This window comes from Schistocerca gregaria, chromosome 2 (genome assembly GCF_023897955.1).
Source record: "Schistocerca gregaria isolate iqSchGreg1 chromosome 2, iqSchGreg1.2, whole genome shotgun sequence".
Taxonomy (NCBI): Eukaryota; Metazoa; Arthropoda; class Insecta; order Orthoptera; family Acrididae; genus Schistocerca; species Schistocerca gregaria.
The window spans coordinates 729,611,700-730,765,132 of NC_064921.1; the positions used below are offsets into that span (position 1 = coordinate 729,611,700).

The 1,153,433-nt window shown below is 42.8% G+C and overlaps 2 protein-coding genes, 1 non-coding gene and 1 pseudogene across 8 annotated transcripts; 2 read left to right on the forward strand and 2 right to left on the reverse strand.

Moving 5' to 3' along the window:
• The first annotated feature begins 352 nt into the window (after positions 1 to 352).
• Positions 353 to 122,207, forward strand: LOC126334866 (activating signal cointegrator 1 complex subunit 2). 3 transcript variants are annotated; one of them, XM_049997550.1, is made up of 15 exons: positions 353 to 453; positions 5,456 to 5,530; positions 30,093 to 30,253; positions 30,444 to 30,630; positions 34,316 to 34,513; positions 48,362 to 48,582; positions 50,358 to 50,543; positions 59,180 to 59,335; positions 62,906 to 63,029; positions 74,440 to 74,568; positions 79,580 to 79,699; positions 81,041 to 81,147; positions 110,738 to 110,926; positions 114,212 to 114,435; positions 121,884 to 122,207. In XM_049997550.1, the coding sequence occupies exons 1-15, from the start codon at positions 412 to 414 to the stop codon at positions 122,021 to 122,023; spliced, it is 2,259 nt and encodes a 752-aa protein (XP_049853507.1). In that variant the 5' UTR covers positions 353 to 411; the 3' UTR covers positions 122,024 to 122,207. The 3 variants fall into 3 exon arrangements, with proteins under 3 accessions (XP_049853507.1, XP_049853509.1, XP_049853508.1); XM_049997552.1 differs by having other exon boundaries at positions 402 to 534; XM_049997551.1 differs by lacking the exon at positions 353 to 453 and adding an exon at positions 500 to 607.
• A 70,972-nt stretch (positions 122,208 to 193,179) lies between these two features.
• LOC126334867 (ski oncogene-like) lies at positions 193,180 to 792,587 on the reverse strand. 4 transcript variants are annotated; one of them, XM_049997553.1, is made up of 7 exons: positions 791,490 to 792,587; positions 452,940 to 453,056; positions 241,045 to 241,283; positions 230,387 to 230,549; positions 211,507 to 211,657; positions 203,313 to 203,524; positions 193,180 to 197,199 (listed from the first exon to the last, which is right to left on the reverse strand). In XM_049997553.1, the coding sequence occupies exons 1-7, from the start codon at positions 792,438 to 792,440 to the stop codon at positions 197,017 to 197,019; spliced, it is 2,016 nt and encodes a 671-aa protein (XP_049853510.1). In that variant the 5' UTR covers positions 792,441 to 792,587; the 3' UTR covers positions 193,180 to 197,016. The 4 variants fall into 4 exon arrangements, with proteins under 4 accessions (XP_049853510.1, XP_049853512.1, XP_049853511.1 ...); XM_049997555.1 differs by lacking the exon at positions 203,313 to 203,524; XM_049997554.1 differs by lacking the exon at positions 452,940 to 453,056 and having other exon boundaries at positions 791,490 to 792,575.
• A 39,794-nt stretch (positions 792,588 to 832,381) lies between these two features.
• On the reverse strand, positions 832,382 to 832,499 carry LOC126337157 (5S ribosomal RNA; annotated as a pseudogene).
• Positions 832,500 to 914,613: 82,114 nt separating this feature from the next.
• Trnat-ugu (transfer RNA threonine (anticodon UGU)) lies at positions 914,614 to 914,688 on the forward strand. The gene has a single exon. It is a non-coding gene; the product is annotated as a tRNA-Thr (tRNA).
• The last annotated feature ends 238,745 nt before the right edge of the window (positions 914,689 to 1,153,433 follow it).

The following is a 1,153,433-nucleotide window of genomic DNA, read 5'->3' on the forward strand; positions in this document are numbered from 1 at the left end:
GTCCATGTCCTCGACGTGACAATATATCTATATTTTAATTTCGCGAAGATGCAGCTGCCAGAAGCAAAACATTCATTGCCAGAAGCAAAATGTTCGTTGCTACAACACAAGTAGACTCGTTTACGTATTATGTCACACATTGTGAAAATCAGTTATTAGCTAAGAGCACATAGGGCGTATATCATTTAATAAACTGAGTTAAGACCTGCACTACCACATAACGCCCACATGAACTACTTTAATTGGCACCATAATGAAAAATCGCCAGTGGGAATATAAATCGCACACGTGTAAACAAGTTTTACTGTCCCCCGAAAGTGTATTGGAGGTACAGCCGACTGCAGTGGGTTATTATGTTGAGTGATGCTTGTGTAAGTTTTCATTAACTGTGGGAACCTAGGTAACTGTCTTATGCGGTTCGGAGAACCAATTGTGATACTAGTTGTGGCGCAAGTACGTATCCACTTTGTTATATCCATGGACAGAGATCACTATCTCTGATACAAAATTGTTTTTCCCGTAGTTATGAACACAGTAAGTAAGGTGTTGACAGTTGTTTGTGATTTAGGTATAACTGACAAGAATGGTTCCAGTGAGGAAAGTGTTGGTATGGTGTTTCTTGAGGCCTGTCAATGTACACGTAATATTTAATTGTTGAAAACATTCAAACTTAAATCGGCGTGCCATTTCTGCTAGTTGACAGCCTGCAATTAGGAACATGTTAAATCCAGTGTTGCAAATATTGTTTATGATAGCGCTAAGTTAGATAGCCGCTGTTGCCGTAAAGCAATGAACAGAACATGTTATTTTTTCATTGACAGTCTTCTATAAGATCTGCACGACGCCGTCCTTAGCAGACACTGCACTTTTCGTATTGTGGCAATATATAAGTTAGTTTTGTTTCCTCCGTAAACACTGTTAACATATCGAGCTGCAGGAAACAGCATGCGTGACAAAACAGTTGATCTTGTGCGTCTTTAAAAGGTTGGACTATGCCTATGAATTGATACTCCGAGCAAAATGTTTATCAGATAAAAACTAAATCACTGATTCTAGTTACAGCGAATTGAATGTGTTGAAGTATTGGCACTGTTTTGGTCGTTTGAGACCTGATAATGCCTTTGTGCCAAAAAGTACTATTGTGATTGAACTGTTGCCTGACAGCAAACCATGAAAATTGCAAAAATGAACCACTGACAGTTTTATTTTAAAATACTTACTTCTAATACGATGTTTATTGGTGCAGCTATGTATTGAAATCTTATCACCTGTTATTTCTCAAAAGATTCGCAATAGCAATTCCACATTGGTTTACTTTGCTTGCACCCATTTGAGTGTTGTATTATATTACGCAACACCACATGGGCATCAAAGCAGTCAGTTGGTTCATACTTCTTACAACCGATTTCCAAAAGATTGGAAGTTGACAGTTACTCGTTGGAAAGCCCATTACATCTTACCCCACACCCCCACTTTGATTACCAGTTTGTCACTAATGAAGCCCCATCTTCAGATCACCTTGCTCAAATATGTGAAAATGGCAACAGTTGACTCAAGCCACTGTTGATTTGCTTTAATCCATGATCATAGCCTGGAAGAAATGTGTAACATCACCTCACCCACATCCACCCTTAACAGTGTTGATATCTCATTTTAACATTTATTATAGTGTTGTGTGTAAATAGCTTCTTGTTTAATATTTATCAATGCAAACTACCACTTCCTTATGCAGTCAAAACTATCCGAGATTTATTGGTAATTACTTTCCCCAAGGTAAGTTAATGAAGAGTACTGTACTCTCCTAAAGGATTGTCACATATTGACAAGAACACAGTTTTGTTGGCACCTTAGGGAGACTCATAATTGGTACACAAAAATGGTCAGAAGGAAATATAAGTTTAAAAGGCTATGCTGTGTTTGTGGATGTTGTTATAACCATTTATAATGGATGACTCAAAATTAATAACTTTTATGTTACACTTTATCTCCATTTTAGAGGTAAAAATACCCATGTGCTGAAGGCTGCATTTGCTATGGAGCTACTTAGATACACACCAGTGACAGGATATAATAATAAAAAGAACCTTTAATAGATATTACTCTATTATGCAGAACTGGAATACAAATGTGAAAGTAACAAAGTTCGGTTTTGTGTATAACAGTAGCGTCCCCCACACCCACCCGTGACAATGAATTGTGACTAGTGAACATTGCTGGACGTTGGAAAATAACAGTAGCATAATTTTTATACTGTGAAAAGGTAGAATGGAAATACCATTAAAATCAAAAACATCTAATTTACACATTGGGAGTGAATAATGCCAATATTTGTCTTGAGTGATGTGGGAAAACACAAATCGTGTAAACAAAACTGAATGCTCTTTAACTGAAATGTTGACAAAAAATATATATAACTTTAATTTTGAGTGGAACCAAGTTTTCACTTATCACATTTATTCTGTCACAGAAAGCAAGCCGTGTACATCTGTGGAGTTAGCTAACGCTATCTCTGAAAGTGTTGAAAGGCATAATGTAGCACCACTTCAACTTTGGCAATGACTGCTGTGCAGAAGATTTTGTAATGTAGTGAAATTAAGTTTAATTTGGACAGACGTGCAAGACTATATAAAGTTTATAACAGATAGGAAAAAAGAATCCCATTGATCTTTCGAACAGAGTTATTGTGAGTGAGGTGTGGGTGCAGAATGTCACCTCAAAAGTGAAAGCAATCGATAGAGTGGGTGGAAGGCACAAAAACAAGTGAAATCTGTTGTAAAAACCATGCTCGGGGATTGTTCTCATTGGTTACCTTGCACTTTTGCATACAATTCTTAATAATAATATGCAAATATTTTTGGGAAAATCGGTCTGTTGACTTGGTGTTGCAATTATTCTTCTGTTGTGGAACAATAGAAGGAATAGCTTTACACAACACACTGTAGAGGAAAATTTTAATTATTTCTTAAATACATTCGTGTAGCACTTTGAATCTCGTTTTTCCATAAAACAAGTAAGGGTAAAATAGAATTAAAGTAAGAACCATTGATGACCAAGTACTGGGATTAATGTATTTTCTACTGGTTTCTATGTAATTCATACAACAAACTGCAGGCTGTGCGGTGTAGCCGTGCGGTCAGAGGCGCCTTGCCACAGTTCGCGCAGCTCCCACCGTCGGATGTGTGAGTCCTCTCTTGGGCATGGGTGTGTGTGTTGTCCTTAGTGTAAGTTAGCTTAAGTAGTGTATAAACCTAGGGACTGATGACTTCAGCAGTTTGGTCCCATAGGAACTTCCTTGCAGGCAACACTTGAGGTATTGTAAAATCCTCTAGACTGTTAATAAGAAAGCAAAACACATACACTGTCCTATAGTCTTGTGCTGAATGGTGTAAGGACAAAAATAAGTAATTGCACTAAAAGGCAAAAACAGTTTAGAACAATATCAAACAAGAAACAAATAAAAAATAGCAAAACAGTTGCCGTTCAGCCCCAGAAAGCTCTGGCAGGAATGGTAACTCCAACAAATTATTGGCAACCAAATTTGACAATTACTTCCTCACATTGACAGCAAACATGCATAAACAAACAAATAATTACAAATGCCTCCTGAGTAGTCCCCTACTCGGAGATCCAAATAGGGGACTATTTTACCTCCAAAATATTTTACCCAGCAGGATGCCGTCATCATTTACCATACACAAAGCTGCATGTCCTCGGGAAAAATTAAGGCTGTAGTTTCCCCTTGCTTTCAGCCATTCGCGGCACCAGCACAGCATGGCCGTTTTGGTTGGTCTTACAAGGCCAGATCAGTTATTCATCCAGACTGTTGCCCCTGCAACTACATAAAAGGCTGTTTCCCCTCTTTAGGAACCACATGTTTGTCTGGCCTCTCAACAGATACCCATCTGTTGTGGTTGCACCTACGGTACAGCTATGTGTATCGCTGAGGCACGTAAGCCTCACCATCCATGGCAAGGTCCATGGTTCATGGGGGATTAAGTGTGAGATTGAGACTTAAAAATTGTTTTCTGCGAATCATGTATATGCCTGCTGAGCCTTTGCCATATCTGTGTTTAATACGGTTTATGACAATTAAACCAGCAGTGACATAAACAAAACTTGGGGTCATTCTCTTTCCATTTGTTATTACTACAAATGGGTGGGCATCATATGTTTGAAACTTTATGGCGTCAAAATCCATGACTCATTAGTAATCTCCCCATTTTTTGTATGCAACTGGCAAGTGACAGTTTTCTGTAATTGTTTGTCTCTCGTTTTATGTAGTGGGTGTATTATGATAGTTTTCACTCTTCTGGCATATTTTCTGTTTTCCAGATGTTCTCAGAAAACAAGTGTAGAGCACTTGTAGTAGTTATGACCATTTTGTTGATTATTTATTGCAGCCTGTTAGAATATTGGTAGGCATAATGACTTCCAGGCACAAGAACACAGTCAAATGAATGCCATTTTTTAATAATAGCTTTTCTCCCATTACTTGGGTTAACTTCATAAACAGTGCTGAAGATCCTTAGTTTGTTATCCATAAGGGAATGTTGGTTGATGTGAAAAATACCAAGTTGTGCCATGCCTCACAGTCTGTGTTAAACTGTAGGTCCTCCTGTAACTGGTTGGATAAGTCAGTTCCAAGGTTGAATGTTGTGCTACCTCCAACAGGTCCATGCTTAGTAACTATGGTGTTCAAACTAATCTTTGTATTGACAATGGCTTTACTTTTTTTAATGGAAGTTTTAGAATGGTCTTAGTTCAGATTTAGCCTTGATATTGTTGAAGTATAAGGCTGTCCCATCTTAGTATGTGAAGTTAAATCTCTTATCTCTAACCAGCACATGATTCAAAGGCCAAATTGCATTGATGTATTCAGGTGTTGACCCAACTAAAGCTGTTTTTATGTGTGTAGTCAGAAGTTCACTCCTCAGTTTTAGGAATGAGATAGTTACACTTTCCTCTTGAAGTCTCTATCCTATCTGATGGAAGGCTACACTTGTGCCTCGCCACCCCGCCGCCATTCCGACACCCCAAACCCAACTTTCCCCACCAGCCTGCTGCAACAGTGTTAAATTAAGTAAGCATCATATCTGTTCAAATTATTTCCATGTGGCTTCTTGACATATCCAAATCACTCTCACTATTTGATAGCACATTGGCCACATGCATGTCAGTGATGAATGCAACACTTCTACAATGTAGTGTTAGTTGTCTAAAATGTAGTGTTAGTTGTTATGAACAATTAAAGGAACTTATGAAGATTTTTTTTAATATCTCTGAAATACAATGACTCAGTCTGTTCAGTGTAAGATGTGAAATTATGAATGGATAGTGATTTGTCAGGCACAATATCATTATTTTGATAATTGTTGACCTTATGGCAGTTATGTAGGTTATGTATTTTACCAGTCTAACAACAGTTTTAATTTCTTTGTACTATTTGTGTTCACAGAATGATACTTTACCACTAGATGAATTGAAGATCCCTGTGTTTAAGGATGGGACCAAAAAAATGGTTCCAGCATTGGTAAGTACTTATATTAGTTTTATTTTTTGAGACCTACATCACACTTTAAAAGCCACCTACTGGTATGCGGCAGAGAGTATCTCTAACTGATCACCCTACCCTGTTCCACTACCGAATGGCATCTATGAAGAATGATTGTCGGTAGGCCTCTGTATTGGCTATAATTTCTCGAATTTTCATGGTTGTTACACAAAATGTATGTGGGAGAAAGCAGTATGTCATCAGACCATTCCTGGAAAGAGCTCTCTCAAAATTTCAGTAGTAAACCTCTCCAGGATCCTCAACACTTCTCTTGTAATGTCTGCCAATAGGGTGACGCTCCTCATTGAATCGTATCTATCTCTTCTATCAGTTCCTACCTAGTAAGGAACCCATATTGTTGAACAATACTCAAGAATCAGTCGAACAAGCAGCTCGTAAGCTGCTTCCTTCACGGATGAGTTTGTATGTATGTGCAATATGTTACATTTATTTACAATTAGGATCAACTGCTAGAGACTTCCTGACACACAAATCTATATTCGATGTTAACAAATTTCTCTTTTTGAGAAACGCTTTCCTTGCCATTGCCAGTCTACATTTTCTATCCTCTCTACTTCGACCATCATCAGTCATTTTGCTCCCCAAATAGCAAAACTCCTTTACTACTTTAAGTGTCTCATTTCCTAATCTAATTCCCTCAGCATCACCCGACTTAATTCGACTACCTTCCATTATCCTCGTTTTGCTTTTGTTGATGTTCATCTTATATCCTCCTTTCAAGGCACTGTCCATTCCGTTCAACTGCTCTTCCAAATCCTTTGTTGTCTCTGACAGAATTACAATGTCATCGGCGAACCTCAAAGATTTATTTCTTCTCCATGAATTTTAATACCTACTCCGAATTTTTCTTTTGTTTCCTTTACTGCTTGCTCAATATACAGATTGAATAACATCGGGGAGAGGCTACAACCCTGTCTCACACCCTTCCCAACCACTGCTTCCCTTTCATGCCCCTCGACTCTTATAACTGCCATCTGGTTTCTGTATAAATTGTAAATAGCCTTTCGCTCCCTGTATTTTACCCCTGCCACCTTCAGAATTTGAAAGAGGGTATTCCAATAAATATTGTCAAAAGCTTTCTCTAAGTCTACAAATGCTAGAAACGTAGGTTTGCCTTTTCTTAATCTTTCTTTTAAGATAATTCGTAAGGTTAGTATTGCCTCACGTGTTCCAACATTTCTACGGAATCCAAACTGATCTTCCCCGAGGTCTGCTTCTACCAGTTTTTCCATTTGTCTGTAAAGAATTCGCGTTAGTATTTTGCAGCTGTGACTTATTAGACTGATAGTTCGGTAATTTTCACATCTGTCAACACCTGCTTTCTTTGGGATTGGAATCATTATATTCTTCTTGAAGTCTGAGGGTATTTCGCCTGTCTCATACATCTTGCTCACCAGATGGTAGAGTTTTGTTATGACTGGCTCTCCCAAGGCTGTCAGTAGTTCTAAAGGAATGTTGTCTACTCCCGGGGCCTTGTTTCGACTCAGGTCTTTCAGTGCTCTGTCAAACTCTTCACGCAGTATCTTATCTCCCATTTCATCTTCATCTACATCCTCTTCCATTTCCATAATATTGTCCTCAAGTACATCGCCCTTGTATAAACCCTCTATATACTCTTTCCACCTTTCTGCCTTCCCTTCTTTGCTTAGAACTGGGTTTCCATCTGAGCTCTTGATATTCATACAAGTGGTTCTCTTCTCTCCAAAGGTCTCTTTGATTTTCCTGTAAACAGTATCTATCTTACCCCTCGTGAGATAAGCCTCTACATTCTTACATTTGTCTTCTAGCCATCCCTGCTTAGCCATTTTGCACTTCCTGTCGATCTCATTTTTGAGACGTTTGTATTCCTCTTTGCCTGCTTCATTTACTGCATTTTTATATTTTCTCCTTTCATCAATTAAATTCAATATTTCTTCTGTTACCCAAGGATTTCTAGCAACCCTCGTCTTTTTACCTACTTTATCGTCTGCTGCCTTCACTACTTCATCCCTCAAAGCTACCCATTCTTCTTCTACTGCATTTCTTTCCCCCATTCCTGTCAATTGTTCCCTTATGCTCTCCCTGAAACCCTCTACAACCTACCTCTGGTTTAGTCTGTTTATCCAGGTCCCATCTCCTGAAATTCCCACCTTTTCATAGTTTTTTCAGTTTTAATCTACAGTTCATAACCAATAGATTGTGGTCAGAGTCAACATCTGCCCCCTGGAAATGTCTTACAATTTAAGACCTGGTTCCTAAATCTCTGTCTTACCATTATATAATCTGATACCTTTTAGTATCTCCAGGATTCTTTCATGTATACAACCTTCTTTTATGATTCTTAAACCAAGTGTTAGCTATGATTAAGTTATGCTCTGTGCAAAATTCTACCAGATGGCTTCCTCTTTCATTTCTTCCCCCCAATCCATATTCACCTACTATGTTTCCTTATCTCCCTTTTCCTACTGGCGAATTCCAGTCACCCATGACTATTAAATTTTCGTCTCCCTTCACTACCTGAATAATTTCTTTTACTCATCATACACTTCATCAATTTCTTCATCATCTGCAGAGCTAGTTGGCATATAAACTTGTACTACTGTAGTAGGGGTGGGCTTCGTATCTATCTTGGCCACAATAATGCGTTCACTATGTTGTTTGTAGTAGCTTACCCGCACTCCTATTTTTTTTATTCATTATTAAACCTACTCCTGCATTACCCCTATTTGATTTTGTATTTATAACCCTGTATTCACCTGACCAAAAGTCTCGGTCCTCCTGCCACCGAACTTCACTAATTCCTACTATATCTAACTTTAACTTATCCATTTCCCTTTTTAAATTTTCTAACCTACCTGCCCGATTACGGGATCTGACATTCCACGCTCCGATCCGTAGAACGCCAGTTTTCTTTCTCCTGATAACGACGTCCTCAGGAGTAGTCCCCGCCCAGAGATCCAAATGGGGGACTATTTTACCTCCGGAATATTTTACCCAAGAGGACATCATCGTCATTTAATCATATAGTAAAACTGCATGCCCTCGGGAAAAATTACGGCTGTAGTTTCCCCTTGCTTTCAGCCGTTCGCAGTACCAAAACAGCAAGGCCGTTTTGGTTAGTGTTACAGGGCCAGATCAGTCAATCATGCAGACTGTTGCCCCTGCAACTACTGAAAAGGCTGCTGCCACTCTTCAGGAACCACATGTTTGTCTGGCCTCTCAACAGATACCCCTCCGTTGTGGTTGTACCTATGGTACGGCCATCTGTATCGCTGAGGCACGTAAGCCTCCCCACGAACGACAAGGTCCATGGTTCGTGGGGGGGGGGGGGGGGTGTTCGATTTCATATGATGATCTAAAGGAGGGGCTATGTCAAGATCTTTTCCAGCGAAACCGTTTCGGAAGACCAAATTCAGTATTTCTCTCTGTATCTTCTGTTTTGGTTCCAGTATGATCCCTGAGTGAATGAATAGGTGATTTCAAACCGATTATTGATAAGACCAAAACTTCTTAGGTTTTTTACTCAGATTGGTTGACAGAATTTTACTTTTCAAGTAATTGAAGGCTTCTCCCATTGCTCTCCTTATGCTCATTTTCACTTTGTTCAGCTTTCTTTGTCAGCCAGTTTTTGACTTTTCTTGAATGTGCGGTGAAGTTCTCTTTGTTTACAGAGCAGTTTGCTAACACAGCTATTAAACCTTGGTGGCCTTTCCCATCCTTTAAGACGTTGCTCGGAACATACTTGTCTCATGTATTGAACAATGCTTTTGAATTTTTTCTGTTTGTACTCAATATCTTTGTCCTCATCACTGAATATTTGATGCTGGCTACTCAGATACTCTGCAATCTATATCCCGTTACTCTTCCTAAGCACAAATATCTTATTACCTTTCTTAACATTCATTGTACAACCCATAGTCACAGTTACTATCACAGCCTTAACAGTGTGAGCATTACTAATGTGTAGAGAGCCCAGATATTTCATGAGATATGAACATGTAAAATTAAAATAGGTAAAAATATGTAGAAAATTAAGTAGAAGCACACCTTCCATAATCCAAATCAAAGTGCAATTAACCGCGTATTACAGCACTAGAACATGATTTTTACAGATTATTTAATTCCTGTCTTCATCTTTTATGTAGTTTGGATTAGAATATTTTCCAAAGGGAAAAGGCTACTGAGAGTTTGGGGAATTATAATTAAAGCTTTGTTCCCACTGAGTGATTTGTCGTATAGACTTGTGCCCGGTATGTGCAACCAGTGGGATCTGGCACAAGTTGCAGGTTCCTGCAACAAGTACCTATGACACCGACACTAAATTTCCAAGAAATACTCTGTTCTGCCACATGTGCCTGTATCCATTTGAGCTTTGAAAACACAGCACAGATCCTTGATACATTTTCTACTGAGCATTTGCTTTCAGTTCAGGGGCAGACCTCTGGTGTTGTGGACAAAAGTAATATTGTGAAACTAATCAAAGAATTTTGCAAAAGATGTTCATTATGGAATCCTACATTCCACAATTATAAAAACCCTAAATCAGATGCAGTTCACCAACTCATATCTTTATTTGGTTTTTTGAATAAAGAATTGGACAGTAAAAATCACAATCTAAGGTGATACTTTCTCTGTGAATTTTACAAATGTTTATCTCCGAAGACTTCAGGGTCACGTAGAGAAGAGCTGTATGTATTGAAGTGGTATGTCTGTGATTCACTGCTCATCCAGGAGAATGTAAGCTAACCGAGATTGAGTTTATCCACATTTGAGGTAAGCTTGAGCATATTTATTTTATATGATTATCACAAATGTTTACCTACATAACAGTGAAAGGCTGTGCATGGGAAAAAGCATTTTTTTTTTATGATTATGATACTTAATCACTGAACTACCTTTTGACACTAACACCCAAAACTCCATATTGCTTCCAAACGTTGTGTGTCAATAGAGCATCAACCAAAACACTGATTTAGTCCATACTGTGTTCTGTTGTCTAGTAGAACACGTGTAAATGGTAATTAAAAGTAACACCGGAACTGTGGAGTATAGAAAAAGCATATCTGCGAGCTCTGAATGTGAAGAACTCTGATACGTGAATTGGTAGAACATCAGGACGTCATACTAAAGATCCTGAGTTCGAAACCCACTGGTGGTGATTTCTTTTTTAATGGTTTACATGCAAAATTGTTATATGGGAGAACATTTAGAAGGGCATTTTGAAATTTGTAGCAGTGTTCTTTTGACAATTTGCTTTTGCTTCATTAGTTGAAAGTAGTAAACTTACAGCGTATATTTATAAAGATAACACCACACCTAACAATATTATGAAAAGGGAGGTTACTGCTCACCATATGGCTGAGATGCTGAGTTGCAGATAGGCACAACAAAAAGACTATCTTTTGGCCAGTAAGGCCTTTGTCAAAAATATAGGTTTGCTACTTTCATCTAACGAATTGAAAGCAGACTGCCAAAAGGACATTGCTAGGAACTCCGAAACATACTTTTACATGTTAGAAAAAATGTTCTCCCATATAATAATTTCATATGTGAACTGTTAAAAAATAATCGCCACCGGTGGGTTTCGGACTCGGGACCTTAAGTATGACAATCTGATGCTGTTCAAACTCACCTACCAGAGATCTTCACATTCAGTGCTCACAGGTGTGCTTTTCTTGTTCTCTGTAGTTCTGGTATTACTTTTAATTACCATTTACACATGTTCTACCAGACAACAGTACAAACTAAATCAGTATTTTAGTTGATACTCTGTCAACACAGAATGTTTGGCACAGATCTGAATGCCTGACGTCTCGAGGTTTGTGTGTAAGCAAACAAATACTGTCTTTTCACTTGTCCTTCAGCAGTCACAAAATATGCTGCAAACCCATCTCTCAATTGCTTATCATCTTTGGTAACATTTCTACTGATCCTGAATAGCGGGATGTAAGTGGGGGATGGTCTCCATCTCCCAGGATTTAAGGTCCCTCTTTGTAGGAATCAAAACTACCTGGTGGTGAATAAATTAGATGTCTTTTTAGGAAGTTGTGAAGACAAGCACAACACAAAGTCATAGTAGTTTCTTTATGGGGATCGATGTGAATAGGTTTTCTTAGAACGTGAAAAACAGACTACAGGATTCCAAGGGCATTCTCAGTGAATCGTTGGATTTCATGCCATGTTCTTGAAGTGCAAAGACTTCACCAACAATCATTGAATAGGGAATGGACAGAGCTCTTCCTGGCAGAGGCTCTGGTTGTGGTATGTACAGCTCACTTTCTTGAAGGACTGTGTTAAAGATTGTATGGTTAAACACACCTCCATCTAAAATACATTCTTACACTACCGCAGCTGTATTAAGAAACTGGTAATAGACATCCACTAATGCCTTTAACTCAATACTGAAAGTGTCTTTGTAGTTGTAGTAAGTGCTTCCAGCATGAGCAGGATTAATAATTTGCATGTGTTTTCCATCTAAGGCCCCTGTGTAGTGAGGAAAGTTCCGGTGAATCTCAGATTCTCATGAAATTTCCTTCCATTGTGCTTCAGAATATGGTGTCTGAAAAAAGGAAACAAAAAATCTGAGGAATATTTTTCCTCATTTTTAGGGTACATTGGAAGAGAGAGATGTGAGGAGACTGTCCTCAGTGTATCAATACCATTGGCAGACAAAGCAAGTACTTTGAGTACTCATTCAGAGTCCCCTTACATATCCACCACGCAAGAAGGCAAAAGTAATAAACAAATGTCTACTAATGATGTAATGGGAGTTTTGAGGTGCGCAAATGACTAAATCCTGAGGAACTTTTACCTTGTTTGTTGAGTGTGAGCTGATAAACTTTCACAAAAAAACCCTTGCTATTCTTCAGAAGAGGATAAAAGACTTGATTTTTTGAACAAGAGTTGAGGAACTTGAAGAATATGACAGTGAGTCTTCGGCAAATGCAAGTGCAATAGCAGAATTAGACTTTTCACTTGTAATTAATATAAATGAGGGCAGCCGGAAAATGTTTACATTTTCTTTGAAGCACCTTTATTATAGCCTGACAAACTTTTAGTAGTATTTTGTTGATTTTAGGTATGAACATCCTTTGCATGTGCATTAAGGAGCTGTAGGAATTTCCAATAGCTAAAAAGTGTAATATAATGGCAAGTTGTCACCAGGGGTTACAGCTTCTGGAAAATTGGTGTCTTGTAAGGTGTAGTATTGAATTGTCATATTTAATACTCCAAAGTCTGTCATATATTACAAACAAAATTTTTGAATTAACTTTTATGTCTTGAACTTTCAGGTCACTCATCACTGAACTGTAAGTTCCGAGACTGTACCGTTTCTAGTGAAAGTTATACACCCACTACCTACATTTTCCTTTCTCAGAGTATTCTCCCTTTTTACAATCATATTAACAGCACTAAAACACACACACACACACACACACACACACACACACACACACACACACACACACACACACACACAACTAGATACTTCTCTCCACAGGTTGTGGCAGGTAAAAATGTCCATGACAAATCCCTCAGTGTGAACATAGGTTAAGGCTAAAAAAAAGGCATTAATACATGTAATTTTGTGAACAAATATATCTAAAACACATAGAAACATAATTATAGGAATATATGTAATGATAAAATGAAATTAATCAATGCTAGCAACATAGTTCATGAACATTTACACTTTTCAAGTGCATAGGAGTAAAGAAAAGAATACTTAATAACATACAAATCTGGGCTGTACTGATGAATGAGTACAGATCAGTAGAATTGAGATGTATTACTGTGATGATTTCAGCATCATATCAAGCACTTCCCATTATGAATGTACTGACAGTTTACAGTTTTAAGAGTCAGTTTAAATATGTTGTATGAATTTAGAGATATTGATATTGTAGTTAACCTTTTGAAGGGTGTTCAGAGAGACCCTTTAAAAAAATGATGCATATTTCCTTAGCTAATTGGATAAAACTATCTAGTAGGCATTAAATAGTGCAGGAAGTAGTGAAATAGCATCTAGTTGAATATTTCTCCGTCCCTTACTGAAACTTGTAAAATTTTGATTTTTGTGGTTTGTGCACATAACAGTAGATCCTATATTGTGTAATGAATGTTTGAATGGCGTATTCTGAAATATGACGTCCAAATGACTGAAAATCTCATTTAAAATGCTTGATTGGAAGTAATAAATTATCAAAGCATGTAATTTTAACTTTTTTCCGTCATAATGAATGGTTACTGGGGCAATGAGTGAAAGAGAGAACTCTGTTAAACACAACCAATCAGTCACACAGTTACAAAATACACTCCTGGAAATGGAAAAAAGAACACATTGACCCCGGTGCGCCAGACCCACCATACTTGCTCCGGACACTGCGAGAGAGCTGTACAAGCAATGATCACACGCACGGCACAGCGGACACACCAGGAACCGCGGTGTTGGCCGTTGATGGCGCTAGCTGCGCAGCATTTGTGCACCGCCGCTGTCAGTGTCAGCCAGTTTGCCGTGGCATACGGAGCTCCATCGCAGTCTTTAACACTGGTAGCATGCCGCGACAGTGTGGACGTGAACCGTATGTGCAGTTGACGGACTTTAAGCGAGGGCATATAGTGGGCATGCGGGAGGCTGGGTGGACGTACCGCCAAATTGCTCAACACGTGGGGTGTGAGGTCTCCACAGTACATCGATGTTGTCGCCAGTGGTCGGCGGAAGGTGTACGTGCCCGTCGACCTGGGACCGGACGGCAGCGACGCACGGATGCATGCCAAGACCGTAGGATCCTACGCAGTGCCGTAGGGGACCGCACTGCCACTTCCCAGCAAATTAGGGACACTGTTGCTCCTGTTGTATCGGCGAGGACCATTCGCAACCGTCTCCATGAAGCTGGGCTACGGTCCCGCACACTGTTAGGCCGTCTTCCGCTCACGCCCTAACATCGTGCAGCCCGCCTCCAGTGGTGACGCGACAGGCGTGAATGGAGGGACGAATGGAGACGTGTCGTTTTCAGCGATGAGAGTCACTTCTGCCTTGGTGCTAATGATGGTCGTATGCGTGTTTGGCGCCGTGCAGGTGAGCGCCACAATCAAGACTGCATACGACCGAGGCACACAGGGCCAACACCCGGCATCATGGTGTGGGGAGCGATCTCCTACACTGGCCGTACACCTCTGGTGATCGTCGAGGGGACACTGAATAATGCACGGTACATCCAAAACGTCATCGAACCCATCGTTCTACCATTCCTAGACCGGAAAGGGAACTTGCTGTTCCAACAGGACAATGCACGTCCGCATGTATCCCGTGCCACCCAACATGCTCTAGAAGGTGTAAGTCAACTACCCTGGCCAGCAAGATCTCCGGATCTGTCCCCCATTGAGCATGTTTGGGACTGGATGAAGCATCGTCTCATGCGGTCTGCACGTCCAGCACGAACGCTGGTCCAACTGAGGCGCCAGGTGGAAATGGCATGGCAAGCCATTCCACAGGACTACATCCAGCATCTCTACGATCGTCTCCATGGGAGAATAGCAGCCTGCATTGCTGTGAAAGGTGGATATACACTGTACTAGTGCCGACATTGTGCATGCTCTGTTGCCTGTGTCTATGTGCCTGTGGTTCTGTCAGTGTGATCATGTGATGTATCTGACCCCAGGAATGTGTCAATAAAGTTTCCCCTTCCTGGGACAATGAATTCACGGTGTTCTTATTTCAATTTCCAGGAGTGTATTTTTATCTACTATTCACATTTCAAGAAATGTGGCCCCATTGTAATGTTGTGTGAGTAATTAAATAATAAATACAGTGCTATTCCAGTTTCTTTATACAATTTTCATGTCATCATGTGGGAAACAATGGTATACAGGTTGCAGGCAAATTTAATATCCCAGAAACCTGCAACAATATTGGTACAAGAATTTTAAGCGGTCTTCATGCAAGCAGCACTTTTAACAGAATCTTTTCATCCAAATTTGTTTTCCTATTAATCAAACCTCTGCAGGATAATTTCATTTGCAGATATGTATGGGACTAGGTTCAGTAGAAACTGTAGAAGATTGACAAAGCAATACAAAAGGAAATTGCAAAATTGCTTATAAAATGAGTGTGGAAAAGGAAATTCCTCAAACTGTGACACTGCTGTAATTATTTTACTTTTCAGTGAGGTCCGGGGGGGGGGGGATTTAGACCCTGAAACCAATATGTTTCATAGAGATGTCTGAGTATATCACGAAGATCATCTAAGCTAATGCGTTCAATAACTCAAAACCAGCTGTGGGCCATCAGTACCAATATTTAGGAGAGGTGCCTGCCCAATAGTGTTTGGTAAGACAATGTCTAACTGAGAAAGACAGCTCAATGTAGCCCATACATTTTATTTAGTCTTTTGGTCAGTGATGTGGCTCATTCTGAATCATACAGGAGTTGCTGCTTGAGAAGTGATTCCAGTACTGCTGTTCATACTAAATGGTGCACTGGCATTCAGGTTTGAAGTGGCGACTAGTGACAAAGACTTCTCAATCAGAGGAGGAACAAACTTTTTTGGTTTCATTGCTGCCAGGATCCTGCCAAAACAGTGTCTTGGTAATGACTGTTAACAATGTGTTGGCAATATTGTGTCCACATGTCTGACAGCCTGCTTGATCAGATGTGAGTTAACTGCTATAGAATTGGGAGTTTTGTTTTGTGGTCAAGAGGCATGCCAATTAATGTGCCTCAGGTAAGAATACAACAAAACATTCATTCAGACTTGAATCAGCACTACTTGGTTCTAGTCCACCGATAGTCACAGGCAACACACATGAAGAGCTTGTACAAGTATGAAATCATTATGGCCATATCTGTGTAGAGTGGTACAGCTTGAAGATGGTTCAGGACACAGGTCCCAATAAGACAGAAGTTCTTAACTAGACAGATATAGTGTGGTTGGCATGGTTCATATGGAGAGATGATCTCCATTTGATAGTCTGCAGACATGGTTGCCGTAATCTGGGTACACTCTGACAGGTCACAGGTGTTCTCAGCATTAAGCCCAGCACGGAGAACTTGGACGAGATGCAGAGTGAAGACTTGGATGCGGTGCAGAGGGAATGACTGTGCTGGGGAGAAGGATGCTGCTACAACAATCAACAGGCACATGGTGTGTGGAGGATTAATCAGTCCTCGCAGTAGTATCGCTGTTTGAAGCATAGCTGGTGCCACATGTTGCTGTGGTGTCAATGGGAGATGACGTTGACGATGATACTGTGTGCTTAAGTCAAACTCAGATTGTTATCCTGCCACTCCGATGGTGGTGTCGCCATTAGCCTGGAGAGCGTCAGCCTGCTATACATGCCTGTATTTATAAATTGTAGGTCCCATGTCAGTACCATTGATTACAACAAGAAGAGGTGGTGAAGCTGGCTTGGAGGCAATGCAGATGCCACTGGGAGGTGGTGCAGCAAGTGCAGTGGCCAATGAGAGGCGATGCCCGATTGACAGCAGCCACCCAAGATGCGACAATGCCAACAGGCCATATGATCCACTGATGTGGCCGGGAGGAAGGGCACAACAATCAGGGACCTGGAAACAAAAGATGGGCAAGGTCATCATTGAGGATGGCAATCCAGCACTGGGAGATGGCAATGGTGATGGGATTGAGAGTGGCACAGGGATTTGCAGTATGGCATGAGGTGAAAAAATAGAAATGGGAGCAGGAAGTGACACAGAAAATGAAACTGCAGGAATGGTGGATGTAATGGTGGTATCAAGAGCAGCTGTGGCCGTGGTGGGGAGGCTGTGCCAGTGACAGTGGAAGCCGTAGCAGAGGCAGTGGCTGGGGACTTGCTGGAACCCGGGCTGGAGACTCGTTGGAACCCATCAGGGGTGACAGAGGAGGAGTTGTCTCAGCTGCCATCCAAGCCGAGAGTGTCAGCCAGCTGTTGATTCGCAGGTCAGATGTCAGCCAGGTGCTGGTGAGCTAGGGTGGAAGAGATGGGCCAGTGGTACAGTGATGAGGAGCTGGTGTTCTTGACCAACTGGTGATGGGCTGGTGGGACGTCAGTAGGCTGCTGATGGGTACTGCTGGAAACTATGGCAGTGATGTTGCTCAGGAGATGCAAGCAGATTAGCTTCTGCAGAAATTTGTTGTTCCGTTGCAGCAGCAGCAGACCCCACTAAGTTCATAAAGGGTAGTGTTGGTGTGGCCGTACCTGTGGAGAGGGACAGAGCTCGAGGACAGACTAAGGAGGACACCCCACTGAGGCGGAAGCTCGTAATCGGTCGGAGTTAGCTTGGTTGGTGCAGACGATGTGGAGTGATTAGCTCTTTCAGATAGGTCATGTATGTGAAGTGATGGCAAGTTAAACATTGACAGTCTGCAGTGTGGCTGGCATCGGGCTCAGCTTCGAGAACTTGGACGAGATATGGATGGAAGACTTGGGTGCAGGTCAGAGCGAACGACTGTGCTGGGGCAGAGGGAGCTCTGATTGAGGGAGTGACAGAATGAGGTCAGCCCATGTCCTGGAGCAACTCCCAATGTGAACTGGTTCTGATTGGCTGGGTGGCGTCCTTTATACCCGGTGGTAGTATACTGCTACAACAATCAACAGGCATGTGACCTGTGAAAGAAAAATTGGTACCCATGAGTGTACTACTAGTCCGTACAGTCGCCATCGGGAAAATATGTCCCCTAGAACAGGAAAAGGGGCAGGTAAAATAAAAGTTTCTGTATGATTTTCAACCTCCTCTCTGTAATCAACAAGATATTCACTAAAATTATCATCTATTATGTAGAAAATTATTAGATTTTAATAAGGCAAAGGAACAAGCTGGCATTAGGAGTGAATGTAGCACAGTCAACAGTTTTCTATTCGTTAACAAAATTATAGAATTGAATAATGAATATGAAGTGACACAAGAGGATTCATGGATTTTGAGAGAGCTTTTGCCTCTATTTCAACAAAATTTATATTAACTGCCTCCGGAAAATAAGTCGCTGATTAAATTTGCTGTATCATACTAAGGTATATGCCAGTGCTAAAACACCAATTATGCAGTAATATGATAGTGTTGAATTCAGAAATGAAGTCATGCAAGGAGATTCAATACAATTCAAATTATCCTCAGTGACCCTAGAGGAAGTCTAGAGATCCCTAAAACAGGAATATGTCAAAGAAATAAGTCAAAGAAATACATGTTTTATACGACAGTGTGAACTGTGTACGTTACGGTGATAACATTGTACTGTTCGCATCTGGTACAGATAAACTTCAGTAATGAGTGTAGAACATCCTATATGAAGTATCCATCTCTCATGACCTCGTTGTCGACGGGACACTAAACACTAATCTCCTCCTCCTTATATGAAGTAGAAAGTAGACCTGAAGGGCACATATAATAAGACAAAAATGATGTAGTATGAACACATAAAGAGAAAATTGTACCATGTGACAGTGAAGTCATTGAATCAGTTGGTAATTTTAGTATTTAGAACCATTCTAAATGACGACCAGACGGACAACAGAAGAAATAAACAGAAAAGTAAAAACGACTGCAGGATCCTTTAATCAATTAAATAGGATTTTCGAAACAAATCTTCCAGTCTGCCTGAAATATGAAGTCCACAATCAATGTATATTACCAGTTCTTACTTAACAACTGTGAGACATGGGTTTCTTAACACAAACACCATTCAAAAACTGGAAGTTATATGGAAAGCTCTTCACAATGTGCCTTAAAGTGCGTGGTGCACAGTTCATTTACCTTTTCATGCCTTTCCTGTTCCAAACAAAATGGTGCATGAGTAAAATGACAGTAAGTTTGATGAAAATCTTTATCAAGTTCTCTTTGCTTACTAAATAAATCTATGATGAAATATACTCCTCCTCATTGGATTGACTCCTTCTTCTCTATTAATCCCACTTGGTGAGGTGTCATACTGCTAAGCAGTATTCAGGGATTGATCAAACAAGTGATTTGTAAGCCATTTCTTTTGTGGATGAATTACATTTCCTTGGGATCCTTCCCTTGATTGTCAGCTTGGTGTTGGGTTTTCGTACAACTTGTTGTATGTGCTGTCCTCATTTTAGGTCATTGAATATGGATACCCTAGATATTTTAAGATTGTCATCGTTTCCAGTGATATGTTGTCATTAGTGTAACTGAGCAGTAGTGGGTCCTTCTGCGAGAGTATGTGAAGTATGCTACACATGTTTATTTCGAAAGTCAAGCACCACTCCCTGCACCAAGTGTAAATCTGCAGCAGGTTTTCTTGGATATCTCAGCTTTTAGGTGTTTTGACTTTCAGAGAGATATATTGGTACATTATCCACCAGATTGTTTACATATGTAGTGAATAAAATGGTTCTGTGGCACGGTCTTGAGGTACTCCTTGAAGATAGTTTTTCATCAGATGATTTCAACCTGATGAGAACACGTGTGTTGAATTCTGTGTACTAGGAAGCTCTGAATACATTCACAAAGCTGGTCTGATATTATGTGATCCCGTATTTTGTCCACTAAGAGACAATATGATATATGATATTGCATTGTATACCTCCCAGAAGTCTGTCTTTGACTGCAGCCAGTAATTCATCACTGAACCTATGAAGGGCTTTCTGTAATATGGAAATACCCGTGCATGCACATATCAAGTACCCAGGTATGCAAGGAATCAATAACTCTGTGTAGCACACTCTTGACCTTTTAAAGAGGTGGGGGGGGGGGGGGGGGTGGATGCTGTAAAAGTCCACCTGTGACAGCAGATCTCAAGAAATCAAATCTAAGATTATCTTAGGATCTGGCTTAAGCTCTCTGCTTAGTTCCAAATTGGAAGAATGTGATTGATTCTGGATGTGTTGCTGCATGTTGTGAGCTGTTTACACTCAATATGCTTTTACCATATCAGGCAGCCATCTAAAGTGGTTGGATTAGTAAATATAACCAGCCACTGCAGAATGGAGAGGTTTAGCTGTGAATAGACATACAAAAAAGGATTGTAAAATAGCTCACCTTACAAATATGTATTCTTTGTTAGAAAACACACACACACACACACACACACACACACACACACACACACACACACACACGCGCGCGCGCGCACCCCCCCTCCCCCGCACACACACACACACACACACACACACACACACACACACACACACACACACACACAAAAGCATTATCTTGGTCTACGACACAGCTGAAGGTTATTTATCCCAGAGCTGTGGCACCTCTGAGTCTTAGTTGTAACTAGCCTTCTTCCTGCGACATTGCCCGCTTATGTATACAACATATCGTATTTTACGGACCAGAAGGAACACTTTTTTCTTTGAAAAATTGCCTCCAAAATTCAACTGTGGCATATACTCATAATTAATATAATAATGTCCAGTGTTTGATTTCAAATTCTCACCAGTCTAAAAAAATGGCCATATATTGATGCTACAGAAAATCTCTCTTTATCTGGCAACATTGGATTCAACTGGCAGCAGCAGTGCACTGATGCACCGAACATGAGTTGCGGGGATCCACAATCTTCCTAACATTGTGTCCCTCCCGCCCCACCATCACGAACTTAAGAACGCTGTCTAGCCTATGACGTATCATCACAGTCTACAGCGCCGGTGAACTTGAATTGAAAGTGATTTATGTTATTGGTAACAGGACAATATTTTTGTTAGTAGCAAATTCATAATGGAAAAAATAAAAGGTATTCATGTGATGCAGGGTATAAATTGAGAGTAATAACATAAGCAGAACAACAGGGAAGTAGAGCAGTTGAGCAGTAATTCGGCCTTCCACCAACAGAAAAAATCATTGTGATTGGTGGGCAGCTAAAGAAGAACTGAAAAAAATGAGGAAGAATAAATGTGCCACAGCAAAATGGCCAAAAATAGATGATGTATTGAAATGGATTCAAGGACATTGTCAAAATGGCCTTGGAATTGATACAAAAGTGATTCAAATACAGTCTTGTAAGCTAGCGCTACAGTGGAACTTAACAGACTTTAAGGGTTATAGGGTTATGAAGTGTCATGGACTGTGCATGCAAACAAAAAACAAAATATCTCAGAAAATTCCACAAGGGTACAAACAGAACATATTATTTTTTCTATCACTTTGTTATTCAAAATTGAAAGAAAACCTAGGTGGAACTAGGCCAGATAGCGAATATGGGTGAAACTCCTCTGACATTTGATGTGCTGAGTAACAGAACTGTTACCATGAAAGGTGCTAAAACTTAAACTACAAAAACAACTGGACATGAAAAAATTCACTACGCTGTTGTCCTTACTTGTTTTGTTGATGGTACTAAAGTCAGTAATCATTTTCAAAGCCAAAACGGCCAAAGCCTTGACAAGGGTTGGGTGGATAAGGCTGGTATGAAATTATGGATTAACAGAGTGTGTTAGGGAAGGAAAGGTACTTTGCTGAAGAAGAGCTCTCTCGTTGTGCTAGATCAGTTTAGTAGTGATTTGGAAAATTCTGTGAAAGGGACATCGAGACAGGAAAATACAGAGGTAGTTGTTATTCCGAGGGATCTTACTTCACAATTGCAACCTCTGGATGTCTTAATAAACAATCCATTTATAGTGTATGTGAGAGAGAGAGATGGAAAAAAATGGATGAGGGATGAAACCCAACATGAATTAATGCCGAGAGAGCTTTAAAAGGACCTAAAATCAAACAAGTGTGTCAGTGGATAAAACAGTTAGTAAAACGATGAAGAGGAAGAAGAAGAGAAGTGAGATGAGGATTTTCAGGGGTTTGAAAGGTCAGTTCAGCATTATAAAATAAGATTTTTTTTTAGTCTGGCTTTGCAATGTAATAATAAAAATGGTAAAAATGCGGTTTTTTCAAAAAAATTGCATAAAAATTAAGATATGTCTTATAGTCCAGAGTGTCTTATGGTTCGTCAAATATGGTATATTGCACTCATCTCCTAAACCCCTATATTGGTCCATCTTCTCCTCCCTCCTCTCTCTGACCATCTTCTCCACCCCCTTCTCTCTGGCCATCTTCTGCTCCCACTTCTCTCTATCCATCCTCTCCTTTTTCCCATCTCCAATTCTTCACCAATCTGCCTATTTTGTACTCCCCCCTCTCTGCGTCCCTCTTGCTCCCCCCTCTCTGCCTGTCTCTTGCTCCCCCTCTCTGCCCATCTCCCCTCCCCCCCACCTATCCCCCGTTTCCCCCCTGCCCATCTCCTGTACCACTCTCTGTTTTCGTATTCTCCTCCCCTGCTCCATTTCCACCTCCCCCCCCCCCCCCCCTTCTCTCTCGCCCTCAGGGGGCTCAGCATTTAGTTGCTGGGTACGGGCTTGGCGACTCCGGGGTCGCTGACTGGGGACTGGGAAGCACCACCGGTCCGCAATACTGTAAGCTCTGAGTGTGCTTCAATGACCACCGTAAGGCGCAACGGTGGAACGTTGTATGGTACAGAGCCCGGGCATCTTGGATGAACTGCCTGGGTTGCGAGGATGATATAAACCTCTAAAAAAAAAAACCTCAATCTCAAGAGGTGCTGCGCGCCGAGGAGATGCATGGCTGTTGAGGAACAGTTGCTAGCGGGCGACCTCTGGGGAACTTGCCGCCCGCCGGCTTTATTAGGCTTACCCAGGCAAGTGGGGCTCTGTCTGGGTGGACATTCCTTCCCCTAGCTGCTCGTGGGACCACCATGAAAAGAAATACGAATAGTGCGCAAGCACGAGTCTGTAAGAAAGGCAAATTCAATGCTTTACAGTATGACCCCCAATCCTTCCCTTCCCTCCCCTGCCCACACCAGGGGAGGAACAGCGGTCTAAATTACCTGGTGAGACGTATTCTCCTCGATTTCTGGTTTGCAGCCAAACAGATGGGGATTCATCTCTGACCACAGAGCCTCAGTTTTTTGTGGAAAATTTAGAGGACAAGTTTGGAGAAGTTCAGGGCTTGTCTAAACTTAGGTCTGGAGCAGTCCTCATACAGACAGCATACCCAGCATAGTCACAGGCATTGCTTGCTTGTGACAAGCTCGTTGATGTTGCAGTCTCCATTACATCTTATAAGAGCCTCAATATGGTTCAGGGGCTTATTTTTCATCGTGACCTGTTGTTGACGTCTGCTCCGTGCAAATCTGGAATGTCGCGGTGTCCACTTTGTACGATGTGTCTTCAGGGGACCTAAAGATAGTAGGGTTGCCACCGGCGCCTTCATCTTGGCTTTCGAGGGAGACACCCTGCCCAAGAAGGTCAAGGTGATGATATATCAATGTGATGTTAAGCCTTACATCCCTCCTCCCATGCGCTGCTTTAAGTGCTGGAGGTTTGGGCATATGTCATTGAGATGTGACGCCAACCCTATCTGTCGGGATTGTGGACGTGCCTCCCATCTCGACGACCCGTGTTCGCCGCCCCCTGTTTGTGTCAACTGCGGACATAAACATTCCTGTTGCTCGTCAGACTGCACGGTTTATCAACGGAAGATTATGGAGTATAAGATCTTGGACAGGCTCACAGAGACTAAATGCAAATACGACCGACTTCACCATGTGCGCATTTCATCGACGTTTGCTGCAGCAGCTTCGATGCCGCCATCTCTGGCGACGAGCCCCCAAGCTCAGCCACTTTTTGTGGGCTCTCCAGCCCGGCCGTCTATTCCTACCCTACCCCGCAGGTAGTTGGGGGAAGACCCTCTTCCATTGCTCCCCTGTTATCAACATCGGGAGTAACAACCTCTCCTCCTTTGGGGACTTCAGTCCCCACCTCTGCGCTGGAGAAGTGCCTGCCTCCTCCAGCTCCACTTGCGCAGAAGGGATCGCTTGGTGCCCTCCCTTCCATGGTTACTGCCCCTCCAGATGTCAGCCAGTGGCTGAAAAAGCCACCAACTGAGGCCCGTACACCCAGCCTGATAAACCGAAGGACAAACGGGACCCTACCAAAAAGACGAAAAAGGAAAAGGAGAAGGATATAGAGACAGAAAAGGAGCTAACCGCTGCACCGGAAGATGATGTGGAGCATCTAGCGTGCACTCAGGAACTCGATGTTGCTCGACCCGCAGTTGCTATGGAAGTTGATCTGGCAGCGAGCACTTCTAAGGCGTTACCTATCCCCACCCCCAGGTTTTTTCACGTCTTCACAGTCAGATACCATCATCCTACAATGGAATTACCGTGGTTTTTTCTACCACGTTGCTGAGTTGAAACAGCTTTTGTGTCGCTTCCCTGCCAATTGTCTGGCCCTACAGGAAACCTGGTTTCCTGTTCGCCGTTTCCCCTCCCTCTGTGGCTACCGGGGTTACTGTAAGAACCGCGCAGAATATGACAGGGTGTCTGGCGGTGTCTGTGTTTATGTTCTTGCCACTGTTCCTAGTGCCCCAGTGCCACTTAACACGGCTCTCGAGGATGTGGCTGTTGGAGTCAGGGCAGGAATGGAGCTTACCATCTGTTCCCTCTACCTTACCCCGGATGAGGTTGTCCCTCTTGCCAACCTAGTTGCCTTGTTCGCCCAGCTCCCCCCGCCATTTCTCCTTTTGAGGTTCTCAGTGTTCCCCTCTTGGTGGCGATTAATGGTGTTGCGGCTGCGGTGGCGTCATCGGTCTGTTCCTCTCTATATGCTGATGACTTTTGTTTTTATTACAGTTCCCCAAGCATCAGTGCTGCTGAACGGCAGCTGCAGGGAACTATCTGTAAGGTACATTTTTGGGCATCCAGCCATGGTTTTCAGTTCTCAACCTCTAAGACCCAAGTGATGCATTTCTGTTGTCATCGTACGGTCCACCTCCATCCAGAGCTCTACCTAGCCAATGAAATCCTTCTTATTGAGGAGACGCATCGCTTCCTTGGCATGCTGTTTGATGCTCAGGTCACTTGGACACCTCATCTTCGCGAGCTTAAACAACAGTGCTGGTGGCACCGCAACATCCTTCACTGCTTCAGCCACACCGTTTGGGGTGCTGCACGAACAACCCTCCTACAGCTCTATAAGGCCTTAGTCTAGTCCCGTCTCGACTACTGGAGCGTGGTGTACGACTCAGCTGCACCTTCAACATTGCAGACCCTCGTCCCGATTCTCGATTGTGGTGTCAGACTGGCAACAGGTGCCTTCTGCACTAGTCCGGTGACTAGCCTTCTTGTAGAAGCTGGAATCCCTCCCCTACGATTCCGCCGACAACAGTTGCTTGCGTCATACAGTGCCCGCGTCCATGCCTTGTGCGACCTCCCAAACCACAGGCTCCTTTTTCCATCCTCTGCACTCCCCTCCCCACGACAGCAGCCTAGGTCGGGTCTCCTGACCGCGGTCCGCATTCGTTCCCTTCTCTCGTCACTCGAGTCCTTTCCCCTTGCTCCATCCTTCTGGCCCTCTTCTTCTACCCCTCCTTGGTCCCTCCCTCGCTTGCAGCTTTGCTTGGATTTGTCCTGCAACTCCAAGTCCTCCATTCCACCTGCCTGTCTTCATCAACAATTCCTGGCTCTTCTTGCCTTGTTTCGTGATGCAGATGTAGTCTACACTGATGGTTCTGTGGTCGATGGATGCATTGGGCTTGCTTTCATCCACGGGGACTACGTTGAGCAGTATTCCCTGCATTGTGGGAACAATCTTTTCACTGCAGAGCTGGTTGCTCTTTATCGTGCACTTGCTCACCTTTCCTCCTACCCTGGGGAGTCATTTGTCTTACGCAGTGACTCCCTGAGTGGATTGCAAGCATTCGACCAGTGTTTTTCTCAGGACCCTTTGGTGCGCGGTATTCAAGATGCTGTTTTTGCTCTCGCCGAATGTGATCATTCAGCGACATTTGTGTGGACCACGAGCCAAATCGGCATTCCAGGAAACGAACGTGTCGATCGGTTGGCCAAGCATGCCAACCCTGGAGCTTGGTCTCGTGGAAAGAGACCTTCGGTCAGCCCTACATCGTAAGGTCCGCGATGTGTGGAGTTCTGAATGGTCTGTCATGAACACGCCAAATAAGCTCCTCATGGTAAAGTCGTCCACGGCCGTATGGAACTCATCCTTGAGGGACACACGTAGGGACTCAGTTGTTCTCTGTCGTCTCCGAATTAGACATACACGGTTGACCCACAGTTATCTCCTTCGTTGTGAGAACCTGCACAAGTGTCACTGTGATGCAGGGCTGACAGTGGTCCATCTTCTGATGGACTGCCCCCTTTTAGCCCCCTTGCGGCAGTCCTTTATTTTACCAGCTGCACTTCCTTTAAGTCTCGGTGATGATGCCTCTATAGCTGACTCAGTTTTACGTGTTATCCGTGCAGCTGGATTTTATCACTCTCTCTAGTGTGGGTGCTCTCGCATGATTTCTCAGGCTACACCCACTCCAGCAACTTTTAATTGTGACATGGATACCAAAATAGTGTCTTTTATGGTAACAAGTTGTGTTGGTACCTCTCTCAACGCTTTACAGCTGGAGGGTCTTCGTTTATAGTTGAGTGGTTGACCTTTTACCTGATCCATCAACCTCTGTAGTCCATTTTACTCTAGGCAACTATTTGCTCTGTTCCTTTTAAGTGTTTTCTATTTTTTGTTGCTGCGGTGTTCATTTTAGCTCTGTACCCCTTGGTGTTCTCTCCCTCTGGGTGCAGCAGTTACGCTTTTACTGTATAGGCCTTTTAAAAGTATGTCTGTTTGGAATTGGGGACTGATGATCTCAATGTTTAGCCGCCATCAAATCCCAAAACCAACCAACCCTTCTCTCTCTCTCCCCCTCCCTCTCCCTCTCTCTCTCTCTCTCTCTCTCTCTCTCTCTCTCTCTCTCTCTCTCTCTCTCTCTCTCTCTCACACACACACACACACACACACACACACACACACCGGCCCCCCTCCCCCAATCCCTTCTCCTGCCACCCTTCTTTCTGTCCACTGCCCATCTCCTCCTACTCTTGTCTCCCTATTTTTCTCTTCTTGCCTTATCTCCATCTCCTACTTATCCCATCTCCCTATTCATCTCTTCTTATCGTCTCTCTGTCTCCTCCTTGTCTTTCTTGCTATACATTTCTTCCTTCCCTCCTTTCCACACTCTCTGTCCCTCCTCTCCTCCCCTCCTATCTCTGCCCCTCTCCTTGCTCCTCCTCCCCCCCTTTCCCCCCTCTCTGCCCATCTTCTCCTTGACCCCCTTTCCTTCCCCCTCTCTCTGCTCATCCTCTCCTCCCCCCCTCTCCTTCCCACTCTCTCTGCCCATCCTCTCCTTCCTCCCCTCTCCTTCCCACTCTGTTTGCCCATTCTCTCCTTTCTCCCCTCTCCTTCCCACTCTCTCTGCCTATCCTCTCCTTCCTCCCCTCTCCTTCCCACTCTCTCTGCCTATCCTCTCCTTCCTCCCCTCTCCTTCCCACTCTCTCTGCCCCTTATCTTCTTCCCCCCCCCTCTCTGTCCATCCCCCCCTCTCTGTCCATCCTCTTATCTACTCAACCTTCACCCACCTGTGCCCATCTGCACATGTAGCTCCTCCCAAACAGATCGATAAAGCTCCAACATAACTGTCATGCTCAACATGCCTGTCATGCAGGGCAGCCTATATGCCAGGCCTGGAGCAAACGTGTCTTTGCCCTTATCCCCACTCCTTTTGGGGCTAGGTGGTTATAAACCCCCCTGTGCTGATACTCATGATGCTTGTTGTTTCTGTGCCAAATTTGATTGAAATTGGTCCAAGGTTTCGGGAGATCATGGACGTACATGCCTATATACACTCTACTTTTATATATAAACATTTGTTTCTCTCTTTATAAGGACATCCCATTCCAAATTTGACAAAGGATTATCATTTCATTTATCTTGGTCAATTTAGGAAAGCATCTCTACCTCTAACCAAACCAAAGTCCCTTATCCTGTTACTGTAATACTATTTAACCAATGGATCCAAATCTAATTGGTTGAACATGAAAATTCCCATTCTAGATGTCACACTTTCCACCACAAATATTTTAAAATCTACGGTTCCCATCAATTTTTTCATTAATGAGCTCCTGTAGGACCATGTGAGTGGAAGATGTTTTGTCCTTTGACAAGTCACTGCATTGAATGAAACGTTCTGTCTCCTTGCTGCATAAGATTTGGATAAAATCCCATGCTTTCAATGATTGCTCCTATCATTGTCACAGGGGCTAAGTCTGCCTTGTGAAATGGGTGAGGCTTCCACTTTTATGCCCAAAGAAGAAATCTGATTAACTGGATTACATTGTGGTAGTGGTGTATGCTGAAGTGGTGCCTTGTACATCCATAGATTATCCTCAAACTTACTGTTCAGCATCACTTGCAGCTCCATCACTTACGTCAGGTGGTAAACAATGGGAAGTTTTCCTCTGTGCTCTCTCTTTTTCAGATGCTCATTTCTGTGCATTTGTGAGTACAGAGGCAGTGTGCCTGTTAAAATTGTTATCGCATAGTCTGATTTCAACTGCTTTCCTGATCACGGAGACCCAATAGTTGAATGTGTTAGCAAGAATTCTTGTTTGATAAAACATAATCCTGTGTTTATATAACTGGCTGTGCTTGGCCACCACTGACTTCTAGAAAAATCAGCTGTGGCCGAGCACAGCCTGCTAAGTAAATACAAAATTATGTTTGAATAAACGAGAATTCCCACTTGCACATTGAGCTGTTGGGTCTCTTTGATTGGGAACATTCATCTTGTATCTTCCATTGTTTACTTTAGTTAATTGCATGTTCCATGGATTGTGATTGTGACCTCGCGCTATTGTGCAGGATGAGGCAGTTTTACAATTACAGCAGTCTCCACATTATCCAAGTGGGTATTATCTGGCACGTGGATTAACCACACATAGTTTTTCGATTTTTGAAAATTTGAAAAATATAGTGCGAAGTGTCTTTCTATAATTAGAATGAATATTTTTCATTTGGAATACAATTTTTTGGTTGTGAAGATGTATATGACAAAAACATCCACAAATGGTTAAATAGCGATACCCATGAACTATAATTGAAGTAGCTAAATGACACAAACATAGTGAAAAAAGTATGTTAGCTAAAGGGAGAGAGCAAAGACCGGCTGATCAAGGGATTTATTATCATGCATGCTGAGGCACTACAGTGCATTGATTTTTTATTAGAGCATACAGGGTAAAATTAGTTTGACCAATACCGATGTTTAGATTATCTGGAAAATGAGAATCATGATACCAAATACTGTGGGTTTCAGTTTAATTTTTAAACAATTTCAGTTTCCGGAGAGGAATGTGCAAGTAATGCAGTGAGCTTTCAAATGTGATATGTAGCATGTTTTGATAATATAGTACGTAAGTGTGTGTGGCAAAAACTTGTGTATTTTGGATTATCTAAGTTTTTCAGTTGTCCACATAGTCTCAGGTCTACATTAATCTGGATAATTGGGCTCTTGCCGTGTAGTATGGCAACATGCTGAATATGTGTTTGATTGCCATAAGTTGTATTATTATTACACATTGAGAAATTCTTCTGTGAATAGGAGGAGTTGAAAGTAAATGTGATTTCAGTTTATGTTTGAAGTTAATTGTATTATCTGTTGAATTCATTATATAATTCAGTCTTCCTGAAATTATAAACTTTTGGCTTTCTGTTTCTCTTTCATTAGCACAAGGGTTGGGCAGAAGAGAGAAAATTCATCCACTTTAAAACTCCACCACTTCCCGACTCAGATGGCAAGTATCTTCTTGGAGAAAAGGAATCCTGGCTGGATGTTGTAAAGCTCTACAATAGTGATATGGAATGGCTTCTCAACTTGAAGCAACACAGGTAGGTTGCTGCATCGCATAATTTATTGATCTAAAAGACCATGTTGCTTTTCTTTCTTTCTACAGATTTTGACTGTTCTATGATACTTCATTGAAGACAGTAGCTTACAATTGGCGACAAAGATAGCAGATTTCTAATGTATACTTATTTGATACAGAAATTGGTGATTCTAGTTATCTCTTGTCCACAGATTTTGGTCACAGATCATATATTATGATTCAACAATGCCAGCAATAGTATCATTCTTACAAGAAGCAGTTCCATTTTATGCACTGAAAAAGTACTTTCAGGATGATGACATGTGGAAAATGTATAAGAAAACATATGGCCTTATATATGCCATTGTTAATCGTTTAATTACGAATAGAGAATCTGAGGTATGTCAGGTTTTTTTTGTTTTGCTTGTTGATTTGTTAGATATGAGCATAGTGTAGAACTTTATATATATTTAGTAGTTTTTTTTAACTAGAATAAATATAGGTGACTGTGAACTGGTTAATTTTAACAAAAGGAGAATTGACTTGAGAAAACTATAAAGTTATGAGACATGTAGCTGCTGGCTCACTCCATGTAGTTGAAGCTGAGTCAGAACACTTCATGAGACCTGTTACCCAGTGTAACATCTGATGTATTTACCTTTTTCTTTTAATCCGGTTGCCGTAGTTTATTCTCTTTAAATAGAGGTCCTGCTAATGAGTGCCTCTGAAATCCTGTGTGTAGTTGGTAAAAGACTTGACTTCTTCATGTTCTGCAACTGTTACTGTTACTTGTACCACGAAAAGACACATCCACTACTTTCCTTTTACAGATATATATTTCCTTGAATGGGTCTACAGATCATTAGCATGACTCGTGAATCGTGAATTAGTGTAGGACACAACTTTTGTACAACATATGCTTCGAAGACTCAACATGACATTCCAGTTTCCAATAAATTTCATTTGTCATAAAAGGCAGACCGACAATGCACTGAGCGGGATCGTAGCTCTGTTAGTTCAGGAACAATGGCTTGCCAAACTTTACATTTCCAATTGACAAGAAAGTAGCCCCTGTGAAAATGGTTCTAGTACCTATACCAAATTGCAGATGGAGTTTGGCAGAAGTCAATTTAGATCACTTGTGTTCATTCTTCACAAATTTCCACAGAACTGAATGTCATTCAGCTGGACTCCCTAAGTCATTTGACATGGGAATGACTCAACTGTGAAAATCATGACTGTAGATTAGAGTGAAAGAAACTACAGAAATGACTAAGGCTGTATCGAATTGTGAGCACATGTATGAGGGGAGTTCAGTAAGTAATGCAACACATTTTTTTTTCTGAAAGCAGATTGGTTTTATTCAGGATTCCAATATACCATATTATTTCCCACTCATTTGGCTATAAAACCCTATTTTTCAACAGAATCTCTGTTCAATGTGACAGCATTATGCTACCTTACTGGAAGGGCCTGTGCGCCTTCATGGTGCCTCTCTTCCGGCTGACATCAAAGACATCTTGTTGCATCAGTAACCTTGCCACTATCTACGTAGTGCTTCCTGTGGAGTGCATCCTTCACTGAGCCAAACAGGTGGAAGGTCTTTATGGTCTTCTATTAGGTGCTGAGAAGCTCAGTGGGCACAAACCTTTGAAGACCCCAGCTCGTGGACAAGTGTGTCAGGACTGTCAACAGAGATGTCCAGTTGAGCAGCAAGGTGTTTCATTGTCATCCATCGATCACCTCGAATGAGAATGTGCACACGTTCCAACATTATGGGAGTCACACCTGTACGCAGCCAGTCGGCACATGGGAGATCAGACAAGTTTGCGCAAGCTTGTTACAATGATAACAGATGCCTCACGCAACAGTTCACCATGCTTTCGTTCACTGCTACATCTCCGTAATCATTGTACAAGTGTTTATGAATATCTGTGATGCCCTGGTTTACCATTAAAAGAAATTCAACGACAGCTCTCTGCTTGGAATGCACCTCCATTAAGACACCATTTTGAAGGCTGTGTATAGTACCATCACCTATCGAAACTTCGTGAAACTACACTCCTGGAAATGGAAAAAAGAACACATTGACACCGGTGTGTCAGACCCACCATACTTGCTCCGGACACTGCGAGAGGGCTGTACAAGCAATGATCACACGCACGGCACAGCGGACACACCAGGAACCGCGGTGTTGGCCGTCGAATGGCGCTAGCTGCGCAGCATTTGTGCACCGCCGCCGTCAGTGTCAGCCAGTTTGCCGTGGCATACGGAGCTCCATCGCAGTCTTTAACACTGGTAGCATGCCGCGACAGCGTGGACGTGAACCGTATGTGCAGTTGACGGACTTTGAGCGAGGGCGTATAGTGGGCATGCGGGAGGCCGGGTGGACGTACCGCCGAATTGCTCAACACGTGGGGTGTGAGGTCTCCACAGTACATCGATGTTGTCGTCAGTGGTCGGCGGAAGGTGCACGTGCCCGTCGACCTGGGACCGGACCGCAGTGCCGCACGGATGCACGCCAAGACGGTAGGATCCTACGCAGTGCCGTAGGGGACCGCACTGCCACTTCCCAGCAAATTAGGGACACTGTTGCTCCTGGGGTATCAGCGAGGACCATTCGCAACCGTCTCCATGAAGCTGGGCTACGATCCCGCACACCGTTAGGCCGTCTTCCGCTCACGCCCCAACATCGTGCAGCCCGCCTCCAGTGGTGTCGCGACAGGCGTGAATGGAGGGACGAATGAAGACTTGTCGTCTTCAGCGATGAGAGTCGCTTCTGCCTTGGTGCCAATGATGGCCGTATGCGTGTTTGGCGCCGTGCAGGTGAGCGCCACAATCAGGACTGCATACGACCGAGTCACACAGGGCCAACACCCGGCATCATGGTGTGGGGAGCGATCTCTACACTGGCCGTACACCTCTGGTGATCGTCGAGGGGACACTGAATAGTGCACGGTACATCCAAACCGTCATCGAACCCATCGTTCTACCATTCCTAGACCGGCAAGGGAACTTGCTGTTCCAACAGGACAATGCACGTCCGCATGTATCCCGTGCCACCCAACGTGCTCTAGAAGTTGTAAGTCAACTACCCTGGCCAGCAAGATCTCCGGATCTGTCCCCCATTGAGCATGTTTGGGACTGGATGAAGCGTCGTCTCACGCGGTCTGCACGTCCAGCACGAACGCTGGTCCAACTGAGGCGCCAGGTGGAAATGGCATGGTAAGCCGTTCCACAGGACTACATCCAGCATCTCTACGATCGTCTCCATGGGAGAATAGCAGCCTGCATTGCTGCGAAAGGTGGATATACACTGTACTAGTGCCGACATTATGCATGCTCTGTTGCCTGTGTCTATGTGCCTGTGGTTCTGTCAGTGTGATCATGTGATGTATCTGACCCCAGGAATGTGTCAATAAAGTTTCCCCTTCCTGGGACAATGAATTCACGGTGTTCTTATTTCAATTTCCAGGAGTGTATATGGACAGAAGCAGGAATATTCCACGATGTCCTACAACAAATTCGACACTTTATCAAAAATTAATTGAAAAAAAGTGTTGCATTACATATTGAATTCCCCTTGTATTTGTAGACTTTGTGACATCAAAGTGGTCTTCCAGGTAGAACATAACAAAGAATCAGTTTCAGCTAGAAAGAACAAAATGAAAGATGCAAATATAATTAAATACTGTAAATTAATCATGAATATATTTGTGTATCATGAATCTATCAGTTATTATTTCTAATAATTAAATACATATGCAACATCACATTATCTCATAGCTTTGCAGTACAACAAAATAATCAGCATCACCACCACCTGAAAAGAAAAAGAAGAAATCCTCTTCAGAAGGATCTGATACTGACCAAATTTTCAACTAATCAAATTTGATACACATGTAATATCGCAAGAAGATACTGTTTATATTACCTTGACAGATGCATTATATGCTTCTCAGTATCCAATGAAGGATATACATCATTTCTGTTACATTTTTGATCAACAGGAGAAATAAATCATGCTATGGTAGTTTATCTACATGACAAACATAATTCAATGTGTATTTGTTTCTTCTTGCAGGATGAATACATGTCTGAGAAACATCTGGGTAATCTCATTTATGATAATTACATATTCACTGTCTCCATGATGCTTGACCTTTGTTTAGTGTATGGTGAAAGTAACAGATCTGGTCTGCACAGTGTAATATCGAGAGTACTGAAAATACAGCCTCGTTATCTGGATGATTTGAAGGATACAGTTTCTGTCTGCTCAAAGGTGAGACGCAGTTTCTTTCAAATGGCATTCATGATCTTCTGATACTATTATACAGTTCTAGGATGATATTGTGTTAAGTTGTTGTTAAATAGTCTATTTTACTGTGTATCTCCCTCTCCCTCATACCAACTACTGTAGATACCAATATCCAGTTCATTCGTTCACTCCATGTGTCTTTTAGCACCCATATAGTAACAAACTTGTTGATTTTTGTATCTTCTGGGAACAGTTCGTCAACTGTAAACCAATCGCATCAAATGATGTACTATAGTCATGTAAAGTTGCAGTGACATTTAAATCATTTGACAAGCTCAGCTCACAATTGTGTGCTTCACTGTACGAATGCATGGAGTTCAATTTCTAGCTTATAGGTGGCTCTTCAAAGTTAATCTATTTCTGAAAGTGGTGGTGAAAGTGACAATAATGAAGAGTTTGCACAAGCCTGTTCAGAAACTGTTTGTACTAAAATGTGGATGAACCGAAGTAAATAGGACTGGGGAACATTTGATAATGACCCTGTTATCTTTACCTTCAATGTTTACAGTGTGGTTTGTGAAATAAAAACATGAATCACAGGCAACACAGAACTACACATATCTTCAAGATGTATGGGGCCATTGTTAAGACTGATTTGTGATGAGACCATTGCTTACATGAGAAAACAGTTGTACTGTAAAGACAGAAAAACTCTAAAAGATGATAAGTGCTTTGAAACCACTCTGGATGAAATTAGAGCAAATTTTTGTATTAGTTATTTGGATCTCAAAAGTGCAAAAATTTAGAATCCAATGAAACTGGAGCAAAAGATATGTTTGGAGACACCGGTTTTACTTGAAACAATTAATAGAGATAGGTTCACTCTTATTTCACATTTTTTGCATTTAATGTATGATGTAGATGGAAATGCAGTGTGTCTAGGGCCTCCCATCAAGTAGACCATTTGCCTGGTGCAAGTCTTTCGAGTTGACACCACTTCGGTGACTTGCATATCGATGGGAATGAGGACAACACAACACCCAGTCCCTGAGTGGAGCAAATTTCCGACCCAGCCGGGAATCAAGCCCGGGCCGTTTGGTACGGCATTCCGTCACGCTGACCAGTCAGCTACCAGCGGCAGACAATATATGATGAAAAGACAGATAAATCTGATAAACTGAAAAAAGTAGGCTCATCATGGAACATTTTTCTTCAGATTTTTTCCCAGTTGTAGTCTCCTTACCAGTGCAGAGCTCTAGATGAAGGTATGATGAAATTCATGAATCAGTCTTTCATATGTTCAGTGCAATAGAACTGAATGTGGAACATTTGGTGTAAAATTCTACAAAATTTTGAATCTAGTTCTGGCTGCTATCTCTCTTTCAAAATTTATGCTCGTGAGGATGCTATGGATACTACTGTTCTGGTCATTACAAATGCAGTGCTGTACATGTCTATCCTGTCACTTGTTGATCAGTCTGGTGTGGAAACAGAAGATAACAAAAAGAGAGCCGAAGTTTTAAATTTCATGCGTAAGAAATTGTTCACACAGGAGGGTTGAACAAACTAACTTTGTGGAGGACAAAATAATAGGCATCCCTGATTTACAGAAACAACTGAAAGAGTCGAAAACAAATAATTCACCAGGTCCGAATGGAATTCCAGTTTAGTTTTCCAGAGAGCACTCTACAGCATTGGTCTCTTATTTTGCTTGCCTTTATCATGAATCTTTCATCTGTCACAAAATCCCAAGCCACTGGAAAAATCATAGATGGACTCCTGTACATATGAAGGGTAAGAAAACAGACCCACAGAATTACAGACTAGTATCTTTGACATCAGTTTGCTGCAGAATTCTTGAGTATTTTCTCAGTTTCAATATAATGAATTTCCTTGAGAGGGGAAAGCTTCTGTCCACAAACTACCATGGTTTTAAAAGGCAACACTTGTGCAAAGCTCAGCTTACCCTTGTCTCAAATGATAGTGAGTGAACTGTGGATGAAGCCCAACAGGCAGATTCCATATTAAGCATTTGACACAGTGTCCCGAAGCAGAGGTTAACGAAGGTACAAGCAGACTGAACAGGTTACCATATAATTTAGTGGTTCAAAGACTTTTTAAGTAATAGGAGCCAGTTCACTGTCCTTGATAGCTTATCAGAGAGAAGGGTATTGCCAGGAGTGTCCCGGAGAAGTGTTATATGACCTCTGTTATTCTCTATATGCATAAGTAATCTGACACAGGGTGAGCAGCAATCTGTGGTTGTTTGCTGATGATGCTGTGATGTATGGAAAGTTGTCATCATTGAGTGACTGTATAAGGAAACAAGATGACTTTGCCAAAAATTTTAATTGGTGCGATGAATGATAGTTAGCTGTAAATATAGAAAAATGTAAGTTAATGCAGATGAGTAGAAAAAGCAGTCCCATAATGTTCAAATACACTAGTAGTATGCTACTTGACACAAACAGTTCAATCAAATATTTAGGTGTACCATTGCAAAACGATATGAAATGGAACAGCCATGTAGGGACTCTAGTGGGAAAGGCAAATAGTCGGCTTCAGTTTCTTGGTAGGTGTTTAGGAAAGTGGAACAGAAGTGATATCTGGCATTCCACAATTTAGTGTCATAGGCCCTCTACTGTTCCTGATTTACATAAATGATCTAGGTGATAATCTGAGCAGCCCCCTTAGATTGTTTGCAGATGACACTGTAATTTACCATCTAGTAAAATCATCAGACGATCAGTTGCAATTACAAAATGATGTAGAGAGAATTTCTGCATGGTGCGAAAAGTGGCAATTGGCACTACACAAAGAAAAGTGCAAAGTCAACCACATGGGTATGAAAAGTAATCTGAGAAATTTTGGTGCAGCGAGCTACGTTAATTTAAGTATTAACTGTATTTTTCTTACTCGTCACTTCTTCCATGTGTTTTTGCTTTTAGGAAGCTTTAATTGTTGAGTGTTAGTAATAGTGTTCCATAGATTTCGTGTTTGTTTCGAATACAGTCAGAGAGAGTCCCTTTAGTCAGCCACAATGCCAGTAGTGCTAGTGTTTGTTTTGAATACATTCCAGAGACAGTTAGTGCTGTTTTCATTGTTTTCTACAAGAAGTGTCTAGTAACCACAGTTTAGTCAGCTATCAGCCGCCTTTAGTGAATTAGCAGTCTAGTTAAAAGTTGATTAACTCTCTACAATAAATTGATTTTTTAGGATGGATAGGATGTGTGACTGCTGTGTACAGACACAGGAGGAGCTGGCCACTGTTCATGAACAAGCTGAGCGTGTTGATGGCCGCAGTCAGCCGTCTTCAGGCTGCTGCCTCGGAGTGTAGCGGCAGTGGGGAGTCTGGTGCGTCGCATGGTACACGGGGGGAGGGGTTTATTAGTTATTGGGAGCTCCAAGGTTAGGCGGGTGATGGAGCCCCTTAGGGAAATGGCGGAAAGGTCAGGGAAGAAGGCCAGTGTTCACTCTGTCTGCTTGCCAGGGGTCTCATCTGAGATGTGGAGAAGGCCCTGCCGCGGCAATAGAGAGCACTGGGTGCACCCGACTGCAAATTGTTGCTCATGTCGGCACCAATGACTCTTGCCATCTGGGTTCAGAGGTCATCCTCAGTTCATACAAGCGGTTGGTGAAGGCGGTAAGCCTTGCTCGCGGGGTGGAATACGAGGTAACTATTTGTAGTATCGTTTCCAGAATCGATTACGGTCCTCCAGTTTGGAGCCGAGTGGAAGGCTTAAACCAGAGGCTCAGACGATTCTCCGGAGATCTGGAGTGCAAATTTCTCAACCTCCGCTATCAGGTGGAGAAATGTAGGGTCCCCCTGAATAGGTCAGGTGTGCACTACACGCAGGAAGCGGCTACAAGGGTAGCGGAGTACGTGTGGAGTGCACATGTGGGTTTTTTAGGTTAGAGAATTCCCTCCCTAGGCCCGACAAGACGCCTCCTGAGACGCGGCAAGGTCAGAGTAGGCAAAACGCAACAGGGAATAACAATATTAATCTGCTAATAGTACTCTGCACGAGCGTCTATAGAAAGATCCCAGAACTGCTCTCATTAATAAACGGTCACAATGCCCACATAGTACTAGGGACAGTTGGCTGAAACCAGATGTAAACAGTAATGAAATTTTATTATAGCAATAAGAAGTGCAATCGTATCGAAGGAAATTGACAGAGATCCGAAATGTGAAATAATTTGGGTGAAGGTCACGGTTAAAGCAGGCTCAGACATGGTAATTGGATGTCTCTTAGGCCCCCAGGCTCAGCAGCTGTTGTGGCTCAGCACCTGAAGAATAATTTGGAAAATATTTCAAGTAGATTTCCCCACCATGTTATAGTTCTGGGTGGAGATTTTAATTTGCCGGATATAGACTGGGAGACTCAAACATTCATAACGGGTTGCATGGACAAAGAATCCAGTGAAATATTTTTAAGTGCTTTATCTGAAAACTACCTTGAGCAGTTAAACAGAGAACCGACTCGTGGCGATAACATATTAGACCTTCTGGTGACAAACAGACCCGAACTATTTGAAACAGTTAACGCAGAACAGGGAGTCAGCGATCATAAAGCGGTTACTGCATCGATGATTTCAGCTGAAAATAGAAATATTAAAAAAAGGTAGGAAGATTTTTCTGTTTAGCAAAAGTGACAAAAAGCAGATTTCAGAGTACCTGATGGCTCAACACAAAAGTTTTGTCTCAAGTACAGATAGTGTTGAGAATCAGTGGAAAAAGTTCAAAACCATTGTACAATATGTGTTAGATGAGTACGTCCCAAGCAAGATCGTAAGAGATAGAAAAGAGCCACCGTGATACAACAACCGAGTTAGAAAACTGCTGAGGAAGCAAAGGGAACTTCACAGCTAACATAAACATAGCCAAAGCCTTGCAGACAAACAAAAATTACGCTAAGCGAAATGTAGTGTGAGGAGGGCTATGCAAGGGGTGTTCAATGAATTCGAAAGTAAAGTTCTATGCACTGACTTGGCAGAAAATCCTAAGGAATTTTGGCCTTATGTCAAAGCGGTAGGTGAATCAAAACAAAATGTCCAGAAACTCTGTGACCAAAATGGTACTGAAACAGAGGATGACAGACTAAAGGCCGAAATACTAAATGTCTTTTTCCAAAGCTGTTTCACAGAGGAAGATATCTAAATAGACGACAGAGGGATAGAGAAACAATTAAAATCACTCAAAAGAGGAAAGGCCGCTGGACCTGATGAGATACCAGTTTGATTTTACACAGAGTACGCGAAGGAACTTGCCCCCCTTCTTGCAGCAGTGTACCATAGGTCTCTAGAAGAGCGTAGCGTTCCAAAAGATTGGAAAAGGGCACAGGTCATCCCCATTTTCAAGAAGGCTCATCGAACAGATGTGCAGAACTAAAGACCTTTATCTCTAACGTCTACCAGTTGTAGAATTTGGAACACATATTATGTTTGAGTATAATGACTTCTGGAGACTAGAAATCTACTCTGTAGGAATCAGCATGGGTTTCGAAAAAGACGATCATGTGAAACCCGGCTCGCGCTATTCGTCCACGAGACTCCGAGGGCCAGTTCCCCACAGTCACTTAATGAACAAAGTAAGAGCATATGGACTATCAGACCAATTGTGTGATTGGATTGAAGAGTTCCTAGATAACAGAACGCAGCATGTCATTCTGAATGCAGAGAAGTCTTCCGAAGTAAGAGTGATTTCAGCTGTGCCACAGGGGAGTGTCGTAGTACCGTTGCTATTCACAATTTACATAATTGATCTTGTGGATGACATCGCAAGTTCACTGAGGCTTTTTGCGGATGATGCTGTGGTATATCGAGAGGTTGTAACAATGGAAAATTGTACCAAAATGCAGGAGGATCTGCAGCGAATTGATGCATGGTGCAGGGAATGGCTATTGAATCTCAATGTAGATAAGTGTAATGTGCTGCGAATACATAGAAAGGAAGATCCCTTATCATTTAGCTACAATATAGCAGGTAAGCAACTGGAAGCAGTTAATTCCATAAATTATCTGGGAGTACGCATTAGGAGTGATTTAAAATGGAATGATCATAAAAAGTTGATCGTCGGTAAAGCAGATGCCAGACTGAGATTCATTGGAAGAATCCTAAGGAAATGCAGTCAGAAAACAAAGGAAGTAGGTTACAGTATGTTTGTTCGCCCACTTCTTGAATACTGCTCAGCTGTGTGGGATCCGTACGAGATAGGGTTGATAGAAGAGATAGAGAAGAGCCCATGGAGAGCAGCGCGCTTCGTTACAGGATCATTTAGTAATCGTGAAAGCGTTACGGAGATGATAGATAAACTCCAGTGGAAGACTCTGCAGGAGAGATGCTCAGTAGCTCGGTACGGGCTTTTGTTGAAGTTTAGAGAACATACCTTTACCGAGGAGTCAAGCAGTATATTGCTCCCTCCTACGTATATCTCACGAAGAGACCATGAGGATAAAATCAAAGAGATAAGAGCCCACACAGAGGCATACCGACAGTCCTTCTTTCCACGAACAATACGAGACTGGAATAGAAGGGAGAACCGTTATAGGTACTCAGTGTACCCTCCGCCACACACCATCAGGTGGTTTGCGGAGTATGGATGTATATGTATATTATGGATGTAGATGTAGATGTATATGATAAATCGCACAAATCTAAGGGCTGTCAATTAGACTCAATACCTAGGAATAACAATTACGATGATTTACCGTCTATCACTACGAACTGTGACCTCTCTGAGAGGAAATCACGAATCCAGTCACACAACTGAGACGATAATCCGTATGCACGCTATTTGATTAATTTTCGCTTGTGAGGAACTGTATCAAAATCCTTCTGGAAATCTAGGAATATGGAATTGATCTGAGATAATATTGTGGGCAAGGCAAAACAAAGGCTGCGCTTTGTTGGCAGAACACTTAGAAGATGCGACAAACCACCCACTAAAGAGACAGCCTACATTACACTTGTCCGTCCTCTGCTGGAATATTGCTGCACAGTGTGGGATCCTTACCAGGTAGGATTGATGGAGGACATTGAAAAAGTGCAAAGAAGGGCAGCCCGTTTCGTGTTATTGCGAAATAGGGATGAGTGTGTCACTGATGTGATACGCGAGTTGGGATGGCAGTCACTGAAACAAAGGCGGTTTTCTTTGCGGCGAGATCTATTTGCAAAATTTCATACACCAACTTTCTCTTCCGAATGCGAAAATATTTTGTTGACACCCACCTACATAGGGAGAAATGATCATAATAATAAAATAAAAAAAAACAGAGCTTGAACGGAAATATTTACGTGTTCCTTCTATCCCGCGCGCCATTCGGCTGTGGAATGGTAGAGAAGTAGTATGAAAATGTTTCGATGAACGCTCTGCCAGGCACAAGTGTGAATTGCAGAATAACGATGTAGATGTAGATGTAGAATCGGTATGATGAAGTTGGTCATACAAATCATTGTGTAGGGAGTACAGTGACATCATGCCAAATCTTACAGGCCAATTTCACTAAGCTCCTGCATCAGGAAAACTCAGGAACAAATTGTTTAAACACAACGTGTGTTTGATGCTTAGCATACAAAATAGCTTAGAAGAGCAGGGAACTTACTGTAATAATGCAATTTTAACAACTGGTAATAGATGCCTCTACTCAACTCAAAGGCCAGGTCTCTCCCCGGTATCTCCAAAAGATTGCATCATGCTGCCAGAATACTTGTCATTTGGCTAATAAAAATGGAAAAGAAGTGTGTATTACAAATCCAAACTTAGCTTGGTTGACTTGCAAACATGTACAGTACTTGGTTCTGAAGATGAGGTGGGCAGATCAAACAGTAGCAGTAATCTCACCTACACATTTTATAAAGATAATCTATAACTCATGAATTATTTGGTATACCTGCATCAGACATGTGCTTCAAAGTATAGAACAAGGAATAAATGTCCTCTTTCTGTTGGCACATACTTGGTGGGATGTACATGCTGCCATAATACTCACTTTGCACCAATCATTGTTGTGACAGTAAATCTGTGTGATCTTTTACCTCTGATCCATCAGGTTAGTATACAGTCCTACTGCATTAGACTCTTCGTCAAGAGTGGTGCCTTCAATAACGATTACTACTCCTCTCCATGAGCAGTGTAAATCCCTCTTTGTATTTGCATCAGTTTCTGGTGGATAAATTTATGCTGCATAGAATCCGATCTGTGTAACCCATAGTTGTCGAGAGAATTTCTTATCTATAAGAGCTCCTGTGAATCAGTCATCATTTCTCTATTGAAACAAAAATCCCTCAGATGAATAGTAACCACTTTTTGAAAGCAACACTTGGTGTAGCTAACCATTTCAACAAATGAACCAGCACTTTGAAACCCTGATTTCTTACTGACTCAGTGTCCATCGTGCACGCACTCCTGTTTGTCATTGTGCTTGGAGTGAACAAGACCATTATCATATCTGATTCTTGAAGTATAGTTTCACCTCTCAAAAGCCCAGAAATATGAAGGGTCAGCAACACTCATCAGATTCAGGCCGAATTAAAGCAGTACGGAACTTTAATGGACATTCTCTGGACATCAGTGCACCAAGTCTAACAAAATGAGTAGATGAACCACCTTGCAAAGGGCGCAATGCATCATGGGCACTTAATTATCCTTGATTTCAGTACACCTGACCATATCCCTGAACTTAAAGCAAAGATATATTATGTGGAAAGAAATGCACAATTAAACAGATGTTGACCATACTATTACCTTCACACTGCCCACACTCTCTCCCCCTTTCCCTTCAGAAGATCTTGGTTTGTGGTGTATATTTGAAGTAGATGGGACACACTGTCCATTATAAGAATCCGCTTGCATCACGAACTTCACCACTCACCTCCACAAGATAGCCATTAGGTAATTCCCAACTTGTTCATTAAATCAACACTAGAATGTAATTTAAAACACCTATGCTTCCATGTGAGTGTATGATGAGCAGCAATCCACTTTGTGCAAGAGACTAAGCAGTTGAAACACCAGTTTCCCATTAGTGTCACTAATATTCTCAATCAGGAAATACAACTTAGAGCATTATCAAGGACTTTTTAAGGGGCTGTAACCTAATTGAATGTATTCCATGGAGAGCTCTTGCAACATCCCATGTCTCCATCTTGCTTAATCTGTACTTTATGGAAGCTATTTTACAGCTGGAAGATTATACCACAATATTGATTTAAAAGAAATTATTATATTTTTACAAAATGAACACTATGTTTGTCCTTCGTGTTGCCTTCCAGAAGGAGACTAGTAGAAAATGGCCTTGGAAAGAATTGGCTGTAATTAAAAATGAAATTAACTACATTTTATGTAATAACAAGGAAATTTTGCTGGCTGTAGTGGTACTAAAACACGTTTCAACTGCAAACTTGTGAGATACAAGGCTAAAATGAATAACTAGCTAGGAGTTATTTGGGAAATACAGTCGTAGATGAAAGATGAATTATTTAACAAATGTAGGTAGGGCCTACTTACGCACACAACAAAAATTGTTGCAAATATGCAGAAATCTCAGATAGAAAGAGGTGGTGAGAACTGTTTGAAATGTTTTCAAGAGGACACAAAAAGATGCACTGAAAATTTGATGAGAGAAGCAGTTGCAGACAGTGTGAGTAAGAAGGAAACAAAACAGCAAATTACATTGGGTAGACACCATTTCACCAGTTAAGACAGCAGGTAACACAGTAACTAACAACATGAAGACTTTTTTTAAATTTTTGTATATTTTAAGATATATATCAGGAGCATAGATTGCTCTGATCGTAGTGATTAACACATCTGTTCATGAAAAGCTGGAAATCCAGTTTCTAGTCTTTGTCCTGTTACAATTTCTCATGTGTTTTGGCATATATTTGTGTAGGTTGTTACTTTTTTAATCCTGTTTTGTCTTTGTTAGGCATGAAACCAGCACGAGGGAGGGGGTCATGATATCCTTTCCCTTTCAAAACTCATTATATTTTTAAATATATCCATTTCCAAATTTCATTGCTAGCTTGTGGAGAATATAGTACTATGAAAATTTAAGTGTGTTAGAAATGGTGAGGAATTATATAAATTACAAGCTACAAGGTTCGCAGAAAAGCTTCTGTAAAGTTTGGAAGGTAGGAGACGAGGTATTGGCAGAAGGAAAGCTGTGAGGACGGGGCGTGAGTCGTGCTTGGGTAGCTCAGTTGGTAGAGTACTTGCCCGCGAAAGGCAAAGGTCCCAAGTTCGAGTCTCGGTCTGACACACAGTTTTAATGTGCCAGGAAGTTTCATATCAGTGCACACTCCTCTGCAGAGTGAAAATCTTATTCTGCCAGCATTTCCCTTCATTTACGTGCTCCTATAGCCGTAGTCTTCAGACCAATGTTCTCAGTTGTAAGTGAAATAGTGATGTTGGTGATTGCACACTTCACTTTTATATTGTTTAAATTATAATGTAATAAAAGTAGTGGGTGTTTGTTATTATTGTAGCTCTTCACTTACTTGGATGATCCATGTACTTTCAGACAAATGTTTTTCAAATGATTCTTTGATTGGCAATTTTTTGTATATTATGAAACACACACACACACACACACACCACACACACACACACACACACACACACCTATACATAATAATAAAACTCTTATGTCTGCTGTCTGAACACATTAATTTCCTAAACTACTTGACAAATTTGCATGGGATTTTTCACAGGAAAGAAGATATTGTAAATTAAAGTTTTATCTAAACTGTTATGTTTGTCTGTTTGAACCTGCTATCTCCAAACCTACTGGACAAATTTTCATGGAGTTTTCATAGGTAACTTAAGCACAACAACAAATAGGCTTTATTTCTTGGAAATCGAGTCACGGAAAGAAAGTTATCATAATTTGAAGTTTTAGGTGTCTGCTCAGCTTAGTATTTGTATTTCAGAAGCTTACCTTAGTGCCTAGTGACATCATCATGGCTAGTACCTGAAAGAACAGATAGATGGTTCTTCTTTTATCTTTGTAACAGAACTATATTTGGATGTTTACGTCAGGGACAGAATTACGCACCACAGTCTTACCTTTATGAGTACAAACTAATAATTGAATTTACTTTACTGGAATGTAAGGATATACTGATTTTGCTTTGTGTATTAAAAACTTAACAAAACCACTTCTCTTCTTTGGTAGATTTTATTTAATTTGGCTTCTTGGCGAAGAAAAACAAATTTATTGACAAAGTAACACTGTAAGAGTTTTGTTTTTACTGAGGAACAGAACCCTAGAAAGGGACAGCATGCAAAGGTCCTCCTTTAACTTCCATTGTGAAGCACAGGCATATTACTAGTCCAAGAATATGTTGTGATACGCTTAAATTTCTTTATCTGCTCTTATTTTGTTTGTTCCTTCTTAAGTATAATTTGAACATAAAGTAATCCCTATTTCCTTTTCTTCTCTGCCTTGAATGCCTTCAGCACCTTTCCTTCTGTTTAAAATGAGCATTTAAATCTAATAAAGACACACTGTCATAAACATTTTTAGAAGGTGACTGTCAACAGCTGTTAAGTAATGTATAAAATACATATTTGATTCATCAGCTGCTTTTATTTTAAACCCAAGTATTTACCAGTTTCGGTCTAGGACCATCTTCACGAATGAAGGGTTAAAATTGTTTAAGCCACCACATTGATTAGTCATTACTTAAAATGTGTAGTGCATGCCATAAATGTAAATATATGAGACAGGACTTTAAAAGCAAACATAGAACACTAAATGTATAAAGAGACAGTATCTGAACTGACAATCACTCTTGATTTTCCCATACTGAGTTTTTAGAATATCAGATGCCAGGTTGTTGCCAGATGTGTATATCGCCACCGCCGACACCAATCTCGAAGAAGGCAGTTTTGATACAGGCAGTCTGGCACTGATTCACAATGTGAGTGAAACTATGATCCATGATATTAAAAAAACAAAACAAAAAAAAAATAAAAATAAAAATAAAAAAATAAAAAAAAATAATTCAATTGGCTAGCAGTTCTGACTTGTCTAACAGTTTGTCAAAGTGGAAGCCTATGAAGATGTCTACATATGCAGAGCTGGATAAAGCCATGTTGGAATGGTTTCAGCAGAAAAGAGCAGAGGGCACACAAGTATCTGTTCCAAAATGTGCCGAACAGGCCCAGTTTTTCTTCAAAACCTTGGGAATTGAAGGAGATTTTAATGCACCTTCCAGTTGGCACAAAGTTTAAACTTTGTCAGAATATGCTGGAGATTGCTGTCCAAGGAGAAAACTTAAATGTAGATAATAGAACTGCTTCTGAATTTTGTAATGATTTCCAGGAGTTTATTGCACAAGAAAATTTAGAGCTGGTGCAAACATACAACATGGACAAAACCGGGCTGTTTTGGAAGTGTCTGCCAACAAAGATTTTACCTATCGAGGCAGAGCTTAGTGCGACTGGCTATAAATCAAGTAAGGAAATGATAACTCTGCTGTGTTGTGCTAATGGTATGGGCTCACATAAAGCTAAGCTTGGTATAATAGGTAAAGCTAAAAAACGGCACTATTTCAAAGGAAAAGAAATGCACAGCTTATCTATTCTTTATTTTCAGCAGAAAGGAGCCTGGATGGACTGCACAGTATTTCAAACATGGTTCCATAATTGCTTTGTGCCACAGGTGTGACAACATTTAACATTAAAAGGGTCTACCAGTAAGGGTTGTATTATCACTAGGCAATGCACCAGCACATCTAAATAAATTTGTTCTGAGATTGGATGATGTGATGATGTGTGTAAAATATTTATCCCCTACTGTGACAGCCGTAATTCAGCCAATGGATCAGGGTGTCATTGCTGCCGTGGAGAAAATTTATAGTGGAAATGTGCTGCAAAACTTATTGATAAGGGCAGCAGTCTTCAAACGTTTGGAGACAATAGACAGTGCATGGTGCCATTTATGAAGTGTCGAAGATGTGGCGTAAGATAAAACAACCAATCATAGCCAAGTCGTGGAAAAACAATACAAAAATTAATGAAATCGGTGATTCTGATGACGAAGAAGGCTGATCGTTAGCAGTGTTAGTTCCTGTTTTGAAAAGTTCTCCAGGATATGAAACTATTGACAAAGAAAATGTTTCTGAAGGGTTTGACATGCATGATGTTGAGGGACAGTGCTATTGTTCAGCGAGTACAACGGAAATCCAGGGCGGTGAATGACAGTGACCAATATGACAACAGTCCTCTAATTCCAGAAACAGTAATCAGTCATGCATCAGCAGTTCAGTGGGTTGAAGGGATATGGGACTACCTGGTGTTGGGTAAAATTCATAGTGCAATATGTAAAAGACTAACTACCTCACTTAGACCCAAATCAATTCAAGACTATTTTGTTTCACAGTAGTAGTAGTGCTATTAACATTAAACATTTTATATATTTTATTGTTACTATTACTAAAATATGTGGGTGACTGCATGTAATGTTTGTGTTTGTGGGCAGAGAAGAAAAAGACTGTAACATGAGATAGCCTCCCCCCCCCCCCCCTTTTCATTTAAAATACTAGAGTTTTGTTGTATTGACTTAAAATGATAAGTCTGAACAATACTTAATTCCATAGTGTAATTAGAACTACTAGAGAGAGTATTAGCTGCAAGTTTATTATGTTTGCTATTTAATTTATGTCACAGGATAAATGTTTTATGTCTGATTAACAAGGAAAACTGAAGTAATTTAAGTAGCGCAATCTCACTGTTATCACCTTTTCAAATCATATGCTGTTACAAGAATTATGTTATTCACTTTCTAAATTTTCCTCATTTATTATTTACCAGTTATGCATATGTTTTAATGGGCATTGCATATAGTTTATAGGCAATTGTTACAGGTGTTGAAATCTGTTGAAGCAAGTTTCGGTATACACCATGACACAGAAAATGAACCTATTAAACTGAGTGAAAAGAACAGACTGCAGCAACGAACAATGTCATTGAGTGTTTTTGAAGATATTGTCATTCATATATTGGATACAGCCATAAATTTAAGAATATTTCTGGACATCTGTAGTCCTGCATGTGTGGCATTCCATGAGCTTCAATTTGAAACACAGTACGTAAAATCTTGTTTTCCCATAAAATACTATTGTTTTAAAAAATCCCTGCAGCAAATGCACACTTAAAAGTATAAAATAGTAGCTATTTCATTTTCTTCATTTACTTATTTTTTTCTGTTGTACGATTTTTTAAATAATCGTGTATAAATTTGAGTGTGAACACTAGCCTAAACATTATCAAGATAGCAGTTGTCTTTCTAATACCTCCAGACTGAGTTAGTAATAGAACATAAGTACTGCATTGCCTGTGAATGAGAGATCAGCATCTGGTCCTGTTGCCTAGTAACTGCTTGAATTGAATGTGCTTTATCCCACTGCATTGATTGTTATTCCATGTAGCATCAGACTACATTTAAAGACAATGAAATCATTGTTATATCTCAAGTTTGAGTTGTTTTGTTTTTGTGACAGTGTGTGTCAATATGACAGTATAACTCGAACAGGTATGTTGCAATACAGGTGTACTGTGGTATTTTCATCGTTATGTCTGTGGCTATTCTTAAAAAAATATCAATATTAACAGTGTTATGCCCTTAGTTGTATGCTGATACAAATATCAGGAACAGAGATGTGAAGATACGTTAATTAACATCACTTCTTTATGGTTGTGATGTCTACAGTGTATTGTCTAAACAAGTACATGAAAGTAACAGATTTGGCAGCAAGAGAGAAGGCATTTTCTGTGATCTGTGAATTTAAGTTTCAAAAATGATAGTTCAGGATTTCAAATAATTTTTATTAAACTAGCTATCCATTTTGAACTAATGCACAAATTTTCTGATGACTGCACATTTTAACTGTTAAAATTGTTGAGCACTTTGGTAAAGGTCTCAGTGAAATTGCATCATAAAAAACACAGTTAGCTAACTCTGGCAAAGAAGAACATTTATGATGGTAGAATCGTGAAATCAAGTCAGTAATTGGAACTTTACATGTAAGTTTAGTGTTACATGGAAGTGTAGTGTCTTAGTTATCTTTTATGTTGTGTTTAGCAAGTCAGTTGGCAAAATAGTACTGTAACACTCGTGGGTGGGTGGGGGAGGGGTTATTAAGAGGACTGTATCCGAGGGAGAGTATTGGTTTTATTGTATTGTGTACTGACTATACCTGTAACATGAGCTGCTTGTATTTAATCTTGTAGTGAAAAGGAAAAATCTGTTTACTGAGTTCATTTAATGATGAAATATATGCCAAGAAAAATTAATATTGTACCTGGTTTTCCTTTATCCATATTGTCCATTAAAAGTTCCTCTCAAGATCTGTTGGCTTCTCTGTACTTAAGTTGGAATACTCAGTCCCATTCTGTTAAAATTAACAGCTCCTCCCATTGTCATCATTTTAAACACTTCACTTATAACTTTATGCGACTACATCAATGAAGTATCCCAAATGGAAACTCTACTGTATTTTATGAACACGTGTGTAATAGGATAATGTATATGACCCTACCAGATCATTGTTTCCAAATAATTCTTCAGAGGCACCCAGAATTTTTTGAACATTTGAATATTTGTTGCAAATTTAAACTATGCCTGCTATTGTACATGAGTTTGGAGGGATATTTTTATTTTAAAACTTACTCTCCTTTGTGGTACTGGCCTTGGTTCTGAGCCAATTGCACAGTACAGTTTGTTACGGTCAGTTACCAGGAATGTCAAAACAGTATTGGCACCCTACCAGTTTGCTGTTTTGAATCATATTTCTTGCTATATATATCCCTTGTGCGAAACATAACTGAAGGCAAAAAAATAATGTCTGTCTCAATTTTCAGGCTTGTAAAATTCTATGAGTATGCCATACCAGAAATGTATGAAAACTTGGAGATTTTGGTAAATAAAGAGGGCTGCAGTTCCAAGTATATGGAGCTAAAGACAAATTTGGATATAATTCGTACTGAATTGCTGAAATCATATAGGTATATTGTTTCTTCTACGATCAATACAGTCATGGAAGAAAGGTAAAGATTGTGTACTTTTTACTTTGGAACAAAATTGAATTACATTTAATAAATGATTTATATTTTTCTGTTCAAATTAATTGTTTTATTTGTTTTTGAAAGTTATGATTGGCTTAGACAGATTTACATGCTAGAATCACTACTCAATATTGCAGTAATCCAGAGTCTGTCGTGTTCACCACATAATTAAAATCATGTAACCATTGTAAAAACAAATGTAACATGTCATACACTTTAAGCTTTATGATTCATTGATTCCCTCATCAAGAGTTTCGGTCCTCTCATCGTGGGTGTTGGTCAGTGAAAGTGATCACGTCAATAAAGCAATATTCTTTTAATAGTATCTTTTTTGATAAAATGAGATACATTTGTAGAACACATATTTTGTCTGTTATTGTAAAAGCTATTTGCAACTTAAAATTGACTCCTATTTTCTACACAACTTTTTCCCTAATGATAATATTAACATTTATACTGTTCAAGTCAGTATGACCCTGTTGTTGTTGTGGTCTTCAGTCCTGAGACTGGTATGATGCAGCTCTCCGTGCTACTCTATCCTGTGCAAGCTTCTTCATCTCCCAGTACCTACTGCAACCTACATCCTTCTGAATCTGCTTAGTGTATTCATCTCTTGGTCCCCCTCTATGATTTTTACCCTCCACGCTGCCCTCCAATACTAAATTGATGATCCCAAGACACCTCAGAACATGTCCTACCAACCAATCCCTTCTTCTAGTCAAGTTGTGCCACAAACTTCTCTTCTCCCCAATCCTATTCAACACCTCCTCATTAGTTATGTGATCTACCCATCTAATCTTCAGCATTCTTCTGTAGCACCACATTTCGAAAGCTTCTATTCTCTTCTTGTCCAAACTATTTATCGTCCATGTTTCACTTCCATACATGAATACACTCCATCCAAATACTTTCAGAAACGACATCCTGACACTTATATCTATACTCGATGTTAACAAATTTCTCTTCCTCAGAAACACTTTCCTTGCCACAGCCAGTCTACATTTTACATCCCCTCTACTTCGACCATCATCAATTATTTTGCTCCCCAAATAGCAATACTCATTTACTACTTTAAGTGTCTCATTACATAATATAATTATCTCAGCATCACCCCACTTAATTTGACTACATTCCATTATCCTCGTTTTGCTTTTGTTGATGTTCATCTTATATCCTTCTTTTAAGACATTAACCATTCCGTTCAACTGCTCTTCCAGGTCCTTTACTGTCTCTGACAGAATTACAATGTCATCGACAAACCTCAAAGTTTTTATTTCTTCTCCATGGATTTTAATTCCTACTTCTCCCTTCCCAACCACTGCTTCCCTTTCATGTCCCTCGACTCTTATAACTGCCTTCTGGTTTCTGTACAAATTGTAAATAGCCTTTCACTCCCTGTATTTTACCCCTGCCACCTTAAGAATTTGAAAGAGAGTATTCCAGAACATTGTCAAAAGCTTTCCCTACGTCTACAAATGCTAGGAATGTAGGTTTGCCTTTCCTTAACCTTTCTTCTAAGATGAGTCGTAAGGTCAGTATTGCCTCACGTGTCCCAACATTTCTACGCAATCCAAACTGACCTTCCCCAAGGTCGGCTGCTTCTAGTTTTTCCATTCGTGTGTAAAAAATTCGTGTTAATATTTTGCAGCTGTGACTTATTAAACTGATAGTCCGGTAATTTTCACATCTGTCAACACCTGCTTTCTTTGGGATTGGAATTATTATATTCTTCTTGAAGTCTGAGGGTATTTCGCCTGTCTCATACATCTTGCTCACCAGATGGTAGGGTTTTGTCAGGACTGGCTCTCCAAAGGCTATCAGTAGTTCTAATGGAATGTTGTCTACTCCCGGGGCCTTGTTTTGACTTGGGTCTTTCAGTATCATATCTCCCATTTCATATTCATCTACGTCCTCTTCCATTTCCCTCTGACAACCATGCCTCCATCCTTGCTACCTTCCCTGTTTTCCTTTCCCTGTTGCTTTATAACCTGGGTTGTGAGTAACTAAATCCACTTTCCCTTCTTCCCTTTCTTTCCCCTCTCTCCTCCCTGATGAAGGAACATTTATTCCGAAAGCTAGGAACTTAAATTTTCGGTTGTTTTTTGTTTTTCTATCGGCTGTACTGAGCTGAGGTAAGTACTGGCCAGCCCCTCTATCTCTTTGTTAGTAATTGTTTTACATTTGTAATCCAACAAGTGAAGCAAAGGCTATATGGAGTGTTATAAAAAAAAAATTGGTGAAAACAGAGCATCGTGTAAAAATATGAAATCATCAAAAGAAATAAAAGGGCAGCAAACACTTTACAAACAGCCCACACATTTAACAAATGTTTCATAGTTGTTGCAGAGAATATGATCAAATCAGTCATAAATAAGCATACACCATCCAATAAATACTGTATAAAATAAGCACATGTAATAGGTCAGTGTACATCAGCACTGTTACACAAGATGAAGTAGCAAAAGCAATAGAAGGACTGAAGAAGTCGATCTCTGCAGAAATTGATGGCGTCCCTGCAACAATCTTAAAGAAGACTCCTGTAAACCTAGTTGAATTCTTGTTGCTGCTCACTTCAAGCAGGCCCTTTCGCTGAAGATCTGAAACCTTCTAATGTAATTTCAGAATACAAAAAAACTGAGAAAGACATTGCAAATAACTGCAGGCCCATAACAGTTTCCTCTTGCATTTCAAATACATTAGAAAAAGTTATAAATAAAATAGAAAGAAACTTCCACATGGGAAAAATATATTAAAAACAAAGATTCCAAGACTTACCAAGCGGGAAAGCGCCGGCAGACAGGCACATGAACAAAACACACAAACACACACACAAATTACTAGCTTTCGCAACCGATGGTTGCTTCTTCAGGAAGGAGAGGGAAAGACGAAAGGATGTGGGTTTTAAGGGAGAGGGTAAGGAGTCATTCCAATCCCGGAAGCGGAAAGACTTCCCTTAGGGGAAAAAAAGGACAGGTGTACAATCGCGCGCGCACACACACACACACACACACACACACACACACACACACACACACACACACACACACATATCCATCCGCACATACACAGACACAAGCAGACATATTTAAAGGCCTTTAAATATGTCTGCTTGTGTCTGTGTATGTGCGGATGGATATATGTGTGTGTGTGTGTGTGTGTGTGTGTGTGTGTGTGTGTGTGTGTGTGTGCGCGCGATTGTACACCTGTCCTTTTTTTCCCCTAAGGGAAGTCTTTCCGCTCCCGGGATTGGAATGACTCCTTACCCTCTCCCTTAAAACCCACATCCTTTCGTCTTTCCCTCTCCTTCCTGAAGAAGCAACCATCGGTTGCGAAAGCTAGTAATTTGTGTGTGTGTTTGTGTGTTTTGTTCATGTGCCTGTCTGCCGGCGCTTTCCCGCTTGCTAAGTCTTGGAATCTTTGTTTTAGAAAAAGTTATGTATGACAAACATATAAAAACAAAATCCTATGTAATAAACAATACAAATTCAGAAATGAAAAACAGTAATGCGCGTGTTCATAAATTTTATAGTGTCTGATGGACAAGAAAGAGGAATCAACGGGAGTATTTATTGATGAATATAATAGAGGGAAACATTCCACGTGGGAAAAATAAATCTAAAAACAAAGTTGATGTGACTTACCAAACAAAAGCGCTGGCATGTCGATAGACATACAAACATACACACAAGATCCAAGCTTTCCCAACCAACGGTTGCTTCTTCAGGAAAGAGGGAAGGAGAGGGAAAGACGAAAGGAGGTGGGTTTTAAGGGAGATGGTAGGGAGTCATTCCAACCCTGGGAGCGGAAAGACCTTAAGGGGAAATTTGTCTGCTTGTGTCTGTGTATGTGCGGATGGATTTGTGTGTGTATGCGAGTGTATACCTATCCTTTTTTCCCCTTAAGGTAAGTCTTCCCACTCCTGGGATTGGAATGACTCCTTACCCTCTCCCTTAAAACCCACCTCCTTTCGTCTTTCCCTCTCCTTCCCTCTCTCCTGAAGAAGCAACCGTTGGTTGCGAAAGCTTGAATCTTGTGTGTATGTTTGTGTTAGTTTGTGTGTCTATCGACATGCCAGCGCTTTTGTTTGGTAAGTCACATCAACTTTGTTTGTAGGAGTATTTATTGATGTTTTTAAAGCTGTGAAGATGGTGAATAATTATATTCTGCTGCCACAACATGAAAAGTATCGTATTCAAAGCCTGTCCAGCTCTATCTGTTCCTTTCCGAGCAGTCGTAAGCAGTAAAACATGAAACTCATTAATGTAATCTTAAAACTATTTTAGACCACTTGCTGGAGAACAATCAAACCAGTGGAAAAATGCTCCTGTCGGAGCACAGAAAAGGCAAGTATGTACCTCTTTAAAAGACTGTAACAGAAAAGTTGTGAACCAGCTGCCTCAATCCTAATTCTGTCTTTTTACCCAGTCTGTCTTCGTAGTTAAGCCTTTATACTTCCTGTCTCCTTCCAACTGCCACTGTCTGTATATGTCTCTATCCCACTGTTTCCTTTTACTCCCATTGTTTCACTGTATATCCCATGCCACTGTCTTCACCATACTGTGGCAGCTCAAAAATTCTTGGGAGAGGTACTAACGTACTTTTATACCCTACACCCAAACTCTTTTTGTCTGAAATGTGCTCTCCTGTATATCTATGTGTTGCAGTTTGCCAGTCTGGGTGGGTCCAGGTCCCTAAGCCTATGTACAGTCTCCACTGATCTTTCATTTTCATTTCCATTGTCTCCTATCTTTTGTTTCCACTGCTTCTCTGTGCATCCATCTCTTCTGGTTTTGTACTGCTGCTTTGTCTCACTGACCGTCAGTGTCTCCTCCCACTTGGGCTCCCACTGCTATGGTTTTCTTCCATCTCTCTTTTTCTTTCGTTGCCACCTTCTCTTTGACACCATCATTGTTTCCCCTCTCTCTTTCTCACCCTGACACTGTCTCTTCTCTTCTCCCCCCCCCCCCCCCCCCCTCCCGACATTCTCTCTTCCACTGTCACTGTCTCTCTGCTACTCTCTTTCAGCACAAAAAGGACATGAATGTGTTCGGGTTGCAAAATTTTTGGTGAGGAAGTCAGAATGAGGATTGAGGCAGCTGGTTCCCCATTTTCTTGTCAGAATCTTTCAAAAAGGAACTTATTCAACTTCTTTGTGCTCTGAGAGGAGCATTTTTCTAATGGTTCCCTTTTTTTCCTTGCTACAGCAGGGTGTGCTGATTATATAAAATGAATTCCACGAGTCAGTAAAGTTTTGACAGTTTTTTTAGAATATTTCAACATATTTATATACTTTGACACCTATAAACAACAAATGAGTACGTATAATGTAAGGTAAACACAAAATTGTTGGCTTTACTTTTGTTCTGGATGCTTTGCCCATCAATTGCAATTAATCAGAAATGCCTGGCTTATGATTGTGTCTTAAAAGACATAATGTCATTAGAAATATTTTACTGAATTTGCAGTCTTTTCAGTTTTACATAATTTTTTACAGTCATTTTAAGTTCTTTCCAGGCATGCTAAAACCTGCAGTGCCACATTGGGCATATTTGTATAGCCTTGAGGTGCCCATTGTAAAGACACAGTGTGTCATAAAGTTTTATTAGTGAAAAAATGCTGACTAAATCATAGTTTGGTGATCTCTGAATTCTTGCAATGAAAGTAGAACCTCTCACTATGTTATTTAAAACTAAAATTATGCCTCATACTGGATATTACATCCTTATTTTACATGCATATGTATGGTAACATTGGACCTTTTTATATCAGCAACAGATAATGATATTGAAAAAGTTTCAAAGTTGCCTCAGAACCTCATCTTAAGAACATATGGTAAAAATTTAGACATTTTGTCGTAAGCAGAAATTATGGTAGTGGCAATCCCCACAATTGGTACTTTTTGTGCCCAAAAGTCATGGTTTTTCGGAATTTTCTCAGGAACTGTGCTTTTATAATGTGCCTGAGGTTCATACTGGACCACACGTAAAGTAAGAGAGCCAACAGATTTACTCAATTTGCCAGGGTTGAAGTAAGTGTATAATTTTTAAATTTTGCTGTAGGATAGGTATACAAATGGTTTCTAGGCCAAGGGACATTCAAAACACTTGACACCTTATCTCTGTGTACAGTAGAACCTGAGGTATGACACCCTGAAAAATCAGATTTTTGCACGCACCTTTTTGGAACATATTAGTACCGTGCACAGACAAATCGAATATGATGACCCCTAAGGATCAATAATGAGGCCACTTTTTTTTTTTTTTTTTTTTTTTTTTTTTTTTTTTTTTTTTTTTTTTTTGCATTGGAGACTAAGCTTAAATGTGGATAATAAAAAAATCATATTTCCAGATGAAACCACAGTTCTATTAAAAGGGAGAAATAAGAATTGTAGCAGTCAGGAAATGCTGTTACATAACAACCTGGCATAGAACGAACCGTCTTTAATAAATAGTAAAAAAAACTGTTGCCCTAGACCTTCACAGTGCTCTGGACAAGGATATGTACCTCCAGTTCTCTCTATTAGCAATTGCTCATTGGATAACAGCACAGAAACCAAATTCTTAGGATTATGGCTGCAGCGTAATGTAAAATGGAATAAGCATATAGCATATTGTAATACAAAACTGAATCAGACCTGCTACCTTCTTCGCTCACTAAAACTGTGCTGTAGTGAGAAAACAGTGAAAAGTGCATATCGGACCTCTTTTCATTCTCACCTTAAATATAGGAAACACTAGAGCAGCTATCAGTACATTCAGGCTTCAGAGAAGGACCATTAAAAATTATGTTTTGATTCAAACTTAGAGACTAATTTAAAGCTCTGTTTAAGACTCGGGTATTTTTCCTTACCATCTATCTACATTACGGAAACTGTTATATTGTTTAAAATAAATGACATAGGTAAAACAGTCGATTTGTGATCATTTACCAGACACTCTGAAAACTTACAGACAGTTCAAATCAACACATCCCTGTGTCAAAGTGGTTTATAACAAATACCCCAAAACAAAAGAAATTACTGAAGTCAAAACCTTTGGAGAATCTTTAAATTCATATTTACACTGTCACGGCTTTTACTCCTTCAAAGAATGTTTAAAAAGTATGGAAAGTTCTAGTTGAGTATTATGGATTATTTAGAAATAAAGGAGATGACTCACCAAAAGACAGAAACACTGCATCATCGACAGGTGCACAAATAGAAGATACGAAGGTTGGCTAGCTTTTGGAATGCGCTTGCTTTTTCCAACTGTAGGAAAAACATGCGCGCGTGCACATGCACGCACCCACCTGTCTCCCTATCTTGTGCTCAGTCGACATGTTTGGGGACGGGTATGTACAGTGGAGTGTGTTTGTGTGCATGTTTTACCGACAGCCATAAAAAAGAAGTGCATTCCGAAAGCTAACCAAGCTCTTTTGTTTGTGTACCTATCAATGATGCAACACTTCTGCCTTTTGGTGAGTCATCTCCTTTATTCCAAAATAATGTTTAAATGTATTAAGCTTATTATTTCTAATTTTAGATATGTATGTGTGAAAATCACTTTCATTTGTATATTAATGTCATTTTTTTCTATGGTTATAACTATGGCTTCTACACCAACCTGTTCTCTGATTCATTTGTGTTTTCCTGTCTCCCTTGGCAGTTGTCACCAGGTGTCTCTCAATGCTCACGAAGCAGCACTGTTTTTGAATGACTTTCAGAAATCCATGTCTGACTGCAAGAAGTTAAAATTGGTGACACACATCATTGTAAATTTTCTCATTCAGACTCATAATATTTTGTCTGAACAGTGTATAGTACACACAGTGTATATAATAATAGCTTATGAAATTTGGAAGAATAATATGCTGGGTAGTAAATATAACCATAAATAGGAGAATATTCAGTAACAAGGTTCTGTGTGTTGAGTGGAGTTGCAGGATATAACGTAAAAAAATCACAAGTAAACCACATAATAATCGGACAACAAAGTGGTAAGGTAGGAATATGAAGGACTAACCAAAATGAAAGGAGTGGCAATGATCTGGGAAGTAAAGATGATAGAGGGGAGGGGGGCAGCAGCATTAGAAAGATTACTGTCAACAGTTTTTGACAGCTGAGGAAAGCTAAGAACACATTAGACAGAGAAAGTTTCAGCAACAAAATAGTAAAGTGCTGATGCCAAAAGAGAGGACCCACTTCTTTTTGTGTGTTTGAAGGGTAGACAATTTACTGTGTTTCAGCCTATGTTGTGCAGAGTGTGTAGCTTTTCAACATGTGCAACCTACCAGTGCCCATTCATTGTTACTGAAAGCTGTGTAGTCATTGTGTTAACATAAATGTCTTAAATGTTAAACTTTTCACTAAACAGCTCCTCCACCTAATTATCATTGTCATAGTCATCAACTGTTCTTAAAACTGCTTGCTATATCATTGGTGATAATTTTAGTGAATATCGTATGTTGTAGAGAGGAGGCTAAAGGTTTACAGATGTTTATGCCATTCCTTTCGTTCTTGTGGAGTAGAACATCAACACCATTCATGCAGAGGACATTGTGAAATTTTGTGTATAAGCATATAATATAGTCATATCAAATTTGCAGTATTCTTATGAATTAAAATTGAAACTATTTTGCAGAGAATTACATTCGGAAGAGGTTATAAAGAAAAAATTGGAAGAATATATTTCTGTATTAACTGATACTGCTTCAGAGAAGATTTTCATGAGAGATTATCATTCTACTTTCAAAGTAGATGCAGACATAGACATTTTGATACAGATATGTCCTGATATGTATCCTTTGATGGAATAATTTTAATATTTTTTAAGCATGAATTATCAATTTCTTATTTGCATTGGAAGTTTTGAATATTCAAAATATTATTATAAACATGTATATGTGCCTCTCACAGAAAGTGAAAATATTGTTTAGACTGACAGTAGCTTTCACCAAAAGTTATTAATTTTCCAACATCCATTTCAAATTAACATTTAAATGAGTTTTTTACAGAATAAAAATGAAGGAGAGATAAGTCTCGCAACTGTCTCAGGCATGTGGACTGTTATAAATAAGTAGTAAATAAACTTAAATGAAGTATCATCATATCAGTTGACATTACATAGACACAGTGCAGCTACGAGAAGTGTACTTGTGTTTAATGTGTTGAAATGTTAATTTGATTTGTGTTGATTGAGTTTTCTGCACCTGAAAATTCATTTGATTTTGTTATTATATCTTAATAAATGGTGAAGCAGTTTCTTAACAAAAGTGGCCAGTCCAGTAAGCAATAATGAAAAGAATAAGAAGGAAAATAGCTGGAAAAATGATTAGAGAATTTTTAAAGAAATAAAGTGCTTGTGATTGTACGTAGATAAGAAAGGGTCCAGTGTTCAAATTTCATACACAAAAGCTCTCCAGTGCTGTCATTCTAAATAGGACTCAGCTACGTATGTTCAGATGGCAGTATGTGGATTGTGTCAAAGAAATACTTGGCCCAGAGTTCCTTCTGACAAGAACATTTCCAGTAGTGATCCCCATCTTGTTACCAACAAATGTCATAGTAGAAATAACATTATCAAAATGAGAAAATTTGCCATAATCATAAATTTGATTAAATTCATAGGAAAAGTATTGGTCCGCAACTCGTGGTCGTGCGGTAGCGTTCTCGCTTCCTGCGCCCAGATTCCCGGGTTCGATTCCTAATGAGTAGAAGGAGTTGCTATTATGAAATTCTTTTAATTTCCTTTTAAATGCTATATGGCTATCTGTCAGACTTTTGATGCTATTAGGTAAGTGACCAAAGACTTTTGTGGCAGCATAATTTACCCCCTTCTAAGGCAAAGTTAGATTTAATCTTGAGTAGTGAAGATCGTCCTTTCTCCTAGTGTTGTAGCCATGTACACTGCTATTACTTTTGAATTCGTTTGGATTGTTAATAACAAATTTCATATACGAAAGCAGAAAATGAAAATAGGCATGGTAAGCTAATTTACTGAGATGTATATCACCAAAATTTGCAATGACCCTAATTGCGTAAGTAGCTGAACTCAAACGTTTCAGCAGATCTTCAGTGCATTTTTTCCAGTTCAACCCCTCATCAATGCATACACCTAGAAATTTTAAATATTCTACCTTAGCTACCGATTTCTGATCGAAGTCTATATTTATTAATGGTGTCATTCCATTTACTGTGTGGAACTGTATATACTGTGTTTTGTCAAAGTTTAATGAGAGCCCATTTGCAGAGAACCACTTAATGATTTTCTGAAAAACATCATTTACAATTTCACCAGTTAATTCTTGTGTGTTGGGTGTGATAGCTATATTTGTATCATTGGCAAAAAGTACTAGCTTTGCATCTTTGTGAATATAGAATGGCAAGTCATTAATATATATTAAGAACAGCAGAGGACCCAAGACTGAACCTTGCGGCACCCCAATCATGATCGTTCACCAGTTTGAGAAATCACCAGTTTTTTGCATATTATGTGAACTGCTTATTTCAACTTTCTGCACTCTTCCAGTTAGGTATGATTTAAACCATTTGAGCGCTGCCCCATTCATACCACAGTACTTCAGCTTATCTAGAAGTATTCCATGATTTAAACAATCAAAAGCCTTTGAGAGATCACAAAAAATCCTGATGGGTGACTTCTGGTTACCCAGAGTATTTAATATTTCATTAGTGAAAGTATATATAGCATTTTCCGTTGGAAAAATCTTTCTGGAAACTAAACTGACATTTTGTTAAAACTTTGTTCTTACAAAGGTGTGAAGCTACTCTACAATACATTACTTTTTCAAGAATTTTGGATAAGGCAGTCAGAATACAGATTGAGCGGTAGTTGTTGACATAAGACGTATCCCTTTTTTTATTCAGTGGTTTAACAATGGCATACTTCAGTCTATCTGGGAAAATACCCTGCTTCGGAGAGCTATTACATATGTGGCTAAGAATTCCACTTATTTCTTGGGAACAAGCTTTTATTATCCTGCTCGATATGTCATCAATTCCATGTGAACTTTTATTTTTGAGTGTGTTTATTATCTTCCTAATTTCAGAAGGAGAGGTGGGTGGAATTTCAATTGTATCAAATGGTGTGGGCAAGGCCTCTTCCATTAACTGCCTTGCTTCTTCTAATGAACGTTTACATCCTATTTTCCTACAATATTTAAAAACTGATTATTGAAAATGTTTTCGACTTCCGGCTTGTTGTTTATCAAGTTTCCATTCGATTCGATGGTAATACCGTCATCCTGAACTCTTGATTGCCCTGTCTCCCTTGTAAAAATATTCCGAATTGTTTTGATTTTGTTATCAGAGGTATTAATCTGAGAGATGATGCACATGCTTCTGGACTTTTTAATACCCTTTCTTAATGTAGCACAGTAGTTTTTATAATATTTGGCTGTTTCTGGGTCATTACTCTTTCTTGTTGCTACATACAGTTCCCTTTTGTGGTTGCAAGATATTTTTATTCCTTTAGTTAGCCAAGGTGTTTTGCATGGTTTCTTGTAATTATATTTAACTAATTTCTTGGGGAAAGAGTTTTCAAATTCTCTCACAAGTGTATCATGAAATGCTAAATTTCAAATTAGCATTGAGTTCCTTGTACACCTCATCCCAGTCTAACTGCTGAAGATTTTCTCTGAAGATTTTTTCGAGGTCGAGAAAGGCAAAGTGTAGATATTTTGACTTCTCGTGGTGCTTTTCGATAAGCGGGCGAGCTGCATGGATAGCATGTGTCGTCCCACAGCCCTTCACAAGACCACATTGATTGATGGAGAGACTGACAATTTTTTAGATCCTTTTATCGATGATGCGCTCGAATACTTCCGTTGTGTATGACAGGTGTATTAGGCAGTAGTTGTTACATTGAGCTGGACTTCCCTTCTGCTTCCAAATTGGAATTGTTGTGCTACATGTTCAGTCAGCGGGAATCGTTCCCTCCTCAATGATCTTATTAAAGTAATCCGTCAACCAGTCACCTGAATCCCAGTGTTTTGATTTCTACAAGTCTGCAGGAAGATCATTTGGCCCGATTGCCTTTCCATTTTTCATTTTCTGTAATGCTTCGGCAACCTCGTCCTTGGAGACTGGGGCAATGGGTCCCTCTACTGGAGTCCACACTGGAATTGGAGCATGTGGAACCTCCTCATTGCAAATATATAGCCAACAGTAATGAGGGGAAATAAGGTTGTTCTTATTCTCTGTTGTATTTAAAATTGCGCTATATGAGTGAATAATCATTGATTTAGAGCTTAACTTGTGAAATGTTTAGTTTTTGTAATGCACGTATACTGAAAGAACATTTACTACTGCATAAAATCAAATTTTATTGTTGTACTTAACTTGGATGCAGTGATACAATTAAATTTGATTTCTTGAAGGAATCTGTTCTGTCATGTTTTGATACACCGAGTTCACAGAAAAATAGCTTTTTTTCATCGGAGTTTTCAAAAACTACAGACACAAAGGACATCCAGGTCGGTATTACTTCTTAGTTATTTTATTTCTTTGTTGCTTTAGAGTGCATGCCTGGATTGTAGTTGGCAAAATTTAACGTTATTTCAAGTTTTCATTGTGTAAGCCAAGGGCGTACCTAGGATCTGAACTGGGGGGGGGGGGGGGGGGGGGGAGGGGGGGGGCAGGTAATACTAGTCTCAGGAAACAAGGACTTGAGACAACATACAGCACTTCTTACTAAATAAAACAGTAAACCAATGAAAACTGTTTTTAATAAACATTTTAAATACAAGAATGCACTTGTACAATCCGAGAAAACGAACAGTGGTAACGGTTTGCTGGCCTACGACATCTTGTGTCATACCTTTCGTATTGCTTCACAGGAATTTCACTCCGGATACTGACAAGGACATTAATGAGTCAGGTGTGGGAACGTGTACTGCCTGTATCTCTCAGATACAGCGCGCCTACTCGGGTAACGTTTTGTCGCCGCTAATGACAGTAGCTGTTGCATTGTTTGCAGCGTACGCAAGTCGGCAGACGAGTTGTTGTCTTCTAAATGAAGCAACGTTTCGTTGTAGCTACGTTTACTCTCTTCCAAAATGAGTAAACAATATGATCTAGAAAATCCTAAGGATTTGGAAGAAGTACATCGCCTTCTTCTTGACGATGAGGTATCCATTGAAGATGAAGATGATCTTGCAGAAACTGATTCAGAAACCGAAGATATACTCTAAACACGATCTGTAGACTCAGACACAGATCATGAATTTTATGAAGAGGAAAATAATGAAGTGCAGGAAACTGATGAACATTACTATTTTGGTGAGTAGAAAAGACAATAAATATACTTTCAGATGTAGTAATATCAATATCTAGTAATGGTGTAATGTACTTATTTCTTTATTTTAGGTAAGGATGGAACTAAATGGAGGAAAGTGCCTTGGAAAGCAACATAGACACGGCCTCATAATATGCTAACCAAACTGTCTGGGGTAGTTGGAGATGCAAAGAAAATGGTAACTGAAATTGACTGCTGGAGCCTATTCATCAGTAATGATATCCTAGATGTAATTGTGGTCAACACTAACAGGCATATAGCTGATCTAAAAGGAAACTTTGCTCACGAGAGTGACTGCAAGGACACAGACGCAATCAAAATAAAAGCCTTTCTTGGCTTGTTATACCTTGCTGGCGTGTTCCGTGGTGGGCGACAGAATGTTCACGACTTCTGGGCAGCAGATGACCTTGGTCTGAATATTTTTAGAATGACAATGTCCGAAAAACGTTTCCTGTTCCTAATAAGATGTGTTCGTTTTGATGATGGAGCCACAAGACAAGAACGGTGCAAGACAGGCAAATTAGCAGCCGTGAGGGAAATGTTCACCATGTGTTTGAATAACTGCAAGACACATTACTCCATCAGTCAGAGCGTCACAGTTGATGAGCAGCTACCAGCTTTTCGAGGCCGGTGTGGATTTCACCAGTTCATACCATCTAAATATGGCATCAAAATTTTCTGCCTTTGTGATACTTTATTATACTTACAACATGGAAATATATTGTGAATTACAACCAGAAGGACCCTTTCAGAATAACAACTCCGCCAAAGAAGTAGTTCTGAGACTTTCCGAACCAGTATATGGGACGAGTAGAAACATTACAGCAGATAACTGGTTCACTAGTTTGGAGTTAGTAAGAGAACTGCATAAAAGGAGACTGTCGTTTGTAGCACAATTAGAAAAAGCAAGAAGGAACTGCCATCGAATTTCGTAGCAGCAAAAAGTAGACAGCAATATGATAGCGTATTTGGCTACAGCAAGAATGAAACTCTTGTGTCGTATGTCTCGAAAAAAGGGAAAACTGTAGTCCTCCTTTCGAGTATGCATGTATCGTCAAGTGAGGTTTCGGAAGGTTTAGAGAAAAAACCAGCAATTATTCTACACTATAATGACACCAAATATGGAGTTGATGTAGTTGACAAACTCTGTGCAACCTACAATGTAGCTGGGTCAACAAGAAGATGGCATATGGTCATTTTTTTCCACCTGTTGAACATTGCAGGCATCAACTCAAGAGTAATTTTCTTGGGCAACAAGAATAAATACTCAAATCGGCGCGAGTACCTCAAAACTTTGGCTCTGACTCTACTGCAAGATCATCTCAAAAGAAGAGCTCTTATTATGACTCTACCTGATGATATAAAGTCAATGCTAGTAAAGTACAAACCTGAAGGAAAAGAGCAAGAAAATGCTGAACAATTCTTGGAATCAGAAAAGAAAAAGGTGCCAGTCGTGCTACAGGGAGACAAAAAAGACTTGCCTCAGCAATTATACATGTGAAAAATGCGGTACACATCTTTGTTTGCAAAAGCACGCAAAAATAATTTGTAAACAATGTCTTTCTGTAGAGGGCAATCAGTAAAAAGAGACATGCTTTGATTAGTCAATAATTTATTTGTATCTATAATAAAACCAATTTTTAAAAGAATTTCATGTACTTCTCCATTACAAAATGTCAAATATTTCTGTTAATTTGAAAGTGTAATGAGCCTGATGTTCACTTCTGTGTTTGTAAAATCTGTAACAACAAAGGTAACTGCAATTTAAAACAAAAACAAAAGAAAAAGAACCTGTAAACAAACAAAAAACCACAAAAATCGTCGCATGTATCCATGAGATACATCGCGACTAGTGGCGTCATGAAGGCTGACGTGCCTGCTGGAGGGTTAAATAAAACAGTAAACTAATAAAAAAACTGTGAATACCTTCTGGGGGGAGGGGGGCGCTGCTGCTCCCCCCTGCCCTTGCTGGGTACGCCCATGGTGTAAGCAAAGAAAAGTATGACGTGTGAATAATGATGTATCTTTATTGTACTCATAGTGTTTTCTTCTTTGTGCCAAAAAATAAATTTATTTAATCTTGTTGAGTTTGGGTCTTCTTCTGTACAGCTCATTCTCAATAAGTACCAGTTTATTTCTTATGCAAAGTAATTTTTCGTATTTCTCCACCACCATGGATCCTTGCTCCTTCCATCTGCGTCAATACAGAAAAGTTTCCTTATCCCTTGCCAGATACCAGTCTCTCATATTATTCATGCCTTGTTGCTTGGCTCATGGAGTACCTACCCTCTAATGGCCTTACCATCAAATTAACCTATCTCTGGCTGCCACCCCTCCTTCCACAATTACCTCCACCTGTTCAGGTTCTGCCAATCCTTAGCTCTCACTAACATAGTCCTGCAGAACCATATGAATCAAGCCCAAACCTCATTGCAGTACCTTCTCTCTACCCACAAAATTCTCCTGCTATGCAATCCCAAATTCCTGGAATCCATAACACACATTGAAACTCTTGCACTGCAAGAACTTGAGCAACATGCACAACTCCACTTCAAAAAGCTCTCCATCATGTTCACTTCCTACTCCCACCTTGAAGTGCCACTGTCCACCACCTCTACAACGACCTCCATATCAACACCACATCCCTTCATAGCTGGACAGACCGTCTTGTAGACCTTCTACACTTATCCCACCCTCCAAAACTCACTCCCACCACCACACAGAATCCGAAACCTGAACAGACCTGCCACACAGTCATGAACCTTTCCTCCAGAAGCCTTAGCCCCACAGAAATATCATTCCTTTCCAAAAGTCTTACCTTTTGCCCCACTCCCAAATTCAGTCATGTAGGACTTGTTAAAGACAGTCTCTCCTTCTCCCAGTCACTACAGTGAAACACTTTTTTGCCACTAACCCTACCAATCAGACTCAACCAGAGACCAATATTGAACCTTGCCTAACTCAGTTCACTCCTCTATACAACTGTGATCCACCCCCACTGCCTCCAAACCACCCCCTGTTAACTTTCCAGAATTTCTTAACCTCGAACCTTGCCTCACCATCATTCGCCAAATCCCTCGACGTGCAAACTAACCTTATATCTGCAGAAAGAACTGCAATCTACTATCTAAAAACTGATCCTGACCTTATTATCCTACCTGCGGACAAAGGCTCCACCACTGTTGTTTTGAACCTCAAGGATTTCCTGGTGGAAGGACTCCACTAGCTGTCAGATACCTCCACCTACAAACCTTTCCACAGTGACCCCATTCCAGTAATCCAGCAGGATCTCCAGTCACTACTCAAATCCATAGGCCTATCCCAGAACCCCTCTCTGCTTATCCCTGCCACTCCCCACACTCCTACCTTCTACGTGCTTCCTAAAGTCCATAAACCTACCAACGCCTTCAACCTCCTATATGAAAGATACCAACCATTTCCTCCACAGACTCTCCACAGTTCCTGCTCCTTTACCAAACGGTGCCCTGCTCATCACTATTGATGCCACCTCCCTGTACACCCATCCCTATTGCTCATGGCCTTACCGCTATTGAACACTACCTTTACCAATGCCCGATGGATTCCAAACCAACATTGTCCTTCCTAGTTGCCATGACCAACTATATCCTCATCCACAATTACTTCTCCTTTGATGGGATTACCTACAAATAAATCTGACATACGGCTATGGGCATCCACATGGCACCATCCTATGCCAACCTATTTATGGGCCATCTAGAGGAATCTTTTCTAAAACCCCAGAATCCTAAACCCCTCATCTGGTTCAGATTCATTGATGACATCTTTGTTACCTAGATCAAAGGTGAGGGCACCCTATCCACATTCCTCCAGAACCTCAACAACTTCTCCCTCATTTCCTTCACCTGGTCCTACTCAACCCAACAAGCCACTTTCCTGAATGTTGACCTCCACCTCAAAGATGGCTACATCAGTACCTCTATCAAACCTACTAACCACCATCAATACCTCCACTTATATAGCTGTCACCCGTTGCATACCAAGAAGTCCCTTCCATACAGCCTAGCCACCCGTGGCCACCACATCTGCAGTGATGAGCAGTCCCTCTCGAAATACACCAAGGGTCTCACTGAAGACTTCTCTGACCGTAATTATCCTCCCAACCTTGTACAAAAACAAATCTCCTGTGTCTTATCTTTCCAGTCTCCCACCACTTCCCAAAGTCCTACCATCCAGCCACAGAGGAGCATTCCCCTCGTAATTCTGTACCACCCAAGACTGTAGCAACTGAATTACATTCTCTGCCAGGGTTTCATTTACCTTTCTTTGTGCCCTGAAATGAGAAATGTCTTGCCCACTATCCTTTCCACCCCTCGCACAGTGGTATTCTGCCATCCACCAAACCTACACAATATATTCGTCCACCCTTACACAACCCGTGCTCCCAGTCCCTTACCTAACGGCTCATACCCCTGTAATAGACCTAGATGCAAGACATGTCCCATACATTCTCCTACCTCCACCTACTCCAGTCCAGTCACTAACATCACCTATCCCATCAAAGGTAGAGCTACCTGTGAAACCAGTCATGTGGTCTACAAGTTAAGCTGCAACCACTATGCTGCATTCTATGTAGGCGTGACAGCCAGCAAGCTGTCTGTCGCCATGAATGGCCATTGACAAACTGGTCAAGAAACAAGTGGACCACCCTGTTGCTGAACATGCTGCCGAACATAATATCGTGCATTTCAATGACTGCTTCACAGCCTGTGTCATATGGATCCTTCCCACCACCACCACCAGCTTATCTGAATTTTACAGGTGGGAACTTTCCCCACAATACATCTGTCACTCCCGTAACCCTCCTAGCTTCAACCTTCATTAGTCACTTTCCTCACCCATCCAGCCCATTCCCTGTTCCCATTCCAGCACTACACAGCCTTCATTCCACCACCACACCCAGTCTTTTTATTTCTCTCCTTTTCCGCTACTCCCCCCCCCCCCCTTTTCCCTCCCCACCACTCTCCTGCCCTCTGTGTAACCTGCAGCATTTTGCTGTTCGCCACCCCCACCATACTATCCCTCCCCCTCTCCACTCCAGCCTCCTCCTTACCCCCATCCATTCGCCACTCCTACCATGCACTGGTGCTGCTCCTCACAGCATGATTTAAGTTGCCTGAGCCTGCAGTCATGTATGTGAGTTGCATTTGTGTGTGTGTGTGTGTGTGTGTGTGTGTGTGTGTGTGTTGTTGTTGTTGTTGTTGTTGTTGACGAAGGCCTTAACGGCCAAAAGCTATGATAGTGAGAGTCTTTTGTTATGCCTATCTGCGTCTCAGCATCTCCGCTATATAGTGAGTAGCAACTTTCCTTCTCATAATATTGCCTTATACAACTAGCCTTCGTTAAACAGTTGTAAGATGAAAGTTGATCTTAAAAAGCCTAAACCGCTACTCTTTTGTTGTGCCTTAAATGGAAATGCAGTATGGTGTACTGCAACAATTTTGCATCTATTCAAACTCATTTCTAGACCAGGCAGCTAGACTTGCACCAATCTGCCGTTACTGTCTTCCTTGCAGTATCTTTCATGAGTGAAAGTGTCAACAGCAGACTGGTGCTAGATAGTGATTCAGCTGATAACCATGTGGTTTCCACAATCACTAAGCCAAATGGAACTTTACAACAAATGCATAGTGAAATAGACTTGTATTAATTTCAGTCAGAAATTGTTTCATTATCAATTTCTATCTGTAGTTGTTAAATAGATACAGGAAAGGCTTACCATAGAAAACAAATGAGTGGCTTTGAGAGGTGGCGTAGGGAAGGCAGCAGAAGATCACACAGGCTAAAGGACAAGACCTACTAGGAATCCTTGGATATCACAGGAAATATTTGATGAAAGGAGAAAATATAAAAACGCATCAAATGAAGTGGCGAAAGGAGTAAAAATGTCTAAAAAGTGAAATTGATAGAAATACAAAATGGCTAAGCAGGAATGGCTACAGAACAAATGTACGGTACAGAAGCATGTATAACTAAGGTAAAGATATTACATGTAGGAAAATTAGAGACCTTTGGAGAAAAGAGAAGCAGCTGTTTGAAAATAGAGAGCTCAGATGGGAAACCAGAAAAAGAAGGGACAGCTGACAGGTGGAAACATTATATTGAGAAGTTTCACAGGGAAATTAACTTTAAGACAGTGTTATAGAAAGGAAAAAGAACGTAGGTGGTGTTGGTGGTGGTGGTGGTGGTAGTGGCGGCGGCGACGATGACGATAAGATGGGAGATGTACTGGGCAAAGAATTTGACAGAGCACTCGAAGACCTAGACCACTAGAGGGCTCCGAATTGTAGCATTTAATACGATGGTATGTAATGTAACTATGTCGGTGCGTGACTAACAATGTGCTGTAATCAAGTTTCAAATTCAAGTTCTTTCATATGTGGAGCATCCTTTCCTTTAGGATGACAATACCACAACACACATGAGCACTGTGCCATCTTCAACTGTCCGACACATTGGCTTCATTGTCATTGATCATTCTCTGTGCAGTCCTGACTTGGCCCCATCTCCTTTCTATCTGTATCAAAAACTTCAAGAACACATTTGAGGATGTGACATTGTTATGAAGTGATGCGAGTCTCTCGTTGGAAGAAATGTGTTTGTTGCCACTGAGAAATAAATATGTAAACCTGAAGAATACAAGGTGTAGAATGTTAATAATGTTTGTTGTACTTAAAAACCTTGCAGAGTTTGCACTTTAAAAATTCAGAGACATTACTTTTCAGCACACCCTCGTATTTACAGGAAAAATGGAAAAGGCTGTCCTGGGGAAGATCAATTTGAGTTCCACAGAAATGTAGGAACACACAATGAAATTAAGACTTATCCTAGTAGATATATAAAGGAAGGCAAACCTACATTTATAGCATTTGTAGATTTAGGGAAAGGTTTTGATAGTACTGCGTGAACTATGCTCATTGAAATTTTAAAGGTAGCAGGGTTAAAAATACTGGCACGGAAGAGTAATTTACAACTTGTAAAGAAATCAGATTGCAGTTATAAGAGTTGAAAGACGTGAAAAGGAAACAGTGGTTACAAAGAGAATGCAACAGATTTGCAGCCTATCCCTACTGTTATTCAGTCTGTATTTTGAGCAAGCTGTGAAGGAAACCATGGAGAACTTAGTTAAGGGAAATAAAGTTTAGGGAGAGAAAATAAAACTTTGCAGTGTGCCAGTGACATTATAATTCTGAACATAATGGATAGTGTTTTGAAAACAGATTGTAAGATTGACATCAGTAAAATGGGGGTAATGCAATATAGCCAAAGTAAATCAGGCAGTACCAAGTGAATTAGATTAGAAATGAGACAAATAAAATAGTAGATTAGTTTTGTTATTTGGACAGTAAAATAAATGATGATGGCTGAAGCATGAAATATACAAAAATGCCGGTGGGCAGTAGCAAACAGAGCATTTCAGAAAAGGGGAATTGTTAACATCTAAATAAATATAAGTGCTTGGAAGTCTTTTCTGACGGTATTTTTGTGGAGAGTAGCCTTGTATGGAAGTGACAAAAGGGACAATAGGCAACTCTGACAAGAAACTTTCAGAATTGAGTCCCATAGAAGAATGCTGAAGGAGAGTAGACCGAATAAAAAATGAGGCATTGAATTGGATGTAAAAAATGAGGATTTGTATTTAGTTGGGGGAAAAAGAAATATGGCACAATTTGACTAAAAGAAGGAATTTGTTGATAGAGCACATCCTGTGGCACCAAGAAACTATCAGTTTGGTAATGGAAGGAGGTGTGGGGGTGTAAAAAGTGTAGACAGTGACCAATGCTTGAATACAATAAGTAGGTTCAGATGAATGTAAGTTTCAGTGCTTATGAAGAGATTTACACAGCATATACTAGCATAGAGAGTTGCATGGAAGTAGTCTTCGGGCTGAAGACAGTGGCAACATCTGGAACTAGAACTTATTCTAATTTCCACTGTGAATTGTTATTGATAAAATTCTCTCAAGCTTCCAGCCACATCAAGTGGTTTAAAATCCACAAGCTTTCAGCCAAGTACTACTTAGTCATTGTCATGTGTTCATTGTCTTCTGGTTGCTGCTACCATCCATATATGGCTGCATTGTCTTCTGTGATGTTCATGATGCCTGCCCCAGTGCTATATAAGGTAATGTTTTCATTGCTCACACTGCAGGGCGATTCAACCTTCTGATGGCCAGGTCCCAAGCTGTGCTTAGCTGAAGACCACCATCTTTATTGAGGATGTTGTCACAAAGTTTTATGTTGATTGCATCTTATATTATGCTGTCCTAGAAACTTCTAGTCTATGTAATAACAGATGTCTCTGCTTACACTAATTTCTCAGGGTACTGAAGATGAATGCACCTTGTGTTCTGCACAGCACTGTTCAATAGTGCGTGCAGTCTGTCCAATGTAAAACTGTCCATACCCATACAATATTTTATATACTCTTTGCATTCTGAGTCCTTCATCATCTTTCACAGGCTTCATGAGTTGTCAAATAGTTGTTGGGGCACTGAAGACCAAATTGATTTTATGCCTCTTTTGGAGCTGGCTAAGTTGTCCTTTTACTGAGCCACAGAACAGCAACAACACAAGCTGCTTACAGTTCTCCTCAGGGTCCTTCTGCTTCTCTGTTTTCAACAACATGGCCTGCAAAAAAATCTGGTGGTTGTTGTAGCCATCTTCCTGGAATACATTCTGTAAGTGGCTCAGTTGCTTTAGCAGGTTTTCAGCATCTGAGATGGCTTCCACTTGGTGCACCAAGATCTTCAGAATGTTTCTGCAATTGTCAATGATAGCTGTTAGCTTGCAAATATCGGCCCGTGTGGGTGGGTTTCAGTAAACATTGTGGCTGAGACACCGATTTGCTTTACGGCGATCAAGGACATTGAAGAATGACAAGGCGCCATCTGTCTCTACCTCCATTGTGATCTTGGTGTTGTCATGTATATTGTTGATGTGGTCCAAAAATTCTCCCAGCTTTCACATCCATGAGACCAGGCAACAAATGTATCGATGTAATGATAAAAGCAACTAGGCTTTGCAGGAGCTGTGTCCAGGGCATTGCCCTAAAAATGCTCCATAAGTAGGTTGGCTACAACTAGAGCTAATGGGGTCCCCACTGTGACACCATCTGTCTAATTAGAATATTCTTCGTCATGCTCTGTTGTTATTTGATTTCATGGACTAACAGAAAATTTTAATCTTTTGTTACAGAAGTTTTGCTTTCAGTAAAGTTTGTTGCCATTAAGTTGCAGGCTAACACAGAGATGTTCGGTTATCTACTTCTCTTAATATTCTTACACCATCCTTCTGTATAATAAATACTTTTTTACCGTAGTTGCGTTTCACCAGAAGATTAAGGCATCGGACTGTATTGAGCAGAAGTATGGTAGCAGGTCAACACAGTGAGAGAGATTTCTAAATGCAAAGTATTCATTAATGAGCTTTTTGGTTAATTTGTCTAGATGCTAGTGCCACCTCGGTTTGTTACCACTAATGGATGCCCCAGAACTTGGAGCGTCACTTGTTGTATGTGTGCCATTGATTGCTATTTCTGATACCTGTAAACTGTTTTTATTTGTTTGGCATATTATAGAATTGAGCATAAATAATATTATGGGTTAAGCTGTTACTTTGAATCAGTTGTAAGCCTATTCAATTATTATCCTGGCTTTGTCCAGTGTGGATATGAGTGGGCCCTTTCTCAGTATACTTGCCATTAGCTTGTCACAGCTTAAAGGTGAAAAAAGGTCCCTAGTTTTTATAACTATTAGTTCATTCCTCAGGGGAAAAAAAGGGACAGTTTGAGAAGTCAGAAAGGAGGGCAGGTCACTCTAGCTTCAGGATGAGAGGGACCTACCTGTAATGAGGACAAGTGGAAATGAAGATGAGGGGGAAGGTGTCAGGAGAGAGTAGGAGCTGCATTTACTACATATTTATAAATAACAGTCTTTGCAACTGAAAGCACATTTTGGCACACTAGTACCCATTGTTAGAATAGTATATTGCTCTGCTGCACATGAGAAACAAATTGGCAGCATATGACTTTTACATTGCAGCATGTCATATGGCACTTTAAGCTGTAAGGACTGTTGTTTATGAAAGTATGATGGAAATATGGCTCCTTTTAGTCTAGCTTGTGTGAAATTGAGTTTCGTAAAACTGAATTTACACTTAAGATTTAAAATTGCCAAATCAAATGATGAACATGTATTCTAATGCCAAATCATATTGATTGCAGTGCTGTTTTACAGTCAGAAGATAAGTTGTAACTTAGATATTAATTTGGATATGGCATCTCACATTTGAAGTTTTACATAATGTTAAAACATGCATAGAGATCAATCAGTAGTTAGCCCGTCAACTACTACCTTCACTGTACACCCTTGTTCTCCACTGCACTTTATTGAAACACACGGTGTTTTGTACCATTAACATATATTATCTGATTAACTTGTGTATTTTCCTATAAGCTGCCACTGTAAATAGCAAACCCGTAGTTGTTTTTAATTCTGCTGAATAATATGTATCAAATTATGTGACAGAGTGGTTATTGTTATATTCTAGCCAACTGCAAGTGGCCATGTGGAAGCCCCGAGTGAGAATAAGAAGAAAAAAGTAACGGGAGTTGAATTAGATTCTCTCATCACTGAAGTGCAAGACATCCTTCCTCACCTACAAGATGGATTTATAGAGGTAATTATTTGTCGTCAACACTCCATCCTTCATTGTTAAAAGTTTGTAACCCATCACACAATCTTCTTTACAGTCTGTATCAGTTTTTCTCTTCTGTCTTCTAGATCTTTGAGTAGCTGGCACCATGTTTGGTGTGTCTTTTCCTTTATCTGCTCCATCTACCATCTCGGTGGTCTTTCCTTCAATACCTTCCCACCAACTTTGCCTTGGATGATCACATTTTCTAAGTTATCCTTCTTTTGTCAAAATATTGGCCAAAGAACTGTCATAGTTGCTGAAAACAAATACTGGACAACCTATTCTCCACCCTGAGTTCTCGAAAGGTGGATTTGTTGGTCTCTTTGTCCATCCATGATATTCTCAGCAACCTCCTATATGTACACATCTCAAGAGCATCAATTCTTTTGCTGTACCTTTCAGTTAACGCCCGGATTTGAGAGCCATAAAGGAAAACTGAAAAAAAAATCAGAGATTTCAGCACATGTAGAATGTTTAAGGTTCCATTTTTACAAATCACTGTCGGCTTCAGTGTAGCACCTCTCCCTGGAAAAATTCTACATCATATTCCCTGTATAAAGCCACACTTTTTCTTAACCAGTGAGCCCAGGTACATCTACATCTACAGACATACATACTCTACAAGGCATCACATGGTGCATGGCGGAGGATATCCTGTACCGCTACTAGTAATTTCCTTTCCTGTCCCATTTGAAAATGGAAGTAAAACTCGGCTGTCGTTTTGCCTTCATATGAGACCTAATCTCTGTAATCTTATCTCAACATGCTAATTCCATTTCATATTGCTTTGTAATGTTACATCTTGATATTTTATCAACGTAACTGTCATGCAGCACAATGCTAATGATGTACTCAAACATTTTTGCTATTCATCTCTACTAACTTACATTTTTCTGTGTTTATCGGTAGTTGCCATTCATAAACAAAATGGTCAACTTCTTCATATACTGATAGAACCTGATTAGCTGTTAGTAAGTCACCTCTGTTACTTATCATGATCTTGGGCTGATATAACAATGAAAACAATCAATTATTGATAAAATTATTTAATTGGATGGATAAAAAATCTACTCACCAAGTGATGGCAAACCACACACGTAAGAGTGTTGTGATTTGCAAGCTTTCAGAGCCAGTGGCTCCTTCTTCAGGCAGAACCCTTCTGCCTAAAGAAGGAGCCACTGGCTCTGAAAGCTTGCCATTCACAACAGTCTTTCATGTGTGTGTTCTGCCGCCACTTGGTGAGTAAATTTTTTTATCTATCCAATTAAATAATTTTATCATGATCTTGGTCTTTTTTGTATAACTGACAATCCAAGTTTCTCATTCCCTTCCTTAACTCTATCCAGTAGCTCCTTCATTTCCACTTGTTATCCTGTGCACAGTGTGGTGTCATCAGCAAATCTTACAAATAGGAGTTGTGATAGAATGCACCAAATCTGACTCCCTTTAAATGTTTCAAAAGAATTTGAAATAGTCTTACTAAATCTGATTAATCCAGTGCTATCAGAGTAGAGATTTCTGATAAGTATAATAAGATGATCAGTAATGCCCATTTCTGCTAGCATGTTCCTCAGTTCTTTCCATCAAAAGTGTGGCTGTAGTCCAAGAGGCAAAGAACTAAAGGAGTATTGAAGTCTTTTTTTTTCAGTTATCTGTCCAACATTGTGAATCTGCTCATGTTCTTTATTATATAGAAACCCAGCTTGCTCGCCGGCCAGAGTGGCCAAGTGGTTCTAGGCACTACAGTCTGGAACCGTGCGACCGCTACGGTTGCAGGTTCGAATCCTGCCTCGGGCATGGATTTGTGTGATGTGCTTAGGTTAGTTAGGTTTAAGTAGTTCTAAGTTCTAGGGGACTGATGGCCACTGCAGTTAAGTCCCATAGTACTCAGAGCCATTTGAACCCAACTTGCTCTAGTGGTATATCTATATTTACGTAGGTTCTCAGGTGTTCATGAATGACATTTGGAAGAATATTGCTGGCAAGTGAAATTAATGAAATGGCTCTGTAGTTTGCAAAATGCTGTATGTTTCCTTTCTTATGAAACAGAATCATCGACATGGTCCAGTCTTCTGTCCACGTACCAATAGTCTATATGTACAAACTGCCTATTGGCTTCTGTCTCGGGTTGTCGGCCAACGTTCATCTAACGATTTTTCTGGCGTTTTGCCAGCACAAGTGGTGAAATGTCAGAAAAATCATTAGATGAACGTCAGCCGAAGAACCCGAGACAGAAGCCAATAGGCAGTTTGTCAACAAGTGGCCGTGAAAGCCTTAACAATTTTGTAGTGTATATGTAGTTACATATTTTGTACATGATTTCCAAACCCAAATCTCCAGATGCTTTGATCATTTCAGTAGTGTAAGGTCAGATCCAGGTGCTTTGTTATTTTTCCCAGATTAGCTAAAGCTTTTTGGACCACTTGTAAGATGTTAGTTTCCTTCTTTACTGGAATGTTTGCACAACTAAGTTTTGCACCTTTATCCATATGAAACTTGTTGCAGTATGTTCTCCAGTGATGAGTGGTTTGTACTATATTGGTTATGGTTAGACATGTGCCATCTTCCATGTTCTACAACCCATATTCATTGTTTCAAGGATCTTGTTAATTTCAGTTAACATACTTCTGGTCTCCTTGCAATCCCAGAATTTCACAGTTCTCTCACATGTTTCAGTGATGTAATTATTTGAGTGATCCCATCCCACAAGTCCGCAATTTCCAATCCCTGCTTTAAGCCTTAGGCCCTTCCCAGAACCTCCCCATTTCCCTCCTCACCTTTGTGACACACCACAGATCCATCTTTTACAGCCCCGTAATCCACATACCCAACAATCCTAGACACCCTATTGTAGCTGGATATTGTGCTCTGTGCTCCCCTCAAAGAATTTTGGCCCTCATTGACCAACACTTCCAACAAATAATCATAATCTACCATCTCACATCAAAGATACCCACAATTTCCTTCACCAACTCTCCTTATCCCCATCTGTAATTCACAACTACTTCTCCTTTGAAAGGAAGATATACAAACAAATCTGCAGCACAGCCCTGGGCCCTCATGGAATCCTCCTGTGCCAACCGATTTATAGGCTCTCGAGAGGAATCGTCTTACCCTCCCAAAACATGAAACTGCTGGTCTGGCTCAGGTTTATTGATGATATCTTCATGCCAAAGAGCAAAGTAGACCACCCTGCACCACAACATGCTGCTGGATACAACATAATTAATTCTAATGTCTGCTTCACAGCATGGGCCATATGGATCCTTCCTTCCACCACCAGCTTTTCTGAACTGCACAAGTGGGAGTTATCTTTACAACACATTGTCCACTCCCAAAGTTATCCTACCCTCAACCTATGTTAATTTAGTGCTTCCACATGTGCCATCCAACATTTTCCAGCCCCTCTGCCCTATTACATCCTCCCTATCCATGTCTCCTCACTCTGTGTGCCACACTGCCTACTGCCTTTTGCCAATGCACTCCCCTTTCTCCCCCTTTCCATCTTATATCCTTTTCTGCTCTCTGTTTCACTCCCATCCCTTGCTTCTTTCCATTCCTGCTTCTCATGTACTCCCCTTCCCACCTCCCTGCCCCAACAGCCTCCTGACACTGCACCTGGCAGAAGATTTGTCATACCTCCATCTGGTGCCTGCATGTTTTGTCAGTCAGCACTCCCCTTCCCCTTTCAGAGTGCTGCTTTCATTTAATGTGACAGTTGACAGTTGCAATCTGGTCCGAGTTGCCAGAAATTCCAATCATGTGTAAGTGAGGTGTGCTTGATTGTGTGAATTTGTGTGTGTGTGTGTGTGTGTGTGTGTGTGTGTGTGTGTGTGTGTTCGTGCCAAAAGCTAGATATGTAACAGTTCCCCCCCCCCCCCCCCCCCCCCAATTGTGCATGTTTGCAACTCAGCATGTTATCTTTATGGTGAGTAGAAATCCATCTTTTTTGCTATATTTTTGAGATTCCAGTCTGGAGTTCCGTTTAGTAAACTTATTTTTGTGTCAGAATTGAATCAGTTGATCTCTACAATCATGTCTTTTGGCCAAACCATGGCACTCAAGTACTTCATTTGAAGTTGGTCCATACACTTGTGTAACATTTAGTTTACAGGGTCTAGTGTTGAATTTCACTAGTATTATTCGGTTGCTGACAGACTTGTGTTCAGGCAGTGTGGCATTCCATCGCTTGTCTACAAACAAGGCAACATCATTAATGGAGTGGTCTAATGTATCAGAAAAATATACTGAATTACCATTAGCTGTTTTGAATTGTCCACTGCCTTTCCATTGAGTCTCTGCTAATACTTTTATTTTAGTTTTCTGATACTCTCTTTCTACAGTATGTAATTTACCAATGTGGCATAATACTTCTACATTCCAAGTCGCAATCTTGTGTATGTTCCTCTGGATACTCATAGTTTTGCATCTGGCTTATTTATAAACTAGCTGTATTGCAGCGAAAATATTACTGTTTTTCAAAACTGAAGATACAAGACCAATATGCTCTAACGTAATATACAGTTTTGAGTGTACAAGAGTGAGTACTAATTTTTTCTCGTATATTAGATGGCTTCTTTGATGTAATCCTTTCTGAAGAAAATTTCATTTGAATTCCTTATATTTTGCCTAAATGTTCAGTAGTTGTGGAAAGATAGTGTAATGCAGACCAAGTAATTTGACAGTTTGGAAGTTACAGCTTTGAATCCTCATCTGATCATCTGTTTTAGGTTTTCTTTATTTTTACTAAGTTTTGTGATTGTAGATGGATAGTATTTATGGTGTTCGTTACAAATGTGACATATGCTCTCCGTTTTTTATTTCTTCTTACCAACATTATCATATGTGCACAGTATATCTTTGGGTAAGAAATGGCAAAGGAAAAAGGAGGTTTCATTACACTTAGGTGAATCTTTTGTATGTTCTTACATTTATCAGTATACTTTGTGTTCTTTTTATAACAGTATTTGTGATACAGTACTCTTATTCCTAGAAATGCCTGGAATACTATGACTATGCCAGTGAGAGAGTAGTTAATGCAGTTCTGGAAAACCAACTTCCAGAAGAATTACAGAACATAGATACATCAATGCCTCGTATACCTCCAGAAAAGGTATGTACCAGAACTCAAATTGAGTAATGTATGTGTGTGCATGTAAATTGTGGATAACCAGTCATTTGTACCCCTTCTCTCCCCTTCCCCTCAATACAAAAGCTTGAATATAATATAAATGTTTGATAACAGCTTTAGAAGAAGCTTTAATATAATGTATTATATACATTATCAAAATGTATAATTTTTTATAAAATTAATCCCAAGCAGAGAAAATATTAAAGTACCCACCAGTCTTTGTGGCATCTCTAAACTGAACTGAATTCTTTAAAATAATTTTAAAAGATAATCACCTGCAGATTAGTCACATACCTTGTTAAAAAGAACATTTAGATCAAATTATTACTTGCTTTTAATTCAGAATAATGTACCACATATATAAAATAGAAAGAAACTTCCACATGGGAAAAATATATTAAGAACAAAGATTCCAAGACTTACCAAGCGGGAAAGCGCCGGCAGACAGGCACATGAACAAAACACACAAACACACACACACAGAATTACGAGCTTTCGCAACTGGCAGTTGCCTTCCCTCTTTCCTGACGAAGCAACTGCCAGTTGCGAAAGCTCGTAATTCTGTGTGTGTGTTTGTGTGTTTTGTTCATGTGCCTGTCTGCCGGCACTTTCCCGCTTGGTAAGTCTTGGAATCTTTGTTTTTAATATATTTTTCCCATGTGGAAGTTTCTATATATATATATATATATATATATATATATATATATATATATATATATATATATATATATATATAAGCGGGAAAGCACCAGTAGATAGGCACAATAGGTTTTATTTATTGTGCCTATCTACTGGCGCATTCCCGCTTGGTAAGTCTTGGAATCTTTGTTTATATATATTAGAAAGAAACTTCCACATGGGAAAAATATATTAAAAACAAATATTCCAAGACTTACCAAGTGGGAAAGCGCCGGTAGATAGGCACAATAAAATAACACACATACAAAATTTCTAGCTTTCGCAACCAACGGTTGCTTCTTCAGGAAAGAGGGAAGGAGAGGGAAGCTTCCTGAAGAAGCAACCGTTGGTTGAGAAAGCTAGAAATTTTGTGTGTGTGTTTGTGTGTTATTTTATTGTGCCTGTCTACCGGCGCTTTCCCGCTTGGTAAGTCTTGGAATCTTTGTTTTAATATGCCTCGTCTCCCATAACTTCCTTATTCTAGACATTTGTAGTCTATAAATTTGGATGAAGCCAACCATAACTCTTATCACTAAATTGAATTTATAATGTCCTGTTCAGTATACATAAAGAGCTAATTATTAGTCTTGCCTGGTTTCCTTTGGCTCTGACTGTCAGTTCTTTGTCTTTTTTCTTCTTTTTTAGGATGAGGAATCATATGTTTCTAGGAGATACAACATTTATGATAATGATGAATTTGATATAATGACTCAGGATGTCATGGACACTACAAGGATAATCAGAGGGAAAAGGTATGATAATGATTTGAACTTTAAAGCTGTTATAGACATCTTATCTGAAGAGAAGGAAAGGCTGTACTTCACTTTAATATGGTAGACCATCATATTTCAGACTTTCAATTAAAAGCTATTATTATTATTATTATTATTATTATTATTGCAATATATCCCTATCCACTATTTTTAAAGTGCTCCTTAACATACATACCTTGCTTTTCCATTTTATAAATTATAGTCATCTTGTTTTCTTCTATTTTTACCAACTACCATTATCAGGCATACGCTGAAAATTCTTGATACCAGTGATTTTACAAGTTTCTGCTTTCAGATTATTCTTTGCATGTCTAATTAGTGTTACAAAATAAGACATCTGTGAAATTGTGTGATTCTATTAACAATACTCAGTTTGGTCAAATGCAAACAGTATCTGCAAGGTTCGCAGGAGAGATTTTGTAAAGTTTGTAAGGTAGGAGATGAGATACTGGCAGAAGTGAAGCTGTGAGGACTGGGCATGAGTCGTGCTTCAGTAGCTCAGATGGTAGAGCACTTGCCTGCGAAAGACAAAGGTCCCCAGTTCGAGTCTCGGTCAGGTACACAGTTTTAATCTGCCAGGAAGTTTCTACAAACGGCATCGTCAAACGGGGTGATTTCGGACACCAGGGCGAATTCGGACAGTATGGCTTATTTGCTCTTTGTCACTGCATAGAAACAAAGAGTTACTTATTTTAACATCCGTGTGCCAGTTATTTTAAGTGCAAGATTGCATTTATCGCTTTCCACACCTTTTATTTTGAGTCAGTTGTTTCCTTAGGTGAATAATTGAGGAACAGTCAAAGTGTTAAAAATCCATGCATTATCGTAAAGTGGAAACTTTCTATTGTTGTGCCAAGCGGGAAGTTATTGTAACTATAATTGTCGATGCGCTCAGTAGCTAACAGCATTGAGACAATTTCTGTACAACTTTGTCGAGTTTCTCGTGCAAGGTTATAAAATAACAACAGTTTTTGTAAAACTGTGTACTGTGTGGGGTGATTCTGGACAATGCCAAGAACGTATAAGAGTAGGAGAGGTGCTACGGTAAGGTGTAACTATGACCCAGAACTTTTAGATACAGCGGTTCGTGATATTCAGAGTGGTAAATTATCGTACAGAAAAGCGTGTGATTTGTATGGTATACCTAAATCAACCTACAAAATAAAGTGCAGGAAACACATCCAAAAAAATGGGAGGACGGCCAGTGCTAAATGAAGAAGAAGAAGAAGAAGAAATGTTGAAGCCAGGTATATTGAGGGCTGCCCATTGGGGATTTCCCCTTCACCTAATTGGATATTAGATATTTACCAGGTGTCCTGGTATGAAGTGAGTGTTAAGATACAAATGTGTCAATAGGGAACATTTGTTGTGCAAAAGCCTTAATTTATTATTATTATTATTTAGTTTTTGTTTTGTTTGTTTGATTGGTATGACATCTGTCAAAGATATTTAGTATACATCAAGTCATGGAACAATCATCATCATATGTTTTCATCGTGTTAACAATCTCGAATTTTGTACCAGAAAGTGATGATTTGCGGAAAGTATTAATTTTTTTGTTTTCATTTGAAAGAAAGTGCTGCAGAATCGCATCGAATGCTTGTGGAGGCATATGGTGATCATGCTCTATCAGAAGCAATGTGCAAAAGATGGTATCAATGGTTCAGAAGTAATGATTTATATGTCAGAAATGAAGAACGTGGAAGGCAGCAAAAAAGTTCGAAGACCCCAAATTGCAAGCAATATTCGATAAAGATGATACTTTGAGTCAGAAGCAAATGGCAGAAATGTTAAATGTTCCACAACTAACAAATTCTGGCCGTTTGAAAGCTATGGGAAAGATCCAAAAGTGTGCAAATGGGTGCCAAATGAATTGAACAAAAGACAGATGGAAAACCGAAAAACCATTTGTCAACTTTTGCTTCAAAGACATGAAAGAAAATCAATTTTGCATCAAACTGTTACTGGCGATGAAAAATGGATTTATTTTAAGAATCCTAAACGGGAGAAATCATGGGTTAATCCGGGACAACCATCAACATCAACTGCAAAACCAGATTGATTCGGCAAGAAGACAATGCTCTGTGTTTGGTGGGATCAGAAAGGTGTGGTGTATCATGAGCTTCTAAAACCCGGTGAAACTGTGAATACTAATCACTACAGACAACAAATGGTCAATTTGAACTATGCATTGGTCGAAAAAATACCAGAATGGGCCAGAAGACATGGCAAAGTAATTTTTTTACACGACAATGCACCTACGCACAAAGCAAAAGTGGTTCAGGATACAATCAAAACACTTGGCTGGGAGCTGCTACCCCACCAGACTTGGCCCCTTCTGACTACCTTTTGTTTTCATCACTGGGCCATGCATTGACTGAGGAACACTTCAATTCCTATGAAGAAGTTGAAAATCGGGTGTCTAATTGGTTTGCTTCAAAAGGCGAACATTTCTATTAGCGTGGTGTCCACAAATTGCCAGAAAGGTGGTCAAAATGTATAGAAAACAATGGTCAGTACTTTGAATAAAATGTTTTTACTTTTCAATTCAAAATCAGTGTTTTATTTTCACAAAAAAAAAGCTCATTTCATACTGGTACACCAGGTAGTTAAAGGCTACCTTGATAAATCTGGCCAAAAAGAGAAGAAATTTCATAATAATTTGCAAGGAGAAGAATGGTTGCATTTATTCCTCAAACGACAGTCAGAAGATCTTTCCGTTCGCTTAAGCGAAAATATTAAATCATCTTGTGCAGAAGTGAACAAAGGGACTGTTAAGATGTTTTTCTCCAAAATCAAGGCAAAGCTGGAAAATCTCCAATCATGTGTAAAATGTCACCAAAATCAAATGAAAATCATGTAAAATTTAAAGAAAAAAAAGGCAGTAAATGTCCGAATTCACCCTCTATATACTGAAACTTTGGACAGAGATTTAAAAAACACACGTGTCCGAAATCACCCCAGTCCATGGGGTGACTTCAGAAACTTTATTTAACTGCCTCAGATAAATATACCTACACATACACTTTCTGGTTTTGGGGTATTTTATTCGTTACACATATACCCTACCACTTCCATAACAATAAATTTAATCTAACAATATATATGAAAGTTACAATCAAAATAACTATAAAACTGTCCGAAATCACCCCGTTTGATTGTATTTAAAACAAGGAAACCATATCCTTCGCACATCTGGACTAAGCAATGCACACTGGACTCCTATTGAAGAGGAGCATCTACATCTACACGACTAATTTGCAGTTCACACTTAAGTGCATGGCAGAGGGTTCATCAAACCGCCTTCAAACTATTCCTCTACATTTCCATGCCCAAGCGTGCGTTACAATAAATCTTTCTGTGCGAGCTTTGATTTCTCTTATTTTATTACAATTACCATTTCTCTCTATTTGTTTATTTGTTTGCCTCTTCATCCCAGGTTTGGTCCAAGCTCTGTAGCCTTCTGGGCCGCCAGTGACAGTCAAGTGTCCAGCGTCTTACCCTATAGGGTGCTCCTATATATAGACTGATTGATCAGTCCTTGCATAACATCGTGCAACACACTTTGCAACAGCATTACCATCCTCTTCCTGTTCTGCTACCTTTCTCTGGCAGAAACGACGAATTGAAGAAACCCCCCCACTCTTTCAAGCCCCGCCAAGCCTGTAATGAACCCTTCACCTCTTCACATAACTCAGCCACAAGCCTGGATTCCATCCACAACCAGATGATCCAACACTTGGATATTACCCAGAGGCAACATCTACACAGGGTCTTGAACCACTTTTGGCTCACAGGGGTCGTGCCCTTGCAGTGGAGGGACAGCATAGTTATCCCCATACTTAAGCCCGTGGAGAACCCAACGTCTCTCCTCGGCTACTGACTGATAAGCCTGGCCAACTTCCTTTGTAAACAGCTCGAGAGTATGATTAGCCTCCAATTATGCTGGGTACTCGCATCTCAGGGTTTTTTCTCCCCGTATCAGTGTGGCTTCCGGGAATGACAATCTACAACAGAAATGGAAACAGCAATCCAACAGGCTTTTGCCTGCTGCCAACACCTTGTCGTGGTGTTCTTTGACCTACACAAGGCTTATGACACGGCTTGGTGCTGTCACAGTGTAGTATCCTCCAAGACTGGTGCTTTCGGTGCCCCCTTCCGATTCATATCTGCAAGTTTTTATTCCGCCAGCTCTTCCACGTTAGACTTGGCACTTCACTCAGCACCTCTTAAGTCCAGGAGGACTGTATCCCACAGGGTTCTGTGTTACATGTCACGCACTTCCTCATTGCCATCAGTGGGCTTGTAACCTCTCCTTAGGTTACCCTGGAATTGTATGTCAATAAATTTTGCATCTGTTGCAGCTCTCACTCTGTAGCATCTGCTGAACCCCAGCTTCAAAGTGCCATCCAATGGGCCTCTGCGTGGGCCCTTTCCTATGGCTTCTAGTTTTCTTCTTCCAAAATTGGGTTTCGCATTTTTGCCATCAACCCACAGTACACTTGTAGCAGTTGTGCCTGCTTTATTTATTTCTTCGTTGATCGTTTGTTGTCCCTGAAGTCGACTGGCTGAAAAATGGGGTTTGTAATTCCGACACTTACTACTGTAAATAATGTAGCTGACAGGTGTGTTTCGCAGTACTTTAATTTCACTGTTCACAACCCCCTAATAATACACAGTTATTTTGCCAGTGCACTATTGTTTGACTTTCGATAAGCCTCATTAATAGTTTGCAGGCAAACCTCCACATACTGCTTCAATAGTTTACTATTACTGCTGCAAGATACTAACACGAATTCCTTACAGATGAATGGAAAAACTGGTCGAAGCCGACCTCGGAGAACTTGACTTATCTTAGAATAAAGACAAACCTACGTTTCTAGCATTTGTAGACTTAGAGAAAGCTTTTGACAATGTTGGCTGGAATACTCTCTTTCAAATTCTGAAGGTGGCAGGGGTAAAATACAGGGAGCGAAAGGCTATTTACAATTTTTACAGAAACCAGATGGCAGTTATAAGAATCGAGGGGAATGAAAGGGAAACAGTGGTTGGGAAGGGAATGAGACAGGGTTGTAGCCTCTCCCCGATGTTATTCAATCTGTATATTGAGCAAGCAGCAAAGGAAACAAAAGAAAAATTTGGAGTAGGAATTAAAATCCATGGAGAAGAAATAAAAACTTTGAGGTTTGCCGATGACATTGGAATTCTGTCAGAGACAGCAAATGACTTGGAAGAGCAGCTGAACAGAATGGACAGGGTCTTGAAAGGAGGATATAATATGAACATCAACAAAAGCAAAATGAGAATAATGGAAATTAGTTTAATTAAATCGGGTGATGCTGCGGGAATCAGAATTGGAAATGAGACACTTAAAGTAGTAAATGAGTTTTGCTATTTGGAAAGCAAAATAACTAGTGACAGTTGAACTAGGGAGGATATAAAATGTAGACTGGCAATGGCAAGAAAAGCATTTCTGAAGAAAAGAAATAGAGTACAGATTTAAGTGTCAGGAAGTCGTTTCTGAAAGTATTTGTGTGGAGTGTAGCCATGTATGGAAGTGAAACATGGACGATAAATAGTTTAGACAAGAAGAGAATAGAAGCTTTCGAAATGTGGTGCTAAAGAAGAATGTTGAAGAATAGATGGGCACATCACATAAATAATGAAGAGGTATTGAATAGAATTGGAGAGAAGAGAAATTTGTGGTACAACTTGACTAGAAAAAGGGATCGGTTGGTAGGGCATATTCTGAGGCATCAAGGGATCACCAATTTAGTATTGGAGGGTAGCGTGGAGACTAAAAATCGTAAAGGGAGACCAAGAGATGAATACATTATACAGATTCAGAAGGATATAGGTTGCAGTAGGTACTGGGAGATGATGAATCTTGCACAGGATAGAGTAGCATGGAGAGCTACATCAAACCAGTCTCTGGACTGAAGACCACAGCAGCAACAACAACGACAACAGTTATTATTGAACATCTACGAGCAGTAACAACCTAACCACAAAGTTCACTGTCTTTTAAATAAATTGAACAGTCACTGTCATTGCTTTAATACACGGCTTATTAGTGTAACACTTGTTTCACAGTTAAGTTGAAGCATTGTTGCTGTTCTAATCGACACAGGTTTCTCGTCTGAAACTTGGCCTGTGGACTGACTGTCTCATAACCAAAAATTGGGCTCTTATATATCATCACAATAATAGGCCCTGAAACTACACATTGTTTAAAGTTAAATTTTCAGAAATTACAATTAAAACTTAACTCATTAAATTAACTTAATACATCGAAAAATTGGTTCTTTTTAGCAGTATCTTCTACTACAAGGGTTAAACCGAATTATCTGTTTAAATCGTGAAATTAACAAATACAATTACTCGAACAATACTTTGACAAAACTGTTAATTACTTTGGAATTAATTAAGAGCTATCTTTGCTAACATGTTTTCGAATGGAGCCAAATAAATACTTTAAGATTAATAGCATTTTGTCCTCCAAATGTTTACAATTATTACAGAATTTATATTTGTTTATACATCAACAGCAGAATTTAAGTTACGAAACAATCACTGATATATCCCTACAATGAAAGATACTAACTAGGAACAGTCAAAATAAATTAGAAAATCAGTTACATACATAAAACTAAGCACAAAATTATATCTGGTGCTATATTTTTGAAAACTGAGGACCAACCTTTCTCTTTTATGAAAATGCAGATTATATTCACTTATGCCAATGGTATATAGTTAAAAGTAACAGAATGATTTTAAGGAGGCAGATGGCAAAACAAGAGGGGAATTAAAATTATCCCTGTCTGCTTCGTCACATCACTCTCCTTATTGGATTGACCAGAGAGATATTGCTAATAGCTAAATGGGCAGTTCAATGACAACAAGTGATGCAAGACGTTGGGTTCAGAATCTGCGCACAAAAATATATTACGTAAGAAATTTTATCAAAAACTACAGGAAATATATTTTTGAAATTCTAACTTATATGAACTGGCCATATGAAAATCCCCATACGAAATAAATTACATACAGTGTATTGTTGTACAATATCACAAAATAACTACAAGTTATACTTTTAACAAAAAATTACTCATCTTCACCATAAGTGATGTCCTTTTTGGGTAAGTGAAGTTTATATTTAAAGATACACATCATTTGACACAAGTCCTGTCTTGCTTCACAAAAAAAGTGAAATTACACTGCTCATTGCAGTTCATGATTACACAAAAAATTTCACTTGATCATCATCATCATCATCATCATCATTTAAGACTGATTATGCCTTTCAGCGTTCAGTCTGGAGCATAGCCCCCTTATAAAATTCCTACATGATCCCCTATTCAGTGGTAACATTGGTGCCTCTTCTGATGTTGAACCTATTACTTCAAAATCAACCTTAACCGAGTCCAGGTACCTTCTCCTTGGTCTGCCCCGATTCCTCCTACCCTCTACTGCTTCTCCCATGCGTGTAACATGACCCCACCATCTAAGCCTGTTCATCCTGACTGCTACATCTATAGAGTTCATTCCCAGTTTTTCTTTGATTTCCTCATTGTGGACACACTCCTGCCATTGTTCCCATCTACTAGTACCTGCAATCATCCTAGCTACTTTCATATCCGTAACCTCAACCTTGTTGATAAGGTAACCTGAATCCACCCAGCTTTCGCTCCCATACAACAAAGTTGGTCGAAAGATTGAACGGTGCACAGATAACTTAATCTTGGTACTGACTTCCTTCTTGCAGAAGAGAGTAGATCGTAGCTGCGCGCTCACTGCATTAGCTTTGCTACACCTCGCTTCCAGTTCTTTCACTATGTTGCCATCCTGTGAGAATATGCATCCTAAGTACTTGAAACCGTCCACCTGTTCTAACTTTGTTCCTCCTATTTGGCACTCAATCCGTTTATATTTCTTTCCCACTGACGTTACTTTCGTTTTGGAGATGCTAATCTTCATACCATAGTCCTTACATTTCTGATCTAGCACTGAAATATTACTTTGCAAACTTTCAATCGAATCTGCCATCACAACTAAGTCGTCCGCATATGCAAGGCTGCTTATTTTTTGTGTTCACATATCTTGATCTCACTAAGCCAGTCTATTGTTTTCAACATATGATCCACTTGCTCAGTGTTTAGTAATTTTCACAAGCACTTTCACTTTTTCAATGAGATTTTACACATTATCTCACCAAGCTGTCCACACCTTCAACAGATCCAAGTGGCAGTTCTCAATGAAATGCTCTGTGATCAGTATCCTTTGAGGTGGTTCTCCTCTGCCGCAGTACATGCAAAAAAAATCAGACAAAATTTTCTATTTTAGTACACTTAGTTTTTCTTCTAACTTAAGTCTAAAAAAGTATGTTTAACACTAATGGCAAATGATAGTCATTACATCATAAATATATACATTGCATACTTCTCATAACATTACAATAATCAGCACTAAAATTGACTATAGTATGTAAGGTGTGGACTAGTAAAATTTTAAAATCAAGTGCACATTACAACACAAAACATAATTCTAAGTCATAACTCTTTCTGAAACTGGTTAAAATTGAAAGACTTGGGCCTCTCTTCCATTTGCAAAATAGCAAAAACTCAAGATGTGCTTTACCTCTAGTAAAAACTCAAGATATACAGTAGCATAGATTTACAAATTATTATGAAAAAAAGAATAGAGTCAGGATGGATAGTGCATGTGTGTGTGTGTGTGTGTGTGTGTGTGTGTGTGTGTGTGTGTGCGTGCGCGTGCGCGTGCGCGTGCGCGAGTATATACCTATCCTTTTTTCCCCCTAAGGTAAGTCTTTCCGCTCCCGGGATTGGAATGACTCCTTACCCTCTCCCTTAAAACCCACATCCTTTCGTCTTTCCCTCTCCTTCCCTCTTTCCTGAAGAAGCAACTGTCGGTTGCGAAAGCTAGAAATTCTGTGTGTGTGTTTTATTCATTGTGCCTATCTACCGGCGCTTTCCCGCTTGGTAAGTCTTGGAATCTTTGTTTTTAATAAAGAATAGAGTCACCATCACGTAGCTTAATTACTATTCAAATCAAAATTAAGTGGTATGGAAGTTGTACCAAATCATTGCCCCATTTCTCATACTCAACTCTAAGCAGTATTCTAATCCAACACGAAATTAAATTCTCACAAAATGTTACCAAATAGATGACCTGTCAGAATATTCACATCAATTTTGCACTACAGTTATCAGTTAATCAGCAAACTTATTGTTCTTCATCCCAGTATTACCACTTTAGGCTCATAAGCTCATCACACACAGAAGGCTTCAGATAACCTATAGATTTCTTGATGCAGCATTATATTACTTGTAAATATTGCTCTTTTTGTTACGCTGTCATTCCCAGCTGCAGTGTCATGAATTGCACAATATAAACAGTAACCAATGTTGCCTAGTTCACAATTAGATACTCAATATATTTACACCACATTTGTTTGTACACAGTTATCTTTTGCATTAATCATTTCACTTACATGTCTTACCTTGTTAGCCAGTGGAGTGCATTCTCAAAAAATATCTCTACTGCACAGGCTCCCTAACCATCAAGATGCTAACATTATTCATTGTTTTATTATTCCATTAGTGCTTCATTATCTAATAAATGAACACCTGCTCTGCTTATGTAATGCACAAGTGATTCTACTGATAACCACTCCACAGTAACAGATCCTTGTGCTAAGGCAAACTTCACTCTCATTACTGATCAGACAAAATTATCTCTTAGATAAACTACTACTTCACTGTGTTCTAGCCTGAAGGGCAATATTCATACAAGAGTTGCTAATACATTCTACACACATTAATCCAGGCAACTATGTTTAAAGTTGTAAATTCTTAATCTTAAACAAAGGTGTACCATGACAAACTACTATAGGTAGACAGTTATCTCCATATACTGATTGCACTGAACACAAACTCTTCTATTATATCACAATTAATATTAAGGTCTAGTATTTAAGATGGTTTATAGTGCACATTGTCTATGCTGTTGGTTGACACATTTCCTTTTTACTTACCATGTGACCTTGTTCATACAACAAATCCTCAATCTTTGCCCTGGAAGAACTATCATCCTGCTTACCAAAATGATTATCTGACCCACTGTCACTTTCTCTATACTTTAGATCTTGTACCTCTTCTGCATTTATCTCCATTTCAGTCAATTTTGAATCTACATTTTCATTTACTTTTACCGGTTTTTCCTCCACCACTACTGCACACTTGATTTCTACATCCGTTTCAAAATCATTTTTAATCTGATCGATTTGGTTCTCAAGTTTAATCCTATTTTCAGCACATTGCTTCTCGAAAACCTCCACCATCTTACTATTGTTATCACAAACTTTCTCTCTCTCTTCTACACATTTACTACTCAGTGTTAATTACTTATTAGTATTACCACAATCTTGAACTACCGCATCAGTCGTCTTATTTAATTCTGAAATGTTTGCGCTAACTACCTTAAATACCTTTTTAATTTCTTTCTTCAGTTCATCTTTTAAGCTAATGTCAGTTCTAATGCTATCAGTTTACTTTTCCACCCTATTAATGTCTTCTTTCATACTACTTTCCACCCTACTAATGTCTTCTTTCATACACACATTAATCATAATACTCATAATTTGCCTTAACATCACTTCCACTTTTCTGTTAACACTATTGTCCTGCGACTCAGTCCCCATTAAGTCTTTCTGTGTATTTAACAACTTAACCTCTACAGCTTTGTTCTCCGTTACACTGTCATGTTCGTTAAGGCCACTCATTATGTATCACTTAAAACAAAACAGCTTTTGCTATGAAATTACCTTAGTCTCATTAACTCACCTTCTGTTGCTCTATTGCTGCTGTTGTGGTTGTCCTCTTGGTCCGTCGTCTGCACATCTGCAGCAAGTTGTAATTCTCTCGGCGAGATGTCTTGTTTATCACCGGTCAACTGTGCTGATTGGCTGCTCCTGTACTCAATGGCTGCTTCCATAGAACCTGCTCGCTGATTGGCTGCTGTCCTAATGTGGCCATGAAACCCCAGTCCCGATTGGCTGTATCATCTCTTCCATTTAAAACCACTCGAGTTCACACTTCCCTGTCAGTGTTCATGAGTTATAGTTTATTGTGCCCACATACAATATTCTTCATGTCGGGGCACCACATGTAGCAGTTCCGCCTGCTTTATTTATTTCTTTGTGAATCATTTGTTGTCCTTGGTGTTGACATACTGCGTTGCTACACTGGCTGGAAAATGGAGTTTGTAATTTCAACACTGGCTGCTGCAAATAACGTAGCCAAAAGGTGTACAGTTGTGTTTCACAGTACTTTAATTTACTCTTCACAACACCCCAATAATATACAGTTATTTGGACAGTGCACTGTTGTTTAACTTTCGATAAGCCTCATTAATAGTTCTCAGGCAAACCTCAACATACTGCTACAATAGTTTACTGTTGAACATCTATGAGCAGTAAAATCCTAACCACAAAGTTCACAGTCTTTCAAATAAATTGAACAGTCACTATAATTGCTTTAACACATGGCCTATTGGTGTAACACTTATTTCGCAGTTAAATTGAAGCATTGTTGTTGTTCTAATCAACAAGGGTTTCTCATCTGAAACTCGGCCGTGGAGTGATTGCCTCGTGATCAAAAATTGGGCCCTTACATATCATCACAATAATAGGCCCTGACACTACACATTGTTTAAAGTTAAATTTACAGAAATTACAATTAAAACTTAACTCATTAAATTAACTGAATACATCCAAAAATTGGTTCTTTTTAACTGTTTCTTCTACTACAAGGATTAAGCCTAATTATTTGTTTAAATTGTGAAATTAACAAATATTGTCACATAGAAGAAGGTGTAATTAGATGATATACGAACACGAACTTCACTTGTTGCTGTTGTGGTCTTCAGTCCAGAGACTGGTTTGATGCAGCTCTCTGTGCTACTCTATCCTGTGCAAGCGTTTTCATCACCCAGTACCTACTGCAACCTACATCCTTCTGAATCTGCTTAGTGTTAACTTCACTTAACGAAGGTTTATTCAGCACTTGCACATACAAGAGCGCGGACCAGCTGCCTCTGGCCAGAACACATATGGCATATATACAGTTACAGAACATTCCAGTACAATGATTCTTGACATTTATGGATACTTCTAGAATGTACTCGAACCGAATATAGAAATTAAAATTTTACAGTTCAGGTTAGTTTTGAACTCACAACCCTCCATGCAACAGTCTAGTATCACAGCCACTACATTACAGTGACTGTGCCACTCAGTTTCTTCTGCGACATTGCTTCCTCCTTAAGAGAACAGCGTCTTGGTGTTATGTCCTCCTAGTCCGGGAACGAGTCATCGGTCCTGCGTACTCTAACTACCGATGACTGATGTTCACCCTGATGGTAATCTTCTTAGAACTTCCTTGCCGCTACGCTCTTCATCACTTTTCCACTTGTTGCCTATTGCTGGAGCTTCGAATTTACCCTGGGTTGCAGGATCCTTATAGGGCTTCATTCAAAGGACATGGACTGTATCTCTGATCTTTCGTCGTCTTGTGTCAGGGTAGGAATCTTCAACTTCATAAGTAACATCAGACAACTGTCTTACAACCTTATAAGGTCCAGAGTAGCACCTGAGGAACTTCTCAGAGAGACCAACCTTCCAAACAGGAGTGAAGATCCAGATGAGGTCACTAAGCTGGTAGACAACAGGACTGTTGCTTGCATCATACCCTCGATGATCATTTTCTTGAGCCTGCAGTGTGCAAGGTCGAGCTAACTGCTGAGCTTCCTCAGCTCTGCTTAACACCAAGCTGATGTAGTCATCGTCCACGTCATCAGGATGTAACAGAAACACAGTGTCCATCGTAGTCGTCGCCTCACGCACATGCACCAGGAAAAATGCTATAAATCCTGCAGTATCTTGTTTGGCAGTGTTCTAAGCAAATGTCACGAAGGGTAGCACCTTGTCCCAGTTGCTCTGCTCAACAATGACAAGCGTTGACAGCATTTCGGCCACGGTCTTACCAAGGCGTTTAGTAAATCCGTTTGTTTGCGGATGGTAGGCAGTCATCATGTGATGAGTAACATTGCACCGACGGTTTATTTCTATCACAAGATTTGATTGAAAAACTTTCTCTCAATTGGTAATTAACGACCTTGGAGCACAGTGTTGTAATACCATGTCTTCCACGATGAATTTGGGTACCTCAAACGCTTCAGCTGTTTTCACTGCTTTTGTAATGGCATAGTGTGTCAGATAATCAGTGCAAACAATGATCCATCTATTGCCACTAACAGACGCTGGAAATCATCCGAGGAGGTCAATCCCAACATGCTGGAAAGGCGATTTGGCTGGTGGAATTGGTATGAGTCGGACAGGTGGTTTCTGAGGAACTGCCTTTCTCCTCTGGCACTCTCAACAGTGCGACACATAGTGACAACCTGGCCAGAAAAATCTCTTGCATATCCTATCATGTGTCTTCATAAATCCTAAATGTCTGGCCTCAGGTGTGTCATGGAATTTCTGTAGAACATCTAAGCCCATATGTTTATGAATCACTGGTAGCCACCTCTTTCCAAACGGATCAAAGTTTTTCTTGCAAAGTAATCCATTAACTACATTAAACTGTCCTTTCACATCCTCTGACCGATTTAAGGCAAGCATAATTTGAGATGTCTTGGCATCGTCCTTCTGCTCAGCGGAGAGATTCTGGAGTGCAGCGAGACAGTCACTATCTTCATCAAAGTCTTGATGGTCTTGCACAGTGTTTCTTGAGAGACAGTCGACATCTTGGTGTTTTCTTTGTTTTCTTCCACTTTTGTACTCTTTGGTGATGTCATACTCTTGAAGACATAGTGCCCACCTGGCGAGTTGTCCTGTTGGATTCTTAAGACCTGTCAGCCAACAGAGTAAGTGGTGGTCTGTAACAACTGTGAATGGTCTTCCATAGAGATCCTGTCGAAATTTGCACATGGCCCAGATCACAGCGCGACATTCTCTCGGCTTTTGTAAGTGTCCTAGAGGCCTAGGCCATAACCCTCTCTTTTCCATCCAAAATTTGCACCGGAACATGTGCACTCTCTCATCATACAGACCAAGTACAGGGTCAGTCGTCAGAGCTTTTTGCAGCACATTGAAAGAATCTTGTTGAGCACCACCCCAGATAAATTTAACATCTGCTTTTAACAACTCTTGGAGTGGTCTGACTTTGATATAAAAGCCTCTGATAAAATGAAGGTAATAGGAACATAATCTGAGGAAGCTTCTCACATCTCTAATACTTTTAGGAATAGGAAATTCCGTTGTAGATCTCACTTTTTCTGCTGGCCGCACACCTTCATTTGGCACAAGGTGTCCAAGTATTTTGATTTCTTTTGCTCCAAAGAGACACTTTCTTGGCTGAAGTTTCAGTCCGACTTGTTGAAGTTACTTAAGAACGGCCCTCAGTCTTTTTTTGTGTTCATCAAATGTCTCTGACAACACTATAATGCCATCTAAATAACAAAGACACATTGTCCGCTTCAGGTGACTTAGAAGATTATCCAGCATCCATTCAAAAGTTGCTGGTGCATTACACAAACCACACAACATTACCTTAAACTCATACAGGCCCTTGGGGGTGATGAATGCAGTTTTATCACGATCGGCCTTATCTACTTCGATCTGCCAGTATCCCGAGTACATGTCTATGGTTGAGAAAAACTTAACTGCCTTCAGACAATCTATGGTATCGTCAATTCGTGGAAGAGGTTAAACGTCCTTTATAGTTATTTTATTAAGCTTCCTGTAGTCAGCACAAAAGCACCAACTGCCATCGTTCTTCCTGACAAGAACCACTGGTGATGACCATGGGCTCTGCAATGGCTGTATGATGTCATTCATCATCATTTTCTCTACCTCATCGTGAATTATTCGACGTTCTGTTGCTGACACACAGTATGCTCTCTGGCTTGTTGGTTGATGGTCTCCAGTGCTAATCCGGTGTTTCAGTGTCAATTTGTCTAATTGGCTTTTCGCCTGTGGATTGAAGCATTGAGAACTCTTGAAGAACGGCAAGTAGCTTTTTCTGTTGTTCCTTAGTGGGATCTGATGATAGTCGAGCTAGAAGATCTTGTACACCCACACGAGTGACACATCTTCCTGTAGGTTTTACATATATCCCATTAGCCACCTTCATCAGAGATGCTTTGTTGTCGACGAATACGGTTTTCTGCAACTGGAGACTGTATTTCTCCGAAATGACTGAATACGATGCTCCAGAATCCACAAGAGCTTGGGCTGGTTGGCCATCCATGAGGATATCAACATAGTTTCCTATCATTTTTGTAGTGGTGTACGGCGGAGGATTTTTCTCTTCGGCGGCCTCACCTCCAAGGATGGTCGCACCCTTTAGTTTTCCAGGTTGCAGCGGCTAGGTGATTGGCTGGAGCTTCTAAACAGCGATGGAGACCTTGATCGGCGTGTTGGGGAGCTAGCTTGCAGTGATGGTGACCTATGTTGTCCTGCACCCACATCTTCTTGTTCATCTTCGTCATCCCAGAGTTGGCGTCAGCTAAGATCGGTCTACTGTCCTCTGGCACAGGCGTCATCAAATATCCGCCTCCTTTCTCGACAATAGCGCACCACATGTCCCAGTTGTCTGCAATGGAAACATTCTTGTTGGTTATCCTGGGTCCTCCAGATGTCAGTCTTCCTTGTTGCCCAAACAGGTTCCTCATGCGGCATTGTAGGAACGTAACTTCGCCTGGGTCTTGACTTTTTTACCGTTTTAAAGGGACGTGAAAGACGAGAGATTGGGTTCAATGACTGTTCCACTTACTCCCTTATGACCTCTTGAAGCGTCTTAGTTTTTTGCTTGTCACACAACCCAAGTGCCTTCTGAACTTCCTCTCTCACTATCTGATGAAGAAAACTTATGAAATCAGTTCCTTCCCCTATCACAGACATCAATATGACATTTGGAAGCCATTCAGACTTCTTGCGTGTAATTCTTTTTTGATGCATTGTCTCGATATACTGGCACCATTTTATGAAGTCGTCTGCTGTCGAAACTTCCTTCAGGAGTAGGGCTTGATACATGTCCTCAGCAACACCGCTCGTGAGATGTGCAACCTTATCTTCCTCCTTCATTCTAGGATCCACTATTTTACACGGGCATGGCTAGCACTTGAATGGCTAACTGTGCAGTCTGCTGATTGCTGTTAGCAAGCAGGGAGCACTAGGTCCATGTGAGGCAATGTGAGGAGCTACTTGATTGAGAAGTAGCAGCTCCAGTCATGAAAACTGACAATGGGTGGGAGAGCAGTGTGCTGACCTTACACCCCTTCTTATCTGCATCCAGTGACACCTATAGGCTGAGGATAACACGGCAGTTGATCAGTAATGTTTGGTCTTCCAAGACCTGTTTGGGCGTCATTTATTTTTGTGAGTAGAGTGTATATCAGTAAGGAGTTAGAGTGAAGAAAAAGAATGCAAGTACCACCAGTATTTATATCATGGAGATTCTTGTGTGTTGTTGCTCCATAGCTGTGATACATTGCAGGAAATGTGACTAATGGCTTCAGTTCCTCATCCAATGTTTGGATCGCTACTATGCCCTAACTCCACTTTGGAGAGGTTTGGAATTTAATCTTAAGACATTTGTGCAAAGTCTGGTTATCACAAATTTTATGCCACCACCCCTCCTCCACTTTGTCGCATCAAGGAAAAAATTGCCAACAGTGCATGACACATATGGGCAGTTACCAATCCGAGTTTTGACCATGCCCAGTATTGCTGACTTTGGTGATTTGATGGGAACCAGTGCAGTCACCAAGGCAAGACCATTAGCATTGAAACGTTTCATGGTAAAATACTCAGTAGGATACAGTCCACATATTCACCACTAATGTACTGATTGTACAGCAGACATCTGCAAAGACAGTGGTTATTACAAATAATTGCAGAATGAAACATAGTAGCCATCTTTACACTCAATTTGTCAGGAATAAACTATCCCCAATTAGTTCAAATTATTGGTAAGAGTATCTGTACAGTGATAAATATCTTATGTAACATACCAACATATTATTACTTCAGTCACTACATGTTCTTACTGTTTTGGTTGTAATGAGTTGTATTGTTCACTAAGCCAACAAGTTTCAGTACTTTCAGTATGTTAATAGGGTAACCCATTTTTAATTAAAGTTTGACATCCATTGATGGCTAGTACTTAAGTATCTTTTATGTAACATTTTTTGTTGCTGTGGAAGCCGTTAATTCTTGGGGCAGCATCTTGTCATTTGTAAGTGTGCCTACAGGTAACACAAATACAAAAACTAGCCACAATAATTGCTGTTGGTTGTTACACTTGAGCAAATTGTGAAATCTTTCACTGTTACATATGCTACTCAGAAGTCCACAGTTCACCACGTCTTGTCAGCACCTCAGCCATTTTACCCTAATTGGCATTACATTTTTCTAGTAGATATTTAAAGTGCACCACTTCTTTACTTTAAACTTGTATGAATCAGTTCAAAATTTGTGTTGTTGTTGTTGTTGTTGTTGTTGTTGTTGTGGTCTTCAGTCCTGAGACTGGTTTGATGCAGCTCTCCATGCTAATCTGTCCTGTGCAAGCTGCTTCATCTCCCAGTACCTATTGCAACCTACATCCTTCTGAATCTGCCTAGTGTATTCATCTCTTGGTCTCCCTCTACGATTATTACCCTCCACACTGCCCTCCAATGCTAAATTTGTGACCCCTTGATGCCTCAGGACATGTACTATCAACCGATCCCTTCTTCTAGTCAAGTTGTGCCACAAACTTTTCTTCTCCCCAATCTTATTCAATACCTCCTCATTAGTTATGTGATCTACCCACCTAATCTTCAACATTCTTCTGTAGCACCACATTTCGAAAGCTTCTATTCTCTTCTTGTCCAAACTATTTATTGTCCATGTGTCACTTCCATACATGGCTACACTCCATACAAATACTTTCAGAAATGACTTCCTGACACTTAAATCTATACTCAATGTTAACAGATTTCTCTTATTCATAAACGCTTTCCTTGCCATTGCCAGTCTACATTTTCTATCTTCTCTACTTCGACCATCATCAGTTATTTTGCTCCCCAAATAGCAAAACTCCTTTACTACTTTAAGTGTCTCAATTCCTAATCTAATTCCCTCAGCATCACCCGACTTAATTCGACTACATTCCATTATCCTCGTTTTACTTTTGTTGATGTTCATCTTATATCCTCCTTTCAAGACACTGTCCATTCCGTTCAACTGCTCTTCCAAGACATTTGCTGTTTCTGATAGAATTACAATGTCATCGGCGAACCTCGAAGTTTTTATTTCTTCTCCATGCATTTTAATACCTACTCCGAACTTTTCTTTTGTTTCCTTTACTGGTTGCTCAATATACAGATTGAACAACATCGGGGAGAGGCTACAACCCTGTCTCACTCCCTTCCCAACCATTGCTTCCCTTTCATGCCCCTCGACTCATATAACTGCCATCTGGTTTCTGTACAAATTGTAAATAGCCTTTCGCTCCCTGTATTTTTTCCCCTGCCACCTTTAGAATTTGAAAGAGAGTATTCCAGTCAACATTGTCAAAAGCTTTCTCTAATTATACAAAAGCTAGAAATGTAGGTTTGCTTTTCCTTAATATTTCTTCTAAGGTAAGTCGTAAGGTCAGTTTTGCCTCACGGGTTCCAACATTTCTACGGAATCCGAACTGATCATCCCCAAGGTCCGCTTCTACCAGTTTTTCCATTCGTCTGTAAATGATTCGAGTTAGTATTTTGCAGCTGTGGCTTATTAAACTGATACTTCGGTAATTTTCACATCTGTCAACACCTGCTTTTTTTGGGATTGGAATTATTATATTCTTCTTGAAATCTGAGGGTATTTCGCCTGTCTCGTACACCTTGCTCACACAGATGGTAGAATTTTGTCAGGGCTGGCTCTCCCAAGGCCGTCAGTAGTTCTAATGGAATGTTGTCTACTCCCGGGGCCTTGTTTCAACTCAGGTTTTTCAGTGCTCTGTCAAACTCTTCACACAGTACGGGTAGGTAAATGAATAAAGTCAAAGCGAAATTTTTAATCCAATAATTTTTAGCTGGTTGCGAAAGCTCGAAATTTTGTGTTGGTGTGTTATTTTATTGTGTCTTTCTACCGGCGCTTTCCCGCTTGGTAAGTCCTGGAATCTTTGTTTTTAATATATATAATAAAAAATCAGTCAATCTCTATGATAGGAACATTTTTTATTGTGATGTTTATTTATTTGGAATATTTCTTTATGTTGTTACACTACTTCTGTACATTCATCACCCTACCACCTTGATGACTTTCTTAATGATTAACAAAAAAGTTTAAGTTGCTGAGTAGTTTTTTTTTCTGTAGCTTCAGTTAAAAATTAACTAAGTTTCAGTAGTTCCTCTCTGTGTCATCTATTTTCTGTAGCTTTTCCGCCTTCTCGGTAATTTCCCTTTAGAACTTAAGCCATTGTGATTCCTCATATTCTGTTTTCGCGAGGGAATTATTATTGTTGTCTCCAAAAGGGAGAGAAGAAGATAAGGATTTGACATTTCATTGAGTGTATTCAGTGCAGATATGATAAGAGTAATATGTATGTGGATATGATCCGAGCGTAATTTGTGCACAATTACTTCCGAGGTGGCTTCTGTGGCAATTTATGAGTCACTGTCAGACTGTGTTTTGGCTGCTCTTTCTGCTCTTGCTCTTGTAAGGGGCACATCAATACAGTGATGAGTGTTTTTTCGTATAATGACTTTTCCCAATCTGACTTCTCTACTACAACCCCATACCGAGTGTTGAGATCATCTAATATTAATAATGATTGTCTGATCTGTGGCATTAATTTCATTATTTTTACAGTTGATTGATGTTGTATTGTCAGTGTAGCCAACTCTGTTTCTCTATAGTTTGTTGATATTGCCTCAGACTGAATGTTTTAAAAACTGAAGGCTAATTAAGTGCTAGTATCTTCAATTCCATTCTTTACAAACATTGCTGTACCACTGTATCCATCCTTCCAATCACTACTGACGGCTTGTTAATAGCAATATTTGAATTGGTGGTTTTACAGTTCTATAATTCCACTGTAACCTATTATGACTGCCATTACGGGAGCAGGGTATAATAGTCTATGGGTTGTGTATTAGTATCTTTGCTCTGTCAAGTAATGTGGTCATACTCATTTGTGGGTTTGTGCTATTTGTTTCAAAATTGTCATGGCAGTGTCGTATTATTATTCACCAAGTATTACTCAGTACATTGGGATTGATAGGTGATACATCACTGGCTACTGATTCTGAACAAGACCAGTTATTGGGAGTCTATTAGATAGTGGTTCCAATCAATAATCCTGTTCCACTCTATGAGTGGTGTTTCCAACAATAGCAATTGGCTCCTGTTGGTGATCGTTGAGTCCTTGTGATATCAATGGGCTTGTCTGTGTTACTGAAATTGAAGTTTTCCTCAAGGGCTCTGTCCAGTTATGTTTTATCCGTGATACATGTTTGGCAGAACAAATTCTGGTGCAGGTCTACCGTTGAAGAGGATGATAAATCACAAGTAACCAGCATATTTGTGTAGCTGGTGTTGCTGGAGTAGGATTCCTTACATTTCCTTGTATACAGTGGACGTGTTCTATGAACACAGTGAATGTATTCCTTGTATGCAGTGAATGTGTTCGCAAAAGTTCTGTTCTAAGTGCTGTAAAAACATTGGGTAATGTTTATTAGTGGTCATGTGTGGTTCCTTGGTGGCCCATCCTTAACTCGTGTCACTGTTGTGTAGACCTGCACTGTAGCAATGTTATGACTCACGTCTGCATTGTTTGCAAGGGTTCCAATACCATAGGCAGTTATAACAGTGCTCCATTGGCTCTACATTTGATTCTATGTGACATCTAACTCCATGAATATCTATTCAGTCAGGTCACCTCTGTGTTTCAAAACTAATGGTGAAACCAGAATTAGTCTTGCAGCAGTATTTCTATCTTCTATTAGTCTTTAGTAAATTGTATTACTTTCTCAACTCAGCATTGGCCATTCAATGACTGCCAACAATTGATATCCTTGTAGATCAATAACCTAATTTCTTACAATACCTTCTCTTGTGGCAGATGATACATGTATATAGGCTTCTGCGATTCACACTAACCTGTTGTCATTCAGAGCAGACTGTTTCAGATTTCATTTGCTTTCAGCCTGAAGCTGATAATTTTTGCCAATTACATGGAGTGTAGGCAATTAGTATAATTGATTTTACTTCCTGTGAAAAGAACATAAGCAGCTGCATTGTATCTTTCATTTTTGTTATGTATACACATTTCTGGCGTAATGTTAGTTGCTGCTGTACTCACATCAATTCCTCTTTCCCTCTGTGATATGATAGCCATCCCTCCTGTGTGTGCTTTTTTTAGTGGATGGGGTTGGGGAGGGGGGGGGGGGGCGACAGTTAGTTAGCTGTTATTCCCACATTAAAGGCTGTGGGAAAATTATGCAGAGTTGGTATGTAACATTACTCCTACCACAGGATTTGTGATGCCTTGCACCACTCATCCTTCCCACGTCAGCTGTCAGTTACAGTTCCACCATTCGTTTCTCCTTCCCACTTCCCTTTTCCTCTCACCTACTCTAATCATATCACTCCCTCACTCCATTAGGGCACTAGAGCTAAGACAACATAATCATCCTGGACAAAGTAGCTGCCTGTGTTGTGTGAGTAACTTTGTGTTATCCATTCTCTCTCTCTCTCTCTCTCTCTCTCTCTCTCTCTCTCTCTCTCTCTCTCTCTCTCTCTCTCCCCCCCCCCCCCACTCCCTCCCTCCCTCCCTCCCTCCCTCCCTCCCTCCCTCCCTCGCCTCGCCTCGCTCCTTTCTTCTTTGCAAGTATTACCATTCCACACTGTCACAACTATGCTGTACTTTTGTAGCTCCTTGTAGCATCACTTGTGGTTGCTTTGACTGCAGTGTATTTCACTCCTAACTGCCCAACCACTATTCAGCATCAATCCTACATTATTTAGTTATCAAAGCACATCATTTTATCCCCTTGATTTGATTTGATTTGATTTTAACAGGAGAGGTAAAACAGCTTAGGTCTAACCTGCCACTGCCCACACCGATACCAGGTTTATTGTGCGGTATCACTCCCTGTATATCTAGTAAAGCCAACCAGTGCCCTTAAATAGTGCAAGGAGTCCCTCTACCAGTATTTTGTTAGACACAATTGCTTCAGGTCTAGTTGTCCCAAAGATTCTGTATCTTTTACTCTCCAGTGCCATGCATTCAAAGATTAGGTGTGAAGCAGTTTCACCCTCATCACAGATCCTACATTTAGGGTCCTCTTCCATTATACCCATTGTGTGTAGGTGTGTTTTGAAGTTCCCATAGCTGGTCATCAGTCCAGTCATGAGTTTGATCTCTTTCCTGTTCAATCCCAGGATTACAGAGCTTCTTTTAAAACATGGCTTGGGCATCATTACCTCACCATGTTTTTGTTTATGGACCTTGGTCCAATATCCTACGTGCTGTTTCCTAAGCCACTTCCGTAGTTCTAATTTGATCATAGCCTTGGTGATTGTCAAGACAGTTTCCGTTCCAATAAATGGAGTTGTTGCCCCCATCCTAGCCAATCTATCGGCTTGTTCATTGCCACTGATCCCTGAGTGGCAAGGGACCCACACTAGGTACACCCTATTGCTTCTCCCTAGTTCCACCAGAGCCCTGTGGCAATCTGCAACAATCTTAGATCTTGTTGCAGGAGCTGCCAATGATTTCAGGGCTGCCTAGCTGTCTGAATAGATGTAGATGCTACGGTCATTGTAGCACCTACTCATATTCTCCTCCACACATGTCGTGATTGCAGCTATCTCGGCTTGGAATACAGAGGCCAGTTTCCCTAGAGAGATGCTGCTCTCCAGTCTGGGCTGAAACCCGTACAACCGTGCCCCAACGCCTTGGTCTGTTTTCGACCCATCGGTGAACCAAACGATGTCCCCCTTACAGTGTCGAACTGTTTTCTCCCACTGCTCCCTACTTCCAATTATTATGTTGTAAGGCTTGTCGAAGAAGTTCAGATTTATTATATAGTCAGCGGGCATTTCCCCAGCCATACCTATATTTACCTCACTCACTATGTTAGTGTGTGATTCTGGATATCCGAATGAGACCCAGTTTTAAGTCTGTATGCCCCAGCTGCTGCCTCCATCTTAACCCAAAGGTGAAGTGGAGGCATATCCAACATGGCTGCCATTCCAGCGGTTGGTGTGCTGATAATTCTGCCCGTTATGGCTAAGCAGGCTAATCTCTGCACCTTAGCAAGCTCTTTAGCAGCAACCTGCTGTTCTAACTTCTTCCACCACACTACAGCCCCATAGGAAATCCTAGGTCTAACCACTGTGGTGTATATCCAGTGCATACCCCTGGGGCTTAGGCCCCAGTTTTTGGCACAAGCCCTCCTAGTACTCACTAAAGTGCTTTTTGTCTTGGAGCAGATACTCTTAATATGAGAGATCCAAGTTAGCTTCTCATCCAAGGTTACCCCTAGATATTTCACTGTCCCCTTCACAGGTAGAGTTTCATCGAAGAGCTTTAGATTCCAGCCTGCATGCTGAATATGTCTCTTCGTAAATGGCACCACAACTGTCTTCTTAGGATTAACTCTCAGATCCTGCTTAATGCACCATTTTTGCACGATGTCCAACCCTCCTTGTGCCATATTCCTGACTGTGTCAGTGAATTTGCCAAGTATTTCTATGACAAGGTCATCTGCGTATCCTTGGCAGAAGCATTGTCTGGAATTTAGTTCCTCAGTGAGTTCGTTCACCACTAGATTCCACAATAGAGCAGTCAAAACTTCTTGTGGGCAGCCTCTAGTGATGTTAATTACCACTTTTCATTCATCATGGCAGCCTTTACCTTCCTTTCACTAAGCATGGCTCTGGTCCACCTACATATAGTGGTCCCCAGGTCATGCATCTCTGCTGCCCGTACCATGGAATCGAAGATCATGTTACTAAAGGCCCCCTTGATATCCAGGAAAATCCAAAGGGCTATTTCTTGGAAGTGAAGTGCTTTTTCCACCTTCCCTATGGTTTGGTGGAGAGCTGTCTCTCATGATTTACCTGGTTGGTATGCGTGTTGATTCAGGTCAGGTGTAGAGGGACCCTACATAGCCTCCTCTCCCCAACGTATTCATTAACCAGTTTTTCCAATGTTTCGAGAATGGAGGAGGACAGACTGATTGGTCTCATATTCTTGGCCTTGGTATGATCAATTCTCTCTGGCTTTGGAATGAAGACAACCTTCACTGCCCTCTAAACATTGGCAATGATTCTTACTGCTAAGCTAACCCTAAATAGCCTGCATAGGATTCTTATAAGCTGTCCTCCTGCCTGTTGCAGGAGAGCTGGAAAAATTCCATCTGGGCCAGGTGACTTGAACGGCTGGAATGTTCCCACCGCCCACTAGATTTTATTGAAGTTCACTCACTCCTTGGCCGATTCCTAGTCCTCTCTTCGAGTGTCTGAGTACCGTTGTCTCTCTGGGGTCACATATTGGTCTGTGTTAACTGGCAGAGCACATTGAGGAAAGTGAGTTTTGAGGAGCAATTCCAGTGTCTCATGTGCTGTCTTTGTATATTCCCCATCCTCCTTCCTCAACATACCTCCTGAATTCATTGGTACTCTAGTGAGAATCTTGTGAAATCTGGCTTGTGCAGCCATGCCCTCAACTTCCTCACAGAATGCCTTCGAGGATGCCTCCTTTGCTCATCTTATTGCAAGATTGTAATTGACAAGGGCCTTACGATATTTAGCCCATTGTCCTTTACGTCTCGCAATATTAAACAGTCTCCGTACCTGTTTTCTTTGCATTTCCAATTTGTTATTCCACCAAGGAACACTCCTGTTTGTGCACTTCCTGGTGATTGTGCAGTTGTCCTGATATGAGGTCAGTATGGCAGAGGTAACAGCCTCTGCTACCTCCTCAAATTCTACTGGCTTCCTTATCGTGGTTTTAATTTCCGATAAGCCTAAGTCAAGGTCCCTCCTATATGTCTCCCAGTCTGTTTTCCTGGGATTTCTATAAGTCATGGTCTGTCTGTTTCCCATTTCAACCTTGAATTTAATGTTAAATGTGGTCCGATGAGGATGGCTCCAACACCACTTGCCATAGTTAGACATAGCTACCCATTGTCATGGAACCAAATGTTAAGTCAATTAATTCTTCCCTTCTGCTGTACCTGAATGTAGGTTCATTGCCCCTATTCAGGACCTCTAAGTTGTTAGTGTCCTTACTAAGTTGTTGGTGTCCTTGCTGCTCCACACTAGGTTGTGGGCACTGGCCTCGCACCCCACCAGCAGTTGGTCACCTTGCCGATGTCAAGTCTCTACCAGTCTCCTCACCTCCAAGGGAGAGGGAGAACTGTCTTTGTAAGGAAGGTATGCTGAGGCCAAGACAACTTCCCTTGTGATACCTTCCTCACATTGCTGCATTTTGATGGTCACTAAGCCCCTAGAGCAGAAATCCATCATTGGCACGAAAGAAATGCCGTTTCTAACATAGAGGCAAGTTTTGAAGTTTCTTAGATTCCTAGCATAGATCAGCTTATCTCCAGTGCCTCCGAGGCCTGATACACCCCTTTGTATAAATAGGGTTCTTGTATCAGGGCCACATCCACTTCCTGTCTCCACAGGCATCGGCTCAGGGCAGCAGAGGCCCCTTTACTGTGCTGCAGATTAATCTGCAGCACCTCCAGGCTCCATCTTACTGCCATCTTTGATGTCTTTGAGAACCCTGACAGTGACTTGCCTGCGAGAACCCTAAAAACAGTTTCAGGTCCTGCTCTCGCATCGCCTTCAAGGACTTCTCACCAACCTCCACCACCAGGGTTCATCCTTCCGGAGCAACCTTCAGGTTAATCACTCTCCAGTCTTCTGTTGGGATTTTTGAGTTCTGAGCCCCTATTTTCCCAAACAGAGTCCTGGGAGAGACTTCCTTAAGGATCTTGGGTACCCATAATGATATCTTTGTGGTCTTAAGAAGCTCTGCTGCCGTCTTGACCAGCAGCTTCGCATCTTCCCACGGGGATATCATGGGTACCTTGTCCTTGACCCATTCTACTGTGTGCGCCACCTCAGACAAAAATGAGTGCACCACAGTCTAGATAGACCCTCCTGAAGTTGGGAGGGTGCAGTGCATCATCCAAGTAAATGGACATGCCGTGACAATGCTGAGTGACATCACAGCAGAACAAACGAAGACTAAAGAACTGTCGGGTACAGTCTCAAACTGTATGTCCTGTTACTAAATGTTTAAATACAGTAAGGGACTGTACAGTCAGATGCAATACAGATACTTGCTAAAGTGAACAGCACATTGTATTTCTTCGTAATAAGTTCAAATTGTTGGAAGATTCTAAGCTTTCAGCGCAAGGACTGCATAGGTTACAATGTGTGTCAACCTGTGCTGACACGGTCCATGAAGAAAGTTGTTTTATGGGTGCAACAGTTCAGAATTGCAAGATAACAAGAAAGTTGAATCTGAATGTATATACATTTTTGAAGGGGAAGTTCAGGATGGAATAACAACAGTATTACAAAAAGAACAGGTTGCTGCTCACCATGTAGAGGAGATGCTGAGTCCCAGCACGCGCGCGCACGCGCACGCACACACACACACACACACACACACACACACACACACACACACACACACACACACACACAGCCACTGTTGTCGTCGGATGGTGGACAGCAACTACACCAGTTTGCTGTTATGATCGTGCATTGAAAGTCTCTTTGGGTTTGCTGCTGGATCCTAAAATCAACTATCGGGCTATGGAGTTTGGACCATCTCCGGAGGTGTACGAAGAGGAACATAGATCTGTGGCCTTTCTTCCTTATGCTGGAGGCTTATCGTTTAAGATTGGACGAATTTTAAGGAATTTTAACATTAAGAGTGTTTTCCGTCCACCTTCTAAGATTAGGGCTCTGCTCGGCTCTGTGAAGGATGACTTGGGGCTTAGGAAACTCGGGGTGTACAAAATTCCATGTCAATGTGGGAAAGCTTACGTTGGCCGTTCTATTCGCACAGTGCAAGACAGATGTGTGGAACATCGCCGACATACGAGGCTACAACAGCCGGAAAAATCGGTGGTAGCAGAGCACTGCCTAAATGAGGGACACAAAATGAAATTTGTGGAAACTGTTGTGGCTGCCAACATTTCCGGTTTTTGGAACAGTGTGTATAAAGAGGCACTGAAATTAGGTTTACTGATAATTTAATCAACAGAGACAATGGGTTTCCTCTTAGCAAAACGTGGAATCCGGTATTATCTCGCATCAAAACTGAACGTTCTTTGGTGCGGCCTTGATTGCGATATATCATTGCCAGCAGTGTTTCACTAAGGGCGGTGCCACCTCCCTGTTTTGGAAGGTAGAAACTGTGATGGGCGGCACATGTGTTGTGTACTGAAGGGTGGCCTATATAGGACGTCGATTTGCAACCTGGTGTCAGTTCTCAGTGGGACTCATCAGCATAAACAGCATTTTCCTGAAGATGGTGAACAGTTGGATAGCCGAAATATCGAGTCAAGTTGATTTTAGGATCCGGCAGCAAACCCGAAGAGACTTTCAAGACTTATTACGCTGGGAAAGCCTATGCAATCACATGATCAGGCATTGTTACTACTGCCGCTCTATTTCAGATGAAGGCCATTTGGCCAAAAGCTTGATTGTATAGCAGTCTTTTCATTGTGCTTGTGTGCAACTCAACGTCTCCTGTACATACTGACTAGCAATCTATCCGTTTCATTATAGTAAAGGGGAACACTGCAAGACACATGGCCACCTGTGAAAGCAGTCATGTTACAGAGCAACTCTTATGTAGCTTTTATAAAGACTTCTATGTGGGAATGCAATGTTTGGTTCAGGGCAGAGTTAAGTAAATTGTCCTTAGAACACATACTTCAATTCTGCAATTTGTCTGGTCTTCGTCCCAGTTTTGAATACTGCATTTTACCCCATTAATCTGAATCCCCACGATCATCTCCACATATCTCCCACTTCCTCTGTCCACCAAACTCTTCTGCCAGAAGAAAGAGTGACTGGCTCTGAAAGTTTGTAAAAGTTAAATCATTTTATGTCTGTGAGTTCCCCTGCTGCTGCTGTTTGTTAGTAGATTTTTGCACATCAAACTGGACTCTCCAGTATCATATACTTTACATAGATCATGTTAACTTAAACTTTTGATGTTGTCTCGGCCTGACAAATATATTTTCCCACTTTGTCACATTCCCATCATTTTACTTACGAAATGAGTTGTGACATGACATTACATTCTGTACTATATACTTAATTGTCTGTGCATTTGTTTCCAAAAGTGGAAAGTGACACCGTTTGGTGTGGACTAGGAGTTACTGCACATTTATGAATCTTTGAAGGCCATGCAGAGTGCTGAATGTACAACCATACTCTTATGTGCTAGAAAAACACACACTCCTCTGCCACTGCAACATCAGCTACAAAGACGGTATGATGCATTTGTGTTTTGCCAAGATTGTAACATTGCCAGAAATGGAAAAGATGGCAAATCTCTTCATCATCCTTAACAGATTGCTTATATTGCTTTTGTATATTACATCACAAGTAGTATTCTGAACTACATAAAAGATCTGTTAAAGCTGTTGTAGTGTTTGGTTCTCTCTCTCTCTCTCTCTCTCTCTCTCTCTCTCTCTCTCTCTCTCTCTCTCTGACCAAGAAACTCATGGACTCACATTTAAGAGGAAAATGGTTTAAAGCCACATCCAGACTTCCTGATTTAGGTTTGCTGTAATTGCCGTAAATCGCTTAAGGCATGTGCTGGGGTGGTTCCTTTGAAAGGGCATGGCCAATTTCCTTCATTGATTGGGACTTGTACTCCATCTGTAATGATGTTGTTGTTGTCCCATGTTTTTGGCTGTGTATCACAAACTGTTGTTTCAGATATAGAACACTGTAGAATACAAACATGTATGATGCTATGAACAGTATGCCTCAAGGTTAGTGTTTTGTCTAACAAATCAAATTTATAGTTCTGCTCACCATAGTATCATGGTGTAATTTAATTATTTTAAAGATAAATTTATTGTATTGGCAGAAGGCAAGAAATTGAAAATAAATCCTTTTGGTACAGTTCAAAGTGAACTGCAGTGTTAACCTCCAAGAAGTAGGCCCCTTACATTGGACAGACATCTTTCACTGTTCCGTGCCTTCCTCCAGCATTTAAACTTGTCCGTCAAACACGTTCTTCAAATGACACAGTGGTGGAGGAGCTGGAGTGTTGACTTGGTGTGGTTGCTCTCACAAGGCCAGGCCTGATATATAGGTTCAAGGATAGCCATTTCTCATTTCTGATCTTTTATTCCTTTTAGACAGATTTTTAAATTGTTGTTCTCTATCTAGAAACCTATTCAATTTAGCATTTTCTGTTGCATGTACTGAATTACATTTAGTTCTTTTTTCTTTTAGGAAGCCAAAGTACAAAGATGTGAAAGAGTTGCTTGATGATAAAACACTGATAAAGCAGTACCAGAGCACATACGCAAAACTGGGACTTGTGGAAGAAGATGAGAGTCAGTTTAATTGTTATGACGACGAATATGATGACACCTGCGATGATCGTGAAATCTCGGTACCTGAAGTTGGGGATGATGAGAGGTATGTGTAGAAGTGCCTTGCTTTCTTTTGTCTGCAAAAAGAAGCAATACCTCGAGGATTCATGTTCAATAACAGAACTGTAATAGTTTGCTAAGATCACTCTAAAATTTACTCACCAGTCTCAGGACTGAAGACCACAACAACAACAACAATGTCATGTAGTAGTTAGTTAGCTCATTTTATTTGCCGTATCACCACATTCCCTATTGTCGCCCTACCTTAGCCAGAATACAGATGTAACTATCTAAGAATGTCTCATTTTTACAAAGCTATCATAGTAAACATTTCTTAAAGGCAAGCAACGCCTCAGGTAGCAGGACCTTGCCCTGGTGTATTTACAACAAGAGATAGACACAGGATGCTCCTCAGAAACAGTGCAAGCCAACTTAAGTCCATATTCCTAAGCGAAATCCAGTCCTTGCTGTATCAAAGTTCTGCCTGTGATTAAGTCCATGTTATTAGCACCTAAGCCAAACCTGCTGCACACTCACCACACATTCCACAGATTGCATCACACTTGACTCAGCCCAATCCAGGACCAGCTTATATGGGGGATTCTGGCATGGTCTTGTCATAGGGCACTCATCATGACTCATTGTCTCTGGGTAGTGGTGCCACAGCAGCCAACTGTAATATTGTCCCAGCTACTTGATTTCCATAATTGCATTGAGTGGCACCATTACATATCCCTCCCTCCCAGCAACAGCTGTGGGGGAGAACAATATAGGTGGTACATGCCCTGGAAGAGACACCACTGGGAAAGGCAGCATACTAGTATCCATTGGCATCACTGCAGAAGGCTGGGGCCAGACAACGTACCATAGAAGTTGCACGAGTTACCACAGGAGCATAGGGTCCATCAGAAAAGGAGAAACCAGATACAAGTTGTGTGCTGTTGAAACTCATGGGCCCATACCACCGTGACCACTCAAAAACAAGTAGTCTCAGGTGATGTACTCCAATAGTGTTGGAGTATGTCCAGGAGAGTGCGGTGATTGACAATCATAAAGTCAGTCTGCAAAGTAGTGTTCTTCACTTGCAGTGGCCCTGTAAGTAGCCAAAAGACCAGAGTGAGCATCAGGTGCAGTGTTAGACATCATTTTCTTATGTGTAATGACTGTGACATAATTCTTCATTGGTGCAAGTCCATTTGCTGCAGGTTTGAACCCAAAATATGTCAAGGGCGGTTACTCAAAAGAACACTTGTGCAAAACATGAAATCACTAAGGTAAGTGGCATAGTTTGGAATGCCATTTGGTAATTGTCCCATAAAACACTGCAATATGGCGGCACCCAAAAAGGTTACAAAAGTAACCAATTATTAACAGTAGAGGCCATATGGCATTAATTTTGCAAGAGTCCCATCTGTTATCAGTAGAGGATGAGTTTGTGCTTTTGTTTTGCATCATTTCGAAGTCACCACACAGTCTTAAGGTGCCACTGGGTTTGTGTACAGGTATGAGCAGAGTGACCCACTGAATGTGAGAGTTTATACAGTTCTGTTTTAAGAGAGGCCTTTAGAGCCTGGGGCATCAAGTGACCTTTGAAGAAGCATGAGGGTAGTCTTAAGAGTGATGCGAGTTTGAAATCGGGTCTCTTCCCAAATCCAAACAAGAAACAATAATGTTTTTTACCATTAATTAATTCTGTCTCCGAAATTATAGAAGCAGTTTCACAAAGATATATACGTATATACCTAATAAGGAAGAATATCTTGGTAATTTAAGATTTAGGAAGACAATTCAGCCATCAAAGACAGGAAGTGGGAGAAATTGGACTATATGGGAGTACAAGCTACTAATTATCTGGGCTAATGTTGACCCAAAACTGCATGAATAATGCAAAACACATATGTTTTTACCAGAAACTGCATTTAACTGTATTTTCAAAACATGCTAAAAGTTGCATTTGAAATCCCAGTGCATTACTTACACATCATCGCTAGAAACTGACAACTTACTTACAAAATCACACTTAAAACATGTTGTATTTCATATTACTTGCTTTCATTTCACTTTTCAGAACTTGTTCTACTTTCCCCTGCAACAGTTCTCATTTTCCGGAGAGTCATGACAGCAACACAATGAAATGATATTCTAATAACATATCAACATATTTTAGTGCAACAATGTGTGAGATAACAGATTTATCAATCAGTTTATCTTTGATCTCTTCCTTTACTGAATGCACTACATTCACTATATCCTTGTCACTTAGCTGCTCAAAGACCACTTCATAGGCATCAAAGTTTAACTACTCACAGATGTTTTTGTCATCAACACCTTCACAACCAAAAAACTAAAATCTTAACTCTAATTATTACAGAATACTTCATGTTTAATTTTTTTATTTTTTCAAAAGTCACCACAGTACGTGTGGTTAATCTGCAAACCAGACAATTCGAACCCTGATAATCGGATGCTTCTTGTGTTGGAAAGGGTGACTGGACATGATGCAGGAAGAGAAAAAATATGAAAGATGAGGCATGGAAAGGGGAAGAGGGGCTGTTTGATATGAGTAGCCTGAATTTGGGTTACAGGAATAAGGACAAATCTGTAATAATATCATCTTTTGTGGACAAAAGACGACAAACCTATGAATAAATGAACATCACAATTGATCATCATCTTGAAATGTTAGTGTAAGATTAAGAAAGACATTTCTGAAACATCTTGTTTGAATGAAGTATGAACAATCAGCCGAGTAAAAGGCTAGGAAGTAGAAATTGTTGTGACATAAGTTTTTAAAGATTTTCTTTGCTTTTAAATTAACAAACTAATGAACAGAATAAAGGAAGAAAGTAGTTAAAATGTTGAGGATAACATTTCCAAAGAAAAGAGAGACAAATTAAGTATAAAAATAGAGGCTATTTAATAACCAATACTCATAAGAAAAAGCAGAGTGAGATTGCAGAATATTAAGAAAATATTAGCCTAGGCTAAAGTAAATATTGACTCATATAGAAAAATGCAACTTTTGTGCTGTTTAGTTATTTGTAAAGTATTGATCATTGCTTCATCTCTCCCTCACTCACTCACTCTCCCTCCATCCCTCCCTCCCCTATCCACCTTTTCATCGTTTATGGTGCCATTCCCCCATTCTGTTCAGTTTTTCATGTTTTTCCTCGTGTCATTCATTACACCTTCTTTATTTTTGTGACAACCGTTTTAATAATAATGTTTTTTTGTGTGAGTTGTAGTGTAAATTAGATCTTCTATTACAAATGAAATTATCATGTTATGCATATTCCTTATTTCTGCATAATTAAAATATTCACTACTTTAGACGTCCTCTGGTCATTCCCCGTGTTCTGCGGACGAATGAAGATGTGAAATCAAGTGAAGAAGAAACCGGAAGTGAAGATGATACAGCAGCAGTTCCCTCTGATCAGTTCGTTCCAAATCCTGAAGAACTTCGAGCACAAGCTGAACACAGACGTCAAATGAAATTACAAAACAGGGGTCGTCGTCATCACAGTGGAGCAATGCCTCAGTCCAGAGATGTAGTTGGTACGTTTGAAAAATACCTTTGACTTTAACACTCCTTCAGGATATTTTATTCTTTGTGGTATTATTAATTCAAATATTATGAGTCTTTTGTGGGCTCACTAATACAGTATGAATCATATTTAAATGAATCAGTTCATACATTAGTGTGGTTTTATGATAGTCATTTGGAGACCATATTTACCACTGACAACTGGAATGACCTCAAGAAACCACCCAAGCTGCTACAATGTGTATTTATATATGAACAACCAATTTTGGTCAAACAGCCACCTTCTAGTCACTTACATTTTAACAAAAATGTATAAAAAAAACTTTTCACTTTGAAATAGTTAAACTGAAGCGCTGCATTTACAGCTACATACATACTCTGCAAGCCACCATATGGTGCATCGCAGAGGTTACCACTTACTACTACTACTACTAGAGATACTTCTTACTTGAAATGTACAGTGGCAGTAATAGAATTGCTCCGCAGTGGGTATCAAATGCCAGTTCTCTAAACTTCCACAATAGTGCCTCGCAAAAAGAAAGTCATCTTCCCTCCACTGATTGCTGTTTGAGCTTATGAAGCAACTTCGTAATAACTGCATGCTGATTGAACCTAATAGTAACAAATCTGGCCTCTAAATTGCTTCAATGTCTTCCCGTAATCCAATCTGGTGGGGATCCCAAACACTCAAATAGTACTAAAGAATGGTTCGCACTAGCATCTAGTATGCCACCTCCTTTATTGACAAGCTACACTTTCCCAAGATTCCCCCAATAAAATAAAAAATAAAATATTCGCCTTCCTGCTAACAGCCTGATGTGCTCGTTACATTTTGTATCTTTGTGCATTGTTATGCCTAGATACTTAATTAATGTAAATATTCCAAGCAGCACCCTGCTGATGCTGTATTTGAATGTTACAGGATTTTTTTTATTTTATTTATTTATTTATTTTTTTACTTATCTGTATAACTTAAATTTTACTACATTTAGAGCTAGGTGACATCAACTAGAAATTATATCCGAGTCATCTTGTATACCCCTACAGTCACTCAGTGACAACACTTTCCTGTGCACCACAGTATCATCAGCTAACAGCCATAAATTGCAGCTCATCTTTTCTGTAAGATGATTTCATTGTGTGACGATTAGAGTAACATAACTCCAGTTCAGTGATTTTACAGGAGAGATGGAAGAACATATTTTAACTTGCCAATCTAGTGTCTCAGTGATGTAATACAAACCGTATTGAAAACCTCTACACCACTAAAGAATACACTTAAAAAGCTGTCAAATGATAACATCTTTAAAGATAGTCCTTAGTGGTACACTGTTATTTATTGCGTAATATATTGCCTAGGAAGTATGTCATTATGATTCTATGTGAATCAGTATAAATAAAGGTCTTACACATTGGAGATATGCATTATACTGAGAAAATATAGTATAAAAAGTTAGTTTCTATACTCAAAACAGATCAATTCCAGTGGAGATAAAAGAATATTAGCGGATTTTTGTGCCAATGTCACCACTGAACATTCACTTTCCCACTAATTTCATTACAACCATTTCCACCGCAGTCGGAATCTCCAGCTTCTTCTTCTTGAAAACTTTTACAAAATTTGTGATACTGTTTCTTCATAATGCTTGTGTGGCAAAGATCCGTGTGGTCTTCTATTTTCTCTTCCTGGTATTTCGGTTCTGACTGGAAGACTGTATTGGAATTTTGGGATTTTCGGAGAAACTGGCAAACTTTTGAATTTTTGATCATGGAAATGTGTGAAAAAGATACGATTAACATCACTTTTGCAATTTTGAAGCCTTTTCACCTTAAACCAGTGTACTTCATTTACTGTCATTTCTGGTACTTTTCAACCTTTTCTTCTGCATAGCATCAAAATCCAGGAACTCGTTCTGATCCATTTCAACAACTTCATGCAGCCTTTGTTTTGTTCCTAAAATTCACAAACCCAAACATCTCGGCCGCCCCATTGTAGCTGGTTACCAAGCCCCCACAGAACGTATCTCTGCCTACGTAGATCAACACCTTCAACCCATTACATGCAGTCTCCCATCCTTCATCAAAGACACCAACCGCTTTCTCGAACGCCTGGAATCCTTACCCAGTCTGTTACCCCCGGAAACCAGCCTTGTAACCATTGATGCCACTTCCCTATACACACATATCCTGCACATCCAGGGCCTCGCTGCAATGGAGCACTTCCTTTCTCGCCGATCACCTGCCACCCTACCTAAAACCTCTTTCCTCATCACCTTAGCCAGCTTCATCGTGACCCACAACTTCTTCACTTTTGAAGGCCAGACATACCAACAATTAAAGGGAACAGCCATGGGTACCAGGATGGCCCCCTCGTATGCCAACCTATTTATGGGTCGCTTAGAGGAAGCCTTCTTGGTTACCCAAGCCTGCCAACCCAAAGTTTGGTACAGATTTATTGATGACATCTTCATGATCTGCACTCACAGTGAAGAAGAGCTCCAGAATTTCCTCTCCAACCTCAACTCCTTTGGTTCCTCAGATTCACCTGGTCCTACTCCAAATCCCATGCCACTTTCCTGGACGTTGACCTCCATCTGTCCAATGGCCAGCTTCACACATCCGTCCACATCAAACCCACCAACAAGCAACAGTACCTCCTTTATGACAGCTGCCACCCATTCCATATCAAACGGTCCCTTCCCTACAGCCTAGGCCTTCGTGGCAAACAAATCTGCTCCAGTCCTGAATCCCTGAACCATTACACCAACAACCTGAAAACAGCTTTCGCATCCCGCAACTACCCTCCCGACCTGGTACAGAAGCAAATAACCAGAGCCACTTCCTCACCCCCTCAAACCCAGAACCTCTCACAGAAGGACCCCAAAAGTGCCCCACTTGTGACAGGATACTTCCCGGGACTGGATCAGACTCTGAATGTGGCTCTCCAGCAGGGATACGACTTCCTAAAATCCTGCCCCGAAATGAGATCCATCCTTCATGAAATCCTCCCCACTCCATCAAGAGTGTCTTTCTGCCGTCCACCTAACCTTCGTAACCTCTTGGTTCGTCCCTATGAAATCCCCAAACCACCTTCCCTACCCTCTGGCTCCTACCCTTGTAACCGCCCGCGGTGTAAAACCTGTCCTATGCACCCTCCCACCACCACCTACTCCAGTCCTGTAACCCAGAAGGTGTACACGATCAAAGGCAGAGCCACGTGTGAAAGCACCCACGTGATTTACCAACTGACCTGCCTACACTGTGACGCTTTCTATGTGGGAATGACCAGCAACAAACTGTCCATTCGCATGAATGGACACAGGCAGCCAGTGTTTGTTAGTAATGAGGATCACCCTGTGGCTAAACATGCCTTGGTGCACGGCCAGCACATCTTGGCACAGTGTTACACCGTCAGAGTTATCTGGATACTTCCCACCAACACCAACCTATCTGAACTCCGGAGATGGGAACTTGCCCTTCAATATATCCTCTCTTCTCGGTATCCACCAGGCCTCAATCTCCGCCAATTTCAAGTTGCCGCCACTCATACCTCACCTGTCATTCAGCATCATCTTTGCCTCTGCACTTCCGCCTTGACTGACATCTCTGCCCAAACTCTTTGCCTTTAAATATGTCTGCTTGTGTCTGCACATGTATGGATGGATATGTGTGTGTGTGTGTGTGTGTGTGTGTGTGTGTGTGTGTGTGTGTGTGCGCGAGTATATAACTATCCTTTTTTCCCCCTAAGGTAAGTCTTTCCGCTCCTGGGATTGGAGTGGCTGCTTACCATCTCCCTTAAAACCCACATCCTTTCATCTTTCCTTCTCCTTCCATCTTTCCTGACGAAGCAAACCCCGGTTGCGAAAGCTCGTAATTTTGTGTGTGTGTGTGTGTGTGTGTGTGTGTTATTTTATTGTGCCTGTCTACCGGCGCTTTCCCGCTTGGTAAGTTTTGGAATCTTTGTTTTTAATATATTTTTCCCATGTGGAAGTTTCTTTCTATTTTATTTACATCATTAAAAGAAAACTTTAGTTACTCAAGACTATTATGACAACAGAGATGAGTTGAACCGCATTGCTGGCGATAAATTGTCTGCAACAGCGCCTGACTGTGGAATTAGAAGCACTGCCAATGCAGCTGCAGATGTGTTGACACTACGTGCACAATTCTTTCCACTCATGGACTTTTATTTGCTCCTTTAATGGAGTCACAGTTAAAAGATTTAACAACGTCCTCTCAACTAATTTACTTTTTGTAGAATTTATTTATTTGCAGCGCAAATAAAGTTTATACACTGCCACAAATCAGAGATGTTACTAAGGGTGATGACATTTTCCAATGAATTTTTTTTTAATACTTTATTCTCATTTTAAATCAAACTTATTTATTTTGCTCAGTTGAATCTTCTTATTCAGTGGCACAGACTTGTCTTGGCATCCTCTTTGAAAGGTGAATGGAATGAAATGCATTTGCCATTGTTTAGGTTTTTGTGATCATAGTTAATTATCTATGTTATCTGCCTGACTGTGTTGTTATATCTTGAAGCTGCTGACTCCTTTCTCAAAGACACAAGTCCCTATGAGCTGGAAATCTCAAACGCCAATTACGACATAATAAAGCCACACGCTGCTTCTTTATTGAGTGTGTACTTCATCTTCCCTATATACAGTCCATTTTATATTTTACCACAGCATGTGACTTGAACTAAGTTCACAATACAATCATTTGTGCTCTGTACATCCTTTCTGCGTTTTCCTTGACAACTGACATCATGACCATAGTGATGCTCGGTGAGGTTCTGTGGTCCACAGCAAATCTCTGAGGTGGGACAGTGTTTTCCAGGAACATCTGCATCAACGTGCAGGTGACTCAAAGCACAGGAATCCAGGGACCCGTAACCTCTGCCCCGAAGATATGCTGTATCCACTTTCACCCTCATGACACGTACGAAAGAAACAGAAACTTCCTGCACAAAATAGAGCCTAAAAGAAAACACTCACTTACTGAAAGAACACAGTGGTTGCTCAATGTCATGAGTATTCTATGTTGGTTAGAGAGATCGTGACAAAGCAAGCTTGGATCTTGTTACTTCCTCTTGTTTTACCATCTGCCTCCTTAAATTCATTTTCTCATATTAACTAATTACCATTAACAGACATGAATGTAATCTGCATGTTTGTGGTAGAAGAAACTGTTAAAAAGAAGGAATTTTTCTATATATTCAGTTAATGGAATGAGTTGTTTTAATTGTAATTTCTAGAACTTAAATGTCGAACACTGTATAGTTTCAGTACCTATTATTGTGAGGGTATATAAAGGCCCGATTTTTGGTCCCGAGTCAGTCAGTCAACAGCCGAGTTTCAGACGAGAATCCTGTGTCAGTTAGAACAACGGCAATGCATCAACTTAACCGTGAAATAAGTGCAAGACAGATAGTCCGTGTGTTAAAACAATGACCGTGTTTGTTCAATATGTACCGTATTATTCTGCAAGAACTGTGTGTTAAGGGTTTCACTGCTCTAGATATTCAAAAGTAAACTATTGTAGCACTATGCTGGTGTTGCCTGCTAACTATTAATAAGGCATATTAAAGGTTAACCCGTAGTGAAATGGCCATATTAGCTGTGTAATATTGGGGGATTGTGAACGGTGAAAGTAAAGAACTGTGAAACACAAATGTGCATTTGTCGGCTACATCATTTACAGTAGTCAGTGTTGAACTTCCACACCCCATTTTTCAGCCAGTATTACAATGCAGTACGTCGACACCGAGGATTATCAATAAAGAAATAAAGCAGGTGAATGTCACAAGATGGATGGAATGTCAAATCTCTGAAGTGATAGGTTATCCCTAACATACAGCACTGGTGTTTTTTGGAACAACAGACAGTTTTGGTTGATCTCCATAAGCTTCATCACTGTTGGATGCACAAGCATGACAAAATTCTGCAAACCAATTGTAAAGATTGTTGATCGTTAAAAGTTGAATGAAGTTATTTTAGTGATTGTTGTTTAGTTAGGTCTTTACAAAATTAATTTTAAAAAAAAGAAAAAAAATGCCGTGAAAACCTTCATGTGAAATTTACATTTTCTCACGACACAGTTTCTTTAAATGCTCACTGTAAAATGCTATGCAACCAATTTTGAAGTAGCTGTTGTTTTAGCAAAAATAAATGATAAATTTTAACACAAAATAGTAATGTCACATCTCCTAAATTCCATCTACTTCACCAAATCAATCCAGACATAGTTGGTCCAATAATCAAGGATAGCAGTATTGTAAAGGTTAACCATGCACTCACTCCCTGTAGCCTTTGTACTTAGAATTCTGCTGCACAGCACATAAAATCTCTGAGAAGTAAAATGGGCTAATAGAGTACACAGATGAAGAACCCTGAGATTTTAATTTCAGCATCTTGTTTATGATTTTACAAAGCGCTACAAAGATTTTTGTACGTGATTTCCAAATGACAGTGATGTGAAAAACAAGCAGTACTATTGCACACTTTGGCTCATCATCAGACAGACACCTTCTATAGTGGAGACTGTATTACCCACGCGTTTTTCATAAGTTAAATGTGTTGTACTTTATACATAGCAATGAGGGTCATACCCATGCCAAGAACTGGTGTTTTCAGAGTTTTGGAGCTATTTTCCTTGATTAAAGTATCACAGTGGCTACTATACCGGACTCATCTTAGTAATCCAATAGCTTTAAGTTTTCGATGATGCTTTCTGTCGCAAAGGTTTTCCTTTAACTATTTTTGGCATAATGGGTTTGCAGTAATCTTCAATTTAAAAATTAATTTGTTGTTTCTATCTAGTATTGAAGAACACTGAAAATAAATTTCAGTTACCGCTCATTTGGTTTTTTAACAAATGGAGTGCAAGTCACATCTCAGATACTTTATTCAGGCTCCTTCAGTACCCCAACCTGATGATTACTGTCCACTAACTGTTGAGATTTTTACATAATCGTATTACGGTCTCAAAGAAATTCTTACATGGTTATTTGCTATATGATGAAACTGAGACCATCTTCTCCAATCAAAGGAGGGTAGTAAGTGGTGGTCTCATTCCATATCAGTATACAGTGTGCAATATGGTGATACAGTTTTGCAAGTTGATTGGTAGATGCTGCTTATTTAAAGTGAATTAAGCAATAAACACTGAAGGCAATAAATGACACTTTTGTGTTAGCTTACAATGTTAGATTTCTTTACTTTAAACTAACAATTTTTCTTTCCACAGAATAGAATTTTCAGTCCAATCACTAAAATGAAAACTGTTAAAATCGGGTACAAATATCAGATCATGGTGTTCATCACTCATAGTCCAGTACTCCACATTTACTTCAACTTTGTACATGTTTGTACAAGATTATGCTGCCATTGTTACAAATCCAAAAACAACATTGAAATAAGTATTCATTTCTAATATTGTTTGTGTTGTATTACAGGACGACCAAAAGGACAAGGGCAAGACAAAACAGTAGTTGTAAATCGACAGAACAAGAGTGCACATAAGTCGTCATATGCAAATCACAATCGCCGAGCAGGGGCCCAGAGAAAGCGTCAGCAAGGAATGTTTCCTGCATAACATCTGCTTCGTACTTTATATAGAAAAAGTTCCTATCAATAAATCATAATGACCAATTTTTTGCACCCTTGTTTTTTGTTATCATCTCTCTGTGGAAGTTTGTAAACTAAAGAAATAATATATTTTTTTTTTCCTGGCTTTTGCAAGTGTAAAGGCAAAAATAAATTTATAATTAACTGAAGGACTAAGTTCTACAACATTTTATCATGCTTATACGTAAGCTTCCAGTAAATGTCCCCCATCATTTTATTGCTATTTATTTATTTATTATTCAGAGCTACCACAACAACTTTTAATCACACTGTAACATTGCTGCTTTGTAGTATCACTAACAAAAAGGCTACTGAGAGGGCACACCAGTGCAGTGGCCTTTTAGTGAATTGCAGATGGGAAGCAATCATTTGTGGTTAGGTGCAAAAATTCCTGGGCATGTGGAGCACCTAGGGATCGTATAACTGCAAAAGCTGGAAAGATGAATTATTCCATTGTGGAACATGACAAATATGGGTGTGTTAGTGTTGCCTCTACATTGTGAAAGGTTTGAGGTTGTATGAGTCAAATGTTTCACCATATGCAAAACTGTTACAAAAAAGTTAGTTGTTGTAACATTGTACAAATACTGTATCAGTATTCCTACCAAACAAGTTTTATTCCACTTGCACAAGAACAGACATACCAAACACTGAATGAAGTATGAAATGGTACAGTACCTCTTTAAGAGTAGAATACATTAAAAAACAGTATTAACAGATGAGCATACAGTCATCAGCAAATATCAGTTTGACCAAGGGCCCAGCACACCAGCTTACATAAGGCTGTTTTGCATACCATTGTGTCTTTGTAAGGCAACCTCTGTAGGCCAGCCAAGGAGTGTTTGCTGTTTGATGACACGTGCACACTCTATGTACAACACTCCTCCTCCCTTGGGAAAATGTGTTCCCTGTGAAGATGTTCATGTCTCCAATGGAAGGTGATGACTGCTGGAGCAGGTGTTATGCCATCAAAGAAGAATGTGGTTTGAAATGGTGAGAGGCTGTATCAGAGGGAGATGGGGGCACTGTATCGATTTCCATACGTGGGCAGGCACTCAGCGATGGAGGCAGCTGAGAAGATGGCGGCAGTGGGACAGGCTGGGGAGATGGAGGCAGCCCTGCACCGTCGACTCCATCCAGTGGCAGTGGCATCAAGAACAAAGATGGTGCAGCAGCCAGAGGGTTGTGGACCATACCCTGGGAGCTGGCACTGATGGTGAAAGTGTCTGCTGGGACCAAGGGCTCACCGGTGTGCGATCGGTCATGCATGGGCGGAGCTAGTTGTAGTGTCAGGACACCAAGCCACTGGAGATGACACAACACATTGTTGAAGGCCTCAGCAGCACTGGTCGACCACTTGTCCACTTATGGAGTTGGCCAAACCTGCCGGCCCAGACAGCGGAACACAGACGGGAAACACTGCAAGGCAGATGCCAGCAGGTGGAGATGCTATGAGGTGGGTGCCACTGGGTGGCTGAGCATCGGTTGCAGCAGATGAAGCAGTGTAGGGGGCTATTGGCCATGAAGCAGCTGCACCGGTCTACAGTTGCCATTGGGAGTGACCCCATATGAACACACTTGATCTTATTGTGAGTACCCAGCCAAAACATGTGGTGACATCAGGCCAGCCAATTTGTACGAGAAACACCCTAGTAGTCCAGGTGGAGAAGGTGCATGACTTGCTGCTGCATTGTGGACAGAATCACAACCCTGGTTGCCAATTCTTCAGTAGCAAAAAGTGACACACCTTTAAGAACTAAGAGGCGGTGGCAGAGGGCATACTAAATACACAAAGGATCCAATGCTCAACACAGTGGTTTATCTGGCCAGCCATGGTGGACAAATTGTACAACCTGGTGTAAGACAGGATCAGCCACTATAGCTGCCAAAATCCGAGAACTGCTGATGGGAAAATCATTCTCGGTATTTTGGGCTTAGATTTCTAAATGGAAACACAACGTTTCATCCTGATCAAATGATGGATTGGTGTCAATTGACAATCGAGGAAGAGCATCCACATTAGCACATTGTGCTGTTGATTGGAAATGTATTTCATAGTTACAGTATGACAAAAACAGAGCCAGGGTTGCAGGCAATTGGCCACTTTGTCCGATAATGATGCCAAAGGACTGAAAAGATAAACACAGGTTTATGATCTGTAAACAAATGAAAGATAGGACCATATAGGAAAGCATGAAACTTTTTTTGAGCACATATACAGTAGCAACAGCTTTTTTCACTATCTACGAGCAGCACTATTGTGCCCGATTCAGAGTTTTGGAAGCATACGCAGTAAGGTATTCACATATTTGTGTGTGAGAACTGTCCCAAGATCATACTCGGAAGCATCTGCGGCCATAAAAGATTTGGCTTGGTTTGAAGGTAACCAAGCAAGATGTAGAGTGTAATTTTGACCTTAGTTGGGTATAAGATCACTTGCAAGTGAGTGAATATGAAAAGACCGTTACATAAAGAGCATGAAGTGATTGGGCCACTGTGGCTGCACCAGAGGGAAATTTATGGTAGCACCCACTCTTTCCAAGAAAGGCTTGCAACTCTTTTACATTGGTAGGATGTGGTAAGCTGTAATGGCATCGACATGCTGGCATAAAGGTTTGACATGAGCACGCAAGACTTCAAAACCTAGATAGATGATAGATGGCTGAAAAATTGCAGCTTTGTCCAAGTTACAGTATAAACCAGTGGCTTGCAGCACCATGAACAAACTGTGAAGCAAATGTTCACCTGTTGAGGAACCTTACACCACAATACCAACCAGGTAGTTAATGCACCTGAACACAGAGGCCATGAGTTGCTTCAAAAATCATTGGGTAAAAGGAAGGGGTGATAACTAAGCCAAATGGCAGGCACTGGTATTAATATAACCCAAAAGGGGTATTCACTACAAAGTTGTTTGCAATCATGATCCAGAGACTTTGTAAGTAGGCTTCTAACAAGTCTTATTATGAAAAAATATGGCCCGCAGAAAGTCATGCTAAGAGTTTATCCTGATGATGTGGTAAGGGATAGGTATCAGTAACAGACTGTGAATTTACAGACTTTTTCAAATCACTACAGAGCCAAATGTCACTGTTAGGCTCTTTGACAATTATCAGTGGAATAGCCCATTGACCAGAAGAGACAAGCATGATAACACCCAAAGATATAAGTTGATGTAGTTTTGATTTGACTTTCTTGCATAAAGCTATGGGGATTAGGTGGGCACATAAAATGGGGTTTTTCCAGTGGTTTCATTGTGATACGAGACTTGAATTGGGTAGCACACTATAAATCTTCCAGAAACTAGGAATATTCGAAGCAGAGTGCATCCTGTTGGTGGTTCTGAACTTGCTCTGATACCAGGTGCACTTAATCACAAATAGATAACCAAAAATTTTGAAGGCATGTATCCCAAATAAGTTTTCAGTTTTGGCATCATCCACCACTAGAAAGGTCAAAGGTGGAACAACTGCTTTGTACACCACGGAAGTAGAAAACTGTCCTAATAAAGATATTTGTTGTAATCACCAACTGGTGAGAGGTGCAGGGCAGCACCTGTGATCCAAGCTCCACATCGAGATGAGAATTTAACACAGTCACTGGTGCACCCATGTCCACTTACATTTTTAACTTCTTGTCCATCACACGTACTTCAATATAGAGTTTATTAAGGGCTACCATCAATTGGGCATTTCGGAACACTGTTCACATCCATGTTAATGTCTACTGGATGGGGTTGAGAGTTGCAATATATCCCTTTTTTGTACAATGGTTCCACATCACTCAATGCTTTGGGCATGTAATCCGCTCATGTTGGACAAAACAATAAGGGCATGATGACAGAGGAGAATGTGGCCACTGTTGTGGTACTTGTTGCTGCTGCTTAGCAGCACTGCCCCATGCAATGTGGAGGCCACAGTTGCACAGCCACGACACTGTCTTGCCTCCATGATCTAACTGACAGTGGCCAAGGAGGAAAGAAAGCAACAGTGGCTACTTGACATCAAACTCTTGTCTGATTTCCTGCTTCCCTAGATACTTCAAAGGACTTTGCAGCGTTCAGGACCTCCATCAGAAAGGGATTCTCACATTTTAAAGCATGTTCAAGAACTTCCCTATCAGGGGCCAGGCATATTATAGCATCACAAACCATCGAATCACCAGTTTCAGTAACAAAGTGGCAGTGATAGCTAAGCCCATCAAGTTGTGTTGCCCAAGCTCTGTATAATAGTTGTGACCACTTTCTGTCGTAGAACTCAACACAAGCAGCAGTAACATGATATGTTTGCAGTGATAATTAAAGAGCAACTGACACATTTCATCAAGGGAGAGACTGGCAGGCTCCTGAAGAGGAGCTACCTGACACGAAAGGTGACAAAAATGTGGAGAAATCCATGACAGAAAGAAAACCTTACACACATTGGAGTTGGCAAGTTCAAAAGCTTGAAAATGCTGCCGATGGCGTTTTTCATACATGTCCCACTCTTCCGCAGAATAATCATATGGAAGAAACGGTGAGGGTTGTGTCAATGGCAGGGAACCCTGCCGTATCGACGATGATGCTAAATTGTTTGGTGCCAAGGAGCCAGCATGCTGCTGGTTGCTGAGAGCTTGCTGCAGTTCAGCAAGAGATTGAAGAATTTCTTCCACTGAATGTAGCAAACTAAGAAGCAAAACACCATGCTCATCACCAACTATAATGTAATATTGTACAAACATATCAGAAGTCCCACAAACCAAGTTTTATTCTGTTTCCACATGGAGGGACACACCAAGACACTGAATGAAGTATGAAATGGTACAATATCTCTTAACAATTGAATATATTAACACAAAGTCTGAGCATATAACAATCACGTTAACATTAATCTGACCAAGGGCCCAGCATACTGCCATGTATAAGGCTGTTTTAGAATGTATGGGCAACATTTACCAGAAGTTAGTAACTGTGATTTATGAGTAGACATTGATGACAAACATGTTAGCATGCTGTGGAGCTACAAGCATCTGCACACAGCTAGTCAGTTCGTTTCCCGACTTGTCAAAGTGGGTGTCACATGCCTAATTGGAGGCAGAGGTTTCACATCATTTCAGGCAGAGATTCCAATACCTTCCAGTCGGATATGAACTATGAGAAGTTCAAATAGGAGGATGAAACTGTCTACCTTCTGTTCCTGTCAAGTTTATGATGCATTTTGGTACAAAAATTTTCAGTAATTATAGTGTCTGTGTGTGCCTCAGGAGAACTGGGAACAGAGAGGAGAATACATAGTCTAAAACCTATTGTTATCTTTTAAGTACACACAAGGTTCCAAAACGTACTTTATTCCCAATGTCTAAGTGACATCATTGTAGTAACCACAATGCCAGCTCGAACTAACAACTGCAAGCAAAAGATGTACATTCAATCAGTCAATTGTGAGCAGGCAGTGTTGAGTAGTGGACATGTGGCTTTAGTGTGGCGATACTGAATTCGAGACATTCTCTGTAATGTTTTGGAAGAAGAATGTGTGTAAACTTTATTCTGTGGACCTTGACTCCCAAACAAAATGGCATGAACACCTGGTGTGATTTCATTGAAATGCAAAACATGGACAGTTCTTTTCTGGAAAAAATCGTCACGGATGCTGAAACTTGGTGTTATCAATATGAATCTACCACAAAATGACAAAGCGTACAAATGCACATGAAGGGTCAATGTTTTGGTAACACAACTGACGTGCAAGCCAATGTGGTGCAAGAGTTGCACACCATCCTAAAGGAGGGCTTTTCTGAGAGTTTAGCAAGATTGTATGAACATTATTTCTGTTGTACTCAGGGGGAGGGCTGTTTAGAACACGTGAAGCTCTAAGATCATCATCTTAACTTTTGCCTATTCTTTATTAATCCAGTCTCCCAGCTTTTTGAGTTGATAGGGCATGTGGGAATAAAGAGAAATGTGTATGACATTGGTTTGGTGTTTAGTAGCTTGTAAGTGCTTTTTGTTTCCTAAAATGATAGAACTGATAGAAGTGTGGAAAAGTTTGAGGGTAACCAAAAAAAAAAAAAAAAAAAAAAAAAAATACTGGTCTTAAAGTGCCAGTCATATTGTTAGCTTTAAAGCAAAAAGAACAAACAGTTTACTGACATTTACTAAACTTGCAGAGACTCAAAAATAATTTTTAAAAAAATCTGCACAGGAGGATTTTTAAAACATTGTTACACACTTAATCTTTATTTTGGTTTACAAAGGTATTGATATTCACCCCAAAAAAGAGGACCAATGTCGGGTTGAAACTTGTACCTTGTATTTATAGTCAAACATTTCCCACCAACCCACATTTTTTGATATAGCTAGACATAATTTATTTAGCTGGGAAAACCGTTACGCCCAGGTATGTATTTATTTAAATTCTAGTAGTTCATCTCCTCCTGCTCCTCTCTCTGTCTATCTGCTACTGCCTCCTCTCTCTGCCCCCCCCCCACCCCTTTCCCCCCCTCCCCCACCAATCTTTTGTAGGTACATTCAGCAGCACGTGTGGATACTGCCTGTGAAATGTTTTGAAAATACTTTTAGTAGCAAAGAAGCAATAAATTTAAATGTAATGCACAGTGCAGCAGTTTTTCAAACATCTCAGTGTTTATAATGTCATACCTCCTGAATTGTGTGTGGTATCCTGATATAATTTTGTAGGTACATTTAGTGGCATATGTGGATATTGTCTGTGAAATTTATTGTGATCAGAGTTAATAGCACAGAAGTAATAAATTTAAATGTCATGCATGATGCAGCATTTTTTCATGTTTATCACAGTTTATGACATCATGGTAGATAGGTGGTTCTTACACCACAGCAATAGTTGCCTGAGAGTAAGGGATATGTGTACCAAGTTTGGTTTAAATTAGTCCAGAGGATTAGGAGGAGATGTGGAACATGCACACATACATACATCCATTTTCATAATAGATAACAAAAATAATCACTTTTTGAAAGTAAAATGTAATTGGATAGATAAAAAACTACTCACCAGCCATTGGTAGGAGAACAAACACATAAAGGTATTGAAATTTGCAAGCTTTCGGAGCCAGTGGCTCGTCCATGTGGCAGAAGGGTTAAAGGGGAAGGAAGAGTGGTAAAGAAATTAACATAAAGTACAGCTAGGTGAGTGGTAAGAACCAAGGATGTTGCAGCACCAGCTCCTGCCTGCGGGATTCCGAGAAAATGGCACCAGGGGGAAGAATCCAGGATGATCTAAATGGGGTACTAGCAGTAATAAGCAGACCGGATGGCTGACTGATGGGATAAGGATGTCATGTAGACCAAAGTGAGAATTATATCAAAATTTAGAAGCAGTCACTATCAAGCTACAGTGGCCCATTACAAACAGTTTTGTAAGGTGCTTAAAAATGTTATTAGGAAAGCAAAGAGTATGTGGTATGCAAATCCACACAGGATAAATTCACAGGATAAAATTAAAACTATATGGTCATTTGTGAAGGAAGTGTCTGGTCAGCAGCACAAGGTCGACGATATAAAGTCAGCTCATAGTAAAAATATTTCTGTTACTGATAAATCAGATATATGTACAGTATTTAACAATCATTTCCTGAGCATTGCTGGTGAATTAAATACTAATTTAGTTTCTACAGGGAAGCATATAACTTTCTTGGCAAATGCCTTTTTAAGATTGGTGTCTGAAATACCCCTCCATGATGCAGACAAGGGGGAGATTCAGTCAATAATTAAATTCCTGAAGACTACAGACACTCATGGTTATGATGTCTAGCAGAATATTAAAGTACTGTGCTGCACATGTTAGCCCTGTGTTTAGCCATGTTTATAATTTTTCCTTTAGGAATGGTCAGTTACCTGAATGATTAAAGTACTCAGTAGTAAAGCCACATTATAAAAAGGGAGAAAGGGATAATGTACATAATTTTAGACATATTTCTATGCCATCAGTGTTTGCTAAAGTGAAAAGGCTGTGTATGTAAGGATAATTGATCATTTTATGTCACATGATTTGCTATAAAATTTACAGTTCGGCTGTAGAATTCATTTAACAACTGAAAATGCTATATTCTCTTTTCTCTGTGAGGTACTCGATGGGTTAAACAAAAGATTTCAGATGCTAGGCATATTTCTTGATTTAACTAAGGCGTTTGATTGTGTTGATCACAAAATATTGCTCCAGAAGTTGGACCATTACGGAATACGGAGAGTAGCTCACAATCGGTTCACCTCTTACTTTAACAACAGACAGCAAAAGGTGATTATTCACAATGTCGATAATAGCTGTGATGTGGGGTCTGAGTGAGGTACGGTCAAGTGGAGGGTGCCCCACAGATCACTCATGTTCCTTATTTATGTAAATGATATGCTTTCTAGTATTACGGGTAACTCTAATAAAATATTTCTGTTTGCTGATGACACTAGCTCGGTAGTAAAGGATGTTGTGTGCAACATTAGCTTGGTTGACCTAAGTTCATGGCTTGTAGAAAATAAACTAACTCTAAATCACAGTAAGACTCAGTTTTTACAGTTTCTATCACACAATTCAACAAAACCTGACATTTCAATTTCACAGGATGGGCATATGATTAGTGAAACTGAACAGTTCAAATTTCTAGGTGTTCAGATAGATAGTAAACTGTTGTGGAAAGGCAACATTCAGGATCTCGTTCAAAGACTTAATGCTGCAATTTTTACTATTCCAAACGTATCTGAAGTGAGTGATCGTTTGACACAAAAATTAGTCTACTTTGCTTATTTTCATTCACTTATGTCTTATAGTATTATATTTTGGGGTAACACTTCCCTTTCTAAAAGGATATTTTTGGCTCATAAATGGGCGGTTCGGGCAATAAGTGGTGTAAGTTCATCAACCTCTTGTCGACCCCTGTTCACGAGTCTGGATATTTTGACATTGACGTCTCAATATTTATATTCCTTACTGTCATTTCTTGTTACCAATATTAACTTATTCCCAAGAATAAGCAGCTTTCACTCCGTTAATAATCGGCAGAAATCAAACCTGCATTTGGATCGGACTTCCTTAAGTCTTGTGCAGAAAGGTGTGAAGTACACTGCTGCATCCATTTTCAATAAGCTACCATTTGAATTCAAAACTGTTAGCAGTAATCCACACACTTTCAAACCGAAACCGAAGAGTTTCCTCATGGGACGCTCCTTCTATTCTGTCGAGGAGTTCCTTGAAAACTAAGCTGATAAGTGTTGTATTATTGATTGCATTTACTTAAATGTATGGATTTTTTTTTCAGGATCATATACATTTTATTTTTGTCTGTTATTACCTTTATGCTGTAATTTTATGTACTGGCATGTTCCATGACCTTGGAGATTTGCTCCTCAATTTGGTCCTACAGAACTTGACATGAAAATAAATAAATAATAAAAGTGGTTTATCACTTGTCTGCTGGGAGGATAATGATGGAGTCATTAGTTTTTAGGGAAGAAAGAGCCTGTAGTTCTGCAGAGGACAGGTTAGGGTCATGCTGTAGAGAACTAAGGAAGGTTTGTGAAGTAACGCTGGTTGTTAGAAATGCTTGGAATGCTTATAAGGGATGATTTTGATGTAGTGGTGGTGGATGAAGTTGGGATTGTGATTGGAACTCTTCAAGGCAGAGTTGAATGTCAGGTTTGCTGTTGGAAAGGTTTTGGGATTAGATTGCGAACTGATATTTCCAGTTAACATTACCTGTGAAGGAAAGTAAATCCTTCGCCAAAGCAGCATGATTAAATGCAGGCTTAGGGCTAAAATTGAGACCCTTGGAAACATAGATAATTAAGGAGAGGTTGAGAACAGTGCACTGTTGTGACTGGTTCTTGTGATCAAGAGTCAACATTGCTCTGGGAGGCAGTGGTGAAGACTGAGGGTTGTTGAGAAGGTTGGCCAAGCTCAGTCCGTGGAAAAAGAGTGATAGTTGATAGTGTGGCTGTTTAGGGAAATGGAGAGGGACAGGAGGGGAAACACCTGTGTTGAGATAGTTTAGGAAAAAATGGGATAGGTTTTTGAGGTGATATCTAGCCTGCTGCAGGTGGAAGTTGGCTCAGCAGATGATACCATCCAAGGACAGATAAATGCATGATTTTGTTGAAGGAGAGAAATATGGCGGAGTGGAAACCGGCATTTAGAAGACATATAGGTCACAAATCAGCTGGGTAAGTGCAAGAGATTCCAGTATTTGAAACTGTAAAAGGGTCTGGTGTAAAGCAAGATTACACCCATAATCTTCCCTCCTGTACTAAAGACACCAACCATATTCTAGATTATCTGAAATCTGTGCCCAGTCCACTCCCTCCAAACACCTGGCTTGTCGCCATTGATGCCACCTTCTCCCATACTAACATCCTGTATGAATGTGGCCTGTCTGCTGCTGAATGTCTCCTCAATCACTGTCCCCCTGATTCCAAAACTATGACATCCTTCCTGTTCAGCTTAAACAACTTCATACTTACCAACTACTGCATTGGCTTTGAGGGGAGACATATAAATAGATCAGGGATGTGGCCATGGGAATCAGGATGGCTCCTTCCTATTTGAACCTTTTCATGGGTCACTTGGAGAGGGCTTTCCTGCAATCCATAAACCTTGATGAAGTTTAAATTTCATGTGGTTCTATTCCGAATCATATGCAACTTTCCTTGATGTCGACCTCATCCTCACTGAGGGTCAGTTTCACCGTTCTGTTCACATAAAACCCACAAAAATTAGTACTTACATTGTGATATTTTTCGTCCTTTCCATGTCAAATATTCCCTCCCATACAGCCACAGAATTCATGGCAAATATATTTGTTCAGGTCCATACTCTTGACAGCAGTACACCACCATTCTTATCTCAGCTTTCACTGAACATAATTACCACACCAGCCTTGCTAAAAACCGTATTTCCTGGGTCATCACATCCAATTCTGGTACTGCTGATCCCTCCAAAAAGCAACTTTAAGGAGTACACTTCTACCCTATGCACCCTCCTACCACCCCTGGCGAGGGTCTCACCGTCTTCATGCACACTCTGACCTTCATCTGATACAATTCCTTATGAAAATTGCTTTATACCAAGAAGAACTATTCAACTGTTCTGGAATATTATCTGGTTTTATTTGCCAGATTACAGACAGTCATGAATTCACAACTCAAGCCACAACTCATTATTAATACGAGCATAACTGAACTTATTCCAAGGCTGTTGGCAGTATCCTCCTTTGTTTCATTCAACACTATTAGATGCAATGATACGCATTCTCGTATGATGGTCTTTCTCCTCCGCATGACACTCCAACAAAAAATCCAAGCACAATGAGCCCCCAGTCAGTTTAATACTCTGACTAAACCTAATAACATAACTTACACTTGATTTCCTACAAACTAGCTATGATTTCTCAATTATATCCACTACTAAGGGAGCAGGTGTTTTTCAAACTTGTGAATAATTAATTCAAGTCATTGTACCCTCACATATGCCACTGCTATGACAGTAATTGTGGGCATTTGTGACTAAGTTACAGTAATTATATAGCATAATTACATTGTTGACCATACACCCTCAATAAATGTATCCGTCTTCAAATGAAATCTTTCAAGCGTCTCACATGACAGAGAAGTAACGTTTTATAAAATGATAACATATCACAAGTTTGTATCTCTTCACTCAACGCAATAAGTTCAGGTTTACTTCAGTCAGCAGTTGAACATTCTCAATCATGTCATGTAACAGCAATCCTCAACATACTGTCTTAACCACATCAAGTCTGGTGGGTTGTCTTATCACAACTCACTTCCCATCTGTACTTATAAGCAATTACACTCAAACATATCCTATTATTATTAGCACCAAATTTGTGCCAACTAATTGTGTGGCATCTATATCATATCTTTTCAGTTAATACTATACTATGCCATGTTATACCACATTACACTATCCTATCCTATCAACAGTCCGTCACTCGTGGTCTCGCAGTAGCGTTCTCGCTTCCCGAGCACAGCGTCCTAGGTTCAATTCCTGACAGGGTCAGGGATTTTCACCTGTCCTGAGATGACTGGATGTTTGTGTGTTGTCTTCATCATCATCATTCATCCCCATTCTGGTTGGAGGAAGGCAATGGCAAACCACCTCCATTAGGACCTTGCCTAGTACAGCGGTGCGGGTCTCCCACACCATTCCTCTATGCTCTGTCAAGAAGCATGGAACTCCATTTCCGTTTTCCATCCTGCCAATGTCAGAAGCTCCCTGGATCAACATACATTGGACTACCTGTGATAATGGTTTTGACAAACGGAAAAGGGAATTGCTCGCGTGATGGAGCTATTGAGTACTGGAAAGAGGAGAAGATATACTGGTACCCCAACAGGGGAAGTACAAAAAGAAAAGAAAATTAGGAATGCTAAGACTGAAGAAAAAGAAGACATTCCCAAAAGACATATACAATTCCTACCTTTGGGCTGTAGATCAATTCGTTCAGAAGAAAACTATTTACTCCACAATGGACCTTATTATTTGTTACTGAATATGGATATAACTTTAACTGTACATTTTTGTGATTGCTGGTTTAATTTAAATATTACGAGTGTTAATAAAAGAGAAACTATCCTGTTAAAAGACTGACATAGCAAGCAAACATCATAATATGGGTGTATGTGGGCAGTGTTATCGGATAGAGTTTTGTGTGTATCTTCGAAGTTTTTACTTTTACTTTTTGGCATATTTTACATGTCTTCTTTTTAACTGTTTCTAACATGTTTTTGAAATAATAATATTTCTTCATATGCCAGGCACACTTCTTCCACCCAAAATAAGCATAGTCTAGGTATCGTGTACCACATGAATAAGCTAACGCCATTGTGAGGGATGCACAATAACCATTTTTTTGTTAGGAATTTTGTATGAAATAAAACTTCTTTATGCAGTTTCTATTTGGTGTTAATGCTCATTGTATTTTATTCTAATATATATTCTATATACGTCATCGTGTCATTGGTCATGTCCTAAAGTATGACATAACGTTCTCAATTTCTTTTCATAGTTCTCGACATTCAAAAAATATATTGTAAAATTACCCCTATCTTTCACATCTTCATTTGGGTTTAATCATATTGGCAATCAATATACAGCATCTGATATTATTTGTCCTGTCCCTTTACGTGTTGAATTGAAAACTTGAACTCTCATAGGGCCATGCGCATCACATCAATCTAATATGTAATAGTTTACTCTTTAATAAGAATGTCAGTCCCCCATGAACCATCGACATTGCCATTGGTGAGGAGGCTTGAATGCCTCGATGATACAGGTAGCCATACCATAGGTGCAACAACAACAGAGGGGTATCTGTTGAGAGGCCAGACAAATGTGTGGTTCCTGAAGAGGGGCAACAGCCTTATCAGTAGTTTCAGGGGTAACAGTCTGGATGATTGACTGATCTGGCCTTGTAACATCAACCAAAATGGCTTCAGTGTGCTGGTACTGCTAACGGCTGAAACCAAGGGGAAGCTACAGCTGTAATTTTTCCTGAGGACATGCAGCTTTACTGTATGATCAAATTATGATGACGTCCTCTTGAGTAAAATATTCTGGAGGTAATATAGTCGCCCATTTGGATCTCCAGGCATTATCAGCAGGAACAAAACTGGCAGTCTATGGATCAGAGTGTGGAATGTCTGATCCCTTAATCGGGCTGGTAGGTTAGAAAATTTAAAAATGGAAATGGATAGGTTAAAGTTAGGTATAATTGGAGTAAGTGAAGTTCAGTGGTGGGAAGAACAAGACTTCTGGTCAGGTGAATACAAGGTTATACATACAAAATCAAATAAAGGTAATGAAGGAGTAGGTTTAATAATGAATAAAAACATAAGAACACGGATAAGCTACTACGAACAGCATAGTGAACACATTAATGTGCCAAGATGGACATGAAGCCCACACCTATCATGGTAGTAAAAGTTTATATGACAACTAGCTCTATGGATGACGAAGAGATTTAAGAAATGTATTATGTGATGAAAGAAATTATTCAGGTAGTTAAGGGAGATGAAAATTGAATAGTCATGGGGAACTGGAATTTGTTAGCAGGAAAATGAAGGGAAGGAAAAGTAGTAGGTGAATATGGACTGGGGTAAGGAACGAAAGAAGAAGCCACCTGGTAGAATTTTGCACAGAGCATAACTTAATCATAGCTAACACTTGGTTTTAGAACTATGAGAGAAGATGTATATGTGGAAGAGACCTGGAGACACGGGAAGGTTTCAGATAGATTATATAATGGTAGGACAGAGATTTAGGAACCAGGATTTAAATTGCAAGACATTTCCAGGAGCAAAAGTGGACTCTGACCACAATTTATTGGTTATGAACAGTAGACTAAAACTGAAGAAACTGCAAACAGGTAGGAATTTAAGGAGATGGGACCTGGATAAATTGAAAGAACCAGAGGCTGTAGAATGTTTCAGACAGAACATTAGGGAATGATTGACAAGAACAGGGGAGAAAGAGAGACAGTAGAAGAACAATGGGAAGCTTTCAGATATGAAATAGTGAAGACAGCAGAGGATCAAGTAGACAAAAAGACAAGGACTAGTAGAAATCCAGGGGTGACATAACAAACATTGAATTTATTTGATGAAAGGAGAAAATATAAAAATGCACTAAATGAAGCAGCAAAAAGGAATACAAACGTCTCAAAAATGTGATTGACAGGAAGTGCAAAATGGCTAAGCAGGGATGGCTAGAGGACAAATGTAAGAATGTAGAGGCTTATCTCACTAGGGGTAAGATAGATACTGCCTACAGGAAAATTAAAGATACCTTTGGAGAAAAGAGAAACACCAGTATGAATATCAAGAGCTCAGATGGAAAACCAATCCTAAGCAAGCAAGGAAAAACAGAAAGGTGGAAGGAGTATATAGAGGGTCTATACAAAGGCAATGTACTCGAAAGCAATATTATGGAAATGGAAGGGGATGTAGATGAAGATGAAATGGGAGATATGATACTGCGTGAAGAGTTTGACAGAGCACTGAAAGACCTAAGTTGAAACAAGGCCCTGGGAGTAGACAACCTTCCATTAGAACTACTGATAGCCTTGGGAGAGCCAGCCATGACAAAACTCTTTCATCTGGTGAGCAAGGCGTATGAGACAGGCGAAATACCCTCAGACTTAAAGAAGAATATAATAATTCCAGTCCCAAAGAAAGCAGGTCCTGACAGATGTGGAAATTACAGAACTATCAGTTTAATAAGTCGCAGTTGCAAAATACTAGCATGAATTCTTTACAGGGGAATGGAAAAACTCGTAGAAGACGACCTCAGGGAAGATCAGTTTGGATTCCGTAGAAATGTTGGAACACGTGGGACAATATTGAGCCAACAACTTATCTTAGAAGATAAGTTAAGGTAAGGAAAACCTACATTTCTAGCAATTGTAGACTTAGAGAAAACTGTTGACAATGTTGATTGGAATACTCTCAAATTCTGAAGGTGGCAGGGGTAAAATACAGGGAGCAAAAGGCTATTTATAATTTGTATAGAAACCATATGGCAGTTATAAGAGTAGAGCGCACAAAAGGGAAGCAATTGTTGAAAAGGGAGTAAGCCAGGGTTATTCTATCTGTACATTGAACAAGCAGTAAAAGAAACCAAAGAAAAATTTGGAGTAGGAATTAAAATCCATGGAGAAGAAATAAAAACTTTGAGGTTAGCCGATGACATTGTAATTCTGACAGAGACTGCAAAGGACCTGGAAGTGCAGCTGAATGGAATGGACAGTGTCCTGAAAGGAGGCTATAACAAGATCATCAACAAAAGCAAAACGAGCATAATGGAATGTAGTTGAATTAAATCAGGTGATGCTGAGGAAATCAGATTTGGAAATGAGACACTTAAAGTAGTAAAGGTGTTTTGCTATTTGGAAAGCAAAATAACTGATGACTGTTGAAGTAGGGAGGATATAAAATGTAGACTGGCTATGGAAAGGAAAGCTTTTCTGAAGAAGAGAAATTGATTAACATCAAGTACAGATTTAAGTGTCAGGAATTCGTTTCTGAAAGTATTTGTGTGGGCAGTAGCCATGTATGGAAGTTAAACATGGACAATAACTAATTTAGACAAGAAGAGAATGGAAGCTTTCAAAATGTGCTGCTACAAAAGAATGCTGAAGATTAGATGGGTATATCATTAACTAATGAGGAGGTACTGAATAGAATTGGGGAGAGGAGTAATATTTGCTACAACTTGACCAGAAGAAGGGATCTGTTGGTAGGGCACATTCTGGAGCATCAAGGGATCACCAATTTAGTATTGGAGGGAAGCACGTAGTGTAGAAATGAGAGAGGGATGCAAAGAGATGAATACATTAAGCAGATTCAGAAAGATGTAGGTTGCAGTAACTATTCAGAGATGAAGTGGCTTGCACAGGAAAGGGTAGCATGGAGAGCAGCATCAAACCAGTCTCTGGACTGATGACCACAACAATAACAACAACAAGAATGTCAGTGTGCTGTAGTCACTAATAAATATCTGAACTTCTTAAATGTCAATACTATCACTAATGCTTCTTTTTCTGTTACTCCATAATTCTGTTCTTGGTGTGTTAATGTGCAGCTTGCAGATGCTATTGGCAGTGTTCTATCCTATGTCCAGTATCCCCCTCCTTGTAAAAATGTCCTCCAACACTGTAGTCCTTGGCAACTGTGGCTAAACTGAAAGATAAAGTTAAATTTAGGATTTACCAATAAGTATGTCGTTGCTATGTGCTCTTTGATCTGTATGCATTCCTTATTGCACCCATCATCCATTTTCAAAGTGTATTAGTGTTTAGGTAGTTCATTAAATAAATGTGGTGTGACTAGGGCCTCCTGTCAGGTAGACCGTTCGCTGGGTGCAAGTCTTTTGATTTGACGCCACTTTGGTGACTTGCACATTGATGGGGATGAAATTATGGTGATTAGGGCAACACAACACCCAGTTCCTGAGTGGAGAAAATCTCTGACGCAGCTGGAGTTCACTATGTGTGGTGCATTAATAACTTTATTCAGTAGGGATTTTCTATGAAATCTTACTATTCCAGGGAATGACTTAAGATGTCTTTTATTTGTTGGTGTGGGACAATGTTTTATTGCATTTAACCAATTTGGATCAGATTTGGCTCCACTTATACACACAATGTGTCCTAGAAACTTTACTTGACTCCTCCCAAATTGAGATTTGCCCAGTTTTATAATTAAACCTTGTGAATATAATCTTTTGAAAAACTGATCTTAAGTCTCAAGGTCCATTGAAATGATGACTATATCATCCACGTAGACCAGAATATTTTGTCGTAGTGGGTCACCTATTGCTTTGTCGAAGGTTCTGATGAAAGCAAAGATAGACACATTCAGACTGGGCGGTGAGACTCTAAACTGAACACTGTATATTTCCTTGAATGCTTATGTAATGGTGTGTGTCAATATCCTTCTGTCATATCCATTGTACTGATATACCTAGTTCCTGTGAATTTTATCAGTAATTCCTCACTAAGTGGTGGTCTGTATCATTACAGCTCGACTATTCTGTTTAATGTGTGAGCATCCAGTACCAGTTGTACTGACAACAGCTATCTTGAAAATCATCCTGTTTCTTTCATTTTTTACTGACTCTTTGGCAGCTATTGGTGTTTGATGTGGTTTGAAGAAAAGGGTTTATGCAGTTGATCTTGATCTTGCACACGAAGTCATGTATTAGTCCAGGCCTGATGGAGGATACTTTTTATAGATTTCTTCAGTAGGGTTGTTATCTCTATTCTCTCTCTCTCTCTCTCTCTCTCTCACACACACACACTCACTCCTACTCCTGATGACATATTAATGTTGTTTTATTAAGCCATCTTCAGTCATACACATATCATAATCATATAAACACTGATATGATATGTGAGATTTATGTGATTCAGTTATATCAGATGGCAATGCTACCAGTTCTACACTTTTCCATAAGGGAAAGTTACCACCTACTTTCTAAAGACTAGTATAACTCCCTGTTCCAACAACCAGTCTATAACTAAAATCACAGGACTGTTTAATCCATAAATAACGAGTATTGGGAAAAAGTTATCACATCCTTTCTAAAATCTAGTATAACTCCCTGCTCACACAACCAATCTCTACCTAAAATAACAGTAATGTTTTATCCATAAATAATGAGTATTAGGTATTTGAACATAAAATCAGGAAGACTAAACTTTAGTAGCAGCTCTGATTGCATAGGTTTACTAGTTGTTCCTGTGACTACTCTTATTTTCACTCTACATACTGGAAACATTGGAAAAGTTGTAAAATATTTTGCTGGCCTAGGAAATATTGATTTATTGCCCAAGCATCACTTCCTGAATGTATATAAACTGCTATGTTTTCTATTTTTCCACTGAGTTTTGGTATAATATATTTCCTAATCGGTTGTTCTGGTTCTTCCAAAAAGTCCTCTGTTATACGAGCTCCATTTTATACATATTAGCATGTGCTTGTGGGGACCAAACCTCTACCCAGAAGCTTGCTAGTTTTCCATCTCCATATTATTAAAAGTAATAGCAAAAGTTCTATTAACAGTACACTCACTGTGGGCCAGGAAAGAGCTGGCAGTCGATTGAGCACAATATACGGAGACAGGCATGTGCATGTGTGTGTGTGTGTGTGTGTGTGTGTGTGTGTGTGTGTGTGTGTGTGTGTCTGTCTGTTTTTACGTGCATGTTTCTCCTACAGCCTGAGAGAGGAATCTTGTTCTAAAAGCTGGCAAAGCAAAGCTCTGTATGTTTTGTTTGTGTATCTGTTGACAAAGCAGCACTTCTGCCTTTCAGAGAGTCACCTCTTTATTCCTAAATAATTTATTTAGTCTGTTATCTATTTGATCAAGTCTTGTATCCATATTAGAATTTAACTGATTAAATTTGTCTGTTAAAGTCCCCATGTAGGCTTCAATTGCTAACTGATTTCCCATTTGAGCCATCTTTGCCACAAGACCAATTACTAAATAGTAATTATTAATATACACATTCAACTAAATATGAAACCTGTTAATCAAAATTATTTGTCACTTGTTACTAAATACTTCGAATGCTATTCCTTTGTGTCGTAAACCTTAAAGTTCTGAAATGAACAATGAGTTTATGGTATCTTACTGACAACACTATATGTGACACACTAATAAGCACTACCGTAAAGTACATTACTATTCATTATAAAACATTGTGCCACCCACTGGATAACTTAATACTATTGGTGGTCTCTGCTCTCGTGTATGACAGCCCCCTCATTGACGGCGTGACGGGTTGCTGTTCCGCCTGGCTTCATTTCACTGCAGATGTGCACTGCTGTTTCTGGGTTTGGTTGTGCTACCGCTGGTGAAGAGGTGGGCTGCCGTTACTGCATCCATCTGCTTTTCTCCTGTAAATCTGTACTTGATGTTAATCAATTTCTCCTGTAACACGTCAGTGTCCAGGTATAATCCTCAATACCCTTTGCTAGTCGTTGCCACTACAATTGCTTATTATAGTGGTGATCAGCCACAGTCTCCCTGAACACTGCAGTTACAATACATGTTGTTGAGGAAATAATCTCGTCAAAGATTTCTTGGATGTATCAAGTGAATTAATCTTGAATAAACTCTTCTTCATATGTCGTATCAGTGGTTTACCTATTCATTTATTTGCCCGGTAACACTGTTGACTATCATTGCCATGTGAAATATTCTGAATTTGGTGCCAAATCATGTTATGATCAACCCTGAATCAATAATAATGCAAATAATTCGCCTTACTACATGATATGCAGTCATTTTAACCACAACTCATAATGTTACTTGCTCATAATGTTATTTGCGAGATCATATCTTTTTGTTTACTTTTTATCACTTGTTCTGTTTTTATTAAATATTGTCATAGTTACCAATTCAATTACTAATGTGGTTGCCTCTCGGTCAGTTGCCACATATATCTTCCTGTACAATATTTGTGTCTCATGACATTATATTTGAGACTTCGTTTCCGTATTGCTGTTCGCTCTTTAACAAAGAAACATGGTCACCAGATGTGAGGGTTCTGTGGACTTGATGTATACTTTGACTTTCAGCTGGCATAACTCCCCACTTCTTCCAGAAGTCCTTATGAAAATTGCTTTTTGCAAAGAAGAACTATTCAACTGTTCTGGAAGATTATCAGGTTTTATTCGCCAGAATTCAGACACATTTGAATCCACAACTCAAGTTGCAATTCATTAGTAATACAATCATGGCTGAACTCTTCCAATGCTATTGGAAAAATCCTCCTTTACTTCATTCAACACTGTTAGATCAGTATTGACCATTGTCATGGAGATCATGGAGGGGCTATGTGGTGCAATACACAATATGCCATAGACTCTGAGGCTACTTGTGATGATATAGTTTCATCATAAGACAGTCATTGTCTGTTGCGCAACATCCCAGGAGCATATATAACAAAAAATCCAAACACAATGAACCCCGGGTGAGTTTGGTACCCTGACTAACCCTTATAAAATAACTTAGCTTGGTTGCTGACCAACTAGCCATGATTTCTCAATTATTTCAGCTACTGAAAGGGCAGGAGTTTTGCAAAATCGTGTAACTGGCAAAACATACTATCAAAGAGAGAGCCACCTATGACATGACATGTCTCATGTACCAGCTGTTATCTGAACACTGTTTGCCCTTTTAAATTGACATGACTACCACCAATTTATCAGTTAGGATGAATGGGCATGGATACAGGGTGTATAATGGCAACACACAATATTCTGTTGCACAGCATTCTCTGCAACATGACAGACATGGCCTCAGTGCCTGTTTCACCACACGCGCCATCTGGTTTCTTCTTCTCCAATTCCAGTCTCTCAGAACTCTGCAGGTGCAAGCTGGTGCTGCAACATCCTTGTTTCTCACCACACATCTGGCATTAATTTACATTAATTTCTTTAATCTCAGCACTTCTTTCCAGCAACTATTCCTTTCATCTCCCACTTGTAGTTTTCTATATCATTTTATGCTGGCATTCTCTTGGGTAAAATATTCTGAAGATTAAAGAGTGCCCCATTCGCATCTCCCTGTGGTGACTACTTAGGAGGATGTTGTCATGAGGAGAAACAAAACTGGCATATTATGGATCAGTTGAAGTTAGATATAGTGGAAATTAGCAAAGTTCAGTGGCAGGAGGAACAGGAGTTCTGGTCAGATGAATACAGGGTTGTTGTTGTTGTGGTCCTCAGTCCAGAGACTGGTTTGATGCAGCTCTCCAAGCTACTCTATCCTGTGTAAGATTCTTCACCTCCCAGTACCTACTGCAACCTACATCCTTCTGAATCTGCTTAGTGTATTCATCTCTTGGCCTCTCTCTATGATTTTTACCCTCACGCTGCCCTCCAATACTAAATTGGTGATCCCTTGAAGCCTCAGAACATGTCTTACCAAACTATCCCTTCTTATAGTTAAGTTGTGCCACAAATTTCTCTTCTCCCCAATTCTATTCAATACCTCCTAATTAGTTATGTGATCTACCCATCAATCTTCAGCATTTTTCTGTAGCACCACATTTCGAAAGCTTCTATTCTCTTCTTGTCCAAACTAGTTATCATCCATGTTTCACTTCCATACATGGCTACACTCTATACAAATACTTTCAGAAATGAATTCCTGACACTTAAATCTATACTCGATGTTAACAAATTTCTCTTCCTCAAAAACACTTTCCTTGCCACAGCCAGTCTACATTTTATATTTTCTCTACTTCAACCATCATCAATTATTTTGCTCCCCAACTAGAAAAACTACTTTAAGTGTCTCATTACATAATATAATTCCCTCAGCATCACCCTACTTAATTTGACTACATTCCATTATCCTCATTTGTTGACATTCATCTTATATCCTTCTTTCAAGACACTGTCCATTCCGTTCAACTGCTCTTCCAGGTCCTTTGCTGTCTCTGACAGAATTACAGTGTCATTGACAAACCTCAAAGTTTTTATTTCTTCTCCATGGATTTTAATTCCTACTCCTAATTTTTCTTTTTTTTCCTTTACTGGTTGCTCAAAATACAGATTGAATAACATCAGGGATAGGCTACAACACTGTCTCACTCCCTTCCCAACCACTGCTTCCCTTTCATTCCCTTCGATTCTTATAACTGCCATCTGGTTTCTGTACAAATTGTAAATAGCCTTTTTCTCCCTGTATTTGACATCTGCCACGCTCAGAACTTGAAAGAGAGTATTGCAGTCAACATTGTCAACAGCTTTCTCCAAGTCTACAAATGGTAGAAATGTAGGTTTGCCTTACCTTAATCTATCTTTTAAGATACGTCATAGGGTCAGTATTGCCTCAAGTGTTACAACATTTCTACAGAATCCAAATTGATCTTCCCCGAAGTTGGCTTCTACCAGTTTTTCCATTCGTCTGTAAAAAAAATCGCATTAGTATTTTGCAGCTGTGACTTACCACACTGATAGTTCAGTAATTTTCACATCTGTCAACACCTGCTTTCTTTGGGATTGGAATTAATATATTCTTCTTTAAGTCTGAGGGTATTTCGCCTGTCCTGTACATATTGCTCATCAGATGATAGAGTTTTGTCAGGGCTGGTTCTACTGAGGCTATCAGTAGTTCTGATGGAATGTTGTGTACTCCTGGGCCCTTGTTTCGACTTAGGTCTTTCAGTGCTCTGTCAAACTCTTTAGGTAGTATCATATCTCCATTTCATTTTCATCTACATCCTCTTCCATTTCCATAATATTGTCCTCAAGTACATCACCCTCGTATAGACCCTCTGTATACTCCTTCCACCTTTTTGCTTTCCCTTCTTTGTTTACAACTATGTTTCCATTTCAGCTCTTGATATTCATACAAGTGGTTCTCTTTTCTCCAAAAGTCTAATTTTACTGTAGACAATATCTATCTTACCCCTAGTGAGATATGCCTCTACATCTTTACATTTGTTCTCTAGCCATCCCTGCTTAGCCATTTTGCACTTCCTGTCAATCTCATTTTTGAGACGTTTGTATTCCTTTTTGCCTACTTGATTTACTGCATTTTTGTATTTCTTCCTTTCATCAATTAAATTCAATATATCTCCTGTTACCCTAGGATTTCTACTAGCCCTCATCTTTTTACCTATGCAATCCTCTGCTGCCTTCACTATTTCGTCCCTCAAAGCAACCCTTTTTTTTCTAATGTGTTTCTTTCCCCCATTCCTGTCAATCGTTCTCTAATACTCTCCCTGAAACTCTCTAGAATCTTTGGTTCTTTAAGTTTATCCAGGTCCCTTCTCCTTAAATTCCCACCTTTCTGCAGTTTCTTCAGTTTTAATCTACAGTTCATAGGCAACAAATTGTGGTCAGAGTCCACATCTGCCCCTGGAAATGTCTTACAATTTAAAACCTCGTTCCTAAATCTCTGTCTTACCATTATATAATCTATCTGAAACCTTCGAGTATCTCTAGGCCTCTTCCATGTATACAGCCTTCCTTCATGATTCTTGAACCAAGTGATAGCTATGATTAAGTTATGCTCTGTGCAAAATTCTACCAGGCAGCTTCCTCCTTCATTTTTTACCCCCATTCCATATTCACCTACTACATTTCCTTCTCTTCCTTTTCCTGCTATTGAATTCCAGTCACCCATGACTATTAAATTTTTGTCTCCCTTCTCTATCTAAATAACTTCTTTTACCTCATCACACATTTCATCAATCTCTTCATCATCTGCAGAGTTAGTTGGCATATAAACTTGTACTACTGTGTTAGGCATGGGCTTCATGTCTATCTTGGCCACAATAATGTGCTCACAATGCTGTTTTGTAGTAGTTTACCCGCACTCCTATTTTTTCATTCATTATTAAACCTACTCCTGCCTTATCGCTATTTGATTTTGTATTTATAACCCTGTATTCTCCTGACCAGAAGTCTTGTTCCTTCTGCCACCGAATTTCACTAATTCCCACTATATCTAACTTTAACCTATCCATTTCCCTTTTTTAAATTTTCTAACCTACCTGCCAAATTAAGGGATCTGACATTCCACACTCCGATCTGTAGAACGCTAGTTTTCTTTCTCCTGATAACGACGTCCTCCTGAGTAGTCCCCTTCCGGAGATCCGAATGGAGGGCTATTCTACCTCCGGAATATTTTATCCAAGAGGACGCCATCATCATATAACCATGCAGTAAAGCTGCATGCACTCGGGAAGAATTACAGCTGTAGTTTCCCCTTGCTTTCAACTGTTTGCAGTACCAGCACAGCAAGGCCGTTTCGGTTAGTGTTACAAGGCCAGATCAGTCAGTCATCCAGACTGTTGCCCCTGTAACTACTGGCTATCTGTGTTGCTGAGGCACGCAAGCCTCCCTACCAACGACAAGTTCCATGGTTCGTGCGATTGGGGGGAGGGAGGAGGGGAGGGGGAGGGGGGGGGGGGAATACCGGGTTATAAATACAAAATCAAATAGGCAGAATGCAGGTAAGCTACTATTAACAGGATAGTTAACAGATGTTTGTAGCCAAGATGGACTCGAAGTCCACATCCACCACAGTAGTACAAGTTTATATGATAACTGTCTCCTCAGATGATGAAGAGACTGAAGAAATATATGATGGGATAAAAGAAATTACTCACATTGTTAGGGGATATGAAAATTTAATAATGATTGGGGACTGGAATTTGATAGTTGGAAAAGGAATTGTAGGAAAAATAGTAGATGAATATGGAGTGGGGGAAAGAAATGAAAGAGGAAGCCGCCTGGTAGAGTTTTGCTCAGAGCATAATTTAATCATCGCTAATATTTGTTTTAAGAATTGCAAGAGAAGGTTGTTCACGTGGAAGAGACCTGTAGACACCGGAACCTTTCAGATTGATTATATAATGGTAAGAGAGACATTCCCGCACCAAATTTTAAATTGTAAGACATTTCCAGGGCAGATGTGGTCTCTGACCCACAATTTTTGAACTGTAGATTAAAACTGAAGAAGTTTCAAACAAAGGAAATGAAGGAGATGGACACGGATAAGTTGAAAGAATCAGAGGTTGCTGAGAGTTTTAGAGGGAGCAAGACAAGGCCTAGGAGAAATCTTTCAATAGCACAAGAGGTATTGAATTTAGCTGATGAATGGAGAAAATATAAAAATGAAGCAGACAAAAGGGACTATAAACGTTTAAAAGTGAGGCTGACAAGAAGTGCAAAATGGCTAAGCAGGAATGGCTAGAGAACAAATATAAGGATTTGAAAGCATATTTCATTCATGGAAACATAGATACAACATGCAGGAAAATTAGAGACCTTTGGGGAAAAGATAAGCAGCTGTATGAATATCAAAAGCTCAGATGAAAAACCAGTCCTAAGCAAATAAGGGAAAGCTAAAAGGTGGAAGGAGTAAGTGGAGGATCTATTCAGAGGAGAGAAACTTGAAGCCAATATTATAGAAAGGGAAGCAGATGTAGATGAAGATGAGATGGGAGGTATGATACTGTGAGAAAAGTTTAGCACAGGTCTGAAAGATTTAAGTCTAAACAAGGCCTCAGGAGTATAGAATATTCCATTGAACTCCTGGTAGCTTTGGGAGAGCCAGCCATGACAAAACTCTTTCGTATGGTATGCGACGTGTGTGAGACTAGTGAAATACCCTCAGATTTCAAGAAGAGTGTAATAATACCTGTTCTAAAGAAAGGTGTTGCTGAACGGTGTGAATATTACTGAACTATCAGTTTAATAAGTCATGGTTGCAAAGTACTAACACCAATTATTTACAGAAGAATGGAAAAAACTGGTAGAAACGGACCTTGAGGTAGGTAAATTTGGATTCGGGAGAAATGTAGGAACACGTGAGGCAGTAATGAACCGACACTTATCTTAGAAGATAGGTCAAGGAATGACAAATGTACAGTTATAGCATTTTAGACTTGCAGAAAGCTTTTGACAATGTTGACTGGAATACTCTCTTCGAAATTGTGAAGCTAGGAGGGGTAAAATACAGAGAGCAAAAGGCTATTTACAACGTGTACAGAAACTGAACAGCAGTTACAAGAGTCGAGAGGCATGAAAGGGAAGGAATGGTTGAGAAGAAAGTGAGACAGGGTTGTAGCCTATCACAAATGTTATTCAGTCTGTACATTGAGCAACTATTAAAGGAAACCAAAGAAAAATTTGGATAAAGAATTAAAATTCAGGGCAAAGAAATAAAAGCTTCTATATTTGCCAATAAAACTGTATAATTCTGTCAGAGAGGGTGAGCAGTTGGACAGAATGAACATTCTCTTGAAAGAAGGATGTAAGATGAACCTCAACAAAAAGAAAACAAGGATTATGGAATGTACTCAAATTAAATCAAGTGATACTGAGGTAATAAGATTAGGAAAAAAAACACTAAAAGTAGTAGGTGAGTTTTGCTATTTGGACCCAAGCAGAAAGATATAAAATGTAGATTGACCATGACAAGAAACACATTTCTGAATAAGAGAAATGTATTAACATCGAGTATAGATTTAAGTGTTAGGAAGTCTTTTCTGAAAGTATTTGTTTGGAGTTCAGCCATATGCAGAAGTGAAACATGGCCTATAAACAGATTAGACAAAAAGAGAATAAAAGCATTACAAATGTGGTGCTATGGAAGACTGTTGAAGATGATTTTGGGAGATCACTTACCTAATGAGGAGGTACTGAATAGAATTGGGGAAACAAGAAATTTGTGGCACAACCTGATGCAAAGAAGGGATTGATCGCTAGGACACATTTTGTGACATCGAGGAATCATCAGTTTAGATGGTTCAAAATGGTTCAAATGGCTCTGAGCACTATGGGACTTAGCTTCTGAGGTCATCAGTCCCCTAGAACTTAGAACTACTTAAACCTAACTAACCTAAGGACATCACACGTATCCATGCCCGAGGCAGGATTCGAACCTGCAACCATAGCGGTCGCGCGGTTCCAGACTGTAGCACCTAGAACCGCTTGGCAACCTCAGTCAGCCATTGACGGGAAGTGTGTGTATGGTGTAGGGGTTAAAAATCATAGAAGGAGACCAAGAGATGAATACAGTAAGCACATTCAGAAGTATGTAGAAGAAGAAGAGGCTCACACAGGATAGAGTATCTTAGAGAGGTCCATCAAACTAGTCTTTGGACTGAAGACAACAACACTCCCCATTTCATAAACCTCGCCAGTCCTTTGCCTTCACCCCTCTTCCTTCCCCTTTAACCCTTCTTCCAGAAGAAGAAGCCACTGGCTCCAAAAGCTTGCAGATTTCAATACCTTTATAAACACATCAAAATAAGTTTTGTGGATATTGTATCAAAGACACAGTCCCTTTGACTATTCAGAGATGTCACTAAACCCGCCCAAAGATGTAAACAACCATCCATGAGCAACGCCTATTACACTGAAGGGGTCCGACAACCAATCAGTTCCCGACATTCCACCAGGAAGGAGGTGCGCAGCTCATGTTGTCTGTAGTTCAACCATGCCTAGACCGTCAATACTGTGGTGTGATCATGTCCACATTGTTACCTTGTACCAGGAAGGGCTCTCAACAAGGGAAGTGTCCAGGCATCTCAGAGTGAACCAAAGCGATGTTAATCATCTTGGGGTTGAAGCTCTTTTTTCCCGTGTTTCCTTTAACAATATGTATGTTTTTGGATAGGGTCTGCCTTTAGCAAAACACAGTTGTGTTTTTCAACCCAAACATGTTTCACTGCAGTTGCAGCATCTTACCCCAAGACGCCCTACCAGGCATTTCCAAGCAAGCTCTACAACAAATTACGCAACACTACAGCAAAGTTATATCAAACTATTTTAAATACAAAATTCAATAGAATTTGTCTTTCACATAATGTAACGATCTAAAAACTAATAGCTACATGTATACAAACAGCAAAGAACACTCTTTATCTTTAACAGATGAAAAATAAAAGCCCTCTGAAGATGCTCCAACTGCAGTGAAACATGTTTGGGTTAAAAAACAAAATTGTGTTTTGCTAAAGGCGGACCCTATTCAAAAACATACACAAAGCAATATTGTTTGGGCATGGAGGAGATACAGAGAGACAGGAACTGTCAATGGCATGCCTCACTTAGGCCGCCCAAGGGCTACTACTGCAGTGGGTGACCGCTATCTATGGATTATGGCCAGAGGAACCCTGACATCAATGCCACCATGTTGAATAATGCTTTTCATGCAGCCACAGGACATCGTGTTTCAACTCAGACTGTGCACAATAGGCTGCATGATTCGCAACTTCACTCGCGACTTCCATGGCCAGGTCCATCTTTGCAACCATGACACCATGCAGCATGGTATTGATGGGCCCAACAACATGCCCTAATGGACCGCTCATGATTGGCATCACGTTCTCTTCACCGATGAGTGTCACATATGCCTTCAACCAGACAATTGTCAGAGACCTGTTTGGAGGCAACCTTGTCAGGCTGAATGCCTGAGATGCACCGTCCAGCAAGTGCTGTTTTGCGGTGGCATTTTGCGAGGCCAACGTATGCTGCTGCTGCTGGTCACGGAAGGTGCCGTAATGGCTGTACTATACATGAATGCCATTCTCCGACTGATATTGCAACTACATCAGCAGCATATTGGCGAGGCATTCATCTTGATGGATGACAATTCGCACCCCCATTGTGCACATCTTGTGAATGACTTCCTTCAAGATAATGATATCGCTCGACTAGTGGCCAGCATGTTCTCCAGACATGAACCCTATCAAACATGCCTGAGATAGACTGAAAAGGGCTGTTTATGGACAATGTGACCCACCAACCACTCTGAGGGATCTATGTCAAATTGTCATAGAAGAGTGGGACTATCTGGACCAACAGTGCCTTGATGAACTTGTGGATAGTATGTCTCTACGAATAAAGGCATGCATCAATGCAAGAGGACATGCCACTGGGTATTAGAGGTACCGGTCTGAAGGTCTCTCTGTATGGTGGTAAAACAAGCAATGTGTGATTTTCATGAGCAATAAAAAGGGCAGAAATGATGTTTATGTTGATCTCTATTCCAATTTTCTGTACAGGTTCTGCAACTCTCGGAAGCAAGGTGATTCAAAACTTTTTTTGATGTGTTACTGTTTGTTCTCCTGCTGAACTTGGTGAATAGTTTTTTTTAAATCTGTCCAGTTACCTTATATTTCCAAAAATTGATTATCTACATTGATACATTATGAAAATGGGTGTATGTGTGTGTGTGTGTGTGTGTGTGTGCTCCACACCTCCTAATCCACCAGACTAATTTCAGCCAAGCTTGGTACACATATCCCTTACATTCAGGAACTATTGCTGTGGGGTAAGAACTACCGACCTACCATGATGTCATAAACAGTGACATGTGTGAAAAAAATCACGCTTCATGCAAGCCATTTAAATTTATTATTTCTGTGCTACTAACTCTATTCACAATAAATTTCAGAGGCAGTATCCATGTATGCTGCTAAATATGCCTACAAAATTATATCACTGTAGCACATATAGTTCAAGAGGTATGACATCATGTACACTGCTATGTGTGAAAAACTGTTGCACTGTGCACTACATTTCGCTAGTAACTCTGTCCATAACACATTTGGCAGACAGTATCCGCATGTGCTACTGAACCCACGTGCAAAATTATATCACTGTTCGTCACACAGACAGTGGAGGAGGATATGTCAGGGAGAGGGGGTAGAAGAAGATAAACATTGAAAGAAAAGAGGAGTTGGAGAGAGAGGGGGGAGGGGGCGGAGATGGACAAAGAGGGGAAGGAGTAGCAGAGGACACTACCCCCACTGACATAAATTGCCATTTATGCAATGTCTATGGGCCACAGCGTATGGACATCAATAGCGTGGAAACTGGATCAGAGAGTTCAAGGATAGACGTACAGTGTCCATGGTGAACAGTGTTCTGGTTGGCCTACAGTTTCGGCCAAATCAATTGCAAAAATTGATAAAGAAATGCTTTAAGGTTGGTATGTGAGAGTTCCTAACCGCAAATGGATTCCTGCAGTCAGAAAGAGTATATTTGACAAGATTTTGTCTGAACATTTTCATTACTGCAATGTGTGTGTGAGGTGCTTCCCAAAATGCTCACTGAAGACCATAGCTGCAAAGTGTCAAAGCAGCCCATGGATTCCTGGAGCACTGTGCAGAAAAGGGCGAGGAATTTTTTGATTCAGTTGTCATTGGTGACAAAACCTGGGTATGCTACACGGCACCTGAAACTAAGGGAAAGTCTCATCATTGGCAGCATTCAGAATCGCCTAAGCTGCTAACTGAAGACTGAAGTTGAGTACTACTTGCACAACATGGCGTCAGAGTTCTGTGTCAGTGGTACACAAAAAATGCCACAGCATGTGCAAATATTCATCAATGCCAATGGTGATTACACTGCCAAATACCCAGAAGCCCAGCCTTTCCATCAATATAATATTCATTGCCATTTTACAGACAAATCTTGTAGCTAAAATTTGTCTGACTCTTCTGGTTAGATTTTTATATACTGTTCTGGCCAACACGACTTTAGTTTATCGCTCTCTGGACCATTCCTCCAGAATAATACTCCTTTGTAAACTTTATAATACTGTTGCACTTTTTCTTTTCCTTTCCTTCCCAAATAAGTTTTTACAAATTTCCAGTTTTATCATAGTTTTGGTTTCTCCTTACTTTTCAAAACCTCCTAATTTTTTTCATGTTTAGCTTCTTTAACTTACATAGTCCTGAAATCTCTCTCTCCTTGATTCCTGTTCTCTTCAATTTCAGACCCCACAGGTAATTCAGATAATGTATCTGATTAAGATTTTCCTTCCCTTTTATGTATTTTATTGAATAATCAAAAGGATCCAAGTAAAGTGTTCACCTTGTAATTCTACTGTGAAACAACTTGTACTACTGCAAATAACTTAAAGCCTTGTGATCAGAGTATATGAGAGTTCTATGTCTCAGTAACTTATGAACTTTCTCAAAGTACAATTTACTGTCAACAGTTCTGACATGGTGTAAAATGATGTTCTATTCTATCATTTACTACTCTCTCTTGGAATAAGTGAGTTCCCATTCCTCTATGACTACTATCTGTCACTAGGCAAATATGGTGTGTGCGAAATTCTGCCATCACATAACTCTCTCTTTATTTCTTCAAAAGCCTGCTGACACTCATTACTGCATGCTAATAATATATTCTGTCTTAAAAGATTGTTCAGATTGGGTGCATTCAAAGCCTGAGTCATTGTGTATTTTTTTATAAAAATTAGCTAGCACAAAGAATGATTTAAACTCCTTTTTTTATTTAGGGGCAGGAACTTTTGCTATGGCTAAAATCTCATCATGTCAGTGAAAAGAAAATCCAACTGTTTCACAGCAAATTTAACTTTCACAATTTTAGTGACATGCCCTCTGCTGTTAACTTTCTCCCTGCTTCTCTTAAACATTTCAAATGCTCTTCCCAACTTTTTGCTGTTTTCACCTACATAGAGACAATTTTGAAAGTAATTCCTTACCCAGAACAAAATCTAACCCTTGAATAACTCTGTAATAAAAATGTGTAATCCAAATGGTATAACACAGTATTGGTAAGATTTACCATAATATAGGAAAGCAGTGTATTTTCTGGAATTGGGTTTGTAGGGAATCGGCCTTCTGGCGCCATATAGAATTCATATGCATTCCATTGTGTGCCAGCCTAGTCCGCTGTAACTAGCTATGATGTCACGAATGTTGCACAATGCCTTAAAAGTAAAATAAATAATCTGAAAAGTTAATAGCATGTCAGGAGTGATGCTAAAGTAATAATGTATTAAGTTTCAGTGTAGTAACTTTAACAGTTTTCAAAATTTGGACGTTTTACGTAAAAAAATCATTGGTGCAACAGAATGGAGCTAGAAACTTCAAAATTTATATTCCTTTTTCATTGTAATTCAATGGAAACAGTATGCTAGATCTCACAAAGTAATATTTTGGTTGCAATTCATGATTTTCTGTTTTTGCGTCCTAAAAGTTCAGATTATTTAGTAACTTAGTAATTTGAAGTGGTGTTCTGCTAGCCCCAGATGCTAGTCAGTAAGGCAAATGATGTCAGCTATGCCTTCGGTGGTCTGCACCATGGCTATATAAACAAGAGCATGCGAGCTAGAGTAAGGCTCTCGCACTAACCCATAGCCATGCCGAGAAGTAGGAACGGAGGAAGAGGCAAGATTACTGCTGCTGTGGAGCTCCTACTAAACGCAGTTGGGAGCAACAGTTGCGGCAACAACAAGAAGAAGTGGAAGCCTGTGGCACAATTACAGTGCTATAAGTGTCAAAAGCTTGGACACATAGCCAGGGAATGCGACGGTGTGGTTGCGTGTGTTAAGTGTGTGAAACGCACGACACGCACGACTGCACCAAACCAAAGGGTACTGCAGTGGTGTGCATAAATTGCAGTGGCTTGCATGCTGCAAACGCGTGCAGCTGCAGTTACCTGAAGGCATGGAAGCATCGGAAGTTGGCCACCACACACGAGGAGGTGGCCCAACAAGAAGAAATGGTGGTCACCCCGCCCTCCTACCCTAGTAGGGGAAGTGGGCTGCATCACCAAGACAACGTGGACGCCTTCCACCAAGCACTGCGGGAAGCCAGCGAGGACACAATCACCACGCTCAAATCCACCATGGCGGAGGAGAGAGAGGCCCTGATAGCAGAACTCAAAGAGACGCACCAGGAGGTGACTCAACTAAGGGTCGCCTTGTACCTCGCGTCCCGCACGATGACGGATGTGGCACCGACCCCCACCAGTACGGGGGTAGACACAGCAACACAAATGACCGACTCCCTGCCTGATGCAGCAATGCAGGTTGCTAGGGAGGTGGTCATACAGTCAGAGAAAACCACTGACCACAAGGAGACGACACCCTCGGAAGCAGTCGTCACTCCTGTCTCTGCGGAAATGCAGACGATACAGGAAGTGCCAATGGAGAGCGAGGGAGAAGAAGAAGACGAGCCGTTCGAGTGCCGACCCCTCCCCAACAAGAACTGTGTGAGGGAGGTGCTCACCAAGATCACTGATTCCCTGCGCGACGGTAGCTACCCCCACCATGATCATCCTTACCCTTTCACGGTAGACAACATCCCTTCCCTTCCTCACAAACCTTATCCTTTCCACTGGGGGTGCAAACCCTTAAACCAGAAGCTGCATGGGAGGGAACTTGACAGGCGTGCAGATCTGGAGCTCATAAACAAGCACCCAATCTTCGCGGACGAGGACTGGAAATACATGATTGAGAAAGCAGTCAAGTACATCCAGACACAGACGCCACCAGTGGACTACTCCCGCCTGAAGAAAATAGAATTCGGGCAGCCAGGAAGCAGCAAGAAAAAGAAGAACAAGAAGCCACTGGAATCAGCTGGCAGGTAAGCTCCTGCATCCACAGAAACCAGAGGCCAGACCAACACGCAAAGAAAAACATTCCCAACAGAGAGGACTTCAGGAGGAAAAGCTCAAACAGCTTAAACTCCGCTACCTCAGGCCAAGGCAGGCCCGTCAATATAGTGAGTGAGTGAGTAGAGTAAGGCTCCAGTTCTCTTCTAGATTTGTATCAGCGTGCACTCCGTGTCGGAAGCAGCATCGTATTTGGGCAGTTGTAAGGAACAGCCTCGGATGCCGTGTTATGTAACTCGATATGCATTTAAAAATGAGTTCGCATTGGGGTAAAGTGTTAATTGAAGAACGGCTTCAGTGATTTATTCTCAGTTTGTGTATGTCATATATTCACATGTTGCTACAGGACAGACCTTCTATCATTACTAGCGTGGCATTTAATGAGTATTTACATCAAATTTTGGTGAGCATTCACTTGGAACATTTACATTGATAACAATTATTGATCAGTTTCATTACCTAGGGATAACAGGATCTGCGCAATAGACTCTGAACAGCTCTGACAATACAATAGCTGATATGGGTAATCATTTGTCTGGAGTCTTACGCTTTATCGTTTTCAGAATATAGTGAAAATTGTTATAGTAAACTGCATTTTCTATGAATCACAGACATCATCCTCTATCCTCAGAGTAATGAACATCAATAATCAATGACAAATTCTCCATCAGAGTGGGCACAGTGAACTCTAATTACAGGCATCACGTTATTGCTGATCAGTTTCTGGTTGCCATCATTGTAGTTAGAGAGCCGGTGTTGAGAATGGCAAACAAATTATATACATTATTTTCCACCTGCCGCCCCACATATGGTGCATCGGCCGGGAAAAACACTGTTAAACTGAGTGAAAGTGATTTTAATTATTCTGACTCGGGAGTGAAATGCGAAACGCAACTGAACAATAGGACAGTGATGAACAGTGTTACATGTTCTCATTGACGATGCAATTTGATTAACATTGCCTTGAATTACAATGCATCTGGACTGACAAAGCTGGCGCTGAATCTAGCAGTGCCACCGGCATCGCAAGAAGCCAGTCTCGCCCCACTGTAGTCGTCTGTTGTGGCGGAGCCGTGCCTGCTGTTGCGGGCCACGCACACACACACACACACACACACACACACACACGCACGCACACACACACACACACAGCAACTCTCAAGGTGACGTCTACAGTTCAAAGCACCGCACCGCATCAGTAATCCTGGTACACCGCACCGGCATTGCCATACGTTGTGCAGAAAGAACTAAGCTAAGTGAAAAGCTGTTCAACTTTTTACTAACCTTCGCTAAAAGGCTGTCAGTGAAGGAACCGCTAAAAGAATCTGAGGTTAAAATTAAATAACCACTAATGTCAGATGAAAAAAGTGCAAATCCAGACAATGGTTCAAATGTTAATCTGCTTGAAAATAGTCATGTTAAAAGTGAAATCCAAACCATTGTCTCCTGACAATAATGTGAAAAGAGGCAATGATTCAATAACAGAAACCCCTGTAGTAAACAGAAATCAGAGATTGTTAGTTTACTGGATGATAGTTTATCTCATGATTTAAAAATGAAACAGTCATCAAAGGTAGTAATGTTTAAAAAGAAGTTGGATATAACAGATCAATCAGATGTTTCATTTAGTTTTGATGATTCTGGTATTGGGTCTAGTTTTACATCACATGAGTGTGATAAGAAACCAGCTAATGAGAAACCCAAAGATACTGGGGCACTTGATTTCAATGTAATATTGCAGTCAATATCAGCCAGTAATGCTAAAATGACAGCTGAATTAAAATCTGATGTAACTGAGGGAAATAATAGGATTGTGTCCAGCCAAACTAATTTTAATAAACAGTTTGAAGTACTGGACAATAAATTAGTATCCACTAAAGCAGAATTAGAAACTTCCTTCGAGGCTGGCTGCAATAAGTTGAAAGAGGATTTAAAAGCTGAGCTCAAAGCAGATCTGGACCATTTAAATTATAAGATTGATTCCAGCCATGCTTACATTCATTTAAAGGGTGCTCAGCAATTATCTGAGATGCATAAAACGGTAAAGTCCGAAGTTGCTGAAGTTCACAAAGACTTCCAAAAGAAAGATGCAAAACTGGAGGAAAAGTTAACAGAAAACATAGAGGCGGAATCTGAGTTGTACTCAGATAGATTTAAAGATGTTAATGTAAAAGTGAACATATGTCAAGCAGATGTAGAAGCAATTAAAACTGATGCTACTCATGTTGTGCAAAGAGTAGGTAACATTGAAATGAAAGTAGAAACTATTAGCACTAACAATGCTAAAATTAATAGTAAAGTAGCTTCTGGTAATGGTAATGTACAACAAATTGTAGCTGCAAATGCCACTTTTATTGGGGGTCGGCAGTTCTTACAGTTTGATCCAGACAAAAGTAATTAAGTGAAACTTGAGCCAGACATTTTCATAATGTTACATGTTTATGTATTTGAGGCAATATGTATGCCAAATGGTTTCATTGTTTTTCGAAACTACTTAAAATTTTGAGTGATTTTCTAGGCAGTATCATGTTATATGTTTAATACTTGTTTCATTTACTATGAAAGCCATTAGTGCCATGAATTTTGCAGACTTGAAATTTATGCATGTTATAAATGTTCTCAAAGTTAAAGTTAGATATAGTGGGAATTAGTAAAGTTTGGTGGCAGGAGGAACTAGACTTCTGGTCAGCTGACTACAGGGTTATAAACTCAAAATCAAATAGGGGTAATGCAGGAGTAGGTTTAATAATGAATAGGAAAATAGGAATGCGGTTAAGCTACTACAAACAGCATAGTGAATGCATTATTGTGGCCAAGATAGATACGAAGCCCACACCTACTACAGTAGTACAAGTTTATATGCCAACTAGCTCTGCAGATGATGAAGAAATTGAAGAAATGTATGATGAAATAAAAGAAATTATTCAGATAGTGAAGGGAGACGAAAATTTAATAGTCATAGGTGACTGGAATTCGAGTGTAGGAAAAGGGAGAGAAGGAAACATAGTAGGTGAATATGGATTGGGGCTAAGAAATGAAAGAGGAAGCCGCCTGGTAGAAGTTTGCACAGAGCACAACTTAATCATAGCTAACACTTGGTTTCAGAATCATGAAAGGAGGTTGTATACATGGAAGAACCATAGAGATACTAAAAGGTATCAGATTATATAATGGTAAGACAGAGATTTAGGAACCAGGTTTTAAATTGTAAGACATTTCCAGGGGCAGATATGGACTCTGACCACAATCTATTGGTTATGACCTTTAGATTAAAACTGAATAAACTGCAAAAAGGTGGGAATTTAAGGAGATGGGACCTGGATAAACTGAAAGAACCAGAAGTTGTACAGAGTTTAAGGGAGAGCATAAGGGAACAATTGACAGAAATGGGGGAAAGAAATATCGTAGAAGAAGAATGGGTAGCTTTGAGGGACGAAGTAGTGAAGGCAGCAGAGGATCAACTAGGTAAAAAGACGAGGGCTAGTAAAAATCCTTGGGTAACAGAAGAAATATTGAATTTAATTGATGAAAGGAGAAAATATAAAAATGCAGTAAATGAAGCAGGCAAAAATGAATACAAACGTCTCAAAAATGAGATCAACAGGAAGTGCAAAATGGCTAAGCAGGGATGGCAAGAGGACAAATGTAAGGATGTAGAGTCTTATCTCACTAGGGGTAAGATAGATACTACCTACAGGAAAATTAAAGAGACCTTTGGAGAAAAGAGAACCACTTGTATGAATATCAAGAGCTCAGATGGAAACCCAGTTCTAAGCAAAGAAGGGAAAGCAGAAAGGTGGAAGGAGTATATAGAAGGTCTATACAAGGGCGATGTACTTGAGGACAATATTTTGGAAATGGAAGAGGATGTAGATGAAGATGAAATGGGAGATACGATACTGCGTGAAGAGTATGACAGAGCAGTGAAAGACCTAAGTCGAAACAAGGCCCCCGGAGTAGACAACATTCCATTGGAACTACTGACAGCCTTGGGAGAGCCAGTCCTGACAAAACTCTACCATCTGGTGAGCAAGATGTATGAAACAGGCAAAATACCCTCAGACTTCAAGAAGAATATAATAATTCCAATCCCAAAGAAAGCAGGTGTTGACAGATGTGAAAATTACCGAACAATCAGTTTAATAAGTCACAGCTGCAAAATACTAACACGAATTCTTTACAGACGAATGGAAAAACTAGTAGAAGCCGACCTCGGGGAAGATCAGTTTGGATTCCGTAGAAATACTGGAACACGTGAGGCAATACTGACCTTACGACTTATCTTGGAAGAAAGATTAAGGAAAGGCAAACCTATGCTTCTAGCATTTGTAGACTTAGAGAAAGCTTTTGACAATGTTGACTGGAATACTCTCTTTCAAATTCTGAAGGTGGCAGGGGTAAAATACAGGGAGCGAAAGGCTATTTACAATTTGTACAGAAACCAGATGGCAGTTATAAGAGTCGAGGGACATGAAAGGGAAGCAGTGGTTGGGAAGGGAGTAAGACAGGGTTGCAGCCTCTCCCCGATGTTATTCAATCTGTATATTGAGCAAGCAGTAAAGGAAACAAAAGAAAAATTCGGAGTAGGTATTAAAATCCATGGAGAAGAAATACACTCCTGGAAATTGAAATAAGAACACCGTGAATTCATTGTCCCAGGAAGGGGAAACTTTATTGACACATTCCTGGGGTCAGATACATCACATGATCACACTGACAGAACCACAGGCACATAGACACAGGCAACAGAGCATGCACAATGTCGGCACTAGTACAGTGTATATCCACCTTTCGCAGCAATGCAGGCTGCTATTCTCCCATGGAGACGATCATAGAGATGCTGGATGTAGTCCTGTGGAACGGCTTGCCATTCCATTTCCACCTGGCGCCTCAGTTGGACCAGCGTTCGTGCTCGACGTGCAGACCGCGTGAGACGACGCTTCATCCAGTCCCAAACATGCTCAATGGGGGACAGATCTGGAGATCTTGCTGGCCATGGTAGTTGACTTACACCTTCTAGAGCACGTTGGGTGGCACGGGATACATGCGGACGTGCATTGTCCTGTTGGAACAGGAAGTTCCCTTGCCGGTCTAGGAATGGTAGAACAATGGGTTCGATGACGGTTTGGATGTACCGTGCACTATTCAGTATCCCCTCGACGATCACCAGAGGTGTAAGGCCAGTGTAGGAGATCGCTCCCCACACCATGATGCCGGGTGTTGGCCCTGTGTGCCTCGGTCGTATGCAGTCCTGATTGTGGCGCTCACCTGCACGGCGCCAAACACGCATACGACCATCATTGGCACCAAGGCAGAAGCGACTCTCATCGCTCAAGACGACACGTCTCCATTCGTCCCTCCATTCACGCCTGTCACGACACCACTGGAGGCGGGCTGCACGATGTTGGGGCGTGAGCGGAAGACGGCCTAACAGTGTGCGGGACCGTAGCCCAGCTTCATGGAGACGGTTGCGAATGGTCCTCGCCGATACCCCAGGAGCAACAGTGTCCTTAATTTGCTGGGAAGTGGCGGTGCGATCCCCTACGGCACTGCGTAGGATCCTACGGTCTTGGCGTGCATCCGTGCGTCGCTGCGGTCCGGTCCCAGGTCGACGGGCACGTGCACCTTCCGCCAACCACTGGCGACAACATCGATGTACTGTGGAGACCTCACGCCCCACGTGTTGAGCAATTCGGCGGTACGTGTACCTGGCCTCCCGCATGCCCACTATACGCCCTCGCTCAAAGTCCGTCAACTGCACATACGGTTGACGTCCACGCTGTCGCGGCATGCTACCAGTGTTAAAGACTGCGATGGAGCTCCGTATGCCACGGCAAACTGGCTGACACTGACGGCGGCGGTGCACAAATGCTGCGCAGCTAGCGCCATTCTACGGCCAACACCGCAGTTCCTGGTGTGTCCGCTGTGCCGTGCGTGTGATCATTGCTTGTACAGCCCTCTCGCAGTGTCCGGAGCAAGTATGGTGGGTCTGACACACCAGTGTCAATGTGTTCTTTTTTCCATTTCCAGGAGTGTAAAAACTTGAGGTTCACCGATGACATTGTAATTCTGTCAGAGACAGCAAAGGACTTGGAAGAGCAGTTGAATGGAAAGGACAGTGTCTTGAAAGGAGGATATAAGATGAACATCAACAAAAGCAAAACAAGGATAATGGAATGTAGTTGATGCTGAGGGAATTAGATTAGGAAATGAGACACCTAAAGTAGTAAAGAAGTTTTGCTATTTGGGGAGCAAAATAACTGATGATGGTCGAAGTAGAGAGGATATAAAATCTAGACTGGCCATGGCAAGGAAAAAGTTTCTGAAGAAGAGAAATTTGTTAACATCGAGTACAGATTTAAGTGTCAGGAAGTCATTTCTGAAAGTATTTGTATGGAGTGTAGCCATGTATGGAAGTGAAACGTGGATGATAAATAGTTTGGACAAGAATAGAATAGAAGATTTCAAAATGTGGTGCTACAGAAGAATGCTGAAGGTTAGATGGGTAGAGCACATAACTAATGAGGAAGTATTGAATAGGATTGAGGAGAAGAGAAGTTTGTGGCACAACTTGACTAGAAAAAGGGATCGGTTGGTAGGACATGTTCTGAGGCATCAAGGGATCACCAGTTTAGTATTGGAGGGCAGCGTGGAGGATAAAAATCGTAGAGGGAGACCAAGAGATGAATACAGTAAGCAGATTCAGAAGGATGTAGGTTGCAGTAGGTACTGGGAGATGAAGAAGCTTGCACAGGATAGAGTAGCATGGAGAGCTGCATCAAACCAGTCTCAGGACTGAAGACGACAACAACAACAACAACAAACAACATAAATGTTCTGATCAGTTTTGCAATTTTGCTTAGGAGGTAGTGAACATGCCAGCAATCTAGATAATTGAAGTAAGTAATGAGTTTTCTTGTAATATTTCTAAATGTTTGAATTTCAATTTATTTTTATTTTTGTAAGAACTTAAGCTGTACTCTTGCTTCCCTTTTTGTAATTTTTTTTTTCATTTAGATGCAAAAAAAATAAGTATAGGGTGATATAGGGATGCAGCCTACTCACACCATATAGAATTCATATGCTTTCCATTGTGTGCCAGCCTAGTCCGCTGTAACTAGCTATGACATCACGAAAGTTACGCAATACCTTAAAAGTAAAATAAATAATCTGAAAAGTTAATAGCACATCAGGAGTGATGCTAAAGTAATAATGTATTAAGTTTCAGTTTAGTAACTTTAACAGTTTTCGAAATTTAGACATTTTACATTTAAAAAAATCATCGGCACAACAGAAAGGAGCTAGAAACTTCAAAATTTATATTCAGATTCCTTTTTCATTGCAATTTAATGGAAACAGTATGCTGGATCTCACAAAGTAATATTTTGGTTGAAATTGATGATTTTCTGTTTTTGCGTCCTAAAAGTTCAGAAGCAAGATATATAAAGTAAGTGATCAGATAAAGCTAGGATGTTTAGAGTTAGATAGAATGGAGATACACTATAATAACAAAAATGTGAGAAGTTTCAAAAAGGTAGCTATAAAACTATAGCTGTAGTGTCTCTCCAAAGGGCAAGTTCAGAGCTCATCTATTGCGTGCAGTACTACTAAAATAATTCTCTCACCAAATGTATTTAACCTAGCCACATTAGAATTTTATTATAGATACTTACCTATGTGCTGATAGCACAATTAAATCAAGAGCTTCATTGGCCTTCAGCGAGGGAAGCAATTAATTATTTAGTAACTTGAAGTGGTGTTCTGCTAGCCTCAGTGGCTAGTCACTAAGGCAAATGTTGTCGGCTGTGCCTTCGGCAATCTGCATCGCGGCTATATAAGAGCATGCGAGCTAGAGTAAGCCCTCATTTCTCAGGACAGACCTTCTATCATTACTAGCGTGGCATTTAATGAGTATTAACATCAAATTTTGGTGAGCATTCACTTGGAACATTTACATCGATAACAATTATTGATCAGTTTCGTTATCTAGGGATAATAGGATCCCCGCAATAGACCCTGAACAGCTCTGATAGTACAATAGCTGATATGGGTAATCATCTGCCTGGAGTTGTATGCTTTATCGTTTTCAGAATATAGTGAAAATTGTTATAGTAAACTGCATTTTCTATGAATCCCAGACATCATTCTCTATCCTCAGAGTAATAAACATCAATAATCAAAGACTTAAATTCTCTATCAGAGTGGGCATAGTGAACTCTAATTACAGGCATCATGTTTTTGCTAATCACTTTCTGGTTGCCAACATTGTAGTTAGAGAGCCTGTGTTGAGAACGGCAATACAAAAGAAAATAACCCACAGGTTCAAGTGGTGTCTGATGAAAGTCAGAGGTAAAATCAAGATGAGTAATGTATGTTACATCTCTAAATTTTTGCAATAGTCCTTTTATTTTTTCAAGAGTGTCAATTTCTCTCTCAGACGTATTGTTTAAGTGTCATGAATCCAGTAAAAGTCTTATCCATGGATTCTTTACAAACCACAACAAGCAGGTTATTGTATACACTGCAACTCCTTTCTATGAGTCCCCAACATTCCATCTTTTATAGATCTCTTTCTAGAGCCTCCCTTCTTAACATAAACTATGTGATCAAAAGTCTCCAGACACCCCCCAAAACACATATTTTTCACATTAGGTGCATTGTGCTGCTACCTACTGCCAGGTAATACATATCAGCAACCTCAGTAGCCATTAGACTTTGTGAGAGATCAGACGGGGATGCTCCGCGGAACTCACGGACTTAGAATGTGGTCAGGTGATTGGGTGTCACTTGTGTCATACGTCTGTACTCGAGATTTCTCCACTCCTAAACATCCCTAGGTCCATTATTTCCAATGTGATAGTGAAGTGGGAACATGAAGGGACATGTACAGCTCAAAAGCATATAGGCTGACCTCGTCTGTTGACTGACAGAGACTGCCGACAATCGAAGAGGGTCGTAATCTGCAATGGCAGTAATATATGCACACCATCACACAGGAATTTCAAACTGCATCAGGATCCACTGCAAGTACTATGACAGTTAGGTGAGAGGTGAGAAAACTTGGATTTCATGGTCAACCAGCTGTTCATAATCCACACATCATTATGGTAAATGCCAAATGACTCCTCGCTTGGTGTAAGGAGTGTGAACATTGAACAATTGAGCAGTGGAAAAACGTAGTGTGGAGTGATAATTCATGGTACACAATGTGGCAATCCGTTGGCAGGGTGTGGGGATGGCAAATGCCCAGTGAACGTCATCTGCCAGCGTGTGTATTGCCAACAGTAAAATTCGGAGGCGGTGATGTTATAGTGTGGTTATGTTTTTCATGGAGAGGGGTTGCACATCTTATTGTTTTGCATGACACTATCACATCACAGACCTATATTGATGTTTTTAAGCACCTTCTTGCTTCCCACTGTTGAAGAGCAATTCGGGAATGGCAACTGCATCTTTCAACACGATCAATCACCTGTTCATAATGCACAGCCTGTGGTGGAGTGGTTACATGACAATGACACCCCTGTAATGGACTGTGCTGCACAGAGACCTGCTCTGAATCCTATAGATAACCTTTGAGATGTTTTGGAATGCTGACTTCGTTCCAGGCTTCACGACAGACATCGATACCTCTCCTCAGTGCAGCACTCCATGAAGAATGGGCTGCCATTCCCCAAGAAACCTTCCAGCACATGATTGAATGTATTTCCGTGAGAGTGGAAGTTGTCACCAAGGCAGAGGGGGGTCAATACCATATTGAAGTCCAGAATTACCGATGGAAGGCCTACGAACTTGTAAGTCACTTTCAGCCAGATGTCCGACTACTTTTGATCACATAGTGTAGGTACTCCATAATGTGTAATAAAAATGGTTCAGTTACCCTTACTCCAGTAATTCTTCACTCTTCCTAGTTTCTCAATAAATAAATCACAGTACTCCTATAAAAATTACCTTAAATCGTGTTTCTACTCTGGTTAAGTTTCACGGCACCTTCTACTTTGCTTTAAACTGTATTATGGTAATATTCTAAATCTTCTCTCCCATTTGAACTAACTTCCTCCTCTTCAAAGTATCCTCTATCATCTATACACTTTACCCCTCTTACTTGATTATTACTAATCATGCTATTTACAATTATCAATTTTGTTTGAGAATAAATTCCAATTCTTGATTCTGTAAAGTATAGTTTCTCATTTCTCCAATAAAATCCTACTTTAGTTTTTAGAATCCAGTTCAAGTCCAAAACAACTTCCTTGCTCAAATTGGTTATCACAAAACAACTTTGAATAAATGGTATGTTATTAATTGACAGCAGTATTTCTTTACTCTCTATTTTACTATGTCTTCTCATAGCTCTTCTAATCTTAATCTGTGTCACAGGTAACTCGATGGTCTCTGGACTGGATTTTATTCCATCTCTCTTGTTTTTCAGACACAAGTTGGGCTCCCTGTACCAATTAGCCTTCTCCGTTATCAGTTTCACTACGAATGTACAGACTTCCGAGGGTACCACTTTTACTTTTGTCTTATACTTCATACAAAAGATCCTTCTCAATTTCTTTGAACCCCATAAATTTTATCTCATCTTTGTTCATGTGCTTTCTACTTTCTGTTGCATATTACTCACAGGCATATCAGTTTTTTTCCCAAGTTCTCTTCCCACCATTCTGGATGCAAACTTTCACAAACCTTTTTCCGTGTTCCGTGTGTCATTTATTCTATCATAATAGTCCCAAGCTATGCTTCAAATCTCATTACTTATACATTTTTTATACTCCCCTCTTACAACAGTTTACTATTTTACTGATATCAGCTGGTAAGATCTCACTTTCAGCTACCACCCAATTGCAGTTGTGGTTCCCTGAATACGTTCACTCCTGTTCTCATAAATACCTACCTCTAACACTTCATCTTTAACTTCTACATAAATCATGCCATCTATTCTCCATAAAAGTCAATTTGACTTCCTATTTTCTCTGCAGTATCTTCAATAAATTTTCACTATTCTCACTAGTATTAACCGTCACATCTTCTTCACTAATCTCACTATAACTATGTAAGATACTCTCTTCACTCTTCTTACTATTTTGGTGCCTTCCTAAATTCTAAAATTCCATGAGCCCACAGTCTGCCCTAGCAGACAACTCGCCCTTTGCACCCACGCCATAGTGGACACCTACTGACTGGAATGTCTTTCCTCCCACTACCACAATCTGCCTACCAGTGCTTCCACCCAGAATTCCCACCCATGTATGAGGCAAGCAGTCTTAAGCATGTGTGAGTGATGAATGGTCAATGGAACTTTTGTGCGAATACTCCTCTTTTTGTTGTGAATCAGTGCTGCTGTTTGTGAATCAGTGCTGCTGTTTGTGAACCAGTGCTTCTTTGGTGAAACAGCACTTTTGTTTTGGACCAGCACATTCAACAACCCAAGGACTGCTCCACAATGATTATTCAAGGACAGATCAGGTGAGTAGGCCTTGTGCATTGCTTTGGGCTGGTATCTTGGGAGTGCCATAGCTTCCAAGCAGAACCAGTCACAATTTAGCAATCTGTGTCTCACAAGCCATTTTCCCTTTAATTTTCCCCGAGATGCTTTGGGGAGCCACCTCCCAATTTATAAAGGCTGTAATTCCATGTACAGGGACACACATAAATGCCCTATATATGGTACTGCTTTCTTCAGGTGTCAAGCACTCTTATGGACCATTCCATTCAGTTATCATGCAGCTTTATATCTTCCTCCATGCACAACAGTGCCTCTCCTCAATTTCCCAATTACATGTATTTTTCATTAGCCACAGCATCATCTGCTAGAGATGAACTTTTAGTGTTTATAGTGGGTTTTGTAACTTTGTTGAAATATTAGTGAAGGCTCCTGCTTAGGTACTTTAAAAGTGTGGTTGCTCCTATACTGCCACTGACCTTTGCTGTGGAAATCACATCCAAACTGTGAACAGATCCCATATTACCCTTTTTGTTTTTGTTAAATTAAATTTAGTAGTGTCTACATTAATAAGCAGTTCATGTTGCTGAACATTTGCCTCTTGCTTTTTTGTTGCTTCACTGGAATTTGCTTTCCAAGTCATTTCTGCCTTCTCCTGTGCCCTCAGCCCTCTGTTATATTATGAGGCCCTTGCAAAAGCCAGTGCACTGACCCCATGTCGTCTCCATGATGCCATGGCAAGCACAAGACTGCCGTGCACTGTGACCTCACATCACCATTCACATAATGGTGCACATCGACACCTGCTAGCTCCCAATCCACCCACAATACTCAGGTCCTCACCTCATTTTACAACCAAAAGACAAAACATTTACCATGCATCTTCACAGTGCCCCTTCAGTTGAATCCACAGAGAGGTCAAAGCCAGCTTATGTGCTCACCCTCAACAACACCCATACATTGTCAATGGTCGAGTTTCACGTGCACACTGCCGAAGCCAGTGACGCCTCTGCCAAAGCTGATGATGAAGTTAGCCCTTGTGCTACCCTCGCCACCACTGCTGAACCACATAATCCAATGCCTGGGACCCAGCCATAGCCACCTCACACCCATTATTTCCACTCCAGCCCCCATTTCTCAGCACACAGAGCCCGACACAGAGCATCTCATGCCTGATGTTGAGCCCAATGCCTCACTGCTGCCACTAGGTGGGACTGGGTGCGATGCTCTTCCAGCACTCTGTATTCGATGCCATAACCTGCTGCTGCGCCAGCATCTTACTAGGTTGTCTGACAGATGACAGCACCAGCAGCACTCGCTGGTGCATTCTATGCCACAAGTGCTGGTGGCACAGTGCATTGCCATAATGTCACAAGTGCTGGTGGTACAGTGCATTGCCATATCTGCCCCACCTACCCAGGTGTCCACCCCCCACCCTGCAAATAACAAGACTGCACAGCATCACAGTTCCTTGTACTACCTGATGCCTCCTCCATGCCCGTCACTGTGTCATTTGGTTCCTCATTTCCTAAGTTGCGGAACCGGCCGTGTCGGACTTCACTAGGCATTGTTTTGGCAATGCAGTAAAGGCCACTCTCCTGCCAGTCATCTGTCACGTGTTCTAGACCATTGGCCGCTGCCACACACAGCACATCTCTGTTACGTGCTGTCATCACCACCGCACCACCCCAGCCGCTGGCACCAGCAAGTTGTTTTCCCTCACCATAAGCTGTGTTGCCACAACCCGCTCTCAATGTGACAGCTGTCAACACAGCACAGCAGACCTGGCCCATCACACACTCGTGCCACCACTGCCCACACTCACCACCATGCACCCACACTAGCATTTATTGTCCCAGAGCTGCATTCAGGGTCATTACCCCCAATGTCGTTCTCTTGCAGAGGTGACAACTGTGTGGTGTCTACCTAAATTCTTCAGTTTTGCAAGTCACTCAGTCTACCCTCACACTCACACCTACGCACTATCTGAAGCACCTACCAACTGGAAAGTTTTTCCTCTTTATACTCCAGTCTCCCTACCAGTGCTTCTGCCCAGAATTCGTGTCCACATGTGAGGCAAGCATTCTTCAGTGTGCATGAGTGAAGAACTGTCAATGCAGCCTCCATGTTAGTTCTCCTCTCGTTGTGACTAAGTGCTAGTGTTTGTGAACCAGTGCTTGTGTTTGTGAAACAGTGCTTTTGTTTTTGACCAGTGCTTTCAACAAGGACCCAACAACTGTGCATGATGACTATTCGAGTACAAATTGTGTGATAGCTCAGGGTTGATAGCTTGCGAGTGCCATAGTTCTTTAGCAGGACCAGTCACAATCCAGTGGTTTTTGGCACACGCACTGTTCTCCCTTTTAGTTTTCTCGAGATGCTTTCGAGCAGCCCCCTACCAATTTTTGCAGGCCTTAATTCCACATACAGCAAGAAACTTAAATCCCACATATGTTGTACTGTTTTGTGCCAGTGTTGAGCACCCACATGGGCTGCCCTGTTCAGTTATCACACAGCTTCGTATCTTCCTTTTGACAGTAAATCTAAAGCATTAAAAATGCATAATAAATAACAAAATTTCAGAATTAAGCCATGCATAATAATTAATGGTCTGCTGAAGTGGTCGTCAGTCTGAAGACTGGTTTGATGCAGCTCTGAGTGCTTGTCTAGCCTGTGCAAGCCTCTTCATTTCTGTGTAACTACTGCAACCTACATCTATTTAAACCTAGTTACTGTATTCAAGCCCTGGTTTCCTTCTACAGTTTTTATCCTCATGACTTCTTTTCACAACCAAATTTATGATTCCTTGATGCATGATTGTGTCCCCCCACCAACCATTTCCTTCCTTTGGTCACGTTGTGTCTCAATTTTTTTCCCTAATTTGATGCAGTACCTCCTCACTAGTTTTTCTAATTCACTTCTCTTCTTATCTAAACTGCTAATCAACCATGTTCCACTTCTGTACAAGGCTACACTCCATACATATATTTTCAGGAAAGACTTTCTATCACTTAAATTTATATTCGATGTATGAATGCCACTTGACAAAGACTGAGGAGAACTCAGTTGTAAGCTCATGGGATTTTAACCACGTGACGCGGGTGGAAGCACGAGAAAATTTTATATTCAATGTTAACAAATTTCTATCAGAATTGGACATTCTTGTCAGCAGGGAGATTCCATGATAATTGTTTGTAGGAAATAGATTTACTTACCATTGTTCAGTTGCTGTTTTTCATTATTTTAAACTGAGCAGTTGTGAGCAGTGTCACCCATCTTTACAGAGTAACCATTCTTAATGGAACTATCAGTTTCACTGTCATCTACTGTAGCAGATTTCATCATCATTATATTATATGACAGTGAAACCATTAAGATCATTTACTCTGGAGATATGAGAAATGAATTGGAAAGGGCAGCACCGGACAAAACCTGCTTTTTTGAGATAATAAAAAAGGAGCAACTGACAAATGGAAAATAGGTCTATTTTTAACAAATTTCTATTTTTCAGAAATGATTTTTTTGCTGATGCATCTGCATTTTATATCCTCTTTACTTAGACCGTTATTAGTTACCTAGTGGCTTGTTGTACATATGACAACTTCTGGTATCTCAATTCCTAATCTATAATTCTATCAGCATCAAATGACTTAATTGCAGATAACCCTGCCATTGTGCGCCCATAAACTACACACACACACACACACACACACACACACACACACACACACACACACACACACACACACACACACCTAATTCTTAATCTGACTATAACCCATTGCTCCTCTTTTACTTTTCTTGATATTAGAGTTATAATCCCTTTTCAAGACACTATCTAGTCCATTCACCTGCTCTTACTAAGTCCCTTGCCATCTCTGATAGAATTACTACATAATCAGCAAACCCCAAAGCTTTTATTTCTTCAGCTTGAGTGGTAATACCTTGCCTAAATTTCTCTTTGTTTTTCTTTATTGCTTGCTTTATGTGCAGATTCAATGCTGATGGGAATAGGCTACAAGCCGGTCTTACTCCCATCTCAAACATCTGCTTTTACTCACATCTGCTGCCTGGTTCCATACAAGTTGTAGATAACTTTTTGCTCTGTGTTTTACCCTTGCAACCCTCATAATTTGAAGGACTGTATTCCTGTCAACATTGTCAAATGCATTTTCTGGATCTACAAATGCTAAAAATGTGAGTTTGCCTTTTTCAGTCTATTTTCTAAGATAAGTCATAAGGGCAGTATGGTCTCACATGTTCCTACATTTTTTCTGGAACCCAAACTGATCTTTCCCATGGTTTCCCTGTACCAGATCTTCCAATATTCTGTAAACAATTCGGGTTAGTGCTTTGTAACCCTTATTTATTAACTAATGATTCAGTAATATTCACACCTGTCAACATATGCCTTCTTTGGAATTGAGATTACTACATTCTTCTTGAAGTCTGAGGATATTCCACCTGTTTGATCATCTACTAAATTGAAAGTAAAAATACGTGCATAGCACTGACTATATAAAAGTTCTCTTTACAAATATAAGCGTAGCACTGACTATATAAAAGCTCTCTTTTAATGCAGAGGCATACTACGTATTTTTTTAATTTGTAAACCTTTTCATTTTTGTCTCATCCTGCCTCCACTTTTATCTGTATTATGCCATAAAAACATACAAGAAGTGTAATTCCTGAAGAGCAACGATTTTTTTAAAAGTTTTCTAACACAAATGAGTACACAGAATAATATTCACAAATTTAATTTATTAAGTAATCTTTGATAACGTACTTACCATTCTATTTCCACTACATATTCTTTATTGGGAAAGTTAATGTGCACTACCGTGTAGGTTTTTTGGACAGAATTCTCATAACTTGATACCTGATTAACAAGACTTTTTTTTTCAAGGAGTATTGCTCAGTGTCATATAGTTCTTAACTGGTTCTTCCTCACTGTGTTGTGGCCATGGCATTTGTTATTAACTCTGTTCTAACTTTTCAGGTATTATCGTGAACTGTGCAGCTTGCATTGTGGCATAGCAGTTATCACTGGCCAGCATGCTGTGGGTCGGAATTTTAAACCCAACCATTTGCAGCCATTTGTTTTGTAGTATTTATCATTTCTGTAAGGTTCTCAAAAGTTCTTGTGTTTGTAATCCATGCATATTCTGGAATATTTTAGATTTAGACTCGATTGTAGTTACAATGTGACATCGTTTGGTGGAGGTGTTGGGTACTTTGAAACACCTACATCACCCTGACTTCAACTGGCTAATGTAAGAGCTGTCGCCTACATGAAAAGAAACTAGAGTCCTAGTAGTACATCATTCCCATGATCTGTATATTCAGCAAAGCAATGGATTCCAAGGTGACAAGAAGTCAGCTGCACATCAGGAGTCTAGAACATGTGTACTTTTACTCAAATGGCACAGCCGAACAGTTGTTCAAGAATAACAAAGAGAAGATCAATGGTGCGGATAAATTCCATGTCAAGCTGAAGAAAATATTTAGTAACAATTCAGCAGCAAGTGTGGATGGCGGAAGAACAATTGAAGTACTGGGTCCAAAGTCACAGGGATGCAACATAGTCTGTGATAGAACATGTTGTTCATCCAGAATAACATGCTTCACTTCTTGTAAGCGATGAAAGATATTTGTCTAAAACTTTTATTTAGGTAGTTAGTATGTAGAGAATTTCCCTCTGCGTGGGCTGGATTGAAGTATGAGCAGATTTGGAGAAAGACCTGTGAGCACAGAGCATCACCAAGGCACAGTGGTGACTGGGCATCTCCTCCTGTTGTGAAGGAGTTGCTTACACTTTGGTATCGCGGCTTGGCGGCATCCTGGAAATCAAAGAGCAGAAGGGCGGGTGATATTGTCAATGCCTGATAAACAGTTGAAGAGTGTACAAGTAAAACATCACTCCATTCTAAGATTCTATTTGGAGATGATGATCTGATCTATAAATCAGTGAGATCAAGACTGTGTAGAGACACTAGAACACTGGTTCCCAACCTTTCGTAGACCTTTACCCCTGAGTGATATCAGACATTAGCTAGTATCCCCTCACCCTCTCCTCCTCCTGCCCCCTCCCTCACATTATCACCAACTTTAGCACCTCCACTATACAATGAAATACTTTACTTGGAACATTTTTATTTGTAAAATGATGTGCATGTGTGTTTTACAATGAATTACGAAGGAATTTATGGTGCATCACAAGTGCTACCCACAACTCCTTCTCAAAAAAGAAAGCTAACTATCCACAGTAAGGGTACACATTTATTCCAAAAAAACACATCCCCTGCATCACTCCTCTCTATTGCAGCACTTGCTTGACCTGCACACTGCGACTCCATTTAACATCAAACCAGTTCATATGTGTGCACAACACTTACTGTTCATAAATTACTTCATTATTGCACTCTTTAATTCTGAACTAGCAGAAATTGGACTTCAGGCTTAATGCTTTGTGTCTAAACACTCTAATAATAATAATAATAATAATAATAATAATAATAAAACTGTGTACAGCACTACAGTAGCCCTTAATTAGTTACTGCTGTGTTGTGCTGTCAATTAATTCATTTATCTGTTTCGAAGCAAGTAATGAAGCAATTTCTGGGCTATTGCAGGTACTATCTACGACTTGGAGAAGACAGTTTCTTGACATTTTTAGCATTGTTACATGTGTGTCTCACTTTTATCATCAGCAATGTAGAGGACAAAGCACAATATATGTGTGTAGTGGGTGGACTATGTGAGGAACCTGTAACCCCACCGCTTTAATGCTACTCACTGAGAAAAAATAATTATTGATAAAATCAGTATTAGAGTCTTACAAAACTGTGATAATAGTAACAAACTGTAGAAAATAATTCAGTTTCATGACTTATACAGAACCAAATTTTTTACTTTTTACCCCTCGAAAAAATTTCATTTTATGCTCAGGGGTAATTACCCCAGGTTGGGAACCACAGCATTAGAACATGGTGAAGAATTGGTTGACACAATTAGTGAACCCAGTGCTTTGACTAGTTTGGAGAAATCTCTACAGCTATAAGTTGAACAAGAGGTACAAGAAAAAGTAGATTCTAGTAATGCTGCAAATAATTATTTTGATGATACTGTTGAAAACCAAAAATAAATTCCGAGTCTAAGCAAATATACTAGAATATGATAAATATTTCATTATTATTATTATTATTATTATTATTATTACTACTACTACTACTACTACTACTACTACTACACTACTGTCCATTAAAATTGCTACACCAAGAAGAAATGCAGATGATAAACGGGTATTCATTGGACAAATATATTATACTAGAACTGACATGTGATTTCATTTTCATGCAGTTAGGGTGCTTAGATCCTGAGAAATCAGTACCCAGTAGGTGTAAACAATGGCACCCCATACCATCACGTCGGGTGATACGCCAGTATGGCGATGACGAATACACGCTTCCAATGTGCATTCACTGCGATGTCGCCAAACACAGATACGACCATCATGATGCTGTAAACAGAACTTGGATTCATCCGAAAAAATGACATTTTGCCATTTGTGCACCCAGGTTCGTCATTGAGTACACCATCGCAGGCGCTCCTGTCTGTGATGCAGCGTCAAGGTTAATCGCAGCCATGGTCTCCGAGCTGATAGTCCCTGCTACTGCAAATGTCGTTGAACTGTTTGTGCAGATGGATGTTGTCTTGCAAATGTCCCCATCTGTTGACTCAGGGATCGAGACATGGCTGCACAACCCATTACAGCCATGCGGATATGATGCCTGTCATCTCGACTGCTAGCGATAGGAGGCCGTTGGGATCCAGCATGGCATTCCATATTACCCTCCTGAACCCACCGATACCATATTCTGCTAACAGTCATTGGATCTTGACCAACGCAAGCAGCAATGTTGCGATACGATAAACTGCAATCGCGATAGTCTACAATCCGACCTTTATCAAAGTCGGAAATGTGATGGTACACATTTCTCCTCCTTATATGAGGCATCACAACAATGTTTCACCAGGCAATGCTGGTCAACTGCTGTTTGTGTATGAGAAATCGGTTGGAAACTTTCCTCATGTCAGCACGCTGTAGGTGTCGCCACCGGTGCAAACCTTGTGTGAATTCTCTGAAAAGGTAATCATTTGCCTTTCACAGCATCTTCTTCCTGTCAGTTAAATTTTGTGTCTGTAGCATGTCATCTTCATGGTGTAGCAATTTTAATGGCTAGTGGTGTATTATTATTATTATTATTATTATTATTATTATTATTTTAAACTGCCGGACAAATACGAGTCAAGTAAGCAGTGCCTTTATCTTGTTATTAGTTAGCTACTAGGCTAAGTGGTGGAATTGCGAGCATGATGCATGAACACAGTGTAAACTCTGAAGTGTATATAGTCTGCATAGCATTATTATAATTTAAATACAAAGAAAGAGACTGGAAATTTTTTTCCAAAGTATTGAGTGACCATTTCAAATAATGGGTATTCCAGATCCAAAAGCAGTGTTTTTAGTACACCCTAAGAGGGGACAAGAAAAAGGATTATACAATATTGGTACAATAAAGAAATTTATAACTGAAGGAAAGTTTGCACCCTTTGGAAATTCAGCAGAGGAACTTCTGTTGGTTGTTCCAGTTAATTGTTGCGTTACTTAATCTTTAGTTTTCTATGAAGCAATTTCTTCCTCATCGAATATCCCATTATCTTTAACTGGCATCTCTTACTGTCCTGCTATAAGAATAAACAAGAAGGTAGTGAGAAATCTATGTTATCTGAAATCTAAGCATAAAAGATATATACACAATCAACTCACATTAATGTGACTACATGCAATAACAACTTACAGATGGCAGGTGGCAGCACTGGCAGTGTAGGTATATAAAGAGTCTTTCCTTCTCATCCCAAAAGGTGCTCATGCAATAAAATTATTTAGGTAGTTTGTATGTAGAGAATTTCTCACCTTGTGTGTGCGCTACATTGATTTATTTGCAGATTTGCAGAAAGATGTGCGAGTACAGTGTCGCCAAGGTGCAGCGGCAATTGAGTGTCTCCACCTGCCATAAAGAAGTCACTTACACTTTGGCATCACAGCTTGGCAGTGTCTTGGAAATCAAGAGGCAGACGGCTAGGTGATATTGTCAATGCCCAATAAACAGTTAAAAAGGAATAATATAAAATGTAGCACAGTTCTCAGATTCTATTCCGAACTGTAGTTCTGATCTATGAATTAATAAGAGAGCTGTTCAATCAGTGTTGTAAGTGTTATGTAAGAGCAACAAAATACACAAGAGTTATTTAGAAAGTGGTTATGTCATTTCTAAGCTTGTATATATCAGAGCTCCCTTACAGCCCTTGATCTTCTGCAGACAATGAAGAAGTCAAAGGCATGGATCAGTGGCACTACATAAAGAAAAATGCAAAGAAGGCGACACCATGAACATTGTTAAGGTGAAAATTATCGTGTTATCATCAGGGTGTGAGAGACCATTCGTATTGGCTTAGTCCAGCTACAGGAAATGGATGTTACAGTCAAAGTCTTACATACAGAATGTTTTTGCCCTGTGGCACCTTATGAATGTGAATGTGACAGAAGCTGACAAAATCTCACATTTGATGAAAGGAGTTGCGGAAGACATGTACCAAGTTCTTATGGCACAGGGTGTCTCAATAATGAGGAATTCGTCAAGTGGTAGAGGAGTGTAGAGGAACTGAAAAAGAGGTGAGTTGTATGAAAGAAGTATGACTGGCTCCTGAATGCTCTTCTTATCACAGTTGTGGAAGACCACCACAATCTCGCTTCTTCATATACCAAGTAGTAAGAGAAGAGATAAAGCAGTTTATGACAGCCAGAGCTGCTGGGCTGATTAAGCAAGAGATGGTAGCCATGAATGTCAACTCCACACATCAGGAAGTAATAGAGAATGCTGAAGAAGACATGTATAGCTCTTTAGCACCAGTCTCCATCCTCCCATTGAATGCGACAGGAGGAATGGACTCTGCCAACTCGGACTTATCCGTAGCTGTCAAATGTAAGCCTAGCATGTGACCAACACAGGTACAACCAACTCCTCCACCAAGTATAACACCTCACAGAAGAACAGAGATTTGGAGGCCAGAAGACAGGGTAATGTCGCGATCAATGCACAATAGCATTTTATTACAGTAAGCTGCTTTGCAGTATGGCTTGTAGCTTTAGAGCCGTTGGCGGTGATAGAAACAGCTGCTCGTATCTTAGCGTGACTCAATCACACCTGTCGCCTAGCCTATCCATGCGAACTGGTACCTGTGTCTATTCAAGCGACAGAATATTCGAGCCCCTAAGAATCTAAATAAACTATATTAAATATTATTAGATTTAGTTAAAAGTCAATATAATGCCCTTTGTTATTAAAAGGAAGATTGTGTAAAAATCTCAGCTATCTAGCTGGCATACTTTCAGAGTTAGGGAAAATTATCTAAAACACCCCAAACTGACACTTGCAGGATTTAAAGTCAATTAGGATTCATAACAGTTTGTCTTTTAGTATCATTTGGAATCATTCCTGAAGCTCACAAAATGTTAGGTCAATTTGTTTGAATTTTTATAATTAAAAATGTTAACTACTTTTCATTTTTTGTAATATAAAATTCAGAAAAGATCAGTATTTATTTAATGTGTTGTTGTGTGAGTAAATGAGAGTGAGTGAGAGTGTGTATGTGGGACATACATAAAGATTCAGTATTATCTGATGTTAAAAATTATTAACTGTGTCATGGGAAGGTGTGAAGCAAGCAGTTGCAATGAAAGCTGTAATTTACCTACCTTACTGATGACATATGTCCAAGGGTACGTGCTTTTGTAAGAAGGCAGCCGGAACAGCTATTTGCAGAGTAATATTTTCTAAAGGCATTTCAAGATTAGCTTTCTTTTTGTTTGGTTTTGTTCAACATTTTATAAATATTTGCATGATGGAGTGACATAAATGCACGTGTGAATAATGATTGGCATAGGACAGTTTTAGCACGGAAAAGATCTCGAAGGATTGTTTTCATTGGCTGGTCATTTTGAACAACCAATCAGAGTTAAGCATTTCCCGTGCATTGGAAGTAGTTATAGGCTCTGGAAGGAACGGCATTGGTCAGTCGCTAGTCAGCTATCGGACATGCAGGTCATGTTGAACACTTCCATCTTTATTATATGTAAAATGAAGAAATAATTGGCTTCTCGTGTCCAGATTGTGTGGCCATAATAGTTGCATTTATGGACAGTTTTGTGAAGTTTGGAAGTTTTTGGTTTGTTTTGTTGAAAAGAGAACCGCATGTGAACTTTCAGCCTTTGTAAAATTCCGATTGGCATGTTTCATATTCATCTATGGAATATTTGGCGAGCAATTTCTGTATTAGATATCCACTGAAAATGGACCGAATGTGAAACTCGTATATCGTAGCAGAGTAATGACTGTAATTGCATGATAATTCTGGTTGGACTTAAGTACATTCCTGGCTGCCTTGAGTATGTACTGGGTGTCTGAACTGTGAGCTGAGGACAGTGATATTATTCGTTAATTAAATATAGGCTGATGTCAAGTTTTATTTTGAACGTAAAGAAAAAAAAAAGAACTTGTTGCAGAATTTTGACATTTTTCTACAGAGATGAAGCAATTACCCTCCACCCAAAAACTATTATAAGATATTACAGGATAGTTTGCTACCAGAGTTTACGCAGACTTTGCAAGTGTAAGTATTCTACATCTACATCTACATTTATACTCCGCAAGCCACCCAACGGTGTGTGGCAGAGGGCACTTTACGTGCCACTGTCATTACCTTCCTTTCCTGTTCCAGTCGCGTACATCGTCGCGTATGGTTCGCGGGAAGAACGACTGTCTGAAAGCCTGCGTGCGCACTCGAATTTCTCTAATTTTACATTTGTGATCTCCTCGGGAGGTATAAGTAGGGGGAAGTAATATATTCGATACCTCATCCAGAAACGCACCCTCTCGAAACCTGGCGAGCAAGCTACACCGCGATGAAGAGCGCCTCTCTTGCAGAGTCTGCCACTTGAGTTTGCTAAACATCTCCGTAACGCTATCATGGTTACCAAATAATCCTGTGACGAAACGCGCCGCTCTTCTTTGGATCTTCTCTATCTCCTCCGTCAACCCGATCTGGTATGGATCCCACACTGATGAGCAATACTCAAGTATAGGTCGAACAAGTGTTTTGTAAGCCACCTCCTTTGTTGATGGACCACATTTTCTAAGGACTCTCCCAATGAATCTCAACCTGGTACCCGCCTTACCAACAATTAATTTTATATGATCATTCCACTTCAAATCGTTCCGCACGTATACTCCCAGATATTTTACATAAGTAACTTCTACCAGTGTTTGTTCCGCTATCATATAATCATACAATAAAGGATCCTTCCTTCTATGTATTCGCAATACATTACATTTGTCTAAGTTAAGGGTCAGTTGCCACTCCCTACACCAAGTGCCTATCCCCTGCAGATCTTCCTGCATTTCGCTACAATTCTCTAATGCTGCAACTTCTCTGTATACTACAGCATCATCCACGAAAAGCCGCATGGGACTTCAGACACTATCTACTAGGTCATTTATATATATTGTGAAAAGCAATGGCCCCATAACACTCCCCTGTGGCACACCAGAGGTTACTTTAACGTCTGTACACGACTCTCCATTGAGAACAACATGCTGTGTTCTGTTTGCTAAAAACTCTTCAATCCAGCCACAGAGCTGGTCTAATATTCCGTAGGCTTTTACTTGTTTATCAGGCGACAGTGCGGAACCATATCGAACGCCTTCCGGAAGTCAAGGAAAATAGCATCTACCTGGGAGCCTGTATCTAATATTTTCTGGGTCTCATGAACAAATAAAGCGAGTTGGGTCTCACACGATCGCTGTTTCCGGAATCCATGTTGATTCCTACATACACTCCTGGAAATTGAAATAAGAACACTGTGAATTCATTGTCCCAGGAAGGGGAAACTTTATTGACACATTCCTGGGGTCAGATACATCACATGATCACACTGACAGAACCACAGGCACATAGACACAGGCAACAGAGCATGCACAATGTCGGCACTACTACAGTGTATATCCACCTTTCGCAGCAATGCAGGCTGCTATTCTCCCATGGAGACGATCGCAGAGATGCTGGATGTAGTCCTGTGGAACGGCTTGCCATGCCATTTCCACCTGGCGCCTCAGTTGGACCAGCGTTCGTGCTGGACGTGCAGACCACGTGAGATGACACTTCATCCAGTCCCAAACATGCTCAATGGGGGACAGATCCGGAGATCTTGATGGCCAGGGTAGTTGACTTACACCTTCCAGAGCACGTTGGGTGGCACGGGATACATGCGGACGTGCATTGTCCTGATGGAACAGCAAGTTCCCTTGCCGGTCTAGGAATGGTAGAATGATGGGTTCGATGATGGTTTGGATGTACCGTACACTATTCAGTGTCCCCTCGACGATCACCAGAGGTGTACGGCCAGTGTAGGAGATCGCTCCCCACACCATGATGCCGGGTGTTGGCCCTGTGTGCCTCGGTCGTATGCATTCCTGATTGTGGCGCTCACCTGCATGGCGCCAAACACGCATACGACCATCATTGGCACCAAGGCAGAAGCGACTCTCATCGCTGAAGACGACACGTCTCCATTCGTCCCTCCATTCACGCCTGTCGCGACACCACTGGAGGCGGGCTGCACGATGTTGGGGCATGAGCGGAAGACGGCCTAACGGTGTGCGGGACCGTAGCCCAGCTTCATGGAGACGGTTGCGAATGGTCCTCGCCGATACCCCAGGAGCAACAGTGTCCCTAATTTGCTGGGAATTGGCGGTGCGGTCCCCTACGGCACTGCGTAGGATCCTACGGTCTTGGCATGCATCCGTGCGTCGCTGCGGTCCGGTCCCAGGTCGACGGGCATGTGCACCTTCCGCCGACCACTGGCGACAACATCGATGTACTGTGGAGACCTCACGCCCCACGTGTTGAGCAATTCGGCGGTACGTCCACCCGGCCTCCCGCATGACACACTATACGCCCTCGCTCAAAGACTATCAACTGCACATATGGTTCACGTCCACGCTGTCGCGGCATGCTACCAGTGTTAAAGACTGCAATGGAGCTCCGTATGCCACGGCAAACTGGCTGACACTGACGGTGGCGGTGCACAAATGCTGCGCAGCTAGCGCCATTCTACGGCCAACACCGCGGTTCCTGGTGTGTCCGCTGTGCCGTGCGTGTGATCATTGCTTGTACAGCCCTCTCGCAGTGTCCGGAGCAAGTATGGTGGGTCTGACACACCGGTGTCAATGTGTTTTTTTTTTCCATTTCCAGGAGTGTAGTAGATTCTGGGTTTCCAAAAACGACATGATATTCGAGCAAACAACATGTTCTAAAATTCTACAACAGATCAACGTCAGAGATATAGGTCTATAGTTTTGCGCATCTGCTCAACGACACTTCTTGAAGACCGGGACTACCTGTGCTCTTTTCCAATCATTTGGAACCCTCCGTTCCTCTAGAGACTTGCGGTACACGGCTTTTAGAAGGGGTATTTTTCTTCACTGTTGCTTTTAATGCTATCTGTACAGTATCTACGTATGCAGAAAAAATGGGCTGGTGTTCAGAAGCCGTACAGAGGTAGGTGGAACTTGTGTAGTACGCAGTATGACGAGAGACAGTGATCAAACAAATACGCCACAATTCTTAATCTGCCCCGCCGCAAGAGCACAACAGTGATTCTAATGTGGAGAACCCGGATACTTTTTATGCTACTGCAGAGTAAGAAGGTGACTATTCAAAAACAGTTATGCTTCCTGATGTCAACCATCACAACAGTTCTATTCACACCAGTTCACTGCATATGATTATAGCTGACCTGTAGGACCAAACACCTCACCGTACCCTGGACAAGGTCACTTCCCAAAATGCTGTAGCCATTCCCTATGTCCATAAAGAGGTACCAGATGCCTGCCTCACTGCCAAATTCAACAAAACAAAACTAAGGTGACTATCTGTTGAGGTGAGGCTGCCATCTCATTAACATTGCCATTGACAGCCAACCTCTGGGTGTTAGTCGACTCGTGCGCTTCCTTTCTGTAATGTCAAATGCTTATCATTGCCAGCTAAAGAAGCCTATGCTCCCTTATATGAATGCAATTGTGCTGAAAGTCACATATTGCAAGAATACTTATCAGATAATATAGCCCTTCAAATTCACTGTTTTATCAGAATGACAGGGCTTGTTGAAGGTATCAAATTAGTCATAGGCCATGGAAAATCCGAGCTCCCGACTGACGAAACTGTTTCAACAAGCACACATACCAAAGATAGCTCTGGGCAGTTGTTAGCTGCTGAAGACATTGTTATCCTCCATCATCAGTGAGCCAAGTCCCAGTTGTAATCAGTTGAACTGTGAAGCTTTCATTGACTGCAAATAGCTACTCAGACTCACAAAAGAAATCTAAATGGCAGTGGCGATCATTATCATTGTAGGTGATCAAGGAGAACCTGAACACTAATTGTCATGTGTAGCAACAATTCATCCATAAAAGTATGTTTGTAGGGACAGCTGAACCAGTTTTGGAAGAGCAACTTTATGTCATCAATGAGGAATCAAAGTACATTACTACTACAGATGACACTGGGGAGGAAGCTGCTGTCAGTCAATAGGGTCTGGGCTGACACAGGAACAATGATGGCAAGTGTTAGCTGTTCTGTGCCAATTTTTGGATGCTTTCAAATCCAGAGTGGACAAAAGACATACCACGTGACACATGGTAAAACACTGTTTCAGCACTGGGGAGCATCCACCCCAATTAGACAGCACTTGTTCGTCATGGAGGGGCACAATGTTCTGACTTTTGAGCCACTACCTCTCAACCACCCAGTCCTCAATTGGCTGCAAGAGACTGAGTGCACCCCAGTCTAGTCCTCCCCCAAGGAAAAATCCGGATCTGTAGCGTTGACCACTCTGCTATAGAGGCAGACATTTGAAAGGAACAACATGTCTCTCAACAACGGACATTGAGACAGGGTACCGGCAAATCGACCCTGACCCAGAAAAGAATGCTCTCATAACTCCTGACGCTCCCCGTGAATTCAAAGTTATGCCATTTCGCCTGTGTAAAAAATGGGCCACCTTCAAATGAATGAAGGACAACTTGCTTCAGCATCTCAAATGGATGATGTGTATTTCCTACTTAGATGACACTGGTTCTTTCTGCACATTTGAAGAACTTCTAAGCCACCTACAACTGTTGCTGAACTTTGTTTGGACAGCAAGCCTCTGGTTGAATTAAAAAAAGTGCCACTTTGCCGATCGTGAAATAAAAATTTTGGGGCACCTAGTGAGTGGAGGAGGAAGTTCATTCCAATCCAGAGAAAATAAGACCAGTTACAGATTTTTTGGCTCATCGCACATTCGTGACATGAGAAGTTTCATCAGAATTTCTTCGTACTACTGATGAATCATAAAGGGCTTCTGTACCAGGGCACAAGCCTTACAAGAACTTCTATAGGGAGATGCAAAATTCTCCCATAAAGATTTCACCTTGTCCTAAGGTTGTGTAAACTTCTCCAGTCCTAGCATTGTATGACAGGAATGCTGAGGCAGAAGTTCATGCTGCTTCTGGGGGTTACGGGAGAGGTGCCTTCTAGTACAAGTTCAGGAAGCTGCTGAAAACGTGATAACTTATGCTTCCAAGGTATTTTCCAAATTTAAGATGAACTACTGTAAAATCAAGAAAGAGTGCCTCGCAATTGTTTGGTCCATCAACAAGTACCAGCACTATTTACATGGCAAAACATTCACTGTTGTGACTAACCACCATTCTCTATTTTAGCTGACTAGCCTGAAGGACTCATTGTGTTAATTGCTGTGATGAGCACTGATGCTTCAGGAGTATGGCTTCACAGTGATGTACAGAACTGGACACAATACAAGGACACTGACTGCCTTTTAAGGAATCTTTTGGTGGAACACAACAATGTGGATGAAATCTCTAGTCACCACTGCCTTAAATGATATTGCTGCTAAACAGACAGATCATCAAGCATTGCTGAAGGCCATAGAAGCCTTGAAGAAGAAGGTACAAACCAAAGGAGAATTCTAATTAATACTTGGAACATTGTATAAGAGGATGAAGGCTTTCATGACTGGATGACATTGCTGCTGGTAAATCTTTCAGGATATAAGGTTTTGGTCCACGAAACTCTTCTGTTCCTTATGTTACATTCAGAACTGTGCTGGACATTCTAGTCAGTTTTAATGGGATGATGAATTTTATGAACAACCTGATGGTGTAGCAGTTGGTAACCCATTAGGCACAGCAACAGCTAATTTCTCTCTGGAGAAATTCGAACAGTCAGCTTCAGAATAAGCAAATTAGAAACCATCTCACTGGTATTGGTTTGTGGATGACACAGTTTTAGTCTGGCCATGTGGTAAAAAAGCTTTGGACAGATTATTTGATTTTCTAAATAATATAAATCCAAAAATCCAGTTCACTATGGAAATAGAAAATGACAGCAAAATACCTTCCTTTGATGTTTTAGTTACGACACAGACAGATGGAAGTTTGGAATCCACAATTTTTTGAAAAGTAACGCACACAGACAGATATTCATGTAAGATCTCTAATCAATATCCACAACAAAAGAGAGGTGTCTTATTGATAGAGCCAAACAGATTTGCACACTGGGACAACTGGATGTCAAATTGAAATAACTAAAGCAGGCTTTAGTTGTTTCATCAGACCAGCTTTTGGACCATCAAAGAAAATGGGTCAAGCACTCCAATCTGTAAAGGATGAATGTCCTCCTCTGTCAGCATGTAGCATTTGTAAAATTCTGCATACATGTGGTAAAGTTTGAAACATGGAACACCTTGTATGTTTATCTCTGACTATGGAAAAGTTTTCCAGTCAAGACTGATATAAGAGATAATTTCAAATTGCGATATCACTCACAAGATGAAACTGACTACCATCCATAGAAAAATAGCCTCACAGAATGCTTTAATAAGTTGGCAGACATGCTCTCGACTTACGTCTAAGTCAAAGAGATTTGGATACGCCCATAACAAAATTTGCATGTGACACAGGGAAGCAAGACATTATATGCTTCACACCACTCAGTTTGTTCCACAGTCACAAGGCTGAAACAACAATAGACACACTGTTCCTGTTCCAGCTGGATGACACTCAGGATAACTGTGTGAACGCCCAATCAACACAACCAAAGAAGCAAGACATCTAGCCTGCTTACAGATCCTAGATGCCAGGAGAAGGATCGAGAGCACTAGAACACTAAACACAGGCCAGTAAGATACAGCCTGGAGGGGGGACAATGACAATGACTTGATATGTATTTGCCTATGTGGAAAGTGGGATTAATGGAAAAGCTGCAAGAGTGACAATTTGGGCCAAATCATATCCTTCATCACTTGTCAGAAGCCATATATGAAGTCGAGGATTATGAATCTTCATCAACAAGAAAAAAGAGCAGAGATGCCACCCATGTCCTCCATATGAAGACGTACTACGATCCTGAGGTGCAGATTAATGGTGGGGGGGGGCTGCTCGTTCAAGGAAACTAAAGACTCACTCGATGATCACAAAGCTTCAATGGGAGGGCTTAGCTTCCATATTCATCAAAATGAAGAGTATGTCACAACACGACCAGAGTGTGAGGCTCTACCAGCACTCGAAAACTTCTGCAACAGTGCGGTCACGTTTCTCCAGCACAGGGAGTAATGCCACAAGGTTGTTAGCAGTTTCTGAGGAAAGTAATGAAAACAATGGGAAATAGGACAAATTCAGGTGATAATACATGAAACATTCTGATCTAATGTTTTGTTCAGCTGTGTACATTTCCTCACAAAAGATGTTCCAAACAGTCCACTGTCAACTGTAATGCAGTTTTGCAGCTCTCATAAACAGCTCCTGTGCTGCCGATATGGGCTCATTCCTATGTTCCTTTACTTGAGGACACGGGCATCAGTTGCATGTCCTTCTTCACCAACACTCGCATGCAAACAAAACCAGTGCGACAATAGGTTACATAGTGTTGTCTTTCTTGACCATTTCAGTGCACACTTCACTTGTACATGTGGCAACAGACACATGTAAAATAAAAGTGAGCAGTTCCTCCTTTGTGTCCTCTCTACGCTTGTAGAATTCTTCACTCTTTAGTCAACCCCACAAACAGTAATCTAATGGAGTAAGATTGAATGACCAAGGTAGCCAAAAAATGACTCCACAGCAACTGATATATTTCAGTGGGATACTGTGTCATGGGCCACAGATTTTGAAACATCTGTACATCTCATACAGTTAAGAAAAGGGCATACATTTATTTGAAGTTTTTATGTCCACGATCACCAATAGTATCACATCTCAAACCATGAACCTTTCCTCTTCACTCACCCTTTCTTTACCATTTCTGGAGGTTCTCAAAAGGTCTTGTGTTTATATTATGCACATATTCTGGAATATTAGATGTTTGTGTAAACAGCAGCTCTCTCCATCCAGAAGTTCTGGTCTATTCTGGCTGTATGTTGGTGTTTGTAATAAGGAGTGTAAAAAGTGTATTTCACTGACGATTCTGCTTTTGGATTTGGACTTGCATGACAGTGGGTGTTATTTTTTACCTATGTACAGAGATGTAAAGGTTAAGATACCTAGACTTTTGAAGCAGTTTATGCATGTTCCAGTTGGCCATTTTGTTAAACTGATAAAAAGAAACCTCAGAATGTAACCATGTGTTAATTTGTGATGCAAATGTAAAATGACTCATTCCACATCGTTACGATCTATTGAGGAAAGTGTTCCATGGAACATCCAACTCACTCATTTCTCTCTGCCACCACATTAAATCTGGCAGAAACTACTTATTTGGGAAAGTTATGACCTTGACACTACATTGCTATAAAATGCTATTAAAAATCATCATAATATCATCCATAATTTTGCTTGTTCAGTTGATGTAAAATCTGTCATTACCGGCACTCTGGAAATTTTCAGAAATGAAACTTTTTATTGGACTTCAAATAAGATATTTTAGAACAGATCTTTGGGAAAAAAATACTTACCCAGTAGTTGCTCTCTAAAGTACTGGAGGGGACTAGGAAATGCCATTAAGGTCCTAGACCCGATGAAGGGAAACTCCTGATCTACACCTCCAAGCGGTAGAGAGTGGGCAATATCACTTCATATGATGGCTAACGTAGACTGGGACCGAAGGATGACCGGGATAAGTCATCACCCCAGCATCTGCTGGACAGGGCACCCTCTTGCCCTGGAAATGAGAAATCATTTCCAAAGGCGGAAGAACCAGCTGATGGTCAACGGCATAGGATGTGGAAGGCAACGGGAAACCACCACATTAAAGAACTACGGTTATCCCAAGCATCAGCAGTAAACCATGTCAGTATCTTCTGTAAAATTTTCCGGAGATAAAATAGTCCCCCAATCGGATCTCCGGGTGGGGACTGCAAAAGATATAGACAACGTGAAGGAAATGAATCCCAATTTTAACATAGCCACTTGGAATGTGAGAACACTGCTTCAGTGTAGCAAGCTAGAAAATGTAAAACTTGAAATGGAGCGACTGGAAATCGATATCCTGGGCATATCGGAGATGAGATGGCCCGAACCAGGTGATTTCTGGTCTGGAGAATACAAAGTCATTCACACCGGAACTGACCAAGATAGACCGGGAATGGGAGGAGTTGGAATAATTTTGAGGAAAAACTATGGCTCACGTGTCAAGGGATATGTGCAATATAGCTCTCGAATAATACTAGTCAAACTTGAAACTAAACCAAAGGACACTGTGATAATACAAATATACATGCCAACATCCAAAGAAGAAGATGCAGTCATTGACGAAATATACGAAGAAATAAGTGATGCGATGAGAAATGTTAAGGGAGATGAAAACCTGATTGCCATGGGGGACTGGAACGCGATTGTGGGGGAAGACCCGGAGGAAGGAATTGTTGGCAAATATGGACTTGGAAGAAGAAATGAAAGAGGTGATCGACTGATCGAGTTCTGCTCAAAGCACCAATTAGTTGTTGCAAACACACTTTTCCAACACCACAAACGAAGAAGATATACATGGAAGGCCCCTGGAGACCTGAGGAGACAACAGATTGACTACATTCTAGTGAAAGCACGTTTTAGGAACCAGATAAAAGATTGCAGGAGCTATCCATCTGCAGACATAGGCAGTGATCATAACCTGGTCATGATGAAAAGTTCACTGAGATTCAAACGTTTGAAGAAGAAGCCAGTAAAACTTAAATGGGAACTAGAAAAACTGAAAACTGAGGGACTGGCAAAGCACTATGCTCATGAAACAGACAACCTAATTAAAAATTTTCAACATGGTGGAGTAAATGAAGACTGGAATCAGATTAAATCTGGTATACACAAAGCAGCAGAAAAGATAGTTGGAAGAATTGAACCCAAAAACAAGAGGAAATGGATTACAGCAGATATTATTGAGCTTATAGAAAACAGAAGATTATACAAAAATGCAACTGAGGAACAAGGAAAAGCTGAATACAGAAGACTAAGGAATTTAGTTAATAGAGAAGCTAGGAAAGCAAAAGAAAATTTTCTTGGAGAAATGTGCAGGAAAGTTGAAGAAAATATGCAAAACGGAAGAACTGATTTAGCCTACAGAACAGCAAATCAATTATTTTTTTAACAAACGTAAAACAGTACTCTCAGGCACAATAGAAAATAAAGAGGGGAAAATGCTGTTTGGTGAAGACATGCTGAAGAGATGGAAAGAATACATAGAGGAGTTGTATGCTGGAACACCTCTTTCGGAGGAAGTAATAGGAAGAGAAGAGGAAGTAGACGAAGATGACAAGGGAGATGACATTCTGCAAGAAGAATTTGACAGAGCTCTAAAAGAACTACAGGACAACAAAGCAACGGGTATTGATGACATCCCTGCAGAACTAATAAAGAATGCTGGTGACGGCATGAAAATGATGCTGCTTAAACTTATTAGGTCCATCTATAACACAGGAGAGATACCGACAGACTTCCAGAAATGTATCATTGTTCCTATACCAAAGAAGGCAGCAGCTACAAAATGTGAACAGCACTGAACTCTTAGCCTAATATCACATGCATCAAAAATTCTCATAAAAATAGTTCTGAAGAGAATTGAAGAGAAGGTGGAGGATATGCTGAGTGAAGATCAGTTTGGTTTCAGAAGGGGATTGGGAACAAGAGAGGCGATTCTGGCACTAAGACTCGTTATCGAAAAGCAATTACAGAAAAATAAACCAACTTATATTGCCTTTATAGACATGGAAAAGGCATTTGATAACGTTATCTGGCAAGAGATGTTCAGAGTGCTGAGGAAAATTGGAATAAAGTACAAAGACATCCGCGTGATACTCAGTTTCTATAAGAATGAGGTGGCAGTGATTAGGAACTGTCACCAGGAACAACAAGCAAATATTAGAAAAGGGGTAAGACAAGGATGTGCTCTCTCTCCTCTTATATTCAATGCTTATATCCAGGAAGCTATAGACCAAGTTCGAGAAACTACTGAGGTGGGGATCAAAATTAATGGGCAGAAGATAGACATGGTACGTTATGCAGATGATATTGCTATAGTCACGGAGACAGAAGAAGATCTAGAGGAAGTCCTCAGAACAACGGAAAAAATTCTATACAATCAGTATGGAATGAGAATAAACAAGAAAAAGACTAAAGTGATGGTATGCAGTACAGGAGCAGAATATGAACCTCCGAGAATTAGAATTGGAAGAGAGGAGCTGGAAGTGATACAGGAATTTACTTACCTGGGAAGCAAAATCACAAGGGATGGTAGAAGCCGGAAAGAAATTGCGACCAGAATACAAAAGGCCAAAATTGCATTTAATCGGAGAAGGAACTTACTCACCAGCAACAACATCAGTCTGAAAATAAGGAAACGCATCATGAAAGGTTTCGTTTGGAGTGTGGCCCTATATGTATGTGAAACTTGGACAGTTGGAAGAGCAGAGAGAAGATGGCTAGAGGCCCTGGAGATGCGGTGCTATAGAAGGATGATGAAGATCAGCTGGACAGACAAAGTAACAAATGAAGAGGTGCTTAGAAGAGTACAGGAAACCAGATCTCTGTGGAGGCACATCCAAACAAGAAGAGACAAACTTGTAGGGCACATCCTACGACACAACAATATCATTGGAACAATAGCAGAAGGAGTTATTGAGGGAAGGAATCGGCGGGGGCGACCAAGGATATCATACATGCAACAGATCATGAATGACGTTGGATGTAACACATATGTGGAAATGAAGAGGAAAACAGACAGAAGAGAGGAATGGCGCTCTGCTGCAAACCAACCTCAGGGTTGAACACTAAAAGAAGAAAGACCCAGTAGGCACAATCCCTTGTGCTGGTGACAAAAACACTAAGCAAACAGGGAGGCAAAAAATGTATGAATGGGCATGAAATCAAAGGAATCATCTAATAAAACACTCAAAATCACAAATTATCATGACTAGGTTCAGCCTTTATGCAGGTCAGATCTATGGCACTATAAACCTGTAAAATGGCACCAACAGAGGAAGTCAGAAAATAACAGAGTGCAAAACAGTGGAACTACATAACATATGGCTGAAGTTTCCAATGCACAGAACAGTTAGATGACGCCACAATCATTTACTGCTGCTGATGGCTAATCTGCCATTGGTTAAATAGAGTAGAAAATGCTTGTTTACACTGTATAATGACAGACTCACCCAATGGGCAATGATTTACATGAAAATCTGTTCAAAAGAATGGATAAAATAGAAAAGAAGACATGAAAATATTTATATAACATTATATAAGCAATAGCCTTTCAAATAACTATCAATGCATTGGTAACAACATCAGCTAAAACAAATTTAAATATAAATGCCAATGGTATAGGATGTATGGTAATAAACCAAACACCACCACGTGTCCATGGAAACAGCGACCATGAAAGTACCAGCCAGTACCACCACATGCTAGTCAATTACCAGATATCTTATCACATGGATTCTTGTATTGAAAGCTTTTTTAGCTTATTTTATCATCATTAATGAACTGATACAGATATTTGAAAGGCCATTGCTTGTATAATGTTACACAAATACTTTCAGGTCTTGTTTTATATTTTGTCTGTTCTTTTCAATGTCTTTTCGTGTAAGTCTGACATCGTGCAGTGGAAGCACACATTCCACTCTAACCTTTGAGAGACTGGCCATCAGCAGTAGTAAACGATCATGGCATCACACAATTGTTCTGTGCATCATTGACTCCAGCCATATTGGTAAATGCATTATACTCTATATTATTTTCTGACTTCCATATTTTGGCACTATTTGATATATTTGCAGTGCCATAGATCTGAAGATGACCAGCATAAATGCTGAAATCAGTCTTCATTTTAAAATAAATGATTATCTGTGATCATGACTGTTTCATTGAGAGATGATTTGTACAGATCACTATTGTACCTAAAAAATTACAAAGATAGTATAAAGTGACAAGTGGAAATAAAAAAATGCAGTAGTGAACCAATAAGTAAATAATGAAATCCTTCCATATGGGGAAAACAAGGGATGGTGCGTTTAAGGGGTTAAGTCCAAGCAGTTGACACATTGTGAGAATATGCTAAACAGCAAACTTTCATCTCTGGAGTACAGGTACACTAGTACTGGGTTGGAGGATGCAAATGCCCATGTGTAACTGAAACACTCAAATCTTTTAATTTACACTATGGAGCAAGTTTAGAAATGTATACTGGGACACACCCAAGGCAAACTGTTGTTGTGTGTCCAACCATGCATTCATAATACAACACTGAAGTGCCAAAGAAACTGGTATAGGCACGTGTATTCAAATACAGAGATATGTAAATGCACAATTCGGCACTGTGGTCAGCAACGCCTGTGTAAAGCGAGTGTTTGGCACAGTTGTTAGATGCCACAATGGCAGGTTATCAAGATTTAAGTGAGTTTGAATGTGGTGTTACAGTTGGTGCACGAGCGATGGGACACAGCGAGGGGTAGCGATGAAGTTGGCATTTTTCCGTATGACCAGTTAACGAGTGGTACCTCGAATATCAGGAAATCTCCTACATTGCTGTGGCTGTAGAAATATCCTGCAGGAACAGGACCAACAACGACCAAGGAGAATCGTTCAACATGACAAAAGTTCAACCCTTCCGCAAATTTCAATGCTGGGCCATCAACAAGTGTCAGCATGCAAACCGTTCAACAAAACATCATCAATATGGGCTTTTGGAGCCAAAGGTCCACTCATGTACCTTTGATGACTGCACAACACAAAGCTTTATGCCTCACCTGGGCCCATCAGCACTGACACTGGACTGTTGACTGGAAACATGTTGCCTGGTCAGACAAGTCTTTTCAAATTGTATCAAGCAGATGCATGTGTGCGGGTATGGAGACAACCTCATGAATATATGAACCCTGCATGTCAGCAGGAGACTGTTCAAGCTGGTGGAGGTTCTGTAATGGTGTGGGGCATGTGCAATGTGAGTGATACGAGACAGCTGATATGTCTAGATACGACTGATAGGTGACACGTATGCATCCTGTCCCATCACCTGCATCATTCATGTCCATTGTGAATTCCAATGGACTTGGGCGATTCCAGCAGGGCAATGTGACACCCCACACATCCAGAATTGCTACAGAGTGCCTCCAGAAACACTCTTCAGAGTTTAACCGCTTCCACTGGCTACCAAACTCCCCAGTCACAAACATTATTGAGCATATCTGGGATGCCTTGCAATGTGCTGTTCAGAAAGGATCTCCACCCCCTCATACTTTTTATGGATTTATGGACAGCCTTGCAGGATTCATGGTGTCAGTTCCCTCTAGCACTACTTCAGACATCAGTCGATTCCATGCCACGTCATGCTGCGGCACTTCTGCGTGCTCGCAGGGGCCCTACATGGTATTAGGCAGGTGCACCAGTTCCTTTGGCTCTTCAGTGTTGTATAGCAATGAATTCCTACATAAAAATCCATGCAGTGAACACCTCATTTACCTACCTGTGTGTTCCCAACAAACACTCAAGATTAGAAGTACAAAAAAGGTGTCTATCACATGTCAGTCATTTGTTTAAGGAATGGGCAGTATAAGACATTTAGTTACTAAAAAAATATTATGGTGCATATATCATTTGTAAGTGAAAACATTTTTATTTAATCTCCACAAAGCTGTAAAAATTATGTACAAAACATGATTCCAACATGGATTAAAATCAGTTCAATTATTCCTTACATTGAATAGCATGAAACAAGTAATGCTATTTCATGGTCACAATTAACCAGAAACAAGGATCAAAACAGAAAAGAGCATATATTAATTACATAACATCCATTTGTACATTAAGATCTCTGCATAAAAGAGTGTGTGTGCTGTGTCATCTCTTGAGAAGTTAGAATCATATTTAGTGGGGATAAGCACAGAGAGAAATATAATTGGAACATCTGAAAAAACCTGCTGCAATTGCTCTTGAGGCATAGGTGGAAGACTATTACACCACAGGAGTGGCAATGACACTTGTGATGTGATTACAAAAAGAGTGCATGGTTAAAGATATGCACATTGTGAAAAGAAAACCATGATGGAATTGTCTGTCTAGAAAGTTTTATTTCATAATGAATTATTCCAGTTCTCCTTCCATTTTAGTTACTGGTCTCCCATATATTCCTCATAGAAGCACACGTCTTTTGAATGGTTTTCTATCACAATCAATTTTTATTTTTGTCCTGGTATGATCTTTACATTTGGGGGAGGGGAGGGGTGAGTCTGTAGCTCACAGTTTATAGTAAATGGAATATGATGTTTATCATGAAACCTTGCATTATTTTGACTAGTTACTAACCATGATTATTTTGGGTAGGTGGGGGCAGAAATGTATATAACATGTTAAAAGTATTACAAGCCAAATACAGAAAGTGAATAGTTTCATTGAAAAGAAAGTAACTGCAATACTCAAAAGCCACATTAAAACATCAGCAAGGGTTTTGCTAATACAATTCTGAAATATTTAACAACAAGTATTTACACTAGTTGTTTAGCTGCCCTTACATGGAATGTGAATACTGTCCCATATTTTCACATTTCCACAGATCATATTCACAACAATTATTGGGGCACCTTACACATTCTTCTAAAACCAACTTATTTGGTTTAGCTGGGCTATTCTTTGATACTTTGTTTTCGTGATGATTTTAAGTGTTCCTTACTGTCAATGTTCTCCTGGTACTTAATAAAAGAATAAATAAGAAAACTGTAACAATATTAAAATACTGTCACTTGTTGCAAATTATTCTGGCAGTGGTGTTTCACGTTTCCCCATGTCTTTTGTATGACAACATGTATGTTTACAAGGAAATCTGAACTATGCTGATAAACATCTTTGTTTGTACAAGGTCAAAGGAAGTACTTTACATGTTTGAAAGCTAGCAAAAATTATCAAATAGTTGCCTAAGAGTATATAACATAAATCTGATGTACAACAGGATGTGTAAGTTTCTTGTATACCTTGGCCTTGTACAGATATTAAGGAGGTAACCTTATGCTTCCAAAGAGTATATAAGAAGTAATAAAAATGCTTTTCAATTTTTCCATATTCTTCATTGTTTGCATTCCACAAGCATCATGAATCTATACAAAGGAACTTAATTTTTGCCAATTCCATTGAATCACATACTGCAAGCAGTTCTTACAGACAAATTATCTTTTTAATCCAAGACAAGAGTAAAGAACTCAGTAATCCCAATGTCTTCTCTATTGCACTTGGCAGTAAACTGTACATAACAAACACGTAAGACAACATTAAGGCACAATGGGAGACAGCATACAAATTTTAATAGACCAACAAGGTGATGAAGGCTTTAAAACATTTTTAAATTAAGCATTTTCTTACATATAACAGCAAAACATATAATATTAAGTACACTTTCCTACACTTTGATTACTTTAATTTTTAAGCATTGACATTACAATCTGTGGTTTACTCAAATTCATGCATACAATGTGTTGGGTAATTTGACAACCAGACACTTTGTTTGGTCCATTGTACAATGTGTTTGTCCATTTCAGCAGAGAAGAATCAACATATTACAATCTGACATTTCATGAGCATACCTTGTGCAGTAAAATTAAGCTCCCTGCAGCACTTTAACAAGAAACATTTCCTTTTTATTTCATCAGAACTTTGAACTGTTGCTGGAATACCTTGTTATACAGAATTAAACACACAGATTTTTTTTTTTATTTTTATTTTTTTTACAGCAGTGTTACATTGTATCACCTCAGAACTAAGACTGAACGAATAATGAATCTACAGGTACCTTTTCAATATTGATTGTGTAAAAAAAAATCTAGCAACATATTACATGGCAGGAAATGCAAGGATATGAGTGAAAATAAATAAGTTATATGAGCAAAATAATTTTCAGTGTAAAATATCAAAAACTTAATAACTTACACACACACACACACACACACACACACACACACACACACACACACAGATACTGAGAGAGAGAGATATGTTTTCATACATCTTAATCTATATTTATTCTCTTTTTTTCCCATTTCATTTGATGTGCTTACCCAAAAATGAATGTGGTCAGAGTCTCTGAACAACATTCATTCATCTGGAAGTGCACATATCACATTTCACTTATTGTTTTCAACAAGCATAAGTGGTATCATGACAATTGTGCTGATGCACGTGGTTTGCTGATTAGTTTAGTGAGTAGCTACAATACAGCCACAATGACTAAAACATCTCAGTTTGGTTTTGAAATGAGTTACAAAATTATACGACTTACAAGACTGACTATCAAAGACAGGTACATTTGATACCAATTTACAGATTTGCAGAAACAAATTTGTCAAGTGTGCATCATTCACTGCTTAAATCAGGTCACACAAGGATCATATTACTTTTGTCCTGCATAATAATTTGTGGCAGTGATCGAGCATCAGAGGCCCAGTTTTTCTTGTGCTGCGAATGTTGTTAACATGATTTTGTTGTTGGTGGAGTCCTGGTAGTGGTCCGTTATGTGTGATTAAGAAGAAAACAGCAGAAGAAAAGTAAAGAAAAGACAAAGATTGGGGGAGTAATGTGAGCAGACTGTACGAACCCCCCTGTAAAAACATCAGAAATTTTAATAGTAAGAACTGTAAGCACTACTTGAATGGAAATATTTTACCTACATTTTGTACAGCTTTAATGAAGCAGGGAATGGCGCAGCTGCATGCTTATAAATAAATGTATGTAGCTACAAATTTATCAGCCCACAATGCGGGCAAAGTTGTGCCACTTTTAACTACCTGCTTGACAACAGCAGATAGTCTGAGATCACAAATGAAACTGCAAACAGTAGTGGACAGCATTACAAGTTGCTTTAGATAAAGATTCTAGTTTATTTTGAAACTACCTGCATTTACAGGATATAAAACTGTTGATACTCAATACTAGCACACGAATATACATTACTTACATTTGCAATAAAGAGAATACATGTATATATTTAATGGTGCTGAGAAAATACAGCACCTAAGTTTTGTACTTTCAAATTGATAAAAATATTTGCCAGTAGGTTTATTTCTCTCTTCACCTCTTTAAAAAATTTCTTAATATCTCCTCCTAGATTTAGCTACCGTGAGGACAAAGCTTATATCAAGAAAACAGGAAATAATATTAGGCACTGCATTGCTTTGCCACTCAATGCTCGGTGTGATGTCCTATTTCATCTACTTGGAGCAAAAACCTTTACTTGACATCCTGGCAGTACAAATTAAATATACAAAAGCCCTTCATTTTTCAATTATACATACAAAATATGACTGTCTTCACTTTCCACCTAGTTGCCCCACTATAGCATACTGGCTCGGCACACTGAATCCATAAACATTGATGAGCAATAAATGTAAACAGATATCCATTTTACAGTTTTGGAGGAAACTCCCTTCGATTCTCAATGGACTGGTTCAGTCAGATGTTTGTGGCTCAGACTTAATGATGAGTGGGGGAGAAGTTATGACTGACACAGGGCTGCCGCCACCAGTCTGGATTTTCTGTGGACGAAAGCCCAACCTCAGAATTTTGCTTCCAACCTCTGCCAACTCGTTCTCCAATTTTGATATCTCTTCCGTAGGACCATCTTGACCTTCCTGTAACAGATAATGTTTGGTAAAGATGATGAGTTCAGATTATTTAGTTACACTGCAGTATACCTTAGCTAATTACATTAATTCTTGAATTATTAATATGGTGTCATCTTCGTGGATGCAGTCTGGCTGAAACAACATACAACAGTGTGACCTTCAACATCCTTTGCTCAATGACTCAACAACTAATTCAATAAGCAGTTCTTTAAATATTAACTGAATTTTTCAACTGTGCTTGGTAGAACATGATAAATTTAATATTAATTCTACACAAAATTATAAAAATTATGTTCACAACTTGTTTTCTTTGACTGATCTACAGTGCTTTAGGGTGCCAATGACCTATGTACACTATTCAACCTGCAGCAATACAAATGTTACTTAATCCTCTCTGATCACATAAACAGACAAAACTGAGGTAGATGGAGTTTTCAAGAGTATGTTGATCTTCAGTTTTTAATGTACTGTCACCAGTTGCAGTTCCAATGCAATCACTTCTTAATCTCAAATAATTCCTGAAGAGTTTAAAATTAATGCAGTGCCTTTTCTGCCATTACCACCATATTAATCCTTTAAACATGTTTGTTTGCTTTCAAATGTACCACTATCAGTTTCATGCACAGAATTAAATGATTTGTTTTCAACCTTCACAATTTGTGTGTTGACACTTTACAACAGGAGAAACATACTAGATGTATAGTGACCTTTTAGCGAGGTTTTTAAAAACTTGGAAATAATGTCCAATGTCTCACAACAGATGTACAATATGTGACAAAGAGCAAACTAGCCTTTAACTTTTTGAGAAACAATGCACACTGTGTACAGAAATTAAAGTGGTAGCTGACATTTATCACTCTCATTTTCAACTAAGGGTCTAGACATACCACATACACCAAGAGAGCTACTACATAAATCACCTGTGCAAATGTAAATTACGTCCGAAAGAAGCCCTGTTTATAAACTGATGAGCGAGTTGCTGAATCTCCAGTCTCTCTACCCAACCATGTCACCAGAAACACATGCAGTCTGTTCCACAGCCCCTTGAGAGTTTTCATTTTTCACTGAATGTGTTAACACTATACAAAATAGAGAAATTAGTAACTAATATTGCTAACATGAGAAAGGCACACAAGGAGAACATACATTAATCACCACAAGCTACACTGCACAATGGCAAACTGATCCATAATCATCCTATAAGGCAGTTTTAACATTGTTCTGGGAAAGGCCTCTGCCCCATCAAAAGTGCTGCTCACTTTTTAGTTTATAAACAAACTATAGCAGTCATTTCTTTTCACTACTTGCTGCTTTTAAAGACAACGACATTCAACATACACTGAGTGTGGCAGAGCTTGGGACACTTTAGAATATTTTTGTAAGGATCAAAGATCTAATCACAGTAATAACAGTATTTACCATTTTAGAGAATTCACAGTGGACCGAGATGAGAAAAATTCTACTCCAATAAAAAAAAAATTCACAGATTATTGCTCTAGAGAGCGCTTCATGCATTGCTGTACACAAGTAATGGAGTTCCAAAGGATGCCCCATTGATAATGATGATGGGTATAAAGAGACTCTAGCTGTGTTTACAGTAATTCTCATGTTTTCTCAATGAAAGTACAGTGCATATCTGAGGTAGGATGTTGATACGATCCATATATTTACCTAGATGGATGAGGGAAGCTGTCTAGAAACCACATTAAGAGCAGTCAGATAATCAGCACTCATTATTAATCTGAAAGGCAGATTCGATCCAGTTCAGGCTTTCCACCCCATGTCCCGGAAAAAGGGAAGAGGAGAGTTAATGAGTGCCACTATATAGGTGGCCGACACCCCTTGGAATTCAGTACTATGAGGTAGAAGAGCACTTTATCCTTCCCTGCAACCCCCCAACCCTCCAAAAAACACTAATTAGATGTGCAAAGTGTTCTGCATGGCAATGGCCAATGATACAAATTTCGTTGGCACATGCCCTTGTTAACAGAATATTGCTCTATTACAAAGTCCCAACATTCTTTATTCAAGTTAACTACAGTAATTTTGCAATTCAACTTCTCAGAGGTTAATTTATGATCAAATAGTTCATGTGTAAACAGCCAGATGTCAGTGTCCAACAGGTACAATATTTTGCAAGCAACCATGCTGCCATCATGTGCCCTGATGACTGATTGCCTGAGAGTCGGTGGCAGAACTTTTATTTCCCTCTCCAAGCTCTGGTGTTCAGAATGCGGTCTCCACTCATGCATAGGCATGAGTTTATCATCTTGTCCCCTACCCCCCTCTCCTCTCACATCACCACCGAGTCATTCCATCCATGTTTCATGCCCCAGGATGTGCACTAGTGGCACCTCTACTGTTGCTTTGCCTGCCCCAAAGTCAGTTTGCTGCTCCCTTCCCCCTCTTGATAAGATTCAATGCAGGTTCACAATGTGGTCACTTGCCAAAATATTGTGCCCATCTGACAAAGGCATCTGGCCTTCCACCCATGAAGTATATTATTGCAATCTTTTCATATGTTTTTTATTTTTTATATATAGAAGTTAGATCTAGCCAAATCCTACCTCCTCTGAAAGAAATGTTATGGAATTCATTTAGTATTACTAAACTAAAGCATATGACAGAATTTTGATGTTAGTATACTGGAATTTCATTCTGTCCCTTGTGAACTGTGCCAACTGATGAATAACCTTTCCTTTTCTTTGTATCTCCAGACAAAATACTTCATTCTAATGTGGGTTGTCATTCAGATAAAACATGTAATACTTCAAGTATAAAATCTGTTTCTTTGTTTGTCCCAGAAGGTGCCAGGATGAAGAGAGTTTAGATTTTTAAATTTCTCTTTCTAATGGAAAAGTGAGCGGCATTGTCTTATTCAAAAAACTTAAGATTGATGATAAAAAGCAATATTTTTGCATCTTATTTTGTACATTACTTTACACGCTTCCCTCAGAGAATTGGGCTGTCTTGTCTGGAACACAATGAATTGATCAAGCAATTCGTCATTCATGAAGTATTTGCCTGTTTACATCTGTTGCACCTTCCAACATTTGTGGGAAAAATTTCAAACACAAGCTAGATTATCTGTTCCCACAGTAATTACACTATATTATATGCACATGGGAAAATTTTAATCGGAAGTACAGTAAAAACAGAGGTAAAATATGGCTCCTCACTCACTCAGCAGATGAAATGCTGACAGCAAACAGCAATCAAGGAAAATTTATATTTCACAGGCTTTGGAGTGCTTGCTCTTTGTTGCGAAAAAAAGAAAAGTTATGCTGTACATGGCGGTTTGTACCTCAAAGTGTCTTTATATCACAGGTATGTCAGAACAAGAGTCTATCACGAGTCATCACTACACAAGAACATTAAATTATTTGCCGACCAAAGCAAAGAGAGGGTGACTAATAACTACATTAAAACAAATGTCAAAGGATATAAAAATGTTTGCATGAGTAATATGTATTTAATAAAGTAGCATATTTTGAGAAACTATAAGTGCAACTTTTTGAAGGAACAGGATACAATTGTATAATGAACTACTAGATGGCTTATCAAACAGTAAGAACTAGCTTCAAAGCTTAAGAGAACAGAGGAAAGACTGAAGAAATGAATTAGATGTCTGTGTGGTTGATATATGATAGTGTGTACTAAACTGAAAAGAGTGATAACTTGCAACCTATTAATGTGTCTGCTGTTGTGTGTGCTTATGCACCACACATCAATCAGCTACACATGATTAATTTATGTAAGCGTTGTTTCCATTTTAAAATTTCCTGTGGTGAAGTACAGAAGTATCTTATACCCAGAAGATGTGAAGGAAGGATGTGCTATCTGATATTTGCAAAAGTGAGGCATCTTTAAGGCACTGAAAAATAAAAATTCATGGTCCCAACACCAATGAACTCAACTGCAGGTAATCTACAGCAATGCAAAGAAAAACTCGATATGAGGCTAAAATTATATAACCAACATAGTGTAAAAATCCAGCTGGATTTTGGTATTCAAGGGAGCTGAAGAAAACAACATTATGGAGAACGAGAGATACTGAGAAAAGAGTGAGGTCAGCAAAGAGTGGTTTTGGCAAGTTAAACAGCATTTCCAAACTGAAGATCCTAATGTGCCTTGAAGATTATCATCAACTGATTTACTGGTTTTAAATTCTGGCAGTGAGACAATGGCTTTTAATGTGAAATCAATTCAAAAACTGAAGGCTACTCAGAGAGCAATGGAGAGGTGAATGTTGGGAATTACTAGGAGAGACAATAAAACAAACAAATGGATTACTGAACCAACTTGAGCAAAGGACTGTAATGAAATTGAGACCTGAAGAAAAAAAACTGGAAACATTTGAAATGTGGTGATACACAGAATGTTATAAATTAAAAGAAAGGGCTTATCAGCGGAACATCTATAGCATCCAGGAATCAATCTGTTGCTTGGAAGACCCGTAGGGGGAAGGGGGACATATCAAGATTAAAATAGGGAAAGGGGATTATGTAATGATAAGATTAGCACAAGACAGGGAAATATGAATGTCAGTATACGAAATGTCAGAATCAAACTAGTGTAAACAGAGGTTGGTGAGACAAGTAGCAAGGATTCCAAGTAGTAAGAAGAGACTACGGTGATAACCCAATAGTGGGTAGGTATATGACAGAGGAATGTGACATACAGTTAACCGCTACACCACAGAAACATTTACAGAAAGCATTTATTGATCACAAGATGCCAAATGGTTGGTATCTTTACTTTTTTCAGCTTTTAGGTTATTTATTTGTGCACTTATAATTATTCATTTGCGAGAAATAAAAATGAATCGAATGAACAAAACAATAGAAATTAAAGGAAGAAATGGAAGACAGTTTCATGTACGAAGCATATAAAACAAAAATAGTATGTTGGTGAGAAATGATGGAATATCTCAGGGGTGCATATATGCAAGGCAGAATCATCAATAATTTAGTTTCTAGCTTGCTCACCAATGGCGTGTGGCATATAAATGCAAAATATGTATTTGACAAGGGCAAGTCATAGCAGACTGGCAGAGCAACAAGTAAAATGTAAGATTAGAGACAAGACATTTGTATTTAAAATACAAACTGTGGATAATCTGCAGGGTAACAAGTATGGTTCTCAAAAATTCCTATGAACAGTGTAATGTTGACAAGACAGAACAAGGGAGAAGAATTTACGTAAGACAGATAAATGACAACTGGGCGAGAGAGAGAGAGAGAGAGAGAGAGAGAGAGAGAGAGAGAGAGAGAGAGAGAGAGAGAGAGAGAGAGAGAGAGAAGCTATTTTTATTTATTTCCCATTAGTTCACATATGAGTTCGTGAGAGTCTTGTGGGAGACTGCATATTTCAGTTGAAGTCAGTGCATACAATATGGGAGACAATGGCTCCTCACTTACATACAAAAAACAAGCAAAAATGCATGAAAATGAGTGGTGTCCACATACATCACAATGCAAATGTATCCATCACTGTTTAGACACATTATTAAACAGTACTTACAATGTAACAAAACTGAAGAGCCAAGAAAAACAGTATAACAGATTATCTGTTCCATAATATTTTAGTTTGCATAATGTTGAAGGTTTCACATATAACAAAGATTCCTATAATGGGGTCACCCACCACAAGCAGAGTTTGATGGGGAACCAATACCCTGTAACTGATATGTCAAATGAATAATAGCAACTACTCAATGAACATGCATAAACATGCCTACACTTAAAGCTTAGAATGTCCATGACTATTATAAAAATATTTTATACCAGGACACATTATGGCACTATATGTCTTGGAAAAGCAAGGAATTAACAAGACAAAGAAGAAATATTGTACTAAAGGATGAAGAAACTGCAGGTGCTAAAGGAGTAAGCATTCTCCAGAGCTCATCAGTTTCCATTTTATTTTTATTTTCATGTGCTTTTCATTTTGTATTTACTCATCTCATCACTATACCATCTACTAGGTGAGAGAGGACAAAGTTTGTTTCCTTTGTACTTTGGATAGGCCATCAAAATTCTGAAACTGCAGTTTCAATAACTGTGGTAAAGTTCTCATAACACTCTTGTGACATGAGCAAAGACGAAAATGAGACTAACCGCGGGTGTGCTGTGCCTCTGCAGTATTCGGATCTGCTTCAGCAGCCCATTTTCCTTCTCCAGCAGTCGGTTGTGGGACCTCAGCCGCTCCATTGACTCAGCCATGCGACCCACAACCCTCGCAACACGACTGCGCTGGTCCTCTGTTAGGTCATCGGATACGGCTTCCAACGCCTCTGCCACACAATCCTTGTTTGCTCTGGCCAGTGAGGCTGTAAGCAAAAATACGCGGCATAGGACCAAACACGAAGCTTAACTTCCTTTCAACAAGTCTTTGTTCTGGTTGTGAGATGTGTAAGAGAGGAAAAGTACCTTGCCCTTGCATTCACTTCATTTGTACTTTCTTTCCAAGGAAAAAATGGTTTCCATTTCTGTATTTCTTCTGCCGATCAAGTAATGTAATAAACTTTATGGTTATTTTTCAAGATTAATTATATGATTCACACGAAATGTTAAGTATGTGTTCTCGCTTTTGAGTTTACAATGGTAATAAATGAACAGTGAAAAATAAGTGAAATGAAAGATACTTGCTTTCCACATTATGATTCAATTTGTCCCAGTGCCACGACAGCAACTAAGAATGTACTCATAACAATCCTGAAGGTTCCCATTATCTGTGATACATCTAGTGCCCTATGTGCCATTACAGCTTTAAGATACGAATTTAATGAAAAGCAAATCTATGCCTTTCTTGACAGCAAATATCTATTACATAAATCTACTTGTTTGTGCTCAAAATGATTTAAGATTAAAAATGGAAGCAAATTCTCTTGCATTATTCTTTTTAACAACAAGTAGCAGTTCACAGTTGTGAACAGTAAAACTGGTTCTACTTTCTCCGAGTTTTCTTATTTTTTGTCATGTTTTATAATTCTGAATAAATGACAGAGAGAAGCTTCTAGAGGTGGTTCCTTCTTCTAGATCTCAATTTAAAAATGATACTGACAAACACTAAAAATTTGCAATATTTGCTAATTTAACTTTGCACGACTTATTTTTAGAATGAAGGGTTCCTACTACCCCTTCTGAAGCACTTTGGTGTGGAAGAACAGAACTATTTTAGAAACACAGATTTTCTGTCATCAGTTTTTTGGCTGGGGCATCCCAGATACTGGAGTGCAAAATGAAACTAATACATTATCTGTGTGTAGTAAATATTGAAATCTACTTTAACTTCCCTGCTGCCCACTTTGCAAGAGTAAAGGAGATCAAAGTTCTCTTATTCAGTTACAACAAGCATTGTGTTTGCAAAATACAAAAACCATGGCTTTCTTTATCATTAATCAACTTTTCTTCTGACATAATAGTTTACAATCTGTCACACACTCATCCTTTTTGATAGGTAGCCCAAAGAGGCTTTATTTTCATGTGCATTCTGTAAAAAGAACAGGAGTTTAGTTTTAATTTGTGCAATATAAGTGTGTGAGTATTGCTTTGAAAGCAGGTTTGGTGTTAAATGATTTGTCAACATACCACTAACTAGTGTCAGATCAACTTCATTTACATCAAACATAGCTCTAAAGCTAATATTTTAAAATTTGACATTCCACAGAAGACAGACAAAAGATACTTGAATCTATTTGGTAATACTGAAGAAATTTTTAGAAATGTAAACGATGACATGTTTATGTTAACATTCCATGAATCCATTATTTAAAGGATAAATATTAATTTTTCATTCAATGAGATAAGAAAAGGAAGAACACTTCCACGTAAGTATGTGTTCTAACTCTACTACTTCAATTTTAATAATGTGTGTCTATCAAACCATGGCAGTCCAACTAGTTTACTGATCAACATGGTAATAGGGAAATACAGAAATGTGTTCCTGTGGAGATATTACGATTACAATAGCAGACTAATAAGCAGTGATGTGGGAAGCCATGAAATCTAAAAAAATGAAATTATGAGAAGTTGATGGCCAATACATTAGTCGCCAATCTGACATAGGTATTAACCCAAATATTAGCTTAAAAACTGAAGTGTCCACTGTGTTAAAAGAAGGAGATAAATTGTCTGCTCCTATACATTCTGAATTATATTAGTGTTTTCCTCAAAGAGATCTAACTGTTTGTAGATTACCCAAAATTATTGTGTACCACCACAGTCATGTTATATGGATAACTGAGGTTTTATGATTAAACATCAATGTCAGTTCTGTGGGTTAAGGCTACAGCCTTCAAAGTGTGCAGTCTGAGAAAGATTTTGGCTGTTCTGTACAGTAAAAATAGAGATCAGAAGAGTATAAAGGAACAAAGAGTGCTGAGGAGAGGAAAAAATATTGCAAATGTAGATTCTGCCTTTCAAATAACAGCAAAATTTTAAGCTCTAACAAAGTAAATAACAGCTCAAGAAAAGAACAAATTTATTTCTGTCCTGGATTTTTTTGTAAATAACAATATTACATGCAAAAAGTTTCTTCAGCTGCAACAATAGTTGAGAAAAACGTACAGATGATATCCTTACAAATAACCTGCCCATAGTAAATTAGTTTTTTCGTTATTATATTTTGTCTTCTTAGCATCAAATCAACCATAGTAAACAAGCTCTTACGAATTAGATTTTTTTGTTGTATAATGATGAGGACTACAGCTTTGAACACCAATAATTTGTTTAATTCTGTGATGTTCAGCACTTTTCAATGAATGGTGCATCTGCTCCCATCTGAGTGGATTCTTTAGCCTATAGGTTTTAATTCAATTTGCACATTATCTTAACCATAAACCATAAAACACTATCTTCCACATTCTCATGGCATGACAGATTATATTACAGAAGGGAGAAGTAAAAGACTAACTTGACAGTAAACAGGTCTGAGTCGGAATGACATAATCGCAAATTACCAATGTGAAAAGTAACAACAGCAAATTATGTATAACATAAAACTTTGAATACATGAAGGAGTACAGAAACTGGCTTCAAAATCACACACACACACAAATATAAATAAATTATAAAAAGCTGTAAGCAAGAAAATGAACACCAAATACAAAAGAAGACTTCAAGTAATGGAAACAACAGGAAAATTTATGTTACGAAAGAAGACAAGTGGAACAGAAAGATTGGTGGCTTCTTAAGAACAAAAAGAGAAAGCAAAACCATCATTATTCTTATGTGACAGACTTAGTTACAGTGGTGTTTCTATAACAAAAAATCAATCCAAACAAATATGCATGGAGTTTTCCATGGTCAAACAATGAAATAGTTTTTATTCTGGCTTGGGAGGTACATGATATTCGATGTAGTGTGGAACAAAACAGGTCACATGAAAACAATGCCAAATAAAGGTAAAAGATTCAAACAAATCCAAATTAGATCTAAATGCCACACATAAAATGTCATTCAATACAGAATATTACGAAAACAAAAATGATATTCTGAAATCCAGCTCTGAACACAAAGTGTAATCAAACTTACATATTTAGAAAATTTATCTTTGAAATGAGGATGAATGTGTAATTTAGTGTGCAAATCTGACCAAAAAAGTGAAATACTTATATAATTAACTCTGTATTAGATATGGAATGAAGGCTGTAACTATCTATATATTTTTTGCCCTGTGGAGAATATGTTTTGTTTTTTAGAAGTAATTAACTTTTTTATTCTTACAGAAGACACAACTTCCTCACACAACTCATGCAGTCTATAGATGGATAAAGCACTTTAAGTAATACAATGCACTCACTGGTCCAGCATCATGGCAACATAGCCAAGTTCAGTCATGGGTTCAGGACAATGCCACAAGTTAATGAATGGCTTCGCACTGCTTTCTACCTACCTTTGTAGCAGAATCAGAATTTGTCTCATAACATGAATGTTAAACTATTGACTTAGTTTACAGGCAACTCATCAACTTATGACTATTGAGTATACATCGAATACAATATTTATTATGACCACAAATTATGCATGTATTTTATCCTGCCCAAATGGTCAATATTAAAACAAATATCAACAGAGTATAGCATTTCTGAATCAGAGGGCTATATGCTTCTCTTTTTGACACAGTTTCAATTTTTTGAGTATTTGTGTTGTTTAGTTTACTCATATATTGTGAAGTCTGCTTGAAAAGACAGTGTGTGTAGGAGGCATGAAGCTCTTGTTTCGAGTTTAACACCTGACCCAGAAGTTATTAGGGGTGAACAGCTCATGATCATTACTTGTAAAAAAAATTGTTTCAAGTAAATACAATGGGGTAACACTTAGACTGTTTGGTATCTCAAAAGTGGCTGACAAAATTATCTTGGAATTACACTCTTACATTTTTTTCTGCAAAGTTAACAGTATTGTCAAGTTTCTAGCATTTTCTCAGAATTTGTGACTGGACTGAGGACTTTTTGACAGGCAGGGCGAAGCTTGCTATTTTGGAGAACCATTTTCAGATTAGAAGTAACTTCAGATGTGCCCTATCGAAATGTTTTGGATCCCTTAACGTTCACACTCATTTTAATAAGGTTTGAAGCTCCTCTTTTCATTCTTCTGTGTTTGCAATTTAAAAACTGGGTTGTTTTGGAAATCAGCCTTATGCAGACACAAATTAGTTTATTTTTATATTTGCCCAGACAATGTCGAAAGATGGCACATTTGTGTCGAAACAGGTATGGGTAAATATAAAAATAAACTAATTTGTGTTTGCATAAGGCTGATTGCCAAAATAACCCAGTTCTTAACGTTCATGTTGCGTATTCCTGGCTTACAGACAATATTACGAGTAATGTCACACTTTTTGTAGATAATGAAATTATCTATAATGAAAGAAGCTGAATAAATATTCAGTCAGATCTTGATAAGATTTCAAAGTGCTGCAAAGAGTGGCAATTTTGCTTTAAATATTCAAAAATATAAAACTGTGCACTTCACAAAATGAAAAAAAACTGTAGTATCCTATGATAAGTCACTGTTGGAATATACCAACTCACAAAAATACGAGGGTGTACCACTCTGTGGGGATATGAAACAGAACGATCACAAATGCTCAGTCATGGGTAAAGCAGGGTGGTAGACTGGTTTACTGGTAGAATATTGGGGAAGTACAATGAATCTACAAAGGAGACCCATTCTAGAATATTGCTCAAGTATGTGGGACCCATACCAAATAGGAGTAACTTGGGATATTGAACGTATACAGAGAAGGGCAGTATGAGTGCCACAGGTTTGTGTAATGCATGGGAAAGCATCCCATAGATACTGAAGAAACTGAACTGAACTGGCAGACTCTACGAAACTGTCATGAACATTCCTGAGAAAGTCTACCAACAAAGCTTCAAGAACCAGCTATAATGATGACTGTAGGAATATACAACAAACCCCTATGATCACTCACATTGGGATCATAAGGACAAGATTAGAAACACTACAGCACACACAGACACATTCAAATAATAATTGTTCATGCACTCCCCATATGGGAATGGAATGGAAAGAAACCCCAGTGACTAGTACAATGGGATGTATCCACTACCATACACACTTCACAGTGGTTTGCAGAGTTGTAGTAGTAGTTGTGGTCTTCAGTCCAAAGACCAGTCTGATGCAGCTGTTCATGATACTCTATCCTGTGTGAGCCTCTTCATCTCCAAATTACTACTGCAACCTACACCTTTCTGAATCTGCTTACTCAATTCATCTCTTGCACTTAGTCTCCCTATACAATTTTTTATCGCAAACGCTTCCCTCCTATACAAAATTGGTGATCCTTGAAGTCACAGAATGTGTCCTATCAGCAGATCCCTACTTTTGGTCAAGTTGTGCCACAAATTCCTTCTCTCCCCAATTCTATTCAGTACTACCTGATTAGTTCTGTGACCGACCCACCTTATCTTCAGCATTCTTCCGTAGCACTGCATTTCAAAAGCTGCTGTTCTCTTTTTATCTAAATTGTTTATCATCCATGTTTCACTTCCATACGAGGCTACACTTCAGACAAATACCTTCAGAAAATGCTTCCTAACACTTAAATCTATACTCAATGCTGACAAATTTCACTTCTTCAGAAATGCTTTTCTTGCCATTGCCAGTCTACATTTTATATCCTTCCTACTTCGACCATCATCGTTCATCTACTAATTTAAGTATTTCATTTCCTAATTAACTCCCTCAGCATCACCTGATTTAATTCAACTACATTCCATTATCCTTGTTTTATTTTTGTTGGTTTTCATCTTATATCTTCCTTTCAAGATACTGTCCATTCTGTTCAACTGCTCTTCCAAGCCCTTTGCTGTTTCTGACAGAAATATAATGTCATCAATAAACCTCAAAGTCTTTATTTCTTCTCACTGAAGAACAGATGTACACAAGTGTAACATACAGATATAGATGCAAAACATTACCCTATCTCACTTCTGCCTCAAGGTAACTACTGTACACTGTTTGTATCTTTATCAGTAACGTTGGCTAAGACTGCATTGCAAATGCCAGGCTATTTAGTTTCTTTTTTAGATAGTCTGTGTGAGAACCATGACATTTCCATCCAGTTGCATTCCTAAGAAATCAATAGGTACGGCTTTGTTTGGTTTCAGGGCATAATTTGAATAATTTATTTTAGACTTTTGTCTTAAATGCATCAGTTGCATTTTTGAAATGCATCTATGTATGGATGCGTGTGCGTGTGCGCGTGCGCGTGCGCGCGAGCGAGTGTATACCTATCCTTTTTTCCCCCTAAGGTAAGTCTTTCCACTCCCGGGATTGGAATGACTCCTTATCCTCTCCCTTAAAACCCACATCCTTTCATCTTTCCTTTTCCTTCCCTCTTCCTGACGAAGCAGGCGCCGGTTGCGAAAGCTTGAAATTCTGTGTGTGTTTTTTTCATTGTGCCTATCTACCGGCGCTTTCCCGCTTGGTAAGTCTTGGAATCTTTGTTTTTAATATATTTTTCCCATGTGGAAGTTTCTTTCTGTTTTATATATATATATATATATATATATATATATATATATATATATATATATATATATATATATATATATAAGAAAGGATTGGACACAGAGTTGAGCCTTGTGATACCCCCTCTGAAACAGTTCACCACTTCGAGCACTACTTTCTTTCTCTTCATGTTGTGAGAACTTTTTGCTTTCTCTCTGTCAAATATGACTCTCACCACTGTAAGGCACTACATAATTGTATTTTTTTGTTTTGTTTTTCATTTTATATACTAGTAAGGGGTGGTTCACACAGTCAAACATTTTGGGCAAGTCAGAAGTTCCTGCAGCATTTTGTTATTCATTACTTGCACAAACTGTACTTTTGTTTTTTGGAAGCCAAACTGATTTTTTGAGATTACATTAAATGTGTGCGAAATATTGAATTTGGATTGCTCCAATCATTCCAGAGAAGGCAGAAAAGACAGGAAGAAGGGAAACTGGATAGTAATTTCCTGTATCTTCTTCGCAGCCATTTTTAAAGAGTTGTTTCACTTCTGTACATGTCTATAAAAGTCTGGAAAATAAGCCTCTTCAAGTGATGATGACCACTCCAATTGGTTACTTGACAGTAACATACTGAGTGCTTGCAAAACATTTTGCAAATATACAATCCTATTTTTTATAATTTCATTAACTGTTTTTAACTTTCTCTTTTTAACAAAGCAGTGTTTTGATAGGTATGTTCAGATTTAATGTGAACATGGAAACACAAATATAAGGAGTGTCTAAAGTAAACCAGAATATGACAACTATCTCAAAATCTGAAAAATGCAGACAAATCCTAAAATTAATAACACTGCATATCAAGAGTAAACAAACAAGTGAAAGATGATACTGTATCTGGATATTTGACTAAAATGTTTCTTTTAATGGTAAATAGGATGAGGAAAACTAAGAGATGAAAATGAATAACTTTTCTATATCCCAGGCTAGTTAGGCAAATTGGTTGTCTCTCCCACACTTTATGATTTCGTTACCAACAGTCTCACAAGAAATGATGGTTTCTATCACTACTGCAGTTATATGGTTCTTCCCCCTTACACCTTTCTCCCAAACACTTGAGAAAGCCACCTTGTCACAAACCAGATTATCCCATTGGGTTTAAATTTTGGAGGAGTTTAAGTTTTATTTATTCATATAGATTTCATGTATTGTGGTGGCAAATTAAATTCTGTACAACAGATATAGAAGTAATTTCTTGAATTTGAAACAATGCCATGTAAACATGAAGCAGGACAGTTATAAAACATCAAATAAAAATCCATACACACCTGCATCAGATAAGCTATCATCTGTGTCAGTTGACAGTTCAATCTCAGGATTATAGTGTAGCTGCAGATTGTGGCCAGGCACAGGATTGGGTTGCACTATTATAGCAGATTGCTTTTCATGCAGCTCATCACTTACAGCTTCCATTTTCACCTAAACAAAAAGTTATTTGCATTTATTGGTCACCTTCTCTATAATTAATGAAACGTGTTTAGCATAAAATAGTAGCATATTTCTAACTTCACACCATTCAGTCTCATTACTGAGATGTGGTGAAATAATAATAACTGACTTAATTTTGTTTGTTAATTTGTCCAAAGACCATTCAGTACAGCAGCATACAACACACCAAGTGCATTGCAGTATTAATTAATACACTAAGGTGACAAATGTCATGGGATAGCGATACAAGCACATAAAGATGGAAAACAGTACCTGTATTGGGTACATAAGGTATAAAAGGGCAGTGCATTCGTGAAGTGGTCAGTTGTAATCTGGTGACTTGTGTCAAAAGGTTTTCAATGTGATCACAGCCACACAACAGGAATTAACAAAGTTTGAATGTGGAATAGTACTTGGAGCTAGATGCATGGGACATTCCATTTCAGAAATCATTAGTTAATTCAATATTCCAAGATCAATGGTGTCAAGAGAGCGCCACAAGTACCACATTTCATACATTACCTCTCACCGAGGACAATGTAGTGGCCGAAGATCTTCAGTCAATGACTGAGAGCAGCAGCATTTGCATAGAGTTGTCAGTGCTGACAGACAAACAACACTGCATGAAATAACCACAGAAATCAATGTAAGATATATGATGAACGTATATGTTAGGACAGTGCATTGAACGGGCAACAGAAGCAGACAACCGATGCAAGTGCCTTTGCTAACAGCACAACTTTGCATGCAGCATCTCTCCTGAACTTGTGATCATATTGGTTGGACTCTTGATGACTGAAAAACTGTGGCCTGGTCAGATGAGTCCCAATTTCAGTTGAGAAGAGCTGATGGTAAGGTTTAAGTGTGGTGCAGACTCCATGAAGACATGGAGCCAAGTTGTCAACAAGGCACTGTGTAAGCTATTACTGGCTGCATAATGGTGTGGGCTGTGTTTACAAGGAATGGAGTGGGTCCTCTAGTCCAGCTAAACTGACCATTAACTGTAAATGGTTATGTTTGGCTAATTTGAGACCATTTGCAGCCTTTCATGGGCTTCATGTTTTCAAACAATGATGTCATGTCACCAGACCACAATTGTTCACCATAGGTTTTTAAGAACATCCTGGACAATTCAAGTGACTTATTTGGTCTGAATGCCAGCGAACATTTATGAGACATAATTAAGGTCGGTCAGTGCACAAAATCCTCCACTGGTAACACTTCCGCGAGGCTATACAGGCAGCATAGCCCAATATTTCTGCAGGGAACTTCCAACAACTTTTTGAGTGCATGACATGTCGAACTGCTGCACTATGCCAGGAAAAAGGTGGTTTGACATGATATTGGGAGGAACCCATGATTTGTCGCATCAGAGTATATACCTGTATAAAACGTTAACAGGGAAGAAAAAGAAGGTAAGAATAGGGCAGGAAGTCAACAATGGCCTAATAAGAGAAACAATCTCAGCATTCACCTTAGCAATACCATACTACTGAAACACAAAGTCTTAACACCTCAATTTCTCCAAGTTTTAAGATGATAATCTTCAAAAAATCTTTTATTTACATTTTTCCTTCTCACAATAACTCAAGGTATTTCAAATAAATACCTATCATGCAAAGAGAGACAGCCAACTTTCTTCACTCTTTGATGTACAGCAACTGTAAATAAAATACAAATTAAGTTAACTGTAAAACCTTTAAATTGGCGGTAAATAGGTTAAAATGTTGAAAATTCTAATTACAATTTTTACAGCTTTTTATGGAAGTATTTTTCCCTCTATTTATATGTCTACTTGGGAAAAAAATTATACCATAAATACAAAGCCTGTATTTACAATGTAACTATTGCCTCGGCTTTTAATGTTGATAATACATGTAGCACCATCACCATCTTTTCTGTAATTAACATAAATTTACAGAACACGGGTCAACAATCATTGCGTAATGGTTAAAGTAATCTGTTCCTGATGGAAAAGTAGTTTCGTTTCAGGCTCTCTAGAGTCTGAATCTTTCATGTTAAAAGACTTAAAATATTTCTTATTAGCTTCCATTGTCACACTTCAGAAATTTAAATACATTTTATTATTACATTTAAGTGAATAAAAACAGATAGCAGCAGATCAAAACATATGCACAAAATGTCAGACTCAAGATTCAGAAACCAGTGGGTTCTTCATTTAGGGTAAGAGAGACATGGATCTGGGGAATGTACAAGTGTTGAATGGACACAGAAAAATCAAAATGGAAAAACTAAGGAATATCTGGGGGCAAGTTTTCTTCCCATTTATTCTTTCTTGATACCATTTATGAAATCTTAATCTCATCCCACCCCCATGTAACAAGTTTTATTCGTACCAGTTTTGGCTGAAACTGTTCTGAGTTCCAACATGCAAAAAGTTGACTTTCATGTCCAGAAATGTTGAACTTACTGAAACATTCTGGGTTGTTGTGTTGTGGTCAAATGAATTTCTTGGAGAAATATCGACTGTGGCACAACAGCCCAGACAAATGTGAAGTATTCCATAGTTTTCTTAACATGAGACCCATTTCTACAGCTTCTCCTATCCCTAGGAGTTAACAGTTATCTGCAGTGTTCCCACGGAGCCTAGAAACTCTAACTGTTGATTAGATACTAATATTGTTTGTTTTATTTTCGTATTTCATCCTCTTCTCCATCACAACTCACATAAGTGTGCCAGGAATAATACACTAATATGTTTTCCAGATATGGTAAATCAAGCAAATGCCTAGTTTTGTCAAAACTGCTATGGGTATTCCAAAGTCACTCTTATCACCCACACAAATAAGGATATTAAAGTGGTCTTCCCCAAATCATTTCTCCTCTACTATGACACATTTGTATCCAACATGGATGAAATTGTTACAGGTCTTCCAAAGCTATGATGCAAATACTGCCCTCCCCCCACCCCTACACCCTTCCAATCCTCACCCCATCAATACATACCTTTTTTCCTAAAATGTATATAAAGTTTCATGTCTAATAACGATCTGCAAGGGGTATGTTAAAATAGTGTATCCCCGAATTACATGTCCTTACGTGCCTCAAAACATTAATTGATCTAATGATTATTCCACGCTGTGCACTTGTTCAAAACACTGAGAAAGCAAACTTTAGATGGCTGTCGTCATGAAAAGAACAATAATCTTCATTGTGGTGTGTATTTGAAGTAAATTGGATATCTGTAAATGGTTTTATCTGACATTTTGATGGTTTAGTTGATCAATGATGACAGGTAGTACTGACAGATTCAATATTTACCTTCAGAAGCATGAAGTGTAATTTTCGGTAGCAATGTATTGCGAATTAGATGTATCTTCAATGTTGCAATAGTTTTAAGTACATCTTTTAGTAATCAGTGACATTAGGCAAGAATTCAAGTAACAATACAGATTGTATTGCAAAATTACAGGCAAGTGTTAAGAATAAGAAGCAACCCATCATCTTTGATAAGTGACACTGTAAATGACACAACTATTAGTTAGCACTACATTACTACTAAATGGTCACAAGTATTTTAAGTACAGTATTAGAACATCCAGGTAAACTGTGTTTCGGGCTTGAACATTCTTGTTACTGTTGTTTTTGTTGTTGTTGTCGTCTTCAGTCCAGAGACTGGTTTGATGCAGCTCTCCATGCTACTCTATCCTGTGCAATTTTCTTCATCTCCCAGTACCTACTGCAACCTACAACCTTCTGAGTCTGCTTGCTGTATTTATCTCTTGGTCTCCCCCTACGATTTTTACCCTTCACGCTGCTCTCCAATACTAAATTGGTGATCCCTTGATGCCTCAGAGCATGTCCTACCAACCGATCCCTTCTTTTAGTCAAGTTCATCTACATCTACATTTATACTACGCAAGCCACCCAATGGTGTGTGGTGGAGGGCACTTTACATGCCACTGTCATTACCTCCCTTTCCTGTTCCAGTCGCGTTTGTGCCACAAACTTCTCTTCTCCCCAATCCTATTCAGCACCTCCTCATTAGTTATGTGATCTACCCATCTAATCTTCAGCATTCTTCTGTAGCAGCACATTTCGAAAGCTTCTATTCTCTTCTTACATAAACTATATATCGTCCATGTTTCACTTCCATACATGGCTACAATCCATACAAATACTTTCAGAAACGACTTCCTGACACTTAAATCTATACTCGATGTTAACAAATTTCTCTTCTTCAGAAACGCTCAGCAGCACCCGACTTAATTCGACTACATTCCATTATCCTCGTTTTGCTTTTGTTGATTTTCATCTTAAAGCCTCCTTTCAAGACACTGTCCATACTGTTCAACTGCTCTTTCAAGTCCTTTGCTGTCTCTGACAGAATTACAATGTCATCAGCGAACCTCAAAGTTTTTATTTCTTCTCCTTGGATTTTAATACCTACTCTGAACTTTTCTTTTGTTTCCTTTACTGCTTGCTCAATATACAGATTGAATAACATTGGGGAGAGGCTACAACCCTGTCTCACTCCCTTCCCAACCACTGCTTCCCTTTCATGCCCCTCCACTCTTATAACTGCCATCTGGTTTCTGTACAAATTGTAAATAGCCTTCCGCTCCCTGTATTTTACCCCTGACACCTTCAGAATTTGAAAGAGAGTATTCCAGTCAACATTGTCAAAAGCTTACTCTAAGTCTACAAAAGCTAGAAACGTAGGTTTGCTTTTCCTTAACATTTCTTCTAAGGTAAGTCGTAAGGTCAGTATTGCCTCACGTGTTCCAACATTTCTACGGAATCCAAACTGATCTTCCCCAAGGTCGACTTCTATTAGTTTTTCCATTCGTCTGTAAAGAATTCGCGTTAGTATTTTGCATTCGTGACTTATTAAACTGATAGTTCGGTAATTTTCACATTTGTCAACACCTGCTTTCTTTGAGATTGGAATTATTATATTCTTCTTGAAGTCTGAGGGTATTTCACCTGTCTCATACATCTTGATCACCAGATGGTAGAGTTTTGTCAGGACTGGCTCTCCCAAGGCCTTCAGTAGTTCTAATGCAATGTTGTCTACTCCCGGGGCCTTGTTTCAACTCGGGTCTTTCAGTGCTCTTCACGCAGTATCATATCTCCCATTTCAGTTTCATCTACATCCTCTTCCATTTCCATAATATTGTCCTCAAGTACATCACCCTTGTATAGACCCTCTATATACTCCTTCCACCTTTCTCCTTTCCCTTCTTTGCTTAGAACTGGGTTTCCATATGAGCTCTTGATATTCATACAAGTGGTTCTCTTTTCTCCAAAGGTCTCTTTAATTTTCCTGTAGGCAGTATCTATCTTACCCCTAGTGAGATAAGCCTCTACATCCTTACATTTGTCCTCTAGCCATCCCTGCTTAGCCATTTGGCACTTCCTGTCGATATCTTTATTGAGACGACTGTATTCCTTTTTGCCTGCTTCATTTACAGCATTTTTTATATTTTCTCCTTTTATCAATTAAATTCAATATTTCTGCTGTTACCGAAGGGTTTCTACTAGTCCTCGTCTTTTTACCTATTTGATCCTCTGCTGCCTTCACTGTTTCATCCCTCAAAGCTACCCATTCGTCTTCTACTGTATTTCTTTCCCCCATTCCGGTCAATTATTCCCTTACGTTCTCCCTGATACTCTCTACAACCTCTGGTTCTTTCAGTTTTTCCAGGTCCCATCTCCTTAATTTCCCACATTTTTACAGTTTCTTCAGTTTTAATCTACAGGCCATAACCAATAGATTGTGGTCAGACTCCACATCTGCCCCTGGAAATGTCTTACAATTTAAAACCTGGTTCCTAAATCTCTGTCTTACCATTAAATAATCTATCACATACCTTTTAGTATCTCCAGACTTCTTCCATGTATGCAACCTTCTTTTATGATTCTTGAACCAAGTGTTAGCTATGATTAAGTTATGCTCTGTGCAAAATTCTACCAGGTGGCTTCCTCTTTCATTTCTTAGCCCCAATCCATTTTCACCTACTACATTTCCTTCTCTCCCTTTTCCTATTACTGAATTCCAGTCACCCACGACTATTAAATTTTCGTCTCCCTTCACTATCTGAATAATTTCTTTTATTTCATCATACATTTCTTCAATTTCTTCCTCATCTGCAGAGCTAGTTGGCATATAAACTTGTACTACTGTAGTAGGTGTGGGCTTCGTGTCTATCTTGTTATTAACACCACTGAAAGATTTTAAAAGCTTGGGTGCGTCAGTGAGAAAAACAGGGCTCCTCTGCAAAGCCACAAATATAGCTACAGATGTTAAATGTACAAAAACCTCAGTAACTTCAGCCACATTCTGCTAATGTGGCAATAGCAAACGTGTACACAACAAAATGAAATTTAAATTTTAATCTCACCTCCCCATATATTTTAATATTTATGTTTCTTTTCTTTTCCTTACTATTTCATTTCTTACCATTATAAACTTTCCTCAACTGCACACATAAATATACAGTCACAGTATTTGAAATTATTATTTCATGCTTAGCTTTACTCTTCCTTCAATATAATACCTTTGGAAACATCAAAATTTGTGTACTAAAGGTATTTGAAATATGTTCACATCCACATCATTATAGTTCTATTTTGAGAGATAATAAAATTTATTTTGTACAGAACCACAATTTCGCTTGAGATTAGCTTAGAAGGTTGAAACTAGACATGAATAAATAAAATTAATAAATAAAAAGTGGAAAACGCCACCTTCTTTTAATGAATTCATTGCTGAGGTACCCACTAAGAAGAAAATTGGGATGGGAAGGAGGTGGGGGTGGGGGCTTTGCCAGATCTCAACCAAATTATCAGCTTCCCACCTATCTTAAATCTGACCTTGGGCGATGCTTCAGGTCTGTCTACCATTATAACCAGTATATCAGGATTAAAGAGGGCAAAGCACTATCACATTAAGCCAATACTTGAAGTTCAGGAAAATTAGTGACTGTACAAATATCATCTACATCCTGTGGAAATGGGGCACTAGTGACAATACAACCCATCAGTTATATTCTTTGAATTGTGATGTAGTGTGTTACCTATGATGGTGTGTAGGATATTTTTCTTTGTATATATCAGTTGCAAATGTTGGTCATATATTTTGTTTACTATATTCTTTTTATTTCTTGTAGGTCATGATTTAGATTGTGTTTACTAGATTTTTTTGATACTATTATTTGGGGTAACTCAAATGGATAAGGGAGGGGACGGGGGCAGGGGGGACATGAGTATTAGCCAAATTGTGTTAATTGAAGCATTCAATATCACTTCACCAAGGGAGAGTCACAATATCACCTTTCGCCTCAGGCTACACCATTGACAAGTCCACCAATTTGCATTCCAAAAAATAATATAGAGGGAAATCAAATTTTATCAATGTCTTTCCAGCTAAACTTCACAAAGGGCTACCCACACACTGCATTTGTTCAAAGTACAGAGCAGATATTGGTAATGTGTCTCCATGTCAAATTTCAAGCAGCCAAGCTAGTATGTGGTAGCCAAAGAACAGTTATCAATTGTCTTTACGGCACAAAAATAAGAACTGATTGTATTTTTTGGATGGGCTTTCACAACATTCTGCTTTCGTGACTCACATTTCTGTGCTGGTAACTTTTGCATTAAGTTGGTGCCTAAGGCTAGTTTAGGTTGGACGGTAACATTTCATTGCAAGTTGGTGAAACAGACAAACAAATAATAAATCTATGACAGATTAATCTGAAGTGTAGCCCTAGTTCTAGGTTAGCTCTGATGTGATCATTTGGTTCACAGTTAGTGAAGTCAGCGATTGTGAATATGAAATCTTAGTTGTGGTAGCATACTTATCTGCAGGGTAGCCGACATACATGTTAAGCTTGAAGGTAACATTCTTGTTCTGAGTTTATGAAGTCCACATGTGTTAGTCTCATGTTCCATTGGTCTTTTGGATGATTAAGTGTAATGATATGGAATGAGTTACTAGACTCCTATATACTCCACAAGCCACCTAACAGTGTGGGGTGGAGGGTACTTCTGTTACCACTAACTGATTCCCTTGTATGTTCCACTCCCCAATTGCAAGCGAGGGGGTTATTTCTCAGATTTCCTCATCATGGTCACATGAAGAGATGTATGTGGGAGGAAGTAATATGTTTTCAGACTTCCTGAAAAGGGCTCTCTTGAAATATCGAACTCAAATCTCTCTGTTATGCACACCACCTCTCCTGTAATGTCTGCCACTGGAGGCTGAATGCACTTTTAATGCTCTAGCACCGATTACACGATTCCGTAATACAATGAACCTCTCCCCCCACCCCCCCCCCCTCTCTCTCTCTCTCTCTCTCTCTCTCTCTCTCTCTCTCTCTAACCCACTTCATGATGAGCTACATTTCCTTAAGATTGTTGCTATGAATCTAGGTCTAGTGTCTAATTTTCCTACCATTTGTTTTATGTGGTCATTCCACTTAAGGTCTCACTGAATAGTTACTCCTAGATATGTTATGGTACATACTGTTTCCAGCTATCTGTCATCAACACTGTAGCCGTCAAGTAGTGAATTTCTTTTGCTATGTATGCACAATACGTTACATTTACTTGCGATCAGAGTCAACTATCAAAGTCTACTGCCTTACTGCCAACTGCATCATCTGCAAACACACTAAGAGCTTCAGACAGTTTCTACTACATCATTAGATCACTGCCAACAGTAACAGTCCTATTACACTTCCTTTGGGTACTGTGGAAAGTACCTGTAGGCCTTACTTCTGTTGATTGGCCTACATGTTGGATTCTGTCTGCAAGGAAGTCTTGAATCCTGTCACAAATGTGATCTGATATTCTGCACACATTGCCCCTCCTCACATTTCACTGAATAGCAGTGCAGGATCATGAAAAATGCCTTCCTACATCAAGAAACCCTGGACTAGCCTGAGTGCCGATGTCTACTGTGTTATGAATATTGTGGTGGAACAGAACAAGCTAAGTTACACGTCTCTGTTTCCGAAACCTATGGTTTTTGAGATTTTCATTCTCCAAAGCCATCAGAATTCTTGAATATAAACCACATTTCACAATTTATTTATTTATTTATTTAAGCGCCAAGTTCTGTAGTACCAAATTGAGGAGCAAATCTCCAAGGTCATGGATTGTGTTAGTATATGAAATTACAATGTAAAAGAAATAACAGATAAAAATAAAATTTTTATGAACCCAAAAGAAGTCATACCGTAAGTTTAAGTAAAGGCAATCAACAATACAACAAGACACAGCTTAATTTTTCAAGGAAATCCTTGGCAAAATAGAGGAGTGACCCATGAGGAATCTCTTCAGTTTCGATTTGAAAATGTGTGGATTACTGCTAAGATTTTTGAATTTCAATGGTAGCTTATTGAAAATGGATGCAGCAGTGTACTTCACACCTTTCTGCAAAAGACTTAAGGAAGTCCGATCCAAATGCAGGTTTGATTTCTGCCGAGTATTAACCGAGTATGAGCTGCTTATTCTTGGGAATAAGCTAATATTGGTAACAAGAAATGACAGTAAGGAATATAAATATTGAGATGCCAATGTCAAAATACCTAGACTTGTGAACAGGGGTCGACACGAGGTTCATGAATTTACACCCCTTATTGCCTTAACCGCCCGTTTCTGAGCCAAAAATATCCTTTTAGAATGGGAAGAGTTACACCAAAATATAATACTATAAGACATAAGCGAATGAAAATAAGCAAAGTAGACAAATTTTTGTGTCAAACGATCACTCACTTCAGATACGTTAGGAATATTAAATATTGCAGCATTAAGTCTTTGAACGAGATCCTGAACGTTGGTTTTCCACAAAAGTTTACTATCTATCTGAACACCTAGAAATTTGAACTGTTCAGTTTCACTAATCATATGCCCATCCTGTGAAACTGAAATGCCAGGTTTTGTTGAATTGTGTGATAGAAACTGTAAATGCTGAGTCTCACTGTGATTTAGAGTTAGTTTATTTTCTACAAGCCATGAACTTATGTCATGAACTGCACTATTTGAAACCGAGCCAATGTTGCACACAACATCCTTCACTACCAAGCTAGTGTCATCAGCAAACAGAAATATTTTAGAGTTACCCATAATACTAGAGGGCATATCATTTATATAAATAAGGAACATGAGTGGCCACAACACTGATCCTTGGGGCACCCCTCACTTAACCTTATCCCACTCAGACCCCACATCACAGCCATTCTCAACACTGTGAGTAATGACCTTTTCCTGTCTGTTGCTAAAGTAAGAGGTAAACCAACTGTAACTGCCCGTATTCTGTAATTTTCTGGAGCAATATTTTGTGATCAACACAAACACCTTAGTTAGCTCAAAAACTATGCCTAGCATTCGAAATCTTTTGTTTAACCCATCCAGTACCTCAGAGAGAAAAGATAATATAATATTTTTAGTTGTTAAACGACTTCTAAAGTTGAACTGTACATTTGATAGCAAATTGTGTGGTCTAAAATGACCAATTATCCTTACATACACAGCCTTTTCAATAACTTTAGCAAACACTGATGGCATTGAAATAGCTCTAAAATTCCAGAATGAGATTTTCACTCTGCAGCAGAGTGTGCGCTGATATGAAACTTCCTGGCAGATTAAAACTGTGTGCCCGACCGAGACTCGAACTCGGGACCTTTGCCTTTTGGGGGCAAGTGCTCTACCACAGTTTTAATCTGCCAGGAAGTTTCATATCAGCACACACTCACTCCACTGCAGAGTGAAAATCTCATTCTGGAAACATCCCTCAGGCTGTGGCTAAGCCATGTCTCCGCAATATCCATTCTTTCAGGAGTGCTAGTTCTGCAAGGTTCGCAGGAGAGCTCCTGTAAAGTTTGGAAGGTAGGAGACGGATACTGGCAGAAGTAAAGCTGTGAGTACCTGGCGTGAAATGTGCTTCCGTAGCTCAGATGGTAGAGCACTTGCCCGCGAAAGGCAAAGGTCCCGAGTTCGAGTCTCGGTCGGGCACACAGTTTTAATCTGCCAGGAAGTTTCAGCTCTAAAATTGTCTACATTACCCCTTGCTCCCTTTTTATAATGTGGCTTTACTGCTGAGTACTTTAATCTTTCAGGAAACTGACCATTCCTAAAAGAAAAATTGTAAACATGGCTAAACACAGGGCTAACATGTGCAGCACAGTACTGTAATATTATGCTAGGCACTCCATCATAACCATGAGAGTCTGTAGTCTTCAGTGATTTAATTATTGACTAAATCTCCCCTTTGTCTGTATCACAGTGGAGTATTTCAGACATCAATCTCAGAAAGTCATTTGCCAAGAGAGTTATATGATTCCCTGTAGAAACTAGATTTGTATTTAATTCACCAGATATGTTCAGAAAATGATTGTTAAATACTGTACATATATCTGATTTATCAGTAACAGAAATATTTTTACTACGAACTGACTTTACATTGTCAACCTTGTGCTGCTGACCAGACACTTCCTTCACAACTGACCATATGGTTTTAATTTTATCCTGTGAATTAGCTATTCCATTTGCTTTCACATACTCTTTGCCTTGCTAATAACATTTTTAAGCACCTTACGGTACTGTTTGTAATGGGCTACTCTAGCTTGATTGTGACTACTTCTTACATTCCCCCTTTGTTCTACATGATATCCTTATCCCACTAGTCATCGACCCAGGTGGCCTTTTACTGCTAGTACCCCATTTGGAACATTCTAATGGAAAGCAACTCTCAATAAGCATGAGCAATGTGTTAAGGAAAACATTATATTTATCATCTATGTTATTGGCACTTGTCCCTTGGCGAAGTTTTAAAAACTCTCTATTGCTGTTGGATTAACTTTCCTACACAGTTTGTAATTATATGTGACATTTATTTTCTTGCACCATCATATACAAAATTAATATTGAAGTCTAATTTCTGGAATTTCCTAAAGTGAATCCAGAACTCTCTCTAGCTTGATCAGGAATGCTGTGAAGTCAGAGTTACAGGACCTATAAACAACAACAATTATAGGTTTAGTGTCACTAAATTCAACTTCCCCTGCACAGCATTCAAAAATCTCTTCAGTTTAGTGCCGTGATATGTCCATGGAATCAAATGGAATACTGTTTTCTATGTACACAGCCACTCCCCCACCCTGCTAGGAACTCCTTGAAAAACAGCCAGCTACTCTGTAACCTGGTAGCCTCTGGATTGCCAAATTATTTAAGTGGTGCTCTGACATACCAATAACTTCAGAGTGAACATCAATAAGCAGTTCACTAACTTTATCTCTAATACCTCTTATATTCTGATGAAATGTGATAACTCCTTCTCTACTTGGAAACATGATATCCGCTGAAGGTGATCCCTTAGTTAGAGAGACTTCCTTTAAGCAGGTATACCTATCAGCTGACTTTAATCTAAGAAAGATGCAGCTCTAACACCAACTACTACAGGAATTTTTCCATCAGTGATTCCACCACCACCCACTACATCGTCACCTATAAGCTTTGCCAGCCGCCCTTCCCATACCCACTGCAGTGCAGGCCATGCCTAGTGAAACCAGATCTACTGATATACACAACTGACCCACTGATACGTGACCAATGCCCTCTGACGTCTGTGCTTTCTCCAGCCCCATGTTAATAAGCCTAACAGCCGAATTAAGATGAGGCCAATCATGGCGCTGAAACAGTTGCACAAAATGCTCATTAGTGCCACCAGTTTGAGTAACTACCTTTACCAGGTCACCACCTACATCATATTCCCATTCTCCGTCCCTATCAAGACTATTCCCTGTTCCACACACTGTCACTATCTGATCCTCTTTCGTAAAATTCCTATATAACTCCCCTATGCTCTCAGTCACCTGAGCCAACCCTGCACTAGGCTTCACAAAGCTGGTAGCCTGGTACTCACTCCCCAACACTTCCTGCAACTGCTGGCCCACACCTCTATACTGTGTGAACTACCTAGCAGCAGAACCTTCTTCCTGTTAGACATTGCAACTGACCTAGACCTCCTAACTGCTGAGGACTGCTACAACACACTATCATTGCAGATATAGGCTTCTATCCTACGGACCTTCCTGAAAACGAGAATGGTTCTTTTCTAGTTGTTGCAAACCCTTCGTTGCTCCAGTGATCTATGACGAACTGCTGCTGCAAGGGGAGCATTTCTTGTGCATAATCTTTGTAGAATCTTACATATCTCATATGGCCCTGAAGCCTTTCCAATAATACACGATTGTAATTGCTTTTCTATTCCGTGATCGGGTGTCTCAGTGTTCGTTATTTGGACGTACGATGATTGAAAGGAGAGACTGTGTTACAATCTTCCACGGTAAAATAAGTTCAGAAAACCAAATTCAATTCTTCGACTTTCTTATCTTCCGTTTTGGTGTCGGTATGGTCACTAAGTGACATGCTTTTGAACTTCTTACTGATGTTACCTAAGATTGAAAGTCTCTTAGGATATTCAGTCAGTTCGGTTGACAAAAATTTACTTTCAGTCAGGGAGTGGCTCCTCTCATTTCTCTCTTTACGCCCATTTTCGCTTTATTCAGCTTTCATCTGTTAGGTTTTAACTTCTCTCGAGTCTGTGATAAAGCCCTCTCTCTATGAAGTAGGTTTCTAACACTGCTATTAGACCACGGTTAGTCTTTCCCATCTGTTAAAGAGTGGCTAATCAAACCTGTGGAGAGATGGGGGGCAGGGGGAATTTCCTTAGAATTGCAAGCGTGAGGAGGAAGAGGGCATTAGGGAGCTCCTGAAAAAATTGAGGTGAGCGGGCAGGTAGACCATTTATGACTTTTCTTTCCTCTCAGCTGTGCTATACTAGCCATAAGCAATAATTTAACTGCAGTTTTTAAACACTGACAATTTATATAGATTAAAATTCATGAAATTAAAACTTCGAAATTCAAAGTATTTTAAAATCTGATTTGTAAAATTAAAAATTAAACTTCAATGCTAGGTTAAAAACACGGAATTCCCTGAGATTACCCCGATTTTTTCCTAGTAAAATTTAATTATCTAAGAATTCCAGGTTTTCCATAAAAATCGCCACCCTACCTTAACACCTTGCTTGGAACATACTTGTCTAAGGCATATTGAACAAAGCGTTGAGGGTTTTTTTCCCCTCTGTGGCCCATATCATTGTCCTCAACACTGAATCACATTCATTTGGAAATATAGCTGTAAGCTGACCTTTACGAGGTTTTTTAAATGGAGCAGGTGTAATTTTGTCCGCTATCTTGTAAAATTACAAAAATAGAAAAACTTCAACGGAAAAGAATTAAGTTGTCCAGGACAAACATTTTCAATTTGTTTTCAAATTTACCTTCGCTGTCTTGTCAGACATTTTATACCAGGGGGTAAGTGATAAAAAATTTGAATACGAAAGGTAAATACGAAATTTTAGTTGTGTACATATACTGCGGATAACATTGGTTGAAATGGCTCTGAGCACTATGGGACTTAACATCTATGGTCATCAGTCCCCTAGAACTTAGAACTACTTAAACCTAACCAACCTAAGGACATCACACACATCCATGCCCGAGGCAGGATTCGAACCTGCGACCGTAGCAGTCGCGCGGCTCCGGACTGAGCGCCTAGAACCGCTAGACCGCCGCGTTCGGCGGATAACATTGACCTCCGACTACGCCACACATCAGTATGTGTGCACAACTAAAATTTCGTATTCATCTTTCGTATTCAAATGTATCACTTACCCCGCGGATGTCCCGTTAGTTTGATTGCTATTTTTGGATGGAGATATTTTCTTATTTATACGTATTTTCGTGTTTGTTGCTGTGTGTATGTAGTGATATCATAGGCGCCATATAGGAGACAGAATAGCCACTTCCGCCATATTGATGACGTTATGGGTCAAAGCAGACGGGTGGAATCGGACGCTTCCGTTGACCCTTATCCTGCAAGCTGACTGTTGTGCTTCCCGTTATTTTCTGTTTACTTTCATCCACAGTTCTGCAGTATACGTATTAATAACAGGAACATCAAAGTACAACAAAGCAGGAAACGAAAACTCAGCATTAATTCAGTTATTACCTGTTTCTGTGTATTTGCTCCTGCAGGCGAAGTGTATTTGATCGTGCTCCCGAGCCTACTATGTTAAGGTAGTTGCTGCGTTAAATACGAAAACATCGTTACGTCACTGGCTATACAAATCACATGACAGCTAGAAACAGGGCCCCTACACAGGCACTAATTTATCAGCCGACAGACGGACCGACCACATTCGTGGCAGACTACACAAGGGGGCTGCATTCAGCGATTACAGCGCCACCCTGTTTTTGTGATTTGTTTATTTTAAGTTCCCTGGGTTTAGATCCTCTTGGCTTTACACACAAACAATAACTGCAGTTTTCCTTAGGCCAAAAGAAGTCTACGGTAACGCTGTGGGCAGGGAATTGGCTAACGGAAAGAAATTCACCCACGCGCTCTTACTTAAAGGTCTGGGAAACAATGATTTTCTCAATTATTTAAGAACGGATGAAACACGCTTTTTGGAGATATTTAATATCGCAAACTGTTCTTATCGAAAAAGGATTCTGTCATATGAGGAGCTGTAAGCTGCGAGGAGAGGCTGTTAGTCACTTTACCGTTTCTAGCCACTGGCGTAAGTTAGAGGCCGTAAAAAAAAATAAAATAAATAAATAAATAAATAAATAAATAAATAAATAATAATCATTTAAGACTGATTATGCCTTTCAGCGTTCAGTCTGGAGCATAGTCCCCCTTATAAATTTCCTCCATGATCCCCTTTTCAGTGCTAACATTGGTGCCTCTTCTGATGTTAAGCCTATTACTTCAAAATCATTCTTAACCGAATCCAGGTACCTTCTCCTTGGTCTACCCCGACTCCTCCTACCCTCTACTGCTGAACCCATGAGTCTCTGGGGTTCCATTTCTTTCCTGATGTAAAGCCCTACACCCAATTGTGCTATTCCTGCTTTGGCTCCTGACAGGTAGACCTTGTATTCCCCCACTTCCTCTTCTTTCTCACCCCTTACCCGAATGTCACTAACAGCTAAAACGTCCAGCCCCATCTTACTTGCAGCCTCTGCCAGCTCTACCTTCTTCCCAGAGTAGCCCCCATTAATGTTAATAGCTCCCCATCTCATTACCATTTGTTTGCCAAGTCGTATATTAGAAGTCCCTGGTTTGTCAGTTAGAGGTGGGACTCCTTCACCTCCAAAGGTCCGAGGCATTTTGCTCTGATTGCTGTGGGAAAAAAAAAGGGCTCTGAGCGCTATGGGACTTAACTTCTGAGGTCATAAGTCCCCTTAAACTTAGAACTACTTAAACCTAACTAACATAATGACATCACACCCATCCATGGCCGAGGCAGGATTCGAACCTGCGACCGTAGCGGTCGCGCGGTTCCAGACTTTAGCACCTAGAACCGCTCGTCTACCACGGCCGGCTAGAGGTCGTCAAATTCAGTGCTGTTGTGTCCCCACAATTAATATCTGAGATAATTTCTGAAACTGTACCGTGATTTACAGTTGCCTGAGAAAATACATCATGGTAGAGCAAAATAAATAAAACAAAAGATGTTCACGTAAACTTTATTACGTTATTCATGTATGTAGGGTACAATACGCCGGTGTAAGTTTAAGAAACTCATTTCAAATACGAAGAAGAAAGACTACAAATGGTAGTGGCGCACATCATCTAAATACAGCAACAGATACAGAATAAGTGAAGTATTCAGCAAGTGTTTGAACCGTAATAAAATACCACACTTTGCTCCTTATGGCAGAAGGCTTGGATATAGGCTGGACCTTTGTTCTAAAGCTTGTAATAGTGAAGCAAGTACGTTTTATGAATAAGCGTCTGACTCCCTACATTTCGGTGTTTAGAATTTACTTCCGATACATATCGGAAGGCCGACGGACTTTTATTCAAAAAAAATTATACCTTTTACTCCATGTGCCACATAAACCATTAAAGATTCGTTAAACAGTGAAACAAATGCTTCATTTCTTGCAGTTCTATTGCAGTACCCCTAGCTCGACGTGTCCCACAAGCACTACCAGTCTTTAAATTTCTACCGAAACTGTCAAAGTTTCGTCCGCCTCACACACTGTAGCAGAGCATTTAATCCCGCGCGTAGTGACAAAAGACGAACTGTTGTCGGGTCGTAGGAACGGCAGCGCTACAAACGGCATAATTTGTTGGGTGATGTGCTGGATGGTGGTGGGGTGAGGGAGGGGGAGGTGGAGGGGGCGGGGTCCGCTGTCGTGTAGTCCTATCCACCCGATTTCCCGACAAGAAAACTTCATCGGTCGGCCAAAACGCCTACATATGTCCGGTATGGCGGTGGATTGGTCGGTCCATTGGTGCTTGTGTAGGGCCCTTTACTAACATACACACTAAGTGATCAAAAGTATCCGGACAACCCCAAAAACATACGTTTTTCATATTAGGTGCAATGTACTGCCACCTACTGCCAGATACTCCATATCAGCGACCTCAGTAGTCATTACACATCGTGAGAAAGCAGAATGGGACGCTCCGCAGAACTCACGGACTTCGAACGTGGTCAGGTGATTGGGTGCCATTTGTGATACACGTCTGTACGCGAGATTTCCACACTCACAAACATCCCTCGCTCAACCGTTTCCGATGCGATAGTGAAGTGGAAACGTGAAAGGACACGTACAGCACAAAAGCATACAGGCCTACCTCGTCTGTTGGCTGACAGAGACCGCCGACAAATGAAGGAGGTCGTAATGTGTATTAGGCAGACTTCTAGAAGTTTAAGGCAGACTTCTATCCAGGCCATCACACAGAAATTCCAAACTGCTTCAGGATCCACTGCAAGTACTACGACAGTTAGGCGCGAGGTGAGAAAACGTGGATTTCATGATCGAACGGCTGCCCATAAGCCACACATCACGCCCTCAGTAAATTCCAAACGACGCTTCGCTTGGTGTAAGGAGCGACACTGGACGACTGAACAGTGGAAAAACGTTGTGTGGAGTGACGAATCACGATACACTATGTAGCGATCCGATGGCAGGGTGTGGGTATGGCGAATGCCTTGTGAAAGTTATCTGCCAGAGCGTGTAGTGCCAACAGTAAAATTCGGAGGCAGTAGGGGGCTTGCACCCCTTGTTGTTCTGCGTGGCACTATCGCAGCACAGGCGTACATTGGCGTTTTAAGCACCTTCTTGCTTCCCACTGTTGAAGAGCAATTCAGGGATGGCGATTGTCTCTTTCAACACGATCGAGCACCTGTTCATAATGCACGGTCTGTGTCGGAGTGGTCACACGACAACAGCATCCCTGTAATGGACTGGCCAGAACAGACTCCTGACCTAAATTCTAAAGAACACCTTTGGGATGTTTTGGAACGCCGACTTCGTGCCAGGCATCGCCGACCGACATCGATACTTCTCCTCAGTGAAGCACTCCGTGAAGAATGAGCTGTCATTCCGCAAGAAACCTCCCAGCAACTGACTGGACGTTTGCCTGCGAGAGTGGAAGCTGTCATCAAGGCTAAGGGTGGGCCAACACCAGAATTGCAGTGTTAACGATCGAGGGCGCGACGAGCTTGTAAGTCATTTTCAGCCTGGTGTCCGGCTACTTTTGATCAGTGCGCGGAAGGCCTCTCTTGAAGTGTTACCGACTTTTCCCCTTCTGTTGCCGCACGTATCACGCCACACTAGACACAGAAAGCCAGCGTCCAGTACCGGTAGGTACAAGTGATTTACTTACGTCGGGCTTGGAGTCGTCGTGCCTGGGACGCACGACGGGCGCCAGGGCGACGTTGGGCTGGAAGCTGCGCTCGAAGCGCTCGCTGTCGGACAGTGGAACGACCCTCTCCGGGTGCAGCAGCACGGGCGGGCTGTGGCTCAGGTACGCGGGCACTGGCGGCAGGCTGCCAACACACACACACGTGCTAAACATTGCCCTATAGCTTTTCCACCATTTGCCTGACTAACGAGGGGCTGGTCATTGTGATGCTGTAGTGATGTAGAGAGTACCTGACTAGCGGCTTTTCGTGCGACGGCCCCTGGTTTCCGAGAAAATCGATGTTGAAGTTTAATGTGTTCCTTCTATAGCCTTAACTTTAGCCATGTTTCCAGTAAGTGAGCGTAGCGCAATGGGCCACGCTGCTGGCGCTACAATTTGTAATACTATCCGTGCATTTTTATTTATTTATGGATCTCTTGCATCGTTTGTTGCTAGGACAGAACTCCGGACGGTATTTGTTTAAGAAGCAACCGAAACACACATTCGCGGAGCACATGCACATTTAACAAAAGCTACAGCTTTGCGGGAATGCGGATTTTTCAAAACCAATACCGGAAAATACAGTCCGTTTAAATTCAAGATGATTGTTCTTTCCTCCATAAACTTCACTGCGAACCACGCGTATTTTATAATTCCTGTGATAGCAAAGCCGGCCGTTGGTGGCCGAGCGGTTCTAGGCGCAACAGTCTGGAACCGCGCGACCGCTACGGTCGCAGTTTCGAAACCTGTCTCGGGCACGGATGTGTGTGATGTCCTTAGGTTAGTTAGGTTTAAGTAGTTCTAAGTTCTAGGAGACTGATGACCTTAGATGTTAAGTCCCATAGTGCTCAGAGCCATTTGAACCATTTTGTGATAGCACGTGCATTCATTTTATACAGAATTGAAGAATACATTTTTATGGAATCTTCCTTCCAGGTTTATTCTGTGTTAGTCTTTAGCAACTTCGAAGCATTTTGAATTTTTATCGTACCTGTAAAATGAACGTCGCTCGGTTGGCAAAGCAGAGTACATTTGGATGGGATAAATTTTACGGTGCAAGTTCATTTTTTTCTTTCGTCTACAATGATTAGATCGTAATGTGTCTGATCAGTCTGCAAATGGTTCAAATGGCTCTGAGCACTATGGGACTTAACTACTGAGTTCATCAGTCCCCTAGAACTTAGAACTACTTAAACCTAACTAACCTAAGGACATCACACACATCCATGCCCGAGGCAGGGTTCGAACCTGCGACCGTAGCAGCAGTGCAGTTCCAGACTGAAGCGCCTAGAACCGCTCGGATCAGTCTGCCCTCCCCACGAATCAATAAAGCATACAAATTTTTCTTGACCCACATACGGGAGCATGATCTCTTTCGTCTGCATCTGGAATCATTCCGTAGCTGTTATTACTTTGTGTATCGCTGTGAACTCCGGTAGCTGCCCAAATATTTCTAATTTTTACTGCGGACAACTGGGACACCCATTTGAAGAAAGCGTTATGACTGATTTATTAATTGAATCAGTACTGCGAAAATGACTATTTCTGAATAGCTTTGCGTAGATATGCTATTTAATGATACTCCGAACGATGAAATTGGGGGAGGGGGGGGGGGGGGGGGGAACGAAGTTCGCAGTTTGAATCCGTACCGCCAGCGTGGTAGCACTGAACCTTAGTCCCTGCGCCTAGATAGCTAGTTCGAAACGTGATTAACGAGACAAATACAGCAGATACAGATATAACTTCAACATGGATTTTCTCGAAAACTAGGAGCCCTTGCATGAAAATCCGCTAGCCAGGTACGTAGGACAGACCCTCTACAACATACCTGAGACTCACAAAAATCAGTTGTTATAATATTTTAATAGGGAATTAATTGTAGTCAAGCAACTATCTCCAAGTTACAGATTATTTTACACCAAGTTCCTTCGACCACACAGAACGGTTAACACAATAACAAGCTGTTATTTGCACTCAGTGACTGGTGAAAAATGTGTAAGATAAGATACATGTATGTGACAGATGCTGCAACTAAAAACATTTAACACTTTGGCGCCAAGAAACGTTTCTTATGTTAGATATAGTATTAACCCGTAATTTTAAGACAACTGCTTGGTCGAAAGCAGCTTCCGTTCTTTAAGCCGTAACTGTAGTGGTGAAAAGTAGTAACGCTTCTATAGTCGTAGGTCCGCTGGGCACAGCTGTTTGGAAAAGATACCTTAATAAATATAAAAGTATGTTTTGAGTTTAAAATTACTGTATTAAACGTGGAACTTAAACATTAACAAAAGCACTATTTAGCAAATTCAACGTCAGCAACTTGACTTTTTTACTCTAAATGTGCACTTTCATAACTCAGTCTAAACTAGCAACATGCCACCGAAAATAGGATCAAAAACCGAACTAAATTCTTTCTTAAATTTTAAAATTGTCAAATTTTCTGCCACAAAAATTTTGACAATGGTCAAAATGAACCAAATTACATGTACGAATTGCACAGTGCTTTAGAACAAGTCATGCAAACAGGTATGTCGCACATAGCGCACAAGCTTAGCTTTGCTCTTTTATTATTTAAAAAAAAAAAGGTTCAAATTGCTCTAAGCACTATGGGACTTAACTACTGAGGTCATCAGTCCCCTAGACTCAGAACTACTTAAACCTAACCAACGTAAGGACATCACACACTTCCATACCCGAGGCAGGATTCGAACCTGCGACCGTAGCAGCCGCGTAGTTCCGGACTGAAGCACCTAGAACCGCTCGGCCACACGGCCGGCTCTTTTATTATCCTCCAATTTTATTTATCTCTAATTTGAGAGTGCTTGTACGTCAATCTGAACTCTGCTAGCGTTTTGTTTGTCCAACATATCATTTTGTTCTTGATAAACGCATCAAATATCTCGAAAGCTGTATTTGGATAAAATGGTTCAATAAGTGATGATACGGAAATAGTACAGGGAAATCTGATTTTATGGTTCCTGACACGAGTGTTTCTTGCAGGTTGTTTTCGTCCATGTGAAACTATTTTTTTTTTAACAATTCTTGGAACTACTCTCTTAATTCACTTCAGTTTAACCTTGACGAAGCTCTTTAGTATCAAAGAATTCTAAGTTTGAGTCGCGATCATTCGTTATCAAAAAACTCTTCGTGACTGTCTGAAAACCTATTTTCTGAATCTGAGGTCCGAAAATGATTACGCGCAAGTAGTGAATTTTGTCTTCATAGCTGCATAATAAGCTCTGATAAGTCATATCGTAGAGGGAGACCAAGAGATGAATACGTTAAGCAGATTCAGAAGGATGTAGGTTGCAGTAGGTACTGGGAGATGAAGAAGCTTGCACAAGATAGAGTCGCATGGAGAGCTGCATCAAACCAGTCTCAGGACTGAAGACCACAACAACAACAACAACAACAAGTGATATCGATTTCCAGAAACAGTATTTAGATTTACCGTTACAAATAACAGAACTAAAACACTGAAGCTACAGAAATGTCAAAAAGAAATAAACCGTTTATCTACAGATACTGATCTTAGGAGTAACGAGCGAACCACGTCTGTCACACTGCGCTGTCTTCGGCGTATTGCTGGAAGGTAGGTAGGAGTGGGTGGAGCTGTCTTTCCCTCTACGTCGTCTAACCACATCCAAAGACTGAACATGGGTCCGCTAGGTTAAGGGCTAGAGCAAGATAGAAAGTTCTTAGCTTGGCAGTAATGAGTTTTTTTTTTTTTGCTTGGTATTCGCAGATATAAAAAAACTTTTTAAAATGTATCATTGTTCCCTTTGACAATTCCAATTATTTATTTATAAAAGTGTGAATACGGGCAGTAGTTCGACTTCACTAATGAAAAGGACGCCAACAACCTTAAAAATTAAGCCCATGGATGTGGTGATAACACATACAGGAAGTAGCAGGAGGAATGGTCAATATCAAGGGATATGACAGGAACGAGAATTCGGAGCAAAAATGTCTTCTAGTAAACACGGACACTAAACTGCATATCTTAACAGCTATGAGCAATTCATCTTCGATACTTTATGCTTCTGCTGTAAGCTCTTTGCTTTTCTTATTCTTGGAGGTGGTAGTATGAATCCAAACGTGAAAAAAATGGTAGTAAAATGGGCTCTAAAGTGTATACCTTTCGAGCTATGAGCACTTGTTAATCTTCGCTACTGTGAAACACGTCTCTTCTACACTGAACAAGTGCTCATAGCTCTTAAGGTATGCTGGTGACCTGGTTCACTGCCCCTAAACTTTCCTGCAACTGAGGCCTACAGCTCGCCCATGACTACTACCTAGCAGCAGCACTTTCTTCTTCCTAACACTCTACCCATCCCCAAACTTCCTGACATCGGTCGAAGTGTGCTGCACATTTTCTCCTCCCTGTCCTGCTTACGACTCTTCTCCGCTTAATTCTAGCAAGGGTAGATACCTGTTTTTAATATTGATAATAAAACTATCAGTTCGCTTTCTCTTTCTCCCTGTCTTGCTCCCATCTTTCCTTGATCCTGAACGATTCCTTCCTTGGTTCTTCCAGTTGTGCCTGAAGGGCACAATTTTGCTGCCCTGTTTCTCTATCAAAATGTTCCTACTGCATACTCTGCAGTTCCAGGAGAGAGCCTCTTCTGTTTTCACAACGTGCTTCCCACTGCATCACCCCCCCCCCCCCCCCTCTTTAAAATATTTCCTCCCAAAGTACGGCACAGCGCCGAAGATGAAGTGCACATAACGCCTGAAGTATGCATTTTAGATCACATATTTACTAGTCTTCTTTTCTGAACGATTGTTCCTTTCATCTCCCTGAACACTGATCATTCCTCCTGGGGCAACCTGTATACGTTGTAACATAACCATTTCCTAGTTACCCACGTGTGTAAGCCCTGTTTACTATTGTAATGCTTGTGCCAGTTTTTCGTTGAAGGTGGAATGGAGTTTTTATTTGGCCTGAGGAAAATGTGCCGCACTTTCCTTAATCCTCCTAAATGGGTGGCAGCTAAAGCGAACTAGACTGACCTTAAGGGCGAGAAAATTCCCCCTGGCGGTTGATGTTTTTCGACATCAGCTGAAAAAAGTTTCTAGCAGTTCTGCGAGGAAGTAGCGCCTTACAGAAACTCTATTAGCGGGAGCTGGAAATAGCCAATGAAAATGTCTAGATTGTGCTCCTGACACGGAACGGCTGGAAAACCTGAACGATAAATAATTTCGTGGAGCGGTCTGGAGCTCCCGAAGTCAAGGTCTCGGCCTGCAGCCTTCATGGGATGTAGCTACCATGTGCCCCTCTAGGATGGAACTGGCTTTTTCGTAGTGTATTTCTGAAGTCAGGAAGCAGTGATCCTTCGTGTAAGCCAAGTTAGTTAGTGCAGTACCAAGGACTGAGAGAATCCAAAGTGCGTGTCGGGCGTAGAATACTGCCTCTCACTCCACCTTTTCTGTGAGTGCTGCAGATCGGTTAGTGTGAACTTATTCGGTAAAAAAAAGAGACGTCAGAGCAGAGCGCGGAGTCATTGCCGAGCTGGAGGTGGTGTTAGAGAAAAATGACGGCCTACGCTAGAACTAATTCATGCCAGTAAATTTCATTTGTTTTCGCAAAAAACTGGGAGTGACGTTTTTGTGCGACTCTATTCCTATTGACTTTGAACTGTATTGCTGTAGTTATAATTACTGATGGAAGCTGCTAAGAGCCAGTTGGGGGGCGATGTATGAACTGAAGTAGCGCTGTGCATATGCCAGTCCACTGGTCAGACCCCAGAAACTTCCTGAAGCTCTAACGGGGATTTTAATTAGTGATTTTGTAGTTGTGAGAAGTTAACCCTGTCTCGAGGATCAAAGCGAGGCTGGCGGCTCTTACTTAGATTGATTTGATAGCGTAACATAGCAGAGACATAACCTGGATCCGCCAATAAACGTTTCCGACTAAGTCTGCGGAACTGTGTGCCTCTCAGTTAGTCTCTTGTGCGGTGATAAGAGCGTATGACTTCTGGATGCGGCCGCCAAGTGGGACCGGTGCGACGATACGGAAGCTTCGAGGAACGGGCGAAGGAAACGTTTCAACGTATTTGATGTTTGAGCAACATGGCACGTCCTAAAACACACAAATTATTCTATATTGTACTTGAAAAGAGATAAACGGCAGAAACTGCAACAGCAAATCTGATAACTAAATAATCTTAACCATCAAAGGCAACTATAAATTCCTTGAATATACAACAATGAAATTTTGTTTTTGTTGTGTTGGTTAATGTTGAGAAACAACGTAGGCGTAACACTCCTAGTTTTGGATGGCTTCAGCAACAGAAATCCAACCACAACTGGTGACGGTTTAGAAGGAGTTTAATTTCCAACAGTTACGAAATGAATGAATTACATATTCTCGGACTTCTCTTGAGAATGACCCATCGTGACGGGCGTCCCAAACCTGCAACGTCAGATGAAATGACGGAGAAAGTGAATAACGTTGTTGTACAATAGAACATTGAAGGGGTATGGAAGACGTGACGCAATAGACATGTAATAAGAAAGTTACACAAAGAATCAACTATGAGAATGCTTCTGGTATTGTGGGATTGGGCGGGGGCGGCAGAACTTGTTGAATGCTGTTCGAGTCGTTAGAAAGTAGTCCTATCTATTTTTTGTACCATTATGCTACCGTGGATGAGAGAAGGGTCCGCAAATTCACGTCCGAAACAAAACAGCAGTCGAAGCACTGAACGGCAACCGGTGTACCTACACCAATAAAAAACGAAACTGATTTCATTTGTCGCTAAGGACTAGCGCGTTTTCTGGGATCAAAAGGGATTCTGCTCACTGTTTATCCTGCAAAGCGCAAAGTAATAATTAGCAATATTTCGCAAATATTCTGCATCAACTGGACGAAAAATACGTAATAAAGGATCTTGATCGTAAAACAAACAAATATGTTTGACCAGGACAATAACAGCATCACAAGTAATTAATTATGAACACTGGAGTTTTGAAGCACGAATTCGAACACATCCTGGACCGTGTCGTGAGTTATGTAGTATGCTGCCTACTGCAGGTCCATCCCTTCGTATGGAGAGTTTCTGAGGCCAATGTTTCCTGTCTTCAGCATCTTCCTTCTGCCCGCTGTATCTCCTATGTTTCATGTCATCCAGATGTTGAATTATTCTTGGTCCTCCTCCTGTAGCTCCCCTGACTTTCCCTTCGACGACATCCTCTATGAGGCCCTCGTGTCCTAAGTACGCGTATTGCTCCGATCCCGTTGGCCTTCTTCTGAAGAATTGTATTCAGAATAGTTTTCTTCTCTCCTCCTGTTCTCAGCACGTCGTTTTTTGTAACGTGATCTGTTCGTTGGATCTTCTCTATTCTTCTCCAGCACCACATTTCAAAACTTTCCTGGTATTTTACCCCATTTTCCTCACGGTCCAAACTTTCTGGTCTGCAGAGTCCTCTTCTTGCTGAAAGCAGATTAGGCCAATGCGATTCTTGCTCTTTGCGCAATGGGCATTGTATGTCAGTAAGCTTCCCAAATACTTGGCTGCATCACATCCTCCAGTTCTCATTGCCGACAGTTATCCTCAAAAGTTGCATCACTTTTGATTTCTCGATGTTGATTTCCATGCCCTATTTCCTTCCAGTTTTCACCAACCGATTCATCATGCATTGCAGTTGTCTTTGATTCTTGGCGAGCACTACCAGATCGTATGCATACTTGATGGTGTTGATGAGTCGTCCTCCTATCCTGACGTTTGCACATCCTTTCAAAGCTCTCGCCTGCCATTCTTCATACAGGTTGAAGAGACTCGGCAATAGAAAATATCGTTGTCTGACTCCTCTTCGTATTTCCACGCTGTTCGTTTCTCCGCAGTTCAGTCACATCCTTTGTCTTTGTCCCTGGTACAAGTTGAAAGTTAGTCTCCGCTATCTTCAGTTGACTACTGTCTCCTCAAGACGTTTCATCAATTTTGCCCAGTTGACTTCATCGAAGGGCTTCTGCCAGTCTATAAATCAAGTGCAAACTTCTTCGTTAACAGTCAAAACCCTGTCCGATACAATCCTCACCATGCCGATGACTTCTTCGTTAACAGTCAAAACCCTGTCCGATACAATCCTCACCATGCCGATGACGTCTGTTTTTTTTTTCCCTCCCTAAATCCAAATTCGTCCTCTCTTACACTTCAATTTTGTGTTCCAGCAGTCCGTTGAGTATTCTTGCAACTATCTTCGCCACGTATAAGACCAGACTGATTATTCTGTAATCAATACATTTCTCAGCTTGTTGTTTGTTCTCAAGAGTAACCATTGAGACGTACAAAACGTCCTTGCCTTGTCAAACGCCCATATTAATATGTTCTGAAACGAGTTCTCCTGGTCTGTTTTCAACAAACATTTCTGTCTTATTATAGAGGTTTATCAACACTTTTGCAAAACGCTCGGGAATCCCCGTCTGTCCATGATGTTTCATAGATTGTTCCTCACAATCTCTCACAGGCTTTGATACAGCCTATAAACACACAGTAGGTGCCGCGGTTCTCGGTCTTTTTTCCTCAGTCATCTGTTTCATGACGAAAACATCAGTACAAGATGTACCCTTGAGAAATCCAGCCTGCTCTTCTAGCAAGGTATTCGCAATATTGACTTGACCCAAACGACCTGTTACTTGTCTACCCTTAATAAACTTGTGGTTTATGTCCTTTTGTTTTTTATATTAAGTACTATTATTTGCTATGCAATATTGTTGTTGCCGCCTTTAATCCGTAAGAGTGATTTGATGCAGGCCCGACGCTAGACTATACCGTGCAAGCCTCATAATATCTGAACAACTACGGCAACCTACATCCATTCGGACTTGCTCAGAGTACTCGAGCCTTGATCTCCCTCTACATTTTTTTACCTCCCGCGCTTGCCTCTCTTACGACACTGATTATTCCTTGACACCTCGGGATTTTTCAGATCAACTGACCACAAATTCGTTTTTGTCCCAAAATTCGAATCAGAACCTCTTCATTAGCACCACTATTCAGCATCTTCCGTTCTCTTGTTGTCTACACTGTCTATCGACCACATTACCCTTTCATACAAGTCTAATCTTCAAATACCTTCACAAAGGCCTCCTACTATTTACATTTACACCCTCACAGCGTGTCGGACCTCTTTCTGCTCAGCGTTATGCAGTAACTGAAAGTGGCATGGACTCAACAAATCGTTGGAAGTTCACTGCAAAAATATTTACCCATGTGCCTCTATAGCCGTCCATAAATGCGAAAATGCTGCCAGTGCAGGATGTGGTGCCCAAATGACCTCTGGATTATGTCTCACATATGTTCGATGGCACATGTCAGACGATCTGTGTGGCCAAATCATTCGCTCGAATTGTACTGAATGTTCTTCAAACCAATCGCAAACAATTGAGGCCCAGTGACACGGTGCATTGTCATCCATAAAAATTTCGTCGTTTTTTGGGAACATGAAGTTCATGAATGGCTGCAAATGGTCTCCAGTAGCCGACATAACCATTTCCAGTCAAGGATCGGTTCAGTTGTACCACGGAACATTCCATGTAAACACAGCCTACACTATCATGGAAAATGCACAGTGCCTTGTTGGCAACTTGAGTCCACGTATTCGTGGGGTTTGCGTCACGCTCGAGCCCTACCATCAGCTCTTACTAATTGAAATCGGGACTCTTCTGACCAGGCCACGGTCTTCCAATCGTCTACGGTCCAACCGATACGGTCACGAGCCCAGGAGAGGCTCTGTGGGCGATGTCGTGCTGTTAGCAAAGGAACTCGCGTCCGTCATCTGCTGCCATGGCCCGGTAACGCCGAATTCTGCCGCACTGTCCGAACAGATGCGTTCGTCTTACGTCCCACATTGATTTCTGTAGTTCTCACGCACTGTTGCTTGTCTGTTAGCACTGACAACTCCACGCAAACGCCGCTGCTCTCGGTCGTGAAGTGAAAGCCGTCGGTCGCTATGATGTCCGTGGTGAGAGTTAATGCCTCAAATTTGGTATTCTCGGCACTCTCTTGACACTGCGGACCTCGCAATTTTGGAGCCCCTAACGATTTCCCATGCGTCTAGTTCCAACTACCATTTCGCGTTCAAAGTCTGTTGATTCCCTTCGTGCGGCCATAATCACGTAGGAAACCTTTTCACATTAGTCATCTATGGCAGCAGCTCCGCCAATGCACTGCAGTTTTACACCTCGTGTACGTGATACTACAGCCATCTGTATAAGGGCACATCGTTATCCCATGACTTTTAGCACCTCAGTGTACTTCGACCATTGTTAGTTACTTTGCTGCCTAAATAACAGTGTCTCATTTCCTAGTCTAATTCCTTTAGCATCTCCTGATTCGATTCGACTACACCCCATCATACTTGTTGATTTGTATCTTGTAACTACTTACCGACACACTATCCCTTCCATTCAACTGGCCTCCGAAGTCATTTGCCGTCTGAAAGATGTAAAATGTCATCGGCGAATGTTCAAGTTTCAATCTCCACCCCCCCCCCCCCCCCTCTTGCAGTTACTTCTAGGTTTCCTTCACAGTTTGCTCAAAGTATAGATTGAATAACATCGGGAGCAGGCTACGAACCCGCGTCTCTCCCTTCTCAACTGTTGCCCCCTTGTTGGTTTCAGTCAGAAGCTAGCTTACCTGTCGGCGAGGGCTGCGGCCTTGTGTTTGGCAGTGGCGGCAAGGGGCAGGGGCCAGGGCCGGAAGGCGATGCGCGGCCCCCAGGCGTCGCACCACAGCAGCTGCTCCGGGTAGACGGCGTAGACGGCGGGCGCCGCCGCCGCCGCCGCGGCCGCAGCGCCGCAGTCGGCCGGCTCCAGCCGCACGCGCTTCAGCGCCGCCTCCGACGGCTCCTTGCACGCGTCCAGCGCCGGCGCCTCCTGTCGACACACGTCACACGCCTGCCGTCAGCCGCTGTTGCACTTGGTGGCGTTTCTTAATCTCTTCTGTAAGTGGAACTTTCTTAATGTCCACTTATATGTTCAAAGATAAATTTAACGTATCCCCATCAAACAGAACCACCTGTGGTGGTAATTGCAACGGCACAGAATGGACGGTGGTCGGGTGTGTATTTACTCTGACCACCTCCCCTCTTCAGGGGTTTAATTTATCACTACAAACGTTGGGAGCGTCTTGGTGCGCTAATGTGACGCTGTTTTCACTTGAGGATGCTGTTGTAAAGCAGCGAAATCGGTTGTGAAGATAAAGAAATCACCAATTTCAGCTGTCTTGCGGTTCATTTTACTTCCATTCATTATGAGCTTTAACGGCTGTGGCTGCCCCTATTACAAAGTTCTATACTTAACATGCACTGTATGAATGAACGTTGAATTCTCAAGACAGTTTCTGTTGCAGTTTCTTTCTTTTTTTCTTTTTTTCCGCCCCCCCCCCCCCCCCCCCCCCCCCCCGACACATTAACTGAGAATCCTGTTTCGCATTTCGCTTATACACTAGCTGATCAAAGGTACAAGAAAAACTATCAGTGGACTTTCTCCTTTATGATGGTTTCAGCTCTGCTGGGGGCGCTCTCAGTGAGGCGTCTGAATGTATGGGGAGGAATGAGAGCCCTTTCTCAAAACCAGAAACCAGAGAAGGTACTGGCGGTAGACGCTGGCGTTTGGACGGAAGACAGCGTTTTGATTCATATAGACAGAAGTGATGACACTTTCTCCAGGTGCAAGCTGTTACTGATTTATTTCACTGAAGGGGGTTCCAAAGTGCTATTCCACCTACTGCACTCTCCTGACTTAAGCCCTCGTGAGTTCAACTCGATTTCTAAACTGAAGGAAACACTTCACGGCATTTGCTTCAGAACTGCTAAAAATTCGTCAGGCAATAGACCGCGCCACTCGAATTGCCAACACAACTGGCATTGCTGAGAGCATCCTACGACTTCCACATCGCTAGCAGCGGGTTATACACAATGCTGGTGACTACCTTGAAGGGCAATAAAACTTCGAAACACGTATCTATTTTGTACGAGCTGTAAATAAATAATTGCCACTGTTTAAGTTCCAACCCTCGTAGACGGGCATACGCTGACGGTATCGTATTTCTACGGACTATTGAAATTACTAATTGGTTGGAATTCAGAGAGCTAGTACACATATCAGCACAGCTCGCAACGCCTGCAGAAGACGACTCTGTCGGTCGTCGAATTATTGTGCATAAAATGGAAACAACTCGGCCGAACACCTGAAAGTACAAAATTAATCACGGGTAGTTGTCACAGACTTTCAAAATTTTAGAAGCATTAATATTTGTGTTTCCTAAGTCATTTTCTTGTACGTTATAAAAAAAAAGGTAGGCACGTAAGTTATGCAGAAACTATGACTGATCTCCACGGAAACCTAGGATTTGGCAGAACACAACTAAGAAAAAACGTTGCACTGTGGCACTGCAAACGCGTAGCTCTGCATTGTCACTTGACTGACAAATCCTAAAAATACAACCGGAGCTCGAGTTTTTGCGCTAATATGGAAGATCTGTGTTGTGGTCGTTTGAACGACGCAGTCCAGTGCTGGAAGAGCGTAGTATTGTCCGTAATAGATACCTAGAGAACACACTGATTGTGTTGAGGCGTTTCCGCTCTTTCTAGTTCGGCGCAGCCCTCCCACTAGCCTTACAATACCTAAGAGCCATATGTGGGTAGCAGTCATAATCTGATGATGTTCACCACGGCCGATCACTAAGAGATGTGCAGTATTTTGTCACACAACATCGCTTCTATGTTCGAATGACTTCGGTGTGTTGTACGCCAACTATGCGAGTAACTTGCCGTGCTGACAATCTTTCTTGCTGTAAAATGGCAACGTGCGCACGGACTAAGTCTGAAATGACCCAAGGCATATTGACACATTCAGCAGTCTGCAGAAGCAGCATTGTCCCGTTCATGGTTGGAAACACAGTGCACTCAGCTGCCCTGCGTTTATACTGTTTACTTCCGTTGCAACAGTCGCGATTTCTTCTGGTCAAAATGGTACACTGAAAGAGGTTTCCGATGGAAAGAAGCAGAAACTATACAAGTCATGAGGTACGGCACAAAACTGTGTGTATAACTTAAGTCTTCATTCAAAAGTAATCACCGGAGGCCTGAGCACAAGTACCCCACTGTTTCACGGCCCGAAGAATTCCCTGTTCCCAGAATTCCTGTGACTGTTTCAGGACAGAAGCCAGACCTGAACCGTGATCTTCAGTTGAGGCGCTTCCCTCAGAAATGTTTTTTAGAGGACCAAACATACGTATGTCTCGTGGCGATATGTCCGGGCTGTAAGACGGATGCTCAAACAGATCCCATTTAAAATTCGTGTGACCTTGGAGGCGTTTGGACGCCCGTTACCTTGGAGCAGAATCACCCTCTCCGCAGACCGTTTGTTCTTGATGGATTTGCGTAAGCCACAGTGTGTCTCACAGTACGTATCAACGGTAACTGTTTTTCCGTGCTCGAGTACTCGATGTGTATCGGGTCTGGGACGTCGAAAAAGACTGTCAGCATCAACATGGCTTCTGAGGACACAGCTTTGTACTTTTTAGGGGGCGGTTACGACAAGTGGTTTGGTTGTTACGACGTTTCGCACCTTTTCATTTGAGCACTCATAAATCTTACCATACGGGCTCTGATTTCTCTTGTTTTATTATGATGATTATTTGTTCCTATGAAGGTTGGCACCATAAAATATTTTCGCATTCCCAAGGAGAACGATGGCGATTGAAATTTCATGAAAAGATCACGCCGCAATGAAAAATACCTTTTTTTAATGACTGCCACCATAACTCGCTTATGACAGCCCCTATTTCCTGATAATGCAAAACGAGCTGTTCTCCTTCGGACTCTTTCGATATCCTCCGTGAATCCTATCTGGTAAGGATGTCACATCGCACAGCAGTACTCTAGCAGAGGGCGGACGAGCGTACTGTAGGCAGTCTCTGTAGTAGACTTGTTGTATCTTGCAAGTGTTCTGCCAATAAACGCACTCTTTGGTTTGCCTACTACACGACATTATCTATGTGGCCGTTGCAACTTACGTTGTTCGTAATTGCAATTCCCAGCCTTTAGATTTGTGTGATTTCTCGTGTAAACGACATTTAGCGGAATCCTTTGAGTAGTCGAGTGGAAGACCTCACACTTCGGCTTATTCAGAGACTTTTGCTTATTCAGAGACAACTGTCACTTTTCGCACCTTATAGATATCGAGTGTTAGTTGTTTCGGAATTGATTTTGGTCTTCTGATGACTTTACTACACGGTAAATGACAGCATTATCTGCAAACAATTTAAGAGGGTTGCATATATATTTTCCACATCGCTTATATACACTCCTGGAAATTGAAATAAGAACACCGTGAATTCATTGTCCCAAGAAGGGGAAACTTTATTGACACATTCCTGGTGTCAGATACATCACATGATCACACTGACAGAACCACAGGCACATAGACACAGGCAACAGAGCATGCACAATGTCGGCACTACTACAGTGTATATCCACCTTTCGCAGCAATGCAGGCTGCTATTCTCCCATGGAGACGATCGTAGAGATGCTGGATGTAGTCCTGTGGAACGGCTTGCCATGCCATTTCCACCTGGCGCCTCAGTTGGACCAGCGTTCGTGCTGGACGTGCAGACCGCGTGAGACGACGCTTCATCCAGTCCCAAACATGCTCAATGGGGGACAGATCCGGAGATCTTGCTGGCCAGGGTAGTTGACTTACACCTTCTAGAGCACGTTGGGTGGCACGGGATACATGCGGACGTGCATTGTCCTGTTGGAACAGCAAGTTCCCTTGCCGGTCTAGGAATGGTAGAACGATGGGTTCGATGACGGTTTGGATGTACCGTGCACTATTCAGTGTCCCCTCGTCGATCACCAGAGGTGTACGGCCAGTGTAGGAGATCGCTCCCCACACCATAATGCCGGGTGTTGGCCCTGTGTGCTTCGGTCGTATGCAGTCCTGATTGTGGCGCTCACCTGCACGGCGCCAAACACGCATACGACCATCATTGCCACCAAGGCAGAAGCGACTCTCATCGCTGAAGACGACACGTCTCCATTCGTCCCTCCATTCACGCCTGTCGCGACACCACTGGAGGCGGGCTGCACGATGTTGGGGCGTGAGCGGAAGACGGCCTAACGGTGTGCGGGACCGTAGCCCAGCTTCATGGAGACGGTTGCGAATGGTCCTCGCCGATACCCCAGGAGCAACAGTGTCCCTAATTTGCTGGGAAGTGGCGGTGCGGTCCCCTACGGCACTGCGTAGGATCCTACAGTCTTGGCGTGCATCCGTGCGTCGCTGTGGTCCGGTCCCAGGTCGACGGGCACGTGCACCTTCCGCCGACCACTGGCGACAACATCGATGTACTGTGGAGACCTCACGCCCCACGTGTTGAGCAATTCGGCGGTACGTCCACCCGGCCTCCCGCATGCCCACTATACGCCCTCGCTCAAAGTCCGTCAACTGCACATACGGTTGACGTCCACGCTGTCGCGGCATGCTACCAGTGTTAAAGACTGCGATGGAGCTCCGTATGCCACGGCAAACTGGCTGACACTGACGGCGGCGGTGCACAAATGCTGCGCAGCTAGCGCCATTCGACGGCCAACACCGCGGTTCCTGGTGTGTCCGCTGTGCCGTGCGTGTGATCATTGCTTGTACAGCCCTCTCGCAGTGTCCGGAGCAAGTATGGTGGGTCTGACACACCGGTGGCAATGTGTTCTTTTTTCCATTTCCAGGAGTGTACATTAGGGAATGCAGAGGACCTATAGCATTTCGTTGGGTAACGCCAGGTATCATTTGTGTTTTACTCGATGACTTTCAATCGATTATTAAGAGCTGTGAACTTTCTCACACAATCCAGTCGCACAGCTGAGACGATACTTAATAGGCACGCAATCTGATTATAAGCTGTCTGTGACAACCGTGACAAAAGCGCTCTGGATATCTATACACATGGAATCAATTTGAGATCTCCTGCCGATAGTAGTCACTTACCGTGGCACTTCCCCCCCCCCCCCCCTCTGTTCTAAACCGCTACCCCTCTAAAGCGCCTGTCTACTATATCGCAGGATAGTCCACATTAATGGATGACTGCAGTCAGACGCAAGGGCAACATCGCAGTTTTGCATTCTGTGAACTCACAACAGCAAACAAACCTTTTCGGAGACGTGACAGTAGAACGTCTTGTGACTGTCACATGATCAGTGCGGGCGTGGAGGGGCTCTACGTCTGTGTTGGGTGCAGAAGTAGCTGCCGGCAGCTGTCCTATCCAGTAGAGCCGGCGACCTTTCCGTCGATCAATAGGTTGGCGGCCGGCGGCGTGACATTCTCAACCCGGCTTTGTGCCTGCGAGCCTCGCCGCTTTTCCTGTCCTTTGTGCGGCCGCTCAGTCGTGAAAACGACAAAGGGGTACGTGACGTGACGCGACGCGACGCGACGCCGGGCGGGCGGCCGCAGGCGCGGCGCGACGGCGACCCGCGCGAAAAGAACCAGCCGCGTACTCAAATAGCCGCCTATAAATATGGGAATCCCCACACTGGGCGCTAAACCTTCCTCCTCATGCGCGCGAGTTTTGGGACCACCCCCTCTAGTCGTCAGCTTCTACCTTCGAAACTTCCACCTCACTATTTACGTAAGTCCTATCTGATTAACTAACACACTAAAATATTTCGGACTAACCGTCGAGCGTAAACGTACATGGAAAGCGCACCTGCTACCCATCCAACAAAAAATTGACAATAGATTTAAGTTGCTGCGACGCATTTTCTCTTTTGGCATTGTCGCCTCGATTCACGCTCCACCAAAATATTACCACTCCTCCCAAATCCTCGAACGCAGTGCACTCCCTCTCACTTTCTGCTTTTGTTTACAATTCCCCGCGACGTTCCTATATGAAAATTAATTTCTCCTCTATCCTCTCCCACATTGTCGACCTTTGGATATCCTACACCTGACAATAAACACCCTATCTTGTCAGTCCTAATTATTAACGCTTCAATTCTGCCGCGTTAGTATCGACACATCTCCGAATCTTAGACTTACTACCCACATCCTGTCTCAATGAAACTTTGTCTCCCCCCATCTGACTATGAAATGTACCCAGAGATCTATCTGTCTTTCCAACAGAATACTTCTCCATGCTACAATATTCTTCTTCATCGTCGTCCCTCTCCGCCATTTCAGCTTCCATCCGCTCCTTTCTAAACTCTTTCTTCTGGGTCCTCCTCCTCCCACTCTTCCATCCCACATTCATTTCGAAACATTCTCGCTCCATCAAACCTCTACACCTACTGTTTATTTCCTGTAATATCAACGAAGTGCTGTTTTTACAGAGACGATCGTTATTTGCTTGTATTTTAAAAAAGGCAATCATATTTTACTTGACTTCTTCAATTTATGACAATCTGCTTTAGTATTTTTTGAAAGCATGTACGTATTTTATATTTTCAAATTTTTTAGAAACTATGTACGCGTATTTTATACATTCTCTCAGCTGAAAATAAGCAATGCACTGCCTGCCCACCATCGCCTTAATTGGCGAAGGAATAACGTAACATAAAGAAAAGTCGAGTCGTCAATAGGTATTAATCGGAAGATTGTCTTAATTTTTTACGATTAATCAGTACTGTAGTGCAGCATACGCATTGGTAAATACGTTGTTTCGTTTCGTTGTTCGCAACTGAATCGAAGGCTGTTCTCATTTCGAAGCGCGAATTCAACAGCAAACACGTTTACCACGCGTAGACGTACTGCCTCTGACCTTCAAATTGTCTTCCACGTTCAGTTATACTGTTAACTGTAGAGTAACACCTTCACTCCGGTGCTGAGAATTGCGTTTCTCGCTGTGGGGCGGCGAGCGTTTTCATGCTTTCGTTCATCTGGCGCAATTGCTATTCCTGTTTCTCGCCGTGGGGCGGTGATCGTATTCAACGCCCTACGCAACTATTTTAATATATGTCTATATTTAATTTTGAAAGCCCCATATTCCAATTCTCTTAAATTTTAAAACAATCGGAGATAACATAAAATAATTTTACACTTATTAATCACAAATCATGTGATATATCATTTGTTCAGAAAGCTCTCGTTGAAGGGTCACACACAACAGTACTGACATCTGTTCGTTGCGCCTGGCTGACAGATAATACTTGTATATCATACGTTGGTGTATTGCTAGTAGCAAAGTTGGTAGAGTGGAGCGTGACTTAACGGTGGCGGGAGGAGTTAGCGCGGGGCAGGCCGGTGTGGACGTGAACTCCGAAGCAAGGCGAAACTTGGTACTTTTCATAGATAAAATCCTCGCCAGGCGTATATGAAGAGATAAGTGACAAAAATCCCTCGTGCCGACTCAGGACTGAATGTTTTCATGCGCTTGTGTCTCAGTCCCTATGTATAGCGGAAAATATTTTTATCATTTTTGTCCACTGTCTGACGCAAATCATGCTTCGTGGTACTCGTGCATGAAAATGAACATGCTCGAATAAATTTATGTACCATTTCGACGCTAATGTGGACTGTTACCTACGAAAGTGATGCGGGATGTCTTTTAACTTATTTGAGGTCATGGCAAGAACGTAGCACGTAGCTACGAGATACATGAATATGATGAGAATATAGAAACCAGTAGCAAATATTAAATTATTTTACTAGCGATGCTTCATGATTTTGAAATACGACCTTTTTTTTTCAAATGCTATAGAACAGCGGTTCGCCACCCGGACAAAATAAATCACATTTGTCCCAAAAAATGAAATTTCGTATTCATTGCCAGCAGAACATTTGAAGATAGAAAATGGAAAACGTTTTAAGCGCGGTGTTTTCACAAAACGCAATTTTCGGTACGCTCTTGCATGTTCCTAGATTTGATCAAGGTGCCAAACCATGGAGAAACTCTTTCAAACATGCGTTGTGCCAAGCTATGCTACCCTCTGCAGTTTCAAAATATAAAAGATAAGTGATTTTTGTTGATTACAGTTCTACTGGTTCTACTGGTTCGCAGTTCAATACTTGCATCATCACAAATAAAACGCAGTACCTTAGTGTTAATGGCAAGTGGAACAAAAACATTTTTCCCTGATGTTTTGTCAAAAACTGAAATTTTTGAGACAGTGTCTGTGTACAAAGTGGAAACTGACTCTTGCAAAGAAGTAAATAGCAATCAGCCACTGTTAGTAACGCTATTTGTTTACACAAATAGCGCCGTTACCGGTTTCTAACGGTTACTGATGGATTGTCAAAAGTATAAACAAACTGCACTAAACGTGACTGTGGTATTTACCTGCGATACATTCAGCCTCTCGCCTATGGTTCTGCAATATGCAGTGCTTTCTTCACGTCGACGATACTTCTACATTCTCATTATTTTAACAACGTGCGGTAATGATAAAACAATTTTTATAGAATTAATATTTCCTGGTCGTATACTACAACTTTCTACCTCGTCCGTTATTATTACAACTGTTACTAACTACCACTAATCTCTACTGTCTGTCCCTGCAATAAAACATTAACCACTACATTTTTCCCACCTGCGCAACCAAGAGAACATTTTGAGGAATCTGCGTCTGCTGTCATGAGAAACATGCGTCAAACAAGACATCTGACGTAAATGTGGATACTGTATCGCCAAACTGCCGTCCTTTGATATCCATTTTCTGCCGAAAATACGAAGGGGACGATTTTTGGCAGTGACATTCTTGTACTATGTACGCGTATAATCGCGCTGTGGTGTCTGGGTGCGTGAATTTTGGTTCAACCTGTGTGTTTCGAATGTATTTCTGTTTGCCTCTGATAAAATTTGAGGGAGAGAGAAAGGAGGGGTTGAAACATAAATTAATTTTTAAGTGCACCATTCTTATTTTTCTTAGTAGTTCGTACTGAAAGGAACTGTCAACAATTAAAAAGTGTGTAAATTACATCGTAGCGTTTACTTTACCGTTAGATGGCAGTTATTCAATTGTGGTGTTAACAAATATTACCTTGTATGAGATACATTCTTACCCACTCCAGTGTGAGTTAATTCGTTTAGGTACTTACTGGCAACGTCAAATTATACTAATCGTTAAAACTGCTTTAAAAAACAACTGACCTCTCAGCTTCCGTTATTGGTTCATGTTTGTGAGGTAAGTCACTTCTTTGGTAGACAAAATAATTTTACAAAAGGCACGAAGTCCTATAAATTACGATTTCTCTGAAACTTATTCATTTGCACCTCAAGCTGAAATTCAGTCCCAGCACAGGACCGTCCAGTCAAGAGAGACTGATTCCTTTTGCTGTGCAACTAGACTCAAATACTGAATTGAATCTTGGTTTCTGACTACTTAGAACACAAAATACAATCAATATAAATAAATACAAAATATCCAATACTATGAGGTTCGAACCTTTCGCTGATTTTTTGTGATCAGACCCAAGCCGATCAAGTTTTTGTCACCCATGAATAGGCACTTACTCATAGGGACGGCGGTTATCGCTGAAACAACCGGTTTTCAGTTACACCGCATGCCTTCATCTCTAATTTAACCTGACGGTTAAAACCGCCCAAAATAACCAGGTTCCGAAATAAGTGATTTTCGGTTTTTTTATTGCTATTATTTCCAACAATAAACGTAGACAAAGGTTGCAAAATTCTATGACTCCCGCAGACTTCTGGGTTATACATTTCAAGATACAAAGAATTAAAATATCAAATAAAATAGATAAATAAAAGAAAATTTGGTCCGTCCACCAGAAAGTAATGGGGGTTCTGTTAAAATATATATATATATATATATATATATATATATATATATATATATATATATATATATATATATATATATATCACATTGTGATCGAGAATCATACCACATTATTTAAACATTATGAGTACTCAATGCTGAGTGTAAACTACGATTGGAGAACTCTGTTGTTCGTGTTAAGTTGTCCGTTTCTGAGGGCCACAAGCAGATAATGACATATTATATAGACGCAGGCAACAGATCGACTGATTTCTAGTTTATTACTCATGGCATAAATCTCTTTTTTATTATTTCACAGAAATAGTAGCCAAACAATAAGCTTTTGTGTAAAAATTGTTGCGTTGTTTCTCTTTAACTATTTCGAATGAAAAAAACAGTTTTTTAGTCAAATATTAACATTCAGTTTTTAACGGGAAATTGAATACCACAGATTTTTTTGGTCACAAAACCAAAAATGCTCTTTCAAAAATTCATATTAATAACTTAGATAGTGGGCAAAGCAGGAACAGTTACATGACAATGATTGAAATTTCAATAATGAATTAATCCAATGGCGAATTTTTATTGTCCGATCTGTTCATAAATAATCGTTCTATAATGTGTTGATCTGTAAGTTGACTTCTTTCATCAGAACTGTACCATTCAAAGACGATATCAACCTTTGAAAAACGGTACAACCTTTCAGGAGCCACAAAGCACCTCACCAAACGCGTTTGTAAGAAAAAAAAAATTTATTTTGTCATATGATGACATGGTTGGAGACCGTGGCTGTTATTTTAAGACAAATGTTGATAATGTTGGGACAGTAACCAGCCACAAAAACTTAATTTGTGGCTGGTTGCTGTCCCAACACCATAAAAAAGTCTGAAACCAAAAATTTTAGCACCACTATTGTGGCAAATTGATATATTGGCTTTATCAGTAAAAGAGACAAATACCTGTTGTTACCGAGACCAAACAAATACCGAAAAATACGGGTTATTCAGAACTGAAATACCGGTATCGGTTTTAACCGGCCGGTTTTTCCCATCCCCACTATATAATATAGTGTTTTACGTTTCTTCTACCGACCCTGTGCTGCTGCCTGTGCGCTCGCGCTACGCGACGCGCCGCGACGCCAGCCGCCCACGCGACTGCGTCTGCGGCGGCCGACGCGACCTTGGCGCCACGTGGCACGCAGGCCGTCGACCCGCGCTGGCCACGCCCCCTCCGCCGTGGCGTCACGTCTGACGCGCGCCCATTGCCACGCCGTCTCGATTGCGCGCCATGTCGGGGCACAGTGAGTCAGGTACAGACCTCTTCCTGAACACGCGTCGTCACTCACCACATGCGCAACGCTACTTGCAAAGTTAACGGAGCAGTCTTCATTTGCCCAAACAGTGACATCCTTTTCTCACTAGCGGCCAGTCTGCAGATTTAATGTTCGCGGACGAGATCGCAAAGACCGAGAGCATTGATTCCAATCCTGTTGATGGAAGGAACTTTCGTCGCTGTAGACTGACATACTAGATAGTGCTCCAAATTCCTGGGTTAAATTCTATACCTCTCTCCAATTAACACAGTGAGAACATTGCGCACTGTGGACGTTCTGGATTAGTCGCCGCCTCCGCCCCGTCCCCTTCGGAGTGTGTATGTACTGATATGCTTACATGCATACTGCAGCTTTCACTTTCTCAACACCCAAACTCCACAACTAGCAGAAGACCTGTGGCTTTCTCTTGGCCGCTCCCCGCAACACGCCTGTAAGCCATCTTGTAGGAGTTTAGCAATGTACAACGAGCTGACAGAAGCCGTGGGATAACAGTAGTATCGCCCACACAAAGTACAGAAGGGCAGTGCACTGGCGGAACTGTCATTTGCACTCATGTGATTCGTGTAAAAATGTTTCCCGCGCGATTACGGCCGTACGACGAGAAATAACAGACACTGGACGCGGAATGGTAACTGGAGCTAGACGCAAGGGACATTCCATCTCGGAAATCGTTAGGGAGTTCAATATTCCGATATCGACAATGACAAGAGTGTGCCGTGAATAATCAGATTTCAACCATTACATCTCACCACAGACAACGGAGTGGCTGATGGCACTGACGTAAATACCACGAGCAGCGACGTTTGCGTAAAGTTGTCACGGCTAACAGACAAGCAACACTGCGTGAAATAACCACATAAATCAATGTGGGACGTACGTATTGTTTAGACCTCTGTGGTGAAATTTGGCGCTAATGAGCTGTGACAGCAGAGGACCGACGCGAATTCCTTTACCTACAGCACAACATCGTCTGCAGCGCCTCTCCTGTGCTCGTGACCATAATTGTAGGACTGGAGGTTTTAGTCCTCCCTCGGGCATGGGTGTGTGTGTGTTTCTCCTTAGGATAATTTAGATTAAGTAGTGTGTAAGCTTTGGGACTGATGCCCTTAGCAGTTAAGATCATAAGATTTCTCACACATTTGAACATTTTTTTAGGACTGGAAAACCGTGGTCTGGTCAGTTGAGTTCAGCTTTGCAGTCAGTAAGAGCTCATGGTAGCGCTCTCCCCACAAATCCACGGACCCAAGTTGTCAACAAGTCACTCTGCAAGCTGGTGGTGGCTCCATAATGGTGTGGGGCTGTGTTTACATGGAATGCACTGGGTCCTCTATCCATCTTAACCGATTATTGACTGGAAATGGTTATGGTCGGCTACTTGGGGACAATTTGTTGCCATTCATGGATTTTACGATACCAAACAATGCTACAATTTTTATGGGTGACAATGCGCCAAGGCACTGATCCACAATTATTCGCGATTAGTTTGAAGAACATTTAGATAAATTCGAGAGAATGATTTGACCATCCAGATCGCCTGACATGAATGCCATAGAACATTATGGGACATAATCAAGGGGTTAGTTCCTATACAAAATCCTGCACCGGCAACAATTCCGCAATTATGGATGGTAATAGGGGCAGCATGGCTCAATATTGCTGCAAGGGTCTTCCAACGACTTGCTGAGTCCATGCCAAGTCGAGTTTCTGCACTACGCCGGAGGCGAAAAGGAGGTCCGACAGTACGATATAACCGGGTACCCCATGACTTCCGTTCCCTCAGTGTAGTATTATATTTTTATTATAAAGATAAAAACGGTTACTTATTATCTTCAATACCGTAACTGACAAAAATATGATGAATAAATAAAGAAAAAAGTATATAGTATACCAGTGATCTCCATTTGCAAGTACCTTCACGCAGAGGATATTTCATGCTAAAAGTAACAGTAAAAAAACATTTCAGTCAGTTAAATCTGTCCATTTCACCATATTCTCGTTGCGCAATTTTGTTTTAGATAACATCTGTCTTTAGTTTTCTTGCCAGTCTTTCGGTACACCAGAACCGACATTAGTACTTAGCATTAAGCTGGTGTATGAGTCTGTTTGTACTCTTCCCAAGTTACAATAATGTAAATATTAGAGTGAGCCAGTTCAAACAGTCAAAACGAGAATGAAAACTGACTCAAGCAGTTTGTCGTTTTCCAGTTAGCAGATAAGTTTTCAGACCAACTACAAGTAGTGCTCTTCTGCCTGGTGTGTAATTTGTAGCATTCGGATACGATGATTAGTGGACCATTCCTCGATCTTTTCTGAATTGCGGATTTCTTATCCGCCGCGCAGACAACAGGTTATAACGTCTCCTCCCACCCCCAGTCCACATCCCAACCGTCATCAAAGCATAAACACTGCATTTTTCATTCATCATAGTTGCCAACAATAAGCACTTTAGAAATAACTATCACCTTAAAGCAAGATCATAACACGTCTGCCACAATCCTTCAGCAGTCCAGGTTTTTCCCATTTCCAAACTAATAGCAGAGACGTTAGAACACAGTCCGCCGAAAAATCTCTCGGGGAGGGATTTTGCGGTAATTAAGACAATGGACCCACATTCGGGAGGACGCCGGTTGAAACTCCCGTCCAGCTATCTTTGACTTCTCCAAATCGCTGAAAGCAAATGCCGCGACAGTTCCTTAGAAAAGGACACGACTGATTTTCTCCTTCATTCTTCCTCAATCACGTATGTCGGGTCTCCAACGGTCTCGCCGTCGACGGAACATGAAACGTTGATCTTATTCCAATCCTTTATTACTGTGGAGGAGCACTGTTGAAAATCAGTACGGACACCTCGATTTATTTATAATTTCATGAAAGGGGAATCTTGTTCTGACTCGGGAATACGCTTTTGCAGATTCGTGAATTTTGTGAAGGCCTTGAGGTGTGATCGACAGCAATACGAATGAGTACTTCTGTACCAGAAGAGTTGCATACAGAGAAGAGGTCATATATTCCATGATTTAGTGTATGTAATTCTTTGTTCCCGCCATATCTGGTTTAGCTTAGCTGAATTTCTCTGCAGACTCATTATACCACAGGCAAGGCGATTAGTATGAACTGGCAAAAATAAACTACGAAACGATACCAGTATAGTCATTTGAAGACGGGTGCTGACTCAAAGCTAGTTATGGTTTTCTTAGGAGATAGTTCATTATTCAAAAGAGTGAGAATTTTTGTAAAACCAAACCTTGCAACGTATCCGTAGTTATGGCATGTCGATAAGAAACAAAATCAAGATGCTTGACATGAAGTTAGTTCGGGAACATTTCTACTAGAAATGTCGTTAGTGGATTTCACTTTACAGGAACGTCATGAGCTGACGTAATTTAGGTTTGCAACAGATGTAGTAGCACTGTCCACAACACGCAAAGAACCGTGGTTCCTCTTTTTAATATACAGTGGTTGCAGCAAAACAAAAAAGTGGTACATAAAAATGGAAGTGGGGCAAGGAGAAGGAGCCAAAAAGAAATGTGGAAGTCGAGTAACAGCGAGACAACCAAAGTGTCCTCTGAAAGCGCAGGGAACACGCAGAGCTACTATTACTGCTACTATGAAAAAACGAAACGGTGAGTGCTGTCGGCGGTAGCCTAAAGGATTGCGATAGCGGCGATGAGTAATGGGCGAGACGTTAGTACACGGCAATATTAAAAGGAGCGGGCGCTCTCTGCGCAGGCTGTAAAATTTATGGGGTGCTGTAACGTGAGCGTTGGAGGTTTTGCTGCACAGTGCTCTCTTATCATCTGTTATTCTCCCGACAATTCTGTAACGAGTTTCGACACAATGTAAGGGTATGTATCTTCGGGGCATCGTTATTCCTGCGTCCTGCTTCCCTGGGCGCATGGCGGGACACGAACGCTACAAATCAGTGAAATCGAAATTACAAGTATGCAGCCTTACATGTTCTTACAATATGAGGCACACCGAACGTTTCCACCGCACCATCACAGGAACGCAGAAGAGAAATAACGAGAGTGATGGTAGCGTGCAGATCGTCCAGCAGTCGCTGACGTCTCCCTAGCACCATTCAGACCCACTGTCAAACGTGAACGTTTTAACTTCTATTACGATTACTGTAATCACTGTAAAGCTTAACCTGCCTGTTGTGGGCAAGGATTTTTAACTAGTTTTTCCGCTATTCTCGCGCCTGACATGCCTAAGAGAATCAGAGTAGTTCAGTGTACCGGTGATAACCTCGTCCTCTGCCATTCCACAGCAGATATTACTTTTGACAGTGTCAGTCTAACGTCCCTTACTTTGTCGCATTTAATTGCACTGCTGTGGGGAGCATCTTTGCTTGTTTCTTTCTTTTGTGTTGCATCTCGACTTAGACAAGTCGAGTTAGCCTTCGTCTCGTTCAAGAAACCATCTGAAATGTTCTGTAGAAACCACGTGCAACCTAAATCTGTCTTTATGCCGAGAATTTCAGTACAACTGTCTCGTGAGTACGAGTACATCGTCTTAAGAGCAATGTTGACTCGCTTGCCAAAACAACGTGAAATATCGGGATCCACACAGGTTATCCGTTAGAAGTGACATCCAGCACATTGACAATTACGGTCTTGAGGAGACATCCCAATGTTCGTACCTCTTTCGGTGCAAGTTGGATTCGATGTCAAATTACTCGTATTCCGTTCACAAATGTGCGTTATTAGTTTGAAAGTCGATGGAAAAATACATTATGATAATGAGCACAAATTCTAATTGTGAGACGTTAAACTGGGTATATGAGACAGAGGAGGAAACAAGTTTCCTGACAATGGTTATGCTTAATGACGGTCTAACACAATTGCGTCAGATTTTGGACAACATTTGTTGCATTCATATTTTATCATAGACAACTTTACTGTCAGAAGATAGAGGACGGAGGAAGAATATCTTGCACTGGCGTTAAGTTATCGCTTAACACAAAGATGGCGAAACATCAACGAAATTTTGTTTAATTGTGTTGGTGCGTGCTTGTTCAGGTGTAACGAAAGTACGGAGTAAGCTTGACTTTTGGAATATTTTCGTTTATGTGGCTTTTTGAGGTAATACACGTATTTCGTTTAAATGGAAAGAGTGAAATATAGTGCCGTCATAAAATACTTCATTTTGGACGCGTCATCGTAATCGTAAATTCATCTAAAGTTGTTGAAGTCCTGCAAGGTGTCCGTTCCTTCAGTTTCTCTAGGGTTAAGAAGCGGAGTACTAAATTTAAACATAGTCTTACTTTTTAATGACTCGAAAGATGTCCCGGAAATTGCAACCACCGAATGAAACATCGAGAAATTACATATAATAAGAAAGGACAGCACATTTTCATGACTGAACTGTGAAACGCTTTTGTACGACATAGACACGGAATTTGTTGAATTCAGGCTATAAACGAATGCGGAAACAAATTTCTCGGCAATAGTGGAACCAGTTAAAAAGTAGGCCACAGACTGTTTTGTGGAACAATATGCTAGTGCGGATAACACGTACCCCTTGAAGCCAGAAATGAAATAGCAATCAAAACGGAGAGTGGAAGACAGTCTGCCGGCAACAAAGAGCGTGAAGTCGATTTCATTCGTCGGTGTTTTCTAGGAGTCAAAGGGATTCTTCTTGCTGTTTAACTTGCAGCAGTTGGGGCAATGAGTATCCAGTTCTACTGTAGTCCTCTACCACTGGAAACGCAAGGAAGTAAAATTTTGGTTGAATATACCGACGGTGTCATTAAGTCTGGAGAAGGATATGTACGAAAATCGGCGATGTCCTTTACAAAGAAGCCGTACTGGCATTCGCCTTAAGCATATAACTAATTCTGAGTGGTCGGAGGGGGATCTACACCGCTGCCCCGAATGCGAGTCCAATGTGTTGCCACTCCACCACCTAGCTTCATGGGACCAACTGAATGATCGTAGAAACATGGGAGTAGACGGATCCCCTCTTACCTTTGCATTTACTTTCGTATTCAAGTCGACCCATGAAAAGGAAGCATAATTTTCGTACTTCGCCTTTTATTCTAAATGTGTAATTTTGCAAATTTGAAAAATACATAAGTAATCACTATCTTGCAATACTTCCGGTAAAGATATTTTTGTTTCTAATTAATCGAGATATCAATACATTTTTAGGTATATGCCCTGATAAAAACACCAAATCGAACCTGACATTGGAACGTCCCTAGGGCTGTATTAAAAAAGCAACACTGATTAGTTCTATACACACTTGTTTACAAAACAAAACCGACTGATGTCAAAGACTATTTGAAAATACTCCACATTCATCAAATTTGGCCGGCCGCTGTGGCCGAGCGGTTCTAGGCGCTTCAGTCCGGAACCGCGCTGTTGCTACGGTCGCAGGTTCGAATCCTGCCTCGACCATGGATGTGTGTGCTATCCTTAGGTTAGTTAGGTTTAAGCAGTTCTAAGTCTAGGGGACTGATGATCTCAAGTCCCACAGTGCTTAGAGCCATCTGAACCAACCATCAAATTTGGTTTCTTCAGATTCTTCCCAATTCCATCAGCTATAGAAATTTTGTAGCTGGAAAATAAGTTGATCCCAATGAACAGGTAACGTCAACCGTAATGGGTGTTTTGCACACCTTACAGTTTCGTACTCCTGGATTTGTATCTAACTATGGAAAACCATTGGGAAAAGTACATTGAGCTTAAATTGGTCTACGTCGAAAACTAAAATAGTTTTCACTAACAAACACAGTCTTTCGTTCCCAAGTCTGGAAACGTACATTCGCCCTCGTACGAATGTTTTTACTGTTTGTTCCAACCGGCAGAACAGCTCGATTCCAGTGTTCGCGGAGAAGGAGAGAGAGCAGTGTGCTCAAGCTGAAATGATACTCCACAGGAATCGCCATCGCTCGTCGATTGAGCTCTCACAACGGGAATGATATGAGGCGCAGTGCACGTGAGCGGCAGCGAGGCTCATCGGCAGTTTGCCTAGCCATTATACGGGTTATGGACGAAGCGAGGTTGGCCGAGCGCCGCGCCGCTTCGGCCCCAGCGCGTCGTGACCGCCAGGCGGAAGGCCGTGGATGCAGCCGCAGCAGCCTCACGTGAGTCAGCGACGTGGTCAAGGACGCGGCGCCCTTGGGGACATCCTGGCCAAAGCTATACTCTGTTCGCAATAACTTTACGATAGCCACATGGGCACTGACACATGGAGGTGCGGAGCAGACTTGCTAAATATCGCACAGAACACACGCGTATCCACTGATGAGCCCAAACATTATCATCACCTACTTAATAGCTTGTTTGTCCGTCTTTGGAACGAAATACATCACTGATTCTGCGTATCAGGGATCGCACAGTTTTTTGGTAGGTTTATGGAGGTACACTATGTGATCGAAAGTATCCGGTCACCCCCCAAAAACATAGTTTTTCATATTAGGTGCATTGTGCTGCCACCTACTGCCACGTACTCCATATCAGCGAGCTCAGTAGCCATTAGACATCGTGAGAGAGCAGAATGGGGCGCTCCGCGGAACTCACGGACTTCGAACTTTATCAGGTGATTGAGTGTCACTTGTGTCATACGTCTGTACGCGAGATTTCCACACTCACAAACATCCCTAGGTCCACTGTTTCCGATGTGATAGTGAAGTGGAAACGTGAAGGGACACGTACAGCACAAAAGCATACTGGCCGGCCTCGTCTGTTGACTGACAGAGACCGCTGACAGTTGAAGGAGGTCGTGATGTGTAATAGGCAGACTTCTATCCAGATCATCACACAGGAATTCCAAACTGCATCACGATCCACTGCAAGTACTGTGACAGTTACGCGGGTGATGAGAAAACTCGGATTTCATGGTCGAGCAGCTGCTCATAAGCCACACAACACGCCGCCGGTAAATGCCAAACGGCGCCTCGCGTAAACATTGGACGACTGAACAGTGGAAAAACGTCGTGTGGAATCACGAATCACGGTACACAATGTGGCGATCCGATGGCGGTGTAGGAATGGTGAATGCCCGGTGAACGTAATCTGCCAGCGTGTGTAGTGCCGACAGTAAAATTCGGAGGCGGTGGTGTTACGGTGTGGTCGTGTTTTTCATGGGGGGGGGGGGGGGGCTTGCACCCCTTGTTGTTTTGCGTGGCACTATCACAGCACAGGCCTACATTGGTGTTTTAAGTACCTTCTTGCTTCCCACTGTTGAAGAGCAATTCGGGGATGGCGATTGCATCTTTCAACACGATCGAGCACTTGTTCATAATGCACGGCCTGTGGCGGAGTGGTTACACGACAACAACATCCCTGTAATGGACTGGCCTGCGTGGAGTCCTGACCTGAATCCTGTAGAACACCTTTGGGATGTTTTGGAACGCCGACTTCGTGCCAGGCCTCACCGACCGACATCGAAACCTCTTCTCTAGTACAGCAGTCCGTGAAGAATGGGCTGTCACTCCCCAATAAACCTTCTAGCACCTGCACGTATTCCTGCAAGAGTGGAAGCTGTCATCAAGGCAAAGGGTGGGCCAACACCATACTGAATTCCAGCATTACCGATGGTAGGCGCCACGAACTTTTAAGTCATTTTCAGCCTGGTGTCCGGTTACTTTTGATCGCATAGTGTATGTGGCATTAGATGTCTATGCACAGGTCATGTAATTTGCTTAAATAACGGGCCGCTGACTGCGTACGCGGTGATGGCGCCCGATATCGACCCAGATGGTTTCCATAGGATTTACGTCAGGCGAATTTGGTCACCGAGACATCAACCATCAACGTCAGTACACTATAACGCTCCTCAAACCACTCTAGCACGGTTCTTGCCCCGAGACACGGAAAGTTACACAGCTGCAAGATAACATCGGCGCCTGGGAAGATACAAAACAAGAAGGGATGCAGGTGGTTCACAGCTGTCAGCGTGCCTTCGGTCACTAGCACAGGTCCCACGCAAGTGCAGGAGAATGTTGCCACACATAACATTGCTCCACCAGCCTGCGTCCGTGGCGCGATGCACGTTCCGAGACGCCGTTCACCTCGATGACGGCGTCTGTGGAGACGACCAGCGACCTAGTGTTGCAGAAATGTGATTCACCGGAAGGGCCGACACGTCGATCGAGTCCTGATGATCCCGTGCCCACTGCAATCGTAACTGACGATGTCGTTTGGCCAACATGTGGGGCAGGTTTGCAGTGGAGCTCCGTGTACGGTGAACGGTGTGCTCTGAAACACTTGTACGTGCACCAGCATTATGCTCTTTCGGCAGAGACGACACAGATAACCATCTATACAGAATAGACAAGTCTCCGAACCCACGTTCTGCGAAGAGTCGTGGACGTCCAATCATTTAGCGCCTAGTGGTAGTTTCACTGTTCCTCTACCTCTTTCCGTAGATACTCAAAACACAAGTTTTCGACCACCTTCGCCGCTTTCGAGATACTCGTTCACAGCCTCTGTGTAATAAGAATCTGCCCTTCATCAAAGTCAATCATCTCAATGGATTTCCCCAATCGCAGTCCTTATCTTCGCCAGGGTGTTCCCCGTCCGTATCTGATCCGCTTACATACTTTTGTTAGCGCGTCACGTGCCCGCAACGCTACCAGGCGACATTCACGTCATGGTGGGCAGCGGTCATAAAGTTTTGGCTGACCAATGTACACTGAACTCATTCAAACTATCAAACTATTCGATAAACGGAGTTAGTTCTATCTGCGGGAGCAAGCTTCTAAGACGACTCACTGGAAGTTTACAATAATGCAATTCCCGAAGAAGTTACTGAATTTTCTTCATGTGGGAAACTGCCTGTTATTGAATTTAGGTGAACATTATGCGAACAAATTCTTAGGAATACAACATATTTTCATTTTTTACCGACAGAACTCGGTCGGAGATTTCTGACAGAAGAGAATTTGAGTTAAATGTGAACCATGACGCTGAGCTCGTGCGTGCAAAACCTCAGGGGTCGCCCGATGCGTTTGATTTTCTACAACCTTCGTAGCTGTGAATCCTAAAGCAAATTTTAACAGACTACAGCCGCTTCGGGTCTAATTTTTAAGCAGGCCATGAGTCACATACATCACCGAATGAGATCGACTACTGCTTAACACTATGGACTCTTATTCGGAGGGGTAGAGATAAAATCCCCTCTCGGGCATCCTGATTTACATGAATGCTGGGACAGTTCTTGGTCATGTTCAAGCCATCCCTGATCATCGCCCAACTGAGCTCTTGCTCCGTCTCTAACGACCTCGATACCAACGCAATATTTTATTCTATCTTATCTTCCTTTACAGTAGTAATTCATCTTCTTGTCTAGTTTGTTAGTGCTACGCTTATACTAAGGGATGTAACATTTTTATAATATGTGTGGGTCGATTCTGTACGCGGTATTGATGCGAAAGTAAGAGATGACCACATACGTTAACACCTATACTCTGTAAACCAGAGTGTACTTCCCATTTTACCAGTTACAGGGCTTCTTCTTCCGTTTTTAACTAACGTATGGATCGCTGGAGGAATTACTGCTTAGATCCATCTGTGCGTTCTGTTATTAGTCTAATTGTCTTTGTGCGCGATACAGGGATGACGAATAGGGAGTTGTAGTATATTATTAGATTCCTAATTAAATATTGTTTCTTGAAACTTTCTAAATAGCTTTCACGAAAATGCCATCGACAAAAATTTTTTCAACAGCCGGGATTAGAACCCACTGCGTCAACGATGAGTGAACTGCGCATGGAGAGAGACATTATCGTTCTAAAGTTGACTGAAACCAGGAACAGCTGAAAAGCAAGTGGTGCTTGGAGGGCGCGGTAAGATGTGGCGTGTCCAACGGCCGGACGCTCATGATTGATGAGGCTGAACGCTCCAATTAGTGGCGAGCTCAATTGCGGGCGCCGGTGTCAGCTAATGCCCGTGCTGCGGCCGCGAATACGCCGATTTTTCTTACACATTCGTAATTCTGACTGCCATCCGAACGGCCAACGAAATTGGCCGCTGTTGCCGGACGAATTGCTGCAATTACGGCTAAACACGGCACTGGCGGCGCGGCTCGATCGCGGGCCGTTCTGCGTTCGTGTTGTGCTGCCTTTCACATCGTACTGCCAACTGCGAAAACCGGACGAGTTGCGTGACAACGGAGGGAGCGCGGTCCGTGCGCGCCAGAAAGCATTTTCCTCTAAACGCTTTAACCACAGAGCACTGTTACGGGTACCGCCCAGCTAGAGGACGATGTGGCGAAACAGTGAACCGTAACAGATGCACACGTGCCTTTCAAATGTACGTAACAACGTAAATTGTGCAGTATGTAAAATATTGTGGTCCCTGTCACGCGGTATTCATCGTGGCAGATGATCTGGCAAATACATACAAACCCTGCCGCTTTCAAATCCACGAATCATGTAACATTACTTTCTTGGTTAAAAAAGTTAAACCGGTGCGCACTGAGAAACTTCTTATTGATGATACAATATAGCCCAGTATTTACATCACCGGTGATTTTTGTCATATTAGCAACAGACCATGCTCTAAGGCACTTTTCTGTGCCTGGCGTTTCGTCTTCTAATGCTGTAGACATAATAAGAGCCTATGAAGACTTCGTCAGTTATTTTTAATCTCAAAGAAGCTCAGTGGGCCGAGAGTGCAGCGCGGATAAATCAGCAGTAGCATCTAGGAATCATCAAATCCGATTCTCTGATGCTGAGGCATTATCAAAGTCCAATCATTACAGAGAGTACGAAAGTTGTGGGCCTTGGTGATTAACAGCCCCAACCCTTCCGCAGTACAAGCTCCGTGACACACGCCGACACGACTCGGTGATGTTTAACATCAGTTCTATGACGTTACGGTTCGACTGTTTCGTGGTTACTATTAAACAGTATGACTTGTTGAAGTTTTCTGAGTTCGAAAAACAAACGAGGTTCTTTATTGCCTCTGAGGATGTCTCCAGTATTAGGAAATAAGATAAAACGATAGACACAGCACATGTTTTGAAACAACGCCTAGTGCTCACGTAACAAAATCAGTAGTTCCATCATATGCACTGCCTGACAAAAAAAGTTAAGCACCTAGAAGGGCAGGAAGGAAAGAAATGAAAACTTCACCGGTTGGCAGGGTATATGATGTTATTTCGGTCATTATAAAATCGAGTCAAATTTATGAAGACAGTGTGAGCCTGTTTATCAGTATGGTGTTGCGCCCCATCTGACGAAGATGCAGGCTCTGCTTCTGTTGGGAAGGATGTCTTAAAGCCGTTGTATCCTTCTCCTGACGCAAGTTGGCTCACAATTGTTGTAACTCGTCCTTGGTAACCTGGGCATGGCACTGGGACGGAGTTCACGTCCGACATGTTCTATCGAGGACAGATTTGGGGATCACGTTGACCAAGAGAGTAACTCAATATCACAGACAGTTCATAGAGACACGTGTCATGAGTGGACAAGCACTGTCCTTTTGAAAAATAGCATCATACGGTCACACGTGAGACACGTGATGACCAGGGATGTCCGTGACGTACCGTTACGCCGCCAACAGTTCTCTCAATCACTACCGGACATGACCTGAATTCATACCCGATGGCTCCCGACACCATGATGACAGGAGTAGCACCTCTGTACTTCCTAAAACGTTGGAAGAGAATGGGACCTCTCGCTAGGTCACCGCCACATTCGCCGACAACGGTCATCCAGCGTCATCGCTGAACACAACGGGATGCCATTCACCAGCAGTCCACCCTTCCCGTCACAGTACCACTCCAAATGTGGCCGTCTGAGTTGTGTTAACAGCACCCTGCGCATGGGACGCCAATTCCCTAGTCCGGCAGCTGCTACTCTCCGATTAATTGTCCGGGACGACACAGAATGTTGCAGAGAGTCCATTATTTCTTCTCGGATGTGAAGTGTTTATGATGTGTTGTTGCACAATACGGCAATCCTCCGTTGAGGAGATGAGACGCGGTCGTCGGGAACACTGACGACGAGTATGCCTGCCCTCATATGCCAATGCAGTCAGCATCAGGCCACTGTCACATCCGAACGTCCCACAAATATGGATATTACGCGATTCGACTAGCCGGCCAAATGGAGATCCACAATAAGGCCCCTTCAAACTCTGCCAGATGCTTACAACCCTGCCTCACACACGTACGCGACAACTCGTGTTCTCTGCAGTTCTTTACAGTGCTCACTCAACATTTGTGACTGTTCTCGCCCCGTGTGTACCCTACCAGGACTGGTAACAGCACTACACACGAACAACACTAATGCATTCTCTCGAATCGAAGAAAAATTTTAAGCATCTCGAGACTCCTTTCGTTGTTGTGCCGGCTACCTCATTTCCAAAAATACGCACAAGTCTGTGCACCCATCAACCCTTTCTTTTCTTGCTTCTGAGAGATTAGCATATTGTCAGGTTAGCCCTTTTTGGCTTTGTTAGGATTAAATATTTCGTTAGACAAATGGTTCTGAGCACTATGGGACTTAACATCTGAGGTCATCAGTCCCCTAGAACTTAGAACTACTTAAGCCTAACTCGACCAAGGACATCACACACATCCATGCCCGAGGCAGGATGCGAACCTACGACCGTAGCAGTCGCGCGGTTCCGGACTGAAGCGCCTAGAACCGCTCCCCCACCGCGGCCGGCTTCCTTAGACAGCGACGTCCTTTCACAGGAGCATTTCCGCGGTTCGTCAAGGATGAGTAAAATGGCTTTGACGAAGAAATAACATTTCCACGTGTCTCGAGAGAGCGATGAAGACAACCGAAGCTTGCATATAGGCGGATGCGAGTTTCTGCAGATGAGGAACACCTGACTTAATCGAGACAAAGTCGAGCAGTAAATTTCGAAAAGCGCAGCACGGGAAGACACATGATAAGCAGGAGCAGGTAGGAATGAAGGTGCGGCGAGAGAGCGGGCCACAAACCGGTGCCAGAAGTGGCGCCGCGGAGAGCCGGCTATTTTAAGCGCGGCGCAGGGAAAGGGGCCGAGCAAAGCGCGAGGAATGGAAAAGGGGAAAAAAGGAGCACCTCACCGCACCGAGCCGCGGCGCGCCGGCATAATGGGCGGCGCCGGGTTCGACGACCGGGCGCGCCACAATAGGCGCTCATTACGCGTCGGCGATCAATCTCGCGCTACCGCCGGCCCAGCGCCGTTTGCCGAGGAAAACGAAAAAACACTGGCTCGGCCGCCAAAATGATCCGGCCCCGCCATTCTTCTGGCCTGAGTAATGGCGGACGTGACACTATGTCTCCGCTCTCTTTCACTTCCACTTCCGCCTCTCTCGCTCTCTTTTACAGCGCAGCTTCCCAAACTTTAACAACATACTTTCCAGCGAGGAAAGGGGTGAGGGAGAGGGAGGCATCAGAAATGAGTCCATTCTCACATGCAAGAGACAGGCCGTTTCCCGATGTGTCAACCACCCAATGAAGTGCGACAGGTAGTGTCTATTACTTGTGAGATATTTGCTGAAAATTTGAGAAAATTTAATACACGCTTGGGTAAAGGAACCTTTCCTTAATTTTGACGACCAGTGTTTGCAGTATTATAGTAGTAGGAGCAGTAGCAGCATCAGTAGATTATTTAGTCATTGGTGGGTAACTTTTACTAGAATATTGCTCACGTTAAGGTAGAAAAAATTTTTAAAAAAATGATGTGCGTGTACAGGCATAGTTACAGGTCGCCGGCCGCTGTGGCCGAGCGGTTCTAGTCGCTTCAGTGCGGTACCGCCTAAGTCTAGGGGACTGATGATCTCAGATGTTAAGTCCCATAGTGCTTAGAGCCATTTGAACCATTTGAGAGTTACAGGTACAGATTGGGAAGTATGGGACAGTGCCATTATTTAGGAGCTAAATGATTTAAGGGAAGAATATGGAAAACACTAACAAGAAGAATAACCCCCACGGTATTAGACGCAGCCCTAGAGGAGAACAACTGTGGGAGGGGGGGGGGGGCGGGGGGGAGACAGTGACCGGAATACATCTAGCAAATAACGGAGAACTTAAAGGTGCAAATGCTACTCTGAGAAGAACAGGTTGGCACATGCGAGTAATTCGTGATGGGCCGCATTAAACCAGCCAGAAGACCGATTGCTAACAGCAGCGCAATCTAGTTAGATTTATACCTGGCGTACAGTGATGTTTTGTTTACACATTACTGCAACGAAGTTATTTCTTAATGTAAAAAGCTAATGCTACACTGATCACGCATTTCCCAACACCCACCACTGCATACCATGTTAGCTGATGTAAGAACCGGATGATGTTTGGTTATGCATTTTGTGTATTGCAAATTCCCATTTACTAGAAACTGAGTCAGCATCCCTCCATAATGAATGAGATGCTGAGCTCGGACGGGGGTACTACACTGAAGGGACGAGTCATCCCAGCGCAGTGCAGCAATTCCACGTGGCAATGACTCAACAAGTCGTTGGAAGTCTCCTGCAAAAATATTGAGCCAAGCTGCCTATGTGGCCGTCCATCATTGCGAAAACATTGCCGGTGCACGATTTTGTGCAAGAACTGACCCTTCGATTATGTCCCATAAATGTTCGACGGGATTCATGTTGGGAGATCTGGGTGGCCAAATAATTCGCTCGAACTGTCCAGAATGTTCTTGAAAGCAATAGCGGACAACTGTGGTCCGGTGATATGGCACATTGTCATCCATAAAAATTCCATCGTTGTTCGGAGTACATGAAGTCCATGAATGGGTGCAAATGGTCTCCAACTAGCCGAAAATAACAATTTCCAGTCAATAATCGACTCAGTTGGATGAGAGAACCCAGCCCACACCATGTAAACACAGTCCACACCGTTATGAAGCCACCACCAATTTGCACAGTGCCTTGTTGGACAAGTTGGGTGCATGGCTTCGTGGGGCTCGAGCTACACTCGAACCCTACTATTAGCATTTACCAATTGAAATCGGGACCCATCTCTCCAAGCCACGGTTTTCCCGACGTCTAGAGTCCAAGTGATATGGTCACGGGTCCAGGAGAGGCGCTGCAAAGGCACTCGCGTCGGTCATCTGCTGCCACGGCCATTAATGCCAAATTTCGCCACACTTTTCGAACGGATACATTCTGCGGTATTCAAAGTTGTGTTGCTTGTCTTTCAGCACTGCTGCCACGGCCATTAATGCCAAATTTCGCCACACTTTTCGAACGGATACATTCTGCGGTATTCAAAGTTGTGTTGCTTGTCTTTCAGCACACGCAAACGCCGTTGCTCTCGTTCTTTAAGTGAAGGCCGTCATCCAGCTGCATTGCCCGTGGTGAGAGGTAATGCCTAAAATTTGGTATTCTCAGCACACTCTTGATTCTGTGGACTTTCCGAAATGCAATATTTCATGCGTCTCAGCCCTAAGTATTATTCCCAGTTCAAAGTTTCTTGTTTCCCGACGTGCGATCATCACGTCCGAAACCATTTCACACGAATCACCTGAGTGCAGATGATGGCTCCGCCAATATACTGCCCTTTTATACCATGTGTACTGATTCTACCGCTATCTGTATATGGGCATAGCGCTATCCCAAGACTTTTCTCTCCTCAGTATATATTAGTATTATCATTACAGGTGACAATGGAAGATTTCCAGAAAAAAGAACATTGTATACAGAAAATTTTAGTGTGCAAACGTTCGTTGGTTTTCTTATTGCCATTCATCAAGCACTAATGCCACTTCGAGTTTTACAAAAGCGTCCCCATTCAAACGAAAGAAAATGCTAACAACAATCGAGGCGGTATGGAAATATTGTGCGACTGACGAAATTCGTACGACTACTGCCCTGTGCGCCGCTTTTCAATGTAAATTGTGTCATTGAGGCACCTGTTAAAAATGTCGACCGCCTTCACTACGACATAGAAACGTTGTAGGCGCTTGCATCTCCCTGACAAGAGTACACATGTGTACCGAGCCGCATCACGAGTCTGACTTTATTTTTCGTCAACAAAATCTCCAGTGACGTCTATAAACATAAAATTTCTGCCACCATCAGTATTCTAACTGGCTGCTACCAAGTCGTACACCACTGCACAACCGCGCATTTACGATTTCCGGTACGCCGACGTGTAGATTACCATTTACTACTTCAGTTCAAACTTGTAATTTTGTGTGATGAGTTACGTGCGCCTCTTCTATCCAAACGGTAACTATTACATGCGCTTATTAAGGCTGCTGTATAATTCTTTAAGGGTCCCACAATTAGGAAAAGATGTTCAAAATTTCTTGACATAATGAAACTGACGCGCTAACAATTATACAGAAACAAGCTAAAAATTTAGAACACTCGGAAAATGACTAATCTCTTTTTAAAGCTAGGCCCGCTTTATTTTTAGTTGTAACCAAAAACTGTAAATCGCTACGCGTATCAGCGCGTTTTTCATTTGGGTTCGCGCGGGGCTTGTAACCGTCGCCAGCGGCCTACCGCAACAGATCCACATCCGAATTAAATAGACTAGCGCTGCCTCTCCCCATCCTCCATCAACGCTCCAATAATCTCGTGTCAGAGCCTGCAACGCCCAGACAGCCCGCCCATCCGCGGTGTCCGCAGTCCAGGTGGTGCCGGACCACCAATGCTATCCACGAAGGATAGCTCAGTTGCTAAGAGCTTTGCCTGCGAAGGCCTAGTTGCGGGTTCGATTCACGATCCAGCACACAGTTTTACCCCGCCAGGAAGTTTTAGCTTATGACTCGTTAAATGTGTTGCAATTGTGTTTCACTTACGCGAATAGTGACCTGAAACTCGTGAAGGAATGACTAACGCATTTACGTACATTCATTAATCACTGAGAGACAGTCATCAATTTTTTATTTAATACAACAGTAGTAAATTATGAAATTCAGGTCCGCCTATTGTGAAACAATTGCTGTTGATAAATGCCCGAACATGTTTCAACTCGTTTGTGTCATCATCAATTAATATTATTATCAGTTATACGAAATTTAAAAAAAAAATGGTTCAAATGGCTCTGAGCACTATGCGACATAACTTCTGAGGTCATCAGTCGCCTAGAACTTAGAACTAATTAAACCTAACTTACCTAAGGACATCACATACATCCATGCGGTCGCTTGGTTCCAGACTGTAGCGCCTAGAACCGCACGGCCACTCCGGCCGGCTATACGAAATTCAAACTTGTGTTGAGTATTTATTATTGTACCGAAATGTAGGCCTAGAGCAGTTTAGAGCTGCTGGGGTTATTAACTGATTGTCTACACTGCTGGGTTCTGTAGGGCAGTGGTTTCCAAACTGTTCCTCTGACGGAATACTTTCAGAATGTTTGTTTGGTTTTTTTGTTTTGTTTTAGCGCGCAAAAACAACTAGGGTCGTACGCGTCCATATAAGAACTGTAGAACACGAAGACGAAAAAGGAGTTAAAAACGACTATACGTTAAGCCCAATCGACGGGAGTTAAGACATGTGAAAACAGGGACCTGGAGAAAGGTTCATAAAATACGCCACTGAGAAACGGACGCCATACTGCTACGACGGATAAAAAGTAAAACGCTGTCGACAGCCCGCGCATCGTTCGCTAAAACTGCCAACTCAGACGGCAAACATAAATGAGAACGTAAGTGGTTAAAAGATGCCCATTCCATCAGGAAATGGCGAACCGTCAAAGGTTGAGGTTAACGAGCACGAAGTGGTGGGGGAGCACCACTTAACAAATGACGATGGCTAAAAACACAGTGCCTAACACGCAACCTAGCTAAAATGATCTCCTCGCTGCTAGAGGGCCGAGAGGAGGTCGTTGAAGCCGCCCTGGAATTTGTTCCCATTAAGTGAGAACCAGTGATGATGACAAGTGATACCACCTGTTGACAGACGGCAACACAGTCATCGGAGGGAATGGAAGAACTAGCGGTCTGAGTAACGAGGACTGCAACCTTGGCAGCAGCGACAGCAGCCTCGTTGCCCTTCAGACCGATGTGACCTGGGACCCACAAAAACATCATAGTGTCTCCAGCAAAAGCGAAAAGCGAGCAAGTGGCAACATTCTTGGGCCCACTGCACTAAGAGATGGACGGTGTACAACACACAGAGGCTCTGAAGGGCACCGAGAGAGTAGGGGCAGATGATACAATTGAAAATGCTATGTCGTCTGATGTACTGCGTGGCAGGGCGAAGAGCTCCGCTGTAAATACTGAGCTGTGTGCCGGAAGCCGATACCGAAAAAAAAACGTCGGTCCAATGACGAAGGCACACCCGACTCCATGATCAGTCCGAGAACCACCTGTGCACACAAAGGTACTATCGCTTAGTTCCGTGCGAAGGTCGAGAAACTTATGGCGACAGAGCAAGGCTGGAGTAGTAGGAAGCGAGTGAAGGCCAAGGTGAACAAGGGCCGTCACACGAAACCAAAGTGGTGAAGGGTTCACATCCATTGGAAAAGTGGCAGGTTTGTTCAAATGGCTCTGAGCACTGTGGGACTTAACATCTGAGGTCATCAGTCCCCTAGACTTAGAACTACTTAAACCTAACTAACCTAAGGACATCACACACACCCATGCCCGAGGCAGGAATCAAACCTGCGACCGTAGCAGCAGCGCGGTAAGTGGCAGGTAGGGCAAAGTTCAGCTACCGGGCGCAATAGCGGAAATTGTGGTACTTTGATGGAACACCTTGTTTATTCTGAATGTTAATAAAGTTTTAAAAACGAGAAAAACTTGTTTTACTAGGTGATTACTTCACTTTTAAATCATATCTAATAACACAGAAATCATAATAAAATTACAAATGAAAATTAATATCGTCAAAGCCCGTGGAACAGAGTTTGGGATTTCCTACTATAGGGGCCCCTTTACATTGTTGTACACCGGTACCTCTTCATCAGCAACTAAATGTTGTTAGTGTGTTTACGACTGACGAGTTAAGCAATCACTTTACCTGCTAAGTTAACTTTGTTGCGCGAAAATAGTTCGCGACTATATTTTGCGAGTCAACATCATCAGGAACGGTGTATTTTGTGAAGTGCAAAAATGTAACTTGCGAATGGAGTTCCTCAAATATACCAAGTGATCAAAAAGTCAGTATAAATTTGAAAACTGACTAAATCACGGAATAATGTAGATGGAGAGGTACAAATTGACGCACATGCTTGGAATGATGGCGCTTCATCTGATCAGAATAGCAATAATTAGCACAACAAAGTAAGACAAAGCAGAGATGATGTTCTTTACAGGAAATGCTCAATATGTCTACCATCATTCCTCAACAATAGTTGTAGTCGAGGAATAATGTTGTGAACATCACTGTAAAGCATGTCCGGAGTTATGGTGTGGCATTGGCGTCGGATGTTGTCTTTCAGCATCCCTAGAGATGTCGGCCGATCACGATACACTTCCGACTTCAGGTAACACCAAAGCCAATAATCGCACGGACTGAGGTCTGGGGACTTGGGAGGCCAAGCATGACGAAAGTGGCGGCTGAGCACACGATTACCACCAAACGACGTGCGCAAGAGATCTTTCACACGTCTAGCAATATAGGTTTTTTTGTTATAATAAAAGAAACCATGTCATTCCACGCATGTGTGTCAATTTTTACCTCTCTATCTACATTATTCCGTGGTTTATTAAGTTTTCAAATTTATACTGAATTTTTGATCACCCGGTATGTATCGTGTTTCTGCGTAAATTTCTACACAGAAGAGCGTGCATCTGAAGGCTTATACATTTAAAATAAATGAGATTGTAAAATAATGTAGTGAGATATTTTCGCACATTCAAAATTCATTTACAGGTAAAGTGATTGGCTAACTTGCCAACCAAACTCACAGTAACACCATATACTTGCAGATGACAAGACACCGGTATAAGTATCGTAAAGAGTGTCCAACAGAACCCAGAAATGCACAAAATACGGTAATAACCATAACAGGCATGAACTAGGCCTAAATTTCGTTAGAATAATTAGTGCTTAAAGCACGTTTCCATTTTATAGAACTGAATAAATGTACCCGTTAATTATAACTCAAAGTTGCTGGAACGTGTTTGGGCGCTTATAAATAACAGTTTGCATAATCTGCTGACCTGAATTCCATAACAATACCAACAAGGGTGTCGCTAGAGGCTCAAAACCAAGATTTTTGTGCCACAATACCAAGGGCAGTAAATCTGATAAAAAAATTACGCAGTAAAAACCCACTGAATACGGGGATCTTCGTGAGTATGTTGTGGCCGTTAGAGTTGCGTGACACCCCAAGTTCAAAGCTCTCCAGGTAGCGTCGGCAGCAGCGTAAACTTCCGGGCGACGTGCCGTTCAAACAGCTGCGACGACAGTACGAATTTCAACATAATTCCTTGTCAGATCTGCAACAAAGGTATAGCGCTAAATTTGTCTCATGCTGTTCTGCGTTTGTGGCGCAAAAATACCAAGTTACTATTAAAACAAGATCACATCTGTATTCACGTAATTAATGAAGCTACAAAAACGCGTCGGGCATTATTTCATGAGCCACTGGTCAGTACCCGCCAAGGTGAAAAGATTTCTGTACTATCTTCAATGATTCAAAAGTTATTTGAGGTAAGAAGCTTAGCGCCACACCCCGGACAGCCTATGAAACGTAACATCCGATCGTGTCATTCTTCATTTTATTAAACTGAATTTTTTCAATATATTTACGTACGAAATATTTCACGTAATGCACTTACAAATCGCAAATATATGTTTAGTTTAAATGGATTTGGTGAAAATGTCCGTATATAAAATGAAGCTAACACCGATAACGCACTTTCTTCGTTAAACACGTGACATAAATGATTTCACTTCGACTCATTTTCAGCCAGTAATAAAGATGCGGCTCGTCAGTGTCTGTATGAAGCACGCTAAATTTGTTGGTTAGTTGTCAACAGAGTCGTACAATCTGATCATCCGGTTGGACTTGCTGACTGCCTCGTCACTAAATAAAGGAAAAGCATAAAGTGACCTTGAAATTAGTTAAGAGTTCATGTCGCGATAAAAGCTTTCACATGGCAGTAACAATGAAATTACGACTGAATTATAATTCACGAATTTGCAAAGAATTGCGAGTGATCCGGGATCCAATGATCTGTCTTAATCAGAATTCATATTTGACAAAGTCTATCTTCGACTTTGGATTTTGCACAAAAACACGAGAAGCTAATATGTTGAAGGAAAAATATTTGAACGGGAACAAAGTCCGGCTTCTGTCGTACAAATAGAGACTCTTGAAACAATAACAAATGAAACCGTTTTAAAATCCGACTGTCCCATGAACCAAGAATTCTTAAGTGACAAGAACGACGGAAGCGACTAGACTGTCAGGGCTAAATCTCCGAAATGGCCATTATGGTGTGATTTTACTGTGAGAAGTTGCTTATTCCGGGGCCGTCAATCGTTTGCTCCCATCAACAGCAAAGTTTCCGGTGGCCCTCTAGGTCTTGCACGCCTGCGGGCTTTGACGACAGTGAACTCGGAACGGGATATTATGAGTAGCAAACAGAACTCGCTCGTGTGGTCTCAGTCTGAGGACAGTATGTCTCGCGTCGAACGTAGGGACGACGGACTGTCTGTCCTCCACAGCACGAGTGGAACGCTGCCAGCTGCTGCCATCGCTGTTTCTTCACGGTCCATCCACGGCAGCACGAGACAAAGCGTGCTTCCCCGCGGATGCCAAATTCTTCGGAGCTGAGTCGCTTCTTTTCGGACTGCGACGACAGCAGGCCGGAGGGGCGGCCGGGATACTTGGCCGCCCACGCTCAAGGCTCCTGGCCAGAAAACCGCATACCGCAAGGCTGGCTAGCGATTCACGCCCGAGTCATCGCCACACAGAGTTTGCTTACCCCTCCGGGCAAGCATTCATGATATCCTCTTTTCCTCGAATGCGTTTCCATTTTTCGTCGTCCGTATTATCACCAAATTAGATGCTCATTTCAAAATAACTGTGTATCGTTATCAGGTTACCTTGCATTAGGAACGATGATGATGATGATCTTTGGATAGTGGGGCGCTCAACTGCGCGGTTATCAGCGCCCGTAAAAATTCCCAACCTTTTCTCTGTCCAATCTTGCCACTTACATGAATGATGATGAAATGATGAGGACAACACAAACACCCAGTCATCTCGGGGCAGGTGGAAATCCCTGACCCCGCCGGGAATCGAGCCCGGGACTCCGTGCTCATATTAGGAATGTGGATGCACTCAGTGACTGTGATATGATTTCCAAATGATAGAGCACAGCAATCAGTCGTCCTTTTTGCATGTTTCATTTGGCAAATATAGATTTCGGCTAGTGCTCAGCCATTATCAAAGCATTATTTCATAGTATCAAGGCATGTCAGTTCCCTGTTGTTCTCTTTCAAGACTCTTCGTATCGTTCTCGTGTTTTTGTTCCTCTCCCACTTCGTACCAACGATTTTTTTTTTTTTTTTTTGTTTTACATACTCGCGCGATTCCTTCCCGCCTATTTTCTTTTCTCCGTTAAATCTGCAGCCTGTTTATAATTGCTCCTTTGCTGATGGTTTGAATAGTTTCACGTTCACTAACGTGAGGAATTTTCAGTCTCTGAATATTTACAAAGACAGAAAACAGAGTTGATCCTCAACGTTTAGTTTCCCATGGTGCTCCACTAGTGCCCATCTGGTGTGCTGCCCCGATCGAGCACGGCGCTCACACACTGCACACATGTGGAAACAGTTTCACGTTTCCTCAATGTAGGCGGCACGACACTCAAACCATATCTCGTATACAACTGTAATTTTGAGGACTGTTACTGCATCCTTAGGTACCAAACTCTGGAATCTGCGGCCACTATCGAAAACTGGTCTGATCCATTGCGATTGTAGGCAGTTCAAGGAAACGCGAGTATTTACTATGTAGCTGTGCATACGCATACGGAAAATAAAAGAGGCTTTTGAAAGTCTGAAGCAGTTTAACATCATCAACAGCGAGGACGGCTCCACGCGCCCGACGTCCTGACTGTCAGCAATCCAGGTACGACTGACCGAGTGTGGTCGCAGGACAGCGGCCTCGCCGGACACTGCCCCGTCTGGCTAAACAAGCAGCGCATACAGACTGGCGTGGTTTCCGGCAATCACAAGCATGTCGTCTCCAATACGAGTGGAGGGGTGGAGGAAGATCAACCAATTATCAAAAAGCGGTGTCAGTTACGAATTGTCTGTTATGTCTGAGAGATGCTACACAAAATCCAGTGGCAGACGCTATAAGAGAAGCGTTGTGCATCACAGAGAGTATTATTACCGAAACTTCGAGAGAATACTTTTCGGGAAGAGTCGGACAACATTTCCTTCAATTGCCCACATCCTTCCACATACATCCCGCGAAATGACCACGCTGAAAAGATTCGAGAAATTAGAGCTAATACGTAGGCTTACCTATAACCATTCTTCCAACGCGCCATTCGCGAGTGGAACAGGGAAGGGAGGATCAGTTAGTACTACCATAAGTATCCAACGCCACACACGGTCACGTGGTTTGCGGAGTAATGATATAGACGTAGATATTTCCTCCCTCTCTCCTAACTCCGACCAGTGGCATCGCAGGTTCAATAAATTCTACGAATTTTGAGATCAGTGATCTTTAGAAACGCAATATATTGAACAAATTCCCAACTAGATAAGCCTACATCCTGAGGAAGGCCACTTCAACACGGCTAAAACGCCAGCTGATTGAATTACATGTTATAAGATACGGATTTATAGCCAGAAAGATTTTAATGAGATTGACAACGTCCGCTAAAGCATACGCATTTTTATATCATACATACGTAGCCTGTAAACCGACTCAGCCCATATTTTCTCGTACAAATAATTGCCGTTTTCCGCTGCGGGAAACACGAACTCTGGGAAAATGCGCGCTGCTGGGAACGTGATACGGCCGCCTACTAATTGGTATGGGAAAGGTGGGGGAGGGGGGAGGGGGGAAGGAAGCCACAAGCAGCATTTCATTTTAGTCTGCGCCACACTCTGCTGCAATGGGCGAGGGAAATACTCTCCTCAAAAAACACAATCGAATCTACTGCTGTGGACTTCAGGGGTTTCTGTCGAAATTCAGACTGGCCCCGTTAGAAAGTTGTCCCCGACCTATAGTGTTAACATTATAAAGGTAACAGAAGGTCTTAAGCTAAATATCGTTGAAAATGAACTTTTAGTTTCTTATTGACATAAAAACATACGTCACAGCTTAAGCTCGTAGTGACGACCGCTACTCTGAAGGTATTTGTTGCAATGGCCTAACATTTTTTGCCACACTATCTTTAAAAAATGGTCCAAATGGGTCTAAGCAGTATGGGACTTAACATCTGAGGTCATCAGTCCCCTAGACTTAGAACTACTTCAACCTAACTAACCTAAGGACATCACACACATCCATGTCCGAGGCAGGATTCGAACCTGCGACTGTAGCAGCAGGAGCGCGGTTCCGGACTGAAGCGCCTGGAAGCGTTCGGCACACACTATCTTCAACATCCCTGTTGTTGCTGTACAATGAGACAGACATGCAGGGCTCTTAACAGCCAGTTCCTCTTCAGTTTCTGCTCAGGTTCCATTAGAGATAGGATGAACTACAGCGTATCCGCTTCCAATCGGGTAACAGGTTCCAGAGTCTTATTAATGGTCCCACCTAGGCAGAAGTAAACTGAAACCAGCACTGAAATACATCGCATTATTGTAGTGCTCTGTCTATGAATTAACAAACTAATTATTCGATGCCTTCATCACATATGTTATCTAAGGTTCCTCATAGTCGTTTTGAAACATAATGCTTTACTACGATCAACACATTGTACTTTTTTGTTAATTTTGTCTCTTACACAAAAATATTCTCACAGATAAATATACAGGGTGTCCACAATGAGACTCCGACATTTTAATATCCTATATCTTTCTCATTTCAGATGGTGGACCTGTGAATCCTGAATGGGCAGACAGAGCAACTCAATAAGTTTGTGGTGTGCAAATTTGATACGCCAAGTGGCTGCAGTCAATTATTTTAGCAAAATGGAGGTTATGAAGGAGCGCGCACAAGTGGTCTGGTGGTATGCCGAAAAAAATCGGCGACCCAAGTGCAAAGAAACTTTCATCTTTCAAGACTATAAAGAAGTGGTGTGATCAGTTTTTGGCTACTGAGAGTGTTGCGAAAGGACATCGTGGTGGTAAGCCTGGGATCAACGAACATCATGTGGAACAAGTGCGGCGGTCATTCGAACAAAGTCCATTGAAGTCAGTGCGACAGGCAGCACGAGAACTTTGTATGAAACGTTCAACAGTGCACAAAGTGCTTCATCAGCGATTACGTTGGTACGCATATAAAGTGCAGGTTGTGCGAGAAATCAAACCTGATGATCCACCAAAGCGAGAAGAATTTGCATGTGTCATGTTAGGTCGCATTGCCGCGGACGAGACATTTTTATCACGCGTGAGTTTACTGACGAGGCAATCTTTCACGTGTTAGGGGCTGTCAATCGTCACAAAGTTCGCCCCAGCAGACCCACATTCTCAACTTATTCCACACACTACGAAAGTAGTGCTTCCTGCCCATTACTCTCAATGCTCATGGCAAGGCCTATTCCCGTATGAGTTCGAGTCTATGTGTGCATCCGCACAGAAATCATCCTTGGCTTGTGACGGGCGTAAGTATATCCACACCATGGTGGATCATGAGAACCGTGAAGCATGAAATTTCAATGAATTAGAAACATCAGCTGTGTACGGGACGTTGATAGATATCAACGGGCAGAGTTGAAAATGCATGCCCGACCGGGATTCGAACCCGGGATCTCCTCCTTACTACGCAGGTGCTCTAACCCCTAAGCCACAGAGGACTCGGGAATGTGACAAAGCACGAATAGTATTGATCTGATTAAAATTACCGAAATTTTAACAGCAAGAAGAAAAGCAATGTAACTAATACAAACACGATGGTCGTAAATTTTAATAGTGGCAACTATTTATTTACAGCTCGTACAAAATTGATACGTGTTTCAAAGTTTTACTGACCTTCAAAGTAGTCACCAGCATTGAGTATAAACCGCTGCCAGCGATGTGGAAGTCGTAGGATACTCTTAGCAGTGCCAGTTCTGTTGTCAGTTCGAGCGGTGTGGTCTATTACCCGACGAATTTGTAGCAGTTCTGAAGCGAATGCCGTGAAGTGTTTCCTTCAGATTAGAAACCGAGTTGAACTGACGAGGGCTTAAGTCAGGGGAGTGCAACCCCATAAGTCAAACAAATCAGTAGCAGCTTGCACTGTACGTGCTTGAGCATTGACCCGCAAAATAATGGTCAGGTCCTGCAGAAAGTGTCATCACTTCTGTCTCTAAGCTGGTCGTAGGTTGTGTTCCAAAACTGAACAGCATCCTACCTTGCAAACGTCATTGAAGTACTCCTGCAGAACTTGCGGGACTAGCACTCCTGGAAGAAGGGACACCATGGAGACAAGGCTTAGCCACATCCGGTGGGATGTATTCAGAATCTGACTAACTCTGCAGGTCAGTTGGTAGAGCACTTGCCCGCTACAGGTAAAGGTTCCAGTCCGGCACACAGCTTTTATCTGTAAGGAAGTTCAGTGTTCTGAAAGTTTGCGTAGCGTGTAACTCAGGCGAAATATGGGAATAAACCCGGTATTCACCTATTGGGAAATGAGAAACCGCCTAAAACCGACATCCCGACTGGTCGGCACACTGACTCGTCGTCGTTAATCCGCCGGGCGGATTCGATCCGGGGCAAGCACACCCCGCGTCCTAGAAGCGGTCGCATTAACAGCGCGGCTACCCAGGCGGTTGTTGGCAAGTCCTTTTGGTGAATATGAGCTGTCTCATTGTTAATGTGGTTGGTAGAGTGACACCGGGGCAGGCGACGCGGGCGCAGCCTCCGCTGTGGCCGACAAATCGCGGCGCAATGCCGGCGGCGCGGCCGTTATTAATAGCGCGCAGCACAGCCGGCGATTGATGGCGTCGCCGCCACCGCCGCCGTTGCCGCCTCCCACAATAGAAACCAATTTCCCGCCGCCAGATGAATGGGGAACCGCGAGTTATATTCGGCGGCGGCTGTCCGCCGGTCGCTGTCGGTAATTGCAGCCGCTTCCCTCCGCGATCACGCACATATTTTAACCGCGCAACCAGTAAATTTCGGGCAAAGCCTTGAGGATGCCAACGAGTGCTGAAGCCGACACATGCCTGCCAACGTGGGGACACCGTATTCGGCACCCCAATTCAAACTGATTTCAACTAAAAGCCATCATCTCTGTTGTTTCATCGTGGATACGGAACAATAGCTGGTCAGACATTTACCAAAATAAAAATCGCCAAACAGCCGTTTATTTTCAGAAGATATTTTATTTAGACAACCCGTAGCGACGCGCGCCACTTGCACCCAAGTGACGTAGGAAATTGGCGAGGGTTACCTACTCATGGACGGGGTAGTAAGTAGGTAGTCCAACCTAAACAACTAATGAGATTTGCGACCCTCAATATTGGTACATTGACCGGCCGACGTCGTGAACTCACAGAAATGCTAAAAAAACAGAGGTGTCAACATTGCCTGCATCCAGGACACCTAGTGGAAAGGTTCAAAGGCAAAAGAAATCGGAGATGGCTACAAACTCATCTATCATGGTACCAGTACACGAAACGGCGAAGCAATAGTCGTCGACCAGGACTTCCGTAACAATGTCACCAGTGTCAGCAGGGTGTCAGAAAGGCTTATGTCTATCAAGAGTGATTCAACAGCTATCACTGCCCACATTGTATCTTGCTGTGCACCTCAAATTGCATGGACTGAGGATGATAATGACAAGTTTTGGAACAGTCTGGACGCCCTCCTTCGGGCAATTCCCCAGGATGAGTGCATTGTTGGAAGAGAATTAAAAAGACATGTCAGAGCTCACAAAGAAGGATATATGCGATACCATGGAGGACATGGGTTCGGTGTGCGGGACGATGATGGATGTCGGATACTTGATTTTGCAGAAGCTTATGATCTTACTGTGACTAACACATTCTTTAAAATGAGGCCAGTACATCTGGCTACTTATATAAGTGGAGGTCATGCGACTCAGATCGATTATTGGCTAGTTCGTCAACAAGACGTGAAGCTGGTAACGGATACCAAAGCAATTCCGTATGACTGCATCGCCCCTCAACACCAATTGCTTGTCCTCGATATTCGTAAGTGTTATACAACCCAAACCTAAATCTAAGAGTGGGCCTGACCGAATTAAGTCGTGGCGAACGAACACCCAGCGAAACGAGTTGATGACAGCCTTTGAAAACTTCTCCGTGAAGACCGATCAGTCGGTTGAAGGTATGTAGAAAGATGCTGTGGAACAAATACATCAAGCAGCGACAATAACGCTGGGGAAAACCATACCTGGTGGTGGACAGATGAAGTCAAGCAAGCAATCACGGAGAAGAAGATGGAGTATAAGACTTGACACTGATCTCCAGAAATATCGCAACCTGAAATCAGCAGCAAAAAGAGCAGTAGCTTCAAAAAAAGACTAATATTACCAGACTGTATGACCAGCTTGACACACCATCGGGAGAAAACAACATCTACGGTCTTCTTCAGGTTACCTTCCATTCAGAAGACTGTTGCACTCAGCGACCGTTATATATTCAGCTGTCAGTCGTCCTTTTTAAATTTTATTGACAGATCTATATTACAGCTAGAAACCAGCCATTCTCAGTGCACTATCATCGTCTTACTAAGTCACGTCACCGTTCAACTCAGGGCATTGGACATGTCATGCACATCAAGGGAGCCGACGCCAAACTGCTGAGAGACAAACAATCTATTCTCCAGCGTTGGACAGACTACTTTCATAACATCAGCAACAAAGAGTTTACCCATCCATCAATTAGTAGTCTTGATACCACCTTAGGACTCGTCCCCTCAATTACACCTGAGGAAGTAATGCTTGCCATTAGCAAGATGAAAAATGGAAAAGCGACTGAACCAGACGACCTACCAGCGGAAATCTGGAAAATGCTCGGTCAGTCTGACTCAGAATTCCTTGCCTCACTTTTCAACCGAATCTTCGCCGAAAAGAAACTTCCACAAGCATGAACAACTAGCATAACAGTTGCAATCAGGAAGGGAAAAGGAGACGTGAACGTCTGAGCATAACAGTTGCAATCAGGAAGGGAAAAGGAGACGTGAACGTCTGCTCGACTCCTCTGTCATACTTTACGGGTACTTGATAGCATACTCAGAAGTATTGTCTCTGAAACACCAACCCAGTGTGGATTTATTAAGGGAACTATCCAGGTGCCCCGTCGTGTTGGACGTACATGTGGCGTCTTGTTTCCAGAGGAACATCTTCGAGAAGCTGCGGTAAGTCTTCTCGTAAAAATTTACCGTACATCTGACCATTTAAATTTCCCAGTAACTAAATGGTCACACACAATACCACACCAAACATTGACATTGAATCTGCGTTGAAATTGAGATACTACAGTGGCATAGGGATTTTCGTCTGCCCAGACACGCATGTTATGGATGTTGTTGACGCCATCTCTTGTAAAATTTGCCTCATCGCTGAACATTATGAAGCGATAGAACTGCCAATTTCCATTTAACCAGTTACAAAAGTGCATAGGTTGGGACAATCATGTCACTCTAAATGCTAAACTTCCTGCAAATGAAAAGGGTACAGTCCATTCTCATGAAGAATCCTACATACGTTAGATTGTGAAACGTTCAATAGGATAGCTAGGCGACTTGTATTTGAACGAGGACTGCGCTCTACAGAATTCAGAAAGTTTTCCTTTTCTTGAACGTCACTATGTCTTTTGGAGTGAATACGAGTACTGGGAAGAGTACCAGTTTCTAGCAATGTTCGATATGTTGCACGAAATGTTTTGGCACTCGGAATCCTACGATTAGGATACCGGCGGTGATATTCGGCAACAACAGCTTTCGCATTACCATCACAGAAGCCCAAAATGTACACCATCTCTCCATAGTCCTGCGATGAAAACTTGTACGGCATCGCAAACTATACTGTACACAGGAGACAATAACAGTAAACAGTGACTGCAGTATCAACAACGTAGTTGTTATGCAAACGTACCTGCACTTGTCTACCTAAGACTGATCGTGTGTCCTGAGAACACAAGCGGAGCGCTCCATACACCGTGGCATGCTTCGAAACTCTATTGTAGGTATTTAATTATGGATCTGATCACATTACTGTATTTACATTTTTTTGTTCCAAATAACCTAAGCAATAACCTCCAGCAACCTGCGGAAAACCTCGTATAAGGCCCGAGGTGCTGCCCCACAATATCAGATTGGCTCCTGAACAAAGAAGTTCGACGATCACTACTCTAACACTTGGAACCTGGGAATCTTCCACACAACACTTCTACACCACTTTGTTTCAAATTATCGCAACAAGAAAGCGGGTAGGAAATGGATGAAAGGACTTGCGACGCTTCCCCACAATTCATAACTGTGTCGCAGCATTGTAGGAACAGACTCTTCGACCACACTCTCAACGGGAGAAGGCCACGCATGTTTAGCAGAAAGCAGCGACTGCGGGGAGACACGGAGCGTGCCGCAGACACAGACACGTAGGAGGATACGGCGGGCCCGCGAGCGGAGTATCGCGTGCGGACGTCACGCCCCGACACCAGTAAAACGCCACACCGCGATTTATGTGATGTTTCCTCCTCGCGTCGCTTCCGGCGACGCGCGTGGAAACGGCAATAAATTAAACCCGCGCGTTCATGGATGCCCTTCGGAAAACTTCGTGCACAGATCTGTGGCTGTATCACATCTATGCGTCCGTGAAATGAAATATGCCGCACTGCATTCGACATACTTCAGAAGAGCCACTGGTGCTCCACTGAGAAGTTACTGAGAGCCAGTGAAGACAATACATAAACACGGACATGCTGACTTCACTGCCGCTAGATATGAACCCGTACTCACCTGTCCGGGCATAACGCACTGTTAATCATATCGAGTTATATACAGCAATTCGTTCTTTTAGAGATATCGAAATATCCAAAAACAGTTTACAAACTTGCTCGCAAACAAAATCGTTCGTATCGAAGATGTAGTTTCCTGTAGATAGTGAAATAAAGAATAATTTCCTTTTGTAAGAGAACACCTCATGTTCACATACGTTTGCATTCTATTCACGTATATTTTACCCGGAAGTTATTTTTATATGTTTAGCAGTTTTATGATAGCATCAGAACGGCAGTAAGCGACTTATGGTTTGCGGTGTGTTATGTGCTGTATCTGGAATTACACAATGAATCTGAGAGCTCGCTGTTAAGTGGAGTTATGCAGTGCACCTACAAAAGAATAGCCTACAGATAAGGAGGATATGCTTTTCATCTATGCAGGAAAGCGCACACGTGTTCAGATGGCAAAAGTATATATAATAACACTGACGATTGCTAATTTAACTTAATAGTAAAGAAACAAGTGACAAATCAGAAAGAACAATCCTATAACAAGAACAATCCTGCTGTCTCCCAGAATCAGTCTAGTACCTTTCATTACTTACATGAAGCGTCCATCACACCTTCAGCTCTGTTCTGCAACATCGTTTCTTTTTATTAGTAATATAAAGTAAATCTATTATCAACCCAAAGGCTTGTTTGAACACCACAATGCTTTACTAGGCACAGTCCTATTAGAGTTAGTATGCAGTTGCCTTTAACCGACCTTCGAACTCACTTCCCCAACCCAACATTCCCAGACATGAAAAAAGTAAAAAATCGCAGATAAAAGTCCTAGGACTGATCGAGGACTGAACTCGACATCTTTGGATCCGGACGGAGTCTCGCACTTTATTGCTGAGTCACCGCGACATGTAACCAGTAAAAGCCAGTGTAAGACTTTGGTCAATTTACGTAAAAAGGAGAGCGAAAAAATTTTTCCCTCGTCCATTAAGGATACTGCTTACACTGTATCTGTGAGGTAAATGGAGGATGATTTGATCAAGTACCAGCGGCCAGTGACGATTTCTGCTCGGATTACATTTTAAGTCTATAATATAAGGGGCGATCAAAAAGTTTCCGTTTGAGGGTGTTGGTGCAGCGTATGTATAACGTAGGGCGACTCCCAAACGGATACGTAAGTACCGACGTGTAGTCAAGGGATTAGTGTAACACCCGTGTCTTTCCGGCGTGTGTGCGGTAAATGCGGAAACTATGGTGACGTTATTGCCAAATGCGTTCAAACAGGACCGACGTGCTGTCATTCTTCTCTTGGGTGCCGAAGGACAAGCATTGGTAGACATCCACGGTGTCGTCAATGGTCCCCTCGTCCCAAGACGTTTAAGGGCCAGCCGTCTGCTGGTAAGGTCACGCTCACCCTTCTTTGATTTCCGGGGCCGACAGCTTATTGATTTCAAGGAAACTGGTGTCTCCATCACTGTGTAACGTACCTAAAACTCCGACAAGGGGTGCACGACCCCATATCGCTAATGTCGTAATGCAGGGAGGTGCTCGAGCACCAGCCCTGCAGTCGTGATCTCTCCCCACGCAATCATCATGCCTTCGGTCCCTTAAAAAAGGCCTTGAAGAGTAGACGACTCCTATCGGACGACGACGTGCAGCAGCCAGTTACGGACTTTTTCACGTAGCAAAGACACGGCGTTTAACCAAATGGGTATCTTCCAACGCGGTGCGTCGGTGTGACGATTGCCTCAATGCTCATGGCGATCGCTTATTATTGGCATACCGATTCTGGACTGTACGGCCTTCGAACAGAAACTGTTTGATCGCCCTTATAATTACAGTCCCAGCGCCTACCGTCGCATTGATGGGAGCACTGCAAAACGCATGCATGCGCAGCGTAGCCTATCTGTCGTGTTACAGGCGCTCGCCACTGTAACAGCACTCTGAATGTATTTACTCCCGTCGTAGACTAAAAACGTAATCAAACAGGGTACGTTTTTAACTGAGTACAGGGTGCACTTGGCGGGCAGAAAAGAAGCAGGAGCGGCACCCATGACGCGGGCAGGGCGCAGGAAACAAATGAACGCGCGATGACACTGGGCGTTTCCAGGCCTGATTAATGACCGCACCGGGTACGCTTCCATTTTATCGCGCGTTTTAACTGCATGTGTGCGCGCTTGTTTTGCTTTCATTTCGCTGCCGCCGGGCGCAAACAAATCAGTGCGGGGTTCACCGCCGTTACGCTATTAATACGATGAGTGACTGCCAGTGCGAGGTCAAAACGCGCAAATACTGACTGCACAGCCCTGCCTGATTTGATAAACAATCATGCTTTCCAGACTGACAGAGAATCACAACGAACTTCCTGAGGCTCTCCTCACTCGTGAACTTCCATACTATCGCTGATCCTTTTGGTACGAGTATTATCACCAACTATAAAACGACATCCACTTAGAAGTGTGGTTGTATTTCGAATTAAGGATACATTTTAATGACAGTTACCACGATAAGGATGTAATCTGCACTACGGTGTGCACCTATGTGGAATTAAAAACCATGGCTACTTCGAGTAGCACAATATATTTGAAATTTTTAAATGTCTTGAAGGTCGCTAAGTAAAGCGAAGTAGATAACAAACAAATTGCTTTTTTTTTTTTTTTTTTAAGAGAGAACATACGAAGATGCTTTATTTAAGGTCATCAACAGTTTGATCCTTAAATAAAGGCTCCCATAGACTTTTGTCATGCACTACGATCTTCGCGTACTGATTAAGTCGTTCTCTCGCTCTTTTCTCTCTCTTGGAATCGCACGGAGAATTTTTTCGGTCCATCTAGCAACAGTTCCCAAATTTCATTTCTATTCAAGTCTTAATTACGCCTTTACTCCAGTCTGCTCCCTGATCTCACCTAATAATTCCTAATATGCACCTTTTCATACCCAATCTGAGCAGACTTCAATTTTTGAATGGCTTTTACATTAATGTCCACATCTTACTGCCAAAAGCCAAAGCTGTTAACAAACAATGATCGCAAACTTCCAATTTCAAACGCATCGGAATCATCGTTCCTAAAACTATTCGGGAGACTAGTCCTCCCTCATGCCCATTATTATCTATTTTATTTTCCATACAGTAGCCGCCTTCAACTTCTGTAACTACAAAATATCATCAACTGGTTATATGGCTTCATTGTTAATTTTTGCTATTTTCTATTACATGTTTTGATAACACATGATCTGAATTGAACTGATATCATACCTAACCTGCACTAGCGACTAATACTACTAAGTCGTCAGCAACCCTAACGAAGTTTCGATGTTTTACTAACACGGTTTTTTCTGGAAGACGTGAAAACTTCATTGCAAGCTTTAGCATTGACGTGTGTATTCTTCAGCATACTAACATATACTGAATCAATGTCTCGTTTCGCAAGCTCTATTGGTACAGATTTTGTTGAGATTAAGTCAAAAGCTTTCTAAACAATCTACGACTCCGACATAAAAAGGGAATTCATTATCATGCTGACACATTACAAGAAAATAATCAACACGCCACACCATTTGGGTGTCGTACACAAAAATGGTTCAAATGGCTCTGAGCACTATGGGACTTAACATCTGAGGTCATCAGTCCCCTAGAACTTACGACTACTTAAACCTAACGAACCTAAGGACATCGCATACATCCATACCTGAGGCAGGATTCTAACCTGCGACCGTAGTGTCGTACACACATTTTAAAAGAGCAGCATCATTTCGCTGCTCGATAACAGGTTTTAGGAGCAGTTGTGAAATAAAGTTGAAGGAATTCAAGTACGTAGCCAACACTGAAACAGTACTAACGTTGTCCAAAGTATTTGCAGGGACCTACCATAAAGACATATTTTCTACTAGCTGTAAACCTCAACTACGCTCACATATCAGCAGGTTTGTTAAGATGAGTAATGATACGCAAGCAAGCTATTGTGCATGCTCTCATCTGTCTGCCCCCAACTACCTCGACACACACGACGACGTGCCACGCGTACAGCGTTGCTGCCGAGCGGTGCATGAGGATGTGCGTGGGGAGGAGCGCGCATCTATGTATCGTGCTACTGACGTAGCTATCGTTATACAGCGTGTACATTATGCAAAAAATGTATTATTTTTTAAACATGGTTTATGTACACTGGTGTAAATAAATTTGTTCCAGCCCCTACTTCACTCTTACAACGTCGATTAGCTTTCTTTCTTTCTAAAGAAACCTATATTCTTCCTCAGGGTCCAAACCATATCCATACCAAATTTCATCAAAATCGGTTCAGAGGTTTGGTGGTGAAAAGGTAACAGACAAATACACTTTCGCTTTCTAAATCATTAAATTACTATATCTTTCTTTTTCCTGAGAACCGATTTGGATTAAATACAGCCTGTATGTTGCTCCAAACTACGCTCAAGTTACCTGTGAAAATTTGTCTGATAGTTTTGAAGACAATCGAGTTCACACAGAGACAACGGTTTTACAGTTTTATTAATACTACAGAACAGACAGAGATAGAAGAGATTCAAATTTATTTTCACGCCACTCTCTACCTATCTCATCCAAAGTTTCATAGCGTGTATCTCTAACGACACAATTTATCAATATGACGTTAAGTCCAACCTCAGTGCTTTATACCTTATTGCCTTTATATCAATGATGCCATCCTAATTTGCAACTTGAGCGAAGACTAGGACATTGGCGCATTGATTAATCGAACAGAAAGTAACAAAATCTGACACAGCACAATAATTTTCTTGAATGATACCATGATACTTTCCAGGCGTTCACCCGTCTCAAACCCGTCTCGCGTACGCTGCTAAAATTGTTTTTCACTTTTGCAGCCCCTGGTTATGCTAACAAATTACGCTTAGCAGAGCTTCCAACAACAGCTCTGAAAGTCCGACACTGATGAATAACATCATTTGAATGGACGGAAGACAACTTTTCCAGCGTTTCGTCGCGTCACACATTTCAACGCCTACGACTTTTCGGCGAATCCTCTCAGCCACAGAAAGAGATTTTCTTTCCCTCGTCCTCATTCCTTCCGGGGGTGTCCTGTGTCCTGTCGGACCGCTCGCCAAATTAGAACCGGAGTGAAACTTCTTGAAACGTAGCAGATGGCGACCGCTATTCGACGCCACGGACCTCTTAGAACTTGAGTTAGCCCACCAGCAGTCATCACTTTTGGCTTTCAGCTTCTAAAAATTCCGACAGCCTGTTTATAGCGATATCAAAATGTAATTTGCTCTTCCTTACCTTCATTCTCTTCAATGTAGTTCTCTCTTCGTTTGAAACTGTGGAGTCAGTTTATTATGCCTTATCATTTAAGTATTGAACTTTCGTTGCAAATATATTTTAAATCGCTAAAAACATATTTTATACCTTGGCTGATATTCAGACGGCACTTTTTTAATAACAAAGCAAATGAACAGCAGTTATTTGTTCTGCGCTACGCTCATGTAGTCTGATTTTTATCAAATCGTCTTTTCTGGGAGAGGAGCAAATCAGAAATGGTAGCATTCTCAGTGCCATTCATGATGATGAACACGTAGTTAAGCAATATCTGATTCACGTTAGGAGGTGACTTGGGAGGGAACGATTACATTGCATGACGTCACAGTAAGTAACATTCTGAACAGAAACAACAGAGAAACTTATTTTAACGACAATTCCCGAAATACAATTATATGAAAGTAAATCAAAGATCACAATCACTTATGGAAGTGACAGGAACTGAAACTGAGAGTAGAAAAGCCAAAGCAGGAATGTTTAATTCTTGTTTTCGTATGTCCCTTTACAAAGGAAAACCCAGACGTAATGCCCCAATTTAATTCTCGCCTGAAAAGTGAGTGAAATAAATTTTAGTGTCAGTAGTGTTGAGAAACAGTTGAAATTGTTAAAACTGAACAAAGCCCAACTGCTCGAAGATATCCTTATCCGATTCTATACCCAATTGGCGGCTGTTCATGTTGTACATTAATGATCTTGTGGAAAATATTTACAGAAAACTCAGACCTCTCGCAGACGATGCAGTTGTCTATAACGAAGTACAGTGTAAACGAAGCTGCACATTCTGTCGGACCTTGATAAGTTTTGAAAGTATAGCAATGATTGGTAGCTCGGTTTAAATGTTACAAATTTAAAACAGTGCACTTAAAAAAAACTAAAAAATGTGATAGTATGTGAATATAATATTAGTGAGTCACAGTTGGAATCCGTAAACCCATATAAATACTTGTATGTAACATTTAGTAGGGACATGAAATGGGACCATCAGATAGACTCAATCTTGGGAAAAGCAGGTAACAGAGTCCGGTTTATTGGTAGAACACTAGTGAAGTGCAATCAGTCTACAAAGGAAATTACTAAATTGCTCGTGCGACCCATTCTAGAATACTGCTCAAGTGTGTGGGACCCATACCAAGTAGGACTGAAAGAAGGGCAGCATGAACGGTCACAGATTTCTCTGACTCGCGGGGGAGTGTAACTGGTATGTGAAAGAACTGAACAGGCTGACTCTTGAAGACAGACGGAGACTATCCCAAGGACCTACTGGCAGCGTTTCAATGACCAGTTATCAACGATGACTCTAGGAATATACAAGAAACCCTACACATCTGTCCTAGGAATATACTAGAACCCTACACATCTCTCCCATACGAATCCTGACGACATGATTAGATTAGTTAAAGCACGTGTCAGGCATTTAAACACTCACTTTTCCCAACTTCCATACGTAAATTGAACCAAAAAAACCCTTACCTTGCATTTCAAAGTGGTTCGCATAACGTAGATGCAGTTTTACATCTTGGAGATACGGTCCACTTTTGAAAGGCTGTCTGTTTCGTGCCATACGCGTGTCGCTTTTCTGTATTTATGGAGCATCTTCGGCGGCCTGTAATGCATGTTCTCTTCATGCACCCAATAATTGCGTTACATGAGGGCTATTCGGAAAGTAAGATCCGATCGGGGTCGGAATGGATAAAACAATGAAATCCCGATGAATTTTTGCATAGATGTGGTCAGTCTCTCTTGTATGCCGATCAATCGCATCACGTCGCACTTTCCAGTTCTGAGCGCACAGTGAGCACATAAAGATGCCCAGAACAAAGTATCTCACGCCAAGTATGACCACCTTGTGAGACATTTCGCCTGATGTCATGCAGTCCACATAACACAGCTGTAATGCGTTTCCTCCTCCGTGAGAATTCTCGGCCGTACTCTGCAGGGGCAATGAAGATCATGAATATCACGACAAACAACGTCTTTAATGCATCCCCAAAGAAAGAAGTCCAGAGGATTTAAATCAGGAGACCGAGCAGGCCAAGTAACTGTTCCTCCTCGACCAATCCATCTGGCAGGATACCTTCGGTTCAGAACACGACGTGCACGCAAGGCATTATGTGCTGGACATCCATCGTGTTGATACTACATAAGCATTCTGGTTCATAGCGGCACTTCATCCAGAAGTGGAGGAAGAATTCGTCTGAGAAAATTGGCATGCTTAGACTACCATTGATGAAATAAGGGCCAATAATTGTAGTACCAAGCATCGCACACCAGACGTCAACTCTCCTCTGACGATGATGTTCCACCTGTCTAAGCCATCGTGGGTTGTCGCTGAACCAATAATGCATGTTCCTTGTATTTACCTGCCCTTTGTTTGACAGGGAACATTCATCGGTAAATAGAACGTTTGAAGAAAAAGTTCGTGTTGGTGAGGATTTGCTCCTGTGCCCACTGACAGAACTGTACACGATTCTGGAAATCATTCCCATGCAATTCTTGATGTAGGTGTACATGGTAAGGATGGAACCGGTGACATGTAAGAATACGGAATGGCAATCTCGCCTTCAAGCTGTCGTGTGCTCATATGCGGATTCATAGCAACGGAAGCGAGAACATTAACTTCGGCAGCTTCGTCTGTGCGAGTGCTACGTCGATTGCGTTGTCGTGAGTTGAAACTTCCCGTTTCCTGAAGCGTCGCAACAAGACGAGAAAACATCCGTCGGGAAAGTGGGTTCTTGTCAGGATATCGATCTCTGTAGAGTTCCGCTGCCTGCGTAGCATTTCGCCTACCTTCAAAAACAACAACAACAACAAAAACAATAAAAGAAACGTTATGTCGACGCAGTTTGTGGGAAGGACAGCCTTTACTGTATGCCTACTCTATACAACAGTATTTCAAAGGACTAAACTACTGTACTAAATGTACCCGCACATAAGAAAACAGTGTTGCAATTACTATTCTGCTAACGTACAATCCCTACAGATGAATAGCCAATTAAAAAAGTCATGCCGCTCTTCATATCTGTGGAAAAAAACAAAGCTACAACGAAGGCAATCATGCTGACTGATGTCCCACTGATGGCTAAAGAACATTTACTTGCAACATTTTGTAATTTGCATCTGGACAAACAGTTATTTAGGATGGTCAAGATAAATGGGACACCCTGCATAACAAGATTACATATTTTCAATCTGTAGAGTATTTATAACGACCAGCTAAATGAAAATGGGGCAGACGGCAAAAATATGTGTAAACTGTTTAGTATTTCCAAAGTAATCGCCGTAACTGTTAATACCTTTATCCCACTGTGAGAAAAGACAGTCCATCCCCTCATGGAAAAATGCTTGCGGTTGCCTACGGAACTATGTTGTTACATGAATGTTTCCATATTTTTGGAGCCCCGAAGAAAGACATTCGTGGCGTCGATTTGTTTCGGACTAAGAGATGCAAGACTGGATACAATTATGATTCCGTAGGCAACCGTAAATATTTTCTGTGAAGTCACCGACCGGGTCTTGTCTAACAGTGGAATAAATATACACTCCTGGAAATTGAAATAAGAACACCGTGAATTCATTGTCCCAGGAAGGGGAAACTTTATTGACACATTCCTGGGGTCAGATACATCACATGATCACACTGACAGAACCACAGGCACACAGACATAGGCAACAGAGCATGCACAATGTCGGCACTAGTACAGTGTATATCCACCTTTCGCAGCAATGCAGGCTGCTATTCTCCCATGGAGACGATCGTAGAGATGCTGGATGTAGTCCTGTGCAACGGCTTGCCATGTCATTTCCACCTGCCGCCTCAGTTGGACCAGCGTTCGTGCTCGACGTGCAGACCGCGTGAGACGACGCTTCATCCAGTCCCAAACATGCTCAATGGGGGACAGATCCGGAGATCTTGCTGGCCAGGGTAGTTGACTTACGCCTTCTAGAGCACGTTGTGTGGCACGGGATACATGCGGACGTGCATTGTCCTGTTGGAACAGCAAGTTCCCTTGCCAGTCTAGGAATGGTAGAACGATGGGTTCGATGACGGTTTGGATGTACCGTGCACTATTCAGTGTCTCCTCGACGATCGTCAGAGGTGTACGGCCAGTGTAGGAGATCGCTCCCCACACCATAATGCCGGGTGTTGGCCCTGTGTGCCTCGGTCGTATGCAGTCCTGATTGTGGCGCTCACCTGCACGGCGCCAAACACGCATACGACCATCATTGGCACCAAGGCAGAAGCGACTCTCATCGCTGAAGACGACACGTCTCCATTCGTCCCTCCATTCACGCCTGTCGCGACACCACTGGAGGCGGGCTGCACGATGTTGGGGCGTGAGCGGAAGACGGCCGAACGGTGTGTGGGACCGTAGCCCAGCTTCATGGAGACGGTTGCGAATGGTCCTCGCCGATACCCCAGGACCAACAGTGTCCCTAATTTGCTGGGAATTGGTGGTACGGTCCCCTACGGCACTGCGTAGCATCCTACGGTCTTGGCGTGCATCCGTGCGTCGCTGCGGTCCGGTCCCAGGTCGACGGGCACGTGCACCTTCCGCCGACCACTGGCGACAACATCGATGTACTGTGGAGACCTCACGCCCCACGTGTTGAGCAATTCGGCGGTACGTCCACCCGGCCTCCCGCATGCCCACTATACGCCCTCGCTCAAAGTTCGTCAACTGCACATACGGTTCACGTCCACGCTGTCGCGGCATGCTACCAGTGTTAAAGACTGCGATGGAGCTCCGTATGTCACGGCAAACTGGCTGACACTGACGGCGGCGGTGCACAAATGCTGCGCAGCTCGCGCCATTCGACGGCCAACACCGCGGTTCCTGGTGTGTCCGCTGTGCCGTGCGTGTGATCATTGCTTGTACAGCCCTCTCGCAGTGTCCGGAGCAAGTATGGTGGGTCTGACACACTGGTGTCAATGTGTTCTTTTTCCCATTTCCAGGAGTGTATTAACAGTTATTGCGATTACTTTTAATGTAATAAACAGTTTACTTACTTTTTGGCATCTGTCTCATTTTAATTGTCCATTATAGAAGACACTCACATGCGAACATTCATTCTCTTCACGCTCAGTCTGTGAATGGCGCGAGAAGTAACCCTAACACACGATTCCACAAAAACTAAACACCAGCCGCACACTTCACAGAGAGCAGACTGTCGTACTGCGCTAGAAGCTGAAGGTGGGCACCGGCAGACTGCAGAGGGGATGCTGAGGATACTAGGCAGTGGACACAGATGTAGAAAGAGAACGATATGCAGACGGAGCCGGAGCCGGCCATCTCTCACGAGCTGGGCATAGTGCGACTGCTTTGAAAGTCAAATGTAATTCCCGGCCGGCGGACAGCCGAGGGGACGCTCGAAACAAAAGGAGGCCACGCTGGCCGCTCCAACTTTACGACTCTGCTCTGCTCCGCCGCACCGCGCTTTGCATAAAAATGTCATGCACAGTAGTTCCTCAACGGCGGCACCACTATCTGCTCGAGCGCCCGATAGCAGTTCGTCCAACTAGTTCTTATATCTCGCTTTTTAACAGACAACTGTTTTGGGACTTCTATCCGCGTTACGTTTCGTGAGCCTCTGATACGAAGTTCAGGATACTTTTCACAATTCTGAAAGAAAAAGATAAACTGAGCTACTTTTTTTAAACTTAATATTGTTATTAACAACTGAAGACAAGCTGCTTACGTGCCCGTTCGCTCCACCCCAGGCAGCGCGTAGGCAATGTTCATGTGAGATCAGTGATTTAACTAACATATGGCAACTGCGACAGATTATAGGCGCGTTCCCGGAAGGGGGGAGGGGGGGAGGAGAACACATGTGGAATTGGCTAAAAAATGAAGAAGGGCAAAAGACAGAATTGAGAAGGAGGAAAGGAAGGGAAAGGATTACAAGGCTCTAAAATAGCATCTGCATACATATTCAGTAATGCACCATACGGTGCTTGGCGGCGAATACCAGGTACCACTACTAGTCATTTCCATTCCTGTTCCACTCGCAAATAGAGAACGGGGAAAACGACTGTCTAAAAGTCTCCGTAAGAACCCTGATTTCTCGCATCTTATATGTTAGAATCGTTGGGTAGGCGGCCTCAAACGCCGGTCCTCTTAAATTTCCGCAGTAGTGCCTCGCGAAAAGAGCGTTCGTCTTCCCTCCAGGGATACTCATTTGAGTTCACAAATTCGCGCGCAGATCGAACTTACCGGTAACAAACCTAGCAGCACGCGCCTCAATTACATCGATGTCTTCCTTTAATTCGACCACGTGGAGGCCCCAAGCACTCGAGCAGTACTCAAGAATGGATCGCACTAGCGTTCTATACGCCATCTCCTTTATGGATGACCTACATTTCAATTCTTCCAATAAAACGAATATGAGCATTCGTCTTCCCTACTATCAACCTGGCGAACTCATTCCATTTGATATCGCTTTGCAACGTTACGCCAACATATTTTATCGATGTGAATAAGTCAAACAGCGCCCTACTAATGCTCTAACGTTCAAGACATTTTTCCTTCCTTTAATACCACAGCCGATTCCTTTTCCTAGCTAAGAAGCGTTACGATGTCAAAACCAATAAACAATGTTATTGCGGTTTCTGAGATTTTCATTGTGTAATTCTTATACGGTATATTTTTTGATGTGCAGTTTGATTGTTACTTTAATTTTTATGCACAGTGTTTCGAACAGAGTCGTTGTTGTCTTGCTAAGGTGCAGCGACAGATGTTGCAAAGTGTATTCCCTTACTAGACCCCAGCCACAAAGTAGACATATGTACATACTTCACTAGAACCATCTGACAAAGTAGACTAGGTCAGTGGTCGAAATAATATAGCCTAAGAGCCTGTGATTTTTAATGAACAGTAGGCCTACATCTCACCATCGAATTTACAGAAAAATTTCTGAACTGTTCACAGCGATTGGAACAAAATGCTAATGTGAATTGTTCAGTGCTTCCAAATACCCTATGAGAAGTCTACTTTGAGGAAGTGACAATGGAGGTGAATTACATAAGCGGCGGTGAACGCTCACCGCTATTTCGGAGACTGCCGAAGCGTAGCAGCGGCGGCGGCGCCAAAGGCACGGCGCGTCGGGATGGCGCGTGCTTACCTGTAACAGAGGAGAGGTGGTCTGTTAGCACGCGCGGCGCACGCCGCTACACGCGGCACACATTAATATCTCTGGCCCGGCAGCAGACGAGCCGTCCACTTTAATATCTCTGGCACCTTGCCAGCAAGCAGGGGCTACTGAACTACGTAGAACGCACGTGGCTACCAGAATTCTCGCACGAGACGCGGCGAACTTCGCGTCTCGCGTCCAAGCAAAACAGTGTGATGTAAGTCGTGAATCAAACGTAACACCCAATAAGAATAGTTCACTACAAATTGACAATAATTTTCGTAGTACTCCTTTCTTTCATCCCAAAAGCACAACACTGCACTGGACTAGCACTCGTCAGTCATACGACATAAATAAGCAAATTAAACTTCGTAACAATCTGGGCCAAGGTATCTGCAGTCACTAACATTGGTGTCTAGCCCAAGAGAGCATGCAGGACTCTCGCACAGTCCCAATATACGTTCCCTGCAGAACTGATTTTGACAAATGGTAAACTATATTTGATACCTTACTGAAAGGAAAAATATTGCAATACTATCAGTTTTCGATAAAACATACATACGCATACATGTAAGAGTAGGCTCCTTGTGCTTTGCCTCACTTGTAGATTCACCGAGCGACCGGACGCAAAGAAACTAGATATATATTGTAATATAATGAAATGCAACAGTGCACATTCAGTCACAACTATGGTTCAGATTTCCAATCGCTTTGTCAAAGCACACTTTCTTTCATTATTATTGGCCTCTAGTTTCATGACCATACACCCATTAGTGATACTATTACCTATAGTCAGTTTCGTGTGTTATCTACATACACTGTTATACATACAGTAATGACAACAGTACTGCAATTACAAGGGAAAAACATTGAATTCATTTACTAAACAAGTAGCATAACTTCATATACTTGTAGTAAAATTCGCAGTATGAATACACTCAATCTCTATGTCCATTCCGTATTATGTCGTTTTGAGCGTTTGGGAGTCTACAAGTGATTATCTTGTTTAGGTTGTTCTCCACTGCGAACTGCAATCCTCTTTATGTCGCCTAGTACTGCAGGTCTTCTCCGGCTCACTCCTGAGTCCAGTGTCACTTTTGCAACGTGTACAGCAGGAAAACGTTCTTACTCGTCGAATTTAAGTTTTCCACTGTCTTATTATATGGGAGCGCCTAATTACTTGTGACAACTGTGTGCAGAAGTTTACAAACTCTAATTTCCCTCGCTGTGGTAACGGATCAGGCACATTTTTAACTCACAGCACTGAATCTTTTTAGTATTTGAAATTCGCGGCCTTTTTTTCGGGACTTCCTAGTATTACCTGGTTTGTGTAAGAACAAGCGGGGCAAAATCACTCTACGACTTACTGTTCCACAAACGTATCCGCCACGGGAAGAAGTACTACTTCTTAGCGCCGTAATTAATCTTCTCTAAGTTTTGCAGTTTCTACCCCAGCAATGCCTACGGGACTGTACAGTGTTGGCCATTTAAATCGAAATGCCAGGAGTGATGACAAATAAAGAAATTCTAATTGATTGCTTCAGCTTCTATCCTTATCGAAGATAAAGTTGAGACTTTTATACTAAAAAAATGTAATTCCATCAGATCAACAGATCACCTATACCTGAGGCACAGGAAGGATTTTCCCCCTTTCGTACAAAGCTGGGGTGCTATTTCATCGTCGGATACCCTCGGCAATAGTGACGATATGAGAAACAAGAAAGTGGGCTGAAGGTTTGAACTGAAGTTTGTGTTCTGGAGTATGATGGACTTAAATTTGCGTGTGTAGAGGCGACTTGCGGCTCAAACGATGGCAGAGTGCACGTTCCACTTCGCACAAATTCCAACACTGTGTTTATATCTTTTATAGTTTGTCTGTAATAAACAGCTTGAATCTTGTTCTGAAACACCCGGCATCGTTACCGAGGTACGGAGGCAGCTGAAGGAAACTTGGAGACGAGTTCCAAACGGGAAACTCGAGAGATTGCAGGCCGCTGTAAGGAGGAAACACTAAGTATCATCCAGCAGAAAGGGAAAAAAGATTGAATGTGGTAGGCGGGGCGCGGTGTGAAAGGAAGCGGGTGAGGCGGTATAAGTGAGCAGCGGTCTGGAGAGCGGACAAAGCCGGGATTGCAACACGGCGGGCGGCCAAAAAAAGGAGCGCCGGCTGCGTGCCGTGCCGTGCCGTGCCGTGTCATGGGGGCTGGGCCGGCCAGAGACCCGCTCCTAAACGGCCGCGGCGACCGCCATCCTCCGCACTAAATCGCGGTATTTACGGCAACGGCAGGAGGGCGAGCGATGGCGGTTGCCGGCCTCGCAGGCGCCAGTCTCTCTGCAGTCGTAACCCGCAAACCACCGTGATGTACAAGGCAGACGGTACTCGCCAGTGCACTACGAACTAAGGATTCATACCCTTCCATTCGTGTATCCGGCGTGGGAAGAATTATTATATTATCGCGAGGTAATTAATCTAATCTAACTTTTGCAGTTTCTACCCGAGCAATACCTAAGGGGCTGTACAATGTTGGCCATTTAAATCTGAGATCCAGGAAGGATAGCAAATAAAGAAATTTTACTTAATGTCCGTGTACCGTATACACTGAGGCGACAAAAGTCATGGAATAGCGATATGCTCATCTACAGGTAGCAGTAGTACCGCGAACACAAAATTTAAAATGACCTGTATTGGCGGAACTGTCATATGTACTCAGGTAATTCGTGTGAAATGCTTTCCGACGTGATTACGATCGCACGACGGGAATTGACAGACTTTGAACGCGGAATGATAGTTGCATAGGGCATTCCATTTCAGAAATCGTTATGGAATTCAATGTTCCGAGATTTACATTCTCAAGAGTGTGGAGACAATACCAAATCTCAGGCATCATCTCTCACCACGAACAACGCAGTGGCCACGGCCTTCACTTAACGACCGAGATCAGCGGCGTTTCCATAAAATTGTCAGTGCAGACAAACAAGGAACACTGCATGAAATGACCGCAGAAATCAAAGTGGAACGTACGACGAACGTATCCATTAGGACAGTTAATGGGCTATGGCGGCAGACGGCCGAAGCGACTGCATTCACTGACTCTCTCTGTCTTAACTCAAGAGCGAGCAGCGCTTGTGGTGGGGGGAGTGGCCCTTCCTTGAAGAACGGTGCCACCGGCCTACAGGGGCACCCAAAATCAGTTACCCATTCGTTACCTGTCTAGCGGTGTAGATCGGCGTGCAGTGACATACGTCGTTTTTGTTCGTGGGATCTTAGTTGCCAGTGTCAGTCAGTTAACTTTGTATACTCACTGATATACTACGGTATCCGGAAGTGATGGATAATCGCCCTGCATTGCAAGAAAATGTGCGGAATACGAAGAAGAGTAGTTATTTGCGGAGTAACGAACGTCCGATGGTCTCTAATGTTACGGAGGCGACACAATAAGAACTATCGGTTAATATTACCAGTCCCAATCAAAGTGCTGCAATTTATGCAAACAACAGCCTCACCACAATAGGGCGCATAAGGAAGGAACGTGAAAATAAGCGTCATGGTTTACTGGAGTCGCCAAGGAAAACTGATAATTTTGGGAGTAAACCCATCGTTACAGACAGTTTCACAAAGTCGGTCATTCGACAAACGATGGAGGACTTTTACATAAATCAAAAAGTAGTGCCCACATTACAGGAATTACTTACTGCCGATAAACAAAAAATACAATTTCCTTGCCAGGACGTCGCCACAGATTTAAAGTTCGCGCCGCGGCGGGGATGGTACCACGTTGTGAAACAGCCTGTAGTACCGCTTTGTGACGTAGCTGGGTAGGCAGAACTCGGTCGCTCTTCAGTTTACCGACCGACTATAAGGGAACGACATCGCCTACAGCGCCGTTCCTGGACTCGTGGCCACATAGGTTGCACCCTACACGGCAGAAAAACCGTGGCCTGGTCGCATGAGTCCCGACTTCAGCTGGTAAGAGCTGATGATGATGATGACGATAATAATATTCGGTTTGTGGGGCGCTCAACTGTGCGGTTATCAGCGCCCGTACAAAGCTCCAATCTTGTCACAATCCAGACTCGCCACTTTCCCGAATTATGATGAAATGATGAGGACAACACAAGCACCCAGGTCCCGGGTGAACAAAATTTCTGAGCCGGCCGGGAACATAAGCCAGGACCACCTGACCCAGAGGCAGCAACGCTAGCCACTAGACGACTAGCTGCGGACGGTAAGAGCTGTTGCTTGAGTTCGAGTGCAGTGCAGGCAACAAGAAGTCATGGACCCAAGTTGTCAACAAGGCACTGTGCAAGCTCGTGTTGGCTCCATAATGGTTTAGGCTGTGCTTACCTGGAATGGACTGGGTCCTCTAGTCCAACTGAACCTGTAATTGATGGGAAACGGTTATGTTCTGATACTTGGAGACCATCTGCAGCCATTCATGGTAGTCTTGTTCCCTAACAACCATGGAATTTTTGTGGATGACAATGCGCCATGTCGCTGGGCCATAACTGTTAATGATTGGCTTGAAGAACATTCTGGACAGTTCGAGCGGATGATTTGGCCTTTTTGGGGCATATAGAGTCCTAAATTTAGTACACACAGCCTCCAGTTTTGACATCAAGAACGGGTCTAACAAGGTCGGGCGAACCGAGCTTGGATGACATGTATCTGTACGTCATTGTATGCTGCTTCAATACAATGGTAGAGTTCATCAATCGTAGTGGATGCCGAGCGGTGGCATGTCCGTCCGCCGGCAAATCATCACAATGGGTCAGGCATCTGGAGGACAAGCTGGCCAAAGCTAAAGCACTCTATAGGGAAAGTACGACCAACTTGTCAGAGGCCGCCATTTTGTGGCCACTGAGCCGCTGGTGATACATTGGCAAGTTGGCCGTACTTTCCCTACACAGAACTTTAGCCAGAGCGACAGTCGACAGCCCTCTGCATCGAGAGAGGGCAGGACAACGTGGGTAACATACGGCCTCGCAGTACATTGTTGAAAGATAACGACACGGGGACCACGAGGATAGGACAAAGCCACCGGTCCTAACACGTCAGAAATGTAATGACTACTGGCCAATTACCGGCTACGCGAACCAGAGGAGATGGTATTGTGTATGCAATTACATACGTAGCATTAGGCGAGGTGCTGAGCCCATAAAACAACGATGAATGTAAATCTGGTGCAACGTTTGTTCTCCTTGCGAGCCTCCATACACGGTTACGTCATTCATGATGCTGTAGGCAGAAACAGGACTCACTTGAAAAGACGAAATGGCGCCACTTCTGCGTCCAGAGTAATCAGAATGTCGGCACGCCTGTCTCTGCCGCCTCGTGAACGGATGGAGCACTGCTGCTTGTGTGTGGTCCCCACTGTCCGTATGGATACTTGTCTTCCTGTAGAGAAGGCCATTTCTTCACCCATCGTAGGTGACGTGGTTGTACATTGTTACACGGCTGAGAAAATGACGTCTTTCCTCTCGGGCGTTTGTCCCGCGGTGTTGGCTATCGGCTTCGTGAACCCAAGATTCCATATTCGCATAACGCCCCCATAGCTGAATGGTCAACGCGACAGGCCCTTATTCTGTACTACCAGGGAGGACTGGACCGGGTGTACTCAGCCTCGTTATGCCCGCTGAGCAGCTAGCTGACTGAAAGGTAGCGGCTCGAAGTTCGGAACGCTGACAACGGCCGGGAGTGCAGTGTGCTGACTCCATGCCTCTCCATCCGATGTCAAAAGACTGAGGATGACACGGCGTTCGGTCGACTATCGTGTGGTCTTCAAGGCCTGGTCGCGGGGTTTCTTGTCGCCCCCCCCCCCCCCAATTCCTATTAGGATCCCAAACAACGTGAGCAGGAACGATCCACCATCTGTCGAATAGCGACATGCGCTTGAAAGCGTTTCTCGTTCTTGCACGAGGCATAGCATCATCTCCTCACCAACAACCAACATTAACATGCCATTTCTGACAGAGAAACCTACATTATAATGTCTACTTGAACGCGGAAGCTAGATACCGTTACTCCCACCTACATTGTGTATATGCCTATAGTACTAATCAATTCCGAGCAAATTTCTCGTTACAGTTTTAAAGGTCAGCCGTGTACATCCCTCACTTAATACTGGATCTTGCAACTTTCTAAGTAGGCTTTCTTCAGTGTCTACCAGTTCAGGTTTTTCAGTATCTCCGTGAGGCTCGCCCTGAGTCGAACAAACCTGTGACCATTCATGCTACCTTTCTTTGTATAAGCGGAATATCCGCTGTTAATTCTTGTATGGTTCTCGCAAGATTGAGGAATATTCTAGGAAGAGCCGCATAAATGTTTTGTAAGCAGTCTCTGTAGACCGGCTGCATTTCCAGTGTACTACCAATGAAGCAAAGTTTTCCACCCAATTCGCCAATGATTAAACTATTGCGTCAATTCCAGTCAATCTTCACAAAACTATTAACTGGAGGTAGGACTGGTATTAATATTGTCTGCCAGGTCATTAATATACAACATGAACAGTAAAAGTTTTCTAGAACACTTCCATGGGGCACACCTGAAGTTATTCCCACATCTGTCGATGACGGTCCTCCAATTAACATTCCGCGTCCTTCTCTTCCCTGAAATCCTCAAATAAGACACAAATTTTGTTTTATAACCTAGTGTGTGGTAAAATGAGAATTTACCTCCCTCATGTACTTCACATTGGTTTCCGGAGTATGGATGTAGATTTAGCTGCAAACATAGATATAGATAACAAGCGTCAATATCTTTCTGCTCCCGACCATTGTGTGTCGCCCAGTTTCTATGACCCCAGATATTGTGATCTGTTTAGGAGGCGTTTCATTAAATATGATAGACATGGTACACAGGAAACAATTCATATCATACCAAAGACGACGTGAAAATATGTCGCACATCACGTTGTCAGCGTAAATGACTTGACTAAATTAATTACAAAACCGTGCACATTATAACATCTGCAATTAGTCTTGGATTTCCTTACTGGTTCTTCAGAAAGCACTGTAGCCTTTTCTTCAATTGATTGTTAGTACCATCTAGTGGTTAAGTCAGAGCAGAGTCTGGATACACAGGCGGAAAAAATTTCAGCACCGAGAAGGAGTTGTGCGACACAAACGAAAATCGGTAAGCTTTTTTCACCTCTGAAAGATGAAGTCTATTCAAATTTCGCGTCGGTCGCTTAAGAGGGGAGCTAATAGCGCCACTACGAGGATGCAATTCGTGCTTGCTTCAAATGCACGCTGTAACAATCGTGAGCGTTGGTTACCTTTAAGATTGGGAGTGGTGAGTTGATGTTAGTGAAGATTGCCTTTAAGGCGATAAAGACTCCAATCTCAACACCTCACAGACTTTGAACGAGGTTGTGTAACAGGCTACGAGCAGCTGGATGTTCCTTCTGCAATATTGCTGAAGTACTTGATCGATATGTAGTCACTATACATGATTCCTGGTAGCGCTGTTCACGGGAATGTATAGCTGCAACAAGTCCGGTCTCTGGATAGTCAAGTGGCACCGCCGAAAGGGAAAACCATCGTGTTCAACATACGGCTCTGGCGCATCGTAATGCGTCTGCAGCTGCATTTTGAACAGCAGTTGACACCACAGTGACGCAATGAACTATTAAAAATCGGTTACTTCATGGACTGCTCCGTGACAGGCACCCTATGCATTCCACTGACCTCAAACCACTGCCGATTCCGACTTCGGTTGTGTCAAGCGAGAGCTCATTAGAGAGCAGGGTGGAGGTCTGTTGTGTTTTCTGGTGAAAGATGGTTCTGTCTCAGAGAAAATGATGACCGTGTGTTGGTTAGGAGGCGGCCAGATGAGGGCCTGCAACCAACTTGTCTGCATGCGAGGCTCACTGGATCTACACCTGGAGTTTTAGCACGGGGTGCGATTTCGTATGACAGGAGAAGCACTGCTGTGTTTATGCCACGTATCCTGACTCCAAGTTTGTATGTCATTCTAGTTATTCGACTTCTTGCGTTGCATTCATGAACATCATCCCAGGGGATGTTTTCCAACAGGATAACGCTCGTCCACAAAACGCCGTTGAACCCAAGATGCTCTACAGAGTAACGGCGAAGTTTGCTCGTTCACCAGATTTGAATGCAATCGAGCAAATATGGGACATCATCGGACGACAGCTCTGGCGTCCTTCACGTGCAGTATTAAACGTCCCTATACTGACCGACCAAGTGTAACAGGCATGGAATCCATCCCACAAACTGGCATCCACCACCACTACAATACAACGTATGCACGTTTGCTTGCTTACATTCAACACACTCGCGGTTACGCCGCTTATTAATATAACAGCATTTCACATTTTCAATTGCTTATCTCGCGCTTACATTAACCTGTGATCTTGCAATATTAATCACTTAAATATGTTACCTATATAAATGTATTCCTTTTTTGCGTACGTGTAGACGTCATCACCGTCGCCACAGCGAAAATATCATGTACGATTCCATTTCCGAAAAACACGCGCTGTGTATTGATAATGTGTTTATCAAACTTCTCCCATTCAGTTGCGGTCAAAACATTCCCTCCCACTCTTTTTAATTCCTATCCCACAGCATTCAGTTAAAACATACAGAGAATTAACAGGAACATTCGGTCACCACTTACTTTTTTCAATTCATGAAAGCGAAATCCGGCTCATACGTGTATCTTATCAAGAATTTTAACGTTTACTATCAGTTACGCATCGACTGAGTCTTAGTCCCAGTGAATTATTGAGCGGGCAAATACGAACTAGACAGAACAAATAGCTACGAATACGTTTACTGCCTTACCGCGGTAGCTAAAACGTACGACAAATCAAGTAGTCATTGATTTAGGAGCTATTGTGACTACTCCATTGACCTGCTGAGATATTAAAAGATTTCTTTTCGTTAGCGGGCTGTGCAGACAGAAGCGTAACGCACGGTGATGGATACGATGGCTGTATATATGCGGTCCAATTAGACGCGCCGAAAGCCGCTGATGATAATAAACGAGCGCTCTGCGCACCACGTCACCACCCGAGAGCGCGCGGTGGAGAATCCACTCCGCCGAGCGTCTACCGGTCCCTGCTGCTCCCGAAGTGTCATACGGCCGTAAAAAGTTACAGGATGGATAAAAGCCGTGTTATTTTCAACAGAAGGGAAATGGAATAACTCCAAAAACAGTAAGCAGTACAAGATTTACACACAGAATCCTTCGCAGGATAGCTCGCATCACAACACATTACCGTTGACACCAATCATGATTATATAGACAAATACGATATTGCAGTGCCTGTTTTGTTAAGAAGTACATTCCAATGTTCCTTCGGACGCGCGTGCATGTTGCATCGTACTTACACGCATGTATGTCCGAAGGAACCTAGGAACGTACTTCTTAACAAAATAGGCACTGCAATATCGTATTTATCCGCCGATACCAGGCAACGACTTCTAGTTGGTATGTCCTCCCCTGTACGAGAATTACGTCATATGTGTGCCAACGCAGGCTGTGACACAGGAGCGACACACATGGAAGTTTGGGTCTCGCCCTGAATCTTGCACGAACAGCCAAAGCAGTTAAGGCGACCGCTCGCGTAAACAGGGAAGAGTCCCGGTCGGGCGGAAATTCTCACTGTCGCCATTCCATTACATAGCTGACTGTTGACCGCATTCGCAACTGCGAATACATTTCATGTAATAAACCGAGAAGCTAATAATCAAAGGCGAGCAAGCGAACACGGACCGAAAGAGGGGTTGCTACGTCTACATCAGTCCGCAACTACAGAATCCGACAATGCTGGCCAATAAAGTTGCGGCTACAGGAAGAACAGAAAATTAACAAAGTTTTATTTATTGTCCTCATAAAGCACAGTATGATTAAATTTATAGGTGACTTGGTGGTATACGAGATGGAAATTCAGTAAAAAAAAAAAAAAAAAGAGCACCCACCTCTGAGACTAACAGTGGCTCTTAACAGCCTGGCCTTCGAGTCGAGTTTCGATAATAGATTAGGGAAGCAAGACTGAAGAAAAATCAACACACGTTCACAGGATTTTTTCGAACGGGAAAAGCTATCGATAAAATCAAATGGTGCAAGATGTTCGAAACTCTGAGAAAAATAGGGATATGATACATGGAAAGACGGGCGATATATAATACGTTGACGAACGAAGAGAGAACAATATGAGGAACACTATGTCTCGAAGACCTAGAATGAAGTACTCAGCAAAAAAAGGATGTGAGGCAGGGATGTAGCCGGCCGGAGTGGACGAGCGGTTCCAGGCGCTACAGTCTGGAGCCACGCGACCGCGACGGTCGCAGGTTCGAATCCTGCCTCGGGCATGGATGTGTGTGATGTCCTTAGGTTAGTTAGGTTTACGTAGTTCTACGTTCTAGCGGACTGATGACCTCAGAAGTTAAGTCCCATAGTGCTCAGAGCCATTTGCACCCATTTTTTGCAGGGATGTACTCTTTCGCCCCTACTGTTGAATCTATACAGCGAAGAAGCAGTGACGGAACTAAAAGAAAGGATCCAGAGGGAATTGAAATTGAAGGTGAAAGGATATCAGTGATGAGATTCGCTGGTAACTTGCTACCCTCAGTGTAAGTGAAGAAGAATTACAGGATCTGTAGAAGGAAATGAGCAGTGCAAGAAGTACAAAATATTGAAGAATATCGAAGAAAGAAAACGTGTTGAGAAGTAGCAACATCTGAATTCGGGATCACGAAGCAGGCGAAGCTAAAGAATTCTGCTACCTAGGCAGCCACATAAACCACGATGCACAGAGCATGGAGGACATAAAAAGTAGACTAGCACAGGGAAATGGGGCATCTATGGACTACAGAAGGTTGCCAGTTCAAACGTAGGCCTTAATATTAGGAAGAAATTTCTCAGAATGTACGTTGGGACCACAGCACTGTGGGAAAACCGGGACACAATAGAGAGAAGCATTTGAGATATTTACAAACCGCCGCCACCTCCCGTTGCCCAATGTATTTAGTTTGTCAGTCCTAGACTGGTCTACGCCTGGTAACTTCCTCCCTAGGCGCGCTCTTGTATCGTTCCAATATGTCCATCGTGATGCTGTATGCAGAACTCGACCTGTCTGAAAAGACGACGTGTTTCCACCCCTGGGTCCACGGTTGTGCTGGGGGCACCCCTGTCGGCGCGCGCATGTCTGGTCGCCTCGCTCTGACAGTCCGTGGTGCTCCAGCCGTCCTTGTAATGTCCTTTCTCATAATTCAAAAGAGCGCATTTCCTGAGTCAAGGTAGATAATGTAGTTGTACGATCTTGCATCGCCGAACGAGCAATATATATATGTATATTTCCTCTACGGCACCAGACGCTTTGAGTTGCCCCCCCCCCCCCTCCACGATTCCATGGCCGTGCGATCCCAGCCACTATAAGCAGCAACATCGTGGGCGATAAGCCTCAAATCTCGATACGCCGCTAACCTCCCCCTCCGCTGTCGAACTTCCATATTTGCTGATAGATGCTTGTCCTTCTGACACGAGGCGTTTCTCGGTTTACATTTAGGTGCGAAACAACGCTTCGGAAATTAGGTGATTATACTGTTATCCAGCGGAAAGTGACACAGGCACGGAAACATCCGAATTACCGAAAATGTTATTAGTGTCGCATGACTGTATATGTGTAACATAAAGAAAGGTAATTTTTATTGAGTTGTAGTGTGCAGATATCAGTAATATGGTGTAGCAGCGTCTAACGAACGCGAGGCTTGTTGTTGTTGTGAAGGCCGCGTGGCCCGGCGCCTGCAGCCACGTCCCACCGAGGCGCGAGATGCGCCGCCGCGCTGCGGCTGCGGCTGCGGCTCCTGCGCATGCGCAGTGGCGAGCGGGGTCAACGCTCGGCGAGCAGCCGCGGTCGCCAAGGACGTGCTGCCTCCGTGGCAACGGCAGCCTCCGTCTCACCGACGGGCGCCTCTTCCGCTAGGCATCACCGCCACTACATTATTACTACTGTAAAGCTGCCACTGGCAAAGCAAATTCCAGCTAGCAGTCAGTACCACTTGTAAAACGACCTCGCCACGGCCATTGCCGGGAGTGGATGTATCGATGGATGTTTAGTATCCTACATTTTCAGTTAAGTCTGAAGAAAATCTTGTTACAAACTTTATCGTGTTGTTATTTCACTGTCATCGACGAATTACTGCGTCCGTTTTCTGGTTTCAACGTACAGCGGGTATGGCCGACACAATTGCTCACAACCAATCTTTGTGAAGCCAACAGTCTATCTATCATTACAGTGTATTCACTAACAATTTTTACTTCCTTCTTCAATAATTTCTGTGTGTCGTATCCTCCACTTTGTGTTTGTGGCTCAGGGGCGGATCCACGTTATTATTACTATTTTTATTGTCATCATTGGAGTGGGTGGAACCCCTTTAGTCTGTTGCTTCCTCCTCCTCAACATAATTTGCCGTCACCTCTACTTTTAACGTGCCACAGATGCCTGCGATTTTACTTCAGTAATTGTAATAATTACAACAAGAATGAAATATGTACATAAAATGTTGGTATATAATTACAGATAAATTATTTACGTTAGTGCTTAGTATATTGCTTGAATAAAACATGCACGAAATTGAGATTCAGAAAAAAAAGTAATTTCAAAATAACTTGCTCTTAAGACTTTCTTAAGTTCATGTGTCACGTAACTGGTTTAAGAACTGTAATAGTAACAAACTGTCGCAACTTTCAGAAGAATACAGTTTGCACGATACAAAACCAAAGTTTGTGCACGGGGAAAACGTTCTTTTTCAGTCGTTCGTTCAGGAAAGAAAGTCTGTCCTTCTGTTTATATTTTTCTAGTTACGAGTCTTTCCCTTTGTCTCTCCTTAGTTTTCTGTGGTTTGCCGGTTCCACGAATTCCCGAATCTTGTCGTATTTGTTGTTGGAACTAGGTATGTCGGCATGTGAATGTGTGTGTTTTACTGGCTGGAATGTTTTCTGCAGCACCCCTCCCCCGTCCGACAGATGACATGAGCCTATTGAAGCACATTGTTGCTCTGACCATCCTTTGGGTTGATGACAGCTTTCCTATATTAACGTAACTTAATTGCACGCTTATACTTACATAATTAGTTAGAAAGTTTTATGTTGTGAACGACCGCAGCTGAAGTAATCCATATTTGAAAAATAAACGCCGCGCGGTCTTAGGCGCCATGCACGGATTGGGCGGCCACTCCCGCAGGAGGTTCGAGCCTCCCTCGGGTATGGGTGTGTGTGTTGTTCTTAGAATAAGACAGTTTAAGTAGTGTGTAGGTCTAGAGACCGGTGACCGCAGCAGTTTGGTCCACCCGGCCGCTGTGACCGAGCGCTTCCAAGCGCTTCAGTCCGGAACCGAGCTGCTGCTGCGGTTACAGCGTCGAATCCTGCCTCGGGGAGGATGTGTGTGATGTCCTTAGGTTATTTAGGTTTAAGTAGTTCTAAGTCTAGGGGACTGATGACCTCAGATGTTCAGTGCCGTAGTGCTTAGAGCCATTTGAACTATTTGAAGTTTGGTCCCTTAGGAATTCACACACATTTGAACATTTTGAGGAATAAACCGATTCCATCTGTATTTAAACCTTTATTTACAAGAACATGTCATATTCTATTTGCGGAATCGAACAAAAGTGTACAAGCTTCATTATGTGTCACATAATTGTACATAATACGTAGGTAGCCATTCCATTAAGCTCAGCATGTAATCTAAATTTGTATCTGGTCAAAAGAAGCTTTGGCTACCATCAATAGGGAAAACATCTCCACTTAAAATTCCAAAACCCGGTTCTGAGGGCAGAAATTACGAACGTTCATAATAGCCACATACGCCAGTCGTCGAGATAGCGAGGATGGAATTAGTCTAATAACGGGGTGCACGTGGTTATCAAAGGAGACCACCTTACGATCGCAACGGGAGGGAGCAGTGTAAGAAGCAGAAATAAAAAGTAGTGTCTGATATTGGGAGCATCCGTTGCAAGTGTTAGCTTGACTGTACAGACATGACAATCACGGTAGTACGAAGTAGCCTGCTGCCGTCTCCTGCGAATGTGCGGCTACGCGGTATGAATGCTTTAACTTAAGCGGATCGTAAAAGTATCGGCTGGGCGCGCGCGCGCGGCGCGGCCTTGCGGCGGTCGGGACAGTCGGGAGGCAACAGGTGGCGTGGTGTGGCGAGGCGACGAGACGCGCCCCGCACACCGATCCTGCGCCGCGGGCCAACCTCCAGCTGTCTCCGTACTCGACCCTTGTTCAAAATTAAAACCACTAACACTGTTCAGAACTAACACATACGATTTAACTAATTTCCCCTGCGTCGAACGTTAACAGACTGCCGTGCATTTGATATATTGTTCACTGCAAGCAACCCATGTAGATGTGGAATTTGTGGAAAATACAATACGGATATGGTACGTACTTTATACGAAAATTAATATGCTTAGATTTATTGTTCATTCCCCAGATACTTAGCGATATTGAACTCTTCTTCTAAGCGTGTGTCCTGAGTCAAAAGATTCGCTTGTTATTGTGTCGGTTATTTCATGATTAGGTGGTGATTTATTTTTAACCTCATGGCCAGATACTTTTCACGTCACCAAATGGCTCTGAACACTATGGGGCTTAACATCTGAGGCCATCAGTCCCCTAGAACTTAGAACTACCTAAACCTAACTAACCTGAGGACATCACACACATCCATGCCCGAGGCATGATTCGAACCTGCGACCGTAGCGGCCGCGCGATACTAGACTGTAGCCACCACGGCCGGATCCCGTCACCAAACATCAGTTAACCTGGGAGAGCGGGGGGTCCTTGTGCGTCATTGGTTTGTCAATCGTGTTAGGCATTCTGCTTAAAAACCTGATTCATACTGAACCGTGTACCAGACCAACGATTCTTAATACGCAGTGCTGAACGAACCGGAAGTACGCCGTTGCGTCGTAAGCTATGTTAGCAGTTCATGTAGGACCTCAATGATACATGGGCATGTAACTCAAGTTTCATTTACAAATTTATTCATTACATATCAACAGACATGTAAAAATACATCAGTACAGTCTAATAGTTATAATAATTTCTACCTGATTGTAGACAAGCAAGGTCAAATGTCACGTATATTGTCAGCTGGGGACAGGGGACATCAGATGTTGTTCCCAATTGGGCATACGTAGCAAAGGCTACAGCCTTATAGTTTACTTTTGACAGGAGTATAGCTGCTGCAAATTATGCCTGTTCTTTCTAGCAACGTAATTTTACGATTTACTAACATTTATTCTGATGAAGACACTCGTCGAAACCTAGGTCAATGAACATATCGTTTATGTGCAACCGGTTGGCTGTTAATCCTTCGATGAAACCAGTATACGGTTAATGAAGTTATCTCTTTGAGAAACGTATGTTTTGCTCTAGCCAGTCTACATTTTACATTGTATGTCCTTCGGTCATCGTCAGGTACCTTGCTGCCCAAGTGGCAAATCAGTTACTTCTTTCCGTGTTTCATTTCTTAATACAATTCCGTCAGCATCGCAAGATTTAATTCGACATTAATTGTTTTTAGTTGGTACGCATCTTCTAACTATTCTTCCCAGTCCTTTGTCATCTCTGAGAGAATTACACTCTCATCGGCACCTGAAAGTCTTGATTTCTTCTCCCTTAACTTCAATCCCCTTTGCAAGTTAGTTCTTAGTTTCCTTCACAGCTTGTGCAGTTTACAGATTGAGTAACATCAGGGATAGGCTACATCCCGTCTGATCGCCTTCTCAACTACTGCCCCCCCCCCCCCCCCCCCACCCCGCTTCGATGTCCTTCGAGCCTTACAACTGCAGTCTGGTTTCTGTGCAGCTTGTTGGTAACTCTCACTGCCAGTATGTTATCCCTGTTACCTTCGAAATTTCAAAGAGTGTATTCCTGTCAAAAGCTATTTCTATCAATGGAGGTTTATCTTTCTTCTGTCTCTCCTAAGACAATTCGCAGAGTCAGTACTGACTCGAGTGACCCTACATTTTCCCAGAACACAAACTGACCTTTCCCGAGATTGGCTTCTACGTATCTGTCTTTCCACTGTTCTGTAAATAACTGCTAACACTGACATATGCCAGCACCTGCCAACTTTGGAAAAGGAATTACTTCTTTTTTCTTGAAGTACAAGGGTATTTCACCTGCCTCACACCTCTTGCAAACCAAGTGTAATAGTTTTGTCACGGTTGATTTCCCGAAGGATCTCAATAATTCTGAGGGAATGCCGTCTACTCCATGTGCCTCTATTCGAGTTATGTCATTCGGTGTCATGTCAAATTCTTTTCGCAGCGTACCAGCTCCTATCTCACTTTGATTACCAAAATTTAAATATATGTACGTAAGAACTCACTGTACGCAGCATGAGCCACAGTGTTTGGCAGCGAGCGCGCGCAGGCGCTGCCAGCAGTTGGAGGCGTGTCGCCGCGAGCCGGCAACCGCGCCGGCCGCCGTGTACGTGGCGGCTGGCGCTGGATGTGGGTCAGGGCCTGCACCGCGCGGAGCGGCCGTTGCGCCCGCCGCACGTCACAGCCCGACCACCGGCACAGCCGCCCGTGCCGCCGCGTGGCGACACCCCCTCACAATTAACTGAAACCTCCGATACCGCTTCTCCAACTCGTAACCACGCTGTCATCTTTCATCCTAGCCTGGGCCTAGGTCTACGCTACGGGTCAGTATTTCATCACAACTAAGTTTCGTTTCCACATTTGTTGGCCCCGCCAACTCACAACCGCACAGTCACCTTTCAACTGAATAGATTCCTCGGATTACGCTACTAATACACCCCTAGTCCATCACCATAGCTAATTTTCAAAAACAAAAACACTCCCAATGCCCTGTGATCTCTTCACGTTTTCTCATGTATGGCGCCAAACGCCACATCGTTACGTCACGGCCCGAAGCCCACATCCGGTACCTGTAGGTTCATTTTGGAAAATAACTGACTAGTGCATGTACAACTCTCGTAGCTGAGCTTTCAACTTCAGCGTGCCTCCACATTTTTATCGTCTGCAATCGTCCACCACAGACAGGTAAAATAGTTTCCATCGAGTGACATATTTATGAGAAGTGTCCAGACTCTCAGCTGTCTGATACTAATTTTTATTTCTTTCGCGTGTCTCTTTCAGTTAAACTGCAATTATCGAGTGACCTGGCGTACAATGTGGGTGACATGATTTACATTATACATATAGATGTCATGGAAGAATACAAAGCATGGATTGCTACTTACATATGTGTATAGGACGATTCAGGTGCGCCGGCCGGGGTGGCCGTTCGGTTCTAGGCGCTACAGTCTGGAACAGCGCGACCGCTACGGTCGCAGGTTCTAATCCTGCCTCGGCAATGGATGTGTGTGATGTCCTTAGGTTAGTTTGGTTTAAGAAGTTCTAAGTGTAGGGGACTGATGACCACAGATATTAAGTCCCATAGTGCTTAGAGCCATTTCAACCATTTAAGCGAAGAATAATAACGCGAAAAATCTTCCCATGAGGCGGTATTTTTCAGTGAAGTGCTATTAGCGACAGAAAGGGATTGACCAATGAGAATCCTAGCGTTTGAGTCGAAAGTCAACCATTATAGACTTCCTCGGTGATTTGACTGAAAGGTCCAACCGTTTTAAAAATTTTGTGAGTCTGAGGTTTCAGATCTGGGAGTCGATCGGCAGCCCTCCTGGCTGTAGAGTCAGGAGTAACGGATACAAAGCAACAAATTTTCCAGCACGAAAAGTTCACAATAATGCATGGAAATAATTGAAGGTGTCTTCTTTACTATCAGCGGTATAGAGTTCCATTCTGTTGTCGGATACACGTATATATATACAGGGCGCGGAAAAACGAATTGCACGAAAGTGTAGGGCAGAACGTTGGCATCAGACGGAGGAATTTGAAGACGGAAACCAGTGGTCTCAGTTGAATATTTACGGCGCTATGCCAGGGTGGAAACGATGGTCAGTTTGAACATTTTTTACGACATACTTATGTTAATTAAATGGTGCCAAGTCTGTGTATAAGAGCACAATCATTTTTCATTTACCTTGACCTTTTTAGGGCATATTGAAACATGAAGCATGGACAGACGATCGTATTGATTTATGAAGATGTGGATTGTACATCATCTAAGCACAATACACGTGTATGTGAGGCTGTAAAATTTTCTTGTTCTCGTCGTGACGATTGGTTAGTCTATACATTTTGTTTACGTACACATTTTCTGTGAATTTCGTTTAATTCTGAGTAAAGACGTCCATATATTATATTTCAATTACGTTCATGTAGCGCCGAAAATATGCACTTGCGACTCCTAGTTCGTATACTCCAATTCCTTTGTTTGATGCTGCATTTCTGCCCTACGCTTTTGGTCAACACTGTATGTATCTGGCGCGAGAAAAATGACACAGCTCAAAAACGCAGTACTTGAAAAAACCGAATTTACAGTATTAATTAGTGGGCCGGTGTGGCCGAGCTGTTCTAGGCGCTTCAGTCTGAAACCGCGCGACCACTACGGTCGCAGGTTCGAATCCTGCCTCGGGCATGCATGTGTGTGATGTCCTTAGGTCAGTTAGGTTTAAGTGGTTCTAAGTTCTAGGGGACTGATGACCTCAGATGTTAAGTCTTACAGTACTCAGAGCCATTTGAACCATCTGAACAGAATTAATTCTGTAATACTTACAATGAAATAGTATAAGGTGCCTTTAAATTTCAAAAAAGTATTGTTGGCAATAAATTCCACTATTTCTTAATGTTGGACCACTTAATGAATATTTTTCAGTGACATAAACTAAAAATTCCATTTTTCGAGTCGTGCCACTTTTCTTGCTGGGATACGATGTACTGATACGGGGCATCTGTCACAGGTATTCGAGTTGTGGCTATGAAATTTGGACCAACACAGAACATGCGGAAAGAAACGTTTCAATAAATCGCGAAACAGAGAGAGAGAGATTTTAGGGCCGCTGATTACGCGTGATTAATAAGAAAAGCGTAAAGAGTACTTCACAGAAGTAGGTCTTTAATCTACTCACAGTGACGCTAAGATGATAATAGCAACTTAGCAATGCTAAGGAACAGTAGCAATCATACAATATAAACAGATTTTCTGTGCTGGGCTGAACAGAAGTTGTCAACTAGCTGCGGCCGTCTTGTGTAAGTTGCGAAGGTACCACAGGCAACAGGTCGAGGTCAGCCGGCCGGCGGTGACCTGCAGACGTGACATGAGCGCCCCACTCGACATGACGCAAGAGACGGCGAGTCAACAGCCTGCGCGGTGTGCAGCGCGGCGTGGCCACGTGCGGCCTTGCAGCCGCCACGCGCCGTCGCCTAATGAGCCAGCGCCGTGACCTCACCACATGCACAACGCCCGTCCCAACACACTGACATCATACTCAATGCGTCGTTTGTTTCCCGTTTACACTGCGCCTGCACCCCGTTAAAAACAAATTTCCTGCACTGGTGCAGTTACCTGCATCTGTCACCAAACAAGGATAAATCTGTGTAAAGTTGCTACAAGATATAAAGGATGTCCGAGATAAATGTGCCCACGAACAATTCCTTATCACGAGAGAACGCTAAACATGCACTCAATAGAAACCTCTCCAAATCGTGATCTTCACCATTTCATAAACTGCGCTGAGTCGCATGGTGCATGCGCGCCAAAGATCTCGACATGCTAGCGAACAGTGCAGTTCCACAGGTACCTCTCGACGTCATTTTTCAACGGGGTGTGTCCTCCCCCGCCCCTCCACTATCATGGGAGTTATCACATTTTTTCTATGAGACATTTCCTGAGAGTTGGATCGGAAGGGGTGCTCCCATTGTCTGACCCCATTAGTCTCCCGAACTGACTCCGCTGGATTTCAGTGCATGGATGTTTATCAAGGACACTGTTTACGGACCAAGGTTTCGAGATCTGGTAGATTTGAGACAACGGATCTACGTCGCAGTAGAGACAACAACACCTGTCACGCCTGTGAACATGAGGCGAGAAGTGGTGTGCCATGTCGATATCTGTCAAGCTACAGACAGTATCCACTTTTAACTGTTACAACATGCATGAAAGGTTTGAGCTTCTGAGTAGAGTGTTGAACAAATAAAGTTAGCCGGCCGCGGTGGTCTAGCGGTTCTAGGCGCTCAGTCCTGAACCGCGCGACTGCTGCGGTCGCAGGTTCGAGTCCTGCCTCGGGCATGGATGTGTGTGATGTCCTTAGGTTAGTTAGGTTTAAGTAGTTCTAAGTTCTAGGGGACTGATGACCACAGATGTTAAGTCCCATAGTGCTCAGAGACATTTGAACCAGCCAAATAAAGTTATAAACCTTAACAGGCATAAAAAAAAACATGTTTCTGTATGCTTCTAGCCCGGACACCCTGTACTCCTTTAAACACTCAGCGTCTTTATCAGATATTGGTCATAGGGGGGAAAGTGGTGTTTCATCAGTATGTGAGTCAACAGTATGCATTAAGTACAGAAATTTTCCAATGCATCTAATCGGATGAAATAGTACAGTTAACGATTGTCCTTGTATTTACGACCGCATCGAAACTCTTTGAGGCAAATACGTGTCTCCCGACGCCAGGTTTCAGATTCGCTGAGATCTTTTACTGATATACACATTCATACTACAGTGCTTGAAAGACAGAAACCACTGGCACCTGTACTACGGAGCAACCTCCGCTTAAGTTTATGTCCGAAGGGCAGGGATGGTTCCTGCAATGTAACGACGCAAACATGTAAAATGGATTATTTATGTTCATGTGAATTTATCGATATTTAATCTCATTATGACGACTGGTTTTCTACTTCAGAACAAATTGTGCACACTCCATAGAAGATAAAGTCGATTACGATCACTACAATAATCCTGTTTATTGTTGATATTTACCCAAGTGGAACTCTGGCACACAATACCGCTGATGAGTCCAAAAAGGAACCCAAGAACAAGTGTTGTCCTTGGGGTGTCTTGTTACAAGGCACAAGTAATCTTTTGGTATACAGTGGTTAGAAATACTCACAGCATAGTTTCTACTGAGAAGTAAATGTTACAAAAAAATTGGTAACTTGCATAGTTTCCGAGTTAATTAGCATTGACGTTGGCCAATCTGTCGGTTGCAAATTCAAGCCGCCCGCCAGAGACGGTGTCGCCAAATGTTTTCTTCGTTTCTTCCGAACACGAGAGCGATACAAAAACTGGACATGAGACGGTAGTAAGGGGACCCAAAAGCTGAGCAGTCTCGCGCGCTATCATCTACGCTGCGAGAGCCATTGACACGAACTGTATCTAGCGGGCCGCTTTAATTTGTGCGTGCACAACGTCCTGGTTGGTAAACGTCAAAGCTAATTAACTCCGAGACGAAGTAATGTACTGAATTTTTTTCTTAAAATTATTTCTCAGCACAACCAATCCTGCAACACCCTTAGGAGCTTGTAAGACTGTTCTGATCACCCTGTGCATCCATTGCGGAATTGGTATTTCTAGTGTTGCTGTTTGTGAACTCTTTTCTATTGAGAGTCACTCCCCTTCGCCCTTGCTTGTTTTCTTTCGCGAAGAAAAAAGAAACAATAACTGTGAAATATGTATGTTAACAGCAGCTAAAGAGTTCACTAAGGGTAATGACTGAACTGACTGACTGAACAATCGACTTTCCGAAGAGTGAAGTGCATAAAGTTACTCGCTCAGTTCAGTTGCAGCGCCTTGCTAACGATCTCGATCTACTATAATAACTTTAAGTGAACATAGAGTTATTGAACTCTCGTCGGTGTTAGCGATATTGTGCCATCGAATTCAGTGCGATGTCAAAATTGGAGTCTCCACAAACGGCGTGGATAACAGTTTTTCCAATACAAAACTCTGTACAATAAGATATGCGTGTAAAAGTCAATGTTTTGGATTAAAAACGCTATCACATTCCAATATAAATGATTTACTTAAATTGCAGAACACGCTGTGTGAGTGACATTCACTTAAATTAAAATACGCGACGTGAACCTTTTCAAATTACAAACAACTTCATTTACTAGGCCTGTGATTCAAATACGCAGAAATTACCTACCATTCATTAAAATAAAACGAATATCACTTCACAGAATACGGAAAACAACACTAACACATGTATGCTGACCTACAGCAGTTTCTTCTTTCAAAACCGATTTTATTCCCCTGCTGTTATCTTACTGCGAACATTTTGTTCGTGCGCGGATCGATCATGTTGTCCACACAAGTACCTATGCGTATTGCTGCTCTACGTTGGTTTGGTCAGAATAAGAAACTTGCTGCAATAGTGGAGGATGCAGAAAGCATGAGCAATGCACCTTCAAAAATGACAAAACCGACGAACGGTTACGTCCTTATCACCGTATTCTCCTTACTTTGGAATTCTCTAATAATTCGGATCTTCTTTAAATGTTGGAACATTTAATAGAAGCGAAACAACTCGCATATTCTGATGTTACTAGCGAGCTTGCGAGGTTTGTTCCAAAAATCCCGGAACTTTATCCACAACATTTTTCTACGTTTACCTTTTACGTACTGTGCATGGTCTTCTCCGAAATACTCTCCTCCAAAATTGATACTTCGCTCCCACAGGAGTTTCCACTTCCGGAAGCAGTCTCAGACAGCCCGTCGCTGGATTGCGCGAAGCGCCGTCTACGCATTTTCTTTTGTCTCGTCTATTGTTGCACATCTTCGTCATTTCAACAGGGTTTGAACTTCAGAAATAGAAAAAAGTCCGCAGGGGTCAGATCTGGAGAGTACGGAGGATGGGGCAGCACATTTATTTTTTTATTTTATTTATTTATTTTTATTTTTTTTTGCAGTAGTCACGCACCAACAGGGATGAATGTGCGGATGCATTATCGGTTTGCGAGAGCCATGAATTGTTTCACCACACTTCAGGCCGTTTCCTTCTCATATTTTCTCGCAGACGTCGCAACACGTCTCGATAGTACCATCGATTAACAGCTTGTCCCTGTGGCAAGAATTTCTTTATGAACTAATCCTTCAAAGTCAAAGAAAACTGTCGGCATGGCTTTGATATTTGACCTTACGTGAGTAACTTTTTTTTATTCATGGAGAATCTTTCCCAACTCATTGTGAAGACTAAACCTTCGTCTCAACATCTCAGTCGTAGACCCACGTGTCATCACCAGTAATAATTCTCTTAAGGAAGATCTGATTCTCATTTGCGCGAACCGAAATCTCTTCACAGACGGCGAGGCGAAGGTCTTTCTGGTCCTGACTAATGAGTTGTGGTGCAAACTTGGCGGTAACACGACGCATTCCAAGATGCTGTTCCCAGGATTTCATGACATGATCCAACTGAAATCTTACAATCTTCTACAATCTCTTGGACAGTCAGTCTTCGATTGGCACGTTCCTGAAACGAGCGTCATCGGTAGACCGGTAGACCTTGACTGGCGCGAAATTACGAATGTTCTGGAATTTTTCGAAGAGATCTAGTACAGGGCTACAAATGACAACATTACGAAGAATGTAATGAATACGGTAAGGCGCGGTCACGCAACGATAACATTTTGGAGAGAAGATTTTATGGGCAAGACAGGTCTCGTGGCAGAACAATAACTTGAATCAGGAGCGTCGTTTTATCGAGCTCCCATGAATTAGTTTCCGTGCTTATACTAACTGTAAATATATAGGAAGAGAGTCGTGTGATTATAGTGTTCGCAAAAAAAAATTGAGGTGCACAACGAGTGGGCATGCCGGGTGGCTAAACTTCAAAATTGGAGAGAGACTCTTAAATTGGTGGACGAATTAGAAAGCGGAATAGCTGAGGTAGGAAGACGCAAAAAGCGCATTTTTAGGAACAATAGCACAAAGCAAAAGGATTCTCAAAAATGCAAAAGAAAATATTACTACTATCGCTAACATTCGAAAATACAGACCTTGATAATTGTATAATATTAATGAAAAACTATTTTTGGAACAGAACGCTGTATGAACGCCACAGATCAACAAACGGCAAGAGGAAACTGTAATGGTTAGAAGCGGCTGAAATGTGGAGTTACAGGAGAATGTTGAAGATGAAATGGACTGATCGAGAACGGAATAACGACGTACTGCAACGTGTCAATGAGAAATGAAGACGTACTGCAACGAGTCAATGAGGAAAAGTTCCTGATAAACAACAGAATGAATAGAAGAGGAAGAATGGTAGCGCATATTATTACGATGTGTGTCGTTGCTGCAAACTGTAGTAGAAGGTATGCTGTAAGGAAAGAACCGCATGTGTACGCCTAAACATGACTATGTTAGGGAGACCACTGATGATATAACGTATAGTAGTTATACTGAAGATAGGCGACAAGCGACAGAATTGAAGAACTGTATCAAATTCCCTTAAGGTTGATGACAGAACGGCGTTAATTGGAACTGTAAAACAGGCACAATACAAAAACTTTTGCAGTTGCTGACAGCTAACAGGTTACGAACTCGCTCTGCCCCCGACGAAATCGCTTCCAACACTGCGGAGGCGGGCGGATGATGGTTGTTTGTGTGAGGTAAAATGGCAGCTTTGACTATGTGAGGTACAATCCGGTGAACTGTGTAAGAATCTGAAAGAACAACGTGCGACTCGTGTGTCTACATGCGCGATTTTGTGTGTGTGTGTGTGTGTGTGTGTGTGTGTGTGTGTGTGTGTGTGTGAGAGAGAGAGAGAGAGAGAGAGAGAGAGAGAGAGAGAGAGAGAGAGAGAGCTGACTCGGTACCGGAGCGGGACTCAAACCCGCAGCATTTCTCTTTCGCAAGGAAAATGTTTTACGGGATGTGCTCTCCAGCCACGACCCATTACTCGTCCTCACAGCTTTACTTCCGCCATTCAAAACTCCGCAGACATGCTGCTGCACAGCTTGCTGTACTAGCATTTCTGGAAGAATGGATATTCAGGAGTAATAGATTATGGTCGCGACTCGCGCCAGGATAATTCAGTCTGTAAGAGCATTACACGCGCAAGGCCAGTTTCTGGTTTCGAGTCTCAAACCAGCGTACCGCTTTAATCTTCCAGGAAGTTTCCTATCAGCGCACACTTCGGTGCAGAGGGAAAACTTGCTCTGGAATATTTACGTTATTACTGGACACTGTTTATCTGCATGAGACGGGTATTTCCAGACAGAGACAACGACAAATCTTTTACTGCGCAGGACAGTTGACATCAATTTTACTACCCCGAGGGATCACGTTCTAACCAAAATTCCGCAATCTAAATTATTCTCTTCGTTTATTCCGGAATCCGTTATACTCGTACGCAGGCATGGGGAAAATTCCTTGCAGGGCACAATAAGTGATTTGTAGCTGACAGACATTCAAAACAGCGCGGAGCGGGGCGATGCGGGGGCGACGCGGTGGCGTCAGCAAGGTGAGGCGAGGAAAGCGTGCTGTCCCGGAGACCCAGATTCGAACCCCGGCGGCCACATTCCGCAGCTGGCGGGTCGCGGCTGCTGCCCTCTGGCCTCGGGGGCTCCCACGGACGGGCCAACGCGCTGGAATCTGGGTCACTGTGCGTCTTCCGTTTGCAGCCCACAGCCGGCTCCATATTCGCCACGATGTTGGAGATTCTGATGAAGCGTTACAATGTTCCCATGAGCCAAGCGAAGCGGTTCTGCGATTAAGACACGTGATCATGAGGAGCTGAGCTCTACTCCCCGCCTCATCATTTACATTTTGGGTATTTGTACACACGAATGCGTGAATTACTTCTTTGATACGGTCATGCCCGATTCCCTGCTCCACCCGCAGCATGCTGCGCTAGTGCGCTTTGTCTCTAACTACGTCGAAGTCGACGTAAAGTTAAACCCTGAACTTCTTTGTTTCCTGATTCCACAAGTCTTTGTAGGTTCATTATGGAATGGATATGTACTGTAATATGTTTTAATCGCCCTGTTCCTCCCATTCTCAACACTGCTATTATGTTATTATTTATCTGAAAGAAATTGTTTGTGCTAATTTCATTTTTATTCTCTTTCTTTATTGCCCCGTAACGCTGACGCCGAAAATTTAAGCCACAGTCTGCAGAGGGCACAGGACTTGCTGCACATAGCTTCCTAGCTGGGTCATAGCTCACATCTGCCATGTTGTCCGTAGTTCCAGCTGGGAATGATAGCAATAGAACCTCGAACACCCATCTGTAGCTCAGTATGTACGCTCCAGAATACAAATCCAGAGGTCCGGAGTGAGATGCGCAGATCTTTCGTTATCACTTCCTCTGTTGAATCGAAGTAGGCAATAAATGCTGTTGTTTCACTCAGCCTCTTAGAAACGAGCTTTAGTCTGACCCCAAATCGACAACGCTGTCCTGTTCTTACGGATCAGCGTCCGACCCCTTCCTCAAACGTCCTGACAGATACCAGTACAAGGGATTCGTATGCCTCTGGGAGCCTTATTTTCTATCCGGAAGAATATACTTTTCGTGTAAATTAATGAACCTCCAACTACCGATACGTCGTACTACACCAGAATGACATTTGCAGCAAAGCGCGGTTACAAGTAGAGTTTTTACTTTTGCGAGTCTATAATAAATTCAGATGTTCTAATTGTCTATCTTCGTACAACGTGTAGCTCCGCATGATCCCTCTGATAAATTTTGTATACTTATTGCTCAGAGCTCACCAGTGTTACAAAAAATACAAGAAAACTATTTGTGGCATAATACAGACCTATGAGTATACTAATAAAGGAAGTACTTGCCCTCAAACGCTCAGAACCGCACAAAAATGTGCACAGAGTATAAATCGCTCATTCCAACAGTGGTATGTGCCATTCGCATGCGCGACTTAAACGAAAGGCTTTGAATGATAATCTATTCAAGGTCTATGAGAGGAACGTGGGTAACACGAAGAAAGAAAATATCAACATAATAGGACTACACATATTTTTGCCAGCCCGGATAGACGCGCGGTCTAACGCGCCGTTTCCCGATCGCGAAAGCGTGCCGGTTCCCAGCACAAATCCGCCCGGCGGATTAGTATCGAGGTCCGGTGTGCCGGCCAGCCTGTGGATGATTTTTAAGGCGGTTTCCCATCTGCCTCGGCGAATGCGGGCTGGTTCCCCTTATTCCGCCTCAGTTACACTATGTCGGCAATTGCTGCGCACAATAACCCTAGCTTATCTGAACAACAGAGAGCCAAACTGACGGAGAGCTATTCAGCATTCCCAGTGGAAGTTTTGGACTTAATGAACTGGTCAAAGCAAAGTGGAAAATGGTTCAAAGGGCTCTGAGCACTATGGGACTTAACTGCTGAGGTCATCAGTCCCCTAGAACTTAGAACTACTTAAACCTAACTAACCTAAGGACATCACACACATCCGTGCCCGAGGCAGGATTTGAACCTGCGACCGTAGCGGTCGCACGGTTCCAGACTGTAAGCAAAGTAGAGCAGAACAATGTGCGTATCTGACTATATCTGACTAACCATACTTCTTAACTTTCAACAACACTTCTTCAATCAAGCAGTTCAATATCAACCGCCACTCTAATTATATTTTCAAACGATGATATTGCTGCGTCAATGTAGTAACCTGCTCTTGCAAAGCGAATTTTAACACAGGCTTGTACTTACGTGCATAACGACGATTGATTGTTCTGAGCGTACAGCGTCATGCACTTCCCTTGTAACTTGGGTGAGATACCAAACTGCAGAACACCTAATATGAGTCCTCTCTCCCAAATCAATCAACAACCTAATCTGAAGAGTATGCAATTGTGAATACTGTTCTCGAGATAACTTCGACGTGAATAATTTGTATCTATAAACTCAGAATGGTCGACAAAAACGCGGATCTTCACTAGCAGCAACATACATCAGCAAGATCCTGGTAAAAAGTAAGTCAAGAACGACACTGATTGTGCTGTCTATGAAAAAAATAGAAATCCGCTAACTAGCAATAGCGTTGTGGAATACATGGGCGCAAATTGGTCATTTGCGAATGAGTGTGCAAAAACAAAATAAATGGTTGGACATCTTCCCTGTTCTTGCGATTCTGAACTACAATTAATAAACCTGCTGACTTCCAGCAATGCTTGCAGTAAGTTACATAGAGGGCTGGAAAAAGATCGTGAGCGCCGCGGCTGCAGAAATAGACCTGGGGCTGTGACTCAGGTAGCGGCCCCCCAGGCCAGAACATGTTTGCCGGTAGACGCCGCCGGTAGCCAAACAAACGGTGCGCTGCTGTGTGCAGCGATGGCGCTAGGTCGCTGGAACTTTCCGTGCCCGCCACACGTGCAGTGAGGCGCCGGCCCGCGGTGACCCCGAAAAGTAACGCCGACGAATTGCCTGTTAAGAACAGCCTCGCGCCGGCCGTTCGCCTCGCGTCTGCTGACCATTGCTCTCCTCTTGAACAACACCATCTCAGTTCCAAGATGCGTGTGTTTTCAAACACGGGGCGTGTATTTGTAGCGCCACGGAAACCATCACCCCCCCCCCCCCCCCTCCCCAGAGGAGCACGAGTAAAGTTCTAAACTCTAAAACTTCCCGGCCAGACACAAATAAATGCATGAATGTGGCCAACCTATTACTATCCCTGGACAGTACTAGTCTTTAAATGACGCGCTACGACATTTCAGAGGCACAGGTTTCGTTATTCTAAATCTACGTCTACATACATAAGCCGCAAGCCGCCGTACGATACGTGGCGGAAGATACCTTGTACCACTACTGATGTCTTCTCCTTTCCTGTTCCGCTCACAAATGGAGCAACGGAGGAATGACACTCTTTATGTGTCCGTAACACTACTGATTTCTCTTCCTTGTCTTTACAGCTGCCATTAATTAAACTAAACATAAATTCTGCCAAAGTCATTCTATATCCTCCTACAGTCACTCAACGAGGATACCTTTCCGTACACTACACTGCCATTAGCGAACACTCGCAGATTTCTACTTACTCTATCAGATATTTTTGGTTCGTAGAGAACAAGAGAGGTCCTACCACACTTCCCTGAGACACTGCTGATGATACGCAAGCCTCTGATGAACACTTGATACGAAGACAACGTACTGAGTACTCACATACCTGGGAACCTATTCCGTACGCTCAGACCACCATTAACTGTCTGCAGTGGGGCACCGTGTCAAAAACTTTCCGAGAATCGAAGAAAATGGAATCCGCCTGTTGTTCTTCATCCATGGTTCCCACGATAGCATGTGAGAAAAGCGCAATATAGAATTTTACTGCCTTCGAAATTATTATTATGCTCAATAGCCCTGTAGAAAACCGATGTGAAGGATACTGGTCCGTGATTCTGTGGGTGTGTTCTTTTACCCTTCTTAAACTCAGGAGTCATCTGCGCTTTTTCCCATTCGCTTGGGACTTAGCGCTAGACTAGAGTTCAGTGATAAATGCAAGCTAAGTGAGGGGCCAGTGCCATAGAGTACTCTCCGTAAAACATACTTGGTGTTACATCCAGAACTGGTGTCTCATTTGAAGTCTTTCAGTTGTTTCTCCGCGGCAGGAATGCTTATTAATATGTCTTCGAAGCGGGAGACAGTGCGACGGTCAAAAGGCGATATGGCTGTCTGATCCCCCTGCGTGAATTATTTCTTAAACGCGAAATTTATAAATTCAGCTTTCCTCTCGCTGTCTTTTGCTGCCACATCAGACTGGCCAACGAGTGCCTTCGACCCGGTTCGGCAGGATCTTTCTCTAAGGTATGACGTTGAATCGGAAGTTTTGCGTGCTTCGCACATTGGTCTTTTCACAGTAGCAAGGATTTCTATTAACTTTTACCTGTTGACATTTCTGCGCCCTTCTTTGAAAGTGTGAAATCCGTTTAAACTTTGTCAATAATTCCTCTTCGTCCATCACATTGGAAGTAAATGATATCCATTCATTGTTTAAGTAGGATGCCAACAAACTGCTTATCTGCTCCTTCCAGCAGAAATACTACTTTCCTAGCCTTTTTGATGGATAAACTTTAGTAACCATCGTCGGTATGATAACATAATCACTTATCCCTGTCTGTATGTAACCACAAGGTCTAAAATCTTCTTGTTGTCTGCGGGTCTTCGAGCTACCTGCTCTGGAGAATTTTCGGAAAAAGTGTCCAGAACTATTACATAAGACTGTCTGCCCTACAACCAGCAATGATTCACAGACGTTCCAATCTATATTCGGTACGTCATAGTCGCCTTCAACTAATGTTGAATGAGAAGGTAAATGGTGATAGTTTATATTTCACACGATGAATTTGAAGAGTTAGATTCGACAATGAAAAATCATTCCCCTTCCTTTACGACGATTAAGAAACGGATGGCAGAGGTGAAACGAGGTCCTGACATATAGTGAGAATGACGGACGGAACAACCAGAAATCTGTACGGCCGACAAGATCATGGCAAAAATTCGTGTTATATTCAATGAGCACCGACTGAAAGTAGGCGAAATCGTTGACATTGCAAAGATATCAACGGGTCATGTCTACCACATTTTATATGATATTTCTGGAATGTCAAAGCCTTCCGCTCGATTGATGCCGCGTCTGTTAGCCATCAATAAATAATGCATTCCAATAAATATACCTCTACAGTGTAGGCTGAATTCTTTCTGAGTATCGCCAAGGTTTCATAACACTTGATTGAACAGAAAATTATCACCATACGGTAGAAACAAAGGAGCAGTCAATTACTGGTTGTCATTACGTGAAAGTGCACCAAAGACTGTAAAAACAGTTCCACATGCAACGAAAGTCGTGGATACAATCCTACCTCCAGGAGGGCAGAACCATTGTTGGGGAGTACTATGTCACTACTTGGCAAACTTAAGGGTAGTATTCAGAATAAATATTCTCATCTTTCAATGAAGAAAGTTCCCTTACAGCGCGATAACACGCACATCTGTGATCCCTATTGCAAACATTCATCACATCTTGCCATAAAAAAAATTCTCTTTTATCAAGTTGTCTGTCACTGTTAAAACTCCGCAGACTTCACATCAAAGTGTTTCCACGTCCACAGTATTCGCCAGATTTATATTAAAACCATTTGCTGCCGATTCTAAACGCAGAAACACATCACACGATCATTCTAAAACTTAGACAAGCACAATTTTGCGTAACTGAGCGGATCTTATTTTTCTTAGGGCATTACCGCAGAGAACACAATCACTATTCACGATGGTTCAGGAATTTTTCCTTTGTAGACGGATTGGTACGAGGTGCATATAGCTTCGTGAGGCAAAATGAGAAGCTACTTAATGAGAAGAAGTGGTTCCAAGGTAGGAAAGCTCATAAGACATGGGAGAGCGATGTATAACATCTTGCGATCTTGTATTTTCTTTCTCAGGCGAAGTTCTTAACGAAATCGTTCACTATTCCATATGCACTACTGCTATAATTTAATTCTTGTTTCAAATATAATCCGTCCAAGCAAAATATGTGCTTACTACTCCACGAAGCCACGCTGTGACGCAATACATCACAGCCGCCTTGATAGGTCGGGTCAAGCTGCCAAATCGTTATACAGGAGAAATGAAATTATTGTGTACTGATACTACGTGACGCTGTCTAGGTTTAGTTTGTAGTTCAATCAAGGAACCGGTCGAAAGTCGCAAGCACAAACTGTACTAAGAACCGTGAATGGCCCTCGTCAATATAACGTACCCGCCAAATACCGTAACGGTTTCCTATGCAAAGACGCTTTTTGAGTCTCCAGTGCAGTAACGCGCTCATGATGCCGCGACAGCAGGGCAGCATTGTGCACTGTGCCTCACAGAGAAACAGTGTGCCGCTTATCGAATAAATTTACTTCTATCGTAATGGAAGATGTGACGGCGGTTTGTAAAACAAACGCCGGCCGGAGTGGCTGAGCGGTTCTAGTCGCTACAGTCAGGAACCGCGCGATCACTACGGTCGCAGGTTCGAATCCTGCCTCACGCATGGATGTGTGTGATGTCCTTAGGTTACTTAAGTTTAAGTAGTTCTAAGTTCTAGGGGACTGATGACCTCAGAAATTAATTCCCATAGTGCTCAGAGCCATTTTTTTGTAAAACAAACTGGAACTTGGTTCAAATGGCTCTGAGCACTATGGTACTTACCATCTGAGGTCATCAGTCCCTAGAACTTAGAACTACTTAAACCTAACTAACCTAAGGACATCACACACATCCATGCCTGAAGCAGGACTCGAACCTGCGACCATAGCGGTCGCGTGGTTCCAGACTGTAGGTCCTAGAACCGCTTGTACCTTGTGTACGCGACACAAGGTACATATGCACACCGCTATCCCATAGCCGCGCGGGGTAACCGAGCGGTCTCAGGCGTCCTTTCACGGTCTGCGCGGCTCCCTCCGTCGGAGGTTCGGGTCCTTCCTCGGGTATGGGTGTGTGTGCTGTCCTTAGCGTAAGTTAGTTTAAGTTAGATTAAGTAATGTGCAATCTTAGAGACCGATGACCTCAGCAGCTTGGTACCGTAAGATCTTACCACAAATTTCCGCTATCCCATGACTTTCGTCACCTCCGTCTACATCTCCGTAATGACCGTGAAGGCAAGAGATATGAGAGCTAGTATGTAAGCATATAGACAGTCGTTTTCCCTTGCCCCATTTACGAGTAGAACAGGAAGGAATTAAACTTTCTTGGCAGATTACATCTGTATGCCAGACGGGAACTCGAACTTGTGGCCTTTGCCTTTCGAGAGCAAGTGCTGCACCGACTGTGCTACCCAAGCTCGCCTCAAGACCCGCTGTCACAATTGTAGTTCCGCCAGTGCCTCATCTCGTATCTTCCAATCGCCACAGTTCTCTTGCTTACCTTGCAATACTAACACTTCTATCTTCCAATCGCCACAGTTCTCTTGCTTACCTTGCAATACTAACACTTCTACACTTCTGGAAGATCGGGTACTGCGAAGACATGGCTTAGCCATAATGAATTCTAAAGGAATTATGTAGGAAAGGGAATGATTAGCAGGGGTACGGTATAAAACGTACTTGACAAGGTTTATATGGAAAATCCCTACGGGGTATCACGTTACTAAGATACCCGTGCCGCTTGAGATAAGAGTACCGTTTATCCTCTCATGCGAGAAGAGAAACGAAACTTTCGGCTGGCAGGCGAGGCATACCTTTCTTTACAACTGATGATAACATCAGGGCACGCTGGCCTGTCCCACGCATTCACCAGCGACTTGCGCGGCTTCCGGGTCCGCAGCGTAGCACTGCAGTGGCTGTTACGAGAAGTCATCCTGACAGCTGACGGCCGCTGGCCTTGGCAGCAGACGCCTGGAGCTGGGCCGGTTCCTCCTTTCTATATGATAATGCTGCAGCTCGGTCGCTGCCAAAATACTCTCGGCAGCAGATAACCTTTTATCTGCGAGTCGCTATTCGTGTCTTCTCTGCCCCACTCCCGCTCCCTGTTTTTATGCGCCTGGCAGCAGAACGGGCCAAAATTGGCTCGTAAACTGTCGGACGTGTACTTATCTGTCACATCTCTGGTGTTGTGCGTCCCACTGAAACCTGTTTTCTTTTCTTATTATTTTCCGTCCTTTCAAAATGAAAATAATGCTAATGTTTGGGGTGACAACGCCAGCATTTGACCTGGAGAATCTGGCATCGCATTAACAGGGACCAGTTCTTCAGTCGCCCTAAATATTTCATAAGAAGCTTGTGGGTGAATTGTAGACACTATCATCCATGCTCACAGTTTACGACCTTTCCGTGTTATACGATGCTTTATAAAATACATTGCGCCACAAAACGTTGAGTACAAGATAGATAAAATAACATAACATATTAACAAGTTGGTGGAAATGAATGAAAGTGCGGGAGCATGTTGCCAGAGATGTGCCAGTCGTGCTGGACGTCACATGGAGTGATGGCTGCGTGACTGTGGCGTCAAATGGGGCTGGTCCCGCAACACGAGACAGTTACAGGTACGGGAAAAGACAATGTGTGTGTCAGTCAGTGAATAGTTAACGGTGCATCCTGGTGGTGCTCTTCTCTACAACATGACAGCAGCAACACGACTCTAAGACCAACATTGGGAGTACCTTACACGGGGAAGGGTCATCGGCAAAATGGAAGGAGAACGAAGAGTGGTGAGTGTAGGCCAACTGTTCGGAAGGGAATATGACCCTGTAACTCATACAGCTTTTATTGATTGGCTGCCTCTTGAGCACTATGGGACTTAACAGCCGAGGTCATCAGTCTCCCAGAACTTAGAACTACTTAAAGCTAACCAACCTAAGGACATCACACACATCCATGCCCGAGGCAGGATTCGAACCTGCGACCGTAGCGGTCGCGCGGCTCCAGACCATAGCGCCTAGAACCGCTCGGTCACTCTGGCCGGCTTTTATTGATTACGAAAAAGAATTCAACCGAGTTAAGTATGGAAAAATTAAGGGAAATCACGACTCAAAGAAGATATTCCTAAATTTTTTTTCGTAAAAACTGTGTAGTCTCCTTCGCATTCCAGCATCTTTTAAAACCAAATCTCATAGACAGAATAATTGTTTCCTTACTAACTTTGAAGTCAAGACTTGTACAACAAAAGCAGTGAAGTTTTCGCAAACATGGTATTTTCTCTGTACTGTTCATAATATCGCAGAAATTGCTTCTTACTAACACATTTAACTACATCGTCAATGGTATGCCTATTGTGTACGCTTTGCTTCTATATACTTTAATCACTCTTCTACCAACGTCGTTCCCTTCTACTCTAATTTGCGCATAACCGGCTCACTTAAGTTTAAGATTTTGCTTCGACGCTACGTCGCCTTTTGCATCAGCATTGTCATTCATTTCTCCTTCTCACTGTAAACAAATTTAGTGACTTCAAGAGCAAACCGCTGCTGCTGTGCAGAATGGTACCTTTCGCGATTACTACCCATGCTTGCACTACGCGGTACTCTGAAGGGGAACATGGCTGCAACTACTCACGCGCCCGGTTGTGGTCGGGTCTACGGTTCGTTTTGCCGAGTAATGCTTGCCACGACCACCCGACGGAGCTTTTTATAGCGGTATTTAGGGCAAAGTGGAAAGGTTTGTAGCAGCGGGAATAAATAAATACAGTACAATACAATACAAGAAAATGAGTGCAGCACGTGGGAGTGAGGGTATGGCGAGGCGGGCCTTGTCGCCAATGGCGGGGAGCGGCGTGTACAGCGTGGCGCCGCCCGGAACCACAACAGAAGCAGCTGAAGAAACAGCGCTTATCGCCTGCCACAGGTGCCCGCCCGCCGCATCAAAGGCACCCCTTGTGCGCCTCGCTCCGGTCAAGTGGGCGACGCTGTTCGGAAAATACTGTCGCCGTGTAGGCGGGCTCTGGGCGCGTCGCTCGCAGACACTGAAGCACTCACAGCAAGAAAGTTCACAGCCACCCTGTCATAATAAATCAAAGTCGTCATGAAATAAGCGCTATTGACCTCTTCCGTCTCACAAGGGGACCGTGCCTACTCGTCACCCCCTGTTTCCACAGTTGGAGCACCAGATGGCCACGAGTTAACAAATATTGCAGTAAATACATTCCACTTTACATCACAAGCTGTTCTCTACAATATTTGGCGAAATGATGCAGTAAGTGTGCTTCACTGCAAACTGAGCGATGAGAGAAAACATTTTATAAATGTAAACCAAGCATGTTTCTGTGTAGAAACTTCGAAACAAACATGTAATTGTAAAAATGCTTCGTTTATAACGCGTCAAGATGCAAAGTTAATTAATGGTGCCCCTCTTTTTACCATGAATATTACCCAAGCACGTGTAAATCATCAACTGTAAATGATAAAAGTACCTACTTTTATGTAAGGAGTTACCACGTACGCTTTACAGTATCTTCCCCGAAATTTATTTGCCGTTTCAATTTTCCCCTTGCCTTTCTTTTCACGCCTATTATGAAAATATAAAAAATATACTGAGCACTATTTCGGTTTATTTGTTGTGTAAGTAACGCACGAATTAAAAATTTAAAAAAATCCGCAGAGGGACTCGATACGACGACTTGCAGTTCCGTATTCTTTCCGCTACGCCATTTGCTGCCTGAAAAACTACGCCCATGCCTCACCCGACCCTCGGCAAAAACGTTATTTTTTCCCCTCTAAACGCTTGGCTATCTTGAACTAACACTTCTGTTACTTTAATTTCCAACCAAGCTCTGTATATACTAGTACCATAAATCTGGACGATATCGGCGATGAGGAGTAGGTACGGCCCCCTTGTCAGAGTTGTTGACGCCGTCTTCTAAAAGGGTGGCCAATACTTTGTGTTCCTCTGTAATTATACTGCAAAGCAATCTTACCGAATCTATTGCACTCCATGTGATAGCATGGTCCCTCCACTGTATTCCGTGTTTCTTTTTTATAACAGTTGTTACTGTCTGTACATTCTATGCCTGTCTGATATAAACTTTCTCTTTATGATCCAGGAGCGAGTATCCCGATACATAGTGGAGAAATCTCATTTCAAACAATTCAGTTTATCTTGTTTGATCAGAAGTTAGAGTCCAGCTTTCGCATCGGTACAGTAATAGGTAAGAGCTATAACTTTGTACAGTTTGAGTAGGGTTTCCATTGGAACGTTAGATTTTAGTGCTGCCCGCAATGTGCCATGAAAATGCTCAAACCTTTGAAGTATCATTTCAACACCGCCTGATTTTCTATTTTGTCCAACAAAACAGATTAACTTCTGGAACAATTTCAAGAAAACGTGGTACACATGTGATTTACTGACTGGGGAAAAGAAATACAGCGAGGAACTGATACCGATAGCGCTCGTAGTGGAGGAACTGTGAAGGAGATCGCAACGACGGGTTTAGTGGTGTTCCCGGGCCGCTAAGCAGGCGACAGATCCAACAACATTTAAATCCAAGAGTAGTCGAATACTACGACTGCAACTGTGTAGGACATTCTAGAAAAACTAATCGTTGAATAAATCATTTTACCATGTGCCTACGTTCTGAGAAAGTGGGGTAAATAAGTTACTGAATTAAACGTTAACCAAGCTCAGCCACAAGATGATATCGCGAACACATAACTCTCATCACAGCCAGACGCTCTTTCTACGTAGAGATGTGCAATAAGTGATGTCAAATGCGAAGACGGCCATTACAATATTACTCTGAGGAAACGTAGGAATAGATACAGGTGTGAAATGGTCTTTCTTCTATGGTCATTTTTTTAATCACAAGTAAATGACTATAACAAGCGAATTTGATATAGAAATGTCATCAGGAACAGAGATCATTTACAAATGAACAATTGCTATTTCCATGTAAACAGATGAAAAAAAGGAAAGAATAAAAGAGAATAGTAAATACAAACTTTCATTATCCTATCCTTCGACGATACCCAGACCCGAAAATAGTTTTCAAACATTTTCAAACTTACGTAGACGTTCTTTACGTACAATGTCTACTGTTATGCCTACTAGAATAAGTATTTGAAGGGCGTCTTGAATGCGTTTTCGTGTACGGTTGCACAACACTTTCCCAAAACCCTTCAAATAAATCTCAATCTTCGTCTTCCATGATATTTGGACACCGTCGAGATATTAAACGCAAACTTCCCATCCTTTTCAGCTGTTATGGCAGTCGAAAATACATGTAGTAGGAAATGGAGTAAAATATTACTAGCATTGGTTTGGCTACCAGTACTGCTAAACGAAAGTAAACTGTAGGAAACTCAAGAGAAGGGAAAAGAAATACATATATTTTCGGGTAAGCATATAGACGTAGTCCTGGGCACAAAAGACTGATGGCGCTCGCAGTCCACAGCCGCCGTGTAATTGCCGAGCGGTGGGCAGCGGCGCATATCGCTAGTAATGACGCTGCCGACAGCTCCTAATGAACCATCCCGACTGAGGATGCGGCTTCAACAAGGTCCAGATCGAGGTTCGCAATTAAATGATACCTCGGGCCTCGTGTAAAAGTAATATTGTTGACTCCTGTCCATCTATGTGTCACATATTATTTTCGAGTTCGTCATGAGAAGCACGGCAGAAAGAAATACCAGCGGTGACAGTCGATGTGTTCAAATTGCCTCGTAAGTGCCCCTGCCTCTCTTGGCACTTGTACATTAATAATGCTCTGTGCTTAACCAAGAAATGCCCAGTAATAATAAATGACATGCACACACGAAATCAGTGCAAACATTAACTCGAAACACTCCAGTCTAGAACTATGAGCGCAATTCAGTAATTAAGGATTCCTTGAGGTTAATAAATTGATATAACATAAAATACATGTGACTTAAAAATCAGTTGCCCTTCTTTCTCTATACTATCATCCCTGGTATTTTTGCATTTGTCTTAACTGTTCATAAGCTTTAGATTTCATGTGTTGTCGACTGCTGCTTAGTCCATTAAACCAAATTTTCAGTGTATTCTTCACTTCGGCATCACTCCTAAACGTTTCCCACTCAGGAACACTGAGCTTCGTGAAAAAGTGAAATTCTCTGGTGCAAGGACCGGACTAAAAGATCTAAAACTTGCCCTTCAAACTGATCCAACAATCCTTTAATTGCAGCAGCAGTCACATGGCGGACCCTGTCGTGAACAGGCACAATACCGTAAAATACGATTCAATTTCTACGATCTTGAATTGCTCATCGTAGTTGTATTAGGGTGTGGCAATATAAATCTGCCTGAGCGCGGAGCCTCTTGAAAAGAAATCCACACAGAGAAAATCCTTAGTTCTCCATGAGTCTGAGTTGACAGATATTAAAATCTCGCTTTATTTGGGGGGGAGGGGGGGGGGGGAGGAGGCTGTTATGAAACATGATACCTTTTGAATGGTTGACGCTTGGTCTCTGGGATAAAGCCAGACACCCATGACTCGCAACCAGTAATAATTTGATCAAGTATGGTATTTCCATCTGCGTGACATCGCGTAAAAAATATGCTACAGCCATTCTGTTAGTTTTGTGTTGGTTACTCTGTTGCCAGGGAACGCACCAAGACTGAATTTTTACTACAAATATTCAAGCTTAATTTTACCAGTTAAAGAACTAGAAACATTTGGAAAAGTGGAAAAGAAACATGTAACTCGTCTCAGGTTACTAGTCCACCTTCTTTGCTCTCTTTCCATTTTTATACGATTCTTCAGATCGTCTGCGACGTACCGTCATGCTCAATTCGTAGGTCATTGTTGAAAATTCCACAACACTTTCTCCTATTTTTTCCGTTGATTTTGTTATCTCCACACACTCCCTTTATTTGTCGATCAATGTGTGCATGTTTAACTTCCGAGGATTCAAATGTATATAACACTCTGACCTCACAGCTCATTTTAGACAGCTACAGAGGGCGCACTCACAACTTGTTTCATTGGCACCTGTATAGCCCTGAGAAAAGACGCCGCGAAAAAGTTCCACCTCGAATAGCCGACTGATTTCAAGATGCTTGGCGGGAGTGCGCAACACGTCATGATTTTCTATATTATCCTCGTAATCAGCAACGTATAAGTAATATTCTACAATAACAAAGCAGTGTGTCATCTGAAAATAACGACACATGAGAATGCGGCGGGAGAGTGGGAAGTGGGCACATGCTACACGTCCGTGCCGTCGCGAAGGGGAGCGCAGAGCCGGCGGGATGCCAGCGCGCGTCCTTGGCGGCCCTTTGACGTTCTGCCGGTGCCATGCCGACACACACGCCGCCAGCGGCATTGTTCGTTACCACCGCTGGCTCCACGGAAGAGTACCCTACGCCGCGTTTCCCATACGCTTCTATGCAACGTGCAAGCAGCAAGCACGCGTTGCTAAAATATGCTTCCTCTTACTCGTTCTCAACTTTCGTGCTCCACGGACCGCCACGATACTGACACTGAATTGCACAGTAACAACTGACGCATCGGAATTTGTATGCAGATTGTGCAATACCCCGTAAATTGGCGCTAATGTAAATCAGCGTATTAATTTCTTTTATCGTGGCAAGGTTAGGGTCAGCAGGCTCTCTCTTAGACCTAATCATCATTATATACACACTGTCTGGAGAGAAAAAATAAAAAAAATTAAAGCACCCACAAGATATAGACGGTTGTCAATGAAACATCCGTACACGTACACACCGTAGACAGATTTGTAAATAGTTAGACTTGCAGTTCCTTTTGACAAGTAGAACGGCCACCAAAATGCATTAGTGTTGTTCGTTTTTACGGTTGTTATCAGACCGGTTGGGTATATCGCCTGTGCTTACCTTATTGTTATGTTGTTTCCTTCTACCATTTCTTGGATACCGGCCTCTGAGTATATTTAGTTTTTATTCTATTACCATATATTAATACCAGGTACCTTTCCTGTTTATAAGCTAGTTCTCACAGCGTAATATAATTGTTATACACGAGCTCCAACAACTCCCAGTTACTCCCACCCTACAGTCACCAAGGCAAATGGTGCAGTGGTTAGCACAGTGGACTCTCATTCGGGACATTCGGGAGAACGATTCAAATCGGCGTCCGGCCATCTAGATTTAGGTTTTCCGAGGTATCTCTAAATTGCTTCGGGCAAATGTCGGGGTGGTTCATTTGAAAGGGCACAGCCGATTTTCTTCCTCACCCTTGAAAGTTTCCGAGCCTGTACTCTTTCTCTAATAACCTCGATGTCGACGGGAAGTTAAAGCCCTAATCTTTCTTCCGTCATCCGCTACAAACCCTATGCTGCTGCTAAATCATTCCACCGAATCAAGGGTAATAAAGGAGTATGTCTAATAACGAATAATAAAGTTTGAGCCGGCCGGTGTGACCGTGCGGTTCTAGGCGCTTCAGTTTGGAACCGCGTGACCGCTACTGTCGCAAGTTCGAATCCTGCCTCGGGCATGGATGTGTGGGATGCCCTTAGGTTACTTAGGTTTAAGTAATTCTAAGTTCTAGGGGACTGATGAGCTAAGAAATTAAGTCCCATAGTGCTCAGAGCCATTTGAACCAATTTAACTTACGCTAAGGGCAACACACACACCCTTGCCCGAGCGAGTACTCGAACCTCTGACGGATGGAGCCGCGCGCTCGAAGGTTTTTTAAAATGTTTAAAGAGGGGAGAAAATCAATTTCAAAGGAAGGTGCTCCAGCTACTGCTCTTACGGAAGAAAACATCAACACTGCTGCTGTCATTGAGAGAGAGGATCGACGAATTATCTTAAGATCACTTTCTGAAGTACTGAACATTTCATTGGGGAACACCCACATGCTGGTGACAGAAAAATTGCACGTAAGACGTGTTTGTGCGCGATGGGTTCCAAGACTGTTGATTCCCAAACAAAAGGGCATTCGTGTGCACGTCTGCATGCAATTAAGGTTGATGTTAGAGGAAGATCCGGAGTTTCTTTGAACTGTAATCACTGCTGATGAAACATGGCTACATCATTTTGATCCTGAGAGCAAACAGCAAATCTCAGTGTGGAAATCTCCTTCATCACCAAAACCAAAAAAAGGATAAGTGGTTACTTATGCTGGGAAAGTTGTGGTCATCTCATTTCTTGATATTCATGGAATGGTTTATCAGCACGTTGTATTTGTACACACATCAGTAACTGGACAATACTACAGGAATGTCCCGAAAACATTGCAGGTCCGATCAGGTGCAAAAGACCACGTTTCCGTGAAGCAGGTTGGATGCTGTACCACGATAAGGCGCGGCAGCATATTGCCAATGTTTTTGCTGAATATCTTGCAAAAATCAACGTGAACGCATCCTTCACCCTCCCTATAGTCCGGGTATAGCCCCATGTGACTTTTTTTCCATTCGCTAACATGAAGAAACGCCTTCGTAGGAGGCATTATCAATCATCAGAAGTAGTGGTGAAGGCTGCAGAGGCGATTTTGGAGGACCTCTCAAAAATGGTTTCCATGTATTTGAAGACTGGCAGAAACGCTGGGACAGGTGCATCGCATTCATGGGAGGATACTTTGAGAAGGACCATCAAAACTATGAGGATGAGTGAAGGTATGTTGTCAAACAAAATTATGATCAGTCTTTATTGAACAGCCCTCGTACAATGACTGATGCTCAACGTGTGCTGGAGATGAAATTTTCGTGTTGACCGTTCAGGTAATCTGTTTCTTGTCGCTCTTGCTAAGCAGAAAGATCTTCCTACCTTTCGCTGTATTCCTATTTTCAGCCGTATTCGCTCATGCTTTAATGACCTTATTGATTCCCCGTTCCACACAAACAGCATCGGAATGTTCGGGTCTGTTTGGCAGCAGCAGATCGAAGACGATACCTCCACGAGTCCGTTGTCTAATTATCTGTTGAATTTTCTGATAAGCCATTTAAAACAATTTCACGCGATTCCCTGCCCATATGTCTCCTTATCACTTGAGTCTTCCTGTCTATAGCTGGTAATTTGGATGTCACCAACTAATACACTAGAACAGGGCCACGAAATGTATGTGAAATATTCTCCTAGTTTGCCGGTCGCGGTGACCGAGCGGTTCTAGGTGCTTCAGTTCGAAACCACGCAGCTGCTACGGTCGCAGGTTCGAATCCTGTCTCGGACATGGATATGCGTGATGTCTTTAGGTTAGTTAGGTTTAAGTAGTTATAAGTGTAAAGGACTGATGACCTCAGATGTTAAGTCCCACAGTGCTCAGAGCCATTTGAAACAATTTTTTATTCTCCTAGTTTCCCCTCAAATTTTCCGCCACTACTCAAGGCCGATAGACTGTTTCCAAAAAAACCAAATCTGTTCGTCCATTTTCACACGTCACTGACACGTTATGATCCAGCTCGCATGCGACGTGAAGTGTACAGCTGTTTTATAACAACGGCAATGAGTTGAGTAACGTCTGTTTAATAAAAAAAATCCTTGGATGATATAGCTTAACGACAGATGACGCCAGTTGATCAAACCGCAGCCTTATACGCACACGCAGTTGGTTCAAATGGCTCTGAGCACTATGGTACTTAACTTCTGAGGTCATCAGTGCCCTAGAAGTTAGAACTACTTAAACCTAACTAACCTAAGGACATCACACACATCTATGCTCGAGGCAGGATTCGAACCTGCGACCTTAGTGGATGCGCGGCTCCAGACTGTAGCGCCTAGAACCGCTCGGCCACTCCGGCCGGCCACACGCAGTTACAATGAATTACATATCTGGAAAGAAAATCTCTTGCGTGTTCCGCTCAATTCAGCTCCATACAAAGTAAGACCTGGAAATAATTCGTTGTAGGTAAATCATTAATATTTTTAATCATATAGCTATTACTAGTAATTTTTACAATAGTGAGGTAAGCCGTATCGAATTACAGGCGCTGGAACAAACGTTAACAACGTTGTTAATAATAGGAGTATCGGAACAAGAGAAGAAAGGAGCGCGTTGTAGCAGCACACTTACCACGCGGGAGGTGTAATTGTTTACGTGAGAGCGCGCCGATCTGGGTAATTGCGGCGTTAACGTGCGACCTAACGAGTTACCAGAGGGTGGCCGCCTCTCATCTTGATACGTCACGCTTCGGGAGTCCTGGCTACTGCAACACCCTTCTGGCCCAGCCTTGTCTCGGTTGCTTATCTCGCGAGGGTTTCTCAACTTCGCCCACAGGTTTGTTTTCGCCTTGGCCTGATCCTCCTACTCAATGCCCAAGGCTGTTCAACTACACGACATCGTCATCCGGTTGCCACAATGAGCTGGAGAACCCACTCCCACTCTCACTGGAGCAATATTTTTGTTTTACTTACAGATACTGTAACTGATATGAAGACAATGTAAAAGACAGAAATCTAAGGTGTTATTACATACGAATGTTGTATATAAAACATGTTAGCATCACGCACTACAAATTGTAAGCAAAATACTTCGTACGTGAAGACGGCAAAGATGATTCTGACACAAGAGTTTAAATTTCTCGATATTTTAAAGAGTTATATCTAGCCGTAAATTCTTTTCATGAGGCAATGACTCCTGCAGATGCATACAGACGTCGATGAGCATAGGACTCGGACTGGAGACAAGAAACTCATAGCCTCCTCCTAAATCTACAGCTATACTTTACAAGCTACATTATGCCGGCCGCGGTGGTCTCGCGGTTCTAGGCGCGCAGTCCGGAACCGTGCGACTGCTACGGTCGCAGGTTCGAATCCTGCCTCGGGCATGGATGTGTGTGATGTTCTTAGGTTAGTTAGGTTTAAGTAGTTCTAAGTTCTAGGGGACTAATGACCACAGCAGTTGAGTCCCATAGTGCTCAGAGCCATTTTTTGAACAAGCTACATTATGGTCTGTACCTGAGTGTACTTATGGTGCCGCCATTATCATTTCCCCCCTTAACTGTTCCATTCGCGAATGGTGTGAGGGAAAAACGACTGTCGACAAACTACCTCGTGAGCTGTAATTGCTCCCATTTTCCCGTTATGAAGTAGTATGTTGCCCGATTCTTCTTGGAAGGTACGCTCTCGGAATTTCTACAGTAGAACTCTATGCCTGCTTCACAGTGAGCTTGCCAATCACGAATGACAAGCATTCAACATCTGACTGACGTTTTTCTTGACTGTATCGCTGCGTGCAAATTTCGCAAATTCAACCCCGCAGGCATTATGTCGCTTACGCTTCAAAAATAAAATAGTGTGGACCATACATTACAGCAACTAATAGAATTCCGGTGTATGCGGCCACTTCTTAAACGAAAAAAAAGAAAAAAGGTCCACAGCCGGAGATGGAACTTCTAAAGTAAAAAGACGAAGACTCGAGATCATAAATTTATCTATGCACTGACGCAAAGAGAAAAAGAAAAGAAAGATTGGTGTAAAGATTTTAGTCAGCAGCAAATAAAAACACAAAAAACTAAGATATTAATTACCACATATTTAAGTTACTTATAAATGTCACATTGAACAGGATAGCTGTAGCAAATCCGGGATCTCTGTCGATGCAGATAAACGTTACAGGTCTTCTGTCTAACAATACTAAACCATTTCGAATGCGTATTTTTTAGTTTTAAGCTGTGCAGGGCGAGATGTGCTTCAAGATGGAGTCATCGGGCGACAGACGCTAACAGGATTTTCATGACAAGAGTCTACTACCTGAGAGGGCCGCCCTGAATACGATGAAATTTTGTGGAAAGATTTGTAAGGACATGGAGAACAGAAATAAAAGAATAAACCATTTAAAGAAACACATTTTAATTCCCATATGAGAGGTAACATTCATTGATTGCGTAACACGTTTGAGTTCCAGGTTACAAACGTTGCTCAATGTGACGACCATCTTAACTGGTGAGCAATGTGGAGTTGTTCGCAGCACTTTGCAAAGGGTGGACCACGGAATGTTCAGTTGTCGTGACACAGCTCGCGCACTGCTTGAAGGCGCACACTGATTCCGGCATTCTCAGCCCTTAAACAATTTGTAGCGCAAATGGCCGTCGGCCTCTCCTATTAGCAACTCCCAAATCGCCAGTTCATTCGAACTTCCGAAACATGCTCTGCAACCCCAGTGCGGAAAGAGCTCTCGACAGTCCCGCGTCGATTCCCGCGAAGAGCAGCAACACTATTACTGTTTCTGGGAATTTGTGGTAAGGTCTTACGGGACCAAACTACTGAAGTCATCGCTCCCTATGCTTACACACTATTTAATATAACTTAAACTAACTTACGCTAAGGACGACACACACACACACATACACACACACACACATGCCCGAGGGAGGACTCGAAGCTCCGACGGGGGGAGCCGCCTGGACCGTGACAAGACGCCTAGACCGCGCGGCTACTCCACACTACTGCTGTTGGTTTGATACAAAAATAATAACAATAAAAACAGCTTTACGAGTAAAGTCCTGCTAACTTAATCCACACCAATGTTGACTGTCTGCAACTGCAACGCACTTGCGTTTGAAGTGTTGCCTTACCGGTACCGACGCGTAAAGGCAAGTCACGGCACTAACAACACTAGTCCTGCAGCACACAGTCTGATCAATCATCCCGATAAAGTTGGACACCCATACGGTAAATAGATTTCCATGCACACTGTTTCAAGTGGCGGAATGTTAAATATAACCACCGTGAACAGACGAGAGGTCTCGGACATCCGCGCATAAGATGCGAATGACCCTGAAGCTAGTCCCTGGAGGAGCCGTCACAACAAGACGAAAGAAAAAACAAATGCGACGAGGAATTCCGCGGCCTCATCACCAGTCCTGCTCAGCGCGGCGCCTTTTTTTTCTCACTCTGCAAAAACTGATTCCAGGAAGGGAGTCAAGGCTGCCAGAGGATCGTACGCATAAAGAGACCAATAAAGTGATGTAGTCAGATAATCTCGCAGCGCCCAGACGACGCCAGATTCAATGAGTCTATCTATGAGTTGCTACGAACGAAGAGAGTAGGATCACCAACGTGCATATTATTGTGTAGTACACCTCCGGACATGATTTGTCTTTGAGGTATGTCTCATCGCGTGCAGTGAAGTCTGATGGTATCCTTATTGCAGTACATGTCAGAAGAAAAGACGACCAGTGTACAAAGAACCGTCGATGGTGAGATCATTAAAGGCGGAGTGGATAGAGCATGGATGTAAAAGAAAGCGGCCGTGTCCTTTTCAAAGGAGCCATCACAGCATTCGCCCAAATCGATTTATCGGGCACGGATGCGCATAAATATGAATGGCACGGCGGAAATTCGTAATTATCTGCTCCTAAATCGCAGTCACGTGCCTTAAACACTGCCTCAATTAGCTCGGATAAGGCCGTGCAATCCCAAGACAAATGCTACGGCGGACAAGGGCGTAGCCACGTCGAAATGCGATTCAGCATATACTTCTTATCGGACCATTAGTTTCATTACAGCGTATAGTACACTGTAGTACCTGTCTGCGGCATTTAGGGGTATATCGGTGAATTATTGGTTAGGTGCCAGATTACGAATCTAAAAATCTGTGATTCTATCCCCGATCAGTTATAAGATATAATCTGTCTCTTATCACATCTTTGACATTGGCAATATTTCTTGATATGAAAACTGACGAATCGCACGGATGCACGTTAAGCTGTACTCCCCCGTCTGACTGATTTAAGTCAGTTCAAAAAATCAGGGGAAGGTACAGACCACCTTCAACAAGGTCATGCATTGTGGTGTTCAAACCAACCTTCGAGTTGAACAAAGCTTTACCTTCTGTCATTACTTACTGAACAGGCTTTGTAGGTCAGGTGAGGTCAACCATTTCAACCAGGGTTCTCCCATAAGCCCAGCGTGGTTGTAAGAAGAAGATGGCTACACTGTAATAGATCCTTGCTAATTACTGAGTACACGCACCAACCTGTACGTGTGTTGATATATGCCATCTGTTGTTTTTCATCATGTGGCTAAAATGATAAACGAAAAAAAAAGGACTCGGAGCTTTAATTCCTTGGTCATTGAGAACATGAGGAAAGAAAGTAAAGCTGACATCAGTTCGAAGACTGAACACCATAGTGCTTTAGTAGACATGGTCCTGATGGAGTGAGTAAGCCTTTACCTTGCCCCGACCTTCCAACTGACTGACCGGAGGACGTAACCACGGAGCAACTTGGTATTTTTCACATTGACACATTGACAGATCACTGCCAGAGTTGAAACAAACGATTAGCGGGAAAAAAAAGTCCTAGGACCGACCGAGCGTCGAACTCCCGACGGCTGTGTTTTGATTGTGGGACTTACCCGCGGAGCCATCGAGGAGATAATTACCTTTTACATAAGAATGTGAGGTAGCGACGCGACCCACATGAACACGATGCCGGAAGCGGTGGCCCGGAGCGCCGCTGCTGACGGAAGGCCGCCTTCCTGACGCTGACGCGCTCTGCGCCGACAGACACCACGCCGCATTTCCTGCCGCCCGATCTGGACGACGCGTCGCGCCTCCCGTCGCCGTAACCTGTATATAAGGCACCTGACAGCGGCCCGTGGAGATCTACCGATCTGTGTCGTGCTGCACAGTACACGGTTTGCCGTGTTCTAAAATCGTTTCCAGAAAGTAGCGAAAATTACCATGATTCCGGTAAGCGAAAGGAACTGGCACGAACAATGGCTACATTGTTACTGCAGCAGTGCTGCAAGAAATAACACAAGCGATCTTCTTCTGTCACCTGTAAACGGCATTTGCTAGGAGGGACATTGACAGATTGGAAGTTTAATGAATGGCAGGTCTCTTTAATTATTGATGAACGCAGGGTAAATCTATTAAGAAAGAGAAAAAGCCCCATAGTATCTGATTACAATATTATTGGTGAACATCTCGAGGACTTCACCAAGTTTAAGTATTCAGGGGTAACACTACTTCGCGATATGAAAGAGGACCACCACGTAGGTCTATTAGTGAAGGAGAATATAAGACACGGATTAGTTGGAAAGTTGGCGGCAATGTGCACTGCATCTGTAAAGGAAATTGCATACAGGATGCCAGTGTGACCAATTCCAGAGCACTGGCGACCAGTTCCAGAGTACTGTTCCAATATTTGGAGTCTTTCTCAAGTGCGCGTGACAACAGGCAGCGAATGAATTCAAAGCTGGGCTGCTAGGATCGTGAAACGTTGTTACAACCCACATGAAAGTATAACAGAAAAATGCTTTACGAACATAAACGAAAATACTTCGAAGAAAGACGACACAGTTCTCACGAAATCCTGTTGAATAAATTTAGAGAACTTGTATTCGAAGAACGTTGTGCGACCATTATGCTGTAACCATAGCTTATTTCGCGTAGGATCAAAAGAATAACGTAAGCTAGATTTAGGCACGTACAGAGGCACATAAACATTCATGTTGATTTACCTGACGAGGTGTGTCAACCTCAGGTACAGGTTAATTGTGCGCATTTCTAATGCTTACAGTTGCTGGCAACTATTTATAGCTGCAACCCAACGTTCCGATGTTTCATGTTATGCTAAAATGGAATAATAGGATTAAACCTACATCCCGACTAGGATACTCCCTCCTAGAGCCTCCGTAAAAGTGACTTTACGAGCACAGTAAGTAGGATTCATAGAGGTGTACACCCACCCCCAATACAGACCACAAAGCGCTAAGGGCAGCTTCATATGACTGTGATTCTTCCGGTTTTGCAAAACACAATCTACTTTCAGTTTCATTATTCTGTCTTATACAAACAATCGAAACTCAGTTCTACAATATTTCTGAAAAAAAAGAAGAGTTTACTGTACTTTAAAGAGCATCACAAACCGCAGGATGAGTGCAGCTTTGTAAGAAGAGTGGTATCACTTCCTGTCAAGCTCGAAGATTTCGCCATGAACAGCATTGTACATTGCAGAATGTAACGCTTGAATGTATGAGGTTCCGTATTGACGTAGATTGTGTAAACCAAACTGACACATCCGATTTTTTTTTTCTAATTTCAACTCACTCTTTAACTATTCTTCCGTGTTTCATTATATCCTGTTGTTGTTTGTACACTTTGACAAAGTTATCATATTCGGCAGATAAGTTTTGGGTTATAGTTGCTTTCTTCGCGATATCTCCTTTCTGTTTATTTATTTATTTATTGTTTGTTTGTTTACTGAAGTCATTATTTTTTGTTCAAATGGCTCTAAGCACTATGGGGCTTAACTTCTGATGTCATCAGTCCCCTAGAACTTAGAACTACTTAAACCTAACTAACATCACACACATCCATGCCCGAGGAAGGATTCGAACCTGCGACCGTTGCGGTCGCGCGGTTCCAGACTGTAGCGCCTACAACCGGTCGGCCACTCTGGCCGGCTGTCACTATTTTTATCAGATGTTCTGTATTTCCGGAGTGGCTAAAGAGAATGATTCACTAATGTCAACATCAACGGTGCGATACTACTTCCATCTTCTTCCGAGCGAGATATCGCATTCTTAAGACATAGGCTGGGAGGACGGGAGCTATTAAATGAGTGCGACGAACCATTCTGAAGTTAAGCTTGGCTTCCCTCACCCGTTCAAGCCAAATACCGGAGTGGTCCATTCGAAAAAGACACCGCTGTTTTCCTTATCCATTCCGAATTTGTCCTCCGTATATAATAGCCTCGTCATAGGTGTCAGGTTATATTTTGATCTTTTTTCCTTTTCCCTTCTATTCTCGTGGGTCTCCAGCTCAAATACCATTTTTACGATTATTTTCAGATATATTCTCTTCAAATTGCCTGGCCATTCTTAAAAGAATGGCTATACCTGCAGCGGAACACAAGCCAAAACAGATGTAACAACTCTATACAGTTATTTGAAATGTTTTATCCAGCTTAAAAGTGGTTTATTTTCCTGCACCATCAGATATAATTTGGACAAGAAATGGTCGGTGTCTTCTAACTGTAATTATATGTGATTGTGTCCTAAACGAAAATCATTTTTAAAAGGCATATCAATAAAAACCGTCGTCTCCATCACGACCGAAATGTCGTTCTTTCTTTCGTTCTTCTTCTAGTTTGGCTATGGTTTCACCGAGAGAGAATACCCAAGACTACACATATAATTTGCGGAAATCCTTTCCCTCTGCTTGCAGTATTATCATGAACTGCTGAGACACACTGAGTTACTTTAGTTGTGACATCTGAACTGTCGTGATATCTAGCAATAAAGATGTTTCTTTCCTAAAACTTAGCTACTGTGGCAGCGATGGGGACAGCTGTTGTCAGCCAGGGAGTGCAACCGAAAGCATGGACACCTGGCTATCTGAGAAGACGGACGTGTCGATACGTACGTGCAACACTCAGCGGGGAGATACTGCATCGGTTTCGTTAGACGCTCGCCGAATTACTTATCAACGCAGACTTTACACTGCTGCACCTGACAGACGAGATGACATGGAGTAACTTTTATTTAAAACAAAAAACAGTTTATGCGAGAACCACGTTCTCCTTATGTCTCTTATACGTCTCCCTCCAGCGGCTGCAGGCTCTCAGCATATACTTTCTTTCCCATTCACAGAACATATAACAAACCGATGAACTGTGTAGTTAACAGAAGATTTTGGGTATTAAAAATCTAGAAAATACGAATATGGCGCGATTGTTATTGCATGCATTTTATCTTCGGAGTAACAAAGAATCACATAGTCAGTCAAATATAAAATTTCTGTATTACTCAAACTTAAAAATCTGTTAGATGCTCTGTTTACGTCGCTGAAATTTCGGCGATGCTCCGCCCAAAACTGCCACGTTTCAATACTAGTGGTGGACATAATTTTCAGCAGCACATTTTGCCCAGGAAGGGAAGGAGAGCTAGTAAGGTATAAACCTTGGTCAGAAAACGTGTTCCAATGTCCATCGTTCAATTCCAGATCCCCTCGCCGTATATTAACTTGTGAGTGGATACAGTATTCGTGGTTATGTTGTTTATCGCGCATCAGTTGCACGGTGACGTTGGCTCGGGTGGCTTTTTTGAGGATTTACAGCACCAGTTTGCTAGGTTGCATCGTCATTTTCCCCTTTATACCTTTTTTTCTTTCCACTGTCATCCACAACAATACAAAGGCAACATTATGAGGCATAGGCTTCCATCACAATCACTATACAATTAAATACCAAACAGTCGCAGGAGGTCAACGTCAAAGAAATCCTTGCCCATTACAGCGAAGCTGTATTCCTGAACACTCAGAATGTACAACTGTCTGGTCGTTCGCAGGGCGCCGTGGTCTGGATTCGAGACACAGGCCTGCCGCCCGCCGCCTTGCTGGTGCCGGTTGCCATATGGCGTCCCCCGACCCGGTCTGCGCCGGAAGTGCTGCAGGAGAGGCGCCGGCTAAGGGGCAATTCGCCAGCCTGCGTGCGCAAACCGCTCCCTCTTGTAGGCCCACCTCCCACTCTCCTCTCTGGGCACTTCTCAAGTGCACGCCTAAGCTCTTAGCGCGCACTTCACTGCCGAGCAAGGTTACACGTGCGTGACCGCTTTTTCGGTATCCGGCCGATAACGAAAGTAGCGTACACGGAACTACTGCAGTACGGGCGAAAAATTTACAAGTTTCCTCTATTCGCGTAAGACAACTTTAGTGACATTTCCTCCATGATCCTCAGTTAATCCTTTAGTTAAGTTCAGCCTCAGTTATGCAACGTTATGCCCAGTGAAATGCCTAAGTAAGGCATACAGTAAAACTGAAACTTATACTTTGCTTGTCTAGTCCCTACAACGAGAGTCGAAAAGAATAAGAGAAATAGATTCTTTGAAAACAATATTAACATTCAATTTTCAGAAGACGGATGATATATGTTCTCATTTACGTCATATACATAACTGAACTATAAAGTATAAACTGAGTTGCAAATATTAACAAATTAGATATCACTTCTTTAAAATATGAAACATAGCTAAATAAAGTTTATCTTGCGATGTTTCTCAAAAATTCCGTTCAGTCGGCCGACTAAAATCAATACAGCGTTATCCGACGTTGAAAACAGCATATGCAAAACCCCTCGGGCAATAATTTTGTGTTGTGCTACAGACTTCACTATTGGCCGAATTTTCTTTTGTCCTTGCGTGTCCAGGCTGTCCCAGGAGGGATGCTCAGTATTCATGGATATGATACAAATAATCAGCCGGAGCTGAAGGTGTATTTTTAGAGCCTTATTTTTACTAGACTTTTTTTTTTCGAATGATCGTTCCTGTCATATTCCAGAGTAAAGGCCATTCCTGTATACATCAGTACACTAATGAATCAATATGTCGTCGGCCAACTAAAAAACGCTCATGCGCGCCTAGCCTAAAGCACTTCACTCTGTGTAGCTCCAGGAAAAAAATCCTGTAGAACTAGGAATTGCGAGACAACTAAAACTGGAAAATGGGTGGAAAGATTTAAGACCGGTACAGTAGACGTCCGCCAAAGATACATCGATTTCTGGTTCAGCAGTACCGCTTAGATGTCACCCGACAAATTTTTTAGACTGACTGAATTATTCAGCTGATCAACAATGCACATTCTGACACACAATTTTATCGTCAGCCTTTCAACGTGTTATTTGAGACGTTCAAATGGCTCTGAGCACTATGGGACTTAACTTCTAAGGTCATCAGTCCCCTAGAACTTAGAACTACTTAAACCTAACTAACCTAAGGACATCACACACATCCATGCCCGAGGCAGGATTCGAACCTGCGACCGTAGCGGTCGCGCGGTAACAGACTGTAGCACGTAGAACCGCTCGGCCACCCCGGCCGGCTTTGAGACGTTCATTGCGATGTTTCCTCGTACATGAGATCGCGTTGTTCAGATAGTTTATTTTTATTTTTTTAAATCACATCTGCCTCTGTATCAATGGTGTGAAAGGAAGGAAGATCAGATGTTCTTCTTGCTGTTGAAGTCATTAGATACGGAGTGCAGTTAGCCGTGGTCTTGTATAAAGCAACCCAGTATCCATCTGAAATAACTCAAGGAAATAACGCTAAAAGCAAAGAACTGAAATTGATGCAACTGTTTCTAATAAGCCGTCTAAAGCTGCTAATCTGTATCACTTCCTTGTCCAGTTGTGTTAAGACGACGTTTGGCCACATACTCAATCGAAAAGAATTCGCAGTTTTCACACGTGAAATGTAATTGCTAGTGGGTAATTCAATGGCTTCTCGGTAATATTTCTTTTCTGTTCCTTCCTGAAAGAAATCGAAAATATATCTTGCCAGCAGAGGGACTGCAACCACAACAGTAGCGTCACAGGTCTACGCAATTGAGCAGCTGTCACGCATAAGAGGACGGAGAAACGAAAATGCCAGTGGCAAGGCGCAGGCAGGTAAACACGCCTCTGTAGTTACCATGCAAGATGTGCGGGCGGGCGGCCACGGTTTTACGACGGGCCTCCTCGTCGGAGCTGTGCTCCGCTGTGGCGAATATTAAACGGGCGCAGCGGATGTCATAAAACAACAGATGCATCCGGCGGGTTCACGTCTCGCAGCTGCTCGTGTGATCAAGGTCACGCGGAATCCGATCTAGCTGCGAGAGTGCAAACTGATTAACTGAACTATTAACGTTAACACGAGGCAACACAGATTTTCAAAGATTGTATATCGACAACTGATAATTATAATTTCCATAATCTTTCTTGAGTGGGAGATTGTCTCAGAGTGATAATATTCGTGGAGCAAAAGTCTAGCAGAAGTATTTAACCTATCACAACAGAAGTGATATCGGAAAGGGTACGGGTTTCGTGGCTTTACAGGCAAGGAAACCTCAAAAGCTGCTGATGCTCTTGAGTGTGAACCTTTCACGTTAAGCCTAATAGTGATTATTAGGAATAGCAATTGAGACGGACTGAAGTCTCGTGGAGCCTGATGTGTGTCCATCACTAAGCGTCAGAATACAAATCCAGAGGTCCGGGATGTAAACCACAGTTATTCGTACGATTGTTTCGCCTCTTTCGGTTCACGCAATGATTTGTATGTGTGATCACACCAAGTTCCATCGTGGTTCGGGGTATTTGTTAAACTGTAGGTTTCAGTATAACTGGCTATGTTACTTCGAACGTAAGGGAAGGCAATGCCATACCATCTTCAACACAACCATCTGCGTATATACTCTGCAAGCAACTAGGAAGTACTTGGCAGAATTTACTCTCCATTCTACAACATGTTTAGATTTATTCCTGTTCCATTCAAGTATGAAGTACGGAATGAATGGCTACTCTAATGGCTCCGAAGGCGCTGCAATAGTCTAGTCTTGGCTGTAGTATATTCCTAGACACCTTACTTAATACTGGTTATTGAAACATTGTAAATAAGTTTTGGCCTCACCTAGTTCAGGTTCTTCAGAATTTCCGTCACAATCTCCCGTATGATCATCTTACACAGGGTGAACAGAAATATTCTGAAAAGTTTGTAAGGGTGTTGCAGAATAGCTTGTGCTGAGAAACAATTGTTAAGAAAAAAAATCTATGCGTTGTGCCGTCTCCGAACGAATTTGCATTCAGGTTAGCCATCAGACTGTTGCGCGCGCAAATTCAAGCGTCACGCAAGAGATGGTGTTGCCAAACGTTTTCTTCTTTAGGTTTCCTCCTAACAAGACAGCGATACAAAAACCGTGCGCTATCATCTACGCTGTGAGAACAACTAACACTAATTGTACCTGGCGGGCCGCTCGAATTTCCGCGCGCAATATCCTGATTGACCTACTTCAGTGTTAATTAACTTGGAAACGGCGCAACTTATTTTTTTCTTAACAATTATTTCTCAGCACAAGCTACCCTGCAACAGCCTTACAAGCTTTTCCGACTGTTTCTGACCACCATGTGTATGTCCAGCATCACCTGTTAATCCTGTTTTTTTTTTTTATGTATTTCAACACACTTGAGAAATGTCCTAGGATGGGTTGTCTCGAGGGTATTGTAAGCGATCTCCTTTGTTAACTAGCTACATTTTCCCATTATACTACCAATGGAGCGAAGTTTGCCACCTGATTTAGCTATGACATGCTGTTGCCTACAGGAAAGTTACAGCGACAGAATTGTAGCGAAATGCAAGAAGAAGTGTTGACTAGAGGATCGACGACTAGAGCAGAGTCTTGCAGTTGATATAGACAGCAAATAAATGTACAATATTATATGTAACTAGGCGGAGAGGCTGAAACTGGAAACTACTGCCGTGTAACACCTAATAGTAACTGTCTGGAGCGAGTTAAGAGCGGAATGAGCACATAAAACCGATTGCATGAAAAGGAGATGCCTGGCTGAGATTCACTGTAAGTATAACACACCGTGAGGTGGTTAGCGGAATACAGGTGTAGATGTAAGCAAAGTTCTTGCGGTAGGCCAGCATGAGACATCAGTATGTCTTTTAGTCTGCGTATCACAGATTAACACACACTAATTAATATCAGACGTAATGTTAAACATTTTAGCCACACTCGTCTCAAATTAGTATAGTAATGACGCTTATGAACTTGATTTTGAGTGCTCTATACATAAATACAACCAACCGACCAACCAATCATTAACTAAAAACGGTTTTGTTAAGACGAACTGTGAAAAACCAAAATTCATGTCAGCTGTGCAAGGAAAGACAACAGATGTTACCATTTTAATAAAATGGGCATTGTTGGCTGGAGCGATAAAATGTATTAGTACGGCAGGTGATAAGATAATCTCTACCAAGCGGAGGCATCGTTGCTGGTTCATTACCCAAAGTCAGATGTTACTGGTCCCAGCGTAGTTCAGATTTCATCACTGATAGAAGTTCGCCACGGGGGACCAGCTGCCGACTGCCGAACTTGGACAATCACATTCCGGCTGAGCTCACTGTTAATAACTTGGGCGCTGAAACTCCTTAATAAAGTTCGCAACGGCGAGCTCTGTAATTGCTATTCCAGTTGCAGAAGTCATTACGTTTTCATGCCAACTACCGAACATTAAACTTCAGCAGTGTATGCATGTAAGTGACGTGAGGTTTTGATAGTCTTATCTGCTTACCAAAAGGCTTACGTACTCCTTTATGATTATCAATGGAGGTCATTACGAGTTTACAATACGCTAAATAGGAACGGCAAAGGTGGCTGCATAGAAATATTTCATAAAAAGCTACATTCGATATGGTATAACAGAGGCTCACGGAAGAAGTAGTAGTAGCCTTACTTCTCAACACATCTTTGAAGTTGTTAAATCCACAAACGTTTGAGAGATACATCGCAAAACCACTGCCATAAGGAATTATTTGCTATCAACTTTTGTCAAGTATTTTCGAATGACAATAATCTGCAGCACTGCCTGTCGTTACTAGCATTAGAATATCATTTTATTTTGACTTTTTTCACTACTGTTCAGAATAGGCTGGGTGGTCATTTTTAAGTGTACGGTATAATACGTCGAAGGGGCATCTTTGGATTAGAGTAAAAACTGTTTGAATTCAGCTGTATTACCCAACGCCCGGCGAGGTGTCCTTTCAGTCACAGAGCTGGTTTGATATTCCGTTGGCTCAAATTTTGCTTACTAGGTGACTGTTTCGAACGTCTCCCGGGGAAAGTTGGGGGAAGGGGGGGAGGGAGAGATGAGGAGGAGGAGGAGGAGGAGGAGGAGGAGGAGGAGGAGGCTCACGCCACGAAGCTGGACGCCGGTATCTACTGCCTCTTGTGTCTCGTGAAGAACAGCCCAATCTGTTTCATACCATTTTGCGGCACTCAAGTAGAATTCGACAGAAGAGATTCCCGGTCTCCAGGAAGGTCGCAACACGCGAGCAAAAAAGGCGTTACGAAATTCAACAACTGCTTGGAAAGAACCTCCGTTACAAACGCCATTTTCAAGGCTAATTATAGCGCCGCCCCTTGTCCGACCTTCATGGAACTACAGGGACTGAAGCGGGAATACCGCACGATTGCTCACAACAAATTCTGTTAAACCGAAACTGGCCGAGAAAAAATGTGTTGAATTGCTTATTACACGCCGAGAGGTTCTGGGCGCTACAGTCTGGAACCGCGCGACCGCTACGGTTGCAGGTTCGAATCCTGCCTCAGGCATGGATGTGTGTGATGTTCTTAGGTTAGTTAGGTTTAAGTAGTTCTAAGTTCTAGGGGTCTGATGACCTCAGCAGTTAAGTCCCATAGTGCTCATAGTCATTTGAACCATTTTTGAACTTGTTAAACGTCCCTTGTAGGGTTCACCCGCGTCGGGGTGAAAAGAGGGTGTCGGACTCCTGTCGAACATCTTCCCTTTCTGCGCCCTGCGTTCCGTGCCGCGCTGGTGTGAAGGACGAATAACCGAAAGGGAGCTAGTATCCGCGAAATCGAGCAGGGGCGGCGCAGTGGGCGTGGCGGGCCTGCGCGACCTGCCTGATGGGCGGCGCGTTAGGGCGGCGAGGGCCCGCGCCCGCTGCCGCGGCCCCATCGATCCCCGGCGCAGGCCCGTCCTGCCCTGGGGTCAGCGCTCGCCTCGCCTCGCCTCGCCCTGCCCTCCGCGGCCGACAGTTCGCCCCCACGCGTCCCCGCGTTCGCTCGACCGTTTTTCGGCAGCTGAATCACCAAGCACCGAGAACAAAGGACACGCAGTTCCCTACAATTTCCCCAGAGCTTCTAAATAAGCTTTGCGTATCTTTTTCACTCAATTTATTCTTTACACTTTTGAAAAAAGAAAATAAGTATTTAACGTCCCGTCGACGACGATTTAATTAGAAAAGACGAAGCACTAGCTCTGACTACGGAAGGAAATCGGCCATACTATTTTCATTTCGGAAAATCCTGGAACACCTCAACCTGGACAGCCAGACCGGGATTTGATGCACTGACCTCCGAATACGAATCGAATGTCTTACAACTGTGCCATCTACTGCCTTCTCCTGTCCTATTCTTTTACTGTAAAACGCGGTATTTGCCTCTCTAAGATACCTTAGAATGAGTCCGTTCACCGTGTATGTTATGTTACGTTTACTGGCATGCATTAAAATGATAAGGTTGTCTTCTCTCTCTCTCTCTCTCTCTCTCTCTCTCTCTCTCTCTGAGAAGAGAGCGCGAATAATCAACATCAAGTTTTTCGTCCAAATTTATGATGTATGTTGAGCTTGCCCAGGAATATAAGTGACAAAAGTGGTAGCTCCAGATCGCCGAGCGTTTGGAAAGAAAGCATTTCATTTCTGGTGCGGGTCGGTCTAGACACGAGCCATTTATATTAGTGTGATGTCTGGGCAATGTTTTGGTGCAGCTGAAAAAGAGTACAAACGGTAATCTGAGGGTCGTGTCCTTGAGCCTCTATTCTATAACTTTTTTTATTTTCAGCGTTTGAGTTATTTACACTGCAAATAGACCGAAAAAATGCCCAATACATTGCATTTATTAGTATTTTTCTTGTTTACTAACTTACAAAAAACATCTAGAAAACGTAAGCCAAAAGCTAAAGAGTCGCAACAACATCCTGAGAAAATTGGCTGGCTCGACTTGTGGAGCTGAAGCATCCACCTTACGTACTGCTGCAATAGTCCTGGTACATCCTGTTGCCGAATATTGCTCTGCTGTCTGGCATTTGAGCACTCATACTCAGAAAGTCGACGTCCCGTTGAACGAGTGTATGAGGATAATAATGGATACTATTAAATCCACCCCCGTCCCTTGGCTGCTTACTCTAAGCAATATCCCACCTCCATAATTGAGAAGGCGAGAAGCAGCAGCAAGAGAGTGGTCAAAAATTCAGGACTCACATTACCCACAGAATCTACCAATCCATGATGTTTTGAACGAAATACCATCGACCCGCTTGAAGTCACGGAAGCCTATGTGGGTTAATACACAAGAACATCAACCTGACATCAAGGAGCAATGGCGGCACTTTTGGAATGATCCTGGAATTAATGAACAAGGTATCCAAGATCCTACTCTGGAATTACCGGGCTTTGACCTGAAGAGATGTACCTGGACTAAATTAAACCGTATCAGAACGGGCCATGCAAGATGCAATGCATATAAGTACAAGTGGGGTCTATGCGACTCACCAGCCTGTGACTGTGGAACGCCAGAACAGAACCTCCGCCATATTATTGAGGAATGCCCCTTAAGAAGAAACGCCGGACCTGTCTCTGAGGTTATATGCGTGAAACCCTTTGCTTTGGATTGGCTGTGCAATCTAGATATTGAGCTTTAAATATATGGATGAGTTTCTAGTCAGGCTTGCCAACTTTTAACGTGTAGTTATTTTGTCTTGAATGTTTGTACTTTATCCTTTTGTGCTATTGCTTGTTTTTTTTTTTTTACACATGTACTATTTACACATTTTTTGTTTTATACATTTCGTCTACAAATTGTTGTACTTATATAAAATATTGTCGCTGTATTGTCATACGTAAAATAAATAAATAAAATAAATTAGTAATTTTATAAAACGCATGAAAAGGAAAGACAAAGGAAAATTAGGTAACGCAAATAAATTTCCGAAAAGGGATTGTACAAGGTACGTGAACTCCGTATATGAAATTGGACACTTTTATTATTTTACAGTTCATCACATATACGTGATGCGATGATATTCGTCGTAGATACAGGAGAAGCAATAATTTTCTCGGCATCTTGCACACGCTATAAGCGCCGCATTTTTATCTTTATATTGCCCTTTCAAGTTCCTATAAAAATATACGTAGTTTTTGTTCATAAAAGGTTCTCTTTCACTGGACACACTGAAAATAAACCATGCGTAATGAAGTCCTCTATTGAAATTACAATTTTGCAATTCCTAAGTTTCCGTTGTTTCCCTTTCATGCCTTTTACGAAAATATTAACAACTACAATACTTAAAACGTAAAAACTGAACATACGAGGGCGTGCTGAAAAGTAATGGTATCGATTTTTTTTTCTTTTCCATATCGGTTGAGGTATCACGTGTCTTGCATATTTCTCGGTGGACTTTGCCGCATCGGTGACGAAGCTGCAACCCTCCCCGCTAGAGGGCTCCGAATTGTAGCGTGTGGCATTGTGCAACGTAACTATGTACGTGCATGAGAAACAGCGGGCTGTAATCGATTTTCGAATTCGAAGAGTTCGTCCACACATGGGGCACTCTTCAGCACGACAATGCCGGATCTCACACAAGAGCTGCGACATCTGCAACACCCTCAATACACTGCCGACTATGGCCATCGTATTTTCATCTGTTGCCAAAAATTAAAAGCACACCTTCCTGGACTTCATTTTGATAGTGATGAATCGGTGCCAGCGGAGATGAGGCTGTGACCCTGTCAAAAGTTTCGAACGTTCTGCAGTGACGGTATCAACAAACAGGTCACTCTACGGAGAAGTCTATTCGTCACCGGGATGACTACGTTGAGAAACAAATATGTACACATGAAGAATGAAGATTTACAATGTTAACATCATTTGTTTTATTTAAAAAGTTTTCACCTGTGAAATTCGGAAGCATTACTTTTCAGTACGTCCTTGTAAAGAGAGAGAGAGAGAGAGAGAGAGAGAGAGAGAGAGAGAGAGAGAGAAGTATGTGGCCACCTAAGGAATCGTCCCTACGACCCGACCCTCAGATTATTGTCCTGTACTATTTCCCTTGCGCCAACAGCAACGTCGAAACTACGCTAACATAAATGGTTCGTGCCTCACCCGACGCGACAAAAATGCTATTTTATCTAAAAGCTTGGTCATCTGGCGTTCCATCATCTGTCGCTTTCATTTCTGGTCATGTGCTGAATATACCATAAATATGAGTGAAATCTTCGATGACGATGAAGCGAAGTCCGCTTGTGAGAATTAACGGGTAACATCGCTGGGTATCGACTGTAAACGTCAAAGCGCAGGCATAAGATGCGGAGGTAGTAGTTTTCCAGGATCTGCTGAAGGTAACCGTCGCTTGTGCGGTCACCATTAACAAAAGAACTTTACTGTCACGCCAACAAGACCACGCGATTCCGACAGACCACAGTGAGAGGCTTCTTCTGTCGTATGGATTCGTTTAGATGCGGTACGAAGGGGCATCGGCTCAGCACATAGGTCTCCCATCTCCTCATTCAAGTAGCTCCTCATTTGGCATCACGAGTGGACCCCGTTACAGTCCTCTCATTAAGGAAAAATCCTTGGCAGTACAGGCAGTTGAATCAGGCCCTCAGCATGGCTGTCATGCGCTGAGCACTCAACTACGCAATCAGATTTCACGGCAAACTGTCTTGTTCAATCCTCATGTAGTGTAGTCAATCACATGCAATGTGTTCAGCCGGCCGCTGTGGCCGAGCGGTTCTAGGCGCTTCAGTCCGGAACGGCGCACCTGCTGCAGTCGCAGGTTCGAATCCTGCCTCGGGCATGGATGTGTGTGATGTCCTTAGGTTAGTTCTAAGTCTAGGGGACTGATGACCTCAGCAGTTAAGTCCCATAGTGCTTAGTGCCATTTGAACTTTTTTTTTTTAAAGCAATGCGCTCGAAAATCCGTTATAGGCTTCTAGGACTTGTTGAGGGGAGTGAGTACATAACATTTTGAATAGGAACTCATGCCCGGAAACATGTCTGCCAGGTATTTTTGCAACAGGGTAATCATGGTGGGGGTGCTTTTGTCGGATTGGTTGATGTCCTTTGACGTCTACCCTACCTCTCTCACCTGGTTCGACAGTCATTCACGTATCAGTGAGTGTTAAGAGATAGTATGGAGTGATGGAGGTGGTATTGGTATGGACGTAGTTGTTGGTGACACACAATAATATATCAGACGGCGCTGGGAGTAGCATCCACTGCACGTACAACTGCTCCTGTACTCATTGACGGGTGAGTTCTAGAACTCTGTAACGGGAATTTCCGAATGCCCTGTAGTCTTGATACTTTCATTTTCCGAGTTTATTCAGCTTCTCCGTCGCGTATGTTCGTGAGCCAGCCGACAGCACTTTTTATCGTATTTGAAAGTGGAATTCCTGTGTGATATGGCTCGGCGATATACGTGGTGTAGCTGAGAACGTTTCTCGGCAAAAATAGTTACAACTCTCTTATCAGTAAATCATGAACAAACTGTACTATTCGGATCCTCTTAATTTTTTGTTTTTCAATTGTGTAGCGATAAGTACCAGTGCCGTCTGTTGAACTGTTAAAATTCCCAAAGTTCAGAAGAAGCGATTGCCGAAACACACCCGAGAGCAGGAGAAACAATGGAATTGGAAACGAAATCTAGAACCGCGGGTAAAACAGAAGAATCTGTGCTCTGCACAACATCTGCTGGGCGAAGGACTTACTGGAACCAAAGCAAGGGCAGCGAGCCACGGATGTCAGCAGAGTTGCTTGCTGTGTGTGCCCTGGCAGAGCTCACTGGCTGGCAGGACAGCGGGCACGACACGCAGCAGGCAGCGGCCGGCTGCGATCAGCTCATCGCGGCTGACAGCGCTAAATTGGGCGGCAGCTGGCAGCGCCGAGCCGAGCCGGGATCTCCCGCGGCTCCACGCATACAGCTGCTAGCACTCCGGCCGCACACCTTCAATCCACCACCACCGACAAGATTCACATTAACAGGGCTAGGTTGACCGCTGTTAACTCCTTTTCCCAGCGTATACTAGGCGATGTGCTGCCCGAAGAAAACCAATGGTGCGGCCCGAATCAAGTTTCCCAAGCTTCCCAAGAGTATAGTTTTCCTGTTCAGTTGAAGATGTAAGAGGGGGTATGTCTCATTGTTTGTCTCCTAGTACTGACAACTCACGGAAGTGCGCGATTCGTTCCGACCAGTTCCTATGGTGTATACAAAGGGCGTTCAAAAAGTTTTGCACAGTCGTCTCTAATCTTTTTATTTTTTTACAGGAGGAGAATGAATTTTTTTGTGAACATACTTGGAACATTTAGCTATAAGTTGGTATATAAAAGTTTTTTTTCTTTTATTTACAGGTGTCAGGTTGCGACAACGGTCAGTGATGGACTTCCTCTTCAAGACCGGCGATCACTCTGCCACAACGATTAGCAGGAAGTGCTCCCTGTTTATGGCGAGGTGTCATCCGGGTTCCCCTCGGAAGAAGAAACCAAGACTTTCACCAACAGCACGCCGAAAGGTGATGGCCTCCATCTTCTGGGATCAGTGTGGTGTTGACTTCTTGGAACCTAGCTCCACAATTAACCGGGACCGTTACTATATGTCATTGGACAAGCTGCGACGTGCCATCAAGACCCACAGATCACAGCTTCAGGGTCACCTCATTAGACTACACCATGACAATTCCAAACCCCATAAAGCTCTTATGACGCCGGACAAAATTAGGAAAATGGGTTGGAAAATTGTTCCTCGTCCTCCCTGTAGTCCGGACTTGGCTCCATCTGATTTTTACCTGTTTGGTCGTCTGAAGGCCCACCTGCGCGGTAAAACATTTGATAGTGAGGTAGACCTTATTTCCTGTGTCAAGCGATGGTGTAAAAGTCAATCCCCAGAATTTTACCAAAGTGCATTTATATAATGGAAAGAACGATGGGCCAGATGCGTCACAGCTGATGGAGGCTACACTGAGTAGGCTCAATGTATAGCTAAATGCTCCAAGTACAGGATGTTCACAAAAATTTCATTCTACTCCTGCAAAAAATTAAAAAAAAATTAGAGACGAGTGTGCAAAACTTCTTGAACGCCATTTCTAAAAATTACTTCAGTCAAACAGTCCGATTTTTTTTCGAACGCTGTGTTTTCCTAAGGGCAATGTTCCAAAAGTTCTTATTGCCACAGTATAAATTTTGACACAGCACTAGCATAGCTTCGTGACTGCTCATTAAAGAGGAGGCGATCTTCAAATGTTGTACTTATTTGTAACAATGAACACTGTTGTAATTCATCGTAATGAGTAGAAGAAACATAACATTCAAAACATTTACTAGACACTAGTGATCGTGTGAATCTGGATATATTATTTATTTAGCAAACACAGTCATGGACGCGTATAAGCTGTTACTTTTTATTCGTGTGCGACTGGTTTCGATCTACTACAGAGATTATCAGATCTACATTCCTTGGTGATAGTAGCAATCCCTGGCGTGAAGCAGGCCCCTCCGTGCTGGCGTTGAGAACACTGCGAAACCGCACATAAAAAGTAACATCTCATAAACAAACACGACTGTGTTTACTAAATAAATTTTAATATTATTTTATTATATCACTGTTTCCTGAAATAATGTTCAAAAAATTTTAATTTCAATACAAGTGCAATTAGAGTTATTAATCAGTCATCTGCCCACAAAGACAACACAAACACAACTTTGGGGTCGCTGAGGGTGGCAGCAATCTAAAACGCAGAACGTCACAAAGTCTTACGGATGAAGTCGATTTGGCGGCCGGCAGCCAACTTATCGCGATATTACTGTAGTTTTTCTACTGGTGTCTCACAACATACTAATTACGCAGGTCACCAATTACTATTAAGTTCGGCACGTGTGCGGCCCGAGCAACCAACCACAACGTCAGTATTGGCTCCTGAGCAGAAGTGTGTGACGACCACTAGTCTAAATCCAATCTGTCTACTCGTCGTACGCATGTGGGCTGCAGCTTCTTTGCCATATTATTCCCTTAGGAGTCACTGAGTTTACAAGAGGGGCCCATACTTGGATACTCAAAAAGTGTTTGTTGTGTTTAACAGTAATTTTTATTTGTAGGAGTTTCAATGGATCGTGCATTTATTTATGCCGTAAATTAGTCTACTTGCGGATCTAAACATACGAATATTTCAGTTTTTTTGTCAAGACAGCGAATGGTCAGGAATCTCGTCGAAAGAGGAGCAGCGACGATAACAATCGGCGTGTTGCACGAAAGAAAAATCACACAGGCAGAAAGCCAGATTGTTGGAAATACATAAATATTTGCCAATGAAATGTGGCCAGAGGTCTCCTAATGAATTCCGAAACTTTGTAAGGGTGTACGAATGGAGAACAAACACACTTTCGTGCTCTACAAGTAGGGTAAAAAATAATTTTTTCTTTAAAATAGCAGCTGTCCGTAATACGATCGCAGTCTGCAAATTTGGCTATGTACTCTCCGATCATATCACTTACTTCAATCCCTCTTTCATGTCGTGCATTATATTTTATGTCATGTTTTTCCTCCAGCAAACCAATCAAAAAATGCGTCAGGCGATGGCAGTACTCCGTCGCCTCGTTTTTGAAAGGGACCGTATCGAGTTATTTGTGTACTCAGGCCAGACGAATATGAAACACTTGGTACAATATGTTACACCTATTATCATTTCCACGAAACTGGATACAGAAGAATGTGAACTAATTCATCCTAGGCAAGGACGACACTCATTTGATCGACATCCTCTACAAAAATCTCATTCCTATAAACCAATTCGATATGACTCACATCTCGGAGAATGTTCTTAAACTAAAATGTTAATGACAGCAATGTATAAAGATCAGTTGCAGTGTGCAATGCTCGGGCAACTACATCTAAAACTGCAGAAGCTCAGTCTAGATTCCCAGATTTTTCCAACGCAACTACATCAATCTGGCGCAAATCTGATGAATAACATGTTCGTTTCTTACGAATAGTGAAACACTGGGTATAATATGTTACGCCTCCCACTATTTCCCCGAAATTAAACACAGACAAATGTGAATTAATTCATCCTAGGTGAGGTATAATAATAGCGCCTGTAGACTACACTAAAGAGACTGCCACTGTTGTGGTATGCATATCCTGTGGCTGCAAGGTTTGTCTACTAATTCACACAAACTCGCTAATTCACACAAATCTCGAACTTCAGACGCTGTAACTTGTCAAGGCGTTCTTTGGAAACAGAAGAAAGGAGTACTATGTAGCTGATCCAATCTAGTTAGAACCGATTACGAGTCCGGGAGTCAATGTCCTCTGGCTCAGCCCACTTTACCAGAACTCCATCTACGTTCGTCTGGTTTGGAATTTCCCTGGCTGGCCTTGGTGTGAGCTTGGATCTCGTTACCGGGGTGGGGCACACACGGACAGGAATAGAAAAGCAGATGCTGGCGCCGATCTGCCGTGCTGACCCCGCGGTCGTTTCCCACGCCACGACCACTTGCTGGTCTCGTACGAAAACGATACTTCCTGTTGACGACGTGCGCCGCCAAACGCAGCACAATAGTACTTGCCGTCGCGTCGCCATATGATCACACGAGCGGCGGACTCCAGTGGTGGTCAGAGAAGCTCGTCCCCATGTTGGAGACGACACCTTTGACAAGTTGCTATACAGCCGCCCGAGCTATGGAATAATTTAGACACCTAGGGGCCGATCCTCATCATGTATGGAAAAAATCTTGCCAAACCAAACAAATGACTCCACTATCAAAATCCATGCTAATCCAATGCAATTACAATGCCTCAAAATGAGTGTTAACTGTGTAAAACATAGAAACTGAGTTATACGATGCCACAAATATGTCTACCTCTACTAAATCTGCGTTCGAATTTCACACACATTTACAATTGTAACGTGATAAATGATTGACAAACATCTGCACGACGTCTCTTGGCGTCGTTTCAAAGGAGAATACGAAGCCTGAATTTATTAAACAGCAATGGCACATGAAGTTTTAAACTCTATGTCGCCACGTGTCTTCCTCATGACTAAATTCTGTTTACAAAAATTGAACCAACCTTGTTTTAACTATAGTATTGCTTCACTTATATCTTCTATGTTCAGCCACGAAAGTGTGTAGCAAACGGCTGTAGAACGAATGCACGTCTTACCTCTGCAGCACGTCTGGGAAATGCATATAAAATGACGGAGCGAGGAGGCGCAGTTTTAAGACACTGGACTCGTATTCGGACAGCTTATCAAATCCTGGTCCGACCATCCAGATTTAGGTTTTCCGTGATTTCACCTAGCCAACGGCCTTGCCGCAGTGTAACACAGGTTCCCGTCAGATCACAGAAGTTAAGCGCAGTCGGGCTCGGCTAGCACTTGGATGGGTGACAGTCCGGCCTGCCGAGCGCTGTTGGCCAGCGCGGTGCACTCAGCCCTTGTGAGGCAAACTGAGGAGCTACGTGATTGAGAAGTGGCGGCTCCGGTCTCGGAAACAGACATACGCCCGGGAGAGCGGTATGCTGACCATATGCCCCTCTGTATCCGCATCCAGTAACGCCTATGGGCTAAGAAAGATAGGGCCGCCGGTCGGTACCGTTGGGCCTTCATGGCCTGTTTGGGAGAAGTTTTTCTTTAGTTTTTAGAAGATTTCACCTAAATGGGTTAAGGGGAATTCTGGGACGGTTCCTTAGAAAGGGAACAGCCTATATCCTTCATGATTCCGAGTTTGCGCTCACTCTCTAATGATCTCGTCGTCGACGGGATGTTAAACTGTAAATCCCCCTTCCTACCTACACATAGAATCAGCTGCCTCGGTGCTAGCCGTGATTGCATTGCATGTTACGTACTATTTGTTGTTTCATCATCTATTCTAAAGTTCACTTCATGTTGTTATCCATTCCCGCCGCTTTCCTGCTGTCTATTCTGATCGTTCCTTCTACTATAGGTTTTAGCGAAGTCTCACATCGTAACACACACATCAGCCCGAGCATTATGACCACCGACCTACTATCGATACAAACCCGCCCAGGCGATAGCAGCGTCACCTGTCGAGGAATGAGTGCTAGTCACACACACGCACGGTTGCCTGTAGTATCAGTGAGCGTGCAGTCCGTGTGTAACATTGGGAAGACGCGCGATCTATCTGAGTTTGGCCGAGGACAGACCGAGCGAGATGGCGCAGTGGTTAGCACACTGGACTCGCATTCGGGAGGACGACGGTTCAATCCTGTCTCCGGCCATCCTGATTTAGGTTTTCCGTGATTTCTCTAAATCGTTTCAGGCAAATGCCGGGATGGTTCCTTTGAAAGGGCACGGCCGATTTCCTTTCCAATCCTTCCCTAACCCGAGCTTGCGCTCCGTCTCTAATGACCTCGTTGTCGACGAGACGTTAAACACTAACCACCACCACCACCGAGGGCAGACAGTGATGGCCCAGAGGCTCAGCACGAGCATTTCGGAAACTGCACGACTTGTCGGGCATACGAGGAGTGCTGTGATGAGTGTCTTCAACACGTGGCGAAACCAACGTAAAGCCACGCCCACACGTCGTGGGGTTGAGCGCCACCCCTCATTAGAGATGTCGGACGTCGTAGGCTGGGCAGAGTGGTAAATAGGACAGACGGCGAACTGTGGTGGAACTAACACCAGTCATTTAATGCACGGCTGAGCGCATGCGTGTCTAAACACACAGTGATTTGAACACTTCTAACGACGGTCCTTCGCAGCCGATGACCCAAGCATGTGCCAATGTTAACACCACAACATCAGTGACTACGACCGAAATGGACATGTGACTATTGGCACAGAGACAGATCGATGCATGCTCTGATGATTCCCAATACCTTCTTCATGGGAGGGCGCGAATCCGTCGTACAGTAGTAGTGGGGCAAGGGGAGCACCAGTGTATTTTGTTAGTGCGGGTTGCCTACATCAGGGGCAGGTATGCACTCAGGGGCGACTGCTTAGTCGCTAAAATGATTATGGTTATTTTCTCCCTAAATGAGGGCCGTCTCTGGCACTAACCAAGTTTTTTTTTTACCATGCATGTTTCGCTTTTATTTATTATGCATCTTTATTTGCGATTTTCTGCACTCCTTTCCTCACATTAGGGCCGTGGCAAGACAGTCAATTTTGTTTTTCTGTTTTTTTCTGCCCTTTTTTTTGTCAATTCGCATTTCACGTTGCAACAGGCAGAAAACAGGCTTTACAGATGTACAAACACAGAAAAATTTTAAAAATAAGCAGAAAAGAACATGTGTTACCTCGGTAAAAATATAGCGCCAAAAAGTCGCCACCACTGACGATGCTTCATGAAGAAAAGAAACGAAACGCGTATAGCAGACAAGCAAATGTCCTCTACTTAGTGGCGGTAAATGTTGTGATATACAAAGAAGATAATCATAGTCATGCTACAGATGTTGTTTAGTCTATTACCGATTTTAAAGGATAGGAGAGAGAAGAAGAATACAATTTACAGGAAATTCTAGCTGTGTGTTGTTTTGAGTGTAAGCACTGGTGGAGTCTGACCCTGACGCGAGAGCAGTGACGGAGAGTTTGCGAGCAGCGTGAACACGGGAATAGCGCGGCTGGGCGCGGCGCGTGTCGGCACCCAAACAAACAGAGGCCGCCCACGCAGCCAGAGCCCTGCCGTCGGCGCAGGGGATGTGATTCACGCGCGCGTGCCGTCTCAGCCGAACAAGTCGTATGTCCTCCTTCAAGGTTACAGTCGGAACCTCGCTATGCCCATTCCCTAAGGACGGTACAAACTCCCAGAGATGAGTGTCTTGTTAAATAGAGGAATTGGCACATACAGGTAGCCCTTTAGGACAAATGAAGCTCGTGAGAAATAATTGTACGACAGGCAATATCAGGAATTTGGAACGACCGCCGCCTTCTATGCCAATAACGACCGAGCCGACACAGAGTTTCCCACCTTTCATTACCTCATCACAGCCGTGAGAATGGGTGGTAGAGGATGAACTAAGGAAGTACTTTGCGGATTCCAAGAAATAGGAAAGCCCGCGGCGATGGCATAATGGAAACTGGACAGATGATATGAACGAGCAATATGGACACGTAATGGTGAAGATCGAAATTCAAGGAGAAGCATGCAAGAAGCCTTTATATAATATTTCCGCAGTGTGTGTTATACAGGTGACATGTAGATTACTCGTTTTTCGCACAAAGTAAAATTGACATTTCGTTACGTATGAACTGAAAAAAGTTGTCAATATAAAAATGTTACCATCTTTGTTGACTCCGGATTTTTTTATTTTGCCTAACACTCTAAATTACTCAATATTATCTCTCTTTGGCATCAACAGATGCATTCCTTGATTCGATATCGTTTTTGAGAACTGCAAACTGTGTTATTTCCTCACGGTTAGTACAACGTATGTTTACAGTAAACAGTAGACCGACGATAACTACTGTTTCAATTTATTCTTTCAGCCTCCGGCTTTCTGGCTGCCACAGTGTTTACATTTCATCTCTAAGTACCCTTCCTCAATTCAAGATCATTGCTGTTTTCCTAATGGCGTAGTTGCTTAAACGGCATTTCGCGATTTAAAGGATTAACGCTTCGTTCGATTCATATTCTTGTGCAATGTTAGATTTTCTAGATTTCTTCACTACTTACTTTTTTTATATCGGAAACAGCTTTGTTACTGCTGGGATGGTAATTTCATTAATGGGTCTTAACACTGCTAGAACAAAGTACGTAATTAAGATGAGAAATTAATTTTCTATGCAGATGGGAAATGTAGTGACTATAGTGGCTGTCACGGAAATAGGCACCTCAAGGTCACCTCACCGTCTTACAGCATTGCTAGTAACAGATAATTTCAAATGATAGTAAAAATTTGGATAAACATGTTAGACGTCTATATTTTTAGAATATGATGTAGTAATTTCTAAAAGGAAATGTTAGCCAAATGCTACGAATAAATAAATAAATAAGAACTAACATTGCAAGAAATTCTGAAGAAAAATAACTTTGAAGTTCAACCAGTAGATAAAATAGCGCCACTGACATATTTGGACTGAAAATAATAAATGAACATTCTCAAAGTATATAGATGCACGTGATACATATTTTATCGTGAAAACATGAGACTATTCACAGATAAAAAATAAAATACAGTAAGAGGTGTGAAACTGTTCCGCGTGTGTAACGACGGACGTCGTCGCTAATGAATCTGCGTTCTGTTGAACTTTGTAGAAACGTCCAGCGAGAAATTTGTTAAGCAAACTATACAATTAATTTTAGTAAAATCTGAGACATCATTATTGTATCACGTCACCTGTGAACGCATTTTATTTGCGACGAAGTGTTACATTTCCATACGTTTTCAAGCTCGGTGAAGAAATTTGTCCCCAGCGGTGCAGCAGTCAGGGCTCGTTTCAACACCGGTCACACGGCAGGCTTGTGTTACTGAGCCGCTGCCTGCGGTCCGGCTGGCATCAAAGCCGCGCAGAGCGCTCTCGGTATTGGTGACACCACTCCGCCCCCTCTCCAGGCGTGCACGCGGCCCACGTGGCGTGCCTCGGCGCGTAATGCTGTGCACCGAGCCTGAATATCCAATGACGCTCTGAGGGTCTTCTGCATATTTCTGCGTGTGCCTTCGCTTCCCTATTACAAACGGCATTCCCGAGAGAGAGAGAGAGAGAGAGAGAGAGAGAGAGAGAGAGAGAGAGAGAGGGGGGGGGGGGGGTGCAGACAACCAGTACGAACGAAACAGGTTCTCATCATTTCTCATCAACCATTTAGTTTTGTGTTTCTGCACATTCGCGAAAAGGCGTTGTGATGTGGGACGTGCCAGTACTTTCACAAAACAGATACATTATCTCGTTAAAACATGGCCGCATGCTGGCCATTTACGTAACTAAATTTACAGGAGAATTTGATAAACGTAAACTAATCATATACATACTACCTAGTCATAAATTTATCTATGGAGTAGGAGGAGGATGATTTCAGTTTGTTTTTTACGGTTTAATTACCTTTCAGTACCTTTATTTCACAAGGAAGGTGGTAAAATACTTTTATGGCTGTATAGTTTAGTGCTTTTGTGCACAAGTAAGATTAAACACCGAGCAGTGGACGCTGTTTTTGTTACTAGTCTTATATTTATAACTGCTATTGTTATTTTCAAACTGGGTCTTATTCTTCACAACTTCATACCTCAAAATGTATTTTGAAGCTAATTTTTTTAAACAGTTCGATTCTGAGCGTGGCATGCTGTCCTTACAGCACGTTTCTATGCAGTGAATATTTTGATTCTATGCGTAAAATTGACATAGAAAATTATTCCACATGACTTCAGTGAAATGATGTATGCAGAGTATGCTGATTTTCTAATACTTTCATCATTAAAATCAGTTATTCCACATAAAGCACATGTTGTTGAACTTAATCGCTTTAGAAGATCTGTAATATGTGACTTCCAATTCAAGTTGTCATCAAAATATACACATCCAGAAATTTTAAACAAAAAAAGATGGTTCGTCGAATATCAAAACAGCTAAATGACATGCATGTGAAAAGTTCGCAGTGACCGGTATCAGTGACGTGAATGCCTTGCTGGGAAACGTACTATTCAGCTCGATGCCCATATTGCTCTACACAAATGTCTAAGAACGACTTTAGGTTATGCTGAATGAGACAAACACGACAAACTTTATACAAAAGCGTAGAGACCAAAAAACGAGAAACTTACAATATAGTGCAACGGCGAAGCTCATATTAAGCTTTTCCGACAGAAAAGATGAAATACCCGACGATGGTACCTCTTGCACGAGGTGTACGTGTACGGCGCGTTATACATTTAACATCAGAGTACCTTCAAGTGGCCCCAGGTTTTACAATATACCAGCTAATAAGTGAGCATATGATGGAGTGTACGACTAAATGTCGTATAACAAGCAGTGCTGCTGTCCGACAGCATCGCTTCGTATCAGAAAGGGGACGTCAGTCTGGCTGGGGTTATGAGCTGTGAGAAGTATACTAAACGAGCCAAGACAATGGAGTCCAACGGCCCGCTGCCGTAATCAACACGTGGAGAACAAAGGCGGTGACCCAGCTGCACCTGGGATCGAAGCCCGGACGTTAGGCGGCGGCCCTTCTCTCCGTGGGAACATACGTACTGAAGGCTGCCGGTACGGTGTTCTTCAATAGCTCCCGGTCCCGGTGTATACACGTGCGCGCCTAACGATACCTGGTCCGTAAGTGAAAAGCGCGTGCAATCGATACATAGTGAGAAACAGTTTGCAGAATGAAATACACGTCTGTATTGTGGCGATATTATTAAAATATGACTTATTTCAACAGGCGCGGAATTTTACCTGCTTTACGTTGGTGCAATTATCATTAAGTAACATGGTACATAATTGTGATTTGGCTGGTACCGGTTAGTGATACAGATGTTCTTAACAGTCCTACACATCTTTTATGTGCAAGGTATTTCGATGTGCTACTATTTTGCGAGTTCTCCAACGAATAGTAGACGCTGTTCATCAAGAATATCGCTAATGATTTCCTAACTGAAATGTTTCGGGTTTAATAGCAAGTGGAACACAATCAACCTTGTCCTTCAAAAGTGACTAAAGTTGTGTTTTACACTTGACCATGATTTTCACGTGATTTTGTGTGCAGAGAGTATGTGCTGAAGCGAAAAGATGATAGTTCATCGTTTAAAGACTGCCGCAGACTAGTAACTCATTCTTCATTATGTTGCCTCAATACCGAGAGTTCAAATTGGGATTTGGCCTAGATTTTTAAGGCTCTTTTTGAGGTGTGGTAAAGTCCAACAGAACGCTAATGCAAGAATTTTTCTTGTGTGCCGTCACTTGGAGGAGGAAAGAAAGAACTAAGATTAGGAAGTAAAGTTCTGTCGACACTGAAATCATTTGCATCTACATATATAGTCTGCACGCCACTGTGCAGTGCACAGTGAAGAAGCAGCAGCTCAGAATCTTCGAGCTGCAAGTAGCAGTAGCAGTGAACTATAAACATGCTGACTCTTAGGACTATACCACAAATACAGGGTGAGCACAAAGTCTTACCCTGATTTAACAATTTATCACAGAATAACCGTTTGACATAATAATTTACATTTGAAGCCGTTACATAGGTTATTGTTACTAGTTTTTTTTTTAAGACCACTTCCGTTAGTAAACCTCAGCGTGTGTTCCCTTGTTAGCTCGGAGAATGTCGAGGCGATATTCCAGTTCGCGCCAGGTGTTTCGTAACACGTGTTCTGTCACAGTACCCACTGCAGTTTGTATCCTAACCTGCAGTTCGTCGACGTCAGCAACTGATGTGACGAAGACTCTGTCCTTGATATAGAAAAAAAAAGTCAAGGGGGCGTAATGTCTGGAGAGCGGGGTGGCCGGGGTGTTGGACCGTTGCTTCCAATCCACCAATCCCGACACTACGCCTGTATGGAGAACGGGGTGGCCAGGGTGTTGGACCGTGACCTTCCAATCCACCGATCCCAACATCCAACATAACGCCTCTTGACTTTTTTTTCTGGGGCTATGTCAAGGACAGTGTCTTCGTCACACCAGTTGCTAACGTGGACGAACTGAATGTTAGGATACAAGCTGCTGTGGGTACTGTGACAGAACACACGTTACGAAACAGCTGGCGGCAACTGGCAAACCGCCTCGACATTCTTCGAGCAACCAAGGGAGCACACGCTGAAGTTTACTAACGTAACACACGCTGAGGCTTACTAAGGTAAGTGGTTTTAAAAAAACTAGTAACACTAACCTATATAACGGCATCAAATGTAACTTTTAAGATTCAAAATAGCGCACACTCCGCTGCAGAATGGAACATTCATTCTGGAAACCCCCAGGACGTGGCTATACCATTTCTCCGTAATATCGTTTTTTTTTTTTTTTTCAGGAATGTTAGTCGAGCAAAGACTGCAAGAGAATTTCTGTAAGTTTGGAAATAGAAGAAAGGTACTGGCGTAGGTCATGCCTAAACAGCATAATTGCTAACAAGGGGATCGCGTCTACTAGTCATCACCGACTGCGTTCAAACTTATGGTACATCCGGGGCCTGGTCGGAGATCAAGGTGACAAGAGATGGTAATTGCAGATGGCCAAGCGTTTAGAACAAATAGATTTTTTGGCACGGAGAGGCAAGGCACGAGTCATTCATGTTGGCGATGTCTCCCAGCAGTAGTATTACTGTTATTTCCGCTGCGTAAACCGCTGCATGAAAACCTCGCTAAGGTAAATAACTCATACCACGCCCGATCCGCGCCACAAATCCAAATTTTTGTAAACGGTTTGCCATCTGGAGTGCTCACTTCCGTCCCTTCCATTTCTGGCAGTGCAGTTCACGGTTCGTGTCCCGGTTCGGCACAGTTTTAATCTGCCACAAGGTGAAAGACTACTTTGGACATTTGACTTTATATCACATTGAGGAAACTCTTATTGCAGCTCTTCTCAGCTTCTTAAGACATCATTTTAAATATAATGAAGACCTAATGGTCTGAGAGATTAATTTGTGTCTAGATGACTAATTTTGAGCTTCTTGGAGCATTAATAACCGCATGCAGTCCTCTACTTGGTGTAATAACGGTACTCTGGGGAGACGGGAGAAGACTGTCTCCTATACAAAAGCGTTTCTTCGCAAGGCTCATTTGTCAAAAGGAACGTTTAGGCTTGAGACGCATCTGCCGGTGGCAGCTGAAGCTAGAGCGGCGTGGGAACACGGTGAGCGCGGATTAGCCTAGTTCGCAGCTAGGCGCGCACACACCCGACAGACCGGTCCACCGCCGGTTTTTCTCCAGAAAAACCCCTTGTGTCCTCCTTTCTGGGCGGCTAGTGCTGGCGTAACGACCGTCGCCGCTGCGTAGCATTTCTGAAATGTAAAAATAACTGCGCGTCGCTCGGGTCCGCTGAATAGCAGACGCATAAAGAGATGCGGAGTGGTGGCCGCCGGTAGGGGACGGGTCCGCGGGGCACATGCAGAAACGCCGGGACAAAGGGGCGCCCGGCGAGGGAGGCGGGTACTGCTTCGCTTCCGGAAGACGCCGCCGGCCGCGGCTCGCAAATCTTACCCTCCTCACGCAGTCTCTGCTGCAGAGCACGACGATCCTCTCGGCGTTTATTTCGCTACCGAGTAAAATACACCGATCAACCACAAAAAATTACCACCCACTCTGTTGTGCGCATGACGCGCGCAAAATTGATTTCCGGTACGGTTTCGACACATTTCCGCACTGTCCCCTAATCGAAAAAACAGGAGCTTATGGAGGGAATTAGAACACGAAATGAGATACTAAAAGTAAAAGTATAAGGTGTATTCAGATGAAAAGGCACGAAACTGTCTTTTTCGACGTCCGAGGTTCGATACCCATCGAATTCCACGGACACGGAAAAACCATTACCAGCGACGTGTACTGTGAGACACTCTGTAGCCTACGCAAGTCCGTCTAGAGCAAACGGCCTGGCCTGCTCACGGAGACAGTAATTCTGCTCCACGATAACGCGCGTTCACAGGTCTCCAAGATCACACGAGCGCTCACGGCCAACTACAAGCGAGAGCAGCTCGTGCATCCGCCCCACAGCCCGAACACGCCGTCCTGCGACTTAGATGTGTTTGGTCCGCTAAAAAACATCTCAGAGGAAAGCTCTGTATACTGAGGAGGAATTCTGGGAACAAGAAATACTTCGGCTCATGGACCAGTGGGATAGTTGTGCTCACGCCTGTGCTGATTACCTTTGAATAAACACTTCAGTTACACACAAAATGTTGTTTCGTACGTTTTCTTTTGAACTCTCCTCATAACACTTGAGTTTTGCTATTTGAACAGCAAAATAAAACGCGATGGCCGAGCGAGAAGGATATAGAACACTTACTGAGTGGAGCAGCAAGAATACTAGTTCCATAAAAAAAAAAACGCTTAACATCAAATATGAATTTGTGTGTGTGTGGCAGTCTTTCAGGTTCGTGAACAATAAACATTTTAGACAAATGGTGAATAGCTTCTGAAATGTGGTGCTATCAAGACAGTTGGATGAGTAATCAGATAATTAATGAGGAGATACTGAATCGAATTGTAAAGCAAATCCTGAGGCAACCAGCAATCGTTAATTTGGTAATGGAGGGAAGAGTGTGTGTGTGTGTGTGTGTGTGTGTGTGTGTGTGTGTGTGTGTGTGTGTTTGAGTGGGTGGGTGGGTGGGGAGGAGGCGAGGGGGAGAGAGGGGAGGGGGAAGTGTAGAGGGAGACAAGGCTTGGTTACACGTTCTGCACAGATGACGAAGCTTGCACAGGACAGACTAACGTGGAGAGCTCCATCAAAGAAGTCTTTGAACTGAAGACGAGAACAACATCGAAAACAACAGCTTTGTGTTTGGATTCAGACTAAACGCATGGTTCTTGTCGGGTTGAAACTGTCAGCTATCAGAAAATGCTGGCGAAACGCAAGAAAACCTGCAGGGCCGCAAGAACTGACAGTTAGTTCCTAAAATAAGTAAATGTAATATAATGTGCATAAGTAAGCGGGCGCCTCCGTAACTGTTCGGTCACTCGACTGGCGATCAGTAACTAAAAATGGTAACATTCGGAAAGTATTTAGGAGGGTGCCTACGAAGCGACCTAAAGTGGAACTAACACCTAAAACTAGTCCAAGGAAAACAAAGTCCTAGACTGAGATTCATAGAAAGACAATACCGTAACAGACAGAACAAACACAACATTGCCCGATTTTTAGATAAGTAGCGAACATTTGGAATTCACTGCATCGTTTAAAAGAAATGTGCATGATATACACCAGGCTCTAGATACCGGCTTCCAGATTGATCCCACATTCCTCGACTTTCGAAAGGCGTTCGACTCAGTTCTGCACTGTTGTTTGCTCCAAAGGGTGCGCGCTTACGGTCTATCCGATGACATATGTGGTTGGATAGAAAGTTTTCTAACAGACAGAGAGCAGTATGTCGTCCTGAATGGGGAGACTACAACAGAAACAAGAGTAACATCAGGTGTGTCCCACAGCAGCGTAATAGGTTCGCTGCTTTTTACGATTTACATAAACGATCTGGTTGATGGTATTGACAGCGGCATTAGACTGTTTGCCGATGATGCTGTAATCTACACGAAAGTTGTGAACAAATCAAAGAGTATTTGCAGAAAATAAATGCGTGGTGTAATGACTGACAGTTATCTCTCAATATTAGTAAGTGTAACCTACAGCGTATAACAAAGCGAAAATCCCCATTAATGAACGAGTACAAAATAAATGGCCAGTCTTTGAAAGCGGCAACATCCGTCAAGTATCTGGTGTGACAATGATCTCAAATGGAACGATCAGATTACACCGTATGAGAGATGGAAATGTTCATCCAACTCCAGTAACAGTCGCTGCAAGAGTGACTTTGTGCTCAAGGGTGAGGTGTAGTGCTAAAATTCAAGAGGATTCATTCCAAGAAAAATTAAGCTACATATCGCTTCCTTCCACATCTTTCGCGAAGTAATCATTACGATAAAACCAGAAATTCTAGTTCGTATCAAGTGCCATTTTGGGTTCGAATAAGAAACATGGGGAGGGGTGATGAACTGTGTGCCATGTATCCTGTGCCACATTCCGTGTATGACTTGCTCAATATACACAAATGTTTTACTGGATATTTCCCTAACTGCGCTATCTCAGTTTGAAGATGGGGAAGGAAATGGCCCCAACTACTCCGGACAGTCGGATGGGCCGACTTAGAGAAACCATAGCAGACTTCATTCTTGACGGTAGAAGGGGGGATTGAAGCTACATCCTCCCGAATGTGCGTCCAGTTTCTTATCCAACGTGTCTCATCATCAGGTGAAAGCTGCACAAGTACTTTTCTGCAGACTGTGTACTGTCGCGGAAAACAGAGGTTATCACGAAACTTCCTGGCAGATTAAAACTGTGTGCCCGACCGAGACTCGAACTCGGTACCTTTGCCTTTCGCGGGCAAGTGCTCTACCAAGTGAGCTACCGAAGCACGACTCACGAAAGGCAAAGGTCCCGAGTTCGAGTCTCGGTCGGGCACACAGTTTTAATCTGCCAGGAAGTTTCATATCAGCGCACACTCCGCTGCAGAGTGAAAATCTCATTCTAGAGGTTATCACGTTTCCGAGCACTGTCCACGGACTGAATTAAGTCATGCATCGGGTGTCCCATGGACATCCTCGTATGCAGATGATAGCGAGTCAGTGTACGTCTGCTGCTGGTGAACGCCTGGGGGTCTTCTTAGGCCTACGCAGAAGCGAGCACGAACGCCCCCAGGGAGGGGGGGGGGGGGGGGGGCTGGCGCGGCGAACAATGGCGACCGACTGCCGAAGATAAGACACGGCCGCGCTTTTGGAGGCCAGGGACGCTGGGCGCTCGCTGCCCAACAGTGGAACTCTGTGTCTGGCGCTTAACGGCCGCAGTCTGGCGCTCGTGCCCACAGGGCGGCCGCGGATTCCGTAAGATACGTGAACGCTAACGTAAATAGATGCAACATATTGAGCATGTATAGGAAAAGAAATCCACTGTTGTACAGTTACCCTACTGATGACAAATTGCTGGAAACAGTAGCCACCGTAAGATCTCTGAGTATCTATCCGGAGTGACCTTAAATGGACACATGAAACAAACAGTAGGAAAAGTAGACTGAGATTCAAAGGAAGAATACTGAGGAAATTAACTCATTCACTAAAGACCGATTCTTGAGTAGTGCTCATAAATCCAGGGCCCTTACCAGGCATCACTGATAAAGAAGATCCAACGAAGAGCGGCGCGTTTCGTCACGGGATCAAACGGCGCGAGAATGTTAGAGATGTTAAAAAAACTTCAGTGGCGGACGCTACAAGAGAAGCGTTGTGTATCACGGAGAGGTTTAATACTGAAATTATCGAAACTCCCGAGAGAACAGTTTCCGGGAAGAATCGGACAACATATAACTTCATCCCACATACATCTCATGAAATGACCAGGTCCTGAAAATTCTAGAAATGAGAGTCAAATATAGAGGCTTCCAGGCAATCACTCTTTCCTCGCGCCATTCGCGAATGGAAGGGGAAGGAGGGATCAGTTAGCGGTAACAGACACACACTCCGCCACACCGTCAGGTCGCTTGCGGAGACCGAGCGAGGTGGTGCAGTGGCTAGCACACTGGACTCGCATTCTGGAGGATGACGGTTCAATCCCGCGTCCTGCCATCCTGGTTTAGGTTTTCCGTGATTTCCCTAAATCGCTTCGAGCAAGCTTTGAAAGGGCACGGCCGACTTCCCTCCCCGTCCTTCCCTAATCCGGCGAGACCAATGACCTCGCTGTCTGGTCTCCTTCCCCAACAACCCAACCCAACCCTCGCTTGCGGAGTACTGATGTAGACGTAGATGTACATTAAATACAGTATATCAGAAAACTGATAAGATTTCCTCGGCGAACAAATGTCGCAAAATTAGCTTTTAAGTTATGTGACGCCTTTCTACAGTCCATCGCTTCAAGTGAATCGCTGTCAACTGGTTATATTTCAGCTTTGTTCTCCATTCACATAAATGTTTATTTGCGTTAAGCAGACTAAGAACATGTCCCGCTCGAGTCTAGAGCAAATCGGTGTGATCACAAAGAGCATCCTAGAAACTACCTCGCCAGACGTTTCTCAACGTTTCACCCACACTGTCAGTCTTTACTGAATGAATAGCCACTGTCTCTTTTGTTGTTTCGATTAAACCGAATACTGATGAGTCCATAACTCCAGATTCGCAGTAAATCGAGGTACATGACATAACTGTCGTACATAAGCTCGACAGCAATGAAACATATTCATGTTGGTATATCTATTAAGCGTAGCATCGGATGTATTGTCCACGTCGAATCTGACTGGCAAATCCAGAGAAGTAGCTAGACGTAAATGCTAATATCAAGCGATTTGTATTCGGGATGCAATAACCGTCTGCCTAGATGATTTTACCTTTCCACGATCTTGTAATTCTGGGGCGGATCATCCACAATGACCAAGGCCGATATCATACCTAATAACTGTCCAGTTGAGACATTAAATTATCGACTAGACGTTAAAACCCATTTCTAAAGCATCGTTCTGCCCATAGACGCCAGTGGATGTCCGTGCACGTGTTTTCACAAAAGTATATATTGCGAGAGCTGATAGATGGTTGGCCCTGGAAGTTAATCGACTCGATATGTTCGTCACTGGGTTTCGATAGGAGTATTGTCGAGAGTGAACATAATCAGGATGGAAAGATAGAGCGCTTTGTACAAACACCAATGATTCCAATTATGAGTAGATCCAGCGCTTGAAACAGGTAATATCTCTATGATACGAGAGGTTGACGGAAAATTGCAGTAATTTAACTGCCATTAAAGTCATATATTAACATTTCCTCGTCGAATAACTCTCCTGTTGCACCTTTCAGTAACCAACGACAAACAGCAACGCTTCCAAGCGAAGTCGCAACGATGTTCCTTGTCACGGCTCGTGACCATCCAGCGAAAGGTAAACAGCAAGCTCTCACGCAAAAGGATATCCCAGAGAAACTGCTACCACTGTCTTCAATTAAATACTAATGGGTAGATCGCCGTTTACTTTTTGCCCCCTCCATCAGTTTCTGGCTGGTTTGATGCGGTCCACCATGACTTCCTCTCTAGTGTCATCTTCAACTCAGAGTAGCACTTATACCCATTATCACAATTATTTGTTGGGTATATTCCAATTTCTGTCTTTTCCTACAGCTCTTTTCTTCTACAGCTGCCTCATGTCCTATCATTATGTCCCTCGTTCCTGTCTGTGTTCCCCACGTATTCGTTTCCTTAACGATACTGCAGAGAATCTACGCCTTTCTTTTCTTATCTGTCAACCTAATAATCAACATTTCCCTACCGGGTTGTCATTTGATAGCTGAGATGTTCATATTTCACTCTTTGTCCGATGAGCATTATAAACAACATTCTGTGACCGTAAGAAAGACAAAACTCGAGTTCAACGTCTCTTTGACTTCAATGTCATTTGAGATCGAGGGTTTAGCTCAAAACTGTCAAAATTAAAGAGAAGGAATCCACAATAGTCTTGCTTTCCGATATTCTCCTACTGTCGTTTATGTAAACCACGGATAATGCAAGTAGTTCAACAATGATTCTGAACAACGACACCACACTACTCTTCTCAAAGTGACGCAACGAATATTCTCATTCATTAGCTTACTTCAGTACCCAACTGGAAAAAAAGAACAAAAATTAGACAGAGGCGGTGATCGTTGCTCTGGTTGCAGCGTTCGCTCACCGAGAAAAGCTTATCGATTGTCAGATACCCTACAGCCATTCCAGTGTCAGCAGACGCTTGCAGTGTGGCCTGACACAAGAAGAGAGGACGGCGTTGGCCTGCCGTCACCGGGACCCAAACCGCGGTTTAACATCCGGCACAGCTGTGCGCAGCCGACGCGAGGGTACGCATGTGTCGCTCGTTGTCTACAGCCACGCCATAAAACTAGTTGGCTTCCAGAACCTCGTGTCCTTTTATCTTTCGTCTTGTTTCTAGTAAAGAAATTTTTATTTATTTTTAAATTATGTCTCATTATCGAAATAATAATTCAAATGAAACATCGGTTGCAGTTATCTACATTGCGGCTTCATTCACGAAATAAATCAGTACGAAGCGTTTTAATATTTTCGAATGATTTTTTTTCGTACTTGCAGTATCTGATGTGTCGGTATACCTAAATTGCAGATAAGCGAAAGATGATCGTAGAATACTGTGGAATCGATAATATCACAAGTTCTATTCTGAAGACAGAGACAATTAAAATTAAGCCCTCTTCCGCGCCCTATTATAGCGGGTGTCCAGAAAGCAGCGACGAATATTGAAGTGCTACATTAAAGTGCTACAGAACATGCGAAACTTATTGAAAATGTAACTTTTTACAAAAAAAAGTAACTTCTGTCATTTACGTATGAAAAATTATATCCTCCATATGACCACCCAAGGCTGCACAGCAACGAACAATGCGTACATTCACGTTCTCGACGACGCGTTCACAAACATTTGGCGGGATGACGATAATAACACTTTTAATTTCATACTTCAATTGATATATTGTTTGTGGTTTATTCATGTACACTTCTGACTTCACAAATTCCCACAGAAAAAGTTACAAGGCGGATGTTCGCATGATCTGGCAGGTCATTCCTAGCTGCCACACAAAGAGATAATTTTTTGAGGACAATTTTCATTCAGCAGAGCAATCGTTTCACGGGATGTGTGACATGTCGCATCATCTTATTAAAACCAAAAATCGTCATTTTCATCAATAAAAGGGAAAACAATCACAAAGCATGTTTCGGTAACGGTCGCCATTCACAGTGACGGCAGCTCCCTCATCATTTCAAATAAAAGTATGGGCCAATCACTCCTCCTGTCCAGAACCCACACCACACCGTCATGCGTTGTGGGTGCATCTCATCTTCCACAGTCACTTGCGAATTTTCGTGAGCCCAAATTCTGCAGTTCTGCTTACTGACGTACCTACTGAGGTGGGAGTGCGCGTCACCTGAGAAAATTATTCTTTCTGTGAAGTTCTCGTTCTCCGCTGTCGAGCCAAGACCCATGATCCGCAGGCCTCAACTCTTGTGTAAGCTGAATATTGTACGCATGCATATTCAGATCTTTGAAAGGATTTCATGGAATCAACTTGGTGATAAATTCAATTGTTGAGTTAGTTTCTTGATTTCGAACAGAACGCAGTCATCCTATTCTCCTAACGATTGTAACAGAACCTATGGCCTCAATTTACGAAATGATGATTCGGCTGTAGCACCATTACGTCCAAGTGTCACACGCAATCCAAGAACGGTTGCCTTAGGGCATTCACTGTTTTTGTAATAACTTTTAATCACTTGAATCGTTGCTGTGTAGTCATCTGCTCCATCACGAAAATAAACATCAGACAACACACGAGAAAAGTGTCAAGATACTAATGGGAAGGATAGCAGATTAAAAACATGAAAAAAAAACCACGGCTACCAACCGTCATACGACAAAATGGCAAAGAATTCAAATTCGTCCTTACTTCCCGGACAACCATTATATTAAAAATACTATTACTCGTTATTTAAACTTCTGTGTCATACACTGTAGGGTCAGAGCTTCAGACTGTTCGTTAACTCTGAGCACTAGTGCATAACGCATTTCAAACTCAGCCTGAGAACACTGCTACTTTAGTCCACCGTTGTTATAAAAATTTAAGCACACATGAAAAGCGTCCAATTTTGGCACATCTTCCAAGTTACACAGCTCAGGAAGCTTTCCTACTCATCTATCACGTTTATTACAATTATGCAATTAACGCAATGTGTTGTTTAAATTAAGCTGTTGTAACTGGTGATATACTGTGCTATACGAGCTGTGAGCAAAAGGAAAGGGAGAGAATTTACGCAAGGGAGATATTTTCTTGCGACGAAAAGCAGTTACCCAAAATGAATAGACAAGGTTCGCAAGACCTTTTTCCTTGCAATAGCAATAATAGCGCAGACCACGATTCATCAGGACACTGCAAATTAATAACATACTAAAACAAATAACAATCGCTAGGAGAAAATGACTGTCACTGTATTGAGTTACATTATATGCACCGGTTGTACGACAACAATGCAACAGAGACATACCTGCTACATAAATATAAACAAACAAATTATGAGATCAGTTACACAGAGCTTACTTCTACATGTCCCTCGCGGATAAGCTTGAATTATTGTCGCTCCACATTCTCCACAACACGTGTGATAGCAGCATCCTTACCTGAAAAACAAAATCTCGATTATTTTACGTTGTCTTGTAAAATACTCTGAGATTAATAACCAATAGAGTTACAACAAATGTAATTTGAGGCTACACATCAGCTATTTGCACAGCTAAAACAAAGAATTGGTTTATTGATTCAGGTAAACACACCGACCGCATATTTATGTGCGTTAAACCCGCGGTCTAAGGACAAATTTCTAACGAACAGTCATGAGAACTTAGATGAAATATGCTTTTTCTTTTACGGAATTCATTCAAATGTGGTTGATGTTGTGTTCTTCAGTCAGAAGATTCGTTCGATGCAGCTCTCCATGCTACTCTATCCAGGTCAGTTGAACTAAGTTGGACGAGGGAGGGACTTTTTCACGGTTAAGGTTCCGGCTTTAACAAAGTGATCAGTTCAGTCTGGTCGACTCATTAAGTTACTTTCGGCATAATATTCAGTGGTATGTCGCTTTTGGTTAGTCGCTTATCTGAAGGTGAACGTCGGAACGATGAAAATTCACTGACTACAGCTCTTTAAGAAACCCGTGGCTCTTCAGCTGGGTTAGACTCACACGAACGAAAATACACGAACAGAACTACAAGAGATTATTTGGCCTAGTGATATTTTTTGTAAATATACTCTTTCGCTGATACGGCATAATGTACGTCCCAAATGGCACCAGGGGCAGCGGATACGACGACGCAGAAGAGCAGGACGCGCCGCGAGCGCAGACGTGGTTTCGCCTCCTGACGCCCACCTTAATAAACGAGGCGTCGGCGTCAGCGTCGCGCCGGGGACCCGTCAGTCATGAGTAAGTGAGCGTGGGAGTCAGGCCCCTCGCCCGCCTTGAGGGCACATGGCGCAGTAGGCAGGCGGAACGTAAACAAGGGATCTCTCCAGAATTACCTAAAACTAACGAAAAGCACACTATCTTGAAGTACCTTCATCGAATCTCGACATGGAAAAAATACCACGTCTTGTGAAATGACATAAACTATCCAAGAGCAAAAATTTTTCAGTTACTGTATTAATACACTCATCATAACTTCGTGAGAACATTTTTCAATAACGAACAGAAGCCTAAATGCGTAACAGTAAGAGACAACCACGTCACGCCACGTACCCGCTGCTGCGATGGCAGGAGAAACGTTATTGAGTTTGTCTCGTGTAGCCCTAATTAGAGACGAGGTACCAATTCATTTGCACAATAATGGGCGAGGAAGGAAGGGAGACTGGAGTTTAAAATCCCGTCGATATCGAGATCATTAGCGACAGGGTTCAAATGGCTCTGAGCACTATGCGACTTAACTTTTGAGGTCATTAGTCGCCTATAACTTAGAACTACTTAAACCTAACTAACCTAAGGACATCACACACATCCATGCTCGAGGCAGGATTCGAACCTGCGACCGTAGCGGGCGCTCGGCTCTAGACTGTAGCGCCTAGAACCGCACGGGCACTCCGGCCGGCTTAGTGACATGGCACAAACTAGGAGTTTCAAGGATGAGAAAGGAAATCGGCAGTAACTGTAATGTACCCTTTCACAGAAACCATCCCAGGTTTTGCCTGGAGGGACTTAGTAAAATCATGAAAAACCTTATGTGGATGGCTGCACGTGTATCCGAACAGTCGTCCTCCCGAAAGCGAGTCCAGTGTGCTTACCACTGCGTCACATCGCTCGGTATGCGGGAGGAAGTAAGAGCCCTCATGTGCCATCGTGGGAGTCAGGCCCCTCGCCCGCCTGAATCTTGAACTTCACATTTATTTTGAAACGAGTCTATATTAACGGCATCATTACTAGTCAATAATCGATACACAGTGGGCTGATGTAACATCTATTATTTACTCTACAATTCTGAACTTAAGATAAAAAGCAAGAAATCCATAACTAAGTTTTATTATTCGCCTATCTTCAGATGAATGCGGTTTGGACGTTTACCGCGGAGAAATGTTACTTCGGTCATCATCCTAACGTATTAAAAAAAAAAAACAAATTAGTCCATAGTTTTCATTAGATTCCTTTGTATTTGTCTAATGTATTCTACATCTATCTAAATTATTATGGTATGTACAATTCTCATTTGAGATTGTGGAAACAAAAGTTCCAACTTCAAAGAATACGATCTATGCTAAGGTTCAAAATGGTTCAAATGGCTCTGAGCAGTATGGGACTTGACATCTGAGGTCATCAGTCCCCTAGAACTTAGAACTACTTAAACGTAACTAACCTAAGAACACATTCATGCCCGAGGCAGGATTCGAACCTGCGACCGTAGAGGTCGCGCGGTTCCAGATCGAAGCGCCTAGAACCGCTCGTCCACAGCGGCCGAAGATCTGTGTTAAGGCTTTAAAACAGGATCAACACCAGCAGATCATCAGATTAGCTTGAAATCGTTAATGGAACATTAGCTAACAGCGAATAACCCAAGTTGCTTGGTTGCTATTTTCCTCAAAGCATACTACTTTGAAACAACACTCACCGATTCTCGACTTGGGAACAATAACACGTTTCGTAAAGTGACATCTGTGCTTGGTCATTCTGTAAACAAGATTCCATTCAGAACAAATCTGTCCGTACTAAAAGCTTTAAGATCCTTTGTGTGGATGAAATTTCTGTCGCGTAGAGGATTTCTATTGGAGTACTTTCATACACAAACAAGAACAGTTTTTTTCAACACTCACGGTCGCACACGAATAGCAAGAAATGTACGATTAAACATTTCCAACGGTATGTCCCAGTCGCCTGTTATGGCACAGCGAACACAATATCATGGAAGCGTTACTTCTGGTGCAACATTTGTATTTTTTTTTTTTTCAGTAGCGACAGAGCAAGTAAATAAGAGGCCCTAGCCCGCCCGGTTAGCCGTGCGGTCTAATGCACGGCTTTCCGGATTGGGAAGGAGCGCCTGGTCCCCGGCACGAATCCGCTCGGCTACCCCTGGTGAGCTGGCCAGTCAGTGGATGGTTTTTAGGCGGTTTTCCATCTGCCTTGGCGAATGCGTGCTGGTTCTCCTTATTTCGCCTCAGCTACATTATGTCGGCTAATGCTGAGCAAACAAGTTCTCCATGAAGACGTACACCACCATTAGTCTACCACGCAAACATAGGTGTTACTCCCGTTTGGTGTGAGACGTTCCCTGAGGAAGGACATAGGTGTTACACCCGTTTGGTGTGAGACGTTCCCTGAGGAAGGGGTGGGGATGTCCGGGGGCCGAACCGCAGCATAACCCTGAACGAGTGGACCACTGCGGCAGCGGCGGGGACGGAGCCTCTCCGTCGTTTCTAGGCCTCCGGATAACATACAATACAAATAAGAGGCCCTAATATTTTTTCTGCTCTTTGCCCTCCTTGCTGAAATCGTACGCTTACTATACCGTTACTTTCTCCTTCTTGCGCATAAGCCTGCCGCACCATGACTATGCTAGACGCAGATTCAACCACTGCGTGACGGGGTGAATTTACAATTTGCTCTGTGTTGGCAGGTGGGACTAGTCTACAAACAGCAGCCGAATATGTTCGGTAGTAGCTGTGCAGACGATAGATCCGTGATTTTTTGCTGTGGCTCGATGCGGCGTCAGCAGGCTGTTTCTCCCCCAGGCAGAGGGTAGTGGGGCAGTCTGTTGGGGTAGGTCGCGGCGCGGCTGCCCCTAATTAAAGGCTGCAGGGGAGAGGGGAGGCGACGCAACCCCACCAGGAAAATTCCATCCCCGCTATACGGCGCCCTGTCAACCACTGCTGAATACAAGCCCGCCCGCTTGCAGCCGACGACCATCTGACGTCGTTTCGTAATTCCCCAAGGGGTAAACGGCTGCCATGTGGAAACAGCGCCTGCATTCGCATTATCGATTCACTGGAAACCAGAAACAAAATGAAGAGTTCTACCGTATTTCGAAATATCACGTCTCAGGTGCAACGTACAATACATGCTTGTAATTTCGTTATTATGGGGATATACTCAGTACGGGAAACTCGCTCATATTTCAATGAGATAGTACAAACATGGCTATAATCAGCTGGCACATACACAGTTTCTGTATTGCCGTATTGATCGGCACAATCTTAAGTGTGCTGCTCATTAAAATTGTGTGTGTGTGTGTGTGTGTGTGTGTGTGTGTGTGTGTGTGTGTGTGTGTGTGCAGGGTGAGGAGGAGGAGATACTCAATACAATGCAGCAGTATACCACATGACGCGCCAGATAATTGTGCCATTACGTCGCATCTGTCCGTTGCGTGCGCTTCGTAGGGTGTGAAGAACACGATGTAGAATGTTACTTATCCATGATGTGAGAAATTAAGTAAATACAACCATTAACACGTTATAGCAATAGTTTTCCAAGTATTTATAATTTCGGAGAGTGAGTCGCCAGCAGAAGCAGTATTCTGATATGAAGCAAACCCAAACGATGACGGTTGGCACGGACGAGAACCGCTGGAACGTGTGGGGCAGAACAAGATGAAGACCAGAAACGCTTCAAAAGTCGAAACCTTGTCTCTGCAATCACAGCTTTCTCTCTTCAAAAGTCCTCCTCATCTTCATGAATGAATAATTTCCTTCTCACTGAGCAGACTATTGAAACAGAATGTTCTCGGTGGTCCCCTCGTTTTCTTGCCTTCGCAAATATTTTGTAAAAGAATATCAAGTCTTATTTAGTGTCCAAAGAGTTTTGCTTTGCGTTGGCGTATAACTTTTCTCCCATTTCTTGTAGAACCATGTCATTCGGTTTTCTATCAGTCCAGCTAGTTTTTGTAATTCACCTCCTGAACCACCTTTCACAGCTACGAGGCGAACTTTCTTTGCTAAACGTCCAGGTTTCACATCCGTATGTCAGGACACTGAACACAAAGTCTTTACAACGCTTTTCCTAGTGTGGAAGCCGATGTGCTTGTTGAGCAAATGGTTTACGTCCAAAAGCATGTTATTTAGTTCCTTCTCTGAATCTTCAAATCAACGGCAAATATGATGCAATGAATATGCATAGATTCCATTAATTTTGATTCTATTCGTATTTCTCTTCCATTATCGTTACTGACTCCTCGATTAACATATTAAACAAGTAAGATGATAGAAGCCACCCCTGTCTCACTCCCCATCTGATTTTTCCTTTTCTTTCTACCATTAACAATCACTTCAAAGTCCTACTCTGCGCATGGATTTAAATAATTTCTTCGGGACAACGATATCAAATGCCTTTTCTAGATCAATAACGCCAACATATGATTCCATGTTTACTTGTAATCTTCCTTCCAAATTTGACGTGGTTCAACATATCTTCCTTTGCCCCTTTCTCTCAAATGAACCTAAATTGGTAATTGTCTAATTTTCAATCTATTTTCTTTTTAACTCGCTCTTTTCAACTGACAGTAATGCAACTTCCTGACTAATATAAACTGTGAGCCGAATGGAAACTCGAAGCTGAGACCTTTCCTTTCGCAGGCAAGTGCTTACCGACTAACTGTAAGCTATCCAACCACGACCCACTACCCACCGTCACACCTTTACTTTCGAAAGTATCTCGTCACTTACCATCAAACGCAATATTTTTGAGCTATGTGAATACATGGGCTAAGTGTTACATAGTTCCTACAGTCCTTTTGCACTTGCCCTCACTCCGGCAGCGGTGGTCTAGTGGTTCTAGGCGCGCAGTAAGGAACCGCAGGACTGCTACGGTCGCAAGTTCGAATCCTGCCTCGGGCATGGATGTGTGTGATGTCCTTAGGTTAGTTAGGTTTAAGTAGTTCTAAGTTCTAGGGGACTGATGACCATAGATGTTAAGTCCCATAGTGCTCAGAGCCATTTGAACCATTTGCCCTCTTGGGTACCGCAATAGTTTTGGATTTTGTTATGTCAAGTGATATGATACACTCTTCAAACCATTTAGATACCACAGTAAACAATTTATTTTTGATCTTGTCACTAGTGTTTTGTAGGAGCTCTGCAGGTATATCTTCTTTATCTATTGCTTTTTTGATCTCTTCGGGGCAAATTCTGTTGTCATTAATTAGTTTTCCATCTTCAGTATGTTCACCTTAACTTCCGACTTTAGCTCCACTTTACGCGTCTTCAGTATACTCTTTCCATCGCTCAATTACGCGGAGGCGACACCGTATCAGACCTCCTTTTGGCTGGCGTAGTGCAGCAACTAGACATGGCGTACACTCAACAAGCCACTGGAAGTCCCTTGCATGCTGCATCTATACTCTTCCAGAATTGCGAAAGTGTCGCCGGTGCAGGATTTTGTGCACGAACTGACCTCTCGATTATGTTCCATAGATATTCAATGGGATTCGTGTCGGGCGATTTGGGTGGCTAAATCATTCACTCAGATTGTCCAGAACGTTCTTCAAACCAGTCGCGAACAATTGTGAGCCGGTGACACGTATGGGAAGATGAAGTCCATGTATGGCTACAAATGGCCTCCAAGTAGCCGACCATGGCCATTTCCAATCCATGATGGGTTCAGATGGACCAGAGGACCCGGTCCATCCCATGTAAACACAGCCTTCATCATCGTAGGGCCATAACTGGGTTTCACACTGCCTTGTTAGCAACTTGGATCCACGGCTTCGTGGGTTCTGCACCAAACTCGAACCCTACAATTAGCTGCTTCAAATGGCTCTGTGCACTATGGGACTTAACAGCTATGGTCATCAGTCCCCTAGAACTTAGAACAACTTAAACCTAACTAACATAAGGACAACACACAACACCCAGCTATCACGAGCCAGACAAAATCTCTGACCCCGCCGGGAATAGAACCCGGGAACCCGAGCGTGGGAAGCGAGAACGCTACCGCACGACCACGAGATGCGGGCTACCATTAGCTCTCACCAACTGAAATAGGGACTCGTCTGACTACGCCACGGTTTTCCATTCGTCTAGGGTCCAACAGATGTGGTCACGAGCCCAGGAAAAGGCGTTGCAGCCGATGTTGTGCTGTTAGCAAAGACACTCGCGTCGGTCGCCTGCTGCCACAGCCCATTAACGCCAATTTCGTCGCACTGTCCAAACGCATTCGTCCTGCATTGAATTCTGCAGTTCTCACGCAGTGTTGCTTGTCTGTTAGCACTGAAAACTCTACGGAAACGCCGCTGCTCTCGGTCGTTATGTGAATGCCGTCGGCCACTACGTTGTCCGTGGTGAGAGTTAATGCCTCAAATTGGTATTCTCGGCACACTCTTGACCCAGTGGATCTCGGAATTTTGAGTTCCCTAACGATCTCCGAAATGGAATCTCCCATGCGTCTAGTTCCAACTACTATTCCGCTTTTGAAGTCTCTTAATTCCCGTCGGGCGGCTATTATCACGTCGGACAACTTTTCACGTGAATCACCTGAGTACAAACGACGGCTCCACCAACGCACTGCTCTTTTGTACCTTGGTACGCGATACTTCCGCTGACTGTATAGCTACCCACCATAACTTTTGTCACCTCAGTGACTTCCGAGAGACGTTATCCGTGGACCAGAACCTTGGAGCGACGACTGAAAGAGCATGTTTTTTCTGGGAGGAGAACATGACTGTACCATGAAGATGTTTAAAAGTGTCCACTGATTAGTGGTTATTCTCTATTGAACAGCCAGAGTAGAATTTTTTTTCGTACGTCAAGAAGACTGAAACGTATTAGATGTTGAAAACAGTACCAAGTTTGCTCTCTGGTCTACGGAACAAGAGAGCTATCTGTGTGAGCCGTAAGCGCTGGTGTAAATAATGGAAGGCCGGAGACTGCGGGTGTAACGAGCAGCCAGCCTGTATCCGCGGAAGTTGGCGCTGGACCGGCGGCCAGTAATTGGGCCGCGAGATAAGGGCTACGCTGGCGGCCTGCGGGAAAAGTGCGTGCCGTATCTGGTGCGCGGCTCACGACGCGCCCCCGGTTATCTCGGCCGCGGCATTAGAGTAAGCTGCGCGGTTATTTCGGGTTCCGCTGACTGCGTACGTCCCTACGGCACTGCGTCACGCCGGGATAACACCGGCACGCACACCGCGCTACGCACAACTTCTGCCCGTGAGCGTTAGTAGAATACGCGTCAAGGAGCGAGCGGGAGATTCTTACACTCACGTGCCAATACACTTAGACCTACTCCGTAATGATATTTGTGGTTACTAACGAGAGTTAATTCAGGATGAACTGTAAAATTCACAACCACTGTAAATTAAGTGCGAGGCGTAGTAATAAAATTATAATTATCTCAAAAAATTAAATCAACTAATTAATTTTTTCGTTGTTCGCACGTACACACATTGAGGTGAACAGCCAAAAAAGTGGTTCAAATAGCTCTAACCACTATGAGACTTAACATCTGAGGTCCTCAGTCCCCTAAACATAGAACTACTTAAACCTAACTAAGCTAAGGACACCACACACATCCATGCCCGAGGCGAACAGTCATGGGATACCCATAAGCACGTATACAGACACCGGAAGAATCGTGTACACATGGTACAAAAGAGCAGTGCGTTGGTGAAGCTGTCATTTGTACTTAGGTGATTCATATGAAAAGATGTCTGGCGTGTTAGGGGACGCACGACAGGAATTAACAGACTTTGAACGCGAAATAGAAGTTGGAGCTAGACCAATGGGACATTTCATTTCGGAAATCGTTAGGGAATTCAAAATTTCGAGATCCAACGGGTCAGGAGCGTGCCGAGAACACCACATTTGCGGCATTAAAACTCACCACGGCCAACGCAGCGGACGACGGCTTTCACTTAACGATCGAGAGCAGCGGCGTCTGCGAAGAATTGTCAATGCTAAGAGACAAGCAACAATGCGTGAAAAATACAGAAATCAATGTGGGACGTATGACGAACGAATCCGTTAGGGCAGTGCGACGAAAAATTCCGTTAATGGGCTGTGGCAGCAGACGAATGATGCGAGTGCCTTTGCTAACAGCACGACGTCGCCTGCAGCACCTGTCCTGGACGCTTGACAATATCAATTGGACCCTAGACGACTTTTGATTTGATGCATGTCCTGAGAAAACAGAATTAATAACTGTGGAAAATTAAGAAAACTACGTGGATAGAATGTAAAGCAAAAACCCTGCTCATGAGTATTGTTTAGCGTGGGCGATGAAACTGCAGTCAAAGACGTGGATGAATTTCTTCGGGACAGAATAGGACTGCAAAGACGAGACTAACAACATTAAATTAACAGATGATACCCTCCCGATGGAAAGAAAAAAGAAAAAAAAGTAAGAAGACCTACATGTCGATTAAAGGACAGACAAAAACTGAAAAATGGGCTCAAAAGTAGAGGGAAGCAAGACTGAAGAAAAAAATGAGCTGATGAAAATAAAAAACAGGAACATGGCACATGAAAGCCGAAGCAAATTCAGAGTGTTCAAGCAAAATAAGGTACAATAATGGCATAACAAGCAGACTACAGCGAGTGAATGAGGCTTATCCTGCTGCCCTCAAACAAATGGTCTTACATACACGAAAAATACTTTTTCAGGATGAAAAAAACTAAAAGAAGGACGCACTCTATCAATTTAGCAACGACAGGTCGGTCAGCTTCATTAAGAGATTCGATGCTGCTTCTAGGAAGACGATAAATACTGTATTCATTCGCGGCTCGGATGCAGTAAGTTTGCATAAAATTCCTATCAGCTGCAGCTTTACTGCCTGACTTTAAACCCATTTCGTTTGCTTCTAATCCCATTCCTCAAAGTGAGCACACATAATCTTATCCATTTCGCCTTAACCTGTTAATATTACAAATAGGGACACCAACTCAACATGTTTCACGGTTTTCGATAATTTTGGACCAGGAAACGATCCTAAGAAGAGCATCAGCACGAGACCACGTGCCAGTATGGCCACTCCGAAGTTTATTGTTTAAGAGGGAGCACAATCGAAACAAAAAAAAGGCATTACCTGGACGAACGACTAACTTACTCAACACAACATAAACGAAATGGACATATGTGATTTAGTGTATACATACAACGAATTTTAATGCTAATGTAAGAAACTTATACTCTTTGTTTAGTAAAAAAAGCTGTCATCGACCCAAAGGAGGTGGTATACAGTTACCTCAAACTGGCTTCACTAAGGAACGCCCATTAATTACATGAGCTCAAAACGAGAGGGGGGGGGGGGGAGTTTCAACAAAATCTCACTAGCATCCTTTAAAGGGCGACACCGAAAATCTCACGTCAGCTATTCAGGGAATATACATTATTATAACTGATAATATTAAAGTGCCTACCAATCTGTATGGCCTATCTGAAATGAAGTGAATGCCTTACAGGTGTGCCTGCCTCGGATTCCTCGATGCTGCCCCAGGGTCGGATTTAATTCGGGGAGTTCTCTGCCGCGCTGGTCGACAGTAGTGCATGTCAGTCACTGAGTCAGTCATTATATTCTGCAACGAATATAAAGCTGATGTTATTGTGTTGTATCAGAAATTTTACAATGTGTATGTTAAACGGTATACCGACGAGTCTAAACACACATGAAAGCTAAGATGATGTTCACCGACAAGAATTCTCTTAGTGAACATGAAGGGCTTATTTCAATAGTGGTACAAGTCCACTTTTGTCTACTCTGAGATACAGAGTCCTGAAAAATCTGCAGCTGAGATACCAGAAATATTCAAGCATATGGCTTCTTGCTAGAGATGAACCTTTCTTTCCGTTAGTTTGGGCCATTAATGTCAGAAGCGTTATAGACAGAAAAGTGGAGGTAATGGACTTGTACCACTATTGAAATAAGCCCTACACATGCAAGGCAACAAATTCAAAAGCTACGATTCAAAGGAAGGTCCAGCAATGTTGCCTTTCACCTGCAAAGTAAGGAAAGGAACAGCGACATTAATATAATAGTAAAAAGTCAAACCGGTTAATACTATTTTCTTAGAGAGTTTTTGTCCTTCCGTCCGTCTGTCTCTCTGTCCGAATACTAGTCACGGTTGATATGTTTAAGACAGTGTCTTTAATGCCCTTGTAGAAAACAGTTTAATACACTTTCTAAATAAAACACGGTTTTATTGAAGTGACCTAATCAATTATTAAAACAAAAAAATCATTTTCATGTATTTTTACCCGACTACGGAGTAAATCTCGCATCAAGAGGAGGGTGTGGGTCCTACCACTCTCATTAGATCTTACCAAGAGGGAAGGGGATTTCAAATTTTCAGGAAAACCCCAAACATAATTAATGGTCGTGCTGTAACAGTTATGAGGAGATCTTCAGTTTAACGTGTACTGCTAAGCACGGGGCAATGTTTCTTCTACATTTGCAGTAATACTAAGTTATAGGCCATGAAACCACACAGCAATTAAAGAAAACTATTTTCCGCATCCCTACCGCTAACTTAATTTTACGAGCTGTGTGAGAAAATCAATGAGACCGACACCAATGCGAGCGATCTGGCAACGCTGTTTTGTTCTACTTGTGTAGACCGATGTGTTCATCGTTCATCCCTTCCAGATGCTGAGACCGAGTTTCAGCCATCACGTGGTTATCAAGAGTGTCATCAGTGACATGGTGTTTTTGTTGCGTGTTACGAAATTGGAACAGCGGAACTTAGTGACAACTTGGGGAGTCCGCGAGTGTGACGTTTGGAGAAGCTGAAACAGGCCTGTGGGGAATATACTTTACCACGAGTACAAGTTTTTCGCTGGCACTAATAAACTTTTCGGGAGGCCGAGAACACGTTGAATATCGCTCAGGGCGATGTTCACATGATTCAAATGGCTCTGAGCACTATGCGACTTAACTTCTGAGGTCATCAGTCGCCTAGAACTTAGAACTAATTAAACCTAACTAACCTAAGGCCATCACACACATCCATGCCCGAGGCAGGATTCGAACCTGCGACCGTAGACTGTAGCGCCTAGAACCGCACGGCCACTCCGGCTGGCTGGCGATGTTAAACTTCAAAAACCAACGGTACCGCAGAACGTGTGCGTGCCCTTGTGAGATGAAACAGACATTTAACAATAAGGATGATGTCTGACCTGTTAAAACACTTTCACCGTACATTAACTTTTGGCCGATGTTTTGCACATGCGGATGGTTTGTACCAAAATAGTGCCAAGAAACCTCATAACTCAGCAGAAGTGCAATCTAAGAAGCGAAAACGAGTGCGATGATCTTGTTCAGAGGATAGGCAATGAGGACGAATGATTGACGCGTGTGATCGAAAGCGAAAAAGTGAGTCATCTCCTCGACCCAAGAAAGCTCGAATGAGCAAATCAGAAATCAAAACAATGTTGATCTTATTTTTTCAGTAGACGTATCGCTGTTAAGGAATTTGTTCCTCCTGGACAAACTTTCAACTAAGTGTTTTACATAGATGTCCTTGAAAGGCTCAGGGAAAAGGATGAATCGAGTGAGATCGGACACTGCTGATAAGTGCATGCTGCATCATGGCAACGCCCCATATCATATCGATACTTTCATCAAGGAATTTTTCGGAATTTTTCACCTCAGCAGGCATTCCTGTTGTTCCACAGCCCACCCCCCCCCCCCCACCCCCAATTCCCAGCAATTCACGTGATCTGAGTCCTTGTGACTTTTTTCTATTCCCGGAACTGAAAATGTCTTAAAAGAACGTCATTTTGGGACCCTGTAGAACATTCAAAATAATGTGACCGACATGTTAAAGGCCACACTAGTTGAAGCCTTTCATCGCTGCTACCAAGCCACCGGTGTACAGCTGCTGAAGGAAACGAACGTCTTTGAAGGGGACAAACTGTTATTAAAAGGAAGTACAGACTTTGGTAGATAAAAAATTAACCACATTACTTTTCTCACTCACGTCGTACACTATGAGTTCTGAAGCAAGTTAACTGGGGATAAACACAGAGTTATTGTGTTTCACAGTAGGAATGGCCAGCAGACTGAGTGAACCGCCGAACAGGAGCGAGGGGGTAGGATGGGCTGCGAGGCGTGGCGTCGCGAGGCGCTGGGAGGCGGCAGCTGCGCCCGCAGCCAGCGGCGGCGCGTCATCAATCACGGCCGCTCTGAAAAGCAGGGGGGGGGGGGGGGGGCGTTAAGCCCGGCTCGATTACCGCGCAATGCTATATCCGTCTCTCTGGCAGCGCCCTTCCACTTGCTCAATGGCGGACCACCTCCCCGCGCCGACCTATCTGCGCTGCCTTTGAGTTGACACCAGTCTTCACGAGAACTACGTAGCCGTTTCCAAAGTACCACTTCATTGTTACTTCTACGAATGACGTCTCATTGTCTCTATTCATCATTAAACTTTCCAACCCAGTCGCACGCGACAGCGTGCGTACCTAATATGTTCCAAAACACCGTGCATAAAAAATGGACTTTCCGGTGCTCAAATCTCGGGTTGTATTAGCAATTAAAAGATACGGTCAGGTGCTTTCGACAGCCCTTGCGCTAGGAACCATTTGTATACCCAACAGAAGGATCGTCGTAATGTCACTGTCTCAAAGTACAAGGTCAAAGCACAAATATTGCACATTTCCTCCGGCTGAGGCAAATGGGGAAAACTGGTTGGTTCTTTTTGTATTTGATGTTGTCTACGGTGGACTTGATGACACGGCGGCGCTATTAAAGAAGGGTTCCTCGGAAAATTTCCACATTTTTTTTAAATATATTTTCGACGTCACAAGCGGACCAAAACCTAGCCGAGCATTCCAAGACAATCCGATCTGAGGCGAAAACTTAAATTCATAAAGTGACATAGGACGAAGAAGTAACCTGTAAAATGTCTAATTTGGCATCTCGGAACCCTAAGTTGTACTGCTGAAGAAGACGCATGTCAAATCCGGACTCAGGTGTAAAATTAGTTTTGGTTTATTTCAATGTCACGCAAGTAAACATTCTAAATTTTACCGTCTAATACATTTCTTTTGAGTTACATGCCCCGTTGCGGCAGGAAAACGAAGGGAACTACCGGAAAACTGCTCCTATAGGAGCACGAAAGCGAATATGTTCCTTTTTATTTAAAAGACTCTGGTTGAAAAGTGGAGTACCAGTTGCCCCATCGTCCTATTCTCAGCACCTTTAAAAAATTTCCCAAAATTTTTATGCTGTAGGAGAGAGCAGTAGGAAGACAATGACAGTGACAGGAGATTGTAGTAATAGGACAGGATGAAGGGGATTGTGGCTGCGACACAGGGGACAGCGAAAGTGAGACACAAAGAGATAATCACTATTAGCTGGGCTGAGTGAGTGGGTGAGAAAGGGCAACTAGGAGTGGATGGGTGTAAGCTACTTACAGCGATGGACTAGTGGGTGCGAGTGAGTTACAGTTAATGGAGCTTGTGGGAGCCTTTTTTTTTTTTTTTAAAAAAAAAAAAAAAGGGGCGAAAATGTTCTCATGCCAAACGTTTTTGGAAAATTTTTGAAGGTGCTGCAGAAGGTAGAATGAAGCAGCTGTTACCCCATTTTTAAGCCAGCTTTTTCAATAAACAGGAACATTCTGGCGTCTTTCGTGTTTCCGCAGGAGCATTTTGCCGCTTGAATTTATTACATACAAACAGACGCAACAGCGAGGAAAACATTTCTGAAAAATAGAAATTTAAAACCGCATATCAATTTTAGTGATGGAAAGTCTTCCCTGAAGAAATTTGTCTGGAAAGCAGCCTTATAACGGAGGTGAAACATGGGGTATGAACAGTCCAGGCAAGGAGAGAATATGAGTGATACTTCAAAAGACTACTAAAAGATTAGGTGGTAGATCGCAGCACAGTGGTACCGAGGTGCTGGCGAGAAAGGCACAGAGGATGCGCAAAAACTGACAAAAAAAAAAAATAAGAAAGAAAGAAAGAATGGCGGTTTAAGACTTACTCGGGGGAGGTACCCAGCGGGTTCCTGTCTTCTGCGCAGCGAGAGCAACCTTTCCCTTGCTCCGCGACTGCAAACGCACGCTGTTGTCAACGTGTTATTTCGTCCATGTAGTATCATAAAGAAAAGCTATACGTAAATGACATCTATCGCTACCCTGATTTTGTGTGGCAACAATGCGCTTGATACACATGGCTGGCGCATACAAAGTTCGTTGCCGTTCAACAGATGCAGTTCTCGATGCTACTTCGCTAGAGTACTGCAGGATCTCGAATGTAGGCGAGAGTGCGCTCGAACAAATATGCTATTAGGCCGAAGACATCACATTTTTGTCAATGTCTGAGGAGCAGAGCGAGTGGAGCGAGACGCAACGGTGTAGGAAGTAATGGAAAAAATAAAAAAAAATAATAAAAAAATAAAAAAGAAAGTGAAGGGGCAACGTCATTTACTTATTTACTTGCAACTCCGGCCAATACTTTCCCTGCTCATAAGTTTCCGTTGGTACCATGTGCCATGTAAATAACAACAATTGTTCGCAGCTCCTGGTCGTACGGTAGCGTTCTCGCTTCCCGCGCCCGGGTTCGATTCCCGGCGGGGTCAGGGATTTTCTCTGCCTCGTGATGACTGGGTGTTGTGTGCTGTCCTTAGGTTAGTTAGGTTTAAGTAGTTCTTCTAAGTTCTAGGGGACTGATGACCATAGATGTTAAGTCCCATAGTGCTCAGAGCCATTTGAACCATTTTTTTTAACAACAATTCAAGAATAAGTCTTGAGCATGGTAATAATGTTAGGGGACTGGTTACATGTACTCCATTCGTCCAAGTTGAATCCTCGTGTAAAAGGTATACTCTGCCACTGGTCATCGGCTGCATTGCCTAAGCATGTGCTGTCGTGAGACCACTGAAAGAAGATCTTACGTATTTATTAGCTATTATAGCACGAACGAAATTCTGACACATGCTAATTTGTGTGCCAATCATTTATCCTGTGTTTTTTCTTGTATGAAATCTCACTGGACAATCGGTTTCCCTGTAATTCACTTTTACTAAACCTAAATACAAAATCTGCTACATTTGCGTAGAAAAATTGTATAAACAATTTTTACTGGTGTCGGCGTCGCGGGTTGGCAGTTTCGCCAAGGGCGCGCAGGATCACGTCGGTGCGGGTCAACATCGGCGGGCTAGGTGAAGAGGAGAAAAGAAAACACAACTTCAAAGAAGATATGGAACCAAGGCTTGAATAATAAGCTGGGCAGCAGTAGTTGAGCGGCATCAAACCATTCTTCGGACTAAAGACTACATCATCAACAATGTCCCTCCTTGGAGAAAATGCTATTAGGGAAAAACATATGAGTTTGCCGAGTGTCGGAATAGGTCTGTGACAAGAATCGGGACTGCTAAGCAGACAGAACTGAACAGGTCCCTCTAGGCCGTGTGCCCAAATCTGATCTGCTCGATCATGTTTCCGCCTTCGTTATGTTGTGTGATTCCAAAAACGGTCGACGGTGTCTTACCCGTTGTTCACGGATTAATGGGAATAGTTTAATGATTCGTCTCAGCACACTTGATGATGGAAGCAACCCCTGGTAGCTGGTGAACATTCCTTTCACAGCTGCTTATTCTCGAGCTGTCGTGGTCGTCTTTATTCGATCTGATATCAATACGTAGCCTTCTGCAACCGCTCTCCAGCTCATTAAGAAACTGTACGTACTGCCGAGTCGTACACTACTAATAATGCTAAGATTTTAAGTATTATATAAGATGACGCGACAATACACCCAATATTTTAAGAGATTCACTTTATATTACGTTTATTAATTTGCCAAATCGTATACACTGTTGCTACTTTTCGAAGACTCAAATACTGAGACCGTGGCTGTGTAAAGATATAGAGTTTCTACAAAAAGTAAAAACAGCAACTAGCCAATGTTAATAATCCAATTTATTATATCTAATAGCGTTACCGGTCGAAAAAGGGTGGGTCCGTCGTCAGACAACTATTCACGTTTGTAATTTCATTTAGCTTATCCCGGACAGGAAATTCTCCAGTGTAGTGTACGCTGGGAGTCGGCAGGGTTGTGCGCTGTCTGTCAGGAGACTCCTCGGTTCTTCAGACCCCGCAGTACATGCGGAGTATACGGAAACTCGAATGCATCTGGCTTCACCTTACACTCGTTTGTTTTGCTGCTGCCACGTGCCCGCGGCAGTACTGCTGATCTCGGATGTGCAGTTGGGCTCTGAGCAGGGTAAGCATCCGGTACGTTCCCTCCGGAAGCAACAACAAACGCAAGCCAAGGAGACAACCGTGGAATACCTAAATCATGATGAACGAATTACTCAAGCACCTATCCTGGTCTCTACGATTCCCAATGCTTCGACCACTACTTCACCTCGCATGACCGATCGATCTTAACTGAACCTTTTCATAAATTTTCCGTCGTTTCGAAAATCGCTATAAAAACGGGAAAACAAAAAAAAGCTCTCCTGACGAAAGGTCACAGCCACTTCTTCCCACAAACACGTAACAACAGAAACGAAAAACATACTTTCTTACACAGTCTGAGCTTTTAGTCGTTCTTTGTGAAGACAGTCAGGAAACAGCATAAAAAGTACACACTTTACAACTGTGCATGAATCCTAACCACACATTGCGCTATACATCATACTGTAAAACCACTAAGTAACGGTTAACACGTTGCGCAAATGAAGAACGTCACTAGTCCGGTCACTTACAAATCATATTCCATATGCTGAAGAACTGCCTGGGAACTGATTGTCCAGTTCAGGATGCATCTCTCCAACAAAATAAAATTACTGACGCTTATAAAATACGAGAACACCGTTGAAGCAAACTGTACCTTGTAAACAACAAAATCGGAATGGTTCTTCCTCACTGATAGAAAAGTAAAATATCTTTATAGGTTCCATATTGTTATCATTAAACGATCAGACTGGTATGCCAACAGGAAATGTTACCACCATTTTGTGGCTTCCAATGAAACGAACATACATGTACATCGGAGGAAGTCTGCAAGGTATCAACGCCACACAATGTTCTTACTTTATTTAAAATACGCTCATTGAACTTTACTCGTAGCTAGCGAGTTACTAGTTATAAAAATTTCTTCAGCCGCCAGAACTCGAACTGATTACATCCGGGTCGAGTGGCATCGCATTAGTGTGCGTTAGCGATCTTGTCTGCTGAGGCACTTTCTGTCTTCGATGCCTATTTTTTTATGGTTGCTGTAAGAATCTTAAACTCCTTTAATGACTATCAAGGTGCTGTACACCGCTTGCTTCAGTAAGAGAAGTGGATGGAGAGATATACGGGCGACACGAGCAGCCCAAAGCAAACGGGGCTAGAGTGAGAACTTGACAGGTGTTCAGTACAGACGAGTCTCCGCAGTATACACGAAAAGCGCGAGGGTGATGTGGCAGCAGACGCAACGCCTGGTGCGGCCGCGAGACAGCGCGTCTACCCGAAATAGCCAGCTCGGTGCGCGCGAACCGTATTTCCATACGGTCCGCGACAGCTGCTGCCGCACAAAGCAGCATGGCGCGCAGGGCGGCCACACACATGCAGGTTTTCCGTGGTTCATCAAAATCCTTACGGGAAGAACATAGCCGATTTCCTTCTTCAGCCCTCCACATGTGCTTCGTTTCTATTGATTTCTTCGTCGACGGGACGTTAGGGCCCACTTTCCCTTCCTTTCATCAGAACAGCATTCTCTCAATTTTATTTCACCGCCACGCAGTCTCTGTAATCGTCGTCATTATTTTGGATGGGTACGCCACGACATAATTTCTTTTACACAGCATCCAAGCTTGAAAAGTTGTCCCATCAGTAGATTCTACAATTAAATGGTGCACAGAAGCGTGCAACCAAACAATTATAGAGATCTTTACACAAACATATAGTTATAAAGTCAAATAATAGCCACCAGCAAAATACACAGTAGAAGTGCTACCTTGGCGAGAAGTGCATGAGAATTTATATTTACTCACTATTAGTATCGTTAACAGGTGCTTGCTGCGATTTGTTCGATTCAGGGGCTGCTTTTAATCCGTGGTAAATTGCTGCGGAAAACTTTTGCACCATTAGACTAGGAACTCAGCATAGCATCGTCAGTAGTTACGTTTTGGTGACACCTAACGGGGTTCCTCATTTGCTTGCTTATTTTGACTGATGACCTCAGAAGTTAAGTCCCATAGCCCTCAGAGCCATTTGAACCATTTTGATGTTCTCCCTGCCCCTACAGTTGTCAATTAACGTAAGCATGGAAAGAAGTCTATCAGTGAAACTTGCAAACTTTGTTCTGTTCTCGTATGATTCTTCTTCATGGGTGGAAAGTTTGGAACGTTAAGCTGAATATAATTAATATACTGGTATCGGATAATCAATTCAGCTGTTTCAATGCGTTTCTGATTCACATAATCAGTTCCGAAATAATACAAAATTATCTTCAGACGTGCCTGTGGCGTACATAGTGATCCAAAACGTAACCATGTCAAATATCACTAGTGTTTCTGTAATCATAAAATTTGCCAGTCTTGGCTGGACACAATTGATGGCCAAACATACAGTAATTGAAGTTTCATGCCTGGACAACGAAACCTTTGTGTTCTGTATCTCACTAAACTTTAACTGTTCATGTATCGCTATTTTCTGAGGCGGAGATTGGAGATCAATGCGACATTTGCCCTAAGAGCATCGAAAACCGCTTGAAAACCTCATGCTGACCGGCGTACAGACGAACGCGTAATCTGGCTAGTGATTACAAATGGCTATCTTACCTAGACGACTGAATGTTCACTTGCTTTTTTTTCCTTTTATCTCGATTTACTCACACGGATCAATGAAGAATATTTATGCTCAGCAGTGATTAATTCTTGCAGTTAAAGTGCTCTTCACTTTTCGCATTCATTTGCTAATGCTGAATCGTGAGCACAACTTTAGATTTTATTACTTCACATAATTGCTTTACTATCAAATTTCAGCAGCACAAATAATCGGAATGATTTACCTGTCAAGTCTCAGACAAAATTTCCCTGAACGGACCACGCGCACTTTACAGTTTTTTCTGCTGTTAAACTAAACTACCGCCAACAATATCCACGCGCTGAGGACGCGAAGGACAAGAGGTGCTGTCTAAAGTTATCAGCTTCAAAGCTGCTCCAACACACACATCTTAATGAACCCTGCACGCAAAGTACCATACTGCCGGTTGCACCTTGCGACGTTTCAAACGGTCGTTAATTCGATTCGCTGATTCGAGTACCCTCGCAAGTTTGCGAGCGCTGTTTGATGTGCATGAGATATTTACTTTTCCGTTTGTGTGCCTTCTCCACAGCTTAAGAAGTTTTCCCCAGTGAACAGGAAGCAAAATAAACAAACTCTAATCCACGTGCTGCACTGCATGTAATTTTGGAGTATATTACTTGTAGCTACACCGAAGCAGTGTCTCCAATAGGAGAAACGCTGAAAAGCTCGAGTGGTGAAGCACAGTCAGTGGCTACGACGCAGCAGCGCCTCTGGAGCTACAGCTATAGGGTGGTAGCATACCGAGGGCCAAGGGCGGTTGTGGCCCATCAAAGGGCAGTGCAGGGCGGCGCGCCCGGAATGCCGGGGTCCCCGTTCGACGCTCGCTCGGCCCATTAGGCGGCACCTCCGCTAATGCGCTCCGTGCCGCGCAATTACACCGGCTCTGCGCCAAGTGCTGCTAGCCCTCGAGGCATTGTGCGAGCTCTTGGCCTACTATATTACACCAGTCAACCCCTTTCAGTCACCAGATCCTGGGTCTGGTTGTTAGTTTCAATACTAATAGCCCCACAGACCGCTCATGCTCCCTCTTTTAGCACCCGCCGTGGCTGCGGAGCGAATGAGTTTATTTATCTGTTAACGTACTTGCTTATCTCTGAGCCACAAACTGCAAATTCCAGTGCGACTTCTGTTTAACAACGGCTGGACAAGCTCTTCTAAGCTCCCACGCTTTAATCTCTACATCTACAGACATAGTCTGCAACCCATCACATGGCGCAAGGCGGAGACTACCCTACGCTGCTGCTAGCCATTTCGTCTCGTTTCACTCGCAAACAGAGCGAGGGGAAAACAACTGTCGAATAGCCTCCGTACGAGCCCCAATTTCTTTCATATTATTTTCATGGTCCTTACGCGAAATGTAATTCGGCAGCAGTAGAATCGTTGTTCAGTCGGACTCAAAATACCGGTTCTCTCAATTTCCGCGAATGTGCCTCGCGAAAAGAGCGTCGGCTTTCCTCCAGGGACTCCCATTTGAGTTCAGGGATCATCTCTGTAATACTCGCGCGCTGATCGAACCTTTCGGTAACAAATGTAGCGGCACGCATCTTAATTACTTCGATGTCTTCCTTTAATCCGACCTGGTAGGGACCCCTAACACTCGAACAGTACTCAAGATTGGATACCACTAGCGTTCTATACACGCTTCCCCTTCATGGCTGAACTACAATTACCCAAAATTTTCCCAATAAAATGGAGTCGAGCATTCGCCTTCCCTACTGCCAACCTGTCACTCTCATTCCACTTCTTATCGCTACGGAACTTTACACCTAGACATTTCATCGGAGTGAGTGTGTCGAGTTGCACCGTACTAATGCGTATTCGGAAGTTAAAGGACTATTTTTTCTACTCATCCGCATTAACCTGCATTTTCCTAGATTTATAACAAGTTGCCATTCACAAACGAACCAGATATTTTGTCTAAGTCATCTTGTATATTCCTATTGCCAATCTTCTGACTGGTTTGATGATTAGATACGAATTCCTACCGTGTGCCAATATCTTCATTTCGAAGTAGCATTTACTCCCAATGTCCTCAACTCAACGTAACAGAGCACAATAACTCTTCAACAACTTGCACGGGCCTACAATAGTCTCTCACGTTGCTCTTTGACGGAATAGGTCCTAACTGAAAACAATTGTACAACTGATATAAAGCGTTAGTTACTTCGTGTATCCGAGGATACTCTACAGCACTGAAATACAATACCGCTTCTTGAACTTCACCAATAATTAAGGCATTTTTAACGTCCTATAACCAAGGCTGAATATATACTTCTGGCCACTAACCAAGACTGAATATATACTCCTGGCCACTAACACTGCAACTCCACGGAGACAGTATACATTCAGTGCACTACATGCTTGGCTATGCAAATTATAAGCACCTGAGCACAAATGCAAAAAGTACGTAGGAGTAATGCCGTCAACATTCTGTATGTAAGGAAATATTATGCTGCAGGTTTCGCAACAGAAGTTGTATATGAAAGTTCGTTATTTGTGAGAAGATCGTGTTATGTCCGTGTAACAAAAACAAGCGTCTACCAGAACGTGTCGTAATTCGGTAGCGGTAGGATCGTGACCTACGGAGACTGAGGTTTAATACTGAGCGACTGTCATAATGTTTGCTCGGTCGTGCAGGATGTTACAGTTACGTGAGGACATGGGCTTGTTTGGAGCAATGCAACATCTGGAGCACCACGAACCGTGACTGCGGACACCAACGTTGCGGCTTGTCATGACGCCTCGTCGGCAATGGTGCGCCCAACGACAAAACAAGACACAGGGCTGGCAATAACTCGTCTTTTCAGGCGAGTCCTAGTTGTGCGTACAGCATCACGTTGGACGTATCTGTATGTGAAGACTCCGAGGATAGCTGACGCTTTCAGACTGTTTCCGTCGTCGCCATAGTGGCGCAACACCGGGCTTGATGGTACTGGGCACCACCGGATAGACAACGCGATCACCTCTGGTTCACACAGTGGGTAAGCTGGAAAGCAGCAACGTACATCAGGATAGCTCGAGCAACATGTGAATGTTGCTGCCAAAGTTAGCAGCTCTGTATATTAAATTTCGCACCCCATAAACCGCAAATCATCTGCAAATTTTATCATATACCTTTCCTACTATACTGTATACGTACAAATAGTCAAAATTTCTTGTTTACTATTGTTCCTTGTGATGTAATTTTCTGTTGCTGCGCACCTATATCTGTGGCACACCGTTCAGTGACTTTAGTGTCTTCGACGTCAGTGTGCAATAACCACTCACAGACGGGTGGCAGCGCTGGCAGTGGAGGATACACAAAGGAAGTCGAGGGAAACGGAAAACAGTGCAATCATTGTCAAAACGCGGAAACAGAACGATTTATCTGACGTCCAAAAGCGCATGATCTTTGGCTTTCGGGTGGCGGGTAGAAACATTTTCAAAAGGATTAAGCTTGTAAACTGTTGGCGTGCTGCCGTGGTTAAACTGTATCGTGCGTGGCAAAATGGTGCTATCCACAACCGGCGCCGAGGCAACTGCGGTTCATCACGGGCCATATATGACACGGGTTAACGATGGCTACAGAAATGTGTCCGGACGAATAGATTTGCAACTGTTAATTAACTGACCGCCCAGATGAACCAAGTGGTTACCAACAGCGTCTCTTCAGCGTAGTTGCGTATGGGCCTCCGCTGCAGGCGCCTAGTTCATGCACCCATGCTGACTACTGTTCATCGGCGACAGAGGCTAAAATTTGCACGAAAATATCGCAACTGGATGCTCACTGTGTGACGACAGCCATCCTTTTCAGATGAATCAGCTCCTATGCTCCACCGGACAGGTGGTCGTTGGCGAGTACGACGTGAAACATCTGAAAGCACACACCCTGCAACAATCGTCGGTAGTGTCCAAGCCGAAGGAGGGAGCGTTATGATCGTGGTATTCCCTGGGTCATTTCGTCAATCTGGAAGGCACAACGAATCAAAGGAAATATGCATTTACCCTTTGGAACCATGTCTCTCCCTACATGCAGCTCGTTTTTCCTTAGCAGAATGACATTTACCGGCAGAAGAATGCAACACGTCGCACAGGTCGTAGTGTACGTGCGTGGTACGAAAAGCACCAGGATGAGTTTCTCGTACTGCCGCGGCCACCAACCTTCCCGGATTTAAACCCAGTCGAGAATCTGCGAAACCACCTACATCGAGCTTTGCGCGTAATGGATCCTTAATCGACAAACCTAGCGCATCTGGCCACCGACATGGCTCCATATCCCTGTAGGTGCCGTTCAGAACCTCATTCACGTTCTTCTTGCACGTCTCGCAGCGGTCCGCGCTGCGAAAGGCGGTTATACAGGCTTTTTAAGAGATGGTCACATTAATGTGACTGGACAGTGTAGATGCAGATTGTGATCCTGATCTCAGTCCTTGTCAACTTCCTCTCTGGTGTTTTATAGCTCATTCCGCTCACCTACAAGTAGCAGCAGTTATCAAAGAATCCAGAAATAACTTTATGAAGTACCTCTCGCCGCCGGGAGTGATTGCTAAGGTCTGTAGCCACAGGGAGGAAACAGAGGAGAAATGGTGTATGTGATAATTGCGGTTGCCCACTTAGATGGAAGGACCGAAATCGTCTCAGAGGTGACCGGGCTGAGACTGTAGCATGGCGCTGAGGAACCTATTGCCGGTTTCAGGCGCCAGCACTACGGGCGCACACCACATTGCACTAGGTAAGCACTCTTCGCGTGGCGTGCTAATACCAGGGGCAACGCCCAGCGCTTCGCAGGCACCGCCCAGCCACAAATATTGACGCGACAGTCCGTCTACCGCGCGAAAATCCACTTTCCTCTGGTTGCCGCATTACTGTGCACCACAGCTGGGACAAGAAGGCCGAAAATAAAAACAAGAGATCCAAGTGTAGCACATTTCTCAGCTAAAATTTTGATTTTATTTCATTAAGTCTCTGATATGAAGCCACAAACTCGATTGTCTGTATCTGAATATTCACAGTCCTCCGATATTTTTTAAAATATTGTTTCACGGACGGAACAATTTTAAACACCGAGCGAGGTGGCGCTGTAGTAAGAAGGCGGACTCGCATTCGGAAGGTCGGCGGTTCAAGTACCCGTAACGGTCTTAAAAATTTAGGTTCCCAATAGTTCCCCTAACTAGCTTGAGGCAAATTTCAGGATGGTTCCTTCGAAAGGGAACGGGGATTCTTTTCACGGTTCTTTGACAATGCGAGCTTGTTCTCCATCTCTAATCTACATTTTCTTTTGTAATTAACATCCGAAACGGTGTGATCGTTAAGATACTGGGCTTCAAAATGGCGAAAGCGAGGTTCAAGTTCTCGTCTAGACAGACTAATTAATTTCTCGCTTCCACAAATCATTTCGTCTCTAATAGACTTGGATGCTGACAGAGTGTTATTAACTTTCCTTTACAAAGTGGCATCTGCAGAATGTCCATATCTTAATCATATGTAAGTCGTAATTTGGAGCCTCTCGTGGATCTACTGGGAACTTGTTACTTCGTTTGCACGCAAGCTGCTGAGTTTAAGAAGGAGAAATTGAACTATACAAAGGAACCCATTTTCATATGCTTTACAACAACGTTCACCAGCACCACAAATCAGTTAGCAGTGGACGATGGGATCCTCAGTGGAACAGATATGATTTTGTACCCTGAGAATGTAATTCGTCATACGGAGAGACCATTCGACAGAGAAAGGCGAAGTATTTCCCTGAAGTAATTCCCGATACGTTAAGAACGATATCGATGATGGTGCCGGAGCAACCATCACGTATAATCCGGCATGCAGCGTTGTATCGTAGGCAGTCTGGCTCTATACGATGTGGCAAACTCCCTTTAACAGTGTTTAGAATGTTTCAAAACTAGTAACTCATGTGTATTCTACATTAACGGAGATAGAAACTCAGTGATAATTTTAATTTAAGAAGCGAAACTAAAACGTACGCTGGTTCTAGTTGTACGTTATCGGTTCATGTGGATGCCTGTGAGAGACTCTTTGGTGCATCATACACTTTCGTTCCATCTCTCGGTTCCAGGAAATCACGTACATAGATATACTGGACGTCTATTTTTTTTTTTTTTTGTTTCCACTGACAGAACATGCCAAAATTTCATAGTTCGATAGGACGGAGAACCAGTGCCCTGGCACCTGCACTCAGGGCATTTCTTGACAAGGAGTTGCCTGGACGTTGGATCGGTCGTAAGGAGTGTATGGATCTTGTATTGAACCTTTGTCCTCCAGGCTAGCTTGATCGCACGGCATGTCATTTGATCCTGAACGTAATTGTAAAATATAGCTTAGGATTGTACGTGTATGCATGTAAAAGATAACGCCTTGTAAAATCGCACACTTGTTTGAAATCACAAACCTACAGTGCTACACGTAAGTAAGAATACACCACAAACTTCTATCTTCATTCGGTTAGAAGAAACAGACTAGTAAATCGGATGAATCTTTTTGAAACATACTGTAACTTTTAAATCACTTCAGTCAATGTATAAACTGTTACAGCTGCTAAGGCCGCTATTCCGAACACTACAGCATACACGCACAGGCTGTGTTTTGAATTTTCACGGCATTTGATTATATTTTCTAACTATTTCGTAATGGCGATCTTCATTCCGCCGGGAAATTAGATTGCCGACGACAAATGACTCCCTTTCGAGCCGCTGGCGGTGAATGCACTCTGAACGGAGCAAGCCTCGCTCGCGCGCGCCCCGTGGAAGCACGCTTCTCCCACTCGACGGCTGCTGGCTGTCACCGTAACTGTCGCCTGCGGCGACGAATGGCGGGGCGGCGCGGAGCACAGAAGCCGCGCTGCTTTGTGCAGCAGCCTCGGCGCTTCGCACGAATATTTAATAAGCACACTTTCCTGACAGCCGTCCCAACTCGATTATCATAAGCACCCGAGGCAGGAAGTTGTAAATTTCATAATTCCACGGCCCATCATCATTACACGCAAGGACTCGTGCTTCCTCCCGCCGACGAGGATTTTAATTTCAACTCACGGCGGCATTTAAGCCGCGCGTTTAACTTCCTATGGACGTTAAGAAGCCACGCCAGTAATTTTCTTCACACGAAAGTAGGCAGACACCGGTAGTTGGCTGATTTATGAGAAAAGAAGCTCTGCCCGGAGTACGTTGCAACGCCTCTCTTTTTTTAATTGGTACACAACTACAAAGCGTACGCATGTGTCTCATATATTTCACGTACACTTAACGTATCTTACACACACATGCACATATATTTCATTGTATCTTAGGCAAATTTTCCCTGCAGTTTAATCTGAATTCTGAGGAAAGTTGTAATTCTGCCAGTAACTGAAGGTCATTCCGAGGAAAAGGACTGTCACTGCCAACTACCCGATTCTCCACTATCACGAAACTCTAGAGAAGACGTTAAATGTATCTGTAATTTTGAACATTGTGCCATGATCATTGGCTCCAAAACACGCTTAAAAACTATTGGCTCGCTGCAGTGCTCATTTTCACCACCCCACGTGGTCTGTGGCGTCTTGTCACAGTTCGCGCATCTGCCCCCGTCGGAGGTTCGAGTCCTCCGTCGGGAATGTGTGTGTGTGTGTGTGTGTGTGTGTGTGTGTGTGTGTGTGTTGTCCTTAGCGTAAGTTAGATTAAGTAGTGTGTAAGCCTATGGATCGATGACCTCAGCAGTTTGGTTCCACAAGAACCAAACTGTTTACAAAAAGAATTCGTACCAACAAGTCGTTTTCGGAAGTTTCTACATGTCAACGCTTCTCACCGTCACCTCCACCTCCACCGATAGTAGGGGTATCTTACTCTCACAGTATACAAACAATGAGTCATATACATCAGAAATGTGGTTTACATCGTTCCAGGCATTACTGATGTGCGCTTTTATGTTACCCCTTTTCACCCCAAACCCTCAGCCATAGAGACGTCAGTGGTGTCTTACAGTCACAGTGAATTTTTCCAGGTAGTAAGTGACACGTGTGCAAATTTTAGTGGAAATTCCTTCAGGCACTACAGAGATATGTCTCAGTCTTTGCACTCGCACGGCCGGTCGGTGTGGACGAGCGATTCTGGTCGCAGGTTCGAATCCTGCCTCGGGCATGGATGGGTGTGGTGTCCTTAGGTTAGCTAGGTTTAAGTAGTTCTAAGTTCAAGGGGACTGATGACCTCAGATGTTAAGTCCCATAGCGCTCAGAGCCATTTGAACAATTTTTTGCACTCGCATCCTTCCTACCCACTACTCTAGGGGTGAAACGCCATCGTGACTGCCACCAGGATGTCTTGCAACACCGAAAACTATGGATTTGTTATTAAAATCGGTCGATATCGAATATTTTTTTATGTCACGTCGTCACACCGACACTCCCACCCTCCTCAGTGATTGGGATGTATTACGCCCCAATATTATTATACAGATGATGAGTCTAACAAAATTGACTGAAATTGCTCCAAAAATACTTCACAGAAATTTCACGAACGTGCGCACAACTCCCAAACTTTAGCGAGCCAGGCATTTGCCTGCAGAGAAAGAGGTACCGTCAGATATTAAAACAATAATAAAGTATGGCACTCGGTTACGTATTTTCTGAAGATAGTCGCGATGGTTGAGAGAAAAATTTAAAAATAAAGAAACAGTTACATGCGAATTATGACTGCTCTACAATTTTAATCACCAAAGTTTTATCGTATTCGTAAGACTGGTATACGAATGCATAGAAGACGAACAAAGAAATACTCTTTTTATACCTTAGGTTACGAGTGGCATAAACGGTCGCCTGACACAATCTCGCTGAGATACCTATTTGTTTGGTCACGATATAAGACTTGCAAGTCAACTACTTTTTCGCTCTTCTGTTGGTTAAGACCGTCATCAAAAAATGGTTCAAATGGCTCTGAGCACTATGGGACTTAACTTCTGAGGTCATCAGTCCCCTAGAACTTAGAACTACTTAAACCAAACTAACCTATGGACATCACACACAGCCATGCCCGAGGCAGGATTCGAACCTGCGACCGTAGCGGTCGCGCGGTTCCAGACTGAAGCGCCTAGAACCGTACGGCCACTCCGGCCGGCAAGACCGTCATCATTCACGAACAAAAGACAGAAAGTAACAATTTAGCTAACGCAGAGATCGAAGTATGAATACACAGTTCCGACAGTCAAAATCTGTAATAAACCTAAATGCTGCCGAAATTTCTGAGAAGAGTGATTAAAAATTGAAATACGTAAAGAGATAGCAGCACTACTGTAAGTATAGTACATATGTCACTAGAGAATATTTTAATATGATGTTGACATATAAAAAAGGTCATTTTTAAAGAACAGTAGGAGAGAAATATCGGATAACCCGTTTACATAATGCAAATACGCTTGGGCAGCTCCATTGGTGGACAAGCATTGGATACGTTCAGCGTTGTTGTTTTTGGCATTCTTTATGCTGCTTAAAGACAATTTTACTTCTAGCAATGCTTTTGTACGTGGAAGGTTTTAACGCATAGCGTGGTTCTGAGCCCACTTAAACGTGTATTAGTACCAAAAATTTAAGAGTACTGCCAATAAATGAGGTAAAAGAAACACCACTTCCAGAAAGACCATTTTTTGTTGCGATTATAGCATTCATAACGATTTCTGGGTAAGCAACTGCTTTACTCGGCATACGTGACATTGAGTTGGGGTTCTATTTCATAGAATACGGCACATCTTTGAGAAGGTTCTTTAACAACGATGTCATTTTTGTTTTATTTCATCGAAATTTATATTTGCACTACAAGAAGACTGACAATAGCAAGACAAGCGTTTCTGAAAAAGAAAAATTTATTAACATCTGTGTTAGGAAGTCTTTTCTTAAGATAATTCTCTGAAGTCTTTTCTTAAAGTAATTCTTTGTGGAGGTTACAGATCTTTGTGTGCTGGGAGTGATCTGTCGATTTAATGAAAAGAAAATTCTTCTGAAGCCAAGATCGCTAAATATTACTTATTTGACGATGACCATTTCCAACAAAAGCTTGATCTTTGGAAATTCAAAGAGAATTCATATTATGAATGGAATGTGTTAACGCTATGTGATTCATATGAATGCACTTTAAAATGCCGAAGATCAGAGGATGATAAGAAGCTCCTGTCAAAACCGGTCATAGTTACGTAATTAATATTTAGCGACCTTGGCTTCAGAAGAAATTTCTTTCCATTTCTCTGGAGTGTACCCCTGTACGGAAATAAATGATGGACGATTAGCTTTACAGACTAGAGGAGAATAGAAACTTTTGATATGTGAAGCTACAGAAAAGGAATGAAGATTAGAAGCACAAACAATGAAGAGGTACCGAATTCTGGGGAGAAAAGAAACATATTATGGGTCGTTTTTTAGGATACATCATGGGATCGTTAGTTTGTACGTGGAGGCAATTGGGGAGGGGGGGGGGGGGGGGTTGAAATTGTTGAGGAAGACCAAGGTTAGACCACAGTAGACGGGTTCAAATGGATATAGGTTACAGTAGTTAACGCACAGATGAAGAGGCTTGCTCTGGATAGACCAGTGTGGAGACCTGCGTCAACTCAGCCTTGAGACTACAAACAAAGAACGGAGTACGGTACTCTCTTCAGTGCGACACATCTTTCCCATCTTTAATTGTACCAGGGGCGTTCAATAAGTAATGCAACCCATTTATTTCCTCAGCCAGTTTCGGTAGAAAAAAAAATGCGGAACACTTTGTAGAGCATCGTAGAGTATGCCAGCTTCAGTCCCTATAGTTTCATAAAGTTCCGATAGGTGGCCTTCAAAACGGCGTCTGTAACGGAGACTTACAAGCAGAGAGCTGTCATTGATTTCCTTTCGCCGGAAAACCAAAGCATCACAGATATTCATAGGCTCTTGCATAATGTCTGCGGAGACCTAGCAGTGAACATAAACGCGGTGAGTCGTTGAGCAAGGCATCTGCCATCATCGCACCAAGGTCACGCAAACCCGTTCGCCCTCTCGCGTGCCGGGTGGACGCTCACAGCTGTGACTCCAGCAATGTTGGAACGTGCGGACACTCTCATTCGAGGTGATCGACGGATCACAAACAAACATATCGTTGCGCAACTGACAACTCGTTCACCAGGTGGGATTACCAAAAGTGTATGCCCGTTGGGTCCTCGCCGCGTAACAGAAGACCATAAAGAGCAACGAAGGGCCATACGGAATTTCATGCCAATTACGAGGCTGATGACTTCGAACCGAAAAAAAGTAATCCATGGAGTGGAGCCATACCAGCCCTCCTCCAAAGAAAATGTTCAAAGCCGCAACCTCATCCAGTAAAGTCATGGCGATGGCCTTCTGGGACTCTGAAAGAGTTATTCTGTTTGATGTTCTTCCTCATCGTGCAACGGTCAGTTCCGAAGTGTACCGTGCTAACCTCAGGAGACAAGAAACGACTTCAACGTGTTCGTCACCACAAAAATACAAACGAACTACTTCTTCTGCATCACAATGCAAGGTCTCAAACAAGTCTGCGCACCCAACAGGAGCTCACAAAACCCCACTGGACTATTCTTCCTCATCCACCATACAGCCCCGATATCGCACTTTCTGACTTCCATCTGTTTTCACCAATTAAAGATGCACTACACGGGAAGCAGTACGTGGAAGCTTTTTGCAGCAATACTCGGCTCCGACATCGCCCAATAGTGTTGTAAAATGCACGCATGCATGCCTTCTCGGTAAGGTGGCGTAAAGCCATCACATTTAACGGAGATTATGTTGAAAAATAGGGTTTTGTAAGCGAAAGAGTGAGAAATAATACGCTGTATTGGAGTCTTGAATGAAAGCAACCTCCGTTCAGAAAAAATGTGTGCTGAATTACGTACTGAACGCCCCTCCCACAATTCTGCATTTTGGCTCTTCAGGAAATGTTTCGTCTTTTCGCCATTCTGGTTGTGCGTGGGTCCGTGGGTGCCGTATCAGCGGAATACAAAGGGGGAGGGGGAAGGAGGGAGACAAAATTTTATACCCCAAACAAGCAGTATGTACTATAACGCTTTGCCACACTGTGGCAGTTGCGCTAAACATTCAGCATCACCTTGGCCGACGATACTTAGCTTTTCGCGTTTTTGGGGCGGAGTTGAATTGACAGGCTTCCACTGTTTCCCACGCTCTTTCTCTTGGGGTCATGGTTATACAACCAGCACTCGTCCATGATGATTAGACGACTAAAGAAGTCACCTGGATGAGGCTGAAACGGCTGCAACATTTCCGCTGGTGCTCGTTTCGGCGGACATTTAGAATGTGGGTGAGCAGTCGCAGAACCCAGGAAGCAGCTTTTCTCATATTCAGAATTTTATGAAAGAAGTTAAAACTGGTTTTCACTTTCTTCAATATCGCCTCGACTATGATGTGCTGGACACCGAGCGCGTCTCTTATGACTCCCCGTTCTTCACAGAGTGATGGTCTGCTATCTCGCCCCTTCCTCAGTCAGACTTTCCAGAGAGCGCGGGAAGCGTCTGCGGCACCTAACCACTGTGTTAGAGAATGGTGGACTGTTGTACACCCCACCAACACAGCATGGATTGTTGTATCGTTGTGGTCCTTCAGATCCAGGAAAAAATTATCGCTCCATACTCCGCTTTATAAATGGGCTGCGCCCTTTCGTTTTGACTCCCCCTGCGGCCTGGTGTGGCACTGTTAAACTGTACTAGGACTGCAGGTGTGAACCTGCAAACAAACAAAAAATTCGGGTAAGTATGAGGACTTGCGCACCGAGGGTATCGTACGAAGTTAATTGTGTGTGTAAATAGTTCATCGATCCCGGGAATCCAGAATTTCGACAATTTTAACGATACCGATCCTGGTATCAAAATAGGTGTCAATTGGGTGGAGCTTTTGATTGCATTGACTTAGAAGCTTAAATTTTTTAATACCGCCAAGGGACCGTAGACTTTAGTTTGTGACTTATAACTCGGTACATCTACCCGTTCCTGTGAGAAAGGGGTCTTAACAGGCCGACAGATAGCCCGATAACAAATGACATTTTCTTCGTGTGATGTAATTACAAATTAACAATTTCCGGACTTTTTCCGATGTTTGTACTGTGAAGCCTTGCTTCTTGCCAAATTTCACGATTCTAAGTCAACAGGTAGCGCCCTAAGGGTTTCGATGAGTGAGCTTGCGAGTATACAAATATGTGACATAAATGGCTACATTGACGTAGAAGCTTAAACTTTTTACAGACCAGGGAACCATACACCTTAGTATGCGACATACAAAGTGTTAACTTGATACCTCTAACCGTTCCTATGAGAAAGTGTTCTTAACAGTCGGGCGGACGGATGGACAGACAGACAACATGGTGTTTCTGTAAAGGTTCCGCTTTTACCAGCTGAGATACGAGGGCCAAAACATTGGGTAACTTTTTTTTCGAGGTGATAATTAAATTTGTTGGGATATTATAAATAAAAATTTCTATTAATCTAGCCTAACATCTATAGGAGCATAGAGCGAACTCCCTACCATATGGGGAAGATTAACGCCGTCATCAACAGTTGCACGGTCGCAGCTTGATTTTTTCGCCGTGATAATTAAGAGTTAACGATCACAGCTGCTGTAATGTGCTTACGCTATCATGATATACCTCGCCGAATGACAACGGCAAGGGCGAGGAAAGGGCCAAGCTGTCAACGTGCGCCGGATGCTAAAAGCTAACGACACAAGGGACGTGTTGGCAATCGACACGCGAGCTGCGAGCGGGCGCGTGCCGCGGGGCCCGTGTAAAGTGAGACACTGGGCCGTCTCGCCTGGCGGGGCGGACGTGCGCGCCGCCGTGTTTGGGTGGCAGTCGCCCGTCTGGAGAAGCCGCTCTGCGTGACGGGAGAGGCGAGTGCCTACGTGAGAAGCAGGCCATCTGGCTCTCGGGTCCTAGCACGCAACTCGTCACTAGCTATCTCACTATTCCCAGCTCGAGCTACGGATTCCCAAAAACTATTGCCGCAAGAGGCAGGGACCACTATTATCTCGTCCTGCGATCACCGTGCAATGTTATCGATAACTTGAGACACGCAGTTCACGATGAGTCCATCCGAGGCACAATAAAGCACCCGAATACCGATCAACGAAAATATCGGTCAACAGAAACTTTTCCATTTGGCAATTACAAGTTGGAACGCGCGCTATGTAGAAGTTCAGCTAGTGCTGAGCTGGCCATTCCGGAGTTTCCCCACGGTGAAAACCGTCATTTTGTTGCTGTTCTGTGATGATGTCTAAATCTTCGCTTGTGAGAGATGTTCAAATGTGTGTGAAATCTTATGGGACTTAACTGCTAAGATCATCAGTCCCTAAGCTTACACACTACTTAACCTAAATTATTCTAAGGACAAACACACACACACCCATGCCCGAGGGAGGACTCGAACCTCCGACGGGACCAGCCGCACAGTCCATGACTGCAGCGCCTTTAACCGCTCGGGGGCTAATCCCACGCGGCGCTTGCGACAGACTGAGTTGTTGTGCCGTTCGCAATAGCGACTAAATGTAAACGCGCAGGTCTTAGTGTTTTCAGATAAACTTAAAATAACAGACTAGTTGAAGAATGGAATGACCTGATCAATCATAGCTCTAAAATATAAATATGGAGCTCGAAATGCTGCACTATCGAACATTAAAAAGAACAGTAATGCCATTACAAGATTTGCAAGTGAATTTGATAGTGAAGATTAAAGCCTGCACAGAAACACGATTCAAATGGCTCTAAACCAGGATTTACTCACAGCACAAAGCCATGGTACTCAAGAGCTATCCTTACCTCGCAACATGCATTACCCAACTGGACTCTAATTAGTCACCCACAGAATGGAAAGCATCATCAGTATCACCAATGCAACACACAACAAAAATCTGGTATCTCGCCCTATGACTATCGGCAATCAACACTCGGAATAAGCTCTTTCCTTCACTGGAGTCTATCGTTGCAGCTAAAGAGCCACCAAGGAGCAAATTTATATCCAAACTGGCTGGGCTGATTTACTGGCGCTTCACAATTTGAAGAATGTGATCAGTACAATTGTTCTTGATTTCCTCCAATGAGACGTTGACATGTCTATCAAGGATTGACGAGCCACGAAATAATTGCCAGGGTCATTGATCCGGACACTTGTGACTAGGAGAAAGAGCTTAGTGATGGCGACCGTGCTAAAACAGGGACACTCAGTGAGGAAGCTTTTAGGTGCCTTGAGAAGGTTGTGAAGTAGCTAGAATAACAAAAGGTATATGACGTTGTACAATTTATGCCTTTAAGACGTTTGCAAGGTTCAGAGAAAAAAAAAATACTCTCTCCCCTGAAGTAACAACAAATTTTATACTTCTTTTTCCTCGACTGTAGCCCTAACTAAATGTGGACTCTGAGCTTTTCTGACTAGGCTCTATAGTCAGTTCTCTGCGTTATTAGTAAGTACGTATGATACAAAATACACACCAGTACGTACAATTTTGAGTTTAGCTTCGTGTTTCATATTCGTACGGACACTGGCAGAGTAATTTTTCGTAAATGATCGGTTATCTGAAAAATCACTTATCCGAAATCCAGTCCTCAAGTGATTCGGGAAATAATGCTCTACTGTATGAGGATTTTCTCTGGTTAAACGTCAATGTACAAACCTCATCATCAGAGTCTAGAGCCACACCTTTAATTCCGACGTGTTTCGCCGCCTGTGGCTGAGCGAGTGTGTTTGGCCTTGTCCGCTCTTTCAAGACCTGTGCCGCATCGACAGCTGGCTACTTTCTTTATTCCCCTACTATATAAATCACGATGGAACCGGATGCTCGCTAGAGAATTTTACTAGAAACGTGTATAAAAAAGAAGGAGGGAGGTAAAAAGTTGACTACCTCAGCTCTAAACGGTTAAACTCAAGCCACCCCGACCGCTCCACTCACTGCTGCAATCAGAGTCCTTGTCGCCACTTCTTTAGCCTCTCCGCACCGCACACCGTGAACTTATCACTTCTACCAAAATTTCCAATAACGCCTCCTCTTCACTGGTTACTCTGACAGTCGCCTTGGCTGGCTAAGATCTCCCATTCCTCGGCACCGTCGTAGTACCATTGGAGGTACAGCACTGGCTCAGTAGGCACTGGTATCGACCACGGCCCTGCTGAAGAAATTAACTGCGCATTCGTCAGAAGTGACCTAAGAAAACAATAGTCAAACTACATCTTGATTATTGTACATGGAACTTAATCACACTCATCTCGAACAAGTCCCAGTGTTTTAGTTACTGCGACGCGCTTTCTGTCATCGATAATCGTGCAGACAGACACGTTGATACAGGTGAGAAACATACACTATTTGTTCACGACGTCCTGAGGTAGGTCTCCCTAGTTCTGTATTGGTAGAAATCGCTCGGCTTCCAGCTGCAAAAGCTTTGTGTTCGGCCGCTGCCAACATTAGCAATTTGAAAAGACACTACTCTTGCGTATAGCAGTCATTATGAAATCACTGTCGTGTCATGCCGCGCCCAACCACTAAAAATGAGGGAGGAAAGCGCAACTTGATTCCCCCTCCCTCCCCAAAGCATCACTTTCCCCTTGGGTGCCTATGGGAGGAGTTCACTTCCCCCGTCTCCCGCAAAGAACTCTGCACACCGTGAACAAATAGTATAGTCGTGCTGGCACTGAGGGCGTTTTGATGTAGTATATGCACGAATTTTTGCTGAAAAATTTATTTCGCTTTGCGTTAAACGTAACTGCCTTTATCACTTGCTACTTCAACGGCAAATAAAATAAATATGGCGGAACGTTCATTAGAATCGAAAGTTAAAACGTAAAGCACACGTCGTTTGTGGAGTTTCAATATGCCCATCTCGATTTTCGACTCTAGTGCGGACAGCAGGCGCATGCCAACACGCGTCTGGCCCTTCGGACGACACGTGGGTCCCGGCAGAACCTGAGCCGTGCGAGGGTTAATTACGGCACGAGCACCCTCCCAGGCCAGCGAGCGTATTGTGTGCCACGCACTCTTGTGCGCAATCCCTCGGCGCCCTTCGAGGATCCGCCCCCGACTCGACTCAGAAGCCACACGCCCAACCAATCTGCTGCACCGACGCCCACATTTATCGCCGAACACGGTCAACTAAAATCTCACTTAGGGCTTCGGGATTAAATGCCAGGATACAAGTATTTGTCACGTTTGTACACTAACGTGGGATGTTGGTAACTAAATAGAGAGTATTCGGCGAAAGTCGCTCAGTTTCTCCGGATCTATTCAGGTGAACAGTGGTTCAGGGTAGACATGACTAATTCTTTCGTCCAACACTGTCCAACTCATACATGGCTTCATCTCAAATGATTTCCTTGTTGAGTGGACGCAGGACGAGCTGAAGTGGGAAAAGGAGTAGAAATAAAATACACAATCAGTAGAGTTGTAAATGGTTTTACGTACTCTATAAACGCTTCAATCAGGGTGCCCGATAACAGATGCTGATCCTCTGTCGTCAAACCATTGATAAGATAAGTAATCCCGAATGCGTTTTCGTACCCCACGGCTCTTCTGTTTTGTGTAACAGGTATTTCCACAATCTTTACGTGGCAGTTGCACATTGTGATTCTTCCTTTCAAACTTCACCTGTAAACAAAATTTTTATCATCACTGAATGGTTCCACGATTCGAACATAAACTATCAATTTCTCCTCTCTAGTTTTATAGCTGCCTATATTCTATTCCCCTAAATTGACGTCGCCAAACGTACAGCTTCAGAAATAGCTCTTGACATTATGTTTCAATGTTTGGAAACGCTGAACCAGTTACCTCCGTCAGTACAGCTGAGGTTTTTGCGTCTGATACGGCTCAGAAGACTTGTTTGATTTTGCTTCTTTAATGGCAGAGTAGCCAGCAGTTTTTCTCCTATCCACCATCCTCACCAAATTACGCTTTTGAACCGACTGTTAATCATCGTTTCTTCTGGGCGTCATTACTTCCTTAATTTTCCTGCTCAGCCTTGAAATGAAATTGTATCCGTGGTTTTTTGCTCAAGGTCTTCGCAAGTAAATTGGAATATATCTCCGGAAATAATTTATTCTCGCCAATAAATTTCCAATATGTTCACAACCAAGGTGGTAGCAGTGAATATATGAAGTGTTATAAACTGACATGAAAACATGCTGAGTAGTCGCAAGTCATAACAAATATGGACAGCAGTCATTATGTGGTTAAAATCAATTTAAACAAGAAGAAGAAAATGGTATTGTAAAACATGAAGCAAGTCATAATCCATGTTTTGACCCGGGGCTCTGACTCACGAGTTCCGCCAACATTGTTTTCTTGTGTTCGGCGTTGGCTCTACACAACGAGTAATTGTTTGCCATTTGTTTCGGAGGACACAGTGCCTCAAAGCGATGGCACCATGTTTCTTGTTATTCCTAGTCCACACTACAGTGAGTACTATTGTTCGCGGCTGCCCCGCAGCTTTGGCCACCATTCACTTTCGTCATGTGATCCCTGCGAAATAAATATCACAAACAGATGCCGAGGCCGCGGGGTCGTCGGCGTATTTATAGGGCCACATTGTGTTAAATCGGCGCTGCTCGTGCGTTCCAGCTATTACGCACGCGAATTCTTGAGCTTCGTCCCGCGGGCGACGAGCTTCAGTGTATAAATACTGTGGCCGGACCCGAATAAGACGCAAGAAGATGTGTTTATGCGCTATAAATACGCTTCCGCCGCCAGACATAGCACGCCGCGGGCTCCGACGTGGGAGCGCCACGTATTTCTGTCGACAGAGATGCTCCAACCATCCCACCGTGCCATCCATCCACCTCCGTCAGCCTTTCCGTTATCCAAGCTCTACAGTACACTGTACATCGACAGGTGATAGATTCAAGCTCACGATCAATACGACAAATCGTTGCCACATAACTGATATTTTCTTACGGTACCGGGAGATGGTTTTGGGTTCAATTTCAAACCTATTGATATCAAACCAGGAAGAGATTGGTGTGATTACGAGTTATTCCCTTACAGCATGTTTGATCAAAATCCAGAGGTCGCTGATGTGAGACTGCCAGCAAGTACCCAGCGACCGAAGAGCCTACACGAGCTGTCGGGAATACGTCTGACGAACAAGTTGTGTCAACAAATAAAACATGGACTTAAATGAGCCGTCCAGCATCCTTTTATCAAATTCTAACTTGGTGGATATTTTGATTGTCCTCTGGAAATTTTGCCGTCAGAGGGTGTCTTGTGCACCGAGCGGGACGCTATTTGGACTCGTGCGCTTTGCCGTGGGTTTCTCCTGAAAAGTAAGGCCTGCGTTTGTGAGATGGCTCCCCGCGAGGTGCTGCGGAATGCGATAGTAGGCACGAGGGCAGTCGGCCGTAGTGTGTCTTGGGGTGGCTGTTACTTGTGAGAAGCGTGGTCCGGTTTGCCACTCCCACCCTCGACTCTCTTGGTAAACGAAACGGCGGGAAATATTCTTTCCATATTCTTGCTTCTGACGAAGAATTGAATTAAAATAATGATACATTATTGTTTGAAATAAAATTGGTAGTCAACGGTTTACGCCACTGCTGACTCATCTCACCCTCCGCACTCGGAGAGAGCGACAGATCGGTAACAGGGGAACTGTGAACTGCTACCCCGTTCGCCGATTTGCTTTCGGATGTTAGCCCATTTAATACTGAGCAACGCTCTCGGTGCGACTTTGCAGTATGGAATAGCGATACAGACAGGAGGGGAGGGGACTGTGCAGCTGACGCGGCGGCGAAAGAGGGCAGGCAGTTTTCGCCAGTAAGTCCGGCGGTGCCGGCCGCGGCCGAGTCGCTGGCGCCCAAACTGTGACCAATGAGACTGCCGTGCTGCACAGTGTCCAGCAACTGGCTGCTGCACTCTGCGTGTCCGAAAACCACTGTTTACCCTACCAGTTTCTCCTACAAAATGCACAGCACACTAAGTCGTGTCAGGGTTTTCTAACACTTCACAGTTAATAAAATTTCATCCACATCTTAGGCACACCGTACATCAGCTCTCTCTCTCTCTCTCTCTCTCTCTCTCTCTCTCTCTCTCTCTCTCTCTCTCTCTCTTCCTCCCTCCACTACTTGAGAAAATAAGATCAGGAGTGCCAGAGTCGGGGAACACATTGATATCAAGATCCAGACCGCTGAAGGTAGTTTGAGAAAACTTACACATCTCGTATACATTAATAATGAATGAATTAAGCCTGACATACAATTCACATGCACTTATTGTAAATCACAAGTGTTTCTACTTTTATCCTTGTTATTCCCGACTCCATCGACGAATGCAAAATTTGAAATGAAACCTAATCATCAGTAAATCCTATTTTGATCCGCTCAGCTTTGGTTTTAATCGGAAACATTTCGCCAAAATGAAGGAGTATATAAAAACACACACACACACACACACACACACACACACACACACACACACACACACACACACACACACACACCCTCTCACAAAGGACACGACTAAGCTGCTTCTAAGGGAGAATATTCATTTTAAAGATACGCTTTGAATTGCATTCAACCAGTATACTGACGACACTTTTTAAATGATTTTATCGTCCCATTGTCGATTTTGAACATTTTGTGTATTATCAGATGGCTGCATTGCACTCTCAGGACAGTCTATTGAACAGTAGTTAAATATTTTGAGTGCTATGGTGCCTAGAGCGAAAAGCAACATTGACTTGCAAAATATTCGAAACGGAATGAAAGTGAAGGAGAGACACAAGTTAAAAACAGAGAGGGTGAATGGAACTGCATACATATTCTAATGCGTCCTATTCTACAACACTGCTTCAGGTTTTCGGAATATTATCAAGTGATCCTGGCGGAAGACGTTGAACGGATACAGATACATCCTGTTACATGCCAGAGTAGTGCACAGTAAAGGTGCCCAGCGAACAGAAGAAAGTCGACGCTGCTCTGCTAAAAAATTCTGTTGCTAAATTTAGGGAACTGGTTTTTTTCGTTTGATTCGTATCTCCATCATATATCTCGCATAGATATTATGAGACATCACGGCGCGAAAGGGCACTCGATTTTGTACTCGCTATACACTTGAACGGAGTGTCAGGGGATTCCTAATACTGCGACGAGGTATCCGTCTGTCAGGAAGCATAATGTGACCTTCCGAATGTACACATTATCTATAAGCACAAAGAACGACATTATTTCCACACGGCTCTTGGGTTAAAATGAGTCATTTTCAAGAGCACTAATGGATATGAACATATCCTACTAGTAAACATATACAATAGTCACATGTTATATACATTTGTACATGGCATGGTCGTCAACCGACACATTCCAAAATATAACAGGCACAGAATATATTATGTGGCGTCAGAAGAAATGATCCAGAAATTATAGAGACTATGTCCATCGCTCAACGAAATCTCCGTTCTGCGTGAGCACTAAGCACAGAACTATGCCGGTGTACATCAAAGTGTGCCCTCTGCAGCGATTGTATGGGACACTGCTGTCAGCATTCATCTCAAAGACTACGTTTCTATCTTCGCTGATGGAGAAGACCTGGTCTTCTGAAATAGGATTAACTTTTCTGAAACATGACTCAGCCACAACAGAAACTTTACCGTGACGGATAGCATCGTTATTAATCATAATGGTAGACGTCTTAACCCTTCATATACTAACCATAAGTCGTTAAAATTGTTTACCATGCACGGGTATTTTTTCGTAATATCCCCACATAGTAGTGTAGAAGATTACTCATATTAGATTCTTTGGACGTCTGAAACTATATTTAAATTAAATAAGCATTGTTGACCGGTTGCTTTATCGCCAAACCTGTTAAACTGAAAGATATGAGCAAATCGATTTCGAGACATAGCTGCAGTCAATACTGCACCTTATCTTTGGCTTTTGTTCATATTTCACAATTTTATTCCTTTCGGCAGCGAAGAGCTCCAGCAAACACTAGCACACCAAAAACACTCTCAGTTTGGCAGAAACTACCTCTAACGGCAGTCTCATTCTGTTTAGAGCAGCATTTGTATTGTAATGCCGAACAACACGCGATGCTTCAGCATTGGTGGACGTACATACAGCGTCCACAATTTGGTCGTCAAATATCATGTTGACAAATTTGGATATTGTGGGTGCACGATGATTTGCATTCGGTGGCCTGGAAGACTCTTTCACAACGTTATATTGACGACAGTGAGTCGCGGGAACCCTGAACTCTTCCATTTGCGTCCTGATTTGGCAATAAACTCATCGCCTTCATAATTTTCAGTGGCAATGTCACTTTCTTTTGGATTCACCTTCAGGTTAAAAAAACCTGAAGGTGAATCTAAAAGAAAGTGACATTGCCACTGAAAATTTCGCTCCAGACATCTTCTGGGTCACGGAGGTCACATTTATCCAGCAAGAGCAATGTCATCACCTAAGAAACTTCCTGGCAGATTAAAACTGTGTGCCGGACCGAGACTCGAACTCGGGACCTTTGCCTTTCGCTGGCAAGTGCTCTACCATCTCCGCTACCCAAGCACGACTCACGCCCCGTCATCACAGATTTACTTCTACCAGTACCTCGTCTTCTACCTTCCAAACTTCTCATTCTGGACACATCCCGTAGGCTGTGGCTAAGCCATGTCTATGCAATATCCTTTCTTTCGGGAGTGCTAGTTCTGCAAGGTTCGCAGGAGAGCTTCTGTAAAGTTTGGAAGGTAAGAGACGAGGTACTGGCAGAAGTAAAGCTGTGAGGACGGGGCGTGAGTCGTGCTCAGATGGTAGAGCACTTGCACGCGAAAGGCAAAGGTCCCGAATTAGAGTGTCGTTCCGGCACACAGTTTTAATCTGCCAGGAAATTTCATATCAGCTCACACTCCGCTGCAGAGTGAAAATCTCATTCTGGAATCATCATCTAAGATTTCAGAGTTTATGACGTTCACACAACGAAAAACAACAGAAAAATGAATCCTTAAAGCTACGTAACGTAGTATATTAAATAGGGTTCTGTCAGGACCTCCAAGTGTGTTTTTATTCTTTTTATATTTTTAATGAACGCGTCATGGATCCAGTTATGTGATATACATTTAAACAGATGCAGGTCACACATAAAAATCAAGAACAAATTGGTTCTTATAGCCTTATCACCAAAAATCACTTTCTCGGGTCCCTGCAGGACCCCGCTTGGTATTTTAAGGGCTACGCGGACGGAGTAGGTTGGATCAGAAACATATCAAAAACTAATTCAAGGAATTACACGCAGAAGAAGGAAATGTGACTACAATCGCCCCGAACAGAGACTGTAAAGGAGTGAGAGATTATGTTGTGCTGGAAGATCCGCGAACAACACACGTCCAGCAAGAAACATGGAGTTCTCTGAGTGAATCTGCTGGTCGCGAAGGGAAATCCTTCCGAGGCGGGACGGCTGAGTGAGTCGCTGTGATAACGAGCGGGCAGCCTGCGCTCAGCGATCTATTTTGAGGCGCCGAGCGTTTTTTTCTGGTCGCCTGCGTGAATGTTTTATGAGGTGAATTAACAGCGCGCCTCGGCCCGCTGCTTATCTTGCGACGTGAATAATAGAGGAGGCCGGCCGGCTGGCTGGTGGCCGTGGCTGGGTGCGGCGCGCTGGCGGAGGCGAGGCGCCGGGCCCGGCGGCCGGGCGCACACTTGGCGAATAATACGCCCGCGGCAGCGTAATGGCCGTAATGCCCGCCCCTTTGTCGGATGGCGCCGCTAAGAGGCTTACGGGTGTTCCGCCTCTGCTGCATCAATGATTCAGCCGCCGTCACAGCCAGCAATGCTACCGCGGGCGCCGCTTGGCGCAGCTAGGTATGCCGAGGAAGCGCTTGCTATGACAAATTTTACTTTGTGCACTATAGACAAACTAAGTCACCGTACTGTAAACCGATCAGTACATCGGCAAATACCGCCGAGGAAATATACGTAACGAATGACAATAGTGAAGAGCAGACCTAACAGTCATTACTGACTGTAAGAATATAAACGTAACATATACCTAAGCATTCGGTTTTATTTAGTGTAGATTGAATCAAGTTGTTTCAAGGTTAAAAATAATTTTGAAAAATGGCAAGTCAGAACAAGGCACGTAAAATAGGTAACATTTCCACAGCATTACTGAGACCCTTGGGAGAGCCAGTCATGACAATATTAGTCCTCCAGGTACACTGAAGGCAAAGTGCCCTTAGACTAGAAAGTACCCTTAGACTGCAAAAATAATATAATAATCCAAACTCCAAACAATGGAGAAGCCGACAAGTGTCAATATTACACAACCATCACTTTAGTAAGTCATTACTCACAGAACAACCGAAAGACTGGTAGGCAATGGTTTCGGAGAGAGTCAGTTTGAGTCCGGAAAAATGTTGAAATACACAAGGACTTACTTCAGACGACTGGTAGAAGAAAGGCCAACTTACTTTTGAAGTATTTTTGGCTTAGAGAAAGCTTTTGATAGCGTTGAAAGAAACAATGAAAAATTGAAGAACGCGGAAGATAAATAACTTGTATAGAAACGAGACGGCAGTTATGAGTTGAAGGATGTGAAAGCAGAGCAGCAGTTCAGAGGCACGTGAGGCAGGGTTGCCGCCCTTCCCTGACGTCATTCAATCCGTACACTGAGTAAGAAGTAAAGGAAATTAAGGATAAATTTGGAAAACTAATCGAAATTCAAGGCGAGGAAATTAAAACTTTGAAGTATGCTGATGTCACTTGCATAGACGACAGACGACTTGGAAGTACAACTGACGAATAAGAATTCTCTTTGCACATGAAACAAGTATTACTTTGAAAGAGGCGCTAGCTAATAGGGTAGTAACATTCGCACATGGCTCCCAGAGACCAGAGTAACACTTAATAGCAACAAATCGCAATGCATACAGTTTCTGACACGGAATTCCTGTTAAAGCAAAATTTTAATATGTGAAGGTGGCCACACAATCAGTGAACCCGATCATTTTTAATTTTTAGGGCTGAGGGTAGCTAGACGGCTGTCTTACAAGCATCACATTCTCTATCGTCGAGAAATTGAATGCTGCTATGTTCACTGTACGAATGATCTCCACTGTCTACAATACCGAAACGAGAAGACTTGTTTGCTTTCACTACATTATCTTGTACGATATTATATAATGAGGCAACTGTGCGCGCTCACCAAGAATATTCTTACCACAGAAAAGGGGCGTCAGATTGCGAATTTCGTGCAGGCCGTTGATCAAGTGTTTCGGTATTCTAACTCTGCCTGCCTATACATAAACAGTATTCCATCACGAGATCTGCCATTGACAATATTCACTTATTCAGGAGAAACTGCAGTGTTCATTCAGTGAACACTAAACGGTAACACGATATGCACTTGGATAACGCTTTCGTAGGCATTCTGCTAAAATGTGTGCACTATTCAGCAGGCTTCATTTTCAGTATTCTTCCAGCAGAGCAGAAGAAAAAAGAAACCCAAGTTCGATGGTTACCTTGTGGCACACTCGTGTTCTGTACAGGAGTTCCTTTCAGTAATTGCGAACTTTCTGTGTAATGTGGTATTGATTCGTAAGCTCTCTAATACTTCGTTTCGTGTCTTATTAATTCTTTTCAAATTTTCCAATCAGCATTCTGTAAACTAAGTACTGATTCGTTCCACGACCAAATAACTCTGGTGTGCCTGACCCCATTGAATATGATAAATAAGTAATGAGGACAATATTATAGAAATGGAAGAGGATGTAGATGAAGATGAAATGGGAGATACGATACTGCGTGAAGAATTTGACAGAGCACTGAAAGACCTGAGTCGAAACAAGGCCCCCGGAATAGACAACATTCCACTGGAACTATTGACGGTCAGTCATGACAAAACTCTACCATCTGGTGAGCAAGATGTATGAGACAGACGAAATACCCTCAGACTTCAAGAAGAATATAATAATTTTAATTCCAAAGAAAGCAGGTGTTGACAGATGTGAAAATTACCGAACTATATCAGTTTAATAAGTCACAGCTGCAAAATACTAACGCGAATTCTTTACAGACGAATGGAAAAACTGGTAGAAGCTGTCCTCGGGGAAGATCAGTTTTGATTCCGTAGAAATGTTGGAACACGTGAGGCAATACTGACCCTACGTCTTATCTTAGAAGCTAGATTAAGGAAGAGCAAACCTACGTTTCTAGCATTTGTAGACTTAGAGAAAGCTTTTGACAATGTTGACTGGAATACTGTCTTTCAAATTCTGAAGGTGGTAGGGGTAAAATACAGGGAGAAAGGTTATTAACAATTTGAACAGAAACCAGATGGCAGTTATAAGAGTCAAGGGGCATGAAAGGGAAGCAGTGGTTGGGAAGGGAGTGAGACAAGATTGTAGTCTCTCCCCGATGTTATTCAATCTGTATATTGAGCAAGCAGTAAAGGAAACAAAAGAAAAATTTGGAGTAGGTATTAAAATCCATGGAGAAGAAATAAAAACTTTGAGGTTCGCCGATGACATCGTAATTCTGTCAGAGACAGCAAAGGACTTGGAAGAGCAGTTGAATGGAATGGATAGTGTGTTGAAAGGAGGATATAAGTTGAACATCAACAAAAGCAAAAGGAGGATAATGGAATGTAGTCGAATTAAGTCGGGTGATGCTGAGGGAATTAGATTAGGAAATGAGACACTGAAAGTAGTACGGGGATTTTGCTATTTGGGAAGCAAAATAACTGAGGATGTTCGAAGTAAATAGGGTATAAAATGTAGACTGGCAATGGCAAGGAAAACGTTCCTGAAGAAGAAAAATTTGTTAACATCGAGTATAGATTTAAGTGTCAGGAAGACATTTCTGAAAGTATTTGTATGGAGTGTAGCCCATGTATGGAAGTGAAACACGGACGATAAATAGTTTGGACAAGAAGAGAATAGAAGCTTTAGAAATGTGGTTCTACAGAAGAATGCTGAAGATTAGATGGGTAGATCACATAACTAATGAGGAAGTATTGAATAGGTTTGGGGAGAAGAGAAGTTTGTGGCACAACTGACCAGAAGAAGGGATCGGTTGGTAGGACATGTTCTGAGGCATCAAGGGATCACCAATTTAGTATTGGAGGGCAGCGCGGAGGGTAAAAATCGTAGAGGGAGACCAAGAGATGACTACACTAAGCAGATTCAGGAGGATGTAGGTTGCGGTAGGTACTGGGAGGTGAAGAAGCTTGCACAGGAGAGAGTAGCACGGAGAGCTGCGTCAAACCAGTCTCAGGACTGAAGACCACAACAACAACAAGTAAATAAATAAGGTGAACATCAACACAAGTAAAACACGGATAATGAAATGTGTTCGACTTAAATAAGGCTATGCTGAGATGATTAGATTAGAAACATAGAATATAACTTGAAATTTTAGGAAGTACTTTCCGAAGGTACTTGTCTATAGAGTATAGCCTCGTACGAATTGAAATGTAGTCGATAAACAGTTGAGACAAGAAGAGATATAAGCTTTTGAAATATGGCCCTAGAGGTGAATGTTGAAAATTAGATGAGTAGATCAGATAAATAATGAGATGGTACTGAATCGAAATGGGAGGACATTTATGCCACAAGTTTACCAAACGACGGGATCGATTCATCACATTCCTGACACATCAAGGAAATCTAAATTTGACAATGGAGGAAGGAGTGGAGGGTAAAACATATAGTCAAGAAATATGTAGTGAAACTTCGTTTTTTAACACTTATGTCTGATATCGACTATGATTCCTTTTGTAACCTCTACGTTTGCTGTAGCCACATTAATATCTGTGTTATGTGTGTTTTTGACATGAAACGAAGAAAACAATTTTTAATGTTTTGTATCTATGTGTAACCAGAAATATATTTGCAAATGTTCATTTTCAAACTATGATATTTCATGGTATATATCTACTGAACTATTATGTGTGTAACTTGTTCACGCTAGGGAACGGTAGGGTTATATTTGATGTAAATGCTGGAGGGAAGTCCCTCTGCAACGAAAATACTTTGGTAGGAGTGTAAAAGGTGGGTTCGCGAAAAGTAGCACGAGAAGTCTTTATGGCACATAATTATAGTCTGTGGGTAGCAACCAGCGAGCTAACAGCCCGGATGCTTAGCGAGGCAAGCGTTGCAGTAGAAATGGAAGAGATATGCCTCGGATACTGATCTGCTTTGAAATGCGAAACTCCCGACGCCAAGGAGATATTTTACAGAGCATATTACATCACAAGCCATGATTGCAAAATATGGCTTTTTTCCGAAGAACAGAAACACTATGTCCTCCTTAGGGAAATATATATGTAATTTTAATATTTATAAGCATGGGCCAGAAATTTGCCAAAATCTTAAATAATAAGTGGTCCAGGTTTTAACTCTGTGAAATAAACTATGATTTTTCCTTGATCATTTACCAAGGAGGATCATGTTGGAATAGTGTGTGGAGCAGGGAACAGTATTGATTAGGGACCAGGGCTACAATATTGAGAGTGACCCGGTAAAAATAACATCAGCAATGAACCATACTAATGGTGAGTTTGTGCCTGTTCTCGATCGACCCCAGTTGAACAGCTCTGTGAAGAGGGTCAGTATGGAGTTGGATCGACTGCTTCGGGCGGCTGCTGGGTCAGGGAAGGATATACTGGCTAAGTTGATAGCAAATTCTTTAAGGGGGGACACTGCAACTCATGGAAGTGTTTTTTTTTTTTTTTTTTTTTTTTTTTTTTTTTTTTTTTTTTTTTTTTTTTTAAGGTTAAGCTCATTATCTACACACTCACTATTGAAACAAGATGTATCAGAAAATGTTAAGCATAATACTTGTGCAGACAAAAAAAAGTAAGAGTAAATTTACTACATCAAAATATCAGAGGTTTAAAAAACGAAACTAATGAATTTCAGATCTGTTTAGATGAGCTACAGCCTACAAATCCTGTTAATATTATTTGTATTTCTGAACATCATTTAGATAGTGAAACTGAAATGCTTAATATGGAGGGGTATACCTTAGCTTCAAAGTATTGCAGAAAAGAGATGGAGAAAGAAGTTGCCACTTACATTAGAAAGGGTCACAATTATAAAAACACTGACATTCTTAAATACTGTAGTGATCAGCATTTTGAAGGATGTGTCACACAAGTAGAAACACACAAAAGAAAAATAATTAGTCACAATATACAGGGCTCCAACTAGTAATTTCCAGCTATTCACTAAACAGCTTGATGCAGTATTAAATTTCTTAACTTCTAAAAAAAATGAACTCATACTAAGTGGAAATTAAATTTAAATTTTCTGGAGTATAGTTACTCAAGATCCATACTAGAGTCTCTTACCACTTCTTATAATCTCATTCCCTTAGTACAATTCCCAAATAGGGTTATGGGTTCCAGCAGCACGTCTACTGATAACATTTTCATAGATACTACCACACTAGCAAATCATAGCATAAATCCAATATTTAATGGCCTTTCAGATCATGATGCCCAGTTGCTTGCATTTAATATAGTGGGGTCTGATTCAAATAACAGGAACTGGGAAACTATTGGAATAATAAATGAAACAGGAATTGAAGGTAAAAAAAACTGTTTGAGGAATACAGACTGGAAAGGTGTATACAATTCACCCGAGATAAATGAAAAATATAAGTTTCTCTAATACTGTCATAGGTCACATTGAAAATTGCTGCCCTAAGAAAGAAATCAAAGCAAATAGATTAAATGTTTCAAAACCCTGGATTACAAATGGAATAAAAGTATCTAGCAAAACAAAAAGAAGACTGTGCTTAATGTCAAGGGAAAACGCTGACTATAGAGTTAAATCACATTACAAATTATATTGTAAAATTCTAAACAAAGTTATCAGAACCTCAAAATGGCTTTATTTTCAAGGAAAAATTAATGCCTCTAATAAAAAGATAAAAATTATATGAAACATAATAAAAAGTGAAACATAATAAAAAGTGGAACAATAAAAAATGAAAAAAGAGTGCTTCTTCCTGGAAGATCTTTATGAAGATCTTTAAGAAAACTGATATTACGATTACAATATGAATTCATTTGCTGCATCTAACTGACGAATTCAAACGCTACTTCCCCAGCTCGTGTGATAATAACATTTGCAGATTGGTAGCAGATCCTTTTCGCGCTGACATAGATCCGTTGTCGGAAACACTGCAAAAACAAGCTTTGGAAATTAAAAACGATTCTGCTCCCGAATATGACTTTAAGAAGATAAATAACACGTAATTTTGGATAAAATATCTGAAAGTTTATCCGAGCAAGCACTGCAACTGTATTTACCACTTCCAGGACTTATTAATGCGTGAGGGCGTTTTCAGCAGTTGCAGCAATGAAAACGAAATACAGAAGCAAACTCAATATTGTTACTGATTTACGCTGTGCATTTTCTTCTATTCAACCAAGAATTTAAAATCTTTACAAAAATATGCGTGCTCATCTCTCACATTGATTTATTTGGTTTTTGTTACCAAATATGGGTGCAAATGGTATATGTCTACAACAAAAAATTCATATCACATAGTTTATGATCTTTTTTGCGAGAGGCCGCAGTTGGGTCGCCCAATATCGCCCCCATTCGAAGCTCTTTCTGTGAGCTGTCTTCTGTTTCTGACTACTCGCAACTTCACCGATCTATCGGCATGTGTATGAAAATGTGCCTCTTGAACGAAGTAATATGCATGAACACGATGGAGAAAGCATTGCATGATGGTGTTAAAAAGTTAAAAATGCTTTTCTCAGATTATGTGGTAAATTTAGACTTTCCATTTTTTCCACTGTTTCGCACTTATTTTGTGCATCTGACTTACGAAATTCATAACCTAACATCAAACGTTTTCACGAAAGGAACATGCATTTCACCTCATTTAAGAGCAAAAATAAATCGTGTATTAAGACAACTTACACCTGAGGATGTATCCACAGCGTCCGAAATGCATCATGTATTTAATAAAACACGAAAATTTGTGACTGAAGGTTTTTTTTTAATTCATACTTCCAATGTATTGAATACAGATGCAAAATACAGATAAAATTAAATTAGAAAAACAAATGGCATTTACTGTGTGTGTGTTTTTATAATGAATGAATGACGAAGGAATTCGTGGTGCAATGTTACCCACAACTCCTCAGAAAATACAGCTAAATATCCACATTGACGGTTCACACTTGTTACAAAACATGCTTCCCCTGCATCACTCCTCTCCATTGCGGCACTTGCTTGTCCTGCATACTGCAACCTCATTTAAAATCAAACAACGTCAGATGTGAGCACTATATTTACTGTTCGTAAATCACTTCATTGCTGCATTCCTTACTTCTGAACTGGCAGAAATCTGACGACTTCAGGCTGTTAATGCTTTGTGTCTAACCACAATAATAATAATAATAATAATAATAACAATAATGAAACCGTGTACAGCACTACTGCAGCCCTTATGTAGTTATTGCTGAGGCTGTTAATGCTTTGTGTCTAACCACAATAATAATAATAATAATAATAATAATAATAACAATAATGAAACCGTGTACAGCACTACTGCAGCCCTTATGTAGTTATTGCTGTGTCGTGCTGTCGATTAATTAGCAATGATCTTTTGAAAATAATTTAGTTTCGTGACTGAAACAAAATCGTTGTTTTTACCCCTCACAAAATTTCATTTTACCCCTCAGGATTTAATTTCTCCAGGTTGGAACCACTGCTCTACGGTTAGCAGATTAGATACTAAGGAGGAACTGAAACTTCCCGACGGATTGTATTGGACCGGAACTCGAATCCGTTGCTATACTCTTACCAGCCGTGCTGTCCACCTTTGGCTTACGACCCACAGTCACAGCTTCGATTGTGCCAATTCGTTACAGATAATGACCGCGACAGGAAGCATCGTTATATACCGTACAGCAATACAGCAGCTGTAAGCGGGTGGAGCGAGTTGGACGGGAAACGGTATCAACTCCGTCTAGTAATTAGATTAGCAAAAGAGGAGAAAACTGGGATTAAAAAGGTTCCGAGCTGAACTGAGGTTGTAAGTGTGTGAAACCTTAGACTGTGACAGCTAGTCGAGATTAACGTTACAACCAGACGGACCAACGCACGTCCACACTCTAACGTTAAAAAAAAGTCATCATTTGAACAACCTGTCCGATTACTGTACCTCACGTATCTCGAATTTCTCCTGCGTCGGAATGACAAGTCAGCAGCGTAAGGAATTCCAGTCAAAAGTGAGAAGTCGCTGATGGCAGGATCACAACTGTTTGTCAGCAGAACACCGGGATCTCGCATTATTTCTAGGTGTGTAAGTAGTTCGTGGATGTCAACAAGTCTAGCAGTAATAGAATGGGAAGGACGTTCCTCGCGACATTCGTGTACAAGAAATCTTCCGTATTCTAACCGAGTGATACTGGAATGAATATCGAGTGTTTTATAGAAGTGAAGCAATGAGTATGTTAACGAATCGCACTTGCGGCTTTCGTGGTCTTTTTAGTCGGGTTAAATTACTCACAGATTATGAGTATTCATGCACACAAATCCAATAAATCTGATACAATATGGGTCACTTAGGATAGGTACGACCATATGGCGTATCGTTTAGGAGAATAGGTGTTCTAGGGTGTCGGTAGCGCACAGTTCTTAGCTAAACGGCCATGGAAAGAGAGCGATCTGTGCTATCAGTACCGTGAAACTTGGCAAGGGACAGTAAAAGCGTTGTGATCTAAGCCAATTGAATTTCACAAGTTTATTCTTCTCGGATACAAAATGCTAGCCGTGCCTGTAATAAAAGTATTTCATCACGGTGTTTCCAGCGCTTTAGCACGAATTCCTTGACACTGTTTGTAGTTCAGCATAAATTTACGGACACTGTTCGCGTTGTTCGTGCGCCAGTACGTTGCGCGTGCCTTGTTTTACGAGGTTGCTTATCAGAGCTGACATCTTTTTTGCGTGGCACGCGGACAGGAATATGGCAGGCCAAAAGCTGTCCGCTGTAGCCTAAGACTCAGCAACGAGAACTTAGCGTTACTCGTCCCAGTTTAGTGACGCCGCTAAGGCAGGTGATTAAGTGCACGGAGAGGCACCTACACTGTCTGTCAGCACTGCACTCTATCGTAAATGATTATGTACTACAATACGTGTCGTCTGGTTTTGTGGATCAGTGCAACAGGCAACAGGTGAATGTGAGGCCACAACTGCAATTGGGGAAGGAGGTGTGTGTGTGTGTGTGTGTGTGTGTGTGTGTGTGTGTGTGTGTGTGTGTGTGTGTTGATCCTGGTTGGCTCCAAAATTCTTCTTTCAAGGAGTATGCGATTCACCTATTTTCAAAAAATGGCTCTGAGCACTATGGGACTTAACATCTGTGGTCATCAGTCCCCTAGAACTTAGAACTACTTAAACCTAACTAACCTAAGGACATCACACACATCCATGCCCGAGGCAGGATTCGAGCCTGCGACCGTAGCAGTCACGCGGTTCCGGACTGAGCGCCTAGAACCGCGAGACCACCGCGACCGGCTCACCTGTTTTGTTCTGTCTAGGTTATTATTGTTATTATTATTTTATTATTTAACGTTTGATGGCCTTGGAGGGCCAATTTCTTTATTTTCTTTGACTGAAAACCTCCATTTTTAAATGTTCATTTCTCTCTGCACATCGCCATTTCTAGACCAATAGTCTCGTACAGTTTTTAATTAGAATGTCCCGAACACTGATATGTTTCGTATTCGTCATCCACGCCTGTGAGCCTTACATGGAAACTAGTGTAACCATTCATATACAAATCTCACTCTTTCCCTTTCATCGATAATGTTGAATGAAAGTCATTTTATTATGTCGACTGAAGTTGCATATTATTATTTATCTACTTTCTCGGACGAACTAATATTAGACATCGTATCGGACGAGGCAGGAGCCATATGTGTTAGCTGAGTATCCAAGCAGCGGTTGGCGCAATGAAAAGAGTACAAAACGATAATCCTCGTTGGGTCGAGTACCTATGTGGCCACATTTTATTTACGAAGATATGCTGAAAAATAATGCCTCCCAATTTTTCTGTAAAAAATCTTAAAGTTTTTAAATAAATAAGTTAGTAACATTCTGCATCGTTACTGTTCACGTCTACATATTTATTTCTCCACATAGTCAATCTGGCAACGAACACATTTCTCCCAATGGGAGACCAGTTTGTTGATAGCATCACTGCAGCATGTTTGCTACGAGGGTAATCCCAAAAGTAAGGTCTGCTATTTTTTTGTAAGTACAGAACTCTGTGTGGCAGTTGGTCACACTGTTATGAAGACTGCTTCACGCGCTGTGTGTAAACATGCGCACGCCGCGCTGAGGCGCTGTCTTGGCTTGGCACTCGTGATCAGTTATTCGGTTTTTGAACACAAAGGGCATTGCGTCAATTGAAATCCATCGCCAATGGACGGAAGTGTATGGTGAGTCGTGCATGGATGTCAGAAATGTTCGCAAATTGGTGTAGAGAGTTTGCAGCTGGTCGGACCGAAACTGACGACGAACAAAGGGGCGGGAGACCGTCAGTTTCTGAGGAGATAGTTTAAAGGTTGAGCAAACCATGCGTGAAGTTCGGCGGATCACCCTGGGTGATCTCTGCACGTTGGTTCCTGAGGTTTCCCAAAGCACCGCCCACAGAATTTTAACGTAAACACTGAACTACCGGAAGGTGTGCGCAAGATGGGTGCCACGCATGCTGACTGTGGACCACATGCGGCAACGAGTTGATGCTTCCCGCTCATTTCTTCACCGCCTTGCAGCCGAACAGGACAACTTTCTGGACTCAATTGTCACGGGTGACGAAACCTGGGAATACTAATTTGGCCGGAAAGCGATTCAGCTCCGACGACAAGGTGAAAGAAGAGGTTCATAACTTTCTGAACAGCATGGCGACGAGCTGGTATGACATGGGTACACAAAAACTGCCACAGCATCGATAGAAATAGTGATTATGTCGAAAAATAACTAAATGTTCAAGCTGTAAACTGATGTAAACCATTGTAGAAATAAACAGGTATATGTACTTATGAAAAAATAGGAGACCTTACTTTTGGGATCACCCTCGTACAACCTCATCTTTGCTTACGTCGCTTCATCACTATCAAAGTGAAGTTCTCGAAAGTGTTATTTAAGTTTTGGAAAGAAAGGAATATCGGATCGGGCCAAATCGGGACTGTATGGAGAATAACCGATGACAGTGAAGCCACGGCGTCTGACTGCTGCAGATCTCGCAGTGCTCGTGTGCGGTCTGGCATTGTGATGCTGGAGAAGAGGGTGTTCCATACGTGGACGAACTCTTCGAATTAGAAACTCGCTTACAGCGCTTGTTTCTAACGCACCGACATAGTTACGTTACACCGCAATGTTACACGTTACAATTTTGAGTCCTCTAGCAGCACAGGGCTGCAATACGTAGACATGAGGAATAAGTACGTAGAATGTTAATAACGTTTGTTTTATTTAAAAGGCTTTAAGAGTTCTCAAATAAAACCGAATACTGCATTTGACATGTAATACCCCAAACGATACTGAGAACAGAATAAAAAATTCGGAGGCATTACTTATCAACACGCCCTCGTACACAAGTGATCATTTTCCTACAAAAATACATGTGTTTAGAGCCACAACCACAAAAATGATCTCGTAAGAAAACTTGCAGCTTCAGTCGGTACTGTCATATCAACAATACCTTCCTTCAACTAATTTGAGCTCTACAACACTAGTGTTTTAATCTTCCTAGACGATATTAATCTTCCTAGATAATGTTTTTCAGGTTGTTCCACTAATATCCTGGGTCTTAGTCAATTTATGATAGATATTGTGAACTGGATATACACTGCACGTGCTGGGGGGGGGGGGGGGGGTCGTGTTTGGCAAGAATTAGGGAGGAGGGAAGATACCCATACAAACATCTGGCCGCCTCCAAATTATAGAGGCGGTTTATCTATCACTGGTAATAAAGTGTGTAACATACTGGTCTAATTTATGGTGGAGGGGGCGATTTGTTGGAGACATAACTTGGCATAAGGGCAAAGGCTGGCACGAGAAGAGACAAGGCGCCCAGTTGCTTGGAGCTTTCCCAGAAGCACGTGGCACGGTGTGGCCCGACGGGGGGGTTGGGTCCAGGTGGGGAGTGGCGCGACCCAGGGCGGGAAGGGAAGCGAAGGGAAGGGAAAGGGCCACGAGGCAGCGGCGGACGGCTTCCGGGAAGCGGGCAGGGGCTGCGCGTGGGAGCCGCTGCTACCTGCCGCCTTCCGGGAATGCGTTACAGATCTGGCAGCCTCCGCGCCTCCACATTCCTGCCTCAGCAAAACCACTCACCGTCCTGCGAGATTAGACGTCGGCGTTTCAGCTTATTCCTCAACTGCCGAGCATTACGTATGTGCGTCTTATCTCCAGCAGAGGAAACGCACTGCTGACTGCACCAGATATTTACACTGCTTCATGCTCTCTCGAGGTTATACTTGCAACGCCCCTTATTGTTGCCACATTACCGCTTCCTCAGAGCCATAAAACTGCATTGGCTTCCGTACGGACATGCATGTTACTGCATTCACATACAATACGCAAAAAAAGTTTTGACGTACATTTACATCCCACAAGCCACCTTATGGTGTGTGAAGAAGGGTACGTCGCGGGCCACTATCATTTTCCTCTTTCCTGTTCCATAAATGAATGTTACGAGGGAGAACGAGTGCCGGTAGGCCCCTTCACGCGCTCGAATTTCGCGATAAATCTGTGGGAGGAAGTTATAAATGCACTTCTTGGCACATACGCACAATGGATTTTGATACTGGAGTTCCTTGCGGAGTACAATGCCTCTCTAGGAGCGTCGGCCACTGGTGTCTGACGAGCTTCTCCTTGACGCTCTGGCGCTCACTAAATTTACTTGATCATCTCTGTTAACACTACCTGGTAAGGGCCTCGGACTGGCCAGTAACAGTCAAGAATCAATCAGAAAGGGTTTCGAAAGCTCTCTCTTTCGTGAGTGATTTCTACAATGACTCTGCTTCGCACTTTTTTTTTCTACAACTACAAATGTCCTCCGATTCGTAGGACTGGACCGGCGTTTGTAGCATGAAAGGGGGGAGGGGAGGGGATCAGGAGAGCCGGCCAACTCACACCCTCAGCCAGTTCGTCAGTAGCGCTCACCGTATCAGAGCAACATGCGCACTCCTCTACTGCGCAACATGTAACCATAAAATTTCCTGCTCGTGAAGCAGTTCAAGCGACGAAAATTTTTCGGATATTCCACAGTTCGAAGGCCAAACACTGTCAAGCATTAGTGTGTTTGCCTGGCATAAAGAGTTCAACGAAGGACGAGAACAAGTGGAAAACCAGGAACATAATTGCCGTCCTCGGACGAAAACGTTCGAGACATTCTTGAAGGAGATCAACGGGTCGAGTGAATCAGAAAGTGTAGAGAAGGTTGGAATATGTTCTGTTCGTTGTCAAACGATCATCATAGAAAACCTGAAGTTCTGTAAAATGTGAGCCTTTCGCTCGCAGATCAGAAGTTGAAACGTTTGTTTGTCAGAGCCTTACGGCAAAATTTGGAGAACAAGGTGATGCATTTCTAAGTCGAATCGTCCCCTGCACCGAAACGTGGGTCCATCACTCTCGACTCAAAACCAGTGTGGGGGAAAGAGGAGGCAGTCACCGTGAAAGCCAAGAATCGAATATCAGCTGGCAAGGTTCTTTCAACCCTTTTCTTCCACCGGCAACGCATTTTGTTCATTGATTTGTTGCACGCATGAGTGACGCACTATCAATGCTGCTGCCTACTTTACTACTGCGAGCTATTGAACCGGGTGACGGTCGCCGCAAAAGACAAGACCAACCGATTCCTGAGACCATCCTCCTGGATGACAACGCCATGTCCAATCTGCAGATCTAAAGTGTCGAACCTTGAAGAAAAGCACTCGACTCAACTTGATTATCCCCCCTACAGCTCGGACGTATCACCCTACGATTTTTACTTGTTTGGGCCGCTTAAAGGAGCTTCAGGAGGGCAGAGATTTGAAAATGGCGTCAGCGTGGGGAAATCCGAGCGCAACTGGCTCCTTGCCCAATCAGCTTCATTCTACGGTGATGGAATAAAGAAACCTTCCTTCTAGCCGGGAAAAATGTACTTCTAAAAAAACTGACTACGTAGAAAATAAACTATATTTGCCTTTTTTGTCAATAGATAATTAAAAAATAAAACAAAATCCCATTTATATTTGACGTACCCTCATAGTATTATGCTGTGCTTCCCGTTTAGGTCGTGCCGGGAGCACATTTCTAGATAACGTCTGGTTGTTTCCAGTGATTTATCGACAATGGAGAAATCGAACAATGATGACTAGTTCCGTCAATTTATGCACAATACGTTGCATTTATTGATGCTCAGTGACCAGTGCCAGTCCTTACACCAAACGCAGATCCTCTGCACGTCTTTTTACATTTCGCTACAATTTTCTGGCTACGTGAGTATCTCATATACACTAGTGCCCAAAAGTAAAGCATAAACACGAAAATGAAAAGAGTAAAGCTGAGCAGTCTCGGCAAATATTTGCCTACGAACCATACTTGTTTGTTCTGTATATAAGATGAACATTAATAAAACCGACAAACTGCTCTGAGCACTATGGGACTTAACATCTATTGTCATCAGTCCCCTAGAACTTGGAACTACTTAAACCTAACTAACCTAAGGACATCACACACATCTATGCCCGAGGCAGGATTCGAACCTGCGACCGTAGCGGTCGTGCCTCATAAATCATTTCGTAGGCAGCATGCCTTGTCGCTGTGCAGCGAGTGTGGGTGTTAGGGGTAACCATATCCCCTATTAACAGCTCCTTTTGTTGTGGAAGAAATTTCCCACTTGTGTAATTTGCTTAAAAATGTGTATGTGTACGCCAAATGTCTTGTGATTAAGCTGTAGGTTGTTCAGTAATCCTTCCAACATCCTGTCCTATTTTTGTGATTAGGATTAAAGTTTGGACAATAGTCTACATAACAGTATCATTATGGAATAACTGAGCTGCTCCGGGAACTTAAATGGGCACCTTTGGCAGACAACGAAGTGGTTCTAGTGAATCCTTGTCGGCATAAGTTAGAGAACCGTGCTCGAGAAAGAATTTACGTGAATGTTGCTTTCACCACTATGTATGTCGCGTAGAAATCATGAGAATAGGATAAGGGAGAGGGGGGAAGTACAGAGGCATATAGACAGTCTTTTCTTCTACGCTGAATACGCGAATGAAATAGGACAGAAAATCACTTATTTTGATATGAAATACCTTCCATCACAAACTGTATACTGGCTTGCAGAGTATAAATGTAGGTATCGCTGAGAGGGAGGGCCGGAGATAGAGAAGATGGAGAAGGGGATTATGACAATGGTGATGGCGATAAGGATGGTCTAGCGCCTAACTGCATAGTCATCAGCGACCCCATTGTACATTACACACACATCTCGTGGTTTGATCCTTGTTTGTTTTCACAAGCGAAAGTGCTTCGACAAATCACCAGGAACACACATTACCAGATTTCTTCAGAATGCCTGGCTTACTCGACGTAAATGTGTTGTGCATATGTTTTAAAATCCAACAACCGCTAGGAAAAAAAATTACAGATTCCTTGTTAGATTGCTGGCCGACTTTAAGAAAATAGGGTTCGAGCAATCCATGTTATACTCATGTGAGGATACCTACACAAGCAGTTATAATATTTTAAGCGAAAGTGGTGTTCTACAGGACTGACATATTGAGGATAATACAGCCGTAGGAGGACACTATGCGTCAATGAACAGCGTTCTGCTCTCAACACGGTGAGCATTCACTTCCTTCTATCGGTGCGACTGGCATCAGAATCGCTACGCCTGGGCGGTCGGGTTACATTCTATATCTACATGACTACTCTGCAATTCACATTTAAGTGCTTGGCAGAGGGTTCATCGAACCACAATCATACTATCTCTCTACCATTCCACTCCCTAACATTGATCGCAGTTCGTTGTCTACCACTTCGAGCCTCTCGTCTTACCACTGACACATGGTCCCTTCGCTGGACAATAAGTTGTTATCGCGCGGGCGGACAGCACATCGAATCAGAACGCCTCCTGTACACGAGTCTTCGGCTGCTTTGTCGGCTGTATTATTTACCCATGTTCCAATGTGTCCCGACAGCCAGCAGAAAGCCGCCTCTTCGTCTTGGACGGTCGGAATAATTTTTTATACTGATTAAAATTGCTGTACATGTTTCAGATCACTGAGAGAATAAGAGCCAATGAGAAACTTCATACTACGATGGCGGATGAGAATGCCTCCTGGTCCAGAAAAACGTGCCCGTCCAAGCCTTCGTCAAACTGTGGACTGTCAAGACAGCTGACATGTGAGTTGGTGTTAGTGAACGTAAGCCGGCAGGAAGCGGCAGACGCGACACGTGCGAGGAGTCACGACCGGGCGCTGAACCCGGTGCTGGCTGACGGCGCCTCTGCGGGCGGACTGGGTCACCGCCACAGCACGCCGCCGCCGCCGGCTGGCGATCAATGTGGCTGCCGCCCGTCTAGACGCGCTTCCCCTCCCCTGCCTCCGCCCCCTCCCCCTCCCCAACCGCGCCCCTCCAGCCGCCGCCGCCGCAGAGTATCGACCCGCCACGCCGCGCCGCGCCGCCTGGGTCACCGCGGCCTCCCACTACCGCCCCCGCCACACGCCTACCCGACTGCACCAGCTACATTCGCACTCACCCTTCTTCCCCCGCCTTTGTTGCCACTCGCACATTCTCTTGCACTCGTAACGAAAACAAGGGAAAGTTGACAAGTAGTGGCATACACAACACCCATCAATTGCAATCTTGTACCACAGACAATGTCCAGACACATATTCGGACGGCAGGTGGTAGTCCTAGCAGTGGAGGTTATCAAAAGCGTGTCGGGGGGACTCGGAAAACAGTGCAGTCGTTGTAATGCGTCCACAGGGGCCGATCACTGCTTTTCGGGAGAAGGGTGGAAGTATTTCCGAAACGGCTAAGTCTGTTAACTGTTAGCATGCTGCGGTGGTTTCGGTACACCGTGCATGGCAAAATGGCGCTACCAAATGGTGCACCACGGCCCATAGACGACAGGGATGAACTACGGCTGCGGAGAAGTGTGTGGGCGAACGGACGAGCAATTGTTGAGCACAACTGACCGCCCAGATGAAGCGTGGGGCTACCAAGAGTGTCTCCTCAACGGCCGTTCAGCGAACATTGCTGCTTATGGGCCTCTGCAGCAGGCGCCTGGTTCACATACCCATGCTGACTGCCCCTTTTCGGCGACGAAAGATGGTATTAACACGCCAATACTGCAACTGGGCGTCCACTGAGTGGCGACAGGAGATCTTTTCAGACACCCTACGACAATCGTCGGAAGTGTTACGCCATGGGGAATGTTTTCGTGGAATTCCCTGTGTGATCCCGTCATTCTCGAAGGCACAATGGATCAACATTTTGGGGACCATCTCCATCTCATTTTTCGCGTCATGTAAGAAGGCGGCCCAATTTTCAACCGTTCTGCGCATCTCCCTCTACTAGCCACTGGCGGTCAATAATATTCATTCTCTATCCGAGCGGCTAGCAGAGAGTTACAGCTACAGGCCGAGAATTTCGCTCCTACATGTTGCACTGTTGCCGCAGTTCGCGACTACCAAATTATTCATTCAACTATCAATTAAGAGCGAATTAAAAAAAAAGACAGGTGACAGCAATAAACGTGAAGTTCTTCACAAGCAGGCGAGGCGGATTATTTACCGCATTTATAACTTTTTCAAACGTGAATTTAAAAGCAGGTCTACTACTGTTGACATTGGAAAACACAAGAACGGACTCGTGTCGACCAACTGTAAAGATAATTGTGAAGGTAAGTGTGAGCTGTAGGAACCGTAGAAACAGTTGGTTTCGTGTCGCCTGGAAAGCATCGAAATCGCAAAGAACCTTAACAAAAATGAATAGCTTTAACAATGATGATTTAAAGTGCTCCATGTGAATGATGAATGCCCGACACAACAAAAACGTGTTACAGTTATTCAGGCTTCAATCGTAAGCGGTTCGCCAAGTTAAAGAATTTTAGAAGACGTTACTATATCCCATATAAAGATTAACGATAAGAGCAGGAGGAAGTTCAATAGTGTATTAACTTGATGGAACATGGGTTAATTAGAATCATTCAAAGATGATCTGCTGGAAAATGAGTGATGATACTGGCCTTTTTAAAGAGTGATGGTACTGGCCTTTTTAAAGTTCTCATAGGGATAGGTTCTCGGATAATTATTCTGCATGCTGACTCTTCTTCTGGTTTTATTTCTGAGAATAAATTGGTATGTACGTGCAAGAAAAACAGAAGTGATTACCATTCGGCAATGAACGCTATCAGTTTCGTGAAGTGATTCACTATTCTATCATACCTTGCTACAAAGTCGGTCGCTGCCAGTTATAATTCAACTCTTGTAGAGGAAAAATCAAGTACAAACACCAAAAAAGCGAATATTTTTCCCCGGCTTAAAAATAAAAATATTGAGCACCGTATAAACCAGACTCGTGCCGATCTTTTGCAGGTCGTTAATTTATACTGTACAAGTCACGTAACACAACATACAAATTTGATTTCCCTGCACGCGAATGGGATCACACAGTTTTGCATTTTACCCACGTGTCACTGCCATCGTAGCCCCATGGAATTAATTTGACAAAGAGTGTTGAGGCTCTGTAGCAGATAACATACAGTGAATCGCTTGTGCACGAGGCAACAGACAACATCCCACCTCTGGCGTGGGCACAGACTGTGTGTGTGTGTGTGGCACGCTGAAAAGCTTCAGAAAGAAGAACAGGGAAGTGATGTTGGATATAAGCCTTTAATCTATCAGAAGTTACGGTGGATATAAGCATTTAACCTATCATCGTAAATTTAAAATCAGATTGTTCAGAAATAGACTCAGATAAGAAGTGACAATGGCATTACAATGTAGATTTTGGAAGAAAGTAATAATATTTCTTAGTTTTAAAGGCTCGTGGCTCCAACATATCAGTTGCATACACAATAATGAGAACTTGCTAGCCTTTTTAATTAGGGCTTTGTAACCTTTTAATTATGCAGACTATAATGTTCAACATACTTCCCAAAGAGAAGTTAAGCTTGTCCCACCACGTTTTAAACCTCGTCACTTTCAAGGCGCGAACTGGAAAGACCCTAAAATGACAGTCACTGTTACTTGTCGAGATATCTGTGGTTTTCGATGTTATCGGTGAGATTCCCTGGGGTTATTCGCAGATGACGGTTAATTGTTTGCTTATTCAATGGATTATAAATGCGGTCTCACACTGCAATATCGAGCACGTGTTAGTTTACACTCACAATGCCCGTTAACAACGAAAAATACGACCACTTACTGATCATTTTTATGATAGTCTTTTACATTAGTGTTTTCTACCGCTAATTCTTTTTTACACGCACTAATTACACTTAACTATGGTCAAACACACACACACACATCTTACACATTTTTAAAAATAATATTGAGCAGAAGCAGCTGTCAAGCAAATATAATGATTTCGGTTTGTGCTTGAAGTTAATCTGTTGTGTATTAAATTTTTACAAGCAGTTTCAACGTCGTTTTGAGAAAAATTGTACTTCACGTTGAGTAAATGTGTGCCACAGTGCACGTGAATTATTTCCCTCATGACGATTGATCGAAATTGGTTTTAATATTAATTCCCCTCATAGATGTGAAGGTACAGTACGCAAACGAGCCTCACTATTATCCGCAGCAATGCAGTTCGGCAACGTGGACTTCGTTTGCCCGCTCTCTGCTGCCGCACAAGCGCACTTCTCATCTTCCCCCCTCCCCACGTTGCACAGCTCTCACTGTCCGCACGTGGTGCGAAGAGCACAAAAATGAATTTACCATACTCCCTTGGCTACCAGACTCCCCGGATTTAAACCCAAAGGAGAATCTATAGGACCACCCCGATCGGGCTGTATACGCCACGCGTCCTTAAGCGGGAAACCTAGCGCACTGGAGTCAGCATGGCTCAAATCCCTGTCCGTACCTTCCAGAACCTCACTGACTCCTTTCCTGCACGTCACGCAGCGGACGGCGCTGCGAAAGGTGGTTATTCGAGCCTCTAACATTCACATTAATGTGACTGGACAGTGTAGTATACAAGCACCAGTACCATGTAGAATGTAGAATTAAGAAGACTAGCATGTTAACAAACCTTAATAAGTTACCTGGGGAGGCACAGCACACGAATGCTGAACTCGAGGTCACATTCCGAGACCTTCTTCCACGGCAGCCCAAGTGAATGAACATCTATAACTCAATCTACTCCATCTTCTTTTACCGATCTTCTTATTCAATTTTTTTCTTATATCATTTCCTATTTTCAGTTTCATGTACAAACGTTTTATACGTATAACACAGCTGCCATTTACACAATGACGCAAGACAACTCCACGTGGTACTGCAAGGACAATGGAGCCCGCAGCGTCAGCTAGGTGCAGTGAGATATACGTAGTTGGAGTCTTTGGTTCCGGAACATTACGGCCCACACAAAACTTATTAGACAGCTGACCCTAGTAGTCCAAATGCAGCGTGAAAAACAAAATGTAACATACTCTTGTATCGCCGAGCCACACTACCACATAGATCTTAATTTGAGGGTGAAGTTTCTGAGAATGTGCGTTTGGAGCACAGCATTGTTTAGTAGTGAAGCTTGGATTGTGGGAACACCGGAAAGAAGAGAACTGAAGCGTTTGAGACGTGGTGGTACAGAAGGATGTTGAAAATTCAGTGGAATGATAATATAAGGAATGAGGAGGTTCTCCACAGAATCGGTACAGAAAGAAAGATACAGAAAACACTGACAACAAGAAGGAACAGGATGATAGGATATGTGTTAACAAATTAGATAGTAACTTCCATTATACTAGAGGGGGCTACAGAGGGTAAAGATAGCAGGAGAAGACAGCGATTAGAATACGAGCAATAAATACTTGAGAATGATGGATGCAACTGCAACACTCAGATGAAGAGGTTGGTATTAATGGGCAGTTCGTGGCGGATCGCGTCAATCCAATGAGGAGACTGATGGAGGGGGAAAAAAAGAGAGGGAGACGGTAACAGACAGTTGGGAAGTAGTTTCGAAATAATTCTGACAAGTATATGCACGCATTTCGTACACAGCTCTCAAAGGCATACGTAAAGATTTATCCGCTTTCTAAAAAGGTAATCACCAGCCTTCAGTGATTGCAGTTCTCCGCGGATAAGACAGTGAGATCCGCACACGCAAGTGCCTTGCCCCTTCCGCAAGCCTTTTACCCTCTTCGTTATCCCTGAGCTCAGAGGGTGGAATACTACGACTGACCCTGGTCTAAATTTTCGGCTGCTGAAGTTGGAACTGCAAAGGGAAATGTCAGTCACGATAGCCGTGGAATATCGATCCGTACAAATGAATTACAGGGTAGCCAGGCATACTAATGTGTCTTGTGAAATTGAGAATGCCAGCTTAGCAAAAGCGATTCTGAGATGTTTGATGGATAGTCCATCTAATGTCGTTCTCGCTGCACGACGTACGTCAACAGTACAATGCTGAAGTACGTCTAGAATTTACAGAATATATAACAGGTTACGCAGAGAGTAAAACACGTACGAAGCTATGTTTGGCTTACTAATAACTGTGTCATTTAACCGAGGAACAATGCAGACAGCACATCAAACTAAACCTTTTTTGCCTCTAAACAACATTATTCATCTTTTGAAATTGTACTGCCATTTAAAATAATACACGTAAGCATGTTGATTCTCTGGTATTTATTAGATACGCCACACTGCAAAAATATCTTGTAATTTTCAGGATCCAGAAGAAGTCACGTCACTGACTACCTTTCTAAATTATCTACTGCTACTCAATTATTTATTGTTAATGAAAATGCGGCTAAAATAAAAGCGAAAAGAACTCTCAGAGACGGGATGACTGAAGGATAAGTAAAAGCATCTTTCTTTAATAGGAAACAGGAATCCATCTCACAGAATAGCAGATATTAAAAGATTATGTATCCGTCTGCTGTTTTTCTTTACAAACGTTCAGCATACACAAACAACTGAGAAAAAAATATCCATGATTCCTTCACTGCAAATAAAGTTTTGTTTAGACAACAATATTTCAGGCGTGTAGGGGGTTGTTCTACTAGCATTATAACTGCAATTTAACTCGATGTGAACGATGAAGAAATAGATATCGTGCAGATTTAAATTTTATACTAATCAGTAAATAAGATACCATTATTATACTATGCATTCCTAATATAATTTTCTTCTTCTTCTTCTTATTATTATTATCATTAAATTAATTTCATTAAGAAAAAGGAATTGAACTGAAGAGGCATCAAGGAGTAACGAATTTGGTAATGAAAGGAAGTACAACGAGGTAAAAGTTGTAGAAGGAGAATCGGAAATGAATATAGCAAACAGGTTCAAATATATGTAGGTTGCAGTAGTTATTCAGAGATTACAAGGCTTGCTCAGGATAGACAACGTACTGAGTACTAAATATCTGCATATTTATATAGGATGTTTCGAGGTCCATAGGGAACAACTTTTGGTAGAGAAAAAATGTTCGCTCACGTTTCCCACCATCGCCAGGGTTCCATTGGTATTTGGCGACTCTGGGATGACAAGGTTTTACCGAAGCACGTCGCTCTCTTCAGACGCACAGAGTGCGCATGTTAAGATGCCCAGAACTACAGTCTTCCGCCAAGTACGGATGGCCGCTGTGAGGTTTCGCCTGATTTCATGCAACCCCACGTAACATATCTGTCATGCGTCTTCTTCTTCACTACAATTCTCAGCCGCACACGGCAAGGACAATGAGGACCCACCTGCAACGTTTGCGATAGGAAGTGTTTGCTCACCGACCTTACAGCCCAGACTTGGCTCTCTCTGTTGAGAGTCCGCATTTCGCGATCGAGAAGTCTTTCCCCATCGACGGGTGACTCTGTGGTGTGCAATGTCCAGCCACAGAATAATCGGTGCAATATTCCTTGATGGTACAGTGACTACTGAACGCTACGTGAAAGTTTTGGAAGATGATTTCATCTTCATTATCCATAGTGACCCTTATTTTGACAAGATGTGGTTCATGCGAGATGGAACTCGACCCCATTGAAGCAGGAGGGAGGAACACTTTGGCGACCGCATTCTGGCTCTGAGGATTGGCCGGCATATTCTCCGGATCTGAACACATGCGAATCCTTTTTGTGGAGGCTACATTAAAGACAAGGTGTAGAGCAATGACCCCAAAACCACTGCTGAGTTGAAAACAGGCACTGAGGAGGTCATCGACAGCATCGATGTTCCGACACCTCAGCGGGTCATGCAGAATTTCTCAATTCGTCTGCGCCACATCATCGCCAATGATGGCAGGCGTATTGAAAATGTCATAACATAAATCCCAATATCTGAAGTGACGTTTATATCTTGAATAAAGTGTGTACACTCGTAGTTTGTAATTAATTATCCATTTTTTCCCTAACAGTTCAATAATTGGAGCAGTTGACTGGATGATAGGCAACATATGATGCATACGAACGCACACCGCGCCTTCGCTCTGCCGCCTTTCAGGTGCATTACAAGTCTTAACAGGCGCCTAATGTTGCTGGGAAGCGTCAGCGAACATTTTGCCTCCAACAAGTTGTCCTCTATGACGAGATCTGTCAGTCATAGGCGTTTGTTGCAAAGGCTATGCAAGATTCTGTATGTCTCTATAGGTATAGGTTTACTTTATTCCTCAATAGAAGGAACAGTCGAGTTCCGTGGGTAAATAGGAATTACGGGCTCTACACAAAAGAAATAAACCTGCTGCTGCGAATTTTTATACATACTGACTTCAGAGTAGGATCCATTTGAGCCCATTTACGTCTGCTTTTTACGTTCCACGTTTCTGCGAATTGTTTTCCGGGAGGCTGCGCAAGAGCTTATGATATCAGCGCCCTGGAGGGGTCGTGAGGTAGTCAGCCTAGTTTCACGTCATTAACGTTTTTGTGCTTTCTTCTTGTATCAGTCTATAAGGTCAAAGATCGCAAAATACTTTTGTTCCTAAAAAATTAAGCAACAAACAAGTCGTTTCTGTTCTGTCTGTGTTCCTGCATGGACGTAAAAACGATATTACAGGAATAAAATAATTTGGAGAGTTGTATAACTGATGCGGCTGTTTTTGTTGTATTATTACATGTATTTAAGAATACTTGCAGCTGCCACCGCATTTGGAGAACTTTTTAACATTCCGCCACTATAAAGTAACGTAAAAGGTTTCATATTGTTTTGGAGTGGCGAGTTGGAGTGTTGTAAGCTATGCCGTTTTTGTGTTCCAGTGGAACGGAAGGACATGGCTGTAGTAAGCTGCTCGTCCACTGACACTGACTTGATCGAGCAGGACGAAATTTGTCACAGTGGAAGGCCACATCTTAAGATTATGCTAAATAGCTCCTTAATAATGTGGGCAGTCTCTCTGTCGCTTTTTTTTGTGGGGGGGGGGGGGGTGTGATGCGGGTGACCAAACAGCTGAGTTCATCGGTCCCTAGCGTTACACACTACTTAATCTAACTACGCTAAAGACAACTCTCACACACACACATGCCCGCGAGGAAGGACTCGAACCTCTGACGGAGGGAGCCGCGCGAACCGTGACAAGACGCCTTGGACAACGCGGCTCTCTCTCTGATCTGGTATACCTGTGACGACTGGCGGTAAGGAAAGTGCACCGTATTCCCCTCAGCCTACTTTTATTTCAAAATAATGACATGAGATCCAGGCAGGAGAGCTGTCTTTATCTTTGAGTCAGGTCGGTAATGTAAATTTCGTCGTCAATTCGTGTACGTTCGTCACCAATTGCTGTATGGTGTATAGACTCCAGGTGAAGGAGTGATACCCATAAAGCGCACGTTTACAGACTTATGTATGAGCTATTAGAGAAGGCCCACAAATTAATCACCAGTGCGAATGGAGCGTGCTGGTACGGACAACTGGCGTCGTACTTGAAGACAACGTATTTTCATCGGTTCTCACTGTTGCTAGACAACTTAATCTTAAAGGGAAGATATTGAATCATATTATCGTAAGAAAATGCTCTCATATCAAGTCCCTGACGACTATAGAGATCTTCACAACGCTTCAGCCGCACACTGTTGAAATTAGCGGACGCTGTTTCCTCGGGGATATGGAACAGTGACAAAAGACCAAACCAAAATCGCGCTGATATCGTTCAGAAAAACTCTCGCGCAAATACTCATCAAGATGGACTAAAGAAAGGACGAAATCTTGTCTGGTGGTCACGGGGTAAAAGTTGTCTCGCTATGTTCAGGAAGCGGCAAGTAAAGGATACGTAGCGAACTGCGAGTGCGACGTAAAGTTTTCCGCCCAGCCCCCCCGGATGCACCATTTTCTCCGGCTGAATATCGACTGCTTTCACCGCTCCACCCGCAGCTGCAGGCCCGGGCCACGCTTTCTCCTCATCTGCACCCAAACCTGTTCTACGGTGGGGAGAGCAGCCTATCGAAAACTGCAACGTCCTGGCTCGCACTAACGCAGCAGCCTCGAAAACGCTCTGTGAGCCTCATAAACGCCACAGGATGACGTCAAGTATCAATTTTCGTTCTAACTTTCAAATATACAACAGCTACGCACACAGAAACAAGTAAGGTGGGCTAGGCATAGTTTTTAGGCAGTTTCGCTTATCGCAGTAACTTCCCTTATCTTATGTCACGAGGGTTGCCCAGAAAGTGATGCACCGCATTTTTCTTTTCTCAGCCGAAAACAACGCACGAAAGCGAAACATTGCGTATGTATTATTTGAAGTAAGCGCTCCAGTGTCTGCAGTTGATGTACATAACAAGCACCGTGCCATCATTGAATTTCTCACTGCACAGAAAGAAACTGTCGAGAATATTCGTAAACGCTTGTGCAAAGTCTATGGAGCATCTGCTGTCGACAGAAATACAGTTAGTCGCTGGGCACGGAGGGTGAGGTCGTCAGAAGGCGGTTCGGCAGAACTCCACGATTTGCAGCAGTCAGGGAGACCATCCACGGCTGTCACACCTGACACACCTAACCTAGCCTCCTCGGACTTGCACTTCTATTAAAGAATGCCATTTGTGGAAGACATTTTGAAGACGATAAGGAGGTGATTCACACAGTAAAGCACTGGCTCCGCCACCAGGACAAGATTGGTACCGACACGGCATACGAAGCCTTGTTTCGCGCTGGAGGAAGGCCATAGAACGGGATGGAGATTACGTGGAAAAATAGGATGTGTAGATAAAACACGATTCTTTTGTGTGTGTAATTCTCATTATGTTCAGTAAAGAATTGTTGAAGAAAAAAATGCAGTGCATTGCTTTCTGGGCAGCCGTCGTAATATACTGTTGAATATACTATTCAATGCTACCGTCGTCATTAAGATTTGATCAGTGGAGTAAAAATTCATAACTGGAAGAGGAATCCACCAACGAGATTCAGCATCACCTAAACTGTTCTCAACAGTCGTAGAGAAACACCACGAACGCTTCCGCGGCCGGTATTTACTTCTGTTAAAATGTCAGGACTGAGAGGTCGTGGTCGATGTTGTTGTTGTGGTCTTCAGTACTGAGACTGGTTTGATGCAGCTCTCCATGCTGCTCTATCCTGTGCAAGCTTCTTCATCTCCCAGTACCTACTGCTATCGACCTAGTGGTCGATATATAAAACTATTCACTGAAGGTTTGTCCCTGTCTGTCGAGGACATCTTCAGCGATGAACACTGGCAAGTGCGTAGAATGCGCAAGCGACGCCGAATATAAGAGGCATGTTCTGAAAGTAAGTACCGTTTTGAAATTCCGCCGCGGTCGGCATTTGGCGCATGCGCGCTGTATACCGCATTCCGTTGGCAAGGCACAGACGCAATTAGAGTAATTTGGTGTGTTTACGTCTGTATCTGAAATGCCTCCTCAGACTGACAATCCCGGCGATTGCGAAATACGCATTGTGGTTCCTTTTATTAATGCTAAATGCGTGAAAGCGGCTGAAACTCATCGACAGATCAATGAAAACATTGTGAGCGATGGGATGTATAGAAATGGGTGAGAGCTTTTAAAGATGGTCGTGCGAATGTGCGTAGTGAGAAACGAAGAGGGTGACTTTCAGTCATTATTGACATGTGTTACAGAACATTGATGAAAAAGTGAGAGAGAACAGACACTACGATTTCGACGTTGTGTGATGAATTTCCTAAAGTGCCAAGAATATTGTTGTCTAATCACGCGTCAGATTTCTGCGAGGATGGTATTCGAAATTTGGTTGTAAAACATGGTGCCTTAATATTGGTGGTATTTATGTAGAAAAATAGATTAAAGTACAGGTTTTCATGTAAAAATAAAATTGCTAAGAACAGTCTAGCTGTTTTACTTTTATTTCAATACAGTACTTACTTAAAACAAACAGGCCTCGTACATGGACACTGTGAGCTGGATAGAGGGCACACAATTCGTCACATGATGCAGAATGCGTTAATTGTTTCAACAGTTAATTCCACTCATTGTGAAAAGTCGATGTACGTATTTTATTTCCTCTTCCATCCTGTTAAAATAATTATAGTCTTTACAAATTTCTGCACCATCTCTAAGTAATGGCAATGTACTGTCTTGGCTGAGACTAGTCTCATGACATTCTATTACATGGGCCTCACACTATGAAATATGTTTAGCTGTGGTCGACTTATCAATTTGACCAAAATAACAGTGGCTCTCGTGTTCAATTAAACGAATAAAGGCGATTTACATAATCGATCCAAACAAAGGTCAAAGTTATTATGTAAGGTAAGGACGTAGAATGAAAGTTAAGAGTTGTTGCACTTGTTACAGGTGTGAGTTTGCATAAGAAAAATTAAACGTCAACCACAAAAAATTAAAATAAATTAAAAGAAACAATACGGTTAGTATATGCAAATAACTTGCACTCAATAGAAAACAAAACAAATTAAAACTATAACGAAAAATAAGCAGTGTTGTTCACCTTGTACTTGTAGTGATGCAGCGGCTCATACCAGAATGGTTTGTGTCTTTTACCAAGCCTGCCACTAGCAGCGAGCACGGGATCGAATCCATACTCCGTCGCAGAAGTGGGTTTAAACTGCGAAATAAATAAACAAAATTCTTATAATCCAAACAAAACAACATACAGAATATTTGATGCGATTTCAAATAATTTAAAGAATTAACTCCGGCCGACTATCCATGCTACGTATGCTCCTGGGGGAGGACAGGATTTGGTACATCATTTCGTTCCCCTTTGCTTTTGTTTTTCCTCTGTAATCTTCGTACTTTCAAGTAGCACAACGGAACACATAACAGAAGCAGATTAATAAACCAGAGTTGAAATTAACTATCAACTTCAACTACAGTTTGGTGCTTTATGGCGCGCCCTGAGAGGCAGTAGAAGTGTGACATTACATGAAGACGACTCGTGGACCGATTGGCAATCGTGAGAGAGGGCTCCGACAGCTCGCCGCGGTCAGCCGACCGACTAGGCTCGTGGCCGGACGCCGGATGCAGGGATTTGCCCGGGACCGAGCGTGGGCGGTGGGATGAATGGCGGCGGCGGCTCAGTATGGCAGCTAACGCTGAAGAAATGAAAGACGAATCAAAGAGACAAATTGGTCTGGAGGGCAAAAGCGTTTATTTTTACAATACTTTTTCTGCATTTCAACATAATTCCATTGAACATTCATGCACTTGTTCCAACGGGCTACAAGCTCTTTTATTCCGGCTTCAAAGAACTCTTTACCTTGATGTTTGAACCAATTTCCCACAAACGCTTTCACGTCCTCGTTGTCCTGGAATCTCTTCCCACGTAATGCCTCCTTCAGTGCACCAAACAAATGGAAATCACTAGGTGCTGTATCAGGACTGTAAGGGGGATGAGCCAGTACTTCTCAAGCCCATTTTGTCGATGGTTTCACAGGTTAGTTGAGCAATATGAGAACGTGCGTTGTCTTCCTGGAGAATCACACTTCTACTCTGAGATACACGTCGTCTCTCTCTCACGGCTGGCTTCACCTTGTTTAAAAGCAAATCCGAATCGTATTGACTGTTCATTGTCCGCTGCTCTTCGAGATAATCACAAAAAACTGTACCTTCAGAATCCCAGAACACCGCCAACATGACTTTTCCTGCTGATGCTTGGGTTTTGAATTTTTTCTTTACAAGTGAGTTGGTGTGGTTCCACTCCACATGCTTGGTATTTTTGATTCTGCCTCTTAATAGTGAACCCAAGTTCCATCACAAGTTAAAATTTTGTTGGGGAAGTGCTCACCTTCTCTTTCATAACGTTCCTTTAGCACTGTGCACACTCTCAACCTTGTTTCCTTGTGCAGCCATACTTTGGGTCCCATCTTTCACATGTTTTTGCGGTACTTCAGCTTGTTACAGATAATGTTATGAACTGTACCAGTACTAACTTGAACCTTATCAAATACCATTTTCACAGTCACACGGCGGTCGGCACGAATAACGTCATACATTCGACTTTCAAATGAGGGAGCTGAAACTGCAACTGGTCGGCCAGAACAGTGTTCGTCAGTCACTAAGTCGCGACCATTTTTGAACTGCTTTACACACTCAGATGCATACAACTTTCACCATAAATGTCCGGCAGTTCGTGGACTAGTGGTTAGCGTTGTAGCCTCTGAATCACGGGGTGTTGGGTTCGATTCCCGGCCGGTTTGGGGATTTTCTCTGCCCGGGGACTGGGCGTATGTGCTGTCCTCATCATTTCATCATCATTCTCATCATTCGTGACAGTGGCTCGATTGGACTGTGTAAAGAATTGGACTGTGTACAAATTGGGACTTTGTACGGGCGCTGATGACAGCGCAGTTGAGCGCTCCACAAACCAAACATCATCATTCACCATAAATTTTATAGACATTCTGCAGCATATATTCACTGGTTTCTCGCCTTCAGCAAGTAAAAGACGAATAACAGAACGTTGTTCAACTAATGTGGACGTTTCAAGCGGACTCACCATCTTGAAAAGTATGTTTGAGGTTATAAGCAAAACAATATTGACACATCAGCTGATCAGCCATAAAAGTACCAAACTTGCCCTACTAACAGTTTTTACCCCAGGCCAATTTGTCTCTTTAATTACTGAATGAACATCGTACAAATGTGATACTGTTTTAGACAGTGGTGTGCGTGCGTGCGTGCGTGTGTGTGTGTGTGTGTGTGTGTGTGTGTGTGTGTGTGTGTGTGTGTGTGTGTGTGTCGTGACATTTATTAAAACAAACGAATGTGGATAAGAACTAAAACTGTCGTACACGCATTCACTCAAAAGGCAGTGGTTATTCAGGAGAATGAACTGTAGTTTACATCATGCACTTTCGGACCTGGACCGTTTGCAGTTGACTGTCGTGAACTAATGTGCAGCTAAGTTACCTTTGTTCGCACTTTTTCTGTAGTATTTAATCGTTTTTCATTTGAGTGCGTAATTTACGTGAGACCACCATACGCATACTTGTGAATATTATTGAATGGATATTTATTTGGTTTAAACTATGTTATTAAGTCAACAGAATTTACGAGGGCGTGCTGATAAGTAATGCTTCTGAATTTTTATGTAAACACACATAACGATTTTTTTAAATAAAACGAATCTTTATTAACGTTCTACGTCTTTATTATTTATGCCTACATACATATTTCTCAACATAGTCACCCTGCGATAAACGCATGTCGCCGAACGGGGGAACAGTTAGCTTATATCGTCAGTGTAAATGTTTGACATTGTCGAAGGAGATACAACGTCGCTTCTGCTTGCACCGCTTCATCACTATGAAAGTGAAGTTCTTGAAGGTGTTCTTTAACTTTTGGACACAGAGAAAATGCAAACATTGGAACTGCATGAAGGATGATCGATGACAGTGAACCCAAGGCGTCCGATTTTTGCAGATGTGGTAGCGCTAGTGTGTGGTCTGGCATTGTCACGCTGATATATTATGAAACGGCTAATTCTGAGCACAGCACAGTTACAGTCGAAGGTTGACTATCCAACGTCTTTCAGGAGCAACAAAAATTTGATTTTCAATATTTCATACAGTTTTTGACCAAATTTAAAATTATGTCGTAATCTAATCATTAATATGTATTATCTTATGTTAAAGGTTTAACGCAGTATTAAATTTAGAAGCTGTGTCTACGGCGCGCGAAATTCCAACAAATTTTACAGATTATTTCAAACCTTTACGAAATATATTCTCACTTACAGTCTCCAAAAAATTATGAAAGGAAAAATAAATTTATCGCTTACTACATTTTCGCTGTTCATGCAATGAAACTGCAGCTTCACTCATTCGTAACGCATTTTGCAGAACGTATCCACATGTACTACTGAATGTACTTGCAATACTGTACGACAAATACTTCAAGAGATATGACGCCACAAACACTGAGCTTCGTGAAAAACTAGCTTTTGCTTAAAACGGAGCCTAAATTATCTATACTGTAATCATTCATTGTTTGATACCGATTGTGAGAGCTCTCAGCTAATGCTAACAAACTTTAAACATAATTTCAAATCTTTTCTACACTTTCTTCTCTCTTACATGCTTAGCTCCGAATGTTTAACACATTAATTCATTTGTAAAGTAATCTGGCGTTTGAAATGAAAGTTCGGTTCTTCAATGAATCAAGGGTGGGAGGTTTACCGGGAAACGTACTAACCGCTCACGTAAAGGTGGCCCTTTTGTAGAGACTGCTGGGAGCAAAACCATGCGATCGGCTCGTAATACATTCTCTGCTGGAACAAGCTCCTCTTCTTATTCCTCTTACGACAGTCAGCTTTTATAAAAGAAACGAACAGGTAAAGGGTTAATACGTCGCATAAATGACACTTAAGTTGATGGTGAGTCGCTCGATGGACCAGGTACAGCCACTTCGTTCGTTTTCTTGAATAATAACTACTGTGCACAAACACCGCACACGAACCAACACTATTTTCCCAATGGCTACTTTATTTTATGTTGTTAGGTAGCTAAGGCTGACAATGAGCGTAAACACGCCGTAGCAGCCAGAAGCCATACGAACCTAATCGATCTGTAAAGGGACAACCTTAAAGTGTGCGATTAGTAACCTTGGATATTAACAGTGTTGTGACACCGGCATGTCTGCAGTTGTGCAAATATCGGACCTATGATTATTCTGATTATTTGCTTGTTTCTTTGTTCTCCACTCGCCCCTTTTGTCTGTACCTTAGTAGTCAAACACTGTGTATACATTGCAAGTGGATATAAAGCAACTACAGAACATTATGTAAGATCTGTCGATATACAGGCCTGCCTCCGTAGCTCAGTGGACGCCGGCACGGTAGGTTAGCGCGTTCGGTCAGAGAGCTAGTCGCCTTCTGTAATTAAAAACCGAGTAATGTTTTAAACGTTAGGCTTTCATAGACGCCATGTGACGTCCGCAGAGAACCGTTGTCCTTGTAGAAGAAAGACAACGAAAAAAAGAAGGAAGAAAGAAAAACTGGTAGCGTGTGGTGTAGCTGCTATGTGGAGATCCCAGATTCGATTCCGGGTATTGCCAAGATTCTTTCCTTGATGGGAGGACTGTAAGGGGTGCACTCAGCCTCGTGGTCCCAACTGTATAGCACTTGAATGAGAAGTAGCAGCTCCAAGGTCTAGAAAGCCGACAACGGCCGAGACAGCGGTGTGCTAACCGTCATACCCCTCCACACTGCTTCCAAATGTGTGTAGCTTACAGACACCAATCATCTCAGTAACAAAACTATTTTCTCTTGGAATGCCACCTCTCGTTATCCTATATCACCAATTGCGAATTTCGAGGTGCACGTACTAAATCATTTATTGCAAGTTATGAAAAGTTGCACTCTCACATCACTGCCTCCCGCGATACCTGACACACCTTTGTCTCCCATTACGAGTGTAAATTACTACCAGCAGAGGTATTCCTACTGCAGGGCGAGATATTTTGCGTAAAACCGTATACGATATCTTGTGCTGATTGCCCCCAAGGTACGAAAAAATAAAATATAGATTTGCACACCACAGTACTGTGGATAGTCATTAATTAAACGACAATGAAGAAGAAAAATGAAGTGAAAAAGACAGATTGGGAGTTAAGTACGAATGCTTGCTACTGATCCAAATAACAAGAAGCTGGAGGCTTCTGAGAGCAGTAATCTGAGGGAGGCCGCAGTGAATCTTAGTTCACATCTTTGGCATCGCTGTGCTGCCTGGATAATGGGGATCCGCTAGTGTCGGCGCGCATCGCGTATGTTTTATTCACGACGGAAGTGCGGTTTCTTATCCGTCATTTTTTTATGTTTCCTCCGCAGTCGGCAGAGGCGCAGCAAACTGCGGCACATGGAGCGTCCGTGGAAGAAATGGCTTCTCGTCTGTATTGTTGTGCTCATGGAATGGAAACACATCTTTTCCTCCCATTACCGAACAGTTATGTGTTTTCACCAGTGTTGCTCTATCCTTTTGCATTGGGTCAAGAAGAAGGTGCACTGAGGTACACCAAGGGTTTACTCAGATTGTAACATCCATAAGGTTGTAAAATAATGTACAGGAATAGTTACAGCAAATTTATCAGAAAAATTCACAATTTCTACCTTTGTGTTAATTCCCTACAGATTCACGTTTCAGTTTGAAATATTTTTGGTATCTCACAATAAGTGAAAAATTCCCTCTCCACAAAATTCGTCGCCCAAGAGTTTTGGAACATAATTACAAAAAACAACTTATGACATTCTACTTATTTAGACATTACCTTCCACAAAACATACTCTAAGACAAAAGAACCGACACACTCCGAAGAAATTATCTGAATGAAATGGAAATTAGTAGTTGTCATGTACATGCACAGACAAATATATGATTAAATTTTCAGAAAAATTGGATGATTTATTCAAGATAAAGAGCTTTACAAATCTAATAATCAGTAACGTTTTGATCCACCTCTGGCCCTTATGCGAGCAGATATTTGGTTTGACACTGATTGATACAGTTTTAGATTTCCTCCTGAGGGATATCGCGTCACATTCTGTCCAACTGCTGTGATAAATCGTCAAAACCCCGAGATGGTTGGAGGGCCCTGTCTATAAAGCTTCAAACATTCTCAGTTGGGTAGAGATCCGGCGACCTTTCTGGCCAAGGTGGGGTTTGGCAAGCAAGAAGACAAGCAGTAGGAAACTTGCGCCGTGTGCGTGCGGGCATTATCTTGCTGAAATGTAATCCCAGAACCGCTTGCCGTGACGGGCAACTGAACACGGCGTAAAGTATCGTCGACATACCGCTGTGCTGTAAGGGTGTCGCAAATTACAACCAAAGACGACCTGTTATGAAAAGAAATGGCACCCTCGACCAGCACTCCTGCCTCTCGGCCCTTATGACGGGCAACAGTAAGGTTGGCATCCCACCGCTATCCAGAGCATCCCCACACGGTGTGCGGACATTTGCCACGGTTTTACCTGCTCCGGAGGGTTGGGTCTCTTGTCTCCCCCTCTTCCTCCTTCTCATCACCAGCCTCCCGACCCACAGTAGAGGTACTTACTGAGCCTTTCCCCTGGTTTACTTAACATAGGACCAGTATCTCTATGTATTTTCCGCAACATTTCTAGAGAGAGTTTCATTGTGGAAACTATTAAATGCATCTCGCATTGAAATCCGCATCAAATTTCGAGCCTCAGTAGTAAAACTTCGCCAATCTTGGAGATTTTGCACTCGTCTAAATTATACGTGCCTTTTTCGGTGCTCCTGCAGCAGCCTTCTGTCGTGTTTTGTGTACCATGGGGAATCAGTTCCGTATGTTATTAATTTATTTGGTATGAATCTCTCGAGTGCTGTTGATACTATTTATTTGAACTTAAGCCACATATGGTCTTCATTTACATAGTTTGAAAGGATTGGAGACTGTCCCTTAGAAAGTAGTCAACCGAATTTACAGTTGCTTTTATAAATAGATATATTTCGCGTTTAGTTTTGGTGAATTTCTCTGTTACTGAATTGAACCTCGCTACGACTTTGTGTTCACGAATCCCTGTATCCGTCGTGATGCTCAGGATTATTTGTGGCTAAGAGGTCAAGTGTGTTTTCGTAACCATTTACAATTTGAATGGCCTCGTGAATTAATTGTTAAAAATACTTTTTAGAAACGCATTTAGAACAATTACTGAAGTTGTTTTCTATCTACAATAGGGTCTGAAAACGTATTTTTGTCAACATACGGAAGGTAGATTCAAGTCGCTGCCAACTATAATTGTATGAGTAGGGTACCTATTTGTGATGAGACTCGAGTTTTGTTTGAAATGTTCAGCAACTGTTTTATCTGAGACCGGAGGTCGGTAAAAGGAGCCAGTTATTAATTTATTCCGGTTGTCTAATATAACCCCTGCCCATACTAAGTCACAGGAAGTACTTGCTTCAATGTCGCTTGTGAGCTGGAACACACATTACATTATTTTTTCTTAAGTTGTGCTTCTTGTTTCTGTTGTTGTGGAGATCATTACAATTACGGCTTTTCCCTCCAAAACCTAGGATGCTTTCTCTGTGACCCTATAAATACCAGAGCTGGACAATGTAGAATAACAACGTACATTACAAGCATAGCATTCTGTATTATTTCCTTTCCTTATTTCTAACATTTTAAAACTGTATGTCGAATTTAGATGACATGTCAATCATAGATGTTATTAATTCTGTTTATGAACGTACTTTCAGTCACGTTTTGAACATTGTCCCGCTACGCTTTATTAACTAACGTTTCGTCGGAAGGGATATCGCATTTTAGAGAGTAAATTAATATGGAGTATGTCGTTCTTCTTTTCGAACATTCACATACCCATTTCTTCTTTCCTTATCGTTTTTTGAGCATTCAGTTGCAGTAATTAAAGTAGGCACAAATGCAGTGATCAGTAAGCGTGAAAGGAAGCTACCGTACAGAGAGAGGGATCTGTATTTATTCTTGGCAAAACTAATTAAATACTGACATAATCGTCGGAATTGCTTTCGTTTCCCAATAGTTATAAATATTTCGATTTCGGAGAAGAAGCTCTGTATTTCGCCAAGATGTCGAAGAAGATGGTCCCTTGCGTACTGGTTGTATCGAGTAAGGTGTGGGGACGACGGTTTGAAAGCGGACAGTAGAAGGGCGTCCCTTACCTGAGCGATCGCTACTCAAGCTACCTGGAGAAGGGGGAAATGTGGCAAATGACCGGCGTGACAAAAGTCCGGCATTCTCCCCACACACGTCTTCCCTGGTCATCGGGGCTCAATTCGAGGCGAGAGTCCTCAACGAAGACAATTCCACTCTAATCAACGAGATTCCAGACTGAAAACGCGTGAAGGTTTAACAGATTTATATTTTTGAACATTTAAAGCAAGTTGCCAACTTTGCAGCACTCTGAAGTCTTATCAAGATGCGATACTCCAATTTTGAATGGACTGAGCTATATCGTTTCGGCTCTTCAGGGGCGTGCTACGGTACAGTGACCCAAGACTTCAGTGTGTAGCAGTTCTGCAGGCACGACCCAACAAACACAAACAAAAAAAGAAGAAAACACTTTGCAGTATTTGGACGGAGCACCTGTTAGTAGCCTTCAGAGAAAATTCGACTTCATAGACGGACTATGAAAAGCAACTACTCCATGTTTAGAACGTACCGTTTCTTTCACACCACCCGACGCAAGCACAGCGAGCCTCTGCAACAATAAATGTCCTATTCATGACCTTTTTACGGACACTTCCTGTGACCAGGGCGTGACTGCATCCGCGCATTACTTCGCAGCGCGCTCTTCCCCCTCGACGCTACACGCGGCGCCTCGGGAACAAAGCACACGGCAGTGTCGGAGTGGCCGGCGCGCATGCGCGGCGCGGCGCGACGCGGGCTGCGGCGGCAGCCCCGGGCAGGGCTGGGTGCACGCAGGTGCCGGCGCTGGCTGTGCAAGTGGGTCACCGGGTGCCGCCTCCCCACCCTATCGACCAGCAGCGCAGCGCCGCGACGCCCGTATTGATTGCGGAGGGCGACGCCTGCCGCCGACGCAGACGCCGCTGCATCTTAGGTCGCGGTTGCCGGGCGCAGCAGCCCACGCACGCGCCCCGTGCCTCGGCGCCGCGGAACGGGTAGCACCGTGTCAACCGCTCGCTTGTAAGTTGAGCCCCAGCAAGACTACAGGTCTCAGCGGAACTTCTACTACGTTTTACACAGGATGTGCTGCATAACTAAGCCTCCCATAAAATATAATTATAGTTGGTGTCCGCCCCCGGTAGCAGAATGGTCAGCGCGACAGAATGTCAATCCTAAGGGCCCGCGTTCGATTCCCGGCTGGGTCGGAGATTTTCTCCGCTCACGGACTTGGGGGTTGTGTTATCATCATCATTTCATCCCCATCGACGCGCAAGTCGCCGAAGTGGCATCAAATCGAAAGACTTGCACCCAGCGAATGGTCTACCCGAAGGGAGGCCGTAGTCACACGACATTTACATTTGATCAAGGTAAAGCTGTCATCATCCCGAAGTTTGGTTTGGTCACCACAAGGCATGGTTCTATTGGAGGTGGTATGCCGTTACCATCCTCTGACCGCCGAACCGACATACCCAGCCAGTTATAGCGGGACGTACAGTTTAGTGTGGAATCCGGAACACGGCGCTACTCGGGATTTTTCACATTAACAAACAATGCCAAAAATGAAAAAAACTGACATACAAAAAACCTTAGAACGACACATATTTATCTAGAATCGGCCGCGCTACGAATAATCCGTGTGAGTGAAAGAACACGCCTATAAGAAGACACACAGAGGAACTATTTTTATGTTTCAGGTCCATTATGCAGCTTTTAAGTTCGGGAGCTACGACATAAAAGCAAAGTAAAGTTGTCATAACCCCAAACATTCCTTTGAACACTGTTGTTGTTGTTGTGGTCTTCAGTCCTGAGACTGGTTTGATGCAGCTCTACATGCTACTCTATCCTCTGCAAGCTTCTTCATCTCCCAGTACCTACTGCAACCTACATCGTTCTGAATCTGCTTACTGTATTCATCTCTTGGTCTCCCTCTACGATTTTTACCCTCCAAGCTGCCCTTCAATACTAAATTGGTGATCCCCCGATGCCTCAGAACATGTCCTACCAACCGATCCCTTCTTCTGGTCAAGTTGTGCCACAAACTTCTCTTCTTCCCAACCCTATTCAATACTTCCTCATTAGTTATGTGATCTACCCACCTAATCTTCAGCATTCTTCTGTAGCACCACATTTCGAAAGCTTCTATTCTCTTCTTGTCCAAACTATTTATTGTCCTCGTTTCACTTCCGTACATGGCTACACTCCATACAAATACTTTCAGAAACGACTTCCTGACACTTAAATCTATACTCGATGTTAACAAATTTCTCTTCTTCAGAAACGCTTTCCTTGCCATTGCCGGTCTACATTTTATATCTTCTCTACTTCGATCATCATCAGTTATTTTGCTCCCCAAATACCAAAACTCCTTTACTACTTTAAGAGTCTCATTTCCTAATCTAATTCCCTCAGCATCTCCCGACTTAGTTCGACTACAGTCCATTATCCTCCTTTTGCTTTTGTTGATGTTCATCTTATATCCTCGTTTCAAGACACTGTCCATTCCATTCAACTGCTCTTCCAAGTCCTTTGCTGTCTCTGACAGAATTACAATGTCATCGGCGAACCTCAAAGTTTTTATTTCTTCTCCATGGATTTTAATACCTACTCCGAATTTTTCTTTTGTTTCCTTTACTGCTTGCTCAATATACAGATTGAATAACATCGGGGATAGGCTACAACCCTGTCTCACTCCCTTCCCAACCACTGCTTCCCTTTCATGCCCCTTGACTCTTATAACTTCCATCTGGTTTCTGTTCAAATTGTTAATAACCTTTCGCTCCCTGTATTTTACCCCTACCACCTTCAGAATTTGAAAGACAGTATTCCAGTCAACATTGTCAAAAGCTTTCTGTAAGTCTACAAATGCTAGAAACGTAGGTTTGCCTTTCCTTAATCTATTTTCTAAGATAAGTCGTAAAGTCAGTATTGCCTCACGTGTTCCAGTATTTCTACGGAATCCAAACTGATCTTCCCCGAGGTCGGCTTCTACTAGTTCTTCCATTCGTCTGTAAAGAACTCGTGTTAGTATTTTGCAGCTGTGACTTATTAAACTGATTGTTCGGTAATTTTCACACCTGTCAACACCTGCTTTCTTTGGGATTGGAATTATTATATTCTTCTTGAAGTCTGAGGGTATTTCGCCTGTTTCATACATCTTGCTCACCAGATTGTTGAGTTTTGTCAGGACTGGCTCTCCCAAGGCTGTCAGTAGTTCTAATGGAATGTTGTTTACTCTCGGAGCTTTGTTTCGAATCAGGTCTTTCAGTGCTCTGTCAAACTCTTCACGCAGTATCGTATCTCCCATTTGATCTTCATCTACATCCTCTACCATTTCCATAATATTGTCCTCAAGTACATCGCCCTTGTATAGATAGACCCTCTATATACTCCTTCCACCTTTCTGCTTTCCCTTCTTTGCTTAGAACTGGGTTTCCATCTGAGCTCTTGATGTTCATATAAGTGGTTCTCTTATCTCCAAAGGTCTCTCTAATACTGTAGGCAGTATCTATCTATCTTACCCCTAGTGAGATAAGCCTCTACATCCTTAGATTTGTCCTCTAGCCATCCCTGCTTAGCCATTTTGCACTTCCTGTCGATCTCATTTTTGAGACGTTTGTATTCATTTTTGCCTGATTCATTTACTGCATTTTTATATTTTCTCCTTTCATCAATTAAATTCAATATTTCTTCTGTTACCCAAGGATTTCTACTGGCCCTCGTCTTTTTACCTACTTGATCCTCTGCTGCCTTCACTACTTCATCCCTCAAAACTACCCATTCTTCTTCTACTGTATTTCTTTCCCCCATTCCTGTCAATTGTTCCCTTATGCTCTCCCTGAAACTCTGTACAACCTCTGGTTCTTTCAGTTTATCCAGGTCCCATCTCCTTAAATCCCCACCTTTTTGCAGTTTCTTCAGTTTTAATCTACAGTTTATAACCAATAGATTGTGGTCAGAGTCCACATCTGCCCCTGAAAATGTCGTACAATTTAAAACCTGGTTCCTAAATCTCTGTCTTACCATTATATAATCTATCTGATACCTTTTAGTATCTCCAGAGTTCTTCCATGTATACAACCTTCTTTCATGATTCTTAAACTAAGTGTTAGCTATGATTAAGTTGTGCTCTGTGCAATATTCTACCAGGCGGCTTCCTCTTTCATTTCTTAGCCCCAATCCATATTCACCTACTACGTTTCCTTCTCTCCTTTTTCCCACACTCGAATTCCAGTCACCCATGACTACTAAATTTTCGTCTCCCTTCACTATCTGAATAATTTCTTTTATTTCATCATACACTTCTTCAATTTCTTCGTCACCTGCAGAGCTAGTTGGCATATAAACTTGTACTACTGTAGTAGGTGTGGGCTTCGTATCTATCTTGGCCACAATAATGCGTTCACTATGCTGTTTGTAGTAGCTTACCCGCATTCCTAATTTCCTATTCATTATTAAGCCTACTCCTGCATTACCCCTATTTGATTTTGTGTCTATAACCCTGTAGTCACCTGACCAGAAGACTTGTTCCTCCGTTGAACACTATACTTGTAAATTACGCATGGTTCTTTTGGAGGTTGTATGCGTTTACCTGCCACCGATCTCTGAACAGTCACAGAGTGGCGTATAGTTGAAGTAGACTCCATACGACTCGGCATTTTGGCGGCCGCGGTGGCCGTGCGGTTCTAGACGTTTCAGTCCGGAACCGCGAGACTGCTACGGTCGCAGGTTCGAATCCTGCCTCGGGCATGGATGTATGCGATGTCCTTAGGTTCGTTAGGTTTAAGTAGTCCTAAGTTCTAGGGGTCTGATGACCTCAGATGCTAAGTCCCTTAGCGCTCAGAGCCATATGAACCATTTTGACTCGGCATTTTGTACATAAACAAACGACATTCCTGGAGAAAAAGAAACTTCTTTGAAAGAGTCAGAAAAAGGCTCAGGGCCGCTGTTATGACTGTGTTTGCTTGTTTTTCTCTACACGTGGTATACGGTTAACTGTATTAGGTCGAAACACTTTTTTCGGCGACGATTCTGCTGCATGCACGAAATCAACGATCCTCTAAAATGTATTGTAATGACGTAAACATTATTTCGACTTGTGAAATTGGAAATTTTTCCGGCGAATTAAATTTTGAAAGAGATTTCGGTGCCCCACCAGAAGATGACTAGCAGGTGTCTAGTTGAAATACCGTGGAATGAAGTTTACGACGACCGGCTGCACTCCCGGAATCTCTTCGAACAAAATTTCGACTTGTTACAGCTTCCTTTAATTGTTGATAAATATAAAAGGACATAGAAAGAATAAATAGTGGTAAACATCTGAATCATGCGTCATGCCTACGAGTTATAATACGAAGCGCTATTTTTTTCAGTGTACGCGAAACCAACGGTAGGAATGGAGACATATGTATGTGATGGTTTTGGGGTAACGCTGGGCAACCGTTAAGGGAACGCATACAAGAATAGAGGGCCCTATTCTAAAGAACTGCTCTATTGTTCTGGTATTTATCAAATCTGCCCGATAAAATACACCGAAGAAATTCCCAGCCGCATTGCTACGATCGTAGCAGTTCGGTGTACGAAGGTGTAACACAAACGCTTAAGTAACTTAAATGGTAATGGTTAGAAGAAAACCAAAGTTATTCTCACAAAATTATGCGAGAATGACCTTGATTGTCCTCTAAACATAGACATTTGAGCTAACTAAGCGTCTGTGTCACACCTTCGTTCACCGAACTGCTACGATCGTAGCAATGCGGCTGGGAATTCCTTCGGCGTATTTCATCAGGCAGACTTGAGAAAAACCGGTACACTAGAGCAATGGGATTAGCTAGCCGAGCGGTCTAGGGCGCTGCAGTCGTGGACTGTGTGGCTGGTCCCGGCGGAGGTTCGAGTCCTCCCTCGGGCATGGTTTTGCTTGTTTGTCCTTAGGATAATTTAGGTTAAGTAGTGTGTAAGCTTAGGGACTGATGACCTTAGCAGTTAAGTCACACACACACACACACACACACACACACACACACACACACACACACACTAGAACAGTTCTACTAAATGTAGAAATATAGTATTCGAGGAAGACAGTGCAACAATTCTACTGCTCCATAATATACGTCGTTCACGCAACCAGCCTGAAAATACTAAGAACGATTACGGCTGGTCCTAAGGCAGGCATGGAGACCGACTGTTGGATGACCAACTTATTCTTCGTCCTTCAAATATCATCTTCGGTAAATAAGTTGTCATGTACGTATTACTATAGCAAAAAAGAAGAAAATATCAGCTACGTTATCAGATTAATTCACGAAAGTTTCAAAGTAAACCACGAATCCGCGCAAAAATTGAGTCACATATGGCACAGAGCCACGGAAGAGGTCAGAAGTTAGACTAATTAGTGTGTTTGGCCACGTAGAATAAAATGGTTTGCTGTAATTAGAGAAGAGATAATTACAATTTTTAGTATAAATTAAACAAAAGTGGACAAGGGTTCATTATGTAGTAAATCCATAGGAATATACTTAAGTTCTTTTGTGTGCTATTCCATTACATTTTGGGAAGCTCTGACAATCAATACAGTATTTACGCTAGCTTGTTGTTCGGGAATGTTAGAATTAGGATACTGATATGGTTCTATTCGGAAGGCATTTCGACCTTCATTCAATAAACGCAGTGTTAGTAGCTAAAGACTGGTTTCATATCGAGCCAAAAAATAGAACACACATTCAATTTTTAATTGAGGAATTCTACTACAATTCTACTTGCGTCACAAACCACCACCCCTTGAAGGAATTCCCCACACCAATTCAGAGCTGCTCATTAAAGTTAATTAAGGAAATGTTTGATGAACGATAATATCCGCTCCGCAATGACTTTTAAAAACAAACGCGTAATGTTAATGTGTAACTGGTAACAAAATTGAGAGCTCCACAAATGTTCGTTTTTAAGACATATTTGGTACTCTTCTCCAAAATACATTTTTCGTTTGAAATTGTGCTGTTGCATATTGCGTCGCCCGTGATATTGCTATAGAAATGAAACAAGTATGAGAGGCAAAAGATGCCTAGAGACACAGCAAACCGAGCGCGGAAATGGAACGGCGGAATTGCTGAACTCGGAAAGAGCATTGTCGTGTCGACGCGGCTACGTGCAGCGTTCACCTTACCAAGGGGTGATAATTTCTTATCGTACTTTTCCTTATTAGTATCCTTCACTAAGGATGAGAATTTCTTATCGTACGTTTCCTTCACTAAGGATACTAACAAGGAAAAGTACGGTAAGAACTTCTCACCCCTTGGTAAGGTGAACGCTGCACGTAGCCGCGTCGACACGACAATGCTCTTTCCGAGTTCAACAATTCCGCCGTTCCATTTCCGCGCTCGGTTTGCTGTGTCTCTTGCGGAATCGAGAGGCCTCGGCTCGTCTTATTTATAGGGGCACCGTTCCAATCTAGGCATCAGGACTCCATGAATATTAATGCAGCGTGCCACGGGCTCAGCATCTGCTCGTCTCCTGAATCGATCACGGGGCGCTTAAGGATTACGTGAGTGGAGCTAGGGGGCATGCCAATCGCACAGCGTCTCGTCAACAACCACAAGCATTAAATTACTATCAGCGACATTCTTTCGTTGTCCAAAAGTAGTGTACAGCGCCCTAAATGTACCAGCACAATTAACCGTTTTACGTTTCGTATCTTTCGGATACAGGGGCGTGAAGGAATATGAAAATGAACTATGTTCCAGTGTATAAAACGCACTATTTTTTAAAACATCTGGAGTCTAAAACCTGCAGGTGAGTCTTGCAGTAGTAGTAGATGTTTTCTTCTATTTTAAGCTTGCTTCGCGTTCATTATTTCACGATTATTACTGATATATCAGGTCACGTTAACCTGGAATTGGTTCAGAAAATATTTTCGTTCAGTGCTAAATACAACTTAAAAGTGATCCAGTGCTAAAAAAATGAACGGATATCGTGCTGCTGAAGGTAACTTTCCCCTTCCTCCAACTGAGAGGCTGACTGTGGGAAGAAGATACCCTGCTGAAAACCATGAGAGGCAATTTAGCAAAATGGTCCGGTCTACAGAGCGAATAAAAATATGTGTTGAAAAGCGAAAGGCAACTGGAACACAGGGATCTTTCAAAGTGAGGGAAAACGAATTCGTATGGAAAAAGGATTACTGATTTCAAAGAAGCACATCGTCGATGGTTCAGTTTCACGAAACGGAATACTCGTATACTAAGCACGCGTGAAATGTAGATTGTCACAGATGTCAAATTATCTAAGAGGTGTGGTATTATAAATATTACAGGTGGAACCAAGTGATTTAACAACTGACACACATGAAGGCACGCAAATTTGGAGTTTTGACAGTCAAAAAGAGCTATGTTAATTTTATCGTGAATTAAACTTGAGTTAAATAACTTCATAAATTGCAGCGTCTTTTTTTCTGAATTTGGCCAACTATGGACTGCGCAGAACTTACGGTTTCTTCGCCTTTCTTTTCCTCTCGTCCTACAACCTCTTCATTCTTTTATTTTCTTCCTTTCTTTCCTGCCGGCCGCGGTGGTCTAGCGGTTAAGGCGCTCAGTCAGGAACCGCGCGACTGCTACGGTCGCAGGTTCGAATCCTGCCTCGGGCATGGATGTGTGTGATGTCCTTAGGTTAGTTAGGTTTAAGTAGTTCTAAGTTCTAGGGGACTGATGACCAAAGCAGTTAAGTCCCATAGTGCTCAGAGCCATTTGAACCATTTTAACCTTTCTTTCCTCCTCGGAAATGAAATGTATTGCCCTCCTTTTTGGTGGTTTCTCCTTAAATGATTTTATGTTGTTCACTTTGCTTCTGAATTTTTCTCTGTTTTGGATCATCTCTGTCGTAATATCAGTTTCTTGTGCATATATTTTGGCCTCTTCTACCCACTTAGAGGTGGACATTGATGTAACTGAAGACCATTTTATTCAGTCGGTTTTCGCCTGTTCGTCCGCCGTTTCCGCAATGTAAGCGTGAGGTTGCCGGAGTGCTTGTAGAGCTCCTCGTTGTTGTTATTCTTCAATCATCTTCTGGGGAAATAGTACAACCATTTTATCAGTAAATGACTTCTTGTGGGTACGGTGACTGCTTGGTAATACATGCTGTTAACATGTACCCAACAACTAAATTGACAACATGTTTAAATCATTTATTGTTTTTTTGATATTATGGGTTTCCGAGAAAACAGTAGTCGTAAGATGGCTGCAGTAAATTAATTACACAATGTACCAACCGTTTTAGAGTTCCGTGATTTCATATATATGGCGTCAGGGTACTAAAAAAGGGGGGGGGGCAGATGACCAGTAATTCGTATTATTAATGTGCAAAGCCATTCGGCATTGGCCTTGACAGATGGTTTGTTCGGTATGGCTATCGTAAGAAAGAGTACCTAAATTGTGGTCCTTCTCCGCAACTGGCTGATGCATTCGGAAGTTGGCGGCAAAATGATAATCTTCTGTTATTAGACAAGCTAAACATCGTATTTACCCGCATTCCACATTAAAGCATCTGTCAATAACGTGCTATCATTCGATTATTTCACAAGTATTAATAAGCAGTAGAATAACAAAGAACTGCTAAACGAAAAGGCAGACGAAGCATCTCGGTGAACTTCTGATCGCGCCTAACTCGGATGACCCGAAAATAACGAATCATACTTCACACTCAAATGGACTTGTGGGGCGAAGTGGTTCGGCTGTAAGATCATAGCTGGTTCGCATTACGGAGGACAGACATGTTGTCTGCCGCGGTATCAGTTAAGACTTAATTTGCAATGTTTAATTTGTAAATATTAGAGCTGTAATTACGGAGATACACAGTTCATTAATTTCTTGAAGAATAGATATTATTTGTGAGTCTAAAGTGGAATGTAATTGTGCAGTTTCTCGTGTTCTGCCAATAAAAAGCGAGAGGCATCCCGTATAAACAAACTGATATGAAATTTAATTATTTCTAAAATATCAGTTCCTCGCTACGAATTTCTTACGGCATCAAGGTAACTGATTCACGACGTACGTGCTTTTTTCTGCGCAGAGGACAACAACTATAGAACGCTACCTGTTGGTGTATATTTAATAGAACTTATGCATTCCATTCAGGATTGTGGAAGTAAATAGGCATCTCGCGTGTACTGCAATCTTAGTTCAAATGATATCAGTGACACGTCATCTGTGGTAACGCAGAGGAGGTATAAAAGAGAGAAATATTTTTAAGGTAAGGGGTTTATCATGCGCACGTATATATCACCCCATCTCCCCCCCCCCTGTGACTCTTTTCCTACTTACCGTAGTTGCCTGATCCAAATTTTCCAGGCTGTGTGAGGAAACCACTAGAAGAGAATAGAAGTAGCGATGCAAATGATTTCGGAGATGAAAATGACCCTCCATACAACAGCGAACATGAAAAGTGCTTCAGACTGAAGTAGTGACTAGTGAATCATATAATGAAGAGAGAAAAGAATATAGACAGAAGGCATCTAGTTTCTATGGAAGAAATAGATATTAGTGGGGGCTATTGACTCTCAAGGGAGTGCGAGAACACCAAATTACAACTTGATCATTAAAGCCTACACTGAAAGGCCCTAAAAGCAGACTGGGAGACGGGTGCAGTCCACTGGAAGCCTGGTAGTGCTTTTTACCTCATGTACGTCAGAAGAAACGTATTTTGTTCAGTGATGTCTAAAGTCAGGAGAGGAGAACCTGGATGAATTTTGAACCTTTGTGTAAAATTATGTATTAATTTATATGTGAAGTTAATTATATGCTGCTAGTTTCACTCACATTATATGATCATCTTACAGCAATCTATTGCTGTTTAATGTTATTTCTAATCCAACAAACTAGACAAACTAGTTCGAAGTTTTTAAGTCTTATTTCTCTTCACTGTTATGCAGGATTACATGTATTTGTTTCCCTTTTCTGATTTTTTTATGATTTTTTTGTTCAACTGATGTTTTGTATCACAATACACGCAAATAAGAAATTCATTGAAGCCAAGACTATTTTCAATGCACGCCGCGAATATGAGTAACGAGAGGAACGAGGTGCGGTTGGCAACCCGACCATCCGCAGCTGGTGGTGGCGCTGAACCACAAACAGTTGCTGTCCGCTAGAGCATGGGGGTAGCGGGAGGGGGCGGTAACCATGGTGCGGGCTGGGCGGCTTTAATTATGAGGAGGTGGCGGAGGGAGCTGAATAATTCATGCCGGCCTGCGCAGCACTCGGTCTCTGGGGCAGCCCCCTCCCCCCCTCTGTCGTCCACGGCGTAGCAGAGAGATCACTCACACCCCTGCTGCCCAAGGCCAGCAGATGACACTCGTCACCGAGGGATGAGGGGTAGTGGTAAGACACTGGACTCTCGATCGGCAGGAATGCTCATCTAGATTCAGCTTTTCCGGCTCAGAAACTTCCTTTGAAATGTCGTCGTTGGTTTTTCTTCCGTATTTTCGTCCATTCAAGCTTGAGCTCCTTTGGCAACGACCTCGTCTTCGAAAGGCTGTTAACCCCTAATCTATTTCCATAACTGACACTATTTCGTCACATGTCCAGGAGTACGTCAAAGCCGCGCGGGATTAGCCGCGCGGTCTGAGGTGCTGCAGTTATGGACTGTACGGCTGATCCCGGGGGAGGTTCGAGTCCTCCCTTGGGCATGGGTGTGGGTGTTTGTCCTTAGGATAATTTAGGTTAAGTAGTGTGTAAGCTTAGGGACTGATGACCTTAGCAGTTAAGTCCCATATGATTTCACATACAGCAGTACGACAAAATTTGTTTCCAGTTACCCCCAATTGCAACTACGGTGGCTTGTTTATGCTTTTGTCCATTTAATCCATTACTCCAAGGTTCTGACATAAATGCAAGTGCTATTATAGGATAAGGACGTTGGCTCAGGACGGAGAGGAAGTTGTGGCAGGCCGCATCGAACTAGTCAGAAGACGCGTTACGACAGTGCCTTAATACCCTGATCGTTGTTTATGCTACTCCTACATGTTTACGTTCTCTTTTTAGACTTATGTAGTTACAATACTGCAGTGCTGTGTTGTTAACAGAGTGATGCAGGAACAGGTGCTGCAGCGACTACAGCAGTTATGAAATACAGGGTGATCAAAAAGTCAGTATAATATTTGAAAATGGAATAAATCACGGAATAATTTGATAGAGAGGTACAAATTGACATGCTTGGAATGACATGGGGTTTTATTAGAACCAAAAAAATACAAAAGTTCAAAAAATGCCCGACAGATGGCGCTTCATCTGTTCAGAATAGCAGTAATTAACATAACGAAGTAAGACAAAGCAAAGGTGATGTTCTTTACACGAAATGGTCAATATGTCCACCATCATTCCTCAACAATAGCTGTAGTCGAGGAATAATGTTGTGAACAGCACTGTAATGCATGTCCGGAGTTATGGTGAGGCATTGGCGTCGGATGTTGTCTTTCAGCATCCCTAGAGATGTCGGTCGATCACGATACACTTTGCGAGTTCAGGTAACCCCAAAGCCAATAATTGCACGGACTGAGATCTGGAGACCTGGGAGGCCAAGAGTGACGAACGTGGCGGCTGATCACACGATCATCACCAAACGACACGCGCACGAGATCTTTCACGCGTCTAGCAATACTTTGTTTTTTTTTTTCCCTAATAAAACCCCATGTCATTCCAAGCATGTGTGTCAATTTTTACCTCTCTATCTACATTATTCCGTGGTTTATTAAGTTTTCAAATTTATACTGTTTTTTTATATTGTCCGGTATATCAAATGCATTCGCAGTTGCGAATACGAACAACCGAGATATTCAGACTCCAGTCCGCGTCCGGCACAGATTTTTCTCGTCACCTCATTACATTTTTTTTTGAAATTTGTGGTAAGGTCTGTGTGCTGAGGTCGTCGATCCCTAAGCCTACACACTACTTAACGTAAACTAACTTACGCTGTGGACAACACAAACCCATGTCCGAGGGTGAACCCGAACCTCCGACGAGGGAAGCCGCACGGTCCGTGACAAGGCGCCTTAGACGGCGCGGCACCTCATTACAGATATAAATGTATTTATGTCCCAAGGAACAGAGAATCGTTCTTCTTAAACAACACTGTAATACCGTATTTATCCGTCGATACTAGGCAGCGACTTTCAATTAAAACATCCTCCCCTGTACGGGAATTACATAATGTGTGCACGAGTACAGGTTGTGGGGATAACGACATATGGAAGTCTTGTGTCTGGTCGTGAGTCGCGTCAAGCGTGAAATCCGGGTTCGAGTCACAGTCCAGCACATAGTTTCATGTCGTCATTCCTTTGTACAGCTGATAATTGCTCGTATCCGCAACTGCGAATATGTTTCGTGTACTTACGCAACTGTTCCGTGCACCCGTATGCGGCAAGTGAGCTATAAAGATTTCATCTTACGCACAGCACTGTTGCAAGACAGAATATGGCGTACGACAAAAGAAAAAGCTATCATCTAAACAAAATTTAATTTATAGGTACCTCACGCAGCCTTGGAAACAAGTAGTGCCGATCAGTTATACTGATCATTGCGTTACCGCAGTAGGTGCCTGATAGAGTGCACAGGAATCGTTAAGTGGTAGACATTAGACATTCTGATTTCTTAAACAGTCTACAGGTTGTAGAGATAAGAACATCCATTTGTTCTTCCGTGGTGTCAACCACCCTCTCGGTTTCGTGGAAAACGAAATTTGTGAGCAATGATTCCCTTCGCTAGGACCATCAGGGCATCCTACGGCTTTAAATCCCAATACATTTACGATTGAGAAAACATACGAAACTGGTGTAACATTCCTCAACTTTTATTATTTTACAAAACGGTTTTGGAATGTTACTCCCTCGGGGGATACCTCTTTGGCTGAGGAAAAGGCTTGAATGGCTAATGGCGTAAAAAGTGGAGAGTAAATGTGATGCACAAAAGAAGCGAAAAGCTACTTTAGTAGTAGTCCAGACGGGTTCTACAATTAAATTCTGACATAAGTGGTGCGTTAGTAAGTCTAGCAACTTTCAGAAATCCATTTCAATTTTATACATCTAATAGCCCACAAATTACCAAAACCAATGAATATTTTTAATATAAGACATGCTGTCGAAAATTTTTTTATCATAATAATTGATGCAGGTCTAAAGCAGAGCTGAAAAGTAGGTAAATTCAAGATGTCAGTATCTACTTGGAGATTATCACCTTGACGCATATTTAAAAAGGCAAATTTGGACATTTAGTGGATCGACACTGTGTAAAACATGGATACAGTTGTAAATGTTATAGTAGTGTTTTGTGTTGCTGATACTTGTATGTTTCAGAAGCTGCATACCGCTTTGAAAGTAATGCTGTTACAGATTCGCTTTGTAAAGACCGAGCGAGATAGCGCAGCGGTCATCTCGCTGGACTGGCATTGGGGAAGGCGACGGTTCAAATCCGGGTCCGCCCATCCTGATTTAGGTTTTCCGCGATTTCTCTAAATCGCTTACGGCAAATTCCGGAATGGTTCTTTTCAAAGGGCATGGCCGATTTCCTTACCCATCATTCCCTAATACGACCTTGTGCTTCGTCTCTAATGACGTAGCTGCCGACGATATGTTAAACATTAATCTCCCCCTCCGTCCCTTCGCCAGTTAAAACCGGTTAAGTTCATTTCTCGGGAAACCTCCACCCACGGAGTTCTTTGACAGTCAGTGTCCATTACTTCGGTCTCACAACGACCACCGTTCATAAATTAAGCGTACAACCGTTTTCAGTTTCCATCTCACGCAACAGGCGGGTCGTACGACTCCGCTGCGCAAGTCACAGCAGGATGGGAACCAGTCGCTGGTTGCATGCATCTGTCGTACGACACATTGGTTTACTTCACTTTAGTTCGCTCTAAGGTAACATTCCGGATGCTTCATTAACTCTCGTGTGCACAACATGAGGCCTGCCAGTCAATTCATGTCAAGTATGTCTGAGAGTTAACAGTTTACAATGACTCTTTCGCAGCGACCAAAGCACATGGTGTGCGGAAATAAATCCCGAAACGTGGTACATGTCACTTGTTGACAATGACATTTGACAGGAAGAGAGATTGCGCTGTCTGGACAAAGGCGTCGCAGATAACCAGCCGTCAAAGTTGTCGAGATCGCGGCGGCAGGCGTGCGCCACTATGCGGCCCTGAAAGAGGTCGGCCGGGAGGCGGCGACGGCCGCCGCCCGGGTGAGTCAGGCAGGTGGGCGGCGTGGGCGCTACCGGCAATCGATAGAAAGCCGCCGGCCGGACAGAGGTCGCCCCGCAGGTGAGTGCCCGCCGCCCACGCTAAGGTCACCCGAGAGAGCTCCGCCCCCCTCGTCGTCGTCTGTACGTTTATAAATTTGTCCACGTGTTATCGTCACGGTCATAACGCGGTACATAAGCTATTTCAAATACGACACAAAAGATAATGATATTGAAAAAAGTATTCGACAGTTGATTCGTTACACACTCAAGTATAACTCCTTTATCGGCTGAGATACAGAAACAACTAGCACATCGCTATTTCACATCCAATACTATCTCGATACCAAATAACGAAGCTCCGACTAATGCTTTAGTACTTACTCTTAGTAATTTTACTGGTTCTTTTTGCAGGAATTTTCAGTGGCAGCTATCAAGCTTTATCATCCAGAGGCCTAGACAAAAGGCGGTGAGGCTTTTTTTCGCTAGATCTTTGGAATGCCGTTAATGTTAGCCACAGGTTTGTTAAGAAGCTGCTTCAGTAGAAAGACTATGTCTTATGAATAATGTAAAATATGTGTCGCTGTACTAACATACCGAAATCCTTTTATTCGATATCACGGCCTGCGTCTGTATGACGTGCGACACCCTGTATGTTCTTCCTCTCGTCTCCAAGAATGGCCCTCTGAATTTCAAAAATACCTTTCCTCGACATGCAAGCAAATACTATATCCACACGCAGCCCCCATAAGGATCGAGTTAATGACAGGCGAACATGCGTACGGAACTCGCAGGCGCGATAGTGTATACGACTCACTACTGCTGCCGAAGAGAAAAAAAGCTTAACACGATCGAGACGAAGATGCAAAAAAAAAAAAAATAAATAAATAAATAAAAAATAAAAAAAATAAAAAAATAAAAAAGGAAATGTTCCTCGTACCAGAGTGAGTAAAAATGTCTAGTAGACATGAGGTCTAAAATGCATACCTTAAAGAGCTATGAGCATTTTTTTAGTAGACGAGATGTGTTTCACACTAGCGAAGATGAACAAGTGCTCAGAGCTCTTAAGGTGTGCGTTTTAGATCCTATGTTTACTAGATATTCTTTCTTGTTTTGGTGTGAGGAGATTGTCCCTAAGGTTTGTCAGTTTTTCTTTCTTTTGATGTGTGTGTGTGTGTGTGTGTGTGTGTCTGTGAGAGAGAGAGAGAGAGAGAGAGAGAGAGAGAGAGAGAGGGAGGGGGGGGGGTGCACCCTGAAAACGTCTCCTGATGTAATCAGGAGCTGTAACAAAATCATCAACGCTCGTATCAAATGAACTGGGTTTGGATCTGACTGGGCACTCTGGATTTGATTCAACATGACTTTGAAAAAAGGGATGGCGGTATCATTCGCTTAAACTGAGGTTTCGGAAGAGCTGCCTTCATCTTTTGTTACAGATTATAAAGCAGTACGAAAGAGTTGCATTATCAACAACTCCAGGGAGAGACGCAGCAAGGAAGACATACACTATCATTTCATAGGGGGGCAATGCCCCAACCTTGTGCTGCTATTGTTTACTTGAATGGATACTGTCAGGTACCGACAGTTTTGGATCGGTCGGCAACGATGAGCCATCAAACGGCGTTCGTTCCACCCGGACACAAAACCCGTTTTTTTCTCCCTTGTTCCTATTTTATTATATGAATTTTGAATTTTCTGCAATTAAGCTTCCAATAATTTTAAGATCACAATCGATAGTACATAACACCCCGAGTGCAACAATTTTAACTAGTTCCACTTATATACAAACTTACAACATTTTAAATCAGCCCGCATCTCGTGGTCGTGCGGTAGCATTCTCGCTTCCTACGCCCGGATTCCCGGGTTCGATTCCCGGCGGGATCAGGGATTTTCTCTGCCTCGTGGTGGCTGGGTGTTGTGTGACGTCCTTAGGTTAGTTAGGTTTAAGTAGTTCTAAGTTCTAGGGGACTGATGACCACAGCTGTTAAGTCCCATAGTGCTCAGAGCCATTTTTAAATCACACCGGTCTTATTTCCCATACTGAAAATATTGTGCCTAGAAGACACAAGTAGCTTCGCATTCACTTTTTCCAGGACACAACCGCCACCTTGCGGTACTATCACTTTTATATACTCATTAAGATTACGCTAATATAAAGTTCCCAACCTTCTGCGTCCATTACCCCTGAGTGCAAAAGGTCGAACACAAAAAAAAGGTAACTGTCCACACTGAGGGTAGACACTTTTTCCTCTACATCACTCATCTCTCTGCCAACACATGCTTTACTCACACCCTGCACCCATATTTAAAATTAACCAAATTATTTAAAAAAATATTGGCCTACTGTTTAGAAATCACTTGACTGCTGGACTCCTTATTTTTGAAATGCCAGGAATTGTACTGTTGAGCTTTCAGTTAGCACATTGTTGCAAAGTGCATAACGAGTTAAAAAAAATTACATTTTATCCGTCAGGGGTAATTACCCCCAGGTTGGCAAACAGTGCGCCTTAGTTCAGCTGACGACCGCAACAGTTGCTGTGCTGAGCTTTTACGTAAACAGGTACATTCACTTAGAGTCTATTTTACTTGCTTTGTGACCAACGTATCTATTGATGTGGCATACAGCTAACTTTAATTTTTAATGTTAATTTGTAGATCTAAAGAAGGTCTACACTGGCTGAAACTGGAGATCAAAAATAAATAATATTAAGACCTAGGTTGTTTTATTCAGACAGTATGAATAAAAAGATTGTCTGGAGTCTCCGTGACAGCGTAATACTGTCTTACCGTACATTACTTCTACTCTGGCGTTTCTGTCAGCACATGCGGCATTGACTAACAGGGTACGGAGATGGCACGTAGTCCAGCAATGCCTCTGGCAATCATGTGACAATAATAAATGGCAGACAAAAGCTCAGTCAAGCGGTCGACGTCTCCCTGAACCCGTACGAAGATGTATAAAAACTCTTGCAGTAGTTAGTGATGGCTTCACAAAATAGGGATAATTTATCAGTGACGTGTTTCGACGGTACAGAGAAGGAAGTGGCAGCCTGACCTGGCAGAGCAGCGCGCTATCTTTAGCAGCGCGTGGTGGCGGTTTGTTAATATCTGTGACGTATGCGGATCTCTGCCGACAGGTGCCGCGCCACGGGCCCTCTTCATAATAAGGTAGTCCGAAATAGATGCCTGCTCCCCAGGCCCGCCCCCTTTGTCAGGCTATACGACTCACCGAACACAGGATCACACGGAGGTACGATCCAAGAGTTAGCCAGCCTTCCAGCTGAGACCAGGTTCATGTTACGACAGGCTCTTCATACCGTTAAGAATATGGGCACACACTCATCCGTTACGCTCAGTTAATAACGGTTATATATTCCTCAGCAGGCCAATAGTGAAACCAGTACCTAACACAAATCTTCGTACTCGAAGTACAGGGTGACAAAAAGTCCGTAAACATTTGAAAATGCACTAATTCACGGAATAATGCAGGTAGATAGATAAAACTTGACACATACGACTAAAAGAGGTTTATGGAAACAAAAAACAAGTGCAAAAACCGGCCGACAGCTAGCGCTGGACAGCAACACATCAGTGACACCAAATGAGAACAACCATACGTGCAGATCTGTGGCTACCGACAATCCAAATACAATCTTTAAAACACCATTACGTGACGAGAAAGTCACAGTGTGATATGGATTTATCACATCAATCGTGATCGGACCCTTTTTCTTCGTGAAAATGCGGGTTACTCCTTATCAAACTGTCAGCGTGGCGAGTGCGAGGTAGGCCGATATGTTAAAGAATCCCATGATCCCTAGTCTGCCTGATAAACACCTGCTACAAGGTATGACTTTAACAAGGAAGGCGCTACACCCCATACTGCAACACATGTGAAAGATCTCTTGGACATATCGTTTCGTGAGAATTGCGTGCTGAGCCACTTTGGTCATGGTTGGTCCCAGACCTCAAATTGGGTGATTATTGGTTGTGGGGGTTACCCAAAGCCGCAACTCTACAGCGATCGTCAGACTTCATTAGATCGAACGACGAGGCGCAGTGGTTAGCACACTGGATTAGCATCCGGGAGGACGACAGTTCAAACCCGCGTCCGCCCATCCTAATTTCTCTAAATCGCTTCAGGTAAATGCGGGGATATTTCCTTCGAAAGGGCACAGCCGACTTCCTTCCTAATCCGATGGGACCGATGGCTGTACCCCTCCCCCAAATCAACCAACCAACCAACCAACTTCATTAGGGATGCTAAGACACAAAATCCGACGGCAATTTCTCGTCATATCTACTGATATAAACTACAGAGCAGTCCACAAATGTCTCTCTACTACAGGTATTGTAGATGAATGACGGTCCACATGATGAACATTTGTTATAAAGACCATCCATTGTCTAAGCTAAAAAGTCAATTGCTATGCTAATTACTGATTTGGTATCATACGAAACGCCATCTGTTCATCATTTTGTGCACTTTTTTGGCTTCAGTAAAACCTCATCTCATTTCAAGCATGTGGTGTCACTCTGTGTACATTATCTCGTGAAGTATTTAATTTTCAAATGTTAACGAACGTTGGGGTCACCCTGTGCTTCAACCATTAGAGATTATGACAATTTCGTCTATCCTCTTATATAGCGTGGTGAGAAACAGTTGGAAAATCTTGTCAGTGAGTGTTGCAGGGTAGGTTGTGCTGAGAAATAACCGTTATGAAAAAAAAAATTCGATACGTTGCGCCGTTTCCGAGTTAATTATCATTGAAGTTATCCAAACTAGCCGCTGCGCACGCGAATTCAAGCGTCCCGCCAGATACAATTAGTGTCAGGCTAGGTGTTAGCCCACGAGACTGTTCAGCCTTTGGCTCCTTACCAGCGTTTCACGTCCAATTTTTGTATCGCTCTCTTGTTCAGTTTGAGAAAACTGAACGGAAAACGCGCTTGGCTACACCGTCTCTGGCGGGGCGCTTGAATCTGTGCTCGCAACGCTTTGATGGGCTAATTTCAATGCTAATTAACTCGGATACGGCACAACGTACAGATTTTTTTCCTTAAGAATTATTTCTCAATACAACCTACCCTGCAACACCCTTACAAACTTTTAGAACGTTTATGACCACTCTGTACAAAACAAATCGCAGGTGGTACGCAGCTGCCTTCCTTCAACCTGTTCCGACTGATCCAGCCAATTATAGGTGGGCTAACAGTGTAATGTAGACTTCGAACGAGTTCGAACTCTGTATTTTTCAAATAAACAAATCATGAAATTATTCCCAAGGCGGAAGAAGGGGCAAGTGACCTTTGAATTTTCAGCCCGGCACTTAAAACAAGTTGACCTTATATTTGTTTAATTATTTGAATTTGTTCTACTCTTCGCCATTCCTTTAACTACATCTGCATATCAAGATTGCGCAGATTGATATCAACACAAAACCTCCACAGTATTTAATTGTTTGTGGATGTTCCGGAAGTACAGTAGCAGAGCTACAGCTACACACAGGTTACAATCTCGTAAAAAGCTGATTGCGATTTTGTCAGTTATATTTTCCGATACTAGAGCAGTGGTGTTACTGTTGGTAAACTGATCTTTTACTTGTTTAGTTTGTTGCACATAGGGAGTGCAGGAGACTGAGAAGTTTCCGTGATGGTGAACGTTACGTATCACACAGGTTACAATCTCGTAAAAAGCTGATTGCGATTTTGTCAGTTATATTTTCCGATACTAGAGTAGTGGTGTTACTGTTGGTAAACTGATCTTTTACTTCTTTAGTTTGTTGCACATAGGGAGTGCAGGAGACTGAGAAGTTTCCGTGATGGTGAACGTTACGTATCACCTACCGCATGCCCATTTCGTATACGAACACCAACTAGCAGGAAGGTGTGGCGATGGGGAAGGGAAAGCTGGTGAATGTAATATTAAAAGCGCTGTTAGCAGCTAATGAAATGGATAAAAGTACAATATTTTCAAATAATTTCTAGCCTTTTTCCACGGAATCGCTGCTTCTGATGAACGTCTGCAGATAGAATTTATTCAATGGCATTGCAATTTTCCTGACGGTAATATCTTTGAATCCTAGAATGTGATCAAGGGGAGTATGCTTCGTTTCTGTGAACCGTGAATTTTAACTTTTTTTCAGCTCGTTAATAAGAATTAAGCCGTGAAAAGTAAGTACAACGGAATCCCAATTGTGAAAACGGTTGTACAATCATCCCATATGCGTATAAACAGTCACTAAGCCCGTAACTCCGTGAAGTGTGAGCAGCAGCTGCGGAGTGGCTAGTTGGTTGACAACGGGGCACCTGCGGTTCCGAGAACGCCTGGTACGCCGATGTTTATCATCGGTTTGATCTGACCACGCCGGCAGACTGCAAGCCGCGAGGACAGGAAATGGAGACGACAGAACGTAACGAAAATTTCTTCGAAGCGCCTTCAGGAAGGAATAGGACTACAATAGCATCGTTGATAACTCCACATCGACGTTTTTTTGTACCTGTGCTGAGAGTGCAAAGGAAGCCGCCAAAAACATTTCTACAACAGATTAAAAATTTGGCCTGAAGAATAAGCAATTCGCACTGAGATTTCAGTTCATCAAAATACTAATACACATGTTACTATCAAATCTGAACCCGCTTCCGTAGCTGACTGATCAGCGTGACTGAATGCCACGCGAGGTGCCCAGGTTCGAATCCTGACAAAATCGGAGATTTTCTCCGTCCTGGGACAAGGTGTTGTGTGCTCATCATCATCATCATCATCATCATCGTCGTCGTCGTCGTCATCGACACGCAAGTCGCCCAAGTGGCGCCAAATGAAAACACTTGAACCATGCGGCTGAACCCCCCGAAAGGGGTCTCCGGCCAAATATGCCGTACGTACATTTCATTTAATCAGTTTTGAATGTCGACGTATGTAACAAGCTACGGCTTATTGTCCGCCGAAGTACCTGATAAGCTACGGCTTACTGTCTGTTTAGTTCCAACTTTTCATCATACAACGAACGTTAAAGGCGCGGTCACTGTAAAACAGCAACTATACCAAATTTTATTTGTAGTGACGGAAGAAATCTGAGCAGACCTATGGAAAGATAGGACGCCGTGGCTATGATTCGAATCCGCTGCTCCTGAATAACGTATTGGTACGCTAATCTTTGTACATATTTATAACCCTCAACAGGGTTACAATCTGCCCTTTGTCAAAGTCGCTTGTGTCAATGTACTTCCGCGTTTGCAGCTCGTATCATCGTTAGAATGATTTCCCAATTCGTATCTGCTCTGTTCATATAGTTTCCTTACCGTGTGATGTATCCTAGCACCACTATGCAGTATTAAATCTCGTGATGGCCAATGGTCACAATGTTTTGCCTCGTTAGTGTACTCTCCTAACCAAATCCACATTAAACTTATTCTTCTTGTAGAACTTTCTATAGAATTTTTCACTTTCTATTCTGTTCTCTGATAGTAAGACGGCAACCTTCCTTTGAATGTTAAGTATAGACGGCACATAATGGTACCAGCAGAGGCGTGGGTTTGTTGAAGATATACAAAGGCATAGAAGGGACAATCAGAACAGCGAGTAGGTTGAACATTTGAGTAACTGCAACTATCGAGCGTCTGGCTAAAAGAATACCGCCTGATTTATATCTATAAATGATATTAGAAAGCGGAAGCACTAGTGATACGATAAATGTGTAGGAACATACGACCGTCCAGGGGACAGTTTAACAATATTATTAATGAGGTAATTAACTGTGGTAGAAAGCACACGAAAGAAGTTATTGTATACACACTAATCGAGGAAACGAAACCAAGCAGTTTGTATTTATACTGTTGCGGACTGTAGAAAGAAATACGAACTACAAATTTTAGCTATCGTAGCTTTTACACCGCTGTTAAAATGACAAGGAATATATTACATCGCTATTCACACGCACGAATCGTCTGTTATCAGCACCAGAGGAGGAATAACGGCTATAGCGAAGAGATCGTGTTAACAGCACGGGTGTGACGCCCCGTACAATTGTGTAGTAATCTCTTTGTTACAAGGCTCGGCAAGCGAGAAATTAAGCCACAGGGGTGAGCCCTGTCAATGGTACGGACACCTCTGTTCCCGGTAAAATCGCTTCTGAAAGGCGGTTTTAGGGCAATTGGATTAAACAGCAGGCCTATGGACAATGTTACAAAGACCATGCATTAGACAGGGCAGGACAAGAGACTGCTTCGATAACCACGCGGAGTCTGGCGTCCACGGAGAACTGAAGCCCTGGGATATGGTGATAGTAATATGGCTGACAGTAAACATGGATACGGGGAGACAATCATTAAAAATTGCAGTTTAGCTAAACCACGTTTAACTAGATTAACACGACGTTATTTATGATAATCAGTGCGTAAAAGCACATTTGTCCATTATAATAACAGTTGCACAAAAGAGACTAATTCAACTTTACTCGTGTCAATTAATTTAGACATCATACAGTGGTTTTGAAAAAGCGTCGCGTGCGTTTAGTTCTAAGAGTTCCGAGTCGGACGAGAAAAATCACCGTGGCTCGGTGAACACACAAAAATAACACTACACACGCCCAGTACTCCCAAACAACACACCATCTGTCTTTGGTAGAAACATCGTGGCAGCACTGGATCACACATCTTCTGACCATGTGTTGTCCGTTCAAGAGGTTGCTCTGTATGCTTGGCGATCTATCAGATGCACGTTCCTCACACAAGGCACCGCGTGGTTTCGTGAATATGTTGTATTGCCCACCGTAAGTGACCCCGGGTACAGCGAGAAAGTGCGCTGTTCATCTGGAAAGTGCTTCTCGCCGTCGGTTCGTCTGTCAGGGTTCTAGGACGACCTACTACCTTCCGGAATTACGGAAAAACCTCCATATGGAGGTGCAGCGCTCTCCTCTGATGTGGCATTATCTACATCTACATCCATACTCCGCAAGCCACCTGACGGTGTGTGGCGGAGGGTACCCTGAGTACCTCTATCGGTTCTCCCTTCTATTCCAGTCTCGTATTGTACGTGGAAAGAAGGATTGTCGGTATGCTTATGTGTGGGCTCTAATCTCTCTGATTTTATCCTCATGGTCTCTTCGCGAGATATACGTAGGAGGGAGCAATATACTGCTTGACTCTTCGGTGAAGGTATGTTCTCGAAACTTTAACAAAAGCCCGTACCGAGCTACTGAGCGTCTCTCCTGCAGAGTCTTCCACTGGAGTTTATCTATCATCTCCGTAACGCTTTCGCAATTACTAAATGATCCTGTAACGAAGCGCGCTGCTCTCCGTTGGATCTTCTCTATCTCTTCTATCAACCCTACCTGGTGCGGATCCCACACTGCTGAGCAGTATTCAAGCATTGGGCGAACAAGCGTACTGTAACTTACTTCCTTTGTTGTCGGATTGCATTTCCTTAGGATTCTTCCAATGAATCTCAGTCTGGCATCTGCTTTACCGACGATCAACTTTATATGTTCATTCCATTTTAAATCACTCCTAATGCGTACTCGCAGATAATTTATGGAATTAACTGCTTCCAGTTGCTGACCTGCTATTTTATAGCTAAATGATAAGGGACCTATCTTTCTATGTATTCGCATCACATTACACTTGTCTACGTTGAGATTCAATTGCCATTCCGTGCACCATGCGTCAATTCGCTGTAGATCCTCCTGCATTTCAGTACAATTTTCCATTGTTGCAACCTCTCGATACACCACAGCATCATCTGCAAAAAGCCTCAGTGAACTTCGGATGTCATCCACCAGGTCATTCATGTATATTGTGAATAGCAACGGTCCTATGACACTCCCCTGCGGCACACCTGAAATCACTCTTACTTCGGAAGACTTCTCTCCACTGAGAATGACATGCTGCGTTCTGTTATCTAGGAACTCCTCAATCCAATCACACAATTGATCTGATAGTCCGTATGCTCTTACTTTGTTCTTTAAACGACTGTGGGGAACTGTGTCAAATGCCTTGCGGAAGTCAAGAAACACGGCATCTACCTGTGAACCCGTGTCTAAGGCCCTCTGAGTCTCGTGGACGAATAGCGCGAGCTGGGTTTCACACGACCGTCTTTTTCGAAACCCATGCTGATTCCTACAGAGTAGATTTCTAGTCTCCAGAAAAGACATTATACTCGAACATAATACGTGTTCCAAAATTCTACAACTTATCGACGTTAGAGATATAGGTCTATAGTTCTGCACATCTGTTCGACGTCCCTTCTTGAAAACGGGGATGACCTGTGCCCTTTCCCAATCCTTTGGAACGCTTCGCTCTTCTAGAGACCTACGGTACACCGCTGCAAGAAGGGGGGCAAGTTCCTTCGCGTACTCTGTGTAAAATCGAACTGGTATCCCATCAGGACCAGCGGCCTTTCCTCTTTTGAGCGATTTTAATTGTTTCTCTATCCCTCTGTCGTCTACTTCGATATCTACCATTTTGTCAACTGTGCGACAATCTAGAGAAGGAAGCACAGTGCAGTCTTCCTCTGTGAAACAGCTTTGGAAGAAGACATTTAGTATTTCGGCCTTTAGTCTGTCATTATCTTTGGAATACGTAAAGCGATTTCATTCTTTTCTTGGGGGAACAGTGGCGACTGCTGTCTGTAAAGATCTACATCCCAGAACGGTATGTACCCGTTTTTGTAATGATTAAGAATCTGTGTTCCATCCGATGGATGAAAATGGTCGAGGAGATTGGGTGACACGTACAACATGAGGAAATCAGGCGTTTAGAGGGTCAGATCGCTCAAGGCAAGGTTGCTCATGCAGCAATGGAAAGAATTACCCCACAGTATGGAACAGTTACGCTTCCTGGTGTGCTGTGGGAGGGCAATCACATCGCATACTGATGTACTGTGAGTTACCGGCGGAGGGACACCCCATACTGTGTCACCCATGGCCCGTTAACTACAGTACCTTCACTGGGTCTGCTTTTAGAGCATACATTATCGCCGTGTCTCATGTTTCGTGAATCTCGAACACCCTTCAACTAACGTTTATGTGCATGTGTTTACTTCTATAACGAAAAATTCGTTAATAGAAATTATAAAATCAGGCTGGTAATATGAGAACAAAGCTGTGTGTTCATAATCGCGTCGATATAGAAAGCATCAGACGTGAAACGCTTTGGCTCAATTGTACGAGAAACACGGAGAAAATCATAATTAAAGCGCTAAAGCAAAACATGTTCTGCACTTAGCCGAAGGAGGGCACGATGAAATAAAACTCTACAATTCCCTAGTTTTTCTGGTACTCCTTCTCTCTTATCTGGCGATTCTTCCCCTCCTTTTATTTTCTTAATTTCGCCTGGTACATGATGTCCAGATCTCTTCCTATACTGAGTGTCACGAAGTTCAAATCCCCGAACGGTAAATTTAATCAGGATTTCCGTGGTTCGTAACCCTTCCTTATTCAATTGTTACCTAGTCGTCCCCGGAAGGTTAAATCCTAATCTCACTGTGTTCTCTGGCCTTAAATTAATTGCAAATAAAATGTAGGTGATACATTGGTCGATAGGTACGAACTTGTGACTCACAGCACTGGGTTCAGATTGTTTAAGTGACTGACTGCTCATGATTGAACATTGAAAATTTCGTTTTACAAAGACAAACCGAGTATTACTTTATGTTATGTGCATTTTATTTTTAGGTTTCGAGCCTAAGCTCATCAACAGGCGACCATTTACAATAAAATTACTACTCTAAGCAAACCTGAATTACGAGGCGTTAGCAATGTGACATTTCGCTTCTGGCAAACGTGCAGGGGAAGTTACCTAATAGATAATGAATTACTGCCTACTCCTCATTACTGTTGGTAAAAATTCATGTGCTGCGTTATGTCAGCACCAATTACAACTCTACAGTTATATATACAGTTTCTTCAAGTAACCCAAAAAGAGTGTAGCACGGCTGTTAAGTATTTGGTAGTTTTAATGCAGTTCAGTTACAACAATTGCCTTGTGTTATCTCGATTTATCGGTGTTTTGACGATTTGTCACTAGTTTATGTCATCATCAAACATCTGACATCCACTTTAAGATAAAGAGCTTCTATAGACCTTTCCGTGCATTACAGACGTCTGGTATAAGCATTCAAGATGCCGCTGCACGTTTATTAGTCATCTAGCCACCTTACATTAGGTCGTCTTCTTGGTCTTTTATTATCTCTTGAAACCTACTTGATCCAACTACAATGAATTCACCTTGCTCCAGGTCTCCAAACTTACATTTTATTTTAATTACAGTCATAATTACGTTTTCTACTAACCCGCCAGTGTAGCCGAGATGGCTACTGCGCTGCTTCCCGGACTCGGAGTGGCGCGCCGGCCCCGGATCGAATCCGCCCGACGGGTTAACGACGAGGGCCGGTATGCCGGCCAGCCTGGATGTAGTTTTAGGCGGTTCTCCACATCCTGCTAAGTGAATACCGGGCTGGTCCCCACGTTCCGGCTCGGATACACGACTCACAGACATTTGAAGACGTTCGCATTATTTCATGGCTTATGCTCGACGCAGACAGCTGGGGTACACTACTTATGTCCCAGGGGGTTCGGGGTGACGGCAGGAAGGGCCACCCTCTGCAATTAACACCGCCAAATCCGTAATAACAAGGCCGAGCCCGCGTTGAAGAAAGAAAGAAATAAAATTACGTTTTCCACTCTAGTCTGTTCTCTGATCCACTTGATTGTATACCTGCAGTTCTCAAAATTTTACAGCACGCATCTCTCCACCGTTCGCTGAGAAACCCTCAGTTTCTGAAAGCTTTTCGCGTTAAAACACTTAATAGGTGACACTTCACGCTATTCTGACTCTTCTGTTTATTTCTGATCTAACGTTTCTCTTCAGCTGCCCTAAATGCAGTAATTCATCAACTGGTTGTATAAATTCATTGTTAATTTGTACTGCTTACTTGCTTATGAGGTTCTTATGCATTATTTTGCTCCTCAAACAATCGATTTTCGGACACACATTCAAATTTGCTATATCAAGGTACTTCACGGTATTTTGAACCTCTTATTTATTTCTTTCGTTGCCTAAATACAGGAACCCTTCAAATGGTTCTATGAATTCAATCTAAAATTGTTGCATATCCCCTTTATCAGGTGATTGTACAAATTCTGCTCTTGCTATAATTTTGAAATTTGCTCTATTAAGTTGTGCCTTTAGTCGTTGTAGCCTATCCGCACTAGAGGTAAAAAGTAACGTGTTAGCTAACCTGAGGAATTTTCAGGTGTGTTTTATTAACTCGTATTGCTTTTTATTTTTTTCCAGTTTAGAGATGTTAAAATTCCCTCTGGGACTGCTGAGAAAACATCCTGCCACACGACATCTCCTTCTCGCTGCTGACATCTAATGGGAGCTGCTGCTGCAGCAGCAGAAAAAAAAGGTTCAAATTGCTCCAAGCACTATGGTACCTAACACCTGAGGTCATCAGTCCCCTAGAACTTAGAACTAATTAACCTAAGGACATCACACACATCCATGCCCGAGGCAGGATTCGAACGTGCAACCGTAACGGTCGCGCGGTTCCAGACTGAAGCGCCTAGAACCGCTCGGCCACAGAGGCCGGCGCGGCAGCAGCACGTCTCGTTGTAACGCATACTAAAATAAAGGGATAAAGTGGAACTGAACAGCATTCTAAGAAATTATGTGTATTAATTTGATCATTAAATTATTTTATTTTGATATTTTTATTTATGACATCCTTTAAAAGTTTTAAATTTAGTTTTCTCATAAAGTTATTTTTACGAAGCGAATACAGATTTTCTTTCCCGACCTGCAAGCGCCCACTGAGCTAAAGGCACTAAAAAAAAAGAGATGCTTGCGCTACTTGATTAAAATCCAATGCTTTTTTGTGTGCGCTTGGAGCTAATTTTGATGAATGTCTTGCGCATTACTAAAAATTTAGTTTATGCGGCATGTTGTACAGGACAAACAGTTTTTTGTGGAGACTTAGAATCAGTCTGGATATTTTCGTGTAAGCCTGCGCAAGACAGAGGAAGCATCTGCAGCTTTTAGCGAGGCCCTCGCGGTAGGCAAAGTGGAAGGCCCTGTCTCGCCGGCGCCCCGCTGCGGCCGCTGATGGCGCAGCGCGCGCCACCGCTGTTAAGCGCATTATGAATCCTGTCCGTTCAAGCCTCCCAAGTGTAGCTGAACCTATTAAAAAGAACGTAAAAGCTCGTTACGGTGCACTTGTGTCCCTCAACACGGGCCGAGTCGTGTCCTCGCAGCCGTACGGCGCCACTGACGCAAGCACGCAGCGGCCCTCACCTACAGCGCACGCGCTTTTCTCGGACGACTGCGTTCAGGAACCGTACGAAAGAACGACTTGAACGCCACTTCACAGACTGCGATGTCTTCGACCACTGAGCGCCTGCTATCGTCAGCGACGACATACAGCAGTGCTGTGTTGAGAGGGTAAAGTGTCCTAGTAACGAGCAAAGGCAGGCATTCGTGGCGAAATTAACAGGCGTTGCGTCCTCAGACTCCGTGATTACGATAAGAAAACTCGTTGAAACGTTGCATAAGCGTTAAAACAGCACATTAATACTCCTTTCTCGCAATCGGTGGAAGGTGTTCGGACACCACATGGAATAACACCGTCTTCGTGTACCCAACGAAGCGACCACAAGTAGTTATTAAGGCACTGGACTAGTATTCGGCGGGACATGGATTTAGTTCCCTGTTCGACCACGTAGATTAAGGTTTTTCGTGGTTCAACAAATGGTTCAAATGGCTCTGAGCACTATGGAACTTAACATCTTAGGTCATCAGTCCCCTAGAACTTAGAACTACTTAAACCTAACTAACCTAAGGACATCACACAACACCCAGCCATCACGAGGCAGAGAAAATCCCTGACCCCGCCGGGAATCGAACCCGGGCATGGGAAGCGAGAACGCTACCACACGACCACGAGATGCGGGCTTTTCGTGGTTTCACTAACGCACTTAGGCCAAATGGTTTCTTTGAAATATCACGGCTGACTTCCTTCACCATTCCGTGCTTGTGCTCCGTCTCTAAAGCCCCCGTCGCCGGCGGGACATCAGCCCATAATCCTCCTCTTTTGTCTAAAATAAGGGGGCAAGTCCCTAGGCAGTCTGAACGCTGTTCTCTAGTCTGCATATGAAATCACATCCAATCACGTGAAGACGCCCTTATACTTGAGGCACGATCAACGGTGTCTCTCCCAGCTACAGAAGGAAATGTTTCGCAACTTGGAGAACCCCTGTCGCGTGCACTCTAGACGCCTTCCTCAGGAGTGGGGAATATGTTATCACTGACAGCAATTTACTATTTCTCGCTTTTACAGGCGACTGATGTCTGACTCAGTCGATCCATCCTTGTCCCCAAAAATAACTGATGTTTGTGGCATTATGAATATAATTATACAGTGTGAGTCAAAAAGGACTTAACAGCTTTGAAGTGGTACAGAAATATATTGATGTAGGTTACAGAATCGGTATATGTGTCATTTTGTAATAAACAACCTCAAGTTTCACATAAAAGTATCAAGTGACATTTTGGTTCGATGTGACAACCATTTGTGACGCTGCAAACATCCCACCGGTCATACATTTCTCCCCACACTCGTTGCAGCAAATCGGGTGTGACTTGTGCAACGGCAGCCTTGATTCGATTTTTCAGGTCGGTTAAACTTTTTGGTAGGGGACGAACGTACACACTGTCTGTAATGAAACCTCGGAGAAAGAAATCCAGTGGTGTCACGTCTATGGAGCGAGATGACTATGCGATTGACCTTCACGGCAAGCCCACTGAAACTGGCCACTATAACGCCTGCCCAGCAGGCGACGTGGGACGTACGACGAACGTGTGTCAGGAACAGTGTGGTGAAATTTCGCATTAATGGGCTACGGCAGCAGACGAGCGATGTGTGTGCCTTTGCCAACAGCACGACATCGCCTGTAACGCCTCCCTGGGCACGTCACCATATCGGTTGGACGCTAGACGACTGGAAAATCGTGCCCTGATCAGATATCCGATTTCAATTGCTAACAGCTGACGGTAGGGTTCAAGTGTGTAGCAGACCCCACAAAGCAATGGACTGTAGTTGTGTGGGCTCTGCGTGCGTGAAATGGACTGGATCACTGGTACAACTGAACCGATCATTGACTGAAAATGGCTATTTTCGGCTACCTCGAGACCATTTGCAGCCATTCATGGACTTAATGTTCCCGAACAACAGTGTCGTGTCACTGGGACACAATTGTTCGCGATTGGTTTGATGAAGAACATTCTGGATAATTCGAGCCCCCCCCCCCCCCCCAGGTCGCCCGACCTCAGTCCCATCGAACATTTATGGGACATAATAGAGAGGACATTTCGTGCACAAAACCTGCTGCGGCAACACGTTCGCAATGATTGGTGGCTATACACGCACCATGCCTCAATGTTTCTGCGGCGGACTTCCACCTACGTTTTCAAATGAGGTCGGACCCGATATTAGGAGGTATTCCATGACTTTTGTCAGTGTACAGCACAATGGATTAGCACACGCGTGTGTTTCCAGTTCCTGCCGGCTGGCTGGTAGTCGTGACTTCGAGGCGAGCGCCGAATTCGTCCGACAACGCAGGCTGGCGTTAATCACTGCTGACAGACGGCCTGGCAGCTAAAAGCCGTTCACGGAAATGCAGTGATTAATCAGAACCGCTAACGACTGTCTGCGAATCATGATGTGGCACGACCATTAAGAGTGGAATGACGCTTGGAGAGGTCCTCGTGAGAAGCTCAATCGATAGCTTTACTCTCACTGCCGTACTGCATTACTCCACCACATTTCTGGTAGTCTACGCCTGTGCCTTTCCAAACTATGGGCTGCTTAAGGAAACAAGCTGAAGGACCGGTGATAACATCATAAAAAAAATTCTCATCAGCAATACACAGATGAAGACAATGTGACAAGTGTAGCAAATACCAGTATTGTTTGCCGAAATTACCGTTTGTCTATTCAGGCTATATGGTACGTTGGGATAAGTTTGAGTGGGAGTTCACTCTACACGGCCGTCAGCCGCCAAGAAGACAGCGTAAAGCGCGAAGTGAGGACAATATCGCAGCAGTAGTGCCCAGTTTTGAAGAAGAGCCGAATGTGTCAGTTTCAAGACCATATCAACGGTTGCGAAAATCTTAGACATCAACTTCACGCACCTTGCGAAAAGATTTGGGCATGACGCATACAAGGCTGAAGCCAAACGATCACAGATCGCGTCGTGAGTTCGCTGATTGGGCCGTACAGCAGTTGGAAGCTGGTCCTGATTTCAGTACGAAGATCATCTTTTCCGATAAGGCGGTTTTGTTTAAAGGCTTCATCAATAAGCAAAACTGCTTTACTGGTGCGAGGAGAAACCTCAAGAGCTCCAAAAAACTCACTGTGTGACGCTTTTTATGGCGTGGGGCCTCAATGAACCCTATTTCTTTCGAGATGATAAGAGAAGAACCGTTATCATCAACGGCAGCCTCTACAGATCCATATTACGTGATTTTCTGCGGCCAGAACTAGAGACCTCAGATATCGAAAACATTTTGTCCCAGCATGATGGTACTAAGTACCTCGCAGCTAATGCTACGCTTAATTTGCTGAGTGAGGAAGAAGTTCGGCGAGCGGATTGTCTCGTGACGTGGATCCGTGAATTGGATGCCACGATCGTGTGATTTAACACGCATGGATTCTTTTTTCTTCAGGGCTACATCAAACCCAGGTCTATGCGGACACAAGTCACAAACTTCGGAACATTTGGAGGCCAACATTCCTCAGGCTGTTGTCGACATAACGCCACTAATGTTGGACAGAGTGATTAATAATTGAAGCCATAGTTTGCATCAGTGATTTAGTTATGGCTCATTACTTTCGTTCTTGCTTCTAAATTCTCAAGGTTCTTCTCTGATTATTTAATCAATAATCTCTCTAGGAACTTGACAAGTGATCATTATTTATGTGTTTCTGTGTCTTTTCATGGACATTTGACTTGACTCACATCAAGCCTGCGGATCTCCGTACAACACAGAATTGTGATCTAGCAAATTATGACTTTACGTAACGAGACTACCTCGCTTTTCTGTTCCGGTAATAATATATCAAATGTAATTACCAATGCCCGTCTGTTATTGTTCTGTAGTCTATCCTTGTTCCGTTCATTAATCAATTTATATATTTATCTCAGCAACTGAATTCGCTGCAGTAAGAGAAGAGCGCAGCTGCTTCCATGGCCCTGGGAGCAGAAGATTATCAGATGCGGTCGATTTAATCAGATGGCTGGGGAAGAACTCCTTCATTTCTTGCAATTCAATGCCACCAAGTTCTCACCGTCAACAAACTGACAATTACAATCGTCTGGTTATATAATGCTTATTTATCATTCAGCTATCCCTGGAAGCGACTCCACTGAGCGTGGCCCCGGCTCCGCGCGCGAGCTTGAAGGGAGGGGTGGTGACAGAGGTGTGCTGTTTGTAATGGACCACAATGAGGAAGAGGGGACGGCGATACCGCTCGTGCTGCCGCGCCGCGCCGCACAGCCTGCACCTCTGCGCCGATGTGGGCACACTCACAATAAAAATCCTGCGTCTATTCAAGATATTACACAGAGTGTTTCCACGCGGCAACGACGTGTTCGACTGTCCTACCGTTGGCAGCACTATATCCGCGAAAACTTTTTTTTCGTGTCTTCAGTCTTCCGAATGCTTAACGCTGTCCTTCGTCTTCCCTTGTCGTGTGCTAATTTTTTCATCTCTGCGTGACTACTATACCGAACAGCTTCTACAGGATGAATCCGAACTTCACTGACAAAGTTTCGAAAGTTTTTCGGTGATAATTTCTTAGTATTTCGGTATGCGACAACCGTGGTGCCCAGTGGCTCGTTTCAGATTAGTAACGTAATGATGATTTATTCGCTTTGCTATCCTAATTACCTTTATTTCGGTTAAAATAACCTTCACCAGGTGAGAACTCAAGCAATACACAATAATAATAAGCGTAAAACAAAGATTCTCGTAAGCACCAGCGTACAGATACAAAAAATACTGTGACACTGCCGGAAAAACAAACCGGAGACAGAACCAAGCAGTACTGAAAGCAATCTTGAGTGCTAATAGTAAAGTGTTCGTTACTGTTGTCAACAGCAAGTGCAATGAGTGTAGGATCAAGTTTTTTTTTTTTTTAACTGTTGTGCACATATTTTCACAGTAATGCACATAGATATACGTAGGTGAGAATTAAACGAAATGCAATTATCCTACAACGAGCCACCGGGAATCACGGGTACCAATATTAAAATACTGAGAAAATATCTCTGAACGATCTCTGAAACTTTGCCGGCGGAATTCCAGGGTTCACCTTATTAATTTATTTTACTTCGCTTCGACTTTCTTCCTCTCAGCGCCATCTTCCATAGCTTTCTTTTCTTCACCTATTCTTTCCATTACTTTACTTTTTCGAGTCATACTTTATTAATCGACTTATTTTTGCGTTGTTCCATAGAAGCACGTTTCAAAAGCTTCCAATTTCTTAATCTCTGAGTTTTCGAAGATCCAACCGTCACTTCCGTGCAATGCTGTGCTTCAGGCGTACACTTCCAGCAGTGCCTTCCTTGGTTCCATATCAGCACCTGATATCGGTAGAGCTCTCAGCTTTCATCACTTGTTTCTTTCACTTCTTCTACCACTGTCGTTTTCAATTTCTGTGTTAACAAGTGGTTATTCTTCTCTTTGCTTTACCCTTCCGTATTCCATGCTAACTATGCTATCCATTCCTGTCGACAGGACTTCTAAGTCCTCCTTATATCCAAGGAGAAGGGGTATGTTGTCAACGAACCTTAGCACTGCGTTCCCAGTTCACTGTTATTGCTCTTTCAAAATTCTCTTTTTCTTCCTTCACTGCTTCTTCGGTGTGTATGTTAGGGATAACCTACAACCCTACCTTTTACATTACTAAAAGTAACTTGTTCTTAAGCTTAAATTACTAGGTTATTCGTAGATGTAAATTATTCGCTTGTTTCTATACTTCATTCATAATATTCAAAGATTTCTCATAGTTATTAGAATAAAAGGTGGTACAATGTTCCTGATGATTTAATGCTACGTCTCGAAGACTTAAGAGATGATTTTGGGTCAAAGCTGGGAAAACATTTCCGGAAACCTTCCAACTTTTGGAATAAACTTACGAAGGTTCTATTCTTGTTCGAAAAAAATGTAACGAATGGTTCTCTTGATTTAAAACTGGTCGTCAATCAATTGAAGATGATCATCGACCAGGAGCGCCTCTACTTTCAACTGGCATCACTCACATTCAGAAAAAAAGAAAGAAAAAAGGTTCAAATGGCTCTTAGGTCATCAGTCCCCTAAAACTTAGAACTACTCAAACCTAACTAACCTAAGGACATCACACACATCGATGCCCGAGGCAGGATTCAAACCTGCGATTGTAGCGGTCGCGCGGTTCAAGACTGAAGCGCCTAGAACCCCGCTCGGCCACACCGGACGACTACAGAAAATCAACGATCTGTTATACTGCCCACCAACAATCGTCTGTCAGAGAACCTGTGGAAGTGGTTCGGTCGCAATAGGCTTGTACAACGAGATATTTAACCGCAAATGAACACACGTCGAGTTGCAGCAAAGCTTTCTGGTGGAAGACCAGAAGGAACACAGTGAACGTTTGCTACAAACTCCTTAAACAGTCTAACAATGGCGAAACATTCTTACAAAGGATCAGCAGAAAAGACGAGTGATGAATTTGAGCTACGATGTGACGGAAATCCAGCCATCACAGTGGATTGCCAAGGATCTCCACGCGTCCTGAGCATTACAGCTCGATCTTACGTCAAAAATGACGGTCACAGTTTTTTCGACGTCAATGGGATTGTAAACCTTGAATTTCCGCAACAAGGTTAAACAGTCAACCGCCATTAGCATACATATGGCTCGAAAAGTTCGGGTGATGAAAACTACAAAAGGTACCTACTCATCCCAACGCTCGGATAATTGTCCTCCTCCAGCTACCTCGCTCTCCAGACACCGCTCCATGTAACTTAAGATTAAGCTCACAGCTGAAAGAACACCAGTTCGGCTCCTTCAAAAGTAATATGAAGGGTAAATCGCCACCAGCACTGAAGAACATTCTAAAAAACGACCTTTCCAGGATAGTACGAAGAAGTAGCAACACCCCTGGAACAAGTGCGCGGATAGAATAGGACAGTAGTCACAAGCAGTAAACATGCTTTTTCAACAGACTGTTTTATAACGCCATTCATGAAACTTTTAATGAATCGTGAAAACCATGGGAATGACTATGTGGAAAATGCTTCATGAACGACGTGTCACAGAGCATCAACAATGAAGTAATTTTCTAAATTGAAGCATCTATGAAATTGTCTCAGTCCGTCCTCGTCGGTAAGTATTTTACCCTTTCGGGTATAACAGATCCATTGCAGTGCTTTCGCACGAACGAAAACTAACGGTAAGCTTTGGTTCACTTTGAGAAAGCATTTGCAACTGACGGATCTAGTAAAAAGCAGATTTCGACGAATAAGAACGTACTCAGAGGAATGGCAGTCCGTACGTGCTTCTCTGACGAAGACTAGATCTCCACTGTAAATTCAAATATCTCGTTCTCGGAAAGGTAGGGGCACAATAAACAGAACGCTGACCCGCCTGGAGAGAACATTTCGATGCTAATCGCCCGCATGGCGCCGGTTCGTGACCCAGCCGGCCGGCTGGCGATGGATTCACAGGGTGACCCCGCTGCCGACGGCTGTGGGGCCCTAATAGGAACCGCTGCAGATACCCATCTGCTCGTGTCTACAGTCCCACTCTGCCGGCTGTCAGTCACCACCTTTGTGCGCAGAGATACGATCCGATTATGTTAATGTGTCGCCCTTCACACGTCGCTGAGCCCCTGCTATGGCTGCCGCCGGGGTGGATGTGCCACACCTGGAAGGCTACCTAAATAACGGCATAGGCACACCAACAAACGCTGTTCGCGGAGGTGACGGTAGCAACCGAGGGATGAAGGACATAGTGTAAATGACAACAATTTAAGGTTAAACGTAGAGGCTTAAGCTATCTGAACCTCAATTTTTAACTCTGCTTCAAACACAATAGCGCTCTCTTCCTCCTGCTCGATAACGCAAATAACTCTTTAGTATTTTAACTTGCTTCCGCTCTTTTTTCTCCCTTTCCTTGTCCTTGGGTCATTTCACTGGTTAAATCTTGTATCTTCGCAGCCACTAGGCCCGGCTTCGTCAACCTGTGAGAGATATTCCCTCAACGCAGCCCTACTCCTGGAACGAGAAAGTACCTTTCCATATTTCAATAACGTACTTCCTCTTCTTTTGTATCAACCTCTAAAAACTACGTACAATCACCGTTTAAATAATTTCGATGTTGCACTCCACTGCCGGAAGTGAATGCCTAAAATCGGCGTGGAAGATTAAGAAAACATTCTCATTAGTTTGCCCTGTTGTTATTTTTACAATAGCAGCAATTAGCTTCCATTAATAGCCGAAGTCAACTGAGAAACTGAACCGAAACAATTACCCCTACCTCAAAAACAAGTGAAAAATAATGTCTCGCTGAAAATATCTCAGGGACGTAAATGCGAATGTCAGATTAAAATTAAGTATTCTGTTGAGAGTTTTCATTAAAGATCTTTCTGGAATAAATATGAATATTCAGAAAACATGTGTGTAAAATCATCATTGATAATCTCCGCAAATAAAACTAGAAGAGATGCTTACAGTGCTCAATTTTTAACGTACCAATACATTTATCTGGGGAAAACTTTTAACGATGGGTAACGGACATCAAGCTTTGAATTGAACACCTAGTATGTAAATGATGCTAAGGTATTGTCGATGATATTGCATGTAAAACATGGAAGTGATATGCTTTATTCATATTAGATGATAGTTCCACAATAAATCGAAAGATGTCATCTCTACTCAAATTGTGGAGCGTCGCTGATGGTAACTTTGTCAGAATGTGATCATGTGAACATTCGTGCCTGGAAAATGCTTTCCAGGGACGATTTGAACTTACCTGAGGATGATGTGGATACCTATGACTCAGATAAAGATCCCGAATAGGTTCGTGAACGCAAATGCGATTCAACAGGTGTTGTCAGTCATGTGAAAGTACTTACTTAAGCAACACAACAATGATGTCTCCCATACCACAGTTTATATAAATTTATGTGCTAGGGTGCTGATAGAAATGCTAGGGACTAACCTTAACATTATTTACATGCTTTAGTAAGGTGCTTGCTAACATTAATTTTATATCGTGAAGATCGAAAGATTAATCTTTGATATTGTTATACTTTATTGTTACAAAATTTGTTAATGCAGATGTTAGTATCCAACACTAAAACAATTCGAAATTTTTACTTTTGTACTTTTTGAGAGGTTTCGCAGTAAATCATATTTGATTCACTCAGCAAGTAGATAGTGGTAAGTCAGTGGTAACACAAATGTAGTGGACTATTCGCAAATAGACAATGTTAAGTACCAGTTTACGAAATTAAAAAAAAAATTTTAGTAGGTTGACCATTTTAAAAATATAGTTCCTCTAAAATACGTGAAAACAATTACTTATCTGGACTAAAAAAAAAACACATTGCATTTACTTTAAATATCTTATTTATGAGATTTTATCGAATTTCACAAAGCAATGCCTGAAAATAACCAACCTGTCCATCCATTACCATTGTTTACAAACGAGGCCTTCATTTGCTGTTTGAACAGTACAAAATATAATACTACTCGTGGTTATATATGCAACATCTATGATAAAAACCATATCATTAATAAAATTCACGATCTCTCGGAATGGTGTAGTTAATTTTGTCTTCTCTACTAGTCTCTTGAGATTCTTTTCCTCTTCCTCCCGTCCCTTCCACCCATGAGCCAAACGAAATAAGAATACCTCTACCCGACGAAATGGTTCAAATGGCTCTGAGCACTATGGGACTTACCTTCTGAGGTCATCAGTCCAATAGAACTTAGAACAACTTAAACCTAACTAACCTAAGGACATCACACACATCCATGCCCGAGGCAGGATTCGAACCTGCCACCGTACCGGTCGCGCGATTCTAGACTGTAGCGCCTAGCGGTCGCAGGTTCGAATCCTGCCTCGGGCATGGATGTGTGTGATGTCCTTAGCTTAGTTAGGTTTAAGTAGTTCTAAGTTCTAGGGGGACTGATGGCCTCAGATGTTAAGTCCCATAGTGCTCAGAGCCATTTGAACCATTTGTAGCGCCTAGAACCGCTCGGCCACTCTAGCCGGCAACCTCTACCTGACAGAAAAAGATCAGATGTCATATGGGAAATTGAGTAAAGTATTCATATCAAGTTATATTTTCATCATTACGAATGGCAAGTTATATGAGAAAGGAAGAAGTGGATGAGACATTCGTTGAGACGGAAGTGCTTGCTAACAGACGCTTATGAAGGACTATTTTGAGAACAAGATCGAGAGGAAGAAGGAAATATAAGATGGCCGACGACATAAAAGGAAGCGGAAGTTACGCGGACCTAAATAGAGCGGCAGAACACAGGGGAGAATGGAGAGTTACTTTGCACCACGTAAAAACCTGCGTTAGGGCACAACACTTAACGATGATGATGAATGTCGGCCTACCAAATCTGCATGAGGCACTAGAGAGGGTATGAAAGAAATGAAATGTTACGTCGTCACATGATACGACAGGACACAAGTTTCAGTAGCAGAAATTAACTGTGCGAATTCCGACAGCATTTATTGAGCTCTGAGGTTGATAGGGACAACCACTATACAGTTACGCTAATCACTGCAGAAGTTCAGAAACAACAAATTATGAAATTATTTTCATGCGGTAAACTAAGAGTAGCAAATAATGTTAACACATAACTCACCACAAAACAGTCATTTGTCTTTTCTTGAAATATACCAGTACTCGTACCTGAAAAAGAAAATACAGTCTCATTCTATTGTAAGATAAATAATCCACATTAATGTCACACAGATAATTTTACTAATAACAGATGTTTCATAAATACAATATAAGGAATTGTACACAAATATAAGTTTCTCTGCCTGCTAGCTATGACAGAGTTACGATACTGTAGTCCAAAAAGTTTACTTATATGTTGGAAAATACTGGAAATAACTGAATACCATAGAGTTATCTAACTCCCAGTCAACATTTGGAGTAACAGCTAACCCTAGGCATAACTGAAAATTTACTAACGAAAAAGCACTTTCTCAGAAACACTCGATAAATATATTAGAACACAATATAATCAAATTAGCAAAAAGGTTTCAATACAGTCGGTGCTGTGTACTAAAGCAACTGAATTTCAAACATTCATAATCTATGTTGAACCACATCGCAACAAAATCAAATTCAGTTTGAGAGTAAGTCACTAACTATTCCGGGAAGAAAGCCGGGATATTCCTCAGGCTTCATTACAGCAAACACACTGATAAAGGAACAATTTATACGAGGCCTTACGACTGCTGGCAACTGGGGAAAAAAGAAATTTTTGGCACAAGGTGACCAAAAGAACACGTTCCGAGACATCAAAGGATCACCAATTCAGCATCGGAGGGAAGTGGGTTGTGTGTGTCTGGGGGGGGGGGGGGGGGGGGTAAAAATCGTAGAGGGAGACCTGGCACAGGATGTAGTAATGTAGTAGCATGGACAGCTGCATCAAACCAGTCTTCGGACTGAAGACCACAACTTATATGGCAAAAAGGGACAGGACAGCACAAAACACTTCACTTTACACACATCAGCACTATAGATGGGTCGTTCGCGAGCTAACGGGTCCAAAGGAACAGTTCATCAAGATGAAGGAACGAGCGAGGAACGAATTCTAAGGAACGGCCTTCATAGTTCACTTCAGTCGCGGCTGTCTACTTACAGTTCCCGGGAACGGGGAAACGGTCGGTCTCGTTCTCGCACAGCACGTCGGCCGGTCTCGTTCCTGCCAACTGCTTCTAGCTAGTTCAGTATCGAGTTGTTCGTTTCGTTCGCTGCTCACGCCCAATCTAGATCTGTTTCAAACCTTTTTGAACTCTGAACTTCTGGTTCTTTTCGTATTCTATTCAGCGTCCATGACCGGTAGTTAAAATGTATTTTATAATTACGTAAATTACACAAAAATTACGTCGTGTGTAATACATACATCTTTTCAGGTAACAAAACGGCATATAAGCTTACCTCACAATTTCGATAAACAGCACAAAAAATACTTGTAAAAAGGCAAGACTTTTTTGCTACTGCACATCCAAAGGAAGTCGTTACAGCACACACGTGTGGCCATTTTCCGTCTTTATTTTATCCAAGGTAAAAGAGCATGTTCATTGTTACGGAAGCCCGAGCTCCATAATCGAGTGTCTGGTGTCACATTTTGCAAAAAGAATATGATAGCTTCTACAGCATTATTTCGGTGGTACAGAGCGGCGCACGAAAAATCGTCCTGGAGTATTAGACTGCTCACTGTCGCCTACCAATTGTCATTTATTGTTTCGAAATAGTTGTTTACAAAAATGGCTCCAAGCACTATGGGACTTAACATCTGAGGTCATTAGTCCCCTAGAACTTACAACTACTTAAACCTAATTAACCTAACGACATCACACACATCCATGCTCGAGGCAGGATTCGAACCTGCGACCGAAGCAGCAGCGCAGTTCCAGACTGAAGCGCCTAGAACCGCTCGGCCACAGCGGCCGCCAGTTGTTGTTTGCATTAGCTTGTTTGTTATTTCTTCGCTCCCTAATTATTACACGTTTATCTATTCTGCTAGTACCGGCCAACAAATCGTACGTAATCGGTGAGCTGTACTCGGGCACGGTATTTCGTGCGCCACCTTATATTCTTTCACTGCGATCAGTCACATGACGTTACAGTTGGCTAAACGAAAGGTTTTGCAGAATCACGAGAATTACAAGTGTGTGAGAATTCTGTTATGAATAAAAACTCTGTACTCCAGGGGGGAGGCAAGTACCCCTCTTGGCGTCTTCTATCTTCAGACACCTATGCTACTAATTTTCAGTTTTTCATACGAATCATATACCAAGCACAAATGAACGGTGAACGAATAAAAATGAACGGTTCCCAAAAAAGAACTATGACCAGTGAACTAGTACCCACGGATGAACGAGTTTGCCCATCTCTAATCAGCGCACTAGCAGACATACTGGGATTGTTCACTAACGAAGCAAACACCTCCACGTAGACTAGAGTGTTGACGGAGAAATATCTGGGAGGTAAGGCGGCAGGCTGGGGAGCGGAAAGTAAACGCGACCCCGTGCCGGTAAACAGAGGTACAGAGCGTGAGGGCGGCCAGCCTGCGCGTCTACCGCTGTTTGATGTTTGCCGCCGCCGCGTGGCGATGGTGCTAATTAGGCCCGCGCACTGATCGTCTCAGTCTCGGCTCCCAAATATTGGTCGCCCAGCACACTGTCGACAAATATTTGACCCCGCCGGTACTCCGAAGGCAAGTAGCGGGCACACACAGGGCTGTCGCTGAGTTCGTATCTCCATATCTATATATACAACTGGCAACCTGTGACAACGCAAGTAACTAACCGTTCTCATGAATGCGGCGAGGTTATTACATACTAATAATCTGGACATCAAGCAGTGAGTCACAACTGGAATACCTTTGGTGTAACGATTTGTAGGAATATTAAACAGAATGATCACGGCGCTCAGTCGTAGATAACGCGGAAAGCAGATAACTTACAAAACACTCGAGTGACTCATCCTATAATAATCCTCAGGTGTGAGCGAACCATATTAAATAGGAGTAACAGGGGATGTTGAACATAAACGAAGTAGACCCGAAAACTTACTTACGAAGTTTGAAGAACCATCGTGGTGCGAGGAATCTAGGAATACATTACAACCCCTTTCCACGGACGGGACCCTGCCTACTTGGCCGGTCTGACGTTGGGCATCTTTAAAGTAAGCACAGCAATAAAGCTTTACATGCGGCTTTTTCAGTCAGTTGGTTATTATAAACAGTCTCGAAATTTTGTGAACTTTAGAATTTTTAACACACGTTTTTGGATGAGGTTACCTACATAGACTGTCGTCTCAGGGCTCTTTTAGTTACATTTTCCCCACTTATTTTATGTTGCTTCCTAATCTAATATGTATATTGGGTTTTCCGAAACTACCCATTCAAATTAATACCTAAAAACAAATAAATTTAACTGTGGTACATATGGTTTCCACGGCAGTTTCTGATGCTACGTAGTTTAACATGCTAATTACACCAGTAGCATTCACAGGATCTGCTCGAATGTGCGGCTTGTATGCACGCACTACCTCGTTGGACCGCTGACTATCGGGTCCGTTGGAAGATTCCTGACATGTCCGCAATGGTACCAGCAGCGAAGGGAAATTCCAACGGCGGCAATTTCAGCGTTGGTGGCAATTCCAGCGACGAGGTCGTCTTCGCTTTCCAGGCGGTTTCATCCACAGCTGCTTCATATGCCCCCAGAGGAAGAAACCCAGTTATAAGACGTCAGTGACCTGGAAGGCCAGGCAACAGGACCACACCACGACGGCTCATTCCATTGATTAGCGAAAGTGATTTCTCACAGGAAAGATGAAATGGGCTGGCGACCCATCATGCTGCAAACACATCAGTTGTCTAACACTAAGGGGTACATCATTCAGCAGTTCTGGCAACATGTGTTCGACGAAGACGTGGTGCCTCCATTCGTTGAGGCGGTATGGAAGTCCAATCAAACGATCACCCAGAATGCCGGCCTATAAATCAATACCGAATCATTGTTGATGAGCGCGAGGTCGAGTTCCTGGTGGATTCATATGTGCCCGAACATGCAAACTGTGGATAAACAAAAGCCTCGCCGGTGTACAGGATCTGGGCAAAAAATAAGGGATGCTGGGCAGCCTATTGTAAAAAAATAAAAAATAAATAAAATGAGAAAAGCGCGAAGAACATTGGGGAAGATCTTCTGGTGCTGGTGCTGCCACGCGCTGAAGGTGGACAGGGTGAATCTGTTGGTCATGTAACACTTTCCACACAAGGAAATAACTCATGCCAAGGACGAAAGCAATACGTCGTGTATTTGTAGATACAGTGTCTTCAACATGTCTTCCATTTCGGGAGTCTGCCCTGTTCGATTGCTACCTGTGCCATGCATTCTTGCACGTGAAGTGCCCGTTTCACGTAGCAACGCAGACGTCCGAATGTTTGGTTTTGTGGAACCCGTCGGTTGGAAAAAACGCTGTCGGTGATCTCTCACTGCAGCTCGTCAATTTCCATTCACAGACCCGTATACCAAATTCATGTCACCCATTGCAGTATCCATAAATAGCTCCATGCTCACACTGTTGTCACAGGGCGGTAATGACTGCGACTGCTCATTCAGTGCTACTGGATGTGACTTTCGACTACCAGTGTTTGGTAAGCCGAATGTCTAGTGGCGTCGCTGTAACGTACGGCGAAGGTCCGACCGTCAGTATAACCATCACACACGAGCAGGAGCGCTGTAAAGGGGGCACGCGGATGACCTAGATGGCTGAGCGTGGCGATCACTGAACCGGCGTCAGCCTATATTTATATCGGTGCCTGCCACACTGGACGCTATACAGGCCCCGTCACTGTCCTGATACAAAGCCCTAGCTCTCTCTTCCACCAACGCTCAACGATCACACACAGACTGAAACTATCACAAGGCATATTGAACGCAAAATACTCCGAAACACATTATTTAGCAAATCGCTACTTATATTCTTTTCTTTTTACATAGTCGAACGGAAATCATCCTGCTCAGAGCTCATTTCATGATCCAAATGCCTGACCGTGTAGAGCCCTACTGAATACGGATGCGATTCTTTTTCACGATGTACTGTACTACAGCTAGGGCTTGCGAGAGCTCTTCTTGGGGGTGATAAAAGTTTGTTTTAGGAACTCATCACCACATTATTTAACAAATAGCTACTTATATTCTTTTCTTTTTACACAGGCGAACGGAAATCATCCTGCTCAGAGCTCATTTCATGATCCAAATGCCTGACCGTGTAGAGCCCTACTGAATACGGGTGCGATTCTTTTTCACGATGTACTGTACTACAGCTAGGGCTTGCGAGGGCTCTTCTTGGGGGTGATAACGTTTGTTTAAGGAACCCACCAACCACCTCGCTGAATCCCCGTCAGGCAGGTGCAAAGGAATGTTTGCTGCTCGTAGCAAGAACACAACGAATTTAATCGACAGATGCGACGGTTGTTTGGTCTCGATCCATCTGTACCCAAAAATTTGCCTTCTACATGTGGTATCAGAATACGTAAAATCTTATTTTCTTACACTGATGGAAAAAATCGAAACATCAAGAAAGAGCTGTGCGACACAAAGGAAAGTGTGTAGCCATGTTTCTACATCTGAAAGACGAAGTCTGTTCAAATTTCGCGTCACTCACATAATAGTGGCATCAGTAGTGCCACTATGACGAAGCAAATAAGCTTTGCTTTAAATATACTCTGTAACGGTCGTGAGAGTTAGTCAATTTTGAGAATGGACGTGGTGAGTTGATGTAAGTCAAAAATATCTTTAAGGCGACACATCGCTGAGTTAGAACGAGGTCGTGTAATAAGGCTACGAGACGCTGGATGTCCCTTCAGAAAGATCTGAGAGGAATGTAGGCTCTGTACACGATTGCTGGCAGCGGTGGTGAGGAGAATGCACAAGACGACCGCGTTCTGGTCGGCCACGTAGCACTACCATCGTGTTCGGGGTGTGGCTCTGGCCTACCGTACTGCATCTGCAGCAGTAATTTGAGCAGCAGTTGGCACCATAGTGACACAACGGCCTCCTCCATTCGGTTACTTCAAGGAAATCTTCGAGCCCGACGTCGTGTAGCTTACATTCCACTGAACCTAAACTATCACCATTTGCGACTTCAGTGGTGCCAAGCGAGACCTCACTGGAGGACAGGGTGGAGGTTTGTTGTGTATTCTGACGAAAGCTGGTTCCGTCTCGGTGCCGTGATGGCCATGTTTTGGTTAGGGGGCCAATTCAGGGCCGGCAACCAACTTGTCTGCGTGCTAGACACACTGAGTGTACACCTGGAGTTACGGTCTGGGATGCGATTTCGTGTGACAGCAGGAGCACTCTCGTGGTTATCCCACGCACCCCGACTGCACATTCGAACGTCGGTCTGGTGATTCGACCTGTTGTGCTGCCATTCATGAAATTATTCCAATAGGTATTTACAACAGGATAAGGCTCGTCCACATACAGCTGTGTTAACCCAATATGCTCTACAGAGCGACGATACATTGTCTTGACCTGTTCGATCACCTGATCTACCTCCAGCCGAGCACATATGGGACATCATCGGACAACTCCAGCGTCGTCGACAACCAACATTAACCGTCCCTGTATTGACCGACAAAGTGCAACAGACAATGAACTCCATCCCACAAACCAAACATTGTGGTGGTTGCACCGGTTATTAATGTGACAGCATTTCATATCTGCAATGGTTTATGTCGCGTTTACATTAATCTGTGATATTGCAATGTTAGTCACTCAAATGTGTATCTAGACAAATGTATTCCCAAATTTTCATTACTCTACATTCATTACTTTTTGATGTTATCGTTTTTCTGTCATTGTATAATTTGAGATGTTGTGTTAATTGTTTCGACTAGCCTACAGTCTTGTCAAAAGCTGTCAACTCCTTGCGAAGAAGTCACGTATGGAATAGGAGTGTGCTGCACGGCAAAACTTTAACTTAGGTTTGGAGTTTATCACTCTCCTTTTTTCAGTTTACTTTTGATCGAGGTAAAATGTTCATTGAATGAATTTTGCAGTTTCTTCCGAACTAGTCAATACTGTCAATGACAAATCAATTTTGGTCGAGGTATAGTGCTCGCTGAATGAATATTGTAGTTCCTTATGAAAGAGCCGGCCGTTATGACCGAGCGGTTCTAGGCGCTTCACTCCGAAATTGCACTGCTGCTACGGTCACAGGTTCGAATCCTGCCTCGAGCATTCGGGAGGACGACGGTTCAATCCCGCCTCCAGCCATCCTGATTTAGGTTTTCCCTGATTTCCCTAAATCGTTACAGGCAAATGCCGGGATGATTCCTTTGAATGGGCACGGCCGATTTCCTTCCCCATCCTTCCCTAACCCGAGCTTGCGCTCCGTCTCTAGTGACCTCGTTGTCTACGGGACGTTAAACAACACTAACCTAACCTAAACCTGCCTCGAGCATGGATGTGTGTGATGTCCTTAGGTTAGTTACGTTTAAGTAGTTCTAAGTCTAGAGGACTGATGACCTCAGATGTTAAGTCCCACAGTGCCCAGAGCTGTTTGAACCTTATGAAAGAGTCGGTGCTGTCGACAACAAATCTATTTGGTTCGAGATACCCTGCTCGCTGAATGAGTGTTGCGGTTTCTTCTGAACGATTCAGTGCTGCCAACAACAAATCAAATGATTTGTACAGCAATGACAGACTCAGAACACCGAGACACCTGAATAATGCAAATGAATGTTTGCATTGATGTGACGTGGTAAAAAACAATGTAAATATATCTTTTATCTTGTTTTTCGTATTTTATTTCTTAAGTTTCTTTTCTTTTTTCTAATCAGCATTATACCAAATGTGCACTGACTCGTCTCAGCTTTGGCTATCATGGTAACTTTGAGTAGTTGGTTTTCTTTTCCTCATCCAGACAACCAGTGCCGAAGATAAAAAAACACCGAACGCTGTTATTTACAAGAGCAGAAAGCTTGTCTTATACGTGGTCTGAAAAGTGCATCAGTGGTTGTGCCGGGTGCCGCGGCAGGAAAACTGCGCTCAATAAAAACTTACGAGCATCAGCATGAAGAGAGCAGGGAAACCTGACACGCGAACTGGGAGACTAGGCGGTGTAAACACGAGTGTTTATGTGGCTCTTCTCTGTGCTTTGCCCCGGCTGTTAGTTTACACGACGGCGAGACACGTGCGCCCTTCCTCGGTCAATGCTGCGCCCGGAGCCAAGGTCGGGGCTGCGCGGCCTGCGAGTGCCGGCACCCTCCCTGCCTCAAGGCGTCGAGGCTCGCCTGCAAACCAAGTCCCCCTTACTTACTATCCGCTACCTCGTCTACACTGATAGGCTGCAAACCGTACAGTTTGCACTCGTGATTTCGTTGGGCCCCCGATCTGCATTAAGTTAGATAACTCGAGTCACCAACGGATGGGAGGTCTTAACGAGGAATTTTATAATGAGTCGTGTCGAGTGCGCAGTTCACGGTATTAGTAGACGCCTTCATCACATAAATTAATTTTACACTGTGTTAATACCAAACAGTATGACTGAGCCATTGTTTCATATTCTCGATGAAGGTTATCGGAGGCTGGATTATTCCTACTTCCTGAGGTCATTCATTATCTCACTAAATATATTTTTGCTTTCAAATCTGCTCAGGAATGTCTGTGAATGCATTTCGTGTAATCGTAACAGTACACTGTCGAAACACATTATTACGAAAATTTCCTAGAGTTGACGCCTACGACGAGTATGGTATATCAAAGAGAAGAAACGCCTTGCGTTCTCCCACTTTCCTGAAACCTAAGAAATATTGAGCAATCTTCATATACGAAAGCTTCATTTCCATCAATCTTTAGCTTTACACAAAGACAGTAATTTATTCGATTTGTAAAAGAGGATGGTCTTAGGCTTTTAGACCAGAGGGTGCTTCAAAAACAACAAACGTACTACAAAGTACACTAAGAAAAAAAGACAGAAATGAAAATAACGTTGCACCACAAAGGAACTACCCGAATAGATCGGAAATCGGTATATGTGATGTACATGTGCAGACAAGCAAATGAGGAAAATTCCAGCAAAAAAATTGGATGTTTTATGCAAGAGAGACAGCTTCACAACGTGAGCAAGTCAATAACGCCTTTGTCCATCTCTGGCCATTATGGAAGCAATTATTCAATTTGGCATTAACGGACGGAATTGTTGGGTGTCCTGGTGGATATCGCACCAACTTCTTTGCAGTTGGCGCGTTAGATCGTCAAAATCCCGACACGGTTGGAGGGCACTGCCCGTATTGGCGGGCGACAGTGAGTTTGGTATTCCACCGGTGTCAGGGGCGTCGCCAGACACGGCTTCGCTAGTCATCTAGCAGGTCATCTTACTAATATGAGTGAAACGTTCAGAAATATAAAATTATGCACTTCAGATAATTCACAGAAATAACTGGGTGTAACAATCTGTATGGATATGAAATGCAATGATCACACCGACTCGGTCTACAAAGGAGACTGTTTATGAAACACTCGTGCGCCCGAGCTTAGAATATTACTCAAGTGGATAGAGCCCATACAAACAGTATAGAATAATGACCGCATACAAAGAAGGACAGCACGAATAGTCACCGGTTCGTTTTCCCCAAGGTAGAGTTTCACTGAAGTGCTGAAAAACTTGAACCGGCAGATGAGAGTGTTTCAATAACCAGCATTAAGTGAGCAATTTGGGAATATATTACAGGTCTGAGCATAGCACCAGTGGCGACCCCAAAGTTAAGATTTGAGTATTTACTGCGCGCAGATGCATCTAATCAGTCCCCGCGTTTCATACAGGAACGAAACGGGAAGCAGTCCTGATAGTTATACGGTGAGAAGTATCTTCTGCCATGAACTTTACAGTGGTTCGCAGAGCACGGATGTTGATGAAAAATGTATAAGGGGTGTTAAAAAGAAAAGGTACGACAACACTATCGGTATATCTGAAGTGTTTATTCAAAAGTGATCACCAGAGGTCTGAGCACAACTATCCCACTGCTAGTTCAAATGGCTCTGAGCACTATGGGCTTAACATCTGAGGTCAGCAGTCCCCTAGAACTTGGAACTACTTAAACCTACCTAACCTAAGGACATCACACACATCCATGCCCGAGGCAGGATTCGAACCTGCGACTGTAGTGGTCATGCAGTTCCAGACTGAAGAGCCTAGAACCGCTCGGCCACAACGGCTGGCCTATCCCACTGCGTCACGAGCCGTGGAGTTCCCTGTTCCCAAAATTTCTGTGGCTGACAGGAGCCAATCCTCCACTGTGACCTTCAGTTCGTCGTCAGAGTTAAAGAGCTTCCCTTTGAGATGCTTTTTTAGCGAACGAAATACATGGAAATCGCAGGGCGACGGTCCGAACTCTAGGGCGAGTTCTCAAGCTGCTCCCACTTCGAATCTGTCCAGTACACTTTGCGTGATCTTGGAGACGTGCAGACGCGCCCTCCGTGAGCAGACCGGCCACTTTGCCCTTGATGGTCTTGGCGTAGGCTACTGAGTGTCTCACACTAATGGTTTTTCCTATATCGCGGGATTCGATAAGTATCGGACCTCGGACGTGGACAAAGACGGTGAGCATCACTTTGCCTGCTGAGGGCACAGCTTTGAATTTTTTTGAGGGGAGGTGATTCATTACATTATCCCAAAGCGGCATATGCAAATGTCAACTGGTATGGTTGCTAGACGTTCCGAAGCTTTTCACTTGAACACTCCTTAAATGTATGCAAATATATTATCACGTCCTCTTTGAATGTTAATTTTTTATGACTTCCTATTAGCCACTGACTGTACATTAATTACAATATACGCTTCTGCAATTTACAAGTGCTTAAAAGTACAGAGAACAGAACTGTAACCACTTGAAGATGACGAAAAGATCGAATGCGCAACAGTGTATACCGTAATAAACGTGCAGTCAATGACGAATATGAAATCATTTAAAAAACTTCTACTAGATTGTGCACTGACAAAAACTTCTACTAGACTGTGAACTGACAACAAATATAACTGTGTTACAAAGTTAAAAATAAATAAATAAATAAATCACTTCACTCCTCCGGGGTCCCACAATTCTAATAAAGAGTAGAATGTGTAAAGATGAAACACACACTGCACACTGCTTGTACAAAGTGTAGCGGCTCCCAGGTGGTGGCATTCCCCAGAGACGGGGTCCTGGCGAGCACCGCGGTTGGAGACAGGACGCCGGCTGTCAGCGCGGCGTGGGGTTATTTACGTCCGTCTACCGGCCGGCGGCGGCGGTGGCGGCGGCACGTGCGCCTCTGCCCAGCCACCTACCGCATTCCCCGCCCCACTGGCTGCAATAATAAGCACAGCGGCCGTTCGGTCAACAGCACTGCTTACTTTCAATACTTTTGGCGTCCAGCACCACTTCGAAGCACACGCATCAATTCCACGGCAGCTGCTGCGGCACTCACTAGAGTCTTTGTAGGTCACTGAAAGTGCTCAACTTGAACAATACGACGGTCGCGAAAATTACCTCCACTCGCAGCCGTCACCTGGCGTTTGTACGTACACTCATGCTCATAAATTAAGGATTATGCTGACACATGGTGAAACAACGCTCTGGTGGGTGATTTGCGGATTTAAATCACCTGTTATGACCATGCGGTGGATTTGACCTGCGGTCGTCGCACGGTGGCTCTGGCAGCAGTCCACATACGCAGAGGTGTGTTGGTGCATGTCAGAGTACGGTGCAGCGAGTAAGTGTGCAGACGTTTTCAGACGTGCTAATGGTGACTGTGTGTTGAAAATAGCTCAAAGAACACATATTGATGACGTTATGAGGGGTAGAATACTAGGGCGACTGGAGGCTGGTCAAACACAGCAGGTCATAGCACGGGCCCTCCGTGTGCCACAAAGTGTGATCTCACGATCATGGCAACGATTCCAGCAGACAGGGAACGTGTCCAGGCGCTACAGTACGGGACGTCCACAGTGTACAAAACCACAAGAAGACCGATATCTCACCATAAGTTCCCGTAGACGGCCACGGAGTATTGAAGGTATCCTTGCTCGTGACCTTACCGCAGCCACTGGAACGGTTGTCTCCAGACACACAGTCTACAGACGACTGAACAGACATGGATTATTCGCCCGGAGACCTGCAAGGTAAAGCCTGGTGTCAAGAACACAGTACATGGTCATTAGTACAGTGGTCCTAGGTTACGTTCACGGACGAGTCCTGGTATAGTCTGAACAGTGATTCTCGTCGGGCTTTCATCTGGCGTGACCCAGGAACCAGATACCAACATCTTAATGTCCTTGAAAGGGACCTGCATGGAGGTTGTGGTTTGATCGTGGGAGGTGGGATTATGACTGGTGCACGTACACCCCTGCATGTCTTTGCCAGAGGAACTGTAACAGGTCAAGAGGTTCAGGATGTCATTTTGCACCAGTATGTTCGCCTTTTCAGGGGTGCAGTGGGTCCCACCTTCCTCCTAATAGACGAAAACGCACGGCCCCACTGAGCTGCCATCGTGGAGGAGTACCTTGAAACAGAAGATATCAGGCGAATGGAGTGGCCTGCCTGTTCTCCAGACCTAAACCCCATCGAGCACGTCTGGGATGCTCTCGGTCGACGTACTGCTGCAAGTCTTCAAACCCCTACGGCACTTCAGGAGCTCCGAGAGGCACTGGTGCAAGAATGGGAGGCTATACCCCAGCAGCTGCTCGACCATCTGATCCAGAGCATGTCAACCCGTTGTGCGGCCTGTGTACGTCTGCATGGTGATCATATCCCATAGTGATGTCGGGGTACATGCGCAGGAAACAGTAGCGTTTTGTAGCACATGTGTTTTGGGACGGTTTTCTCAACTTATCACCAATACCGTGGACTTACAGATCTGTGCCGTGTGTGTTCCCTATGTGCCTATGCTATTAGCGCCAGTTTTGTGTAGTGCCACGCTGTGTGGCACCACATTATGCAATTATCCTTAGTTTATTAGCATTAGTGTAGTTCAATGTAATCAGATACCATCAAGTGTGCACAAATACTCAATGATGGCCGTTTTGTGGAAACTGTAGAGCTTCTGAACGTTTCGTGTATACGAGTCAATCTGTTTACAGGACGGCGATCTCGGGTTCATGTTATGCTGTCATTCCTCCACAGATATTCAGCCGTGTCTTTGAAAGCGTCTTCAGAAATGTTCAAGCCGCCATATGAGCGAAGGCTGGTCAAAGCTTGTATTAATGCCCACTAATAGGTGTCCAGATATTTTTGATCTGACAGTGTACAAAGAGAAAGAAGAAAATGTTGAAACTGATTCAAATAATACAAAATTATCTTACGACTGGAGTTGTGGGTCTTAGTTATGAGAGGCGATTCTGATATCCACGAGACACCCCAAGACATAAGCACTTGAGAGACAGCGACACCTACGCATACACTGAGGTGACAATATTCAGGGGACACCTCGTAATATCGTGCCGGGCCTCGTTTTTGCCCGGCGTAGTGAGGCAATTCGACGTGATATACACTCAGCAAGTCGTTGTTGACTCACACTTCCTCTATAGCGAAAGTGTTGCCAGTGCAGGATTTTGTGCATGAACTGACCTTGCGATTATATCCCGTAAATGTTCGATGGGATTCATGTCAGACGCTCGAATTATCCATGATGTTCTCCAAACCAAGTGCCAACAATTGTGTCCCGGTGACACAGTACTTTCGACCATAAAAATACCACCGTTGTTTGAAAACATGAAGTGGTGGTGGTAAGTTCCTATGGGACCAAACTCGTGAGTTCATCGGTCCCTAGGCTTACACACTACTTAAACTAACTTACACTAAGGACAACACACACACCCATGCCCGAGGGAGGACTCGAACCTCCGACGGGGGAAACCACCCGAACCGTTCCAAGGTGCCCCTAGACCGCACGGCCACCCCGCGCGGCTAGAACACGAAGTCCATGAATGGCTGCAAATGGTTTCCAAGTAACCGAACGTAACCATTTCCAGTGAATGATCGGCTCTGTTGGACCAGAGGACCTAGTCCACTCCATGTAAACGCAGCCAACACTGTTATGGAACCACCACCAGATTACACAGTGCCATGGTTTCGTGGGGCCTGCGTCACACTCGAACCCTATCGCCAGCTCTTACCAACTGAAATCGGAACCAGGCCACGGTTTTCCACTCGTTTAGGGTCCGACCTATACGGTCTACAGGCCAGGAGATGCGCTGTAGGCGATGTTGTGTTGTTAGCAAAGGCACTCGCGTTCGTCTTCTGCTACCATAGCCCCTTAACGCCAAATTTCGCCGCACTGTCCTGATGGGATACATTCGTCTTCCGACCCACAGTGATTTCTGCGGTTATTTCACGCAGTGTTGCTAATCTGTTAGCACTGATAACTGTACGTAATCGCCGCTGCTCTAAGTCATTAAGTGAAGGCCGCCGACCACTGCGTGCTCCGTGGTTAGACGTATGTCTGAAATTTAGTATTCTCAGCACGTTCTTGACACTGTGGATTACTGAATATTGAATTCCCAAACGATTTCGAAAATGGAATGTCCCAGGCGTCTATTTCCAAGTCTGTTCATTCCCGTCGTGCGGCCGAAATCACTTCGGAAACCCTTTCACATGATCCCTGAGTATATATGATAGCTCCACAAATGCACTTCGCTTTTATAACTTCTGCGCATGATACTGGCGTCAAATGTAAATGTCCATATCGATATCCCACGACTTTTGCCATCTCGGTGTATAACATTAAGAATGCTATGGAACAATTCAGGATATTCGAACATCTAAGCTATTGCTCTGAAATAAGAATGATAAAGGAAAGTACATGCTTGCACAAAACGTGGCTGCGAAATTAAAATGATCTTTTACTATCTTTCTGAGGTTTTTATCCCGTACTCTCATGTACATCTCCATCAGTATGTACCCCATGCAGACAAGTACTGAATGTCGCCGATGCAGACAAGTACTGAATGTCATAACACCTAAGACGCATCTTAATGTCATAACACCTAAGACGCATCTTCAGTAGTATGGTCGAGATACATACATTTTTGAGTGGCGTCAAGGACAGATTTAGGAGTCTCCGCTTGTCTTGGCGCATCTCGGCTACGCAAGCTTGGACCGTAGACACGTTTGCGAGTGAACAGCAAGCAATTACACCAACTCCATAAGTGTCTCCTGGTCTAGTGTCGCTGCACTTTCTAGTCATTATTTCTTCGTTTCGCAGAGCTTTCACCCGATTTTGAAATTAAACAACTCCTTGAGGTTTGGAGTATCTTAGTCAATGCAGTGCTCTCCAATAATTAGGAATGAGGGGAAGGATGGAAGATTGGTTTAACGTCCTGTCAACGACGAAATCAAGAAGAGGAGGACCACAAGCTCAGATTGTGGTAATTATAGGGAACTAAATCCGTTGTGCCCTTTCAAACTCTGGTTATGCTTCTGAAGTTGTAATCAAAACTCTTACTTCTAATGTTAAATAAATACATTAACTTCGCTGTAACATTAACTTTCGCACGACCTGAACTCAGTACATCTTGGTGCAGAGAAACACGGAAGTGTTACCTCTCACCATTGCACCGACCACAAAGTAATAACGAACATTTCACTGGGCCTCATAATCCGTCTGAGATTATGTACATTGATTCTATTTGAGGTATGTTGTATATAATGGATTAAACAACTAGCGTTTTCGTCGATAACACGGTTATAATGGTGAAGGCAGCAGATCAGCTTTGGGAGGCGATAGAAATTGACAATCAGCGTACCTGATACTGGCTTTCCTTGTTTTCCCCATTCTTATCCAGTCTGAGCTTGTGATGTGTGTCTAACAGTCTTAATGCTGAGGATCGTTATCTGTAGTTCCTTTCCGCGTAAAAATAGCAAAAGCATGCGAAATACTAAATTCTGCCACTTATAGTAGACTGCACGACAATGAATGGCCGCTCTGTAAATTATCAATAGAAATGTCATATAAAGGTACAAAGAGTAACGGTAAAAAAACACCGGCCGAAGTGACGTGTTTGCGGGAAGAAGCATAGAAAAAACAACCAACACACTGAAGTGTGTACATGCTATGGTACCAATGATCACAATGTCAGGACTTATACCCCTAACACACTGTATTGCTGTCCCCAATGGATGAAAAGTTCTCGATCAACTTGCCGCGTCGAATTAGGATATAGTCTGAGGATTTCGATATCTGCCTCCATCATTGTAGCCAAGCGCTAAGTCAAATTTAACTCCTGATTACGATGATGGAGGCAAACCGAGAACTTTTTATCCACGCAAATACTTCGCAGCCATACTGAGCCTATTGTTTTTATAGTATGAATTATGCATGCTAAAACATAACCCCCACTCCAACGAGGTCAAGTATGTTTGGGTCCTTCTTACAACGGAACCACAGCCACTGTTAAGATTTTAAAATAGGTTAGTTTGATGTTTAGGTAGTTCTTTTATTTTGAATTACTTCTTTTATGATTAGCATTTAACTTGTTTTGCCCCATGAGGTATTATCATGCCACATCTCACCATGGACACTTCTCTATGCGGATGATGGCATGTTGGCTGTGGAGAATTAATTTGATCTCCAGCACCAAACACGGGAGTGGAATCACCAACTTGCGCGATATGGCCTGCGGCTCAACAAAAAGAAAACTGAGTGCATGACAACAGATTCAAAATAATTTAGGACCATCTGCATTGACGAGAAGGTCTACCATGACTATCAAAATTTGAGTATCTCGGTTCTACAATCCAGCGATGGACAACTTACTGACGAGGTCAACGCAACGGCGCGGGCAGCGTGGATTAAGGATTACACGAAGTCATAGATCTACCAGACTGTCATCCGTTCTGTTGCTCTCTATGTCACCGAGTGCTGGCCAGCTACAAAAGAGACAGCACGGCGATTGGAGGTCAAGGAGACTAAGACGCGCAGACGAACACGTGGCATGTTCGACTGGATCACGTTTCGAACAACAAAATCAGGCAACGTTTCGGGGTCGCAAGGATTCAGAAGAAAATGTGAGAAAGCCGTCTGGGATTGTTTGGCAGCCAACACAGTGGAAGTAATGGGAAAGAGACCCAAGGGTCGACCACTATCCAGACATGGCCCACGATTGAACAAAATGGAAACAGCGAATCCACTTAGCGGACCTTGTCACCAGGCAGGACAGCCGCCAAAGAAAAAGAAGAAGCTGCGATCTTCTGAAAGCATCTGTTAGAATTCGATGCAACCAATGTTCGTGCCTGTGTTGTCACTGAAGTCTCATGGCCAAGTTACAGCGAATGCTTCGCTGTCTTCCAGTTTGGATGAGGTAAATGGGTTTCGGCGATTGGCCATCGCAATACTGTTCTGAATGACAAATGTGGTTAGTTTGACCCCTACGTGAGTATATTTTAGATCTAAAATTGTGAAGTAAAATGGTAAATAAATATAAAGGGACCAAACAAGAAACAATTTAATAGTAAACCTCGGAAAAAGTGCTCTCTCTCTCTCTATCTATCTATCTATCTCTCTCTCTCTCTCTCTCTCTCTCTCTCTCTCTCTCTCTCTCTCTCTCTCTCTGTGTGTGTGTGTGTGTGGTGGAAGCGAAGAGGATAACATTAGCAAAGAATTAAGCTCAAGAGTAGAGAGGATGTACAACGGTAAATCAAACTAATAGCCTATATAAAAATTTAAATTGAATTAACGACCACAGTGAAATAAAATTAATGCAAGAGTACTAAAGACAAGCTTGAACAGAAACTGCGTACGGAAGGTGATGCAGAAACATACTGACAGCTTCAAATACGTTATCATTGCACTGCCAAAGATGACATTTACTATGTGTATGTAGCTCATTCTCACAAGTGTAACAAGTTTTTCAATATTGTTCAATATAGTGCACCTTCTTTGACGACGACAGACAGTTAAAGTTTAATGTTGGCCTTGTAAACCAAAAACCGGTTAACGAAATAAGTTTATGCTGTACAACTTCTCTAATACTGTGCTTTTCATTTATAATTATAAAGTTGTTCCGCCCAGAAATGAAGGAAGAATCAGGTAATATGGGTATATTTTAGCCTAATCACCAGCTGACACTAGCAACAATGTTAGGCACGAGTAGAAGCTAAATAAAGGCGGCACGTGTGCAGAAGAGACTCTTCTGCAAAGTATCAGACCCTCGCCAGTTCCACGGGCGCCAGCCAACCTGTTACGACTGTTAGGCCCGATTCCTGCGACTCTCATTGGACGAGCACTTGGCCCTCGTCCGACATGCTGCCACGATAAAAATCGAGGACAGGTGACAACGGTGCGACCGCGCTGGCGAAGCTCGCCGGTCGCGAGCCACTAATTAGACACAGCAGGTCTCTCTCACAACGCACCTGCCTGCCAGAATTTTCTCCCAGTCTACTATGTAACCACACTCTTGGAACAGACACTAATCCCACACAAGACTTCCCAGCTGACGACGGCAAAACAATGTTCGCCGTATATTGAGCGACAATGTAGAAATTTATGTGGGACAGTGTGCTTGTTATAGAATGAACAGTGCCTTGTACTTAACCCCCATTTTGTTTAAATTCAGAATAAATCTGAGTTCTGATAAGTGCATGAGGTGCCTCACTACGTGAGTAAGGAATCGTAAGTCCGGTTCTCAGCGACTGAAAAATTATCTACGGTGTTCTTCGCAGGCACCAGAACACTTTTTTATGAACTCTATAACTAAATGAAAGTGGGGTGCAGTACGGCACCTAAGGTCATGGAGGACTTTTTACAATTAAATGGCGCAAATTCAAGGACACTTCATTACACCGAAGTGTGAAACTTTTAGCTGGTAAGTTAATAATTACTGGATTCAAAATTTAACATGACGATTTTCTATGTGCTCCCGTGACAAGGGAACGATTTAAATTACCTCACGTTAATCGTTAATGTGTAAGTACTTCGGATGATTTTAACTTTGACGTGATTTCACTAAATTTATAATTTTCATCAAACAGCTAGACTACATTTTATACCCTCTTTATTTCTGCCGCCATCACTTATTTTCCTACCAATATAATAAAACTAGTCTACTACTGCCACGTTTCAAAATGCAATGCGCTGTTCCTCACCGACTGTTACATCCACAGTTTCTCTGAACAGTTGACTGGCATGTATAGCTTAGTTCCCTGAACTGAGCCGCGTCTAATTTTGAGTGCAACTTTCTCAGATCCAAATTCGTGCTCCATCCAAAATTTTCTTTGTTGTAATTTCATCGGTGACATGTAAAAATACTTGCTGTCGATGACAATGCTACTAGCACACTCATATTAGCCCAACCGTTTTTTTGTAAACTTGTGCCATGAAGATTTTTTCCTTCCTTGATTTACCATCTCCTTATTAATAATCCGATCTACCATGTAAGGTGCAGCATTCTGCTGTAAAACCACAATTCAAGCGGTTCTATTCTCCTCTTGTCTGCACCATTCATCATCCAATTTTCACTTCCGTACATGGTTACACTTCACTCAAATATCTTCAGAAAAGACATCCTAACACTTAAATTTACGAAGACGTGCTGAAAAGAAATATGTCTGCATAATTTATGTGAAAACTCTTAAAGCTTTTTAAATAGAATAAACCACGTTAACAACTTCTTGCTTAACATTTTGAAAGAAATTTCCGCCGTTTGAGTATAAGTAGTTCATTTATTTTACACAGTCATCATTTCGGCTTTGTACTCATCCTCAAGTACTTGTTGCACTGAAAATCAATAAAGCTTACATATCGTATAGTGCACGGCATAGGAACAGGAAGTCATTACATACTTAAGAAAATTAATTAAGGTAAGGAGGTACAATTGCGATCATTTCGGACAAATGTTATTGTAACTGGAAATATATTGAGAAAAGAAATAATTTTAACTATGGCACTTGTTCTTGGATGTTTAATAAACATGTAACACAAATATAGGATAATTACAAATGTTGGTATAAACACAAAAAAAGGTTATAGAATTGAGAAAAGTCGGTCGAAACTGTACCACACTAGGTACAATTGTGATCACTTCCCGCGTACAATTTTGATCACTGGCATCTTCCACATAAAAAGCACTTTTCCCCTCGTGCACCAAAGCATACTTCATGGTACCAAACATTGCATTTCTGGCAACGAATACAGTCACCCTTGGCTACTGATTCTGCACTATAATAATTCAATCAACAAAATCCACAATTATTCTCGTTGTTTGCTGTCGATTTGAAGCTTGGTACACTTCTTTCATCATTACTCGCAGACGTATATTTCTGTTTATTGTTCTTGTTGCATTTGTTCATTGCTTTCCTTGTGTCCTGTCGAAAAAGTTTTCTCTTGCAGCGGAGGTTTTCCAGCTTTTCATCTTAAGTGAGTCTAGCTCATGTCTGTGTTTTCCTCTTCCGAGACGATAATTTTTTCTCAAGACTTGGCAAAATGTCCTTGACAGTATCATGCTGACAAATGGTACTGGACCCTGGCGTTACGGATTTGTCGTGTTCTTCAGTTACATCTTTTGAAGAGAAGGGTTCTTCTCCCATAATGTCCACTCATTACACTCTTCATTGCCTCATCTAATGCAGCTGGACTCCATTTATTGTAGGTTTTCTTTTCTGATCTTTTCGTGGCATCTAGGAAATAAGAGGTGGCTTTAAAAAATCGTGTAGGAAAATGTTTAAATATACAGAATTTATTTGCAATAATTGTGTATAATATGTCGATGGTAACCAATTGTGACGGACTAAACTAAAAAACTGCATTGATCGGAATTTTACTAGGGTATAAATTATGGCATTTTTCTGATCGAAAATGTACTATTGGCGTTGAGTGAAATCATGAGTAAATAGTAGTGAATTGTGCCAAGAGATGGTAGAACGTGTCACAGAGGCTTTCTTTGTAGGTGCCTCAGAACAAGCCCGAACGGAAAACAAGTTAGTAATCTTACTAATATAGAATTTGCAAGCGCATGGAAACTCGAAAATTTATAAGAGCGTGTTTAAGTAGCTTCACTTACTTCTTAACAGGACAAAGTGGTGTATTCTTGGAAAAGACAGGAGGAGTTGTAGAAACCTGCTACACTACAACGCCACACAAAGGCAAGTGCTACCAACACTACGAGACTGACAAATTGCACGAAACCTTATGTTGATCGGAATTGTACCTATATCGAAATTGTACCACTTTGCCCTACATTTTACAATATATCTGACCTGTTTAAGTGACATTTCATCGTCGAAAAAACGTATCTCTGGTCTTATAGACAAATTGTCATATTACAGGATATGAGCACCTACCGAAGATACATAATGCGGCTGACATTGTGCACATTCTGCGACTTTATTCTTCATGTCTATATCCTACTTGTCAACATAAGTCACCCTGGCGATGAGCAGTTTGTTGATAAGGGCAGTGTACAATGTTTGACATTGTTGACGGAGCCAGAACGTCACCTGCACCGTTTCACCATTAACAAAGTGTGGTAACAGATGAAAATCGGATAGGGCCAATTCAGGACTGTATGGAGGATGATTGAGGACAGTGAACCTAAAGTGTTGAATTCTGGAGTCCTCTAGCGGCAGAAGATGGCAACTTGCGTCAGCAGAGTGGGAAAGTCGACCGAGTAATATGCATGATATGTATACCTAAATCGACAAGAGAAGAGAAAAAAAAAAATCGGAGGCATTACTACTTTTCAGCTCGCCCTCGTAAATTCGATGTTAACCAGCTCCTCTTCTTCAGAAATGCTTTCCTTACTATTGCCAGTTTGTATCATCTCTACTTCTGCCATCGCCAGTTACTTTAGAGCCCAAAGAGCGAAAGTCATCAATCACTTTTTAGCGTCTTGTTCCCTAAACCTGATTCCCTCAGGACTGATGATCTCCTAGTTCGATCCCTTTAATTATTAAATCAACCCACCTTCATTCCCTCAGGATAGCCCCATCTAATTTGAGTACATTCCATTATCATTGTGCTACTTCTGTTGATAGTCAGCTAATAACATATTCTCAAGACGCTGTCAGTTCGGTTCAACTGGTTCAGATCCTTCTCCGTCTTTGTCAGAATTGCAATGCCATTGACATGGTTGTTCTCCCTGAACTACACTGATGTGACAAAAGCCATGGGATACCTCCTATATCGTGTCGGACGTCTTTTTGCCCGACCTGGTGCAGCAGTCCCCGTGGTATTGACAGCGCAAATACTGATGCATCCTGCATTAATAGCCGTCGATAATCGCGAAACCTTTGGATCCGTAGCCTCACACTTTAACTCACGTATTTTGCGCACGAAATGACTTCTCGATTATGTTCCGCAACTGTTCGGTGGGAGTAATGCCGGCGATCTGGGCGGCCAAATCATTCGCTGCAAATAATCTCGAAGTAGCCGAATTAGTCATTTCCAGTCAATGACCGGTTCAGTTGACCATTGGACCCAGTCTATTCCATGTAAACACAGTCCAAGTCCTTATGGGAGCCACAGCTTGCAAAGTGCCTTGTTAACAACCTGAGACTATTGCATCGTCGGGTCTGCGCAACACTCGAACCCTATCATCAGCTCTCACCAACACTTATCGGGACTACTCTGATCAAGCCACGGTTTGAAAAGTAGTCTGGGGTCACGAGCCCAGTAGAGGCACTGCACGCGGTGTCGTGCTGTAAGCAAAGCACTCACTGCCACAGTCCGTTAAGCCAAATCCTAACGGATACGTTCGTCGTACGTCCCACATTGATTTATGCGGTTATTTCACGCAGTGTTGCTTGTCTATTAGCACTGACAACTCTAGGCAAACGCCGCTGCTCTCGGTCGTTAAGTGAAGGTCGTCATCGACTATGTTGTCCGTGATAAGAGATAATGCCTGAAATTTGATATTCTCGGCACACTCTTGACTCTGTGGATCTCGGCATGTTGAATTACCAAACGCTTTCCGAAATGGTATGTCCAGTGCGTCTAGCTCTAAATACTATTCCACGTTCAGAGTCTGTTAATTCCCATTGTGCGGCCATAATCATGTCGGAAACATTTTCACATTAATCACTTGGGTACAAATGACAACTCATCTCAATGTACTGCACTTTTATACCTTTTGTACACGATACTAACATCATATGTATATGTGCATACAGCTATAACATGGCACTTGTCACTTCAATGTATTTCCAAGTTTGCTACGCTTAATTTTTAAAACGAAAGTGTCCATACAAGCCGCTTCGTGAGACATTTGCCGTTAGTCGTGAAACGCGCTGTACATTAGGGCAAAAAGAGGGACTGCTAAATGCAGTTGTGCAAGTGAACGTTAGTGCGGTGATTACAGAATCTGGCGCAGCTACCGAGGCCACGCCGCATCCTTTAGGGTCGGCCTGTGCGTCCTTGGCAGTGGCCGCGCTGCACACACACACACACACACACACACACACACACACCTCGTATTTATAAAGACGGCCGGGCCTGGTCGTAGCACGTGGCGGCCGAGGCCGCTGCTGCCAGTACAATTGTCCACACCACAGCCGCTTTCAATCAACCGTACCGAACTCTATTCCGTACAAATGGAAGAGCTGGCGCAGTGATTGAAGACACCCGCCTAGTATACGATGAACTGTGTACCGGTTATCCAACGTAAGTAACGTCAGGTGGGCTTGAACATCACAGTGCTTTACTAAGGACTTTTGTATTTGGAGATGGCATGGAGATGCCTTTCTTCAACCTTTGAACTGACTTATCAGCCAGTTATAGGCGGGCAGATACTTAACTTGGACCCAAAGGTGCAACTCGGCATTCTCCACATAGACAAACATTGCCGAAGATGAAAACAGCGATACGTTGCACACCTTACCGCTCAGCGGTCCAACAATACAGCAGAAAAGTTTACCCACGACGTACAAACTTAAACTGAGACGCAAAATTGTAAACATCCTTAAAGTGAAACTGGCATTATCGAAATGGAGCAAGCGACCCATTCTGAACATAATAAGTTTTTACCCACAACGTCGTGCTCACATTTGGCAGATTTATTTTAGCCGCGAGACTGGTAGTTTTACCCCACTGATGACTGCGACAGGAATCCTGCTCAGTACGAGAGGAGCCGGAGTTTCAGATATTTGCTTCACGCACTCGGGCGGGCGACCGGCCGGTGATGGCGTGGTTAAGCCTTAACGCCCCTAAGACCGAACGCCGACTAGCCATAATTTTAGAACAAGATGTAAAGAACATATCAGAAGTTGACAGTATGACACTATTCACTCTACATTTAAAATAACAAATTTCGCATCCCATAAATATGAAGCAACTCCTGGAAATTATCAGGATAAATAATGAGAACAATTACCTCATGCCAATGCAAGAGAACTACATATCCATAGAGCCACAGTAGAGAACAAGCAACTAATAAATGACCTAATACACAGAACAGCAATTCACTACTAAGACTAGCCAAAGATATTTACGTTCTTCCTCTTTACGCTTCATGTCCACATATTTATATCTCAACATAATTAGTTTGATGACCAACACTTTCTCCCAACGAGACACCAAGTTGTTGATACCTCTGATGGGGCTAATTGGGACTGTGTTGAAGATACCGATGACAGTGAAACAAAGGTGTCCGATTGCTGCAGATGTCGCAGTGGTCGTTATGTGGTCTGGCACTGTCATCCTGAAGAAGATACTACGTGTGTGAAAGAATTCTACGAATTCATGCTTTCACTTTCTGAATGTCTGTTACGCATCGACCTACAAGGTGGTTGTTACTGTGAACTATATAAAAAAAGTAAATTAGTTATAAACTACGGCGCGCGCACACTTTATCCTGAACGGCTGTCTTCAGTTCAGCAATGGATTTGGGGTTATTACTGTACACAATGTCTTTAATATAGCCCAACAAAAATGAGTCACATGTGTTCAGATCCAGAGGATACGACGGCCAACCGAGGCCCATGCCAATGGTCTCTGGGTATCCCAGAGCCAGAATGCGGTCCCCGAAGTGCTCCTCCACAACATCAAACACTATCCTGCATCGATTGGGTCAAACTGCGTCTTGCATGAACCACATCTTGTCGAAATCAGGGTCACTGTGGATAATGGGGATGAAATCATCTTGCAAAACGTTCACGTACTGTTCAGTAGTCACCGTGCCATCAAGAAATATCGCACCCATTCCGTGGCTGGACATCGCACACCACACAGTAACTCATTGAGGGTGAAGAGTCTTCTCGACCGCGAAGTGCGGACTCTCAGTCCACCAAATGCGCCAGTCACATCAACGTCCTGTTCCTCAGTTCTGTGGGCAGTAGTGCTGGCGAAACACAACCATTGTTCCATGGCCCTGGGGCTTAATGGCTGATGGGTTTGAGTTTCGTATGGGAAGAGATGAGGTCTTCAGCAACAGGTCGTCGCAGTGTCTCCTGGTTGATTTCCACCTGTGGTGCAGCTCGTCTGATCGATTTTCTGGGGTTGGTTTGAAGCACAGCGCGTGTTTTCTCTATGTTTTCAGACGTTTTCACGCTTTTTGGACGACCGAAATTGCCAACATTGTCATCACGAACACTATCCGTTCTCTCAAACTTGGTGGTTGTTAGCACACTTGGATCGGTTGTCTTCAGTTTGAACTGCATCGCAAGCCTCGTTTGAGCCGTAAATGGCTGTTATTGGTCGCATAGTAGGCCTTCACTCGCCTTATTAGTTCAGGCATGCTGCAACGTGACATTTTCGAAGTGCAAAATGGCTGACAACGACAAGGCGCCTGCTCGTGCGCACACTAATTCCCATCATGCCCCGCGGCCAACCGTACAGTTTGAACGTCCTAACGCAATCTGTTCAGAAGTTAGGACGGTTTTATTTCACATAATTTTGTCACCATATAGTTACGATACACACCGTGACGTTAGAGGCTACAATTCGGGACCCCTTTAGTGACAGAGGGCTGCAAACGTTTGTTTTACTGAAAGAGCTTCAAGAGTTTTCATATCAAAAATTCGGAGGCATTACTTTTCGCCACGACTTCGTAGATACAAGACACAGACACACAACTTTTGATCGAGTGGAGGAGTCTTCCAGTTGGACGGCTGGTCTGATGCAGTTCTCCACTTCGTCTACCCAGCGCAAACCTCTTCATCTCTCCGTTTCAACTGTGTATCCATATGAACCCACTTAGTGGAGACAGTACTATGACTGTTTCCCCTCCCCTCCTTGCCGAAGCGAATTCTAGATCCAGGTTTGCAACAGGCACAATTATTATGAAACGAACGAAAGCACAGTGGCAAAAAATGGAACTCGCATTCGGGAGAACGGCGGCCCAAATTCCCGCCCGGCCACTGATATGTAGCTTTTCCGTGATTCCACTTTGAGAAGGACACTGCAAATTTCCTCCCCTCTCCTTTCCGAATACTAGTTTTGTCTATGCTCTACTGACGTTAAAGCATAACATAACCACTAATAGTTTAATATATTTAAAGGATTTATCGGATTTGCTCAGCGGCACTATCAGTTTGTTCGCTGACAATGCGTTTGTCTATAGGAAAGTATCATTACTGGATGATCATAAGGGAGCGCAGAGAAACATGTACATAATTTACTCTTCGTCCAATGAAAGGCCAGACTTTCTGAATATAGATAAATGGAAGGTAATGCCAGTAATATAGGAAAAAAAACGCGTAGTGTCCGATTACAAGATTAGTGGCACACATCTGGGGTACGTCACATAACACTAAGATGTGACATGGAATGAAACGAATATACAAAATCAGTATTTGCTAAGGATGAAGACTTATAATTATTGTAAGGGTTCTATGAAAGCGTAGCGCATCTGTGAACGAAATAGAATATAAGATGTTAGTGCGAGAAATTTTGGAGTATTGTTGCAACATCTGGACAGGGATAAGACATCAAACGAATTCAGAGGCTCGTTGCTAGAATCGTGTGAGGCCAGTATAGCTCATGGGAAGGTGTAAAATAAATGCTCGGTGAATTTGCACGTGAATTTTTGGGAAAATACGACGTCGTGCTAGTGAAACCCCGCTGAGCAAGCCAGAGGGCAGCGCAGCTAACTGCATTGTGGAGGACCAGGGTTCCCACTAGTACGGCATGGATTTTTCCTTGGTGGGAGGATTGGAACATGGTGCACTCAGATTTGTGATGTCAGGTAAGGAGTTACTTCACCGATTAGTAGCGGCTCCAAGTCACAAAAACTGATAACGCCAGGAGAGCAGAGTTCTGACCAACGTCCATCCATACAGCATCCAATGACGCCATTGGCAGAGGATGAGACGGCAGTCGGCATATGCTGATAGGTTCGCTAGGGCCTGTGGACGGAGTTTACGCTTATCGAATTTTAGAGAGCAAACAAAGGAATATAAACAGTCATTTTGCCCGGCCCCTCATTCAAAATGTGAATAGCAGAACAGAAATCGTTATTGTTGGTACTAACTACTCTCCGCACGCTTGCGGAGTATACCCGTATATGAAGACGAGAATGTGTAAGCTTCCTTCCTTCCCTATTACTGTAATCAAACAACGCCTCTCGACATGTGAATGTTACACCAGGTTCAACCTGAGTGGGATTGCTCGTAACTGACAAGGAAACAATGGTCCAATTTCGAGTGCAGAGTCTTGCACACTTTACTCGATATACACGAGTAGGCGCCGTACGAGCCAGCCACATGTGGCGGTACGCGGAGGCTAGCTCCCGCCCCTCTGCAACGTAGCCACTTCACACTCCGGAGCGGCGAGCGCTCAAGAGCCCGCAAAGACCACGCAGGCCTCACAGCTAGGTTGCGGCTTTCAGGCGCGGGACCGCTGCACTCGCAGTGCACGGTTCCAGTGGCTTCCCCCCTTCATCACCAGCGCACTTCACACACACACACACACACACACACACACACACACACACACACACACACCGCATCGCTGCCTGGCATCGCACACCGTGTCTGCCTGCTTCCATCCCCCTCCGCAGGCCACAATGAAATAATCCAGGGAATGCAGCCACGTAGGCTCCTAATTCCGTCCAGATGTCGCCGTCGCGGGTGGTTCTCCGATATAAAAGGCTTTTTCCTAAGCGATATGCCGCCTTTTACGGCGCTCCGTGTGTATTCAGACGGCAGAGTCTGAAAGCCGACGCGTGGCTGTGGGGAAGCAGGTTGCCGACGTCATTACCAGTGACGCAGGTAACTTCCACAGAAACGATTGCGTTAGGTGTAGCACAAGAAGAACATCGTCTGCCTTACACAGCTGGGAATGGGCCGGCTGATATCATAACAATTTAGAAGTGGTATGGTAGAAGATTGCAGTAGCTGTATTAAGGAGGACAAGTGGCAGAAAACGGTGGGAGGAGACATTACAGTGGAATGAAAAGGAGGTAATGGGAGGGACGAGCAAGCCTTCAGACTGTGGTTCCGAGAAAGGACCGAATTCGCAAAAGAGGCGTATAAGAAAAGGGAGCAAATACGACAATGACTCATGAGAGACAAAGGTGTGTGGAAGAATGGACAAAAACGATGGAGGAAGATAACAGAGGAAGTAAGAAAGTGGTGTGTGGAATGGTCAAAAACAAGAAGAGATGTTACAGAGGATGCGATGTGTAGGAATGGGAGAGAGGATAATAACAAAGAGAGACTGACGATAAAGTGGAGGGAGTACTTTGGACACTTTCTAAATCCGAACAGACTTGAAGATAAGGATAATAGACTAAAGGAGGTAAAAGTAAAGTAAACTCTGAGAGGGGGGGGGGGGGAGGGAGGGAGGACCTGACATGGAGAGAAATAGAAATAGCACATAACAAGACGACAGGAGGAAAGGCACCAGATATGGGCGAAGTAAGTGTCGAAATGGTGAAGGCAGTAAGGATGGTTGGAAAGCAGTGGCTATATCGTGTGATTAGGGTGGTGTGGAATGAGAAGAAGACTCCAGAAGATTGGAAGAAGGTAGTAATTGCACCTATATTCTAGGTAGGGAGGGGAAAGCATTACAGGGACTACAGGGGAGTCACACCCAAGGTGTATGACAAGATCCTGGGGACCATAATCTAAACAGGGGTTAAGAACTCAGAGAGTAACAGCATGGCTTCAGGCCTCGGAGGTCAACTGTTGACCTCATCCTTGCAGTGAGGCAGCTCCAGGAGCACCACTATGGATTTGGGGAAGACCTTGTGATGGACTTTCTCGATATAGAAAAGCCATCTGATAGCGTCTGTAGAAGAAATGTCAAGAAGCACTGGAAAAGCATGGAGCGAAAAAAAGGGACAACAAGCAGAGTGGAGGAGATATTCAGTGGGCGTCTGAGTTGCGTGAAAATGGGAAATGAAGGACGGACTGGTTCCAACAAACAAGAGAAAAAACTGGAGAAGACAAGATGAAAAGAATGGTGTTCGTAAATGACTTGATCAACTGAGGAAATAGGGAGGAGGAGACTCAGGAACAGCTGGATGCTTGGTAAGAAACTGAGACACAGTACGGAATGAAATTTTGATGTAAACAAATGTGAGATCCTAGTTACATCTAGAAAGAACGATGGGCCTACTAAAAGAATAACGATTAAGGTGAACAACTGAAGAAAGTGGAAAGTGTCAAATACTTGAAAATGTGATGGAGGGAAAAGAATGAAATGAAAAAGAGAGCAGTGAACGTGGCAGACAGGAAGAAGCACGCCTGCGAAGTGATGGGCGCCTGGTTTGGAACAACGACGCCCCATAAAAAAGCAAATTAGTAATATATAGAAGTTACTACGTCCCAATACTGACCTACGCATTTGAAACATGGGTAATGGAGAAACCACACGTGAGTAGATCACAGGTATGTGAAATGAAGTTCCGCTGACTTACGATATGAGTAACAAGGAGAGTTAAGTCGGGGAATCAAAGGTTAAGCGAAATAGTGAAAGAGGAATACTTGAACAAAAGGTTGTTTGTAACTCTGCTGTAATCTGCCGTAATGTGTCGCTAAATTATTATGGCAAAAATATTAAACTATATTTTCAAACGTGACCTGTATATGACAGTCATACACTGATCATCAACCTAAAATCGGTGACATTAACGTTATATGGTTTTATTCTTACAAAACACTGGACAGCTATTTAAGATCGTCTCTACTCTCCAGCTTGTGGTATTAGTTCCTGGCAATGGGATGTCTCAGTTGTCCAGCTGTAAGCATTTTGAAACAATGGTAACAAACATCATGAAGCTTTTTCTCGTTACCACGCATTTCAGCCCGATGACAACAGAATAGTGACGTAAGAGACAAGCTACTATTTATTTATTCGAGTCAGAAAACAAATGAAAAAAGATACCAAGCTATACTACTATTGACCAACACAATTCAATGGCGAATAAAAAACGCCCCTTTTCAAAGCCAACACTAACCATCACCCCAATCAATATTAAAGGTCTAAACCCAACAAGGAGGAATTACTAAAATATGTAATGACCAGAATTGATTTAATTTACATTCAGTAAACACACAGCAGAGGTCTGGAACACGAAATGCACAGTTATAAGAACAAATGTCAGAATGAAGAACTAAATCTTTTTTCGGAGCGGCAAGCGTGGTGGCTCTTAACGAAGAGACTGCATTTTTACGGTGGACGTTTCTCGGACACAGAGAGTTGGGGCGTAAAGAAGCGAGGAGACGCTGGCAGATTCAGTTAGCGACACGGCTATGCTCGGTTCACAATGGACTTGTCAGCCAGTTCAGTGACCGGCGGCGGCGCCATCTGAATAACAAATGCTCGCTCCGCGCCTATCTCATCTCGGCAATTTCCGGCTTCCGGCTCGGGTGCTCTCGGCGGAGGCCGCAGGGAGCACCGAGGCGTGTGACGTCACGGCTCCGGTGTGTACTTGGCGGACTCCTCCGGAATACTGGGAACGCGTTAAGCACACCACGGGTTCTCAGACTGCGAAGCAGAGTGGATCCCACACGCAGAAGTGTTAATCACAACTTCACACTGTTTATTCACGGGGGCTGCAGGGATAAGAACCAGTGCCCGCGTCTCGAAATCAACAGCTACAGATCTAATGGTAGTCATAATAGCTATTCTCGCTTTTTAATAGTGCTTTTACTTTGTCAATCTACATTTCGAAGTCACACCGTCATCATTACAACTTCCCGCCACCTTGCAGAAGTTGAGGTTCAGTTGTTATGTACGGACTTCCACTGCGATGTCAACACATCAGAAACTCATATCTGCAAATTTCGCTGATATTGCCACTACACTGCTCTGCAAAACTTATGGACGAGTTAGATAAGGTAACAGAACACATTAACTATAAGAACCTGGTGGAAATGAATGAAAGTGCGAGAGCAAGTTGTCTGAGGTCTCCCAATCGTGCTCAGCAAGTTGGACGCGCTTAGTGTGACATCAGCGTAACTACTGCACCAAATGGGTTGAAGGAACTGGGAAAGGACACTGTGCGTCAATTAACGAGCACTTACGTTGCGCTGCGGTGTGTTCTTCGTTACAATAGGGACCGGAGACAACATCTGAATGGCTTAACAACGGAAAGAATCATCGGGAAACTGGAAGAAGGACGAAGTGGGACGAGTGTAACTCAAGAGATCCGAATTTCTCACAGCACTGTTTCATGTGCATCGAGAGCGCTCCGATCCACACACTGTTGCCCGAAGAAGAGAAGATGGTCGACTATGGTCAGCTACAGCGGAGACGGCATGGGGCTGGTCTATTTGCCCGAAGATCAGTACATTGTATTCCTCTGACACCCGCACATCAGCGGCACCATCTGCGATGGTGCCAAGAGAACAGGGACTGGACCAACGAGGAGTGGGATTGTGGGATTGCGTGCTGTTCTCGGATGAGAGCAGATTCAGTCTGAGCAGTGATTTTGGACGTACCCTCATATGACGAGATGTGGGGAAACATAATGTTCCTAGGAATATTGTCGAATACGATCGCTTTGGTGACCCAGGTGTTCTGGCGGGAGGAGGCATAATGTTCCGTGGGCGTACTGATCTCTGAACGCTGTGCTCTCACCGGTCAACGTCACTGTAACACTACTTCTTACATGTGCGTCTTTTCAGGGGTGCATTAGGCCCTGACTTTATTTATATGGTTACAAAGCGAACGACCGCATCGAACAACGCATGTGGAGGAGCTCTTGGAATGAAAAGATATTTGGCGAATGGACTGATTGCTAGTTCCCCGACTAAAACCTTATCAAGCACCTGTGAGACGCGTTGGTCGGGGGGAGACGGACGTATTGCAGAACATCCACATGCACCGTTTGTCAACCGCGCTGGTGGAGAAATGGAACGCCCCAGCACAAGGACTCCTCACCACCCTTGGGGGCCAGGATGGGAGCACGTTGCAGAAAATGCACTGTGTGTTGATCACGCAGCCTATTATGAACCACGTCCCGCCTTTTGTAATATCCAGAGGACCATTATAAATCAGAGTAACTTCAATGTAATTATTGTCTTTTAATAAAAAGGTCATTCCTGTTCGTTTCATTGCACATTCTTTTCAGTTGCCTTCTGTACTATACTGTCTCAGTTCTTTGCGTGTATTGTCCAACCATCACATCACGCGAAAGTTGCTTTCGTGCTTAGGTTTTGTACGCTAGTGTATTTATACATCTTCACTGAGATATTTACATGCTAGAAACGCGTATCTACGAAATTTGCTGATTTTTGTCACAAATTACATCACAATGAAGTAACTACCACATGTAGTTTACACAGTTTTGAACTACCGTCTCATAAAACTTCGTTGTGATGCCATATACGGCATAAATCAGGTAAATTCGCAGATATATGTTCTGGTGTGACCAGTTTGCACTGATGGTTCTTACATAATAACTGAAGCCCTGATGGTGAAGCTTCGACTTCGAAGGTATATAGCATGTCCCCTATAGACTGATTTCAGTCTAATTTTATGTCGATAATAAACTACAGTTCATTTCTTCGCAAGGCTGAATATGAAGATCTTCTGAAATCTTCATATTCTAAAAATTATCTCGTTAAATTCTACAGATTATCTATGGTCAATCACGCTAGAAACAGGACAGATTAGTCTTTTGTTCTCCGACCTGAAGACTTCCCGGTCCCAAATGGCTTAAGGCAGTACTTGTTGCATCCGAATTCGGGAGAAAGAAAACCAGACTTACGTGTGTAACACAACACTCGATAAGAATGGCACACACTGAAGTCACAAAGCTAGAGTCATAATTTTAGTTTCCAGCTTAAACCCAAATACGTCATTTTCGAAGCTTTTTCTTCGTTCCTACGCATACAAAAAGTCTAAATGTCCACGCATTACGGTGCCAGTGTTGATATATTTCGTTTTATCGTTACATGTACCTACAGATTTCAGTATAATTGCAAGTGTTTAGATATTTAAACGTTCTACTAGATAATATTGCATATTATTTCTCTTTTTGCTCTTATTCATATTTCCTCAATTCCTCAGTGGGCTAAATCCGTAGGAATATATCCGAATGCGATCTGCCGTAAAAGTTCAGGAGAAGAAGAAGTAACTATGTCTAAAAATAAGTTCTAGTACAATGAAACATTCTTAATTGCACTTTGAGTTGGATTACGAGGGTCGCTCTTCTTTTTAATTTTCTAAGATCCGGAATTTCAGTTTTCAGAGTGAAAGAAGCTGAAATAACAGCAATGTGTGTACTTGCAGTAGTCATTTTCGATTCCAGACTGTAGCGCCTAGAACCGTTCGGCCACTCTGGCCGGCAATCAAAATTATAATATAAATTAAGATCTTGGGTTACGATGGACGACGCTTTCGCTACTGACGGAGTGATGGTTCCATGTCAAGCGTGCATGTTGAAGTTTCAGTTTCAACATCATATATGTAGCGATGCGCATACAAAGAGTAAAACAGTCTCAGATACAAATATTATTGACGCCGATGTAAAAAGACTTCAAACTTCACAAATGAATTTTTCCATGATGTGTTCTACGGTTACTGCGAACATTCCATGGTACAAACTTCACGTGGCTGAACGGATAAACAGATTTTGCTATCAGGAGGCTCTGAAAAAGACTGCGGTGTGATTTAAGTAAGTACTACATACGGATAGCCACCGACGAAACAACGGACGTCTGTGGAACCTTCACTGCTAGTTCATCGCTGGCAAATTTTACTGGAAGAACTCTAAAATTGTTGATGGTGAACAGCAGCAACCAGCCACAGGTTCCTGCTGTTCACCGTCAACCATTTGTATCAAGCAACAGTCACGGTCTCCAATCATGTCTTTACTTGACAAAATAGCACAACGAATCCTCAAAGCCATTATTGTTTTCTTGTAAAGTGAAGGCACGCACAATTTATTAGTTTTGCGAGCGGAAGTCTTAAAGCGCTGTGGCCATCGGGAATGCAGCAAGAAAAAGTCTTTGTTTTGTATTCGGATGCTGCGGCCTAAAAGCTAAAGGCGGCAATTCTATCCGCATTTAATCCACTTCACCTCTCTGGCTCATGCACGGCAAACTATCGCGAAGATAGTGTGTGGCAGTTACTCAAAAGACTCCGTCCGAACAGGCCCTGGAAGGCCCAACGGTACTGACCAGCCGCAGTGTCAGCCTCAGCCCACCGGCGTCACGAGCATTCCGCCGTACGTCCGTGCTCCGGAGTGCCTGCTCCTCCACAGGCACATTCGTTTGTTTCTTTCCTTTTGATTCGGTGCGAGTGCCTGGCACAAGACAAGCAGACCAGCGCGGTGTGTTTGAGCACGCGGCAGGCGCGCATGTGTAGCGTCCGACGGACAGAGCGTCCCTTGTCCTTCTCCGAGGTGGAACCGCGCGCAGGGTCAGCTCCGACCTCACCTCACCTCGCCTCACCTCACCTCAGCACACCACACCACACACAGATCCGGGACATGAGGCCCACGCCAGCACTCCCGCCCAGCATAACTCCTTTTTTCCTTGCACCCGCGCAGCAGCATTCGCCATGAGGCAGCGGCTCGTGCTGTGAGAACTACTCGCTTCATACACGTACAATGAGGAATACTTAACTTACAGCTAGCAACAGAGCACGGCTATCACTCACCGAGCGACGTGGCGCAGTGGTTAGCACACTGGACTCGCATTCGGGAGGACGACGGTTCAATCCCGTCTCCGGCCATCCTGATTTAAGTTTTCCGTGATTTCCCTAAATCGCTTCAGGCAAATGCCGGGATGGTTCCTTTGAAAGGACACGGCCCATTTACTTCCCGATCCTTCCCTCACCCGAGCTTGCGCTCCGTCTCTAATGACCTCGTTGTCGACGAGACGTTAAACACTAATCTCCTCCTCCTCCTCCTCCTACGGCTATCACTCCACGAAATAGCGCTAGCTTTTAGATTATGATACCAGGGAGGAACAGCGAACATTAAGTATAGGAGCAAATTTTCGCTTTGCCCTGCAACTGTGTAGCAAGTAGGAATATTGTCCAAAGCAGGGGAAAGATGGCTACAACCCGCTACACGGGTCAAACCGATTATCTCTAGATCTCTCTGAACAGCGTTGACTCGCTGAAGTGCTACCAGTCGCCATTTCGGGCAGTCGTAGATAAACGTCATTCGTTGATGCCTGTTCTTTTTATTTCTAGACTATTTCATTACTTTTGTTGAAATTTTCTCCGACGTTGGTGCTTCTTGGAGCGGCATTTTGAAGAGAAACATGTAAATAATTGATTATATTACGCATGTTTCCCAGCGTATTTCAATGTTTGTATGATGAACATAATGTCAATGCTAACGTGTCAAGATGACGCCTCTTACGCCATTGTGGTCCAAAACAAAGTTTCTCAATCATCTACAACGGAAAAGTTTCCAGAACCACAAAATGAATTGCTTGAAGTTGCTGGGAACTTCCGTTACGCCATCTTCATTCTTTGCGTCACCGAAGCTCTTAGTGCTTCCTTGACAGGTTTAGGCGAAATAAGTATATTTTTGAATAGATTATATTGAGACTCTTTACAGAAGGATGGACGGATCTAGTGTCAATCTTGTCGTGGATGGGCTCATGAACTCTGTCCAGGTGCCGAGGATGAGGACAATTATTTCGTCGGCGATTTCTGTTCATAACAACGTATGTTCCTGTTTTTATTAAGGCCAGTTCTGTAGAGTTCTGCCCATATTTCTGTAATATTTTGAAAATCTGAAGTTCTTTACCAAATAACAGTTTTGGTGCTTTAAATAGATTTAGGATTCTCCTTGGCAATATTTTTAACGATTTCTGCATCTTTCCATGTATTTTCTGAAGCAGAACAAAACTTTTTTATTGTTTTAAAATATTTTCCATTCATTTAAATGGGTACCACATTTTACCCCAAGGATGGGGCAAAACAGGATATTTTGCACCTAACGAAATAAGTACTTTTTATGCTGGGGTGGTTTATTTTAAGCTGAAGCCGAACTAGTACTAGAGATCTGAATAGTCTTACTTTGGAAACTTATTCATTACTGAAAATAATTTACATGAATTAAAGTTTAGGCACCAGGTCTTCCACTACCTCCAGTGACAGCACAAACTACATTTTAAAAAAGCGCCGAGTACTCGTACTCTATAATCGTGTGGCATTGCCCTACAGCGCATTATTCTCTCAGCCGCAGCCTTCGCCTGAAGAGACTCAAAGAAATCACAGAAAACTTAAACCAGCAAGTCGAAAAGCAGACTCGATCCTCACTTTTCCTGACTATAAGAATCCAATGCGTAGAACACAGCGCCATCTAGATCGATGAGGCGGTTGTGTTTTATGTCAGTTTCACACTATTCTTTTTGAGAATAATGTTCAATCCTCATGCAAACATTCAACTACAATAACAAAACAGCAAAGTGAAGTAACAGCTGTAGTTTGGAACATCTATTGGTAAGTTCCCATGCAGCGACACATACGGAGTGACTTGGTAAAGGTGAGTTACACATGTCGCCCCACGCTAAAACCAATGCGCCTAAAGAGTGAAGCATTCTCAGAAGAGAGTAAATGTTCCATGTTTCCAGACGACACAGTTCTGCTGCGGTACGGATAGCATGCGCATCACAGCGTGCGAATGAATGGCACGGCAACTGAAAATGTGCTCCAATGTGAAACTACTTGGTCTGCCAAACTAACTTTTATGCCCTCGTAATTAATGGATAGAAGGATCCTCACAGTACTGGAACCCGCAATTAAGCTGTGCGTAGATCCTACTTACGAAAAAATTGAGAAATTTTTGCCGTGCTTATTTACGGTAGAGGATTTAGAGCTGGAATACATTAAAAAATAAGTCCACCTTGTGAAAAGACGTTGTGATTGTGATACGAAGTTTAATCGTACCTGATCGGAAATCACAATTTCGACATCACAAAATGCGGCCATCGTCACCACCCCACCCCCTCTTTTTTAAAATTTTGTAATAGTGTTATTTTTACGTTCTTCTGTCGTTCTTCCTTTTTCTTTGGTACAACGTACAGCACAATCACAACCATCCGCCTCCTTTTGTTATCTTCCCGTCCAGTCAAAGTCCTGTCGTAAACTGACTCATATAGTCTTCCAGTTTCATGACCTCGAAATTATGTAACGAATGAAGAAATACAGACAAGAAAAAATGTGATGACGCAAAACACGAATGGATTAGGAGTAGATGGAGCAAGGACAGCTGCCGGGTGGCGGGAGAACTGATGCAGTAACGGGAATGCATAACAGTATCGGATTCAAGGGTGGTTAAGTACATATGACTCCGCAGGAAGATTCCACACACTTAGGCATTTCGTTCCCGAACAGTACCACCCATTACCAAAATGCCCACTTTAGGCAGAGGAGTTTCAAAATATCGTTTTCTCTTCAAGAGTTCGTGTCACTCGATAGCCATCTACAAAACTTTAATCATACCATCGTCGACAGTGTCGTGTCATGTTTCTATAGATCACTGAAAACTAAAAAAATTACTTATTAGACCTCTTGCACAAGTGTAATTTTGATGAGCACCTTGCTTAAGTATGTCAACTAAATCAGTGGTAAAATTCTGGACCTATCAAACTGCGTAATTAACCATCAGTTACAGGGATGGTCGGGACGAAAGCCTACAATATCTCACGAAACCTTGTTGGATAATTTTAAACAATTCGGAGAAGACTAGTGACAACTCTGCTGCCTCCATCGTACGACGCACTTGGTAACAGTAAGAATGCGATATAAGACAGGACGCGTGCTATTTCTAATATTTAAAAGTTAACATAAAACTTAATTTCCAGTTTCTAATCTGCAAGACCAATACCTCAACACACTATAACTAATCTATGCTTAGAACAATGTTGCCCAGAGTAAGAAAGTACAATACTCAAAATCAGCATTTAAACTAATATTATGATAATTGAAACGAAGAAAAAACTACAGTGATGAAGAGTCGCATCTGGAAGCCTTTTCTCCTGATTTTAAGGTTTTTTCCACGCTGCGGATTTTGAATTTGTAATAAGTTTGTTTATATTTTGCTTGTATTATGTGAGACGAAAATAAAGTGGGATAAACAATAATATCGACACAAATACGCAACATCACCTCTAGCGCCTTAGCTCTGAATTCACAATATTCAAAAAGACAGATACAAACTGTGCTAAGGAACTTAGCCCTCTACTATTCCTGAACGAACATGTACAAAGTAAATATCAGCGCGGTTCTCAGATGAACCACTCAGCGTTTTCTTTTCACCTATTGTGTGACGGAAAGAGGAACAGAGATGTGGTTTCCAATACAGAGTGAGATCGTCCCGAGGTTGAAGGAAAATGGATGAAACACGTAAGAAAGAAATGAATGCGATCGCCACTAACACGCATCCTCACTTCCAACGCCTTAGCTCTTTGAGATTGGTAAGATTGAAATAGATAGATCGGTACAATACAATGCAAGCTATTTTACCTGGCCCTCTGCTATTCCAGAACGAACGGTTAGGAAATCAGCGCGATTCTCAAATGAACAACTAAGCTTTTTTATCCTCGCCTGTTGTGTGATTGGCGAGAGTAAGAGAGAAGTGGTTTGCAGTACAGGAGAGGCATCGTCACGTGGTTGAAGGCAAACGGAGGAAGCTGTAACAAGGTAACCAACGACCAGTTGCCCTGGCAGTTCAGCCGAGATTAATGGATGCTCTCGGGACAGTACCGCAAGGGCACACCTGGCCAGACAGAGGGCGCCGGAGGGACCGGTTAGCTCATCACAGGCCTCTTTCAAGGTGAAACGGGATTTCAGCGCCTCCACAAGGGTGAGAGTCAGGACGTTTAAAAATAAATAAATGAAACGGGCACGAATGGAAGTATAGTCGGTAACGACTTGATGAAGGATTGAAGAAGCGTGACGCAGCAGACGTGGATTAACTGTCGGAGCATCAGTAATCTACTTTTTTCCTTCTTGGGGCAGGCTCCATCGAAGAGGCCTTAAAACGCTGCACTTGCTCTTGTAGCTGGTGCGTCGGGCGTATTACAGTGTCAACTGCACCGGTTTCCAGTCTTTGTCCTGCAAGAGCCGAACACGGCAGCAAAATTGTGGTGCTCTATAGGATTCGGCTGTGTCCCGTGTGATAGGTCAGTACCCAGTAATACAGCACAACCGAGCAAAAGTGGTATGAATCTGCGACGATATCAAAACTATAAAAAAATTGCACTGAACGTCATACACATTAAATGTTTTCCATACAGAAATATGGTTATGCAAATAAAAATTTTTAGTCATCATCTGTGGCTGTTTCGTGTTCATTAGTGTCAATATTACGAGAAACAGGAACGAAGAGTCGAGTTAAACATCACGGCGAGCCCGAGGTAAGTCTAGTCGGAGCAAAAGCAAGAATTAGACCCTAGTAAAGAAGGGAAAGAAAGTGGATATGACCTTTCCAAACGAACCCTTCTGACATTTTTCTTGAGCCATTCAGAGGAACCAGAGCAGTCTTATACATAACTCACACGTGGAGTTGAGTTAAATCTGCGGCAGTTTTCAGGATCATACAGGACAGTACAGTTCGTACGTTTCAGCTTATGACCACTTTTTAAAATTATTGTTGCTCACTCTTATTAAACTCGTTTGTACGGTATCTTCATCATGTTGGATATACTATTTACAGTCTCCCATAAAGAGATACCATGTCACAAAAATTATTCTCAGCGGTTCTAGAAGAAGTTTTCAGATAGTTACATTGAGCGACAAATCAGGGAACACTTGTTAATTGGACGCATCTTCTTCGTGTGACAATGTATTGTTTGCCTTTGATACAAATACATTTACACGACAAATGGAAGGATTGAATAGAGAAACTCTGACAGCAGACCTGAAAATCGGTTACTATAAGGCTAAACAGTGATCAGTTCGAAAAGAAAACAGTACACTTCACAATGAAGTGACAGACATAGTTGATATGTATTTTTTTTTGTTGAGGGCAGCAAAATAGCGGTTGTATGGACAGCAAAAGAAATAAACAAAAGAGTGAAAATGACCTGGAGTATTTTTGTTAAGCGCACAGCGTTTTCAGGACAAAGATTTCGACAAGTCTGAAAACGATGTCTTACAATTAGCAAGTAATATTGTTTTTAATTGGCAAGGTCTGTAAACTTCAGATTGGTCAGCTGACAAAGGAATAATGGCTGTCAGAAATTGCTAGGAGAGACAGGAAAACCAACAAATGAATCAGCACCTGAAAGGTGTAGTGGTGACCGTAACGAAAATGAGATGGAGGTGGACACGGCGTATAACAACGAGAATGGAACGTAGATTGACTCTGAAACTTCGTTGTTCGATTTCAGGCGATAGAAGAAGACCGAGATGACCACATAACTGAAGCTGGGAAGATGGCGTCAGAAAATACTCAGGAGCAGCAAGGATACGTAAGACCATACAAAGCGCTAACGTAAATAATTCATACGTTTTCAAGGCTCTATTCGTTCCTTACATTTGTAGCAACATCATGTCAATGGTCACTGCAGCACCATTGATGCGTTCTCTGAGATATTCCAGTGTTGTTGGTAGTGGGCGTACGTAAACACGGTCTGTAATGTATTCCCAACGGTAAGCGTCACGACGCGTAAGGTCAGGCGACCTGAAAGGTTGCTTTGTCGTTGAACGTCGGCTCGGAGGCGAGGTGTTTATCTTCAAGTGCTTCCTGCACTATGATGCAGCCGCGCGGTCTAGGGCGTCTTGTCACAGTTCCCGCGGCTCCCCCCGCCGGAAGTTCGGCTCCTCCCTCGGGCGCGCGCGCGCGCGTAGTGTGTGTGTGTGTGTGTGTGTGTGTGTGTGTGTGTGTGTGTGTGTGTGTGTGTTGTCCTTTGCGTAAGTTAGTTCAAGATACAATTAGTGTGCAAGCCTAGGGTCCGATGACCTCAGCAGTTTGGTCCCATAGAACCTTACCACAAATTTCCAACTTTCCACTATGATGCAGAACTGAAGGCGCCGCCCATAATCTTCAGGTTTTAATCATTGCGGGAGCTGCACACGGCAGGGGTGATATGTAACCGCCTTCACAAAATCTTTCAGACAGTCTGGTGCGGTATTCCAAGTTTGTGGCTTGCGCAGGCCGATGATTTTTTTGCACTGTGTATGAATCTTTTTCTCACCCACTCCACAGTTGCATCCTGCCATACTCGGTTCACCAGTACTTTTCTGTTTACAGAGACGACCAGTCGATACGAACACACAATGCTCTGTTTAAATGGCAGTGCTTTTCCACATTTCCTTCTGAAAGCAGGGTGCACTGTTGTAAACATCATCGTCTCGCATATTCTACCATACAAATAATCTTTCCTTGCTTTTTCGCCATTTTATCAGGATACTGCACTCGTAACGCGAAATAGTGGGCAGAATGCAAACTCTATGAGTTTATGGTTCTATTCATGCGTCATCCATACTTGCACAGGTAATATTTTGGAAAATATAGAACTCTGGAAACGAATAAATCATTTACAGTAGCCGTATATACTGTATTTATGAAAATATGATTCTGCCTCAAGCAAACTCTGATTCTTCTATAACAACCAAACAAGATATTGACGTTTAGGTGGGTTTCTAACACGCACTTTGTACCTAGAGGAGTGGAAAAGAGGAAACGGCAGAAAATGACAAACTAGAGAAAAATGTCATCCGTAGTGCCACACAAACACCAATATGTGATATGAAGAAATTAAATGAACCCACCGACAAGCGTGAAACTTTACCAAAATATGTTGGTTGTCAAAGATGAAAAATTTGAGATTGCTTAAGCCAGAATCATAGTTCAATAATAATATATTTCAAAGCGCACAAGGGCAAAAAGTGAGCTTCAACCACAAGGTGAATCTCTCAATAGTAACTTTTGACAACTGTTTGTTAAAATATAGTTTACCAATTAAATATTATATACATTGTGAATCGAAAAATTAACGGTTGAATTTCACGCACTAACGTCAAGAACTCATAATCAACTAACCAGAAAAAGACATACATGGAGTATGGTGGTATAGTTCCTTATCAATGGCCACTGTAACATACTCACTTTATCTTTCTAGAACAGAGGTTCCCAGACTTTTTGTCACTGCGTACCACTTGACATTTTTAGAATTTTGGGCTTAATACTACAGCTTATCCACTTTTTAACGACCTCTGAGATGCAGGTGGGGGGATTGGCTTCGGTAGGTTGAGCGATGACTGGCGCAGTAGTGAGAAATGGTACGATAGAATAATTTTCGCAACGGCGACTGGCGCAGTCGTGAGAAATGGTACGAGAGAATAATTTTCGCCATCTCGTTCATTGCTGACAACTCACACACAGTTTTTGCGTCTTGCCGATCAGCTACTATGTACGTTAGAAATGTGACACACACAAGTAATATGATTTTGTGGAAGCACATTTTTACAGAGTCGTTCCTGTTCAGATACAAACAACATGAAATTAAGTTAACCCAGTTCTGATACACATATTCAAAGAGTAAGAAGGAATTATGTTTAAAATATTTATTAAACTTTACGTTACAAATAAAATAAACCAGTCGTGCTAGGGAATAAAATAAACTGAACGCGAAGAATACTAAATTATAGTAAAATTTTCAGAATCCAATCCAACTTTGACAGTAAATTAGAATTCAAAATCAGTAATTACTCAGTTTTCAAATTTAGATTCTGATGAAAGAACATCTAAATGTTTCAGTTGTAAGCATGTTGCTGTTTATCTTTAATCACAGCTTCAAAGTCTGGCTCGACTGAGCTCAAGTTAATTCCCAAGTTTATTTCAACACTAAGTCTGTTTCTGTATTCATTTTTGATATACAACTCAGAAAACCCACTCGCACATGTAAGTGGCAACTAACGGCACCAAAAATCGGACTGATTGAAAAGAGAAGGGCATTCTGTGTCTGTTCCCATCCAAAAACGAAGCACATTTTTCTTTTTGAAAGCATCTTCATTGAAATGTCGCTAATCATGTTGATGAAAATTTCATTCGTCATTACTTCTTCCGGTACTTTCCTGAAAATGAATTTCCTATCCAGCGATATTTTGTGTAGTCTTCGGGAAAGTACTTTTCAAACATTTTTTTTGAAGGACCTCTAAATGAGTAATAATTCCTCGAACTGAGTCGCCCATGAGAGCTAGTTCACAGTCTTCCAAAAAGATCTAAAACTAGCTAATTCGAAAAAGTTATTGTAGAGTACTTGGTAACTAAAACGAGTCAACGTTCCTTCGAATGACGATATTCTGACATTTGAAGAAAGCTGTTGTGCCTCGTCGTTGTAGGCCCATACTTAAAATGTGGAACCTGTCAAAGATATCAGGTAAATATGCTAATCTTCATAACCACCAATCATCAGATGCAAAACTCTTCATGTCATTCGGTTTAAAATCTTGCCGCGAGACAGCCATCCTACTTCACGTCCTTCACCTTCACACAATAGCGTGAACAGCAAGCCCTTGCCTTGTTGAAGTTTATAGCATTTACAGTGTCTGATAAAATCATACAAAGTCTCGGGGATATTCTCAGAAGTGTATTATACAATACATATTTCGACAACCAGGTACCAGTTTCTACACTTTTGCATCATTCACTATTAAGTAAACATACAATGCCTTGACCCTGTCTATACACCTATCAACATACTTTTGCCAAAGATTTTCTGAGCCTTTCGCGGATAGCTCATAGTAAATTGTTTTTGCGATGAACTTAGCTGTTCCTTCTACCTCCTTGATTGGTTCGGCTGTTCTCTCGAAAATTCCCGTCAGATAGTTTCTTGTGCATAGGGCGCGTGCGCGTTGCCTTGGAGAGTCTTGGACGCAACGCCAGGTGCCGGCTCGCTCTGAGCACTATGGGACTTAACATCTATGGTCATCAGTCCCCTAGAACTTAGAACTACTTAAACCTAACTAACCTAAGGACAGCACACAACACCCAGCCATCACGAAGCAGAGAAAATCCCTGACCCCGCCGGGAATCGAACCCGGGAACCCGGGCGTGGGAAGCGAGAACGCTACCGCACGACCACGAGACCATCTGCCGGAGTGTGGTGACTGGAGCCGGAGCAGTGGGCTGTGGCGTGTACAATGTGGCTGTCACCTGGGCAACAGCGCGGGCCGTTTTGTGATCGCTAGAGGTACGTGTGTCTCGGAGGGCTCTGACAGCATTCTGAAGAACAAGTTAAGGTGCTGCGTGGTATTCTGGAATTCCGTGGTGTGGAGTCTTGTGGAGCAATGAGTTGCTGACGTTGTGGTGGAGCCTTGTTAATTCTCCTACACTGTGGTAACCCGTGGCCACGACGTTATTTCTAGTTGGTCTTGAGAGCTAAGGTACGGTGCCGTGGCTCTCTTCGTCCGGTTTCTCCTGCATCCGGTGCGAATTACTGGGCTTTTTATACTGTTCCCATTCTCTGGTTACATCTCAAATTCGAGTAATGTATTTACCATCCTGTCAAGTTTGGTACGGTGTCGTGACCCCAAGTTGGCTGCATTTTGTTAAATTTTAAATCAGCACCCATGTTGTGTAACAGATATCAGTAATTTTGTCTCGCATATAAGTGCCTTCCCTTATGTTTTATGTATGTTGGTTACTTGTGTTTCAGGTATTCTCCTCTGTTTAATGCATTGTAAAGGCCACAGTGATGAGTGATGCTTTAAAACGCACAGACTAGCCATCTGGCAGTGGGGCTTGTACCTGTGAGTTGTTATTTGGAGCCAGGCTCTAGAGTAATTTAGTTTTGTAATTCATCATCCTGCTGTAAGTTAGTCGTTTCTAATTATCTGAACTCAATGCCTTGTAATACAGTACATCGGCTCGTGTAGGAAGATACCATTTTGAAAAGGCTGTGCGCCCGTGATTAATGTTATTTCTTATTTGTGAACTCATGCTTTAAATTTTAATATTTGTTCACTAATTGCAGTTATGTAATTACTGTCGTGTTTCTCCAATCTGTTCACTCTGGTATAACGTCATTTACAAGGTTATATGGTTTATATTATACATACAATTTCATATTCGCTTGATCAGGCGTAACCATTGTAACTGGATTACGTCAAAATTTCGTATGCACAGTTACGTTGTCCAACTCAGGATTCAACTTGTATATTAAGTGGATCTCTTATTTTACAGCTGTTATCTAAAATCTTTGAGAATCGTTTAAGTCAATGTGTAAATGGGTAAAGTTGTGATTACAGCTTCGTTTCATGTGTTACAGAAAGGTACGGCCAAACTTTCAGGATACATTCCTCACACACAAATGAAGAAAAGATGTTATGTGGACATGTGTCCGGAAACGCTTAATTTCCATATTAGAGCTCAGTTTAGTTTCGTCAGTATGTACTGTACTTCCTCGATTCACCGCCATGATTTCATACGGGATACTCTACCTGTGCTTCTAGAACATGTTCCTTTACAAATTTCAAGTCTCAGTGTTCGTACGCTTCTCAACAACAGATTCGGTGACCGATGGACTGGAAGAAAAGGAATGGACAAGGTACAGGGACACAGTATTAGAAGTGGCTAAAGAACGTCTTGGAACAGTTGTGTGTAAAAGTAGGATGAAGCGAACAGCTTGGTGGAATGACACAATCAAGGCAGCCTGTAAAAGGAAAAAGGAGGCGTATCAAAAATGGCTACATACTAGAACTCAGGTAGACAGAGAAAGTTATGTTGAAGAAAGAAACAAAGCCAAACAGATAATTGCAGCATCCAAGAAGAAATCTTGGGAAGACTTTGGAAATCTTCTCAGGTATTGTTGAAAGAAAAGTGCGAGTATTAGTTGAGGACCAAATGGAAACAGGTTGGAGACTATGGGTCAGGCTGCTGGAAAACCATTCTGGAGTGTAATTAGCAGTCTTCGAAAGGGAGGTAAGAAGGAAATGGCAAGTATTTTGGGCAGATCAGGAAAACTGCTGGTGAATCATGTGGATGCCTTGCGCAGATGGAGGGAATATTTTGAAGAGTTGCTCAATGTAGGTGAAAACACGATCAGTAATGTTTCAGATTTCGAGGTAGAATGGGATAGGAATGATGATGGAAATAGGATCACATTTGAGGAAGTGGAGAAAATGGTCAATAGATTGCAGTGCCAAATAGGAGGAACAAAGTTAGAACAGGTAGACGGTTTCAAGTACTTAGGATGCATATTCTCACAGGATGGCAACATAGTGAAAGAACTGGAAGCGAGGTGTAGCAAAGGTAATGCAGTGAGCGCTCAGCTACGATCTACTCTCTTCTGCAAGAAGGAAGTCAGTACCAAGACTAAGTTATCTAAGCACCGTTCAATCTTCCGACCAACTTTGTTTTATGGGAGCGAAAGCTGGGTGGATTCTGGTTACCTTATCAACAAGGTTGAGGTTACGGATATGAAAGTAGCTAGGGTGATTGCAGGTACTAGTGGATGGGAACAATGGCAGGAGGGTGTCCACAACGAGGAAATCAAAGAAAAACTGGGAATTAACTCTATAGATGTAGCAGTCAGGGCGAACAGGCTTAGATGGTGGGATCATGTTACACGCATGGGAGAAGCAAGGTTACCCAAGAGAATTGTGGGCTCAGCAGTAGAGGGTAGGAGGAGTCGGGGCAGACCAAGGAGAAGCTACCTGGATTCGGTTAAGAATGATTTTGAAGTAATAGGTTTAACATCAGAAGAGGCACTAATGTTAGCACTAAATAGAGGATCGTGGAGGAATTTTATAAGGGGGCTATGCTCCAGACTGAACGCTGAAAGGCATAAACAGTCTTAAATGATGATGATGATGATGGATTGGCAGAGGCGGACCAATTCAATGGCCTCCACGCTCTACTGCCCTTAACCCTCTTGACTTTCATTTACGGGGGCATTTGAAAGCTCTTGTCCACGCAACCCCGGTACCAAATGTAGAGACTCTTCGTGCTCGTATTGTGGACGGCTGTGATACAATACGCCATTCTCCAGAGCTGCATCAGCGCATCAGGGATTCCATGCGACGGAGGGTGGATGCATGTATCCTCGCTAACGGAGGACATTTTGAACATTTCCTGTAACACAGTGTTTGAAGTCACGCTGGTACGTTCTGTTGCTGTGTGTTTCCATTCCATGATTAATGTGATTTGAAGAGAAGTAATAAAATGAACTCTAACATGGAAAGTAAGCGTTTCCGGACACATGTCCACATAACATATTTTCTTTCTTTGTGTGTGAGGAATGTTTCCTGAAAGTTTGCCGTACCTTTTTGTAACACCCTGTATATATATTACTTTGGTTTGCAGATGACATTGTAACAAAGGAAGATAAGCAATTCAGACAAGAAGAGAACAGAATTTTTGGAATGTGGTGCAATAGAATAATCCTGCAAGTAAGCTGGTCACATAGAATAACTGATAGAGAGATACTGAACAAAATTAGGGAAAAAAGAAATTTATGGCTCAACTTGACTGAAAGAAGGGATCGGTTCATAGGACACACCACGAGACATCAGTGAATAGACAGTTTGGTAACGGAGGGAAGAATGGGTAGTGAAAATTGTAGAGAGATACCAAAGGATGAATACAATAAGCAAGTTCAAATGGATGTCGGTTGCAACAGTTATGCAGAGACGTAGAGGCTTCCTCCTCACAACAAACTAGCGTGGAGTGCTACATCAAAGAGTCTTCAGAGTGAAGACCGCAACAACTAATTCAGAATTTCGAAGAGTGTGTTGCAAACGGTAATCGTGTAAGGCAGACTAATGACTCAGTGGAAGAAGGGTCAAAAATAATAAAAAAAGAAGAAAAGAGAAAAAAAGAATGGGGGGTCAATATCTCGAGGTATTTTCCGGGTACTATATGTGCCTTTTACCGCATGATATCCTCAGACGAACTGGTTGCCAGCGGTAGGCGTCGTGACTTCTTAATTTTCTGCTCCGTGTTCGAAACACGATTATTACTTTTATTTTTGTCTTTTCAGTCTGTAGAAGATTAGCAGACGAACGTTTTCCAGGGTATATTGAAATAACGTTGTCCTTATTCATCTACTAATTGCATGGCAGAAGAATGAAATGAAAAAACGTGAGCGAAAATTATTTGAAAATGTTTATGATGAAATTCCTGTAGTATATTTGATTCATAAATGAACTGCAAGCGCAGTTCGTAAAATCGATTCGTTAAGCATGGTTTGCCAGGAAATTATTGCCAGAGCGCGAAATCACCAGTGCTAAAGACACTTCTTCCCCGAGTGGGAGTCATACTAAGAAATGTCACTGTGGCAAACCCGACTTTTCGCGATGCTCGTGGTGTTCGGAATATCCGTATTTCGAATGTTTCCACGATCAGTATCATCCAAGAGAACGCACCAAATTTTCCTGAAGAATAAACATACGAATAAAATATAAGAAATAATATAAAAATTGATGTTGTTGTTGTGGTCTTCAGTCCTGAGACTGGTTTGATGCAGCTCTCCATGCTACTCTATCCTGTGCAAGATTCTTCATCTCCCAGTACCTACTGCAGCCTACATAGTTCTGAATCTGCTAATGAATTCATCTCTTGGTCTCCCTCTACGATTTTTACCCTCCACGCTGCCCTTCAGTACTAAACTGGTTATCCCTTGATGCCTCAGCACATGTCCTACCAACCGATCCCTTCTTCTAGTCAAGATGTGACGCAAACTCCTCTTATCCCCAATTCTATTCAATACCTCCTCATTAGTTATGTGGTCTACCCATCTAATCTTTATCATTCTTCTGAAGCACCACATTTCGAAAGCTTCTATTCTCTTCTTGTCCAAACTATTTATCGTCCATGTTTCACTTCCATACATGGCTACACTCCATACAAATACTTTCAGAAATGACTTCCTGACACTTAAATCAATACTTGATGTTAACAAATTTCTCTTCTTCGGAAACGCTTTCCTTGCCATTGCCAGTCTACATTTTATATCCTCTCTACTTCGATCATCATCATCATTTATGAGAGTGAAATATCAGATAATGAGAAATTAAAAAGTTTGTAACCACTCAACATACCACAAGCACATACATTACATAATAAATGTGACACTTACTGTGAAATCCAGTTGTAATTTTACAATTAGATCTACTATAAAGCCTCGGTATCTATTAATTTGATAAGAAACATTCGTGTAGTAACCTTCTGCGGCCGTAGGTAAATAAATGAAAGCAATAAAACTAAAACAAATAAAAACAATAATCGGGTTTCGAACACGGAGCGCAAAATTAAGAAGCCGCAAGCTAACTATGTGCCAGCACCTCGTCTGACGATATCACGAGGTAAAAGGCACATAAAGTACCTCGAAAACTTTGACGTGGTGTTTTCTCTGAAACAGTCAAGTACCTACGGATAAGCTGAGACAAGTGTTCATTTGTTTTGACTCCTCTTCCAAGGGACGAAGTTCCTTGCTAATCGTCTGAGTGGACTTGCTGTGTTCTCGGCAGGCGCCTTTTCCCGCGGCCCTGTAGCGCGCGTCAAATTTGCCCGAGGCTTGGTGTCCGGCCATTGTGATTGTAATGGGCGGCCGGCAGTGCCCGCCACTCCAGTCCGCACGAGCGCCGCCCTTATTTGCCCCGCGCGCCTTTGTCGTGTTTTTGTTGTTGCACTCCTCTCCCCGAGACGCGCGGACCTTTTTTCCCCCCACAGCGTCTGCGCCGTGTTGCGGCGTTGTCGAACCCTGTGTGGAGGCGGCATCTGGAGAATTAGGCGGCCGCCCGAAAGACACTACTACTGGGGGCAGCGACCTGCCCGATGGCGGCGTCTTTCTCCACCTTCGCCATCTGCTGTGTCCGGGACTCGATCGAGAAAACTGAAGCTAAATTTTACATGAAAATAATGTAAATACCATCACACTATCCAGTAAGACGAAATTACAAACACAAAACATTACTTTTCAAACATTAATATTCATTTTTCCATGAGATCGTAGTCTTTTGCGACGGCGCTGTTGTATATAAATTTCTCACACTTCTTACCAGTCAAATCTTAAGGTGAAATGTGAAAATGTTGAACTTTCACATGATGAGCCACCGAATGTTTCCTTGTTTTCTGTGGCGCAACATCCAGCAAAATAGGCAGAGTCTTGGGAAGAACGAAGTATAATAATACCTATTTTCCGATTTCCTAAGAAGCTAAAGGACATGTTACGCCCTATAAGGGACAGTCTCCGCCTCTGATTCCCACGAGTTTATAACGTCCTTCGTGAGTGCGGAATCAACTACACCGGTTAGTCCATCTGCACAGTTTCCGATTGCTGTGCAGAACATCAACGGCATATAAAAAAATCGAGACCTGGAGAAATCTGCAGTTGCTGAGCACAGCCTCCCAAACAAATACGAAGGTCGTTCCGAAAGTAATACCTCCTATTTTTTCTAGTGACTGTGTGTCTGTGTCAGATGATGGTGCAGTGCTAATGCCTGAACCTTCCTGTTTCATTTGCAGGTGGTTCTGTTGTTCTGCGGTAGTCGGCGCCAGCAGAGAAGTGTTATAAAATGGAGTCCGATATGGACGCGCATGTAAAACAGCGACGTGTGATTGAATTCCCCACTGTTGCAGAAATTGCGCCGATTGAAATCCATCGACGCTTGAGACGACACAATACACGTGAGAATGTGAGGCAATGGGTTCTTCATTTTCAAGTTGGTGAAAAGGGTGTGCATGACAAGTCACGGTCCCGTCGACCCTGCACAGCTGTCATCCCTCGCAATGAAGAGCATCTTGAGCAATTCTTCGGTGCTGATCGAAGGATAACGACCAGAGAATTCGGTGCAAAGCTGAGTGTCGGCTGCAATGCCTTGGAAACAATGTTGGAACATCTTAGTTATCGCAAAGTCTGTGCAAGCTTACAGAAGAACAAAAGGCTCATCGAATGGAGATTTGTCGGTACGTACTGGACCAATATGAAGATGAAGGTGACAATTTTCTGACTAACATCGTCACCACTACGAGCCGAAATCCAAAAGATAGTCCATAGAATGACGATATGCGAATTCTCCGTCACAGACGAAATTCAGACGCAGTCGTCTGCAGGCAAAGTAATGTGCACAGTCTTCTGGGATAGCCAGGATGTGATTCTTTCGGACGCCCTAGGGCCTGGAGAAACCGCCAATTCAGCACGCTACAAGACGATACTAAGCTGAAAGCCCGAATTTCCAGGGTAAGGCCAGAGAAGACCATCTTTCACCTGCAACATGATAACGCCAGGCTTCACACCAGTTCTGCGATCAAGCAACCCACTGTAAAATTCGGTTAGCCTGTCTTACCACATCTACCGTACAGTCCCGACTTAGCGCCTTCAGATTTCAATCTCTTCGGGCCTCTGAAAGATGGATTACGTGGCGAACATTTTCAAGACTCGGATGCTGTTCTCAAAGCTGTAAGGAAATGATTAGCCTCAGCTGATTACCATTTTTACAAGCGCGGCATGCAGGCTCTGGTTCGTTGGCAAAAGTGCATAACGAATGGTGGTGACAATGTGGAAAAATGACAGTCTGAAGCTTAAACACTGCTCTATTTAGCTGTGCTGTTCTGATTCATGTATTTCCTGTAGTTTACATGAATAAAAATAGGAGGCATTACTTTCGAAACGATCCTCGTACAAAATACTGTTTGACGAAACAAAAGTTTTGTCCGAGGCTCTTAGTTCCTATGGTTCTGTAATTGACCGTAACAGCGGATATCTTACCGATGCAGAGCTATTCGTCGTAGTGCTTACGCTACAACGGGAGCGGTTTCGCCGCCAGCGCAGACGTTGATACCATCTGGAACAGCATTACGTAATAACCGACCTATCAGAAGCCGCCTGTGGGCTATATAAGGCCATCACAGCAGCAGTTTCGACAGTCAGTTACTCCTTAGGAAGACGATGGAGGTAATTGTCGAAAGTTGGACGTTTTACCCTCCACTGACGCGGCAATAAGTCCGAGAATGGTGCTCCCATTCAGTTGTACAATGAAGGGGAGAGGAATTTACCACGATGTTGTCGCACGAGCCGCTTTAGCATCCGTATGAGGCGATGTGAAGAAGAAATCTGGATCAACTGAGGCCGATAGTCCTGTGCTACATCTACAAACATACTGCGGAAGCCACTATACGGTACATGGCGGATACTATTCATTTATGTGTTGGCTCACGACTAATGAAGGAAAAATGGCAGTCAACATGCTTACTTACAGACCCTGATTTGTCTCTTCTTCGCACGCATCAGGTGATACGTATGTCAGCGGCAGCAACACCGTACTGCAGTCTTTCTAAATATTCTCAAGGGTGTTCAGCGAAAAGGGCGTGTTTTCCCTACAGGGCTTCCCACTTTAATTCAGGCTGCGTTTCTGTAACACTTGCTTGTTGACAGAACCGACGGGTAACAAATCTAGCGGATCCCAAACAGTGGAGCACAACTCATAAACGGGTATAAACCGAGGTCGACCATCCGCCTTTCCTACAGCCCAATCTGTGTGTTCGTTCCATTTCATGTAGATTTGCACCATTACACCCAGACATTTAATCCCACAAGACTACATCGTATGCGGTGCAACAGTGATGTACACAATAGGGGAATGTATCATACAGTTCGAAACTTAATTTTCATTAGTTATCTACGAAAAATGTTCAAACTGAAAGCGACTAAGCTAAACATTGGGAGCAATTTCTACTTGTCAACAAAGGTTTGACATTCCTTCCGTCTACAAACGAAATAATTTGAAGTTTTAGTACACAAGCGTTGAAGCTACAGTATAACGTGTGGATCGGTAGTTTTCGTAACAGGGTGGTACAGACACAAATCGATTCTGTGCGCTTGTTTAACTTTCACTGGAGTGGTCGCGTGCTAATCTTAGTGTTTCACACAAATGGGAAACAACAAGGAACATTGACAATCAGTATGTAAACCGCCCAAGTTACTTAGAGACAAGTAACAGTGAGCTGTTAAAGAGAGCCTCAATGACCAGAAAGAAAAACGGCAAATCTGTCATATATATTTTGATGCACATAGCAAAATTAAGAAAACCGCCAAAGGACAAGAACTGAAAAAAGTGCTACTACTGTTATTCCCGTTGTCACATCAACAGTTAGATTAACTACTCCCGTCATCAGTTCTCTGATTTTGAACTCGTATGAAGTACATGGGTGTACTAGTACTCTACAGGAAACTGGTCGGAAGTTACTCTATGGATTCGATGTAAATACGTACAATTTGATTGCGAAATACTTACGAATGTTAACTATGCAAATTTACACTGGATACTACAAGTCTGTAGCGGGACTTTGAATTTCGCCGTGCTATACTCGTTCCCTCAGATAAAAATTATACCGTCGCAGCGGTATGAGAGCTCGACGGCAGAGGGTAACTCTTTTTTGTTTTCTATCCGTTTCTTTTTTCTCCCATGAAACATGGACCTTGTCGTTGGTGGGGAGGCTTGCGTGCCTCAGTGACACAGATAGCCGTACCGTAGGTACAACCACAACGGAGGGGTATCTGTTGAGAGGCCAGACAAACGTGTGGTTCCTGAAGAGGGGCAGCAGGCTTTTCAGTAGTTGCAAGGGCAACATTCTGGATGATTGACTGATCTGGCCTTGTAACAATAACCAAAACGGCCTCGCTGTGTTGGTACTGCGAACGGCTGAAAGCAATGGGAAACTACGGCCGTGATTTTTCCCGAGGGCATGCAGCTTTACTGTATGATGAAATGATGATGGTGTCCTCTTGGGTAAAATATTCCGGAGGTAAAATAGTCCCCCATGCGGATCTCCGGGCGGGGACTACTCAACAGGATGTTATCAGGAGAAAGAAAACTGGCGTTCTACGGATCGGAGCGTGGAATGTCAGATCCCTTAATCGGGCAGGTAGGTTAGAAAATTTAAAAAGAGAAATGGATAGGTTAAGGTTAGATATAGTGGGAATTAGTGAAGTTCGGTGACAGGAGGAACAAGACTTCTGGTCAGGTGAGTACAGGGTTATAAGCACAAAATCAAATAGGGGTAATGCAGGAGTAGGTTTAATAATGAATAGGAAAATAGGAATGCGGGTAAGCTACTACAAACAGCATAGTGAACGCATTATTGTGGCCAAGATAGATACGAAGCCCACACCTACTACAGTAGTACAAGTTTATATGCCAACTAGCTCTGCAGGTGACGAAGAAATTGAAGAAGTGTATGATGAAATAAAAGAAATTATTCAGATAGTGAAGGGAGACGAAAATTTAATAGTCATGGGTGACTGGAATTCGAGTGTAGGAAAAGGGAGAGAAGGAAACGTAGTAGGTGACTACGGATTGGGGCTAAGAAATGAAAGAGGAAGCCGCCTGGTAGAATTTTGCACAGAGCACAACTTAATCATAGCTAACACTTGGTTCAAGAATCATAAAAGAAGGCTGTATACATGGAAGAAGCCTGGAGATACTGCCAGGTTTCACATAGATTATATAATGGTAAGACAGAGATTTAGGAACCAGGTTTTTAATTGTAAGACGTTTCCAGGGGTTGATGTGGACTCTGGCCACAATCTATTGGTTATGACCTGTAGATTAAAACTAAAGAAACTGCAAAAAGGTGGGAATTTAAGGAGATTGGACCTGGATAAACTAAAAGAACCAGAGGTTGTACAGAGTTTCAGGGAGAGCATAAGGGAGCAATTGACAAGAATGGGGGAAACAAATACGGTGTAAGAAGAATGGGTAGCTTTGAGGGATGAAGTAGTGAAGACAGCAGACGATCAAGTAGGTAAGAAGACGAGGGCTAGTAGAAATCCTTGGGTAACAGAAAAAATATTGAATTTAATTGATGAAAGGAGAAAATACAAAAATGCAGTAAATGAAACAGGCAGAAAGGAATACAAACGACTCAAAAATGAGATCGACAGGAACTGCAAAATTGCTAAGCAGGGATGGCTAGAGGACAAATGTAAGGATGTAGAGGCTTATCTCACTAGGAGTAAGATAGATACTGCCTACAGGAAAATTAAAGAGACCTTTGGAGATAAGAGAACCACTTGTATGAACGTCAAGAGCTCAGATGGAAACCCAGTTCTAAGCAAAGAAGGGAAAGCAGAAAGGTGGAAGGAGTATATAGAGGACCTATACAAGGGCGATGAACTTGAGGACAATATTATGGAAATGGAAGAGGATGTAGATGAAGATGAAATGGGAGATACGATACTGCGTGAAGAGTTTGACAGAGCACTGAAAGACCTGAGTCGAAACAAGGCCCCCGGAGTAGACAACGTTCCATTGGAACTACTGATGGCCTTGGGAGAGCCAGTCCTGACAAAACTCTACCATCTGGTGTTCTAGTCTCTCCCCGATGTTATTCAATCTGTATACTGAGCAAGCAGTAAAGGAAACAAAAGAAAAATTTGGAGTAGGTATTAAAATCCATGGAGAAGAAATAAAAACTTTGAGGTTCGCCGATGATATCGTAATTCTGTCAGAGACAGCAAAGGTCTTGAAAGAGCAGTTGAATGGAATGGACAGTGTCTTGAAAGGAGGATATAAGATGAACATCAACAAAATCAAAACGAGGATAATGGAATGTAGTCGAATTAAGTCGGGTGATGCTGAGGGAATTAGATAAGGAAATGAGACTCTTAAAGTAGTAAAGGGGTTTTGCTATTTGGGAGCAAAATAACTGATGATGGTCGAAGTAGAGAGGATATAAAATGTAGACTGGCAATGGCAAGGAAAGCGTTTCTGAAGAAGAGAAATTTGGTAACATCGAGTATAGATTTAAGTGTCAGGAAGTCGTTTCTGAAAGTATTTGTATGGAGTGTAGCCATGTATGGAAGTTAAACGTGGACGATAAATAGTTTGGACAAGAAGAGAATATTAGCTTTCGAAATGTGGTGCTACAGAAGAATGCTGAAGATTAGATGGGTAGATCACATAACTAATGAGGAGGTATTGAATAGGATTGGGGAGAAGAGAAGTTTGTGGCACAACTTGACCAGAAGAAGGGATCGGTTGGTAGGACATGTTCTGAGGCATCAAGGGATCACCAATTTAGCATTGGAGGGTAGCGTGGAGGGTAAAAATCGTAGAGGGAGACCAAGAGATGAATACACTAAGCAGATTCAGAAGGATGTAGGTTGCAGTAGGTACTGTGAGATGAAGAAGCTTGCGCAAGATAGAGTAGCATGGAGAGCTGCATCAAACCAGTTTCAGGACTGAAGACCACAACAACAACAACATCTGTTTCTTTATTGTCTCTTGACAGCCGAAGCTTAAGGCAGACGTGATCTGATGAAGACGTTAAAAAATTTATTAGCTAGTCTTGATCTGATTTTAATGTGTAGACATATTGTGGAAGTTGTTAAGAAATTCGGAGGATGGAAGTAGCAAAGTAAATTAAATTGCATACAGTATCAAGATGATTTTAATTGGTATCAATTAGTGATTCCTGGACCATTGCAAGATTTCGAAGCAGGCTTTTTACGCAGAAATGAAGGAGATTTTTCTAGACCTGGACGCTGCAGAAAAGAAGACATGTTAACCTGGTAAAGAATGAACTCTAAGCTACGCCATTTCCCCCTGTCAGTTATATTTTGTTATTCACTGTTCTTATTCAATAATTTTTGAGGTGGAAATTGGTTTAACTTTTGCTCAAAAACGCCCCAAGGACCACCCCAACAATAGCTTTTCCGAATCACGAAGTCCGATAACTTTTCTGTAATACGAAGTCCGATTTGCTTTTCATTCTTTCCCTTTTTCACGGTCATTTACGATTTTAAAACCCCCTTTTATATTCATCATTTCTTCCCACATTTTCAACTTTTTTCATTTTTCTTCTCTTCTATTTTTCTTTTTTATTAACCACTACAAGTCCATGTGGTTCAAGTAATGTTATTGAGTCACCGAGTTAGAATAATGCGTTGTACTTTCGTTTTTTTAATATGAAGACACAACTTATTGTTCCTCTGTATACTTTTTATATTAAGACTTGTGTGTGTATATGTAGATTCAAAGTATCTGGAATAAGACATCCCACATTAAGTCATTGTAAGATTAGACTTTCACGTACTGTAATCTCTTCAGTATATTGTATGTCCACAAGGCTAAAATTACACTGTCATTTTACTTTATCTCCAAGATTTCTGTTAATTCTGTACAGTTATAACTATTGCTGTCTGTATGTTCAGTGTTACGTAATGCCAAAATAAAAAAATTGTACCCCAGTACGGATGTTTCCTTTCTCCGGAAGAGGCGAATCCTTAATACCTAAACTGGCATTCAACTCAGCGTTTTTATACGGTAAAACCCGGCTAGAACTTGCGAAGTATGTCAGTGCAGTGCTGTTAGGAACTCACATTAAGCGAAAGACTTCAGTAATGGCACCGTGTGTCACATTCATAAATAGAGGCAACAAAGTCCGTAGCAATGGCTACAAACACAGCATGACCACAACACATGTCACCCTGTATTATTATAATGCGGATACCAATAAGAATAGCTCTGACGAAACCTTACAAATTTTGTGCTTTACAAAATTACTGTCATTTCAGCACTCTTACAAAAAAATTTTGAATATTTTCATCACGTTTATTAGGCGCTGATTCTCTAAAGAAAGCAATTCTTTTAGTTTGTGTTACAGCCCGGTCACTAGTTACATACTACTTGCTGCAGAGTAACGAGGATAGAGAAAGAAATCTAACATGTCATTGCCTAGGAATCACTGTCAGTATTCATCTATGACTGCTTGACATGTCAACAATATGTGCTTCTTTCTACTGACTCTAACGGAAATTTATTCCTACACTTAAATTGAAATAGTCGAGGAATCATGTACAATTGATGACGATTTTTGTTCTAAAGCCTTATTTAAATGTTAAGCAAGTAAAACAGATTCCTTCTTTTGTCTTCTCAAAAGGAGAAAGTTCAACCTCATTTAAAAATATTTGTTGATTCATTGTGGACATGGGACAGCGGCTGGTCCAGTATTTGACAAAGAAATTCGCCAAACAGCCGTGCACATTGAGAAGTTATTTTATTTTATTTCGCTATCAGTTTCGGCAAGGGACTGAAGATGGCATATTGAATTGCCGAAACTGGTAGCTCAAATGAAATAACTTCTCAATTCGCACGGCAATTTGACGAATTTCTTTGTTAAAAAATGTTAAAAGTTATTTAAGTATACCTCTAATTAAATGGTGCCTCTGCTGTCACAATTGTGTTCACAGACCAGTCAGCTGACAGTGTCAAACATTAAAAAAATAAAAATGTACCTTGTAATGAAGGCATCTTCGCCAAATGAGTCGTGAGTTTGTGTTGTTGCATCATTCTGCACGTGCACCACCTGACATCGATTCTGAACTCACCTGCAACACACAAAATGAAAAACAAAGTTAACAACTGCAGCTTATGTTTGTAATACACTAACGTTAGATATCTTTTGATTTATAGAAGATGAGTGAACGTATCCTTCGCAGTAGGCTGTTGTGGCCGCCGCACAGTGAGTGCTGGCAGGAGGAAGGAGCTATCCTAGACTGTTCCTGGTGGCCGTAAGGGTAACATGAATTTTTCCTAAGCCACATGTTATAATAAAACAGTTCAGTATGAGTGAGAGTTCATTTGACTTATAGCGACAGTTTATCACCTCCAACTTTAAACTATTTACCATTTAAAACTGTGGAATAACATCATATGATCATGATAATTTCTTATAATGTCAGCTTGACCACCGAGGTAGGCGCCAAGTTTAAATAAAATTATGTAATTTCTTGGATACTGAAAGCGGTTGGAGATCCAAGGGCTCACGATGATCTTCGATATCGATAAATAATTTCAGTCATAAAGTCTGCATGTCAGTGTGCCGCCAGAGACCACCTATGAAACTGTGTTGATACATCTATTATTTGCGGTGGCTTTTTGACATGTGATCATTCAGATTTTCTTCGCGTGATTAATTAATGGGGTGCTTCTGGATGTTAAGTCGAATCGTGATTTATTAAGGGGGTGCATCTGGATGTTAAGTCGAATCGTGATTAATTAATGGGGTGCTTCCGGATGTTAAGTGGAATCGTTGGATCCATTCAATGTGTACCTGACAGAAACAGCTCAAGAGTTTCAAGTATTCTTTCTTTGTTTGTTTCTTCTCTTTGTTTCAATGCGCTGTTTTACGGTAGGTGCATTTCCGTTTGGCGAAGATCGAGGCGGACGTGACCGTACTCGAAACAGCGCAAGACGTGGGCAGAGTTATCTTCATCACTAGACCCTCGGCTCAAGATTACGGAGGAGAAGCGGCGGTCCTGCTGCCACTAAGGAAGTAACACACAAATCACCCAAATGGCCTCGACGAAACAGGCTTGCACCGACCAACGAACAAAATTTATGAAAAACATAAAAAATTTAAAAAATCGGAAGCTACTGAAGTCTGCCTTGAGATGGAGAATCCTCACTCCCGTGAACTGCGAAGAACCTATGATAGAAATTATGAAGATGGAAATGGCCCGATTTATTACACACAAAGTAATAACTACAAAATAATCACCGACACAGTAAAGAGTATTTGTAACGGTTACAGACTTCTGAGCGCCAAACGGAGTACGTAATTATTCTGAGTTATGTACATCTTTTGTCAAGACATCGTCAGTATAGCGCCACACAAGCGACAATACTATAAAAAAGAAACGGCAATATTAATGAGCCTTATAACCCTAACACTGAAAGCTGCAGCGCCTGACATAGTTCCCAATTTCAGAACAGTGAGGACGGCATTTATTCGCAACCGAAGCATATTCTAACGATAGTGTAGTTTATTATGAACAAAGAGGCTTTCTCATCCAAGTAAACCCAGTTGTTGTTGTTGTTGTTGTGGTCTTCAGTCCTGAGACTGGTTTGCTGTAGCTCTCCATGCTAATCTATCCTGTGCAAACTCCTTCATCTCCCAGTACCTACTGCAACCTCCATCCTTCTGAATCTGCTTAGTGTATTCATCTCTTAGTCTCCCTCTACGATTTTTACCCTCCACGTTGCCCTCCAATGCTAAATTTGTGATCCCTTGATGCCTCAGGACATGTCCTACCAACCGATCCCTTCTTATAGTCAAGTAGTGCCACAAACTTCTCTTCTCCCCAATCCTATTCAATACTTCCTCATTAGTTATGTGATCTACCCATCTAATCTTCAGCATTCTTCTGTAGAACCACATTGCGAAAGCTTCTATTTTCTTCTTGTCCAAACTATTTATTGCCCATGTTTCACTTCCATACGCGGCTACACTCCATACAAATACGTTCAGAAACACCTTCCTGACACTTAAATTTATACTCGATGTTAACAAATTTCTCTTCTTCAGAAACACTTTCCTTGCCATTGCCAGTCTACATTTTATATCTTCTCTACTTCGACCATTATCAGTTATTTTACTCCCTAAATAGCAAAACTCCTTTACTACTTTAAGTGTCTCATTTCCTAATCTAATTCCCTCAGCATCACCCGACTTAATTAGACTACATTTCATTACCCTCGTTTTGCTTTTGTTGATGTTCATCTTATATCCTCCTTTCAAGACACTGTCCATTCCGTTAAACTGCTCTTGCAAGTCCTTTGCTGTCTCTGACAGAATTACAGTGTCATCGGCGTACCTCAAAGTTTTTATTTCTTCTCCCTGGATTTTAATACCTACTCCAAATTTTTCTTTTGTTTCCTTTACTGCTTGCTCAATATACAGATTGAATAACATCGGGGAGAGACTACAATCTTGTCTCACTCCCTTCCCAACCACTGCTTCCCTTTCATGCCCCTTGACTCTTATAACTGCCATCTGGTTTCTGTACAAATTGTAAATAGCCTTTCGCTCCCTGTATTTTACCCCTGTCACCTTCAGAATTTGAAAGAGAGTATTCCAGTCAAAATTGTCAAAAGCTTTCTCTAAGTCTACAAATGCTAGAAACGTAGGTTTGCCTTTCCTTAATCTTTCTTCTAAGATAAGTCGTAAGGTCAATATTGCCTCACGTGTTCCAACATTTCTAATCCAAACTGATCTTGCCCGAGGTCGGCTTCTACCAGTTTTTCCATTCGTCTGTAAAGAATTCGTGTTAGTATTTTGCAGCTGTGGCTTATTAAACTGATTGTTCGGTAATTTTCACATTTGTCAACACCTTCTTTCTTTGGTGTTGGAATTATTATATTCTTCTTGAAGTCTGAGGGTATTTCGCCTGTCTCATACATCTTTCTCACCAGATGGTAGAGTTTTGTCAGGCCTGGCTCTCCCAAGGCCGTCAGTAGTTCTAATGGAATGTTGTCTACTCCCGGGGCCTTGTATAGACTCAGGTCTTTCAGTGCTCTGTCAAACTCTTCAAGCAGTATCATATCTCCCATTTCATCTTCATCTACATCCTCTTCCATTTCCATAATATTGACCTCAAGTACATCGCCCTTGTATACTCCTCCCACCTTTCTGCTTTTCCCTCTTTGCTTAGAACTGGGTTTCCACCTCAGCTCTTGATATTCATACAAGTGGTCCTCTTTTCTCCAAAGGTCTTTAATTTTCCTGTAGGCTGTATCTATCTTACCCCTAGTGAGATAAGCATCTACATCCTTACATTTGTCCTTTAGCCATGCCTGCTTAGCCATTTTGCACTTCCTGTCGATCTCATTTTTGAGACGTTATGTTTACGATTTGTCCACATGGAAGCACTCCACAATCATAAACATCGTAAACAGTGAAGCAGCTCATAATATGCAGTAACAAAAACGTACAAAACGCAACACAAGAGTAATGCAACAACCCTCAGACGGAATACGTACAAAGTGTGTTCAATCCATTCTGTTAAGTGTACAGTACAACAAGTAACAACTGCAGAAGCGTTCCCTTGCATGTACTGTTCACAATGTCGACCACCATGATCACGGCACCACTGACGACTTACACGCTGAAGAATTGAACGAGTTTGACGTGCTACTTTCGCGGCTGCGATAATTGTATCAACCAAGACGGTGCGATTATCGACCGGAGACTTGTACACTAGGCTCTTCACATACACCCCGAAGAAAAAAAATCCATTGATGGCATGTCTAATGAACTACCTGGCCACTGAGCAGGATCACCAGAAAAAATCCATTATCGTAAAAACCGTACTTCAGTATGTCGTTGTCATCGATGCGCGGGCAGCTCAGCTTAGCGTCATTTTACCGCTCTTCCATTGCGTTCAGTGAACCCAAACATGACGTGCAAATCGGCCGATTCTTCATCAGTAAACCTATCCAAAATACTAATGTGTTATCACTGACGTACAACTAACAGAGCCGGAAAACAAAACCAAGGGCAGAATCGAGAAATACTGTACGTAAACTTGAAGGTTCAAAACGTCTACCGTCAGGTCTAATAGAATCATGGATTGTCTTACTTGCTCCCATATTCAACGCGTCTGTTGTATCTGCTGAAATTATTTTTGAACGTGCTTGCGTAGGTCAATATTCTTGAATAGACTATGACCTTTAAACGTCGCCCCCACCCCCTACACACACACACACACACACACACACACACACACACACACACACAAATCCAACGAATAGGGAACGGGAGATCGAGCAGGCCAAGATGTTGCTGCCCCACGACCTATCGTTTATTCGATGAAAACTGATTTAAAAGTTTTGTTGCATGCAAAGCAAAATGAGGTATAGTGGAACATCTTCCAGAAAAACAGTTAAATGTTCCGTTAATAATTCACTGTATGATGTTCCAGTCTAGTTAATCTGTCTCTAATTATGTCAACCCATGCATTAATGTTAAACTGTTGTTGATGTAATGTTTCCAAAACTGTAAAGGGATTCTCATGCGAACTTACATCAGTGTTACGAAAATGGTGCACGCTACTATTTCTAGTAATCTTTGCTTCGTCAGTGAATGGACAAAAAGTGTTGGTCCTGAGCACACATCCCCAGTGACCAAGCACAAAAAGCTTTGCTGGACTGAAAATCTGTTTCAGTGAGGCCTTGCACTCCATGCGACGACGGTATGGATACACGAGTTGCTCTTGTAACACTACACACTCTCACATGATTCTCATACTCAGTTTCTATTTCTCTAGTACTGCTGCCATTATTGTTCCCAATATGATGAAGTACGTGAGTTCCTAAATCAGGTTTTCTAACACTATGTGATTTTCCACAATGGAACCACATTTTCTGAAACGAGCCTGTCTCCACATAACGTTCATGTATTCTTTGAAAGGTCTTATTGTTCAATAAATGTATATTAGGTAATTTTTCAACATACAAACGTCTGGCTTTAGACCCACTGCAATTTGCAAGTCGATACATCAGCTGTATATCTGCCATGTGCTGATTAGAATACAATGTAGCCAGAAATGTACAGTACATAACACGGCCGAGCAGGTCACGCCCGTGGTTGTAGGATAAGTTTCCACTGCTGATTGTGTTCTCAGTACTAAAATATTTCTTTATCTAATATAAATATAAGAAGTCTTTGAGGTAACACTTCGCAAAACAAACATTTAAAAAGAAAAACTACCTACTGAATAAAGCAGCAAATTTGATAAAAAAAAAACAGAATCGAAGCAAATATGTAACAACAAAAAATTGTCTGTGACTAAGGAAATAAGACCATATATCAACATAGACATCAACTTTTTTGCTTGTTTTTAAGTCCTCTATCTAATCATCTGAGGTTTCCCACAATTAACACCCTGACACGAAAGTGCTTTTATATGGAATCTGAAAGCACAACGTGAAAAAGAGAGGGGCATAGTTAATTTTTGGTCTGAGATGCCATACCCATACACACGATTCCTATTTCTTTCTCATAAAAGAATGGGATAAGTAAGTAATCGAGAAATGTCAGACGACCCGGTAGAGATATAAAATACAGAAATAACCACCACGACTGTGAGTTCTTTGGAATAAATTCCATGAAATGCGGGAACCACTAACGACAAGTGCAAGGGGGAAGTGATATGCTACTATCACAAGACGGTCCGGTTCACTAACCATGACGGTTCGCGTCCATCGAGGCACCGACAAGGACTTTGCATTGTTGCCATTTCCAAGCGACAGTTACAGCACATGCATACATGTGCTTTGCGTTTGAACAAAGTGTGTATCCTGTAAATTATGTTTCTCGTTTCCTTATATAAAAGTTTTCGCTTACTACCACCGTAAGCGATGACAACTCGCAACAAACGGATTAAAAATTCACAAAGTAACTCGTTACGATCACTTTTAATGTTCGCATTTTCTGCGACATTCACGGCAGAGCGCTCAGAGCACGATAGAACGTTCATTGGCTGTTGGAGAATGCGTGACGTAGGTGCGCAGAATAAGCCTAAATCGCCCGCCATTGTTCGTGCCTCCAGCTATAGCAATTGTTTCCGTAACAAGCTGGCCTTCAGTAAAAGCCCTACTCACACCGAACCTATTTATATCATTTGCTGGTGAAAATTAACTTAAACTATTGCTGTTAGACATAACACGGACATCTAGCAGAGACTATAATAGCACTGTGTGTGTGTGTGTGTGTGTGTGTGTGTGTGGGGAGTGATTATGTTTTGTGAGGTAGACGGGAACAGCACAAAAGCCGAAAAGGTAGAAGTGAGTGCGACAGTTTGTCGAACAAAACACTTCGGAGTTGGCCGCATAGTCGGGCTGACCGGAAAGATACGATGAAACAGGCCGGTCACGACATTCTCACAGAGCGGGCATCGTAAATCAGTTCCCTTCCTGCCCACCTACTCCCATTCTTTCTCTCTTTCTTTCTTTCTTCGTCCTCACGCAGCGGACGCAATCACGAGCTCGGTTTTTACGACTGGCCGGCCTATAACACGACGCGTCTGCCCTCCGCTAAATAAGGCGCCTGTCGTAAACGTCATAAGGTGGTTTTCAAAATTCGGAGAGAAAGGATTAGAAAAAGAGACGTAAATTCAGGTAATAAAGGAGTTCGGAACTGCGGTACATGCTCGTTCCGTAGTTTGTGTTCGGCGAGACTTTTCTGCCATTCAGACGGAATCATTGTTTCTTCTTTCTCAATCACTGTTTCATCTTTCTCTTGTCCATTTCCTTCAATCCCGAGCGAGAAAAATCAGGCGCACGCAGATAATTCGGATGCCCCAAATCAGGTGTAACATTTCCTTAGTGTCTATCAACAGAGTGAACAGTGTGGTTTAATTTCGAGCGGCAAGTCAACTGCTTTCCTACGAGTCAAACATTCTAATGAACCTAGTGTACTTCCTACACATTTCATTTGTCGTAATTCCACCGCAACACAGATAATTATCTGACCGGTCACACTTAACACCCTCTTTCCCTTTCTTGGGGACCTCACATTAATCTGAACCCTTTTAGATCACACTGTTGTCCGTCTGTCTGTCTGTTCGTCTCTTAAGAACTTTTTTCCTCGGGTACGGGTAGAGGTATCAATTTGAAATTTATGTCACATACTAACTTCTAATGTACCTTGGCTGCGTGAATAATTAAGTACATGTAAAACAACAATCTGAAGTTTGTTAATCTGTGCTTATATCACATAAAAACATTTTTCTGTCATTTGTTGCCCATCTTTCTGTCTATCCGTCTGTTAAGACACATTTTCCTCAGGAACAAATAGAGCCATAAAGTTGAAATTTATGTCAAACACTATGGTTTACGGTCCCTTGGCGGTGTAAGTAATTTAAGTTTCTAAGACAATGCTATGAAAAGGTACGGTCACGTATGTCAGTTATTCATCAGTTGGTTACGAAAACTGTTTAATCTAACAACTATATAGTTTTAGCAAATCCTTCCTTCTTCGGCGGCGGCGGCGGGGGGTAGGGTGGGAGGGATGTAGCATTTTGTGTTCTCTGAAATCTTAATAAAATGATGTTATTTTGACTGGTACGTTTGGGTCTTCACACTGTCTATCGCACATGCCGCTGCTATATTTTGATTTCACACTCACCTCCTCAAAAATACGTCATTTAGAGTAAGAAATACACCTTACCTGTGGATTCTTTATTCTTGCTATATGACACTGACGCTGTGCCTAACATTCCATGGAAACTGGACGAGCAGCAGACTGAGGCGAGTGGGGAGTCGCGATATTGCCTCTTTTTTTATGGTGTCCTGTGCAGTGACGACCCTCGAGGAGTTTAATCCTCAGTGTGTGGTCATGTATATCAGGGCGCAGGTTGTTCACTAATGTTTTGGTAATTTTTTGTGTCATGTCACCATAAACACGAACTATAATGTCTATTTCATCATTCTTCGGTGGGAACTGTTGTTCTTTCTTCAACAGCTTTAAGATAAATAGCTATGGAAACTACTTGTCTTCCAAAATAATGGCAATCTTGTTCATAGGGCTGTATGCATACATTCCTAGTTTGACCACCACTCACGCACTCTATCGCACCTCGTTTGGCCCGCTTAATCCCACAGAAAATGTTTGGGACTATTTGCAACAGCAGGTGAAATCCGATCTTAATCCCAGAGAAAATGTCTCTGACTATTTGGAACAGTCGGTGAAACGAAACAATTTGCACCCCTGCAATCTGATGCATCTGTACCTACAGGATCTAGTCACCAATGAGCATGTCTTCAGCCGGATTTGGCATAAACTTGTGGACTCTATTCGTCGCCGAACTGAGGTCATTATCAAGCCTGGGGGCTGGGGTATTGGAGTGATGACTCGTATGGGTGACGTGGGCGCCGGGAATTAGCAGAATAAAAAGCAAACAGACGGCCGACAGGGCGGCGGTGATGCGGCGGCTGGCGGCAGTAGGAAGCCGTCCATCAGCGGCGCGTCTCAGCGGGAGCCCGCAGCCCGGCAAGTGCCGGTGGGCTCGGGTTGCCTGGGTCGCTGCCGTTGCCGCTCCACGGCCGGGCTCGAGTTTCCGGCGCGCCGGCTGACGTCACGCTTTGTCCGCAGACACACTGGCTGCGCCGCGCCGCGTTGGCTCGCTGCCTGCTCCTCAGTATCACTGCAGCCGACGACGCTCAGATTCATCGTCTGTGAGGCAAATGCTCACATCTATCAAATACCTCCTGAACGGCGCTATAGCCTCATTTCACAGCTTGTTCCTTGACTTATAAGGGGTGATCAACAAGTTTCTGTTCAAAGGTCGCACTGTCCAGAATCGTATTCCAATCAGGCAAACTCACCGTGAGCGTTGAGGCAACACTCAACCGTTCCACCAAGTTGAAGATACCAGCTTGGAGAAACGCCAAGTCCTACTGCGTGAAGATGTCCGTAAATGCCTGCTGTACATCTCGCCCGAAAGCAATAGTCGGCCCTTCGAGGCCTTTATTAGGGGACCGATGGCGTGACAATCGCATGGGGAGGCGTCAGAACTAGAGGGTGGGTGTCGAGTGTCTCCCACTTGACTTGCGCGCTACGACATTTGCCACATGGGGACGTGCGGTATCAAGAAGCAGCAGCATACTTGTCGCAGTTTGCCGAAAGTTTCGCCGCAATTGCACCCCACACACAACTCATCCAGCGTAGCTCAGTACCGATCGCCAGTGACGGAGACAACTGTTTCTTCGAAATCAATACGCGATGGGCCCCGGGAATCATAGAACAGGTAGAGGATTACCTTTCCAGCAGATCGCTGGTTCCTGAACTTCCTGGGGCGGTGCATGGGACCACTGCATCGTCTACGCTTTCCACTATGGTTCCCAGTGGTGGCCTGCAAAAATATGCTCAAAGAACGTGTTGCCTTCAACATAGGAAAAGCATAAGGTGCTTCAGGCAAACAGCCATATGGTTTGCATTTTGTTCGGCATTCAACGCCCGGGGTATCCACTGGATACAGACCTTACGATAGCCTAGCTCCTGCTGGATAATGTGTTGCACGCCACCGAAACTGACGCCGAGACCCTTTGCTATCACAGGAAAGGTTATGCGCAGGTCCGCCCTAATCGCATCATCAATCGCCAGCAAGTTGTTGTCCGTAATGGAAGAGCCTGGGCCGGCCGTTGTGACCGAACGTTTCTAGGCCCTTCAGTCCGGAAACGCTCTGCTGCTACGGTCGCAGGTTCGAATCCTGCCTCGGGCATGGATGTGTGTGATGTCCTTAGGTTAGTTAGGTTTAATAAGTTCTGAGTCTAGGGGACTGATGACCTCAGATGTTAAGTCCCAAAGTGCTTAGAGCCATATGAACCATTTTTAAAGAGCCTGGCCTCTCTGATCAACCGGTGTCTTGTGTCGAATCGCGACCAGTGCACCATTCCACAACGGTGGTTTTCGACAGACACGCTGCCCCATACACATTCTTCATTCTCCGATGGATGTCTACCAGTGTGTGTCCTTCGACCGCCAAGAAAAGAATGACAGCACATTGGTCCTGATCGGACACATTTTGTAATAACGTCGCCATAGTCCAAGTCTTCGCAATTACCGCACGTACTTCGAAAATCCAGAGATACCATACTAGTCCCTTGCCTACATTTCGGTACTTATATACTCGCATCGGAGTCGCGCTACGTTGAATATACGCTGCAGCAGCGACCTCAAACGGAAACTTTTTGATCGCTCTCAAACTTGTGATGTACTAAAGTGGACTCCTGTTTTCCCTTTGTACTAAAACAAATTTCGACGACACTTCTTAAGTTTTCCCCGCGATGAATTGACGATTCATATGATTATTGTTTTACGGCACCAAACAACGTGGTCGTCGGTCCCCCCGTCAGTATCATGCTCAACAAATGGCTCTGAGCACTATGGGACTTAACTTCTGAGGTCATCAGTCCCTTAGACTTAGAACTACTTAAACCTAACTAGCCTAAGGACATCACACACATCCATGGCCGAGGCAGGATTCGAACCTGCGACCGTAGCCGTCGCGCGGTTCCATACTGTAGCTCCTAGAACCGCTCGGCCTCTTCGGCCGGCAATGCTCAACAACTATCGATGACGCACTGGAAAATCAATAGCTCTTTTCCATTCAAGGAAACTGCTATTGTCCGCTGTTAGAGGGGCGAGGGACACCGAAACGGGAAAGTGCCCTGTGTGCATGCGCAACACTACTATCAAACACTTCACTGTCAGACTGATGTGTGGCGCAACGTTGGCGGTTCGGACTGTAGCGTCAGCGCCAGTTGCGTAAGGCTATGTACAACTGCGACTTCTGGTGTGCAGATAGTAGAATGGTATGCATGTAAGAAGGCCGGTGGTAGGTGCAGCAGCAAGGGGCCGTGCACCACGTGACGCTTCAGCCGGTAGTATCATTCTGCCGCGCCTGTCGCGCAAGAGACGGCGTTAAACCACATTATTTGTTACGTCTTAAATTGTGGGTGGTTATTTTGGATTGCCATTCTTCTTCCCATATTTTCAAAAAAAACAAAAAAAAACGGTGCCTTAGTTGAGATAGCACATCGGCGGCAGGTGTTCCGTTGTCTAGCAGGTCTTTTGCAGTAACTTCCTAAGCGTTTTATCATCATGCTCTTTTCCTGGAATGCCCACGTGGTTTCGTGTTCAAAAGACACGCGAAGACGCCGCCATCGCGTGTCTCTGTTAAGAAGTGGTAACATTTGTCGATGGTTTTTAGGCAGCTCACCGAATCACAGCATAAAAGAGAGCTCAACTCTTTTGATTTCTTAGTTACGCACAGCTGGGAGGTGGTTAGAAAATCAGCAGTAAACTCGTAACATATAACCGGTGCTATTAGTGTAAACAAAAGCAAAGTCAACTCGTCTGTTGATTCGGGAGCCGTTACTGCAAATAGTTTTCGAGTTGAGGTAGTCACCCAGAACTGAACAATTCAGTGCGTCAGGAGCATCTGATGATGACGTCAAGGTACGTCGCCCAAATATTGTACCGGTTGGACACTAACATCTGAGCGAAGACGGGTGATGCCTTTAGTCAATATCTGGACGTGGTCTTGCATCGGCGTCGCGTTGTCTTGATCTACCAATACATTGGACTTAAGAGAATTACGAGGAAACACTGGTGGCATCGCTTAGCTGGCGCATCCGTGATAGTTGGGTGTGTCTAATGCTACGGTGTCATTTAACTTCATGGAGGAAATTTCTTATGTTAAACTCAACTAATACAAGAAGGCCTATGAAGGCCATTACTTTGATGAAAGTAACTAAGCAGCGTGGTAGCTTTCTTGAGAACGCCGTCTCAGCGCAGCTGGTGAGAAAGGAAGCTTAAACAAAGCATACACGGTACAGCTGCTACAACTGCCAAAAGAAAACACATGTTCTAAGGTTCATGAAACCATTTGATCACGCTGTTCAGTGGCGTCACGATGAAAATCCTCCCCCCCCCCCCCCCCCCCCACATGGTTGGAGATTTCCTAGTTCGAGTAACGTCTCCTGTCGTGGGTGCACAATCGCACCTAATTTTTGAAATGACATCATGTTGCCTTTTAAAATATTAATTTATTCATTCACAATTCCAGTTTCAGGTTTCGTGACACCATCAAGTAATAATTTAGTGGACCAGCAAATAGCTGATATGTGTAGTACTTGTAGTGGCACTGGCGTATACGCACACAGTGAAGCATGCTTCCTACGATTTTTGCTTGGATTTCAAATAGGTATGTTGCCTATAGCTTACCGGCGACGTCGGCCTCTTATTTCTGACATGTGTTGATGCAGTTCATTACGACCGAGAATGGCACAAAGGCTGAAACTGAAATTGCTATTATGGATAAACAAAATAGTATAACCAAAGACGACAGCGCGATGTTACAATTAAGTCCATATCTCAATCCTCCAACAATTCTCGAGGAATTGTTAAGTTTCTTTCCGATGAATGTTGGTAAACGAAGGACACCGTGAAAAATGTCAAAAAAAAAAAAAAATCGAATCGTTATTGTGTAGGTACTCGTGTACTTCAGCACAAGGCAAAGACGTTTTAAAAAGTGTTCAACAACGTTCGTCAGAGAAACCGTTTTCCTTTTCAGTCTCATAGAAACTCACAAGTTACCGCAGGTGTGTACAACCTTTCGAAACGAATACAACATACGGATTAAAATACCAGAAGTCGGCAAATTCTGCCACACATCGTTCAGTATAACGGGCGGCGCTTGTGTCTATGCAGTTGTTGTCGCGAGCCTTTCGGTTCCCATGGGAAGGCTGGCGAGCCGCGCCGAATACAGATTACACTGCAGCCGGCCGCGCGGTCCAACGGGGGACCTTTTTTATGCGGCGAAAGGCGGAGAGAGGGGGCGGGGCTCAGCCCACCAAAAACACATACGCGAGGCTGTCCCTCTCGCTCTCTCTTCCTCTGGAGAAGTGACGACCTGCGAAGGGCACGCTTTTCCTAATTGCGTCAAAGAAGCATAAGCCTATGATTTAGTGCCAGTGGATACGTACATTCTTTCTTTGCACATCAAGCATTTAGCTTGTGCCTGTTACGGTGCCCGTCTCCTTCTTGACCTTCCAAGACTTCTAGGCGGCACTTGTAATTTCTGACTTTGTAAGTTAGTCTAACACTGTTCATTCTGTCGAGGAGTTTAGTCTACTTTCATTTTTTCTGTGGTCTTCAGTTTTGTTCCTTCAATTAATACATTTCAGTACTGGAACTGTGTCAAATGGTACGTTGATAACCAGTCGGTCGACAACAGAATCCACGAAGCCACCCAGACGCCGCATGTTGTTCTCTTCTTGTATAACGTGTCATTTCACATCCCTCCGACATTCGGAGTTAGTTCCAGTACGTCTGGCAACTTAACAGTCCTGTTATTTCTCGAGGCAAACCCCTTAACCTGGCTCCAGATCAATTCTGTTGGGTTCATATTGTAAAGGTACAGAGGCAAACGTAAAAATGCAGAATTTACATGCTGTGTGTCTCATGCTGTGAAAATGATTGTTTTTATGTTTCTACGATAATATCTACATCTGTGGTATAAAACAATGGACAGAGTCCAAATAAAGAGTATTTAGTTCTTCATTTTTGCCTTAAAAATTAAGTTGTTATGTTTTCTTAATTTAAGCAACAGTCTTTCATAAAATATCGATAACTGAGAATTTATATTTCAAATGAAAACAGGAATTTTGAGTGCAATATGTAATTAAACAAGGAGACGTGCATTATTCATAAAAATGATGATTAATTTTACAATTACGAGACATTGGTATTTCGAATTGAACGAGAAAAAAATTGACTTAACGTGAGACTTGAACCAGCGTACCATATACTTGACATTTTAAGATACTACGCTACCGACTCCGATACACACGAATGTTTAATTCTGTTTCAACTATACGTAAAACAGCCCCTAGGAAAACTTGAAAGCATATTACCTCTTTAAATTTAATGACAAACGTTAGGAACAACCTATTTCTCGGCACTTTTTTACCGTGTTCAAAAAAATGTTCAAATGTGTGTGAATTCCTAAGGGACCAAACTGCTGAGGTCATCGGTTCCCTAGACTTTCACACTGCTTGAACTAACGTATGCTAAGAACAACACACACACCCGTGCCCGAGGAACGACTCGAACCTCCGGCGGGAGCGGCCGCCCAATTCGTGAAATGGCGCCTCTAAAAGCACGGCAGTGTTTCACTAAAGAATAGGAAGCAGCCCCGGCCACTTTCAGACTGCGTATTAACAGCACGACAATCAGAGCACAACAGTGCAGAGGCTGTGACTATACACGATTTCTGAAATAAAAACTACATACGTAAAGCGTGATTAAGAATAACGTTGATGACTATTAATACTTTAGAATATCTTAAAGTTTCATTTAACGTAACTTAGTTATAATACAGGGTGATTATAAAAGAATGACGTCAAATTGCTACGGAATATTATCGGAGAAGGGGAAAAACGTATGGCAGAAGAAAAAAATAGTGTGAAAATTGATCAAGGGATGGCGCTGTATGTGTAAGAATACGTAAATGAAAAGACCTGTCATGCGCACGACCCACTGAAGTTGGTATAAAGACGCCGGATACACAGCTTTTCCTCCTTTCGCGTCTGCGACGTTCGCCATAACTGTCTCAATATAGGATCGCGCTCTGCTTGTAAAGCTGTATTACAAGAATGATGACTGTGTACACTTCGCTCTGCAGAAGTTCCTGACACTGGAGGGTTCGAAAAAGGCGATGGTCCGATGACTGCCGTGGGTTTGGAGAAAATGAATCGGATGTTCGAAAATACGGGTTCTTTTGTATGACCTGGTAGAGGGAGAAAACGAACTGATTCGACGTCAGTGGAAGAAGTGGCCACAGTAATGCAGCAGGAGATTAGTGGTGGTGGGCAAACGTGTAGCGCACGGAGAACTGCCCGAACATTGGACATATCCTTTAGCACGGTGCGTAAAATCCTACGAAACATCGTTCTTTGCTTTTCATTCAAAATTACCCATGTGCACGAGTTGCTTCCTGTTGACCTGCCAGCAAGAGAGACCTTTGCACTAGAATTTCTTGCTCGCAAGGAAGTGGGCAATGGTTGGCCGTAGAAGATTTTGTGGGCAGACGAAGCCCACTTCCATCTGACAGGACATGTCAATACACAGAATTGTCAAATATGGGCAACGGAAAATCCACACGCAAATCAACCAGTACCACTTCATCCCGAAAAGGTCACTGTGTGGTGCGGATTTACTGCATCATTTATGATACGGCCATATTTTTTCGAAGAGCCAGGTGCTTCCGGTCCTGTTACCTGTTTCGTCACTGGTAAGCGCTTTAGTGTCTTTCGCACAAACACTTCATTTCATTCCAGCTCTCCAACAGCGTGTATGTGGATGGGATCATTTTTACGGAAGATGGCGCGCCTCTGCACATTGCAAATCCAGTTAAGCAACTGCTGAAGCGCCATTTCGGAAATGCCAGAATTATCAACCACTATTTCTCTACAGCCTGGCCGTGCCGACCATCTGATCTTAATCCGTGTGACTTCTGGCTGTGGGGCTATCTGAAAGACGTTGTGTTCAGTGTTCTGATTGCTAATTTAGCTGCACTGAAGGCACGCATTGCGCAACACATTCTGAACGTAATCACGGAAACACTTCGATCAGTTGTGGAAAATGCTGTTTCTCGATTTTAACTTGCTGCAGAAAAAGGTGGACAGCATATGGAACATGTTTTCGCCAGTGACAAGGAAATTAATAATCGGATTTGATTTTGATTGATGCTTTTTATGCGGTTTTTGGCCTCAGGACAACTAAAAACCGATTTTTCCCATCCGATCTGATATGACCTTGCCGTGGTGGATGGGCTTACGTAACTAACAGTGTCACACCTGTGTACCCATGCACACTGAGTAGTACAGTTTGTTTAACGTGAAACGTACACCTTAGCACTGTTGTATGATTCATTCGTCATTTGTGGTCGACCACAGTTAAATTACGATCTTTACAGCGCCATCTATTGCTAAATTTTGTAACTATTTATTTTTCTTCTGCCGTACGTTTTCCCCCTTCTCCGATAATATTCCGTTGTAATTTGACGTCATTCTGATTAGGTGTTATTTCTACAGCGGTTTGAAAGTTTAACTCTAATCACCCTGTATATCAAATACTTAAAAAGGACCTACTTTTTAAGAGCGTAACAACACCAGTGTATGTGTGTGCTACGGCTCCTGACCAATCATCGCGTTTGTGTTTGTTTACATCAGGTTTATTTTTATGATGAACCGAGTATAGTTGCGAATTTCGAATACTGGCTGTAAGGGTAGTTTTGGGCAAGTTAAGGAGTTGATGTGAGCCTGCCCAACTCTCATTGTCCGGTATTTACATTAGACATACGGGCGTAGCGCGACAGTTGCAGTCGCCGTCCTAATTAAAAGGGGGCGCGCCGGTGCCGTGTGCTGCCGCCGTTAGGCGCCGGCTCCAGCGCCGGCTCGTATATCAGGCCGCAAGCTCAGTGACACGCCGGCCGGCCCATCCGTCTTGCCTGCCGTGCGCGCCGCCCATTACTCAGCGGGCGGCGGGCGTGGGCGGCCACTCTGCCAATTCCCAATTTCCACTCCACATCTGAGCCTCTGCGGATGTTCTGCGACGGGACCCCTTGCGGAGACACGGGAGGCACACCTAGTGATCCACAGCTCACACCAAACGTGGAAGCAGTGCCACTGGTAATTGGTTTCAGTGAGCGGAAAAAAGTACTTTTTTTCTTTTACAATACAAATTTATTCACCGACGTGAATCAGTAAACGTAAACAGCACACGGATTAGATCTTAGGTCCGTTCCGACAGAGCTACTGTTGCCTACAATGCAGTACGAGAAGCGATCTACGATCGTGGGACATGTGATCAGCATGTCGCCAATCCCTCCAGCCATTATTGCCAGTAGGTGAATCCTCATGATGCCGCTACTTCTGTACGCAGACACCTCCTGACTTGGCCTCACTAGACTTCTGCACCGAAGGCAGCGAAGCTTTCAATTTTTTTCCCATTTTCTGTCGATCTGCTTTTTCGTCGTTTTTCGTCAGCGGTTGTTTACATCTTTCATATTCTTTCCGTGACAGCCGGCACCATTCGGCGACCCGAAGTAAATCAGTTAAGGCACGGATATGGGTTGTGACGTAGTGCAAAAGGCGACTGCACCAAATAAAGACGACTCTGAGAGGTAAAGAGAGGCGGGACAACTTCGAGGAGGACGAAACATACCAAGAAAGGAACTGACGCATGTTGACCTTCCAGATACATTCTACCCAGTCTGTTGAAACACTCCCTGACGATAATGACGTAGCTCAGTTCAAAGCCTAGTGTACTTCCACTTCAGCAACTGAGACGTGCAACTCATAGTACGTATAAGGTTGTCGTTGTTGGACTCATCTGACCGAAGACTGGTTTAATGCATCTTTTCGAAGTGTTGTCAATATCTGTTGCTGAACCCTATATCGATCTGAACCTGTCTTCTGAAGCTGTCATTACGGGCCCAGTATTTAGGCGGCATTCATGCGTTGCTCCGTGTCTACGAGCGCCGTAGTTTGCCGGCGTCCACGCGATGCTCTGTATGTACGAGTGCCGTATTTAGCCTACATCCACGCGCTGGTGTGTTTGTACGAGTAACGTATATAGACGCCGTCAGCATAAATCTTTCTTCAAACATTACAGGACATTGGAAAACTGCTATTAATTTTTTCAAGATTCGTAACATTCATTTGAAAATTGCATTTGTAGCTATGTTTAATTTGTTTTATAAAATATTTTACCTCCCTTTCAGAATGCTAGAGATAAGTTCAAAAATAATTCTGTTCACTAACGGACTCACTGATTCAGATAATGGAAATCAACATATTGTTACATCACCTACAAAAAATAAGAAAAGAAGAGCTGTATGTAGTACTTCAGAATCAGAAGCGGAGAATATTGAACGCATTAGTAGTGACCATGAAATACGGACGTCAAAAATATTCGTGCCTAAAATACATAAATTTGCGTCAGAAGGGTCAGGGATTGAAGTAAACATAACTAGATCAGCGAAAATCTTAGATTAATTTTTGCTTTTCGTCTCTGAAGATCTTGTAGAGTTAACCTTCCGGTGGGCGCGTGCAGCACAGACTGCTGCCTCCAAAAAATCGACTTTTCCGCTCATGTAACAGCCCTTTTTCCGATGTGAGGTAGGTAAAATCATTAGAAACAAATCGCCATATCGAACTGAATTATATATTTGATTCTTGAACATGATTCAAACACCCTCACTACCACTTATCACATACACATCAACGTGGCAGCACGGAGTGCTGCCTTGCGCCCACCGGAAGGTTAATTGCAAATGAAACAAATCATTATTGGTCTCGGAAAGATAATAGTAACAAACAATTCAAAAGGAACTGTAGTAGCCGAACTATACTGTTTTTTTGCCATATCATTTTTAATGACCCGCAACAAGAAATTATCTTTAGTAGAGTGTTGGCATGAAGAGAAGCTTCTGTGTAACATTTTTGGAGGCGTAATGTACCGCTACTTCAAATTATTACGAATGCTACATTTCAACCATGATATCGGTTCTACCAATGATCGTTTATACAAAATACGGAACTTCATTGATTTATTACGAAAAAAATTTAGTCAGTCATTTCAACCATTCCAAAAGCTGTGGATAGACGAAAGTTCACTGTTATATAAAGGGCAGCTGTCTTTCAAACAATACCTCCCGTCAAAAAGAAATGGATTTGGAATAAAATCTATTGTTCTCTGTGACTGTCAGACAGGATTTGTACAAGATTTAATTGTTTACGACGGATCATCTACCCTGGTGGATACCAAAAATAAGAATTTTATAAAGTCGGGAGCTGTAGTTGAAGCACTTATGAAGCCCTATTTAGGAAAGGGCCTTATCGTTTACGTAGATAATTGGTATTCCGGTCCAGCTTTATTTAGAATTTTGCACAATGATTGCACATATACGTGCGGGACCGTAAGAGAGAGAAGGAAAGGAATGCCTAAAATTGATGAAAGAGTAGAAAGAGGACAGGCAACCACACGATCACGCAAATATTTAATGCTCATAAAGAAGATGGATAAAAAAGTCTATATCACTATATGCTTTCTACCATGCATCGGATGAATTTGATGTAGTAATCAAGCTCGATGGGAAAAAAGTTATCCAAAAACCTCTATACACATTGGATTATAATAATTGAATGGTTGCATTTGATAAAGCTGACATGGTTATAAACACTGTGGAATCTCTGAAACGGTATCGCAAATATTTCTTTCGCGTGTTGGACATTTGTGTGTGCCTATTGCCTTTATAAACACAAGAGGAAAGAACCGGTATCCACAGCAAAATTTCAATTGCAATTAGGAAAATACTGGAAAAATATCATCGAAGTATATAATACGTCAACATTCAACAGGCAATAATAATCCACTGAAATTAACAGAAAGACATTTTCCTTCGGTTTACAAATCGGTAGGAAAAAACCGAAATAGAAGGTATGTTATTTGCAGTGCAAACGACGGAAGACGATAATCTAAGTATGAGTGAAAAAACTGTAATGTGGGTTTGTGTGCTGACCCTTATTTTCAAATTTAATATAATGAATTGCATTACTAAAAATCTTTTGAATGATCCTAAATTGCTTTTCTTATAATACTTGTAAACTCTCCAAATATATTGTTATGTAACATTTCAATAAGGTAACCTGCACATCAGCCTATTGAAGTGCAATGTGCACAGTTCGCGGCACGCTGAAACCGTGCAGCGTCAGTGCAGCGTTCAGTGGCGCCACTGCAGCGGAGCACACTGACGTAACGAAAGGGTTAATCTCCTTCCTCTATTATCAAATTTACTATTCCATTATGATCCCCGATATGTCCTATCAACCCATTCCTTAGGAAAAGTTGACCCATAAAGATCTTTTGTCCCCGATTTGATTCACTACTGTTTCATTAGATACGCGCTCTACCCTATAATCCTCTGCAAAATTACATTTCAAACGCTTCTATTCTCCTCTTATCTGTATTGTTAATCGTCCACGTTTAGCTTCTGCATAAAATTACACTCCTAACACTTAAATTTATTTCAGGTGTTAAATACTTCCTTTTTCACAAAAGCTTTCCTGCTACTGTCTGCCTGCTTTTATCATCTTCTACCATACTCTGCCATTTTGTTGGCCAAATAGTAGAATACGTCTACGGCTTTCAGCTTACCATTTCCTAATCTCAATACCTCAGTATTATCCGACTAAATTTGACGACACATCATTAACCTTACCCTGCCCGAATTATTCTTTTCTTCTGCCGTCAGCCAGCGTAATATATTTGAGTAAAAACCGGCGAAAGATCCAGACCCGAAACTATTCCATCTGACGGTAGAATTACTTGTCCAGCCATTTTTTTACCAGTTCTAATTCTTTGGAAATTTGTGGTAAGTTCTATGAGAGACAAACTGCTCAGCTCATAGGTCCCTAAGCTTACACACTACTTAATCCAACTTACGCTAAGGACAACACACACACCCATATGCCCGAGGCAGGATTCGAACCTCCAAGGCCGGCCAGAGTGGCCGAGCGGTTCTAGGGGCTACAGTCTGGAGCCGCGCGACCGCTATGGTCGCAGGTTCGAATCCTGCCTCGGGCATGGGTATGTGTTCTGTCCTTATGTTAGTTCGGTTTAAGTAGTTCCAAGTTCTAGGGGACTGATAACCTCAGAAGTTACATCCCATAGTGCTCACAGCCATTTGAACCATTTTTGAACCTCCAACGGGGGGAGCCGCGCGAAGCGTGAAAAGACGCCTCAGACCAAATCACATCGTATAATACGTGCAATGCCGTTAAAATAAAGTTCGACCCACAAGCCGGAAACACGACTTTATCCTTTTGCGAAAAAAAAGTTATCTAAGCCTCCAAAAATGGTTTTCACTACATTTAAAGCTGCACAACATAGTGAAAATTTTTGAATCAGTTTGGTATCCACAAAAAAGGAAAAAAAAGAAAGAAGAAGGAATAAACAATAAACACTTCTAACTACTTTTGGTATGGTGGCTGTACTGTGGGAGAAAATACGTTTTTTCGATAAAGGTCATTGTGCAGCTGTCGGCCGCTTACGTTGACCACATTAACCTTTCTGAGTTCAACTGAAATTGTACCGCTGGGTTTGCAAGTGAGTAAAGTCGGAGAAAAGATTTTGCTGGCTACGGTGATGGCAGGAAACGCGAAACTATTACACTACCGTTATATTTCTTCAACGTACGGAACTTCAGCTTCTGAATACTGGACATGACACCTGTGCTCGACCGACCCATCAGAATCCGCTTGCTGATGCCGATGACACAATTAAATTAGACAACAACAATGGAAGACAGACGTGCCGGAGCAAACCTTTTCACCACTCAGGCATTTGTCGGTTCCCCGAAATGAGTTATCGTGCATCGTCAGCCAAGTAGTTGGCTTTAGAGCAGCAGTGCGGCACGGGCTGTGAGCGGAACAGAAGAGGCAGTGTCTGCCTCTGCACCACGTGGGCGGGCTGTGCTATTCCGCCTGCGTGGACAGGTATGGGTCGGCGCGCGCGCGTTGCGGGCGCTATGTCTGGTGAACGACCCAGCAACATCCAGCTCCAGCTCCTCGTACAAATCGTGGCTATGTACCACGTTCTCCAGAATACGAAACACGGTCATAAACAGAGAGGTTACCATAGGGCAATCCAGCCGCCAGAGAGGCGCAACATAGTAACATTCAGAAGACAGAGGGCGCACACAACACGAATTACTTACGGGTACTCAAAAGTTCCTGGCTTTGTTGCCTTATAGTTGAAATTTAAAAAAAAAAATTGGGTTGATTTGAAAGTTTGGAATCTTAATACGTAACAGTCTAAATATCAGGTGTTCCTTATTCGTACAATTGGTTCTATTGCAGGATATAGCCGAGATGGCAGATTCACAAGCAAGTTTCTCGTCATTAGAATTATGAGCCGCAAACGACATCCACACGGAGATGTCACAAACACTGGGACAGAAGCGCGCTTCCTACAGTAGTATCAAAACCTGAGTATCTCGTTTCAAGACTGGCCATTTTACTACTGAACACGAGCCCCGCAGTGGTCGTTCTCAAACCGTAACATAAACTGCAACATCCGATTCTGTCCATGAGCTGATTCTTCAGAAAAGATAAATATCCGTCTACGAGATAGTTGAGATACTGAACATCTCCCTGGAGCGCGTTTATTTCATTGTCACAATACTAGACATTCGAAAGCTTTCAGAGAAATGGGGGCAGAAATGTCTGAACTGTAAGCAGCGAAAGAACGCGTTGAGACATCGAAAGACATTTTGCGCCATTCTGGAGTTCCAGAGACCTTTCTGGTGAGCTTAATGACCAGCACGAAACTTGGCTTCACATTTATGATCCTGAAACCAAAGGAACAATTAAAAAATGGCGCCACACTGGGTCTCCGTGTCCGGAGGACTTCCGCAACCGGAAACACGTCAGTTTTCTGGGGAAAAGACAACATTATGTAGGTGGATTATTTACCTCAGGGATCTGCTATAACCTGACAACGGAGAATAAACGGCGAGGAAAGTTCACCAAACGAATACTTTTGTTCCACGACATCACACCTACGCACACGTCTAACGTTATAGCTGCGAAATTGACGACCCCGTGCTTCCAACTTGTCAACCATGCTCCGTACTCGCCAGACCTAACCCCTCGAATTTTTATCCATTTTCGAACTCTAAGAAGCACCTGAAGGGAAACCGATTCCAGGGCACTGAAGATGTCAAAGAGGCTGCGGGAAGCTGCTTTCGCGACCAACCACGACTTTTATTTGCACGGCCTAAAAAAGCTACGACAACTGCATCAGTCTCTGGGAAGAATATATTGAATAAATGCGTAATTTGAAAACTCTAGCTTTATTCTTCCTAGGTACCCAATGTGTATCAACAGCTAGTCGACGGTATCGGCACCTTACCTCCAGGCAGCACCATCGGTCTTTTGACTGGTTTCATTCAGACCGGAACAAATTCCTCTCCTGCGCAAACTTCTTAATTTCAGAGTAGCACTTGCAACCAAAGTCCTCGATTAAGTGTTTGATATATTCGAATCTCTGTCTAATTTAGCCACAGTTTTTACCGCCTGCATCTCCCTCTAGTACAACGTAAGTTGTTACCAAACGACATATTATCCTGTATTTCTTTTACCAAAGGTTTCCACATGTTCCTCTCCTTGCTGATTCTCCGGAAAATCTCTGCACTTCTTATTTTATAAGTCCACCTAAGTTTCAAGATTCGACTAATGGCATTATTAACATGCTGAAAAATTAGAACCGTATTTCAAGTATTGAAGAGAAAAAAATTTATTCCGGCAGCTACACTTGTGTAACGACTTTTATTCAGTTATTAAAAGTTATTAGGAGGTTTTCTAAATGCTGTCGAAGCAATTACCACATCCAAGGAAAAAAAGGCCAACAAATTCAGTATTTGAAAGTGATACACATATGTACGCGTGTGTCCAATAAGATGTTTAAAACATACGGAGGCTTGTTGGTTACCTCGTGTGTACTGGATAAAGATATTTATTCGTTTATTTTTGGTTTCTACGAATGCACATGTATTCGCAAATAACACACCGCAACTCCACTAACGACATTACTTCTGGAGGACACGGCGTTGAGACGCGTCTCGCATTCTCCCACAGTCACTACAGCTTCATAAGGGAACAGATAAACAGAGGACTCTGTCTGGAGGAAGACGGCAACACACTGACCTTGTAGCTACTAAGGCGTGACTCAATGTACCAGCAACCAAGAGACAGTTACAAACAGTAAAGCAAACGTAACTGTGAAAATTGTCAAATACTGACACGATTAAGGCAGATTCAGTAACGGAAAAAATTACCATGCAGTAATACTAAACCAACAAATTTTATACGTAATAACTCATTATTTAACGCAATAATTTCGTACGAGTTACAAGGCTTAGCACGTCACCTTCGAAGTACATGTCTTTCACATATTCTGTTTTGTTGGAAGATGTTATTGTAGTATTCTCACAAAAAGTATTAATTTTTAAAAAAATTATTTAAGATAGGAGCAGAGACTATTTTGTCATAGCGCAAACAACTCCGTCTGATTGCTTGTGTTCTTCGATGGCTAACCATAAAATCTCCCTGTGACTCTCCGCGGCAGATCTCGTACAAGCCGTTAGCGCCATGGACCGAGTTGTTATTGATCGTCTGTGTGATAGTACCATGACAGCTTGTGTAAGGCTTCTAAGTGCTTCCGCCTAGAAATTAGCTTAAAAAAGGAAACGTGTAACTGTGGTTAATTTATTCCCGGAAATGCTCAAAAATTTTTTACATCGGCTTTATCAACTCTACAGTAGTTTCTTCTCTTTCTCACTACTCTTTCAATCACAGGAAATTAATTTAAAGTGACTCGCTAACTATAAACTGTGGCTATTAGCTAAGCCGACGAGAATGCAACCGAACTTTTGGAGGCAACTGGGAGGGCTGAGTCGACCCAGACAGTACGCAATTATCTCCACACGATCAGATCAATATCTAGACGTCCATTGCGACAAACAGTACACACCTCATCAGCAGAGTCGTTACAGAAGAAAGTGTGCAATGTAGCACATGGAACGGAACCTACATCAAAGGCTGAGGGTTCTCTTCGGCGACAATAGCAGGAGTTGTCGGACGCTGATGATCGTAGATGCGACCAGATATCAGACACTCAGCCCACAAGTTTAGCATGGAGTCAGACATACATTGTGGGCCGGTGTCATGAATGGATGTCGGACGCCTCTCATCGCTAACGATGCAGATAGGGTATCGAGACACGAGAATGTCCCGTACGGCCATACAGTCAAGATTCCAGCGATGGGTTTGTCTTTAAAGACAACGGTGCACCAGCCCATCTGCCCGTGTTAAAGCGACCGCTTCCGGAACGGGGAGGTGTGCTGGCCACAGATCGAAACCTTTAACGACGAGGGATCGTTGTGTTGGCCAGCCTGGATGTGGTTTATACCGCTTGAGATACAGGCTAACCAACCATTTAGAATAGTTTCTCACACATTATACGCAGACAGACACATTTGGTACACTGCTGATGTCTTTGGGGAGGAGGGGGGGGGGGATGAATAAGAGAGTGATAACCTCAACTATTTGGTCTTCGTTGATCCATTATGGACCATGGGACAACGGCTGGCATGTATTTCTTGATGCAATAATTTACCAACAGCCGTATGTATTGCAGAAATTTATTTTATGAACTTCTTAATGTGCTACCAGTTTTAGCATTACATTGATGCCATCTTCGGGCCCCTGTACAATGAGTAGAACAAATGTACTAGTATAAAAAATATAGAACATACGTTAACAATTGACAGGTATCATGTTAACTATGTTCGGCGCAAAGAGACATATTGTAAATCATTAAAACTATATGTAACATTAGGGCAAATATGCTTCTGCCTGTGTCATGCTATTGTTAATAGTTTTCACTGTTTTACCCGAATATAGCATAATAGATGAACATATGTATACGCTATTATTCATAAATCCGTATTAAACAGTTGTAATAGGTCATGCAACACAACAATAAAATGTACTGCATACAATCAATCATATGCCCGGTGGAAGAATATAGTTTTTTAATTTTTTTAAATAATTAACTAATGAAATAAATTAAAATACAAGGAAATGTGCCATAGCCATGTCAGAATACGTAAGTTATATATGTGTAACCTAGGTTGTGTTATGTGTGGTACGACAAATAGCTGCCGCAATATTAACGATAAAAAACATTAAAAAAGTTTGTCTTAAAACCCAATTGCATTCACGAATTAAACCAATGCAATAGTACTATAAAAATCATCAAACATCTGGTCCCATAGGCACTTCATTAGAACCCCTGTGCTGAGTGGATTAATGCAACGACAGTATTTTGTGTCCGCAACACATACTCCGCATCAGCACGACACACTATGCTCACCTCGTGAACACCATTCTCGCAGGTGGCAAAAATCAACCGAATGGAACGGCGTGCGGTATCTGCAGACATGAACCAGGTTGAATATGCTAGGAACCAGCCGAAATTTCCATTGCTTTGTAGCAGGAACCTTGCTGACAAACTGGAAGATCTCAGGACTGGCGTCGAAGAATGGCATACCGCTGAAGAGCAACAGGTCAAACACATTGGGGCCAGCGTGCAATGAAGGATCAAAGCCTGTTACAGTGCTCGGAGTGTAGCAACAGGACCGGATATTGCCGAAGAGAAGATTCTTATTTCACAGCTGTGATTTTTTTAACAGAATGCCTTTATTTTGGGTATCGTTTTCCTTTTATTTCACAGCAACGTTATTTCTTATTTTCATAAAGCTTATTCTTTCACTCGCTACTCCCCTTGAATCTATTCTTAACCGTTGCGTACCCGAAGACCGTGCGATGCCAGCTGGCTTCTGTGTCATTCTCTCCCAACGCGTCATCTGAATGGAGTATGGAGTAGCAGGGAGTCAGCAAACCTCTCTCTCTGCTGTTATCGGCTTTCCAGACTACTTGTCCCTCAAGCAGCACCTCATTTAGCATCAGCAGGCTGTGAGCTCAGGCTCAGAGTTCCCGTCAAGGAAATATCCCTGATTGCAGAGTACTTAACCCTGGTCCTCTGCATGGCTGTCAGACAAAGCGACTTCTCAGCTTGTCAAAACACGCCGAATCTGCGACGAGTACTTTTATATATATTGATGTTTAGTAGAGACCTGACACTGAACATTTAAAAAAAGAGAAGAACCGGCGGCTCTATCAATGAACAGGCACGGCAGGGAAGTCACACAAGCATATCTGTAGTACGAATAAAGCCGGGAAGGAGTCACAAATGAGCTCAGATATAAGCTACAGCGGAGGCGACAACTGGCGAAAACGGCGCGTCATAAAACAAACGGGAAAGGGGCTGTGTTATTAGTCTGCCCGCGAGTCAGATAAAGACTGAGTAATGGCGGGAGGTTTCGGAGCGAGGCCCACCGCCTAACGGAGGCCACTTGTCACGGCGGCCTCCCGCGCGCCGGAATGTGGCTCGCGTGCCGCGCCGGGACTCTGAGCACTTAGTGCACCCAGCTGTCCAGCTAAATGACAGCCGTTTTAGAGTAGCTGCCTCCTTCTCCTGAGGCGCTAGATTCTACATGTATAATCGGCGATCTTCTCCACACTGCACGGCATTCACTCACTGTCAGCCATAGAGGTTACCCGTTCGACTGCTGCTGGCGAAATCATCTACATCTATATGGATACTCGACAAATCTCACTTATGTGCCTGGCAGGGCGTTCGTCGAAGCAGCTTCACAACAATTCTCTTTTGTTCCAGTCTCAAACAGCGCGTGGAAGAAACGAACAGCTTATTTTATTATAATGATCGTTTCTTCCTATGTAGGTCGCCGTCAACAAAATATTTTCGCGTTCGGAGGATAAAGTTGGTGATTGAAATTTCGTGAGAATTCCCGTCGCGGTGACATCCACACCAAATCCTGTATCACGTCTGTGACACTCTCTTCCCTAGTTCTCGATAAAACAAAACATCCTGCTCTTCTTTACCTCGATGTACTCTGTTAATCCTATCCGGTAAGGATTCCACACCGCGCAGCAGCACTCCGAAAGAGGACGGACAAGTGTAGTTTAGTCTCTTTAGGAGATCTGTTGCATTTTCCAATCGTTCTGTCAGTAAACCACAGTTTTTGTTTTGCCTTCCCCACAACATTTTCCATATGTTCTTCCTATTTTAGTTGCCCGTAATTGTGATTCCAAGGTATTTACCTGAATTTATAGCCTTTAGATTTGATCGATTTATCGTGTAACTGAAGTTTAACGCATTCCTTTTAGCACCCGTGTGGATGGCTCACACTTTTTATTATTTAAGATCAATTGCTATATTATGCACCATACACATGTCTTATAGATAATTGTCTTGCAGTTGGCTTTGATCTTCTGATGATTTTACTATGCGATAAACGACCGGACAGTATCATCTGCCGCGCGACCGCTACCGTCGCAGGTACGAATCCTGCCGCGGGCATGGATGTGTGTGAAGTCCTTAGGTTAGTTAGGTTTAAGCAGTTCAAAGTTCTAGGGGACTGATCACCTCAGAAGTTAAGTTCTATAGTGCTCAGAGCCATGCTTTTAGTATCATCTGCAAACAACCTAAGACGGCTGCTCTGATTGTCACTTAAATCGTTTATACAGATAAGGAACAGCAGAGGGCCCATAACATTACCTTGGGGAACGCCATAAATCACTTGTTTTATTCGATGACTTTCCGTGAATTACTACAAACTGTGAACTCTCTGATGGGAAACCAAGAATCCAGTCGCATGATTGAGACGGTATTCCATAAGCACCCAATTTGATAACAAGTCACTTGTGAGGTATGGTGTCAAAAGGAATCAATTAGAGATCCCTTGTCAATAGAACTAAACATTTCATGTGAGTAAAGAGCTAGTTGTGTTTCACAAGAACGATGTTTTCTAAATCCATGTTGACTGTGTGCCAATAGATGATTCCCTTCGATGTAATTCATAACGTTCGAATACAATATATGTTCCAAAATCCTGCTGCCCATCGAAGTTAATGATATGGACTAGTAATTTAGTGTACTAATCCTATTGCCTTTTTTTGAAAAAAAATGTTCAAATGTGTGTGAAATTTTATGGGACTTATCTGCTAAGGTCATCAGTCCCTAAGCTTACACACTAGCTAACCTAGATTATCCTAAGAACACACACACACACACACACACACACACACACACACACACACACACACACACACACACACATGCCCGAGGGAGGACTCGAACCTCCGCCGGGACCAGCCGCCTTTCTTGTGTATTGGCGTGGCCTGTGCAACTTCCCAGTCTCTGGGTACGAATCTTCCTCGACCGAGTGTTTGTATAATTATGATTGTTAAGTGCGGAGCTATTGCATCAGCATACCCTGAAAGGGAGCAAACTGGCACACAACCTGGACCGGAAGACTTGCTTTTCTTAAGCAATTTAAGTTGTTCCACTACTCCGAGGATATCCACTTTTGCTATTCCAAAAATGGTTCAAATGGCTCTGAGCACTATGGGACTTAACATCTGAGGTCATCAGTTTCCTAGAACTTAGAAGTGAAGGAATTTCGGAAGGCTGTGTTTAGTAACGCTGCTTTGACAGCACTGTCATCGACAGGATTTCCGCTGCCATCACGCAGAGAAGGTATTGATTGTGTCTTGCCGCCAGCATAATTCACATACGACCAGAATCTCTTTGGATTTTCTACCAGGTTTCGAGACAAAGTTTCGTTGTGGAAACTATTATGAGCATCCCGCACTGAAATCCGCGCTAAGTTTTGATCTTCTGCAAAAGATCGCCAATGTTGGGGATTTTGCGTTCGTTTGAATTTGGCAGGTTTTTTCTTTGCTTTCAACAGTGTTCTGACCTGTTTTGTGTACCAAGCGGGATCAGCTCCGTAGTTTTTTAATTTATTTGGTATAAATCTCTTAGCTGCCGTCGGTACTACTACTTTGAATTCGAGCCACATCTGGTCTACGCTTACACTGTTAATTTGAAACGAGTAGAGATTGTCTCTCAGGAAGGCGTTAAGCGAATTTTTATCTGCTTTTTTGAATAGGTACATTTTTCGTTTATTTTTTTACTATTTGGGGGTTACGGTATTCAGTCTCGCTACGACAACCCTGTGTTCACTAATACCAATATCCGTTTTGGTGCTCGTTATTAGCTCAGGATTACTTGTTGCCAAGACGTCAAGTGCGTTTCCACAGCCGTTAACTATTAGAGTGGGCTCAAAAAAGTTTTCAGAGAATTCGTTTGGCACAATTTCGGATGATGTTTTATGCGCACCTGCGGATTTGAACATGTACTCTCGCCAACATACTGAGGGTAAATTGAAGCCACCACCAACTGTAATAGTATGAGTTAGGTACGTGTTTGATATCAGACTCCAGTTTTCTTCGAAACTTTCAGCAACTGTGTCATCGATCCGAGTTGGGAGGTCGGTAAGAAGCTCCAATTATTACTTTATTCTGATTGCTAAGAATGACCTCTACCCATACTAACTCACGGGAGCTATCTACTTCAATTTCGATACAAGATAAACTACTTCTAACAGGAAAAAACATGCCACCGGCAACTTTATTTAACCTGTCCTTCGCAAAAATTTCGGCTGAAGTTATTTCCGGCTTCAGCCAGCTTTCAATGCCTGTAACGATTTGAGCACCAGTGCTTTTTACTAGCGATTGGAGCTCTGTTACTTTCCCAATACAGCTACGACAATTTACAACTGTTATACCGATGTTCCTAGATCTACGTTCTTCCTGTGTTCGGCCTGCATCATTTGTGACTGAAGCCCTTCTTGTGTTTCCCCGAGATCCTCGATGCCCTCCCCCCCACCCCTAAAAAAAAAATATTCAATGTGATATACGAAGTAATAATTTGCTTGTACGATTTGATTTGGCAACTTTTCACCTTACATGATTAGGTCCTTAAGGTGTGCGTGTTTTTTACGGCGGTCCATCACGTAGATCTCTAAATGAACGATATTTTTAGTTATATTTTTGTAATAAGTTGCACAAAAAGATATGCACCTTAATTGTTATTTCACTTACGATCTCGTTCATGAACGGAATTACATCTTTCGAGAGTCCGCTTTTACGATTAGATATGCATCATATTAATATTACAGTGTAATGATGATGGGCTACTTTGTCAGTTTACACGATATTTAGAAAATCAGCTAGTAGAACTGCTATTTTCTTATTGTTATGCCAATACGCAATAGAATGCTTTTATAAAATGGTTATTAAATCGACTTGAACGCCACGGAGTACAATGTAGTATCATATTTAATCCGTTAACTAGACCAATATGATCCTTAGTATCTTATTTTACAAACTTGTTTCGTATTCAGGAGAGATGAATAGTATATAACGACGTTGTCCTCAACAACTAAGAAACACAGTCTTCACCAACAAAAACAGCCGACTGACCTAGTCTGCCAAAAATTAGCTTAACTGCCCTTCGCTCTTCCTCCATTCCACCGTAAACTAGTAAAAATAATGAGATGTGCACCTATCAGTTTTAATGACGGTATCTACTGCAGACTCTCTTTAGCCTTTCTGGGTACGTTTCCTTTGTCTTGGGTTCTCCCTTTCATAGATGATCAGCTTCTCAGGTTCATCAATTGCACAGAGATATCCATTATATACTCAACAGCACTTATTTGACGTACTGTTCCGTCACTGTAATGGCGCAATGATCGTTGCTCACGTCGATTTCATTACTTCCTATTTAGTTCCCATGGTGGGAATACGAGAAAAATAAACTGATAAATACTTTCAAAAAGTCTAGATACGAACGAAAATTACAGCAGGGAGACAAATAATTAAATCATTTCTTTCCTACCATTTATCCGGCTAGTACGGGGTCCGTTTTTCGGGCGTTGGAAAATTTTATTCTATTAATCTTTTTTGCTGGATGTCCCTCTTACGCCATAGAGTGTGAATCGTGTAAGCGTTGCTTTGTGTTTTATAGTAATTTTACTATTTGTGTACCGTATTCTCTGAGACGGAATTTTGGAACCAGCCCAGCATTTGCAAAAATGATCGACAAATAACTAAAACATTAATGAACCTAAACATGTTTAATGCTTTGTTTTCCGCATCCCATAAAAAATAGTTTAATGGTTCAGGCACGACGTATTGAAAGAGCATTCTAAAGACGCACTTCTTACTTTTTCGAAGTTCCCTTTCCTTGAATGCTAAAAACGTTTAAGGCTTTAAGCAGTGAGGATACAGGAAATAACACTAGTTTTGTTCAGGAATATGTTTTGCAGTCATGGCAGTGTCTTGGCATAAAATCTTCCTAATACACAGTCCAGAGGGATCCTTAGCGACGGAATTGTGTTGGGATTGGACTGGAATGAATGTGAAAACGGAGCCGATTCCTTTTCAACAGAACCATCATTCACACTAATCGACTTAGGAAAACTACGAAAACCTAAAATTTGATTGCCGGACCCTTACCGAATTCCAGTCAGGTGTTATTATTTTAGTGGCCCGCCAGTCAGCGAGATATAATCGACACCTTCGTACCTTTATGTTCAGAAGATGCAACCATAGGAGTTCACAAATGTATAGTTATTTGTAGAATTCGCAATATTGTTTTTCCGTTGGGAATAGCACATTAACTAGAGAACATCATCCACGAGGAAAATCATGGTGTGTTATAGAATCAAATATCCTGGACATTAAACTGTGCATCGGTTGGCTTGCAAGAAAAACAATGGGAAACGTGAATGCTGGAACCTTGAGTCGCGACCGGGGTCTCCGGCTAAACAATTCAGTAGAGCAGCAATAATGCAGGAGGTTTCCAGAATTGGCGGGGCGGCGCAGGCTATCCGAGGCCCGATCGGCCGCCGCGGGTCACGGGTCAACCGGAGCACGGTGGCTGATGAATGCTGAGGAGCTGCATAGATCAGCAGCCGCGCCGGCCTGCTGATAACCCCCACAGCTGCACCGTCGCCGCTGAACCCTGGCAGAAGCACGTCACTCAACACAGGGCAAGGGCGAGGTCGCGAAATAGTGTGTACACAGCCATGGATAACCGCATTTGGCTTAATCACATACTTTCACTGTCTCATTAATTCACAACAAGCCAAACGCAACCCTACCCATCACAAGCACCAGTTAAAAGTACTACACTACACACTTATCTAAAACATCACCTGCACTTCGAACACCATTTAGCTGTTCCTACAGTTTCGACACGTTCAGTGACTACGCTCACTGATTCTGTTCAGACCTGTGATGTCGTACCCTTCAAGGATAGCGACAAAACGAGGAAAATTGTAAACATATAGATTAAAGAAAATGAAGCACTTGAAGCTAAAAATTAATCCACAAACACTGATCATTAACGAGACCTGGAGATGATAAATATATAATGATGACACACAGAAATGTTTTTAAGGGTCAAAACTTTTGAAATGGTCCTCGTAGGATGGCCGTAAAAGTAACGCCACTTTGGTCCGTCGAACTGTTCTGCTTGGGAGCAGAGACATTAAATAGCACCCGAGGCGAGCAATTGTTCTCACGTTTTGGGCAATCTTGGGAAGATCAACGCGCTTTTGATACGTACAGTCAGCCTGCGGATAACACAGACCCACAGTTTAGCAAAGCTCCTCAGTGCTGACGTCTAAGAAGTTAATGTTCCCGACGAGAAAACCGTATGTTATTCTCCAATAGCAAAAATTTTATAACATTAATAAGATATTTCGGTGATGGATTGAAAGTACGACCGCAATCGAGATGTGAAGTCATTCATGATCCACTTTAGCTAAAGTTTGCTACCATCATATCATCATTTGACTCTACGTTATGTAAACATATTGCTAGGCAGACTCAAACAAACTAGTATACTGAATACAGCCCTCAATTACAGATACAAGCTCATTTACTCCATTAATATGGTAGCGCCCAAATGAGCAACAAGGCGTGAAGCTGCTCAACCTTTACAGGTGATTGGACCGACAGTCACTGTTCGCTAAACAGGAGAAAACCTGACTCCTTGCTAAACTTTTGGGACCGAACGTCTGAGACATGGCCGCCTCTCCGATCATCAGGCATCATACAAAGTATCTTGAGAGTACGTGGGGCAGATCCTTGTACATTTGAAATAATGAGACGATTTAGGGAAAGTACAAACCATTCATTACTTTTCAATGTTTCCTCCATTTATTTAGCGAAGCCTATTACATGTTCGCCGCGAAGAGATGGGCGGAAAATATCCGAAAACTACGTCAATAACCTGCACCCGTCACCTCGGCATATACAGCCAAAAGTGTAGCTCAATACTGGGCCAAAAATCACATGGAGCGTGTTATCCCCTCTATATGGTGAAGATGTTTACCCGTAGGGGAAGGCATCAGACCGAGATGAAATACAGGTACCTACAAAGAATACGCGGAAAGCCTTGCTCCCCTTATAGCAGCGGTTTACTGTAGGTCGCTGGAGCAACGACGAGAACCTAGGAACTGGAAAAGGCGCGGGCCATTCCCGTTTCCAAGAATGATCGTAGAACAGACTTACATAATTATAGGCCTAAATCGTTGATGTCAATCTGTTGTAGAATTTCGGAACATGTTTCATGCTCAAGAATTATGACTTTTCTGAAGAACGAAAATCTCCTCGATAAAAATCAACACGGACTGCGCAAAAAGAGACCTTTCGAAACTCGGCTTCCACTGTTCCTCCATGGGATCCATAGCGCTGTAGGCAAAGGCGCTCAGGTTGAGGCCGTTTTCCTTGACGTCAGGAAGGCATCTGTAATTGTTTCGCACACCGGTTAGTGAAAAAAAATACGAACTTATGGGTACCGAACCAGACTTGCGACTGAATTCAAGACCTCCTTGCGGACAGAACTCAACACGTAGCTCGTAACGGAAAAAAAACCTACAGATATAAATATAATTTCCGGAGTACCCCAATGGCAGTGGGATAGGACGGTCACTGTTTACAATGCATGTTGTTGTTGTCTTCAGTCCTGAGACTGGTTTGATGCAGCTCTCCATGCTACTCTCTCCTGTGCAAGCTTCTTCATCTCCCAGTACCTACTGCAACCTACATCCTTCTGAATCTGCTTGGTGTATTCATCTCTTAGTCTCCCTCTACGATTTTTACCCTCCACGTTGCCCTCCAATGCTAAATTTGTGATCCCTTGATGCCTCAGAACATGTCCTACCAACCGATCCCTTCTTCTGGTCAAGTTGTGCCACAAACTTCTCTTCTCCCCAATCCTATTCAATACTTTCTCATTAGTTATGTTATCTACCCATCTAATCTTCAGCATTCTTCTGTAGCACCACATTTCGAAAGCTTCTATTCTCTTCTTGTCCAAACTATTTATCGCCCATGTTTCACTTCCATACATGGCTACACTCCATACAAATACTTTCAGAAACGACTTCCTGACGCTTAAATCTATACTCGATGTTAACAAATTTCGCTTCTTCAGAAACGCTTTCCTTGCCACTGCCAGTCTACATTTTATATCCTCTCTACTTCGACCATCATCAGTTATTTTACTCCCTAAATAGGAATACTCCTTTACTACTTTAAGTGTCTCATTTCCTAATCTAATTCCCTCAGCATCACCCGATTTAATTTGACTACATTCCATTATCCTCGTTTTGCTTTTGTTGATGTTCATCTTATATCCTCCTTTCAAGACACTGTCCATTCCGTTCAACTGCTCTTCCAAGTCCTTTGCTGTCTCTGACAGAATTACAATGTCATCGGCGAACCTCAAAGTTTTTATTTCTTCTCCATGGATTTTAATACCTACTCCAAATTTTTCTTTTGTTTCCTTTACTGCTTGCTCAATATACAGATTGAATAACATCGGGGAGAGGCTACAACCCTGTCTCACTCCCTTCCCAACCGCTGCTTCCCTTTCATGTCACTCGACTCTTATAACTGCCATCTGGTTTCTGTACAAATTGTAAATAGCCTTTCGCTCCCTGTATTTTACCCCTGCCACCTTTAGAATTTGAAAGAGAGTATTCCACTCAACATTGTCAAAAGCTTTCTCTAAGTTTACAAAACGCTAGAAACGTAGGTTTGCCTTTCCTTAATCTTTCTTCTAGGATAAGTCGTAAGGTCAGTATTGCCTCACGTGTTCCAGTATTTCCGCGGAATCCAAACTGATCTTCCCCGAGGTCGGCTTCTACTAGTTTTTCCATTCGTCTGTAAAGAATTCAAGTTAGTATTTTGCAGCTGTGGCTTATTAAACTGATAGTTCGGTAATTTTCACATCTGTCAACACCTGCTTTCTTTGGGATTGGAATTATTATATTCTTCTTGAAGTCTGAGGGTATTTCGCCTGTTTCATACATCTTGCTCACCAGATGGTACAGTTTCGTCAGCACTGGCTCTCCCAAGGCCGTCAGTAGTTCCAATGGAATATTGTCTACTCCGGGGGCCTTGTTTCGACTCAGGTCTTTCAGTGCTCTGTCAAACTCTTCACGCAGTATCATATCTCCCATTTCATCTTCATCCTCTTCCATTTCCATAATACTGTCCTGAAGTACATCGCCCTTGTATAGACCCTCCATATACTCCTTCCACCTTTCTGCTTTCCCTTCTTTGCTTAGAACTGGGTTTCCATCTGAGCTATTGATATTCATACAGGTGGTCCTCTTTTCTCCAAAGGTCTGTTTAATTTTCCTGTGGGCAGTATCTATCTTACCCCTAGTGAGATAAGCCTCTACATCTTTACATTTGTCCTCTAGCCATCCCTGCTTAGCCATTTTGCACTTCCTGTCGATCTCATTTTTGAGACGTCTGTATTCCTTTCTGCCTGCTTCATTTACTACATTTTTATATTTACTCCTTTCATCAATTAAATTCAATATTTATTCTGTTACCCAAGGATTTCTACTAGCCCTCTTCTTTTTAACCTACTTGATCCTCTGCTGCCTTCACTACTTCCTCCCTCAAAGCTACCCATTCTTCTTCTACTGCATTTCTTTCCCCTGTTTCTGTCAATTGTTCCCTTATGCTCTCCATGAAACTCTGTACAACCTCTGGTTCTTTCAGTTTATCCAGGTCCCATCTCCTTAAATTCCCACCTTTTTGCAGTTTCTTCAGTTTTAATCTACTTGCAATGCATATAAACGATCTAGTAGAAAATTTTGGAAGCTCTTTATGAATATTCGGATATGATGCGGTTGACCATAAGAAAGTCGAACCACAAGATAGGATCGATTTGCAAAATGATCTACACAGGACTGATGAATAGTGCAGGATTCGAAAGTTGACCCTGAGCGTTAAATTGAGCATATATTGAGAAAAGAAATCAACTACTGCACAAGTACAACGTTGATTACAAATTGCTGGAAACAGTACCTAACGTAAAATATCTAGGAGTAATTATCCACAGCGATCTTAATTGGAATGGTTACATAAAAAAAGACAGTAGGAAAAGCAGGTGCCAGACTGAGAAAATAAGCCATCCACGCAAGAAATAACTTACAAGACGTTTGTTTGACCGATTCTTGAGTACTGTTCATCTATGTGGGACCCTTACCAGGTAGAACTGATGGAAGACATACAGAAAATCCAACAAAGAGCTGCGGCTTCGTTAAGGGATCGTTTAGTCGGCGCGAGAACTTTACAGAGATGTTCCAGTACAGCACTCGTGGCTGTCGCATCGCGGTCGCGAAGTGGGGCCGAGGCAGTTCCAGATAAGTTTTATAGTCTGGCGATAATTTATGGATTTGAAGTTTTAGCTTGACGATGACCACTATGGAAAGACGGTAGTTACTGTTATTCTGAAGAAGGTTGGGTTATCCCGACTGAAACCTAGGTAAATTCTAGGCAAACAGTGCAACTGAGGCTGTTAATTATTAAAATTAAAATTAATATTTACAGAGATGCTCAACAAACTCCAGTAACAGACGCTACAAGAGAGGCGTAGTGTATCACGCAGAGGTTTACTAATGAAATTTCGAGAGAGCACTTTCCAGGAAGAGGCAGACAACATATTACAACCTCCCACATACCTCTCCCGAAATGACCAAGATGAGAAAATTTGATACATTGAAGCTACTACAAAGTTTTACCGAGAACCATTCTTCACAAGCGCCAGTCGTGTGTTGAACAGGGAAGGGAGGGATCAGTTAGCGGTGCCAGAAGTGCTCTCCATCACACACCGTCAGGTGGCTTGCGGAGTAATGATGTAGACACAGTGTAACCGACGTTCAAATCTACAGACGATTTCCTCTACCGCACAGCTTACACAATCTTGCCTGAATATAGGTAGGACTTGGCCTCCACGAAACACATAGCAAACTTATTCTTCGTCCCTATCGTACGCATCAAAACAAAAAGTTTTTCTTAGTTCCCGATGAACTTAGCACAAATGTTATTCACAATACCACTTATTGTCACTACCTCTTAACTACTGAAGCACATGTCGCCAGATAGCTGCCGAGCAGCCTGCAGATCCCTGTCCCCCGCTGAGCGTTCGATATCCTGGCAGACGTCTTAAACTGCTGAACTGCGGTATTCGCCACATGTTCGCGGCTAAGCACCTCATAAACTTGTGTCCACCCGGTAGGAACCATTCTGTTTACAGAGCGCTCCCCTTCCACGCTATATTCTCTCCTGCCGTTCTACCCGCGGATCTGTAAATTATGGCTGCCTGTAAATATCGACGCCGTATATTTCGCTAAAAATAGGCAGCAGGGCACTGGCGATGTGTCCGAGATTAGCCGTCGACAACGTCCATACGATATGGGGTGCGCCCCTATCCTTTCGCTGGGCCCTTATTTCTATTACTTTTTGGTCTTGTTTTCTTGGCCTGTGTGGCCGCTAGCGGACCTGTTCGGCCATCTCGTTTGCATCACAAATACGTGGAACGCGCCGTGTTCCGCGCAACCCGGCGACCACCGCTCCCAGCCGGGCCTTTCTTTGCAAATGTATTGAGTAATTAGTGTCTCGAGGGGCGGGACGCGCGATACGTCAGCGCCGCATCTGCGAGCTAGGAATGCCGCACCGATGCCAGATAGCGGCCGTCTGCCGTTACTGTGTCTCTACCCCAATTATGCGACTCCGCTACTCCCTGCTACTTCTCTCTCTCTCTCTCTCTCTCTCCCTCCACACACACACACACACACACACACACACACACACACACACACACACTTGCCCACGCTACCATATCAATGGCACAGGATGCAAACCAAAATGCGAAAACTACATTAAATGAAAATGTGAAGCTAACGAAAGAGATGGAACTGCAAGTACATCCGTAAAAGAAAAATTACAGACCCCTATCAGACATCACACCGTCTCTGGCCTTGACAATGGCCGGGAAACAGAGCCCGCAAGTTTCCACAGGTACGCCATATCGACCTGAAGTCACTCATTGATGACATGATACCACAGATCTGCAACATTTCACCTGTAGTTCAAATTAGTCTAAGACATCATCTACAGTTTAAATTTGGGAATTTAGTGAGCAATACGTGGTGCGTTAGATCTTCTGAATGTTCGTCAAACCATGAGCTGACGCGTGGAGTCCTGTGAACACAAATGTCCTCATCTTCGTAGACTGAAAAGTCCAAAGAATACTCATCATGAACACTGATTTCATGCAGCTCTGTAAGCTAATCAGTCCTTTTAAAGCCTCTTACCCCCGACGCCTTTCTCTATTACCAAATTAACTATTCTGTGATGCCTCGGGACGTGTCCTGAGAATCGATCCTTTAGTAAAACTGAGCCACACATTTCCCACCCTCCCCAATTACATTCAATACCTCTTCATTAGTTACCCTATCCACCCATCTAATTTTCAGCATTCTTCCGCAACACCACGTTTCGAAAGTCTATTCTCTAATATTTTTATGTTTCCATAGCCATCTGCCGCAGCAGCCTTTGAAGTCGGGTATTATTAGTTTCTCCACCTTAAGCTTACTGGAATTTAATTAAAGAGAGTTTTACAACTGACGCGTTTAGCTTTTATTTATAGAGCATGTTCTGTAGTTATTCTGCAATTTGGCTACATGTGTCTTGACATTTTTGGTTGTTTTGCATTAAGAACAGCATTTTGGTTTACAAAGTTGGCGTGCACTTTACTCGTAATGTTTCTGCCTCTTGTTTACATGGTTCAAATGGCTCTGAGCACTATGGGACTTAACTGCTGAGGTCATTAGTCCCCTAGAACTTAAAACTACTTAAACCTAACTAACCTAAGGACATCACACACATCCATGCCCGAGGCAGGATTTGAACCTGTGACCGTAGCAGACGCGCGGTTCCGGACTGAGCGCCTAGAACCGCTAGACCACCGCGGCCGGCTTGTTTACATGTTTAGAGAATATGTAGAAAAGAGACAGAAACACCGCAAGTAAAGTGCCCTTTAACTTTATAAACACAAATGCTGTTTTTAATCAAAAACTACCAAAAATGTACAAACACAGCTATCCAATTTGCAGAATAACCACAGAAGATGTTTTATAAATAAAAGCGAAACGCGTCTCGTGTAAAACTATCTTGTCTGAGCTGTTTATGGACTATGATTCACTTCCCTGCAAGGCTACACTCCAGATGCTTACCTTGAGAATAGATTTCCTAGCAAAAAATACCCATGCGAAAATTTACCAAAGTCATACGAGCGATGATGAAGTGTTTAAACATCGCTTATACAACATACGAACCGAATAGCACTCGCATAATAAATAAAAAGACAGACTTTTTAAAAACAACGAGAAAACGCATTCATGGAAGTGGAGGACTCAGCAATGAGCAATTCTTGGTTGGTAGGAAGCAGGATCCGATGACACGAGCATCGATAGTGATATATTCCACTCGAATAAAATCAATATTTACGACGACTCTGGACAGTGACATGGTGTTTGCGCACGGCCCTCTATTTGTACAGGTTAATGATCTCTTGCTGTTGGAACATCGATGCCTGCACGCCAGGTAATTCGTTAACTAATGACATCCCGTTTACTGTCCCCAGGATTTTATTTGCTTACCCTAGACAGCAGATTACACACGGGCGAGAGTCCGCACTTAATTGCAGGACACTGCGTGGGCCGTACGCGCTCGGCCGCTCTCGAAATACTCTCAGAATTTATGTAGGAAACACACGCGGGATTCCGGAGATGCCGGCCGAGACGGAGGCGCCAATACGGGAGCGACGGTCGCTCCTAATTTACTGTTGGGCCCGAGGCGGCCGAGCGGCTCGCCGACGTTTTAAGGCCACGCGCGAACTGATTAATGCGGGGAGCTGTTATGAGAGGTTCCCTCGCGTGCGTTATTTTCCTCACTCGCGGCCCGACCCGTGTTACGCAAGCTGGAAGCCCTCCAAGCACCGGCGGTCGGAGCAGCGACCAGGCACCACGCGGCCGGCCTTCATCACAGCGCAGATCAAGTGCCGCCTTCCCGAGACCGCTCTGGACTATTCTTGGCAGAAGAGTGGTTTAGTGCACGTCAAGTTCGGCAAACATACAGAGGATAGCACATAAATAAAACGATTATACGAGCTATACTGAATCCCGACTGTCCTTCATGATCAAGCTATAGACTTCGAAATTCATTGTATTCAGTAATCGGAATAAAAGTGGGACTGAACGTTGATTTATTAACTTGAAATGTTCCTTTCTCCCGTTCTCGGAGTTGCCGTAGTGTCGCACGAAGTCTCAGACGTGGCTGCGGCAGAAGCCACTTGCGGCGCGCAATACAAATTGTGCGATGTATTGCTCCGTAGAATTATTCGCAATCTAACATTAACTGGATTTTCCGTCGATGCTTGGCAGTACACCATAATAATATTAAAAAGAAAAACACTTTCTAATGTTCTGTAAAATTATATTCATTTGCTCACGAACTGGTTTTCGGCTTCTCAGGCCATCTTCAAGTATCAACTGAATGTCGCAAACAAAGATAAACATGATGTGCGACTTACACAGATATTATATGTGAACTGAAGGTGGAGACGGGAAGAAGGGAAAGTGAGGGGATCACTACTGTCAGCTGTATCGGTACATTACGCGGAATAAGCGGGGGCAAGTGAAAATGTGTACCGCACGGAGGTTCAAACCCGGGATCTCCTGTTTACTAGGCAGGCGTGTTAACCATTGCGCTACCCAGACTATCTCGGCATGCCCTACGGCCAATCCACATTCCCATCGAGCGCCACCTATCCACAGTCCCTGTCCATTTTCTCCATATTCGCGCTCACGCTCCCGCAGGAGGTCGGACGTATTTGTGCATCCGCGCTGAAGAAGGTGGATCCATCGGAAATGTCCGAAAGAACAGGCATCAAGCAGAATCTGTAGCTGGGATACATTATATGTAAATTGAAGGTGGAGGCGAGAAGAAATGCCCCGATGCAGCTGATAGCAGTGATCCCCTTCCATTCCTTTCCTTTCCTTTATTCCCGTCTCCATCTTCAATTTACACTTACGCACTCACTCATATAATTACACAAATATTATTTGTACAGAAGATACAAAACTGACAGTCTTTACAAAGAAAAATATTACAAATAAACAATTACATTAAGTAAAAAAAGAGGTAAAAATGAAATGAGCCGAGAGGCCCCATCCGGGGAAGTTGGGCCGGCAAGTGCAAGTTTTATTTCAGTCGACACCGCATTGGGCGACTTGCGCGCCGGTGATGATAAAATGATGAGGAGGACAACACAACACCCAGTCCCAGAGCGGAGAAAATCTCCAACACCGCCGGGAATCGAAGCCGGGCCCCCTTGCAGGGGAGGCGAGCACATTATCGCCCAGCTAAACAATCGGATAACGGGGTAAACACCTTTTTCAGTTAATGGAATTATTTTCACGTGACAAACAAACTAGTTTCCTGTGCAAGAACTCGTCATTTTTGTATCTGCTGTAATGTTTATCTGTGTTTGATACATTGTCACCCCAAGATGGCCTGAGAAGCAAAAGGGCAGTTTGTGGTTAAATAAATATAATTTAATTGAACGTTAGGAAGTGTTTGCTTTTTAATATTACTCGCAATCGTCTAGTGGAGGTCCCACACTAACCTTCTGTATGGATACATTATTGAATCAGTCTTAATAAGGCTCGCCAGGCTCCCTTCCACCGGCGAGACAGGTTCGAAATTAAAAGACCTGCAGCAGTCTTAACTACTCTCAGAAAAAAAAAAAAATCTGATAGCCGACAAATGGACGGCTCCAACTACTCTCAGAAAAAAAATCTGATAGCCGACAAATGGACGGCTCCACATTCCAGAGCGTGCTAGGATAGTTTAACTCAACACTCGCCGAGAAAACCGGAATATTAAGCAGAGCTGCACCCCTGTACAGGAACACACCTGTGAACTCTTTCGAAGATTTCTTCACCGGCACAACAATAACTTTAAGGTTACGGGTATATAAACTAATAATACTCCGTCCTTGGTCACAAATTTTTATTTTTTGGTCATTGTCAATCGCATTTCAGATACTGTGTAGGTGCAATGGACTTTACATTTGCTTCAGTTTTTCATCTAACATAGCGGAACGACACAGTTGTTAGATTTAATGAGAAAACTGTATCTCAGACGAGATTAGAGAGAATGCTGTAGATATGAGAGAAATAAACTTCTTAAAATATTACCTGCGTTCGAGCACATAGCAATTGTCTTCTGCTTTTGGAGAAGAACTTCCATATTTGCACTTAAATTCTGAAATGATTTAATATGTTTATGACAGTATTGCATGACTCAAATGATGCAAATTTAAACTATGCAGCAGTGATGTGATGGAGTATTTAATTTTCTGTTCTTTCCATGTACAGAGAGAGATTAACGAAATTAAAAAAAATTACTAGGAGGAGTGACAGTTAACAACTTCATGTTTTCATTCTTACATATTCAAGGTGAGAAATAACATCTATATCTACTGCAATACTCCGCAAGGCACCTCACAGACGGTAGTTCTGGTACCGCTGTTTGATCCCTCCTCCCGTTTTCCATTCGCGAAAAGCTCGTGGAAGAAAGACTGTCAGCAAACCTCTGTATTAATTTCTCGAATTACCTCACTGTGGTCACGCTTATCAACATGCAGCGTATGTAATTTTTATTTGTTGCAATTGTAATGTAGTAATACCCTCATACTTTCTTAGTTATGCTTACGAATGAAATGAAACTACCTACACGGTACCAGTGAGAAGGATCTGAAGGTTATTGCGGGGGAAAGGACACACACACACACACACACACACACACACACACACACACACAGAGAGAGAGAGAGAGAGAGAGAGAGAGAGAGAGAGAGAGAGAGAGAGACCAGCGTAGGGAGAACGAAATGGAAATGATATGCTACATTTATTTTTGAGCAGGGATAAGACAATTGTGTTCATTGGTTTTTAGACTGTTGAAATATGAGACAGACATTACTGAATACAGAAAGCAATCTGTTGTATCCTCTACCTCCAACTTTTGGTAGGAATAGCTGGCAATAACATTAGACAGTTGGCAACACCACCCAGAACATAACAACAATGCGGGTGTACAACTCCTTGTGCTGTATAGTGTGAAAACTAAATCTGAAATGGCAATAAGACGAAGGAACAAGAACACATGCGGATCAGCATACACGAAATCTGTAAGTAGAACTTTGAATTATTACTACATTATAGAAAAGCAAAAAGTGCCAGAACTATTTATAATGGTATGTACTATTGGGTTTATATTTAGCACGTTTTAACGTCCTAAAGCTAAACTAAATAGTACACACAAAAATATGTTCATATTCCTGGCCACTGAAGATGCCTTGCAAACAACAAAGGCGAAATGAGTATGGCACAAAAATTATGTGGATCTCAAAGTAATAATTATTAACATACCGTAATTCCCTGTCTGTGTTCATTCACCATGCCAGTAGACTGCAAAATCTGTTGTCTGTGTATCTCAAGTGCCCCTAGTTTACCGAGTTTTGTGTCTGAAGGTTGTCTATGACAGATTGTGAGATTAAGCTTATCCATTACGGATATTTTAGAACCCGTGACTGTTAATTGAATGGAAATATATAAAACTGCAACCAGTCACTTCTTTGAATAGATATTTATTATTCCGTGAACCGGTTTTCGAACATTTGCAGGTTCATCTTCAGATGGTTTTCCGGAAGTTGCATATCTCTAGCATGATGCTGGGTGTTGGTCTGTGACACGAACCTGGAACATGCTTTAATGTATCGCGACGAGTATCGTTCTTCTGTCGGTCTGGCATCCACATCACATTGACAGATAAACAATACCCATGGCGATTCATTAAAGCATGTTCTTTCTTCTTGTCACAGAGCCAGCACTCAGCATCTTGCTAGAAATAGATATGTAACTTCCGGAAAACCATCTGGAGATGAACCTAAAACCGCTTCATGGAAAATTTCAAAAAAGTGGTTAGTTGCAGTTTTACATATTTATATTAGATTGTGAGATATTTATTAATGTCCAGAAGACTACATTTGCTGTCATAAAAGTGAGTTGCCATTGCAGATTTATGATGTACATTAAAACTAAGGCCTGACCTGTGTTCTTTACATACATATGACAAATGATCTGCTTGTTGACATAAACAGAATCTGCGTCAGACTGGCCATGTGATCTGGTTGTTTATGTTTGTCAAGTTCGTTGCAACTGCGAAGCAGGACATGCTTTATTTTATTAGTTCTGAATAGCTCATCTTAATGTATTTCCTTTTGAACTGATTGGCAACACCACCCAAACATAACACCAAAGCGAGTGTTCAACTGTACTGCAAATTCCAATGAATGGAATACAGAAATATTTTATGATTTTAGTGTCTATTGGTGATAAGTGTGTTGGTTCATTTGTATTTTCTGTCTTTTTCATGAGATCCCAATCTGATATTCGCAACACTCTTTCTACATCGTCTCCGCCCTCACTAGGCGCACGACTTGCCAGTACGGTCAAGGGGTATGCTGGCCACCTCCTTCGTATCACTAGCTCCAAGCCACTACACAAAACTGTTGCAAATTCAGGCTGAGGAACATAATGCGGGCATTTTCATCGGCCTGCTCCTGATAACAGTACTCAACGGAAAATTGCAGCTTCCTCCATCGTAAAGACACTGAGCCAAAATTTTAAAACGGATAGATGATTCGTCTTGTTGAAATCCTCATAAACAGCACAATTACTGCACACAGATTCAACAAATGTTCCACCGCTTACGAAGAATAACTTAAATAAAATGGAGAACACAGAGATATGGATGTGTGAATGAATATGGTCACACGTGCCTGACAGAAAAGAAATATACAGAGCGATTCGAATGAATGGCTCTGAGCACTATGGGACTTAACATCTGTGGTCATCAGTCCCCTAGAACTTAGAACTACTTAAACCTAACTAACCTAAGGACATCACACACATCCATGCCCGAGGCAGGATTCGAACCTGCGGCCGTAGCAGTCGCGCGGCTCCGGACTGAGCGCCTAGAACCACTAGACCACCGCGGCCAGCAGAGCGATTCTTATTAACGTTTAACAACCTCCGAAGCGACCTAGATGACGCTGAGATTGGTTATTTAATATAAGACACAGGGGATGCAGGCGTCGGGAAACACTCCAAAAGTGGATGACAAACGTTGAATATGTAACGTCACCAGATGTCGTACCTCGTCGCAGATGGAGCGGCTGAGCCTGTCGGTCTGTCGCACCTGATCATCCCAACCCTAATATTGAAGTCGGTGTGGCTCCGCGCCTACGTGCGCGACTTTACCACGTGAGGTTCAGGGTTCGAGTCGGGCGCCTAGCAGGCAATAGTTTTTGCACTGCGTGATACAATTGTATTTTTTAATTGAGATATTAATTTATTTACCGGTCTCGCTGTTTTCACTGGTTTATTGCAAATTACAGTACAACAAGAACCTACCGTATTGCGCCGCAAGTAAATGAATATAAGTTACAGAATTGCGTCATTACTAGTAAATGACCAACGTTCTCTTTGCTACATAAAATCTGTACACAAGGAAAGGAAAGAAACACAAAATAAGAACAGCTTTTCCTTGGTTACAGCGAGGACAATAATTTTACAATTTTTACATTTACAACAGATCACGTTTACAAAAGACGTTCGAAATTTTCACCGTCTGCTTCAATGCAAGTAGTGATTTTTACATTTACAACAGATCACGTTTACAAAAGACGTTCGAAATTTTCACCGTCTGCTTCAATGCAAGTAGTGCATCGCTGAATTATCCCTTCACGTACGCGCACGAAAATATCCTCCGTATTTTGGATATGACATAACATGTTTGACATTTGTCATCCACTTCTGTGGTATTTCCCGACATTTGCGGCCCCATGTGTATGACATTAAATTAATTGTCTCAACCCTCATCTACGTCGCTACGGGGCTTCTTTAAACGTTAATGCGTAGAAGGAAATTCGACATGAGAACCACCACTATATTCTGGAAATAAAAACTAGGGCTGACTTCGATTTCTTTATGGTACCTGTATTTCCTACATCAGTCACGACCTTGAGCTGGCATTGTACGCCGCCATGGCTACGGTTTGTGATGACTCTTTTCCGTCCGGGTGTTTTTTCAGGCAAGCGCACGGCCGTGTATTTATTTTGCTCCGTCATCTGAAGGTTTGCCAACTGAATCTCGCGAGGCGAGCAGACAGCACTGGCGGGAGGCGACTCGCACAAAAAAGGTGCGTCGCGCGTCCAACAGGCCCGGCCGGTTCCAGCTACAGCTGCGCCGAAATACGCTGCCACCCAGTCGCACCACCCTCCCTACTCCACGGCCATGGACGTGCCTGCGACAGGGTACCCGAGTCACCTACATTTGTCGGCAATCCACTGACAGGGATGCGTAACGCACAACGGGTCATCACTTTTTCTCTTCTTTCGCACGATTTTAGTACGTACGTACATGCAACACATGCACCATGAGCTTCTGAAGCGTCTGCGGGAATCGGAGGTTCCAGGTTTACGAGCGCCCGCCGTCGAGCAGTGGCAGTGCAAATGTCTAACGCGACAGACTAGAAGTCCGCCCTTACTGTTTTACACTGACGTGACAAAAGTCATGGGATTGCGTTTTGCACACCTATATATGGCCTTTTGTACACAAGGTATAAACGGGTAGTGTATAGGATGAGCTGTCATTTGTACTCAAGTTATTCGTGTGAAAACGCTTCCAACGTGATGAAGGGCGCGCGATGAGAGTTAGCAAACTTTGAATGAGGAATAATAGTTGGAGCTCGACGCAGGGACTTTCCATTTCGGATATCTTCAGGGAATGCAATGTAGGCGAGTGTCCTTGCTAACAGCACGACAGCGCCTGCAACGCCTCTACTGGGCTCGTGATATCGGTCGGACCCTAGACGACTGGACAATCGTGCCCTGGTCAAACGAGTCTCGATTTCAAATGTTAAAACCTGATAGTAGACTTCGAGTGTGGCGCACACGCCACGAAGCCATGGACCTAAGTTGTCAACAAGGCACTGTGTAAGCTGGCGGTGTTTCCATAATGGTGTGAGTTGTGTTTACATGGAATGGATCGTCTGGTCCAACTGAAGCGGTCACCGGTTGGAAATGGTTACGTCTGGCTACATGGAGACCATTTTAAGCCATTCGTGGACTTATGTTAGCAAAGAACGACGGCACTTTTATGGATGACGATACTCCACGTCACCGGGTGCAGTTGTTCGCGATTGGTTTGAAGAACATTCTGGACAGTTGGAGCGAAATACCTGACCACAAAAATCGTCCGACGTGAATCCCATCGAACACTAATGGGAGACAACCGAGAGGTCAGCTCGTGCACAAACCACTGCACCAGCAACACTTTCGCAATCAAGGACGGCTAAAGAGGCAGCATGGTTCGTTATTTCTGGAGGGGACTTTCAGCGACTTGTTGAGTCCATGTCAGACAGACCGAGTTGCTGCACTACATCAGGCGAAAGGAGGTCCGACACGATGTTAGGAGGCATCCCATGACTTTTGTCACATCGGCCGCCATTAGGCGAGGAGGAGAGGTCACAAGTTTCTACACGTACGAGTATGTCACATCCAGATGAGGCCACAAATTGATGACTACACCCCTAGAGCACCAAACTGTGGTGATGTTGACTGCTACGTTTCACCCACTGCTCCTAATAGTCCTGTAGGTTTACTATGCGGTTAAAATCAAATGATGTATCGAGTCGCTCAAAGTACGGTAAGGTGTATAAGTTTTCCTCAAACCAGGATTTATGGTGGAGCTCGGTATTCACGGCTATGACATGAGTGTGCACTTCATACTTACCTTTAAGATGCAAAACGAAGGGCAATAACTGATCATCGAACATGCTGATATAAACATTCTGATTTACAATCAGGGTAACTTGGACGAGTGCGTTAAAGTCTCCAAACACTATGGGTTAAACGTTTCACTGGATCGTTGGTGCACTCGACGACACGCACCACTTGGAAAGAGGCAAAATCGCGACTGAACAGACCACACTATACGCTTACAGACAGCTTCTATCCACTTTCTGTGCTATAAGTAATCCCATCGACGCAATGTAAGCAATGGCCTTTTACGACGTATCCGATTCCAAAAGTCAACTGCACGCAATTCCCTCTGCAGTGCTTGCTCGGAACCTACACCTAATGACACCAGCAATGCCTTGTCGTGGTAGAAACCCAACTGCTGTTAACATGGCGTGACATTCGTCTCCAGTTCCAGTCGGTTAGGATCATTTTACCCCCATAGTTCTCACACCGTGTTACATGGCTGCGGGTGACAAGCAATTCCTAAAAGATACGTTGAAGAGTCCACGTTGATATACAAACATATTTGTCAACTTCATTCACGGTGGATCACGGGCAGGCCCAAACACGATAGCTCCTTTCTGCCATCCTGTCACGTCTCTACGACGATTCATCTTACTGCGCTGATTTCACGCAAACGACTGGTACATATACAGCACTTCAATACCACGATAAATCAAACTTTCCTTGTACCTCAATCCCTGGGCACTTGGTATAATACCATGTGACGGATAGCTAGGCTCGGTGGTCAGGTTTGTTCTTTTTACACTGGCAGCAGCGTCATGGCGGGTGTCAGGAAAGGCAATACTTGGCGTATGAAATTTACACAGTGTGTTCCAGTTTCGCAAGGAATGAGACAATGAAAAATAAAAGTCATGGATAATGTTCACAAAATCACTGTATTTATTCAAAATACTCTTCTCCTGAATCAGTACACAGCTGAAATCGTTTTAGAATTGTTTTAAAAAGCGCCATTACAGTTCTCTCTTGGAACTGCATTTAGTACTGCAGTACAATGTTGTTGGATGTCCTTAATTGCGTCTTAGCGGTGTTCTTTCATTCCCAGGTTCAATTTGGGGGACAACCAGATACAGGCTGGGGTCAAATCCAAGCCAATATGACGGATGATCCAGGAGTGCGATCTGTTTGCTGGCCAAAAACTTGCGCACGATCTTCGCTTTGTTGGCTAAGGCACTGTCGTGGGGCAGCGATCACGGACCTGCCTTTCGGTAATCGGACAGAAATCGACAAATTCTCGCCCAGAAGCACAAAACTTAACACAAAACTTGATGGTGCCTCGCTGCTCTACCGCCGTTTTGCGAGAAATGTGCACTGTTACATTCGCGGCCAGAACGCCTTCTGCAGCGAAGCTAGCTCTTAGGCGTTCTACACGGCTGTTGTTGAAACTTCTCGGATTGTAACGCCGCAACTCGCCATGAGACATCATTGCAATTTGGAGTGTCACACAAGCAGTCATAATGGAGCTGGGACACACTCATTTAATTTGACCTGTTACCTAGAGACTAAGATGCGTATTCACAATATTAAATTCTCCGTGTAGTTACCTCCAAATGGTAGGAGACTAAGTAAGAAGAGAGACAGGGAAAGAGGTATTGGCAACAATAAAAAAAGAAGAAAGATTAAGAAATCAACCGTCGGGACCATCTAAAGACAGAGGAGCATCTTACTGTGGGGGTATCGCCTCCTAGCAGTGGTGGCGACAGCCCAGTCAATGGGCGGCGGCAGCGCCCAAGACGAATTCGGGAGGCTGTGCGCGTTGCGGTTTCGCAAACCGATGTCAGGGCCGCCGCCTTTGTCTCCGCGGACAAAGAAAGGAGGGAGGAACAGGTAGCGCCTAGCGGGCAGCGAGAGGAGCGCGCGGCGCGGCGCGGCGCGCGCGGGGCAGAAACCGAAGCCCGGCATTGTGCCTCTCTTCTCCGCGCCGTCAGGTGGCCGCCGGGCTCATCTCGCGTGCCAGACGATACACTGCGGCTTACCTGTGTCGTCACCCGAGACGCCCCGGCCTTCGCAGTCAGCGATACTTTTTGTGCTCCAACGCTCCGGCCGCTCGTATCCATCTCCACGGCGGTCAGCCCCGAGACAGCAAAGTAGGGCATCTCAGGGAACTGATCCTCCAGCGGAACTAATCGCTTGCTAACGTTTCTGGATGACTGACAGCTTTCGGAATGTCAATCAGGAATTATTCTTCTATTTCTTTAGTTAATTCGTGTTTCACAATGAACAGAGCACCTAACACTATTTTGTTTGCGAATGAAACACAGCAAAACTGATAATGTGCAAAATCAGCTGGTCTGTAACTATACAGGATGTCCCAATAATGTTGGGACAAACTTCGAGGGGTTGTAGAGTATCTCTTGAGTAAAAAATCGAGAATACGAACCCCTGTTCGGAAACGCCATCCAACGACGCTACAGGCGTCGAAATTATAGGCGCCAGTACCTGCTAATGGGCAACTCCTTTCGGAGCAACGTGACTTTGTACACTGAGGGACTGTAGGGGGAACGTCTCGAATGTCGCTTATTATTAGTTGATAGCGGGCGACAGCCACGATCGCCAATGGAGAAAATGGTGCTACCTGCCGGAAAGAGGGCCTTGTTTACTGTGAATGCGATGCTCTGTTGTCTCGGTAGATGACGGTTTCGGACATGGGTTTCCATTCACAGTTTATTTTTCTATTGGCTCTGAGCACTATGGGACTTAACTTCTGAGGTCATCAGTCCCCTAGAACTTAGAACTACTTAAACCTAACTAAGCTAAGGACATCCATGCCCGAGGCAGGATTCGAGCCTGCGACCGTAGCGGTCGTACGGCTCCAGACTGTAGCGCCTAGAGCCGCTCGCCCACCCCGGCCGGCCTTTTCTAGTAGAATCTTCTAAAATCAATATTTTTCGGTATACTGAAGAAACATAGCACGTGGAAACCCGTATTCCAAAGCGTTATCCACCTACGCAACAGAGCATCGCATTCATAGGAGACAAGACCTGTCTACTCAGCAGTTAGCTCCATCTCCTCCAATGGCGGTCGTGGCCATCAGTTGCGATCACTGAATAACAGACAGACTGCGAGACGTTCCGCCTACGTTCTGTCAGCATACAAAGTCGCGTTTGCTGCTTAAGGGGTGGCATAATGGAGGGAGCCGGCGCCTACAACTCTTCAACGCTCAGTAGCGTTGTTGGAAGGCGTTTTACACGCGGGTTCCTATCCTCTATCTGCCTGTCTACAGCCTATCAAAGTTTGTCGGAACATTTGTGGAACACCCTGTATCAGCGAAGCTGACTTAAACCCAGAAGTTGGTTTAAAGATCACACTGCTTTAGTAGGCATGGAGCTATTGAACCTTATGTCTGACTTATCCAGCCAGATGCCATACGTGACAGGAAAACCTCAGATTTTAAGTCCCAAAGTGCTCAAAGCCATTTGATCCAGACCTGACTGACGATTGAAATCTGGACCTTGGGTTTTGTTCACTGTAAATAAAAATCCTCATAAATTGTTGCCGAAGACTCGCAGCATATAGAATTACACTTGTTCTGCCATACGTCTTGTCAAAGAGGTCGCAGGAGCGGGCAGAGTTTCATTGCAACCTCTTGCCCTTCGATTGGGAAACTACTCCCAAAAGACGGAAGAATCAGCATTGGTCAAAAAATCACTGCATTAAAGACACACAATGTGTATCCACTGGGCTTGAAGAAGTGTCATACGACCTCTCCATTGACGAAAGATCCCAGTTTAGTTCCCATTCGGAGTGGGGGGTAACAATGAGAAAAAGAATAGCTAACGAAAAGGTAACATACTAGGCACCGGAGCATGAAGCAGAAAACGAAAATGACAGCGCTCAGTCTAGATAAAGTGGGGGTCGTGAAGTAAATTGGAAAGAAGATAATGATTTCTTGTCAAATGAGTGTAGAGTAATACATGCCAACGTCACAAGCCGAAGATGAAGAGACAGATAAAGTACATGAGGGGCAGGGGTGTTGCGTGCAATGGATAAGTACGCACTATCCTCTGTGCACTCGGTGGCTCAGATGGATAGAGCGTCTGCCATGTAAGCAAGAGATCCCAGGTTCGACTTCCGGTCGGGGCACACGTTTTCAACCGTCCCCGTTGATGTATATAAAAAAATGTTCAAATGTGTGTGATATCTTATGGAACTTAACTGCTAAGGTCGTCAGTCCGTAAGCTTACACACTACTTAATCTAAATTATCCTAAGGACAAACACACACACCCATGCCCGAGGGATGACTCGAACCTCCGCCGGGACCAGCCGCACAGTCCATGACTGTTGCGCTTGAGACCGCTCGGCTAATCCCGCGCGGCTGATGTATATGAACGCCTGTCATTTCACTTGGCTTTCATGTACCAGTTATTATCAAAATAATGACACGCCTTTTTAGGCAGCAATCGAGATAACTTTACAATGCGATGACTGTGGAAAAAGACCACACGGAAGACATAGCACCGTTTCCATCATTTCTGGAGATGGGTGGGCCGTAAGTAATGCTGGTAGATTTAAATGTGAATTCGAGATTAAATAACAGAAACAAATGCAACGTTGTATCTTAATGCACAAATATCTTACTTGAAGAAGCTCCAGAATTCGCCTAGCTCCAATATAGACTGGGATGATGCAATCGGCTGCATGTGACGGAGATAAAAACTCGCAACTCGTAGCCCAGTTCTGGGAATTTCCACTGCATTCTGTTGAACGTCCAAACAGGAAGTTTTCACAGCGCAGCGTTATACTTGCAGATAGAACTTGTTTCTTCGCGAGCTGGACGTCACGAAGGCCACGCTGGCAGAGCTCTGCCAGCTAGTTACAGGCAGGGTGTACTTCGTATTTGTCTAAGGCAGAATACAATTCATATTTGCCTGAGCTCAAGTGGAGAAATATAACTCGCTAACCGCGGAACCTCTACACCAGATTGGCGTGGGACAAAATTACAAAAGAAGAGATTAGTCTCAATATGCGATTATTAACAGATGTCCACGGTAGCTACTGGCTAGATGCCACAGAACAACCAATTAAAGTTTCTGTTTTATTTCAAGAACAGCTTATTCTCAGGTGAGCATGTAGAAATTAAGTTCAGAATCCGCCACCAGATAGCATTAAACTGAAAAACTGAACCTCCCGTCTGGGAAGTAGTGTGAACAAAGTGATTATGTGTATTTGTTGTATGTAGCGGAAAAACTCACTCCAACGAATTTGATTTTTTTTCTAAAATAGATTGCTTTGAGAACACACATCTTTAAGATTGCTATACTTCCCTTACTTAAAATCAAAAACTTTACTCCACTCTGTGTAAACAGCAACATTATGTCTGCCATTCAAACCAAATCTGAAGAAAAGGATCAGGATAAGTTTAAGAGTGGGGCACGGGAAATTGGATTATGTTGGGTTGGTATGTAAATATGACTAGTGTTGAAAAACAATTAAAATAGCCAGGACTCTAGCCAGAACTAGAATTGGGGGGGGGGGGGGAGAGAGAAAAATGTTAGTGTCGCGTTTAAACATGGTATAATTTTGAGATTTTGCGACAGCTGTCTCTACATATACTTGCTACTATTCCACTACATGTTCTTTCTTTTTTAAAACTAATACTGAATTAATACGTCTGTATGCCTGACGCTGTAGAGCAGGATGCGAGTTCTGTTTACGATGACTTTTTGCATTAAGTGTGAGTGGAGGAGCTGGCTTTCCCTGCCACTGGGTACGCCCTTTAAAATAGCTTTCAACAAAAATGTGTCATATTCGACACGGGATAACGAATGAAGAATAGTGGAGCATTTCGTCACGGGATCATTAGTCGATGCGAGAGCGTTACGGAGATTTTCGACAAACTGAAAAACTCCAATGGCAGACGCTGAACGACATGCGTTGTGTACAATGGAGATTTACTGTTAGCATTGCGAGAACGTACGTTCCAGTTACGTATTATTTTGTCCAAAATACGTTTCACGAAATGGCGGCGACGAGAAAAACAGGGAAATTCGAGCTTACACGGAGGTTAACCGAAAATCATTATTGTGCGTTCCCCGAATCCAACAGTAATACACTCGCCAGTTTCCGTCCCTCCCAGTGCCAGTCACTTTGCCTGCATATGGTCTAGGAAACTCGCGACGCAGTGGTATTTCCGTCGGAGCAGGTTCTCGCAGTGCGTTGAGAATGCGAAAGGCAGGTGGTGTGAAGCGGTCGCGGCGCCTTTTGCAACCGACTTGTCCTCGCCCCACATGACGGCGGTGGGCGACCTCTGGGGCGCGGCGCGGCAAACAAAAAGTGAGCGGAAACGGCGGTTTGTTGGGCAGCGCGGCGTCAGACGCAGGTCAGGCTGGCACTGCTCGCGCGGTCACGCAACGTGGCAACTTTCCCTCCAGCGCGCCTGTCTCCGTCTGGCGCCCGTCTAGCCGGCAGGACGCGACGGACCCGTCAACACTCCGCGCCAGCTCTCTCCACTAACAACACACATGCCCATCACCACGTTCACGTGCTACACGACTTGCAGGAAGACAAAAATAAAATTTTGTAAACCGATTCTACAGATTCGGATTTTTAATGAACCCTTAATGGTTTTGTGTGGCACACAGAAACAAGTGTAAGATATTTACTGTATGAATCTAACTTCTCAACTGTCCGTATTTCGATTTTTGTTTCCGATATATAATTCAGAGGGAAAGAAGCTTTATAGTCAGGATTAGCTAAGCAGTCGCATCATCCGATATGAACGCTAATACAAAACAAACCGCGGCGCACTGTACAGGTGCTTTATGACACTGTAATTTCTCTTTTAGTAGTGCCCGTAAGCTCTGCTGTTTATATAATAACGTAACCTCCCCACAGGTGCGTCTGCTTCGCCGTTTCATGATGAAAAATTTCGGCTGAATTTGGTAAACCTCAAGACGATTGAGCTTTCGCTCTGCAACACGTATCGAAAATAAAAACCTAAAAAACTGAAAAACAGGCAAGAAAGGAAGATTTGGGTTTAAAGTTCCGTCGACACTTAAGTCATTAGAACACAAGCACGGAAATGTTTCAAGGGAGGGAAAGGAACTCTGCCGTGTCTTTTAAAGGAATCATGCCGGTATTTTGCTGGAGCGATCTAGGGAAATGACGGAAAGCTAAATGTGGGTGACCGGACGCGGATCTGAACCGTCATGCAGCGCGAGTGGCCGCGCGGGTTGAGGCGGCTTGTCACGGACTGCACGACCCCTCCCGCCGGAGGTTCGAGTCCTCCCTCGGGCATGGGTGTGCGTGTTGTTCTTAGCATAAGTTAGTTTACGTAATGTGTAAGTCTAGGGACCGATGACCTCAGCAACTTGGTCCCGTAAGAATTCACACACACATTTGAACATTTTGAACCGTCATCTTCCCGAAAACGAATCTAGTGAACTAACCGTTGCGTTAGTTCAATCGGTGAAATACCGGTACAGTCGACAGACTTTCATTTGTAGAATATATCAATCTATTTAGTTACACCAGTCAAATATTGGTTGCCAAGAGTCACTTGTTGTATCTGAATGGTCACAGTAAATCAAATGTTCCGATTTTGCCAGAATGATGAAATGACGTTATCAGTAGCACCGTAAACTTTTGTTACGGATGTCCGGAGGTTGGGGCAATTGTTCAAGAAAAAAATATTAAAATGTCATCCACGCAACTGAAGAGAGCTAAACCCATTTTTTACATTCGTCTAGACGAAGTGAGAAAAGTTTTGGAGACTTGGAATGGCTAGAAATGAATACAAATACATTCCCGCGCAGAGAACATACAATTGTTTTGTCATCAGCCACTGATTGTGTACGAGATGCTTTACAACTAAAAGAGACGGTGGTTACATCAGGCCGGCCGTTGTGACCGAGCGGTTCTAGGCGCTTCAGATCGGAACCGCGCTGCTGCTGCTACGGTCGCAGGTTCGAATCCTACCTCGGGCATGGATGCGTGTGATGTCCTTAGGTTAGTTAAGTTTAAGTAGTTCTAAGCCTAGGTGACTGATGACTTCAGATGTTAAGTCCCATAGTTCTTAGAGTCATTTGAACCATTTGCAGTTCGAATTTTTAACTTAAGGAACATATCTGGAGCAATTTATCTCTTTTCAACTACTAAATTAAACAAATTAAAGGAAATGGATAACTTCATAGCAAGTTGAAAATTTCTTTTTCTTCACTGTAATTATTTCACCTCGTCCACATTAAGTAACATGTTAAAAAACAAATAGCGACCTGCTGACGGTTCAAATGCCACAGAGCGTTTACACGGAGAGGAAATCGATTATGGGAACTGATATCTGGCAGCCAATCCCGCATTTCGAGAATCGATATTGGAGTGTTTACAGACCAACCAGGAGCGTTACTGGAAAATCGGTTTACAAATATCCGGATTTGAGAGCTCGTGTAAACGTAGTGAATAAAAGGAAGGCTGTCCGGTTCACACGTAGCCTACACGTTTCCGAGATATCTTTCGGGAAACTAGACCCTATGCATATCTGATAGGGGGACGAAACCTATATACTTGTACAACGCACTGATATGTGTACGCTAAACTCGGCGCCATTCAACGCTTAACAGGCGAAATACATTGACCTAGCGAATGCCTCCGTCACTAAAATTTACACCATAATCATGATCTTCATTTTCTTGGACAGTTTTGCAGTTTTGTGGGAGCGGTGACCGTTAACAACATATTTCTGCCCAGGTAGATATCTTCGTCCACAATGTGCCGAAAATTCACACTTCGCCCTAATAGAACATATTTTCTAACGTGACCGGTGGTACCTTCGAGCTTCGTATCAGATCACACATTTTGAGAATCTTTTCCTTAGTGTTGACCAAACCATTTCGGCCTGACTTCAACATAAATCTTACTACGCGGCTGTTTCACTTGGATAAGACTGAGTACCTTGCAGTTAATTTTGTTCCTTCTCGGTTTTTGTCTCACTGTTTTACGAACTTCAACTTCCCTTCTTGTAATCTGTTGATATTCCTGTTACACACCAAAACAAAATTTCTTAAATATATAATTTCAGTTGTTGAACTTTTATTGCTTTCAGCTTCACATTTACCTCATATCACAGCATCGTCTGCTTAGGAAAGAGCCTTCAACTCAGAGTGCAGCTGAGACTTGCTTGCTCCATTATAGTATCCATTACAGTGACGAACAAAACTGAGAGAAGAGCGTTAGTATGTCCTGCTTAGCCTCCAGCCACACTGAATCGCCATCATCGATGTTATCAAACTCTGTCACTGTTCGTACAAATTTTTGATTTAAGTTTAATTAATAATTTGAATCCAAAATATCCCATAAATGCATTTTCCACGGTTTGGCAAAGTACTGTCAAGATAACTGTCTGAAATGCAATTTTTCCCTGAAAAAGTACAAGGAGTGGTCATAAAGTTTTAAGTTACACATAGAAGCAGTCCTGGTACACATACGAGCTACACTAAAATGGCCCAGCCGTTTGATGAAGTGGAGACGGATAGCGGATGAAAGCATCAGCTCTTGGAAGCCTGGGACGTCCTGTACGGTCGCAGGTTCGAATCCTGCCTCGGGCATGGATGTGTGTGATGTCCTTAGGTTAGTTTAGTTTAAGTAGTTCTAAGTTCTAGGGGACTGATGATCTTAGAAGTTAAGTCCCATAGTGCTCAGAGCCATCTGAACCATTTTAGAAGCCTGGAATTAATCATTCATTTCAATGTAAATGAGTCCAGTAGATACGTATTCTACGGTTTCGGCGATTAATAACAAAATGAATACTAACTCAAAAGAAGTTCTGCAATGTAACTTCGTTTTGCAGTAGATGACAAGGCAAATGGGTGAAGATAACAAACGCACTGTCGGCCGTTGTGACCGAGCAGTTCTAGGCGCTTCATTCTGGAACTGCGCGACTACTACGGTCGCAAGTTCGAATCCTGCCTCGGGCATAGATGTGTGTGATGTCTTTAGGTTAGTTATGTTTAAGTAGTTCTAAGTTCTAGGGAACTGATGAGCTCAGATGTCAAGTCCCATAGTGCTCCTAGCCATTTGAACAAACGCACGGGCCCGTAAGAATTTTGGCGTTAACTCTCTGTCAGAGCGATATTGATTAAGATTCTAACTACAATGGCACGGAAACCGCGCACTCGACGAAAGAGATAAAAGAGAGGCAGGAAGACGGATGAGGAAGTCGCCATAGGATTAAGCCGAGTTGGGGCAAATGGAAAAGGGCTGGCGGGCTCGTGTGTGAAACTGCCTCTCGCCGGTGCCGCTACCCCTTGCTGACAAAGACCGGCTTCCCTCCCGCGCTGAGCGATCGCTCACGGCGTGATGGGGCGGACAAAGCGGCTCCCCGGGGATGGCCCGCCCCCGCAGGCAGACAAAGACAGCTGCAGGTAGTGGTGGACCTCCGCAGCTGGAGGGGTGCGAGGCCAGACGGAAAGGCGCGACCCCTGCGGCGCGCCGGCGACGGCGCCAAGAATTCGCGAGCCCGTCCCGTCTGGCCTCCGCAGGTAGGAAGGTCGCTGCAGCTTCCGCCGTCTGGCGCCAGTCTAGCCGGCCAATGCCCTTACGGACCGCACAACAAAACTGTATCCCCTGTTCCGACAGGGCATACATGCAAGAGATATCTCCAAACTCTTATTTTTGAGATCATTTTGACAAATTCTGTGTTTCCTTGTCACTGTATTGAGAGAACACTCAGTTGGTCAATTTGAATAACGTGCATAAACGGCCGTGGTGGAACGTGAAGGACATGACAGATTGCACTGTAAAAGGACGCAGGAATACTCAGCTCTTGTCTTACAATATTGTTTACGTTGTTTTGATTTATTGTTAGGTCCACCCAGTTACAGAAAAGCAGTACTTTTTCTTACGTCATTTTTCACTGTCCATGCCCCTTACAGATCCTACCAAGAACACTAAACACGAACGACAGTAATGCAGTCTGGCGGCCATTCTCCCAATCACAGCGAACTGCAACGCTAAATCATTTAGTTTGTCTGGCAGCATATTGTGGCCCCTCCATCTGCGTTGACGTGAGAAGGGAAACGGCAGAGACGCGGCGGCCGCCTCGGCCGTCTGCACGATTGGCGCTGCTGCTTGCGGGACGGGTCTACGGCGCCGCCCACGCGCTGCCCCGTTCGTCGACCCTGGCAGCCCTGGCGAGCTGCAGGCGAGCAGGTCACGGCACGTGCAAGCGATCCGTTCAATACCACTACGTCACCTCGGTCGGCGCGGCACAAGGTACTCCTCATCTTCCGTGGCTAATCCTGCTTCTGAGACCAATCCCTGCCCAACCAACAACCTTACTCTTTCCAACTGTAATAGACTTCATACCTTAAGCGAGAAAGTATACTTTTCAATACATGCCCTCGTCTACAAGAAGGTGACTTATACTAACAAATATGTCAGTCGAAGGTCAGCCAGTCAGCTAGTAAAGGAATGAATGAAAGCAAGACGGACGATAACGTCATTAGAAATGGAGAGAATCGGCGGTGCCGTATTCGATGAAACGATTTCCCCTTTCGCTTTAAGATGTCTACGGAAACTGCGTGACACACAAAAAATGGCTCTGAGCACTATGGGACTTAACATCTATGGCCATCAGTCCCCTAGAACTTCCAACTACTTAAACCTAACTAACCTAAGGACATCACACAACACCCAGTCATCACGAGGCAGAGAAAATCCCTGACCCCGCCGGGAATCGAACCCGGGTACCCGGGTGTGGGAAGCGAGAACGCTACCGCACGACCACGAGCTGCGGACCGTGACACAAATTTACATGTACATGTTTACTCTGAAATTCATACTTAAAAGTCTAGCAAAGGTTCCACTTTCACACTATTTCTCCCCCATTAATTGGGCGGCCGAAGTGGCCCTGCGGTTCTAGGCGCTGCAGTCTGGAATCGCGAGACCGCTACGGTCGCAGGTTCGAATCCTGCCTCGGGCATGGATGTGTGTGATGTCCTTAGGTTAGTTAGGTTTAAGTAGTTCTAAGTTCTAGAGGACTGATGACCACAGCAGTTGAGTCCCATAGTGCTCAGAGCCATTCCCCCCGCCTTCCCCCCCCCCCCCCCCCCCCCATTAATTCTAGAATAGCGTGCGAGAAAAACGTACGCTTAAATCTCTCCGTGCGAGCTCTCATTTCTTATACCCAATTTCTTACATATTTAGCAATTACGAACTTTCCCGAATTCGCTGGTTTTATTACAGTGATCATTTTTCCCTATGTTGGTGGGCGCCAACAAAATATTTTCTCATTCGGCGGAGAAAGCTGAAGATTGTAATTTCGTGAAGAGATCTCGCCGCAAAGAAGGACGGTATCCGTGACACTCTCTCCCTTACTTCACGATAGTACAAAACGAACTGCTCTTTTTTCAACTTCTACGATGTCCTCCGTAGTGTACGTAGTCTCTTTAGTGGATCTATTGCCTCTTTTAAGTTTTCTGCCAATAAAAGGCAGTCTTCTGTTCGCGCGTTCCCCACATTATCTACGTGGTCGTTCCAGTTAAAGTTTTTCGTAATCATTATACCTACGTATTTAGTTAAATTGACAACTTTTATATCTGTGTGATTTATCGTGAAGCCGACATTTAACAAATTCCTTTTAGTATAGTTGCCACTTTTCGCAACATACAGATATCCTTTCTACATCATTTTACAATTGGTTTCCATCTTATGTTGATTTTACAAGGCGGTAAATGACAGCATCGTCTGCAAAACATCTAAGACGACTGTTCAAATTGTCTCCCAAATCATTTATATAGATTACGATCAGCAGAGGGCATGTTTTTAACACTCACGTTTTACTCGACGACTTTCCATCTATAGCTAAGATCTGACAGAAATCACGAATCCATGCACACAAGTGAGATGATATTCCATAGGAAAGCAATCTGATTAGAAGCAGGTAGTGAAGAACGGTATCAAAAGACCTCTGAAAATCCAGAAATACAGAATCAGTCTAAGATCCCTTTGTCACTGGCGTTACCAACAACTATAACTGTACGAGTGGGGTACCTGTTTGAAATGATACTCAAGTTTTGGAAATTTGTGGTAAGGTTTTAACGGACCAAACTGCTGAGGTCATAGCTCCAGAGCCTTATGCTAAGCACAGCACACACCCATGCCCAAGGGAGGGCTCCAAACTCCTACGGGGAGAGGGGGGATGGGGGGACGACGACCGTGACAAAGCGCCTCAGACCGCGCGGCTCTCAAGTTTTCTTTGAACCTGACCAACTGTGTCATCTGAGTCAGGGGAGCAACTGTTCATACAGCTGGCCGAACTTTGGAACGAATTTACAAAGTCCTCACGCCTGACTGAGTTGTTAGCAGATGCCAGCCTGATCGCGGACATAGCTGGCCACCCACGTCGTGCGATTACTATGTGTGAAGAACCCTCGAGTCTTAAGCTGTATTGCAACAACCCACATGGTCTTCAAGAACTGCAGACGAACATTTCGGATGAGATTGCAGCAATTCCAACAGTCTGGCTAGCTTCAACCCGCCTTCAGTGTCTTGCTGACCATGGACCAAAAGTGCAAAGAGGTGAATGGTGGTCACTTTCAACAGTCAGGTTAGTATCGTATTTTCTTTCTTTTGCTGTGCTTCTTAGTACACTGGATCTCTGTTCACCGCGCCACTTTTATCTGCCCTTACCCGTACATTACAGGAAGCCACAGACTAAATAAAAACATAGTTGTACAACCTTTGTACAATACAGGGGTAGTAAAGCAACATAACGGTAAGTCAAATCATCATTACCACTTGCCTATACAAACAGCCGTTACTAAACTATCGGCCGACCGTGGTGGCCATGCGGTTCTAGGCTCTGCAGTCCGGAACCGCGCGACTGGTACGGTTGCAGGTTCGAATCCTACCTCGGGCATGAATGTGTGTGATGTCCTTAGGTTGGTTAGGTTTAAGTAGTTCTAAGTTCTAGGGGACTGATGACCGCAGATGCTAAGTCCCATAGTGCTCAGAGCCATTTGAACCATTTGTTGAACTAAACTATCTGTCTCAGGATTTTAGTTGACACTGAGGCCGCTGCTTACAATTATTACACAGCTAATCTCGGCGTATGTCAGCACGGTGTGCAGAGCTTGTTAGTGACTGACTGCTTTACATTTCTAAATTTTAATAAATAAAGTCGCTGGGCACATCCGTTCCGTATGGAAGCGAACTTGAACTCTTGATGGAGCGTCGTCCATGTGATCGTACCATTTCATATCCTTACAAATTAATACACCAGGCGTATGTACGAGCTGCTTTATTACAATTTTGCCGAGCTGATTTTACGCTCGTAGGATACCATGTTACTGCGTTTTGTGAAGTGCACAGTTGTAGTTTTCTGAAGATTCAAAACAAGTTGCCTTGTTGGCACCACTTCAGTATTTGATCAAGATCTGAGTATCTGTACAGCTCTCTTCACGCCGTACTTCACAATAGACATATCTACACCATCCACGCACGTCAGACTATCGTCGTATCTTCAATGCAGGCGATGGCCCCAGTGCGGCGACGGCCCCCCTGCAGCATGCGACGACGCAACCGGCTGCACGCGAGACGGAGGGGCCGGGCCGGGTTCATTTACACAGGAGAACGCGCAGCGCAGCGCGGTGCGGTGCGGCCTTCCGCGCCAAGGTCGTCTCTAACGACACCACAATACCCTGCGCGGCTGTTAACACCCGCATGTTCACCGGCTGTTGCTAATAGGTGATCGGTTCGTCTTCCCCTTCCTGCACAGGGCTTCGATACTCCTCAACGAAGTTATCGCATCGTTAATGCTGAAGATACGTTACTGCCGCACCAGATGCTAAAGACGGAAAACAGTTGTCTTTTATAATCATCGACGTTAATTTCTCTCACGAGCTGGTAGGTCCTCCACCGTAATTTGCCAGATAAGGAAGAGACCACACCCTAATCACCCTAGCGTGTCGGAATAGCGACCGCTGGTTTAGTAAATCGTCCAACTTGAGCGTAGTGTCGTCAGTTTCCACATCCATGTGTCTTCTTATTTCCACCTGACGTAAGCTCACCATAATATTAGGGCCACCTCCTCGTAAGAGCACACTGATCACTTCAGAGCGCTGTAGGTGGTGTAGAACTGATATCAGGCTCTCTTGTGGCTCCCTACCTCTGACGTTAAGTCATGGCACTGAACTAGAAAGTACAGGGTATTTATTTTAACTCGAGACAGCTACTTCGAAAATGGTGTATCCTATGAAAAAAAGAAATCCAGATGAAAAGTTAGTATTAGTAAATGGGACAGCTGTCTATGCCACAACTGGCCACCTGCCAACCACCATTCCAGAGTAGGTGGCGTCAACTTTGCATTTTTAAATCGGAACTCTACATTCTTATTGCATTTTCGGGTCCTACGCAAAAAGACTGTACGGTTTACTTAAATCGTTATTTTCCATTGGTGGTAGTGGCGCTGTAGTAGAAAAATGTCGAGAGTACCTGCTTTTGCCATTAAGAACCGGCGCATTTGATTTTTCCATTTCATTTACGACGCAAACCGTTTGCGTTCTAACGGTCGATATTTATTTTCGAAATTTACTTTTGTGTTGCAAATTTGATTATACAGCACAACAGGGTAGCCGTTTCAATGTCGGGTTAGAAACTACGTTTAGCTTTAGCTAGAAAGAACAACGTGTATAATAGTTTGCTGTTCCCATCGGGATGCTTTACCTCTCTCAGCTTTGGGGCGCTTGATTACAACACCATCTGCCACGAATGGAAAACAACTATTCGAGTAAACTATTCGTATTTTTGACGTAAAACCGAATATTCAATAAAAATGGCGGGGGGGGGGGGGGGGGCGGTGGTCCCCATTTGAAAATACAAAGTGACCCTGCCCATGCAGGAGAAGTGGTTAAGAGATGGCCCGTTGTACCACAGATACAAGTCTAACTTTTCACCAAGAACATTTTTTTCGTGCGATGCGTCGTTTTCGTGATGTTTAGTAGTCTCAAGTTAAAACAAACACGCTGTATGTGACAATCACTTGTATGGAATCAGGGCAGTGAGATGGGTCGACATGAAAGAATGACGAGTTTGAACGTGCTCATGACCACAGAATGAAGTTTCCCAACTTGATGTTTAAACGCGGACTGCCCAACGTTTATACAAGGACGTAAGGTCGTAAAAAAAGATCCTAAGCGACAGGGACTAGTGATGACTGTCACACCTTATGACAATCTGTTCAAACCCGACAGGCGATGCTGTTTTAGAGAGAACATTGCAAAGGGAACTGCATGTAATGTACATCGCGAAAGGTTTTTGCCACAGTGAGCACAAAGTTGTGCTCCGTGACTGGACCAAACAATACATATCTGGACAATAGCATTGTAGGAAGAGTGCAGTTCAGGCCGGAAGTGGTTATGTGATGTTTTAGGCGAGTTTCTGTACCAAGAATAGTGCGCACCTAGTCTAGTTACCCAGTACACGAAACAGAATGCTTATTTCAATCATACGCCACGATCCTGCCGCTGTCGCGTTCCAATATGTGCTGGAGGGCGTGCCCCTTCTCACACGATATTCTCACAACCAAACAACATCCAAATGAAATTCCTAAATTAGATAACCGCTGCACAATCTTTTCTTTTATACAGAATGTAGATGACGTTACTTGTATCTACTTTGTGCGGCTGAGCTGATAGTTTTCATACAAATGAGGTACATTTCACGCTAATTTTACATTTGTTCACAGCGTATCAATTTTAACGTCTAGCAACATATTCGCCGGGTAAATTGCAAAAATCAGGGTATCTGTGATTGTACTTAAACAAATGGATAATACAGTGAAGCAGAGTGTACGACAGGAGGAGGAGATACGGGTTGCAGGCATGAGAAAAAAAGAGCTGCCATTAGAGCGGCTACGGAAAATATAGCGACCCAGATAACATGGGACGTGGCCGCCTTACGTGTCCAGCGTACAGAGAGAGCAATCTCTCCGTACTCTGGTGGCATTCAGGGGGGAGAAACACAAGCTTCCTACGTTGAACTCGTCTGCAACTAATTTGTAATCTATATTACTTACAAGGTTGGCAGGCGCTACGAAAAATATACACTTTTCTGGCCTGAATTATTAATTTACAGCGCTTTTATTAGCATTAACGAGTTGACCTTCAGCTCAAAATGTCTTACTGATTCACGTACCTACTTGAGAATTTTACGTAGCGTTGGCACGAAAAATGGATTCCATATGAATTCAGAGTAGAATTAATAGATAATCAAGATATTTGCTCTGCATTTTCTCGGTATTCGTTATTTAATTAAGGCGAAGGTCGGAATAGCTCCTCCAACAAGACCACGGTGATTCTTTCCCCATTCTTGTCTAATTCGATCCAATGGTCCGCAGCACCGAACGTCTAGTGGCAGAAGGTAAACAATGGACAACATTCGATTTCACTTCAATACTCTCTGCATATTCCGAATATAACTCTTGTCTGGTTTAAGAATGTAATATTTTGTTAGTAAGTTTCTCCGCGATATACACCTTTCCCACAGCCTCTACCCTGCAACTGGTTGACCACTTCTGTAACACCTCTTAAGCTAGTCCAACGAATCCGTGACGATGCCCGAAGTTCTTCTCTGAACATTCTCTATCAGTCTCTTCCGTTAATCCAACTTGATTTGCGACCCGGACCACCTATAAAAAACAATAAATAATTAGAACGACGTTTTTTGAGTGACTTCTTTCGTCTGTGATTTACATTTCTTTAGAATTTCCCCAACAAATATGAGTCTTGCATCTGCCTTCCCCACGGCTTGACACACGTGGATGTTCCACCATCAATTGAGAAAGAAAGGCAGGAAATGTAGGATTGACATCCCGTCAACAACGAGATCATTAGAGACAGAGAATAAGCTCGGACTGAGAACGGATGAGGACAGAAGTCGGTCGTGCCCGTTCAAAGGAATCACCCCGGCATTCGCCTTAAGCGATTTAGGGCTAATTAAAGCTAATCTAAATCTGGATGGCCGGACGGGGACTGAACTGCCGCCGTCCTGAATACGAGTCCATTATCTTAGCTATGTGCAACATCGCTCAGTCTCTTTAATTGTTCCGGACACGTTATTTTCCACATACCTGGCGACTGTAACTTAGTCCACCTACTGATCACAAAACACGTGTTATTATTTACGCGCGTTACCTTACATTTATTTACGCTGAGGGTCAGCTGCCAGCCTTTGGATCATTTTATGGCCTCTCTGCATCTTATTACGATTTCCTAAGACGTCACTTTTTTATAGTTAAACTACATCATCTACAAACGTTATCTGCAGTTTATGATACACAGGGTGAACATTACTAAAACAGACATATTGCAGGGACGGACTCCTGACTGGAAATTGAGGAAAAGATCTCCCATAAAATGTGTCCAGAAATGGATGGTGTGCGTGTAACGACGACGAATCGTACCGGAGGACAGTACAGAGCTATATCGCATTCGTGTCACAACAAATCTTCAACGTGACCTCCATGGGACTGAAAAAAAAATGGCTCTGAGCACTATGGGACTCAACTGCTGTGGTCATTAGTCCCCTAGAACTTAGAACTACTTAAACCTAACTAACCTAAGGACATCACACACATCCATGCCCGAGGCAGGATTCGAACCTGCGACCGTAGCAGTCCCACGGTTCCGGACTGCGCGCCTAGAACCGCGAGACCACCGCGGCCGGCTCCATGGGACTGAAGATAATAGGTATAGTAGCGGATGTCATGCAGGATACAGATAATTGTACTTCGGCTTACACAATGTTGATGGGCCACTTACTTTGAGCTTGTACTAGGGTTCGAATAAATATCCTGTAGAGCCCTGTCCTCCAAATCTGGTGTACGCACAGTCCGCCGCCTCCCTGCACGTTCGTCTGTCTGAAAGGACCCATGATGACACAAACGCCCAAAAAGGCAAAAAGGGCTTGAAATGCTGTGTGATGTGGTTGGTGTCTGTCACGGTGAGGGTACTTGTTGTGGTATTGCAGTACTGCCTCTCGACACAACCGCCCACAAACACCATCTCGGCTTGATCCCAACTCGAATACCACACCATTCTGCTGCTTACAGTACGCTGCGTTAATCACACAGTCTGTAACATACAAGGAACACACGACAAGTGGTCAGAGGAGCTCTTCAGTGAGACATCTGTCCCTGCAGCTTGTCGGTTATAATGATGTTCGTCCAGTATAATCAACCACTAACTACTAATACGGCAATTCTCTTGCATCAAATTGTTGCATTACTTTTAAAAAGTATTGTAATTTTTTTTTCAATTAAATGAAACTTACCTCAACTTATCTCTATAAAGTAGGACCTACTTGAAAATTCCTAAATATTAAGAGAGGGCTGTACGTCATGCAGACCGAAAACCACTATAACACACCAGTTAAGATGAGGTCGCTAGAGAACGAAACAAAACGTTTCTTGTCACACGAATCAACGCAGCAACTTCTGTAAGCGCAGCAAGTAGCTGACGGCTGAACAATCCACAGGGCTTGAACGTGGCGTACTTTTGTCAGGAGGAGTTCTGGTCATAGGGGCGGGTGCCTCCACCGTGGGCAGGTAAGGCTGCTGGTCTGGGGCAGATTAATCGCAGCAGTCCGGGTGTCGGTCATTAATAAGCGGTTTGTGCGCCCGCTGTGGCTGACGCTTCGCTATTTATAACCGCCGTACCGCGCTGCGCCACGCCGGGACCCACAGGCCAAACTCGCCGACCCTGCACCCGTTAATTTCAGCGTACCGCTGGTCTACTGCTGCGTCTGTGTTCTGGGAACCACGCAGTCCCACTGCCGTCTCCCACGTGATTCTGTTTCTGATCACACACATCACCCTCTGCTCTCCTTACCCTCTTCGCAATTCATAGTATATTCAAAATGGGCAAAAATCACTATGCAATATACCACTTTTTGACCACGCCACGCTATAGCCGATCCAGGGGAAGTGTGCTATGTTCATCCTGTAATAATTTTCCTGTGATGGTCTGTGTTTGGCAGCATTCGGCGAAAATCAATTTCTGCAGGTCCTGCCACGGTACAGCACCTATAAGGCAGTTTTTATTAGAGGAAGCAGGAACTGACCAATGGATGTGCCTGGAAACTAACTAGCTGAAAGGTTTGAATGTTATAACAATTTAGTTGTACGGTTTGAAGCTCGCAAAATGAAGGAGTGGGGGGAGGAGGGATAACCTCGTGGGGCTGAGGTGGCAAGTCGAGGGACCTGTAGAACGTAGTTGCATGTCTCCAAGTTGTTAGCTGAAGTAAAGACTTAGTGACCCTCAGTGACCTAGAAAATTACTTTTCACGTACGGGACGACTCCAAGGATCGAGAATGCGTTTGCGCAGACTTGTGTTTAGTCTTTTCTCATTTTCCAGGTGACTGTTGCCTTTCAGTGAGCGTGCAAGTGCCCGACAGGAAGATGCAGCTTATATAAAAACGTGGAGCCATTACCTGTCTGGAAGCTGTGTTCACTGAATGAAGTGGGCTTTATAAGATTTAACTGAAGCAAATAAATTCCATTTGCTCCCGAGGAAATTTGAATGCGGTGGTTTTACGCAGCTTTTGACCCCTGACGATGAACTGCTTTTCTGTTTTGCTGTTGTGGAGATTATCGGCAGAAATGCTAGGGAGCAGTTGGATGTAGTGTATGGGCTGTTAGCTATGTACATGTTCCAAGCCAGTGGTCAGATTTAGGTACCGGTTACACGGAATTTAATTGTTGATTGCGGAGTAACCATAGATCGTTGGCCAAAGTGAGGCTGGCGATCGTGTGCAAATGAGACTTCGAAGCACGGAGGCTTCGAAAACGGACGAAAGGTACGTTTCAATTACGGCTGTACCAAAGGGAACGAGGGGAGAGTAACTTTTATCGAAAGCTGCACTATACTTAAAACGGACACAAACACATGACACTATTTTTCATCATAGTCATCAAGTCTCTGTAAACTATAGTCGGAACATTCTACCAATTGCCGGCCGCTGTGGCCGAGCGGTTCTAGGCGCTACAGTCTGGAATGGCGCGACCGCTACGGTCGCAGGTTCGAATCCTGCCTCGGGAATGGACGTGTGTGATGTCCTTAGGTTAGTTATGTTTAAGTAGTTCTAAGTCCTAGGGGACTGATGACCTCAGATGTTGAGTCCCATAGTGCTCAGAGCCATTTGAACCATTCTACTCTTCGTGAAATCGAACTGGGATTCCACCCGGACCTGGTGATTTATTTCTTTCGAATCTTTCAGTTGCTTCTCTACACCAGGGATACTTATAACTATACCATCGATACGGGAGTCTGTACGATGGTCAAATGACGGTTTTTTTGTGCATTTCTCCAGCGTGAACGATTTCTCGAACGTGGCAGTTGCTATATGGTTCGTGCAAAGATCTTTTCACAGACGCACGAATCTCTATTAATCTTCGCTTGTCGTCATTTGTGCATTCCCTTTTGAACCGAGAGTGAAACAAGACTGATTCCTCAGCACATTCCGAATTTCGTTAGTAAGCCATGGTCGGTCTTTTCCACCTTTTCTCCGCTTAACAGGGACATAACTGCCCACATTTACATTCTGCTTAAAGTTTGCCCATAATTCCTCTACATTCATCTTATTGAAACTAAGTGATGTCAATTCACTGTGTAAGGCAGATGACAAAAACTGCTGATCTGCTCTACCTAGCAGAAACACTCTTCTAGCCTTCTTGACTTTTATCAACTTTCGTAATCATAGTTGCTTAGTTGTTAATTCCTGTTCCTGTACTGACATTGTCGTCCGACCCAGGTAGCTGAGTGGTTAGCGCAACAGAATGTCAATCCTAAGGGCCCGGGTTCGATTCGCGGCGGGGTCGGAGATTTTCTGTGTTCAGGGACTGGTTGTTGTGTTGTGTTGTCCTAATCAACATCATCTCATCCCCATCGACGCGCAAGTCGCCGAAGTGGCGTCAAATCGAAAGACTTGCATCCGGTGAACGGTCTACCCGACGGGAGGCCCTAGTCACACGACATTTACATTTTTACTGACTTTGTCGATAAGGTCCTGCCTATTTGTGGCTACAAGGTCTAAGATATTTTCATTGTGCGTGGGTTGCCGGGCTAGCTGTTCAAGACAATTTTCAGAAAACGTGTTCAAAAGTACGTCGCACGACTGTCTGTACGTACCCCCCGCAATGACTTCACAGAAATCCCAGTTTATACTCGGTTGGTTAGTCGCCTCTGATCCATATTGCATGATCTGGGTATTTACGCGCTACTGACCATAGACTTTCTTTTAATGACTCGAGAACTGTCGGCGGAATCGGGTGTCCGGTAAAAGTTTCCAACAATTAACAGTGTTTCACCTACACCTGTTGTAAGCGATCACTTAACTTCACTGTCATACTCAACTTCGATCTCAAGAGAGACATATTTTTGTAAACTGCAATGAACACTCCCCCTCGTATGGCATCTAATCTGTCTTTCCGATATACGTTCCACGACCCGTTAAATATCTCAGAGCTTTCCACTCCAGGTTTCAGCCAGCTCTCGGTCCCACGAATAATTTGAGCGCAAGAATTTTCCTGGAGGGCACTAAATTCTGGAACTTTATTAGGCATACTCCTGAAGTTTACTAACAAAAACTGACAGTCGAAGTGTGTTTATTCTGAACGCCGTTTGACTTGCTTTGCTGCGTATCAACTGGCGCCATGTTCATGAGGGCACCTCAAACAACCGTCTAGCTAAAAAGAAAACAAAGAAAACAAGTGCTTTGCTCCCTGAGAAGCTGTTTTTGTGTAGTGCACCCTTGACCTATCATGGGGAGAGCTACAAATCCTCACATGATCATTGTTATCCGTGCTGCAGGATAACGGTGTCTGCAGGAAAGCCGGAACATGTACTCTCTTCTAACAATGCGTCACTCCTGTTGCACATAGGTCTTACAGTGGGATGACTGTGTACAAATGATCTACCATAAAATATCAAAAGAAACACAAATAGTTCTTTTGACTGACGATGCAAATATTATAATCAAGCCGAATGGAGTAACCTCAACACTTGAAAATTCAAAAATTTCCTGAAAACCAACAACATTTTCTCTGCAAATGGACTGTCACTGAACTTAGATAAAACAAAATTTATGTATACAACAACACAATTATAAATTGTACTTGATGCTAAATGAATAAATGTTTATATTCTTAAGTGTTAATATTGATAAAAACATTATCTGGAAGTCACTTGTTACCATGCTCAGAATTAGCGTGACAAAGAGATGAGTGTGGAACTCAGCCACAAAATACTTTAATCATTTACACAATGACATCGAGATTCTTTTCAGTTTTTTTTTTTTTTTTTTTTTGAGGTCATCAAAATACTGACTGGTTTGATGTGGCACACCAACAATTCCTCTCCTGCGCTAACTACTTCATCTCAGAGTAGCTCTTATACCCTACGCCCTCAAGATATTTGTTGGATGTATTCAAGTCTCTGTCGCCCCCTTACAGTACCAAGAAAGTTGTTACGTGACGTCTTAACAAAAGCCCAATCATCCTGTCCCTTCCTCTCGTTAGTGTTCTCCATACGTTCAGTACCTAGCTGACTCTGTGAAGAACCTACTGTTTCCTTACCTTAACAGTCCACCTATTTTTTAACACACGGCTGTTGCACAATATCTCAAATGCTTCGATTCTCTTCTGTTCCGGTTTTCCCACAGTCCACGTTTTACTACCATATAATGCTGTGTTTCAAACGTACATTCTCAGAAATTTCTTCCTAGAATTAAGGCCAATATTTAGTACTAATAGGCTTTCGTTGGCCAGAAATTCTCTTTCGCCTGTAGTAGTCTGCTTCTACATCCTACTTCAAATTAAGTTCAAAGAAAAGCTGAATTCATTACTGCTTCACATCTACAACTGCACTCCGCAGGCCTTCTTATGGTGTGTAACGGAGGGTATTACGTGCGCCACTATTACTTTCTCCCTTCCCCGTTCCAATCTGGAATGGTCCACGCTAACTATTTTTGATAACCCTCTATGTGAGTTCGAATATCTCTATTTTTTCCTTCATGGTCTTTTCGCGAGATATACATAGGAAGGAACAAATATTCAAATGTGTGTGAATTCCTAAGGGACCAAACTGCTGATGTCATCGTTCCCTAGACTTACACACTACTTAAACTAACTTACACCAAGAACAACACACACACCCATGCCCGAGGGAGGACACGAACGTCCGGCGGGAGGGGCCGCGCAATCCGCGACATGGCGCCTCTAACCGAGAAAACTGATTCTACTAGAAACGTACGCTCTCCAAATTTAATAGCAAACTACACCGTGATGCAGAACGACTCTCTTGCATCGTCTGCTACTGGAGTTGTCTAAGCATCTCCATGAAGCTTTCGCGCTTACTAAATGTTTCTGTAACAAAACGCGCTTCTCTTCTTAGTAACTTATCTGGTACAGACCGCAGACTGGCGAGCAATACTGAAGTATTAGTCACTATGAATATATCACACTTGCTGAAGATTATTCCAATTGATGTAAGTCTGGCAGCTTTATGACATTGTTCCTTTTCATTCGTTCTACCAATAACTTCCAGATATTTAATGGATGCGTTTCGTTCCAATGATTGTTCTGCAGTCTTGTAATTGTATAGTAACGGGCCTTTTTGACCATTTAGCCGCAATATATGACTTTGGTTTATGTTGTGGTCAATTGTCAACCACCGTACCAAACGGAAGATCCTTTGCAGGTCTTCCTGCATTTCACTACAATTTTCTAGCGTTGTTACTTCTGTATACTGCAGCATCATCCGGAAAAGCTTCACGTAAGTTCCGAAGTTATCCACAATGTCATTTACATATATTGTGAAAACTAATGGACAAATCACTCTACAGAATATTGCTTCTATTTCACATATCATCCTGCGTTACATTCTGCCCTCCGGACAAATCTTTTCATACATCAGTTGCAGAAGCAGCAGTGACTTCGCGGAGACGCTGTTGTACAGGACTTACAATCATTTGGCAGTGTGTGTTGGGTTGATTTACGACGTCTATCTCACTTACAAAACTTACAAGATATTACTGAAATTTCGGTGTACGGTGATCGTATTTTGTGAACATATTCCATCACAGAGACTCGGTTAAAAAAAAAAAAATCTGTTGAAAGGATTTGTCTGAAAGCATGAAAGCAGAACTAACACAACCGTTACGGTTGGCTCGTGCTATATAAAATAAAAGCATAAACTACAATCTCCGTTAAATATTAATCAATCTTTCAACATGGCAATGTGGTCAACGATTTTAGCACGTATAAAAATAATCCAATAGCGCACAATGTGTTTATTCCCAGTAACTAAAGCCGGCAGGTTGTGTGACGTTCGAACAGCTCAAAGGAGCGGGAAGTTAATACCCGAACCGGTTCTGCATTATCTCGGCCACGCAAAAATTATGTTAATCCTGTCAGGAAACGCAGCGGTCGGCGACCGCTAACTGGATTAGCATTACTGGTGCTGCACTGCGGCACCAAGGTCAGATAGCTGCCGTAAATACGTTGAATTGCGATTTAGAGTCTTAGCGGTTATGAGCTCCTTCCCTTATGTAGAACTTGTAGCTAATTGAATTTAAGAGAGTGTTTTCTTTTTCCTCTTCTGCTTTTAAGTAAGGGTTCGGCCAGTAGGTCGGATATTCTTAGCAAATGACACCAGTATATTACAAGGTGGATCACTTTTAAACGTTTCAGCGCAAGTATCTATGGAACAAATAGTTATTGAAAATTGACTCACTTTCGTGAGCCTGCCTTACATTCATAAATGTAAGGCAGGCTCACGAAGTGACTACTACAAGATATTCTAAAACGTAAGCAAATATTATTTTCAACAGAAACTTATGTTTTATATGGACAGTCCATACTATTTCTTATACGATCCGTAAATAAAAAATCGAAAAATAATTGTAGTGGTTGCGTCGCAATATGTCAATTACACCCCAAGAAATTGCAAAGCGAAGTTGACGTTTGAAATAAACGAAACGCGCCGCTATTGCACATGCCGGGATGCAAGCGTGAACCCCATGTTGCGCGTAATCACGTATGAAGATGCAGCAAACGCTGTATTTATTGCGGTTAACGCTGTTGTTAAGTAGATCGGAAACAATAACGATGTCCAGTCACACACAATGAAAATTAAGGAAAGGGTTTGCTCGTCTGTGCTGACGTATTGTGATGTAACCAACACAATTCTTTTTGTGGTTTTTTCATGTTACTGATTGCGTAAGAAATAATACGGGATATTCATTAAAAAAAAAGTTTACCTTGAGAACAATATTTCCTTACGTTTTAGAATGTCTCACAATATTTACTTTCACGAGTCCCTGTCTTGTCGTTCTTCAATATCTACTGTTGTTTCACAGATACTTGCGCTGAAACGTTAAGTGAACCACTGTGCATACGGAAATACAGGGTGTTTCAAAAATGACCGGTATATTTGAAACGGCAATAAAAACTAAACGAGCACCGATAGAAATACACCGTTTGTTGCAATATGCTTGGGACAACAGTACATTTTCAGGCGGACAAACTTTCGAAATTACAGTAGTTACAATTTTCAACAACAGATGGCGCTGCAAGTGATGTGAAAGATATAGAAGACAACGCAGTCTGTGGGTGCGCCATTCTGTACGTCGTCTTTCTGCTGTAAGCGTGTGCTGTTCACAACGTGCAAGTGTGCTGTGGACAACATGGTTTATTCCTTAGAACAGAGGATTTTTCTGGTGTTGGAATTCCACCGCCTAGAACACAGTGTTGTTGCAACAAGACGAAGTTTTCAACGGAGGTTTAATGTAACCAAAGGACCGAAAAGCGATACAATAAAGGATCTGTTTGAAAAATTTCAACGGACTGGGAACGTGACGGATGAACGTGCTGGAAAGGTAGGGCGACCGCGTACGGCAACCACAGAGGGCAACGCGCAGCTAGTGCAGCAGCAAATGACGCCAACGTCCATGTATCGTCTCATGCGCCAGAGTTTACACCTCTATCCATACAAAATTCAAACGCGGCAACCCCTCAGCGCCGAGACCATTGCTACCATTCGCTAACGATATAGTGCACAGGATTGATGACGGCGATATGCATGTGGGCAGCATTTGGTTTACTGACGAAGCTTATTTTTACCTGGACGGCTTCGTCAATAAACAGAACTGGCGCATATGGGGAACCGAAAAGCCCCATGTTGCAGTCCCATCGTCCCTGCATCCTCAAAAAGTACTGGTCTGGGCCGCCATCTCTTCCAAAGGAATCATTGGCCCATTTTTCAGATCCGAAACGATTACTGCATCACGCTATCTGGACATTCTTCGTGAATTTGTGGCGGTACAAACTGCCTTAGACGACACTGCGAACACCTCGTGGTTTATGCAAGATGGTGCCCGGCCACATCGCACGGCCGACGTCTTTAATTTCCTGAATGCATATTTCGATGATCGTGTGATTGCTTTGGGCTATCCGAAACATACAGGAGGCGGCGTGGATTGGTCTCCCTATTCGCCAGACCTGAACCCCTGTAACTTCTTTCTGTGGGGACACTTGAAAGACCAGATGTACCGCCAGAATCCAGAAACAATTGAACAGCTGAAGCAGTACATCTCATCTGCATGTGAAGCCATTCCGCCAGACACGTTGTCAAAGGTTTCGGGTAATTTCATTCAGAGACTACGCCATATTATTGCTACGCATGGTGGATATGTGGAAAATATCGTACTATAGAGTTTCCCAGACCGCAGCGCCATCTGTTGTTGGCAATTGTAACTACTGTAATTTCGAAAGTTTGTCTGCCTGAAAATGTACTGTTGTCCCAAGCATACTGCAACAAACGGTGTATTTCTATCGCTGCTCGTTTAGTTTGTATTGCCGTTTCAAATATGCCGGTCATTTTTGAAACACCCTGTAGGTTCTAGGCTATGAGGCTTCTTGAAGAACCTGAAATATTTTCGCCGCGTTGAATCTTGTGCAATATATGTTTTTTAAGCAGGGAACTGGTTAGTGGAAATACGATAATCCGTTCTTAAAACCTCTTATAAAGCACAAATTCGAGAGATGCACGACGCCTTTCTTGTAATGCTTACCAATGGATTTCATGGAGTGAATCCGTTACGCTATCAGAGAAAATAAACCACCCAGTAGTGAATGACGTATGATTTCTTTGAACATCTGCATTATCTTCGGCCATTAAGACAAGATATCTGAAACCTGACATTACTCGGTGATAGGCCTATATCGTAAATGCGTTTTATAATATAATCAAAACCTCATTAGAATTCTTATAACTAACTGTAATTTAATGTCTGATTTCTGCAGAATAAGAGCCAAGTGTAATTTCCATTCAAGGTGTACGAGAGTTGTCACTGTATTACAATTTATTTCCGATGTATTATTTCAGGAAAATGCGTACATTATATATATATATACTGAACTCAATAGCCAATAAAGATAGAATATTCAGATCACAAAAAGCATATAAGCTCACTTGGAATCACTATAATAAGAACTCTATTTTTGTCAATGCAAAACTAAGGCATTACAACGCCTAGGAGGCGAGGTACTGGCGAAGTGAAGCTGCGAGGGTGGGGCGTGAGTCGTGCTTGGGTAGCTCTGTTGGTAGAGCTTTTGCTCGCGAAAAGCAAAGGTGCCGAGTTCCAGTCTCGGTCCGGCACACAGTTTTAATCTGCCAGGAAGTTTCATATCAGCGCACACTCCGCTGCAGAATGAAAATCTCATCGTAAATTGCACTTCTCCATATTTTATTCAAAGAAATTCATAATCTGTATATGAATGCATGGTGACATGTGCGAAAGAACAGATACCACGCAGAATCCAGAGCTGTGAAACATTACATGTAAATTGAAGGGGGGTCACTGCTGTCAGATGCAGAGGGACTGCAGATATGTGGCGCTCGGCGGGAGTGTGGATCGGCCGTGAGGAGTGCCGAGATAGTCCGCGCAGTCGCGATAACGTTGTGTCCTGGATGGCGCAATGGTTACCACACCTGCCTAGTAAGCAGGAGATCTCGGCTTCGAATCCTGGTCCGTACGTATTTTCGCTCGCCGCCGCTGATTCCGTTTAGTGTCCCGCTGCAGCTGACAGCAGTGATCCCCTTCAATTTACATATATCATAGTCTATAGTTTATGCACTACTTAATTACAAGTTCTCCAAATGTCCTGTTTTAAGCCTATACTAATAATACCAGATTGGTGGGAACTACGTATTTATAAGTTTTACAAAGGTTTAGTAGTCTAGGGTTAAGTACGTTCCTAGTGATGATTCGACTAAGAATGACAAACTAGGGAGTTAATTGAGGTTCTAATTCCAGTCCAGTCATCCGGATTCATAATCCCATGGCTTAAATTAATCGACTACGCCAAAGCTGAGATGCTTTCTTTGAAAACAACACTTCTGACTTTCTTCTCGGTCATTGTTCCGCGCGAGTTTAAACCCTTATCTTCTCCTTCCGTCTCTAATGAATTCAGTTTCAACGAATCGTGAAATTCTTCCTTCTTTTTTTAATGGAAAAATTATAGGAGACAGTTGCTTATAAGCGGCTTCTTTTCAGAAGCTCTTGGGACCAACCCCAAGAACCGTTATAGTACGGTGAAGATAATGATGTAGAAAAATGGAACTCGTACAGTAGTTTAAGAGCCTTGACTTGTGAATTGTTTAATCGTGATCCCAATTACATCCTGGTTTATAAGATATGAAATGACACTCAATTTATCATAGTTTCATATCGAGATTACAAGAGCAAAGATATCAATATGTGTTCTTCGTACCTGTTGGTAAGTTTTCCGATACGACATACGTCGCATGCAATACCAGCAGGTCTCATACAACCACGAGACGGTGAGCTACGACGATAGAGAGAGAGAGAGAGAGAGAGAGAGAGAGAGAGAGAGAGAGAGAGAGAGAGGACTCGTCCTTCCGGAGGCCGTGTCGCGTCTAGGCGGCGGCTAACGGAGCACGCTCGCTGCTGGTGACGTAATGGCGCACTCAGGTCAGGGACCTTTCCGCGGCGGGAGTGCCTCCGCTGCGTTGTCTGCTTACGAGCTGGCTTGTCCTTGCTCACGTGACCGCGATTGATGTCGTGATGCTGGCAGGCGCACGACATCAATCGCCTCCGAATTCTCATACTTATTGTCTCCTCTTTGTTTGACCAACAGGTATCAATGTTTACCACTTCGTTCTTTCGTTCACAGGGCGACTTCCACGGAATGTTTTCTACGTAAACTTCGGCTGCTCGCTTAAATTCTGTAGTTTTGTGGAAATGGTGTTCGCGACGGTGGATCGCTTACAACAGACGCCTATCTCTCCACTGCTTGCTGAATCACTCTTAATTGTCCGCATAAAATGCCCATTTCTCACTGATATAAGTCAAAACCGCTAATGCCGGCCGGAGTGGCCGTGAGGTTCTAGGCGCTACAGTCTGGAGCCAAGCGACCGCTACGGTCGCAGGTTCGAATCCTGCCTCGGGCACGGACGTGTGTGGTGTCCCTAGGTTAGTTAGGTTTAATTAGTTCTAAGTTCTAGGCGACTGATGACCTCAGAAGTCGCATAGTGCTCAGAGCCATTAGCCAAAACCGCTAATACATAATAGCTGTAAACTTTCCTGTCTCGGTACATCGAACGCTAATTTTGGAACCACTGGACTGTAGCAGTCGCGCGGTTCCAGACTGAAGCGCCTAGAACCGCTCGGTAGAAGTGGCCGGCAAAACAGAAGTGATTCAGCTATGTTCGAGTGTAACACATATTCCTTTTTCCCGTTGTTGGATCTATAACCTTCTAAGGCTGCTATGGTTTTGGTAATGTGGAATCTACGAGCCCAGCTCCTCCTTTATCAGGATAGCCGGATATTCAGACGTGTTATATAATTTGTGGCCTTCAAACATAATTCACTCAGTCAGCCTTTGATATACACATAACACTCCGCCATCAGGCCACAAGTGGCCCATCGGGACCATTCGATCCCCGCATCACCCTCATCAGGACGAGAGTGCGGTCAGCACACCGCTCTCCCGGTCATTACGATGGTTTTCTTTGACCGGAGCCGCTACTATTAGGTCGAGTAGCTCCTCAATTGGCATCACGAGGCTAAGTGCACCGCGAAAAATGGCAGTAGAGCATGGCGGCCCGGATGGTCACCCATCCAAGTGCCAGCCACACCCAACAGCGCTTAAACTTCGGTGATCTGACGGGAACCGGTGTATCCACTGCGACAAGGCCGTTGACTTGTTTGGAAATGAATTCCACACAATACACAGACACACCCACGACTGATTTAGAATACTTACATTGGTTGTAAAAATTCTGATTATATCACGTGTTGAGCCGCTAAAGCGTTGTATAAATGTTGACACAGAGACACATAATGTGTAGTGAATAGTGACTTCATTTTGGTGGGACTCTGTTGTCCACGAAGCCATAGTCCAGGAAATGGTTTGTCACGTGGTATTGCAGGAGGCTTCCGAAAATGATGTGGTCGATGTCCTCCTCTGCGCCAAAATCGCATAAGATTGAATCAATCTCTTGAAGCCATAGAGGTGCATTCCACGTATCACGTAAGATATAGCATTCACGTATACATTCTTTAGCATATTAACATAGACTGAACCATTAACTTGCTCCTAAATGGCTCTCAGAGCATATTTTGTTAGCACTGAGCCGAAAGCTTTTTTTTAAAAAATCAGTCAATCCCAAGCGAAGCGATAATTCACTGTAATTTCGTCTGCGATTTCGCAGATTATCCATTGTGCTGAACCCACTTCAATATCAACTTGTGCGTTTGCTTTTCTGTATGTGTATTTCTTATACAGTTCGATACACCAGAACAAGACAGGCGGCAGGATGTGTTATATAAAGCAACGAATATTCGGATATACTGTTGGTACTCTCGATGTTTTTCCCACTGTGGTCTAAAACAAGCAAAAAACACCATTTTATGTCTTTCGAGAGCTCTTAAATATGGAAGTAGAGCGATGTAAAGTTCGTTGATGATTACAGCGAAACGCTTCTTTACAATAGGCGGGAAATGTTTCCACATAAGGACAACGTAAGCACGCATTGTTTCAAGACAATAGAGTCGTCTGAGTGTGTTGTGCTGCCAGTCTAATCCGTTATGATAGTTCTCAATGAAGTGTTAAAAAACATCTAGCTCACACATCACTGAACTGATACTTATTATTTAGCTTTATTTGACTAAGTAATTATACATTTGTCTCCCACCATCTAAAGAAGCTGCTTAACTAAGAATTCCCCACGCGACGTCACGCTGATAAACGTGTTTGTAATCGTTGAAATATGCCAAAAGCAGAAGAATGAATTTGGCACACCCAATAATCAGCACCTCGCTTGCTCGACATATGAAAATGGGCACGTGCGGCCTTAACGAAGATAAAGTGCGGCGGAATATCTTAAGCCAGGAGAAGCAGCCGGCTGTGCTTGGCAATTGCGCCTATATCACTTTGTATTACGCGGAATTTCGCGTCGCGCACCTCTGAAAATTTTGTAAAGTGGGCATCTCTGCTGGCAGCTGGCAACATTTTAGATTCGTTCCCAGCCAGCAGCGAAGGTTTGGCAACTTCGCCGATGACTGAGATTAGGATCCAAAACACTTCTCCAAGAGCACAATGCAGTCGTAAGAGTCCTTAGGGCACTTGTACTTTGTCCAAAGTCCAATGACACTAATTACATGACACAACTGTTCAACATCTTGCGATATTCTGATTGATGGTAGCAGACTAACAGGTTCCACAATGGGCTATACAAACACGTTACACGTTACTTATTGCTCAAAAATGGGCGAAAACACTGTTGTTCGAGTACACGACTGGCGATCAATCAATACGAAGCAACAAAATGGATCGCAAAATGACAGCAACTGTGGTGATTCAAATGAATGTATGTAAAGATACAGGTTACAGTTACAGTATCATTTGAATCCATCTCGAGGTGCTTCTGTTCTTGAGACATCTCTGTGTGTCTTATACATTTATTAGAAACTTTGTAGCTAATTAAACTAGCTGCACCAACAGATAAAATAGTATAAAGCATCACAACACATAACTTTAGTACGACAGACAATACGGACACTACAGATCAAGCTTAGTAACATCAGTAGTCGCCGGCCGCGGTGGTCTCGCGGTTCTAGGCGCGCACTCCGGAACAGTGCGACTGCTACGGTCGCAGGTTCGAATCCTGCCTCGGGCATGGATGTGTGTGATGTCCTTAGGTTCGTTAGGTTTAAGTAGTTCTAAGTTCTAGGGGAGTTATGACCACAGCAGTTGAGTCCCATAGTGCTCAGAGCCATTAGAACCATTTGAACCATCAGTAGTCGAAGATGCGAATTTATCAATTTCGTGAATCAACAGTAGAATGTCTTCTGCGAATCTTAGGATGTTAAGCTGGTTCGTTGGATGATTAAAGGGACAAGACTGATGTTGCAACCCTTGTTCACAGTACGAGCAGCCCTTAGCGACTCGCCATGTCACAACTATTCATGACGTCGCCTTTCCGGCTTAGATCTTTTTTAATATGTGACTTGTAAGTACTGCATCTTTTTCCAGTCAGTGCAAACTTTAATTTTATTCAAAAAATGGTTCAAATGGCTCTGAGCACTATGGGACTTAACATCTACGGTCATCAGTCCCCTAGAACTTAGAATTACTTAAACCTAACTAACCTAAGGACATTACACAACACCCAGCCATCACGAGGCAGAGAAAATCCCTGACCCCGCCGCTAACCCGGGCGTGGGAAGCGAGAACGCTACAGCACGACCACGAGATGCGGGCTTAATTTTATTAAGGTATTAATATGTTTTAGAACAGTTAGTCTAAATCTGAAGACGCTCATAGTAGCGAAGAAACCTGGTCAATTTTGACTTAATATTTGTGACCGAGGGCTTATTTGTTCTAATACCTTTCAACAATGTTTTATGGACAAGGATACCCAAAAACGTATTTGTTGGCTCGAAAACAATGAAGACTGGGGTCAATCATGCTGTGATTACCTTTAATCATGGACATGCAGGCAGAATAAAGATTGTGAAGGAATTTGGAATAAAGCCTGGCCGTAATACAGAAGCCAGCCTACAAGGACTGAATAGACAGCGAGTCTCCAAGACAGAAATTACAGTCAAAAAATACAACACAAGCAGCAAGATCCCTCAGACGGAAAAAGAGACTGCATTGATTGACTATCAACAAGATTACAAATCTGCGGAGTTTTAGGCGTCTCTTCATTCAGCAGTGAGTTTTCCTTTACTACAACCTACCAGTGCGATTTCTCAAAAATGTTTCCCATAATCTCAGAAGCCACTTTAGCTAAAGCTCTGAAATTTTTACCTTTATTTTCTTTAAATTACATAATTTTTAAAATCTTCGTTAAAAATTAAAAAGACCTTTATTAAAAATTCATATCTTGATTGCTAACAAAGTTAGATACTTAATAGTATATCACTGAATGTATAAGACATGTCTCTTCATCCTGGAAAAGTTTTGTTTCATTCCCTTTGAACAGTTCCTTAGAATACGGGATATAAATATGTTACATCTAACATTATAAGGACATGGCATTGACATTCCCCTTAAATAATATGATGAAGTCAAAGACTGCAACGGAATAATTCGTATCACTGAGTACCTCCGGTTTGATAGTTCAGGCACGGATTTGTCTTGTTCAGGCTGTAGCCCAGTGGCAGAACGCCTGGCTAAATAAGCAAACAGGTAAGACGCTCGCAACCTCACGTGAGGCGGGGCGCTGCGCGTCGCGGAAGGCTGCGCGGTGTTTACTCCGTTACACGTGGTTAGCGAGTGGGGCCTGGCCCGGCCCAGGAGCTAATGAAGGCAAACACGGCACTGCACTGCCGTGGGGCAGGTCGCAGCGCCGCGCCCGCGTACCCAGGCTGAGATCTGAACAAGGCGGACATGCGAGGCAATCGTCGGGCTAGATCAAACCCGGTGATTGAGTCACGCCGTTTCGAAGCTTCCTGACAGATCAAAGAGTCTGGTTCGAATGTAGGTCCCGAATACGTATGGCTTTGATCAGTCAGGAAGTTTCCAGAAATGTGTGGTCTTTCCTCTTAATTATGCTGATGTCGTCGTTAGAAAAGTACTGTAAGTTATATGATCAAGGGCTAATTGTAGAGCAAGAGAGATATTATTTCAGTAAGGATTATATAAGAGTTTTCTATTTGACATCTTTTTTCTAATGACAATCGAATATACTGCGCAAACATCGTGCTATTCCATCTAAGTCCTGAAAAGCATGCATCAAGACTTTAATGAGAATGGAAACCTTAAAAATCGTAATCGTATCACTCACTCCTCTAGATGTAATTATTAAAGTCAAATTCCTTGTGCAATAAAATACCCAATTAAATGGAAAGTGCACATTTTTACATAAAAAAGCCTGATTAACTATTACGAGATCACACGAAAATTAATTTTCCCGGACTGATTTCTCGTTCTTGAAGTTTTTATCTGTGTTATGTAATACTATAAGTCTCTTTCAGCAATGTTAGTCGGCACGAATGCGGTGCGTATGACACCTTTTAATTATAGCGTACACTTTCTTTTTTCGTCAGTTCTAGAACTGAGCTATCTATGGTTTTCTTCTCTCTCTCTCTCTCTCTCTCTCTCTCTCTCTCTCTCTCTCTCTCTCTCTCTCTCTCTTTGTTGCTGTTTTGGGTTACCATTTGATGTTTTATTCATTTTCTAGGAATTGGGTTATGCGCCAGCACTAAGCTATTTTCTCCGCATTTACTAACATCTTTGATCTGAGGACCACTGCATGTACCTCTTTTAGTTATCGTAATTTGATGGACGAAATATAGAACTGTGCATCAATTACCTTCAAGTTATGCATGCATCATACAGTACAAAATAGTTCTGAATATTGTTCACTGTGTCCGCTGGTATGAGCACGGTTTTCACAATCTAAACCAGACATGGGCACCCTCTGGCGACCTGCGCGTCTGAGTGACATACTTAATAAACTTGCAGGCCGCCTCGTCACACGACGCGGCAGCAGCGGTTCTAGCGCGTGTCAGACACGTTAATGTTAATGGAGTTAACCAACGTTATGAATAACACACACTTACCGACACGCCAAACCAACAAATTACGCCTCAAAACAAGAAAGAGTACATTCATTTTGTGTTCACCTCATTTTCAAATGGTTATTTATTTGCGCCTCGTTAACAGTATTTACTTACGGCGATTTACAATAGCTGTCTTAAAAACTTCCGTTGCAAAATTGGCCATTAAAATTGCTACACCACGAAGAGGACGCGCTACAGACGCGAAATTTAACAGACAGGAAGAAGATGCTGTGATATGCAAATGATTAGCTTTTCACAGCATTCACACAAGGTTGGCGCCGGTGGCTACACCTACAACGTACTGACATGAGGGAAAGTTTCCAACCGATTTCTCATACACGGACAGCAGTTCACTGGCGTTGCCATGTGAAACGTTGTTGTGATGCCTCGTGTAAGGACGAGACATGCGTACCAAAATGTTTCCGACTTTGATAAAGGTCGCATTGTAGTCTATCACGATTGCGGTTTATCGTAACGCAACATTGCTCCTCGCGTTGGTCGATATCCAATGACTGTTAGTGGAATATGGAATCGGTGCGTTCAGGAGGGTAATACGGAATGCCGTGCTGGATCCCATGGGCCTCGTATCACTCGCAGTCGAGATGACAGGCACCTTATCCGCATGGCTGTAACGGATCGTGCAGCCACGTCTCGATCAAAAATGGTTCAAATGGCTCTGAGCACTATGGGACTCAACTGCTGTGGTCATCAGTCCCCTAAAACTTAGAACTACTTAAACCTAACTAACCTAAGGACGTCACATGCATCCATGCCCGAGGCAGGATTCGAGCAGTCACACGGTTCCGGACTGCGCGCCTAGAACTGCGAGACCACCGCGGCCGGCACGTCTCGATCCCTGAGTCAACAGATGGGGACGTTTGCAAGAGACAACCATCTGCACGAACAGTTCGACGACGTTTGCAGCAGCTTGGACTATCAGCTCGGAGACCATGGCTGCAGTTACCCTTGACGCTGCATCACAGACAGGAGCGCCTGCGATGGTGTACTCAACAACGAACCTGGGTGCACGAATGGCAAAACGTCATTTTTTCGGATGAATCCAGGTTCTGTTTACAGCATCATGATGGTCGCATCCGTGTTTAGCGACATCGCGGTGAATGCACATTGGAAGCGTGTATTCGTCATGGCCATACTGGCGATCACCCGGCGTGATGGTATGGGGTGCCACTGGTTACACGTCTCGGTCACCTCTTGTTCGCATTGACGGCACTTTTAACAGTGGACGTTACATTTCAGATGTGTTACGACCCGTGGCTCTACCCTTCATTCGATCCCTGCAAAATCCAATATTTCAGCAGGATAATGCACGACCGCATGTTGCAGGGCCTGTAGGGTCCTTTCTGGAAACAGAAAATATTCGGCTGGTGCCCTGGCCAGCACATTCTTCAGATCTCTCACCAACTGAAAACGTCTGGTCAATGGTGGCCGAGCAGCTGGCTCGTCACAATACGCCAGTCACTACTCTTGATTAAATGTGGTATCGTGTTGAAGCTGCTTGGGTAGCTGTACGAGTACACGCCATCCACGCTCTGTTTCACTCAATGCCCAGGCGTATCAAGGCCGTTATTACGGCCAGAGGAAGTTGTTCTGGGTACTGATTTCTCAGGGTCTATGTACCCAAATTGCGTGAAGATAAATCACATGTCAGTTCTAGTATAATATATTTGTCCAATGAATACCCGTTTATCATCTGCATTTCTTCTTGGTGTAGCAATTTTAATGGCCAGTAGTGTATATTCACGACACATACACACACTTATAAAAACAACTAGTTGCAGCTAATCATTTTCAAATTACCTTCCGTTATAACAGTTGCAGTCTTCTAATACGCCAACAACGGACAAGAATTATAAATGTTATTACGAGAAAGAACAGAAAAATAAAATATGGCAATGAAATACACAATCTCAGTCGATAAACAATCCGGAGTAACTTGCGAATTTCTTCCGCGGGCCAAATTGAATCCTATCGCGGATCGGATCCGTTCTGCAGGCCACCCGTTACCCACTCGTGCCCTAAACGGTCAAAAAACGATCACGACCTTTTTGCTGAGCAGTGCTTACAATTCGCAAAATCTCCAGTTTCACAGCCGAATCGCTTCCTTTGCTCGCCCCCATTAATTAAAACTACATTTAACAACATCAGTTAGCATTAAAAGCGTCACCCCAAATACACTTCGATACCTCGTTCCATTCCATCAACCACGGAAAACTACATAAGTCTAAGAGCTGTACAGCAATTCGCGCGTGCTGAGGAACAATAAATCCCCTGCTCCTCTTATTTCCAGCACTGCTAGTCGTTTAAAACTTTTGCTTCCAAAACAGAAACCAGCCTGAGGAGCAGCATTGTCTGAAGGTTCATTCAGCGTTTTCGTCGCTACAAGGCCGCCAGTTAACTGGCAAAGTCTGAGACGTACTGTGATTCACCATTCCTAGCAATACATTACGTCTCAAGAATACAAAAGTAGTTTTCTCCTTTGTTCTCCCTTCTCCTTTCAACCCCTACAACCCCGCTTCCGTGTTCTGCTCCTTTCGCGCCGTGCAGCATTCACAACAGGTTCTTCTCCCCACTTGCATTCCGGATACATTTCAGATGTAAGGAATGTTGTTCATGACTCGTTATCTTACATCTATGACCTTTGTATGTTCTTGCAGAAAAGTCTCTTAAAACGAAGCATGGGTGTTGTTTTCCCTGAGTTATCGCCCAGTGTACAGGTAGGTCTTTGTAAGAATAACATTCATAGAAGAGGCTCCAGAACACACCCCTTCTCAGTTACTTTGAAGGTATTATGAGAAAGCCAAGGTGCACTACCCGAAGACAACCAAACATCGCCGTGCGTCAAGGAAACACACAAAAATTGAATCACGAAATTGGTGAAACTCATACACGACACTTCCTCAAAGTATAACCGATAAGCCGCCTGTTTATTTCGAAATAACTTTTCTTAATTATGATTAAAAATGGTTCAAATGGCGCTGAGCACTATATGACTTAACATCTGTGGTCATCAGTCCCCTACAACTTAACTACTTAAACCTAACTAACCTAAGGACATCACGAACATCCATGCCCGAGGCAGGATTCGAACCTGCGACCGTAGCGGTGGCGCGGTTCCAGACTGAAGCGCCTAGAACCGCTCGGCCACAACGGCCGGCGTCTTAATTTTGGCTCTTGAAAATTCGAAACTGAACTACGATTTTTGTGAGTGAACGAATTGTCTATGTGTATGTCCTCGTAACAACACGGATGAAATATTCATGCACAGTTCCCACTCTTCTTCAGGTACCTGCCGATCTATAGATCAAAAAATTCTATATCCTCGTTCAAGTGCAGATGCAAAAATCCATTATCTCAATTAATATAGCAGAATTCCACAACCTCAAACAAACTTGAAGAGCTTCTAGGTAGGATTTAGCAGATAACCAGATAACATTTAGCTCGAAAACATTTTAAAAGAACTCAGCATTTTCCTCTTTTGACGCACTAACACAGCAAACATGGAAAATGCCACATTTTTTAAATAAATTCATTGCTGTGGTGCCCGCTATGAATGAAATCACAAACATAATCTCTGGAATCGGTCTATTTTACAATTACAAAGGCAAAAAAGTACATTAAAATTACTAGCGCTCGCGCTTATGTTCATGTTTATTATGTAGGTTTCCAGTGCGGTAGGTCATTTAGCGTAGTACCATCACCGGATGTCACATCACGTCGTGTTTTACAAGCTGCCTCTCCAATTCGATCGTCGCAGTCAACAGGACAAAGTGTGGTGCCGCAACGAGTTGAAGTGGCGACTTTAAAATCTCCCCGATCCCATATACTCCTGTGGATTTTATTACATCTTCAAACCTATGTAGTGGCAGGTATCAATTTGTGGTTCTATTGACCGGTAGATGCTCCCTCCCCGCGTAAGAGAATTAGAGGATTTTCCGGCAGAAAGTATTTGTGGAATTTTTGGAAGACATATCAACGAACACTAGTGAAGCAATGTAGCCTCATTGGAAAGGCATAAGTTTGACTCGTGCAAATTGTTGTGAAGATTCGTGATAATGAGAACCTTAGACAGTGAACAGGCAAAAGTAAATGTACAAGTGATGCGTGCTCCCATAATCAATCGTCATATGCCAGGTATTTCTTTTGCAGTATGTAACAAGTTACTCGACAGTCTGTGCAACGCACTGTGTTGTCAAATCGAACAGTTTTAGTCTATAACCACTTAAGTAGCCTTATTAGTATGAGATTTAGGAACATGAGTCGCTTTTGATTTCCCCAGGAAATGACAATCGATCGCTTCTAGACATACGTTCCAGCGTATTAATCAAGGAATTAAAAGATATGGCCAACGTTCAGGATAATTTACTCATGCATGGAAAAAAATGTGTTGTGTGGAAATGGGTCCAAAAACTCTTTATTTGCATGCAAGAATTGTTTTTCTAGTAATTTCCGTCGGGAAATACAAGAGACAGATTGTACCAGTAGGCCTATAGCATATGAAATATTTTTTGACGTGAAATGTTCCAAGTGCCCTCTTGGTTACGTTCAGTTAAATTGTAATTCTTAGTTTCATCGCCAATGTTCTGTCATCCAATTCACGGGTCGTAGTCTTGACACGCGACTCAATTCATTGCCTTCTTACACGTAGCTTCTTTACAGACTTGGAGAGCACGTACTTGTTCATAGTGGCCTTGCAATGCAAGTACACAAAAATGCGGAGCCTGCAGATGACCATGTGACGTAAGGATTTAATGGCAGTGCAGCTTAACGTTTATGGTCAGGAAATATTTCCAGAGTTCAGGTATCCTCATAGGATTGTCGTCTTAGGGAACTGGGTATTTAAGCCTATTACCTGCGTCTAGGGTAGGCCTAGAAGGGTGAACAAACTGCAACTGAAAAACCACACGCAATACTCCAACGCATCTGGGGTTCAACGGGGTGCACTCAACCTCGTGAGGGCAACTGAGGAGCTACTTGAATGGGCAGTAACGGGTCCACGTTCCAGAAAAGAATAACGGCCGGGAGAGCGGTGAGCTGACTCCATGCCCCTTCGTACAGCAGCCGAATGACGCCGAAGGGCAAAGAATGACACGGCGGGCGGTCGTGTGGTCCTCTGGTCTGAGACTTACAAGTTACATTTAAAGTCGAAGAAGAACGCAAGAAGAATACAGCAAATCATATAGATTACCGGGTAGCTCGTAAGTTTGCAAGACTGTGATACGTCCAGTTTTGAATCCACGGGGCAGATAACGATAGCTAGCCTGGTACACCGGCGAGCCTGGGTATAGGCAGTTTTCCACACTCCTTTAGACGAACTCTGCGCTGATCCTCAATCTCCAACTCAAAAAATACGATATAAAAACAACTAAACTACTTTAAAACACATAATAAGATTTACAAATGGTTCAAATGGCTCTAAGCACTATGGGACTTAACATCTGAGGTCATCAGTCCCCTAGACTTAGAACTACATCCATGCCCGAGGTAGGATTCGAACCTGTGACCGTAGCAGCAGCGCGGTTCCGGACTGAAGCGCCTAGAACCGCTCGGCCACAGCGGCCGGCAAAATTTACACATTTCACGAACACGACTTCCTCTCTTAGTTTAAATGACGACTGTCGCTACAGGTAGCATAAAGTTAAATAAACAATTGCTAAATCACAAAATACTCCTACAACGGGATAATGCTAGGAAAGAGGAAGAAGGACGCTGAGGCAGATGTAAAGGAAAAGATAGGGGTGGGAAACGGCTCTGGCCTTGTTGAGAAACATACCAGTACATCAAATCAAGTTGTCGGACAGGGACTTCGAACGCAACTCTTCGCGAACTTACTACTACTGCGACTCTCCACTATATTTCACTCACATCTACCTGTAAGGAATGCCATGCTAATGTACTGCAACTCACAGAGATGTGAGGTGAGGTGCAGGACAGAGGTTTGAGAGTGTTAACTAGAAGATGAGGAAGTCGCCACATACCATGCAGCGCCGTGATGTTGATGTATATGTATAGGAAATAAGCCAAAGAGAACATAGTCACACGGGACAACTAAATGGACTGCTTACTGTAGCCAGCCGTCCGCTGTGACCGAGCGGTTCTAGGCGCTACAGTCTGGAACCACGCGACCGCTACGGTCTCAGGTTCGAATCCTGCCTCGGACATGGATGTGTGTGATGTCCTTAGGTTAGTTAGGTTTAAGTAGTTCTAAGTCTAGGGGTCTGATGACCTCAGATGTTAAGTCCCATAGTGCTTAGAGCTATTGGAACTTTTGTAGCCGGTGTCGTCGCAGAGTAAGCAACAGTCCAAGCAGCCGGAATTCCTGCACGCCTGTAGCACACGTCCCGAAGCCTCTGCGAGGAGCACGACGGCGTTCGACGGCTCGGGAAGGCGAGCCATAAACGGCGACAACCGGATCCAGAGACGCATGGGCCGCTTTTCTAACTCCTCTCTCTCTCTTTTTTTTCGCTATTCCGAGAAACCTCTATCCCTCTAAAAGCGACCGAACGGCGAGGAGCTTGACGCTCGGTCGTAACTTATAATTGGCCCGAAATTTAGCGCACCGCCGCTGCTGCCTGCTGCGCCCCGCGAATTCCGGAGCAGCAATTTTCCGTAAGGGACAATAGGGCCATCAGCACGCGTGGCCCTCATTCCAACATCGACTCGGCTGCTCGCTCTTTGTTGTGGATCGGCCCGCGCCAGAAAAAGTCGCTTCTTTTTGTACCATGCGCTGTCCAGTCTTATTATTATCATCATCACCTCTTGGACGGGACACCGACAGCAAATAGTTCATGACATATCTTATTTACAACAAATGTAGGCAGCTGGGAATCACACACTCAGCTCGCTGCCATTAATGACTAAAGTAGGCGTTTTATCCGAACGGTAGAAAGGAATGATTACCGGCTCTTGGAAAGCACAGTAAGTTACTAAAAGAGTCATCTGATTCCATAAGACTGTACCTTTAACACGAGCGAAGATAAAAATTTAGGGTAAATTTTAACTTACGTGTACCACTACAAAGTTTTTAACAGGAAAAAATTATACAAGAGTATAGCTTTTACATGCATTCACATACTACTGCCTTGTGGTACCTTTTACAATTATTTTTAGGATCAAAATTTTCATTTACCTATCACAAATGTCCACTGTGCCCTCCACCGAACACACCACAGACATGCAGACGATACTTCGACAGACATGCAGACGATACTCAAACTCGTTCCATACCTTACTGAGCATGTCTAGACTTATTTCATTTACTGTTGTTGCTGCATAGCGACGCAGTGCACTCGGAAGTTTTGGAAGAGAAGGCACATAGCTGGAGTTTTTGTAAAAGCACGGCAGTCACGCACATGTAAAATGGAGATGACGGTTACATACCTGCCAATTTCCAAAAAGCAAGAATGGAGAAACCCAGTTTTAAAAATCGGGAAATACGAATTACCAAAGCCGCTGCTGATTTTCAGTATCATATCGAGATAATTCCCAAGGACGTCAAAAATTTATACAGCGTCCACAAACACGCAAATTAAAACTTTTTGTTCTTGCACAGCTATATTTTTCCATCCGGGGACATTTCCCTGAAAAGGTGATTCGTAGGCCTATACTCAGCGCAACTGATTGGCAAATTGTGTTCTAAAATAAACTATGTGAATAAGCATTCAGTTCGGTCACTACAACTTTTAACACAGAATTCCAATTTTTTGTGCTTATTCATACGGACGTAACATATCCTCAATCCTTTTTGGTTTCCACATGTTTTGAAACATCGTTTTTCCAACATGTGAGGTACAAATGTCACGTCGGCAAAGACAAAATGCAAACGTCGGACTTTTCCTACACTCGATAATGCGAGCAAACTGTTCCGAATAAAGCATAAAGAAAACAGCGTTTGTTTCATTTTTTTTTTTGCTGTAATGAGAAACAAAACACCGAATCAAAGTACTGTGAATATGATGAACATACACGTGAAATAAACGCGTCCACAAAAATAAAACCTTCAGGTAAGAAAATAACACATCCCTAATCATCCACTCTAAACATTTATACCTATTACAAAACCTTTGAAAAATACGCGACTTCACTTAAGAGCAATACAACTTACAATCAGAAGAAGAAGAGTCGGTCAAAGATCAAGGTGATGTTGGTTGCGTTTTTTGACTACGAAGGCATCATCCACGATGAATCTATGCCACATGGTCATATGATAAGGAATGAAATCTACCAGGGAATCCTAATGCGCATGGGGGATGTTGTGCGCAGGAACAGACCTGAATTGTGGAAAAACCATAGTTGGATGTTGCGTCATGGCAATAAGCGAGGAACGGTGTATTGGCAGTGGAGGGGCTGTTTTGAAGGGGTCAGAGCTTAAAATGTTGTACAGTAAGCAATAAAGCTGATACAAACAAGCTCAGTTTCTTTTTGAACAGAATTCCGTTTATCGTTTAAAAATGACTAGTGAGGAAAAGACTTCCGACCATTGGTCAAAAAACAGAAATGGCGAGTTCTCAAAACAAATTTATTAGATTTTATGATAATTAGTTGAAAATGGAGAGAAATAATGAAATCATCTGAATGTGGGGAAAAAACGAAAAATCGAGGGTCTCCCGCCTAAATTGGGAGAGTTGGCTAGTACGCCATCAATGTATAAACCTGTTCAAGGTTATACATTTCGGGTAAAGCTGTCTCCAAAGAGAAGGTTTATTTGAACGCCACGGTGATTTACTAGGCATGGTCCTAAAAGAAGTGACATATTAATGCTTATCTCCGGCCTTTGAACTGATTTACCCAGTCAGTTATCGAAGAAGGGTGGCGGGATGGGGGCTGGGAGGGAAGACACCAACAGTTAAAGGTCGACAGCCAACCACGGTGCAATTTGACATTTTTTACACAACAAATACCGTCACAGGTGAAAGGAGAGATAAGTGATAAACATCCTAGGATTGATAAACTTGTACTTTATTGAGAGACAGCGATCGGCCATTTAAGTAAAATTAGTAAAAAAGAGTCTCAATCGCCCAGTCATTTATTAAAAAGGTAACCGTTATCTACTTATCGCAATAAGCCATCATCAGACAAATTGACGATGATGACGTTAGGAACGGCTGAGTTGACCCCAACTGCAAAACTGCTCAGTTTTCTGCGACTAGGGTCAGCAGAGCTGTTCCAAGCGTCACCATCGTCATCCATTTTATATTCTGAATATTAATGCTATAACAAAACATTTCTTTAATATAATCAACAGATTATTAACGTTTGCGTCGGCACCTTATCATCACGTCCCGTAGTAAAAGTACGTGTTTTATCACTTAAAATAACTGTAAAAATAGACAACCACATTTTCCTTATCAGAAACCACGCGTCCCACGTATCCAAACATCCAGCCAGGAGTGGACAAGTGAGAAACCGTGTCGGGGGAGTTGGCTCGAGGAGCTCAGTTTTACGCTAGCGGCTGCGCAGATCAAAGCCGCGCGCATCGCCGCCAGCTGCGGGCTACCGCGAAACCCGCGTGGCGTGTCCCACTTGCAGGACGAGAAAGTAAACGGCGAGGCGAGGCGCCGTGTGGGGCCGCTGGCCTTCCTGGAAGTCCAGGCCGGTCCGCGTTCCAGGCACCGCCGCCGCGGTCCAGCGCCGCCCAAATCGGGCCACGCCTACGCTCACTCTCAGCGCAACCAGGTTGGGTAATATTTGTAAACCTCCGTGTACACAAGGTCTACGGCGGTCATCAACCCCGAGGTTGATTTGGACACTGTATTGCCTTGGAAGATCCTACGTACATCCATCTGCCTACGTTCTACTAGCAGTAGCATATACTTTTAGAACGTTTCGTGCGGGATTCATATATTTTACATCTCTACGTAAATGTTACAGTTGTTTCCACTGTTGGATGTACGCAGCACTGACGACCTGCAATACATACCAGTTGTATTATATTCTGTGATGATGTCTGCTATTTTTTTACGCGTATTATGTTACTGGAGTGTTTCTTTATAATTTGATCAACATGCTCCATTACATAGTGTAATACTGCGTGGAATAGTTTACTTAATTACGATCATTGTTGCTGATAAAAAATGAATATTTTGAATATGGCATAGTTTCTCTTACAGTTGCTACTTTCTATAAAAATGGTTCAAATGGCTCTGAGCACTATGGGACTTAACATCTATGATCATCAGTCCCCTAGAACTTAGAAGAACTACTTAAACCTAACTAACCTAAGGACAGCACACAACACCCAGCCACCACGAGGCAGAGAAAATCCCTGACCCCGCCGGGAATCGAACCCGGGCGTGGGAAGCAAGAACGCTACCGCACGACCACGAGCTGCGGGCTACTTTCTATAAAATTAGTTTATGGCTTGTTTTACAACTGGTAACACAAATACTTACATCTGACAATTCTAATAAATTACAACATTTGTAGAAGCCTTATTGGATTGTTTGGGGGAAGAGACCAAACAGCGAGGTCATCAGTCTCATCGGATTAGGGAAGGACGGGGAAGGAAGTCGGCCGTGCCCTTTCAAAGGAACCATCCCGGCATTTGCCTGACGCGATTTAGGGAAATCACGAAAAACCTAAATCAGGATGGTCAGACGCGGAATTGAACCGTAGTCCTCACGAATGCGAGTAGAAGCCTTACAAAAAGAGTTGTATCCATTCACTCTTGCTTGCTGGCTAGTTTCCGCCTTTCATTATGCCTCTGTGCCTCCTACATTCCAGTAGCAGGTGGCAAACACGCTGATTCTAATGCATGGACATATAAGATCATTGGTTATTGTGAATCGAGAACAGTAAGGTTTCAGTTATGCCGTTAGCATTGCTGTGTGGTTAGAATGGTCGATAATTTAATCGCAGAGTCTTTGGTCCAAATTTGGAATATATTTATTTGTAATATTTTGGTCGTATGTCAGCATATTTTATACACGTGTGCTCGTACAAGTGGCTGCGTACATCTTTAATCTTTTCGTTATTTTTATGTCTCGTATGTGCGAAATGAGCACCACTCTCCCTTTCTTGATTCCGGATAGTTTGCATCAGTTCTTTATGGGGCTAACGCGGCAATGGTAGTCATTCAAGCACAATCGCACTTCGAAGTCCAGATATCCAGGTTACCTCCGATCATCAGAAGTCTAGGCTACAGGAGAGGAGGGAGGAGAGGAGGGAAGTTCCTATGTTTCTAGCAATGTTTAATCCCACTATTTTCTCAGCTGCACCCACTGTCCCACTCCCACAGATATGGGTACATGCGGGAAGGCAACGCCTGTTCTTGACTGCAAGTTATTGCAGTGGCTAACTACCCCGCTCAATATACGGTATTCAAGACACATCTAAACATTCGCCAACGGCTATACTAAATGTCAGAGGGGAGAAAAGTGCATCCTACACCGCAGCCCCCATCCGCTGGCAAACCGCTCCAGCGTTGCCCGTGGCACGCGAAGACGGGGCGTGCGCGGGATGTGTGGGGCCCCGCGAGATTGGCGGGTCACGGCGGGCCGTTAACCTCGTCTGTGACAGGTCGCGGGTCGCCACTCTCACACAGCGCTCACTTGAAAGGACAGCACCTCGGCCTAGGGCGCACGATTCCAAACCCGAACATCATCACCTTCACTTCTCAAAGTCTGTCGGTGTATCCGTACTCTCTCAAACCTTGCTCCAAAGCAAAATCGTTAACAATGGATAATATAAATCTAATTACATTCAAATAATTCCTATTTTAACGACTACTAACTAGCAAAAAAGAAAAAAGAAAATTAAAGAAAGACCTAAGATAATAATATAACATTTCAGTAAAAGTTGATCGTCATCATTACCAACATTATCACCAGCAATTTGATATTTACTACTGAACAAAGGCCTACCCTACACTTCTCTAAGCATTACGGCATTTTGCTATATGTGTATACCCTGTGCTAGAAGCATGTTACCGGCCAATATGGAGTGACAGAAGAATCTGTCAATGCTTAATGATTCTTTTATCGTTGCTTTGCAGAAAATTTTTATCAATTATATAGCGCGGTCAAATGAAAAAAAACAAAGGGTAAAAAGAAAGTAACCTGTTTGTTGTTTCAGGAATTACCTCTATAATTGTTAATCGTTTGTCCCCTCTGCGGGACTGTGTGTGTGTGTGTGTGTGTGTGTGTGTGTGTGTGTGTTGTTCTTAGCATATGTTAGTTTAAGTAGTGTGTAAGTCTATGGACCGATTACCTCTGCAGTTTGTTGGTCCCTTAGGAATTCACACACATTTTCTACGAGACAAGACGGACTATGCCTGCATAGAAAAATGTTTGTGATTGACTACGGAATCATGATTGTTACCAAAGGGGTGCACCCCTTAGACCGAACTAAATGTATTTCTTCTGGGGTCCAAAAATATGGAAATCGCATGAGGAGAGATCCGGACAGTGTGGAGGATGTGTAAGGGTTTTCCAGCGAAACACCTGCAACATGGTCGAAACAACCGTAGCAACACGTGGATCTGCATTATCCTGCAAATGAATGATGCCGATCGTTAACATTTCTGGACGTTTGGACTTAATGGCGCACTTTAATTTTTGCAAAGTCTCCACGTACCGATGAGCGTTAATTAGAAAGTCAATGAGCAGCAGTTTGACGGACGGCATCGTTCTTCTGCACGATTAATGCCCGCCCACGTGTCGGCAAGGCTCTTCCGACTACGCTGCAGGCGTATCGCTGGGAAGCTCTTACACATCCTCTTTACAATCGTTATCCCTTCACATACGATAGCCAAAAATTCTGGAGCCCTGAAGAAAGGCATTTGAGGGCGTCGATTTGCATCAGAGGATGAGGAGCACGTCTGGGTACAATCAAGATATGGCAGAAAACCACAAACATTTCTCCATGAAGAAAAAAATGCGTGTGTGTGAATTCCTAACGGACCAAACTGCTGACGTCATCGATCCCTAGACTTACACACTACTTAAATTAACTTATGCTAAGAACAACGCACACACCCATGCCCGAGGGAGGACTCGAACCTCCGGCGGGAGGCGCCGCGCAATCCGTGCACGGCGCCTCTAACCGCGCGGCCACTGCGGCTCCATGAAGACATTTTAACCGTCTGATGTCACAAAGGCATAAACATATTAACAGTTACAGCGACTTCTTTTAAAATAATGAAGAGTTTACTCGCTTTTTCATCGTCTGACACGTTTACAAGATAAACACATACTAGAAAATCCACAGTTTATTTCTTAATCGATAAATAACAATCACTTACTGCGAAACGTGTGTAATTGCACGCCAGTAGCATACATGCTCGCAGCTACAAATAATATTTGCAATTTGGCCTTGTTGAAAAAAAAAATTAAAATTAAAGAACCGTTTTACTATTGACTTGTAATATTCAAGAACATCTAATCACACAATTTTTGACGTAGCATTTAAATACTGTTTGTCGCGCTGAAAAGAGTCAAGTTACACTGTAACGATTCACTTCACACTCGTCAGCTACGGGTGAAATAGTGTTGAAAAAATAATTGTGGTACGGCGCGTTCGAACCATGTATCGAACGGCAGGTGGGCCGTCTTCCTTGTTTCTAAGAAAACTTTGTACGCCTGTCGCTGAGCATATTCAACGATATCGCTCCATCTACACAAGTTGCGCGCCAGACAAGCGTTCAGCTGGAATCAGTAAGAATCATTACGCGAGTCGCTGACTGTCTGGCACTGACATTCGTTAATGGGTACAAGAGTACAATAGCAAATACGCACGAATTTGTAACTGGTTGTGTAAATGGAAGGAACAACTGCAGGGACGAGCACTATTTCGTGGCGACGAAGTTAAAGATTCAATGATAAGGTAACTCATACGTATGGACCATCGGTTTCATTGCCGGGTAATTCGTTCGGAAAATAATGAGCGATCAGAAAAAATGGAGCTGAAATTTTGTATTCAGGGGCAGGACCAATGTGTGAGGCGTAATGCGTTAATGAAGTTCACTGCTATAGCTTGACAGAAGTATTTAGTCGTCGTTTTCCACTGGTCTTTCGGGATACTAAATCGTCCGTACGTCGCATCTCGACCTACATCAGATGCCCATTTGGCATGACAGCTCCTCGCAATAACGGACGATACTGAATAGGCTCTCTGTCCTGCGGTCTTCGACCTCAGGCGGCTAGAGAGCGCCTCTTGTCGGCACGTAACACACAGAGGACCATTCCACTTCCGGCCTGCAACGAAAAAGGACTGCTGCTGCTCTTTACTGCATGAAACTAAAAATACACGCCAAGACAAAAAAAAAGAGACACCCCGAAGGAATTATCCGAATGGAACGGAAATCGGTAGATGTGATGTACAAATACAGACAAACAAATGATAAAAATCTCATAAAAATTGGGTGCTTTACTGAAGAGAAAGAACTTCACAAATTGAGCAAGTCAATAACACGTTGGTCCACGACTCGCAAAATTACAGACCAATATCCCTAACGTGAGTTTGCTGCAGAATCCTTCAACACATTCTCAGTTCGAATATAATAAATTTTCTTGAGACCGTGACTCTTATGTCAACGAATAAGTATGGTTTTAAAAAGCAACGCTCATGCGGAACTCAGATTGTTCTTTACTCGCATGTTATACTGTGAACTATGGACGAAGGGCCACAAGCAGATTCCATATTTCTCGATTTCCGGAAAGAGTTTGACTCGGTGCCCCATTGCAGGACATTAAATTAGGTAAGAGCATAAGGAATAGGTTCACAGATACGTGCGTGACTCGAAGACTTCTGTAGTTACAGAACCCAGTATGTTGTGCTTGACGGAAAGTGTTCATCAGAGGGAAGGAGGCTATCGTTGCACTGTCCCGGTGAAGTGTGATAGGATCGCTGTTGTTCTCTATATAAATAAATGATTTGGCGGACAGGGTGGGCAGCAATTTGCGGTTGTCTGTTGATGATGCTCTGGTCTACGGGAAGGTGTCGTATTTGAGTGACTGTAGGAAGATACAATATGACTTAGACAAAACGTGTAGTTGGTGTGATGAATGGCACCTAGCTCTAAATGTGGAAAAATTTAAGTTAATGCGGATGAGTAGGAAGAACAAACACGTAATGTTCGGCACAGTATAAGTTCAAAATGGCTCTGAGCACTATGGGACTTAACTTCTGAGGTCATCAGTCCTCTAGAACTTAGAACTACTTAAACTTAACTAACTTAAGGACATCACACACACCCATGCCCGAGGCAGGATTCGAACCTGTGACCGTAGCGGTCCCGCGGTTCCAGACTGTAGCGCCTAGAACCGCTCGGCCACAGCATTAGTAGTGTCATGCTTGGGGCAGTAATGTGAAGATTGTGGTAGGGAAAGCGAATGGTCGACTTCGGTTAACTGGAAGAATTCTAGGAAAGTGTGGTTCATCTGTAAAGGAGACCGCATGTAGGATGCTAGTACGACTTATTCTTGAGTACTTCTCGAGTGTTTGGGATCCGTACCAGGTCGGATTAGAGGAAGACATCGAGCCAATACAGATGCGGGCTTCCTGATTTGTTACCGGTAGATTCGATCGACACGCGAGTATTACGGAAATGCTTCATGAACTCAAATGGGAATCCTTGAAGGGAAGGCGACGTTATTTTCGCGAAACACTATTGAGAGGCATTTGAAGCTGGCTGCATAACGATTCTACTGCCTCCAACATAAATTGCGCGTAAGGATCGCGAACATAAAATAGGGCTCACACGGAGGCATATAGACAGTCGTTCTTCCCTCGTTCTGTTTGTAAGTGGAACAGGAAAGTAAATAATGACCAGTAGTGGTACAGGGTATCCTCCGCCACGCGCCGAATAATGGATTGCGGAGAATCTATTCAGATGCATGTGTAAATCTTGTGCCGTGAACTGGTGGTTGGGGGAAAAGTCTAATAGGCGCTTCTGTGTGGCCCATGGGAGCTGGGCAGACAGCCGAGTTGCGAAACTCGGGCAGAGTCGGGAAAAGATTTCGTAAGGTGCCGTTAGGCGGCTGTAATGAGGGGAACTCGTGTGTGACTGACGGGTACTAGAGACAGAGGAGGACGGAAGTTGGGTGAGACCCGTGACTGCCGCCGGCGGCGGATTTTCCCAGAAGACGTGGGCGCGGAATGTCTTCTATCTGGCGGCACGCCTATTAGTGGGCCACCCCGAGCCGCCCTTGCCCGCTGGCACGACCACCAGTCGTTCCGAGAATCGTCGCGGATTGCTCAGCCCAGTCTGTGCCGTGCCGAGCAGACGGACACCTCCCGCTTCTCTTCTGCGTGAACGCTTCCCACCAGCAAGTAACTCGTCCGGAAACCGTTGTCATCACATACAAAGTATTAGAGTACTCCCACTGCCTTCTCGTTACGCGTTGAATTTTTCCTCTATTCTTTTCATTTCCCATCATGTTGTCTTTCAACACCAGTACCGACAACCAATGAAGTTTCCAGAATGTACAAGATTGAAACGATTTCACAAATTCACAGTATCTACTGTAATTGACATGTTCTCATAAATTTCAATAATCATATAGAAAAACTCGAAACTTTTTGTACTGTTCCATGTGCACTTCAGTTTTCTGCCACGAGAACACAACAGTGGGCACATACGCAAGTTGGCGACAGGCGCCGAGAAAGCATATGTTTTGCTTGAAATGTTTTCACATTGTTCTGCTGTAACAGTGCAACGACATTGTAGAACAAACAAGAAGATCCACAACTGCCAACTCTATTCGGCGATGGCACGCGCAGTTTAAAGCTCCAGGATGCCTCTCCAAGCGAAAATCAACGACAGGTTAGCCTGCAGTGACTGAAGAAACGCTTGCCGGCGGGCGGGCGAGTTCGGACGTAGCCCAGAGAAGTCGACGACCAGCGCAAGCAGAGAGCTGATGTTCATGAAACAGGAAATTGAGAAACAAATGGATCTGTTGTGGTGGGATTTGAAGTTCGGCATTCATGTCATGACTCCACGCTCTCCCGATGCATTTGTGTGTGTGTGTGTGTGTGTGTGTGTGTGTGTGTGTGTGTGTGTGTGTGTGTGTGTGCAGTTATGTGAAAGACTTGATTTCTGCAGCACTGGTAGTGTGGCATATATGGAATACATGCAATATGTAAAAAAAACTACGTTCTGAGTTTGTGTGTGTGTGTGTGTGTGTGCAAAGCCCTGTGATAATATGTCAAATCATACAGCTACAGCAAATCCATGAATACAGTCATTTATAATAACCTTTATGTTTCACTGTAATGCAGTTGTTATGAACCACTCCCGGGAAGCAAAGCTATGAGGACGTGTAATGAGTCGTGCATCGACAGCTTTGTCAGTAAGATCTTTGTGCAAGAACTGTGAAGTGTCACTTTATTTCTACAATCTGGCCCAGCGGGTACGTCCGCCAAAACGACAAAAGCGGTGTCTAATGGATTCGATTTCCCCGGCATATGTGGAAGATGGCTAACAGAATCTTAGTTGATATGCGGATGTTGTTGTTGTTGTTGTCTTCAGTCCTGAGACTGGTTTGATGCAGCTCTCCATGCTACTCTATCCTGTGCAAGCTGCTTCATCTCCCAGTACCTACTGCAACCTACATCCTTCTGAATCTGCTTAGTGTACTCATCTCTCGGTCTCCCTCTACGATTTTTACCCTCCACGCTGCCCTCCAATGCTAAATTTGTGATCCCTTGATGCCTCAAAACATGTCCTACCAACCGATTCCTTCTTCTAGTCAAGTTGTGCCACAAACTTCTCTTCTCCCCAATCCTATTCAATACCTCCTCATTAGTTACGTGATCTATCCACCTTATCTTCAGTATTCTTCTGTAGCACCACATTTCGAAAGCTTCTATTCTCTTCTTGTCCAAACTAGTTATCGTCCATGTTTCACTTCCATGCATGGCTACACTCCATACAAATACTTTCAGAAACGACTTCCTGATACATAAATCTATATTCGATGTTAACAAATTTCTCTTCTTCAGAAACGCTTTCCTTGCCATTGCCAGTCTACATTTTATATCCTCTCTACTTCGACCATCATCAGTTATTTTACTTCCTAAATAGCAAAACTCCTTTACTACTTCAAGTGTCTCATTTCCTAATCTAATTCCCTCAGCATCACCCGATTTAATTTGACTACATTCCATTATCCTCGTTTTGCTTTTGTTAATGTTCATCTTATATCCTGTCCATTCCGTTCAACTGCTCTTCCAAGTCCTTTGCTGTCTCTGACAGAATTACAATGTCATCGGCGAACCTCAAAGTTTTTACTTCGTCTCCATGAATTTTAATACCTACTCCAAATTTTTCTTTTGTTTCCTTTACTGCTTGCTCAATATACAGATTGAATAACATCGGGGAGAGGCTACAACCCTGTCTCACTCCTTTCCCAACCACTGCTTCCCTTTCATGCCCCTCGACTCTTATTACTGCCATCTGGTTTCTGTACAAATTATAAATAGCCTTTCGCTCCCTGTATTTTACCCCTGCCACCTTTAGAATTTGAAAGAGAGTATTCCAGTCAACATTGTCAAAAGCTTTCTCTAAGTCTACAAATGCTAGAAACGTAGGTTTGCCTTTCCTTAATCTTTCTTCTAAGATAAGTCGTAAGGTCAGTATTGCCTCACGTGTTCCAACATTTCGACGGAATCCAAACTGATCCTCCCCGAGGTCTGCATCTACCAGTTTTTCCATTCGTCTGTAAAGAATTCGCGTTAGTATTTTGCAGCCGTGGCTTATTAAACTGATAGTTCGGTAATTTTCACATCTGTCAGCACCTGCTTTCTTTGGGATTGGAATTATTATATTCTTCTTGAAGTCTGAGGGTATTTCGCCTGTCTCATACATCTTGCTCACCAGCTGGTAGAGTTTTGTCATGACTGGCTCTCCCAAGGCCGTCAGTAGTTCTAATGGAATGTTGTCTACTCCGGGGGCCTTGTTTCGACTCAGGTCTTTCAGTGCTCTGTCAAACTCTTCACGCAGTATCGTATCTCCCATTTCGTCTTCATCTACATCCTCTTCTATTTCCATAATATTGTCCTCAAGTACATCGCCCTTGTATAAACTTTCTATATACTCCTTCCACCTTTCTGCCTTCCCTTCTTTGCTTAGAACTGGGCTGCCATCTGAGCTCTTGATATTCATACACGTGGTTCTCTTCTCTCCAAAGGTCTCTTTAATTTTCCTGTAGGCAGTATCTATCTTACCCCTAGTGAGATAAGCTTCTACATCCTTACATTTGTCCTCTAGCCATCCCTGTTTAGCCATTTTGCACTTCCTGTCGATCTCATTTTTGAGACGTTTGTATTCCTTTTTGCCTGCTTCATTTACTCCATTTTTATATTTTCTCCTTTCATCAATTAAATTCAATATTTCTTCTGTTACCCAAGGATTTCTAGCAGCCCTCGTCTTTGTACCTACTTTATCCTCTGCTGCCTTCACTACTACATCCCTCAGAGCTACCCATTCTTCTTCTACTGTATTTCTTTCCCCTATTCCTGTCAATTGTTCCCTTATGCTCTCTTTGAAACTCTGTACAACCTCTGGTTCTTTCAGTTTATCCGGGTCCCATCTCCTTAATTTCCCACATTTTTGCAGTTTCTTCAGTTTTAATCTACAGGTCATAACCAATAGATTGTGGTCAGAGTCCACATCTGCCCCTGGAAATGTCTTACAACTTAAAACCTGGTTCCTAAATCTCTGTCTTACCATTATATAATCTATCTGATACCTTTTAGTATCTCCAGGGTTCTTCCACATATACAACCTTCTTTCATGATTCTTAAACCAAGTGTTAGCTATGATTAAGTTGTGCTCTGTGCAAAATTCTACTAGGCGGCTTCCTCTTTCATTTCTTAGCCCCAATCCATATTCACCTACTATGTTTCCTTCTCTCCCTTTTCCTACACTCGAATTCCAGTCACCCATTACTATTAAATTTTCGTCTCCCTTCACTATCTGAATAATTTCTTTTATTTCATCGTACATTTCTTCAATTTCTTCATCATCTGCAGAGCTAGTTGGCACATAAACTTGTACTACAGTAGTAGGTGTGGGCTTCGTATCTATCTTGGCCACAATAATGCGTTCACTATGCTGTTTGTAGTAGCTTACCCGCATTCCTATTTTCCTATTCATTATTAAACCTACTCCTGCATTACCCCTATTTGATTTTGTGTTTATAACCCTGTAGTCACCTGACCAGAAGTCTTGTTCCTCCTGCCACCGAACTTCACTAATTCCCACTATATCTAACTTTAACCTATCCATTTCCCTTTTTAAATTTTCTAACCTACCTGCCCGATTAAGGGATCTGACATTCCACGCTCCGATCCGTAGAACGCCAGTTTTCTTTCTCCTGATAACGACATCCTCCTGAGTAGTCCCCGCCCGGAGATCCGAATGGGGGACTATTTTACCTCCGGAATATTTTACCCAAGAGGATGCCATCATCATTTAATCATACAGTAAAGCTGCATGTCCTCGGGAAAAATTACGGCTGTAGTTTCCCCTTGCTTTCAGCCGTTCACAGTACCAGCACAGCAAGGCCGTTTTGGTTAATGTTGCAAGGCCAGATCAGTCAATCATCCAGACTGTTGCCCCTGCAACTACTGAAAAGGCTGCTGCCCCTCTTCAGGAACCACACGTTTGTCTGGCCTCTCAACAGATACCCCTCCGTTGTGGTTGCACCTACGGTACGGCCATCTGTATCGCTGAGGCACGCAAGCCTCCCCACCAACGGCAAGGTCCATGGTTCATGGGGGGAGGGATATGCGGATATGCTACACAAATGCTATAAGTTTTCTCCATCCGAATGGGATTGGCGATATGTAAACCACACTATAAACGATATAGTGCACATTGCAAAATTAATTAATATCCAGAAGACAACAGATTTCATCTTTTCCTGTCTGACGCTGTCAACTAAATCAGTAACCCCGACAGATAAACAGTCACGCGATTAACATAATCAGTAAATGCTATTTCGTCAAAAATTTACTTAATAGTGCTGTGGGTGTATGAAGATACTGGTGGACTCGTACAGAAAGCAAAAATAAATAAAAATTGGTCAAAAGGCTTTCATAAGGTTGATTTCTTACTGTCCTAGTGTAAAGCTGTATTTCATACATACAAGTTGACTTCCCTATTCTTGCATCGATGTTTGGAACGAGTTCGCATTTGACACACACCGCCTTTTCTGCTGTATATTTCTAAATTCCGCTTCTTAGTAGGTAGCCATTCAGATAAAAACAGCGAGAGTGCTGAAGAGAGAAAGGAAACACTTGTAACTTTTGAAGTCGCCTTTATTATATTAGAAAGACTTCTAACATTGACTGAATGGTTTGACAGAATGGCTACATAGCAAAACAGTGTGTTAATCGGTGACTATTATTCAGACTTCTGAAAGTGTGCCAAACATTATGAAAAATTCACAAAAAGTCCTTAATGCAAAATTTTATAATATCTGTCATATGCACATGGCAAAATACAAATGATAGAGGTTTTCATTTATGAATTGGCGGAGGTATCGGTTCGTATGTATCGGTTTGCATCATCCCTCGTAACCAGCACACGTAGAAAAACTGATAAATCTTTCATTATTTATTGGTTTCACTATTTCTGATAATTCACTTATCTAATATTTTCGATGTTTTGTCATTTCTTTTCGTGTATTACGTTCTGAAATGCAAACAAAATATTTTAAAGTGGGTAATTTCATGATGTGTTGAATCGAGAAAACATTTACATGAAAGTAAAGCTAATTACATAACCAACCAATTTTGCTTATTACGGTACATTGTGTTTATAAAGTGCAAAGAAACCTAACTATAACAAAACATTGCACAGCTTGTAAACGTCATCCTTAAAAACACTGAGAAGCTAAGAATTTCCTTTAAACACTTAATCTGTAGAATTGTCCCGTAAATAAGAAATTAAGTACGATACATAACAAATTAGCAACAATCAAGGCTACTAAAATGATATTTAGTTTTTGCTCTTACCCTGATTCCTTGCTTTTCAGTTATAGTGCACACACTGCTACAACTAATGGCTCTTGCGGCGAACGACACCATACTAACTTTTTTCTCTCTCGATTAGCCCTTGCAGCTATCTCAACAATATCGTGTGCTGCCAATAATGCCGTCACAACGGGTACGGTCGCAGAGAATTAACAACAACAAAAAAAATACACGGTATTACCTGTATCACGAAAATACCTCCCTTTACCTTATAATCACTAATTATGCCCACCGAAATAAGAAGTTAGTTCGCAAGTTGCTGTAACGATGGTCCATATGCATCACCTGCTGCATCGCTTCAGTAACAAATGAATCTTTCGTGCATACAATCTTTCCCCGTTAGCTTCCTTTTAAGCGAGATTACACAGCAAACAGCACTAAAATATTTCAGAATTTGTCAAGGGGAATTATAACATAGGATTTTAGAATTTTTGGTTTATTTCGCTTTCTAAGTAGTGCGCGATGTCAGGTGACTGACTTAAGTCGTAGATTACTAGCTAGCGTAAGGAGGGCAATCTTACGCACTATCAGTCAACAGTATTCTTAAATCTTAAGCGAGGTTGCAAGTGTCTGGTCTCGAGTGCACAACGCGGAAGATTCACACACGAAGACTTCATTCACACTACTATCAGGATCCCTGTGCACTGATCACAGTCTATAATAGGCATGTCCAACCTTTTAGCTTACGTGGACCACATTGGAAAAGGATGAGTATTTTTGACGGCCCAATTAGAGAATAGCATCGTGTAGCTGGAAATTCGTATCGAAAATAGTCAATTTAAAATTGACCCCAATTTTATATAAACGGATTTTTTCCTTCTTTTTATCGATCGCGTAAACTTGGTCCGCTTTGATACACCTTTTAGACCGCACGCGGACTGCGGGCCGCGGTTTGGACACCCCCTAATCTTACAGCACCTCAAATGTGACGTAGCAGTCGATTCCGTTCACCTGTATCTTCTTTCATTTCCGATATATAACTGAGTTCTATCGTTTTTATTGACGAAGTCAGCAACAGCTACTTAATTCTTGCGCTTATTTAGGAGTGGCAGCTAGGATTTCTTTTAATGGTAGATGAAATCACGCAGGATAGAACCCCTCATCAACGCTGTTACTCCTTAATTACAGTTCACACAATTTCCGTCTTACATCCACGTTACTTGTAATTAGCTAGTTACTTCAACTGCATGGAATGATTAATAGCGAGCCTACCGCGCTGGTTTCAGTAATCCATGACTATGACCACATATTTGACATACTGTTTGGAGTACTAACGTTAAGTCCTTCACATAAAATGCGAAGTTGCTACACCAAGTTATCTTTCAACTCAGTTTTTTCTTCCTCGGCGCCGGGAATTCGAATACATAAAGACGAGACAGATCTGCGACATTCCGGCCGACGACCCATGATCAAAATATCGGAGCTGAAGCCAGGAGATCAACTACGAAACTGCAGAAGGCAATCAACTTAAGAGCCTCAGATAAAACCCTGACGCAAGGGGAAATATTTCCGCGACCAAAGTTTCCACAGATAATCTCCAAGACTGAACCTAACTTACTGGATTTCGTTGGACGGGACCCTTGAGATATCTTCTGTTCATTCTCTCTTCTATATTCCGCCTTGGATGAGCACGAACAAGCGAAACCGAACTATGTATGAGACACGAAATAAACATGAAACTACCTTTAAGAAGCTTAATAACGCTCTGAGGTATTAATAACTGCGCATTTAGTCCATTTCGATGTCTTATCAAGTGACAATAACGATGTTTATAAGGGCATTTTACTCCTCACGAATTCCCATTCTGTACAGTTCTGACAAAAATTTAGCGTCTCTGCAGCTTCTAGCGAGCAGCATATGGCAAGAGTTTCAGACACTGAACATATAATATGGAGGATAGTGTTGACAACCCCGCCCGCCACCCAGATTGCTTCCCATGATACCCATACATCCTTAGCATAGAAGACGGTCGACTTCCCGTCCCAACCGGGCGGAAGCCGTGGTTTTCCGTGATCTCTACTAACCTATTGTTCGTCGTCTATGGGACGGTTAATACCGTTAAGCCCTAATCTTCTTCTTCTTTTTTGGTGGCGCTTCTCCTAATGAAGAGAGCCTGAATTTTCACTACTATCCAACACTCAACACCTCAATATTAATTTCTCTGCAGAGCCCTTTCCTACTTTTTAAAAACCCAAGTATTCCTCTTTTCCCTATTATCATCTCTCAGCAGACCCCGATCCTCACTTGTAAGTCTGTTTTGTCCAAATACAACATCCAATTCACTGATATAAACAATAGCAGCTCTACTTCTTTGATAGCCGAAACATCAATACAGCTGCTAATGTTATGTGATTATGTTGTGCTGCCATTACAATAACGCTGATATAAAAATAGTGAGGTGAACGTGTCATTAAAAACAGTGCAAAAAGCTCGAATATATATATGACTGGCTGTCATTTACCATGAGCTGCTGGATAAAGGTCTTATGTACATTCCCAAGCAAGACGACCTTCAGCTATTGGCATGTTGCTGCATGTTTAACAGTATCACAGCGTTTCTCACACTTTCAGTATTCACGCACCAATTTTCAATCATAATTTTAACTGCCCCCACCCCCATTTTCCTCATACGATAACAATATATATTTTGACGCTAATGCTGCAAAGTTAAAAACGTTACAAATTACCAAGAATAAATAAATTTACTGCTATTTCGCAACAGCGATCCGCCACATTGACAAAACCAGAAACGATGGCTATGGGTAGCACGCGAAAATACGCCCGGAGATCTCTCAATGGCAGAAGAAGAAATCTTGATAGAGTTAACGGCAAGTGGCACCGAGAACGAGCGATTCGCATACGATAATCATTGTCAACATCCCATCTTTGCGAAATTGGATTTTCTGCGTTGGATGCTTTGAGGATAAAACATAGGTGTCAACTAAACATTGAAAAAGAACTTAAAGAGCTTCTAATATTAACGTCTCCTTCGAAAAACTTTGCTCTGAAAGCCAGTTCCTAGGGAGCCTCCAGTAATTACTACATTTGTCTTTAAGGTAGTACTGAAAAGTTAATTATTAAATGCATTGTGCAGTACTGATCGAGTCCAATTTGCAAGCGCATTATAACAGTGTAAACTTGATTTTTAATATTTTATTATGTCAGCATGTATTTTGCTTTGAGTAAATTAATTCATTTTTGAATTCATATTTTTGTCTTTTCGATAAGCTTGCGGCCTCCATCGGGGTGCACCCACAGACTGAGAATCGCTATCATATACCCACCTTCCATAATATCATCTCCTCTGTCTTATCTTATTTCATCGAATCCAGCAAATAAGTTCCTTGTTCCCTGGCTACACTCACGACCACCTGAAATTCCCTATCAACACAGCCATAATTTCGTCGAAATTTGCAATTATTTTTCTGACCCATTTGGTGGTGTTCCTGTCCCAATTAAAAATTAACTATGTGCATCTCTCCGTTGCTCACTGATTATGAATGGTTACCACATTAAAAATTCATGCGCCGCCGCTATTCAATCGAAAATGGAATACACAAAACTGTACTTCGTGTATGAAAAACAGTCCACATTATTTTTACTCTCCTGTTTTTTTTTATTCAGCCGTTGTCTCCAGTTCCCTGAATATCAACGACATCAATTCGTTCTATGACTTTTAAGTGTTAATTAGAACCCTTCTCTTTCCTGTTGCCGCGCGGGATTATCCGAGTGGTCTTAGGCCTGCAGTCATGGACTGTGCGGCTGGTCCCGGTGGATGTTCGAGTCCTCCCTCGGGCATGGGTGTGTGTGTTCGTCCTTAGGATAATTTAGGTTACGTAGCGTGTAAGCATAGGGACTGATGACCTTCGCAGTTAAGTCCCATAAGATTTCACACATATGGGACATTTTTTTTCGTTTCTGTTTTTTGGTTATACATCATTTTAGTTTCGTTGTGATTGATTTTTAGGCCTACTTTCAAACTTGTTGTTTTAAGTTCTTCCGTTCGTGATCACTCGAAGCGAACAGTATAAGGTCACTGGCAAATCTAAGTGTTTACGATCGTATATATATTTTTTTCCCAATTTAGCGATCTGTAAAGTTGTTCTAGGGTCGCTCAGAACAGATTTTCAGATTTTCTGGTAGTATGCCATCTTACCTGACCCCCCTTTTCATTCTGAATTTGCCACTGTGCTAATTATATCTACATCTATACTCTACCAATTCGTCATCTGGCAGCCGTTCCCACACTTTTTATCTGACAGAACACTTTGAGAACCTTGGTACTTTGGTGGAACATCTTGGTCATTTTTAAGGTTAGTAAAATTTTAAAAAATGAGAAAAACTTGGATTATTCAGTGGCTACTTCAATTTTAAATGATAACCAATAACATTGAAATTACTATAAGGTGTGTTGCGGAAGGTTCTTTGTCTATCAGTGGAACTTCCTACTTTTCATGTCCAGGAACAGTCATCTGAAGCTAAATAATTTATATGGACGCTTGTCTTATTCCGAATGGTTTCCGAAATAGAACACAATTAATGTACATTTGTTTTTATGCTAGTGGGGCCAAGAGTGCAAAAATGCACTGAAAGTTGACGCTGCGATATTCGAACACTTGTTGTGAACTGTACAGCAACTCTAATGTGAAGTATCCGATAATGCTTGGAGGTGAATGTATTAAAAAAGTCGTATTTTTCAAATGCTACTCTGTAAAACGAATGTTGTAATCAGATGAACTATTTGGTTCCAAAGAGCGTTTCAAGTCTCAAACGTCTATCCCGCTAACCACTACGCTACTCTGGCGCAGTAGCTAGACACAACTGCACAGACTACACTAGCACGCCTCCCTCCTCAATCTAGATTCCCATTCACGCCTCAGCCCGGCCATTTGTGGTTAGCACATCTGCTATTGAGCTGGACACCTGGGTTCGCATCCTGGCCTTGGTGCATATTTTCACTTGAAGCTTCAGTCTGCATATATACCGTGGGTTGTGATGTTTACAGACTGTTGAATGTTGAACATTTGTTTTGGTTCGGATATCTCTGATACTGCCAGTCCTCCTAGGTCAAACTGAATATTATGATCATTAGTGGCCCTATAGCATTCCCTTGGGGTACGCCGGAAGTTACTTTTACAGCTAAATACTTGTCTCCGTTGAGTGTTATAACTGCTCTGGATTCTTCAATGCAGTCATAAAGCTGGTCTGATATCATGTACGGATATATTTAGTTCATTACGCGACAGTGCCGAACTGTATCGAACACCATCCTGCACTCAAGGTAGCCTATCAAGGTGCTGGAATCTACTGCCTTCTGGATCTCGTGATAAGGAATATCAACCAATATGACTATTCCGATGCTACTAGTTCCAGGATATTTTATGGATTCTTGTGACACGGCAGAGATGGGGATATTGACAACGACATTCGGCTAGTTTTCAGTGCAGGGACACAGCCGGTGGACAGGGCGGGGTGATTAATCACGTGAGCGGGCAGGAGCACGGGCGGCGCGCGTGTGAGGTAGGGCAGAGCAGCCGGCGCGGCGCGGTCACAACAAGGGACGGCTGCCCGCCAGCGCGGCTCTGGGTCTGCCTGCTGCCTGGCCTGCTCGCCAAGGACAGCCGCAGCAGCCGGCGGGCGGCGTTGCCGGCTCAGCGCGCAGCCGCGGACCGGGCCACTGCCTATGTTACGGAGCTGCGAAAAGGGGTTGCACCGATGTTCAGTGCTGTCCCTCGCCTCCTAACATCGACGTAACGCACTGTTCATGTTTTTGGATGGGGTCTGCCTTTAGCAAAACACAATTTTGTTTTTATACCAAATACGTTTCACTGCAGTTGCAGCATTAACAATGGGCTTTTATTTTATGGCTCTGAAACATAAAGAATGTTCTTTATTGTTTTTATACACGTAAATGTTAGTTTTTAAAATAGTGATTCTCGAATTTCGAAGAAACACGTAACATTATGACTTCGTACCTTTTCACCACATGGTTGGATTTTCCTGATGTGTTATGTTTTTACAGTGACTGATTTATTTCACAGTTTGTCATCTGCACCCATATACAACTTAATGTAGACAAATTATTATGTTCAGGGATCTGTATTGGCTATGCTTGAAATTAATTAATTCTATGTGGAAGGGTGTGTGTGTGTGTGTGTGTGTGTGTGTGTGTGTGTGTGTGTGTGTTTACATTATGTTTCACTTACGTTTTCTGTTTTCCTCATCTTCCTCACTGTGACGTGTTATATACTGAGCTGTCACTGCCATTGTTTCACTGGTTACTGTCCTCAAACCTCTCTCTCTCTCTCTCTCTCTCTCTCTCTCTCTCTCTCTCTCTCTCACACACACACACACACACACACTTACTTACAAAACAGAAAATGCGCAGACACTTCTGAAAGATTCTGAACTGCCAGGAACACCTTCAACTGTTCCACTGTCCGCCATCTTGCTTTTACAGCTGGTAAATAGTGAAACAACAGTGACAGCTCAATATATAAAACGTCACAGAGATGAAGATAAGGAAAACAGAAAATCTAAGTGAAACATAATGTAAAGAGAGATGAGAATCTGTGAAAACTGAAACTGAGAAACTGTAAAAACATAACACATTAGGAAAACCACACCAAGTGGTAAAAACGTATGAATACATAATATTATATTTCTTCGAAAATCTAATCACAATATTAAAAACTAATATCTATATGTAGACAAACAGTAAAGAACATTCCTTAAGCCGGCTGGAGTCGCCGAGCGGTTCTAGGCGCTACAGTCTGGAGCTGCGCGGCCGCTACGGTCGCAGGTTCGAATCCGGCCTCGGGCATCGATGTGTGTGTCCTTAGGTTAGTTGGGTTTAAGTAGTCTAAGTTCTAGGGGACTGATGACCTCAGAACTTAAATCCCATAGTGCTCAGAGCCATTTGAGCCATTCCTTAAGTTTAACAGCCATAAAATAAACACCCACTGATGATAATGCAACTGCAGTGAAACACATTTGGGATAAAAAACAAAAATTGTGTTTTCCTAAAGGCGGACCCCATGCAAAAACATATATTGTTAAAGCATACACGGAGAGCAGAGCTTCAACCCCAAGATGATTAACGCACTGTTGTTTACAGAAAAAAATGATAACAGAGTATCTCCTTAGCTTTGTGAACGAATTCAGAACTTTCTTACAGAAGGAACGCAACACCTCACTGTTAACGGAACAAAATTGGCAGATGTAAAGATAATTTTGTAAGTATCACAAGGAAGCGTAATAGAACCGTCACTGTTTCAACATGCAGGGTGATTATTATTAATGTTTAAAAAACGCCGATGCGACGTAGATGACGCTGACGACTATTTAAATATTAGACACTTGGAGGCACAAACGTCAGGAACAACTTAAAAGTGGATGACACAAAGATGTTGAAGATGTGACATCGCCAGATTGCGTACGTTGCCGCACGGGCAGCGGTCTGTCGCAGCGGACCATCCCAACCCAAGTCAAGTCAAGTCAAATCAAGTACTCGCGTTGTTGTGGTTCCGGGCCTAAGAGCGCAACTTTAGCGCCTTTGGCTCAAGATTCGAGGCACGCAGTGTTGTTTTTTTTTTTTTTTTTGCATTGGATAGTTATGTGTTTACACTGGGGTAAGATTTATTATTTCATTTACAGATCTCGTGGTCTCCGCTGGTTTATTGCAAAATACAGTTCAAAACAACCTATCGATTTGCGTCACAAGTAAATCAGTTTAAGCTTCCGAATTTCGTTGTTGCTAGGGAATGACCTACGTTTTCTTTACTAAATAATGCCTCTAAACAAGAAATAAGTGACAAAAGGAAAGAAACACAAAATAAGAACAGCTTTTGCTTGGTTACAACAAGAAAAGTAATGTTATAACTTCTACGTTTACAACAGAACACGTTTACAAAACGTGTTCGAAATTTCCATCGTTGTGCAGCTGTGTCTCGGCATTCCCCGACATCTGCGACCCTGTGTGTCTCATATTAAATAATTGCGCAGTGGCGTCTACGTCGCCTCGGGTGTTTTTTAAACGTTAAAAAGAATAATCCTTTACATACACACATCAGAAAAAGTTTTCATCACCCCGGTTCCCAGAACTTCTGAAGATAAGACGTTGACGGTGTATATTGTATCACGGACGCAGTCCCTTTGACTGTTCAGTGATGTCACTAAACCTCCCACAGATGTAAACAACCACGCATGAGCAGCGGGTAGTAGACGGAGGGAGGAAGGAAGTACACGGCTCGTGTTGTCTGTAGATCAATCACGCCTAGACGGTCAATACCGCGGTTCGATCGCGTCCGCATTGTTACTTTGTGCCAGGAAGAGCTCTCAACAAGATAAGTGTCCAGGCGTCTCGGAGTGAACCAAAGCGATGTTGTTCGGACATGGAGGAGATACAAAGAGGCAGAACTGTCAATGATATGCCTCGTTCAGGCCGCCCAAGGGCTACTACTGCAGTGGATGACTGCTACCTATGGATTATGGCTCGGAGGAACCCTGACAGCAACGCCACCATGTTGAATAATTCTTTTCTTGCAACCACATGACACCGTGTTACTACTCAAACTGTGCGCAATAGGCTACATGATGCGCAGCTTCAGCCCCCGACGTCCATCTTTGCAAGCACGACAGCATGCAGCGCGGTACAGATGGACTCAACAACATGCCGAATGGACCGCTCAGGAATAGTATCACGTTCTCTTCATCGATGAGTGTCGCATACGCCTTCGACCAGACAATCGTCGGAGACGTGTTTAGAAGCAACTCGGTCAGGCTGAATGCCTTAGACACACTGTCCAGCGAATGCAGCAAGGTGGAGGTTCCCTGATGTTTTGGGGTGGCATTATGTGGGGCCGACTTACGCCGCTGGTGGTCATGGAAGGCGCCGTAACGGCTGTACGATACGCGAAAGCCAACCTCCGACCGGTAGTGCAACCATATCGACAGCATATTGGCGAGGCATTCGTCTTCATGGACCACAATTCGCGCCCCCATCGTGCACAGCTTGTGAATGACGTCCTTAAGGATAACGACATTGCTCGACTAGAATGGCCAGCATGTTCATCAGACATGAACCACATCGAACATGCCTGGGGTAGATTTAAAAGAGCTGTTTATGGACGACGTGACCCACCAAACACTTTTGAGGGATCTACGCCGAATCGCCGTTGTGGCGTGCGACAATCTTGACCAACAGTGCCTTGATGAACTGGTGGATAGTATGCCACGACGAATACTAGCATGCACCAATGCAGTTTGAAATCTTACTACTTAGTCACGCCTTTTCAGGGGTTCATTCGGCCCAACTTCAATTTAATGGATGCCAACGCGCGACGGCATCAAACTACAGATGGAGGAGCTCTCGGAACGAGAGAATATTCGGCGAATGGACTGGCCTGTCACTTTCAACTACTTAAATCCCACCCATCAACGACCATCCCGCAGTCATCAATCGCGATGATGGAGGAACGGAACACTCTACCACAAGACCTCCTTATTAACCTGGTGGCCAATAGTGGAGCATATTGCAGAACAGGCACAGCCGTCCGTGGTGATTACACGCCCTCTTAAGATCCACCTGCTGCCTTTTGTTATGCCCAGGGAAACATCATAAATCGCAGTGACTTCAGTGTAATTTTTGTTCGTCTCACTGGGTATTTCTTTAAGTTACCTTACCTACTATTCTGTAGCAGTTCTGTGTATGGTCCAGTTTTCCTCGTTACTTGGCAAGGCACATCACGCGAAAGTTACTTTCATCCTAAGTTTTTCAGATCCGTATAGCAGGATGGAGTGTAATTAGCCGTCTTTCCTCTGTCCGCCACAAAATGTACGACATAACAATATACACTACAGCTATCATCATCATCATCATCATCATCATCATCATCATCATCAATTATTTTCATAACTGCAGTAAATGGTCGGAATGTATGCAATCTCTCTATTCAGTGACGTATTTTAGCGAATTGATATTTAAAAATGACTCCATTATTTTACTGCACACGTGCCTCAGAGTGCGTACGTTTGCGTCATTGGGGACTGTTAACTGTCTCATGCCTCACCCAAATCGCGCCAAAGATGTTATTTTTTTAAACTGCTGGCCATCTGGAGCTCCCACTTTCGTCACCTTTCATTTCTGGGGAAGCTGCATACACCATAAGATTGGACGAATCCGGTAATAACAATTAGGCATCTTTAAAACTGGCGCAAACTGTGTCCTTCCATTCCTTGAGCCCTGTCTTTCAATATGAGTGATGAAGTACCTCGATGACGACGTCACGTTAAATTTAAACTTTCTGTTGGGTTGGGGTTGGGTTGTTTGGGGAAGGAGACCAGACAGCGAGGTCATCGGTCTCATCGGATTAGGGGACGATGGGGAAGGAAGTCGGCTGTGCCCTTTCAAAGGAACCATCCCGGCATTTGCCTGGAGCGATTAAGGGAAATCACGGAAAACCTAAATCAGGATTGCCGGACATGGGATGGAACCGTCGTCCTCCCGAATGCGAGTCTAACCACTGCGCCACCTCGCTCGGTCAAAACTTTCTGTCTTTGAAGACATACTAACTAAATACGTTCAGTTCTCACGCATGATAAACGTAACATGAAAGCAACCCCACTATATACGATAACTGACTATTTGATTTTGAACTCACTTCCGCAGCTTGCCCATGTAATCACTTGTTAGTCCTCCTTTTAGTTTCAAGCTTCTAGAATAAAACACAAAGGTGAGAAAATGACAGGTACGTAAATGATCTATGCGAACACTTTGACCTCCCAGAGACACAAGCTGTGCATCAAATGTTAGGTGAATGGTATTGTACAACAATGAGTACAGAAAATACGGATTCCTATATTCCCCGACAAAGTATCTTCCTTTGGCCATAAATACTTTTGGATATATTTGTAAAACTGATGGAAACTACCAGACACGCTTCTTTTGGAGTTGATCGAAGCACTGTCACATCCTTTATAAGTGTGTCGCGAGCGTGGCGATGTTAACTGGTAACACTAGGTTTGGACCTTGTCGTGGAGGCTTGGAGGAAAGGTGGATCTTCTCTACACGCATCAAACAAATCTCCAGCAGTTTCCAACAGTGTTGGTTTCCGATCGAAATACAATTTGGGCCACACAGGTTGGAAACGCGTCTACTGCTAACCAAAACCCCTGTGAATGCAGCATTGATAACTTGTTTCTCCAATATCAAAGAGAGTCGTCATTTCTGTTAAAAATATCTGTTGGACATCAAGTGTAAATACAGATAACCGTAAATGGTCATAATTAATCATCTTCCCGCTACGCACGTCGGACGCTTATACCTCCATCAAGTGGATTTATTTAAATTAATAAGATATATACAGTTTCCACAAACTACTTTTATGGACAAGCTATAGTGTCGTCGTTCAGTTATCACCGGCTGCTTTTCGAATCGTATTTACATTACATGCATTTTAAATTGACACAATATTCAACAGAGGTTATAGACGTACTTCCAAAGCCCCTTTGCCACTAGCTAATTTCTCGTCTCAATCTACTACTCGCGGCCAGTGAGGAGTCTCTGCAGCGCTCCTGGCGTGTTGTTCGTCTACTGAATCACGCCTGTCGCGAGTGGTCGGTTTTGTTTATTCGTCAGCGAAAGAACTGCTTGTTTTGTGAGAGCTGTCCAGTCCACAGTCTGGCACCCTAACGGTGTAACCGAGTTTGTTAAAAATCGGATTAAGGAACTAACAACGATTAAAGTTTATGAAAGATTCATAGAGGGTGTTCCCAACACTGCTGAAAACTGAAATAAGCGAAAAGTGTCGCCTAAATATTTGAACCCCCCCCCCCCACCCACCGAGTCCTTTTGTATACCCATCCTCTGCCTTTCCCCACTCCCTGTCGCGTCTGCCCAGCACCCGCCCCCCCCCCCTCCCCCTCTTTTGGGTCCTCGTCCTCCATCGGCTCCTTTCTCCCTTCCCTCCCTTCGTTTTTCCTCTCCTTCCCCCCTTTTCCTTTCCTGTCATATGTCCAGGTCCCCCCCATCTGCCCTCGGCTGTGGTATATCATATTTGTGCCAATTTTTTAGTGCAGTGTTCAAGTGAATGTTCAATGTTGTTCGCCTTTCCAAAGTGTTGCGAACAGAAACCGTGCTGTCGCTGGGTGTAAATTTTATATCTCTTGCGAAGAGAAACCAGACTGTCGACGTATTTTTTTAAACTGTATGTCTATTCTTTTACCTGTCTGCTTCATATGTATTTTATTAGCATCATCAACCCTTTGTTTTATGTTTTAAGTTCCACAATTTTCCGCCATTTTACCCTTGAAGTCACCGATTTTATCGCCTGCTTTTATTATTTATTATCTTTTTAAAACAAATTCTGTAGGCTGAAGAGCGGCGTACTAAGCTGCTGCTGCCAGCCCGCCCTTCGGGAGGAATTAAAAAATAAATAAATAAAAAATAAAATGAAAACACCGTTATTTATTTGCTCGTGACAACACTTGCAAAGAAAAAACACGTCAAACAATGTTCAATAGCCTTCTTACTTTGCCCTTCGTATCTTGTTTTCCTTCTAAATATTAAATAAATCGAAATAATTTTTTCTTGTGCAAAAGTTCAGCATTTTTTACTTGTGAGACAAGTTTAATAAAAGGTGTTTTTAATTTTACGTTCTTATTTACGCACAGTGCAGGCTTTTGGTTTGTCCTCTCATTGTAAAACCTGACTACTGGTACCTCTTTGCTTTCAGAAAAATATCGAGTCCTTGTGCAACCTATGCAATGTGCCACGAAAACAAAACAAACAATAAAATAAGGATCTACAAGAGACAAAATCCATTACTACAAAATGAGTGAACGCAGCAAAAATTGATTAACTTCGATTGTTATGAGATGACGCTACAGTCCCTCGCTCCTGCGCATGCGGAATCTGCAGCAGGCTCAGAATTTTTGTAACTCTACACTCGGCACAGTCAGTTGGTCACTGCGACACTTGTACACTCGCTTCGTGGCTGGGGGCTTATTTACACGCACTCACCACGAGTACGCAATTTCGAGCAGCAAGTCACTCGCTTAACACGGGCTGTTTGTTGGCGCTGGCTGGCGGGGCGCCCCGGACCGCGCGCACCGCCGCGACCTCGCTTCGCCAGACGGCAAGCTCGCGGCCGGCGAGTTCCCGGAAGCTGTGGCGGCACCTGCGGCCTGAAGGTGACACGCCGCTTCGTTTACGCCGCCGCGCCTTCTGACTCAACGCCGTAAGCCGTCTCCTGCTGACGTCACGCGCCGCTGCGCACAGTAGCTGGGCGCTCGCCGCCACGCTGCCAACGTCGCCTTTACGCCTCCCGCACTAAAGAACGCGCTGTTTATGGCGAGTAGCTCCACATTTTACGGGTACGACAGCAAAACGTTTCTGGCAACAGGGCGCAGTTTTCTTCCACGTACTGCGAGAGAGTTTCTCTCGCAGAGTGTTGCTGTGTGTAAACCTCAAAACGAAACACCCAAAGATACAAACAAAACTAGAACAGAGAATTCAAAACATCATATTTCTACGGAAAGAGTTGAGTAGTCTTAGCGACGTCTCCATAGTCTTCCCTTTAGTTCACACAAAGTAACCTTTAACAGTGAAAAATGTAAACAACTTACAGAAATGTTTGATACAGCACGGAATTATTTCCGTTTAATAATGTGAGCTTCCGACGTTCCCGCTAGGTGGCATGCACGAATCAGTTATTCCAACAGTCATGGAGTCGTATAACGAGGCAGAGCGTGCACTGTTGTTTATAGTTTAATGAATCCAAATTTGCTACTATAGTCCAGAGACAATACAAGACTCAATATCGAAAGCAATCAACTCAAAGACAAACTGCTATTAATATGTACAATCGTTTCACTGAAAATGGCTGTCTACCACACAGACACCAGGTCAGGGTCAGCCAGCAGTCTCTGTCGCAGCAGTTGAACAAGTTCAGCTGTCTTACATTCGTAGTCCAGATAAATCAAGGAGACGCGCCGGCTCAGAACTGAATATGCCTAGACTTACAGTGTAGAAGGTAAGACTGCCAAGTTCAATTGCTGCATCAGACACTGACCCAACGTCCTATGTGATACACAGCAGATTTGGGTGAAACGATTGTACCAATTAATAACGGTTTTTCTTTGAGGTGGTGGCTTCCAATATTTAGCCCTGAATTATCTCTGATTTGGATTCATGAAACCGTAGGCAACACTGCGCACGCCCTGCGCTGTTATACGACTCCATGATGACTTTTGGAATAACGCATTCGCACAAAACCACCTAGCGGGAACTATGGAACGCGCAGTGTTTGGCGGGAATAAAATTTGAAGATATACTGCAGTCAGTGCTTATCAAACATTACTGTAAGTCATTTAGCCTTTTCACAATTAAAGCTTACTTTGTTAACTAGTTTACGAACAGTCGGCATACTGAGCGGACAAAAGTCCCGGGAAGCACTGTATGTGTCTCCCTACAGTCTTCGTGCAAATGGGTTTTTGGCGCCCAGCACTCAAACCGGCGGTGGCCTCCCTTACAGATGATAGCCGTTGGCTCGGAAGGCTCCCCGTAGGCTATGTGATGACTCTGCTGTACATTTGTGGCCATCCTGTGCATCGTTTTATGCGCGTGGAAACACTTTCTATGCGATACTGCAGATCATCCTAAACATTGTTGACGTGGGAAACTGAATTCATGTGCAATCTCCGACAAGCTATGAGCTGTGCGTCTTGCATCACTTATCATCCCCCACAGAAAGTCGGGAACTCGCGACGTACTGCCAATATCGCTACACGCTAAAGACGCCCCTTACGCAGGGTTGCTGGGGCGCGAGCACTGCCTTGGCACATCCAGCTGGTGTTGAAATTCGGCTGACTAGCTCATCCAGCTCTACTACTCAGAAATTTATGTGGATATTAATACTGTGTTATGAATTTCATAAAACATATTTTACTGTCCAATACTAAGAATAAGATTAAAACATTATTCACTGCATGTGGAAAATAAGACTTTTCAACAGAAAATCTACGTTCAGACTTGTAGTATTTGCAAAATTCTTAACAAAGTCACCAACTTCAATTCAGCTTGAAGGAGGAGCCAATTAAACACGTGTGTCACGTTTTCAAGCCTGTCACTAATATAAACGGACATGTTTCCAATGTCTAGATGTAAATTAAAATTAGTAACGTAGCAGCTTTGAGCACAAATTTCTATTCATCTTGCTGTTGGATTGCACGTTCGTTGCTCTCGGATACTGTGCGCCTCCTGCCACCTCCGGATATTGGCTGCCTATAAACTTGTCTTTGATAAATTGTTCACATGCCTGTCAACACACCACCACACACAATATCTTGTCGCGTCATTACCGCATCATTTACAGCACATCTTCAAATGGGGTAACCATTCCCTAAATTATGAAAAAAGGTTGCATTTTCTACTTTTGCCATATTAATTTTTTTTTAGTTCACAACTAGTTTCAGCCTTCTACGAAATTCTCAAGTGATTTTGTAACTGTTGGAGACTCAGTTTCTATTGGCCAAACGCCTCGGGATACAGCGGGCAATAGCCGCCGTGGGACCGAAGCCGGAGCCCACACCCACCCACCCCCTCTCAACGATCTGGTGCAAAGTCTTTCAACTGCGTGTCCCCAAATACCTCATTACTCCCACCAGGGAACGGTACCTATGGTTTAACGTGGAATTGAACGACGTGTCGCTGCCGTCGAATCTACACATTGTTGATTGGTGATCCCGAGGCCTTCCCATTACGCCCGACATCTGGCAAAGTGGGCGGCAATATAGAAAATGTTTAGCTCAAGACGAACCAAAGACTGCGTGTTATTGGAAGAACCCTTAGAAGATGCAACAAATGTGCTAGACAGACAGCCTATACCACTACGTTTGTCCGTCTTTTTCTGGAGTACTGCTGGAAACTACGGGATCGTTACCAGACACGATTTACGGTTTTCCCATGTGCTATTCGAGAGTGGAAGGGTTGAGAAATAATCTGTAAGCGGTTCTATGAATCCTCAACCAACTACTTGCGTGTATTACAGACTATGCGTATAAATGTTCATGTAGGCTAAACTTGAGGCTTGGATGCATAGGAGAAAGCATAGCTCGCGATAACGAAGGAATTGTAGTGAGAGTGATAGCCAGTACCCGTCCCAGCATCGTCCAACATCGACCGCACCCATAAAACGCTCACGAGCTGCTGTTACCCGAGAATACCGACAAGTGCGCACAGCCACCAGTCTCACTTCAGTTCTCTGCCAAACACCACCTGGTAAATGACATGCGCTTAAGCACTCCCATCAACGTCAGCCTGCAAATATTGCTTTGCCTCAGAGTGACAATAACTGAAAATCTAGGAAACGGCCGATGGAGATTTTCGTTAACATAACGGATATGTTTATGATTTTCTTATTTTAATAGTAGTGGCTGAAATACAATAATTATTTTGCAATTGTGCTTTGTAAAAGACAATAGAAATTAAGTATTAATTATCTGTGAGTCAAACAACATTTCATGCAAATAAAACTATTGTTATATACCCTTTTGACATTCTACATGTAGGTCTATACTCTTCAAACAAGGATGACGTGCATGGCAGAAGGAACGTCTCACTGTTACGATTTATTGCCGTTCCATTCACGTGTGGAGCGCGGGAGAATGACAGTTTGAATGCCTCTGTGCGTACTGTAATTTATCTAATCTTGTCATCACCATCCATATGTGAGAGATACATAGAGGATTTTAGTGTATTGCTAGTCATCATTTAAAGCCGGTACTCGAAACTTTGTAAGTAGGCTTTCCCGAGATAGTTTACGTCTGTCTTCGAAAGTCTTGCCAGTTCAGTTTGTTCGGCATCTCTGTGACACTCTCCCATGTGTCAAACAAACCTGTGATCATTCGTGCTGCACTCCTGTATACGTTCAATATACTCTGTCAGTCCTATTTGGTTTGGGTCGCTCACACTTCAGCAGTATTCTAGGATGGGTCGCACTAGTGATTTGTATGCAATCTACTCTGAAGACAGACTGCCAACAAACCGAAGCCTACCACCTGCTTTACTCACGTCTGAGCCAATGTCACCATTCCATTTCATATCCCTACAAAGTGTTACAACCGGGTATTCGCATGAGTTGGTTGATTCCAGCTGTGACTCATTGTATTATAGTCATAAGATACTACGTTTTTTCATTCTGTGAAATTAACAGCTAACTAAACTGTTTTTTTTTTTCCCTCAGAATGTCGGCATCAAATGCTGCTATACTTCCTCCAGAAGACAAAGTGATTATTTCCATTATACTCAGCAGATGAAATAATGCTTCGTCTATAGTGCCCTCGCTGGGGTTTTTAAACGCTAGTAAAAATCTGTAAAATAATATAGAGAAGATTAGGAAGTGAGCTGATAAAGAGTTACGTGCGGCAATCCCGCACCGGCGAAATATTATCCCCATGAAAAACGCATACTTCGTTCTGAGAGAGGATGCTAGGCCACAGTCTTCACAGCAGGCCTACACACGAGGGAAAAGGTGAACAGGAACTCAACGTGCAACAAGGCCGCAGTGGGCAACGTTTGTTTTTTTTAGAGTCCTCGATATATGGAACTATGCACGGACTCCGCATGACCAGTCAGCTATGTTGCTTCTGACGTTGAAAGCTGCAATGCTGCTTATAGGAATGCCTTATCTAGTATTGTTTCCGGACTGTATGAGCTATCTGACTATTTAGCTGACATCTTTTTCCTTTAAAACAATTTGTAAACTGTCTTCTACTAGGTGTTAGAAATTTATCCTAAGTACTCGTTAATAAAAACCGGAATGCACTGACAATTTGCTGAACTGATTAACAACACCATACTGATTTTCTTCCTGTCCAAACATAAATTGGATATGAAACATCTCCTCCGCCCCCCCCCCCCTCCCTCGCACTGAGACAGAGGAATATATGTAAGTCCTGACCCATTATCACCTGATTCGCATTGATAGTAACGCACCACGTTGAAAGGTGTAAAAACGAAGGACGAGAGACGGGTCAATGTACACGAATCGACGTCAAGCGTGTACAAAACCAAGACCTGGAATACTCAAGGGCAAATTCATCATGGTAAACAAACGTGCACAATCGTGAAACCAGAGTGGAATACGAGTCTTTTAAGTTACATTGTTGGGCAATATGACATGACGTTCAAACAGATCCAACTCTGTGACATGAATGCAACAGTTCAATAACACAGTTGTTGTGTCATTTCCACGTTAAATTTTAGCGGCCCTCCTGTTGAGTGTCGTAGCAACAGCCTAATTAGCTTCCGAGCTCTTGCGCACATCCACAATTCTTGTTAAGAGTAGTGCTCCGAGAGCGAGGGACGCGTAAACAATTCCCAGAATCGCCGAAGAGGACCACCACCTCCCCGAAAGCAGCTCCTCCTCGTGTGCTCCCATTCGCAACAAAGCTTCTGCTCCTGTAGCTTCCGAGCAGACTTGTTACCAGAAGTACTTAGCGAGAATCTTCCTCCACTGTTCCCAAGTGATTCTCACCACAGTCAGCCTAAAAAAGCCTACATCCGGGTATCCCCCGGAACAAGTGCCTTCAACGCCTTGTGGAAATTGGTCCCAATTTGTGACACATTGCGCTGAATCAAGAATGGAAGTAACACTGGGGTTCAATCCCGTCAATGACGAGGCCATTAGGAACGATGCTCACGCTTACACAAGACAAGGTCGGAGAAGAAAACTGGACATGTCTCTTTCAGAGGAAGTACCCCTGCATCAGCCGCAACGAATAATTGGAAACCAAGGACTGATTAATTAGGATGGCCTGAAGGGACTTTAAATACCACTTCTCCCCTTTGCGGGTTCAGTGTCTTAAGCCCTGCGCCATCTTTCTCGTTCGAGATTACCTTTGGCAATGTAATCCCAGCCTAACGTTTCCAGAGAATTCTTCTACTGTAACACTATTCTGTTGCCTGTTCTCTTACACAATGGGCGTAACATATAGGATCTTTCCCCTTATGTTTGTTACCAGTAATTTCACACTCACATTAATTAACTGAAAAGCTAATAACACGCCAACAGCAATGCTATGCATAGTCAAATATGAGCAACATTAGTAATACTATACTTTGGGAACTGTTATCATTAATTAAAACAGCAAAAATGTTTTCCTTTGACTCAAGTAGATAATGTAATTGGCAGCAATGTTTAAAACCATTCTATTCCCTTAAAATTTATAAATTTCTGCCAGCGTCATTATCGATAACTTATTAAAAACAGAATTAATTTGGAAGTAATAAAAATCAGAAAAATTCAGTTAAAAAAAGAACGGAATCTATTTAAAATACGAGTGTAGCTATGAGGTTACAAAACATATCCTGTCTGCCACACTCAGTTTTGAAAAGATTGTTGTACTAAAATGTAGTGCATTTATATCAAAACTACGAAACATGCTAGTAGGAATTTATATTCTGTATTTTAAGAATAATCCAATAAAATGAAATATTTATTGTTAGAATTACGCATTTGACTATTTTCATTCTTAATGAGACTGCTTTATAAAGTATTTCACATACCGCGAGGTTATAATTAAAATTTGCCTATTTAACACATTATAACGCGGAAACAAATTACCGTACGAGTACCAAACTTGGTAGCATTAATGTCCAGAGTATGGGGTGCATGATTTCCATGTGCCACAGCGCCACCAGGTGTCGTGATCAGTTATCGTGATTCATGGTGTCACACACGTGACCTATCGCAGTGCACTTGTTGACGTATCAATATGAGTTTGGACAAAGGGAGCAAGGCATTATTGCTCAAGCTCTGTTATCAAAGCAACAGTAATGCTGCAAGCGTACTTCGATAATATCGCCGGCTGAAAGGATTACGGAAGGGTCCGCATCAACTGGAGAACAGGGCGTCGCTCCGGGAAGAGGCCGACGACTGGTTGCACCACAGGTGGTTGATGAAGTCGCAGTTGCTATGGCAGACAACGCTGCACCCAGTTCCCGCGCTGTGTCACGACAGTTGAACATCCTGTGGCCCACTGTAAGGAAGACGCTTCGAACCACTCTCAAATGGTATTCGTACCAGATCCATATCGTAGAGCTGCTTGCACCACAGGACGTACAACGACGTCTTGACTTCGTTCTCAGCTTTCTCGCAAAGACTGAAGTTAACGAGGGCTGGCCCTGGACCGTCCGATGGACAGACGCATCTCATTTTCCTCTGACGGGTAAGGTGAACACACAGAACTGTTAAGTGTGGGGATCTTCACCTCCAGTCACTGTACATGAAGTTCCTCTGTATGGTGAACGTGTCACCGTATGGCGAGGAATCACGGCTGATTTCATCATTGACTCATTCTTTTTTGAACAGGTTGGTTCTCAAGGACCAAATACATGCAATGTAGCTGTCTAGTGTTACTGCGACATGCTTCGCCAGCATGTCATGCCCGCCCTACAGAAGAGAGACACTTTGAACTCAACAGTTTTCTTACAAGATGGGTCTCCATCGCACATCGCTCATTAAGTTCACCTGATTCTCGGAAACACATTTGGAAATGATCGAATTATCAGCCGATCGTTTCCAAACGCTTGGCCAGCACGATCACCTGATCTCGCTCCCTGTGATTCCTGGTTGTGGGGCTACCTGGAGGACAGGGTTTACCGCGGGAACATTTACACACGTGCTGACGTGAAGCACAGCGTATCAAGAGAGGTAGCCAGCATACATAAGGACATGCTTTTATCTGCTGTGCAGAAGGTAATCCTGCGCTTTCAGACTATTCTGGACACTGACTGAGTCCCTTTTGTAGCAGTAATGGTACGGTATACAATGGTATGATTTACCGTAGCAACACATCAAAAGTGTTCCAGTTGAATTGATTTGCGTTATTTCTCTTCTCCATGACCTCGACATTAAAGCTACCAAGTTTGGTCCTCCTACGGTAATTAGTTTCCCTGTTACAAAGTGTTAAAAAGGGAAAGTTTAATTATAACCAACCGGTAATTTTGTTTTACGCTTTATTCAGTGTTACTGTTATCTGTTATCTGTCAAAATTCATTGTAATTCTTTAAATTTCTGTTTTTAGCAATTACGCCATTGTAGCAAAATCTGCGTATCGCCGACTGTTGTATCCCCAGTTTTGCTTGAAGTATCTATGCGGCGCATGGCCGATCAGTTAACATGTAATTGATTCTAAACGGCACACGCTGTGCTAACTTTGTACACTTGTACTCTGAAATAAACAAAACTGAAGCCCAAAACAGAGTGTCACGAATTAATGTGGGCATTCAGCCACTTGGTCATTATTTGATCCTCCCGGACGTCGATGTATTCTTATTTTCCACAGCAACTCCAGCAAGATCAAATGTTCGAAGCTGACAACACAGGTTAAGTAATTGATCCCAGCCGAAAAACAGCCCTCTTCTTATTTGGAAACTCCTCACAACAATCAGATGCCACTGGAAGTTCACAGCGTGTACGAAATCTCAAAACCTCTCCTCGAACAGCTAACTCTATTTTGGTTTCTACAGAACTAATAAGCGGCGACTTATGATCCTCACTATGATACACGTTGAAGGGCTCATTGGTGATTCCGTGTTAGTTTCAGATAATGCCTTGAGGTGACAATGTACACGTTCCTGGTGTGCAGGTCAGTAGGTACATACGTAACTACTGCCTTCACGCAATCGCGAATATGTTTCGACAAAGATGACAGCATTAAACGTCAACCATAAACGCAATTATTTTGCGCGACTGTGTGATACCTTGTATACGCAGTTCGAATACTAATAAGCTAAAATAAATGGCACTCTTTATAGACGTTTAGTAGATGGAAACGAAACCCGTGTTCACAATGAATATGACAGTTTGGATGGGTAAGAAAAGGGTTTGACATCCCGTCGACAAAGGGATTATTAGATACACGGCCCAAGCTCAGAAGGACATGAATAGAGGTGGAAATCGGAGGACTTTTTGTTGGAAGAATTCCGACCTGAGTGGGTGGGAAACGGCGGAGATTGCACGTCATGTATTTGATTACCCGTCCCTCTGGAATCCTAGCCCGCTATATCAGGAAATTCCGCAAATTTTTCTCTGTTTGAAAAGTACAGGTTTAGTTCTATGTCGGCGATTGCTACGCAAACACTGTCTCCACGTACGCGTACACCATCATTACTCTACCACACAAACATTTGGGGTTAAACTCCTCTGGTATAAGACGTTCCCGGGGTTGGTGGTGCTGCTGCTGGTGCTGAGGGGAATTTGTCCACTGGGGTGTGGGAGGGCGTGGGGGCGAATGAACTGTGACCTGCTGTGGGGTTGTGACCCACTGAGGGCTACGGCGGGACGAAGTCTCTCCGTCATTTCTAGGTCTCCGGTTCAATACACACACAAAGGTTTAGTTGGTAATTCGCTACTTGTATAGCGTGCTTTCTTAGCCTGTCATTGCTACATAAATCAGTACGCTATTAACAATCCCGAACCAGTAAATCTGATACATGACTCCCCGAATCACTTTAAATAAGGAAAATTATATCTGGTAGCTTACAGTAATAATCACAGAATTACAATGCTATAAAAACGACTGCAGACTTGTTCGTATGAACACTCACGTTACACAGAACACCGTAGGGCAAGGCGTATTTTTTACTTTCTTCTGTAGCAGACATTTGACGCTTGAGGCCTACCTGAAACACAAAAAAATTATAGTTGAAAATACGCTGCTAATACATTATTAATACATATAATGTTGCAAACAAATAATGTTGAGTAATATTTGAAAATAACGCCTGCAACTAGAAGGTGCCTCTGAACAGCACAGGGCTTTCCTCTTTCCTGAGAGCCAGAAACGCCAACCGAAGATGCGACCAGTGGGCAACATAGTTCTGTAAGCGGTTACAATAACTCGAAGGTGTACAGTATACAAATACAAGAAATACAATTAAGTTAGGCAGAGTAGGGTGACGAAATATCAACGGACTAATAGCTACGGGAGATCTGTATTTAAGTCTTTGTCTGACTGCTGACAGTTTAAATTCTTCTGCTGATTTCCTTTCCTATCTTGGCCCAATCAATCTTGTGCTCCGCCTCCAATAAACATGTTGTCGATGGATAATGGTCGCATCACTTTTAGAATATGACATAGGAAGTCACTGGCTACAGTGCAGATCGTTTATAGCTCCAGCGAACATGTGTATTAATTTAAATGGACTAGAAGTTACATAAAATAAAAGCAGAGGTTATGCAGCAACGAAATATACGAATTTTAAATTTGCGAATACTGCATCGCAGCATAATCTCCTTCTACTTCAGCTCTTTAATGAGATCTATTAGACTAAGCAGGAATTCAACAAGGTCGGTGACAGTGCGTGTGTACACGGGTTACTTGGTAACACCACAAAGTGTGCAACATCATCAACATACATAAACGAAAATAGCTACAAGAAAGGTGTTCTGCGAAAAGTTGCTCAACCAGCTTTTTTATAATTTCAGAAGGTATTTTCGGAACATACGTTTCCGACATACATATGATGGCGGAATCATAATCGTAAAAAGTCAGAATTTACGGCGCGTCGTGTGGAAGAGTTGGTTGTTACTGAAGTTTCCGGTGTCTTTACCGTTACAGGTCTTTTTGGTACACATTGTTTGGCTTCTTGTGGTGTAAGAAGGCCGGACCGCGAAAGTACTGCACTGCTAGGTGTCTCGCTGTACCCGCAGCAATTGGGACAGGCGTAGGGCACGGTCTTTGGCCCATGGCTGAGCCACCAATTTTCTCTGCCCGATGCTTTCGAAGGTCGACCGCCTCCAGTTGGAATTTTCCACCAACGCAGACAGCTAACCGCGCGAAAGCTGCTCGCGACTGTTCCCATTTCTGGCTCTCCTCTGCGTGTACAGTCGTTTCATTTTACCTGCCTGTTTGATTAACTAATATTAAATGTACAAAATTCGCGAAAAAGAACCATATAAGCTTTAGAGAGTAACCGGATCCATCATTTCAATATACAAGATTTATTACAGCATTTAAAAAAGTAAGAACGCGTTTCACGTGACAAACTAATCCGCATTTAGAAACAAAATACCTAAAAATTATTTAAAATAAGCACTTTTTTTGTTATTTACCACTACGTTCACAAAATATAATAGCAGAGAATACCTGCGTTTTTGAGGAAGGTAGAAGTGTGAATAAAAATTGCCTTTAATTTTAGGGAAAACACTGTGGCTCTCCGTGATGGGCAACAAAGCACCAATATATCTTAATTCTACAGCCAGGATGAGCCAGTCTGAACCGCTAAGAAGCTAGAAAAACGAAGCCAGAAAAACAAATTAAAGGATGCTTGTTGCTTTCTTTTGTGACTAGATTATTTGATAGACAAATGATTTTCAATCATGTAATTACAATTGACTGTCTAGTCAATTGTCGCCTAACTCTGCATCTTATTTTACCCAAACTTAATTTCGAAGGGCGCCTCCATCCCCCGAAGATTCTGTTTTCTACTTTAAAAGCGGACACTGGGTCAACGCCACGGGTATTCCACCAATATATCATCCCATTAACTGCATGGCACTTACAACTTACTCCGTAAAAATAACATGTCAAATACTACTGTATCTTTACGATAAATGTGAAGTTTGTGAATGTGAAACACGTCAGTTGCTTCCAGATTCTGATGCTCGATTTCGGAAAACTGCACCTGGATGGCACGATGAGATCTACAAGTAGTACAGCATTTTCTCACTATATATTTCTCACTATATATGTGTGTGTGAGTGTAAAATGATTGCAGGAGAAATGACTAATATAAGTGTCGTGATTTGCCCCTCGATTTACATTTTACATTATTTTTGCACCTTGCTAAACTTCCTATAAACGACAAATATAAGATACAAGCTTATATGAATCCCTTATTGAACAACCTACCCATCAGAACTGAATATGCACACTAGGTGACTGTTCATAGAAAAGGCATTGCATAACAAAGCTCTTCGATTTGGTCTGGTGTCTATACATACTTTCTTCATCCTGATGATAAACCCTTCTGTTGGTCACCGATTAGCGCAATAGAAACGATGGTTGGCTAATCACACCATTCTCACGCACATACGAGTTCCTCTCTGCTTCTACTCACTGTGATTGAAATCACATCAACACGGTGCCAAGTGTTCCTGATTATGCTACATCGCTTTCCACTGAATATTGCTACAAACAAAAAGATTATGTTCCGCGTGAGGGCGACGTAAAAACGGAAAGCGGAACAGAAATACAAGTTGCAGTTCTGTGTTTACATACGCACTCCACAATCCACCAGGAGGTGCACGATGGTGGGTACAATGTACCCACTACCTGTCATTTCCTTTCCTATTCTACTCGCAAATGGAGCGACGGAAAAACGACGGTATATACATCTTCGTAGTAGACCTAATTTCTCTGACCTTCGCGGTCTTTACTTGAAAGTACGTCGGCGGCAGTAGAACCCTTTCGCAGTCAGCTGCAAACACCTGTTCCCTAAATTATGGCGATAGTGTTTCTCCAAAAGAACGGTTTCCTTCCACGGATTACCACTGACTTTACGAAGTATTTCCGAAACACTCGCGTGTTGATCAAATCTACCGGTAGCAAATATCTCCCAATAAACCAAAGTTGACCACTTGCCTCTACTATTACCGTCCTTAAGCGCTCGTTTCATTTCATCGCGTTGCAACGTTCCCCTGGATCAAAGTGACTGTGTCAAGCAGCACACCACTAATAATGTATTCGTACATTACAGGGTGGTTTTTCCTACTCGTCAGCATTAACTTACATTTTTCTACATTTACAGCAATAGAAATTCTGGTTAAGTTACCCTGTATCTTTCTACCCTCATCCAAGGACGTCACTTTCCCATATACTACAGCAAACACAAGCAGATTGCTGCTCACCTTATCCACATGCTATGTTGTCTGCAATTATAAGACAAAGCAGAATGACTTAGAAAATCTTCCTCTGACGGCAATGAATGGCACCTCTTTTTACATGTTGATAAATGCATAATGCCCGCAACAGAGAAAAAGATCTCGACAGAATACAAGATTACTGGAATACATTTAGCGAAGGAGTACTACTACGAAGCGATTGAAAATGGGGACTAGCACGTAGTCCTGAAGTTGAACAGAACAGAAAAATTATGTTTGTCGAATGGCTGTGGGAAAATGCAATACGTCTATAAATGAAACCGTATACCTGCGCGCTTAATTCTAGAGAATTCCTCCAGAATTTGGAATCCTTGTCACCTTGTCAAACAGGCACGACAGCAGACACTGAACGCATTCATAGGAGCTCTGGCGGAATAGTAACATGGACAACTTAAATGGGAATTATAAAAAGAACGGTAATACTGATCTCGTAAAATCCGACTTAAGACATTAGTATACGAGACAGACTATGTCAATTCTGCTGCTTCCATCCCGTATCTTACATAGAGGCCGGCCCCTGTGACTGAGAGTTTCTAGGCACTTCAGTTCGGAACCGCGCTGCTGCTACGGTCGCAGTTTCGAATCCTACCTCGGGCATGGATGTGTGTGATGTAGCTTAAGTCTAGGGGACTGATAACCTCAGATGTTAAGTCCCAAAGTGTTTAGAGCCATGTAAACCATTTTTCTTACATAGAGACATTGAAATAAAATAAGTACATCAGGGCATATGGACATTACTCCTTCGCTCAACAAGCGCAGGATAGAACAGGACTCGTACGGTTGTCCTAAAAATGTGACACACCATGTCATTCTTAACGGAGAAAATCTTCAGCACCAAAGATAACTTCAAGTGTTCCCATTGTCTTTTCAAACAATCTTCATTTATTCATCAACATTCACTTTGTCCCCTTTCAAGTAATCCCCCCCACAGATACAACACACTTGTGAAAACGCTTTTTCCAATCTTGGAAGCACTTCTGGAACTCACTTTTCGTTAAGGTGTTCAGTTTCTCATCAATAGTGGCAAAACGAGGTCCTTTCACGGTTCTCTTCAGCCTCGAGAATAGATCGAAATCGCAGGGGCCATGTTCGGCGAATACGGTGGCTGAGACAACATAATGGTTTCGTTTTTTTCCGCCAAAAAAATCACGAACAAGCATTGAGGTGCGCAGTTTCCACGAGTGGTTTTGCCACAATTCTGGTCGTTTTTCAGATTGCTTCATGTAAACGGCACATAAGTTCCAGGCAGTATTCCTTACTGACCGTACGACCATAAGGCAAGAACTCAACTCATGATGCACTACCCATCGTAATCAAAGAAAACCGTAACAAGAACCATGACATGTGATTGAACGTGTGGAATTTTTTTCATTCTTGTCTTTTGAGGCAGTCTCCATTTGGACGTTTTGGCCTTAGTTTCGACGTCATATCAGTAAATTTCGACTTTATACCCGTACAACCAAGTTTGGTCACTTGTTATAACCTTCTTTATACGTTCTGGATTTTTGTCGACTTCATTCATCAATTCCTGAGTGATGTCTACACGACGTCGTTTTTGGTCGAAATTCAACACTTTCGGAACAAACTTTGTCGCTACACGTTTCATGCCCAAAACATGGCAGCATCAGAAACACACGTACCGATAAGAAAAAAAGAAAATTTTGAAAATCGGATGTATTAAGAACGCGAAATTAAAAAAAAATCCCGTTATCTTTTTGATCACACCCGTATATATAAATGATATAAAGGATATCGTCGAAAGCAACATGAGTCTTTCGTGGATGATAATGCTGTATGTAGAGAAGTGGCAACGCTAGAAAGTTGTAACGCAGGAAAGCCAGTATAGCATCGTTGCTTGCGACTGAGGTTAGCACTTGACCCGCAACATAACGAAATGAAACGTGTTGCGAATAAATAGGGAAAAAGATGCGTTGTTTTATGACTACATGATTATCGAACAAACACCGAAAACCGTTACATTCATTAAATATGTAGGAGTATGCGACCGGAACGACTTTGAAATGGAACGCCCACATAAAACAAATAGCACTAACTGTAGATGCCAGACTGTTATTTATTGGAAGATCCCTCAGGCAGTGTTGTCCACTCAAGACACTGGAAACTTACGCAAGTGTCGTTCGGCCTGCACTTGAGTATTGCTCGTCAGCTTAGAACCTTACCAGACAGGACTGGTAAAGGAAATACAGCAGATCCGAAGTAGAGCCGCGAGTTTCGTCACAGGTTAGTTCAGTATGCTCACCAGGCTCAGATAGAGAAGTCTTGTGCATCTCTGTGTGGTTTGCTGTTAAAAATTCAGAGACTGAACTTTTCAAGAGTCGATCAATATATACGTGGCGAAAAGACCACCAAGATACAATTAGTGAGATTCGAGCTTACAAAGTGGCTTACAAAAAACCGTTCTTCTCACCCAAAATTCACGACTGGGAAACGAAAGGGGAGAGCTGACAGCGGTACATGAGGTACCCTGCCACAGGCCGCATGGGGTAGCATTGTGGGCTTGCAGGCTATACTGCGTACATGCGGTCGGCAGAGCGAGGCGAGGAGAGCCACGGCCAGGGAGGACGTGGATGCTGCGACTGCTGCTGCAACGGTCATTGCCCCCGCGGGCCCAAATTCCTGCTCGTTTTTTAGGCGAGCCGCCGCGCAGGTTCCAGGCCCGCTACCCCGCCTTGGAAGGTAACCCAAGGACGCCGCCGCCGACAGCATGCGGCTGCTCCGACATCGATACAGCAGATGCACTTCTTAAATATAGCGCTGCCGCGTCGCCACACCTGACGTGTTCTGTGAGGGATCTAACAAAAAGATGGTACTCCCTCATTGTTAACACTTCTTGCCGTTGTATTCACGTAAGGAGCGTGGGAATGATTTCGTACATGTCTTTGTGCGCGGTATAATAACTGAAACCTAGTCTTCGTAGTCCTTACGCGGGAGATACATGCGAATTGTTGTATATTTTTACGTTCCTCACTTACTGTTGATTCTTGAAACTTTAGCGCGATAACTGCCTGTCTTAAGTGTCTGCTACTCCAAATTTCCAGCATTTACGTGAGGCTCTTCCAAATTCAAACAACCCTTTGATCATTCGTGACACCCTTCTTTGCACACGTTCAGTATTTTCTGTTGGTCCTGCCTGGTATGAAACCCACATACTTGTGCGACTCAACCTGCAATATTGTCCGTTGTTTTATGAACAATCTCCTTCGTAAGCTAATTGCATATTACCAGGTAATTCCTTAATAAATTCATTACAACATTCTCTAATACGAGTTTCGGTAAAGTCCGAATCAGTATTGTAACTTCACAGTCACAAAAGTAATTCCACAGTAGTCTGACAATATATAACTTTCATCAACAATCAGTTTTGAAATAGCCGTATCAATAAGATTGTCACAGTATCTACGTCTACGTGATTACTCTGCTATTCGCAATAAAGTGCCTGGCAGAGGGTTCAATAAACCATCTTCATGCTTTTTCTATATCGTTCCACTCTCGAACGGCACGCGGGAAAAACGAGCACTTAAATTTTTCTGTGCGAGCCCTGATTTTTTTATTTTATTTTATCGTGATGATAATTTCTCCCTATGTAGGCAACAGAATGTTTTCGCAATCGAAGGAGACAACTGGTGATTGAAATTTCATGAGAAGATCCCGTCGCAATGAAAAACGCCTTTGTTTTAATGATTGCCACTCCAATTCACGTATCATGTCTGTGACACTATCTCCCCTATTTCGCGATAATGCAAAACGAGCTGCCCTTCTTTGTACTTTTTGATGTCATCCGTCAGTCCCACCTGATGCGGATCCCACACCGCATAGCAATACTCCAGAATAGGGCGGACAAGCGTGGTGGTAAGCAGTCTCTTTAGTAGATCTGTTGCACCTTGTAAGTGTTATGCCAATGAATCGCAGTCTTTGGTTTGCTCTACCCACAATATTGTCTATGTGATCGTTCCAATTTAGGTTATTTGTAATTGTAATCCCTCAGTATTTAGTTGAATTTGCAGCCTTCTGATTTGTGTGACTTACCGCCAAATCGAAATTTATCTGATTTCTTTTAATACTCATGTGAATAACTTCACACTTTTCCTTATTCAGGGTCAACTGCCGCTTTTCGCACCACACAGATCTCTTATCTAAATCATTTTGCAAGTCATTTTGATCATCTGATGACTTTACAAGACGGTAAATGACAGCATCATCTGCAAACAATCTAAGACGGCTACTCAGATTGCCTCCTATGTCGTTAATATGGATCAGGAACAATAGAGGGCCAATAACACTTCCTTGGGGTACGCCGGGTATTACTTCTGTTTTACTCGATGACTTTCCGTCTATTACTACGAACTGTGACCTTTCTGACAGGAAATCACGAATCCAGTCGCACAACTGAGGCGATACTCCGTAGGCAAGCAGTTTGGTTAGAAGACGCTTTTGTGGATCGGTGTCGAAAGCCTTCTGGAAATCTAAAAATATGGAATCAATTTGACATCCCGTGTCGATAGCACTTATTACTTAATGAATGTAAAGAGCTAGTTGTGCTTTACATGAAGGATATTTTCTGAAACCGTGCTATGTGTCAATAAATCGTTTTCTTCGAGGTACTTCATAATGTTCGAATATAGTATATGTTCCAAAACCCTACTGCATGTCGACGCTAGTGATATAGGCCTGTAATTCAGCGGATTACTCCTACTTCCCTTTTTGGGTATTGGTGTGACTTGAGTAATTTTCCAGTCTTTAGGTACGGATCCTTCTGTGAGCGAGTGGTTGTATACAACTGCTAAATATGGAGCTATTTTATCAGCATACTCTGAGAGGAAATTGACTGGTATACAATCTGGACCGGAGGCCTTGCCTTTATTAAGTGATATAAGCTGCTTCGTTACTCCGAGGATATCTGCTTCTATGTTTCTCATCTTGGCAGTTGCTCTTGATTGGAATTCAGGAATATTTACTTCGTCTTCTTTGGTGTAGGAGTTTCGGAAAAGAGTGTTTAATAACTCTGCGCCGGCCGGTGTGGCCGAGCGGTACTGGACGGTTCAGGCTGGAACCGCGCGACCGCTACGGTTGCAGGTTCGAATCCTATCTCGGGCATTGTTGTTTGTGAGGTCCTTAGTTTAGTTAGGTTTAAGTAGTTCTAAGTTCTAGGGGATTGATGTCCTCAGTTGTTAAGCCCCATAGTGCTCAGAGCCATCTGAAGTAACAATAACTCTGCTTTAGTGGCACTGTCATCACTGACTTCACCGTTGTTATCGCGCAGTGAAGATACTGATGCGTCTTGCCACTGGTGTGCTTTATGTATGACCAGAATCTCTTTCGGTTTTCTGCCAGATTTCGAGACAGAATTTCGTTGTGGAAATTATTAAAAGCATCTCGCATTGAAGTACGCGCCATATTTCGAACTTCTGTAAAACTTTGCCAATCTTGATACATAAAGCTGCTTGTCAACAATGTTAAACTGGTCAGTAGCTTAGCAGGACCACTGACCAGCTAAGTGCGGTCCAACAAGTTGCATCTCTTCAATTGTGACATCATGCATCGATACCACCCCACTGGCGTCGCAATAACAGAATCACAAATTTCCGTTAGGTGCCGATCGCGCTCGTGCTAGATCTGGCAAACCCTACAGTGCGCGCCCACTGAGCCAAGCCTCCAGAGGCCCCTACCGCTGCGATGTACGCTGGACGGCTGCAGCCGCACATATACTAGCGCTCAGGGCCTTTTTGCTACGTGACGCAATGCAGACGCCGCCTCTGACCTCATCGTTCAAGCTTTAGTACAGAAAACTTATTTCTTGTTGACATTTAGAGTTGGACTCTGTTTCCTGCTGCACTACTTGTAATGAGTCCTCGTACACTTCGAGAAATAAAAGATAAGTAAATCTTCTGTTTCTTGCGTTAACTTGTTCGCTAATCATTTCTGCACTTGTCCAGCTATCCTGCGACATTTTCCACACCACTCTCTAACTCACCTATCCTAACTGTTGTGTTCGAAGTCGTACACAACACAAATGATGCAAGGTGTCGAGTATACCGAAGGCTCTATGAGACTTTTAACCCGCACTGGGTGGAGGGTGTAGTAATTCAGGGCAGAGGAGGTTCCCTGAGGGAGTGTTTTTCGAACGACGACTTGGGCTCTCTAATTTAAGTAACAGTGAGAATGAACCAGGATGTTAATTTCAGCATTCAGTGTTGCCCTTTCTTCTAGATCTTTACGACGAGTGAACTATGTGTGAACACTGTCGTCTTACAAGCACGGGCGCCCATACCTATGGGCAAGTGGAGTCGACACCCAACTCTCACGGAAAGGAAAAAAAAAAATATATTAAGGTGTTCCTATTTCTAGAAAACGATTTAAACGTCAGCATTACACAGGTTTTTAACACGGTCACATCTGAATTTTTTTATGGCTGCTTAAAAGTTGCCATACGTCTTCCAAAATATTAAAAATATACCATACCCCATGTCTAGCACACACCACTACAAACTTTTATATTGGCACCCTTGCTTAGAAGATATCATCCGGCGTGTTCACAGGGCTGCAAACATACGTTCATAGTTCATCCATCACGCAGGCGGCCTGTCACACCAAGATTTCCCCCTAAATGGCCCAAAAAACGTCTGGGAATATTTGGAACAGCCAATGAATCGTTGCAATCAACATCCCCGCAGTGTGGTAGCATTACGGCACCCAGTCACTGATGAGAGGCTTCAGGTGGATATGGCAGACTAGTGGACTCTCTCCACGATGTAAAGCCGTTATCGGGCTAGAGGCGGTATTAGAACGATGAGAAATATTTTTTGCCCGGTGTGAATATCACGTTCGAATGGGAGTCGGGGGGCGAGGCAGAGAAGAGGAGCGGAGTGGAGTGGAGTGGCTGACACGACACGCGAGGAGAAACGAGCGGGGCCGGTAGGCGGGCCCGGAATGCGGCCCCACCCTGGCCCGCTCAACTGCGCGGCGGGTCAGCGCCCGCGCAACCCGCGCCGCCTTGCTGCATTTACGTTGCCTGCCGGCGCTCGGCTGCTCACTATCTGGCCGCACACGCCACCCGTCTAGGATGAGAGAACAGTTTCTCCGAAACATTAGTTGCACTCAGCAATCTGCAACTTTCGTGCCACATTTATACCGACCGTATTCGAACCCCGATCTTCGCCGTTGGCGAACAACTGTCTACCCACTTGCATTGCGCCGCCGGCGGAATGGAAGTTTCATTGTGGAACCAACCGGCAGAGCGTGATCGAGACAACAGCCTTCACGCCCTTGCCCTATGAAGTCCTATCGTAACAAGAAATGCAAGAAAGTTGTTACTTCTTGGAGTGTCGCTCTGCACTCGCCGGTGAAACATGCTCGAATGTCTCACACATATTGGAGAATAAGCAACCCATATTTCAGAGTTACGTCTCCCAGAATAAAAAGACACAATAGGAGGCCTCACACAGCGCGTCTGAATGTGGCAGATCTACAGGCCTGCCTGAACACGAACGCAACCATGGTGCTTATGTACGTGGAGTGCAGTTTAGGCACACATTCTCACCCGCGTACAGAATCTACGCGCTCAACACTCTGTATATGAACAGGTAGAACTGCGCGTAAGTGCGCTACAGCGTGGCGTGTGGAGCTTTCATCACTTGAAGTTTTGCGTAGTATATTGCCCCCACATTATACACTACTGGCCATTAAAATTGCTACACCAAGAAGAAATGCACATGATAAACGGGTATTCATTGGACAAATATATTATACTGGAACTGGCATGATTACATTTTCGTGCAATTTGGGTGCATAGATCCTGAGAAATCAGTACCCAGAACTGGCCGTAATAACGGCCTTGATACGCCTGGGCATTGAGTCAGAGCTTGGATGACGTGTACAGGTACAGCTGCCCATGCAGCTTCAACACGATACCACAGTTCATCAAGAGTAGTGACTGGCGTATTGTGACGAGCCAGTTGCTCGGCCATCACTGACCATATGTTTTCAGTTGGTGAAAGATTTAGAGAATGTGCTGGCCAGGGCACCAGTCGAACATTTTATGTATCCAGAAAGGCCCGTACAGGACCTGCAACATTAGGTCGTGCATTATTATCCTGCTGAAATGTAGGGTTTCACAGGGATCGAATCAAGGGTAGAGCCACGGGTCGTAACACATCTGAAATGTAACGTCCACTGTTCAAAGTGCCGTCAATGCGTACAAGAGCCGGCCGAGACGTGTTACCAATGGCACCCCATACCATCTCGTCGGGTGATACGCCACTATGGCGATGACGAATACAGGCTTCCAATGTGCGTTCACTGCGATGTCGACAAACACGGATGCGACCATCATGATGCTGTAAACAGAACCTGGATTCATCCGAAAAAAATGACGTTTTGCCATTCGTGCACCCAGTTTCGTCGTTGAGTACACCATCGCAGGCGCTCCTGTCTGTGATGCTGCGTCAAGGGTAACCGCAGCCATGGTCTCCGAGCTGGATAGTCCATGCTGCTGCAAACGTCGTCGAACTGTTCGTGCAGATGGTTGCTGTCAAACGTCCACATCTGTCGACTCAGGGATCGAGACGTGGCTGCACGATCCGTTACAGCCATACGGATAAGATGTCTGTCATCTCGACTGCTAGTGATACGAGGCCGATGGGATCCAGCACTGTGTTCCGTATTATCCTCCTGAACCCACCGATTCCATATTCTGCTAACAGTCATTGGATCTCGACCACCGCGAGCAGCAATGTCGCGATACGATAATCTGCAATCGCGACAGGCTACAATCCGACCTCTCTCAAAGTCGGAAACGTGATGGTACGCATTTCTCCTCCTTACACGAGGCATCACAACAACGTTTCACCAGGCAACGCCGGTCACTGCTGTTTGTGTATGAGAAATCGGGGCGGCCGCAGTGACCGAGCAGTTCTAGGCGCTACAGACTGGAACAGCGCGTACGTAACGGTCGCAGGTTCGAATCCTGCCTAGGGCATGGATGTGTGTGATATCCTTAGGTTAGTTAGGTTTAAGTAGTTTTAAGTTCTAGGAGACTCATGAGCTCAGAAGTTAAGTTCCATAGTGCTCAGAGCCATTTGAACCATTTTTGAGAAATCGGTTGGAAACTTTCCTCATGTCAGCACGTTGTAGGTGTCGCTACCGACGCCAGCCTTGTGTGAATGCTCTGAAAAGCTACTCATTTCCATACCACAGCATCTTCTTCCTGTCGGTTAAATTTCACGTCTGTAGGACATCATCTTCGTGGTGTAGCAATATTAATGGCCAGTAGTGTATGTTCAGTAAGTCAAAAGGTTGCTATATTCAAATATTTCTTTTATTAATGCAATAAATGTATTCGCAGTTGCGAATAAGGACAATCATCAGCTGTATAATGAAATGACAGCACTTGCCCGTTAAAGACAAAGGTCCAGAGTTTGAGTCTCGGTCCGACACACAGTTTTAATCTGCCAGGAAGTTTCATATCAGCGCACACTCCACTGCAGAGTTAAAATCTCATTCTAAAATAACTTGTAGAAAATCGTAGCACCCCCAAGTCAGTACGCAAATATCATCTTGAGACCCCTGACTATGTCCACAGTCAAAAATTCTCATTTCCATCTGAATGTGCCTCAGAGACATTTTTTTCCAACAAAATAACAGTTGGTTTCTGGGACAGCTCGTTTAAAAAATGTTACTAGCTTATCATAAACCTGCCTAAAAATTTTTATTTGGAGGCTCTTCGGATTTCATTTTTTACAACTGTTACCCAATGTATGTTTTCATGAACTTCGGCATAAAGTATTTGGTCCAGCAACGGGAATCCGCCATGGTCGCGTAACGTAAGTCTAAATCCATTGCGTGCAGGTGCTAGGCGCATCTAACTCTTTTTCTGTCTTACAAATCTGCCTACTTTATGAGGGTACGTTCACGTGGACATTTTTGCGCGCTCCTGAGTAGCTCGAAATAAAACACGCGGTTAGGGGAGGGGGGGGGGGGGAAGGAGTGATAGGAATGAAAGTCTGACTAAATATTGCCAAATTATCTTTAACACCGAAAATCTAAAACAGTATAACGTTACAAACGGATGTCGCCAATTGTGGGCAGCTAATCTGAATAAAAGTTTTTCAAACTCTCCTTCCTAAAAAGGAAATAAAACAAATACTTTGGCTTCTGACTCAACATAAAATCGATGTGTATGTTTTGTGAACACCCTAAGTAGTAATGACTAATGACTTGTCGAGCCGATTAAGTATAGCAGTGTGGGATACGTTCGTTCTGCGGTATTTTTTAATATTTCATTGTACACTAAACATGAGTCAAAACAATACGACCCTCCTCCTACTAGCTTAGTTATTCCGTCTTTGGAACGAAATACATCACTGATTCTGCGTATCAGAGATCCATCAGTTTGCTACTAGGTTTGTGGAGGTATGCGGCATTAGACGTTTACGCACAGGTCACGTAATTCACGTAAATAGCGGGCCGCTGATTTGAGCACGCGGTGGAAGTATATAAGGCGAATTTGGTCGCCGAGACATCAACGTGAGTTCACTATAATGCCCTCAAACCACAGTAGCACACTTATGGCTCCGAGACATGGACTACTACCCTGTTGAAAGATGACATCGCTGTCGGGGAAGACATCAAGCATGAAGGGATACAGGTGGTTTGCAGCTGTCAGCGTGTCTTCGATTACTACCGCAGGTCCCATTCATGCGCACGAGAATGTCTCCCACAGCATAATATTGCTCCCACCAGCCTGCGTCAGTAGCGTACTGCACGTTTCAAGCCGCCGATGACGGCGTTTGTGGGGACGAACATCGACCTAATTCAGCAAAAATGTGATTCACCCGGAGGCAGGTTTCCAGTGATCGACGGTCGAATCTTGATGATTCTGTGACTACCGCAATCGTAATTGATGATGTCGTTGGGTCAACATGTAAAAACGTAGGGGTTTTCTGCTGCGGAGCTCCATGTTCAACAATGTACGATGAACGGTGTGCTTCGAAACATTTGTGCATGCACCAGCATTGTGCTCTTTCGGCAGAGATGCCACAAATCACTATCTATCCTACTTTGCAGAGCAGACAAGCCTCCGAACCCTACGTTCTGTGACGAGTCGTGGACGTCCAACCGATTAGCGCCTAGTGAGACACTCACTGTCCTACTTCTTTCAGTAGGTGCTCACGACAGTAGCACATAAACATTCGATGAGCTCCGTCGTTTTCGAGATACTCGTTCACAGGCTCTGTTTACTAATAACCTTCCCTTTGTCAAAGTCGGTTATCTCGGTGTATTTCCCCCTTTGCTGTCCCTATCTTCGCTAGGGTGATCCCCCGTTCGCGTCCGTTCCGGTTATATACTTGTTTCCCCGCGTCTTGTGCCCGCAACGGCATCAGGCGGCATCCACCGTCGTGGTGGGCAGTGGTCACGATGTTTTGGCTTATCAATGTATTCTGAGTAATAGAAGCTCGTCAGAATCGGGAGGTGGACATAAACCCAAGACCGTAAATTTGTAGCATGACACATTCAGCTCTGGCTTCTCAAGTGTTTCGAGTCATTAGGAGTCAAAAATTACAGATAACTTACACATGTCGACTGTTGATGCAAAAGCTGAAATATATGTAGATTTTTTAAATGAGGAAGACTTGTGCAACATACCATACGAACCCGGGACCTAAAACTTGTAGTCTCCCTTTGTTAGATTGAGCGATTGTTCAGTCACACTTGGGACAGCTAGCACAAATAAACAATCGGCAGAAAAAATTAAAGACAGGAATTGACAACGTTATATATGAGGCAGTTGAAGGAATGGGAAAAGACAATGGCTCTCGATCAGCGATCAGTCACGGTGCACAGTGATCGTGTTCTTCATTACAACATGGCCCGGAAACAACATCTGGAAGACATCACACAGGGAAGAACCATCGGGAACCTGGAAAAAGGACGAAAAGTGACGAGAAGTTTGGTCTTGCTCACATCATTGTTTCACATGTATGCGGCGCTTTCCGAACCACAATCACTGCTGCCCGATGGAGAGAAGTGGCCGACCACGGCCAGCTATAGCAGCAGATGATCACTACATTGTGCGACGCGAAAGAATGGACCCACATCAAACAACGGGCGCAATTACAACCACATTTAACAGGACTGAAAGACACGCAATCTCAAGCTGCACAGTGACACAGCGTATGCGGGTGCTCGACAACCAGCACATTGTCTTCCGATGAGAAAATCACATCGACGGCAACCTTTGCGTTGGTGCCAAGAGCAAAGGAACTGAATCAGTGAGGCGTGGGGTAGCATGATGCTCTTCTCGGATGAGAGCAGATTCTGCCTGAGTAGTGATCTGGACGCAACCTCGTATGGCGAGAGGTGGGAATACGTAAAGAATCCACGAACATCGTCGAACATTATCGTTTTGGTGGTCCAGACGATATGGTGAGGGGAAACAACATCTCTCTTTTCTGGGATGCGGTCTGCGATGACTCCATTTGTATGGATGACAATGCGCGACCGCATCGAACGACGAATGGATTGGCCTGGCACTTCGCTCGAATAGAGTCCAGTCGAGCATGAGTGGGATGCATCGGGGAACGCATTGCAGCACGTTCAAATGCGCCAACACTATCCAGCAACTGTAAACAGCCCAGGCTGAGGAGTGGAACGTCCTACCACAAGGACTCCTTCTCAACCTTGTGGTCTGGGAACACGTTGCACAACATGCATTGCTGTCCATAGTGATCACACATCCTATTAAGAACCACGTCCGGCCTTGCGGTGAATTCCATGAAATTACTGTCTTTGAATAAAAGTGTCATTTCTGTTCGTCTCATAGCATATTTTCTCCAGTTACATTTCTATAGCCGGCCGTGTGGCCGAGCGGTTCTGGGCGCTACAGTCTGGAGCCGCGCAACCGCTACGGTCGCATGTTCGAATCCTGACTTGGGCATGGATGTGTGTGATGTCCTTAGGTTAGTTAGGTTTAAGTAGTTCTAAGTTCTAGGGGACTGATGACCTGTGCAGTTAAGTCCCATAGTGCTCAGAGCCATTTGAACCATTTTTTTTTAATTTTACATTTCTATACTATACCATACTGTAACTATTGTTTCTATGTATGGTCCAAGTTTCATTGAGACGTGTTACTAAGCAGTCACACATGATGCGAAAGTTACTTTCATCCTTATGTTTTTCACACTAGTATATATGGCGTGGTCAGAAACAGTCTGAAAAGCTGGTAAGGCTGTCGCGCTGAGAAATAACTGTTACGAAAAAAATTCGATACTCTGCGCCCGGCCCGGCAGGTAGAGTTAATTTCAGCTGATCTCATAACGTAGGTCGTAGATGATAGCGCACTAGGCTGCTCAGCCTTTGACTAGGGTTCGATCATTAGTGCCGTCCCATGTTCCAATTTTTGTATCGCTGTCTTGTTCGATTTTAGGAACGCTTGCGGGGCACTGCCTCCTGCGGGTTGCTTAAATATGCGTGCGTAATGGCCTAATTGACGAGTTTCACTTCTAATTAACCCGGAAACTGCGCAACGTACAGAATTTTTTCTTAACAATTACTTCTCAACACAACCTATCCTAAACGTCCGTACAAGCTTTTCGAACTGTTTCTGAGCACCTTGTATAGATAATCTGATCAGAAGTGCCAGGACACTCCTGTGTAATGCGGAATTGAACACTAGGTACGTATCACGCCAGACAAACTAGCCAGGATAAAAGGAGGCGGGAAATATTGTGTTTTCAGTGGAGAAACAGTAACAGCAGAATGGGTCGTTGAGGAAAGCTCAGTGACTTCGAACGTAAACAATTCACTGAATGCCACCTGAGTAACAAATCCATCAGGAACATTTCAACCCTTGTAAAGTGTCGGTGATATGATTCTGAAGTAGAACTCGAAGAAACAACCACACCTATACCAGCACCAGGCACACCTTTTATACTGGCATCGACAGAGGCTGTCGAGCATTAGGGAGGGTCGTTGTAATAATAAAACAAAAAAATAAAATTAAAAAAGAATGGGTTACAATGGTCGAGCGACTCCTAATAAGCCACACATTTCGATAAGCAGTGGTAAGTGACGCTTGAGGTGGTGTAAAGGATGACGCCACAGGACAGTGGCTGACTGGCTGGTTTAAATGGCTCTGAGCACTATGGGACTTAACATCTGAGGTCATCAGTCCCCTAGAACTTAGAACTACTTCAACCTAACTAACCTAAGGACATCACACACATCCATGCCCGACGCAGGATTCGAACCTGCGACCGTAGCGGTCGCACAGTACCAGACTGAAGCGCCTAGAACCGCTCGGCCATCAGTATTAGGTGTCCGGATACTTTTGATCAGATAATATATACAAAGCGAAGCGCATTCAGTTATTAGGACGAAAGGAGGAATTCAGTTACGGCTAATTTTCATAAAACGGTCCTACCATTCGACTTAAGCGATTTGGGGAATCCGCGAAACCTGCACCTGTTTCTGGAATTATCTGCTTTGGATTGCGTGTCCGGTGTGTTGCAGAGCCACGGCGTCGACGTCGGATTAAATGACGCGTCATTTATTTTTAAGCTAAGTCGCCCTGCATCTTCTCACATCCCCGGTCAAACCAGTCTAGTTAGTTCTGCTTTTATTGAAAGAGCTCGTGTGTCCAAACTCGTAGTTCGTTTAAGCAGTAGAACATCCGGAAAATTACTGAGAGATATTCAGGAAAGGCTGAGGAGAAGCGCGGATGGATAATTTCCGTTAGACAGCGACGGTGGAACAACGCGGTAAATACTTAACGAGTGGAGCTCGCTGCAGTTCGATAGCGGAATACGAGCAGCTCCCACGCTCGAGCGGAGGTAGAGACGGCAAAAAGCGACGGGAACTTGCCGTCCGGCTAGTGTCAAGAGAGCGGCAGCAAGCACGGGCCTGCGGTACCGGTTCTGGATAGGCCGCGACCGCTAATATGGACACACATGCCGCCTCCTTAGCTCATGCGCGTAATTTACGGAGAGCGGTGGTTGGCCCATGTTTACCACCAGCCAGCAATGAGTTCACTGGCCGACAACGCGGAACCGCCTCAAGGGCAACTGGCCGCTTACAATGCCCTAACTCACAAGGGGACCAGAAGGCAATTGGTTTTTCGTAATTTTTTATACTTATCGCAGGTGACGATCAGAACTCAAACATCAGTCTCCCAAAGCAAGAAGACGCAAATCTCAAAAATTCTCGAGAAAATCGACTTTGAATATTTCCGAGAACTTCTAAGTAAAATAAAGCGATTTTCGCGGCGGGTCATGTGGATCACTCGGTAGTGCATCATTCCGTAGTGACGGCGAATGGTAATCTGGCAATCAATGGATATCTAGTTAAAACCCTGTTACATCATTTAAAAAATCATCAAAATATACGTTAATTAACACTCAACTAATCATACTTTTTATGAAAAGTGCACTTCTTTTTGTTCGTAACTTTATTTTGCTCGTATTGCAAATGTAACTTAATTATCTATTCTAATACAAGATTAATAAAAGGATTGTTTGAATTTAAAAAAATATAAAAATCTTCTATAAAATCTCAATAATTAAAAATTTATATTTAGTATGAAAACAGGAATTTGTGTGCGGGGTGTGCAATTAGCAACAAGAAGATGTGCGTTTTTCATTAAAAAAATTGGCTAAAAGTGATTAGGTCTCGTAATCTAAGGGTTTTGTCAAACTTAATTATGTACATAAATACTTCATTCATCCCGGAAATCGGGAATCTCGACGATTTTTGCCTGTTTCGATATCGATACTCAACAGACGGACTGACAGACAATTGGATGACAAAGACATTATTTTTCGTGTGACATAATTACAGTTCAACGATTTTCGGGTTTTTATCCTTTCCTTGTACTGTGAAATCTTGCTTCTTATCAAATTTCACGATTCTAGGTCAACGGGATGCACCCTACAGGTTTTTATGAGTGAATTTTCGGATATAAAATTACATGATGTAAACGGCCGTGTCTTCTGATTGCACTGACTTGAAAGTTTAAATCTTGTACACCGCCAAGGGACCATGTATTTTAGTACGTGACATAAACTTTGACTTAATAAGTCCAACTGTTTCTGAGAAAATGGGATCTTAACAGACTGGCGGACAGAGACAGACGGAGGATAACAACTGTGAAAAAAATATTTTTTCGTGTGATACAAATTAGCAATTTTCGGACTTTTTTCCTTTACTTGTATTGTGAAACCTTGCTTCTTGCCAAATTTTATGATTCTAGGTCAACGAGAACTCTAAGGGCTCTGATGAGTGAATTTGCGAGTTTCAAAACATGTGAACATAAATGGCTGTATCTTTAGTCTGCACTGATACGATCGAAATATGTTCTGAGCGCCATTTACCATACTTAGACCACTGATCAAAGCTCAAGTGTCCCCAATCCCAACACTTAAGGTCAAAATTTTACACACAGCATAGAATGCTAAACTGAGTACTTCGAGGTCATGCAGTAATGGTTGGGTGTGAATGTCAAGCTTCTTACACATCTAAATAACTTCACCCTTCCTGTAACAACCAAAGGCTATACCAATTGTCTCAATGCACTCGTTAAATATAGTATGAAACGACATTTTATCCATGGAGAAATGTGGCGGCCATCCACTTTCAGTTCTTTTTATTTCTGCAAACACAAGTTTCTTAATTATGAGACACTGGCCCCCTACAGAAACCTTAAATCTGTTTACTGTTTCCCCGGTTATCCACACTTAAAATCGCTTTGCATATATTTTATAGTGCTGTATTTAAGAGTGAGGTGTCACAAATGGTAGCCCAACGGTATTAATCTAAGCTAGGTAAAAACCTTCCATCTTCCTTTCTCGTGTTTTTCTGTCTGTTTGAACATTCACTGTCATCGACAGTAACGTGAAACAAAAATGCTATTTATGCAAGACAGTTAATGATTGCTGTTTCGAAATGCTCCATAAAATAGAAATCCGGTAGGTTAACCTCGTGTTTCTTAACCTTAATCGAAGAAAATTCGGGGCACACCCCTACGTTGGATTTTTTTCCTAGATACAGAAACGCAAACACATAAAGTATACAGAATACTTTTTTACTGTGGGAATTTTACAAATTTATTATTCCAAGAAAAAGTTTGGCGTAAATTTTTTATGATTTAGATATTTTATCAGGGGATGATTAGCCGACATCGAAATCTCGCGACACACCTGACATGCATTCGCGACACACACATTCCGCGCTTGTGATAAACCGAGCCCGCATCTCGTGGTCGTGCGGTAGCGTTCTCGCTTCCCACGCCCGGGTTCCCGGGTTCGATTCCCGGCGGGGTCAGGGATTTTCTATGCCTCGTGATGGCTGGGTGTTGTGTGATGCCCTTAGGTTAGTTAGGTTTAAGTAGTTCTAAGTTCTAGGGGACTGATGACCATAGATGTTAAGTCCCATAGTGCTCAGAGCCATATGAACCATTTTTTTGATAAACCGATTGGGGAACGTCCTTGAAATCAAACTTCTATCTTGAACGGTTGAGTACAGAACAGTGCTTCGGGCATTCACAACTCTTAGAGACTATTTCTCAGAGCTCTGGTTCATCAGCGCTGGGAAAAAATTGTATTGCAAAATTACTCAACAAACTTTTATTGTTTTGTTAGCTAAAGCATAACTGAGGGTAAATACCTCTAGCCACTAATCACACCCCATGTATGGGCCGATGTAAATTAAATATGCTCCAAAGCAAGTACTTTCCCATATTTAGCCTTCCGTAGTTAAAGATAGAAAAATCAAATACACATACATATGTGTAAATTTCGCATGAGGTACATTAGGCAAACTCAAGGGAATGTGAAATTAACAGAGGGAGAAACACGTTTCCCCACTACAGTCAAGACCCGTACCTGGAAGTTGAATTTCAGCAATAAGCTCACGTAATGACAAGAGTAAAGAGCGCCTTTCGTGAGTGACAATTAACGCTGCAAAAAGTCTTATAGGTAATTGTGACGTCTCATCAACTAATGAGCTACAACATGCATAAAAATTCTTCCTAAATAAAAAAAAAACTATCGGGCACTGTCACGCTTTCTAGTATCATTATAGGCTTCCTTATTTAGTTTACAATATCCTCTGCAATAAACTATCATCATGCAATATTCTTGTACCTTACTTTTATTTGCGCGTTATGGAGGTGTATAATTGGGCTGCTCGCAGTTTAAACAGGCTGATCTGAGTTTAAACAGTGAATTTGTTCCACATAACCAAAGCAAGTGTCTACATTCCATGCAGTTCTGAGCAATTCAGATTTAGGTGAGACATTTTTACAAATTCCGGCAAACTGACTTTCTTATCCGAGAAACAAGTTTGTTTTTCGTATTCCGTGTCCCCCTACACATTTCGGTAATTTCAGCCCCGGCAAACCGACTTTCCGGTTGACGACGGATGCCTACTATGTTAAAAAATCGAAATAATATTAGGGATAAAATCTAAAATACGCATGGACTGTGTGTGTTTAGCAGCCGAAATGCGTGCCCATGCATTGTTTACAGTCCTTTCCGCTGTAGCCGCTAATGTTGTTTCTCTCGTCGCAGTTTTTTTAATATTTTTTTTTACCTTCCAATTCTACTAGCCTTTTCCAACCATTAGATCAAGAAACGCAGGCGTTTTGGAAACAAACCGTATCGGCGTAAGCTGTTGCAATCACTTTTGCACTCTACAGAAAATTAGACCCAATTCATGTCAAAGCTGTCCTGAAAAGAATTAATTTGAAGGATGCTTCCTACTAGATTGCAGAAGCTTGGTGTCATTTACAATCAGGATCACTAAAAAAGTCTTGGGAAAGTCATTTAGAGAAACATAATGAAGACGAAAAAATAATTAAAGCAACAATGACATTCGATCAGAAGAAAGGAAAAGTGAACGGCCGTTAGATCTCTTTTGACTTTTTTCTGGGAGTGAAAATGCAGAGGCACTGAAGTGCAAATGTGGTTGAACTAAGACAATCTCTATAAAGTGACCTACAGTGTTATTGTGGAAATAGAAACAAAGGAACAGGGATTCTAGTGACGACGAGGAAGAGGAGGATGTTGGTGACAAAAAAGTGAGACATTGTGACGAAACGACATGAAAATGAGCACTGCGGTATGTGAATCGACAGAATGTGCCTCAACTGTTGACGTTATGCTTCTACGAAGATGGCGTGACTACACTGCTAAGAACAAACGCCCTTAAAAAAAAAAAAAAAAAAAAAAAAAAAAAAAAAAAAAAAAAAAAAAAACCACATAGATTCTTTTTCCGGAAATAAAATATATACGGCAGTAAGTTGTACATTAGTTTATGTAATATGTATGTGTTTACAATAAATCGAGTTTCTACTGGAACATTACTTCTAAAACAAAACCCAGAGTAATAACTTAACTGACGATATAACTTTGTTTACTGTACTAATACTGTGAACATCAAGAACTGAATCAATTTTTAAATAAAATGTCTTTTAAACCGTCACTCTTCGTGCAATTCGAGCTTTCGTATTTCTCGAATTAGTAGTTAACATGCAACACATGAACTGCTTTCTTCACATATCTCTTTATTCTTATACATTCTGTGTCCCATGAAGTTTGAACCGGTGCCCTATAGATTCAGCTCCTCTGCACCGGAAAACATGACCACGAAGAAGTTCTGATATAATGCATCTGTACACCGGATCTGGAGTCATTCGAGCACACGACACGGTCTGACTGATAGCTGGTGAGAGGAGTTGCCTGCAAGAGGAAAAGGACCGTGATCGATCGTCGCCCACCTCAGAGTTTCAATCTGTCTGAGAATTTCATCACAGACTACACTCTGTAGCAAAATAAGACACTGTAAGTTGGTTTAGTTAGTTTCGAAGGTACCCAGTTTTTCAAAGTCAATAACTGAGCTTCATATGCCCATTTTGACCTCAGTATAAAAAAAAAGTAAAATAAATCTTAAGCTTTTCATATCTATCAAGAATACAAGTACAATCCAGTAGAAAGACTGCTACAGAGAGAGAGCCTTCCTTTTGCAGTGCTGATACACCATATGTGCTTTGTGTTTCATACAGAATAACTATGAAAGTACTGGTGGAACAAATTTTAAAGCTTCTTGTAACTCTCCTTCCGGAGAAGAAGTAAATAGCGCTCGAGCCAGGGATAGAATTGTGTGGAATTCATTTCCAAACAAGGCAACGGCCTTGCCGCAGTGGATACACTGTTTCCCGTCAATCACCGAAATTTAAGCGCTATCGGGGGTGGCACTTGGATGGCTGACTATCCTTGCCGCCATGCTCTACTGCCATTTTTCGGGGTGCTCTCGACCTCATGATGCCAATTGAGGAGCTACACGACCGAATAGTAGTGGCTCCGGTCAAAGAAAACCATCATAACGAACGGGAGAGCGGTGTGCTGACCACATGCCCCCACTTACGACCTGAAGACTGAGAGTGCATTTCCAAACAAGGCAACCAATTATATACGGCATTCACCAATTAAATTCCATTATAATGCTACATACAAATTGTTACTGGTAAAAATTTGGCAGTGATAAGACACAAAACAACAGGCGCTTGAAGAGTTCCAACTTTTTTCCGATTCAGAACCAGCGAATCCAGCGATCGATAAACATTCAACTCATCTACGTAATTACTCTGCTATGTACAATAGAGTGCCTGGCAGAGGATTCAATGAACCAACTTCAAGCTGTCTCTCTACCGTTCCACTATCGAACGGCGCGCGCGAAAAACGGCCAATTAAATTTTTCTGTGCGAGCCCTGATTTCTCTCATTTTATCGTGATGATCATTTCTTCGTATGTAGGTGGGTGTCAACAGATTGTTTTCGCAATACAGAACCTACAAAAAATCTGAGCAGTAACTTAACAAGATTGCTCTAAAGTCGACGGCGAATAATATTATCTGATGGCAGATATCCGACAGCAATAATTATAAGACGTGCAGTGTTAGACATGTTTTAATAAATAGCTACGGTGTGACAAATATAAATTATGTTTCACATTTAAGGTCATAAAGCTGAAATTGACCTGTTACATCAGCCCATATAAATGAACAGTAAATAGGGAAACTTGATTTGATTTGATTATGGAGTAAATCGTCTGCTGTAATGCGGGAGCAACAACCCACAAACCTGCAAAGAACCTTATCCTAAACATAATGCAGGAGAGACTGAAGAAGAGAAATGGCAACACTGAGGATCTGAATCTAATGAGCACTGGCGTTTCGAGTCTTTACTGTCCTTCGTGCACAGAGTTCTCGAAAACTGTTGATGTGTAAAAGATCCTGCGAGGCAATTATGTGAAGAACAGAAATTTACGTCTTTCTCGATGCAACATGGAGGGAAGGGTCTAGAGCAGTAGCCCACGAGCCGCATCCCGTCCGATTCAAGTATTCGTGCGGCTCGCGGTTCTCAGTCGTATTTTATAATATCCACTTAGCAAATAACAGCAAAATACAATAACATCGACTATCGTTAAGAGCATCTTGAGAGTGTAGTTTTCCTGCTTAGTAACAAATAAAAATACTTACACAGACAATTGCATTTCTAAGAAGTGCTTAATTTTAATTGACGTTGGTGAATTTGGCCGTGAACTAAGTATTGTTTACCGGTTAACACAGGGATAAAGGCGAAACCAGAGCGGTTACTGCGAAAGGGACAATGTTTTGTTGTTAGTCTTCGGTACTGACTACTCACGCGAGTGCGCGTCTCCATCACCTGCTATAGTATAAGTTTCAAACGGTAGTACCATAGATTCATCACTGTGCATTGTAGGGACGGTCATCTCAATTGCGGTGCATATTTGTAGCAAATAATATGAAATTGATGCTGTTGTAATACAAAGCAATGATTAGAAGAAAAATGACACTGAAAACATTTAATAAAAATTTGTGATCGTGTTTCACATTGCGAAAGACATTTAAATGTAAGTACAATTACTACTATTAATCAGTTAATCATACGCCCACGTGGACATCACAACTAGGCAAGTTCAATGTCTACTCTGGGGTCGCTGTGGGTGGCAGCAAGCTGAAAAATGGTTCAAATGGCTCTGAGCACTATGGGACTTAACATCTGTGGTCATCAGTCCCCTAGAACTTAGAACTACTTAAACCTAAGGATATCACACACATCCATGCCCGAGGCAGGAATCGAACCTGCGACCGTAGCAGTCGCGCGGTTCCGGACTGAGCGCCTGAACCGCTAGACCACCGCGGCCGGCAGCAAGCTGAAAGACAGAGCAGTCGACACGAAGTGTTCTGAATCGTGCCGACTTTCCAGGACCAGTACCTAGTATCCGACAGCCAGCTTGTCGCGTCCTTAGTGTAGCGGGCTCTTAACATCTATCTACGTACGCTACTAATCATAAGGACGGTGGATATGCGGCCCGCGTGCCGCCCCAAAATGTCAGTATTGGCTCTTGAGCAAAAAGGTTTGACGACCACTGATCTACAGTATGAAAATGGGGCAAAGTAGGATGCGTGCAATTCGTAGTCAGCTGAGAGCTAATGGTAGTAGATATCTTGACAGCGGTTGGGGTTCGCTATTATTACGACGTGTGAGTGCAACTTGAGAAATGTAATGCATCGTCCGCCGGCCGACAGAACAGGGGCAGGGGGTCAGTGTAGAAGCGATTGGCCAACCGCCGAAAATAATGTCTGCCGTGGCATGGTTTCTGTGGCGGCAGCAAGGCCTCGGGCCAGCCAGCAGCTGCCCCGAGCGTTGCGTCACCACCAGACGTCTCTCCTCCTGTGACGCGTCCCTGGGGCGGACGCGTAACTGCAGTCTACACCCCATCCACAAACGTAAACACAGCACCTGATTTTGCTGTGTCACTGTATACAGTGTCCACCCGTTTCAGTTCCTTGGGGTGAACATTTACAAGGAGTCATCAATATGGGCAAAAGGCATCAAAGGTCGCCCACACTAAATGAATAAATAATATGCATCGGAAAGGAAATATCTACATGAAGCTACGTGGATATAAAAGAAAAACAAATTTACAGTATAAAATATAATTGGCAAAAGGTTTACGGTCCTAACTGCAGTCATTCATTTATTTGGCTCAAATGGCTCTGAGCACTATGGGACTTAACTTCTGAGGTCATCGGTCCCCGCCGGCCGGAGTGGCCGATCGGTTCTAGGCGCTACAGTCTCGAACCGCGCGACCGCTACGGTCGCAGGTTCGAATCCTGCCTCGGGCATGGATGTGTGTGTTGTCCTTAGGTTAGTTAGGTTTAAGTAATTCCAAGTTATAGGGGACTTACGACCTCAGAAGTTGAGTCCCACAGTGCTCAGAGCCATTTGAACCATTTTTTTTTTCATCAGTCCCCCAGAACTGCGGAACCAGACTGTAGCGCCTAGAACCGCTCGGCCACCTCGGCCGGCATTCATTTATTTATAGAGACTTTCGTCAATACAGAGATTTCTCTTCACAGAATGCACTCGGGATTGCACAAGTATTCAAACACAATTTCTTCAAGATGTTCCTCAAGGTATTTCGGTCTTGTATATCCTCTTCTGCAGTGCCGTATCTTCTCATTGACATCTTTACATCTTGCAGCCAGGATGTCATGGGAGGTCGTCTTCTTCTTCCCTTAATTTCCCATCCCAGTATCAACTAAAGTATTCTTGTTTCCTCCATTCTTCTCACATGTCCGCGCCATCGTAATTTTCTTCGATCCCTCACATCGCACATTTCTTCTTCCACTTTCATTATCTTTATCACATCGGTGTTTCTTTCGTGGTCTTTTCTGGGAATTCTTGGTGATCTCCATAAATCCATCTCTAACACTTATTTATACGATTCTGATTTACGACTAATTTAGGAGCCTTTGCTCAGATAGCCGCTATCACTTTGCCCACACAGAATGCTTCTCGATGATTAGTAAGAAGAAATTTTGTACGACTGATGTGGCATACCTGCGTTCATGTGCATCTTCATTATGGACTCTTCTCGAGAGCACAGCCTTTCAGTTTTACATCGTCACTGTTTACAAACTTTAGCAGAGGTGTTAAAAATATGTCTCCTAGCTTACATAGATGATGAAATTTTTTTCTCTTCTTATAATGTGCAAACATTATTATTAATACAGATATTCATCAATGGATACTCTATCTACGCTTTTCTACATAATTATGTAGAAAAAGAAAGAAACATCCCTGAATTGCATTATGACAGAACCCAAACCTTTGGAGTCCGACTCTTGTCGATTCAGCTACTGGGCTACACTTCCAGGGCGTAGAAGTAGAAAATGGTAAGGGAAACAGACTTGCAGACGATCAGAACAGCACAAAAGTAATCTGATGACAAATGTAACATTGCAGTTGTACAAACTGGTATGTTCAAACTTCCTTATATCTCCTCAAGTCGAATAACCTACATAACTTCCCTTCGCTTCTTGATTTATTCGTGCACTTAGTTTGTAGCAGTTTTTCGTAGTAGGTCGTCTGTTTCAATTGCTCCAAAAGTAGTTCCCGGAAATTTCATCTTTCAATTTCCAGATGTATTATTCTAGTAAACTTCTTATTGTCTGTATTGGCCTCCTCCTATTGGCATCAATCGTGATTTTTTTTTCTTACAGTACCTTACCAATTTCGATAAGTTCATATTCTCCTTCCCAATGCTCCGCATTCCTCTCTTCTATTTATCCACAATGTAGGAGACATGAAGTGTACATGGGACACATTAAAATTAGAAGCAACAGCTCACACGATCTTCCAGGTAGGCAGAATCGAAGGTGTCTAATGTGACACAGCAGTGATCCACTGCTGCCGAAGCGGCTTTCGCGAAGTTCACAGTGCAGGCAAAACGTGCTTTCTGTAGAACACAAATTCAGACGGGGTCCATTAAAAAAACAGTTCACCGCATCCCGCTTTAAATAACAACCACGTAATATCTGACATCGTAACGTGAAATGCCACCTGATTATAGCCGGCCCACATGTTAAAAAAGATCGCCGCATTATATTGCTCAAACGCCCTTCAGAGCTGCCTGGTTTTACAGCCCGTGTCTGCCGAGGAATTTTTGCAGAGCGGGGACGGCGTCCTTATTATTGAGGCAGCTGCTGTTAACAAAAAGGTAAAATTCAAAGAAAATCGGACCTGCAATCGTAAATCCCTTCTCCCCCAACCAATCCTACTGTCGAACCCAACCCACGTCGTCATGCTTCGCACTGATCCGCATAAATCACTGACAATGAAATTGAGTACCTTTACTGAATGTAGTATGGGTCTTTTGCGAAGTGCTCCCGTAAATTACGTACTGAAGAACGTCTATAACTTCGCATATAGCAGGAACGCTAAGCTTCCTTCTTACGAAATTTCACGCGCGTCTTCGGTGAATTTTGTCACTGCAAAACGACGAATGTAGAGCCATGATTTCATTTAGAGAATAATAGTTAAATGAGCGCCTGTATATACGAACTACTTTACTGGGGGATTTAAGCTTCTAAGATAGCGTTATCAGCCACAAATTCAATACTCACACTGAAAACACGACACCTCAGTCAGTAAAAATTTAGAGAACAGCAAGTAACTCTCCGTACCAGCAAGTCAGACGAATTTTTGTTTACGTAAGTTCATTTGTTAATTGGTTCCTACACATCAGTCACATCTGCCTTAAGTACTATCCACGATGTAGAATAGTAACTGTTAAATTCTCCTCATTGTTCGAGCACTGCAGGATCACCAAACAAGAAATTGAAATTTCCTAATGTTTCAACGATTTCACGTATATAACACATTCATCCCATGAAGGAAATTATACGCGGCGACAGATTGATCGGAAACTTGATCAAAACGACAAGAGTATTATGCCGGTGTAAGATCTGAATTAACACAAGTAACAGAAATAAGTTGTAGCAATAAGTTCAGAATGCAAATCCACTCAAATTATTTAGTGTCTCTCTGGTGTTTTGAGTTGTAGCTGTAACGAGGAGTACGATTATCACAGAGGGCTAGAAAATACAATTCACAAGCAACTGGTTGATTTTGAATGTAAATATTGGCCAAAGCAAAAAGAAACTCCAAAAGCTCCTCGGTTACGAAGAAAAATCAAAACTAACAACTAGCAAAACGTGGACTGAGGCGCGTAAGGATAAGCTTAGGAAATGATTAATGGCTTGTGGCAAAAAGCTGAAGTCCAGGCACAAGGAACAGGAAAACCACATTTGAAATAGCGTTATCCTTAAACGGACGAAACGACAAGACGAACAGTCGGAGTAAATTACAGTAAAATCCCGGCTAACCGAACACGGGTAAACCGAAACCTGGGTTATACGAAAGGTCTCCAGAATTCCCAAGCCCGAGAAACAATACAGTACTGCATGGAAATAATTCGAGGGCGATAGTGTGCTGCCAGCGAGGAGAGGTAAATGACCGACCTTGAGTTACTTCCACAGCCACCGACTCACCAGTGTAAATGTAGCTACGCTGCCAACAAAAACGCATTCAAATGGTTGTTTATTTCCGTTGCGTGGCCGTTTTCGTGCTTTGGCTTCTAAGAAGAAGCTTTCGATGATAAATTACCTGCTAGCAAAGAAGTCGAATAACAAGGTTACTGAAAACTGTTCCGACTAATTATGGAATTATTATTTCTAATCATTTCAGTGTGGGAGAAGTCTCAATCTACATTTTTAGAGACAGCTGTGAACAATCTTCTTAGGAAAAAACTGAAAATATTCGACTTTAAAAAAAGTAGACGAAGTTCTTTATCTTTGGTTCACTAAACAACGAGAAAGAGGCATGCCTCTTCCTGGCCGACAGTGCAAGAAAAAGCTAAAAATGTTCACTGAAGGATTTTTTCAAACTCTGGGTGATTAGACAACTTTAAAATAGATACTACATTCGGTAGTTGAATGTATGTGGACAAAAGTACGTGCAGTCCCAGACCAGGGTGATGTTTTCTAAACAGAGTTTGAAGATTACACCCAGGCTACACTAAGGACCAAGTCTACAATGCCTATTAAACGGGTGTTAATTTCAATACAATGACTACAAAATTCTTGGCTTCCTCAAAATAAACGCCTGTCCCAAGACAATAAATGCGTCTGGCCCACGACAAAAAAAAAGAACGAATAAGTGTCAAACGCTTCTAGCACATAATAGACTGTCCCCAATATGTATAGAGAAGTCGAAAAAATATTGAGTCTTGAAAGATGATGTGTGAAATGTGATTCCTGTTTTTTGTACAGTCTAAAAAAGGTCTTGGATGAGATTTTTGAATTCGTTTGCAATTGCAATGTAAAATACGGCAGTCCTATTAGATGTTCATAGCTTAATCAGAAATCGGCCTCTCCCTCTTTAGGTCCGTTAACTGGGGCCATACTTTACTCTTGTTTGTCTGCGACAGCGAATCTGAAAATGTTCCAGTAAACATTTTGTTACCATATAACAGTAATTTACAGTGACTGTACGTGAAGAGTTTTCGGCGAATTTAAGATTTCGCGCTGAAAATTATAGAATTCTATTTGAATGAGCGGTCGGCCATTGAAATTGGTGGAAATAATTAGATTTATAGAGTCGGCGTTAGGTATACTTACACGATGAATGTTTGTCTGTCCAAGGGTGTAAATGTTTTTCAGAAACTTTACATTCTATTATATTGTTAACAGCCAGATTCGGGCTTAGAACGTATTTTTAGATGAGAAATAGTTACTCGAGTGCACGTGCACTTGCGTCAAATACCTTCCAGAACCTAGACAAAAAAAGCAAGTAACACGGTTAGGGCATGCCTTATTTTGGAAATACTCCTGAATCGCGCTTCTAGTCCACATCAATATGTTAACTTTTTTTACGCGTTCACCATTTCAGTACTGTAATATTGAGATTCATATATGCTGATGCTCCAGTTCTTAGTACGTTAATACATACAAAGACAGATGATGTGTACCAAGATTTTCAATTAGATTGTTAATAAATGAAATAGCGTAAAATTAACCGTGACTCTTTCTTGACACTTAAAATCCATACATCATACAAAAATGGATGTGTGTCATCTCCTAAACCATTGGACCGATGTTCAAAAATGGTTCAAATGGCTCTGAGCACTATGGGACTCAACTGCTGTGGTCATTAGTCTCCTAGAACTTAGAAATACTTAAACCTAACTAACCTAAGGACATCACACACATCCATGCCCGAGGCAGGATTCGAACCTGCGACCGCAGCAGTCGCACGGTTCCGGATTGCGCGCCTAGAACCGCGGGACCACCGCGGCCGGCTGGACCGATGTTAATGAAACTTGGTACACATATTCCTTACTGTCAGGCAACAATCGCTTTGGGAGTAAGTCTAGGAGATATGACGTCATAAATAATGATATGTGTGAAAAAATGCCGCAGCATGCATGATGTTTAAATTTATTACTTCTGTTATACTAACTCTAATCATAATAAATTTTGCAGACAGGATTCACTTATGCTGCTGAACGCACCTACGAAATTACATTGTGGTATCACACATAGATCAAGAGATATGACGTCATAAAATATGAGATGCGTGAAAAACTGCTGCTTTGTGCATTGCACTTAAATTTATGGCTTATTTGCAACTAACTGTATTTGCAACGTATTTCGCAGACAGTGTCTACATAAACGCTAAATGTACAGGGTGTTTCAAAAATGACCGGTATATTTGAAACGGCAATAAAAACTAAACGAGCACCGATAGAAATACACCGTTTGTTGCTATATGCTTGGGACAACAGTACATTTTCACGCGGACAAACTTTCGAAATTACAGTAGTTACAATTTTCAACAACAGATGGCGCTGCAAGTGATGTGAAAGATATAGAAGACAACGCAGTCTGTGGGTGCGCCATTCTGTACGTCGTCTTTCTGCTGTAAGCGTGTGCTGTTCACAACGTGCAAGTGTGCTGTGGACAACATGGTTTATTCCTTAGAACAGAGGATTTTTCTGGTGTTGGAATTCCACCGCCTAGAACACAGTGTTGTTTCAACAAGACGAAGTATTCAACGGAGGTTTAATGTAACCAAAGGACCGAAAAGCGATACAATAAAGGATCTGTTTGAAAAATTTCAACGGACTGGGAGCGTGACGGATGAACGTGCTGGAAAGGTAGGGCGACCGCGTACGGCAACCACAGAGGGCAACGCGCAGCTAGTGCAGCAGGTGATCCAACAGGGCCCCGGGTTTCCGTTCGCCGTGTTGCAGCTGCGGTCCAAATGACGCCAACGTCCATGTATCGTCTCATGCGCCAGAGTTTACACCTCTATCCATACAAAATTCAAACGCAGCAACCCCTCAGTGCCGCTACCATTGCTGCACGAGAGACATTCGCTAACGATATAGTGCACAGGATTGATGGCGGCGATATGCATGTGGGCAGCATTTGGTTTACTAACGAAGCTTATTTTTACCTGGACAGCTTCGTCAATAAACAGAACTGGCGCATGTGGGGAACCGAAAAGCCCCATGTTGCAGTCCCATCGTCACTGCATCCTCAAAAAGTACTGGTCTGGGCCGTCATTTCTTCCAAAGGAATCATTGGCCCATTTTTCAGATCCGAAACGATTACTGCATCACGCTATCTGGATATTCTTCGTGAATTTGTGGCGGTACAAATTGCCTTAGACGACACTGCGAACACCTCGTGGTTTATGGAAGATGGTGCCCGGCCACATTGCACGGTCGACGTCTTTAATTTCCTGAATGAATATTTCGATGATCGTGTGATTGCTTTGGGCTATCCGAAACATACAGGAGGCGGCGTGGATTGGCCTCTCTATTCGCCAGACATGAACCCCTGTGACTTCTTTCTGTGGGGACACTTGAAAGACTAGGTGTACCGCCAGAATCCAGAAACAATTGAACAGCTGAAGCAGTACATCTCATCTGCATGTGAAGCCATTCCACCAGACACGTTGTCGAAGCTTTCGGGTAATTTCATTCAGAGACTACGCCATATTATTGCTACGCATGGTGGATATGTGGAAAATATCGTACTATAGAGTTTCCCAGACCGCAGCGCCATCTGTTGTTGACAATTGTAATTACTGTAATTTCGAAAGTTTGTCTACCTGAAAATGTACTGTTGTCCCAAGCATATTGCAACAAACGGTGTATTTCTATCGCTGCTCGTTTAGTTTGTATTGCCGTTTCAAATATACCGGTCATTTTTGAAACACCCTGTAGCTACATAAATATATCATTGTACGACACATAGTTCAAGAGATACGATGTCACAAACAACGAGATGTGTGAGAAAATTCCGCAATATGCGTGAAGCTTCAATACAGTTGTTCTTTACTACGAAGACACTCCTACAGTCGACTTAACCGTAGAAAATTCCTGACAGTTTTTAGCACTTTTGACAACTGTGAACTGCAAACGGTTGTAGGCAAAATCAATAGCCGTCTGTAGAGCTATGAAGAGGCGTTGCCATAGAGACGTTTACAAAATCGCGTTACAGACTCGAGAAGCAGCTACGCCCAGAGTACCGAAATTATCCGAAATATTACACTACACATACAGTTAAATTTTTGTTTTCGTTTCTAATAGAAAATAGGCAAAATGAATACCCGGTCAATGCCGGGCTTGTCATCTTGTTATACAAGATAAATATGAACTCCACCCACATAATATCGCATTTTGTTGTACGATATTTTCTGAGTGTTTTCGTATAAATTCGGGAATTTTATCGGAGGTGTTCGGATTTATCCTGCACTTACAACAGAATTAGCATATCGTCCACCCACTTGCGTAATATTGCGCAACATTATTCGTGTACTTTTCCGATCACTCTGGAACACTCTTAACATTAGTTCATCTAACCAAAGCCTGCGAATATGCGCATAACAAAGGAGACGCCGGCAACTACGGCATGTCCTGCACTCTGGTCTTCAATGTACTCTAAAGAACGGTAGGGAGTGTTGAAGAAGCGTTGCTTTAGTTTAAAATTAAGTTATTTACTACATATACGCCCAGCATAATGTAATAATATCTGAACATGTATTCCTTAATGTGATGAGTGTATACGTAATAACTATACAGATACTGGGCCCTGCTACGCCGCAGAATTAACGCGTCTTTAACGCGGCACAAAACCCAAAAATAGCAATTTGCAAGCATAATGTGCCTTCGGGTGCTCGTGGGCGGCCCTCGGATCGCGCCGGCAGTCAGGTGGGCCGCGGCGCGGCGCCTGTCCTAGGGCAACACGGCTGGCGGGGGCGGCGTCGGCGACGCGTCCCGCCGTATTGATTCCGCCTGCAGCGCCTGCGGTCTCCGACGCCGCCCGTCTGCCTGCAGCGGCCACAACGATCCCTACCTGACCGAGCGCAGTTCTGGCCAAAATGAACTGATCCCCCCCTCCCACACCATCTTTACATACAGACCAATCTTCAGGTAATACAGCTTCTTCTGAATCGATGTGTCCGGATTACACTCAAGAGCGCCCATGTGGTCCCGTAACCGTCATTTACATGAAGAACTCAGTGTTTTAACGATCGCACAACAAATTCGAAATCGAACGCAAAAGCTGTTCGACGCTGCAATGCCAAACTAGAATACGCCACAGACGATGACAAAGATCGTGTCCTACGTGCGATTGTCACCAATCGCTGACGACTAAAACAAGGGAGTGTACGGCACAAGGACCCATGTGATCCTCACGTCCTGCCACAGTAGGAAAATCATTTAACTATACTAGAGAGACAAAATGATTAAAAAACAATACTAAGAACTAACAGTGATAAGAAAGATAAAAATGCTACACTCACTCAATGCTTTTGACAAGGATGTGCTCATCCCTTTTCAACATCTACATAGAAAACGCAATAAAAATGTTCAAATGTGCGTGAAATCTTATGGAACTTAACTGCTAAGTTCATCAGTCCCTAAGCTTACAAACTACTTAACCTAAATTATCCTAAAGACAAACACACACCCATGCCCGAGGGAGGAATCTAACCTCCGCCGGGACCAATCGCACAGTCCATGACTGCAGTGCCTCAGACCGCTCGGCTAATCCCGTGAGGCCAAAACGCAATAAATGCGGAATGAATTCTCTACAGGTAATATAATAAATGGTGAAAGATTACAAATTCTTAAGTTTACGGATGAGATAGCTCTAATAGTTCCACATGAAATAAACGTCAATCTTCAATTAACTGGCTGCCAGTGGGCGCACATTATATCTGGGATGGCAGGTCGAGCGAGTATCCGTTCCCACATGGTAGCCGGTTGCGTCCTGCTCTACACATATTTGCATCCATATCTCCGTTGCCCATCACACAATCTCTGCAAAGCAGTTTCCTCTATTGCGCATAGACGGCAGTTCAGCGTGCCCTAGCTGTTACTTGTGGCTTCTCTAATACACTGAAGAGCAAAACCTAAGCACGAAAGTAACTTTCGAATGATATGTCAGTACCAAGTAACATAGCTCGATAGAAATTGGGCCATGCATAGAAAGAAGAGCTACAATGCAGTACAGTGCAGAACGTAACTGTACGAAAATGCAAGGTGACGAACAGAAATGATTCTTTTCAGACAATTACACGTAAGTCACCGCGATATGTGATGGTCCTCTCGACGTTACAAAAGATGGGACATGATTCTTTATATGGCGTATGGTCACTACGGTTGGCAATGCATGTTCTGTAACGTGGTCCCATGTTGGCCACAACGTTGGTAAGGAGTTCTTGCGGTTGGGCGTTCAGTTCCTCCTTTAACGCGGTTGACAGTGCTAGGTGATCATTGGTGCATATGGACGTGCTGCAAAACATCTCCCCAACGCATCCCACACGTGATCGATCGGGGAAACTGGGAGGCCTGTCCATTCGCCGAATGTCCTCTAATTGCTCCACCTGCGCACTCTGAAGCGGTCCCGCACAGTCATCCATAAAAATTAAAGCGCAGAATGCTCCCCTGCAAAGACAAACATGGCAAAGGAGTACGGTGTCTTAATAACACTCACAGGCGAGTGAACCATGTTAAAAATTTGGATTTCAGTACGCGCGCGCATCATTATGCCTACCACCATGTGACACCTGGACGCACCACACCCATCGTGTCCCACAATGTTGGTCGTACCCTGTACCCTCATATGGAGAGCGGTCGGGACACGTAACACTGTTGAACGTGATCATTTTGCTGGTCCTCGTGTTATGCTGGGGGTGTGTATAATATTGCATGGACGCACTAACCTCCAAATATTTGAACACGGTGCACTACCGCTCAACGTCATTATGACATTCCTTCCCCAAGTGTGTCTTTTCAAGGGTACATTCGACCCTGTCTTCATGGATATGCGCGACCGCGTCGAACAAAGCAGGTGGAGGAGCTCCCGGAACGAGAGGATATTCGAAGAATGGATCCTGCCAATTACTCCGACTTAAATCCCATTGAACAGCTGTGGGATGCGCTAGCGAGACATTATTGCAGCATGTCCACATACACCAATGACCATCCAGCAAAAATCGCTGTGACTTCAGTGTAATTATTGTCTCTGAATAAAAGTGTCATTTCTGTTTGTCTCATTGCGTAATGTAGTAACAGTTATGTGGATTACTCTTCAAATAATAAACAGTTTACTTCCTTTTTTCCCATGTATCTCGTTTTTATTTGACTTCCCCTTATATCTGTTAATATTAACTAACATTGTATTTGTACACACGTGTGACGTTTTAAAACTGTACACACGTTATTTTGTGTGTTTAAATGCTCTTTGGTTTTTCAACTAATCATGGACGGAACTGTGGGGGGAATCCTCTCTTTATAACTCGTAACATCCCTATGCTAGCTGCCAGCTAACAGCAGGTGTCTCCTAGCACCTTCAAAACTCCCCACATCGGCTACATGCGTCAAAAAAATCTTTCTCGGCCATCCACATGGGAGCATTCTTTTACTTCCCAAAATCATTTAGAACTTCTAGTGGTACTGTTCCATTGATGATGGAAGAAAAAAACAACCCCTTCCTTGTTCAACAGAAGCTAATATTTAATCTGTAACAATTTCGTAGCAGATGGGGCGCTAAACCTTAATCTTTGTATAGTTGAAGGAAATACGTATGTCACTTGTCCGAATGTTGCGAGATTGTTATTTGTTTGGTTTCTTCGTCTGCCTGTCTGCTCTCATTTAAAGCGAAAATGTGAAGTATTCCTACGTAGTAAAACTGTCTAAAACTGACGTTTCTGGGAGACGTACTATTCGTCAGCCTGACAAATGGGACCGGCTTGCCATATCCTGTCCTCTACTTCTCCACCAACATCGCAATTAATGTAATTGGGCACGTGTATTACGAAATTCACATATTATGGGGCAATGCAAAATCCGACGTGTGTTTGAAAGTTCTAAGAGACCATGGTTTACCACTAGCTTCCTCAGAGTAGTCCACGATGTTCTCTATTTTTTTCATACGAGCCACATTAGGACTGGAAACAACGTGCATGAGCGTCAGTAACCAAACATGCCAAATGAAAAAAAAAAAACCTCGGATAGAACACAGACTGGAATAAGAAGATAGGGAGAACATGAGTTTCTACGTCTGGCAAGGAAGGCTACAGTGCTGGGACTGAGTTCCTGTCGTAATGTCTCCCGTAAGCGGCAACACGTTCTGAGACACTTGGCACTGGTCGCCTTATTATAGACTGCTTGCAGAAAGAGGTTCGCCGTGAGAAACGTATTTCTTATTCTCTCCACCAAGTACGTTCTTCGACTTTTTGTCGATCGTCAGTAGCGATGAGTCATGCCTTAATAAACGACTGCTGAAAAGGGCCACGTGAGAAGTGAGAGTGTTTGGCAGTGGCACGACCTTGACCTCGGCGTCAATGAGAAGCCATTAAGGTTCATAAGCACCGCCAGAGGAGCAGCACCGCTTATGCAGTGCGAAAGCTACCGCCTCGGTAAGCCTGCCCCGTTTCTTGAATATCTTTTTATTGGGCGCATCGACCTTTGGCGAGTGTGTTGCATGAATGCTGCAAAGTAAAGAGCCCAAAAGAGCTTACTGGTAGCTGTCCTGAAATGCGACGACATTTATTACATTTTTTTCAGTACAGATTACAACGATGCCCACTTTACAACTATGGTGTTTGGCGTGGCCTTCTCTAAAAGTCATCAATGGAAGTTTTGACTATACTAGGAAAAATGCTAGTGAGATTGCGGCAACGATAAACTAACCACAGTTACATTCCAAAATGCCAGTGAAACTGGACCTATGCCCAGTCTTCATTCAGGGTACTATAAACACGAACGTAAAAATATGTGCTCGTAACATTATCTGCAAGCTGGTGCGGTGCTGAGCCGCAAGTGATCCCGACGCCTGTAATAACGCTGAACATCTACGCAGCGGAATACCCAAGCGTACTGTGGAGGAACCACCTGCGCGTCGGCAGGTCCACTTCGTCATCGTTGTAGGAAATCATGTTAGCATCAGGTACTGAATCGAAAACTGTATTGAAAAAGGTATTATTCCAACAGAACAAATTAACGTAAAATAAACTCGCTCCTGGCAATCAACGCCCCATATATTTGTAATGATATTAAGGAACATTCACCAGAAACTACGCAGTTCGTATGGGCACAGTAAGCCCGAGTTAGAATGCTCCAAAACGAAACTGAATGCTACAGTTCTGCCAGGAATACACTCTTCACACGACTTTCTTTATTTCCTTTGGCGCCATACTTTCCCTGCGCTCAAAGTGGCCATCTGGGTTTGAACTGAGGATATTTTCTGCGGTTCATTCCGTCCGATCGATCACTACAGGCTAGTGAGTGCAAGGTCGATCTGTACGTCTTTTACGCAACATATTGCACTGTACGTTGGCGGATGTAATGCCCGGAGTAATCTATAGCAGGGTTGCCCTGGGTTGTTTACCTCGCAGTTCGTATTCGCTTCGTATGCACTGTTGACTGAAGGATGCTGTAGCTGGTTAATCGAGGAGACATTTTATGCAAGTGTCATTGTTCGAGCTTTAACCTCGTCAACAACAGGCATCCCTTTGCGGTACAGCGTCTTGTAAATATAAACACAAAAGGTATCTCCCAAAGGAATACTATGCTTGTTTTTCAACCAGTGAAGCACTCTGATATCTCGCTCTCACAATATTCAAGAGGCTATGAAAACACTTTTGTTTCGTGTATTAAACACACGCGTCACAAATTTTAGCCATACTAAACAGTCATTTAAGTTATGCACGTCAAAACTAAAACAAATATGTTTTTCACTGCATTTATTTCCACAGTTTCTTTCCTTTCACCTTGTCCTTATTATGCTATATACTCCGCTGAAAGGAGCACCGTACACAGTACAATGGTTACAGTAACGGATTAATCACAAAACTGCCGTCTACAGAAAATCAATAATGAAAGATATCAGTTAAGTAAATTTGTGGTTGGAAACTTGGTTCGTCTGAGAGACAATTATGAAATGAGTGTATATCTTGTGATGGTGAAAAATGGCAATTCGACTTGTCCAACAAATGTGGCAGCCACGTTTTTCAGTGACTACGTCCTTATCTCCCAATAGCTGCCGGAGGAGAGGACAACACTAGGTGTGCACTGCGTGGTTGGAAAACTTGTGTCGCACACGGAAAGGTCAAAGCACTCGGGCGAATCATCACGCAGTTCCGAGAAAGAAGCGTGTAGCTTTTTGTCGATGTGCTTTGAGAACGCGTCCCCCTAATGGGACGCAGCTTCGTGACGAAACTCGTTTAGCAGTGAACTGTCTTTTAACATGTCATCATCCTGCCATCCTTACATTCACACACAGGTGGCAAAGAGTGTGGGACTTTAAACATTAAGGGCAGCGACCTCACAGAGTGAATAATAACGGACATGATAACCTATGGTTTCCTAAGCGTGTTTTTTGTAAAAATAGCTAAGCACTTGGAAACAACACTGCGAACATCATAGCTTCGAACAAAATACACTATAAGACGTAATGTTAGGGTATACGGACGCAGCAGGTGCTTAAAGGAAAAATTAAACGGCATTATCTTACGAAACGATAATGCCGGCCGGAGTGGCCGTGAGGTTCTGGGCGCTACAGTCTGGAACCGAGCGACCGCTACGGTCGCAGGTTCAAATCCTGCCTCGGGCATGGATGTGTGTGCTGTCCTTAGGTTAGTTAGGTTTAATTAGTTCTAAGTTCTAGGCGACTGATGACCTCAGAAGTTAAGTCGCATAGTGCTCAGAGCCATTTTTGAAACGATAATACCGACAAAAACAATGCAAAAACAAGAAATTCCAAAATGCACTACAGAAAACTACGTGTCGCCCATCGAAGTACCATGACGAAAAAATTAAATCTAAGGAGCTCATAGGAGTGAGGACTCGTTTATCAAATGTGTCTACCCGTGAACGAAATATGGATCATAACAAAGAGCCGGTTTCGCATTTTCAACATTTCACGTCAATTTACAGAACAGAACGTCGATTTATGACATTTTCTGGTAAGCGTGATTTGGTTAATAACGAGTGATTCGACAGGCAACGTCATCGGAACTAAATTTGAAGCGGGACTCTCACTGAAGACAATTCTACTCCTGTCAATGAGATTCCGGGCCGAAGACGTCTGGGGACGCCCCGCGCATCAGTGGAATACTAACCTGACTGTCGACCGCGATTATGGCCGCCAACCCGTAGCGATGATCTGGGGTTCCATTTCTTTTCATAGCATCCTTACAGCACAGCGGTACGTCCGCAATATTCTACCCCCAGTTTTGTTGCCCTTCATGGCAAAATATGCTAGGTTTACATTTCAGCAAGATAATGCCCGTCCGCACACGGCGAGAGTTTCTACTGCTTATCTTTGTGCTTGCCAAACCCTACCTTGGCCAACATGGTCGCCGGAGCTCTCCCCAATTGAGAACGTCTGGAGGATTTTGGCAGAGCCCTCCAACCATCTCAGGAATTTGATGATAACGCGCCAACTTGACAGAATTTGGCACGATATCCCTCGACATCCGACATCTATGTCAAAGAATTCCAACGCGAATAACTGTTTACATAAGACACACATGTGGACCAAAGCTTTATTGACTTGCTCATTTTGTGCTCTTTCTCTTGAATGAATCCTCAACTTTTTCTGGTATTGTAATTATTTGTTTGTCTCTATCTGTACATCACATCTAACATTTTCCGTCCCATTCGGATAATTTCCTCGTGGTGCGTCGTATTTTTTCCCCTCTTAGGGTCTATTACCTTGTATTACCCCTCATAGTGAAAGGTATTGGGCCAATACCGTGGAGTATATAGTGTGCTTGCGTGACCTATGAGCATGTCCACGGAGACTGATTTATAACATACAAATTACGTCTTTCAGGACCGTTCACAGTATTAGTCTTGAAGTCGCCTTGATTTAATACGGAAACTTCCAGTAAGTGTAATGGATATAGACTTTTCAGAAAACACGCCGCTGACAAACCTAGCGAATTGAGGCATGGCTTTAAAAAAGGCCACGAAACTGAAATTGGAAAAAAAAAAAAATATTGAGGAAGATGAATGACTCCACCATCAGAATGATTCGGTTAATTGTTCTTCTAGTAATAACACTTAGTCACGAAAATTATACGTTTTGCCAAGGGATGTGGTTTCATTGCCCAACTACCAACCTTATCGTTCACATATGCGTCCAAGCGACCATGTTGTTCGTTTCACAACCTGAACAAATGTCAACGACGGCAACGCTTCCGTAAGACAATACAGTCAACGATAAAGATGCAACTGTTTTCCGCAGTCAAGGCGTTTCCTTCTACACTGACGGAAAAATATATTCCACCACCAAGAAGGAGTTGTGTGAGATAAACGAAAGTTGGTACGCGTGCTTCTACATCTGAAAGATGACATCTATTAGAATTGGTAGCGCCACAAAGTGGATCCCAATCAGATTTGCTCTAAAAGGCGCTTTAACCATCCTGAGCGTTGGTTACCTTTGAGACTGGACGTAGTGAGTTAATGTTGGCCAAGAATACCTGTGAGATGACGAAGACGCCATTATCAACAGCTCACTGAGTTTGAACGAGGTAGTGTAAGATGGCTACGAGAAGCTAGATGTTCCTCATGCGATACTGCAGGAAGACTTGGGTATCGGCGATAGTCACAAGAATGTACGATCGCAAGAAGACCCAGCTCCGAACGGCCATGTGGCACAACCGAGAGGAAAGACAGTCGTCTTCGGCATATGGCTCTGGTGCGTCGTTCTGCAACTGCAGCAGCAATTTCAGCAGTTGCTGGCACCACAGTGAGACAACGAACCGTTATAAATCGGTTACTTCAAGGACACCTCCGAGCCAGACGCCTTGTAGCATGCATTTCACTGACCCCCAAACCACCACCGTCTGAGACTTCAGTGATGTCAAGCGAGAGCTCACTGGAGGGCGCAGAAGAGGTCTGTCGTGTTTTCCAATGAAAGCCGATTCTGCCTCTATGCCAGTGATGGCCGTGTGGTGGTTATAATGAGACCAGGTGAGCGACTGCTAACATCCTGCCCTCATGCTAGACACACTGGGGTGCGATTTCGTACGACAGCAGGAGGACTCTCATGGTTATCCCACGCATCCTGAGTGCAAATCTGTACGTCAATCTGGTGATTCGTCTTGTTGTGCTACCATACATGTATAGTATTTCAGGGGGTGTTTTACAACAGGATAACACTCGCCCACATGCCGCTGTTGTAACCCAACATGCTCCACAGAGCGTCGAACTGTTTTCCTGGCCTGCATTAACACCATATCAGTCTCCAATCATAAATGGGACATCATCGGACGACAACTCCAGCGTTATCCGCAAATAGCATTAACTGTCTCTGTAATGACCAAGTACAGCAGGCATGGAACTCAGTCCCACAAACAGGCATCAGGCACCTGGACGACATTATTCATGCACGTTTGCAACGGCTTAGCTCGCGCTTACATCAACCTGTCATCTTGCAACGTTAATCACTGAAGTATGTTACCTAGACAAATGCATTCCTGAAATTTCATTGCTGTGGAGTAACTTTTACTTGGTGTTAGGACTTTTTTGTCAATGTATCTGTGGCATTTAGCGACTGGTGGCGAAGAGAAACCAAGCACAAACAAGACGGGGGAATTCCAGCTCTGCCGGCTCGGTCGGAGGCGCCTGCGGCGCGGTGCGGAGGTCAGCCGCGAATCCCGAGCTGAGGACAGGAGGCGAGCCTTGGCGACGCGGCCGGTGAAAGTCCAGCGCGAGGTGAGGCAACCAGACGCGCCACTGCGGCGCCGGCCGTGCGCGAAATTGGCTGCGCTGTGCAGGCCGCGACGCCATCGCGTCAGCACACGGCAGCTCCTATAGGCGCCGCCGCACACGCATCTTCAAGCGCATCGACGTCACAGCCTACTGGCCCTATAGTAACCAGACGCTTTGCCTGTATTTCAAGTGAGAGCCAAGTCAGTTCCAGACTTACACATCCTCTATACCGACATAAATATACAGAGCTACCAGTTAACAACTTTGCACATTTCGAGTGGCACCGTACAGAATTCTAATTCTAGGCTATATTTTCTTTTTATTATACAGTGTGTTTATAAATTAGTTATACAAAAGTTACCTTTCACTGAGAAAAAGGTAAATAATTTACAGAAATGTTTGATACAACACACTGCTGTAAATCTTCAAGTCTTATTCATAAATGTTTAATGTGGCTACCTTTTTTAACACGACAGATATTCCACCTGTCATCAATTTCTTGCACACCCTGTGAAGTCAGTCTTGATGTACGGTAGCAGCTGTTTGTGTTATCCATCCCGGATGCGGAAGAACAGTGTCTTTAGTGTAACCTCTTACACAGAAGTCTATTGGGATTAAACCAGGTGATCGTGGTGGCTAGGATATTGTACCACCAAGTCCAATCAAAATCGGCACATTCCTACGGAGATACGCGACAATTCACGATGATAATGTGATAGCGCGCCATCTTGCTGGAAAATAAATTCTAATCCTACATCCTGTTGCAACTGGGGCACTAGATAATGTTCAAGTACGTTCAGGTACGATATGATTCGGCAAGATGGCTTCGTCACTAAACAAAATTTTATTAAGAAACCCCGTATTCGGTCTGCATTTTGCTAAGCAGTTCTACAGAAAACTAAGCTCGTTTTTCTTTCTCACTTTCTCGCAAAAATTACAAAAGTTCCAATATATAGGGTTTGAATGACATGAGTTTCCGTAAACCTCAACACCGTAACATTTGGCATATTCAATTCTAAGCTGGCGCGTTTGCTTGACTACAAATGTAAGAAGGCCGAAGGTGTTCAATTACTGTTCCGAGATTGCTGGCCGACCCTGGCGCCGGCCGGAGTGGCCGTGCGGTTCTAGGCGCTACAGTCTGGAACCGAGAGACCGCTGCGGTCGCAGGTTCGAATCCTGCCTCGGGCATGGATGTGTGCGGTGTCCTTAGGTTAGTTAGGTTTAAGTAGTTCTAAGTTCTAGGGGACTGATGACCTTAGAAGTTAAGTCCCATAGTGCTCAGAGCCATTTGAACCATATGAACCGACCCTGGCCCGGCGACTAGGTAACACATACCTAGTGTAGGTGAAAGCACATAGCTAGTGTAGGTGAAACGATTTTATCAGTTAATACCAGTTTGTCTTGGAGGTGCTCACTTCCGATATTTAGTCTTGAATTGTCGCTGACCTGTAGTAGCGGATTTGAGTTCATGAATTTATAAACAACATTGTACACACTCTGCAACATTATACGACTTCATATGACTGTTGGAATAGTTCATTCGCGCATGCCACCTAGAGGGTACATTGTTAAATGGGAATAAAACTTGAAGTTACACTCCATTCAGAGCTGTTACAAACATGTATGTAAGACACTTACCCTTTTCACAATTCAAGATTATTTTTGTATAACGAATTTGTAAACACCCAGTACTTAACGCCACGCTGACAGAGGCCATTAGATATTCAATAAACTGACGCAAATTGAAAGTGTTACACTGTGAACACCTTGACCGAACGCTACTAAAATTCAGTATTTCCATGACGATGAGACATGTTGACTAAATTTCATTCTTATCCAAGCTTGTTTTTCCGTATGGGTAAAGGCTATTCCTATACATGAAGAATAGCGCAGCTATGTGCTGGATATTGGGTGCTCCTAGCGATACTGTAACTTTTCAGGTGGAGAATCGAACGCAGCAAGGCTACAAGACGTGCACGTGCAGCTTATCGCTTCTTTAGAACTTCAAACGGCCGAATCATTGGCACGATTGATATGGTAGTATCATACCGACGGAGCGCACTCACAGTTGGTGGTAGTACAATAACTGCAGAACACGTGACGACGACAAGATCGTATGATTGTTACAGATGCATGACAACAGCTGAAATCTGGGGAAAGGTTACAGGCAGTGCTACCACGTACATTTGGGAACTGATGACTAGCAGATGGGTTGAGATCATGTGGTGCCAAGCGTCGTTTACCGCTTATACCATACCACAGAAAAGAATGGGAAGCCCTGTTCTCATACCCGTCTTGACTAGGGTACCTATCAGCATATTCCAGCAGGATAATGCAAAACCCACACTAGTTCACGCCACAAATGCCTTGGGGGAATATGGGATAGTTTAATGGCCAGCTCGTTCCCCTGATTTGTCACTCATCGAGCATGCCTAGGATGTTATGGTAAGACGTAAACTTTCATACCAGCCAGCAATATCGCGAACTGACAGCATGGCAAGAACTGCCTCAAGACCGTCCGCTTCCAAGCCTCAACGAATACAGAAGAAGGGATTCGAACCTGCGACCGTAGCGGTCGCGCGGTTCCAGACTGAAGCGCCTAGAACCGCACGGACACACCGGCCCGCTTGAAGACAGGGCTATTGTCAGTATAAAGATTAGAGTCACGTCTCGCCACGCATAGTGGCATAACACAACACAATTTCTCATTTCGATGCAGAAGAAATGAAACATTTGGTCGCCGAAAATATACTAGAATAAATAATCATTGTGGTTCATGTAACGACACCCTGAATTGGTAGGCCCAAATCATAGCATCAAAAACACTCAAGAATCACTTAACCATCTCCGGCCTGAACTAAAGAATCCACACAGCGCAGGGTGAATGCCTCAGTGGGTCGTCGGTGTTCTTGACGCCCTGTATTATTTGAAAACTTAATAACAAAACGCCTTCAGTCATCTACTCTTCGGTTACTGGGTTTTTCGGCTCACTGAAGCCGTGCAGCCCTATGTGCTGCTGTGATTAATGGTATTCTGGTAGGTATGCAGTGGCTGAGATGTTTTTTTTAATTTTTTTAATTCATTGGCTGACGTGCCATACAGACATCTCAACTGTGGAATGTCAATTATGACGATACGAGCGTAAGGACAACACAATATCCAGTCCCTGACAAGAGAAAATCTGTGGCCGGGCCTGTAATCGAAATCGGACCCCATCCGATGAGGTGAACAGGTTGAGATGTACGTGTCTTCACACACGGCAGCAGTTCCCGTCCGGTATGAACCCGACTGTCAGTCTTCCCCGGTGCACGTCGGTTGAGACGCCCGCCGCGCGGAGAGGCCGCGCAGTTTGAGGCGCTGTGTCACGGACTGCGCGGCCGCTACCGCCGGAGGTTCGAGTCCTCCCTCGGGCATGGGAGTGTGTGTGCTTCTTATCATAAGTTAATGTGTAAGTCTAGGGACCGGTGACCTCAGCAGTTTGGTCCCTTAGGAATTCTCGCACATTTGAAATTTTGAGATGACCACTGTTCTTACGACGTATTACGTAGCTGCAAGTGGTGCCCCATTTCTTGTAGATACGTCGGACAGTTCTGCTCTGATACACCAATAAAGCGGGCAACTTCATTCATAGTATCTCTTGAGGTTTTCCCGACTGCCATGACTGAGTCAGCAGTGGAGGATTACATGACCACCTAGTACCAGTTCTGCAACATATGCAGCGCTCTCAAACGAACAGTGCGTTCTTTTAAGAGGGTGGGAAATATTTTGTCCGTTGAGGTAACGTACTACACTGTAAAAGCTTCAAACGAGCGGGAACGAGTAAACGAAACGTAGTATGATCAGCGAAAAGAGCAGTGCTGGAGCAGAATGCGTGACTAGGCTGGGTTAGATCCGGAAGCAGCGCGGCACGAGTGTGTGGACGGCCGCAGGTGCAGCTGGCGCAGCCAGGCGTGACTGCGGACCTCGGTGCGGTGAAAGCCCCTGTGTACCCCCCTCCCCTCCCCCCCTCGAGGAGGCTGTCTCGCCGGGTTAGTGAACACGGAGCAGCCGCTGCCAGGAATGTCCTGGCCGTCGGCCACAACGCTGCGCTGCGAATAGCTCGCCGCGAGGCCCCAATATTCTCATATCGCTATTTTTACGTTGCTCGATTTGAAACACAAACAGCCCAATCCTGTTTTTTAACGGGAACCAGCAGGCCTTCGCTACTGGCGTTTCTGCGGTTCCTTCAGCGACTCGACCAGGTATAAACGGAGAGGAGAATATTCTTTCAACACTGCGTGTTTTTAAGCTGCTGTTTACTTCTCGTCCGTCTCGATACTGTTTAGAAAGGATCTCCATTAAACTGCGACGAATCATGAATGCTAATATTGCGATATCGATTAGGCATCTGCTTAAGCAGAGAACAGAATCTTACATAATTGTTGAATCTCAGTTTTGGATAGGGTGAATGGCTCTGAGCACTATGGGACTTGAAATCTGTGGTCATCAGTCCCCTAGAACTTAGAACTACTTAAAGCTAACTAACCTAAGAACATCACACACATCAATGTCCGAGGCAGGATTCGAACCTGCGACCGTAGCGGTCACGCGGTTCCAGACTGTAGCGCCTAGAACCGCACGGCCACGCACACCGGCAGATAGGGTGAGTTTCGTCCATTAGTCTTACCAAGTGGAATTGATAAAAGGCATACACTCAAACAAATTCCAATATTAAAGGACAGGAATATCAAAAGTCTCATGTTTTAAATCCCCAGAAATGTTCCAAGATGAGTCAAGAACCATTTCACATTCTACCACACATATTTCGCATAAAGAATATATTTAAAATTCCCAGAAATTTCCCAAGATGAATCAAGAACCATTTCGCGTTCTCCCACACATACATCGCGCAAGATTATGAACATAACATGAGAGAAATTTCTGTTTGCAAATATGTGTACCGACAGTGTTGGTCCTTGTGTAATACCGAGAACGAGAGAGAGAGAGAGAGAGAGAGAGAGAGAGAGAGAGAGACATAAAAACTCAGAGCAGTATCTAACATAACTTGTGAAGCTAAAAGTTAACGTGTAAGTATGCAGGCACTCTGTAAAACTATCGACATAAAACTGGCCTCGTTCGCTTTTGAGTAACGAGAAACCATAATAAGTCAAAATATGGCCATCCAAGATCAAGTTTTCTCCTAAACACTAGATCTCTGCGTCACCTAATACAGTATCTCTGCAACGTGTTACGCAAATCTGTTCTTGCGTTGTAATCATCAGTCCTTGAACTAAATAAATAGGGGATACCTTTTATTTTTGTTTTGATTAATACTATCACTTTTGGCAACGAAGTTGATTTTCCACTGGTTACACTGAGGATGGACAAAAATACGGAATCACCAGAAATAATATGCTATCATGCCTAATATGAAGGAGGAATACCGCTGGCATTCAAAACAGCTTCCAGTCCTCTTGGAATACATAAATAAAGGTCCTGTATGGTTTTCAGGCAATCTTATATTATTCTACCTTAAGAATAGTGGAAGAACAAGTAACGATGATGGAGGTGGGTAGCGACCAGGTGGACTCCTCTCCAAAGCAGACTTTTAGGCTCAATAATATCGAGATATGGTGCAGTGGTGGCCAGGAGAGATGCGGCAGTTCATCCTTGTGCTCACAAACCAGTCCTGGACTACGCGTGCTGTGCGAACGGCGGCCCTGTAGTCTTCGAACACAGAATTACCACTGGGGAAAGACACTGAACCATGGGATGGACCTGGTCAGCCAAAAAAGTCACACAACTCTTGGCAATAATGTGACTTTGCAGAGTAAACCAGGGGCGCAAGGAATACCACGACATGGCAACCCAAATCATCACCGAACCCTCGCCATGTTTCATTCTTGGGACGTGAACCCGGCCAGAAGTTGGAAACAGTGTGAAAGGAGACTCAGTCCGATCAAATGATATTCAGCCATTGCTTCATAGTCGAGGTTTTATGACTCCGGCACTAAGTTTTCCTGCTATCGGGATTTGCATCACTGATAAGCTGTTTGGAGGTTCCAGCTCGCATTGCCGTTGCCTGCTCCTAGAGATCCCTTCATTTGTTTTGTTGCTCACAGAGTTCGCGAGTGCCACACTCAGTTCTGCAGTGACTTTCGAAGCTATCGTCCTCTTATTTTTCGTCACAATCCTCCCCTCAATGATCGTCCGTCACGATCACCCAGCGCACACTTTCGTCCGCGTTATGCCTTACGGATGATGTTTCCCCGCTTCCCCCATCTGCCGTATAAACACTTGAAACACCGAACACCTCTGCTATCTTGGTTACGAGAGCATCCACCATACGAGCACCAACGATTTTCCTACCTTCGAATTCACTTGTTCACCAACGTATTGACAACATTGCACAGGTGCCGTTCGTGGCCAAATACAACAGCACAACCTGCATGCTTGGCTAGCATCTGCATTTACGTTCACGCAAGCATTTCTTGTGGTCAGCATGAGATTTTTACTCTGCAGCAGAGTGTGCGCTGATATGAAACTTCCTGGCACATTAGAACTGAGTCCCGGCCCGTGACTCTAAATCGGGAGAGCTCCTGTGAAGTTTGGATGGTATATGACGAGGTCCTGGCAGAAGTGAGGAGAGGGCATGTGCTTGAGTAGCTCAGGTGGGAGAGCATTTGTCCGAGAAAACAAAGGTCCCGACTTCGAGTCTCGGTCCGGCACACAGTTTTAATCTACCAGGAAGTTTCATTTCTTGTCTAACCCAGTCTATCTGTGTTTTTACACGACAATACACTTATGGAAAATGGACTTGGAGGCTAAAACCGCTCGTGGTAATTAAATACACTACCGGCCATTAAAATTGCTATACCACGAAGATGATGTGCTACAGACGCTAAATTTAACGGACAGTAAGAAGATGCTGTGATATGCAAATGATTAGCTTTTCAGAGCATTCACACAAGGCTGGCGCCGGTGGCGTCAACTACAACGTGCTGACATGATGAAAGTTTCCAACCGATTTCTCATGTACAAACAGCAGTTGACCACGTTGCCTGCAGGATCGTTGCTGTGATGCCTCGTTTCCGACTTTGATAACGGTCGTATTGTAGCCTATCGCGAATGCGGTTTATCGTATCGCGACATTGCTGCTCGCGTTGGTCGAGATACAATGACTGTTAGCAGAATATGGAATCGGTGGGTTCAGGAGGGTACTACGGAACGCCGTGCTGGATCCCATTGGCCTCGTATCACTAGTAGTCGAGATAACAGACATCTTATCCGCATGGCTGTAACGGATCGTCCAGCCATGTCTCGATCCCTGAGTCAACAGATGGGGACGTTTGCAAGACAACAACCATTTCCAAGAACAGTTCGACGACGTTTGCAGCAGCATGGACTATCAGCTCGGAGACCATGGCTGCACTTACCCTTGACCCTGCATCACGGACAGGAGCGCCTGCGATGATGTACTCAACAACGAACCTAGGTGCACGAATGGGAAAACGTCATTTTTCGGATGAATCCTGGTTCTGTTTACAGCATTAAGATGGTCGCATCCGTGTTTGGCGACATCACGGTGAACGCACATTGGAAGCCTGTATTCGTCATCGCCATACTGGCGTATCACCCAGCGTGATGGCATGGGGTGCCATTGGTTACACGTCTCGGTCACCCCTTGTTCGCATTGACGGCACTTTGAATAGTGGACGTTACATTTCAGATGTGTTACGACCCGTGGCTCTACCTTTCATCGATCCATCGAAACCCTACATTTCAGCAGGATAATGCTCTACCGCGTGTTACAGATCCTGTACGGGCCTTTCTGGATACAGAAAATGTTCGACTGGTGCCCTGGCCAACACATTCTTCAGATCTCTCACCAACTGAAAACGTCTGGTCAATGGTGGCCGAGCAGCTGGCTCGTCACAATACGCCAGTCACTGCTCTTGATGAACTGTGGTATCGTGTTGAAGCTGCATGGGCAGCTGTACTTGTACACGCCATCCAAGCTCTGATTCAATGCCCAGGCGTATCAAGGCCGTTATTACGGCCAGAGGTGGTTGTAATGGGTACTGGTTTCTCAGGATCTATGCACCCAAATTGCGTGAAAATGTAATCACATGTCAGTTCTAGTATAATATATTTGTCCAATGTGTACCCGTTTATCATCTGCATTTCTTCTCGGTGTAGCAGTTTTAATGGCCAGTAGTGTACGAAATTGAAAGTGCAACTGGTGCTTTCATTTGAGCCCAAGTAATACTACAGTTGCAGAACTTGCACCACCATGTTCCATAGACTGGTCAAAACGCTGGAATAAACAGGGCCAGAGTCAACGTCATTTTAAAACACCCTGGTATACTTCGCATACCTCCAAAATTCAAATGTGTATCTTCGAAAGCCGCTGCACACTCTTTGCTTATCTGAGCTACACAGATACAGTGACAGTGCGATGCGACAAACATTGACAGCACACCCAACTACCCTCCTTCAAATGCGGCTCTCCAGCAAGCATTTGTCAACAGAAGAAAGATGCCTCGATAAAAGCGATGCCTATGGGCTTAACGGGCCGTAGCAGAACAGAACGCCTCTGCTAGACGCTTCGAAAATGGCGTTGTCTCCTTGGCACGAGTTATAAACACACACACTGAGAGCTCCCATTTCTGGACCCACTTCCCCCTATTTTCGTGAGCGAGCGACGCTATCGGAAGTATTTGTACACATTTCTGGAAAACCCTGGTGATGGTTAGGTCCTACCCTCAGCCTACAACTCTCTTCTGGGCGACAAGTGCGGCGTTTTTCTCTCTTCGCATGTCTGGCCGCCTCTCGTCTCGGACAGTCCAAATGGCAGGCCGTCCGCCGGCCGTTTCATTTTATTCGAGTGAACGACGCCAGAGGGAAAACTGCAGTCGCCTCGCCTGTGCCGTATGGCGCCCTTACACATTCTCTGGAGGACACTTCGGGCATACTCTCAAATGGAAAGGAAAACAGAAATTTTTATGCGTCAGGGAAACACGTATAATATAATTCCAATGCTGCAGCGCTTACAGTTGTTAAATTGCATAAGTTTAGATAGCTTACGACAACAAAAACAGTACTTAGGTACAGGTTTCGTGTTAACACTACCTGAATATCGACTCTCATAGAGCAAGGCGTTCCAAAGTGACACAAACGTCACTGAAAAGAGCTCACTCTTTCACCAAACTCTATGAAGCCTTAGCGAATTATAATACATACGTATTGTTATTGCAAATATTAATCACATGGCAAACAAGCAGATGCCACTCTACCCAACATACGCTCCTTGTTTTTTTATGTGGAGGGTCTTCAGTGCCTTAGCGAATTATAATACATACGTATTGTTATTGCAAATATTAATCACATGGCAAACAAGCAGATGCCGCTCTACCCAACATACGCTCCTTGTTTTTTTTATGTGGAGGGTCTTCAACTTCTAACTGGTCTGATGCGGCCTGTTACGGCTTTCCCCCTGGAGTTAATCTCCCGCCCACATTCACATGTCATGAAAAGGTACCAAGTGCAAGTGATTTACAGCCGTCTGCATCTAACCAACAGAAAATTTGACACTGAGTTTGCTGCTAAAGACCATCGTTGTTATTATCGTGATCTTCAATCCGAAGACTTGTTTGATTGAGCTCTCCACGACAGTTCATTCTCTGCATTAATACCAACTACGACCGTTTGGACTTGCCTGCTGTTGTCAAGTCCTGGTTTCCGTCTGCAGTGTTCACGACCACTCTCCCCTGCATTACCAAATTGACAATTTCTTCATGCCTCTTGAGTGTCCTATTAACCGATTCCTTCTTGTACTCAAGTTGCGCCACAAATTTATTTCTTTCCCGATTCAGTTCAGTGTTTCCCTAATTAGTTTCCTGATTTATTCATCTAATAGCCTGCGTTTCTTTGTTGCGCCATATTTCAAAAACTTCTGTTCGCTTATCTGAACTGTTTATCGCCCACATTTCACTTCCGTACAAGGCTACCATTGTTCGAGTGTTCGAAACCCCTACCTGGAGGATACACACTGGACTCATGTAAGATGCTTCATCCACAAGGAGAGGACAGACTGAGCTTGATGAGTCATTATTCCAGAATACTTTGAATTGTCCGAAGTCTTCAGTCGTTATTCCCTGTTTTCAGTAGGACACGAGAAATGGGGAAAACAGACGAGGAAGAAGTCATGTTCGTACGATGTGCGTCAGTGAGAGCGCTCCCGCTGTGACCGCGAGAATGCACTCCGAGCTGATAAAAGCCGCCTACGGTACAATGAACCCAGAGATATCCCACTTTTACGTAACGAAGTACAGCGCGACACAGTGATACACACGGTCAAGAATCAGCTTGAAATTCTGCGAAATGCAGATGGAGTGCTTATCTCAGTGCACTGATGTCTACAGCTGCTGCCAGTATTCATGACGTTGCCACCATATTCAGACTCCGTTTCGTACCAGTATTCATGACGTTGCCACCATATTCAGACTCCGTTTCGTAACCGATTCCCGACTTCTTTCCCAGCGTTCTTCCTGGAAGCGACACACAGCCAGAGTTCCCCCAAGGACGTAGCGCGTAGTGAGTAAAATCAACACAACGGCCGCACCAGTGTATCGAGAACGGAAAATATTGATCAGTAACCGAACTGATATACCCACATTGCAGACACTGATACGCTGCCTTGAATGTTTTATAACATCGGTATAGTATTTGCATTACAATTAGTGACACTTTTGAATCCATTTTCCCACAAGGGTTATGATAACGCCAACTTGCCCGATGCTTGTACATACTGACACATCGATAACAACAGTAGATATAGTAAATGTTAGACTGTTATATTAAACCGAACAAAATAGGAAATTTGCTATTTGCTTAAAAAGTTAGCCCTATACCACCCGTTCATTCTACGAAGTCACGGCGCAATAGCTGTCAGGGTTAGATATTTGAATGGATGTAAAATGGTCTTGGACGCTACCGACATTTTACTCGACGCAGCTAACCTAGTTAAGTTTAGCTAGCAGACAACACTATATTCAGTGCGTCTACGTACTTGAAAACTAAACTATATCATTAATTCCAGAAACTGGGGAGTGGTCATCCCCTGGATATGATGATAATCATAGGGCGTGGTTCACACATAACCAATATAGCTACAAGAACGCTGGTGTATTAGGAAACCGTATTGAAAGTTAACGTCAGTAGCGACTGGAAACAAGTGAATGTTGGTCCCAAATCTTACACGATCTCTAGACCTCTAGCAATACAGCCATTCCTGGCAGCCAAAGCTCCCAGTCTTCATACAGTAACGATTAATACGGTTGTAAATTCTGTAGCTCAGACGACTCAAACTAGCGACAGCTCAAGAAATTACGAGGAACTTGGCTCAGTCCGGTTTAGTTAAATATTAGGGGAGAATTAACGGGAATACTTGAAGTATAATTTCATTTTTGAAATTACCTATTTGCCTACTTCACATTTTCTGTGTCCTTACTTAATTAAGTAATTCAGTTTCTACCACAGTGATACTGCAACAAGATACTAGATTTAGCTATAAAGTAAACGCCTGCCAAACAATAGTAGACTGCCTGTCCAAATACTGAATGCGAGTTTTGTCACAGTAAGAAAGTAGAGTGCAATTATGTGTCAAAAACTCCTCTAAAAGACAAAGGATTGTTCACGTCTACTTCGCTCATTTTCTGTCTGACATCTCATATGTTACATTTCGGACAACTCTGTGTGTTCAAAAGTAATATTCTTAGAAAAAAAGAAAAACTAGGAGGGCGAAGAAAAAAATAAGATGATGTGATGATCAGAGTTAGCCGTGGAGATACTTTGTCAATTTCGTGCACGCTGTTAGTAAAATCCCGTGAATTATAACTCTAGTGTACCAAACATATATTCGCTCCTAATAAAACAGACTCATTTTAAACGACACTGTGCCATCCAATAGTCAACGCTGACGACGTTGCAGAGCAAGTGAGACAAAGATTTATGAGCACTTCTACACAATAGGCCCGGCGTGCTTCTCTAGAGCTGGTGCCCCACGAATGAGTGTTTGGCTAGTGTTAACTAAACTGTTGCATCTCCGACATCTGGGATTTCCTAAATGTCCCCTTTCCAGCTAAATGGATGGGTCGACGTGCGCCAATTGCATGGCCTCCACATTCACCGGAGCTGACACCTCTTGACTTTTTCTCAGGAGGATTCTCATCATGGACAGTGTTTGTTCTACCCGTACCGCCTCCTCTACCACCACTCAGAGCCACCATTTACCTCGTAACTGTCAAGTCACACCTGACATTGTGCAGTTAGTTTGGTAAGAAACTGACTTCAGATACCAAAGGAAGTCACACTGATGTATTTTTTTATCGAATGATACCAAAACTCCGATGTAACCAAATGAATAAATCAACATACATTTTCAAAGTTGTAAAGTCCTTTTTGATACATACTATACAGTTGCGCTTAGAGCACAAGAATCAAATGGAAGGTGCCAGGATGGTACAGTATTGACAAATTCCAAATTAAACTACATCTACATCTACATGACTACTCTGCAATTCACATTTAAGTGCTTGGCAGAGGGTTCATCGAACCACAATCATACTATCTCTCTACTATTCCACTCCCGAACAGCGAGCGGGAAAAACGAACACCTAAACCTTTCTGTTCGAGCTCTGATTTCTCTTATTTTATTTTGATGATCATTCCTACCTATGTAGGTTGGGCTCAACAAAATATTTTCGCATTCGGAAGAGAAAGTTGGTGACTGAAATTTCGTAAAAAGGTCTCGCCGCGACGAAACACGTCTATGCTGTAATGACTTCCATCCCAACTCGTGTATCATATCTGCCACACTCTCTCCCCTATAACGCGATAATACAAAACGAGCTGCCCTTTTTTGCACCCTTTCGATGTCCTCCGTCAATCCCACCTGGTAAGGATCCCACACCGCGCAGCAATATTCTAACAGAGGACGAACGAGTGTAGTGTAAGCTGTCTCTTTAGTGGACTTGTTGCATCTTCTAAGTGTCCTGCCAATGAAACGCAACCTTTGGCTCGCCTTTCCGACAATATTATCTATGTGGTCCTTCCAACTGAAGTTGTTCGTAATTTTAACACCCAGGTACTTAGTTGAATTGACAGCCTTGAGATTTGTACTATTTATCGAGTAATCGAATTCCAACGGATTTCTTTTGGAACTCATGTGGATCATCTCACACTTTTCGTTATTTAGCGTCAACTGCCACCTGACACACCATACAGCAATCTTTTCTAAATCGCTTTGCAGCTGATACTGGTCTTCGGATGACCTTACTAGACGGTAAATTACAGCATCATCTGCGAACAGTCTAAGAGAACTGCTCAGATTGTCACCCAGGTCATTTATATAGATCAGGAACAGTAGAGGTCCCAGGACGCTTCCCTGGGGAACACCTGATATCACTTCAGTTTTACTCGATGATTTGCCGTCTATTACTACGAACTGCGACCTTTCTGACAGGAAATCACGAATCCAGTCGCACAACTGAGACGATACCCCATAGCGCCGCAGCTTGATTAGAAGTCGCTTGTGAGGAACAGTGTCAAAAGCTTTCCGGAAATCTAGAAATACGGAATCAACTTGAGATCCCCTGTCGATAGCGGCCATTACTTCGTGCGAATAAAGAGCTAGCTGCGTTGCACAAGAGCGATGTTTTCTGAAGCCATGCTGATTACGTGTCAATAGATCGTTCCCTTCGGGGTGATTCATAATGTTTGAATACAGTATATGCTCCAAAACCCTACTGAAAACCGACGTCAATGATATAGGTCTGTAGTTAAAAACTACTGAAAAATATTCCATAAAACTGTAAAATAAGAAAACTTATCCACAACGCAGCCCCGTGCACGCTTTAATACTTATGCTCTATTTGTTGCGTGCATCACATCCGTTTCCAGAAAGAAGTCGAAGCACAAATTCTCGAAGGTGACGTTGGTGCCGGCGGGAGCAACAAGGTGTTCCGGCGATAACGACTGTGGGCGAGGTAAACACACGATTCAAAACACCTTTATCACGGTCGCCAGGCTGGAAGTGGGCGCCCTCGCCAGACTCGACCGCTGCCCACGGCTTAGCCAGTAATGGCTTTAGAGCTGATCTGAGTCACAGTTAGCGGGCCGTAAACCTCGTGACACGCGCAGACGTGGCGCTGGCTGCAGCAACACAATGGATGCCTTCCTAGCGTTACTACATCAGGAACGCAAACTGCTCGTGGCTGTTAACGTGAGTTTTCTGAAGCCAGTCAACTCCCTTTATCAGCCGTTTGGGCGCAAGAGCTAAAACTGCATCTTCTGACAAAAATTGTCGTATCTATCACAACCCAGAGAACCTGTCTCAGAACAGTTCTGCTAGATTACAACTACGGATAGCATTTTAAGATGTGTAGATTATCACTACGCAATAAAATAATTAATCCCGTAAATGTGGTTTCTCATAAACAGTCTGCCGAATTTCGTGGGCTACGAAGCTACATGTGTGGTATGTGTTATGATATTTTTTATTTTGTAATTCTCTAGCAGTGGAGTTTTCTCGACTTTCAGTTATTACAAATAAGGCTTATGAGTACTTTTGCAAAGAGACGCCCATAATGCTTCCGTTCTTTAGAAAACGCACGGCAAAGCGGAACTGTATCGAATGTCTTTCTGCAGTCAAGGAATACGAATCCTACCTTCTTTCTTTTTCAAAGATCTATTCTTCCTTTACATCTATGTGAAGTTGTACTCTAACCTTAATGCCTTTCTAGCGAAGAAAGATTAAACAGATGAAAAAAAGTTAGGACTAGCAGAATATACAAATACTGATGGTAACGTACAGGAACCACGTAGATAACTAAGAACGGACCTTCTGAACTGACCCTCTTCGATTTTTTCATACTTACATAATTTTAAGGTAGGTGCCCGAATATAAGTTTCCTATAGCCAGCAAGACATAATAATATATATCAAAGATTGGAAGATTTTGAAGCATTTAGCAGTCTCTGCTAGCTAAGTGCGTAGCGCTAAAATATTGTATTCGTGAAACCCCTGACCCGATTCCCTCTATTATACTTTTTCCTGGAAAGCAAGGAATGGTCGGTTGCTAAATGGAGACCACAGTGAAAATCAAACTGTTTTATTTGCAACAGTTAGCTACACTTTCCAGCTACCACGCTACACAGTCGCCGCTCCGATGTAGACTTCTGTCGTAGCGTTGTATAAGCTTCCCAATACTCTCATCATAGAAGGCAGTTTCCCGTGCATTCCTGCTATTTTCTACGCTGGGCTACAATTAGTTTGTCTGTGCCTAAATGTTGTCTTTATAGCCAGCGGTTCATTTGAGCAGAGATGAAAATCGGAGGAGCCAAGTCCGGTGCTGTAAGATGAGTGATCAAACACTTCCCATCGAAAATGCCACAGGGGCGTCTTCATTGCCCATGCACTGTGCTACCGAGAACTGCCATGAAGAAGGAATTGCATGACGGCTGCGTTATGTGGGGTTGCAAGAAATCAGGCGGAATCTCTCCGCAGGCACCCATACTTGGCGAGAGACACCATTTTCGAGGCATCTTTACGCGCTCGCTGAGCGCTCTGATCTGAGACGAACGACGTGACGCTATCTACGGGCATACTAGAGACACTGCCCAGCACGTCTGTGAAAAGCTTCATCACATTTTCACTGTGATTTCCATTTCGCAACCGATCGTTCCTTACTTACCGAATGCACCTAGATTACATATTTACCAAATAACATAAGCATTCGTATTAAATTAAAAAAAATGTAAAAATGCGACAAATAATACTGAAAATAAAGTACTTTTTATGTCTAGAGAATATATTTTGCTTGTCGATATGAAATTTTAATGTACTTTCATGCTAGGCGCAAATTGAGAAGCGTATAGCGCGTGTGGCGTGGCGCAGGGGAGCGCAGCGTACGTTTTTGTAACTTCGCAGGGTCAAATGGAACCGTGCAAATCGCGACGCGACTGGGACGCGACACGCGCCTGCGCCAGGTCGCGCGGCTTTGTGGTTGCGGCACAGTTCCTCGGTGTTAGTTCATAATAGTTTTCAGTTACATATATCTGTATACATCTTAGTTTTGTTTATTCATTTGTCAAAAACAATGCACAGTTCAATAACTGGTGAGCCATTAGCCACTGGAAATATATCTTCTGCCTCCACAATGTTTTCAGATCGTAAGATGGGACAGACGATTCGTCGTGAAGGTAGTGAATGAGGAAGTAAGGAATCATGTGATCTACAAGCAAGGCAGGAAAGTAAAACAAGATTATCTACTTGCTGCCGGATTCTAGGCGCTACAGTCTGGAATCGCACGACCGCTACGGTCGCAGGTTCGAATCCTGCCTCGGGCATGGATGTGTGTGATGTCCTTAGGTTAGTTAGGTTTAAGTAGTTCTAAGTTATAGGGGACTGATGACCTCAGATGTTAAGTCCCATAGTGATCAGGGCCATTTGAACCAACAGGCTACATAAAGGAAGCAGTGATCGGTATTATTCTAAAAGCGTGAATATCCCGAAAGAGTGTGGTTATTTGATATATTTATTTTGTTGAAGTGTATTTCTGAAAAAGGCACATCTACTTTCATGACAATATTTTTCGAACGACGTGAACTCTTCCTCTCACAAAACGCACTTGGCTAGCTTCAGCATTCCAGTCGCGCGTATTATTCTCAGCTACTGACGATACACTGACTATTGTGTTGTGCCAAGTATCAGCTGTTTACTTTTATCAATAACAACTACTTTATTCGTGAATAACGCATTGTCAGTTTGGCAAGGCGTAGGTGAGTAACCAACATCAGGGATGTGCGTGTCATTCCGCCTGAAGGGTACACCCGTCATTACTTTGATGCTGCTCAGACGAAGAAAAAGAATAATTCTTAGAAGCATCATCATTTACGAGTAACGGCCACATTTCTCTTATTGACAGTTTGAGAGTACTTATTTTGCCAAAACACTATATAATTTGCACAAACTCAGTATTGCAGCAGCTATTGTGACAATTCTAAAACAGAGTCTCTCATTAAACAAGTAATTGGCGATCAGTGAGCTCAACAGCTTACGAAAAACCTCATTGTGACGGTTTGTGATAACATAAGAGAAGACATTTCATGTTACTTTCATACTAGGAAACTCGTGTTTCACTAGCTGCCGATAACTCTTAAAAAATTACAGTCATTGGAATGAAAAAAAAATAAAAAGGGAAGTGTAACTACTGATATATCGTCACTGATAAGAAAGTTCAGTGTGTTTACGAACTGCCAAAGTACCCTCCTCCTCGTGTGCCATCATTCGCCAAAATCACGTTTCGATGTCTCGAGCGGTTTAGGAGATACAAGGGATGTAAGAATATTTCTTTCCCGTGGGCGTGAGTTCGGGAGTGAATGCGCTACATAGGGCCCATTTCTCGAGATCGGAGACAGATGGAGACCTCCTCCATGTTAGCTGAACTTCATACGCAGCAACATAATAGTGCAATACCCCCCCCCCCCCCCCCCAAACGCAAAATCATAGCGACCCGTATTTCTCATTGCAAACTTGTTGAGTATTGCGTAGTGTCGTCCTAAAATGTGTATATCACAATAAGCATGACCATTAGACAATAAGCCTGACCATTAGCGGGACGAAGCTGACACATAACGCTACAAGAAAGGCAAAAAACAAATATTTTCAGTGAATAGTTTCTGTAAAAGCGTTTGAGAACGGTAACAGGGTGCGCGCGCTTTGGTTCTGTCAGCGCAGAGCGTCGCCAATCGGCGCGTGCGAAGTATGTGTACGCGTCGCAATATGCGTTGGACCAGCGCGACATGTGCGGAAGGAGCGCGTCGCGCTGTAGTGTCGTGTCACGTCACACAGGCTTCACGCGTCTCAATTTGCGCTAGCCTCAGAGAAGAGTGAGAGGGAGGCGGCGGGGCGCAGGTCTTTGTGCTGAGCCCCGGCGGGGCTCGTGCGTCACGCCGCGATCGATGTGCCTGCGGCCTGCTTGCGGGCCAGCCACCAGTCTTAATATGCGTCCGCGTCCAGCCGGGCGACGCGGCCGTAGCACGTCTCTCACTAGGCGATTAGTGTTCAAGCCTGCAGGTGGCAATAGTGTTAAGGGCGTGAAGCGAAACTGCCCCCCCCCCCCCCCATTGCGAGCTGTGCAAAACTTCTACGTCTACATACATACTCTGCAAACCAATGTAGGGTACGTGGTACTGTACCACATGTTAGGATTTCATGTTCCTCACGAGAATGGGGAGGGGGAACAATGCTTAAATGCATTGCGGGCTAATGCGTCTTCATTTTTCCCCATTTCCGTGGCGCTTTTCCATGGGCCAAACATATCTGTGACCTTTCGTGCTGCCCTGCACTTGTCTACGTTCAATGTCCTCTGTTATTCTTTTTAGTACGGGCCCCACAAGTGGTTTATAAGCTATCTCCATTATATACAGATTGTATTTTTCAGTATCCCATCAATGAACCGTAGTCTACAATCTGCCTTACCTTTGACTGAGCCTATGTGATCATTCCACTTCATATGCCTGCAAATTGTTACACCCAGGTATTAGTGTGACTTGGCCGATCCTATTGTAGTCACAGGACACTACGTGTTATCGTTTTGTGAAGTTCACAGTTTTACACTTCTGTACGTTTAAAGCAAGTTGCCAGCCTTTGCACCTCTTGAAAATCTTATCAAGCTCTCACTGAATATATGGTTCAAATGGCTCTGAGCACTATTGGACTTGAACTTCTGAGGTCATTAGTCCTTTAGAACTTAGAACTACTTAAACCTAACTAACCTAAGGACATCACACACATCCATGCTCGAGGCAGGATTCGAACCTGCGACCGCAGCGGTCTCGCGGTTCCAGACTGTAGCGTCTAGAACCGCTCGGCCACTCCGGCTGGCGCCACTGAATGTATGTGCAGCTTTTTTAGACATTACAGGTAACCGTATAGTGTCATGAACAGTTCCAATACACTTTTGCCCTTCAGCAAGCCTAAAGTTACTTACTTCTATCGATGACTCTCCATCCCAGATAACTAGCAGCGGCCTCTCTATCAAGAATCCTCAAATCTAGTTTGATACCCCATACAATCACAGTTCTGTTAATAAACGTTGGTTTGGTACCAAGTAAAACACTTTTAGGCAACATAGCCGTTATCACTTGCAGCACAAAAAACGTAAACGTTGCGGTTACAACAAAAAAGGTCACAATAATCAGCTCTTTCTGGATCAACGTTATCAGTGCCAATACAATGAACTAAGACCGCAACGTTTTTATCAACTTAACATCTCTCTTTTACTAGCACTAACATATGATTAAAATCAGTATCGTCAACATCAGACTCACAATCTGGATTGGAGTTCTTAACAACACAGGAAATTATCTTGTGTACCGTACCTTAGAAGAAGCACAAGAATTTTCAGCCAAAAATAAACCCTTCATAACGATCTGAGTTATGGGCCATATCGGAATCACAAGTTAATGAAAAAAAAAAAAAATAGATGCCTGAGTAAGGGAAGCACTGTGCTCTGCAACAATGAACTACCACAAGCCTTATGGCTTGCTATGTAGCATCACGACCAGAACAAGGAATCAGAGATTTGGCGAGCTGCACTTGTCAGTCGAAAGTGGGGGAAGACTTGTGGCAAAATTAATTGGAACAGAGGTTTCCAGGTGACAATATCGTGCCTAATTTTAACAACGGGAAATTCCGCAAACATCTATGTCAACTCGGCATAGTCCCATCTCATTCTAGTTCATGACATTTTTACATACCAGTAACTATGCCCGTGGAATCAATCAAATGTAGATTGGGGAAATTACTGACAAATCAGAACAAATAGCACACAAATACACTAATCGTTAAATTACAGCAAAAGTGATGTAATGTACTGTTATGGTAAAATGTAGGAACTAATTGCAGGCACTTTACTAGGAAAGCAATGCATGTGCACTATAGTTGAGTAGAGTGTATTACATTTTTTCGTGCTTCGTTACAGAAATTTTGTCAAACGCGTGCACTGCATTATACACACGCGAAATTCTTTTTCTGGGGTGTCTAGGACACGTGACAAGTAATGAGATGCGAGGCACGCAAGTGCTATTTGTCTTGCTGGAGTGATAAGCCTCAGTATAAGAAACCCACCTGTACGAGGGCAGCAGATAACCATGAGATACCGTCTGCATGGTTCAACTGTTATGTCGCCCTCGGAAACGACAAATAACATTGTACAATTTCCTGGAATAAAAACAGTTTAAGAATCATGAAGATAAAAGCATGCAAATTAAAAACAGGTGAGAGACAGAGAGAGAGAGAGAGAGAGAGAGAGAGAGAGAGAGAGAGAGAGAGAGAGAGCGTCGTTCCTTTTTATACTATTCACTGCTGACAAGCCGGAGTATGACTACTACAGAAAAGAGTTGAATATGTTGAAAAATTAAGCTAAACAACGAGTAGATGCAGTAAAAGAACGAACACCCAGAGAAAAGATATCCATGGTACAAAGAAACACAACAGAGTACTAGCTTGACTATAGCAGATGCCTAAAATGAGCACCATTCATCTCTTGGCACTTTTGAGCTCTGGTCAGCAAGTTGCTGAAGACGGATCGAAGCTGGCTGTATTGCCGGAAACGCTGCAGTCTGATCGGAAATGTTCTGCTGCAGTTCTTGAACACTAAGGGTGTTGTTATGAGACACCTTAAATTTGGGGGCTTTCCACACGAAGTAATCGCACGCTGACAGAACACGTAACCTTGGTGGACTACTAGGGCCGCGACCAGAGTCACCTCTGCTAGCAACTCTTTCAGGCGGGAAGATTGTGTAAATGGGCTCCACGATTCGTTCGGCTATATTAGCAGTTGCTCCATCCTGTCGCGTGACGGGGTGTGTTATACGCAAATATTCACTCGTCCGGGCCACTGTTATTTGCTCCACCATGTATTAAAAATACTGTATTGGATGAAATTAATCAGATATTAAGAAGCTGAGATAATGAGTGAGGATTAAAGAATCGTGAGGAAGTGAAGCACCACGAGGTATGAGCAACAGCTGAAGAACTACATTACTACATAGCATAATATCATATTGTACACACACTTTCCAACAAATTACCGTATCTTTAATTGGCACGGTAAAAATTTTATAGCGGAGACAGTGAAAAATAGATTAAGTGCGTAATTTCGGCGTAGAAAATTCAACTATTATGAAAGCGACAAGGCTCTGGTTACACTACTTACTGCATAAGAAAGTAAATAATTCATCGATCTGAAGGCTAAACTGAACACCATAATTACACTAAGGGTGCTAAGCACTTGCCTCCCTGCAATCAGTGAACTGTCTCACTTATGCGAGTCCCACAGTTTAACAAGGAACACGAACCACGGCGATGCTTGGTACTTTTTTACGTACACAACCACTACCAAACGCACATGCAATTTTCAACTCTAGGAAAAATTGCTAGTGCTAACTTTTAACTGAACCTTGTGTCCTCGCTAATGTACTCGATTTATCGCCGTCAGCTACTAACGTCTGAATTTTCACTAGTAATGTAGTAAATGACAACATTTTTACATTTCCCATGAAACAAAACTAAGGTAAAATTACAAGTGTGTTTAAATATGGCACACTAGGCTTCAGATTTTCCCAGTCACAAAACGAGAGAAATTTTCAAACAGAAAGGCGAATAGATAATGCTGCAGGAAACCGAATCAATAGAATCAGAGAACAACATGTAAACACACGCGAAAGGATTTACCCCCGATGTCTGAGTCTGGGGCCCATTATCATTCCTTTCGTATTGTCATAATTTACTTAAATACGGAACTGAAGTCGTGTTGGGGAACAATTTCTTTTTGTAATTATGAATCACCCTGTCATTTAACTGAAAGGGTGTGACCATCCGCCAGCCCCTGCAACTAATCATGTAAGGGTAACTATCTACTGTGCGAAATCCATGCTGAGTTGTGTAATGGAATTTAATCAGCCAAGGCTAAGGGAATTAGATTGTGAAATGTGAGCCGGCCGGGGTGACCGAGCGGTTCTAGGCGCTACAGTCTGGAACCGCGCGACTGCTACAGTCGCAGGTTCGAATCCTACCTCGGACATGGATGTGTATGATGTCCTTAGGTTAGTTAGATTTAAGTAGTTCTAAGTTCTAGGAGATTGATGACCTCAGAAGTTAAGTCCCATAGTGCTCAGAGCCATTTTAACCTTTTTTTTTGTGAAATGTGACACTGAAAGTAGTAGACGAATTTTGCTGTTTCTGCAGCAAAATAACTGACGATGGCAGAAGCAGGTTGGATATTAAATGCACACTATCAATATTACAAGCATTTCTGAAAAAGAGAGATATTCGTTAACTTCGACTTTTCCTGAAGGTTTTTGTCTGGAATCTGGCCTTGTACGGATGTGAAATCAGGTCGATAAACAGTTCAGATGTGAAGAGAATAAAAGCTTCTGAAATGATGTGCTACAGAAGAATGCTGAAGATTAGTTGGTGGATCGAATACTAACAAAAAAGCACAGAACTGAACTGAAGAGAGAAAAAAAGAAAAGAAATTTATGGCACAACTTGGCTAAAGGGAGGAATCGGTTGAAAGGATACATCCTGATATCAAGTAAATATCAATACGTAAATGGAGCGAAGTGGAAACCAAGGCTTGACTTCAAGCAAGCAGTTCAAATGTTAATAAACACTGAAGAGCCAGAGAAACTGATACACCTGCCTAATATCGTGTAGGATGCTCCGCACGCAAACAGAAGAGCCGCAACACGACGTGTCGTGGGTTCGACTAATGTGCGAAGTAATGCTAGAGAGAACTAACAACCGTGAATCCTGCAGGGCTGTCCATAAATCCTTAACTCTACAAGGGGGTGGAGATCTCTTCTGAACAGTACGCTGCAAGACGTCTCAGATATGCTCAATAATGTTCATGTCTAGGGAGTTTGGTGGCCAGTGGAAGTGTTTAAGCTGAGAAGAGCGTTCCTGGAGCCACTATGTAGCAATTCTGGACTTGTGGGGTGTCACATTGTCCTGCTGAAGTTTCCCAAGTCCGTCGGAATGCACAATGGACACGAATGGATGCAGGTGATCAGACAGGATGCTTACGTACGTGTCACTTGCCAGAATCGTATCTAGGCGTATCAGGGGTCCCATATCACTTCAACTGCACACGCCCCACACCATTACACAGCCTCCACCAGCTTGAACAGTCCCCTGCTGACATGCAGGGTCCATGAAATCATGAGGTTCTCTCCATACACGTACACGTCCATCCGCTCTATATAATTTGAAACGAGACTCGTCCGACCAGGCAACTTGTTTCCAGTCATCAACAGCCCAATGTCGGAACTGATGTGCCCAGGTGAGGCGTAAAGCTTTGTGTCGTGCAATCATCAAGGGTACACGTGCTCTGAAAGCTCTATCGATGATGTTTCGTTGAACGGTTCGCACACTGACACTTGTTGATGGCCCAGCATTGAAATCGGCAGCAATTTGCGGAAGGGCTGCAATTGTGTCACGCTGAACGTTTCTCTTCAGTCTTCGTTGGTCCCGTTCTTGCAGGATCTTTTTCCGGCCGCAGCGAAGTCGAAGATTTGATGTTTTACGAATTCCTGATATTCACTACACTCGTGAAATAGTCGTACGGGAAAATCCCCATTTCATCGCTACCCCGGAGATGCTGTGTCCCTTCGCTCGTGCGCCGACTATAACAAATCACTTAAATCTTGATAAGCTGTCATTGTAGCAGCTGTAACCGATCTAACAATTGCGCGAGACAATTGTCTTCCATAGGCGCTGCCGACCGCAGCGTCGTATTCTGCCTGTTTACATATCTCTGTATTTGAATACAGAGATATGGTCTCTGTATCTGAAGACGACAACGTGTCTAGTAAGCTTTATTACTCGGGTGGTTCGCGGCGTGGTGCCAGCGACGAGGCCTGCGCCACCTTTGGTGCTACTCGAATCCCCTGGTGACCCGGACGTCCCTGCAGACAGTGGTGGGTTCGCGTGTCACAGGGCGTTCGCATAGGGGGAGGGGGGGGGGGGCTGGCTCCCTACGTCTTAGCAACAGGAACAAGGTGCTACTCAGTGTTGATCATAACACTCTGAGCCAGCACGGAATGCCTCCCCTGTTGGGCCAGCGGTCGATTTTCCTGCCCAGTCCGGACAAGTACAGAGGGTGGGTAAGCTTGACATTGGGAGCTCCAATGTTAAGCGAGTGATGGAGTCCCTCTGGGAGATACAGGCAAGGCGGGAAGGAATTCCAGTGTGCAGTAGGCATGTTTTCCTGGAGGTCTCATTCGTGATGTGGAGGAGACCCTGTAGGCGGCTATCGAGCGCACTGGGTGCAACCGGCTGCATGTAGTGACACATGTCGGCACGAATGACGCCTAGCGCTTGGGTTCTAAAGCCATCTTCGGCTCCTTTCAGCGGCTGGCTGATATGGTGAAAGCAAATAGCAACGCACGCGGGGTACAGGCTAAACTGTCTATTTGTAGCATACTGCCCGGGGTTGATCGCGGTCCTCTGGTTTGAAGCAGAGTGGAAGGTCTAAACCAGAGGCTCAGAATCTGCGACGGTACCGGATACGAATTTCTCGACCTCCGAAATTGTAGGGTTCCCCTTAATAGGTCAGGCGTCCACTATACGCAGGGAGCGGCTACTAGTGTAGCGGAGTACGTGTGGCGTGCACATGGGGCTTTTCTTAGGTTAGACAATCTCTCCCTTAGAATCAAAGACGATTTGCCTGTTAAATCAGCCACAATGACCTGAGATAATCTTGGTCCTCTCAGATCAAAGATAGAAAAGAGTAATATGATTTTAGTAAACTGCAGGAGCATCCGTAGAAAGGTCCCAGAATTAATATTGCTAACTGAAGGTTATAATACACAGATAGTATTGTGAACAGAAAAATTGTTGAAAGAGGTCAATGACAACGAAATCCTAAGTTCAGATTGGAATGTTTACCGTAAGGATACGTTAGTCGCCAATGGTGGCGGCGTGTTTATTGCAGTAAAAATTCGACAAAATGAAGGATGTTATCACAGATTCCGAATGTGAGTTAATCTGGGTGAAACTATCGAAGAACGGGCAAAAATGGTGATAGGATGCTTTTACTGACCACCTATGTCAGTATCTGTGGTTGTAGAGCGCCTGAGACAGAATTTGCACAATATCGTTAGTAATTTTCCTGATCATGCCGTTGTAATAGCCGGCCGAGTGGTTCTAGGCGCTTCAGTCTGGAACCGCGCGACCGCTACGGTCGCAGGTTCGAATCCTGCCTCGGTCATGGATGTGTTTGATATCCTAAGGTTAGTTAGGTTTAAGTAGTTCTAAGTTCTAGGGGACTGATGACCTCAGATGTTAAGTCCCATAGTGCTCAGAGCCATTTGAAACGTTGTAATAGGGGTGACTTCAGCTTGGCAAGTATACATTGGGAGCGTTATGCTACCGAAACTGGTGCCAGAGACAGGTATTCGTGTGACATTGTTCTGGATGTCTGTTCGCAAATTACCTTGAGCAGACTGAGAGCCAACTCGTGAAGGTAACGTCTTACACCTCCTGGCAATAAACAGACCTAAAAATTATCGAATCAGTCTACGTAGAGGAAGGTATCAGTGACCATAAGGCTGTGACAGCATCTATGACGAAGGGTCCTATAAGGAATGTTATGAAAGGTAGGAAGATATATTTGTTTAGCAAGGGTGACAGGATAAAAGTTTCAGAATATCTCAAAGTCAGAGCTGAGGACGAAGATGTGGGGAACAAATGGCAAAAATTCAACGGCATCGTTCAATACGCGCTAGGCAAGTACGTTTTAAGGGATGGGAAAGATCCACCATGGTTTAATAGCCGTGTTATAAAAGCACTACGTAAACACAGAGCACCTCATCTCAGATTCAAAAGAAGTAAAAACCTAGCTGACAAACAAAAGCTGAACGAAGGCGAAAGTGGGCGTAAGAAGAGCAATGAGAGAAGCGTTCTATGGTTTTGAAAGTAAGACGTTATCAATCGACCTGAGTAAAAACCCTTAGAGATTTTGGTCGTATGTAAAATCGAAAGTGGGTCAAAATCATCTATTCATTCTCTCAGCGAACACACCGGCACCGAAACGGAAGATAACAGAGAGAAGGCCAAATACTAAATTCGGTCTTCCGAAGTTGTTTCACCGCGGAACATCGTGTCCCTCCTTTCAGTCGTAGTACGAATTGAGATAACAGATCGCGGAACTGAAAAGCAGCTACGATTGCTTAGTAGTGGAATGGCGTCAGGACCAGATGAGATGCCTATAAGGTTCTATGTAGATTAAGCCAAAGAACTTGTTCCCCTTATAGCAGTAATTTATCGTAGATCGCTTGAGCGACGAAAGCTACCTAACGACTGGAAAAAAAGCCTTTTTAAGAAAGGCCGTAAGATAGAGCCACACAATTATAGACCTAGATCGTTGACGTCAATCTGTTGTAGCATTATGGAACATATTTTATGCTCAAGAATGGAAAATGAACATCTCCCCTATAAAAATCAACGTGGATTCCGCAAACAAGGATCCTGCGAAACTCAGCTCGCTCTGTTCCTCCACGAGGTCCACAGCGCGCAGTGGGCAACGGCGCTCAGATTGATGCCGTGATCCTTGATTTCGGTAAGGCATTTGACACCGTCCCGCATTGCCGTTTAATGAAAAAAGTACAAGCTTACCGAGTATCGGAGCAGACTTGCTATTGAATTCAAGACTTCGTTGCAGATAGAAGTCAACACGTAACTCTTAAGGGAACTAAATCGACATGTGTAAAGGTAATATCCGGAGTACAACAGGGAAGTGTGATAGGACCGTTGCTGTTTACAGTATATGTAAATGATGTAGCAGAAAGCGCCGGATGCTCTTTAAGGTTACTCGCAGACGATGCAGTTGTCTACACAGAAGTAGCAACGCCAGAAGATAGAATTTGGTAACGACCTGCAGAAAATTGATAACTGGTGCAGGCTCTGACAGTTGACTCTGAACATTAAATTAATGTAACATATTGCGCATACATAGGAAAAGAAATCTACTACTGTACAGCTACACTATTGATGACAAACAGCTGGAAACAGCGTCTGCCGTAAAATAGATAGGCGTAACTATCCGGAGCGAATGACCACATAAAACAGATAGTGGGAAAAGCTGACGCCAGACTCAGATTCACCGGAAGAATCTTTAAGGAAATGTAACTCACTCACGAAAGAAGGGCTTATAAGGCGCTTGTTCATCCGATTCTTGAGAACTGTTCATCTATCTGGAATCCCGATCAGGTAGAACTGATACAGGAGATAGAGAAGATCCAGCGAAGAGCGGCGCGTTTCGTCACGGAAACGTTTGGCTGGCAAGAAAGCGTTACGGAGATGCTAAACAAACTCCACTGGCAAACGTTACAAGAGAGGCGTGCTGCACCACGGAGAGATTTACTATTGAAATTTGGGGACAGCATTTTTCAGGAGGAGTCGGACAACATACTACTTCCCCCGACATACATCTGGCGTATTGACCGCGAGGAGAAAACGAGAAATTAGAGCCAATACAGAAACTTACCGACAATCATTCTTCCCACGCACTATTCACGAACAGGATTGGAGGGATCAGACAGGGATACCGAAAGTACCCTCCGCCACACACCATTAGGTGGCTTGCAGCGTATGATGTACATGTAGATGTTTATCTGATGCAACGTAAGCAGCTTGCGAGTCAAGTGCTTTGACTGCAATTGTCTCTAACTGGTGACTGTTATGCATACATGACAGCGCAGTGTAGTTTTTGTGGAGGTGAAAGAAGAAGATGAAAGAATGCACAGGTGAAATCTATTGCTGCTGCGTAATAGCCTAGGCATCTTGGATAGCGTCAAAGAAACTCGTCTTCATGTGATGGACAGACCATCGGTACCTCGTTTGCTCAATGTGATACTGTGGAAATATTTGGAATTTAACGCAAAACTTTTATGTAAAATCTCATGATTTTTGTGACTCGTTACGTTTGATCTGAGTCACGTTCGTGAACATTCGCGTTCCTGGCCAACAGATAACACGATTACCCGGAAATTTAAATTTCACTACACAAGGAAGGATTGCGTATCAGAGAGGTCGGATGACTCAGCCCACGAGTCAAGGTATGGTATGCGTGGTGTGGGTAACAAGACGGGCAGAAGCGCCGCGACGCGACATCGATCGGCGTCGATTGCTGTGCGGACGCGGGGCACCGGCAGGCCGCCGTTGCCACGTCGCCCCTCGCCCCCATTCCTCGGCCCTCTCCGCCCACGCATGCATACGCCCGGGCTGCGAAGCGTCTTCAGCGCACAGGCCGTTGCTAGCAGCGTGCCTCCAACGTGTGTGGCACCCTGTCTGTCACTCGTAGAGCATCTCTGCAATGACGCAAGTTATTTCCCCCCATAAACCGGTGCCAGAGCAAAAGGACTACTACGTGTCAATCGTTGCTGAAACTCAACCCATGACATAAAAACAACGGAAAATGAAGTATATGTCGTAGGAGGTAGAGCACTCGGTCCTGCTTTTTCGGGGATCTTGGCATGCCATCACGGTACATTTCCTACGTCATTTTAAGCTATTAGTGGGAGGCGCACCCACAAACAATATCAAACTAACTTTCCGTCCGTTAACGTCTAAATGAGCTACTATTGAGTTTCCCGTCACATTCCACTGGATACTAAGCTGTAACAGATATTTGTAAGTGAATGCAAAAGTTTCTTTCCTGTTTGTACCCGCAGCATCTCTGTAGGCCGGCCGCGGTGACCGAGCGGTTCTAGGCGCTTCAGTCCGGAACCGCGCGACTGCTACGCCGCAGGTTCGAATCCTGCCTCGGGTATGGATGTGTGTGATGTCCTTAGGTTAGTTAGGTTTAAGTAGCTCTAAGTTCAAGGGGACTGATGACCTCAGATGTGAAGTCCCACAGTGCTCAGAGCCATTTGAGCCATATGTCCTGAATTTCTCCAGTTTCTGATGCACACTGATTTGTAACTCAAGTTTCCGTAATCGTTTGATATGGTTTACGTTGACCGGCGAGATGGTTTTGACACCATAGTAATGCTCGATACCTAATTTTCTCCGTGTCCAAAAAGGGGGAGGGTCTTGTATCTCGAATGATATGTCACTTGGCGAAACATAAAATCTTTGGTAGAAATGGAACGAAGAACGAATTACATATATTAGCCCTTTTCTGATCTTTCGCCAATTTTAACACCTTTCTCCATGTCTTACCTGCTTTTCACCAACATTCCCACCAAAGACAATGTTTTCTCTTTCCAGCTCCTCTTCAAATGAACTTCTACTTCGAGTATATAGCTTTCTTGCACGACCTAGTTTATGTTATACACTCATTTGTCCTATCTGCACATTTATCTCTTTAACACACTGGTCGCATTACATTTCCATCACTCTTTCGACCCTCTCGTTACCTCCCAAGGTCACGACTACAGCCTCCCACATTTTTGTGATAATGATGATTCTGCATTTGTTGATGGTTAAGGATTACTGTATCGTCGACAATACCTATTTTATAAAAGTACACTGTTTCATATTTACCCAGAATGGCTACGGAAAAAGTCTCCAGTTTTCTAGAAGATTGCAGCTCGACTAGATTTTTGGAAGGTGTGGTAAATTTAAGTAAAGATGCAAATGGGTATCTGAACCTCTCCCATCATGAGACAGTAGAGATGGGTCACCTCGGACGTCAATATTTTTCTTTCCTTTCTGGCCAGCACGTAACTATGCTGGGAATAGAATTGTGCCTTTTCGTCGTATTTATGATTATATGCTAGTAAACGGCAACGAAATGGCGTATTCACTCTTCTTGTTTGTGCTCGTAAGTGGTTTTATCATTATATTGCCCGATAACTGACATAAGCACTGGAAGTTGCTACAGTCCATCCGTACGAACTGAAGTTTGAACTTTTATTTATTCCTGAGAAAATGATTAAATAGTACAAAAAAGTCTATTATACTGTCATGACAAGATACATACATATAAATGACCGATCGGACGATATCATTGTATTCAAAAGAGGTAAGTCCATGGCAGATGTGGTATTACCCATGTTTATCAGTTGCAAAACAGAAAGACGTATTGACGATGTTGACCGCACAGAGAGTTTAGTATAAGAAACAGAAGTTGAATTCTGAGGGATACTTCTTTATGCATTTAATGTTGGTACCTCTTCCAGGAAAAGAGAAAGCGAGAGAGAGAGAGAGAGAGAGAGAGAGAGAGAGAGAGAGAGAGAGAGAGAGAGAAATAAAGCGTAGTTAAAATATTACTGCAGTATTTCAGTAGTTGTATTATCACAAATAAAACGTAGTGCCCCTGTATTAACGGCACTTGGAACAAAACGTTTCTTATTGGCACTAACAGTTTCCTAGTATAGCACTTAGAACGTTCTTAAAAAAATTATTTATTTTCTAATTTACGTAATTATTTTTTTCATTGATGAGGTGTTCAGTGTAATTCCGTGGTTTCGGATTTGAGCTTACCGGTGGAACGTTGTCAGCCAGGAGCACTTCTTTGAGTGGACGACTTAAGGGGACAGAGACTACGGTTCAAATGGCTCTGAGCACTGTGGGACTTAAAAAACATCTGAGGTCATCAGTCCCCTACAACTTAGAACTACTTAAACCTAACTAAGCTAAGGACATCACACACATCCATGCCCGAAGCAGGATTCGAACCTGCGACCGTAGTGGTCGCGCGGTTTCAGACTGAAGCAACTAGAAACGCTCGGCCACACTGGCCGACAGACTACGGTCTTCTTGTAGTTAGCCGATTATTTGAGATTTAGATCTAACATAATAGTAGTGATAGAAATGAAACAGGTATTTCAAAGGGTATTGTTCTGGGCTTTTGGTAGAGTTTCTCTTGTTTGCACACCGAATGATATTTTCGTGGTTCGCTACGCAGCCTGTGGCACGTATTGACGCATGTGGTTACGCTGCACCACGCGCTGCGCGCTGTGGTGATGTAGGCACGTCGAATGTTCTCTCCGAAGTTATCGCGCGGCATGCAATTACCACGCTTATCTGCACCCGGCTCCGGCCGTGAAGGACGATGTCGATATCGCTCACTCGTCACCGAGCGACCGATTGCACAGGTGCAGATCCCCCAGTGCTGGCGCTCGCTCACGCACTGCTTGTGTCTGGAAAATGCGGCTTGTCAAACACACCGAAACTCACACACTCAGCTTAGCGGCGGGTGGTTGGCAACCTTGGGTAAGACCAGTGTCTTCTGTGTGATGTGTTATGCTTCCTCTGAGAAATGATGGGCACTATCGCCTCAGTACCATCTACGCGATTCTCAGGCGATTAGCATGAGCGTGTAAGAAATCACTAGGGCACGATTATTACATCTACATACATATTCTGCAAGCCATCTTCGGTACTAGGTGTCGGGTACCACTGTCATTTCTTCCCTTTTGCTTTCCATAATGACGGGAGGGGGGGGGGGGGAGAGAAGCAAGAAACTGCAAAACATTGTAAAGTCAAAAGGAGATTAAAGATATGGTTCAAATGGCTCTGAGCACTATGCGACTTAACTTCTGAGGTCATCAGTCGCCTAGAACTTAGAACTACTCAAACCTAGCTAACCTAAGGACATCACACACATCCAGGCCCGAGGCAGGATTCGAAACTGCGACCGTAGCGGTCGCTCGGCTCCAGACTGTAGCACCCAGAACCGCACGGCCACTCCGGCCGGCAGATTAAAGATATGTTAATTAATAATTTGTGTAATTGTTTTCAAAATAACAGGCTTCTGCGCCCACTTCAACTGGATAACTATTATTTAGTGACAATTATCAGTTTCGTCGAGATTGCAAAGGTTAAAAAGTATTAGTTGATAAGCAGCGGCTACTTAATATTACCTAGGAGGCTCCACATTTTCAAATGAGCAGCTTTCAAATTAATTATAATATTTTAGTTAACAGCTTTTGTTGACGACAAACAAACACAACCTTTGGATGACACTGAAAAAAAAGTTGAAGCTGCCATCAGTCCGAAGATTGGTTTGAACAGCACAGTGTGTTACTAGGTATGGCCCTACTGGAGATGATGTGCTCTTTGGAGATGGTATACTCTTGTCTTCCTCCGACCTTTGAACTTGCTGACTCAAACAGTTACAGTTTAACAGGGGCTCCGAACGATGGCGGAACTCGACATTTTTCACATCAACTAAAGTAACAGGATGAAAATGGCCTGGAGTACTTTTGGTCAAAAGCTAAGCCTCCCATGTGAACGACCATGAAATTTTACAATCACTGTATTACTAGTTTTTACTTATGGCAGTGAGATGTATGAAAGAGTCTAAAACTGAGGGATCAGGGTCACACGAATAAATGGAGAGATAAATGTTGAGAATTACTAGAAGAGAAAGGAAAAGAAACTAATAGATCAAAGAACACACTGGAGTGGAAGATGTAAATTATGACAGCCATGAAACTGTAATGTAAGCGTGCGGGTATGTAGCTGAGGAAACGGATAACAGGGTCAAAGAAGTTGCGGATAACAGGATCAAGGATGTTCTCTGCAGGCTTTCAATAGACAAGACAAGATCGAATCCAGGGACAAGACAAGATAGAGTTCATGGCTTATTGGAAAATTGTAAGATAGTATCATGCAGCAGCACGATAGTGTATAGCTATATGGTTCAAATGGCTCTGAGCACTATGGAACTTAACATCGGAGGTCATCAGTCCCTTAGAACTTAGAACTACTCAAACCTAACTAACCTAAGGACATCACACACAACCATGCCCGAGGCAGGATTCGAACCTGCAGCCGTAGCGGTCGCTCGGTTCCAGACTGAAACGCCTAGAACCGCTCGGACCGCGGCAGGCGTTTAGCTATAGATCGCAATGCATGGTGAAGTGTGACGGCCTTTATCTAGCAACGGATATCGAAACACAGCCGATAATGACAATAAATTGCAAATAGAGAAACAGTAATCGACAGTTTGGTTAACGTAAGCGTTTAGTCGTCCCCAAGTTCTTCGTGCTCGTATTTGGTGTGCTCTACGGAAGAAGTAATGTAAAAAAGTGCTTGGGCGGAGTTACACAATAGTACCAATGGATTCTTATTTGGAATAAGAAAGATCAGTCCTACTTGTATTTATTTGATGTGATTTGGCATAAGTAGCTGTCTGAGCGCCCAACAACGCTATGTGCAAGCATTTCTCCCATTTTTTGCACCCCTTCGCTGCAGCTCCCTTCTTTTCTAGCCACCTCAAACGCGTGAAAACTAATTTCTAACTATATTACTATAACGAGGAAGCCAAATATAACATATGGCATTAACATTTCTAAGATTATCAAAACCAGTTTGTTAAGAAACGTCTAATAAAGGCAACGATCGAAGTTGAAATAACGAACAATACGCTGACAAGGCGGAACCAAGAATGAACAACGGAATTACTCGTAGTTTATGAAACAAATATTTACCAGTTTTGTGTCTCAGTGAAGGCACGATCATAATGCCCCAAAGTTTATTTGTGAAGCAAGGGGGTTGGAACTAGTGATGAAAAAACAACCCGTATACGCAAGTAGTAATTCAGCAATAAGCGCGAAGAAAGTGAAACAACACGGCCGGGCCGAGATACAAACTCTATGGAGTCCGGCGTTTAACAAGTGCATAAGGTGGAGGAGAGAAATAACAGCTGCAGCTTTCAGGGCGCTCTTATCTGTGGGTCACGCTAAGCTGCGAGGGAGAGATGCCAGCCGAGGCGGCTCCGAGGGGTTCCAACAGGATTAGATGCCGGTCGATCTCAGGGTTGCGTGACACAGGAGGATAACAGGGTCTGGGAATGGAACAGGAGCTTCTGAAACTCCAGCATCTCTGCGCAGTATGCAGGACTCCGAGTATAGGTCGAAGCGACTGCTACATAGTTAACTCTTTTAGCGACAGCTGCAAATTCTACTGGCAGCATAGGGGGGGGAGGGCAATCTTCTGCACTGCAGACCGAGGCCTGTCGGCCTCTCAAGTCTCTGCTATCTGCTTAGGAAGTTTCAGAGGATTGCGAAATTAGGAAGGGGCATAACGCCAAGAAAATAATGTACCTCTTTTAGTCGGGAGTCCGTTGCCTTTTCCATATATTTACCTACTGTTCAAGTTCAATTTACTAGAGGTCAAAAGAAAATTACATTGTGCAAAACGGGCAGATCGTGCTGTTAAAATACCAAGAGCACATCCTCCAAACTGAGTCACGCATCGTGTTACTTCCGCCCACCTTGGCTTCCGGAAGGCCTTTGATACAGTCTTACGGTGTCGTTAAGAGAACAAAATTTGATGTTACGGAAAATCTGACCTCCTTTGTGACTGGATTCAGGGCTTCCTAGGAACTAGAAATTAATACGTTTTCTTAACGTGTCGAATGTAACCTCGGAGTTACTCGAAGACAGTGTTACGTTACACTTCATGATATACACAAATGATCTGATGGATAACCTGAGGCTTTTCACGGATGCTGCTGCTGTGCATAGTTGCGACAGCAGAAAACTGCAGCGAAAAAACTGCAGAGAATAAACGCTTGAGACAGGGACCGGCAACTGATCGTCAAAGTAAGTAAATGTAAATACCGCGCATAAATCGACGGCAAGACCCGTCACTGTTCGATTACGTTTTTGGCGATAGATCACTGGATACATGACAACCGTAAAATATCTGAGAGTAACCGCCTAAAGCGACCTAAATGGTCACATTAAAATCAGGATTTTAATCCAGGCTGAGGGTAACAGGGAGAATCCGAAGGAAATGAAACTAATCGATAGAATAAGTGGTTTACAAGTCTGTCTGAACGCTTACCACGTTGGGTCAGTGGAGTAAATGGAGAACATCGAAAGAACAGAGATGCGTTTTGCCATGGGTTCGTTTGGCAAATGTGAAAGCATTATGAGCACGTACAGGTTTTCTGTTAAAAATTACAAAGGGTATCGCCCAAGAAGAGTCATGCATAATATTATTTCCCCTTGGGTGTTCACAAAATTACGACTATGGGGAAATCAGAGATCAAACGGAGGCTTAATAGCAGCCGATCTCGCCGCGCGCCATCCGCGAGTGGAACGGAAAAAACGAAAAAAAATAGTGATACCAGAGGTGTCCCACGCCAGATGCCCTAGGCTCAAGCCTATTATAAATATAATTATAAATATAGATTAATGTTTTCCACACAACACCACAAGTAACTCCACGAACAACGACAGCAATGTTTCAATATGGGCTTTAACTGCAGAATGATTCGTAGTGGTTACTGTAACAAGAAAACGTCATCATGGCTTTTGGTGAGCAACTGAAGGAAATAATAAACAGGTAAGTAGCCAGTTTCATAACAGAGACAACCCAGTCCACATCCTATTGGTGCAATCATATACACAAAGCGTTCACTGGGCGAATTAAGTTCTACTTTTATACTGTTCCAGTTGAGAGATATTCAGCAAGTTTGACTGATCGGAATACTAGCTGAGTTACAATATGTACACTTCGAAAACCCTGGCCTCGTAGGAAAGGGCAAAAAATTTGAATTGTCAGTTAGGAATAAAGCGTCAACTCGTTTTGCGTGCATGAAACCATGTGTCCTTTTTTTGTTGCCTATACGAGATTCCTAAACAGCACAAGCCCCGGCTCATACAGCAATGGGTAGAGCTAGCAAAATGATCAATTTCTAACCTCAAAAACTCCGTTTCTTCTTTCGTGAGCGGTGCGTTCAACGAATTTTCTTTTGTGACTAAGCAGCATGATAAAGTCGAATCCGAACCAGAGATTCAATAGGAGATGCAAAAGGTAATCGTCCCTATTCAGAAAAACGTTATGCTGACTAAATGTATGTCTTTTAAAACATGTGATGGTCACGAAAGAGCAATTTTCCAACACATATTTTGCTGAACAAATCAGCCCACTGCCTAAACTCGATTTCCGATGGAAGTTCCCACGTTAGTGACACTGTTTTTGAATTTACGACCGCATAGCCCTTTGTTAGTATGACACAACAGAGGCGAGTGACCGTAAAATTACTGCATGGAAAGCTTAAAATAAATCAAAAACTAATTACTGTTCCGAAAGAAATAAGAACAACACAAGAAAGGCAGAAGCAGGCTAATGAGCACGAGAGTAAAATCGACAAAGTACTGTTTTGAACGTAATTCGAATCTACTGATGAGGACAATAGTTAACTAAAAAATTCAACATATTAGGTATCTGCATACCCAAATGAAGTAGGTCCAAGATACGTTTGCCATATTTACCTGGAACCTCGTCGGGACACTCTGAGATGGGGGTATAGAAGTGAAGCAAAACATTTATTTAATATAATTACTTCTTAATTAGGACACAATTATATGGAACTTATTGCGACGGAAGTAGTTGGTATGCCACCTTTTTTGGAAGATATCCCCTTTTTCAGCAAGTCTTTTTTTCCTTTTACGTATTTCTAAAACTGCATGCTAGTCAGCTTGTATTTAATTTGGCACGGTAAGACTGGTTCCACAGCACTTGCGCCAGGATCGTAACAGTATTTTGCAAAATTGGGTCTTGTCGGGATGTCGAGACAGGAAGGTGTATAACGGTGACGGTCCCGACACATAGAGACGGATGGTGACCCTAGTCTAAGAGAAAGGTGAATGAAAATCAAATTCCAAAAACAGAAGTCGAGTATGCGAGGAATAATCGTTAGCTCACATTATTTGTGAAGGAAATAGTCTTTCATGTTTCACCTTAGGCAGGCATCATGGCCATCAGAATCCTAGAGGTAAGTTCGATAGAATCAACGCCATCTGTTAGTCAAACTCCTTCGAGATCTAAACACTTACGAATGCAGCAACAAGAAGCTTATAGGAGGACTCGCGTGTCGAACAACTTGATGAACTCTCTGAAGACGGACATCACCGTGGTGATGATTCTAACTCAAACACATATTGGGGAATGATACTGTTAATACTCGTATGGTTCATTTTTGTGAGGAGTGGATAGAAGAAAAGGATAGGCTTGGAAAGGGAACAACATAAAAAAAAAACATCAAGGCGAACGAGAATGTGCCTCGCCTACCACACACATTAAATACCAAAGGAATGGTGATAGTCATAGCCTTCAAGATGATGTGATACTGATGAACAGCAGGAAAGAATCTAGATTATGACATACACTTGGTGTGACACCTTCGTCTGTCCGGTACGTAAATAAAAACTGCACATTCTTAAAACTGAAGAGTTGAGTGACTTAATATGGTTACAGCGCTTCAGTAGTATCGATACACTGTTTACCGTGGCTCCAAAAAGCTTAACGCAGTTAAGAGTTAGATTTAAAACAGAACCCTTTACAAAGGACTGTCTGAACGGGTAACTTGGGTATACAAAATGTTTTCGATGTTCACACGAAATTAGCTACAATTAGTTCTGGAAGGCAGCATATTTTTATTAAATCAATAATACTATCGCACTAAATTAATGCATTAAAACCTAGAGAAATTGCATACATACGTAACCAAAAACAACAAAATCTGATGTAAACATATTCCTAACCTACATAAAATTACTATATGTGTATTATAGAAACAATTAAACGAAACTCAGATGCCACAACTGTGGTGAAACATGGTTGGGGATTGAACAAAACAAATACTGTTCTTGCAAGAAGGCGGGTGCTCTTTAATTCACTACAATATATTCCAGTTACAAGTAGGAACGTGCCTACGGATTACGAATTACACTTGAGCTGTCGCAACTGTATTGTAGCATTATTTTCAGAGTAAAACGTTCGGTGAAGTGGTTTGTTAGACTTACACAACATTACAGACTACCTACCTTCTTTCGGCAGTCTGGTAAATGTTTAAAGTTCAAATGCACATGGAGAAGTGGTTACGGTTAAAACATTTCTATAAGATGACCTGTCAATTAGGATCATTTAAGAGTTTTTCTCTATACAATATTACTAAACCCGTATTAAAAAACATTAATCATACAATGTCCCATCTAGTATGCTTTAACAGAAAGAAGGAAAAAATATTATGGAAGTGTTGGGAATAATAATAATAATAATAATAAAAGTTCATAAAGACAAAATTTTCATGAAAGAGATGTTTTTCACTGCTGTTACTGTGATAACGAAAAAAGTTATATTCAGCAGATGGATGGAGTCAGTGTCAGTGGTATTAAAAATAGCTGATCGTTAAAATTGGCCGCGCGGTCTAAGGCGCCTTACCACGGATCGCACAGCCCCCCCTCCCCCCCCCCCCCCCCCACCCACCACCAGACGCAGGTTCAAGTCGTCCCTCGGGCGTGGTGTGTGTGTGTGTCGCCCTTATTGTGAGTTTAAGTAATATTAAGTAATGTGTAAAGCCTAGGGACCGATGACCCCAGCAGTTTGGTCCCATAGCCACTTACCACATCCCACCATACGTTAACATTGAACAGAACTCCAGTATCTGACGAAATTACTATCAGAGTCACACTGAATTTTCGGCTGGGTTGTCTCCTCTTTTAACTATAACCTATCGTAGATCTCTCGAACAGAAAACCGTACACAGTTCTTGGAAAACTGCACTGTTCACAGCCGTCTACAAGAAGAGTGGGTGGTACAAGTGACCCACACAACTACCGTCCAATATCATTAACATCTATTTGTTGTAGAGTCTTAGAATGTATTCTGAGCGCAAACATGATGAGGTACCTGGTACCTCCGTGCCAACCAGCAAGGATTCCGAAAACATCGGTGTGTAAAACACAACTCGCACTTTTCTCACGTAACATAGTGAAAGCCTTAGATCAAGATTACAGGGCAGGCGCAATCAATTTCCTAAAAGCATTTGACTCAGTACCACACCTACGCTCAGTGTCAGAACTATGATCATATGGAGTATCTGGATTGCGCACTTTTCGGTAAGGAGGACACGGTATGTTATCTTGGATGGAGTCATCGTCAGATGTAAAAGTAACTTCCAATGTGCCCCGTGTGTTGGGACCCTTGCTATTCATGTTGTATATTAATGACCTTGCAGATAATATTAATAGAAACTTCAGATTTCTGCAGATGATGCAGCTACCTATAGTGAAGTACTGTCTGAAAGAAGCTGCATAAATATTCAGTCAGACCTAGATAAGATTTGAAAGTGGTGCAAAGATTGGCAACTTGCTCTATATGTTCAAACATGTAAAACTGTGCACTTCACAAATCAAAAATATGTAGTATACTGTGACTGTAATATTAATGAAACACTGTTGGAATCGGTGAACTCATACCAATACCTGGGTGTAACACTTTGTACGGATATGAAATGGAATGATCGCATAGACTCAGTCGTGGGTAAAGAAGGTGAAATGGAAATATCACATAGGTTCAGTAGCGGGTGAAGAAGATGGTAGGTTTTGGTTTATTGGTAGAATACTGGGGAAGTGTAACCAGTCTACAAAGGAGATTGTTTACAAATCACTCGTGCGACCGATTACAGAAATTTGCTCAAGTGTGTGAGATCCAAACCAAATACGACTAACAGTGGATATTCAATGTACACACGGAAGGGCAGCACGAATGGTCACAGGTTTGACTGACCCGTGGGATAGTGTCACTAAGATGTTGAAAGAACTGAACTGGCAAACTCTTCAAGATAGTCTATCCCGCGAAGGTCAACGAACAAAGTTTCAAGAACGGCTTTAAATGATCATTCTTCTAGCGCTCCATACGTGAACGGAACGTTTAACAAATGTAATAACTAGAGCAATGGGACGTACCATCTGCCAATGCACTTCACGCTGGATTGCCGAGTATAGATGTAGCTGCAGATGTAGGTGTAGGTGTAGAGTCGCTCTAACATTGCGAATTTAGAGAACGTTGCGAGTCTGACAAAAATAAATAAAATTAGGAAATGCTCAGTGGAATGGATAGATATTATTAACATAATCTGAATAAAGGATTCAATACAAACAAGTGACAAAGAAACTATTAAACTGCTCATTTTCATATGGTTCAAATGGCTCTGAGCACTATAGGACTTAACATCTGAGGTCATCAGTCCCCTAGAACTTAAACCTAATTAACCTAAGGACATCACACACATTCATGCCCGAGGCAGGATTCGAACCTGCGACCGTAGCGGTCGCGCGGTTCCAGACTGAAGCGCCTAGAACCGCTCGGCCACATCAGCCGGCTGCTCATTTTGAACACTGCACAGCATATATGGAGTTGTTCTATAGGGAAAATATTAGCACAAGATTGAAAGAAATAGAGTACAAAATCAAACCAGTCGAGAGTCAGGAGGCTTCTCAGAGACCGGTTTTGACCTGGCAATCAGAGCACAGTAACTTTCCACACTGTGTGCTGCATAGCTGTTGTTTTTGAAGCAGTTTTTGTTGTGACATACGTCTAGTGACTGGATGAAATGCAGTCAACCTGATATAAGCATTTCACTAGAATCATCACTGCCTGCTTTATTCTAGAAGGATAATTAAGAATGACAAAGACACTGCTTTTTCGAGATGATCAGTGCACTGTCGGAAAACGCCTACAAAACTTTTAACTTTTCTTACTCCAGTCCTAAAATCAGGCCTTCTTACTGGAATATGTGTTACCCCAAAACGAAGTGTAAAGGTTAAATAAACCTGCAACTGATCAAAAGGAAAATTCACTATTAGCAGCTCGACTAGAGTGAAATGCATATATCGGAATAAGTGTCGTGAAGATGCGATGAACTTTGAATCTTAGAATGGTATATCCTCTATGTCAAAATGAATAAAAACTCTGGGAAGCGCACACGTAGTTTGTTCATTTTAAGTCCAAGGCAGCACATGCTGTATCGAAGAAATATAGAACAAGAGAGAAGTTCGTTTCTACAGCAACAGAAATTAGACTTAGACGACATTTGTTTCGAATGAGGAACCCTACTTTGTTTATCGATCAAGTTGAAAATATTGTAGTAGTGTATGCCATTCAGAAGTTTTCATCCCATTCCCAACATCAGGTGACTGACAGCTGGGGCTACCATCCGAAGAAAACAAGAGATACGTGGCAGGGTGTTACAGAGTCTAGAAGGCAGAAATGCAAGAAACGCTGTCAAATAGGCCCCAATACTGACATCAGTAGAGTCAATGTCTGCAACCTACAGACAGAGCACATCAAACAGCAGATACTGCACACATCACGAGCCACATGGTGTTGGCAGTAAGGGAGGCCAGTTAGGACAGGAGCAGGAAACTACATGAAAGCGCAGCCGACTGCGAGATACCGCACCAAGGTCACCCGGCGCGCAACGCGGCCGTTACGTAACCGCACAGACTCGAGCCTGCGCGCCATACAACTTCCCACCAGCCAAGACGTTCTACACCGACATGACGAGTCATTGTCAGCAAGAATAACGTTCCTCTGACACTACTACTAGCATTGTTGCTGACGACAAGTTGGAAAGTTACTACATAGAGACAAAGATTCGTTGTAATAATAACTACTAATCTACGTAAAAGTGCCCTCTTGCGCTGGTAATAGCTCGTAGTAGCTCTGACTTGCCTCACGTTTTAAACCAAATTCAGGTTGCCTTTGTTTCGTGGGTCCGTTACCGATGCCTGTTTTCATCATTATCAGGAACATGACCTTTAAAATGTTTCGAGGCTCTCATCTGCTGTTCACACTACTTCCCAACTTGTTTTAATTTTTCTTTACATTTTCCATACACAACTCTCCAAGGAAAATGCAAGGCGAATCCCGTTTTCGTGCGCTTTATAACCATTATGTTAATGTAGCCATAAACTTGCGTATCGGGTGTCTCGCACTATGGTGTTGGGTGCCCTACATTTTTCTAGTACAGGCAAAAACTATGGAAAATATAAATCAGAGAAAGGCAAAATATGATATGAAACGATCTTCGAATTCCTGTTATCTGGCATTTTCATGAATACTGACCAAGGACTTGGCACCACTAAACTCCAACTACGAGAAAACTTTCGTTCTATTTAGCATCCGATGCGTAATTACATACACAGTCGAGCAGTCTGACTGGAAACCCCAGGAGTGGCGGGATCGTACCACGGTCGAATACGGAAATTTTTCATTCTGCTTTTAACCTCTCAAAGAACGACGGTGGTTCGCATTCAACGTTCGACTGTAGGACCTGCTTTCCGGCCGGATTAGTAAGGTGAGTTATGGTCACACAAGTTGCCGAGGTGGCGTCCAATTGAAAAACTTGCACTAGGTCGTTAACCCACACGAAATTATTATTATTATTATTATTATTATTATTATTATTCAAAAGCACTTTCACCCAAGGACCGTGTTTCGTAGTTTCCGGCGAGTGTCAGGTGAGCTAACTTCGGTAAGTAAATACCTGAAATCATAAACCAACGAGAATACCGATTATACTTCGGCTATATTGTTGTCTTTTCCTAAAATTGTCGATGTTGTTTTATTTGGAGAGAGAGATACTAGTTATTTTGTTTTGCACCAAAATTTATTATGAAGGAACACACGTCAGTACAGTCACATCTAAGGGGAAAAAAGAAAGTTTTGTTTCACACAAAAGCAACGTGTGAAGAACAATTTTTAACTTTGTTTAAAGCGGTAATTCTCATTAAACAATTGAGTAATTGAATTTCACCAACACCTGCGTCTATAATCAGTTTATGGCATGTATTACAGGCGTTCCTAACGCGTGCCGCTCGACATTCGCATGGAGAAGTTCATTTATGCATTAAGTACGAATATTTGCACATACACAATTGAAGGTTACAGAAGACATCACGGTATGTTCATAACACATAAGGGTTATGTTCACAAGCTATAGCCGTCCGTTACAGCTTACTCACATGGTCTGCCAGAATCTGATAGGCGTCGCCGTCGCTTATTGCGATCGCATGCTGCGAACAGGGGAGCGCCCTGACATTGCATGTTAGCCGGATGAATTAGGGGAATCTTATCAACGCCATCATGACAGCTACCGTGTGTCTGGGGATCACGCAAACTCAGCTGCCAAAACTTGATACCCTTTACTGCAAATTTAAAAATATGCTTCACTTTTTAAGCAGTCGTGCTTTATAGTATGGTTATATAGTTCAGTGTAACGAATGGAGTGTATTGCTGGTGGTGAACGCTTCTACACTACTCTAAACATTACTCTGTGATGGGAATTTTGCTATCGTAGTTACAGCATGATCGCAACTAATTCAGTACCCTAGTACTGGACAAGGAGTGGTCTACACTTAGCTACTGAAATCATTGTTCATATCATTCATATCTGAATGCCGGAAGATTCATACACTCAAACGTGGCAGTGTATTTCAGTACCAGACAGAATTATCAGACAGGCTTATAATCACTACTGTACTGCCATTTCTTAGTTTATCTTCAGTATCAAAACAGCTTTGAGAGATAACACAGAAAGGATTCACAGGCAGTCTGGTATTGAAGATGGGGAGAAAAACCTTCGCAATATTCATTTTAACCGTTTGAACCGCCAGAGTATTGCATCACAGATGGTTCTTACAGCGCGCAGTGTTGAAAATGAATAAAGCATTCAACAATTTACTCCCAACGCTGGTGAGAAAAAGATTAAGTCTGCAATATCACGTAAGGGTCTTCATGGTCCCTGAAACGTTTATCACCCTGTTTATAGATAGGTCGGGTAAGTTAAACCAGTATTGGTTATGCAATTTAGTGCAGCACTCTTATTTTCTTGTACGCAAAGTAGTGTGGTTAGAATTTTCGAATTCATCTGTAAACTAGCTGCAGGCAGAACGCCCATACCTGAAAGGCAAGGGGGGGGGGGGGGGGGCGTCCCCCCCTTCTCTCAGGAAAAGGAAATAACATAGGGTAGTTTGTTGCTTCTCTTCCACGGAAATTATTTAAAAGTCGGGATTATGCAGGTTTTTAACAGGGACGGGAGTGGAACATTTTTATGGAATATTACAAATACTTCATACCCAGAGCTAACCCCCCCCCCCCCCCCCCCCAACAATCTATCTTGTGGCAGCCCTTGGCCTGGATGGTCTCGTTCTTCGATTGGAGGATGCAAAGACATACCGTCTTCATACGTCTACAGTCTAATAATGTACAATGGAATTCAACAGACAACAAAAACCTCTTTCACGTATCATGGAGATTCGTGATCACTGCTCTGGATGTCAAAGTGAATAAATCACCGCAAGTTTGATAAACTGCCAGAATGCTATGATTCTCTTATCGTTACTAATCCTTGAAGATGAGCTCTCACAGCATAGGGAATGGGGTATATTTTGTGTAAATCTAATGTTGGTACATGGGTGTAAAGGGAAAGATGAAAACTTTTTAAAGTTTTCTATAATTATTAAGGCAAGAAGCATGTCTTCCGGCCAAAAGCCTCTTCGTCTACTCAGTGACGTACGTGAATGGAGTCCCAGAATTACTACCTGATGTGGTTTTTCATTTCTAATTGTACTCGCCATGTAGAGCTTACGTTAGCAAATCTTCCACTCTCCTACGTGGAACTAAAGTTGACAAAGCTTCCACTCTCCTACTTCTAACCCCACAGCCTGAAACGTATGTAGTCATTTGCCTTAATGTTAGTTTTGATTCTGGCAGGAGAATCGTCTCACACCACAAATATAGCAGCCTACTGTCAACGGGAGACTCGAAATATGAAACAATTTCATATTTTTCAGATACCCAATACGATGCCAAAACTGAAAGTCATGTTGTACGGCACAAGATCCAACAAGTTATACAACTCCGAACCTTTAGATTTGAAATCTGACACCCACAGAGCCATCAAAAGCACGCTACAAGAAGCAAGCAACATAGTTCTGCAGCAAAAATAAATCAATCAAACGCTGTACAGTTACAGCTTAAAGTCATTCTTGAAAAAACAGAAATAAGGCGAATAGGTAAAAGTCTAATTTATTGTCTCCTCATATACAACGCTGGCGCTGCTTCACCTTCCCTTGAGTAGATCACCGAAAAATTCTTACAGACCTTTTGTTTGAATAAATTCATGTGAGAAGCTTAAGCAGGTTATACGTGGTTCACAAGGAACTATATTAGCAACACATAACGGGTCAAGCTGTATCTCTAAATTCACGTGTCTGCCATGGACTTAAATTGGAGTCTTATCAGACGAAGTCTTGGAAGATTACAGATAAGATGCAAGCAACCGACACAACAACTCTTCACTGACACAGCGCAACTAAACAAAACATTTATAGTTTTTTGGGGTAAACGATGTAAAATTTCTCAGCAACTCTGGCTGGAGTGGGAATAGTTAAGTGCCCGTCGATGCGGTAGCCAAAAGGTAGACATAATGCAGATATTATGGGAATATCATTTATATGACTATTTACTTCTTGATTATCTCATTAACCCTGCTGATTCTAGCAATTTCTAAACGGAAAAAATTGAAATATGGCGATACTTTTGTAGAACAGAGTTTACCTTATGGGTAAATAAGAGGCAGTCGTTAGTTCTTTCCTTCAATTTGTTGGAAAACAAGCGTTTGCGAGTCCCACATATTATGATGACAAATGCTCAGTTTTTCAATTTCCTATTGATCTGGTAATTTTGAGTCGATTACGCGACATGAACTTTAGGGATGGTTTTCTCCAAAACAGTGTGTGTGTGTGTGTGTGTGTGTGTGTGTGTGTGTGAGTGTGAGTGAGTGAGTGGAGGTGTTAACCTAAAGTATCTTGGACTTTCACTTTAGGCTGTAGGCAAGCGACCTGCCAAATATATGAGCCCAATCGGCGGTTGACCATGTCTGAGGTCTTCCTCTTGTTCTGCAAGCTTGTGCTCGTCTCATTGATCGTGGCACATCACAATAACACAACTAACACAAGCAAACAGGGCCAGTTAATGAATTCACCGATAGCAATAAGTTATCCTTAACATGAAACGAGAAAAAGTGTAAGGGTGAAATAACAGAAAGACGAAAGATGTTAAGGGTGCGAGAAACAGCTGTCGTCGACAAAACAGTCTACAGCAGCAGTCGCACAAAATCTTGCCAGATGCTACACTTAATTCACAAATGAGACAATTTCACTCAAATTCATGGTTACTTGTTTAACACTACAAAGGACTGTTGATTATATCATCAAGGAAAGAACATACCCTAAACATGTGTTGAAGGCCGGCATGTAGGCCTATATGTGAGCTTGACGAAACTCTGTTCCCTTCTGAAGATGCTTTGGCGTTCTATGTGAACGTTTCTTGTTAGTTTAGCAACTCTATAAAATGCAAGAAATCTGTGTCCAAATTGGGGACATCCTAAATGTAGTGGCACTCTGTCAAAATAGCTTTCATCCGGAAATCACACAACAGAACATATTGTCTTTAAGCCCAAGTAGTTGTTTTATCAACCGCGAAACTGACAATGAAAATATGAAATGAAGGAAATTACGTTCATCCATTCTGCATATCTGTTTCTATGGCATTTAAAATTTCATCTTTAGCAGTATGGTTGTATTAACGATCGATTATAAACAAAGACATTGGTTTCACACAATTATTGTATTTCATTTACTACAGTCAGTCGGGGTAACTCTGAACCACTTTTTAAAATTTTAAAAAAAAAATACTGGACACCACGTCGCAACAGAGATACTGGGTGCTTGGAAAAGTGAAAATGTATACTACCTATGCCCCCCTACTGGAGCACAACTTCAATTTTAATGCTGGTACAAAATCACTGCCGCCAGAAGCTCTTAGCCAAAGCATTTAAACGTAATCACAAGCCTAAGAGCTTGTAGGAAGTTGGAAAGACAAATGAGAAACTAACTAGAAATCACAGAGGTAATAAAACTGTTAACTTTAATACAAAATAATGCAAGTAAGTGGAGCAGCAACCATCTGAAACAAAAAAAGTGCTACAATGATACCCTGAATGGCACATAGTTATCCTGATTGACCGTAAGCAATTGTACATCGTGCTGTTCACATCAGAACCTAAAGTTCCTAGAATGAACCACGATTAACAGTTCATAGTATAAAGGTAGGATGGATCTTACTTATTTTGTCAGTTTCTTGCTCACTGATAACAGTTTTTAGTATCGTATAAATGTAATAGCCTACGAGGAAATAAATTTACTGTAAAAGCAACAAAATAGTTATAAAAATTCATTTACTTATTTTTCCGTTTCGCGGTTAACCATTTCGGTATTACGACGTTTGTTTTTGCCTGCATGTAGATAAACTACACTTGTTAACTGAAACGCGATACATCTGAGAGACAGTACGAAATTTTACATCTTAAGTTCAAGCTTTTCAGGTGGATGCTAAATTACTGTTTTCTAAAAACTCACAGTGTTATGTGCATCCGTTGAAGTTTTGTAACGTTCGCCGTCATGCGCATGTATTTATTTTATTTTATTTATTTATTTATGCATTTATTTTACCTGGCAAGATTAGGGCCTTCAGGCCCTCTCTTACACCTAACCAGGCATACTCAGATTGGACGAGTTACAGTTACTAAATAACATTAAGAACATTTAACGTATTATGCAGTATTGATGTCAAACGAAAAAAATTTGAGATTATAACAGTAGTACAATGATAGTTATAACAATAAAAATAATTATAACAATCAACGATAATAATGATAATAATAATGATAATAGTAATAATAATAATAATAATAATAGTGACTAAGTATATGAAAGTAAACATACATTTCTTTTGTGAATGTCAGTTAGTTGGGAATTTTCTCGTTATATTCTTGCAGCTTGTGAGTTATTCTCATCGAGCAGAGACATAAGACGATAGAATGGGGTGAAAGAGATATATAAGAGGTAGGTAGGTTTGAGGAAGAGAAAAAGAATGGTAAAATTCGAAGCTGGACAATTCCCACCGCGTACATTTCTCTCTCTTCGATTCTTCACCTCGAAATTTGTATGAAGAGCCGTAATTTGCAAGCACTGTTTCTCACTATTAACATTTTTAGCTACTGTTAAGTGCCCGTTAAACAACTACTGGGATATCCGCAGGAATTAAGATGGCGGTAAAAAACTAACTTGTGCTTCTATCGATCGATCTGCGTGTATCGATATGAAGTTGTGAACTACACAGGGAATATATCTATGGAATCGTTCACATGCGATGAACAGAATTTTTGTCGTCACAGCATGTTATCAACCAAGACCAAGTGACTGCATTGCTGCAGATATCTTGCCCACAAGCTTTCTCCTCCCTTAACGTATTTCAGTTTGCATGCGCAGCGCCAACAAATATTCAACCCTGCTATTAACAATGAGGAAAGACAGGGGAAATAGAATAATATTTAAGTTAAAATCTCGGCGCAAATCATAAATAATAACACTATACTAAATTCACGTGACAATTCCCGTTTGATGTTTGTGACATGGGCTATAAGCTCTGCTCACTCTATACATGTTCGTATTCAATGTAACTCAAAAGCTATCACGAATTATTTTACTCTCTGCTTATTCCATCTAAGTCTCCATATTTCTTTCACTAATTTTTGTTTGTGTCACTCTGTAGATCATAAAAATTTGTGGCGTAGGTCATCAGAGCGATAGTGTAAACTCTATGAGGACATGTCTAATAATGATCTTGATCCACTTACAACATGTTCATTTGAAACTGATAAAGTTGCAAATCTAGACTGAAACAACTGCACTGTGTGACAGTTGAAGAGGGCTTTGCGCGGCTGTTTCGCGCGCCTACAACCACCAAGCACGTATGGCGATTTTGTTTACGTTACTATAGCACTATCTAATGGTTCCCGCAGTTACATGCGGTTACGGCTCGGGCACTACCGACAGCCTTTTCTACCTAGTAACTGAAAGCCGGCAACAGCGCTGCCCACTGTCAGAGATCTTCTTTCACCGTAATGTATACAGTACCAATATCTTCCTCGTCACAAATCTGAAGTCTCGGTTCGACGCGGACATTCAAAACTAAATTCATTTCAAATACGAATTAATTCAGAAATTCAAAACGCCTAGCACAAGGTGCACTTGCTAAAGGTAATAACAGCTCACACATTCCATTGAGGGTTTATTAACGTATGTATGGCTCACTTCAAGGAAAAAGTCTTCAATGAGAATTTTGAAAAGTGTGTCAATCCACTCATTTGAGTACGTTCAAAAGATTTTATGATCTGAGAGAAAGAAGAGTATACAAATAACAATTTAGTTATTATACTTACGGAATGCATAATCTGTGATAATGGAAAATGAACAGTACAGGCTTTCACAGATAATGTTCAAGCGTAGACATTTGCAATATCGATAGTGGCGTTATGCTGGCCATACTACTTCCTTCAGCATCTTTATGTTAGTACTGGGCACGGCTAATGATACACACTCATCTTTAGTTAGTGCAAATCTCGGATCACAATGCGACCAACACGATTGGGATCGTTCAAGGTACCGCATCACGTATTTTGGTTGAATGAGGCGTTATTCAACGTCGTAACTACACGATGGATGGCGTCCTGAACCCCAAATCACGAAAGACGATGGACATACAGTTCATCCAAAGTTGAGCGTCGTTATCCAACAGAACTAACGATAGACCCGCCCCGCATTATTTATTAGGCATCGGTAAAGACACAGACATTAATGGTAGGTTTAGGTGATACCGCTTTCAGCATTCCGTCGAGCCACAGCAGCTGTGCCAGCAAGAGACAGTCTACTAGGGCAGTTGTCCGCTGGTATGACTATTTTTGACGCTGTATGGCAGCATGTTTCTCCAAGGTTCTCATTACTTATTGTAGCTGTTATGCACATGAAACTGATATCACGCTACGCGTTTGACTTTTCCACATCACTGACACTGAGCTGCATGAATTCTGAAACAGCTAGTAGATAAGTTTTCAAACACGTTTCACACAGTATGTGTGCACAAAACAGGGTATGAAGTTTTCCACGATAGAAAGTCTGAAGGCAACACGTTCTACAGTTTAAACTGTTTTACATCATGTCCGATACGCCTAATGACAGTCGAGAAAATGGGATCAGTATTAAAATTCGACAATAATAAAATTAACTTTTGCTGGAAACGTGCTTCTGGGGAAAGAAGAGGAAAGAAACAACCATTGTTTGTCGGCAAAAATCTCAGAAAATGGGAGTTCTCAGTTCAGACAAGAATGCGGAGGATGGGGAAGCGCAGATCAGCAGGCGGTGAAACCTCAATACCGGGGGCCACACAAGACCCCTGGAGACGACGTATATTAGCCAGCATTCATATTGGCTCCGACAGCTTTCGAATTCACTTCGCCCGCCATGAAAACGCCAGTGAAGGGCTCATCGAGTGAGAATTGGAGTCTGATACCACTTTGGTCGGATGAATCCGTATGTGAAACTTTCCGAAGCATTAGCGGCTGTTAGATAAGGGACGGTCCTTATTTGGAACGCCCCGGGAACGTTGCCAGCCGCGCCTCATTTAATATTCTTCCTCGCCGCTACAAAAACTCGTTTCCAAGTGAGGAGTAGAAAGAGCTTGGACAAGGGCGTACGCAGCGTCTGAGGCAATGGAGGGACGGGGAACTCGTTAGTATCGCGATGAATAACGAAATACACTGCCTGACAAATAGCGATGCACCCATACGACATGGTCGGATGTCAATGTGACTTCGTACACGTACATAATAACGGCGGGTGTGTAAAAATTAAAATTCCCCGTGACAGGTTGAACGGCCGCGAGAGCTCAGTAGCGTAGTTCGTATTTGGTAAATAATGAAGAACTTTCTAGGTTATTAGTGACGGAGCACAAGTTCGAACTGTTTCAAGGATGGATAAGGAAATTGGCTGGTTTAGGGAAATAAAGGAAAACCTATATCTGGACAATCGTGTCGCTAACAGGCCTGGCAGGGATTATAATTGGCGTGAACAACATTAGATGTGATCACTGTGCAGGGCACGGAGACGCCGCGTACCCGTGTGAAACAGTGTTATCAGCACGTGACAAGAATTACAAAGGGGCCTCATTGTGCGGCTTTTCTTGGCCGGCTGTTCGAATCGTGCAGTACGCAGATTTGTGGGACATCCAGATTTGGCAATGGTCCGATGTTTGCACTGCCTGTGAAAGTGAGGGTAGCCACACTCGTCCTCAAGGTTCAAAATGGTTCAAATGGCTCTGAGCAATATGGGACTTGACTTCTGAGGTCATCAGTCCCCTAGAACAGGCTGTTCCATCCGAGCTCCAGGGAGCCGGAGCGCTCATTCCGGCAACTCGGAGCCCGCGTGGAGGGGGAAAGCGAACTCACTGCCCGCAGGCCGCATGCATCCGCAACTGACGCAATAATCGGTTATGACTAGCCGCGGGAGCCCTCTACCTCTATCGGAGGATACCTTTCTATTCATTGAGAGGGATGGTCGTCTGCAGTGTCTTGTATGCCATAAAGTATTTAATTCTGCGAAGGGTACAACATACAACGACATTATACTCGTTTTCAAGCAGCGCACTACGATCATGTGGAATGTGTTGCACTCAGAGAACTGGTAGCTAGGCTTAAGAACGACATACCAGGAGACGTAAGTTTAAAAACGCCTTCGTAATATGGAGGGTATCAAAACATGCAACATAGTTCGTGTTCTGTAATGCGTTTATAATTCTGAGGTGAATGAGAGCGGAGGAAACACTACTGAATCTGCAATTCGAGCAAGCGACAGGGTCGCTCACATCATTGCGACGAGTGACAAGCCGTTTTCGCTGGGACCACTCGTAAAATCGTGCATGGTAGCAGTTGCAGAATGTTTGTTTCCAAGGGAGATGCAGGTAATTGAAGGGGTTTGCCTGTCGAAGCAAACAATTTCTCGTCGAATCCTGGACATGGCAGCGAATTTAGACACACAGCTCAGGAAAAAGGCGGAGAGCTTTGTTGTATTTTCGCTAGCGCTTGACGAAAGCACCGACATATCGGACTGTGCTCAGCTTGTAGTCTTTATGTGTGGTGTCGACATGGAGCTGCAGGTAACTGGAGAACTCTTGGATATGGTACCACTCGATTACACCGCAACAGTACGTGACATTTTTGCTACTGTTTGTGAATCAGTGAATAATATGAATTTGCCGTGGGATAAGATCCATTCTGTAGCGACAGATGGTGCACCACAAATGATCGGGCGTCACCAAGGTTTTGCTTCTCATTTGAAAAATAAACTCAGGGACAAATGGAAAGACATTTTGACTCTTCATTGTTTTATTCGCCAAGAGGCACTGTGTGCTGAAACAGTACAGCTAGGTGGCGTAGTGAAAGATGTCGTGAAGTGTGTGAATTTTGTGCGGCTTCACGGTATAAATCATCGCCAGCTCAAAGGACTCCTGAAAGATATGGAAGCGGAGGTATGGGGATATACCTTAGTACAGTACAGTTCGTTGGGAAATACTTGATGTTTTCTTTGCCATTCGTGAGCAAATATCAAATTTTCTCGAAATGAAAGGGGAAGAAATGCGTTGTCTGAAAGATATAAAATGTATATCAGACCAGGCGTTCCTAGCTGACATAACTATGCATCTGAATAATTTAAATCTGTCATTGCAGGGCAAAGGGCAGCTAATCGTTGACATGCACGACCAGATGAAATCGTTCATGGAAAAGTTACGTTTATTTGAGAGGCAGGTGAGTAATGGACATTTTTTCTTCAATCGTCTTGCTTCTTTAAAACTACCTGAAGGTACTACTTTCGGCGATTACCAAGCAAAGTTAAAGCAGCTCATCACGTCGTTTGAAGCACGATTCCGAGGCATCACTAGTTTGGAAATGGAACTTAAGGAGTTCAGCACTCCTTTTTCAGTTTCCCCCGATGACTTGTCATCTTCACTTGAATTGGAAATTATTGATTTGCAAAATTCAATTTTGTTGAAAGAGAGGTACTACAACACGTTGGATTTGTCACGATGGTACCGTTCATTACAGCAAGAAACATTTCCCAAGTTTCACAACAATGTCGCTCAGATCATGTGCATGTTTGGATCTACGTATTGTTGTGAGCAGCTTTTCTCAGCAATGAAAAGAGTAAAAAGTAAGGAACGATCGTTTCTTCAGGGTGTAAGAATGAAGGCCATCCTCCGCATTAACGCTGCGAACACTTTGACGCCTGATATTTCCGATCTTGTAATGAAAAGGAAATGTCAAGCTACAGAGGCTCAATAAATTTAGTACGCAATTTCTTGTAAAACAGTTGTTTTTTATTTATTTCCTGAACATCGTATTTCCTGGTGTAGCATGTCACCACGTCTTAGCAGCTAAGAGTACGAGGTTGTCGCTCTTGCAAGACGCAGCTGGCACATCAAAACGCTTGCCGCCTGCCTCAGCCAGCCGTGCCACGTTCCGGCCCACTTGAATGGTCACAGCGAGCGTCACGGCTCCCTGGAGCAGGGACCGCTCCGCGGCTCACAACGGAGCCGACGAGCTGGAACAGCCTGCCCTAGAAATTAGAACTACTTAAACCTAACTAACCTAAGGACATCACACACATCCATGCCCGAGGCAGGATTCGAAACTGCGACCGTAGCAGTCGCGCAGCTCCAGACTGTAACCTCTCGGCCACGCCGGCCGGCCGTCCTCAAGGCTCAGGACGACCAAGTCTGACCGCCGTAGAGTGGGCCTAGTGCACCATAAACCCCTTCCCATCTGCGGCTGCCATCCGAGAACATTCCGTGTCATCCCACACCTTGGTCAGAGGCTAGGAGCAGCCGGAGTAAGGGTCCCTTGCGTAGGCTGCCGACGACACTACAGTACTTCCGAGCGGTGCCATGGCGAGAAGCGGGGATTGCTGATGAATGGCATCGTACTGTGTCCAGCGATGAATCTCGGTTCTGCATTACCCTGATGATCATCGTCGCTGAATGTTGGCGAACTGGGGACAGGTCACATTCTTCCAGTGTTTTGGAGAGCTATGCGGGAGCTGAGAGGTATCTAAGACAGCAAAATGATAAATCACCGACATCTTGCGTCCTGCTCTGTTACCTTTCGTGTAACAGAGTCGTTGTGCCCGTTCCCAACAGGACAATACGACACGGCACGTGTCTGTGAACTGTTTGCATGCTGTCGACGTGCTCCCGCGGCTAACAATATCAGCAGACCTGTCCCCTGTGGAACATGTGTGGGCCAAATTCTAAAGTTAAATTCGTGTTAGTGCCTGTATACAGGATATCAGGTCAAGTTACAACAGTTGCGGGCTAGCTTGCTTCAGGAAAGTATACGGCGGTTTTAAGTCTTCCCGACAGAAGCATCCAAGCCAGCGGAGAAGCAATACCATACTCATAAGAGGGTTCATACGCCAAATTATTTGTATATTTATCTCGAATCAATGACGTAACAATTCGTACCCTGTCAAACACTGAAATCTAATTTCGTTTCTTTCTCCCCTTTTGGGTGCTTCACTTTTTCTGTCAAACACTACTCTAGTGACTCCACGAGAAATGGCGCTATACACTTTGGATCTACATGGATACTCTGCATATCACATTTAAGTGCGTGGCAGAGGGTACACTTGCTTCTGATCAATCCTTTCTTCAAAGCGATACGTTTGCTTGTTTGGCGGGACAGGGTGTGAGTTCAGCGTGCCATTATTTTTTTTCCTACGGCCTCCTCGCCCCTGCCCGTCACTGGGTACTGACGAAAGATTACATACATAACTTGTTTCCATAGAGGAAAATGGCTCGAACGACAGAAGCACTATCCCGAAATGCAAATGATACCTCGCCTTCGTCACGCTTCTATTCACCACAACCTGCAAGTTTTCCCATATGTGGGAAGATAAGAAAGCGCCCTCCTCAATAAACGTGGACGAAATAATAGACACTCGATTAGCTGCAGAAAGTAATCTACAAGCACTGAATATCCGGCGGCAGGACGACTTTGCTAAAAAGATTTACAGTAGATCCCGTTGCGAGACATAATCTTATCAACATGACACATTGATTTGTAAACAAAAATGTACGGTAAAAACTGAAAATGGGTCATCGAAGCGCTATGTATGCGTTAGTCCGTCAGGTATTAGCAACACTGAACACTGCTCATCATGCAATCTGGTTTTGTTGCTGTTATGTTTGCAAGTCCGAAGACTAGTTTGTTGCAGCTTTGCTCAGTAATCAGTCCTGTGCAAGCCTCTTACTAACTATTGGAACCTACATCCACTTGAACATGCTTACTATAGTCAAGCCTAGGTCTCACTAGTGGTATCATTCTACACACAACTCCCTGCATTACCAAACTTATGGTTCCTTTACGTCTCTGAATGCATTCTGTCAACCGACACCATCTTTTACTCAAATTGTGCCACAAATTTACTTCCTCCCCAGTTCCATTCAGTAGCGTCTCATTTTTATCTAATCTACCTATCTAATCTTAAGCATTCTGCTGCAGCGCCACATTCCAAAAGCTTCTATTCGCTTGTCTCAACTGTTTATCGTCCAAGTTTCACAAGGCTACACCACAGACAAACACTTTCAGCAAAGACATCCAAACGCTTACATTGATACTGAATGCCAGCCAATTTCTCGTTTTTAGAATGCTTTCCTTGCAAACACCAGTCTGCAATTTACATGCTCTCGACCAAAGAGAAAAACTCTTCAGATTCCTTTAGTATCGCCTAGTTCCACTACACCCAATATTCTTCGTGATGAATGGGTGTTGTGTGATGTCCTTAGGTTAGTTAGGTTTTAGTAGTTCTAAGTTCTAGGGGACTGATGACAATAGATGTTAAGTCCCATAGTGCTCAGAGCCATTATCCTTGTTTCATTTTCGTAGATGTTCATACTATAATTTATATTCAAGACACTATCCATTTCGTCCAACTGATCTTCCAAGCCCTTTTGCCGTCTATGACAGAATTACAACATCATCAGCGAACTTGAAAGTCCCTACTGCTTCACCCTGAAATTTAATTAGCTCCAAATTTCTCTTTGGTTCCTTTACTGCGTCCTCAATGAACAGAATGAATAATTAGTTGGAAAGGCTACAACCCTCTACGACTCCCCTCCACAATTTGCCTCTTTTCTATGTCCTTCGACTGAAGTCTGGTTTTTAAGCAAACTGTAGATCAACTTCCGTTTTCTGTATTTTATCACTGCTACCTACAAAATTTCAAAGATTGTGTTGCAATCAACATACCAAAAGCTTTCTCTGAACCTGCAAATGCTACAAATGTAGATTTGTCTCTTTTTGAATCTCTCCTAATATTAGTCGTAGATACAGTATTTCCTCGCGTGTTCCAACATTTCTTCGGAACCTACACTGATCTTCCCTGAGGTCGGCTTCTGGTGGTTTTCCCATTCTTCTGTAAATTATTCCTGTTAGTATTATGCGACAATGATTTATTAAGCTGATAGTTCGATAATGGTCCCATGTATCAGTACTAGTATTTTTTTTTTGTTTTTTTTGAAACTGGTCCTCTTCCGTTACTCTTGAAATCTGATAGTTCGATGATAGTCACATGTGTCAGCACTAGTTTTCTTTGAAACTGGGACCCTTCCGTTCTTCCTGAAATCTGGGCCTATTTCATCTGCCAGTACATAGCCCGTAAGCTCCTAACACCGAATAAGGTGGATGTAGCCGAGCAATTATGTCAGAAACTATTGAAGCATTGCTCATAACAAGTGTTTGAAACACCGAACCAACAGTTACAAGTCTTTCTGTGCGACGGGCGTAGCCGACAACAATGAGGTGGCTTCGTTCGTGAGGAAGCTGTTACGTTGTAGCCCAGATGGCGTGATGTGGGCTGACACTGGCGCCACACCAAGAGACGCTGGAGCTGGAATGACAATGTACCAACACAGAGAGGCTTCATACCTCTTGGCATCGGTTTTCTTCCATTATTTAGTACATAAAATTTCTATTAGAACCTCGTAATTATAGAATGTATAAAATGTAAAGAACTTTTGTCGTGAGACACTCTGTATAACAATAACCATGCAATAGTAATACACTTCTGTGGCGGCACAAGTTCAAAGACGTAACAACAAGACAAACCGATCTGTGTATTATTGCAAACAACATATAAAAAAAGGCGAACATAACGTAAATGCTAGGGGACAGAGGTCACTCACCTTCCTGATACAGAGGAAGTACAGCAGCGGACAAGATAATGAACCGCTATTAGAGAAATGTCAGGTTCAAATCTTTACCTAGCCATCCTGAGCTATGTTGCGGATTCCTAATTTAATTGTAGCAAGTAGGTCCGGTTCGGAATGCTTTTTTTTCGGTTGGCGGAAAACTTGATATTATCTAATTTATTATGTTAAGTAAAATATTTTCTCCTGCTGTAAATATTATTAAGGCTATGAACAGAGAAATGAAAGTTTTTGCATATGTGCAATGAACGAACTATTGACAGGGCTACTGATATTATAGCAATTGAAAAAAAAAACCCGGAACGGTTCTATCCCATATCCAACCACCCGTGCTGGTGCTGAGTCAAATATTCTAAGTCGATGGGACGTTGTACGATTCTTTCTGAAAAATAGCACTTGAACCATAGAAATAAACGAACCTGTCCGTAGCTTGCCTAAGGTGGACCATAACATTAAGAGAAATATTACAGGCGAGCAATGCAATTAACAGTGCAGTCTACTGGGTAAAAGTCATAGAATGCGTTAGTTAAAAGACTTAAATATAGGTCAACGGTTATGACATGTGCCCACACTAATAGCTGTACATTTAACTTAATGGGAAAATACAGCTGAGGAAGCATCGAAAGTAAGAAAAGCCATTAGTTACTAGAGTATACGGCATCAACGCGCATTAATACTAGCAGTACTTGCTAAATAGCATAAGTCTTGGCTACTAGTCACCGTTTCAGCTGCACTAACAACATAAAACACGCAATTATTAGCTAATAAATAGTATATTCATTATAAGCAAGACCAAGAGATGAATACACTAAGCAGATTCAGAAGGATGTAGGTTGCAGTAGTTACTGGGAGATGAAGAAGCTTGCACAGGATGAGTAGCATGGAGAGCTGCATCAAACCAGTCTCAGGACTGAAGACCACAACAACAACAACATTCGTTCTATTCACAGATGATGAAAAACCCACCGATAAATACTAATATGACGTTGCACAACAAGAAAATCACAAACAAAAAGAAGTACGCACAGAGGACAATTAAGCGTTTACATCGTAACTGGAGGAAGGTGCAAGCATATCTGAAGGCATTACATACTTAATTTACTTTACGGTATGCGTTTCGTTTTATTCATTTGGAACATCGTCAGTGGTATATAATTAAACATTATTTACAATTCTGGCTAGCCTTCAAGAAAGTATTTGGCTTAATTTCATATCGGTTTGCAGCAGCGGCATGTTTCGCGCAAAGAAATGTGTATTGCTGCAAGACTACGTGAAATTAGCCCCAAAACATTTGTCCCAAAAGCAGAAACACCTAGGATATGTACACGCAGACGACACCAGGTGTGCGTACAAAATTACACAAAAAGACTGTACGTAAAAATTACACTTCAATCTGTTTTGTAACGAACTGATTTTAAATGAAGAAAGCAAACAAAAATTGCAAATAGTGTTCCATCCAGACCACGCATTGCGTTTAATAAACAAAACGAATCACGTATGGTAAAGTATGAGCAGTTGCGAAGACGGATTTTAAACACGAGTGTAAACTGTGATGCAGTTACAGCCGGCGATACGCGTGTCTCATTCCACAGCGACGGCCGCCAAACAAAAACAAGCGAACTCGACGTAACACGTGCCGGGCGGGCGGGCAGCTTACCTGTTTGCGCTTGAGGGAGGCGGGCGGCGGTCCGCTGGACGCCTGCTCCTTGAAGGCGTCCAGCAGCTTGGAGAGGCGCTCGTGCTCGGCCTGGTCTTCGGCCGCGTGCAGGTAGCGCGTCCAGTTGCTGGAGTCGAAGCCCCAGTGGCAGGTGCGGTTCTCGAGGGCGCGGTGCGCGTGGCACACGAAGTGCTGCGGCGAGAACATGCCGTGGCACTCTGCGCACTCGATGCAGTAGGCGTTGCCGCGCGCGTACAGTTCGGGCGTGCAGATGCCGCTGCACTTGCCGAAGCACTCGTGGTACACCTTGATGGACAGCAGGTCGGGCATGCAGGGCGGCGGCGGCAGGCCGGCGCGGTGCAGCAGCGCCGAGCACAGCCGCTCCGCGTCCGTCTTGGTGATGAGGCCGCACGACGGCGCCGTCGCGGGCAGCACGCCGCTCTCCTTCAGCTCCGTCAGCTGGTCCTGCGTGCAGCGCGAGCAGAAGATGAGCAGCTCGTCGCACACCTGGTTGATCTGCTGCAGGGAGAAGTCGCGCAGCACCGAGTTGAGCACTTGCGGCAGGCACAGCCGCTTCTCGCCGCCCACGGCGAAGCAGGCGATCGTCTCCCCCTCGAGCACCGTCTCGGACCGCTCGCTGCACGACTGGTCGGGCGCCGTGAGCAGCGGCGGCTGCTGGATGGGCAGCGGTGGCGGCGCCCGGAATCCGCCGGCGTCCGAGGAGGACGTCGACGCCGCCTCTTCGTCGCCCCTGCGCCGGTGGCGGTCGTCGTCCTCGTCGTCGTCGTCGTCGCCCACGGTGGCCGCCGCCGCCGACGCCAGCACCGTGCTCGGTCCGTGTAGGCTCTTGACGGCGCTCAACTGGTACGTCTTCAGCACTTTCTTCAGGTGCGGGGAGCAGGGCGCGGGCGACGACGACGACGCCGCCGCCGCCGCGGCTGCGGCCTCCATGGCGCGCGGGAGCACTCACTGGCAGGCCTCGCTGCTACTGTCGCTACTCATCGCCGTGCGAGAGACGCAGTCGCGCATTGCGTCGCGGGCGCGGTCGCAAACATGTCTGAGAGGCGCGGCGGCAGACCGGCGTCTGGTCTCGCCACTCCCCCCTCCAGCTGCGCCCGACGGTTGCGCGCGCAGCTCTCCCCTCCACGGAGACGCCTGGGCCGGCGGTGCCAGACGGGTGGCGGGGGACGGCAGACCGGGCGCGCCGTCGTGACCTTCCCGTCAAAATAGCCCGTGCTGCGCTCGCGGCGCTGCCGTTTGGCGGGGAAGGGGAGGGGAAGAGCCGGGCGGCGGGGGAGTCGGACGTCTCGCAGCGCCGCGCCCGTCTGCCGGCGCCGACTTCCCTTTCCCCTTCCGTCGTAGCAACACCTGCTGCCCACTAGCGCGATACCGATACACCTACGTGTCACGCAATGCGGCGTTACGCAACTTCGCTGTTGGAGCTATTTTTCAATAGCGCACAATTCTTCCCGTGCATTTTTTGTTAGATTCACATTTATTGGAGAACCGACTCGTGGAGATAAGATCTTGGACCTACTAATAACAAACACACCTGAACTTTTCCGACTCTGTAAGCGCAGAACAGGGAATCAGTGACCATAAGGCCGTTGCAGCGTCCCTGAATATGGAAGTAAACAGGATTATAATAAAGGGAGGAAGGTTTATCTGTTTAGAAAGAGTAATAGGAGGTAGATTTCAGACGACCTATCAGATCAAAACGAAACTTTCTGTTCCGAGACTGACAATGTTGAGTGTTTATGGAAATGTCAAGGCGATCGTAAAATGCGTTTTAGGTAGGTACGTGCAGATTAAAACTGTGAGGGACGGGAAAAAGCCACCGTGGTTCGACAACAAAGTTAGGAAACTACTGCGCAAGCAAATAAAGCTTCACTGCAAGTTTAAACGCAGCCAAAACCACTCAGACAAACAGAAGCTAAACGATGTCAAAGTTAGCGTAAGGAGGGCTATGAAAAAAGCGTTCAGTGAATTCGAAAGTAAAATCCTATGTACCGACTTGACAGTAAATCCTAGGAAGTTCCGGTCTTACGTTAAATCAGTAAGTGCATCGAAACAGCATATCCAGACACCCTGGGTTGATGATGGCATTGAAACAGAGGATGACACGCGTAAATCTGAAATACTTAACACTTTTTTCCAAAGCTGTTTCACAGAGGAAGACCGCCTTGCAGTTCGTTCTCTAAATCACCGCACGAACGAAAAAATGGCTGACATCGAAATAAGTATCAAAGGAATAGAAAAGCAACTGAAATCACTCAACAGAGGAAAGACCACTGGACCTGACGGGATACCAATTCAATTCTACACAGAGTACACGAAAGAACTTTCCCACCCCCCCCCCCCCCCCCTTCTAACAGCCGTGTACAGCAAGTCTCTAGAGCAACAGTAGGTGCCAATTGTTGGGAAAAGAGCACAGGTAGTCCCAGTTTTCAAGAAGGGTCGTCGAGCAGATGCGCAAAACTATAGGCCTATATATCTCTGACATCGATCTGTTGAAGAATTTTAGAACATGTTTTTTGCTCGCGTATCATGTCATTTCTGGAAACCCAGAATCTACTCTGTAGCAATCAACATGGATTCCGGAAACAGCGATCGTGTGAGACCCAAGTCGCTTTATTTGTTCATGAGACTCAGAAAATGTTAGATACAGGCTTCCAGGTAGATGCCATTTTCCTTGACTTCCTGAAGGCGTTCGCTACAATTCCACACTGTCGCCTGATAAACAAAGTAAGAACCTACGGAATATCAGACCAGCTCTGTGGCTGAAGAGTTTTTAGCAAACAGGACTCAGCATGTTGTTCTCAATGGAGAGACGTCTACAGCCGTTAAAGTTACCTCTAGCGTGCCACAGGGAAGTGTTATGGGACCATTGCTTTTCACAATATATATAAATGACCTAGTAGATTGTGTCGGAAGTTCCATGCGGCTTTTCGAGGATGATGCTGTAGTATACAGATAAGTTTCAGCATTAGAAAGTTGCAGCGAAGTGCAGGAAGATCTGCAGCGGATAGGCTCTTGGTGCAGGGAGTGGCAACTGACCCTAACATAGGCAAATGTAATGTATTGCGAATACATAGAAAGAAGGATCCTTTATTGTATGATTATATGATAGCCGAACAAACACTGGTAGCAGTTACTTCTGTAAAATATCTGGGAGTATGCGTGCGGAACGATTTGAAGTGGAATGATCATATAAAATTAATTGTTGGTAAGGCGGGTACCAGGTTGAGTTTCATTGGGAGAGTCCTTAGAAAATGTAGTCAACAAAGGAGGTTGCTTACAAAACACTCGTTTACCTGTATTTGAATATTGCTCATCAGTGTGGGATCCGTACCAGGTCGGGTTGACAGAGGAGATAGAGAAGATCCAAAGAAGAGCGGCGCGTTTCGCCACAAGGTTATTTGGTAACCGTGATAGCGTTACGGAGATGTTTAGTAAACTCAAGTGGCAGACTCTGCAAGAGAGGCGCTCTGCATCGCGGTGTAGCTTGCTCGCCAGGTTTCGAGAGGGGGCGTTTCTGGACGAGATATCGAATATATTGCTTCCCCCTACTTATACCTCCCGTGGAGGTCACGAATGTAAAATTAGAGAGATTCGAGCGGGCACGGAGGCTTTCCGCCAGTCGTTCTTCCCGCGAACCATACGCGACTGGAACAGAAAAGGGAGGTAATGACAGTGGCACGTAAAGTGCCCTCCGTCACACACCGTTGGGTGGCTTGCGGAGTATAAATGTAGTATAGACGTAGATGTATTTACTGAGCGACGTGAATCGTGAACCTGGATGTAGCGGGAAATATCTTAGCCATTTGACAGGGTTCAGTCACGCTACAATTCAAAGTACTGTGCGTTGTCATCTCGTATCCCACGCGCGGCAACTGATGTCTAAAAAATTATTATTTTTGGATGTATTGTGGGAGTGAACAGTGATCAATGTTGTTACAAATTATTTATTGCGGCGGTAAATTTACCACCAGAGGGAGGTTCTTACTCTTTGGCCTGAAGATGACCACAGTTGTGGTCGAAACCGGTCACCGGAATAAATAACTTGCGATCAAGACTGTTTTTGATAGTAAAAACTAAAAATTTACCTGCCTTGGTCTGACTTTACCAGATATAACGTGCCTGTACGATAATTTGCTGCATTCCTAGAAGACCTTAATTTTGTACCATTTCTATCAATGTTAAGCAAATGTGTTGAACTGTGTATTTGTCATCCTGCACAACGCACTGCAAAACGATGTTAATGGTCAAGGACGCTGTACTCGGTAATGACGTGATAGCCAAAATCTAGACTCTACACAAGAAAAATACAGAAATATACAGTTTAGTAGCGGTGTTTTCTTTCAAAAAAATACTCTTTGACTGCCTCAGAACTATCAAAACATCTGTGATATAACTGTTTTGATTATGAAAACGATTGTTGTCTTATGAGGGTCGTGCTGTACTAATGATGGTGCGCTACAGCTCACGGCAGCTAAGAGGGTCTATTTACATAAAAGGAATAACGGAGAAAAGTTTGATTTAAATCTCATACTAGTCATCCTTGGCCACATGTGGTTGGGCCGATACTCTAACTGCTAGGCATAGGACGTGGCATCTAAGTTGGGTTGGGTTGTTTGGGGAAGGAGACCAGACAGCGAGGACATCGGTCTCACCAGTTTAGGGAAGGACGGGGAAGGAAGTGGGCCGTGCACTTTCAAAGGAACCATCCCGGCATTTGCCTGGAGTGTGGCATCTAAGGATGATTCAAAAGTTACCTACGGAAACAGTTCTGCTCCTGTTTCTGCCAGAGCATTGAAAGACGCACGTAAAAAATTGAATTAATTTATACAACAGGAAGTCGAGGTCTAGGGATTATTAAAAAAATGACTCCTTCTTATGTCTTACACTGCAAAATAACATCAGCGATAGTAACAAAAAGGGAATACCAGAAGTATGTGGTATAAACACTTCCTTAAAATTCCATTCTTGTCATCAAGTTTTCGACATGCTTATCGTCTAGTGCAACACGCGTATGCACTCACTGGTACAAGGATTTCAAGCACAGACAGAAGAGATTCCTTCCACATCATTGCACATGCTGCAACAAAGCGATGTTTTAAATACGCTTGGATGGTCGCAACTTGTGCGTAAACTTCATCTATGAGTCTACTCTAGAGAAGGAAGCCAGTAGCGTCAAAGCTGGCGAAAGCGCAAGACGACTGATAGCACAGTCACACCCTATCCAGCGCCTGACCAGAAAAGAGTTGGATGAGCGCTTCGATAGTGAGTCGGGCCTCCGGCACCATGTGCACCGAGGTGACCAAAGTCATCGGTTACCGATACGTCCGTACAGGACCTATCTATCGCTGTAGCATCGCATACACGAGGTATAAAGAGCAGTGCATTGGCGCAGCTATCGTCTGTTCTTAGACGATTTTGTGATTATATGTGTTAATAAGAACCTTCTAATGCATACCCTCCTGACCCACTGCATGGATGCCCTCCTCCTGAACGAAACCTTTCTCCAGCCCCAACATCCCGTACACATGTCGCCCTACCTCCTTCACCGCTCTGATAATCCCCTCCCGATAGCGCGTGGTGAGGTAGTCATTGGCAGATCCCTGTTTGGCTCCAACCGTTCCTTCTGGAACCTATAGGATCCTCAGTCTCTTCTACCCCGGCCTTACCGTTACCTGCGCCACCATCTATGTCCACCCCTCTGACCCTATTCCCTTCGACATCCTTTCCCAAATCGACCGTACCTTCTCCTCCTGCGTGATTGCCGCCGACCTCAACATCCATAGTGTTTCCACCACCCAGCTACGGCGGTGCCATCGGTTCCTCACCACACTCCAAGGTGACCTCCTTCCCCTTCCCCAACACACCCGCCCCACATCCATACCACTCCCGATGTCATGTGATTATGGCCTCGAAACGGGAATTAACGGACTTTGAACGTGGAATGGTAGTTGGAGCTAGACTCTTGGGACATTCTATTTAGGAAATCGTTAGGGAATTCAGCATTCCGTGATCCACAAAGTTTACTGAGAATACCAAATTTCAGGCATTACCTCTCACCACACACAATGTCCGATGGTTTCACTTAACGATCGAGAACAGAGACGTTTGTGCAGAGTTGTCAGTGCTAACAGACAAGCAACACTATTTCAAACAACCGCAGAAGTCCGTGTGGGACATACGACATTTTTATCCGTTAGGACAGTGGTGTGAAATTTGGGGTTAATGGGCTGTGGCAGTAGGCGATCGACCAGAGTGCCTCCGCTACAAGCACGACATAGCCTGCTGCGCCTCTCCTGGGCTCGTGACCATATCAGTTGGACTCCAGACGACTGAAAAACCGTGGCCTGGTCAGATGAGTCTCGATTTCAGTTGGTAAGATCTGACGCTAAGGTTCGACTGTGGTGCAGGCCCCATGGACCTAAGTTGTCAATAAGGCTCTGCGCTAGCTGGATGGTGGCTTTATCATAATACGCACTGTGTTTACATCGAATGGGTATGTCCTAATGTCCAACTGAACCGATCATTGACCAGAAATTGTTATTTTCGACTGATTGGAGACCATTTGCAGCCTTAGACTTCAAACAACGATGGAATTTTTATGGACGACAATATGCCATGTCACAATTGACCGCGATTCCTTTGAAGAACATTCTGGACAATTCGAGCCAATAATTTGGTCACCCAGATCGCCCGACATGAATCCCATAGAACATTTATGGAACATAATCGAGAGGAGAGTTCGTGCACAATATCCTGCTCCGGTAACAGTTCTTCAGTTATGAACGGCTATAGAGGCAGCATTCCTCAGTATTTCTTCAGGTACTTGTTAAGTCCACGCTACGTCGAGTGGCTGCATTATGCTGGCCAGAAGGAGGTTCAATACCATATTAGTAGGTATCCCATGACTTTTGTCACCTCGATGTATATCTACGAACTATAAGTGGTACTTCCTCTAGGAGAACAGGTAGTACTTTAGTAAGAAATCGTGCATTTGTGCAAGAGGTCGCTTGCTTTACCTTAAATATATTTCCAAGTGATGTTAAATGTTATTATCTTTACATATAGAAAAGAATTATCTTCTCAACAGTCTTCAGATCGTGAGCTACACCCTTTTGTATACACACGATATGTCCACCACAAGTTGCATACCACAAGTCCTACCCACTAGGGGAAGGCCTGAAATTCTCCATCGGGGAAGGTCCAGAATACGATGAAGGTAAAGAATCACAATCACTTTCTACCAAGCCATGTACAGGAGCCGAATTGGCAGCAAAACTCGGTTTCACGTTGTACAAACCAACTGAACTATCCTCCACTCATTGAATCTCCCCTCTTGGCTGTTCTGCTGGCCTAGCAGCCAATCCAGACACAGCACCAGGGTTCCCAAGCTGGGGGGGAACAAGCCTCTGCTTTGCATACTCTAAGGGGAGCCAATCAGCATTTCAAAATCTCTCTCATCTGAAAATACAAGATTTTAGACTAGGAAGGTGTCGTTCTCAGGGTAAGCATGTCGACGTCTACCTAGATGGGACCACGGCCCCTCATTTATGAAGAGAGCTAATCTTTCCAGGCTGACCATTTCCAATTTCTAATGGAAGGCTCCGAAATGTATGTCTTTTTCTGCTCTCTAAATGAACCTGGCGACTTCGTGGTGTCAGAGGAGTGACAGTCTGGCCTCCACTAAACATGTGCACCAGCTGCTCTGATCGGATCGTTCCAGCTTCTAACATGAGAATGCTTATAGTTTTATGACCATCCCACCGTTTGCACAAAAGCTCAGATTACAGGAGTCCCTCCACCCACTCTCCACCATCTGGCCGCCTTTACACCGGACTGTCAGCTGGCCCAGATAAAATGTTTTGCAAGCCGGCGGCCTCCTGTCCTGACCCTAAGTGGGAAGAGTGGACTGCCACTGCCCGAGTTTACTCCTCTGGTACAATTCACAGAGCGCTGCTTCTCTGAGTCATCTGCACGGTCAGGTCGCTGGACACACCATTTATGGGCCACAATCCATCTTTCTCCCTGTTCTCCATCGCCTCCTCTATAGCTCCTTGGGTACAAGTTATCTACAGGCTACACATGCAGTTATAAGAACATTCTGCTCCTAGTTTTCTCGTGTAACAAAGTTATAAGCCACACATACTTAATGTAATACTGGGCAACACGGAGACCACTATCTAAAATATGAATATTAATCTGACCAACAAAGTGAGAGAGTGGCTTGCCACCTTTCATGTCTTTTATGCGTTAAGTTTCTCAAGTGAGGTACGGACCATTTACGTAATCTCCAATAATTCTATGCAAGACGTAGACTCGAGATCACGAACCTTTTATGGCTTTTGTGATCTGTTACAGCCAGCCTTACCGAGAGACAGATCGCTCCCTATGAACTCAGACACGTAACTGAATTTGTTGCACACCGGTCGCATAATGAGAAAAGTGAGTTGTGGGTGTCGGTTCTTGCAAAATTTCTGATGATTAACAGCTGGGTAGTTTATCTATCTACTCAGTTGATAACATTGGTCCAAATTAAGCACAATCTAATTCGCTCTTTGCGAACACACACACACACACACACACACACACACACACACACACACACACACACAAAAGAAACATACACTGACGAGATTAATAAAACTTAAACATAGAAGTATATACAAAGAGTGAACACTGGGGCAAGGTAACTTGTGTTCAGAACTGTTGGACAAAAGCCACAAGGAATGGATAAGCAAGCAGTGCCGATCATTTCAATAAGGTGCCCCCCAGAAATGCATAATCACTCTTGGGTGTGTAATCATTTCAAGGTATATTTTCCACATGCAAATCTCTAAACCTGCTCGGCCATGGATGTGCCCTCTGCTGCAAGACGAATTCTTAAATCGTGACGTCTAATCACGTTTAAGACAAACAAATCTCCTACAAATTTTAGAAACTGAACTCTAAAGAAATTTTTAGCCTCCCAGTTAGTTCCTTTCCCGCATTAGGAGAGAGAAATTTGTCGTTTATGTGGTTTTGCGACCTTATGGCGCCATTCTTCTCTCACAAAAAAGGAAGAAAAACTTTAGTAGTAACTGCCACATTACTTTCCCTCGTGAAAACAATTACATTGTTATCTTCTGCTCAGAGTCCTTCTTCCTAGTTTTTCAGAAAGCCCCGCGACCAGAACGTACACCAAGAGGTGGTTTTGAACAGGGATAGCGGCTCGTAGGAGTAGGTTTAATAATGATTAAGAGAATAGGGATGCGGGTAAGTTACTATGGACAGCATAGTGAACGCATTATCGTAGCCAAGATAGACTCAAACAAACAACCACAACAGTAGCACAAATTTATATGTCAACTAGCTCTGCAGATGACGAAGAGGTTGATGAAATGTATGATGATAAAAGAAATTATTCAGATAGTTAAGAGAGGCGAAAATTTACTTGTGGTGGAGGACTGGAATTCAATAGTAGGAAAAGGAAGAGAAGGAAAAATTGTAAGTGAATGTGGACTAGGGAAAGGAAAAAAGAGGAAGCCGCCTGTTAGAATTTAGCACAGCACATATTTAAATCATGGCCAACACATGGTTTAAGAATCATGAAAGAAGGTTGTATGTGCGGAAGAGGCCTGGAGACGCCGGAAGGTTTCAGATTGTTTACACAGGTTGTTCGGAAATTCCCATTACAAACGTCTAGGACTTTCAGAGGGGAGTGAATATATAATATACGTACTGTTTCCGTCCTACGACGGTTTCAGTTCAGACTGGAGATTGTTCCCGAAGACCAGCCAAAGACAGCATTTTCGGTACCATGGGAGCACTATTAGTTCATGAGAATGTTGTTTGGTTTGAAAAATGTACCTGCAACATTTCAGAGCTTTTGGACGGTGTGCTGACTGAGGTTGCACCAGTTTCTAGTTTACCTAGATGATATCATCATATTCTCAAAAGACACAGAGAAGGATAGACAACATCTGAAGGAGGTGTTTAAGAGACTGAGAGCTGCATCTCTCGAGCGCAGAGAAGTATCATTTTGCATTGGAGGAGGTAGCTTATTTACACTGTATAGTTTGTAAAGGCAGACTAAAGACAGACCAAGGCTAATGCAATCTATACAATTAAGAAACTAAATTCCTTTTTGATGATTCCAGATTACTACAGAAAATTCTTGAAACGGTTTGCTGACGTGGCGTGACTACTCATGATCTAAGGAAAGGTGTGAAATTCGTGTGGAGAGAGCAGTGTGAGGGTGAGCTTGACAATTTAACGAGAAGTTTGACATGAAGCTTGGTTCTAGTATTTCCAGAGTTTATCTTTTTATGTGTGACACACCTGATCATACTTTGCAGTGTGTTTTACACCAAGAGATTAATTGATGAAGAGCATCCTGTAGTCTACGTGTCGAGGTAACTGAATGTGGCAAAGAACAACTATTCATTGACGGGGAAAGAGATACTGAGCCTTCTCTATGGCGTCAGGTATTTTGAATGTTATGTTGTTGTTGTTGTTGTGGTCTTCAGTCCAGAGACTGGTTTGATGCAGCTCTACATGCTACTCTATCCTGTGCGAGTTTCTTCATCACCCAGTACCTACTGTAACCTACATCCTTCTGAATCTGTTTAGTGTATTCATCTCTTGGTCTCCCTCTACAATTTGTACCCTACACACTGCCCTCCAATACTAAATTAGTAATCCCTTGATGCATCAGGATATGTCCTACCAACCGATCCCTTCTTCTAGTCAAGTTGTGCCACAAATTTCTCTTCTCTCAAAATGGTTCAAATGGCTCTGAGCACTATGAGGCTTAACTTCTGAGGTCATCAGTACCCTAGAATTTAGAACTACTTAAACCTAACTAACATAAGGACATTACACACATACATGCCCAAGCCAGGATTCGAACCTGCGACCTTAGCGGTCGCTCGGTTTCAGACTATAGCGCCTAGAACCGCTCGGCCACACCGGCCGGCTCTCTTCTCTCCAATTTTATTCAGTAGCTCCTCATCAATTACGTGATCTACCCACCTAATCTTCAGCAGTTTTCAGTAGCACCACATTTCGAAAGCTTCTATTCTCTTCTTGTCTAAACTGTTTATCGGCCATGTTTCACTTCCATACATGGCTACGTTCCATACGTGGCTACGCTCCATACAAATACTTTCAGAAAAGACATCCTGAGGCTTAAATCTATAATCGATGTTAACAAATTTCTCTTCTTCAGAAACGCTTTCCTTTCCATTGCCGGTCTACATTTTATTTCCTCTCTACTTCGACCATCATCAGTTATTTTGCTCCCCAAATAGCAAAACTCATTTAGTACTTTAAGCGTCTCATTTCCTGATCTAATTCTCACAACATCACCCGATTTAATTCGACTACATTCCATTATCTTCGTTTTGATTTTGTTGATGTTCATCTTATATCCTCCTTTCAAGACACTGTCCATTCCGTTCAGCTGCTCTTTCAGGTCCTTTGCTGTCTCTGACACCCGGCCTTGGTGGCCGTGCGGTTCTAGGCGCTCCAGTCCATAACCGCGCGACTGCTACGGTCGCAGGTTCGAATCCCGCCTCGGGCATGGATGTGTGTGATGTCCTTAGGTTAGTTGGGTTTAAGTAGTTCTAAGCTCTAGGGGACTGATAACCACAGCAGTTGAGTCCCATAGTGCTCAGAGCCATTTGAACCATTTTTTTTTGTCTCTGACAGAATTACAATGTCATCGGCGAACCTCAAAGTTTTTATTTCTTCTCCATCGATTTTAATACCTACTCCGAACTTTTCTTTTGTTTCCTTTATTGCTTGCTCAATATACATCGGGGATAGGCTACAAGTCTGTCACACTCCCTTCCTAACCACTGCTTCCCTTTCATACTCCTCGACTCTTATAACTGCCATCTGGTTTCTGTACAAGTTGTAAATAGCCGTTCAGTCCCTTTTTTTACCCCTGCCACCTTCAGAATTTGAAAGAGAGTATTCCAGCTAACGTTGTCAAAAGCTTCCTCTAAGTCTATAAATGCTAGAAACGTAGGTTTGCCTTTCCTTAATCTATTTTATAAGATTAGTCGTAGGGTCAGTATTGCCTCACATGTTCCAACATTTCTACGGAATCCAAACTGATCTTCCCCGAGGTTGGCCTCTACCTGTTTTTCCATTCGTCTGTAAAGAATTCGTGTTAGTATTTTGCAGCCGTCGCTTATTAAACTGATAGTTCGGTAATTTTCACATCTGTCAACAACTGCTTTCTTTGAGATTGCAATTAATATATTCTTCTCGAAGTGCGAGGGTATTTCTACGGTCTCATACATGTTGCTCAGTAGATGGTAGAATTTTGTTAGGCCTGGCTCTCCCAAGGCTGTCAGTAGTTCTAATGGAATGTTGTCTACTTGTCTACTCCCGGGGCCTTGTTTCGACTCAGGTCTTTCAGTTCTTTGTCAAACTCTTCACGCAGTATCATATCTCCTATTTCATCTTCATCTACATTCTCTTCCATTTCTATAATATTGTCCTCAATAACAATGCCCTTGTATTGACCCTCTATATACATATGAAAACTTTCGAATAGTGGCGGACCATGCTGCTTTGAAGTGGTTACTGCGGCTGAATGACCTGCCTAGCACGTTGACAAGATGGACCATGAGATTTTGCCCCTCAGTGTAGTACATGTGACACAATGTTGTGCAAGGAAATGAGGCTAGGGATGCAAGTAGTAGAACCAGCGAAGCGAGGTGGTTCTAAAGGTAGCGTATGAACACGCGTTATCTGATAGTGGAGGGTGCAGGGCAGCTAACTGGAGAATGACCGGGAGATATTGACGGAGAGGAAAGAAAGTGGATGTGTAGCAATACTTGAGGAATTGTGCACTGATGTGAGTGTACTGATTCATATTAATTACAATAGATCAGTCTTCTTGGTACATGGAGATCATTACTGTGAGAAACCAGCAGGCAATGACTTCCGAACAAGCAATGGTTAACAAGTGGATGTTGTAATTTTCAGTGCCACATGCGATAATTACGGGCCAGAGTATGAATTTCATATTGGACTTATTGAAGGAGCTGGGTTGATTGTTGCATGTGAAGAAGTTAATAACTAGTCTTCTTCGTCCATAGGCCAACTGTAGAACGGAGTGGTACATAGGACAATTCGGAAAATGTTAAGTTACTGTGTGAACGTATATGACAAAGATTGGGATTTGCATCTTAAGTATGTCGTGTCAGCGTGTAATTGGCTGGCTCTGAGCGCTATGGAACTTAACATCTATGGTCATCAGTCCCCTAGAACGTCTACTTAAACCTAACTAACCTACAACACCCAGTCATCACGAGGCAGAGAAAATCCCTGACCGGGAATCGAACCAGGGAACCCGGGCGGGTGAAGCGAGAACGCTACCGCACGACCACGAGCTGCGAACAGCGTGTAATTCAGAGTACACACGAATACTGGGCTGTCCTAATACGAAGTGATGATATGGTGTATGGTCAAAGAATGCCATCGTTATTCGATTTGATAAAGCCAGAGAAAAGTAAAGATGGGAGTCGGTCTGTGAGTTTGCGAGAGCAGTACTAGAAGTATGGAAACGTGTGAAAAAGGTACTAACGAAGGCGTTACGGAAGCAAGAGGAATCAGGGAAACGTGTGGAAAGTTTACAGCTGTGTAAAGTAGGGAAATCGGCGATGTTACCCTTTCCTTGTACGCCGAAGGGGAAGGCGAAGTGCATCACGTGGTATCAAGGTCGCCATTAGGTGGTGGGGACCACTTCGCCGGTCAACGTGACGCTTCTGTTGCCAAAAAGAATGGCAATCGTGCATATTGGGCATCTGCGGCGTTCTAGAGGTAGTGCGGAGTCGGTTTCAGTAGTTTAAAGGGTGGAGCCAGTGGAGAAAGCGAGGAGAAGGAAGGGGAGACAAGAAGATGTAGTTGAGCACCGTATGAGTTAAGCTCAAGAAAATTATGTTTGTCAAGGATTATTTTCATATATTTCCTTGTGGATAGGATTATAATGAGTAAGTTACGTTAGCGTAAAACAATTTCTGTTATTTTGTTGTATGTGAATAGTCACAGCAACCTTATGGGAGATAGGGGAGGAGGAAGGGTGACATTAATCCCTGTACTCAGATTGCAATACTTGAAGGGCAGGAATGGCAGTCATAGTGGTATTGTATTTCGTTGCCTGGATTGAGGTGAAGGCGTTGCAGAATCAGCACACTTGGCAGGAGTGCTGTTCTTGAGACTAGGGGATGTGATAGTTATCAGCCGTCAGTGGGCGCTAAAAGCACTTTTTAACGCATGGGAAATGCGGAATGAGGCGAGGAGGTTAGAAGAAGTATTCGACGAACTGTGGCAAAGTGCTAAGAGAAAAGAGGGTGCTCAAAGGAGTGTCAGGCCTGTGTGATAAACTGCATAGATCCTAGCAGCCACTACGAGAACAAATGAGACAGGCAGTGGAAGTTGTGCCACATACACGATGGAAGAGAAAGTGATTAGATGATGGAGAAAAAAAATGATGACAGTATTTGGAATGGCAGATGAGAGTGATGTTACAGAATTAAACGAAGCTGTAGAAGCAATAAAGAAGTTGCCAGAGGGTAGTAAGACGGCAGAAGTGTGGTACGCAACACAGGTGGTGAACTGGGAGAGTGAAGTACTTAACGATGCACGGTTGTTATTGAAATTTACGGGTAGGGTAATGGTCTACGGTAGGGCACTAGAGGACGTGATTAATCAGAGAGTATTGCAAGCAAGAGAAGAAGTATAGAAGTATTGGAAAAGGGGATTGCAGCGACGAGGCTGTTACAAGCATTAGCGGATAACCTATGAGGAGTGATGTCAAATTTGCAAGAAGCCATACATCACGCCTTGCATGGATAACTGAGTGCCAATCTTCTGTTGCCTGAGCCATAGTTGTTGGGGTTACAGAAAGCGTGGAGCGAGCCACTGCCTGAGTTACACCTAATTACAGAATTTAAGGAACTCCTTTATAGCCAATATAGCGTTCAAAGTTGTTTTTTATTGACCGGTTTCGACAGGTAAGACTGTCACCTTCAGATCTTTAAAAACTTTTTTGATTGTACGTCATATACCATTGTGCGTTCATTACTCGTGCTATGTTAACATTTTAGTGGAGAGTATATTACAGATTCCACACAGGTTCCTCAAAAATATTAAAAACAGGTTTGTCACACGTAAAAAGATACACAGCTACAATGCTCCTTGTGGAACTTGGCATGTCTACCATGTAAGGTGGATTTCAACTGTGTGTATTTTTACTTGCGACTAACCTGTTTGTAATTTCATTTTTGCGAAATCTATGTGAAATCTGCAATATACTGTCCACTAAAATACTAAAATGGCATGCGTAATGAGCATATAATGAAACATGCCATACAAGCAACAAAGTTTTTAAAGATCTCAAGATGAGAGCCTAATGTGTCAAAATTGGTCAAAAAAAATCAGTTTTGAACACAATTTTGGCTATAAAAAACTTCTTTAAAATATATTCCAGAACCCAGTGGACAAAACCTACCCGTCAACTAACACATAGCACAGTAGAAGTTAGATCTGACTGAGCACGATTGTACACTCCTGGAAATTGAAATAAGAACACCGTGAATTCATTGTCCCAGGAAGGGGAAACTTTATTGACACATTCCTGGGGTCAGATACATCACATGATCACACTGACAGAACCACAGGCACATAGACACAGGCAACAGAGCATGCACAATGTCGGCACTAGTACAGTGTACATCCACCTTTCGCAGCAATGCAGGCTGCTATTCTCCCATGGAGACGATCGTAGAGATGCTGGATGTAGTCCTGTGGAACGGCTTGCCATGTCATTTCCACCTGGCGCCTCAGTTGGACCAGCGTTCGTGCTGGACGTGCAGACCGCGTGAGACGACGCTTCATCCAGTCCCAAACATGCTCAATGGAGGACAGATCCGGAGATCTTGCTGGCCAGGGTAGTTGACTTACACCTTCTAGAGCAAGTTGGGTGGCACGGGATACATGCGGACGTGCATTGTCCTGTTGGAACAGCAGGTTCCCTTGCCGGTCTAGGAATGGTAGAACGATGGGTTCGATGACGGTTTGGATGTACAGTGCACTATTCAGTGTCCCCTCGACGATCACCAGAGGTGTACGGCCAGTGTAGGAGATCGCTCCCCACACAATGATGCCGGGTGTTGGCCCTTTGTGCCTCGGTCGTATGCAGTCCTGATTGTGGCGCTCACCTGCACTGCGCCAAACACGCATACGACCATCATTGGCACCAAGGCAGAAGCGACTCTCATCGCTGAAGACGACACGTCTCCATTCGTCCCTCCATTCACACCTGTCGCGACACCACTGGAGGCGGGCTGCACGATGTTGGGGCGTGAGCGGAAGACGGCCTAACGGTGTGCGGGACCGTAGCCCAGCTTCATGGAGACGGTTGCGAATGGTCCTCGCCGATACCCCAGGAGCAACAGTGTCCCTAATTTGCTGGGAAGTGGCGGTGCGGTCCCCTACGGCACTGCGTAGGATCCTACGGTCTTGGCGTGCATCCGTGCGTCGCTGCGGTCCGGTCCCAGGTCGACGGGCACGTGCACCTTGCGCCGACCACTGGCGACAACATCGATGTACTGTGGAGACCTCACGCCCCACGTGTTGAGCAATTCGGCGGTACGTCCACCCGGCCTCCCGCATGCCCACTATACGCCCTCGCTCAAAGTCCGTCAACTGCACATAATGTTCACGTCCACGCTGTCGCGGCATGCTACCAGTGTTAAAGACTGCGATGGAGCTCCGTATGCCACGGCAAACTGGCTGACACTGACGGCGGCGGTGCACAAATGCTGCGCAGCTAGCGCCATTCGACGGCCAACGCCGCGGTTCCTGGTGTGTCCGCTGTGCCGTGCGTGTGATCATTGCTTGTACAGCCCTCTCGCAGTGTCCGGAGCAAGTATGGTGGGTCTGACACACCGGTGTCAATGTGTTCTTTTTTCCATTTCCAGGAGTGTATATTCTAATTCGATTCCCAGTACCAGGAAGACGAGCTCAGTTTAAGTATTATGTCATTCACATGTAGCCAGTGAAGTGGGGAGGTTTTGGGAAGTTCGTGCAGATGAAGATCTGCGGGATTTCATTACTTTCGGAAGATGGTAGAAGGGGGAAGGGTTACGACACTGTCAAAGGGGAGGAAGGTCTGAAGGGTTCAACCACGAAAATACAAACCAGCGCAGGCACATGCGCGGTAAATTTGTTCTTAGCCAGACACAAGGGACCAATTGTTCAAGGAATATCGTGGAACCCAGACTGGTTTACCAGCAAGCAGGTTTTTATTGGATTTCCTCCAGTAGCGAGGACATGATAGTGGTGGTGAGTTATTACTAGCAGGGGAATCTCAAAGAGGCCAGATGGACTGACCTTAAGGGAAGTCGGTTACTAATCAATGGGATTACGTGCGACCTTCCATCTACCGACCACGATTACCAAAATCACATAGCTAAACGTAGATGTATTGGTCAGATGTACTTTTGAAGTTATTGCCAGCGCCGAATATAACATATCTTGATCAAACTTGAGAACCTGACATAGTTCATCCCTGAATTGATTCACTGCTGCGCAAGAATAGCGCATTTCAACTGTGCAGTTAATACAACATGACAGTGATTTTGAGCGCCGGAGTACAAAGTCCAGGATAGTTGTATCTCTGCTGAGCATAGCTTCTATCCTTCTGAAGCAGAGAACAAACCGTCAGCATAAATAACCCATAGTCCAGATTCCAATTGACTGGATCCCTAGAGCATAGGCCGGCGGGTGTGGCCGAGCGGTTCTAGGCGCTTGAGTCTGGAACCGCGTGTCTGCTACGGTCGCAGGTTCGAATCCTGCCTTGGACATGGATGTGTGTGATGTCCTTAGGTTAGTTAGGTTTAAGTAGTTCTACGTTCTAGGGGACTGATGACCTCAGATGTTAAATGCCAGTGCTCAGAGCCATTTGAACCATTTGAACCCTAGAGCATGAGAGAGATTGAGAGTATAGCTTTGTAGCCTGAATGCTGAAAAAGATTTAAATTTCAGATTACGAGGAAAGGTGGCAACCGGACCAGCTGTGAAAATTGAAATTGCCATATGCGCAAATCAGGTGTGTTAAATCGACTCGGGAGTAAAGTAGCAATAAGCAGCATAGTGAGAAAGATTGGATGCAGTTTCTAATCCAAGTGGGAAGTCATCAGTCAGTTGGGATATAAAACATGAAGTATAATATGAAACTCGTTTTTAGAGTGACCCAAGGGAACGGGATTTCTTCGTAGGAAAGGGTAATGCAGTGCATCAACCGTATGTGGACATAACATTTGTAAGGTATCAAACAAATAACACACCTTGCATTGAATTTCTGAAACAATTCCGGTTAACTCGATATATCACACGACATAGTTATGCAAAGCGAAGCGAATAAACAAACCGACATTTTGTGAATATAAAACACTAACACTCACACTGGTAATTGCATGCAAGTAATTTCCCCCGACCCGAATTTTACGACGGCACGCCGTCTCGTGTGGCTGAAACCCTCGCCACAGGACGCCTAGCAATGAGACGGCGCAGCCAATGCGTAGGCCGGCGGCAAAAACAGCCCTTGTCCCTGCTTTTAACGATGAACCCTTCGGAAAGACTTTCTGCACGAACACGGCCTGAGACCGCAATAAGCGTCCGGAGAAACTCAAAGCACTGGTGACTCACTGAAGCCACCTGCATTAAAACTCGCATGAAAGAGAAAACTGTTTATCTCAGTATTATGTAGCAGAACAGAAAGAAACGATGCCTGTGATAGGCTACAAAAAACTGTAGTGGGTGGACATATAACAAGTATGAACGCCCTGATTGGCCAAAAAGAAAACGCGTGGCCACCAAATATGATTAAGCAAATTGCAGACAGAGTAATTGGCTCCTTCTCTTGCAGAAAATCGTCCAGTGTTTGGGCAAGGCCACTCGCGCCATGCTGAGACGATTGCGAGAGTCATAATGTGGCCACTTGTTCACAGACTCGTCTTAACTCGTACGGAGTTAAACTGCAGTTTCCTAGTACGGAGAATCACGCTGAGCACTGATAGTTGACGCTTGCATGTGATTTGAGGGCAACGATGTATGTGCTATTCCAGCCAAATAGCGTGTATTGGGCCAATTAACTTAGCTAGGGAATGAACAGGAAAGAGTCTTGGCTTCACTGAAGAGGACGGAAATGTATCAGACTGATGTTTAACAGCCGAGAGAGATTTCGAATAGATTCTCAGATTCACAGCTCGCGCCAACAGCCGCCACTGTCGCCCCCGACGCAAGGTAATCAAACACGCTCGCACTACAACAGCAGGTAATATTCAATTGGCACCTAGAACTGCGGTCGTCTCCATCTCTTCTAATTTTCGTACATTCGACCATGACGTATAGTTAAACATATTCACGATTGTCGAGCTTAATTGAAGCATACGCGTGAGTCGCCCGAGCTAGCGGAAAGGATTCATCAGCCACTGCAGAGTTATGAATTGTTTTAATTGTGTACTTCTTTCTGACTGCACTTTACCGACCCCCATTCATTTTTGGATACTTTCATTGTGCATTTTAGCGTAATTGACATCTCTGGCCCCAATTGTATTTAATGTTTTTGTATTTTTATCGACCCCCAGACATGGTCAACAACCATCTTACCATTGAAGAACCTTATAACAGTTAGGAATTCCGCTTTACAGATGTGAACACCCAATGTCAATATTATACCACCATGTATGTAATTTTGCTAACATTGGTATGTCATGAAGTCATTACGCCTGAACCCGTACACTAATTTCTGTTAGTGATAACGTTTCCTTTACAGGGAGTGTAGTGGAACTGACATTGAGATCGTTGTCGTAATCACTGTCTGTACTGTTGCACTCTTCTGAACTGTGCACGCGTGAGATGGTATCTTCCTACCTCGCAGGCCTTAGGTTCAACACCAAATCCCTAAAACACTCACAGGGCATCCTTGCGTAACTGTGGAAGGAAGATAGATCACATGTTAGGCAGTGTGAGCCTGAGTGGTGTACTGTAGCCATGCCGACAGCAGGCGAGACCGGGATGTTGTCACTGTAATAATTCACCGAGGCTGTCGCACTGTTGCGAAGCAAGTTAGCTTACTGAAACAGCGGACTCAGCACTATGGCACCAAACTGTATAACAAGAGGCAAGGCATATGTACTAAGTGGAAGTGGCGTTGGTGTTTTAGGATACGTGATCGGTAGTGGCGCGAATAAACAACAAGTGTGAGGCTGCCGGCTATAAGTACTGGCCATTTTGTAGCGAAATTATTCCGTCTCGAGCTCTACCAGGACGAAGGGGCTGTGTTCAGGTGAGGTCGCCACATGGAAATGCGAGAAGGAGTGACACGTTCAGGGCCACGGCTGGGTCAACAGCTGTATGCGCTAAATCATTCCCAGCCATCCCACGTCTACTCCAGCAGCACGACAGATTCGTATCAGGGGGGGAGGAAGTGTGTCGCTCGTCTTACATCGCTGCCATCGTAGCACTGCCGCCTCATCACACAGCGAGCTGTGACGCAGCTAAAGCACCTCGTAGGTCCGCAGCAGATACGGACACATTGACAAGCCAAAACGTTATAACCCTCCGATTAATAGACTGTCGGGCCATCTCTGGAACGCAATACATTGCCAGTTCTGCGTATCGTGGTTTCGACAGTTTATTGGTAGGTTTGTGGAGGTATGTGGTCCCAGATGTCTATGCAAAAGTCATGTAATTGTCGTAAATAATGGGCTGCTGATTTGCGTATGTATTGAAGGCGCGCGACAGCGACGCAGATGTGTTACATAGGATTTCACATAACGTGAATTTGGTGGCCAGGACATCAACATAAGTTCACTATGATGCTTCTCGAACCACTGCAGCATGTTTCGGACTTAGAGATACTGACATACTTCTGAAAGGTGACGTCGCCATACGGAAAGACATCAAGCATGAAGGGTTGCAGGTTGTTAGCGGCTGTCGGTGCGTCTTCGCTTACCATCACAGAGCAGGAGAATGTCCCCATAGCACAGTACTACCTCCATCGGCCTGTGCTCGTGACGCGATGTACGATTCGAGCCGCCGGTTACCTCGATGATGAAGGTTATGGAGATGGACATCGACCGGGTGTAATAAGAAACATGATTCATCTGCCCAGGTGACGAGCTCCCATTAATCCACGGTCCAATCTCGCTGCAACCATAACCGACGAAGTCGTTGCGTGAACATGAGGTCATCTGCTGCGGAGCTTAATGTTCAACAATGTACCCTGAATGGTGCGTTCGAAAACACATGTGCGTGCAACAGTATTGTTCTCTTTCACCAGAGATGCCATATATTGCCGCCTACCTTACCTTTCGGAGCGGGCAAGCCTCCGAACTCCACGTTCTGTGTAGTCGTGGACGTTGAACCATTTAGTTCCTAGTGGTAGCTTCGATGCCCTTCTGTCACTTTCCATAGATGCTCACGACAGTAGCACGTGATCATTCGACCAGCTTCCCCATTTCACAGATACTCGTTCACGGGCTACAGGTAATAATAAATTGCCAGTTGGCAAAGCCGCTAACTTCAGTGGATTTTCCCATTTACGGCCCATGTGGCCGTCGTGGCCGTCGTGTCCCACTTATATACACTATTGGTCAATAAAATTGCTACACCAAGAAGAAATGCAGAGGATAAACGGGTATTCATTGGACAAATATTTTACACCTGAACTGACATGTGGTTACATTTTCACACAATTTGGGTGCATAGATCCTGAGAAATCAGCACCCGGAACAACCACCTCGGGCCGTAATAACGGCCTTGATACGCCTGGGCATTGAGTCAAACAAAGCTTGGATGGCGTGAACACGTACAGCTGCCCATGCAGCTTCAACACGATACCACAGATCATCAGAGTTGTGACTGCCCTATTGTAACGAGCCAGTTGCTCGGCCACCATTGACCAGACGTTTTCAATTGGTGAGAGGTCTGAAGAATGTGCTGGCCAGGGCAGCAGTCGAACATTTTCTGTATCCAGAAAGGCGCGTACAGAACCTGCAACATTCGGTCGTGCATTATTATCGTGCTGAAATGTAGGGTTTCGCAGGGATCGAATGAAAGGTAGAGCCACGCGTTGTAACACATCTGAAATGTAGCGTCCACTGTTCAAAGTGCCGTCAATGAGAACAACAGGTGACCGAGACGTGTAACCAATGGCACCCCATACCATCACGCCGGGTGATGCGCCAGTATGGCGAAGACGAATACACGCTTCCAATGTACTTTCACCGCGATGTCGCCAAACACGGATGCGACCATCATGATGCTGTAAACAGAACCTGGATTCATCCGAAAAAATGACGTTTTGCCATTCGTGCCCCCAGTTCCGTCGTTGAGTACACCATCGCAGGCGCTCCTATCTGTGATGCAGCGTCAAGGGTATCCGCAGCTATGGTGTCCGAGCTGACAGTCCATTCTGCTGCAAGCGTCGTCGAACTGTTCGTGCAGATGTTGTCTTGGAAACGTCACCATTTGTTGACTCAGGTATCGAGACGTGGCTGCACGATCCGTTACAGCCTTGCGGATAAGATGCCTGTCATCTCGACTGCTAGTGATAAAGGGCCATAGGGATCCAGTACGTCGTTCGGTATTACCAGCCTGAACCCACCGATTCCATATTCTGCTAACAGTCATTGGATCTCGACCAACGCGAGCAGCATTGTCACGATACGATAAACCGCAATCGCCATAGGCTACAATCCGACCTTTATCAAAGTCGGAAACGTGATGGTACGCATTTCTCCTCCTTACACGAGGCACACAACGTTTCAGCAGGCAACGCCGGTCAACTGCTGTTTGTGTATGAGAAATCGGTTGTAAACTTTCCTCATGTCAGCACGTTGTAGGGGTCGCCTTGTGTGAATGCTCTGCAAAGCTAATCATTTGCATATCACAGCATCTTCTTCCTGTCGGTTAAATTTCGCGTCTGTAGCACGTCACCTTTGTGGAGTAGCAATTTTAATGGCCACTAGTGTAGTTTTCTTACTGCGTCAAGTTCCCTCAACGCCACCAGGCGGCGCCTGACCTCACTGTGGGCAGTGGTGGCAATGTTCTGACTGATCAACGTACACGCCGCTGGCGCGGAATCCTCGCTGCCAGCTTACGTAAGGAGACTGCCGGCGCATGGCGCAGACAGCGTCAGCTCTGCGGGGCGCGCAGCAGTACTCAGCGGCTTGTCGGCCACTGACCGGGTGTGCTACACGGTGCAGATGCTTCAGGCGCCTTTCTGTGCAGCAAACTGCCCGTAAGCTTCTGTCTCGGGTTCTTCGGCCGATATTTGTTTGATGATTTTTATGACGGTTTTTCTTTTTCCGGTGTGTCACTCGCCGAGTGTTTGACACTAAGGTCATTGGTCCCCAGATTTACACACTAATTAAGCTGACTAGGAACTGAGAACAACACGCACACCCATGCCCGAGGGAGACCCATTTCTCCTCAAAACGCTTTCCAGGTGTTTCATCTCGCGTCTGACGTACTGCGACTCACATATTCGTCTTGCTCGCTTTACCAGCGTATTAATCGTGCCTCTCTTCTGGCTCGGGTGGTGATCTGACAGCCTGTGCAGGGAAACGAAATGTCGAGTACGGCCTTCCTGCCATACATTCCCAGACTGAGGAAGGAATCGGCCGTATACTGCGCATACACGGCATAATGACTATTTATGAACCGACAAAGAAGATCAAAGAGTGTCTCCGATTGACGAAGGAGACGAGTGACCGACGAGCAATGTCAGAATACACTATGTGCCACGTACATGCGGAAAAGTCTGTGTTAGAATGACTGGACGATCAACCAGCATCCGGATTACAGAACGTAAGCGGCATTGCTTGTTGGATCAACTGGAGAACTTGGTCTTGGCAAAACGCGCTGTGTGAGACCGACCACACAATAAAATTCGCCTACGCGGAAGTTCTTACTGTAGAGAAGAGCACCAGCTTGTTCAGGGAAGCTATAGAAATACACAACCTTAACAACAGCTTCAACAAGAAAGAAGGAATCCTCAAGGTAAATGGATTAAGAATTCCCTTGCAGTCAGCAAGGGAAGAACCGCACCAGAAATGACCACAGACAAGCGCTTGGACGTTGGCGCGCTAGCTACATATAATCTACGGCCGCGTGCTCGACTCCAGTCAACCACCAGCAATGGGGGGTGAAGCTTTGACAGTACCAGCCACCTGTGCTGGTGAATTGTCAGAAAAATCGTCAGACAAACGTCGGCCGAAGTACCCGAGGCAGTTTGCCAGCTAATGGACAGAAGTGAAGTAGCTGCATGGTCAGTGATTTGAATATACTAAATTTTGTAGTGGGTTTTTCTACCCAAGTTTGCAAAAGACATTACTTATTCATTATTTTGTGGCAAATATGTTATTTGATTTGATTTACACAATGAGGTAAAACAACAATGGTTCCAGCCCACTGTTGCCCACACCGAAACTGTGTTCGTCGTGCAGTTTCTCTCCCTCTGATTCTACCAAGGCCAGCCAGTACCTTTAAAATGCAGTAGACTATCTTTTACTAGGTCTTTGTTAGCCAAAATTTCTTATGGAATTAATCACCCAAATACTCTGTGTCAAGATTAAATGTGGTGCCGTTTTATACCCCGCAACACATAGTCTACAGTTCTTTCTCCGTATCCATCAAGCGTGGGTATTTCCTGAAGTTCACATGGCCAGTCATTAGTTGTCTCATCAGTTTAATAAGTCTCTTTTCAAGTCCAGAACGGAAGAGTGTCTCTTAAAATATGGTTTCAGCATCACTACCTCGCTATGTTTTTGTTGCTGGATCTAAGTCCAATATTCAGTGTGCTGTGTCCCGATCCCAATGTATAGTTTTAAATTTGCCATCGCCTTAGTGATAGTAAAGACAATTTTTAGGCAACGAATGGGGTTGTCGCTCTTGTGTTGTTCATCTTGTTCATTACCACTGATTCCTGAGTGGCCAGACACTCACAGGGGATTTGCCTTGTTAGTTTTCTTCAGCTTCACAGGAGAATCATAGAGTTTTACGATAATCTTTGACCTTCTCACAACAAAAACAGTGTCGATTGCGAGATTATTTGGAGTCAATCACGCGTTTCGCCCTTTTGTGGCATCATTAGGTTGTCTACAAAAGTAAGAAACCAACAGTTAGTTACAATGGAGGAAAAGGGCATGGTTCTATCTTGCACGGCTACGCAGGCAAGGTGAACTAAAAGTAATAAAAACTTACGTAAAAGTAGCTGTATATGGGAGCCATCAGTCATAAAACCACGTATAATATAAAATAGTAAAAGTAGCTGTATAAGTTACCCTTCAGTCATAAAACCACATATAATGTAAAATAGTAAAAGTAACTGTATAGGTTACCCATCAGTCATAAAACCACATATAATGTAAAATAGACGTGTAAGCCATGAAGTGGACCTAGTGGAAGGAGAGAAACAGCTTGAATAACACCGAGAAAGCAGAAATATGTGGCGGAAAAATTTTCCATGGTTATCGTAAGCTTGCGCACACCAGCCGGTTGCTCTGCGGTAGTACAAGATAGGGCCACACTTACAAAACCCCGGTACAAGCCGCATGCGGCACCGTCTGTATTGGGGCGCACACAAATATTGCTATGACAAACTGAGATACAGTGCAGTGAGACAAGAAGTACGGAGGTGGCGCACATGACCGGCTTAAGGAACATTTTCGAAAAACAAAAGAGCGTAAAGCTAGTAATTAAAATGTATACAAGCAAACCAATGCAGATACATAAATCGCAACATAATATAAAAATCAAATTACCCCCATATGAAGAATGCGTAAAATATTTCCGTGAAAAAATATGTCATTAAAACTCCGTCACAGGGAATAAAACAGCTAAATTTTGGAGTAGATTCATAGTGTACGCATTCTGAATCGATAAAACTTCAAGATACGAGGATCGAGGACAGTTTTAAGCATCGTAAAGAAGAGACGAGAATATTCTTAGTGGTTAAAATAAAGAAACGAAAGTTCTAAAATGTTGTTGTTGTGGTCTTCAGTCCTGAGACTGGTTTGATGCAGCTCTCCATGCTACCCTATCCTGTGCAAGTTTCTTCATCTCCCAATACCTACTGCAACCTACATCCTTCTGAATCTGCTTAGTGTATTCATCTCTTGGTCTCCCTCTACGATTTTTACCCTCCACGCTACTTTCCAATACTAACTTGGTGACCCCTTGATGCCACAGAACATGTCCTACCAACCGATCCCTTCTTCTGGTCAAGTTGTGCCACAAACTTCTCTTCTCCCCAATCCTATTCAATACCTCCTCATTAGTTATGTGATCTACCCATCTAATCTTCAGCATTTTTCTGTAGCACCACATTTCGAAAGCTTCTATTCTCTTTTTGTCCAAACTATTTATCGTCCATGTTTCACTTCCATACATGGCTACACTCCATACAAATACTTTCAGAAACGACTTCCTGACATTTAAATCTAAACTCGATGTTAACAAATTTCTCTTCTTCAGAAACGCTTTCCTTGCCATTGCCAGTCTACATTTTATATCTTCTCTACTTCGACCATCATCAGTTATTTTGCTCCCCAAATAGCAAAACTCCTTTACTACTTTAAGTGTCTCATTTCCTAATCTAATTCCCTCAGAATCACCCGAATTAATTCGACTACATTCCATTATCCTCGTTTTGCTTTTGTTGATGATCATCATATAACCTCCTTTCAAGACTGTGTCCATTCCGTACAACTGCTCTTCTAAGTCGTTTGCTGTCTCTGACAGAATTACAATATCATCGGCGAACCTCAAAGTTTTTATTCCTTTTCCATGGATTTTAATACCTACTCCGAATTTTTCTTTTGTTTCCTTCACTGCTTGCTCAATATACAGATTGAATAACATTGGAGAGAGGCTACAACCCTGTCTTACTCCCTTCCCGACCACTGCTTCCCTTTCATGACCCTCAACTCTAATAACTGCCTTCTGGTTTCTGTACAAATTGTAAATAGCCTTTCGCTCCCTGTATTTTACCCGTGCTACCTTTAGAATTTGGAAGAGAGTATTCCAGTGAACATTGTCAAAAGCTTTCTCTAAGTCTACAAATGCTAGAAAAGTAGGTTTGCCTTTCCTTAATCTTTCTTCTAAGATAAATCGTAAGGTCTGTATTGCCTCACGTGTTCCAATATTTCTACGTAATCCAAACTGATCTTCCCCTGTGTCGGCTTCTACTAGTTTTTCCATTCGTCTGTAAAGAATTCGCGTTAGTATTTTGCAGCTGTGACTTATCAAACTGATAGTTCGGTAATTTCCACATCTGTCAACACCTGCTTTCTTTGGGATTGGAATTATTATATTCTTCTTGAAGTCGGAGGGTATTTCGCCTGTTTCATACATCTTGCTCACCAGATTGTAGAGTTTTGTCAGGGCTGGCTCTCCCAAGGCCGTCAGTAGTTCTAATGGAATGTTGTCTACTTGTCTACTCCCGGGGCCTTGTTTCGGCTAAGGTCTTTCAGTGCTCTTTCAAACACTTCACGCAGTATCGTATCTTCCATTTCATCTTCATCTACATTCTCTTCCATTTCTATAATATTGTCCTAAAATATAAGGTGAAGCCATCTACGACAAAAAGTCACTGAAAGTTCCGCTTTAAAATATTGTTTCCCCCAACTTCGCACACAAAAAACCAGCAATATGAGGGTGATGCTGGCGAAATAAATTAGTCCTTGAAGCAGCATTCGCAACACTGATAACATTGTATCATAATATATTGCTCGTTCAGCAAGCTGTCAACACTGAGGTGTTTAACAATTTCCGGGTGCTCTAGTAGATTCAACTTCTTCCCCTTTTGAGCAAGGTATAGTTTCCTCGGGTTTTCTTGTGTGAGGGTCTGGAGCCTGCTGGACTTTAGATTCTCAGCAAATGCGGACAGTTTGTTTAATCCTTTCTTAGTTAACAAGTTCTCCCTGAACCTGGTGTTGAAAATTCTGCCAGTCTGGCCTATATATGACTTTTCGCAGTCACTACACTCCAATATATATACGTTCGACCATTCATACCTATCTCCTGGAGGGCGTTCATTATGATTGTAATTATACTGAAGCTTATTACCAGCAGTGTAAACAACACGCAAATCCGGGTTTTTAAGAAGTTTAGCTAAATCATGAAATAGACTCTCCACGAACGGGGTCTTCACAAATTTGGACCTCGAAAACCGTGAGAAGGGGAGACCTCTGTGCTCTGTTACTGATGTTTTTTCTTGTTAAAGTTTTTATTACTTTTAGTTCAGGTCGTCTGCGAAGCCGTGCAAGACAGGACCCTGCCCTTTTCCACCATTTGCATCTGACTGTTGGTTTCTTATTTTTGTTGACAATCTGATGATTTCCCAAGAGGGCGAAACGCGTCATTGACCCTTAAGTAATTTCGCAACCGAGACTATTTTTGTTCTGAAACGCTTTTAAATCGGCTGCTGTTAACAGCCTGCTACTATGGAATGGGATCATTTTTACAGTTTTTAATCTCGTTGCAGGGGCGGATAGAGATTTCAGGGCTGCTTGGCTGAAAGGATGTAGATACGATGATCCTTGTAGCACCTGCGTAGACTGTCCTCCACGCACGCTAAGATTGAAAACATCTCCGCCTGCAATACCACGGCCAGCTTCCCTACTGAGATGTGCTCTCTAGTTTAGGCTTTACACCGCAGTCCTCGGCTGCATCACCTCGTCTGTTTTCGAACAGCCAATAATTTTATAATGCACTACACAGAGAGGGATTTCAGAGAAAACAATAAGTCGCCGAAAATAACAAGAGGACGACAACAAACTGTGCACAGATCCACAAAGACAAACCGTGAGGAATTCAAGTGTGGAGCTAAGAAGCGTCAAATGGTGCAAACTAAACCTGAATAATGAACCAAGAGAAATAGCTAATAACAAGTGTCCCCTGTATGTAAGCAGTAACGTCAGTGACTGTAACGCTTTGGATGCACTAACAGAAAGGACCGAGTACTGCCCTTGCACATCCCTCCTTGCCTAAACCTCCAGTCTTTCCAACTCACATGGCATGGTAGCTGTGCTGCCCACGATGCGGGCAAGAAACAACACTACTATGGACGGCCAACACTGATGTGTTTATCTCGACATCGATGTCTGAATCTGGTGACGGTATTAAATACCTCCCCCATTTAATAGGCGCGTGGGGTCGAAAATGGCCAAACCTGTGTTTCGTCTACCGGAGCAAGGAGATAGTCGTGCAGGTAGCCTTGACGGCGGCTCCAACGGCACCTCAGTATTCGGGGTTTCCATCCCCGTAGCGTCTTGTTCATTCGCTGCCGGCCCACTTGAGGCTGTGGTTTCTGCTAAAGCCCGTCTCACACGGAGTAAGATTCGCTGTACTTGCCAGCCTATGCGACAGCTCCCTTGAGGGCTCTGTCGTTTTCTAGCCGACAGTCCTGCAGCGATCTGTGCGTATTTCCTACGATAGGTCCAGTGCTATTTTTCTTGTGAGGCCTAGCCGGGTTCCCTGGATGCTACCTGCGCTGGCCAATCAGGAGTCCATTTTGGCGACTGCCGTCTCAGCCTACGGGATGTGAGCTCTGAGACAACGCCAGTTAATCCTCGCGAGCATACAGAACGCCACGCACCCGCCGGCCGAACTGCGAACTTCCTCAAACGACTGTAGAGAAATCATTCGGTAAAAGAATTTCTTATAGCTTTACTTGTCAGCTTCATCATGAACTGCCTATCATTTCATTAATGGTCATATTTGCTGTGGTATATTAGGATTAAGTAAACTCCTGCAAGAATTTCGGAAATTTGGCAGTGAATAATAGAGGTCGCTATGAATTTGAGTTTGGTGCGTGTTGCTGTGCATAGAATGTAGCTAAAATATTGAATCTTTCTTTAAACTTTGAAGGCTATTGCTATCTATCATGAATCGGATGTAAACCACTTTGTCTTGCGGTCGCACACCAGCGAAAAAGCTAGAATGAAATATTCACAGAATTTCTCGTATCTCGTAAATGATTTCAGATATCAGTTTTGGTAAATGACACTGTGCAGGGAAGAGAGTATTTCGCCGGATGATTAATATGGAAAATATCTATATTCAGCACAATAATCAAGCGACTGCAGATTTTTGCAATTTAATGATGTTAATATTCAAGCGCCATCGATAGTTGGTGAAATGAGAATTACTGTGGGTATGGAACAATATACACAGGGAAATTACAGTTTATTTTGTACTGAGAATGGGCTTTTTCATGAACTATTAACATGTCTTTACATCAGTTGTTTTATGATTCTGTCGCAATTTGAACTGCATTAGGATGCCCACACATCCTGGTGTTCACGGAATCTAGCTTCCTCACCGAATCACACACCGTGTTCGAGGTTCAGCATGTGATGTAGCTGTCACCCTCACCTACTCGCCAGCACCCATGCGCACCATCTAGAAAACTTGTGGAGAACCTTATTCCGTGCGAGATGAGCTTAAGGCAATGAGGCTGTTGGCAATTGCAGGGTTGGAGAAAGTGACTCAGTCTCCATTGGTTGCTTCTCCTACACTGGTTCAGTAGAGAGATGCTGCTGGTGGTAATATGACAGGAGCGCAGGATGTGGCTGTGTCTAGGGTGTGAACCTAGGAGAACTGGCAGTCAGCGGGAAAGGCCTGAAACCACAGTCGATTTGAGTAATGATGCAGGAAGTCCGCTGCACTGGCTCAAGGATTGGGTGTGATGGGTCAACCATCTTCCTTTTGTTGTGACTGGTCGTCATTATTCTGTTAACTAAACTGGGGTTCCAACACTCTATCCACTGATACATTGTATGACTTTTTTATTTTGTTGTGGGTTAAGGGTTTAGTGGGATGCCAACAAGAATTCTAAAACTGTCACAATTCTTCATAGTACGTGACCACATTATCAAAATGTAAAATTCCCTGGCGTTTCAGAACTGTTGCAAATGACTCTCCTCAGTGTTTTGCTTACTTGTCTTGACAATGCAGTCACATACCCTGAAGTGTTCTGTTTATATTCTGAGCGCAGGAGCAGTACTGAAGAGTTACCTTTATTTTGTCCTCCACAGCAATAGCCCTGTCACGTAGTTCACCCTTCTGTCATAATGATGTGGCAGTGTAGCCTACATCTAGGAGACGCGGTGATCACAGAGGTCGCTAGCGGCGGCCACACTGCTTTGCCACATCTCGTCACATGTGCCAGTCGGAAAGGCAATACCACCACTCTGCCTGCGGGGGCAATGAGCGGGACGTGGGTTATCGCCAGTGACCTCAGCCAGTGACGCGGATTAGTCGTATCAGTCTGTGCGCTTTATAACTCGCAACCTAGCAGTTCTTTGCTGAGAGGTGATAAGAACTGCTGCAGTTCTTTGTGCAGCGATGTTGGTAATGGACTTAATCTCTTGACAGGTGTTTGCTTCTGGATGTGACTGTTTGTTACGGGACTTATTTCTCAGCCTGGACAGTGTGTCTAACCTGAAGTAGATGTTATGGTTTATGTGTGTATCGTAATAAACAGCTGTTCCATTACACTGTACTAATTAATTGTGTAGTAGTGTCTTAGAACTCGATGAAGACAGAGACATTACAGTGAGGCGTCGCTATTTTGTGATTTAGTAGCACCGATTTACTCAAAAAGGTGGCAGTTGGCATCGGACTACCCGACACAGTGCTGCAACTAAATTTCAAGTACATAGAAGATACTGTTTCTTGCACAATTACTGACAATTTTGGAATCAGTAATAAATAAAATTTCGACAGCATTGGAGCTCTGGCGATAGTCTCGGAACGATATTGCTTATGTACCTTTGGGGTTGTGTTGTGTTTGGGGAGGAGACCAAACTGCGAGGTCATCGGTCTCATCGGATTAGGGAAGGAAGTCGGCCGTGCCCTCTACACAGGAACCATCCCGGCATTTGCCTGAAGAGATTTAGGGAAATCACGGAAAACCTAAATCAGGATGGCCGGACGCGGGATTGAACCGTCGTCCTCCCGAATGCGAGTCCAGTGTGCTAACCACTGTGCCACCTCGCTCGGTGTCCCTTTGGACTACACAGTAATTTACAGTCATAGTACTCACAATATTCATTCACACTGCCACACATACAACTAAACTACTAATTATGAATTAAGCAAGATAATTATTTATACAAAGAATACGAGGCAGCTTTTGATTCTATCAGTTTACCGCAACGAGAAAACAATGCGTTATATTTGATTAAATGCCAAATGTTATGAAAATGGATTAGAATGAACAATAAAGTAACACAAAAGTCGCTCTACTGATTTTACTGAACGGTACTGCCTACACCGCTAGTAAAAATTTCCTATTCCTTGGGCAACTGCACTCCACAAAGAGAAGGATCACTTAGCTGGGTAATTTTCGTCGTGGTCATATTTTAGTGGCAGATAATCTTCATGTCCTTCATTGTTCGTTTCATGGCAATGTCACATTAATGATTCCACAGCGTCCTATTTCTTCTTCTTATATTCATGTATATTGCCATGTTCCAGATAAATTTCCCTTGTGCATTCTTTTGTCATCACAAACACGTGCTGCTGCTGTATTTGAAGCACAATACACAACAACCATCTGCCACAGACTACAACTGTACTCAAAGCTACTACAAAATAAAGTTTCTGCCTAGCGACTGCAGCTCACGTACAGCTAAGCTAATTTGTTATAAATGCTGAATTTGCTTTTGCTACGTATTTGATGGTTTCTACGTTATTAAGCTTTTGAAAGAATTAATCACGAGAATAATAAAATTAACATTCACGAGGTTCTTCATGCGGGAAAATGACAACATTTGTGCAAGTAGTTCTTTACGCTTCTAACAGATAGCGTACTTGTTACATTCACAGAATATTGGCACCTAGTGCAGATATCTCAAACTCCACTATGAACTGAAATTTACAGATATAGAAATAAAATTAACGCTTTGTCTTCACATTCTAAACGTGATTGTACTTAAATATGTGTTACTGTCTTTATTTAGTAGTGTCATTAGTGTCCACCCACACACAGTGGGTAAATTGATTGGGTCACACAGCGATGCATTGCTTTGTCAGCAGGCTTGGCGACCAAGTCTGGATCGTCACGCAACTCGTGGCTGGACGCCATTTCCGCCTCTGAAATGTTGCTCTCCCGTAGTGCGACCCTGGTTAGCGTATTCCTTTCGCCTCGTTCTCATAGCATAAGCGGCCTGTTCTACACTGCTTATGATGTGCACAGTCAGTAGAGATGTTAGAGCAGGGGCTGAGCTTACTTCTTTCCTGAGCGCCGACGTCGCTGCATCATTAATCGTTCTCCCTGTAAGGTTGATCAATTTTCTCTTGGGTGGGTCTTGCGTGGGTTTATGTCGTGCCAGAAGACGTCTATACTTCAGCGTTTGTTTAGTTGTAGATATCCTTCTTCCTCTGTTCTCCTGTGCCCATGTGATACATCTTGACGTCGTGGTGAATTGGAAACCAAATGGGAAGCTGGAGCACACTGTGTATAGAAAGCCTGCATACACTAATCCATATCTACACGCCTCGAGTAGTCACCAGTCCCAACGTGAAGAAATTTCACAAACACTTGTTCACAAGTTGCGATTCGAAGCGACGAAGATACAATTGCAAATGAGTTGAAGCACACGAAGACAACATTCAGAAGGAATGCATAAGCAGCAAGCAAATAAGGCATGCCTTTAAATAAGTTAGACAACAGAGAAAGATAAAGAGGAGCACAAATCACTAGCGTGCATCCAGTTTGTCTTCAATATGGCCAGAAAAATTGGCAGAATCTTGGAGCCACACAACGTGAAATGTGTATTTCCCCTTCAGTAAGCATGATCTAGGCCATCACGAATTAAGAGTCTATCAAATCCTCACTAGGAGTCTACCAAATCCTGTGCCAATGCGACGAGGCATACGATGGAAAAACTGCACGCATGGCAGAAGAAAGATGGCGTGAACATGGATATCACGCTGAATTACAAATCAGGCGTGGCGAACCGTAGTATAAAAGCCGACCATGCCGTAGATTAACAACAAAACCGAGATACGTGGGCAGTCATCCTTCTTCTGGGACTGCGTAATTAAAGAGGCTATTGAAATTAGGGTTCGAGAAGGTCTAATTAACAAAGATAGTGGCCTACGATTGAATCCAGCTTGGGAGCCTCACTGATTCAAGAAAAAATCAAAATGTCCGCAAAAAATGAGGCCCGCATCCGACGGCGATAGCATGGAGACTGGAGATAGCATTTCGTAGCCGGGCGGCACCACCACCGCCACCGCCACCTACCGCGGCAGCTGCCCGGATAGGGAGCAGCAGGGTGATACACAGGTAACGGCCATTGTGTAAAGAACGCCGACCCGAACACAGCAGCAGTCATCAGGGTCTACCTGAAGATGGCAACGAGTCTGCTTTCAGAAATATCGTAGAGATCTTACGACACGACCCGGCTGGACACTCGAGAATTCTACAAGCCAAGGAAACACCAGATCGCTTAACGTGTAGTTATTGTCCTGGTCCACGTCTTCATTTGATGTTTGAGATGATCGTTTAGATTGAAAAACAAACAAATTTTATTTAATACGTGCTTATTAATAATACAACAACGTAAAATTATGTATGTGCTCCAGTTCAATATGATAGTTATCAGTGTTGCAACTGTACTAACTCTGAAAAGGATGCAGACAGTGTCATCTGAAGCCCTGCAAGTAACTGCCATAACTCACTGAAAACTACCCATCTTCAGATGAGGTACTTTCGTTTTTTTTATTTTGGTGGCTTATGCTGAAATATCAACCAAGCCATACGTCAGAACTACGAAGTGTGTTCTCCATTAAACCGAAGTCAGTTCTGAGTAGAATTCAGTGAATCATATAAACTTCAAATACCCATGCAGATTGCCAGTCCATTCCTGCAAATCACTTTTAAAATACTGTAGTGACTGAACCACATTCATGTAGAATTAAAGGGCTAAAAACATAGTAGGACAATTCACTACATAAATGCTTGAATAAACTCGAATGGAATGTAGTTTATGTACAGCGTGTTTTAGAAATGATTTTACAAACTTTGGGGACATGTTGATTACAGTAAAACAAGAAACATATGTCTACTATAAAATGGTTCTGAAGTATGTACCTTAAGAACTATGATCACTCTCTCAGTTTCGATAATGTGAAACGCATCTCTTCCTCTGCGAGCTCTTTGCTCATCAAGATTTGTGATTAGATATTATGGGGAAAGACATAGGCTTTAAAATACACATCTTAAAAGCTATGAGCACTTGTTCAATAGAAGAGAAGTTTTTCACACTAGCGAAGATAAGAAAGTTTTCATAGCTCTTAAGATAAGCATTTTAGAGGCTATGTTTACTAGAATTTTTTTTCTTGCTTTGGTCCACACTACCTCCCCCCAAAATACGGAAAGCAAAGAGCTTACAGTAGAAGAGATCTGTCTCACAGTACGAAGATGAACGAGTCTGTAAAATTATTTTTGAAACATACTGCTGCAAACAATGATTGCGTTTGATTAGTACATTACAAATTCGAAATTCGATTTTTTCGTAGCAAAGTATTTCGAAAATTATTGATTAATTTTTTTCGATAGTCACTTGGATAAAACATTTTAAATGTATCTTGGTTTTTTTACTTTATATTTCGGCTGTGACGCCTAAGTTGCTTCAAAATGGTTTTGAAAGAAGTGTAAAGAAGCTGATAGATCCTTTCGTATCAGGCTTCATAGCATTAATTACCCACCATGAAAGCTATGTCACCATGATAAGAGGCGATTCTGACTTCCAATAAATGTTACCAGTTTTGTCAATAATTTCAAAAAAGGTAATTATATGCAAAAACTTCACTCACGTGATAAAAGCCGATAAAGTAAAGTGACAGATAATTCGAAGAAATTTTGTGTTGTAACGGAAACGCTCATGTATGTTAAAACAAGACGAACTCCTATTCTCGAAAATTTAGCTTACGATGAACAATAATCCTTACGCCTAAAAGCAATGAATTGGATACAGTGTTCGCATTCGATAAAATTAAAAATAATTACATCATAAACTGCAGTGCTGATTATTCATGTGGTTAAATGCTGCACAGTTTTCTGAAACTGCTTGGGATTAAAACAGTAGATAAATAGGGTGTAGAATTTTCCGACTTAGAGAGAGAGAGAGGGAAGCGTCGGTGTTCTGCTGGGCGAAGAGAAGAGATTATAGCTTTCCGAGAGTTTCGTACGTGGTCCCCAGGGACGAACGGAGTTAATTATTTAAATGCGAAGAGGGAGCAGGGAGTTGCTGTTTCGATTCCTCTCACGAGCTGCGAACGTAGAAAACTTCGCTGGAGTGGACGGTCTGAGATTTAATTAAGGAGTTCTCTCCTAACACTAACATCTCACGTGGGAAGTTCATGACCTTTTGGTTGTGGAGCTCTGCCAAACTTAAATGCAAAGAGGAAGTCGAACAGATATTTGGTTTGCGATACGAACTTGGCGAAGGTTTTAAGATACGGATTACCTATGTTGTTGCTGTTGACAGGAACGTATTTGGATTGTATTTTTGGCCGACCTACGAACTTAAGTGGGTTATATTCTGGCCTATTTAACACCTATTTAGGCGCAAGTGTAGAGACTAATCCTGTCCCACGTACCATAGCGCGACTTTTACGAAAGTGGTGGTCAAAGAGGATGCCACAAAATTGTTTCGGTTGCCGCGTAATGTGAAAATGTGTGCATCACATCATATCTCAGCTGTGTGGAGTATTGCAGCGAACGACTGTCTAACATGCATAAGGAGAAAATGTTACAACTGAAATCTAAAATTGTGATAACACCGTCTTCAGTCACAACTGCGTTTTATCAAAATTTCCTACCTATTCGGGTTTCTAGGACTGGTTAAACTCTATGAAAATCCAGAATTACCTGTTGTAACATAATAATCCAATCAATTGGTAGTTTTACCCGGAAAGTTTTTCGGGCTTTTGAAAATTGATATTATTGTAGATTTCGACGTGCTCCTTTCCCATTTCTACTTTGCCACCTCGTATCTTCACCACTTGCGCCGCCGTAAGGGAAAAATGACACCCGAAAACAGTTTTATGACATCAACTTCCCCACTCATTTTACTATGAAAATAATTATGTAATGAACTAAAATATAGGAGTTGTGCTTTCAGAGGTTTTATGTGTGGACGGTAATCGCCTTCAATTTTGGCCATCAGTTCATCCAGAGAAAACAGACTTTTCAGAATTCTGCTCGAGAGAGAAGTAAATGTATTGCATTGCAGTATCGATCTCGTTTGCGTACGGACAATTTTTTTAAATTTCTCCAGTCGGTGGTGCTTGGTACAGTTTTTTTCATCCACAAGTTGCGATATTATGCATCGACTGTGAACAGATCACTGACGTGCTCAAAGCGCTCAACAACCGCCAGACTCAAGTCTTCATTACGAACTGTAGTAAGATCTGATTTTCTGTTTTTCGTCGATATTTTACGCACGCTGTACACGGTATCACGATTGCACAAGCGTGCTGGTATTGTTTCGCAGCAGCGCACATAAAACAGTGATCTTTCATTGAGAGTGTTGAAGTAATGGATCCCGCTGGCAAAGATGCATAGATTAATTTCTCATTATTGAAGTATCGATCTCTGCCTTCCATGCCCTTCTTGTCCTTTCTTTGAACACTTGACTTACGATATGTCTCCAATCATTTTTCCTTCACTGCAGTCATCTCAGTTCCTCGCAATCGATTTTAAGAAATAAAACAATTATCTACCTTAGAAGCCATGGCTCTAAAAATGCGGACGACACTGTAGAACGATAGACTCGTACTGATTTGCAGGCAGAACGTTAGAGCTCTGTCGGCAGATGTGCCGTAGACGGGGTGGCGCAGCAACGCCAATGTGGCACGTCGCTGTACACATGGTGCCCTTCCCATTATACCTGCGTCAAAGAAGGTTACGACATAAACCGTAGAAAATTTTCTCTAGTTCAATTTATTACATAACTATCTTCCTAGTAAAACGAGTCGGAAAGGAGATATTGTTAAAAAACTGTTTTTTTGACCCGTTATTCCAATATGGAGGCTATTATGGCTTGGGGGTGTTTCGGTGTTTCTCACAGCATGACATGGGACAACTCATTCAGTTTACCGTGAACATGAAGCAGGATGTTTATTTCAACGGCAAAGTGAAAATTGAAAAAAAAACAACATCGGAATGTATAAAAACACCAATTTTCAAAACTCGCGGAAAACTTGCCAGGTAACCATCGTTTTGAGCTCACCGGACAAAGTAATAGTCACCTCTTCTAAGAGCGCAGTGGTCGCTTCAGAGCGCTATTGATGGTGTTGCACTGGTTCCAGGCATTCATGTTACCCCCCTGCTGCTGACGTAAGTCACAGCGTTGAAGTGGTATGTTTGTGTCAGCTGGTTGATTGGTATCAGCACTGTGAGATGAGACGATGTGGAGCTGTGACAGATTGGCAGAAAGAAGCTATCGTGTCTGGCTGTGTCCATGACCATACTGTGTGCTCAGTTGTCCGAATTGTTGGTGTTCCAGCGCGGACTGTCATTGCTACAAAGAATCGTGTACCAGACGCACCCTTGTAACATCACGTAAGGACAAACGTTACAGAAAGATTCTAAACCACGGGGCCCACTGACGGTTTTCACCCTTTGTCATTGAAAATCTGGTTCAGAACCGACAGCCATTGTTGTTGTCAAACAAAATGGCAGGTCCATCTCAACCAAGTACCGTGCTAACTTTGCGAAAGGAACTGCGTGATTTCGGGAACTGGGAGTCAGGTACCCGGCAAAAGGGAATAGCTCAAAAATGGTTCAAATGGCTCTCAGCACTATGGGACGTAACTTCTAAGGTCATCAGTCCCCTAGAACTTAGAACTACTTAAACATAACTAACCTAAGGACATCACAAGCATCCATGGCCGAGGCAGGATTCGAACCTGCGACCGTAGCGGTCACGCGGTTCCAGGCTGTAGCGCCTAGAACCGCACGGCCACCCCGGCAGGTGGAACCATAAACTATGGCGAAGTTGTCACCAAATAGGTCCAGACAGGACCAACATGCTATTATTTTTTTCTTGGTTGCCGAAGGACAAACACTTGTAGACATCCATCGAAGAATGTTTTGTTTTTGTTTTTTGTGTGAATACCTGTGGGACGAAACTGCTGAGGTCATCGGTCCATAGACTTAGACACTACTTAAACTAACTTGTGCTAAGAACAACACACACCCATGCCCGAGGGAGGACTCGAACCTTCCGCGGGAGGGGCCGCGCAATCCGTGACATGGCGCCTCAAAATGGTTCTGAGCACTATGGGACTTAACATCTGAGGTCATCAGTCCCCTAGAACTTAGAACTACTTAAACCTAACTAACCTAAGGACATCACACAACATCCAGTCATCACGAGGCAGAGAAAATCCATGACCCCGCCGGGAATCGAACCCGGGAACCCGGGCGCGGGAAGCGAGAACGCTACCGCACGACCACGAGCTCATGGTGCGCGGCGTCGGAGACTGCAGAGTGGTTTGGGGCAGCATACTTGCTGCGAACCACTGTTATGGAATGGTGCACGAATAGGTGCTGCTACTTCATGTTAATTCATGTCCCCGTACCGCAAATATCGTAATGAAGAAGTTACTCCAATTCAAGCGGAAGATACTCGAGCACCCGCCCTACAGTCTTGTGATTACCCCCCCCCCCCCCTACCCCATCACTACTGTCATGCCCTCGGTCCTTAAAAAAGCCCTTGAAAGATTCGTGATTTCCGTTCGACGAGTATGTGTAGCGGGCAGTTACGGGCTTCTTCATGCAGCAGGACACAGCGTTTTAGCCTGGGATGACGCTTAATGCACACGACAATTTTTTCTTGACTAGCATACCGATTCTGGACTGTACGGTCTTCGATTGGAAACTTTTGATCGCCCCTTATACATTCGTATACAGAGGAGTACATTGATAGTGACCGAAATAAGCGTCAAACGAAACAACTACAAAGAACGAAACTCGTCTAGCTTGAAGGGGGAAAGTAGATGGCGCTATGGTTGGCTCGCTAGATGGCGCTGCCATAGGTCAAACGGATATCAACCGTGTTTTTTTTAAGTAGGATCCCCCATTTTTTATTACATATTCGTGTAGTACGTAAAGAAATATGAATGTTTTAGTTGGACCACTTTTTTCGCTTTGTGATAGATGGCGCTGAAATAGTCACCAACATATGGCTCACAATTTTAGACGAGCAGTTGGTAACAGATAGGGTTTTTAAATTAAAATACAGAACGTAAGTACTTTTGAACATTTTATTTCTTGCTGCTCTGCTCACCTTCATAATATTCATGTGAACGCAAATAATGAATCTCACTTTCCCTGCCTGCCTCGCAAGTGAACTTCTCATCATACACCAGGCTTTACCAGAGCTCCGCCCATGCTCTGGTATTGTTTTTTTTAGGAAGAACTCGCAAACAGCTTTATTTTGAACCAAATTTATCAAGGCACTACATGTTTTGTGTCGTATAGTCACATATAAAAATGAAAACATGGTAAAGAACAAGACGAAGAATATAGAACGCCCAACTTTCGAACTTAACACCATAATAAACTAAAAACTAAACTCCTCCCGAACAGGCCACGAATGTCCAACGGTACTGACCGGCCGCCGTGTCATCCTCAGCTCATAGGCGTCACTAGATGCGGAGACGGAGCGGCATATGGTCAGCACACTGCGCTCCGGCCCTATGTCAGTTTCCGAGACCGGAGCCGCTACTTCTCAATCAAGTAGCTCCTCAGTTTGCCTCACAAGGGCTGAGTGCACCCCGCTTGCCAACAGCGCTCGGCAGATCGGATGGTCACCCATCCAAGTGCTAGCCCAGCCCGACAGCGCTTAACTTCGTTGATCTGACGGGAACCGGTGTTACCACTGAGGCAAGGCCGTTGGCCTTGAAACCATAATGCCTTAGCAAAATTTGTTTAAAAAGCAGCCGTCTATGGAGTTCTTGCTACACCACAGCTGCGGATGCCTCGAACACATAATTATTTCTTTCGTATTATTGCTTTGCCTTTACCCAATCATAGTTATTCTGTGGCTCGTATTTCTTGTGGCTGTTCGCTTAACATGTTATATTTGCAATACAGATATTTGTAGAGACAGTAATACTTGTTGAAGATTCCATGTATCCAGATGTACTATTTGAGGTTTGCCATCAGCGAGCGGTAGTCAAAGTTTTAATCGTCACCTAGAAACAATCAAGCTGTGACCACAGCACTCGGTAATGGTGTCAGTCTTTCTTTACATATTGACACTTCATTGCACCAAATTTTTAAGAGGCTGCATGACTTCTTCTACCAGACATTGGTTTCTTCATCCCAAAAAATAGGAAGAAACCTCTGGCCGCCATGTCAGGAGAACAACGCGGTATGAGGCAAAATGTGATCCCTCTAAGTCTGATTGCGTCAGAACAAGCTGCTGGATTGTCGTGGAGCAGAATACCCATTTGATACTTCCCGGTGAAGAGCAATTTTCGCCGTCCCCTTGCATGTGTGTAATTGCTGTTCCCTTCTTGGTCATTATTTTGCTACACTCTAACACGTGATTAACGACGTTACTTTGACGACGGCGTGGCGGCGCGCTATTTCATTTCCTGTCATTGGTTAACGAACTCAGGTGACAGTTGCGTCTGCGGGAAGCGCTCACTAACAACTAACAGCTGGGCACTCCCACATAGAGGAGAGCCTTTCGTAATGAACTCGACAAAACACAATAACACTGCCGTGTGGTAGCACTAAAAATCACGCACCAGCTATTTGGGCGTCATGGTTTGCTTATTGCCTTTGGATTCGATTATCGGTTTACTCCTATACTTCATTTTTATGGAAACATAAGTCGCTCGTCGCTGAGTATATTTCGCTTCAGCCGCCTCTCGTAGAAGTAATCGACTGCGCCGTTTCTTGCAGACTAGGTATGTTAAACAAACTATTGTCATTAATGAGAAGCAAGATAAAAGAGCCATCTGTTAGGTGGCCACTTTTGTTACTGTTTCTGTCCAGAACCGTATCCAACACATACGAGGGAATAGTTCCTATCATCGATCTAATTCTCTACCTAATTCGTAATTGATGTTGTTGAAACCTTCATTTCTAAGACTGGCTCGATGCAAGGTTTGAGGCAGCTCTCCATGCTATGTATCCTATTGTAGACCTCTTCATTTTCATTGCGTACATCCACTTGAGCCTCCTTACTACAGTATAGCATTAGTCTTCCTCTGGATTTCCCAACGTTATCACATCGTCAAGTCCTTAACGCTATAGAGCGTGTCCTACCAAACGATCCCTTCTTCCTTTGAAATTGTACTTTTGTGCTTTAATTTTATTCGTTCGATTCAGTACCTCTTCTTTATTTACTCTACCTACTGATCTCCAACATTATTCTGTAACCCCACATTTCAAAAATTTCCATTCTGTTTTTGCTGAATTGTTTGTCGACCAGATTTCACTCCCGTACAAGGCTACACTCCATACAAATTCCGTAAGAAATGACTTCGTACCACTCAAAGATTAATATTAGATGTTCCAATTTTATTTTCAAAAACGCTTTTCTTATTGTTGCCAGTCTTTATTTTATATACTACTTCGGCTTGATTACATTAAGCACTTTCAAATGGATGGAAATTGGAGTCGTTATGTGAAGATGCTTGCAGTGGATATATTAACGTGAGAGATGCATCAAAACAGTCTTGAGAATGAAGACGGGAACAACAGCAACAACAACAACAACAATAGCTGGTACTACTACAGGGCGCGGCGCGGGAACTTCCTTACTTGAAACGCGCGCCACACAATGACTGTTGCTCGTTGCTGCGTAGGTTTCAGTGCAGCCAAAAGTGCGAGGCTTCACTTTTTTAAGGTTAGGTTAGCAGCGGTTATGGTGTGGGCAAGAGAGGAGCGCGCGTTCGCCGTTGCGCCCTACTTTTCGATTGTACGTGCATTTAGGAAACAGTTCAACGTGGCGCCTGTAGGTCGTGTCCCTGATGGGAAATCGATTGATATGTGGGTAGACACCTTTCTGGATACTGGAAGCGTGCAGAAAAAGAAACCAGGACCTTCAAGCACCAACAGAACGCCTGAAAACATCGGGAGGGTATGGATGTCGATTTTGAATTCCCCCAAGTTATGTGCAAGCAAACATGCAGCTGCCCTTGCAATTTCTGAACACCAGTCACGCGAATTCTTCATGAAGAGTTGAAATTTCATCCGTATAAACTGTCAGTGGTGCATACACTTCATCCAAGTGATTTTGTTTCACGAAAAAATGCGTGTGAAGCCTTGATTGATGAACTGCCTCATGACGCCTTAGTGTTCTTCAGCGACGAGAAACATTTTCATTTGTCTTTCTGCGTGAATAAACAAAAAAATTAGAATGGGACGAGCCCCAGAGAACTTCATCTGCATCTCCTGCATACAGAACGCCTGACTATTTGGTGTGCGCTATCTGAAGTTGGCATTATTGACGCATGGCTTTTCGAAGAGAACGTTAAGGCAGTGACGGTCATTTCTAAGCGTTTTTGATAACTGAGCAGTCTTTTCTTATATAACTTGAAGAAATGGATATGGGTGATGTCTGGTTCCAACAAGACTGCTCCACAGCTCACACGGCACGAACATAGATGACCACGTTGCGCGAACACTTCCCCGATCGTCTCATCTCTTTGAGGGGCGATCTCCAGTGGCCAGCACGCTCGCCAGATTTAGCCCCATGCGACTTTTTTTTATGAGACAAATCCTTGGTGTATACCATTCGTCTGCAGAACCTGGCTGAGCTACGGAACAGGATCAGTGTTGCTATTGCCAACATCGACAGAGACATGTTGGAAAAGGTGGACCGAAAGTTCCGATTTCGACTCTCCAAATGTATTGAGCAGAACGGAGGCCACCTTCAAGATATCGTTTTCGAAACTTAATGGAACAAAACTTTAGATGTTACTCTTCCTAAAGAAAAAAGAATTAAATTGATATCTCCAGTACTTTCTGATTTATGATTTTTTTAAATAAGGAAGTTTCAGCGCCACACCTTGTACTACTACTGCTACTGCTTCCGTTATTGTCAGTTATTGTGCTGCCCGAATAGCAAAACTCAAGAAAGTTTAGTGCCTCGTAATCTGATTCTCTCAGCACCACCGAATTTAATTTCGACTGCAATTCATTAGCCTTGTTTTCGTTTTTTTACCTTTTAGTTGATGTCCAGAGATTCCAGTTAGAGACTACTTTACCTCTGCGAAGTTTTACCCAAGGGACAGCATCATAATTAAACCGTAGGTAGTGCTACTTGGCTCCGGGAAGTGTAACGACTCTAGTTTGCCCAGCCGTTTTCAGTTTCAACATAGCAACGCCAAACGGGTTACATGTTTCGAGGCCAAATCAGGCAGTCATCCAGACTGCTCCCCTTGCAGCTACTGAGAGGCTGTTGCCCCTCTTTAGGAACTACAGATTTATTTAATCTTTCCACAGGTAACCCTCCGAAATGGTTGTACCTAAAGTATGGGTGTCTTTATCGTTGAGAGAACGCAAGACACCCCACCACAGCAGGATGTAAGGTTCATGGAGGGAATTCTCACTACAGTGTAATGAAACTTTATTGGAGGTATAGTGAGAACATAAAATATCGCTGGTGGTGGACAATGGTGATTAACTGGGGCTTCTTGTATCAGCAGTGATTATTTTTTAATTGCAGCTCACAGTGGTCTGATATTGTTTCCGTCGACAATCATAAGGCTCAGTTCTCCAATCCGTTCGCAAACCAGCTATTATCTTCATTTCAGCACAACTGCTACATTTCACGTTATCGACGACCTGCTCTATTTACTTATATCTAGGCCTGTAGCTGTGGTTCTATCCTTCCAGTGTCGTCATAAACGCTCCTGTACTAAGATGTGGCCGACAGTTCTACCTGTTCTATTTGTTGTCTTCTTTATTAGGCTCGTTGGTTCTTTATCCCTTACTCGACAAATCTATCTGATGCTGAACTGACTCCAAACTGTTACCAGATTTCTGATGACATCAGTGATGACATTTTGCACTGTTTCCAGACGGCACCTTACCTCTACCCTCAACCTCCCACTTTCCGTTCCGTCTCTGCAGTCACATCGGATTCAAACCAATTGCCCTACGTATAAAATGCCACGAAATTAGAAAAAAGTCGGAAATTCAAAATTCAAAATGGCGGATATAGCTCAGCTAATCAAAGTATAGAATCCAAGATGTCAGGCCTGGGAATAATGTGCCACATTTCTTGGTCCCCAGACCAGTAGTTCTAAGAATGGAATCCAAGACTGCGATCCAAGGTTGTGGACATAGTCGTCTGTGTTTCCCATGACGTCAGTATCAAAGATGACGATTCACAATGGTGGACATATGCCATTTGCCCTACTGGGTGGCCCCAAAAACACAGTCCAATGACCTCACAATCCAAGATGGTGGACCTAAGGATATTGAGTCAGCCTGAATGGTTGCTATCTCATTTGGGCTAGGTATAAACTCCAAGACTGAAGACCTGGGGTGACCGAGCCAGACTACATAGCTGCCCAGTCACTTGTCCTATGTATAGAATTCAGGAACTCACTGTGAAATGATGGGAAATCCACTTGTCCTAAGCTTAAATCCATTGCAATTTCGCTCATCCCATTTGCCAGTCACATGTACTGTTTAAACAATTGACGCCACTGGTGTGATATGATAGGAATTGTTTTAATAGTTTATTTAAACGTGCTATGCTGGAAGGGTCTACTACATGCCATAGACGGTTTCTGCTGTCTGTGCTGGCACCTCCCCACCCTGTCTCTAAATCCGTCTGCACCAGAGAGGTTCCGCATCTGGTATCAAACAGCTGCCACCGCACTGGTCGTGCGTGCTCTGCCACCAAGCAGGTAAGCAGCACACCTCCCCAGCACTGGGGCTGCTGTGCCGAGTCCACATGACTGTATGGGGACAGCGCTTGGCGCTCTCCAGCACCGCTGCAGGAATGTAACGTAATGTTTGTACAAACATTTCAAATTTGACACAGCCTGCATGCTTGCCATGAAATCATGCAATAGAACAGTTGTCAGGTTAAGACCACTTGGAATACTGCACCAAGTCATTTGTGCTAACATACAAGTGTACAATACAGATGTTACTGCACGTGGTATTGCTTAGCAGTCTTTCTTCAAGTATTGTAAACAGTTATTTGAAGGGGATAATGTAGAAACAAATCGCATCTCTAGAGTTTCATGAAGTGGATTTATTTGTAATTTTTTTCCAAAATAGTCTTTACACTTTACGAATATGCTGTACTCGTAAACGTACACAAGATGGACCAGTTCATGCTATTTACAGCTTAGATAATATGCTTTTTACGGGAAATAAGCTACAAAACTGTACACAATATATACAAAACAGTTAACTATATTTAAAAAATGGTTTAGCTATGTACAAAAAAGTAACTGATATTGATGTGCACTACTGGCGTAAGGTTGCCTGTGAGTGGAAGAATCGGAAAAATAAGGGGTGAACATCATTCATATCAAGATTTTTATTAACACCACTCACGAAAAGTAACTTAAACAATTAAGGCAACGGGACCTTGACATGTTAAGACAAAACAATCAAATAAGATAGAACAATTGAAGAACAATTTCTGATAATCTATAAACAATCTCGGTGTACAAAACTCAATAACTCCTCAAATAACAGTGTTTTCTAACAAGTATAACATGACAGGAAGACAATCTTCAAAAGTAGGCAATAAACAACTTTAAAATGTGTTTGACTAAAATACAACAAATAATTCCGATTTACCTAAAAGGAGTTCATCGAAGTGAAACAAAAACAATTAAAGATGCTTGATAAGAAACCATCAAGCATCGTTGAGTGCCGTCTGGACGAACGGCAACGGAATTACTTTGGTACTTAAGTCAGGCCCGACCAGCTGCTCAGCACACTCCTCGTTTCTAAGCAGCCAGCGAGAACACGCCCCAAGGGACAACATACAATGACAACCTTATGAAGAGAGAAGTAACTATTAAGTAAAACCAGTAAAAACTTAAGTCATCAGATTACACGTTGGCAGTGTGGACAAAACAGATGTGATAAGTTGCCTAAAGATAATAAGGTGACTGGCCAAGACAACGGCCAAGGCAACCGCCCCCGCTTACACCTGACGGTAAGGAAGTTCAGCTTCGAATCAAGCCAAGAGGTGGTATACCGATGCCTTTTCTAGTCTTTTTCTTCTTCTTGTGTATCCCGGCTTCTTGAGAAGAGAGACGATACAACAAGTTCCGTAGAGATATAGGACAATCAGTGAAGTTACGCAACAGTTAATAATGTAACTTTTGAAACTGCCGGTTTATTGGCGTTTATGAAAAGAAAAACACTCGCATTCTCTCATGCGAACATTGCGGGACCAACAGAGGCAACAGACAGCACAAGAAATATATATATCATAAAGACAGAGAAATTAACCGACGAACAGGAAGAAAGTGATTGAGAAAAATATTATATTGGATGATAATGTAGTAATACTACGTATTGTGGAAGCAAAAATATGTGGGCGTAAAACAGTGTCCTTAATTGCTATGGGGAGCTAGTTATATACGAATGCAAGTAATGCATATAATTACTACTGAGGCTGAGAGCTGAAGTACAGAGTCTACCATTCAACGGATACCGCCAGTACCTCGTCTCCTACTTTCCAAACTTCACAGAAGCTCTCCTGCGAGCCTTGCAGAACTAGAACTTCTTTCTTCCAGGAATGCACCTTTTTGAGTGACGCAGCTTAGAATGAGTACTTCCGTAAGTGTCAGTTTCTGTCTCTCTTTCTCTCTCTCTCTCCCGGTCTCTCTCCCCTCCTTGTGTGATACGGGCCATTATGTTATTTTCTTCAGAAATGATAAAGCCAGGATAACCTTTGCACTGTTAGGACACGAGGAAAAACAGCCACCAATTCAAGGAGGAAACTTCTGAAACATGAGACCACAACTCGAAATGCGCCATTAACCAGAAAGAAAGAATGAAAACGGGGAAAAGGAGACGAAGGATGCAGCAGCTGTGGTTGCAGATACAGCAAAGAACAAGGAACCGCAGACGTGAACAAGAAGAACACGGCTGGCGAGAAGACAGATACGAGAGGTGGCAGCCGAGAAATGGCTCGGAGCCTGTAGTCAATGAGGGCGTAGGCAATGAACAATAGTTTCTGGATTGGTCCGCCTTCAAACGAATGACTGTGTGGATGATGTGGCCTGTTCTACACCTTATTTTAAATCCATGTGACGATGCTGTGCTGATTATATTTATATGTTTTGATGATGCCATTATGGCCTTATCACTTTAGGACCTGGATTAGAAAAGATCTGAGAATGGTCATTATGGACTGAAATCGGCCATCGTCAAAAGAATTGATATTGTGATCAAAGTCTGGAATAAAAAACATTTGACAATATTGGATCACTGTTCGTACACTCGACTATGTCGCAGCTGGTGAAAAACTATAGTATTCTTTAAATATACATTCACACACAAAAACAAGAGTACTCGATGATTATACATGCACAAACACATAGAGAAATATGTTACTTACCATCATCATCATCATCGTCACTGGAATCATCATCATCACCTGAATCCAGAGACAATGTGGACGTAAGAACCACATCAATAGGGCTTGCTCACAAATCGTCATTATTTAATAATTCTTGAAACAAAAGGTCAGTTGATAAGTATACATGCACACGCACACACACACACCACACAACACACACACACACACACACACACACACACACACACACACACACACACACACACACACCCTGCCACGACACTTACCCTCTGACTGTGCAGTCAAATGATTGTCATGAATGCGAACTGAAGTTTGCTACCACTGCTGCCACCACTGCAAACCATTGCTTTTGGAGCAGCTCGTAAAGACGTTACTGATGAACAAAACGCTGCTACAAACAGAGTGGAATGAAGTACAGGATGCTGGACCATCTTATAAAGATGCATTTGGAGGAGCACTGGTAGTGGCAGTGAGTTGGCAAGATTCGGTTGCTTGCAAACCGACTTCCACTGGAGATAGATGTGGGCCACTGGAGCTCTGAGATGTGAGTGTGAGCAATGGGGGTGCCAATTAGAACTAACTTATTAAGGTGCCTTGGACTGAGCAAACACCCCTCTTTCTCTTCATCCTCATAGTGTTCTGGACAAAACTTTGCACATGTTCTGAACGACAGGTTGTTGACCAGTCTCGCAGACCAATCTGTAGACCAACCTTGTTGTAAACAGTCTTATGAGTAGGACTCTGAATTAAAGCATACTTCGGCATTCGTTAAATTACAGTTATTAAAATTACCCGAATCAGGTTTCAAGTCCACTTTCCTACGTCTTTGTAATGCACGTATTATAAATCGAGTTGGGTCTAACTGAAATGATCTTTTAATAATCCATAATTGTTGTATGCACTCTGAAATAGAGGACAGTCAAACGGTTCTCATGATCTGAAATTTGATGGCAACTGGATGCTAGTGCCAGACGCTTTTAAAAGTTTTAAGCACTCCTCATTGGTTACACAGACATGCCGCATTTTTCAAATTAATTTGTCAAGCACGATCTTATTCCCTTCAGGATTGCCACATCCTCCCTGAATCCGTTACTGTACATTCCACTTAATACTGAAATGAGATGTTGCTTTATACTGATGGCAGCTGTTTTTTTTTTTTTTTGACTCACCCACATAGCCATGCATGCCAAAGTGCTGCATCTTAGAAGCATCAGCCTCGGCTCGAGAATGAAACCGGTGGATAAATGATGCGGATCGGTGAGCCACTCAGCCTGGATGTGGCTTTTAGGTGATTTCCCACGTACCACTAGCTCAGTACTGGGCTGGTAACCAAGAAATGGTCGCTCGCCTCTCTTGACTAACACTAAAGGAGACAGTTGAGGTACATGTATACCCTTCTGGTAGTAATGGGATGACAAAAAAGAAGAAGAAGAATTCTTTTCGTGTCCTTGAAATACTCCATCAGCATCCTGAGAGATATATATGCACTAATCGTTTGTATTCATCTGTTGATTTCAGCTTCTCCAAAAACCATCGAGCATTTTGTAAACCGTTGGTGTCTGATTATGACGTAGAAAAGATTGATGTGATATTTACAGTCTCAGTGTGGTCAATTTCTACCCCATTCAACTATTGTCTTATTTCCTTAAATAATAATATGAATGCATTACGAATAAAGTAAGTTTCTGTTGTAAGGTTTCCATCCACTGTCTGAACAAATTCCTCGTCCAAGTATAGGAAACTGTCGCTTGGAACGCCTAAAGCATCACAATCCTGATTTCATCATCATTATCGAACATAGCTGAAGTGAAAGATCCGTGCTAGGACTATTTCTGATTGATGTCTTGTTCATCATATTCAAATGAGGTGATTATATAAAGTGATGACGTTGTTCTTGTGTGGTTCCAAGTCTAGTTTTTTAAGAAGTGATGTCTGCTTGGTGTTAACACTTTGTGTTTCCCTTGTGAAGTGGCGAGTGTTGGTTGCGTACTGCTGATTTCTTAGTGTACACCCATCCTGCTTCAAATGTAGTCCTGTTATGATTTCTTCACTGCATAATTAAAGACATGTCTGTCTTAGTTCACGATATGCAACTCAAGGTGATATAATATCTGAACAGTCATAGGGAATAAATGGAATGACTAGCGCCTCTACAATCTTATATCCTGGGCGACTGTAGGGAGGAATCCATAGAGTGTGTGAATCAATCTGTCACTGAGATGTAAATTCATTGCAATATTGCACTCTACATGAATTTTGGTAGTCGGTAGTAATCCACTGACTGATGGAGCCGATTCTTAAAATTTATTCTCCCTGTAAAGTCTATTACCGCCTTTGTCATTCTTATTTCTGCTTTAAGCATATTGGCTTTTGCACATATCTCGACAACTGGTACGGCTTGTTTTAAGTATACATTGAAAGCATCACTGTCATGTGTGTCGTGGGGAATTTACACAACCCTGTCACCTACTAGATGCATTTTGCAATGTGATGCTGTGTTATTAGGATTACTGTTATACGTTTCTAATCATATCAGTGCAACAGTCCCATCTCCTTTGCTTGGTTCTATTGGCATAAAGTTGTTTACGTATAGTACCGACGATCGCTCGTTTGAAGTCTAAGTGTATGACGTCGCTCCTGAAGCTCAAGTGAAAAGTGATATGCTTGATTATTATTTTTATATCTTCTTCCTAGCTATCAACACGAAGCTGAAGTTTTGGTAGTGTCGATAATTGTAGAAGGCATGGTTTTTGTTGCTGCAATGTAACGGCGTAACTATTCTGCTGGCCGTAAGTCTCCAAATGGATCAAAGTAACAGATGCTATTTCAGTTTCGTCTTTTAAGGTATGCCACCCAGCGTGTTACATGCCTTCCCTCAATACCTAAATTTACAAGTCTGCATTTATTAAATTTCCACATAGTTTAGATAGTTTATTTGCTATAAACACCCCACGAAATCTTTGAATGGAGAATTTTTGACGAATTTGAGCAGATCGATGCTTGTACATGGTCTACCGGGCAGTACAGTTAGTAGCCTTTTTTCAGTGAACAAACCAACTCTTTCCTGTGCAGTTTTAAATATAATCTTTTCCTACTAGCCATAGATTTCACAAACCTAGTACGTATTTTTGCTTCATCAAACTCCTTTTGTATTTTTCTATTTTTCACTGTTCTGGCGATAGCTAAAGAGCATATTCAGTGCTGGAGTTATGACTGGAAGAAATCACCTGACGTTCTACGTAGCACCATGACTCTAGACGTTTTCCTTCTGAGATATTTCTAGCTCCCTTCAAATATAACAATGTTTTTTAAAAGCCCTGATGTGGCTTTCTTGTTTTTTTATTCTTCAGTGGGAAACAAGCTACACTCATAACTTCGCTGAAATTTTATCCTAAACCCAATTTATGTTTTGCGCTCATTACTCCACCAACTACAAGTGCGGCAATAAGCTAACGTATACCGATATCCGTTTTTGCACTATTTTATTAGCTCTGTCAGCTGAAATTCGATCTGCAATAGATCATCCCGTAAGTTCTTTATTTGCCGCGTATGCATCATGTTGTGTAGTGGACTGATTCCTTTGTCACCATGCACGAGTCTTTTTCAAGCTTTGCTCCTGGTCAGTTTTCGCTGCGAAATTAGTGTTGCACCAAATGTTCAAATGTGTGTAAATTTCTAAGGAACCAAACTGCCTCGGTCAGCGGTCCCTGGACTTACACACTACTTAGACTAACGTACGCTAAGAACAACACCCACAACCATGCTGGAGGGAGGACTCGAACCACCGGTGGCAGTCAGCGACATGGCGCCTCTAACCGCGGGGCCACCCCCCGTGCCAGTGTGCCACCATTTAGTTGAGATCATTCCGTGTGCTGGTATCGGGACGCTTACTTCCACACAGTGGAGTAGGAGATCATAGGTTGCTAACACGTCCCTGTTTGGAAGCTGTTTATTGCATTTCACATAAATTATTGCAAACTCTCTCCTGAAGTATGAACATTAGTCTTTGATTCATTAATAAGCATGCGTTACGAGAACGACGTTTCTTCTGTTTGTAAATTAAACTCTTGGAAATGTACGTTGAAATGTTCCTACGGTGCTGTAAAGTTATCTTCTTGTATTTAAGGATAGTACACTGCTTATTAATTTATTTCTGTCTGCTTTGCATTCATTCAATTAAGTGTTCCACATTGCTTGGGCGCCATCCTGTTATTATGTATTCTATCTACACATGGATAGGCTTTCATCATCTACTGAGATACCAGTAAGTAATATTTGTGATAAGTAATTATTCTCTGCGCCATTAGATTTCAGGTGGTGATGAAGATAGGTCGATGTATGCTGCTACATCTACACATTTAATTGCCTGGCAGAGGGTTCATCGAACCAGCTTTACAATTCTCTATTATTCCAATCTCGTATAGCACGTGGAAAGAATGAACACCTATATCTTTCCGTACGAGCTCTTATTTCCCTTTTTTTATCGTGGTGATCGGTCCGCCCTATGTAGGTCGGTGTCAACAAAATATTTTCGCATTCTGAGGAGAAAGTTGTTGATTGGAATTTCGTGAGAAGATTCCGTCGCAACGAAAAACGCCTTTCTTTTAATGATTTCCAGCCCAAATCCTGTATCATTTCTGTGACACTCTCTCCCATATTTCGCGATTATACAAAACGTGCTGCCTTTCTTCGAAATTTTTCGATGTACTGCGTCAGTCCTATCGGGTAAAGATCCCACACCGCGCAGCAGTATTCTAAAAGAGGACGGAGAAGCGTAGTGTAGGCAATCTCCTTAGTAGGTCTGTTACGTTTCCTAAGTTTCCTGCCAGTAAAACGCAGCCTTTGGTTAGCCTTCCCCACAACATTTTCTATGTGTTCTTTCCAATTTAAGTTGTTCGTAATTGTAATACCTAGGTAGTTAGTTGAAAATTACGGCTTTTAGATTAGACTGATTTATCGTGTAACCGAAGTTTAACGCGTTCTTTTTAGCACTCATGTAGATGACCTCACACTTTTCGTTATTTACGGTCAACTGCCACTTTTCGCACCATTCAGATATTTTTTCTAATTCATTTTGCAGTTTGTTTTGATCTTCAGATAACTTCATTAGTCGATAAACGACAGTGTCATCTGCAAACAACCGAAGACGGCTGCTCAGATAGTCTCCCAAATCGTTTTTATAGATAAGGAACAGCAAAGGGCCTATAACACTACCTTGGGGAACGCCTGAAATTACTTCTGTTTTACTCGATGACTTTCCGTCAATTACTATGAACTGTGACCTCTCTGACAGGAAATCGCAAATCCAGTCACATAACTGAGACGATATTCCATAAGCACGCAATTTCACTACGAGCCGCTAGTGTGGTACGGTGTAAAAAGCCTTCCGGAAATCCAGGAATACGGAATCGATCTGAAATCCTTTGTCAATCTCGCTCAGCACTTCATGTGAATAAAGAGCTAATTGTGTTTGACAGGAACGATGTTTTCTAACCCATGTTGACTGTGTGTCAATAGACCGTTTACTTCGAGGTAATTCGTAATGTTCGAACACGATATTTGTTCTAAAATCCTGCTGCATATCGACGTTAACGTTATGGGCCTGTAATATAGTGGATTACTCATACTACCTTCCTTGAATATTGGTGCGACATGTGCAACTTGCCAGTCTTTACGTACGGATCTTTCGTCGAGCGAACGGTTGTATATGATTGCTAAGTATGGAGCTAATGCATCAGCATACTCCGAAAGGAACCTAATTGGTATACAGTCTGGACCAGAAGACTTGCTTTTATTAAGTGATTTGAGTTGCTTCACTACTCTGAGGATATTTACTTTACGTTACTCATGTTGGCAGGTGTTCTCGATTCGAATTCTGGAATATTCACTTTGTCTTCTTTTGTGAAGGCATTTCGGAAGGCAGTGTTTAGTAACTCTGCTTTGGCAGCACTGTCTTCGATAGTATCTCCATTGATATTGTGCAGAGAAGGCATTGATTGTTTCTTGCCGCTAACATACTTTACATACGACCAGAATTTCTTTGGTTTTTCTGCCAGGTTTCGAGACAAAGTTTGGTCTTGGAAGCTGTTATAGGCGTCTCGCATTGAACTCCGCGCTAAATTTCGAGCTTCTGTAAAGGATCGCCAATCTTGGGGATTTTGCGTCTGTTTAAATTTGGCGTGTTTGTTTCGTTTTTCTGCAACAGTGCTCTAACCCTTTTTGTGTACCACGGAGGATTAACTCTGTCGTTTGTTAGTTTATTTGGTATAAATCTGTCAATTGTTGCCGATACTATTTCTTTGAATGTAAGCCACATCTGGTCTACACTTATATTATTAATTTGGAATGAATGGAAATTGTCTCTCAGGAAGGCGTCAAGTGAATTTTTATCTACTTTTTTGAATAGGTATATTTTTCGCTTATTTGGGGATTGCAATGTTCAATCTCGCTACGACAACTCTGTGTTCACTAATTCCTGAATCTGTTTTGATGCTCGTTTTGATGCTCGTTATTAACTCAGAATTTTTTGTTGCTAAGAGGTCAAGTGTGTTTTCACAACCGTTTGCTATTCGCGTAGGATCATGAACTATCTGCTCGAAATAATTTTCAGAGAATGCGGTTAGCACAATTTCGGATGATATTTTATGGGTACCTCCGGAATTAAACATGTGTTTTCGCCAACATATCGAGGGTACATTAAGGTCACCACCAACTATTATAGTATGATTCGGGTACGTGTTTGAAATTAAACTCAAGTTTTCTTTGAACTTTTCAGCAAATCTATCATCTGAACTGGGAGGTCGGTAAAAGGACCCAATTATTATTTTATTCCGGTTGCCAACAATGACCTCTGCCTATACTAACTCACAGGAAGTGTCTACTTCAATTTCGCGACAAATTAAACTACTTCTGAAAGCAACAAACACGCCACCGCCAACCGTGTGTAGTCTTTTCGGAACACTGTTACGTTCTTCACGAAGATTTCGGCTGAGCTTATATCCGGCTTTAGCCAACTTTCAGTGCTATAACGATTTGAGCATCAGCTCTTTCTATTAGCGCTTAGAGCTCTGGTACTTTCCCAACACAGCTACGATAATTTACAACTGTTGTACCAATGGTTCCTGTATCTATGTTCTTCCTGTGTTCGGCCTGCACCCTTTGTGTCTGAAGCCCTTCTTGTGTTTTTCCGAGACCCTCTAACCTAACAAACCGCCCAGTCTACGCCACACAGCCTCTGCTACCCGTTTAGCCGCCTCCTGTGTATAGTGGACACCTGACCTATTCAGCGGAACCCGAAACCCAACGCTCCTTTGGCGCAAGTCGAGGAATCGGCAACATACACGGTCGCAGAACCGTCTGAGCCTCTGATTCAGACCCTCCACTCGACGCTGTACCAGAGGCCCGCAATCGGTCCTGCCGACTATGCTGCAAATGCTAAGCTCTGCTTTCATCTTGCAAGCAAGACTGGCAGCCTTTACCACTTCTGTTAGCCGCTCGAAACCAGAGAGAATCTCTTCTGATCCAAAGCGACACACATCATTGGTGCCGACGTGAGCAACCACCTGCAGTTGGCTGCACCGTGTGCTCTTCATAGCATCCGGGAGGACCCTTTCCACACCTGGAATGACTTCACCATGTATGCACACGGAGTGCACATTGATTTTCTTACCCTCCTTGTCAGCCAAGTCCCTAAGAGTCCCCATAACGCGCCTAACGTTGGAGCTCCAACTACCAATAATCCCACCCTCTGTGATTGCCCGGATCTTGCAGGCTGAGTAGTTTCCTCTGAAACAGGACTGGCGACAGCATACGGCCCAGCGACAGTGTCAGCCACAGACAGCACCTGGAATTTGTTTGTCAGACAAACCGGGGAGGCCGCCTGGGAAGTCTTTGGCTGCCTGCTTCGCTCCGGGGCGACCTCCCACTCGACCACAGGTGAAAGGTCAGACTCAGTGCGAGCAGTAACTGGGATGGGCACCTATGAGGACCGATCGGAGGATCGCTGGACGTCCTTTGGATCCCCACGGCCGGCCCACTGCAGTGGTGCCCATCCACTGCAGCCTCGAGCGGTGTAACCGAAGCCATCACAGCCTGTAGCTGAGAGCCAAGTGTCACTAACTCAGCTCGTATCCGCACACAGCAACCGCAGTCCCTGTCCATACTAAAGACCGTGGAAAAGTAAACTATGCCGATAAACGAACTATTGGCACGTGCTGCGCAACTCTGGTGTAGACCCTGACGAAAACGCACGAACTGTGTCTAGTAATACGCAGATATTCAAAAATCTAACTACCGAAGCACTCAGGTGGAACAAAATAATTTGCCCCTGATAAGAAAATTGTAATATGTCACAAAATCGATTTACTTTCTGATGCAAACGAAAACGCGAGAACTGTGGCTATTAGATTTTAAATTTACATGCAGAAACTCAAGAAAAAAAACTATTAAAGCACCCAGATAATACAATAAAATTCGGTCCTGGTTAGAAACTCGTAAATGTCACAAAAGCGGTTTACTTGTCTGTTGCTGCGTCTGTCGCGGTCGGCTACTGCTGCCTGACTAACGCCAACAAGCGGTCACACTGCTATCCTGATTGTTGTTCATAAAACTCTCTGCTAGGTAATATCACTCACATTTACGATGTTATGTGGGAAGGCCCTTGCTCTGAGAAGACGCACACTAGCAGAGTGTACAGAGTGAGCCAGAAGTTACGCAGTCCGAAATCTTTATTAATGTACGTCTAATGTATTCGCTCATAATACGTATTTTCTCATAACAGATTATGGAAATGTCTTCCATGGTGCTGCAATACATGCCTCAACCCGTTTCTGAATGTTAGCTGTTACGTTTTCATTGTCGCTATATTTATGGTGGAAGTTTCGTGTTTGATGTTGTGTTTCAGTTGGGGCTGGTAAGGGTTGTTCCCACTGACGTTATGCTTAAGATGTCACCGACCCCTCTTCTCCCCCCTCCCCTAAAAAAAAAACTCAGGAGGAGATAAATCTGCGAGTCTAGGTCACCTCAGGTCATGTGACATCAAATGTACCCCAAAGAATTCACGTAGGTGCTATTTGCCGCAAGCGTTCTTGTACCATCTTGTTGCAGCAAGCAGTATAGTACGTCAGCGTCTAACGACGCTACGAATTGCATGATGATATCCTGCTAATGTTCAGCTGTTATCGTTTCCGGGAAAGAAATTGGCCCCACAATTCTTTAGAGGAAACTCCAACCTTTAGGGAATGTAATAGTAACGTGAGTGCTTAGTGAACTGCAGCATCTGTCGTTCTGGCTGTTTACATAGCCTCTTACATGAAATTTTGCTTCATCAGAACAGAAAACATAATCCAACACCCGAACACTACTGCGAATAAAACACAAAAACCGTTTACAGTAATGTAGTTTGTACCTCTATCAGTTTCTCGAAGTCATGCACAACGTGAATGCGACACGGACAGAGTTTCAGCTTCTTTGTGGCTCTGTGAACACTCTCGTAAAACATTCCAGTATGCTGACACAGCTCTCGTATAAACTTCCTTGGTGAACGTGCTAAGTATATGCGGATATTTTCCGATGAGGAATCACTTAACATGGAAGGTCAACAGGAACGTTCACATTCATTCACACCCCTAGTTTTTTCTGATACGACCGACTATGCGTGAAATAGTTGATTTGTTAGGCACTCTTGTATCAGGAAAAGCTATCCTAAAATTACAAGAATGAACACAGGTTCAGCCTGCGAAAAAAGCATGCTCGTTCGCATTCAACTTTGTCATCGAAAAGGCTGGAATTTGCTTGGATATCTCGTGCTATGCTTGTCTCACAAGGCCTTCCATTCTAAACACAAACATTCCCGCCCGTAAGGAACTCAGTTTCCCATCACACTATTTTTTTAAAATTTAGGGTTGAGTAAATTTACTCTGAGACATTATAGCTACACATTTTGTGTATCTTGGAAGGGTCAGGGCTATATTATCGCTGCTTTTAGGAGTAGTATATATATATATATATATATATATATATATATATATATATATATATATATATATATATATATATTCCAAAGTGCTGACATGAAGAGGTTGGCGCAAGAGAGGAATTCGTGGTGTGCCGCATTGAACCAGTTGAAAGACTGAAGGGGAAAAAATCAAGCATTATTTGACGTACATGAGAATAAGCCACCAAACTGTCCTGCCACTAAGTATTCATGCGTAACATTGATATAAAAACATTTCGAAATCCGTAGTAGAAACGAAAATAGTGCCCGGTGCGAGATAATCCATGATAAATTGATATAGCACCAGCAATCTCCACACACCTGGTAACGGCAGAAGCTAAGTGCACGTTGAGACGTTGTTCCCGTTCTCATCAGTTTCACGCAACAGTAATTCTTATGGTTCTTATTTGCCCGCCTCATACTGACGGCTGGGCAGCTTAACGCTCTGTCCTTGAGCACATCAACTACCACTTCAAAATGCTGCCGTAGCCGACATTTTCCTATAGTGATTAGTAGGCAATAATTACAGTCAATGGTGCAATTTTTATCATTTCAGAAATTTCATGCAAACGAATCTATGGGAACTGTATTGCATTTATCTCTGATTCTCGTTTTCCGTGGTTTCCTTACCAGGATCACGGCTGATTCATTTTCTGCTCCACATTCAGCTGGATTTAAAAGTTCCGACTCTTAACGACCTCCGTGACGAGGTGACGTCAGACAGTAACTTTGCTTTTGTCAGCACTGAAACACTAGAGCCATTGTTGTGCGATCGTGCAAGCGACAGACTCGCGCAATTACTCGTCAGCTAGCTGACAACGTGACAGCCTCCTCGACCTCCTCATCAGGCTAAAAAGAAAATATCGGTAAAACGTCAGCGTATCTGCGTGACAACCGCACGGCGTAAGATGGTTTCAGAGTGGCAGTGCTTCTCTAGATTTATCACACTGGACCCCATATTGTCGTCTTAACTCGAGAATTCCCCGAGTTAGTGTCACATTTTTCATTTGTCTGGGGAACGTGTAGGGCACGTAATAACGTTTCATGTTTCGGCCAGCTCTTGTTTGGTAAAGTGTGTACTATCTTATGGAACTTAAGGTCCACGTATTGTGCAGGCAACTGTTCTTTCTAATGCCCAAACATGTCTGGGCACCTTAGCGCCATCATTATTTTATTAACATATTTTAAGTAATTATTGTTATAACATTACGCCTAAAAGAGTTTGTCTGTTATGACTGTTACCTTTTTCTCTAGATGTTAGGTTATGAACGAGCTTCTTTGTGTTAATGTACAGTTTGCTATGTGCAACTAAATAATTAACGTCACTGGTCAGAATATACCATATTCAACAAATATTTCTTTCCATGCACATATCTAGTTGAAGTTTTTCTAGTTTTGTAAAGCACTGCACCCTGTAGGAATACGAGACACTTTAACACCATCTATAAGAATCCTAGGCGATGAAAACATCCATGCAGATTGTATGTAATTGTAGTGTAACTAATGTGAATCGCGTCTGCAAATTTGCCAAGAATTGACAATTACTAATGATTTTTATATTAGTCGTTTCTTATACCAATGATGGATCAATATAAATGCATTATGACATCAACATAGTGCGAGACTCAAGAATTAAGAAAAACAGTACAAATGGAGCTCTTTTGTTCCACAACAGGTCGAGTGCGAAGAACTGAAAGTGTATAACAAAGCTGCTGAAGGCGGCCATTAAAATTAAGAAGGCGACAATACCTACGGTTGAAATAAAGTGCAATTTTGATAGTCGATAAGATTACGAAAAATTAAAAAACGCATAAGAGAGGTAAACAAGCACATGAACGTTACTTGAAATACTTGTTGATCGCGTCATGGACGAATAACTGTAACGACACGTAATGGTCGAAAATGCAGGTTCCGTTGTACCAACAGTTTAAAGTGGCTGTCTCTGAAGATAACCAGTACAGATACCACGAATTTACAACGACGTTTTGACGTTACGAGGAAATGTGTAATTTTACGTGGCGCACTGTTGTTGCAATAAAAAATGAGATATCAAAGCACAAGCTTCACGACTGAATAAATCCTTCGAGTACACATTGAGAATTATCTAAAAGAAATATTAATGTTAGTAATCGAGTAAAACGAAGATGCAGAAGTAACATTTGAAGAATATCAAAACACGTTTAGGAAAAGCTGAGTCATCATAGGTTCTACAGTTTTACCCCCTGCGGCAGAGGAAATGAAATGAATTTTTAATGCTCTTTTTGTCATTCAGGTTAGGAAAAAAACGTTAGTGAGAAAGGTTTGCTGAGAATGTTAACAGCCATGTGTTTTGGATTTCTGCACGCTACTAAATTTAGTCTTTAGAAAGCTGAGGGAGAAACTACTGTGATTTACAACCATAATTTGTAGATGTTTCGCAATTCGAATCGGCTTGTTTCGGAACCGATGCCTAATTTCCAGTCAATTCAGGAGCCCAATCACACGGTCTAGTAATTTGCCGATCGAGCCAAAGGGTTTGCTTTACAACCTGAATGTTTAATTTGACAATTGATTTTCTTCTAGCGGTGCAAGGCCTAGTTGAAAAACATTACGCTTTATCCAGTAGCGAATAAGGGGAGAATACTTTATCTTTCTGTATTGCATAAATGCACTTGCGCGAATATACTTATACCTAAATATTATCTTTCTTGGATATAGCGGAAATGAATAAAATCGGAGAGCCTCTGAGGCAGACAAAGTAAACGAAGCTGGTGTGTATTCAGGACTAAATTTCTCCCTTTGTTGCTAAGGTGACGTACAGGTTTTGTTAAAAAAGTAAACAGAATTTTGTAGTTTCGTGTGTTGTATTGGTCAAATCAGCGTGATGTTCTCTCAGTGCTGGTAAACATTTCTGAAAAGTACCCGTATAGTCTTCGCCATATCGTGTATTTAGTCAACTGTCACCTGTCAAAAAAGTTGCATGTGTTTTCGCAGTTCAACGATTATTTATCTTATATCAATGTATGAAAGGCATGTGCGTGTACGTAGTGACGGACTTTTCTTCATGACAGCCCACTGCTACCTGCTGGTGGTTGTGGTGGCAGATAGCCCATGCTAACGTGTTGTTAGTAAGGCAGGTTGCCCGCGGTGCGTGGCAGTGGGTGAGTGTGGCGAGCAAAACTCCACAAAATATGGAACGATAAATACTCTTGGGAAAAGCCATATACTATCTGACTCACGAATGTTACCGCACACGTGAAAATGCGAGTGTTCTTCCATTCGTTCATTGTAACGCGATACATATTCGGTTTCGTTACTCAGACTTTAATAACGACATGTAATATCAAATAGACCAGTTTTTAATCTCTCAGCGCGTTTTCGTCCGTCACCCATTACCTTGGATCAACAGACACAAAGAAAAATTCCAGGTGGCAGTGAATGGTCGTGGTGAAAAGTCTGTCAGTATGTACACACACAAGCCTTTTATACAATGATATAGATAAATAATCGTTGAACTATGAAAACTCGTAACTAACAAATGAATGATGAACGGTACACTACAGCGATCTAGGATAAGCTTTTCGCTTGTTCTTCGTGAGTATATTCCTTTCCGTAATTCAGGGCGTTTTCATGAATCATTGCAAATGTAGTCTATAAACAAGGATTGTGAAAATAATATATTATACTTACGTATATGCAATGAAAAGTAAATGCCTAATGAAATAAAGTAACTTCCATACAACTAACAGTGGCACCGTGGTGTTACCCGGACTTAAATTATGTCTGCGTAATGTAATGTTAATGACGGTATGGTTGGAAGAGGGCAAGGATCGTATAAATGAGTATATTCACTAATACAGTAAATTTCAAAAGTCGTGGGGAATACAGCTTTTTGTATTAGAGCTAAGTGTTCAACATCGCGCATTATAATGAAATACCTGCCAACCCCAATTACCCACTTCCACTAATCACAGTATGAATGAAACACATTGTGGACTCTTATCACCATTACATTGCATCGTGAATGAAACAATAAAAACATTTTCATGCATACGATTAAATTCGTAAGCCATATATTATTTAGCTTTACCTAAGAGTATTTATTGCTCCATATTTCGCAGATTTTTGCCCAGCACACTAACCCACTGCTGCCATTCACCGCGAGCAAACTACCTTAGGAACAGGATAACTGCATTCACAGTATCCTTAATGGGATATGAGTCTGTATTCTTCTCATATCTGGTATGGTACTCATGCTTTCTCCCATACCATACATTCTGATCGGATCAACGACGAGTTTCTCAGAGTATTTGTATTAAATTTTGCTATAAGAACCGAAAAACTGCAGTAAAGGCTTAGGAACGTTAAATTGCTTTTGGTGAGTCTGCTGAGAATAAAATAAAGCGTTTCACAGAAGGACGTGAAGACGTTAAAAATGACGAGCGTCTTGGACGTCCCATCACATCACCAAAAAATGAAATTGTGGAAAAAGTGAATTAAATGACTATGAACGATGGCCGAATCACGTTTAAAGAAGTAGCCGATGATGTTGACATATCAATTGGTTAGCGGTACACATTTTTTTCGGATGTTTTGGATACGAAACGTATGGCAGCAGAATTTGTTCCAAAACTGTTGAATTTATAGCAAAAACGGAGGCGAATTGCAGGTTGCTCAGGAGTCGATGAACGAAGTCAACAACGATATAGAATCACTAAACAGGTGGTGAAACATTGGTTTATAGTTATGACTTTTTAACTAAGGTTGTATGGTCCCAGTGGAAGGATTTTGAATCACCAAGATAAAAAGAATTCGGCGAGTGCAGTCAAATGTGATGGTTGCGCTCACTGTGTTATCCGGTTTCGACGGTATAGAGCACCTTGAGTTTTTGCCAAAGGGTTCAACTTTCAATAAAGAGCATCAATTCGAGGTCAAAATTGTTCGCGTGAAGCGAACCAATTCACAGTTCTGCGCCACGATAGTGCACCTGCTCACACTTCGTTGCTTTTTCGTGTATTTTCGACCAAAAACAATACTTTAATGACGCCCCAGCCTCCATAACAGGCAGACATGCCTCCAATTTTTCCTGTTCTGTCAAGTACACGAAACCTTAGAGCGCCGTCTTTTGCAAGCGAATATGAAACTAAAAAAGTATTGCTGAGAAAGATGAAAGCTATCCGAAAAATCGAGTTCCAGAAGATTTTTGGGGATTGGAAAAAGCGCTGCCGTATGTGTATATGTAATGAGCATTATTTTGAAGGGGATTACATTGATGTAGACGAATAAATAAAATTATTCAAAACAATCAAAAAGTTCCGTTATTTTTAAACAAATCTCGTAAACTATGTGGTGCACACCGATCCATGACAAGCTTTCTCTCTCGACAACGACCGTGCCTGTTAAGCGCCTTGCTACGTAGGCAATCGAACAAGCACTTCTCTATAGCGGGTAGCTGCTTTTAGGCGCGGTTGCGGAAGGTCAGTCTTGAACACAGTGTTTACATCGCTCGCGCATTAAAGTAAGCTGAAAATCGGGAGCATCGACTCTCTGCACAAGTTAAAATAGTGTATAAACTATGTAGCCGGGGATAAAAATTCAACTTATTTTCGTCAAGTAATTTGGTATGACGTACTTCCAACTTATTACTGGTTTTCTGTACCCTGAAACCAGCGTAAACTTGTGACCAGCTTCAGGAATATAGAGTTCTAATATAGGTTCTGTAGTCTGAAATTAATATTATCTTATGATCAGATTTTTAGTGCTTCAAGAAACCTTGCATATAGCCGGGGATGTAACCAGGGTTCAGTACTGTTGGAGGTGGTGGTGGCGGGAGGGGGGTGGGGGTAGAGTCGACCGCAATGTATTGCAGTCACCCCCTATCCTCCAAAATTCAGCTACCGTCATAGCCACATCTAATGCGCCACAGGTCCCAACAATCATCCATACCTTCTACACAAATAATACAATTGTAAAACTATCTCGTACGTTTGTTTGTCTGCTTGAACACGCTTCTCCAAAATTACTAGACGAACTGTAATGGGGTTTTCGCAGGTACCATGAGCATACCTCAACCTTAAAGGCTTTATTTCATAAAATTCGGTCCACGAAAAGAAAAGATACCCGCACACATAACAAAAATGTATGTATGTATGTTCCACATTTCCTCCGAAACCACCTCTCCTGTTGCACCCAAACTTATTACACATGTCACTCACTCTGAAAAGAATCACTGTGGGGGTATGAACAACCTGCCTATCAATGGGGAGAGGGTGGGAGTGAAAAAGAAGTGCAGACCACGACGAGTGAATATCCATCCGTTATTTGTTATGTATTTCAGAATGAGAGCACATAGTGACTTACCAAAAAACTTGACACATAATTTCAAACCTTCACGCAATTTTTTTCTCCCTTATAACCACCTCACATTGACCAAATGAAAAAAAGTTTATCGCTTACTTCATTTTCGGTGTTTATACAGTGAAACTTCCGCATCAGCCATGCCGCTTTAATTTTTTACTTCTTTACTACTAACTTTATTCGCGACACATTTTGCAGACAGTGTTTACATATTACACTGAATGTACTTTGAAAATTATATTTTGATGTTATAGACACTGAGATGCGTAAAAAAAGGAATCTGATTTACTATTAGAAATTGGCGAGGCCTCATTTTCCGAAGAAGATGATGAAATCGTTTTGCCTGCTAATTTATACTGTACAGTGCTTTCACTGCAAGACCTCATAGTACTTTACAAAGTGTGTGGTACAAGATCTGAAATATATTGGACGAATTATGGAAAAATATTTGCTCTTTCAGAACTATTTTTATTCTCTTTGACTTTTGAAATTTATCATATTTGCGAAAACGCTTTTATTGGTCGATAACTGCCATATGAAACGATTCGAAGTAATAAATACAATGCTTATACAATATTCGTTTAGTCCTTACTTCCACACTACTTGTTGCGTAATGGACGCCTCATATAATGTATACTCGTAGATGCGCTCTCCTGGCCTTGCCGTCTGTACGCATTGCTCCTCAGGGGCGCTGTACGTGCCGGCGCATCGTGTGTTGGGACAGCTTCGGAAGGGCGAGACCGCGGAGCACATCACGAGCTGTGCTTACAGAAAGAGGCAGACACGTGAGGGCAGCTGATGTTATTACACGTACATTAACTTACTTGCTCACCATCATTCATCGTTCCAGAAGTAGTGGTATGACACTGCAGTTGTGGGTAACAGGTTGTAATGATAATAATAATAATAATAATAATAAGCTGTATAAAATGGTTTAGTGTAATAATTAGAATAATAATTTGATTCTTCAGTTTCTCCCGGCGTATTTCTTGCTCGAACAGTCCAATTCGTCAGCGCACCGGACGAAGGCGACATGTTTGATGGCCGAAATATTGTGCCCGTTGGACGCTATGGAACGGCACTACACCCGTGGACCGTTCGAGCAACAACAATAATTTTTTATATCAGTGCTTGGTACATGGCTTTAGCATAATTTACGAGAAACTGCAATGTGAAAATCTGAGAAATCCATGTACCATACAGATGATTTAAGAACTATAATAACTACAATCTCTCACACCTTCTTCTTGTTCTTGTCTCTTTGTCACACATCTACGCAGAGTCAGCCTGGTTACTATTGGATACGGCATGGTTGCTTACCCTTTCAGACCTGAATTTCTTCTGGAGGAAGGAAAATTTTTCTTCATGTGGTAATGCTCTTACGTGATTTTTAACGGGGTCAGATGCAGGATCTAACAAAAATATGAACCCATTTCAAAACATACTTTGTACTGTTGGCTTCACTGTATGGACTAAAATAACTAATTACGAAGTTTTCTCTATCGTGATAAATCTTACAGTGATCACTGAATAATTACCATGCAAAATAGCAATGACAATATTCAATTACACAGTGGAATATAGCGAACCAACCAAATCCATGTATTCTGGTGGTGACAAGCTGCTGCGCACTGCTACACTGACGTGTTGATATTTTCGTAGTGATGCCCACCAGTCGGCAGCACTTTCGCATTATGAAAAGGCTGCGTACCTCAGGTTTCCATTGGGGAAAATACTACTGTTGGAGCTAAAACACGGTAAAAGTTAACGTATATAATTGTAGACAGAGGCTCTGAAAAGGTTAAGATGTGGCCGGATGACCTTCCTGTCGCTACGCCGTCCCCCCATCCTCCTCCCCCTCAGGATGGAACTGTGTGCCACAAGTGTCTCCATGTATCATGTGAAGGAGTATGAAAAGTTTCTAAATGCATTCGAATTGTATAACTGAGACCTGAGACGGAACTTGGATACTAGCCCAATATTCACCTAGTCAGATTTGGGAAACAGCCTAAAAACCACATCTAGGGAGCACAGGACTCAAGCCTCCCTTAAGCAGGTAGGCTTAAAAGATAGCAGCATCCATGGCTCCCGAACAAGTGACGGCGGGTAGTAGCCCCGAGTCCTCCGTGGCTCCTAGGAGCAAATATTTGTGGGCACGCTTTTCAGTCGATGGCAGATTGCTACTTAATAAACATGTCTTCCCATGCGTTTGCAGTTACTTGAACTACAATGGGAAAGACAGTGCTACTTCAGGAAGGTTACGCTTGCGAATTCTAAAAATTGTTAAAGGGTGGTGTGGTGCATTGGATGGGTAACATTAGGAACTGTTAAAGGTATGTTAAAACGCTTCCATTGAAGAAACCCATGTGATCGAGAGTCAAGGCCACCACAAGAACGCAGAATTAGCTGGAGACAAAATTCAGAGGTCTAAAATAGTTTGCGATCGAGGAGAAAAGCTACAGCATGTGTATGTGAAAAGACCTTCAAAACGTATACGCAGGGTGCTAGGGGTATAGACACAGGTATTATGGTCGTTGGTACTTGACTATGTACTCACTTCAGGGTGTTAGTTGTTTTTTCTCTGCATCTAGCAGTCTACCTGCAAACACATCACTGTGCTGTCAACTGGACTGCACCTGTCACAATAGACTAACTGTTTGGTGCCCACGTGTCACACTTCAGTACATCTCATGCTGCCCAGGGGAAAATAAACATTAATATCTTGCTCATACTACGTGTACTTGGACGTACTAACCAACCAAAAAACATCCTACTCGTAATAGCCATAAACTGTTAGACTGAAAATGAAGTAAATATCAATGTAATGTTGTTCAGCGCACTGGCCTCAGTCACCAATAGAAGTAGCTGCACTTATACCCCTACTAAGCTGTATAATCAACTGAAGGGGGAACACATGGAAGAGATCATCAAATATGTTGACGCTTTTGTAAATCCATTTACACAGTTGAAAAATTCCACAGAAATTAACTACAAGTATTCGGGAGGTCCTTGTTGTTTTGAACTCTGTAAGTGTGAAAATCACAGGTGGGACGGATTTGTTGGTACATAATAATGCTGACAAGAACGGTGACACAACTTTCGAGTATTTATTATTATGTGTATATGTCATTATACTTATGGCTTTGTTCTTACTACAGTGTTAGCAGACACTAATTTACACATCACAGCAGCAGCAACAGCCATTAAGTGCATATTCGCAGCCTTCTACCTCTTCCCTATATATATATACTCTTCCCCTCCTTGCTGATTATACAGTTCTTTTAATGTTATATCCAGCATTACAAAAAAGTTATTTTGTAAACAAATGCAGTATGTGCACTTTGTATATTGTAGCATTAACTTAGTCAAAGCACACTACAGTAGAAGTAGCTCCACTTTCACCCCTAAGCTGTATTGCTACGAATAACAGCGAGGGAAATGCAATTAGCATATATATATATATATATATATATATATATATATATATATATATATATGTGCAGTGTCAATATGTCTCTCTTCTGGCAGTGGCAGTGTGGAAAACCAATGTCAAGGAAAAGTCCTAAACTGTCAGAGTACACAAATAATTTGTTTAAGTAAAACAATATGGTTGATCACTGTGATAATTTTTTCTTTAAATAATACGCTGTTGTAATTGTTGATCATCATATTTACAGATGCACCACACAATGACTGCATTTCTGTTAAGCAAAACGCACGCATGCACACACACACACACACACACACACACACACACACACACACACACACACACACACAGACAGAGCACAAAGCAGTGTGGTGTAATACCCAACACATGCACTGGAGAGAGAAGCCCACCATACAGTTTCTGTTGTATTTCATGCTGCACATAGAGAAAACTTCTACTAGTGGATATTAATAGGTTACAATTGTCATCTTCTACACACACTCCCCCTCCTTGCCGATTACCCTTATCTTTTAATATTATCTTCAGCATTATAAAAGAATTATTTGGTTTGCAATTGCAGTATGTACATTTTGTGTACTGTAGTGCTAACTTAGTCAGAGCACACTACAGCGCTTAAAACTATTGCTATGAATAACAGCAGTTGACATATATACTATCTGCCACTTAAGCATGATAGACATCAGTATGAATAGCTTTCCAAATTCAAGTTGTGTAGCTATTCCCACAGTGAAGTGAACACATCAAATCACTTTCACAATAACATGTAGGTGCCTATGACAACAGATTTATACTTGGATCAAACAACAGAAGGTATATCCAGTGGACTTCCCATGTTAATTTTTTTCACACGCAATTCATCATCATCATCTTCTATTTTCAAGGTGTTAGCAAGATAAGATGTTTTAAATAGTCATGTATGGAAGAACAAAAACCTTGTCTATATCATTTGCATAAACTATGTTTGATGGGATATTAATATGAGATTTGTAAACAGATAGCATTGCTTAGGCATTCAATAGAGCGCCCTACATGTAATCTAGTGTGAGAGAACCACACATGCACTAATAACGAAAGCCTGTGCTAATGCAATATGTAGTCTCTTAATCATCTGGATACTCTCAGCAATGAGACATTATTTTTTACGACATAGGTTTAACGCGACCGCCTAAAAAAACCAAGATAATTCGCATTTGATGGGATTTCCCCTCGTTTAAAAGCGACTGATGAATCTGTAGTTTGGTCCCTATAAACTCCATACTAACCAACCAATCTTAATTTAAATTCCATAACGCTAACACTACCACTATTAGAGATTTATAGTCACATTCGTACATTACAACCAACCTATATATATGTTTTTAGTATTCCATGATAGAAAGTTAAAGTAATTCTCGCAATAATTCTACTTTCAACATCATATACACTCCTGGAAATTGAAATAAGAACACCGTGAATTCATTGTCCCAGGAAGGGGAAACTTTATCGACACATTCCTGGGGTCAGATACATCACATGATCACACTGACAGAACCACAGGCACATAGACACAGGCAACAGAGCATGCACAATGTCGGCACTAGTACAGTGTATATCCACCTTTCGCAGCAATGCAGGCTGCTATTCTCCCATGGAGACGATCGTAGAGATGCTGGATGTAGTCCTGTGGAACGGCTTGCCATGCCATTTCCACCTGGCGCCTCAGTTGGACCAGCGTTCGTGCTGGACGTGCAGACCGCGTGAGATGACGCTTCATCCAGTCCCAAACATGCTCAATGGGGGACAGATCCGGAGATCTTGCTGGCCAGGGTAGTTGACTTACACCTTCTAGAGCACGTTGGGTGGCACGGGATAAATGCGGACGTGCATTGTCCTGTTGGAACAGCAAGTTCCCTTGCCGGTCTAGGAATGGTAGAACGATGGGTTCGATGACGGTTTGGATGTACCGTGCACTATTCAGTGTCCCCTCGACGATCACCAGAGGTGTACGGCCAGTGTAGGAGATCTCTCCCCACACCATGATGCCGGGTGTTGGCCCTGTGTGCCTCGGTCGTATGCAGTCCTGATTGTGGCGCTCACCTGCACGGCGCCATTATTTAACACGCATACGATCATCATTGGCACCAAGGCAGAAGCGACTCTCATCGCTGAAGACGACACGTCTCCATTCGTCCCTCCATTCACGCCTGTCGCGACACAACTGGAGGCGGGCTGCACGATGTTGGGGCGTGAGCGGAAGACGGCCTAACGGTGTGCGGGACCGTAGCCCAGCTTCATGGAGACGGTTGCGAATGGTCCTCGCCGATACTCCAGGAGCAACAGTGTCCCTAATTTGCTGGGAAGTGGCGGTGCGGTCCCCTACGGCACTGCGTAGGATCCTACGGTCTTGGCGTGCATCCGTGCGTCGCTGCGGTCCGGTCCCAGGTCGACGGGCACGTGCACCTTCCGCCGACCACTGGCGACAACATTGATGTACTGTGGAGACCTCACGCCCCACGTGTTGAGCAATTCGGCGGTACGTCCACCCGGCCTCCCGCATGCCCACTATACGCCCTCGCTCAAAGTCCGTCAACTGCACATACGGTTCACGTCCACGCTGTCGCGGCATGCTACCAGTGTTAAAGACTGCGATGGAGCTCCGTATGCCACGGCAAACTGGCTGACACTGACGGCGGCGGTGCACAAATGCTGCGCAGCTAGCGCCATTCAACAGCCAACACCGTGGTTCCTGGTGTGTCCGCTGTGCCGTGCGTGTGATCATGGCAAGCCGTTCCACAGGACTACATCCAGCATCTCTACGATCGTCTCGATGGGAGAATAGCAGCCTGCATTGCTGCGAAAGGTGGATATACACTGTACTAGTGCCGACATTGTGCATACTCTGTTGCCTGTGTCTATGTGCCTGTGGTTCTGTCAGTGTGATCATGTGATGTATCTGACCCCAGGAATGTGTCAATAAAGTTTCCCCTTCCTGGGACAATGAATTCACGGTGTTCTTATTTCAATTTCCAGGAGTGTATCTATGGACGAAAGTCCTATATCCAAGCAAATACCACACAAGCTGCTGTACAGTGCTAGGTTGGTGATACATCCTATCACCTTCTTACAGACAACTAAGGGCCTATGAGCCCAATGTCGAAGATAGACATGGTGCATACACACACACACACACACACTGAGGAGCAATGTCATGCACACACCCTGGAGTTGTGACTCACTGCTAATTAACATCAAATTACAATATTATTTTTTTATTCATCATGAGAATGATCCTAGGCTTGTTTCATGTGGTTACTGTGAAAAATCAAATTATTTTCTACAAGCTGTAATATACAGGTGACGCATTTATTTTGACGACCCTAAATAGCTGTTTGTCCTTATGCAAATTACAAAATGTTTCAAGCAAATGTTCTTTAGCCGTAAAGGAGACATCAGTCAGCATGATTGCCTTCGTAGCTTTGTTTTTTACAAAGATATGAACAGCAGTATGACTTTTTTAAATGGCACCCTGTATTTTTTATTCGGTAATTCATTTCCTCTCCTGAAGACCTATTCAAGAATGTATCACAGCATACCATTCACTGAAACGCAACGTTATTAACTATGTGACGCAACACTGACTTTGAACGCAGAAACACAAACTCGTCGTGTTTTATTGTTTTATTTTACATGATCATTCTCAGTACAATCACTCTTTTGTTGCCATTTTTTCACTCAATTATAGACTGCTCACGTTGTCGCCAATCGATTTTTGCAAAACTCACGGAACTTCCACCTATATACACAGCGTTGGACAAGCGTACCTGATCTTGAACCCTCCCTTCTCCTGAGCTCTTCTCTTCTCTTCTTGTTCCCACGTGTCCATTTGCAGCTCCATGCGCTTTCCCCCCTCCTTCCCCCCTCATTCTACCCTGTCCCGCCGCGTTCTGCAAGGCGCTGGGCTATGATTACTCCAGGACAGCTGTTCTTTCTACCTGCCGCCTAATAGCAGACTCGACTCGCAATGGTTCTGCACTACAGATCGCTCGAATAAATGTGCAATCCTTATCAGCCCAACTCACTGAGTCCCACTACATATTTCAGGATCTCACCTTTTATGTCATACTCCTGTCAAAGACATGGCTAAAGACGAGTGTCCCTTCGAGTTCTGCAAATATTCGTGGTTACTTTTTCCAGAGACATGACAGACACAACAACTGGGCTGGTGGTGTGGCAGCATATGTACTCGCAGATTTGTTCCCCAAGGTCATGCTCACGGCTAAAAAACGAGGACAACAGCACGTAAACCTCTCAACAGGGAGTGTCTCATCCGTGTAATATACAAGGTCTGGTGGCTCACTAGCTTTGAATCTGCAGCTGAAAGTCCTGAATCTTTTCCGTGTGAAAATTAACATTTGTTCTTTCCTGCCCAAATCTTTCACTAATTCTCCTTGGACCTATTCACCATTCAACACACCCTCATACATGTATAGATATATTCATAATGAAATTTCCAAACAGGGTTACTAACACTGATCAGATCTCTGCACCTGGCTTGTCTGGTCATGATGTAATATTCATTCCATACTCGTTGCAATGCCAAAAGTACACATCTTAAGTGGCAACCTTTAGAGATTTTAAGTGTATGCATATACCTGAGCTTATAGTTGACTCCTATAATATTTCTTGGCAGCCAATGGGAGGAAATAACTTCGACATAAATACTGAAATCTTAGGTTCACTAAGAGACTCAGTAATTTATATGATGAACATGCTTCGCTTAAAACAGTAAGACAATGATAAAACCTGCACTATGGCTTACAGATCATCTAAAAAAATCAGCACACAGGATATACAAACGGCACCTGATTTCCAAGAATCATCTAACCTCAAGCAATTATGCAACCGAGTCAGCCAGCCTGTGAGTAATGCAAAGCTCAGGTATGAGCCCTCGATAACTGAGTACTTTCACGGACCCACCGTCCTGTGGAAAAATCCACGAGGTCTAGGAACAGGAAAATCCAAATCTGCAGCTGCACCCTCCTATTGAGGATCTACCTGGGTATTTCGACACACTACTATCATGACTCGACAAGCGCACAACGGTGCAAACCATCAATTCGCTGAAAGTGTCAGTGATTGGTATAAACGAAAGTTTGTTTCTGCAGCCGGTAAACGCTAATACTGTGAGGAAGCCAATTGTGCGAATTCATTCGGCAGCTGCAGGACATGATAATGTTAGACCAGACGACCCGTGGTCTAGGGGTAGCGTCTTTGATAATCAAAAACGTCTTCGGTCCCAGGTTCGATCCTCGCCACTGCCTAAATTTTGATAAATAATCAGCATTGGCGGCCGAAGACTTCCGGCATAAGAAGTCAGCCTCATTCTGCAAACGGCCTTGTCAAAGAGGGCGGAGGAGCGGATAGAGGTTCAGGGCACTCTTTTGTCCTAGGGGTGGGAAATTTCCCCTAAAGGTGGAAGAATCAGCAATGATCAACGACATGAGGATGCAGAAGGCAATGGAAACCACTGCATTAAAGACACGTAACTTGTATCCACAGGACATGTGGCCTGTAGTTGAAGAAGTGTCATGATGATCTCTCCATTGGCAAAAGATTCCGGAATAGTCCCCCTTTCGGATCTCCGGGAGGGGACTGCCAAGGGGGACGTTACCATGAGAAAAAGATTGAATAATCAACGAAAGGATAATGTTCTACGAGTCGGGGCGTGGAATGTCAGAAGCTTGAACGTGGTACGGAAACTAGAAAATCTGAAAACGGAATGCAAAGGGTCAACCTAGATATAGTAGGAGTCAGTGAAGTCAAGTAGAAGGAAGACAAGGATTTCTGGTCAGATGAGTATCGGGTAATATCAACAGCAGCAGAAAATGGTATAACAGGTGTAGCATTCGTTATGAGTAGGAAGGTAGGGCAGAGGGTGTGCTACTGTGAACAGTTCAGTGACCAGGTTGTTCTAATCAGAATCGACAGCAGACCAACACTGACAACGATAGTTCAGGTATATATGCCGACGTCGCAAGCTGAAGATGAACAGTGTATGAGGATATTGAAAGGGTAATGCAGTATGTAAAGGGGGACGAAAATCTAATAGTCATGGGCGACTGGAATGCAGTTGTAGGGGAACGAGTCGAAGAAAAGGTTCCAGGAGAATATGGGCTTGGGACAAGGAATGAAAGAGGAGAAAGACTAATTGAGTTCTGTAACAAGTTTCAGCTAGTAATAGCGAATACCCTGTTCAAGAATCACAAGAGGAGGAGGTATACTTGGAAAAGGCCGGGAGATACGGGAAGATTTCAATTAGATTACATCATGGTCAGACAGAGATTCCGAAATCAGATACTGGATTGTAAGGCGTACCCAGGAGCAGATATAGACTCAGATCACAATATAGTAGTGATGAAGAGTAGGCTGAAGTTCAAGACATTAGTCAGGAACAATCAATACGCAAAGAAGTGGGATAAGGAAGTTCTAAGGAATGACGAGATACGTTTGAAGTTCTCTGACGCTAGAGATACAGCAATAAGGAATAGCGCAGTAGGCAGTACAATTGAAGAGGAATGGACATCTCTAAAAAGGGCCATCACAGAAGTTGGGAAGGAAAACATAGGTACAAAGAAGGTAGCTGCGAAGAAACCATGGGTAACAGAAGAAATATTTCAGTTGATTGATTAAAGGAGGAAGTACAAACATGTTCCGGGAAAATTAGGAATACAGAAATACAAGTCGCTGAGGAATGAAATAAATAGGAAGTGCAGGGAAGCTAAGACGAAATGAGTGCAGGAAAAATGTGAAGACATCGAAAAAGATATGATTGTCGGAAGGACAGACTCAGCATACAGGGAAGTTAAACCAACCTTTGGTGACATTAAAAGCAACGGTGGTAACATTAAGAGTGCAACGGGAATTCCACTGTTAAATGCAGAGGAGAGAGCAGATAGGTGGAAAGAATACATTGAAAGCCTCTATGAGGGTGAAGATTTGTCTGATGTGATAGAAGAAGAAACAGGAGTCGATTTAGAAGAGATAGGGGATCCAGTATTAGAATCGGAATTTAAAAGAGCTTTAGAGGAATTAGTCAAATAAGGCAGAAGGGATAGATAACATTCCATCAGAATTTCTAAAATCATTAGGGGAAGTGGCAACAAAACGACTATTCACGTTGGTGTGTAGAATATATGAGTCTGGCGACATACCATCTGACTTTCGGAAAAGCATCATCCACACAATTCCGAAGACGGCAAGAGCTGACAAGTGCGAGAATTATCGCACAATCAGCTTAACAGCTCATGCATCGAAGCTGCTTACAAGAATAATATACAGAAGAATGGAAAAGAAAATTGAGAATGCGCTAGGTGACGATCAGTTTGGCTTTAGGAAAAGGAAAGGCACGAGAGAGGCAATTCTGACGTTACGGCTAATAATGGAAGCAAAGCTAAAGAAAAATCAAGACACGTTCATAGGATTTGTCGACCTGGAAAAAGCGTTCGACAATATAAAATGGTGCAAGCTGTTCGAGATACTGAAAAAAGTAGGGGTAAGCTATAGGGAGAGACGGGTCATATACAATATGTACAACAACCAAAAGGGAATAATAAGAGTGGACGATCAAGAACGAAGTGCTCATATTAAGAAGGGTGTAAGACAAGGCTGTAGCCTTTCGCCCCTATTCTTCAATCTGTACATCGAGGAAGCAATGATGGAAATAAAAGAAAGGTTCAGGACTGGAATTAAAATACAAGCTGAAAGGATATCAATGATACGATTCGCTGATGACATTGCTATCCTGAGTGAAAGTGAAGAAGAATTAAATGATCTGCTGAACGGAATGAACAGTCTAATGAGTACACAGCATGGTTTGAGAGTAAATAGGAGAAAGACGAAGGTAATGAGAAATAGTAGAAATGAGAACAGCGAGAAACTTAACATCAGGATTGATGGTCACGAAGTCAGTGAAATTAAGGAATTCTGCTACCTAGGCAGTAAAATAACCAATGACGGACGGAGCAAGGAAGACATCAAAAGCAGACTCGCTATGGCAAAAAAGGCATTTCTGGCCAAGAGAAGTCTACTAATATCAAGTACCGGCCTTAATTTGAGGAAGAAATTTCTGAGGATGTACGTCTGGAGTACAGCATTGTATGGTAGTGAAACATGGACTGTGGGAAAACCGGAACAGAAGAGAATCGAAGCATTTGAGATGTGGTGCTATAGACGAATGTTGAAAATTAGGTGGACTGATAAGGTAAGGAATGAAGAGGTTCTACGCAGAATCCGAGAGGAAAGGAATATGTGGAAAACACTGATAAGGAGAAGGGACAGGATGATAGGACATGTGCTAAGACATGAGGGAATGACTTCCATGGTACTAGAGGGAGCTGTAGAGGGCAAAACCTGTAGAGGAAGACAGAGATTGGAATACGTCAAGCAAATAATTGAGGACGTAGGTTGCAAGTGCTACTCTGAGATGAAGAGGTTGGCACAGGAAAGGAATTCGTGGCGGGCCGCATCAAACCAGTCAGTAGACTGATGACCATAAAAAAGATCAGTTTTCTCGTCGATCCACTATGACATAAACCAGCGGACATTTTTAGCCATTCTCTAGCCTCTAGCATCATACCAAAAGCCTGGAATCAGAGACCCATAAAACTATTACCCAAGACGAAATCTGCCAAACAACCTGCAGACTTTGGGCCCACTTGCATTCTATCAGCACGGCCCAAGTCTTTATAATACGTAGTGCACGAACAGCTTCCAATTATATAACATCAAATAACCATTTAGATGAGCGCCAGCTTGGTTTCCAGCAAAATCGAAGCACACCAACTGCTGTTAAAAGTGGCTGACGAGCTGAAACAAGTCATGGACAACCAACAGGCGGCTGTTAAGTGCTTCTTCTATTCAACAAAGCTTTCGACACTGTCGACTTTGATATTCTACTTGCTAAATACACAAGACAAAATATTTTGTCAAGTGCTGCACAGTGGTTCCACTGATACCCTACATCTCGCCAACGGTGCGTAATGAGGGGAACACGGCCACCCTGGAGGGATGTACAATTAGCGGTCCCACAAGGATTGGTATTAGGCCCATTACTCTTGCCACTATTTATCAATGATGTGTTAGCTATTCTTACTGGAAATTTCACCTATACGCCGATAACCTTCAGTGTAGGTGGAAGCCCAACAAACCTGTCACAGCCATCCAGCATGTAGTTGGTGACTTATTAGCACTGTGAAAGTGTGTGTAGAACATAGATTTGAAAAATACCTCATGTAAAACACAAGCAGTCTGAGTCCCTCTCAAAAAATTAACTCTCACTTCAGAGAATCTCTTCCACCCTTCTTTCCAACGCAGAAATAACCTTTTCTTTTTCTGCAAAGAACGTGGGGATAATTCTCAGCTATTACTTATACTGGATAGAACACGCCAATTGCCGTCTGTAAGCAGGTATCAGGGTGACTTCACTCGCGATAGAAATATAAAAAGTATTCCATTTAGAGCTTGAAAAAGAAGCTCGTAGAAGCACTAATACTCCCCACACTGAATTATGATGAAGGTATTCTTCAAGGAATTGGCTGGAACTTGTGATGAATGCTTGTATACGACACACTTGTGACGTACAATTTTTCGATCATATCATTTCAGCCTACGTAAAACTGTCATGACTAAGTGTTGATAAATGTAGAGACTATCATAATCTATTTTTGTTCTATTGTCTCAATCACTGCACTCCCTCCTACTTGCCTTCAGCTCTTACACCACTGTCCGAATAGCACAGCAAAAAAAAAAAAATGGTTCAAATGGCTCTGAGCACTATGGGACTCAACTGCTGTGGTCATCAGTCCCCTAGAACTTAGAACTACTTAAACCTAACTAACCTAAGGACATCACACACACCCATGCCCGAGGCAGGATTCGAACCTGCGACCGTAGCAGTCGCACGGTTTCTGACTGCGCGCCTAGAACCGCGAGACCACCGCGGCCGGCAATAGCACAGCAGAAATACTCTTTCTCAACAAGGCAAAATTCTCTCTGTACTATCACATAATACTTAGATGTTCTCTAAATCATTTTCTGTATCGGAAACCCAACCTTGGAACAATTCAAAAGACAACTAACGATCCACTTCCTATGACAATAGCCATCTATTCCACATTCCGTGCAACTCATTCTCGTCTGTCCCCCTCCTCCACAATTTTTTGTGCCCCTTATCATCAGAATTCTTTGCTTGTGTTCCGTTCTTTCCGCACAGCCACTGTCACTGTTACCTCAGTCTTCTCTTATCCTTTGTCGATTACGCTTCTCCGAAAATACTAAACATGACTTCAAATGTGCTAATCTAATCCATATCATCCTAAATACTCTGTACTCCTTGTTATTGTTGTTGGTGCAAGTTATTACTATATTTGTTATTATAATTGGAAACCCTTTTTAATATCTTTGGTATGTGTTGTTCCTGGTAAGATGTAAGAGAGGGCCTTAAGACCCTTGAATCGCCAGGCTAAATAAGCAATAAATATATAAATATCATTTTTCGTGTCAATGAGGAAGGCGGTTACTACACCGCAGCACCAAACAAACTGGTATAGACATGCGTATTCAAATACAGAGATATATAAACAGACATAATACGGCGCTGCAGTCGGCAACTCTTATATAAGACAACAGATGTCTGGCGCAGAGTTTAGATCGGTTACTGCTGCTACAAAGGCAGGTTATCAAGATTCAAGTGAGTTTCAACGTGGTGTTATAATCGATGCACAAGCTATGAGAAACAACATTTCTGAGGTAGTGATGAAGTGGGCACCATCGAGAGTAGGCGAACATCAGGAATCCGGTGAAACATCAAATCCCCGACATCGCTGCGGCCGGAAAAAGATCCTGCAAGAGCGGGACCAGCGACGTCTGAAGAGAATCGTTAAATTGACAGAAGTGCGACCCTTCCGCAAATTGTTGCAGATTTCAATGATGGGCCATCAACAAGTATCAGCGTGTGAACCATTCAACGAAACGTCATCGATATGGGCTTTCGGAGCCGAAGGCCCACTCGTGTACCCTTGATGACTGCACGGCACAAAAGCTTTACGCCTCGCCTGGGCCGTCAAAACCGACATTGGACTATTAATGACTGGAATCATGTCGGACGAGTCTCGTTTCAAATAGTATCGAGCGGATGGACGTGTACGGGTATAGAGACAACCTCATGAATCCATGGACCCTGCATGTCAGCAGGGGCTGTTGAAGCTGGTGGAGGCTGTGTAATGGTGTTGGGTGTGTGCAGTTGGAGTGATATGGGACCCTGATACGTCGAGATATGACTCTGACAGGTGACACATACGTAAGCATTCTGTCTGATCATCTGCATCCATTCATGTTCATTTTGCATTCCGACGGACTTGGACAATTCAAGCAGGACAATGCGGCACCCCACAAGTCCCGAATTACTACAGAGTGGCTCCAGGAACACTCTTCTGAGTTTAAGTACTGCCGATGGCCACCAAACTACCCACACATGAACATTATTGAGCATATCTGGGAATATCTGGGATGCCTTGCAACGTGCTGTTCAGGAGGGATTTCCACCCCCTGGTATTCTTACGGATTTATGGGCAGCTCTGCAGAATTCATGGTGTCAGTTCCCTCCAGCACTACTTCAGACGTTACTCCAGTCCGTTCCACGTCGTGTTGCGACAGTTCTCCGTGGTTGCGGGGGCCCTATACGATATTAGGCAGGTGTACAAGTTTCTTTGGCTCTTGAGTGTAGTGTAGTTGTAGTGTGAGGACAGCCGTTAGGAAGTCCAAAGCTGGTAATGAAACGGAGAAGACGTCAGTATAAGGATGGTGAAATAAGTGTTGGATTGATTGGTTTAGATGAGCCTGTTCACGATCCGATCGCTACTGGTGGATCGCATATGACGTAAGAGTGCGTGCAGACTGTGGCCGAACTCAGTAAATGCGGTCACTAGATCTTATTACCGTGTGGCAAACGACTTCAGGGAGGAGCCGGCTGGATACTACCCTACTGTGTTTTAGAAACAAAGCTTTTGTAAAAGATATTTCAATTCTATAACGTCGATTTAATAACGATATTTCAGTTACTTCAACAACGCAGATTAATTAACGAAGCAGTGGCTGAATCCGGAATGAACCTAGCAGTGAATGACCTTTAGTGTCAGTGAATGGACAATATCTGAATCTTCAATTTCTTTCCAAGGGAGTTATCATTTTGCTTTGACTCTATAGTTTCTGGACAGTGTTAGAGAGAAGTAAAGGTTCCTTTTTCGATTTTATTCTTTCAAATCGAACTATGACTGCTTCGAACAGAAATGACCGTGTGACTATGATACTTTCTGATAGGTGAGTGGCTGCTACTGGCTACTCTGACGTGGAAAACGTAGTATATTTTATAAAATGCTCCGATAAATCTGAGTTTTAAGTTCACCTTGGTTTCCAAGGTAAGCATTGGGTTCCACATACTGTGTCGTAACTGTGAGGAAATGTCTCATGATTAAAAGAGACGAAGACGGACAATTATACCGGTCGAGACGAAGACGGACAATTATACCGATCTGACACGGAAAATGTTGGGTGCAACATGAGTGTGAAGGTGTATTTTGGCTACTATCGCGTCGCACAGTTCCGTGGAATCTTGCGGCACTCAGTGACAAACAAGACAGCGATTCCATCAAGAGTTGCATATTACGGGATAGCAAGGATGAATGGACACGTAAATGTCGGCTGACGACTGCTGGGACGGCAAAGCGTCTGCTAGGGAGAAGTACATGTGCGTAAAGACTACAAGCTGAAATTTTTCCCTAACCAGAATATTTTAGAACCTCGCTCGCCGTTCATGTGTATTTTCTTCTCTTTGTTATTACTTGTGTCCAATACGTAACTGTACCCGATGAATGTTTAATAGTTCAAATAAAATACTTTTTTATTTTGTGCTGTACTGCAGTAGAATCGCTCAATTATTTCAAAAGGAAAAATAATTTTGTTCAGTGGAAGTACAATATGGTGTGAAGCAGAACTGCTGCAGTCTTCTTAAAAACTACCTATGTAGGAAGCCCTTAGATGTTTCATTGCAAAGTAAGATCCCAGCTGCACAGATGGAACCACTACAACAAAATTTGTTCAGAGAAGGTGCTGTTATCTACACAACAAAACGTGTGCTTCACTTTGTATCAGAGCTATACAATTCTAAGAACTACAATAGGTACTGGGATGGAGCCAAGAATGACTGATACAGAGCTTAACTATTGTAATAATGAATCTTACCCAGTTGTCAGAGGGGAGTCTTGAGGATCTTTATACAAGGACTAGCTTAGTGCTCGTTGCTTCTCTCGTGTAGGTTGTATGGCTTGCAGAGATTTTTTTTTGTTTTTCTTTAATCGAGTCCATAAATTTCAACACTTTTTAAGCTCTTTACGCTAATTAAGGCCATATAAATACAATCTTTTCCGAAAGTACTTCCGATCAAAGAGCGATTCTGGTAGTTGGTATTTTTGTCAGTTATGCTTTTAGCGTTCTTCTGGAGATATTTCCACAACAAATGTTGCTTTATGTCTATCGGAAAAGTGAAATATCAGTTTTCACAATTTATCTTTAAAGCTTTTTAATGCAATTAAATATTTTCTAATAATTTTCATCTCCTATCGCACTTAGGGGTTGAATTTGCAGAAACATTGAAACATGTATTTTGTTATTTGTAACCGAGAAGTCAAATACTAATTGTCACAGATGGAGCCTAAAAATCCTTTAGCTGTTCTTTAGTAATTATTTACTTTCATAAACATTTTTACCCATTACTTTAGCCCATTAGTGGTTGAATTTCCTAGAAATCTGAAACAGGTATTTTTTATTTTCTGACTGAGAAACTAAAACCATTTTTCGTATTTCTAGCTTCAAAATTCCGTTGCTAGCGACATACTTTCAAAAAGACTTGCATCCTCTATTTCACCCCCTTAGGAGTGGAATTTCGGACAGTCCCTTTTTAAACGATGCCTACAGTATAAAATCCACACCCGGAGAAACTTCAAGTTTTTATCATAAGGGGTTTGGGCTGGGCGCTGATGATTCAGTGGATCAGTCTGGTCCTATTTCATAGTCTTAGGGGCTGAACTTCAAAAGAAACTGTGCAACACGCATTATTTCATCTTTAATCGAGAAACTAGACTCCAGTTTTTACAGATAAAACAATGCTTTCGCAATGAAATATTTTCATAAAACGTTCACACCATGGTTCACTCCCACAGGGGTTCAATTTCAAAAACAGTGACATGCGTATGTTTTATTTCTAACAGAGAAGCCAAATACAATTTTTTATAGTTTGAGCTTCAAAAATGGTTGCACAATGAAACATTTCCATATAAATTTACTACTCCCGTTGTGCCTCCATATGGGTTGAATTTCCAAAAACAGCGAAACACGTATTTCTTATTACTAACTAAGAACCCAAATTTAAATTTTCGTAGATGCTTTCATAATAAAATATTTTCATAAAACATCTCATCCCCTGTTTCATTCCCTTAGAAGTTCAGTTTCCAAAAGCACTGAAACACGTATTTTTATTTGTAACCGAGAAGTCGAATACCAATGTTCATAGATATAGCTTTAGAAATACTTTAGTGGTTCTTTAATTATGATATATGTTCAAAAAAAATTTCACCTACAATTTCACCTCCATAGGGTTAAATTTACAAAAATGCTGAAACACATATTTCTTTATTTTTTACTGAGAAACCAAATATCAATTTTCATAGGCCTGGCTACAAAATTGTCTTCATAGCGACATTTTTTAAAAAAGAAATTTCATCCCTTTTTCACCCCCTTAGTGTTGGAATTCCGAAAAATCTTTTTTTATAGAAATAATTCGTGAGTAACGAAACCGTGAAAGAGGACACTTTCTTTAGAGTGCAGTTTTCGAACTCTGGCTTGCGGACTATACACTCTACTGAGATTTTCAGTTATTATTGATATCGTGTAGAATGACGTAATCTGGAAAAATTAATCATTTAATCGATGTTAGAAAATTTACGAAATGTTGTATGACATTGTGTATAAATAATTAGTATCGTATGTTTCACTGTGTCCAACATGGTCTGCATTATTACGACGGAAACATCACTCATTTACTAATGAGCATAGCACCCATATAATTTTTCATTCTCTAAGGTTCCTCCGTTAATGTTTAAACGTAGCTTAATTCAGGCGAACGTCAGAAGGTTATTACGTAGTTTAGGGATTTGGGGTAGTTCTAAGGACGTTCGTAATTTTTCAGAAATACACACATAAAAAAAAGTTTTGCGTCACCTCGGTTCCGAGAGTTCCAGAACCTGTACAGAAAATTGGAACACAGATGAACATAAACATCGTTAACGCCGTTTTTATTTATCATGAAAACCACACATTGCATGTTGTACCACAATACAGCGAGACCTTATGAGTTGGTGGTCCAGATTGCTGAACACACCGGTACCTCTAATATCCAGTATGACGTCCTCTTGCATTGATGCATGCCAGTATTCGTCGTTGCATACTATCCACAAGTTGGACCAGACTGTCCTACTCCTCAACGGCGATTCGGCGTAGATCGCTCAGAGTGGTTGATGGTCACGTCGTCCATAAACAGTTCTTTTCAATCTATCTCAGGCATTTAATAATTTTTTCATAATGTGGGGCCACAGTCATAATATATTTCTTTAAAGTCAGTACCGCCATTAGACTGTTGTTTATTTACAGTGTTACATTTACACTTACACAATCACGATTCAAAGTGTCATTACCAAGTGTTTTCTGAAAGCAGATTAAACAATAACACTGAAATACATAACAAGTGATATAACCATATAAGAATCCATATTTGTCCTCAGCAAGGACGTTGGAAGTGAAGTTGTGCATCATGCACCCTACTGCGCACAGTTTGAGTCGTAACACGACGTACTGTGGTTGCACGAAAGTACTGCTCTGAGCGCTATGGGACTTAACATCTGAGGTCATCAGTCCCCTAACTAACCTAAGGACATCACACACATCCATGCCCGAGGCAGGATTCGAACCTTCCACCGTAGTAGTCGCTCGGTTCCGGACTGAAGCACCTAGAACCGCTCAGCCACCGCTGCCGGCCAACGTGGTGGCTTTGCTGTCTGGGTTCCTCCGATCCATAATCCGTTGGCAGCGGTCATCCACTGCAGTAGTAGCCCTTGGGCGGCCTGAGCGAGGCATGTCATCGACAGTTCCTGTCTCTCAGCATCTCCTCCATGTCCGAACAACATCACTTCGGTACACTCCGAGACGCCTGCACACTTCCCTTGTTAAGAGCGCTTCCTGGCACAAAGTACGAATGGGGACGCGATCGAAGCTCGGCACTGACGGTCTAGGCATGGCTGAACTACAGACAACACGAGCCGTGTACCTCCTTCCTGGTGGAATGACTGGAACTGATCGGCTGTCGGACCCCCTCCGTCTAATACGCGCTGCTCATACATGGTTGTTTACATCTTTGGGGGGGGGGGGGGGGTTGAGTGACATCTATGATCAGTCAAAGGGACTGTGTCTGTCATACAATATCCACAGTCAACGTCTATCTTCAGGAGTTCTGGAAACCGGGGTGACCCAAAACGTTTTTTGATGTGTGTACTACTCATTCAACTACTACAATTCAACGAAAAGGGGAATGGAAGACTTAATTTTGTTGGAAGAGATCTGGGACACTGCAGTGCATCTATAATGGAAATCGCACTGAAGACACTGGTGCGGTTAATTCTAGAGTATTGGTCCAGCATTTGGAGAACTTATAAGTAGGCAGGATAAAAAGACTTCGAAAGAACCCAGACCAGCGTGCTAGGGTCGTAAGAGGAGAGTATAGTCCGAACAAAAGAGTGACAGAATTGCTCGTGAAATTTAAATGAACTCTTTGTAACAAAGAAGACGTTGTTCTCGTAAATCCTGTTGGGCATTGTAGAGAACCTGTGTTCGTGGGTCATTATGGGAGCACTTTGGCTTACCGTCTTTTACATCACGTGAGGATCATGAGAGGAAGATAAATGGAGGGAATAGGACAGGTAATGACTAATATTGGTACAAAGCACTGTAAGTTTTCAGGGGAGCTTAAAATCTCTTATTTCCATGTTCCTCAAAACACAGATACTGCTCAAAACTACACACAGGCACGTGGATCGTAATATTTAACGAACATATACCTAGCTCATACTTACCTGTTTTCCTACCGAGAGTTTCCTTCTCCTTGCTGCATCCGTCAAGTATGAATGAAGTCCTGTAACTGTTTAGTTAACTGTAGCTTGGGGAAGCCTGTACGCAAAGAGGATCGCTAGTATATTGTAAAGACGCAACCATATTCACCCAGGAAATGCATAAATACGGACTGCGCTATTCACACTCGTTTTAACATCCGACATTAACTAACTGAAACTAACATTCCCGACAAAGTGATCTGCTTGCAGTGCCTTACCAACTGTTTTCGTGCTGTTCAGTGTCCCTGTTTGTTTACTAGTACCTCGACCATTTGAAGTCATGTGATTAACATCGCACCACATTAAAGACGCTGGCGATCACTGTCAGGAGTGCCGAGCGCACACGTTTTAGTTTCGCGACGCTGCTGGTTGTTGATCTCGCGACACGATACACGAACGAATTCTAACTGCACGCAGTTTGCAGGTGTCTCTCGCCACTATGAGGATACAAATCAGGTTTGCTTTAAATACACTCTGTAACGACCGTGAGCTTTAGTTACCTTTCAAATTGGATGTGGTGAGCTGATGTTAATCAAGAACGCCTTTGAGGCGACAAAGACGCCATTATCAACACCTCACTGAGTCTGAAGCAGGTCGTGTAATAGGGCTACGAGAGCTGGGTGTCCCTTCTGCGATACTGCAGAAAGACTTGGCAGGAATGTACCTGCTGTACATGAAGTAAGTTACTGCAAGGACACTTCTGAACCAGACGCCCTGCAACGACCCCAAACCATCGTCATTTGCTACCTCAGTGGTGTCAAGCGAGAGCTCATTGGAGGGCACGCAGAATGTCTGTTGTGTTTACTGATGAAAGCTGTTTCTGCCTTGGTACCAGTGATGGCTGTGTGTTGGTCAGAAGGAGTTTAGTTGACGGCTTGCAACCACTGTGTCTGCGTGCTAAACACACTGAACCTGCACCTGGAGTTTTGCTATGGGGTGCGATTTCATATGAGAACAGGAGATAACTCGTGGTTATCTCCCGCACAAATTTGTACGTCAGTCTGGTTATTCGACCTGTTGTGCTGCCAACAGGGTAATGCTCCCTCACATACGGCTGTTGTAACCCAACATGCTCTACAGAGTGTCGACATGTTGCCTTGGCCTGGTCGATCACCAGATCTGTCTCCAATCGAGCACATATAGGACATCATCGGATGACAACTCCAGCGTCATTGACAAACAACATTAACCGTGAAACTTCCTGGCAGATTAATACTGTGTGCTCGACCGAGACTCGAACTCGGGACCTTTGCCTTTCGCGGGCAAGCTCTTGCCCGCGAAAGGCAAAGGTCCCGAGTTCGAGTTTCGGTCGGGCACACAGTTTTAATCTGCCAGGAAGTTTCATATCAGCGCACGCTCCGCTGCAGAGTGAAAATCTCATTCTGGGAACATTAACCGTCCCTGTACTGGCTGACCAAGTGCAACAGGCATGGAATCCATCCCACAATCTGTCATCCGGTACCTGCACAACACTATGCATGCACGTTTTCTTGCTTTCATTCAACAATCTGGCGGTTACACCGTTTATTAATGTACCAACATTTCATATTTGCAATGACTTCTTCTCGCGCTTACATTAACCTGCAGTGTTAATCACTTAAATATAATACGTAGACAAATTTCAGTACTCTGCATTCATCATTTTCTGGTGTTGCGATTTTTTTTCTTTCAGTGTAATTTTGCAGATACGTTTGCTGATGAACACTGTTATAAAACATACAATTACTATATTGAAGTTTTTAGCCTGCTCATCATGCACCACTAGCGTTCACGTGCACGCTCTCGAGAGAGGCAACTATGGATCCTGTGGAAAGTAGTAAACTCACACACCATCTGCCAAGTGCCATATAATGGTTTCGGCTGCATGTACGAAAGCAGAGAATACAAAGTCTTATGAAACTTAACTGGCCTTGGCGTCTACTTACGTAGCTAAATGAAGTAAGTACTTAACTGTGATGGCAGAGGCTACAGCATAAAACACTAGTCAGACCGCCTCGGCGAGAACGTCTGAGTTATTGTTCATCGCTGTTTCTCTCTGAGCAGAACCGCGTGTCTCACTTTACGGCTGCTTGTGCTGGCAGTGGATCTGACTGCTGTTTACAACCACAATCCACTTGAGAACTGCTGTTACGACTCCTTTGCTGCTATTACGCAAACATTTTTCTAGTTTTTCTCTTCGGGAAGAACGCAGAGTAAGTGACTAGCATGTGAGATGTCTGCATAGGTTGGCATATAAATTTCGAGAATGGCTTTCGGGAAAGCGGCGCTAAAACCTTTAACACACGTGTTGGCACTAAACAAGGAGAGCATGGTATGCAGCGACTGGCGCCTCTTCGGCCGCACTGCACAGTAGTTTCACTGTTCACTTTGGTACGAGGGAGTGTGAATAGCAAGAAGCTCTTCACATAGATGGACTTTCTGCTCTACATCAGCATAAATCACGTTCAAAATGCAAGATAGCGATTTTAATGTCAACAGGCGTATCACCCCGAAGGTCATCATAGCCAAGACTTTTAAACCCATGACGGATTGTGCGGTCTGAGTCTTCCTGCTAGCCACCAGAAGAGAGAACTACTAATGCTTGAGATAACTGATAATCATAATACTTACTGAATGATAAAATATGAAGGAATCCTGAAAGTAAATTACACTCCTGGAAATTGAAATAAGAACAGCGTGAATTCATTGTCCCAGGAAGGGGAAACTTTATTGACACATTCCTGGGGTCAGATACATCACATGATCACACTGACAGAACCAGAGGCACATAGACACAAGCAACAGAGCATGCACAATGTCGGCACTAGTACAGTGTATATCCACCTTTCGCAGCAATGCAGGCTGCTATTCTCCCATGGAGACGATCGTAGAGATGTTGGATGTAGTCCTGTGGAACGGCTTGCCATGCCACTTCCACCTGGCGCCTCAGTTGGACCAGCGTTCGTGCTGGACGTGCAGACCGCGTGAGACGACGCTTCATCCAGTCCCAAACATGCTCAATGGGGGACAGATCCGGAGATCTTGCTGGCCAGGGTAGTTGACTTACACCTTCTAGAGCACGTTGGGTGGCACGGGATACATGCGGACGTGCATTGTCCTGTTGGAACAGCAAGTTCCCTTGCCGGTCTAGGAATGGTAGAACGATGGGTTCGATGACGGTTTGGATGTACTGTGCACTATTCAGTGTCCCCTCGACGATCACCAGAGGTGTACGGCCAGTGTAGGAGATCGCTCCCCACACCATGATGCCGGGTGTTGGCCCTGTGTGCCTCGGTCGTATGCAGTCCTGATTGTGGCGCTCACCTGCACGGCGCCATTATTTAACACGCATACGATCATCATTGGCACCAAGGCAGAAGCGACTCTCATCGCTGAAGACGACACGTCTCCATTCGTCCCTCCATTCACGCCTGTCGCGACACCACTGGAGGCGGGCTGCACGATGTTGGGGCGTGAGCGGAAGACGGCCTAACGGTGTGCGGGACCGTAGCCCAGCTTCATGGAGACGGTTGCGAATGGTCCTCGCCTAATTTGCTGGGAAGTGGCGGTGCGGTCCCCTACGGCACTGCGTAGGATCCTACGGTCTTGGCGTGCATCCGTGCGTCGCTGCGGTCCGGTCCCAGGTCGACGGGCACGTGCACCTTCCGCCGACCAATGGCGACAACATCGATGTACTGTGGAGACCTCACGCCCCACGTGTTGAGCAATTCGGCGGTACGTCCACCCGGCCTCCCGCATGCCCACTATACGCCCTCGCTCAAAGTCCGTCAACTGCACATACGGTTCACGTCCACGCTGTCGCGGCATGCTACCAGTGTTAAAGACTGCGATGGAGCTCCGTATGCCACGGCAAACTGGCTGACACTGACGGCGGCGATGCACAAATGCTGCGCAGCTAGCGCCATTCGACGGTCAACACCGCGGTTCCTGGTGTGTCCGCTTTGCCGTGCGTGTGATCATTGCTTGTACAGCCCTCTCGCAGTGTCCGGAGCAAGTATGGTGGGTCTGACACACCGGTGTCAATGTGTTCTTTCTTTCCATTTCCAGGAGTGTATTTTTGTCCGGTTCCGCAGTCTGCGCAAATGCTTTGGAAAGGTCTTATCGTCATAACAATTTGGTATAGCCTGATTCTTTCCTACGAAAGTTAATTTTATACTATAATAGTCACCTTATAAAAACCAGCCCGGACAGACAAGCGCTCTAAAGCGCCACTTCCGGGGTGTGGGCTGACGAGTCTCGCGGATTCACGACGAGGGCTGCTGAGCCGTCCAGCCGGGATGTGTTTTCAGGCGGTCTTTCACAGACTAGATGAATACCGGGCTGGTACCCACGTCCCTTCTCTGATGTACATTACGGAAACATTTTGGAAACGTTCTGTTTTGGATCCATTGTACAACGATGTAATATTTCAGTGCAGAGAATATTACGCACAAGCTGTCAAACGTGTGGTATATTGCACTAACATGTTTCGGGACTACGTTATCCCATTATCAGGCGCTTAAAGTTTTACGCCGTTAGGCTCTGTCAAAAGCAGAAACCATATTTGCTGCTGGTTTTTTTCTTTTGATGGTGCTTTATGACATAAAACCTTTAAGCACTTGGTACGGGAATGATGTAGCCCCGGAACATGTTTGATAACTGGCGCGTAACATTCGCAGTATTGAACCCTAGAATGAGACGGATGGTATACACAGATTCCGTCCCGAGGGGAGTGTTGGTGTCACGAAGAACATCAGGCCACCAACTACCACTATCATTGTCTCAATCCACGTTACAGCGCCGACGCTGTCGAAGCAACGAAAAAAGACAAATAAGTAGAAGACGAAGTCATCGTGTAAGATTTTGCATTTGTCGCTTCGTATTTCAGGCTCTCATATGTGCAAATAATGTCAAAAATACTCTCAATTATCAATCGCTATATCATAGAAGCCAATATCCTGACTGCCAATCATTGTCCAGCCGAAACCGCTAAGAATAGTAACTTTAAATTTGGAGAGGGTGTTGTTCTTATATTGCAGACGTCGTTTAAGAAGGGATTTTTCGAAATTCCACCCCTAAGAAGGTGACGTAGGGGTTGAAATGTTACGAAAGCATTTTAGAGCTAAATATATGAAAATTTATATCTGTCTTCTCTGTCAGAAATAAAAAATACGTGTTTCACTGTTTATGGAAAGTGAGCTCCTTAGGGGGTGAAATAGGGATGAAAGTATTTAAAAAAATATTTCGTTGTATTAAAAATATTGTAAGGCTGAATCTATGAAAATTGGTATTTCACTTCTCGGTTGGATATAAAGAAATATGTGTTAGGTGATGGAAGTTTCAGATACGGAAATATCTCCACAAGAAAGCGAAAGGCATGACTGATAAGAACCTTGGATTACAGCTATCAGAATATCTTTAAGGTCAGAAGTACATTCGGAACAGATAATGATTTATGGTCTTAATTAGCGTGAAAAGATTAGGTGTTGCAATTTGTGAACAACATAAAAAATTCCATCAGAGAAAAAATTTGTGCGTACCATACTGTCTACGCGAGCCAAGTAGCGGTGGATAAGCTATTAAATGTATATAACTGACCTTTTTAAAACCATTTCATAGCGTACTCATTGTTGTCTCATTTAGATCCTATGTTTCTCAGTTCTTACGAAATGTTCAAATGTATGTGCATTCCTAAGGGACCAAATTGCTTAGATTGTCGGTCCTTAGACGTACACACTAGTTAAACTAACTTATGCTAAGAACAACACTTACACCCATACCAGGGGGACTCGAAGCTCCGGCGGGAGGGGCCGCGCAGTCCGTGACATGGCGCCTCAAACAGCGCGGTAACTCCGCGCGGTTCAGTTCTTACGTTTAATAGTGAAAGCTTTAAATAAACTGGCTTTTTTATATACTGCAATTCACAAACTTGAAATGTCCTAGGAAAGCTAGAACCAAGTATTTTGTGTGTTTTCTTACCCAGTCATTGTGGATATAATGAATAACTTAACATTTTACAAACTTTTACCAATATCCTGTTACTCACAGTTGAACCAAAGTCTTTCTGCAGTGATTCTAAGCGAGTAGTTACATATTTATTTAAAACTGCACAGTATATTATTATTATTATTATTATTGTTGCTTTGCCTGTAACCGAAATTGTCTGTACCTTTGCATGTTTTTCGTTTTATCCAACTACATTCTTTCGGTTCTTTTTTTGCCAGTTGTCAATTATGTTATATTCCTTTTTATGGAATTTAAAGCAGTAGTTAGTAATACAGATATGGACATCAATTATGTCCAAATTTGGAATAAATGCGCTCGTACACCGCCATTGAAGAGGTTGTCGCTGGCCAATTACGTGGGTTGTTTACATGTTGTCACTGAGTGTCAGCACTAGCAAGCACCACATTCCGCTTTGTCAGTTATTGAAAGCGTCTCGCTGACGTGTTTACGTTTCTTTGATTTTGTTTGTGTATATGGGTCATAGCGGCAATCTTTTGAAGTGTGATGTGCTTTTAGGTGTTAGTAAGAAATTATACACAATGCAAATTGGTGGTTCTTGGGTAGGTCGTTACTATTAATGCATTTGACTGCATTAGACGGGGAGTGACGGTTCATTCATCGCGAAGGTTACGGAACTGTTTCCAGTAGTTAATCGAGGGTGAAAAATACAGTGCATGAGTGATTTACAAGTATTTTCATTTTAAGCTGTCACTTTTGTATATGACAAATGTCATTTTCAAACATAATTTGAGAAATCCTACAAAATTGTTTATTCCATTTGGTCGGTAGAGCATTGCAGTATTCGTCGCCAGATTAGTAGAAAACTGAAGGTAGTGGTACGAGGGATGGCTGTTACAGTGACCACACCATAAGATTTTACAAAGGTCACACCTACATTATGCCCATTATCAGGATGTAACTTTTACTTTTATCAAACAGTGAATTTTTCAGCGACGTATCATCTATTGCTACGATGTACTCCAATGATTCTAAGCTAAAAGCAGAGAACGGTGTGAGATACTTCACAACAAGTATCACCAGAAACCACCAGAACTGCAATTTGAAATTGACACACAACGTCATAAATATAGCGGGGCAAAACCACGTTGTAACATAATAATTATCCAGCTGCTAGACTGAACATAAATCTCCGCTGCTTGCGGAACGTTTTCAATTGTTGGACTCAGGATAGCAACGAAATGTAAAGTAATAAAAATCTTGTTCCTGACGGTCACCGAATCAATCATTGCAAGATAAAGCACAGTTGTAGTGGTGGTGGTGCTAGTAGCAGTAGTAGATTTACCCATCCACGGCTCTCTTTTACAAGGGTATTGGACACGTTGTAGTATTACAGTTTAGGACATAAAAAATAATTTGTACATGCAGGAACTTACATACTTACAGTTCAAGTTTGACAGAGATGGCCTTATAGTAGGAACCATCCTGGCACTCCCCTACATCTACACCACTACTACTCAGTCACATACAAGTGCTTGGCTGAGGGTACACAGAACAACTTTCAAACAATTTTTCTACCATTCTATTCTGGAATAGCATGTGGGCAAAATGAACAACTAAATCTTTCCATGCGAGCTCTGATTTCAGTCTGAGGACAATGACAATACAGGTACCCTACAAGTTTTAAATAGTTATTATTCAAGCTAGTCATACTTCATGAAATAAACTCAACTGGCTAAAGCCTCTACTACGCCTGCCAGTTAACAGTCTTACGATGCTGTAGCTGTACGGACGACAAAGGCTGTAGCCGACGACAAGGCTGAGATACCGCTGCTGTCTGAGAACCCCCAGTCGTCTCCAGAGCCGCGCATAATTACGGGACAGGCAGCTTCCTCCGCCTGTCCACTCCCACCATGCTCTCTATGCTCAGCGCGTCTACACTGGCGCGAGCATAGCTACACACCGCGTCTACGGGAGCGCCCAACAAACACTTTCTCACCTACTGCCATTTCTTCGTTGCTATCGATACATTTAAATAAAGTTCCCTTGGATATTATCCGGCAATTTACAATATTTACAATATTTTTATTATACACTACTGGCCATTAAAATTGCTACACCACGAAGATGAAGTGCTACAGGCGCGAAATTTAACCGACAGGAAGAAGATGCTGTGATATGTATTTACACAAGGGCCGGCCGGTGTGGCCGAGCGGTTCTAGGCGCTTCAGTCAGGAACCACGAGACAGCTACGGTCGCAGGTTCGAATCCTGCCTCGGGCATGGACGTGTGTGATGTCCTTAGGTTAGCTAGGTTTAAGTAGTTCTAAGTTCTAGGGGACTGATGACCTTAGAAGTTGAATCCCGTAGTGCTCAGAGCCATCTGAACCATTTTTGAACACAAGCCTGGCGCCGGTGGCGACACCTACAACGTGCTCACATGAGGAAAGTTTCCAACCGATTTCTCATACACAAACATCAATTGACCGGCGTTGCCTTGTCAAACGTTGTTGGATGCCTCGTGTAAGGATGAGAAATGCGTACCATCACGTTTCCGACTTTGATAAAGGTCGCATTGTAGGCTATCGCGATAGCGGTTTATCGTGTTGCGACATTGTTACTCGACTTCGTCGAGATCCAGTTACTGTTAGCAGAATATGGAATCGGTGGGTTCAGGAGAGGAATACGGAACGCCGTGCTGGATCCCAACGGCCTCGTATCACTAGCAGTCGAGATGACAGGCATCTTATCCGTATGGCTGTAACGGATCGTGCTGCCACATCTCGATCCCTGAGTCAACAGATGGGGACGTCTGCAAGACAACAACCATCTTCAAGAACAGTTCGACGACGTTTGCTGCAGCATGGACTATCAGCTCGGAGACCATCGCTGACGTTACCCTTAACGCTGCATCACAGATGCCTGCGATGGTGTACTGAACGACGAACCCTGGCGCACGAATGGCAAAACGTAATTTTTTTCGTCTGAATGCAGGTTTTGTTTACAGCATCGTATTAGTCGCATCCGTGTTTGGCGACATCGCGGTGAACGCACATTGAAAGCGTGTATTCGTCATCGCCATACTGGCGTATCAACCGACGTCATGGAATGGGGTGCCACTGGTTACACGTCTCGGTCACCTCTTGTTCGCATTGACGGTACTATGAACAGTGGACGTTACATTTCAGATGTGTTACGACCTGTGGCTCTTCCCTTCATTCGATCCCTGCGAAACGCTACATTTCAGCAGGATAATGCACGACCGCATGTTGCAGGTCCTGTACGAGCCTTTCTGGGTACAGAAAATGTTCAACTGCTGCCCTGGCCAGCACATTCTCCAGATCTGTACCCAATTGAAAACGTCTGGTCAATGGTGGCCGAGCAACTGGCTCGTCACAATACGCCAGCCACTACGCCTGATGAACTGTGGTATCGTGTTGAAGCTGTAGCTGTACACGCATCCAAGCTCTGTTTGACTCAATGCCCAGGCGTATCAAGGCCGTTATTACGGCCAGAGGTGGTTGTTCTGGGTACTGGTTTCTCAGGATCTATCCTCCCAAGTTGCGTGAAAATGTAATCACATGTCAGTTGTAGTATAATCTATTTGTCCAATGAAACCCGTTTATCATCTGTTCTTCTTGGTGTAGCAATTTTAATGGCCAGTAGTGTAATTACAATCAGTTATACACAGTCAGAAATAAATACACTATTACATCGATTAGTTATTAAATAAAGTTTCTGTAATACAGCCTACGCAACGAACTGTTGAAAATCGGTTACTTCAAGACAGCTCCGCACCGGACTCCCTGTAGCGTGCTTTCCACTGACACCAAACCGCAGCCATTTGCTACTTCAGTGGAGTCAAGGGAGGCCTCATTGGAGGGCAGGGTGGAGTTCTGCTGTGTTTGCTCATGGAAGCCGATTCTGCCTCGGTACCAGTGATGGCTGTGTGTTGGTTAGAAGAAGACCAGTTGAGGACCTGCACCCAGCCTGTGCGCGTGCTAGAGTCACCTGGAGTTACAGTCTGGGGTGCGATTTGGTATGACAGTAGGAGCATTGTCGTGGTTATTCCACGCATTCTGGATACAAAATTGTACGACAATCTCGTGATTCAACTTGTTGTGCTGCTATTGATGAACAACATTCCAGGGGTGTCTTCGGGATGACACTCGCGCACATACCCCAACATGCCCTACAGAGTGTCGACCTGTTGCCTTTCCTTCCTCGACCACCAGATGTCTCTCCAATCGAGCACATCTGGCACATCATCGGACGACAACCAGTATTAGCCATCCCTGTATTGACTGACCAAGTGAAACAGGCATGGAACTCCATCACACAAACATATCCGGCACCTGCACAGCTCAATGCATGCGAGTTTGGATGCTTGCATTCAACTTTCTGGGGGTCACGCAGGTTATTAGTGTACCGGCATTTCGTATTTGCAATGGCTTATCTCGCGCTTTTATTAATCTGTGATCTTGAAATGTTAATCACTTAAATGTGTTACCTAGAGAAATATATTCCGGAAGTTTCATTATTCTACATTGTTAGTCTTTTGGTATTGTGATTTGTTTCCTTTAGTGTATTTCCGCATTCGGAGGAGATAGGTTATGACTGAAATTTTGGGAAAAGATCTATCTGCAACAAAAAGTGGTTTTGTTTAAATAATTGCAGCCCCAGCTCGCTTTATCATGTCCTTGACACTCTCTCCCATATTTCGCGTTAATACAAAACTAGCTTCCCTTCTTTGAATCTTTTCAATGTCCTCTGTCGATCGTATCTGGTAAGGACATCAAAGAACTGTGCCCTTTCCTAGAGGAAAACGCGAATCCAGTTTCACAGCTGAGATGACAATCCAGTGGCACGCGATTTGATTAGAAGCCGCTTGCCTTCTGGAAATCTAGAAATTTGGAGTAAAAACGAAACCACCTACCCATAAAACTCATTATCTTGTGCGAATAAAGCCAGAATGTGTTTCACAAGAACGATTTATTCTGAGTACGTGTCAGTAGAATCTTTGCTTCGAAGTATTTAATAATATTTGAACACCGTATTTGTTCTAAAATCTTAATGGAAGTTTACGTCAGTGATTAGGTTTATAATTCAATAGACTACCTCTATTTTCTTTCTGGGGTGTTGATGTGACCTTTGTATCTTTACAGTCCTTAGTTACGGATCTTTCGTCTACCGAGTAGTTGTATGTGATTGTTAAATGCATCAGCATACTCAAAAAGGCATCTAATCGGTATACAGTCTGGACCGGAAGACTTGCCATTTTTAACTGTGGTCCGCTCTTATATAATTAATTTGGAAGGAATGGAGGCCGCCTCTTAGGAGCCTGTCAAGCGAATTTTTACTGATTTTTTAAGTAGAGATGTTTTGATGTTTTTGGTAGATTGGATGCTACGTTCTCGCTACAATGACCTTGGGGTGACTAACCCCTATACGCTCAGGACTGTTCGTTGCCAAGAGGTCTAGTACGTTACTGCAACAATTTGCACTTTTTGTGGGCTCCTGAATTGACTGCTCAAAATTATTAATTTATTCCAGGCAGAAACAAGTACAATGCACGTTTATTACATTACTTAACTGGTTCTTCAACGCTGATGTTCAGTTCAGTACCTGAAATTCTAAACAAGGTACTCATGCAGGGGCAGCGCTATCAGGAATCAGCTTCACCCCCATCGCTCAAATTTCAGATAATGCTCCATCTATACCACTGACTGTAAATATGTGTTTTCGCGAACATGCAGCGAGGATATTGAAGTCATTTCCTGTTACTGTTGTTTGAGTCGGCTATCTATTCGAAATGAGACTCAAATTTTCCTTGAACGCTTCAGCGAGTATATGGTCGCTTTTATTAATAGGTAGTACATCTATAACTTGCATAGCTAATTTCCAAGAGATTCGTATTCAGATAATTTATTTCGAATTAATCTTGGACTCCTGTCACTAACGTCTGTTCATCCAGACATGCACATCTCTGAGGACGGCGGGCGGGGGGGGGGGGGGGGGGGGGAGGGGGGCGGGAGGGGTGTGTGTGTGTGGGGGGGGGAGGGGAGTGCCAGTAGAAAGAAACAAATTCTGTATTAATTTATTCCGGTTGTCAAGTAATACTCCTACCCAAAATAACTCACAGCAACAAAACTTATCGGACGGACAAAAAATTGGTCTACCATAATGAAATCATTATGAGCGTCTTTGAATACCGTCTAATTCCGTCTCTGAACTTCATAGCCGCCTGGATTTGATTAGGAAGTGAGTCCACAAGGTTATGCAGATAAGTCGCATCCAGGTTAAGCTATTTGATACGTTGGTGCCAGTTGCTTCTCTGTATTTATTTAAGATCTCTGTGTCGCGTGGCAGCGGTTTTCCTCTTTGGTCGCTTGTCGACTATTTAAGCCCACGAGGCTGTGGGGAGAGGGCTGTGGTTGGCGCTCCGGTGCGCAGTCTGGTTTTCGGCGGTCGCTCTTTGCGCCTGCTCTGCCTCTTTCTGCCACGTGGGCAGTGGGGTTGCGGACGGAGGCGTGCGTGTGTGAACTGCGTCTTGTGAGAGGGCGAAGGCCCCGTGTGTGCTGCTAAACGATATGCACGTGTGAAAGTGGCTTTCGTACGTATCAGCCTGCAACCGGTTACACTACAGAATCAAACGGTTGGTATTATTCATGCCGGCTGGAGTGGCCGTGCGGTTCTAGGCGCTACAGTCTGGAACCGAGCGACCGCTCCGATCGCAGGTTCGAATCCTGCCTCGGGCATGGATGTGTGTGATGTCCTTAGGTTAGTTAGGTTTAATTAGTTCTAAGTTCTAGGCGACTAATGCCCTCAGAAGTTAAGTCGCATAGCGCTCAGAGCCATTTGAACCAACCAATTATTCATGTTATTAAAGTCCTCGTCTATATACACTTTGTGATCAAAAGTATCCGGACACCTAGTTGAAAATGACTTACAAGTTCATGGCGCCATCAAACAGGATTCGAACCTGCGACCGTAGCGGTCGAGCGGTTCCAGACTGAAACGCCTGGTGTGTGGTCTGGCTTTCGCATGTTGAAGAAGATGGTGCTCTATGTGTGTACGAACTCCTAGAATTCGTGTTTTGAGTTTTCTTATGGTCTCACTGTATCTAGCAGAGATCCAGTGGTGTAACGTTAAGGAATCCATCACCCTCACACTCAAAACGCAAAAGAAATTGTTGACATATGTACAAACTCCTTCGTTTCATGTAAGGAGTGAGCATTCGAGGCACCTTGCGTGCACTCAGTTTCCTATACTGCAGTTCTGCAGTGATGGCCTGAGACAGCTCTAGAGATATGTCACAGTTACGTGCGAGCTGCGTCCACATCGAGCTCTGTCAGACACGTTGATATTAGCACCAACGTTTCTTTCATTACGCACACGAACAACTCAACACGCACGTTACTGTCGTCGATACAATCATCAGCATTTACGGCTTTCATTCTTCCATGGATTCAATTGGAGGCGTGTTTTCTGCGTTTAGAAAAAAATGGTTCAAATTGCTCTGAGCACTATGGGACTTAACTGCTGTGGTCATCAGCCCCCTAGAACATAGAACTAATTAAACCTAACTAAGCTAAGGACATCACACACATCCGTGCCGGAGGCAGGATTCGAACCTGCGACCGTAGCGGTCACGCGGTTCCAGACTGTAGCGCCTAGAACCGCTCGGTCACACCGGTAGGCAGTGTATAATCTGTCGAACCTTTCATGCTTTCACATTTTCATAGCGCTCCTTTCCATAGTATGAGTCTTCGAAGTACCCTTGCAGCCTGTCTGCACTTTAATCTGCTTTTGATACAATTTTCCTAGGTACACCTCGTCGGTTAACACCTTTCGATGAAATACTGGCGTTGAAATGTTTGCCCTCCCTGGCGTGCATATTTGACCGCGGCTGCACGGATTTTCCTCCGAGCCTGAGTGCTGTGCTCGATGTGAGAGAGTGCGTGAAGCGGAGGCGGCGCCTGCGGTCGTGTAGCGTTGTGGGCGTCCGGTCAAGCGTCCACAAACCGCAAGGGCCGGTCTGCCGCAGAGCAGCGCGCGGCGCCCCCATGTACCGTGTCTCGTGGTCTAGTCGCTGCGGTCACCTCGTACGCGGCAGACATTTGCCGGAACACCTTCTCCAGATATCACATGCGGTTTTTTAGTGCTAGAGGTTTCTTTTTTCTTTACTGATCATTTGACTCGTCCCAAATAAAGAGGACGAGCTGGCAGCAGCCATATTTTGCTCATCAGCCGAAGGATATTACAAAATATAAATTATTAGAGGATAGTGAGCGTCGGCGCATGTGAGGTCCCCACGTGAGTCCAGTGGGCCGCGCCGTATAGAAAGAGGTAATGGCTTCGCGGTCGACACGAGAGCAAACAGGAGGCAAACCACGACATCGGGCTGGCTGGGGCGAGCTGCGACGCCGTGAGACGGGAGATCGGCGCGCCTCCCTGCGTCCGTTGAAGCGGGTGGCAGCGGACGGTTCGGGAGAGCGATTTGGGGGTGCTGCGCCAGGTCTTCGCCAGAAATCGCAGTTTATTAGAAGTTAAATGATTGGAGATTTGTTGTTTCATTTACTTGTTAAATTCTACTTGTTTCCTTAGTGAGGTCACCAGCCGCTTTGTTTTGGGGTCGTCCCACCAGCGGGAAGGTGGTTATTTATGAATTGGGTGGTCCGTTTTCAATTTTGGAGTTGGGGAGGGTTAGAGAAATTTGCGGTTGGGGTTGTTCATTAATTCCCCCTGTCAATCAGCCATACGTTAGTAGCTGGCTCTGTCATGTTTGTCGGATTCGGTGTTAACGAAATTATTGTGTGAGATGTAAAGGCCGAATTCCTGTAATATGCTTTTATCTTGCCTATCATCTTGCAAGGTGCTATATGTGTAATTTAGAGCTTGTTGGTATATTTTATGTAAAACTGCATTTCATGGATTTTATTTAAATGGTCATTTTAGAATGTAAAGTTGCCATCCTTCCACCGTAAGAGTTCTTTTCAAAACAAGTTGCACTTTCGGTGACAAATAATTTTTAGTGTGAGTGTTTTGTACCATTTCCATCCATCTTACGGGGTGCATAGTTTATGTGTTTGTGTGAGTTGTTAACATTTTTAGTTTAAAGTAATCTGGTTTGTTGCAGATTTGCACCAGTGCAGTCTTTCAGAGGTTGTTGAGAGCGGTCGTGACTACGGCCGTGTTGAAAGGTAGCGGCAAGGCTCTCAGCCCGAAAGCTCATACTATTAAAGAAAATTGTTATTTCTGCCTCTGAATAAATTGTAACTTGATATTTACAGGGTGCTTCCTGTTTTAAAAAAAGGGCTTTTAGGATTAAAAATTCCATTTATTAAAAAAAATTAATTTGTCTCATTAGTTACCCATTGGCAACTACTTCCACGATCACAGAGTGTGATTAAATCTGTTAATGTTCTTGATGAATCGCTAGTAAATAAAGTAAATTCTTAAGAAAAGGCTTTGAAGATAAATTCACGGTTCAGATGGTCTTGAAGTTTGGTCGATCAGCTCGAAAGATTAAAGGTAGATTAATGTTTAATTTGGAGTTATAGCCGCACTAGTGAACCTGCAGTTGTCAAACACACGGTTCAAGCAGAATATTGTGATCACCCCCTGTGCTCGACGTCTACGTGCAGTAACCACTCACAGACGGTAGGCGGCAGCACTTGGAGTGCACGGTAGGCAAAGCGTGCTGGGGGACACGGAAAACAGTGCAGTCGTTGTCCTAATGCGGAAGTGGAGCGTTTTATCTGACGTCCAAAAGTGCATGATCTTTGGCTTTCGGGAACAGGGTGGAAGCATTTCCGGAAAGGCTAAGTTTGTAAACTGTTCGCGTGCTGCAGTGATTAAAGTACTCCGAGCATGACATAATAGCACTGTCCAAACTGGTACTGAGACAATTGTGGTCCACCACGGGCCGCAGATGACAGGAATGAACATCAGCTACAGATTTGTGTACGGGCTAAGAGAGCTGTAGCTGTTGTGCATCTGACCGCCCAGATGAATCACTTGGCTAACAACAGTTTCCCTCAACGACCGTTCAGCGAATGCTGCTATGTATAGGTCTTTGCAGCAGGCGCCTGGTTCATTCACCCATCCTGACAGATGTTCATCGACGACGAAGGCAGGAATTTTCATGCCAGTAACGCAACTGGACTTCCACTAAGTGTCGACAGGCAGACGTTTCAGATGAATCAAATTTTTTGCTCCATCTGACAGATGGCTAATGTGTACGACGTGTAACTTTTGAAATAAACTTCCTGCAACAATTGTCAGAAGGCTCCAGGCCGAAGGAGGGAGCGTTATAGTCTGTGGAATGTTTTACTGGTACTTTCTAGAAGGCACAGTGGATCATCAAAAGTATGAACCCTTGGCATGATGCCATCTACCAGCAGGACAATGCATTGCGTCACACAGCTTTTGAAATAAACTTCCTGCAACACTTGTCGGATGGCTCCAGGCCGAAGGAGGGAGTGTTATAGTCTGGGGAATGTTTTACAGAAGGCACAGTGGATCATCAAAAGCATGCACCCTTGGCACGATGGCATCTACCAACAGGACAACGCAATGCGTCACACAGCTTGTAGTGCACATGCGTCTTTCGAAGAGCACCTGGATAAGTTAACCGTACTCCCCTCGCCAGCAAAGTCCCCAGATTTAAACTCAGTCGAGAATTGTGGGGCCACATCGATCGGACTGTTCCTGCCATCGATCCTCAACCGAGAAAACTATTACATCTGGACACGACACTGCAGTTCACGGTTTCGCTTCTTTGTCGGTACCTTCCATAACTTCATTTACTCTCTTCCTGTGCGTCTTGCATTAGTACACGCTGTGAAATGTGGTTATTCAAGCTTTTGACAAGTGGTCATACTGATGAGAATCGAGAGTGTGTCCGAATCTCGATGATCTTCTGCTTCCCTTCTCTTTGTCCATCTCCTCCTCCTCCTCCTCCCCCACCCTACGTCCATAAACTCTCTCCCCCTCTCTCTTCATCGCCACCTTCCACTCTCCTCTGTCCATTTCCACCCCCACTCTCTCCGTCTCCTCTCACCCCCTCTTTATGACCTAGAGCCTAGTCTATTGTTATTGCAAACGAAACCGTGATTGGGAACTAAAGTCGCTTAAAATGAATGGGTAAATCGGGATCATTGGTATCTGGCGTATCAGAGAAACCTCTCAGCTGCTGGATAGTAGCTGCAATTTTGCATAGTTTTATCTGATAATGGGTAAGATCACAAAGATTCGGACAAATGAAGTTTCGTAGTAGCATTCTAATCATATGCTGATAAGCCATAAATACAGCTTTCCTGTTTTCTGTTAAAATCAACTACAAGGAAGAAAAACAAAACAACACATTGTTGTGTATACTGCTTTCTTAAAAAAATTATAAATAAGGAGGAAGGATATACAACACCTGCATATTCTCTCGCTCGCTTTATGCAAACTGTTAGTCCTACAGTAAAACGAGGCGAACGTAGCTTTTTTACGTTATTCTTGAATAATTCGAAAACTGCAGCGGATGAATCACCCTGCATTTGGTAGAAACAAGTCGCTGGTATTTCAAATGTCCTGCTAACATAGTGAAAACTGATTCAAGGAACAAAATGAAACCACACATTTTCACAGCACAGATTGTTGTTTAAAAAAATATACGGCCTATATCTGTCTAAAAATTTACTAGAGAATCATGTAAAAATTTGAATTAAATTGTTCAAGTACTTTTCGCCCCTTTTTCTAATGATGTTTCTCCTTTACTTATGATATATCTATATACAACGTAGCGCCAAAGAAACTGCGTATTCAAATAGAGAGATATGTAAACAGGCAGAATACGGCACTGCTGTCGGCAACGCCCATGTAAGACAACAAGTGTCTGGAGCAGTTCTTAGATCGGTTACTGCTGCTACAATGGCAGGTTATCAAGATTTAAGTGAGTCTGACCTTGCTATTATAGTCGGCGCACGAGCGATGGGACACAGCATCTCAGAGGTAGCGATCAAGTGGGGATTTTTCCATATGACCATTTCACGAGTGTACCTGAATATCAGGAATCCGGTAAAACATCAGATCTCCGACATCGCTGCGACCAGAAAAAGATCGTGCAAGAACAGGACCAACTACAGAAGGGCAACCCTTCCGCAAATTGCTGCAGATTTCAATGTTGGGCCATCAACAAGTGTCAGCGTGCGAACCATTCAACGACACATCATCGATGTGGGCTTTCGGAGCCGAAGGCCCACTCCTGTACTCTTGATAACTGCACGACACAAAGGTTTACACCTCGCCAGGGCCCGCCAGCACCGACATAGGCTGTTGATGACAGGGAGCATGTTGACTGGTCGGATGAGTCTCGTTTCAAATTGTATAGAGCGTATGGACGTGCACGGGTATGGAGACAACCTTATGAGTCCATGGACCCTGCATGTCAGCAGGAGACTGTTCAAGCTGTTGGAGGCTCCGGAATTGTGCGGGGCGTGTGCAGTTGGAGTGATGTGGGACCCCTGATACGTCTAGATACGACTCTGACGGGTCACACGTACGTAAGGATCCTGTCTGATCACCTGCATTCATGAGTTTCAAAATTGGTTATAGTTCGCCGAGTGTTATCTGTGAAAAGGACAAAGTGACGTTGCATATATATATATATATATATATATAATGTGTGTGTGTGTATGTGAAAGTAAATCTTCGCAATAGGCACTAATCGGCAGCTGAATGATAGAAATGGACAATAACAGCGCTCTGTGTCCATCAAAGTTTGATGCATGTTTTTCAGGACCCAGTTGATTAGTCCTTGTTTCATTATCCTTGAAGAATCACCACTATGCACTATACATTGAGGAATTGACCGCTAGATATCCAGAGAGGCGGATTCGCCAGTGTAAATCGAAGCGGGGAGAATTGTGTTGACCGGCCGTTGTGACCGAGAGGTTCTAGCCGCTTCAGTCCAGAACCGCGCTGCTGCTACGGTCGCTGGATCGAATCCTGCCTCGGGCATGGATGTGTGTGATGTCCTTAGGTTAGTTAGGTTTAAGTAGAATGTAAGTCTAGGGGACTGATGACCTCACATGTTAAGTCCCATAGTGCTTAGAGCCATTTGAAGCAGAATTCGGGCATGGGTGTGTGTGTTTGTCCTTCGGATAGTTTAGTTTAAGCAGTGTGTAAGCTTAGGGACTGATAACCTTAGTAGTTAAGTCCCATAAGATTTCACACACATTTTTTGAACCAGAATTGAGTTGTCACTACGGAAGCAGTAACAGCAGGATGGGTGTATCAGGTGAGGTCAGTGACTTCGAACGTGGACTAATAATTTGATGTCACATGAGTAACAAAGTATTTCAGCGATTTTAAAGCTTCCGAAGTCGACAGCTGGCGGAATGACTGTGGAGTACTGTACAACAGCGAACGAACGATCACAGCTGAACAAAGAGCATATAGCACTCACGTAATGACGAAGAAGACCGCCGAACATTGAGGAGGGTGGTTGTGAAAAATCTCTTGAAATCAGCAGAAGGAATGACTCGTGAGTTCCACAGTACTGCCAGCAATCCAGCTGACACAAGGATTGTGTGTGCGGAGTAAAAACAATTGGGTACAGTGCTCGAGCGGCTCCTCGTAAGCCACGCCTTTCCGTAGTCAGCGCTAAGCGACGCTCGGCGTCGTGTAAAGAGCGACGGCACTCGATAAGGGAGGACAGGAAATGAGTGAGTAGGCGTGATGAACCACGCGGCACTCCAAGACAAAGGGTGTAGGTTTGGCGAATTCCCCGGAACGTTATTTGCCATCATGTGTAGACCCGGAAGCAAAATGCGGGGAGGCAGTATTAAGGTACGCGGATGTTTCTCGTGGTTAGGGTATGGTACCATTATTACATTTAGAAAATGCTAAATGAGGAAGAATATGACAATTTTTACAGCAATGTGTACTACGTACAGTAAAGGAACAGGTCGGAAACGATAATTACTGTTCATGTCAGGTTGTCAATGCACCCTGTCATAAAGCAGCTCCCGTGCGCCAACAGTTTGTGGGCCATAACATCCTGGAAATGGACTGGCCTGCCCCGAGTCCCGACCTGAACCCAATGGAAAACCTTTGGGATGAGCTAAAAAGTTTTACTCCAGAATCCGGAGCCAAACATTACAACATTCTGTGGTTTTCACTCTTGAGGAGGAATGGGCTGCCATTCCTCCACAGATAATCAGACACCTCACTGAAAGAGCTCCCAGCAAAGTTCAGACCACCATGCAGGCGAAAGAGGGACACACACTATGTTAATATTATTAACGTCTGCTAACAGGTGTCCAAGTACAGACAACAAAAATAATTTTGCATCACCCCAGTTCCAAGAACTCCTGAAGAAAGACATTGACTATGGATATTGTATCACATACACATTCCCTTTGACTGTTCAGACATGTCACTAAACCCGCCCAAAGATGTAAACAACCGTGCATGAGCAGCGCCTATTAGACGGAGGGGGTCCGACAGCCGATTAGTTCGAGTCATTCCACCAGGAAGAAGGTACACGGCTCCTGTTGTCTTTAGTTCAACCTAGACGGTCAATACTGCGGTTCGATCGCGGCCGTATTGTTACTTTGTGCCAGGAAGGGCTGTCAACAAGCGAAGAGTCCAGTTGTCTCGGAGTGACGTTTTTCGGACATGGAGGAGATACAGAGAGACGGGAACTGTCGATGACATGCCTCGTTCAGGGCGCTCAGCGGCTACTACTGCAGTGGATAACCGCAACCTACGGATTATGGCTCGATGGAACCACGACAGCAACGCCACCATGCTGAATAATGAGTCACAGGACGTCGTGTTACGACTCAAACTGTGCACAATGGGCTGCCTGATGCGCTACTTCATTCCCGACGTCCATGGCGAGATCCATCTTTGCAACCACGACACCATGCAGCGCAGTACAGATGGTCCAAAAACCTGCCGAATGGACCGCTCAGGACTGACATCACGTTCTCTTCACCGGTGAGTGTCGCATATGCCTTATGCCAGACAATTGTATGAGATGTGTTTCGAGGCAACCCGTTCAGGCTGAACGCCTTAGACACACTGTCCAGTGAGTGTAGCAAGGTAACGGTTCCCTTCTCTTTTGGGGTGTCATTATGTGGCGTCGACGTAAGTCGCTGGTGGTCATGTAAGGCGCCGTAATGGCTGTACGATGCCATCCTCCGTCCGATAATGACCATATCGGCAGCATATTGACGAGGCATTCGTCTTCATGGGCGACAATTTGCGCCCCCATCGTGCACGTCTTGTGAATGAGTTCCTTCAGGACAACGACGTCGCTCGACTAGAGTGGCTAGCATGTTCTCCAGACATGATCTTTATCGAACATGCCTGGGATAGATTGAAAAGAGCCGTTTATGGGCGACGTGACCCACCGACGAGTCTGAGGGATCTACGCCGAATCGCCGTTGGGGAGTGGGACAATCTGGACCAACATGCCTTGATGAACACATGTATAGTATGCAACGACTAATACAGGCACGCATCAATGCAAGAGGAGGTGCTACTGGGTATTAGACGTACCGGTGTGTACAGAAATCTGGACCACCATCTCTGAAGGTCTCGCTGTATGGTGGTACAACATGCAATATGTGGTTTTCATGAGGAATAAAAAGGGCGGAAATGATGTTTATGATGATCTCTATTCCAATTTTCTGTACAGGTTCGGAACCGAAGCGATGCAAAACTTGTTTTAATGTGTGTATTTTCTATCAGGAAGCGTTTGTAGTTACATAAATCTGTTTTAGCCATGAGATACACAATACATGTGATAAGGTGCTAGCTGCATGGTATGTACACAAAACCGCAACAAAACAAAGCAAAAGAAATTCCAGATATCAAACCCAACTGAACGGCTGCAGCAGCAGCGGTCGTCATGTTCGCCGTATGATTTCTCCTGTTTGTACCTTCCAGCACCTGAAATAATCACTGCAGTGACCATGAGACAAGATACCTATAAATAACTGACGAAGTCACCTTCGACTCGTTTAGCTATCAAACGGCATTTACTTTACTTGCTAAGAGCTCGATAATAAATCCGTTATAGTTTCAGTTTACTGTTGAAATATTCGAGAAAATCCTCCGCAGTAGTTTAACAGCTTTCTCTACTCCGCGTGAGCTACATAGAGCACTGGTTAAGTCACATGACTCGTATTTATAGGGCCCCGCACTGTTACCAATGTTTATGTTTTTCTTCGTTTCCTCAAATTACTTCTGGAATATCCGGAGGTGGTTCTTTTGAAAAGGTCCCAGTACCTATATTTTCTAGCTAACCAAGTGAACAGTCTGTAATCGCCAGACTGTCAACGAAAATTTAAGGTCCGACATTTCTTCCTTTTCCTACGCTGCTAATCTCCACTGCCATAGTTATCTGTTTCGAGGCGGATACTGTTTCTTGTTATTCAGCTGTCTTGTCCCAATTCTGTCATGTGGGACGGAACGTTTCCAACGCGATAAAATTCGTTCCAGGTTCGCGTTTCCTTACTGAAAGACATAACTTACATAATGCATAATATCGTACTCTGCCTTCGAAAAAAAAAGAAAAAAAAACAACCTCTTGAGAAGAGTGGATCACTCGAAATGTTCCGGGGATGAAACTTTAAACATCAAGCCATTTAGTTAATATCTGCATATATTATTCCTTAGTTCTTACTTCACTTATAGATATCATATACATAACAACAAACCCGTACCAATCGCGACCGCGTACCGTATGGATTTATTGCCTACAGAAAACCGATGGCTCCATAAAACGGACAGATAAATGAAAATCACTGACTATACTTACCAGAAATTGGAGAAACATGTTTGTAGAAAACAAAATAAACATTCAATTCCAAAAGACGGAATTGTGACCTAATCTACATGATAAACATAAAAGCAGTCATCTGTTCGTTCTTCGATCGGACTGGTGGTATTTATTTTGTTGTTAATACATAAGCTGCAAAAAAGCAATGAGCGCTTATAATTACGAACAGCACAATTGTGTAAAAGGGTTGGTCCAGTTGGAGTTGGTCTACACATGCCTTCCACGGACCTGAAAAATTGCTCATTTAGCCGGTCACTGTTGGATGCGAAGGAGAGCCCGCTAAATGCAAGGGAAAAAAAAATGTAAGGATCGACCTGAGTCAATACTCAAAGCTATGGATTTTTTGTCAGTATCTCTTTCGTTCGATAGCATGCTCGTGATGACACACACACACACACACACACACACACACACACACACACACACACACACACACACACACACACACACCCCTCAGACGTCTTAGGAAATTTTAATGTAAATTTCTTGAAGTAATTCAACAGGAAAAGTGATCTACATATGCTTTTAGCCTATTATAATTTGGCATCGATGTAATGCACTCATTATACAAGCAGAAGTTAAAGAGATATTTGGCCATCCAGTGGTAAACGGATTTTCAGACCACGGCGCACAGTTAGTCACAGTACACAACTTCGCTCCATGCACGAGGATGTACTGAAAAGTAATCTTTTTTATTCTGTTCTCAATATCGGTTGAGGTATTACACGTCATGGATATTACTCGACCGACCTTACCGATTCGCTGACGCAAGTTGCAACCCTCTGCCGCTAGAGAGCTCCGAATTGTAGTAACGTGCAACATGGCGGTGTGTAACGTAACTACATTGTGGCTCCAAAGCATTATGTTGATGATGTTTGGTTTGTGGGGCCCTCAACTGCGCGGTCATCAGCGCCCGTACAAAGTCCCAATTTTTACAAGTCCAATTTTTATACAATCCAATCTAGTCATGAATGACGATGATGATGATGAAATGATGATGACGAAATGATGAGGACAACGCAAACACCCAGTCCCTGGGCAGAGAAAATCCACAACTAGGCCGGGAATCGCACGCGGGACCCCGTGAACCAGAGGCAGTAACTGTAGCCACTAGACCACGAGCTGTGAACAACCAAAACATTATGACCAACTGTTTAAGAGCGTGTTATTCCACTTTTCAAACGCAGTACATCATCACGTCTGTCTGGCATGGCTTCTATAAGTCCTTGACAGAGTCCCAGAAGTATGTGGCACCAGGTGTCTTCGCACAGGTCAAGCAATTCCATGGGATGGTGGTTTACGGGCACGCATCTGGCTCCCGATATGCTTTCCAGTGGATATAGATCAGGCAAGGCATCAATGTGAGTTCACTCTCATGCTTCTCGAACGACTGCAGCATGATGATGGACTTGTGTCGTGGAGAGTTGTCATGCTGGAAGGTGTCATCACAATCAGAGAAGATTTCAGCCATGAATGGATGCACGCCGTCCGCAATAGTGTTCACTTAGCTTACTGTTGTCATGGTGTCTTCGAGAACTACCGTAGGACTCACAGAAGTCCAACTTAACGTACCCACAGCATAATTCTGCCCTCATCGGCCTTCATCTGCGGCAGTGTGCATATTTCAAGCAGTCATTCGCCTGGATGACGGCGTGTAAGGACCCGACCAATGACCTGGTGTAACAAGAAATGCCATTCATTCGCCAGGCGATACGTTTCTATTGATCCACGGCAAAACGCAGTGATTCAGTGCCCACTGCAATCATAACTGAAGATGTCATGGGGCCAACAAGGTACATGTAGGAGTCGTGTGCTGTAGAGCTCCATGTTCAACAACGGCCTTTGAACCTTGTACTCCAAAGCCTTGTGCCTTCACCAGCATTGTACTGTGTCAGATCTGCCACGTGTGGGATGAGACGCGGTCGTCCAATAGCATACAGCCTATTCGTTATTTCACCATCCCTCAACCAATTTTCATAGGTACTCACGACAGTGGTACGCCAAAAGACGATCAGATTCGCCTTTTCAGAGGTTCTCGTTTCCAGCTGCAGCGCCAAAACAATGTGCTCTTTGTCAGTCGCGCGGTGTAGCCGCCTTGTCACGGTTCGCGCGGCTGCCCCCGCCGGAGGTTCGAATTCTCCCTCGGGCATGGGAGGATTGTCCTTAGCGTAAGTTAGATTAAGTAAGTTAGCAGTGGGTTAGGTTAGGGACCAATGACCGCAGCAGTTTGGTCCCATAGGATCTTACATTTCCAAAATTTCCTTACATCACTGGATTTCCAGATTTGCGGCCATCTTCGCTATAATGGCTGCCCATTCGTCTCCGTTCGGCTTACATTTTTTCCTTACTGTGTGACCTGCCCACAACACCACCAGGAGACATTCAGCCACGCGGTGGGCAGTGGTCATAATGTTTTGACTCATCAGTGTATGTGTGTTGGTGAGTGAGAAACAGCCTGCTGTCATCTAGCGTACAGTTCGATGAGTTTCTCCACACAAGGAACACCCTTTCCTTCACATGAGCGTTGCAACATCTGCAGGAATCTGCACTTTGGGTTCACTGTCATCGGCGTCCTCTATACAGTCCCGACTTGATCCCACCCGATTGTCATCTGTTTCAAAAATATAAAGAACATTGTAGAGGACTTCACTTTAATAGTTATGAAGTGGTGCAAGCAGAGGTGAGTGGTGTTGTAGTAGCTATGAAGGAGTGGTAAGGTGCCGGGCTAACATTAACTCAGATATTCTTTAAAACACTTCCTGGCAATACATTACACACATCATTAAATTGACGCGATAAGACGTAAAACATAAATCAGTTACCACTGGTTCCACATATGCATACAAAATAATGGGCCCCACCAGGGCAAATTCAATGACAGCCTTGTAACATGAACATGAACAAATGACCGGTCACGAAATACTGGAAGAAATGGCGCCCGATAAGGGCATACTCAATTGCAATTTTGCAGGTGGGAAAGTACTCAATAATGCAGTTACTCAGCTCCACGTGGAGGTATCCAGTGCTCGCGTGTAAATGCAACCAGGGCGCAGCGACAGTATAGAGACGGTTGTACAGATCTCCAACCGCCTCTTTAACCGCTGATCTCCTTCGGGCATCACCAGTAATGTGCAGCAAAAGCGCTTTTGCATGCTAAAGGGGAGCGCCTTTGCAAATTACAGCTTTCCAAACAACAGCTCTTAACTACAACTAGGCCGCACTAACACTCAAGGTACGGCCAAGTCGTTTTCCGGCACATGCGCGGGCTGTTCCCAAACACAGGGCCCCGCTCACCAGCTTCCTCGTGCCGCTCCTAATACAACACTCCCTCGCTACCCGAGCCGCACCGCTATGCAGACCACATTCGCACCACAAGCCTGTCTGGTAAAGAATCTCTACACAACAAGCGATGCCACCAAAGAGGCACAAAGTCGAACAATACTAAAACTTTGAGGAAGGTTTCGATACGCGGTACAGTGAGGTTGTAGCCCCGTCAACAAAAAAAGTAAAACATTCTACAGTGACGGTATCAGGAAACTGGTCTCTCGTTGGGAGTAATGTGTTCGTCGCCAGCGTGACTATGTTGATAATTAAATATGTAGACATGAAGAATAAAGATCAAGAGTGTTAATAACGTTGGATTTATTTAAAAACTCTTAAGAGATTATGCACAAAAAAACTTCAGAGGCATTACTTCTCAGCAAGCCCCTGTGTAATTGGGAAGCACTCTAAAAAATCAGTAAGGGCGATTAACGACAAATTTACTGTCGATTTTAAAGAAATCTTGCAAAATGAGCCAAATACTAACTGTAAATTCAACGTATTTCTTAATGAATTTGTATCCATTTATAACAGTTTTCCTAAACAAATAATTAAATGTGTGTCAGATCATTAAAAACCACTGTAGTTATCAGAATCTCTTCACAACGAAAAAACGACTTGTGTAAAATAGCCAGAACAAGTAATGACCTAGATATTCGTCTGAAACTGACAGATCATATTATAAAATAAAAGTGATATGGAATATCGTTAAAAGAGAGACATGGATAGAAGCCACAGAAGATGAGCATTGTAGAAGAAAGTTAATGTGACGCAGTTTTTTATGGTAATTGCTTTCTAAAAGTAGGTGAGAAAATTGGTGGATATAGTTTAGAAGAGAATGCAAAAGAGTACACTGAAGAAGCAATACAGAAGATATTTAGCGGATAGAAAATTATTCTCACCTAAGTATCTGAAATAAAAGTCATTATGACATTGAAAAGGAAATGTTCGTATGGGGTGGATAATGTCGCTAATAAGACACTACAAAGTTGTAGCCCTATAATATGTAATGTCCTTAGCCACTTATCAAACGCATCGTTAAATCAGGGTGTTTTCCCAGAAAGATTTAAATACACATTTTTTAAGCCTCACAATAGAAAAGGTGACTCTACAGCTGTCAATCACAAAAGCCTACTGTTACTTCTTACTTCACCTTCTAAAATTTTTGAGAAGGTATTGTATTTCAGGTTTGTCACCCACCTTTGCAGTACCGTAATGGGATACTTAGTCAATTACAGTTTGGATTTCAAAAGGGACCATTCTCTACTGAGTCAGATATTTATACGTTTCCCACCCGCATACAAATTTTTCAGAGATAAAATACCACCGCTGGGGATATTCTGTGACTTATCGAAGGAATTCTATTAGAGACGTTAAGTTGTTGTGGAATATGTAGTTCAGCTAATACCTGTTTTAGTTCTTATTTAAGAAACTGAAGGCAGAAAGTTGCCCTGATCTGTTCGAATAATACAAAAAGGGATGCAACAAGATTTGCATGGAGAGAAATTACAATAGAGTCCCACAGGGCTCAATCTCCCACCCCCCTCTCTGCTGTTCTTGATTGATGTTAATTTCTCAGTCTGTTTGAATCAGGAGGCAGAATTAGTCCTGTGTTGTGAAGGCGAGCAAAGAGACCACAACAGAGAAAATAGTAAATGATATTTTGGGAATATTATTATTTTACACCAATTGGCTAGCTTTAAACTTTGAAAAAAAAACGCAGTTCACCCATTTTTGTACTGTCAAATGAGTCCCACTGCGTATTACCATTGTATACCAAGAAGAAATAATAAAGAGGATATGCGAAAAGCATATAGTAAATCTGCTAAAACTTTTAGGTTTGACTACTTTTGCCGTAAGAGTACTTGCCATATTTGGGGACCAGAAGTCAGTAAATTACCTTTTTTGCGTATTTTCATTCATTGGTGTCTTTTGGGATAACATTTTGGAAGTGACAGAGATATTAAGAAGAGCAACATTAAAAGGAACGTGATCTGCGTTACCTTTAATGAATCTAACATTGTCACAGAAAGAGGTGAATTACCGCTTTGTAAAATTCTTTGACAATCTACCTGTGGAAACGAAGTGTCTGACAGATAGCAGAAGTGTTTTCAAATGTATGTTAAAGGGGTTGCTCCTTAATAAATCCTTCTATGCAATAGAAGAGTTCTTGATTAGAGATAATTACTCGTAAAAAAATCTTTTAAAGGTCAGCATTCAGGCATTTTAGTATTATTTATTTAGTAGTATATAAGTGCTCAGTGGCTGTCCTTTTGACTCGTTCCACATTATAAATCATCTGAGCGATGAAACAAATAACTAACTAACTACATAAATAAGTGACTAGCTTCTGCTGATATTGAGCGGCCAGAGCCACTTCCTTGCTGTTTCTGGAGAGCACTGACTGTAGCATCATCTTGGTGTGTGTGTGTGTGTGTGTGTGTGTGTGTGTGTGTGTGTGTGTGTGTGTGTCTGTGTTGTTTGTATAGCGTTTCCCAAGGCCCGGTGCGAGCTTTTGTGAAGTCTGCCTTCTATACAGCTGGCCTTGTATTAGCAGGACGCAGCGCAGCGCTAGTACTAAGCAGCACATTTGAGCAGCGGTTCTGCGCGAAGCTGACAATGTTCTTATCATGCTGTTAACTGAATTTGTGTGTGTTTGTTACACCTGGCTATGAGACTGAGCAGCGCAGTCGAATAGTCTTTCAGCAGTACCGTGCGAACCAACTTTTTTGTTTGTGATTTGGTTATAAATTTAGTTCTGATGGATATTATTGTTTGGGACGGTTTAATATTTTTTGTGGGATCTGAAATTTAAAAACCTCTCTCACGCTGGCCTGATTTAGCTTCACTGACCAGGATAGTAAAAAACATGCGTATATTAAAGGAATTTTCATTCACAAAGCAGGCTTATCACATTCACACACTTCAATACTGTTCTATCCTGATTAAATTGAGCTTAACTTAAATTCCATAAAGCAGTGAAGCAATTTCGAAGTCTCGGTGCGACGAAAATTGTCAGTCGATCTCCTGAAAACATTTGTAATAATTACTAACTTTCGGTGATCACATGGGGAAGACCGAAGTTCTGTGGTAAGACCGTGTTAGCCCATTAATTGAAAGTAACAAAATAGATAACTTGAGCGTACAAAACGGCAGATTCGTCCAGTGTAAATCAGACGTTCCCCACTCTTCTCGTGCAACACAGCGTAGTAAGCAGACACTGTCAAGAATAATCAGTTAAATAATACTCGAACACACTTACTTTAGTTTAGTTCATGTATTAAATTCCTTCTCATACAGAATCTTATCAAGATGACGACTAGCTCAACAATACATACATATACATCTTCGTTCTTTCACGGCTAATCGGCAAGATCTGAATCATTCTTTTCATAAGAGAAAACATAGATAGCAGAGAATCTATTCCATGGAGTAAATGCACGCTCCAAGGAATAATAGGGCTTGAAACTACTTTGCATTGATAATCATCGTATATTAAAGCTTAGGAATCGGTAAGATAAGAAGAGATATTTCGAGATATGTACTGAGTTATATAATTTATAAAATTTCTGAAAATATCGTGGAGAGACCGCTGCAAGAGACATTACAACAGGTTAATCTATAATGGTTCTGTTGCACAGCACATACAATTCCCGGGTGCTTATATAAATTTTAAAAATTATTGCTTGGTTCAGACGGCAGAGAATCAGGTCCAATTCATACGATGTGTTACAATCAGTATCTGAGCACGCGAAGAGTGCCAATGTTGCAGAAGGAAGGGCTTCATTTGTAACGCATTGCCGCACCGAATCGAGTCGTAATCAAGGAACGCATGCTGCTCAGTGTGATGGAAACAAATATGTCTCTGCATTACGAAGCCACAATATATAAGCTCATCCGCTTCAAAATGTCCTAGCATTGACGGAAAGTGTGAAACCAAGGGAAATTGACAATCAATGAGATGCCATGTCCCCTAACGCTTCCGGATAATAAGGGAAAATGACGCCGTCACTGGCTGTGGATGACATTATGGCCAGCTAACCCCCGTTTCAGAAGCCTGAGGTTCACTGATTGGTCATTCCATCTGCATCTCTGACTGACCTGGTGCCTGACTGAAATCTTCGCCTCTGAGACCACTGCCAGCTGGCTGTAGTGGGACTTCACCACTGCAAACTGTCACTGTTGTTTGATCACCTCCGCGAAAGAAGATGCAGACGAGCCTTGGTCTTTCCCTCGTGAAGGGCCTTACGACTGACTGACAACTACCGCCTTCAACCTGTTGAGAGGCAAGTGAGTAGCACCTCCCTGACAGTATATGGTACCATATCCCTCGCTGTATGCTGTACTATTTATTTGGGTCCTGGGCTTCCGCGTCAACGACAGTTATCTCACTTGAGATACTGTTAGAGCATTTGTTCGTGCCGCCCGTAGCAATGCTCTCGAAGTCCAACGTTCCCTTAGGTAGGTCGCAAGAGTTGCGGGTGAGCCACTGTAGGATCGCGCCAGCGGACTGCTGTTCCGTCTACCTGCACAACAACGCTATTGGAAACCAGACCTGTACATCACCAACATGCTGCATCTTTGTTGCACCTGAGTGTGCGATCAGTACACCTTCAGCAGTGCGGAGAAAACAGTCCACACTGTAAAATCACGAGTAATCAATATATTTGCAGAAAACGCTGTTTAACTGACTCCTCTGGGCGTAGGACAGCTACCCTCACCAGCTTCCGAGCCCAGCCCCCTGCATCTACAGCAGTAGCGCTTTACCTGCCCAGCCTCCGCACCCACTAAAAATCCTGATCCCAAAGGAGACCGCTACAGCTGGCGTCATAAGTGGCTGACCACTTCTGATCGTGAGAAGTGATCCTGCTCTGACACCGTTACGTCTGGCGCCAGTTTCTGATGCCTTCATCACCACATCTGCTTCACTCGTCTCGCTGTCAACGCTTCACCCAATACAAGGAGGCGAGTGAGAAGCACTCTATTCACATTGTAGCAGGCTATTTACATTGTATAATACATTGGCCATGGTGGATTGTAGGGAGATTCATATTAAACGGAGGATAGCTCTTGGAGAGGTGTATGAACCTCCGGACGTTTATGGTTTTAAGGGTAATTGTCGTGAGTCGTAATGAACACCTGCCAGGTGTATATTTTGCAATCTTTCTTGGCACGAGTTGCCGCGCACGAAGGCTGTGACAGCTATATGTATGACTTTTCGACGTTGGGGTCATTTGGCACTAGTATGTAATGAATGTAGATAGTCCGTGATATGCTATAAGAACTAGAGTACCATATTGTGTATTGTGTGTGAACTACGGTAGTGTGAACCTAGTGCTCATTTCCTTTGGTTAAGTACACTGAAGAGCCAAAGAAACTAGCATAGGCATGCTTAAAGATTTAAATGAGTTTGAACGTGGTGCTATAGTCGGCGCACGAGCGATGGGACACAGCATCTCCGAGGTAGCGATGAAGTGGGGATTTTCCGGAACGACCATTGCACGAATGTACCGTGAATACCAGGAATCCGGTAAAACATCAAAACTCCGACCGCTGCCGCCGAAAAAAGATCCTGCAAGAAAGGGACCAACGACGACTGAAGAGAATCGTTCAACGTGACAGAAGTCAACGCTTCCGCAAACTGCTGCACATTTCAATACTGGGGTATCAAAAATGTCAGCGTGCGAACACTCAACGAAACGTCATCGACATGGGGTTTCGAAGCCGAAGGATCACACGTGCATCCTTGATAACTGCACGACACAAAGCTGTACGCTTCGCCTGGGGCCGTCAACACCGACATTAGACTGTTGATAACTGAAACATGTTGCATGGTAGGACGAGTTTCGTTTTAAATTGCATCGAGCGGATGGATGTGTACGGGTACGGAGACGACCCCATGAATGCATGGACCCTGCAATTCACCAGGTGACTGTTCAAGCTGGTGCGGCTCTGTAATGATGTGGGGCTTTTGCACTTGGAATGATACGGGACCCGTGATACGTCTAGATGAGAGTCTGACATGTGACACGTATGTAAGCATGCTGTGTGATCAACTGCATCCGTTCATGTCCATTGTGCATTCCGACGGACTTTGACAATTCCAGCAGGAGAACGCGACACCCGACGCGTCCAGAACTGCTACAGAGTGGCTCCAGGAACACACTTTCGCTGGCCACCGAACTACCCAGAGATGAACATTATCGAGCATATCAGGGATACTTTGCAACATGCTATTCAGAAGAGATCTCCACCCCGTCGTCCTCTTAAGGATTTATGGCCAACCCTGCAGATTCTTGGTGTCAGTTCTCTCCTGCACTACTACAGACATTAGTCGAGTCCGTACCACGTCGTGTTACGGCACTTATGTGAGCTCACAGGGATCCTACGCGATATTAGGCAGGTGTACCAGATTCTTCGGCTCTTCAGCGTATATTCCTTTCTTGTTTGGGAAGTAGCAGGATACGCAAGATGCTGGTAGAAAAGCGCACCGCTAATACAGAAGATGCTGTTGCCGCTATCTTATTCTTCTTCTTGGTTGGCTCTACAGCACTTAAAAACCTTGGCCTCCTGTATTACCTGCCTCCATTTTTCTCTGTCCATCGCCTTCCTTCTCTTATTTCCTATTCCAATCGCCTTTAGATCTTCTTCCATATCATCCAGCCACCTTTTCCTGGGTCTATCTCTTCTCCTTCTCCCGCCAGGTTTTCCCATGAAAACTTTCTGGACATTCCGAGTTTCTTCTGTTGCCGATATGACGGACCAGATACTTACGTTACAAGCAGCGCTTGAACAGGAAAGTGGAGAAGTAAAAAACGACAATGATCGTGCAGAGGGGATCCGTGCCGATAAGCGACAAGTAGAACGACAAGACAGGGAAAGCTAAGACTATAGCAACTGTACTCTCTTCTTCTTCTTATTGATCCTGCAATAGCAAATATAATAATTCATTTTTGCGACAAGTCAACAAGGATCATAACTGAATTTCTCAATGGCGTTTCAGAGTCAGCCAAGTTGGGCGGTTGGCCTGACGAAACATCCCTTCTTATTGCGGTTGATTGGAGAGGCTAAGGCGTATGTAACTTAGCACGAGACGATGCAGAATGCGTAAAGATTACAACAGCTGAGGCACTACGGCAGCGGTAACGTAAGCAGAACACCACTCGCTTCTTCAGGAGAAAATTTAATATGTTAACGTAGCAATAAATTTCAGGTAGTAATAGCGCATACTCTGTTCAAGAATCACAAGAGAAGGAGGAACCACAGAAAAGGCCGGGAGATACAGGAAGATTCCAGTTATATCACAGCTAGGTCACACAGAGATTCCGAAATCAGATATTGAATTGTAAGGAGTACACAGGAACAGATGTAGACTCAGATGACAATACAGTAATCATGAGGCGTGGGCTGAAGTTTAAGACACTAGTCAGGAATCGATGCCCATTGAAACTGGGCGTAGTGCGTTGATGTTAGTCAGGAATGCCTTTAAGACGACGAACACACCATTATCAGCAGCTCACTGAGTTTGAACGTGGTCGTTAATAGGGCTACGAGAATCTAGATACTCCTTCCGCGATACTGCAGAAAAGTTTGCAGGAATGTAGCCACTGAAACTGCTAGCTGGCAGCAGAGGTCATGGAAAGGTACGGTCGAAAGAAGTAAGGCTCGGCACGGCAACGTGGCACTAGCGAGAGTGAAGGTCGTCGTGTTTTGGGTATGGCTCTGGCGCATCGTACTGTGCAACTGCATTTCGAGCGGCAGTTGGCACCACAAATGTTACAAATCGGTTACTTCAAGGACAGCTCCGAACCAGATGCCCTCGCCCTGTATCGTCCGTTCCACAAAGAAGCGGGATAGAAGAATTAAGGAATGAACAGATATGCTTCAAGTTCTCGAAGGCTGTAGATACTGCGATATTGAATAGCTCAGTAGTAAGTTCAGTTGAAGAGTAATGGACAGCTCTAAAAAGGGCAATCACAGAAACTGGAAAGAAAAACGCAGGTACAGGAAAGGTAACTATGAAGTAACCATGGGTAACAGAAGAAATACTTCAGATGATCGACGAGACGAGGAAGTACAAAAATGTTCAGGAAAAATCAGAAGTACAGAAGTACAAGTCACTTCGGAATGAAATAAATACACTGAAGAGAAAAAATTTCAAAACCAATAACATAATTAACATGGAGTAACGAAATTTTGCGACTACGTATGTCTGAATAACATGTTTAAATGATTAACGTTGCAAGTTCACAGAATAATGTAAACACGAGAAAAATTATTGCAAATGTGAAATACTGGTACTTTAGTATCCGATGTATCCTCCAGAATGCTGAATGCAAACGTGCAAATATGCATGCATTGAGTCGCACAAGTGTTGGATATCAGTTTGTGGGATGGAGTTCAATGTCTATTACGCTTAGTCGGTCAGTACAGGGACGGTTAACGCCGTTCGCGCATGACGCTGGAATTGTCGTCCGATGCGTGCTCGACAGGAGACTGATCTGGTGAACGAGAAGGCCAAGGTACACGTCGACACTCGGTGGAGCATGTTGGATTACAACAGCGGTATATGGGCGAGGGTTACCCTGTTGGAAAACAACCCCTGGAAAGCTGTTAAAGAATGGCAGCACAGTAGTTCGAATCACATGAGTGACGTACAGATTTTCAGTCAGTGTGCGTGGGGTCCCCACGGAAGTGCTCCTGGTGTCACATGAAATTGGAAATCGCACTTCAAGTGCAGGTCCGATGTGTGTAGGCCGCAAACAGATTGGTTGCACGAGCTCGCCTGGCCTCGTTCTGATCAACACACTCCCGTCACAGGATCCGAGGCAGAATCAGTTTTCACCAAAAACACAACAGACCCTCCACTCCGTTTTCCATTGAGCTTCCGCTTGACACCACTGAAGTCACAAACGGTGGTTCGGAGCTGTCCTTGAAGTAACCGATTTGCAAAATTTCGTTCTATCACTGCGGTGCCAGCTGATACTCGAGACACAGTCAGACGCAGTACGATGCGCCAGAGCCATACGCAAAAACGACCGTCTTCCTTCTCGGTAGTGCCACGTGGCAGTTCCGAGCCCGATCTTCTTTCGACTGTACCTTCCCATGACCACTGCTGCCAACTGTCAGTTACAGTGGTTACATTCCTGCAAACTCTTTCCGCATTACCGCAGAAGGAACATCCAGATCCTCGTAGCTCTATTAACGACCTCGTTCAAACTCAGTGAGCTGCTGATAATGGTGCCTTCGTCGTCTTGAAGGCATTCCTGACTAACATCAGCGCACTGTGTCCAATTTCAAATGTAACTAACGCTCAAGAACGTGAGTAGCGCCACTGTTACGCGATTGGCGCAAAATGAAAGACGCTCGCTAAATTCCGTTTATCGTGCACAACTCCATCTTGTTGGTGGCATTTTTTTTCGTCAGTGTAGGAAGCGCAGGGAAGCTAGCGCTAAATGGCTACATGAGCAATATGAAGAAATCGAAAAGGAACGGATTATTTGGAGAACTGACTCGGCATATAGAAAAGACAAAATAAAGGTGTGAAATTAAAAGGTATGACTGCAACATTAAGAGCGCAATGGGAATTCAGAGCGCAATGAGAATGCAGAGGGGAGAGAAGGTAGGTGGAACGAATATATTGACGGCATCTATGAGGGGGGTCGGCTTGTCTGATGACGAGATACAAGGAGAAACAAGACTATCAGTTTGGCTTTAGGAAAGGCACCAGAGAAGCAGTTCTGACGTTGCGGTTGATAATGGAAGCAAAACTGAAGAAAAATCAAGACACTTTCATAGGATTTGTTGACCCAGAAAAAGTGTTCGACAGTGCAAAATGGTGAGAGATGTTCGAAATTCAGAGAAGAGTAGAGGTAAGCTATAAGAAAATGGGGTAATCTACAATATGCACAAGAACCAAGAAGGAACAATAAGCCTGGATGACCAAGTTCAAAGAGTGCATGTAGTTATATCATAGCAAGTAGAAGGAGAAAGTTCTCGGCCATATTCGAGAGTACAACGTAGGTTTAAGTGGTAACTAGTGGTATATGTCACTAAGTCACTCTCGTGAGATGTTAACCGATGTTGTGCAGTACCTATAAGCCACTGTAAACGTAATCTGTGTAAACTGACGTTGTTGTAGGGCAGGGTGTGCAGGCCGTGTACGGGCCAAGACGCGGCTTGCCATTAGGCTTTGCTCGGTCCTTGTCGAAAGCACACAGAACAGCGCGATATTACATTTAGCACTACGGCGCACCATTTCAAAGTCAGCACAACTCTCCGAGGTCGGCAGAATCGTGAGGTCAACGGTGTTTAACCTCCGCTATTTGTTCGTGGTATGAAGGACGTTCGCAGTTCTCTTGCTGTTTGCACAAAAAGAGGGAGTCTAACGATGTATCGTCGCAGTCCGTTAAAATGAAAGGGACTGACATAAGAGAGGGACGAGGAGTCTCAATTTGCGTAAGAGACAGGCACTGCTTATTTGCTATGGGGTGACATTACAGTAATATGAAGAAAGAACTTAAAGATTTAGTTGACAATGAAAGAGGAATAAATTACAACGATCGACAGAAGTGATTCATCGTTCTGCACATGAAAAAGCACTTTGTGCTAAATTTGCAGGCCTGCAGCAAGTGACAAAAACTGGTGATAAGAGTAGTAATATTTTTGTAATTGCACGCATTATTCCATTGTTAGTTTCAATGTAACTGAACGAAGAGTATGGAGACTTCATATATTATAGCAAAGATTGTTGATTACGTCAGGGTGCATGCCTTGAACGATTATTATTTTGTTGAATTTATGAAGTAAAACGGAGTGCTGGAAGGAAAATTAAAATAAGCAGAGGGGAGTACAGACTTCGTATTTTAAGTGGACATGACTACACGCTGCACACAGTAAGACACTACAAGGTAACTTCTTTCTGATTTGATGGGGATGTATTTAAAAATAAAATCGCGTTGTACAAGGAACACATTTTGACAAAGACAGTCTATATATACATGAAGATGGTATGTGTTCTTTCGTACATGTCCGACACATTCTGACAAAGACAGTCCATATGGGTAACTGTTCTTTCGGACATGTCCGAAAGAACAGATACCATCTTCATACATATACAGTTAAGGCTCACCGGCCATTTGACCATCTTCTTCTGTACGGATGCACAAACAGTGCCCGAACTGTTACGGGAATCGACAGTAAAGCCGCGAGTAATGAGTATAATGGGCAGGGGCACTTTGAATACAGTGCGGGACAATAAGTTGCGAATGTGGGTCTCACGGGAGGCGTGCCAGAGATAAGTCCCTACAGTCACACTATCCACTGTGTACTCGGTGGCTCAGGTGGATAGAGCGTCTGCCATGTAAGCAGGAGATCCCGGGTTCGAGTCCCGGTCGAGGCGCACACATTTTCAACTGTCCCCGTTGACTTATACCAACGCCTGTATGCAGCTAAGGGTATTCATTTCATTGTAAAGTTCCCTGAGACCACTGGCCTTAATGAAAACGCGAGATCTGAGGAATTCAATGCGGTCATTACAACGACAGTTTTATAAAGTTTTTGACGACACTACCCGTTTTACATATCTTTGCGAACTATTTTCGAGACCGATTCAGTTGAAAGTGCCCATGTCCATATGTGAATGTAACTGGGTGACCTGTAAGGTAATTCCAGTCTTAATGACAAATCTTCTTACGTTAAAACTGTGAAGGATGCCTAGATTGTTTTTCTCAGGAAGGGTTTCCAGATCTTCATAATGATATTGCAAAAGTGCTACAAAATTTCGACTGACATATTTGTATGAAAGACCTCTTCTCGATTATAAAAATAATAAGTGGCGTTTGTGTGGCACCTTGCGGGTGAAACTGTCTGCGTCTGTTCCTATGCCGACAGTTTGAACCGGATAAAAATGATTTTATATCTTCAGCAAGGGAAAAATAATAAAATAATACTTAAAATTTGTTTTAATTGTGACCTACATTGTTAGGAAACGTGAAATATAAAACCAACTAGTATGTGATACAGCTGCGCTGCAATTTAAATGTGGCGCGTTTGCAGTTTCCCTTCGTCCCCTTCCTTGCGCTCAGACAGCGTGGCGTAGCGGTGAGATCGCTTTGGCATTCATGACCGGGCACGGCCCACGAACAGAAATCATAGCTCACGCTGTCCTGGGGCAACACCAAAGTGAAATTCGGGACTACTTGTTTTGAAGAATCGAGAATTGTTGTACAGAATTTTATTATTTGTCACACATGTCAAAGAATCAGATCCGGCTCATAATGTGTGTCACAATCAGTTTTAATGAAAGGCGAACGCAACGATAATATATAATAATACGAGGCTCAGGCTAGCTTAAGACTAAATCGCTGACTGGTAAAAATTTTGTTTTCACTGTCGTACATATTATTCGTATCATAATTAACGGAATAAAAGGTTAGCCTTTGACAAAGTATTTACGTAACGTTGAGAATAGTAGTGCAGCTACGTAGTTGATTATATCGTGTCTCTCTCTGCAACCATATTTATTTATCGGGCGTTAACTACTACAGTTTCAACAAACCGCTCATATTTTTGAGCTAGCCCTGTGTGTTCCAAAATAAGTACATTGTTACAACCCAACTTAGCATCTTAACTCAGAATTTTTTGTCTACGTATTAACATTTTTGATTGTAAGCGATTGTTAGGCGTAATATACACGACATCCAAATGTAACAAATTTATACGCTACATAAAAAAGAGGGTGAGACAGTGAGAGGACACCTGTGCTGCCTGCTGACAGAGTGAAGACTTCGCCTCCGAGATCGCAGACAGCCTGTTGTAATGGGACTTTGCTGCTGCAAGCTGTCACTTGTTTGGTTAAGTACAGTATAGATGGATGCAGACAAGATTACGCCTCCTCTGGTGGAGTGATTGCAAACGACTACAGTGTGAGGCAGACACCAGCGTACCCCGTCCCTGGCTATACACGGTCCCGCGTCCCTAGTTGTACACAGTTTGGTGATTTGGGTACTGGGCGTCCTTCTTCATATCACCCACCACCCGTGATATACTGTCGGCTCATGGCTATGTGCATATCTGTGTTTGAGAGTGCTGAGCGGCCTGCACGAGTTGGGGTGAGCCGTGGTAGGATGGCGCCTGCAGATTCCTGTTCCAGCTACCTGCACGACATCTCTGTTGCGTCCTGACCTAGCCAGCCAGCATGCTGCATCCACTTGTTGCACTTGAGTGTGTTATTCAGCGCGCCTTTCCCCAAACCAGAGAACATTCATACTGTAAAATCACGAGTGATAAATGTGTTGTCTAGAAACACTGTCTAACTGATGCATTCAGGCGTAGAAGAACTACCGTTACCAGCTCCCGAACTCGGCCTCTTGGACCTGTAGCGCTACCAAGTCACCTGTTCAGCATCTAAGGCTACTAAATATCCTGATCCAAACAATGACTGCTACAACTCACTGTGTTTTTTTATGCTGATTCAGAGTACGACAAACAGCCCTATTATTTTGTGGCTGTGATCTACCGTTAATTAATTGTAATCACTTCTACTATTTGAAAGACGTTTGGTATAAAATTTCTATGTATCCTTGTGCATTTTAATTCCATGGTGCACTCTAGTACAAAATAATTCTCTTGTTTTGGGTGCTCTTGGCATTGTCCTTTTATTCGTTCGTTCCCGTTATCTCGTTCTTTTGACTTTAATTATTCTAGAGATGGGTCTTGTTATTCTGTGTTTGTTAGAAAAGTCTTTAACGCTGTTATGGGACATTGTAATTGATAATCTTGTGTAAAAGAAATATCTTAAGGGATTCTTATTGATTGTTAACTGTATTACTTGCTTCAAATTGTTTTGGGTGATTTTTATTATAAGTAAATGGTTTTTTAATAGGAACATACATGCCCTCACAATCTTCAGTCATTTCCACGTCTCGGCCCACCTTGCTGTTAAAGCTTAATGTTCCATTGCATAAAGGAGGGTAAGGGGGTATTCCACATCCCTACATGCAATAACAGACCCACAAACTAAAATAAAAACATCTTCGAGGAGGGAAAGGTGATGCTCTATCTACAACGGTCCAAAACATATCCTCGAAGCAAGTGTAGATTTAACGAAACACTGTCGTGAGAGAATAACTTTTACAAGCTTCAAGAAAACTGGAAATAAATCAGTGCCCGAGTGAAGAACCAGCTGCGAGAATTTATTATACCAGTTAACGTATACTCATTCTTAATAATAATTTTCTCAGTTCTCTTTCACATTTTCATGCATGTTCGTTTGGCTACCGAAAAGCAGATGCTCGTTATATAAATTTTTAGGTCTCAGAGATGTTGCTATGCCAGGAGAATCAGACAGGAAAACTGGAAAACAGTTCGCGAAGTAATTAATTATGCCATGTTCTGCCGCCATGTATATTTGCCTGTGGCCCTTCAGCGCTTGTTGGAGTTAAGAGGAAATATGAGAGAAATAAATTACTGCACAACATTTCCTGATGGCTTCCTGTGGGCTGTACTGCGGTAGGCGGGATGGAAAATGAAAAGCAACGGCATGTTCTACGGGTAATGCGAATACACACACTCAGCAACCGCAGATGTGATACGCATAAAACAGTGCATAATCTAGTCACGAAAAAGTAGTAAAGCAACTGAATGGATTATTCAATAACAGTATATTAATTAAGTAGGAATTCACAAATAAAAGTAAGTGAGGAAAAATTTGAAAGATAGAAGATTGATGGAAACCTGGGACTGAAGAGAAAAAGCGCCTACACAGTTATACGAAACATATCACAAGGAGCTTAAACTACAGAATGAATAACTTTAAAGGTGCAGACTGCATTTTAGTACACTGTTATCATGTGCCTATGCTGACGTTCTTAACAGGACGTGTACGAAGCTTGTGGAAGCATAAGATCAAATATACGAAACCCTCTTGTTAGTGCTACGTACGTACATTTCATGTGGGCCTGCAAGATTGCGTCAGTTCGGTATACTTTTCTTATTCTAGGAATCTGTCCAAATGCGAGGGAGATGAGCGTACACTATGTACTGCAGGAAGAAGACAACAGAATGTTAGGGAAGAGGTAGGACAATTAATGGCAACGAAATTGTAGTGTTTATTAACAACTGTCCTTTTGCTGTTACACACCAGTAACAGAAAAAATACAACCCTGAACAAATGAATGACAGAGATTTATCTTAGAAACAACATTGATCAAATAAAAAAAAGAAACTTTAGACATACCATCCTCATATTCGTCATGTACAAGAAATTCAATAAAATTACCACCAACCACATCGAAAAGAACATTAAATTTTCGACTGGCAAAGGAACAAGCTGACGTGAGTAGTGTGTACAGTACAATATATCAGTCGCAACATTGAACGAAACTTTTGAACAGAATTACCGCTTTACCTGGAATCAATAAATTTTGGGCAAGATTTTGTAAGAATCAAAAAAATCTGGCACGACTTGAGGAACAAGGCACTGATGTAACGTATAGTAGCATAGTGAAGAATGTGTGTCAATGCTACAGCTTCCATTAGACTGCATGAGAATCTACATATCTAAAATATCTAAACTGCTGTCCGGGAACCCAAACCCAATGCCAGTTTCAGGATCCATGTCTAATACATCCCAGGGGCAACAAACATTTGATTTTCAATGTTTAGCTGAATTACTAACCAAATTTAAAAATTAAAAACGCTGTCATGATCTACTCACTACGAAGTAAAAACTTATGTTGAAAGTTTATTGCAATTAAAGAAGTATTACAGTTAGATTGTGTTTGTCTTGATGATGAGTAATTGACTGCGCAGATACACAGACTTTATTCTTCCAGTATTTAAGAATGACATCACTTAGCGGCTTACAGCGAACTTTACACATAATTTCAAATCTTTGCGAAACTTTTTCTCGCTGACACCCTCACAAAGTGACAAAAGGAAACGCAGGCATGACGTTCTACTTTATTAGTTCTTTACTACGAACTCTATTCGCAACGCAGATTGCAGACAGTATCCACCTATAACACTGGATATATGTGCAAAATTATGCCATTGTACGATACACAGTTTAGGAAATATTACGTCATAAGCGTTTACATGCGTGAAAAACTACCTTTAGTTTAAATGGCACGCAGTAAAATTCAACATCAAGCATGGCGTTTTAATTTATTACTTCTTTAATACTTACTCTGTTCGCAACACAGTTTGCAGACAGTATCTTCACATACCACTGAATCTGTATGCAAAAACATATCACAGAACGACATGTACTTCAGCATTTATGACGTTGGAAATATTTAGATGCGTAAAAACTAATTTTTGCTTAAAACGGGGCGTAAATTACTTAGACTATATTCATCCAGTGTTTCATAATGCCCTTAGTGAACTCCAAAAATCTGTAAGCATAATTTCAAGTTTTTCCTAAAGATTTTCTCTCTCACATGGATAAAGTCAAATATTTAACACATTTTTAAAGTAATCAGACCTTTACTGGTACTGAAGAATTCATAATTGACATAGAAGTCACGCAATAAGTTTCCACTTAACCGAAAACTATTATCAGCTGTGGTAGAGGCAGTTTACAGATCACCGAATTGGAAAAATGAAGAAGCAGTACAAGTTGATGGAGCATACTCAAGTTCTTTGCGTTTTTCAAATGTGAAAACATGTTTCAAGGCAGAACAGGATCATGTAGGTAGGAACAAATATTTGACAGATTTAAAAGCGATGCAATAGTGAAAATCTTGTCACTTCTATATTTTTTCGTTTATCTGTTACATAATTACTCTGCTTCACACCAATAATCAGTAAGTGAAATGACATTAAACGGAAGTGTTAGCAAAAACCAGTTACCAGTTAAATAAATTTTGAAACTGTTATTATTAGGAACTAATACAAATTTGCATGTACAGTCCAAGTAAAACTGTTAAGACATTAACTAAACTCAGTTAATTTGTAAATATTCCATGTTATATGGTAAGGGTCGGCTACTGTTTCAAAGTACAAGATGGTGCGGGACCGAAGAAGTATTGCTTTATCGTCTACACGTTATAAAACTACAATCGCGGTGTCTTTCAATAAAAGAGTCATGTCCGCTCGTCTCACTGCGCATTTCTGTTACCTTCTGTACTACGCTGTAACAGTTCTTTCAACGTATGATTCAAGTTTCATCGCGCTGTGTTACTTGGCAGTGACACGTCGTATGCAAGCTACTTCCGTTCTTAAGTTTTGCACACCGGTATACGTGGGAAGCTACAGCTACGAGCTACCGTCGAAGTTATCTTCAAAAATGGTTCAAATGGCGCTGAGCACTATGGGACTTAACTTCTGAGGTCATCAGTCCCCTAGAACTTAGAACTACTTAAACCTAACTAACCTAAGGACAACACACACATCCATGCCCGAGGCAGGATTCGAACCTGCGACCGAAGCGGTCGCGCGGTTCCGGACTGAAGTGCCTAGAACCGCTCGGACACAACGGCCGGTGAAGTTATCTTCATTTGGCGTATTACAATTTTGGCAAAGTTTATACACATAGTTGAATCTGGCTGTGAAAGCTTTCTTTGGGATAGATTGAACCATTTACGAAATACAGCTTTGTTTCTTCGCCCAAATGTGTTACAGACAGTTGAGCATTGCGAGTGTAACACTTACCTACACTAACCCGGATGTCATTGACAGAACCAGGTCACTTTTCCTGTGAAGATGAATGTTTTTGTGTGGCTTACATGCTCTACAAGTTTCTTTTGACTGGTGCCACTTGGGCTACTTGTACGTTAGGCATCTGAAATGTAACTATCCACCACCACCACTTCTTAAGGTGAAATGATAATTAAATCCAGACCTCAAGCTGCAGACAGGCGTTGATATACATCAACGGGAATAGTTGAAAAAGTATGAACCGACCGGTACTCGAACCCGGGATCTCCTGCCTACATGGCAGACGCTCTATCCATCTGAGCCACCGAGGGCACAGAGGATAGTGTGACTGCAGGGATATATCCCTTGCACGCTCTCCGTGAGACCCACATTCCCAACTTAATGTCCACACACTACATTCGTAGTGCCTCTGCCCATTACACTCATTACTCGCGGCAGACAATCAGACCGAGTCTAGTAAGAGTTTGGGCAACGCATGTGCATCCGCACAGAAGAAGGTCAATGAACGATTAGCCGTAACTATATGAAGATGGTATCTGTTTTTTTCGGAGATTTTCAACTGTCCTCGATGTATATCAACGCCTGTCGGCAGCTTAAGGTCTTGACTTAACTATCATTTCATTCTAGAGAGCTGCACGGTTACCGGTGGTATCTGTTCTTTCGGACATGTCCGAAAGAACAGATACCATGTTCATATACCTCTTTAGGTGGCGGCAAACTGTCTCGCGTAGATAACTGTGATCGATGAATATAGTTTAGTGTCGTGTTGTTGTTGATGATGAGAGGAGGAGGGCGGAGAAATCTGTGCCGAAACATTGCCCGCCCATCTTGAGTAGCCTCAAAAGAGCTGCCGAGGTTAGTGTGCACGTGGCATGAGACACTACGAACAGCTTAGGAATTTACCGCAGGACTTTGCCACAGAGCCTGATGATCAGGAATCTGTGTCAGCACCTCACCTCCCACTGCTGGTCATATATAGGAGACGAACACGAATGAACAAGGACGCATCAGTTACCTTGACCATGGAGTTGCGTACCCTGTTATTATGCCAGTGAAATTTCGAGCAATTTCTGTCTGTGATGAGTTTTACTGATTAGCACAACTTGTGAGGCACTACCAGAGAATAAATACCCCAATTTCAGTTACCCTCGTATCTTTAACCGTGTCGTAATCACCATCTATACAGCTCAGACAGTCATCGACTTCGCGACGGCATCTGACGCACACGTATTGTGTCTCATGTCGCGATTACTTGTTGTGGTGTTTCTCACTGTTCCATGGGTGATTGATTTGCTCACTTGACTTCTGGCATTGTTATGCAACGTATCTCATTGTGAGCCATACTGGATACGACTCATGTGTTAAATGTTAACATTTGGAAAGTGGGTGAATTATTATAGTTCATTGTAAATGAAGTAGTTGATTAGTGAGAGGTTTATGCGTAAGGTAAGCAAAAGCAACACGATATTTTCAGTTATTTTTCGGAACTAATTTATATCGTAGCGCCATAGGCCAGAATAGGTCAACGGAACGTGGTGCTTTTCGTCGCTCATAGTGATGCAGTTGAACAGATCCAGCCTTTAAGTTGAAAGGTCTCTGTTGGATTCCTTTCATGTTAATTTCTTAAATCTGTTCTCATTCACGGCATACATTCCACTTCTGAATTTAATGTGGTGTTTATGACTCCATCTAGGAGGAGACTGAACAGTGGAACGTGTTACTTTTACGATCTGCCACACTGCTACACTTTGAAACACAGTTTATATGTAATTCATGCCACACAGTCTCATATGGAACCTACATGCGCTTTTTTTAATATAGTGTATATGATAAGATACTGTCATCCCCCTTCCCTTCTGTGTGAAAGGATGAATGAGCAAATGTATTTGTAGTTGCATGCTTGATGGTAGCAGACAAGCCTGTCTGCTAGAGGACAGTAGGACCAACGTCGGAACAGGTAACTATGCTTTGTAGAAGCCCTGTCCGCCCCTTGTCATGTTGGTACAGGAAGCTGCCCCTCTGGTCACTTCCGTCTGTATCTGTGGCAGCACCCTCTGTAGGGGCCCACGGCAGTCTGTCCGCGGCGGGCGTCTGAAGTGGTAAGATCTCCGGCTAAGCCCGTGTCTGCTAAGTCCGTAGGACAATGGATTTCTTAAGTTCAGCCTAACTGAAAATTTAATCACCTTTATTTCATGTTTAGATCTAAAATATCTAATGTTATCTTAAACTGCAACGCAGTGTAATTCGAGTGTGAAGTTCAGAATATCTTCCAGTAGTTGCTTCGTCACTACTTTGTGAGTAAAGTGGAACCACGTGTGGATGATCCGAACTCTAACTAAGATCATCAATCTTAATTGCGAATGTGTGTGAGATTATAACGTTTCGTATTGACAATATTTTTCAATATAGCAACTTTTCTTTATGTTCATCCCACGTTGGGTGTACTTTTTGAGACCAGTATCACGTGCTTATACAATTGTTTGACCCATCAGGTTAATAGTAAGACGATAGTAACCAGTCCGAGGTTTTTCTTTTGTAATTTGTTTTTCGATGTAATTTATTTTAATTATCAAAATTATTGTGGAGTTCCACTCTTTGTGTAAATCAAGTTGACCACGTGAAGCATGTAGTGTAACCATCAAAGCAGCCCTCAGCTAATCTTTTCGGGAAGATTGCACAGAGAGTACGTATGAATTTAGTATACCAGTGTGTGATAATTTCATGGCGGGCAGGATTGCGCTACGAACGTAACTTCTTTGGGCGAAAATTGAATCGGTTGGTTGCGTTTAATTTCCTCTTGCATATGTTTCAACGTTCTTCGTGTGTTATTTTATGAATGCAGTGTTGCATGCAGTCTCCCAATCTTGGCTCCATGTTTGATGTGTTCCGTAAGATTACAAACTCACATTTTCACAATCCTAAATACGGCACCAGTTTAGTTATGAATCAAGTTTAATATGCTGAAATTTTAACGGAACAATGATCAATGTTAAAATAAACGTCCAAATATAAACTGATTTATTTCTTTTTTTTAAAACTAAAAGATTATAATTAATGTTAGTCTGCTTCGGAATTCGGTAAGCTAAACTGGATACCTGGTGAAACAGTTGCTCAGTAATGCAAGGTTAACTTCCCCGGATAGCTCACAGCTTTTAACCCGCTTTTATTGTCTTGAATATCAGCACCGCTTTCAGAACAAATTAATGGATCAACATTACAAAGTGTGGAATCATTTAAAGCATTTCGTACGTCATTGTGCATTGTGCATGTGCAGATTCTGTATTTATTTCTGGTGCCGCCGGATGTACACAACAAAAGTTTGTGTTGATAAGAATTTACAGACGCCCCATTTTGACCCAGATTAGGAAGTTTCCATAGCAGTAGAAGTACTACCAGTATTAACTTTATTAGTTCTTAGTCAGCACTATTTGTTCACGTTTTCGCTGCAGATACACAAATTATTCTATTACAGTTTGTCATATTAAAATAGTTGTAATTTCTTAGATAATTCAGATATAATAAAAAAAAGGTGCTGTATGTGTGAAATGCTGTTCCAATGTAATAGTCCGCCTAAAGGCCCTAATCAGATCAGATTATACAAACAGGGCTGTCAAACTGTCATACGAAATTGCACTACAGGCCATAGCTCCAGATGTAGGTCTAGTGTGTCTAGGCTGCAAACAGGTTGGTTGCAGGCGCTCACCTGGCCTCCTAATCAGTAAACGGCCATCACTGGCACTGAGGCAGAATCAGCCTTCATCAGAAAACACAACAACATCCATCCTGCCCTCCAATGAGCTCTCACTTTGGTGCCAATAGCTGCTCACATTGCTGCTGCAGATACAGTACGATGCGTCAGAGCCATACGCCGAACGCGGTGGTCTTCCCTCTCGGTAGTGCCACGTGGCCTTCTGGATATTGGTATTCTTGCGATCGTGCATTCTCATGACCACCGCTCCCAGCAGTCATGTACAGTGGCTACATTCCTGCCAGGTGTTCCTGCAATATCCCAGAAGGAACGTCCATCTTCTCGTAGCCCTATTACACGACCACGTTCAGACTCAGTGATGTGTTGATAAAGGTATCTTTGTCGCCATAATTGCTTTCTTGACTGATATCAACTCACTGTGTGCAGTCTGAAAGGTAACTGATGCTCACGATCGTTAAGCTTATATTTAAAGCAAACCTGATTTGCATTCTCATAATGGCGTTACTAGCGCCACTCTTAAGAGACAGCTGCGAAATTTTAATAGACATCATAATTCAGATGTAGAAACATGACTAACAACTCTTGTTTATGTCACACAACTCCTTCTTGATGCTGTGATTTTTTTCCGTCAGTGCATAAACAGTTCGGCTTACTGAGCTGTTTTGAGATTGTAGCTGTTGAGTCCGTAACAGCCTGTGATGATGTTTGCAGTATTGGCAGACCAAACGTTAGGCAGAGAATTATGCTTTGGACTACTGCTTTATATTGTTGAATCAAATAGCAGCAGGAACGCAAAATATAGCGGAGAAAGCTTGCAATCTGTGATGATCTAACACAACTTATGATCAGTGTATAATTAACTTATACTAGTGATAATTGTAGAAATCATTCTCTGACTTCTTGCTGCGTCAATTTAGATAAAACTTGGAGCGTTCGAAGATTACCTCCATCGTCTTCGTCAGGAGCAATTGATGTCAAAGCTGCTGCTATGGTTGCCTTAGATGGCCAGAAGACGGCTTCAGATTGATCAGTAATTACGTCACGCTGTCGCGGGTGGTGTCAACGTCTGCGCTTGTAATGTCACCACTCCCGACGTAGAGCTAACATTGCGACAAGTATCTCTGGCTCTTCTTTGCATCGAGAGCTCACTTCCATGCTGCTACCATTACATCTGCTGTCAAGGTTAAAAACCGTCTCACACTTTCTAATTTCTACAGACACTTTAATTGCAGATTTCCAATATGCAGGAGACTGAGACAAAACTTTTGTTTCGTCAAACATTGTTTTGGGTTTCTTTTCTTGTGTTTTGTGTTTCTTTATTTGTGATGCGGTGTTCAGAACTGCAGTTTTCTCCGATTCTCGATTTTTAACACGTCGTAGATGTTTTGTACAGTGGTCTGAAACGGTGCGTATGGACTGACCGATATAACTGCTACTATACTCACAAGGAATGTTGTAAATCCCAGTGATTCTGAGGCCGAAACTCACCTTTACAGGGCGTAGTATCACATTTATCTTCTTAGCAAAATAGATTTGATACCTCGTCTTCCCAGGATTCTGCTTATTTTGCTAGATGTAGCTCCGCAGAAGGCGAGGAACGGAGTCGGTGGCTCATCACGTGAATGTTAAACATTTACACGTTCCTTTTCTTGGAGAACGCTGACTTCATATCATGTGACCCATAGCTGTACTTTCGGAACACATATTTCAGATGATTAATTTCGGAACCCAAGTGGTCCTCGTCTGAAACAGTTTTTGCTCTGTGTACCAGTGTATTTAAAATTGCTACGTTCTGAACTGGATGGTGAAAACTCTGGGGGTTAAGATATAAATCAATATGCATCGGCTTGCTGCACACTGAGTGGCCGAGACGTCCACCCGACTTTCGTCGTACCAAAACATCTAAAAACGACAATCTTCGCTCTTTCTCTGTATCAATGGTGAACTGGATGTTTGGGTGAATACTCTTCATATGAATTCATAGGAATGATAAAATTAAAATTAAATTCATTACTTAGGGATCCGGTAGTGTCGTGCACAACGCCGTGGAGCAAGAAGTTTGCAAAAGCGAGCTTTGACGACTTTAGAAACTGTGTCACCGAAAAAAAAGAAAGAAAATCGACCGAACCACGTGTACAGATTGCGTTCATAAACTCACTGAAGTAGTGAATAAGGATTTGGAAATTAAGGAACTGAGGGCCGAGATTGAACTTTTTTAAAAAACTGTATGTACAGAAAGAAGCGGTACTAAAAAAAATGTGATGCAGTCTCACGAAGTAAAACGACGTGTTCTTTCGTTGAAGTGGGCAGAAAAGTCATCTGACGCGAAAGAAAAAGTCAAATTGCACAAAAGTGTAAATTGTGTATTGTCAAGGTGTTTTACACCAGCGCAAATAAGATGGCTATTAAACGAAAATAAAAGGATAAAGTGGAATTCAGAGGACATTGTCCATGCATTGACATAAAGCATACACTTATTTGCGAAAGCAAAAAATTCCTTTGCCGTGCACGGCAACCCTTCAGAAATGGATGAAGGAATTTAAATGCAGAGCGGATATTCTTGAAGATATCCTGTGTTTATTGAAAGCCAAGTCACATACTTTTACTACTCAAGAGAGAGTAGCAGTTCTGACATTTGACGAAATGAATGTTGATGATGCGTATATTACTGTTCGTCTGAAGACGTAGTAGTCGGACCACATTCCAATGTACAAGATTGAATGATACGTGGGTTGTGTAAGCAGTGGAAACAACCAGTTTACTATGATATCGACACTGTGATGACTAGCAATTTGCTTCAGAGCATCGTTAAGGCAGTTGAGGAATCAGGAATCAGTGTTGTTGCTGTGACGTGTGATATGGACGGAAAAAATATAAAAGTTTGGAAGGAACTGTCTGTCGATTCAGAGGGAACTTATTTCCCAGAAGAATCCAGAAGATGACACCAGTAATGTAAGGGTTTTCTTCGATGTACCACATCTGTTAAAGTTATTACAGAACCATTTATTGGATACAGGCATTACGCTACCTGATGGATTCAAAATATCTAAGGCAGCTATACAGGAACTTTTAAAACATCAAAAGAGTGACTTAACGATAACACACTACATTACTGAAGCATACGTAAACGTAACTGGACGCGTAAGTCAGAATGTACGGATGGCAGCGCGCCTATTTTCACGACGAACAGCTCAGGCTTTGAAGTATGTTCTTCATAAAGACGTTGAATGTAATTTTATTGAACTCGTTAACGACGTCTTTGATGTCTTTAAATCTAGAGTTCCAAAAGATGCTGCGTAGTGGGTTTGCAATGAATCTCGCAATTCAAGAAAATACTTTGAAGAGATTCTTAGATATCTGTTCAGCAATGCGCTTGGTGACAAAGAAGGAACGTTGCCTCTCCAAAAAGATTTCATAACTTCAATAAAATCTTTCTTTGGTCTTTACGAAAGTCTGAAAAGTATGAAAGTTAGCTATATATTAACTTGTAGACTGAATCAAGATTGCCCGGAAAACTTTTTTTTCTAGGGTACGAGGATTAGGTATACTTTATAACAATCCTACACCTTTTGAAGTAAGGAACAGGATACGTCTCCTTATACTGACAGGTAATGTAAGTGATATTTATTTCTCTGGGAACACGCCAGTTACTAAAGAATTAAACACAGAGTCTTGTAAGTGTGACGCCGACCTGGATCTGCATCCCTAAGTTTCATTACCAGTGAGCTCTGTGTAAATGTTGTTGACGAAGCGCCACTACGAGAAATCCCAGAAACTGTGAATGTGGAAGAAAATTTACTGACAGATGTGGTAACAATGGGGGATGACTCTGTAATCTCAGATGTTCTTCCATATACGGTAAAATACATTGCAGGCTATATTGCGTTTTAGTGCCTCAACATTGATAAATCACTAGGCTTTCCAGCAGCAAAAAGTGAAGGAGATCATAGTGCAGACTGGATATCAATTATATCTTGTGGTGGTCTTTACATTCCAACGCCAGCATGGGAAAACAGAGTGTTGCAGTTTGAAGAAGAATTTGCTGCTTTTCACGGAAATGGAGTGTGTAAACAAAAAAAAAATGTCGTAAAGCCTCTGTGCTCTATTTTAAAACAAAAGTTTCCTGAGGTTCACGAAGCAGTTATTACTCTTTACGTAAACATTTATAAGGATTAGGAATCTCAATCAAGAATCAAAGTTGGAAGCAATGAAGAAATGTGCCACAAAGAGGAAGCATTTATGGATTGCATCGTCGTCTGGTAAACGGCAGTAGAAACAGACTATATTAACATTTGCTTCTTCATCAAAGAAGTGAGTTATTTTTCATCTTAATTATCATTTATTTACTCTTAATGTGTACAAAACTTGCCATGCCCCTTGTTTTGACTTGTACAGATGCGCATCGAACGAAACCGAAAGTAAAATGAACGAGTAACATGGCACTGAGTCTATGATGCGTCGCATTTGCCGTGTAGGCATACGGCTGAGCTGCGCTAGGGTCCTCGTCGTGACGTCGCGGTGCTCCACCCAATAGCAAGCGTTTTCACCTGAGTGGCGCCCCCTGCGAAGCAGCATCATTTTCGTGAACGTTAAGTTCGATACTCCGCCTAAAAATCTTAGCCTGGCATGCAAGCGGGCTCACGATGCAGAGGAGAACCAGAGATATTCGTCGCAATGTTTACACTGCGGCGGGAGCGGAGGAGCCACCAGCGCAAACTTTGACACCATCTGCGACAGCATCATGTGATTACCGACTAATCAGAAGCGATCTTTGTGCTATATAAGGCCACCACAACATCTGTTTTGACAGTCAGTTACGACTGACGAAGACGATTCAGGTAATCGTCGAAAACTCGAGGTTTTACCCTGAACTGACGCGGCAGGAATTCCGAGAATATTTTGTACAACAGTGCCGTCGCGAAAGACTTCGGTCTCATATGGTGATAATTGTTAAATATGTCTAGACAGCCAGCCGAAGTGGCCCAGTAGTTCTAGGCGCTTCAGTGTGGAATTGCGCGAACGCTACGATCGCAGATTCAAATCCTGCTTCGGGCATGGATGTGTGTGATGTCCTGAGGTTAGTTAGGTTTAAGTAGTTCTAAGTTCTAGGGGACTGATGACCTCAGATTTTAGTTCCCATAATGCTCAGAGCCATTTCATTTTTGTCTAGACATCGAGATCGGGAATGACGGGAAACAGAGACAGTTATAAAATAGACGAGTGTCTTTGTATCCAGTCGTCTGCTGCCGCAAGTAATTTTCATATACACAGGAGGCCGACTCTCTACAAAACGGCGGCACTAACTACTGACCGCAAAACGCGGGCGAGTCCACTACTTTGCTCACCAGTTTAACCAGCGACCAAAAAAATATTAATTTACGTGGTTGGCCGACTGATTCAGAGCTTTCGATGCGAAAAGGAAAGAAACAACGGGAAACGTCATGCTTTTATATGCGAAGAGACGGGCATTTTGGCGAAACGGCTTTGTGTTTCCCTTTTGCGGCCAAGTTGGTGCGGGTCATAACGCGCGATACGCGACAAAACGATGGGCTACTAAGGCCCGCAACTTGGGCCATAAAGGCGGCCGTGGTGGCAAACCGCCAGGCGGCGCGACGAATTAGTACGCGTTAGCTGCCGATACTCGAGTGAATACATTAGCCGGCCTAAATCCAAGAGTTAGGGCCGCCAAGGGCATTGAAGATGCAGGCGCTGTAGTAACGAACGTATACCGGACGCACGCCGCATTCCATACATTGCACACGATATGGCACCGACTGCTGTAAGTTCTGCACGTCCCCAAAGCAGTGTCAAAACGCCACCGATACGTAATTGCGAGCCGCGCTGCAGCGATTCAGCGCTCATGCTTGTTTTCAAAATGGTTCAAATGGCTCTAAGTCTAAGCACTATGGGACTTAACGTCTGAGGTCATCAGTCCCCTACACTTAGAACTACTTAAACCTAACCAACTTAAGGACATCACACACATCCATGCCCGAACCAACGACCGTAGCAGCAGCACGGTTCCGGACTGAAGCGCCTAGAACCGGTCGGTCAAAACGACCGGCCATGCTTGTTTTCCTCGAAATGGTAGCTTCATTTGATTTCTGAGAGACCCTTTGATTGAACAGATCGTGCAGAAATTCCAGGTGCTTCAGAACACGATTACCATATCCCTTCAACTTGAAAAGAGTACACATCAGCTCAAATCTATAAAGCCTAAAAATACTTAAATTTAATATTGCCGTTCCTTGTTCTATACTAGTACACAAAGACAGGTCGTTGCTTAAAGTTGTTACCAAAAACCTCTGAAAGTCTTCAACCGATTTGCTTCACATTTTTAAACGTTTCACTAATTAGCATTTGGTCATATGTATACAGGGCTATAAGACACCTTTCAATTGTTAAAAACAATCTTTATCACCAGAGGATGCGCCTTCTAGTGGGGCGAAACCGCCGGACGTTGTGGCCGAGCGGTTATAGGCGCGTCAGTCCGGAACCGCGTGACCGATACGGTCGCAGGTTCGAATCCTGCCTCCAGCATGGATGTGTGTGACGTCCTTAGGTTAGTTAGGTTTAACCAGCTCTAAGTTCTAGGGGAGTGATGACCTCAGATGTTAAGTCCCATAGTGCTTAGAGCCATTTGAACCATTTTTGGGGCGAATCTGGTCGTGAGTTTTAATAAAAGGTACTCTACAGCTAGGCGTATTATTTCTTTCAAAATAATTTTTCTTGTTTTGGTCCATACTATCTCCTCCCAAAATATGAAAAGAAAAGAGTCTGCAGTAGAAGAGATGCGTTTCATAGTATCGAAGTTGAGCAGATGCTAATATCTCTGAAGGTATGCGATTTAGTGTCCCTGTTTACTAAACTTTTTTTCTTGTTTTGGCTTAAGGAACCTGTCCTTAAAGTTCGTCGTTGTTTTTTTGGACACCTTGTGTACAAACAGAGAAAAGTTGCCAGCAAAAATCTCGATTAGTTCTTGACCTTTTTAATTCAGATATTTACGTGATGCTCTAATACATGTTTGTACGGACATAAGCTATATTTTTAAATATATACTGCCGTAAAAAATGGTATATCTGGAAAGACGACTTCGATTTTGATCCGATGACGGCACAAGCCACTTGGGGGATAGTAGATGTACTGATAATGTTTTCAGCCTCGACCGTCAACAGATAGCGTAGTGGCACGGATAACAGAGCTCCATTTATGCCTACCCTTTCATAGGGATTGCTCTCAGACGGAAGGCTCAGTGCAGTGCAAACGTTGAAGCAAGCAGAAAACCATGCCACGAAGAAGCACTCGTGCTTCCTACAGCCAACCGACCGAGTTTAAAAGGGGTCAAATTGTCGCCTTCCGAGTAGCATGAAGATCTATTCGGAAAATTGCCGTTCAAGCTACACGTGATGCTACATTGTGCAGCGATGCTTGTATCAGTGATCACGTGGACATTTTCACGCCCAGCAGTGGCATATCGTAAGGCTACCACAGCACAGATAAGAGGGCTTGTTAGCCTAGATGAGTCAACAAATCATGTTACGAACCAGTTATCAGCAGTGGGACTACACCTGCAGCCCGTCTTCAGTTCACGCATCCACGTGCACGGCTCTCCTGGTACCGTCAGAAGTCACTTGGAAATGGAATGGCGCCCTCGTCTTCAGCGATGAAAGCAGATGCTGCCAGCACGAAATTGATGGTTGTCAGCACTTACTTCGTAGACCTGGCGAGCACTGTCTCGTGTTTCAGCAAACAGAACACAGCATGTTGTTCTCAATGGAGAGACGTCTACAGACGTTAAAGTAACTTCTGGCGTGCCACAGGGGAGTGTTATGGGACCATTGTTTTTCACAATATATATAAATGGCCTAGTAGATAGTGTCGGAAGTTCCATGCGGGTTTTCGCGGATGATGCTGTAGTATACAGAGAAGTTGCAGCATTAGAAAATTGCAGCGAAATGCAGGAAGATCTGCAGCGGATAGGCACTTGGTGCAGGGAGTGGCAACTGACACTTAACATAGACAAATGTAATGTATTGCGAATACATAGAAAGAAGGATCCTTTATTGTATGAGATAGCGTAACAAACACTGGTAGCAGTTACTTCTGTAAAATATCTGGGAGTATGCGTACAGAACGATTTGAAGTGGAATGATCATACAAAATTAATTGTTGGGAAGGCGGGTGCCAGGTTGAGATTCATTGGCAAAGTCCTTGGAAAATGTAGTTCATCAACAAAGGAGGAAGCTTACAAAACACTCGTTCGACCTATACTTGAATATTGCGCATCAGTGTGGGATCCGTACTAGATCGGGTTGACGGAGGAGATAGAGAAGATCCAACGACGAGGACTGCAGTGGGTCTACACCTTTGATGACCCACCAGTACCATTATTTCTACAAGGACTGCAGTGGGTCTGCACCTCTGGTGGTCCACCAATACCGTAACCTCTACCAGGAATACAGTGGGTGTGCTCTATGACGACCTACCTACCAATATTCTTCAACTTCGTCTGACTCTGCTACGGGTTTGCTCTGTTGTGGCCCATTACCTGTCTGCATGTCAAGAGTCTTTCCGTTGGAAGGAGAACACTACTTCTTCAAGACTGCATGGAAATCCACTACTTCCGTGTACATTTTCTTTTACTGCTGAGAAAAAAAATCTGCAATTTTACTGTGATGAATGATCAGGACTGTCTTTATGGACTGTGAGAAAATTTTAGCTTTTGACCAACATTGTATCAATAAGTGTGTGCATTTGATATCTTTGTTATTTTAATTATGAAACATTTTTTCAAATCAGTATTGGCCACTGCCAAAAACAATTCGCAATTTTTTTGTGGGGAGAATGGGGGCTATGTAAGTAGGCTGTTTAGGTTTTTTTATTGGTAACGCCACGTAGCGCTCTGTATGAAGATCACTGGCTGTGCTGTGTGCAGTCTGTGGCTGGTTGGCATTGTCGTAATGGCTCTGAGCACTATGGGACTCAACTGCTGTGGTCATCAGTCCCGTAGAACTTAGAACTACTTAAACCTAACCAACCTAAGGACATCACACACATCCATGCCCGAAGCAGGATTCGAACCTGCTACTTAAACCTAACTAACCTAAGGACATCACACACATCCATGCCCGAAGCAGGATTCGAACCTGCGACCGTAGCGGTCGCACGGTTCCGGACTGCGCGCCTAGAACCGCGAGACCTCCGCGGCCGGCGGCGTTGTAATACTCGCCATTGTAGCGTTGGGCACATGGATGTGAACAGCGCGTAGCGTTGCGCAGTTGGAGGTGAGCCGCCAGCAGTTGTGGATGTGGGGAGAGATATTGCGGAGTTTCGAAATTTGTAAGACTGGATGTCATGAAATGATATATACAATATGGCTTTTGAAAAATATTAAGGTAAATAAATTGTTTGTTCTCTATCAAAATCTTTCTTTTGCTAACTGTGCCTATCAGAAGTTAGTGTGGTGTCACCGCCAGACACCACACTTGCTAGGTGGTAGCCTTTAAATCGGCACGGTCCGGTAGTATACGTCGGACCCGCGTGTCGCCACTATCAGTGGTTGCAGACCGAGCGCCGCCACACGGCAGGTCTAGAGAGACTTCCTAGCACTCGCCCAGTTGTACAGCCGACTTTGCTAGCGATGGTTCACTGATTTCTACGCTCCCATTTGCCGAGACGATAGTTAGCATAGCCTTCAGCTACGTAATTGCTACGACCTAGCAAGGTGCCATTATCTGTTGCTATTGATGCTGTGAATCATGTCCCATAAAGAGCGACGTTCTCCATTATTGGATTAAAGTTAAGTATTCCACCAGCTACGTCCGTTTTTTTCAATTCTAATTCCCTTGTCATGTTCCAGACCTCACGCCAGCCTGCGTGAGCTAAAACTCGTGCATTTCGGCCTCCTTTAAGGAACACGGTTGGCTCTCCTGCCAACCACAACATTCGCGACGAGAGTAAAAGTGTTCTTATCTAAATTGCCCTAATTTACTTGTGTAATGGCTTCGCCACAATCTCCAGATGTACTGTCCGAATTTTATCGCTTACAGAATCAGCAGACGCAGGCCTTACTGGATGCCCTTGGACAGCTCGTCCAGGGTCAACGTGCGATGCAAAGCGATGCGACAGCAGCCGCTTCACCGCTAACGCAGCCACAACACGCTGTTGCACCACCTTTTCGACCTTTTGATGCTGCACTGGAATGATGGACGGAGTGGTCACGCCAATTTGGATTCCATCTCGCCGCCTACAGAATTCAAGGTAACGAGCGGCAGCCTTTTCTGCTTTCATCCGTAGGGGTGACCATGTACCGTGTGATAGTCAAATTATTTCCCCGACGCGAAGTAGCAACTCTGTCCTACGAAGAAATTTTGTCTGCATTAGATGCATATTTCAAAGAATCAGTCAATGTCGTTGCGAAAAGATACACCTTCTTTCGTACAAAACGTACGGCAGGTCAGACTAATCGGGAGTGGGTTGCAACCTTGCAAGGCCTTACTAGGGATTGCGCTTTTGAGTGTCAATGTGGACTCCCTTATTCAGATACTATGGTTCGTGATGCAATTGCACAGAACGTTTCTGATGTTCGTATAAGGGAACAGATTTTGAAACTAGTCAATCCCTCTCTTCAACAAGTGATGGACATATTGGATCGGCAGGACACACTTGACTTTGCTCAGGAATCATTTGAAACTTCGCCAGCAGTATGTCAGGTTAACCGGCCCGCCGGGCGAGCTGCACAGAGCAGTAAACAGCCCTCGCGCCCGGCCGCGCCGCTGCCGCCAGGCTCTCAGCCACGTGTGCCGCACCAGCACACAAATGCAGTTATCAAATCATGCCTGCGATGTGCTACTAGACATTCGCGTGAGAATTGCCCGTCACGCCAAGCTATTTGATTTTATTGTAATAAAAAGGACATGTTCAGAGTGTTTGCCAGAAAAAGCTCAGATCGGAAGCTCAGAACCAATCCAGGCCCTTTGCTTCGCGCCGGAATCGGAATCGAACCAAGGATACTCAGGCTCGCGAAACTTCGCCCATGGAAATTCATGTAGTTCATTCCACTCCGCCCAGTGCCACTCTCTCTAACAGTTCCTGTGTTCGTCCCAAACATAGTGTGCGTCGACATCGCCGGAACTCCCGTCAAGTCGCAAGTGATTATGTACCAGTGTCAGTTCACGTTGCACGAGACAGTCGCTCTTGTCGTCAGCAGGACAGTAAACTTTTTGTGGACTTGGACATTAACGGCAAAGTAATACCATTCCAGCTCGATACCGGAGCTGCAGTTTCACTGATCAATCAAGACACTTACAAACTGCTGGGCACACCTCCGTTGCGTGCAGCAAATGTTCGGTTAACCACCTATTCAGGACAAAAGATCCCTGTGGTAGGACAGTGCAGCCTTCTCGCAACATACAAAGGACAAACAAAACTTGTGTCATTTTACGTCCTTCGTTCTTCTTCTTCAGTGAACTTGTTTCTTTTCGATTTATTTCAGTTGTTTAACTTGTCTATAGTAAATAAGGTCCTATCAGTGAACCAGACTGTGCCTTCAGTGTTTCTAGTCTATGTGAAGAATTTGCAGACATTTTTGCACCGGGCCTCGGTTGTGCTAAGAACTATAAAGCGCATTTGGAACTGAAAGCAAACGGGCAACCGAAATTTTTCAGAGCACGCAATGTTCCCCACGCATTGCGTGATGAGGTCGCAAAAACATTACACGATTTGGAATCACAAGGTGTGATTGAACGTGTGCAGGCTTCTCTCTGGGCATCACCCTTAGTAATTTTGCCAAAACCTTCCGGAAAGTTAAGACTTTGTTTAAGACTTTGTGTGGACTTCAACGCAACAGTGAATCCACAGCTAGTGATTGCAACATTTCCTTTACCCCGCCCGGAAGATCTTTTTGACTAACTGTGCCCGGGTAAATATTTTTCGAAGTTGGACCTCGCAGATGCGTACTTGCAAATACCGGTGGACGAAGAATCCCAGCGCGTTTAGGTGGTTAACACGCATCTTGGTTTGTATCGATTGAAACGACTGCCATTCGGGTGTGCATCCGGCCCTGCATTGTTTCAGCAATATCTGCAAACTGTTTGTGCGTCGGTCCCTACTGCAGCAAATTATCTGGACGATACTGTGATCTCTGGAAAGACGGAGGAAGAACATTTGGCCAATCTCAGAACATTATTCCAGGTCTTGCGACAAAATGGTCTCCACTTGCGGAAGGACAAATGTGAGTTTTTTGCTCGGGACTTCCATACTTGGGACATGTAATCAATGCCCAAGGCATACATCCCAGTCCAACGCACCTCTTGTGCCATACAAAACTTGCCGTCGCCGTAGAATTTGAAGCAGCTACAGAGTGTGCTGGGAAAAATCAACTATTATAATAAATATGTGCAGCAAGCCTCTTCCATTTCAGCTCCGCTTCATCGCTTACGCCGTAAAGGTGTTCCGTTCGTCTGGACGACGGAATGCGAAAGCGCCTTTCGCCAGTTGAAATCGGCGTTGCTTTCCAATACTTGCCTTACGCCATTCGATCCCCAGAAGCCCCTCTTGTTGATGGTGGATGCATCGGATTTCGGGATCGGTGCTGTGCTTGCGCACAAAGATGGATCGCACGATCGCTCTATTGCCTTTGGGTCCAAATTGCTATCGTCTGCGCAAAGAAATTATTCACAGATCGAGAAAGAAGCTTTGGCTCTCGTATTTGGTGTTACAAAGTTTCATGATTTCTTGTATGGTCGTCACTTTACCATAATCACAGACCACAAACCTTTGACATGGCTTTTTCATCCGACCAAGCCTGTACCTCCACGTACAGCGCAGAAATTCATTCGCTGGTCTATTTTCTCTCGCAGTACCGCTACGATATCTTGTATCGGTCCACTGCTAAGCACGGAAACGCCGATGCGTTGTCCCGCTTCCCTGTTGCTGAGGATAGGGCATTCGATTCCTCCGAACTTGCATGTTCATTGATGCGGAAACCGATGACGTGGTCGAATCGTTTCCTTTTTCGTCGTGTAGCTACAGACACAGCTGTCGACCCTGTCCTTGCTCCCGTTCTGCGTTTTGTCGCTACGCAATGGCCCTTGTTAAAGTCACGGATCCGGGACCCGTTGGTTCCCCGATTTTTTGCTCACAAGGAGAGACTTTCTGTACGACGTGGTGTTTTGCTGTTGCGTTCTGATAATGATCAGTCCAGGGTCGTGGTCCCACGTTCGTTACAGTCCTCTGTCTTACAGCTTCTCCACCAAGGACATTGGGGTATAGTGAGAACGAAACAACTTGCTCGTCAGCACTGTACTTGGTTCGGAATCGATGCCGCGATTACGAATATGTGCTCTTCTTGCATGGTGTGTGCCGAATAACAATCAGCACCACCGCGGAAATTCTTTGCCTAAAGCCACTTCCCCTTGGCAACGCTTACACATCGATTTTGCTGGTCCATTCTGGAATGCTCGATGGTTGGTAGTGGTAGATTCATTCAGTAATTTTCCTTTTGTTGTCCGGATGTGTTCCACGACGTCATCTGCCACCATCCAAGCGTTATCCGCTATCTTTTGCATTGAAGGTCTTCCACAGACTATTGTTTCCGACAATGGTCCACAATTCATGTCCGCAGAATTTCAGTCATTCTGCAAGGCCAATGGCATTCAACATCTGACGTCCTCGCCGTTTTCGCCACAGTCAAACGGTGCCGCTGATCGATTGGTCAGGACTTTCAAGTCACAGATGTTGAAGTTGAAAGAGTCGCATTCTCGGGAGGACGCGTTATTTCTCTTTTTTGTTCTCATGTCGCTCTCAGCCCCGAGATGATCGCTGGCCGGGTGAGTTGCTCTACGGTCGCCCTCATCGAACCTTGATGTCTTTGCTACATCCGCCGCATCAGGTTCCTGTGCAGCGGCAGACACCTGCTTTTGCTCCAGGCGACGTTGTCTACTATCGCCACTATCGAGGTTCACGGCGTTGGCTCGAAGGGCGCATTCTTCGCTGCCTCGGACGCGCTATGTATCTGGTTTTGGGGGCCTCTGGTGAGTTGCGCCGGCATCTCAAACAGCTGCGCCTCTGTCGTCGCACGGGATCTGCCGCTCGCCGTCTGCTTTCAGCGACGGTGCCGTCCGGTCAGCGCCCCGGGAACCCATCTACTGGCTCGCCTCAGCCCCAGGTGTTACCGCCGCTGCCTTCCATTTTGCCCCATGGCGACGCGCCGCCGCAGCCGCCGCCACCGACGCCACCGCCGCCGCCACCGACGCCACCGCCGCCGCCGACGCCTGTTCTTCCCCCGGCGACGCCCGCAGTGGAAAGGTCACTGCAACCGCAGGGCGCCTCCCTGGCTCACGCGCTGCCGATCGCTTCCCGTGACCAGTTGTCCTCCGACATGGAACTCTTGCCCGCTCCGGACCATATGTCGTCTTCGCCCGTCGGGTGCCCCGGCCCGATGGAGGTCGACCCTTCGGCCCCTCCTGTCTCTCTACGGGCGCATACACCGCATGTTGGCGTGCACCCTGGAGCAGGTTTTCAGGCATTTCCTAGCTCCCCGCTTTCCGAATGGCAGGGTGCGGGTGGCACAGCCTCACCTATTGTTAGGCTCCTTACCTCGTCGCATACGTCAACGTGGGGTCCTCCCCACGGCGGGTGGAAGCCTTATCCCACAACCGTACGCCGATTTGCGGGGGAGGAATGTGGTGTCACCGCCAGACACCACGCTTGCTAGGTGGTAGCCTTTAAATCGGCACGGTCCGGTAGTATACGTCGGACCCGCGTGTCGCCACTATCAGTGGTTGCAGACCGAGCGCCGCCACACGGCAGGTCTAGAGAGACTTCCTAGCACTCGCCCAGTTGTACAGCCGACTTTGCTGGCGATGGTTCACTGACTTCTACGCTCTCAATTGCCGAGACGATAGTTAGCATAGCCTTCAGCTACGTTATTTGCTACGACCTAGTAAGGCGCCACTATCCATACTATTGATATTGTGAATCATGTCCCATAAAGTTAAGTATTCCACTAGCTACGTCCGTTTTTCTCAGTTCTAATTCCCTTGTCATGTTCCAGATCTCACGCCATCCTGCGTGAGCTAAAACGCGTGCATTTCGGCCTCCTTTATGGAACACGGTTGGCTCTCCTGCCAACCACAACAGTTAGTGCCTTCAGTAGTTTGAATCTTTTATTTAACTGGCAGTAGTGGCGCTCGCTGTATTGCAGTAGTTCGAGTAACGAAGATTTTTTTGAGGTAAGTGATTTGTGAACCGTATAGGTTAATATTAGTCAGGGGCATTCTTTTGTAGGGATTTTTGAAAGTCAGATTGCGTTGTGGTAAAAAATATTGTGTGTCAGTTTAAGCACAGCCATGTATAATTTTTCTAAGGGGACGTTTCAAGGGAACACAGAAAATAATCTTAAAAAGAGTGGTTTTTTTCTTATAGAGTACATCTGGGCACCTTGCTTCAGCACGGACAGTACATGTTATAGAGTCCGTTAACATCAAAGACTTTGTGGTAAAAGTCATGTAAACATAAGTAAAATTTTTACGATTTGTAGAATAAACTATACGAAATAAAACTGCTAAACGTGTTCTATTCGCTATTGATACCGAAAGTGTCGTTGGAAGTGTCCTAAAGTATTTATCGTTCGTTCTGATACGCCCCGAGGAATGACAAGTTACAAGGATTCTCCAAGGCTTCTTCTGATGACAGTGCCGCTGCCGTATACAGGGCGAATCACCTAACACTTGCACCGCAAATATTGCGGAAGTGGAAATTGTTACTGATGTGCGGTTTCCAAAGAATGGATTGTTAGCCAATTCACAGATTGTAATAATACTTACAAAGTGTATTCTTTGTTCAAACATACACTTTTTAAATGGAACAATGCATGTTGACATTAAAAAACTAAAATTAGGGTATATTAGAATTTTAGATTGTAGTGAGGTTCATTTACGAGATATCATATTTGGAATGGTTTCCACACGGACACATATACAAAACCTCTGGTAGCACACACTAAAGAACAACGCAAGGGCATACACTGGTTATATGGATTCTGACGCCGGTCGTGGTGGCCAAGCGGTTCTACGCGCTTCAGTCTGGAACCGCACGACCACTACGGTCGCAGGTTCGAATCCTGCCCCGGGCATGGATGTGTGTGATGTTTTTAGGTTAGTTAGGTTTAAGTAGTTCTAAATTCTAGGGGACTGATGACCTCAGCTGTTAAGACCCATAGTGCTCAGAGCCATTTGAACCATTTTTTGATTCTCACCACTATCGAGACAATTGACTTTCACAAGTTGTGTTCCAAATGAACACACGCTTCCAATGCTGTCATTTCAGCGGAGATGTCCGAGCAGGCTGTAGTAATACGCCTTGGCATGTCATCGGGAGTAATTGGTGTGTCCCTGGACACTGCGTCTGCGTTCACTCATGAGCTACTGTTTGAACTGACACACACTGACTGACTAGTGAGTCGCAGCGCCTAGCAACTACGCAGGATGAATGGGTCAAACAAGCGTCGGTGTGGAAACGTTGGACAACACGCTATCTCGTAAACGAGTCGCACTATACTCCTTCAAAATTACTTATATTCTAATTTACACCACTTTTGGTCTGTTGATATCAATAGGTATTATTCCGTTTAAAGAAGTGATTTTTGCACACTTTCTAAGTATAATTACAATCTGTGTAATAAGTAGAGATACGAGCCCCAATGTGTGTAAACAGCACATCTTTAACACTTTCCATTTCCGCAATATTCGCGGTGCAAGTTTGCAGGGGCACCGACATCAGACCAAACCTTGGAGAATCCTTGTAGCATGTCATTCAAGTTGTTTAAGAAGAAACGATAAATCCTTCAGGATGTATTGCCAGGGACAGTTTCATCAACAATAACTAATATGAATACGTTTAGCAGTTTTATTTCGTACAGTTCAATTTACAAACATAAATTTTGCAAATGTTAACATGACTTTTTTTAACACATAGCAATCGATGTTAACGGACTATAATATTTACCATTGGTGTTGAAGCAGGGTGAGCAGATGGAATCTATAAGGAAAAAAAACACTGTTTTTCAAATTCTTCTCTGTGTTCTCTTCACTTCCCCTTTATTAACAAATGTTGTATTATTTTTACAGTTCTCCATTTTACCATCACCTAAAATGCTTTGGGTTCCGGACACTGCGAGAGGGCTGTACAAGCAATGATCACACACACGCCACAGCGGACACACCAGGAACCGCGGTGTTGGCCGTCGAATGGCGCTAGCTGCGCAGCATTTGTGCACCGCCGCCGTCAGTGTCAGCCAGTTTGCCGTGGCATACGGAGCTCCATCGCAGTCTTTAACACTGGTAGCATGCCGCGACAGCGTGGACGTGAACCGTATGTGCAGTTGACGGACTTCGAGCGAGGGCGTATAGTGGGCATGCGGGAGGCCGGGTGGACGTACCGCCGAATTGCTCAACACGTGGGGCGTGAGGTCTCCACAGTACATCGATGTTGTCGCCAGTGGTCGGCGGAAGGTGCACGTGCCCGTCGACCTGGGACCGGACCGCAGCGACGCACGGATGCACGCCAAGACTGTAGGATCCTACGCAGTGCCGTAGGGGACCGCACCGCCACTTCCCAGCACATTAGGGACACTGTTGCTCCTGGGGTATCGGCGAGGACCATTCGCAACTATCTCCATGAAGCTGGGCTACGGTTCCGTACAACGTTAGGCCGTCTTCCGCTCACGCCCCAACATCGTGCAGCCCGCCTCCAGTGGTGTCGCGACAGGCGTGAATGGAGGGACGAATGGAGACGTGTCGTCTTCAGCGATGAGAGTCGCTTCTGCCTTGGTGCCAATGATGGTCGTATGCGTGTTTGGCGCCGTGCAGGTGAGCGCCACAATCAGGACTGCATACGACCGAGGCACACAGGGCCAACACCCGGCATCATGGTGTGGGGAGCGATCTCCTACACTGGCCGTACACCTCTGGTGATCGTTGAGGGGACATGAATGTTGCACGGAACATCCAAACCGTCATCGAACCCATCGTTCTACCATTCCTAGACCGGCAAGGGAACTTGCTGTTCCAACAGGACAATGCACGTCCGCATGTATCCCGTGCCACCCAACGTGCTCTAGAAGGTGTAAGTCAACTACCCTGGCCAGCAAGATCTCCGGATCTGTCCCCCATTGAGCATGTTTGGGACTGGATGAAGCGTCCCTTCACGCGGTCTGCACGTCCAGCACGAACGCTGGTCCAACTGAGGCTCCAGGTGGAAATGGCATGGCAAGCCGTTCCACAGGACTACATCCAGCATCTCTACGATCGTCTCCATGGGAGAATAGCAGCCTGCATTGCTGCGAAAGGTGGATATACACTGTACTAGTGCCGACACTGTGCATGCTCTGTTGCCTGTGTCTATGTGCCTGTGGTTCTGTCAGTGTGATCATGTGATGTATCTGACCACAGGAATGTGTCAATAAAGTTTCCCCTTCCTGGGACAATGAATTCACGGTGTTCTTATTTCAATTTCCAGGAGTGCATATTGACAGGAAGTGATTTAGCATATTGCGCAAAATTGCGGCATATTGAGTTGATACGTGCCGGTCAATGTTGGTCATTGTTAAATTATTTGTATGAGACAGAGAATGGAGACAGAGTCGTGTGGATACCGTCAGTCGTACATAGCCACGAGCAAAGTTGAAGATGTCTGACAATTGCCCCGAGGAAATATTGTAGAATTTGCACAACGTGATCAGGCGACAAACCCATGAGAACATTTACAACATATCCGCCGAGAAAGCTTGAAGAGTCACAATGCGCCTAATGGTTTAAATGACTAGCTATCGTAGTGAAAACACTGCGAGAAAGAAAACAAAAGGGCACATTTTTCCCTATAGACCACAGCACAGCATTTTCTTTCTTGTAGTTTCTTTTAACTGATAATCTATTCATTCTTGTTTATAAAATATAGTCTATGTCGTTCCGAATGTTTTCTAGCGTATTGCGTAAAAATTTAAAGTTAATCGGTCGAGAACTATATGTATATATATGCAGGAAAAATGCTTTTAGAGGTTTCCAAACCACCCAAGATTTATTGGTGTAACGGTGCATACGGATTACGTGAGATGGTTACATTCACAGGTCAACAGCACTAGCCGTTCAGTGGTACCGGGTATCGACTCAAGCAGAAACACCCATATTACTACGTGTAGCTTGCACGGGCGGCAATGCAGGCGCTGACGCTGGCATCCAGTCGATCGTAATCGTACAAACGATATGTACTGCCCTGGGCTACGTTATTCCACAACTGTTCGGCCTGTTCTCGTAGTTCGCTTAAGCCTTGTTGGTTGGCGAATCGCACTAGTCACTGCTCGTAAAGTGCTCGGTTGGAGACAAGTCCCGAGCTCCTGCAGGCCAGGGAAGTTACTGTACGTCTTGCATATCACGTTGAGTTTCAAGGCGGCATTAGCGATCAATATCCTGTTGGAACAACACATCACCTTCTTGTTGCAAGAATGGCAAAAGAACGGTTCTAAAAACATTTTGCACGGACACAGCGCTGGTAGCGTCCTCTCCAGAAACATCAAAGGTGAACGAGGATTGCAGCTTATCCCACTCCATGTTATAAGACCTGGGGTGGGGCCATTATGTCATGAACGAACGCAGTCTACATCTACATCTACATCTACATTTATACTCTGGGAGCCAACCAAAGTTGTGTGGCAGAGGACACTTTACATGCCACTGTCATTACCTCCCTTTCCTGTTCCAGTCACGTATGGTTTGAGGGAAGAACGACTGCCGGAAAGCCTCCGTGCGCGCTCGAATCTCTCTAATTTTACATTCGTGATCTCCTTGGGAGGTATAAGTAGAGGGAAGCAATATATTCGATGCCTCATCCAGAAACGCACCCTCTCGAAACCTGGACAGCAAGCTACACAGCGATGCAGAGCGCCTCTCTTGCAGAGTCTGCCACTCGAGTTTGCTAAACGTCTCCGTAACGCTATCACGGTTACCAAATAACCCTGTGACGAAACACAATTACAAAAATACAGAAAACATCATTAAAAACATAATAATACAGATAACATTTGTAGTAATACAGGCTTTACAAAAGAATTGAACTAACATATACATCAGTGTTACAAGAATTATGACTTAAGGAAATACATAAAAGATCAGAATAACTTTTGAAACATCAACTTCACACATGAGCATTAAAACAGAACAGAATAAATAATGTCTAAACATCTTTACAAAGAAAATAACATATTATTAGAAAAATTCCACAACATAACTCATATCAGCTAAACACATAAAGACAGGAAAAACAGAAATACACAAGAGTACACAAACACATAGTGGGATAACACAAAAGAGAAGGACAGGGTTTGTTTTCAGTGTAACATCTGGTACTGCAGTCCAGCCCAAAACTTCATTCCATAGATCGTCCCTCTTATTTCAACATTTGCTCCAGCCAAAAAAATCCTATCCAAGCATGCTTTATGTATTTATATGTTCACATATTTCTTACCTCATTATATATTTTCCATCATCTTATCTCAACATTTATTTCCAAGAAAATCCTAGCTAAACCTGTTGTCCCTAAACCCTACTCTTTTTGTTCCTATCCTCTTTCAAAATACTTTTTTGGCCAAACCATGTTCTTATAGCTTCTCAATGCATTCCTTCCAATCCATCGCAACTCATTCTCTTATATAGTCTACCCCCTCTTAAGCTAACTTAAATTTACTGAGCTCAGATGCTAAACTAAGGGATGAGGCAATGCAGCAGCACAAAACATTTAATACAAACAGCAAAAAAAAATGGAAATTGTCAAAGCAAGCAGCAGCAAATCTAAATTAGCACAGCAAATGCAACATTACAACTAATATAAGGCAATGCACAGCAAACAAGAAAAATAAATCCATAGTAAAACTGACTTAACAGAGTAATACAAAGTCAAATTCAGTAACATTATGCCTGGCAAACAGCAGCAGCAAATGCAATAACTTATATCTAAACATGACAAAGCTCAAGCAGAAAAAAATGTTACAGTAAAAAAATTCCTTTGTCACATCTTAACACTAGGGTGATGCATCACCTGAACTTACACTACTAAAAAGTTACCAGTCAATGACAAAAATTATGTATGCAATTCCTGTGAAGGGAAATGTCTTTTTGTGCTCCCTCGTTTTTTTTTGGAAGTAGGTCATAAAATTGTTATTTACTTGATCTGTAGGCATAAAATATCTATATTAGTACATCTATTATAATTTATTTTAACCAATGCTGCAGTGCAGCTAGAAACTAGATATTAAACAAAATAGGCAAAGCAGGTGTGAAACGTCATTTGCAAGCCATAAGGCATTTCATAATGCAGTAAACAATCTTCCAACTAGCAAGACAATAGACATGAAATGTTTCTCATCATTTCATTTCAGTAAATATCATAAATTAAGAATCTTACAGTGTAATCATGTTTTCAAGTTTGAGGGTGTCGTATTTACGATGCTTTCTACAAAGGAAAGTCAATAGCGAGGATAATGGCCTCTTTTTTTTTCTCCACCTGTGTCTCTGAAAGGCACACACTAATGACTTGTTTCCAGGTGGCTGTCACGCAGCTGGGTGCCCATGACGCATTACGTGCAGGTGATCACTTAACTTTCTTACCGAAATATTTACGACACCGGTTTCCACTACAGTGGCAGTCTCATAAAAAAAATTCACAGGTCAAGAATTTGCGTTACAAATCTGTGGAAAAAAATCCTATTGATATAACAGTGTCCAAAAAAGTTCCGTCGGCATTGTAATACATTCACACATTTACATACATTTCATAACTCTTAAAGTACGATTCTTGGTTTCCAACCACCTTTTTCACAAATCAGAGTCCCTAACCACTACTCATTATTCCTTACCTTATTCGTCGACACTTCTTCAATATTTCATCATAATAGATATGTAGCATAATGAAATAACTCATATAGCATCAGCTTATTGATCATAAACATACCGCAACAGCGTAATACACATAGTCATCGTAATAATAACATCATAACACCTCAGTCAACTCTCAAAATCGTCGTAGCTTCCTCCAATAATTTCAAAACCTAAAAAAAATTCTCTGCTCATGTCAAAAGTGTCATCTGCCTCAAACGTACTTAAAAAATCATGATCCCACACCAAATACATCATTCAAACCTCTCATAATATCACAATGGTTCTGAAAAAATATGAACAGTTCACAAAGTAAGACAAAATACAATTTCATAAGTGTGAAGTTATACAGTTGTGTAATTGTGTAAATATGTCACTGATGTAGTAACAAAAAAAATGTTTGTCTCTCTCAGTTAAATGATCAGATTGCTGTGTAATTTATGTGTTAGAGAAATATGGTACCGATATGTAAAGTTGTATAAGCAAATACCATATTAGCTAGGGCTCCTTGTGCTTGCCTTACACATGGTACACAAAGTAAGCGTGTAGCCCCTGAGGATTAATGTAATTATACCCTCAAGTGTTACAGATTACAGCAATGGAATGAAATGTATCACGAAAAACCTTTTTATCATTGTACTTCAAATATCTTTAAAAATAAATGTTTTAAGTACAAAATTAATCACTCAAATACGTGTACTGTAGCGCTAAACTGTGCGTCTTGTTGTAAGATAATCTCTGTGGAAGTGTCGTAGTTATCGTCCTCTGAGAGCTAAGTTCTGCAGAAGTCAATGTACTTACCTCATGATAAACAAAAGTGAAATGCTTTGCGTATAGATATCTTAGTTATTACGCTTATTGCCGTGATGAAAAAAGTACTGTGTTGTAATGTATTGTTGTGCTAAGGAAAAGGCTGTCTCATTGTAGCTATACCACAAAAGTTACGACTAAAACATATTTTACTTTCCAGAATAATACAGAAAAACTGTGCAGATATAAAACAGAAACACCGCAAAAGCAACATTGTAAATTGTCACTCATTAGTAGCGTCGTGATAAAATCGTGTAGCTGTCACATAAACTAACCACTGTGTCATCTGCTATCTCACAGAAAGTACTTTAAATCCAGAATGTATTTTCAAGTAAACCAAAATGTTGCATTAAAATCTAATTAGCAGTACCGGTACATTATGTATGTGAGCCTTATAGTCGTTACGTAATCGTGCAATTAACAAGCAAGAATGTACACACACAATAACACTGCGTCCTCTGTTCACTACGACAATGCAGTGGTAATTACTGTCTAAATATGTTCCCTAGGTTCTAGAATGGATAGTTAGTTTCAAAACATTGTTGCATGATAACAGTTTTTAAGTGTTGCAAAGCATACTAGTAACGTGAAGTGAACAGCTTTATGGCGAAGACAAAGTTAAAAAACAGATTATCTTTCAATAAAGGGTTTTACATGTGAAATGTGGGGCAATCCTTTACTCTTCCTAGTGGACAGAGTTTAAACTTCAAAGCAATTATCATGTTGTATACGTCGGTAAGGAATGCTAAAATTTTTCTGAAGGTTAGCGTCTATGTTATTATTCTCTGAGCCAGCCGGCGCACGTGGCTACCTGCGGTGAGAGTTATTGTCTGTCTCTTTGTTGGCGCGCGTCGTTATTGGGATTTGGAGGTCTAACTTCTACGAATTCACCTTGTCGAGAAGGCCCTGCTCTGTTTGGATCCCGCCAGTTCTGATGAAATTCACGTCTGTCGTTACGATCATATCATCTGTCGTCATGTCGGTAGATTCCATAGCTTCTTTCGGTCACGTGGTGTTGAATTTCTCCCTGAATCGTAACTGCGCGCTGGATCGTTGCGTCTTAAGTTATTTTGTCTCCCTTGATAATAATTATTTTGGTTCCCATATTGTCTGTTTCTCTGATTGTCTCTGTGACAGTCACTACCGTGGAGAGGTGATATTTCCCTGTAATTATTACTACTCTGCCAACGGTTGTCATAAGGGTGGTGTCTGTTTTGGTCACGATTTGTGTTGTGAGAATAGCCTTGTCGTGTCCAGTTATTATTTCTTTCATCGCGGAATTGCGACGGATGTGACTTGTAATAATTGTGTTCCTGTTTCCGCGTACCGCGATTGTCAGTATCAATTTCCAATTCTTGTAACAATCCCTGAAAAGCTTCAATGTCATTTTTGCAACGTCCTGCCAAAATAATGTGTCGTAAATGTTCAGGTAGTTTGATTAGGCAAATGCGGATTTTGTTCCACTGTCTCTAACTTTTGAAGATTTTGTTCCATTGTGTCTAACTTTTGAAGATTTTGTCCCATTTGTTTCTGATTTCGTTCGAGCGTTGTGTCTAACTTTTGTAGCCTTTGTCTCATTTGTTGCATTAACTGTAATAACGGTGCACTGGTGTCTGAAACATGTTCCTCGGTGCTATTCGGCAGTACATTTGAACCGGCAATATTCGCATTTTGAAAAGCAGAAAATGTATCTTGATTTATTTGAGAAAACGGTGAGGACGCAAAACCTGAATCTACAGTGTTTGCAAGATTGTGTCCTGTGATTTCGGAATCCTGAGGCGAGCTGTTGCCGACCGATCGATCGATAATGCTTCCTTGTTCACTAATTGTTTCACTGCCTACAGCATTATTTGCAGCCTGGTCCATTTTCCTATGCACAATTACCAAATTACTACTTTGAACATTACTTAATTCATTACATGGTAGCGCTAACACACTGCTTTCGTCTTCACTGTCATTTCTCAGTTTACTTTGGAGCCTAGTATTACGTTTTTCACACGCCATTATTGTCACTATTTCACATGACAACACATAAAAACACAATTTGAAGAGCAAAAATAAGAGAACACATTAACATAGCACTGAAAATAATATCTAGTTAATTGCAAGCGCAGCTGCGAAATACTTGGTGCAAATTTACATGCGTGCCACACCTGTTTTACTGTCCAACAATGAAAGACTGCAACTACAAAGGAGATTCTCTCTAGAATTACGCGCTAGCAGTAAACAAAATCTACACTAATTACACAAACTACTAGAAAAAATCATAAGATTCCAGTGAGGTATCCTCGGCTAAGGGTCGACATCTGAAACGTCCCCTTAGAAAAATTATACATGACTGTGCTTAAACTGACACACAATATTTTTTAGCGCAACGCAATCTGACTTTCAAAAATCCCTACAAAAGAATGCCCCTGACTAACATTAACCTATACGTTTCACAAATCACTTACCTCACAAAAATCTTCGTTACTCGAACTACTGCAATACAGCGAGCGCCACTACTGCCAGCTAAATAAAAGATTCAAACTACTGAAGGCACTAACTACTGATAGGCATAGTTACCAAAGAAAGATTTTGATAGAGAACAAACAATGTATTTACCTTAATATTGTTCAAAAGTCATATTATATATATCAGTTCATGACATCCAGTCTTACAAATTTCGAAACTCCGCCATATCTCTCCCCACATCCACCACTGCTGGCGGCTCACCTCCAACTGCGCAACGCTACTCGCTGTTCACATCCATCTGCCCAATACAGCCACACACTGCACACAGCACAGTGATCTTTATACAGAGCGCTACGTGGGGTTACCAATAAAAAAAACCTAAACAGCCTACTTACACTCTTCATTCCCCTTTACTTACACATATTCAAGTACGTGTGATAATTGCATGGGGGCTTAATTAAATATAATGCAAATATTTTTAATTTTTAGTATTTGTTTGTCCGGTTACGCAGTCTCGTAACCGGTTGGCCCTGAATAATATTAGTACGCAATCTGACTGCACAGAATAACAACAAAGAATGAAAGGAAATTTGCGTTAACACAATTAATTAATTAAGTCCCCAGCAACCATAAAAGCTATGAAACAAGAAAGCATAAGTGTAACTGTTCTGTGTGTGGAAGTGTGATTCAACATACACATCTGGCACGGTTCTTCCTCAATACGACAAGATGCTTTAAACGCCATTTACAATGAAGTAATTAAAAAAAACCAGAACTACTATGATTGCACATAGGAACCAGAATTACACTCTAATACATGAACACAAGCAAGATGCTTTGTTGACTGAAGCTGTGAGCAAGAGGCATTGTTAGTTAGAAAGTTTGAAATAAATAAAAATAAAAAATTCGTTACCTTCATATATATTGACGAAAAATACACTTTGATCATTACAACATCCCCAATCGAATAACATGGTGTCTTGCCCAACAGAACAACTAGTACTCTATCGACGTCTCAACAAGCACATATCACGCCTACCTCAGAACTACTACTGCCCTCAGCAACTTCTCAGCTGCAACTGCCAGTGGAGGCGGCTGAATAATACTCTTTGGCGCAATCTCTGGCGCTGTGACTCAGTGTATCCACCTTTCATAATGTCTTCCATCTGGTCTCCGCCTAAGTCGCTTCCTTGTACTAATTTACGTTCCTCCTGCTGCACAGAAGAATTTACGGGATGGTTCCCGCAATTCCTATCATATACTCTAATAAACTTTGTAAAAGGCAGGGAAAATATTAGTAGATTAATTTTACGTAGTATTATATGATCAGGCAGCTGAATAATACTCTTTGGCGCAATCTCTGGCGCTGTGACTCAGTGTAGCCACCTTTCATAATGTCTTCCATCTGGTCCCCGCCTAAGTCGCTTCCTTGTACTAACTTACGTCCCTCCTGTTGCACAGAAGAATTTACGGGATGGTTCCCGCAATTCCTATCATATAGTCTAATAAACTTTGTAAAAGGCAGGGAAAATATTAGTAGATTAATTTTACGTAGTATTATATGACCAGAATCGTTTTCATGTTTTCATGATAAAAACTTATTTTGCAACTTAACTAGCAAGTAAAACTACACTATACTTGTATGATCTCCTCTGACAAGTAAATAAGTGAGCGTTCATTATATTAATATCACGTCGTAGACACATTTATCAGACAATTTCTATCTTAAGATAGAGCACCTCAAAATACCACGTACCTATGAAAGGTAATATTGCTTTCATTCTGAATTTATGTGTGCAGTTAAACGCTGGGTAACTCTTCACCTTTCTTTTTTACGTAAACTGGAATGTATATACTGTACAATTACGGCTAACGGATACTGTATACGTGCTTTAATGAATATACAATGTTCGATGTGCCCTTACACGCTACGATAAATATCTACTTAACAGACTCTTACCACGACAATGGCGTTCAGCCCAAGCTTCAAAATAGCAAGCAGCTGCAGCGCCTTCGCGCGAACCAAGACATTTTCTTCATAAAATACTAATTTTTGGAGCCCACCTTTGGTGTATTAGATGCTAGGTGGAGCTTAAGTGTTGTTAAAGCTTTGTTACCATAACTCTACTATGGTGTAAACTATTGATATTAAGAAACAATGATAATATTCTGATGATATTTTATGAACCATTACAAAATTATATGGAATGTACCAGAGGTTTATGTTATGCATCAAGCTCTTCAGTCGGCGTTAGAATACAAGCCGAATCTGATCTCTGCGCAAACCATCTTCCGTTTTCTGCAACTTTTGATATTAACTATATCGAACTATTTAATTGTGAGCTATTTTACGGTGTTTGTTAATAAAAGCACTGTAATGCCATCCAGGAATTTATTTAAAGCAGATAATCTGCCCTCACTTCCATTCATAGCTACACAGGTAGATTGTTTCCATCCCGAAATGGCTCCTATACACTGCGAGAACTGCTTCAACATGTACAGGAGCGAGAGAACGGCACAAAACTGCTCCTTTTGCAGTATCGAGTGTGAAGGAACGACCAGTTGTACTGTAAAACGTCCATATCATTTCCTACGGATTCACGGCTACAATGAGAAATATTTATGGAGGTGTAGTACTACAGGGGTTGCTGTAGTTCCAGTAGTTACGAAGACGCTCGTAGAGGCTGGACTAGCATGGAATTTTACATCCAATCGGTATTAAAACAGAAGAGCACAACAAATACAACAGCACACGATAATAGTAATAACAGAAAACTGAGAACTCAACAAGTTCTGAATGCAGAAGCTTCGTGTTCAAAATCTTCAGCGTTACTTTGCTTTGGAAAAGAATGGAAGCACGATCTCTCTGAAGTTAGCATACAACAAGGCTAGTGTATTAACTACAAAATGAACGAAATTTAAAATATCACTAATAGAACTAAGTACCTGTTCGTACTAGAGCACAAAATCTCTAGTAAAGGAGAGTGCCTCACTTTTCTGGTAAATCAGCACTTGAACAGGATTTCTAGTCCTCCTTAAGGAAAGTTCCGGTTCCATGTCCAAATATGTCCAGATACAAAGTTCTCGGATCAGAAAATTTCGTAGCTGCTTCAGTTATAGAAATATCAGGTATATCAACGATAATATCGTGGTATAACATCCACCTACGCATCACAAAATAATTTATTATTTTTATTTTATTTTGTTATTTCGAAATATCCAGTTCACTCATTATTTTTCTTTTGCTAAAATTTAGCAATCACCTTTCTCCTTCAGTATATTTTATATACCGTACTGAGAAGAAGAGAGATATTGCGTTAATTTACAGGATCTCTCAAGGGAGAGGTATTTGTAAATCTAAATAAAATGCCAGACTAGAGTTCAAAGACAGCACTTTTGAGCGTGCAACCAATTTTATATAATTATTTTGCAATTTACACATAAGAGTTTGGCAGAGGCTGCATAGAACCACTTTCACACTTTTTTACAATTAATGTGTATTCAGTTATTAACGGACTATATGATGATGGGGCACGATTAATGGAAATAAACAATGTAGCACCTTACAGCTTTGAGACATGCAAAGCAGTGAGGCTTATTAATTAGAACAGGAAACAATGTTTTAAGAATAAGTTATAAGAGTGGTTGTTGTTGTTGTGGTCTTCAGTCCTAAGACTGGTTTGGTGCTGCTCTCCATGCTAATCTATCCTGTGCAAGCTCCTTCATATCCCAGTATCTTCTGTAACCTACATCCTTCTGAATCTGCTTAGTGTATTCATCTATTGGTCTCCCTCTACGATTTTTACCCTCCACGCTGCCCTCCAATGCTAAATTTGTGATCCCTTGATGCCTCAAAACATGTCCTACCAACCGATCCTTTCTTCTGGTCAAGTTGTGCTACAAACTTCTGTTCTCCCCAATCCCAGTCAATACCTCCTCATTAGTTACGTGATCTACCCACCTAATCTTCAACATTCTTCTGTAGCACCACATTTCGAAAGCTACTATTCTCTTCTAGTCCAAACTATTTATTGTCCATGTTTCACTCCAATACACGGCTACACTCCAAACAAATACTTTCAGAAACGACTTCCCGACACTTAAATCTATACTCGATGTTAACAAATTTCTCTTCTTCAGAAACGCTTTCCTTGCCATTGCCAGTCTACATTTTATATCTTCTCTACTTCGACCATTATCAGTTATTTTGCTCCCCAAATAGCAAAACTTCTTTACTACTTTAAGTGTCTCATTTCCTAATCTAATTCCCTCAGCATCACCCGACTTAATTCGACTACATTCCATTATCCTCGTTTTGCTTTTGTTGATGTTCATCTTATATCCTCCTTTCAAGACACTGTCCATTCCATTCAACTGCTCTTCCAAGTCCTTTGCTGTCTGTGACAGAATTTCAATGTCATCGGCGAACCTCAAAGTTTTTATTTCTTCTCCCTGGATTTTAAAAGAGTGGTATGGACGAAATTTATATAGAAAGACATGATAATGTGAAGTTCAATATATTCCATAGTAAATTTGTACCAGCATTTGCAAGTAGCTCCCCTAAAAAAGTTATGCAAATGACCCATTAAAAACAAATAATCCATAGATAAGGGATGAAAAATACCACGTAAAAGAAAAATAAGTCAGGATCCAGCAATATTTGCATTCTACAAAAAATAAGATAATATTTTCAGCAAAATCATTCAGAAATATGCACATCCTGACAGAAATTATGCAGATAATAATATTTAAATGATACGGGATATTGTGAAACTGGAGACAGGAAAACAATTCAGTGTACAAGATACCATAACAATTCAACTAATTGAGAGTGTTGTGACTGATAATTCACAAGCTGCAAGTATGTTCTTTTTCTAACTGTAATACCAAAAATAGAATGACGTGGTACAGTCGGAGAAGGAAGAGAATATATTAGAAGTTTCATTCCACAAAATTTTGAGCAACTAGAATCAGCAACAACTTCCCTCACTTAAATTAATTGTATTACAAAAATAAAAAAAAACGAGCAAAAGCTCATGAGGTGTTGATGCAAGGATTTTGTCGAAAGGGGGAGGGGGGCGATTTGTTAATGAGGACTCAAAAAGGCTCATGTTTTTCATTGTATTCTGAAAACACATTTATTTATTAATTCCAGGTACATAACTTGCTTTCGGAAAACCTTCATACAAATAGTACTTTCGACATAAATTTTTCTGGGTATTGTACCGCTTCATAACGTATAAAACTACAGCTGGAAAAAACAAACCTTTCACCCACGTCTGCAGCGGCCTTCTTCTGAGTTTACTGGTGCGTTCTGGCTAAGGTGTGTCCCTTATATTTTATTATTACTATTCACTGCGCATGCCGTTACGGCATAATTTTATAAAGATAGTTTGTTCCATTGGTTACTTACGGGAGAAGAAGGGGGAACTTGATTTTAATAGGTTATTGGAGGGAGAGCTTAACCTCTTGTCTAGTGGCTGTTGTGCGGGCGTCGGCCGCGCTGCGGCAGCTACTCGCCGGTGGTGCTCGTGCCTCGTGTTAACAGTGTGGTTTGTTTGTATCTGACTGCTGGCAGCCAAGATGGGGGAAGCCTGATTCCTTCCTCTCTATTCACTTTCTTACGGTGTTTAAGTATTTAGATGGCCTCTCTGATTTTGCGTTTCGTCATAACAAGTGCTTGCTCAGCACACAGGCTTCACTGAATTTTATTTCTTTTCCGAAATCTTCCTGATGTTATGCCACTTCAGATTTGTGTGTTGTCATAGAGTCTAGACGAATATAGCGCTCGTGTTCCCGAATGCGCGTTGCTATTAGCCAGCCAGTCTCACCGATGTATGCCTCTCCACATTCGCATTCCACCTTGTACACGCGTGCAGTATGTAATGCATCCCATTGTCCTTAATGGCCGACCGAGGTGACCGACCGGTTCTAGGCGCTACAGTCTGGAATCGCGCGACCGCTACGGTCGCAGGTTCGAATCCCGCCTCGGGCATGGATGTGCCTGATGTCCTTAGGTCAGTTAGGTTTAAGTAGTTCTAAATTCTAGGGGTCTGATGACCTCAGCAGTTGTGTCCCATAGTGCTCAGAGCCATTTGAACCATTTGTCCTTAATGCAGCCTAGCACGTCCTGAATCCTGCGACCTCTATAGAAAACAGTCTGCGCCCCAACCCGGCGAAGGTGTTTGCCTATTCGGTCAGTAACATTTTTCACATAAGGTAAGCGCACTGTTGGCTACGGTTTGTCTATTTCTTGCTTTCCTTGCTTGCTTGTATTCGTCGACAAGACAGTGTGGATCGACTTATGGCTAGAAACGTTCGTAGCCTTTTAAGCTCAGGTGTTATGTTTCGAGCATCACTCAGGCGCTGCGCACGGATTGCCAAAGAACGGATGACCTGTTTCTTCTGGGTCGTGGTAGGATTGTGCCTGCAGAAGCCTGTCTGTTTGTGTACTTGTGATATATCCTGTGCCCCAGTGTGCCCTCCGTTGACCTGCATTTTTCGACGTCTAGAAATGGAATTGCACTATTCTTCTCTACTTCGAGAGTGAACTGTATCTTCCCGTGCATGTTGTTCAAATATTCGTGAAACTTGTATACCTCCGTTTCAGCATGCGGTCATATACCGAACGTGTCGTCCACGTGTTTTCTCCAGCACTAGTTTTATACATTATGACGCGGTACCATAACCAGAAAACTTTTATGTCGACTGACTGTGGCAGCGAAAGCCTACTCAATTACAAATAGTACTCTCTTTATAAAACTGAGCCGGAAGATCTTTCCTTAAAAAAGTATAACGATTAATAATAAATTCTCAAATGCGCAATTAAACAATTCTTTCGTAAAGTAAAGAACAACCGCCTTCAGTCACAATCGTGATTTTATTTCAATGTGTGATGCCTTTCGAGCACTGGGGTTATTTTTCAGGCGTTTTAGCAGTCTACTCGTACATCAATTTATGTGCGTTTAAGCACTTATGTATGTATGTGACAGAGTGGATGCGTGGTTTTGAGCATGGTAAGATTAAATATATTTATGTGCATATATATACATAAGTGTATGGATGAACGTAAACTTGTTTCTTGATACTGTGCTGCAAAACCATATATCCACTACTGGAAACAGTAAGACACAAATGAATTACAGACATAGCAGCGAGCGAGAATTTACTTAGAGCAATGGAGAAAGTTGAAAATTTATGTCGGACCGGGATTATAAACTGGGTCTCCCGCTTACTAAGCAGATGCTGTGACCACTTTTTTTTCATCAGTCGCCTAGACTTACAGTTACTTAAACCTAACTAACCTAATGACATCACACACATCCATGCCCGAGGCAGGATTTGAACCTGCGACCGCAGCAGCAGCTGCACGAACTACCATAAGACGCCTCCCACCAGACCCGTATTCTCAGCTTACCCTCACACTATTAGTGTGTTCCCGTGTGGGAACCGAGCCTGCTGTGTATCCCCACTGAACAGATCATTACCTGTCCTCTCCTTAATTATATGTATGTAGGGCGTGTTCTTTCAGACAAGTCCGAAAGAGCGAATACCACATATATATAGGAAACACTAAGTTATTTTTCGATTTGTTTGAATTTTGTAAACTTACATTTACTATGTGCCAGTTTGTAGTATACATTGTAATCTTACCAGGATCAGAATTAACCTAAATCTGAGAAAAGAAAAATTAGGTGTAGACTGTTAAAGCACCTGAAGATGAGTCGACAGGGCTTGAAATGCATCGTGCATTGAGGTAAAAACACGTTTGTGACTGAAAGAAATAGTTCTTTATTTTACAAAAGTAATACAGTCATGGAGGAGACACTGACGACTATGGATAAAATTTAGTAAAATATTACTTTATTTGGCAATAAGATAACTTCATTATATTGTCAAACGAATTAAAATTCTAATATAATGTATTGCCTCATTGCTAATAAAACACATCTCAGTCTTTTAATGGAAGGTTGACTATTGCTGAGCAGAAGAACATTAATGTTCTTTTTTGATAATAGCTGTCTTCCTCCTACAATCTTGTATTAAAATTTACGACTTCTCTGAAGCCAAGTCAGACTTTCTTCGGTACATCATAGCATTCAAAGCACCTCAATTCAGTCTAAAATTGTATTAAAATATCTTTCATTTCATTAAAATTATTCAATTTTCTTAAGAGATGAAAAACTTCTTTTACCTTACTGGCCGCGCAGTATTAGCCGAGCGGTCTCAGCCGCTGCAGCCATGGACTGTGCGGCTGGTTCCGGCGGAGGTTCGAGTCCTCCTTCGGGCATCGGTGTGTATGTTTGTCCTTAAGATAATTTAGGTTAAGTAGTGTGTAAGCTTAGGGACTGATGACCTTAGCAGTTAAGTCCCATAAGATTTCACACACATTTGAACATTTGCCGGCCGAAGTGGCCGAGCGGTTCTAGACGCTACAGTCTGGAGCCGTGCAACCGCTACGGTCGCAGGTTCGAATCCTGCCTCGGCATGGATGTGTGTCATGTCCTTAGGTTAGTTAGGGTTAAGTAGTTCTAGGGGACTGATGACCTCGGAAGTTAAGTCCCATAGTACTCAGAGCCATTTTTTTTACCTTACTGTTTAAACAGTCAACCATAGCAACAAAATTAATTTATACAATAAAACGAAATACACAGATAGTCTCAGCTACAGTTTTGTGACCTTAACATTGGTTAATGGCTACATGTTACCACGACTTCTAATTTATGCGACCTCAGGAATGAGTTTGTATTTATCCATAAACTCCTCTTCAATGTATAACCCTAGAGTTTGTCTAAACTGAAAATGGGAAACCACAGAAAACTAAATTCATCGCTGCCGGCGAATGGATCCGAACAACCACGCCTCCCAGATTCAGGGACTGCTAGCCCAGCTCCAGAAAATGCAGAGCTACTCGGGTCGATGGAGAATGTAACAAAGCTGGTTGTTGTACATTGTTTTCAAATAAAATGAAATCCATCACAACATAAAGACGGAATTCTGATATTGAATGTTTTTCCTTTGATTGTGCATGATTCGCCGTTTGATGGTGCATGAGTGCATGGATTTTAATATTTAACTCTGCAGGGAATTTGTGGCTTCAGTTGTTGTAGTACTAAAGGAGTGGGAAGGGAAAGGGGGGGGGGGGCGGACGGTCCTGACTGCACAGACGCATTCAATCAGCCCGCCGAAAAAATCTTTTAGAACCGAACGAACTATAGAATGTGTTGTCATCTCATACCCCTTTTGTTCTCCACAAACGTCTCCCTCTCGTCCCGTATCGGAATTTGTTTTCATAATTGAGTATCTCCCCGATGACGAGATATGGTGTAATAATGACAGAATTTTGGGAAAATTTTTTAAAGAAATGCAACCATCACCCTTTTGACTATATTTTTGTCGCTCAAGGAGTTTTTTGGGTGACACAAGCAAATGTAAGTGTATTTTTTGCACTAATTTTAGTTTAATGTTATTTGCAGTGATGTTTATCACTCTGCTGCATTGTGAAATACTGAAATACTTCTACCCTAAGTTCTATCAATCTCCAAATAATGGCTCCACTGGTGACATTAAACTGCTGCAGATGGATAATTAGGCTACTATAGTAGTGCGCACATCTTTTTTAACTTACCATAGCCCTAGTAGATGGATCAAAATCAGTTTTTATTATTTCTTGTTACAAACTTATCAGCAATTAGAAACTGTCAGAACAGCACATAGCACAAAAGTAATAAACGGCAGCATTTACATAACTGATCTGATTAACAAAACAAAACCTGAACTCAAGAAGTAGGGTTAGGTGAAATGTGATAGTGCTATCGACGTATCGATAGTTTAAATCTATTCATTTTGCGTCGTACGATTGAGAATCAAAATATACGGGCCGATAAAAAAGTTTTCGTTTGAAGACCGTAAAGTGCAGAATCAGTATACCACTCAGGCAAAATCGCGGTGTGCATTTCGCCAATCGTCCCAGTGACTTTCTAGGTTGAAGACACCCATCTGGTAAAACACCATGTCCTGCTGCACATCCTCGTCTTCCAAGAATCGTGGACCATTCAATGCGTTTTGGGGACCGAAGGCATGATAATCGCATGGGGAGAGATCAGAGTATAGGATGGGTGCTCGAATGTCTCTCACATGAGTTGGAACTCCTTCGTTACGACATTTACGATATGGGAGCGTACGTTATTTGCTGCCAATTAGGCATTATTCGTCCTCCTGTGGATTTCTAACAGAATCTGTCCTTCAGGAGCCAAGGAAAGAAGAACAGCACGTTGGTTGTGTTGTGCCATTATTCACGTTTTCGCACGTTGAAAAGACACGAATGCCAGACTAATCCTTGATGCCATATCGGTGCTTATATACCCGCATCGGAGTAGCGCTACATGGCATATACGCTGTAGCAACGCCCTCAAACGAAAATTTTTTGATCACCCCTTATATCTTTCAGTTTCATTACACGGGAACTTGGTCGCGTGTAATTCCATTTAAGTTATAGGGGGTGGGGGAGGGGGGTTGGAGGGCCCGGATCCCCTGGAACCCCCTTTGGGTACCTTCATGGTTGATGAAATTTCAAAGAAAATTCCCAAAATTTCTCCTAACTTAATACGTTATGCTCTTAGTGATATATGGAATGTATCACCAGTACAGGGAACTTTTCCAGTCGAATTAAAACATGCAATTGTTGAAGCTCTTTATAAGAAAAGTGACAAGAAAGAATTAAATAATTATTGTCCAATGTCTTTACTGACGTCTTTTTCCATAACATTCCAAAAAGTTATGTTCTCAAGTGCAATTTCACGTTTAAGTTGAAGAAATTCACTTAATACATCACAGTTCGGATTCTAGAAGTGTTGCTCGATTGGAAATACTAATGATACATTCACACACCAAACATTTCACGCCTTAAATAATAAAATGTCACCAGTTTGTATCTTTTGTATTGTTTCCAAGGCGTTTGATTGCGTACAACACGTTACTCTCTTGGTCAAATTAATGCATCATGTAACTGATGGCTTTGCACAGAACTGGTTTGAAATCATACTTAAAAAACAGAACGCAAAAAGTTGTGTTAAATAATCAGACAATCTTGGTAGAAGAGAAAAATTTTGGAGAGTGGCAAGAAATTACGAAGGGAATCCCAGAAAACCAAATTTGGGTCCACTACAATTCCTTATAAATGTGAGAGTCTTACACTTCACATTCTTCAAGCAGAATTACTACGTTTTGCAGACGATACTAGTTGTAATAAATCCCATTAGAGAGAGAGCAACAGAAGATATTGTCAGTGATGTTTTTTTAAAGAATTATAAGTGGTTCTCTGATAATGGACTCTTCTTCAAGTTTGATAACACACTGCATCCCTTATTATGCCACAGAAAGAGTCATACCCATGACTGATAGCCTACAGCACGAGAAAGGAGTCAGTAAAGAGGACAGAGTACTCCAAATTTTTAGTATATATCTTGATGAGAACTTGAACTGGAAGAAAGTTCTCAAACAATCAGTTTGAGCTACTTTTGTTCTTCGAATAATTGCAAGTCTTGGGAAGAAATGAATAAACCTCATGACATATTTTGCATATTTCAGTTAAATACTGTCTTGCAGAGTAATTTTTTATAACTCATCACTTAAAAAGAAAGTACTGATTGTGCAAAAACGAGCACTAAGAATAATATGTGGTGTTTACCCGCGGTCGTTATCTGGTACCTCTTCAAGGGGTTAAGCATTTTAGCTACCCCATCACAATACATAAATTCACTAATGAAATTCATCATAAATAATCCATCATAATTTGAGAATAGTGATCTCCATACCTGCAACACTAGAGGGAAAACTTTGTTACTCATTATACAAGCTGCCAGTGACTGGGGAAGGAGTTCAGTTTCCAGAAACAAATATTTTTGATCGTTTGCAGAATAAGATAAAATGTCTAAAGAGAGCAAAGCAAGTTTTAAATCTAACATAAAATGATTTCTCCTGGTCAACTTCTTCTATCCCATCAAGAAAGAAAAGAAACCTAGTTTTACGGTGCAGTTGTACCAGCAAAAATAGTTTCTTAATGTTGAGACAACTCACACATGCATGTATGTTAAACTGAGTCGTTCCACATCATTTCGGTACAAACAGAAGATCTGTTGTTGTTGTTGTTGTTGTGGTCTTCAGTCTTGAGACTGGTTTGATGCAGCTCGCCATGCTACTCTACCCTGTGCAAGCTTCTTCATCTCCCAGTACCTACTGCAACCTACATCCTTCTGAATCTGCTTAGTGTAGTCATCTCTTGGTCTCCCTCTACGATTTTTACCCTCCACGTTGCCCTCCAATACTAAATTGGTGATCCCTTGATGACTCAGAACATGTCCTACCAACCGATCCCTTCTTCTAGTCAAGTTGTGCCACAAACTTCTGTTCTCCCCAATCCTATTCAATACCTCCTCATTAGTGATGTGATCTACCCATCTAATCTTCAGCATTCTTCTGTAGCACCACATTTCACAAGCTTCTATTCTCTTCTTGTCCAAACTATTTAAGGTCCATGTTTCACTTCCATACATGGCTACACACCATACAAATACTTTCAGAAACGACTTCCTGACACTTAAATCTGTACTCAATGTTAACAAATTTCTCTTCTTCAGAAACGCTTTCCTTGCCATTGCCAGTCTACATTTTATATCCTCTCTACTTCGACCATGATCAGTTATTTTGCTCCCCAAATAGCAAAACTCCTATACTACTTTAAGTGTCTCATTTCCTAATCTAATTCCCTCATCATCTCCCGACTTAATTCGACTAATTTCCATTATCTTTGTTTTGCTTTTGTTGATGTTCATCTTATATCCTCCTTTCAAGACACTGTCCATTCCGTTCAACTGCTCTTCCAAGTCCTTTGCTGTCTCTGACAGAATTATAATGTCATCGGCGAAGTTTTTAGTTCTTCTCCATGGATTTTAGTACCTACTCTGAATTTTTCTTTTGTTTCCTTTACTGCTTGCTCAATATACAGAATGAATAACAGCGGGGAGAGGTTACAACCCTGTCTTACTCCCTTCCCAACCACTGCTTCCCTTTCATTCCCCTCGATTCTTATAACTGCCATCTGGTTTCTCTACAAATTGTAATTAGCCTTTCGCTCCCTGCATTTTACCCCTGCCACCTTTAGAATTTGAAAGAGAGTATTCCAGTCAACATTGTCAAAAGCTTTCTCTAAGACTACAGATGCTATAAACGTAGGTTTGCCTTTCCTTATTCTTTCTTCTAAGATAAGTCGTAAGATCAGTATTGCTTCACGCGTTCCAGTATTTCTACGGAATCCAAACTGATCTTCCCCGAGGTCGGCTTCTACTAGTTTTTCCATTCGTCTGTAAAGAATTCGTGTTAGTACTTTGCAGCTGTGGCTTATTAAACTGATAGTTCGGTAATTTTCACATCTGTCAACACCTGCTTTCTTTGGGATTGGAATTATTATATTCTTCTTGAAATCTGAGGGTATTTCGCCTGTTTCATACATCTTGCTCACCAGATGGTAGAGTTTTGTCAGGACTGGCTCTCCCAAGGCTGTCAGTAGTTCCAGTGGAATGTTGTCTACTCCGGGGGCCTTGTTTCGACTCAGGTCTTTCAGTGCTCTGTCAAACTCTTCACGCAGTATCATATCTCCCATTTCATCTTCATCCTCTTCCATTTCCATAATACTGTCCTGAAGTACATCGCCCTTGTATAGACCCTCCATATACTCCTTCCACCTTTCTGCTTTCCCTTCTTTGCTTAGAACTGGGTTTCCATCTGAGCTATTGATATTCATACAGGTGGTCCTCTTTTCTCCAAAGGTCTGTTTAATTTTCCTGTGGGCAGTATCTATCTTACCCCTAGTGAGATAAGCCTCTACATCTTTACATTTGTCCTCTAGCCATCCCTGCTTAGCCATTTTGCACTTCCTGTCGATCGCATTTTTGAGACGTTTGTATTCCTTTTTGCCAGCTTCATTTACTGCATTTTTATATTTTCTCCTTGCATCAATTACATTCAATATTTCTTCTGTTACCCAAGGATTTCTACTAGCCCTCGTCTTTTTACCTACTTGATCCTCTGCTACCTTCACTACATCATCCCTCAAAGCTACCCATTCTTCTTCTACTGTATTTCTTCCCTCCATTCCTGTCAATTGTTCCCTTATGCTCTCCCTGAAACTCTGTACAACCTCTGGTTCTTTCAGTTTATCCAGGTCCCATCTCCTTAAATTCCCACCTTTTTGCGGTTTCTTCAGTTTTAATCTACAGGTCATAACCAATAGATTGTGGTCAGAGTCCACATCTGCCCCTGGAAATGTCTTACAATTTAAAACCTGGTTCCTAAATCTCTGTCTTACCATTATATAATCTATCTGATAGCTTTTAGTATCTCCAGCGTTCGTCGATGTATACAACCTTCTTTCATGATTCTTAAATCAAGTGTTACATATGATTAAGTTGCGCTCTGTGCAAAATTCTACCAGGCGGCTTCCTCTTTCATTTCTTAGCCCCAATCCATATGCACCTACTACGTTTCCTTCTCTCCCTTTTCCTACTACCGAATTCCAGTCACCCATGAGTATTAAATTTTCGTCACCCTTCACTATCTGAATAATTTCTTTTATGTCATCATACATGTCTTCAATTTCTTCGTCATCGGCGGAGCTAGATGGCATATAAAATTGTACTACCGCAGTAGGTGAGGGCTTCGTATTATCTTGGCCGCAATAATGCGTTCACTATGCTGTTTGTAGTAGCTTACCCGCATTCCTATTTTCCTATTCACTATTAAACCTACTCCTGCATTACCCCTATTTGATTTTGTGTTTATAACCCTGTATTCACCTGACCAAAAGTCTTGTTCCTCCTGCCACCGAACTTCACTAATTCCCACTATATCTAACTTTAACCTATCCATTTCCCTTTTTAAATTTTCTAACCTACCTACCCGATTAAGGGATCTGACATTCCACGCTCCGATCCGTAGAACGCCAGTTATCTTTCTCCTGATAACGACGTCCTCCTGAGTAGTCCCCGCCCGGAGATCCGAATGGGGGACTATTTTACCTCCGGAATATTTTACCCAAGAGGACGCCATCATCATTTAATCATACAGTAAAGCTGCATGCCCTCGGGAAAAATTACGGCCGTAGTTTCCCCTTGCTTTCAGCCGTTCGCAGTACCAGCACAGCAAGGCCGTTTTGGTTATTGTTACAAGGCCAGATCAGTCAACCATCCAGACTGTTGCCCTTGCAACTACTGAGTAGGCTGCCCCTCTTCAGGAACCACATGTTTGTCTGGCCTCTCAACAGATACCCCTCCGTTGTGGTTGTACCTACGGTACGACTATCTGTATCGCTGAGGCACGCAAGCCTCCCCACCAACGGCAAGGTCCACGGTTCATGGGGGGAGGGCAGAAGATCTATGGGACATGTAACTAACTAAATACCTTGCTGATTAACTGTCGCCATTACACCCTTGAAAAAAGAGCACACAAGTGTTTTCGTGTGATCACTGTTTTCTCTTATTCTATTACGATGACCATGAATCGTTATGTAGGTGGGAGTCAGCAGAATGGTTTGGCATTTGGAGAGGAAATTTAATGATTGTGAAGAGATCTTGGTGTAACGAAAAGATCTTTGTTTCAATGATAACCGCTCCAATTCGCTTATCATAGCTTGGTACTGTCTTTCCTATTTTGCGACAGTACAAAACAAACTGCCATATTTTGAACGTTTTCAATGTTTTCCGTCGGTCCTATCTGGTAAAGATTCCATATCGCCCAGCAATACCCCAGAAGCGGACGGACATGCTTAATTTACCAGACTCATTGACAGATATATTGCATCTTGAAAGTGTTATTCCAATAAAATGCAGCTCTTGATTCGCCTATCCCACAACATTTTCTACGTGATAGCTCTAATTTATAATAACTAGGTATTTAGTTGAATCTACCAAATTTGTGGCAGTTATCGTGCAACTGAAATTTTACAAAAATTTTTATTACTGATGTGGAGGACCTGACAATGTGTTCTGTTCAAGGTCAGTTATGACTTTTTGCACCAACCAGGTTTCTTGTCTAAATGGTTTGATCTACTGATGACTTCAATAAACAGTAAACGGCTAAAACAACTGTACGGTTGCAATATAAACATTGTTTGATATGCAATGTTTTATATACAAATTATTTCAAGACTGTATTTTTACATCTGTTTGTCGTATAGAGGGCAGTCATTAACTCTACAGGTTTTTTTACATCAATCAGGCATCTTATAAAATTATAATACAAAGCAACAGTATACTTGTTTGACTTTAGTGTATGACAGTGAAAATGATAGTTCCATTAAGACTCGTTACTTTGTAACTGTGAGGTATGGTCTGTTATGAAACATTTGTATTGCGGTCAGGTAGAAATTTTTTTCAATTATGAAACATTGTGAACGTAGGATCAGAACCTAACTGCCATTACTTTTTATGACTTATGGCCAACATAGGCAGAAAGCAGTCACTTTGAGGCAACAAAACCGTATATCAACAGACGCATAATAAGTATATATTTTCTGTATTTCATTATACTGTGACACAGTGCATGTCCCAGGGACCCAATATAAATCGGTGTCAGTGATATGGGCCTGTAATTCAGCGGATTACTTCCATTTCCTTTGTTGTGTATTGGTGTGACGTGCGCAACATTCCAGATATGTACGTGTCCTTTGTCCATTGAGCGGTTGTATTTGATTGTTAAAATGGAGCTTTTTATCAGCATACTATGTCTATTGATGTATCATATCATTCGGTATGCTATTAGGCATGATAAGAGGTATTCAGAAATCATATGGCCCTAGTACGTGGATATTTTGCTGATGGGCAGTGCTGTTACGACTGTCGAACGATTGCAGAGAACGTCATGTTTCTTATCGAAATTTCTCAGGAACTCACGAGATCGTAGCAGAAATGAAGAAAATATTTAGGTAAGTCAACATAATTTAGGGAGAATCGATAGTCAATGCCCGAAAAGTTTTTTCCAATAAAGACAGACAAATTATTCTGTAGCCGGGAAGCCCCTCTGCTTTGGTTTCAGGAACTTAAATATACGATGGAAGAAATGAGACTACGCGCAGGCGGAAATATACCCATCTCCTTCACAAACTTACTGGTTGGGGAGAAGGCAAATGTAAATTGTAATTCGTGGCCATAATCAAAAGTTTTATCAAGTAAAATACTGCAACTCTCAGCTGCCAATTTTCAGAGCGCTGTTCTTCAACCCACGCTCCGGTTTTAAGAAATACAAGCTCATCACTTGTTTCTAAATGTACGGTTTATATAACTTCGGATCTTTCGAAGAAACTTCAAGCTTGAAAGAGCACCTGATTCTTCTAGGTGTGGTCTTAGCAAGGGTAGAGGCACATTCTCGTTCAGTAGCTCAGTGGTGAATGTCTATTGGAGCAATTGGAATGCTGCATAAACAATTCCCCGCGATAATTAGGAAATACTATGGGCAGTAAATCCGAAAAAAGGTTTTACGCATTCAATCTGGAGCGGTTGCTGAAATGTAAGATACTGGGTAATGTTACCACCAATTATTGTTTATTTAGCGCTTGAGTTCAGTTAGAAGATATGTTAAGCATATAGGAACAACGATCTTCGGGATAATTACTACGGTATACCTGGTAGTGATACGTTACTACAGAGGCCGTTTTAGACAGGTTGATGGTGTATCGATACTGAAACTTGTTTTACGTGGCAGATTTGTTGTTATGGTTTGCGATGAGATAATTTCAGTGAAGAACTACACAGTTTCAAGTCAATTGTTTATTTATTTATTCGTTTGGTGGATTAACGCAAAAATACAGGCTGTGACAACAGATCTAACTGCAGAGACGGCTCCCAGATGGAGGGTGTAGGTGGGCAAGAACGGAAGGTTGATTAGATTTTAATGACTTGTCTACGTTGAGGTCGTTAACAGATTTAGCATGATATCTGGTACAACAACCACTGACAACCATGACGCTGTCCTTTTGAAAGGACTCATCGCACAATTCGCATTAATTGAATAACGGAAATTGCAAAAATACTATTCGAATTTATCGACTGAGGGAAACTGCAGTGCATTAATACTGGGGGGAGCTGTGGTGCGTGCAGGGTGGGGTCATAGGGCGACTGGCTGGCGTGCTGTGAGTCACCTCTTCTGACATTCATTGTAATGGTTTCCAGAAGGATCTCGAAATATTGTATGTCTGTAATCTTTGTATATCCTGGAATAGTCGACGACTGTGAGGAAGCCACTATGCCCTGTTTATGTTCAGTGATAAGTGTTGTATTTCATTGACGACATTGCTTATGGATTTTGACTTGATTCCGGTTGCCACGTGACATTTGGTGAAGACGCTGGGCACTTCAAAATGTACACGCCATCGTGACTCTATCGCCTATATGGACAGGAACCTGAAATACAAGCAGTACTTCTTTAAAAAGGTCCGTATGTTCCGGAGATTAATGGATTCCAAGCCAACAGTAAGTCAGCTACACATGAGGCACCCATCAGTGTTTCCCAGAGACGCTGGCCATACCGAACAAAATGGCTTAAAGAATTCGACCGAGTGGCAGGTGGGATGACATGATGTGTTTAGGGAAAGTATACTTTTACTTGGAAGGCACAGCCGTGGAAATATTCGAGAACAGAGACTCTCAGTAGCTCGGTCAGATTCCAGGAAGAGCTGAAGAATACATCTCGTGACAATCAACAGCAAATCCGCTTAGCAGAAGAACAGTTTCAGAACATTATGGCGATATGACACAGAAAAACAGAGAATGTTTTGGCCCTTTGCAACATTGTCAATCTGACTGACAGAATGAGACAAAAAAAATCAGATTTGATGAAGGGAGCCGCAGGAGACATGTACCAAATTCTTCTGGTAAGAGGTGTCACAAGAACAGAAGAATTCAAGTGGCGCCAGCTCACCGAGTAAGTGCTACAGAACAGACTCGGATGGAAGTGGTGGTCCCCATGGCAGTTATTATTACTATGACCCCAAATATCTCATGCACCTGATTGTAAGAGAAGACAGAAATCATTTAGTGGCAGCCAGAAGTATTGGTCCAAGTACACGAGAGATAGAGGCCATGAATGTCGACTCTGTGTGTCAGAACTGAACAGAGGATGTCAAAGAAAAGGCACCAACCTCCACCATCAGTCAAACGTACCGTGGAGATTGGACCTGGCCAACTTGGACTTCTATTGCACGGTCGCAGGTTCGAATCCTGCCTCGGGCATGGACGTGTGTGATGTCCTTAGGTTAGTTAGGTTTAAGTAGGTGTAAGTTCTAGGGAACCGATGACCTCAGAGCCATGTGAACCATTTTGAACTTCTATTGCAATTGTTGAACGACAGCCCAACATCCTACCAACGCAGGTACGACCAACTCCTCCACCAAGTAGAGCGCCTTGCAGAAAAACACATTTGGAGAACAGAGGATAACGCACCAGATGTTTTCACTGTGAACGCCCTGGGCACGTTGTACGCTATTACAAAGAAACAAGACAAGCGCTCGATGATTATTACGTCAGCCGTCACAACACTGCCATTGTAATGTGGCAGTTTTTCCCGAAACTTTCCCATAGCCTTCTTAATAATCCAATGTGCAAACGGGACCAGTAAATCAAATTAAATCACTGATGCTGCACGAAACTGCATGCAATAATAACACATTCCAATGATTGCAATTCTAATTAGCTCTATTTCTTTTGCTTTTGTTACGGTAAAGGAGTCTTTTAATGTGTTACAGCATGGGGCTTTCAGCTGGCTGGTGAAAGGCAAGAGTCGCTAGAGGAAACACATGGATCACAAAAATGTACTACCAAAGTCTCGGACAGGTAAACACTGGGAAGAGCACTGAGCTGACTGAATGCAGCAGGAGCGGCTAGCAAGGGTGGCCCAACCTGTTATAAAACTTCATTGTGCGTAAACCTAAAATAATCTCTTTTAGAAAAGATAAGACCTGAAGGATAGGACAAAACACGATTCTGCTGGCTTGAGACCAAGCCATTATGCCCGAAGGAACCCAGCTAGAATTTTTGTCCAAAACTGAATAAGTAGATCCCTGACTTTGAAGCCATTTTGACAGTTTTTTCGACCGTGACTGTTTCAAGAAATATGTAAAGTTTTGCCAGTCACAAACTTTGTCAACTATTGTGTTATTTATTTAGCGACGTGTTTCGAGGGAAGTCCTCATCTTCAGGCTAAATGGCATGACAAGCCATTTTGACAGTTTTTTCGACCGTGACTGTTTCAAGAAATATGTAAAGTTTTGCCAGTCACAAACTTTGTCAACTATTGTGTTATTTATTTAGCGACGTGTTTCGAGGGAAGTCCTCATCTTCAGGCTAAATGGCATGACAAAAACAACTTTACAATAAGGTCATACTGATGTTATACAGTCGTTTCATAATGCTGTGGTCATCCTGTGGAAGAAGAAAAAACTTAGTAAGAGGCGATGTCACTTTGGAAGCTGCACTGATGTTTGCACTAAAATGTTTTGTAACGGTCGCTCACTTTGTTCTTCTGGCGTGGCAGTCTCGTTGTGACGCGCTGATGTGTTTCCATTTCCGTGGCTCTCTTGACTTTCTTCATCACTGTTCACAAATTTTCACTATCGTAACAGTAAACACGATCACAAAAACAAATCTGTAGTGCAGTGGACAAGATAGCGGTCGAAATACAGCTGGTTTCGATTCGACTATCGATTTGTCGATATATGTGGTGTCAGATGTTTACATGTCTTCTTCACGCCTCGTTATCGTATTCACAGATAGCGACTCTGACAGGTGACATATACATACGCATCCTGTATGATTACCTGCGTCCATTCATGTCCATTGTGCATTCAGACGGGCTTGGGCAATCCCAGCAGGAGAATGCGACACCCCAAACGTGCAGAATTGCTGCAGAGTGGTCCCAGGAACACTCTTCTTAGTTCAAACACTTCCGCTCGCCGCCAGACTCTGCAGACATGAACATTATTGAGCGTATCTGTTATGCCTTGCAACGTACTGTTCAGAAGAGATCTCCACCTCCTCGTACTCTTTCATATTTATGGTCAGCCCTGCAGGATTCGTGATGTCATTTCCCTCCAGCACTACTTGAGACATTAGTCGAGTCCATGTCACGTCGTGTTGCGGCGCTTCTGCGTGCTCGCGGGAGCCCTACACGATGCTACACAGGTGTACCAGTTTCTTTGGCTATCAGTGTGTAGGATGACGCAGATAAAAGTAGCCTGTGTAAGTATTAAGAAAATTCAGTGATATTACAGAAATGGACTTACTGTTTATTTACAATGACAAGTACAGTCAAAAATACATACATAGAAGATGATGAGCCGCGCAGGATTAGCCGAGCGGTCTAAGGCGCTGAAGTCATGGACTGTGCGGCTGGCCCCGGCGGAGGTTCGAGTCCGCCCTCGGGCATGGGTGTGTGTTTGTCCTTAGGATAATTTAGGTTATGTAGTGTGTAAGCTTAGGGTTAAGTCCCATAAGATTCCACACACATTTGAACATTTGAAGATGATGAAACTGACTCCCCGCAACAGCAATACGCTGCTGTGCAGTCTAAGCATAGCTGCATACAACCGGCGTAAAGTTCGGAAATCGATGGCGGCTGCTTCATGGGTAGTGATGTCTTTCATTTGCCGGCCGGTGTGGCCGAGCGGTTCTAGGCGCTTCAGCATGGAACCGCGCGACCGCTATGGTCGAAGGTTTGAATCCTGCCTTGGGCATGGATGTGTGTGATGTCTTTAGGTTAGTTGGGTTCAAGTAGTTCTAAGTTCTAGGAGACTGATGACCTCAGATATTAAGTCCCATAGCGCTCAGAGCCATTTGAACCGTTTTTTTTTCTCTTTCATTCCCTGTATTGTGTGTAGATTTGCTTCAGAGACGTAGCTCTACAAGTGTCCCCTCAGGGAAAAAATCACATGTTGTTAGATCCGGCGAATTTGATGGTCATAAATATTTGCTAACAGTTCGTTACTCAGCGAATGCATCATGAACTCCTTGCACGGATACTTTAGACGTGTGACCTGTTGCCTCATATTCAGAGAGTTGAGCATAAAATGTATCAAAAATTTCCATAAGTGCAAGCGCGTTGAGCGTAGTGTCAAAAAAATATCGGTCCAATGATGAGCGCTCCTGTAACACCGCACCAAACACCGACTTCGTTGTCTCGGTGTTAATGCTCTCCGTAGCTCAGTATCTAGTGTTCTGTGAATCCACGTGACTTGAAAGATGAAACCACAATTCATCACTTAGAATGGGATGGAAAGCGTCCAACAAACCATCGTTGATGTTACTCAAAAGCCACGTGCAGTAATCTAAACGTTATCCTCCCGCAGTGGCTGCACAACCGTCACACGATATGGCTTCAAATGAAGACTTTTCAGTATCCGCTGGCAACTCCTCCTACGTACATACACCCTTTGGGCCAGTTCAATGTAGACTTCTTTGGGCTTTGAATAATTCGTCAGCGAATGTCTGCAATAACTTCTGGTGCGCAAACTGAAGAAATGCTTTGCCGTTCTAAGTTTTCCATAGGCCTGCAGGTGCGGCAGGTTTTATTACAGATTTTGTATCTGGATACTTGTCCTCGAAAATTGCACATATGCTTCCACAATTTCACGCAAAGGGAAATGTCTCGCTTCGCTCCTGAAATAAACTGAATTGCTGACAGAAGAATGCTAACACTCGATTATTTCGTAAAACTTCCCATTGTTGTAGCTGTTTATTTCAGAAGTCGAAATATTGCATTTGCATTCAGAGGGGAGGAGGGCTATTTTTAACTGCGCCACCCTGTAATACACCTGCTGTAGCGTATGTGCAAAGTAGGTAAAACTTCGTTACTTGCTATGCTCCCTAGCGTTGTAATTTAAATGGCCAGCAATTTATGTTTACTTCTGTTTATGCGTGCAAGAAATGTTAGGTATGAGAATATTATTTACTGTTAACCCGTTATTTCATTATTTTCATATATTTCGAATAGGCATGAACAGCTGGCGCCGCCTGTAATACTCGCCGCCCTCGCGGCATTCCAGCTGGGAGGCTGTCCGTTAGGCTGTGTGGCATGTGGCTGCCTGTCAATAACCGCGAGGGACAAGCGGTGCTCGTTAGCACCGGCCCCAGACAGCGGCAGGAAAATTATCCCCGCTGTCTCGCCGCTGCTCGCTGATGAATGTATTACCCAGCTCCTAACGCTGCAGTTGTGCTTCGGTCCTGACACGGCTCGGTCATACGTTTTGTATATTTTTCGGCGGACGTGAAGACACAGTCTTAAATAACACACATCTACATACATACTCCGCAATCCACCATACGGTGCATGGCGGAGGGTACCTCGTACCACAACTAGCATCTTCTCTCCGTTCCACTCCCAAACGGAACGAGGGAAAAATGAATGCCTCTGTACGAGCCCTAACCTCCCTTATCTTATCTTTGTGGTCTTACCGCGAAATATAAGTTGGCTGCAGTAAAATTGTACTGCAGTCAGCCTCAAATGCTGGTTCCCTAAATTTTCTCAGTAGCGATTCACGAAAAAGAATGCCTCCTTTCCTCTAAAGACTCCAACCCGAGTTCCTGAAGCATTTCCGTAATACTCGTGTGATGATCAAACCTACTAGTAACAAATCTAGCAGCCCACCTCTGAATTGTTTCCAAGTCCTCCCTCAATCCGACCTGATAGCGATCCCAACCGTTCGAGCAGTACTCAAGAATAGGTCGTATTAGTGTTCTATAAGAGGTCTCCTTTACAGATGAACCACATCTTCCCAAAATTCTACCAATGAACCGAAGGCGACTATCCGCCTTCCCCACAACTGACATTACATGCTTGTCCCACTACATATCGCTCTCCAATGTTACGCCCAAATACTTAATCGACGCGACTGTGTCGAGTGCTACACTACTAATGGAGTATTCAAACATTACAGGATTCTTTTTCCTATTCATCTGCGTTAATTTACACTTATCTATATTTAGAGTTAGCTGCCATTCTTTACACCAATCACAAATCCTGTCCAAGTCATCTTGTATCCTTCTACAGTCACTCAACGACGACACCTTCCCGCACACCACACCATCATCAGCAAACAGCCGCACATTGCTATCCACCCTATCCAAAAGTTTATTTATGTAGATAGAAAACAACAGCGGATCTACCACACTACCCTGGAGCACTCCAGATGATACCCTCACCTCCGATGAACACTCACCATCGAGGACAACGTACTGGGTTCTATTACTTAAGAAGTCTTCGAGCCTCTCACATATTTGGGAACCAATGCCATATGCTCGTACCTTAGTTAGGAGTCTGCAGTGGGGCTCCGAGCCAAAAGCTTTCCGGAAGTCAAGGAATATGGCATCCGTCTGATACCCTTCGTTCATGGTTCTCAAGATATCATGTAAAAAAAAGGGCGAGTTGCGTTTCGCAGGAGCGATGGTTTCCATGTGAAAAAAGGGCAAGTTGCGTTTGGCAGGAGCGATGCTTTCTAGCCGGCCGTGGTGGTCTAGCGGTTCTACGCGCGCAGTCCGGAACCGCGCGACTGCTACGGTCGCAGGTTCGAATCCTGCCTCGGGCATGGATGTGCGTGATGTCTTTTGGTTAGTTAGGTTTAAGTAGTTCTAAGTTCTAGGGGACTGATGACCAAAGAAGTTAAGTCCCATAGTGCTCAGAGCCATTTGAACCATTTTTTTAATGCTTTCTAAAGCCGTGCTGATGCATGGACAGCAACTTCTCTGTCTCAGGGAAATTCATTATATTCGAACTGATAATATGTTCGAGAACCCTGCAACAAACCAATGTTAAGGATATTGGTCTGTAATTTTGAGGATCCGTCCTTCTACCCTTCTTATATACAGGCGTCACCTGCGCTTTTTTCCAGTTTCTCGGGACAAAAGGGTTTTGTAAAATATGCAGACATTAGCAATATCGTGAAAAGTAAGAACAATAATTCCCAAAAATAAGTGACACAATTGGATCAATATTCTCCAAGCCATTGTGAAGTGCATGCCAGAAGGTATTTTCCACTACAACTGAGACTGATTCCCGTACCATTCGAGTATGGAGAGCGGCAAAAATGACTGCTTAAACGCCTCAGAGCCAATTGTAATTAATGTTCGTGGTCCTGGGGGAGCGATACGTAGCGACCTGTCGTACTTTCCTATACCAATTACCTAACACAAGCTGTTTATAATTATACCCACGAAGGTCCTGTGTGCACTGTCTTTATCGTACGGCAGCGAATCTTGTTAGATATGCTAAAGCGTTAATACGGAATAGATTTACGCTGAAAAAAAAAGTTCCATTTGTGGACACTAGGTGCAAATATGGCGCTGTACGGCGTTTCTATGACGGTATGACATCCATGGTGTAATTTGACAAGCCATAACGTGAGCGAACAGTATGATCACCGAGAAGAGAGGACATGCGCCGTTAGTGAAACTGTGTACGTGAATGGCGGCAATGACAGTTTTGCATTGTGAGAGTATCGCCGAATGAAAGATCTGAGGAAAGATCCGGTGTCATTAAGTAGTTTATAGAAGATGAAAATGAAATTCGAGAACACGGGTGGGCTAGGTGTGACATCTTAAAGAGGAAGGCGACTTGTACCAGTGGAAGTTACTGACGAGGTTTCTGTTGCTGTAACTGACCATGCAGTGTAGTGCTAGTACTCGTGCTGTGTCACGAGAACTACACTCCTGGAAATTGAAGTAAGAACACCGTGAATTCATTGTCCCAGGAAGGGGAAACTTTATTGACACATTCCTGGGGTCAGATACATCACATGATCACACTGACAGAACCACAGGCACATAGACACAGGCAACAGAGCATGCACAATGTCGGCACTAGTACAGTCTATATCCACCTTTCGCAGCAATGCAGGCTGCTATTCTCCCATGGAGACGATCGTAGAGATGCTGGATGTAGTCCTGTGGAACGGCTTGCCATGCCATTTCCACCTGGCGCCTCAGTTGGACCAGCGTTCGTGCTGGACGTGCAGACCGCGTGAGACGACGCTTCATCCAGTCCCAAACATGCCCAATGGGGGACAGATCCGGAGATCTTGCTGGCCAAGGTAGTTGACTTACACCTTCTAGAGCACGTTGGGTGGCACGGGATACATGTGGACGTGCATTGTCCTATTGGAACAGCAAGTTCCCTTGCCGGTCTAGGAATGGTAGAACGATGGGTTCGATGACGGTTTGGATGTACCGTACACTATTCAGTGTCCCCTCGACGATCACCAGAGGTGTACGGCCAGTGTAGGAGATCGCTCCCCACACCATGATGCCGGGTGTTGGCCCTGTGTGCCTCGGTCGTATGCAGTCCTGATTGTGGCGCTCACCTGCACGGCGCCAAACACGCATACGACCATCATTGGCACCAAGGCAGAAGCGACTCTCATCGCTGAAGACGACACGTCTCCATTCGTCCCTCCATTCACGCCTGTCGCGACACCACTGGAGGCGGGCTGCATGATGTTGGGGCGTGAGCGGAAGACGGCCTAACGGTGTGCGGGACCGTAGCCCAGCTTCATGGAGACGGTTGCGAATGGTCCTCGCCGATACCCCAGGAGCAACAGTGTCCCTAATTTGCTGGGAAGTGGCGGTGCGGTCCCCTACGACACTGCGTAGGATCCTACGGTCTTGGCGTGCATCCGTGCGTCGCTGCGGTCCGGTCCCAGGTCGACGGGCACGTGCACCTTCCGCCGACCACTGGCGACAATATCGATGTACTGTGGAGACCTCACGCCCCACGTGTTGAGCAATTCGGCGGTACGTCCACCCGGCCTCCCGCATGCCCACTATACGCCCTCGCTCAAAGTCCGTCAACTGCACATACGGTTCACGTCCACGCTGTCGCGGCATGCTACCAGTGTTAAAGACTGCGATGGAGCTCCGTATGCCACGGCAAACTGGCTGACACTGACGGCGGCGGTGCACAAATGCTGCGCAGCTAGCGCCATTCGACGGCCAACACCCGGTTCCTGGTGTGTCCGCTGTGCCGTGCGTGTGATCATTGCTTGTACAGCCCTCTCGCAGTGTCCGGAGCAAGTATGGTGGGTCTGACACACCGGTGTTAATGTGTTCTTTTTTCCATTTCCAGGAGTGTATCTATCCCATTGTCATCACTACGGAAAGTTTTGTTCTGTGTTTTACACTGGTACTCGTACAAATACAGATGATGTGGCTACTGAAAGCTCATGATCCGCAGCAACGTTCTGGATATGCTCTTCGGTTTCTTGGGCGGTTGATGTTTAATGACATGCGGACGGGCAACATCCGTGGGGTGACGAGGCACATTTTACACTACTGGGCGCAGTGAATACTGTCGAATATGGGGTACTGTTAAGCCGCCTACTGTGCACGAAGAGCCGTCGCACTTGGCGTATCTGACTCTGTGACGTGCATTCACGAACTCCACTTTCTCGGGGAATAAACCGCTTTCAGCTGTGTGTGTTTTACAGGAACACGATCGGTTTCGTGATTTCAGATCACATATTCAGGCGCACGTACGTAAACAAAACATTTAAGCCCTGATATGGGAAGGAGAGGGACTCAACCTTCTCAAAATAAAATATTGTTACCCCGCAAGAAGCAGGGCCTCATAGTTCAAATTAACCAGTTGAAAAACTGACGTGTTAAAAGCGCGTTTACTTCACACCAGGGAGCGGCAGTCAACAATCCTCCAACTGCCTCGTCGTGGAGAGCCACAATGGGGCTAGCAGAAGGTTGAGTCCCCCTCCTTACTCCAGCTGCAGTTGACCTCAACAGAAAACTGTGTGTAAGAAAACACCATTATTCTCGGCCCGTGTACCGTGACATCTGCTCATTATCAAATGTTCAAATGTGTGTGATATCTTATGGGACTTTACTGCTAAGGTCATCAGTCCCTAAGCTTTACACACTACGTAACCTAAATTATCCTAAGGACAGACACACACACACCCCCATGCCAGAGTGAGGACTCGAACCTCCCCCGGGATTAGCAGCACAGTCCATGACCGCAGCGTCCAAGACCGCTCGGCTAATCCCGCGCGGCTGCACATTATCGAAACCTCCTTGCACAAAATGTGATTCCTTCTTTGGAAGAGCTCAACTGTATGAAAACCACTGTTTTCGTTCGAGATGGGCAATAGCTTACGTCCTCGCTCAGTGAAACATCTGCTTAACGCAACCTTCCACGAGCGTGTTAGCTCTAGACTTTTTCCAGATCCATAGCCTGCAAGGTAACCTGATCTGAATACTTGTGACTTTTGGCTGTGCAGGTATCTAAATGAACGCGTTTACTGAGGACACGTTCGGTCTCTAGCTGATCTCAAAGTCAGTATACACGAACACTTTGACTGGAGCGACTGTTGATGACGTAGCTTTAAGAATGCAGTATCTCGTCGATGTCTCCAATGGTCATATTGAACAAATTGTGTAAGCAGTGCTTTTCTCATTTGCCATGTCCCGTTCCTAATCCATTACATTTCTGTACATCTTTCTTACACTGACTGCGCCAGATTTGAGCCTGGTTGGCAAAATTGGAACTAACGTTTTTTTTCCAGCGTAAATCGGTTCCACATTAACGCATCTGATGTACCAAGTTTCGCTGCCATACGATAATCACAGTCCACACTGGACCTCTGTGAGTAGCTGCACTTTCATTATAACCACCCAGCACTACTTCATGAAATTCTGTAATTAGACTTTCAGGGGATAATTCTTTGCCTGCCTTCCAGCGTCTACCAATTCAAGTTAGTCAACATTTTCTTGAGGCTTTTCCGCGAGTCAGACAGACCTGTGAACGTTCGTATTGTCCTTAGCGTATTGCATATTCCATGTTAGTGCTATTTGGGCAACGGCCTTGCAGCAGGGGAAACACTGGTTCCCGTGAGATCACCGAAGTTAAGCGCTGTTTGGCGTGGTCGGCGCTTGGATGGGTGACCATCCAGGCTGCCATGCGCTGTTGCCATTTTTCGGGGTGCCAATTGAGGAGCTACTCGACCGAATAGTAGCGGCTTCGGTCAAGAATACCATCATAACGACCGGGAGAGCGGTCCTTCTACAAGGAGGCGGGGCTTATTTCTCCTTACCGCTCCTCTCCCCTCGGGCAGTCAAGTTCTTATTAACCTTGTCCATTACGAATGTTTTATAACCCGTGACTGTTAACTGAATGTAAATGAGTTACATAAAACTGTGACCAGTCACTTTTTTGAATAATTATGTTTTATTCCATGAACCGGTTTTCGAACCTTTTCAGTTTCACCTTCAGATGGTTTCTGGAGGTTACACCATTATTTCTAGCACAATGCTGGGCGCTGGCTCCGTGACAAGAAGATGGAACACGTTTGAAGGTATCGCCATGACTATTGTTTATCTGTCGATATGGATATAAATTTAGTTTTTTGTTTACTGTGGCAGTATGGGCGCCTTTTTTCGTTATTGTCCCTCTGTGTGCTTCCATTTTGATGGTCAGTTGGTATATCACTTCGCATACTTTAATACAATATATATTCTGATTTGATCCATTATAAATGGTTTTTGAAAGCCTGCGACAGTAGAAATAAAAGTTTTGTTTAGAAATAAATAAATCTTCTGCTACCAGTCACGATTTTTCTTTATTTTACTGTTCGCAAGACACGTTTCGAGAAATAATCCCATTTTCAAGTGCGTTTTGTGTATATTAAGCCTTTTCTTTTGATGTTGTCAGTGTGTGTGAGTCTGCTTAATTTTGTTGACTTTTACTGTAATACTTAAGAAACACGCGATTTTTTAGTTGGGTATTAATTCTTTTTGTGAGGTTAGTGGCTAAAATTTAGAAGAATTTGTATCTTCAGTTTTCTAATGGTCCATTTGTGTAGAGTCTCACACACACTTAACATCACACACAATTTGTTGTACACTTAACACATCGAAAATATCTTATATAAACAAAACAGTTACAAAGATCTTCTTACAGGTAGTCCACAGAGATAACATTATAGGTCTTCCACAGATTATGATATGCTTTTGTGCAGAGGTTATATATCTTAACAATTTGGCTCATAAATTACTTATATTGATTTTACAGTTGTGCTTATTTCTATGTTTATTTAAGTATACTGTCGAAACAGCTGAAGAAATTCACTGATTTACTTTCAAGTTTTTCATTTAATATTTTATCTTCATATTTTCTGTAATGTGAATATATCTCCAGTTCTTCAAGCAAATATATTTTATGTCCTTTATTTAGTCGATGGAGTACTTTGACACTTTGTTCTATTTTTCCAAATGGGTGTCCTGTATTATGTATGTGTGTTGCTATTGCTGATGTTGCGTGTTTGTTGTGTGTGTATGCCCTAATGTGCTCTGTGTACCTGGTGTTGATATTTCGGCCTGTTTGTCCTAGGTGGAACTTGGAGCATACCTGGCATGTTATCTTGTATATTCCAGAGTCTGAATACAAATCATGATTACACTTTATATCATGCATTAGTTTTTGCCATAGTTTATTAGATGTAGAAAACCCAATTTTTACTCTGTGTTTTTTGAAAATATTTGTAATTTTCCGAGATACATTGCCTATGTATGGAATGCTAGATATACATTTGTTTACCTCTTCTTCTTCTGTGGTCAGTTTGTACCTGAGCTTTCCTTCACTTTGTCTAAGATTGTGTCAACCATGGAAGCATTGTAACCATTGACAACTGCAATATTTTTCACTGTGTTTATTTCTTGTTGCATATTTTCTTGGTTCAATGGTATTTTTGTTGCCCTATGCAGCATTGACCTGCATGCTGCCTGTTTATGGATATTTGGGTGCCATGAGGTTGCAGGGATTGTGGTGTCAGTCATTGTACTTTTCCTATAAATTTTGAATGTGCATGTGTTGTTGTGTCTTGTAATATTTAGGTCAAGAAAGTTGATACTTTTATTTTGCTCGTGTTCCACTGCAAATTTGATTTTCTCATTTAGATTATGGAATGATTAAAAATGTCTGTGATGTCTTTGGTATCCGCTTTCACTAACAGTAGTGTGTCATCTACATATCTCCTATAAAATTCTATTTCCTTTAGGCAAGGTTCTTCGCTGTCCAATAATTTTTGTTCTAAGCGATTTAATTATATGTCAGCTATGGATATACATGATCCCATTGCTAGGCCACCTGGTTGCTTATAAATGTTGTCATTAAAGGTAAAGTAGTTGTAACTTAAGGTTAGCTGAAGGAGTTCCATAAATTCGACAATCTCTATGTATGAAAGTTTCTTTTGTTCCACAAGGTTCTTTTGTATTATTGTTAGAGCTTCTTGTATGGATATGTTTGAATAAAGGCTGGTGATGTCAAGTGATATAAGCTGTGCATCTTGGGGGAGCTTTCTGGTTCTTTGGCTAGAATCATACTGTTTTTTATGGAATATATTGTTTCATATGTATAATTTTTCATCAGTATGTTATTAAGTTTTTATGACAGTTTGTATGCTGGGCTATTTATAGAGTTGACCACGGGACGTATCGGGTTTCCATTTTTGTGTATTTTTGGCTGTGCTCTTAGGCGTGGTGCTTTTGGATTCATACATGTAAGGTATTTCTTTTCAGTTTCTGTCAACAGGAAATGTGTGTTCTTTAATTGTTCCTTAATTTTACTTTGAAATTGTTTGGTTGGGTCTTTTTCAATGTGCTGAATATTATTAGCAGCAAAAAAATAATTTGTTTTGTCTGTGTATTCTTTTTCTTTCATCACAACTAATTTATTATTTTTGTCTGACTTAACAACTATGGATTGGTTGTTTTTCAGTTAATTATTAATAGATTTAAAGTTTTTGTGTCATTTATTGTACATTTAGATGTAAACTTATCTTTATTCATTTCTTTCTCATGAAGCTTACTTAAGTTGTGACCTAATGCTGCTTTTGTATTTGAATTTAATTTTGCAGCATCTGCTGCACTTTTAGCTGCAACTAAAAGTGCATCAGATGCTGCAAAATTAAATTCAAAGCAGCATTAGGTCACAAAGTAAGTAAGCTTCTTGAGAAAGAAATGAATAAAGGTAAGTTTAGATCTAAATATACAATAAATGATACAAAAACTACAAAATCTATAAATAATAAGCCGGTCCGGCTCCAAAACACGGACTGCCCGTGTGATCCGCTGCCGCTCCTCGCCGTCCAGCTCGGCTCCACCGCGCCCCCTGGCGCCACAAGCTCCGAGCAGCGAGAAGTGACATACGCAAAGCGCACGGGGCGGAATTCAAAGAGATGCCCGCCATGGCTCATTTACATTTTCACAACAAATTACTAGTCTTTGCACCACTTTGAAATATCATCAGTATCTTTAATCACTGAAGAACCAAAAAACTGGTACGCCCGCCTAATACCGAGTAGAGCCCCAGTGAGCACGCAGAATTGCCGCCTCTCGACGTGGCATGGACTCGATTGATATCTCAAGGATGAGGGAACTTATACCATATATCCAGCAGGGCTGTCCATAAATCCGTAAGAGTACGAGGGAGTGGTGATCCATTCTGAACAGCGCGTTGCAAGGCATCCCAGAATGCTCAATAATGTTCATGTCTGGGGAGTTTGGTAGCCAGCGAAAGGGTTTAAAAACAGAAGAGTGTTCCTGGAGGCACGCTGTAGAAATTCTGGACGTGTGGGGTGTCGCATTGTCCTGCTGGAATTGCCCAAGTTCGTCGGAATACACAATGGACACGAATGGATGCAGGTGATCGGATAGGATGCTTACGTACGTGTCACCTGTCAGAGTAGTATCTGGACATAACAGGGGGTCCCGTATCGCTCCAACTGCACACACCCCACGCCTACAACAGCTTGAACAGTCCCCTGTTGACATGCACGGTGCATGCATTTATGAGGTTGTCTTCGTACACGTAGACGTCCATCCGCTCGATACAATTTGAAACGAGTCTCGTCCGACAAGGCAACAAGTTTCCAATCATCAACAGTCCAATGTCGGCGTTGACGGGTCCAGGCGAGGCGTAAAGTTCTGTCTCGTGGAATCATCAAGGGTACACGAGTGGGCCGTCGGCTCCGAAAGCCCATATCGATGATGTATCGTTAAATGGTTGGTACGCTCACACTTGTTGATGGCCCAGCAATGAAATCTGCAACAATTTGCAGAAGTGTTGCACTTCTGTCACGTTGAACGATTCTCTTCAGTCGTCGTTAGTCTCGTTCTTGCAGGATCATTTTCCGCCCCCAGCGATGTCGGAGCTTTGATGTTTTATCGGATTCCTGAAATTCACGGTACACTCGTGAAATGGTTGTACGGGAAAATCCCCATTGCATCGCTTCCTCGGAGATGCTGTGTCCCATCGCTCGTGCGTCGACCATAACACCACTTTCATAGCCACTTAAATCTTGATAACCTGCCATTGTAGCAGCAGTAACCGATCTGACAACTGCGACGGACACTTGTCTTATATATGCGTTGCCGGCCGCAGTGCAGTATTCTGCATGTTTACATGTTTCTATATTTGAATACGCATGCATGTATAAGTTTCTTCGGCGCTTCGGTGTATTTGTCCAGTTTAATTTAGAAAGTTCTGTATAGATTACAGCATAAACAGAAAAAAGTCTGGGATTATTATAAATATTTTCCTCGTCAGTAGCCTTGTGGGTTCAGACAGCAGAGGATGTTGTGTCTGCCTTCTCTCGAGAAGCGTAAGTCTGTTACGCTAGTACAACGCCGTTTTCGGCATGAGTATGGACTTCGACAAAACTGACGATGTTCTCACTTAAGTAACAATCAAGAAATGGAACACGCCTTGCTGGAAACTGAAAGTTTGCTTTCGACGTCGGGCCACGGCGCCAAGCAAGCAGTTCCAGAGGTTACTGTTGAACTAATCCCTACGTCGTTTTACTGGAACACTCTTAAGTCAATCTGACAAGCAAGTAGACGAAGTGAAGGACTTCTGTCGCCTTGGAAGCAAAATAGCGTATAGCAGGCGATCCAAAAATGACATGAAAATGAGTCTGGTACAGGCAAAGAGGGCATTCCTGGCCACAAGAAGTCTACCAGTATCAAATGTGAACTTAAATTTGAGTAAGAAATTTCTCAGAACAGTCTTCTTGAGCACAGTATTGTGTGGCAGTGAATTATGGACTATGGAGAAGGCAAGAAGATGAGAATCGTACTGTTGGTGCTATAGATGGATGTCGAAAATAAGGTAGACTGATAAAGTAAGAAGTGATGATGTTTTCCAGACAACCGACGAGGAAAGGAATCTATGGAAAACATTGACAAGAAGAAGGTACAGGATGGTAGCACATCTGTTAAGACATCGCGGAATAACTGCCATGGTACTAGACGGGTGTCTAGAGAGTAAACGTTAGAAAGGAAGACGGATACTGGAATTCATACAGCAAATAGCTGAGGATGTAGGCTGCGAGTGCTACACTGCGGTGTAGAGGTTGGCACAGGAGAGAAAGTAGTGGTGGGCCGTATCAAACCAATCATATAACTGATGACGCAAAAGAAGGGGTTCAGAAGAAGGTGGGGCAGGGAGATAAGCAAACGGGCAACGACGGATCTACATCTACGTCAACGTAGATACTCCGCAAATCACCGTACGGAGAGTACCCTGTAACACTACTGGTCATTCCCTTTCCTGTTCCACCAGCAAATGTGGCGATCGAAAACTACTGTCTATATGCCTCGATATGAGCTCAATTTCTCGTATCTTATCTCCGTGGTCCTTACGCGCAACGTATGTTGGCGGCAGGCAGTAGAATCATTCGGCAGTCAGCTTCAAATGCCCGTTCTCTAAATTTTCTCAATAGTGTTCCTCGACTCCAACGTCGCCTTTCCCCCACGGATTCCCATTTGAGCTCCCAAAACATCTCCGTAATGCTTAAGTCATAGTCGAACCTACCGGTAACGAATCTAACAGTCCACCTATGATGTCCTCCTTCAATTTGACCTGATAAGGATCTCCAACACTCGAGCAGTAGTCAAGAATAGATCGCACCAGCGCCCTATATGCGGTCTTCCCATATGTTGTAACCTTTACAGCTGAACCACCCAAAAAATTCTTCCAATAAAGCGTTGTCGACCAATCGCCTAACCTACTATAGTCCTCACATGCTCGATCCATTTCATATCGCTTTGCAACGTTCCGCCCAGACATTGAAACGACGTGACTGTGTCAAGCAGTACACTACCAATGCTGTATCTGAAAATTGCAGCTTGATTTTTTCTACTCATCCGTATTCACTTACATTTTCCAACATTCAGATATTCATCACACCAACTAGAAATTTTGTCCAAGTCATCTTTTATCTGCCTACAATCGCGCAACTTCGACAATTTACCGTGCACCACAGCATCTTCAGCAAACAACCAAGTCATATATAAAAAACAACAGCGGCACTATCACTGCTCCCTGGGTTACTCCTGACAGTTCCCTCTGATGAACACTCGCCGACGAGGACAACATAGTGTATGCTATTACTTAAGAAGTCTTCGAGCCACTCACATATCTGTGAATTGATTCCATGTACTTAGACTCGTGGTCTAAGGGTGCCGGCACGGTAGCTCAGCGTGTTCGGTCAGAGGGCTGCCTGCTCTCTGTAATAATAATAATAATAATAATAATAATAATAATAATAAAAACACTCAAGGAATCAACGACCAACTTGTGGCGCCTGCCCAGACCACAAGCAACGAACTATTCAGAACAAAAGAAAAGGGTATCGTCTTTGATTCATAATCAAAACGTCTTCGGTCCAGGGTTCGAATTCCGCCGCTGCTTATATTTTGATTTATAATCAGCAATGTCGGCCGAAAACTTCCGGCAGAAGAAGTCACCCTCATTCTGCCAGCGGCCTTGTCAAACAGGCCGGAGGAGCGGACAGAGTTTCAGAGCACTCTCTTGTCCAGTGGTGGGAAATTACGGAAGAATCAGCAATGAGGATGCAGAAGGCTATGGAAACCACTGCATAAAAGACACGTAACATGTATCCACAGGACTTGGAGCCTGTAATTGAAGAAGTGTCATGATGATCCGTCCTTTGGCAAAAGGTTTCGGAATAGTCCCCCATTCGGACCTCCGGGACGCGACTGCCAAGGGGGACGTTACCATAAAAAAAAAAGATTTAATAATCATCGGAAGGATAGCGTTCTAAGAGGCGGGGCGTGGAATGTCAGGAGTTTGAACGTGGTAGGGAAACTAGAAAATCTGAAAAGGGAAATTTAAAGCTCAATCTAAGTATGGTAGGGGTCAGTAAAGTGAAGTGGAAAGAAGACAAGGTTTTTTGTGGTCAGATGAGTATCGGGTAATATCAACAGCAGCAAAAAATGGTATAACGGGAGTAGGATTCGTTATGAATAAGATGGTAGGGAAGAGAGTGTGTTACTGTGAACAGTTCAGTGACAGGAAGTTTCTTACCAGAGCTGGCAGCAAACCAAGACCGACAACGATAGTTCATGTATACATGCTGACGTCGCAAGTTGAAGATGAAGAGACAGAGAAAGAGTACGAGGATATTGAAAGGGTAATACAGTATGTAAAGGGGGGTGAAAATCTAATAGTCATGGGGGACTGGCATGCAGTTGTAGGGGAAGGAGTAGAAGAAAAGGTTACAGCAGAATGCGGGCTTGGGACAAGGAATGAGAGAGGAGAAAGATTGATTGAACTCTGTATCATGTTTCAGCTAGTAATAGCGAATACCGTGTTCAAGGAGGAGTTATACTTGGAAAAGGCGTGTGACACGGGAAGATTTCAATTAGATTACGTCATGGTCAAAGAGAGATTCCGAAATCAGATACTGGATTCTAAGGCGTACCCAAGAGCACACATAATCTCAGATCACAGTATACTAGTGATGAAGAGTAGGCTGAAGTTAAAGACGTTAGGAAGAATTAATACACAAAGAAGTGGGATACGGATACTCTAAAAGCTCCCTAAGGCTCTACGCTTTAAGCAAGATGGAATAGCTCACTAGGCAGGTCAGACGAAGATGAATGGACATCTCTAAAAAGGGCCATCACAAAATTTGGGAAGGAAAACATAGGTACAAAGAAGGTAAACCATGGGTAACAGTAGAAATACTTCAGTAGATTGATGAAAGGAGGATGTACAAAAATGTTCTGGGAAACTTAGGAATACAGAAATACAAGTCGCTGAGGAATGATCCAGTGTTAAAAAAGCTTTGGAGGACTTAAGGTCAAATAAGGCAGAAGGGACTGATAACATTCCATTAAAATTTCTTAAATCATTGGGGGAAGTGGCAACAAAACAACTATTCACTTTGGTGTGTAGAATGTATGAGTCTGGAGACATACCATCTGACTTTCGGAAAAGCATCATCCACATAATTCCGAAGACGGAAGAGCTGACAAGTGCGAGAATTATCACACAATCAGCTTAACAGCTCATGCATCCATGTTGCTGACAAGAATAACATACAAAAGAATGGAACAGAAAATTGAGGATGTTGTAGATGACGATCAGTTTGGCTTTAGGAAAAGTAAAGGCACGAGAGAGGCAATTATGACACTGCGGTTAATAATGGAAGCAGGAGTAAAGAAAAATCAAGACACGTTTATAGGATTTGTCGATCTGGAAAAAGGGTTCTTGAATGTAGAATGGTGGAAGATGTTCGGAATTCTCAAAAAAGTAGGGGTACGCTATAGGGGGAGACGGGTCACATACAATATGTACAGCAGAAAAGAGGGAATAATAAGAGTGGACGAGCAAGAGCGATGTGCTCGTATTATAAAGCATGTAAGACAAGGACGTAGCCTTTCTCCCCTACTGTTCAATCTGTACGCCGAGGAAGCAATGATGGAAATAAAAGAAAAGTTTAGGAGTGGTATTAAATTTGAAGGTGAAAGGATATTAATGATACGATTTGCTGATGACATTGTTATCCCGAGTGAAAGTGAAGAAGAATTAAATGATCTGATGAACGGAATGAACAGTCTAATGAGTAGCAGTATGGACTGAGAGTAAATCGAAGAAAGACGAAGGTAATGAGAAGTAGCAGAAATGAGAACAGCGAGAAACTTAACATCAGGATTGGTGGTCACGAAGTAGATGAAGTTAAGGAATTCTGCTATATAGGTAATAAAATAACCAATGACGGACAGAGCAAGGAAGACATCAAAAGCAGACTAGCTATAGGAAAAGAGGCATTCCTCGCCAAGAGAAGTCTACTAATTTCAGATATCGACTTTAATTAATACAGCATGGACTGTGGGAAAACCGGAACGCAAGAGAATCAAAGCACCTGAGATGTGGTGCTACAGACGAATGTTGAAAATTAGGTGGACTGATAAGGTAAGGAATGAGGAAGTTCTACGCAGAATCGGACAGGAAAGGAATATGTGGAAAACAGACCGAGAATATGTTCAAGGATTCTGCAGCAAATCGAAGTTACGTATATTAGTCTATAATTTTGCGGTACTGCTCTTTCCCCTTCTTATATACTGGAGTCACCTGCGCTTTTTTTTCAGTCGCTTGGGACTTGTTCTGGGGGAGAAATTCACGATAAATGATATCTAACCACTCCGGGCTAAGCAACTCTCGAGGCAGTTAAGAACAGGCCGGTTACTAGACGAGTAAAGTACAGAATCTCTTCTTCGAAATGGACAGTTTTCCAGCTGGAAGCGGACGGAGCAACGACAACGACTTGAACTTGATTATAAGAAGCCTCGGTGATGACAGTTTATTTGGGTACAACTGCAAATACTAGTTAATAAATCGAGTCCAGTCCAAGTAGCAGCGAGTCATACCACGACTGCGTAACCATCAGTCGCTTTGAGGCCGCTGACTATTCTCTCTTCTTGGTTACCCCTCATGAGAATCTCATCAAGCAAAATGTTAGTGATTCCCTTAAAGGAAGACACTGGTCACTTTGAAGCGCTGTAGGCGGTGTAGAACCAGTCGCACACGTCATGTACCTACTATGCCATGAGTCATGGCAGTGAAATGGTATGTATGTGCCAGGAGCGCAATGATATAAGTCGACATGTAGACATGATCGGAAGGCAGAAAGGAGCAATCGTGTTTGGATATGACCCTGACCACACTGTGGATGCAGTTCTACATATATATCTTTATTCCGCAAGCCACTCTATGGTGTGTGGCTGTTGGTATTTTGTTTGACACTGTCACTTCCTCCTTTTCCTGTTACAGTCGCGAATCGTTCGCGGGAAGGACGGTTGATGATTTCGCCTCCGTGTGAGAACGATCTCTCTAATATTGCATTTGAGTTCTTTTTGCGAGATATATTTAGGTCGAAACAATACATTGGTTGACTCTTCTAGTAACGTACACTCTCGGAACTTTAATACTAAAGCTCACAGTGATGCAGAACGCCTTTCTGAAGCGTCTGCCACTGGAGTTGGCATCTCCGTGACGCCTAGCGTTTACTAGTTGAGTTGGGGTTGTTTGGGGAAGAGACCAAACAGCTGGGTCATCGGTCTCATCGGATTAGGGAACGAAGTCGGCCGTGCCCTTTCGAAGGAACTATCCCGGCATTTGCCTGGAGAGATTTAGGGAAATCACGGAAAACCTAAATCAGGATGGCCGGACGCGGGATTGAACCGTCGTCCTCCCGAACTTAGCATTTACTAATGGAACCTATAACGAAACGCGCTGTTGTTCTTTGCATCGTCTCTCTCTATCAATCCTATCTGCTACCGATTATAGACCGACGAGCGATATTCATGTATTGGCCGAACGAGGGTTTTGTAAGCTACCTCCTCTGTTGACTGACTACATTTTCTGAGCATTCTTCCAATGATTCTCAATCTGGTATCGGCATTACCTGTGATGGTTTTAAATGGCCATTACACTTTAAATCACTTCATACGCGTGCTCCTACATAGTTATATCGCTGTAGCTGCTTCCAGTGTTCGCCTTCCAGCGAGGTTAAAGCGTACCTCTCATTGGAAAACGGCGGTACCCAAAATCGGCGTCGAGGCTACTGTGGTGCAAACGGGCCACAGATGCCAGGAGGGAACGACTGCTGCGGAGAAATGTGCGGGCGAACAGAAGTGTACCTTCTGAGCAACCGACTGCCCAGATGAACCAAGGGGCTACCAACAAAGTCTCCTCAACGACTTTTCAGTGAAAATTACTGCCTATGGACCTCTGAGGCAGGCGCTGCTTCATGCACCCATGCTGACTGGCATTCGTCGGTGCCGAAGGCTGGAATTTGTACTCCACTACCGCAGCTAGGCATCCTCTGAGGCGTGACAGGTGACGCACTTCAGCTGGGTCACATTTTATGCTCCATCGGACTGATGGCAAACACCCTACAACAATCGTTGCAAACGTCCAGGCCAGAGGTTGGTTGGTTGGTTGGTTTTGGGGTTTGATGGGGGCTAAACATCGAGGTCATCAGTCCCCTGTTCGAGACAGACATACTTGCAAAAGGCCTATACAGTAAAAGCGTAAGACTCTGCACCCAGAGGGAGGGAACACCAAGGGGTACAGAGCTAAAATGAACATCGCAATAACACAAAATGGAAAACAATTAAAAGGAGCAGAGCTAATAGTTGACTAGAGTAAAACAGAGTACAGTGGTTGGTGGATCAGGTAAAAGGTCAACCACTCAACTACAAACGAAGAACCTCCAGCTGGAAAGCGTTAATAGAGGTACCAACACAACTTGTTACCAGAAAAGACACTATTTTGGTATCCACGTCACAATTAAAAGTCGCCGGAGTGGGTGTAGCCTGAGAAATCATGCGAGAGCGCCCACACTAGAGTGAGTGATGAAACCCAGCTGCACAGATAAAACGCAAAACTGAGTCAACTATAGAGGTATCGTCACCTAGAATTAAAGGGAAGTGCAGCAGGTAAATTAAAGGACTGCCGCAAGGGGGCTAAAAGGGGGCAGTCCATCATAAGATGGACCACTGTCAGCCCTGCATCACAGCGACACGGTCGGGTTCTCACGACGAAGGAGATAGCTGTGGGTCAACCGCGTATGTACAATGCGGAGACGGCAGAGAACAACTGAGTCCCTACGTGTGCTCCTCGTGGATGAGTTCCGTACGGCCGTGGACGACTTTACCATGCGGACAGGCCAGAGGTGGGGGCTTTACGGAGTGGGGTATGTTTTCATGGTATTCCGTCGGTGATCAGGCATTCTGGAAGACATAATGGATCAACACAAGTATGCATCTATCCTTGGGGACAATATCTATACCCTACAAGTAGTTTGTTCAAATGGTTCAAATGGCTCTAAGCACTATGGGACTGAGGTCATCAGTCCCCTAGACTTAGAACTACTTAAACCTAACCAACCTAAGGATATCACACACAACCATGCCCGAGGCAGGATCCGAACCTGTGATCGTAGCAGCAGCGCGGTTCCGGGCGCCTAGAACTGCTCGGCCGCAGCGGCCGGCACGTGGTTTTGTTTTTCCTCGTCACGACAGCATCTACCTGCAAGAGAATGCAACGTGGCACACAGATCACAGTATACGTGCATGACTGAAAGAGCTGCAACCTGAGTTCACTGTAGTCCCCTGGCTACCAAACTCTCCAGTTTAAAGTCAATGGAGAATCTCGATCCGGCTTTCCGCGCCGTGTGTATTCAACCTAGAAACCTAGTGCAGTTGGCAATGGCCATGGGGTCGACATCCCTGTCGGGACCCACCAGAACTTCACTGACTCTCCTACTGCACGTCTCACAGAGATCCGCACTGCAAAATGTGGTCATTCAGGCCTTTGACAAGTGGTCACATTAAAGTGGCTGGACAGTGAACGTTATTCATCGCAGCAATGTGTCCTACAGTTACATATGACTGTTTGTTTGGCAAGTTCTGAAGAGCGCGTTCCTGGGCGGATTATTTATGCGGGTATTATTTACGCTTCATCTTGGGTCACACAATTTCGCAAGCGGGCAGAGCTCGGTGATGCGGCCGAACCTTGGGATTCCCCGCGGACGTATTTACGGTGTGTGTAGAAAGTGGGCCCCAGCGTTCGCCAGTCAGCGCTGTGGCACGTTTCCCGAGGACGTGTGTCGCGTAGGCGGTAATTAAACGGCGCGGCAGATCGGAGGCGCTGTTTCTGGATGGCGGCCATCGCGGAGTCGGCCGCAGAAGAAGGGGCAGCGCCGCGGCGGGAGCTGACAAAAAGCCAGCCAGGGCGGCCGCGTCTAATGAAGCCACCCACCGAGTCTTTGTCCGCCGCGCGTCGCGAACGGGTCCACACAAATCACCGCATTTGTGCTACATAGCGCTACTGGCGTTCATATTACGACACTCGCACACCGGCAGTATTTTCTGAAGCCTCCAGGAGATGTGGTTCCTGCTTCACTCTCAATGGTGGCAGGTGTATCCTCACCGACAGTACTTCTGCACTAAAAGCTTTCTACTTTCTTTTTATGAATGGATTACAGGCAAATACGTATCCGGAAACGTACCCTCGGTAAAAATCCCTCTTCTGTTTTATATCTAAGCCCACGAAATTATATTATAACAGTACCTGCCAAATCTTTTTTTTATTTTTAATTTTTTTTTTTTAAGAATAGAACACGTGAACGATAGAAGTAGCTTAGTTTGCGCAATGTAATAATAATGGGCATAAATGATCTACCTGTTTTGCATAAATGTTCGGACATCCGCAACTGTTCTGCAACATGTTCATGGGAAACAAATCCGCCACAGTTGTAAAATGCCTTTATTGATAGAAGTCTTATACGACAGAAGTCGCTACGCACTACCACGGTTTCGGGGTCTTAGCCCCCAGGTGTATATGAAATTTGAAGTAAAATAATAGTTGTAACCTATTCCTTCAGCAAATTTAGAAAATTAAAATTTAAAATCAAATAAAATTAAAATTAAAAATATCATACCAAGTGGTAGTACGATACGACGTCAGTCTATTTCCAAACAACTTGCAGGCAAACGTCTACGCTTGGTGGACCGTCATAACAGCACAGCAAATTGTGGCTACAAAGAACCCCAACTTTCAAGTGTGGCCTCGGAAAATGCCTTTTGTCCCAAAAACATTAGAAATTTTAAACAATTTAAAAAAATTTAAATTTGCAGACATAAAAATTTAAAAATTGGAAACTAATTTTTAATCTTTTAAATGTTTTAGCTATTAATTTCACTGGTTTGTAACTGCTTTTCTCCTTTGAGATTCAAAGTTTGGCATTTTTTTATGTATTTTGACCTTTGGCTTATGCTGTTATTTGTGCATTCCCTGTCATGCGTCTGCTGCTTTGTTACACTTCTTCTGTAATTAGTCATGCTGCTTTTTCCTATTTGCTTGTTAAGGCGAACATCTCTGGCCCCAATTGTGTTTAATTTGTTTGTATTTTATCGACCCCCAGACATGGTCATCAACCATCTTACTATTAAAGAACCTTAGAATAGTTAGGAATTTCGCTTCATAGTTGTGAACACCCGATATCAATATTTTCCGTCCTGTATGTCTTATAATATGTCATGAAGTCAGAGTATAAAAGTAAACCTTGATAACGAAAATCTAAGATTTTAATTTTTGCTAACACTTTTGTTATGCCTGAACCCATACACTAATTTCTGTTAGCGATAACGTTTCCTGTACAGGGAGTGTAGTGGAACCAACATTGAGATCATTGATTGCACCACTATCAGTATTGCTGCACTTGGCTGAATTGCAGGCCGTAGGTTCAATACGAAATTCCTAAAACATTCACAGAGCGTCCTTGTGCAACTGTGGTAGGAAGACAGACTAGAACTAGTCTCACGCATCTTAGAGGTCTTTACATATCTCTGTATTTGAATACGCATGCCTATCCCACTTTTTTGTGTCAGGTTGAACGACCAGCACATTGTATTAGTGTTGTTTATGTGAGTTGTTACCAGGCCTGATAGCGTATATAAGGAGAGTGGGCGGCTTCAAATGCTGAGTGATTACTGTGAAGCACACAGAGATGTTGCATGTTGATGTGATACAGCGTTATTAGCACGTGACGGTTTGAAAGGGAAATCATAGTCGGCGTCCATTTCACCACATGGTGGAGTCGTGTAATACCTCATTTATGTGGCATTCTGATGTGATAGTGGGCCGATGTTGGACTGTATGGGAAGGTGTGTGCACGCATACTTCTCGTCGATTTGTAGTAGGATTTTGGAACATACACTGTGTTTGAACATCATTAGTTACTTCGAAGAAAACGATTTATTGGCAATCAGCAATCACGGACGCAGAAAATATTGTTCTCGTGAAACACAGTTAGCTCTTTATTCTCACGAAGTAATGAGTGCTGGCGATAGGGAATGTCAAATTGATTCCATATTTGTAGATTTTTAGAAGGCTTTTGACACAGTTCCTCAGAAGCGACTTCTAATAAGATTGCATACCTATGAAGTTTCGTCTCAGTTGTGCGAGTGCATTTGTGATTTCCAGTCAGAAAGGCCACAGGTCATAATCGACGGAAAGTCGTCGAGTAAAACAGAAGTAATATCCGGAATTCCCCAAGGAAGTGTTACAGGCCCCCTGCTGTTTATGATCTACATAAACGATTTAGGAGACAATATGAGCAGCCGTCTCAGATTGTTTGCAGTTGAGCTCTCATTTACCGCCCTCTAAAGTCATTTGATGATGAAAACCAATTGCAAAATGATTTAGACAAGATGTCTATATAGCGCAAAAAGTGGCAACTGACTTTAAATAATGAAAAGTGTGAACTCATTCACATGAGTACTAGCAGCATGTGCTAAATTCGGTTGCACTATAAATCACAAAAACCTAAAGGCTGCAAATTCAACTGAGTACTTAGGGATTATAGTTACGAATAACTTAAACTGGAACGATCATGTAGATAATGTTGAGGGGAAAGCAAGCCAAAGACTGCGATTTATTGGCAGAACACTGGGAAAATGTAACATGTCTGTTACAGTGACTGCCTACCCTACACTTGTCCGCCCTCTTTTGGACTATTGCTGTGCGATGTGAGACTCGCATCAGGTAGAACTGACAGGGGGAGTCGAGAAAGTTCAAAGAAGGGCAGCTCGTTCTGTATTATCTTGAAATAGGGGAGAGAGCGCCACGTATATAACACACCAATTGGGGTGGCAGTCATTAAAACATAGGTGGTTTTCGCTGCAGCAGAATTTTCTCATGAAATTTGGATTGGCAACTTTCTCTTCAGAGTGTGAAAATATTTTGTTGGCGGCCACCTACACAGGGAGGAATTATTACCATACTATATAGAGCTCGTACGGAGAGACTGAAGTTGAAATCTCCCCATAGAAAAATTAGTGAATTACTGTGCTGATAAACCTCTTACGTTATTTGATTTTCAAACACCTGTGCAGAACTGAACGTACTCAGACATTTCTCTCTTTAATTATTCTGATCAACACTAAACTGACATACAATATTTTTAGCGAAACGCAATCTGACTTTCAATTGTCCCTACAAAAGAATGGCCGTGACTAACAATAACCTATACCTTTCATGAATCACTTACCTCACAAAAATCTTAGTTACTCGAACTATTGCAATACAGCGAGCGCCAATAGTGCCAGGCTAAGTAAAAGATTCTAAGGCACTAACTACTGATAGGCATAGTTAGCAAATGAAAGGTTTTGATAGAGAACAAACAATATAATTAGCTTAATAATGTTCAAAGGTCATAATACATATATCAGTTCATGATATCCAGTATTACAAATTTACTCTTTCTGATGGACACACATCCAGATCGTCCGCTCTCAAAATTCTGCCAACTCTCTCCCCACATCCACCACTGCTGGCGGCTCACCTCCAACTGCGCAACGCTACGCGATGTTCACACCCAACTGCCCAACACTACAATAGCATAATTCCAACAATGCAAATCAGCCACAGACTGCACACAGTGCAGTCAGTGATTATCATACAGAGCGCCACGTGTCATTACCAACATAAAATCCTAAACAGCCTACTTACAAAGTGTTAGTTTTTTCCGCGCGCTGTTAGAGAGTGAAACGGTAGGGAAATAGCTTGGAGGTGGGTCGATGAACTCTGTGCCAGGCACTTAATTGTGACTTGCGGAGTAGTCATGTAGGTGTAGCTGTAGATGTAGACATTTCGCCGGATGGTCCAATCGTTCAATATCCAGATTTCCGTGACATTCGGATGTGACAGTGACCCGATCTTGGACTGTAAGGGAACGTGTGAGTGGGAATACTCGTCGCCAGGTTTGCGATCGATCACGAGTAACCACCACACGGGAGGGTGAATCATCGTTCTGCACTGCCCCGGATGACCATCGTCGGCGAGAACGGCGGCGCTCTGGAGAGAGGTCTCGTTCTTCCAGTGTTTTGAAAAGACACAGCAGCCTTACTCCTGGTGTTATGGTGTGCAGGTGGACGCTGCTAATGACTGAGGGAAACCTGACTGCACAGAAGTAGATCACGGATGTCCTACATCCTCATGTGTTAGTTCTCAAGGGACACTACCATCGTGCAGTTGTTCAAAAGGACGATGGACGTCTCTGTATGAATCGTCTGCGTAATATTGAGATCCTCCTGCGGCCATCAAGATCCCGAGATCTGTCTCCGGCAGAGCGTGTTTGGGACCAGCTTGGACGACAACTTCGTCTCAGTGTCACTATGAAGGATATCAAGGTCCGGTTGTAGCACCTGTAGGCCAGCTAGCTCAGGAGAGGATGCAATCGCGTTGTGCACCCTACCCAACTGAATCATTACAGGCTTCCTGGTCAGAGAGCCGGACAAGTAAGTTGGCTCATACATCAGTTACCCTCTCAAACCATGAAGTTTCATTTGGTTCTCTTCTCCCCTTCTGGATGCTTTGTAAGGCGGTCACGTCATTTTGATTTTTATATGTTATCGATTTGCACGTCAGAGAGAGTACAAGTTACATTATTGTTGGTCTTGTCGTGGCACAGTCTTTGGCTCTGCGCAGTCTGGTGCATTCTTACTTGAAATGTGGTCGATGATGGACGTTTTCAGTAGTGCTATGTTTACTTGTGAATGTATCTGTTATATAAAGATTTGTTGTAAACCACAACAATCAGGGACGCGATGTACACAATGAAAGGCGAAAGGAATATAAAATTTGAACAATGTGACTGTTTTTGAAAAGAAGAAGTTTGATGTAACACTGAAGAACTGCGCACCTAATTTGTCGGAATGATTATTGTCAGCTAGTTAGCTTGCACAGAGCTGAGAATGTTCAAATGAGTGTGAAATCTAATGGGACTTAGCTGATAAGGTCATCAGTCCCTAAGCTTTCACATACTCATGCCCGAGGGAGAACTCGAACCTCCGCCGGGACCATCAGAGCTCAGAGAAAGACCACCTCACTTCCCTGAGTCATACATTAACATATTAATTGATTAAGTTGTTTGATTTTTAAAGTAATTTTCTGTTAACATTGTACCGTTCAGAACAATGCTACGTGTGAAGACCACACGAGGTTTTACTTTGTCTTTTTGAGAATATATTTCATTCTAAAATCGTTGTCTAGGAATATCATTTCATAGGAATAGTTACTCTCAAAAGTTCAAATGGCTCTGAGCACTAAGGGACTAAACTTCTGAGGCTATCAGTCCCGTAGAACGTAGAACTACTTAAACCTAACCAATTTAAGGACGTCACACACATCCATGCCCGAGGCAGGATTCGAACCTGCGACCGTAGCGACCGCGCGGTTCCAGACTGTAGCGCCTAGAACCGCTCGGCCACTTCGGTCGGCGAGTTATTCTCGCCACTCCACTTTTTATCAATACGCATTACGATAAGCAACAATTTGAATTTATATTTATAAACAGAAATCTAGCTTAGCCGCTGCCTACTTACGGTCTACAGTTGTACTTTCGAGAAATATGCAACTAAGTTACCAAGATGCGAGGTAAGTAGAAGCTTTGATTAGGGCCAGATAATTGTTTTACTTCAGCTGCGCATTTAACATAACAGTTCAGTTCACATTAAGTTCAATTTACTCAAAGCTTAGCAAATAGTTCAACTTGGATAACAGTTTGTGGTGGCATAGTTTTCAGTAACACGCAGATTTTATAGAGCGGGAGATAAAGTTGACCTAAATTTCAAACAGAAACAAAATTGGTAGTGGCGAAGCTATGGCTTCATTTCTTGTTGTCAAGCAGTGTGTAACATTGAAACTTCCTGGCAACTGTGTACCGGACCGAGACTCAAACTCGGGACCTTTGCCTTTCGCAGGCAAGTGCTCTACCAACTATTTTTTTTTTCGATCGTTATGTTTGGTCGTTGCGGATGTCACATGACATCCGTTCAAGTTCGTTTTGTTGATCCTTCCACTCAGTTTTTTTATTACAGAGGCCAGGCAGCTCTCTGACCGAACACGCTGAGCTGCCGTGCCGGCGTCCAACTGAGCTACCCGAGCACGGCCCACGCCGCGTCCTCACAGATTCACTTCCGCCAGTACCTCGTCTCCTACTTCGTAGACCACTTGCCCGCGAAATGCAAAGGTTCCGAGTTCGAGTCTGTGTCCGGCACACAGTTTTAATCTGCCAGGAAGTTTCATATCAGCACACACTCCGCTACCGAGTGAGAATCTCATTCTGGAGCTTATAACACACTTCATCATCATTCTTTATGACATAAGTTAAATGAAGTCATTTCACCAGAACTACCAAGACTGGGGTCAGCAGGGGTAGGGGGCGGGGGAGGGAGGGAGTCATGTTGAAAGGTACGTGCTAAGGACTGATCAGGGTAGCTCCAGAAAATAGTCGGTAGTTGCCAACCGCAAGGTGGAACGAGTATAATACACTCCTGGAAATTGAAATAAGAACACCGTGAATTCATTGTCCCAGGAAGGGGAAACTTTATTGACACATTCCTGGGGTCAGATACATCACATGATCACACTGACAGAACCACAGGCACATAGACACAGGCAACAGAGCATGCACAATGTCGGCACTAGTACAGTCTATATCCACCTTTCGCAGCAATGCAGGCTGCTATTCTCCCATGGAGACGATCGTAGAGATGCTGGATGTAGTCCTGTGGAACGGCTTGCCATGCCATTTCCACCTGGCGCCTCAGTTGGACCAGCGTTCGTGCAGGACGTGCACACCGCGTGAGACGACGCTTCATCCAGTCCCAAACATGCTCAATGGGGGACAGATCCGGAGATCTTGCTGGCCAGGGTAGTTGACTTACACCTTCTAGAGCACGTTGGGTGGCACGTGATACATGCGGACGTGCATTGTCCTGTTGGAACAGCAAGTTCCCTTTCCGGTCTAGGAATGGTAGAACGATGGGTTAGATTACGGTTTGGATGTACCGTGCACTATTCAGTGTCCCCTCGACGATCACCAGAGGTGTACAGCCAGTGTAGGAGATCGCTCCCCACACCATGATGCCGGGTGTTGGCCCTGTGTGTCTCGGTCGTATGCAGTCCTGATTGTGGCGCTCACCTGCACGGTGCCAAACACGCATACGACCATCATTGGCACCAAGGCAGAAGCGACTCTCATCGCTGAAGACGATACGTCTCCATTCGTCCCTCCATTCACGCCTGTCGCGACACCACTGGAGGCGGGCTGCACGATGTTGGGGTGTGAGCGGAAGACGGCCTAACGGTGTGCGGGACCGTAGCCCAGCTTCATGGAGACGGTTGCGAATGGTCCTCGCCGATACCCCAGGAGCAACAGTGTCCCTAATTTGCTGGGAAGTGGCGGTGAGGTCCCCTACGGCACTGCGTAGGATCCTACGGTCTAGGCGTGCATCCGTGCGTCGCTGCGGTCCGGTCCCAGGTCGACGGGCACGTGCACCTTCCGCCGACCACTGGCGACAACATCGATGTACTGTGGAGACCTCACGCCCCACGTGTTGAGCAATTCGGCGGTACGTCCACCCGGCCTCCCGCATGCCCACTATACGCCCTCGCTCAAAGTCCGTCAACTGCACATACGATTCACGTCCACGCTGTCGCGGCATGCTACCAGTGTTAAAGACTGCGATGGAGCTCCGTATGCCACGGCAAACTGGCTGACACTGACGGCGGCGGTGCACAAATGCTGCGCAGCTAGCGCCATTCGACGGCCAACACCGCGGTTCCTGGTGTGTCCGCTGTGCCGTGCGTGTGAGCATTGCTTGTACAGCCCTCTCGTAGTGTCCGGAGCAAGTATGGTGGGTCTGGCACACCGGTGTCAATGTGTTCTTTTTTCCATTTCCAGGAGTGTATCTTTGAGTAGGAAGTTCTTTGATTTGTTAAGAGAGCTGGGCACGCGCGGTAAAAAACCGAGGGGTCACAGTTAGGTGCCCAGAGAAAGCACACGTGTGCTGAAAGGGAGGAGTCTCAGGTAGGCGCCCAAAGGAAGTGGACGTGTGGAGACAGCTGTAAGGTAGGTCGCGCTCGCTGCCCCAGACCAAACCTCACCTAGTAAATGAGAGAAGATATATAATGATTTCAAATTGGTTTTGTTAGATAATTTTCAGAGTTAGGATTTGTATGTCCAAGGTTTGACACAGTAAGCGTTTGGTAAACATTTTGGAAGATTGTTTCATGCTACAAAAATGTTGGAAATGTAGGTTTTGTGTATGACTTAAAATTTCAACATTGAAACGTCCCCTTTGTAAAATTTACACACGACTGTGCTTAAACTGACACAGTATTTTCTTAGCGCAACGCAATCTGACTTCCAAAAATCCCTACGAAAGAATGGCCCTGACTAACATTAACCTATATGTTTCACAAATCACTTACCTCACAAAAATCTTCGTTACTCAAGCTACTGCAATACAGCGAGCGCCACTACTGCCAGCTAAATAAAAGATTCAAACTACGGAAGTCAATAACTACTGAGGCACAGTTTACAAATGAACGATTTTAATAGAGAACAAACAATGTATTTACCTTAATAGTCATAATATATATATATCAGTCCATGACACCAGTTCTTACAAATTTCAAAACTCCGCCATCTCTCTCCCCACGTCCACCACTGCTGGCGGCTCACCTCCAACTGCGCAACGCTACACGCTGTTAGCATCCAGCTGCCCAACACTACAATGGCGAGTATTACAACAATGCAAACCAGCCACAGACTGCACACGGCACAGCCAGTGATTTTTATACAGAGCGCTACGTGGAGGCGGCGTTACCAATAAAAAAACCTAAACAGCCTACTTACATAGTCCCCATGCTCCCCACAAAAAAATTTACAAATTGTTTTGGGCAGTGGCCAATACAGATTTGAAAAATTTTTTCTTAATTACAATGACAAAGAAATGAAATGCACACACTTATCGATACAATGTTGGTCAAAAGCTAAAATTTTCTCACAGTCCATAAAGACAGTCCTGATCATTCATCAAAGTAAAATTGCAGTGTTTTTCTCAAAGTCTGAGTAGTAAAAGAAAATGCACATGGAAGTAGTGGATTTCCATGCAGTCTTGAAGAAGTAGTGTTGTCCTTCCAATGGAAAGACAGTGCTGACTCTTGACATGCAGACAGCTAATGGGCCACAGCAGAGTCAGTCAACGTTGAAGACTATCGGTAGGTAGGTCATCACAGAGCAGACCCACTGTAGTCCTGGTAGAGATTACTATTGGTGGGCCACCAGAGGTGCAGATCCACTGCAGTCCTTGTAGAAATAATTGTATTGGTGGGTCATCAAAGGTGTAGACCCACTGTAGTCCTTGTAGAGATGGCCAGCAGCCATCTGTTTGACTGTGCAGGCGCACAATCACCATTGAAGAGTCTTGCGGATAATATAGCAATTCCATAACCAACACTTGTGCACTCACAAAAATTGTTTTTGAAATGTCCTTACAACCAGCAATGCTGTTATCCAGTCCCTTACTGAATTATTAACATATGTGCAAACACTATCAGTCTCTACTTCTCACATATTGTCCATATACTATGACCAACAGAAACATGTGCAGTGAAATGTAATTTACAAGTTACTTAATTTGATGAACTGGTGTCAATTACAATTTTATAACATAAGAATACAATAACAAAGCTACAAAATACATCTTTAAAGAACATAACAATACAGATAACATTTGCAGTAGTACAGACTTTACAAAAGAATCGAAATAGCAAATACATCAGTGTTACAAAAATTATGACATAAGTACTTACATAAAATATCAGAATAACTTTTGAAACATCAACTTCACACATGAGCATTAGAACAAAACAGAATAAATAATGTCTGAACATATTTACAAAGAAAATAACATAGTATTTGAAAAATTCTACAACATAAATCTTATTAGCTAAACACATAAAGACAGGAAAAAGACAAATACACAAGGGTACATAAACACATAGAGGGATAATACGAAAGGAAAGGACAGGGTTTGTTTTACAGCAGTATTTTGCATAAAGATCTCCCTTAGTTCATCATTATTCCCAAAAAGTCCTATCTACACCTGCTTTCTGTATTCTGTTCACATCCTCTTTCAAAAATAGTTTTTCTCCACTGTACACTACTTTTTTGGCCAAACCATTTTCTTATAGCTTCTCAATGCTTTTCTTCCAATTCATCATAGTTAGTTTCTTATATAGTCTACCCCCTCTTAAGGTGACTTAAATCTAATGAGCTCAGATGCTAAACTAAGGGACGAGGCAATGCAGCAGCACAAAACAATTAACACAAACAGCAATGATAAAAAAAATGGAAATCGGCAAAAAAGTCAGCAATATTACAACTAATATAAGGCAATGCGCAGTAAACAAGAAAAAATAAATCCGTAGTAATACTGGCTTAACAGAGTAATACAAAGTCAAATTCAGTAACATTGTGCCTGGTAAACAGCAGCAGCAAATGCAATAACTTTTACCTAAACATGACAAAGCTGAAGCAGAAAAAATATTACAGTAAAAATGTGTAATACCTATGTCACATCTTAACACTAGAGTGATGCATCACTAGAACATACGCTAGCAGATAAGTTACCAAATCGTAAAAAAAATTATTTTTATAAGTCCTGTGAAGGGAAATGTCTATTTGTGCTCTCTTTTCTAAGGAAGTACATCATAAAATGATTCTTTACTGGGTCTGTAGACAGAAAGTAGTTATATTAGTACATGTATTAAATTTTAATTTAAACAATGCTGCGTTGCAACAAAAAACTAGATATTAAACAAAATAGGCAAAGCAAGGCGTGAAACGTCATTCGCTAGCCATAAGGCATTTCATAATGCAGTAAACAATCTTCCAGCTAACAAGACAATAGACATGAAACGTTTCTCATCATTTCATTTCAGTAAATATCATAAATTAAGAACTCTACAGTGTAATCATGTTTTCAAGTTTGAGGGTGTCGTATTTACGATGCTTTCTACAAAGGAATGTCAATAGCGAGGATAATGGCCTCTTTTTTTTCTCCACCTGTGCTTCTGACAGGCACACACTAATGGCTTTTTTTCCAGGCGCCTGTCGCGCAGCTGGGTGCCCACGACGCATTACGTGCAGGTGGTCACTTACCTTTCTTACTGAAAAATTTACGACAGCAGTTTCCACTACAGTGGCAGTCTCATATAAAAAAATTTCACAGGTCAAGAATTTGCGTTACAAATCTGTAGCAACAAAATCCTATTGATATAACAGTGTCCAAAAAAGTTCCGTCGGCATTGTAATACATTCACACATTTACATACATTTCATAACTCTTAAAGTACTATTCTTGGTTTTCAACAACCTTTTTCACAAACCAGAGTCCCTAACCACTACTCATTATTCCTTACCTTATTCGTCGACACTTCTTCAATATTTCATCATAACAGATACCTAGCATAATCAAATAACTCATATAGCATCAGCTTATTGATCATAAACATACCGCAACAGCATAATACACATAGTCATCGTAATAATAACATCATAACACCTCAGTTAACTCTCAAAATCGTCGTAGCTTCCTCCAGTAATTTCAAAACCTAAAAAAAAATTCTCTGCTCATGTCAAGTGTCATCTGCCTCAAACGTACTTTAAAAATCATGATCCCATACCAAATACATCATTCAAAGCTCTTATAGTATCACAATGGTTCTGAAAAAATATAAACAGTTCACAAAGTACAGACAAAATACAATTTCGTAAGTGTGAAGTTATCCAACTGTGTAATTACGTAAACATCTGTCACTGATGTAGTATAATAAATGTTTGTTTCTCTCACTTAAATGATCAGATAGCTGTGTAATTTATGTGTTAGAGAAATATGGTACCGATGTGTAAAGTTGTATAAGCAAATACCATATTAGCTAGGGCTCCTTGTGCTTGCCATACACATGGTACACAAAGTAGGTGTGTACCCCCCTGAGGATTAATGTAATTATATCCTCAGATGTTACAGATTACAGCAATGGAATGAAATGTATCACGGAAAACCTTTGTATCATTGTATTTCAAATATTTTTAAAAATAAATGTTTTAAGTACAAAATTAGTCACTCAAATACGCGTACTGTAGCGCTAAACTGTGCGTCGTGTTGTAAGATAATTATGTGGAAGTGTCGTAGTTATCGTCCTCCGAAAGCTAAGTTCTACAGAAGTCAATGTACTTACCTCATGATAAACAAAAGTGAAATGCTTTGCGTATAGATATCGTAGTTACTACGCTTATTGCCGTGATGAAGTAAGTACTGTACTGTAACGTATTGTTGTGCTACAGAAAAGGCTGTCTCATTGTAGCTATACCACAAAGTTACTACTAAAACATGTTTTACTTTCCAGAATAATACAGAAAAACTGTGCAGATATAAAACAGATACAGTGCAAAAGCAACATTCTAAATTGTCACTCATTAGTAGCGTCGTGATAAAATCGTGTAGCTGTCACAAAAACTAACCACTGAGTCATCTGGTATCTCACAGAAAGTACTTTAAATCCAGAATTTATTTTCAAGTAAACCAAAATGTTGCATTAAAATCTCATTAGCAGTACTGGTAACTGTTCTAAGTATGTCAGCCTTATAGTCGTTACGTAATCGTGCAACTAACAAGCAAGAATGTACACGCACAATAACACTGTGACGTCTGTTCACTATAACAATGCATTCGTAATTTCTGTTTAAATAAGTTGTCTTGGTTCTTGAATGGATATTTAACTTCAAACATGGTTGCATGTTAACAGATTCTAAGTCTGACAAATTGTACTAGTAGCGTGAACTGAAAAATTTAATGGCAAAGACAAAGTTAAGAAGCAGATTATCTTTCAATAAACGATTTTAAATGTGAAATGTGGTGTAAACCTTTACTCTTCCTAGTACGCAGAGTTTCAACTTCAACGCAATTATCATGTGATATACGTCGGTAAAGAATACAGGAATTTTTCTCAAGGTTAGCGTCTATGTTATTTTTCTCTGAGCCAGCCGGCGCACGCGGCTGCCTGCGATGCGAGTCATTGTCTGTCTCTTTGTTGGCGCGCGTCGTTATTGGGATTAGGAGACCTAACTTCTACAAATTCACCTTGCCGAGAGGGCCCAGCTCTGTTTGAATCCCGCCAGTTCTGATGGAATTCCGGTTTGTCATTATGATTATATCGTCTGTCGTCATGTCGGTAGTTCCTGTAATTTCTTGTTTGTCGGTCATGTGGTGGAGAATTTCTCCCTGAATTATCACTGCGCGGTGGACCCTTGCGCCTGAAGTTATTCTGTCTCCCTTGATAATAATAGTTCTGGTTGCCATATTGTCTGTTTCTATGATTGTCTGTGTGATATTCGTTACTACGGAAATGCGATCTTTCTTTGTAACTATTACTCTGCCAGTGGTTGTCATATGGGTGGTGTCTGTTTTGATCACGATTTGCGTTGTAAGAATAGACTTGTCGTGTCCAGTTATTGTTTCTGTCGTCGCGGAATTGTGACGGATGTGAACTGTAGTGATTGTTTTCCTGTTTTCGCATCCTGCGACTGTCTGGGTCAATTTCTAATTCTTGTAAGAGTCCCTGAAAAGCTTCAGTGTGCCAAAATAATATTCCTTAAATGTTCAGGCAATTTCATTATGCAAATGCGGATGAGTTCTGAAGGGCTATATGGGTTTGAAAGATATTGGTTCTTATGCAACATGTCTTCAAAATATTTGACAAGACTGGAAAATTCAGATTGTTCAAAGCGTTTCATCATTATTATGCTATGTTTTACTCGGTCTTGTGTAGCTTGAGACCAATATGCTGAGAGGAAAGCATGATAAAATTCTCCTTCACTGTGACAATCGTGAATGACCGATCGCATTCTTACAGCTAGTTCATTCTCCAAGTATCCACACATAAATTTTAATCTGTGTTCTAATGACCAGTTGGGAGGAAAACAATGAGAGAATTGATGAAGCCACGCTTGTGGATGAATGTCGTTGCCAGAATTCTTAAATGTTTTGAATTTACGTGTAGTAATGAACTGCTTATAGTCAAAATCAACATGTCGGCGAGTCGCATGTCGGTCATTGTTACGTCGTTTCGGCGGTTCCATCTCAAAATTCGGTGTACCTTGCCAATTTCTTTCATAATTTCCGAAGTGCCCTGTGTTATTATTTTGTGGCTGTTCCGTATTTCTATGTCCCTCTTCCCGTATTGGAGCGTGAGTGTCCTCTGAAATACGTAATTGTTGTATTACCTGTGTCAGCTGATCTTGTACTTCCCGGATTTCTCTTTGGTGTTGCGTACTAATTTGATTCAGACTTTGTTTGAATTTCCTAATTTGTTCGCACTCTTCTGTGTCATTAAAGACTACCGGTTTTGTGTCATTCAAATTATCACCTACCTTCGTAGATAAATTAGTGAACTGATCCGAAAGTTCAGCTACTTTCTCCGATAGTGAACACATTTCCTCAGTGTGTTTTTCTGAACCAAGTTTCAGAGTGTCTATTTGTGTTGAAATCGAATCTACTGTGTCCTTTAAGTTTTCCTGAGTTATTGCAAGTTGCGTAACCGAATTGGTGGATGCAACTGAATCCATTTTAGCTTGCAAGGTGTCGTTATTTTCACGAACAACAGTTTGCAATTCTTTTATGGCTGCTTCGTCATTCTGTAATGCGTTTTCATGCCGCGAAAAAATAGGTTGAAAATGCTCACAAATTTGTGTTTTTACGTCATTACAGATTTTTTGACATTTCGATTCAATGTTATGTAACTCAGTAGTTAAATCTTCACGTGTTTGATCAAGTGTGGTGTGTAACTTCCGAAGATTTTGTTCCATTGTGTCTAACTTTTGAAGATTATGTTCCATTGTGTCTAACTTTTGAAGATTATGTTCCATTGTGTCCAACTGTTGCTGTGTTTGTCTCTGATTTTGTTCCATTGTGTCTAACTTTTGAAGATTTTGTCCCATTTGTTTCTGATTTCGTTCGAGCGTTGTGTCTAACTTTTGTAGCCTTTGTCTCATTTGTTGCATTAACTGTAATAACAGTGAACTGGTGTCTGAAACATGTTCCTCGGTGCTATTCGGCAGTACATTTGAACCGGCAATATTCGCATTTTGAAAAGCAGAAAATGTGTCTTGATTTATTTGAGAAAACGGTGAGGACGCAAAATCTGAATCTACAGTATTTGCAAGATTGTGTCCTGTCATTTCGGAATCCTGAGGCGAGCTGTTGCCGACCGATCGATCGATAATGCTTCCCTGTTTACTAATTGTTTCACTGCCTACACAATTATTTGCAGCCCGCTCCATTTCCCTATGCGCTATTACCAAATTACTACTTTGAACGTTAGTGAATTCATTACATGGTGACGCTAACACACTGCTTTCGTCTTCACTGTCATTTCTCAGTTTACTTTGGAGCCTAGTGTTACGTTTTTCACACGCCATTATTGTCACAATTTTTCACACGACAACACAGAAAAACACAATTTGAAGAACAAAAATAAGAGAACTCATTAACATAGCACTGAAAATAATATCTAGTTAATTGCAAGTGCAGCTGCGAAATACTTCGTGCGAAACTACATGCATGCCACAACTATTTTTCTGTACAACAATGAAAGCCTGCAGCTACAAAGGAAATTGTCTCTATGATTACACGCTAGCAATAAACAAAAGCTACACTAATTACACAAACTAGAAGGAAAAAAACAGAAGATTCCAGTGAGGTATCCTGGCAGGGTCGCCATATGAAACGTCCCCTTTGTAAAATTTATACACGACTGTGCTTAAACTGACACAGTATTTTTTTAGTGCAACGCAATCTGACTTCCAACAATCCCTACGAAAGAATGGCCCTGACTAACATTAACCTATACGTTTCACAAATCACTTACCTCACAAAAATCTTCGTTACTCAAGCTACTGCAATACAGCGAGCGCCACTACTGCTAGCTAAATAAAAGATTCAAACTACGGAAGTCACTAACTACTGAGGCACAGTTAGCAAATGAAAGATTTTAATAGAGAACAAACAATGTATTTACCTTAATAGTCATAATATATATGTCAGTTCATAACACCAATTCTTACAAATTTCAAAACTCCGCCATCTCTCTCCCCACGTCCACCACTGCTGGTGGCTCACCTCCAACTGCGCAATGCTACACGCTGTTAGCATCCAGCTGCCAAACACTACAATGGCGAGTATTACAACAATGCAAACCAGCCACAGACTGCACACGGCACAGCCAGTGATTTTTATACAGAGCGCTACGTGGAGGCGGCGCTACCAATAAAAAAACCTAAACAGCCTACTTACAATATATATATATAACCTAATTTCCAACATTTTTTGGCACGAAAATTTTAACAATAAACACTCCTGGAAATTGAAATAAGAACACCGTGAATTCATTGTCCCAGGAAGGGGAAACTTTATTGTCACATTCCTGGGGTCATATACATCACATGATCACACTGACAGAACCACAGGCACATAGACACAGGCAACAGAGCATGCACAATGTCGGCACTAGTACAGTGTATATCCACCTTTCGCAGCAATGCAGGCTGCTATTCTCCCATGGAGACGATCGTAGAGATGCTGGATGTAGCCCTGTGGAACGGCTTGCCATGCCATTTCCACCTGGCGCCTCAGTTGGAACAGCGTTCGTGCTGGACGTGCAGACTGCGTGAGACGACGCTTCATCCAGTCCCAAACATGCTCAATGGGGGACAGATCCGGAGATCTTGGTGGCCAGGGTAGTTGACTTACACCTTCTAGTGTATATTGTTAAAATTTTCAGTCATACACGAAACCTACAGTTCCAACATTTTTGTAGCACAATCTGCCAAAATTTTTACCAAACGCTTACTATATATATATATATATATATATATATATATATATATATATATTCCTGGAAATGGAAAAAAGAACACATTGACACCGGTGTGTCAGACCCACCATACTTGCTCCGGACACTGCGAGAGGGCTGTACAAGCAATGATCACACGCACGGCACAGCGGACACACCAGGAACCGCGGTGTTGGCCGTCGAATGGCGCTAGCTGCGCAGCATTTGTGCACCGCCGCCGTCAGTGTCAGCCAGTTTGCCGTGGAATACGGAGCTCCATCGCAGTCTTTAACACTGGTAGCATGCCGCGACAGCGTGGACGTGAACCGTATGTGCAGTTGACAGACGTTGAGCGAGGGCGTATAGTGTGCATGCGGGAGGCCGGGTGGACGTACCGCCGAATTGCTCAACACGTGGGGCGTGAGGTCTCCACAGTACATCGATGTTGTCGCCAGTGGTCGGCGGAAGGTGCACGTGCCCGTCGACCTGGGACCGGACCACAGCGACGCACGGATGCACGCCTAGACCGTAGGATCCTACGCAGTGCCGTAGGGGACCTCACCGCCACTTCCCAGTAAATCAGGGACACTGTTGCTCCTGGGGTATCGGCGAGGACCATTCGCAACCGTCTCCATGAAGCTGGGCTACGGTCCCGCACACCGTTAGGCCGTTTTCCGCTCACGCCCCAACATCGTGCAGCCCGCCTCCAGTGGTGTCGCAACAGGCGTGAATGGAGGGACGAATGGAGACGTGTCGTCTTCAGGGATGAGAGGCGCTTCTGCCTTGGTGCCAATGATGGTCGTATGCGTGTTTGGCGCCGTGCAGGTGAGCGCCACAATCAGGACTGCATACGACTGAGGCACACAGGGCCAACACCCGGCATCTTGGTGTGGGGAGCGATCTCCTACACTGGCCGTACACCTCTGGTGATCGTCGAGGGGACACTGAATAGTGCACGGTACATCCAAACCGTCATCGAACCCATCGTTTTACCATTCCTAGACCGGCAAGGGAACTTGCTGTTCCAACAGGACAATGCACGTCCGCATGTATCCCGTGCCACCCAACGTGCTCTAGAAGGTGTAAGTCAACTACCCTGGCCAGCAAGATCTCCGGATCTGTCCCCCATTGGCATGTTTGGGACTGGATGAAGCGTCGTCTCACGCAGTGTGCACGTCCAGCACGAACGCTGGTCCAACTGAGGCGCCAGGTGGAAATGGCATGGCAAGCCGTTCCACAGGACTACATCCAGCATCTCTACGATCGTCTCCATGGGAGAATAGCAGCCTGCATTGCTGCGAAAGGTGGATATACACTGTACTAGTGCCGACATTGTGCATGCCCTGTTGCCTGTGTCTATGTGCCTGTGGTTCTGTCAGTGTGATCCTGTGATGTATCTGACCCCAGGAATGTGTCAATAACGTTTCCCCTTCCTGGGCCCATGAATTCACGGTGTTCTTTTTTCAATTTCCATATATATATATATATATATATATATAGAACGCGTGCCAAAAATGTTTTATCGTCCCGTAATGTCTCTTGTGCCCAGTGGCAGAACTGTACACGACGTTAAAAGTCGTCGCCATGCAGTTCCTGGTGCTTAGGTATATGGTACGGGTGCAATCGATGTTGATGTAACATTCTCAACACCGACGTTTTTGAGATTACCGACTCTCGCGCATTTTGTCTGCTACTGATGTGCGGATTAGCTGCGACAGCAGCTGAAACACCTACTTGGGCATCATCATTTGTTGCAGGTCGTGGCTGACGTTTCACATGCGGCTGAACACTTACTGTTTCCTCAAATAACGTAACTATCCGGCGAACAGCCCGGACGCTTAGCTGATGTCGTCCAGGATACCGAGCAGCATACATAGCACACGCCCGTTGGGCATTTTGATCACAATAGCCACACATCAACACGATATCGACCTTTTTCGCAATTGGTAAACGGTCCATTTTAACATGGGTAATGTATCACGAAGCAAATACCGTCCAGACTGGCGAAATGATACGTGATACCACGTACTATATATATATATATATATATATATATATATATATATATATATATAGAGAGAGAGAGAGAGAGAGAGAGAGAGACCAACAATGTGTTTCAATCAAAGAGCCTGAATCATAGTCCAAACCCTTTGCTTAAATTGAATATGAAAATGTGTAGTAGAGTACAGTTACCCACCAATGATAGAACCAAGTAAACATCAGGGCCAAAAGTTAATTTTCCAGTACCATCTTAATGCCATTATTCTCTTAAATTTTATTGCTGAGTCAAATATATGCTGCATTTCTGGGAAAATGGAGGAGTGCAAGAAACAAGTTCACAGGCGCAGTCAGATGCAGGTTTGCTGAATAAGTAATTTAGAACAATCTTGTCAATGATACTTTGAATGTGACCATGTGTTACCATTTCTACACCGTCTACAGCGACCAGTGTGCTTATGTTAAGAGATGACTAATATTTTGTGCCGTGAGCTCACATTTGTTATACTTTCCTTAGATTACAGTTGAAAATTATTTCCAATTTCTAAAAAGAAGGAATGAAGGTATACCAACTTGTGGTTGCTGTAGACTATTGCCCCTAACAAGCGGCACGTCATTCTGATTACGCATCGGACAGCAAGGGAAAAGCAGTATCTCTGCTGAATTTGCGAGCTGAGTGGCAGAGCACTCGGCAGCGGGGGCGCAGGGGTTTATATTGGAGGACCGCGCCGGCCCACCTGAAGTTTGGCGAGCCTGCGAGCGCGGTGTGGAGAGCGGAGGGCGCGGCTTGCGGCCCGGTATCGGGGGAGGCGGCCGCAGTGTGGGTGGAGGGCCCTCGCCCTGCTGTGCTGTGTGTCCGGCCGCGCCCTCCGCGGCTCAAAGCCGGGGGCCGAGGGCTTAATCACAATTACAGCTTAGCCGACCGGCCGGCGAGAGCCGTCAGCGCGCAGGCCGCCCCGCCTACTTTTGAGCGGCCTCCGATGAGAGGGCTCTGCTGGTAGCTCTCCGTCCGTATCGTGTACTCATCAAAGTCTCGTTAAAAACGACTCGTACCACAGAAACAGCTTTTTTTTAACTGCTATTTTTCTCTTGCAGCCCACGCTGGAAATCAGGAACTTTACGAACACAAATCAGAGTGTTTTGTGGCTGTTCCCTCATTCAATGTTTGTGGTTCCTGGCTGGATGAGGAAAGGCCGGCTGGAGTGGCCGTGCGGTTCTAGGCGCTACAGTCTAGAGCCGAGCGACCGCTATGGTCGCAGGCTCTAATCCTGCCTCGGGCATGGATGTGTGTGATGCCTTAGGTTGGTTAGGTTTAAGTAGATTTAAGTTCTAGGGGACTGATGACCATAGATGTCAAGTCGCATAGTGCTCAGAGTCATTTGAACCATTTGGATGAGCAAAGGGGTAGGTGGCCCGTTTACCTCTCACTACAACACAATTTTTTTTTCTTTATTGTGATTTTACACCTTACACAGTAGGTGGGCTGGCACCGGCAACATTACGTCGCTCTTCAGCCACAAAAATATGGTTCAAATGGTTCAAATAGCTCTGAGCACTATGGGACTCAACTTCTGAGGCCTAGAACTTAGAACTACTTAAACCTAATTAACATAAGGACATCACATACATTCATACCCGAGGCAGGATTCCAACCTGCGACCGTAGCCGTCTTGCGGTTCCAGACTGTAGCACCTAGAACCGCATGGCGACTCCGGCCAGCTCTTCAGCCACAGGCAGTACAAACAAAAACAATGAAGACACGGAGTAACATAACACAACGGTGGACAAAAAACAGTAGACACAGAAATTAAAAAACATGAAGCCGTTCACATGCGTAGAAAAACAAAAAACTGTCAGCACTGTGCACGAACACTGATGATTGAGATGACGCACGTGAACGATGGAACGTGGGCGGGGAAAACACTGAAGCACAAATACGACGGCACACACAGACAACCGAAGGCGGGGACCTGCCAAAAGGGGAAAAAGGTGGAGGAGGAGGGAGAGGAGAGAGTGGAGATGCCAGTGGCAGAGGAGATAGGGGGAGGAAAGAAGGTATGGGAGGGTAGAGGAAGCCCAGGTGGAAGAGGGGGGGGAGGATGGAGAGAAGGGAGAGAGGGTACCCTAAGGAAAAAAAAACACAGGAAGTGGAAGAGGAGGATAAAAGGTGATAGGAGGGGTAGATGGAGGGGATGAGGGCATCATCAGGGAGGGGGAGCTGGTTGAAGCCACCTTGGGAGAGGGTATACAACACAAAATGGTTAAAAGATACACTATTACAGGAATTTGAGTGCTTAATTTTAACGATGTCCTATCTGAAGTTCTGTGGTTAACAGCGATCAAATAACATGTGCTATTTCTTGAATCGTATCTGTGTCCATGTGACCACTACACAGGATGGCCCATTGATCGTGACCGGGCCAAATATCTCACGAAATAAGCATCATACGAAAAAACTACAAAGAACGAAACTTGTCTAGTTTGAAGGGGGAAACCAGATGGCGCTATGGTTGGCCTGCTAGTTGGCGCTGCCATAGGTCAACCGGATATCAACTGCGTTTTTTAAATCGGAACCCCCATTTTTTATTACATGTTCGTGTAGTACGTAAACAAATATTAATGTTTTAGTTGGACCCCTTTTTTCGGTTTGTGATAGATGGCGCTGTAATAGTCACAAACATATCGCTCACAATTTTAGACGAATACTTGGTAACAGGTAGGTTTTTTAAATTAAAATACAGAACGTAGGTACGTTTGAACGTTTTATTTCGGTTGTTCCAATGTGATACTTGTACCTTTGTGAACTTATCGTTTTTGAAAACGCATGCTGTTACAGCATGATTACCTGTAAATACCACATTAATGCAATAAATGCTCAAAATGATGTCCGTCAACCTCAATGCACTAGGCAGTACCGGTAACGACATTCCTCTCAACAGCGAATAGTTCGCCATCCGTAATGTTCGCACATGCATTGACAAGGCGCTGACGCATGTTGTCAGGCGTTGTCGGTGGATCACGAAAGCAAATTCCTTCAACTTTCCCCACAGAAAGAAATCAGGGGACGTCAGATCCAGTAAACGTGCGGGCCATGGTATGGTGCTTCGTCGACCAATGCACCTGTCTGAAATATGCTATTCAATACTGCTTCAACCGCACGCGAGCTATGTGCCGGACATCCATTATGTTGGAAGTACATCGTCATTCTGTCACGCAGTAAAACATCTTGCAGTAACATCGGTAGAACATTGCGATGGAAATCAGCATACATTGCACCATTTAGATTGCCATCGATAATATAGGGGGCCAATTATCCTTCCTCCCATAATGCCGCACTGTACATTAACCCGCTAAGGTCTCTGATGTTCCACTTGTCGCAGCCATCGTGGATTCTGCGTTGCCCAATAGCGCATATTATGACGGTTTACGTCACCGACGTTTTTGAGATTACCGACTCTCGCGCATTTTGTCTGCTACTGATGTGCGGATTAGCTGCGACAGCAGCTGAAACACCTACTTGGGCATCATCATTTGTTGCAGGTCGTGGCTGACGTTTCACATGCGGCTGAACACTTCCTGTTTCCTCAAATAACGTAACTATCCGGCGAACAGCCCGGACGCTTAGCTGATGTCGTCCAGGATACCGAGCAGCATACATAGCACACGCACGTTGGGCATTTTGATCACAATAGCCACACATCAACACGATATCGACCTTTTTCGCAATTGGTAAACGGTCCATTTTAACATGGGTAATGTATCACGAAGCAAATACCGTCCGCACTGGCGAAATGTTACGTGATACCACGTACTTATACGTTTGTAACTATTACAGCACCATGTATCACAAAGCGAAAAAAGTGGTCCAACTAAAACATTCATATTTCTTTATGTACTACACGAATATGTAATAAAAATGGCTGTTCCTATTAAAAAAACGCAGTTGATATCCGTTTGACCTTTGGCAGCGTTTATCTAGCGGGCCAACCATAGCGCCATCTGGTTTCCCTCTTCAAGCTAGACGAGTTTCGTTCTTTGTAGTAGTTTTTTTCGTTTGACGCTTATTTCCTCAGATATTTGGCCCAGTCATGGTCAATGGACCACCCTGTATACAATGACTAACGTTCTTTCACACCTAGCTAAGGTGCAAGGTGACGAGTATTACTGAGGAAGATAGAGCACAGTGTGACATATTGAGTGCCGATGCAAAGTACTGAGGAACTGAGAATGAGAGATGAAGCCAGCGCGGTCGTCGTCGGCGGCGGCCTATTTGCACGCTACCCAGAGTGCGTTATTGGCACGTAGCCTGGGGTCGTGTCTTCGTCTTCTCTTGTCATAGGAGCGCCTACTTCGGCGCCCGCTATACGATGTTTCCTAGTGCCGGCCCATGTACTGCCGAAGGCGTACACCAGCACAGAGCGCATACCGGAAACAGAAAACTGTAGTTACTGAAGGTTTTTTTGATCTACTTATGCACTTACTAGGAAGTGTGCATTATAGTCACAAAATAAATTTCATTTTATTGATTAAAAATGAAACATATTTACAATTTGGTTTGATTTGTACATCCAAACACATTTCGTAAAAAAAATATAGTCACGTCCTAGCACACGTTCCCTAACTCTGCATGGCGCAGTCAGAATGTTAACGTTAACCTGGGTTTACTTTACTTTCCTATCAACGTTTACAGTGTAGAGGACAAGGGGTATTTTTAGGAAATATGGTGCGACATTGTGGTTTAGTGTGTTTCAGTGAGCGATGTACCAGCCTCAAGGTAGACGGCGGATGAAGGCTGGCCGGCGCGTTATGCAGGTGCGTCGGTATGTGTGTACGTGTGCGGCAGCCACGAAGAGCCAGAACGCAGCATTAGCAGAACTACGCAGGCGCGGACCGCGTGTGGCACAGCTGTGTTAGCCAGCTCCTCGGGAACATTCGCGTAACCGGTGGATTCAGCAGCAGTCTGCACTCTTTAAGGGCATCAGAGGTGGGCGTCGGTATTCGGTTCGACCGATTGGGCGCTCTGTCGCTGTTACATCGTCGTCATCAGTGACGCTGTCTCCGTGGACCGTCCGGCGGAGGTCGTTGCCTGCTGCTGCGCCGGCGACTCCCGGCGCCGCCACGAGCCACAGCGTCTGCAGGAGGCGCGCTAGGCCGCGGCTCGTGCTGCTAACTTCCTACTGCCTGCACAGCCGCTGACCGAGCACGGCGTCGCGCTCCCCGGGCTGCGTGCATCAGCACGTCTCCACCACGACACCAGCGGTGGGGCTGGGCTACCGGAAAATGTATTGGAAGAACCAACAACAAAGAGGAAGACTGCTGAAAACAGCCACCTCCTTCTACCCAGCCACATCCTACCACCCCGACCATGTCACCTGCTCCGGTCATCCTATTACAAGTGGTGTTAGTCGGGCAACATACTCCTGTTACAATTGGTGACAGTAGTCGTCTTCTCCCTGGATTGGCTGGTAATCGACGAGCATAAAATGGCTCTGAGCACTATGGGACTTAACAGCTGTGGTCATCAGTCCCCTAGAACTTCGAACTACTTAAACCTAACTAACCTAAGGACGTCACATACATCCATCCTCGAGGCAGGATTCGACGAGGATATATGGTACCTGAGAAGGGCAACAATGGATCAGCAACTCCTGCAACATGACAAGTAAGTGCCGATTTTTCGTTTGGTGGTTTTTTGAACCTGTAGCATAGTCTGTCTTCCCTTCCTGTTTTTCTTTCTGGGCTTACTGTAGTCTTGATTCGATAACTGGTAGTGATGGAGCAGTCTGTGTCAGCCGAGGTGGCTATTCAGCAGCTACTTGAGCGAATGTCGGAATTAGAGATAGAGCTTGCTCGGTCTAAAGAAGTGAGCAAGGAACGGTTTCCTATTAATGCAGTAATTCTTGACACTAATGCTGCGTCTTTGGTCACCCCTTTCGCAGGAAAAGCTGGGGAGGACATTATGATTTTTTTTTGAGAACCTTAACACAGCCGCTAAATTGGGAAATTGGGATGCAGAAACACTTTTGCTTGAAAGTAACTGGGGATAGCAGAGCGTACGTTACATGCCATGAAGATTTAAGGGATGCCCGGACATTTAAAGTATTCAAAAAAGGGTTGCTGGAAAGGTATCGGAGGAAAAATACGTCTAGATATTATCGGGAACAACTGAATGGAATGTAACAAAGGAATGGGGAATCAATAGAAGCTTTTGTAGATCGCATTCGAAAAATTAATGTTAATACCTATGAGCAAACGGATTCTGATAGGTTTAATGAAGCCGTTCTGCAGGAAGCTGAGCAGAGGGCACTAGATGCATTTTTGTGGGGAATACAAACCAAAACCTCCAGCAGGATTAGGATGGAATTCCCTAAGACTTTCAATGAGGCAGTCGGAATCGCTGTGGCGTTAGAGGAAGTTGAAGCAGTAACAAAGACGTGGGAGAGGAAAGCAGTATTTAATGCAGAAATAAAATGTTTCAGACCTGGTCGGATGGGACACATTAGACGCGATTAGAAGGAAGTGCAGTGCAGGAAAAGCAGACGTTGGGGTCATCGGACGCGTAATTTGCAATAGGTCCTGGCAGAAACGTGATAGGAAACCGCAAGGTGGGCCTCACCCCCCTCAGTTAAATGGGGCAAGGGGTGGTGTGTCCACTGTGAAACACCCCCTGTAAGGATTAATGCTAGTGCAGAATCAGTGGCAGACTATTTTCTGACCGGCTTGGTGAGGGGCAGACCGTGCAAATTTTCATTGGATACCGGGTCTCAGGTATCCGTGGCAAGTAGAAATGTACTCAGTAAAGTAGAATTAAAACCACCACTCTGGGCGTTAAGTGGCGTGGGTGGGAGACAGGTGAAGTCACTCGGATCATACTTGTTAAACTTCCGAGTGGAAATGAGGAACTTCCAGGTGAAGGTAGAAGTTCTTCCAGTTGTTGGCAGCAGCTATGATGTAATACTCGGATTGGGATTTCCTGGTTGCGCATCACGCAAAAGTTAATCTGGAACGGCGTACAGTAGAACTGGACGGATACAATTTCGCCTCGGTTCTGCGGCCGAAAAACCATTGCTGTCGCAAGGAACTGCCCAGACGACGGGTGGGCCACCTAAACTGTGTACAAGGTCCCTTAGGGTTAACTCGTGGGATACTATACCGAAGGGTACAGGGAAAATAATCTGGGCAGAATGTTGGAGCTAGTGTGCCAGTAAATTCGTTGTGTGTCGTTGAACCTTTGTCTGAGAATGAGCCGCTGGATAAAATGAAGTGTTTTACTCGCCGTAGCGTGTCCTACATGCGGGAGATAGAAGGAAAAAAGGTTGTGCCTGTCAGTATTGATAATTTTGGCCTTGAGGAGGTGCAGTTATCACTGGGTACCGTAATAGCGAATCTGGAGATAATAGAGGAAGATGAACTGGATAAGGATTTCGCAGCAGATTACACAATGCTGGGAGAGTCTGTCAGCTGGTCCGCACTAAGGGATAAAGTAGCACATTTAGAAGGACAAGACAGAGAAGTCATGGAGAACCTTTTGACGGAATATAAAGAGTTATTTAATTCTCATGGTCCACTGCCCGCCACACCGTTAGTTCTGCATTACATCACCACTGGGAATGAAGCACCGGTGTATAAACGTCCATATCGTATTCCAAAAAGTTTACAGCCTGTCAAGGATGAATTTATTAATCAACAGCTTACGGATGGTATAATAGAAACCAGTAGCAGTCCCTGGTCCGCGCCTGTCGAAATAGTGGGTAAAAAATCACCTGATGGGGGCAAGGCATATCGTTTATTTTGCGATTATCGTTTCCTGAATCAAAAAACTGTATCGGATGCATACCCAATTCCTAATATCACTGAAACTCTGGGTAATTTGGGGCAGTGTCGGTATTCACGACCTTAGATCTTTGAAGCGGGTACCACCAGTTGGAGGTCACCCCGGAAGACCGACTGAAGTCAGCTTTTTCAGTACCTACAGGTCATTTTCAGTATATGCGAATGTCTTTCGGACTCAAAAATGCTCTGGCAACCTTCCAACGGTTACTAGATAGCGTGTTACGAGGGCTCAAACCTAATCAGTGTATGGTATATTTGGATGACATAATTGTTTTCTCAAAGGACATACAAGAACATGTGTGCCGTTTGCGTGAAGTTTTCGATCGTCTGAAAGCAGCCGAGTAAACTCTTCATATGGAAAAATGTCATTTTTTGATGCAAGAAGTCCGTTATTTAGGTCATATTATAGGACAGGAGGGTGTCCGCACGGATCCAAAACTTGTAGAGGCGGTAATGAATTTTCCGACACCTACAAAAGTAAAAGAGTTGCAGTCTTACTTAGCTCTCGCCAATTTGTACAGGAGATATATTCCTAAATTTGCGGAAATTGCAAGGCCCCTCATGCAGTTGTTAAAGATGAGTGCAAAATTTCACTGATCAGCAGAACATGAAGAGGCTTTTCAAAAGTTAAAAAATTTGTTAACATCTAGTCCGGTTCTGGCTTTTGCAGATTTTAGTGAACAATTTATATTATCTTGTGACTCTAGCAATTTTGCTTTGGGTATTGTATTATCTCAGGAAATAGATGGGAAGGAACACCCAATAACATATATTTCCAGACAGCTAAACAATACAGAAAAAAATTACTCAACAACCGAGAAGGAGTTATTGGCATGAATAACCTATTTCCGTTGCAATTTGTATGGACCACATTTCGAGCTGATTACTGACCATGCAGCACTTAAGTGGTTGTTGGGGCTTAATGACCCAACGAGTAGATTAACTAAGTGGGCTTTGCGGCTTAGTGAGTACGATTTTGCAGTGATTCATAGACCGGGTAAATTGCACGGAAACGCGGATAGTCTGAGTCGTAAAGTATGCGCCATGGAATGCACAGCAATAAATGAAAACGAATGGGTGGAGGCACAAACTGCCGACACAGATTGTCAACGATTTACCTCAGAGCGACAGTTCATCGTGGAAGACGGGATATTTTACTATAAAACTAGTAACGGTCCACGTATAGCCGTACCAGGAAAACCGTGAAGCGAAATTTTAAGGCAAGGACACGATTCACTGTTTTTTGGTCATTCGGGTCTAAGAGCAACGGAAAGGAGGGTATCACAGAGTTATTGGTGGTCAACGCGTAGGCAACATGTCGATCAGTACATAAAGAATTGCATTCCGTGTGCTCAGTGGGCGGAATTGAGTCATCAGAAAATTGTGTTGCAATGACTACTGGAAGTGGGTAGACCTCTCCAATTACTTGGCGTAGACATCCTGGGACCGTTTGTGCAAACACCAGCGAGCAATTGCTATGTTGTAACAATAATAGATCATTTTTCGCCCTATGTGCCTATGACAACTATTCCGGATCAGCGAACCGAAACAGTGGCTCAGGCCTTGGTACATCAATGGATATTGAAATTTGGAACATCTGAAACTATAATTACAGATTAAGGGACAAATTTTATGTCCGATTTGATGAAACAGTTATGCAAGTTGTTGCATGTAAAGAAATTGAGAATGAGCACGTTACACCCGCAGGCTAATGGTCGGGCTAAGAGAGTTCATCGTACAATAGCTAAGATGTTAAGTTATTACGTAAATTCGCAACACAACAATTGGGATGCCCTATTCGCGTTTGTAACCATGGCGTGCAACTCAAAAGTGCATGAAACTACAGGATTGTCTCCTTATGAAGTACTGTTCGGTCAGAAGATGTCATCTCCATTTGAATTGCTCAAGACCCCACCAAGAACCGATATTTCGGCTGTTAAGGATTTATATTAAAAAAAAACTAAAATCCCGCCTCGATTACGAAAAAAGCACCTAGTGTTAACCCAGGTTTCGGCGTAGATAACTACACCTTCTTCAGAACAACACTAAGACCCACAAGTGCCTAAGAAGACCTTTGTCAATGATTAAAAGAACACCATAGCTATACATTTATAAACAAAAAGGAAAGAAAACACATACTGTATTAATAGTGTACGCTGCACCTTACACCAGCCTATGTTCTATGGGCCATGACCCGCCATAAACTGTGTCTTCCTCCAAACTCTCGAATTGGGTTTATCCACAAAGTTGAAAACAAACTGGCGGCAGGTGAAAAAAATGAAGTGTTAGAGAGGCAGGACGCAGTTCACAGTAGAAAGGCGGCTTTACGCAAATATTGTGCAGGACAATGGGTGATGACGACTAATCTGTATGTGCATTGAGATGACATCGCCGGTGAATGTAAAATTACAGCTTCCAACTCGCCCTACTATTGTGCATGCGAGCCAAATTTGGCCTTTCAAGGGGAAATTTGAAGAAATTCCTTCATTGTCTGCAGTAACTTCTAGTGGAGAGAACGAAGAACCTAAGAAAAATAATAAGAGAGGAGTAGACAAACAAGAGAACCAAGTTAATTGTGGAAGCGATCGGATATACTATTATGCTCTTAGGCCACGCGTGAAAAGGAAGAGCTAATGCGAGTTGTTTTTCTTTTGTTTCTCTGGAGGCGTGACGTTCTGGTAAGACCAGCTGTTCCAGTGTCAGGGGTTGCGCTGAAGAGGGATGAGGAACGGTGTGCGCTATCTCTCAGCATAGTTATTCTGTTTTGCTGTTGCAACTTAGCTGAAGCCTTGAAGGTACGTCCTATATCAAGTGGTGTTTTGTTCTCGCGACAAGCGTACGTAATTATGTCCGGACATCAATGGACCTTAAGGGTGGACTGTAATATTTGGGCGGTTGACGACGAAATCTGTAAATTAGAGGATACATTTAATGAACTTCATTCCGTGGCGGCTAATTAGTCAAGGTTTAATGACACACAGGGGGAATATCAGCTACTACGATCAGCTTTTGCATGCCTACAAGCTCAGTTGCGGCAAACTGCAGGGTTAATCCCGCACGTCCCTAGGAAAAGTGGATGGTTAGACGCAGGTGACCGTATCCTAAAAGTGTTTTTGGGAGCGCTGACGCAGAAGATATTAAAAGTATTAATGAAACGCTACGGCAAGTACACGATAATGTGAATAGCAACCAGGGAATGCTAGATCTTCACACAACCCAATTAGAGAGTTTGGAGAAAGATGTAGTTAATAACACACACATTCATCTATGTACCCGACCAACCGGTGCAATTCGTCACGAAAGAAAATCTCACTCTTTTGAATAGCACATTAGACCCGACTTTGCTCGCCTCTTTGGACCGGATGCTAGCAGCTCAGGATGGATGTATAACTACGGAACATCTTTTTCAACGAGTGCATGAGTACCGTAATGAGCATAAGCAACGCTTACTAGTTATTTGATCATCAACCACCGCCACCTGTACTTTTATCTGTGTCGTAGGATTAGTGTACTATCGGCTAAAGAGGAAGGTAGCCCAAATCCTGCCCCTTCCAACCTTTAACCTAAGGGTCCATACAAAATCACTGAACAGTTGTGAGACACTGCAACAGAACAATGAGTAATGTTTATTCACAAAGATTAGACTGAGGATAGAAGTGAATGAACACAGTGTAAATAGTGAATCAATCGCACTCTGTGGTGTTTGTGAAGTGAGCTGTAGTTGCTTTGACGTTTTGGTTGAATTCGGGGACGAATTCTTTTCGTATGAGGGAGAAATTGTAGAGGACAAGGGATATTTTTAGGACATATGGTGCGAAATTGTGATTTAGTGTGTTTCAGTGCGTGATGCGCCAGCCTCATGGCAGACGGCGGGCAAAGGCTGGCCGGCGTGTTATGCAGGTGACACAGTTTTGCAACCAGCGTCGGTATGTGAATATGTGCAAAGCAGCCGTCAACAGTCATAACGCAGCATTAGCAGAATTACGCAGGTGCGGGCTGCATGTGGCGCGGTTGCGTTAGCCAACTGCTCGAGAACATACGCGGAACTGGCTGATTCAGCAGCAGTCTGCACTATTTAAGGGCATCAGAGGTGGGCGTCGGAATTCGGTTCGACCGATTGGGCGTTCGTTCGCTGTTACGTCGTCGTCATCAGTGACGCTGTCCCCGAGGACCGGCCGGCGGAGGGCGTTACCCGCTGCTGCACCGGCGACTCCCGGCGTCATCACGAGCCACAGCGACTGCATCAGGCTCGTGCTGCTGACCTCCTACCGCCTGCGCAGCTGCTGGCCGAGGACGGAGTCGCATTCCGCAGGCTGCGTGCATCAGCACGTCTCTACCACGACACGAGCGGTGGGGCTGGGCTACTGGAAAAATGTATTGGAAGAACCAACAATAAAGAGGAAGATTGGCAAAAACAGCCACCTTCTTCTACCCAGCCCCACCCTGCAATCCCAACCATGTCACCTGCTCTGGTCATCCTATTACAACAGGAAATGAGAGGTAGGGAATCTCCATTGTTGGAGGGAGTTAGGTTAAGGAAGATTTATATACACTGACTGAACCGAGAAATGAAAATTTGTGGCAAAATCGGCACTCGAACCTCGGCCTCCTGCTCACTAGGCAGATGCGCTAACCACTACGCCATCCTAAACACTGTCTTTGGACAACTGCACTGCCTACTCTAGCAGGCCTCCCTCTTTAAGCCAAATTCCCATTCACGTCTCACTCTTCTTGGTGTTCCCATTAAACTCGAACAGCACTGCAAAGGCTCTCCGACGGTACTAGTGTAGCACCTCTCATGGAATGAAACACGGCATGCTGTCTGAAACCGAGGCATAAGTGCTTTACTCAAATGAAATAAAAAGTGGGCTCTGGTGTGAATGGGAATTTTGATTGAGAAGGAAAATGTACTAGTGTAGTCCATGCCGCTGTATAAAGCCACTGTTCCAGAGTGGCGTATTGGGTAGCACGTCTGCCTAATGAGCAGAATACCTGGGTTCGAATCCTGGCATTCGTATAAAGTTTCATACCTCACTTCAGTTTGCATATAAGGGAGAATGCCCCATCATCGGACACTTTTCTTTATGATTATATCTGACGTACTTTATTTCACGCTATGGTAAAATAAAATACACTTTCACAAGCCACAAGCATTCCAATAAAATATATCTTACCACGATTTTCATTATTGATGTTATTTTGGTCACAAATTGTACATTATCTGCTTTATGAGCATTTCGGTTGTTTTAAATTCGGGTTCCTATTATCGGATGGTAGTCAGTATAAAGTACAATCAGATATAAGAAGAAACATACCTTATCTTTTAAGTACTTTTAATAGATAACATACAAAAACCTTACTTACCCAACATAAAGACGTTATTAATTTGTTTACCGTGCATTACTTGCTTAATTTATTACAATGGTCACATACAAGTGTTTTCCATCCCTTCTTGGCAACGCCAAAACACAATTCATGCGCCCAACGAAGACTTTTTGTGCAATGGATCCACTGTTCGCCATTTGTGTCTAATTTGTCTCATCCGCACTGCCTTCGTGATCAGTGGAGGCGAGAGGAGCACAGTCGTCCTCAGATGAGGGGGAAGGTGAGTAACGCTGCCTTTTGTTTCCTTTTTCTGTCCTGTTGCAGGTGTTCTTGATACTGCAGCTGTTGGCCTTTCCGGAGATGAACGTTCTGACAGGGCTCTGGCTGATTTTCTGTTTGATGGACCTGGTTTAGGCCTAGGAGTATCTGTTGGGCCTTGTAATTGCAACTTTTCTTCAAGCGATTTCTTGAAAGGCGAGCTAGTGATTGTAGCGGCTTTACCAGTGGGACGCGCTGTTTCATTTGTTTGGCTGACTGTTGGAGGTGGACGCACATGGAGAGGTGAAACAATATTCTTCTTTTGGCTGGGCTCCAGAAGTTCAGGATCATTGTCAGCATTATTTTCGTGCCCAATTGGATAAAGTCCAGTTCTGAAAAAAAAAACACTCCTGTTAAAGGGGACTATGCCGCGTTTTTTGAAACCACTCATCGCAATTTCAAGATTTGCGCTCTTAGCATACGCCTTCCCCATCAATTCCCCGACTTGATATTCCCTAAAGGGATGGTTAGACATCCAGGACTCTCTTTCTTGGTCTAATATGTTTTGAATGGTGCCATGAAGGGTACATCTACTGGCTGGAGTTTTTTTGTTCTGTGTGGTGGTAGGCACACGATTATTACACCATATCTCCGAGTTAGTTCAATCACGTGGATATTACTCGTGTGAGAGAAATGTCAGTCCAATATCAATATATCTGAGCTGTCATTAGATGGTTTTGTAAACTGTAAGAAGTCCTTGAAACATTCCGTAAAAATATGGAGCTGAATGTATCCTGAGGGGTGACAGCTTGCAATTGTTCCTGGAGGACAATCGTTCAACAATTCCGCTTTCATATTTTTACGAGGAAACACAATGAGCGGCGGAAGAAACATGCCAGCTGCACTCATGCAAGTTACCAGTGTTATCAGGGATCCTCTTTCTTGTGATGAAAAACTTCCTACCTGCTTTTTGCCCTTTAAACTAATAAATTTTGTACGTCGATTTTGAACAACGGTTATTCCCGTTTCATCTACTTTAAACACTTCGGCAGGATTGAAACCGCTTTTCTAGCTCAGGCTCCAGAAGGTCGAAAAAGAAATCAACGTTTTTCTTTGAAAAACGTTTAGCTCTACCCGAAGAAACGGACTCTGGTCTCCTTAAACTAAGAAAGGGATGACGCTTTATAAAATTTCTGAGCCATTTTTTCCCACTGCTCCTTTTGAAAGCGCCAACGAATGTTCGATGTCATTTCTCACTGCTAATTGGAAAGCAAGTTGCCTTACGTCACTTGACTGTAACCCAAAATACCTACTTTCCATTACTTTACAATAACGTAGCAATTCTTCTTGCAAGTCATTTCCTAACACACAAGATTTTCCTAATTAGAATTATATGTTAATACCTTCACCTGCTGACGGGCGTTGATATATATCAACGCGGACAGGGGAAAATGTGTGCCTCGACCGGGGTTCAAACCCGGGATTTCTTGCTTACATGGGAGACACTCTATCCATCTGAGCCACAGAGGGTACAGAGGATAGTACGACTGCAGGGACTATCTCGCGCACGCCTCCCGCAACATCCACATTCTCACCTTATATTTCCACAAATTACATTCGTAATGTCCCTACCCAATACACTCATTACTCGTGGAAGACATTTTTACCAAGTCCCGTAAGAGTTCGGGTAATATGTGTGCCTCCGCACAAAAGAAGAAGGTCATGGCCGTTCTTGCCAGAACTATATATATATAAGTATACAAGCTTTTCCAGTTTTACTTTTTTTTTGTTAGCCAAACTTTAACATTTTCAGTTATGTTTTTTACATAGTCTTCTATGGATGATTTGGGAACTTGGTAGATTTTTTCTGTTTTCAAATATTCACATTTCTTCTCTCTAACGGCATTTACTGCTTTTAACACTGCTCACGCTCCTATGCTTCCTTTTCTTGAATGGTTTCGACAATTACATCTACAAAAGAAATATAAGTAAGTAAAAAAAAAAAGCTAAGCCAAGTATAGGATATCCGATGATTAGAACCCTCCCACTATCCGATAAAAGGAACCCACTCTTGAAAGGAAAGACCAACATACAACAAAGACAGTATTTAACAAACACATTATTTCGAACAATTGTTCAGAAATTGAAACTATAAGCTTCCCCACTACATATATCATAAAACCGTATACACTTATATTTAGTCGATGTCTGCGCGTATAGTGAACTCTGCAGAATATTTCCAAACTCCGAATTCACCCAGGGAACCATTTCACCAGAAAGCGCTCTTCGTACTGCGACAAAACTCGAAACGGCGTCTCAGCAGACCAATTTTTAAACAGTCCCTGCCACGTCCGACAGAGTACAGCCATTACTTGGTTAGAAACATTACTATCCGATAAGTGGGAAGTATTCGATAATCGGGCACTCTCCCCCATACATCATAGATGGTGGAGACTTGAAAATGTCTCTTGAACCACGTAGTTTCATTTGATTAGAGAAGACTGGTAACTCTCATAGAGTTGGCAGGAACGGTGTGCTGAAGTAGCAAGCTATCACTCATTCTTTAATCAACACGTTTACTTAGGTGTCGGACCAAAACCCCATGCCAGAACGGCGGGAGCTATCAATAATAACTATAAAGGGTCTCTATCAGAGACAAGTGCTTTACTCTGTCTGCTAACGCTCGACCACTTGGCCTTGCCAACCAATCATCAGCACTATGAACTACTTCACCAGCACTCACAGGCCACTCTGCCTACCATCCAAGAGACAAGTACCAAGCAGTAACTTGTTCTTGCTACTCACTGAAATTCCGCTATTTTTTAGGCAGAGGCAATATTTGTTCGTCAATGTTACAGTAAATATTGTAAAACGCTACTTGGCTTGCAGTTGCTCTGTGTCCACCAGAGTCAATCGCGTAGAGTGTGTGCTGCTCCATAAGGTGCTGCCGCGGAGCGTCACTGTCCTCTGGAGGCTCGGTACAGAAGCTGAATTCTGGCCCTAATCATTGCTACTTGATTCTTCTATATCGTTCTTAACTGACCCTGATTGCACGCAGCCCTCTTCAATCTCATCTCTCCCTTCCCTCGACTGGCAATCCCCTCAATGTTTGATTATTTCTCCGAATCGTACTCGGGATTCTTCCATCATCCACATTTCCTATTATTCTTTTGACGTTGACCCTCAGAGCCCTTGACAAGGGATCAAATAACTGCTGGTACGTTTGACCAGCTCGAAAAAAAAAAAGCAAATAGCGCCCGGCTGCTTTAGGGAGCGTTGTTTGCCCCCGATATCTTGTGAGATGGGGTGATACAGGAGAATGTTGAAAATTAGGTGGACTGATAAGGTAAGGTTCAAATGGTTCTGAGCACTATGGGACTCAACTGCTGTGGTCATCAGTCCCCTAGAACTTAGAACTACTTAAACCTAACTAACCTAAGGACAACACACACGTCCATGCCCGAGGCAGGATTCGAACCTGCGACCGTAGCAGTCGCACGGTTCCGAACTGTAGCGCCTAGAACCGTTTGGCCACCCCGGCCGGCGAAATGTGGTCACCGCCGATAGTTATACGCCATCTCCAACAGATCACTAACTTTCTCGCTGATAGTTACCACAGCGATAAAAACAGTAATACAGTTCAAAGTCAATGGGGGTTATTAGAGCTTTCTCTCAAATTTGTGCGGAAACAATTGTAACCGAATCCGTCACTCTCATCCAACACCACGTCAGTCTAGCTAATGTCTCCAAGCTCTACTCAGAGGATTCTTTTTACTGGACATGCCCACTCTCACCATACGGCAACACTCGCTGCAAAATTCGACGCCCGCGCACAGGAACGCACTTTCGAATGCTTTGTAGGACCTCGCCGATTACGAAGGATCGCTAACTCCAGAATTTCGACATGAGCACCGTACGGAAACGCAAATTCCGCCCCAAAGGGACCACGACTTGCCGCTTCAGCCCCGCAAGCGCCACCGGCGGACTCCCCGATTCCGCAACGTGCAAACAGCTCCACGAAACGTACAGACCTCTCAGTCTGCCATTCAGAGTGCAGACATTCCCTGCTCCCAATTACATCACTTCTTTACGGTGATGCTAAGACTTCGTGATGTTTTTCTGCAGCAGATGGGGAAACTGCTCCCCCTGTACACGAGCTATTTAGGCTTCGGCCACAACCCATTTAGGAGAATTACGGAAGCCCATCAGCTGTAGGCTTTTCCGCCTGTAGCCAGACACTGCACCAAGCGACGTCAATACCGATCTGGGCGGCTGTGGAATTTTAGAACAAAAAGTTGAATTACTTTTTAATTTCTAAGTGATTTGTTCAGTGATTTTTTATAGTGTATACAGGGTGTTACAAAAAGGTACGGCCAAACTTTCATGAAACATTCCTCACACACAAAGAAAAAAAAAGTTATGTGGACATGGGTCCGGAAACGCTTACTTTCCATGTTAGAGCTCATTTTACTACTTCTCTTCAAATCACATTAATCATGGAATGGAAACACGCATCAACACAACGTACCAGCGTGACTTCAAACACACTGGAATCCCTGATGCGCTGATGCAGCCCTGGAGCATGGCGTATTTTATCACAGCCGTCCACAATACGAGCACGAAGAGTCTCTACATTTTGGTACCGGGGTTGCGTAGACAAGAGCTTTCAAATGCCCCCATAAATGAACGTCAAGAGGGTTGAGGTCAGGAGAGCGTGGAGGCCACGGAATTGGTCCGCCTCAACCAATCCATCGGTCACTGAATCTGTTGATGAGTAGCGTACGAACACTTCGACTGAAATGTGCAGGAGCTCCATCGTGCATGAACCACATGTTGTGTCGTACTTGTAAAGGCGCATGTCCTAGCAGCACAGATAGAGTATCCCGTATGAAATCATAATAACGTGCTCCATTGAGCGTAGGTGGGCCCAATCAAGACATCATAAACAATGCCCAAACGTTCACAGAAAATCTGTGTTGATGACGTCATTGCACAACTGCGTGCGGATTCTCGTCAACCCACACATGTTGATTGTGAAAATTTACAATTTGATCACGTTGGAATCATGCCTCATCCGTAAAGAGAACATTTGCACTGAAATGAGGATTGACACATTGTTGGATGAACCATTCGCAGAAGTGTACCTGTGGAGGCCAGTCAGCTGCTGATAGTGCCTGCACATGCTGTACATGGTACGGAAACAACATTGCACTGACTGCAAAACCACGTTCGTGATGAACACTAACCTGTTGATGCTACGTACTGATGTGCTTGATGCTCGTACTGTAGAGCAATGAGTCGCATGTCAACACAAGCACCGAACTCAACATTACCTTCCTTCAATTGGGCCACCTGGCGGTGAATCGAGGAAGTACAGTACGTACTGATGAAACTAAAATGAGCTCTAACATGGAAATTAAGCGTTTCCGGACACATGTCCACATATCATCTTTTCTTCATTTGTGTGTGAGGAATGTTTCCTGAAAGTTTGGCCGTACCTTTTTGTAACACTCTGTATAACGATATTCTTAAGACATTACATTGCAAATCACTGATGATGTTCCTTATGAATATAATGGGCCGGCCGATGTGGCCGAGCGGTTCTAGGCGCTACAGTGTTAAGGGTGCGCAAACGCGTTCAGCGCCCAGGAGCTCTCAGTTTGCTTTTAGTGAACTTTCTTACCACCTTAATGAACCAGTTCTGTGTTACCCCCTGTGGCTCCCTAGCGAGACAGTATTTTATCACATTTTGTTCGCTAATTGTCTTCTTTGACGAGACTTCCCAGTGTCGAACGGACCAACAAGCTAACACGCTTTTAAGTGTCTTGTCTATATCGAATCTAGCTACCGCCCTATTTTTGTTAGTAGGTGGGTTGTCAGAAAGATTAAGGGCATACAACTGCAGCTCCAGAATCGCCTCTTCCGTTTCTTGACCTCTATCGTCCGGTGTTTCACTGTGCTACAGGACAGATTTAGTATTTCCGTCAATACTAAGTACAATTAGATTATGATAAAGAGTCTGACAAATGTGCTTTAACTTTCCAATGTGGGTATGCTGATTTGTGCTGACTTGCGGGAAATAATTGTTAAGAGAAAATTCGATACGTTGTTCCGAGTTAATTAGCACTGACGTTAGCCAGTCAGGCTGTTGTGCGCTCAGATCCGAACGGCCCAACAGAGACGGTGTCGCCATACGTGTTCTTCGTTTGGTTTCCTAAAACCGAACAAGACAGGGATGCGAAAATGGGACATGGGATGGCAGTAAGAATCGAGCCTGAGCAAAGGCTGAGCAGTCCCGTGCGCTATCATCTACGTTCTGTGGACAGCTGACGAAGTTGTATCTGGCGGGCCGCTTGAAATTGCGCTCGCAACGTCCTGACTGTATCTGACCGTCCTGTAATTGTTAATAAAGTCGGACTGAGAATACAACGCAAATATACGTTTGGAATACAGTGAAACGTAGTCTACAGGTGACGTTTCTTATTGCCCTTATATAAGTATCCAATCTTCACGATTCAGGAGCAGGCTGTAGGCAGATGTACAAAATGCACTATGAGAGTAGGTGGCCTACCAAAGAATTCGGGGACAGCTGACTCATTTTATTGACTGAGGAGACACAGCACGGTCATTAAGCTGATCAGTGTGACATACAGATCAAGGCAGCAAGAATTAAAAGGGTATCTTTAGTGATAATTTGCATGAAAAATGGACTAGTTCACTTTTCGTAGCGGTTCGATTTAACTGTTCTCATTTTGCCCGAGTTCAGAACTGGTGTAAATACGGAACCCCAGCTCCTGCGGTAGGTAATAATAAAGGTGAACCGAAACAGAAAACCAGGAATCGTTGGCACTTCCCCACACAGTTCGCAGGTCTTATGCTGATGTATGCTACGCCATGATGCGTCTACAGAAAGGAACTCCGTGTTTCACATTCTTGGCCAGCTAACGTCAACACATTAATTGCTGCTTGCTGACGTATGTTCTGTGGAAAACAGACCGCACTCCGTTATAAACTGTCATGCCAAGCAGAAGGGTATAGTGAATTACTCGCGCAATCTACAAACAAACATAATTTCTGGCTCTGCTAACTAGACTGCGAATTGAACAAGATTCTTCTTAGGATACATCGTTAACCTCAAGCTTATTTTTGTGTCTAGTTATTCGGGAGTGTCTTCGCATGCCAACGCTATTACGGATCTCTAGGCAATTACCATATTTCAAGAATTCCTCTGCGACATTTAGCTATATTTCCTAATGCACCATGGTGCTCCCAGTTCGAACTTAGACCTCCTTTATTCATTCACTCGAATTATATGACATTCCTGGTCTTGCCCTCCTTGTTCGTTCAAAATTTTTCATTGTACGGTTATTTTTAGCATTTCTCCCAAATGATTTTTATTGGCATATTGTGGTCTTCCGCTTTGATGGTATATCTTTTGTCGTCTAAAGATCCGTACCTAAAGAATGGTCAGATGCACAAGTCACACCAATGTCCAAGAAGGGAAGTGAGAGTAATTCGTTGAATTACAGTCCCATATCACTAACCTTTATTTTCAGCAGAATTCAGGGGCATATACTGTGTTCGAACATTATGAATTATCTCGAGGAAAACAATTTATTGGCAAAGAGCCAACAGGGGTTCAGAAAATATTGTTCTTATGAAACACAACTAGCTCTTTATTCACACGATGTAATTTAGTGCTGTCGAGAGGTGAGGCCAAATTGATTCTATATTTTTAGATTTCTAGAAGCTTTTGACTCAGTTCCTAATCAGATTAGGTGTCTATGGAGCGTTGTCTCAGTTCTGCGACTGGATATGTGACTTCTGACCAGGGAGGTCACAGCTGGTAATATCGGCGGAAAGTTATCTACTAAAACAGAAGTAATATCTGTAATTCCCCAAGGAAATGTTATAGACCCGTGCTGCTCTTGATTTACATTAACGACTCAGGAGACAATATGAGCTGCCCTCTTAGATTGTTTGCAGATGATGGTATCATTTACCATCTTGTAAAGTAATCATATGATTAAAATTAATTGCAAAATGTTGTGGGTAAGATATCTGTATAGTGCGAAAAGTGGCAATTGACCCTGAATAAAGAAAAGTATGAAGTCCTCTTCATGAGCACTAAAGAAATGTGCTAAATTTCGGTTACACGATAAATCACACAAATCTATCAGACTAAAGACTTAGGGATTACAGTTTCGAATGAGTTAAATTAGAGAGAACACGTAGATAATGTTGTGGGACAAGCAAACCAAAGACTACGATTTATTGGCAGAGCAATAAGAAACTGCAACAACCTACTACGGAGTGTGCTTATACTACCGTTTGTACACCTTTGGAGTGTTGCTTTGCGATATGGGATTCACATCAGAAACATTGGCGGATGACCCAAAAAAAGTTCAAAGAAGGGCAGCTCGTTTTATATTATCGCGAGGAGGGACGGGGAATGTCACGGATATGACACACGAACTGGGGTGGCAATCATTACAATAAAGTTTTTTCCATTGTGGCAGGAGTTTCTCATGAAATTAAAATCACCTACTTTCTCCTCAGAGTGTGAAAATATTTTATTGGCGCCCGTCTATTTAGGGAGAAATGATTATCATAATAAAATAAGAGAAATCAGAGCTCGTACGGTGAGATTTAAGAGTTCGTTTTTCCTGCTCGCTGTTAGAGAGTGGGACGTTAGAGAAATAGCTTGAAGATGCTTCGACGAACCATCTGTCAGGCACTTAATTGTGAGTTTCAGAATAATTATGTAGATGTAGCAGAGTTCTCTATTCCATTTATTCCTGCGTAATTACCAGGATTCAAACCCAATAGTTACGCCGCCATTCTAGGTATGCTGTAATTGCTGATTTTAAGTCAAAGTGTTTTCGAAACTACGCTCTGTTTTTAAACATCCGTACTATAAATCAACTTCGACGCGTTTCGGAGCTATTTTCGAAACTATGCTCTGTATTTAAACATCCATCTTATAAATCAACTTCGACGCGTTCCGGGACTGGATTCCTATTAGTATGGAAAGTAGTTTGTTATTTTACGTTAATTTACCTCTGCTTTTCACTTGGCAGTAGCAGAAGGTAAAAGGTTACCAGTTTTACGCTTATCGTGCATTGATAGAGAGACAAAAACTAAAAATGTTGATGTTTTCAATTTTAGTGTTGCATGGTTACCGTAGGTTTTCAGTAGTGAAAAACGTACTTAACATTCTCTGTGCAGACACTTCGAAACATTATTTGTACAATAATAATTAGTAGAAACCTGAAATCACTATTCATCGTTGATTCGTACGTGACAGTTTTTAATGACATGTAAGCCATTTCCACGCAGGTTTTTTCTGTAATTCACTTATCTTCTAGAAACTACATTACGCAGAGAGAAGTAGTATGACAAGAAGTACTATGACACCTTGTAGGGGACGAGAGAAGAAAGAAAGGAGATCTATAGATTTGGATGGGGGACAAGGAGATGCAGCCTATTACAAACACAGATTATGTTTTGTAAGTAGGCTGTTTAGGTTTTTTTTATCGGTAACGCCACGTAGCGCTCTGTATGAAAATCACTGGCTCTGCTGTGTGTAGTCTGTGGCTGGTTTGCATTGTTGTTGGCTATTGTAGTGTTGGGCAGCTGGATGTGAACAGCGCGTAGCGTTGAGCAGTTGGAGGCGAGCCGCCAGCAGTGGTGGATGTGGGGAAGTGAGATGGCAGATTTTTGAGAACGGATAATCTGGAGGTGTGTCCATTAGAAACAGTACATTTGTAAGAATGGATGTCATGAACTGCTATATATATTATGACTATTAAGGCAAATACATTGTTTGTTCTCTATTAAAATCTTTCATTTGCTAACTATGCCTATCAGTAGTTAGTGCCTTCCGTAGTTTGAATCTTTTATTTAGCTGGCAGTAGTGGCGCTCGCTGTATTGCAGTAGTTCGAGTAACGAAGATTTTTGTCAGGTAAGTGATTTGTGAAACGTATAGGTTAATTTAGTGAGGGCCATTCTCTTGTAGGGATTATTGAAAGTCAGATTCCGTTGCGCCGATAAAGTATTGTGTGTCAGTTTAAGCACAGTCGTATACAATTTTACTAAGGGGACGTTACAGTTTTTATGGGCAGATCGTACGATTCCGTAGTGGCATGTGTACCTGTACGTTCTGTGTGTGTGTGTGTGTGTGTGTGTGTGTGTGTGTGAGTGAGTGAGCGTGTGTGTGTGTGTGTGTACAAGAGAGAGAGAGAGGGAGGGGAGGGGGAAGAGAGAGAGAGAGAGAGAGACGCAGTATGGAAACTCATTGTTATCTGCCTCAGTAGCCACTAACACGCGTTTGTGCGTTGGTGATTGACTCTGAAGTAGCAGGTTCGGATACTGCTGTTGAAACACCAGTGGAGGAGAGATGGCGGCGTGAGGTTCCTGCTCACCAGTCTTTGTGCCACTGACCTGCATTAAATGCCGACCCTCTCCGCAGTGTCTCATGACTTGATGCATTCGAGAGGAGTAGACTATCCGTCCTCTCACCAGTGTGCAACTCAAATATCAAAGCTCACTGTACGCATACCCATCACAGTCAGCTACGCTCGAGAGACATTCTTAAGCCAAAAGCTATCGTGTGCGGAGGAGGGAAGCCCTTTCCGATCCTACCTTCCGCCTCTACCAGACAACAATACCATACGACTTTACGCTTTTCCCCGAAAATGTACATCCCACGAAGGTCCCTAAGAAATCTGACGAGGGAAGCGAAATTGCACTTAATATTATAAACACGTGTTCAGCTTCCTTAGAGAGTGATCGAACTGATTATTGTAATTCACCGGTGTCAAAACGAAATTAAAAAACACATTTATTTATTTGTTTTACCTAGTCTCATTAGGGCCATCAGCTCCTCTCTTACATCAGATCCGGGTTTTGCACATACAGTCCTTTTTGTACTGTCTTCTGAAGCTGGAGATATTATTAGGTTCTCCAATATAAAGCGGGACGTTATTCCACTGTCCGGTTCTTGCTGCTGAGAAAGAGAAAATAGCTGAATAATGGAGTGGAGCAAAATGCATTTTGCTGTGATGGGAATGGATGTTTCTGCCACGTTGTTCAGATAAGAACATTACAGTCGAGGAGAAATATAAGGAACAGGTCTCGTTGATAAGGCGGTAGAGTCGACAGACGGTATGGAAATCTCTGCGCTTGTCTTCATTCATCCAGAACTTTTTTTTTAAGTTATCAGTCTCCTGATCGGTTTGCTGCAGCCCGCCACAAATTCCTCTCCAGTGCAAACCTTTTCATCTCAGAGTAGCACTTGCGTTCTATTTCCGTAATTATTGGCTGCATGTATTTCAATCTCTGTCTTTGTTTACAGTTTTTACTCTATATGCCTACCTCTACTGCCATGACACTTTTAGCTTGATGTCTTAACTGATGTCCTATCATCCTGTCCCTTCTTCATGCCACTGTTTTCCATATATTCCTCTACTCGCCGATTCTGCGGAGAATCTCCTCATTTCTTACATTATCAGACTATCTAATTTTAAAAATTCTTTTTTAGCATCGCAGATCAAATGCTTCGATTCTCTCCTGTTCCGATTTTTCCACAGTCCACATTTCACCACTACAGAATACTGTGCTCCTAACGTATAATCTGAGAAATGTCTTCCTCTGTACATGTGATGGTGAAATATGATCGAAGAATCAAACATCACAGATATAACGAACACAGGCTTTCATGACAATTTTCAGGTGTGGTGAGCTTTCCTGATAAAGGCCTTGAGGGATATCATAGCTGTAACTGATAATTGGAAGCATAAGTGTTTCTACAGGTTTCTTTGTCATGTCAAGAGGGAATAGCTTTTTATATTTTTGTATTACATAGAGAGATGCTGAGGCCTTCGTGCACATTGCAGTTAAGTGCTCAATCTAATTTAGGGTTTTTTGTTTATTATTACGCCTAGACTCTTTTTTGAAGGAGGAAAGTTGATATTTATCCCATTTAATGTTAAAAATGGTAGAGATTCCCGATATTACGGGTTAATGAGCCTAGAATGACCAGCCAGTAATGCTTAGGTTTTGAATGGATTGAGCTGTAACCCTATGTCCTGCGCCCATATAGTGCACATAGGACAGCACTGAGATTCTCGATAATTGTCTTCAGGTTTCTCGGTTTTGCACCTACACGCAAATGGGCATCAGCGTACATGTAAAAAATATTTGCTGTAGGACAAAATTAATGACACGTCATTTACTTATAATGAAAAGAGTATAGGACCTAATACCTATTCCTGGACGACACCTGATACTGTTTGCTTCCATTGTCACTTTATGGTGCCACATATGACGCATTGTTGGCGACATGCCAGGTATGAGGAAAACTATTAGACTCCGCTTATCGAGAAATTTAGGCTGCTAAGTTTGGCAAAAAAGTGTCGAAGTCGACACTGTCAGAGGCCTTGCTGAAGTCTAAGAGGCAAATGATAGCCGCCTCTTGTGCATCCATGGCAAGCTTCAGGTCATATTTGTGGGTAGGTAGTATGTTAGCTGGATGTGGAATATATATTATAAGGCCCTGGGCAGTATAGGAAGAATGCAAAAAGCTCTGTAATCAAGGGATGTTTTGACAATGTCCTTTTTTGGTAGTGGCTTAACTTCAAATGGTTCAAATGGCTCTGAGCAGTGCGGGACTTAACATCTGTGGTCATCAGTCCCCTAGAACTTAGAACTACTTAAACCTAACTAAGGACATCACACACATCCATGCCCGAGGCAGGATTCGAACCTGCGACCGTGGCTTAACTAGTCCCTGCTTAAAGGCCTTACGGAAAAACTTGTGGTTGAGAAGTGGTTGAAGATACCCGTTATAGAGGGCAGTAGTGGGTCAGTAACAAGCTTCATTTGGACCGTGATACCATCATATCCAGTAGATGCTGATCTCACAAGCATGATGGCTGTTTTGACCGTATTGCAAGTAATATGCTTTGGATTTAACCTTTCCTGGCTACAGTCGTTTACCACCATGAAGGGATCAATGAGTCTCTGTTTCATTTGTGGTTCAGTTTGGTTGCAGGTAATGTGTAGTACCGGTTCAGTACTTCAGCTGGGACAATGGGATCAACTGTAGCTTTTACCTTGCTCATACCAAGACCACACGGGTTTTTCCACAGGACAGATGGCCTGTTTCTGTTGTCAGTTAATGTATGGGTCTGCCTGAATTTTGCATTTCTCACACCTTGACTGCCTCTGATCCGATTCTGCATGTAAGCATTATGATTTTCAGGCGTGGGGTGTAGTTTATATGCTCGATGTGCAGCGCCTCTGAGATTCGTGAGCTGTTTTATTTCAATCCCGTGATAATATTGCTGTAATGTTATGTTACGAAGAGTAACTGTACCTCCTGGTATGATGCAAATTTCCATGTATCATTCTTTAATTGCGTAAACCATAAGAAAACAACAGGAATCATATGGACAGCCTTGACAGGTAAACTAATGAAAGAACCAGTGCAGCAGATAATCGAACAGGTACAAAGACAAGTCAGTAGAAATCCTTGGATAACACAGGAGATACTGATTTTAACTGAAGAAATGAAAATAAGAATGCGGCAAACACAACATGAGAAAAGGAACACAGGCGTCTAAAAATTGAGATTGTCGGAAAGTGCAAAATGGCTAAGCAGGAACGGTTAGAGGCCAAATGAATGGCTATAGGAGCAATTATAACTAGGGGACACATAGATGCTGCGAACAGGGAAACTAAAGACATTATAGAGAAACTAGACGCAACTGTAAGAGTATCTGGCGGTCAGATTCCAAGCCAGTACTGAGCAACAGAGAGCCAGCAGTCCATACGAGAGCACCAGCTGCAACTTTACGTGATGCTGCTCGCACCTTAGGCAGTTAGGCTATGCACGGCTCTGTTTAAAAAGAATAGCTCGATGCATTCATAGCGTCGAGCCACGTACGTCAGCTTTCGTGCCCTGCAGCTAACTCGCTGCAAATAATAAGTTATAGCTGTGATCCTACAAACAGTCTATGCATTGATTGGAATTGCGAACTGATAAAATACACATAAATATAGAATAGTTTAAAAAAATGGATCTATTCTAACGTCCGTAACTGATGTAGACAAATAGTTCAAATGGCTCTGAGCCATAGAACTTAGAACTACTTAAACCTAACCAACCTAAGGACATCACACAACACCCAGTCATCACGAGGCAGAGAAAATCCCTGACCCCGCCGGGAATCGAACCCGGGAATCCGGGCGCGGGAAGCAAGGAACGCTACCGCACGACCACGAGGTGCGGACTGATGTAGGCAACAGAGAATTGTATTTAATAATGTTTATTCAAGAAATGGTACCTCAAATTAACGGAACGTGGTCCTACGATAGAATAGTTAAAATTCAGACAGAAAATACCTTTATAAAATGCAGTACAGTTACCTTGAAGGCGTTACGAGAATGACAGCAGAATTCCCAAAGTAAATAGTCATCAAAGATAAGCGAAAACTACTCCAACTTCTTGATCATAATACATGAAAGATTCACCAATCCAAAAAAGTTCACAGTTTTGCACGATGGTCCACAAATTAACACACGCGATTCAAAGAATAGTAACTCATACTCTGTCTATGCGCAGTTCTGTACTGCAAGCGGAAAAAGTCAGAGTCATACTCTGGAGCACATCCAGACCTCTCGAAATATAAAGTTCCTTCAGAAGTATGATAGCACCCCTTCACCACCCAGAATAAAAACAACTCCACTGTCGAGTCACGCTCGTTACCACAAGCAGGTCTGCCTTCTTCCAGCACTCGACGTAAAGTGTCTGGAATCGCTCCTTTCAGCTCCTCACTCGGGAAGTCCCAATCACACTGCAGTGTTCCGCCACTGTCCAAGTCTCATTGGCTGATGACCATCCACACTAAAATATATCAGTCTTAAGTTCTACAGACATGATTTGACTCAACTTGACTACTTTCCACACTGAAATAGTATATTACAGCAATATTTAAATAAAGAAATGCTACAAACATTCGGTCAAATAAAGGATCATTCTTGAAAAATTAGCCAGCATTCTTGTGCAAGTGCGCGCGCTCGCAATAAATGTCAACAGATTATCATTAAATATTGTTGAAACAATTATTTAGGCCCACTTTACAATAGCGCCTTTTGGCCCTATTTTCGAACTTGGTTGCAGCCAGCACATGCGACTGACCACTTCTTGAAGTACCATGATTTTCTATTAGCCATTGCAATCAATAGTTAAATATGTGCTAAAATAGTAACATATTCATTAAATGACTGCACAACTGTGACAAAATATGAGGCATTCCGGCCGCATTCTTTTGATGTGTTATTGTGAAGAATACAATGTTCTGACAAAAATTTGTATAATGAAAAGATATAAAAACATAATAAATCAAGAAACAAAATGGATACAGATACGTAGCATTCAGAGATAGCAATAGTGCTATTGTCTGAGACATCGATTGTTGAAATCACGTGGAGCATTTAAAAGTCGTTAATTCAGAGGTTCACTGAGAAAATGTTTAGTCAGTCCAAAACATTAACTCTGTAGTTTTAAGGATATTGCGCTACGTGAGATATCAATGGTTTCAGATTTGCTTTCGTATTAGACTGAACTGTTGTCGAATTTCAAAGCGCTGTTAGAAGCCATCTTGCAGTCTGTCCGGCACTTGGCCATTGATGGAGCACAGCCGGCCCTTTTAGGCGATCGACGTGTCGCCCAGACTACCCCTACCGCCATTTTCCCCATTTCCGGCCACTTTCCTCGTCTTCGTTCCTGGTTAGGCGGCACCGGTCGCTGCGGATGGACCTGGAGCCGCCTACCAGCGCTCAGCCTCAAAAGCAAATCCTCCTTACCCCCTGACAGCGCTAAGCATCCGACTAGCTCGCCTTCATTCTTGTAACGTTATACCCTGTCAGTCTTATCTGGAACAGGTCCCGCACACTTGACCAATATGCTAGGGTGTACCGCACTAGTATTTTGTATGCAGTACGACTGTATTTCCCCGGTATTCTACCACTGAATCGCAGTCTGTCACCTGCTTTACCTAAGACTGAGCCAATGCGGCTATTCCATTTCACATCTCCACAAACTCCGTATTGGTATGAGTTGACCAAGTCCAAATCTGACCTATTGATATAATAGTTATAGGATACTCCTTTTTCTCCTTTTGTGAAGAGCACAATGTTACGTTTCTGAAAATTTAAAGCAAGTTGCCAGCCTTTTCACCACTTTGAAAACTTATCAAGATCATACTGTATATCTGCAAAGGTTTTTCAGAGAGTACTTCCCTGCATAAAAATGTATACGTATATGAAAAGTTTGAGATTACTATTAATGTTGTCTGTAAGGTCATCAGTGTACAACATGACTGGCAAAGTTTCCAAAAAACTTCACTGCGGCACACCCAAAGTTACTTCTACATCTGTCGGTGTCCATTGACAAGTTTTATTCGATACTTCATACGATCGTGCTTTTGATAATAAGAGTTGAAGCGGTCCTCAGTCACATGATTTTTGGAAATCGATCCATGGCTTTCAGCAAGCCATGTGAGAAAAGTGAGAGTTGGGTTTTACGTGATCTATGTTTTCAAATCTATGCTGGATGGCAAGCAGGAGGTCATTCTGTTCAAGATACCTCATTACGTTTGTACTTAGATTTTGCAACAGACTGATATCAGGGATATTGGACGGTAGTTTTGTGGATCACTTCTGCTTTTTTTGTAGACGGGTGTTACCTGTGATTTCTTCCAGCTACTAGGCACGGATTTTGATTCGAGGAATCAACGGTAGATATAGTTGAATGGGGAGTTAACTCAGTCCTAAATTCGGTATAGAATCTGACGAAGGTTCCGCTAGGCCCAAGAGCTGTGTTCAATTTTAACGATTTCAGCTGTTTCTCAACGCCACTGATATTAATATCTATTTCACTCGTATTTTCAGTGATACGAGAATGAAATTGGTGCAATAACCCTCTGTTTTCCTTTGTAAAGGAGCATCTGGAAACGAAGTTAAGCGTTTCTACTTTTTCTTTGCTGCACACGATTTCAGTTCCTGTCTCGCCCGTGAGTGACTGGATACTAACTTTGACGCCACTAACAGCCTTGACTTACAATCAGAACTTCTTTTGGTTTATGACAGTTCTTTCGACAACATTCTCCTGTGTAGTCACTGAAAGCTTCATGTATTGCACCTTTGACAGCCAAAAGCGTTTCATTTAACGTCTCTCCATTTATTGCTTTGTTTTTATTCCTATTATGCAGCAGACTCTAGCAGCTCTTTTAGAGTGACTGTATAACATGTAAGATCCCTCCCATTACGAATTGTTCTACTGGCTACATGTCTGTCCAGTGCATGGTTAAATACTCTTATAAACGTAAACCATAGCTCCCCTATATGCTTCTGTCCTGAGCTAAAAGTTCCTCATTGAGGTATGACACTACGGCTTCTTTTTCTATTTACCGAACATATAAATCTTCTTTCTTCTCTTACTTGACCGTTGTATTTTCGTAATCGTTGTTACTACAACTGTCTGATATTCAGTGATACCGACATCTATGCAGACATGTTCAAAAAGGTCACGTCTATTTCTTCCCATTAGATGCACCATGAGTGGGGTACAGAACCATCATCTGTTCTACTTAATTTTGAGAGCAGGCATTTAGTAATGTTTCACAAGATTCCTGGTCACACTCTTCACTAACAAAACTGTAACTATCCTGTTTCAGTGTTGGATGATTAAAGTCTTCTCAGACAAGTATAGTACGATTGGGAACTTATGTGCAAGTGAACAGAGGTTATCTCTAAAGTTTTTGGTTACATCAGAAGGTGAGCCGGTGGTCGACGGATGGATCCAATTAAAATTTTATGCCTGTCCTCGACAATGAGTCTTGCCCAAACAATCTCGCATGTAGCTTCAATTTCATCCTCGATAGATTTGTGTTTTTTGTTTACTGCGTCAAATACACCACTTCAGTTACTCTGTACTTTCGATACATGAACAAGTTTTCCCCCAAAACTTCATTGCTGTCAACTTCGGGTTTTAACCAGCTTTCTGGCTATTTGTTGCGAATGCTTCGGCAGTTAAACACAAGGATTTTAACATTCTTGATCATGTGTGTGTGTGTGTGTGTGTGTGTGTGTGTGTGTGTGTGTGTGTGTGTGTGTGTGTGTGTGTGTGCGCGCGAGGGGGGGGGGGGTGGAGGGGGCGCATTTTTTTGCATCTTACAGTGATATCTCAGAATCTCCTACAGCTATCATTATCTGAAATGGATGTTGGCTCGCCTAATCTAAAAAACACTTGTGTGCACCTCATAGTCAGCACCCTCTGAAGGGTAGTGCATGCCTGGTCGATTTACGATGACCCCTCAGTTCCTGGCACTATGGTGCAAGTCCAGGAAGACACTGTATAGCTTTCCACAGAACTTGCTCGTTGGTTGAAGCCTTTAGCTCGACTCAGAACCAGAGAGCCACTGCCCGATCTGGGAACAATACTGAAAATTGTGAGGTTTGTCGAAACTCAGTGAGAAAGGCTGGTGTTCTCAATTTTCTCTGTCAGTCCAAGTATAAAAAGAGGACAGGCGTTTTTCGTTCCATCGTGAGCAACAAATTGCAGTTGGTTACGTAAACTCTTCATTACGTTGAGTGAGGCACCCAGACATATATACTGAGTGCACATGGTGTGCTTTCCCATCCCTTGTTGTCATTTCCTATCTATACGCCGAACGTCTTACCTTAGATAATAGTTTAAAGGAAGGGTAACTTATGGTTGTAGCATATGGAAACTTACAGAAACATTTTGACAATACTGACTGCACTATATTCTTTGCAAGTCTGAAGGTAGCAGAGATTAAATACAGGAGGGTAAAGGTTATATACAGCATGTACGGTAACCAAACTACAGTTATAAACGTCGAAGGACTCGAAGGGGAAGCAGCAGTTGTGAAGGGATAGAGACAGATTTGATACTGCAAGCAATAAAGGAAATGAAATAGAAATTTGGAAACGGAATTAAAATCAGGGGATGAAATAAAATCTTTGCGATTTTCTGATGTAATTTTAATTCATTGAGAGAGAGCAAAGTACTTCGCAGAGCAGTTGAACGGAATGGATAATGTTCTGAAATTACATTATAATATAAGCACAAAGAAAATTAAAACCAGAGTAATGGAATATAGTTGAATCAAATCAAGTGATACTGTGCGTATGAGGATAGGAAATGAGGCACTAAAAGTGGTAGATGAGTTGTCTATTTGAGTAGCAAAATAACTGATGATCTCTGAAGTAGAGAGGATCTAACATGCAGTCTGGCTGTAGCAAGGAACTCATTCGTGAAACAGAGGAATTTATGAACATCGAATATAAATTTGATTGATAGGAAATATTTTCTGAAGGTAATTATATGAACTACAAATTTGTATGCAAATGAAAAGTAGACAGTGAGCAGGCTGGACAAGGACAGAATAGAAGCCTCCGAAATGTGGCGCAACAGAAGAATGCTGGAAATTAGATGGTTAGATCGTGTACCGAATGAGGAGCTACTGAATCGAACAGGTGGGAAAAGAAATTCGTGGCCGAACTTGACTAAGAAAAGTATCGGTTGATGGGGCACCTTCTGAGGCATCAAGGGATTATAAATTTTGCATTTGAGGGGAATGTGGTGTAGTAAAAATTGTAGAGCTACAACAAGGGATGGATGCAGTAAGCAGATCCGTGTAGATGTGGGTTACAGTACGTACTCGGAGACGACGAGGCTTGCGCAGGCTAGGCTAGCATGGATACATTTCAAATTCAGAATTTCGTTGTTAAAACACGCGACTTGTCTGAGAATTAGTATTTTGTCTACTGGTGTATGATTACTTCCACAATGATGGGTACAGTTTAACAAAGGATATTAGATATGGGATATTCAGTCATATGTTATAGTCGTAACATATGCAGTGAAGGAAATATTCACTTACGTCTGTTTACACTGATGGGCGAATGAGAAAAATGTCCACAGTAACGTGAAGCTTCTGTTTTTATTCTGGTTCGACAACACGTGAAAGACTGGATATGTTGTTAGAACTATATCGAACCGATTCAGTGGCATATTGTATTACTGGCCATTGGGATCCCCAGATGGCCTCTATAGACGGACAAGCGACCACTTACAGCCTGCCATGTTTTTGTATCCTCCGGCTAACCAGTATGTAATGCGACTTATCAGTCAAGTCAGTTAGTTGAATGGGTGTGCTACAGTAGCTTCTATCCCTCAGCAGGCATGTTTATTTTGGATGATGCTATAACATTATCGCCTGTTATTACGAGAAATTAATACACGCGATAATAAGAACCTTGTCTTGCAGGTTATTGTAAATAATTTTATGGTAGCAGCAGCTGAGCAAATAATCGAAACGGATACTAAATAAAGAATTATGTTATCAATAGTGCTCGATGGTATTAAATATCACACTTGTCTTAGGAGACAATATTTCACCCAAAATAAGGGACACCGATTGAACTGTGAGATTTCGTTTCAAACGCCGGCAACGAAAGCGTCGTTTCTGTTGCTATTTTCCTTGATATCTGACAAAAAATTATTTAAAGTTTGCAGTGTTTTCCCTGGTGCTGCATTTTAGCTGTGTTTGGTATCAAACTTGCTGCATTTCTTTTTACATAACATCACTACCGTTGCGATTGAATACTATCAGGCTACACGACTACTGCAAATGAACGTCTTTCGTGGTTCGTGGAGTACTTCCTTTACCCACACTTACTGCATACCGTTGAATGCCTTGCCGAGAAGTATGACTGTTTTGGTGCAGTTTACTGTGCTGACTGCGTGTAAAATGTCTTCTGTGTTTTTGTTGTTACTCGTGATTACTGTCAGAGTCGATAGAAACGTTTTCGGCAGGCAGACTCCTTCTGTAAAATAGCATAAAAGGACCCTCTGCTCTTGCTGCTTTCGCCTGACGTGGATGTCAACACCAGTAGTATCTTATTTCACGGTTCAGATGGTTCAGATGGCTCTGAGCACTATGGGACAACTGCTGTGGTCATTAGTCCCCTAGAACTTAGAACTACTTAAACCTAACTAACCTAAGGACATCACACACATCCATGCCCGAGGCAGGATTCGAACCTGCGACCGTAGCAGTCGCTCGGTTCCGGACTGCGCGCCTAGAACCGCGAGACCACCGCGAGACCACCGCGGCCGGCTCTTATTTCACGCCATAAGACAATATGGAGAGGGACAGAGGTAATCTCAGGATAATAATGATAATGATGCGTGAGCGTAAACTGATATCCTTCTTCTTGTTGCTGACTAAACTGTGCTGGTGAAAATTTTTATTCCACTTTCAAGACTGTAACTAGCTGCCTTCGAGTGAGGTCAGTGAGCTACTGCGCAGCAGCGACCACATCTGCAGAGCTGAGTGGCTTAGGAGTAAAAAATAGCAGAAATTTCTTGTAACCCATAATTCTCGTGCACGTCCTAGTGAATAACGCGCAGTGATCAATTAGCGGCCGCTGCGAAGACAGAGACTGGGCAGGTAATGCGCAGCGGTGCCTCCGCCATGCGTCAGCCACGTGGCCTTCACGTGCGCCGGCAGAGCTCTGTGACGGGGTGACATATTGTGTCGGGCGCCGCAGCGACTGGCCAGCAGGCGCCGGGTGACGCGCCTTCCCACAACACACCGCGCCGCGGCCGACACGTGTCTCTATATTTACACGGGCCATTTCCCTCTCATCTCTATGCAATCTGGACATCCTCTCCCGCCGTGAATACCTGGACTCTGATTACTCTTGTTAGCAGAAAACGCAGCTGACAGTGGAAAATCCAATCGCCATAAAAGATTGAAGTTTGCAGAGCAGGTATGACACACAAAAAACCTGCAGAAGATTGCGTTGGCAGAGGTACTGCTCGTGTGGTCGACCAGGAATTACCTCATTCGCGCTACACTCACCAGGGCGTGAGCTCCAGCCGATGTCCGCGAGTACTTCTCCTCGGACAGTACACGTACACTATGTGATCAAAAGTATCCGAACGTCCACGAAAACATACGTTTTTCATATTAGGTGCATTGTGCTGTCACGTACTGCCAGATACTCCATATCAGCGACCTCAGTAGTTGAGGGGTTGTTTCGGGGAAGAGACCAAACAGCTAGGTCATCGGTCTCATCGGATTAGGGAAGGAAGTCGGCCGGGCCCTTTCAGAGGAACCATCCCAGCATTTGCCTGAAGCGATTTAGGGAAATCACGGAAAACCTAAATCAGGATGGCCGGACGCGGGATTGCACCGTCGTCCTCCCGATTGCGAGTCCAGTGTGCTACCACTGCGCCACCTCGCTCGGTGAGACCTCAGTAGTTATTAAACTTCGTGAGAGAGCAGAAGGGGCGCTCCGCGGAACCCACCGACTCCGAACGTGGTAAGGTGATTGGGTGTCACTTGTGTCATACGTCTGTACGCGAGATTTCCACACTCGTAAGCATCCCTAGGTCCACTTCTTCCGATGTGATAGTGAAGTGGAAACGTGAAGGGACACGTACAGCACAAAAGCGTATAGGTCAACCTCGTCTGGTAATGTCAGAGACTGCCGACAGTTGAAGAGTGTCATAATGTGTAATAGAGAGACATCTATCCAGACCATCGCAAAGGAATTCCAAACTGCATCAGGATCCATTGCAAGTACTAGGAATGTTAGCCGGGAAGTGAGAAAACTTGGATTTCCTCTATAGACGGACAAGCGACCACTTACAGCCTGCCATGTTTTTGTATCCTCCGGCTAACCAGTATGTAATGCGACTTATCAGTCAAGTCAGTTAGTTGAATGGGTGTGCTACAGTAGCTTCTATCCCTCAGCAGGCATGTTTATTTTGGATGATGCTATAACATTATCGCCTGTTATTACGAGAAATTAATACACGCGATAATAAGAACCTTGTCTTGCAGGTTATTGTAAATAATTTTATGGTAGCAGCAGCTGAGCAAATAATCGAAACGGATACTAAATAAAGAATTATGTTATCAATAGTGCTCGATGGTATTAAATATCACACTTGTCTTAGGAGACAATATTTCACCCAAAATAAGGGACACCGATTGAACTGTGAGATTTCGTTTCAAACGCCGGCAACGAAAGCGTCGTTTCTGTTGCTATTTTCCTTGATATCTGACAAAAAATTATTTAAAGTTTGCAGTGTTTTCCCTGGTGCTGCATTTTAGCTGTGTTTGGTATCAAACTTGCTGCATTTCTTTTTACATAACATCACTACCGTTGCGATTGAATACTATCAGGCTACACGACTACTGCAAATGAACGTCTTTCGTGGTTCGTGGAGTACTTCCTTTACCCACACTTACTGCATACCGTTGAATGCCTTGCCGAGAAGTATGACTGTTTTGGTGCAGTTTACTGTGCTGACTGCGTGTAAAATGTCTTCTGTGTTTTTGTTGTTACTCGTGATTACTGTCAGAGTCGATAGAAACGTTTTCGGCAGGCAGACTCCTTCTGTAAAATAGCATAAAAGGACCCTCTGCTCTTGCTGCTTTCGCCTGACGTGGATGTCAACACCAGTAGTATCTTATTTCACGGTTCAGATGGTTCAGATGGCTCTGAGCACTATGGGACAACTGCTGTGGTCATTAGTCCCCTAGAACTTAGAACTACTTAAACCTAACTAACCTAAGGACATCACACACATCCATGCCCGAGGCAGGATTCGAACCTGCGACCGTAGCAGTCGCTCGGTTCCGGACTGCGCGCCTAGAACCGCGAGACCACCGCGAGACCACCGCGGCCGGCTCTTATTTCACGCCATAAGACAATATGGAGAGGGACAGAGGTAATCTCAGGATAATAATGATAATGATGCGTGAGCGTAAACTGATATCCTTCTTCTTGTTGCTGACTAAACTGTGCTGGTGAAAATTTTTATTCCACTTTCAAGACTGTAACTAGCTGCCTTCGAGTGAGGTCAGTGAGCTACTGCGCAGCAGCGACCACATCTGCAGAGCTGAGTGGCTTAGGAGTAAAAAATAGCAGAAATTTCTTGTAACCCATAATTCTCGTGCACGTCCTAGTGAATAACGCGCAGTGATCAATTAGCGGCCGCTGCGAAGACAGAGACTGGGCAGGTAATGCGCAGCGGTGCCTCCGCCATGCGTCAGCCACGTGGCCTTCACGTGCGCCGGCAGAGCTCTGTGACGGGGTGACATATTGTGTCGGGCGCCGCAGCGACTGGCCAGCAGGCGCCGGGTGACGCGCCTTCCCACAACACACCGCGCCGCGGCCGACACGTGTCTCTATATTTACACGGGCCATTTCCCTCTCATCTCTATGCAATCTGGACATCCTCTCCCGCCGTGAATACCTGGACTCTGATTACTCTTGTTAGCAGAAAACGCAGCTGACAGTGGAAAATCCAATCGCCATAAAAGATTGAAGTTTGCAGAGCAGGTATGACACACAAAAAACCTGCAGAAGATTGCGTTGGCAGAGGTACTGCTCGTGTGGTCGACCAGGAATTACCTCATTCGCGCTACACTCACCAGGGCGTGAGCTCCAGCCGATGTCCGCGAGTACTTCTCCTCGGACAGTACACGTACACTATGTGATCAAAAGTATCCGAACGTCCACGAAAACATACGTTTTTCATATTAGGTGCATTGTGCTGTCACGTACTGCCAGATACTCCATATCAGCGACCTCAGTAGTTGAGGGGTTGTTTCGGGGAAGAGACCAAACAGCTAGGTCATCGGTCTCATCGGATTAGGGAAGGAAGTCGGCCGGGCCCTTTCAGAGGAACCATCCCAGCATTTGCCTGAAGCGATTTAGGGAAATCACGGAAAACCTAAATCAGGATGGCCGGACGCGGGATTGCACCGTCGTCCTCCCGATTGCGAGTCCAGTGTGCTACCACTGCGCCACCTCGCTCGGTGAGACCTCAGTAGTTATTAAACTTCGTGAGAGAGCAGAAGGGGCGCTCCGCGGAACCCACCGACTCCGAACGTGGTAAGGTGATTGGGTGTCACTTGTGTCATACGTCTGTACGCGAGATTTCCACACTCGTAAGCATCCCTAGGTCCACTTCTTCCGATGTGATAGTGAAGTGGAAACGTGAAGGGACACGTACAGCACAAAAGCGTATAGGTCAACCTCGTCTGGTAATGTCAGAGACTGCCGACAGTTGAAGAGTGTCATAATGTGTAATAGAGAGACATCTATCCAGACCATCGCAAAGGAATTCCAAACTGCATCAGGATCCATTGCAAGTACTAGGAATGTTAGCCGGGAAGTGAGAAAACTTGGATTTCATGGTCGAGCGGCTGCTCAAAAGCCGCACATCACCCTGGTAAATCCCAAATCATTAAATTTACTCCTGGTATACAATATTTTTTGCAAATAACTTATTAACTAATGTAATGCCACACTGTTCACTCATATCTCACTATCAGTTACCGCACACACACTGTGCACGCATTGTTTCATAACACTTCAGTCACTACACACACACACACACACACACACACACACACACACACACACACACTGGTGATCTCTGGGCAATTTTCTGTACCGCAACTTCCCATTTGCTATCCAGAAAAACTGAGTCAGCGTCCCTCTATAATGAGTGAGATGTTGCGCTCAGAAAAAGGAAGAGGAGTTAGTATTGTGCTGTGTATAGCTTGGGGGTATATTTTTCTAGAAAAAAAATAAGGAAAAAAAGTGTTAAGATTTTGGACATTTTATAAGTAATCCTACAATGTATAAAATGTACTGCATAACAGGTAGTAACTCGTGGAGAGGGGCCCGTCGTCTTGGAACGCAGTATCACCATTGAGCAACAAACACTGTACTATGGGATGGACCTTATCAGCCAAAGTGGTCACATAATACTTGACAGTAATGCGACCTTGCAGAGTAACCATGGGGACCACGGAATACCGCGATATGGCTGTCCAAACCATCAATTTGAAACAGAATGAAAGTAGACTGATCAAATGATGAGTCGTTCAAATGGTTGAAATGGCTCTGAGCACTATGGGACTTAACATCTGAGGTCATCAGTCCCTTTGAACTTAGAACTACTTAAACCTAACTAAGCGAAGGACATCACGTACATCCATGCCCGGGGCAGGATTCGAACCTGCCGCCGTAGCGGTCGCACTGTTCCAGACTGAAGCGATTAGAACCCCTCGGCCACACCGACCGGCACTGATGACTCGTTTCGGAATTGTAGTTCACCATGTAATTCCTCATTCTGCAGCTGCCTTCGGATTGTTTTGATGCTGACAGGGTTCAGTTTTGCACTGACTTTTGCTTCGTCACCATCACCCAACACACACTTTTGTCCACGTTGTCACTTGGTGGATTATGTTTATCCGCTTTCCCGGTGTGCGGTATAAATCTTGGATACGCTGTCTCTTGAAACACAAAACACTTTACCTACCCCGGACACGGAAGCACACAACATGCGAGCACCAGCAATTAGCCCACATTCGAATTCCCTTAGCTGCGACATAACGCACTCACAAGTCCACAGACAATGTCCTGACCACGACTGACACCTGCAACGTATTGAGCACGTCTCACATGTGGCTTCATGTTCAAAACCAACAGCGCCAACAGCGCTTGGCTTCGATCTGAATTTATGTTTAAACATGCATTTCTCGCGGTGTTTCCATATTTTTGCCCAACCCATGTATATTCTGTATAAGCTACTGTGTATCTCTGTTAGCGTACAAATAATACTGCATCTAAAACAGTCCGGAGACAGAACCGAGCAGTACTGAGTGGGAAAGTCCAGGTCGAAGGTCAGAGTGGCCATTACTGCTGTCTACAGCAAGTCTCGTGAGAGAGTGGGACAAGGTTGTTTCCAAACGAGACATTCAGCACACTACGGTCAAGATTTGCACTTTTGTAATGGTAGTTGCAGTGCGATACAGATAAAAGGATAACAGGAAATAAGAAACCAAACGAAAGCAATTACTCTGTAACGAGCCATCAAAGATGTCAGGTCCCTTTTATCAAAATGCTCGGAAAATAGTCCTGAACAACTTACGAAGTTGTTGACGGAGTTCGTCTTCACCATACGTGAACCGGATACCGGACGTTATGAAACACTACGTTAATCCTATCTGCATTGCTCTTCAAATGGCGCATTCACAAAATCGTCAGTGGAACAAGAAGGAATGGAATGTCACTCTCAAGGATTCTCGAGACGGAAAATTAGACTTTGATGTTGATGGGGTCCGTGTCATCGTCGACCAAACGTAGGTCACCTACTATCACTGCACTAATTCGTATTATAATAGTGGATTCTGGACCTTGCCGCTGGTGGGGAGGCTTGCGTGCTTCAGCGATACAGATAGCCGTATCGTAGGTGCAACCACAACGGAGGGGTATCTGTTGAGAGGCCAGACAAACGTGTGGTTCCTGTAGAGGCACAGCAGCCTTTTCAGTAGTTGCAGGGGCAACAGTCTGGATGATTGACTGATCTGGCCTTGTAACAATAACCAAAACAGCCTTGCTGTGCTGGTACTGCGAACTGCTGAAAGCAAGGGGAAACTACAGCTGTAATTTTTCCCGAGGGCATGCAGCTTTACTGTATGATTAAATGATGATGGCATCCTCCTGGGTAAAATATTCCGGAGGTAAAATAGTCCCCCATTTGGATCTCCGGGCGGGGACTACTCAAGAGGATGTCGTTATCAGGAGAAAGAAAACTGGCGTTCTACGGGTCGGAGCGTGGAATGTCAGATCCCTTAATCGGGCAGGCAGGTTAGAAAATTTAAAAAGGGAAATGGATAGGTTAAAGTTAGATATAGTGGGAATTAGTGAAGTTCGGTGGCAGGAGGAACTAGACTTCTGGTCATGTGACTACAGGGTTATAAACACAAAATCAAATAGGGGTAATGCAGGAGTAGGTTTAATAATAAATAGGAAAATAGGAATGCGGGTAAGCTACTACAAACAACATAGTGAACGCATTATTGTGGCCAAGATAGATACGAAGCCCACACCTACTACAGTAGTACAAGTTTATATGCCAACTAGCTCTGCAGATGACAGATGACGAAGAAATTGAAGAAATGTATGATCAAATAAAAGAAATTATTCAGATAGTGAAGGGTGACGAAAATTTAATAGTAATTGGTGACTGGAATTCGGTAGTAGGAAAAGGGAGAGAAGGAAACGTAGTAGGTGAATATGGACTGGGCAAAGAAATGAAAGAGGATGCCGCCTGGTAGAATTTTGCACAGAGCACAACTTAATCATAGGTAACACTTGGTTCAAGAATCATAAAAGAAGGCTGTATACATGGAAGAAGCCTGGAGATACTGACAGGTTTCAGATAGATTATTTAATGGTACGACAGAGATTTAGGAACCAGGTTTTAAATTGTAAGACATTTCCAGGGGCAGATGTGGACTCTGACAACAATCTATTGGTTATTACCTGTAGATTAAAACTGAAGAAACTGCAAAAAGGTGGGAATTTAAGGAGATGGGACCTGGATAAACTAAAAGAACCAGAGATTGTACGGAGTTTCAAGGAGAGCATAAGGGAGCAATTGACAGGAATGGGGGAAAGAAATACAATAGAAGAAGAATGGGTAGCTTTGAGGGATGAAGTAGTGAAGGCAGCAGAGGATCAAGTAGGTAAAAAGACTAGGGCTAATAGAAATCCTTGGGTAACAGAAGAAATATTGAATTTAATTGATGAAAGGAGAAAATATAAAAATGCAGTAAATGAAGCAGGCAAAAAGGAACACAAACGTCTCAAAAATGAGCTCGACAGGAAGTGCAAAATGGCTAAGCAGGGATGGCTAGAGGACAAATATAAGGATGTAGAGGCCTATCTCACTAGAGGTAAGATAGATTCTGCCTACAGGAAAATTAAAGAGACCTTTGGAGAAAAGAGGACCACTTGTATGAACATCAAGAGCTCAGATGGAAACCCAGTTCTAACCAAAGAAGGGAAAGCAGAAAGGTGGAAGGAGTATATAGAGGGTCTATACAAGGGCAATGTACTTGAGGACAATATTATGGAAATGGAAGAGAATGTAGATGAAGATGAAATGGGAGATACGATACTGCGTGAAGAGTTTGACAGAGCACTGAAAGACCTGAGTCGAAACAAGACCTCCGGAGTCGACAACATTCCATTGGAACTACTGACGGCCTTGGGAGAGCCAGTCCTGACAAAACTCTACCATCTGGTGAGCAAGATGTATGAGACAGGTGAAATACCCTCAGACTTCAAGAAGAATATAATAATTCCAATCCCAAAGAAGGCAGGTGTTGACAGATGTGAAAATTACCGAACTATCAGTTTAATAAGTCACAGCTGCAAAATACTAACGCAAGTTCTTTACAGACGAATGGAAAAACTAGTAGAAGCCGACCTCGGGGAAGATCAGTTTGGATTCCGTAGAAATGTTGGAACACGTGAGGCAATACTGACCCTACGACTTATCTTAGAAGCTAGATTAAGGAAGGGCAAACCTACGTTTCTAGCATTTGTAGACTTAGAGAAAGCTTTTGACAATGTTGAATGGAATACTCTCTTTCAAATTCTGAAGGTGGCAGGGGTAAAATACAGGGAGCGAAAGGCTATTTACAATTTGTACAGAATCCAGATGGCAGTTATAAGAGTCGAGGGACATGAAAGGGAAGCAGTGGTGGGGAAGGGAGTGAGACAGGGCTGTAGTCTATCCCCGATGTTATTCAATCTGTATATTGAGCAAGCAGTAAAGGAAACAAAAGAAAAATTCGGAGTAGGTATTAAAATCCATGGAGAAGAAATAAAAACTTTGAGGTTCGCCGATGACATCGTAATTCTGTCAGAGACAGCAAAGGACTTGGAAGAGCAGTTGAACGGAATGGATAGTGTCTTGAAAGGAGGATATAAGATGACCATCAACAAAAGCAAAACGAGGATAATGGAATGTAGTCGAATTAAGTCGGGTGATGCTGAGGGAATTAGATTAGGAAGTGAGACACTTAAAGTAGTAAAGGAGTTTTGCTATTTGGGGAGCAAAATAACTGATGATGGTCGAAGTAGAGAGGATATAAAATGTAGACTGGCAATGACAAGAAAAGCGTTTCTGAAGAAGAGAAGTTTGTTAACATCGAGTATAGATTTAAGTGTCAGGAAGTCATTTCTGAAAGTATTTGTATGGAGTGTAGCCATGTATGGAAGTGAATCATGGACGATAAATAGTTTGGACAAGAAGAGAATAGAAGCTTTCGAAATGTGGTGCTACAGAAGAATGCTGAAGATTAGATGGGTAGATCACATAACTAATGAGGAAGTATTGAATCGGATTGGGGAGAAGAGAAGTTTGTGGCACAACTTGACCAGAAGAAGGGATCGGTTGGTAGGACATGTTCTGAGGCATCAAGGGATCACCAATTTAGTATTGGAGGGCAGCGTGGAGGGTAAACATCGTAGAGGGAGACCAAGAGATTACTACACTAAGCAGATTCAGAAGGATGTAGGTTGCAGTAGGTACTGGGAGATGAAGAAGCTTGCACAGGATAGAGTAGCATGGAGAGCTGCATCAAACCAGTTTCAGGACTGAAGACCACAACAACAACAACAAAACAACCTTTACTTAGGTTAAGAAGACAAGAAATCCACTATTATAATATGAATTAGTGCACGGGGCTTACTGTCTCGTGGGCCCATACCACGACGGCACAGCGCGTTCCCAGGTTGCGAATAGGGGATACAGCCTTCAGATATGAATAGTAGGTGCGAATACAGAAAAATAATCTGTTTCTTCTTCTCTTACTATCAAATCTATTCATCAAGAATCAGCAACATTAATGGGCATGGATCCCTTTGAAGTAAAATATTCCGGGGGTAAACTAGATTTCTATTCGGATCTCCGGGCGGAACCTACCTCGATGAGGTTCAGGGCGAAAGGAACTTTCAGGTTGGGAACATGGAACGTTAAAAGTTTGAACAGGCCATGAACATTCCAGACATTATTAGACGAATTAGATAGATACGATGTAGACATTCAAGCTACTCAAGAAACTCGGTGGCAGGGGGAGAGTAGCATAAAGAGGGGTAACTGTACATTTCTCTATGGAGGTGGGGAAGCTCACAGTTTCGGAACAAGTTTCGCAGTACAGAGAAAAGTGCTTTACGCAATCAGAGATATAAGATTCATTAGTGACCGTCTATCACTTATAGTGTTGTCAAAATGGTTAAAATAGCTCTGAGCAAAGGAAAATTAGACTTTGACATCTGAGGTCATCAGTCCCCTAGAACTTAGAACTAATTAAATCTAACTAACCTAAGGACATCACACACCCATGCCTGAGGCAGGATTCGAACCTGCGACCGTAGCGGTTATAGTGTTGTCCAGCAGATGGGATATACTAGTAGTAATTAATGTACACTCACCAACTGAGGACAGCGAAGAGGTTGTTAAAGTCGGCTTTTATGAAGAACTAGATCAACTGTGGGATGAGTTCTCCTCGTATGATACAAAATTAATCATAGGTGATTTTAATGCGAAGATAGGGAAGGAGGAAGCATTCCGGCCTACAATTGGGAAGGAAAGTTTGCACAACATTTCAAATGATAATGGCACAAGGGTGGTTAATTTTGCTGTTTCAAAAGACATGATTGTTGAGAGCACATATTTCAAAAGGAAGGACATTCATAAAGGAACTTGGGTCTCTCCGGATGGACACACCCGGAACCAAATTGATCATGTCCTTGTAGATCGGAGATGGCACACTAGTATAGAAAATGTTAGGACTTTGAGGGGAGCAGACAGCGATTCTGATCATTTTCTTGTAGTTGCCAAAGTTCACCAACGGCTATCTACAGCAACATCAAGGTGTCACAATGCAGAACTTGATAGGTTCAACACTGACAAGCTAAATGATGAAAACTTTAGAAGAAGGTACATGATAGAAAGTTCAAATAGGTTTGATGCTCTCAGGACACACGAAGATCAAGACGAGGATGTAAATAAACAATGGATCACTGTGAGGAATAATATCAAAGAGGCAGCGAAGGTCACAATAGGTACAATTAACAAGAACAGGAGGTAACCGAGGTTTGATGAGGAATGCAATAAATTGGTAGAGGAAAGGAGAAAAGCGCGATTAGATTGGGATAGAATGGGAGACAGAAAACTAGAGGAGTTCTTGAACATGAGAAGGGAAGTTGGTCGTAGGCTACAGACAAAGAAGAGGGATTATTTGAACAATCAAATTAAAAAAATGAAAACAAATAGTAAAACAAAAAAACATTAGGGAACTTTACGTAGACATACATGGCTATAGGAAGGGGTTCAAGGCTGGGACAAATGCACTTCGAGGGGATGCCCCAGTGCTATATTAAGTAAATGGAGGACGTATTTTGAGCATCTATTAAATGTACACCAAGAAGCAGGAAATGAGCAGGCGTACGAAATACATACAGCAGAACCCCAGGTACCTGAGCCAACGTTAAAGGAAGTAAGAAATGCAATCGACAAATTGAAAAACCATCAAGCACCAGGATCAGATAGCATATCTGCAGAATTAGTTAAAAATGGGGGACAGAAATTGGTGGCAGTAGTTCACAAACTGATAACTAAAGTATGGAACTCAGACATGATACTTGAAGAGTGGCAGAAGTCGATTCTGATCGCAATTTTTAAGAAAGGCGACAAAATGGATTGTAGTAATTATAGAGGGATATCGGTATTACCAGTATGTTCCAAAAGTTTCTCGAATATTCTGATAAGCAGGCTTACACCATATGCAGATGCAATTGTGGGGGATTACCAAACTGGCTTTCGCAGGAACAGATCAACATTCACCCTGCGTCAAATTTTGGAAAAGAAATGGAAAGACAATAAACCAGTTCATAATCTTTTCATAGATTTTACAAAAGCATATGATTCAGTATTGCAATCAAAATTGTACAGAATTCTTTTGGAACTTGGAATACCAAAGAAGTATGTTAGACTTATAGAAGCGAGTTTGAGAAACACAAAAGGTAGAGTACGTACGCCTGGGGAAATTGGAGTCAGAAGAATTTGTAATAAAGAACGGACTTAAGCAGGGAGATGCCCTGTCTCCGCTACTTTTTAATTTAGTCCTAGAATACATTGTACGAATGGCAGCAGACAATTCAGAGGGTGTGGAGCTAAATGGAAATATTAAATATTAGGGTATGTAGATTATCTAAACATCATTAGCGATAGGAAAGAATCTGTAACAGCAAATGCGTATGTGTTAATGAAGGCTAGTGATGATGGAGGTCTAAGGATAAGTGAAGACAAAACTAAATACCTGGTTACTACTAGAATGGCAACATCAGTAGATCAGGAAATGTTAAGAGTTGGAGACATGCAGTTTGAAAAAGTGAACACATTTAAGTATCTAGGCGTGGACATCACTTCATCACTTCGAGAAATGAGATTGAATCCGAATTGAAGAAGAGATAACGGGCGGGAAATGCATGCTACTTCTCACTGAATGGATTACTTTCATCACTGATATTGTCTACGGATTTAAAGATTAGAATATACAAAACTATTATTCTACCAGTTATGCTGTATGTGCGTGAGACTTGGTCTATCACTGTGCAAAATGAAAAGCCGTTTCGAGTATTTGAAAACAAAATTTTGAGGAAAATTTTCGGAGCAAAAAGGGACGACATTAGCGGAGAGTGGTGGAAACCGCGTAACGAAGAGGTACAAGAACTCCATTCAAACCATGACATAATAGGCTGCGATGGGTGACACGTAGCTCGAATGGATGAGGGCAGGGCAGCGCGCAGAGTACTGGTAGGGCACCTAGAGGGAAAACGTCCTGTGGGGAGACCAAGGCGTAGATGGGAGGACAATGTGAAGGCTCGTTTGAGGAGCCTAGGTATTGAAGATGAATGGAAGGAAATAGCCCAAGACAGATGGCGAAAATACGTTACTGCGGTAATGGACTCTCGAGTCCGGTTGACCAGTAAGTAAGTAAGTAACCTTTATTAATTCCTTGTTTTTTTTTCGTGCATTGTGAAGGTTGCGTAACGGCTTCATGATTTTATTTCGAGTGTTCTCCTACAGAAGAGACCCAACACCCAAAAGCGAAAAATTATTTAGGTTTCACAATATCTGGCCAAAGAAAAAGTCCGCATAGTACATGAATATAAATCTAAATATAATAAAAATTGCTTTCATATTTAAAGTCAGCTCCACTGAAGGAGATACAGTTTTGGCCGTTACTCAACAACTAGGAAGAGAACAAAACCCAAGAGATAAAGCAAAAAGACGACATTTAAGGATAGAAATCAAGCACTTTGTTCCAAAAAGATGTTTACAGTGGCTGAAAAATCGCTCATATCGTATTGTTCTATGCCGCTAGCACCAATTTATTTCTTACCATTGATAACTCTCATGGAACTCTTCATACTTATGTTCCTCACCACAAAATACTTCTTTAGTAAATAGTAGTTCTGTTTTCCCATACCGACTCCTCCGTTACCTGCCGATTACGTTTGCCATTAGCAGCATGTGAGTTTGCTCCTCTCTTTATCTTTGCATCTGTCATCAGTGGTTCCCATTTTTTGCACCAGCAGACAGGGTGGCACCGAGATTTAAATTGTAAAATCTTGGTCGACGTATTCTCTTCTTCTGGTATTCCGTAGTCACAATTTAATTTCTGCAATGGTATTCATATCAGGTATTATTTGGAGGGATAACATTCAGAAATACAGCCTGAATTCAGAAAAGTTGTGGAACAGCGTTTCAGGGATAAATGAAACACACAGACATTATGAAAGCTATGTTAAAGAATTAACTATTTGATCTAAAGATCTTGTTTTCATTGTTTGATTTTATTTCTGTGTGAAGGTCAAGCAATAAAGTAAGTCCTGCGTAGCACGAAAATTATGCTGTATCCCAGTAACAACATAACAATATTAAACTACAGTTTACAAGAAGGACAGTGTGAAACATAACACACAGCAATGACACACTACATTAAAATATACACGTTGTATGAATGTAATACTAAAGGCTGTAAGGAAAATCAAAGTAAAGTATAATTTCAGTGAACACATTCCTCTATACAGACTTGTACCATCATATAATATTGTTTTTATACATTGTTTTTCCTTGCAACTTTCAGTATTACCTTCCTACAACGTGTTTACTTTAATATAGAGTGTTTTCATTATATACAGCATTTGATACTATACATCTGGTAAATAGTAAAGGTAGTTGATAGGAGTAATGAGCGTTAGTTTTGACGCTTTACACGTAATATTATGACCGAAAATGCTGTATGTGCAGAGAGTGTGTTTGTTTTTAATGTTTTGTTTCCAATACACTAGTGTCCTTTGCTGAAGCTGACTATAGCCCAATACACCGAAAACATCTTCGAAACAAACAAATACTTGTAGAACAAAAACGCAGTTTGTTTGTTTTTCAACTTTAAATATAGTAAACATAGTGGTTGCGTAGATGCATAACAATTAACAGAAATAGTTCCAGAGAACAAACCAGTGATATCTCTCAAATATGTGAGCATTAAGCCTGCTACTATTCTGAAATTTTTTGAATGCATGTGAAAGAGAGGTCCTTCTTATGCACAAGGCATGAGGATGTAGAGGAACTATGGCTCAAGTTTAAAAGAATAACTGACCACACACCCATACTTATATACCCAGCAGAAGAGCTCATAGTGGGGAAGGGGGGAGGGACATCCTTCGTATATAGTCACTGTAACGAATCTAAACAAACAGAGACCACTGCAAAATAAATCTAAAACAAAGCATAGGACTACTGATAGAAAGATTCTGAATGAAACTCGTCTGGCTGTTAAGAGAGTAATGCATGAAGCCGTCAATGACTATCGTAGCAGGATACTGTCAAATGATGTTTCGTAAAAGCAAAAGAAAATCTAGTCGTATGTGAAGACAGAGTGGCACCTAAGTTAGTGTCCAGTCAGTCGTGGATGAGACAGAAACTGAAACTGTAGTAGCATAGCAAAAGCGGGAGTGTTTAATTCCGTTTTAAACGTTCCTTTACGAAGGAAAACCCAGGAGACATACTCCAGTTTAATCCTCCTTCCACTGAAAAGATGACTGAAATAAGTATTAGTGTCAGTGGTACTGAGAAACAGCTGAAATCGTTAAAATTGGACTTAGCTTCAGGGCGATGCAATTCCTATCAGATTTTACACAAATATGCGGCTGAGTTGATCCCTGTTTTAACTGTTGTAAGTAGGCTGTTTAGGTTTTTTTCATTGGTAACGCCGCCGCCACGTAGCGCTCTGTATGAAAATCACTGGCTGTGCTGTGCGCAGTCTGTGTTTAGTTTGCATTGTTGTCTGCCATTGTAGTGTTGGACAGCGGCAGCTGGATGATAACAGCGCGTAGCGTTGCGCAGTTGGAGGTGGCCCGCCAGCAGTGGTGGATGTGGGGAGAGAGATGGCGGAGTTTTGAAATTTGTAAGACTGGATGTCATGAACTGATATACACTCCTGGAAATGGAAAAAAGAACACATTGACACCGGTGTGTCAGACCCACCATACTTGCTCCGGAGACTGCGAGAGGGCTGTACAAGCAATGATCACACACACGGCACAGCGGACACACCAGGAACCGCGGTGTTGGCCGTCGAATGGCGCTAGCTGCGCAGCATTTGTGCACCGCCGCCGCCAGTGTCAGCCAGTTTGCCGTCGCATACAGAGCTCCATCGCAGTCTTTAACACTGGTAGCATGCCGCGACTGCGTGGACGTGAACCGTATGTGCAGTTGACGGACTTTGAGCGAGGGCGTATAGTGGGCATGCGCGAGGCCGGGTGGACGTACCGCCGAATTGCTCATCACGTGGGGCGTGAGGTCTCCACAGTACATCGATGTTGTCGCCTGTGGTCGGCGGAAGGTGCACGTGCCCGTCGACCTGGGACCGGACCACAGCGACGCACGGATGCACGCCAAGACCGTAGGATCCTACGCAGTGCCGTAGGGGACCGCACCGCCACTTCCCAGCAAATTAGGGACACTGTTGCTCCTGGGGTATCGGCGAGGACCATTCCCAACCATCTCCATGAAGCTGGGCTACGGCCCCGCACACCGCTAGGCCGTCTTCCGCTCACGCCCCAACATCGTGCAGCCCGCCTCCAGTGGTGTCGCGACAGGCATGAATGGAGGGACGAATGGAGACGTGTCGTCTTCAGCGATGAGAGTCGCTTCTGCCTTGGTGCCAATGATGGTCGTATGCGTGTTTGGCGCCGTGCAGGTGAGCGCCACAATCAGGACTGCATACGACCGAGGCACACAGGGCCAACACCAGGCATCATGGTGTGGGGAGCGATCTCCTACACTGGCCGTACACCTCTGGTGATCGTCGAGGGGACACTGAATAGTGCACGGTACATCCAAACCGTCATCGAACCCATCGTTCTACCATTTCTAGACTGGCAAGGGAACTTGCTGTTCCAACAGGACAATGCACGTCCGCATGTATCCCGTGCCACCCAACGTGCTCTAGAAGGTGTAAGTCAACTACCCTGGCCAGCAAGATCTCCGGATCTGTCCCCCATTGAGCATGTTTGGGACTGGATGAAGCGTCGTCTCACGCTGTCTGTACGTCCAGCACGAACGCTGCTCCAACTGGGGCGCCAGGTGGAAATGGCATGGCAAGCCGTTCCACAGGACTACATCCAGCATCTTTACGATCGTCTCCATGGGAGAATAGCAGCCTGCATTGCTGCGAAAGGTGGATATACACTGTACTAGTGCCGACATTGTGCATGCTCTGTTGCCTGTGTCTATGTGCCTGTGGTTCTGTCAGTGTGATCATGTGATGTATCTGACCCCAGGAATGTGTCAATAAAGTTTCCCCTTCCTGGGACAATGAATTCACGGTGTTCTTATTTCAATTTCCAGGAGTGTATAATGTTTGTCCGATACCAGTAACTTGGCTGATTAATTGATTTCAGTCATCCAGTAGAATAACATAACATTACACCATTAGACAGTCTACAAAGAAACAATTATTATTGTGAAGTACATTTGTCATTTTAAATAATTACGACTACAGGAATGCAGAGCATAGTTTTATGTGTGTAACCCATTTTCACTGTTCTTTTTTTTTCTTAGATCATCACTGTACGATATTGCTTCCTACCAGTACTAAATATTCTGTCAAACGGGTGACTGTCAGTTCTCACTAGAGCTTTTCTTTAAAAGAGTGTTGTCCAATTTAAGTTCACATAATACAACCACGTTGATAAAATGTACCGGCAACAAGTGCAACATTACATTATTGGTTTTGGAAAAAGCTCCTCTACTAAGTCAGTAAGGTTTGTGTTATGTCATTTCAGCAAACAGAGATTCACTGCTACGAAGTGTGGCCAGCAACATTATAAACCACAAGAGATGACCACAGCATTTTTGTTTCTATCCTCGTTTTTCTTTCTTCATAGAAAGCACTGTGTAGACCTGTCTTGTGATATATTCATCGTAGTTTACCACTGCAAACGTAATCAAAATACATGTTTTATAACTCCATTGTAATGGCAAACATGACAATTTGTCTGGAAACGTTTTTTTCTTACTATAATTGACTTAAATTCCTGCTGAACGTGAAAAATCTGCTACCATTAGTAGTTTGACGTTACTGGTATTATTCCTGATATTTAGATCGACATGTAACAAGGACATTTTTCAGTTATTAGAGTACTGTACATGCTGCTCCTATCGTGACGACTTCGCGGCATAGTGTGGCAGGCAGCGTACTTACACCGAGGCCACTGCATGGCTTGCTGTCTTGCGTGGGTAGCTCTCTCGCACGGGTATCTTTACCAGGTGGTGGCAGATACGTATGTTTCGAGCCAACCAGCGGAAGGAAATTCTTAACAATTACTTGTAGCGATAAACAGGGGCAGTCTCCGGCAGTTACTGTTAACCAACGTCCACACTTGGAGGGTATGGGGGTTCTTCCCCAGCGCTTTATGTTTCATTACTGTGAGGAGTGGCTTTGCAGAGGTGTTGGGCACTCGTGGACCAACCAGTACTCCCAGGGCTGCTTGGTGGCTTGAGACCCCAGAGGGGGGAGGAGGTACCAATGTCGAGGCATCGGAGGCGGAGTAGGGAGCACGGGCCAGTGGCAGTGTCTGCTGGGCAGATACACTACTGGCCGTTAAAATTGCTACACCAAGAAGAAATGCTGATGATGAACGGGTATTCATTGGATAAATATATTATACTAGAACTGACATGTGACTACATTTTCACGCAATTTGGCTGCATAGATCCTGAGAAATCAGTACCCAGAACAACCACCTCGGGCCGTAGTAACGGTCTTGATACGCCTGGGCATTGAGTCAAACAGAGCTTGGATGGCGTATACGCGTACAGCTGCCCATGCAGCTTCAACACGATACCACAGTTCATCAAGAGTAGTGACTGGCGTATTGTGAAGAGCCAGTTGCTCGGCCACCATTGACCAGACGTTTTCAATTGGTGAGAGATCTGGAGAATGTGCTGGCCAGGGCAGCAGTCGAACATTTCCTCTATCCAGAAAGGTCACGGGTCGTAACACATCTGAAATGTAACGTCCACTGTTCAAAGTGCTGTCAATGCGAACAAGAGGTGACCGAGACGTGTAACCAATGGCACCCCATACCATCACCCCGGGTGATACGCCAGTATGGCGGTGACGAATACACGCTTCCAATGTACGTTCACCGCGATGTCGACAAACTCGGATGCGACAATCATGGTGCTCTAAACAGAACCTGGATTCATCCGAAAAAATGACGTTTTGCCATTCGTGCACCCAGGTTGGTCGTCGAGTACACCACCGCAGACGCTCCTGTCAGTGATGCAGCGTCAAGGGAAACCGCACCCATGGTCTCCGAGCTGATCGTCCATGCTACTACAAACGTCGTCCGACTGTCCGTGCAGATGGTTGTTGTCTTGCAAACGTCCCTATCTTTTGACTCAGGGATCGAGACGTGGCTGCACGATCCGTTACAGCCATGCGGATAAGATTCCTGTCATCTCGACTGCTGTGATACGAGGCCGTTGGGATCCAGCACGGCGTTCCGTAATACCCTCCTGAACACACCGATTCCATATTCTGCTAACAGTCATTGGATCTCGACCAACGCGAGCAGCAATGTCGCGATACGATAATCCGCAATCGCGACAGGCAACAATCCGACCTTTCTCAAAGTCGGAAACGTGATGGTACGCATTTCTCCTCCTTACACGAGGCATCACAACAACGTTTCACCGGGCAACGCCGGTCAACTGCTGTATGTGTATGAGAAATCGGTTGGAAACTTACATGTCAGCACGTTGTAGGTGTCGCCACCGGCGACAACCTTGTGTGAATGCTCTGGAAAGCTAATCATTTGCATATCACAGCATCTTCTTCCTGTCGGTTAACTTTCACGTGTATAGCACGTCATCTTCGTGGTGTAGCAATTTTAATGGACAGTAGTGTGTGTCGAGGTCTCTTGTTCGCATCCCTGGGGTTGGTGGTTGTGGCGATTGTGGCAATGGCATTGGCTGAATCTCCTGCACAGAAGTATCATTGTTCGGTTTCGTACTTTTCTACACACATGTCTTTTGATAGTTGTTGAGTGAGAATTGATGAAACTGTTATTCGTCTCTGCTTATCGATAGATGGCACACTGACGCACAGTGTCCTAATGGCTGTTATAGTGAGGAAACTATTGTACAAAATGCGGGAAGAGATGGTAGCTGGGTTCACATCATGTGGTAGGTTGTAACTGGGTGAGAATTGACGGGTAATGAATCCGTTCTCGACTTGTCACTCAGCATGCTTCCCCCTTCACCACCAGGACGTTGCCGACTAGTTTGACGTATAGATCATCTAGCAAGAAGTGTTGCAAGTCGTGGCACACTTCACAGATGTCGGATGCAAACGGGTTGGCATCCACAGTGTCCGGCTATGCAGTCACGGACGAGGCTGCGTGGGTTGAAGCAGTTGGTCGTGGTCGATGGAGGTGGTGTTACGTAACGTCCACGCTGATTTTAGTCTATTCCTCGTGACCACTGCAGGCTTGCCATGAAGCAAGATGCCAAACGTGTGGACCCCGTGTTTAAGAACCTTGTGAGAGCCTGTGTACAGTAGATTAGATTAATACTTGTGCCATAGATCATGAATACGACACTTCGTAATGATGTGGAACGTGTCAGGTTAATAAAAGATGTCTGTACAAGATATTACATTACACAAAATATTGCATGACACTAATGTTTAAGTTGTTTTTTTTCCCTTAATTTATATCTAAAAATTCAGCCAATGAGTAGAAGGAGTTGTCATCCAGAAATTCTTTTAATTTGTTTTTAAATGTTAGTTGTCTATCTGTCAGGCTTTTGATGCTGTTTGGTAGGTGACCAAAGACTTTTGTGGCAGCATAATTTACCCCTTTCTGTACCAAAGTCAGATTTAACCCAGCTTAGTGAAGATCATCCTTTCTCCTGGTGTTATAGCTATGCACACTGCTATTACTTTTGAAATGGGTTTGATTATTAACAACAAATTTCATAAGTGAATATATATACTGTGAGGTTTCTGTGATGATCCCTAGATCCTTAAATAGATGTCTACAGGTTGACCGTGGGTGGGCTCCAGCAATTATTCTGATCACACGTTTTTGAGCAATGAATACTTTTCTACTCAACGATGAATTGCCCCAGAATATGATGCCATACGAAAGCAGTGAATGAAAGTAGGCGTAGTAAGCTAATTTACTGAGATACTTATCACCAAAATTTGCAATAACCCTAAGAGGATACGTAGCTGAACTCAGACGTTTCAACAGACCATCAATGTGTTGCTTCCAGTTTAACCTCTCATCAATGGACACAAATTTTGAAAATTCTATCTTAGCTACAGACTTCTGTTCAAAGTCTATATTTATTACTGGAGTTGTGCCATTTACTGTACGGAACTGTATATACTGTGTTTTATCAAAATTTAAAGGGAGTCCGTTTGCTGAGAACCACTTAATAATTTTGTGAAAAACATCATTTACAATTCCATCACTTAGTTCTTGGTTTTTGGATGGTATTACTATACTTGTATCATCAGCAAAAACAACTAACTTTGCATCTTCTTCAACGTGGAATGGTAAGTCATTAATGTATATCAAGAACAGTAAATGACCTAAGACCGAACCCTGTGGGACCTCGTACTTGATAGCCCCCCAGTCTGAGGAATCAGCTGTTGTTTTAACATTACATGAACCACTTATTTCAACTTTCTGCATTCTTCCAGTTGAGTATGAATTAACCATTTGTGCACTGCCCCCCTCAAACCATAATGATTTAGCTTATCTAAAAGAATTCCATGTAACTGTAGCCTGGCCAAATGGTGTCGTCAAGAAACATGATAAAATCACAGTAGGCCATCACCTTGTCGATGAAGGCTTTAGAGTGCTGTGCAGCTGTGGAGGAGGCACCTGAAGGCGTATTACGCGCTGTTTGACTTATCTGACGAGGAAGGGAGGTCTGTAGCTGGTACTGATAGCGCCTGGAGCACGATGTCTGCTGGTAGAGCATGTGCTTAACTGTGTAGTACCCCTGCCATGGAGGCATCGAAGTTGTCCTTGTGCACGGAACGAATGCCCAACAGAACTCGCGGTCTTGGTCCACTGACACTAGTTAGCTTTAAAAGTATGATACTAGCGTTCGATCAAGCCATTGCTTTTTGGGTGGTTTGTGGAAGTATTTGTGGAGGTGCAGTACCTATAACGCCGCAGAGATTGCATAGTTCGTTGAACAATGGATATTCAAATTCCCGACCTTGATCGGTGCTTGTAGATGGCAGGCAAAAGAAACCGGAGATCCAAGTATTGACGCAAGCTCTGATGCAGTGCATGCTGCTGCTATGAAGTCTCTAAGGGGTATTGCCACCGCTCCCCACGTGATGCAGTTGATGATCGAGAGTATGTATCGGTAGCCATCACAGTCAGGCAGAGGCCCTCCCAGGGCGAGACGTAGCTGTTGAAAGCGCCCTTTTGGTATTGCCATTGTTGCTTTCTTTGGCATTACCAGTGTTTGTCTCATTGTATAATCGTCTTAGATAATACCAATCGGCTCCCAAACAGAAAGAAAAAATGAAAATGTATAAAAAAAGAAAAAACCGTGCTCCTCTCTCTCATTTAAAGATTTCATTGAATAAACTTCCTCTTTGAGTTAGAAGTACGTCTCATGGGCGGCTAATCATAAAACAGTGGTATTCTCTTCGCCATCATGAAGCTGTAATAAACTGAAATGTCGTCCGTTAATTTAGAGCTATATCCAGAACGTTCTGGGACTTTGCATTACATTTTCCGAGTTTCTTAATATTGATGTATTCTGTTACCAAGCAACGTTTGTATTCCTAGAATTTCAGGGACTTAGCTCTTGTTATATTATGTAGATAGTGGCCTGAAAGCCAGATATAACTATTATTCTTCACGTTCTAGTAGAGATCCCTGTTAGAGTACAACATGTATTTCATGGTTATTGTAGTCTTTGCCGTTCTGTTTATCGCTGCAAGCTTTTACCCAAATACCCGTTTGGTCTCAACAAATTATGGCCGGAGAGAGTGTTTTAACTGGGATGCAATTCTCAATAAGATGTTGGTCTCAATTTAATTTTCTGTGACCGTTTCTCAGTCTAAATTACTTCGTTTACGACGCTGTACCAAGCTGCTCAACCGTGAGTTATTTATACTTTTTCCGTTTTTTCCAATTCTTTGATATTTGCGCTCAGCATTTCTCGCTTGTCTCTTTACGACTACTACATGTAGCCTATGTTGTTAGCAATTAGTCGAATATCGATTTGTATGCAATTTATTTCACAAAAACATTTTCGCGAGTGTTAAATTTCTTAACTGATATAGACTGTGTTTACTGATGGTGTCATCTCCTTTGGCACTTAGCCTATTGAAATGTTCTTTCGTAATTCAGAGCTGACCGTTTTGTATCGCTTCAGTCGTATATGCAATATAAACGGCCATGCATCGGACCGGGTTTCTTTAATAACTAACCCTCTCCCGGTCCTTCTCAGGGCCGTTGTCTGGAAGAGAAGTTAAAAGATATTTCCTCTTCAGCATAGCATTAAATTACTGCTAATATTTTTCTGCATTTTTGGTCACTTATCAGAGGGCAGAAAAATGGTACAAGTTCCTGACAGCGTAGCTACTGGCCTTTGTGCTTTTTGTATCTTATCAAATGACGTCGCGTACTTGAGTCATTGATCTCAAGCTCTTAAATTCAAACTGCCAGTTTTCTTCAGTCAGGGCTTTGCAATTTATATCAAAATAATCACTGAATGTTCTTTTTCTGATTTATCTTCCCAAGCCATCACGTTATCAAATTATCAGTTTTTGTGTTTTTGGCACAAGTGACGTTATTATAGGTTTACTTGCGTTAAGGTTTCCGCTGTTTGCCTTGGCATATTCCTCTATGATTGTTCGAGTTAACTCCAACAGAATATATAATTTAAGTGTTGTAAAGTCTTCTGTGAACGTTTTTCTCTGGAGTGTAGCATTATAAGGAAATGAAACATGGACGAAGAATAGCGTATATAGTAGAGAACAGAAAATTTTGAAATGTGGTGATACAGAAGATAGCTGAAGATTAAATGGATAGTTCGAGTAACTAAGGAAGATGTACTGCATCGGAGTGGAAAGAAAAGAGCTTTGTGGCACAAAATTTACAAGGGAAAATAGTAGAGGAAGATCAAGACTTGAATACTGTAGGGTGACGGAAATGGATGAAGACTGCAGTAAGTATGAATAGTTGAAGAGGCCTGCCAAACGGTCGGTGTGGCCGACCGGTTCTAGGCGCTTCAGTCTGGAACCGTGCGACATTTACGGCCACAAGTTCGAATCCTGCCTCGGGTATGGATGTGTGTGTTGTCCTTAGATTAGTTGGGTTTAAGTAGTTCTAAGTCTAGGTGACCGATGACCTCAGATGTTAAGTCCCATAGTGCTCAGAGCCATTTGAACCATTTGAGGCCTGCTAAACTAGCCTTCGCACTTAAGATTACAGCAACACAAAATATGACAGCCGCCGTTACTACAACGAAAATATGTAATTCTTGCCTAGTTCAGGAAGAGAAAATGAATTTATACTTCCTGAAACCCCACTAAATTATGGCGCTCTGTACTTAACAGGCTCCTGTAAACACGGAACTTTCACAATCGCGTCGTTTATTTGATTAAGTTACAGAAGAAGCTACGCAGACAATTCTGTGAAATGGGACAATAACCGGATTTATTTGAGGAAATGAAGATAATTACTTGTGGATCTCAACATAAAAAAGAATATGAATTAGTGGAAAGTGTCTCAGTAATCTTAAAAATACTCATTCATTTCTATAGACCAACGATTTCAACATTCCTCTAATACTGTTTCCCCTCGTTTTTTATTATACGTTTCGTTTTGCTCATCTAGAACCATGACTTTTATTTGGTAGCTGCAACTAGTCGACTACAGTGACTGAATATCATTGGAACTTATGGAAATCGATGTATTATATTTTCCAGATAGGCCAACAAATAACGCACGTCCGAAATATGTTTTATTTACAACAAATAACAATAATTACATTCACGCAACAGCTAATGACTGATTGTTAAGGAGTGATAAAATCATGAAATTTGGACGAAGGTCACGGAATACTAAAACGCAAGACATATCACTTTATTTTTGTGAGGCAATACTATAAACTGTTACCGGCTAGGAAAAATTATGTCTAGCTGTACAAATTTATGTATTATGGACTAACGACAAAACTATCACTGAGTCAAAGAAATTCTTAGTCTAACAGCAGTCAAAGAATTCCCTGTCAGAACTGGAGGAAGTGCGTGACAAACGATTTTCAACTCAATGAATTCTGCGGACAGATTCATTTGCCAGTATGACCAAATTTAAGAGCTATTCTCAAAGCAGCGATGACCAGAATGAGTAACAGCAGCGGATACAATCTCCACATGCCACTGGCGGTGTTGACAGGTTTATTGCTATGCTCGTCTAAGTAATGAGCGGGCTGCCCACACAAGTCTCAAGCCCAGTTTACGCGCAGCCTCAGCAAAATGCCGACGCCTCTAAGTTCGAGGACGGCAGTGTATAATAGCTCTTTAGCCTCTCAAAACAAGCGCTAAAATATACGAACACGCATTTCTTGCCACCGAAGCCATTTCGGCTGGCAGTACGAAAGCAACGAAATGGACTCGCACAGTTAAGAGGAAGACTGACGGATCATCATTAATTCACATGACTCACGAATTAGTTTCCCGAAACTTCATCTTTCTTCGAAGTTTCGTTGGAGCAGTTCGCTTTCAAAATATTAGCGCAAATGAATGTCAAGATGTCCATCAGAGGAACTTATTCCTGTGAGATTTCGGAAGCGTAAAATTACCTGAGTGCTCCTGGCACTTACTCTAAGCGACGGACTTCACAATGGCAGTAAGCAAAGAAATAATTCGGTTGTCAAAATACTTTTTGTTGGACCTGTGACATTCAGTTACGTCAGAGAAAGTTTGTTGGAAATAGCCTGTTTCTACGAGCTTCTCTGTGTTCCCGATCATGTATATTCCGGCATCGATAGTACGAAATTTCAGTACTTCGGTTGTATCCTCGGACAGTTCAGTGACTGCATCCGAGCTCAGAATGCGGAAGCACACGAGTTTGATTCTTTTGTTTATGCGTTCGGAAGAAGGCAATAAAACCTTCCTATCTGTCCACTAGAAAGTCTCTACAGCTATTAAAAATATCACTTCCATCTACTCGATCGCAAAGTATGAAACTGAAGGCTTTAGAGTAACAGTCCTATTTTCTAACCCTTTTGTTCCAGAACGTTCGAGATGGAAATTATATCTGATATTATAAAATATTCAGTAAAATATGAATATCTTCATTGCTGGAACTGTTTGATGGAATTACCTGCTTTCTATATACTAAATCATGAAGTCGCGAGAGTGGACATTTGTGTTACACAACAGCATCGGATTATTTTCTTTCCGAGATTCTCTTGGAGATGAGTCGCGGCAGACTTGTGATTTGTCGGATATTATACTTAGGACTCCACGTTAGAAGCACAGTATTCTAGGAAGAGGACAAGTTGCGAAATGATGATATCGATTAGGGAGTTGTATCATACATCTGGGATAATGCAGACGAGATCCGGATGCTATGTATCTATCCAGTTAAATCCGTTATCATTAATATGTATTCTATATCAAATTATCCCCAAGCTTTACAACTCGGAATATTTGCACGGCTAGTAAGGGAAATTAAAAAAGTAATTAACTTGAATGTGAATTTTCGTTTTTGTGTTAGTGTCAGTAGTGTTGAGGAACAGCTGAAACTTAAAATTGAACAACGCACCAGTGCCCGCTGGAACCCAGTCAGATTCCATATCTAATTTGCAGCTAATTTAGTCTCTCCGTTAACTATGACCTATCGTAGATCGCTCGAACGAGAAACCGTGCCCCCTAACTGAAAGAAAACACAGGACACACCCGACTACAAGAAGGGTAGCAGAAGTGATGCACAGAATTACCCGTCCATCTATTTGTTGTAGAAACTTAGAATATATTTAGAGCCCACTCCAAATGATGTATATCGAATAGAACGACCTCCTCCATACCAATCATCACGGATTTCTGAAACGTAGATCTTGCGAAACGCAACTTGCAATTTTCTTACAATACATATGGTAGAACACGGATCGAGACAGTCAGGTAGACACAGTATTTCTCGATTTACGGAAAGCATCTAACATAGTACCACACCTATTTTTACTATCAAAAGTGTGTTAGTATGGGGTATCAAAAAAAAATTTGTGACTGGATTGAGGATTTATCGGTATATCGCGACAAATTATCTTGATTGGAGAGTCATCGACACATGTAGAAGTAACTGCCGGTGTACCCCAGGGAAGTAAGTTTGGTTTCTAGTTACTCTTGTTATACACAGGGTGGGCTATTGATAGTGACCGGACCAAATATCTCACGAAATAAGCATCAAACGAGAAAACTACAACGAAAGAAACTCGGCTAGCTTGAAGGGGGAAACCAGATGGCGCTATGGTTGGCCCGCTAGATGGCGCTGCCATAGGTCAAAAGGATATCAACTGCGTTTTTTTAAAAATAGGAACCCTCATTTTTATTACGTATTCGTGTGGTACGTAAAGAAATATGAATGTTTTAGTTGAACCACTTTTTTCGCTTTGTGAGAGACGGCGCTGTAATATTCACAAACGTCTAAGTACGTGGTATCACGTAACATTCCGCCATTGCGGACGGTATTTACTTCGTGATACATTACCGGTGTTAAAATGGACCGTTTACCAATTACGGAAAAGGTCGATATCGTGTTGACGTATGGCTATTGTGATCAAAATGCCCAACGGGCGTGCTATGTATGCTGCTCGGTATCCTGGATGACATCATCCAAGTGTCCGGACCGTTCGCCGGATAGTTACGTTATTTGACGAAACAGGAAGTGTTCAGCCACATGTGAAACGTCAACCACGACCTGTAACAAATGATGATGCCCAAGTAGGTGTCTTAGCTGCTGTCGCGACTAATCCGCACATCAGTAGCGGACAAATTGCGCGAGAATCGGGAATCTCAAAAACGTCGGTGTTGAGAATGCTACGTCAACATCGATTGCACAAATACCGTAATTCCATGCACCGGGAATTGCCTGGCGACGACTTTGAACGTCGTGTACAGTTTTGCCACCGGGCACAAGAGAAATTACTGGACGATGACAGGTTTTTTGTACGCGTTCTATTTAGCGACGAAGCGTCGTTCACCAGTAGTGGTAACGTAAACCGGCATAATATGCACTATTGGGCAACGGAAAATCCACGATGGCTGCGACAAGTGGAACATCAGCGACCTTGTCGGGTTAATCTGTGGTGGGGCATTATGGGAGGAAGGATAATTAGCCCTCATTTTATCGATGGCAATCTAAATGGTGCAATGTATGCTGATTTCCTACGTAATGTTCTACCTATGTTACTACAAGATGTTTCACTGCATGACAGAATGGCGATGTACTTCCAACATGATGGATGTCCGGCACATATCTCGCATGCGATTGAAGCGTTATTGAATAGCATATTTTATAACAGGTGGATTGGTCGTCGAAGCACCATACCATGGCCCGCACGTTCACCGGATCTGACGCCCCCGGATTTCTTTCTGTGGGGAAAGTTGAAGGATATTTGCCATCGTGATCCACCGACAACGCCTGACAGCATGCGTCTGCGCATTGTCAATGCATGTGCGAACATTACGGAAGGCGAACTACTCGCTGTTTAGAGGAATGTCGTTACACGTATTGCCAAATGTATTGAGGTTGACGGATATCATTTTGAGCATTTATTGCATTAATGTGGTATTTACAGGTAATCACGCTGTAACAGCATGCGTTCTCAGAAATGATAAGTTCACAAAGGTACAAGTATCACATTGGAACAACCGAAATAAAATGTTCAAACGTACCTACATTCTGTAAGCCTGCCTGTTACTAACTGTTCTTCTAAAATTGTGGGCCATATGTTTGTGACTATTACAGCGCCATTTATCACAAAGCGAAAAAAGGGGTCCAACTAAAAGATTCATATATTTTGCATACTACACGAATATGTAATAAGAAATGGGTGTTCCTATTTTTAAAAAAGGCAGTTGATATCCGTTTGAAATATTTGGCCCGGTCACGATCAATGGACCACTCTGTACTAGAGCCTTGCGGACAATATTAATAGTAACCCCAGACTTTTCGCAGATGATGAAATTACCCGCCGTGAAGTACAGTCAGAAAGAAAGTACATCAACATTCAGGTAGATCTTGGTAAGATTTCAATGTGGCGCAAAAATTGGCAACGTGGTTCAACAGTTCAAAAATGTAAAATTGTGCACTTCACATAACGAAGAAGTAGCATCCCATGACTACAACAGCAGTGAGTCACAATTGGAATCGGTAAACTCATACAAGTACATGGGTGTAAAACTTTGTAGGAACATAAAACGGAAGTCACACAGGCTCAGCCGTGGGTAAAGCAAGGAGCAAATCTCTGCTTATTGGTAGAATACTAGGGAACCGCAATCAGTTTACGAAGTAGATTGCTTACGAATCATACCCATTCTATTGCTGAAGTGTGTGGAATCTGTACCATATGGGAATGACGATACATGTTGAAAGTATACAGAGAATGACTGCACGAATGGCTTCAGGTTTCTTTGACCTGGGGAAGGCTTCACAGAGATCTTGAAGCAATTGAACTGGCAGAATCTCGAAGATGGACGTATACTGCCGCTAGAAATTCTGGCTACAAAGTTTCAGGCATCAGCTTTGAATGATAACTCTAGAAATATACTACAACGCCCTCCCTACATATCGCTTCCATAGGGATCTCAAGGACAAACTCAGCGAGCACGAAGTCATTTAAAGAATTAGTCATCCACATCTCCATATGTGAATGGAACGAGAAAAAGCCCTATTACTGATACTGTGGGACGTACCACCCTTTGCTGTGCTCTTCACAGTGTTTTCCAGAGTATGAATACAGGTGTATTTGTCACAATATAAGTAATACTTAGTCAGTCTTCCACGGACTCAGTCTTCCGTTATCGATTTCTACAATCGATTTTACAAGTTCGTACGACAATCTTAGGGCAGCAGGATGTCCTGGGACGAGGGTGCGATCCCAACCGGTGTTCAAATATTGAATGAAAATCATCAGCAATGGAGGCCGAAGACTGCGGCTCTAAGGAGACCCTCGTTCCGTCAGTGGCACAGTCAAAGAGGGCGGAGGACTCGACAGGGTTTCAGGGAACTCTGGCCCGCAGGCTGGAAAACTGCCCCTGACATACGGACGGATCAGAAACGATAAACGGCATTACGATGCACAAGGAAATGGAAACGCATGCGTTAAATATAAGCAATGTCTATTACAGGACCTGTGGCTTGCAATTGGAGAAACCCCAATTCATCTCTCCGGATAGGGGATAAGCCATGAGAAAAAGACTGAATAACTAACGAAAGGGTGACATATTGCTAGACAGAGTGTGGAAAGTCAGAAGTTTGGGCGTGGTAGGGAAGCTAGAAAATGTGAAGAGGAAAATGCAGAGGATCACTCTAGATATAGCGGGCTCACTGGATAGAAGTTAAAATCAGTACGTAGCAAAAATGTTTCTGTTAATGATAAGTCAGACGTATGTACAGTATTTAAAAATCACTTTCTGAAGACAGCTGTGGAATTAAATAAAAGCTTCGTTTCTACAGGGAATCATATAACTCTCTTGGAAAATGGCTTTCCGAGACTGATATCTGAAACACTCCTCTGTGATACTGACAAGGGGAAACTGAGTCAGTAAGTAAACCACTGAAGACTAAGGACTCTCGTGGATACAATGGAGTATGTAGCAGAATACTACTCTGCTGTACATGTTAGCACATTTTTAGCCATATTTGTAATTTTTTCTTCAGGAATGGTCAGTTTCCTGAACGATTTAAATACTCAGTAGTAAAATCGCTTTACAACAAGGGAGAAAGGGACAATTTAGCCAATTTTGGACCTATTTCTGTGCTATTAGTTTTTGCTATAGTTATTGAAAAGGCTGTTTATGTTTATTTTGCACATGATTTGCTGTCAAACGTACAGTTTGTTTTTAGAAGTGGTTTAACAAGTGAAAATTACATATTATCTTTTTTCTGTGAGGTATTGGGTGGATTAAACAAAGAATTTCGAACGCTAGGCGTACTTTTTTTGGGTTAACTAATGCGTTTGATCACAATATATTCCTCCAGAAGGTGGACCATTAAGGAATACGGGGAGTAGCTCACTATTTGTTCACCTCTTACTTTAAGAACAGACAGCAGAAGATCATTTTCCACAGTGTTTAGAATGGCTATGCTGTGGGGTCCGAATTGGGCACGGTTGATAGAGGGCACCTCAGGGATCAGTGCTGGGACCACTCTTGTCCCTTATTTGTATAAATGATTTGCCTTCTAGTATTACAGATGTTTTTACAAATTTCTGTTAGCTGATGCTACTAGCTTTGTAGTAAAGGATGTTGTGTCCTACAATGGCGCTGTTTCAAATACTACAGTTCCTGGCGTGTAGAAAATAAAGTAACGCTATGTTTCTAACACACTGTTCAACAAAACCTGAAGTTTTAATTATACAGAATGGGCATATGAACAGTTCAAATTTCTAGGTTTGCAGACAGAGACACTGATAACCCAAAACATTATGACCACCTGCTTAATAACTTGTTTGTCCGCCTTTGGAAACAAATACGTAACTGATTTTGAAAATCAAGTATCCAACAGTTTGCTGGTAGGTTTGTGAAGGCATGCAGCATTGGATGTCTAGGCACAGGTCATGTAATTCGTGTAAATAACGGGTCGCTGATTTGCATACGCAGTGATGGCACCCGATAGCGACCCAGATGAGTTCCACAAGATTTACATCAGGCAAATTTGGTCTCCGAGATATCAGCTTGAGTTCCCTATAACGCTCCTCAAATCACTGTAGCATGGTTCTAGCTCCTAGACACGGACAATTATACTGCTGAAAGATGACATCGCTGTCGGGGAAGACATCAAGCGAGAAGGGATGCAAGTGGCTGGCACTGTCAGGGTATCTTCGATTACTACCAGAGGTCCCATGCAAGCTCAGGAGAATGTCTCTCACAGCATAATACTTCTCCCACCAGCCTGCGTCCGTGGGGCGCTGCACGTTTCGAGCCGCCGTTTACCTCGATGACGGCGTTTGCAGAAATTGCCATTGACCTAGTGTAGCAAAAATGTGATTCACCCGAAGAGCCGACACGTTGCCACTTTTCATTGGTCGAATCTCGATGGTCTGTGACTATTGCAATCGTAATTGACGATGTTATTAGGTTCAAAAATTGTTCAAATGGCTGTAAGCACTATGGGACTTAACATCTGAGGTCATCAGTCCCCTACACTTAGAACTACGTAAACCTAACTAACCTAAGGACATCACACACATCCATGCCTGAGGCAGGATTCGAACCTGCGACAGTAGCAGCAGCGCGGCTCCGGACTGAAAGTCCTAGAACCGCTCAGCCACATTGACCGGCTGAACGTGTGAACACGTAAGGATGGTCTGCTGCGGAGCTCCATGTTAAACAATGTTCTATGACCGGTGTCCTCCGAAACACTTGTGCGTGCACCAGAACTATACTCCATCGGCAGAGATGTCACAGATCACAATCTGTCTTACTTTACAAAGCAGACAAGTGTCTGAACCCCACGTTCTGTGAAGAGTCGTGTCCGTCCAGCCATGTAGTGCCTAGTGGTAGTTTCACTGCCGTTCTACCTTTTACCGTAGAAAGTCCACGTTGGGAATCTTGTTCAAAGACTTAATGCTGCCATTTTCACTTTTAGAATAGTATCTGAAGTAAGCGATACTTCGACACGAAAATCAGTCTATTACGCTCGTTTTCATTCGCTTAGGACTTATGGTATTATATTTTGGAGTAACTCTTCCATTTTCAAAGAGGCTCAGAATCGGGCTGTTCGGGCAATAAATGGTGTAAGTTGGCAAACCTCTTGTCTACTACTGTTCATCGTCTGGGTATTTTGACGTTGGCCTCTAAATATAGATATTCTTTAATGTCGTTTCTTGTTAACAATATCAGCTTATTTAGAGAATTATCAGCTTTAACTTAATTAATGGTAGGCAGAAATCCAGTCTCCATTTGGATCGCACCTCCTTGACTTGTGCAAAAAGGCGTGCAGTGTTGTGCTACATCCGTTTTCAGTAAGCTACCACAAGAATTCAAAATAATCCACCCACTTTCAACTCTAAACTGTAGGGTTTCCTCATGGGTCACTGCTCGTATTTTGTTGAGGAGTTCCTTGAAAAATTTAGCAGATTTCTGTGTTACATTGCTGATTCTGTTGGTACAATCTTACAACTTGTCTTGTTAGGGTTCATAAACATCTTATTTTTTCTATTATTACTTTTCTGTCGTAATTTCACGCGCTCATACGTCCCTTGACCACTTAGATTTGGTCCTACGGAAATAGCCGTGTAAAATAAAAATAAAATTGTTTTTGGCCAGTCGAATACAGGGCGATATCAACAGCAGCAGAAAATGGCAGAACAGATGTGAGCTTTGTTATGAATAAGAAGGCAGGACAGAGATGGAGCTACTGTATGATAGGGATATTCTCATTTGAATCGTCAGCAAACCACCGACGACAACAGCAGTCGAGGTATATATGCAGATATCACAGTTAGAAGAGGAAGAGATAGAGAAAGCTTCTGAAGGTACTGATCGAGTAATTCTGTATTTAACGGGGGATCATAATGTAATACTTTTGGGGGAATAGGCAGCGGCAGGAGAGGAAGGAGCACAGAGTTAAGGGAGGATATGGGTTCAGTAGTGGAAATGAGAGAGGAGTTATGAAATTTCAGCTAGTGATAGCGAATACACTGTTCAAAATCACAAGAGGAGGAGACATACTTAGAAAGGACTACAGGCACAGAAAATTCTGACACGATTACATGATGGTGAGACAAAGATTCCAAATCAGATACTGGATTATAAGACTTGTCCAGGAGAAAATACTGAATCGGATTGCAATTTAGTAATAATGAGGACTAGTTGGAAGCTTAAGAGAATAGTCCAGAAGAACCTATGTGCACAGAAATGGGATACTGGAGTACGGAGGAATGGCGAGATATGTTTGAAGTTCTCTAAGATTTAAATGCTGCAATAATGAGTACCCCAGTAGGCAGTTCAGTTGAAGAGGAAGGAACGTCTCTTTAAGAGGACAATCACGGAAGTTGACAGACAAACACAAGTGCAGAGAGGATAACTGAGAAGATATCTTACGTAACAGAGAAAATACTCCAACTGATCGACAAAAGAATGAAATACAGGAATGTTCAGAAACAGACAGAAATACAGCAATATGTCACTTAAGAATGAAATAAATAGGAAATGCACAGGAGACAATGCGAAATGGCTGCAGGAAAAATGTGAAGAAATCGATGAAAAAATGTCGCCGGAAAACTGATTCAAGTTATAGAAAAGTCGAAACAACCTTTACTGAAATGAAACATTAAGAGTGCAGTGGGAATCCCACCACTATTAAGCACGGGGGAGCGAGCGGACAGGTGAAAAGAATACAGCCGGCCGGAGTGGTCGAGCGGTTCTAGGCGCTACAGTCGCTACCGTCGCAGTTTCGAAATCTGCCTCGAGCATGGATGTGTGTGATGTCCTCAGATTAGTTAGGTTTAAGTAGTTCTAAGTTCTAGGGGACTGATGACCTCAGAAGTTAAGTCCCATAGTGCTCAGAGCCATTTTTGAAAAGAATACACTGAACATCGCTATGAGGGAGGGAACTGATGCGGTAGAAGAAGAAATGGAAATCGACATGGAAGACAGGATATTCAGTATTAGCATTAAAATTTAACAGAGTTTGTAATCAAGTAAGGTGGAAGGGGTAGAAACATTCTTTCGCAATTTATAAAATCTTTGAGGGATTGACAGCCAAACAGCTATTCAAGTTAGTCTGTAGAATCAATGAGACTGTAAGAATACACTAAAATTTTCCGATTAATTCATCCATATTGTGGATTTCTTAGATGAATATCAGTTTGGCTTTAGGAAAAGTAAAGACACCAGATGTGCAGGTCTGACATTGCTTAAGCAAGCCTTGGAGAAAATGTTCGGCAATGTATAATGGTGTAAATTTTTAGAGATTCTCAGAATAATGGATGTAAGCAATAGGGGAGGGCGATAATATATAATATTTACAAGAAACAAGAGGAAATAATAAGAATGCACTGCTAGACAGAATTGCTTGGTTTAAAAAAGAATGTAAGACAGGGATGCAGTCTTTCGCCCCTACTTTTCAATCTATACATTATACAAATTATACTAAAAGTTTTTTATTTTCTAAAGCCGCCCATGTTCGTCTTTTGCAGTTTGAAATTATAGCTTCGCCGTTTCGCAGCGAAGATCCAAGTCACAAAATCCAGCAACAACCTGACATACGTTACAGATACGTCTGTTGCAGCTATTTTCAGTTATCAAGTTTCTTAAGAACTGGTCAACTAAGTTTTGTTCAGAGACAACACAGGCACGCGTAGACGAACATAAACTAAAAAAATCGTCAGTGGCATGGGTGGGATTCAAACCCATGAGTTCGCATAGTCCAAAACAGACATCCATTTTCAAGCTTGTCCCTCTTGGCCTATGCGAACTCCACAGGCTGGCACCACATAGATTTATGGGCATATTTAAAGCGACAAGTCTGTCACCACTGCCGCTCCTTTTGACGGCAACATCTTTACTTTCTCCCCAGGCGTTTACTTAATAGCGACAAGCAGAAATAACATCGCGGGGAATCAGCTGCAATGTCTCACAGGGAGCGTTCAGTTCGAGACAGTCTTCGCTCTGATTGAAGAAGGCGTTTTCGATTAGAGATGCTGGCAATAGGTATGACGTGTCACCCACTACCGCAAAGAGATGGTAGAATAATTGTGTTGAAAAGCTCACTACCAGCAGAATTCCTGGCTCAGGCAAGAGGAGGCTAAATACACAGCAGGGGGATACAGAGCTTGTGGCTAGGAGCCGACAGCTTCCCCTCCTAAACGAAAATCAGTGAGGCGAGAGACCTACTTCCCCAGTTTCAGCGACACAGTTCGCGGAAGGCTGAAGGAACATGGACTCAACGCATGAAGATTCGCTGTAAACAGGATTCATTGAGGAATATATTTTATACCGACTGGCATTCGCAGAGCACAATGTGATTGCGCCGTGGAAAAATGTAATTTTCACAGATCAGTAGGTGTTTGCAAGAGAAACGACGGCCCAAGAATAGTTTACCGGCCACGAGGGACAAGACATCGTGAATAACATGTAGCGAAGACAAGAAGAACTGGCCGGCAATTGATTTACTGAGGTTGGGTTTCTGCGAAACGAGTATCAATGCTTCATAGGATTGAGGCAACAGTTGATGGCAGACAGTATGCCCGCGTACTGAAGAACGTGATCTACATCTATATCTACATCTACATCTATCTACATCTACAGTTATACTCCGCAAGCCACCCAACGGTGTGTGGCGGAGGGCACTTTACGTGCCACTGTCATTACCTCCCTTTCCTGTTCCAGTCGCGTATGGTTCGCGGGAAGAACGACTGTCTGAAAGCCTTCGTGCGCGCTCGAATGTCTCTAATTTTACAATCGCGATCTCCTCGGGAGGTGTAAGCAGGGGGAAGCAATATATAAGATACCTCATCCAGAAACGCACCCTCTCGAAACGTGGCGAGCAAGCTACATCGCGATGCAGAGCGCCTCTCTTAGAGAGTCTGCCACTTGAGTTTGCTAAACATCTCCGTAACGATATCACGGTTACCAAATAACCCCGAGACGAAACGCGCCGCTCTTCTTTGGACCTTCTCTATCTCCTTCGTCAAGCCGATCTGGCACGGATCCCACACTGATGAGCAATACTCAAGTATAGGTCGAACGAGTGTTTTGTAAGCCACCTCCTTTGTTGATGGACTACATTTTCTAAGGACTCTCCCAATGAATCTCAACCTGGCACTCGCCTTACCAACAATTAATTTTATATGATCATTCCACTTCAAATCGTTCCGCACGCATACTCCCAGATATTTTACAGAAGTAACTCCTTCCAGTGTTTGTTCCGCTATCATATAATCATACAATAAAGGATCCTTCTTTCTATGTATTCGCAATACATTACATTTGTCTATGCTAAAGGTCAGTTGCCACTCCCTGCACCAAGTGCCTATCCGCTGCAGATCTTGCTGCATTTCGCTACAATTTTCTAATGCTGCAACTTCTCTGTATACTACAGCATCATCCGCGAAAAGCCGCAAGGGACTTCCGACACTATCTACTAGGTCATTTATATATATTGTGAAAAGCAATGGTCCCATAACACTCCCCTGTGGCACGCCAGAGGTTACTTTAATGTCTGTAGACGTCTCTCCATTGATAACAACATGCTGTGTTCTGTTTGCTAAAAACTCTTCAATCCAGCCACACAGCTGGTCTGATATTCCGTAGGCTCTTACTTTGTTTATCAGGCGACAGTGCGGAACTGTAAAGAACGCATCCCGGAAGTCAAAGAAAATAGCATCTACCTGGGAGCCTGTATCTAATATTTTCTGGGTCTCATGAACAAATAAAGCGAGTTGGGTCTCACACGATCGCTGTTTCCGGAATCCATGCTGATTCCTACAGGGTAGATTCCGGGTTTCCCAAAACGACATGACACTCGAGCAAAAAAACATGTTCTAAAATTGTGCAACAGATCGACGTCAGAGATATAGGTCTATAGTTTTGCGCATCTGCTCGACGACCCTTCTTGAAGACTGGGACTACCTGCGCTCTTTTCCAATCATTTATGGATACTCAGCGAGTAACATTTGTGTGCCTGGTGGAGGGTTCATCGAACCACCTTCACAATAACACTCTATTATTCCACTCTCGAACAGTGCGTGGAGACAATAAATATCTACATCTTTACGTGCGAGTTCTGATTTTATTATGATTATCGTTCTTCCGTATGTAGGTAGGCGTCAGCAAAATATTTGCTCATTTAGAGGGGCAATTTCGTGATTGAAATTTCGTGAGAACATACAGGTGCAAAGAGAAACGCCCTTAGTTTAATGGTGTTCACCCTAAATCCTGTATCATGTCCGTGATAGTCTCTCTCTATTTCTTGATGATACAAAACGTGCTGCCCTCCTCTGAACTTTCTCGATGTACACCTTTAATCCTATCGGGTAAGGATCCAACAGCGCACAGAAGTACTCTAGAGAGGATTGACAAGCGCAGTGTAGGCAGTCTCTTTTGTAGGTCTGTTGTATCTTCTACGTGTTTTGCCAATAAATTGCAGTATTTTTTTCCTTTCCCCGTAACATTGTCTGTGTGGTCGTTCCAATTTCAATTATTCATAATTGTAATCCCTAAGTCTTTAGTTGGTAGATTTGTGTGACTTACCAAATGACTGACATGTAGCATATTCGTTTAGTACTCACGTTGATGGCTTCACACTTTCCATTATTTAGAGTCAATTTCCACTTCTCGCACCATAAAGACATCTTGTTTAAATCAAGTGATTTTCAACATTTGATGTCTTTACAAGACGGTAAATGACAGCGTCATCTGTAAACAACCTAAAGATGTCTGCTTATACTGTCTCCTAAATCGTTTATGTAGGTAAGGAACAACAAGGGCCTACAACAATTTCTGGGAAACGCCAGAAATCACTTCTGTGTTACTCGATGACCTTCCGTCAACTGCTACGAACTGTTTTCCTGTTTTACAGCGGATCTTCGTGCATGCTCTCCAGGTTCCCTCAGCCTCCGGCAAACTGTGTCACTATGGGGAAGCCGGTCTCTCGCCGCAACTGATTCGCGTTCAGGATTAGGAGGGAAGCTATCGGCTCTTACGCACAAGCTCTGTGTCCTCTTGTGGTGTGCTCAGTCTCCTCCTCCCTGAGCCAGGAATTCTGCTGGTAGTCACCCTTCCACCACAATTCCTCCACCGTATATTTTCAAGGTCGCACGTCATACCTCCTGCCAGCATCTGCAATCGGAAACTTGCTTTCTCCAGTCAGACCCTCGACTCTGTCTCGAAAGGAATGCTCTCCGTGAGACATTGCAACTGATGGCCAGCGATGTTATTTCTGCCTGTCGCTCGTATGAAGACGCCTGGGGAGACACGATGTAGCCGTCAAACGGAGCGGCAGTGGTGACAGACTAGCAGCTTTAAGTCTACCTATGACCTATGTGGCTCCAGCCTGTGGAGGCAGCATAGGTCTAGATAGACACGCTTTTTCAGTGGTCATGGGCTAGAATCCCATCCGGGTGATTTTGTCGTGAGTTTATTTTGGACTATACACGCCTGTGTTTGTCTGTGAATAAAAATTTGTGGCGTAGTTCTTAAGAAACTTAACTGAATTTGAACAAATACTTGATTACTGTAAGGTTGCTAAATGCCAGTTGTTAGCAGCTATAGCGTATCAAATTTGGTCCAAGACTGAACCATTGCAACACTCATGTGTCCAATGTCGAATTCTTAAGCAAAACGAAAAAGTGTTAGGTGTACTGGAAACAGCTACAGCAGAAACATATGCAATGTATGACAGGCTGACGTTGTATTGTCCTGAATACGACGCATTTTTTGGGTCTGGGGATAGTCTTGATATTCAGAGGTTCCACGCACCACGGGGGTTGATATTTAATCCACAGTTCCCGATACGCTCATGAATGCCCCAGATATTTTACGCTCGTGGATGGTAAGTCAATTCATCTGCATATTGCACATGTTTTCTGCATCCCGTGCAGCTGCATCTAGGTTTACATTGGAGAATAGGCCATGTGGTCGAGGAAAATTTCTTTAAGCGCCTTAACCCGGCAAGGATGTGGTGCAAAAAGGGTACATCAAGGGTGTGAGGATCGTATTGACCCAGTTTTTCATTTATATTTCTTAAGTATTTATTGGCACTTTTTAACAAAAGATGGGAATTAAATTGATGAATTATTTATTAATTGAAGGATTTTCATAGAAATAAACACTATTAAGCGTACAAATGCTTTAAACTCAATTTTTACATAAAATCTACAAAATAATCATTCTAACAGCCCTTAACGTCATGTATTTTTTAAAATGTTGAAGATCATACATTCTCATTAGCAGTTTGAATTTTTTGCTGAGTACGAGTATTTACGAGATAATCTTCTTCGAACACAAAATAAACAATAAACTTTTGACAGAACCTGTTAATCATCTCTTGCCACAGCACATTATTGGCAGAATGAAACACTATGTTCCTGAGAAATGTACTTATAGCAGCCTTCACAAACATGAGGTGTCTTACGATGTCTAGCATAGGGACACTGTTGACACCTTTCTCGGACATCTTGGACTGAGGCAGTCGATTCTTATGAAAATCCTCCACTAAATTCTCTCTTACGCAAAATGCTTGGCAGTTGAGGTATTTCTTGTCGGGCTCTCAAGTGTTCACTGACGAGCATACGGCATAGTGTTTTTATGAAATTACGATGCTTTTGGTTTTTACTGTTATTTGATCGCTGAAAAATATCAGGATTTGTGTTGGTCATTTTCAGTATTGCGGAGAAGACAGTCTTAGGCCACCTTCGTAGAATTATAAAACATTTGGTTTCTTTTTATCTTCTGTAGATTTATCAATTTCAACATTATGGTGAATACTAGACGTAAGCAGAACAACTTTGTTTTTCTAAAGTATATGAGAAACAAGTGTAATATCTTTTTGGATACCGAACTTAGAAGAGTAGATTTCTCTACCACGAGTTTTGCAAGATTCAGGAGAGATCTGCGTCGTTGCACTGTTGCCACAGAAGTTTACTTGCATTCTTTCAGCAGATGTGACATCAGTTAATAGCTAATAAACCAATTATCAAAAGTCACATTACGGCTTGTTTTTAAAGTGGGTTGCACCAGCCGATTCACCACATTAAATTGTTTATTACTCAGTGGAAACGGTCCCTCTGGGTGCTTGCCAGCATATATTTTGAGGCTGAAGAACTACTTCATGTCGACGAAATCAAATATTTTTGTGCTATATTTGGCCAGTTTTGATGGAATGTATTGTCTAAATTTGCATCTGCCTCTGAACGCAAGTAGCATTTCATCTATGGTTTTATATTCCCCTAGTACATAGGCTTTCTTGCAGTTTTCAACGAATATGTCAAGAATCTCACGTATTTGTGCTAAGTTGTCCAGCTGTTTCCTTTCTTCACGTGTGGATTTATCGTCAAAACGACGACAGCTTTAGATAAAATGAAAATGTTGCATTGTCATTGTCAGCCGAAATATTTCAACACGTGTTCCGTCTGAATTTGCAAGTTTGTTTATTTCAAGATAACACTAACCATATTTTCATTGCAAAACAGATTCCAGCATTCAAGCTCTGTCTTTGATAATCTTGTCACTAAACTCACGCCAGGTATCTATCTGCCTCATGGTATTTTCAGAACGGATCTGAAATTGTTGTTGAGGTGGATTTTTGCGTCTTTTGGATCCACTATTTACCAAAATATAATGAACTGTGTACCTGATTTTCCGATCGCTCGACTAATTCTGGTAACGCAGTATCTTCATTTTCACTGCCATCTGTCGTAAAGTCGTTTTCATTGTCTGACAATTCCGCCAGCCAACGACGTATACGCTCGGCCTCCCTTTTCTTCGTTGTCCATTTTGACTCAAGACACCAGAAAACGCGAAACAGTCTTGAAAAAAGATAAACTGAAAAAAGGCACAGAAATACTACTTCCCGTTTGTGGAAGGGTCAACCTTCTTACCATTTGCACTCGTTTATGCCTTTTCACGGACGGCAGCTGATTGAGTTCGTGCATGCATTAGGCAGGGGAGCTCAATAATTATAGCTACTGAGAAGTTCGACAACGTGCAACTGCGCAACAAAGAAGTGCTAACGAAACAAAACGAGCAGGGTCAAATTGATCCTAGCACATCCTCGCCGGGAGATAAGTCAACATCGGATCAATATGCTGTGTCTGGCAGATCATAAACACATTTGAAACACTTCACTATAGTCATTCATCGACAATCAGCACGATGAGCATATTACGGTTAAGCAGAGTCAACGGTTCGAGTTGAGTTCAGGGCATGAATAATGACATCCAGTAACGTATTCGTTTGTTTATGTATGTTAATTTGTTATGTTTGTTACTAGCGCTTACAGTTCCACTATTCGTCAAAGCCCTTCCATGAATCCTTCCACTGCTCTGTGTCTCGTTCTATTGTTGCCATGATGGTCCATCACAAGGATAGCGGCTTACCTCGTCATTATCTTCCTCGTCTTTCCCTCCTCGTTGGTGCCTTTCAGGGCAGCTAGGCTGCTGTTAATTTTATAAACGTAGGCTACCGCGGCCAATGTCACATTCAATAAAATTTTTCTGGGTTTGCGACCGCGTTGTCAATAAATATAAAACTACCGACGTTTCGGTCCTGTTACAAGCGCCCTTCTTACTGTAAACAAAAACACCTTCAAGAAGGTCACCTGCAACAGGGACCGAAACGTCGATAGTTTTGTATATATTGACAATGCGGTCGCAAACCCAGAAAAATGTTATTCAATGTGTTGATAATTTGTTTGTTTTCAAATGCATCCACAAGATATAATGTCCCAGAGTTCGTGTTCAAGCCATAAGCCGAATATAATGAAAACACTGTATATTGTTTTCAACCTCGAGATAGAATTGGAGATTTTTTCCTGGTAGAACTGCATTTTCAGCACCGTCATTGTACTGGATCGAACACAGTCATGTAAGTGAAATAATAGTTCAGTATGTGTAAGGGATTAGATTTGTTGGTACATAGTCGAACATTAATAACGCAACATTTTGCTTAACTACGCTGGGAACTGGAAGATACAGCGAATCACGAGTTTTGCTGTCTTCATTCTTTACATTTGGTTTGTGTTCAACGAACTACACCGAATATAATACCACTCATTAAATGCCCTTTCGTCACTACACGAGGTGCCAACGTCTGAGTTCAAACTTCACTGACAGCTTTTTTCTAGTAGTTCGCAACAGACGTAACAGATTACAGTTAACCTTTTTTGACGATTAGGCATCCAGTAACATTGTGTTACTAATTTGATAATATTGCCCACTCATGAGAGTTTTAATGGCTGTATGTATGCGCGCAAGTATTCTCTACATTCTTACTCGTTCGCTCTCGGCCGAAGTATTCTATCGTTAAATTTTTGGGAAATTTTAACCACTGCTTTAAACAGGGGTAGTAAGTATTAGGCGTAGCTGTACTAATTGATAATGGTTTCATGTTCCGTTCTATGTTTTAAGAATAGCGCTTCAAATGTTGCTTTTGCGGTTGGATATTTTCTCTGCCATAAGAAACCACAGCATTCGCAACTTTAGCTACTTAAAGAAAAGTATTGGAGTTACAACGAAACCGATATGCAGTGAGGATTTCTCTCCAATATACAGTAAGGGCAGCTTCTTCATTTTTCTCGCAATTGATTCCACAGTTTGGATAAACGTTATACGAAATATTGCCGTTCATTTTCGTTCTAGTGATTCCGCACAGACAATAAAAAACTGGAAATACGTAGCTAAACTCTTCGCCTTCAGGTTTCCACTCTTTTATCCACCACGCAACTAGTAACAGATGTGGCAATAGTCATGACCCCATATGCTCGTAGAAGGTAATTTCGTGGCTTTGATCTTCGTTTCAAAACGTGCGAAATTGTAATTTCAAGTTTGCGATAAACGAATATGGCTGCCTTAGAAAATAAAAAAAAATCTTGTTTGTAAAATTGGTCTTCCTTTCTAAGTGAACCTGAATGGTATATAGTGAGCCATTCTAAGCACATTCTTTGACTTTTTAGCCTCTATGCCGCATATTTATTGACATTCAGGTGGTATTGTTGCGATTCTTTCAGTCAGGTCCATAAACAGTGTCTAAAGCAAGCAATCTTTGGCACAGCGAGCATAATTGAATACAGAGTGAGCGTCGGATATCTCGCACTTACTGAATCAATGACGCGCGTTGTCTCTTTGCGTCACTCCCTGGTCCATTTTATTTAGCTCTTTCCAAATGGCTCAGTTTTTCTGCCGTTTTTTCCTGTTCAGTGTAGAAGGACGGAAACTACGAAGAAACCAGGAGTAATAGAAGAAATACTTCAGCTAATCGACGAGAGAAGAAATACAAAAATCTCCTGGTAAATTCGGGAATACAGAGTTTCAAGTTGCTTAAGAATGAAATAAACAGATATTGCAGGAAAGCTAATGTGAAATGGCTATATAAAAATGTGAAGAAATCGAAATCGAAATGATTTTCGGAAGGACTGACTCAGCATATAGGGAAGTCAAAACAATCTTTGATTAAATTAAAGCCAAGGGCGGTAACATTAAGAGTGCAATGAAATTCCACTGCTAAACACAGAGGGGAGGGCGGATGGGTGGGAAGAGTACACTGAATGCCTCTCTGAATGGAGCACTTGTCAGATTACATGATAGAACAAGGAACGGGAATCGATAAGGAACGAGATCCAGTATTAGAATTTAAAAGATTTTTGGAGGACTTAGGATCAAAAGGCAGAAAGGAAAGAATTATGCTATCTAGGTAGCAAAATAACCCATGACGGGCGGAGCTTGAAGGTCATAAAAAGCAGACTTTCACTAGGAAAAAGGACACTCCTGGCCAAGAGAAGTCTGCTAATATCAGACGTAGGACTTAATTTGAGGAGGAAATTTCTGACAATGTGCGCTTGGAGGACAGCATTGTATGATAGTGAAACATGGACTGTCGGAAAACCGGAACAGAAGAGCATCGAAGCATTTGAGATGTGATGCCACAGGAGAATATTGAATATTAGGTGGACTGCTGAGGTAAGGAATGAGGAGATTCTCAACAGAATCGTCGAGGAAAGGAATATATGGACAAGACTGACAAGAAGAAGGGACAGGATAATAGTACACCTGTTAAGACATCAGGGAATAACTTAAATAGCACTAGAGGAAACTGTAGAGGGTATTAATTGAAGACGTAGGTAGCAGGTGCTACTCTGTGATGAAAAGGTTGGCACAGAAATTTTGTCGGGCCTTCTCAAACCAGTGAAAATACCCATAACCAAAGAAGAAGTCATCTACAGGATATATGGCCTGCAACTGAAAAAGCGTAATGATGATCTCTCCATTGGAGAAAGATTCCGAATTAGTACCCCAATTCTGCGTGAGATGACTGTCAAATGGGAAGTGACTATGAGGGAAAGATGGAATAACCAACGACGCAATGAATGACAGTCTGTGAGTCGGAATATGGAATGTCAGAAGTTTGAACATAGTAAGAAAGCTAGAAAATATGAAAATGGCTCTATATAGACGTTGTCGGGGTCAAAGTGTAAAGAAGGTAAGGATTCCTGGTCAGACGATTATAGAGTAACAGCTGTAGAAAATGGTATAACGGGAATAGGATTTCCAGAATGAGATTTTCACTCTGCAGCGGAGTGTGCGCTGATATGAAACTTCCTGGCAGATTAAAATTGTTTGCTGGACCGAGACTCGAACTCAGGACCTTTGCCTTTCGCAGGCAAGTGCTCTAGGATTTATTATGGATGGGAAAGTAGGGCAGGGAGTAAGTTATTGTGAACAGTTCAGTGATAGGACTGTTATCATATTCGACAGCAGACCAAAGCCGACAACAATAATAAATGACAACGTCTCAAGTAGCAGAAGAAGAGATAGCGGAAATATAACAGGATATTGAACAGGTAATTCGCTATGTAAAGGGGGGCGAAAATCTAATAGTCATGGGAGACTGGAATGCTGTTGTAGGGGAGGAATGGCCTTGGCAGGAAGGATGAGCGAAGAGAAAGACTAAATGAGTTCTTAAATAAATTTTAGATACTAATAGCGAATACTCTGGCCAAAACTCAGAAGAGGAGGAGGTATACTTGCAAAAGATCCGGAGACAGGGGAAGATTTCTGCAGGATTGGGTCATGGCCAGACAGATTCCAAAATCAGATATTGGAATGTGAGACGTACCGTGGAGACAATACAAACTCACATCGTAATTTTAGTAATGATGAAGAATAGACTGGAGGTTACCAGAATCATGCGGATGAAGCATTGTAGAAGGAGGTGGGATACTGAAGTACTGAGGAATGACGAGACGATTGTGAAGTTCGTTAAGGATATGGATGCTGTGGTAAGGAATCCCAGAGTAGGCAATTCAGTGGGAGAGGAGTGGACATCTCTAAGAAGTGAAATCAAAGATGTTGGACAGAGAAACATAAGTACAAGGGAAGTGACTACGAAGAAACGGTGAGTACCAGATGAATACTTCAAGTGATCGACGAAAGCAGAATGTAAAAAAATGTTGAGGGAAAGACAGGAATATAACAACAGAACTCCCTTAGGAATAAGATGAAAACATCTACATCTACATGTATGTAGATACTCGGCTAGCCACCGTAGGGTGCGTGGCGGAGGGTACCTTGTACCATTACTAGTCATTTCCCTTCCATCTCCACTCGCAAATAGAGTGATTGAAAAATGACTATTCATATGCCTCCGTATGAGCCCTAATTTCTCGTATCTTATCTTCGTGGTTCTTACACGCGATGTGTTGGCGGCAGTAGAAAGGCTCTCCAGTCAGCTTCAAATAACGTTTCTCTAAATTTTCTCAATGTTTCTCGAAAAGAACGTCGCCTTCGCTCCAGGGATGCCACGTGAGTTCCCGAAGCATCTCCGTAACACTTACGTATTGTTCGAACAAACCGGCAACAAATCTGGCATCCCGACTCTCAATTGCTTCCGTGTGTCCCTTTAGTACTATCCGGTACGGATTCCAAACACTCGAACAGTATTCAAGAATAGGTTTCACCGGCGTCCTATATGCCGCCTCCTTTACAGGTGAACCACTCTTTCCTAAATTTCTGCCAATAAACCGAAGTATACCATTCGCCTTCACCACCACAGTTCCCACATGCTCGTTCCATTTCATATCGCTTTGCATCTTTATGCCCAGCAGGACACAAGTAGGTCTGTATGCGAACGTTACAGGTTTGGTCTTCCCACTCATCAGCATTGACTTACATTTTTCCACATTTAGAGCTAACTGCCATTCATCATAACAACTAGAAATTTTGTCTTGTATCTTCCTACAATCACTCAACTTCAACACTATACCATCAGCAAACAATCGCAGATTGCTGTCCACCCTGTCCGCCGTATCAATTTATGTATATAGAGAACAACAGCGGTACTATTACACTTCCCTGGGACACTCCTTACGATACGCTTGTCTCTGATGAACACCTGTGCAGGGTAGCCAAGACGCAATGGCTGCAGGAAAGATGTGACAAAATCGAAAAAGAAATGAATGTCAAGAAGAGTGGCTCTTCATATACAGGGTGTTAGGAAATTCCCTATGCAAACTTCTAGGACAGATAGAGGGAAGTGAGTGCATAATATTTTGAGTAGGAAACCCATACTCGGAAACGTATCGTTTCCATGCTACAGCTGTTTGAAAACATGATTTCTAGTTAGATTCGGAGCAGCGTAATTACGGAGGGGGTAGCTTACATCGGACTGGCTGATTCATTTGATGTTTTCCAGCCTCTCTCATCTAGTTCGAGCCTCATTCAACATGATGCGGTACGGCCTCTTCCAATTCGGGTGTGCGTCTTCTCCTTGGAGCAACACAGTCGCGGCTGCTGACGATGAAGGTACTGTTTCTCGAAATCATTGCTTAATTGTGTCGAAAAGAGTATGCGATGGAGTCGGACGTTAGCGACAACGATTTTGATAAAGGCGACGAGTAGTTCTTCCGTTAGTGCTTCCCCTTACAGAAGGATCAGATCCGTGTATTCTGAAAACCGTGTTCTCAAACATGTTGTTCTAACACTCACAAACACTTGAATGAGGCTTGAACCAGATCAGAGAGGTAGGACAGACTGAAACGTCCCCTTAGAAAAAGTATACTAGACTGTGCTTAAACTGATACACAATATTTTTAGCGCAACGAAATCTGACTTTCAAAAATCCCTACAAAAAAATGACCCTGACTAACATTAACCTATACGTTTCACAAATCGCCTACCTCACAAAAATCTTGGTTACACGAACTACTGCAATACAGAGAGCGCCACTACTGCCAGCTAAATAAAAGATTCAAACTACGGAAGGCACTAACTACTGATAGGGATAGTTAGCAAATGAAAGATTTTAATAGAGAACAAACAATGTATTTACCACAATAGTGTTCAAGTGTCATAGTGCATATAGCAGTTCATGACATCCAGTCTTACCAATTTCAAAACTCCGCCATCTGTCTCCCCACATCCACCACTGCTGGCGGCTCACCTCCAACTGCGCAACGCTACGCGCTGTTCACATCCATCTGCCCAACGCTACAATAGCCAACAACAACGCAAACCAGCCACGGACTGCACACAGCACAGTCAGTGATTTTCATACAGAGCGCTACGTGGCGTTACCAATAAGAAAACCTAAACAGCCTACTTACAAAACATAGCCGATCCGACGTGAGCATACCCCACCATGGCTACGCTGTTGCAAACCTCCCTCGAAAACATGTTTCCCAAAGACCGCAGCACCGAAACAGTACGTTACTATACAAAATATTATGTTCTCACTCCCCTCTACTAGGCCTAGAAGTTTGTACGACGAAGACTCTGTACACTGCAAAACAGAATCAAAGGATTACTTTTCTGAAACCCCGTAATTGTCTCCCATTGCAAGGCAGAAGTTTGAAAGTTGGCCCAAAGGTGCCAATAACCTTCCTTTGTAATGGCAAAAGCGTGCTGTACTGCGATGCCACTATCGGACTCGGTGACTGCAAGGTGTCAACACGTGCGAGAAATGGCCAGAGCTCAGAAGCTCATGTGACATGTAAGGTAGGAAAACTATGTCTCATTGGCACCAAATTTCACCACAAATTTTCTCAACGCCACCGTGGACATGTCACACCTTGCGAAGATTGTCACAACCTTCTTACCCAAATTTCACCCCTTCTGTCGGTGCCCAGTGTTGAAATCACGCGGTTGTCCTATGAGTGGTCGAAGAAAACATTTCAGGCACACCGCCGCTGTCAGTCGACACAGAAGTGGCATAAAGGGTGTATTTCCTTGGAGCACTGATTCCCACACATTTCGCTGTAGAAAGCGACAATTCGCAGAGCGAGGAGCGACAGGACGACACTTTGACAATTTTTGACGCTGTTGACAATTCCTGAGCGATTCAATCTTTCTCGATGGGCATCACGGGCTGAAACCGCACTTAGCTTAATCTCACCTCATTCTAGTGAAGCTCGGCCGCAATTTTTGCTCTCGTGCACAGTCTGGAACGACTAGGGATCATTCAAAACAATTCGACGTATCTGAACATGCTCCGAAGCATCAAAGTGCGCTTATTCTTTTTCAGACCTCGTGTTTTGTCGCGTCCTGAAGCGTGATCATGGGCGAGGGCAGGGGGTGAGGGGGTGAGGGGAAGTGGGACATATTCACAGAAGTGTGAATGAAATGGCAAAAGCTTCCTCTAAGACCTCCCAGTTCGGCAAAACCTTCTTCAGAGTCAGCAATTCAACTTTCTTGAGAATTTTAAACATGAAACTGTACAAAGACATCCTGCGAAGTAGTCGTAGGCACCCACAGGCAGGCAAACTGGAGTAGGAGGGCTGTCAAGCAGTTGCCTGGCTGCAGGCGCCAGGACTACTTAGCAGGATGTCCCTGAACAGATCCATTTTTAAAGTCACCACTCTTCCGAATGCAAGGCCAGACTGTTTGAAACAGTGCTACCTCATGCAATACTGTTTTACAAAGAAGTAATTTAATAATATAAAAATCTAGTGCTGCAGTATTCACTAATTTCTCACTCTGTCACTGTACACGATACACAAACATTGTTTCGTGATGACATAAAGCATAAAAATGTTCCAACAAGTCCTGCAGTTAATATCAGATTGCTGATAATTGGATGATAATATACATTTTTATATGATTAAATGTGATTGCTACAGAAGCAGATATAGCATTCCTAAGACAGTGCGAAGCTTTCATAGCTGAACCCTTTTCCCAGTTATTAGAGTATGTTCATACCATGTAACTGTGAGCTACGAGACTAGGTCGTACTCGATATGGCAAGTAAACGAAAACAGAGTCTCTAACATTACAGATCCCTGCAGAACAGCGTAAAACTGAGGATACTCCAGTGGCAGCATGAGTGGGAAAAACTTAAGAAACTAGAAGAGTCAAGGTACGTTTCATGATATCGGGGTAAGGCTAGAAATGAAGCGCTTTAACACAGTTATGGCCATGGTACATGTAATCACTAATCATGCACCCTACTCGCAATACTCGTTTAAAATTTGTAAACGCCGCTCCGAAATTTGTGACTGTGGACGCGTCGGAACTCTCGGGCATGTAGCATTAGTTCGAATCACTTGTGGCAAATGTTGGGAAACAAGTTCTTTCTGTAGCTTTGTATAACCTCAAAGAGACCCATAACTGTGCTCAGTATTGGTCACACTGCAAGCATAGCCTGAAAAATTCAGGTCCCTAACGTCTTCGCTAGTCATTCCGCCAGTGATATTGCTTAGTTTATACTTAAGTACTGGTCAGTACCCACTTGGCTGTTTCATACAGTGTCACATGTAGTGTGTAACATTTAGTGTTAGAATTAGAGTAGCGGTAAGCTGCACAAATTTACAGAGACTTGAGCATTTCTAAATAGCAATTTTTCATAAGATATTTGTATTGCAATTGTAAGTTCATACAGCATTTAATGAAGTGTACCAAAATTTGCAAAGAACTTATGACATAACAGTACTCGACTTCGTATCATGTCATACACTAAATAGATGGTGCTTAGTTATTTAACTTAGCTTGCTAACGAGGTAATACAAATGTAATTTGTTATAATTTCTGTTTATTGTACTCGTTATGTTACTTTAAAAATTTTGCGTTGCTACAAACAACTATCAGACTGTAATTTGAACATTAATGATAGTATTACAGTGCAACCTGTGTACCGAACGACCTGCCATAGAAATTCGAGAAAGCAGGTCTTGAAGAAATAACAACAAATGAATTCTAATAAAAGAATTTCTGCGTGTCACTTGTTTCTTTTGCCTCGACGCACTTCGATGTCTCACACCATCATTTGCGGGTGGAGAATTGTTTATTTAAATGGCTGGTGCCGGTGAAGAGTACAGACGTGTTTTCACAGTAGTAGACCAAAGGAAGTGTAGGTAATTTGGCTTGTTTTGTGTTCAAATGTGGGGTAAATCTTATGGGACTTAACGGCTAAGGTCATACGTCCCTAAGCTTACACATTACTTAATCTAATTTATCCTAAGGACAAACACACACTCATGCCCGAGGGAGGACTCAAACCTCGGCCGGGCTTGTTTTGGTAATGATAAAAATTGATTATTTAGAAAAGGCACTTTCTGACAGTGAACTGTACTTGCAGGGACTGTGGAGTTATAAAGTCAGTTCACAACTCTATTGTTCTTGTAATTGCACTGTACTATCATAAATTCATGTTTCTTTACTAAATAAACAATTTTTATCATTAGCAAAAGAGGAAAAATAACTTACTTTGCCCTTGGTCTGCAACTGTGAAAAGATGTCTGCACTCTTCACCCACCGGCCGGGGTGGCCGAGCGGTTCTAGACGCTACAGCCTGGATCCCGCGCGCCCGCTACGGTAGCAGGTTCGAATCCTGCCTCGGACATGGATGTGTGTGATGTCCTTAGGGTAGTTAGGTTTAAGTAGTTCTAAGTTCTAGAGGACTGATACCTCAGAAGTTAAGTCGCATAGTGCTCAGAGCCATTTGAACCAACCCTTCACCGACACGTATTGAAATAAACAATTCTCAACCTGCACGTGATGCGTGAACTATCGAAACCTGCAGTGGAAAAATAAACACGTCACTGATGCAGAAACCGTTTTATTTGTATTTATCAACAGTAAGTCGTCTCTTACGACGAAATATTCAAATAAATGAATTTCAAAAAATCACAACCGTAATTCATTACGATAATATTTTCCTTGCCAACGAGACAGGGGGTCAAAATTCAATCTTTTACACGTGTGTACAGCAGTCTCTGTTTGAATGCAGCTTAGGTGGAGAATTTCCCTCTCAGAACAAACGCGTCGGCGAGCGTGATGCCACAGGCGGAGTGCGATACGTGGTGTGATTACCGAGACGTGAAGAGCAACGAAATTTCCGCTTTGACGGCGGCGGCTTAATGTGCAGCCGGCAGACCGTGAATATGGACTCGGTGGCTGCGGCGCGGTCGCTGTGAGTACGAGGCAGCCAAACACGACCGCAGGGACGCAGCGCCAAGGCGGCGCTCGGCTTCAAAGCCTTTGTGTTTACCGGCCAAGTCACACGGGGCAATCAGCGCGAGGACGATCCGCGCACTGGCCGCTGAAGCAGACATCTCGATCCTGAGGTTCACCATCAGCAACACTGCGGCAGCAAAGTCTGTGTTCGTCCCCAGTTTAAACCTACAGTAAGCTCCCAGTGCCTGGTGAGTGAGGATACGTTTGGTGACTTTGGAGGCATCGGGAAATAAATAACTATGTTAAAAAACTTATGATAGTGACATTACTGCTTGGGTTGGGTTGTTTGGGGGAAGAGACGAAACTGCGAGGTCATTGGTCTCATCGGATTAGGGAAGGAAGTTGGCTGTGCCCTTTCAAAGGAACCATCCCGGCATTTGCCTGGAGCGATTTAGAGAAATCACGGATTTAGGAAAATCAGGATGGCCGGACGCGGGTTTGAACCGTCGTCCTCCCGAATGCGAGTCCAGTGTGCTACCCACTGCGCCACCTCGCTCGGAATTGACATTATTACGTTGGAGCATAAATCCGTAGCGTTTTTGTTTTGCGTGTTGCTATTCCGGTCGCTATGAGCTTACTTATCGATTGTAATTTTTTGCAGGTTACTGTCCCTGTTTGAGTTCACATATTGTCATTTTGTCATTTGCAAATAATGAGTGGAGCTTTGGACGCTAGAAAATGGAGTGACAAGTCGAGAAATCGGAACATTTCCGAAATATTGTTCAGATTGAGTGCAACAGAGGCAGCTAGAAACGTTTGCGCCCTGCATGGGGAAAATGCCATTGGACAAAGCTCGCCAAGGAAATAGTTTTCGCGCTTTAAAGAGTATCGTTTTGAGATTAGTGACTCTCCACGTTAAGGACGATCGTTTAAAGGCATTAACCCACAATGACCCACGTCGAGAACTGGCAGATGTGATGAACTGTGGTCGTTCCATCATCGTGCGATATTTGTACAGAATGGGGTAGGTACAAGCATCGAGTATATGGGTACTGCATGTTTTAAGCCGAAATCACAAAAATCAGGAGGTGGCCATATGCGCATCTCTGCGGACTCGTCATCAATTGGCTCGTAAACAGCTTCGACCATTCTTACCCTGTATCGTTGCTGGCGGCGAGAAGTGGTGTCTATATGCTAACAAAATTTAAATGGTTCAAATGGCTCTGAGCACTATGGGACTTAACATCTATGGTCATCAGTCCCCTAGCACTTAGAACTACTTAAACCTAACTAACCTAAGGACATCACACAACACCCAGCCATCACGAGGCAGCGAAAATCCCTGACCCCGCCGGGAATAGAACCCGGGTGTGGGAAGCGAGAACGCTACCGCTATATTTATTACTTGTTCGCTACTAACTCTATTCGCAATATATTTCACTGACAGTATTCATACATGCCGCAGAAATGTATAACGCATAGAACAAGACATATGACATAATCAACACTGAGGTATGTGAAGAAATGTTGCCTAATGCATGGAGTTTTAATACATTTATTCTTTACTACTAAGATATTCTTACAGTCACGTTAACTTTAGGAAATCCATGACATCTAGCAGCACTTTTGGCAGTTTTCTACTGCGAAGCGCACGCGGCTGTAAGCCCACCACAAAGTCACTTAGGGAATCGCGTCGAAAACACGCGATGCATCTGCAACCAGCGTACAGAAGCTGTCCGAAACTATGTTTCTTAATTTGGATATTGTACCTAAACATTTGAAATATACATAATGCACATTGTACGACTGTTTTTTAGGTTTTTTCAGGAATACATGAAAATGAATTTTTTTCGATGCTTCGCTACAAAGATAATTCAGGTGTTTTGTTTTCGTTTCTAATAGAAAATTGGCAAAATGAATACTAGAACAATGCCAGGTTTGTCAGCTAGTGTGGCATATTTAGAAGCTCTAAGACAGCTGAAAGCTTTATTTATTTCTCATCAGTTTATGCAGTGTGTTACAAATAGGTACCGCCAAACTTTCAGGAGACGTTCTTCACACACAAACAAAGAAAAGATGTTATGTGGACATGTGTCCGGAAACGCTTAATTTCCATGTTAGAGCTCATTTTAGTTTGTTTTTCCCACTACGCTCAATGGAGCACGTTATCATGATTTTATACGGGATACTCTTCCTGTGCTGCTAGAACATGTGCCGGGATACTCTTCCTGTGCTGCTAGAACATGTGCCTTTACAAGTACGACACAACATGTGGTTCATGCACGATGGAGCTCCTGCACATTTCAGTCGAAGTGTTCGTACGCTTCTCAACAACAGATTCGGTGACCGATGGACTGGTAGAGGCGGACCAATTCCATGGCCTCCACGCTCTCCTGATCTCAACCCTCTTTCATTTATGGGGGCATTTGAAAGCTCTTGTCTACGCAACCCCGGTACCAAATGTAGAGACTCTTCGTGCTCGTATTGTGGACGGCTGTAATACAATACACCATTCTCCAGGGCTGCATCAGCGCATCAGGGATTCCAATGTGTTTGAAGTCACGCTGGTACGTTCTGCAGCTGTGTGTTTCCATACCCTGATTAATGTGATTTGAAGAGAAGTAATAAAATGAGCTCTAACATGGAAAGTAAACGTTTCCGGACACATACGCACGTAACATATTTTCTTTCTTTGTGTGTGAGGAATGTTTCCTAAAAGTTTGGCCGTACCTTTTTGTAAAACCCTGTAATACACGGTGGGGCCAAAAAATGTGGCCCGGAGAACCGATTTTCAGGGTACAAAGAGACGAAGCAGAGGAAAGGAAGTATAGTACTAACCTGACTATAGCAGATGTCGGAAGTGACCACCGTTCATCTCTTGGTGCTTCCGGGCCCTGGTCAGCAACTTTCTGAACGCGGGTCAAAGGTGGACTGCTGGAATTGCTCTGCAGTTCTTGAAGACATGCGGTACACTTCATGCTTGAGGGCTCTCCACATAAAGTAATTTCACGCGAAGCAGATCAGGTGGCCTGGATGGCCAGCTAGGGCTGCGACTAGACTGACCTCTGCAAACAAGATTGTGTAAATTCGCTCCAAGATTCGGCCGGCTGTATGGGCAGTTGCTCCACCCCGTTAGAAGTAACTGTAGGTCTTTTCCTCCTCTGTTAATGCTGCCACTCGTCAAGACGACTTTTATTTGCCCCACTCTGCAGTAGAGTCGTGCCCACGACAGGTGGGTGCAGGTGGTAGCCGTCGTACCCACCGGCTGTATGGGCAGTTGCTCCACCCCGTTAGAAGTAACTGTAGGTCTTTTCCTCCTCTGTTAATGCTGCCACTCGTCAAGACGACTTTTATTTGCCCCACTCTGCAGTAGAGTCGTGCCCACGACAGGTGGGTGCAGGTGGTGGCCGTCGTACCCACCGGCTCTATGGGCAGTTGCTCCACCCCGTTAGAAGTAACTGTAGGTCTTTTCCTCCTCTGTTAATGCTGCCACTCGTCAAGACGACTTTTATTTGCCCCACTCTGCAGTAGAGTCGTGCCCACGACAGGTGGGTGCAGGTGGTGGCTGTCGTACCCACCGGCTGTATGGGCAGTTGCTCCACCCCGTTAGAAGTAACTGTAGGTCTTTTCCTCCTCTGTTAATGCTGCCACTCGTCAAGACGACTTTTATTTGCCCCACTCTGCAGTAGAGTCTTGCCCACGACAGGTGGGTGCAGGTGGTGGCCGTTGTACCCACCGGCTGTATGGGCAGTTGCTCCACCCCGTTAGAAGTAACTGTAGGTCTTTTCCTCCTCTGTTAATGCTGCCACTCGTCAAGACGACTTTTATTTGCCCCACTCTGCAGTAGAGTCGTGCCCACGACAGGTGGGTGCAGGTGGTGGCTGTCGTACCCACCGGCTGTATGGGCAGTTGCTCCACCCCGTTAGAAGTAACTGTAGGTCTTTTCCTCCTCTGTTAATGCTGCCACTCGTCAAGACGACTTTTATTTGCCCCACTCTGCAGTAGAGTCTTGCCCACGACAGGTGGGTGCAGGTGGTGGCCGTTGTACCCACCGGCTGTATGGGCAGTTGCTCCACCCCATTAGAAGTAACTGTAGGTCTTTTCCTCCTCAGTTAATGCTGCCACTCGTCAAGACGACTTTTATTTGCCCCACTCTGCAGTAGAGTCGTGCCCACGACAGGTGGGTGCAGGTGGTGGCCGTCGTACCCACCGGCTGTATGGGCAGTTGCTCCACACCGTTAGAAATAACTGTAGGTCTTTTCCTCCTCTGTTAATGCTGCCACTCGTCAAGACGACTTTTATTTGCCCCACTCTGCAGTAGAGTCGTGTCCACGACAGGGTGGCCGTCGTACCCACCGACCTCCGCAGTGAAGCACTGCTATCACCGAGCAGTGTGGCGATCTTGCGTCGTCGGCATTCTGTTGACAGCGTGGCCAGGACCTGAACAGCCGGGCCAAGTGACGGTAGAGAAAAAAACAGGGTTGCGAACCCCGACCTCAACGTCCGACTCGCGCTGGCAGACGGCCCATGGCTGTGTGGCTGGAAGGCTCTCAGTTCGACCCTCAGCACACTGGTGATGTGGCTGGACCTCTAGGCGGTGGTCCTGTCGGGATGACGGTTGAACTATGGCAGAGGCACACACTACATATGAGGCCGACATGACGACTCGCCGATTCAATGTTCAGTCTGGTCGGTTGGCCAGTATTTGTATGCGCCAGCGCAAGTTTGTCTTTGAATATCCTGTGCAGCTGTCACATACGCTTCAGACCGAATGATCCGAGGTTACGGTAACTTTGTTGGGCATCGACCGTCCAGGCGTACTGTGGCTCCTAGTCACATGGCGTTTTATACTGTTGCGCTAGCAGGTTACGGCATTTACGAGAGACAGACGGTTTTTTTCCCCTAGATGTTTATTACTCCATTTCAATGTTCACATGATATTTTTCAAAGCGCTATCCTCTTACTTGAGTGCCCTTTTTGTAGCGTCTCTGCGAGTCCTCTAAACATGGTGCAGGCCGTTGTTTGTCAGGTCCTTGAGAATCGCCTCATTTCCGTTCAGTATTGCTTCATTCACAAATCGAATTCTCGAAGCTTTGCCTTTACTGGTGGGAATAAAAATTATCCCAATGTTAAGAGCGGTACTATAAGGCGGATGCCATTCGCGGGTAGCTTTGAATTGAGGTAGAAACTGTATGACTTGATATACACCGTGAGGTCGTGCATTGTTGTGATGAAGTCGCTACCCCAGTCCGAGAAAGTTTTGGTCGTTTCCTTGCAAAGTACTTTCTGTGCTTAGCCAATACTGATTTGTGTTATGCTGGTACAACAGTAGCGTGAGGGGAAATGCATGCTGGTAAATCATTACATGACAGTAAAAAAATGTGATCGTCATCATTTTCCCTGCAGGTGGTGTTTGACAACCTGGCGCTTTCTGCACTGGGCTGACTCGCTTGCCTTCAGGATCATAATGATGCAGCTGTGACTCATCAGCGGTGATAACTGATTCCAGAAAGGCTTCCACTTCATCAGTAAAGAGACGCAGCACCTCACAGCTTGTCTCCATTCGTACAGCCTTTTGTTCAGGAGTGAACAGATGCCGCACCCAACGGGCACATATGAAATGCTCTGCACTTGTTATCCAACGATAAATAAAGCAGCTGTTTTGATGTTGTCTTCAGTCACAACAGAAGCGGAAACACCACGCCCACCTCGCTTAACACAGACAAGTCGGCCTTGTTTGAAATCCTAGAACCACATAAACACTGTTGAATGAAAAAAATATGCAAATGTGCGTGGTATCTTATGGGACTTAACTGCTAAGGTCATCAGGACTCGAACTTCGGCCGGGACCAGCCGCACACTCCATGACTGCAGCGCCTGAGACCGCTCGGCTAATCTGGACTCGCATTCGGGAGGACGACGGTTGAATTCCGTGTCCAGCCATCCTGATTTGGGTTTTCCGTGATTTCCCTAAATCGTTTCAGGCAAATGCCGGGATGGTTCCTTTGAAAGGGCACGGCCGATTTCCTTCCCCATTCTTCCCTAACCCGAGCTTGCGCTCCGTATCTAATGAGCTCGATGTCGACGGAACGTTAAACAACACTAACCTAACCTAACCCCGCTCGGCTAATCCCGGGCGGTCTATTGCACGAGGTACTGTATATTCACTGTACGCTTGCTACAGCTTTTCTTAAGTTTCAGCAACTCTATTTTTTAAAACGAACACAGAACATTATTGCCCTGGCCTGATCCTCTCGCGTAACTTTAGTGTGCGGAATGCAATGTGCATTTACAAAATATAGCATTACTACCAACCTGTAGATACGGAAGAGCTGTCGTCTTTGTATATTGAACATAAAAAACCGGCTCTTTTCAAATATTTATGGTACATGGAAAACTGTCACGGAAACTGAGGGGAAAAAAATCAGTTTCAGTCTTCTTCGACAATCCTCGTAGTATGCTTTCGGCAAGACATTTAATGTGTGGTGCAGGATAATGTAGTGCCGAACGAATATTTTTCAATAGTTGTTTAGTCTGCAGAGAGCTGGCCACGATCTTGACAAAGCACTGATCGTACAGTAAAATTCATATGGAAAGTATAGCCTTGTGAAATCAGCTGAATCTGTTTGAAACGCCCTTTACATGACCACCTACCTTATGAATTACCAGCAAATTACGGAAGGTTTAAGAAAAGACGTAATAATTTCTACTTGACAGCTTCTGTTCGATACACATCATTCTTAGAATCTGCAATTCCTGGGAGTTGATCCGGAGGCCACGCAGGAGTCAGGCGTTTGTCGGCGTTGCATAGTTAGAGCGACGCTTTAGACGGCGGGTTCTGCTGAGGATAAGTCCGTATCGCGACCACGCGCGGAGCCCGCCCCGCGACGCCGTCACACCGCCTGCGCAGGTGGACGCCCACCGCCTAATCCTCGTCTGCAACCCCGCCTCTGGCGACACGCATGCCTGCCTGCCTGATAAGCACTCCTGAATAAACATGAGCCGGCCGACAGCATTCGTGGCGAAGCAAGTTAAGGACTGGCTGGCCGCATCAAGTAGCGCATCCCTACCGCCGCCTCTTCGCCGGGACACGTAGCTGGTGTTCATTCCTAGCATGTCATCATCATCAGTTTTCAAGTGTGTTATCAAGTTATTGATGTTTCTATTTCCTGCGATCCAGCACTTCTTTCTCGATGTCCATCATATCATCCAGGATCTGACATCTTTTATTCCCGCTAAGACTGTTTTTACAAGCTCCTCCTCCTTTCTTACTACTTTGTGGTGACGAAAGCCATGGGATAGCGATATGCACAATGCAGATGGCGATTGTACCACGTACACAAGGTATAAAAGGACAGTACATTGGCGGAGCTGTCATTTGTACTCAGGTGATTCATGTGAAAAGGAATCCGGTGTGATTATGACCGCACGGCTGGAATTATCAGACTTTGAACACGGAATGGTAGTTGCAGCTAGACACAGGTACATTCCGTTACGGATATCGTTAGGGAATTCAATGTTACGAGATCCACAGCTTCAAGAGAGTGCCGGGTATACCATATTTCAGGCATTACCTCTTAACGCGGACAGCGAGCTGCCGACGGCCTTCACTTAACGACCGAGAACAGTGGCGTTTGCGTAGTGTTGTTATTGCTAACAGACAAGCAACACTACGTATAATAACCGCAGAAATCAATGTGAGACGTACGATGAACGTATCCTTTACGACAGTGCTGTGTAATTTTGTGTTAATGGGCTATGGCAGCAAACGACAGACGGGGGTGCCTTTGCTAAGAGGACGATATCGCTTGCACCGCCTCTCCTGGGATCGTGACTTTATCTGTCGGACCCTAGACTACTGGAAAACGGTGGCTTGGTCACATAAGTCCCGACTTCAGTTGGGAAGAGCTGACGTTAGGAGTTGACTGTGGCGCAGAGTCCACGAATCCAAGTCGTCAACAAGGCAGTGTGCAAACAGGTGGTGGCTCCATAATGGTGTGGGCTGGGGACTCTGGCCCAACTGAACTGATAATTGACTGGGAATGATTATGTTCGGCTACTTGGAGACCATAAGCAGTCATTCAAGAACTTCATATACCATGTAATAATTTCTCATTTGTTGCTCACAGGACCATGACGTCTGAAAACCTCTAACACTATATTCTTCTTCCTTGAATATTGTCGTCTGGCGGTCAGTGGTAAGTCATATTTTATGAGTACAAATGGAAAATCATAAGAGACGGACAGCAGCCTCGTCTCACCCTTTTCCTAGTTTTTACGGTAGGTAGTTTCTCCTCCCAATTTCACTGTATTGAAGGTATTTAAAATCCATCTTTTCAGCTATTATGCCTGTTTATTTCACCAAACTTGTTTCATTTTACTTACTTAAAACATATTCAACGGAGGCATTTTTCGTGCACTTTTCGCTTACATTTGGAAGTGTCTCCTGCTTGTCCGTTTTTCAGGTGTTCCTTTGTTTGGCACTAACGTTTTCGCTCTAATCACACGTTGGGTTGCTGTGCTACATATTTCTTGACATGAAATGAAACACAACATAACGCACCTATTGTTTCTATACATACAAAGTGTGTCTGTATGTGGAGTATGTTCAATATATTCACTCGGGTGTACGTAAACAAACACTAGTGGCCTTGCGCTGTGTCGAATTTTGTATGGGACAGGAGGACGAGTACTCCCTCTGTTAGCACTCACGTAAGTTCTTTCTCCATTCTTACGTAGCGGATTTTTATCAATGCAGTTTCCCAGTGATCCGAATTTTCCCACTTCACCATATGTTTTGCATGGTCAATTTAGTTTATTTTAACGTTTTTATTTAAGGACTTGTGCAGCAATTTCGTGTTCATGTCGATGAATTATTTTCTAGCCTTTTCAGTTGTCGAACAGTTTCAACTTCATTTAAGACTTGTGAATCTGCATTGGTTTTTAAAAGAAAAGTCTGGCTGAAATCTTTAAATGCCTACAGGACAGGCCGACACCGGTAGCCGAGCGGTTCTTGGCACTTCAGTCCTGCCTCGCGCATGGATGTGTGTGATGTCCTTAGGTTAGTTATGTTTAAGTAGTTCTAAGTTCTAGCGGACTGATGACCTCCGCTGTTAAGTCCCATAGTGCTTAGAGCCATTTGAACCATTTGGTACAGGAAAGGTTAGAAGTTTTTTTTTATTTGAAATACTAGCAACTTCTATGCAGTTTTCGTGGTTGTGAAGTGCCCATTGTCCATACTTGAAGCAGATATTTTAGGGCTAATATCCATGTATTTTCTGTTTATCTGTTCCATGTAAAGTGTTTTTGTGTGTATAATTCATTTTGAAGCTCTTGTGCCATTTACAAGGTTTCATGCTTTTTTTTAATGTCAAATGTCTTATATCGAGAGTTAACTTCCTGTTCAAATCTTCATTCCACCAAGTGTGTTTTCACAGTATTTTTTAAGAAATTCGGTTGAGGGCAGTTCCGATAAACTTGTCTTTGTGTTCTCCCCACTTTTACACTTTTATTCTGTCGAATTGATATGTTAACAGTAGTAGCTGGCTTGCACTGCTAAAAAATTTAGGGATTACTGACTTCTTTTGCCGAATTTTTCGAGCTTTAAAGTTAGTTTCACTCAGGTTAAACTCAAATCTATGTCAAAATTTAGTCCTTTGCGTTGTCGAATGTTTAAAATATCTCCGTGAAAAGGAAACGAGATTCCAATGTGGTCGATTTGGAATTCTCCTGTATTCTGAGATTGCTATATGATCAATCTGGAATTCACCCGTATTCTTATTGGGTGATCACATGGATTTTTTGAGGAACTTCTCTTAAACTGAATTGATAAAAATTTGAAGTTGAAATTTCCACACTGTTTTACCAGTTCCTTTCTATTTTTACTAGCCTGATTGTGTGCAGGGAGTTAATCGATCGTTTCCCTGACATTCCTCTCTTTCCCTAACTATTAATTAAAATAACCTCTTAGAATTTTCGTATAATTTTATGGTTGATCGTCTCATGTGCATCAGTTACTATCTTAATTTCATTTGCACATTTCAAGGAAATTGTTATTTATTCGTTGTTCACAGGCTTTACCTGGATTATGGAACTAAAAATGTATTGGGAGTGAGCGAAACACCGAGATGGAATGTACTTTTAAGGACTGTTCTGTATGTTTTGTTGTAATTGTAATTTTGTTGTAATTTGCAAAAGCCATCTGGCAGTCTAATTTCTAGCGCGGCTGAAATTTTAATTTTTGGCTGTTTAAGTGCTCCTCCTATTTTGTCAGGTTTTTACAGTTGGCTAAAGTTGATTGAGCCAAATAAGCTTATGATTTCCGGGTTGACTTGGCCAGAACATAATGATTTCCTTTGGTTTGGGATATTGCGTCTCCCCAGCAGCCCATAGACTAATTGCAGCACTGCTGACAGAATCTTTCTTGCCTCTGGGGGTAATTTTGTGATTACTGACATGCTCAATTACCGTTCTTGGAATTACGTGGTTGAATAAAGAAAGGAAGATTATAGTTTAACGTCCTGTCTACAAGGAGGTCGTTAGAGGTGGAGCACAAGCGCGGATTAGTGAATGGTGGGGAAGGAAATTGGCCGCGCCCTTTCAAAGGAATCATCCTATCATTTGCGTTGGTAGCTCTCGGGCAATCGCGGAAAACCTAAATCTGGATGGTCGATCCGCATGGGGATTTTAGAACTGTCGTCGTCCCGAATGTGAGTCCAGTGCGCTAACCACAACTCCACCTCACTCGGAATTACCAGGTTGAGTTTTTTGTTGTTTAAAGTTATCTGTGGTTAAGACTGGAAATTTTAGTTCCAGAACTTTGAATTTCGGTTTTCACGTCTGGCGAACAGGGGCTAGCCGTGTTGGTGCTTGATCAACGTCGGACGCAAAGTGGATTTTACGTCTCTTCTGCTGTGTTGGTATGTAGGCACGTAGGTGGCAGGTGGGTCGATGTGCAGTTGCAAGGAACCGTGAACCACGTAACACTCATTCTGCCCCGTCTGTGTTAGCGTGTGCTCTGGGTGGACGTAGAAATATTATAGCTCTGATTTTCGTGTTAGATGAAGTATGGCGAGAGCCCTTAGACACTAGAGTGTTGTTTACGGGCAATATACAGCAAAATCGACAAGTACATTAATTTTTCTATGGAGAGTCAGATGCAGAAACAGTGGCTCAATACGACACTTACCCCAGTGCAGCCTGTTATTGGGGTAAGCAACAGCTGGAGCAAGATGTATTGGGCAGACACAGAGACCACACTGGCGATAATGCAAAACGTTGTCAATTCCTCTCTGCGCAGAATGCATAAAGCATACGTACACCTTCTTACTTGCGCACTACTATAGTTCCACCATAGCGGGTTCCATTCTTTCGTCTTTACTCCCGTTGACGCCTTCTCTGTCACCCACTTGAGAGACGCTTAAATACGCATAATACGTTGAAAGAGAGAGAGAGAGAGAGAGAGAGAGAGAGAGAGAGAGAGAGACAGACAGAGAGAGAGACAGACAGAAGGAAATTATATCATGTTACTCGTCAGGCACATAGAGTTTTAGCCGAATTATTTTTGAAGAATTAAGCGTTATTAATTTTCACCAAGATTTTGGAGATCGTTGGGTAGGTTCTTTTCACTGAAGGGCGTCCTGTGTGAGGTTTCGTGTAATAGCTTGTTACAAATTTGGTACGTCTCTGCCGTGAAACAAATAATTCCGGCGAACCTAAATAACACTGACAAGAGAACGTCTCGGAACTCAGATGTTTGCAACTTGTATTTCTTTGTACCCAATGTTCAGAACTCAAGTACTAATCTTCCAAAACAGTTCGATGCAACTAAAAAACTCTCGAGAAAATCGACTTTCAAGTTTTCCGACTTTCGTTAATATACTAACGCAAGGTCGATTTTTTTCACGACAGGCTGCGTGGCTGTAGAATGTTCGCCTGCCACCTGAGGATTTTAGGTTCTATTACTGGCTGATACAAAGGTTTAAACGGATGGGCATGTTCTACTAGCAATTCCGTAAAGTTCAAAGTACATAAAAAGCGAAAAAAGTAGTAGCGCTTGAGACTGGTAATCGCAGGGTCGAATCTCGTTCCGATTAATTTTTTGTCTATTCTTTAGTCCAGTTCACAATCCTACGTCATACTTCAAATATGTGCTAGTTAACTGATATCAAATTCTATTTTTATTAAAAATGCGCGTGTTCTTATTTGTAATTATATATCGCACACAGATATCAAGTGTTCCTTGCAAAAATATTCTTAATTACCGATCTTTTGTAAGAGGCTAGCTTAGCGTCCTCTGATTCGCTCACGTCAGTCAAGGTCATAGATGTATGGTCTTTCCCGAATCTATTTCTGACCAAAAATCAATTGTGGTAGCTGGAGTTGGAGGTCTTTGTTAACCCTGGCTTTTGAGTTCTTGTCGTGATATTTTCTTCTCGTGGTGATATTTCTATACTTTTCATCGGCTAACACATATTTCCTTAGAAATCAAATACCAATTTTCATAGATTTACCTTAAAATACATTTTAGTATAACGAAATATTTTCGTAAAAATTGTGATCCCCGTTTCACCCCCTTAGAGGTTGAATTTCCAAGAAACGCTGAGACACGTACTGTTTTGCTTCTAACCGGTAAGACAAATAGAAGTTTTCAGAGATTTACTTTCAAAAATGCTTTCTTAATGAAATATTTCCACAAAAACTTTCGCCATTATTTTACATCCTTAGGGGATGAATTTCCAAGAACACTGAAACAAGCATTTTTAAAGTTTCTACCCAAGAAACCAAATGCCGAATTACATAGACGTAGCTTTAAAAATGCTTTAGTTGTTCATTAATAATGACATATTTACAAAAAATCTTTCACATACTACTCCACACTCGTACGGGTACAGCTTCCAAAAATACTGAAACACATATTTAATTATTTCTGACCGAGAAACCAAATATCAATTTTCGTAGTTCTAGCTCCAAAACTGCCTGAACAGCGACATGTTTTCAGAAAACCATTTATTTCCTATTTCATCGTCTTAGGGACAGCATTCCGAAAAATCTATTATTAAACTACGCCTACAGAATAAGATCAACATTCTCTCCAAAATCCCTAGTGGTTTGGGCTGGGCGGGCTATGACGAGTCAGTCATTCAGGACATTTTCTTTTATATATAGGGAATGTTGAAATTAAAAAAAAAAAAAGAATCCAATTCAGTTTCATCAATATGTACTCTATGCATCAGGAAATGTTCAATGAATAGGCGCCTTTGTTTAAAATACTGCCAGGTCTCGAACTGAAGCCGAGACACACACACGTGGTAGGCGAGAATTCTCTGATTCAGCCAAGGGACCTGTCGGGAAAAATCGACATTGCTTTGGCATATTAAAGATGATCGGAAGACTTCAAAGTCGATTTTTTAGAGAATTTTTTAGAGTTGTATCGAACTGCTTTTGCAAATTGATATTTGAGTTCTGAACTTCACGTATCGTACATACGAAAAAATACAAAAATCCGATTGATATATGGTTCCCCAGTAAGCTGATAACTGAAAACATAGCACAGAGTAAAAGTTGCTACTGCAAGTGGCGTTGGCTTAGATCAGTACTAACGAACAAACCCAGATGAGAGTTCCAATTGAAAGTCCAGGTCCAGAAATCAAGGTAACTGATTTGGGAATCAGTGGCCTTAATGACAACATATGGACTGTCTAGCCAGCATCCAAACCCAACATTAATTTCCCATAGTTGAACTATGGCCAACCCCATGTAACGTGTTCACAGGTTATTTGTCCTAAGTACAGAACCCAAAATGATTTTCTCCTGACATCATAGAGGAGCAAGACTACTTGTCATAAGTATAAAATACAATAGCTCAGTTGAAAACTGTGGGAAATTCATCCAGCCGATTTGTCCTAAGTTTAAAACAGCATTTAAACGATTTCACCCACCCCTCTGTTGTCACACTTTACTGAAGCAGCTTGCATATTTAAAAATTTTACTTTCCCCACCAACATGCCAATAGTGGAAAGAAGGCAAAGTGACGCGGGTGTCACTACATTGTTGCCAATTTTATTCATGACGGCAACTCTTCCTGGGTAGTCCCCCCATTTCGCCTCTGTCAGGGTGGCTGTGGCAATATCACATTGCTGATGTCACTACACCTACCACTCCCCCTTCCCCACTCTCCCACCCTGTCTCACTCCCCCCTCCATTCCGCACATCCCTCTCCTCCCCAACTTGTGAACTGGTCAGCTGCTGGAGAAGAAGGACTTGGAAACTGTGTTAATTATTTTTATATGTGTATTCTTCTGTTTGAAGAATTTCCTAAATTTTGGTGGGGAAACCGAATTGACAATTACCATATAGCCTTCTTGCGGCGAGATATACAAATGAACACAACTGCTTAAAACTGCCAGGATGATAGAAAACCACTCTCACCAAAAAACGGATCTCATGTCACGAAATGGGTGGAATATTCGAGTAATATATTTTCATATATTTAAACATTAATTAAATCAATTAATTACATTGCTTGAAAATGTGTTCAATTGATGAGATGTCGATGTTGGACAGAGGAGACATTAATAAGTGTATTACCTGTAAGCTTACAGGTGAGGGCTGCCTCCATAGCCTCCTACACTAGTAATAATCCTATTGCATTAGCCCAGACTGAATGAACCAGAACTGATCATCTTGGAGTATGGAAATCAACAGACGACACTTCAAATGGGTTTTTCTCTCCTTCCCGATCACATGTATGTATATGTTCACATGTCTATCTCCTCCAGTGGACAATTGGCGGGGAATTCTCGTACAGCTGCGACTGGAAGAATTATCTCCTACTGATCTACATGTGTATGGTCGTTGAGGTGCCCAGGTACATGGTAAGAGGGGATAGGACAGCAAATTATCACTTAAGTGTAGGAAGAGTAGCCACCAACAGATCTACAAGTGAAAACCGTACACACACGGAAGTTGTACACACACACACACACACACACACACACACACACACACACACACATGGATTTTCTGTCCCGTGTAATAGTGTGAAATGGCCTTCCTACATTTTCAGTGATACTTTACTGTCGTATCCCTTCTTACTACATATCTGCATGCGAGTTCACCACCAGCTACTTCAATTGTATAGCAGCAGGAGGCAACCCTTCTTATACTTCAGTGATGGTTTGCTGTCTGGTTCCTTCTTACCATATATACGGATCAAGTAGAGTTCGGCTCACCACCTGTCTCGCCTAAGTGAACGATGGCAGACCGACCTCCCTGGAGGCTTCTGAGTGCCACCTGCATTTAATTATCTGTTGTCAGTTATTTTAAATTTTAGACTTATGTTTATTTGTTTGTTATCTTAAAATATTGCAAAATTAATTTTTAAATTTATCTTTCAAGCTTAAGCACCGCTGCCTTCTGCCTTTAAAGATTATGGTAATATATTTTAAAAGTTTGAAGTTTAATTGTGGTCCTCAGCCATTTGTGTTGCACCTTGCATATGTTGCCTTTTTTGGAGTTTTAAATTATTTTATTGAAGGAAACAAAAGAAAAATTCGGAGTAGGTATTAAAATCCATGGAGAAGAAACAAAAACTTCGAGTTTTCGCCGATGACATCGTAATTCTGTCAGCGACAGCAAAGGACTTGGAAGAGCAGTTGTACGGAATGGATAGTGTCTTGAAAGGAGGTTATAAGATGACCATCAACAAAAGCAAAACGAGGATAATGGAATGTAGTCGAATTAAGTCGGGTGGTGCTGAGGGAATTAGATTAGGAAATGAGACACTTAAAGTAGTAAAGGAGTTTTGCTATTTGGGGAGCAAAATAACTGATGATGGTCGAAGTAGAGAGGATATAAAATATAGACTGGCAATGGCAAGAAAAGCGTTTCTGAAGAAGAGAAATTTGTTAACATCGAGTATAGATTTATGTATGAGGAAGTCATTTCTGAAAGTATTTGTATGGAGTGTAGCCATGTATGGAAGTGAAACATGGACGATAAATAGATTGGATAAGAAGAGAATAGAAGCTTTCGAAATGTGGTGCTGCTGACGATTAGATTGGTAGATCACATAACTAATGAGGAAGTATTGAATAGGATTGGGGAGAATAGAAGTTTGTGGCACAACTTGACAAGAAGAAGGAATCGGTTGGTAGGACATGTTCTGAGGCATCAAGGGATCACCAATTTAGTATTGGAGGGCAGCGTGGAGGGTAAAAATCGTAGAGGGAGACCAAGAGATGACTACACTAAGCAGATTCAGAAGGATGTAGGTTGCAGTAGATACTGGCAGATGAAGAAGCTTGCACAGGATAGAGTAGCATGGAGAGCTGCATCAAACCAGTTTCAGGACTGAAGACCACAACAACAACATGATAAAGTGCGGTGTGCACACAGTTCTTTCATGTAAGATGATGCAATGGCATGCATGCCAACAGCTCAGCTTACAGCATAGGGCGTCAAACCTTCAACGCTGCCAAGTCGTACTCGCAGCACCAAAGCTGTGGACGATACCATGTGGCCAATCACAATCCTGACAGTAAGTTCTGCAATCACACTGCACAGCCCAATAGTCAGTTATCGCTACATACGACCTTCTGCTATCCAAAGGCTCCACAAACACATCACTGTCGTAATTATGCCCTTAAGGAGTTTAAAATCACTCATTCGTTTCTCAGACATTCTTCTGCTCAATCATACTGAACCAAATACACTATGTAGCTTTAGCGCCGACAAAGCGTACTGATTTGCAGCCTCATTTTTGTATCGTTTGGCTGGTCTTCACTTAGCGTCGATCGAGTAAAACTGACCTCTCCGGTTACACAAGAGGGTGCAATGCTGTGTTTACACGTGTGTCACTTATCTTAATCATTTATGGATAGTTCACTGCTCTACTCATTTATCCAAGTTTTTATTAATTAAGACCCTTCAATCTCTTCTTTACATCTTTCGCAAACGTTATCATACATTTTAAATTAGTCCGCCTGCTTAGCCGGGTGGTAACGTGCTTGCCTCCCACGCAGCGGGCGCTGGTTCGATTCCCGGACGCGTCGGAGAATTTCTCCCCTCGTGGACTGGATGTTGTGTTGTCCTCATCAACATTTCATCCTCGTCATCGGCCGCCAGTCTCCCAATGTGGCGCCGACTGAAATAAGACTTGCGCCTGGCGGCCGAACCCGAATGGGACCTCCCGGCCAACAATGACATACGTTCATTCCACTTTCATTATAAATTTATGTGGAAAATGGCGTGAAACGGTACAACCCGTTCTGCATAGAGCACAACAATGAGCACGTGCCTGGAAATCTGGTAGGTCTCCCCTATGTACATCTGTCTGCAAGCGAAAGGTGTCCACTCGGGTTCTCAGGGTGACCCAGTTTTTCAGGAGACGGTTCCCCATAGGTCGTAGACATTCAGAAAACAATTATGATGACCGCCTCGAGTTGCTGATAAATTCTTTATTTAAACAACAAGTTTCGGTCGACTGGCCAACATCACATCTTAAAAGCATGTACAGAATCATTGTAGGTGAATATAAAATAATTTAAGTCAGACAGTCAAACCATGAATTTGTCACTGTTGTCAGGACGTGATATAAACTTCATCGTCAATATATAAACTGTGCTGGGCAGTGCACTCTCTCGTGTAACACCAGTAATTCTCGAGAACACCGTGCATGGATGCACACCGAATGCTCTGTGTGGGATGCTTCTGTTCACAGCGTTAACGCCCATTACTGATGCAACACGGAAGAGTGCACTGCCTAGTACAGTGTATAAATTGAAAATTAAATTTACATCACGCCATGAAAATAGTGGCAAATTCTTGGTTTTATTGTCTGCCTTCAGTGATTTTACACTCGCCTATTGTGATGCTGTATATGCTTCTAAGAACCTGATAATGTTCAGTAGACCGAAACTGGTTATTTAAATAAAGAGTACACTGCCGTGCATAAAACCGTATTGTGAAAAACAGAAGAAATGCATAGTGCTGCAGAACAACTAAAAATTAAACCAAAATTATAAGTGTCTAAAGCAGAAAAGCAACAATGTGGTAGCAGACGGCATTTCCCGATGTAAGCGAGAAATTAACAACATTTTCTTAAAGAACTGTTTTTCGGTCGCCGACCGGGGTGGCCGAGCGGTTCTAGGCGCTACAGTCTGGAACTGTGCGAACGCTACGGTGGTAAGTTCGAATCCTGCCTCGAGCATGGATGTGTGTGATGTCCTTAGGTTAGTTAGGTTTAAGTCGTTCTAAGTTCAAGGGGACTGATGACCTCAGAAGTTAAATCCCATAGTGCTCAGAGCCATTTTTTGTTTTTCGATCTAAAAGCAAATCAAAATGTAAATAATTTAATTACAGATCACTGATGATGCTCTACCTCAATAAAGTGAAACGGGTCTGGTGAAAAAAAAACATCACACATTTTTGTATTTGCAATGATAGAACAAAAATACCCTCAAGGCCAGGAAATCATACGCCACTGTTGACGGTGATCCATCCTTCACATGGAAACTTCAAGCTGCTCGTCCCCAATGGTTCTTCTCGGGAGGAATTAGGTTCTCTCTGTTTATTGTTATTCCAGAAATGCGGTTCAAAAATTTTTAAGAAATGTCATATCTAAAATTAAGGCACAAGTGAATAAACTGCTATTGAGATGGGAATACCATTACGGTCACTGTCACTGTAAAGCCCCTTGTTCATTCAATAAGGTAAGGAAAAACATATCTGAACTACAAAAGAATAAAAATCATAATGCAGGCAACTCGCAACCGTTTGATTCGAAATTATTACGTGTATTCACTGATAAGTCGAAAATTTTCAGTCATCCGTTAAGAAACACTGAAGTATGACAAGTCCAAGGATGTAAACAAACAGTGGTATCATCGATGAGATGTTGAATTTAAATAGACCGGAGGAAGACGTTAGCTACGCCAATGGCGGTACTAGTCGGCCGACGCTGTGCCGGACACCGCGGGACACCAAAATTTCGAAAAATCATATCACTCTATTCCACAAATTTCGATACGAGCAGCATGAGGAATATTCATACACAATAGGATCCCTCCTACCAATACCAAAACCATTATAAAACGTCTAAAGATTGTAGTAAGCAAATATGTCGTAAATTAGGTATCGTGTGTAGCTTTCTAGAAGAGAGTGTACGACACTCGCAAACAGATTTTTGCTTGTACAAATAGTGCAATTGTAGAATAAGTATACTTTATCAGTTAGTTACTTCCATAATAAATAATTCTGCAAATCTAGGTTTAGGGGACATGACAAACTGACGAGAAAAATGAGAACGCTGAAAACTTAGATCCGGACGATGGACATGTACAGTTATTAAAGAGATTATTTCGCAGTAACTGCTAGCGAGTTCCCTCCCCATCTGAAATTTTAGAGCCACTTACGTAGCTATATTAACTAAGGCAAAGTGGCTGCTTTCAAGTAGTAACAACGACTGTGCAAATATTGCAGTGCAGTGCAAGGGGATGTAGTCATCGTTAACGAGCTAAGGAACTTGACACTGAATATGCACAGTGAATTGTCTTTTTTGTTAACATGGCACAATGCGTAATTAAACTACTTTGATACCACGGCACTCAGAAAAATCGTTTAAATACAAAGAAAAGACGCTCAACATCCAACCAAGTATTTCACAATCAGAAGATGCACACAGAAGCAAAGATCCACTTTGCGTTTCTGGCTTTAACTAAAAAGGAGGGATATAACTGGTTATTTGTAATATGTCTCCATCCAGCAGCTGGATCTTCCCTCTAACTTCTGCCTCATCTTAATCAATAATAAGCATTACACATACGTCACAATCGCTGACACTATTATTTAACTTTGCGAAGAAAAGTGTCAACATTCACAAATAAAGGCAATATTTTGAATTTTAACTTTCCCATGGAGCTGCACATGAAGCTAAAGATAGTCCATCCTGTCTTAAGTTTTTACATCTCTGCCCAGCTATTGCTTTTAGTCAAGATGCGCCACACATTTCTTTTCTCTCAGTTTTGACTCAGTACGTTTTCATTAGTCAACCGATCTACTTACCCAGTCTTCAGCTTTCTTCTGTAGTAATACATTTTAAAGGCTTCTACTTTCTTCAGATCTCTACATTATCGTCGTTTCGATTACATATAAGGCTCCACTCCAAATATTTACTTTCAGGGATGATGCCCTAACTCGGAAGTATGTATTAAATTTCAACATATTTCTCTTTTTCAGAAACGCGTTTATGCTTTTTGCAGTCTCCGTTTTATATCCTGTTATTTCGGGTATTGCTGTTATTTTACCTCACATAACATAATTCACCTACTACTGTCTCATATCATAGTATAATTCCCTCACTAACACACGAGTTAATTCTTCATTCTGTTGCCCTTATTTTATATTTGTTTGTATTCATCTTGTAATCTCTTTTCAAGCAACCATAGAAGCCCTATACAGTCTCTGATTTATACACTCAACGGCGAATCGTACAGTTTTTGTTTATTCTCCTTCAACTTCTATTGCATTTCCAAACTTTCCTTGGTTTCTTTTATTGCTTGCCGTACGTACAGTCTGACTGACGTGCGGGACAGGCTACCACCCTGTCTCATTCCCTTCTCAACTATTACCTCCCTTTCATGTCTTTAAGTTCCTAAAATATCTGCAGTCTGGTTACTGTACAAGTTGTGATAACCTTTCGCTCAACGCATTTTCTCTCTTCAGAATTTCAAGGAATATGTTCTTGTTGTTGTTGTTGTTGTCGTCTTCAGTCCTGAGACTGGTTTGATGCAGCTCGCCATGCTACTCTACCCTGTGCAAGCTTCTTCATCTCCCAATACCTACTGCAACCTACATCCTTCTGAATCTGCTTAGTGTAGTCATCTCTTGGTATACCTCTACGATTTTTACCCTCCACGCTGCCCTCCAATGCTAAATTTGTGATCCCTTGATGCCTCAAAACATGTCCTACCAACCGATCCCTTCTTCTAGTCAAGTTGTGCCACAAACTTCTATTCTCCCCAATCCTATTCAGTACCTCCTCATTAGTTACGTGATCTACCCATCTAATCTTCAGCATTCTTCTGTAGCATCACATTTCGAAAGCTTCTATTCTCTTCTTGTCCAAACTAGTTATCGTCCATGTTTCACTTCCATACATGGCTACACTCCAAACAAATACTTTCAGAAACGACTTCCTGATACATAAATCTATATTCGCTATTAACAAATTTCGAATATGTTCTAGCAATCTACAAATGCTGTGAATGTGGGTTTACCTTTCTTCAAGTTATCTTCTAAGATAACCCGTAGGGTCAGAGCTGCCAGGCGTGTTCCTATAGGGAATCCAAACTGATAATTCCAAGACTGCCTTCTTCCAGTCGTTCCATTCCCGTTCTTACGTTATAATGTTCACAATAGTCGCGTAGCTATTCACCTACTGTCGCCCGTGGCACAGAAGTGGCACAGAGTCCTCACAGGTCGTCCTCACAGTTGAGTCCTCACAGGTCGACCTCACAGCTGCCGACTCTGGCAACTGCACGTGGGAACCGGTCTCATTCTCACGTCGCGAGCAAAAAATCGCCAGTGCACGCGAGGGGAGCCTCTTTAAGTCTAGCTCTTAGAGGTTTCATGGCCATTCAAGTCTTTCGATTTTTTTATCGTCCTTTTCCCTAGAGAACTTCATTTGCAAGCTGGCTTGCAAGCTACCCCATTTCCGACGAATTTAACCCCTTCTGCAGTAATTCGAAACACTGTAGCAATATTTTCACCTCATGGAACATCATAACAGTTGCACAAAAACTCCTTTGAAGAACCCGGACGCATCACACCTTGCGTTCCCGCATAGCATGCATGCATTTGCATTCGTTATTACGAGCGTAATGGAGGGTGCTTAATGTTGAAATTTTATTACAGCCTTTACAGGTATGAATGAGAGCGACATGAAAAGATCAGTGTGGAAACTGCGGTTGCTAACAGCTGTGTTAATGACGCAACGATGTTGACAGCTTGGCAGATCAAACAATGTATGCACGATGAGCGCTTATTTTCTCTTCGTTTCAGTACAGTGCTAGATGTAGTATTCATAAAGCATCCCATACGACCCGTTTGTAACTCGTGTCATGATTTTTGACAAGTAGGCTCTTGCGGTGGATAACTTGTTAAATTCATTACACTTGATACGCTAATGTGAATGTGTTGACATCACGCATTTACATCTGAGTAAGCGGAACATAAGAAGAATTGTTGATATTTAAAAATACAGAAAAGATAGCTATGGTGATATTGGGTGATGTCATGGGTTCATTTATGATTAAATCTAAATTACTTTTATATACTGAAATGAAACAAATTGTGACATCGTCCGTAATTGGTCATTGAAAGAATTCAACGAGTTGTTTCAAAAAAGGTAAAGTGACATGGCGCATTGTTCACAATTGTTATCAGGTTTGTCATGAAATGAATTTCTGTACTACATTCACTGTCATATAATGTCTTCAAGTTGGCAAAAAAAAAAAAAAAAAACGAAAATCTTATGAAAGATACATCGATGATGCTGCTACACTACAAGACAATCGGTCTCTGTCACAAGCGAAAAGTTACACTTTGAAAAACTCAGTCATTGACGTAACGATCCCAGAAACGATTTTGTGCCTACCAAGTGAAAATGATTCACCACCTACTGATCATTGTCAATATGGCTAACGAGTCCAACACACTGTGCGATGTATCCTAGAGTGGCAGGACCACCTGGATGGATGTAGATGAAGTAATACTAGCGACAGACACAACATCTTAAAACTTAAAGCCATCTACAACAGGTACTCACGAAGTTTTAATTATCACCTTAAAAAGTTAATAAAGTTACGTGCTTATTTTTATTTTTTGTTTCTTTATAGGTACATGACTAAAGCTGTAGTACATACTGAAAACTCCAGGCCACTAAATTCTAAATATGACTGATTTGATGGTATTCGAGCGAAGTTAATGTAATAAATAGTATCACATCATCATACTTCTACTTCCTGAATGATATCGGTCAAATTATTCATGTGTGTGAAGCTGGAATGAGTTGTTACTCTGTAAATTGTACTGTGTATGCAGCTAGTGAAGTGTGCCTATGAAAGTCACAACTGATGTTAAAGAGCTGTAACGTTTCTACTACTGCTGCTGCACAATACTCAACTACATCAATGGGATACCCTCTGTCGTTTTGGTTTATTTAGCGGCGTTCTACGGTCCTACGGTGCAGGAGTTTCGCTGTATTGAGTTGGAGAATAAGTTCGCAGAGTTTTTATTAATGTGTGTGAAATCTTATGGGACTTAACTGCTAAGGTCATCAGTCCCTAAGCTTACACACTACTTAACCTAAATTATCCTAAGGACAAACACACACACCCATGCCCGAGGGAGGACTCGAACCTCCGCTGGGACCAGCCGCACAGTCCATGACTGCAGCGCCCAAGACCGCTCGCCTAATCCCGCGCGGCTCGCAGTGCTCTTCCTTACGTTTACTAAACACAACAGATGCACATAACACAGACTTTAGTCATCAGTAATATATTCTCCATTATTTACAACAGTCTGACAACGTCGAGGTAACTTTTCAATTCCGCGTCTGTGGAAATGACGTGGTTTTGAGACGATGAACTCTTCGAGCCATGTCCGGAGTGCATTTTTATCTGGAGAGGACGTTACTTGAAGGCCGTTCGACAGAGAGCAGAAAAGGTGAAAAACTGAGTGTGCAACGTCACGTAAATGAGGTGGGAGCGGGATAACTTCCCAACCGATCCTCTGTACAGCGTTTCTTGTCAGTCTAGCAGAACGCGGGCTGGCGGTATCGTGGAATAGCACCACCTCACGCAGTCTTCCTGGTGTTTGTTCTTCGACTGCGTCTGCAGGACGTCTCACTTGTTCACAATAAATGTCAGCAGCGATGGCTGCACTTCAGGAATGCAATTCATATAACACCATACCTTCACTGTTCCACCAAATGGAAACATTAACTTTTGTGGATTCAAGCAGGTCTTTGTACGTGGAGTTACTGCTTCGTTAGGGCTCAACCACTCCTAAAGACGCCATTTCTCGTCACCCTTAACGGTACAGGGTAGGAATGATCGGAGCTGTTCACGAGCCAATTGATGACGAGAAAGCAGAGATGCACATTTGGCTATCCGCTGATTTTTGTAATTTTGGCTTAGAAGATACTGGGAGTATGAGTACGGAACGATTTGAAGTGGAATGATCATATAAAATTAATTGTTGGTAGGCGGGTGCCAGGTTGAGATTCATTGGGAGAGTCCTTAGAAAATGTAGTCCATCAACAAAGGAGATGGCTTACAAAACACTCATTCAACCTATTCTTGAGTATTGCTCATCAGTGTGGGATTCGTATCAGGTCGGGTTGACGGAGGAGATAGAGAAGATCCAAAGAAGAGCGGCGCGTTTCGTCATAGGGTTATTTGGTAAGCGTGATAGCGTTACGGAGATGGCAGACTTTACAAGAGAGGCGCCCTGCATCGCGGTGTAGCTTTCTCGACAGGTTTCGAGAGGGTGCGTTTCTGCATGAGGTAGCGAGTATATTGCTTCCCCCTACTTATACCTCCCGAGGAGATCACGAATGTAAAGTGAGAGAGATTCGAGCGCGCACGGAGGCTTTCCGCCAGTCGTTCTTCCCGCGAACCATACGTGACTGGAGCAGGAAAGGAAGGTAATGACAGTGGCACGTAAAGGGCCCTGCGCCACACACCGGTGGTTGCCTTGCGGAGTATAGATGTAGATGTAGATGTAGATGTAGATGTACTATACATCTGATTTTTGAACCCTCCCCATTGTAACCAAATGTCTCACGGTGATGGTGATGATGATTACAGTTCATCACATTTTCCAGTTATCGAGTACATTGACGTGGATTATAGTTGATTAATGCGTTTAAACGATCCTCATCAAATCCCGAAGGTCTTCCTGACGTGAAGAATTACTAAAGTTAAAACAATCCTCCTCAAAACAAGAAAATCATTTTCTTGCCCTGCTCTGTCCAGTTGCATGATTTCCATACACGCTCAAATGGTTCTGGCTGCCTCCGCTGCTGTCACCCCTCTACTGGACTCAAACAGAAGAGTAGATTAGAAATGTTCCGATTTCTCCACTTGGCACTCCATATTCTAGCGTCCACAGCTCCACTCACTATCACCAGATGACAAAATGACAACATGTGAACTCAAATATCAAAAGTGAACGACAAATAAAAAATGACAATCGATAAATAGACTCATAGCAACCGGAATTCCAACATGCAAAACAGAAACGCGACCTAATATTTCAGGACTACAGACGCGGACCTACAAACAAACAAAAATTATTTCCAGGATGAAATTTTCTCTCTGCAGCGGAGTGGGCACTGATACCTGCCAAGAAGTTTCGATAAAAATTAACTGCATAGCTTTATTTTTCAGGGCGGTAATTAAAACTTTATAGCTGCCCCTCGTAAAATTCAGCAGAATTAACTGTACTCGCCATACGGCGGTACTTCATCCAAAAACTATGCAGTTTCCCTCTGAGCGTGCACTTTGAATGACCGGATATTCATTTGGGAAAATTACGCTTCATGTCTAGCGTAATGTCATGGCATTGTCCCGAACCTACAAATTATGTAACATAATTGTTGCACTCGAATACGAACAATTTAACACTTTCTCTTTTTGCAAAAGATAGAAATTATCCTCTTGGAAGCGTACACGGAATTAATTAATTTGTGGGATCGCACGGTAAAGTTCTTTGCCTTAATTTTCCTGCCCTGTTTCCACCACACATTGCAGAAAGCGTTTTTCAACACGCGTGAAATGTTTTAATGCTCCCCGGACCGTGTAGCTGAACCGCAAATAGCTTCCGCCACAGTTTCCCGCGAATTCCCGACATAGTAGCGGACACGTGCGTTTGATGCGCTGCGTCGGATCGAGGATCCCTTCCAAAAATTTTGCGTTCTGCTGCGGCCACACTCCGCAGTAACGCAAGCTCTAAAAGTGAATGACTCTCATTTAGGAGGAAACACGCCTGCCGAATATTACAGCACCTAATCAACAGGAGACGCATAAACAACGTTAATAACTTCTTTTCTTTGGCGCACCGCGAAGGGACTATCCGATGGGCACGGAAATTGGTAGGCGTGATGTACATGTACAGACAATGTATTACAGTTTTAAAAAATTGATAATTTTTTCAAGAGAAAGAATTTCACAAACTGAGCAAGTCACTAACGCATTTGTTCACGACTGGCCTTTATGCAAGCAGTTACTCGTTTTGGGATTGACTGATAAAGTTGTTGGATATCCTATTGAGGGATATGGTGCAAAATTCTGTGTAACTGGCGCGTTAGAGCCGGCCGCGGTGGTCTCGGGTTCTAGGCGCGCAGTCCGGAACCGTGCGCCTGCTACGGTCGCAGGTTCGAATCCTGCCTCGGGCATGGATGTGTGTGATTACCTTAGGTTAATTAGGTTTAAGTAGTTCTAAGTTCTGGGGGACTGATGACCACAGCAGTTGAGTCCCATAGTGCTCAGAGCCATTTGAACCATTTTTTTGGCGCGTTAGATCGTCAAAATCACGAGCTGGTATGAGGGCCCCTGTCCATATGCCCCAAACGTTTCCTGTTGATGAGATATCAGGCGACCTTGCTCGCCAAGGCAGGGTTTGGCAAGCACAAAGACAAGCAGTAGAAGCTCTTGCCGCGTGCGGGAGGGCGTTATCTTGCTGAAATGAAAGCATAGTATGGCTTGTCGTGAACATGTTTGCACCCCATTTTGTATGCTACTATGGAACCAGTCACTCTCCTTCTGAAATTTGTAGGGTTACGTACTTCAATTGGTAAAAACGGAACCCTTACAGGATCACTTTAGTGATCGGTCTGTCTGTGTGTCTATCCGACTGCTAAGGCCTCTTTTTCAACTATCAAGTTGAAATTAGTATCAAGAGCTAAGGTCTACTGCCCCTGGGGTGTAAAAAAATGTAAGCTTGAAAGTCACTGCAATCAAAAGATACGGCCATTTATGTCGCATTTTTGATACTTGTAAACTCACTCATGAAAACCAGTGGATGAACCATCTACATAGGGGTTTGGAGTGCGAGTCTCGAGATGAAATAATGGCAAGGCCCTGCACCTTGGAGAGTTGGTAATGCCTGATATACAGGCGAAGGCTTCTGTATTATTTATTCGACGTACTGTCTTAACATGTATTCAAAAAACTCATTCAGTCACTTCTCGACTGTTTACCTGTTTCCCCCCTCTCAGTTCAAACTCTCCCTGTCGATGGTGGTCGGATGAACTCCACATTGAAACATACAGGAATTTTACATTGTTATACACTCTTTGGGAGCTGACATACCCTCAAACACACAAAATGGCTCTGAGCACTATGGGACTTAACTTCTGAGGTCATCAGTCCCCTAGAACCAGAACTACTTAAACCTAACTAACCTAAGGACACAACACACATCCATGCCCCAGGCAGGATCCGAACCTGCGACCGCAGCGGTTGCGCTGTTTCAGACTGACGCGCCTAGAACCGCTCAGCCACTCCGTCCGGCTCAAACACACATATCGCTATCACATTCTTATTCCGTCGCTGGGGAGATCTAGCTTGCTTATCCGCTGTTGAGCGTTCATCTCTGACAATTTCTTGGAGGGTGGTGTGGTTCCACAATAGTCTTATTCCACCAATGAACGTGCTGTCATCGTGGTATTAGATCTATCACCATGTAATACCAACCAATGGACGTCTTTTACGTAAATGCGACAGACCGGTAAAGCAGTTGTCTCCAAACTTATGTGATAAGACATAGGTGTCTCTCTTGCGGTCGAGAGCACTAGATCCGGATTAGGCGGCAATTGGCTTTCCTCAGCCGGTCGACCTACTCTGCCGTTATGGCTGACATTCTTCTACGTCCAGACTCTTCCTTTTAACCGCAGACGAAAACCAATACGATTATATGACTCACAGGCCATTATGTTCACTGTACACACAGAATCACCTAAAACTTGCACCGCAAATATTCCGGAGATGGAAAGCGATAATGATGTGCGGTTTTCATAGAATATTTTGGTAGTAAGGAGCTCGTATTATTAGCCAACAAATAATAATACTTGGAAGGTTATTTTTTGTGGAGTCATACACTTTTTTAAGTGGACATTGACAATGACATTTTTAAACTGACGTTGATTCGAACTGTTAACCAGTCAACAGAATGTAATAATACGTATAAACCGTATTTTTGCGCAAAGGCACACTTTTTAAACGGAACTATGCCTGCTGACACTAACAAACTAAAAGTACAGTAAATTAGAACGTCAGTGGTGTTTGCTGCAGGATTCTAGCGCTGGTCGCCTATGAGAGATCGTATTTTGGAAAGTTTCCACACTGACGCTTGGGGCTGTGCCGTTCGGTCTGCTTAAAGTACAACATTGTTATGTTTGCTTACAATGTGCTTGTGTGTTCCTTGAGTGCATCGTAACTTGCTAGTCAGTCTGTGACGATCCAGACACTAGGTCGTCAGTAGACGATGGAATTTACTAGAGCAGAAAAATCCGGCATGCTCATGGTGTATAGAAAGTGTAGAAAGTTTGCAGTTCCTTCTTGTATGGCGTATGTGCAAGATATCCCAATAGATTTCAACCGCCTCGACACTTATTTATCAACCTCGTCAACCAGTTACGTAAAAGCTGTAGTGTAAGACCTAGACAACGTAACAGAAGGAAACAAGTGACGACAGATGAGGGGGAATTTAATATTCTAGCACCTGTTACGGTTGATCACACATTAGTTCCCGAGCAGTAGCACGAGAAAGTGGTATGAGTCAGGCAAATGTCCTACGGTTTCTCCAGCGACAAAGCTTGCATCTTTACCACATCTCTCTCCATCAAGAGCTGCATGGAAAATATTGTGAGAATCGTATTAACTTCTGTCACGTAACAACAAGGTGGCTGTTCAACCCATAGCTCTCGAAGTAGTACACCCTGTCTTCACGAATTCTTTCAAAAACGTTGGATTGGACGCAGAGGACCTATACCTTGGCCGGCCTGTTCCCCCAAATTTGACATTGGTACAATTTTGACTGTGGGGAAAGATGAAAGGCACTGCCTATAAGGCCTTACATACTACACCTGATAATATGCAACGACGTATTACTAGAGCAGCCCCCTCGGATATCTGCGCTGAAATGCTGGCATGTGTGCGGCAGTCGTTCCATACCAGATTGGAGGCGTGTATTGGTGCTGCCGTGGTCATTCTAAGCACAACCTTTGATGGCCACTTGTCTCGCTACTGGCCAGAATCCATGTACCTAGTGAGTGCACTTGTGTTGCTCTCCAGTGTGCACTACCGCTGGTATTGTACAAAGGTCGGTGGGGAATTTTTCAAAACGATATCTCTTAAACAATTCACACTAGAATCCTGCAACAAACACGACTGACTTTCTAATTAACCCTACTTTTAATCTGTTAATTTGCATAGGCATTGTTCCGTTTTTAAAAAAAGTCTATGTTTGGCAAAAAATACACTTTCTAAGTATTATTACAATCTGTTGATTGGCTAACAGTACGAACTACTAATCCATTCTGTGAAAACAGCAGATCAATAGCACTTCTGCATTTCCGCAATATTTGCGGGGCAAATTTTAGGTGATTCACTCTGTATATTTGGAGGCGAGAACTATCCCAACCCTCGAACCTTTCAGCAATACTGGAAGTGGCAGCGGATACCGCGTTATCGTACTTTATTCGCCAATACGCTGTTACTTGTTTTTAATCCTAGTGGATTAAATAACTCGGGAAACCTTCAAATTCAAATGGTTCAAATGGCTCTGAGCACTATGGTACTCAACATCTTAGGTAATAAGTCCCCTAGGACTTAGAACTACTTAAACCTAACTAACCTAAGGACATCACACACACCGATGCCCGAGGCAGGATACGAACCTGCGACCGTAGCAGTCCCGCGGTTCCGGACTGCAGCGCCAGAACCGCACGGCCACCGCGGCCGAACCCTTTCCACACTCCAATAATGGTTTTATGATAATTATTGTTAGGGTTCACGATTGGGGAGATTTTGCTTTCATATGTACATTATGTATTCCATAAGAAAAAAATTATAAGAAACACTGAAAAGTTTTCCTTTGTGGGTTTTTTTTCACTGAAAGTAATGGCTTCCTCAGTTCATTATGGAAACAAGATCCTAGTCGGTGGCTAAAGCAGAACTTATCTTTTCCCCTAGGAAATCTGGTGTAGCAAGGTTTACTCGACAGATTCTGTAGAGTTTGGAAATTAGGAGGCAAGTGCTGACACGATTGAAACTGTGAGGGCAGAAAATGAGCCATACTCAGATAGCTCAGTCAACAACAGTATGACGCCTAAAGGCAAGAGACCAGGTTCGAGTCGCAGTCGGGTGCAACGTTGCCATCTGCCAAGAAGTTTCACTACTGCGTACACTCTACTTCGCAGTAAGGCGTTCGAGATTAGTTAATATGCCATTGGCAGGAATTGTAGAAAGAATCAGCTAAAAGCTGTAGTATGGAGCTTACTGGGGATGTTTGATGTGAGAAGTGTAAAAATATCAATTCGAAGTTTAATTTTCAGTCATGCCCCGGAAGTTTTGATTTCTGTCCACGAGAAGTTGACACATATTTTTAATATCGTCGCCAACAGGCGATATCGACAGCCACTCGGAGGCGTTACAGCTCACGAGTGAAGAATGCCACCAGAGCGCCAGAAATGTTACGTGGTCTCCGTCGCTTACCACGCAGAGCTGGGTTGAGCGATCGTGAGTCATCTTGTACAGCACGCCGCATGTGTTGTTACAAAGTACGCCTAACTTCTATACGCTACAGAGCCTGCTTTGGATATGACTTTCTGGCTATCATTCTTGGACTTAACTGTGTGCTCCACTCACGACAAACTCGTCTTTGCTTACAGATTACATAATCGTGTCAGGAACAGACATATAAATCGCATTCCGTTGCTAAGTGACATTTCATGTTCTATAACTTGTTTACGAAATATTACACCACTGGGACCTTTACCATTAATAATGTCACCAAACTGCTCTTTATAAATACAACTGACGAATTTCAGTACTACTGTTGTGTACCACTGACGAGTCGTATGAGGGAGTGGAAGGACTGCAAGAATGTGCGTCAAAGAACTTACTTGGCAGGAGGTCTCGTGGTCGTGGGCTGCCTTCCGTGCACTTGCTCCACTGAAAAGAGGGCTGTAGGCTGAGTTAGCATACAGAACTCGACTGGGATCTCAGGGTCCACTGGATGCAGTCATAAATCATTGCATAAGGGTCTGTACACTGGAAGCACCCCTGGCACATCCGTTTTGTAAACAGTTCTGTATACAAAGTCTACTAAATGCCTTCTTAGTAGTGTGACTTCTCATGGCTCCCTGAGTCGAAGTCCCAATATAGCACAGGCGGGCGCATCAGACTGACTACATGGAAACGAGTAAGTCCCCTCACAGCATCATAACTCCAGCTAAACCATATCTGACCGATTGACCAGTTGCTCCATCACTGCCCCAACACTACGGAGGCTGGCCTTTTTATAGGCAGTAGTGCACCCGACACCACCTGTTCTAGAAGTTTCCACTACTCTCGAGCATTGCGTTTATGTCACGCGACAGCACGTGATGCCTACGTGACGAACAGGCCGTACTCCGCTATGTTCGCTGTGTCCAAGGGTTACGGCTTGTAACGGCTCTCGAGCCTCGCGATGCGCCATAGTCCGTTCTTGTTAGCTGTGTAAAGCTACGTCAGGTCACGTCCGCCTCGCTGGTAGCAAGAATTTCCAAGCCTACACCTTACTTGATTTTTAACCCTGTTTTCTATCATTCGCTGCCAGGAAAGGTAATATCTCTTGGAAGTTTCCAGATCACTCAAGATTTTTTGTTACAACAGCGCATATGGAGTTAATGAAACGATTACATTTACAGATCAATAGCACAAGTGGTTCTGAAATACCAGGTGTCGACCCATGCTGAACATTTATATCATCAAGCGGTGCGGCCTCCATGGGTGGCAATGCAGGCTCTGACTCTGGCAACCAGTCTATCGTACAGATGGCGTATACTGTCCTGGGCTACGTTATTCCATACCTGCTTTTCTGTACGAGGTGTTGATTGACGAATCGGACGAGTCACTTCTCGTCCTATCATATCCCACAAGTGTTCTGTGGAGACAAGTCAGGAGATCGTGCAGGCCAGGGAAGTTGCTACGCGTCTTGCAGAGCACGTTGAGTTTCACGGGCAATGTGTGGGGGAGCATTATCCTGCTTTAACAGCACATCATCTGCCTGTTGCAAGACCGGCAGAAGAACAGGTCTACCCACATTCTACATGTACCGAATGCTAGTTAGTGTTCCCCCCCCAGAAACGTCAAAGGTGAACGAGAGTTGTAGCTTATTGCACCCCAGACTACATGCCCTTGGGTGGGGTCAGAGTGTCTTGGACGAATGCACTCTACGAGACAGTGCTCACCAGGACCACGTCGTACGTGTAGAGAACCATCGCTTGCGTGCAGCCATAATCTGCCTTCGTCGCTGAAGACCAGGGCGCGCCTTTCTATCTTACAAGTGATCCTCTGTCGGCACCAGTCCAGCCCTGCACGTCGATGCTGTGGCGTCAGTGGAAGATGGGCTAGAGGTGTGTGCGACCATAGTCCCACTGCTAATAACTGGTTCGTAACAGTTCGTGTTGGCACATGTGGGTTCACAATCCCTCTTAGCTATGTTGTACCAGCTGTACTATCTGCCACTGCCGCCCTTACAATGCGACGTTCCTGGCGGGCGTCTATGCTGGATGAACGTCCAGAGTATTGTCTATTGATGGGAGTATGATCACGTGACCACTATGCCAGCGTCATTGCACAACTGATGCAGCACGTCCAACTTGTGCGCCGATTTTCCATACCGCCACTCAGAAGGCCACAATTTAATCCCTTTCAAACTCGCTCAGTTGGCTGTAGAAAGAACGAGTATGTCTTCGTGGCATGTCTGTCTGCTTGCTTCACATGTTTGCACCACACTGAGCCTGTTGGCTGTGAGCATTCCCTATTAAAGGGTAGACACAGGTGGCTGTCTGGTAGCTATGTCACTACCATATCTGTTGGCGGACGACGTTAAAACCGTTATCAGTGTGTTTTCTATCCCTCAGGTGACATAAGTCGTCATCGGATCAAAATTGACGTCGTCTTTTCCGGTGTGCTAATTTTTTCCCAGTAGTGCATGCGTCTGAGTTTTTATGTAGAACACGCAAGAAGGGAATTTAGGACCCGTTTTCGTGAACACTTGTTCAACAAGGATGGTGAAAACCCATCCAGCTCCATTTCCGCATAACATCTTAAAATCGAAAAACACACTCTTTCTCCTCCATCTTTGTTTGATATAGAAATTTTTCATTTGGGTGAAAATGTCTACAAAATGAATGTCTTAGAAGTGTTCAAAGTCCCTACTTAAATTCCAAAGATTTGTTGAACGATCAGCTTGCACAGAAAAGTAGAAACTATTTTGATTGTCCATCATCTCTTAAAAATGGTGAAAATTAGCTGGTTTCTTTTAGATATCAAAGTGAGCAATAGCTTGTGTGGTACAATGTCTGTGGCTGTGTCTTTCATATTTATTATATATAACTTCTTCTATATACCTTAGTTTTAATTTTTATATGCCTTTTTGTGTCTTCCTTGGTGCTAGCACAGCGGCTTATCTATGTACATAATTGAGATTGGTTTACTGAAAAGTTGTCAGTCTGTGTATATAATTATCACTTATAACATGTACCTTTCTGGACTTGTCGTGACATTATGCTTCTGTGAAAAAGATATTGACGTCTGCTAAACCAATAACCCGAGTAAAAAAATCTTCCACGTTCCATACATGTATGGCTAAGTTATAATGATTTATAATATACTAAATTTTGTAGGCTTCTGGAGAAGACAGATTAATCTGTTGGAGGCCGTAAAGCAAGTAAAATATCCTAATTGTGATTACTGACGACTGACTTTTATTCTGATATAAAAATATTTTCTACAGGTTACTGATTTTATTAGCAGAAGAGTAGCAAAGAAAGTTAAATGATACGTAAACTTTAATGTTGCAACACAAGAAACTAGCTTCAGTGGCACAGATCTCGACGCAGTCTTGAAGCCTTTATTGTCTTACTTTTTATACAATCTTTTATAACTGAAAAACGGGCAAAGACTGCTTATTTGACTTCTCTTGTAGCACTAGTTGACCTTAGTAACTTTTGTATTCGCAATGCCCACCCACCGCCCACAAAAAAGGAAAGAGAAGCTGCAAATTGAGCTCGAAGGCATTTAGTGAGTAAAGGAAGTAGCGTGTATTTCATGAAATGGTAGTTCACAAGTTCCCATAAAAAAATTTTGCTGTATTCGTTTAGAATGGGTAGGCCATATGGCTCATTTAAAGTAATACATACGAATCTGAGCTAAGACACTTTAATTCCTTGGAAATTCTCCCTCCAGTCGTTTGTTGTTCGCGTTTACCAGTGGAAAAAAAAATATGCACAAGCACAAATTCATATAATGTAGACATCATTGTGAACTAATTTGCTCAACGCAAATTCACAAACTGTAAAAGCTCCAGTACTTTCGAACAGGCAACGAGAAACCTGCGTTTGCAGTACGTAAGCATCCGAAAATTGTTAAAGAAAGTATATCTTTGTTAGGGGAACGGAACTCGACCTAAACAGCCAAAAATTATGAAACTAAATTTACGATGAATTAACTGAGGCAATATTAGCTGTTCCAAAAGTTATATAAAATCAAAGTTGCGAGCATATTGAACGTAACTAAAGAGCGCTTATCTCATCTGATGTTAATGTTCGAGCCGATAACAAGCGTTATTAAAAGTACTTTAGTTGTAAGCAAGTTTCACCAAAACCATTACAACTTTCAGATTCCATACTCTACGATTTTTTAAAAAGTTTTCTTTCAAGTCTTCTGTTCGCTACATTATTGTGAACTGGAAAAGGGTAGGATCTAGACTAGCTAATCATCTATACTCTGGTAGACAAAAGAAATTAACTCACGTTTTGTTTGTGTCAGTGTGCCTAAATGTGTGTGTGTGTGTGTGTGTGTGTGTGTGTGTGAGTAAGAGAGAGAGAGAGAGCAGTTATGTGTGGTTTGCGTGCATTTCATAATAACGCCTTCTGCCTTAAAGATCGTGGGGCACATAATGAATGATAAAACTTGTTCATATCTGTGGGATACATGTTAGCTGACGAAGTTATTGGATACAACCGTAACCAGTATTTATGATCTTCCTCATTTTCTTCTTTAGAATGCGGTACTCGTGAAACTTCATCGATCACGCGTTACTCCGTGAAAATTTGAAAGTGAACTGTCTTAAAAGAAACAACTGCCGCCTGCCGCAGAGCTAAAGTCCGAGTCATCCACTTAAGAACTCAGAATTGTAAGTCCCGCAATATGCGCGATCTGGCAACGCTGACGAATACCGAAATGTCTGGAGGACGTGATGTCCTTTTCTCGGGTGACTGCGACGCTGTAGCTGCTCGTTGGCGAGCGTAGACGTTCTGGTGCGACGTAAGTGGATTCATTCATGATAAAAAAGGCGACTTCCTTTTAGCCTCCTTTCCTGTTTGTTTATTGATTTTATTTTATTTTTTGGTAGGCGTTACTGAGGTCTTACTCGATAGGGGCCAAGGGCTGAAGTGGTGGAGTTTTTCATTGACGCTTCTTCTTAAACATTTAGGGTGAAACTGGCGGTGGCATTAGCTTCATTTTTTTCGTAGTTTTAAGTAATTTGAGGAACACGAGGATAAAAAAGTAATGAAGCCACACAGGTTGCGATTGTGTCAAGACAAACTTTACGCTCAGAAGTTTCCTCGCCCCCAGAAGCCGGCTACCGGCCTCACGCCATACGCCAACTCCGTCGGGCGTCCTACGACCAGGTGAACGCGGCGTTGTGGTTGTGTTTATCAACTTTTATTTTCTAATTTGAGGTTCTTTTATCTAGCAGTTGCATATTGGATTCTGCATAGTCGAAACTTATGAACGTTGTTCAAGAGTTTGTTAAAGAGAGTCGCAAGTGGGAAAGAACGTAAAGTTTCTAACATATTGCTTGCTCTGGGTCTAACAGGTGTGTGAAGGCAGCAAGACAGCTGGGAATAATTTCGCCGTGTGTGGAGCGAGTGCTCTGGGCAAAACATGTCAGCAAAGGATTTTACTATTTCAAGAAACGTCGTTCGTATTGCCATGAATCATGTTCTACACTCAGGAAGTCTCGATAACTACCATGTGATGAACCACGACCATTTAACCGTAGTACACCATTTGCATTCAATAGACAAGGTGCAAAAGACGGGTGTAGGATTACAACAGGCTCTAACTGAAAGGAAGAACATTCAAAGGCATGACTATTACCACACTTCAGCCTAAACTGCATCATTACGCTCACTGAGAATTCCTGTGCAGTATAGTTACGGTGTCTAGTTATGACTTCTTTATGGTAACTTCATAAGAGAAAGTTAATGACTCAGCCGTAAGAAATGACATCTCCTCGAGAAAAGGGCGGTGTGAAAATAATATTTTGCAGTTGGTGGCTCGAAAAGGGTGTTGTGCATTACGAAACCCTCCCCAGGATCGTGTCTATCGCAGCTGGTGCTTGTTGCCGACAACTAAGAACTATAATTCAGCTTACTATGGTAGCCTTGTGACGAAAGTCTATTTCAATAAAACAGAAAGTCCTGTAACACGAGCTTAATTATAACAGCACATATGAATAAATTATTACTCATTCTGTACTTCTAAACGGTCTGTGTTTATTTCCTGTCCTATGTAAAACTGAAATAGTATACAAATCTGGCTTTTCATAATTGTAATTTATTTACTGATTTTGGATCTGACTACCTATAGCTCTGTCGCCAAACTGCTGAAAAATTTGGCCACTCAGCAAAACTGGAACCATGACGCGAAGCAGCCCTTGCTTCAGAATCAAACACATTACCTCAGTGCCACTGAAGCGCATTTGTGATTATCTCTTCCTTATTGTCCCTGTGGTCGCTATGACTGATAAACTGCAACGTAAAAGACGAGATTAATTGCAAGTTCGTTTCACAAGATGATGTGAAGCCTGAGAAGTGAGCACCTCTTGTATCTGAAAGACACGGCGAATGACTGCCTGAAAACCAAACGTCTATGTCAATAGATTTTTTTTATGAACTATGGCGTACCTACTAATAATACTCAGATGCTCTGACTGAAGATTAAATATAAAAAATCCGCAACTGTCACAATTATTTTTGTTTTTCTGTCGTAAGCATACTGAAAACTAAAAAGCTAACTCACCAAACGCGATCCACATGTCGGGAGAGTCTCGAATGGTTGTAATGCATACATTATGATAAAGTTTCTCGACTTTTGATGCTTAGAGACTTTTAAAATGATTTTCTTAAAATTTCTGTCATCGGCACCTTCCCCGAAACGGAAGAACATAGAAGGCAGGGCAGTTCGGCTTTCATTGCAAAACATGATCTTCCAAGGAGAGGCCTCACAAACTACGAATAACGTTGCGTTCCAAACCATGGATTACCTGAAGAGCGGGCTCAAAAAACTGTGTAAAATTGACACCAGCGAGTATGCGTTGTTAGTTTGATTCGAGCTGCTGCTAATTTGAAAAGAAAAGCAGTTTTCACCAGGGTAATGAATAAGGAATGAAAAATGCAGACAGCAATGTCTGGATTAATCATCCTTAAGCAAAACTGCCATTAAGCTTATAAATACTTAAAGAATGACTAGTATATTCACACAATGCTTACTGTATAACCACTTCTGATGTGTTAGTAAAAGCGAAGAGCTTCCGTGGTGAAGAGCTTTCAACTTGCGGTATGTTTGAGACACAGAGATACTGAGATAACAATACATTCACCATGGTGAGCATTGTGTTAATTTTCTATGCAGTGCTTCACAGTCGGTACACGGTGTTAGTGAGAATTATTAAGGTCTAATAGAAAGGCACAGATGGGCAGGCAGTTCTAGTAACTGCAGAGAGTACCTGTAGCGCTAAACTACTACTTCGTCGGATTGTAGCTCAGACTTATTTTCTGCTCATAAAAGAGCTGCTCAGCAGTGGGTGAATGGCACCCACACCTGGTAACTCACAAAGTCAGTTAATCGCAGCGAAATGCCATACTCTTGCTTCCTTCTGGCAGCACCCGTGGCGTACAGCGCGCATTATATAGAGTGCATTAGCGCACCTACGGCATCGTTATTAGCGCCCTCACTTAAACAGAAGACCTTTTACTGCTGATAGGAGGAACACAAATTTATTCAATAAAAGTTAGAGGTTTATCGGATATTTTGTGAAAAGGAAAACAAGTTTGGTACGAGACTGCATAAATAAATATCATTATGAGGTAAAATTAATAAGACAATACAAATGATAGCAAATATCAGTGTGAGTGTTTTATTGCGACAGCAAGCTGCAAAATTAATATTTACCCAACCCGTGTCCTGTATATTATGTTAATTAAGTTTGTGAGGAATGTATTATGTCTGTAATATATTAAGCAAAGACAGTGCACTCTGGATGTCGTGACTCGCGGCAAGTGTAGCGACAAACAGTGCCCAAGGTATTTATGTTGACTGACCGACGGACACTCCAGTACATGCTAAGATAAAAACTGGAAGACATCGTTGTAGCTCTGAACGAAGTGTGTTCCACATTCTTTTCGTAGCTAGATCAGATGGAACATGTGGAACCAGTATCATACCGTTAGTCATCTGAATACTAACCAGTGATTGAAGACTCTTTTTACCCCATTAGGAAGAGAACTTTCTCGCAAAATAAGATGAGCTGACATGAAAATTTACGCAACTTACAGAAAATTAACTAAAGTGTTTTTCTGCACTCGATAGTAGTACACAAGTAAATAGCTTTTCTGAAAAGATTATAATGCATTTCCTTCTTTCGCAGGCGGCCGGAGTGGCCGTGCGGTTCTAGGCGCTACAGTCTGGAGCCGAGCGGCCGCTACGGTCGCAGGTTCGAATGCTGCCTCGGGCATGGATGTGTGTGATGTCTTTAGGTTATTTAGGTTTAATTAGTTCTAAGTTCTAGGCGACTGATGACCTCAGAAGTTAAGTCGCATAGTGCTCAGAGCCTTCTTTCGGATCAAAGCACTTGTTGCAGTATGAAGTTGAAAAATAAACATTTTAGGGTTGTGTAGCATAGTATGATACGAGATTTTACACTGAAGCGCCGCCAGCATCTCGTGGTCGTGCAGTAGCGTTCTCGCTTCCCACGCCCGAGTTCCCGGGTTCGATTCCCGGCGGGGTCAGGGATTTTCTCTGCCTCGTGATGGCTGGGTGTTGTGTGCTGTCCTTAGGTTAGTTAGGTTTAAGTAGTTCTTCTAAGTTCTAGGGGACTGATGACCGTAGATGTTTAGTCCCATAGTGCTCAGAGCCACTGAAGCGCCAGGGAAACTGGCATAGGCTTGCGTATTCCAATACAGAGATATGTAAACAGGCAGAATACGGTTCTGCGGTCGGCATTTCTATATATGACAACACGTGTCTGGCGCAGTTGTTAGATCGGTTACTGCTGCTACAATTGGTTGCTATCCAGATTTAAGAGAGTTTGAACGTGGAGTTATAATCAGCAATCGAGCGATGGGACACCCGAGGTACGATGAAGTGGGGATTTTCCCATACGACCATTTCAGGAGTGTACTGCGAATATTAGAAATCCGGTAAAACATCGAAGCTCCGACATCGTTGCTGCCAGGAAAAGATCCTGCAAGAGCTGAAGAGAATCTTTCTACATGACAGATATACAACCATTCCGGAAATTGTTGCAGATATGAGTGCAGGGCCATCAACAAGTGTCAGTGTATGAACCATCCAATGGAACATCATCGATGTGGACTTTCGGAACCGAATGCCCACTCGTGTACCCTTGATGACTGCACAATATACAGCTTTATTCATCGCCTGAGCCCGTCAACACCGACATGAGACTGTCTACGACTAGAAACATGTTGCCTGCTTGGACGAGCCTCGTTTAAAATTGTATAAAGCGGATGGATGTATACGGATATGGAAACAACCTAATGGATACATGAAACCTCCATGTCAGCAGGGGACTATTCAAGCTGGTGGAGGCTCCGTAATGGTGTGGGGCGTCTGCAATTGGCATGATATGGTACCCCTGATATGTTTAGATATGACTGACAGGTGAGACGTTCGTAAGCACACTGTCTGATCACCTGCATCCATTAATGTCCATTGTGCATTCCGACGGACTTGGGCATTTCCACCAGAACAATGCGACACCCCACACGTCCATAATTGCTACAGGGCGGCTCCAGAAACGCTGTTCTGAGTTTAAACACTTACACTGGGCACCATACTCCCTAGACATGGTCGAGCGGTTATAGGCGCTACAGTCTGGAACCGCGCGACCACTACGGTCGCAGGTTAGAATCCTGCCTCGGGCATGGATGTGTGTGATGTCCTTCGATTAGTTAGGTTTAAGTAGTTCTAAGTTCTAGGGGACTCATGACCTAAGAGTGCTCTGAGCCATTTGAACCATTTTGAACTTGCTGTTCGTATCTCCACACCCTCTTAATCTTATGGATTTATGGACAGCCCTGCAGCATTCATGGTGTCAGTTCCCTCAAGCACTACTTCAGACATTAGTCGCGTCCATGCCACGTCGTGTTGCGGCACTTCTGCGAGCTCGCGGAGCCTCTACATGATATTAGGCAGGTGTACTAATGTGTGAGTGTGTGTGTGAGTGTGTGTGTGAGTGTGAGTGTGTGTGTGTGTGTGTGAGTGTGTGTGTGCGTGAGTGTGTGAGTGTGTGAGTGTGTGTGTTCATTCAAGTGTATTGTGCTCTGCCTTCGTTACATACGCATCACACTTTTACAGGTAGTTAATTTCAATCACTTATCGATATCAGATATTGACCACTTGGTTAATTTAGATACCTGTACGAATGTGCACATTTCTATAACGAGAGCGAATAGTTTTTTTCCACGGTTAGCTGCGTCAGATTTTCTAATTAACCAGTAAAAAATGGACCATTTTCAGGCTAGAGTGAACAGCTTAGCGTGCCAGATGCCGAGCATTCTGCATCCTGTTTCTGCTTTTTGTACGAGTCTCGTCTGGAAGGTGTTCATTTTGCCTACTCTGGTTTGTTTCGAAGATTATATGCCACAACCCTGATGTTAAATTATGTTCAAATGTGTGTGAAATTTTATGGGTCTTAACTGCTAAGGTCATCAGTCCCTAAGCTTACACACTACTTAACCTAAATTATCCTAAGGACAAACACCCACACCCATGCCCGAGGGAGGATTCGAACCTCCGCTGGGACCAGCTGCACAGTCCATGACTGCAGCGCACAAGACCGCTCGGCTAATCCCGTGCGACGTTGAATTATGGCAAGCTGCCACAAATGACGAGATGATGTACTCTTAATGGACTGGATGACACCTATATTACACATCCGGTCTCATTTGCTACTCAGCTGACAGACGTAGATAAGTGGTGGGGCTGCTAACATCTAAATTTGTGTGCAGTGTATTAGTTGCACTGGCTATTCTTCGTGTTTTAATGTCCCTTTTAAAACCTACAGATTAAACAAATATCTCACAGGACTGATTTGGTACTACTCTATCGAATGGGTATGTAAAATTAAAGTGAGTTTGTTCCAAAGAGAAACAAATCGACTTCCCAACAACATTGGGCGTTGCATGAAAGGCTTGATTAGCAGTATTTGTTTGGGTCAATTCCAGCAATGAATTGCAAAAGCGGAAATTTCAAATATCTACCGAAACACCGGAGAAACTGCACCTGGCGACACTTAGGAGGGACAACCTGTATTGCTGTTCGCTACAATAGCGTTAACGTTGTGGAAAGTAAGCGAGGAAAGCTATCCGCCATAATTGGAACGTCAGTTTCTGGAGGCAAGTTCAATTGTTTCAGTATGGTAAGTTCGTCTCTGCGAAACACAAATTCGTGGCAAAAATGAAATTTCTCGTACATGAGAAGGAAAACGTGACTGCGAGAGGAATGCTGGGAAGTTCTGGAAACCATTTCAAGGCGATTTAAAAATTCTGTTACAACAAAAAACTTTACGACTGTGCACTAAAAAACAGTGTTGGGTGCGCTAATTGTAATCCTAAGCTTGTGCATCGTGTGCTATAGACGTAGATCCTACTGCGTTTGAGCAATGTGTAGACACTCACTTTGTCTCAACACAGACTATGACAAGAGAATACAGTGGTGTATGGTGTGGCTGCTACTGCAAAGCCAAGCGAGAGACTTTTGGAGGTGGAGGAGTCTCCTCCTTAGATACGAAGCTCCGGCCATCGTCAGCACAGCACACTGTAACGCTACACTGGCAGCAGCGGCTGTCAACCCTGCTGCTGCTATTGGGAGAGGAACGTGCAGCCCCTAGGTGATGACGAGTGGGGTTCATCATCATCAACATCATCAACAGCTACATCTGAATGATTACTCTGTAATTCACAATTAAGTGCTTGGCAGAGGATTTATCGAACCACCTTCAAGCTATTTTTCTTCCGTTCTATTCTCGAACAGCGAAGGAGGGGGGGAATGAACACCTACATCTTTCCGTGCAAGCTATTAAGCTATTATTTATGATGATCATTTCTCCCTATATATACTGCGACAACAAAATACTTCCACCCTCGGAGGAGAAAGTTGGTTATTGAAATTTCGTGAGAAAACCCTGCCGCAACTAAAACCCCGTTTGTTTTAATGATTGCCAACAATAGTCTCCCCTATTTCGGGATAATATAAAACGAGCTGCCCTTTTCTAACTTTTTTAGATGTTCTCCGTCAATCCTACCTGATGCGGAACCCTTACCACAAAGCAGTACTCCAGAAGGGGAAGTACAAGAGTAGTTTCTGGTAGAATAATTCTTGCTGGTGTTTTATTAAAGTTGGGTGGTTATGGTATTTTTCGTATGATAAAGGTTATTTCTTATTTGGGTTTAAGGTTTAATTATTTCTGGCTGTCTTTATGTTTATCTGGTCAAGCAGTCTCATAAGTAGACCTCGTACATTTTGTAAGTATTCTGCCAATAAATCGCAGTCTTTGGTTTACTTTTCCCACTATATTATCTATTTGACATTTTACAATTTAAGTTACTGTAACCCCTAAGTATTTAGATATGTGTGATTTATCGTATAACCTAAATTTAGCGATTTCTTTCATTACTCATATGGATCACTTCGCACTTTTTGTTACTTAAGAGTCAATTGCAACTTTTTACACCGAACACATATCTTGTCTAAGTCATTCTGCAGTTGGTTTTGATCATCAGATGACTTAACGAGACGATAAATGACAACATCTGCAAAAAGTCTAAGAAGGCAGCTGAGATTATCACCTAAATCTTTTGTGTATAGTAATAACAGCAGAATGTCTACTAAAATTCCATGTGGAGCGCCAGATACTACTACTGTTTTACTCGGTGGCTTTCTGTCAGTTACTACGTTGTGGGAATAAAGAGCTAACTGTATTTCGCAAGAACGGTATTTTATAAATCCATGTTGACTTTCTGTCAATAAATCTGTCAATAATTCGACACACAGTATTTGTTCCAAAATCCTATTGCAAATCGACGTTATGATATGGATCTGTAATTCCGTGGATTATTTCTATTTCCTTTCTTGGGTATTGGTGTGAGTTGTGCAAATTTCCACTTTTTTAGGTACGAATGTTTCGGCGAACGAGTGGCTGTATGTGATTCGTAAGTATGGAGCTATTGTGTCAGCATACCCTGAGAGGAAGCTGACTGGTATACAACCTGGACGGAAGGCCTTGCCTTTATTAAATGGCTTAAACTGTTTCGCTACACAGAGGATGGCTAATTCTAAGTTACTCATGCTAGCACTTGTTCTTGGTTATAATTCTGGAATACTTAGCTCGTCTTCGTTGGGCAAAGAATTTCTAAAAACCGTATTTAACTCTGCTTTAGTAGCACTGCCATCAGTAATATCTCCAATGGTATCGCCCAGTGAAGGTATTGATTACGTGTTGTCGCTGGTGAACTTTACATGTGACTAGAATCTCTGAGCTTTATGCCAAGTTTCAAGCCAGAGTTTCATTGTGGAAACTGTTGAAAGCATCTCCCGTTGAAGTTGGCACAATATTTCCAATTTCTGTAAAACTGTCTATCTTGAGGACTTCCGTTATTTGAAATTCTACATGAATACTTCGTTGCTTCTACAACAGCTTCTGACCAATTTTGTGGCCATGTGGGATCAGTATCGTCTGTTATTAATTTATTTGGTATGCATCTCTCAATAGCAATCGATAGTATTTCTTTGAATTGAAACCACATCGGACTATGCTTATAAAGTCAGATTGGTAGGAGTGGAGACTCTTAGAAAGGCGTCAAGAGAATTTTTATATCCTTTTTCAATTTGCGTTTATTTTTGGTGGGTTTGGATGTCACGGTATTCAGTCTAGCTGCAATAACCTTGTGGCCATTAACCCCTGTAACCGTAACCGTCGTGATGCTCCCTTTTTGCTCAGCATTATTTATTGCTGAGGGGTCAAGTATATTTTCGCAACCATTTACACTGCAAGTGCGGTCCTGGACTAGTTGCTCAAAATAACTGTCTGAGACAGCATTCAGTATTGTTTCGGACGACGTTTTATGCCTACCATCGACTTTAAACTTGCCAACTCATCGATGGAAGTCAGCATCAAGTTTAATTGACGCAAGTCTCAAGTTTTCTTTGAACTGTTCTGCCCTCGTCTGAGGTGTGAGTGGTGTGGGAGAGTTTGATCAGCAAACTGTATTTCCCCAGCAGTTCACGGAAGCCTCCTTTTTTAGCTAACTCCATAAGAGGACCCAGAACCCAAAATTGTGGGAGTGCATATTATGTCTTCCCCATTCTGTGTTTCGCTTTACTCTCATAGCAGAGTGTGCCTGTTTTCTGTAACGAATGTGTGGCCAGAGATATACAAGAGGGAAACCATGACTTCTGCGTACCACAGACAGAATTTCTGCTCTATTGGAAATAGTATCGATATAGATCCCTGTACGGGGTATATAAGAAACATCCCTTTGTTTCGTCTGATGTATTAGGTTGGAGCATAAGTTCGTAGCGTTTTTCCATAAGTTTAATAAACAGAACAAATACACATAACAGAGAGTTCAGTCGGAAAAATGTATTCTCCTTCCTAATTACAACAGTCGACCCACTCTGGGGTACCTTTTCAGCTTCGCGACTGTAGAAATCACGTGATTTTGAAGCGAACACATCGAGCCACTTTCGGAGCTTATTTTCACCAGAAGAGGAAGGTCCTTGAAGGTTGTTCGACATGGAGCAGAAAAGGCGGGAATCTGAGGGCGCAAGATCAAGTGAATAAAGTGGGCGCGGAACGATTTCCCGAACCTACTCCTGTTTTTTTATGTCTAGCAGAACGCGAGAGGGCGTTATCGTGGATTAGTATTACTCCACGCCGTCATCCTGGTCGTTGCTCTTGGATTGCATCTGGAAGCCCTCGCAGTTTTTGATCATAATTGTCAGTAATGATGTTTACACCTCGGGGAAGCAATTCATAGAACATAATATTTTGGGAGATGTGCACAGGCCGGCCGGAGTGGCCGCGTGGTTCTAGACGCAACAGTCTAGAACCGCGCGACCGCTACGATCGCAGGTTCGAATCCTGCCTCTGGCATGGATGTGTGTGATGTCCTTAGGTTAGTTAGGTTTAAGTATTTCTAAGTTCTAGGGGACTGATGACGTCAGAAGTTAAGTCCCATAGTGCTCAGAGCCATTTGAACAATTTGATGTGCACAGGTGTTTGTATGTGGATTTGCTGCTTCGTTTAAGCGCAACCAATCCTTTCTTTTCCTTATGTTAGCATAAAGACACCCTTTCTCGTCACCAATAGCGATACGAGATAAGAGTGGTAGGCGTTGTTTACGAGCCGACTGATGACGAATACGCACTGATGCACGTATGGCCACCTACTGCTTGTAGTGATTTCGGTAGCGATATACCCGATTTTTGAACCTTCCCCATTGTATGCAATGGTCGCACGATGGTGGAATGATCACTGTTCGTCACATTTTGCAGTTCTCTAGTACAATGAAGTGGATCATTGTGGATTAATGCGTTTAAACCTCAAAGGTCTTACTGAAAGTAAAGAGTCACTAATATCAAAACAATACTCCTTGAAACGAGAAAATCATTTTCTTGCCGTGCTTTGTCAGATGACATAATCCCAATACTGAGCTCAAATGTTTCTGTCTGACTCCGCTGCTGTCACAACTGTAGTGAACCTAAACAGAAGAATATATCGGAAATATTCCGATTTCTCCATTTCGTACTCCATTTTCTAGTGCCGACACTCCACTCACTATCACCAAATGACAAAATGTCAATATGTAAACTCAAAAAGCAACAGTGAACTACATATAAAAAGGACAGTCGATAATTAACCCACAGCAACCGGAATACCAACATGCAAACAAAAACGCTGCGAACTTATGCACCAACGTAACAGAATCTGAAAGATATATTTGTGTGAAAGAGATATCTGTTAGAGTGGAAACTTGCATGGGTAGTAACTTGTGTGAGTGGAAACTTGCGTAGCCAATACGATGATAGGTCGCATCAAAATGACAACAGAGGGAGGGAACTGTTGACGAGACTGCTGAGGTGGCAGAGCGTGGCGAGCACCTCAGATAAGCTGGTGGCGGAGCGGCGGCTGCTAATGTGATTCCGCGATCCGCTTTTGCCGCGTGTCGGGCGCCGCCCTGCAGATTCGCAGACGACAGGCCGCTACGCCTCCTGGCCGGAAATAAGATTCCCTAATTCCGAAAGGGATTATAGCCGCGTCTCCGATTCCGCCACTCACTCCCCCCCCCCCCCCCCCTTTCCTTCCCACCCCGAACCTCCCGCCGTGACGTCTCTCGCAGCGGCGAACGTCAGCCGCAAAAAGGCGTCCTACCTCCCAGCGGTCGATGCCGTGATGAAGAGCTCTCCCAGAACGAAAAGCCAGAATTGGAATTCCGAAGTTCTTTCTCCAACGTTTCGCTACTGCCTTTTCGCCAGGACTTTTTTTATCCAAAAGTGCTATTAATGCGCCGTAAGAATTAAATCATGTGGGATCTGCGTTATACACTATCGCATTTAGCAAAGGTGTCCACCTCTGTTCCAAGAGATGTTTTCAGAGCGGCTATTGAGGTGGTAAGCTCGAAAACCCACTACACTATAAGTGCTCCACGTACCAATGATACTGTCACATTCATTTCCCACTGGAAGAGTCACTTTTGAAAAAATTTAGCCAGATTAAGTTTCATCTAACAACCTCTTGTGAAATAAGGAAAATTATTGAATCTTTGAAAAATAAATGTTCTCTTGGAGTATATGACAAAAAAACAAACAATGTGGAACGATTGCCGCTGATGTTTTGACTCACATATGTGATGCATCACTGACTCAGGGTATTTTCCAGACAGGTTAAAATATGCCATTGTCAGGCCTCACTACAAAAAGGGAGACACCACAAATGTTAATAATTACCGGGCACTATCCTTGCTTACAGCATTTTCAAAAATCTTTGAGAAAGTAATGTACTCAAGAGTGGTTAGCCATCTCAAGAGTAATGGGATACTTAGTAAGTGACAGTTCGCGTTTCAGAAAGGCTGTTCCACTGAGACAGCAATACACAATTTCACGGTTCACATAATATAGTCTTTAAATAGTGAAATGTCACCAGTAGGAATATTCTGTGACTTATCCAAAGCATTTGATTGTGTGGAACATGACATTATGTTAGAGAAATTACAATTCTATGGTATAAACGGAACAATATATGAGTGGTTTAAGTCATATCTATAGAACAGGAAGCAAAAAGTCTCTTTATATGCTTCAAGTGATTCAAAGAAGTTTGCCACTTCATTTGACAGGGGTGATTTACATTAGGTGTTCAACAAGGTTCGATCATGGGTCCGCTCCTGTTCTTGATATACATGAATCACCTCCCTTCTTATGTGAAACAAGATGCTGAACTGACACTGTTTGCTGATGATACAAGTATAATTATTAATCCAGTAAAAGAAAGTCAGAAGGAAAATGATACAAATAAGGTCTTTGGAAAAGTTATTAATAGGTTCTCTGCGAATGGGCTTGCTCTGAGCTTTGAAAAAACACAGTACACCCAACTTTCTGCTGCTAAAAGTATAACTCCTTCAATAAACATATCACATCAAAAGAAGTCAGTAGCCAGGGTAGAGCATACTAAGTTTTTCGGTGTACATATAGATGAGAATTGGAAAATTCATATTTTGTATCTCCTAAAGCGACTAGGTTCAGCAACTTCTGCAATCAGAATAATTGCCAATTTTGATGATGTAGAAATTAATAAGCTAACATACTTTTCATACTTCCACTCTCTGATGTCATACGGAATAATATTCTGGGGCAACTCAACACTTAGGTAAAAGGTATTCACTGCTCAAAAGAAAGTACTTACAATAATGTGTGGGGTTCATAGTCGCACATATCGTACGCATCTGTTTAAAAAGTTAGGAATTCTTACAAGTGCTTCACAGTACATTTACTCAGTAATGAAATTTTTTCTCAACAACATGGACCAGTATAAAATCAACAGCGACATTCACGATTACAATATCAGAAAAAAAGAAAGACCTACACCATCCTTTAGTTAACCTATCTTTCGCACAGAAAGCGGTAGAACAAATTGAAATTATACCTCCTTGACAACTCCTTCTATACCATAGATGAATTCTAGAATATGAGTAAATAAATCTGGAGATATAGTACTTGCATTTTGTGCCATATAAGGGAATGGGTTAGATAATAGATGTAATGTAATTAAAAAAAACTTGTTTCCTGTGCGCATTTCTTGTGTATTTGACACGTTCCACATCATAATGGTTTTCCGTGCTATTGATCAGTGGAACACGTAACTAACTAACTAGCAAGCACCGACCTTTATACTGAGCCAGAGTTCGCAGATTGGCCACTGTAGCGCCATAGTCGGGTGAGTAATGCAATTGTGTAGAGTTCCCTAACGAGATTTTAATACCATTCCGCCTCCCTCCATCAAAAACTGTGGTGGGTAAGATGCATTTTGTAAAAAAATAGCTTAATTTGGCATGATGAAAGAACTGGGTCACATGTTGTATCGATGTGATGTGTCCTTCTCGGATCATTCTACTTTTTTATGGAGAATCCGAACCTGCAATAAAAAATGCAGGTTTCCATTTACGATTTAAACGTTGCACCCCCCCCCCCCCCCACCCCCCTCCCCACCACCGCCCCACCCAAAGGAGCGGGGGCTGGAGGTCACTTGTAGTATCATTTGATGTCCCCTCTGAGCTTACGAACTTGTCTTACCCACTATTTTTACCGGAGGTATATTTTTCGAGATAATTTCATCCGAAACTCCAGATGGACCACCCAGTATATTTTTTATTTTTAAGTTTTGTTCGGAAATCATCATCTTTTTGACACTTCATTTGCTTTACTCGAGTTTTCTGTTCTCTAAATGTGTTAAATTTGTACATTATTCGAAGGAAGCCATTTTAAAAATCAGTTTCCTTCTGAGGGAGTTGCTGCACGTGTATGCAACCCGGGATGTTCCCGATGCGGGTATGTAAGCACGGATATGTAAGCAAGGTTCAAAATGGCTCTGAGCACTATGTGACAACTTCTGAGGTCATCAATCGCCTAGAACTTAGCACTAATTAAACCTAACTAACCTAAGGACATCACACACATCCATGCCGAAGGCAGGATTCGAACCTGCGACCGTAGCGGTCGCTCGGCTCCAGACTGTAGCTCCTAGAACCGCACGCCCACTCCGGCCGGCTGTAAGCAAGGGGTTACTGTGGCCTTCATTCGAAAACTTTATGATCACTCCTTATAATTACGACTTGAAGGGATGAGTTTTTTGACACCTCATTTGCTTTCCTAGTATCTTCTCGAAATAACCTCAGTTTAGTGCTTGTTAAGAAGGAAGCAATTTTAAAAACTAAATATCACATCAACGCAACTTATTTTACGCAATACAGCTACACTTTGAAGAGATGATCTTTTTGAAACCTGATTTGCTTTCTTAACGTCCCCGTGAAATGTTCTGAACGTGCTTGACTTGAAGGCAGCCGTTTTGGTAGTTACATATGACGCAAACGTAACTTGTTTTCGCACAAAATACCTAGGCCTTGAATATTTTGACACCTCAGTTATTTTCGTAGCGTCTTCTGTTCACGTTATGTGCTAAATTTTTTAATGTGATTCAAAGGAAGTCTTTTTGACAGCTTAATACAACACCAGTGTGATTTTTTGCGCAGAATAGCTAGGCTTGAACAAATGGCCTTGCGGACACTTCAATTACTTTGCTAGCAGTAGCGGTTCGCGAAATATTTCAGTTTTCCCTCGAATCACTAATTAAGTCTTTCTTAACTATCCTGATTACTTTCAAGCAATAGAGCCTTCGCTTGCAAAACTATATCTCATGCTGGTCAATTTGATACCTCATTCGGCTGCTCATCCACTTCCTACACTTTATTTTGCTATGAAAATTCTGACATAAATCCATTCTTTAATTTATAGGAAGTCTTGTTTTCGCTAAGCTCAAGCATGTGATGAACAGGAATCATGTACAAGCGTTCCTGATGTTTCTAATTAGTAAACCCTTTGATTATATATGTATATACAACCAATGGCGAATGTTATTCAAACTAATTTACTTTGTTGTGACCGTACTGGTTTAAGTAATTAGAAACATATATATATACTCCAGGAAATTGAAATAAGAACACCGCGAATTCATTGTCCCAGGAAGGGGAAACTTTACTGTCACATTCCTGGGGTCAGATACATCACATGATCACACTGACAGAACCACAGGCACATAGACACAGGCAACAGAGCATGCACAATGTCGGCACTAGTACAGTGTATATCCACCTTTCGCAGCAATGCAGGCTGCTATTCTCCCATGGAGACGATCGTAGAGATGCTGGATGTAGTCCTGTGGAACGGCTTGCCATGCCATTTCCACCTGGCGCCTCAGTTGGACCAGCGTTCGTGCTGGACGTGCAGACCGCGTGAGACGACGCTTCATCCAGTCCCAAACATGCTCAATGGGAGACAGATCCGGAGATCTTGCTGGCCAGGGTACTTGACTTATACCTTCTAGAGCACGTTGGGTGGCACGGGATTCATGCGGAGGTGCATTGTCCTGTTGGAACAGCAAGTTCCCTTGCCGGTCTAGGAATGGTAGAACGATGGGTTCGATGACGGTTTGGATGTATCGTGCACTATTCAGTGTCCCCTCGACGATCAGAGGTGTACGGCCAGTGTAGCAGATCGCTCCCCACACCATGATGCCGGGTGTTGGCCCTGTGTACCTCGGTCGTATGCAGTGCTGATTGTGGCGCTCACCTGCACGGCGCCAAACACGCATACGACCATCATTGGCACCAAGGCAGAAGCGACTCTCATCGCTGAAGACGACACGTCTCCATTCGTCCCTCCATTCACGCCTGTCGCGACACCACTGGAGGCGGGCTGCACGATGTTGGTGCGTGAGCGGAAGACGGCCTAACGGTGTGTGGGACCGTAGCCCAGCTTCATGGAGACGGTTGCGAATGGTCCTCGCCGATACCCCAGGAGCAACAGTGTCCCTAATTTGCTGGGAAGTGGCGGTGCGGTCCCCTACGGCACTGCGTAGGATCCTACGGTCTTGGCGTGCATCCGTGCGTCGCTGCGGTCCGGTCCCAGGTCGACGGGCACGTGCACCTTCCGCCGACCACTGGCGACAACATCGATGTACTGTGGAGACCTCACGCCCCACGTGTTGAGCAATTCGGCGGTACGTCCACCCGGCCTCCCGCATGCCCACTATACGCCCTCGCTCAAAGTCCGTCAACTGCACAAACGGTTCACGTCCACGCTGTCGCGGCAAGCTACCAGTGTTAAAGACTGCGATGGAGCTCCGTATGCCACGGCAAACTGGCTGACACTGACAGCGGCGGTGCACAAATGCTGCGCAGCTAGCGCCATTCGACGGCCAACACCGCGGTTCCTGGTGTGTCCGCTGTGCCGTGCGTGTGATCATTGCTTGTACAGCCCTCTCGCAGTGTCCGGAGCAAGTATGGTGGGTCTGACACACCGGTGTCAATGTGTTCTTTTTTCCATTTCCAGGAATATATATATATATATATATATATATATATATATATATATATATATATATACCGGTGTCAATGTGTTCTTTTTTCCATTTCCAGGAATATATATATATATATATATATATATATATATATATATATATATATATATATATATATATATATATATATATATATATATTCCTGGAAATGGAAAAAAGAACACATTGACACCGGTGTATATATATATATATATATCAAACTGATTTTTTTTGTTGTCACTGTACTGGTCTACGTAATTAGAATTATCAGGATAGACACTAATCTAATATTAACAAGTAATTTTCATTCGTTGCATTCGCCACACCGATTTACGTTGAGGGCACACGATGACGAGAAACAACCCTCCATCGAGGTACAATGTTAAATTGAAAACTGTATCCATGACGACAAAATCAAAGTCTCTCGGGCGATGTATTGACAAACAGTCAAAATTCAAATCGAGTTAACAGCGATTCTTTTTCTTTTTATAGTCCAACACTGAATGAAAACCTTCGGAGTTGGGACACTGCGAGTTACTCCAACCAAGGCAGACACACGCGTGAACGGATCACAAAACATGATACACTGAACTTTAGAGATCCGTGTACCATCTCTTATTTAACACTTGTGTGACAAAATCACTTTTTACTTGCCGCTATTGCATGGCTATCTGCTCCCACTCCACATGACAGTCTGCAATCAGCATCCCTTCGCCACTCTGGAATAATTTTACCATTGTAGCAGTGAGAAAAACACGTTTAGGAATTTGTAAAATCACATCTTTCTGCCTAATTACGTCTTTCAGTTTCACATAGGAAGCGCCTCGAGAAATTCGAAGTTTGGTTTTATACAGCTCCAAATTTGCACAGCCACATTAAATGACCCACCTATAACTACTGGTAGATTACTGTGCATATTTTGGTTCAACAAGCGATAACGTACAAAATATACAATATCTTTCACAGTTTTAATTATGTCCAAAGATGGAATTTAAAAGGTTCAAATGGCTCTAAGCACTAAACATCTGAGATCATCAGTCCCCTAGACTTAGAACTACTTAAACCTAACTAACCTAAGGACATCACACACCTCCATATCCGAGGCAGGATTCGAACCTGCGACCGTAGCAGACACGCTGTTCCGGACAGAAGTGCCCAGAACCGCTAGGCTACAGCGGCCGGCCGATGGCATTTAGCGTGGGCCCTCCTATTAATGGCAAATGTAATGATTAAATTATAGCTATGTACCTATTGTCTGCAGCAACATCATAACATCAACGCATTTTTCATAAGAAACTAAATAAGGAAATATCTCTATATTCTGTTTTCTGATGTTTAAGCCATTTTCTTGTTTGCATTCGGTGACAATAAAGGCATAGCAGTCCCGCCTGGGGCGCAGGTGAATCAAGAACGAAAAGATCGCACATTCTTCCCATCAGAAGGGAACGGGAATAATACGAAGCAATTGGATATTATTTATTTCTTGTTGTTAACTGGAAATGTTTTGGAAAATATCGGGGCAGCTGACGGCGTGTTACTTATTTACTACTGCTACGGTCTTGCTTCATCGTGTGTAGTGTGAGAAGTGACAGTCATCTGCTGTATCAGTATCAATATTATTAAGCCGCTTGCCTCTCTAACACTTCACTTGAATTGTGTTGGCTGTTTTGATATAACGTTGGCATTGTCGAAATTTATGTGTCATTACATTCCTCTAGGTGCTCACAAACGCGAGCTTGTGTTGGTTCAAACGTAACTATCTCACTTGTTCAGTGATTCCTCTGCTTAAACTGCACCACGATCGTAGTCTAAGTTTGATACTCGCGGCGCTTGTCATTTGTTGATGGCAGCCTTCTTGGAACCCAAAAGGTCTCTTAACCTTTCACCATTGTAAGAAACCATACTGAAGCCAAATTACCGTACCAAACTTCAAAACCGGCCGTGGTAGCCGTGCGGTTCTGGCGCTGCAGTCCGGAACCGCGGGACTGCTACGATCGCAGGTTCGAATCCTGCCTCGGGCATGGGTGTGTGTGATGTCCTTAGGTTAGTTAGGTTTAAGTAGTTCTAAGTTCTAGGGTACTTATGACCTAAGATGTTGAGTCCCATAGTGCTCAGAGCATTTTGAACCAAACTTCAAAAAAAGAAAAGTTTTCACCAATTGCGTACCGTATTTTAAGGGTTATGGGACGCTACGAACTACTCACCTTAATATTTAAGCATTTTTTTAAAATAACATTTTTACTTTGTTCTGTTTCTTCTTCTTCTTCCTTTTCCTCTTCGTCGTCCTCTTCATATATAAGGTGGTCTTCACTGCTTACGCCGCACTTCTTTAAAGATTTGACGATAGTGTCTTCTCTGACTCTAGATCACCACTGTTTTATCCACTAACACACCTGTTTGTTTGTAGGTCGCTTTAAGGCTCCTTTCGTCGTGAATTCATGTTGGGTTTCATCCATCATCCATTTTTTTAATTTCTCTTTCATATACACTTTGAATGGTTTATTTATAGAAACAACAATAGGTTGCTCCCGATAAAAAAACAAGCTGTGTATTTCCCACCACGCGGGATTAGCCGAGCGGTCTTAGGCGCTATAGTCATGAACTGTGCGGCTTGTCCCGGCGGAGGTTCGAGTCCTCCCTCGGCCATGGGTGTGTGTGTTCGTCCTTAGAATAATTTAGGTTAAGTAGTGTGTAAGATTAGGGACTGATGACCTTAGCAGTTAAGTCTCAAACGATTTCACACACATTTGATTTTTTGTATTTCTCTGTCTCAGTATTCAATATCTCTCTCACAGAATTTTTCAAATGACTACTGTTTTAGCACAGGAAAAGAACTCAATTAAGCAGCTTTCCTTCTCTCCCACACTCTGTTGATCCATAATTTCATACCAGTCTCCTCTACCCAATCCTTGTCATGTATGTGAAGAACAACAAAACCTGGCGGTATTTTAGCACCTTTCATGGCAAACAGTGCGGTCTGAGGCGCCGGAAGAAATGACCTAAATCTCTACAGAAGGTCGGCGTGCACATGCCCCGGAACCTATTCTCTTATGTGATTGTAGAACTATGACGAGCCACCAAACCAAGTGGAAACACAAACGCTAATGTCAGTATGCCTCGCGGACGTTAAAGGACGCAATATCTGCCTGTGAGAGAACTCGTACGGTGCCGAATAACCTGTCTCTGGGAAATGGATTTGCCACACCGTGAATTTTAGGCATGTGTCAGCTGTACTACAGCGAGCGTGGTGCAAGGTCGATTAACGTATAGAATGTTTGAGTGTAATATTTACTTTGCGTGCATGAGAGCAAATTCCTACACGGCCAAACATCAGATAAGCTCCACAGAGTGCCTTCTACATTTTCATTCACATCTACAATTCGCAAGACATCTTATAATATGTGGCGGTGGAGAATTTATAAAAAAAGAAAAGATGCACCACGAAGGAGTTATCCGAATGGGATGGAAATCGGTAACTGTCATGTATATCATGTATATATATACAAATGATTACAGTTTATAACATCCCAGCTTCCTCAACCAAATTATAACGTTTCAGCTCCTCAACGTTGCATTAGGAGGTGTCTGCTTCGTGCAAAAGGTCTTGAGTTCATATTGACGACAACAAGTAATTCTTCATTACAGACGTTTATTTGCAAACAGAACTGACAGACTTCACAGACTCAACAACTGACTCTCCGAGCTAACCGCACTGCATATCCGAACTGGCAACTGACAACTCCTAGGTGTATTAATATCTTTCCAAACAATGAGAGTCTTTGACAATGTTTTGCTTACAATACGATAGCAATTCACGACTTAAAACTAAATTAGACATTACAGAATTTTAGTACAGATTAAAGTAAGTAAAAGGATCAGT

Bases quoted from the DNA above. Each gene is read 5' to 3' on its own strand.
- LOC126334866 (XM_049997550.1), top strand. From the start codon at position 412: ATGCGGTTCGGAGAACCAATTGTGATACTAGTTGTGGCGCAA. The intron at 5,531-30,092 runs GTAAGTACTTAT...CTCTTTCATTAG, and splicing joins AAAAAATGGTTCCAGCATTG to CACAAGGGTTGGGCAGAAGA. The intron at 48,583-50,357 runs GTACGTAAAATC...CTCAATTTTCAG, and splicing joins GAGCTTCAATTTGAAACACA to GCTTGTAAAATTCTATGAGT.
- LOC126334867 (XM_049997553.1), bottom strand. From the start codon at position 792,440: ATGGAGGCCGCAGCCGCGGCGGCGGCGGCGTCGTCGTCGTCGCCCGCG. The intron at 230,550-241,044 runs GTAAGCTAGCTT...GTGTGTTGGCAG, and splicing joins GCCGCAGCCCTCGCCGACAG to CCTGCCGCCAGTGCCCGCGT. The intron at 211,658-230,386 runs GTAAGTAAATCA...CTTTTTGTTTAG, and splicing joins ACGACGACTCCAAGCCCGAC to GTGAAAATGGAAGCTGTAAG.